The 1,153,433-nt window shown below is 42.4% G+C and overlaps 18 protein-coding genes and 2 long non-coding RNA genes across 25 annotated transcripts; 10 read left to right on the plus strand and 10 right to left on the minus strand.

Moving 5' to 3' along the window:
- Positions 1 to 21,232: 21,232 nt before the first annotated feature.
- LOC306976583 lies at positions 21,233 to 23,678 on the minus strand. The gene is made up of 3 exons (XR_013793772.1): positions 23,540 to 23,678; positions 22,739 to 22,801; positions 21,233 to 22,444 (listed from the first exon to the last, which is right to left on the minus strand). It is a non-coding gene; the product is annotated as an uncharacterized lncRNA (long non-coding RNA).
- A 3,663-nt stretch (positions 23,679 to 27,341) lies between these two features.
- Positions 27,342 to 29,084, plus strand: LOC306976753 (uncharacterized protein). Its single transcript, XM_079574808.1, has 4 exons — positions 27,342 to 27,553; positions 27,876 to 28,023; positions 28,116 to 28,225; positions 28,741 to 29,084. The coding sequence occupies exons 1-4, from the start codon at positions 27,395 to 27,397 to the stop codon at positions 29,047 to 29,049; spliced, it is 726 nt and encodes a 241-aa protein (XP_079430934.1). The 5' UTR covers positions 27,342 to 27,394; the 3' UTR covers positions 29,050 to 29,084.
- A 17,184-nt stretch (positions 29,085 to 46,268) lies between these two features.
- LOC306977344 (contactin-associated protein-like 4) lies at positions 46,269 to 376,546 on the plus strand. Its single transcript, XM_079575645.1, has 24 exons — positions 46,269 to 46,577; positions 86,597 to 86,707; positions 145,587 to 145,780; positions 157,631 to 157,778; positions 160,854 to 161,060; positions 192,798 to 192,973; positions 197,645 to 197,791; positions 205,448 to 205,709; positions 205,990 to 206,139; positions 221,740 to 221,911; positions 244,016 to 244,122; positions 259,665 to 259,784; positions 264,876 to 265,076; positions 275,085 to 275,247; positions 297,255 to 297,382; positions 301,367 to 301,537; positions 311,683 to 311,901; positions 332,616 to 332,855; positions 337,655 to 337,855; positions 347,100 to 347,233; positions 350,201 to 350,288; positions 368,472 to 368,687; positions 374,697 to 374,768; positions 375,907 to 376,546. The coding sequence occupies exons 1-24, from the start codon at positions 46,451 to 46,453 to the stop codon at positions 376,104 to 376,106; spliced, it is 3,954 nt and encodes a 1,317-aa protein (XP_079431771.1). The 5' UTR covers positions 46,269 to 46,450; the 3' UTR covers positions 376,107 to 376,546.
- Positions 332,973 to 657,844, plus strand: LOC306977348 (E3 ubiquitin-protein ligase RNF14-like). Its single transcript, XM_079575651.1, has 8 exons — positions 332,973 to 332,978; positions 652,656 to 652,899; positions 654,291 to 654,421; positions 654,915 to 655,505; positions 655,943 to 656,021; positions 656,601 to 656,807; positions 657,300 to 657,472; positions 657,697 to 657,844. Exons 2-8 carry the CDS (start codon positions 652,746 to 652,748, stop codon positions 657,793 to 657,795), a joined length of 1,434 nt encoding a protein of 477 aa, XP_079431777.1. The 5' UTR covers positions 332,973 to 332,978; positions 652,656 to 652,745; the 3' UTR covers positions 657,796 to 657,844.
- Positions 510,838 to 529,531, minus strand: cp (ceruloplasmin). Its single transcript, XM_079575659.1, has 24 exons — positions 529,266 to 529,531; positions 527,292 to 527,536; positions 525,632 to 525,844; positions 524,440 to 524,613; positions 524,283 to 524,374; positions 523,258 to 523,420; positions 522,306 to 522,444; positions 521,963 to 522,102; positions 521,457 to 521,597; positions 521,323 to 521,367; positions 520,142 to 520,356; positions 519,553 to 519,703; positions 518,314 to 518,526; positions 517,355 to 517,559; positions 516,636 to 516,775; positions 516,444 to 516,572; positions 516,263 to 516,369; positions 516,127 to 516,182; positions 513,877 to 513,948; positions 513,704 to 513,795; positions 512,962 to 513,101; positions 512,826 to 512,882; positions 511,052 to 511,157; positions 510,838 to 510,976 (listed from the first exon to the last, which is right to left on the minus strand). Exons 1-24 carry the CDS (start codon positions 529,424 to 529,426, stop codon positions 510,951 to 510,953), a joined length of 3,222 nt encoding a protein of 1,073 aa, XP_079431785.1. The 5' UTR covers positions 529,427 to 529,531; the 3' UTR covers positions 510,838 to 510,950.
- Positions 531,701 to 543,706, minus strand: tm4sf18 (transmembrane 4 L six family member 18). Its single transcript, XM_079574736.1, has 4 exons — positions 543,475 to 543,706; positions 536,230 to 536,298; positions 534,491 to 534,633; positions 531,701 to 532,686 (listed from the first exon to the last, which is right to left on the minus strand). Exons 1-4 carry the CDS (start codon positions 543,652 to 543,654, stop codon positions 532,488 to 532,490), a joined length of 591 nt encoding a protein of 196 aa, XP_079430862.1. The 5' UTR covers positions 543,655 to 543,706; the 3' UTR covers positions 531,701 to 532,487.
- On the minus strand, positions 547,617 to 571,362 carry LOC306976970 (glutathione hydrolase-like YwrD proenzyme). The gene is made up of 12 exons (XM_079575118.1): positions 571,180 to 571,362; positions 569,706 to 569,859; positions 568,531 to 568,684; positions 566,485 to 566,691; positions 561,531 to 561,683; positions 561,380 to 561,467; positions 560,051 to 560,222; positions 554,912 to 555,068; positions 553,500 to 553,670; positions 553,311 to 553,395; positions 552,746 to 552,841; positions 547,617 to 547,842 (listed from the first exon to the last, which is right to left on the minus strand). Exons 1-12 carry the CDS (start codon positions 571,280 to 571,282, stop codon positions 547,697 to 547,699), a joined length of 1,686 nt encoding a protein of 561 aa, XP_079431244.1. The 5' UTR covers positions 571,283 to 571,362; the 3' UTR covers positions 547,617 to 547,696.
- On the plus strand, positions 573,811 to 578,860 carry tm4sf4 (transmembrane 4 L six family member 4). The gene is made up of 5 exons (XM_079575174.1): positions 573,811 to 574,132; positions 574,763 to 574,852; positions 576,635 to 576,795; positions 578,242 to 578,428; positions 578,702 to 578,860. Exons 1-5 carry the CDS (start codon positions 573,962 to 573,964, stop codon positions 578,717 to 578,719), a joined length of 627 nt encoding a protein of 208 aa, XP_079431300.1. The 5' UTR covers positions 573,811 to 573,961; the 3' UTR covers positions 578,720 to 578,860.
- Positions 581,372 to 583,020, plus strand: tmem69 (transmembrane protein 69). Its single transcript, XM_079575234.1, has 3 exons — positions 581,372 to 581,472; positions 581,613 to 581,657; positions 582,242 to 583,020. The coding sequence occupies exons 2-3, from the start codon at positions 581,613 to 581,615 to the stop codon at positions 582,941 to 582,943; spliced, it is 747 nt and encodes a 248-aa protein (XP_079431360.1). The 5' UTR covers positions 581,372 to 581,472; the 3' UTR covers positions 582,944 to 583,020.
- Positions 585,929 to 603,597, minus strand: LOC306977352 (mitochondrial adenyl nucleotide antiporter SLC25A24-like). The gene is made up of 10 exons (XM_079575655.1): positions 603,196 to 603,597; positions 598,732 to 598,858; positions 597,726 to 597,813; positions 593,219 to 593,330; positions 590,459 to 590,617; positions 589,885 to 590,037; positions 589,707 to 589,814; positions 587,996 to 588,163; positions 586,408 to 586,558; positions 585,929 to 586,309 (listed from the first exon to the last, which is right to left on the minus strand). Exons 1-10 carry the CDS (start codon positions 603,373 to 603,375, stop codon positions 586,128 to 586,130), a joined length of 1,428 nt encoding a protein of 475 aa, XP_079431781.1. The 5' UTR covers positions 603,376 to 603,597; the 3' UTR covers positions 585,929 to 586,127.
- fam102bb (family with sequence similarity 102 member Bb) lies at positions 606,302 to 637,063 on the plus strand. Its single transcript, XM_079575654.1, has 11 exons — positions 606,302 to 606,540; positions 616,714 to 616,834; positions 618,565 to 618,594; positions 619,209 to 619,325; positions 621,323 to 621,369; positions 622,413 to 622,504; positions 626,872 to 626,970; positions 631,000 to 631,225; positions 631,880 to 632,016; positions 633,928 to 633,997; positions 636,535 to 637,063. Exons 1-11 carry the CDS (start codon positions 606,395 to 606,397, stop codon positions 636,575 to 636,577), a joined length of 1,128 nt encoding a protein of 375 aa, XP_079431780.1. The 5' UTR covers positions 606,302 to 606,394; the 3' UTR covers positions 636,578 to 637,063.
- henmt1 (HEN methyltransferase 1) lies at positions 642,442 to 647,881 on the minus strand. The gene is made up of 9 exons (XM_079574560.1): positions 647,795 to 647,881; positions 647,505 to 647,617; positions 647,200 to 647,334; positions 645,813 to 645,995; positions 644,036 to 644,210; positions 643,656 to 643,815; positions 643,071 to 643,188; positions 642,819 to 642,997; positions 642,442 to 642,612 (listed from the first exon to the last, which is right to left on the minus strand). The coding sequence occupies exons 1-9, from the start codon at positions 647,876 to 647,878 to the stop codon at positions 642,524 to 642,526; spliced, it is 1,236 nt and encodes a 411-aa protein (XP_079430686.1). The 5' UTR covers positions 647,879 to 647,881; the 3' UTR covers positions 642,442 to 642,523.
- Positions 657,845 to 661,575: 3,731 nt separating the features above from the next.
- LOC306977261 (E3 ubiquitin-protein ligase RNF14-like) lies at positions 661,576 to 666,363 on the plus strand (the record flags this gene model as incomplete). Its single annotated transcript, XM_079575467.1, has 7 exons — positions 661,576 to 661,735; positions 662,543 to 662,673; positions 663,201 to 663,782; positions 664,361 to 664,439; positions 664,729 to 664,935; positions 665,697 to 665,869; positions 666,244 to 666,363. The coding sequence occupies exons 1-7, from the start codon at positions 661,582 to 661,584 to the stop codon at positions 666,361 to 666,363; spliced, it is 1,446 nt and encodes a 481-aa protein (XP_079431593.1). The 5' UTR covers positions 661,576 to 661,581.
- Positions 666,364 to 681,782: 15,419 nt separating this feature from the next.
- On the minus strand, positions 681,783 to 713,378 carry zmat3 (zinc finger, matrin-type 3). The gene is made up of 6 exons (XM_079575652.1): positions 713,166 to 713,378; positions 692,704 to 693,278; positions 690,780 to 690,920; positions 687,033 to 687,199; positions 685,386 to 685,486; positions 681,783 to 682,409 (listed from the first exon to the last, which is right to left on the minus strand). The coding sequence occupies exons 1-6, from the start codon at positions 713,323 to 713,325 to the stop codon at positions 682,201 to 682,203; spliced, it is 1,353 nt and encodes a 450-aa protein (XP_079431778.1). The 5' UTR covers positions 713,326 to 713,378; the 3' UTR covers positions 681,783 to 682,200.
- Positions 713,379 to 717,364: 3,986 nt separating this feature from the next.
- On the plus strand, positions 717,365 to 753,952 carry pik3ca (phosphatidylinositol-4,5-bisphosphate 3-kinase, catalytic subunit alpha). Its single transcript, XM_079575646.1, has 26 exons — positions 717,365 to 717,782; positions 718,477 to 718,560; positions 723,150 to 723,255; positions 725,041 to 725,209; positions 725,297 to 725,423; positions 726,879 to 727,088; positions 728,325 to 728,419; positions 730,014 to 730,169; positions 731,366 to 731,611; positions 732,342 to 732,427; positions 733,134 to 733,239; positions 740,706 to 740,858; positions 740,953 to 741,087; positions 743,595 to 743,719; positions 743,797 to 743,878; positions 744,374 to 744,538; positions 744,803 to 744,906; positions 745,147 to 745,318; positions 746,306 to 746,412; positions 746,494 to 746,615; positions 747,803 to 747,881; positions 747,954 to 748,124; positions 749,643 to 749,760; positions 749,947 to 750,098; positions 751,162 to 751,324; positions 753,467 to 753,952. Exons 3-26 carry the CDS (start codon positions 723,200 to 723,202, stop codon positions 753,572 to 753,574), a joined length of 3,207 nt encoding a protein of 1,068 aa, XP_079431772.1. The 5' UTR covers positions 717,365 to 717,782; positions 718,477 to 718,560; positions 723,150 to 723,199; the 3' UTR covers positions 753,575 to 753,952.
- An 8,784-nt stretch (positions 753,953 to 762,736) lies between these two features.
- kng1 (kininogen 1) lies at positions 762,737 to 775,083 on the minus strand (the record flags this gene model as incomplete). Its single annotated transcript, XM_079574450.1, has 9 exons — positions 775,035 to 775,083; positions 774,875 to 774,943; positions 771,911 to 772,042; positions 770,062 to 770,166; positions 769,909 to 769,984; positions 769,328 to 769,497; positions 765,939 to 766,049; positions 765,754 to 765,852; positions 762,737 to 763,027 (listed from the first exon to the last, which is right to left on the minus strand). The coding sequence occupies exons 2-9, from the start codon at positions 774,935 to 774,937 to the stop codon at positions 762,737 to 762,739; spliced, it is 1,047 nt and encodes a 348-aa protein (XP_079430576.1). The 5' UTR covers positions 774,938 to 774,943; positions 775,035 to 775,083.
- Positions 775,084 to 776,104: 1,021 nt separating this feature from the next.
- lamp3 (lysosomal associated membrane protein 3) lies at positions 776,105 to 786,077 on the plus strand. Its single transcript, XM_079575657.1, has 7 exons — positions 776,105 to 776,293; positions 777,414 to 777,500; positions 778,694 to 778,776; positions 781,776 to 781,898; positions 783,297 to 783,369; positions 783,436 to 783,606; positions 785,840 to 786,077. Exons 1-7 carry the CDS (start codon positions 776,230 to 776,232, stop codon positions 785,977 to 785,979), a joined length of 741 nt encoding a protein of 246 aa, XP_079431783.1. The 5' UTR covers positions 776,105 to 776,229; the 3' UTR covers positions 785,980 to 786,077.
- A 911-nt stretch (positions 786,078 to 786,988) lies between these two features.
- On the plus strand, positions 786,989 to 803,341 carry mccc1 (methylcrotonyl-CoA carboxylase subunit). Its single transcript, XM_079575158.1, has 19 exons — positions 786,989 to 787,274; positions 787,762 to 787,802; positions 788,083 to 788,222; positions 788,297 to 788,392; positions 789,251 to 789,372; positions 789,544 to 789,691; positions 790,341 to 790,462; positions 790,539 to 790,650; positions 790,747 to 790,828; positions 791,873 to 792,000; positions 793,271 to 793,454; positions 793,574 to 793,683; positions 793,788 to 794,004; positions 794,811 to 794,897; positions 796,833 to 796,882; positions 798,916 to 799,053; positions 799,120 to 799,227; positions 802,539 to 802,610; positions 802,967 to 803,341. The coding sequence occupies exons 1-19, from the start codon at positions 787,219 to 787,221 to the stop codon at positions 803,093 to 803,095; spliced, it is 2,142 nt and encodes a 713-aa protein (XP_079431284.1). The 5' UTR covers positions 786,989 to 787,218; the 3' UTR covers positions 803,096 to 803,341.
- A 12,862-nt stretch (positions 803,342 to 816,203) lies between these two features.
- atp11b (ATPase phospholipid transporting 11B) lies at positions 816,204 to 891,416 on the minus strand. 6 transcript variants are annotated; one of them, XR_013793805.1, is made up of 32 exons: positions 891,049 to 891,416; positions 880,663 to 880,779; positions 877,735 to 877,824; positions 875,336 to 875,416; positions 874,536 to 874,643; positions 872,358 to 872,486; positions 870,101 to 870,204; positions 865,392 to 865,439; positions 865,099 to 865,163; positions 862,630 to 862,711; positions 861,655 to 861,805; positions 858,760 to 858,957; positions 857,550 to 857,708; positions 857,209 to 857,396; positions 855,855 to 855,923; positions 853,863 to 853,936; positions 853,650 to 853,753; positions 851,634 to 851,815; positions 847,357 to 847,560; positions 845,938 to 846,091; positions 844,968 to 845,070; positions 844,736 to 844,881; positions 844,554 to 844,613; positions 843,617 to 843,744; positions 843,402 to 843,540; positions 839,588 to 839,611; positions 839,178 to 839,243; positions 837,633 to 837,736; positions 835,578 to 835,743; positions 833,999 to 834,084; positions 825,010 to 825,173; positions 816,230 to 816,348 (listed from the first exon to the last, which is right to left on the minus strand). XR_013793805.1 is itself a non-coding variant. In XM_079575323.1 (32 exons), exons 1-31 carry the CDS (start codon positions 891,073 to 891,075, stop codon positions 829,029 to 829,031), a joined length of 3,444 nt encoding a protein of 1,147 aa, XP_079431449.1. In that variant the 5' UTR covers positions 891,076 to 891,416; the 3' UTR covers positions 825,046 to 825,173; positions 828,991 to 829,028. The 6 variants fall into 6 exon arrangements, 5 of the variants coding, with proteins under 5 accessions (XP_079431446.1, XP_079431448.1, XP_079431447.1 ...); XM_079575323.1 differs by lacking the exon at positions 816,230 to 816,348 and adding an exon at positions 828,991 to 829,116 and having other exon boundaries at positions 825,046 to 825,173; XM_079575324.1 differs by lacking the exon at positions 816,230 to 816,348 and adding an exon at positions 829,514 to 829,556 and having other exon boundaries at positions 825,099 to 825,173.
- A 184,759-nt stretch (positions 891,417 to 1,076,175) lies between these two features.
- Positions 1,076,176 to 1,076,711, minus strand: LOC306977162. The gene is made up of 3 exons (XR_013793811.1): positions 1,076,583 to 1,076,711; positions 1,076,362 to 1,076,517; positions 1,076,176 to 1,076,283 (listed from the first exon to the last, which is right to left on the minus strand). It is a non-coding gene; the product is annotated as an uncharacterized lncRNA (long non-coding RNA).
- Between the last annotated feature and the right edge of the window lie 76,722 nt (positions 1,076,712 to 1,153,433).

Consider the following 1,153,433-nt stretch of genomic DNA (forward strand, 5'->3'; position numbering starts at 1 on the left):
CAATCAGAGAACATATTTTTAAAAACAACAACAATCTGAACATATTGATCAAAACAAATGAGTTATTGAATAATTGAAATTGTCTAAAGCACTATGAAGGCTACTGAACAAATAAAAACATTGATTACAACTGTAAACAAACAAACAAAAACTCTACTCTACAGTCTTCTGAGTTTCACCCTCAGGTCTCTCAGCTTAAGCTTTCCCCTGGATCCACTAGTGGATGGCAAGCCGAGGGGCAATTGTCCTTGACGTGGCTTTTTTCTTTGGGGTTCTTTAGGCCCAGAGTCCTCCTTGTTGTCCACTCAGAGCCTTGTCCTGACTCCAGAAGTCCCCTGTTTTGGACTTCGACATTCCTTAGCCTTTGGGACCAGGCTGGATGCCTCTAGGGACAGGGCCACAAACACGTCCCGGATCTTTTTGGCCACCTTGAGTTTTTTGTGCAACGCGTAGAACTTTTCCTGCACACGGGAGTTGTGCCCCATGAATGTGCTCACCTCCGCTCTCAGCGCAGGGTCATGGTGTGTTTCGAAATTCTAAGAGATATCATATATTCGTCAAATAATGTCATTTTCATGCAGTATTTCACTTTAATTTACACTTACATAGGTCGCGATGGCATACCGGAGGTCAATGAATGAGGGAGCTGGCCCCAGCTTCATATCCTCCCAGGCCCGACACATGTAGGATTTAAGATCCTTTATGGGGCCGGTCCCCAGGGAACTGAAGAAATATTTGTTACGTGGTCCTGTCCTGGTGACGAGTCCCGACCATCTGCGGCACCACTGATATTCCTCGGCATCGAGGTAGAGCTGGGCAGGGCCGTGCGTTTGAACGGTTTTGTGCCTCTCAACCTGAAAGCAGACACAAACATTAGATGATGCATGTTCGGGCTGGGGGGCAGGTAAGTATTCTGGGGGCTGGGGAGGCAGGTAAGTATGGTGGTGCTGGGGGTAAGGTAAGTATTCTGGGGGCTGGGGAGGCAGGTAAGTATGGTGGTGCTGGGGGTAAGGTAAGTATTCTGGGGGCTGGGGAGGCAGGTAAGTATGGTGGTGCTGGGGGTAAGGTAAGTATTCTGGGGGCTGGGGAGGCAGGTAAGTATGGTGGTGCTGGGGGTAAGGTAAGTATTCTGGGGGCTGGGGAGGCAGGTAAGTATGGTGGTGCTGGGGGTAAGGTAAGTATTCTGGGGGCTGGGGAGGCAGGTAAGTATGGTGGTGCAGGGGGTAAGGTAAGTATTGTGGGGGCTGGGTAAGCGCGGGTAAACGGCGGGAGTAACTATGACTCTCTTAAGGTAGCCAAATGCCTCGTCATCTAATTAGTGACGCGCATGAATGGATGAATGAGATTCCCTCTGTCCCTATCTACCCCCTTACGAAACCACAGCCAAGGGAACGGGCTGGGCAGAATCACCAGGGAAAGAAGACCCTGTTGAGGTTTTCTCCACTCTCACATGAGAAATCCGTTAATACTGTAGCTAAAAGAATTGTTTTAATTAATATGTGAGATAGTGAGTGAGTGGATCGTGTCTTTTTTTTGTCTGCGTACCAACCCTCACAAAGCGGCTGTCACAGTGAACAGACAGGCTTGTGGTGTGTCCACGTATTGCAAAATGTCTTGATCTGGGAAAATAAGTTGCCTTTCTTGCTCTAACAGTCTTGAAGACACGGCAAACTTCGCCGCCTCAAAAATTGCCACTTTTGACATCAACTCAATTCTGTGTAGAATTTCCCTTCTTGAAATATGGCAGTGGTGTTGAGAACGCTCCACCTGTGATGGCGACCAAGTTTCAGTGCGCCTTCGGCCGGTTGAGGTGACATTTTTCTGAAATCCCATACCCATTGGTCCACCGCGTTGCTTGTCAGGGAACCTGCTGCTGATTCTTTTTTTCTCTCTGAAGAAAAATATCAAAGTAGAAAGGCTTGGACAGCTGGTAAAAGGAAATGAAATACAGCTCTTGATAAAATCCAGCTGCATTCAGTTACAGAAATGCATATGACAAGTATGAGATGGACCATTTACCAGTCTTCATTTCATGTAGAATCAGAGAGACAGACGAATAGGGCTCTTGACCAGGTAAATTGATCTGACTGCATGTCTAGCACAGCAGGGACAGACATTTCGAGGAAATCGACTATAAGCAAGAATCAAGGAAACTTTCTTGAGCTCGTTCACTTGTTTGTGTGCTAGAGATACACCGAGAAAACATCAGGAGTCAGAAAAAAAGTTACTAAAACATGACCCCAGGTGTCTAATAGAAGCCAAAAAGACACCATCAACAGCACTAGGAACTTGCATAAGGACACAAATACAAAGAGGCAGAACTGTCCCACTTGTTGACGTTTCTCACCAAGAGCAGGTTTTGTGTGTTGTCCGCTTCCTTCACCGAATGCAAACAAAGGAGCCATTTATTGAAGTAGTGAATGTGAAAAGAACCACTGGAGAGGAACTTGTTGAAATGTTGTCCAATCTCATTTGCAGAAAAAATGGCACGGAACTGAAGAATGTGAGTGAACAAGGTTATGATGGAGCAGCCAGCATGAGTGGTATGTGTAACAGTCTGCGAGCTCCAATTCAAAAACACGAGGTCAGTGCACCCAGACAGAGTGCATGGATGTCGGAGGTCAGAGAAGTGCAGTGGGCCAACACCATTTAGACATTTAAGAATAAACAAACTGGATCCTAAAGTGAAGTGAGGATAGATGGGGGTGATATATGGTCACAGTTAAAAGACGTGCCGCTGCATTTTGTACAAGCTGCAGTCGGGAGACGAAGGCCTGACTTACCCCAAAACAAAGAGACCTGCAGTAATCCAGCCGAGTGGTAACAAAGGCGTGGATTTCTGTCTCAAAGTGCTGCCGAGCCTAAAGGTGCTTAGCTTTAATAGCTGCCTCAAATGAAAGAAACTGGACCTCACAACTGAGCAGATCTGACTCTCCAGTCTAAAACATGGATCCATTTTAAAACTCAGGTTGACCGTCTTCTCTTTGTAATAATCGTTCAAGTTTTCCAAGTCAGCAGGATTAAAACTGGAATTGGGTCCAAACACCACAACTTCCTTTTTTGAGTCATTAAAATGAAAAAAGTTCAAGGCCATCCATCCCATTTAGACACATGTGCAGTGAACTTACAGAGAAGCCATCTTTTTCCTGGAACGGTACATATATGTGGCAGTCATCAAAGGACATACCATGTCTCCTGTGAATTGAGCCCTGGGGCAGCAGGTACACAGAATAATGTTATAACATTGTTCTTGCTGGTAGAAAAGCTTTACACGTTCAGCACTGGCCCCACAAAGCGTCACACTGCACGGATAAAACGTCTGCAGGCTCTGTCTCCTGATCAGCGTGTTGTGGAGCTCCAGAAGTTGTGTGACATCTTGTGTTGGGAGAGAGCACTGAAGGCACTTCAGAGAAGTCTTGCAGCTGTTATAAAGCTCCTTGATGGCATCCAAGTGATCCACCTGACCTGGCACGAGGGGATGCCAAGATGTAATGCTTTTAACTTCCCATTCATCCTGTGTTTGGAGATGGTAACACCAATGTTCCAGGTAACTGCAATAGCCTCTGACTCTCTATAGGCAGAGACTTTGGATCACTCTGCTGCCTGCAAAGTGATTGATGGTGTCCTCCATACACTTAAAACATGAGCTCTCACAAGAGGTTTCGGGAAATATTTGAGGAGGCATCAAAAGAGGCATCAAAGAAGTCTCTCAGTTCCCACTGTTGTCCCTGGCCAAGAGAGAAAATTCAAAGCGCCTGTATGTTTCCAGCACAGCTCAATGGCCCCAGTGATCAGTTTGAGTCTGTGGAGGCATATATTTTCACTGTGTATTACACATCTTTGGATATAATGACAGAGAAGCTTAACAGGACATTTAAGATTTGCAACACAGGACTTTTCAGAAGACAACTGTGACAGACAATTGGAAAAATCCACCACCAGACCCAGAGGCCAAGGAAGCTGCTCACCAAAGGACTTGCAGAACATTCTTACATTAGGGAAAAAAAAACAATGACCATCCTATAATTCCAACATGTGTGAGAAACATTACCAGCGTCTACAGCATAATTTTAAAAACCTAACAAAGAACAAACTGCGAAGTCTGTGGTGAAGAGTGACTTTCTGATCTCCTTTTGAATGCATTCCAGTAAACTATTCTGAAGTTTTCAAAATCTTCAAAGAAATGGCACCAAGGACGTTGTCCTTTAGGCAGTACTACAAGTGACATGGTAGTACATAGAGAGTGACATGGTAGTGGGACTATCACTCACAAAGTTTTTTTAGTTCTTATTTTTGGTGTAGAGGTTGAGAAGGATGGCTTGAGTCAAAGAGGTAAAACTCATACCTTAAGTTGTTCACCTTGTAGTCTGGTGTTCTGTCACTCCAACTCTGTGTTTGTGACATCCAAGAGAATACACACAGCCAATCCTTTAGGATTATTAGTTTCAGGATGGTCCAATCACAGCCATTCTCAAATGTCCATGTGTACAATGTCAAATATCATTGTTGGTTTTTTTTTTTTTTTCTTGGTATTTGCGTACACCTTCATATGGATTTGTTTAACTTTTACTAAAAAGACATATGTTGGCATGTCTCCTTAAAAAAAAAAAAAGAAGAGCATCAACAACACGACAAAAAAGCAACTAAAGAATGCGATGAAAAAGCAACAAGAAAAGTGACAAAAACACAACAAAAACATTCAAAAAATGTGATGTAAACGCGACAATGCAACAAAAAGGTCAGTTTTGTAGGTCTTAGCTTTCAAATGAGGCGCCACTCTGGCCTATAGGCTGTAAGTCCCTGTCCAGAAGGCATTTGATTTGGATAAAGCTGAAATGGAGAAGATGTGCTTGGTTAAGGTGGAGGTTAAGAAGTTAAAGCAGCACATGTGAACAGCCATAAAGCCATACTGCATAACATACCGACCAATAGATAATAAAATATAGAGGTTGTTTTATGAAGGTTGTACCTATTGCTTCTCTAGCTTTAAGAAAACATTGCTACGGCGCGCAAAAAAAACTGCTGACCGACTTCTTTTTTATTCTTTCACCAGAGATTACTATTCCATGTGGTTTGCATTAATATCCTACACATTTGATTTGGACGAACGCTCTGCTCACTTCATTATCAGTGTCTACGCCCACTCACTCTCCACATTATCTCCCCTCTGCCGACCCAGACTCAGCGTGAGCACACCGGGAAAAAATGGCAATTACTCGATATTATCACTGAATTAAGATAACGCTATTTAAACACACCACTGACTTATAACACCGAAGGGAATCGCGGCGAAACCATCTCTTTCACTGTTTGCACTTGGGGACGTCCAATTACTGCCGGGGCCTGGTCAGTCTCATGAAGCCACAGATATGAAATTTCATCAGCCGCTATCAGTCGAGGTCAGTCATAAAAGACACTCAGGTGAAATAAGCTCCATTTTGCCGCTGTATTCACCCAGAGGACGACTGCAGCTGGGGAGAGCTCAGTGCACTGTGCTGGCAATGCGCAGCCAATACCTCTGTAATGAGTGGTATGAAATGCAAATGAGGCTAAAACCGCAATTTGATGGCCGAGAGAGTGATCATTAAAATGGAAGCAGCAGGATGTATCTATTGTCTTTTGTCTCCACTTTTGTATACTGGCCTTTACAAAAAGCAACATTTAGTTGACCTTGTGCACAAACAAAAGCCATGTTGGTTTTGTTTTATTTCAATGCCAAAACAATTGGCTTCCAATAACTGATGCGATCTCTGAATGCTAACAAATGCACAGTAGTCTTAGGTTTAGGTGGCTGTAGGAGCAAGATGTCGAGACACTGGGGATGGGTCGCTCTTAAAACGGATTCTCTTGAGTGAATCGAAGAACAGATGAGAACCAAAACTTCAGATGTACAAAATAGGCTTTTTGCACATTTCAAAATGTCCGTATTACAGTAGTACCACCCCAAATACTGTAATACAGGCAGTAATTACAGTAAATGACATCACTGGTTCCCAACCTTTTTTTCTATCTCGCATACCACTTGAATTGTTAATTTATAACATGTCCGCCCAATCCCGCAATGTGCATTGATTTTGTGTCTTCTCCCCACAGGAGAAAACACGCCATTTTTACCATAAATAAAGAGATTCATGGGGTTGTTTGTTTAGTTTCCCTCCCTGTGCTATAAAACCAATGGACATTGGTAATACCACCCCCTTATGGCCAGGGGCGACTCCAAAAGACACTTGGTAGACAGGATTCTAATGGGACTTCAGACTTCCCTTAAAAGCCTGGCTCCAAAGAGTTTTTCTGTTTCTAAAAATTGCTTTGACCCATGTGACAACTGTGGGCCGGGTGAAATATTTTAAACCACACTGGTTTTTGTATATCAGCCCAAAATAGTGGAAGCATTTTCAGTTTATTGACTGGCTCCAGAGCCGGTCAGTCAAGCTCTGGAGTTCTATGGAGGCCCCGCCCGCCCCTTGAGAGCAGGGCTTTCCGCCTGTTTGCCCTTTTTAGGACCAGGCAGCCATGTAAGTTTCACAGAGGATTCGGGACCAGCACTGTGAATGGGGCTGAACTGGTCTGGACCCACTCATCTGTATCATGTTGTATCTATGTGTCCACCGCGTTCCAAATTATTATGCAAATTGTATTTCAGTGTCAAAAAGGTTAAAAAAAAAAAAGTTTTTCAATGAAACTCATGGATGGTTTTGTGTCTCAGGGCTCTTCGAATCACTGACATTAATCTCAGACGCCTGGGATGATTAGTTGTCAGGTTAAGCCCAGTTAAGGGAAAAAATACTGAAAAAGGGTGTTCCACATTATTAAGCAGACCATTATTTTCAAGCAATATGGGAAAGAAAAATGATCTCTCTGCTGATGAAAAGTGTGAAATAGTTGAAGGCCTTGGACGAGGTATGAAAACCTTTGATATTTCATGAAAGATTAAGCGTAATCATCGTACTGTTAAGAGATGTGTGAGGCACAATAAGGTTGGTTTCAGCCAAAGAAATACATCAGATAAATAGAACAGCTGCTACAACGCAGCAGAAAGGTATTTTTGAAGCTGCTGGTCCCTCTGGGGTCTCCCAAAATCAAGGTGTAGGCTTGCAGTTGTGCATAAACCTTCTATACGGCCTCCCCTAAACTGTTAATTCAATGCTCATGAACAGAAACGTCTGCAGTGGCTCAGAAATACATGAAGACTCATTTTCAAACAGTCTTGTTCACTGATGAGGCCGTGTGACCCTGGATGGTCAGATGAATGGAGTAGTGGATAGGGCTGGGTACCGTTCGTTTTTTTTCGATACCACTACTTTAACGATACCTTTGGCCAACTGTACAGTTTTTAAAGTGCTTTATAAATAAAGTTGTTATGGTATGGTATACCTGCTTTTCGGTACCGGTTCCTTAATGGTACTTTTTTCGATACCTATGTTATTTTAATTGAGTTAAAATAATGTGCATAGGAAAAGTATGGTTCAGGAGGAAGTCCAAACACGACACATCAGAAAACAGGAGCAGCAGCGTCACCTGTAACTTCATGTTTTGAGCAGAATTCCCACTAAAGCAGTGATAAAAAGAGAGAAAGGACATTATTACCTCCTGAGCTGCAGGAACAGACCAGATCCACATCAGGACCGTTTACTGAAGATAAACTTTTCTAAACACACTGCGCTGTTCAACGTTAAAGATCTGTTACATAGTGAAACACTCACTCTGTCACTAAAAATGCCCCATAATTGTTCCAAACATGGCTAATGCAGAGTGAGTCCTCACCTTTTCCAGAAACAATCTGATCCCAAACGCTCTGGTGCAGCTGGAGGTGTAAACAACAGCAGTAACTTCAGGCTGTGCGGGGCTAAAGCTAAAGCTAAAGCCCATGTGTTTCTTGTTGTCACTAGCGTGTTGTCACTGCTTTTCTCTTTGACCAAGAGTCTAGATTCTTATTCAGTCCTGGTTTAGTCCTGGTTTTTAACCAGTTTACTGTAAGTCCTGGTTTAGTCCTGGCTCAGACCGCGGCTCTGCCATCTCTGATAATGACTGAAGTGTGAGTAAGTTATAGCTTTGCTTAGCTTCTGCATTTGCGCTGAAGCTGCTCATGAGTTCAGGCTTTTTTAGACTCATTGCGGATTATTGATGTTTGGAGAGAAAAGGTACCAAAAATTCGTTTTTCGATACCGCCCTCTACCAGAGCTTTTCGGTCGGTACCAAGTAGGTACCATTTAACCGTACCCAGCCCTAGTTGTGGATGGTTGGTGAATGGCCGCCATGTCCCAAGAAGGCTGTGATGTCAGTTAGGAGGTGACGGAGTCATGTTTTGGCCTGGAATCATGTTGAGAGAGCTGGTCGGTCCCTTTAGGATCCCTGAAGGCGTGAACATGACCTCTAAAAATATATATGTTTCCAACTATGTTTCCTACTGACCACTGTCTTCTATGGTACAAGAAGAAGAGCCGTGCTTTCCTTAACAAAATCATCTTTATGCATGACAACGCACCATGTCCTACTGTAAATACCTCTGCATTGTTGGCTGCTATGGGCATAAAAGGAGAGAAACTCATGATGTGGACCCCATCCTCCCCTGACCTCAACCCTATTGAGAACCTTTGGAGCATCAACAAGCAAAACATCTATGAGGGCAGGAGGCAGTTTTCATCCAAACAGCAGCTTTGGGAGGCTATTCAAACATCCTGCAAAGAAATCCAAGCAGAAACTGTCCAAAAACTCAAAAGTTTAATGGATTTAGGAACTTTGAAGCTGCTATCACATGTGATTTTGAAGCATTTTGCTTTTGGACAGGAAATATTGGATAAAAACGGGGTTAAACCCAATGCGAACTGCCCCATAAGAAATAAATGATGCGGCTAGTAGCTACTGTTAGCAAACAAATTGACTTACCAGCTCTCTCCCATGCGCACTCTCCCATCTTGCATAAACTTGGATCGATGTTTAACGATCTAAAGTCAAATGAGAACTTTTTGCATACCGGCTTTGAACTCCCCAAGGCTTAGCCATGCAGCGCACCGCCACATTGGAAAGCTGAATAATAGAACGTGAGTCACGTGAACGGGCAACGTTACGCTCGCTCGCGAGATTACATGTGGGAACAACAGAGGTAGTGAGGATATGTTGCATATTTCCCACCCATGTTACACTAACCTGTCCCGTACTCTGATCAGCAGTATTTCTCTTAGCCGGCAAATAGCTCCCGCCCCCAGGTATTTGTGTCTAATGCAAACCTCTTCTACCTCGAGGAGCTTGCTAATATTATTATAAAGTAACTAAACTTTGATTACTCAGTATTTAATTGTGTATTAAATATAGTTAAAAATACCCTGGTACCCGTGCATTAGTGAACAATATCTAAATGCCTCTGCTGCTGATCTATCTTTGCATGGGCTACTGCTGCAAATGTTTGGTCAATGACAGCCCATGTGCATTGTCCCCCATGTAACTCCGGCCCCGCCGTCCCCACAGATCACTGAGCTCTAAAGCCAAAGCCATTGAGCTGGTGCAGAGCTAAAGAAAGCTGCTGATCATTGGTCAAAAGCGTTGGGAGTTTATTTTCTGCCAAAAGACGCATATATACTGAGGTTTGCTCAGGCTTTGTGTGTGGCAAGAAGTGAGAACTCAACAGTCCCACTGCCTCTCCGGCGAAGCCAAACAAAACCGCAAATATATGAGCGTCGTAACGAATTCCTCGGCTTTTCGTGCATAGCCATCCATTTCCCACATAGCCACTCCCACAGCCCTATGCAACCAGGAAGCTGTCTGCCTATGTTTTTAAAGCAGTACTAAGTAACTTCTTTTTCGTTGTCCCTCTGGGAGTAATAAAGGTGTTATGGGATGATTGTGGGGGTCTTTCATCTCCCCCTCGTGTCTCTGGCCAGAAAACCACAATTGCAACTACGCTGTCACCAATACACACTAATGGAATCACGAAGAAGAAGCTAACAGAGCAAAACAACAAAGCTAACTGCGGGCTAGCGCCACTTAAACAGTATTTACAGCCACATTTGAGTGAAAAAAAATGATCTCCATTGTTTCATTGGATGTACAATATCCCTCTCTCCCTTTGTCTTTTCTGTCAGTGTAGTATTTACTCTCACGGACAATTAATGTTAAATTAATTAAATTTAACATGCTACGACTCCTGCAGTGGCGCTTATGGCCTCTAGGGGCATGAGTTACTTAGTACTGCTTTAAGTCACACAGCTCTGAAGGATGTCTTTGAGCGCAAAGACATCCTTCAGACCTGTGTGACTGAAAAACAAGTTGCCACTGGAGCATTTTCTGATTTGAGTAGCGATGTGCGACAGTAACTACATCCATGAAGCTGCAAAGACCGAGGTGCACTCAGCAAGTGAAACTTTTAAGAAGCTGTTTTGGAAAGATGTAACGAACAAAATGTAAAAAGAGACTGAGATAGACTTTAAATATTTCAGTGTGATCATTGTGTTTTGGTGTGTGAGTGATGATCATTTAGTTATGTTTACAGTTGTCTGGAGTAATGTAGAAGATTAATACATGTAGTGTACTAGTACAAGTACTTTATGATTCCATACATATTTCTATAATCACTGCTAAGCTTGGCAAAGAGTTGCGCAAGTTGCATTGTGTTTTCATAGCATTACTAGCTTATCAACCAATTATAGTACCTTCCAAGCCACTATTATTTTTGAATCCAGGCACAATTTATCTTTACAATGCTTTGTTTGTCTTCTTTCCAAACCAAAAAACAAGCCGTTCCTGCAGTGTGCTTGTTTGTCCGTGCGTTAGCCGCGGTTAGCCCTCGTTAGCATACAGCTCCCACCGGTCTCTGCGGACGCTCCAGAAATAATTGCCTCATTTATCCCGGCTTCGTCTTCATTTAAAATCGGTCCCTCGCATTAGCATGTAAACAGATGTGGGCGAACCTCTGGGCACACAGACAGACAGGCAGGATGTCTTGTGCGGTGAAGAGATCGCTCGAGTGTTGTCAAGAGGGACTGGTCGGAAGAGAGTCCATTAGCTTCACTGGATGATGGTTCAATAGGACAAGAAGAGATAAGACACTACTACTGCAATGTCGCACGGAACAAAAATGTACAAAGCTTAAAACAAAGCTTACATGAAGCATTAAACACAAAACATTCAGAATCTCGTTTGTAGTGTGTAAGTGAGTGAGTGGTGGTGGTCCAAGGGGCCGATGGCGCAGATTGACAGCCTCTCTTCTGTGGCTATAGCTTTACCACCACCAAGTTTGGAGTGAATGAGTAATGTAATAGATTAGCTGATGAATGAACCATGTATATTTTGCCCTCATAATCTACAAAACTACACTTTAGGATGCCCAAATTCAATTTGATAGCAAAACAAAATGGACAGAATAAAAGCTCAAGCTGTAATGACAGAAAGCAACAAGCGATTAAGCAAATGTTACTGACCAGTAATGATCACAGTGGGGTTCAGACGCTCAGCATTAACCGCAACAGATCTTTCTTTTCACAGCTGACAAATAAATAAAACAAATAAACCTTTTTTTTCATACATAAATTGGAATTTCTCAGACGATCTCTGCCCATTCATTTCATTGGCTGAGAGCTTGTTTCACCAAAACGGGGCGCTAACCTTTAGATGTTGTGTTTATCTATGGGACATTTGCTCTTACAATATCACCAATATTTTAGAACATAAGAATAGTCTTTTGTGTTACATTTCTTCTAAGAACATTGCCACTTCACTTGTGTAAAACCTGGCACTCATTACAGGCCTCATCGCATCAAATGGAAACTAGCCTTGAGCTAAATCCAAGTGTATTTACACCTCCTGCTGTTCATTAATACATGCTGTCCTATTCAAAAAAAAAAAACTTGAAGGGTTAGGGTTATAGACTTTAAACCATGCTATAACGATGTTCCCTCATCAAAGACAAACTTGGAGTATAGTCACTACATTTGTGCACTTTTGAATAATCTTTGGGCAAAGCTAAGTTAAATTTAGCTGTTTCTTTCTTTACGGTGTCAGCGCTTCGTTCTTCCTGGATATAACTGCATCACAGTTAAAACCCAAAACTGTCCTCCATATTTTTAAAGCCCAGAATCCAACATTATTTCTATTATATTCTGCATTTCTCTTAGCAATTTCAGATACATAAAAAATATATATATTTTGAAGGATGGACTGAAATGAGCAGAACTTCAAGACAGACTCCCACAAAACGCCCCCAAAATCCCACAGGACAAACGAAAGGCACTTAGAGACCTTATTCAGGCTTTGTTACGCGTATGAAAAGTGGACTCATTACAAAATGTGCTTTATTTCTTGATTGCGGGCTGCACATCACAAACAAACTCCCTGGATTGGAAAACCAACACAAGCTCTGGGCGGCGATCAGAGAGTATCTGTGCGCAGCACTTGAATCGGCAACAAAAACTCACATTTATTTTACGCCGAGGTTCAGCCGCGGCGCAAAGAGCTGTTGACACGTTTGGAGCATTTTTGTCACCGAACGACCTGAAATCCCGGCTGCCTCTTCAAACAGCCTTTTCCATGGCGAGCGCCCGTCAGTGATGGCTCTCAACGAGGACCCACTACACCACAAAATCAGCACATGTTTTTCTTTTATAGCACTGTAACAACTATTCATGCGCCGACAAGTGGGCTATTGGCAAAGCTGATATAATTAGCGGCTATAATTTTTTTTAGCTTCGCACCCGTTTTGACCTTCACTTTGATGAAAAAAAAAACAAAATTTGAAATAAATGAGTGCGTCGGGTAATTTGATTTGGCAACATCAGAGGAGCGTTCAAAGGAAGACTGGACACTTTCATTTAGGCCTTCAGAAGCATTTCAAGGGGACGATCATTTCCGACTGTAAATCGACGCGATCCTGTTTCTGCCAAATGTTTTTTTCCGAACGTTATGGCCAATTTCATGGTAAGGCAACAAATAATCAAGACGAGAAGTAGCAGCCATCCAATTTAGCGCTCGCCTCTTAGCCGCAGCAGAAGTGGCGGTGAGAGCATTGTGTTTCCCCATCGGCCTCGCCAGTGTGGCAGCGGAGATAAAGTGGGAATGGAAGTGACAATAGACAAAGAGATAGGAGCTGAAAAGGTACAGGGCGCGCTTTGGCACCGGCCTCCGAATGCGACTCGGATTAGATTGCGCTCACGCGGGTGTAAACAAGCGCTCGGACAGGCGGGAATCCAAGCTTATATGATGGAAAAAAATAAGTGGTCTCTTAAAAGAAAGTTGTGCTGGAAAGTGTAACCCGAAAATCTAAATGCAATCTTTATGACAAATCTGTGGCGAATGAAAACGTGGATCGATTTTATGAAACGTATCTAGTGCAGAGATGATTGTTTGTGATATTTCGCCATACGTTTTTGCTGTGAAGTTGTAGCAATGAAATGAAAATTGCCAATCAACGGCCGCCGGACATGATGGCCACAAATAGATAAGACACGTAGGTTCGTTGTTGATAAAAGCAGTCAATAACAGAGGCCAGGATAAGCCACAATAAAACACCACAGAATAGACCACTTAAGGTAGCAGACCGGCTTTTAGGTTTTTGATTTTGGTTATGTTACTATACATTTAGGCCCTGCCCATACGAAGTGAAGCTCAGGACAAAACGCAAAAATATTTGATCAATCCAGCGTATCATCCATAAAACCGTCATTTTGGGGGTCTATAAACGGACATTTTCCAAACTAGGTTCCAGAGTGGAAAGATCTCAAAATGCCGTTTACGAAGTCCTGTTAGTCTGAAGAATAAACTTGCTTCCTTGTCTCTTCTGTAGATCTTAAATCTAATTTCATTTTTCACTGGTTATATTCTACAAAGGTTTACTGCACATGTGCTATCTTGTTATATTATCTGTGGTAATGTCACAGCGCCACACACATGACTGACTTCATGTGGACGCACACATTTATCAAACTGGCTCTGTGTTTATAGAGACGCAGATATAGCCACAGCCTGGTTTTACCAGACCCTCGCACTTATTGTGTTTCGTACACGGGTCTGGATCTTCACAATTGAGCTCCGTTATCAGGTGGGAGGGTGAACTCCTTTGAAACAATTGGATTTGATTTTTGTTTGGTTGTGACGTATGTAATGCTCCCGGGTGAGTGAAGCAGCTATCATAACTCGTGGGAGCATTCCTTGCGCATTCCAAGGCTTTAGTTTAAATTTCTGGATATTTGGGAGCTGAGCCAGGACGGATTGAAGAGCTTCCATTACTTTCGCCATTACCAAACTACAACCATCAAATGCGGCGCAAATGCTTTACGTCACCTACAACACCCGCCTCCCCCGCTCGCTGAATGGTCGGTTGAAATTGGTCCGATGTAACGCGGCCACTGAGATCAGACCCAGACGTACATGTAGGAAAATTATAATTGACCGGCGTTTGCGGATGGCAAAGGCCAGGCTAATATAGCCATAGTCCAGTTTCCGTTGCACACGCCATTAGGTCACATAGAGTTTGGAGGGGAGAAACAAACATGCAGGCCGCGACAACTCAGAAACCAGAGACCATACCGCCTTTGCTCTGCCCGAACCCATCAGACCTTGGAAGCTAAGCAGGGAAGCGCCTGGTCGGTACTTGGATGGAAGACCGTTTGGGAACACCAGAAAGCCTGGTGAGGTTGTGGGCCAACCTGGTTACACGGGGCATTTCCATTTTCTATCGAACGTCCCGGCACTCCGACATTTTTTGGTGACACTTTACCTTTTTGTGCAACGTCCCGCGATTGGAAGGCTGTCTAAATAGAGGGTTGTCAGCAAAAGGGCGGACGCCGGCCAACCTACCAGTTTTTGGATGTCGGGGAAACCGGAATACTGCCTTCTGTCTCCTCTGAAACGGTGCACTGCCTCCTGGGTTTGTCCCTATTTCAGAGCGTGGTGTCCTGCACTGGTCAGCACCACCACTTCCACCTTCCTCTAACTCCTGCGCAGCTCCCTCCGCCCCACAACAGTCTTTCACCATCTTCACATTTGTCCCTTTTCTGTAGCTCCTCTTGTGACGCCTCCACTGTGCCGCAGGAGTGGGGGGTTCTTGGTGCCTATTGTGTTTTTCAGAAGAAGAAATGTATAGGTCTGAAATGTCTTTAGCTCATAAGCTAGCTGTTTGTTTACTTTAAAAAAGCTGGCTCCTTCATGGCTTGTACGGGATAAAGCGTAGTATTACAATTCCAGATATACTGTGTCTTTGAATGCTTCTTATATAAAAACAAAACAAAAACAGTTCTATCTACACTTACCTCTTTGCACAGAGGATTTGAATTCTTTGCGTATGCCCTACAAGTGGTGAATAAATGATCTTGTTTAATTTCAGGTGATCAAATTAGCTGAGGTGCTGAGGAGTGAAGAGGTGATCCTGGTTGACAGGGCTCCAACCAAGTTCAAACTTTGCTGGCTGCAGTTGCAAGAATTGAGGGATGAGGCCAAGGCAAGTCTGCTGGCAGAGGGCTGTAAAATGGTTCTGGAGGGAGACCAACAGCAGATCCACGGGCCACCTGAGCACCGCACACTCAGCCAAAACATGGATGACTCTTTTTTTCCTTTGAGGGGGACGGGGACACTTCCACAACAGCAGATGTTAATTGGATAGATTGTTTTAGATGCCCTTATATATATTGACTATACCTTAAATGGATTTGTTAATGCACTGTAAAAAGTAATCTTGAAATAAGGGGAATTCTCTTGAAATAAGAAGTACTTTTGTCCCTGATTTGAGAGTCTGGGGAAGTACGATTAAGTGCGTTAAAAAAAATAACGTATTAAAATCTTTGTAATTAATTAATCAATCGAAATGAACGCGTTACAGTCCCACCCCTACAAAAAATGTAAAATTGCTGGCATAGTTCAGCAATTTCCAAAAACAGTGCTTTTATTTTTCCAGATCCAAAGTGTAAGGAATATTAACAGTACAGCAAAAAGTCATCCCAAAAAGAGAGGAATAAAACAAAGTATTTAAAGCAGAGGAAAGCACAGCTACTGACAGAGCCCAAATGCTCAGCTTAGACACCCCTTAGCCCCTCCCCCGGGCAGACCAACAAATAATTGATAATAATTGATAATAATAATTAAATTGTATTAAAGAATTTAACAAAATACACAAGAAAGCGGTGAAATTACAACAGGGAGAACCAGAGCCTGCGTGTAGGGACAGCAGTGAATGCATGACCGCGGGATGTACGTGCGGCCTGCAGGGAACCAGTTTTAAAGGTCCTATATCATGCAAAATCGACTTTTTGGAGCTTTTAGCCATGTTGTTATGCTATTTCCTTATCAAAAACACCCCCAGAGTGGTTTGTGGCTTCATTCACGCAGCTCTCAGTAATCCTCCTGAATCCTGCTCTCTGAGCAGCTGCTCCTCCCTCTCCTGGTGAACGACTGAGTGTTCAGTTGTGTCGTAACAACGGAACGGAAGTGCTCGACGTTTGTAATGTAATGTCTTAATTCTATGCTTATGGCCTGATTTTAATTTGTAAAACAGCGTTTTCATTATTTCTGTCGTAAGAGAGAAACAAAGAGTAAAAAATGAAAAAAAAAAAAAAAAAGGAAGTGCCCGAGGTGCTTCCAGGTCAGCTGTGGCCAAAACAAACACATCGCGTCTGAACAGATCAGTCATGTTTGCGCTGCAGCTGAAGATGGAGCTCGTTACCTACTCTGGACACACCTGTTCTTTATTCTTAACTAACGATCATGTCACGGAGAAAAAGAAGCGCGTTTGGCTACGAGGACGAGGAGTTTATATTCAACCTTTTTCAAGAAGAGGCCACTCAGCTGTTTTTTTCTCCGGGATTCAGCGACTATCACCAAAATATTGTTTTTCTGTGACTGTCTCTGATGGATGTTTGGTGAACCTTCACCAGAATCAAAGTGGATTAACTTTTATAACCAACGCGAGTCCCACAATGTAAACAGCGATGGAGCAGAGTGGTGAGTCAATCCAAACGCGGGTTAGCTTGTGTGTTAGCATATTAGCATGTGTGTTAGCCATTTATGAAGCTGTGTTGCAGATGTCAACTCCGTATAACTGCATCGTGAAGTGACTTCACTTATTGTTGTTTATTTATATTACGGTAAAGTTGTATGCGCGGAGAGAGGGGGCGGAGTTAACTGAATCGAAGCGTTGTGTCTTCCGGGTTTGAAAAATACCTCCAGAAAACACTTATATTTATCACAAAAATGAGTGCTCCATAATGGTAGAGGTATAATATACCATATAAATGCCTATACTTAACTTTGGAATGGCTAAAATAGCATGATATAGCCCCTTTAAAGCTGGGCTCCCAGCGCCGGCGCCCTCCTGGGCCATGGGAGAGAAACAGGCATGCGGGGTCTGAGAGTGACTCTACTGGCCCCCCGTCACAATTACCTTCTGCAGTGATCGTGGAGAGAGTGTTTAGCCTGGGGACGTTTGTGTTCATTCCTAAAGCTTCTGCATGTGTGCTTTAGTAATACATCACAGTTTGGTGTCCTTCATGTTTTAGATCTCTGTTGTTTTGGTTTTGGTTAGTTTGTTTTGAATCAGCTGTCATGGCACATCAGAGAGTCCCGTGGACGTCCAAAACTGTTTTTTTTTTTCACTTATAAACTACTAACTATATTGCCACTGCCTCTTCTCCGTTTGCCATGTTTGATCTTGAGAGGTTTTGGGAGATTTCCCGCCTGACCATGTTTGTGAGTGAATTTGGTTTGTGTGTGATGTGTGATGTGTTGATTTTGCAGTGTGGCTGCACACCACACACTGTGTGTGCCATGTGTGGGGTCTCTAAGGTTTTGGGAAATCTTCCCGTGTGAACCAGGCTTTAGGTTTCTTCTTTCTTTGATTTTGTTTCTTCTTAAACTTTACACTTAGTACTGCTGTAAGCATGGACTCTAAGGAACTTGTTTACCTTAATAAATCCTTTCCGTAGTCCCTCTGGGGGAAATACAAGTGTTAATGGGCTGATTGGAGCATCTTTCATCTCCCCCGGTGTCTCTGGCCAGAAAACCACAATTGCAACTTCGCTGCCACCAGGTCGGAGTCACCATTACACACTGATGGAATAACGAAGAAGAGGCCTACAGGCTTACGGGCAAAGCTAACTACAGGCTAGCGCCACTTTAAGCCAAGTTTGAGTGACATATTTTTTTCTCCTTGTGTAATTGGATGTACAACATCCCTCTCTCCCTTTGTCTTTTCTGTCAGCGTAGTATTTACTTTCACAGAAAATGAATGAGTAAAAAAACACAACTTGCTACGACACCTGCTGTGGCGCTTATGGCCTCTAGGGGCATGAGTTACTTTGTACTGCTTAAAATCATGCTTCTTTTTCGCTCTCTTGTGAGATTGTTTCTTCTAAAGATAATTAGCGCATTGCCGTAGGTTTTCGTGGGGACCATGGGGACATGTCCCCACCAGTATTTCAGGATGGCCAAGTTCATGTGGAGATCTTCACATTGTGCGATCTTTCATGAAGACTCAGATTTGGGCACTTCAGGCTTGGGAGAGGATGATCGGCATCACGCAACAGAGCTTAGGTTTATGGAGCTTTATTAGGTGAGCTCCATTTACGTGTCCAACGGAAACACACAATGTTTCTAGTTTATTTACAGATGTTTCAAAAAATGGTTGGTATGCTCTTTCCATAAGATATTTTATGAACAAGTTAAGTGGGAGAGGAGAGCGGCTTCTCTGAGCTCACAGGGAGGGGAGGGGCAACACACACCAAACCTACGCCCTTGAATTTGCGCCACAGCGCTCTCTGGTGGCACTCAACCAAAATAACATCAAAAATACACAGACAGTAAATGGAAAAAAAAGTGACAGTTATAGAAAGACTAAAAGCATATGAATGAATAATGACCATACAGTGTAGCCTTTAGAGAAACTTTTAACTTAAGGTTTAGGCTTGTTAACACAATACAAACATGAGCCATTGCTAATTATTATTTTGTCTCTTAACTGGAATGAACCAAACTCTGAAATGGAGATGCAAAAAATCTATATCCTATTTATTGATAAATCAAGGTTTTTATTTTACAATGTATCCTGCCTTATTGCAGTTGCTGATCAATCCGAGCGTTCCGATTATTTAACCCGGCCCCCTGCTGGTCACATGTGTGCAAGGATCCAGGCCCTTTCTGTTATCTCTCCCCCATGGTCCGGTCACTGCTCCCGGACGTGAATACAACACATGTTCCCTTCCTTGCCCCAACCCCGCACACCTACACACATACACAAATACACACACACACACACACACACCAAAGGGGCTCACTAGGTTTCACTGAGGCTGGCAGTTGGCAGATCAGCAGGGAAATGGAACCGAATGCTTGTTATAGTTCATTTGGAGGCTAGAGAGAGAGAGAGTCGTGGACGGCAGCCAAATAAGCCTCTTTGCACCTGTATGGTTATGCATATGCAAATCATATGGAAAATCTGCCGCACTTTGCCGACAAGTAATCATTTTCCAGTTTGAAGCGAGATTTAGATTCCCTGGCTGTACCATAGCCTCTCACACACACACACACACACACACACACAAACATGTATACATAGAATAGCAATGATTTCAGAGGATGTTTTAAGACCTCTCGCTCTGCTATCCATCCTCAGCCCGGAAAATAGCAAATTGCACCACCGGCCAAGTTGTGATTGGAATATAGATTTCGGGGTGGTTTTTACATGGCGGGTGCACTACAAAAATGAATTTCCTAGCCAAGTGACACTGACTTAAATCAAGAATATTAATCTTAAAAGTTTAGATTCTAGATGTTTTCACTTATTAAGACCCGTTCTCATTAAGATAATTTAACTTGTTTTAAGTAATTCTTTCTAGAGCAATCTTTCATAGGTATTATATCTTATTTTAAGTAGATTTTATACAAAATCAAGTTCTATCATGCATTCAGATGCCAAAACCAGTGATGAGTAAGACATTTTTGCTTGTTTTAAGATTTAGTCTTGAGGTTATTTGTGGGATGTTCTAGCATAGCAACAGCATTGCAGATAGCACTCCATTATGCCAACAGCAGCCAAATGGGCATTAAGTCAGCATAGTTACTTTCATAACATTGCAGATTTACCAACCATTTAGCTGTTATGCTGTTGTCGTAATAGAATGCAATCTGCCATACTGTTGATATGACATCACATGCATGACCTCTTTAGTCACATTTGTTGTCATTATTATGGGCATTTGCAATAGGCCAACGGTGCTACCCAGTGTTGAGTCTAGGCCCAAGCAAGACATCAAAGCCGTTACAAAAAACATCCCTGTATAGAACAGCAATATAAATTTAAACAAGAGTCAATAACTCAATATTTACAATATGTTTATTAAACATTTTCATTTTACAATACGTCAGTAAGATCATATTTTCTTGGAACATATGTCTTGGTATTGAGCACAACAGCTTGATATGCAGTGTAATCCTTCAGTTTCTCAAAATTAATAAATTCTGTGGCCATGGCAACATTTGGTACATTAATTTCATATGATAGCAAATTTCTATTAAAATCTAGTGTGTCATGAACTTGATATTCGCAACAAAATAAAACTGAATCAACAATGAAAATATTACTAATCAGTCCAAAAATAGGCAATCCATTATCAGTGTCTGTAATAATCAAGCTTTTTCCAGTTGTGTAAGTGTTACCGTTTAACATAACCCACTTGACAGAAATGACATGCTGGACATCGACAATATTTAAAAAATCTCTAAGCTTTGACTCAACATATTGGAAATTTGGCACTTCACCCACAGGGCCTATATCTTTCTCATGTGCAAAAATATTATTATTTTCATTTTGTGTGCTTTCAACAATTTGATTGTGCTGGACGAGAGATTTACAAATATTTTTGTAGTTCAATTTTGAAGACCACTTTTTAAAAAATCTGTGTTTGGATTCAAACCTCATACACATATGCCTTCTCAGGGGACCCAGGGCCTCAATTTGTGAAGGAAAATGTATCATATAATGCTGTTTGGGAGTTATGTTGTTGGCAGGGAAAAGATGAGTAAACTCTTTTAGGTGCTGTTCAATCATCCTCCTCAGTTTTTCCAATGTTTCAATGGCTATAACAGGGGAAAATATGATCTGAGTTATTTCAAGTAATCCTATTATAAACTGGACATATACATTAGCACTGATGCTGTTTACAATAAATGGAAATATTTTCATCAACACCAACATCTGCCCTGAAGACTGCTTAAGTTTGTTATCATTTGACGATAAAGTATTTACAGTGATGGGGCATGGTTTATCGCGTATATCAACTGGTGAATAAGAAAAGCCTTGTATACCTGAGTTTATAGAGTCCAATTCAAAATCTCCAGACAAAATGAGAGCCTTTAACACACATTTCATTTCATAGGGCACCACACCCTCAAGTAACACATGCATTATATCCTGTGGGGTTTGCCGGATTAAATCAAAAGCTGGGAAATCTACAAGTTTGCTCCTTCTATTAAGGCCATAGGTAGTCATAAGGGATTTTTTAAGAAATTCTGTACTGGCCCTCTCCATTTCTTCACACTGTCTGATATGATTTTGTAGTGTTCTTGGAGTAAAATCATGCTCATCAAAGTTGCTTTGCATACTGTCAAAGTCACACTCACAATGCCTGCACTTGCTAAAAGCAAAACCAACCCCAGACTTAAACCCAGCTAGATCGTGCTGCGCAAGGGTATCCCCACATACTGATATTACAGCACCAAAGATATTTGTTTCCCTGCTTCCAATTTTTACTTTTGTACCACTGTAGAGCTTCTTTAAATCCTTTTCAATTCGCTCCAAAATAACATCCACACCAGCCTCTGAAATATCCTTAGCTTTGGCAATAGCAAGAAGTCTAATGGCTGAAAGCTTTGACCGGAATTTAGGCTCAATGTTTCCTAATGAGTAATAGAACATCAGTAGTTTGTTAACAGAAGCATGTGCACCAAGAGGATTGCAGATTTCAATTTCATCAGAATATAAAATTAACTGTAGTGCTGTTCGTTTAGCAGAAAATAAAGGATGACTTTTAAAAATGCTTCCATTAACAATGTCTTTAAGAAAGCCATCTTTGCTACAACTTGCTGGGTGATGAATCATGTTGAATATTCTCTGGTCACACAGAAATTGTTCCAAACTTTTGATGAGAGGCACATAATAATAAGAAATGTTCCTAGTTTTAAGTACCCTTGTTCCACCTCTCTTAACTCTACAGAGCTTTTGTGAGATGATAACCTCTTCAGGTTCAACTGGATGAAAAAGTTCTTTAATAGTTTGGTCCTGCATGTAACTCGTGGTCAGGGAGGCGAAGGGATCAGGGAAGTCATCAATTGTTGCCATTGTCTCATTACGAAGTTGCTCAATGTTGTCCATATGTCCATGTCTTTCAAAAACATTGCTCACTCTCTTCCGCAGGTCTTCCAAAAGGGCAAATTGAAACTGTTGCACTTCTGCCACTATGTTGTTGACATTCCCCTGCAACAAGAAACAAAGAAAATTATTTAAAAAATACAATTTGTTCCACTATAAATAAAAAAAAAAAAAAGTGTTTTTGGGGTGCCCTGGGCTCTGGCTTGGAAGCCACAAGTCGATTGATTATACAGTTTTCCCTGTAGGATGGAATGGGTGGTGCTGGATATTAATTTTGTTGCCATAACACATGGTGTTTATGGTGCACTCTACGCAAATTTCCCCCAACATTCAAGGATCTGTACCACTCCATGTGGATGTGTCTCCAAAAATCTGATAAGAGATAGGTAGATACTTTACCCGGGAAATGCAGCATCTTTCGCGAACATCAACGGTGAATGCAGCAGCACGTCTGATTAAAGCCTGTATTAGAAATGAGAGACACAAAACCAAAGAAATCTTAGCCATTGGCATCATACATAAATGTCCCATTTAATTAATTCCCACTTTATGCCCATAACTGATTACATTATGTTTCACTTTTTATAATAACACAATTTGACATTATATACTACTGATGGTGGTTTTACCTTCATAGGGTAAACTTGACCGTAAAAAAAACATAATGAATAAATAATAAGATCTTATTCATAAAATATTTATTACAGGTGTTAACTGTAGCTACATGCATGTTTACCTACTGAAACATCCTATTCATAATGGGCTGCATCAAGTAAGTGCTGCACCACTTCTATGAATGCTAAAGTAAAATTTACATTTGTGAGGCTGTGAAACAGCTTAATTGCAATTTAATGTTAAAGACTTGTCTGGCGATAAACTGCAGGTAACCAGTCGGATTAAGGACGGGACCTAACAGCTGTTAGCTGCACGCAAGTGGACTCTCATGTAAACATTGTGCGCAGCTAATGCTAACGGTAAGTTTACATTTGCTGCATAAATTTATCAACAGCTGTGTTACCACAATCATAGACGTTAGTTGTAATGGGCAAAACGCGTACGTATAGTTCTTCACATTTGTGTTAATATTTTTATTTCCCAATGCTACTACATCAGCCTGTCTCAGTCAGTCCCATTTAAAATTCGAATGTAGCTAAGCTAACCTGGTGACACTGAAACATTACGGTGGTCGATTATGCTTACCGTGTTGGGGGTCATTTGGGCTTCAAGGGGTTGGACACCAAGATGTTGGTTGTGCCTTTCCCCTTCTTCTCCTCCCAGGAGCTCTTGTTCGGTGGTCGTTCCAGCTAGCGTTGCGTTGTTGAAGCCGTTAGCTTCGTTAGCTTCGTTAGCTTCGTTAGCTTCGTTAGCTTCGTTAGCTTCGTTAGCTTCGTTAGCTTCGTTAGCTTCGTTAGCTTCGAGGGTGGTGGGGTCCGCGTTAGTATTGTTGGTAGCACTGCCGGTAGAATGCATGAATGAAGCACAGCCGGAGAAAATGGGTATGTCGAACCGTTCATCTCCGTGAGATCCCGAGTGAGCTAATGTAGAAGTGACCGGTGGTGGGCGTCCATTAGCCAGATAGGATGCATGTCTTCGTTTAATGTGGTAGTAGAACGAGTTAAATACTCGATATTCTTCTGTGCAGCCATCTATTCCACAAATAGCCCGAAATCTAGGATTGCGTCCATGAGCTTTGTTGACATGGCTCAGTAGTACTTTTAAAGTCAATGCCATGAACACGAAACAAATGACACAGCGCCATCCCGCCGCCATCGTGAGAGAGAAAAGAGATTTTGAAAAAAACGGCTGTATTATGTGGGGGCGAGGGAGGGGGCGGACTATACCATTAGGAACAGAGTCAGGTAAATAAATGCATTTTTTGATCTCTCAATTGATATCCTATATACAGTATGTGTATTGTCTAAAATTATTAGTGAATGTTCCAGTACAAACGAGACCTTTAATTCATGGTTTGTCCTAAAACAGCAAATGCACCCCTATTTCAGGCTAATTGGAATTCCCGTTCGACTGCTACCGAAGGCGCGGGAGAGTCGCCGCAATGAGATCGACGTTGACGCTCAGAAAACAGCAAAAATCAAGCAGAGAACCGTAGGAGTAAGGTATTTTAGGCAAATATTATCAATTCTTGGATGTTGATGCAGCTTTTGTTGCTACAGTGGACTATAATTTCTCTTTTCTTTCAAACATGGATGAGTTAAATAACTCGTCTATTAGACTGGATAATTAGATAACGTTACGTTAGCAAGTTAGCTAGGCTAATGCTAAATGAGTCAGCATAAAATATACTAAATACATTTAGCCGCTTTACTATAAAAAAATGATTGAGATTCATTTATTTTGGAAAACAGAAAGGCACAACATGTAATATTACAGGGTTTGTTGGATTGGATAATCATTTTTTGTTCTTTTTTTTTGTAGCTGATGGCGTGTGCGAGCCAGACATCGAGCCATGGTGCTGGAGAAGACAGAGACTGGTAATGTTTTTAACAAGGCATAAAAAGTTTTTGGGGAAAAGGGGGATTATAACTTCTACAGTAATTTTATGATTACTTTGACAAACTGTCCTTTACAGGACGGAACTTGACAGTGTGGCAGTTGAGATTTTAAAAGGTAAGATTGAAGCAAAACCTCAAACTATGATGAAATATGGTATAATTAATGTAAATTGAGTATTGTATTCAAAAACTCAAAGTAATGCCATTTTGTATGACAAAAAGAACTGCCTCTCCACATAAGAGCTCCACAGACGCTTGACCATTTTAAAACTGTGCTTAAGACACATTTCTACTCCAAAGCTCCAACACTGTCTTGCACATATCAGCCAGAATCTGAGAAATGAGAAGTTTCCTTCTTGTTTATTATGTATTATGTATTGTTTTATATTTTTGTACTAGACCTTTCTGGGAAGCACTTTGGTCAACAACAGATAAATTTGATTTGATAAAAGAACCGAAGAACAATTAGGTTTGCTGCCAGATTGCTATGGCTAAACTTTAGCGTATATGGTTAATTCAGTAGTTCTGTGAGCTCTATGGATTTTAAGTATCATCATCTGCACTGGGTTGTTTTATAATTGAAGTCATGCTTTTTCCGTGGATACTGAAAGCCCAAACTCATCCAATGCGTTTTAATATAAAATACTCTCTCCTAGCGTAGTCTAAAATTATTCAATGTACTACATATAATGAGCACTTTGGAGCTGCACTATTTTGAAGATCAGGATCTTCACTTTTCTGTCTTACTTACTTGTGCAATTTATCTAGTTCAGCTAATATACATATTTTACATTTCAAGAACTTCTTTAAACATTTTACAAACTTGAAATGTATAGCAGTTATGACCACAGAATCCTGTATGACTTCATGAATGAGTAACATTTCTCTATTTGCTCCAGCCGCAAATGTTGATGCAGACGTCCTGCAAACCTTAACAAGAGAAGATTTAAAGGACCTTTTTCCTGGGCCGGACCACTTTCGAAGAAGGAAAGCCATTTGGGACCTGGCCCACCCAATGGTAAGTTATCCTTGAGAATTATCTTAATGTTTTGGGCTGTTCTAACTACCACATTCTTCTGCTTGTATTTCATGTGTCCAGGAGCAGGCAACAGAACAAAGTGATGCTTCTCTTCAGCCTTCAGTTAGAAAAAGCCCCTTAAAAATTGTGCAGCTCCCAAGCCCACAATATGTAATTTATACGGACAGTGAATTAGAGCACGTGAGGCGAGAATATTTTGAATTTAAACGCATTGGGCGAGAAAGGGAGTGCAGACTTTCAAAAGAGCTATTCTGTAGACTGGTTAGAAATACAATTATCACCATGATTACTGCAGTGAGGGCGTCAGGTGGGACTGACTGCCTGCAATACCCCACAAAAGAAGGGCTGCAGGCCATGGCCAGACGAATCATGGACTACTATCCAATGGTTGCTGACTGGGCAGACACCAGCTGTCCATGGGTAAGTTGTAAACAATGATAACAATATACTGGCCATAGACAATACATCGAGATGATGTCCCAACATTTATGAGGATGAGTTTGGACCTATAATGATCTTGGAAAATTCATCAAGTCATTTTCTGGATACTGTAAGTGAAACATAGGTGATAACCTATGTTTCATTTATTGATTTAATAATTTTCCGTTAACAATACACTGTTGATTTATCAAACCTGATTTTGTCCAGGGCTAGAGGTGCAATAAACTGGCACCAAGCTTTTTTCTTGAGTTTGCCTTGTCTTATTGTGTTCTAGTTGTAACAAGTAGCCCAGTTTTGAAGAAATGTCTTTACTTTGTTTTTCAAAAAACGCTGCTGTATTTTAATGCATTTTTAAAACATTTTTTTTTTACAATAGTATTACTTTTTTGTGTTACAGTCCAACATATTCAAGAAGCTCAGCAAGAGACTCCAAAACATAAAGTCTCCACGAAAATGGCAAGGAGCTACACCATCGAGAGGCAATGGTAAAAGAAGGCGCCTTTCATTTGAGAACACTCCAGACAAGGAACTCCCAGACGAGCCAGAAGAGCCGGTCATGGACATGAGCCCGTGCGCTTCTATTGTCACTCCGAGAAGCACCACTTGCACCCCAGACAGGCCACAGGTTCACTCCCCTAATACGGCCAGCGAGAACCTAGTTAAATCAGGCAAGTCACCTTATGGATCTCTATGAACAAAAGAACAAAAATAAAAGTTTGGTACCGTTAATGTGATAGGCCAGTCTACACACAAGCTTTGTTTTGTTTTTATTATTACTATGATATCAAAATAGATTATGAGTATCAGTGTCAAGAGTAGTTTTATATATCTAAATAGGTTTTGAAATGTTAGTTTTACTTTTGATTTGTACAATGGCCTAATTGTATGATTTTGATATTTCTCTTGAGATATAGATTATTATGATTATTTTTTGCATGTGTATTTGTACAATGAACAAAGACTAAATCTAAATTTCATTATTTTCTATTCAATTTTGGTGTAGGTCCCAAACTGCAAGACAGCAGGATTTCCCAGGCCCGACACTACAAAACACTGCAAGAAATGTATCGAAAGTCAAAACAAGACAAGGAGGCAGTTGCCCAACTGTTGGATTTAGAATTTGAAGCAAGGAGAAACTTCATAGATGCAGACCTGCTAAAAGAGCCAGATAAGGCAGCGAAGATAATTCACGCCTATCCCTGCTTCAAAGACATTGACCATGTACGTTTTTATTTGGTTTTAGTTGGCTGATACTCTCTGGCTATTGTCATTTGCATAAATTCCACTAATGTGAAATTCTGAATATTTGAATATCTTTCAAAAGTTCATTTATTTCTGTTATTCAATTTTCAATATTTAAGTTGAATTGCTGAAGTAAATGAACTTTTGATCAATACGCTAATTTTCCGAGTTTCACCTGTAGATTAAGGTTAATTTAGTTAAATTTGGTTTTGAGTGTGTATTAGGTGGCTGTCTTAACTGCAGCCAGTTGCACTTGCCTCATCTTAAGGAATCCTATAGTAAAATTCTGATACCTTTTAAGGTCCTTGACGAAGTGGGGAGAATCATTTCCAAAACACAGCACAACTATGTCAAGGAGCTGAGAGAGCGCTGGGAAGTCTTCAAGGAAAAAATAATCTTCTATGCAGTTTACAAGAAGGCAATGAAACCACCTATGTCACTCTCTCAAGGTAAGTCACTTTTATTGACATTCTTAAATGATTTATTCTATTCAAGTAAATGAAATTAAATAAAATCTACGCATTCATTTTTGTTTCCCCAGAAGAACAAGCGATTGAGCTACTGAAGTGCCTCCCAGTGCTATTTCCTTCTAATGCTGCCCTTCCAAAGAAACTGGCCAATGCATCAGACGCGCTGTTCCATATCTTATTGGTAAGATTCTTTATGTTGTGTGTAAGTTTGTAAGATTCCTTTTTATTGCATGGTGGTCCAGCACTCATGCTAGAAGGTCGGGGGTTCGATCCCGGGCCGGACGGGGCCTTTCTGTGTGGAGTTTGCATGCTCTCACCGTGTCTGCAAATGATTCCGCTGGGTGTTCCTGTTTCGCCACCACTAAAAACATGTACAACAGGCGAATCTGTGAGTGTGAGTGTATGAATGGATGGACTGTTGACACAGATGTGTTCAGTGTCAGACTGTCAGTCTACTCCAGGGGAAACTGTGGTAAACATACATAACCACTGCCAGGTGTGAAGTGAATAGAGAACAAATTCCTTATACTGTGTGAAGCATTTTGGGTGACTTGTGTCACATGTAAAGCTCAATACGATTAGGTTGTACTTGATGTGAAAAGTTTAAGAACCATTGTCGATTGTATAGTTATTTTATCTGTTATGAAACTTGCCATAAGTATTCAACACTTTAATACTTAGTTTTTTTCCTTTCAGCCATCACAGGAACCAGGAATGTTTCTCCAGAAGCGACCTCTCTGCACACCAGTCCTGCTCATTGACGAGGATGGCTGCTTCATATGTGCTGGCTCAACTCCCATCTCATCTTTTCCAAAATCCAAGCTCCAGGAAGCCATTCTATACATTATGGCTTACTATTACGTTTTCCACATGGCATACCCCAAATGCATTGCATCCTTGTTGCTAGCACTGCAGACAGAAGTGCTTCAAGATCCCATCACGGACAATGATGCAACTCCTGCCTATAAAAAGGCGATGGCAGAGTTTGCAGCTTTTGTTGGGTAGGACACTCACCTTTACAAGGACGTTCTGGAATGTATTTGGTTTTTGCAATTCTTTGTTTTGGCAAGAGCATTCTTTCACTCTTTTGTTATAAGGAATATTGTTAAAGAAAGCTATGCATTTTCCAATTATTTGCTAATCATTCAAACTCATCTTAAACTTTGTTGGTTAGAAAACCGTATTAAGAAACATTGTTAATGTTTTATAATTAATAAAAAAAGCTATTTCACAGCAATCTCCTTTTGTAAAATGTATTGTTGATGCTCAAAGCAAGGCTTGCTTAAATCTAGAATCTCTAGCTATGTTAGAATTATAAGCTTATTTTGAGATCTGTGGTGCACTAGAAATGAGCATATTTTGGTCTCTGCCTAAATCCTACCAAGCAATATTTACTTAAATCAAGAATAGATTTGCTCAAAATAAGATAAAATGTCTTAAAATAAATACTTGAAACTAGTGTATAAGGCTTAAAACAAGATTTTCAAGATTTTTTTTTTTTTCTTGTTTTAAGAAAATCTTAATAAGTGCAAATGTCTTACTGCACTGGCAGATAATTTCACTTAAAATAAGACTTTTTTACCCCAAAACAAGATCAATTTTCTTATTTTAAGAAAGGGGTTTTTTGCAGTGTGCTTGGTTATAACTTTACAATTCATCCAGGTTTTGGACCGGTTGAAAGAGGACACCGGGTTTTGATGCACGCTCTGACATGAGTCTATAAAATTCCCAGAAGTCAAAAGAGAGTAAAAAGCAGAGTTCTAATGAGAGCACTGCAAATGTGGTACACACTTGGATGCTGTTGCAAGGTAAACAATTTGATATTTATTATGACTTATGTTACAGTACAATTCCAGATGATCAATTATTCACAATCTATAAAATTTGTTAAACATTTAAACTTACAGACTGTCCCTTTAATGCTAAGACCACAAAAAAACGCTCTAATTTAAAGCATCAGCACACATTTCATCAATTTTTTTACATATTTAAACTAGTATTGGAGTAAAATATTTGACCATACTTTTACTCACGTACATTGACCACCTCCACTTTTTTACGTTCCAATGTTTCCACGTCACAAAGCATTCACAGATAATCACATAATCTTTTCGTAGTTACTATGTTAATTTGTTCAGGGCAGTGTATGCTAATGAACACACACACAACTCATGCATGTAAAGGCGCCACACTGGATTGTTGCCATGGGTTAAAATGCAGTTGTTCTCTCAAACCCATTATCATTTATCCTGGCAAACAAATAAACAAACGCCGTCCTTCCTGCCCAATGAGAAACAGCTGACTCCTACCTGAACTTTAGCCTCCTGTCACATTCACAGTGCTGCGTGTTTTTCTCCCCGAGCACAACATCATCCTGTGTAAACAAACTTTCTAAAATGGTCAAATCCATTCACCCCTGCAATGTTTATAAAGATCACACTGTCTATATTCAAGCCCATGGAAAAAGAAATATTGTACAAAAGAAAGATCGTTTTAGAAGACGAACTGGTATACTGTGGGTCTGTATAGAGAATACAGGAACACACCTGCTGTTTAGAACGCTTCACTCAGATATACTTTATTAAAGTGCCAAGTGCCTGTTTTTTCCCACACGCTTTTCAGTGCCTAAATTAACCAATCACATCCAACCCAAGCACTATCAGTGTTGGGGAGAATACTTTAAAAATGTAATCCGTTACAGAATTCTGAATACTTGCCTGAAAATGTATTTTGTAATTTATTCTGTTACTCTGGCCAATCAGAGTACTGTATTCTGAATACTTTAAATACTATTAATATACACAGTATATTATTTTAGTGTATACTCTTCACGTAGGATTAAAAATGTGTACGTTTATTGAACTGCCGTTTATTAATGCTTCATTTGCTTATTTACCACGAATACAAGAAAAAAAGTGCTTAATGCTCACCGGGAGAACAGGTTGTGTATCTGCTGTCGCAAATATGCAGCCGCTCCTGTCTGCAGGTTATAACACATGGCTAACATGGTGAGCATATTTGAATGCACCATGGATAAGTTTTCATCTTTATTTTTATGCTGGGAGGACAGTCTTTTTATGAACCATTGGAAAATTGCATTACTTTGCATCCCCCTCGACAGAGGAGTTTGGGAAAGTGTGACAAACTGCAGCCTGTAGCGGCTAACCCGGTAACTTAGCTTACTACTACTGCTAACAACAATAACCAGCTTTCATTCTAAATGAGGACAGCGGAAAGGTAAGAGGACAGAAGTCATCTGCCTTCTTCTACCTTCCTCCTCTGGGCTGCTCCTTGTGTTTGTTCCCTCGTGTGTGTGGCAGTGCACGCCCTAGTATCAAGTTGTGCATGTGCCTGCCTGTACTTTATTTAGACCAGTGGTTCCCAAAGAGGGGTCCGGGGCCCCCTAGGGGGCCTCAGAGGTACTACAGGGGGGCCCCAAAGCTTGTCTGGAAAACAGGTGCAATGTATAAAGTTCATTTTGAAAGATTGAAATTTTGAAAAATAAATTTATCTGGACAAACACACTAGTTTTAACCAGTTTTTAGCCTAATGACATTGCCACATGTTACTTTTTCTGTAATTTTAGCTGTAAAATTAAAACTTTTCAGTGGAGTAAATTATTATGATTTGGGGGGCCACGGTGTCCCAAACTTTGGGAATGGCTGATTTAGACTAATTTAACATTTTCTCTTTCTTATTAATGACGTATGATTGGATGATGAAATTTTAACAACGTTTATACCATGGTCTGGGTGAATAGTGGATTCTGATTGGCTGGTGCATTATTTTGGTGTAACCGCACACGTAGTCCGGTAGTTAAATCACTGGGATATCACTCCGCTGTGGCGTCGCCATAGCAACGCATGACACAGCTGAATCAGATAAAGGCGTAATTAGTGACTGACAGGAACGTGTGAGATGGATTTAGTGTTAATTTCAACGTTTTTGGCCAAAACTAAACGTTTGCTAAATGTTTGTAGAGGAGAGTGAGCAGCTAGGTTAGCTACTGTTAATAACATATGAGCTTTACATTTCTATTGAAAACGGTTAAGGCTATTCATCATTTTCAGACGTACATAAAATGATCCTGCATTGAAGCATATTTGTCTGGATTAGTAAAGTCAAACATAAAAGTTTGAGTTGGGGGGGCCCAGGTGTGAGCGACTCCACCGCAGCTGTTTCCATAAACAGTTGAGCTGGTTGAGCTAGCTAGCTTTAGCTTCAGGTTAAACCTTGTAAAAGGTAAATAACTCGTGCCCACGAGTGCCGCATATCGGTGTTTCCTTCCAGGGAAAAGTGTTTCCGGGTTAGTCCTGTTGTGTTGTGATTCTGTGCTGATGTTGTGTCGTTGAGCCTGACTGAGATCCTCGTAATAGCTGCGGAGAATGACTCGCTCTGAGACCAGCCTTCAGTGACCGGCTAATAACCCACACAAAATAGTCCCGTAGTCTGGCAGATTTAGTGAGTTTAGTCAATGAATTTATTATAAATGTTACGTTTGTGGGACCCTGGTATAAGCGGATTAAACAACGAGGAGCACCACTCCGCTGCGCGTCGTGCATTATAACCGTCTAATGCACGGCTCCTCGTTGTTTATTCCTTACATGTATTCCCTTGGTATTAGTAAAGTAACAGTAAGTTCTAAAGAACTCTGATTAAAGAGTAACTGTACCGGAATACAGTTCCTCAAAATGTGTTTTCTAAATACGTAACAGCAGTACATGTATTCTGTTACTCCCCAACCCTGAGCACTACATAACCCAAGGTTATATAGTGAGAGTTGGGGAGAGTTGTGTGGGAGATGAGCCACGGGACAGTCAGTCTCCAAACAAAAGGTTTCCACTATTCTGCTTAATGCTTTCTTGGTTCTAAAATATGCCATTTCACAACTGCAGAACCAGACCTCTTGTGCTGGGGACCTGATATTGTGTGCGTGCTTTGTTTTCTGGTGAACTGGTGAGTCTGAATTGCTGAATTACTGTTTGAACATTGCTATGTAGTGGACATTGCCCTGTTAGCATTAACCACAATGCTAACACTGAACCTAAAGCTAACTGTGCTGTGCAGCTGACGGACATCTTCACAAACATCTTTCAACTATCACTGCAGCTTGTCTTATTGTTCCAATCACAAAACAATAAAGCCCCCAAGATATCAAATGATTTTCATCCTGTAGCTCTACTTCCCTTGTGATGAAATCGTCTGAAAAAGTGGTGAAGACTGCCTTAATAGACAGGACGGGCTGGACCCTTTACAGTTTGCTTATAGACCAGGTTGCATGTGGATGATGCCATGGGAACACTTTTAATTTGGGTTTTTAAACACCTTGAAAGAGCAGGTTCTCTGGTCACTTTGCTTTTTCTTGATTCTCTTCCACATTTTATTGTATTGAGCCCATGTTTTAGCTGATTCAGGCCTGATCAGTTGGCTGATGGACTTCTTAACAGAGTGGCCTCAGCGAGTCAGAGTGAATAAATGAATCAGATGTTCATTTATCGTCAACTGGATCTCTGCAGGGCTGTGTCCTGCCGCCACTCCTATTTGTCCTGTATACCAACGACAGTCAGAGCAGCTATCCAGGTCACCATGTTGTTAAGTTTGCGGACAACTCTGTCATTGTTTCACTGTTAAGTCAGAAAGACTGTGAGCATGGGTTGTTTTATCAGAGATTTTGTTGAGTGGTGTGAAACTGCCTTTCTAAACATAAACGTGAACAAAACTCCTGCTCTCATCAACAGCCAGGCTGTGGAAGTACCTGGGGACTGTCATTGACAGTAAGCTGCGCTTTGAATCCCAGGTGCATGCAGTCTGCAAGAAGGCTCATCAACTTATGTACTTTTATCGTAAACTTAGAAATTTTAACCTGGACACTTCTTGCATGACAATATTTTATTCCTGTTTCGCATTGATTCTTTCCTTCTCATTTATTTTTTGGCACGTTTCCTATTTGGAAAAGCAATAGAACCGTCTTAATGATGTTGTTAAAGTGAGCAGTAAAATTGCGGGCTCTGCTTTAAATCATCTTGATGAGGTGTACGGGTTCAGATGTTTGTTCTTTGTTTGTTTTATATACTTTATTGTCCCCGTAGGGCAATGTGAAGGCTAAGGCCATCATGCTGCCCCTTCTCACCACTTGTGCCAAGAGTTTTTCCTGCTTCCATCCAGGCGTCGTTACAATGTTCCTGGTGTAACACCAACAGGTTAAAGGAGTCCATGATCCCAAGAGCGATTGGTCATTTAAATTAATGAATATATTTCAAGTAAATATTATGTTTTTTTGGCCAGCCAGATGCTCCTCCTTTCTGTTCCGTCTGGGCAGCTGCTCGCAGTCAATCATTTCACGATTTTACCTGCATCGTTCCACTAACAGGCGATTTTGATAAATTTTTTTTACTTAATGCATCCAATGAACATTGCTTCTGGAACCTAACCTATACCGGTTTTCAGTAGCTACAGTGTGTGCTATATGGTCAGGTAGACACGAATATTGTAGATCTTTGTAAATAGCACCTGGACTAAATACTGAACCAACAGAAATTACAAGGACCTCAGAAAATGCTCCACTTCCATGCCACCATGATAAATACAAGAGCTTAAAGCCATGACAGTCAACCGCTACAAACTTTAAAAATTCCATCATTACACATAGAAATGTAGAGAAAGAATTTTGACACACAAGTATGACCAATACTTCCTGAGCACTTTAAAGCTTGACTCCCTTCCCCCTTTTCTTCAGGCTGCACAATGGCCACGTTCCACTGCCAGCGCATTTCTCCTGTAGTCTTGTGTATTCTGCATGTTTGCCCCTGAAGCTCTTTAGAGCCTTGATGCTTGGCTGTGGACAGACAGTTTAGCCCTTGAGTCGTTGGGTTAAGTGCCAAATGTCAACCTTCAAATGTGCGCATGCTTAGAGAGGTCTACACTTTCTTGCCTAACAGAAATATTTTTTATCAAAGTTGTGTTGCATCTCTAAATGAGGAGGGTTTTGCTATCAGTTTGTTGTTTAGCTACATTATATGACTCTTGGCTGTGATGGGCTATTACAAAATGCAGGCAGTCACTCTTTAAAGCCATGTTACTGTTTTTTTTGGCTTTAGAGTCATGAAATCAACACAATAGTACATGTGTTGAGTAAACATATGCATAACTGTGGCTTACAAACCTGATTTGGGGCACCTCAATATTGATATTTTATGTTTGAAAATAACAAAATACTTGACATGTAAACTGCTCTTCATCTCGCTTCTTGTGAGGAGTGCCCTCTGCTGGAGATATAACAATTACACTTTTTCACAGTATGCAAATGAAGGCGACCACATGTGACATATTCAAAGAGATGAATTCTGGCTATTCTGACAACACTCACTGGTTGGTGCTGTTTGTAAAGTACCAGCTAGAGTAGCCATTGAGCAAAATGTGATCACATCGAGCCCTGAGAGATGGGAGCAACATCCGGGCACATTTAGCGAGTCTCCGTCCCCTCTGAGTGAAAAGAAAAGGAGAATTATTATCGCTGCAGATTGGAAATATCAGATCATTTCTCATACTGAGGATATAACATTGCAAGCACATATGTATCCACAAGAAAATGCCCAGTCTTGCTAATGAACACATCAGTTCAGTCATAGGACGATCGGGAGCAGCTAGTTTATCAATTGCTACTATCTGTCAAGGCTCATTACAGGGAATTAAATATTCAGGTTAATTAAACATGCTCAGCATTCTGCCAAATGAATGATTCTCAGAGTCCTCAGACGCACATTAACATTAGCAATAGCAGCTACTCTGCTGAATGCACCATGTACATGTCACTCTCACAAATTAGAAAACATTGCACACTGCATCATTTCCATTTAATAACAATATGAAATGGACAGAATAAAAGCTGTGGTTGAAATTATATTATAAATTAACAAGCAAAAAAGTTACACAAGCAAATGTAATGATCACAGTGGGGTTCAGCTTCTCAGTTTGAAAGCGTCAACAGAGCAACAGATCACTTCCTTTGCATCCTTTTCATATCTGACAAATAAGAGAAACGTTCTTGGATGATCTCTGCTCATTCATTTCAACGGATGAGAGCTTCTGGATCACCCAGAAGGCGTGGTAACCTTCTCAAAGACGTAAACGTTTGCTTCCATCTAGAACTGGTTTATGCTAAAGTACATAACACAGGTAGTGCCACACTTGCTTTACTTCGCACTGACTTGTGCTTACTAGGGTCTGTTAAAAATCCAAAACATTAGCATCCAAAAAGAAGTAAAAACCTTTTGTTCAGCAAAACTTTTAAGCTGCAAGAAAAGTATTTGTAGTGTTTCAGGTTTGGCCTGTGAGTTAATCCCTATCGCTAATAAACCGTTAGCATTGTAAGCTTGGTATTTCATAATAGATAGTCTCATGTTTTAAGATGTATTCTGATGAGTGAACCTATTGGCTGTACACTGTGTTCCAAATTGTATTTCAGTGTCAAAAAGGTAAAAAAAAAAAAAAGTTTTTCAATGAAACTCATGGATGGTATTGTGTCTCAGGGCTTTCTGAATCACTGACATCAATCTCAGATGCTTGGGATGATTAGTTGTCAGTTAAGCCCAGTTAAGGGAAAAACTGCTGAAAAAGGACGTTCCACATTATTAAGCAGACCATCATTTTCAAACAATATGGGAAAGAAAAAGGATCTCTCTCATGAAAGATTAAGCGTATCATCGTACTGATAAGAGATTTGTGGCTGATTCAGAGCACACACGGGTTTGTGCAGATAAAGGAACAATAAGGAGGGTTTCAGCCAAACAAATACATCAGATGAATGAAACAGCTGCTACAAAGCAGCAGACAGGTATTTGAAGCTGCTAGTGCCTCATACATGAACACTCACTTTCTTTCTTTCTTTCTTTCTTTCTTTCTTTCTTTCTTTCTTTCTTTCTTTCTTTCTTTCTTTCTTTCTTTCTTTCTTCATTTTCTTTCTCTTTCTTCATTTTCTTTCTCTTTCTTTCTTTCTTTCTTTCTTTTATTTTGAACATGTGAGCAACACAACACACCTTTATAAAATTTTAACCCCCCCCCCTGAAAAATATGTGGAGTTTCTGACTGACCACTGTCTCCTGTGATACAAAAAGAAGAGCCGTGCTTTTCCTAACAAAATCATCTTCATGCATGACAACGCACCATGTCATACTGTAAAGCAGTGGTTCTCAACCTGCGGGTTGCGAGACAAATTTGGGGGGTCGCAAAGTCATTTAGATAAATTATACATATTTTCATTAGCAAATAATCTAATGTTTTATTGTAGCACGTGTTTGCTATTGTACCAGAGGGCCATTATTTGTTAGGACTTTCATGAATTTTATATCAGCCATTTTTTTTTTTTCTTTGTTTTTTAAGAATTATGTAGGCTAATGTTCCTATTTTTCACGGTGTGACCGGGGCGGGGGGTCACGAACCCCTTTACCTGTTATAATGGGGGTCGCGGCTCCAAAAGGCTGGGAACCACTGCTGTAAAGAATACCTCTGCATCACTGGCTGCTATGGGCATAAAAGGAGAGAAACTCATGATGTGGACCCCCTCCTCCCCTGACTTCAACCCTATTGAGAACCTTTGGAGCCTCAACAAAAAAACATCTATGAGGGTGGGAGGCGGTTTTCATCCAATCAGCAGCTCTGGGAGGCTATTCTAACATCCTGCAAAGAAATCCAAGCAGAAACTGTCCAAAAACTCACAAGTTTAATGGATTTAAGAATTTTGAAGCTGCTACGCCCAGGGGCTCCTATGTTAAAATATAACTTGACGTGTTGACGTATCTTTTGATTTCAGTAAAAATGACCTCCTAATGCTGCAAATTCAACAAATGACCATTTTCAGTTTATTACAAGCGTTATTGTATTGTATTGAAACGATGAGTAGCATAATAATTTGGAACAGTAGATTTTCAATTTTTTTAATATATTTTGAAAAAAATACTGTTATCACCACATTTAAATGATCCTCTACCAGTTAAAGACTTGAAAATTATGCTGACTCTCATTTGAGTTGACAGTTTAGAAAATCTGAGAAAAATGTCATTTGCATAATAATTTAGAACGCGGTGTAGTTGTCCAACAGTTACAATAGTCAAGCTTTTTGTTTTGGAGTTTGCCGATTGTTTCTTTATTAGCGACCAATAAAATAAGGCGACCGGCGGAGTTTCCTTCAAGTGACAAGCAAAAAGAAAAATGACGAACCACATTTTATGAGGTACCGAAGGGCAACTTTTGAATGACAATAACCATAACCTTGCCACGAATTAAAATCAAAGCTCATATTCTCGGAAGCCCGTGCCCACCAAAGTCCTTGACAAGCTCCATTTGATTTTTCCATTTTTCTCACAATAGTTAAGAGTTGATTCATTATGGCTCTTTGAAATGATCTAAATGTACATTTGTGGGAGGCAGACCTTGACGGCATGTGGCTATCTCAAAGACCAAAGAGGCTGCCCATTAGCACTGCGAAACCGTGCGAGCACCCTTGACAAGATGATTCTCTCTGGTGAAGGTCATTTTCCACCCACTCCCAATGACTAAAATATGATTATATTATTGAAGAACTTTCCAGTCTTTTCATGACGTTGTATTGGTATGAATAAGTCTAGAAACTCAAAGTCCACACGTGGAGCGTACAGAGGCCTGTTTGTCCTTATTTTGTGATCAAAACAGAGGTTCTCAAGATTTCTCGAGATAGCACAGACATGTTCATTTAGCAGCGATGAATAAGGCAGATACTGACTTTACACAGTAGAAGTACATCACTACACAACAGGACAGGGGTACAAGAAGCAAATTCAGAAGTTCCATATTAAAATCTACATTTCAAAATATCTAAAATGCAAAAAGACTTTGATATAATTTATAGAAGAAAGGCATACTTTAGTCTGGGTTTTAGTATTGATGGTCAGCCATCAAAGTTATACATTATTTGTGCCTCTTTAGAAATCCGACATGTCTATTTTTTTGCACAATTGTTTGAAAAGATATGACAAGAAAACTTAATTGTCTGTAAAACATTAAAAATTGCTACCGTCAATCACAACATCATTAACATTCTTTCATGCCCGTACAGACATAAAAACTCCAGTGTGTGATTCATTTCTTGTTCAATAATGTGTTAGAAGAGTGTACAAAGGAGAGTTGGTACCTATTCTTGCTGCAGAAATCGCCTCCCGGAAGGCAGCAGTTCAAATACACCAAGTGCAGCACATGGTCTGAGTTGGTGAAGATTTCATAAGCCAGTCTCCGAGTTGTTTTTCTCCACATTTCCGTGAAGGTGCTCCCCACAGAACGGCCAACTATTTTGGAGCAGGTGCTGTGGAGCCTCAGGATCTTTTTCTTCAGCTGGACTGACAGGCTGCACAACCAGACCGCGCTGCCCGAAAGGAGGGCACTCTGGACTGTGGCAGAAGTTGTTCCCCCGGTACCGGTGCTCAGGCAGATTTCAATGGGGAGGGCTGCGCGAGGTGCGGCGTGTCCAAAGGTCCGCAGTTCCCTCGTCATTAGAAGTGGGGGAAGATCGGAACCGAGGAACAGTGGACACGGAGAACATAGATACGCACCTAATCTACACGGGTTATTTCATCTTCACTGACACGAAGGATGACAATGTTCCTGTGCCATATTCTTATTGCTGAAGACAATGCTTTATGGGACATGTTTCGTGCTCCTTACTGTATAAAAAGAATAAAGCCATGGCGAAGTACATAATTAAAAAGTCTGTCTATACAGCGGGAACCGTATACACTTCATAAAAAGACACATTTGCATTTTTTTTTCTGCCTGTCTGACATGAAACCAGAATTAACTTTCTTTTTTTTTAGGTCAATTATAAAAATATTTCCCTTTGTCAAATGCCAGAAGAATGAGAGATAGAAATGTCCTTGGAAGCACAAGTCTGGATCATCCTCGGGTGTAATTTCATGACACTTAGAGGTGCCAGGTTCATTGGTTCAAACTGATGGAAATGACCAGCCATCATACAGATCAGAAAGAATTAGGCGGGTTCTGTGTCCCAGAGCGTGCTGTGGTCTGAAATGTGAGTATGAACCCAAGAACAAATGAACTGGTGAAGATGCTGAAACTGGTAAGAGAGTCCAGAGTGAGTGAAACAAGTACTGTACAGACATGGGCTGAGAGGGTACTCTGCCAGGAAGAAGCCCTTACTGTAAAGGAAGCATGAAAAGACAGATTGGAGTTTGCAAAGTGACACAAGGAAAAAGATTAACATTTTTGGATGCATATCCTGTGGTCTGACGGGAAAAAAAATAAATATTGGTTATATTTTTCCTCCTTTTTTTTAAAGGAAAAATGGGGAATCTTGCAAGCCTGAGAACACAATCCCAACTGTGAAATAAGGGGGTGGAAGCATCATGCTGTGGGGTTGTTTTGCTGCGGGAGGGACTGGTGCACTTAACAAAATAGATGACATCATAAAGAAAGAAAACTATGCGGAAATATTAGAGCATCTCAAGATATCAGCCAGAAAGTTAAAGCTTGGGCGCGGATGGGGACAATTCCCAAAGCAAACTGCCAAACTGGTTACTAAGTGGCTTAAGTCAATGTTTTGAAGTGGTCGTCACAAAGTCCTGATCTCAATCCAGTTGAAAATGTTTGGACAGAGCTGAAAGGCATGTGCACGCAAGGTGGCTACAAATGTAGCTCAGTTACACCAGTTCTGTTTGGAGGAATGGACCGCACCTCTGGCCAACTATTGTGAGAAGCTTGTGGAAGGAAATCCAAAACGTTTAACCCAAGTTATACAGTTTAAAGGCAATTCTACCAAATTATTAATGATAATATTGGTTTTGTAAAAAGTAATAAAACATTCTATCTTTCAGATTTCTGGAATTTGACAAATAGAAATTCATTGTAAAATTCTATCTGACTTAGAAAATAAATAAAAGTAAATTCTGGTTTCATGTCTGACAGTGATAAAAAATGCAAATGCGTCTTTTTATGAGGTGTATGTAAACAAATGGTTCCCACTGTATCTCACGCTTTGGGTCATTGAGCAGATTTCCCAGGCTCACATACTGCAAAAAGAGTCTCAATTGAATAAAACAGATGGGTCATCTCTGAAAATTGACTCGGGCAATATATTACCCCTCAGCTACGATGCTAACACCAATTTAGCTCAATGCTAAGCCGCTACAGCTTTGTAAATTACAGGGGCATCACCATAATCGTTCACCAATTTTTGTGTCCACAGAAAAGCGACACAATTATCCCCCCGTTGTGAAACGAGCTCGCTCTCGGACCGCGCTGTTTACAGATTTACTTTGCAATTCTCTCCCTCTCATTGCGCATATATTTATCTATGCACCTGTCGTCCCGAGTAGTTGTGTCAAACACCTAATTGTAATGTCACCCCTGTCCAGAGCTTGGAGAGATGACTGATGAGGGGCAGGGCAGTGGAATATTCATGAAGAGAGAAAGGGGGGGGGAAAAAGTGTCTAAATATTCTGAGTGAGTGCAGGGGTGAAGAGGAGGGCACCAGACAGCGTCTCCGGAGAGGTAGGTCAAACGACAGTGGGCTTGTGTCATCCTTCACTCAACACTCAAAGTTGGGATTGGAGAGTTACTGTTGGTGGCAAGAGATGTGCAATGCATTGATTTTTTTTTTTAAAGATTACCTGTGTTGCCCCAAAAAGCCAAATACCGTGTCAAAGTTTAGACACCTCTGGTCGAAATGCCTGTCAATGTCAACAATGAAGCAAGGGGAAGATGAAATGATCTCCAAAAGACTAAAAGTTACAGCTTTGATTTGGTAAAGCTGTTCACACAGCTCTTGTCCGATAACGTGAGACTCAAGCTAACGGCAGCGCCACAACCCGGTTATTCCCGGTTCCGGTCCAGCAGAGCAAAAGCACTGCATGGACACTTCTTGTCTCATTTAGCAGTTCATTAGTCCGACTCTCTTTAAAGGAACAGGCCCCAATTTTAACATACTGAGATATTTTCTTACCTGAGCTTAAACGAGTTGATGCGTACCTCTCTGGTTTTTGTGCCCTCAGTCACGCAAGACGACCAAAGATGTTGTTAGCATTTGGCCTCTCCCGATGTATTCCTGTAGCTCCTACCGGGTGTGAACTTGGAAGCGACCACGCTCTTCCACGGGCACGCACAAAGACCAGACAGGTACACATCAACTAGTCTAAGCTCAGGTAAGAACATATCTCAGTGTGGACCAGTATGACCTGTTCCTTTAAGCCTAATTATTAACCGACAAAACAAAAAAATGGAATCTCTCAACTGAAACTTTGCACGTTCTCTACCGTCAATCTTCACCTGAGCTACGCCTCATCTCAAAAGCACATCCCGGGTTCGAGTCTACGTGACAATAAAAGTCTTGTTGTTTATGAACGGTTTAGCGCATTCGTCCCATGGACTGATGACAGCATCACACTTTTTTAAGGTATGTTGTCTTTGTGCAACATATCAAATGCTAACTTTAGCTACACGGCTAACGCTAATGCCCTTAAAGCTATTGCTACTACTTCTTTATTCATGCGTCTTTCTAATTCTTAAATGCTTTCTGGGAGATCTATCTTTCGAACTTCACTCTGTACTTGTAGAAAGTAGAAACCACACAAACTGACATGCTCCTGAAAAGACTTGTCCTTATTGTAAAACCCTTACCCTTAGCTTTTACCCTCTAGCCTATTTTATTGTTGTCACTGAAAAAAGGGCTATGTGTCTCGTTAGCATTACAATGCCACTTAAATTCTGCATATTTAATCATATTCTACCTGTATCTATCTATATTTGATATTCCTGTACAGTTTGCTTCACTGCATTATTTTGATAGCACTTGTTCAGCCATGACCAATGTGTGCATGATGTTCAGAGAGAACAAGGGAACATTAGAACTTTATGATGTGGTTTCCATGGTACTGGGTCTTTTGTAAGTCTATAGCAGTCACGTGGATAATAACAGCTCATGTCACACTGAATACATATAAAGGTATGCATCAGCGCAGTACATATAGGCTACTTGAAATTCATACATTCTTTCAATTCCTGTGTCAAACTGATGTGTGTCTGGTGTTTTTGTTTTAAAGCTTGTGGGTAGTTTTTTGTTTTGTTTCAGTTTGGGGCTGGTGTCACATGAGTCACAACTGCTGGGCAGGGCTGGACTGGCAGAAAAAAATCGGCCAGGGACTTTTGGGTCAAGACTGGCCCTCTAAAATATTTGTCATTTCAACTGGGATACAAATAAACTTGACAAAACCAATCTAATGATCACATTGTAGATTTGGGTTATGAAATGGAGAAACTGACCGCAGGGTTAGGGAGGTGTAGAGTGAGAATAGGCTAAAACCAGAAGCTATTTCCAAACTGCGCGCACTGATGACGAGGGGCGAGTCACTTGATTCCCAACTCCCAACATGCACTTCTTTGCTAAAATGTATAAAAATAAAGGTCTGAGGTTCTGTGGGTCCTGGAGGTTCTTTTCACTTATATTGTCAAATATGGTGTGAGGGGCATGAGTAATGTTATATCCAAGAGGCCCATTGCACATTTATATGAGATTATGTGGGAACCATAACTCCAGACCATATGTCAACAAAGGGGTATAAAAGGCACCTGATAGGCTCATTGGATTTTGTGCAATTACATCCAAGTAATGACCTCAGCTTTAGTATATATAACAGTTTCTATTGTGGTCCGCTGTGGTGTTATATGGGCCGATTCATTCATCTGGTCTGACCGACCCACCAGGAAAACTCCTGGTGCTCCCGAGAGCCAGTCCAGCCCTGATGCTGGGAATATTCAGGTGTTGTATGATTTAAGTAATTGGAGCTTTTAAAAAAATAAAAACTTTTCAGTTTTTTATTTATAAAAAAAAGTTCATAATCATGTATAAATTTTACTTCACGATTGTGTCACTTAGAATGTGTCTTTCATGTAAACTTTCAACTAAACATATTTATGTTTGTAGTCCACAGTGTGGCAAAATGTTGTTAAGATAAAGGGGTACGGATACTTTTTCAACCCACTGTAGATCAAATAATGAGATTTTGGGTCTCCACCTTTCTAAAAGCTCATGGCTTTTACTGTTCCATCATCTGAGCAGGTCTGTGTCTCTGCTCAGTCTGTGTCACATATTTAAATTATTATCATTTTTTATTCAATAGATAATTGCCTCTTAGTGTTTTTTTGTTGTTGTCATATTAATGAATTCTTAGATACAGAAACAGGTGGAATATAGACAGAATAGTTCACTGAGACTTAGGGGAAAATGGGAGAACGACCAATCAGACGTGTTTTTTCTCCCCTGCCATTGTGTCCTGCGCTGGCTTTAACCTGCTGCTAAACTGAGAGAACAGAGAAGTGATGCCAAATCCGTGCCTGTGACAGATAACACTAAAGCAAGACACAAGGGCTAATTTGTTAGTCATGACTCGTGTGGCAGAAAACACGAGCTGTGCGGCTCATTTCATCAATGCAAAACTCCTCTCGTTCCTAGCGCTTCGACCGCAGGGCTATCCGTCTTACTTTTCTCAGAAATACAAAGTGTGTATAATAATGCATTGGTTTAGGACTGATACACATTTCCTCGTTGTTTTCACATATTGTTGCAGTGAAAATATAGTGATTATGACGTAAAAAGTTAAAAAGCTCTTCTTTGACGGAGAGCGCCTGCACAGCATTGTTCGCTGGAATACTTTTTGTATTTTCCATCTAAAACAGTGCAGAAGTCACTCGGGGAGAGCGTATATCTGATTGATTGATAGCCTTTATTGTTCCCAATGGGAAATTTGTCTTGGGCTCATTGCCCGCAGCTGCCACACATACATCCACTGATATAAAAATAATTCAGTTAGCCACAATGAGGCAATACGGTTCATCTTAGTTATGATACTGTGATAATTAGTTGTCAGTTAAGCCCAGTTAAGGGAAAAACTACCGAAAAAGGACATTCAACATTATTATTAAGCAGATCACCATTTTCAAGCAATATGGGAAACAAAAAGGATCTCTGCTGATGAAAAGTGTGAAATAGTTGAATGGCTTGGACTAAGTATGAAAACCTTTGATATTTCATGAAAGATCAAACGTAATCACCATACTGTTTGTGGCTGATTCAGAGCACACAAAGGTTTGTGCAGATAAATGCAAAATGTGGAAGGTTTCTGCCAGACAAATGCATTAGATTAAGAAAACAGCTGCTACAAAGCAGCAAACAGGTATTTGAAGCCTCTGGTGCCTCTTGAGTCTCCCGAACATCAAGGTATAGGACCCTCCAGAGGCTGCAGTTGAGCATAAATCTTCTATCCGGCCTCCCCTAAACTGTTAAATAAATGCTGACGAGCAGAAATGGCTGCAGTATGATGATCACGCTTAATCTTTTGTGAAATATTGAAGGTTTACATTTGTATTCCAAGGCATTCAACTATTTCTCGCTTTTCATCAACAGAGAGATCCTTTTTCTTTCCCATAATGCTTGAACATGGACCACCATTTTTGTATTGCTTAATAACACCCTCTTTCAGTGTTTTTTTCCCTTAACTGGGCTTAACTGACAACTAATCATCCCAGGCGTCTGAGATTGATGTCAGTGATTCAAAGAGCCCTGAGACACAACACCATCCATGAGTTTCATTGAAAAAGTTTTAATTTATTATTATTATTTTTTTTTTTACTTACTGGCACTGAAATACAATTTGCATAATAATGGTTAACACAGTGTATTGTTGAAAACAGACTTTATAGAAAACTCACTCTGACCTGATGGATTTCTTTTCCAACAAATAAAAAATGTTCATCAAGATGTCCTCTCTTCCTCTTCAGAGCATTAAAGCTGTGTTCAGACCAAACGCGTCCAAAGCGTCAGGTGCGTCATTACTCAAGTGGACGTACAAAGCATCACAAATCTACTCTAAGAAGTACAATTACTTCAAAAAGTTACATGCAGCATACTTGAGTAGATGTAGACTAACTGAGGACTATCTGCCTCTGATTACAGGAGCCCATGATATTCACTGTAATCCACACTCACCTTCCTGCTCCTGTCAAACAGTGGACCTGTGATGCGTAGCGGCGCGGATAACCACACGCACGCGGACAGCACACCGGAGTGCGCCCCTCCTCGCGGACAGCGGGGGTCCCAGTCATGGACAAGAGGGGGCGTGGCTTTCCCGGCGACAGTCCCTCCCCTCCGCTCTCGCTCTCTCCTCTCCCCACTTCACCAGAGCTCTGCGCGCTGCGAGCATCTCTGCCGCTCACTCTCTCCTCTCCACCGCGCGGGACCTGACCCAGCACAGGCGTCACCACGCGGACAAGCACGTGGATAATCTCGCATTTTCTTCTTTCCCTTTTTCTCTCTTTTTCCCCCCCAAAACCCCCTTTCCTCGCGCGCTCCCCTCGTTGCGTTTGGACTACCATGGGGGGGACTTGGTTCGGATCCGTGCGCAACTGGACTTTGCGGATGCAGCCACTACTACTACCGCTGCTGCTGCTGCTGCTGCTCCTGATGCTGACCGACGGCGCGCGTGCACACTCCGGAGCAGGTGAGTGTGAGCGAGAGGGGTTAAAGAGGGGCTGGGTGGGGGGGGTCAGGATCCCCAATGGGTTGTGGAGTCAAGTTGAGGGTAAGCGTATTTTTCAATGAATGGCCAAGCAGCGGAAGGATTCAGTGCTTCCAGAGTGCAGAGAACGGTAGAGCAGGCGAAATGTTTACATGTCTCAGGCAAGATTAATGCTACATCATTTTGCTCTTTAACTACAAACAAAAAAAAGCTAGAGAATCAAATCATGTCCCAAGTTAAAGTTGAAAAAGTGGGCAACGTGATGAAAATACCACTTGAGTTCTAAGTAACAGTTTCATTTCAATTCCGATTTGGAGCATATAAAAAGTAGTAATAATGACTATGACACGTGTATTGCACTTTACTAGCTTGAGTTGACAATGCAGTCATTGCACATTCACTCCATACTTAGTGGTGATAAGCTGCTATCGTCGCCACAGCCGCCCTCGGGTAAGACCGATGGAAGCGAGGCTGCCAATCCATGCCGATCACCACCAACCACTCACTCGCTCACTATGTACATACACACGCAGGCAAGAAGGGTGAAGCGTCTTGCTCAAGGACACAATGACAGTCTGCACCTGCGAGAGCCAGGATTCAAAACCCTCAACCTTCATGTATAAAATAGATAAAAGGCACACAAAAAAACAAGTGAAAGTCTGATTTCAGTTAGTGACCAATCAATCAATAAAAGTTAGAACACTGTGAGAGCTGGAACGCTGAACATCAGGCTATGAAATGAAAGTCAAACAAATGAATGAGTTAGCTATTTCGTAGTTTGCACACAGCAATAAATAAACTCCAATACATTTATCTCTTGGGACTCTCCGGTAGCGTTTGGTTCTGTTCCTTGGACGTGAGCGCCTGTGCGTTGATGTGTGAAGATGCCGTACGTCTCCGGAGATGGCACCGTGGCTCACACTGATAATTGCAAAGAGGAAAGAGACTGATCGTTTTTTATTATGCTGGAAACGAAATGTGAAAGATAATAATATAGCGGTGGGCAGCATCTTCTTGTTAAGGAAAATGGCACCGTGGTGTTGCATCAAAATAGAATGAAGTTTAAAGCAATTATTCTATTTCTTTCATTCACTCATGTAAAACTTCTTATCGTGCCGAGGTCATCGACACCGTTTCCAGCAGAAGACTTTAGAGCCCTAATCCAGGCGGTGTTGTGAATTTTATTGATAGTTTCAATAGTCAGGGTCCTACTCTACGTATGGATGTCAAGAGTAGCCTGGTTTGACAATTACAGCAGTTTTAGAAGCTCTCGGTCGGTTAAAGATAAGAAATTTATCATAATCCGTGGCACAGATGTATTCGTGCCCAACAGTCTGCTGAATAAACAGTGTCCAGTGTTAAAGCCATCCCAAAAGAAACATATGAAGTCAGCAGCAGGTTCAATAACCCAATCTTAGCACGATAATTGCACAACGTTGTCAAAGGAAGAGTCCCAAAAGAAAGGGAAACTGCATGTGCGCATGGAGATCAGCTGATGGGTTCATTCATTTGTTTCGGTCGCTCTTTTGTAATCATGGTGAATTCACGAGGCACAGATTAGAGAGGGAATGTGCCTAAAGACAAAGGTTAACTATGCCTGAATGTTTAAAAGACAATCTTTCAATAAACATAAAAATGTACATGTCTTGTCTCTTTTTCATGAACTTTTAGACTGCACTGCAAAGGACTGTCTTTTTGTCTTTAATTTTGATCATCGTGAATACTCGTAAAATCACAATATTATTTCCTTACAAAAATCTTGACTCAAAAATGTAGAATTGTGACATCCTTAACTGTACGATATGCAAAATCGGCTAAATTGATGGAATTTTTAATTTGTTGTCAAAGCCTGAATGAGCTGAAAGGGACGCTATACAACTTTTTTGTTGCATATTAGTTTGATATTAATACGTATTTGACCTTTCAGTGACCCAGCTGATACTTACCTACCACCCCGATGGCCTGTAAGACGCTCCAGGATCAATTTGTTTATCAGGGTTTCACTGCTGATTGAACTGTATCCATGGCTACATATACATTCCATTGTGGAAACCTGCCAGAAACCCTAAAAAACTGAAATAAAATTGATCGTGAAACATCATAGGAGCCGTCGGGATGGAAAACGAAGGCATCCAGCTAAACAATCAAAAGTTAAAGTAAAAAGTTGCAAAGTACACTTTTAATACTGGACCTGCTGTTTCTCTTACACAGCCTTTGCGTGACACCTTATGGACAGGAAGTATAACGCACACTCAGGAATAGCACTTGGCATGACCATCACAGTGATCCGGCAGCCGGCGCTATCCTATCATTATGTCAAACCCAAGCTCCATGCTGCATTCAAGGACCTTCCCCTTTACAGTGTGACCTATAGCCACATGCTGCTGCCGAGTGCCCGCCCATCCTGTGCCTTCTGAGGTGACTTTTGGGCCGCTGATGAGTTCACCGTCGGGGGCTTGTGTGGGAGATTTGACTAGTCCTCGGGGGAATGAGTGCTGTCCAATGCTCAGACGCCCCCAATCCCACGAGCTGCTGTCTCCAATTTTAGCTCCTGCTTCTCTCAGACAAGGCTGAGGGAGTGGAGAGAAGGGCCAGCTCGCAAAACAAGTGAAAAGAGTTTTGAAGGGAAATTCGACAGTATAGGGCAGCGAGAGGTCTGCAAGCCTTAAGAGTCCAATTCTTGCAGAAAATAGTCAATCTATAAAGAGCATAATCCTCCAACCTAATCGCAGCTACGATGCTTGTCAGAAAAATGGAAATGGAGTCATTTTCAGGAACCGTTCACACATGGTTGGAGCTGGAATGATGTAAATTTAATAGAGAATTGTAAGCGAGTGCAGTCTGAAGCCACCGGTTGGTGCTACAGTGCAACTTTATGGAGTATGAATGACATGATGGTTTAGTAAAAGCCTGCAGACATTGTTGCCCAAAGTGCTCAGTGCCATAAACACAAGAAGCGATTTATTCACGGACACCAAGGTTATACATTGCGATTGAAAGGTAGCAGTAAAGGTTAAGTATTTAGAACCGAATGCCATCGTTTAGAATAGCTGACACTGTGCTTTTATCGTCCACTCCAGCCCAACTAAATGCAGATGATAGAAAAAAAGTTTCCAAATCACCCGAAACAACCCAGCATAAGTGACTGCTTCTTTGAAAATTGTTGCTAAGAAGGACAAAGGGCATGCACATTATTATTGTCATAATAAAGTCTCAGATAACACGGAAGCTCTAAACCTATACGTTTGATGAGTGGCGATGTCAAAGCTCTTCAATACCACAATCAATATTTGTGAAATTCAACAGAGAGTTACTGAACATACTTATTTATCAGGCCCATTCGCCAAAAAATGCTGTACGTACTGCTATAAAAGTTAATATTTCCCAAAATCACTACATCTGGGTTTAGCCGAGTCTGGCTTCCGGGCAAATACTTTTTAGCAACTCAGAACCATAACTTAGACTTCAGCTTGTTGGCACGGACATTTTCACAACAGCACTGTTTGGTTTGGCTTGGTTTTGGTGCTGAAAAAACAACAGCAAAAGAAAAACAAATTGTTCTCAGCTCTCAGGGTGTTTTGCAGCACTAATGGAGCTAGGATCAAATTTGTGGGTGGGCTGCGTGAAAAGTGGGCATTCTCACAAAGTATTAACAAATTTCAGTCACTACATCGGCAAAAAATAAGTCCCTAACTCTATTGACCAATGATAAGCAACTCGAGCCTGCTCCACATCCGTTCACAAACTGCGCTTTGGGGATAATTAACCGACAAGGGGATCATTGGAGCAGAGCGAACCAGGCACGGACACTTTCAGACTGTCAGATATGGTCCTACAGGTCCAAACGCCCACCCCTGGCGCCGTGTATAGATTCTAACGTCAAAGCAATAGAGTGAAGAACAGGAAACTGTCTCCACATTTATCCAGTCCAGTCTGGACATTAAGACTGTGACATGAAACTGACAGTGTGCATAGAAATAAATGAAGAAAGAATGAAAGACTCTCAGGTCTCTTTGATGACATAACTGGAAGGTCGGTCAAATCGTGCAGAGTTTACATCCCGTCTATGGAAGAGAGTTTAACCATAGACGGGATGTAACTTTGCAATGCGGTGAAAGCCATAGAACTTTCTTTGACTTTCCCATCCCCTCTTCATGTGAGGCTCCCATAAACACTGGGCCACTTCTATTGCCGCGGCTCTGTGCAGCGCATAATCAGACGAACCTCCCTGGGTAATTAATGGATCCCTATAACGCGGTGCCGTAAATAGCCCCCCCTCCCTCCCCAAAGAGACAGCGCATCACTAACAAGGCCGTTACGAGGAGGGCTCTCAGCGCCGGCTAAAGACATGCACGATCGATCCGCGGAGGAGAGTAGCGTGGACAGATGGACAGCCTGATAGAGCCGAGGGAACGTGTGATTTTTATGGGAGACATTGTGGTTTATTACGATAACGATGTGTAAACAGCTACGCCATTGTCCGATTGGGAAAACGACAGCGGGGAAAGTCAGGTGTCAAAGTCAGAACAAAAACAAAAAAAAGTTTGGAAGTTTCACGGCATGTAGGGATGAGCCAGGGCTGCGCAATGTATCGGCGCGTTATCGTTATCGCAATATGAGGCGACGCCGTGTCTACATCGCTTCACGAAATCGCTGAGGTCTTTCATCGAACTGACTTTGCGGTTAGCTTTTGTTCTGCTCGCCCAATAGCTTTCAGGAATTGAAAGGCTCAAATTTTTTTTACCGGAGACCCACATTTTCAACAGGTCCAGGAATTGGTTTCACAGCCTCACCTCAAACGAACCGCGCTCATCGAGCAAACAGGCCAGGATACGAATCAAGAAGGGGGTTGCCAATGCACTTTTAGGCTATACCCACACAAAGACAGAACGCTTAGAATTTCAGCTCAGTAGATGTGTGCGTCCACATGGATTGATTCAGGTCTGTGAAAATGCCGCTATACATCTGCCAGGCCTGCGTGAGGCGCTGTGGTGCTACCAAAGAAAATAGACTGTGTAGATAGTACATTTGGAAAGTAAACAGTAACATGCCGTAAGAATGAAACGAGCAGGTGAATTGATTCTTCAGACTCACGGGACAAAAAGTGGACTTTTACTGTCGGTCCAAAAACACAGACTGAATGGAGGCTCTGCCGTGTTCACCCCGTGTCACCTGTGGATCGCGGTGGAGCAGAAGAGCGAAGTCAAACTCATTATGAGGTCAGTAGATTATGACACAAAGCTGGCGCTGTGATTTCATAGTTTTTTGTAAACGGGACCTCTGGGACCTCGTTCGGACTTAATTTGGCAACATGGTGGTGCAGTGGTTAGCGCTCTCTTCTGATCAAACCTGGAAGATCGTACTAACGTGTTGGGGATTGTTGGTGTTGCTGTCACGCTTCATCCCACTGTCTGAAAGCTGTGCAAAAAAAGTGCACTGAAATTTATGCACTTGCAGCTTCCTTCCTGTGCCACTGTTTGGGGGAAATTGATCGAGTATAGCAGCAGCTTTAACTGACAGTTCATTACAAATGATTTTAGTTGCTAGTCTTTTCTCTTTTGCATAAGGTTGCTCCCCCATCTCTGTACCTCCCTCAGAGTCCAATTGATTCCAAAATGGTCAGTGCATTTATAAACTTTGACAGTATTGATGCCCTAAAGCTCTCGCGGGTGCTGACTTTCAAGTAGATAGATGTAGCAGCCGTAGTGGTAAACAATCCCCATTCAGGCCGTAGTTACGCTTCTTCCTTTGTCTTTATTTTCGTTGCAGTAAAACATGGGGGAAAATAGGACTTAGGGAGGAAGAATTTAGATGTTCGGAATGAGTTAGGAAAGCTAGACCACTTCTCTAGCTCCCATTCAGCTTATTCTAGTCTATTCCATAAACCCTTGCAATGGTGAAAATGTGTATTTGGGTGAGATGAATGAGATCATTTGGAGAAATAAAGAGAATAGGTTACTTCAGATTCCCCAACCTTCAATTGGATCAGCTCACAAAATGTATATCATGAATTTACCCTCATAATCGAGGACCATTTTTTTCCCCACATCTGGCCAAAGTGTATGAAGTGTTAAAGCTTTTTTTCAAGGCTTAGGGGAACGTTTCACACACATCTGATCCACTATCTTACATTTTGTTTGGCTTAAAAAAAAAAACGTTCCCATTTCTTTCTTTGCTTCCTGGAATGACAATCGTTCCAATTCACCTCTTTGAGACCCTCCTCCCTTTACTTTACTCCCCCAAGATAACAGCAAAACCTACTGCCGCTCCATCTCCCGTGGATGTAGTTCCTCCCGGATATTGGTGCTTGTATCAGAATGAAGTGTGGCGCATCGATTTGTAGCAACGAAGCTCAGGTGCCTCTTTGTTTGCGTACGATTGTCGTTTCGTTGCATCGTGTGTGGACGCCTGCCGCGTGCTCATTTCCTTTGGGACAATTAAACAGTCGAACCTTGAATCTTTTCATTAAAATGGTTAATTGGTAGTTCTCCTGTTTTCGCACTCTATTAATCAAGCGTTTTGAACTTGCGGAGATGACACCGAATATCACGCTAAATGGCCAAATGCTAACAACATCTGTGATATGTTCTCACCTGAGCTTAGACGAGTTGATGCGTACCTGTCTGGTGTGTGTGCGTGCCCGTGGAAGAGCTTGGTCGTGTCTAACTTCACCCCCGTTTGGAGCTATAGGAATACCTTGGTAGAGATCCTGGGCCCACTTGTTTCACTTTGTACCTATAATTTTGGACTTCTCAATTCGGATCTGGAGGGCAAGAGTGCCTATAGCTAAAAAAGAAATGACTAAAAATCCGCGGGCAGAATGAGTCCATTTACATTTTTGGCCCGGGCTCCCCTGCTTCATATGCGAACGGCTTGCTCTCATCCGAATTTATTACTTTCCAATGAGCTGCTGGTTTGCGCTGAAAGAACATAAAGCTTGGGAATAAAAATCAATTTGCTGCGACTGTGTCTTGCGAACCCCTCCGCCGCCGCTGTCCTTTCTGCTCCACAAAGCATCACGGGCTGGAGAGGAGAGAGTGGCGAGATCGAGAGGTCTCTTTTAGCGCTTCATCAAAACGCGTTTAGTCAAAGTGGAGGCTATGAGGAGCTCCTGATTGAGTCAAGGTTGCATAAAAGGCGCATTTGCAGGAGGCGCTGTCAGCAGGATGGATTTATTTACCGAGGGACAGGTCGTTTAGCGGTCTTATTACGATTTATTTCGACTTTTGGACAACGTAGCTATGGAATTTTTTGTGCTGTAACTTGAAAGAATGTAGCCTATGTGTCTTGTAAATATCTCCTACAGTTATCTGCTGCTGCTGTAAAATAGAGACCAGGTCAAAGTGGATGTAACACATCGATAGCTCCCGAAAAATATGTTAGTTGTTCACAGACAGGTCGGTCAAGATGTCTCCTCTCGACTAAGTTGATTTCTTCACAATATATGCCCTTTAAAGGGACAAGACGGAGTTTAAAAATGTTAAAATAATGTATTTTCCAACCCCTACATCACATGTGTCAAGGTCAAGGCCCGTGAGATGATTTAATATGGTTGTTTGGGGAGCATGAAGTCCATAGCCCATTCCTGTGCAGATTTTTAAAGAAATAAGCAGTTTTCTCACTTCAGCCACTAAAGGGCAGCTTAAATTTAAAAAAAAGGAAAGAATTCCACACGTGTCCAGCAGAGGGCACTAACATAATAAGAGATCAAGATATAAACAGCATGTTATAGCCACGTGGCATCGAATGTGGAGTGAATGAATAATGACTTTATGTAGCACTTTGAGAAACATGTGACACAGGCTGATGAAGCACAATAAGGCGTTATTTATAAGACCACAGTCATTATATGCGGCCCGCGACCCGCCGTGGGGACGGAATTTCGGCCCTCGACTCAATCGACTTCGACACCCCTACTTGCTCCAGCAATGTCCTAATGTGTAGTATGACCTGTTCACCACAACTAAAATCCTGCACTGCCACTCAAAAAGAGGTTACTTCAGCCTAGGGCTAAAAGATATATCGTTATCGTATATATATGAAGATATGAACATTCAAGATATCAATGTCGCGAAAGAAAAATATATCGTTGTCGTAAAAATATATGAACATTCAAAATATTAAAATCGATAAAGCAAGATATAAACGATATAGATTTTCATCAATAAAACGGCACTCTTTTGTATTATGATTTTATTTTTCTGAAAAATGCAGTTTTCACCTAACCCTAGTTATATCGTATCATTTTGATATCGAGATATGTGGCATGAATATCGAGTTATGAAATTTTGTCCATATCGTTCAGCCTTCTGCCCAAAGGACCGTCATGCACGAGTTTGAGGGTGTATTCAGACCAGCCCTTTGCTTCACTTGTTTGATCCGGGTCAGAAGCGGACTTTTTTTTTTGTTTGGTGCAGTTCGTATTCAGATTGTATTTTTTGCAAGAGAACTATATTTTGTAAACACAGACACGTGTGTGACGATCGAGGCTCCCATTGGACAGCAAGGACCACAACAAATGAAATAAAAAATAAAAAAATGCTTACTATGATAATAAAAGAAACGTGAGAGCCTAAACCACTTGCCCAAATTTCCAGGAGGCTCCAGGTCTGTCCACGGCTCATTTTTTGTAGCATTCATCCAGTATTAGCATTAGCAGCAGCGATGGGATAACTTTTCCCACGGTGCCTTGTTACGGTGGCTTGTAAAGCCCAAAAAGGCGCATGTATCCCGCAGTTGTTTCGGATCAACAGTGGTTTACATTCACACCTGGAGCGAACTGGACCAGAGTCCGTTTGGAAGCCGGACCGAGACCACCTGAAAAAGTGGGTCTCGGTTCTGTGATCCGCAACAGGATTCGTTTGTTGTTTTCACACCTGAATAAAAAATCCGGACCAGCGTTCAAAACAAACCCTGATCCGTTTAAAGTGGACCAAACAGTGCAGGTCTGAATACACCCTAATATAGAAACTGCAGGTACGTGTAAGACCTGAGGTGGCAGTAGTGAGTATAAAAAGGAGAACTTCAATCAAGTTCCTTTAAAGTAAAATCTTTCAGTAATTCAATAGAAATTACAAGTCCAATGAAGTACTCTTTAACACCTTAGCATTAAACAATATATAGACAACAGATAAAAGCAATTGAGCCTTTTTTTTAAACATCAAAAGCCTGTTCTCATTCATATTAGCATTCTCTACTGGGAGCTGGCACCAAAAGGAAGTCATAAATCTCAAAACAATAGCTACTGTATACAAGGGCTGCACGATTAACCTTTGTCGAATCGAAATGGAGGGTTTAGCTAGTGCGATAACCTCTAAGGCCTGAGGGTTTTTTTTTTCTTCTGGCTTGTGCCTCCGCCATTTGAATGAAAGACATGTTCGGCAATCAGAAGACGCTGCAGAAGAATCGACTTTGTCTGCGCTGCAAAAGCTTAGTACAAACTCCACGTGTGCCTCGCGCTGTGCCAACTATTCTCACAGCGAGTGTTCGAGAAGATCATCTCGGCTCATCGTTGTACGCACATCTTTACCGCAGGTTATTGATGTAAATATGAGGTGGATTAGATGGATATATGCAGCGAAATAGGGAGGGAGAAAGAGTGAGAGCGCCACGTTTATTAGAGAAGATTAAAACAATAACGATGTTTTTCTGACAACTCCATTTAATGCCTCTTTGCCTCTCCCAGATTTGTATCTTGATCCTGCATGAATCTGCAATGTAATAACTGAGCACCGTGATGTTTGACAGCAGATTTAGATGTTTATCTGCAGCTCAATTTTTGATTTTTTTGTCAAACATGCAGCCCTTATTGAGCCTACTGGTGCTTAAGTTGTGGCCTTTTAACGTTATAGACACTTGATGAGTAAGGACTGCTCTAGGACAGTTTGCTTGGAGCGCCCTCTGGCTGGCAATAGGGGGAATTACATTAAAAAGAGGAAAATGCAACCTTCCTTTTTGCTAATAGCTTGCTAACAAATGAATAGTGTGTAAATGAAGGCGGTTTTAGTACAGAGCGGCTCAGAATGGATTATGGGCTTTATAAAATGTGGACAGCTGTATCTATTAGGGTTGGGCGATGTCCCCTTAATTGGCCGTTGACGATGTTTACAGTGAAGTGAAGACATTTCCATAGCCTACATATATGCTGCATATTACTATGTATGCTAGGAAAATGTGAGATTGCAGGATAAATGGATCTAAACTAAACATGATGTGAACAGAGTCACGGAACACGACTTTTGCAAAAGAAATGTGTTAAAACTCGTGGGTAAAGTCTGAGAGGAGAACGACTTATTCAGAGCGTGAACTCCAAGGCTCTTCTCACACTTATACAAATGTAAATCGGAGCTTATTATTTGCATTTGCTCAGTTTTAGCGTAATGTTTAAGAAACAGTGGGTGAACGGGACAATATTTAGAAGTTTGCGTCGTAGCTAAGTTTTTGAAGCTGCTCCACGCGCCGCCCGGTCCGTGAGCTCATAACCTCGTAACTCCTAGGTTTTCAAGGCCTACAGAAGACCAGTGCGTGTTTCTGACAGGAGGGGGCGTGGCATCACGATGGTGGCTCTACATCGGGATGTTGCTCATCCATCAACACACAACCTTAGTATCTATTGTGCAACAAAATCAAATACATACATATTGGATAGCTTAGCTGCAGAAGGAGAAATGGCCAGACAATCTAAAATTCCGTAAACCGACGTTAATGACACAAACTTTGCACTACGCTTGCATTACTGAAAAGGAAAAAAAGAGAATTTCAAGTATGTTTTTCAAAAGGGAGCACAACATAAAAAGTCACTTTCGCAGAATAAGTGATAAAATACGTGTCCACCTGCCTGCTTTTGTGACCCTGGTGGTTCCGTACTTGCCCGAGGCCTTGGGCTGAGAAAGGGGGGTGTGAGAGAGCTTCGGAAAAACACGGCTATTCATCACTTTGCCCTGTCATTATTTCGGATGAGACGTTATCGCGCCAAGACCCAGGCGCTTTGTGCTGAGGTCGCCACTCTCTGTCACTCCTCAAGTAGCACACACCGGTGACTGTGGGCCAGCACTGATGATACTGATCGCTACACGTGGAGCAAGCTGTAAAGCATTCGCCGGAGTGGGCTTCTCAACGAGGAGGCGCTTTTGTAATTCAATGTGGCGCGGCACCAAATGAGTGAAAGACATTGCAGTATTTTATGAGTTGTTTTGCCTTATACAACGTCCAGTTGCTTAGGGCTGTCATGATAAATACTGCAATGACTTACTGTTCAATAACTGACAGATGCATTGTTTAAAGTGATATAGCGCATGTGCTAATTTTCAACACCTATGTCCTTATAATCCATCCATCTTCTTCCACTTTTCCGTTGCCGCCATTGGAGCTGCCCAAATCCCATTGCACCAGCCCTTATGGCTCCTCCTGCAGGTGGTGGGTCCACAGGACGGCCTCATGGTTCTAACCGGGCCTGTTGATCTCTCGTAAGGGGCTTCTGAACCGCTCTTTGTCTAACCCGTCACCGAGGACCTGTTTGCCCTGGGAGACCCCACCAGGGGCACGAAGCCCCCGACAACAGAGCTCCAGGATCATTCAGGTTCCAGGAGGGGATGTCCTTGTATTATTTTTGTTATTTTCTTATTTTTGAAATACAACCTTTCATGTTTATAGTGTTTTAAGACAAGTACTTAAAGCTTTCCTCTCATTTTTTAGATTTATGGTTTGTTTCTGTGGCCTTCAATAATATTGTTTATTGCAATATTTTCATGGCTGACATTGAATTTTCTGTTATTGTGACAAGCCTACTGTTGCTTCACTTTAAATTGCTCAAGCAGTTATGGCTTAAAAAAAATCAAAGCTGTGTTGTGGATGAAACAGCTGCGTCCGGCTCGTTGAGAGCTTTCCAAAAAGTATATAATAAGTAGGGATGCACCGATACCGATACCAGTATCGGGTATCGGGCCGATACCACATGCTTGTACTCATACTCGTACTCATTCATGAGGTCCCGATACCAGGAACCGATACCATTTGACGTGCGGCCAGCGCACCTACGAGGCGCAGCTACGAGGCGCAGCTCTCAGCTGAGGAGAGAAAATAGCAACAAACTGGAGAATTATTTAGTGCAAATACAATATTCCACATAGAGCTGACTTTATTACAGACTGCGCTCTCTAATCAGAGTCTGTGCTGGATTTAACCAGAGCTTAATGTTGTTAGTGCTGCAGAGTCTGCAGTGTTTACAACATACAGGCTAACGTTGCTAACTCGCGGCTAGCGCAGTTTTGGCCATTCTGACGCCGTTTTATGACCAGGGGTTTATTCATCTGAAAAACTAACCCAGCGACTAAAAAGTCCTCAGAAAATCCAACGTAAAGACATACAGCATGTTTATATAGAGCGAAAATGAGCTGCAGCAGACCAATGAAAACGCTGTAGCTTCTCGCTAAGTTGCTACAAAACACACGAGAAAATCCACACGGAGCTGAAGTAAAGACGAAAAGAGACCATTTAAGTAACCTCTCAATACTATTGTTAAAAAAAAAATACATAAATGAATAAAGCACAGGCATTGGGGAGCTTTTGGACATGGGCTTTTCTGTCTATGATGGACAGTGCAATAAAAATTAAAAATTATATTGAAGGAAAATAAAAATAAATGGCATCAGCACAATTCTAATATAACAGCTCTTAAATGTGTAGCCTACTTGTAATGTAAATGAGTAAATTTACTAATTACAAACCAATCTGCTGTGAAAAAAGTAAGAATGTTGAAGAAAATGCCTTGTACTCGTATCGGTATTCGGTATCGGCGAGTACTTAAATCCAAGTACTCGTACTCGTATCGGTTTTAGAAAAAGTGGTATCGGTGCATCCCTAATAATAAGTAGTTGATCCCCTGAACATACTTGAAAACTCACCAAACTTTCCAACATTCAGGTCTGGTAAAAACTGTATTTTACTATGTGTTTCATACTCCCATTTACTACTACTTTACTACTAATATGCCTATGGATGCGGGGTTAACATCAACTTTGTCATAGAGCCACGCGAATCAGTGCACACATTTGTCATGTGAGGACAAACAAAACACGCCCCCTGACGAACCAGAAGTCCGCCATTTTGACGGGAAATCTCACATTGCACCTTAACCTGCTCCGCCTGTATGCTTTGGGAATCACCATTTTTCACGCTTTTTAGGCGTTTTCAGGTGGACTATAATTATATTTATCAAAACTGGGTCCATATGGATGGTTTTTTTCACAGCAAGTTTTTCAGTAGAATAGAGATTGCCAAACGTTTCAGGCCACGACCCCCCAAAAATCACACAACCAACAAGTCGGGACTGGGTAATGCTGTTAGTTTGGATACTATATTTTGATATTTGGCTTAATTTAACTGAAATATGTTGTTCAACAAAATACTGTATCAAATTCAATGTCAGAAATGTCAAAAAAAACATCTTGTGACCCCCACTTCAGTGTCCCGTGACCCCCAGGCTGTCCTGATACCCATTTTTGGAACCAATGCGGTGGAAGTGAAAATATGGCACTCATAGCTAATGTGCCATATTTTCATGAAGCTTTTATATTTGAAAAGACACTTAGAAACATTGTTCTTAACCTCAAAAATAAAGTTATCTTTGGAGCATTTTGTTTCATTATTTTAAGGAGAATATTATGAATAGACGCAAGTAAACAATAAAGAAGCTTGAAATGAATTTGTACTTTTGGAAAATCTTCTGACAATGAATTAAAAGATAATCACTCACTATACATATTTTAGTTTTGCACCACTAAGTAAGAGATGATTTGTGTTTTGTACCAACAGATTCCGTCTTTGACTTCATGTACAGTGTTAGAGCCAGACCTGCTACGTTTGCATTATGTGCCTCAGAGCCACAGGTCTAAACCATACTTTAACTCTGTATAATTTAAACCATAGTTTAATGATTAATAATCATATCTTTATTTAGTAGAAAATACTAAATAAATATATATCTTTATTGTATCTTTATTTAGTAGAAAATATATATTAATAATGCAGTATTTGTTAAAGTAAGGGTGGAGTAATGGGAGAAAGTTGAGTTTTTTCCCTCTTTGTTTCCCCCCTCTGTCTGCTTCACACTTTCACGACTCAACATTTTGATTTCCCTCTGCCTTTTCACTGCATTCCCCTGTTCCCCAAATATCTTCTCAGTTCTGGCACATTTCGCCGCTTTCATTTGCCATGTTTTTATCCGAAAAAGATTGGCAAGCACGTAATTCCGAAACCAGGAATTATGAATAAATGTCAGCAAGCAACAAGTAAATGATCTCCTTGTTTCCATTTCAATTGTATTTTTTGTATCATTAAATCTTGAATCCAGAATAAAACTGAATTGAAAAGAAGCTCCAACCGTTCTCTGAGGTCGGCAAAGCTCATGCCTTTGCGCGTGCGTTTTTTTTCCGACAGGGTTAGATGGCGGGCGCTTCATTCAACCTGCAACTCATTTCACCGACCCAAAGACTCCGAGACATTGTGAAGTATAAAAGCAGAATACATGATCACCTTCCTTTGTGTCCTCTCCGTTGGACCATTCCTAGTCACTGAGCGCTGTGGACCTGCTCAAGTAGTCTCAGCTTTCAGAGAAGTTATTGTGAAGCTGCTCTGCCGTCTGGAGGATATTGTGTGTGTGCACAGTGCGCTCCTTGTCCGCATTGTACTTGCTGGGCTTCAGACTGTTAGAAACAAAAGAGCTCCGCACAAAAGGCGCGCAGACAGGTTGGCCACGGGGGGATAGCGCACTCCGGAGCGACCCACGGTGTATGCGAGTGGAAGACAGGAGAGAGGTTTTAATGAATTGATCTTGACGTAATCCAGCCCTAGAAGCATCGAGATGCTGATGATAGTGGTGGAATTGTATCATGGACTGGGAAACTATAAAAATGGATACTTCCTGGATCCAAAATGAGGTCAAATGAGGTAGTTAATTTTTGCTTTTGAGTTATCCTTCCATGTTGCAGGAGCTGTGGGACCCATTTTAAGATGTTTTTTTGTTTTGTTTTTTTTGTTTTACACTTTTTGGGTTGAAAAGACATGAAACTTTTTCTATCAGTTATTGTCATTTAAAGCAGTACTAAGTAACTCATGCCCCTAGAGGCCATAAGCGCCACTGCAGGTGTCGTAGCATGTTTTTTTACTCATTAATTGTCCGTGAGAGTAAATACTACGCTGACAGAAAAGGGAGAGAGGGATATTGTACATCCAATTACACCATGGAGATCTTTTTTTTCCGCTCAAACTTGGCTGTAAATACTGTTTAAGTGGCGCTAACCCACAGCAAGCTTTCCCCGTTAGCCTGTTAGCTTCTTCTTTGTGATTCCATTAATGTGTATTGCGCCTCCGGGTTGGAGCTGGGAAAGTTGCAAGCATGGCTTTCTGGCCAGAGACACCAGGGGGAGATGAATGACCCCCCAATCATCCCATTAACACTTGTATTACCCCAAGACGGACTACAGAAGTGATTTCTTAAGGTAAACAAGTTACTTAATACTGCTTTAAAACAACAATGACATTCGTTGGCACATTACAACAGTACGTGGTGTGAAAGGGCATTATAACTGGTGCAGATACCATTAATAAATACCCACTGTGTAAACTGGGGCTGCCAACTTTGGTCATTAATTGGTCGATGCCATCGTGGTCGACAAAGATTTTCATTTTTTAAAGCGGAACAAAGTGATTGCTTCAGTGGGTGGACTAAAAATTAAAAAGGTCAAGTGCTCTTCAGGATCAGGAAAATGTCAAATCATAAAAGGAGGGGAAAATCTGAGGCACTGCGATACCAAGTCCTTTATTTGTGGGCCATGTCTACGCGTTTTGGTTGCGTTCAACCCTCTACTATTGAAAATGTGCTTAAAGGGACTGTACAGTTTAGTTTAAAAATGTTACAATTATGTATTTCCTCCCCCTACATATTCCAGCCATGTCCTAATGTGTAGAATGAGCTCAGACCTGTTCACCACAACTGCCTCTAAAATCCTGCACTGTCACTCAAAGAGGTGTTAATTCAGGTCCAAAGTGCCGTCATGCACGAGCTTAATAGGGAAGGTGCAGTTACACATATGACCTGAGGTGGCAGTAGTGAGTATAAAACAGCCAACTTGCATCTAGCCCCTTTAATAAGTCACAAGGTTTTACATACATACATACACACCACAGTCAGTCTGTGTTTTTTGGACTGACCGTAAAAGTCTGGTCTCTGACAGGTTTTTCTGCTTTTGTCACGTTACGTCTGAAGAATAAACTCTCCTCCTCGTCTCTTCTGTAGATCCTAAATCCTTGAATCAGTTTCATTTTCAATGTTTACATTCCACATAAGTTTAGCGTGCGTGCGCCCTCTACGTCGTGTTCTATTATCTGTGTTAGCGTCACAGCGCCTCACACAGGCCTGGAAGATGAATTGCTCCGTTTTCACAGACCTGAGTCAACCCATGGACACATTTACTAAGCTGGCTTCGTGCGTACAAAGAAAGTTTGTGAAAACATAAGCGTTTTGTCTTTGTGTGGATATAGCCTAAGAATAGTATGGTAAGCTATAGAAGATATCTGTATGTAGCAAACAAAAACTACAACATTGTTGAATACCACATAATGATAGATCTACAGCACCCTCTCGTCAGCTGAGCGGTGGACCACACTAAACTAGCAACTATAGAAGATTGTACCTTGTCAGAAGAAAGCATGGGTAATGTATAGGAGAAACAGTGAAGAGGGAAACAGTGCAACTTGCATCCAGCACAACACAAAACATAACCTGTGGCACATCCTCAGTGAACATGGGACATTCCATTTATAAAAAAACAGAAAAATCACTATGGTGTGTTTAAATTTTTGTTGAGTGTAGATGTGAGCATAATGTGCTGTACTCTTGACAAATTACACCAACTCTGTTTAGTGGCCATAAATAACGCTCCCTCCTGCTCGCTTTGGTTGTTTCTTCTACTGAATTTTATGTCTTGTGAATTTAGCATTTTAATCTATTGTTTAGAGGCAATACATAACCGTCCTCCACATTTTTATAGCCGATAATCCATTGTTTAATCCCAGTGCTCCCTGCAGAAGATGCTCAAGGCCAATTTCAAACCCTAAGCACCCTAGCATCTCCCTCCTTACTCTCTCTCTTTAAAATACATTACTCCAAGAGGGTAAATGTCAATGCGGAGGTACTCAAAAGAATGCACTTCGAAACTGAGGTTTGAGTTACTGCCGTAACTTATCCGCAAGGAGCTGAGTTTTTTGTTTCTTTTTATGCCTTGCGCCTCCTCTGTTTGAGTGATAGACATTCGCCAATCAGAATGATCAAGCCTCACTTCCTTCGGCTGTTGGCCAATCAGAAATCACTGCAGGAGAATCATGTTATATTATACTAAATTCTCACTGCTAATAACAAACAATGAGTGTCACATCCTACGGATCACGGAATAGCCAGTTGGTGTGGCCTCTTCTCGCCGATTGCCTCCTCCACTAAAGGTGTCTTTCCAAGTGCAGGTGCGGATCAACCGAATGCCTGGTCAACCCGGTTTGATGAGCTTTTCCATAACAAAAGCCAGGGCCAAATCGATCTGACAAGGTGTACGTTTTGGGACTGACCTCTGGCTGTGGCCAAAACGCGCTAGTCCTCGTCTGATGTGACGTAAACAGACTGCTGGCCTCTGATTGGCGACGAGAGAGTGGACAGTCCTCACTATTGACACGCAGGTCATACAGATTTAATATTTCACAACATCATACCACTGTTCTAAAAGGGGATTTTACCGCTAATAGCATTTAGCTGCATGTTAGCGCAGCTTTAGCTGGTGTTAGCATGTCGCTTACCTTCAGAGTTCATATTTAGTGTTTTTTTCCGTCTGTTTTATGGTTTAGAGGTACCAAGCTGTAGCTTTGTACCTCTGAATGATTCCATAAGTCCCACCAGAAGGCTGTATTTGTCCACATTCGTTCTCATTGCGGCTTACACAACTTGTAATGACGATCTGTACAGCGTGCTCCTCTGTGCGGGTGCTGCCCACAACAAATGCGAGTGTATGTGTGGTGGAAACAGAAAGATGTGCGGGAGAGAGTCGATCGTGGCGTGCGAGGTCGGGTCACGCTATGTGGAACGACGGCTTAATTGTAACATCTGAGCTGATGTAACATCAGCAGGTTTTTGAGACAGCTCTACCACTTTTTTCAGAGTGCCCTGTATTTCAGATTAAGTTATTTGTTGTTTTTTCTTTGCATCCCGAACAATTTTCCTGCCAGGTCGATCGGTGGTTTGGTTTCAACAGAATCCTGCATTACTGTTTGAACACTGCTGATTGATACTCTCAGGACATTGGATCTCTTTTTTATAACCCTTTCCCATTTTATACAGTTCAACTACCTTTACTTTCAGATCCTCTGACAATTCTTTTGCTTTCCTCATGACTCAGAAACCAGAAACGTCAGTGCAGCACTGGATAAAAGATGCAAGGGTCTGTCAGGAGCCCAGCTCACTGACCTTTTATATAAACACTGTAATAACAAACACAGGTCACAGGTGAGGACGCTGATCTTTAGTAGCCATACATATTGTGTCAACTTGTGTGCAGATTATCAGGCTAAGATCACCAGAGTATGTAGACTTTTGATCAGGGTCATTTTGGTTGTTTCTTTTGTCATTATGATTTGAAAAGAGTAAACTCAGTCGTTTGACCATAAATGGCTTCATACAACCATCTTTAAAATAGTTTAAAAAAATCAACATAGGCTATATGTTAAATATCATAACCACAGTGTCTGTTAGCAAAATCGCAATTTGTCTTTTTTTTGTCAAAATCATGCAGCCCTAATATACCATATCCACTTATGAGGAAAGTCTTCCCTGACACTGAGAGAACACAATCCACAAGGAAGGGCACAAAATATTGCCTTTGAATATGCAATACACTTTCTTAGTCAAGCTGCAGTTCTGTCCAGTGGCATTACATTTGAGAGAAGACGAAGTTTACCAAGACATTGTGCCGTATCCACGACCATAAAAGTTCAGATTCCTGAGTATATTAACCTTTAGTCGGCAGCTGTGTACCACTGGAGCCGGGGAGTGTCTCTCTGCCTTGGCCTGAGCAAGGGGAGCTAGTCAGGGGTGAAATGAGAGAAGCAGGGAGTGCTTAGGACTTCACTAACACTCGCCTCCTTCTGCTGCATCTTTATTTACCCAACAAAGTGCCCCTATCACTCTCTGTTAGTCAGCAAACTTACCTCTGATACATATTAACAAACATTCATTTGGCTTTTTAAGTTAGGTGTTAGGCGTGCCGCTTGGATATAAAGTCTTTGTTTTATGTATGTTTGAAATCAGGTAATCATTCTTAACAGGTGAAAAAGTAAAAAGCACGATGCACTTTAAGAGGTCGGAGAAGTTATGAAGCCTTTATTTGCATGGCTAACTGGATTAAAAAGATAATGCATTTCGGCTCACAGGCCTTCCTCGGGGCAAACCTTTAATAGAAAAACTTTGTAGCATGTGTCCAAAGGCGTCCAGATCACACTTTACACCTCGGGAAATTCATGATTGAGGAAGAAATAGCGCACGCTGCTACTTCCTCCATCCTGGGAACTGCATTTGTAGTTTCTGTGTTCCACATTGTTTTACTGGATACTTTTGTACATCTTTGCTGTGTTTTTTGGAGGTTCAGTGGATTTTTTTTTTACACCTCAGTGTCTGTACTAGCTGGAAAGGGCTCACTTTTTAAAACTAAACCAACAACTTCAAAGACATTTGAGACCTATTACATTTCTACAAAATGGATGGAGCGTGAGATCGATAGACGGATCAGTGCGGTGTCAGCAGTGACGTGGTCACTGAATTGGACTGTTGTGGTGACGTGGGAGCTGAGTCGGGGGCAAAGCTTTCGATTTACCGATCGATATATGTTCCCACCCTCATCTATGGTCATGAGATCCTTGGAGGTCAGGTGAGGAGCTCAGTTACCCGGCTGGAGCTCGGAGTAGACTCGCTGCTCCTTCACGTCGAAAGGAGCCAGCTGAGGTGGCTCGGGCATCTGTTCCAGATGCCTCCTAGTCGCTTCCCTCAGGAGGTGTTCCAGGCATGTCCTATTGGGACAAGGCCTCGTGGAAGACCCAGGACACGCTAGTGGGACTATGTCTCCGAGCTGGCCTGGTGTCGTCTCGGGGTCCCAGAACGGCCGGAGGAGGTGTGAGTGGATCTGGAAGTCTGGGCATCTCTGGTCAGACTGATGCTTCCACGAACCGGCCCCGGTTGGATGGACATGAAGAGGTAGAGGTACGAAATAACATAAAGGTCTGGCTATAAGAACATAATAGCACTAAAGAGCCCCCCACACCTGCAGCACAGTGGAGGTGTCGCAAGAGGCGCTACAGGAAACAAAAAGGGGACGAACAAGGAGAAAGACTATTGTGGGGTGGAGGGAGCGGAAGGAGGAGATGGAGGAGCTGACCAGTGCAGGACACCACGCTCTGAAACACCCAGGAGGTAGTGCATCGCCTCAGACGTAGAGGAGACTGAAGGCAGTACTGCGGTTTCCCCGACCTCCAAAAACATGTGGGACAGGTTGGCTCACAGTGGGGACGTGCTCAGTCGCAGCGGCTCAGGACTATCCCAACCCCTGATCACAATTTAGTTGTACAATTGTACAGTGACAAATAGCACTTACTTACTTACTTATAAACATCTCAACAAATTTAAGTGTGTTATTGCTACTGCAGCTCACAAATGAGCCATAGGAGGTATAAAATAGTAGAAATAAGAGTGTAGTTTAGACCACTACAAGCATGTTCTGAGTTAAATCTTCATATCAGTTTAGCAGTTACTATTTCTGTTCTCTCTTTTGTCGTCAAAAATTGGTGTACTCAAAATTCTTATATATTGGCACAGGAGCAGCTTTTCATCCAACTCTCTAGCATTTTCATTCCTAAAATTGTGCGCACATACCAGCCTTGAGATATGAATGGTTTGCAGTCCGTTGCTCTGGGTTTAAAAGAAATATATAAATCATTGTCGGCGTTCACCCTACAAAATTGGATGACCTACTGTAATAGCCTGAGAAAGTACTTTTTTTCCCCACGAGTTAAAAGCCCTGACAGTTACGTGAGCTGGTGTACAAGGAACACGCTGCAGTTTCTCACAGATCGCTGGTAATTTTTGAAAAAAACATGTAATTTCTGTCAACTGAATGTTGGACTAATAAGGATTTTCAAAAAGCTTCTAGGAATTTGAATTGCTGTCTTATTTAGTCCACTTGTCCTGTTTAGTCCACTTTAAAGCCTCAAGTTAATAAGAGGATTAATTATACGATCAGTTTTTATGTTATAAGTCACTGACAAAGCCTGAACAAAGCTTTTTAAATGAGCTCATTTAAAAAGCTTGCTACGAGGGATGGACAGATTGATACCACAGTATCGATATATATCAATACCAAACGGCTACTTTTAAAGTAGTAGTATCCGTTTCTCGATCCACAGCAGTGGCTGCCATGTTGTGTGGCATTCGACAATGTTTATGCATGACTCGTATGCACATTTAATGAGTAATTGTGTCTACTATGGGCGTTCTGTAGTCGCTAATGTGTTTTATTTAACTCACAATATGCCATGTGATGGGTAGGCTAACATAATCATCGTCATGTACACATGCACAGTAATATTAACAGTAAAAGTAGGCCCTAGCGTGCTCCAGGAGTAATTGGGCGTCCGCACAGTAAAATGAAGATATTACTGCGCGGATTTGGAACAACTCCTGGTATTATTACGCCTTACAATATAGTTCCCCCTTTTATCCGCTTAGAAAATCCACATTGTTTAATTTTGTGTAATTATACTTTGTAGTGTAACACTTCACGTAACCATATTTAAATAGGGAAAACGTGGAAGAGCTTGGTAGCTTCTATCTTGACCTGTTTTGGAGCTATAGAGGAGAGAGGGAGAGGCTAAATGCTAACGCCGTCTGCGCTGTGTTTACGTGACTGAAGGCACGGGGGAAGATCAGACAGGTCCTAAAGAACTCGTCTAAGCTAAGGTAAGAACATATCTCAGTATGTAAAAACGGTGGCCTATTCCTTTAAATCTGCATTATACGACTTTTTATGCAAAATACAAAGCTTGATATGTGTACGTAGTTAGGGGTTAAAGTGGGCAGGAACTGCGTTCCCCCACCTTGCATGGCCAAAAAAAAAAGAAAAAAAGTTAATGATTGCAACTTTGTCATTTTCACGCATATACGAGGCATTAAAAATACTAGGTCGGGCCTACTATGCGTCCCGGGTGGCAAACAATAAAATCTGACCCGCGCCTCATTTTCCATAAAAATATATATTTTTCGGCAATATCCGCACCGCATTGGCGTCGCTCCGTACCATCATCTCCCAGCGCGGGCTCAAATGGAAACATGTCTCTGTAAAACGGTAAACTGAGAAAACAGGAGCTTATCATTGGACGGACGGATAGATTTTCTAAAACGAAGCACAAGGACAGTGTGCATCGTATTTTTGGACTTTTGCTCGGATTCTCCCGTGCAGAAGCAGGACTCTTCGTGGTCCGCGGCAGATGCAGCGTGTGTTCACCGATGCAGGGCTTGACCAGCAACTTTCAGGTAAGGAACACCAGTTCAGTTGTGGATGTTTGTAAAGCGGATGATGAAGCTGATGGTGCGTGAGTTCTGGAAAACTTCTCCGCTCTGGCAGCGCTCGTGTTCAGCCGGTCAACGCGCTAAACCTCGCTCTCTGGGCTCTAGCTTAGCTCAATAACATCTGAATCATTCATCTTCCTTTCTGCTCCGACTTCATTCGATACGTCTTTTGTGGGAAATGCACAAGCGCAGAGATGCTCTTTGTGAAGTTTACAGGTAAAAGAGAGAGGCTGGAGATGAATATGTGGGTGAGCGTGTCATCTCCAAGGAGCTTTTTATCATGAAGCGCGAGGTCTGGACAGAACAGCGGCTCTGGTGTTTGGTCAACCCTTAATATTATGTCTATGGTCAGCCCTCTGTCCACTGCTGAGAGGAGCAGTGGCAGAGCAGGAGATAGTCGTGTTGTTTGAGATGTGGTCTTGGTTCAGTTGGTCCTCACATGGCCTGGTTTAGATGTGATTAGTCCTGCCTTAGTCCTGATATTGCATGTTTTTGCCCTGGCTTAATCCTAGTTTAGTTCTGAGTAGTCCTAGTTTATTATTAGGCTCTTTATTATTCTGTATTATTATACGGCTCTTCACAACGTAAGTAGAACGCTCCGTTGATTTGAATGGGATTTCCCAACGTTCTACCGGTCATTATTTTCTGATAAAGGACCTCTGAAGAATATAATGACCGCTGCCCATGGCAACGGAGTTCGAAGTCTTTCATATCACTCCGCAAGTAGTCCGGTCAATTGTCCTAACTGAAAAAAATCAGCGACGAGCTTTCAGCGACACCCTGCGGTCGAAAAAATGAGTGACTTTGAAGTGAATTTTAATATTTATGGCGAGTACGGGGATTTTGAGCACTGGTGGGAGGCCGAATGCAACAATTCGCCGTCTCCAAAACATAAAAGAAGAAACCAAGAAGAACAGGAGGAGAAGACCAGTAAGCGCCATAAACCTCTAACAGCTAACGAGATTAATGAAATTGAGGAAAACCGACACGAGAAAAGTACCAAAAACAGTACAGTTTGGGCTATGAAAGTCTTCCGTGATTGGGTAAAAGAGACCCAAAACACGTCTGTTGCCGAAGATGCAGACGGGTTGAACGAATTATTACGATCATTTTACCCATCCGTGAGAAACAGCGCCGGAGATGTCTACTCTGTGGCGAGCTACACTGCTCTGCGTTGCGGAATAAGCCGCTATTACAGCCATTTCAACATCCTCAAAAACCCGCTATTCAATTCCAGCAACAATGTTTACACGTCGGTCTTAAAGGCACATCGCAAGAGTGGCAAAGACACCAGCCAGCATCATCCGCCCATCTCCAGCGCTGATTTAAAGAAGATCAAGGATTCAGGGGTCCTCTCTACAAGCACAGCCATCGGCCTTGTAAGAAAAGTATGGTTTGATGTCCAGTTACACCTTGCACGTAGAGGAAGGGAGGGTAACCGAGACCTAACACGGGAGTCTTTCCAATTAAAACGAGATGAAAATGGAAAAGAATACATCACATTATCCCACAATGCAGAAACGAAAAATCACAAAGATCCCAGGGATCCGATGCAACAGATGTATCGCGGGAGCATTTTTGCTGAGCCAACCAACCCAAATTGCCCAGTTTCAAGTTTTAAAAAGTATCTTTCCCATTGCCCACCGGATGCCGCTCCCTTCTACCTACACCCTCTGAGAAAGCCACAGGATGCCCTCAACCAGCAGAACATCTGGTATTCCAGGGAGCCCATGGGACACAATGCACTGGGAAAAATGATGCCAAACATCAGCAAGGCAGCTGCACTTTCGACGCGCTACACCAACCACAGCCTGCGCAGTACAGCTGTGCAGCTTCTGTCAAAAGCCGGCCTGCAAACCAGGGAGATCATGACGGTTACCGGACACAGATGCGAGACCAGCCTGAAGAGCTACTGGGCTCCCACAACATCCGACCGGGAGAAGTGGAGCCAGATCCTTTCTGGTGAGTTGCTAACGCTATTGCCTAATGCATTTTTCCGATCTAGCTAGCCTATTCAGCATGGTATATGCTCTGTTTCCAGATGCGCCTGCCACTATCTCTGTCCCTGTCCCTGCGAGAGAAGTTGGGGGAATCGCTCGTGAAGTTAGCGAGAGTGCGACTTTCACCATACCCCGAGATGCACCACCATTCCTCCTCTCCAACTGCACCTTCAATGGGAACGTCCAGTTTAACATCAATAAATAGCTAGCCTCGCTGCTACTAGCTACACTGCCTGGAATCACAACCAACGTTGCCAAGCAACGCGCAAACTTTTGGGAACTATTTTATGTGCCGCGGAATGCGCGGAAATCATTAAATAATCTTTTGGCCATCCTAAAAGTGCATGAAGTTTATTTTGTGTGTGTTTAGTTGGCAAATGGCCGTATAATAAGCGGCCATTTGGGGGTCTGGTTTCAGGGCGAAACCAGACCCCTCCGCTTCGCGTCGGGGTCCGGTTCGCCCTGTCGGTGCTTATTTTCCCGATAATGACCAGCGTTCTATACATTATCCCTTACTTAATCTATTGCTGCGGGGTTTTTTTTTTTTTCCTGCAAGCCTTAAAATGCTGGAATATAATATAACTTTTATGTTTAGACCTAATTCTATTCTATGATGATAATGACATTTTTATTAATTTATCCCAAAAATATGAATATGTTTGGGGTGGGAGGCTCATCCCTGACCGGCCCAGTGGCCAATGACAAACCACAAATCTCCCCCAAATCTCCCCCAGTGAAAAAGTAAATCAAGAGCCCTGCTGTGAGCAACGCTGACTGTGAAAGAGGATTCAGATAAACAACATAATAACAAGCCAGTATTGTTAATCAGTAATGTTTCAGCACTCATGTTCAGTTCTTTGGTTGGGCCTCCTTTGAATAAGTGGATCTGAAAAATATGTCAAGAAATGGGTTCTTCTTAGACGTAGGACTGCAGACCACATGGAGTTTAACATATTATGGAAACAAATAGACTGAGTAAAAATAACTCAAGGCCTTAAAAAGTAGTGGAAAATACAATAATTACAGTATCAAATACCTTGTATTGTGCAGTATGAATACTATATACTGTTCAGAACCCATGACTACACGTCAGTACATAAGTGCATAAAAATATAAAATGTAGCGTGTATCCTAATGCTGTTGAAGGTTAGAGTTCCCCCACCTCCCAAATCCCACTTTAACCACTGTGCGTAATTGACCTTTTTATGACCCAATGGCTGCATGGGTGGTTGACATGACACCTTTATTTTCCAGGGTGGTCTCTACAATGCTCCAGGATAAATTGTTTGGTAGGTTTTCTGGTTGACTGTTTTTTCTGATTGATCCTGTAGCATCATAGGCCACTGTGATGAAAATAAAGGCCCCATGTTGACCACTCATACAGCCGCTGGTCAAACATGCATTTTTTCGGACGCTGTACTACGAGAAATATCATGGCGAAGTTGTCCTAAATGTAAAAAGCATCAGTCAAAAAAGCGTGTACCTAACTTTTAAGGTCAAGTTTGCTACATCTCTTCCACTGACCTCTTTTTCAGGCCTCAGTGACTCTGCGCCGGAGAATGTAGGATTACCCGGCGCAGATAACGTTTCCGAGAGAACATAATAACATCATTAAAGATTCCAAACAGTCGATTATGCGCAATGTAACCACTGAAAAGTCACACAGCGTTGCGGTAATCTTATCTCACGTCCAAGGCTGCTCGATAAATTAAGCTATTAATACATCAACAGCACGTCTTCAAGGATAATCAAATGCTAACACCATCAGTCTCGGTCCAGGTCCCAGTCACCTTGGTGTCTACTTAGATAACCATAAAGCGCATTATCATATTTTTGTAAGTCAACAAGGCTCGATTTAAAGTTTGGGCAGACGACCTTTGACTTGCCGCTTCTCCTCCCCCTGCTGAGACGGTGTCTTTTATTTATTTTTTATCTCTTCGACCTTGGCGGTTTGCAGTTTTTAATGGCGCTCCCCTCACAGTAGGCGCAGGTACGGCAGCCGTAGGATGAATCGTCACAGCCTTCAGGACTTTATCTAGCACTAAATCTATCACCAAACCCGGCCTCGACTCCCCTTTAATGACGCTACGCACCGGGAAACTTGGGCGATGGCGAAAACTACTTTTACGCACATGAAGGTAAAGGTAGACTTTGAGTGATAATAAAAAGGCTGATAATATTCTAGAAGGGGGTAGATGCTTTTAGTTCCAAACACATTTTTATCAATCTTGCACTTTGTTGGTCAGAAATATTTATCTCAAACAGACTAATATCCAGTAGTTCCTGATCCTCCAAGTGAGCAATCATAAGCCCCAGCCCACTGCCCCTTCCTCTTGCTCCTCTTCACTGTGCAGCTGTTTATTGAAGAGAAACACTTGACTTTATTCATGTGCTAAATATGCTACAGTCTGCCAGTCAATGAAAAAAATAATGATCTTCATAAATGACTTCCTTCCCTCTCACTGGCCACGCCCCCTAGTATGACACAATGCTGTCTGTATCTATGGGGTCATAGCCTGGCCTGCCAGACGCTCTGTTTTCTGTTCAAAAGACGAACCGTCCGGGCAGCTGCTCGCAGCCAATCATTTCACAGTATTACCCGTATCGGCGCAATCATGCCGTCACCACACACCCTTCCAAAACATTCAAGATGGCGGCGGGGCGGCAATTTTCTTCTGCTCTATTTCATCTCTGTTAAATCATTTGGAAAATATAAAATCCCTAAAACCGGAGCAAAAACAGCGTTGGAAGCGTTCCTGCAGCGTGTTCCTGTGACGTATCCAGCGTTGCTCTAATTGGTTGATGCCGTCTGTCAATCACATTCGCCGGGAAATGACGGAGATCACGCTCACTCCCAGACTCTTTGAAATCACGTGTGTTTGACTCTGCATGGCTCTGCTTGTTTTGACCGCAGGAAAATGGACTGTAACGCGAGGAGACTGTCTTATAAACATGAGGACAAATAGGCATCTGTAATCAGGCACAAAACAGACATTTTGTGCGGAACAGATCGCTAAAATAGAGAAGGGATGAGCTTAGAGGACTTTACAGGATCTAGCTCCCCCATGTGAGTAACATTAGCATCTCAATAAAGCTAATAACAAAATGTTTTCAAATCATTCATGCTATTTTGTCAAGTCCAGTCCTATGACAAAGACAGAAAGATGACAGTGGACAGTGGCCTCCCGCTCAGTGTAGATCTGCCAGTGAAGGTGAGGCTTTGTTGACCTGCCAACAGCTCCACAGAGGAAGTATTAGAACTGATTCAGTGCTGATTGTCCACATGAGTATAGACCGACCAAGTGCAGAACGTTTCAGATGATGTGGGAAAGTAGTGAAGGGCCGGCGTCTGCCATTGATGAGGTGTCATTGGCGGTTTAGCCCTAATATTTGTGCAGGATTATGAATCTTTCTCTTTAGCGCGCCGTTCGTAGTTTGGTATTGAGGCGACTTCCGTGTCCAGGGAGTGACGCTGCTCGTGAACAACATGTGACGCAAATAAACAAATCTGATTGCACGGAATGTTGGGGCCCCCTCTCTATAAAAAAACACAGAGGGGAGTTGTTTCTGTGCCTGTGAGCGAGAATGACTGCCAGCTCATTTAAATTTCTCTGATGAAAAGTTGAAAAGTTTTTGGTAAAGCTTTAAAATCAGTTCCTGCTTTAAGCTATGTTTCAAAGTTTTTTTTTGTTGTATTTCTTATTCAAGTTCAAGATTTAAATTTTTTCAGTTAGGCAAAGCGCATTAACACGTCTCTTTGAATAGAAAGTATATTTCTTGTCTCAAAGTGCTCGGGAAAAAAAAACATTGGCGCGCCTCGGAATACATTACTTGAATTTGCTTCGGAGACTCCTAAAATGTTTTGTCTTTCAACTTCTCCATTTGGCTTGATTAGTTAAAGTGTTGGAAATGAAAATGGATAAGGCGCTGTGGGGGGTCTTAAAGCGCTCGCGGGAGCACGAAGAAGAGGAGCGGAATAATTTGTCAAGAATAAATCTCCCTTCTTATTTTTTTTCCTCCGCTAAACAAAGTCTCTTAATGTCGGCGTGCGGAGAAGTGCCGCGTCCACTTTCCTTGTTTCCATTTCCGTTTTTGAAATGCAAATGAGAGTGTCTGTAATGAAGGCTGAATGTACGTTTTTCCTCCAGACTCCATTAGTAACAAAGTGATGCAACCTCCGGCAAACCTCTAACATCTGCCGAAGACGGCCATATCTTACTGAGGCATCGGAACTTTTCTGTATAATCCCGGTGCGTCTTTGCCGTGGGTGGAATCGGCCGGGCTAATGTTTTAAGTGGTGCTTTGTTGCAGTGGGGTTTAGCGCAGTTGGTGGAGACTTTTATTCAGAGAAATGGACGAGGCATAATGTGACTTTACTTTTGCTCAAAAACAGAACACACAATAAGGAACAGGTGGATCTTTAAAGTGTATATGTGCACGATTGTCTTGGTTAAGCGTGTTCGTGGGCTCCGCAGTGTCGCTCTTTAATGTTTTAGAATCAAAGTAAAAGTGTGAGCATGGAGGTACACATTTAACCAACGGTTCCTTTTGTGCAAAATGCACAGTTATATGTGCATTATTTACTCTCTCAGTTATCAGATTTGTGGTCCTTACACTTTAATACACATCAATTCAAATGTTGACTCAGGTACAACAACACAGCCACAAAATAGTGCTTTATTTTTCGCTCCTAACACATTGGGATTCAGCTGTTGAGTGCCAACAATGCTGACCATTTTTCATGATGTTTGTGGCACCACAGCATATTCTGTGTTATAGTTATGGACACATGCTATGGCTTGTTTGAAAGTCTCTAAGCTCTCTGTAGGTGAAAAACATTTAATTCTACGTGACTCGGTTCCTGAGAGCTAAACAGAGAAACTGAGTTATCGCATGTTTTATCAAACACTCTCCAACTCTCTCTTAGCCTCATAGGAGAAGTGTGCTTTACGATCGTCCAGAGCCATTTATTGGGCGCTACGAATGTCTATCATATGTGTCTGCACGTAGCCATAGCCAATCATATCTTGTGTGGGATGGCGCACACAGCAGCCTACCACAGCTCCCTCTGTCCTCTCTGGACGGGCAGACGTTATGGAAAGAGGCAAATGCTTCAATATCTCCGTTTCAAGTCAATTTTCAACCACAACATTGTTGACACGTTTTGAAACATGTTCATCACAGAGCTACCAAAATCACACGTAAGATGTATTAGAGTGTCTAATTTGGTAATTTAAACAAAACATGTAAAAACTTTTTTTGTTTGTTTTTTGACACTGAGGGCCCGATCTTGTGTCTCAAAACGCAGACGATAGCGTGACATTTTGCCTCAGTAGAAGCACTTTGTGATCTTACACTCCAGACTTAGCGCATTTAAGTGGGTGGAGACACACATTTTCCTCCAACCAGATTGACTCCACCTCCAGGAGAGCGGTTGTGCGGGAGTGGGGGGTGAACATGTGCTTTTGTTTTGCTTCGCGCCACAGCGGACGCTGTAGCTCTTTTTCTCTGGAGACGTGAACATCGTTTAGCTCACGATGGGGTAAATAAAGTTTTTAGTTTGACCTGTGAGAGCCTAAGGCTTAAGAAAGAACACAAGACAGCGCAATGTAAAGGAGGAAGTGAATGTCAGCCGTGTTTCCATCAGTGCAGTCACCTCCTCTTGTGACGCCCCCTCACAGGTGGCGGAGGCGAATGGCACATATAGCGCCGCCACTCGGAAAATAATTTGCCAAGAGCCTGCGCCACCCCGTGCGCCGCCACAAGATCTGGCCCTGAATGTGTTAAGCACCTTAAGGGTATGGACTGCTCTTTTAGGTACTTGTATGTTATTTAGAGTGCCCTCTGCTGGCACCATTTTAGCTAACAACACACTACCGAATCTACGGTACTGGTAGTAAAGGGCGGCTTCAGTCATGGCGGGGTAGACATGTTTGCTTCATTGTGTATCAGCATGGTGACCGATACACCAGTTTTCTTCTGCTGTATGTCAACTTATTTTAAATCATTTGGAAAATATACCATTTGCAGCACCACTTTCTACAAATGCCAGTGTTGTACATGATATTTGACCTCATTGGGTGTTCTGTTCGGACATTATGAAGTAATTGACAGTATTTCTCACATTTGTAGTAGTTTAACTCTAAAAACATTAAAGGACTCTCTGATTTGTGTAATAATCATGGGTTAAAGTGGACTTTCACAGTGTTGCCATAGCGATGACCAGAGCTCCCCATTTACTCTAAAGGATAATGGTACAATTGTAAAATTTTGCCAAATGACGAGAGCAAATGGAAACATTGTTTTTCTCATTGCTTATACTATAAGGCAGAGGTCCTCAAACTCTTTTTCTCTGGGGGCCACATTATCGTTCCTGACTGTGATGGGGGGCCGGGCCGGGTTGGCTATAACATAGAATTAGATGAAGTAGAGATTACTAGCCTGGCACAGTCATCTCCATTACTATATCCACAAGATCAACACTTGATTCCAGGCACATATTTGTCGTGTACATGACTACTATACAATTAAATACCAGCTCTCAATCTGCTCTGATCCGCCCCTGCTTCAGAAACGCCTCTGACTCCACACAGGCTGCAGGGACCACCGGCAACTGCAACAACATAATCAGGCCGTCTCAGATGTTTATGTCGCTGAAATAATATGAAATACTAAGTCCCTGCACCTCATGCAGTGTCTCCAGCGGCACTCATTCACAGCCCGACTTTCATACACAGAAGAATAAGCACTCACCTCCTCTCCTGTCGATCAGTCATAGAACTTGCTGTCCTTACTCTCTGTTTCTCCAATGATTCTCACTCGGCTGGTCGGTCATTGGCATTTATTTGGCAAAGCTCGACTCACCTTTGCCAAAAAACAAGTTCATCCGCATAATGCCTATCTTTACCTTTAAATAAATCATATAGCGTCCTGTTTTCAATCTATACGGGACGATATATTTGTCCCTTGTTTTGGTTCCTTACATCTGGGCATTGTAAGTGATTTAAATATGTGCTTTCTCGCTTTTCCTTTGAGAGAGAAAGAAAATCCCGTGTGGATGTGTAAATACCTTCAAAGTATTCCCCAAACAGTCTAATGAACACACTCCAAACGGACTTTTTCCCTTGTTAATGTCCCCTAACAGGTGTCCCAGGAGCTCATTACGTAGTGCGTGGCACAGTGCAGTGGGACTATCCCTCTGTGAGATGGATGGCTCTAATCTGTATTCTCAGTCTCCGTCCAACATGTCAGCGAGAGGCTAAACGTCCCACTCTCTGGACAGATGGATGGACTCTGGCCTGGGTTTGTCCTGCAATTACAGCATCAATCTATACGTTCCTGGAGGACCAACTACACACAGCTCTTGTGTTTTTGGCTGTTAAAGAATCTGTATCATGCTGTTTTAGCCATTCCAAAGTAAAGTATAGGCATTTATGTGATATATTGTGCCAGTACCACTATGGAGCACTCATTTTTGTGATAAATAGATATATTCTCTGGAGGTATTTTTCCAACCCAGAGGACAAAATGCTTGGATTCAGTTAACTCCGCCCCCTCTCTCACTCTTACAACTAGCAGGAGTAGAAATATAAATACCCCAGCAAAAAGTGAAGTTACCTCACGATGCAGTTATAAGGAGTTGACATCTGCAACACAGCTTCATAAATGGCTAACACACACAAGCTAACACGCGTTTGGATTGACTCACCACTCTGGTCCATTGGGTTTTTTTTATTGTGGGACTCACGTTGGTTATAAAAGTGAATCCATTTTGAGTCTGGCCAAGGTTCATCAATAGTATAGTATAGTCGCCAAGAAATTCCAACTTCTGGCGAGTGGCCTCTTCTTTGGGAAGGCTGAATGAAGTCCTTTCGCAGCCAAACGCGCTTTTCTCCATGACATTGTCGTTAGGTAAGACAAAAGAGCAGGCGTGTCCAGAATAGGTTAGAAAGAGCTCCTTCTTCACGACTTTCGGAGCAAACGTAACAACAAAATCGCATAACAACATGGTTAAAAGCTCCAAAAAGTCGATTTTGCATGATATAGGACCTTGAAACAGTGTACCGTGTGTATTTTCCCCATGTCTTCAGAAGTGGATACAGAAACCCAACAAATCCTGACATTAATTGCCTTGGTAGTAGCCCTGCAACGATTATTTTAGTGAATTAATTTTTACGATTAATCGCTTGGCTGTGGAAGGTGTATGAATTATTATTATTTTTTATTTTTCTCGTTTTTTATTAGCAAATAAAGCCAAAGCGGCGCCGCTTGAGGACATGATGATGGAGTAAACTTAAAGTAAATGTTTGTTGGAGGCTCTTACTGCTAATTCTGCTTCTGATTGGATAAGACACAGACGGATATTTAGGAAATTTACAATGTACAAAACACTAGATATCCTGAATTTTAAATGTTTTTCTCTATTTGAGTCTGTCTTTACCAGAAAATGATTAATTGATTAAGAGTTTTCAACTGTTTTGATTATCGATTAGTTGTTTCAGCCCTACTTGGTAAAATACAACCTTCTAAAAAAAAAAAAAAAAATAGGTAAAATGAAAAGAAAAGAACAAACAACTCGCAAAACTAATTCACCAGGACATATGGGATGGGGGGGGGGGCTCTTAAAGGAACAGGCCACCGTTTTTCCATACTGAGACATGTTCTTACCTGAGCTTAGACGAGTTGATACGTACTTGGCTGGTCTTTGTGCGTGCCCATAAAAGAGCGTGGTAGCTTCCAACTTCACCCCCGTTTGGAGCCATAGGAATATACTGGGAGAGGCCAAACAACATCTTTGGTCGTTTTGCGCGACTGAGGGCACCAGACAGGTGCGCATCAACTCGTCTAAGCTCAGGTAAGAACATATCTCAGAGTGAGGCTTAAAGATGGGAATGCACTCTGATGTAAAAAAAAAAATGTGTGAAAACATTGCTTTAAAAAAAAAAAAAATGTTGCCCCCTTAACATCTTAGTTTCATGTCCGAGAAAATAAAAACAAAACTCACCCTTGCCATGCTTATTTTATAACGTTTTGTTTTGATAACATTTCAAAGTTCTTTTTTCTCGAAGGGACTTTTTAATATCTAATTCCTGATTTATTGAGCTTTGAACAGCAAAAAAAAACCAACGTGAAATTTGCATTTTAACAGATCTTTTCACTTAAAAAAATCCTTCAAATGCCTTCAAATACCAAACAAGATCCAAAAAAACGATCTTTAAAAAGCAAACTCTTTCCATTATTTAGATTTTGTCGCTGAAAATATTGGTAATTTTGGCCATTTTTGTGCATAAAATGTCCCATTATTCCCTGATGTCAGTAATCTACAGCAAAAATCGTTCTCTCTAAATTCAATTTTCTTCCCTATTCGCCTGCAGCATCTCTGTCCTCGACCTGCGCAGTCACTCAAGTTTCTTCACTCGTGTCTTTTATTAATAGGGATGCACCGATACCAGTATCGGGTATCGGGCCGATACCACATGCTTGTACTCATACTCGTACTCATTCATGAGGTCCCGATACCAGAAACCGATACCATTTGACGTGCGGTGAGCGCAGCTACGAGGCGCAGCTACGAGGCACAGCTACGAGGCGCAGCTCTCAGCTGAGGAGAGAAGAAGCAACAAACTGGAGAATTATTTAGTGTAAATCCAATAATCCACATGGAGCTGACTTTATTACAGACTGCGCTCTCTAAATCAGAGTCTGAGCTGGATTTAACCAGAGCTAAATGTTGTTAGTGCTGCAGCGTCTGCAGTGTTTACATCATACAGGCTAACGTTGCTAACTCGCGGCTAGCAGTTTTAGCCATTCTGACGCCGTTTTATGCCCAGGGGTTTATTCATCTGAAAAACTAACCCAGCGACTAAAAAGTCCTCAGAAAATCCAGATAAAAGACATACAGCATGTTAATATTGAGCCAAAATGAGCTGCAGCAGAACAATGAAAACGCTGTTACTACAAAACACACAAGAAAAATCTACAGGAGCTGAAGTAAAGACGAAAAGAGAAGTAACATCTCAATACTATTGTTCAATAAAAACACATAAATGAATAAAGCTCAGGCATTGGGAGCTTTTGGACATGAGCTTTTCTGTCTATGATGGACAGTGCAATAAAAATTAAAAATTATATTGAATGAAAATAAAATAAATAAATAAATGGACAATTCTAATATAACTGCTCTTAAATGTGTCGCCTACTTGTAATGTAAATTTACTAATTACAAACCAATCTGCTGTGAAAAAAGTAAGAATGTTGAAGAAAATGCCTTGTACTCGTATCGGTATTCGGTATCGGCGAGTACTTAAATCCAAGTACTCGTACTCGTATCGGTTTTAGAAAAAGTGGTATCGGTGCATCCCTATTTAATTGATCTTTTTGTCTGTTCATGCGTTTAAAGGTCCTCTTTTCCATTCCTCTGTAAAGCAGCAGGACAGAAACCCCTTCACCTAATAATAGTTTTGCCCTGACGTCATTTGCTCAGATGTTATCTTGATAATCCTCTCCTGACGTGACACTTCTGATCCGCGCCGCTTTGATTTCACTATCAAACGTGTTCATTATTGATGATGAAGAGTCCCGCTGTGTGGGCGCCGGGCACTCGGCACAGAACATCACCATATTACAGCTCAGTGCACAACTCCACCACATGACTGTTGTTTCATTACGGCAGTGTCACTCTAAAGGAAGGACTGGGTTTGGATGGAAAAAAAGGCCCGTTTCCGTTGCTGCTATTTGGAAAGCATGACTCATTAGGTGTATGCAGATTAGTTTGCAGATATTTTTTTATTTTTTAAGCATATTTTTAATGGCAAGATTCAAGATTTCATTTTTTAATTCATTATTTATTTATTGTTGTGAAGCCATACCAAGTTAAAGGAACAGGGCACCGTTTTTCCATACCGCGTTCTTACCTGAGCTTAGACGAGTTGATGCGTACCTGTCTGGTCTTTATGCGTGCGGTACTTTCCAACTTCACCCCTGTTTGGAGCTAAAGGAATATGCCGGGAGAGGCCAAATGCTAGCAACATCTTTGGTCATTTTGCGTGACTGAGCGCGCACACAGAGACCAGACAGGTACGCATCAACTCGTCTAAGCTCAGGTAAGAACATGTCTCAGTATGGATAATCGGTGGCCTGTTCCTTTAAGTGGGGGTAAGTTTCTAAATGCAGGCAGAGGTGCGGGGGTGGCAGTGGGGGGGTGTGTGTAGGGGGGGCGCACGTACTGGTGTTTCGATCACATTTCTTCGATAACAGAGCCAGCTCTCTCCTTAGCTCTGTTCTCTTCCTCTCGGGACAAAGCCAATGTTGAGCTCACAGTGGAGTAAAGTTTCCTCCTGTGATCACATGAAAATGCTGAATGAGGCAATTCGCTACTTGCGCAATACCATAATGCATTGCGCCTTGGGGGGTTCGCTGCTGTAAACAATATGGCGTTGCGAGCTGTCATCGAAGAGACTAATATTAATCTTCCAAATACCATAAAAAAAATATCCAATTCCACTAAACCAAAGCTGAAGAAAATCGGTACCTTTTTATCTATTGATTTTGAAAAGTCGAAAGATGTTTTTCATCATTGTTTGGCTGTAGCTTCGCTCGCACTCAAAGGCCTCCAGGTCATAGCAACCCCCGGTACAAGCGTTGCAGTCCGCCTCAGTCGTCTAAGCCACGCCCCCGCGCCCTGGCCACCCAAGCACTGACGGACTTTGTGTCTTTGTTTGTTTGCACGCAAGATGTCACAGTCTGCACTAACACCGTTGTTGCGACAGGCGGAAGATCTGGCCCTGTATCTTTGAATTAATAAATCAATCAATCAAAATGTATTTACAGGACGACCAAAGTGCTTTACAGAAAGTTAAAACAATTTAAAAACACAGAATTATTGCATCCTAGACGTAATTCAGTTTGTTCTAGGTTGTTTTTAAAGGGATATCTCAGGATTTTTGACATGGGGCCTCATTTCCTAGTTATCCAGAGTGTTGCTGATTTCTGGAGATATTTTTTTTTGTAATTCATGTTCTTATATTTGAAGAGTTTTATTCATAACTAGGAAATGAGGCCCTATGTGAAAAATCCTTACAAGTCCCTTTAATATATTAAATGCTGCATTAGCCATTGTGCCTACCATGTCTTTTTCCAATTGAGTTTGAATGTGAAGGGACACAAGGTGGCTTAAAGCAGTACTAAGTAACTCTTGCCCCTAGAGGCCATAAGCGCAACTGCAGGTGTCGTAGCAAGTTGCGATTTTTTTAACTTGTTAATTGTCTTGGAGAGTAAATACTACGCTGACAGGAACGGCGAAGGGAGAGAGGGATATTGTACATCCAATTATACAATGGAAATATTTTTTTCACTCAAACTTTGCTGTAAATACTGTTTAAAGTGACGTTAGCCCGCAGTTAGCTTTGCCCGTTAGCATGTTAGCTTCTTCTTCGTGATTCAATTAGTGTGTATTTCTTGCTCCGGTCCGGTGGCAGTCAAGTTGCAGACATGGTTTTCTGGCCAGAGACACCGGGGGGGGAGATGAAAGACCCTCCAATCATCCCATAAACACTTGTATTACCCCCACAGGGACTACGGAAAGGATTTATTAAGGTAAACACGTTACTTTGTACTGCTTTAAGTGCCTTGCCTTAAGGTACAGCTACTATCTGCCCTGATGGATCCGACACCCATTTTATATACCCTTGTCTCCGGACGTAGCTTTAAAACGTGTACTGTAACATGAGGCAATGTCAGAATGTGTGAAAGTCAGGTTTTCAAAGACTCCACAAAGATTTGATTTGATGTAATCCGAATCCTCTCTAATTGTCTGTCATCACAAAGTCATTTCGGAGTGGAACACAATTTACTCCGAGTCACGATGAATGCTTCCAGATCGTTGTGTGATTGCGCAGCGTGAATGTCAGACTCTCTTCTGCGCTCTGAATATGATTATATTATGGATTGGATTTCCATCTTAATTTATCTTGTGGTTAGTTGTGGCTTATGGAGCGATGCTTTTATTGCTGTAGATGCATTGATCTCAGTTACAGTTTACATACCTTGACTACGCAGCCCTCTTTATGTCTCTGACAATATTTAGTTAGAGTTTTCTCAACTGTCGAGCCCTTAACCTTCCAAAGAGGTGTGAGCAAGACATAAATATAATTCCTTGCTTGTTGTACGTAGACATTTTAGGGAGAAATGTTCAAAGTCCCTGAAAACAGCTGTACTACGATGGAAAATTCATGGACGACTGAGATCTGACACAATCATAACAAATCTTACTATAAAGGAAGAAGAAAAAAATAGCCCAGTTGAATTTATTGTAAACTTAGGATAAAGTATTTGTTGTAGAGAATACTAAATAAAAGTAGAGAGAACTAATCCGTTTAAGTTAGTGTTGTGAATCATAACTTTGTGGCTTCAAAATCATAAAGATGACTCCTGAGCAACACGACAGGAACAAACCTTTTTTCTCATCAGCACAGCGCCCCCTACTGGTCTGGAGTCTGCTTCGCAATGCTGTGAATGGGTGTAGTTTCTTGCCTGGCCAGTTGTCCACTCCTGCTTTTTGTATCTGCTTAGGACCGTCTGACAGGCTAACAGGCGTTCAATATTTGATTTTTTTTTTTTTTATCGATCCAATTACAGACCGCGTTGTCACGACAGGAAGGCAAGGCAAGTCTATTTGTAGAGCACAATTCATACACAAGGCAATTCAAAGTGCTTCACAGTTGCATAAAATTACAAGAAAACAGATCAAATCAACATAAACATCAACATAAAATTAATCAATTACAGTAAAAGGCAAGAGTGCAGATAAAATACTTTTAGTTGTTATATGCACGGGTAAAAAGAACTGTTTTCAGCCTGGATTTGAACATTGTCAGAGTTGAGGCCTGTCTCACATCCTCATGAAGACTGTTCCAGATTTTAGCTGCATGAAACTGAAACGCAGCCTCACCGTGTTTATTATTGACTCTGGGAACCACCAGGAGGCCCCTCCCTGAGGTTCTCAGGGCCCGAGATGGTTCATACGGCTCTAACATGTCAGAGATGGACTTTGGTGCTAAACCATGAAAAGACTTGTAGACAAGCAGAGCTGTTTTAAAGTCTATTCTCTGAGCGACAGGAAGCCAGTGCAGAGACCGGAGCACTGGACTAATATGGTCGTATTTCCTGGTTCTTGTCAGGACTCGAGCAGCAGCGTTCTGGATGTTCTGCAGCTCGGACAGTGGGCAGCCGTTACAGAAATCTAACCTGCTGGAGACAAATGCATGGATAAGTCTCTCTAAGTCTGGTTTGGACACTCTGATCTTAGCAATGTTTTTCCGATGGTAAAAAGCTGCTGATGTTATTGCTTTGATGTGGCTGTTTAAGTTCAAGTCTGAGTCCATGATCACTCCTAGATTTTGAACCTGATTTTTTGGTTTTACTACAACTATGCAGATGATACTCAAATCTACGTGTCACTATTTATTAGCTTCCCCAATAGAAGCATGTACAAGTTGAATAAGAGGTGTCCCAAGATTGACCCCTGGGGGACTCCACAGGTCATGGCGGGAACGGATTTCATCACTATTGAATGTTTTCTTAAGTGTACTTAACCTCTTAACTCCCACCTGAACCGAGCACGTTTTCTCCATTTTGGCTTCTTCTTAAAGCTTCTTGAAAACAAACGCAACAAAAAAGTTACGTTTTATTAACGTTTTATCGTTAATACGATAAAGCTAACAATATCGTATTAACGATATTGTTAGCTTTCAAATGAGGTGTATACAGGCCCATAAGCTGTGAACGCTCCAGATAAGAAGCTTTTAGAACATGGAGAAAATGAGCTTGGTTAAGGCCGAGGTTAAGAGATGAACAAGAATGTACCTGTGTAGATGTTGATGCTTCATGTTTCTACAATCTATCGAAAGTGTTTTTGTCCCGTTCCAAAAGTACATTGATTGAATTATTCAGGTTAAACGTTTAAAATCTCGAACAGAGTTGCTAATGACTCCTTGTATCCTTCGGTTTTTGTGGCAAAAACGGCTTAGAGCATTCACATTTGTCTCCTTTCTTCGGGCCGATGCATCGCAAAACTGCTAACTCCCTTGTTCCTTTTCTCTAATTGGTCAATGCACTTCTATCATGTCCATCGGGAATTCGAAAGAAATCACCCCTGATCCCAGACGCCACATCTTTATAAAGAAAAAAGCAAAAGTGTGTATTCTGGCTGTCCAGGCTACCTTTTTTCCAAGTCAGTAATGATATTTTGTGACATCTTGTTACCTCGACATGTCTGTTCACCGCCACACTGTTTGGGATGTTTCCGTGTCTGGCTTCTCACGTGTATATTGGCATGTTTGTTCTCATTACAGAGGTGTGCGACAGCCCCCTGGTGGCCTCCCTGCCCTCGTCATCCTTCAGAAGCTCCTCTCAGCTCAGCCCCAGCCACGGACCCGTGTACGCCAAGGTCAACCGGAGAGAAGGTCAGACCATGAACTCGACCTCTATAATTGTTGCTGCAGCGCGGGGATATTCACCTGCAATTTCTTGAGGGACAGTTTTTTTTTACAGAATTCCCTGTGGGCCAAACATTCAGGGCACCAAACAATCGCCATATTTTCTAATTTATTGGACCAAAAAATTGATACACACATTTTCTAGTAATTTACACACTTTGTCGCCAATATTTGAAAGCATAAAAACATCAGACCAAACTAAATGATCCTCCTCATCTTCTCGGGATATTTTGTTGGTATGACCTTTATCAACTGAAGCAGGTCCAAGAAGGCCAAGTTGGGACAAAGGAGTATGAACTTAAAATGAGGTCAACACTAAATCACAAGAAAATATGTAGTGACGAAGAGAAACAAAAATATAACACTTGGCCCACTCACAGTCCAGGTATCATCTTGGAAAATTGCATTTGCATTAAATGAAAAAAGCTTTTCAGAACCACCAAGTCTGAGGCGACATTTCTGCCATTTTGTGGGACACATTAAGAATGAAATGAGATGTAGTGTAGTCTTAACTTGGCGATGCCGCTGTGCTGAAGAACGTATTTCACATGAGAGCGTAGCATGTCTGACAGGCCACACCAGGAGGGCTCCTGCAGGAGACATGAGGCCCAAAGAACAGGAGCATGTCAATGTAAAAACCATTCAGAACAAAACAGAACCCGGACTGTGGAATGATGCTACTACTACTACTACTAATGCTACTACTGCTACTGCTAATGCTACTACTACTACTACTGCTACTACTAATGCTACTACTACTGCTACTACTACTACTGCTACTACTACTGCTACTACTACTACTGCTACTACTACTACTGCTACTACTACTACTGCTACTACTACTGCTACTACTAATGCTACTACTACTACTAGTGCTGCTACTACTACTACTACTACTACTACTGCTAACGCTACTACTACTGCTAATGCTACTACTACTACTGCTACTACTACTGCTACTACTAATGCTACTACTACTACTAGTGCTGCTACTACTACTACTACTACTACTACTGCTAACGCTACTACTACTGCTAATGCTACTACTACTACTGCTAATGCTACTACTACTGCTACTACTAATGCTACTACTACTACTACTACTGCTACTACTACTACTACTACTACTACTGCTAACGCTACTACTACTGCTAATGCTACTACTACTACTGCTAATGCTACTACTACTGCTAATGCTACTACTACTACTGCTAATGCTACTACTGCTACTGCTACTACTACTGCTACTAATGCTACTACTACTACTGCTACTACTACTGCTACTACTACTACTACTGCTACTAATGCTACTACTACTACTACTACTAATGCTACTACTGCTACTACTACTACTAATGCTACTACTGCTACTACTACTACTACTACTACTACTACTACTACTACTACTACTGCTACTGCTACTGCTACTACTGCTAATGCTACTACTGCTACTGCTACTACTGCTACTACTACTGCTACTACTGCTACTACTACTACTAATGCTACTACTGCTACTACTACTACTACTGCTACTACTACTACTACTACTACTACTACTACTGCTACTACTACTACTACTACTACTACTACTGCTACTACTACTGCTACTACTACTACTGCTACTACTACTGCTACTACTACTACTGCTACTACTACTGCTACTACTACTGCTACTAATGCTACTACTACTGCTACTACTACTGCTACTACTACTGCTACTACTACTGCTACTACTACTACTGCTACTACTACTGCTACTACTACTGCTACTAATGCTACTACTACTGCTACTACTACTGCTACTACTACTACTACTACTACTACTGCTACTACTACTGCTACTACTACTACTGCTACTGCTACTACTACTGCTACTAATGCTACTACTGCTACTACTACTACTGCTACTACTACTACTGCTACTACTACTACTACTGCTACTACTACTACTAATGCTACTACTACTACTGCTACTGCTACTACTACTGCTACTACTACTGCTACTACTACTACTACTACTAATGCTACTACTACTACTACTGCTGCTACTACTACTACCACTACGATTACTATTACAATTACTACTACTACTAGAAGAAGAAGAGGATCTTTTTTCTCCTCTATGATTGATGATTTGTGTGGACTAGCCATGTTTTTCTGGCCTTGCATCAACAACAGTAAGCTGTCCATTAATGTTTCTTTACCTGCCTCAGGACAACGGATGCAATGTAGCATTATGCTAATTCTAATACATTTCTGCTGATGTGTTGATTAATGTGCTCTGTCCTAATTCAAATAAATACATAACTAGATTGACATATGCAAATTTCCTGCCCTGGAACCACATGTGTCGACGCTGGGCCAAACCATTCTATTCATGAAAATGAATCATTTTCAGTTGTTGAGTAGATTTTAAGTGGGGAAATTGTATTTAAATGCAATATTCAATTATTTTATTAAAAAGAACAAACATAATTTTGGGGGAAAGCTTAAAGAAATAGGCCACCATTTTTTCATACTTAGATATGTTCTTACCTGAGCTTCACCCCGTTTGGAGCTATAGGAATATACTGAGAGAGACCAAATGCTAACAATATCTTTGGTCATTTTGCGTGACTGAGGACTGAGAACTGAGTTCTTCCATACTGTGATATGTTTTTACCTGAGTTTAGATGAGTTGATGCGTACCTGTCTGGTCTTTGTGCGTGCCCATGGAAGAGCGTGGTAGCTTCCCACTTCACCCCCGTTTGGAGCCATAGGAATACATTGGGAGAGGCCAATTGCGAACAACATCTTTGGTCGTTTTGCATGACTGAGGGCACGCACAAAGACCAGACAGGTACGCATCAACTCGTCTAAGATCAGGTAAGAACATATCTCGGTATGTAAAAACGGTGGCCTGTCCCTTTAAGGCAGGGGTCACCAACCTTATTTCAGCCGAGGGCTACTTTAAGAGCATTAAGTTGTTCGAGGGCTACCAGAATCCTAAAGACTTAAACGTACACTGTTTACTTATAGGATATTGACCCCATATTATATTAAAAAAACGTTATTTTAAACTCGTACTGAGTCACAAGAACAGAAATAACTGTAATTTTAAGAATTAGATTCAAGAAAATGAAGTGTTTTACACTTTAGAAAAAGTCCCAAGGGCTACTGGACATGCCCCAAAGGGCCCCTGGGTGCCCGCGGGCACCACGTTGGTGACCCCTGCTTTAAGGGCTTTTCGTGTTCCCCTATGGTCCTGGGGCCTGGGATCGACGGGCCTGACTGCAGCCTTCGTTCTTTTACCTCACCTACGATGTACCTTATAAGTTCTGCAGATGCTTTAGGAATAAAGAATTAGAAATGAGATTCGATTTGTGCAATGAAAGAGCACATGAAGTTTGCTCTGAGAATTGAATATTTCGGATTATTTTTTAACTTTATCCCCATCTTCTTTAGTCTTTTTACATTATTATCTCATATAGCAAGGCTGCACACCTTTGAAATATCCACACAATCATTTCTGAAGTAGCTTATTCAGTTAACCAGATTGACCTCACATTAAGAGTGATGGAAAGTGTCGGCGGAACACAGATGAACTAGCTCCTCGCCATTTCCTTCACTATAATTTAAAGCTGTGGTGCAGTTTAATTGAATTGCTTTGAGAGACTTTGTTAGATTTCCATCTTATTTGAAGGTTGGCTGCTTATATTGCCTCCGACTCATCAGGCGCGCTAACATTAGCCACAAAAAGACACTCATTTCTTTTTAAAGGCATTGAGGAAACGAGATGGAGAACGTTATGACATGTGATCATTTCAGCTGATTTAAGCTCGACACGAGCTCTAAATGACTAACTGGAGCTGCTTCAGTGGTTTGTTAAACGTCTTGCAACATATAGGATCATTCAGGTTTCCTTAAGTATATTTGACACCGTTTGTATTTCATGTTTTATAACATGATTAAAGTTATTAATGATTTATTAGTTATTAAGTTAATGTAGTCTTTGCTTTTCTTTTAGCTTTTAACTATCTTCTAATGTTGTTCCCTCATCCAAAACACATCAAAAGTAATTTCTTCTATACTTTATCCATATTGCGGGGATCATATTACATAATAGAAAGAATACAGAAGTGTCCACTGCTTTCCTTAAGTATCATTGTATTGTACAACGAAATTGTGTTCAGGGTTAGTTCTGAGCCGCGGTGGGCCAACCTGACCAGCATGTTTTTGGAGGTTTGTGCCTTCAGTGCTCCTCCTTCCTCTTCGTCCTGCGCAGCTCCCTCCGCTCCACAACAGTCTTTCACCATCAGTGTAGCAGATGAATATAATCTGTCTTATTCTCCTGTGAACAAACATTAGTCAGAACCATAGTAGGGATAGAGGATGTGTGTGTAATTTTGTGTGGCTTAGTTGTGAGTCTTCCCCCCGTTTGTCTCCTTTTTGTTTCCTGTAGCGCCTCTTCGGACTGTGCACTGCAGCTGTGGGGGGCTCCTGGTGCCTCTTCAGTGTTTCAGAGGAAGAAATATGTCCTCAAATGTCTTCAGCTCATAAGCTAGCTGTTTGTCTACTTAAAAAAAAAAAAAAGCTGAGGCCTTCATGGCTAATACGGACATATTAGCCATCCCCTGAACCTCACAAAAACACATCAAAGATGTACAAAAGTATCCAGTGAAACTATGTGGAACACAGAAACTACAAGTGCAGTTTGCAGAAAAGGGCAAACAAATAAAACAAAAAGAGGGAGGGTGCTGCTTGTTTACAGCGACATCGATTTGCTAGCATGCCGTGGAGTGAAGTTGGAGGCTCGTAGGGAGGAAACCTGGAAACCCACACTAACATAAACCCCTGTTCAAAACTAAAGAGATGTACTGTTGTTCCTTTTGTCACCAGCATGTGGAACAGAGGAGAAACTAAACTCAGCGTGCACACTTTCTTACACTCTAACAGAAGACGTTACTGTGCTGATGAGTTGAAAAAGTTGGAGTAGATCAGGGTTTTTTCAGGCGTTAGTTACTTGTGAGTGCAGATATTCCCGGAGGCGGGGGGGAAATCTGGGACCAAATGGGAAGTGCGTCGCTTGTGTTGAATGGAGCGAAGAAAAGCAGTTTCATCTCCAGCAGCAGCAGAGAACAAAAGAGGCAATAGTGTTTTCCGTAGTCGCATTTGTAGCTGCGGAATGTGGAGGATCATTTGTCGCAAACAGCAGGAAGTGACTGCAGGTTCAGTCGGGGTCATTAGCCAAAGTTTGAAGAAAATGGGGTCCCCCTCCGGAGCCACGACCCCCCTGGTCGAGAACGTACCGTCGTTTCCCTTTGACATTACCATTCTCTCTGAGTTTAAAGTGTAAAGACATGTGGTTTTGTTAGACTTTGGATCGTCTTTTGGTGGGTGAAATCTGATGTGCATAGGAGTAGTTCATTGACGATAAACGATACAAGTTTATGTTAGCTAATAAATACTAAATAAAACTCGAAAAGGGAATTAAAACAGTACAGTAATGCAAATTTGAAAGTGCCTGATAACAAACAGATGCCCAACAAACACCTCAGGCTCTTTGTTGGTTCATGAAGCGGTGCAATTTGAAAATGTTTGATTGAAATAATTGAAATTTAGAGTTGGCAAAACAAATCATATATTCAGTTTTCCTATTTTTGACAAATAAAATAAAAAAAAGATTAAAACCTTCAATTAATTCATTAATCAATCAAATCTTGACAAAAACTGTGTTGCCTTAATTATAATGTCAAAATGAACACTGTTAAACAAGTCAAAGAAGAGACTAGATGCAAGTTGGTCATTTTACGCTCACTACTGACACCTCAGGTCATATGTGTAACTACAGCTCCTATATTAAGTTTGTGCATGACGGCACTTTGGACCCGAAGTAACAGCTTTTTGTGGAAGGCCGTTGTGGTGAACTGGTCTGAGCTCAGTCTACACATGAGGACATTACTGCAACATGTAGGGGGGGGAAAATACTTAGTTTTAACATTTTTAAACTCTGTATAGTCACTTTAAGGCATATATACCTATTTTTTAACCTTCATAGTCAAAATGTGACAAAAAAGGTAAACCCCTTGTAGTCACATATTGATTATTTGGTTTGACCATACAACATCAACAAATCTTAATACAGTGTACAGGCTTATTTCAGGCTTATTTTTTGCAACATGGAGCAAAAAGAATGTTTCCCTAGAAAAAGAACAAAATGTCAGCTCTCGGTCCTTTAAAAAGTGCTTTTACACGTCACATAGGCCGGCTCTGATTCCCCTAACGCTGTCCTAATGCAGATCTGACCACATCAGCTGCACAGCGAGGGCTGGGCTGCCCTTTAACGTGGCTTCAGGTGTAACATTAGCGTTGTCTCTCACCGCTGACATGTTATGGAGAGACAAGTGCTCAAGTCATCTAAAGTCAGTCTCGAGCGATTCACCACGGGCCCGGCTCTGCCACATTAAGAGCGTCTCCGAACACCGGTAAGTAACCCGAGGCGTCTGCGCAGACTGACCCAGGGAAGCGCCTCTAAACCCGGCCACTCTCCCAGGAAGAGGCGCTCCGGGACAGCGCGTCAGTCTGACTGAACACACAGAGTTTAAAGAATGACCGAGTCAAATGTATTAGCTCTCAAGTTCTTAACACAGTTTTATAAAAGTAAATGTACCTGTAGTTCACCGTTTTCTTGGAAAATGTGACGAAGCTCGAAGAAAAAGGTTTGAATGTCCAGCACGATGATGAAAACACTTTGTTACGTTAGTCACTGACTTAGGTGAAATTGTATTTAAGCTATTTTTCTTATTTTCTCCCCGTATTTTTATCTGTCGGCCGATTGGGCTGATGGAACTTATTTTACCAACCATTTGCTTTTCAAACCGGCCAACTAACGGAGACCTGGCTCTGGAGTTAATGAACTTTGGAGCAGCACTTGGTTGGCGAGTGATGCCCACATCAGACCAAGGCGAGGCACCTATGCCTGATTTTGTTTTGTTCCTGGGTCATAATCAGGGGTGAAAGTAGATAATTTTTTTCTTGCCCTAACTTGTCAGAGTTATACAGTGTTCTGTTTCAAGTCTGTATCAAGTCACTTAAAGGTCCTATATCATGCAAAATCGACTTTTTGGAGCTTTTAGCCATGTTGTTATGCTATTTCCTTATCAAAAACACCCCCAGAGTGGTTTGCGGCTTCATTCACGCAGCTCTCAGTAATCCTCCTGAATCCTGCTCTCTGAGCAGCTGCTCCGCCCTCTCCTGGTGAAAGACTGAGTGTTCAGTTGTGTCGTAACAACGGAACGGAAGTGCTCGACGTCTGTAATGTAATGTCTTAATTCTTTGCTTACGGCCTGATTTTAATTTGTAAAACAGCTTTTTCATTATTTATGTCGTAAGAGAGAAACAAAGAGTAAAAAATGAAAAAAAATAAAATAAAATAAAATAAAAAAGGATGTGCCCGAAGTGCTTCCAGGTCAGCTGTGGCCAAAACAAACACATCCCCTGAGCGTCTGAACAGATCAGTCATGTTTGCGCTGCAGCTGAAGATGGAGCTCGTTACCTACTCTGGACACACCTGTTCTTTATTCTTAACTAACGATAATGTCACGGACGGAGAAAAAGAAGCGCGTTTGGCTACGAGGACGAGGAGTTTATTCAACCTTTTTCAAGAAGAGGCCACTCAGCTGTTTTTTTCTCCGGGATTCAGCGACTTTCACCAAAATATTGTTTTTCTGTGATTGTCACTGATGGATGTTTGGTGAACCTTCGCCAGAATCAAAGTGGATTAACTTTTATAACCAACGCGAGTCCCATAATGTAAACAGCGATGGACCAGAGGGTGAGTCAATCCAAACGCGGGTTAGCATATTAGCATGTGTGTTAGCATATTAGCATGTGTGTTAGCCATTTATGAAGCTGTGTTGCAGATGTCAACTCCATATAACTGCATCGTGAAGTGACTTCACTTATTGCTGTTTATTTATATTACGGTAAAGTTGTATGCGCGGAGAGAGGGGGCGGAGTTAACTGAATCGAAGCGTTGTGTCTTCCGGGTTTGAAAAATACCTCCAGAAAACACTTATATTTATCACAAAAATGAGTGCTCCATAATGGTAGAGGTACAATATATCATATAAATGCCTATACTTAACTTTGGAATGGCTAAAATAGCATGATATAGCCCCTTTAAATAAATTCACACAACTGTACTCTCCAAGTGTCTGTAGATTAGCAGCAAATATCCACAACATCAGCTTCTGCAAATGTATTTGCATATGTATTTGCAGTATTAATGCTTCATTTATGTCACGCCTTTCACAACAAAAGCTCTTGCTTTTATTTTGGACGGCCGACCGGAAACACTTCAGAAAGATACTGTTGTTTTGATCAAAGACTTTGCTTTTCCAAGACCTGGATAAACAGGACATTTGTGAACACTTTCCACAACTTTGAATTTCTATGGTTGAATGTTGGACCCCATTCTTTTCAAAGCTGATTTTGTCTGCACTGTTTTACCGACCTAAATGTGACACATATGGGGCCCAAGCGGACCATGCATAGATGAGTCAAACACAGAAAATAGTAAATCCTCACTGTTTTTTCATCTCTATCCTCGCACAAAGAAACTGAACAAAGGCCACAGCGAGCCTCACACAGACAACACCAAACAGCACAAACTTATAACGACCACAAATGAATTTTAGATGCCCGCACTGTTACATGGCTGCACTCCTCACTCTGTGTGCGTCTCCTCTGCACTGTCACAGAACCAACGTCTGATGTCGGGCAATCGCGGCTGGTGCTGTGAACAACAGGAGGGGCCGTTGCTTATACTTTCAATTATACACGACACAAAAAAGTAGGGAACGTTTGAGGTTCTGTCATTATTTCATGGCAAATATTGTCAAACGGAGCGACAGTAAGGAGGCAGGCCGAAAGTGATCAACTAAACATCAGATTATTCCGTATTTAGTAGAGTTCAACCTGTTTAAAAATCCACTGGAAATACATCCTACTTCATTACGTTTACTGCAGCAACGTGAGGCAGTTTTGGATGGCTTGAGTCGTCGGTAGAGGGGCCTGTTGTTCAGTGTGGACCCTCACTCTTTCGGTAATTGTGTTCCAGATCCACTCGCGTAATGTGACGTGATGAAGTGTGGGTATTCTCAAACAAGTTAAGCCTGGGTGTGTTTTGAAGTCGTTTGTTCTGATTTGAGACAGGCAGGGAAGGGTGGGACAAAACGGGAAGTGTGTCTCTTTTGGAGATAGTTTGCGAGGCGGAGCGTTTTCATCTGCTTGAGAGTTCGAGACTCTAGTTTGGCGCTGGAATCACAGCAGAGACATCAAACCGACGCACACAGAGAGCTTCACCAAAATAGACGGAGAGGAAACTGAGTGAGTACATTGTATTCTGATACAAAGGGAGTTTCTAGGTGTGGGTAAGTCGCTGCTCCGTGGGGGAAATCTCCTCTGAAGGACCCGGTTTATGTTTCAAAATGTACTTTTGTAACTCAGGTCTGGCAACTACTGTGCTCTCCAGTCCACAAAGCACCTTAAAGTAAAGTTCTTGGAGAAGTATTTCACTTCATTCACACAGTTTTGAGTAATGCCGTTCGCGTTGGTTGTTTCTTCTACAGCTGAAGCGCTCCCATCTGTATCTCCAGGATTGTGTTGCATCACAGACAATGGCGTAGCAAGGGTACAAAGGGGTGGTGATGAACAGCGCCTCACTGCGTTGGTGGTTAGATGGTGTAACTGCATCACCAAAATGATTAGGAAGACTGTCTTTATCATGCGTTTACTGCAGGCTTCTGAATAACGGGTTGGTCCATTTGGGCCCTTGACTGTTGGGGGCCCCAGGCAGCTGCCTACCTTGCCTTATGACAAGCTATGCCTCTGATCACAGAAGAAAAAAATCAGATCAGGATTGGTGATGATGAATAGTATTCGCAGCCCAATACCACCATCGGACACATTCTGAGTAGTTCTGCACTAAAAGTGTGTTCATCACGAAGTAACTTATTTGCTAACATGCCGTTAGAATGCTGTTTTATAGCCTGTCATTCCTGCTATTGTCTTTGGAGGGCGCTCCATGTTTATTTATCATCCTGCCAGCCCTGTCTCTCACTCCTTACTGCCTTTTTCTTAGATGCACATCATTTTTAGCCACAATAAGCTTTTCTCTATGATTTGTTTTTCTTTGTCAGTAGATGTCAGTTGTGAACTTTGCACTCACCTGGTGTCCCCCTCTCACCCACGCCCATCACTCAGCCTCCCCATACTGCCCTGATGATGCATTCAAAGAGAAATGGAAAATTAATTCATCTTATGAATAATACAGCAGAGCCCGTCTCTTCTTCTGCAGGACAAAGTTATAGCACAATGTTTTGGAAGGTGATGCATCTAGCCATGCAATGTGAGAATGCAACCGTGCCGGGCCGGCAAATGGATTTGCATAGCTTTAAATTCGGAATAGAAAACTATCAAGGCTGAGGGACCAAAATGAATGTTTTTAAGCCTTTTCACGTCAAGACACCCACAATGATCATGCAAACAATCCCGGACCCCCACTATTTAAATAAAGAATAATTTACATTACATTTGGTTAAGTAATACATACACACAATACATAAATTACATTTCATACAAATTCTGTCTGTTTTCCGTAACAACTGTGAAACACACTATCAACATATCATCTTGGGACACCCCTGGAGGGTCCTGTGTATTCTTTCATGTGAAATCAATAACATATCACTAGATTCATTTACTTACATACACCAGGGCAGAGGTGGGGCCAGAGTGTTTGGATCTGGCATGCACTGTATGTTTTCATGTTACGATAAAACTTTGAAACAATAAAATGCCCTTTTGCAAATAAAATAGGTGTTTTCACAAATGACAGGGCCATTTCGTTTTTCCTATAAAAGGTGGTAGTTTCGGATTGTGCCTCTAGTTTTACGCTGAATACAGATTTGAATGAGCTTTTGTGTCCTTTGTCCAGCAGCTGTACCACTGTACATGCTGTCCCCACACAGACCGGCTCAATCGCACTCCAGACACAAGTGCAATGCTTTGGAGTTATATTAGTGGCGTACATCATCCAGTGCTACATCTGAGCTACAGAGAGGACTATGGATTTACTAAGACAATAAAAGGCGAGTGGGGAGGGAGGGAGCGCTGCCTGCTGCTGAAGTGGGCCTTTCTCAGCAGCTCTGCGCCCGGCTGCTGCAGCTTTGGAATAGAAAAGAAAGAAGGTTTTTCTTTTTTTTCCCCTTCCAATGCACAGTTGTTTTATTGCGATGCCAGAGCTAAGACGCGCCGGGGAGAGTGGGACTTGAGTTGTTTTTGTGCGGACAAGAAGAGAAACACAAGCCGCGTCCAGCAAGATTACAGAGATTTGCCAACTTCTGGATGGAAAAAGAGCATCTGCAGTAGCTAAACTAAAGTTAGGAGTGATAACTTGGGCACAATATACAAAAACAAAAAAAGGAGAGGTATGAAAATATTACAAAAGCCCTATTCGCACAGGATTAGAATTACCTGGGGACCTCAAGTAAAAAGTTAGTATTACTGACGTCCTCGAAGTTTCTAGTCCCATGTGAATATCTGAGTTTTGAAAGTTTTTAACCTGCAAATGATGAGTATTTTTGCTTTGTAGTTGTTTGTTTGTCTGTTTTCAAAGTGTAGAGTTCAGGATTGTTATGCCATATTGCTAAGCATTATGGGATTAGCAGTAATAACAGATGAATGGAGATTTTCAAAGGTAAAATACTGAGTTCTTGTTCACATCAAAACACTTGGACACCAATTTTATTTACCAGTAGTGACTCAGCAGCTAATGGAGTTGTTCCTCAGCTTTATTCTGCTCTTTTTATACTGTTTTTTATCTCATGTTAGTCTATGGAAAAATGTTTGTTTGCTAACAGCCGCAAACATGTCGGGTCTCCATGGTAGCAGTGGATTTTCACGGACTCTGTCACAGCTCTACTCCCGGGTCCCGCAGATGTACGAGAAACAGGGCTGCCAACTCTCGCGCTTTCACCGTGAGACACACGCATCTGAGTGCCTTCACACGCTCTCACGCCACACTCCTCATATCACACGCTCAACCAAAAAATGTCCCTGACTGTTTGCAGTGAGCGGCTGCAGACGCTTTATTTTGTCTGTGTGCCTCCTCTGGCGTGTGTTTGTGTGTCTGTCGGCGGCTCTAGTGATGTGATAAAAAACGGGTTCGCGGAGGTGAACGGCTCATTTTTTGTATTATTTGAATGCACGACGCGCGGGACGTGAGCGCGGCCTGCGGAGAAAGGGTTTTAGAGCGCGGCTCCGGGGAAACAGCTAGAGCGCCCCCGAACGCTCCCAGCGCCAGCTCTCCCGGGCCATGGGAGAGAAAAAGGCGCGTGGGTTCCGTGAGTGACGAGGCGGCTACAGGAGCCCCGACACTCACATCGTCCACCTGTTCACTCAGCTCACTCCACTCCTGGCCGCCTCCGAAGCGACATCACCATGCCTATGCCTCCTCCGCCCCGGTCACCTCCACCGCTGCTGCTGCTGCCACACAAGGAGTTCAAAGTGAGCAGCATAAGGCAACGAGTTTGAGAAATAAAAGTTGAACTAATAAACAACGGTTACAGCAGAGATCGCTAGACCTCTTTTACTTTTTTACTTTTTTTCCCCTTTTGCGCGAGGGAGAGAAAGGCAGAGAAAAAGTAGTTACATTGAATAATCATATTCAAAGTTTAGTCATCAAACATGCTCTAACATACTGCAAAATACAGGGATCAAATGTTTATATTTTCTAAAGCTTGTGCTGCTTTTTGTTATATGGTAATAATTGGAATGAGTGACTCAGAGAAACAGAGACATTGTGTCACTGTACCTTTTGGCAGGTCTGTAACGATGAAGGGGCCTCTGGACATTTGCTGAGAGGCCCCAGTTTGAAAGGGGCCCAGAAATATCATTCTTTAACACCAGTAAATAGACCAGCTACAATTATTATTTATGATCTAAAATGCACCAGATAGCAGGAAATCATATCGGAATTCTAAAAAAATTCTTGGGGGAGGACCCCAAACCCCCCACCTTCAGAGTGCCCTCCCACACTTTCAGTAGGTTCTGATGGTCATGTGGGGCGGTGCCAAACCCCTTCTGATCCATTATGTAGCTCCTTATGTGCTCAGTCATGTAAAACGTTTACTTGTTTTTGGGTTAGAACTTAATACGATTACGAGACACTATCGCCATGAAAAAGGCCCCCCAGCTAGGAACCAACCAATGTCTCACTCCAAAGTTTGGTGAAAAGTTGGCAGCCCTGGAGAAACTACAAAAAACTCTTAAATACCACAATCATTATTTCTGAAACTATAATAGTAATATTTACCAAAATCGGTACATTCAGGTTCGTGGAGAAAAATGCTAACGGCGCAGCAGCTACGCTAACCCCGGAAGTAGTGACTTTAGTAAATAATACTGTTTAAGCACTAGGGGCGGCATTTTTGGCTAATGAGTCTGAGAAATAAGTAGGTTCAGTAACTCTCCATTGAGTTTCAGAAATATTGATTGTTGTTTGTAAGAGTTTTTTATGTTTTTTTCTCGCATATTTGCCGGTCTGCTAGTACCCGGAAGCGGAAGTCGTGATGTCACATTCAACAAACGTATAAAGGAGAAACACTACGACGTTACACAGACCGGAAGCACAGTCCCGTTGTCATTGGCAACACTAGACAGACCAACACGGCGGGTCTAAGTGGAAGTTTGGATGCGTTTGATGCAAAGTTTAACCGGAGGGGGCTGTATCAGAGCAAACGGATGAAAAGAGACAGGAAACTGCTGTTCTACGTCAAAGCAAAATCCCACAGATGTGACGCTGATGTCGCTAATCAGAAGCGGCTTTTCTCTTTAAAGCAAAGCTCATATAAACACATGAATAAAAGGCTTGTTGTCATCATTCGATGTCATTATCTATCTGTCATTTGTAGAAAAAAAGTGTCAAAATGAGTGAGTCTGACATTGTTGATCACGTGTACATGAACAGTTTTACAGACGCCCCCAGGTCATTTGAGAGCCACCACTGCGAGGTTGTTTCCGTTGCAGGCCTGACCCTGATCCTGACCTTAAGGATAGTGGAGCTTACAAAAGGTGTCTTTCAGGCGTATATATAGTATATATCTGACCAATCAGGGAGTCGATAGATAGATAGCCGTGCATTTCCCGTCCTGACAGTGGAGGCGGCTCGAGAGTAGGGACCTCACTGCGGAGGCCTGCAGGCAGGACCTCTTGGGTGATTCTAACCTGACGGCTTGTTTTAGTTTTACTCTAGGCCTTTTTTTTATGCTTGTTAAAAGAATTCACGAGTGGCTTTCACATTTTTGCTTGAATTGAATGAAAGACACTTTGTTGGAATGGTTTCGTAACATCTCAATGATATTGCAATTTTCTCACATTGTGCTCTCATGATTATTTCAATGCTTGGGTGTAGGCAGTATGCATATGCTCAGGCTTAATGCAGCCTGGGTTGCTCTAAGCTGCATGGCGTCGCAGGAATATGCCCAGGATTCTCTCCCTCTGTCTCTTTGTATTTGTTTTCCCTTATGGTGTTTTGAGGTGTTTTTGTGCATCTGTTTTGGGGTGTTTTGTCTCCTCATATGTGGCTATACAATGCCAAAACACACAAATCTAGAAATGAATGCTACTGGTTTTAAAAAGAGGCATTACAACCTATTCATGTGTGAGTTTGTTGGATTTGATTGGCGACAGGTGCAGGGATTTTGTCATTCAAACTGGTCTTCATCCAGACGCTTATGATTTTCGAAAACCTCTGTAAACTTGGAGCCAGTTTCAGTGAATGTGTGCGTCCACATGCATCCACTCATGTGTGAAAAAGCGGTGGTGTGCCAGGCCTGTGTGCACTGTGACAACAGAAAGTCTTTCGAAATAGAACGAGACAGTGGATTGTAGGGTATGAGGGTTTATTAATCAATTAATTTGTATATTAATTCATTAATAGGTTGTAGATTAGCCTTAAAATTTAACGGGGCACCAGTTCTAAAAGCGAACAAAATAAAAGTAAGAATAGGAGGCTAAACTACAGATTTATCTGAAGGAAATGAGGTCTTGGACGTACACATGGACCCTTATTCTGGAATAATAAACACAGACATTACCAAAGCAAACTGTGGTTTATGGAGGTTTAATGATCAAAATCAATTAACAGACGGTATTAAATATTAAAGTGCAAACAGAATAACTTGGAACCCTAACAGGATGAATAATCAGATAAAATGTTCTAAAATTGTATCTGAGAGTCAGTAAGGTGGTTAGAGGTTATGTGAGTCTTATTGAGCTAGGTCTATGAGCTTACGACCGTGAGAGAAAGGCTTTCCACTCCAACTGTGGTCCGGCGTTCCAAAGTCCGACGGCCTGTGGTGGTGGTTTCTCTCGGATGGCTATCTCAGCTGATGCAGGCGCGGCCCTGTCGGCAGCTCCTCTGGCCTTGGGCGCCAAGCAAGACTCAAAATCGCTGAAAGCTCAGCGATCAAAAATGTTGTTGTCTTGTAGGAAAAATGCAAATGTTCTTAAAAGAAGTAACAGATAGTTACAAATCACGTCAAACGACGGGCTCAAACTTAAAGTTCTTGTGGTCCATCTGAGACAAAGGAGAGGTCAGAGTTCAGCGGGGGATGTCATCCTGCCGTCTCTCCTTCTCCAACCCTCTCAGAAGCGCGTTTTTTAAAGAAGAGCAAGGGTAAGGGGAGTTTCTGGCTATTTCTCCTTCCTTTATACCAAGGGGGCGGCCCCTTTTTCTCCGTGGATTCGACCAATCGATTCACTCCGTAACTCGATATGACGATCCAAAGTAGGAATGTCTTTGGGAGAGAATTCAAGAAATACATTTCTATTGCGATAAACACATTAACAACTTCACAACTTTCCAAACAACATTTCGACAGTATGTTTGTACATTGCGTCTTTGTTGACCTGGGGAAGAATTCATCATTAGAACAGATTGGTTGAGTTCATTCTCACTGTCCATGAATTAAAGAATTGGCTTATTACTCAAATCGGATGTTTGAGATTCAGTCTTTAGTCCAATTCGAAGGTCAATAAAGAGTTCTCGTCTGGTTGTGAAGTCTAAAGGAAAGATCGTCACAGTCTTTTTCTTGTCCCGAACTGTGTTCAATCTGGTAGGCCATTCACAAGAGTGAAGACGCGTCTTGAAGTGGGGGTTTTGGTTATCTCTGGAATGCGGTAACCACGGTGAAGAGGGCAATAGGTCACCCACATGCTACAGGATAGCGCCTGAGCTGTAAACTTTGCAGAATGAAAAGTATAACACTGCGGTGAATATGAAACTGCTATATGGATTTATAATCTACAGAAGAGACGAGGAGGTGACTTTATGCTTCAGCTCTCAATGGACTTAAGCCGCGATGCTGTCAGAGACCGGATTGTTCCTATCTGTCCAAAAACAGACCGAATGGATGTCCTTGGTGTTTTTTACTCTGTGTCGCCTGTGGCTCGCGGTGAAACTGAGGAACGCAGGATTCTGAAGGTCAGTAGCAGAAAATACACAATAAAGGTGCATACATTTTACACACCGAACAGGCATCCCACAACAGATCATCCGTCTGAATTTGGAGCAACATAACCACCTCTACTACATCATAAAGACACAGGTCAAACAGAAACAGCGCCTGAACAGAGGATAAAAAGGGGTACTATATTATAAGGCGTAATAACATAGGAGCTTCGACGTCTGCGTAGTAATATCTCACTTTACTGCGCAGACGTCGAAGTGCTCCTGAAGTGTTATTACGTCTGACAATATAGTTCCCCTTTTTATCCGCTTAGAAAATCGACATGCTTAATTTTGTGTAACTAGACTTGGATAGTGTAACTTTTCACGGGACTGTATTTAAAAACGTGGAACAGCTTGGTAGCTTTCACTCCAGTTTGGAGCTTTACCTATGCTGGGAGAGGCTAAATGCTAACAGCATTTGCGTGACTGAGCGTATTCACAAAGACAGTTACACATCAACTCGTCTAAGCTCAGGTCAGAACATATGTCAGTATGTAAAAATGGTGAGCTATTCCTTTGACAGCTCGAGCTAAAGGTAGCAGCTAACGTTAGCATCTTTTCACCGTAACCGTTTATATTCAAGTCGTTTATTGATGAGAAATATACCACATGCGATTGAAACAGCTGATTTCATTCATTCGTGTTGTGTTTAGTTTGAAGACCTGTTGCTGACGGCAGCTCTCCTCCGACTCGCAATGCATTGTGGTCTATATTGACCCGTTTAGTGACCACCGATGCTCACTACTTTTCAGAATGCATTAGTGTGGACATTCAGACACAGACATGGGGAGGAGCAAGATCCTAATGTTAGCTTCATGCTACATGCTATCCGTTAGCGTCAAGTGCTGTTTTTTCCACTTTTTCTACAGCACAGTCTGCTTCATTTTATTTGTGGGTCCTGAATATGCTCATCTTCCTCGCTGCTTGTGTTGTTGTGTGTACATCAACATTACAGTCAGCTTTACAATAACAAATCTTCATACAATGCAAAACATTAGCCAAGATTCCGAAGTGTATTTTTCTTGACTCAAAAACTTTAAAATACAGATTTTGTCAATCAAGCTAGGAGGCTAACAATGTGACAAGGACAGCACAACAAACAACGCATAGTTATATTTTCTCATGAAGTTTACCCAGTTCCCCCCTAAAAGTCTCAATAGTAGCCCCTCCTTTGGGATATTTCGTTGTGTTTTGTCAAAGCAGATCAATCCCCCTCCGCAAGGCAAAGAATTTGAGAATTGCGCTAATAAAGCTGTGCACTTCCAGGCTCCCGGCCCGTCACACTGTAATTCGGGCTATGGATTTTCTCCGTGCAGTGGCTGAATATAGAACACCCAGGTCGGGATCGAAGGTAATTTTGGGACGAGGAAACTGAGAATAGATGGGCTTTATGGATAGTTTGTATCTGGGGAGGGGAAACACCGGTGGTATTTTCTTTTGTCACATTTCGCTGGTAGATATGGAGGATCATTTATAACAAGCACCAGGGGACTGCTCCTTCGCATTCGGAAGTGCTCCGGAGCGAATAAGTTCATACAAATTTGGAACATTACAATAGATGTAACTTTTGTTGGACGACCATAACTCTGTGTGTGATGTGGCTCAGAGTGGTCCTGTTAGGGAATGCTGTTAAAGTGTAGCTCAAAAACACACTGCTAAACACACCATATATGTATATGTATTTTTTATTCATGCAATCCTTATATTTGAAGAGTTTAGAGGTGCTAGTGCTAGGCTAGTGCATGTCTATGGTAACTAGTAGCCTGCATTAAAAACAGTCTGACCCAAGCACAGTGCACCTGCGGCAAATCACTTATAACACCAGACTACCCATATAAATGTCTGTGTTGACTGAATGATTTTTTAAATATAACCATTTTGCATTTAAAAGAACTTATATTTGAGCAGCATCAGCTTCCTGGTTGTAAGCTACGCAGTGGCGGAGTGATCTGCAGTAGTTTGTTTACCTGTGGCCGGCATCATTACATGTGGAATCCACAAAGGAGCTTTCTACAAATCAGATATGGCAACGTTTGGAGGACGACCCCATGATTTTGAAGAGGTTTTTAATGCAGGCTACTAGTTACCATAGACATGCACTAGCCGAGCATTAGCATAGCACCACTAAACTCTTATAATATAAGGACAGCATGAATTAAAATAAAATTAAAAAATCTCCAGAAATAAAAAAAACACAAATGGGGCCCTATGTCAAAAATCCTGAAATATCCCTTTCATGCGTCACATACTTTGCGATGCCTTCTTGATGGGCTCTTTTTTCTGGTCTAAAGTCTGACTGTTCTGCGTCACTCCTTCTCTCTGCTGCCGTCAGGGAGAAGATACAGAAACTAGCCCATAAAAACATCTACAAGAAATTCATTCCATCATCAGTCACTGTCCTCAATAGTACCCGGTAGCTCTGCACTTTTATGTTCTTCTTTTTGAAGTGTTATTCTTTAATTATGTCGTGTGGGTTTTTACTGACGGTAAAAATTCTACAATTCTATTCTAGTGCGTTGTTTAACAAGCGCACGTGAACACAGACTAACTAGCTAGCTTTGAAGTGAATTCAGTTGAAATTAGGGCAGTGTCGGGTCGACCCACAAGGCGCTCAAACATGTGTGAAAGCGACCTTCACTAGTTAGTGGCTAAATCATTTCATGTATAATTTTCATGTATAATTTCAAGTCAACATATTTGGGAAAAGCTTTACATGAAGGGGTGCTCGTGAAGGGTGGGTCAAATGCCGAGGACAAATTTCCCTACAGGGACCATGGTGTGGTTATTCTAATGCAACCGTCCTCGTGTAATATGTAAATACTGATTGTTTTGAGAGAGACCTGCCCAAATGCAGAGGCTTATAACAGGCCAGGAAGTGAAAACTCTTGGGCTCGAGAACAAGGTGGAGTGTGCCGTCTCCGTGAACAGGGCCATAAAGAAACCTCGAACTGTAATAACCTTTCACAGCTTAATAAGTCTCCTCCTGTTTTTCAACCACCGTTACCAAGCATCCAATATAGCTAATAATAGGGTGTCCTTCTCAAATGCTCCCCCTCATACCCGGTCGACTCATTAAAAATAATTACCTCCAAATGCTCTTTCTGTTGGTCTTGTCAATGCAATTTATTTCATACAGCTTCTTGTGATTGCTGCATTTATGCCACAGAATTCAAGTTGTTGTTTTTTTTGTTCAATGTTTGTCTTTTTCTGTTTGTTTACACGTGTTTATAATTGGGGAAACATATCTGTGTTGTTACCATCGTGAGCAATACAAATCAGCCAAGCATATCGGGTTTGGATAGTTTTAATTTGTGACAAAATCTGTAAAAGAATTTGCCTTTTGTTTTGGGATTCCAAATTGAATAAATCAGGCCAGGAGTGGAAAGTCTGGAGACGGCGGGTGCTGCGCAGACGTTGTTGCAAGAGTGCGCGGAAAACGTCATTTTGAGAAAACACCACCTCAAGTTTTGCAACACATGTGCATGTACAGTATGGATCTCTGACCTTATTTATTTATTTTTGCCAGAAAAAGGAATGTTCATCTCAGTCACCTTTTGTGCTGCACGTGGGTAAGGCAAGGCAATGCATTACAATCAGGTTAAAGGTAAGGCAAAGCATATATAGAAACATCAAGACATGGGAAATGCACAGCACACCAGGGCAGGTGCTGGAATCTTTCCTTGGGGACTGGAAGGATGATCGGCCATGGACCGGGGGGGGGGGCTGAGGAAACAGAAGCAGATGCAGAACAACAGGGGCGTGGTTAGGGAGGGGGTGTGTGTGTGCAGTTATTTACTGAAAGTCAGTGTTATGCAAAATATGACCCACAGAGCTCAGTCCTTAACTGGTTTAGCTCCGTGGCTTGGCCTTGAAGTGAAGTGTTGACTGCGTAGGAGAGATAAGCGGCAATCTGCTGCAATCTGCTCTCTCAGGAGGAAAGAATTATTCCGCAATAGTTCATAAATTTATAATGAATGAGCTTTTACTTGGTCTTAGCATTAGTTCAGTTCTCTAGAGCAGGTAGCTCCCTTCACAGTTCATCCCTTTTCCACCCAAAATATAGTCCACCTTCTCCACGGCGAGGTCATCCATAACAGTTCATCACTGTGCGTTACTTTCCGGTGTCACTCCCTGCTCCAAAGTGCTTGTTAATGTCAACCCACAGCAGCGTGGTCCGATTGCACGCTGCTGTCTTCCCATTTTTCCAATAAACCAGGAGTTGATGTCTCCAACCAACAGGACCACTAGGCAAATGACAATCCACCACGCATTCATCGCAAACCGAGGTGTGAAAATGCAGTCAGGGAAAAGACGACCTCCTCACTTTGTTTAAAAACTCATCAGTTGCGCTGAGAGAGCAGTTAATCAATTCCATAGTTTAGTGGTCCAGGAGGACAGCGAGCAGGTGATCCAAGAGAAACAAAAGTCAGTATTTGTGAATGGATATAAACGAGGGAAAGATGAGAGCGGCGCTGTTGTAACAGGTGATTCTGGGCCGATTCTGATGCTATTAATCCTGCTTCTAAACTCCAAAAATGTGTCAGTGTTGAAGTAAGTAACTTTTATTTATATAGCACCTTTCACAGACAGAGACAATTGAAATGCAAAGTACAGGTACAGTCCCAAAACATGATGGTAATAAAACAACCCTTAACAACCCTACTCAAATTAAAATGCTTTCTTAAACAAATCGATTTTCAATTTGCTCTTAAAAACATCAACAGAACCAAGCAGGTGGAAGGAAGGCAGAAGATCGTTCCAGAGTGTCGGCGTGTCCACCTGGAAGGAGTGATCTCTTCTGGTCCTGAGACAAGTACAAGGGACCATGAGAACGTTCTGATCCAGAGGCCTCAGCCTCCGAGAGGGGGTGTAAGGACACAGCAAGTCTCTCAGAAGGTCAGCATCAGGATTTTAGAAATGGAAACGAACAGTGACAGAATGGTGACAGCAGCAGCACTTTATTAGAGGCATAGGGCTGATTTATTCATGTTTAGTAGGTAGGGAGCTCTATTGCACTGCGGAATCTACGGGTCAGTTTCTTACACAGGGCCATCGGGAAGCTGAACTCCCTGACCTCACATCCCTCTTCCCCCTCCCTCCGCTCCACAATCAAGGATGAGAGAAACATAATTTCAAACCATTCACATGGTTTAACAAATAAAACATCTTGAATCTTGAATCATTCAAAAAACAGATTAGATCTTCCATTAGTGCAGCTGTTGCGCTATGTGCCTGCGCTACTATCGAGAGGGAGTTGCTTATTAAAAAAGAAGAGGTCGACTGAGGCATGGCTTAATACTATGGCAGCCTCTCATTCATTTCCTCCTTTACATCGCGCTGCCCTGGGTTCTTCCTAAAGCACTATAGGTTCTCACAGGTCACTCTAAAAAGTTTATCCATCCCATCGTGAATGTTTGTGTCCCGAGAGAATGAGATGTAGCCTACAGCCTGTGGCAAGGGTTCGGCACTCGCTCGGCCGTAATTGCGCTCCACCCCACATACTTCCCACGTAAGTGACAAGATCCCAAAGTGCGCTCGTACTAATTGCAAAAAGTTAGGCTATAGTCTGCTTTTAGAAACACCAAATTGGGCCCCCTATCTCTCATGGTTCTGAAATGATTTGCAAAAATCTGCAATGCAAGAAAACCCGTTGGAAAACGTTTGAAAAGTCGCTATCAATTTCGGTTCTGGGGGTATCGGCTGATATTGTAAAATACCCATATATCAGCCGGCCGATATATATGTTGATGTCTATATTCATTTTACTGCCACATTAAAACTAGGATGTTAAAGAGAACTAGCTAAATAAACTTGACCACTGCAGTGTTTTCACCTGTCAAGTCTTTCCTTAAGAGAGAGATAAAGCATAATAGGGGCTCTTTCCCTTCACGATAGAAGTTTAATATGTAAAACAAGCCCCTTTACAGAGTATATCTGATCTCTATAAATGACTAACAAGAGTCTCGGAATGTCAAGTGTGCGCTGTTATGCTCTCAGCCATATTTTGCGCGTTGTGTGCATGGAGGCCCTGTTTGGAGTGTGCACCGCGGCTCTTAAAACGGAACATTAAACCTGTCCGGAGTCAAGAGGTGCGGCGTAAACACGCTGCTCTTCGATTGATAGCTGACTTTATGTTTGACCTTTTACACTGGGCCCTCCCCCATCTACGCTGACCCCTCCCCCCCCCCCCCCCACCCCCAAAGTCCAATCCATCTGCGAGCACCACGGGATGATTGCTGCACTTTGATGAAATCCGCCACCGCTGTAATTACATTCGTTCTAATGGGCAATTATCAGCGGTGAAAAACACAGGCCGTTTCCGTGTTAAATGTGGCCATTAACATTTAGATATAAATGTTAAACGCGGTGATTAACATTTGCGCGTCAGACGGAGTGTTGTTATCTCAATGTTTTCTTGGCGGCCCAAGGGGAGAGCGGTTCGAGTCGCGAGCTAGAGAAGTCAAGTCAAAGTGGGAAATGAATGAGTGTCTGTTGCTCAAACTGATGTTATGGGCTAAACAAGAAGCCACCATGGTACTCGTGACTTAAAGAGTGAGCATTATGCATTTTGATGGTGTTTGGTAATGATCTAACATGCATTTGGATCATTATCTTACACTTACAGAAAATGCCGTGATGATTTTAAGCGGCTTACTCAAATTCTTCCTTGGCCTTACTTCCTGGTTCAACAGGACACTTCTCGCTGTTTCTGATGCGGGAACAACGTGGCGTAAAGCTCTTCAGAGTCGATTTTGCACAATAGTGTCTTTCATTTCCCAAACAAAAGCATGTGCTATACACCGAACAAATTGTAAAATAACTAGGCCCGGGAATTTGTCCGATTCACTCTGATGAATTAATCACAGCTTAGTGCAATTAAAAATATTAATCAAAATGAATCACACTTAACTTTAGCGGCACAGACACTTTTTCACTTTCCTTTTTCCTTTGCTGTGGGACGAACACGGCGTAAAGCCAAAAAATATTTTACTGTCAAACGTGTTTATTCACACAGTTAAGTCGACATAAACGTATCTAAAAATATCATTCTCCAAAATAAATCAAACTGCGTCTGCCTTTGAAGTGTTTGAAATGATCATATGCCTCACATCTCCACCAAAATAAGATGAAAAATACAAAGAAGCATCTAAAACATACCTAAATATATACTAAAAACATTACTGCGATTAATTGCGATTAATCAATGACCATTAATGGCCATAATGAACTGTATTAAACATTTTAATCGAGTCCTGCCTCTTAAAATAATATGTAGCATTATAAATATCTTCTAGGTTGAATATGGAATATGAATATGGCCTGGACCCAAACCATGTCCCACCCTCCACAGCTCTATCTCAGGCACTCGACAGCTGGAGCCAGAGTCGTCCATGTCTGTTGAGGCACACCAGTGTCTCATGTATGACCTTCTTTACTCCTCTCTTAAAACACCACTCTCTTCAGCCTTGTTCCCAAATTCCCATTCATTCATCCATTCATCCCTTTCATATGTAAGTACATTCCCGAGACCGGGCCAGAAAGTATTTTTTGCCCATGTGCATGATAGAACTGATTTGATCTTTTATTATTAATTATTAATTCTATTATTAATTCTGAATTAAAACCATCAAAGTGGATCACAATCCATCCATCCATTTTCTTCCTCTTTATCCGGGGCCGGGTCGCGGGGGCAGCAGTCTCAGCAGAGATGCCCAAACTTCCCGATCCACACACACCTCCTCCAGCTGTTCTGGGGGGACCCCAAGGTGACACCAGGCCAGCTCGGAGACATAGTCCCACCACCGTGTCCTGGGCCTTCCACGAGGCCTCTTCCCAATAGGACATGCCGGGAGCACCTACCACGGGAGGCGACCAGGAGGCATCCGGAACAGATGCCCGAGCCACCTCAGCTGCTCCTTTCGACGTGAAGGAGCAGCGACTCCACTCTGAGCTCCTCCCTTGAACTCCTCCACTTGAGGCAACAATGATCACAATCATGTTCATAAATACGACAAACGCAATTTGACAAAAATCATAAGCTGCAAATTCAAACTTGTAGTGATTTCTTAAGACTGGGATTTAATATTTGTTGGAGTGAATTATTTTTACACTACCTCCGAAACGTCCGACTTGAACCAGTTTTACTCGCACACATTCTGCAAAAGGCCCATATCCTTCACCTGCACTTGCTGTTTAAATCCCCTGCGGTCGGTCTCTGGAGCCTGGTCCTCATTTACCGCAGTTCCAAACAACAGCACGGATTATTCTCCGGCTCTTTAAAGTAGATACGACCGCACAGACAGCCACGCGCCCCACACCATTACCAATGCTTCCTCTGCTAAATCCCCCCGCCCGTCTCCTCAGGAGCTCACAGCAGCTTATGGGACCGGAATACAAGTTATGTCAATGCTTTTCTGCCTAACTAATTAGAATGGGATGAACAAAGGTTGTGCAGTTTAGGGCGGCATGGCTTTGATCTGGGAGAACATACAAACTCCACACAGAAACGCCTGCACGGTTCAGAGCGCTGATCACAGCCACTGTGCTGTGTGGTGGTCTGCGGGGCAGCTTTGGCTACAGTAGTGCTGACAGCGACTGTGGCGGATTGCCCTATAACCATGAGGCTGGCTGTTTGAATCCCAGCTCAGCAGGAGCAGACTGTCGCTGTGTCCTTGGACTGTGTGTGCGTGAGTGTGTGTGTGTGTGCGTGTTCTTGTAATTACAACATTGTGAGGACCAGTTTGAGTTTATAACCAACAGAGTGAGCACATTTTGGGTGGTCCTCACTTCTTTGAAGGATAGTTTGAGGGTCAAGATGTGGTTTTAGGCTTAGGGTTAGAATTGGGTTTAGATTAGGGTTAGGGTTAGGATTAAGGTTAGGGCTTAGGGTTCAGGGTTACGGTCTGGGCAATACATTATGTCTATGAGTGTCCTCACTAAGATAGAATTACAAACATGTGTGTGTGTGTGTGTGTGTGTGTGCATGTGTGTGTGTGTGTCCATGCGTGCGTGGTTGGTTGGCCATAACTTTTGCTCTGTATTAAGTTCTTGTCTTCTGTACTGATGGTAAATAAACCTCTTCTGCACAAGACATCCAGACATATTCATCTATCCTCTTGGACACCACTGCTTTTTCTCTCACATGGAGTGAATAATGACGACAGTTCATCAAACTGGTATAGTACAATACATGTGTAAGCATGTAACACGCCACTTACACATCCAGTGTGGTGTTGGCCTTAATCCAATGATGTGCTTGGATTCTGTACGTCCAAATGGGACAAACCCTCTTGTGTTTGTTTGTCCAAGCGTGTGCTTTTGAGACATGACCTCTTTTGTGCTGCAGTATTGAGAGAATTACTTTTTCTCCTCTCAAAAAAATAAATAAAAAATAAGGTTGTGCTTCTTGGTTAATATTCATTAAAAACTCAGATTTTCTACAAACAAATTACACTCAGTTAAATGGGTCTGCTTCTAAATGCAAATCATCCACTGAGGACAATTTGAAGAATAAACGTGCGCAGTGGTCACGCAATAACAAGTACTCTGTCAATTGCTGGGACTGTTTTATTCCATTAATCACAAAAGTGAGTTGCGAGTGAGGACAGATCAAACGAAGGTGGTTCATCATGTGGGTCTTTGAGGTATGAATATGTAGACCTGCGTTTATGCAAATCATCACCTACAAAAAGATGTTGAGGTGCTTATTGGAAGTGAAAGACAGTGATGGTTTGGACAAGTACAGAGGAGGGATGGTGAATACATGGGTGGAAGGATCTAAGCTTTGAGAACTTCGCAAGGTATAAACCAAAGAGAATTTGGAAGCAGTGGAGGGGTATTAGTAGAGCTGAGTAACTACTACAAAACAAGACCTCCAGGTAGTTGAATATAATCTATTTATTTTCCATACTGAGATATGTTGTTACCTGAGCTTAAACATGTTTATATGTACCTGTCTGGTCTTTGTGCCCGTGGAAGAGCGTGGTCGCTTCCCCAACTTCATCCCCGTTTGGAGCTATAGGAATATGCTGGGAGAGGCCAAGTGCTAACAACATCTTTGGTTGTTTTGTGTGACTGAGCACACGCTCAAAGACCAGACAGGTACGCATCAACTCGTCTAAGCTCAGGTAAGAACATATCTGGAGGCAGTTGCCAGTATGATTCTATACTAGAATCAATAAAGAAACAGTCAATCAATGGTATTGATATCGATAAAAACTTATTCCCATCCCTAGTTAATGGCCTATCAACAGACGGTTTATGTTTAATATATGAAGATGTAATCATAATGCATCTAACCTCTTAACCCGGGCCTGAACCAAGTTTTCAGCAGTTCAGCTTCACCCAAAAATCTACGAAACTGTTGTTGCCACATTTTGTTACATTTGTGACACTTTTTGCAAGAAACTGGAGAAAATGTGCTAGATTTAGGTAATGTTAAAGTAGTACAAAGTAATTCATGCCCCTAGAGGCCATAAGCCATAAGCCTCATTAATCGTCCATAAGAGTATATACTACGCTGACAGAAAAGACACAATGGAGATCTTTTTTTTTCCGGTCAAACTTGGCTGTATATACTGTTTACACTGGCGCCAGCCCACAGTTAGCTTTGCCCGTTAGCCTGCTAGCTTCTTCTTCGTGATTACATTAGTTTGTATTGGTGACTCCGACCTGGTGGCAGTGAAGTTGCAATTGTGGTTTTCTGGCCAGAGACACCGGGGGAGATGAAAGACCATCCAATCATCCCATTAACACTTATATTACGCCCAGAGGGACTACGAAAAGGATTTATTATGTTTCTTAGTACTGCTTTAAGAGATTAATGTTGTTTATCTTTTAGCTTTCTGCCAAGTCTACAGTACTGTTTGCTTTCATTTATTTGTCCGAGTGCAATAAAGCATCACATTTAAAGAAGTAAGCGACCTACCTGGGTGTTCCTCGCGAAGCTTTTAGGCAGTACAACAGATGGTGTGTGAGAATCAATGTACTAGCTCTAATATCACGACTTGCCTTCAGGGAAATGTCGCAGGATATCAGTTTAAGCTTCCCTTTCTGATCCCACAGTCCGCTGCTCAGGCTTCACACTCCACAGACGACCAGAGCGGCAACTGTCCTCTCATGCGTTCATCCACAAAATGAAAGATCTTTAACCCCGAAGTCAAGTCTACCTACAGGCCCATGCTGCTTTCACAACCCGACGACACCGAGCTAAACAACACGTTCATATGTTTTTGGTGACGTTATGACATTATGATAAAAAAGTCCAGTTTAGTCTCTCTCTAAGAAATCATTTTGTAACTCCGTCTTTACAGTTTTTTGCGGTGTTTATGTTCGTTGTGTTTCCTAAACTGCAAACATCGGCCATAATCCTGTGTGTATGTTTGCTCCTAAGCCCCGTTTTATTACGAGAAATTCACTGAGATTTATATTTCACTTGGACTTCTTATCCCCTATGTGGTCTGCGCTGTCTTTGAAAATTGATTATGACTAAAACATCTTTGTGTGTGTGCCAGGCTTAAGGCGGAATGTACAAAGAAAAATATCAAAAGTCTCCAGACATTGATTTTTTTTTTCCCTCTTTTTCATTCGCCCCAGTTCCAACATTGGCAAAACAAGATCTGTTCCACTTAGCTGTAAGTTTAGGCTCTGAAAGTTGCAATTAGGGCTTCATGATGAATAGCAATCAAAGTCATGTTTAAGGAGTCAAGAATTAACATTAGAAAGTATTTAAGTGGTGGTCAAAGCAAACATTTTTTCAACAGTCATAGCGCCGCCATGTCCCTAATACAGTGCCTCTCGAAAGTATTCATACACCTTGAACTTTTGCACATTTTGTCATGTTTACAACCCTAAACATAAAGATTTTTTTTTTTTTACTGAACGTTCACATACAAGTAACAGACAACTGTGAAGTTAAAGTGAAATGATACATGATTCCGTTATTTTTCAAAAAATAGAAAAGTGAAAAGTGGGGCTTGCATAAGTATTCATACAGCATGCATGAATACTTTGTGGAACCCCCTTTTACTGCAATAACAGCAGAAAGTCTTTTGGGGTTTGACTCTACAAGATTTGCACATGTAGAGACTGACATATTAGCCCATTCATCTTTACAAAACAACTCAAGCTCTGTCACATTTGAAGGAGAGCGTTTGTGAACAGAAGTTTTCAGATTATTCCACAGATTTTCAATAGGATTTAAGTCAGGACTGTGACTGGGCCATTCTAACACATTAATATGTTTTTATTGAACCATTCCATTGTAGATTTATCTTTGTGTTTAGGGTCATTGTCCTGCTGAAGGTAAATCTCCTCAGCTCTCTTGTGACTCCAGCAGGTTTTCCTCCAAAATGTCCCCATATTTGGCTCCATCCATCTTCCCAACTATTCTTACAATCTCCCCAGTCCCCGCTGAGGAAAAGCAGCCCCACAGCATGATGCCCCCCCCGTATATTTGACACTGGGGATGGTGCACTCAGGACGAGGAGCAGTGTCAGGTTTGCTCTATACAAAACGTTTTGCATTTGGGCCAAAAAGTTCATTTTTTCTCATCTGACCAAAGTTCCTTCTTCCACATGGAGCTGTGTCCTCCATATGACTTCTAGCAAACTTCAAACACGATTTCTTATGGATTTTAAGGATTTAGATGAGATTTCCTGCATTCTGGTGCATTTTAAATCTTCTTCTCTAAATGAGGTGGTCCTTTTGCTGCTCAAATTAAAAATTATATCTGGGCTTGGGTGCATTTTTACAGAGCTCCAAATGGTCTGAGTAACATTACAAAGACTATGGGTTCAGGAAGTAAACCATCAATTTGTCCCAATGTTGAAATCTGCTGAAGAAAATGTTCTGCATGTTCTGTTTGATGGGCAGTGAAGAGAACTCACCAAGTGTTCGCATCTATTGTTGGTTTATAATTGAAGGACAGTTACTCTAGTTTGTGCAGACAGAAAATAAATGTGTATTATTTAGGCTGCTGTAATGAAACAGAAATTATCAAGAGATTTCAAAACTTTCAGAAGCTGCAGTGTCTCAGAACTTTATGTGGGCTGAACCCATAGACTGAGCAATGGCTAAACCTCCGGAGACATTTGACATGGACAAGCACAGCATCGCACACTCATAGCCCATATCAAAAAATGGATTAATTCAAGATTACGTTTCGGCATAGGCTTCTTCAGATCATTTCTTTTTTTCTTTCTGGCTGCCGTTGTGATCTTAACTGAAGAAAAAACGGCCTGGAACGTTAGAGCAACATGCTCCCCTACTGGACCTGGAATGCAACTGCATGTTTGATATTAAATCATTCGGTCATACGCGTGATGCTGTTTTTGTATTTTTAATAATAAACTAATAACATTAGCACATTTTTAACTTGTATGATCAGAGTGTTGTAACACGCAATAAGTTGGGAAAAGAATTTGAGCGTGTCACCTGACCCTGCCCTGACCACGGGCACATGGACTCCTCCTCTCGCTGTGTAGTCGCTGTGCCCGAGCGGGAGGTGACTCACAGCGAACACGACTTCAATAATGACTAACGGAGCGCAGTCTGTTGCACACCGTCCCGCTCCATCAATGAACAGTGAGTCTAGTTTGCTGATGTAGGAGTGGTTCGCACGCCTTCGCTTCGAAGGTCGCTAATGTTTTTAGCCGAGAGCGCCCAATGCTGCCCTCGCTAACTTCTGATTGGCTGATAGCCGTGGTGCAAATTGTTCACTGCAGAAGTGTTGCTGAATGCACTATCCCGACATTACTTTTGTTGATTTATTGCTGTTTCTAGGGGACGGACATTTTTCCCTAATTGGTCAAAATGACGGAAATCCATCGCAGCTACGGAAAACTTTAACCCTTGTTGAGTAAACAAAACAGAAAGTACCTCATTTGTGGGCATCATAAGGCTTGTAAATGGATCAAAGTGTGTAGTCGACTTTACACTACGTACTACGGAGTATAATATTTGTCTTTCAAATGTAATGGAGTAAATGTAACAAGTTTTCAACACAAATACTGCGCTGGTAAAATACAGATTCACAAAAAAGTTCTGTACCTTGGAAGAATTGACTGTTTCTGACCATTTACCCTGTAGTTTAGACACACCTTCAACGTACAACAAGCCACAGCATGACATTTTTTTTTTACTTCAACTTGCACAATGCATTTTGACCCTGTTTTAGTACAGTACATACTACCGTGACACATTTCCAACAGTGATTTTCGGTATCATCTGTGTCCTACTGAAAAAGGCCACTTGACAGCTCTTTTGGGGTTTGCATGTGATTCTTGTAATTGTTTAGCGATTCATATTTCCGTGATGTTTCAAAAGTTAATGCTCCTGGCTGCGTGGGTTTTCAGTCTGCTCTGTGTACTGAATCTTGGTTATAAAACAAATTCCTACTTTCATAAATTCTGGCAGTAGTCCTGGATCAAAAACTCAGTTGGAGATCCCACATAACTAATATTAAATCAAAATTAGTTTGGAGTATAAAAAACATATAAACACTCTTATTGTACTCCATATAAAAGCTCTGAGAATAGTCCAAAAAACAGGGTTTCGTGATCAAACAAACCCTCTTTTTCTAAAGTCATGTACATTCAAAGGATTTGATTCTAAACACTCCTGATATTGTATAAAGTTAAACACAGTGCGCTTCCTTTAAATATACAGAAGATGTTCGGCAACAGATGAAAGATATCGTCTTGGAAAAAGCAAACTCACTTGGAAGGGGGTAGATGTTAGGAATGACCAAGATGAGAAACATAGGGTTAGTACCTCATTTGTGAAATTCAAACATAAATGTAAAAAAGCAATACTAGCCCCAAATGCTACTGACAAACCATGACCCAAAAATGGCAATACCACATGTTGATTGTATCTTAATAATGACAAAGCCAACAGGATGTGTTACGAATACAATGAATCTGTGACTTTGCATGAATACGAATTTATATTTTAAAACATGGCACAATGTGATGCCATTCCACAATCATTTATGCCTATCTGTAATTCCATCATGTAACTGGACAGTCCCTGGGAGAGTTGTAGTTTTCAGGTCTGGGAGTCGAATTTGAGACCTTCTTGCTTTAGTGTATGTGGGTTATGGGGACTGTATACTTAATATAGGTCACGTGGCCTTTAGAACACCTGTGCATTGTCAACTGATCTGGTTCACTCTTGTTTGCTGACCCCAAAACCTCCATCTTTACAACCCTAATGCACCGCTTCTATGTCCTTGGCCTGTTTCTTCACCTACAGCCACCAGCGGAGTTGAAAATAACCTGCATGCATACACAGAGAGAGAGAATAAAACACAGAAGAGTGTAGTCAGCGCTGATGATCTTTCTTTGTGCTGACGAGACCTTTTGGGTGAGAGGTCACATCAACTACCAAGAGCAGATGACGGCTTCACAACTTTGTCTTGGGTGGAAGATTCCTGCATGAGTGAGAGCTTAAACCCTAAAGTATGAAGATTTTATTTGACTGCAAAAAAATATCCAGTTCCTATAGGTTTCTGACACACTGGCAATCAGGCTTCTACTGAAACTTACCTAAAACTTTCAGTGAACTCGAGCTGAACCAAGTTTGGAATTGTTGGACATTTTGGACGTTTCCATGATGGACACTTGTCACGATGCGAGCTGCCATACATTAACGGCAGAAATATATTACATTTTGGGGGATCGGGGACCCAAAGGACATCCGAAATTCCTCCCGTTCTTATCAGTGTGACGTTGTGATGAACTGAAAAATCTCACGCCTGCATTGGGTGACCAGATGTCCCACAATAAAAACACAATGGTAATTTGTGGCAGGAACTAAACAGTGACTTTTCCCCAAATGTTAAACGATTAAATTGTAAAATGTCAATTAAATGGATTAGCATTGAGGTGATGGACATTTGAGTGTTTCAGTTGGTGTATTCGCTATGGAAACTTGGTGTTTGATGCACACGCGGCCCAAAGTCATGACGTTCCAAGTAGAAAATGCTGCTTTTGGCATAGCCCTGGTGAAAAAAACAAAAAAACAAAAACTGGGACAGCCAGAGCAGAGCTTGTATAAAAGTGGGACGAATCGATGGTTTTGGTGAAATCCAAACATGGACATGGCGTGTAGGCTTCAAAACAGAGACTGTCCTGAGTAAACTGGGACGTCTGGTCACCCTATGTCTGCTATAACCCTTACATTTCAGACTTCTTATTCCATTAGTATTACTCCGAGATGGTGAAGTAAACAGCGTCGAGCACTTCCAGGTTATGTTCCGACCTCTGCATGGTCGAGGTGAGAGATTTTGTCATTTGCTGATTCAATGCTACTGCTTTTTGCCCCAAGCTCCTCCGATGGCCGTACAGAACCAGGCAGGACTTTTCTTACCTTACAATCTCCGTCAAAGCTTCACAACTGTTGACTGGCAAAAAGAGTTAAAGAGCTACGAACCCCTCCTTCCAGAGCCTCAGTATCAGAGCCTCAGATTTGAAAATCTCAACAGAAAGGGGGCGTTGCCTGGAGGACTAAGGGGCACGCGGGAGGGGTGAGGGGTGGGAGGGGCTTGAGGCTTCTGACTTCGACGCTGCACCTGCAGCGCTCCTCGTAAACAAAGTCCGAGCATGGTAGCATGGAGTTCCAGCGAGCTAACTTATTTAGCAACTTGTTCCACTGGGACAGCTCTACAGCTCTCTCTACACAGGGGGGGCATCGTGGCAGCCTTGTACCTGAGGCGCTGGGTCATTTATTCCTCTGTCATTTACAAAGCTAGCGGCTTAGCATTGAGCTCGATCGACGTTAGCATCGCAGCTAAGGGACGTAACTGTCCTGGCTGCTTCAGAATTTACCGATCTATTTTAGATGTAGACTTTTGCTGTGGTCTACGTGAACATGGGAGATGTATCTCAGTGTCCTCAGCAGAGTGTGTGGTATAGAGACGTGGCTATTTGTGTTACAAAGATTTTTATTATTTTTCTTACAGCAAAGTGCACAAAACATATCACATAAATAAATATATGTAGGCCTGTATTATTGAGCAGGAACACTGTCTTTTTGAAATTGATTTTTGGTTTGCCATTGAAGATGTGAGACAGAATCATTCAGGTCATGTTTCTCTAAAGGCTTGACTGTAACATTGTGAACCCAAAGAGCCAGTTAGCCCTAAGTAAATAGCCTGAAGTAATTTCTATTACTAAATTTAGTGAACTAAAAGGTTTAACCAACGTTAACACATACACTAAACTACCACTGAATGATGACACTGTAGAGTAAAGGCTATAATGAAGTATTTATATGTATGCTTTTTTTAGTTGAATATTGAAATATTAATGAAAATTATAGATCTTGTTTTGTACCAGTACTTGATTCTGCACTTCTGGCTCTTACAACAGTGCAATTTCCCTATTGTAGCACAATTTCTTTGGTAAAACTTACTACAAACTTACAGCTCACATTTCACTTGAGGTTGAGCTGCATGTGCCACTCACTTGGCCTACATAGATGTGTGCAATAAACAAATTGAACAGACAAAGTTGACTGGTTATGTTATACAATACCAACTGTAATAAATATACATGCAAATATACACAATAAATATACATGCAGTAAGTTTTCAGCTTCTAGAAACATAAAGCGGTGCTGCATATACCTTCCTGTGACATATCTGACAGAACATATACAGGCTTCTTTTTTTTTTTACTGCTCACAATTAAATCTTGCATGAAACATTGATTTTAATCTATTACGTTGTCCAATGGGCACAGAATGGTTCAGGCACAGGTCCTTTGTGTGCTCCTGATATGGGAGAGGATCCTCGACCACACTTTCAAACAGCAGGGCCATTAGTTGGTCAAAGTAGACTGTAAACAAAGCACAAAACATTTGTTCTTGTAAAAGCATTGGTTGTGTTGTTTTTAATGTGACATACCTGAGGTAGCTCTGGTCTTCATGGCTCTCACTGTGTCGTCTCCACGCTTGAATTTTGGATACACTATGACATACAGCAGCAAAACGATTTGCCTTTTTTAATCATAATTCAAGGCACCAACCTGCACCCTAAAATTTCACAAATAAACAATATGCAGTATCTATTTTCTAAACATTTCAAAGTGATAAAATAACTAGTGAATATTTGTTGAACCTTTAGGAATCATTACCTGGCCAGCATTCCTTTGGATAAGAGGCCCAGACTATTGTGAGAGAATCAGACTATGGATGCCTCAATATTTGAAGTGTGGTATTGTGGGCTTATTTTAGCTTAATCTTTCAAAAAACGTGGTGTTGACAAAAGAGTAAGAGTCTCTCGCATGCTGCTGTGCCTACAAAGAATTATAAAGAATTACAAAGAATAATAAATTGATATGTGAAGTGTAAATACATCAATATAAATTAGATATTGGGAGGAGTAGTTGTAATTACACATACTTGATTTTGGCTACACTCTTGCATCATCCCCAACCAAAGGCCTGTGAAGACAGCGAGGGGACAGGGGGTTTTCCGTGGACATTCTGAATGTAGTTGCCCAGATGTCCACTCAGCCACAGCCTTTGATGGTGACCAGTAGAGATGATTCATAGATGGTTCACAATGCTTTTCTTCCACCTCATCATTTCCTCCGTTCACCTTTTCTGGCCCAGCGCATCATTTTTTCCAATCTCTGGGACACAAAACACAAACCCCTCCTTCTCCATGCGCACGCTGTTTCCAACCACATTGCTCTAATAAGACAAAAAAATAAGAATATGAGTTCTATCATAATGCACAGTTATCCCAAATTACATAGTTACATTTTTATTGTAATGTTTTACCTGGACTAGCTGGATGTCAATGACTTTGTTACTCGTTAGATTCATCATGGTGTAGCTGCCATACTTGGCTGAATGTCCTACATGAATGCAAGTTATACATTAGCTGACTTTTATTAATACTTCAGATAAATGTTTATGAAATGTATTTACCAGGTGAATCTGCCCGCATGTCCCCGCCCAGTGTAACAGAGCCGCTTTCAAGAGCCTCCCTGATGAGGTCATCCTGCTCCAGCTTCCACTGCCAGTTGACTGTAGGGATGAGGAGCTTTGCCTGATGCCTATAGAAGCACTGCTCTGACAGTCCCTGAATATTGAAGGCCCCCAAGAACTATAAAATTAAAACATCTGTTATCATCGGATAATATATGGAAAAATAAAATGTTTTTGTAGTACCTTTGAAATCTGGCTAAAGGATGAGCCGGTGAACAGCACAGCAGCACAGAGCTGTAGGTTTCCAGCTGGGACGTTGTTCACCATGGGCTGACTGGACCACTGACTGGAGAACTCACAGCGAGGACACTGTTGAGTGACCCCGACAGGACATCGCCTAAACAGCTCCAGCAGTTGGTCCTCAAGAACAATATGTTCTTTGTCCTTGTGTGGAGGGACTTCAGCAGGAATGCTATATAAAATAAAGGATATTTCATCCCTCAAAAAACCAGGACGCTGTATATATTTTTTCAATTAAAACTCTAGATTTCCTTTGTACCTTGAACAGTTCACAGTGCTGGCGCTGTCATCTATGTGGAAGCTGGGCTCAGACGATGACACCTCACACCTTCTCCTTTTTAAAGGTGTAGAGGCTGCTCTGGGACTGTCAGGAAGAGGGATTTCCATCAGGTCCCCTGTCCCACAACCGACGCTTGTGTAAGCGGTCCGGGCTTGAGTAGCTGTACAAAACACAAACAAAATAAACACGTTTAAAATGGCAGTAATTACACAACTTGTGTCTAACTACAGTATATAAAAAAACAAAAGTGTAGACTGTTTTATACATAAAATGACAGTACTGTATAAAGGATTTCACCTTTGCGTCGCCTGCTCGGCTTCACATTGGCCTGGACACTTGCATGCCTTGTAATGACTGGATCAGTCTGGACATTTCTCTCTGCTCACTTTTGGCTGAAAACATAACAATAAATAATATTTATAAAGTGCACACACACGTGACATGCAAACACATTGTTTGTATTGATGATTTATAGGAATACAACCTACGATATACTTTAGAATATGCCACCCTATAGCAGATAAAACAAATATTTGTATCAGGTTAATTCTGGCTACAGTCGGCTTCTAAAAACTTCCAAATGGTTTGGCATTTTGAAAAGCTGCGTCCAAATAGGTGTAAACTTTGGTTCACTTCAGAAAACTTGTCAACATGAACATAATTATCAGAATTTATCCTACTTTGTGAACCTGTTCAACAACAATGGCAATAACAACTATACTGATTCTGAAAGCACGTAAGAACAGCTCATATCTGTGACCACAATGACCACACGGTCCACCTGGAGAGGTCAGCCCTCTCCTCACTGACCACACGGTCCACCTGGAGTGGTCAGCCCTCTCCTCACTGACCACACGGTCCACCTGGAGTGGTCAGCCCTCTCCTCACTGACCACACGGTCCACCTGGAGTGGTCAGCCCTCTCCTCACTGACCACACGGTCCACCTGGAGTGGTCAGCCCTCTCCTCACTGACCACACGGTCCACCTGGAGTGGTCAGCCCTCTCCTCACTGACCGCAATCGAGCATCAAACGGGAGCAGAGCGCGCATGGAGCCGGTCAGTTTAGCCTCAGACACACAGTACGTTCTAGCTATACGTTAGCTTTACAGGCTAGCTTGTAGCTACTGTCAAAAGCTACAGTCATATCAAACTTAGATTAGTTTGGTGCTCAGACTCGTGCACATTTGCGCACAGTGTTGGCGTAACTTTGCAGACTGATGCATTAGCAGGCTGCCCCGGGCAGCGAGTAGACGCGCTTATAACCGGTGGCTGCTGTTCCTCAGCCACAGTGAGCGAGTGCGGGACACGTCGCCTGGAGCTGACGCTGCAGAGTCTATTTACACGCCATATTTTTTCAACATATCTACACGACTCATGTGATTGGTGTTATCAGAGGCCAAACCGGCGAATTTGTTTGAGACACTACAATAACGATCTATTCTGACGTGCACATCAAAATTCTATATACTGTACATGACTCAATCTGTGAGCAAAGTAGCTACTACTGACAGAAATGACCGGGACAGAGTGAACCAAGTGCCTCTTTTTACAGCAGCTACAATCAATGCAATTATTACCAAATCCAAAATGGGTAAATCATTATTTTTCTCACTCACCTCACATTGTTGGCGGGGCAGCAGAGTCGGTGGGGACGGCCTCGCTCTTCAAACGGAGAAGACTAGCATAGCCCAGTTCAACCTCGGTGAAGTTGGCGAAGGAATCAGCACGTAAAATGGTCTTTGCAAACTCCAGCCCCACTACGCTACACTTCCTCCCCATCCTAACACAGTACAATTAACAACTAACAATTAAATTATACACGATAGACCACTAAAAGCAATACTAACAAACGCCCTAAGCTAAACTGAGCAAACTAATCTAACAATAAAAGCAACTAGTGACTACAACTACAATATTCAACAACTAACACTACTAAAACTATACACTTATTTATAAAAAAAAAAAGCTATCCTAATAAAATCTACCTAAATGCTATGATAACTAATCGCAAACCTGACAATCGATGAAAATATTCTCTCGTTATTCCAACTCCAACTCGCTACGGGGGCGTGAGCGAGACTGAGCCTTTTTATACCCCAGAGCGGCAGGGCCCGTGACATCATCTCTCGCCTCCTGACATCATCTCTCTCCCCTCCGCTAATTGGGTGCCGAATTCAAAAAATCAAATGCAGTACAGACAGTTCGCTGCAGATGGCGCCACACAGACGGTTTGGGACACAAAGACAGGATTTCAACAAATTTGCACTAAATTGTTAAAATAGTGACATATACACGTAGACAACACTATAAGATACACATTTATACAACTTAGCTAGAAAAAAAAGTTGATTTGGGGGTTAGTTGTTCTTTAATAACTAGGAAGGATAGCTATGGGAGACTTTGAGTAATTCTTTTTTAGATCAATACTCAATTTTCTAACTCAACAAAGCGATCAAAAATGTGTCAAAAAGCATCAAATCCCATCTTTAAATATTGTGTTTATGTCAAATAATGGTCAGCACACACTACACAAAGCGGGGAGGCTAGCCGCCGTTAGCAGCGAGGTGAAGCTAAACAGTTCGTCTCCAAACTCAGTAAGTGCCGCTAAACTCTGTTCGTGGTTGAAATGTAGCTGGAAAAGGTGGTTGTGGTGAACTTTTGGTTATATAAAGTTGTGCTGTTTCGTGTGTGGGGCTGTGGCCATGAAATGAGTTGTTTGTGCCGCTGGTTTAACAGAGCAGTGAAAAAAGGAGGCGCGGCGGTGTTTTCCTGTCTTTATATCTCTCTGTCATTCACATTTGGGGTAAAATCACCCACGTTTCTCCCGTGCGTCCAAAATCGATGTTTGATTTCCTGCGACTGAAGTCTAGTTCCGTCTTTCTACCGCCCACACTACACGATTTGAACATCAGTCCAGTCGTGACCCCCCCACACTACACGACCCGACTCTGTGTGACTGCCTTGACTAGACACGACTCGATTAGACTTGGCACGACTGAGAATTAGAGCAAAATCGGGCATAAAAGTCGTGTAGTGTGTGCTAACCTTAAGTCATCTCTGAATTCTAGAAGTTTTTTTTCATTTATTTTCCTCTTGTCGCACAATTATGATTTCCTTTCTTTCCAAACAGCAGAAACGAGACTTGCAGTTCCTCAATTGAATCCATTAAATTGCACATTTGAATAGTCTGCGGAGAGAAAAACACAAGGCAAACAAAAGGAGAGACACAAAATGAATCAAATATGACACTAATGGCACCGTCTCGTTCGTAAAGTTTCGATGTGATTCATTTGACATTTTCAAATGTTGTTCCTCGGTGGAAACGCGAGAAAGGAAACAAAAAAAAAACAGAACTCTGAAAATGACTAGTTTTACACAGCTCACCGGTGCAAGGCCAGCATCTGGACTTACAGTGCGTCGCAAACAACTGGCAGCAAACAGACGACCAGATGTGCCATCCAAGTTTAAAAGATGAACTGAATCACGATGAGAATCACGGTATAGCCTTTTAAACACTTAGTTAAATAAAACATTATTCAAAACTTAAGTTAACTTAAAGTAATTAAGCAAATATGTCCAAAAAGCATGAAATTGGGCTGGTCAACAAGCTTTCACTTTAAGCTAATGGCCTGTAAGCAAATCCATGGCATCGTCATGAACACACTTTGAATGCAGAACTGTTCAGATCAGCTCCGGGGATGGATTATGGACAGTGACCAGCGTTGGGGGTTATACAGGTTACTGTTGTAAAGTAATGGATAAGGGAACATGTTTGCTTTTTGCACACAGGTAATTGAGTTCAAGTTACTTTCAAACTTAGGCAGCAAAGAGGAAAAGCCACCTTATTACTTATTATTGCACTTTCTTTACACAGTCGACTCTAGTTTGTGTTTTTCTTGATAGGAGCGACTCTTGACAAACTCTTTGTGAAGAATGTGTTCATCTTTAGCCGACTTTTGTCATTACGTTTGACGGATGCTACAAAACCTCCGAGAAGCGGATTTATCGCACTATTATTCATGCATTTACTGATATCAAGTTCGTGGGTTTTGCTTCCACGGCTCCGTTTATGAAGTGAACCTTTCAGCGTCGGCAGACTCGTTCAGCAAATAAAGGCTGTGTATAGATGGTTATTATTGGCAACACAGGAGTCAACACGGTACTTTACTACTTTTAAAAGCAACGCTACAACCAACACCGTCTAAATCAAACCCAGGAAATACACATGAGCATAAGAAGAAGTAATTTTTGATGAGGGGAAGGTTTGTTAAACGCGGTTTGAAATAAAGTTGATTTCGCATGACATATCACAAGTCCAGATACCTTCACCGACTGATCAAACCATTTCAGACTCAAATGGTTTTCATTATAACACATAAGTTCGATCTGGAATTATCGAACTGTTCTGATCCGGGGCTGCTGCAGTTGGTCTGGTCTAGGCTCAGCAACACTATGTTCCCAAAGAATGAGATCAGCTGAACATCCTGATTGACCAGGTTATTCCATCAATGGATTTCTTCTTCCCTGATGTCAAGGGCGTATTCCAAGATGCCGATGACAGGATTCATCAGGCTCAAGTCGTGAAAGAGTAGATCTGAGACATCATTTTCGCACATGGATTGGCCGCCATAGAGTCCAGACCTTAACCCCTTTGAGAATCTTTGGGATGTGCTGCAGAAGGCTTTGCACATTGGTTGTACTCTCCCATCGTCGATGCAAGATCCTGGCAGCGTAGAAACTTATTGAAACATGGCGGTCCAACGAAATATTAGAGCGTGTGACCTTATGTTTTGTGGAGACTTTTCTTTTTGGTCAGGCAGCGTGTTGGGGCGGTCACTTGTTTTTGAACTGTTTACTTTCACTGGGAAGCGGCCGTTGTTTACCCCTTGAGAATTCATGGTCCTGGAGGTGTTGTCTAGAAACATACTTTATTCGAAGAAACACCGAGGCTATAATGTCCAAAGCCATTTATAAATCCAGATTAAAACATGATTTAGTACCTTGAATGGCCGCCTCCTCCAAAATCCATGTCCATTTCTTAGCTGATGTTCCTTTCCTTGTTTCGTTCCCTTTATCAGTGTGACACCTCAAGGCGAGATACCTCTGAGCACGCTGGGGTCTCGGAGTCAAGCGTTTCAGTTCAAGGACCGCCCGTTGATTTATTCATTGGGTATTTTTCACTGTCTCCGGACTCCTGACCTTCACCGTCCCGCCATGCTGCCGTATTATTCGGCGAGCGTCCGCTGACCCCGGGAGCCGCTCCCTGATTGGTCCATTCATCAGGCGCATGCAGCCGATGCTAATGTCCGGCGGCGCGTCCAGAGCGCGGACCGTGACCTGACTTTAACCTCCATTAGTGCACCATCCAGATGCAGGCCGCGTCGCTGGAACCTGGGGGCTCTTTGGGCCTGTGCGCAATCGATGGAGGATTTGGAAATGACAACAAGAGGCCAAAGTCATCAAAGTCCCACATTTTGAAAGCTGCATGCGGTGGCCCATTTGTCCCGTTCTCGGGGCAGCAGACAGGAAGGGGACGCTGATTTGAACAAGCCGCAACCGTCGACTCGTTTTTAGCTTTCTCAAACTCTTACACATGTCAAGATTTTTCATGTCCAGTGGTGGAAGTTCTACACAGTATTATGATTTCATGGCGTAAACAAGCAGCAACTTCCTTCTCTCTTGGTACTGCGCGTTTTGCCTTTTTCTGCAAACTGGATTTGTAGTTTCTGTGCCCCTCATTGTTTTACTGGATACTCTTGTACGTGTATGCCGTGCAGAGAGTCCGCACTACCCATGAAGGATCCAGCTTTTTAGACGTAAACAAATATATTATCTTATGAGCTAAAGACATTTGAGGCCTACACATTACTTCTTCTGAAACACTGAGGAGGCACTGAGAGCCAAGAAAGGTGGTGCACCGTTTCAGAGAAGCCGCTGTAACTCTGTGCGGCGACCTGACCAGCATGTCTTTAGAGGTAGAGGAAACTTGAGTACCCAGAGGAAACCCAGCAGGCTGCCTTCAGTGCTCCTCTGAAACACACTGGTCAGCTCCTCCACTTCCTCCCTCCGCTCCATAACAGTCTTTCACCATCTTCCCCTCGATTGTTCCTTTTTTGTTTCCTGCCGCTGCCTCCTCTCGCTCCTACTCATCTTCATTTTTGTCTTCCTCTTTTTCCCCTGGCTCTGACGCCATTCTTCACCCGAGGGTCACCTGTGAAACTCAGCCTTGCAGTTGAGCCAGGAGTCAGAGCGCAGAAAAACACAATACATGAATATAATCCATCTTATTCTCCAGTTAACGCACATTAGCCAGAAAAAATAGTAGGGGCTGAAGGTTTGTGTGGCTTAGCTGCGACTCTGGCCCGGATACCTCCTTGTAAGTAATTGTACTATAAAGAGGAAAAGTATCTCACGTAGAACTATGAAGTATGCCTTTGCAGTATGCTCTGTCACGTGACACAATCTCTGTCAATTTAAGCCCTAATAAGGAGAAGCAGTTAGCTCTCGGAAATGTGTTAGCTTGTTAGAAAACATGATTATGCAGTTGAGAAGAATCATAGTATGACTTGTGTTTTTTCTAACTTTATTATTGATGATTCTGAGCGGTACAACTTTACAGCCTCACCAGGGTCACCAAGCTTGGACGATCTAGTTATTGCATTTTATTAATTTCATGTACTTGCAGGCTAGTCTTCTAGCATTTCTGACAGTGACCCCGAAAAGTGACCCTGCAAGTTGTGAAATGTGCCTATAAACTTGTCCTTGTGAAGAATTGGGATGCTACAAATATGTTCGGAAAGTTGGGAATGAGTTTGAACCACAACTATTTTTTTTATTTCGTGGCCTGTAACGTAAATGTAGGCTACTGATAATGTGTTATTTCTTTTTTGTTGTTGTTGTTACTAGGACTTACTTTATTACATTCCACCAATGAAGCACATTTTACAAAGTTTACAAAGTTTTTTATCATGGAAACCCAGCGCGTCAATCAGAGTCAAAATCTGACTACAAAGTTTCCCGTCTTGTCTGATTATTAGAAACTGATTAGAGTTAACTCTAAGGCCTTTGCTTTGTCCGATGGGAATAGTCTTAACACTTACAATCTACAATTTCTCATGTCAAGATTCAGAATTTGTCACTTACCTCATATAGCCTGTTCTTCTTTTAGCCCGTCATGTTCTCGCTCTCGTCAAGACTCTGTGTAGCCGTCTGAACTTTGCTTCCTCAGAGCCTATCCCCCGCCTGCTCCTCTAAAGGTCACTCTGTTCGCCCCGTCCCGTCGACTCGTGTGGTGTCGGCCGCTGCTCAGGCTGTTAGCGCTGGCCTTTAGCTGCTACGCTAACGAGCACACAGCACTTGAAGCTAACAGCGGCGGGAGAAAGCGGATGACCTTAACAAAGAGCTGTGGTGGACAAGGCTCGCTCTGACATCTATAAAAACAGGCCGCAGTGTCCGAGCACACGCGCTGCTTTTACTGTAGTTAAAGCCAGCTGTCACCCATAACTTTTACTTTGTAAGAAAATACTTTTACGATGGTTCAAGAATAAGTGTTGTACAGTACAGGGATTTCTGTTTTTACTAATAAAATATATTTTGCTGCCACAGTCATCCTTTGTCCTGACAACAAAGGTGTACATTAAAAGGTGCATTATGGAACTTTTTAAGTGACAAAACAAACAAATGTTTCATCCGTGAGTATTTGACCTTTTAGTGACCCAGTGGTCAGCATGGCGCCTTTTCTTTCCATCCCAGTGGCCGCTATGATGCTCCAGGATTATTTGTTGGAGTGTGTGGAGTTCCACTGTGATGGAAAATAAAGGCACCATGCTGACCACTCATACAGCCATTGGGTCAAAACAAAAGGTCAGATAGTTTTTTTGCATAGAAAGTTGCATAGTGCACCTTTAAAAATTCTCGATGCAGACCAAGTACACCTCACTAAGGAGACTTCACTGAATAAAGCAAAATACTGCTCCAGATGTTTTGGATGAGGAAACATTGTTGAAATAGTGTTTAGAATAAATTGATATAAACACATAAAACATTTTTCATCATTAGAATCAGTCTGGTCCTGCTTCATGGATTTCCTCATGTTGAGTCTGCTGCAAACATATAAATTAACTGAGCATTTCTTTAATAAGGTTGTAGTAGTACATTGACACATTTTGGGCATTTAAAGCTGCTCTAAGCGACCCCGTTTTGCCGGTCCGGCACCGATGCATTACCAATAAGCTCCTCTAGATTGGCCACCATGTACACCACACTCGCATACAGCAGAAGAAGACCAGCGCTGCACCTCGCACCTCCCTCACCCGTTTATTATAATAGATCCCTGTTTTCTCCATTAACATTTTCATTTTCATGTCAGAGTATAAAAGAGACAAAACTTACCCTGCACGATGCTTCTGTTCTGACGTCTGTCCGTTCTGTCTGCGTGCGAGGTGGAGATATCCAGGAAGTGGCTCCAACATCGCTTCGCAAAGCCGGCTTCCCCTCACAAATCCACTCACAAATAGCATAACATATTGCATATCCATGTGTCCTTTGAAGGGTGCCAGAGATGACGCTACAATCCAAATATGGTCATTTCCTTTCTTGGAGAACCCCGTGGACAAAATACGGCAGAAATGTAATCGGGCATGTGCACAAGTTACAAGACTTTTAGGCCGAATCTCTCTTTTTTGTTCCACTCATGCAACGACTTTAGTATCTCTTACAGACTCTTTCCAGTCTTGGACTTAACTAATAATGAATGTTTGAAGGTTTAGTCAGAGGGAATGTATTAATATCTACTTCCTAGCTTCATTTATTGAGCTTTGAACACACAAAAGGGGTGATGATGGTGCTAATGTTTGGTTGGTGGCACTTTACTCAAAATATAATGAAGTAAGATAAGACAATACTTTCAACATCTGTCTCCTTGCTTGAGAAGTGTAAACGGACCACATGGAACAAGGAGTTTCGGGTGAAGCAGATGTATTCTGTGTATCTGTGGCGGCGTGTTGTGAAGTGTGGCTGAAAGGCGCTGAGGAGACGAGCTCTGTCAAGGCCGTTCAGTGCGGAGCTTGGTGGCTGCAGAACCATCTGTGTCTGGGTCTACGGCTGAGTCAGCGGTTCGCCCCCCCCCCTCCCTCCGTTCAAAGTGTCGTTATCTCGCAGCTCTCCTCTCCATCACCCCGCTGTTTTCCGCCGAACCTCGCTTCTACTGCTTCTGTCTTTGTTGGCGAAAAGGGGAAGAGAAAAAAAAAAAAACTTTGGGAACTATTAGAGAGATACTGCTGTTGTTCCGTTGGCAGAATGGCCTCGGAAGCAGTAGTAGTAGCACATTAAACCACGACTAAAGGACTTCAGGGACGGGCTTTGTATGCATTCTCTACTCCTGTCACTGTAATGATAAGTTCAGGAACAAAGTTAAATGTTCTTCCATCTTTCTGTAATATTCTCCACAAGATAAACCAAAAATGCTTTCTGACCGATTATTGTTGAACTGTGAAGTACATCTCATTGGGAAATACATTTGATATAAACATGAGCGTTTTTTGAGATACAAAACTGAAACCGTAAGTAAGAAAAGTGAACTCAAGACAAATTATAGGCAAAATGTTTTAGAAAATAGTTGGCTGAAGTTGTTGTCTATTTTCCCTTAAAGTAGAATTAAGTAACTCATGCCCCTAGAGGCCATAAATGTCACTGCAGGTGTCGTAGCATGTGTTTTACTCATTAAAGGGAGAGAGGGATATTGTACATCCAATTACACAATGGAGATCATTTTTTTCAACTTGGCTGCAAATACTGTTAAAGTGGTGCTAGCCCACAGTTAGCTAGCCTGTTAGTCTGTTAGCCTCTTCTTCGTGATTCCATTAGTGTGTTTTGGGGTGCAATTGTGGTTTTCCAGGGAGAGATGAAAGACCCCCATCAACACTTGTATTACTCCCAGAGGGACTACAAAAAGGATTTATTATGGTAAACAAGTTACTGAGTACGTATTTAATTCTGCTCGATCTAACTCTGTTAGTTCTTTATCGTCTACATTCTGTATAGCTCAATGATTCATTTCTTTTAATTGACTATGATGATTAGGGATGGGTACCGTTAAACGGTACTTACTTGGTATCGACGAAAAGCTTCTGTTGGGGGCGGTATCAAAAAACTAAAATTCTTTCAATGCTAAGTTTCGGTACTTTTTCTCAGTATGTCAGTATGACCCGCAGTAAGTCTAAAAATAGCAATATAAGCAGATAATGAGCCACTTTAGCGCAAAAAGAGGCTGTTTTCTTAAAGTGAAGCAAAGCTATATAACGTACTAAACTTTTGTAATAGAGATGACAGAGCCGCGGTCTGCGGCAGGACTGAGCCAGGACTAAACCAGGACTTACACCTGTTGTAGACCCAGACAGAGCTAAACTAAACTGTTTATAAACCAGGACTAAACCAGGACTTACACCTGTTGTAGAACCAGACAGAGCTAAACTAAACTGTTTATAAACCAGGACTGAATAAGAAACTTGAGATTTTAGGCAAATTGAAAAGCAAAACAGAGCAGTGACAGTAAGAAAGACTCTTTACCTTTAGCGACAGACCCGGAGGCGGAGCTTACGTGCTCTTGTTTACAACGTTACTAGCATCTGCAGTGAGGGGAATATCAAAGATTGTTTGTGGAACAGTGAGCGCTCGCTCGGTATTAGACATTTTTGGTACAGTTTTGATAAATTATTGAGTGCTCTCACTGTGTAGATCTTTGACGTGTGGAGCTTTCTCTTCATCAAAGTGCAGTGTGTTTAGAGAAGTTTAGCTGAAAGAAAGCGTGTCCTGATGTGGATCTGTCCCTGAATAACGTCCTCTCTTTTTATCACAGCTTAAGTGGGAATTGTTGACGCTGCTGGTCTGTGCTCTTTCTGTTGTGCTGTTTTACAACTTTTTCCTAAACAATCCTTTTTTATTCACATTATTTTAACTAAATTAAATTTAAATAACATAGGTATCGAAAAAAAAAGTACCATTAAGGCATCAATACTGAAAAGCAGGTATCGTTAAAGTAGTGGTATCGAAAAACACCCAAAACGAACGATACCCATCCCTAATGCTGATGATGGCGATTAATCCATTAGACTGGTTTACAAAAAAGATACTTTTTTATGAAGTGTCTTAATTTTTTAACTGATTAAGAACATTTTTGCAATGCAGACTGTGAAAATGACATCCATTTTTCTAAATCAGCTCAGTTTTTGTGCTTAATGGATTTTCCCATCTCTGTTTCCCACGAGGCCCATGATTCTGACTTTCTATTCTGCTAAAACCAGCCCCAGCCAATATAAGATAAGATAGAACTTTAATGATCTCACAATGGAAAATGTGCGAAACAACTGCGAGACATGTTTTCAACGCCGTTAAAACCGGTCATATTTGTGCAAGGTTCATAGGTTCAAATACTGGAATATTCATGTTAGCCAATAGCTGACTAAATATCGTTCTGTTGTGGGCCTGTGTTATCACGAGTTCTCTCTGGGTACGCCTGCTCCACGATATGCATGATTTAAGAGGATTTGGATCGAAACTGCCTCCGCTGTAAATGAATATGAAATTGAATGGTTTTGTATGGGTTTGTGCTCAGCGTGCACTCTGCTTTAGGGTCTGCATTTACAGCATTTACAGCACTTACAGTATGGACCTTTGATGTGCTGGCCCTCTGCTTCCTGACCCCGTCCAATCCCACCTGCTAAAAACGCAACCTGACCCACCTAAAGAGAGAGAGGGGGAGAGAGAAAAAGAGAGAGAGAGAAAAAGAAAAAGAGAGAGAACGGGAGAGGGGGAGAAAGAAAGATGGAGAAAGAGAGAGGGGGGGAAGATAGAGAAAAGGAGAGAAAAAGAGAGAGAAAAGGAGAGCAAAATATAGAGAGGGAGGGAAAGTGAGAGAAAAGGAGAGAGAAAGATGGAGAAGTGTGAGAGAAAGAGAAAAGGAGAGAAAGAAAGAGAGGGAGGGAAAGCGAGAGAAAAGGAGAGAGAAAGAGAAAAGGAGAGAGAAAGAAATTGAAGGAGCGAGGGAGAGAGAGATAGAGAGAAAAAGAACGAGAAAGATGGAGAAAGAGAGGGAGGGAAAGAGAGAGAAAAGGAGAATGAAAGAAAGAGAGGTGAGAGAGAAAGAGAAAAAGAGAGAGAAAGATGGAGAAAGAGTGGGAGAGAGAGAGAGAAAAAGGAGAGAGAAAGATAGAAAGGGGGAGAGAGTGAATGCATTTATGCTGTGGGCTTTGATAATGCATTAAATATATGAGAGCTTTCTAAGCCCGTGGTTCTCAAACTTTTGCTCTTTCACTTTTCACGTTTTGTATCTATCACTACTCACATTCCTCTCTTTTGAGTTAAGCTGACCATAAATAATTGTGTAATATATTATTATAATAAATAATAACATTATATTATACCATGGTCTGGGTGAATCCTCGATTCTGATTGGCTGGAGGGTGCATTCATTAACATTAACATTGGGATATCACTCCACTGTGGGCGTCGCCATAGCAACGCATAACACAGCTGAATCAGATAACGCTTAATTAGATAATATTCTGTGATGGGTCTCCTGACTCGACGAGTGACTGACAGGAATAAGAAGATGGATTGTGTAATTTCAGCATTTTTGGCCAAAACTTTTGATGAATGTGAAGAAGAGGAGCAGGCAGGCTGTTTGAATGGGCTTAAAACAGCCCCACACGAAACAAACGTTCACAAGAGCCTTTTCCAGCTACATTTCAACCGCAGAGTTTAACCGCGGCACTTACTGAGTCTGGACACAAACTTTCCAGCTCCTTTTCTCCGTTAGCTCCGTTAGCCGCCTCGGGGCTGATGATCCGTCTCCTTTTCTTATTAAATCCAAAGAAATACGTCCCGCATCTTTTTGTTGTCGACGTTTATCTCCATTTTGACAGAACTATCGCAGGTTGAAGCTCGTAGTAGCAGCAGCTGCAGCTGCATGAACTGTGTTGTTGTGACAGTGATCACATGACACTGTTGACCAATCAGGAGACGCGCACATGTTTCCCACGCTCACAAACAGAGGCCTATATTTTCTGATCTGGTAAGATGGCCCACATTACCCGTAAATAAATACTTGGGGACTCCGGCCACAACTGTCCCATGTTCTTTAGCAGGTCATAGTTGCAGAAGAGGAGATTTAGTTTGTCACCAGAAAATGGATTAACACAAAGCTACTGACTGTAAACAGTTCATCAGGACCTCTAATGTCGGCCTACAGTTCAAAATGAATGTTTAACTGAATAAACAGTTAGGAAACACAAGTGCATCTTCTTGAACATTAATTATTTTCATCACCAATTATTATAGTAGAACGTTCTCATGCAGTTTGTGATGCATTTTGGAAACAGGAGATGAACCCCTGGTCTAACGTACCGCCTGACTTGAGAAACTCGTTCTCAAAGACTTACTTTTAGTCATTATTTGGGCAGCACACGTATTCTGAATGGCTTCGGCAGAATTCAAACGAGCCATTTTAATCTAGATTTTAAAAAAATAATCTATGCCCACCTCTAGTTTGTACCCTACTGTTGAATCTTGAAAAAGGATAAGGCACTATTCATTATTTTTAGACGTGCATTAAATGATCTCTGCACTTAAGCATTTTTAGCAGGATTAGTAAAGTCAAACAAAAAAGTTTCAGTTCGTGGGTCCAAGGTATAAGCGACTCCACCACAGCTGTTTCCATAAACAACTGAGCTTCAGGCAGCTAGCTTCAGGCTAACAGTGTAAAAGTGAAATACCTCCTGCAGGAGTGCCACAGACTACTGTAGCTGTGTTTACTTCCACGGGAAAGTGTGTGTTGTGATTCTGTGCTGATGTTGTTTTGTTGCCTGACAGAGAACCTCGCTGCAGTGAGAGGATGGCTCACTCTGAGACAAGCCTTCAGACAGTGCAAGACCGGCTAAAAACTCACATAAAATAGTTCCTGTAGTTTAGCATATTTAGCCAGTTTAGTAAATGAAATGAACATTTGTGATAAGTATCCTTTTGTGACTATTAGTGCTGATTCGTAGCCCAGTGTGAGTATACATACAGCATTTGTAATATAGCAATCACTGTTTTCTTTCACACTTGTCCACAAAACTGAGAGAAACTGTGGGGGGGCAGCGAGCAGCAGCAGCAGGCGCTCAAGGGGGCACAGCACAGTGTGTAGTAGAGGCGCCGGGTCAGCCCTATGTCAGCACTAAGTATTTATATATTCAATAGAAAGTCTATGGGAAACTGACCAAATACTTTTTCCCCACTGTCTGTTCCCCCACTTCTATTGACGAGGAACCAGCCCACTATCTTTAAGGTTAGTGTCCAGGGCAGGGGCAGGGTTAAGCTGATTAATATATGTATGACATTTCACTCTCATGACTTGTGATTGGTTGATGTACCAACTCACCTACAAAAAAGTCCACATGGCTAATTTGCATGAACTCTGACAAAATACTCCAAACAAGAATGGGAGTGATTTTATACTTAAAGGTACCACATGTGGCTGATTCCTGACATTCTTAACAGAATACTGACAGGACGCGACGCTCGCAGCAGCCGGTAACAGTGAGGGACAATACTGGTGGCCATGCGTAATAACTCGTGCCATTAATCGTAGCACAGTAACACACTAACACACTAACACACTAACACACAAACTCCATTCACATTCGTAATCCGTGGTCACGAGTGTGGATTTGTGGCGTTCATGACCTTGTTTTGTGTAAACCTACTATTGAGAAAGTTAATAATGTGTTTGGACCACAACACTTTAGTTTACTCTCTCCCTCAAGATTGTAATAAAAATGGTCCTCATGATATTATTGGCGTATTATTGTTTGGCGTAAAAGCCATGTTGAACATTGCACCAGCTCTGCCTCAGGTCCAGACGCCTCAGCCAAAGCCTTCATAAACAACACACACCTTTTACCATAGCATAATCTCACCCAACCCATCCGATACACGGAACTAGGGCTGTCACGACATGTCTAATTACTATATCGACCGGACCGGAGCAACCAATACACACTGACAGAATCACGAAGAAGAAACTAACATGCTAACGGGCAAAGCTAACTGTGGGCTAGGGCCACTTTAAACAGTATTCACAGCCAAGTTTGAGTGAAAAAAATGATTATTTCCATCGTGTAATTGGATATACATAGAATATCCCTCTCTCCATTTGTCTTTTCTATCAGCGTAATATTTTGTTACACGATAATTAATAATTAAATTGCAAATTGCTACGACACCTGCTGTTGTGCTTATGGCCTCTAGGGGCAATAGTTAGTTAGTACCGCTTTAAAATAGTTATCAAACAGTAATTTTTAAGCTTTAGAGTTAGAGAGTCTTCAGTAATATTGCTTATCACAATATTTTCCTGTCTTGATAAGTATAGAGGCCATTGAACATCAGATTTTGTTATCTCGACAGGTCTAAACAAACGCTCGGGAACTGTGGACTGAGCTTAGGGCTGTCTGGAACATCATGAGCACATGTGTGGTGACGTTTTGGCTCAAATTGGAAGAGCATTCAGACTTTTTTCTTGCAGCAACAAGATCTCTTGACACTCTTGGTTTTGTCCATTGAACTAAAAGATGCGCAATCCTCCATCTCTTGACGGGGATTTGATCTCAGTGTTCAACGCAGTGTTCAGAGAGGCACAACGTTCTTCTTTTCTAAACCCACTACCGACGACAACTTTTTGCAAACCTTTGATATGATGGAAAACCCCGGTAAGAGTGAGCACTTCCATTAAATAAAAAATATCTATTGCGAAACATTCCTTTTCAAAAGCAGAACTTCATCTTTTTCATTTTTATTTCCAAACAGCGCAGCCCAATTTCACACACACTGAATCCAAGGGAGGGTCTGTTCTTTCATTTTCATGTCAACGAGCCATCAAAACAAGCGGGATGACACGTTTTAATTATGCATGTGCATTTCTTGACGGGTTACATAATACGGGGTGAGCCGGAGAAAAGACTAAAGGCGAGGTTTCCTTGTCCTCTCTCATTTTGCATCACTTCTTTAACCAGGACGTACGGAGATTCAAGGGCGCTCCAGAAACATGTGCACTTACAAGCCTGGCAACAACCTTCACCCTGCAGAATGGCCTGCGCTTGATAAAGCTTCTTATGTCAAAGCCCCAAGAAGCTTTTTTGTGGCAGTACAGAACCCCTCGTGCTCTGCCCTGATGATGCAAGGGGAACAGTCAGGGACAGTCAGTATGTCGGATTAAAGAGGAGACTTAAAGGTGCATTATGCAACTTTTTATGCCAGGAAAAAAAAGTTGATATTTGTGCGTATTTGACCTTGAAATGACCCAGCGGCTGTATGAGTGGTCAGCATGGGGTATTATTTTCCATCACAGTGGTCTCTACAACGCTTCAGGATAAGGATTTGTAGGTTTTCTGGTGAGAAGCTCCGTCAGCAGTGAAAACCTTAAAACGATTGATCCTGGAGCGTCCTAGAGACCACTGTGATGGAAAGTAGGACCCCATGCTGACCAGTGTGACCACTCATACAGCCGCTGGGTCACTACAAGGTCAAATACGCACTAATATGAAAACAAAATCTGCATATAAAATTGCATAATGCACTTTTAACCTCTTACCCCCGCCTTAAAGGGACTATACTGAGTTTAAAATAAAAATAATAGATATATTTTACTCCCCCTATATGTTCCAGCAATGTGGTGTAGAATGAGGCCAGGTCTGTTCACCACAACTAACTCTAAAATCCTGCACTGTCACTCAAAAAGTGGTCACTTCAGGTCCGAAGTGCTGTCATGCATGAGCTTAATACAGAAGGTGCAGTTACACGTATGACCTGAGGTGGCAGTAGTGAGGCCATACCGCCTTTGCTCTGCCTGATCCTGTCAGATCTCAGAAGCTAAGCAGGGACGGGCCGGGTCGGTACTTGGATGGTAGACACCAGGAAGTCTAGCGAATGTAGTGAGTGATTGGTAGTGGTCGGAGGGAAAAAAAAAATCCTATGATTGCGTATTTGACCTTGTAGTGACCAAGTGGCTGTATGAGTGGTCAACATGGCACATTTACTTTCCATCGCATTGGTCTCTACAACGCTACAGGATCAATTGTTCATAAGGTTTTCACTGCTGATGGACCCTCTCACTAGAAAACCTACAAAACAATTGACCCTGGAGCTTTGTAAAGGACACTGTGATGGAAAGTAACGGCGTCATGCTGACCACTCATACAGCCGCTGGGTCACTACAAGTACAAATACGCACAAATCTCAGCTCTTTTTTTTCCGCATAAAAAGTTGCATAATGCACCTTTAAGCTTTACCCAAAAGGTTCTGGATTGGACAGCAACAGTGTACCGCCTCATTTGAAAGCTAAGGCCTACAAAACTGATCGTAGCATGTTTGTCTACCCTTTTTGTCACATTTTTGTCGTTTTTTTTGTAGTGTTTGTCTGCTATCTGCTCGTGAGGTTACATTTTAAGGCAAGACACGGCAGGTGAAAGTATTGATTTTTCACGCAGTGGTGGAAGTGGAGATTTGGATCTATTTTCCTCCCTTTACGTCTTAGTTTTCATGTCAGATATAAAAATGATGATGTTTATTTGATGATGTTTTGTCTGCGAGGTGGGGGCGACCCGGAAGTAGAAAGGCCGTCTTTCCCGCGGGTTTTCATTCATAAATATTGACAGATTTGACATCCACGTGTCCTGCTAAGGGGCCCCGTGATGACGCTTTCACCCAAATATGGTGTTTTTCCTCCTACGAGACGCTGGAGCGGAAAAGTGGAAGAACGGGCCGAGCATGCGCACTCGCTACAAAACTTCAGGGCTGGTTTTCTCTGAATGAGAGAAGCCGCACTCGGGCAGAGCCTGAGCCCTTATAGAAGCTCCCACAGACTCCAAACTTTACAGTCTGAGACACAACAATATTTTGAAGGTTTTTTCAGAGGGATTTTTTAATATCTAATTCCTAGCCTGATTTATTCAGCTTTGAAACCAAAAAAACAGGCGGAATTTGTTTTTTACAGATTTTTTCACTGATGATTAGTTTATTGAAAAACTAAACAAAATATCCAAAATCCCCTCTGAAAAAATCTTAGTTACTAATATGTCAATAAAATAAAACCATAAAATTGAATCTGGCTCAATTCATTATTTTGATTTCGTTGCCCAAAATATAGGCAATTTTGGCAATTTTAATGCTCAAAATGTGAAAACATAAAATGACAGAAAAAATGCAATACATTTTTTCCTCATATTTATATCTGTAATGTTCAGCAAAAGTTTCAAATTCTCTACAGTTATTTTTTTTCCCTATTCACCTGCAGTTTCTCGCAGTTGAAAATTGTTGAAAAATGCTGTTATTATTTCAATGTAAGGAAAATGTACACAGCTACCAGAGTGCAAGATGCAGCTTCCTGCAGTTGTGTTAACTTTATATTGCTCTATATGTGTGCCATAATGTTCCAGCACTTTTTTTTGCATTGTTTATATCAATAATCTAAAGCAAAAGTTTCATGTTTTCCCTATTTCCCTGCAGTGTCTCACCAAACTCCCCAAGTGTCAGTATTTCCAGAAACTTTTGATGATGTTAGAGCGTCGCGTCTTCTCCCCTGACCTTGAAGTTTCATCAGCGATTTTTAGCTAATGAATTTGCGAGCAGACGATCTGAACATTTCTGAAATGAAGCGACGAGTCACCCCCCTGACGGATGGAGGTCAGCAGATTGAGATGAATGAGGATGAGGCGGCGGCGACCTGATCTCAAAGTAAAGTTTAAAAGCGGTGTATAGTCTGTTGCTGTTGTTGTGGACAAACTCCCCCCGGTGCGTTTGGGACAATAACTTTTTATCACGCCGCCGCGCGATGATGTGACGCCTCCCCGGGCCGCCTCTCCAGCTGCTGCAACATCTGGCCTCGGGACGCACCGCGGCCCAGTAAACAGAGGAACCACGGGGGCATCTGAAGTCTGCAATTCACACCCGAGCCAGACACTTACGGCGGCTTTAAAACAGGGCGAGATGAGGATATGCAAATGTTGGACAGGTGCGCCGCGTGAATTCTAAACTTTGCTTTGGAGATGAAGAAAAATGTCAGATCAGACCTGAGCACATGTTGGCTCGTGATCACAGCGTTCACCTGCAAACCCGAAGGTCGCCAGTTTGATTCTAGAGTCGACCCAATGAAGAGTCTTGTGGTGAGTGACTGTTGGCGGCTTTAAGGGGCTGTTGATTAACCACCAACCGTCCGCCAGTTCGAGAAAAAGAACTGAAATCACTGGGCAATTATTACTCCAATAAAAGTAAATGTTGCTCATCCACATTATGACTTAAAGGCGAGGCACAGAAGGTGAAAATGTCGATATTCCACGCAGTCGTTGGTATTAAGGGGAGACACTACAGGCAAAACTCAATTTGTTCAGTTTTCAGGTTTTGGGCCAAATTGGTCTCTGAACATATCAGCTTTCACCTGGAAACAAAAAATATACCTAATCTTCACAATAATATGTTTAAATATTGCACTAATGTTTCCCTATAGGTTTATATGGGAAAATGTAATTTCAAGGGCCTTTCTCTCAAAACCCATTCTTCTCTCATTGTGATGACACTCTCTCCACGTCAGCAGCTCCTAAAGATTTTCCAGCCTTGGACTGAACAATATTTTGAAGATTTTTTCAGAGGGATTTTTTAATATCGAATTCCTAGTATGATTTGAGTTTTAAATGTCAAAAAATAAGGCGAAAATTAAATTTTTACTGATTTTTCCACTAACAAACCTGCTTATTATAAAATTAAACAAGATATTCAAAATCCCCTCTGAAAAAGTCTTGGCAACTCATTTATCAATAAAATAAAACCATCAATTTGAATTAACCTCAAGCCCTTATTCAGCATTAGGTTGCCGAAAAGATGCATTTTAGGCATAAAACACCTTGTTTTTATATAAAAATATAAAATGACAGAAAACTTCTCACATTTATACCAGTAATCTACAGCAAAAGTTTTAAATTGATATCTGTAAAGTAAAAAAATGTCCCTATTCACCTGCAGTGTCTCGCCTTTAGATTTTTTGCTTGACTTTTCCACTAATATTTTCGTTTATATCAGGGGTGCCCAAACTTTTTGTCTCCAAGGCCCAAAATGAAAAAGTCCCTGTGGGCCGTGGGCCAAACACGGCGATGTCAAGCGTGAAACGCATATAACTGCAAAAAATAATAGTTACTTTATTTCATTTTTCGGTATACATTTGCATTTGATTCTATCTATGCAAATAACATGCTATATTAAAACATGTCTTAACTATGGCAAAAGCCTAGTTTTACTCGAAATAAAATCTGTAGCAATGTAGTGCAAAACAACAACACTTGTATCTGCAGCACCTACGTACTACCTAAGTGACTTTACCTCATTCATTTGGTAACTCAAAGAAAATGTGATATTAGATCATTTTGAAAGTGTCAGTTCAGCATAAATTCTTTTTTATGTCATTTTTAACATGTACCTTTGTTGATTTCAACAACCTTTGAAATAAAAGTTGGACAACTGGGAAAGTTGATGTGCTACAACGCTCTCTGATAAACACCAAGACATCACAACAGTGTTTTACATTAACTTGGCGAAAGGAGTGAAACAGCGCCCCCAATTTGACGCCAGTGGTCAAAAAGTGTACTGCAGCCACTTTTTCCATTGAGAATGAATGGGTTGCCTGGCCTGCCAAATACATGCTTTTTCATAGATATTTCAAAGACATACGTATAGTCTGGGAGCAAGCATGATGTCAGTCATTTCCTGTTGGGTGTGATTGACAGACGGCATCAACCAATCAGAGAAACGCTAGATACGTCGCAGCAACAAGCGGCAGGAAGCTTTTCCAAAAACGTCCTTATTTACGAGGAGCGCTTCGCTTGCTCCGGTTTTAGGGATTCCATTTTTTTTAAGGATTTAAAACCGACGAAAGAGCAGAAGAAAACATCGTATCACTCGCCGCGCACGCCATCTCTATTGTTTTGGTAGAGTGTGGTGACGGCTTCTGCTTCTTGGGGGAATGAAGTCCCGCCTCTCGGTGCGTGATTGGACCGATGTGGGTAAAATCGTTACATGATAGGCTGCAAGGAGCTGTCCAGACGGTTCTTCTTTTGAACAGAAAGGAGGAGTGTCTGGCAGGCCAGGCAAATGAATGGGAAGAGAGTCCGTGTTAACCATACGCGGTGCGAAATAGGGTCACTCTCTGGGGGGCCAATGAAATTGTGGGCCCCACTTTTGGCACCCCTGGTTGAAATGGCAAGACCAAACTTTTTTTTTTTTCTGCTCGCGAGTCGCCGACATGGCGATGCACCCTATTCATTCACTGCTGTATTATCCAAATATACTGTGGCAATTTCCAGGAGATAGCTGCGGCTAAAGACAGGAGAAATATACAGGTGCATGCACAGATGTTACAAAACTTTAGGGTCAGTTTTCTCAAAATGAAGTTTTCTACACACTCTTGCAACAATACATCCACTTTAGTGGCTCCTATAGACTCCAAACTTTCCAGTTTTCTCTGAGGGATTTTTTTATATCGAATTGCTGGCCTGATTTCTTAAGCATTGAATTACAAAAAAATTACAAGATTATATTCTAATTTGTACATATTTTTTCACTTATAACTAGTTTATTGAAAAGCTAAACGAGATCAAAAGCTCTGAAACAAATATTTCAATGAAATAAAGTCTGAAATTGAAACCTGACTCAATCCATTGTTTAAATGTATGTGTGTGTGAGTGGTTGGTGGTAGTCAGAGGGATCGATGGCAGCCTCACTTCTGTCAGTCAACCCCAGGGCAGCTGTGGCTACTAAGGTAGCTTACCACCACCGTGTGTCTTTTTTTCCCTCCAAAAATCCCAAACTGTTAATTTACTTGTTTCCCCCTATTTACTTGCAGTGTCTTGTCTATGTCTTTGTGGCTTAAAACATACACACATTTCCCCTGAATTTGCCGTCTGTACCAAAAACAGGACAGAGCTTCTTCCTTGTCATGAGGCATTGACATCTGCACAGCGCCACCCACTGTTCTGGAGTCTGCAGTGTGTGACAAAATATACTGCCAATTTATCATTTTTACTTTGGAATCTTTATCTTTCAAATGTAGTGGAGTAAAAATAATATGTTCTCAACAGAATTACTACTCAAGTAAAGTACATATTCTCAAAAACTCTACTCAAGTACTGTACTGGAGTAAATTTAATTTGTTACAGACCATCGTTGTGAATGCTTGTACTGCAGGGAATACAAAATGCTTGGAATTGTAAAGTAACTGAGCGTCGAGAAAAGTTCTGCATCCGACTGAGGTATCTTTTCAGTCGCCCAGTTACTGCATGTGTGTACCCCAATCAGGACTCAGTACCTTTCGACGCACTTCAAAGTCAATCGAATCATTCAAATCTGCAAAATTAAAGTTCATTCAAAACATTACCGCTGATACAATGAACCAGGTTGCATATTTCCTTTGATCATCTGGGAGAGCTGGAATCAAGTGTTTCTTCTTTACTCACATATGGCTGAAAGTTTATGATTGTAATGTTAATGCTGGCTTTGCGTTTATGTAGAGAGATCAACAGCTGCTAGACATGACTCGTAGTGAAGGTATTTTGAGGCCTGAAATGTGAAATTCTCTAGATAAAAATAAATAAATAGTGCTTTACAATGGAACAAAATCCAGGAAACACTAAATTGAGTGCTTGTTGCAGTAGAAGAAGTACCCAAAGTCACACGTTTTCCCCTCTTTGTCTCCGCAGGGGCCGGCGGCTGGTCCCCGCTCGTCTCGGACCGATACCAGTGGCTGGACGTGGACCTGGGCAAGCGCACCTCCGTCTCCGCAGTGGCCACTCAGGGCCGATACGGCAGCTCCGACTGGCTCACGGCCTACCTGCTCATGTTCAGCGACACCGGGCACAACTGGAGGCAGCACCGGCAGGAGGACAGCCTCGGGGTATGCATCCCACAATGCACTAGGAAGGGGTTTGTTTGGTGGCTATTTGTGAGGGGAGTGCTCACAGATCTTTAATAACACTCGAGAAAGGACAATGTGGCAAATGTGGCCATCTTGCGGATAGTCCTATGAGTCAGTAATGTAAAAAGAGAAGCAGAAATGTACATGAACAAAGGTAAAATACAAAGGGGTTGTGGCCTAGGTGAGGGGAAAGAAAACCTCTCATGGGAATCACAGTTTTCTACTCTTTTTGGCCCTTTTCTGGTCGACTATATCCATATTTATCACACACCAATAAAGTCAAGCCAAATCGGGTCCATATGGATGTTTTTTCACAGCAAATTGTTCAGTAGAAGCGAAAAACACTTGTTGCTCACGTTAGCATATGCAGCGTGAAGCTAACGTTAGATTCCTGGTTAGTATTGTCGTTTTTCTTTTAAGTATTTATGGATTTTTGAATCACTATGCTCCTCTCCATGTCTTTATATCTTTATAGTAGAAAAATATATGAATAATTCAATATTTGTCAAACTAATGCCGTTAGCTTTAGCTGAACTAGCTTCACCACGCTAGCAGCTCCACCCACACTCTCCCGATACCTTTTTTCTTGTCGATGCTGAACATTTCTTGCCATCATTGGTTCTTACTCTGTCGTCTTTTGTCCCGGGCTCATCGTGATTTGGTTGTGATTTTGATGTCTGGTACCATTGAGTGTTTTTGGCTAACTTCCTGTTGGTCAGTGTAGGGTATAGACTACTTCCTGTCCACATTTTAACGTAAATTACAATTAAAATACGACACACGAATTAAAATATGCTATTTGACCATTTTTAGGATACCACCATGTTGCAAATAATTATCCAACAGCTGAATGCCATCTACTGTTCTTCATAGGAATGAAACACAGACCGGAAAGTTAGCAACATTCCATGCACAGAGCCTGTTAGTTTAGTTCAGTGTTTTTCAACCTTTTTTGAGCCAAGGCACATTTTTTTCATTGAAAAAATCACGAGGCACACCACCAGCAGAAAATATAAAAAAAATGTAACCCTGTAGCCTATATTGAGTCGTTCAATCAAAGTGTCTTGAATAGGAACACTGTATAGTCTCGCTAGTTGTACATGGGATACCTCGTTTTTATTCTATTTTACTGGTTGCACATTTTCCTGTCTGTTTTTGCACAACTCTGAGTGATCTTCTTGAACGCCGACTGTAACAAGTGAATTTCTCCATTGTGAGATCAATAAAGGATTATCTTATCTTATCTTATTTTAGCCACAGTGCCACAGTCACCGCCACCTGTGACTGTGGCACTGCATCCATGCATCAATAATTCTCTTGTTTCAAAGAAATTAGCGACCTAATATTTCAAGAAAACAACTAGGTGAAATCGGTTAATTTTCCAAGGCACACTCACGGCACACTAGTGTGCCACGGCACAGTGGTTGAAAAACACTGGTTTAGTTTACAGTAGAAAGGAAAGTCACATCAAGTCCGCTTGAGCTTGAGCAGTTCTTATGGATTACGATGGCAGCATCCCAACTAAACCTTTATTATAGATGTGTGGGAATGGAGCTATGGTTCAAAACAATAGCATAAAGCCTGTGGTGCAAGTTGTTCTACCTCTACTAGTCGGCGATACCAACTAACACTGAAAATCCCATTAAATTCAACTAACATTCTTCATTCTTTTTTTAATATTTGTTTTTTGAAGCCATCTCCTGGAATAATTGGCAAGGACATCTCCAGTGCTTTAAATTCATCAGACCAGCGGCGTTTGGTCTTACTGTCACTGGCGAAATGTACACTATCTGCAGGGACTGGTATCGCCTCAAGCAGCAAACTCTTTCCCCCTCTCTCCACTGCAGATTAATAATGGATGCGGGGAAATGAAAGCGACGTGGGCAGGAGTGTGTCAGCAGCGCTCGGAGCCTGTCAAACAGTTTAGCCCCAGCTGACGGGGATTGTTGGATTTCTGGGTGAAAAAAGAAAAAGAAAAAGGAAAACTGTAGCGTCTTGATCTGAGCTTTTATTTCCAGGGCTGGTCTCCGTTGGGCCACTGTGTCAGTTAGACAGAAGTCTCCAGACAAGCTTCATCTGTCAGTCATAGGAGGAGGCGGAGCAGATTACTGTGTCATCGCGGAGAATGAAAAGTATCGAATGACAGGGAGGAACGTGTTTGTGTTGGCCCTGAGTTGAGTTTTCTATTTTCAGCCGTTTCTAAAAAAGGGTCATATGGACTGCGTTATCCGGACTAAAAATGAAAACCGTTGCAATATTCACTAAAACCCACCAGGACCAATTACTCGCGCTGGAGTAAAAGACTAGCCAAAAAATGCCTAATGAAGAAAAAAACAACAGGCTGAATAGGCGTACTGTATGCTAACGTAACACACTGATGGTTAGCTTACATGAAGCATAACTAAATAGGCGTCTGGTATGTTAACGTCACATAAACAGTTCAGATAACTATAGCATAAAGAACATACCAAACTCTCCATCTCACTCCAAATCACTAAATCCATGGAAATCTTCATCCTCGTGGCACTTCTGAACAAACTACCTGGGCACGGAGGTGTAACTGCACCTTTGACACGCCTCTCCCAGCAACACGTTTTTCAAGCTCTCATTTGCAAACTCGTTCCTCTAGCTGTGGCCATCTAGCTTTTAGCCCGTGATTAGCTTTGTTTTGTTCTTCTGTAAGAGCAACCTCCGCTTCTCGCTCACTCCAAACTTTCTTTCTGATGCTCGATTAGCCTGCAGTGCCCTCTAGCGGCATGTGAAATAATATATTTGAATAAAAACTGCTTTTCCTGCTTTTTGTATCTGGTCAATAGGAGGACCGTCTCAAGTGTTGCTAACAGCCAATCAAATACCGAAAAGTTTTATGTCGATCCAATCGCAGAGCATGTTGTCATGACAGAAACCGAATCAACCACTAGTAAAATATTTTCTTAAACGTACTCAAGAATGTACCAAAGGCTTCATCTTCTCTAAGAGAAACTTCTTCTTGTTGCCGTCTATCGAAGTTTTTTTTGGTCCCGTTCCAAACGTACATTGATTGAAACAGCGTTTGTGGATTCGTGTTCAATTCTTGTAAATTTAAATTCAGAACAGAGTAGCTAATGACTCCTTGTATCATTTGCGTTTTTGAGGCAAAAACGACATCGATCGTTCACATTTGTCTCCACTCTACTGGCTGATGAATTATACAACCAGTGACTCCCTTGTTTACAAAATACACTAAACGCCGTCCATGTCATATCTGTTTTTTCTGATTGGTTAATACACTTGTCAATCACGTGGCCCATCGGTAATATGAATGAATCCCCCCTTAACCCAGATACACGTCTTTGTAAAGAAAAGGAGAAATGTGTATTATGGTTAGCCAGGCTAAATCTGTAATGGTTTTCAAACCCTATGTTGTTTTTTCAGGTCTCCCGGGTCTCATTTTGTTCATCTATTAAAAATGTATGCTCGTATTTTTGAATTAGCGTAGAAATGGTCAGAATCACCAGAATGAGAGGGTGCACGACTTGGTTTGTGTCGGCCTCTCTTTGCGGAGGACCCTCTCTCTCTTTGCGGAGTTTGCATGCATGCCTTTCCCCTTGGTTCCAGTGTTTACCTCCATAATAAGAAATGAACCATGTTGAATTGCAGCCGCTCAAGACAAACGCTCTTATCAGCGTGCAGCAAATACGACGAGGAAAGAGAGACTTCATCGGGATGTTCAGTCTCCCTGGTGCGCCATCTTGTTCCCCAAGAGGAGGAAAACCATGTGCCACAGTTGGAGAACCGCTTGCCCCGCATCAAGACATCCCCCGGAAATGATCTCCTCCAAAACAGCAACATTACAAACCGCCACGAGGCAGCTGAGCATCTTCTTATAAAACTCTCCCCCTCTACGCCAAGCCTTGGATCCTTCTCTCGACAGAAAACGACTTCCTCCTCAACGCCGTGATGAGAGAGAGAGGGGAAGGGGGGAGAGGCACTTCTTGGAGCTTAAATATGTGTTGCTTTGACAGTGATTGGAGAGGCGCTAAATCCAATGAGCTCCTGGAGAGTTTTTTCCTTTTTTAAAGCTGCGTATGAGTCACAGGGCTTAGTGAGAACAGCTGTATCCGCCCCGGTGTCTCACAAATGATACTGCAACCTGACATTTGGACAAATCCCTGCGTATGTGCTAACACTGGGACTCGGGCAGCACGAAATGGAGATTTAAAGGAAACATTATGCAAAGATTACAAAATTATTATTTTTTTTCAAGTCCTTACATCTTCAAGACTCATTTGGACATCAACATTACATTCCAACACGTCTGCCTCATATTAAATGTAACACAGGTGGGACGTTATCAGACACAGTCTATTAAAAACACTGATATTGTATGTTTCATATCCAAGTTTACCAGTTACCCATTTTTATATGTGTAAGTCTAGCCTTAGTAATTCGCCACTAACGTCATTTTGCTTGTCACTTTCATGCCATGACGTTTTTTTTGAATTTTTTCATATTGTATGTTGTATTCTAATGTCATTGTTTGCTATATTGTATTGTTTTAATCTGTGAAGCACCTTGAACAATATCATCCATCCATCACCAGAATGAGTAGTCATCCATCCATCCATCCATCCATCCATCCATCCATCCATCCATCCATCCACACTGAGCTCTTTCCAGTGCAAGAAACGGGAAGTCTCTATCACTTTCAGTTATGGAGATCGGCCGATAAAAGCCAGGTATATCGGCCAGCTGATATATCAGTCGGGTCCTAAATGCAACCTACTGCCAAATTCATGAAGGCCAGAGGTTAAATTTATTTCAATTTATTACTAGGAAACCCATCCATCCATACGTTTTCTTCCGCTTTATCCTTGGCCGGGTCGCAAAAGCAGCCGTCTCAGCAGAGATGTCCAGACTTCCTGATCCACGCAGACCTCCTCCTGCTGTTCTGGGGGGACCCTGTGGCGGCACCAGGCCAGCTCAGAGACATCCAGCGTGTCCTGGGTCTTCCACAAGGCCTCCCAATAAGGACATGCCTGGAATGCCTGGAGGTGATATGGGAACAGTTAGTGGGACCAGGAAGGCACGGATAAGGTCTGTGCCCTATGGTTGTGCTTCTTTTTTTTAATGGAGGGCACTAGAGTGTATGTAGGTGTTTGTGTGAAACTGTATGTATGTGTCCTGACCCACATTGGCCCTCATCTATCAACGTGGCACAGACACAAGTGCAGAAGTGCGGTTAAAGTGGGGAAGCGCCGACTGCAACACTTTTAGCAGATGTGCAAGCGGCTGTTGGTTGTAATGGTGACAGAAAACTAATACCGCGTTATTGGTTTCTACTCACACCTCTGCAAAACCATTCCTGTGCTTCCCAATTGTTGGTCGGTGTTTCGTTTCTGTACCACTGTACCAATAACGAATCTCAGGGAAACGAAGCAATTTTGGTTCTCGTTAGCAGAGGCGTAGTCGGAAACTTGAGACTTGACCTTTCAAAAGCAGGATTGTCTGGAACTTTGCCAACAGCAACAGTTTTATATCGATGCAATCACGGAGACCGAACCAACCACTAATAAAATATTTTCTGCCTGCATAGATGTTGATGCTTCATCTTCTCTTCCAAGCGTTTTTCTTCCCGTTCCAAACGTACGTTGATTGCGCCTTTGAGTTGAATTCTCCAGCGTTTAAAATCTGACCCAAGTGGCTACTGACTTTTGTCTCCGCTCTTCTGGCTGATGCTTCGTAAAACCACTTACTTCCTTGTTTACAAAATAGGCAGCATGCCATTTGCGCCATTTACGGCTTTTCTCTGATTGGTTAATACACTTGTCAATCACGGCCATCAGGAATTTGAGGAAATCACCCCTGATCCCAGACTACACGTCTTTGTAAAGAATTGGAAGGGCATGTTTTCTGGCTGGCCAGGCTACTAATGTCTGGGTCCTTGGCATGGACTTAAGACGTACGATTTAGTGATGGGCCGGTCCAAAGAGTCAGCTCTTGAACAATGGGAGCCGACTCTCAGCGGTGGAGGTCTCCATGCAACAGTCGCCTTAGAGAGGGATATTTTGCATTTACCACAAAATCTATAACATTTCAAACAGAAGCTAATTCACATATTCTCCAACTTAGTCCAACAATCTGCCTCAAATTGTGTTGGGTTTGTGGAGACAATACGTCGCAATATCGGCCTTTTTGCACGCAGTGTTTCTTCTGTATCAGCCGGTTATGAAAACAAAAGCAGTAGTACAGGAGTCCTGGCAAGAGTTTTGACTTTAGTGATGTCTGAAGTCTGTGTCCACTCCACTTTCAGCAAGAGGCTGCAGCTCACGAACAGGACTTTAAAGGAGGAGGAGCGGAGCTGACACGGGCAGCAGAGGGACTGGGGCCCCACAGCAAAGGGACTAGTGGGACTCACAAACACTAACATAGGACTTTGACTGTAGTTAAAGAAAAGTGAATGAAAAGGAATACTAGTTATAAAAGTGTGGGTGTTGTTATTATAAACAAACCACCTCCCAAAGTCAACTTTAATCTCTGAAGACAATAAACAGCAACACAGACCACTATAAGCCAAGTTTTGCAATTAAAAATGAAAACCGTTTCAGTATAGTTGTATTCTGCTTGGAGTAGTTAAATGTAAATCAAAATCTTAGCAAAATGCATCTAAATTTTATCGTTTCTGTCTAGTTTAGTTTAGGGGAATCTGTCCATTATTTCAAATTATAAAACATAAAATACCAATGACGTGGGAACTGTTTGGGACTCGAGGCCTCTTGACTTGTGCCTTCCACCTCTGCTACAGCCTGCACAAGGATGAGAGAGCGGGATTTGGGAGTTTTTCCAGGAGCCTGTGCGGGGTTTAAAAAATGACACGCGCCTCTGGCCGGCCTCTCCCCAGCAGGAAACTGAGCCATTTGTCGGGGCTTAATGCTCCGCTGCCCGGCTCAAGCTTTCAAAGCCCCGTGCTCTGATCACCATTATGCGGCGTCTGTGGGGAGAGCTGCGCAACATGTCACCCAAGGCATGCTTAAGCAGCCGGGGCAGGCTCTCTGACAGGCCTATATACACGCAATCACGTGCTTTACTAAGCTTATACACACATGGATACAGACTATAGTGGTGCTGGAGCAGAGGGTGGGTATTATCTTATCTGATTGATTATCTTTGGAAAATTACCAAGTCTTTTTCCCCCCACAAGTTCTCACAGTATCCTCAAACAGCGACAGAGGGAGAAAGTCAGTCACTGTCAGTCACAGTTGGACAGGGCCTCTCAACTCATTCCCAGTTCTCACAATCTCTTCTGATTTACAACGTTCACACTCTGAAATATAGGGCTGCACGACTGATCTATATCGAACCAACATCGCAATTTTAATTACTGCGATAACCATCCATCCATCCATCTTCTTCCATCATTGCACCAGCCCCTATGGCTCCTCCTGCAGGTGGTGGGTCCACGGAAGGATGGCCTCATGGTTCTAACCGGGCCTGTTGGTGTCTCATAAGGGGCTACTGCGATAACCTATACGCAAAAGGCTGCACTGCGCCCCCAGCATTCGAAAGACAGACTAGTTTAGCCAATCAGAATTGTCAAGCAAGTGTGCGTTCTGAATTTGACTGCGGTAACAAAAGAGGATACACAAAGGATGGGGGTTAAGTGATTTTGCTTTTCTAAAACCTGCATTATATGGTTTAGAAAGGCGACGTCGGACTAGCAGTGAAAGAAAAGCTCTTGGCTCATTGCTAACAACAAGAAGCCTCGTTCTGGACGATAGTAAACACGGTGCAAGCTGGTAAGAAAAGACGACTTGGCTATCCTCTCAGCTGCTCTCCTTGAACACCACACAGCGTACCCCAGAGCAGCACAAAGCTATTCGAACGGGGACCACATGTCGGACGGCAAGACGTAGTTACGTGTATAGATCAAAGGTCGCCATTGTTAATTTGATATAATTTCACAAAGCTCTTATCCAGTGTTTTCATATATGACGCCATCTTCCATTGACTCTCATGCCTCGAGATAATGGGTTATAAGTGCATGCCAATAATGTGCACAGCTGTTGCCAGGTGTGACATGACAGTTGGTCGATATGTCAGCCTCCAGCAGCCGCTGCAGGTCACATGTCTGCATATGACCGATGGAAGTGATTCAAATAGCTTTGACTTTCTTTTTTTATTCATGTCGCGCAGCATGAAGTTGAACTATAACCATCGAGGACTGCGATGGGTAATCAGCTTCTAAGGTGTAGAACTATTTATTTTACTGTAGATGTTCTACTGAAAATGTATTCTTAGCCGTTTGTGTAAAGGCACGTTTTGATTCACCTTGAAGTTCTTTGAAGTAGTACCACCTTAAAACAGGACATGTATATATAGTATGTTACACTTACCAAATGTTAATGCAAGAAGGTGTAAGTAAAGCAAGAAAAGCAAGCCTTGTATCCGGAGTTTTCTTGAATGTTTTTTTCACTCACTCATGACACCTCTGCACTATAGGAAAGCAAAATGAATAGTTATACCTGTCATATTGTTTGAAATACAATTATGCCACAATCTGATTAGCATCTTGTAAATTGTTTTAACAAATAATGTTTCATTTTTAATATATATTTTTACAATTATGTACAATGTAATTAGTGCATCTAAAATGCATTAAATTAAAGGAAATTGTTATATATTAATATGTCCGGTTCAAAAATTTCTGAAGGAGAAGCCCTGAAACCTTAGGTGCTAAGCACCCCGAAAGTTGGAACTCTAAAATCGCCCCTGAGCACAGGCTCCTTTAATATATGTAAAACAAGTCAAACTGATGTTTGACTTATATATATATATATATATAAGTCAAACATATATATATATATATATATATATATATATATATTTGCATCTCCTGGACGTTGCATGGTTTACATCTGAACTGGTAGGTTCTATCCACCTTCCACCAAAACTAGTGGATTCAGGATAAAAACATTGGACTGCTAATTCAGAAGAACAAAGGATTAGTAAACTTGAAATCAAAAGACTTTTCTGTGGTATACTGAGTTGTGTAAAGTTTTGAACATTTAAATGTATTTGTTATTTATTTTGTTATTTGTTTGTTATTTATTATACTGTTACTACAGTATTGTTGTAATTGTTTGGTTGTAAACAAAACAAATGACTATGGTCAAACTTAAAGGGTACCTATTAAAGAACTTGAAACAGAATAGAACTAAACTTCAAAACAAGAGTTAAGTAAAGAAATAACTTGAAATAACTAACCTGAACTATATCAATAGAACTTACATCAATAAAATCTAAATATTGATCGAACCTAAAGGAAATTATATTTTTCACAACTAAGCTAAAAGATTTAAACAAAAAGGGATTTTTCCACACTCAATGTTAAATGTATTGTCCTTTGTCATCCTGGTCTGTGGTCTCTTCTTTATTTAAGCCGAGTCTAGGTTTCTGACCTGGTCTATAGAAGATAACCCTACTACTGTGTTGTATGCTAGTACATACTATACAGCCCTTTTCCTGTACTAACCTGTAGGTGTTACACATAGACATGCGCTAGCCTTGCACTAGCCTAGCATCACTAAACTCTTCAAATACAAGGACTGCATGAATAAAAAACTTTAGGACTTGGAGCATGTAGGGGTAGAAAATACAGAATAGTCCCTTTAAGCAAGGACGAGGGCTCAGTTTTTTGATGAGTGAAATCCATTGTGACACATAAAAAAAGTAAAGTGGGTCCATTATTGTGTTACATTCCACATACATACACACATCCCTCTCCCTCACTGGGTACAAATGATTTCTTGTATCTTCTGATCTGCCCGTTATCTCAAACAGTGGTTCTGGCTAATGCCCTGATTCTCTCACCGTTTGATCGGCGTCGGATTCCCACCGGCTTGTGATTGTGAAAGCAGAAAGCTATTAGTCGTCGGCGCTGGAGTCAGAATCGGTCCAAAGCCATTGATTAGGAGACGCAGGGAGAGGAGACACATTACCATCACTGACAATCAATGCCCCACGCCGCTCCCAACTTTCTGAATGCTAATGAGGCTCTCGTCGCGCCGTTTGGGGAATGTTTGCCAGGCGGACTCGCGCGCCCCCGTGGAGGATCGATTTTAAAACCTGCTCACAAAAGAACAAAAGGGCGACTTTTGAGGTTTTTAATTGGCGTGATTGACAAACGCCTTGAGTTTGGAGCAAAGTGCACCACATTTGTAAACGGGTCCTTCCAAGTCAGGTAAAAGGAAATGCGTCCTGCTCAATCGTCAAATTCCAAAGTTTGACGTTCTCTAGCTCCTCAACCGTTCTCAAGGGTTTGTTCGACACATTTAAGAGAACTGTAGGTGGAAAGCCTATGATTCAATCTAGTGCAATTTTAAAGTTGCGGCCTCCCTAATGTTTCAAACCATGTTGTATGTAGCCGTGCGAGGCGAGGACTGAAACCTCCCGCGGAGCAGAAGAACAAAAGCTCGCTTGATCTTGGTTTTCAGTATGAATACAGACCGTGAAAGCGTGGGGCCCCGCCATTCTTCTGACGTTTGAGGTTTTAAGCGGGAGGTGTCAGAAAAAGTTACCACAGGGGACCTCTGGCTTGTGGTGGCCACGCGTTCATAGCGACATTGGGTTTTTGATCCTTCGATGTCGGCTCTTTTCATAACTGAGAAGCTGAATTCCCCCTCTAACAGGGAGCGTGAGCTGGGATTAGACCGTCGTGAGACATGGGACTTGTACCTTAAAGGAATAGTTCACCGTTTTTCCATACTGAGATATGTTCTTACCTGAGCTGAGATGAGTTGGTGCGTACCTGTCAGGTCTTTGGGCGTGCGCTCACTCAGTCATGCAAAAAGACCAAAGATGTTGTTACCATTTGGCCTCTCCCAATGTATTCCTATAGCTCCAAACGGGGGTGAAGTTGGAAGTTACCATTAACATTTCTCAGTATGGAAAAACTGTGAACTATTCCTTTAAGGCACTGCAGGTCAATTGGGGAAAAAATAAATAATTTACAGATATCAATTTGAAACTTTTTTGTAGATTTCTGGCATATATCTAAAAAAAAAAAAGACATTGCATGTTTTCTGTCATTTTATGTTTTCATTTAAAAACAAGGTGTTTTATGCCTAAAAATGTCCCAAATTTCCCATCTTTTCAGCGACGAAATCTGAATCATGGATTGTGTTGCTTTCACATTTATGGTTTTATTTCATTGATAAATGAGTTACCAGGACTTTTTCAGAGGGGATTGTGGATTTCTTGTTTAGTTTTAAAATAAGTTGTTTTTTAGTGGAAAAATGAGTAAAAAAACCTCAATAAATCAGGCTAGGGATTGGTTATTAAAAAATCCCTCTGAAAAAATCTTGAAAATATTGTTCAGTCCGAGGCTGGAAAATTTTTAGTCTTTAGGAGCTACTGACGTGGACATAGTGTCGCCAAAATGAGAGAAAATGTGTTTTGAGAAAAAGGCCCTTGAAATGACGTTGTCCCATATAAGTCTATGGGGGGATATTGAATCAGTCCAATATTTAAACATGTTGTTGTGAAGATTAGGTATTTTTTTTGTTTCCAGGTGAAAGCTGATATGTTCAGAGACCAATTTGGCCCAAAACCTGAAAACTGAAAAAAAAAAAGTGTTTTGCCTGTAGTGTCTCCCCTTCATCATGATATTGCTACAGTCGTCAGTCTGTCATTAACCTGTTACTTACCGTCTCCCCTGATTATGGGGCTAGGGTTAGGCTCTGGATATAATTAGGGTTATATCCCGCCTAAGGCAACAGTAAATGGGCTGAGCTCCAGTGGCTCCGGCCCTCTTCTGGATAACTGATTGACTGGTGTTTGTGTCTGCTCTAGGCCTTCCCGGGGAACACTAATGCCGACTCGGTGGTGCAGTACAAACTGGAGCAGCCGGTCATCGCTCGCTTCCTCCGCCTCATCCCCCTGGACTGGAACCCCACCGGCCGCATCGGACTGCGCCTCGAGGTCTACGGCTGCCCGTACAGTAAGACTTTTCAAATATTTCATCGTGTCTGCGACTATTCGATGTCTTCTACGGAGCAGTTTCAGCCACTCACTACGAGATCAAAATGACAACTTTTCCTTAGCTTTGCCAAGTTAATAATGTGGATCCGTTCTCAAAAAACAACCTGGAGGATTATTTTAACTGAGCAGTGTGGGTTTCATACCTGACATTTTCAACTGCTCACTTTAGACGCCATCAGTGGATAATGGTGATAACTGAAAACTGAAGAACGTGCACAGTAAACCGGAACGATGGGGCTTTTTGGCTTTCGCGTGATAAATGAAACTGCAGCCCCTCTTATTCTACCATCGCATTTCCCACAAACGCTGATGGAGTCAAAGGGGAAAGGAATGCGATCAATGCACTACAGATTAATTAGTAAGTTATTGCAACTGCAGTCCCGTACAGTGCCTTGAATCAGGAAGTGAGCAGACGAAACGATCAGGTATATGAATAGGGCTGGGTACTGTTACTTTTTTTTCCCGATACCAGTACATTACTGATATTTGGTTTTCAATATCGATGCCTATGCAAAAATATGTGGCATTTAGAATCAGAAAACAGAGCAATAATGTGTGGAGGATCTGCAAATTTACAATGTCGGGTCCATCTCCAATCACAGAAATGTGTGGAAAATGGGGAATAACTTTGGGCAAAAATCGTGGGGAAAAATGGTGAATAAATTGAAAATACCGTAAAATCTTGTAAATTGTAAAGTCTCTAAAATAAGCCGGGGCCTTTATTTACTCAAGCGCATCGAGGACCAGGCCTTTATTGGAGGCAGGCCAAAATTAGAGACAGGCCTTTATTTCTATTTGAGCAAAACGGACAGCTTAAATGCCTCGCTAGCAATAGCATGCTAAAGCTAGCGGGTGCATGCTAATGCTAATGAAAACTAATTATGGCTGGGTCAGAAACTATGATAGAAATACCTAAAGAAGCCTAATACAATAAAATAACCATGTGCTTGTATTTTAGTTTAACAAATAACTGATCTAACATATGTGTAAGGACTTCATGTGTTTATATTGATGTAATATACCCAAGGATAATTAGTATAGAAAAGTCCTGTGATCATCCATTAGTTTATCAATAGATATAATTGATAATTGAGCTTTAACATCATGATGATAAAATATGACTTTATTGATCTTAAACCCTTGACGCCTTAGTTTATTTCCAGTTATATAAAGAATATAATGTCAGTGTTTTTTAGGTTTAGGTTGATTAAACATTGACATAGCAGGAAAGAAAAGAAAAGAAAATCAACCTGAAATATGTCAATTATAACAATATATAATAATAAAAACATCTATAAAACAGATTTATAAAAAAAGGCTTGTGCCAAAAGTCATTTCATGTTTTTTTTTGTGTGGCTCTTCGTGGCTGCATATGGTCTTCGGTGCCTGAGCTGGTCTCCGATGGAGTGTCTGGGTCATGAAGGTGTGCAGAGGAGAGGAACTGTCCCTCAGGAGATTCTGGAGGGTCTGCAGTGTGGCATTGTCCCGCCTCTCACTCAGAGATGTCTTTTTGCTTTCTAGTCAATGCTAAATTCTTGCAGGAAGAGGTATGTCATAAATTAGCGACTCTCGGCGTTAAGGGGTTAAAACGGAGAAAAGAGTCAATTATATTTTCCCTCAGAGAAAGCCACTTTTAAGAAAGTCGAGTATTGGCAGATATTCAAACCCCAGTATCGGTATCGGAAGCAAAAAAGCTGGATGGGTGCACCTCTAATTGGCAGACCAAATGAAACTTATTGGCTTGCAGCGAGAGATGTTTTTTTGCTTCATTGGCAGTTTTGAGGAATCTGGTGTTGCGTTTTGAGCAATACATTGATGGTACATAATGAAAGCACAGGAGCCAACTGGAAAGACATGATGCTCTCTCCCCTTCTCATTTTCACATGGTGCTGCTGGGCAAAACCTGGTCTACGTAAATGTTACACACTTCTCAGCCAGGCACTTAATGCATCTCGAAAACAAAGTCAGTGACAAAAAGTACAAAATAAGAGCTTTTAATAGATGTTTGTATGACACATCCACAACATTCAGCTGCTGTTGGAGCTTTTCCACACAAGCAGATTAGTGCAAAACCAAATATTGACATATGTTGTGTCATGTGTGCTATGAAAGGTGACCGAGATGACTCTGCAATCCAAATACGGCCATTATGTTTCTGAGAGACAGTCACAGGTTCCGTTTCTCAAATCTCGGTGGGACTTTCTTGGTTAAATAAAGGTCAAATAGAATGAATAAAATAAAGTTTTCATTCCAAACTTTCCAGTCTTGGACTTAAGAGGGATTCAGAGGGATTTTTAATATCTATCTAATTCCTAGCCTGATTTATTGACCCCCCCAAAAAAGGCTAAATATTTTCACTTAGAAATATCTTTCAAAGTCATATATCAAAAAGATAATGCCCTCCTTTTCACATCTGTAATGTAAAGCAAAAGTTTCAAATTGAGATCTCTAGATTTAGGCCCATTTAAATAATAGTTACTGAAATAAATGTCACTAAATAAGTCATATCTAACCCCATTTGCCCACAGCATGCTTGAAGAAAACGCCTTGTACTAAGCATCGTGCTCGAAAGTGTTTTTGATGCATCTCCAGTTGAAGTCATTACATGCAGCTGTCTTGGGATCTGTGTTGGTAATAACAGAAGATTTAAAATGTGTTTGTAAGGCATGCTTGTCTTCTGGTTTGGGTTAGTTTTATATTATTTGTATGGAGTCTTCCCAAGGCGAGAAATTCTACTTTTTATTGAATCATTCTAATGCCGCAAAACCACAAAATATAAATAATTCTTCCATATTTCACTTCATGATACAACACGCACAATGGTGTTTTGAATCACTTCGACTCCTTGCTGTTTGCAAAATCCACATCTCGCCCTTGTTGGCCTGGCCCTGCGCCGTAGCCCCAGTGTCAGATCAGCCATTCCCTTTGTGCATGTTATAGTCCGCGCCGCGCCCGTCCGCGCCGCGCCCGCGCTGCGAATCAAACTTACCCCTTTGAACGCTTCTGTTTTTTCCCCCCCCTTTTTGTCACGCAGCGTCTGATGTGGCCCGCTTTGATGGAGGCAGCGCCCTGGTTTACAAACTCACCGGCAGGCCGAGCTCTGCGGCCACCGAGACCGTCTCCCTGAAGTTCAAGTCCCTCCGGAACTCCGGGACGCTGCTGCACGCCGAGGGCCGGGGGGGGCGCCACAGCCTCACCCTGGTGCTGGAGAAAGGGCGGCTGCTGCTCTACCAGCAACAAGGTATGGACCATCGGGGGAAGGGGTTCTTAAAGGTGGTGGCGAGGAAGTTACCGGTGGTTAGGGCGAGACGCGGCAGGTGAAAGTGTTGGTTTTTCACGCAGTGGTCTCTGAAAGCAGTACTAAGTAACTCATGCCCCTACAGGCCATAAGCGCCACTGCAGGTGTCGTAGCATGTTACGTTTTTTCACTCATTAATTGTCCGTGAGAGTAAACACTACGCTGACAGAAAAGACAAAAGGAGAGAGGGATATTGTACATCCAATCACACAATGGAGATCATTTTTTTCACTCAAACTTGGCTGTAAATACCGTTTAAATGCTAGCCCGCAGTTAGCCTTGCCCGTTAGCCTGTCAGCTTCTGCTTCGTGATTCCATTCGTGTGTATCGGTGACTCTCACCCGGTGGCAGCAATGTTGCAATTGTGGTTTTCTGGCCGGGGACACCAGGGGGAGATGAAAGACCCCCCAGTCATCCCATTAACACAATGAAAAGGATTTATTAAGGTAAACACGTTACTTAGTTCCTCTTTAACGTGTCAGGTTCTATGTCAGAGTGTGAAAAGGACTAAACTTGCCCTGTACGAGGATTATTTTAATGATGTTTTGTCACGAGGGAGCTGGAGAAGTATCTGCGACATCATCTGGGTTCCCACGCTTATTCATTCACTAATATTTTACATCCACATGTCCTGCGAAGGGTCCCGGAGATGATGCTATAGTCCAAATACTGTGTTTTTCTTTGTGGGAAGCACTCCTGGAAGACCTACCAGCTGCATTCATTCATCACCGACAGCTCTCTGCAATCATCCAATCACAGACCACCTTCACGACAGCCAATCACCGCAGCTGCTCATCCCTGCTCCAACCACTCATCGCTCAGGATCCCCTTTTTAAGCTCCCTGCTCAATCACTCAGCTGTTTCCCAGCCGTGCTGCGACCCTCCTCCACCCCTTTCTCTGCCTGGCCTCTCCTCGGCTCTACTCGTCATCGTCTCCTCTTGTACCACCATCAGGGTCCAGGCTCCGGGGAAGATTCGGACTATCATTCATCAGTGCCGCGCGTTTCATATCGTTCGTTCAATCTCCCGCCGGGGTCTGAGTCCAATAATGATTCATGTTCATTAATAAAACACTCATATCGCCATTCTGTCTCCGTGAGTCTTTTCAGGTTGAAATGAGGTTTTTGTTCCACTCATGCAGCAAAATATCCACTTTAGAGTTGTAACTCCTACAGACTCCAAACTTTCCAGTCTTGGGATTAACAATATTGTTTTTTTTCTTCAAGAGGGAGTTTTTTTTAAATATCTAATCCCCAGCCTGATTTATTCAGCTTTGAACCCCTGAAAAAAACAAGGCAAAATTTGAGTTTTCACTGATTATTTTCACTAATGATTAGCTTATTCAAAAACTTAACAAGATCCAAAATCCCCTCTGGAAAAATCTTTGTTACTAATGATATATATATATATATATATATGACATACTGTATAAACACAAAATTAACACATGCATTTAAATTTGGGTCTATCCATTATGTAGATTTCATTGCCGAAATTGTTTGGCCATTTTTATGCACAAAATGCCTTATTTCTTATATGAAACCATAAAATGACAAAAAACTTGCAATACATTTTTTCTCATATTCATATCAGTGATGTTCAGCAACAGTTTAAAATAACTCACACCTTTAGGGTCATTTATCAGGGCGACAATGTTATATGGCTATTTGTGGGCGCGTTGCACCAAATATACCGTTTGAAATGACCCACAGTACAGTTTCAGGGCCCCAAATCTGATGTGTAAAATAAAGAGTAAATAAACAGTACAAACATTCACATCTGGGCAGCCTTGTCAAGCGCTCCCTATACCCTCATAACGCCCCGTGTGCTCCGAGGGGCACCACACCGAGGCCACTGCGATCGAACGGCATTGTACAGTATTTGCGCCAATGTTTTATTAACGCAGCTGAGAAAAGAACGACCAGTGTTCAATGAGAACGTTGAGAAGAAAGCAGAAGAAAAGAAAGCTATAGAAACGTGGCCAATACGACTGATGATGCAACGCACGCAGGAATCCCTGTGCCGCCGAGGAGACTTCACGTAGTAAATATTCTGCAAACTGAAGTTGAGATGTCCTGTGAAAACATGTGGTGTTCTTTGGTGCTCACAGCGGCGAGTGAGGAAGGAGAGAGGGGAGGGCGCAGAAAGGCAAGACATGTCTGAGCTGAAGCGGCTGCAGGGGCAGAGCAGAGAGTGTGTTTAACCCTCAGAGCCCCAAAAGGTATTTGAGAAGTATTTTGTCACACTTTCATGCCATTAAAAACAACCCCTTTCAATGTACCCTTCAAGTGGTATACTTTTTTTTTTTTCAGGACGACCTGAACTTTCATAATAAACAAGTTTTAGTTGGTTTTAAAGGATGTAAAAAGAAAAAAGTTATAACGGAAATACCAAAGGAACATTTAGGCAGATTATTCTTTTTTTATATACATTTTGATAAAGCTATAAAAGGTCAACAAGACATATAACGAACTTTATGGAGATTTGAAATATGTTTGAGTACGATTATTTCACACAGCTTTAGCACAATATTTTCATAATTTTACGGGTTTAAAGCGTGTGATGAAATAGCATTTGTTTACTAACAAACTCGTTCTCTTCCATCATAAACCAAAGAAATGCCTTCAGCACCTCAAGATGAATCATTTGCACAACACAGGAAGTTGTATGTGATGGCTTTTTCCGGCTGCATCCATGCACAAAACGGAGAGGAACTATCTTTGCAGAACACGCAATCTTTGGGGGGAAATGCCCACCTCCGCGCCATACGCTAGCAGCTAGCGCAACGTGTGACAGAAGGGGGCGCAACTTTTGGAGAACTTTACCACGTCATCACGCTGCGTAGAAGTGACAACAGGGATTTCTATCATTTATATATGGGAAGATATCTGCAGGTAAGTCAGACTTTATCTTTGGGGCTCTGACGGTTCATTCGAATGAGCTGCCTCTCCTGCCTGCACTGCTTCTTTTATTTATTTATTTTTGAGTGGGCACCATTAAATATTTCTGCTTAAGGCACCCTGCTCCTGAAGCTATGGTGACTGTTTTCACATCACGATAAAAGGATTAAGCAGAGAGATGGAGAGGGGAGGAAGCAGTCGGTGGAGACAAGAAATGCTCAGGAGGATCTTTTTGGGAGCTGCCGCCGCCGCCACACAAAGATTACTCAAAGATGCGCTATCGACTTGAAACACAACTCCAGGCATGTTTTTGAAGAGAGACCAACATTGTAACGATTGTGGACTGTGGAGCGCACTGGTCTCCCTTTCCGACTTTACACTTCAGCTCTGACAACACAGAACAAGTTGCGGGAAAATGAAGAATGCGTTGGACGGAATCACCCGGGCAATCCTCATCTTGCAAGTCTATCCCGGTGGTTTTTAGTGTATCCAGTATCTCATTGTCAAGCCACATAAAACCTGGCTATTTCTGTCCACGCAAGTACATATCCAATTGGTAATGTCATTGTGCGTGCATTATTTATGCGGCTCCAGGCTCTGACGTGGCTGCTTTCTTGCTGTGGCGAGCTTAAATCAATGTCACACGCGCCGTCATCCAGGCCGTGCGCCGTGTCCCAACGGGTCATCCTATTACCACTCCACGCTTTATGGAGGTCGTAAAGAAAGAAACATCAGACTTTTACTGTCAGAGATACAGCATCGGCTATTGCAGCTGTTTTGTTATGTCACAAACCTCATACCCGTGTTTCTGATTGACCAAATTAGACACTGGCGCTGCCCCCAAAATGTAGTAATGAATGGCAATACAATACATCTCCATCATAGCCCAAGTCATTTTCAACAAATTAAAATCTGAATCAAGTACCTCATCATGTCCCTTTTAGATACTGTGTGTCCAGAAGATATGGTGAAAACAGTGGTTTCGTCCGTCATGAGCTATTCTTATCTGTCATGAATTCATCTCTCATCATAAGCAGAGCGTCTCACTGAGCTGCCTTTAGCGGTGAGGCGCTAAACAACGGAGCTTTCCTCGTCCATATAGTGATGTAAATCATTAGTCATAGATTAATAAATGTGCTGTATTTCCCCCATTTCCCATTGAACTGCGTTTACAAAGTCGAGGGAAACATAAGAAGCGCCGTCGACAGCAAATTGTGCCAAAATGAGCTCTGACTGAATGAAATGTAAAGATCACGCATTGATGTCCTGCCTTTGAGCAGCAGAGTGACTGAGGCCCCGCCCACTGGAGCTCCGTGAAGCACAGACCACGTTACAAAGAAAATGACTCTTATTTATCGGCCTAGGATTGATTTGATCAAACATCAATATCAGGCTGCAAATAATGAAACTGCCAAACGTCTGTTTGAAACTTCTCTTCCACATGATGGTGTTGGTGCTTCAGTCGTGTTTATGAGAAGTCACAATAATAAAGTTTGTCCACAAGAGGTCAGTGTTCAAACAGAATGAAACGGCTCAGAGACTTCGAAGCGTACGACACTTATTTGCTAGGAAAGCCTCAAAGTGTTACAAGGCTTCACTCGCCCATCACTAGAAACCGGAGTACCCGGAGGAAACCTGTGCAGACTCCACACAGAAAGGCCCCATCCAGGTGGGAATCAAACCCATGACCTTCTAGCTGTGAAGCACAAGCACAAACCACTCTATCGCCCCACTAAACTGGATCTGAACAGAGTTATGGATCACAAATTATGCAACAGAAATGTGTTCAAACTCGTACGTGGCCACTAAAGAATGAAATAACCACTAACATTTGGAAGAACAAATCCAGGAGGACTCTTACACACACAAACATCTACAGTTCTGTTCACAGTCATGCTCCTGATGGAACCCAAAATTCTTAGTCATATCTACATGTAACATGTAAATATAATTAGAATAAAATGCATATACCCTATGTCTATTCAGGAATAAATTGATAGTATTTCAGTCTTATTAATGGCAAGTAAAGTAAATCTTCAATTAATGCCGCTGCTTATAAATAGGACTATTTTTTTACAGTGCGATGGTGGCACAGAGAGTAGAGAGGGTCGACTTGTGATTGGAGGATTGGCGGTTCGAATCCCGCTGGTTGTGTCCTTGGGCAAAACACTTTGCCCATACAGTGAGAGTGTGAATGGGTGACTGGTTCCTTGATGTAAAGTGCTTTGAGAGCCTAAAGCAGGTAGAAAGGCTCTAGAAATGTGACAATTTACTATTAATATATAATAATACTACTATAATAATAATACTATTACTATATATATTTAAAAACAAAGATAATGCCCCCAGACTTGTCAAACATCGTCACTTATTAATATGACTCTTTGTTTTAGTAGTTTTGTTTTTGTAACTGAAAATCAGTCTGTGATCTCCCCTCACTGCTGAGCTCAGAGAACATGGAACAGAAGCCGCTCTCCTCTCCTACTTAACTTGTTAATAAAATAAGTTATGGAAAGAGCATACCAACCATTTTCTGATTGTTATTGAGTGAAACATCCGACATAAATAAAACATTGTGTGTTTCCGTCGGACACATAAATGCGGCTCACGTAATAAGTCTCCGTAAACAGAGAGAAGCTCCGTTGCAACCCGAAAATATCAACCAATCAACGCGAAACAAAAAGTGTTGTGATGCCGATCGTCCCCTCCCAAGCCTGAAGTGCCACATCTGATTCAAGTCTTCGTGAAAGAACGCACAATGTGAAGATCTCCACATGAAGTGTGAGGTGAGGACAACTTGGCCATCCTGAAATATGGTGGGCACATGTCTCCATGGTCCCCACAAAAACCCATGGGGCCAGATCTTGTGACTGGCGCAGTCCGTGCGCAACTCTAAACGCAACGTGGTGCACGCGCAATCTTGCATGTGGCGCAGGTTTTGCACTCGGGAGAGGGCGTTATTTAAGAAAAAGCAGCCGACTGAGTTCATCAGTCGGCTCATCATAAGCAGCACAATTGAAAACAAAAGCGAAATTGCCTTGAAAAGTCTGTTTGAGCGTCGGTTACGCACGGGCTTACTTTGATCTGCGCGCACACCCCTAACACCAAAACAACAACAGTTTCCATAAATAAACCACACATGCCTTCAAATGCCACAACACCAGGTCTGATCTGCGTTTTAAGGAGACATTTCCATCATGTGTCAGTGTTTACCTCCTGATGATGCTCCTTGTGTAGCCACAGCTCAAAGCCGCTCCTGAATCCTGCAGCTGTAGCGCAAATGTTCCAACACGCTACAGTTTTCTTGCAACTACTGCATAACTCTGCAACTCCTCCGCAGCCGATATGACAGTTTCTGATCAATTAAATACTTTATATTTCGTAACTTTGCACATTCGAACGGTGTCCAGCGCGAGGTTCTGCCTCTCTGTCCGGCTCATCTTGGATCTGCAGTGAGTGGCTGCAGCAGCGGAGGGACACTTTTATTTTTATTTCCACCCCTCCTGTCCTTCCCACTTTTTGCGCCAGGTACCCGTCTGCGCCACCCGGCTGCACACTCGTCTTCTCTACAGCCTGCGCTATGAACCACAAGATCTGGCCCGTGGTGTTTAAGCCCCACATGGGCGTAGGTTTTCCCTTGAACTTTAACTCAAGGGATCAGCACCTTGAGTTAAAGTTCTTTCTTCACTTGGGGCTTTCTTGGTCATTAGTTTTGCCATTCGAGTCCTCCTCTGGCTGACTGTTGCACACAACACTTCTTATCCTTTTATGGTGAATGAGGCTGTAACATATGCTAATTAGTCCTAACATGCACGTGCTTCCAATATGGCATTCACCAATCTCGTACGTGAGAATGATTTTCCGTGCTGTTTTAAGTCCTGAGAAGTTTCGTAAGAAGATGTTCATGAATGAGGCCCATTGTTTGTTGCTGTTCCTATGCCCTGGAAAAAAAACTTTCTTACAATGATTGAACTAAACTCTGCAGCAAAGTCCTTTATGTTACATCGTCCATGACATTTTATCTATCTACAATATCTATTGTGTCCGATTGTACAGCACTTATGTGAAGCACGTTGGTTCAGCAGGTGGTATTGTAAAGGGTGATGTCACTTTATTCAAGGCCCTCGCTTTAATCCTGACGCTGCACACTGTCTGATCCTTTATTCCACAACGATTCAAAGTGATTGCTCACACTTTCCAACCCCGCTGCTTAAGACAGGAGCCCCGGATGCTCGTGTTGAACTTGCGTCACTGGTTGCCGGTCCCCCTCCTGCCTCAGTCTGTGGCCTCGCTCTCTTATTGCCTGGAGTGAATGTCATGCTAAACGGCACGGCGTACAGTGTAATTACCCGCTCGCTCCGGCGCCTTTTCGCCAGCTTGTCTCCGCATGAGAAATGAAGCCGCTCTCGGATTTGTGTCTCACTACAGCGAAACAAGCACCCCTCATCGACCTGCGTTCCATCTGCCGTCTCTACCCCCCCCCCCCTTTCCCGTCTCGCTGACAGCGCCGCGCTTCACCCAAATACCACTCGGCCAATTTGTGCGCGCCCGACGGAATTAGGCTTTCTATCTGCTTATGCTGATTAGCCCCGGCGCACTGTTTGCACACGCGCGCGGCTCAAACGCGGTGAGCGCTGCCAAAGCTCATCAACAACAAAGATGGCAGCGGCGTTTAGCAATTACCGGCTATTCTCCACTCCCGCAATATGGAGCGGGTTGGCACTGATAACCTTGAGAAGTGAGTACATTAGAGGTGTCGGCTAAATGAACACGGATTTTTCCCAATAAGCGGCGACGATGCCCTCTGCTGTTCTGCCATTAGGCAAGGCACTTCTTCCAAGCTGCTTATTTCTATCCAACACTTTGGAAAATGAAAAGTTATGAGAGCATTTCGCCGTTTTCTCGGGTACTTGGTGTTCACTATAAGCCTCTGTTGTGCAGATGACATTTGTTTTCTCAAAGTCTATAGAGATCGGGGACCTCGGGTTTCCCCTGTCACTCAAAATATGTACAGTATGTTCCCTGGACTCTTGTGATCAAGAGATTCTAAAATATAAATAGCCACACTGCGTTACATTTCACATAATAATATAATACAAGGACTAGAATATCTTATGTTCTGATATTCAGATGTTTTCATCATTGAAAAGTACCTTAAAAAATGAATAAATAACTAAAAAAGTAACTTTACTGGAAGATAAAATATGCACTAATATCAACTTTCCGGCATAAAAAGTTTCATAATGCTCCTTTAAACTGACCTTGATCTTTGATTGTTCAGGACAGTATTTAAATGTGCACTTTGAACTCATTTAAAAATACAACATTTTAAATCTAATGGCTGGTAGGAGTTCTGTTCCAAAACTTGTCAGGCCACGACCCCCGGGGGCCCCCTTCTTTATAATAATTTAAGGGGCAAAACATTTAAAATGGTTTAACATTGTTAGTTTAGATACTAAACTAACATTGTTTGTGAAATTAAACCACATTTTGATATGTGGTTTAATTTCACACAAAAATGTGCTGTTTTAAATCAAAAATCCATCAAATTTAATGCCAGAAATGTAAAAAAAAAATATTGTCTCAAAATTATCTTAACCCACGCGACCGCCCAGGCGGTCCCAACCCCCACTGTGGGAACCACTGCGCTAGGAATATGTAAATGTTCTTAAAATAGCAATAACAAAAAACGGACAGGGAAACTTTTTTAGCTCTTCATTTAAGAAGAAAAACATCTCTACCGTTCCAAAGTCTGGGGTCGCCCAGGCCAGTTCTGAAGCTTCTCTAATCAGCACAACCGTTTTCAGCAGTGCTAGCATCATTGCACGAGGGTTTTTTCTAATCATCAATGACCCTTTAAAGCAGTACTAAGTAACTCATGCCCCTAGAGGCCATAAGCGCCACTGCGGTGTCGTAGCATGTTATGTTTTTTTTATGTCGGTGAGAGTAAATACTACGCTGACAGAAGAGACAAAGGGAGAGAGGGATATTGTACATCCAATTACACAATGACACAATGGAGATCATTTTTTTCACTCAAACTTGGCTGTAAATACTGTTTAAGTGGCGCTAGCCCACAGTTAGCTTTGCCCGTTAGCCTGTTAGCTTCTTCTTCGTGATTCTATTAGTGTGTATTGGTAGCTCTGCCCCGGTCGATATAGTATTAGGCATATCGTGACAGCCCTAGTTTTGGGTATTGGAGGGTTCGGGTGAGACTTTTGTTGGGTTGCAGGGGAATTGCTGATTAAAAGCAGCATCTGGGCATAGCTGGTGTTATATTAGCGCTTTACTCCATTCCTTTCCATTCAATTAGTGTATATTGGTGACTCCGACCCGGTGGCAGCACAGTTGCATTTGTGGTTTTCTGACCAGATGCACCAGTGGGAGATGAAAGACCCCCCAATCGTCCCATCAACACTTGTATTACCCCCAGAGGAAGGATTTATTAAAGTAAACAAGCTACTTAGTATTGCTTTTTTCTTATTTTAAGTGCAAAATTACATTTCCCTAAATGTGAGACAATGTAATTTATCAAGATCCTTGTTCCAGTGTGTTGTGAGCACTGTCCAATTAGCTACTGCGCACATCACACCGTACCATCCATTTCTTGTCACTGCACGTTGCTGTCACTTCCCCAACAATCTCCTCCGTAACACAAGCTGTCCAAACGGGTCTCGTGAGCCTTGCTGGAGCAGAGCTGAAGCAGAGCCGGAGCGTCGCGCTAATTCCCGGCGGAGCTGTCTTCTGTCTGCCCCGCGTTGTGAGCCGCGGGTGTCATTTGGGAGAGCTGTCAGTCACGGGTGACACCAGGCTGCCACCGCTCCGCGCGTCCTGCCATCGCCCAAAATAAACCCGCCGCGCCTCTCGTAATGGGATATAGATCGAGGGGAAACAAGCACAACAAACACATCCCAGCCGCCCGCTCCGGCTCCTCCGCCTTTTTGGTTCCGCACATAAATATTGATGGGAAATCAGAATCGCCGGCATTTGCGATGTTGTTACTGCGCTGTCACACTGTTATTGCCGGGAAATTGTTTTTAAGCGGCGGCAGTTTGGGTGAGATGTCAGCGCGGAGGGTTTGACATACGCTACTGTAGTTTTAGGTGAGGACAAAATGGATTGTTCAGGTGTCACAGCCTGTCCAAGCCCAAAGTATCTGAGAGAAGGTTAGCGAGATGCTCGGAGACATGAGGAATGCAATAAGGGTATAGCCGCAGATATTCTATTTTACCAATCGAACCCGCAACGCCAACCAAGCCTCAAAAGCAGTGGGTCTCAACTGGGCGAGGACAGCACTTCTCTTTGATCGTCATGGCGGGTGCTAATATTGCTGTGATACCACCCCCTACTGGCTAAGGGCGACTCCAATAACAGCTCTTTAACATGGAATCCTATGCAGACTTTACATCGCCCAAAAACAACTTAAAAGCCTGGCTCCAAACAATATCGTTCTTTCTAAAGACAGAGTTTCCTACTGTGACAACACCGAGGGGATTATATTTTTTAACCATGCTGGTTTTTGTTCAATAGTTTTGGCCCCTAGAGGCCATAAGCGCAATTGCAGGTGTCGTAGCAAGTTGCGATTTTTTAACTTATTAATTGTCCGTGTAAGTAAATACTACACTGACACGAAAGGCGAAGGGAAAGAGGGATATTGTACATCCAATTACACAATGGAAATATTTTTTTCCGCTCCAACTTGGCTGTAAATACTGTTTAAAGTGGCGCTAGCCCGCAGTTAGCTTTGCCCGTTAGCCTGTTAGCTGCTTCTTCTTAGTGATTCCATTAGGTGGCTCCGAGTTGACATTGTGGTTTTCTGGCCAGAGACACCGGGGGAGACATCAACACTTGTTTTACCTCCAGAGGGACTACGGAAAGGATTTATTAAGGTAAACAAGTTACTTTGTATTAGTATTTGAGCTTTTGGCTTCTGGTTGACTGGCCCTTGAGAATTGTGGAGGTTCCTTGTCGCTCTACCCGCCCCTTTGCCCTTTTTGGGAACATGCTCTGTTGGAGGCGACTCAGCTGCCATTTTGGATTCTCCCTCGACCGCTACTTGTATAATGTAGCCTACAGTAGAGCTGCTAATATTATATTGTTGAGGTGTCACTGTAAATTCCTACCCAAAAAGTGCCTGGGAAGACCTCTAACAAACATGTTCCAGCCAATCAGAAGTGCAGGCTCAACTAAACCGGATAAACAAACATTCCTCTGGTGAAATGTCTGAACGAGACAAAAGGAGTGGATTTATGAATCACGGGTATTTGGCGCCCCTTCCTTACGAAGAGCTTTGATAGCAAAGCAGCGGGAAACAGCAGGACGTAGACGCTTGGCTCCCCGGACAGGAGGAAGAGTTTCCTCGCATCAGCTGCAGTGAGACTCGGGCAGGGAACAGGTACGGGACTAGGAGTGCTAAAAAGGCGTCCCACAAACTGTAAGTCCAGCATCTTTTTATTACGTTGGATTTTGCGCTTGGGTTGATCTCTGGATGTCTCGCGATTAGGTTTTTGTAAATGAATGGTCCTCGTAAAGAAAGGTCCTGTACGCATCCTTAACTTCTGTGGGTGTCTTGGCTTCCGCCTCAGTTGTGCTGGTTTAGTGAAATGCGCTGTTGGATTTTATGTTTGACCAGCCGGATAGCCCTTGTTTTGCGTTGTAAGCTTCAGAACAATCCTTTCAAAACGCATTTGAATGTCTTTCACCTCATTCCTGTCAATCCTCTCTCCCCTGCAGCATTTTTTCCCTCCCTTTGTCTCTCTCCCCGACCTCAGCCGCGCACACATTCGGCGGCGTAATTTAGATCGATAGTCGGTGGCCCCAGCGTGGAGCGGGAGAACCGTAGAGTGATAAAGCCGGTGCCGACGCGGCGGTATTATCTGCCGCGCCGTGGGGAGACTCTCAGGGGCTTGTTAACGCTTATCAGGCTCCATTTGGCAGCGGGAGCCTGTCAATCCACGGGCCCCTGTTTAACTGTAATGCATGTCGCTTCAGGAGCAGGAAAAAAAACAAGGCCGAAAACATGAGCTAATTATGAGCTAAACGCAGCTTACGGTGAGAAAAAAAACTGGAGGTGCGCGGATGTAAAGTAGAGACTGACAGAAAGGCACAGCCGAGTTAATCTATGCAAAGTCGAGCGCTGCTGGGTTTCAAGGGATGACTAAGTTAAGAGAAAAGAAGCAACCTTATTTTCATTTTTGAAAAGTGTGATGCTTTCATTATGCTACTTTTTTCCTAGCATTACTTGCAATGGTATGCGCTTTATTTAGTTGATTTTGGTTTATTTATTTGGATCCCCATTAGCTGTATCAAATGGACATTGGACAGCTACACAAACTTAGGCTTCCATCAGAAAATGTGTTTCAATAGTCTTTTAAAAGAGAACTTTGTTTCAGCCTGTTTAACAGCTGGTGGCAGTTTGTTCCATAAAGTCACAGCTCTGAATATGACCCACCTTCGCACTGCTTCTGTTCTGGGGTTGGGGCGGGTCCAATGACCCTGAGCCACTTGCCTGGTTGGATAGTTGTGCAGATCTCTCACATAATGTAAAAGGTTGTATAAATGAGTAGGATTTTGGCTATCGCATATATTTCTGAAGAAAGTCATTTAATGACATTTGAGTCTATCTTCCCCTCTGAGCCATGAGAGACGGGCCTGATGCTCAGCTGAGCTCTGTCCCCACACGAGTGGGCAGCCCAGAGTCAGCCTGGCAGCCTTGTTCTGTGCTGTCTGCAGTTTCGTCATGTGTTTCTTAGCTGCACCTGACCACACCACAGTGCAGTAGTCCAGGTGAGACAAGGCCAATGACTGAGCCACCAGTACTCTAGAAGCCGGGGTCAAGAATGAGCAGCACCTTCTAATACACGCCATAATACAATGCCAGAGATATGGAAGAATATCAACTTTTCCCCCAAACCTTTCTTTGCTGGTGTTAAACTATGATGAACAAATTGAAAAACCTATCAACCTTAACTCAAGTTATTCATTATTTTAGTTCCTCAGGAAAATGTACCTACTTCATTCCTTTAGGTCTGAGTTATCGTATTTGTATTTCAACATCTTCTCAGCGTTCCACTCGTTCAGGGGTCTGCAAACTTTCAACGAACAAAATACCTCATTGACAAACTTTCATTAAAGGAACAGGCCACCGTTTTTCCATAATGAGACATGTTCTTACCTGAGCTTAGACGAGTTGATACGTACCGGTCTTTATGTGTGCCCGTGGAAGAGCTTGGTCGCTTCTAACTTCACCCCCGTTTGGAGCTATAGGAATACATTGGGAGAGGCCAAACAACATCTTTAGTCATTTTGCGCGACTGAGGGCACGCACAAAGACCAGACAGGTACGCATCAACTCGTCTAAGCTAATGTAAGAACATATCTCATTATGGAAACACGGTGGCCTGTTCCTTTAAAGAAAGAAAATCTTTGAAATCGTTTTCCACTGCCTTCATTCGGGGTCAAATGTAATATTTATATTTATAAATGTACATGCATTTCCAAGGAAGTCACTCATAGTTAGGGCCGCCATTTTGAAGTGGAATTATGTTTTACTGCAACATATAACAATGTCTCTGCTCAGGATGAAAATGAAGGACAGCTGATGGACAGAAGCATTTTGTATGTAATCGTATTCATTGCTCAAGAAGATAAAAAGTACGTCCCGAGAGAGTGCACATTTATGTAAACAAACCAGTATGTGGTTTTTTCTTCAAGGCAAAGACGTAGCGGCGCTGTCAGTCCAGCTACAGCAGAATTGACCAAAGATCTGCTTCCACTCTCAGACTGAATGAACACTTCAAAGAGAAAACGGAAAACCTTTCTCTGAATTGTACAGGTTGTCATGTCAACAGAGCCTCAGTTTGAGTCAGCGTTTAAGCTGCTCAAGACGTTAGCATCCTCCCGCGGTTAGCGCGGTTACACTTCACGGTCTGACAGCAAGAAAGTCTCCTGGCCTTTCAAGGTAGACTTTGATTATAATAATAGTGATAATCCCAGATGACAAAAAGCCATTTTATACTCACTACTGCCGCCTCAGGTCAAATGTGTAACTGCAGCTTCTATATTAAGCTCGTGCATGACGGCACTTCGGACCCGAATTAACACCTTTTTAAGTGACAGTGCAGGATTTTAGAGGCAGTTGTGGTGAACAGGTCTGGACTCATTCTACACATTAGGACATTGTTGGAACATGTACGGGGAGGAAAATACTTAATTTTAACATTTTTAAACTCTGTATAGTCCCTTTAAAAAAGAAGCAGAGAAAATCACAAAGTATCAAGATTGAAATCAAGCGCATGTGCAACACCAAAACTCGAATTATGCCAATAGGAATCAGGAAAGGGCTCCAACAGCAATTGGATAAACTCCCTTTCAGAATCAGTGCCAAAGACATACAAAAGACGGTGCTGTTAGGGGCTGCCGGATACCACTCACTCACTCACTCACTACACTCCAATCCAAGAACCAGCCAGGCCCTTCCCTGCTCAGCTTCTGAGAGCAAAGGCGATATGGCCCAGTTTGAGTTTGAGAGACTTCTATCTGTCTATATAATATTGTTGTACACTTGCACTGTGTGATAACACATATCCCTCTTTCATCTTACTTTACCTCTGACCTCCTCCAGGGCTTTCCCAAACCAATGAGAAACATTTATTTATTTGTAGACTCACTGAGAGTGTCAAGACATTCAAAGACCGTCTGAAAACGGCAAAAGCTGCAGAAATACTGTATTTGCCGAGATTAAAGATGCCACGACTGGTTCTTGGTCGGATCTGTCGGTGGCTACATTCCGGAGGGAGACAGACAAATATAGAATGACGGAAATAAACAGATCTGATGTTTTGCTGTGCCTCTCTTCTAGGACGGTTTATTTATAGTGGCACCTGATTCTTTTATTGGGTTTTTGCCGGTCCGACAGCGTAAACTTTTGGCCTCCTTTGACCCCCGGCTAAAAACAATAGCTGCTAGTTATTAGAAGGATACATGCTCAGTAGGGTGAACTCAGTGGGGCACACTTTGGTTGTAGCTCCAGGAAACATCCAAAAACATTCTAACTTGTCTTTTCCCAAACATTTAGGTCTATTGTTCATTTGGAATATTGATGTTTTAACTGCTGCCTCTGTTTACCAAAAAGTCTGTTCAGGTAGAGCGGGACACTATGGTTGGTAAAGTGGGACAATTAATCAATGGGATTTCCCAGTGACAGTCAGTTACATGTGAAAGGGTGCATTCAGACAGGTCTTTTCCACTTCACCTTTACGCAAAGGGCTGGACATGACCAAACTCTTTTGGATTAGAGACACCAGGTTGTTAAAATAATCACTTATTCATTTCATATGGATGATCAAAACCCTTCATCAATACTGACTGCATAAAATGTGTTTTTACTCTAAATACAGTGATGCTATTCTGTCTTTAGATACAGCGGCTCAAATGGAGAGCGTGCACATGTATTGTGTTCTAAAATAATTTTGTAGTGTGGGTCTTTCTTCTAATTTCTCCTGATTTGCGCTTTCATTTGTTTTTTTGTCACATTATTCTATTCAGGGCCTCCCTCCCCATATGTTCGGCAAAGTGGGCCAGTGACACAATATGACATTTTTAAAAAAAGTCACGCGTGGTCACTATATGCTGTTTGGTCAACAGAGAAGGTGGAAACAAACATTATGAATGAAGTGCCCTCTTCATCAGCTGTCATCAGCCTCTATAACACTTGTATGACATGCCACTGTGAATTTCATATACTATTGTAAACCTTTTTTTTTGACAGTGAGACTATCAGATCATAAACAGAGGGTCAGAAGCTGGAAATATTTTTCACATTTACAAATACTGAAATCCTTCATCGTCCCACTTTACCTGAATTCACCCTATAGTGGGAAGAAAAAGTAAGTACACCGGAATTTCGTACATTTCTGCCTAAATTGGTCATAAAATGTGGCCTGATCATCATCAACATCATGAGAATGAATGTGAACAGTGTCTGCTTAAACTAATACCACCCAAACAATTACATTTGATCATATTTTTATTGGCCATAACATGTAAACATTCACAGGACAGGGAGGAATAAGTAAGTACACCACCTGAATCTCACTGAACTGCAGCAGTTTTGTAAAGAGGAATGATCCAAGATTCCTCCTGATCGTTGTGAGCGTCTAATCTGCAACTTGCTATCATCAATAGAAAAATTAATTCACATGTTTATCAATATATTTTGCAGCGTGGAACAGCGTGGAATCAGCAAGTACACCCCTGTATTAAATATATTGAATCTTGGACCATTTTATGACCAATATAGGCAGAAATGTGAGAAATTCCAAACGGTGCACTCACTTTTTCTTCCCACTATGTTTTTTTCCCCACGAGGGAGCAACATTCTGACATCTGCAAATGCGCAGAAAATGCCGATTTAGCTGATCCTTTCCCCTGCAAAATCTACATTTTCATCACATCCGTAAATGGGTTTGAATAAGTATAGCTGTATGGAAAAAATGGCCTAAAGTGTGTTTGGTTCTATAGGGGACCAGAAAATGGAAAGCTCTCAGTGTTGTGGGGGACATACTCAAACAGCACTCAGTCTGACAGTGCACCCGACAATTTGCAGTAAAGAGGATGTACCGCCGCCGCCGCCGCCGTTACCTGAGAGCCAAACATAAGCGAAAAATGCCATAACATTCTATTTCCTGTGGGATACGGGAACGTACTTACCATCCCCTGCTCGTGTATTTCCCTCAATCATTTAGTCAACTTTATGATCTTCTGACCCACGTCATAAGACTTTTCTTCCTCTACTTTCTTCTTCTTAGTCAGTTTTCTTACTTGTCCTTACCATATTTTGAGCTTTTTGTGTTGACCTGTTTACAGATGATTTTTCTGCCCGTAAAAGTAGCCCATACGTGTTAATTTGAAATAGCTTAACAGCCCCCAAAGCGGATTTTAGTGCTAGCAGTGGGACTGAATTTATCCTTCATCATATCGTATAAGCTGACATTTGTGAGAAAAAAAGCAACACCTTTGTGCGCTGTGCTTCTACTAATTAAAACTGAGCAGTATCAAAGCCATAAGATTCCAGGGTGACTCTGCAGATTTCGCCGACCACTTAAAACATGGGTGTCAAACTCATTTGGATCGGGGGCCAGAAATGTAAACATAGTGTAGGTCGGGAGGCGAAACAGACGAAACTTCTTGATGGACAAAATATTTTTTTAAAATATTTCCTCCTCCACAGGACTCAGAGCAGAAACATGCTGAACAGTGTCCTGTCTGTTCATTTATGACGCTCTGGGAGAGACATGGAGAGAGAAAGGGCCGTGTGTCCGATGCAGCGCACGAGACACAATCCACGATCCACGATCCACAATTCACGGTCCACATCTCCCAACATCACAGTTACGACGGCTTTTACACGCGGATTTTGAAATTCTTGTACGAGACGGGGTTTGAACTTGCACGTTGCGATGTTTGCTTTGCAATTTACCGGCACATGATTAGCTGAGCTGTCCTTCTCTCGACCGTGCTCTCCATGCTCTGGCCATTTTTATGTTGAAATAAAGTTTAAAGAGTGGGAAGCCCCCATAAAAAGCATTGTCAGCATTGACATCGCTGCAGCGCTGGGGCATGTGGGAAATGTAGTTCTAACGTCTTCGAGTGTCACGCTGTTTGGGGGATTTACACATGCTGTGGCTCGATTGAAAGACAAGACTCTAAGCTCTCCGTGGGTGAAAACACCTGCCTCGGTTCCTGAGAAATCCTAAGCTAGTTTTGATCAAAATCCCTTTTTTTTTTTCTAGTTTCGGAGATCAGGGGGGTTTTATGAAACACTCTCCTTTCTGATTAACTCCTCTCTCCTCTATCCTCTTTGGGCGGGCATGTGACGTTATGGGAAGAGGCAAATGCCTAAATATTTCCGTTTCAAGCCAATTTTCAAGGACAACATTGTTGACACGTTTTGAAACACAGCGTGTTATCGATGGCTTTTTATCGCGTGTGCATTTAAGCAGCCTGGTTCTCAGATTGAAGAATTAAACAGGATGTTTCTCAGCCGTCCTTGGACCGACTGTAACCATTTAAAAACTCAGGAAAAATGTAAAATCTCAACTGTTTTGATCTTTCCATGGGAAGCTACAAACCAGAGAGCAAGAGAGAAGTGTCGGGTTTACAGCTGTTTGCTACGCAACACCACGCCCCCTCAGACTAAAAAAAAAGGTTAGGGTTAGGGTTAACCCCCCCATCTGTACATCTCTCTTGTACATCTCTACACGCTTGATAACTCAAATTTTAGATGCATTTTTTGTTTAGAACATGCTGAATCCAATCTGTGAACAGTTGGTTCAATATAGTAAAGTACGAAACTCAACTTCTTTGAAATACCATCTTGGCCAGTAATTCTTCTGGGTGAACTCCACCTAAGTTGCGTTTTTCACAAGTGTCTTTGAACATAAGTAGCTCTCCGATGTTCATATTGTGTAAAAGTAACTCATCGGGTAAAAAAAGTTGGAGACCCCTGGTCTAAACGATATAGATCCCACCTCTTCTATTTCGTTGTTTGTAAACAAAGAAAACAAAAATCCTGACGACATCTCATATGTCGTGACCTTTAACTGCAGGCTGGATTGTTGCGCGATCAGAATTTTGAGTCTCACAAAAATCTGATCTTGAAATCGATCCAGGTCATTTGGATCAAGAAGTGTTCGAGATTAACACCGAACACTTCCAAAGCACGTAGTGCCCCCCCTCTTTTATCAATCCTTGCATTCTTTAACCATTGTCTTGATAGTTTTCCTTTTCTCCGTTTTGCTCTGGCAAAGTAATGGATGCCGAATTGTCAAACTCAAGTAAACAAGCCGACCACTTGACAAACACAATTGCCCAAAACTAGCTCCACATTCCGCCGTCTACACTCCTGTCCCGACTGGAGATTATTGCGTTGGCGTGAACGGGCCTTAAAATGGCAGATGATCCGATGAAGCCCAAGTACCACTTCAGTCTTCCTCTCTTTACCCAGACGCGTCAGTCCGTCCCAGCTGGATGACTGCCATTTCCAGTCCTCAAAACATTTCTTTCGGCAAACTCACAAGTAAATAGCAGTACACAGCCTCATCTCTCTTATGGCTTTTTGTTTTGGTTCTGTTGTTTGAGAAGATATGCGGTCAGCCAATCAGCGCGGAGACGAGCCAAACACCGATTTTCTGAATGTCATGCACACCGTGTGGACTATCTCTCTGTGGAGTTTTATCTCTGTGAAGATAAAGCCAGAGGAGTGTGCGTGGTCAAACACAGCTTGTTTTGAGAGAGTTTGGGGGAAGTGTTCTGAAGAGCCGAAATGTGCGCGGAAACGAGCCGCTGAAAATCGTCGAGTGGAGATTTTCGTTTCATTCTCTCCAAATATTGCTGCATCTTTTGGATTGATCAGCTCTGGCCTCGGCTAATCAGAAAGCCTGTTGTACTGGCAAAGAAACAACATCTGTGACGCTGCTTAACTGTCTTTACTGCACAAGTTTGTCAAAAAGTTAAAGAAAAATGATGGTCTAAAACACACTTTTCCAATCATTCCTCTGTTTGATGGAATCTGCATATCTTAGGAAATTACATATGCACATCTTATGCATTACTAGTATTTGGGCTGTATAGTATAGGAGGTGAGGTTTGAGATGCAGCTGGAGTGTGATCTCGTTCTCATTGAGAACGATGAGGAAGAAGAAGAGTAAAAGAAATGGATGCCACTGCGCCTGATCCAGGGAGACTTCATGTGCATCGCTCTGTTCATTCAACATACAAAACGTATACAACTTCATCAGCAAACATGAGTTTAGATGCCCCGACAGAAAAGTTAAGAAACAAAGCTGAACATCATCAATAAGCACTTTTACAACATTTATAAAGTTGTCCGACTCTTCGCTTTGTGCAACAATTAAAACAGTCCATTGCTGTAAAGGTGTGAATACGTTTTTACAGCACTCAGACTGACCGTTAGCACTCTGACTGCTGCAGCCATAGAGACCGGCGGTGGAAGCAGCGACACACGGACACGGGGAAGGAGAATGTGGGCGCGAGATGAAAAAGAGATAGATGATAATCTGTAGGATTTGTGCTGACAGTGAGAACTCTGTGGTCCTGTTGTTTAGGTGTTACAGATGATTACAGCATCAGTTTGTTATAAGTTACTGATGAACTGGTTCAGTTGAGGCTTGCTTTTTATATATAAATCTGTTCGAATTAATCAAGAATATCCAAATACGCCTCAATTCCAAAAATCACAAAACCTAGACAATCTCCTCATATCTGCTTAGTAGGCTATGGTCCAATCCCAATTCTAACCCTTAGCCCTCTGCTTAGCCCTTCCCCTTACTTTTGCGTGTTCACGAGAGACGAAGGGGTGTCCCAGTTCTATTTTGCGGCTAGGGGTGAGGGAGAGGGCCACATAGGCCTCAAAGCGAGGCTTTTTTGGATGCACACTACAGATGAAGGGGTAGGAGGAGTTTACACAAAACACGTAAATAAGCTGTGAAATGAATTCACGAATATCATCACTAAAACTCTTACAACATTTATAAAGTTATAGAACTCTTTGTTTGTGACTTTATTCGCTTTGTGCAACAATTAGAGCAGTCCAATGCGTTTAACATGTCAGTTCTACTACATTTTCGCTTTGCTGCTATGAACGCTCCGTTTATTTGCGCTGTATTGACTGACTTTGCAGTTTCTTTCCAAACGTTCCATACGTCACTATTGACATGACGCACAGGGTTCAGTGCTCGCTGCTACACCTGCTGTCTCCCCGTGCCACTGTGCTCGGAGCCTGTCTGAGACTGTCTGTGCCCGGTCTGAGCGCACCTCTAGCCTCCGCTCAGGCCCGGTCTCAGAGCGGAGGCTGCAGCCGCCGGCCCCCGCCCTGAGCGCACTGTGAGCGGCTCTACCTCTGCCGGCCCCGCTATAAGCGGATCAGCTGATCTCTCGCAGCTCCGGCTAACGGGCTGCAGCCACAGTGACCTGCGGTACAAGCAGCAACACACAGAAGGAGAATGTAGCGCTGGATGAAGCAGAAATAGATGAAAATCTGTAGGGTTTGGGCTGAGACCGAGTCCTGTTGTTTAGGTGAGATAAGAGAATTGAGATTGTGCCTTAATGTGGCCATTGTTTGCAGGTTGGCCACATGCTCTGATATTTGGTTGGACAGAACACTTTCGCTGTGACATCTTTTCTATAAGCTTCTGCAAAGTCATAGGATTTCCCACATTGGATTCAAGGTCTTGTATTGATGATGGAAGAAGATTCTCCAGCACTTCCCAAAGATTTTCAATGAGGTTGAGATCTGGACTCTGTTGTGGCCAATCCGTGTGTGTAAGATTGACAGAATTTAAAACCCGGTCCACACTAATTAGTGTTGCCCAGCCTCCGCATGTCTCCACTTCCCATTGCATTACGTCAGGCTCCGCTGTAATGCTGTAATAAGAAATCCATGGCGGGGCTCACATTTCACAGCCTGCTTGTTTATCCTTGTCATTGTAAATAGCTTCACTGGTTTGTAACCACACGCAGGCAGGCTAAGGCGCTAACCCGGCGTCGCTAACGGTGCCCGTCATTCTCTGTAATGAGGACGTGCCGCAGTTGTGTTCGGGGTGTTACATACAACAACACTGGCCTGATGCAAAACCAAGTGAGATGATGTAGGGTGCTGTGTAATCTTTCATCAGTTATTTACGACTGGTACTTATACTTCATTCTGACAACTTACTACTTCTTTGCCACTGATGCCACTACTACTATAGCTGATCTTTGGGAAGAATCTCACACAGCAGGGAGGTCTGACCACAAAGTAAACATTTCCTTAATGCAATAGATCGGGGGTCCTCCACAGGAATTCATGAGTAAATTGAGGGTTGTATGGTGAAGTGTATACTGCGTGGAGAGCTGCGTATAGGTGGTCAGTGCAGTCAAATATTCAACTGGGTGCGTTTAAGAGAGATTTAAACCGTTCTCCACACCGTTATTTCAGCTCGGAACAGTGCAACTCTGTCTCACAATGACATGTTCATTTTTTTTGTTTTAATCGAGTGGAATGATTTAACTTGCAGTAAAAAGTGCCATCTCCAGCGATGTGTGCAAAATCAATAAGAAGCCGTAGGGCCACCAAAAATTGGTCTGAGGGCCGTATTTGGACCCCAGGCCACAATTTGAGCACCCCTGGTCTAGATGTTAAAGGGATATTTCAGGATTTCTGACATAGGGGCTCATTTCCTGGTTATACAGAGTGTTGTTGACCTGTTTGGTATCCACGTGTAACACGAAAGGCTACAGAGCTGGCTTTGTAATGCAAATATGGCAAATATGGCAGCAGCAAAAGACAACAGAAGTGTTTATTCGCAGATATTACAAGACTCTTTTGCAACCGTCCACTTTAGTAGCACCAAACTTTCCAGTGAACATTTCTGAAAGGTTTGCTCACAGGGGGTTTTCAATATCAAAGAGATATTGACCTGAAAGTTAGAGCTGGCGTACCGCTGTTTTTTTACTTTTAATATTTGCTGTTGTTCTGTTTGAATTGTTTTAACCAGTGATACTTTCTGGATGTTGTCGCTGCCTATTGCCAACTTAATAATCATTTTCAATTCATAATATTTCATCCCCTTCCCTAATAAAACCCCTCTAAACTCGAGACTTGCTGTTTCCATATTCCCACCATACTTCTCCCCTGACCATGTCTGTTACATCCATTAGCACATTATAAAACGACCACTTCAAACTCCGCTCGTGCGCATAAAGACCACGCTGCTCCTTTGTAAGGCTTGAATACAGTCATCCAAATGTGCGATCAGGATGAATGAGTGATTATTTTTCAAAATGCTCTAAGTGGTTACCTGAAAGCATCTTCCATCAGAACCTTTTGTGCCGAGTTATGAAAAGCCCCCCTGATGAAAAATCGTGTTTGCCACTTTAACTCAAATTACAGCGCTTTTGTGTTGTCATTAGAGCGTGTCAATATTGGGTGCTAGCTCTGTGTGGAGCCTTTTTTCTTCAAGCTACAAGTAAAATGACGGTCTATTACTTGTACTGTGCGGCCCTCCTGTGTAGTGATTGAGTTGGCTGACTCACTGGAGCATGTTTTTGAAGCTGTGATGTTTAGTCAGACTCCTCTGTTAACCTCTTAACCCCCACCTGAGCCAGTTTGGCTTTAGGGTTAGGGTTAAACATAGGGTACTCCTATGGCCTATGATTGGTCGGATCATTCACCTTTGCAATAGTGTCACACGGCTTCACTCGCCCATCACAAGTACTTAGCCTTCATTATTCTAAAATGTGTCTTGTCAATGTTCACGAACCATATGCGTAAAAGCGTGTTCTTGTTTTTGATATGAAAACGTTTACATAAAAAATAGATAAGTTATTATGAGGGAATAAAATGTGATTATTCTTTAACCACTTAAATGCCACTTTAAGGTTAGGCTTTGTGTCAACAATTATTACATCCAAATGTAAAGAGTATTGACTGGAGAGCTTACAACCTATATGCCAGTGTGATACATATTTGAAAGCCAAGACCTTCTAGTTTCTAAAAATATGTGTGAGATCTGTGTGAGTGAAACACAACCTATGTTACATTTGCCGTTACTAATTATATCCGGATTAGAGTTAACTAACTGGCTGGTGGTGTGAAGGCACGTGAGGCAAGTTTTGGTCTGGGCTAACAAACGTAGCTAGACCCATGTTTTGTGTGTATTTAAATATATTAACCACATAAATGAAGAGAGGTCATTTGGGAACTTTCATCATCAGAACAACATGGGAGAAGGTGTTGATAGAAAAGTATAAAAGACTTCCAGATTTCAAGTTGTTTAGCATTCCCAATCATCACAATATACAATCCTGGCAAGAGTGTTGAGTCAATCATTCTCAGTTATAGAGTTCATCATGTCAAGAAAAGAATTATTGGTTTATTTTGGGAGGGACAGTGCAAGTTAATGAACAAGCCACACCGGATTGTAGCCTTGGGCTAGTTTTCATCCGTCGTCCCCCATGCGCACTCTCAAACACACTCATTCATCCTGGCCTATTGTACATGTTTTTAGTGGTAGGGGAAACCGGAGTACCTGAAGGAAACCTACACAGACATGGGGAGAACATGCAAACTCCACACAGAAAGTCCAGATGGGAATCGAACACGGACCTTTAGCTGCGAAGCACGAGCGCTAACCGCTGAACTACCGCGCCGCCCAAAGAATAGCTGTGTTTGTTTTCTGTCAAAGCTTGTGACCCATGTTTGAAAAGCCTACTGCTTCTACACCCCAGGCCCGATATTGTGTTTCTAAACACAGACTATAGCGTAACATTTTGTGCTTACTAGGAGCGCACTTTGATGTTGTTGTTGTGTACAACACCCTTTTCCTCCAACCAGACTCCGCGACCAGGAAGGGTGGTGGGAGAGGGAGGGGTCGGTGGGGGTGAACATGTGCTTTTGTTTGGGTCGCGTTAACGCAATTAAGGCCGCGAGAGTGCCGACCCACGCCACAGTGGGACCAGCTGGAGATGTTTATTTATGTTGTCATAACTGTGCAGTGTGCAACAAAGATTGTTAAACATCTAAAGTATTTGGATTGAGCTAATAAAACAACAAAAAAGTGAGCTCTTATTTGATTCTTTTTGTCCTTTACTGACTGGTGGGACAGTGATGCAGGTGCTGCTTTCTTAAAGAAGGCAGCTTAAGTTTTCTTCTTAGGTGGGCTCTGTTCTTCTTTGAGCAGAGGGCTGTGAGGTTAAGAGCCTATCATGCTTAAGGAAGAACACAAGGCAGCGCGATGTAAACGAGGAATTAATGTGAGGCTGCCATCACCTCAGTCGACCTCCTCTCATTTTAAGTGACACCCTCGTACTAGTGGTGCAGGCACATAGCACTAAAGCTGCGCCACTCGGAAGATAACCATCGTGTTTAGAGTTTGTGCTGTCCTAGCGCCAGACACCCTCTGTTCAGGAGCATTACGGTCCGGGACTCTGACTCTATTCCCTAACACTCTAAATAACATTTTTCCACTCCACTTTTTTCCTCTTCCCATCAAACTTCTCTCACCTCCAATTAAAGCTTCGGCTGTTGATTCGGCAAAGGTCCGCGCAACATCTTGTTTTTATACTTCTGGTTAACAGAGTTTGTTGTTTCCTGTACCGTTTTAGAGACCAGTGTGGCCTAAAACCATGAAATGAAAAGACAAATTGCCTGCTGTGTCTCTCAACTATGTCACGTTTTTTCCCTTTAATTCCCTTGGCGGTGAATATCTGCACTATTTTTACGTTTGACGAAGCGGCGCCGTGCACGCCCCGGTCTCGTTTTTATTAGAACAAATTGCCGCTGTGCTCACAAAGCCTTTTTTCAGCAGCAAACAAAGACTCTTCCTGCAGGATTTGCAGAGCTGTAACCACCACACACCGGGAGGACGAGGCCAGCTGGCAGCCGGGCCTCTCTCCGCCGTGAGTTGTGAGGTGATTACGGCGGCATTTGCGTGCTGGATCCGCGCAGTTGTCGGGGGCACTGATTTACGCCGAATATCGGGGAGAGGCTTTACAAACGGCCCACTGTTCTTCCGCGCTGTTACCGAACCCCCACCCCGCCGCCACCGTCCTCGTGCAAAACAAGGATCTAACCGGTGCTTAGAATAGAGAGATGCCAGGTTGCGGATAATAGGAGCGCCGCAGGGCTATAAAAACTGCCAGCCACTTTGCATTTGGGCAAAAAAAATAAAATAAAAAAATGCAAGAGAGACCGAGCAGCACCTGTGAAAGGACTTGGAGATTTGTGAAGTCCTTGAGCGCGACTACGCCTGCCAATTATGCAACATTTTTTTTTTTACATGTTTTTTTCCCGACCCTGTGGGACCTTTCGTGCGGAGTTTGTGCATGTTCTCCTCCTCGTCTGGGTGCAGGGGTGTCCACTGAGCGCCCCCCAAAAGCATTGTCCCGGCAAGTGTGGACGGCCCTGCAGTAAAGCTAACCTAACCTTCATTTTCATTTGCCATGTATAGCCGCACCCTATACCATAAGATAAGATAAGATAGAACTGTATTGATCTCACAATGGAGAAATTCACTTCAGCTCTCGAGAAACTAATAATCCGGAAAGTGTGTAATCAAAAGAAAAGAGGGTAATGCACAAACAAGCTTTAGTAAATGGGGGTGTCTTGTGTACAGTGAATAATAAAAACTCCTGAAAAGGGGAGCTGCGAGAATATAGGTTTCCTCCAGGTACTCCGATTTCCTCTACCACTAAAAACACGTACAATAGGTGAATCCTCCCGCCAGGTGATTCTGACCACATCTGGACATGGTCCCCGTGGCCCAATGCTCCTCACGGGTCGCCCCAGTGGCATTGAAGGATGGGTCAAAATGCAGAGGACAACTTTCCCTACGGGGACAATAAAGTATACGTTTTTACATACCTGAGCTTAGACGACTTGATGCGTACCTGTCTGGTCTTTGTGTGTGCCCTCAGTCACGCAAAACGACCAAAGATCTTGTTAGCATTTGGCCTCTCCCAATGTCTTCCTATAGCTCCAAATGCGGTGAAGTTTGAAGCTACCACGCTCCTCCACGGGCACGCACAAAGACCAGACAGGTACGCATCAACTCGTCTAAGCTCAGGTAAGAACATATCACAGTATGGAAGAACTGTGTGCCCTCAGTCAGGCAAAAAGACCAAAGATGTTGTTAGCATTGGCCTCTCCTAGTATATTCCTATAGCTCCAAATGTGTAAGCTCAGGTAAGAACATATCTCAGTATGGACAAACTGTGAACGATTCCTTTAGCCTTAATGAACAGGCCGAGAGATGATGCAGAACTTTTCCCAGGGCTTTTTTTGTTGTTGACAGAGTAGCAGCTTCTCAGACAGGTGGGAGACTGTCAGAAAGCGAGGAGTGAAGAGCTGTGGACTGTGCACTGCATCTGGCATCCCTCCGTTCTCCATCTCCATCTCTCCCATAGCATCTCATATCATCCACTCGCTCACGACGTCACGTTATGTCAAGAACAAACAGGACCCTGTTCAATATGACGAGTCCTGTGTGTCTGAAAGATCATTCACTTAAATGCCATACAGTTAAAAACAGCGGAACATGAGCCACTGTCAAAGCGGGCCTTATGAAAAACACAATGTACGCGGCACTGTGTCATTAATTAGTAATACATGAGTTAATTATTAGCTCACATGAGCTTCTTCCCAAAACACAAACTGTCTGAGTGGCATGTAATTGTAAAAGTAATCCCATTGGTGGAGAGATAAATAAGGAGCGTGACACTGTGGGACACCTCTCACTGTGGGACACCTCTCACTGTGGGACACCTCTCAGTCGTGTCCCACAGTGGACAGAGGACGTTTATCCCGGGCTGCTCTAAGACTGTACAACAGGCCATGCTGATGTGTACTTCAGTACTATTGTGTTGTATAGCTTTTGACTTTTGTATAGCTTTTTTTTTTTTTTTATGAATGAAGGTTTATTCGGTTACAAAACATAAAACAAAATGTATGTACTGCAAATTCATCACAGACAAGGCGGGAAACCGTGAAGCCGTGGCTTATTTTGCCTACCCTGTTTACAAAACAACAAAACAACATCTACCCATCAAAGACGTTACACAAAACAAATATATACAATATATTATATATATACTTATACATACACACATATACAGTACACATATTTTCACATATTCTTCTTTTCTAAAATAAAATTATGGAAATTTGTAAATACAAATACTTATTTGATTCTCTATCTATTCCAAATTATGCACAACAGTAATGCATGAGCTTAACTTAACCACATTTTCTTAAGCATTTTTTGTATATTTCTCAAAAATGAAGGTTTTAAACTGTTTTTTGAAATAATGAATGGAATTGCTCCTCTTAAGATCATCATTGAATTTGTTCCACAAGTCGACCCCTTTCACCGAAAGTTAGTTTGGACCATTTGTTTTTTAAACATGTTTTCTCCTCTCAGGGTATATTTCTGGTCCCTGTTTGCAAACAGACAAAGTATATTTTCAGGCAGTATTTTCCTATGGACTTTGTACATAAATACTGCGGTGTTCAGACTGACTAGATCACAGAATTTAATTGCTTTAAATTTGCAGAATATTGCGTTTGTCGGTTCATTATACGGTGAGTGATTGACTATCCTTCTGGCTTTTTTTTGTAAAATAAAAATAGGTTTTGTGTTTGTAGCGTATGCATGCCCCTCACGGTACTTTCTCTGCTCTGGGAGAGCTTCACAAATGGGAGACTAAAATATTATGTTTATCTATAAATTTTTGTATTTTGTATTTATACTTTATTGTCCCCGTAGGGAAATTTGTCCTCTGCATTTAACCCATGCTTCGATGCCGCTGGGGCGACCCGTAAGGAGCAGTGGTCAACGGCCGTACCACGCCCGGGGACCCATCTCCATGATGTGGAGCCAGGCTGATGGTCAGAATCACCTGGCTGGAGGATTCACCTATTGCACATGTTTTTAGTGGTAGGGGAAACCGGAGTACCCGGAGGAAACCTACGCAGACACGGGGAGAACATGCAAACTCCACACAGAAAGGCCCCGTCCTGGTGAGCCCTCTGATCGTGGGATGGCAGGTTAAAATCATCCATAAATCCTTACAAAGACATTTGTTGAGGATCCATTTTATGCTTTTGTGTGTTTTTCCTCCATGGTTCTTCAGTAAAGATGCAAAAACAGACCTGGAGTTGTGTTTTGAGCTGCTAGGGCATCTTTGAGTAATCTTTGAATCTTCACTGGTGGCTACTCTTAGCCACCAGTCAGCTCCCAAAAACCTCTATCTGCTCCCAAAAGCTCCTCCTGGGATCCTGCATATCCAGGAAATGCTTTCCTCAGCTCTCTTTCTCTTGCTAAGCCTAAAAACACTCGCCATAGCTTCACTACAGCCACATGGGGCGCTGGTCTATTCTTTCCTTTCTGCTGTTAATTTAGTGATATCGATGTCTTTGAGATTATTGCCAAAACCAGCAAAAAAAGTATAATACAAGCTCTTTAAAATACCATCAATCCACCTTCTTCCTCTTTATATGGGGCCAGGTCACAGAGATAGACTTGCTCACTGCCTACAGCTGTTCCAGGGGGATCTTGACTCGAAAGACGTCGTCCCCTCAGTGAGCCTTAGGTCTTCCCCGGGGCCTCCCCCCGACAGGACATGGCTGGAACACTTTCCCAGGAGGCATCCGAAACAGACGCCTGAGCCACCTCACCTTTACGCTGATGTCATGAGCTGGTTTTTTTAGATATTTCTGTACATGCACATTATTTTTCAGACGCGTTCCAAAGCTAAGATGTCTTTTGTACGAACAGCCACCGCCGCTTATGTCGTTTCTGGCTTTGTTTGTCTGATGACAGCTGAGTGGGCTCCGTCTCACATCTATTTTTTCTGTATTAATTCCCCTGGTGGAAAGAAAATAGGCTTCATAATTATAGCCTTATATATTTTGTGTGTTGTCAGATGCAGCTCTCAGCAGATTTCCCCCATCTCCGCCGCCTCACAAAGATGGATGCACTTCTTCAGACGGGGCGACGCTGATTCATCATTAATTACGGCCGTAGCTCTCATTCTTTGCGTGTTTGTCGAGCGGCTGCAGACAGATTTCGAGATGACCCGCGCGCTTCAGGACACAGACATAAAGATAAAATGCACTCGAGTGGCAATGTTTTCCATTTGGGTTCAACATCAAACGTGCACCCAGCGTTTTATGTGCCCGCAGACGGACGAGCCCTGATGGAAAAGCGCATTACAAAGTGACGCTAAAGTGATGCGTGTCTTGTTGTGGAGCTCTTTAAAGAAAAGTTTGGGGTGGTATTTAAGTGTAAAAAACAAACTTTTGATCAGTTCTTTACAATACAACATGCTCATTGTGTTGTGTGTGTACTCGAAGGACCTGGTGGGAGTTACGTGGCTGTTCCGCATGGCCCGGCTCTACCGCGCAACCAAGCGATCTATGTGCACGTGTCGACTCTACCCTGTGCACGTTTGCTTTTCTACAAGACAACACAACCGCAGTCGCCACAGAGGAGCACGCTGCACAGAACGTTATTAAAGTTTAGTGATCAACGCGATGAGAACAAATGTGGACAAATGCTGCCTTCTGGTGGGGGTCATGGAATCATTCAGAGGTGCCAAGGCAAATAAAACAGTAAAGACAACCCGAAAATACAAACTATGACGGTTTAAGTGACTTGCAAATGTTTTATGCTAACACCAGCTAAAATTGCACATACAACCAGTTACTACACGAAAACAAAGCCGTTTTCCGGCTGCGCAGAGAAACGGTGCATTGTTGACTTTTTCCATTTTACACAAATCAATCGACTAAACATCAGATTTGAGCGGAGAATATTTTCCCTCGTTCTCCGTTTAAATGAATGGGCTTGGCGCTCGACCAGGAGTGTCTGTACAACGGAAGTGCCAAGACAAAGCAAAAAGTGGCAAAAGTGGGCGGGGCGGAATAAGGTGAATAGCCAGAGGTTGGACCCGAAACGTATTGCTGGGTTTCAGGTGACATCACAGGGTTCTAAAGGCCTGTAATATAATATAGAGGTAAACACTTTTTGTTTTTGAGGAACTTTTTGGTCATGTACAGAGAGAGAGAGATAGATCATGGACCCAGGGAATGATATTAATTATCTTTTTTTTTTTTCACATACATTTTCTTTTTGGATGCGACTTGTAAAAGTGTAATGCAATTAATAGGAAAAACTGCCCCTGACTGGGTCCTGGGACATCATCCCATTCTAGAACCTGCAACCGAGCAATACCTGGTCAGACCGTTTTTTGTTATGCAAGACACATATATTTTATATATATATAAGCAAGTAAGTTAATTTTTTTAATGTTTCCCCGAGCGCCAGCCCATGCTGGCTGCTCGTGCTCCTACAGGTCGCCCCTTGCGACACTGAGGATGGGTTAAATGCAGAGAACTCATTTCTCTACAGAGATTTCTCTACAGAGATGAATACAGTATAACTTAACTTAGATTAGCGCTTGTGTGTTGTTTACAACAAGGCTACAGACATTTAGAACAAAGATTTCTGTCATGTTTATGCTGAGTTATATTTAGATATCGTTTATTGTAAGTTTGTCATGCAGTCTCGATACCGGACTGCATGTGATGTTATTGCAACAGGCCTGGTGATCACTCCTTTAGCAGCACAGTGGCTCAGTGGCGAGCTTTTTGGCTGGCGTACCTATGGCCCGGTCAGAACTGATGTGCAATAGTTTAGTCACAATGCACGCACTTCGTGCCACACGTCAACGGCCCCTCATTATTACACTCTCAACTTCATTCAGTCTAATGAGTCTGTAGTCCGTGCTCACCAAAGCCTCTGGAGATTTTTGGGATGTAAATAACTACACCATTGTGACACAAAACCCTGCTTCTTGTGCGTTTTCATTCACAAATATTGATATGTTTTATGTCCACGTGAACTGCGGAGGGTGCCCGAGATGACGCTGTGATCCAAATATAGTCATTTCCTTTCTGGAAGACACCCGCTGTCGAAGACTCAACAACATCTCCATTAACAGTAGCTCCTACAAGCTCCACATTTTCCAGTCTTGTAATTCACAAAATTTTGGACGTTACAGAGGATCTTTTTGTTATCTAATTTCTAGCCTGATTTATTAGGCTTCGAGCTGCAAAAAAGGAGGCAAAGGCAGCACGGAAAATATTACTGACAGTGGAAAAAACAGTCTTGGCTGCATTTCCTCGTCCCTCACCGTGTGGTGTTTTGTTTCTGTTTCGCAGGGGGGAGCTCCTTGTCTGGCGGTCACCTCCTGGCGTCAGTGGGGAGTCTCCTGGACGATCAGCACTGGCATTACGTCAAACTGGAACGAGTCGAGGGCCATCTGAACCTGACGGCGGACCACACCACTCACCCGGTGCATGTGCCCGCGGAGCTGAGCCACTGGGACATCGACCAGGTAACGTCACACAGGCCGGGAGGAGGGGGGACATGAGACCATGAGAGATGCCAATGTCTGGGCTTTCTGTAGATGTGGAGGAACAATCTGTCTCCTGTTTACAATCCCTCCCTCAGGTGTAAATCATGTTCAGGGATTGAAAATGAGACCTAAGTGACTCACTGACCAGGCGTGCGGCCCAGTCCTGCAGCTCAGAACAATGGTTATATAGAGGAACTGGCTGAGTGTGAAGGAGAACTAGGTGAGGCTGTGGCTGCGTCTATTTTTGCCGGACGTCGTAGAAGGCCGCGGCACTTTCTGATCGAGCCCAAGGAATCACACAAACCAAACAGGAAGTCAGGTGCCAACCAGGAAAGAGAATCCGGTGAATTTCAGAAAAAAAATCAGCTACTAACTTGGCTAATGTAAACAAAACGTCAAAACCGAGATAGGAGGCTATGGAGGAGCAGGCAGAGGATCACGGAGGATGTTTGTGAACCCGGACAATACGTTTCACCAATGAAGAGGAAAACTCTCGCTGTATTTGGATCCTGTGGATTTCTGAGCAGATATCCAGAAAGGACCTGGCATGGAGTGGCTTGACTTCTGCCAGTGAGTTGTAAGTTTGATCTGTCTTTTTTTTCCACATAAATGCGCTGTTTACTAGTATTTCTTCAGGGGCAAAGTTGTTATCGATGTGAAACCTCGCAAAGTTGCGGTCCTGTGAGGGCTCCGCACCATAAACAATCCGTGCACAAAATGGGAACTCAGCGTGAGTCACAGAAAACCGTACGGAATCCAATGTGAGCCCGGCTTTAGTCAACTTTATGGCATTTTATTAAAACTCATAATGCATAGCCTGAGGAATCTGCCACAGAACATGACACTTTCATCTAGTTTTGGTCAGCCAAAATATTGCTTTGACTAAATTTATGACCAAATGTTTTAGTTGATGATTGAAACACTGCTCTGTAAGCCCTGATTTACCATTGATGACCAAGAAGAAAAAAAAAAAGATTAGTTATTTATACCGATTGTAGCTTAAATTTGGCTTCTGGCTCACACTTAGCCAGCTATCAGTTAACTCTCGAAAACTGGGACAATCTGTTTCCTCAAACGAAGCTTAATGCTCTTCACTTACACAGTATTTACCAGGGGGGATTCAAATGTATTCCAAAGTGCTTCCTTTTTTAAACTCTTAAAGCTGGGGTACCTGATTTTTCCTGTTCCAAAAATGAAATGTTTAGTCTTTGGCCCAAACTCATTTCTAGCTCACACAATCCCTCCTGCACACCCGAATTGTTCAAGCAAATTAATTATATGCATGTTTCACGCCCGTGTACAGCTTTGAGCAGTGGCAAAGTGAAGCGTGGGAGCACACCCTAAATAAATTGCATTGATTTAGATACTACTTCTATCGTCCATTGCTCAATAAAAATGTGGATGAAGACAATGCATCAACATCTGTTTTTTGCTGTGTTTACAACATACTCTCTGGTAGCAAAATACATTGTACTTTACAACGACAAAAAGTCAGGTACCTCAGCTTTAACACTTAGAAAAATAGATAAAAATAGAATATTGTCCAACAAATATATTAACCGTAATAAAGCAGCAACCTCTCTCTCTCTTGGTACAGCTGCGTTTTTTGCCTTTTTCTGCAAAGTAGAAGGTTTCGGTGTCCCACATTGTTTTACTTTGTATGTGAAAGCAGCTTTTTAAAAGTAAACAAACAGCTAGCTTATGCGCTAAAGACATTTGAGACCTTCTTCTGAAACATTGAAGAGGCACCAAGAGCCCCCCACAGCTGCAGCACAGGGGAGGCGTCACAAGAGGAGCTTCTACAGGAAACAAAAAAGAGACAAACTAGGAGGCATCCGGGAAAGACTCACAGCTAAGCCACACAAGCCTCTATCACTACTAGTGTTCTGGCTAATGGACGTTCACTGGAGAATAAAACAGATTAACTACTAAGCTCTACCCAGAAGATGGTAGCCTGGTTTTTCCAGACCGTCGTACTCATTTCGTTTCGTACACGGGTTTGGATCTTCACAATTGAGCTCTGTTATCAGGTGGGAGGGGGGAACTCCTTTGAAACGAGTGGATCTGATTTTGGCTAGGGCCCGAGTGAGTGAAGCAGCTATCATAACTCTTGGGAGCATTCCAAGGCTTCAGTTTTAATTTCCGGATATTTGGGAGCTGAGCCAGAACGGATTGAAGAGCTTCCTTTACTTTCGTATCCGCCGCCTTTGCCAAACTACAACCAGCAAATGCGGCGCAAATGCTTAACGTCACCTACAACACCCGCCTCCCCCGCTCGCTGAATAGTAGGTTGAAATTCAACCGATGTAACGCGGCCACTGAGATCAAACCCAGACGTACATGTAGGAAAATTGTAATTGATACTGTACGGAGTTTAAAAATGTTAAAATTAAGTATTTTCCTCCCCCTACGTGTTCCAGCAATGTCCTAAGGTGTAGAAGTTCACCACAACTGCCTCTAAAATCCTGCACTGTCACTCAAAAAGGTGTTAATTCCAAAGTACCGTCATGCATGAGCTTAAAGGAACAGGCCACCGTTTTTTCATACTGAGATATGTTCTTACCTGAGCTTAGACGAGTTTGCCGATCAGCAGCCAGTAGTCTGTTCACGTCGCGTTGGCACAAGTCAGCATGCTTTGGCCACAGCCAGAGGTCAGTCCCAAAATGTATACCTGGTCAGATTGATATAGCACTGGCCACCGCTATGGAAAAGCTCACCAAACCGGGTTGACCAGGCATTGGGCTGATATGCGCTTGCCTGTGGAGACACCTTTACTTACTTAAAAAGAGAGCCTTTTTTTCAAATGATCCTGATTTCAGTTATAGCTAAAATAATCGTGATTATTTTCCCATAATCGATCTACTGAATATCCTTCTTCTTTCAGATGTTTAATTAATAAGTTTAATTTACTTCGACTTTTGATCACTTATTTGGCCCAGATTCTAAACATTGTGGAAAAGAGCAGATTTCTTGTGGAGTTACTGAAGTTATATTAGTTTATGCATGTGCGCCTTCATGTGTTTTGGCTCGGAGGCAGCTCCCGGCGTTATATGAAGGAAAAGAAGGCTGCTGCTTTGGCCACTGGGGGGAACAAAGCCAGTATAGTGTGTCTTGATGAGAACATATTGTACAAATATCTTCATGTCTCACAAGTTTTCTTTGCAAGTGCAGTGCCAGTCAAAAGTTTGGAAATATACCGTGACGCCCTCCCCAGGAGAGAGTCGACTGCTTAACTTTCCTCACAAAGTCGCACCACCACTGACAGCAAATTTTCTGGTAAGCCGATGGAAATGCGAATGAGACTGAAGGTGCACATTTAGGCAAAATAATGGCCAAGGACTGGTGTCATACTGTACAACAAACACACACAGAACCTCTCCTCAGTTGAATGTGTTCGTAAACTGCCTTTGGGTCAGACCAACCCAAGTGTGGCTTCCAAACTGCGCCTTCGACCAACATCACATGGACAAAATTCACACATATTCAAGGTGAGGGAGGTGCCTTGTCTAAGAACACACTGGTCAATACATCTGCCAGTTTAGGGTTATTTTCTCCAATTATACATATCCAAAGTGTATTGACCGGAGAGCTAACAGCCTTTAATGCCAGTGTGAGACCTCATTTGAAAGCTAAGACAGACTAGTTTCACAACTTACATCACATTTGCCGTTCCTAACCCTAACCCCTGACCCCTAACCCTAACTTCCTGATCGGGGGGGGGGGGGTGGCAAGTGACAGGATAGCGGGTTAAATCTCTGTGCTCACTGGCATACATTTAGTTTTATATTTGATAAGCCTGAAAGTTCAATATAAATAAATAAATGGTCATATTTATACAGAGCCTTTCTTCGTGCTTTAGGCTTTACGTCAAGGACCCAGACACCCATTCACACACTCATTCATACACCAGTGTACTCAGACACTGGAGGTAAGGTGAGTGAATTGTCTTGACCAAGGACACAACAACAGTGTACACCCGCGGGATTCGAACCGACCCTCCGGTCTCAAGCCTCATTAATTGATGCTTATTTTACATATCGTATCGAGGTGCAGGGAAACGCATGCAGTAGTGCAACAGATCAAATGTTTTTGCTTCAAAAAAAGGCTGTAAGAATTGTACATTGTAAAGGCTCTAGTCTAGAAAGATGAATATCGATGACCAACAGTAGTAAGTCTCGATAACACAGGTTAGACTTTAGAAATGTGTAAAAGCTTAAATGCAGTGACAGTAACTACGCTTGGAACGCACGGATTTATGGCAGCGAACGATTTCTTTCTTTCTGGAGTAAATGTTGAGGACGAAGAAGAAAATCCATCTGAAAATGCGCCTTATCGAGCGTGTGTAGAAATGACGGAAGTCTTTGGAGAGATCCCTGATTTAAAACGATAAAATAAAAGGCTGATGAAAAAATGATTACAGGATTTAAAGCGTTTGGAAGGAAAGGAAAATTGCAATGTGCTTACTGTACAGTATATGAAATGACAGGATGATGGATGCTTTTCTGAATGGCCTGGGCAGTGACTGAAAAGCAAAGGTAGGAGGCTGTGGTTGGCTGACGGTGACAGACGGGTGAGGAGGGGAGTCTTGGTCTGCAGGTGTGTTCCAGAGTGCTTTGAGTTTCGTGTTTGTGTTTCCTGTGTGCCTTCCAGCTGAGCGTGGGATCGGTGCAGTCACACTGGCTGCCGAGGCCGGCACTGTCCAACAGGAACCTGAGCGGATGTCTGGAGAACCTGCTCTACAACAACCTCAACCTCATCGAGCTGGCCAAGAAGAACAACCCCCAGGTGTCCACGCTCGTGAGTACCGCTTGCTCTTTGGATCACGCACTTACAGAATAAAATGACATCAAATTACATAAATAAATGATCGAAAACCCTATACACAATAATGTGATTATACTAAGCCTTTTAAAAACTCATCCAACGTCACAAGCTCTCTTCCATGGTCACTTAACCCCTGTAGTCGTGATGTTCAGCCGTATTAGCATTGTTGTAGCTTAAGCCTTTGCCTCCTACGCAACTGAAATAACATTTGCAAACCTCATGTCATGAAAACACCTGTCTGGTCTTTGTGCATGCGCTCAGTCACACAAAACGACAAAAGATGTTGTTAGCATTTGGCTGCTCCCAATGTATTCCTATGGCTCCAAACCGCGTGAAGTTTGAAGCGACCAAGCCCCACACAGGCACGCACAAAGACCAGACAGGTACGAATCAACTCGTCTAAGCTCAGGTAAGAACATATCACAGTATGGAAGAACTGTGTGCCCTAAGTCACGCAAAAAGACCAAAGATGTTGTTGGCATTTGGCCTCTCCCAGCATATTCCTATGGCTCCAAACAGGGTGAATTTTGAAGCGACCAGTAAGCGACAGTTACGTATCACTCATCTGAGCTCAGGTGAGAACATATCTCAGTATGGAAAAACGGTGACCTGTTGAAGATCTTTGCGACGAGGCCCGGGTGGAGATGATAGCATGGAGGTTGCTGATTCTTTTGTGTTTTCTGTTGTACTTTGGTCATTTTAGCAATATTTAAGTGCTGATTCCGATGGTGATATGGTAAAATAGTATGAGTGTGCAGCTTGTTTCTCACGTGTGGCCATAGGGTCTGACTTAACAGAGAACAGAAATGCCAAACATTCAGGTGGTTCTGATCGAGTTCTGAACTGACCGGTCTGTTCGCCCCCAGCACTCTGTAAGTCTAGTTCTGATGACGCGGGCCTGGGAATGAGGTGAAAATCTGCAAGAGGTTTAGTTTATTCATTTTCATTGCGTAATTTGTCCGTCTTCTCCGAGCCTGTTGTGACTTTGAAAGTACTGTATGCGTGAAATCGTTGGAGTTGAGTAAACAGCCCGTGAGAAAGCGAGCGTGTGTGTGTGGGCCTCGGTCGGGGGAGGCAGATTCAAGGCAATTTCATGCTTTGGATCAATACAGAGGAGTAGCCACAACAAAGAGCTGCTAAAAATACAATTTTACTACAGCTCCAACTCCCTCGCTCTCAGCCCTGGCCCAGACCTGCATACAGTTACAGAATCACAGCTGTGGAAGGAAAACAGCGGAGGCCGGGGATAATAAAAGGAAAGTGAAGCGTGGTGGTGACCTTGAGAAAAACATCACAGCATAAACATTGATAGCACACATTTAATTGGATTTATCATGCATAACTGAGGCTCAAAACATTCTTTTAGTTGAATCAGCATTGCTTTTTTACCTTTTTCGAATGTGAAATATCTTACATGTAAAGAAAAGACAGCAAGGAGTGAGAGGTTGGGCGCTGGTTGGTAGAGTCCAATCTTCTACGGCTTCATGCGACAGAAAAGTGTCTGTGTGAGTAAAGAAGTGGGCAGTAAAGGGTTGGGTAGGCATTAGCAACAAGTGTAAAAAGTTGATAAATAAGAAGTTAATCTAGAGTAAAATCAGGAGAGCATGTCTGTTTGATACATCTCTGGAATCTTCCATATATGGTCATGTTTGAAACAGTTAAGGGGGAAAACAAAGAAGAGAAAAATCTTAACTTTCTCAAATCTAAAATATTTTGTATAATTTTCTACCCAATAAAGATACGAAGACATGGAGGGGAGCAAAGTGGTTCAACAGCCCATAATACACAAATAACAGAGAATGCTAACTTGATGCTGCATGTTAGCATCGTGCTAGCTAGCGCAAGTGACGACTGCTGTTTTTTTAATTTTTTTTGTCGCTTCTACTGAACAATCTGCTATGAAAAAACATCCATATGGACCCGATTTAGACTTGACTTTATTTATGCGTGACATGTAAGTTGATATTCCACCAGAAAACGCCCAAAAAGAGTGAAAAAATGTGTTTCCCAAAAGATTCTCTTTTCCCCCTTCGGCGAAGCTACGCCCCCTTTTATGACGAGAGTCCGTCTGTATCTACGTCTGAATACAGACGGGGTGACATTGTGACCATCGATGAAGAGGGTAAAGTTCTGGACAGAGGGGAGGAGAGATTTGGGGCCGGTGATGAGGAGTTCTGTTTTATTGCTGTTGAGTTTGAGAAAGTTATTGTCCATCCAAGTTTTGATATCTGAGATGCAGTCATTGATGGTGGAGAGCATTACCGGGGTGATGAATTGGGTGATGTAGAGTTGGGTATCGTCGGCGTTAGCAGTGAAAGTGGAGTCCATGGTGGTGGATGATCTGACCGAGGGGAAGCATGTAGATATTGAAGAGGAGGGGGCCGAGCACGGAACCTTGGGGGACACCGTGGGTGGGTTGTTGACAGAGACGAAGTGATGACGGTTGGAGAGGTAGGAGGTGAACCAGAGGAGTGCTGTGCTGGAGATGCCGATTGATTGCAGACGGTGGAGGGGGACGGTGTGGTCTATTGTGTCAGATGCAGCGGAGAGGTCGAGTCCGCTAAAGTAGAGCTGTTGTTGCAAGGGTGGAATGATAACATCATTTTGAGAAAACGGGCCCAGACGTTTTGTTACATTGACGTGTGCGCCTGTATATTCCTGTCTTTAGCCGCTGCTGTCTCCCTAAAAGGAAATTTTCATATTTGGGTTACAGCGTCATCTCGGTCGCCTTTCATTCTACACGTGGATGCCAAACATGTCAACATTTGTGAATGAATAAGCGTGAGAAACCATTCTGTTTACCACCGCGATGCTGTAGTTATTTCCAGTAAATCTCCGGCTCGCTAGCGACAAAACGTTGTAAAATAAGCATCGCTAAGGGTGGGTTTCATTCTTTTTTTTTTTACTCCGGCGTTAAAGATGTTAAGTTTGAAAACTAGCTAAAAATCTCGTGAAATGCGTGAAAAATGTGTAATTGTGTCTGCCGGATCTCGCCTTAAGCCAAAAAATAGCAAAACAAAAGACTTTAATTACAAATCTCTGTTTTAGTGCTTGGACTAAAAATGATCGAGCTTAATCCTAAAACAGGCGCGTTTCCCATCGACGGCTCTTCCCGCGCTAATGTTGGTTTTATGCTAATAGAGCTAATAGGCACTGTCAGAATCGCCATTATCAGGTTCATTTTAATCCGCGTTATCGCCTCTGTGTCATGACCATCATCATAACCTCTGTCATTCCCATCTCGGCGCTCGTCAATTCCACATTTTAGGTCAGAAGCCTACAGCGTCAACACCGAAGACGGACGAGGGGGAACGAGTGCGCGTGGAGGATCGGCTCTGGGGTCTACAGTCAAGACAATGCATTTTATGTCAAATTACGTCTCATTAAGAGCTTTTGGGTTTATTTTAGATGATGGTTTTGCAGAGGTGATTGCAACAGGCTAAAGAGGCCGAGATTATGACTGTATTTCAGCCTAAGGGAGATGGTTAGAAAGTGGTGACGGACAAGGCGAGGACAAATAACATAAACGTTTCAAAGGATAGTGATAAAACATACGGCACCTGAGTAGTACTTCACTTCATTCAAGCAGTTTCTACGTAGCCTTTGACTGTTTTGTTCTTGTGCTTGCTTTGTTTTACTATGTCAATGTTCATTTTGTTTTTATTCATTTGTTGTAGCACTTTCAGGTTTCTTTGAAATGTAAAGTGCAATATAAATAACATGTATTATTATCAAGCAGTCGAGATTGATCCTGTTCACACTTTTCCTGCTGAAGTGCTTCGATCAGTATTTCTGACATTGCATTGATTAAACGAAACAGTTCTCCATGTTTTAAAAACCCCAGGACACCGGACCTGTTCTGCTCTTAAAGTGTGCACTGAAATGCCGATAGATGAAACTGAAAGCTTGTTTTCACTGTTTTACCAGAGGGAACTCCAGGCCAATTCCTCACTATCCTACACACACGCGCTTAGTCAATGTTGAGTAGGAACAAAAACGCCAGGATGTACATCCCAGCATTTTAAAACACCACAGGGGCAGCAGATGCAGTATTATAGCTCCCACAGTGACAGACACAGGCCTTCCTAATTCTACCGTGAAGGCCTGAGTCACACCCAGAGCACATGGCTACTTAATATGCGTCAGTCGTTAGTGGCTATCGGCTAATTTAAGCTTAGCTGCTTGTCATGTGTTGCTGAAGTTAGCCTTGCCAAAGTTAATGATGTTTGCGTGTTTAGACCCGCTGTTAGAGGGGATGATATGACAGACCAAGCACGTTATCCACGGTAACGCAGGTCATGTCACTCAGGTCAGTCGTGTGTGTTTCTGCTCCGTACAGTGTGAGCACATGCAGCCGTACACTTCTCGTATCCCATTCAGACGCACAGTGTGAGTGGATGATTCATTTAGCTTGTTCTAAATCGTGTCTCAAATCGCACAGTGTCTGCCCAGCTTAAAGGCGACATGGAAGCACTTTCCTTGCAATGAGTATATTTTTAGCAGGTGCAGAGCGTCCTCAGTGAGTGCATTATTGTATTTATGTTATGGAACCAAGGTGCTTTTCGATGCTTTTCGACCGTGACTCAAATGTTCTGCGGACATTTCTACCGTTCTGGCTCATTTATATGATGTTTCTGTTCCACCTTCTGGTCTCTGTACCGTGTTTGCACATGCACAACTGGATACCTTGAGTTGGTGACTGTGGCTCCCATTAGATGTACCCTTGGGCCACAAAGCAACCTCTATCGTCTCACTACAACCTTACTACCCAGTCCTGAAGAAGGTACATGGTCGCAGCTTATTCGATTGATTGGACTAGATAGTTACACTTTGTCCACATTGATCCAGAAAAAACAAGTAGTTGAAAAAGGCATTGGAAAATCTCTATCCGCTCTCTATCTGCTTCATAGCATACGTTATTTAGTAGTGTGTTGTGTTCAAAATAAAGCTCAAACACTCATGTTTCAAACCTTTTACATCAAAACATCTTGCAAATGTACTTTTCCGTCTGTACATTCAGCATCACCACTGTCTTTTGAATGCGGCTGATGAGTTGACGCGCCGTTTTGAATATTCATGATTCACAATGTTTGATGCCTCATCCTTAAGCAAACGGCTGTATATGGAAAAGATCCCGCACCACTGTAGCGGTAAGCCATGTGTGCGTGAATGTCTGTATCACGCGCCGTCACTTCTGGGTTCACAGCCAACAACCTCTTCAGCCTCTCCATCTCCACCTCCTCTTAGCCTCCCCTCGGCCATTTAATCCAAATTGAATCAACAAACTTTAATCTAAAGGGAAGAAGGATAATGCCCTTCTCAGCACCTTTTCCTTTTTATTTCACTTCCATTTTTACCGTAACAGCTTAAAAGCTTATTAAAATCCACCCACTGCAATCCCTGCCACTTGCTCCTGATGGATCGCCATCATCTCCCTAATGTCACCGAACTTTCCACAAGCACCTCATCAGCCCCGATATGGCCGGGCGTCACTCGAAGTTTGAGCGTTTTCCTCTGAGATTGAAAGCTGACCCCGAGGTTTCGGTGTTTCCCCCCGCGGCGTCCCATCCTCTCCCGTCCACCGTCCCCCCCCCCCCCTCCATCAGTATGATAATTCACTAATACAGGTGTCCTTTGGGCGCGAGACCTCCCTGACATTACTGAGTCAGCCCGTGCGCTCCCATCCATATTCATGCTCCGTCAGGCCCCTTCGCGCTGAGGAAGAGGAAATGATCCGTCCAATATGAATTTGGATTTAGTTTAGATCAAATGTTCAGATGTCCACGGTCATTAGATCATTTCTATTTGACTAGATAGAGACAATGTTTTTATATATACATACATCTATGAGCGAGGTGTGGGTTGCTCAAGCACATGTGCAACCGGCTGGGACAGTTTGATGAAATTGAAACGACAGCAAGAAGCAAAGCACAGACAAAATACCGAGGCGAGAGCTTCTTACTAACCTGAAGAGAGGGCAGCTGAATGCAGAGTCTGGGAGGTCATTTTATTTGACAGAAAGAGTTGTCCATGACGTCGTAAAAGTAAAGCTTTGTGGTAGTTTCAGCTCCTTGTTTGTCCATGGGCGATTTCAAAAAAGTGTCAGTAACAAAAGTGCATTTGCTTGGGTCATTGGGTCAGGTTTGATGTTCATTGGGTTGTGTTGGGCCGGGTCAGAAGCAAAGCCGACCCAGGCACCACTGTTGTTTATAACTTTATATGTACGTCTATGTCCGTTACATATACTTCAAATCTAATGTTGGCTTACTGATTACTGTAATGGTTATTGATTCACAATTTTAAGTTGTTTTGGTTCTTGGAGGGATTATCCACTCAGTAAGCTAAAGGAGCGCCAGATTTTGGGTTGCCAGATCCTATGGCTGAAACCAATTTGGAAAAGAACATGGCAAATGTGCCGGTCATCTTGCGATTGTCCCATGAGCTAAATTCTAGCTGAAAGTAAAGTACAAAGATGGGCATAAGTTTTCATGAATAAAAGTCCAAAATGAGGTACTGTGGTCATTAGTAGTTGTAGTAGTAGTAGTAGTAGCAATAACACAAGGAAGGGCATCTGTACTTGTCCAGACCATTAGTATCGTCAAACATGGCTGCTAGATCGGACACAGAGCTGGTCCTTACTGCCAGGGGATTACTATGGTAACAGCTTACCTAAAGTTTTATCATAATTTATGTTTATTTATTAGGATCCCATTAGCCACACCGAAAGCTGCTGCTATTCTAAATAATATATGGCCTGGTGTTTCTAACAGGCAAGATATTCCAATCTCATTAATAAAATAAGAATCAAATCATAACATAAAACATAATAACATCATTAAATCGCAAAGGTACTGCTATGGTATGCTATCGTTATATGAATCCCACCTCCTGAAAGTGCACATTGTCGTTGTGTCCTTGGGCAAGACACTTCACCCACATTGCCCCCAGTGTCTGCGTACATTGGTGTATGAATGAGAGTATGAATGGGTGAGTGGATCCTTACTGTAAAGCGCTTTGAGTGCCTAATGTAGGTGGAAAAGCGCTATATAAGTTGAGACCATTTACCATTTACCATGAATGTTAAAAACAAGCGAAATAGCGTTGTATTGAAGACTGTGACCAAAAGTAACATTCACTTCAATAAAGCAGTGACTTTATCATCAGCTGCGCTTCTTCACTGGGGGCAGCCATTGTTGTTTTCATCTGTATCGGAACTCGGACCACTCTTATCATCTCAGAGTTTACAAGTTGTAATTATCAGTTCGAGCAGCCTTTACAAGGCATTTTTCCTAGTCGGCGGTCACCATTTCCTTTGCCTGGAGTTAAGGCTCAGTGACTGAACTCTGGAGCTTCTTAGATTTCAAGGAATGAAATGTTATGGTGACATTTATGTTTGTGTCTTCATATACAGCAGAAGGCAAACCGAAGTTCAGCTGTATTTGTACTGCAGTAACCTTTAACATAACCTTTAAAAGCCTATGGACAGGTGTTGCATTAGCGTATAGAAAAGCTATGCATCAGGACGGTTCAGTGTTTATTCACATGCCAACATATGTAAATGACTATTCATCATTTCGCACACTACAACATGAATTCTGTGTAATCCCGCCTGTGCCTCTTCTCCTGCAGGGCAACGTGACCTTCTCCTGCTCCGAGCCGGTGTCTGTGGCCGTGACGTTCGGCCACTCGCTCAGCTTCCTGTCCCTGCAGCCGGGGGCGGGCTCTGGGACGCTCGCCGTGGAGATGCAGATCCGCACGTGGAACCGGGCGGGGCTCCTGGCCACCTCGGCCCTCGCGGTGCGGCAGGGCGCGGTCTGGCTGTACGTGAGCGAGGCCAGGCTGAAGCTGCTGGTCAGACGGCAGCAGCGGAGCGTGGTGGAGCTGAGCGCAGGTAACGGCCTGAGGGTCAGAGCAGCGTGTGCGAGGTCACATATATACACAACATGATAGCGCTTCGGGCTTATTGTGGCCGCAGGGTGGTTATTATGATGGTATAATTCTATGATAATGAACAAGAGTTACCAGGAGGTAGTGGGTGTTTATGTCGCTGTCGTTTGGAGGCGTCTGGAGTGGAGCTGAGCGAACAGGCGGAAGATGTGGAATCTGGGATGAACTTGTTGCCGGAGTAAAACCTGCCCACTAGATAGATACGTGTTTGTGTTCTTGCGTAGGGTCCGGTCTGAACGACGGCCAGTGGCACTCTGTGAAGCTCTCTCTGACCCAGGACATAGTCAGCATCTCGGTGGATGTGGACGAAGGAGCCACAGCCAACATCAATGTCCCCCTGCCCCTCAGCACAGACGCCCAGCTCTACTTCGGAGGTAGGAGACCATGCTTTTGTTTGAAGCTGACATCTGGTCATGTTAAAGTGGAAATAGTCGGCAGAATCTACTTTTGGAGGGCCTATAATACCTAGAATTGACTAACTTGAGCTTTTATCCATCCATCTTCTTCCACCTGTCCGTTGCCGGGTCGTGGGGGCAGCCGTCCGAGCTGCCCATTGCACCAGCCTCTATGGCTCCTCCTGCAGGTGGTGGATCCACGGGAAGACAGCCTCACAATTAAACAGGCCTGTTGGTCTCTCATTAGGGGCTTCTGAACCGCTCTTTGTCTGACCCGTCACCTATAGGACCTATTTGCCATGGGAGACCCTACCAGGGGCACGAAACCCCCGACAACAGAGCTCCAGGATCATTCGACCGCTCAAACCCCTCCACCACGTTAAGGTGGCGGTTCCAGGAGGGGAACTTAAGCTTTTAATCATGTCATAATGTTGTTCCCCTTGAAATTTTAACTTTTTGGTTATGACTGCACATGTTAGTGGACATACATGCATGTTAAAACGCCACGCAAGATTGTAGCCATGGGCTAATTTGCATCCGTTGTCCCACACTTTGTTCACTCAAGCAAACTCTCATTCTCTTCGTTTTAGTGGTAGAGAAAGCCTACGCAGACATGGGGAGAACATGCAAACTCCACACAGAATGGCCCCGCTCTGGTGCGAAACGAGCCCTGGACCTTCTTGCTGTGAAGCACAAGCGCTAACCGCTGCGCTGCCGCGTCGCCTGATATGTACCTGAAGCTGTGTTTTATCCGATCATGTGAATGTTGTCCTTTCTCTTTGCACTTTCTGGATTGTGCAATAGATTGAACCTGGAAATGTCCCCTGCGTTTTTACAAGCCCATAATCCAGGGTTTGCCACATTTACTTTGTAGCCTTAAAGAGGGTTTTGGGCTACGTCCCTTAAAGATGAGGCCACACTATGTACATTTTTTGCCCAATTGTGCTATCATTTTCAGTTGCAGCGACTCTCGTCTGCCATAATCAGTGGTGTAGACTACAGATACGCAGTTAGTATTAGGGCCCGACCCATGTGGAGGTACTTCAGGGGGAGCTTGCTTGAAAAAACAAACAAAAAAAACAGCAGAAACAAAAAAGGGTAAGTCTCTATCACTTATGCTTTTGTCTGCACCATAAAATATCTATAATTGGTATAAAAAACGATTTTCACCGCAATGTTTCTCCGCCCCCTGAGGCCTAGGGAGTTGTGAGAGGGCTCATTTTAAACCTCTGACTAATGCAAAAAAACGGAAAGCCTCTATCACTTTTGGTTCCGGAGATGTCAGCCTTTTGTTTGCCAATATTGGCCACGTATTTCCTCTCCTGAACACGAGTGAAACTTTGAAACTTAAGTTCACATGGCTAATTTGCTGCACCTATAATGTAGATGTCGATAAACTTTATATCTCTCACTTGCCTTACTCGAGCTGCAGAGCTGGTAATGTTGCTCAGTGTTTTCCCCCTGCACAGTCAGTAAGGCTGAGGCTCATCTTAGAGCTGAGAGGGGACTCAAGAAAGAACAATGATCCATTACAATAAACTCACTAGAAAATTCAAGACTACAGAACTGGCCATAATACATCACCAACCTCGCTCTCCCCACAAAATGCCTTTGCTAGCAACGCCATTAGCAACAAAATGGCAGCTTGTTTTTTTCACCAAGCAAATGCACATATCATCTTTTCACTTTTTGTAATTCACCACCTGGATGACCTGCGTGGCCACAGTGCCCATGAGCAGTTTGATAAGCCACACAATTGCATGGTCTGTGCGCTGTAAAGCATGTAAAAGCAAAATCCCTCCACCTGCACCTCGCTTTAAGTCATCTCACTTCAAGTTCACTAGTGCACGTATAAATAATTCACTTTCAGCAGTCCTTAAAACCTATGAGCGATGTGACGTGTCGACAGGCCCGATGATGACGATTTTGAAAAAAGTCTGTGAGGCTCGGGCTGTCAACTGTGTCTCTGAAATACTGAACCAAAGCATTTTTCTGTCAGATATTGGGAAATGGTGTTGGAACCGGGCAGGAAGGAAAGACGGGGTTACGCTTCTCTTCGTTGGCTGCGCAGTGAACACGGCGGCGTAGGGGTTTGCAGTCAAATGGAAAACAATGCAAGCAAACAATGTTGTTCCCATCACCGTTTTAAATACACTAACTGAACTGAGCTTTAATTCCGTGCTTGGAAGTTACCTAAAAGTAGAAACAAGCAAGGCTGTGGGAAACAAGGGTGCTGGTGGATAGTATGTGTATTGCCAGAAATATTTTTAAATAGGAAATAGGCACAGAAAAATGTATTTTGGTTAGGGGGTGCTGAGGGACAAAAACACTTTCTCATGGCTCTGGGGGCTAGATGCAAATCTGTAAGAGGCACAGCCATACTGGAGTTGTCAGGAAAACAAAATAAACGGGAGTGGCGAGTGTCTGTCCCCTCGCACTCTCTCTCCCTCCTGCTTTAGAGTGCACAGGGAGCAGGAGCAGAATCGTCAGGGCAGAAAGCAGAGGTAATGCGAACTCCGGCACAGGGGGGCAGGCTGTGGCCATATGGGACAGGGAGCTCCATAAAGGCATTCTCTGGATCACAAGCTGTAAAACGCTGCTTGTTTTAGCAAACATATTTAAGTAAAAGTGCTGTAAATGTACTCTTTGCTAATGCTAGTGTCAGCTAATCCAGACAGGCAACTAAAATAATAAAATGATATTGGCCCATGTTGAATGTCGGCATGTTTGCTGTTTAAGAATATAAATGATTCATCATATTTTCAATGCACAGGTTGATAATTGATCAGATCACTTTATGTTATGAGTTGTCTGTGTTTATGTAAGCTAACAGCCTGTGTCATGTAGAAAAGTCCAGGGATTCTTGTTTAATGTAGCCTGGCCTTAGCCGTCCGTAAACTCTGGTCAATTCTAATTTCCCTACATGAACGTCTGGGTCTGATCTCAGTGGCCACGTTACAGCAGTTAAATTTCAACCTGCCATTCAGCGAGAGGGGAGGCGGGTATTGTAGGTCAGTGGTTCTCAACCTTTTGGAACCACGACCCCCAACAGGTAAAGGGTTCATGACCCCCCGCCCGGGTCACACCGTGAGATATAGGAACATTAGCCTATATAATTCTTAAAAAACAAAGAAAAAAACAAATGGCTGAAATAAAATTCCTTCAAACTACGAACAAATAATGGCACTCTGGTAAAACAGCAAACACATGCTAGAATAAAACATTAGATTATATGCTAATGAAAATATGTTTATTTTATCTAAAAGCTAGCCCAAATTTGTCTTGCGACCCGCTTGCGGGACCCGACCCCCAGGTTGGGAACCACTGTTGTAGGTGACGGCAAGCATTTGCGCCGATTTGCTGGTTGTAGAAACGAAAGTAATGGAAACTCTTCAATCCGTTCTGGCTCGGCTTTGGAATGTGCAGGAATGCCCTAAGAGTTATGATAGAGTTATGATCACTCACTCGGGCGCATTACATACGACCAAACGCTAGCGAAAAGCAGATCCAGTCGTTTCAAAGGAGTTCACCCCTCCCACCTGATAACGGAGCTCAATTGTGAAAGGATCTGGTAAAACCAGGCTATGTTTAATTTTACCGTCAGTGTTGGGGAGAATACTTTGAAATTGTATTTAGTTGCAGAATACCGAACACTCCACTGAATGCAGTTCTTCTACATATGTATTCTAAATCCACATATGCAGTTGCGACCAAACATTTTATCCATAGAAACCCCCTTGTTATGTAACATCTCGTTTACAATAAAAAGACCATTCACTTTTCACTCAGCCATTTTTAAAGCAGTACTAAGTAACTCTTGCCCCTCGAGGCCATAAGCGCAACTGCAGGTGTCGTAGCAAGTTGCGATTTTTTAACTTAGTGTTTATTGGGGCCTCCGGTCCGGTGGCAGTCAAGTTGCAATTGTGGTTTTCTGGCCACAGACACCAGAGGGAGATAAAAGACCCCCCAATCATCCCATCAATACTTGTATTACCCCCAGAGGGACTACGGAAAGGATTAATGAAGGTAAACAAGTTACTTAGTACTGCTTTAAGAACATCTAGTGGTAAAAATCTGAATTGAGAATTAAGACTCACAATTTGAGCGTAGCCTCTCAAACCTGTGACATGTGCCTTAGTTTTAGGTGACAGTAATCTTCTAAATTGAACATGTGGACTCAAAAAAAAAAATGTAATTCAACTACAGCTCCGTGCACAGCGTACCCTCCTCCACAGAGCAATCAATCATCTCCCCCCGTGACTGAAATGGAATCAAACACATTTACGCACAAAAGAAATACAAAATACGATTTTTCTCCCTCTGCAAATATAGCCTCTCACATTTCCTGGCACATTTGAAGAGCCGGGTCTATTAATTAGAGCGTCAGCCGCTCGTCTCTCACGAAATCCCCCTTTGAGGCGGCGAGAGTGAAACGTGGGTATGAGCCGTGTGTCATCTGCTGTAGGACGTACCACTTTGAGCTCGCTGTAATTGGAGCAAGCAGCAGCCCCCGAGCTAGCTACTCCCCACCGCCAGTGCCCAGGACCGGCCCAAAAGAGGAGAGGGAAGGAGAACGGAGAAACCCGGAGTCAGCATCACACAGCAGCAGGGAAACGGGCCCATGGTGCAACAAACTGTCTATTAGACTTACAATAGGCGGCAATTAAAACGTCCCCGCAAGCAAGAAATACGGAAAGGGAGTAGTGGAGCGTATGGGCCAGAACAATATGGCCACCTGTTTGAGTGAAAGTAGGGCTGAAACTTGGCCCCAATCACTTTAAATGTGGTCAGGACAGTGCACATTAATGAACTTTGGACGATTACAGAACAAGAATGATGCTTTTTTTGCAGATATTTTGTAAAAGCCTTGTGTGGAATTTCTCACATTTCTGCCTAAATTGGTCATAAAATGTGGTCTGATTTTCATCAAAATCATAAGAATGAGTAAACAGTGTCTGCTTTAACTAACACCACCCAAACATTTACATTTGATCATATTTTCATTGGCCATAAAATGTAAACATTCACAGGACAGGGAGGAATAAGTAAGTACACCGCCTGAATCTCACTGAACTGCAGCAGTTTTGTAAAGAGGAAAGGTCCAAGATTCATCCTGATCATTGTGAGCGTCTAATCTGCAACTACAGAAAAGCAGTTATTGCTGCAAAAGAAGGATCAGCAGATATTTAATACAGGGGTTCACTTATTCCATGCATGTTGTGAATGTCTTTTTTCAGTTTTTCTGCAAAATACCGTGATAAACTTGTGAATTATAAAATGTGCTATCATCGATATGAAAATTAATTCACAAGTTTATCAAGACATTTTGCAGAAAAACAGTGTGGAATAAGCAATAACTGTTTTTCTGTATTTGCAGATTAAACGCTCACAACGATCAGGAACAATCTTGGACCTTTCCTCTTTACAAAATTGCTGCAGTTCAGTGAGGTTCAGGGGATGTACTTACTTTTTCCACGCTCTCCTGTGAATGTTTACATGTTATGGCCAATAACAATATGATAAAATGTAAATGTTTTGGTGGTATTAGTTAAAGCAGACACTGTTTATTCATTCTTATGATTTTGATGAAACGATCAGACCACATTTCGTGACCAATTTAGGCAGAAATGTTATAAATTCCACACAGTGTACTCACTTTTTCTCACCACATATGTACCTACTCCACAGACACAAAAAAGGTTATGGCCTTCAAGTGCTAACATGGTGTTTGCTAAAGCCTCAGTAGATGTTCCCATCATGCTGAATAAGTCCAGTCACATGTCAGTCATTTTGTCCAAATTGTGGGGATGCTTTATCTTCTTTTGGTGAACCTTGGTGATTTGAATAATATTTAAGTGCTGATTATGATAATAAATGAATAGCCTAAATATAATTGTTAAACTGGTTTAGGTGAAAATGTAGAATAACCTCAGACTAGTTTAATGTTATGTTTTTTTATGACGCTGTGTCTGTAGTGTTTTGCACAGATGAAATTACGATGTAGTTAGCATTTAGCCTCGCCCAGCATATTCCTATGGACCCAAACGGGGGTGAAGTTAGAAGCGACCAAGCTCTTCCATGTTTTCCCCTATTTAAATACAGTTACGTGAATAGTTACACGATCCAAGTATAGGCACACAAAATTAAAGATGTCAATTTTTAAGCGGATAAAAAAGGGTACTATATATTATAAGGCGTAATAACACCTTAGGAGCACTTCGACGTCCGCGCGGTAATATCTTCACTCCTAAAGAATTCTGAAGATTTTACGTGTGTATACAAGCAGAAGCAAGTCAGATTGAATATTTGTAATGCAATTTTAATGCCCAAATACTATTTTAATGCAGAGGGAAAAAATGCTGCAGATTTAATTTTTTCAAGATTTGCAAACATTTCATCAAACAGAGGAAAGAAAAAGTACTGTTGAGCCAAAAAAATACTCAATTTCAGCCCAAACTGCTACTGAATATGTTTTAGGCCATCATTTTTGGTATTTTTGATTACCTTATATGTCTCGCTCATCCTAGTATTGTGTATGTGTGGGTTCAGTATTGCATTGATAAAGTAGAAGTATGTAAATTAACAGAGATGGTCACATGGAAGTACAGATAGGAGACAGGATCATGCCCTGATGAAGTCCTGGTTCAGCTCCACTTTTAGCCCTGGTTTAGAGTCTGATGCAGGGCCTCAGTAGGCAGAGGGTCAGTCTCATAATCTGAAGGTCGTGAGTTCAAGTCTCACATGGGGCACAGCCTTTTACTCAAACTCTGTCCTTTCACCGAACAAACATGGTTTAAACTCCACAACAAAGGCCTTTAGAACAAAGATTAAGTAGGAGAATAGCCCCAGAATAGCCCTGGTTTGTTCCCACATTAGTAACCATTTAGCACCAGTTTTCCCCCTCTTTAGCCCAGGTTTAGTCCAGGTTTAGTCCCAGTTTCGAGTCTGATCCTGAGCCTCGTTGGCGCAGTAGGCAGCGCGTCAGTCTCATAATCTGAAGGTCGTGAGTTCGATACTCACACGGGGCACAGTCTTTTACACAAACTCTGTCCTTTCACCGAACAAACATGGTTTAAGCTCCACAAGCTCGTCATTTGTGTTTCATGAACCAGGCTCACACTGAGTCTGAATCACGACTGTGCAGTGCAGATGACACATTAGACACAATGCTTGCTAAAACATAGTAAACACAATTCTATTTATGATCTTCTTTCTTTATTTTTATTTATCACTTCCTTATTGGACAACAACAGGAAGTGACATAGATAGAGGACAACTGCTGGCGCAGCTTTGAGTAATCTTTGGCTCAATCTTTGGTCCAGCCCCAATCATAGTATTGGCCCCCGAGTCGTCTGTGAAACTTACATGGCTGCTCAATCTCCTCCTACGAAGCTTGTTCCTCCACAGAGCTCCAGAGCTTAAGCGATATTTAGAAAAAATGAAACTCTTTGGAGTCAGGCTTTTAAGTTTAAATTCTAGGGAGGTCTGAAGTCCCATTAGAATCCTGTCTACCAAGTGTCTTTTGGAGTCGCCCCTGGTCACAAGGGGGTTGGTATTACAGAAATGTCAGCTCCCCACCATGAGGACCATAGAGAAGCACGTTCCTCGCCCATTGAGTAAAAAGCTGTGCCCCGTGTGAGGCTCGAACTCACGACCTTCAGATTATGAGACTGACGCGCTGCCTACTGCGCCAACGAGGCCCTGGGTCACAACCCAAACTGGGACTATACCTGTGCTAAACCTGTGCTAAAGAGGGGCAAAAACTGGTGCTATATGGTTGCTAATGTGGGAATAAACCAGGGCTATTCTGGGGCTAATCTCCTCCTTAATCTTTGTTCTGAAGGCCTTTGTTCTGGAGCTTAAACCATGTTTGTTCGGTGAAAGGTGAAAGGACAGAGTTTGAGTAGAAGTCCGTGCCCCGTGTGAGGCTCAAGCTCACGACCTTCAAATTATGAGACTGAAGCGCTGCCTACTGCGCCAACGAGGCCTTGAATCAGATTATAAACCAGGGCTGAAACTAGGGCTGAAAAGAGTGTCAGCTTTAACTAATTTACTAACATTTATCCAAACATTTACATTTGATCATATTTTCATTGGCCATAACATGTAAACATTCACGGGACAGGGGGGTATAAGTGAGTACACCACCTGAATCTCACTGAACTGCAGCAGTTTTATAAAGAGGAAAGGTCCAAGATTCATCCTGATAACAATATGATCAAATGTAAATGTTTTGGTGGTATTAGTTAAAGCAGACACTGTTTATTCATTCTTATGATTTTGATGAAACGATCAGACCACATTTCGTGACCAATTTAGACCAATTTAAATTCCACACAGTGTACTCACTTTTTCTCACCACTGTATGTACCTACTCCACAGACACAAAAAAGGTTATGGCCATCAAGTGCTAACATGGTGTCTGCTAAAGCCTCTGTAGATGTTCCCATCATGCTGAATAAGTCCAGTCACATGTCAGTCATTTTGTTCAAATTGTGGGGATGCTTTATCTTCTTTTGGTGAACCTTGGTGATTTGAATAATATTTAAGTGCTGATTATGATAATACATGAATAGCCTAAATGTAATTGTTAAACTGGTTTAGGTGAAAATGTAGAATAACTTGAGACTAGTTTAATGTTATGTTTTTTTTATGACGCTGTGTCTGTAGTGTTTTGCACAGATGAAATTACGATGTAGTTAGCATTTAGCCTCGCCCAGCATATTCCTATGGACCCAAACGGGGTGAAGTTAGAGGCGACCAAGCTCTTCCATGTTTTCCCCTATTTAAATACAGTTACGTGAATATTATAAGGCGTAATAACACCTAAGGAGCACTTCGACGTCCGTGCAGTAATATCTTCACTCCTAAAGAATTCTGAGGATATTACGTGTGTATACAAGCAGAAGCAAGTCAGATTGAATACTTGTAATGCAATTTTAATGCCCAAATACTATTTTAATGACACAAACGCAGAGGGAAGAAATACTGCACATTTAATTTTTTCAAGATTTGCAAACATTTCATCAGAGGAAAGAAAAATGTACTGTTGAGCCAAAAAATGTGCTCAATTTCAGCCCAAACTGCTACTGAATATGTTTTAGGCCATCATTTTTGGTATTTTTGATTACCTTATACGTCTCGCTCATCCTAGTATTGTGTATGTGTGTGTTCAGTATTGCATTGATAAAGTAGAAGTATGTAAAGTAACAGAGATGGTCACATGGAAAAGCAGATAGGAGACAGGATCATGCCCTGATGAAGTCCTGGTTCAGCGCCACTTTTAGCCCTGGTTTAGAGTCTGATGCAGGGCCTCAGTAGGCAGAGCGTCAGTCTCATAATCTGAAGGTCGTGAGTTCGAGTCTCACATGGGGCACAGCCTTTAACTCAAACTCTGTCCTTTCACCGAACAAACATGGTTTAAGCTCCACAACAAAGGCCTTTAGAACAGAGATTAAGGAGGAGATTAGCTCCAGAATAGCCCTGGTTTGTTCCCACATTAGTTACCATTTAGCACCAGTTTTCCCCCTCTTTAGCCCAGGTTTAGTCCAGGTTTAGTCCCAGTTTAGTGTATGATCCTGAGCCTCGTTGGCGCAGTAGGCAGCGCGTCAGTCTCATAATCTGAAGGTCGTGAGTTCGAGCCTCACACGGGGCACAGTCTTTTACACAAACTCTGTCCTTTCACCGAACAAACATGGTTTAAGCTCCACAAGCTCGTCATTTGTGTTTCATGAACCAGGCTCACACTGAGTCTGAAACACGACTGTGCAGTGCAGATTAGACACGCTTGCTAAAACATAGTTAACACAATTCTATTTATGATCTTCCTGAAGATTGTACCCAGCTTTTCCTTCTTTATTTTTATTCATCACTTCCTTATTGGACAACAACAGGAAGTGACATAGATTGAGGACAACTGCTGGCACAGCTTTGAGTAATCTTTGGCTCTTCTCCAGTGGCTATTCCTCTAGTGATGGGATTTACAGCTCTTTACTGGGAGCGGAGTCTTTGGCTGCATCTGAAAACATCTAATTATAGCCTCTATGTCCTAACCCTAGCTCCTGATCCTTAACCTTTCATGAGGTCAACTGTTATGCTCCGTCCACACCAAACTCGTTTTGGCGCCTCCAAAGCGTCAGGTTTACATTTAAAATACATGGAGGACGCGCCTCCGGGGGGCGTCAGGATGTCCCGCAGCGCGTCACGCGCCTCCTCTGCGGCGCGTTTTGAGGATTTTCGCGCTTGGTGAGCGTTTGACGCGCCTCCAGGGCGTCGAGCGCGGCCGACGCTCGAGTTGGGAAATGTTGAACTTTTTGGCGAAATTCGCGAGCGTCGACTAATCAGGAGCTTTCTCCCCATAGTGACGTACGTTGTAGCTGAGCCACCGGGGCAGATTCTACGCCAGCCCCACAGATGTAAACAAGTCGCAAGTCACGGACGTAGCTTCTTTGTGAACCGGAGCTACAGCAGCTCTGGGACTCTGGGAAAGACACATCAGTGCTTCTTTATCTAAACACCCAGGATTAGAGGCGGCGACAAGAAAGGTTATTTCAGAGGCTGAATCTGCGCTGGGAATGTGTTTGAGCCTCGAGGACGCCTGTTGTAGCATTACCACCGGAGAAAGCTAATGCTAAGCTAAACCTCCGGTCCTCACGTGAAAACAAGAAATATGCACAAATAAAGTCAATAAAGAACAATGATCACGCACTGAGCTGGGCTGATGTTGTAGTTTATTACTCACATCATCTACAATTAGCTCCGGGAGAAAACCATAGCTTGTTGGCTCAGTTAGCTCGCATTGAGCTCCGGTTTTCTCCCATGATAACAAGCATTAATAACGTCAATGAAGCCGTAATGACAAAGAGCAGGCTTTATGACGATCACACACTGAGCCGGCCTTCACGCATTTGTGGTTTATTGCAGACTTTTAATCAACAATGAGATGTAGCAGGTGTATTTTTCAGGCAACAGCTGCTTCCAAGATGCTACGAACGCACTCTGAGCTGACGCGCGGCCAGAGCGTCTGACGCTCGGTGACATTTGTGACGAGCGTCTGACTTCAATAAGCACAGGCGTCCAACAACGGGCGTGACGCGCGTTTTTGACGCCCAAATCGAGTTTGGTGTGGACGGAGCATTAGATCTCTATGCAGTTAGTGAACTAGAGCTTCAGCAGCATTTGCCCAATTTGACCGTCCTTACCCAGGGGAAGGGGAAGTGACATCACTGACAGCTGTTCTTCTTCTTCTTTGAGGTTATTAGCGGACTGCAAGCCAAACAAAAGCGCATGCTGCCACCTACTGTATTGCATATGCAACTACATAGTGTCCAAATCCGAATTGGTCTGACAGACGGATGGGGCCCTGGGGATTCGTTCATTTCAAAGAGACATTCAAAAGACTGGATCTTTTTAATATAACATTTTAATCACAACATCTACGAGGTGATTGAAATAATCTAAAATTACAATGGGACTGATATATACTCTTTGAAAAATGTGTTTTGGAATAAAATCTTGCGCCACAACTAAAAATGACTGAAAACATGAGAGAGAGATCCAGTTCGAACCGTTCACCTTAAAGAGTCGTTCAAAAGAGCCGGTCAGTCATGAATGTCACAGCACTACTTTCCTCACCTCTCCATCTGAAGAGCTTAATCCTCTCATGGCGAAGTTAAAACACTTGCTCGATCTGGTTCAATCACTCTTAGCCTTGGTTTGCAACTGTCCCGGGGCCTCGTTGGCGCAGTAGGCAGCGCGTCAGTCTCATAATCTGAAGGTCGTGAGTTCGAGCCTCACACGGGGCACAGCCTTTTACTCAAACGTTGTCCTTTCACCGAACAAACATGGTTTAAGCTCCACAACAAAGAGCTTTGAAACAACAGCCCCAGACCAGTCACTGAGTCTGTGTTGATGTAGGAGATGAGTCCCCCTTTTAGCCCAGCCCAAATCCCTTTAAGACACATATTAACAGTTACTTTAACTGTTATATGACAGGTTTTAATGCTTTTGAAAATATGACTTATTTATTAAAGGATAACACCAGTTTTTTATTTGACTTTTTAAGCTGCTGACAGGAAGTGACAGAGATGAAGGTAAAGTTCAGAGCAGTTTGACTCATTTCCCATTGACTTAACATGGTTGGCACAGCAACAGTTTAAAATTGTCGTCTTCTATCTATGCCACTTCCTGTTGGTGTCCAATAAGGAAGTGAAAATATTCACCGTATTCCGGAAGTTTGCGTGGGCACCGCCATGAATTCGGCCCGCCACTTTCCTCCTATAAGTTAACATCAATTACAATCAAATACAACACGAATACAAATACATTTTCAGCCGCGCAGAGAAACGGTGCAGTGTTGACATGTTGGTGAAAATGAAAAACATTGGACATTTACACAAATCACTCTACTAAACAGATCAGATCAGATTTTAGCAGCGAACATTTGACCTCATTCTCTGTTTAAATGAACGGGCTTCGGGCTCTACCAGGAGAGTCAATACCAGAGGTGGGTATAAGTCACTAAATGCAAGTCTCGGGTCAAGTCCAAGTCGTGAAGGTCCAAGTCCCAAGCAAGTCCAAGTCAATCGGTCATGGGCTCAAGTCAAGTCAAGTCAAGTCATAGCTTTTGTCAAGTCAAGTCAAGTCTTGCTTTAGCCGGCAAGTGACCTCATGTCACAAATGCCAGTGTGTCTACTTTTCATGTGTTTAATCTTGAAAATAATAAGTGCTTTCTCAAGATACCGTAATTTTGAAAATTTAGGCTAAAATCAAACTTTTAAAAACTCATGGATTTGGATTTAAAGTCTAATTAATATTTAGACGCCACAACATTCAAAATATATGTATTATAAATAAACAGTCTATGTACAAAATTGCTGGGACAGCATTTTAAGTTAGTTTCTGGCAGTTTTTCTGTCAGTGGTTCCCCTGTAATGCCCCAGCCCCTGTATACTCGGATTCGCCCCTGCTCAAAGTAGATTCCGTGTAGCCTTCAGTCCCGCTGTCACTGGGCTGTGTGCGGATGTGTAATATAATCACTAAATGCTGTAAACTTTGTGTGAACGCCTTAAAACATCGAAAAGCCCCAAGATTTCTGTTGATTAATCAGCTCTTACGCATCGTGGTTCTGGACCTCCACCTCTTCACTCTGTTTAGAAAACTTTTAATGCACGTATTTCGACCTCGTATTTCCTCCTGCCTTTACGCGCTGTATTGATTAGAAGCGCTGTGTCAGGAAACCGAACACGCATGGCTAATTACCATATGTAAACATAGATGCGCCGTTTTTACGCAATGAATCCCAATCTTTCGACAGTTTCACTCACGTAAATAATAACTATAAATTTACAGCGAGTCATTGAGAGTCACTGGCCTCAAGTCCATTTTAAGTCTCGAGTCACAAACAGCAAGTCCCAAGTCAAGTCTTTTTGCAGCTTTGGTCAAGTAAGTCTCAAGTCCCTAAAATTGCGACTCGAGTCTGACTCGAGTCAAGTCATGTGACTCGAGTCTCCCACCTCTGGTCAATACTGTATAAAGGAAGTGTCGAGACAAAGCAAAAAGAGGCAAAAATGGCCAAACTAAAGAATACTGGGTACAATCTTTTGCAAGATCTTAAATATAATTGTGTTAACTATGTTTTCGGCCTGATTCCATTTCCAAAGTTGTGATTCAGACTCCGTGTGAGCCTGGTTCATGAAACACAAATGACGAGCTTGTGGAGCTTAAACCATGTTTGTTCGGTGAAAGGACAGAGTTTGAGTAAAAGCATAGATATTATAATTAGAGATAGATGATTACCCATTCAGCCCCATTCATAGTAATGGCCCCTGAGTCGTCTGTGAAACTTTCATGGCTGCTCAATCTCCTCCTACGAAGCCTGTTCCTTGAAAGGGCAAAAAGGCAGCGCCTCCACAGAGCTTCAGAGCTTAAGCGATTTTTAGAAAAAATGAAACTCTTTGGAGCCAGGCTTTTAAGTTTAAATTCTAGGGAGGTCTGAAGTCCCATTAGAATCCTGTCTACCAAGTGTCTTTTGGAGTCGCCCCTGGTCACAAGGGGGTTGGTATTACAGAAATGTCAGCTCCCCACCATGAGGACCATAGAGAAGCACGTTCCTCGCCCATTGAGTAAAAAGCTGTGCCCCGTGTGAGGCTCGAACTCACGACCTTCAGATTATGAGACTGACACGCTGCCTACTGCGCCAACGAGGCCCTGGGTCACAACCTAAACTGGGACTATACCTGTGCTAAACCTGTGCTAAAGACGGGCAAAAACGGGTGCTAAATGGTTGCTAATGTGGGAATAAACCAGGGCTATTCTGGGGCTAATCTCCTCCTTAATCTTTGTTCTAAAGGCCTTTGTTGTGGATCTTAAACCATGTTTGTTCGGTGAAAGGACAGAGTTTGAGTAAAAGGCTGTGCCCCGTGTGAGGCTCGAACTCACGACCTTCAGATTATGAGACTGACGCGCTGCCTACTGCGCCAACGAGGCCCCGGGCACCGTCCTAAACTGGGACTAAACCTGAGCTATTCCGGGGCTAATCTCCTCCATAATCTTTGTTCTAAAGGCCTTTGTTCTGGAGCTTGAACTGTGTTTGTTTAGTGAACGGACAGCATTTGAGTAAAAGGCTGTGCCCCGTGTGAGGCTCGAACTCACGACCTTCAGATTATGAGACTGACGCGCGGCCTACTGCGCCAACGAGGCCCTGGATCAGTTTCTAAACCAGGGCTGAAACTGGGGCTGAACCAGAGAAAGTGATTTGACTTCGCCATGAGAGGATTAAGTTTAGCGAGAGATGGATTGTTTATTAGTTGTGTTCTATGTAATAACCTTATTTATGAGGAAGCTACATGGATTGACCCAAAGATAAATCTAACAAAGTGTTTGAAGGGAAAATAACATGAATGTAAGTGCAATTTTAAACACACAACACACCTACAGCACAGGGAATGCTTTATCTCAGAGAGGCCATGCAGAGCTGGGTCTTGGATGCTCTCTGCACAGTTTCCCATTGAATAAGGATCTATGGACAGGAGCCTGTGCTAACGAGGCCTCAGCGCGTGCCAATATCGGACTGCAAGCTTCACGCGGCTTCCAAAGGCTCCTGTCAGCGCCGTCCTGACTTTTGCGCCAACAAAGACCTGCAATTACTGCTCCCCAACCTCTTTGTTTCCGTTGGCTATTTGTTAAAGGGGATGTGTCACGCAAAATCGACTTTTGTGAGCATTTTCTTTGTGACCGCATTCCCTCGTCAAAAACTTTCCGGGAGTGGTCGTTCGCTTCATTCACTGCAGCTTTGTTTGTTTGTTCTTCTACAGCTGAAGCACCCATTTCATTTTGCCTCATAGATGAAGCACACACCTATCCTCCACATTGTCTTAGCCCATAATCCATCGCAGCTCCGCGTTCAAAGTGTGTTCATCATGGCATTATCGATTCGCTAGCATTCTGTTAGCTAAAAATGAAAACTTCTTTTACTGTCCCGCTAATAGCTACATAGCATTCCACAACGAAAGCGTGGAAAATACGACGTGTATTTCAACCCCGGGCGAATTCTAAATGTGCGTCTCATTTGTTCCTCAGGTTGCCCACCCGAGGAGAGCGCCCCCGAGTGTTCGAACCCCTTCGGTGCGTTCCAGGGCTGCATGCGGCTCCTGTCTGTGGATAGCCAGCCCGTCGACCTCATCAAGGTGCAGCAAAGGCTTCTGGGGAACTACAGCCACCTCAAGATTGATATGTGCGGGATCATCGACCGGTGAGTGCCGTTGGCTCGATGTGAGCGTTTTGCTGGCAGATCTTTGGCATCATAAAGAGCGCAGGGGTTTCTCCGTTGTTTTGTTTCGCCACAGCTTTGGACGGCAGGATGAAGGCGAGATTAGACGGCAAATTGGATTTTAACCTTGCTTATGCGCAAAACCGGGATGTGCGACTTCTCTGCAGGTTTTCCTGAGTCTCCCTCCCTTATTAACTTGAGGTTTATTCATTTTGCTATCCAATTTCACACATAATCAGATCTGTGTTCCAAGCGGAGTAACCGTCACTGCCTTCCTGCTTCCAACAGTTTCGAATGTCCAGCCTTAGGGCAATGAAATAAATCAGCAAATATGTTGGCACTTACAATGTGTTTTACCGCACAATTATGGCAAAAGAATCTGTAAAGTGATGTTTTGTTTTCAGATCGTTTTACCATTTGTTCTGCTTTTTACGCTGTTCCTGGTCCAATGTTTGGAAACCACAGCTCTATAAATGTTCTGTAGTCCTGCCCTACATGCTTTTACCTAGACCACTGCAAGTCTGCAGATTCTCAGAAACGTGGACCGAATCTATCAAGACACACACAAATGATAGCAACATACAAAGGAGTCACATTCACAGCCCGACTTTACTCCACAGCATAAGCATGAAAACACTACACTCACTGTGTATTGGATCTGCTGTGGATCACCCATAGAACCTGCTGTCCTTTGCTGATCTCTTTATCCATTGATTGTCACTCGTTTGGTCGGTCATTAGCCGCCATCATGATTCCTCTGCCAGGACATTGAGACGAACTGTTTGCAAACAACTTATTTTAACAATTAAATGTTCGCCTTTAAGTAGCGCCACTGTTTACTCGTCTGTGGAAAATCCCTCTTATGAACTGAACTGGAGCAGCTAACAGCAGCTGTCCATCAAACAGCTTCAGGACGGCTTCCCACGGCCTTTTAAAGTTAAAAGCTCTGGGTCTGTGTACGGCGTATTGGTGATACTGAAGGAGACACAACTGTTCGCATCTTATAATAATAATAATAATACATAAGTCTTATATAGCGCTTTTCGGGGGACACAAAGACACTTTACAGATGAGACGAACAAACAAAGATGGCAGAGCTATTGTTGGTTGTAGGTGAGCTGAAACATGTGTGTTTTGAGCAGTTTTTTGTAGGTGGCCAGTGAGTCTGAGTTTCTGATGTGGATGGCGAGTGAGTTCCAAAGGGTGGGGGCGGCGATGGCGATGGCGATGGCTAAGGCTCGGTCCCCCAAGGTTCGGTGCTTTGATTTGGTGATGGGTTTGAGAAGGTTTAAGTCGGCAGAGCGGAGGCGACGGGATGGGCGGTGGCGTTGTAGGGACCTCCTACAACGCCACCGCCCATCCCGTCGTGAGGTATGAAGGGGCCAGATTGTTGAGGGCTTTGTAGGTGATGAGCAGAACTTTGTAATGGATGCACTGTTGTACGGGGAGCCAGTGAAGCTGCTGGAGGACGGGGGTGATGTGGTCTCTGGAGCGGGTGTGGGTGAGGAGGCGGGCGGCAGAGTTTTGAACATATTGCAGTTTTTGTAAATCAGAGGAGGGGAGACCGTACAGGAGGCTATTGCAGTCGTCGAGTCTGGATGTGATAAATGCATGGATCAGAGTTTCAGCAGCAGATGTGGAGAGGGTGGGGCGGAGGCGAGCGATGTTACGGAGGTGGAAAAAGGCAGTTTTGGTGATCTGTCGGATGTGGGGCTTGAATGTGAGTGTGGGGTCGAAAATGAAACCAAGATTTCGGATCTGGGGAGAGGTGGTGACTGTGTGGCCATCGACGGAGAGAGTGAAGTCTTGGGAGGAGGGGAGGAGTGATTTGGGACCAATGACGATGATTTCAGATTTATTGCAGTTGAGTTTGAGGAAGTTGGTGTTCATCCAGGATTTTATTGCAGAGAGGCAGTTTGTGATGGTGGATACTGTGGCAGGAGTGATGGATCTGGTGCTGAGGTAGAGTTGTGTGTCGTCTGCGTAACTGTGGAATTGTAGTCCATGATTGTGAATGATAAGTCCAAGGGGAAGCATGTACAGGATAAACAGAAGGGGACCAAGCACCGAGCCCTGAGGGACTCCACGGTTGACTGGTATGGAGTGAGACGTGCTGTTGTTGATGGATATGAATTGAGATCTGTTGGTGAGGTAGGAGGTGAACCAGGAGAGAGCTGAGCCAGTGATGCCGAGGTGTTGTAGGCGTTGGAGAAGGATGGAGTGGTGGATGGTGTCGAAGGCAGCGGAGAGGTCAAGTAGGAGGAGAATGGAGATCGAACCAGAGTCGGAGCGAGGAGGAGGTCATTTGATACTTTGAGTAGTGCAGTTTCTGTTGAGTGATGAGTGCGGAATCCAGACTGAAAGGTTTCGTAGAGCTGATTGGAGAGGAGGTGATGTTTTAGTTGAGAGCCGACCGAGCGTTCCAGGCTTTTTGACAGAAAGGGAAGGTTGGAGATTTTTAAATATTGGTGGGATGGCGGCAACTTTGAAGGAGGAGGGAACTATTCCAGAGGTGAGAGAGGAGTTGATGATGTCCATGATGAGTGGGCTGAGGCAGGGAAGGCAGAGCTTGACCAGTGCAGATGGGATGGGGTCCAGTGGGCAGGTTGTGAGGTGAATTTTATTGAATTGGTTAATGAGGTCAGATTCTGTAATGACTGATAGGGAGGAGAGAGTGGAGTGAGATGGAAGGGATGAGTCGGGTTGAGGGTCTGTACTGGGAGAGATGTTCGTGGAGAGCTCTTGGTGAATGTTGTCAATTTTGGATTTAAAGTAGTCTATGAAGTTATTGCATTTGTCCGTGGTGAATGAGTGAGTGATATTGTCAATGGGTTTGAGTAGTTTATTGACTGTGGCAAAGAGAGTCCGGGGGTTGGAGGATCCAGAGTGAATGATACCAGAATATAAAGCTGTGCGGGCAGATGTGAGTGCTGATCTGTAATGATGACTGTGATCCTTGTAGGCTTGTAGGTGTACAGTGAGTCCAGTTTTCTTATCTTCCTTTCATCCACGGGGCGTCTCCAATGAGCGAGTGCGAGCCGGGCATCCTGCAGCCGCCCTGATTCGCATTTCTTTTCCTTCCGCTTTCGAGGAGTCTATGATCAAAACCAAATCAGCGGCGAAGGTCAGTTTTCTGCAGGTTTTCCCGACTCTCCACTCTGGCTGTGGCCTGTGTGCACTGAAGCACACAGCACCTTGATCCAGCTCGTATCTACAGCTGGATGAGCTGAGGGCAGGAGAGGAGGTCCTGTTTTTCCCCTGCATCTAAACGTGCACTATCAATGTGGTGTACAGAAAATAAGGATAACATGTTTGGAGACAGACTCAAATGGCAGGCAGTGTTTTGGATTTGCCATAATAATAAATATTCGTATTTCAATCAATGGCCATTTGTAGAGTTTGTCCATCATGACTTTTGTACCACGATCAGTGAGAACTCCAAGGCTAACAGGCGTGCGTTATTTTCGTATAACCGCGCACGTAGTCCGGTAGTTAAACCACTGGGATAACTACTGCCACCTCAAGTCATGTGTAACTGCATATGGTAACTGACCTGTGTATGTGTAAGTGCATATTAAAGGGATATTTCAGGATTTTTGACATAGGGCCTCATTTCCTAGTTATCCAGAGTGTTGCTGATTTCTGGAGATATTTTTTTTGTAATTCATGCAGTTCTTATATTTGAAGAGTTTCGTGGCGCTAGGCTAGTGCAAGGCTAGCGCATTTCTACGACATCAGCTAGCCTGCATTAAAAACAGTCTGACCCGCTCCACAGTGCACCTGAGGCAAATCACTTATAACACCAGACTAACCATATAAATGTTTGTGTCGAGAGAATAATTTGAACCATTTTGCATTTAAAAGACCTTATATTTGAGCAGCATCAGCTTCGTGGTTGTATAAGCTACGCAGCGGCGGAGTGATCTGCTAGAAAATAGTCGCTGAAAATGCGATCATTCATGTGATGCAAGGTCAGTTTTACTCCAAAACATATTCTATCTACACAAACATTTATATGGTTAGTCTGGTGTTATAAGTGATTTGCCTCAGGTGCTCTGTGGAGCGGGTCACACTGTTTTTAATGCAGGCTAGCTGATACCATAGAAATGCACTAGCCAATCACAAGCCTAGCGCCACGAAACTCTTCAAATAAAAGAACTGCATGAATTACATAAAAATATCTCCAGAAATCAGCAAGACTCTGGAAAACTAGGAAATGAGGCCCTATGTCAAACATCCTGAAATATCCCTTTAAGCTCGTGCGTGACGGCACTTAGGACCCGAAGTAACAACTTTCTGAGTGACAGTGCAGGATTTTAGAGGCAGTTGTCGTGAACAGGTCTGAGCTCATTGTACACATTGGATGGGCTGGAACATGTAGGGGAGGAAAATACATAATTTTAAACTCTGTATAGTCCCCTTAAGTTTGTGGGAGCGTGGTATAAGCGGATTATTCAGAGCCGTGCATTAGACAGTCATAATGCACGTGTTGCGGTGTTCTTGACTCCGCGTCGTGCTTCATAACTGTCTAATGCACGGCTCCTTGTTGTTTAATCCTTACATATACAAACATACCTTTACCTCAAAGGCGCTCAGGCGTGTAAACAGAAACAGCAGTTCTCCTCTGCTCAGTAAACTCATTTACATATCACATCTTTGGCACGAAAAATATGCACAGTGCCTAATGTATCTAAAGAAAATAGCAAAGGCTAATATTAGGTACCACTCGCAATTTAGCGCCAGGCCTAGTAAATCAGGCCCTGCATGTTTTTAAAGAATAACATACCGAAAAAATACTGAACCGTGCCCTCCAAGTACCTTACACCCCTAGTTGTTAGGCAAAACAGGTTGACTGACAGAGCAGACAGATTCAACATTGACCACTGCGCGAAAAATCAATCCTTTCACCTGCCGTGTCTCATTATAAGTCTGTCTGCACATTGGCTCTGTACATGAAAAACTTTACAGCGCTCGGCTCTCAGTTCGCTTATTATTTTCCATTCTGGCCCACCAAGAAGACACAAAGTATATATCAAAATAATATAGGACTGCAGAGAATAACTGTTCACCATTGCATAATCATATCCATTATCAGCCCTCCATTGCTGAAATGCCATTTTTCATTACAGCCTCGACCCTGGACTTAAACGTCTCCTCTTATGTTGTCTGGTCTGTCTCTTCTTCTGCGCGGTAATAATGTCACCTATAAGCGGAGGACTAAGCTTCACTCGGCTCATGACAAAGAAGCTGCTGACATTACGAGTCTATATAGTGCAAATTGGAGACATGCATTTGAAGCGGGGGCACAAAGGAGCTCGAAGACCATGCAGCGAAAGAAAGCAGGAGGGTTTCTATATTAAAGTAACACACTCGAAATGCTTTTCCCTCCTTTGATTTAGTTTGGTCACGTACTGTGTCGTTCAGGAAGTAAACCACTTTCCCGTCGATCGCTGGTGGCCAGAACACATCTTTATTAATCGTTACACAAGTAGGTTTAACCATCGTTTCACATTTTCAATCTCCAAACTGTGGCAAATTGAAAGAGGGCTGGATCGGACGCGTCTCTGTGTGATTAAAGGAGGTGTGGGCTCACACTCTGAGGCAGGCGGGAGAATGATCATGACGGGAAGGAAAAGAAAGACTCTGAAAAGTCAAAAAGAGAGGCCAAGAGAGATTCTGCCCTTGAACTTGAAATTTTAAATAAATAAATATTGGGAAGAATCCACAGAACCCCATCAAAGGTTTTGTTGCTAATCGCCAACAAAGCTGTAAATAGAGAAAAAGATGTAAATGAACTGTGAAAGACTGATAAGATGAGAGTGACTCTTGACAGACTGATAAATGGGCCCATGGCTGGATCAGTAACGTTCATATGCTCCGCTCAGACTTTGATGCCAGTAAGATGGAGGTGGTGTACTGATGTGGGCAGGTATTATTAAAGATGACTTAGTGGGACCGTTTTGAGTTGAAGATGAACTGAAACTCGGCTTCTTACTAAAACTAAACAGTGTGAGCACATCGTCCTGCTCTGTGCAGCCTGCACTGGTTTCCTGTCAGCTCTCAGTAATTAAAGATTCTGTTCATTGTTTTTAAGTGTCTGCACCGTTTAGGCTCATCCTATTTGACTGACCTGTAGCCTTACCCTCCTCACGCCGAGGGCTCTGAGGTCAGCTGACCATCTACAATCTAAAAGAGACAGAGTCTTTTCTGTAGCAGCGCCTCCCTCTGTCTGTCAGCTCCTCTCAGTCTTTAGCACAATTTGAGTCAAATTGTGCTGAACCTCTTTAGCCAGGCCTTCAAAAACTAGTGGGGCATGATTTTTTGCTTCAACTATTGTTTTATATACTGTACTGTACATATGAATTGTAAATGTATGTGTTTTACCCTGTACTGCTGTATTTTGCATCTCTGGAAAGCACAACAGTATCCATCTATTTTCTTCCGCTTTATCCGGGGCCGGGTCACGGGGGCAGCAGTCTCAGCAGAGATGTCCAGACTTCCTGATCCACACACACCTCCTCCAGCTGTTCTGGGGGGTCCCCGAGGCGACACCAGGCCAGCTCGGAGACATAGTCCCACCAGCCCACCCATGTCCTGGGTCTTCCACAAGGCCTTGTCCCAATAGGACATGTCTTGAACACCTCCCGAGGGAGGCGACCAGGAGGCATCCGGAACAGATGCCCTAGCCACCTCAGCTGGCTCCTTTCGACGTGAAGGAGCAGCGACTCTACTCCGAGCTCCTCTCAAGTAACTGAGCTCCTCACCTGATCTCGGAGGGTGCGCCCAGCCACCCTGCGAAGGAAGCAAATTTCGGCTGCTTGTCTCTGCGATCTTTTCCTTTCGGTCATGACCCAAATCTCATGACCATAGGTGAGGGTGGGAACGTAGATCAATCAGTAAATCGAGAGCTTTGCCCCGACTCAGCTCCCTCTTCACCACGACAGTCTGATACAGCGACCGCATCACTGCTGACGCCGCACCGATCCGTCTGTCGATCCACTTGAGGCAAGGACTCCCCACCGACCTGAAGAGGGGAGATCAACAGTAGTTATTATGAATTGTGCTGCATAAATAAACGTCAGTTGAATTGACTCCCAAACCTATGCCAGTGATCAGAGGATGCTTCTGCACGTGGTAGTTCAGGGAAAGGTCCAGCTAGAGTCACTCTGATCTCACCAATCCACAAAACCTCTGAAAGATCTGCCTTCAGATCATTCCAAGCCCAGTTTACACATTTCGGCTCATGTGTCTCGTTGGTTTGGTCTTCACTTTCCTCACATTGACAATGTCTCAGAATGCTGAACACCTTGTACTTCTGGACACTTCAGGCGAGCTACAGCCTCTGAAGACGACAGCACTGGTAGATAATAAATTGACGTGTTCGACCGTAGCTTTGTGTCTTTTTCTGTAAACTCTTTTCTTACGACCCAGCTGGCAATCAGCAACAAAACGCTCTGTGGTCCCGTCCTTCTATTCAGGAAATTTCAAGGATGCCTCTGACAAACTTGACAATTTTCAGAGTTTATCAGATGTCTTTTTTGTGAGAAAAATCAGCTGCATAATAACTCCAGCCTAATATCGTGCGTATGATTTATGTTTTATATCTTAGACTGCTATTAATTACAGACATGTTTTGTTTTATCTCGCATCTTCCTTTATTGAAACTTGGACTTGGTAGCCATAATCCACAGTCTCCTGTTACACCATTTAAATTGAAAAATAAACCTCCCCCTCTGGTCTGCCTTAATCCTTTGTTTATGCAGGAATTTGAACCGACTTTATTGAAGAATCCTTGCTCAGGGCTCGAGACCGCGCTTTGAAAAAAAAAGACAACGCTCTCCAATCTTCTAATCCTATCCGCAACTTCACCTGCAACATTGGACTAGAAAAAAAAAAAAACTCTCTGCACATGATTTGTCTGTATAACTAACTGGATTAATTAGCTCTCCCTGCGCTCAAGGTGATTATCCAACCCGAAATGGCACCCAGGCCCGACCCAAGTCGTCAAAAAATAGACACAGCAAGGACTCCTGCCAAAGCACATGGCTCTACGGGGGAAGTTTCCCGGGCTTAACTGGATATTTCAAACAGTTATTTATGTTCTTGTTAGTGCTTTGTGGATATGGAGTGGGAGTTAATTTTGGGACAAGGTGTGCAGTGAAGAAGATTAACAAGAGCGGGTTTTGCTTTACTTTGGTGTTTCACTTTAAGACATGTTTGCATTTGTATTTCACTCAGCTAAGAATCATTCTTCCATCCATTTAAGCATTATGCTCCATTTCTGTGTCTCAGTGTTGCTGATTTGATTGAATTCTGTGTTGATGATCGACTTTTGTCTTCAACTTTTGTGGCTAATTTGGGGGGGAAAAAGTTGATATTTGACCTTGTCGTGACCCAGCGGCTGTATGAGTATGTTACTTTCCATCACGGTGGTCTCTACAACTCTCCAGGATCGATTGGTTTGCAGGTTTTCTGGTGAGAGGGTCCATCAGCAGTGAAAACCTTCCAAACAATGGATCCTGGAGTGTCCTAGAGACCACTGTGATGGAAGGTAAAGACGCCATGCGGACCACTCATACAGCCGCCGGGTCACTACAAGGTCAAACACGCACAAATATCAACTTTTGCATAAGTTACATAATGCAGTTGAGTGACTACTGGAATTTGTATATTGTACAGAGAGAATAGTCAAAAGTAACAAGGCACTAATGCTCGATGCAATATTCTAGTGAGTGTACGTTGTATTATACTCGCCTCAGGGCAGCTCAGCTTCTTCACAGGGAAGAGCCCTGAGGAATATGGCCGAAATACCCAGAGCCGGTGCTAGCCTTTCTGGGGCCCAAGCAAAAGTCCACTAGGGGGCCCTACAGTACACATCCCAAGGCAGTTCAGTGAAGAGTGAACCCATTTACGGTGAAAAACAGTTGCACGCAGTAGTGCAGGTCAGTAATGGAAGCTAATGACCTCAATTCGGGCCCTGCAACCCTGTGTGAGAACCACTGACCGTTTAGGAATACACTACATACCTGCGCCTGACTGGTTATTTGTATCTTATCACTGACCTAGAATTAGCCTGACAGTAATTCATTTAGACCAGGGGTGTCAAACTCATTTTGGGTCGCGGGCCGAAATTCAGCTCCCACGGCGGGTCGCGGGCCACGTATAATAGAGAAAATGTTTCCAATAAATGAATAATAATAAACTGTGATTTTATCAAAGCCCCAACTTGACTGTAGCTTCAGTAATGACAACGGCTTACACTATTGCACTTTACAAGCCTGTGTCACAAGTTCCTGAAAGTGCAGTCGTCATTATTCATTCACTTGGTGGTGGTAAACTGTTGTTGAAGCCACAGCCGCCCTGGGGCAGACTGTCCATTTACCACATGGCTATATAATGTGTTGTTCATATCCTGAGCTCTTATTATGTCAGTGCCCTCTGCTGGACACGTGTGGAACTCTATCCTTTTTTTTAATTTAATGCCCCCTAGTGGCTAGAATGAGTATTCTGGTTATTCTTTAAAAATGCATAACTCCGCACAGGAATGGGCTTGAGACTTACTTTTTTTTTTAGATACTCTGGAATTTATGCTCTACAGGGTGGGGCCGGATTAAATCATCTCGCGGACCGGATCAGGCCCGCGGGTCGTATGTTTGACACCCCTGATTTAAACCATGCACATTCAGAGAACTATAGTCAACAGCTTCGCTCAATTCTATTAAACCAAGAGTGTCCAAACTTTATACACATGGGGCCACATATTGAAGCTTATACGGGGTGAGGAACCACAGATAGGTGATCAGTGAGGTAAAAGTTTTCATTAGGTGTATTTAGCAGAGGTTTAAATTGTGCCCCACACCTTTATTTATGCTTAAAATCTTAATGCCAGCTCTGTCTTACAATAAAATGATAGTTGTTAGGTTAGAATTGTGTAGAAATATTACACTTGAAATAAAAAGGACCTTCGGCTTCGACATTTTTAAGACCCTCCTTCCCAATTCTCCGACTGCTGAACATTGGTGCTAGTATTAAATGCTTCGCGGTGACGTTGGGAGGCAAATGTGTAGAAATGTATGAAAACGCATGGGTGACGGTGCAGTTCACTTGGATTATGTGGCCTTGACTATTTAACTTTTTGTTTTTTCGCAAATGAAATGGCCTTTACACTCCCCCGCACAAGCCTCGCCTCATAGCCGGTCTTGTCAGTATTCGCTTTTTTTCCAACCGCATTAGTCCGAGCTGTCAGGAGCCTGCAATTCTGACCTCTTTTCTTCTGTCAGCCCTGTGACAAGTTAATAATACACTTTGTCAAAGTCTGTGCACACACCGGCCTCCCCCTTAAACCTACAAAGAAGAAAAGCTTGGGTCGGCGAGAGGTCAGCTACCTTGTGTCCGGATGTCAACGCGATAAAACGCTGTGTATCATATCCACAGCAAATAAAAAAGAAAAGGGGATAAATGGCTCAAAATATTCGTCCGCACGCTGCTACCGTGCGCGCCGCCAGGTCTATTTGATGTCTTTGTTGGGTGAGTCGTACTGCAGACCGAACCAAGCACTAGCTCAAGGCAGTTTCTGGAATGAATAAAATTAGCACTTCAAAAAGTTTTAGCCAAAAGTTGAAGAAGATATGTGGAATAATGTGACCCGATGAAAATGGATTCTTCGAGGGATCGCTGAATAGATGAAGGGAGAAGTGAATGAACATTGTGTCCGCCAAAAAAAGGAAGTGACTGAGGAAACTGTCTTGTCGGGGGGGGTGCTATTGTGTTTTGGTGTGGTTCTCGGAGTTATTCAAAGAGTGTTTCATTCAATGCTGTTTTGAGTGATACGGCGTCTGCTGATAAAACGCCTGAGACTTCAAACATTGTCCATAAACATATACCTTACTTCTGAACCAGACCTTCATGGTGGCTGTACAAAGTTAATAAGCGTTTGAAGTCGAAAGTACGAGCTGGTTTCAAACAAAGCAGGGCTGTGTCCGCATGCCCAACCTTATTCCCCTCCCCCTATAGGCCCGCACTATATAGTAGACTTTTCAGCAACGTTTATAAAGTTGTCCGACTCTTCGTTCGTGACTTTGTTCGCTTTGTGCAACAATTAAAACAGTCTATTGCTGTAAAGGTGTGAATACGTTTTTACAGCACTCTGACTGCTGCAGCCACAGAGACCGGCGGTGGAAGCAGCGATACACGGACATTGGGAAGGAGAAAGTGGGCGCGAGATGAAGCAGAAGCAGAGATAGATGATAATCTGTAGGATTTGTGCTGACAGCGAGAACTCTGTGGTCCTGTTGTTTAGGTGTTACAGATGATTACAGCATCAGTTTGTTGCAAGCTACTGATGAACTGGTTCAATAGAGGCTTGCTTTTTACATTTTCTTTAATCTAAATCTGTTCTAATTGATCAAAATATACAAACACACTTCCATTCCAAAAATCACAAAACCTAGACAATCTCCTCATATCTGTTTAGTTGTAGGCTAAATGTAGACAAATGCAGGGATGTCCCATTTCTTAGGGTGGTCTTTGCAACCCTCGCCCTTCCCCTACACCTTTAAATGGAGGGCTAAGGGTGAGGGCTGCAAAGACTGCCCTAAAATATGGGACATCCCTCCATTTGTCTACATTTAGCCTACAACTAAGCAGATATGAGGAGATTGTCTAGGTTTTGGGTAGAGAAGAGAATTGAGATTGGGCCTTAGTAATAATAGTAGTAATAATAATTTCTTCGATAAAGACCGACCAAATACAAGAGACAGTTTGATATTGGATAAATATTAGTCTGATCAGTTTGATTTAACATAGATTTTACATGGATGAAGAAAACAGCTTGGATCATTTCCTTTTTGCCTGAGAGAGAAAGCTATCGATAATTTAACAGCTCAAGCGAACGGTGAGCAGCTAATGTTAGCTACTTTTCACTGTAACGACTTATATTAAGTTGTTCATTCATGAAAAAAAAACACGCTGTTAAAACAAAAAAATCTGTTTTCATTCATCCGTGTTGTGTTTAGTTCAAAGATCTGTCGCTGTCGGCTGTTCTAATCCGACTCTTGCAATGCATTGTGGTCTATATTGACCCTCCTAGTGACCTCCGCTGCTCACAACTTTTTAGAATTCATTGCAGGAGATTTTGAGTGCACTACTTCTTCCTCTCAGGACAACACTCCAAAATCACATGACAGCTATTTAGTGACACAGCCATTGACAGTACATGTGCGCAGCGCCACCTACTGCTCTGGAGTGTGTATTATAAGGCCTTAAGTTGTATTGAAGTTGCGCCGACAGTTGTATTCACTTAAATCAGGGCGTACTTCTGTTGAATCACATTCGACAGAGGTGCGAAGTGAGCAACTGCATCAACGGTAACTCCGTGGATACAGTCATGTAAATAGAATAGAATATTTTTCATCTCTCCTTTCGCCACAGGTCAGAGCGCGAGTGGGAAGTGCACAAACAAAATCCATGAGTGTGCCAACCTCATTAGTGCATTTGGCAGCGCCGCCGTTCGTGGCTGTGTTCAACCCTCACACGGAGCAATCACCTTTAAATTACTGCGCCGAATGAGTTCCGGGAGTGAGCTACGGAGAGGAGATATTAAAAGTGCGTTGAATCGTATTTCCTCGGTAACATCCAGCTGAAGGGTGTTTTCTGATGAAGACTGTGTGATCTGCATTTGTTTATCTGCGTAATCCTGGCAAAGGCGGCTGAACTCAGTTTCTTTACAAACTTAGACAAATTGAAGGTGTGGGGAAAACGCTTATTGACCTCATAAACTGTGTAGATGAATTTAATTTCTTCATGTTTGTGGATGGTTGTGTGGATGGGTCTATAGCCCATGCTTTTGGTGGTCTAAAGTGTCCATATTGCAGTACGTTCCCTGCGATAGTATGCATGAGGTCCTGTGTGTATAAAGCTCTGCTTCTCATTCCCGTCGAGTGCTGGCGGCTCTTTGTGGCCAAAGACAGTGGGCATGTCCAGAGTGCACCTGCCCGTATCGAGACGAATGCATAATTGGGAAACTTAGCCCTCATCATGACGCTTCTTTGCAGCTCTAGTGCTCTCTAGACCCTTGTTTGTGAAGTTTCCAAAGTTCGCTTCACTGTCGCCTTGTTGCTGGCCATCAATGCGACCAGCAGTTCTGCACTGATCTCAAAAACATGAAGTTATTTCTATATATACAGTTACTGTATGTCCTTTTCTCTCATTGTTCACAAATCTGTCTCAACCTCCACACTTCTCATGTGAAAAAAGGAATTGTTGAAGGTCCTATATCATGCAAAATCAACTTTTTGGAGCTTTTGTTATAATGCTATTTCCTTATCAAAAACACCCCCAGAGTGGTTTTTGGCTTCATTCACGCAACTCTCAGCAATCCTCCTGAATCCTGCTGTCTGAGCAGCTGCTCCGCCCTCTGCTGGAAAACCACTGAGTTGTGACACTCTGACGTTTTTTACGTCATAGTGTCAAACAGGAAGAGCACAACTTCTGTAATGTAGTGCCTTACAGCCTGATTTGAATTTATAAAACAGCTTAAAAAAAGATTATACAAAAAAACAAAAAAGGAAGTGCTTCCAGGTCAGGGCTGAAAACAAACACAAAACAAACGCACCCCTGAGAGTCTGAACAGATGTCATGTTTGCACTGTTGGTTGTGAAGATGGAGCTCTTTCTAAACTATTCTGGACACGCCTGTTATTTTTTCGTACCTAACGATAATGTCTCGGAGAAAAGCACGTTTGGCTGCGAGAGGTGCAAGACTTTTTTCAACCTTCTAAAGAAGAGGCCACTCGCCAGTTGGAATTTCTTTCCGGGATTCAGCGACTATCACCAAAATAGAGAGTGTTTTTCTGTGACTGTCTCTTCACTGATGGATGTTTGGTGAACCTTCTCAAAGTGGATTAAATTTTATAACCAACACGAGTCCCCAATGTGATGGAGAGGCCAGGACAGAGCGGTGGTGAGTCAAAACACGTGTTAGCTTGTGTGTTAGCTTGTGTGTTAGCTTGTATGTTAGCCATTTATGAAGCTGTGTTGCAGATCTCAACTCCTTATAACTGCATTGTGAAGTAGCTTCACTTATTGCTGTGATATTTATATTTATTTTACTGCTAATAATGCAAAGGGACGGTTCCGCTCGGAGAGAGGGGGCGGAGTTAACTGAATCTTCTCTTGTCTTCCGCGTTTGGAAAATACCCCCAGAAAATACTTATATTTCTCACAAAAAATAGTTCTCCATAGTGGTAGAGGTGCAATATATCATATAAATGCCTATACTTTACTTTGGGATGGCTAAAATAGCATGATACAGATCCTTTAACACATTGTCAATGTGATATTTGAACCAGCAATCCCTGGTTTATGAGGCCAGCGCACTATAACTGAGCTATAATTCCACATACAAATAGGCCGGTCTAAATCATTAAAATCCTGTGCCGAAATGAGATCCCAGCAAGCCCCTGTCCACCAGATCTGTTGCCCATGCATCGGATGTTAATATGTCTCCCATAAGTTGTCTCCAACCGGCCTCACAAACCGCATTCCACGTGCACACCAGGACAGCACAACCAAGAAACTGTCCTGAACCGTCTCAGTGAAGCTCTTCTGCTGTTCGTTGTCCTCATCTGGGTCTCTGACTGCAGCTCGGGGTCGTAACCGACTTGAGTGGCTAAATTGAAGAAGAGTGGACCAACATTCCACAGGCCGCAGTCCACAAACTCTAGTGCGTGAGGACTGTTTTTCTAATGGTCACCGCGAACGAAACGAGCGATCTCTGAATAAAACGGAACGGGGAAGTATCTCAAAGTGCTATTATGCAACCTGCAGCGGACGCATACAGTGTCGGTGCCAAGGAGAAGAAAAAAAAGTTTTCTTCCGAACTTTTCTCTGCGAGCGGGGACAAACCTGGGGTGTGCGAAGCAGAAGCCAGCGAATCTGTCTCCCTGTCTGCTCTGGCAATGAAGACAAAGTGGTACATAAACAAAAGTCTGTCGCGGGTTGGCATTTCTCTGCACACTTAAATAACCAGGGCCTTGGCTGGCTGCTGCATTGTCCATTTGCGCAAATATCAGGCCGCTCCGTCATCCGTGAATCTAATAAGGAAATATGTGGGAAAAGAGCAGGTGGAGACATAGTGGTGCACTTTAGGAATTTGCAAGTGTGTTCAGGAGCTGGGAGTTCAGATAGAAATAGGGCAGAGGATGAGCCTTTCTTTTTACTTAGGTTTCGTTTATGTCGCTTTTAGGGATGCACCGATACCAATATGAGTATGAGTACTTTGATTTGAATATTTGCTGATACCAAAGACTGCGTTTCGGCGATTTGAGTTGCCTTGTGTACGAAATGCGCGGTATAAATAAAGTTGCCTTGCCTTGCCTATACAAGTCATTTTCTTAGTGTGTAGTGTAGTGTTTTGGAGGGGCAATGATGTGATTTGTTGTGTCTCACTTTTATTGATTTATTAAGGTGTTAAATGGAGATGGTTAAGTCTACCCTGAGACAGAACAGCCCCATGTCCCAAAGTTATTTTTTTATTTTATTTATGGTTTATTTGGTAGGGACAGTGCAAGTTAATGAACAAGCCACACCGGATTGTAGCCTTAGGCTAATTTTCATCCGTCGTCCCCCATGCGCACTCTCAAACACACTCTCATACATCCTGGCCTATTGTACATGTTTTTAGTGGTAGGGGAAACCGGAGTACCCGGAGGAAACCTACGCAGACACGGGGAGAACATGCAAACTCCACACAGAAAGGCCCCGTCCTTGGTGGGAATCGAACCCGGACCTTCTAGCTGTGAAGCACAAGCGCTAACCGCTGTACTACCGTGCCGTTACTCTGTTACTATGTTTTATTGAATGATGGCATTGAGATGGGTACTTATTATTGCTACTACCACACCTAGATTGGCCTCTTTTAGCATTAGCTGGCTTATTACAACTCCGTGTGGATTTCCCAGTGTGTTTGCAGGTAGCCTTCAGCATTTACATTATTTTTGCTGCAGCTAATTTTGCTCAAAATGGACATGCTGTATCTCTTTTTTTGGCATTTAGTCACTGGATTAGTTTTACAGATACAGTAAGTCCCTGAGTATAAAGCGGCTCACAATCGGCAGACTCGTTAGCAGCTAGTTAGCAACATTAGCCTGCGACAGTGGTTAAACCCAGTCTGTAATAAAGTCAGCTCTATGTGGAATATTGTATTTCCACACTGAAAAATTCTCCATTTTGTTGCTCTTTGCTCTGCTCAGCTGAGAGGGGCGCCCCTAGACTGTGTATGTAAATGGACAGCTTCTGCTCACTCCTCCCCGTTTACCATAATGACCACGCTCGTGGGGGAAATCATGGCAGATTTACAGCCCCCCCCCTCCCCAGCTCTGACGGAGCATGTGCCTAAAAAGGACATACGGGCAGAATCTTCACTGTAGACTAGGCCCTTGCGTGACGTGTAGCTCGCGCTGCTCCAATGCTAACAGTCCGAGCCTCATTAAGTACGAGATTTCAAAAATTCTTCTTACGAAAACCAGCCTGGTCCCCTTAATTGCAACTAACCCAGCGTTAGCACAGGAGGAATATCTAGCTCTAGATAGTTCCAAAAAAATTGGGACCAGGCGTTAAAGTTGTTTTTAACGTGTCTAAGTCCAATGCTTTTCAATGGGGGCCAGCGGCGTTATGGAGGTACTACAGCAATGGCGGCCCCCAGGGTTGTGGCCAAAAAGCAGAGCAGCCAGCGGCCATTGGGGGCGCCCCATAGTTGCACTGCGCTCAAGTGGCATCGGGACTACATTAATGAGTACAAGCGCGTGTAGTCCAGCCAATACCCGATACTGGTATTGGTGCATCCCGAGGCGCCCTATTTCATAGACTAAACTCTGAAAAAAGTACTTCTGAAGTCTCAAAAGAGGGCAAAACCGTAATTAAAATGTAATGAGATATATTCTGTAAACGTGAAGTGCTTTAAATGAGTTTAACAGTTTAGCTGGGCTTTCATTACCAGTTCTCTACTTTCACTCAAAAATACACTTCCTGTGGGTTCAGAAAGTTTCCAGAATGCTTTTAATTACTGTTATCTAACTCTGAAAAAACTGATACTTTGTGTAGATTAAAAAAGTTCAGGTGTTTTTAATTCCATTTTCTTTATTTGCTTGTTATGAGTCGACACAAACACCTTGAGATATTAGTTATCATGAACTAATGCAGTCGAATTTCAGCAAAGACATTCAGCAAAAAAATATCTGAGGTGACAATGCTCACACCAAACTGCTCTCAATCATGCTCAGTTAAGTTTGAGTCATCTTCTGAACTCTGTAGTTGAAGTGTAGAAAGTTTCACCTCTCTCTCATCATCAACGTTCGACACTTCATCATAGAAGATGACCTTCATTGAAGATAGACGTTGGATGGATGTTGCTGCGTTGGCTATAGTGCGATTAACCTGACATGTCAATGCATTAGCTTTCGGAAAACGTTTCGATGCGAAGACCACATTGGGTTTATGAACTCGCCTGGAGGGCTGGATGACCCCGGACTAGGTGTGGTTTGGGGCATTTCAAACAGTAAAATTCCCAGGAGGGGGACACAACGGCACCGCTGAACATTCAGGGGGAGGACATTGAGTCGGTAGACACTTTTAAGTACCTGGGTGTTCACCTCAACAATAAACTGGACTGGTCCACAACACCAACCCTGTACAAGAAGGGGGATGATGCTGAATTTTCCAGTAATGAGATTCTAATTAATCTATTTCCTCGATGAGAACGGCGTTCCCGTTTCAGTCTAAGTAATGGAGGTAATTATTTTATTATGGCTCGCATAAAATCTGCATCCTTCAGATCCAGATATCTTCTCTTTTTCCAAGGAAGGGATTTTAAAGATGCAAGAAGTGAGAAAAAGCACGGAGGAGCTAGCCTGGCCAGCCATACACACTTCTTTCTCTGTATGTTTAAAATATAGGTTAGGTTAGGTGTCTTTTTGGTGCCCTTAGGTAAATTAGAGTGCAGTGCAAGAGAGGAATCTCATAACACACATAACTGTAAATACAGTACATGAATCAAAGGACACAAAAGACAAAGTGCAGAGTCCGCTGCCCTCAGTGACACTGAATTGGAAGAAAACTTTCCCTATACCTCTTGGTTCTCCTTTTGGAACCACCAACCTCTGTCCCGATGGAATAAACAGAGGAGAATAGTCTGGTCTTGTAAAGATTCATTAAGATTGTTGTGCACATCTGGTTGAAGTCAGGTCAACCAGCTGTCAGCTTAAATCAAGGGTGTACACACTTATTCCTCCCTGTCCTGTGAATGCTTACATGTTGTGGCCAATTAAAATATGATGTAATATGAACATGTAATTGTTTGGGTGTTATTAGTTGAAGCAGACACTATTTAATCATAATTGTGATTTTAATAAAGACCAGACCACATTTTATAACCAATTTAGGCAGAAATGGGAGAAATTCCTCACTTTTTCCTCCCACTGTATGCAGTGTTGTGTCAGTGGCTGATCGCTGGTTCATCGACTGAAAGTAAACGCTGATTCTGAAGCTTTGGTGATTCTGTGGCTAAAAGAGACTTATGTTTGATTTGTTGTAACTCAGTAATTACTTAACTATAACTAATAACTTTTTTTAAACTAATCTTACTTATACTCACTTCTTGCCAGTGCATATTGGGCTTAGTCATGTTATGCAGACCCACCACCAGAGTCCGGATCTTAACCCCACTGAGAATCACACAGACTGTAATGTTGTTTGTTGGAGGCTATTACAACACCGCTGCATAGATTCGATTGTACTCGGTCCCTGTTTAATATAGGAGTCAATAAGTGCTGTGCGTCAGACTCTTAAATGTCACACGTGCCCCTGAGCAAAGCAGCTCCTCTCCATCGACAGTAATGACAGCACAGTACGCATCGGTTGCTGGTTGTCGTGGGCGTGAGGTACAGCGGGATTTGGGAAAACAATTTAGCGCACAGGGGGGAGATGTAGGAGTTTGGTGACGCTAATAGACTGACACAGTGAAGACATTAGGAAGTGATCTGCAGCTTGTCGCAGTGGATTAGATAATGGATTGGGGTGTGTTATGCATTTGGCGAAACAGTTAGGGAATTAAACTACAAGCTTGTGAATAGACCATATTTTTAAATACAAACTTTTTCCTTAGTCACCTGCAGTCTTTCCTTGTACACGTAAAACCAGCGTATTTTCTTTGTTACATACACAACATGGGAGCTTATTTTCTGGTTTTGAACTTCAGGTTTAGGTAATGTTCAGTAGTGTTTCTTTAACTCACCCGTTCCAGCTGCATATGTCCAAGAAAGACGTCCATCCAGCAGCACTGACCAGGGGACAGTCTTCCTGTGGTGTTCTTTTGTGTGGCTTAAAATAACCTGTTCAGCTTCAGTCACACGCCGCTGCGGCATTAGTCACAAATAGACTTGTTGCGTCTTTCTGCCGCAGCGCCCAAGACGTGATGGACACATAACGCACTGGTGTAAACTATCACATTTAGCTGAGAGGAAATCTATTGTGGCAGACAGGGCTTGTGCTGTTTATTATTTATGGAGCGACTGCAGGTGAAGAGGGAAAAAGATGACAACAATATGAAACTTTTGCTGTACATTACTGATGTAAATACGAGGTAAAACTGTATTGCAAGTTTTCTGTCATTTTATGCTTTCATATAAAGGCATAAGGCATTTTATTGCCTATATTTTCGCCGACAAAATCTCTGGCTTTGATTCAAACGCAAGAAATTGGTTTGCAAATGATCGCACAGATAGAACAGATAGAGCCCAGGCGGTTGTTGTTGAGGGCTACCAGTCTGAATAATTATAAACATTATATATATTATATAAATATCTTAAAAGGGTGTTCCCCAAGGGTCAATTTTAGGACCCCTTTTATTTACAATTTGTATTAACTCAAATGGTTGTGACCTGAATCATTCCTCCATTCATTCACCTGCAGACAATTCAGTTTTGTATTCTATGATAACCTCTGCTGCACAAGCAAATCAAAATATATAACATGATTTCGAGTTGATTCAACAAAATGTAGCTTTTAAATTGTTAATGAACTTTTCGAAAACAAAATGCATTATTATATTAAAGGCATTGATCTATGGAACGGTTTATCTATTCAACTTAAGGGCTCCAAAACTATTAAAGCATTTAAGAAAATGTATAGGTCAAACATGATAGAGAAGTATAGAACACTTGAATGAAGACCATTAGAAGAGAAGTCGATCGATACATAGCATCATTTTTGATTGTTGAAGTTTAAGTTTTGTGCTTAAGTGTTACCATCGTTGGTATTAAAGAAAGTGTATAATGTGTCATCTTTGGACACAGAGTCACAGTTTGTAAAAGGGGTTAGGCAAAATAAGTCTTGGCTTCAGCCTAAACCCCTTTGGTCAGGCATCATTTAGATTAAATTCTTAATGTATGTGTTTTCTTATTGTATAATGTCTAAGATCTTTGGAAAACATGTGACATGTGATTTAAATGTTCATAATGACCGAAGAAAATAAATTAACTAAATTAACTAAATTATACGTTCTTCAGAAAACATTCGGTTTTGTCATGGATTTGATCAATTTCTGGTCTAGACGGTTAAATATCTTGGCATTTGGATCGATGAGAGGCTGTCATTTGGTAAACATGTTCAGGAACTAACAAACAAACTTCAGACTTCTATAGAAAAAAAAATGTATCCAACAAGAGGCAACAGTTAATACAGGCCACGTTGCTTTTGGATTATGGTGATAGTATTTTTCCACTGCATCTGCGCTAAAGCCTCTAAATGCAGTTTTCCATTCAGCAATTCAATTCCTCACAGGGGATGGTTATAGGACCCCCTAGGACTGAACGATTAATCGCATTTGCAATTTTATCGCGATATTACACAACGCGGCCCATGCAGCTGATGCCGCGGCCCATAGAAGGGAATGTAGCAGCGAGAGACGCCACCGACGTCCGCTCTGCGCTCCACCGCGTGTTTTTGTTCTTCTCCGTCTACTTAAGGTGTGCTAACATGGATGTAATGTGAAAATATCAGCGTGTATAATGCAGCCACCGCTAAGGACTATTGCTGTTTCCTCCGTTAGCATTGCGTTAGCTGCAGCGCTACACGCTCTGATGCACTCTCTCCACAGAGATGAAGGTGAGCCTGAGCTGCTTGTTGATAGTCCTTTGCGGCTCACATTTGGAGGCTTATGTTTGGGAATATTTAATTGTATTGCAACAAAAAGTTATTAGCGGAAAATTGCAATAAAATCGAAATCGCAATATTGATTTTTGGCAAAAGCGTTCAGCCCAAGGACCACCACTGTGACGTACAGTATATGCTAAAGTGGGACAACAGTCTATTGAAGCTTTGTCTGCCGCTTATTTACAAAGCTCTTCTTGGTGTCCTGCCTGATTAAATGTAATAAATGTCAGGCAAATGCTCACCAGTTGAGGTGTCAGGATATATTGACTCTTGAATCTCACCGTGTCTAGACAGAATGGGGTAAAAAGGCTTTCTGCGGCACCTTACGCTTTCAATGAGGCTTTGCATGTGGACAACCTTATGAATAAAAAGCAAATAATGGAGAGACCCTGCTTAAATGTCTGGTTTTAATATGTTGATATATTGGTCACAAAGATTATTTTGATTTGGATCTTGTTTAGTTTTTGTAACTGTAAAAAGTCGCCTTGTTTTTTGCGGTTCAAAACTCGGGCTGGGAATTAGATATTAAAAAATCCCTTTGAAAAGCCTTTGAAATATTGTTAAGTCCAATACTGGAAAGTTTGGAGTCTGTTGGAGCTACTAAAGTGGAGATGTTGCAAGAGAAAAAAAAAACATGCATTTTGAGAACATGGGCCCTAAAGTGTGTGCGTGTACATCTTTATCCACTGCTGTCTCCCACAAAGGACATGACCAGCATCGTCTCGGTTGTCTTTTACAGACGGTATAGTAAACATGTCACTGCATTTCTCCATGCTAACATGGCAGCGCATGAAGCTTCAAATGCGACGTCACATAGAAGTGGGCCAAGTCTGTTGTGTTTAAGTATGGTATTAATTTCTGGTCTTAATTGTGTTTTTAGGTGCTCCCCCAGTCTGTGTGAACACGGCGCCCTCTGCACACAGTCCTGGAACAGTTTCCACTGCAACTGCTCCAACAGCGGCTACACCGGCGCCACCTGCCACACCTGTGAGCTACTGCACTGTTCTGGCACTGGACATGATACTGTACATGCGGTATACCCACAGCACATGCACTGCAGCCACTACACACGGACTATGCACGCACTCGGCCTGGAACTGAGAATTCATTCATGAATTCAGGGATAACATCTATGAGACGTCCCGGAGCAAAGCTGCAATGCGCTGAGCTCAAAGACACAAATAGACCCATATCTCCCAAACATTGTCTGTCTAACTGTGTGTCAAATCTGTGTCTGTGTCGCCGAGAGCATCCATCCCACCCCACAGGCTTGGCACATCAAGACGCTGTTTAGAGCGCATGAATATTACACAGGTGTGTCTTGAAGCCTGATATAATGGCGACCAGCCCCGCCTACTGTACAGCCGTCTTCCTGACCCAAGGCAAAATGCACGGTGGGCCAGTCAGCACAATGCCACTGATAGTGGCATTGTGCTGACTGGCCCACCGTGCATTTCCCGGTTTGCTAGTGCCCATATTTGGGCCGGCCACCGGCCCGTGTCTGACTGTCATATGTTAAAAAAAAAGAAAAGAAAAAGTATGTTGTTTTTATTGACTACGGCTCCCGCTACTCTGTTTTCTGTAAAAAGACAAACGTGTAGCTGGTTTAGCTGAGCGAGGGGCTCATAACCACGAGTTTGTGAGATCAATCCTGACCCCCACCCATTGGGAAGAACATAAATGAGTGTTGTATAGAGGGCCGGTCTTGACCCTGCACTGATCACAAGTTTTGAGGAAGCGTGTACTTGGCATGCTGACGGCAGGAGTGTCCACCAGAGCACCCGCACAGCTGTACACACAAACAGACAACACACATGATTGATACCACACTAGTATATCAATCGTATGTCTGTTCACCTTTCGCAAGGGCGACGTGTTTTCTTTTTGACCATTTGTACATGTTTTTAGTTGTAGGGGAAAACTTCATCCAGAAGGGCCAATATCTTGTTCAACTTAAAATCCGCCCCACAAGGGGGAGGGAATTTTAATAGCGCACAGAAGGTTTCACAAGCGACAACTAATATCTCACTGCATACTTTTGTTTGGTCGTTGTCAGCTCCATATGTGGCCTGTGCTGCCCTGGGTCTGTCTGTCTCGATACTGCTCCTGAGATCTGATGAGACTGCTGTTCACAAAGCGCTGGATGAACTCTATGGCTACATCCAAATTCCTACAATAGTAGCTCCTATGACCTGATCCTCGCTCTTAACCCTCATGACGTGGTAAGGTCAACAGCCAGGTCCCTCCGCAGTTAGGAACTAGAGTTTCAGCTGCATTTGCACAATCTGACCGCCCTCACCCAGCGGCGGAAACAACAGGGAAAGTGACATTACCAACAGCTTCTCCGACCCTGACTGACAGCACCATTCGGACACTTCTTATCATGGCGGACACTGATGCACATTCGGTTTGGGCTTAGACCTTTCCTCATCACGTCCGACGCCACTCACCTCCACTCAAACCACACCTGCAGAGAATCAGCACCCACTGTCACTGTCTTTGTTTGACTGCCACACATTGTTATGAAACCCACCTTCATTTCCAATTGTCCCGAATGTCAGCAAATCATAATATTAATAATCTCTGTTTAATGAATCGCACTTGACTGAACCATTTTAATTCACTCTTTCACTGCGCTGCGCTATTAAGGGCACGACCTGGTCCCCGCAGCTCATTTTCATTGTTTCAAAACTTTAATTAGCTGGGCTCGTTCGGGAGCGCCTTTCAATTCAGCGCAGACACTTTATTAGCCCGAGTAAATTACTTTTCCGATTCATTCAAAACGCATTAAAAGCTCTTATTTTTAGATTCCACGACACCTGCACACGACCTCCTATTTCGGGACGCCGGCGCTCTTCGCCCCGATCCATAAGTAACGTCTGGGTCTGAAATATTGGAGTGCTCGAAATGAAGCTCCAGTAAAAGTTGTGTAATTAACTGGATGTATGAGTGAGCATTAGCATAAAGGATAGCGGCTGTGGGGTATATTTTAGCACATTGTAATGAGGCTGTAAAAATGTTCCAGTATTGAAGTCCGCTTTTTTATTGCATTTGTGGGTTCACGGTGGATTGAAGGACAGCTTCCCCTATGGCGTCAATAAAGTCGACAAATACAAAAGACAAAGTGCGAGTTGTCAGTGCTGAGTGACACAAACTGCAATATGAGGATGGGAATGGGCCTTCATTTTCATTTGAAATCATTTTCACAACAGTGTGCTGAGAACTGCAGGACAAAGCTGAACATGTAAGGCAGGGGTGTTGAACTCATTTGGGTCGTGGGCCGAAATCCAGCTTCCTCGGCGGATCGCAGGCCACATATCATGTTCAAATGAAAATACTATTGAGAAAACATGATTCCAATAAATGAATAATAATGAGCTGTGATTTAAAGTAAAAGCCTGATAGGACTGTAATAAATCTTAATGGCTTACACTTGTATTGCGCTTTACAAGCCTGTGTCACAAGTGTCTCAGAGTAGTCATGTCATTTTTCATTAACTCCACTCTCTGTGGTGGCAAGCTGCTATTGTAGCCACAGACTGACCATTTACCACATGGCTATAATGTGTTGTTCATTTCCTGATCTCTTCTTTTGTCAGTGCCCTCTGCTGGACACATGTGGAATTCTTTCCCTTTTTTTAATTTAAATTGCCCCCTGGTGGCTACAATGAGCATATTGGATATTTCCTTTAAAATTCATAACTCTGCACAGGAATGGGCTAGAGACTTAATTTTTACATACTCAGGAATTTTTACATACTCAGGAATTTCTGCTCTACAAATCAGGGCCGGATTAAATTATCTTGCGGGCCGGAGTAGGGTGAAGTTCACAGAACCTCCTCTGAAACAAAACAGCTGGAGCTACAGTTTCTGATACACATTTTCACTTGAGAAGGCAGCAGAACGAACTAGCATATACTGTACATACATGCTGTACATACATGTGTAATGAGGCATTAGTCTCTGCTCTCCAGAAACATACGTTATGATCATACAAATCACAGAAAAGGAGAAAAATCACTGAACATGTTTGGGTAGCTACTACTCCATAAAGTATGTGCTTATATCAAAGGAAGAAGTTAGAAAAGTACAAGAGCAAATCTAAAGCAGAGCACAATCATCTTTATGTGACCCTGATTATGTGGTACCAGTTTAGGGAGTGTCCCCAAGTTGAACTCTGCTTCACCAGTGTAGCTATAGTATCCAAATGTCCAAATGCAGAGAATGCTGGTTAGAGATGTTAGCCGCCTCCTGTTGGCAGGAGAGGGAAATGGAGCGCTTATTTTTCAGGGAGAAATAGCTTCTCTGCAGACAGGTAGTTGGCAGCCGGCCATTTCCCATGGTGCACTCCCAGGCTGCCAAAGTCAATGCATATTCACATTTTGAAAAGACGTGAAATGCTGCATTTGAAATGCAGATTTATGGAAACACCCTGACAAAACCAAACTCGCCGAATGTAAATGCTGTGATTAAACAAATGTTCCAGTGGATGTGTGATCAAACTGTCAGAGGAGAGGTGGTATTCCCGGAGCAGGAGTGAAGTGGTGCAGCCTGGAGTGGTCAGTGGACACAGAGAAATCCAATCAGCCTGACAGAGCCGCAGTAATCAAAGACTCAGCACTTTACTCTCACTTTGACTAAAACTGTAGGCGGCAGGGAAATTTAACCCAGGCTGGTTCACTAGTTCACTTTCATGTCCGTCAATATGCTGTACCCCACAGATTATTCCAGCTACACCTAAACTGAGTTGCTGTGGCATTTTCACATTTAGAACACGTTTTCAGAGGAGGAAAAAGCAGTTGTGAACCTGCTTTTAATACTTTTGAGTTCTTATGTTTTCATGTTTTATAGCGGACGTGTTTCTAATAGGGATTTGCTATATTAAATAATACGCCGGATAGATCAAATATGAAGGTAAAAGTAAAAGTAAAGCATGGACAAAACTAAATCATACTAATATCGCAACCATAAGAAACAAATATCAAAGCTACTCCTCAAGACACAAAGAAGTTCTGATCAGTTCAGCCAAAGTCGAGGCGGCACACTGAAGGCGAACAGGGAGGGAAAAAATGAAATTCAGAGATGGCATTTAAATAATTGATCGAGCCAGGTTTGAATTTATGTGTTTATTTAGTTGAAATATTAGTCGCAAAGATTTTTTTCTTGTTTAGTGTTTGGATATCCTCAGGCGGTGAGGCTCATGAACATTCGCCTAAAGGAGTTTACTGTTGGAATGCTTTATTTGTATTGTTTATGGAGATTAGTATTTCTTGTTCAGCACCAGGGCAAAACTCTTCTCATTGCTTTTGGTGCCTTGGAATAAAAGCAGCATCGCAAAGGGTGACTTTCGCCCTCTTTTTTTTTTTTTCAGTTTTTTTTTTTTTTAAACATTGACCACTGTGTGAAAAGTCGATGTTTTCACCTGCCGTGTCTCGCCTTAAACTGAAAACAATTTGCTTCGAGAAGAACAGCTTGAGTTTTAGCTACAAAATTGGCTGACCTGACCTCCTCCGCAGTAAATTAGCTTTGGCCAAGATCCGTGTGTTCGTAAAACTTTGATCAAGACAGGATCTGAAGCGTAGGCAGTAAATACTCATGTAAAATGCAGCCGTAATGAGCCTGATCAATAACAGCATATATTTAAGAAATCAAGGACTTATAGCTGTTTGTGCTCTTAATCATGTTGTTTGAGGACAACATGGGGGAAAAAGTAATTTTTTTTAATCAGATTTTTGCCACTTTTTTGTTGCTTGTTCTTGTTGTTGCTCATCCTTGTTTATTTTTTTGCTCTTGTAGCTTTATTTCAAGAGCCAAGCTGGAGAATACGTGGAGAGGTTAATTCTGCTTTTACAGCTTTAGCCTTGTCATTTGGTGTAAGTTAAAGTAATATGTCTGGAAAATACTCCTGGATTTTAAGATTTGATAAAAATGCAGTCAGATAACACGCCAGCAGAGGGTGCACTCCTCTCTTCTGTGCTGGTGAGAAAGACATGCAGCGGTGAACATGCTAATCCGCTCAGGGGTGTGAGAGTTTGGCCACGGACAGGATCAGAACCAGTTTGTTCATGGTGTCTATGTAACTTCATGGACACTGTACACCGGTGTGTGCCTACAGAACCAGGTTTTCATTCTTGGTGTATTTACATATTAGATAGACAACTATTTGTGCTGAGGCGATTTTGAATCTTGTTTAGTTAGGGGAAAAAGTAAAATAAAATAGTTTGTTTTAGGCTCAAAGCTCAATAAATCAGGCTGGGAATGAGTGAAGAAAAAATATTTTGTTACCATTATTATGGGATGTGCATTGTTTTCGTATCTAGGGACGACCAATGCAAATGTTCTGTTTTATCTGGTGCAGTACATTGCTGTCTCTATGAGCTTAATGTCTCTGTACATTAAAGGACCAGGCCACAGTTCTTCCATACTGAGATATGTTCTTACCTGAGCTTAGACGAGTTGATGCGTACCCGTCTGGTCTTTGCGCATGCCCGTGGAAGAGCGTTGTAGCTTCTAATTCCCCCCCCCTGTTTGGAGCCATAGGAATATAGGTGCAGAAAAGGTGCTGCAGTATTATTGGTATCCCACCATCCTCCATCCAATCTCTGAGTGAGAGGCGGGACATGGCCACACTGCAGACCCTCCAGAATATCCTGAAGCACAGTACCTCTCGTCTGCACACCTTCATAACTCAGGCCCCCTCCACTGGATACCAGCTCAATTTAATAAACCTAAACCTGGCCATATGCTAACAACATCTTTGGTCGTTTTGCGTGACTGAGTGCACGCACAAAGACCGGACAGGTACGCATCAACTTGTCTAAGCTCAGGGAAGAACATATCTCAGCATGTAAAAGCGGTGGCCTGTTCCTTTAAATCAGTGGTTCTCAACTGGTATGGCTTCGGGACCCATCGCTACCCTAGGATGACAAGCCTAGGGTAACGATAAATAAAAGATGCAATTGCTATGTACAATGAAAAATACTGTTTTTCCCCCACAAATCATTAGGCAGTAACTATTACATAAGCCTTTAAAGGGACTATAGGGAGTTTAAAAATGTTAAAATTATGTATTTTCCTCCCCCTACATGTTCCAGCCATGTCCTATTGTGTAGAATGAGCCCAGACCTATTCACCACAACTGCCTCTAAAATCCTGCACTGTCACTCAAAAAGGTGTCACTTCGGTCCGAATCGCAGTCATGCACGAGCTTAATATAGAAGGTGCAGTTACACATATGGTCTGAGGTGGCAGTAGTGAGTATAAAATGGCGAACTTGCATCCAGCCCCTTTAAAGGTGAAATTATGACCAAAACAACTTGATAGCAGTCATTTTAACAGACTCCGGGGCCTTGCCTACATTTTCAGTATCTACATTTTGAAAACTGTTTTCTGGGTCCAATGGGTGAGGAACGCTTCTCTATGGTCCTCATGGCGGGGAGGTGACATTGCTGTAATACCACCCCCTGGTGGCCAGCGGTGACTCCAAACAGCGTTTCAATGACCAATTCAACTTCCCTGGCACGGCTTCCAAAGAGTTTTGCTTTCTCTAAAAATCGCTCTGACCCATGTGACAACACCGGGCTGGGTAACATATTTTTAACCACACTGGTTTTTGTACATCAGCTCTAAAAAGTGGAAGCCTTTTCAGTGCTCGTAGCCGTCCCGCCTTTTTGCGCGGAACAGGCTTCATATGTGGAGATTAAACAGCCATTTTCATTTTCACAGACCACTCGGGACCATTACAATGAATGTGGCTGAAATCATCAATCTCTAATTATTAAATATATGCTTGCAACCCGCTGAAATTGCTTCCGCGACCCACTTTTGGGTTCCGACCCACCAGTTGAGAACCTCTGCCCTAAATAAGGATTAAACTAAACTGGAAAGGCTGGAAAGGTTTGGGGCTATAGGAGCTACAAAACTAGACAGAAGAGCTTTCATTCTGTCAAATGGGAGACCTCAGTCAGCCATTCATGCATGTTACTCATTAGTGTCTGTTTGAGTTCATATCTATTGGGCATATAATTGTGCCCACTAAACCCACCCCTCTCTGCGCTGACACGACGCCGGCTCCGAGCGACGTTTGTAGCGGAGCAGCGGCTGAAAACTGCTGCTTTCATCTTTGGCACAAAAAACCCCCAAGTCTTTGTTTTCTCTCACTTATTTTTACTCCTGTCATAAAAAATGGCTCCTTCTCTCGAGTCTCAGTGAAAAATATAGCCAGCAGTGCCCAGAGACAATGGGGCATTTTGTTATCTACAGCGGGAAGAAACACTTACTGGGAAGAAATGCGTATGTTAAAGCAATTTGTGGAGAGAGAACAATGGAGCCACATGCGTTTAGTTTGATTGTGCCTGTGTCAGTCTCACCAGTGGAGCACCTCTGTGTGTTCAGGTAGAAATGCCTCGGTACTGGTGAGTTTGGCATCTGTAATTACTTTACCCGGTGGGCCCCAAAACAACTAGTCTTGAGAGCAGTTCCCTACTGTCTTTAAAAAGTAGAAGCGGTCTGGGGATATCTATTTATACTGCGCTTTACAGACAATGCAGCACTGAGAGCGTTTTTACACTGAAAACATTAGCTCCTACTGCATGTATTATTTCGTGTTTTTAATCATACACGCATATTTCAGTATTTCTAAAAGTTTGTATGGTAGTGCAGTGATTCCCAACCTTTTTTCCCCTTGAAGCCCCCCTTTCCACTTAAAGCTGCATTACACAACTTTTTACGAGAAAAAATAAGTTGATATTTGTGCGTATTTGACCTTGTATTGACCCAGCGGCTGTATGAGTGGTCAGCATGGCGCCTTTACTTCCCATCACAGTGGTCTCTAGGAAGTTCCAGGATGAATTGTTTGGAATGTTTTTTCTGCTGATGGAGCCTCTCACCAGAAAACCTCAATCAAACAATCAAACAATTGATCCTGGAGAGTTGTGGAGACGACCGTGATGGAAGTTAGTCCTTTTATGCTCACTACTGCCACCTCAGGTCTTATGCGTAACTGCAGCAAAGGGACTAGATGGAAGTTGGTTGTTTTATACTCACTACTGCCACCTCAGGTCTTATGTGTAACTGCAGGTTCTATATTAAGCTCGTTCATGACGGCGAATTAAGAACTTTTTGAGTGATTTTAGAAGCATCACTTTTTAGGTTCGTTTTGCCAGACACTAAGGTTAGAGATGTTAAAGATCTTTTACCTTTACATGTTTCAGCGCCATCTGCAGGCCGTCATCAGAAGTATCACCGGCGTGCGGTGACGTGTCACTTATCAGCTGTTCTTACTTCCGAGGCGTGACCAGTCTGACGGTCCCAACAGGTCCGACAGACTGGAGACACCATCAACCGTGACGAAGGAGCGTTTCTCCTGTCCCACACCTGGGACACCCTCCTCCAATGATTACGCCCCCTACCGCCCTGAATCCACCGGGCGGCAGGGGGGCGTGGCCAGTCTGTCGGACCTGTTGGGACCGTCAGACTGGTCATGCCTCGGAGGTAAGAACAGCTGATAAGTGACACGTCAACGCACGCCGGTGATACTTCTGATGACGGCCTGCAGATGGCGCTGAAACATGTAAAGGTAAAAGATCTTTAACATCTCTAACCTTAGTGTCTGACAAAACGAACCAAAAAAGTGATACTAGAACACAAGTAGACACAATGAACGTTACGAAGATTTTAGAAGCAGTTGTGGTGAATAGGTCTGGGCTCATTTTACACATTAGGACATGGCTGGAACATGTAGGGGGATGAAAATACTTAGTTTTAACATTTTAAACTCCTTTAAGTTAAGTTAAGGTATACTTTATTAATCCCCCTCGGGAAAATGTGTTCTCTGCATTTGACCCTTCCTCAGTGCCGCCCTGTAGGAGCTGTGAGCCGCCAGTATAGGCCAGTGCTCGGGGACCCATCTCCAGATGCCAGGCTGATGGTCAGAGGATGGCTGGAGGAGTAACCTATTGTATGCTTTTAGTGGTAGGAGACACCGGAGCACCCGGAGGAAACCTACACAGATACGGGAAGAACATGCAAACTCCACACAGAAAGGCCCAGTCCTGGTGAAAATGGAACCCAGAACCTTCCAGCTGTCAAGCACAGGGGGCTAACCACTGCGCTACCGTGCTGCCATGCTGGAGACTGCCCCATGAACCCGGCAGTGTTCCTCTGAAAAAACCTTCACAAATAGTCCAATAGTTCCAAGACTGGAAAGTTCGGATTCTATATGCACATGAACGTGCAATAGTGAAATAGCTATATTCGGATTACTATATCTGTGAAGAAGTATACGTGGGAAACCGGCCAGTGTGGCGGGATGTTGTAGTAACTTCCTGGAACTCTTCAGCGAACAAAACGTCATAGTATAAGCATTGTAAAGGCTGAGTTTCAAATGGTTAAACTCTGACATTAAAACTAAGAAAACTAGCTGAAAATCTCAACAATCTCACTGCATGAAAAGTCAGTGTATTTCATCCAATGGCCGCTGGCTGCCCTGCTTTTTGACCACAAACGTGGGGGGCGCCATTGCTCCGCCGTTGCTGTAGTACCTCCATATCGCCGCTAGGCCCCCATTGAAAAGCATTGGACTTTAGACACGTTAAAAACTACTTTAAAGCCTGGTTTCAATTGTTTCAACACTAGACTAGGCTAGATATTCCTCATGAGATAACGCTGGGTTAATCACAATATATGACACCAGGCTGGTTTTCGTAATATGAATTTTTGAAATCTGGTACTTAATGAGGGTCGGACTTTTAGCATTGGAGCAGCGCGAGCTACACGTCACGCAAGGGCCGAGTCTACAGTGAAAATCCCGCCCGTATGTCCTTTTTAGGAACATGCTTCGTCAGAGCTGGGGAGGGGGAGTCTGTAAATCCGCCATCAATTCCCCCCCCTCGCGTCAATGAGAACGAGTAAGATTACAATCACATGGCATGAGCCGACACCCGCTGTGGTCTGTGCATCCCTAACAGCTAAGCTAAAAATGAGATGAGAGCTGCTGAATGATTCAAACACTCATGCATCATTCAGTGTTAGCTTTGTAACGTCTCTCCCCTGACATTCACACGGCTCTTGATTCTGCACAATCTGTTTCTTAGTCCCGCGTCAGTCTCACCCAACAGGCTCGAAAGGACGGATTCGAAAGTCTGGTATAAACTTTCTTTTTTGGTGTGTGGTCTCTGCTGAGATCAGATTCACCGAGACTATCTGGAGACTCGCCTTGTCTCCAGGGGAACATCTCAGAGACAACTCCGTGACCGGCGACAACTCAAGTCTCCATCTAGTCTCCAGACCAGCGCCTAATTAGCACAATACCTCTTCTTGCAAGACTGTGGCTAAAATAACAGATGTTTCCCCTTGATGCCTGCTTGCGCACATCCATGCTGTACCTAGGAACGTTTTGCAAGCACTAGTTTCAGAGAAGGAACCACATCCGGGTCATGGTAGCAATTTAGCGGAAATAGCATTTCTGCAAATCGAGGCTGAAACTTTGATGAAATCTTCAAATGTAAGTAGATGTGTGTGATGGATTTTTTTTTTTTTTTCGTTATTTGAAAATTTCAGTACGTCATGAATTAGCGACATCAGGCCATGGAGGAAAACTGAAATAGCTCCATTTGGTGGCCACAGTGACCGCATTTAAGTAGTATTTAGATTTATTACAGTGCTAAAACGTTTTTTAGAACATGCCATTCTAGTGGATTTCTATAATCATTGTAACAATAACATAAAAGGATATACAAAAAAAACATTGGACCACAAACAAGAGTTCCACGTCTGAAAGTAATGTGCAATTATATTATAATTTGCAAATAAGTAATGGTTAGTAGAGGTATCTTATGCACAATGTACAGTATAGTAAAACCTCAGAATATGGAGTAAAATATGATAATTAGTAATACAAATTGTAGATATTTGAACAAATAAATACAACATACCTAAAACTATATGTGTACTATGTGCTACAGATAAAATAACAATCTCCACTTAATTTCCTATCAGCTTGAAAGCAAAAACACTGATAATATATTTTTTTGTATAATTGGAAATACATTCAGACGTTAAGGCCCCCTATAGCTTCAAATGTATTTGAATGGAAAACACCAATCCTCACCCTCTTGTATGACGCATGGCCAGCTAAAGAGTGTGCAGAACTTTGACATCTGGCTCATTTGAGGATGAATCGATAAACGGAGCAAGTCACGGCTTCTCTCGACCGAGCGCTGTGATAGCAACACCCAACTAAACTTTGTAATAAATAAACAAGCGCGCCGTGCTGTTTCAAAAAATAATCCTGTTGCATTAAACATGAGCCTAACCTGACATTAAACCTGCTGGCATGGTTGAAACTCTCTAATTACCTCATTAGAATTCTGTAATGAACGTGATCTGCGGGAAAACAAGACCTTATCCGGGCTCCATTATCAAATATGTTTAATAATTGAGAAAGTTCAGCTCGTGACAGCGATACAGATATAACCATCATCCGCGGGTTATTACGGCGCTATCATCTCGCACCTCTGGCCCGACAAAATTAATTCCATTAGCGTCCCGGGCACATTATGAGGACGACGCAGCGTGGATGGTAGTATTACAGTTTAAGAGTGGCGAGGGAAGGGCAGTGCTTTTGTGAGGCTCTGTTGTTTTCATAGTGGCGGAGAGTTGAGGGACTTCTTTTCTTGTGGTAAATGTGATCACAGATGCAAAACCAAGAGGGTCAATCATGATGTGTGGGAGGGATTGTGGGGGTCATTAAAGGCATTGTGTCAAAATGATGGCCTTAAATGTTGTCAAAAAGCCTAAAACTGAATCATCAGAATAAAATATGGCCAGATTTCTTTGTGTTTGTGGCATTAAAAATGTAGTATTTGGACTTTGAATGGGCATTAAAAGCATTGGTTATTTATACTGTATTAATCTCTGTAGAGAAATTAGTTCTCTGAATTTGACCCATCCTCAGTGTCGCATGGGGCAAACTGTATCTCACATGATGAGCTGTAGGACCCATCTCCATGATGTGGAGCAGACACGGGGAGAACATGCAAACTCTACACAGAAAGGCCCCGTCCAGGTGGGAATCGAACCCGGGACCTTCGAGCTGTGAGACACGAGCACTAGCCGCTGCGCCACTGTGCCTATTATTATGAAACTAGACACTCTAATACAGCTTATGTATGATTTTGGTAGAACTGAACAGAACTGAAATACATTTGATTTATTTAAGATGGGACAGTGCATGTTAATTAACATGAGTCCAATGCAGAGTGGCTTCTCATGGAAAGATCGAAACAGTTGAGATTTGAATATTTCTCTGACTTTTTAAATGGTTACAATCGGACGGCTGAGAAATATCCTGTTAAAGTCTTCAATCCGAGAACCAGGCTGTTTAAATCAATCTGTGGCAACACGCGGTGTTTGCCTCTTCCTATAACGTTAGTGCCTGTTCAGAGAGGAGAGGAGTTCATCAGAAAGGAGAGTGTTTCATAAAAGACGCATTATCTCCATTTCTAGAAAAAAAAGTCTGTGATTTTGATCAAAACTTGCCTCTGTTTAGCTTAGATTTTTCAGGAACTGAGGCATGTGGAATTAAAGTGAATTAAACCTATGAAGAGCTTAGAGTCTCAGCTTTCAAACGAGCCACAGCATGTGTCCACAGCTATAACATAGAATACACTGTGGTGCTACAAATATCATGAAAAACGGTCTGGATTGTTGGCACTCAACAGCTAAATCCCAAAATCAGTGTGGCACTGTTAAGGTGTGCTCTTTAAGTGTTTAAGCATTAGTAGTCATTTTAGGGTTAGGGTAAGGGTTAAGTTTAAGGTTAGGTTTAGGGTTGGCTATGAGTACGCCGATTATTAAAGGCCTGTTAGTATGTTCACAGATAAAAGTATAATAAACAGTGTGTTAATACTTTACAAGCACATTATTAATGCTTATTAAGACCTGTTATTAATACCTTTTGTGAGAGCTTAATGAGGGACACAGCCAACAGTTTGATTTCCAGTACCTCATGGTTTGGGAGCTGGTGTATCTCTGGTCTATATTCTCAGCACACTACATTAGGTCCATATATAGGGTGTAATACAGGATATAATCTGTTATTGTCTCTTGTTTGAGATACTTCCTGAATGTTGTATGTTGAGATTTTGAATTAGGCAAATTTAATTCAGAGCACTGTGGTCTATTTTAGGCCATCCTATTCTGGTTTAATCATCCTTTTCACAATGATAAAAGTCAGAACACAGTCTACAATATGATCACTTTGTAGAGTTCTTCATTTCATTATAAACGCTGTTATCGAGGAGGCACAGGCTTCTTTCCCCACTGTGTGCGCGAGGACTGCTCCTCTGTTCAGATGATTATTCCTCCAGTTTCCCTTTTCTGTCCACCCTCAGCAAATGAACAATAACCTCTGTAGGCCCTTCTTCTTCCCCATTTGGTGTTAGTGATTGTCTGTCAGACTGAAAGATTTACATTTTTTCCAGACCGCTCTTTAACCCCTGATTACCTCCTTCTTTGACAGTATGAAAATGGATTGATATAGGTCATGCAGGCAGTACACATAAACAGTATTGTCCCGGTTATGTTACGATGTTAGTGTTTGCTGGTGCAAATCTGACACGTCAGCATTTTTGGTGGGTAAAAATCCCCTCTATTTTATACCCATACGGTAATTATGAATACTCCAAGGAACTCATGTAAATGCTGTCCTGTGTGAACCGGTGTAATGAAGGCAGCATCGATTCCAAACGTCTTCAACCTTCAACTAAATGAATAACATTCTACCACCAAAGCATTACTGTGACTTTTTCAATCAATTAAGAAGTATGAGAAAACTATAGATGTGACCCAGACCCCGTTGTCATGGAAGTTCTTTGGGAAAGTTCGGATGGGTTTGGTACAATGTTTAGACCAGGGGCGTCCAAGTCGTTTGGGTCGAGGGCTGAAATTCGCGGGCCGCAGATATTGTAAAGGACTGTGGCCTCATAAATAACAACGGCTTAAACTTATTGTGCTTCATCAGCCTGTGTCACATGTTTCTCGAAGGCAATAAGTTACTATGGCAGTAAGTTACTATTGTAGCCACAGCCGCCCTGGGGCAGACTGTCCATTTACCACGTGGCTATAATATGCTGTTTATATCCTGATCTCTTAGTATGCCAGTGCCCTCTGCTGGACACGTGCGGAATTCTTTCCTTTTTTAAGCTGCCCTGTAGTGGCTGGAGTGAGCAAAATCCATAACTCCGCACAGGAATGGAGACTTACTTTTTTTTTTTTTTACATGCTCATGAATTCATGCTCCTCAAAGGGCCACATTAACTCATCTTGACCTTGACATATGTGGTATAGACCAAAGGAGGATGTATCATTGACAGTGTAGGCCAGGGGAAAGGCATGTTTGCTTGATCGCGCCCTGAGTTTCTTTTGTTTTTTCCTAGGCAAGATTATTTGTATTGCGCCACTCATCCAATATTACAACTCAAAGTGCTTTACTCCAAACCATAGTCTGGGTTTCTTTTGAAATAGTATTGATTTCTGTCGTGTCAGAGAGCAGATGTGGGTGGGCTGGATGGCGTTGCCTGGCAAAGAACTAATCCACCAAGCTGAACAAAGACCAGGGGATAGGGTCCGGCTCCTGACAGGCTACTTAGCGACTTACTGTAGGCTGAGGCATGAGTCAAACGTTAGAGGGCCACCGGGACCGTGATCCTGGTTTCTTCTTGAGAGCCCCCAAGCACTTCACTGATCTCCTCCCACCGCTCATGACAGGTTTCCCCTGCAGTAATGGATGACAAGGCAATGCAGACTTATTTATAAAGCACAGTGCGTACACAAAGCAACTCAATATGCCCTCCAGCAAACACAAGAAACATTCTATAAGCTCAACATAAGAGGATGGTTAAATAACATGGAAATATATACATGTATTAAAAATATATATACATTTTTAACCAAACACTCAAATACAATATAATTCTGACTGCCGTACGCACAACCAAGTAGAATCATTTTCAGCTTGGTTTGAAGCATTGCCACATTTGATGCTTTTCTCACATATTCAGACGGTTCCAGATTTTCGCCGCATGAAAAGTTAGTCCAATAAAGGATGGGTCAAAGAGCAGGGAACATTTTTTATCTTCAGCAAAATATGAATCCCCCATGCATTCTCTCAAACTGATATCAATATTTACCTTTCATTCCGCCTTCCGATTTCACGTCCTTTTATCTGTAATATTCCTCATCGTATAATGTAATAGCAATATATTCAAAAGTGATTAGAAAAAGTAATATCTCGCTTTTTATTTTGCGCGCCTGAGCAGAGAACTCGCCGCTGCCATTTATGAAGTGTTTAATTAACTATTGATTGGCTTCATATGCAACAATAAACCTATCCTCCTGAGAGCGGGCTAATTTTGGGAGCCCATATTTATCTCCAGATTGCCGCTGTTCACTCAATAGAAAGTCATTATTAGCCGAATGATCATTTCTCATGAATATGCAATCTAAGTGATGTGGTGTTGTCGTCCGCAGCGGCGTACGAGCAGTCGTGTGAGGCCTACAAGCACAGGGGCAACACCAGCGGGCATTACTACGTCGATGTGGACGGCAGCGGGCCCATCAGACCTCAGCCGGTCTACTGCAACATGACAGGTAGGACATGACGGCAAGGGCAAGGGGAGCCTATCTGGGCCGAACACGATTCTATTGAATTACAAGCCAAACGGTTCAATCAATCAATCAATCAATCAATCAATCAATGCTTTTATTATTATTATTATTTATTGTTATTATTACAGAATTAGACACTCTAATACACTTTATATGTGATTTTGGTAGCTCTGTGATGAACAGAACTGATATAAATGACCATCAAAAACTTCACGATCTGGACATTACATATATTTTTGCGTTTCTTTCAACGTTCTTCTGAGTTTTTAAATGGTTCAAATCGGTCAAAGGACAGCTGAGAAACATCCTGTTAAAGTCTTCAGTCCGAGAACCAGGCTGTTTAAAAGCACACGCGAAAGTGATTGATAACACGCAGTGTTTTAAAACCTGTCAACAATGTTGTTGTTGAAAATTGACTTCAAACGGAGATATTTAGGCATTTGCCTCTTTCCATAACGTGCCAGGGAAGAGAGAGGAGGAGAGAGAGGAGGAGAGAAGAGGGGAGAGAGGAGGAGAGAGGAGGAGAGAGGAGGAGAGAGGAGGAGAGAGAGGAGGAGAGAGGAGGGGAGAGAGGAGGAGAGAGGAGGAGAGAGGAGGAGAGAGAGGAGGAGAGAGGAGGAGAGAGAGGAGGAGAGAGGAGGAGAGAGGAGGAGAGAGGAGGAGAGAGGAGGAGAGAGGAGGAGAGAGAGGAGGAGAGAGAGGAGGAGAGAGGAGAGAGGAGGAGAGAGGAAGAGAGAGGAGGAGAGAGAGGAGGAGAGAGAGGAGGAGAGAGGAGGAGAGAGAGGAGGAGAGAGGAGGAGAGAGAGGAGGAGAGAGGAGAGAGGAGGAGAGAGGAAGAGAGAGGAGGAGAGAGAGGAGGAGAGAGGAGGAGAGGAAGAGAGAGGAGGAGAGAGAGGAGGAGAGAGGAGGAGAGAGGAGGAGAGAGAGGAGGAGAGAGGAGGAGAGAGAGGAAGAGAGAGAGGAGGAGAGAGAGGAGGGGAGAGAGGAGGAGAGAGGAGGAGAGAGGAGATAGGAGGAGAGAGAGGAGGAGAGAGGAGGAGAGAGAGGAGGAGAGAGGAGGAGAGAGAGGAGGAGAGAGGAGGAGAGAGGAAGAGAGAGGAGGAGAGAGGAAGAGAGAGGAAGAGAGAGGAGGAGAGAGGAAGAGAGAGGAAGAGAGAGGAGGAGAGAGGAAGAGAGAGGAGGAGAGAGAGGAGGAGAGAGGAGGAGAGAGGAAGAGAGAGGAGGAGAGAGAGGAGGAGTGAGGAGGAGAGAGGAGGAGAGAGAGGAGGAGAGAGGAGGAGAGAGGAAGAGAGAGGAGGAGAGAGAGGAGGAGTGAGGAGGAGAGAGGAGGAGAGAGAGGAGGAGAGAGGAGGAGAGAGAGGAGGAGAGAGAGGAGAGAGGAGGAGAGAGGAAGAGAGAGGAGAGAGAGGAGGAGAGAGAGGAGGAGAGAGAGGAGGAGAGAGAGGAGGAGAGAGAGGAGGAGAGAGGAGGGGAGAGAGGAGGAGAGAGGAGGAGAGAGGAGGAGAGAGGAAGAGAGAGAGGAGGAGAGAGGAGGAGAGAGAGGAGCAGAGAGAGGAGCAGAAAGGAGGAGAGAGGAGGAGAGAGGAGGAGATCAGAAAGGAGAGTGTTTCATAAAAACCCCGTTATTTCCGTTGCTAGAAAAAAAATGTGATTTTGATCAAAACTAGCCTCTGTTTAGGATTTCTCAGGAACCGAAGCACGTACAATGAAATCGTTTTCACCTACGGAGAGTCTCACCTTTCAGATGAGCCACAGCATGTGTCCACACCTATTGGAATGCGCTGTACGTGAAAAATGGTCTGGATTGTTGGCCCTCTACAGCTAAACCCCCAAAACAGCGTGGCACTCATTGTGTTAAGTATCCAGGCAAACATAAGCCACGTGGGTGTCCCCCGTCCTAGACTCTCCAGAAAAGAGAAACCTCCGGGAGAACCACAGAAGGATTCAGAGGCTCAATGTGCACCAATGCTTTTACTATCCATAAAAAGATATAGTAACTTTATATCATAGCTTTATAATAAGGGTACATAAATGAATTCATAGTTCATGGTAAATTCATGCATGACATCATTATGAATTCATGTAAATTATTTGAGGCTTCATGAGTAAATACTATTAACTCATCAATGATCATGAGTAATAAATCATGATCATGTTAATAATATTATTAATAAGTATTAATAAATTAATTCATAAATATGATAAAATGCTAAATTGTGTGCGCAGGTACAGATGGGGGGCACGGGCCGACCTTTGTACATACTTACATTAAATATGAAGTCATCATTAGTTCATCATGAGTTCATAATGAATGTGCCCCTTAAACTAAAGCATTGCAGCTTTGATCAATTTAAAGATATGCCTCAGTCGTTTAAAACACTGAGCTGTGCCTTATCAAAAGTGGTGTTGTCACAAATAGCAAAAACAGAACTATGAAATAATGATTGTGATGCTTTAAAAAATGGATAAAGGTGAGTAAATATGCAGGCGACCTAACAATGCATCTCAAAAGATGATTCTGTGTTATTAACACCAGAAAAGACATTGTAAAATGTATAGATTATATATAGTTTATACAAAGGCTGGTCCTTGCCCTCTGTTTGTGTCTTCTGCACAAACAATTCATCATGATCATGATTAATTCCTCACTTCTGAAACACGTGCTTGGTCAATGTTGAGTCGAGTTGTGCATGCACACACAGAAACAGGAAGGAGGGACAAAAACAAGTCTTTCCCACACAGACACATGCTTCTTTTAGTCTTACTGGCGTCTAACCTACACCTGTGTGGCCAAGAACATCGTGGCCAAGCGCAAGAGCTCCACCGCCGTGGTCATCGTCTACGGATTTCCCATCAACCTGTGCTCCTCCTGTGACCAAAACAGTGAAGATGGCGGCCGCGACACAACCATCTTTCACCAAAGAAAAAAAGAGTGGTGCGCACTGAATGGGTGCTGCTGCCGGATGCTCTCTCATCGAATGCAATTTCTCCATCTGTGAGATCAATAAAGTACCATGTTATCTTATCTAAAGGGTTCCCAGTTCTATTGTATTAATTTGAAGGAGAGAGTCTGCAGGGAAGCTGGCCACGAGTGGTCGAAAGTAGGGTTCTTACCAAGCAAAATGTATGTAAATGTATGTATATATATACAGTGCCCCTCGAAAGTATTCATACACCTTGGACTTTTGCACATTTTGTCATGTTTACAACCCTAAACATAAAGAAATTTTTTTTGATTTTTTTACTGAACGTTCACACACAAATAACAGACAACTGTGAAGTGAAAGCAAAATGATACCTAATTTGCACCTAAAATATTAGGTTCATTTATTAATGAACATTTCAAACCCTCTCCCAGCGGCTGGAACATTGACGCCTTTTATTTTGTCGGGACAACAGGAAGTGTTTCGTTGCTGTTAGCGGAGCTTTGACATCAGTGTCACTGCAGGTTTCTGTTTCGTTTTTATCACGGACCGGATTATTTGTTGTTATCTTGTGTAAAGGCGAGTTTAGACGGAGCGTTTGTGTTTGTGATCGATCATGAGACTGACCCGAGAGAAGACGAGACGCTCGCGCTGATGGGAGGAGTTATTTTGAGGCGTGGGACTGACCTGCACACGGAGCAGCTGGACGTGCTTTGAAGACATGATGGAGACTATATTAAAACCCTGGAGGGTCACACGACATTTGTTGCTCTCCCTGTTTCCACAAATAGTCACAGGAGGTTTGAAAAGTGGCTAAATCTGTGTCAAAGTTACGCTGGGATCAGCTCCTCCGCAGCGTCCCCCTCGGCCCGGGTTCAGTTTGTTACTTCCTGCACGTGAGTTTTCATTTACTCCAGTATGAGACAAATTCCTAACATGGGGAATATTTCTACTGCTATAGTTTCTAATAAAAGCCCCGGCCTGTTTTAGAGACCAGCCGCGAACCCGGCCTCTAATGGAATACAGGCCAGTATTGGATTTTACGGTATATTTATAAAAAAAAAAAACTCTTCCTCACCCTCCGCGGGCGGTCTCTTATATTTATATATATATATATATATATATATATATATATATATATATATATAAAACCAGTTTCCCTCCTGCTACATGGTTCCTGAGATTTTAAAATGGCTGACAAAGACCACACCTTCCCTTTGTTCTAACCATGTCGTACATGAAAGCCTGTATATGGAGTAAATTAATAAATCAACAAAGTTTTAAACCAACGATGTGACATAATTATTAACTAAATAAATGAATCAGATGGTTATTGTTTGTCGATGGATGGATATTGCAAAGGAAACAAACAAAGCAAAATTACCAAAATAAACAATGGGACAAACCCAAATGAGTGATGCTGACACAGTCACAGTCACTTACCTGCTCACCAACAATACCTTAGTTTTTTTTTTTGCTGCTGTGTTTCTCAGGCTGCCTCGGCTGGGTTTTCAATTCTACTTTACGATGCTGTTAGACTGTGATTCCCCTGTCCCACAAATATTTCTAAGGTTCTGGCACTTTTACACTGATGTTATAGTCCTAACCTCCGGACTTTGTCTTGTGTTTGCGAAACTCGCCTCAGTATTTACCAGGCACGTACGGAAGTGAGGAAAAGTTCATCGCCTTAAATACCTGTGTTCATTCATTTGTGTTTGATGAAGTCATGTACAAACTCATCATAAATTATGCATCATCCAGGTCTTGGTTTAGACACAATCTAATTCAATTTAGGTCTATTTTGAAGCCCTGATTTGATCATGATTCAGGCCCGGTGGTACTTGGAACTATGATACTTGGTTTGACACGTTTGAGAACCATAGGTCTAGCCAATCTAAAATGAGTTTCCAAATTGTTGCAAAACAATAAACATCTGGGATAAGAAAACAGTGTTGTGTGAAATACTTTTTGATCTGGGTAAATATGTGGCCGTGGCAGTTTTTCAGCTTCACCGTTTAGTTAACATGTAGTGATAAAAAGCTCTGTTGTTGAAACCTTTCATATTTGATGGCGCTGTCCTGCGGTGATGCCTTGGATGATGGGCTGTTGTGCTGCTGCTCAGTTCTGTTGTTGTCTGCGCTGTGAGCAGAGGACCGAGCGTGGATGGTGATACAACACAACAACACGGAGCTGACCAGAGTGAGCCCCTCTCCAGACGAGCCTCAGCACGCGGCCTTTTTCCACTACGCCTCAGAGGAGGAGCAGCTCATGGGCGTCCTCAACCAATCGGAGCACTGCGAACAGGAGCTGGCCTACTACTGCAGGAAGTCCCGCCTTCTAAACACTCCAGGTACGTGTGTGTTATTCTCTATTTAAGTTGGGGACTATATGGCTTTTTTTTTACTTTGACCTTACTAAAACTCAATCTGCTCTTACTGTAATTAGAGTTTTTTCCCCCCAAAGTCATCCTGCCCTGATGGAAAAGATACAACAATCGCAAAAGTCACTGAAGCATCAAACTCTGAAAAGTTACTCTGAAGATTGGCGGAAAGCTGTAAAAACATGTAGGAGTGACTTTTATGGGGCGCGTGTATCTCTCCTATCTGTTTCATACTCTCCACCCTGTGTGACCGCCTTTATCGCACTCCGCCCCGGACCAGAACTGTTCCGCTCCATTTACGCTGATCTTCCACATCTCTGTGGCCAGTCCGGTGTTCGCCTGCCCCGCATTGTGGACCTGCTGTCCGGAGCACAGCACATTCACGACCGCTGACTTAGGCCATTCACTCTTTGGAGACTGTGCCTTCGCCAGCCTCGGAAGATCATGTAACAACTGAATCCGATGATCGACAAAGTTCTCATGTAATTGCACTAGTTTTCTCACCCTTTTTTTGCCTTAAAGGAATAGTTCACCATTTTTCCACACTGAGAAATGTTATTACATAAGCTTAGACGAGTTGATGCGTACCTGTCTGGTCTTTGTGCGTGCCCTCAGTCAAAAAGACCAAAGATGTTGTTCGCATTTGGCCTCTCCCAATGTATCCCTATAGCTCCAAACGGGGTGAAGTTTGAAGCTACCACGCTCTTCCACAGGCACAAAGACCAGCAGGTACGTATCAACTCGTCTAAGCTCAGGTAAGAACATGGAAAAACTGTGAACTATTCCTTTAACCTTATGGCAAGTTGTTAGTGGCCTAATACTTATTACTCAGAGCTTTCATTGACTTGGAGGGGACACATTGTAAGCATAATAGCCACACAAACGCAAGCAAATACGTTTTTAGGAAAATATATCATAGTGTAAACAATAGATCCTGTGGGAATTGTGAGCCGTGGCGTGTGTAGGTCGGTGCTATGCTTCTGTTTAGTCTGACAAAATGACACATGGCACTTGCAAGTGTTTTATGTAAATGATCTCAACTTATAATAATAAGAATAATGCATTAGTCTTATATAGCGCTTTTCCCGATGCTCAAGGTCGCTTTTGCTATTTTGTGCATTATTCATTCACATAGCCACAGCTGCCCCAAGGGTAGACTGACAGAAGCGAGGCCACCAGTCTGCGCCATCACTATTTGAACAAACGCTGAATTATGGATGTGTAGCCCATCTATTTTATCTATTGATTAGACAAATGTAGATATCACTGTTATTTATTATTGGTAAAAAAGTGTTTAAATTATGCACTTGACTACACGATCACGTATACCGCAATGGGTGGAGTCCAGGAGTGGGGCTCATTCACAAAAGTGAGTTGCCCACGCCCACTCGGGGTAGTGAGTGATGCCGGTGTGTGCGCTATGGTGACGCTGGTCCTAGCGTGCCTCAACATGTTCACTGAGCTGGACTGAATAAAGTTGCTAAACATCCAAGTTTTGCCTGTCCTGTTGGAGAGTGCAACAGATGCATGGCTGTAAGTTCGAGTGGGGATCATTGGGACATGTCCACCAACATTTCAGGATGACCAAAGTTCTTCTCACTGTGCAGTCTTTCACAAAGTCTTTACTCAGATCTGGGTACTTTAGGCTCGAAGACCTGCATGTGACTGACCGTCCTCTACTCAGTACAAGGCTGTATTTCATTGTACCTTTTGGCAGGGCCGTAACGATGAAGGGGGCTAACTGGGCATTTGCTGAGAGGCCCCAATTTGAACGGGACCCCAGAAAACAAAATCTTTAACACCAGCAAATGGACCAGGTGAAAGTCATATGTATGATCTAAAATGCACCATAATGCAGGAAATCACATTGGAATTATACACATTTTCCAGGGAAAGATTGACAGCCCTGCATATAGTGCATATAGAAGCATGTTAGTAAAGTTAATAAGTTAAAGTTTTGAGGTATAGGGCCTTTAAATCTACAGTCGTGAATGTGTGGTGTGCTCCATTCCGCAGCTTCCCCCACTTCTCGCCTGCTTAAGCCACTCTCCCCCTGCTCGGCTGAAAACCACCCAAAGTTATGACTTATCAAACATGACGAATTGAGGAAATTTGAATATTTGCTCATCGCAGTCCGGTGATTACGTTCGGAGATGGAGCGCCTGGGATGTTTAAGGGGGAAATTGTGGTCTGCCTACGGCACTGGGGGGGATCTATATTCCGCGGGCCGGCGAGGAAAGCTGTGATTTGCTGATTTGGTGAATTTAGCGCCTAATTAAAACATCAATCCGTTTTATATCACGGAGTTCGCCGCGTTTTCGAGTTGATTTGTGCAACTTCATTTGGGGGAATCAAGTCTGAGCCAGCCGAACATCTGCTGCCGTTTGCGTGGCTGCCATTGTTCGCTTAATGCAGGCTTAACAACAAAATAGCTGCCAGTCGCTCCCATAGAATAACAATAGTCAACAGTCTGCTCAATTATGTTGTGCTAATTTAATTGAAAAGGTGGGATGCAATCTGCTTTGGCTTTTCGTTTTGGTTGTTTGTCGGGATGTTTATGGACCAACTTTAGAACAAGATAAATCTCTGCTCTCCAAGTGTAGAATTTAGTTTTAATGGTGTTATGCCGTTTTCAGGCTTTTTACTGTTCTACCTGGACCGTTTCTCCGTCACAAATGCCGCGTTTGCAATCCAGATTTGTGTTAGCAAAACAAATTTAATCGAATTCAAGATAGTCAATTGATTAAAACAGTTTTCTTTGCAAATTTCAGGGACCGGTTTGCTCTATAAGTTACCAATAAGAAGCTGTTTTGATAATAATGATTCAGCGCCCGTGATGTCTGTAAAACTCGGATCAATTTCTCAGTATGACGAGTGTGGGCGGTCCTTTTGAGGGTGGAAGACAGTGCTCAGTGCTTGTCAGGGAAAACCCGTCAACGTCTTGTCATGTTTTAGTCACCGGAGAGCTATCTTTTGCTTGTCACGATTACGTCATCGGCATTATATAAACGCGTGCGTCAACGTAGTGATACCGTTATTCATTGGCAGCTGGTGATGTGAACTCTAGGTGTTTTCAGATCTACTAAACGTATTTACTACCACTTGTCAGACTTAAAAGAAGCATGCAACCACATATACAAGGCAAAGGCAGTCAAACAGCTCCAAAGCATGATTTAAACAGCAGAATACTAAACAGCAGATTACATAACAGTGCATTTACCCTCAGCACAATGATACGAGAGCAAAAAGGAGTTGTTTATGTCCCGCTAAAGGAACCGTGGTGTGCAAGGACTCACCTTTAACATTGAGGAGCGTCACATCCTTACTCCATAAACACACGGCAGCGTCCATACTACACGTGTCGTCCAAAAAGAAGATTATCTGAGTACAGTTTTGCTAGTTTCCCAGCTACTAGAGAGAGTGCACGCAACTTAAAGCCCCTACACCTGATTTTTTTTTTATTGCAAACAATGAAAGGGGAAGTCACTAAATTAAAATGTTAGTTGTGGTCCAAACCCATTCGTAACTTTCCTAATAGTTTCACATTTCACAACTTGTCACTTTTCAGGGTCACTTTCACAAAAATGATTAAAAAATAGCCTTAAAGTTCATGAAATTGATAGTTTTATAATTTGATGCACACTGTTTTGTGTGATAGGGTCCAGGGCTCAGTCCCGGTGTGCTGGAGGCGGGACCTGCGGCACTACCATCCATCTAATCTGAACAAACACCCTTTTATTGTTATTAGTTAGGGTATAAAATTAACTATAATAAATGAAAAATACCTTTTATTCCCATCGAGCCCATTGATACCAGTCGTCCCTGCCGTTATTCACCTTATTCCACCCACTTTTGCCTCTTTTTGCTTTGAATCGGCACTTCCTTTGCATTAGAGGGCAATACAAGTCACTTAACTATTCACTGCGCCCTGGTCCTGGACATACTGCAATGATGGCATATGTGGATGTGGGTAGTTGCGGAAAGGCAAAAGGATCAATATTAGAGCAGGTTATCCAGAGGTGAGTGTATAGAGTGTAAGTTTAAGAGCGCGTTGCACCATCACCAGAGGAGCGCACTCTCAAAGCGCCAAGGGCATAAAGGATGATTCTTTTATGAGGGACGGCCTGGCTGTGTAAAACATGCATTTAACGGAAGATATTTCTACTCAATTTGACGAGTCTCGACACTTTCTGTTCAAGTGTCACAGTTTATACTCTTCACTGTTTGGGTTGTTTTGAGCGGCGGCTTGGGAGGTGCTTTTGGAGGAGCGGAAGGACTTTTCAAGTGGCTTTAAAGTAGGGATGTTCCTGAAAAATAACTGAGAATAGCCTGGGTTTACTGGAGTTTGGGCTGATGCTGCTTTTTCTTTAGTCACTGTAAACTCACTCAGCTAGAGGTGAGCCCCAAACATGACAAAAAACTGACAGAAATGCAGTCATGTATAACTGCTGCTTTTCGTTACTTCAGTTTGGTATGTGTTTAGGCAGATGAGATATTTGAGAATTGGACAAGTTTAAAGATGCTTGATTTGCTTGAAAAAAAAAAGAGTTGATATTAGTGTGTATTTGACCTGTTAGTGACCCAATGGCTGTATGAGCGGTTAGCTTGGCACTTTTGCGACATCAATTGGTAAGAGTTCTTACGCCAAGCCGGATGTGTGTCTGCGTCCTCCATGATAAGAAGCCTCCGAATTGGGCTGCCAGTTAGAAAGGAGTTAGGGAAAGGAGCCTCAATGCTAACTATCATAGCCACTATAGCATAGGGACTTCTGGTGCTAACTCACCGGCGATTAGGAGATATGTGCTATCCCATAAGCCACTGTGCCGCCCATCTCCCCACCCCCCTCGGATCCACCTTGGAATGATTCCTGCACAACTGTTAATTGACAGGCGCATTTAAAAAATATAGGATTAGATTCTGCACAAGCCAAACTTTATAAACGTGACAAAATACACAAGTCACCACAGCTCAGTCAGTGTGTTAAAGAGCCGCCTCAGTACAGCCTAAATGAAGACAGTTTGTGCTTTTGCTTTCCTTTAGTAGAAACCTAAGCCACATGGATAATTTGCATACTGTAGCTTTATGAAACAGCTGTTGAGATAGAATAACTCTGAAGGGAAATGTGATGGCTCATTTGGATTTTTCTTTTTTTTTCTCCTTGAATGTCTTTATTTGGACACTATTTTGTTTCATATGCAATACAGTAGGTGGCGGCATGTGCTTTTGTTTGCCTGCAGTCTGCCAATAACCTTCAAAGAAGAAGAACAGCAGCTGTTGGTGATGTCACTTCCCCTTCCCCTGGGTAAGGACGGTCGAATTGGACAAATGCTGCTGAAGCAAAAGTTCACTAACTGCATAGAGATCTAACAGTTGCCCCATGAAAGGTTAAGGATCAGGAGCCATAGGGTTTGGACATAGAGGCTATAATTTAATTGTTTCAGACGCAGCACATTCCGCTCAATTTCATTAATCGATGAATTGATAACTTTATCAAACAATTATTGTTTAACTGCTAGCCACCAGCTTAATCATTCATGATTATTTCTTATCAAAAATAATCTTTTAACATTGTTGAATTGTGGAATGATTAACCAAAATACCAATAGTAAGTTTGTAAACTTCAACAGATGCCATATTTTATGCTTATTTGCACTTTGATTATTGTACATACAGCATAACGATGCATTGTTAACATCCTTTTTAATCATTTAAACCCATGATGACGATTAATCGATTAACTGATTAATTATGAACGGAGGAGTAGCAAAGGAGTGGCATTTCACAACACAGTTTTGAGTCAATTTGGCTATTTCTTCCTCTATGGCAGGCATAAGCATGGTCAAGCCCCGGGGCCAAAACCGGCCCTCCATCATCGAACCTCTGGCCCTGAAGATGATTTTGATGAATGCTATTACACAAATCAGAGATAAAAATGCATGTTAAAGTAGGGTTATCAACAGAAGTCCATGGGATCTGCACATGGTGGGGACGACGGTGGTGCGGTGGGTAGAGTGGGTCGTCTTGTAATTGGGGGTTCGAATCCCGCCTCCTGAAGGTGCACACTGTCCTTGAGTCCTTGGCCTCCAGTGTCAGCGTACATTGGTGTATGAATGAGAGACTGAGTTGGTGACTGGTTCTTTACTGTAAAGAGCTTTGGGCTTGATGACGGTAGAAAAGCACTATATACTGTAAGTCCATTTACCATTCACCATAGCCACCCAAAGAGAATGGGCATTTCTCGAAAGTAGTCCGCCATCAAAATCAAGATTTGTCCAGCTGCGTTGTGTTGCATAGACGTTGTTTGTGAGTTCCTGTACTTGCTTACTGTATTAATTGGCCTTATTATGCTTTTTTCGGGCTTTGGACTCCATAACCTTTGTTGTATAACTTAAATATAATGTCTAATACGGCTGATAAATTGGAAAATATTTTGTGTTAACAGGGTGGAAAGTCTTCATTTGTAAAGCTGAGGTTTTAGTTGAAAAGCAAAAGCCATATTAATTTGCTTCTCGTATAAAACAAAGAAAAAAAGAAAAGAAGTTGAATAGAATTGAAGTAAAAATGTAGAAATGGCCAAGTTAAAGGAAAAGTTTGAGAATCACATTGTTAAAGGATTATTTGAGTAAGAATAATGTAACAATCCTGGCAGCCCATTGTTCAGAGCTCGGGGGTATAGCCTCACATCTGCTCGCTTTGCCTGAGGGGCCCACGCCCATGTGGACAGGGCAAATCCACATCCTCCACATATCTCTCCGGGCGCTGTATGGATTTTTATCCTTAGTTTTTTTTCCCTGATATGTTCCGTAGTAAATGGTTGCTTTCAATAAACATCAAACCACTGAAGTCAAGGCATTCTGAGTGTATGAATGCACCTTCTCTCCCATTGTGTTCTCTAAATCCTTATGTAGAGATTTCAACTGAACCGTCATGGTTTCATTCCATTAGTTACAAAGATTTGGTCAGAGAGGATTTGAATGTCATGTTTAAGGCGAGGCCCGGAGAGGCCAATGTTGAGTTTTCTCCATTAACATCTTATTTTTAATGGCAGATGGGGAAAAAAGATCAAACTCGAGCAGAAAGTAACGACAACATTTCAAAGAGCCTTTAAAATCTACATAATATGACATTTTAATAGCGGCAGCGAGATTAAATATTTAAGACACGATCGATCAAAGGCACACTTTTTAAATTCAATTTAACTAAGTAACTCTTGCCCCTAGAGGCCAGTTGCGTTTATTTTTTTACTCATTAATTGTTCATAAGAGTAAATACTACGCTGACAGAATAGACAAAGGGAGAGAGGGATATTTTTCATCCAATTACTAAATGGAGATAATTTTTTCTCACTCAAACTTGGCTGTAAATACTGTTTATGTGGCACTAGCCCACAGTTACCTTTGCCCGTTAGCCTGTTAGCTTCTTCTTTGTGATTCCATGAGTGTGTATTGTGCCTTCGACCCGGTGGCAGGGCAGTTGCAATTGTCTTTTTCTGGCCAGAGACACTAGGGGGAGATGAAAGACCCCCCAATCATCCCATTTACACTTGTATTACCCCCAGAGGGACTACGGAAAGGATTTATTAAGGTAAACAAGCTACATAGTTCTTCTTTAAATCATCTAAAATTACGACGGGACTGGTATTTACACTTTGAAAAAACGTGTTTGTGAAAAAAAATCTTGCGCCACCACGAATAAAAAGAGGCTATAACTGTCTGGCAAATCATTTTCAGTGCATTGAACTTTCACTTTGGTGCAAAAACGTTTTCACTTGTGTCGCCTGCTTGATTGTTGTGGTTGTTGACTGTGACCAGGAGGTTATACAGCAACAGAGATGAGAGAAAATCATTGCATGCATAAATCTATTTCCCGCGTGGAATGGTAAACAGTCCTGTATTATTCTAATGCTGCACAAGTTGGCTTTCGCCGTCCGAGTCACTCCTCAACATGACTTTCAAACGATAAATGGGAATCCAAGATTAGGCCCAAATATTTCACTTGTTTGACTTGATCATTGACTGTCAGATGCAGTTCTTCCAAAGGACACGATCTGGAAGCAAAACAAACCTTGAAGAGCGTTGAAATAGCCGGTCGGTCATGAACGTCACATCACTAACCTGCAGTGTTTCGCCATGATGAATAAGAGCTTTTTTTGTGTGGAGCGGTGACAATTCTAACAAAGTTGATTTTCCATATGCCCTCTTTAGGTTTCTCCTCGCTAATTTCCATTTGAGAGTCTGCCTTATTGAGATGCTAAAGAGACGGCGTGTACAGCGGGGGGAGGACGCGGGAGATGTTTATTGTTTTTGTATTTTCGTACGGAGACAAAAGATGATTGGCAGTTTGCTCTCTCATCGCCGCCTTCCTGGGACAGATCCCCCGTCTGTGCGCTCTGCAGTCAGGTCACCTCTGTTGTGACGAGTAATTGTTCCCAGAAGCGGCGGGCGGATTGTGCTGTGACAGTGTTCGGTGTCTGTTTGGGTTTATTGTTCTGAAGTCGTGTTTATTTACTGTGCAAGTGGCTTTTGTCTCTGAGACTGCGGCGACTCCCACTGATGTAAAGGATAAGATGAAAGCGATCCTGCTGCGGTGGTGACAAATTGGACAAAATGTTAATATGTTTTTGTTTTCATTCAATTGAGGCACATGTATGTATGAAATGTTTTTTTTTAATCCAGGACAGCTGATTACCAGTTTTATGATATACTCCGTGTTCCAAATTATTATGCAAAGGGTGTTGTGTCTCAGGGCTCTTTGAATCCCTGACATCAAGACGCCTGGGATAATTAGTTTGTCTGAAAAGCCCAGTTAAGGGAAAAACTACTGAAAAAGGACGTTCCACATTATTGAGCAGACCAACATTTTCAAGCAATATGGGAAAGAAAAAGGATCTCTCTGCTGATGAAAACTGTGAAATAGTTGAATGCCTTGGACTAGGAGTGAAAACCTTCGAAATTTCATGAAAGATGAAGTGTAATCATTGTACTGTTAAGAGATTTGTGTTTGATTCAGAGCACACACGGGTTTGTGCAGATAAAGGCACAATGAGGACTGTTTCTGCCAGACAAATACATCAGATTAAGAAAACAGCATTTTCAGGTATTTGAAGTTTCCGGTGCCTCTGGAGTCTCCCGAACATCAAGGTGTAGGACGCTCCAGAGGCTGCAGTTGTGCATAAACCTCTCCGGCGTCCCCTTATCTGGTAGTTGAATGCTCATACTCACTTTCAAACAGTCTTGTTCACTAATGAGTGTCGTGTAACCCTGGATGGTCAGATGGATGAAGTAGTGGATGGTTGGTGAATGGCCACCATGTCCCAACAAGGCTGTGATGTCAGCAAGGAGGGGGCGGAGTCATGTTTTGGCCTGGAATCATGCCAATGTCATCAATGGCCTCTGAAAAATATGTGGAGTTTCTGAATGACCACTTTCTTCCATGGTTCCTTTCCCTAACAAAATCATCTTCATGCATGACAACGCACCATGTTATAATACCTCTGCATCATTGGCTGCTATGGGCATAAAAGGAGAGAAACTCATGATGTGGACCCCATCCTTCCCTGACCTCAACCGTATTGAGAGCCTTATTGAGAAGCCTCCTACTTGGTCATTTGGTGTGTTCGTAATGCTGCATTTCATTGAAATGGGAACACAGTTACTTGGAGAAAATGTTACTTGAGTACTGTGAGTAACTGTTGAAACATGAAATGATAATTCTTCTAAAGAAAAAAACTTCTATAGAATGCAGCACACAAAACATGATTTACTCATTGTGGAAAAATGAACTTTTTTTTGTTACTCAACTAAGAGTACATATACATACTTCATCATAATATTTCTCAAGTAGAAGTAAAAGGTATGACAAAAGTACTCCATGAAGAACAGCCAACAAAGTGTACCATGGTCCAGTTTTCAAGGACGCTTTCTTCTTTCCACTTTGTGCTTGTGACGCTGAAACTCTTGCACCTTCTGTCTCTCTCAGATGGCTCTCCGTTCAGCTGGTGGCTCGGCGGTCCCGGGACAGGCCAGGAGCAGCTGTTTTGGGGCGGGGCGGTGCCTGGGAGCAGACAGTGTTCGTGCGGACTTCAGCACAACTGCCTAGACCCCTCCCACTACTGCAACTGCGACGCCGACAGAGACCACTGGTAAGAGGCCGCCGCTGGTCATTAGGGTGTCTCTGTTTAAGGTGAGACTCAGCAGGTGAAGTCTAAATAATGGATCTTTAAATGTAGTTATTATTTAAAATTGGCCTTGGTTTTTCTCTCTATAAATCCCTCTATAAACTCACCTTCAAAATAGTTACATGCAAGACTGAATCATATGGTGCTACTAAAGGGGAGATTTTGCTGCAAAGATGTGAGAAAAATACATTTGGATGTGTTTTGTTTGTCAGTGTGATGTATTTAAGTTTAAGAGCAAAAAAAAAAAATGAAATTAATAGAAATAAAATTGCCTGGTGAGCTACAATTTCCCATATAAATCGAAGGGAAAAAGCTAGTGATGGTCGAGTGAACAAAAAAGTCTCGTAAGGTTCGAAGTCTCTGAGCTGTTTCATTCTGTTTGAACACTGACCTCTTGTGGAGAAACTGTATTATTGCAACTTTATATAAACACGACTGGAGCACCAACACAATCATGTGCAAGAGAAGTTTCAAACAGGCGTGTGGTGGTATTATTATTATTGTTTCTTTTCAGGTGAAAGGTTTATATGTTAATATAGCAAACTGGCTCAAAGCCTGAACATTTAAAAAAAAAAAATGCCTGCAGTGTCTCTCCTTAAAGGAACAGGCCACCGTTTTTCCATGCTGTTATATGTTTTTACCTGAGCTTGGACACGTTGATGCGTATCTGTGTGGTCTTTGTGCGTGCCCGTGGAAGAGCTTGGTTGCGTCTAATTTCACCCCTGTTTGGAGCTATAGGAACATACTGGGAGAGGCCAAATGCTAAAAAACAGTGTTGGTCGCACAAAGACCAGACAGGTACGTATCAACTCGTCTACGCTCAAGTAAGAACATTTCATAGTATATAAAAGCAGAGGCCTGTTCCTTTAAAACCTTTATGTTCAAGTTATGAACTAACGCAACATGTTTCCTTTGGCTCCCATTTTTCATGTGCTGAACTCAAAGACATGAAACATTTTCTTTACACACACTACACACTATTTCTGTCAATCTTGTTCATAAATCTGTCTAACCCTGTGTTCGTGAGCACTTATGCTTTGTGGAGATAATCCACCCCACCTCAAAGGTGTGGCATGGCGAGATGCTGATTCGACCACATGAATATTGCACAGGTGAACCTTTATAGCCTGTCTGAAATGTTCAGTTTTAAATACCACACAATGCCACAGATGTGGCAAGTTTAGAGGCATTTGGCATGGTGAACGCAGGAATGTCCACCAGAGCTGTTGCCCGTGCATGGAATGCTAATTTCTCTACCATAAAAACACCTCCAAAGACGTTTCAGAGATTTTAGCACCAGATCATGTGTAACCAGACCAGACCAGGACCTCCACATCCAGCATGTTCACCTCCAAGATCGTCTGAGACCAGCCACTCAAACCGCTGCTGCAGCAATCAGTTAACCAAACGATTTCTGCCCAAACTGTCAGGAACCGTCTCATCTGCTGCTCGTCGTCCTCATCAGGGGCTCCACATGACTGCAGCTCGGCCTCGCAAACCGACTTGAGTGGCCAAATGCTCACATTCGATGGTAACTTCGTGCAGCCATTGAAGAGGACTGCACCACCATTGCACAGGCTGCAATCAACAATCTGGTCAACTCTATGTGAAGGAGATGCTGCACTGTGTGAGGCTAATGGCGGTCACACCAGATACGGGCTGGAAAGCTGAACATTTTAGAGTGTCCTTTTATTGTAGACAGCCTAAGGCACAGTTATGCAAATATCCATGTGTCTAATCGACATCTTGATATGCCACGCTATGAGGTGGGATGGATTATCTCGGCTCACTGACACAGATTGAGACATATTTAAATAGAAAATGTTTCACGTCTTTGAGCTCCGTTCCAAAGGGGAGCAAATACAGAAGTGTTTATGTTTCTGTTCAGTATCTATTTGAACATGCCGTATCAGGTTGTGCAGAAAATAAAGCCTAAAACCCTCAAAGGACTTCAGAGACTTGTGTATACGGAGAACCTACATCTAATAACCCTGACCGCCACAAAGCCCAATGGAGGGTTATGTTTTCAATTTCACTTTAATTAGAAAAACACAATAACACTATTATATCGGCTCTGGGGACTTTCCACACATTTTGTACACTCCTCCAAACCACACAGGTTAAAATCACCCAAGAGTATAGGATATTTCCTTTACACGGCTTATTCACAGGGAGGGTATTCTGCAAAAGCTTTCTTCAATGTTATTATGGTCTTCCCTCACGAGAAATATACGACATACGAGCTTGTGTTCTTGATGTTCTTTTTGTGTATGTCTATTTAGTGCCATCAATTTGCTGCTTATTACACCGCGAGCCAAGAAAGGGCAACTTTGAAGAAACTGTTCTAGATCAATATATCTAATTTTCTAGCAAACAAGTGTAAATTAGCAATCGAGATGTTTTGGTAAAATACCAGAAAAAGCCTAGCACATCCCCATTAACGTCTGAAAATACATAGAGTTTTCATCTACGCTGCATTTCATCCATTTTTCAACACAACACCCCTCCCGGTTTGCCATAAAATCCTTTATTATGCCGTATTTGGGTCATCTCCCTTTTAGCCTTCTCCTTACTGTGTGCGGATTCACTGTTTGCTTCCTTTAATCCGCACAAGCCAGTCTATTTATATCCACCTGTCCTGCATGTACTGTATATTTCAGTAAATTCACCACCATCAGGGATAATCATCATTGCTGACGCTTTATTTAGCTTTATTATATTATTATATACTCACAAACAGTGTTAAAACAGAGTAAACAAGCTGCATCTGTGAGACGAAATCTGCTGCGAAGGTTCCAGTCCATTATTCGGATGATAGGACAATGGAATAGTTTCTGTAAGTCACATGCCGCCGCCATATTGGATATTGTTTCCTTTTTTTAATATATTTTATTGTGTCACTGTTTATTTTGCGATCATACAGTTGACATGTCAGAGTTGACACAATATTTATTTATTTTTTCACACCCAGTGAATTGAAAAATAATTAAAAAAGGAAATTAAAGGAAATATATATACATATATACACGTACATACATACATACTAACATACATACATACATACATACATACATACATACATACATATACATACATACATACATACATACATACATACATACATACATACATACATACATACATACATACATACATACATAGCCAAGCCATTTATCTAAACTGGTTGGATCCGTTTTTTCCAATGTGGAGTTATTTGTTTAATAGCAGTAAGTCTCAACACCCAAAAGATATAATCTTTTTCTTTTTCTTTTTTTTGACCTTTTGGCTGTATGCCAAGCATGGCGTGTAGTTGTTCAAAATTAGTATTGACCACAGATAATTCCAACACATTAACCCAATATGGCTGGATTTTTGAGCATGTGTAGAGGACATGAGCCAAGTCAACATAACATTCCCCACACTCTCTCCAACAGTATTGTGTTTGGTTTGTATATTTACACATTTTTAGGGGTGTTCTAAAAAAACGCATATTCCTGCCAATAGATATTGTTTCCAATGCAAATTATGTCATACTGAACTAAACAAAGCTACTAACTCACATTTTTTTCATCAACGGGGTACTGTTTCATTAGGGAAGTCTCACCTGTTCCGGGAATCAAACCCGGGACCTCCTTGGTGTGAGACAGAAGCGCTAAATGCTGCGCCTCATTACTGTGGTCCACCTCTGTACACACTTTAACTGCGAAGGGAACGCTGATAGAAACTAAATGCCTCATCCAAACTTGAGAGCGCCATATCTAGCTGTTATTTTAGGGGAATAAAAGGAAGGGTGATGTGAGGTGAATCCAATCAACACACTCCCAGCACCATCTTTTGAAAAGTGGGCCCAAAGTTGAAACTCAAGCATGTCCAATTTGGTGCAGCGCAGTGTACTGTGTTTGTAGATCGCCCTTTTGAACTTGCCGTAGACATGGAATGAAAAACATACCTTTACTTGCACACTCACAGACCCCTGCATACAAGAGACGACATGTGACTTCCAACAAGGTTTTCCGGCGGCTGCTAGTCCTCTGCTGCCGTTATGTGAGGGATTAGCAGTGATAAATACTGCAGGTACTGGCAACATGGAAAAAAACATGTCGAGGATAACGGTAGTGGGATTATTCATATAGATGAGGGCTTGGTCCCTTTAAATGTATTGGTTACTAGTACTTAAACAGTACTTTGTGTGCGATACCAATGCTTTTTCAATGCCTTTATTTCATTATTTGTTATCGACGACAGCGTTTTGAAACTGTTAAGGCGTTGGAAGCCACCATCCAAGAGTGACAAGCCAAATTATTGTTGAATATGCATTAAAAAAAAGCCTAAAAAGCTGACATAATGATATAAACAACCTGAGAACAGTCATTTTTGTTTAAATAGTATTTCCTTACTGTTTCAGTAGATAAATATGGTGGTTTTGCTTTAGGGATCATTCCTCTCCTCTGTCATTCTGACGGACAGGTTTGTAAAAAATCTGTCATGAGCTATTTTTATCTGTCATGAATTAATCTCTCATCATGTGTATTTTTTAAAGAAATGTATGTACAGTATACCTATTATTTATGTTAGGGAAAAATCTGATTTTAGTTCAGATTTTTGTTTGCATTTATAGTATTCATTCTAATCATATTTAATCAAGGTCCTCTGCTTCATGAACAAAGCTCAGAGCTGTTCCTTTGGCAGTGTTTTACCAGACCCTCGTACTCATTGCGTTTCGTACAAGGGTCTGGACCTTCACAATTGAGCTCCGTTATCAGGTGGGAGGGGGGAACTCCTTTGAAACGACTGGATCTGATTTTCGCTAGCGTTTGGTCGTGACGTAAAGCACCCGAGTGAGTGAAGCAGCTATCATAACTCTTGGGAGCATTCCTTACTCATTCCAGGGCCTCAATTTTAATATCTAGATATTTGGGAGCCAGGACGAATTGAAGAGCTTGCATTTCTTCCGTATCCGGCGCCATTGCCAAACTACAACCAGCAAACTGCGCCGCAAATGCTTGACGTCGCCTACAACACCCGCCTCCCCCGCTCGCTGAATGGCAGGTTGAAATTCAACTGCGGCCACTGAGATCAGACCCAGACGTACATGTAGGGAAATGATAATTAAGTTTACAGACGGCTAAGGCCAGGCTACCGCGCAGGGCTGCCTTTGGACTTTTTCATTACATTGATTGTCAGGCTGTCCAAATGACAGACACACTTCAATATTTTCCATTAAAGCTAAAAATAATCCGTAAAAGATCGTGAATTTTCGGTTTAAGTAACCCCTGAGTCCCGACCCACCAGTTGAGAACCACTGATATACAACCATCAAACAGAGCATTAATATTATATTAAAGACCATTTCATGTTTTAGTATTCATTCAAGCTAGAACAATAGTCATTTTATTCAGTGCTTTATTTATTTTAGTGCAACAGATGTCTAGTTCTCCGTTTTGATAAGGCGATTGAACACAGCTCTTCTTGATGATAGAAGACGAAACACTTTAATCATCTGAATGAGAGTTCTTTGTAACGTTGGTTCAATGGGTATTTGCCGATATGTGGGTACATGCTTCTTTTTAGTCTGACAAGCTGCAGTAAATGTGTTAAAGCAGTTCTGATTGTAAAAAATGTATACTCATCACAGAGAGTCTACATCACCACCCTATTGAGGACCGTACTGAAAGTTTTCCTTATTTACCTTAGAGAAGATCCTATTTTGTCTTGAATCGACTTTTGGGGGCGACTCCACTCATCTCTTCTCTTCTTACTAATTTGTTTGCTCTTACACTACTTATAAAATCCATGTGTCGTTTTTTTCCAGTGCCGTGCGTTCGCGTTTTTGTTTGTTCGTGCGGCGGAGGCCTAAAATGAGAGAAAAGCGGCGTAATGATTTTTCTGAGTGTAAACATGATCACTCACTCACTCAGGCCGGGCACTGGGCCAGGGCAGATGGGCCAATCGATCCGGCCCTCACCGCTCCACAAAAGCACTAGCAACCGGCCATCGAAGAAGAAGAAGAGATACAGACGTGTTTTCAGTGTTTTGACAGGGGTGGGTTTGGAGATGAATGAGTTGCAAAATACTGAGTGGTCTGATAGGTTTGTGTTTAGGGACCTTTGTGTTGTTGTTTACTGTAGTGTAGGGCTTCACAATATGAAAACGAACTGTGATGTTTGAGATGATTGCTTCCATTAGCATTTTACACAAACAGTTTTTTTCATCAAATTGTGCCAAATAAAGAGACGACTTCAAAATCAGGACTTAAACAAGGCTATAGTGGAACTAAATCATGACTAAGAGTTTTTGCACAAGCATTAAAAGTAAAAAAAAAAAAGGACCAATCCGTCAGGGCGTATTTGACCTTTCAGTGACACAGCGGCTGTATGGGTGGTGAGCATGACGCCTTTGCTTTAGTACCAATTGTTGGAAGGTATGTGTAACCATGGAGATGGTTCCATCTAAGGGGAACGACCTGGAGTACCGGTCAGTCATCCTAGACTTTGTGGACTGGTGTGAGCGCAACCACCTGTGCTTGAACATCAGTAAGACGAAGGAGATGGTGATCGACTTCACGAGGAAGCCACTACCGCACACACCGCTGAACATCCAGGGGGAGGACATTGAGGAGGTGGACAGTTTCAAGTACCTGGGTGTTCACCTCAACAATAAACTGGACTGGTCCCACAACACCAACGCCCTGTACAAGAAGGGCCAAAGTCGCCTCCACCTTCTGAGGAGACTGAGGTCCTTCGGAGTGAGCAGGCCTCTGCTCAGGACTTTTTATGACTCTGTGGTGGCCTCTGCTCTCCACTACGCTGCCGTGTGCTGGGCCCCGGGCAGCACAGAGCGGGACAAGAACAGACTGAACAAGCTGGTCAGGAGGGCCAGCTCCGTCCTGGGCTGCCCCCTGGACTCTGTGGAGGAGGTGAGGGACAGGAGGGTGTTAGCCAAGCTCACCTCCATCATGGACAACATCTCCCACCCACTGCACGGGACTGTAGAAGAGCTGTGCAGCTCTCTCAGTGGCAGACTGAGACACCCTCAGTGCAGGACGGAGCGCTACCGCAAAGCCTTCATCCCCACTGCTGTCAGACTGTACAATAAGACTGTGAAGTAACGCCGACTGTAACAAGTGAATTTCTCCTTTGTGAGATTAATAAAGGTTTATCTTATCTTATCTTATCTTATCTTATCTTATCTTATCTTATCTTATCTTATCAGCAGAGCAAACCTGCCAGCAGCGCTAGAAAACAATTGGTACTGAAGTAAAGGCGAAATGCTAAACCAAGGGTGTCAAACTCATTTGGGTTTGTGGGCCGAAATCTAGCTTCCTTGGCGGGCCGTGGGCCGCCTATGACGCGATCAATATGCGCCTGCGTGTTTATAATGTAAACAGGAAAATACTAAAGAGAAAACTGTTTTCCAATAAATGAATTATATTGAGCTGTGATTTTAAAATGGTGCTGATTTGGTGAAAAGCCCAACAGGACTGTAATAATAATGGTTCACACTTGTATTGCGCTTTACAAGCCTGTGTCACAAGTTTCTCATAGTACACATTATACTGTAGTCATTATTCATTCACTCCACACTGTGGTAGTGAGCTACTATTGTAGCCACAGCCGCCCTGGGGCAGACTGTCCATTTACCACTTGGCTATGCTTATATCCTATCTCTTATTATGTCAGTGCCTTCTGCTGGACATGTGTGGAATTCTTTCCTTTTTTTAGTCTAAGCTGCCCCCTAGTGGCTGGAATGAGCATACTGGTTATTTCCTTCAAAATCCATAACTCCACACAGGAATAGAGACTTACTTTCTCTTTTTGACATACTCAGGAAGTCATGCTGTACAAGTCAGGGGCCGGATTTGGCCCGCGGGCCGCCATTTTGACATGTCCCATACCCATAGGCTACATTTAGGTGATATCAGCAAGAAAACATTCATGAATTTACCTCAGAAACAAATTAGCGTTCAAAAGAGGCCTCAGTTCTAAATGCTAAATCCTCTTCATTTAAGTTGTGTGTAAGTAAAAGTGATATTTTTGTGAGGTCTTTCCATGTCTGTGTATCTTTTATTCAGGTGAAAAACATATTCATAGTTAATAATAATAATGCATCGGTATATATTTATATAGCGCTTTTCTGGACACTCAAAGACGCTTTACATTGCATTATTCATTCACACCATACTCAATTCAACACTTCTGGCTGCTTCGAACATGACCATATATGGGCAATTAGGTTTCAGGTGACATCACAGGGTTCTAAAGGTCTATAATATTATATAGAGGTAAAATTATTTCGTTTTTGAGGACATTTTTGGTCTTGTACAGAGAGATCATGGACCAAGTGGCTGATCTTAGCTAGCATTTTTGTAATTCATAAATTAAAACTGGCTCCTGCCTCCCACTGAGTACTGTGACATCATCACATTCTAGAATCTGAAAACCACCAATAGTACTCTTGAGATGGTGTAACCATGGCAACAATGGCAAGCCATGTGACCTAGAATCATGAGTTCCGTTACCTGGGATACCAGGTAATCACCTTGCCAGCCAGGACATTTCAGAAGCCTTCACAAGTGCCAAGACAGCGCTTAGACAGCCTTCAGAAAACCTGTCGACAAGGCCACAGCATTCATCAAATCAATATTTAACAAAGACATGGATGTCTCAGACTCAGAAAACAGTGATTTCTCAGACTCTGAGGAACCCTCTGAGGTTACAGACGTGTCCATTCCCTCTGAGCTGGGCTGGAGCGGTGAAACCAAGAGACCACCGACCCACCCAAGACCACAAGAGTTCAGGACAAGTTTCTCCTGTGATGGGCTTGAGAGAAGTGTCAGTGGTGTTAGCCCAGAGACAAATTATCACCCAACTGCTAGTAGGCTCTCTCTGAGGAGAGGTTTTATGCATGAGCTAATGGAGGAAGAAGCGATCAGAAGGACCATGGCTAAATCCTCTGAACACCAAAGCCGGATGTACAAAGATGACAGGAAGTCCCAGACTAAAGGTGACTCCAGCAGTGTGAAAGCCTCTGTGAAAAAATTCTTTAAAGGACTTTGGAACAAAGTGTCTTGTAAAGATCGCAAGCTCGCTAAGAATAGAGCTTTTATCCAGATGGTAATAGAGGAGACAGAGCTCAGGAGGAAAATGAATGCAGCCTCTGACCACATGAGCCAATCTCCAAAATTGCTGGCAAAGAATACTCAGCTCCACTCAGATACAGAGTCGTCTCCAACTGCTAGCGTGCTCTCTCAGAAGAGAGAGTTTATCCAGATGCTAATGGAAGAGGAAACGCTCAGAAGAAAAACAAATACAACCTCTGAACACATGAACCAATCTCTAAAATTGCTGGCAGAGAATACAAAGCTCCACTCAGATACAGAGTCGTCTCCAACTGCTAGCGTGCTCTCTCAGAAGAGAGAGTTTATCCAGATGCTAATGGAAGAGGAAACGCTCAGAAGAAAAACGAATACAACCTCTGAACACATGAACCAATCTTCAAAATTGCTGGCAGAGAATACAAAGCTCCACGAGGAAATAAACTGTTCTCCAACTGCTAGTATGCTCTCTCTGATGAGAAATTTTATGCAGGAGGTAATGGAGGAAGAAGCGATCAGAAGAACCATGGCTAAATCCTCTGAACACCAAAGCCATTTTTCAAAACCACGGCCTGCATCTGGTGAGACAGCAAACACGCAAGACCTGACTCAGAACAGAAAGTCCAGACCACACTCTGCTCCTGGCCAGTTTCTCAGGGAAGAGGTAGAGTCCACCGTCCCTGGATCCAATGAGAGCTTTATGATCAGTTCTTCAAAGAGGTGTCAAAGACAAAAAGAGTCGATGACACAATTCTCCTCTGACGGGCGTCACACTTCCACAAAGACGACTGTTGAGAGTTATGTCAATGGCATTATCAAATCAGAACAGTGGGAGGTGAAGGAGTTCGACGATCTGACACAGCAGGAGGATTTGACTCCTTCTCAACAGAGGACACTCCTTAACAAATCACATCTAGTCCAAAGAAAGGAAAAGCAGGAAGTCCTTCCCAACACAGAGTCTAGCCCCCGTCGCAAACATAATCAAGAGACTCCTGTTCACCTTTTCTATGCACCTTCAGTCTACCCGCCAAACAGAAATAACTTTTCTTTCCTGTACAAAGATGACAGGAAGTCCCAGACTAAAGGTGACTCGAGCAGTGTGAAAGCCTCTGTGAAAAATTTCTTTAAAGGACTTTGGAACAAAGTGTCTTGTAAAGAACGCAAGCTCGCTAAGAAGAGAGCTTTTATCCAGATGGTAATAGAGGAGGAAGCGCTCAGGAGGAAAATGAATGCAGCCTCTGACCACATGAGCCAATCTCCAACATTGCTGGCAAAAAATACTCAGCTCCACTCAGATACAGAGTCGTCTCCAACTGCTAGCGTGCTCTCTCAGAAGAGACATTTTATCCAGATGCTAATGGAAGAGGAAGCGCTCAGAAGGAAAACGAATACAACCTCTGAACACATGAACCAATCTTCAAAATTGCTGGCAGAGAATACAAAGCTCCACGAGGAAATAAACTGCTCTCCAACTGCTAGTATGCTCTTTCTGAGGAGAAATTTTATGCAGGAGCTAATGGAGGAAGAAGCAATCAGAAGAACCATGGCTAAATCCTCTGAACACCAAAGCCATTTTTCAAAACCACGGCCTGCATCTGATCCGACAGCAAACACGCAGGACCTGACTCAGAACAGAAAGTCCAGACCACACTCTGCCCCTGTCCAGTTTCTCAGGGAAGAGGTAGAGTTCACCCTCCCGGGATCCAGTGAGAGCTTTATGATCAGTTCTCCAAAGAGGTGTCAAAGACAAAAAGAGTCGATGACACAATTCTCCCCTGACGGGCGTCACACTTCCACAAAGACGACTGTTGAGAGTTATGTCAATGGCATTATCAAAACAGAACAGTGGGAGGTGAAGGAGTTCGACGATCTGACACAGCAGGAGGATTTGACTCCTTCTCAACAGAGGACACTCCTTAACAAATCGCATCTAGTCCAAAGAAAGGAAAAGCAAGAAGTCCTTCCCAACACAGAGTCTAGCCCCCGTCGCAAACAGAATCAAGAGACTCCTGTTCACCTTGTCTATGCACCTTCAGTCTACCCACCAAACAGAAATAACTGTTCTTTCCTGTACAAAGATGACAGGAAGTCCCAGACTAAAGGTGACTCGAGCAGTGTGAAAGCCTCTGTGAAAAATTTCTTTACAGGACTTTGGAACAAAGTGTCTTGTAAAGATCGCAAGCTCGCTGAGAAGAGAGCTTTTATCCAGATGCTAAATGAGGAGGAAGCGCTCAGGAGGAAAACTAATGCATTCTCTGAACACATGAGCCAATCTCCAAAATTGCTGGCAGAAAATACGCAACTCCACCCAGATGCAGAGTGTTCTCCAACTGCTAGTATGCTCTCTCTGAGGAGAGATTTTATCCAGGAGAAAATGGAGGAAGAAACAATCAGAAGGGCAATGGATAAATCCTTTGAACACCAAGGCCATTATTCAAAACGGCCTGCATCTGCTCATACAGCGAACACACAGGGCCTGACTCGGAACAGAAACTCCAGGCCAAACACTGCTCCTGCCCAAGCAAACTAAAACATGCAGGAGCACTGCTTGGATATCCTTGTTTTTTTCTTCAAAGATCTAACTTTGGCGCTCTTCAGTGCAGGGATCAGCAATAGACTTTAAAAAGATACAAAACTGAGGTAGCATTGGTAAAAGGCCTTTATTGCAGCATGGCCATTAGATTAAAACATTGCCTGCGCGTTTCAGCCGTATAGGCCTTCATCAGGGTACTGCCCTGACGAAGGCCTATTGGCGTTTCAGCCGTATAGGCCTTCGTCAGGGTACTGCCCTGACGAAGGCCTATTGGCGTTTCAGCCGTATAGGCCTTCGTCAGGGTACTGCCCTGACGAAGGCCTATTGGCGTTTCAGCCGTATAGGCCTTCGTCAGGGTACTGCCCTGACGAAGGCCTATACGGCCTTTATGGCGTTTCAGCCGTATAGGCCTTCATCAGGGTACTGCCCTGACGAAGGCCTATTGGCGTTTCAGCCGTATAGGCCTTCGTCAGGGTACTGCCCTGACGAAGGCCTATTGGCGTTTCAGCCGTATAGGCCTTCGTCAGGGTACTGCCCTGGCGAAGGCCTTTACGGCCTTTATGGCGCTTCAGCCGTATAGGCCTTCGTCAGGGCAGTACCCTGACGAAGGCCTTTAGGGCCTTTATGGCGTTTCAGCCGTATAGGCCTTCGTCAGGGCAGTAACCTGACGAAGGCCTATACGGCCTTTATGGCGTTTCAGCCGTATAGGCCTTCGTCAGGGCAGTAACCTGACGAAGGCCTTTACGGCCTTTATGGCGTTTCAGCCATATAGGCCTTCGTCAGGTTACTGCCCTGACAAAAGCCTATGCGGCTGAAACGCGTAGGCAATGTTTTAATCTAATGGCCATGCTGCAATAAAGGCCTTTTACTAATACTTTTTCTTTGAGTGCCTCAGTTTTATATCTTTTTAAAGTCTACTGCTCCTGCCCATTTAGGGAAGAGGCAGAGTTCACCCTCCCTGGAACCTGTTAGAGCTTTATAATCCGTTCTCCAAAGAGGTGTCGAAGACGGAAAGAGTCCATGACACATTTCTCCTCTGATGGGCTTCACACTTCCACAAAAACGACTGTGAGAGCCACATCAAAATGTTACCAAATCAGAACAACGGGAAGTGAGGGAGCTAGAAGACCTGACACCCTCTACACTGAGGACTGTCCACCACAAGAAGAACATCAAAGCCTTGTGCAAAACTCCTGTTCACCTCTTCAGACGGCTCCAATTCAGAAGTCACAGACTAAAAGTGACTTGAGTGGGAAAAGTTCTGTAAAAAAATTATTTAAAGGCCTTTGGGAGAAAATCCCAAGTCTCTTCTAAAAAGCCCAAAACTCCATTATTCTTACCATTTTTGTTTTGTTTACTTAATTTTCTCACTTGTCTTTTTTAACTCTTCCTCTCTCCTCTGTCTGCATGTGTTAACGTTCTTCTCAATCTCCGGCATGCAAGTGTGTTTTGACATGACACAGTGGAATTTGGCTGAGGTGTGCCACGTTGAACAAGAATGGTAGGTTTAGTACTGTTCTGGTTCCATGCGTGCGCATACATTAAACCTATGTCCCCGTGGAGTGACTTTTAAAATGCATTTGCACGCTGTTTGATTTATTTGAATCAAAGAGAAGGAGCTAGGGCACAGAGGAAAAAAGGAGAGAAGAGGAGAAGGAGCTAGGACACATTCAGTTAGAGGAGCGAGAGGAGAATTTGCATTTGTGGCTTTTCAAATATAGCATTTGGACATTTTAAGGGAATCGGCCACTGTTTTTAAATACTGAGATATGTTTTTACCTGAGCTTAGACGAGTCGATACGTAGCTGTGTGGTCTGTCTGGTCACGTAAACAAAGCATAGACGGCAAAAGCCTCCCCTCCTCTCCTCTATGGACCCAAACGGAGGTGAAGTTAGAAGCAACTTCCATGTTTTCCCTATTTAAATACGGTTACATGAGCCTTTACACGATCCAAGTATAGATACACAAAATGAAAACATGTCGATTTTTTTACACTGATAAAAAGGGGAACTATATTGTAATATCCTAGGATATCTTGAAATATAGTTCCCCTTTTTATCCGCTTAGAAAATCGACATGTTTTCATGTAACTATGCTTGGATCGTGTAAAGCTTCATGTAACCGTATTTAAATAGGGAAAACTTCACTCCTGTTTGGGTCTATAGAGGAGAGGAGGAGAGGCTTTTGCTAGCGCCGTCTGTTTACGTGACTGAGCGCACGCACAAAGACCAGACAGCTTCGCATCAACCCGTCTAAGCTAAGGTAAGAACATATCTTAGTATTTAAAAACGGTGGCCTGTCCCTTTAATGGCATTAAAAGACCTTGCCTTTACATAAACCCAGATATGGGGTTTATAAGGGTTAAGTATCGGACAATTAGATACAGCCAGTGGTTAATGTTAAAGTTAACCAATCGCAGTGACGGCTGGTGATGGAAAAAGTAGGGGGGCGGCTGAGGTACCATGTAGTTTTAAAATTTTAACAATTGCTGTTTATTTATTACATTAACACCAAAGTAGGAGATGCTGCTGTGCTTGGAGGAGCAGAGGAGATGCTGAGTGCTTGGAGGAGCAGAGGAGATGCTGAGTGCTTGGAGGAGCAGAGGAGATGCTGAGTGCTTGGAGGAGCAGAGGAGATGCTGCTGTGCTTGGAGGAGCAGAGGAGATGCTGCTGTGCTTGGAGGAGCAGAGGAGATGCTGCTGTGCTTGGAGGAGCAGAGGAGATGCTGAGTGCTTGGAGGAGCAGAGGAGATGCTGAGTGCTTGGAGGAGCAGAGGAGATGCTGAGTGCTTGGAGGAGCAGAGATGCTGAATGCTTGGAGGAGCAGAGGAGATGCTGAGTGCTTGGAGGAGCAGAGGAGATGCTGAATGCTTGGAGGAGCAGAGGAGATGCTGAGTGCATGGAGGAGCAGAGGAGATGCTGAGTGCTTGGAGGAGCAGAGGAGATGTTGAGTGCTTGGAGGAGCAGAGATGCTGTGTGCCTGATGGAGAGAAGCAGCTAAGATGATTATGCACTTTACTTGTAAAGAAAATTGGCTCTCCTTTCTTTCTGGGTTGCAAACCTAGCAATAACTTTGCTGTTGAAGTTGGGCATGTCTTTCACACATTGTGTTCCTTAGGAACGTAGCCTAGCCGACTGCTCTGACGAGGCAAAATGGATCAACTTTAAATAATCTTTTCCATCTTTCCCTTCCTCCTGCTGCAGTGAAACTTCCCTCTCCGTGTGCTGATTAATTTTAATATATCACCCTCACTGTATTTAACCACGAGGGAGAGAAGTGACCACCGCGTAACATGGGGGAAGTGTGTCTGTAGATGTGTGCGTGTCTGTGTCGGCACATTGACAGGCTGATGCTCGTTGTCATGGGAATAAATTGAACAGCTGATCATTGTTATGTGGCTGATATTGCGCTGTTTTGTGCGAGTGCGTGTGAGTAAATACAGTTGGTGCTAAGGCGGTGTCCAGGCGACCTACAAACAATCCAAAATCCAATCACTGTAATGTACATCTGTACATGTGCTATGTTTTTATCTGTAGTGGCACTTTCTCAGCAAATGAAGTCCCTAACAGATAAAGTGAATTTGATATGGCAAAACATTAGTAACAGCTCCAAACAAAACACAAAATGAAAACTACTGTACAGTCCAGCAGCTCATTCTGAATCGTTTTGGACGTACCTCTGAAAACAGGAGCTCCCTTCAAATGCTCGTTCAGAGCAGCGTCCAACAAAGAGGCGAAGTTAACAAGCCCCCTGAAAATGCCTGGGTTCTCACTCAGAGGCTTCCGTTTCGTTGTGGCCACGCAAAGCCAATTCAAAAGCACCGCAAAATTTGACACAGTCAATCAGTTTAGAAAGAATATAACGATTCTTGTCGACTTCCTCGTTGTGCTTTCTCATACAAAGTCGGTGGCCATCATTCAGCTGAGTAGCAATGTTAGCCTTCCCCAGCAACGCCAATTTTAAGCAGTTAATAAACCTAAACCTTATCCATATGCATCTTTGTGTGTTCGTGTTTTTTAATTTTTTCCGAAAAATGTTTCATATCTTGTACACCGTTTTCACACCAGGCTCGATCGGTCGCTGCAGTTTTTATAAAGTAAACAAGGGAAGCAAAACAGCGCCTTAGCTACTGCGCAGCCGACTAGCCACGGCTTCCTAGTGTACCATTTCCGCGAAAAGCCTCTATTATAAGACGCTTCCTTGTCTTTCACCTGCTGCCTGATGTTAATTTGTGGCTGGTCCGGTCCCATTTCTTTCATTTTCAGTTTTTCAGCCAGTGGTCTCCTTGCAAATGGATTTTGAAGAAGAGATTACACGGTCTCTGTCTCATATGCCGCCGACATTGTCAACTTGTAAAGAAAGACTTGCCCCGCCCGCCGAGTCTCGCGGACACTTGACCACACCAAAGTCCATGTTAATCCCCAATGGGCGCTGAGGCAAAGCGCCCATGGGAGAATTATTACAGCGCGTCTCTGATTGGTTGATTTGATCATATTTAGTGACGTTTTCATAGCATATCAGAGCACCATTGGTTAGATTGTTGGGGCGCTGTTCCTCGCCACCCCAAGCACAAAACTACACATTTATGATGCTGTTGCTGGAGCAGACGATGAAACTGGCAGACAAAAAGACCCCCGCAACCCCGCGGATGGTTGGTGAATGGCCACCATGTCCCAACAAGGCTGTGACGTCAGTAAGGAGGGGGCGGAGTCATGTTTTGGGCCAGAGTCATGGGGAGAGAGCTGGTCGGCCCCTTTAGGCTCCCTGAAGGTGTGAAAATGCCATGTCATGTAAATAATACCTCTGCATCATTGGCTGCTATGGGCATAAAAAGAGAGAAACTCATGATGTGGACCCCATCCTCCCAAGACATCATCCCTATTGATATTTTGATATAAGATGAGATGTTGCTGCTTTTCTTATAGGGTGGTTGGCTAAAGATGAGGTTTAAACATGAGGTTTAAACATGTGGGGCCAGATCTTGTGACTGGCGCAGTCCGTGCTCAACTCTATACGCAACGTGGTACATGCGCGATCTTGAATGTGGCGCAGGTTTTGCGCTTAAGGCTGCGCCACTAGGGAGAGGGCGTTATTTAAGAAAAAGAGGCCGAGGCGTGGTTTATTACAAGCAGCCCTCAGGGTACTCTTCTATGGCAACCGTCACATTATGTTCACATTACTCTTTACATCGCGCTGCCTTGTCTTCTTCCTTAGAATCAACTCAAATTGAAAACAAAAGCGAAATTGCCTTGAAAAGTCTGTTTGAGCGTCGGTTACGCACGGGCTTATTTCCAACGCGCACACCCCTAACACCAAAACAACAACAGTTTCCCATAAATAAACCACACATGCCTTCAAGTGCCACAACACCAGGTCTGATCTGCGTTTTAAGGAGACATTTCCATCGTGTGTCAGTGTTTACCTCCTGGTGATGCTCCTTGTGTAGCCACAGCTCAGTCCAAAAGAAAGAAGCACATTTTACAGGGGGCATTGCAACTTTTCTTTTTTTTTCAATTCAGCCGCTCCAAGAATCCTGCAGCTGTAGTGCAAATGTTCCAATACGCTACAGTTTTCTTGCAACTGCTGCATAACTCTGTAACTCCTCCACAGCCAATATGACAGTTTCTGATCAATTAAATCCTGTACATTTCGTAACTTTGCGCATTCGAGCAGTGTCCAACACGAGGTGCTGCCTCTCTGTCCCGCCCGCTCATCTTGATCTGCAGCGAGTGGCAGCAGCAGCAGCGGAGGGACACTTTTATTTCTTTTATCTTTATTAAACATTGCGCTGCATCAGCATGTTACGTGCTTACAGGAGAACTCCCCCTCGCAACCCACCGCCTTCCGCAGGTCTGGGGAAAGCATGGGGAGGGGGCGGCACCACAACATCGCAATGCGAGACTGTCCCCCGCCCCCGTCCTGCCCACTTTTTGCGCCAGGTATGACACTGAAGATTGCAAGGAGCGCCCCCGTCTGAGCACTCGTCTTGTCTACAGCCTGCGCCATGAACCACAAGATCTGGCCCATGAGGTCATCTTCCCAAAGCTTGTTTTGGTAACGCACTGCAAAAATAGCAATACTGGTGTCAGATCATTAGAAGCCATTTTGGTCTCGCTGCTTGTGTATTAGTTTGACGATAGTTAAGTTGCTCAGGAAAGATCTGCAGCGTGGCTTTTACAAACATGTTCTATAATGCACATGACTCCCGCATTAGTTTAGCGGTTCATGTTTCCCTGTTCTGGCAAATGTTTAAATGTTCTGATTTAAACATTTGTGCTTAGAGCTCCCCTGCAGGGCCCTGTTGAAAGTAGCACTGTCGTTAACACTCCCCCCATAACTCAAAACCATTCTGAGAAAATAGTGTTACTCAAAACGTTGATTAACCACTGGCTGTCAGTGCCCAATACAATTCAGTTCCTTTGCACAAAAACTGCATATAATTTCAGGTTTATCATTATCAAAACCTCAAGTGCCTCAAGTGGAGGAGTTCAAGTATCTCGGGGTCTTGTTCACGAGTGAGGGACGGATGGAGCGTGAGATGGACAGACGGATTGGTGCGGCGTCAGCAGTGATGCGGTCGCTGTATCGGTCTGTCGTGGTGGAGAGGGAGCTGAGTCGGGGCAAAGCTCTCGATTTACCGATCGATCTACGTTCCCACCCTCACCTATGGTCATGAGATTTGGGTCATGACCGAAAGGACAAGATCGCGAATACAAGCGCCCGAAATGATTTTCCTTCGCAGGATGGCTGGGCGCACCCTCCGAGATCGGGTGAGGAGCTCAGTTACCCGGGAGGAGCTCGGAGTAGAGTCGCTGCTCCTTCACGTCGAAAGGAGCAGCTGAGGTGGCTCGGGCATCTGTTCCGGATGCCTCCTGGTCGCCTCCCATGGGAGGTGTTCCAGGCATGTCCTAGTGGGACAAGGCCTCGTGGAAAACCCAGGACACGGTGGTGGGACTATGTCTCCGAGCTGGCCTGGTGTCGCCTCGGGGTCCCCCCAGAACAGCTGGAGGAGGTGTGTGTGGATAGGGAAGTTTGGGCATCTCTGCTGAGACTGCTGCCCCCGCGACCCGGCCCCGGATAAAGCGGAAGAAAATGGATGGATGGATGGCATTATCAAGATGTGCCAACAATGTCTCCCTTGAAATTTGAGATGAGATTGATACAGGAAGAGATTGGTCAGTGGAATTTAGGCCATTAGTCGGTGTAATAAGGATCCAAAAAGAATAGAATCTGGCACTTGACAAGATTTAGGCCTGCAAACATTGATTATTATATAAGATATATATATTAAAGTAATTGTATCTATTAATCATTTGTTTCTCATTTATAAGCAGAGAAATCATGATTACCTTATTGTTCAGTCATGAATACGTTTCAAACCGTTTTCCTAAACTTGACCATAACCAGACATTGTCCCTATACCCTCTGTGTAGATGTTTGTCCATGTTAACAACGGTTGGTAAACTGTGTAAATGTGTTAAAAAGGATGAATGAAGTATTAAATGATGCATTAGTAACTGCTTGATTTTGCATTTCCTATTCTTCTTGTCCTTGAACAAAGGGCACTTTGAAATAAATATGGATTTTAAAACTGAGAACTTGTGTTTGATTTCCGAAGTAAGAAGATTCCAGTGTTTGAGAGCGTAATGAAATGGTGTAGAGCAGGGGTCTCAAACTCATTTGGACTGGGGGCCAAAAATGCGAACCCAGTGTTGGTCTGGGGCCGCAACTGACGAAGCCTTTTATAATAAGTCAATTATGATTTAGCAACTTTTTATTGTTTGCTATGTTATAGCTTAAAATAGACTGCACATTACCTATCTGCACATTTTTAAGCTTCTAGAGGTTTCCAATCAGCCAAACATTTGCTGAGCTCCTAAATTTGAAATTACAGACTTAAACAATTATTTTTTTTGTAATTAATCCCATTTTGGTTCAGGGCATCAGTGATCTTTCAGGAGTCAGGTCCAGTTTCTGTCTGTGAGCCTGTTAAAGAAATGCAAAATGTACAACAAATGTAATTTTAATTTAGTGTAGAAAAGCCCGACCAGGGACTGGAGCTGATCATGAGCACCAGCAAAAAGCATCAGGTTCAAACTTGTTTTGTTCTGTGTTCATTTTCAATTATCGTGTCTTGGACACTCTCCAAACGCCATTTTCCAGACTCTGGTGTGTCTGAGATCAGCTCAGTGAGATTCACCTCATGTAAATAATGTGGAGTCACTGACCTCTGACCTCAGGCCTTTTTGTGACCGACAGAGAACTGATGGGTCTTGTATTTTTTACTGTCAATGTTCCTGTAATTATTTGCAGTATTTTTATACATTTCCATATTCTCTATTTTTAATTTAACTGTGGAGCATGTGTTCGCACATTTGTCCTTAATAAAGATTAAATTAATTGACATGATAATGTAGCTCAGAGAGAGATGGAGAGAAAAGGCTCCTCACTTTGCTGTTGTGACGCTTTTAAACACTAATTACAATGTGTTCGCTTTGCAATGTCCTAAAGGTGCATTTTGTCCTACTGCAGGGCTGTAACTTTTCCAGCTCATGTTTAGCTGAACAAGTGAAGTTTCTCCCTCGCATTCTGACGTCTCCACCTGTTTCAGAAGCTCCTCTTTCTCAGTCGCTGTTTTTAGTCTGTTTCTTTGTTGAAAAAAGTTGATAAGTCGTCTGCAGAAGCGCCGCATCTCCTTCCCCCGTCTGATATTGACATTCTCGCGTCCGCAGCAGCGTTGGCGCTACCGCGCGGTGCCTCATGGGAAATGTAGTTCTAACGTGTTTAATGCAATTTACCAGCGGGCCGCATATAATATTAATAAGTAATTATCTCGCGGGCCGCAAAAAAATACCCCGCAGGCCGCATTGGGCCCCCGGGCCGCATGTCTGAGATGCCTGTGCTAAACACTCATACAGCCGCTAGCAAACTGAAAGGTCAAAACACTAATATCAAACCTATTTTTCAACTTTATAAATACTACACCTGAGTTAGCCTTAAGAAATGATACATAAACACTTAATTCATCATGAACAGTTGATAACTTAAGTGTGACTAACATTTACTAAAAACTACTTAACTACCACAGTAAATGCCTCACTCATAATCAACACCTTCACATACTTATTCATTGTTAAGTACCATATTTTCCGGACTATAAGTCGCACTTTTTTCTTTTCTTAAATTCCAATATACTTTTTCACATGCCACTAGAGGGCACTGCAGGCTAATTGAGCAGCAGAAAGAAAGTTTGGAGCGAGCGAGAAGCGGAGGTTACTCTTAGAAGAAAACAAAACATACAGTAGCTAATCACGGACTAAAAGCTAGAGCAACAGCTAGAGGGACGACTTTGCAAATGAGAGCTTGAAAAACACGCTGGTGGGAGAGGTTTGTCAACGGTGCAGTGGTATGTTCCTTATGCTTTACTTATCTGAACTGTTTATGTGACATTAACATAACACCTGTTTAGTTTGTTGTGTAATGCGTCACGTTAGCAAACCATACGCCTATTCAGCCTGTTGTTTTTATCCCATTAGGCATTATATGGCTAGTGCGTCTTATAGATAGTAGATATTGTCAGTGGCGTAGCTTGGGAACAGGGGGTCCCAAGCAGGAATGTCAGTAGGGGGCCCTCTATTATTACACTCACTGTTGTCTTGCTCTCCTTCCTCTTCTTTCTCCTTATTTTCTTTCGTTTTTGGTGCCAGAAGCAGAACTTCTCTTCATTATGTTGGAGGAGATGTGTAGCTGTGTTTACTTTTAACACGTGGGTTTACACTGTCTCTCTCTCCTCCTCTGAGAAGCATGTGAGGGAGGGGCGAGTTTGGCTCATGGGGCCCTTTCAGGGAATATGCAACGGCCAATTGTCACTGCTACTGTAACCTAATCGCTAGGCTGTTTCTGTCAAATCTGTTGGCCCTCTGGGAGCCCCTGCTTGCTTGGGGGCCCCAGGCAGCTGCCTGCCTTGCCTAATGGCAAGCTACGTCTTTGGTTATTGTATTGTACTTCCGTAATGTACCTTTAATACTGCTCTTAAATGCCAACTTTAAAGCTAAAGATTCGCCACTTAATCCAACATTTTTGGTCAGCTCACAGACATGGTCCCTTCAGCATGTGCTGGGTCTTCTTTTGACATAAGTTTGAGCTTCAAAACTGACACGTGGCAGAGCAACGCAAAGCTACGTTCTCTCATCATCTGCATGTTTACCTCATACCACGACACAGACAGGTCACGTTTATGAAATATTTGTCCAATCTCATCAACTCAACCTTTGATGTTGCTTGATTTCTTTCTCATTTCTTCTGCTTTTCTGCTCTCATTTCTTTTGCTCCGGTGTGTCCCAGGACGAACGACTCCGGCCTGCTGACTCAGAAGGAGACTCTGCCTGTGCGCTCCCTGCTCATCGGGGACGTCCAGAGACCCGAGTCTGAGGCCGCCTACATGGTGGGACCACTGCGCTGCCACGGTGACCGTGAGTGTGTCCCAACAGTCCAACTTCTAACACAAACAAAAGTCCAATACTTTTTGGGGCTGGACGGTATTTCAGAGATGAGTCTAGAGCTCAAATACATCTTGATCACTAACGTCTACTTTGTTAAAACAAAACAAAAATATAGGACTAAAAATAGCAGTTATTAACTAGGTATGTACTGCATTATCTGAAGTGTATGTACTTTTACTTTTTTAAACTTCCCACTTTCATGTGAAATGTTCATTTTACAAACCAGGGAATGTGTGTGTTAGCCTGCTCTCTTTCCCCCAAGTCTTTCATTTTAATAAACTGCAGTTTGCAGACAATAGAGCCGGCAGGTCCTGAGCGGCTGGGTCTTTAGAAGCTACAGCTGTGTTTTAGTATTGATTGCGGGGAGTCTGGCTTACTGTTTGGAGGTTGTTGTTGTTCATTATAAATGTCTGAAATCCCACAACAAAGCGGCTCTTTCCTGAAGAGTATTAACCTAACCTTAGCAAAATACTACAATAGACCTATTGTAGGTGAGGTGCCTTTTCTGCTTCTGTGTTACAATTCCTATTCTATTTGGACAAAGAAAGCAAAAATTAGGTTTAAGGCCAATAAATCAACCTCTGCTCAAGCAAAACATGCCAGCTCTCCACTCAAGTATCTTTTGAGGCAAGACATGGCAGGTGGAAACATTGATTTTCTGAGGCGTTGGTCAATGCTGAGATTTTTGGCCAGTTTTCTCCCTTAACATCTCAGTTGTACTGTCATATTCATTCGCAAATATTGACATATTTTGTATTTTCATGTATTGCAAAAGGCAGGCCCATTTTCTCAAAATGAGGTTTCTATTCCATTCTAGCAACAAAATATCCACTTTAGCTGCTCTGACAGACTCCAAACTCTCCAGTGTTGGACTTAACAATATTCTGAAAATAAATATCTTACTCCTAGCCTGATTTATTGAGCTTTGAACCTAAAAAACAAAAACTAAATATGATTTCCAAATTCCCCTCTGAAATAAATCTTTGCAACTAATATACAGTATCAACAAAATAAAACCATACATTTAAACCAATACATTTCGAAACATTATTTAGTCATTTTGTCACTGAAAATATTGGTGCCTGTGGGTCGTGGGCCAAACACGGCGATGTCCAGCGTGAAACACGTATAACAGCATAAAAATAATAGTTTGTTTATTTTCTTTTTGGTATACATTTCCATTTAATTCTATCTATGCAAATAACATGCTACATTAAAACACATGTTAAAGCCAAGTTTTAGTAGAACAAACTCAATTACTGTAGCAATATAGTGCAAAATGTAAACAACAACACCACCTGTATCTGCAGCACCTACAGTGAATGTGATATTAGATCATTTTGAAAGTGTCAGTTCAGCATCAATTCTTTTTAACATGTACCTTTTGTTGATGTCAACAGTTGGAAAAATGGGAAAGTTGATGCTACAACGCTCTGTGATTGGTATAAATACGAAGTCACCACAGTAGTGTTTCCTTAACGTTGCGAAAGGAGTGAAACAGCGCCCCCAATTTGACCCTGGTGGCCAAAAAGTGTACTGCATCCATATTTACCATTGGGAATGAATGGGAGAGTGTTAGCATTAACCAGATGCAGCGCAAAAGTAGGTCACTCTCTGGCGGGCCAACGAAATTGTTCCGGCGGGCCAAATTTGGGCACCCCTGATCTACAGCAAACGTTTCACATCTGCCTCGAGTCTCGCCTTAACACACACATAAAAAACGATTCAATATCAGTATTCACCTAGAACTCGCCAACTGCAGATTGTATAAAAGCTTTGAATACCACATCATGTAAATCAAAAGCCTCCTTTCATAATTGTAAACATAAAGTGAATCTTGATTGTTGTAGCTTTTTAAATCATGCACAAACAAGCCTTTTTATGCTGCTCTGTGCGGCTTTATTGCCATGTAAAAAAAATGCCAGTCATTGTTAGCCTAATTTGTGCTGAATGACTTTCCCTTAATTAGCGGCAGCTCGGCAATATTAAAACGCTGCCCTTTGTGATCTTTAATAAGTTCCAACCAAAATGGAAAAGAACAAACTACATCTGTGATATATTCTGGCTCATTTAGTTCCGGCTAATTGCTGCCTTCACTATTGAAATAAATGAATGGCCGCCGGAGATAAATCACAACAACAATCTCGGTTACGTCTTTGTTCTGGGGGAAAATTAGCCGCGCGCTCGCCCCATTTGTTTACCACATTAATGCCATCATAATGAGGTTTATTTTAATAAGGCTGGTCTTCAAAGTGAACAGACATATGCGTGTTTGAGTAAGAGGATGGGGAAGTTGGAGAGGAGGTAGTCGCTATGGAAGAACTAGCATCATAATCATAAACGGTTTGGCTATGCTAGCTCCTGTCCTGTTCCTGCTGGATTAGCTAACCTCTAACAAACTTTGTTTTCTCTTGTGCGCCTGTAGACACTGAGTTACTGGTGGATAGTTACGGACTACAACTTTAAAACTTTATGTAGGATGTAAATATTGCACAAGAGGACACTTTTGCGTTCATAATAGTGGGGAATATTGTACTTTTTTGACCAATAGTAATTTGTTGTATAATTTATGTTAACTAATTGACAATATCACTAAAATATAATTTAATTGGTCTATTGTTTTCATTATTTCTTTACTTTTATTTGTTTTGATTAATGTGACCTTAGACTTTAGGGTCAAGATAAAAACGCCAGTACCTTTGTTAGCATTGTTAGCATTGTCCTCTGTTAAAGTAGCATCAGTATATTCTCTTACATGTTGCCAGTGCTTATCCATCAGTATTGGATTCAAACCACATGGTAAATGGTCTCAACTTATACAGCGCTTTTCCACCTACATTAGGCACTCAAAGCGCTTTACAGCAAGGATCCACTCACCCATTCATACACCAATGTACGCAGACACTGAGGGCAATGTGGGTGAAGTGTCTTGCCCAAGGACACAATGACAGTGTACACTTCCAGGAGGTAGGATTCGAACCCCGACCTTCCGATCACGACCCGCTCTACCATCTGCGCCACTGTCACCCACATAACCTTGTATTATTTATTTATTTGAGCTAGGCAAAGCTAATTTTCCACAGAAATAAAATGAGCTACCCTGGAATTTATTTTCATCAGTAGGTGGAGTAGTGAACCCTGAACACCCCCCAACCTGAACACTCCAGGGTTCACGACTGAGTGTTCAGTAGTGAATCCTGAACACTCAGATATTTATTGGTCCACACTCTTTTGAAAACTTCTTTCATAATGCTGGACTGTGTTACAACATTTGCTATGCCTGCCTGTATTTGTGTTTACATGATAAATAATAATGCATTGGTTTTATATAGACACTCAAAGCTTTACATTGCATTATTCATTTACTCCATACTTTGTGGTAGTAGGCTACTATTGTAGCCACAGCTGCCCTGGGGTAGACTGACGGAAGCAAGTCTGTGCCATCAGCCCCTTCGACCACCACCACCTACTAACTCACTCACTACATTCACCCAGGCTTCCTGGTGTTCCCAAACGGTCTCCCATCCAAGTACCGACCAGGCCCATCACTGCTTAGCTTCTGAGATCTGACAGGATCGGGCAGAGCAAAGGTGGTGTGGTATATATATATATATATATGGTATATATGGTATACAGTGCACAGTGGCGGGCGTGTTGGGAGTGAGATGGAGAAGGTGCAGAACTTGTCTTTGCTTCTGCGGGACAAAGTTAGCTCGCTGTTTCAAAGGTGGGGCATCCAATCATCCTCACATTCAAGGCTTTAAATATTTTTGTAATTGTTAATAAATCAACATTACCATTTTGAGGACTGAAAACAATTTTAATCCACAAGTATCCCTACAAATAACCCTTCCACTATTTGTCAGAAAATGTGCAATAATGTTATTAAAACAGTGCAGCCCTATAACACATCGATTGAGTCTTAACATGATGAAATGTGTGTGTTTTGAACAGAGAACTTTTGGAATGCTGCATTTTTCGACAAGGAGACGTCCTACCTGCACTTCCCCACGTTCCACGGGGAGCTCAACGCCGACATCTCCTTCTTCTTCAAAACCACGTCTGCTTCGGGAGTCTTCCTGGAAAACCTGGGAATCAAGGACTTCATCCGCATCGAGTTGAGATGTGAGTCAAAGACACCGCACTGTTTCATTCCTTTCTGGAGGCCGGTTTACCTTGTAGCTGCAGTGGCACGCTAGGAAATTGGAGAGAGTTGGGAGATATTTCGTGGGCTACGACACTTTTAGGGCAGCAGACAAAAATAATTCTTAATAATGGACTCTCACAGTTGGCCGATTATAAGCCTATAGTCTTTAACTGGGCTGCTGTTTATAAAAGTTCAGACATTAACGAGGCCAAACAAAGCTTTCCTTCCCCCATGTAAACCCATCAAGATAATGGTTCAGGTATTAAAATAATGAACTTTCACATTGTTTTTCTTTCATTGGTCTGTAATTCACCTTATTGGGCATTTCCCGCTCAGTCGATGCACTTCATGTGAGCGGGGATTTCAATAGTTGTCCATCACAGAGAGTGACGAAAAATAAAATGGGAGTAAACTGGCGACAAAGCTCACGGGAAATAAGTTTGCGTGGCCTCAGGCTGATCACAGAGCTGGATGATCAAATGAAAATAGTGACATCAGATTATTTTTAGCGATATATATATTTTTATCCTTGTGACTCCGCTTTAATGGTTTGGCCGCGAAGATCTCTAAGGAACCCAAGCCGAACAACAATTTACCCAAGCGGTTTTCCTGAAATGTCACATGTTACATCAAGAACATAGATTAAAAGCAACGTCGGCTTAGATAATAATTAGCCATGTGCTCCTAGCGCTTCTTCATTTTAGAGCTTTAAATGCTGCAGTTATAACACTTTTAGTTTTGTTTTACTGTATCACAACTTTTTTAGCCCTAATATTACCCAACATTACCTAATTTAAAATCTGAAGCTAAATTGAAAATAGGTTTATAACAAACTACTTGGTGCAGTGTGAAATGCAATAGGTCTATTAATGCTTTGTATTATTTCAAAATGTTATAGTAATGCAAAAAGACTCTGAAGTGTTCAATGATTGGATCTAGAGTAAAAAAAAAAACCTTGTGTGAAATGAGAAAAAGTGTCAACACCAGGGTTAGATTACGCGTCACTTTATTTGTTACATTTAGCCGTTGCCAACTGTGAGATTATCCTGATTGTGAGTGACTGTATCTGAACACTAGTGCAGTGGTTCTCAACCTTTTCATGTCTGGGCACCCCTACATGCACTTCCCACAGTCCGCAGCACCCCAATTTTCTTTTATTTCGGCGGCACGGTAGCGCAGCGGTTAGTGCTCTCGCTTCACAGCGAGAAGGTCCGGGTTTGATTCCCACCTGCCTGGATGAATGAGTGTGTGAGTGAATGTATGGTGGTGGTCAGAGGGACCGTTGGTGCAGACGTGTGCAGTCGTGACAGTGCTTCCGTCAGTCTCCCCCAGGGGAAACTGAAGCTACAAACGTAGTTTACACCACCGAGTATGGAGTGACTGTACAACTGTCTCATGTAAAGCGCTTTGTGACCATGTCTGTGAAAGGAACTATATAAATAAAGATCTTCTTCTTCTTCTTATCTACACAATAAACCCTAATGTCCTCTGTGACAATGTGTCTCACATGTTGGTTTTAATTCAGGAACAATGATGAGGATGATGATGATGATGATGGTGATGATGATGATGATGATGATGATGATGATGATGATGATGATGATGGTGATGATGATGATGATGATGATGATGATGATGATACAGGTTATATTGGCCAGAATAACCTTTAAAAAAGTCCTTATTCAATAATGCATAAGCTGCAGCTGCTTAATTCTTGTCAGGGGCCAGATTCTATTCTTTTTGGATCCTTATTTTAGCCTGGCCTGGGAATACCCATGCTGCTGTGTGCGCTCGAATGATTTCGAACTTCAACAGCCATGGCCGAAATCTTCAAAGAACGAGGAGGGACGGCAAGACGATGACGCATTCGATATATACGGAAGCTTGTAGTTTGTTTAGGGATAAAAGTATATTAAAAAAAAGTTTATTTACAGATCCAACATGACAGCTGCAGACGCGACGCCATCTTTGGATCAAGCTTTACACAGTGTTCTAAATAGTTTAGCTCGAAAGTCATACGTCATCGGATACAATTGATACAATTGGCTGTGGCCAATGTGATATTTTGTCTGGCGATAGCCAGGCTAATTTTAGCCCAGGCTGGTGAAGAAGCTAAAGGCCTAAATTGTACTATTTTGACTATTAGTAAATATATCTTCCAACATCGCTAAAACAACATTCAGCTTGAAATCAAAATAATCAGTATGTTACAAAATATGCAGAAAAGTGCAAAACAGAGAGAACAATATCCTCTGTCTGCCTGTGGCCTCGACTCCTCCTCTCTCCTCTCTGGACAGGTACAAACGTCATGGGAAGAGGCTAAATGCCTAAATACCTGCATTTCAAGTAAAGTTTCAAGGAAAACATTGTTTTTGCTAATTATCGTGTGTGCATTTAAACAGCTTGGTTCTTGGATTGAAGACTTTAACAGGATGTTTCTCAGCCGTCCACTAAAAATTCAGAGAAATGTTAAAATTTCAACTGTTTCGATATTTTCATGAGAACACGCTTTACATTGTCAAACACGCGGTCAGCACTGAATAACGGAACGCCCCCTCAGATGAAACCAGTATCTTATTTGGGTTACAGTTGATTCCAACAATTAAATTGAATGATTTTTGATCATTAGCCCATTTGGATTCGTCATTTAAGTCAACAGTTTGGTCATACCGCCTTTGCTCTGCCCAATCCCGTCAGACCTTGGAAGCTCAGCAGGGAAGGGCCTGGTCGGTACTTGGATGGGAGACCGTTTAGTAACACCAGGAAGCCTAGCGAATGTAGTGAGTGAGTGGTTGGTGGTGGTCGGAGGGGCCGATGGGGCAGACTGGTTGCCTCGCTTCCGTCAGTCTACCCCAGGGCAGCTGTGGCTACAATAATAGCTTACCACCACCAAGTATGGAGTGAACGAATAGTGCAATGTAAAACGTCTTTGAGTGTCCAGAAAAGCGCTATATAAAACCAATGCATTATTATTATTATTATTATTATTAACAATTTTCCCACAGCGACCCTGTTGAGAACTCCTGCACTAGAGGGCGCTCATTACTGATATTGATTACTTCAATGCACGACTGTTCACCTCGTGCTGTGCCTAAATCAATGCATTTTCCTTAAAGATTACAGCCGTGTCTCATATCCTGACACTGACAATGACTCGAGCTGCCGTGCTGCAACTCGGAATGTTTCTTTATTTGATGTAGTGTTTTTGAAGCTCGATAATACTTTGTTGTCCGCATAGAGTGTACAGCAAACCTTTATATGGTCATCTTCAGCTGACACAAACTCATAAATATTGACTATGTAGTATTTCCAGCAAGAGAACGCGCTTCTCTCTCCGTCTTGTTTATGTTTGTGCCGTGGCGCTCAGGCTGAAAACGTGACATTACTCTTAGTGACGCAAGAAGAAGCAAATGTTTTTACTGAGGAAAACAACAAAATACTAGCACACAGGAATAATAATAATAATGCATTGGTTTTATATAGCGCTTTTCTGGACACTCAACATTACATTGCACTATTCGTTGAAGGAAGGAATAGACTGAAGGAAGCGAGGCAACCAGTCTGCGCCATCGGCCCCTCCGACTACCACCAACCACTCACTCACTCACTACATTCACCCAGGCTTCCTGGTGTTCCCAAACGGTCTCCCATCCAAGCACCGACCAGGCCCTTCCCTGCTTAGCTTCCAAGGTCTGACGGGATTGGGCAGAGCAAACTTTCATTTGATTACTTCATTAGATTTCTTGTGCCTAATTGCGATTTTTCTGACAAATATTCAAATTGCGATTTTTATATTTGGAACTGCTAAAATGATGAGTGAAGGAAGTCCCTGTCAAACCACATATTCTTACTCAAATTGCCCCATGTTTGAACAATACACAATAATCTACTTTCAAAAACATATTTGGTTCTATATGGACAGCGCCCTCTTCTGGAGGAGTTTGGCTTTCACCTGCCCCTGGGGGACAGCCACGTGACTAAAATAGCGTCTATCTAAAGACTTTAGAATCTGATTTATGGAAAGTCAGACAACCTTTTATCTGTTGCAGCTGAGATCAGAGGCTCCACATTTCTGATTGGTCGAACATCTATCACAAGAAGAAGAAAAAACCACAGCCTCTTGAGGACAGGTTATTGCAGTAGTCAAAACCTCGTTTGCAATTCCATATCGATGAACCTTCATCACTGGAAAAAGCAGTCAGATTAAAGTCGTTTCTGGCCCCTGATCCATCTCTGATCCGAAGGTAACCAGCTTTCTTAGTGAGCTAAACCTCTGGCTGTCAAAAGGCACAATCCAGAAATGAGATCTGAAAAGCTTTGATCCGTGTACAAACCTTTTATTTATTTTTTTCCTGTCAATATATTTTTGGATCAGCTCCTCGTCTTTGCAACCTTCCTGTCGCCGTATACTCGCTAATAAAACCAAGAACGGATCTTTTCAGCGCCGCATTCTTCAAAACTCTTATCTCCAGCTCGCAAGTTGCTTCCCCCTTCCTCCTCCAAATTGCTTTTTTTTTATTTTATTTTTTTTATCCTCCCCTAGCTCCTGAAAACATCTCACTGTACAAAAAAAAAAAAATGTTACACTGGCTGCCGCTTAGCTTGACGCGCCATCCCTCCTGCGCAGAATAACTATCATGTCTGTAATACTTGCCACTTTAGTCGGTGGTACGCACCAACACACACTCGCCGGCTTTAGCAGACGATGACAAATGTCTCCGCCGTCCCTTTGGGGGGAGCGGAGCTTTGTGAGAGCCTCCGTTCCCGTCTCCCACTGCAGTTAGGGAGACAGCTGGTGTTCAAATGGCTCTCACTGTTTATTATAGTTGTTAACACGGCCGTATCCGGGGCCGAATTAACAAGTGCCTGTGGGGGTTTTCTTTTCCCCAGTTTGAAATTCTTCTTTTAAAGTAGTAGCTTGGCATAGTTTGGCATCATGGAAAATCAGAGTGTGATTGCCCGGAGAGCGAGATTGCAATGGAGAAAAATAGGCCAAAACAATCTTGGGAAAATATCTCATTGGGATTTTTTCTGACAGTGATTGCAAATTAGAATGACAAATTATGCTCTGAAGGGGACAGAGCATCTTTCTTCCTCTATTTCTTCCTTCTTTCTTCTTCTCCTTCTTCTTCCTCCTTCTACTTCCCCTTCTTCTTCTTGCTTCTTCTTTTTTCTTCTTTTTCTTTCTTCTTCTTCTTCCTCCTTCTACTTCCTCTTCTTGCTTCTTGTTTTTCTTGCTTCTTTATCTTTCTCCTTTTTTCTTCTTCTACTTTCTTCTTCTTCTTCTTCTTCTTCCTCCTTCTACTTCCTCTTCTTCTTCTTGCTTCTTTTTCTTTCTTCTATTTTCTTCTTCCTCCTTCTTTCTACTTCCTCTTCTTTTTCTTTCTTCTTGTTTTTCTTCCTTCTTTTTCTTGCTTCTTCTTCTTCTTCGTCGATGGCATTTTTCTCAAATATCAATTTCACTCACAAATATTGACATGTTTGTATCCACGTGTGTACTATGGAAGTACTTTCCTTTCTGGGAGGCAGCTGTGGGTAGAGACTGGAGAAATGCACAGGCACATGTGCAGATGTTTACAAAACTACAGGGCCCGCTTTCTTTACACTCTTGCAACAACAACTTTAGTAGCTCCTACAGATGCCAAACTATTCAGTCTTGGACTCAACATTCTGGAGGATTTTTCATTGTGATTTTTTTGTAATAACTGGCCTGGTTTATTGAGCTTTGAACTGCAAAGTATTAACTTTTACAGATTTCTTCACTTACTCTAAAACTAAACAAGGTCCAAAATCCCCTAAGAAAATAATCTTTGTAACTAAACATCGTTGGGAATTTCTTACATTTCTGCCTAAATTGATCTTAAAATGTGGTCTGACCTCCATCAAAATCATACAAATGAGTAAACAGTGTCTACTTAAACTAATACCACCCAGACATTTACATTTGATCATATTTTTATGGCCCATAACATGTAAACATTCACAGGACAGGGAGGAATAAATAAGTACACCCCCTGACTCTCGTTGAACTGCAGCAGTTTTGTAAAGAGGAATGGTCCAAGATTCATCCTGATCGTTGTGAGCGTTTAATCTACAACTACAGAAAAGCAGCTATTGCTGCAAATGAAGGATCAACAGATATTTATACAAGGGTTCACTTACTTATTCCACGCTGTTGTGAATGTCTCAGGTTTTTCTGCTAAATATCTGAATATGTGAATGTTTACATGTTATGGCCAATAAAAATACATGTATATGTAGATCAGACATTTAGTGACCAATTTAGGCAGAAATGTGAAAAATGTTCCCAGTGTATATCAACAAAATCATTTGAAACCTGGCTCTGTGCATTTAGATTTGGTCATAATATATATAATATAATATATAAGCAATTTTTTTAAGCATTTTTATGCATAAAACATGAAATACATTTCCCCCGTCATATCTATATGAGTAACGTACAGCAAAAGTTTCAAATTGATACCTCAAAATGTGTGTATTTTTCCCTTTTAGTCGTCAGTGTCTCACCTTGATGGGTCTGAAACAAAAAATGTACCGAATCGTTTGAAAACAATGCACCTGAGCAAAGCAAACCAGCACATGACTTTGTGATCTGCGAAGACCACTAAGTCACGTGTGGGTCGAGCGACTGCATTGGAGGCCAGTGTTGAAGAACCGCTGCTGCAAAACCTTCAAACCGGACCGTCCGCTGCAGCAGGCTCTCGGCGGGACACAAGTTTGCCTTCGCACCGGCGTGAACCTCCCTCTCTTGTCTCCGTGTCACCGCGGCCGCAATGAGGAACGATGTTTGTTAACGCTCGTGCGTCAGCGGGAGTCACGCGTTGGCCTTGGGCGCGGGGTATTTTTAACGTGAAGATGGATGAGGACACAGTGGAGGAAAAAAAACACTCACGTAAGGTCGCGAGCAGCGGTTACGAGGCTAAAACGGCGTGGGCGTAAACCTCACAGGGACACACCAACACCGCTTTGTCTCTGACCCATGTGGGGCACTTTCCTCTCATGGTGTCCGTAATCTTTACTCCGTTGTGTTTACTTGAGTAGCATTTCAAGAGAAGGGGACAACGCTAACGCACAGGAAAGCGCCGCGTTATCTTGTCTCTCCCCCAGCGCCGCTCAAAAGCTACTGCGGCTTCATTTAAGAGCAGCCTTCAGCTTTAATTTCAGCTTTCACTCAAATATCTCCACGATAAAACACCCAGGAATTAGAAAGGTTTTATGCAAATGACATCCATTTTTCAGGGACGTGAAAGTAATGGACAGAACGCCTCGAATCACATCCGTCATTGTGTTCCTTTATTCAGGCCACTTTTTCTACGCTTGACAATGTTTTTTAACTTCTTTCTCTCTCTCTTTCTCTCTTTTTCCCACAGTTAGTTTCCCTAACCCTAACACCTAACCGTAGCCCCCAACTGTGACCCTAACCGTGACCCCTAACCCCTAACTGTAACCCCAACCGTAACCCCTAACCGTAACCCCTAACCGTAACCCTTAACCATAACCCCTAACCCTAACCCCTAACCGTAACCCCAACCGTAACCCCTAACCCTAACCGCTAACCGTAACCCTTAACCGTAACCCCTAACCCTAACCCCTAACCGTAACCCTTAACCATAACCCCTAACCCTAACCCCTAACCGTAACCCCTAACCATAACCCCTAGCCGTAACCCCAACCGTAACCCCTAACCCTAACCCCTAACCGTAACCCCAACCGTAACCCCTAACCGTAACCCTTAACCATAACCCCTAACCATAACCCCAACCGTAACCCCTAACCCCTAACCATAACCCCTAACCATAACCCCAACCGTAACCCCAACCGTAACCCCTAACCCTAACCCCTAACCGTAACCCTTAACCATAACCCCTAACCCCTTACCGTAACCCCTAACCATAACCCCTAGCCGTAACCCCAACCGTAACCCCTAACCCCTAACCGTAACCCTAACCCTAACCCTTAACCATAACCCCTAACCCTAACCCCTAACCCTAACCCCTAACCGTAACCCCTAACCGTAACCCTTAACCATAACCCCTAACCATAACCCCAACCGTAACCCCTAACCCCTAACCGTAACCCTTAACCATAACCCCTAACCATAACCCCAACCGTAACCCCAACCGTAACCCCTAACCCTAACCCCTAACCGTAACCCTTAACCATAACCCCTAACCCTAACCCCTTACCGTAACCCCTAACCATAACCCCTAGCCGTAACCCCAACCGTAACCCCTAACCCCTAACCGTAACCCTAACCCTAACCCTTAACCATAACCCCTAACCCTAACCCCTAACCATAACCCCAACCGTAACCCCTAACCCTAACCCCTAACCGTAACCCTTAACCATAACCCCTAACCCTAACCCCTAACCGTAACCCCTAACCATAACCCCTAACCGTAACACTTAACCGTAACCCCTAACCCTAACCCCTAACCATAACCCCTAACCGTAACCCCTAACCATAACCCCTAACCGTAACCCCTAACCCTAACCACTAACCGTAACCCCTAACCCCTAACCGTAACTCCTAACCATAACCCCTAACTGTAACCCCTAACGTAACCCCAACCCCTAACCATAACCCCTAACTGTAACCCCTACCCGTAACCCCAACCCCTAACCATAACCCCAACCCTAGCCCCTAACCCTAACCCTAACCCTAACCCTAACCGTAACCCCTAACCATAACCCCTAACCGTAACCCCTAACCATAACCACTAACCGTAACCCCTAACCCCTAACCGTAATTCCTAACCATAACCCCTAACTGTAACCCCTAACCGTAACCCCAACCCCTAACCATAACCCCTAACCGTAACCCCTAACCGTAACCCCAACCCCTAACCATAACCCCTAACTGTAACCCCTACCCGTAACCCCAACCCCTAACCATAACCCCAACCCTAGCCCCTAACCGTAACCGTAACCCCTAACCGTAACCCCAACCCTAACCCCTAACCATAACCCCTAACCGTAACCCCTAACCGTAACCCCTAACCGTAAACCCAACCCCTAACCATAACCCCTAACTGTAACCCCTAACCGTAACCCCAACCCCTAACCATAAACCCTAACTGTAACCCCTAACCGTAACCCCAACCCCTAACCATAACCCCTAACCATAACCCCTAACCGTAACCCCAACCCCTAACCATAACCCCTAACCGTAACCCCTAACCGTAACCCCAACCCTAACCCCTAGCCATAACCCCAACCGTAACCCCAACCGCAACCCTTAACCCTAGCCCTAACCCCTAACCCCTAACCCCTAACCCCTAACCCCTAACCCTAACCCCTAACCCCTAACCCATAACCTCTAACCCTAACCCTCATGAACAGGGAGGGAGGTCATCGGGATATTCCATAAACCTAACCCTAACCCCTAACCCCTAACCCACTGTTTTTACGGTTTGTCATGGAGCTTGTTGGTTGTAGCGTGTGTTGTTGCGTGGTGAAAGGCTGGACGATAGCACAGTTAATGTGAGAGCCTGACCGTAATCTGATGCTCACCAAGGAAAAAGCAACTCTGACCCAGAAATGAGCAAAAAACATACAAATAATACACAAATAAACATTACTTTTTTGTATGATACAAGCATAAAAGTGTACATTATTGTTTTGTTCTAAAGAAGTATTACAGAATGTTTGATTGATGGGACAGTGCACTGTGCCAACGCCTGTGATCTGGGGCAGAGGTCTATGCCTCCTGTGGGATCCCAGTGGCAGGCAAATCAGCCATTTTGGCTCCTGTTTAGGCAAATCTCATTCATTTGTGACTTTGCATTGTTTTGCTATAGTCAGAATCTCAGGCGCAGTTTTTGAAATGAGTCCCCAGAGCTTTTGTGTATAATTTTACTATTGTGCAAAATGACGAGCACATACAAAAGTGGACAAGCAGCAGAGTCATTTATACATTTACTCTCGACGAGATATCCGAAAGCTCCTGACTCTATCCATTATTTATTGACAGCAAAGGTTTCACATTGATATCACTCACTTGTTGTCTTGTTCTCCCCTTCCACCTGCAGTCTTCTGCTTTTGAAGGGTCTTGTGCACATGTCGTGGCCACTAAACACAACAGAAACCAATGTCTCCACAGCGCCGTCAGAGGTGGTGTTCTCCCTCGACGTGGGGAATGGGCCCCTGGAGGTCCGCGTCCTCAGCCCCGCCCCGCTGAACGATGACCGCTGGCACCGCGTCAGGGCGGAGAGGAACGTCAAAGAGGCCTCGCTCAGGGTGGATGAGCACCCGCCCAGCACCCACCGAGCACCCACGGACGGGCACATCCACCTGCAACTCAACAGCCAGCTATTCATAGGTCAGACAAACGCAAAAAAGTTACTGTATTGTCATGATGGAGAGAAAAAAAGAAATAGTCAGTGACTGACATAACAAAGTGTTTTTAAAGCAGTGCTATATAACAAATCTGTGCCTTGAGGCTATAACAAAGGGCAGTTGATGCGCCATCATCTTTGGCCTACAGGTACATTTACTTTTTTTTTAAAAGTGTGTCACAAACTCAAGAGCTAATAATTATGATAATATTATTATTATGTGTTCACTCAGACTGACACGCTGACTGCACAGTGGAGTGAGGCCTTTTGATTCATTTAGCCCGTGCTTCGCTTTGTTCCTCCATAATATTTCAGCGGTGAGAGAGTGAATCACTTATTCCACGGCGAAAGTCATGTTAAAGCGTGGATGATAGAGGTAGAATTTGAATTAGAGCAAATTATTACATACATACCTACATCACTTTGCCTCCATTCAAAACTGTAAACGGACATGAAATGTGTATGTCATTAATTTGCTGTCGGATGTGCAGTAGGGATAGTAACAGCTAGAAATTAGTTTCAGGCCAAAACTAACAATGTCACGGGTTAAACAGGAACAATCAGATAGTCCAGCTTTAAAGAGACTAGATACAAAGTTTAAAAATGTTAAAATGAAGTATTTTCTTCCCCCTGCATGTTCCAGCCTGTCCTAATGTGTAGAATGAGCCCAGACCTGTTCACCACAACTGCCTCTAAAATCCTGCACCGTCACTCAAAAAACTCTTACTTCGGTTCCGAAGTGCCGTCACGCACAAGTTTAATGTAGATGCTGCAGTTACGCGTTAGACCTGAGGTGGCAGTAGTGAGTATAAAAATGACCACCTTGCATCTAGTCCCTTTAAGGTAAACACATTATTTTTCATAATTACTTAGTGTGTCGAATCGGCCCTTGAATATCGTGATATGTATCAGATCGTGACAAAAGTGTATCGTCATAGCCCGATTTAAAACACAGTAGAAAAGCCTCCTTCTAATATCCAGCTGGTAATGACACAGAGACGCAGAGAAACTGGCTTCAACCACCACAGTCCGCCCTCTATGACCGACCGTATAATAAAAGTGTATAAAACAGAGATGTGGGGACAGACCAGCAGCATATTTATTTCTTTATTTCTCCGAGCTGAGTGAGTCCATGGCATCGCATTGTAAAGACGAGTTTCATTATAAGACATGCGGTGGCGGATTGGGATTATTGTGGGACAGCGGCTGCATGTCAGATACTACATCTCGGCAGAACTAATATCTGGACACTTGCTGGACACAGTCACTTCACTGGGAAACACGAGGGAAATATTGGACTTGTCTTGCTATACAAATATATTATACATAAATATATACACGGGGCCTGAGCTTTGATTTTAAAACATACAATCTAACTCTAAAACTTGAGTAAGCAGAGCCGGGGCGAGAGCGGTAATTTGACCCGCTCTAGCCCATTGCCAACACAGTCAAACATGTCTGGCTGTGGTTAGCGCCCGTGCTTCACAGCTAGAAGGTTCCGGTTCGACCATAGACTGTAGAAAATAATGGACGTCTTATGCTCACTCCTCCCCGTTTACCAGAATGACCACGGCCGTGGGGCAATTCATGGCGGATTTACAGGCTCCCCCTCCCCAGCTCTGACGAAGCATGTTCCTAAAAAGGACATACGGGCGGGATTTTCATCGTAGACTCGGCCCTTGCGTGACGTGTAGCTCGCGCTGCTCCAATGCTAACAGTCCGAGCCTCGTTAAATACGGGATTTCAAAAAATCATATTACGAAAACCAGCCTGGTTTCATATATTGTTATTAACCCAGCGTTATCTCAGGAGGAAGATCTAGCCTAGTCTAGCGTTGAAACAATTGAAACCAGGCTTTAAAGTAGTTTTTAACGTGTCTAAAGTCCAATGCTTTTCAATGGGGGCCTAGCGGCGATATGGAGGTACTGCAGCAACGGCGGAGCAATGGCGGCCCCCACGTTTGTGGTCAAAAAGCAGGGCAGCCAGCGGCCATTGGGTTCGACCCCCGGTCAGACGGGCCTTTCTGTGGAGTTTGCACGTTGTCCCCGTTGTACAATAGGCAAGGATGAGGGTGAGTGTGGACGACGAAGGAAATTAGCCCATTGCTACAATCTGTTTACATCCATGATGATGTCAATACACACTGATGGAATCACGAAGAAGAAGCTAGCAGGCTAACAGGCAAAGCTAACTGCGGGCTAGCACCACTTAAACCGTATTTACAGCCAGGTTTGAGTGATAAAAATGATCTCCATTGTGGAATTGGATGTACAAGATCCCTCCCTCCCCTTGTCTTTTCTGTCAGCGTAACATTTACTCTCACGGACAATTAATAAGTAAAAAAACGTAACATGCTACGACACCTGCAGTGGCGCTTATGGCCTCTAGTGGCACGAGTTACTGAGTTCTTAGCTTACTTTTTTTTTTTAAACTTTTTATTTATTTTATTGTTTGAAATGTGACGCAATGTTGTTTAAAATTTCATTTTAAGGTAATTTTGATAAATGGGCAGTGCAGTTGAAGAGGGTTTTGTCCGTGTTTATTACAATAAAAACAACTTTATTCAGATTTATTAAGAAGGGTCTGGATGCAGCTGATCAATGGACACGTTATTAGTGGAGCTCCAAACCTCCACAGGAAATGACGTCACCTTCAGAGGACAACGCTACCTTAAACTAATCCAAACAAACCCTACACCTAAAAAATAGCAGCAAACCCAGGCACTCCAAACAAATACGAACAGCACGAGGGGCTTCATTTAAATGGCCAAACCAACATGTTTCAACCACCAGGGGCTTAATATCAAATGAACTCTTCACCTAACCCTAATCTTAACCTTAAGGATAGTGACGTTTACTAAAGGTTTCATATAGAGATTCATTTCAATAAATGAAGCTGAAAACGGTGACTCTCCATCGGCTGCGTTCGGACCCTCTTGGATTCGTCAGTCGCAGTACTAACAAAAGCTCTGTTCTGTCACATTAGCACATGTCGTGGGATGTGATAATGAAAGAGTCACCTCATTATCACCTCCGAACCATGAGAAATGCTGCCATGTCTTTGGGCCTCAGAAGCATATGTTCTCACACGTCATAGAACTGAACAAACTTTGGTATAAAAAAATAAAAAGTTGGGCCTGTCTCTGAAGTTAATTTGGTTTATTTACTTCTGATCTTGAGAGAAGACAGTGACATCATAAGCTAAACCAGTGCAACAGGGTGTGAGATGGAGGAGTGATGACAAGTAGGAGGTGGGTCTTGCCAAGGACGGTTTTATAGACATAAAGAAGCCAGTGACGGAGCCGAATGAGGCTTAATCACTGTGCACTAGAGTCTGACTGAAAAAGCATAGTTATTGAATGAGTATGAGTATGTAACTCTTGAAAAAATAAGATGCCAAAATGTATATGATGTATGAATTACCAAAGTGTTTATCCATGTTTCTATGTCACAGAAACTTTCCTGCTTGGGTTTTGTTTGTAAAAAGTCAATAAGAATGTGAAACAATAATCTAGATCAGAGGTTCCCTCAGTTGGGACCCCCTGGGGGAAGGGGTGAGCATTTCCACAAGTGACCACATAAGAAGCTCAACTTTATCCTTTTGTAAATTGCTCTAAATGTTCTATTATGACTTGCTGGTGCTGGTATTTAGTCATTTTAGTATCATTTTCTGTAAATATTTAGCCATAGACCAACTCAGGCCTAAACCATGTAAATCAGGCCAAAAACAAGTCTACTGCAGATATAAACAAGACAAAGGAAACAGGAGGAATAAGGTGTTCCTCCAATAACACGCCTCAAGTCTCGTCCCTACAGCTGTGCAGGCAGAGGCTGATCACGCACCTGTCTGTGGTAAATGACAGAAACACTCTGTGGAGAAGCATCGTTATTTATTCAACTTCTTATCTATGTTGACTTCTTCCATGGCACAGAAAGCACTGGGCGCTTCTCTTCACATGCGAAAGAGACGGAGTCAAAGGGCAAAGACGCGATGCACTTAATTAGTACGACTTTATTTCATCCGCTTTGCAAACACATCGGCAGCGGCTGTGTCTTACCCACAGACAGTGTCGCTGCTGCCATTTAAGCTGGCAGAGAGACATGTCCACTGCCATGTCCCGTGAGGAGTCCTGCGTCATACAGCAAACCCTCCACACAGACTTAAAAAACACCATCCACGTGGTCCTTCTGTTTAATGACATCCGGCATGATTAATGAGACTTTTGTTGGATGGTGGTGGAATTGCTGATTAAAAGCAGAGTCTGAGCTAAGACTCTGCTTAGGTGAGCTAAGCAGAGTCTTAGCTCAGTCTTAGCCTTAGTGCCTAAATATATATTGTGGTAAAGGTAGCAAAAGAGAGCGCTGCACTGGGTCAGATGTGTGGAAAAAACGAAGATCCTGTGAAGGATCGAAACGCGTGGGCGTCCCTCTGTAATAGTGATGGGACTTATGGCTCTTTGAAGAGAGCCGTTCATTCGAATTCATTCATTTGAAGAGCCATTACTGGCTCTTTTGAACGATTATGTTTTTTTTGTTTTTTTTAAATAAAGTAAATGCTCTCCGAATGGACATCATTTTAATGAAAATGTCCCTATTTCAAACAATATAACATCGATATTTCCCTCTATGGAGTTTATCACAGAAAAAAAAAACACGACCGAATTAAGCTTCTATTGCTCTCATTCACCTAACTTTTTCTCTGCCTATCTCTCCCTCACGCAAGAGGGGAAAAAAACTAAAGTAGTGAAAGAGGTCTAGCTTCAACGTGATCTTCTCTGTAACCGTTGTTTATTATTTCATTAGGACTTTTATTTCTCAAACTCGTTGCCTTATGCGGCTCACTTTGAGCTCCTCGTGGGGCAGCAGCGGAAATGATCAAAAAAGCCGGATCGTTCGCGACCGACACATCACTACTCTGTAATAAAGGACTTTTATCTCACTTCAGAGTGCCTCGGATTTTTGCCCATCTCACACGTTTGTAAGGGCTTTTATCTGCATTTTAAATATATATTGTGTGGCTGGATTATAGCCATAGGTTAAATGGTAAATGGTCTCAACTTACATAGCGCTTTTCCACCTACATTAGGCACTCAAAGCGCTTTACAGCAAGGATCCACTCACCCATTCATACTCTCATTCATACACCAATGTTCACAGACACTGGGGGCAATGTGGGTGAAGTGTCTTGCCCAAGGACACAACGACAATGTGCACTTTCAGGAGGTGGGATTCGAACCCCCAACCTTCCGATCATGAGACGACCCGCTCTACCATCTGTGCCACTGTCGCCCCAGGTTAATTTAATAATAAGGTTAATTTCCATCTGATGTCCCCCAGTCTCTCTCTCAAACACACTCTCACTTATTGTGACCTATTGTGCATGTTTTCTTAAAGGTGATAACCAGAGTACCTGGAGAAAACCTACGCAGACATGGGGAGAACATGCAAAATTCACACAGAAAGGCCCCGGGCAGGAATCGAATACGGGACCTTAGCTTAACCCAAAGCATTAAACAATAAGACTCGCTCCAATAACATCATTGTTTGTGACTGACCCGGATCTGAAGGAAAGGAGAGGGCGGTGTGTCCTGAGAAATGACCAATAAATAAATAAAGAGGGCTGCCGTAAGAAAGTTTGAGAACCGCTGGTTTAGATCAGCTCTGTGATTTACAAATACATGAGATGAGCAGACAAAGATGAGCTGCTTTTTGCCAGATTTAGCTCTTGCTCCAGCAGGTGCACTTTACATTAAATACACATTACAATTATAGTCTTCATTAGTGTCATTCTTTGTCCTCAAATAATTTGGGGAAACATTTAGCTTGAGTGGAAGATAATTGATTTATAAAACACACTTCTGTCTTCTTAAAATACAACATAATTGTTATTTTTTGACAGATCAAAAGTTTGTCTGTCGAGAAAGTTTTGTACCTCAAGGATAATTTCCACTGAAAACACACACAACATGAACTTAAAGGCAAAGCGGCAGCATAAGGCGTTAACATGTCCTCATCAGCAGCTCGGCACCATGAGAACCTCCTCCTGGTGTGAAATACATGCTTCCACCTGTTATACATATTAGCTACTTGTTATGGCTGGATTAATGTATTCCGTCCTCTGTGACTTCCCTTCACTTCTCGCATTGAGACTGAGTTTGACGTGTCCCATTTTAGAGACGTCCACAGAGTGCAAAAATGAGTTTGTGTTGATTGTGAAAGGTGCTGTAGGTGTTTGTGCAGAATGTTAAGATAATGCATGCACAATTCCTCCCAGACTCATTTTGCTTCAAAGACTCATATCTGTTCAACCGTTAATCTGATTATAGAGCTTTAGACTGGTGATATACATTTTTTTGTTTTTATTGGAAAATGAATAGCTCTTTGTTGAAAGCTTTAGTGATTTAAAACAATAAATCAGCAGACTAATCCAACTTCACTGGCATAAGGCTCAGTAAGAGGTTTTGTTTAATAAAAATTGGGAGCTTTTTAAATGCGATATTAGTAAGAAAAATATAGCAGTGATCTGGCTAAATCTAAACTGAAATATGAAGAAAAAGTTATTTTGGAAAAACAACAACGTCATCATAGTGAATGTGCAACCATGATCATTATAAAGCTATAATTATAAACTCCAATCTCAGCTGTCTGATCAGTCTCTCATTAGAGCTGAGTGTCCCGTCATAAGACTGCTCTTTCCATTTGATAAACCAGGGGTGTCAAACTCATTTGGGTTTGTGGGCCAAAATCTAGCTTCCTTGGCGGGCCGTGGGCCGCCTATGACACTATCAATGTGCGTCCGCGTGTTTATAATGTAAACAGGAAAATACTATAGAGAAAACTGTTTTCCAATAAATGAATTATATTGAGCTGTGATTTTAAAATGGTGCTGATTTGGTGAAAAGCCCAACAGGACTGTAATAATAATGGTTCACACTTGTATTGCGCTTTACAAGCCTGTGTCACAAATTTCTCATAGTACACATTATACTGTAGTCATTATTCATTCACTCCACACTGTGGTAGTGAGCTACTATTGTAGCCACAGCCGCCCTGGGGCAGACTGTCCATTTACCACTTGGCTATGCTTATATCCTATCTCTTATTATGTCAGTGCCTTCTGCTGGACATGTGTGGAATTCTTTCCTTTTTTTAGTCTAAGCTGCCCCCTAGTGGCTGGAATGAGCATACTGGTTATTTCCTTCAAAATCCATAACTCCACACAGGAATAGAGACTTACTTTCTCTTTTTGACATACTCAGGAAGTCATGCTGTACAAGTCAGGGGCCGGATTTGGCCCGCGGGCCGCCATTTTGACATGTCCCATACCCATAGGCTACATTTAGGTGATATCAGCAAGAAAACATTCATAAATTTACCTCAGAAACAAATTAGCGTTCAAAAGAGGCCTCAGTTCTAAATGCTAAATCCTCTTCATTTAAGTTGTGTGTAAGTAAAAGTGTTATTTTTGTGAGGTCTTTCCATGTCTGTGTATCTTTTATTTAGGTGAAAAACATATTCATAGTTAATAATAATAATGCATCGGTATATATTTATATAGCGCTTTTCTGGACACTCAAAGACGCTTTACATTGCATTATTCATTCACACCATAGATACAGACGCATCTCGTCACAGAAGGGGGCGTGGCTTCGCCGAGGGGGAAAATAGAATCTTTAGAGAAACATAATTTTCCCTCTTTTTAGCCATTTTCTGGTTGAATATCAACTTATTGGACACAACCTGATCATCAAGCAGGCGCGTCTGTCCGACACGGCCAACTACACCTGTGTGGCCAAGAACATCGTGGCCAAGCGCAAGAGCTCCACCGCCGTGGTCATCGTCTACGGCACATATGTCAGAGTCAAGGCCAAATCCGGCCCGCGAGAGGGTTTTTTCTGGCCCCTGGGATTATATAATGTTATTATTAGAACTGGCCCGCAGGTCACTGCACGCCAGCAGCATCCAGGTACTTTACACGCACCAACGCACTACATTTCCCACAATGCAACGGTGGCGCTCCGAGCGGGAGGCCACTTCCTTTCATTATTCATCAGCGGACATTAGCATCACTTCAAAAGTCAACTTTCAGATAGTCTACCCTTAAAAATGGCAAAACGGAAGGTGGACACTGAGAACCGGACTTTTAAAACAAGGTGGGAGTCGGAGTACATGTTCACGGAGGTAGCTGGAAAACCTGCGTGTCTTTTGTGTGGAGAAAGTGTGGCGGTGATGAAAGAGTTTAATCTGAGACGGCATCATGAGACAAAACACGCGGACCAAGCCAAGGATATGGACATGGAACAGAGGCTACAGAAGGTGGAGGAATTAAAACGAGGCCTTAAATCTCGGCAGGCCCTGTTCAGAAAAGCCAAATCACAAAGCGAGGCTGTATGCTAAAAGTTTGTGTTTGTTCAAAATTAAAATTTACTGACAGAGCCATAAGAAATTATTTATTTATTTGATCATATAGTAGTATATTTTTAGGTTTTCAGTCTGTTTAATGGGGATCACTAGACTATATGCGGTCATTACATTTTTTTCAATGAACATTCGATCAGTCCGGCCCTTGGCTTGTTCCTAAATTTTTCATTTGGCCCCCCATCCATTTGACTTTGACACCCCTGGTCTACGGATTTCCCATCAACCAGTGCTCCTCCTGTGACCAAAACAGTGAAGATGGCGGCCGCGACACAACGATCTTTCACCAAAGAAAAAAAAGAGTGGAAAAAGAGTGGTGCGCACTGAATGGGTGCTGCTGCCGGATGCTCTCTCATCGAATGCAATTTCTCCATCTGTGAGATCAATAAAGTACCATCTTATCTTATCTTATCTTATCTTATTTATCACATAAATAAAGTCAAATGTAAATCGGGCCCATATGGATATTTTCTCTCAGCAGATTGTTCAGTAGAAGTGAAAAAACAGCAGTTGTAGCAAGCGCTAGCTAACCGTTAGCATTAGCCCGATGCTAACATGTGGCATGAAGTTAGCATTCTCCGTTATTCATGTATTTATGGGCTGTTAAACCACTTTGCTCCTCCCCATGTCTTTGTTTCTTTATTTAGTAGAAACTATATTCATAATTCAGCATTTGTTACAGTAGTTAGTTAGACAGTAGTAATTAGACAAAGTTTAGATTTTTTCAAAATGGTTTTCCCCCTGAACTGTTTTCAAAATTTCAAAAAATTCCAGAGATGCCGTCTGTATCTATACTCAATTCAACACTTCTGGCTGCTTCGAACATGACCATATATGGGCAAATAGGTTTCAGGTGACATCACAGGGTTCTAAAGGTCTATAATATTATATAGAGGTAAAATTATTTCGTTTTTGAGGACATTTTTGGTCTTGTACAGAGAGATCATGGACCCAGTGGCTGATCTTAGCTAGCATTTTTGTAATTCATAAATTAAAACTAGCTCCTGCCTCCCACTGAGTACTGTGACATCATCACATTCTAGAATCTGAAAACCAACCAATAGTGCTCTTGAGATGGTGTAACCATGGCAACAATGGCAAGCCATGTGACCTAGAATCATGAGTTCCGTTACCTGGGATACCAGGTAATCACCTTGCCAGCCAGGACATATCAGAAGCCTTCACAAGCGCCAAGACAGCGCTTAGACAGCCTTCAGAAAACCTGTCGACAAGGCCACAGCTTTCATCAAATCAATATTTAACAAAGACATGGATGTCTCAGACTCAGAAAACAGTGATTTCTCAGACTCTGAGGAACCCTCTGAGGTTACAGACGTGTCCATTCCCTCTGAGCTGGGCTGGAGCGGTGAAACCAAGAGACCACCGACCCACCCAAGACCACAAGAGTTCAGGACAAGTTTCTCCTGTGATGGGCTTGAGAGAAGTGTCAGTGGTGTTAGCCCAGAGACAAATTATCACCCAACTGCTAGTAGGCTCTCTCTGAGGAGAGGTTTTATGCATGAGCTAATGGAGGAAGAAGCGATCAGAAGGACCATGGCTAAATCCTCTGAACACCAAAGCCGGATGAACAAAGATGACAGGAAGTCCCAGACTAAAGGTGACTCGAGCAGTGTGAAAGCCTCTGTGAAAAAATTCTTTAAAGGACTTTGGAACAAAGTGTCTTGTAAAGATCGCAAGCTCGCTAAGAATAGAGCTTTTATCCAGATGGTAATAGAGGAGACAGAGCTCAGGAGGAAAATGAATGCAGCCTCTGACCACATAAGCCAATCTCCAAAATTGCTGGCAAAGAATACTCAGCTCCACTCAGATACAGAGTCGTCTCCAACTGCTAGCGTGCTCTCTCAGAAGAGAGAGTTTATCCAGATGCTAATGGAAGAGGAAACGCTCAGAAGAAAAACAAATACAACCTCTGAACACATGAACCAATCTCTAAAATTGCTGGCAGAGAATACAAAGCTCCACTCAGATACAGAGTCGTCTCCAACTGCTAGCGTGCTCTCTCAGAAGAGAGAGTTTATCCAGATGCTAATGGAAGAGGAAACGCTCAGAAGAAAAACAAATACAACCTCTGAACACATGAACCAATCTTCAAAATTGCTGGCAGAGAATACAAAGCTCCACGAGGGAATAAACTGTTCTCCAACTGCTAGTATGCTCTCTCTGATGAGAAATTTTATGCAGGAGGTAATGGAGGAAGAAGCGATCAGAAGAACCATGGCTAAATCCTCTGAACACCAAAGCCATTTTTCAAAACCACGGCCTGCATCTGGTGAGACAGCAAACACGCAAGACCTGACTCAGAACAGAAACTCCAGACCACACTCTGCTCCTGTCCAGTTTCTCAGGGAAGAGGTAGAGTCCACCGTCCCTGGATCTAGTGAGAGCTTTATGATCAGTTCTTCAAAGAGGTGTCAAAGACAAAAAGAGTCGATGACACAATTCTCCCCTGACGGGCGTCACACTTCCACAAAGACGACTGTTGAGAGTTATGTCAATGGCATTATCAAAACAGAACAGTGGGAGGTGAAGGAGTTCGACGATCTGACACAGCAGGAGGATTTGACTCCTTCTCAACAGAGGACACTCCTTAACAAATCACATCTAGTCCAAAGAAAGGAAAAGCAGGAAGTCCTTCCCAACACAGAGTCTAGCCCCCGTGGCAAACAGAATCAAGAGACTCCTGTTCACCTTTTCTATGCACCTTCAGTCTACCCGCCAAACAGAAATAACTTTTCTTTCCTGTACAAAGATGACAGGAAGTCCCAGACTAAAGGTGACTCGAGCAGTGTGAAAGCCTCTGTGAAAAATTTCTTTACAGGACTTTGGAACAAAGTGTCTTGTAAAGAACGCAAGCTCGCTAAGAAGAGAGCTTTTATCCAGATGGTAATAGAGGAGGAAGCGCTCAGGAGGAAAATGAATGCAGCCTCTGACCACATGAGCCAATCTCCAAAATTGCTGGCAAAAAATACTCAGCTCCACTCAGATACAGAGTCGTCTCCAACTGCTAGCGTGCTCTCTCAGAAGAGAGAGTTTATCCAGATGCTAATGGAAGAGGAAGCGCTCAGAAGGAAAACGAATACAACCTCTGAACACATGAACCAATCTTCAAAATTGCTGGCAGAGAATACAAAGCTCCACGAGGAAATAAACTGTTCTCCAACTGCTAGTATGCTCTTTCTGAGGAGAAATTTTATGCAGGAGCAAATGGAGGAAGAAGCGATCAGAAGAACCATGGCTAGATCCTCTGAACACCAAAGCCATTTTTCAAAACCACGGCCTGCATCTGATCCGACAGCAAACACGCAGGACCTGACTCAGAACAGAAAGTCCAGACCACACTCTGCTCCTGTCCAGTTTCTCAGGGAAGAGGTAGAGTCCACCCTCTCTGGATCTAGTGAGAGCTTTATGATCAGTTCTCCAAAGAGGTGTCAAAGTCAGAAAAAGTCGATGACACAATTCTCCCCTGACGGGCGTCACACTTCCACAAAGACGACTGTTGAGAGTTATGTCAATGGCATTATCAAAACAGAACAGTGGGAGGTGAAGGAGTTCGACGATCTGACACAGCAGGAGGATTTGACTCCTTCTCAACAGAGGACACTCCTTAACAAATCGCATCTAGTCCAAAGAAAGGAAAAGCAGGAAGTCCTTCCCAACACAGAGTCTAGCCCCCGTCGCAAACATAATCAAGAGACTCCTGTTCACCTTGTCTATGCACCTTCAGTCTACCCGCCAAACAGAAATAACTGTTCTTTCCTGTACAAAGATGACAGGAAGTCCCAGACTAAAGGTGACTCGAGCAGTGTGAAAGCCTCTGTGAAAAATTTCTTTACAAGACTTTGGAACAAAGTGTCTTGTAAAGAACGCAAGCTCGCTGAGAAGAGAGCTTTTATCCAGATGCTAAATGAGGAGGAAGCGCTCAGGAGGAAAACTAATGCATCCTCTGAACACATGAGCCAATCTCCAAAATTGCTGGCAGAAAATACGCAACTCCACCCAGATGCAGAGTGTTCTCCAACTGCTAGTATGCTCCCTCTGAGGAGAGATTTTATCCAGGAGCAAATGGAGGAAGAAACAATCAGAAGGGCAATGGATAAATCCTTTGAACACCAAGGCCATTTTTCAAAACGGCCTGCATCTGCTCATACAGCGAACACACAGGGCCTGACTCGGAACAGAAACTCCAGGCCAAACACTGCTCCTGCCCAAGCAAACTAAAACATGCAGGAGCACTGCTTGGATATCCTTGTTTTTTTCATCAAAGATCTAACTTTGGTGCTCTTCAGTGCAGGGATCAGCAATAGACTTTAAAAAGATACAAAACTGAGGTAGCATTGGTAAAAGGCCTTTATTGCAGCATGGCCATTAGATTAAAACATTGCCTGTGCGTTTCAGCCGTATAGACCTTCATCAGGGTACTGCCCTGACGAAGGCCTATACGGCCTTTATGGCGTTTCAGCCGTATAGGCCTTCGTCAGGGTACTGCCCTGACGAAGGCCTATACGGCCTTTATGGCGTTTCAGCCGTATAGGCCTTCGTCAGGGTACTGCCCTGACGAAGGCCTATACGGCCTTTATGGCGTTTCAGCCGTATAGGCCTTCGTCAGGGTACTGCCCTGACGAAGGCCTATACGGCCTTTATGGCGTTTCAGCCGTATAGGCCTTCGTCAGGGTACTGCCCTGACGAAGGCCCATACGGCCTTTATGGCGTTTCAGCCGTATAGGCCTTCGTCAGGGTACTGCCCTGACGAAGGCCTATACGGCCTTTATGGCGTTTCAGCCGTATAGGCCTTCGTCAGGGTACTGCCCTGACGAAGGCCTATACGGCCTTTATGGCGTTTCAGCCGTATAGGCCTTCGTCAGGGTACTGCCCTGACGAAGGCCCATACGGCCTTTATGGCGTTTCAGCCGTATAGGCCTTCGTCAGGGTACTGCCCTGACGAAGGCCCATACGGCCTTTATGGCGTTTCAGCCGTATAGGCCTTCGTCAGGGTACTGCCCTGACGAAGGCCCATACGGCCTTTATGGCGTTTCAGCCGTATAGGCCTTCGTCAGGGTACTGCCCTGACGAAGGCCTATACGGCCTTTATGGCGTTTCAGCCGTATAGGCCTTCGTCAGGGTACTGCCCTGACGAAGGCCTATACGGCCTTTATGGCGTTTCAGCCGTATAGGCCTTCGTCAGGGTACTGCCCTGACGAAGGCCCATACGGCCTTTATGGCGTTTCAGCCGTATAGGCCTTCGTCAGGGTACTGCCCTGACGAAGGCCCATACGGCCTTTATGGCGTTTCAGCCGTATAGGCCTTCGTCAGGGTACTGCCCTGACGAAGGCCCACACGGCCTTTATGGCGTTTCAGCCGTATAGGTTTTCGTCAGGGTACTGCCCTGACGAAAACCTATACGGCCTATATGGCGTTTCAGCCGTATAGCCCTTCGTCAGGGTACTGCCCTGACGAAAGCCTATACGGCTGAAACGCGTAGGCAATGTTTTAATCTAATGGCCATGCTGCAATAAAGGCCTTTTACTAATACTTTTTCTTTGAGTGCCTCAGTTTTATATCTTTTTAAAGTCTACTGCTCCTGCCCATTTAGGGAAGAGGCAGAGTTCACCCTCCCTGGAACCTGTTAGAGCTTTATAATCAGTTCTCCAAAGAGGTGTCGAAGACGGAAAGAGTTTTTGTTTTGTTTCCTTAATTTTCTCACTTGTCTTTTTTAACTCTTGCTCTCTCCTCTGTCTGCATGTGTTAACGTTCTTCTCAATCTCCGGCATGCAAGTGTGTTTTGACATGACACAGTGGAATTTGGCTGAGGTGTGCCACGTTGAACAAGAATGGTAGGTTTAGTACTGTTCTGGTTCCATGCGTGCGCATACATTAAACCTATGTCCCCGTGGAGTGACTTTTAAAATGCATTTGCACGCTGTTTGATTTATTTGAATCGAAGAGAAGGAGCTAGGGCACAGAGGAAAAAAGGAGAGAAGAGGAGAAGGAGCTAGGACACATTCAGTTAGAGGAGCGAGAGGAGAATTTGCATTTGTGGCTTTTCAAATATAGCATTTGGACATTTTAAGGGAATGACTGAATGACTGAGCGCACGCACAAAGACCAGACAGCTTCGCATCAACCCGTCTCAGCTAAGGTAAGAACATATCTTAGTATTTAAAAACGGTGGCCTGTCCCTTTAATGGCATTAAAAGACCTTGCCTTTACATAAACCCAGATATGGGGTTTATAAGGGTTAAGTATCGGACAATTAGATACAGCCAGCGGTTAATGTTAAAGTTAACCAATCGCAGTGGCGGCTGGTGATGGAAAAAGTAGGGGCGGCTGAGGTACCATGTAGTTTTAAAATTTTAACAATTGCTGTTTATTAATTACATTAACACCAAAGTAGGAGATGCTGAGTGCTTGGAGGAGCAGAGGAGATGCTGAGTGCTTGGAGGAACAGAGGAGATGCTGAGTGCTTGGAGGAGCAGAGGAGATGCTGAGTGCTTGGAGGAGCAGAGGAGATGCTGAGTGCTTGGAGGAGCAGAGGAGATGCTGAGTGCTTGGAGGAGCAGAGGAGATGCTGAGTGCTTGGAGGAACAGAGGAGATGCTGAGTACATGGAGGAGCAGAGGAGATGTTGAGTGCATGGAGGAGCAGAGGAGATGCTGAGTACATGGAGGAGCAGAGGAGATGTTGAGTGCTTGGAGGAGCAGAGGAGATGCTGAGTACATGGAGGAGCAGAGGAGATGCTGAATGCTTGGAGGAGCAGAGGAGATGCTGCTGTGCTTGGAGGAGCAGAGGAGATGCTGAGTGCTTGGAGGAGCAGAGGAGATGCTGAGTGCTTGGAGGAGCAGAGGAGATGCTGAGTACATGGAGGAGCAGAGGAGATGCTGAGTGCTTGGAGGAGCAGAGGAGATGCTGAGTGCTTGGAGGAGCAGAGGAGATGCTGAGTGCTTGGAGGAGCAGAGGAGATGCTGAGTGCTTGGAGGAGCAGAGGAGATGCTGAGTGCTTGGAGGAGCAGAGATGCTGTGTGCCTAATGGAGAGAAGCAGCTAAGATGATTATGCACTTTACTTGTAAAGAAAATTGGCTCTCCTTTCTTTCTGGGTTGCAAACCTAGCAATAACTTTGCTGTTGAAGTTGGGCATGTCTTTCACACATTGTGTTCCTTAGGAACGTAGCCTAGCCAACTGCTCTGACGAGGCAAAATGGATCAACTTTAAATCATCTTTACCATCTTTCCCTTCCTCCTGCTGCAGTGAAACTTCCCTCTCCGTGTGCTGATTAATTTTAATATATCACCCTCACTGTATTTAACCACGAGGGAGAGAAGTGACCACCGCGTAACATCGGGGAAGTGTGCCTGTAGATGCGTGCGTGTCTGTGTCGGCACATTGACAGGCTGATGCTCGTTGTCATGGGAATAAGTTGAACAGCTGATCATTGTTATGTGGCTGATATTGCGCTGTTTTGTGCGAGTTCGTGTGAGTAAATACAGTTGGTACATGTGCTATGTTTTTATCTGTAGTGGCACTTTCTCAGCAAATGAAGTCCCTAACAGATAAAGTGAATTTGATATGGCAAAACACTAGTAACAGCTCCAAACAAAACACAAAATGAAAACTACTGTACAGTCCAGCAGCTCATTCTGAATCGTTTTGGACGTACCTCTGAAAACAGGAGCTCCCTTCAAATGCTCGTTCAGAGCAGCGTCCAACAAAGAGGCGAAGTTAACAAGCCCCCTGAAAATGCCTGGGTTCTCACTCAGAGGCTTCCGTTTCGTTGTGGCCACGCAAAGCCAATTCAAAAGCACCGCAAAATTTGACACAGTCAATCAGTTTAGAAAGAATATAACGATTCTTGTCGACTTCCTCGTTGTGCTTTCTCATACAAAGTCGGTGGCCATCATTCAGCTGAGTAGCAATGTTAGCCTTCCCCAGCAACGCCAATTTTAAGCAGTTAATAAACCTAAACCTTATCCATATGCATCTTTGTGTGTTCGTGTTTTTTAATTTTTTCCGAAAAATGTTTCATATCTTGTACACCGTTTTCACACCAGGCTCGATCGGTCGCTGCAGTTTTTATAAAGTAAACAAGGGAAGCAAAACAGCGCGTTAGCTACTGCGCAGCCGACTAGCCACGGCTTCCTAGTGTACCATTTCCGCGAAAAGCCTCTATTATAAGACGCTTCCTTGTCTTTCACCTGCTGCCTGATGTTAATTTGTGGCTGGTCCGGTCCCATTTCTTTCATTTTCAGTTTTTCAGCCAGTGGTCTCCTTGCAAATGGATTTTAAAGAAGAGATTACACGGTCTCTGTCTCGTATGCCGCCGCCATTGTCAACTTGTAAAGAAAGACTGGCCCCGCCCGCCGAGTCTCGCGGACACTTGACCACACCAAAGTCCATGTTAATCCCCAATGGGCGCTGAGGCAAAGCGCCCATCGGAGAATTATTACAGCGCGTCTCTGATTGGTTGATTTTATCATATTTAGTGACGTTTTCATGGCATATCAGAGCGCCATTGGTTAGATTGTTGGGGCGCTGTTCCTCGCCGCCCCAAGCACAAAACTACACATTTATGATGCTGTTGCTGGAGCACACGATGAAAGTGGCAGACAAAAAAGTTAAGAGTTAAGAGATTTGTGGCTGATACAAAGCACACACGGGTTTGTGCAGATAAAGGCACAATGAGGACGGTTTCTGCCAGACAAATAAATACATCAGATTAAGAGAACAGCTGCATAAACCTTCAATCCGGCTTCTCCTAAACCAGAAATACATAAAGACTCATTTTCAAACAGTCTTGTTCACTGATCAGTGCCGTGTAGCCCTGAATGGTCAGATGGATGGAGTAGTGGATGGTTGGTGAATGGCCACCATGTCCCAATAAGGCTGTGACGTCAGTAAGGAGGGGGCGGAGTCATGTTTTGGGCCAGAGTCATGGGGAGAGAGCTGGTCGGCCCCTTTAGGCTCCCTGAAGGTGTGAAAATGCCATGTCATGTAAATAATACCTCTGCATCATTGGCTGCTATGGGCATAAAAGGAGAGAAACTCATGATGTGGACCCCATCCTCCCAAGACATCATCCCTATTGATATTTTGATATAAGATGAGATGTTGCTGCTTTTCTTATATGGCGGTTGGCTAAAGATGAAGTTTAAACATGAGGTTTAAACATGTGGGGCCAGATCTTGTGACTGGCGCAGTCCGTGCGCAACTCGTGGTACATGCGCGATCTTGAATGTGGCGCAGGTTTTGCGCTTAAGGCTGTGCCACTAGGGAGAGGGCGTTATTTAAGAAAAAGAGGCCGAGGCGTGGTTTATTACAAGCAGCCCTCAGGCTACTCTTCTATGGCAACCGTCACATTATGTTCACATTACTCTTTACATCGCGCTGCCTTGTCTTCTTCCTTAGAATCAACTCAAATTGAAAACAAAAGCGAAATTGCCTTGAAAAGTCTGTTTGAGCATTGGTTACGCACGGGCTTATTTCCAACGCGCACACCCCTAACACCAAAACAACAACAGTTTCCCATAAATAAACCACACATGCCTTCAAGTGCCACAACACCAGGTCTGATCTGAGTTTTAAGGAGACATTTCCATCGTGTGGCAGTGTTTACCTGATGATGCTCCTTGTGTAGCCACAGCTCAGTCCAAAAGAAAAAAAACACATTTTACAGGGCGCATTGTAACTTTCGTTTTTTTTTCAATTCAGCCGCTCCAAGAATCCTGCAGCTGTAGTGCAAATGTTCCAATACGCTACAGTTTTCTTGCAACTGCTGCATAACTCTGCAACTCCTCCGCAGCCGATATGACAGTTTCTGATCAGTTAAATCCTGTACATTTCGTAACTTTGCGCATTCAAACGGTGTCCAACGCGAGGTGCTGCCTCTCTGTCCCGCCCGCTCATCTTGATCTGCAGCGAGTGGCAGCAGCAGCGGAGGGACACTTTTATTCTTTCATCTTTATTAAATATTGCGCTGCATCACGCATGTGATGCGCTTACAGGAGAACTCCCCCTCGCAACCCACCGCCTTCCGCAGGTCTGGGGAAAGCATGGGGAGGGGGCGGCACCACAACATCGCAATGTCCCCCGCCCCCGTCCTGCCCACTTTTTGCGCCAGGTATGACACTGAAGATTGCAAGGAGCGCCCCCGTCTGAGCACTCGTCTTGTCTACAGCCTGCGCCATGAACCACAAGATCTGGCCCATGAGGTCTTCTTCCCAAAGCTTGTTTTGGTAACGCACTGCAAAAATAGCAATACTGGTGTCAGATCATTAGAAGCCATTTTGGTCTCGCTGCTTGTGTATTAGTTTGACGATAGTTAAGTTGCTCAGGAAAGATCCGCAGCGTGGCTTTTACAAACATGTTCTATAATGCACATGACTCCCGCATTAGTTTAGCGGTTCATGTTTCCCTGTTCTGGCAAATGTTTAAATGTTCTGATTTAAACATTTGTGCTTAGAGCTCCCCTGCAGGGCCCTGTTGAAAGTAGCACTGTCGTTAACACTCCCCCCATAACTCAAAACCATGCTGAGAAAATAGTGTTACTCAAAACGTTGATTAACCACTGGCTGTCAGTGCCCAATACAATTCAGTTCCTTTGCACAAAAACTGCATATAATTTCAGGTTTATCATTATCAAAACGTGCCAACAATGTCTCCCTTGAAATTTGAGATGAGATTGATACAGGAAGAGATTGTGGAATTTAGGCCATTAGTCGGTGTAATAAGGATCCAAAAAGAATAGAATCTGGCACTTGACAAGATTTAGGCCTGCAAACATTGATTATTATATAAGATATATATATTAAAGTAATTGTATCTATTAATCATTTGTTTCTCATTTATAAGCAGAGAAATCATGATTACCTTATTGTTCAGTCATGAATACGTTTCAAACCGTTTTCCTAAACTTGACCATTACCAGACATTGTCCCTATACCCTCTGTGTAGATGTTTGTCCATGTTAACAACGGTTGGTAAACTGTGTAAATGTGTTAAAAAGGATGAATGAAGTATTAAATGATGCATTAGTAACTGCTTGATAGTGTGTAGTGATGAGTTGAGAGAGCTTATTACAAAATGCGACTCGTGTGTTAGCCCTGTCCTGCCCCCATTTGCATTTCCTATTCTTCTTGTCCTTGAACAAAGGGCACTTTGAAATAAATATGGATTTTAAAACTGAGAACTTGTGTTTGATTTCCGAAGTATAAGATTCCAGTGTTTGAGAGCGTAATGAAATGGTGTACAGTGAATTTCCCTTGTTGCCTTCCGGGCCATGCGGTATATGAAATCCTTCATCCCTGAGGCTATCCGACCCCTGAACTCCATGTAATTTGAAGTTGTCTCTTGCCTGTTACTCAGACCTTGTAGATTGTCATTTATGAGTGAGCTCCACTTATTTGTTTGTTGTGTGGCTGTTTTGTTTTTCTCGAGGTTGCTCTGAAGGCATTGCCCAATGTGGGATAAATAAAGTCGTCTGAAACTGAGACCAGGCTTCGATTCAAATTTCTCTCCACAACCTCCCAAGCAGATGCAAATCCAAGCCTTGTTTTGCGAAATCCTCATCCGCGCCGCAAATATTTGTAATCACGCGTTTCCCCCGGACAAATAAGAGCGAGACGTGGGGGGGAATTGATTGACTGCGAGGCTCATAATCTCGTGTGAACAAATTGACCACCGGCAGTCTCCCTCATCTGTGTTTACCCACAGTGCACCGGGAAGCGCAGTGGCTTAACGGACCGATTTGTGATTTATTCTTAGGCACGGGTTGATTTGAGGAATGAATAAGAAAGTCGCGGTAAGAATGGCTGACGGCTAATCCATACCGTTAGCGGCCAAAGCGACCGTGAAATCGAAATTAATTAGAAGATACGCGCACGCACAAAGACAATGGAACGGAGTGCTTTTAATTATTAATAAGACGCGACTGGAAGTGGTTCCGAGTACATTTGTATCGATTAGGACTGTGCCCTGCTTGGTCGCAGGACTCTCTGTGATGAAAATACTTAACGTTAAATGATCCAAATGAGAAGCGTATATTAACACACAGCCCCAATAACATGCTCTGTAGTCCAACTCTCCGGCAATGGTGCTCCTGTCTGGGATCCTTCTGACTTAGCCACTGTGTTGGAAGTAGTATTAATAGTAGCTCAGATATTTTCCGAAACATTGGAAGAGTTCCTTTCCCTAATCAGGTGAACTCGTTGCTGTCATCGATTTCAATCCGCTCGATCTTCTTTCCCCTAATCATGATCCGATCTCTGTCCAGGTGGAACGGCGTCGCGTCAGAAGGGCTTCCTGGGCTGCGTGCGGGCGCTGCAGCTGAACGGAGACACCCTGGACCTGGAGCAGAGGGCCAGGGTGACCCCCGGGGTGAGAGCGGGCTGCCCCGGACACTGCGCCACCTACGGGCCGCTGTGCAGGAACCAGGGCCGCTGCGTGGAGAGGGACAGGGGCTTTTACTGTCAGTGCGGGACCTCCGCCTTCGCCGGGGCCTTCTGTCACCAAGGTGCGTGCTGGCGGACACTGTCGTCTCTCTTTGGTGGGTCAAAGGCAGTAGGAGTAGGACCTTTTCAGTAAATGGTAGTGATGATGGGCGAGTGAAGCCCTGAGACACTTCAAGGCTTTCCTGGTAAAATGTCTGGTAAGGATTCGGAGCTTCAGAGCTGCTTCATTCTGCTTGAACACTGACCTCTTGTGGACAAACCTTATTATTGGGACTTCTCATAAACACAACTGAAGCACCAACACAGTCAAATCAATTTAAGTAAGTGCTTTATTTGTTCATTGTACAATTGTACAACGAAATTGATTCAGATGTTGGGTCAGTACTGAGCAGCTGCGACTGAGCCAGTCGAAGTTTCAAACAGGAGTGTGGTGTTTTCATTATTTGCACAAACAATCTGCTATTGTTTGAAGGATCAGATCAATCATGGGCCAATAAATAGAAAAAAAAGAGTCATTTATCGTAACTAGTGCTATCCAAAAATTGCGTTATTTAGCCATTAACACAAATACATTTTAACAGCGTCATTTTTTTACTGCATGATCTACATTCTTTGTGACCAAGTGGGCGGCACGGTAGCGCAGTGGTTAGCGCCTCCGCTTCGCAGTTAGAAGGTCCCGGGTTCAATTCCCACCAGGACGAGGCCTTTCTGTTCTCCCTGTGTCTGCGTAGGTTTCCTCCGGGTACTCCGGTTTCCCCTACCACTAAAAACATGTGCAATAGGTGAATCCTCCAGCCAGGTGATTCTGACCATCAGCCTGGCTCCACATCATGGAGATGGTCCCCGGGCGCAGCACGGCCGTCGACCACGGCTCCTTACGGGTCGCCCCAGCGGCATCGAAGGATGGGTTAAATGCAGGGGACAAATTTCCCTACGGGGACAATAAAGCAGACAAACAAACAAGTGAACTTGTAGTTTTTCATAAGCTGTGGCCTAGTGATGCACCTGTTAGCCTGTCAGCAGAAACTGTCCTCGTCATAGGCTCTTTTTATAAAAAAACTTGACACAGTAATATCTTCACATTACTGCATGGACGTCGAAGTGCTCCTAAGGTGTTATTACGTCCTACAATATAGGACCCCTTTTTATCCGCTTAGAAAATCGACATGGTTAATGTTGTGTAACTATACTTGGATCGTGTAACTTCTCACGTAACCGTATTTAAATAGGGGAAACGTGGAAGAGCTTGGTCGCATCTAACTTCACCCTGTTTGGGTCCATATAGGAGAGGAGGACAGGCTCAATGCTAACAACGTCTTTGGTGTTTTTGCGTGACTGAGCGCACACACAAAGACCAGACAGGCACGCATCAACTCGTCTAAGCTCATGTAAGAAAATGTCTCAGTGTGGAAAAACGGTGGCTTGTTCCTTTAAAAAACGAAGTCTGGAACTATAGTGGAGCACTGCTCTCCTTAGGTCAGTAAGAAGCTTGTTTTTGTAGCTGGGCTTCGCTTATTGCTGCTGCATTATTTTTCATCACATGTGGCTGTCGCATTGAGCACATATGCATACAAACCCTTTTCTGATCATTGTTGAGTGAAGCATCCGACATGAATAAACGAGAAACAGCGAGTGTCTCCGTAATAAGGCTCTATAAACAGACAGAATCTCCATTGCAACCTGAAAATATGAACATCTCCACGACTATTTGACCAATCAACGCGAAACAGTGTTGTGATGCCGATCGTCCTCTCCCGAGCCTGAAGTGCCACATCTGAGTCAACCTTTTTTGAGTCAAGATCGCACAATGTGAAGATCTCCACATGAAGTTGGTGGGGACAACTTGGCCATCCTGAAATATTGGTGAGGACAGATTCGCCGTCGCTAAATATAATAAAAAACTTACCAAGAATATGACCATTCTTGACCACATGAGCGGCGCAAGGTCAAAGTAATGCACAGGCCCATGTAAACACTTTTCAAAGCACCATAAACTCGGGTTTCTTCACAGTTCTGCCGCGCACAAGGCCAGACAGACACTTCTTTTGCACTCCAGTGACTCGGCGCGGCAGCTTTGAACTTGGAATCGTTTATTGTACACAATCATCGCAGACATCACAAGAGCCGGGCTTTTTTTTTTTTTCAGAGCGAAGCTGAGCAGACGCCTTTGTTCAGAGACTAACCTTTCTGTCTGTGGTCAGCTCTTCCACACAATAACCCCGGACGCCGGTGTTCTCTCCCACCGGGGTCAAGAAGCAGGATTATTTTTATTTTTTGTGGTCCCCCCGGAGTGCACTCGTCCTACCCCGATACAAAGGCTCGAGAGTTTGTTTAAAGTCAACGTAATGTCAATGGCTCTGGCGGCGACGGAGAAGTGGCTTATGTGTCTGGAATTAAAGACAGAGTCCTCAAAGCTACGTCAAGAGTCCTTTTGAAAACGCGAGAATGTCAGCGGCACACTGGCTTCCGACGAGCAAAAAACAAATCAATTGAAATGTTGGCTGTGTCCAAATTTCCACCCTTATCCTCACAATCCCTCTTAGCGAAACAGTACAGGTTATGCAGATGATGTCATGGTCCCACAGGGCGAAGCATCCCCTGCATTAGAGGCCAGAGACCCTAAACAGATGAGTTTTCCACAGCCTGGCAGTTTGGTGTTTGCGTGCCATCCGTCATCAAAGTCTGTGGCAAAAACACTTAAAAAGGCATTGGTTTCACACAGGGTGACATTATTCAGAGTTATGAGCTGCGCAATTAAAATGCCATTTGAACGAACAACAAAAGCATTTTGTAACAGAGTCGATCCTCTTCAGAAAAGATCCATCTGTGCGGATGAATGAGTGAAGAGAAGTGGGAGAAGCTCTTCATTTGTGAGCTGTGCAGGGCAGCGCCTTGTCAGGACACACAGCGCAGAGCAGGAGATATGAAACCCTCAAGAGACACCATGGAAAAATAGTGAATTAACAGTGACGAAAAGAAAGGCGGAGAGAGACGGAGATAATGAGACAAACCGAAGTCCCCCGAAAACTAAGACGAGGAAATATGACGACGCGTATGTAGTGACTTCACTGTGACTATGGGAGACGAGGAAAGGCCGGTGTGTTTACTGTGTCTACAAACGTGGGTCAGCGGAAAGCATGAAGCCAAATAAAATAAGGCGTAACAAGTGTGTATCATTACTTGCATAATTGTCATTTTATTTCAGTGAAGCAGCAATTTTAATATTTTCGTTTGATTGTTTAAGCTGCAGACAGGAAGTGACATAGATAGAGGTAAAGTTTCATAGCAGTTTGACTCATTTGCCGTTGGACTTTACATGGTCGGCACAGCAAGAGTTTAGAATGTTTGCCTTTATCTATGTCACTTCCTGTCGGTGTCCAATAAGGAAGTGAAACTATAAACATCACAAAAATGGACAAAATAAAAAAAGCTGGGTTCCTTTAAATATAATTGTGTTGACTCTGTTTCTTCTTTCTAAGGGGGCGTAACAGAAAGTAATTGAGAAGCACTGGTGTAGGGTGAGCAGACTGAAAAAAGTTCCTTCAATAAAAGCATTCTGGGTAATCGGGAAGTGGATGGGCTGCAGCAACTTAGGGCCGGTAGAAAAAACAATAATAATGAAGTATAATATTATTATTTAGGCTTTCACTAACTCTGCCTACAAGCTGTGGCACTGTGGTATTTGTGAGTTCACAAACACACTAGAATCCATCTCGTGATGCTGTCGCCGATCTGTCAGAACCAAAATCGGTTTGGAATAGATGTAGTTAACAACGCGGCAACAATGGAAAACTAGAGGTATGCGGCTACATACTTTTTTAACACACCTAACTAGAACCATTTGGTCCTCCCAGTCACATGGTTCAAATGGTTCTGGTCCAGATTAAAGACTCTTCAAACTGGCTTTTAACACCTAGAACGCACTGAATTATGTCTGGGATGTAATCATTTTGTGTTATTAAATGATTCTAACTTTCTATCTTTCTTTACAACAACACCACTTTGTCCTTAGTGGTGTTGTTGTAAAGTGATATATACTGTAGATAAACTTTGGTTGATTGATTTATTAAACAGTTAATGGATTTGCAGTGTGCTTGGCCCCCAAACATTGAAGCCGGAGCGATCCCAGATTAAAAGTGCATTATGTAACTTTTCATGTGGAAAAAAAAGTTGATATTTGTGCATATATCCAGCCTCTGTATGAAGGGTCAGTATGGTGCCTTTACTTTCTATCACAGTGGTCTCTTTGGAAGGTTTTCACTGCTGACGGAGCCTCTCACCAGAAAGCCTAGAAAAAAAAACAAATCCTGGAGCATTGCAGAGATCACCATGATGGAAAGTAAAGGTGCCATGCTGACCACTCATACTGTCTCTGGGTCACTGCAAGGTCAAATACAAGGAAATATCAACTTTTATTTTGCCTTAAAACTTGCATAATGCAGCTTTAATATCAGTGCTGATGTCATTGGCTCTGTACTAGGCGTTCACTGGACTGTTGTTGTTTGAACATATTTCTTTCATGGGAACATATCAAATAATAACTGAGGGATTGACTTAACGGGCAGAGGATTTTTGATTCATTCACTCACCCACCACCATTCATTCACGCACATGGACATCATTTATCCTGGACTATTGTACCGGTTTTTAGTGGTAGGGGAAACTGGACACACATATTTATTTATTTTTTCATCGCCTTTTTGTCCCGTTTTTGTTGCATATTTTGAGACTTTTTTTCAAGAAGCTTTGAGGTTTGGGTGAAGCCAATGTGTGTGTTCAAGCCAATGTGCCCAGTTCAGGTTCAGGTGGGGGTTAAGAAGTTAAAGGTGACGTCATATGCATACATATGCTTTGTTTGCAGAGGTGTCGGCCATCTTCAAACCCTCGACCTCGGTGGTGTACACTCTGAGGGATCCGTTCGAGCCGAGCCGTGCGTCTGAGGAGCAGGAGTCGGCAGCCGGGGAGAACATGTCTCTGAGCTTCAGGACCAGCCACAGCCCAGCCATGCTGCTCTACGTCGCCTCCTACAGACAGGACATCGCGCTGCTCGTCAACGCGCAGGGTAAACGCCGCACACTCGGGCTTCATGTACGAGGAAGTGGCAGATGTATCACCGCAAATGCAGCTGCAGAAAGGATTTTTGCTTTCTGAGGAGCAAATTCAAGGCGAGAGACACGCCAGGTGAAAACGTGACAATTTTAGTTTAGTTTTCTCCCTTAAAACAGTACTGAGTAAGTAGAAGAAGCTAACAGGCTAATGGGCAATGCTAACTGCGGGCTAGCACCACTTAAACAGTATTTACAGCCACGTTTGAGTGAAAATAAAATATCTCCATTGTGTAATCCCTCTCTCCCTTTGTCTCTTCTGTCAGCGTAGTATTTACTCTCACGGACAATTAATAAGTAAAAAAACACAACATGCTACGACACCTGCAGTGGAGCTTATGGCCTCTAGGGGCATGAGTTACTTAGTACTGCTTTAACATCTTAGTTTTAATGTCAGAGTAAAAAATAGAGCCAGAGTAATAAATAGACCCATCTCACCGTTTTGCGATGCTTATTGTTGGACAATTTGTCCGCTAGAGATTTCCCGGAAATAATTGTAACTGGTTTGCACGCAATTTCAGGACATTTACGTTGATAATTCAGGAATGTTGATGATTAGAGTGAAGTCGCTTTCTCATTAGTTTGTGTTGGTGTTTACCCTTTTCCGTAACACAGGTCTGACCGATAATGTAGTTTTATCCTATACACTGCGTTCCAAATTATTATGCAAGTTACATTTTTCTAAGATTTTCTAATTCGTCAACTCAAATGAGAGTCAGCATAATTTTCAAGTCTTTAACTGGTAGAGGATCATTTAAATGTGATTGAAAAAATCTCCAAGTGATAACAGTATTTTTTTCAAAAATGAATGTAGTAAAAACCTCAAAATCTACTGTTCCAAATTATTATGCAACTCATCGTTTCAATACATTTTAAAGCTTGTAATTAATGGTCATTTGTTGAATTTGTAGCATCAGGAGGTCATATTTACTGAAATCAAAAGCTATTTCAATCAAAAAAATACTAACAGGTCAAGTTATATTTTAACATAGGAGCCCTTGTGTGAGAGCAGCTTCAAAATCCTTAAATCCATTAAACTTGTGAGTTTTTGGACAGTTTCTGCTTGGATTTCTTTGCAGGATGTTAGAATAGCCTCCCAGAGCTGCTGTTTGGATGAAAACTGCCTCCCATCCTCATAGAAGTTTTTTTTGTTGAGGCTCCAAAGGTTCTCAACAGGGTTGAGGTCAGAGGTATTCTTTACAGCAGGACATGGTGCGTTGTCATGATGAAGATGATCTTGATAGGGAAAGGACGGCTCTTATTTTTGTAGCATAGAAGACAGTGGTCAGTCAGAAACTCCACATATTTTTCAAAGGTCATTTTCACACCTTCAGGGAGCCTAAAAGGGCCTAAAGGGGCCGACCAGCTCTCTCACCATGATTCTGGCCCAAAACATGACTCCGCCACCTCCTTACTGACGTCACAGCCTTGTTGGGACATTGTGGTCACCAACCATCCACTACTCCACTGATTTGACCATCCAGGGCTACACGGCCTCATCAGTGAACAAGACTGTTTGAAAATGAGTCCTCATGTATTTCTGAGCCACTGCAGCCGTTTCTGTTCATGAACATTCAATTAACTGTTTAGGGGAGGCCCGGATAGAAGGTTTATGCACAACTGCAGGCTCTGGAGGGTCCTACACCTTGATGTTTGGGGGACTCCAGAGGCACCAGCAGCTTCAAATACCTGTATGCTGCTTTGTAGCATCTGTTCTCTTAATCTGATGTGTTTCTCTGGCAGAAACCGTCCATATTGTGCCATTATCTGCACAAAGCGGAGTGTGCTCTGAATCATCCACAAATCTCTTATCAGTATGATGATTACGCTTCATCTTTCATGAAATACGAAGGTTTTCATACCTAGACCAAGGCATTCAACTATTTCACACTTTTCATCAGCAGAGAGACCCTTTTTCTTTACCATATTACTTGAAAATGATGATCTGCATAATAAAGTGGAACACCCTTTTTCAGTAGTTTTTCCCTTAACTGGGCTTAACCCGACAACTAATCATCCCAGGTCTCTGAGATTAATGTCAGTGATTCATAGAGCCCCAAGACACGATACCATCCATGAGTTTCATTATTTTTTTTATTTTTTTTTACCTTTTTGACACAAAAATACAACTTGCATAATAATTTGGAATGCAGTGTAAGCCAGGGGTGGGCAATTAATTTTCATAAGGGGCCACATAAGAAGCCTGAATTGAGTCAGAGAGCCACACCAACAATAACTCAAACTTATTCTGCTACTTTATCCTATTGTACATTACACTAAATTGTGTATTTTGAATATCTGATACTGGTATTGAGTAGGACTGTTATTTTCTGAAAATATTTAGCCATATCAGCCAAGGACGCGCAATTGTGTGCATCGTTATTTAGCTTATTCAACTTCTTATACTCATTAACTTCTACCATGGCACTGCTGAAAGCACCTCTGCGCTTCCTTCAAACGGAGTTTATGTGTAGAGCATGGAAAGATCAGTTAAATCAGACAATGACTCACCTGCCCAGGGGTAAAAGGTGGCAGGAATTGGGTCTGAATGCGCAATACTTGGTCCAGCTTCAACCCACCGATTATTTCACCATGTCGCGCTTTGGTTTCACGAATGGAAGTCGTTTCATTAGTCCTTATCAGAGTATCTTGAAGAGCGACAGTGCGACAGTTGTCACCATTATTCTGTGCTTTGGGCTGTTCAACTGAAATTGACGCGAAAATGCTTGTTGATTGTAGCGAGAGTGTTGATGCGCCGAGCTATTTTCAGCACAATCGGGAAACCAGATGCATAAAAATGCATTTTGAGAAAATGGTTCTTTAAAATGTTTATATTTCCCAAATAAATCTGTGGAGAAACATTGAATCAGTGTAATAATTAAACATATTATATTGAAGATTAGGGATTCTTTTGTTTCCAGGCAGAGCCGTGGGAAGATAATTTAGTTAGGGGGCGCTGAGGGACAAAATTTAACCCCAAAATACTTTTTCTGTGCATAAATCCTATTTATTAACCTCTTAACTCCCGCCTGAACCGAGAGCATTTTCTCCAGTTCAGCTTTACCCAAATCCTGTAGGCCAGTGTAACGCCTTATTTGAAAGACCTACAAAACTAAATTGATCTTTTTCCTCACATCAGATTTTTTTTCATCACTTTTTTTGTTGGGCAGTCGTCTCATTTTTGTCAAATTTTTGTGACTTTTTTCTCAATTTTTTGTCAAATTATTCTCAGTTTGTCAAATTTTTGTCAATTTTTGTCATTTTTTGTAATTTTTTGGTCACTTTTTCGTCAAATTTTTCTCACTTTTTTGTCACTTTTTCGTCCATTTTTTCTCACTTTTTTCACATTTTCATCAATGCTTTCGTCTCAGTTTTGTTGCTATTTTCACACCTTTTTTCCAGAAGCTTTTGGACTGGGGTAAAGCTGGAGAAAATGTGCTCGGTTCAGGTGGGAGTTAAGGGGTTAATATTGCCTGCAGTTCACACACTATCCACCAGGGGGGGCTGCAGCGCCCTCAGCACCCTGGGTTCCCACGGCCTTGTTTCCAGGTGAAAGTTTACATGTTTTTTGATATCGTTGTAATTTTTGATATCATTGTGGACACGATATAATATATGTTGCGCTCAGCTCCATCAGAGCAGCATAAACACTGACTGTAGAACACGGGACAGGTGCTGAAAAAGTCAAATGTAAACTGCTTGAGTAGATCATACTTGCGAGGAAATTAATATGGCACTATATATATCGTTATCGTGATATTTATTTTTTATATCGTGATATCGATTTTAGGCCACATCGCCCTGCCCTATCTCTAGCCCATTCAAATGCAGAGTTATGATTTTTTTAAAGAAATAACCAGAATGCTCACCCAGCCACAAGGGAGCAGCTTAAATGAAGAAAGGAAATAATTCCACACGTGTCCAGCAGAGGGCACTGATAAACGATCAGGATATAAACAACACATTATAGCCATGTGGTAAATGGATGCTCTGCCCCAGGGCGGCTGTGGCTACATTAGTTATCACCACCAAGTGTGGAGTGAATAAATACTGACAACAACAGCATATACAAGGGTAAGCTACAGTCCGTATCATTATTAGTCATTTATTGAAAAAGGTTCCTTCAATAGAATATTCACAATCAAAACAGATTTTACTGGAGCTTTTGTTTATGGACCCCGGCAATACACTCCAGATATATTTTGGGTCCCGGGGAAACTTACTTGGAGACCCCTGCCATGGCCTGTTTTGTAGGGGTATTTTTTTTAGAGCTTTACACCATATTACAATGTACTCTCACCAAATACATATTTTCAGCTGTATTTTGATCCACTTTTTGAGTAATCTTTGAATCTTCCCCATGAGGCAGCTCCCAAACAGCTCCTCCTGAGGCCCTACGTATCCAGGAAATGCTTTACTCAAAAGGAGGAGGAAGTAGATTTAGTAGTGCAGATTTTGTTTCATCTGTTCAAGCACCAAAGTGTAAGATAGTGATAAAGTTGTGTTTGAGATGATTACCAAATAATAATAATAATAAAACAACATTACATAAACTAACTCATCTCCTCCCTTTAGTAGAATTATGACAGAAAGTAGCGAAACAGCAGGAGCCGCCTCAGACTTTTTCTTCTCTCTCCACGTGCTCATTATACCAAGACTTTTACATACGAGCCACAGAAAAACGTCTAAAGAAAAGGGAAAAAGAATAGACACAGAAAACCTGCATCCGCACGCCGATAGCTTCACGCCGCGTTCTGCCCGGGCTGTCTCCCCATTACCGCGACGCACTTATTAGCCGTAACGCGGCAAATCATCGCGGGCTAAAAGGAACACGGCGTTAAGCTTTTCAATAAGGCGCCTCGTCTCTGAAGCGCGACAAATTCGAGCCGCAATTAACGGGTGTCGGCCCGGTCGAGCGAGGGGAGTGAGACGTGCAAGCGCTGTGACAGGAGAGTTAAGTTTAGATCATGGCGGGCTGTTCACAGTAGAGACGAGTGTCATATTCTTTTGTGGAGATGCAGAATGTGATCCAATAAGTGCACAGCTTTTAGAAATGGATAGGTTTACTCTGGTTAACCTGGCTATGTGGTTAAAGGGGGGGTATTCTGCAAAATCGACTTTTTCAAGCTTTACATCATCTTATTATGTCATTCCCTCATTAAAAACATGCCTGAAGTGTTGCCTTGGCACATTCACGTATTTTTGAGTAATCTGTAAAAACTCTGATGGCGGCCATTTTAGGGATAGGTTTGCCTGAGTCCTCCTAGGAACGCCCCCACCTCCTGGAGACGCCTCCGAGCTTTCGTCACCAGCCGAGTAACCAACCACTGCTCCTCAGCAGAACCCCCTCCCCACTGATGCCACAGACAGCGTGTGGAGGGGGCGTGTCGGAAAGGCTCAGAGGTTCTTAAAGAGACAGAGGCCTATTTCAAGACATTCACTACAGCCATTTTGAGAGAGCAGTTTTATACAAGGCAGTTATTCTAATTTACTGCATTTACAGACCAACAGAAGGTTTGTCATCATTGTAGTGTGATATAGACTGGTGCTATGGGATTGAAAAAAAGCAGAATACCCCCTCTTTAAAGGGACTATACTGAGTTTAAAAATGTTCAAATTAAGTATTTTCCTCCCCCTACATGTTTCAACAATGTCCTAATGTGTAGAATGAGCCCAGACCTGTTCACCACAACTGCCTCTAAAATCCTGTCACTCAGAGAGGTGTTAATTCGGGTCCGAAGTGCCGTCATGCACGAGCTTAATATAGAAGGTGCAGTTACACGTATGACCTGAGATGGCAGTAGTGAGTATGAAATGGCAAACTTGCATTGAGCCCCTTTAACATGAGTAAACCTTAAAAATAGTCCAAAACACTCTTCCAACCTCTCAATGCACATTTCGCCCTCATACCGTATTTTTCAGACTATTGAGCGCACCTGAATAAGAGCCACACCAACTAAATTTACATAGGCAAAGTACTTATACTTACACATACAGGACTTTTTTCTTCATGTGTGGGCAAATATTTCAGGAGAACGGTGACCTACTTACCTACCTCTTGCCACTTACCTTAACTGAGGGCATTTTCTCCAGTTCGGCTTTACCCAAAACTAAAAGCTTCTGGACTGGAGCTTACAGACTTACCTTTTTCCTTGCATTGCTGCTGTGAGGTCATCACTTTTTTCACAGTCTTTTTTGTCTCATTTTTGTCACGTTTTGTTATTTGTTGTTGATTGTTGACACATTGAGTGCCGCGCTGTTTTGGGGATTTAGCTGTAGAGTGCCAACAATCCAGACCATTTTTCATGATATTTCTAGCACCACAACGCATTCTATATTTAAGTATGGACGCATGCTATGATTCGCTTGAAAGACGAAGCTCTAAGCTCTCCGTGGGTGAAAAAAGTTTAATGCTACGTGCCTCGGTTCCTGACAAATCTAAGCTAAACAGAGGCTAGTTTTGATCAAAATCACTGATATTTTTCTAGATTCGGAGATAATTACTCTCTCCTTTCTGATTAACTCCTCCCTCCTCCTCTGTCCTCTCTGGACAGATGCTAACATTATGGGAAGAGGCAAATGCTTAAATACATTTGTTTCAAGTCAATTTTCAAGGACAACATTGTTGACACGTTTTGAAACACTGCGTGTTATCGATCGTTTTGCTCATTATGGCGTGTTTATTTAAACAGCCTGGTTCTCGGATTGAAGACTTTAACAGGATGTTTCTCAACTGTACTTGGACCAATTTTAACAATAAAACAAATCGGAGAAATGTTAAAATCTCAGTGTATCTAGTTTCACAACGCATGGGAGTGAAAAAAAAGTTTTTTGGCACTCAGTGAGCTTTTGTCACATTTTTGACACTTTTTGGCTGCACTTTTGATGTTGTTCTTTTGTTGAGCTTTTGCTTTTTTGTAAAACAATGTTCGCTTTTTGGGTTGCGTTTTCATCCTTGCTTCATTAAGAAGCACTGTGCACAGCGACTCCTCCCTGGGAGTTTGGCGATGTGCCGCCCTCCTCGGGATGTCTGCTCTTCACTTTTTCCCCCCATAATATTTCAGCAGTGAGAGAATTAAACGCATTTATTTACCCAAAGCCACGTTAGCTTTGGGTAAAGCGCGGGAGGAGGACAGCGATAGGGTTTGCTCCTGTCTGAGTTGCTGAGCAGATGAGTGGGGTACGTCCGAAAGGATCTGTGTGACACCTCTTTATGTCTGGATTTGGCGTTGTCCATCTTTCTCATGGTGGAGTTCTTACAGTAGAAATGACTGAGTGTTTTTGGACCCAGGTGCATTGTTATTGTTAATAACTCAGAATTCAGTGTGACCATTAAAATCTATAAAGTAACCGCACGGCTGTATAGTAGCAGCTTATTGTCCGGTAGTTTTACTCACCGCTGTAAGCTCTGGGCAGCAGCAGAGTCTTAGATCTTGAGACTGCGCCAGGGTTTGACACAAACTGTTTTCCCTCTTTCCAATAAGTCCTTTGTCGGTAAAATGCCCTCCACAAATAAGAGCATTTTGGTACAAGTGATGGTCACCACAGACGAGCTCTGATTTAGCTCTCCCTGTGCCATCGCTTGGAAACTTAAAAGCGAGGCTTCTCCTTGAATTTTATAGTCTGGAAATGAAAATTTGCTGATAAATGTTTGCACAACTGCAGTTAGTGGTGTGTATTTCTTCAGCTCTGAGTGTTTTTTTGTGTGCTCTTCCTGGGTAGACAGGGCTAGGGCGGCGACGTCAGAACAGGACACAGAAAGGCAGGGCTGGTTTCCTCAGACATGCCTGAATCATTTAGAAAACCACTCTAAGTACCCTACACATGAAAACCATAATCAGCTCACAAAAGCCAAGTTTGCATATTATGTGATCTTCAGAGGGGACATATACTATACAGAGTGGTCAACGCACTGAGTGTTACAGACAAGACACAAGAGTATCTTTTTAAAGATATTATTGTGAAGTAAGAAAACAAGAACCTTTACCACCCAGTGCCCAAAGAAAACCAAAGAAACAACTGAAAGGTGGACCTGGTGAACCGGCCACGCAGAAACAAAAGGTGTGGCAGTGGGTCGACCCATAGAAGCCGCTGCCGACACCAGACTAAGGAAAAACAGTCTAAATAATCTAAACCAGACCAGAAGAAAAGCAAAAACAAGACAGCCGGTCCCACCAGGCCTAAACGGAACAAACCGCTAAGGCAGCAGGGCAGGTACAGGTCGGGCGATGACAGAAAAACTGCACACAAAAACTAAACCCAAACATGCTTTCAACATGAAGGGGAAAATATATCCAATATTAATACAGTAAACAAAAAGAAAAAACATGGAGCACATAATAGTGAGATATTTTAATTTGGATTTAATTTAGGCTTGGTACCTTACTGCCAATCATTAAGACACAGCCGGTGAGTGGTCGATGTGGAGATTTTTAGCTCGTTTTCTCTCCCTGAACATCTTAGTTTTCATGTCAGAGAATAAAAAAGACAAAACTTTCCACCGATACAAAAGTGTGGAGAAATGTGTGACACATGCGCACACGTTTCAACACTTTAGGCCTGCTTTTCTCAAAATTTGTTTTTTGTTCCACTGATGCAACAACGTCTCCACTTAAGCTCTTACGGACTCCAAACTTTCCAGTCTTGGACTTTTAAATATCTAATTCCCAGCCTGATTTGTTGAGCTTTGAACCCAAAAAACAAGGAAAAAATTTATTTTTTAAATATCTTGTCACTTTTCGCTTATTCAAAAACTAAACAAGATCCAAAATCCCCTCAGAAAAAAATCCTTGTTATTAATATGTCAACACAAAATGCCTTATTCTTATATGAAAACATAAAATGACAGAAACCTCGCAATACATTTTTTCCTCATATTCATATCAGTGATGTTCAGCAAATGTTTCAAATTGATATCTCTAAATTAATTTGTTTCCCCTATTCACCTGCAGTGTCTCGCTTTTGTATCATAATTGTGAGGAATGATTCATCTTGCTGGAAAAATGATTCAATCCTATGCTTTGAATTTCTGCCTCGTCCTTTTTTCCGCATGTGAGACACACTATTATCAGCAGCGTCAGCTAATTCTGTTCTCTCCTCTATGACTCTCTCTCCGACTGACCCGACCGCACCAGTGCCTTTGAGACAGCCCAATAAAGAGAGACTTCCCTTATTAAACACTGTTCCTGTGTGTTTTTGTAGAGGAGCTGGAGGTGCGGTACAGACTGGACAGCAGCAGAGAGGCAGACGTGTGGAGGAGCACCGGGGCCGGACTGTCAGACGGACTACTGCACTCTGTGTCCGTCAACCGGACCATGGACACGGTCTTCATCCAGGTACCAGCGCCTGCAGCTCATGCTTTTCTGGTCCATTGCTCACCGTGCACACAGAAGAACAACACGCACTTTCAATGGTTGCAATTAGCAAATATACTGAAGTACTGTTCTGAAGTAAAGTTTTTGAGTACATTTCCGGGGAGCTGAAAAAGGCTTCTCTAATAAAACTGTGGTGCACTCGATTCATGATTGCACATGGCCTGGTTAAAAAAAAACACAAAAAAGGAATAGAAAGATAATCATAATCATCATCATAATAAAACTAGACTTTTCCATATCCCAAGTGTGTCTAAAAGGACTGGTATTGGATATTATGAAATCTATGAAAAATAGGGTATGAATTATGATGATGGGAATTATATAATTGATCAATTGACTTAATTTGAGCAATAATTAGTCAGAGCAACTTTGCTTTTATTGGAATAATATTGGACCAGTGGTACTTTTACTCAAGTAATGAAATCAACTCCTTTGACCACCACTGACTGATGCTTTTAGTCATTATCACTAGTGTTGATCTTCCCATGCATTCAGGTGGAGAAGTCTCTCATTTACACAGATGTTCAAGGTTTTGGAATAGGTTTGACAGTCTAAACCTATTGTTCCACCAAAGTATCAATAGTTGATCATATTCTTTGGGCTCTGTTTCAATAAGCACACTTTAAATTCCTCCACTTCCACCTGACTATATTTGTTGTGACTTCACTTATAGACTGTAACTGCTTTTTATCAGGCGGCGACTTGTTCCAGCAATGCACCATGGGCCGTGAGCTTATGTCGAAGAACTAATCATTTCTTATGTTTTATGAATATATTTTTATAGGCACTTCATCACAGAGAATGAAAACTCACTGAAACATTGCAGGGGAAGAACGGCTTTCACGTAGTGCAATAATATATATATATATATATACATATATATATATTGTTGTTGTTTTTGTTAGTGTTAGTGCGTAAAACTGTCTCAGTATCTGTGATGGATGACGATATAAAATCATGCTGTGAAATTCTCCTCTGCACGTGATTCATTTGCTTGGTTTCTGGTGACAGGAGGGTAAAATGTATTTATTCAGTGTCACTTAAGGGCGGGTATTGTGCTTTTTGCAGGTATTTGGTAAAAATGTTGATCCTTAACGGCTGAAACAAAAATACCCAGTTTTTTCAGTCCCTGGTTTTCAAACGATCTCACCATAAGCCCCTCCCACCAACCCCTCTATGTGTCTACACACAGCTCCAGGTTTGTGTTTTGATGAGAGAACAAAGAATAACTGCTTCATATTTGATCGGGAGCCAGTGCAGAGAGGATTAAATGGGAGTCATGTGAGTCCAGCTTCAGTGAAATCACAAATTCAGAATCAGAGTTGGATAAAGTTGGTCTGGGCCCGTGCTTCTCAAGTGATAAAAAACTCTTTTAAGTGAAGTTATCCTTTATTAATCTCTGTAGATAAATTAGCTGCACGGTGGTGTCAGAACACACATGGAATAGTATTTGGTATTTGCTCATCCTCTTCTCTTTGGTTGCATCTTCTTCTCCTGCTGGAGGAATCCAATCTGTATTTCACCTTCACTTTTGTTGCATATCAAATACAACACAAAACGGTCCTCCACATTTTTGAAACCAATGATCCATTATCGGGCCTGTTCTGAGCAGCTGCGAACTCAAAGCGTGTTCATCATGGGGCCGTTGACTTTCCAGGATTTCAGTAGCTAAAAATGAACGCTTTTACTCGCTGTTTTGTCAATATGTTTGTCCTAATTCCACTATCAAGGCTGTGTTAACCTCTTAACCCCCAGCTGAACCGAGCGCATTTTCTCCAGTTTGTTTTTTTAACCAAAATCTAAAAGTTTCCAGTGGAACGCATCATTTGAAAGCTAAGACCTACAAAACTGATCGTGAATTTTCTCCCCCCTTGCTTTTTGACGCTTGTGTTATTGTTGCTTCCGGTATGTTTTTGTTGTTTCTTTTTGTCACTCTTTTGTGGCTTCTTTTTTGCTTTTTTCTCCCTTTTGAATCAGGTTTATGCAGCTTGTTTATTGTGTGTTTGTTGCTCTATTTGTTGCTTTTTTTTAATGCGTTTTCATCCTCATTTTCCTCGCTATTTTGATGCTTTTTTTCCAGAAGCTTTTAGATTTGGATAAAGTCGAACTGGAGAAAATGTGCTCAGTTCAGGCGGGGTTTAAGAGGTTAAAGCAGTACTAAGTAACTCTTGCCCCTAGAGGCCATAAGCGCCACTGCAGGTGTCGTAGCAAGTTACGATTTTTTAACTCATTAATTGTCCGTGGGAGTAAATACTACGCTGACAGAAAAGACACAGGGACAGAGGGATATTGTTCATCTAATTACACAATGGAGTTGCAGTTAGCTTTGCCCGTTAGCCTGTTAGCTTCTTCCATTCCATTCTTCCATTAGTGTGTATTGGTTGCTCTGGTCCGGTGGCAGTGAAGTTGCAAGTGTGGTTTTCTGGCCAGAGACACTAGGGGGAGATGAAAGACCTTCCAATCATCCCATGAACACTTGTATTACCCCCAGAGGGACTATTACCCCCACAGGGACTACGAAAAGGATTTATCAAGGTAAACAAGTTACTTAGTACTGCTTTAAACAAGGGTTTTTGGAAATGGACTACACTCCTTCCATGTTTGTGTCCATTTTGCGTATTCACATTATTCCGCCCCGCCCACATTTGCCTCTTTTTGCGATGATTAAGTTTAATATTTTTGACTTTTTCATGTGGAATTTCTGACTGATATTTGAACCCTTTTACAGGCCACTCATGGAAATCGGTGTCTAAATGCCGGAATAGCCTCTTCTGCCGTTTCATAAGTAGCCCGGCGTTTGGACCCATTATGTGCCGCCCTCTCCTCTGCCTTGTGACCCTTGAGCCTGACATTTACTGTACGTGTGGGTGCAGCTCCGGGCCACTCTCCGTTCTCCATTAACTTGTGAACTTGTTCTGGCGTTCGCAGATCGACCAGGGGCATGTGGAGATGTTCAACCTGACGTCCGGCGCTGACCTCAACAGTGTGGAGGCTGTGGTTCTGGGCAGAGTGTACGGTAAGTTATCGGCTCTTTCACAGCGGGGGAAAGAAAAACAGAGCCTTGAATTTGGGATGGTAGGTTTAATTTCTCCTGAGAACCGGTCAGACTGCCCTTGTTCTACATTCAACATTTACAGAAAAAACAACAGCGACGGAGAGCAAGGAGAAGGGGGTGGGAAGGGCTTGTTTAGAGATCTCATGGAGGCTTTCCATCACTTGATTTTAAAGTGATGGTCTGTAAGATTGCAAAGCGAGGAGAGAGTGACATGTGAAGTAAACAGTGAAGTTCCTCCCCTCCTGATCGGCCTACAAAGCCACTCCTAGTTTGCAAAATGAGGAGAGCGAGAACAAACTTTCAAAAGTAAACAGTCACGCTCCCTGCTGATTGGACCTGACAGGCCAGTTCACAGTTCCTATTGGTCAAAGTGATATCCCAGGGATTCTGATTAGTTGCTGAAATCAGCAAAGGGAGAGACTTTAGAACTAATATTATTATTTAAAGGAACAGGCCACCGTTTTTCCATACTGTGATATGTTCTTACCTGAGCTTAGACGAGTTGATACGTACCTGTCTGGTCTTTGTGCATGCCCGTGGAAGAGCGTGGTAGTTTCAAACTTCACCGCATTTGGAGCTATAGGAATATGCTGGGAGAGGCCAAACATCTTTGGTCGTTTTGGGTGACTGAGGGCACGCACAAAGACCAGACAGGTACACATCAACTCATCTAAGCTCAGGTAAGAACATATCTCAGTATGAAAAAACTGTGGCCTGTTCCTTTAGCATTGCGTCAAATTTCCCAGGGCCAAGGGGCTTAATTATACAATTTACAACACACATTTACAAACTTACAGACTATCACTTTAACCTAGTGATGGGCGAGTGAAGCCTTGTAACACTTTGAGGCTTTCCTAGCAAATAAGTGTCGTACGCTTCGAAGTCTCTGAGCCGTTTCATTCTGTTTGAACACTGACCTCTCGTGGACAAACTTTATTATTGTGACTTCTCATAAACACGACTGAAGCACCAACACCATCATGTGGAAGAGAAGTTTCAAACAGACGTGTGGCAGTTTTATTATTTGCAGCCTGATATTGATGTTTGATCAAATCAATCCTAGGCCGATAAATAAGTCATTTTCTTTGTAACGTGGTCTGTGCTTCACGGAGCTCCAGTGGGCGGGGCCTCAGTCACTCTGCTGCTCAAAGGCAGGACATCAATGCGTGATCTTTTTACTTCATTCAGTCAGAGTTAATTTTGGTGCTATTTGTTGTAGATGACGCTCCTTATCCACGCCTGCTTTTGTATTTGTTCAAAAGCAGGACTTTGTAAAGAATAATAAAACAAAATGTATTCTGCCCCACAGCCACTTTCTCTAATGGGAAATACAGAAATACAGCACATTAATTTATCTATGCCTAATGATTTACATCACTATATGGACGAGGAAACCTCCGTTGTTTAGCGCCTCGCTGCTAAAGGCAGCTCAGTGAGACGCTCTGAGCAGACGACCTGCTTTAAGACGCCATACGCAGCTCACAGAATGAAGCAGGTGTGACTGAAAGAGGATCCGACGCATTGTTTCGAAGCATCTGCTTCAGGAAGAGCCATACACTACTTTAAGCCCTTTCAGTTCTATGTTAAAAAACAAAAAGACAAGTGTAAGCCGGTGGTTCCAAAACCTGTTTTCCTACTGTCAGACACAGGCGTCTACTGTTCCCCATCCATCCTCGTCCATGATGACCAGCGTCTGTCGGAGTCGGAGACAGTGTGATAAAACACCACCGCTTATGAGAAAGAGCATTAAGCAGAATCTTGAATCTCTAGGAAAGTTTAGGATCATGTTCTGGACCTCCTGCACTTCTCGTATGGGTCGACAGAAATATTACACATATCTTATACACTATTAAAAACGATCTTTTTGAATCATTTTATACACATAAATGCAGTGATGTTCCTGGTTTCTTGGGAGCCATCGTCAGCGCTTTGGCTTTTTGTGGCTGTCGAGAAAGAAAAAGTTATCTTATTTCTGTCTTAAGTTTGCAATCAATCAGATGGTGCATTTTAAATTTGAAAAGTATTCCCTGCTTTAATTATCTGTCAGGAAACCTTTGCATAATGTAGTAAAAACCTGTCCTTTGACATTTTTCATCATTTAAAGCAAGAACTTTTTTAATAGTTTGCAACCTGAGCATCTTAGTTTTAATATCACAGTTTAAAAAATAGACCAAACTTTACAATGTTTTTTAATCAGATTTTGTAGGAAATCATTAAGAGTTTGACACATTTCGCCTTTAGTACCTGATACTGTTGTAAAGCTCTAGACTTCCTAAACATCTGTATGTCATTCAAATATTTTCCTTAGAATTCTGAAACCCAAAAAACAAGGCAGACTTTGATTTTCTTTACAGGCTTTTTTCCCCCTCAAATAATGAACTAGTTCCTAAACAAAACATATATAAACATATATTAATATAATACATTAACAAAGTTCAACCACACATTTAAACCTGGCTCTATCCATTATTTAGGTTTGTGAAATGGTGCGGTGGTACAAAAGATTCCCTCTGGGACCAGTGTTGGGTAAGATACTTTCAAATTGTAATATACTAAAAAACTAAAAATAGTGATAAATAATAAAGCCACCGAGCAAAAGTGCAGTCAGAGATTTCCTTTTCCTTTGCTTTCCCCCATTCTCTCGTGTTTTGTTTTGACGATATTAAATACACCGCAAATCAATGCACCAACTGATGCTGCATTTTATTTGGGGGGAGTTTGGATCAGTAAATACTTTTTGGCCAGGATTAAAGACAACTTTAGACAAAAGTTAAAGTTTAAAATGGGCATCTCTAAATTGTGTTTTTTTTTTTTACCATTTCACCTGCAGTGTCAAATGTGCTTTGTACAGTCCTCAAGTGGAAAGACTCCTTTTTTTCCCCGTCCTCCTCCAGAATATTGTAAACCCAGATATTTGTGGGGGAAAAAATCAGTACTTCAAAGTATAAAGCATGTGTATGAATTTCATGAAGGTGCAGGCTAGTTTGCTAACATTCTGTGACCCTGCAAGTTGTGAAATCTGCCTATTAAATGAATAGGCCACCGCTTTTCCATTCGCTACTTGCGCAATACCATAATGCATTGCGCCTTGGGGGGTTCGCTGCTGTAAACAATATGGCGTTGTGAGCTGTCATCAAAGAGACTAATATGAATCTTCCAAATACCATAAAAAATATCAAATTCCACTAAACCAAAGCTTAAGAAAATCTGTACCTTTTTATCTATTGATTTTGAAAAGTCGAAAAAAGCTCTGGTTAACCTCACGTGCAGTGCTTTGTAGTTCCGGATCACGTTTTTTGATTGTTGGAGCAACTACGAGCACAGCAGAAGTTGTTTTTCATCATTGTTTGGCTTCACTTGCACTCAAAGGCCTCCAGGTCGTAGATTCCCCCAAGGCACAAAGCATTATGGGTTATGTGCGATACTGTGATATCTTCTTACCTGAGCTTGGCCGAGTTGATGCGTACCTGTACCTTTTGTGCGTGCCCTCAGTCACGCAAAAAGACCAAAGATGTTGTTAGCATTCAACCTCTCCTCCTCTTTGGTCTCGTGTAAAGCGTTTTGTCAATATGTCTGTGAAAAGCGCTAAATAAATAAAGTTCTTCTTCTTCTATGGGGTCAAACGGGGGTGAACTTAGAAGCAACCAAGCTCTTCCACGCTTTCCCTATTTAAATCCTGTTACCTGAGTAGCTACACGATTCAAGTATAGTCACACAAAATGAAACATCGATTTTCGAAGCGGATAAAAAGGGGAACTATATTGTAAGGCGTAATAACACCTTAGGAGCACTTCGATGTCCGCACAGTAAAGTGAAGATATTACTGCGCTAAGCTTGGTCGCTTCTAACTTCACCCTTGTTTGGCCCCATAGAGGAGAGGAGGAGAGGCTAAATGCTAACAACGTCTTTAGTCTTTTTGCGTGACTGCACAAAGCAGAGATGGGGACTCAAGAGTCGGACTCGGACTCGAGTCGGACTAAAGTCGCTATTTTTAGAGACTTGTGACTCGACTCGGACTCATCCCCTAAAGACTCGAGACTTGACTCTGACTTGTGCCCTAAGAACTTGAGCCTCATGGAATTATTACACACGCTGTTTTGACGCTTGATACTGGCTTTTTTTTTGTGGGCCGCTCCCTCTGTCGCTGGAGTATGTGCGCTGCTCATTGGCCCCCTTGCATGCCCCCCCTCCGTTCGTGCACACGCTGCCCTGTTGTGGGTTTGCTGACATCCTGAGTGCGCCATTGGGACTGTACTTTTAGCGATCACTATGAAATACAACAGATTTTCTTGTTATTATAGGAAAAAGGCGGAGTTAAGAGGAGTTTGAGCTGCTGCATACGTTGAAACCTAAACTAAAGTTACTACTCAGTAAAGTGATTAGTGATCAAATTGTAATTTTGTCAGACAAAGACCTAAAGCTGGCAGTGGATATAGCAGGGTCCTGTCATGTAGCTACTGGCTGAAGATGCAGGAGCCTCATGTCAGCAGTCTGTAAACCTGCGTCTTCAAGGTCAGACTAGAAGTATTATATGACCACAGTGGATGTTGTAACAGCTTCAGTTTTTAAGCCCTGGGCTTGCATTTGTCCCATCGTTGTTTATAATTTACTGGTGTTTTTGATTTTACAATAGTTTTATTGTGCCGTAATTTGAATGAGTGTTAAACATATAGTAACCATGGGACTTGGACTTGACTTGGACTTGCGGGGTCGGAGACTCGGACTTGACTTGGACTTGTGGGTCAGACTCATCAACTCGTCTAAACTCAGGTAAGAACATTTCTCAGTATGGAGAAATGTTCTTACCTGAGTTCCTTTAGCTCATTCCTGAAAGAAATTGGGAGTCACAAATGTGTGTTTTTTTATTTATTTGAAAAGGGACGGTGCACATTTATCACCTTTATACAATGTAAATGTGCCCGAGTTAGAAAAAGCTCATTTCCATGGGTATAGTCCCTTTGGCAGATGTCAAAGCCAGCCTAAAGAAGACCAAATTAAAATCACACAACAATCTACAAAACAGAGAGCAAAGTATACATTGTGTTAAGAAGGTTAAGAATGAGTTTGGAATACAATTAAAAATGTCATATACCCTCTCCCTCTTTCATTGTTTGTAAAGCAATAAACAAAAATCAGGTACAGGGTCTTAAACTCTGAATTTATAAAAGCAAAGACATTTTATATAAAAGCAAAGACAACCCGTCAAACTGCCGTGTAGGAAAAAAACACTTTAGCGTTTCATTAGAGCGTAAAAATACTGAGAGCATCTTTAATGTCGACGTATGAGATTACCTTAAATTATCGACTGTCGCCCGCCCCGCTGACATTATTATGTGACATTAGATGCATTTATAGACCGTATATGAGCCAACGGTGTATGAAAGGCGCGCGGCAGTTTCACTAATGAACAAGTCTGCCGCGTTCTTCCCCCGCTCAGACGAACCGCTAAGAAGTTTGAAAAGGTCTCGCATAAGTTCCAGCGTAAATGCAGCAACCCTCGGAAAAAGAAAAAAAAATACAGTAATTACTTCTCAGATTGGAGTCAGCACCTTTCAGTTTCTTAAAACCAGGAAGTCTTATCCACTGTGGGTGGGGTCACATGCAAACCAGGAAGTGTTTAACCTTGTAATACGAAATAGAACAAACACCCCGTCCTCTCTTACCTTTTTGTTAATCTGTCGAATCATTCCCATGCCCCGGGTGAACCGCTGAACTAATAGACTTAACTCCGGTCCCTTGTCATATTAATACCATTTTAATTATGTATTAGCGCGCATTTGGAACAGAGGGCTACAGTGAAGCGGAGATTTTTAATTAGAGATAAGACCGGGAGAACAGCAGATGAAATGGCGTCGGTTTGTTGATAGATTAAACTTTAAGAAGTGGTGAAATGTGCGGTTTGTAATGTGGGCTGAGCGATTTGAATAAAGTGCAAAATCAGTGGAGTGGACACAGGCAGAAAAAAGTCAACAAAAAAAATCCTCTAGAAAATCTGTAATTTTCATTGCAGTGTGTGTGGGTTAGTCTGTCTGTGTGGGAGAAACTTACCCTGAATGGGTTCAACCAGCTTCGTAATTCACTGCGTTCCAAATTATTATGCAAATTGTATTTCAGGGCTCTTTGAATCACTGACATCAATCTCAGAGACCTGGGATGATTAGTTTTCAGATTAAGCCCAGTTAAGGGAAAAAAACGACTGAAAAAGGACGTTACACTTTATTAAGCAGATCATCATTTTCAAGCAATATGGGAAAGAAAAAGGATCTCTCTGCTGATGTGTGAAATAGTTGAATGCCTTGGTCAAGGTATGAAAGCCTTCGATATTTCATGAAAGATTAAGCGTAATCATCGTACTGTTAAGAGATTTGTAGATGATTCAGACACACTCGGGTTTGTGCAGATAAAGGCACAAAAAGGACGGTTTCTGCCAGACAAACACATCAGATTAGGAGAACAGCTGCTACAAAGCAGCAGACAGGTATTTGAAGCTGCTGGTGCCTCTGGAGTCTCCCGAACATCAAGGTGTAGGACCCAGTTGTGCATAAACCTTCTATCCGGCCTCCCCTAAACTGTTCATTGAATGTTCATGAACAGAAACGGCTGCAGTGGCTCAGAAATACATGAGGACTCATTTTCAAACAGTCTTGTTCACTGATGAGGCCGTGTAACCCTGGATGGTCAAATGGATGGAGGAGTGGATGGTTGGTGAATGGCCACCATGTCCCAACGAGGCTGTGACGTCAGTAAGGAGGGGGCGGAGTCCTGTTTTGGCCTGGAATCATGTGGAGAGAGCTGGTCGGTCCCTTTAGGATCCCTGAAGGTGTGAAAATGACCTTTGAAAAATATGTGGAGTTTCTGACTGACCCTGTGGACCCCCTCCTACCCTGACCTCAACCCTATTGAGAACCTTTGGAGCATCAACAAGCAAAACATCTATGAGTTTTCATCCAAACGGCCGCTCTGGGAGGCTATTCTGACATCCTGCAAAAACTCTCCAAAAACTCACAAGTTTAATGGATTTAAGAATTTTGAGGCTGCTTTGAAAGAAGGGCTCCTATGGTAAAATATAACTTGACCTGTTATGGTGTTTTTGATTGAAATAGCTAAATGGCTTTTGATTTCAGTAAGTATGACCTCCTTGTGCAGCAAATTCAACAAATGAAAATGTTAATTACAAGCTTTAAAATGTATTGAAACGATGATAATGATGATAATGATTTGGAACAGTAGAAAAAATACTGTTATCACTGGGAGGTTTTTTAAACCACATTTAAATGATCCTCTACCAGTTAAAGACTTGAAATGTATACTGACTCTCATTTGAGTTGAAAAATGTCATTTGCACATGTCATTGGCTAGCATTATTTTTCAGATATTGCTCCTTCTCCTTTTTTATCTGCAATGTGTTCTAAAACACTTACCACTGCAAATGTGACTGTTAAAAAAGCTTTTCAACCCTTTTCCCTCCACCAGCCACCGCCCGTTTGTATTTCCAACTTCGAAATGCTTTTATACGTTTCCACATGAACGCAACATAATTGTTCCCGACTTTTACGGGATTTTGTAGCTAACAGCCAAAAGTGCGAGTCCTGCGAATTCTGCTGACTTTTCAGAGTGAACTTACAGCGGAGCCAAGTTTGTACCTAAATGTTCACCGTTTCTTGCGATAATGACCAAAATATGAATCTATAAAACACTGCAAATGCTTTTTCACGAGCAAAGTTTTACGAGTGAAGCTGCGATGTTAAACTTTTGGAGTGTGAACTTTAGTGCTGTTTACATTTTACGTTTTCCTCCCAGGAAACTTTTTAATTAGGGCGAGGCCTTTAGAGACGCATTGTGTAATAATGCGCCGCAGTTTGTAATCATTTTCTCGCTCTGCAATCATTTACCACATTATGCGGTAAAACACTTCATAATAACGGCACACCATTGAGCATTTGGACATTTTCCCATCACTCCTTAAACATTTGCAAAAGCCTAATCATGTGCTAATCATTCATAACCATTATTACCTTTGTTCAGTCTGTGAGTATGTTTAAATCCCATTATATAAACCTTTCTTTAACCTTCCTGACACGGCAAACTGTTTAAATGTGCATCCGATGCATCCAAAACTGCTGAACCTCAGGGACGCTTTATGTACTTTGACATTTTCATCTTTTTTTTTTTTTTTACTTATTATTGTTATTTTTACTTTAAACACTGAATGCCCTAGGGCTGTGGTTCTCAACTGGTGGGTCATGACCTAAAAGTGGATCAAGAGCCTTTCCCAGGCACTCAATACTTTCAATATTTTTCTACTGAAATTGTAAGGAAACACTAACCTGGCTAACGCCATGCTGCTGTGTGTGCTCGAATCATTTGGAACGGCACAGCAGCCTGGGGACCATGGCCGAAATGTTCGCATGGATTTGGGAACCAATCACAGAACGAGGAGGGACGGCAAGACTATGACGAGCTATTCGATATACAGAAGCTTGTAGTTTATTTACGGATTAATAAAAAAAAAAGTTTATTCACGGATCAAACATGACAGCAGCAGACGCGACGCTATTTTTCGATCGAGCTTTAGACCGTGTTCTAAATAGCTTAGATCTAAAGTTTACAGCGGGTACGTCATACGTCATCGTATACGATGATACGATTGGCTGTGGCCACGTGCAGACGCATGATAGACATTCGTAGCGCCCAATAAACGGCTATGGACGATCGTAAACCACACCTCTCTACGAGAAAATGAATTGGTGGTCCCCAGACTAAATATCATTTGTGATGTTAGTCTGGTGTTAGCCAGGCTAAGGAAACACTGCCACGTCTACCGAAAATATGTTTTTTTTTTTTGTTTCAAAATCGTTTGTGAGGAAAATTAAGTATTTTCCATCATATATAAAAAAGTCAATTAGGTTGTGGCTCGTCATTAAAGGGTCACGGTGGGTCTCAATCATAGACATAATAAATAATAGACTCCTCACTCCTCCCCATTTACCATAATGACCACGTTCAAGGGGGAAATCATGGTGGATTCACAGACTCCTCCTGCTCAGCTCTGACAGAGCATGCTCCTAAAAAGTGCGTAAGGGCGAGCTCTTCACTGACTCAGCCCTCCCGGGGCGTGTAGTTTCATTGTACGCGTGTACAATGAAACGCAGCAAGACCAGGAGGCGGGACCACATTACAGCGGTTTTAGAATCACTGCATTGGCTCCCTGTGTGTTCCAGGATAAACTTTAAGTTCTTTTAATGGTTTTTAAATGTCTTCATGGTCTTGGTCCTTCTTATCTTTCCGGCAGGGGTCTCCTAGTTATTCTTAAAGTCAACAAAAAGACTCATGGTGAGTCACGCCTCATTTGAAAGCTAAGACTTACAAAACTCTAAACTAAACAGATCAGTTTTCTCGTGTTGTTACTGTGTTGTCACCACTTTCTGTTCTTTTGTTTTCATTGCTTTTTAAACGCGTTTTCATCACTTTTTATCTCACTTTTCTGTTTCTCCTTTGTGGCTTTTTTGTTGCATTTTCGCCGCTTTCCTGCCACGTTTTTGTCACCCTTTTATTGCATTTTTGTCCTTCTTTTCGTCTCATTTTGACACTTTTTTCAAGAAGCTTTTAGATTTGATTAATGCCAAGCTGGAGAGAATGTGCTCAGTTCAGCTGGGGGTTAAGGGGTTTATAAGTATTAAATAAAGTTAAAAAAAAAAAAGACCAAATTCACCCTTTTTGATGCTTATTTCATCGGGTTTTGTCTGCTCGTGATATTTCCCAGAGACAATTATTCATTCAATTCAAGTTTTTTTCAGAGGGATTTTTTCAATATCTATTTCCTTGATTCATTGAGCTTTGAACTGCAAAAAAAAACAAGCGAAATGATTTGTCCCACTACTAAATACCACTTGATTGATCTGTACACATCGTCTATAAAAAGCACGCTGATAAATTCCACATCTAAAATGACAGGCGGTGTGGATATTTCTGGTCCGACCCCCCTCCGTGATGCGCTATCTTCCCCTCACCCCCCCCTCACCACCACTACCACGCCCGCACCTGCTGGCACCCCTGGGTTCCCTGCCACTCTGTCCCACCTCCGCCATCCATCAGCCGGCCTAATGGAGCGAGCGGCGGCGCACTGGAGCTGGGCCCGCACATCCATACAGAGAGACACACTCTCAGGAGCGGGGGATAGGGGCGAGGCAGGACAAGGTGGACCTATTAATGGTGTTTGCGAATGAGCCCCCCCCCCCCCCCCAAGTTGGATCCAATTGGGCAGAACGAAATGGTGGGACGAGGTGAGGTGAATTTTGTCATTGTTGTGTGGGCAGATGGGATGCAGGGTTTATACAGGCAGAAATAAAGAAAAACACCAGCGCAGATTTCACTTCTCAAGATTTGCACATTTTTCATCAGACTGAGGAAAGGGAATTTGACAAATGGGTGAAAAACTGCAGCCAAATAATGTTTCAGACCATCATTTTGGTATTTTCGATGAACTTATGCCGTTAAAATTGTTATAATGTTTTGAAAAAATTTGATTTAATGCCATTTTATTGGTCATTTCATACTCACTACTGCCACCTCAGGTCTTATGTGTAACTGCAGTGTCTATATTAAGCTCGTGCGTGACGGCACTTCAGACCCGAAGCAACACCTTTTTGAGTGACAGTGCAGGATTTTAGAGGCAGTTGTGGTGAACAGGTCTGAGCTCATTGTACACATTAGGACATGGCTGGAACATGTAGGGGAGGAAAATACTTTTAAACTCTGTGTAGTCCCTTTAATGCTTTTGAAAATATGACTTATTTAGAAGGATAACATCAGTTACAAATTCATCAGTTGCATAATTATCATTAGAGATAGAGGTCAAGTTTATAACAGTTTCACTCATTTCCCTTTGACTTAAAGGGGCTAGATGCAAGTTTGCCATTTTATACTCACTACTGCCACCTCAGGCCATATGTGTAACTGCACCTTCAATATTAAGCTTGTGCATGACGGCACTTCGGACCCGAAGCAACACCTTTTTGAGTGACAGTGCAGGATTGTAGAGGCAGTTGTGGTGAACAGGTCTGAGCTCATTGTAGGGGGAGGAAAATACATATTTGTAACATTTTTATACTCAGTATAGTCCCTTTAACATGGTTGGCACGGCAACAGTTTAAAATAGTTTGCCTTCTTCTATGTCACTTCCTGTCTGTGTCCAATAAGGAAGTGAAACTATAAACATCCCAAAAATGGCCAAATTAAAAAACTGGGTTCAATCTTTAGCAAAATCTTAAATATAATCGTGTTAACTATGTTTTTGTGCCTAATGTGTCATCTGCACTTTAATGGAAAAAAAGTGTGGACACCCCTGTCGTAAACATCACTGTGACGTTTTATCCCTTGAAAGGTGCAATTAGATGCAGCTCCTAAAAGACAGACGTGACTTTAAAACAATGTAATTATACTTCACTACTACTCTGTGAATCAGACTTTTACTCCCTTCGAGTTACTCAGTACTTAACTCTGTTTAAAGTTACGCTCATTTAAACTTGAGTGAATGGCTTCTCTGCCCACCTCGGAGTTTCAAGCGCGATATCGCCCGTCTAATTGCTTGTGCATTGACAAGCAGGTTAGTAAATATGAGACAGCACAAAATAAAATGGTTGTTTACAAAGGCTGGGACAAACACCGCATTTTAATTGGAAAACGGAGACTCTGGAGAAAACAGAAAAATGCAGAAGAAATCAGGCTCATTTTGTATTGTTTCTCCAATTAAAGATTAGAAAGTCTGCGTCGGCGTGGAGCAACTCTCGCTTCATGAATTATGAACCCGGCTGACTTCAAAAATACAAACGAAAACACACAAAATGAACACAAAAAATTCTAGTAACTGATTGTAGTCAACAGCTGCAGATATTAAAAGAACATCTGGGAATTAACCAAAACATCTTTTCTCTACCATTTGTTTTGGTGCAGAACAAAGGAAAATTGGTGATTTGGTGCATGCTCCGACAAGTGTGCAGTAGTTGTGTCTTTACGCAAGACACTTCAATGGCTGCCACTGGTCAGTGGTCAGTTTGGTGCCCTATAGATCCAGATCAGCCTTTGTCATGTCCTATACCTGTGATTCTCAACAGTTAGGACCTACTGTAATCCTAGAATGGCAGGACACGACCCTAATAAGAACTGAATTTCTTGTATATCTTGTAAGATACTGTATTTTTCCCACAAAATAATATTTAATAAACATTAAATAAACCTATAAACCTGAAATTATGACCAAAACAACAGTACATTTTACAGGTTCAGATGTTTTGATACATTTATAGAAGATATATTTAAGTCCAGACTAAAGACTCACTTATTTAAACAAGTCTTCCATAACGCTTAATGCTGTACTTTGGCCTGCTTTGCTTTTGTTTTTACATTCATTTAATGTTGATGTTTTTCTATTTTATTTATTTTTTGTTGAAAGTGCTATAGTGCTATATAAACCAACTGTGATGTATATAAACCAACTGGTTCCAAAAAAACAAAAAATCAGGTATAGGGCCTTTGAAATCTCAAATTACTCACACAAAAGACCACAAGTCTCGTCACTTTCCTCTAATGACAATGTCCCACTGTTAGCCACCGAGGTCACCTATGCCCAGGAACTGGGTCTGCCCAAGAGCTGCTGTGCCTAAGTGCACAGGCGTCAAATACTGCTTTTCCACTAAGCTAGTGATGTTTCTAAGCCATCAGCGTAAGAGCCGCACCTCCATAGCAGCCAATCAGTGCCCTCGGTCCCGCTTTTAAGCCCCAGCAATCACGGTTCTTTCGCTTCCCAGCTGTGCTGCGACCCGCCTCTGCCCTGTCTCCACCTCTTCACAGGTCTTCCATACCACCACTAGTGTCCAGGCTCCGGGGAAGACATCCCTAGCTACAAGCTGTTCATCCACACTGACTTTCATACATCGATGTTACCCCGGGATCTGATCGCCAAAACCAATTTACATGTCAATCAATCTTCCTAATCGCTGCTTTTGTCTGTTTGAGTCTATCCAGGTTGAAATACTAACAGACAAAAATAGCTTTGTTTTTCACGGTGGCTGCATTATTAACGCTGATACTTTCACATGCACGATCCACCGAACACCTTAACTATATAAGCAAAAGCAAAAGTCTGCGTTGTGTAATATTGTGATAAAAATGGAAATGATGCAATTTATCATTCAGCCCTACAGAGAACACAGTGTACATGCAGCAACTTGTGAAATAAAAACAAATCTAAGTATTGCACATATTTATTGATCGCTAATGAAGGTTCAAAATCAGCATTATTTACTACTCCGCTGTCCCATAAAGGTAAAAGTACAAGTAGTGAATTCACAAGAACAATCCAGATGTGGGATTGGGGGATGCGAGAGCTAGAAATGAGTTCAGGACTCTGCTAACAATTTAACTTCAACTCCGCCTCCTTTCATGATTTTGAAAATGATAAAAAAATGAAGCACCGAATGAAAAAAAACATCTAAATTGAAGCCGTTTCAGCACAAGTACATATTCTTTCACATTTCACACTCCCAGTGTCGTCTCCTCAAGGATTTATTCAAATGGCTGTCAGACCTCCATTCAAATAGTTTTTCAAATGCTTGGAGGGTTCATTGTAAGACTCATCATCAACCCATCAAGACCTGCTCCCCCGCCGGTGTGGATACAGGTAGTAATGTCAGAGATGAGCGGTGTAATCAAAAGGCTCGGCAGGAGTGATCCCGCCTCACGCTGCCTCCGCACAAACTCCCCATCATTTGTCACACGCGGCTGCCACTACCACCAGGCAGGATCAGCAGCAAAGCATCGCCTGTGCTTTCTCCAAATCACTCCGTCTTGACTCTCAGATTCCCTGAAGCGTATTGTGACGCCTGTTACACAGAAGACACACATGAGGACATTGTCTCTCACTGGTATGAACCCACAGACTAAGCCATTCTTGATAAATGCAAGACCACATGGCAGAAAGTGGAAGGGCAATTTAAGGTTTTGGAGGTCCAGGTTGTAAACATTTGGTGTGTTTTTTTAATTGTTTTTATCTTTCTGTGAAGCACTTTGGTCCTCCTGGTGTTGTTGTAAAGTACTATATAAATAAACTTTTACTGATTGATTGATACATTTCTTGTCCACATGATGGCGCAGTGGAGCAAATAAAGCACCTTGATGCTTCGAACCATGTTTGATGCAATTGGCTTTAATGCTTCATGGGGCTTCATCTTGCCACCAGTGCTTTTCATACCGAAAGGTATCACAAAGTGCTTTACAGATTACACATTTAAAACAATACGCCTGGCACAACCTCCCATATATATATATTTTATATATTAGGATTAAATAAATAGATTAGTCAGTTAAAAGCTAAGCTAAAAAGGTGGGTCTTGAGCTGCTCTTAAAAACATGAACGTTCTCTGCAGCCCTGAGCTCCTCCTCAGCCCTGAGCTCCTCCTCAGGTCTGAGCTCCTCCTGAGCCCTGAGCTCCTCCTCAGCCCTGAGCTCCTCCTCAGGTGGTTCCAGAGGCGAGGGCCGTAATATTGGAAATACGCCTCACCATGAGTCTTTTTGTTGACTTTAGGAATAACTAGGAGACCCCTGCCGGAGGAGCGAAGGGGCCGTGAAGGTTCATTAGGTAAAAGCAGTTCTGAGAGATAAGAAGGACCAAGACCATTAAGACATTTAAAAAACATTAAAAGAACTTTAAAATCGATCCTGAAACACACGGGGCCAATGCAGCGATTCTCAAACCGCTGTAATGTGGTCCCGCCTCCTGGTCTTCATCAGGACACGAGCTGCTGAATTTTGTAAAAGTCGTAAACCTGAGATCCTCTTTTTGGGAAGACCAGAAAGCAGTGCATTACAGTAGTGGATACAACTGGTGATAAAAGCATGCATGAGCGTCTCCGTGTTGGCCCGAGAGAGAATGTGGCGACTCTGGCTATGTTCTTTAGATGGTAAAAACCTATCTTTGTGATGTTCTTAATGTGTGGACAAATAGTGGTAGCACAGTCGCACTGACACCACACACACTTGCATAGGCGCCGTTTATGTTTTGCCCAGTCTGGGGGAAAAAATTAAATAAAATAAAAATGAAATGTGTGCCTGTCAATCAACAGTGGTTGCGCATGAATGACTCCAGGGTGGGGCCAAGGGGGGTGGGGGGATTGGCGGTGCGGTGGCTTGTGGGATGGCACATAGCTCCTAACCACCGGTGAGTTGGCGTCAGAAGTCCCTATGTTAAAGTGGCTATGATAGTTAGCATTGAGGCTCCTTTTCCTAACTGCTTCCTAACTGACAGCCCAACTCGGATGCTTCTTATCATGGCGGACGCCGATGCAAGTCCGGTTTGGCGTTAGACCTCTTACCAATCTGCTTGTTTCGGACGTACCCAGGATCGGAAAGGATCTTCCAAACACCACATTGCCGCTATGTGACAGCTTTCAGGATGTACAGGTTTTATCTACTGAATCATTTTGTGATTAGGGAAAATTTGGATGAGTCTATGCACGCCTATGCACACATGAGGAGCGCCACGAAATACTATCACTTGTGAGAAACTGTTATCGGGCCACACTTCCCGAAATTGAGGAGAGGCAACTCGGGATCAATGTTGGGCTCAGATTCCTCCAGTGTGTCCCCAGCTGAATACAAGGGTTTCGTACAAGTACCGCCCATCTTTGTTCTCCAGATGGGTCAATCCATGTGTGAAAATTGTGACTGAACTGAAATTGAATTCTGACAGTTGGTATTTGCTTTACCACATCTCAGATTACTGTCCATAAAAGCTTATTCAAAGTCTCCCTTTGCTTTTCTTCCTGGTTGAACAATCGCTCTCTCTAAGCCCCTCCTTCCCCTCATCCTCTGTTTGCTCTTCACTACAAACTTCAGGCTGAATCCAAATTCCTACAATAATAGTTCCTATGTCCTGATCCTAGCTCCTATCCCCTCGTCGCGTGATAAGGTCAGTTAGGTCCCTCTGCCATTAGGAACAAGAGCTTCATCTGCGTTTGCACAATCCGATTCTTCATGATGTCATCTATTTTGTGAAGTGCACCAGTCCCTCCCTCAAAACAACCCCACAGCATGATGCTGCCACCCCCGTATTTCACAGTTGGGATGGTGTTCTCAGGTTTGCAAGATTTCCCCTTCTTCCACCCATAACAGATTGTGTAGAAAATTCTATCTCTCGTTCTTTTGGCATTTGACAAATAGAAATATATATTTTTTAATTCTAATTGATCTAAAAAAAAAAAAATTTTTAAAGGGTATGTAAATATATGGTTCCTGCTGTATATAGATTACAAAAAACACTGACTTAAATGACTCAAACATGAACCACAATGACGAACCACACAGAAAACAGACGATGATAAAAAGCTGTTTCAGATTTCCCCTCCACAGCTACAGCTTCATCACAAAAATGAAAAATGCTTTGGTCAAATATTCCACCAGATCCTGTCCTTTGTTTCATCTTCAGAGAGAACCAGCCGCATGAACACACAGTGAGGTCTGCTCCTCTAATGTATGCAAATGACTCATGTGGCTTAAGTTTTGATTCTAAATGAAAGCAAAAGCACAAACTGCTTTCAGTTAGGCCATTTACTGAGGCGGCTCTTTAAAACAGTGACTGTGCTGTGGTGGCTGTATTTTGTTACTTTTATAAAGTTTGGCTTGTGCAGCTTTTTTAGGGATTTATGAATTAATGTGCACCTGTCAATCAACAGTGGTTGTGCATGAATCACTCTGGGGTGTGGCTTATTGGATGGCACTTAGGAACCTCCAGAGGTCCGTAAGCCCCATGCTAAAGGCCCTGTCACTACTTGACGATTTAGCCAGCGTATGTCGACATATTCAATATTTGGCATATACGCTGGCATACGTTGAATACGTTATGGGTACGTTTTGTATAAATTATGAGCACGATGAAGCACACGTCTGGAAAAGCATGTGTCTGCTTTTCCAGACACATGCTTTTAACCATCCTACGTTGACATACAGCAAGTATGTAAACGTGTGTATAAGTTACAGGTTATGTGATCGTTGACACATGTTATGTATAAGTTGGTCTCCTTAGCCTCGTCTGCGGCGGGTTCAGTGGCCTCCTTCATGGGCAGCTGCTTTTCCAGACGAGTTTTAATTTCCCCCTCCAGCCGGTGAAGAGCTTGGACCTCTGCTCTCCTTTATTTTCTATTAGAGAACGCACACAGAGGTTGCAGTGACGCGATCTGCTGCGGAGGGAAACACATGCTTTTAACCATCCTGCAGAGGCACAGAGGCGGGTCTGGTCAGTGACAGACAGGGAGACCACTGTAAACTTTGTTGGGAGGGACGAGAGAAGCCACGGAGACAGAGAAACCATCACCAGGGCTCCTGCATCCAGGGAAGCATGTTAAACTCGTGTCTGTCGCCAACTCACTATTAACCTGCAAAAAAGAGCCATGTTTGCTCTCTCTCTTACAACACGGACATACGTGTCTTCTTTTATTTATGACAAATGTATAAATCATGTGTTTAAAGCCCAGCACGGTTTGAGAAAAGCCTCTGAAGTGGACACATGGACATGCATCAGTGCGTTGGCCTTTACGCTGCCGTGTGTAATGCATCCAGCTGTCGTTGGGCATAAGTTGTGGACTTGTTAGGAATACTCTATGTATACGCCAAAATTAAAAAAATACATATAAAGTTCAGCGTATGCCAGCGCTTTAGGACATTCTGGGACGTCAGCATACGCTGGCTAAATCGTCCAGGTGTGACAGGCCCATAAGGAGGATATGATAGGAAGCACACAGGCTCCTTTCCCTATCTCTTTCCTCTATTCAGACTCTTGTTATGGACGCTGATGCACATCCGGTTTTGGCTTAGACCCATTACCAATTTGCTCAATTCTTATCCAGCCTCAGGGTCCAAGTGCTTCCTGGTTCCATTGGGCAGTGGGAGGAGCTTGGGAAGATTCAAAGAAAACTCACACACGCGGAAATGGCTTAAAACGCAACTCCAGGCATGTTTTTCATAAGCGAACAACATTATAGTTTAGAATAATCTCTTTAAATTTGCATAATGCCCGACTTTAAAACATCACAGTCACAGAAATCCCTCTTAGAAGTCCACGTACTAAAGCTTTTGGACACTTTCTCATTCCAGATCTGGAGGACCTGGAGCCGGAGCTGGCGGCGGTGGCGTCTCAGGGTTTTAGCGGGTGTCTGTCCGCCGTGCGCTTCAACTCCCTCACTCCGCTGAAGACCGCCCTGCTCACGCCCGACCCCGCCGTGAGGCTCAGCGGCCCGTTGGTCCATTCCAACTGCGCCGCCGCCTCCTCAGCCAATCCCTACGCAGCAGAGACCACCCACTCCCTATCAGGTACCTCCTCAAGCAGCCAATCGTAACAGCTCTGGAGTAGTGCTGTAGTTGTATAGTTTTAGTTTGAAGGAGCAAAATGGAACCTTCTTTGCATGGTTGTTGGTTATTAGACATTGTACTGGAGTGGGAACCATTGTTCATTGTTTAAAAGCAATGAAAGAAAAACTAATTTTATTTCACTAATATAACATTTCAGGTACAGGGCCTTTAAGATGAGGCATTCTCAAAATATCTCATCTATGTTCATGAGCCATATTATTAAACCTATATTTATTTATTTGTTTGTTTTGAAAGATATGATTATAAAGATGTTTTTTAAAAATGACATCCAACAGATTTGTTTGCAGTTTTATTCTAGTAATGGAATGAAATGTGTTTTGTCCTCCTTAAGTATATTATCAGATCAATTTCATGAACTTAAAGGTGAGTTTTCTAATATTTCTGACCCTGAAAGTTGTGAAATGTGCTTAGAAACTGGAGAATTGGGAAGTTAGCAAAGAGTTTGGACCACAACTAACATTTTAATTTAGTGGTTTCCTCTTTCCTTGTTTGTACGTAATCAGGTAAAACAAAATCCAGGCACTTTAAAGCCACACCATGTAACATTTCACCCAATACAGTATAATAAAATGCAAGCATTTATTTTACAATAGATATTTATAGCATTGAAAAATGCCGCAGGTCACCTTTCCTCAGACCTGACCATAACTTTACAGGGAGCAGGGACGGCTCCAGCTCGGCTCCATGGAGATGCCAAACATGAGATTTAGATCAGGGGTCTCCAACTGCCGGACCTGGGTCCAAATCCGCACCTCCAGAGGCTTTCGTCCGGACCCCAAAGCATGTTCATCCTCACAATATACTTCATTTCTAAGGCTGAATTAAAAATGATCTAAACAGTTTGAATAACATTGAAATAAAATGGCAAAATGATTGATTCATTGATAAGCTCTGCTATGTAAATAGACAATCTGTGCTCATGTTTTAACTTTTCAAGAACAATGGCTGCATATGTCCGGACCCTGGACATATGTCGAAAGTTACGGAAGAACATTTTGTGTACCTCGAATTGATTTAGTTGGGTTCCCTGGGTTAGGTCATTATCCAAACAAATTCTTTAAACTCTTAACCCCCACCTGAACAATGCACATTTTCTCCAGTTTGGCTTTACCCAAATCTAAAAGCTTGTCAAAATACAAAAAGTGGCATAAATGTGTGATGAATATGTGTAAGAAAAAAGTGACAAAAAGCAATAAAAATGTGTAAAATATGAAAACTCAACAAAAAAGCAATAGAGAAAACATGAGGAAAAAGCTCCATTTAGATCAGTTTTGTAGATGTGGATGTATATTTCGGTCTTGATCTCACAGCCCTTTTTTTTTTAAGTCTCTGTGTGGCAAAATCTTTACAGAAAACGGGAAACACACTTGTCAGAACAGTTTAGTCTGTTGCTTCCTACGAGTGTGAGATTGATAATTGTGGAAAAGCGTCCTTATGTCTGTGGTCTGTGCAGATGGCGTCACATTTTAAACTCGCAAAAGATTCAGAAATCCTCAAGTGTGTCCCAGGCCTTCAGCTGAACACATTCTGTTCCATTAGCTTCTCCACCAATCACTTCTAAATACATTGAAATAAAAAGGAAAAGGTTAAGCTTATTAAGGAACAGCAAAGTGTGCGGACAATATTACTGGACTTTAAATACTTCGACATGTCCGAAAAGATTACTCTGAATGTGGCCCACATCAATTACACTTCAGAAAACAGACAGGTTGACAGGCAGAATAACCTTTGTCAGACAATTTAGTTCAATCAGGTTAGATCTAAGTGCTTTCCCTCTGGCAGAGATCAGCTCGCCTTTTTTGGAGAACTGCGTGGCGGTGCTAGAGATACAGTAAATACGGACCAACGTCAAGCCTTTTACTTACACTATGTATTCTAAGAAGCTCTCCTGGCCTTGGCAAGTAGCTCCCCAAGGGCTCTCCACATTTCTATCCGCTTAATGAAACGCATTTTCGCTTTGCTCTGCATATGTTGAACGCATTCTGCAAACATTTAGTTCAAAATAGTAAGAGATGAAGAGAAAAGACTAGAGCCCTGTTCACACGGGATTGGACTGACCTGGCGACGTCGGTGAAATTTAAATGACCCCAGGACATCGGTCATTGTCATAAGCCGTCGCACCGGATGAGCAATGTTTTTTTACAGACTTTTTCCGAAAATGACAGATAGATAAGAACACTGAATGATGACAACAAGCCGTTTATTCACTCGTGTTGCGAGGGCTGACTGTTTTGTTTGGTTTGTTTGTGTGAGCTTTCTAGCCTCCTCCGTCTTCACCTGGCACCATGGCATTAAAGGAACAGGCCACCGTTTTTACATACTGAGATATGTTCTTGCCTCAGCTTCGACGAGTTGATGCGTATATGTCTGGTCTTTGTGCTTGCCCTCAGTCACGCAAAATGACCAAAGATGTTGTTAGCATTTGGCCTTTCCCAATGTATTCCTATGGCTCCAAACGGGGATGAAGTTGGAAGCTACTATGCTCTTCCACGGGCACGCACAAAGTATTGTATCAAAGTAACGTATCAACTCTTCTAAGCTCAGGGAAGAACATATCTCAGTATGGAAAAACGCTGGCCCGGTCCTTTAACCGTAGAACACCATCGCTCAAATTCATAACACCATCACTAACGCCAGGTGATTTTTACCCGAGATAACACAACCGATAAAAAGTACTTGTCACCCATTTCTAACAAAACATGACAATATATGACACATTTGAGTCATGTTCTTTTATATTAAACTGTGTCATGTCTCATAAAATGAAAGAAAAGCATCATGAGAGGACCAGATAAAAATGCTCCAAAATTACTGGAAAATTAGGAATTTGGGAACAAAAAATTCCTAAAAAAATAAATAATGTAAACTTGGTTTAAGGTCCACCCATTCCTGAGGTATGTGAGACTTCTCGAGTGAAGGCTCAGTGTCCTTGGCACACAAACAGCCACAGGAGAGAGAAATTAACAGTCATATTTTGAATGGGTATAAATGACCAGCTGACTAAAATAACTCTGTGTTACTCACTTGCTGGGATGCCAGAGACACTGAACTCTGCGACTGGAGCAAAGCTGTAGTTGAAGTCGGCAAAATAAATGTGGTAGTCCTAAATGTCAACCTTGAAAAGGGGCAAGATTGCCTGATTAAATACATGAACCCCACCCTACCTTCTATCACTATTGCTGTGTGAAAATCACCTGAACATGTGCCTGTAGGAAAAAGTGTGTTATGTATTAGGAAAACACCCAGGCCATCAAAGATGTCAAAGACAAAGCTGAAGCCCAGAGACCCAGGACACTCAGATAAACACAGCATGATGAAAATCACATACATGTATTTGCTCGGCTGAAAAACACCCGGCAATAGTGTTAATAAACTGTTAAAAGGACGTACCCTTTACACTTTAAAACTTTTCAAACATGTTGATTCACATGGGGCTCAGATCACCTGAGGACCTTGGACTTTGCAGAATTACCCTAAAGGTAAAAATCAGGGGAATTTGTATCTTCCAAATTACCGGCAGATTTGAATATTAACTCCCGAGGACATCAGTCATTTTTCCTTTTTACCTGATGTCCCTCGGTCATTCTAATCCCATGCAAATAGGTATTAAATCACATATGTGTCTTCAAAGCAGAAGTGGCTCACAGTATAAATGTTGGAGAACCTGCTATACTGGTACTGCTCCATAGAGATTGTGTTTCCCTGTGCGTATAGGTTAAAATGGTGGCTGCAATTGATCACTTGTTTGCTAACTGTGCAGGGATTGAGAGTGTAGCTGTCTCTTCACTCATTTTGAAGTTTTGTTATTTTTCTGCACTGAGCTTTCAGAATCTCTTTCACAATAGATACAGACGGGCCTAGCTGAGGGGGATGAAAACCTCCCATGGTAATCACAACGTTTTCTGGCAGATTATAAACATACTAGCTGAGACCCGGCCTTTGGCCGGGCCTCGCTAGTCTCCACATTTGATATTCTGAGATTATGAGTGATTACAAAGAAATGTCCAACCCGTCACACAGTTCAGCTGTAGAACAGTGGTTCCCAACCCATTCCAAAAACTATGGCCACTACAAATGTGTAAAATAATGAATGCTAAAAATAATTTCAAACAAACAGCAATTGGAGTGTTTGATGCACCCGTACTCCTTTCTTATGTACTACAACGACAATATGTTCGCTAAACTCAGGGAATAGAATTCAAGAGACAGTGGAATAATTATGGATAAATATTAGGGGTTCAGCTCTAACGGTTTAGTTCACGGTGCAGGACCCGTGGTTTGGTGCATCACGGTAGTGCACAATAAATCAAATAATGAGTAGGTTTTGAACTGAAATAGCCTAATGATCGTTGTTAGACAGTATTTATAACCTTACAATAAAATTGGCAATGCTTTCAAAGCTGCTTTAGAATAAAATGTACCTCTGGGCTCACAATACGTGAAAGCAAAATAGAAAACAAATGGTACAGCAGCAAAGAAAAAAAACTACGCAGTGCAGGCCATGCGCTCGTTAAGTTGTAGTTTCATTTTCGCTTTCACTCACACGGAGGATAAATCAGTCGGAGCAGCGCGTTTGATTAGAGGCTCGTGTTGGAGCAGGTTTTGGGCAGGAGAGACTTAAACAAAGACACGCAGATGTGTTTTGGAGGATGTACCTGTACCTGTGCGGAGCGTCTACAGCTGCAGTTTAGGGTGAGTGACGATGGCACACATCGCCCTGTGTGGATGCGCGCGCGCACACATACACGCCTGCGCACGCACACACACACACACACACACACACACACGCACGCACGCGCACACAGCCCTGTTTGGATGCACGCGCGCACACATACACGCCTGCGCACGCACACACACACACACACGCACGCACGCGCACACAGCCCTGTTTGGATGCACGCGCGCACACACACATCGCCCTGTTTGGATGCGCGCACACGCACGGCAGTCAGATCTCGTGCACTCGCGTTGTTGTGACGGCGGGTTGTCCTCGGACAGCAGCACCGCAGCACCGCGGCTTCCTGGTGTTCCCAAACGGTCTCCCATCCCAGTCCTAACCAGGCCCGTCCCTGCTTAGCTTCAAAGTCGGTATGGGAAATAAACATGGCGGCGCCCAGGCGGCGGCCATTGAGATAGCGTTTTCTATAATAGATTTATCAGACACAAATAAAGTCAAGCCAAAATCGGGTCCACTTGGATGTTTTTTTTCACAGCAAATTGTTCTGTAAAGGCAAGAAATGGCACTTGTTGCTAATGTTAGCATACATAGCATGAAGCTAACGTTAGCTGCCTGGTTAGCATTGTCCACTTTTTTAAGTATTTATGGCCTGTTGAACCAGTTTTCTCCTCTCCATGTCTCTGTATCTTTATTTAGTAGAAAAATATATTTATAATTCAGCATTGTTCAAAGTAATGGTGGAGTTCTTTGTTTTCCCCCGCTGGCTGTTTCACACATGACAATATATGGGTCGTTCCAAAGCTGCCATCTGTATCTATGGAGTGGATATTATGAATGCAAGTAAATCTACCTATTTTGTTGATATATAACTGTGTAACTGGGAAAGTTCTTCTGCCAATAATAGAAAAGAAACAATGACCATTAGCACTAACCATCTTGTCTTTAGCTCTGTTCGTCACATGTGAGCGGCGTTGTTGAACACTGTGCGACACCGAGCTCCTGACAGCCGAGCAGTCTTCAGCGGATCACAGCTGTCCCATGAATGATGGCCCTGCTTCACTCATATCTCACACGGCAGCGTACTCTCTTATATGACTCCAGCCTATTACTCTTTATTCTTCCATTCTTAACCCGGTTGTATATTTTCACAGGGGCAGATCCATCATTTCAGTCTTGAAGAATGCGGCTCGCTAAAGGGATGTCATAACTTAAGTATTGAGGTATAATATATTTATGACTAACTCCGGGGTTCGTCTGTGTGTGTGTTTCAGACCAGCCCAGTTCAGTGGACCCTGGCCAGCCGTTAGTCAACACCATCAGGAGTGATTCGGCTCTGATCGGAGGTAAACTTTAATCTGCAGGGTTTTACCCTTTTGATGGGAGCGTTTGCGGGTGTTTCCACAGCCTAAACTGAAACGCCCAAATAGTACAAGCCTTAAAACACACATTCAACCAAGCACTCACCTTTTTTTGGCAATCAGTATTGTATTCTGTAAGAATTCCATGTTAATGTTGAGCTAAAATGTTTAGCAATAAAAAGCTAGCTTGATAGCAACAGTGGTTTCCTGTTGGGAGCTTGCTTTAGGAATAAAAACACTGCACCTCTTGTTTGGAAACATTTGGGTTGAGTCTAAATGTCCAACTAAACGTCCAAACTATTACATTTCTAGTGCACTGCTTAGCCGGTCACGCCATTTTAGAAGCACACTCAAACTGTCCCACAATGCACTTTGAAAAGTATGCATCGGGTAATGAGCTGCGTGTCCGAATCACCAGCAGAATAAGTGCACTATATATTATATTGCAGTGGTTCCCAAAGTGGGGTCCGAGGCACCCTGGGAGGCCTCAAGGCACTGCATGGGGGCCTCCAAAGTACATTGACAAGACTCTCATTACTATGTGTCATTTGTAAATCAACATTACAAACTCATTTAAATAGAGATAATAGAATTGTTTTTATTAGGGGGCCCCAGTGGAATCTTGATTAGGGGCCATGACGCTCTAGACTTTGGGAATGACTGGTCTAATATATTTAGCGCCACTAGCAAATGAGGAGTCAGGGAATAGTCTGGATATTCGGACAGAGCCTTAGAAAGCCCCTAACACTAGTCAAATCCATAATTGAGGTGAGTTGTTGAAATGTAGTCCAGAGGGGAAATGAACTTAAACATTTGGCAATTAAGGGGACACACTTTCCATATTAGCTAAACCATGGCCCAACAACGCCACCAGTAGGTCACTCCCATAGTGGTCTGGACTAGTTTATTCTAAAAAATAAAAAAAAGATAAAACCCACTTGGCTCTTGGTTTTCTGAAAAGGAAAGATCCCATGGAAGAGCAAGAAGAGACATTCAGCAAAGATATGATCTCCTGATACAGTATGAGCTAAACCTCGGATATTGTGCAAGATAAACGTATCAGATGATCACATGTTGCAAATAATAACCACAGTAACCGATCTCTATCTCGTAATACCTCCAGGTGTGATCGCCGTGGTGATCTTCGTCACCGTGGCGGCGCTGGTGGTGACGGCGCGCTTCGTCTGCAGCCGGAAGGAGACGTACCGGACCCAGCAGGTCAAGGCCTCTCAGTCTGAGGACGGACACGAGTTCCCCTTCAGCAGCAGCCAGGCCGACTCCCAAACGGCCAACAACGAAAACCCAAACGAGTACTTCATCTAGCACTCGCCCATGAACTTTGACCCCCCTCCTGATGGGGAGCGGAAAAGGACACAAGGACGCTCAGAAGCCCAGCGCGCCATGATGTGACTTTTGGGGTCTGTGTATAAGTTTGCACATTGGAGACTAGAGGTGTAAATAGCGACTTCTGTAAATGGTGAAATGTGCGCTTTATCAGTATACTGTACTTCCATAATGAATACTGATTTATTACTCTGGATATTTGGTAACACTTTGTATTCAGGTACTTCCGGAGCTCATATGGGTTTTCTAGAATGCAATGATGTCTACTCTTGGGGCGTGTTCACACTCTCGGGATAGTTCGCTTACTGACTCTGGCTCACGTCAACGATTCTGAACCCAACAAGGGACTGATGAGAGAACTTAAGTCTCCAAGTCTTCAAACAACTATTAAAGTCCAGATAAAAGTACACTGCCCGGCCAGAAAAAAGCCCTAACATTTTGTTAGATCACCTTCAATCCCAAAGATCCCGATTTCCCAAAGTGTGCGGCAATGGCTTTTGTCGCCAAAGCCAAGCACACACAAACAAACCTGATAGCTGTCCCAACACAGATGAATAAAAGGCTTGTCCACATCATTCAGTGTCATTATCTATCCATCATTTCCCAAACAAAAACGACATTGCACATCCCGTGTGAATGCCCTTTACAAATGACCGCTGTCCTGCGGAGGGCTGGGTACCGTTAATGATACTTGGATTCCGACATCGATACCCGAACGATTCTTTTTTCCGATACCTATGTTAAAATATTTGTCGTCTCGAACCAGAAAACACAAACATAAAGATCTGTACATTTACAGTATTGGGTTCATCTCCAACGTCAAGAAATGGGTGTTAAATGGGGGATAATTTGGGGGGAAAATTGGGAGAAATTGTGGCAAAAGTAAGGAAGGGAAATATTTTGGGAAATAGGAAAAATATTAGAAACATTTTTTGGAAGGGGACAATACGGAGTTTAAAAATGTTAAAGTTATGTATTTTCCTCCCCCTACATGTTCCAACCATGTCCTAATGTGTAGAATGAGCTCAGACCAGTTCACCACAACTGCCTCTAAAATCCTGCACTGTCACTCAGAAACGAGTTACTTCGGTTCTGAATTGCCGTCATGCACGAGCTTAATATAGAAGGTGCAGATACACGTTTGACCTGAGGTGGCAATAGTGAGTATAAAATGGCGAACTTGCATCTAGCCCCTTTAATACTGGCCCTGGAACAACAGCATTAAAACTTGGATCTAACGATATACGATGTTTTTCCAGTACCATACGGGTATCGTTTAGCGGCACCCAGCTCCTGGGGTCATTTCAGTTTTACCGAGGTCACCAGGGCATTCTAATCCCATGTGAGTACAATGGCATACTGTGACCCCAGCTTTAAAGCATTACTTAGTGACTTGTTTACCTTAATATATCCTTTATGTAGTCCCTCTGGGGGTAATACAAGTGTTAATGGGATGATCATCTCCCTCTGGTGTCTCCGGCCAGAAAACCACAATTGCAACTTCGCTGCCACCAGGTCGGAGCCACCAATACACACTAACAGAATCACGTAGAAGCAAACAGGCTAACGGGCAAAGCTAACTGTGGGCTAGCGCCACTTAAACAGTATTTACAGCAAAGTTTGAGTGAAAAAAAATATCTCCATTGTGTGATTGGAAGTACAATATCCCTCTCTCCCTTCGTCTTTTCTGTCAGTGTAGTATTTACTCTCACGGACAGTTAATGAGTAAAAAAAAAAAAAAGGAACATGCTACGACACCTGCAGTGGCGCTTATGGCCTCGAGGAGCAGCAGTTACTGAGTACTGCTTTAAGTTCCATTGTTGAGAGGGAGGGTTCCTTGATATGGAACAAACTCCAACCAATGATGACAAGCCAAAATGTTAAAGGCCCCTCAACCTACTAAAAATGACCCTCAATCCCATTTCTGTGTCCCGACAGTTGTTATGAGTTAAACTGTACCTTAATACAAAGTGTTCTCTAACATTCATTCGGTGTGAGGTTTGTTTCAAAATACCGTTTTTTGTGAATTTCTAGAAGACTTTTCTACAACACGACTGCGGTGAGAAGTTACAGCCCGCCATATCAGCACTAGCATCCGATAATGCGTGAGGACAGATTCTATTCATATCTGCATTTCAATATACGCCCAACCGCCAAGGCAACCCTCCCCCCACCCCCCCACCCCGACCCGTTCTTCACTCACACTTCCATCCAATTCATTATTTTGTGAAGCTACTTTTACGGCACGACTGTTTCGGCGTTATCACGAGTGACATAGAGGGCCCCGAGGCGATAACACTCTGCTCATTTTTATTTGTGCATCGCAATACTTGCCCGTCCGGAGCATCTCTCGGCGGTAAATCCCGGCGCGTCGCAGCCTGTACAAGCCGCCCAAGGTGTCAAACGCTTCATTTCGCTGACGTTTAATGGGGTTTTATGCCGGCGCGCTAAGCATTGTGGCTGACGGGTTCGGCGGAGAGATCATGCGATTGGTAAAGAGGCGTGAGAAGAGTGAGACTGACAGAGGCGCAAATGGAAGTATGTGGGAAAAGCAGCGATCGATGGGGGGGCGGTGGGAAATCCCGGGGAGAGAATAGAAGAATAGAATATCAATGTGAACAATGAAGCAAGGGGAAGATGAAGATGCAGATGAAATCATCTCCGAAAGACGTGAAGTTACGGATGGGACATTCCCATCAAATGTGTTGAACTACATTCCCCAGTGCGGACCGCGGCCATAGCTCCGACCACAACGTGTCGGCGGCAAACTAAAACTTGTCCAATAGCAAAACTCTCGACGAGACTATAGAAACCAAATACGGACGTTTCCTTTGTGGAACTTCAGCCAAAACTGCATATGTTCTGGACCATCACTTTGGTAAAAAAAAAAAAAAAAAAAAGTCCTAATTTTCCCCCAAAACATTTGAATTAAAGGGATATTTCAGTATTTTTGACATAGGGCCTCATTTCCTAGTTATCCAGAGTGTTGTTGATTTCTGGAGATTTTTTTTTTTTTAACTTAGTGAATTTTGAACCCCCTAAAAACATGGCAAAATTAGAATCTTTACCGTTCAAAAAGTAAACAATACAAATCTGCAAAATAAAACCATACATTTAAACCTGACTCTGTCTTGTATGAACATTTGGTTATCGAAAATAGAGCCAATTTTGTCCATTTTTATTTGAAAACATACATTTACAGAAAATATCATGTCATCTACAGCAAACGTTTCAAATTCACATCTCTAAATTAAATATTTTCCCCATTCACCTGCAGCATCTCGCCTTAAAGGTGCATTATGCAACTTTTATTGTGGAAAAAAAAGTTGATATTTGTGCGTATTGTATAGTGACCCAGCGCCTGTATGAGTGGTCAGCATGGCGCCTTTACGTGAGTACACAGTGGTCTCAAGTGGATCAATTGTTTGGAAGGTTTTCACTGTGGACTTTCACCAGAAAACCTACAGTTGATCCTAGAGCGTTGTAGAGACCACTGTGATGGAAAGTAAAGGCGCCATGCTGACCACTCATACAGCCGCTCGGTCACTAAGGTCAAATACGCACAAATATCAACTTTTTTTTTCCGTATAAAAATTTCCATAATGCACCTTTAATTGTATTAAGTGCCGACAGTGCCATGAATCAGGAAAGAATGACCAAACAAACTGTTGGGAGGAAGTCTCACAAACATCACCCAATGTAATGAATGACATTGGGTGTTATTAGACGAGGACATAACATTTACTTCATCTTAATTCTCCGTGCGTCCCGTACACCTCACACTGACACGTCTCCCCTCCCCATCCTTGTGTTGTCATCATTTGCCGCTCCGTCTCCCCCCCCCCCCCCCTCTCTCCCTCCCCCTCGGTGTGTCAGGCTGTGCGAATGGAACAAGCCTATCTGGATGTTTACACTCGGCACGTCTTCATAAAGCCACTGGCAGTGCATGTAATTGGCTCGTAATCGTCTGTCAAGGCCTTTGTCAACAGACGGACTGGAGCGGGAGTTTGCTGAACAACCCCTGAGCAATCGGCGCACTGGATTAGGCCGTAAACCCCCCCCCACCCCCCCCACGCAAACACGGACTCTCGCAGTCACAGGACGGCTGGAATGTCTCAATCATATCAATAAACAGTGTGCGTTTGGAGTGACTCGTCGAAAGGGTGTTTTCTCAAAAGAGATGTGACAATAAAGCTGTTTTTTTTTTTTTACAAATACTGTTGTGTGCTTGTTTTATTGTAAAACACGATGGACTAATTATAGCCCCCCCCCTTCTTCATGAAAGCACCAAGGAAGTAAGGAAGTGGAGGCATCGGGACCCACTATCATCCTGGGATGACAAGCCGCGATCCAAATACCACTTATAGAATGTAATGTCAAATATTGTCTTCCTCAACAAAAAGACGATGTTTTTGAATAAGCATTAAGTGAAAAAAGGTGAAATTATGATAAAAACAGTCACTTTAACAGACTCAAGTAGTGATAGTGTCTGCTCTTGGGTCATGACTGACTGAGACAGTTCTCTTTCTTTCTTTTTTTTTTTAATTCTCAGGTTTTGGGCCAATAAACTTTCACCTGGAAACAAAAGCATACCTAATCTTCTCATTAGCATGTTTAATAATTGGACTGATTCTCCATAGATTCATAAGGGACATTGTCATTTCAAGGGCCACTTTTTATGACGATATGTTTCCCAGCTTTATTCCCAAGTTTATTCAAAAGGATTTTTAAAATATGTAATTCCTAGCCTTATTGAGTTTTGAATTTAAAAATCAAGGCAAATTATTATTATTTTTTTTTTTTTCACAGATTATTCCACTATATGAAGCTTATTTTAAAGCAGAACTAAGTCACTCTTGCCCCTAGAGGCCATAAGCGCAACTGCAGGTGTCGTAACATGTTACGGCTTATTAATTGTCCGTGAGAGTAAACACTACACTGACAGAAAAGACAAAGGGAGAGAAGGATATTGTACATTCAGTTACGCAATTTCGATTTTTTTTTTCACTCAAACTTGGCTGTAAGTTCTGCTTAAGCCCTTAGTTAGCTTTGCCCTTTAGCCTGTTAGCTTCTTCTTCGCAATTGTGGTTTTCTGGCCAGAGACACCAGGGGGAGATGAAAGACCCCCAAATCATCCCAATAACACTTGTATTGCCCCCACAGGGACTACGAAAATACGAAAAGGATTTATTAAGGTAAACAAGTTACTTAGTACTGCTTTAAAACTAAACAAGATATACAAAGTCCCCTCTGAAAAAGCCTTTGAAACTAATATGTCAACAAAGTAAAACCATTCATTTAAACCTGGCTCAATCCATTATTCCGATTTTGTTGGCGAAAATATGTGAAATAAAATGATCCGTTGCCGGGTCGAGGGGGCAGCAGTCCAAGCTGCCCCAATCACACTGGTTCCCATGGCCCCTGCTGCAGGTGGAAGCAGCCCCACCACGGGCACGAGACCCCCGACAACACAGCTCAAAGGATCTTTCGTGTGCTAAAACCTCTACACCACATTAAGCAGGCGCTTAGAGGAGTGCATATTTTTCCTTTCTCAATTTGACCAATTTTCACCTTATACATTATTATAATGGGGCTGGCTACACAAACCCACCCCAACTGCTAGCATCCAACCACCAATCTCTTTACTAATTGAGGTTATTTCTATATCGGTATCTAACACAATTCAGCTTGTCTAAATCATGAAAATAAAGCGCTTAAAATTGAAAAGACAAACTTAACAGCCTGCCAGGTCCACAAAAAAGGCATCGTCTGGATCTGGAGTTGCTGCAGTTGGACAGATGTAGGTTCAGCAACGAGCGTCAAACTGACACACAGGCAAATCCTTCACAGCCCCACAGTCAAGGCTATCACAGAGACTGCACGACTTCACAGCTTGACCCAGTATGTTAAATATTTAATGTTATCCTCTAATACCAGGTAGAACTTCAATATGCATCAAGAAGAACTGGGAGTGAGACAAAAAAAAAACAATTGAAAGCAAAAATTAAACTGAATTGAGTGTCATTGTGGATTCAGCGCCATCTTCTGTCAGATCCGGAAGGTTACGGAACAGGAAAGTCAAGTAGAAGACCCAAAAAGGTGTCACCAGCACTGAGCCGGAGGATCTGATGGTCTATCAAGACACTGGACGATCCTCATCCCGAATGAAGGCCATTACTGCAGCACGTGGTCCTAAACTTCTGATCAGCTGCGAAACAGCCCAGTTTGTTGTTAAATAAAAGCTTGTTTGGTCTCACTCCCTTTTCTTCTTGTTGCATATTGAAGTTATGCTTGGACCTTGATGAGATCCATCCACGCAAAATGTGAATTCAACTGGTCTTAAACTTTTGATTGAGACTGTAAAAGTTTGATAAGTTTACTGTAGGCCCAAGTAGTCGACCATTTAATTATGTCAAGCTACGATTATTTCACGTTTCAAGATCATTCTTAGAAAGAGAAGAATTTATTGCCATTTGCTTATAGATTTTCATGGATTTTGAGCCATACACTGTACGATAAAATAAATCTTTTGTTTTTTCTCAAAACTGTCAAAGTTCTGCTGCTCCTCGGCAGATGTGTGAAAAAGCGTGAGCATCTGCAGTGTGAAACTTCCAGTAAAATTGGGTGGAGATGAACAAATGAGGGGAAGTACTGTGTTAATTAGAAATGTGAAGGTCAGAAGAGGAGCGTCGTGGAGGTTCTGTCAGTGCAGGCGTGAGAGGAGATGACGGCAGGCAGGACATTGACCACATCCTGGAAAACGACAAACACAAAGTAAAGCACGTGTCTTCATCTGGGGATAAACACATATTTGGAAAGCTGAACGTTTGGAATAAAGCTCAGAGCTGTCATTACCAGCAGCTGTTCAGAGCTGCTGATAATTGGGCAAACAGCAGACTCTTTTTACAGTGATTACAATGTCTTAGTGCATCTGAAATCAGGAGGAAATACTGTATTACTAGAGTCTAAAAGGGATTTGAGTTCAAAATGTGACTAAAACTGTCTTTTATAATGATCTGATAATACTCATTATTCAGTCTCTTTATAATAGTTTTGGACGCTTTAGTCTTTGTATTTCAGAACAGGTGGTCAATAACAAAGTCAATGTAAGCTAATTATGTAGACGACTGTAATTGAAAATGGGAAAAAATAGAGTCTCTATTCTTAATTTGAATCCTTTTAACTTGTCAAAGGTATCCTTATTTGCTGTTGATCACTTCTTAAAACTCACTTTTATAGACTGGCCTTTCAATAACTTTTTTTGCTATAGGCTGTTGTCGCATCCCTGCAAAGAATCATGAGAGTGATTTGTAGTAGCTTTCCTCGTGCAATGGTTTAATGCAATTCCAACATCACAGTATTAACAACAGTTTAACTACTTGATGTCACACGGTGGTAGGAAGAGCTCAATATTACACAAAATAACTTTTTCCTCAAGCTCAAAATAAATGAAAATAGAAATGGACGGCAAGTTCACGGAGCACAGCACAAGTTTTACTACGCACCAAACCACAAAATTAAGTATCAAAAACATCACAAAACGATACAAATAAATAAAAATACAATTATTGTTTTAATAATGTACACAAGTCAACAATATTGTACTGGGCGACTTATTACTGCAAAAGGGGAGAAAGAATCACGAGAGTGATTTGTACTAGCTTTCCTCGTGCAGTGGTTTAATGCAATGAGTAGAAAGCATGAAATCTAATCTGGCCAACCAGACTCCGCCTCTTTACAGAAGAGGGTCTGGCAACACTCGCGCTTTCAAAGGAAGTGACGCAGCGATATGGAGCCGACCGACCAATCAGAGCAGCTCTCTGAACGGGCGTCACGTTGTTGCGCCTTTGTTTTGTAGTTTTTCAACACAAGCCACCACTTCACGTAATGCTCCGGTTTGCTTGTGTTCTGAAGTTTTTCTTACATAAACGACATCGTCATTTACTGAACTCCGTGTGGCAGGAGCGCCATTGTTAACGTCCGAATGATACAACTTTCTTGTCACTGTTTCTGTCGTCACATCCGCTCTGTTCTCATTGGCTGCTATGCACTTAACTTTTCTACGACAGGGTCGCCAGACTAGTCTCCTGTTTAATAATTAATAAACATCGCAGATTAGTCTGGATGCCAGGCTACATGAAATCCCCCTAGTGGTGGGTCAGGCCGATCGATCCCAGAAAAGACCAGGCTTAATAGCTGACTACAGATAAACAGATCAGGGCCAAATTACATGAAACATTATTGAAAAATACAAAATAATAACTTTTTAACCAACTCTAAAATATATTTAAATTGTTTTTTAATGTGTATTTGAACTCTGAATTGTATTGGGGATATACAGTATTATTACTCCAACTGATCATACTGTGTGCACGGGACAGTGCTTAACTTCGGGCTCCAGAGGAGCGTAAAGACTGTTTCTGGTCTGTGGTTTATTCCTGTGAAGAGTAAGCTTTTCTGAATTAAATATATGTAAACAGTTTGTTGTAGAAAACAATAGTACGTTGACTGATTACTGACAAGTTAGGAACTTTACACCAGATTACTTACTAAAAGAGTTTTAGCCTTGAAGCGAAAAGCTAATGCTAATGTAAATAGCATAATAGCTCCATCATTTTTATGAAACACACTTGATTTGATGTTTATTTATATTTTCTTCTGTTTTTTTAAATCTTATTTTATAGATTGTGTTCAAACATGGACAAGAAGTAGTCTTTACCCTCCACTGGCCAACAGGAAGTAAACCAAAATCATTCCATGCAGAGTCTAGACATGCGTTTCCAGTGCCGTCACGCAGAGTTAGTGCCGCCATTTTGAAGACTGTAGCATTTAGTATGTACTGGAAATCATTGCTGGTGGTGCAGATTGGCAGCCTCGCTTTCCGTCAGTCTTAATTAAAGTCCTTTCCTCTTCACTACAGGAAGCCCTCAGCTCTGACGTCTGTCACATATTGTGTTCAAGACTTGATGTTTGGAGTGTGGTTCAGGGCTCTCTCTCTTGGAGAGGTTTGCTTGACCTGTAGCTCTGCAGCTAATGTTCTCCAGGGCAGGCTTTGCTGCTTTTAAGTGTTGTCAGTAACTTTCCAGGCAGTTCATAAGGATAAAATTCTAAGTTTTCAGTTTTCTTTAAGTATCAGCTCTGCTCATCTGCAAGAAGTACATGGATGTATTTTTTGATTGTAATTCTCTGACTGTGTTGTCAGTGCGTTTGATACTGCAGGCTGCTGTTCAAGCCCAGTGCAGGCGACGGCTTGAGAAAGGCTTTCTTCAAACGTGGATGTCGCATACAGACTTAGAATACAGTGTGCCCTTTAACATCTTCGCCTTGTCTCGGGTTTGCTTTCCGCTCCGAGTTTTGCCTCTTCCTCGAGGCTGTGGTTTCTCGGCATTGTTTGTGCGGCGGGCTGAGCGCGTGGTGGAACAGTCTTATCCAGGCAGCTGCTCCCTTTGTCTCCCTGCTAAATGGAGCTGAAACGCGCCGCTCTCTCCTCTGCGCACAGCTAATTGAATTAACATAAATTTACATCCCAGATTGTTGTGGTAAACTTTACAGCGAGAGTTGTGTTTTCGGCACGGCATGACGTTATTGATGGGAGTGAGAGTGTCTGTGGGAGCAGTGGGGATGAACAGGGAGGAAATGTCAGTGTCATCCTTTTTTTTTTTTTTTCATTTTACAAAACACTCGCCGGCCTCCGTGTGGGAAATAACGGAGTCACGCGAAGCTCTGACACTGCAAAGTGATGGAGATTGTAGAGTTGTAAAGTAAATTAGCGACACACATTTCCATACAGCCACGTACTAGCATTAAGAGATAGTAAGTCATTGAACTAAGTAAGGCCTTAAAGCAGGGGTAGGCAACGTCAGGCCCGCGGGCCAAATCCGGCCCTCCAGCACAGAACCTCTGGCCCTCAAGGTGATTTTGAGACACATTATTATGCAAATAAGAGATCCAATTCCTTTTAACGTAAAAGAACATCCAAGAAATAGTGTCAGTATTTAAAAATACCCTGGCAGAATATCCCACTTGGTCCTACAGTATGTAATGTAAAACAGTGATTCTCAGTTGGTGGGTCAAGACCAAAAGTGGGAACCCTTTTCAGTGGGTCGTGAGTCTATGGGGAACTTTTATTCAATATTTTCCATCTGAAACTGCATGGACTTTCAGTTTCAAAGGCATATCTACTGCCTGTTCAATAAAAAAACTTGTGTGGGAAAACAATATTTTGTACGATATATGACAAATTAGGGCTTTATGTGGGTTATTTGGGCCTGTTATCCGAGGGTAACATTGTGTCCCGACTTGAAAACCACTGATGTGTTATGGCGATGATGAAAATCGACCCGCCTCAACGCAAACTTGCCTATCCCTGCCTTAAAGCAATACTAAGTCACTTGTTTAGCTTAATAAATGCTTTCCGTAGTCCCTCTGGGGGTAATACAAGTGTTAATGGGATGGTCTTTCATCTCCCCCTGGTGTCTCTGGCCAGAAAACCACAATTGCAACTTGACTGCCACCGGACCGGAGCAACCAATACACACTAATAGAATCACGAAGAAGAAGCTAACAGGCTAACTGCAGGCTAGCACCACTTAAACAGTATTTACAGCCAAGTTTGAGTGAAAAAAATAAAAATTCGGAACTTGCTACGACACCTGCAGTTGCGCGTATGGCCTCTAGGGGCAAGAGTTACTTAGTACTGCTTTAAATACATTTATTTGAAAACAGTGAAATTGCTCGACTTTTTCCCCTCCATATTTTTGGTCCAGAATGATTGGTCAAAACACATTGCACAGTCATCCTGTCATCCTCGTTGGACTCGTAGTGCGCCACGATGCTGGATAACAGCATCTCCGAAGTAGCTAACACAATGTTATGTTGATGTTCCTTTTGGCAGCCTGACATTCAGCTTCTGGGGCAGGTCCAGCATGTGCAGAGGCTTTGAGCTGATTCAGTGGGCTTGAATCTAACTTCTCGGGTTTGCGTTGTTTTTTGATAAACCTGTTCTCGTCAGACCAGGCGAGAGACACTGATATTTTATACCCAAACCTTATGACAACTCACAGATGCATTTTCTGGTGGCACATCCATCATTATAAGTTATTCTACAAGAAATAGAACCCAACAGTCCAGTCCAATTCCAAACCAAACCTGCTCTGGTTTCAGGACATAAACATTCAATACATTTTCCTCACAGGCTTTTTAGAGGAAAATATTGTAACATAGCTGACTGAAATAATGTGTTTTATGGTCACAATAACAAATGTTATCAGAAACTTTCAACACAACATTTTGCTGTGTTTTCAAGTATTTTCTGTTTTGCTTTGTCTGAGCTATCGTCAAAAGTTGCCACATAACTCCAAGTCCATAGGCATTTTTAATGGGACTTTCTTTATTCCTGAACCAGAGAGGGTTTCATCTAAATGGGCCACCAACACGAAGGTATCCAAAAATGCTTGTCACATTGATCAACAGAATATACCGGCCCACGTTAGAAAGAAGTGGAGCTTTGAAGTGGAGACTTTCTGTGATCTTTGTTCCCTTTTGTTTCTCCCTCACGGAGGCTTAAAGGTTGAAGTTTGACTTATATAAAAAGAAGCACCCCCAGAAGCAAATGCAGATTTTTTTCTTCTTCTTTTTACATCCGTGAGCTAATCAGACAAAGCTTCCTCCAATCAGGAAGTGATGCTCTCAAGGATGAAAACTTCAAATGAGGCACTGATTTGGAGTTAGCGAGAGGTTGAGGTGCTGGAGGAAGTGTCTCGGGAGACAGAAGTATGACTGCCAAGTCTGGATAGATGGTAAATAAATTGGAGTATGATTTAAAGACAGATTTTTTATTCAGTCATTCTCAAAAGGTGGGTCGCGGGACTTTGCCTAAAGTCTTGGTTTCCATATCGAAGGGTGCATTCACTTCTCCGTCTTGATTCGAATCCTGGCTTATTTGATGGGATAGTGCAGTTCCATTGAGGTGTGAGGGTTTGAATGCGCAAAAAATAAACCCTCTCATTCGAATCGTTTTGAACCGATAGTAAAATATATGATTACATTAACAGAATGTTCAGATGAGAAGCTTGGTCTGTCAAGCCACACAAACCTTTTGGATAAAAACCGTCACAGAGCACGTCATTACACCTAATTGTAATAGAGCATCAACAAATCAATATTTCTTCAGTGGAAGAAAACCAGGAAGTGCTCGATGACGCAAGGTCACGTGAGTGTCCACATCTAAACAGCATGAACGGTAACATCGTGAAAAAGCTAAACTAACATGGAACCTGTATAATATATGCAAATATAGTAAAGCGCACGTACAGTTGAAGATCAAAAATAGTGACGCGATCGTTCATGTATTTCATAGGTTCATTTAATTTAAAGCCACGTTCAAGGTAAGGTCATAAAAAGGTATTTACAATGTTAAAAATATGTTATTACACTATAGTATTTATATTTATTTTTCTAATTTATGTAAAAGTGTATTTTCCCACCTAGTAATAGTCTGTGAAGGTAACATAGGTTCTCGTGGAGCAACGTGACAGAGCAACTGGTTAGATCTGGTTTGGAGAGGACAGAGACAGCAATCAACGTGAGAGAAGCTTGTTTTTTTGTAGTAAGTTGTGCCGTGGTTTTGTTAAGATAAACCACTGTTTCTTTTTTGTTGAAGTGATTAAAAAGTAGGATGCTGTGTAGCTTCAGCGCGTAGCTTCGTAGCAGTGTTTTTATTACTAATTACTTCGTATTAGCGAGGCTAATCCAGCCCGTTCGCTACACAAGGACTACTGTAGGCTGCCATCTCGCTAACCTCGTGGGACAAAGAAGCTAACAGAGGATCGTTACCGGACACCTTACTGGACAACGAAGTACGGACCCCAGAAACGAAAACGAAGACAAGTCGCCGCGGATCGGGGGTGGACCACGCACCTTCATCGCCTTCATCTATGTACTGCTGTATCTGGACCCCCGTGCTGACCTCAACGGAGCCGAGGACAACCCACTACCTGGACCAATCTACTGTAGTGGGATGAACACGTTTACACAAGGTCCTCTGCATTTGTTTGACTTTGCTCTCTGAGTGAAGCCACCCATTTTTGTTTTTGGTCTCTACGTTCACAAGCACCAATACAGGCCTGACATAGGGTGTATCTTGCTGGTTTAGGATTAGTTTATTAGCCAGTAATTGTTTATCTATACTGTTTGTTTGAGTGGGGGATTCATATCGGTACGGTTGGGATATTGCTGTGCTATTGATCAAATACCTGCTACTTTTTTGTTGTTTTTTTGTATTCAATTGTTTGGTGTTAATTTACTTCTAGGTCAGTCATTTAAATCCATTTTAGTGTTAAGTGCTAACTTAAAAGTATTCCAATAATCCAAATTATAGAACAGTTAGTTTAAAGTAATGTGTTTTACAGTGTACTCACAGTGTGAGTACACTGTAAAAAAAAGAAAAGAACCCTGAGCCTGAGTAAACAAGGGCTACAAACATACAATATAGAGTGACATATGTCAAACCTTTGTTTGTTATAGTTTTGATGATTATGGCTTACAGTCCGTTTTCAAAATATTCAAATTTTCTGAGATGTTTTATTTGGGGTTTTTACATGCTGTGAGCCATAATTATCAGAATTATAACAAATAAAGGCTCGATGTATCTCATTTTGCACGATGACTTTGGCAACAGCTTGTTAAAAGCACAAATTCAAATTATCAGCTAATTAGAATATTGTGAAAATAGACTATATTGTAGGTCAAAGTGTCTCCTGGGGAAAACTGCTGACCTGACAGTTGTGCAGAAAACCATCATTGACGTCCTCCATAAGTTGGGAAACCCTCAAAAGGTAATAGCAAAGAAGTTAGATGTTCTCAAAGGGCTGTATCAAAGCACATTAATAGAAAGTTAAGTGGAAGGGACAAGTGTGAAAGAAAAAAGTGCACAAGCCGCAGGGATGAGCACAGTCTGGAGAGGACTGTCAGTAAAAGGCCATTCAAAAGTGTGGGGGACCTACACAAGGAGTGGACTGACGCTGGAGTCAGTGCATCAAGAGCCGCCACACACAGACACATCCTGGACATGGGCTTCAAATGTCAGATTCCTCTTGTTGAACCATCCTGGTCCTCCATAACACCTCAGCAGTGCCACAGGCTGAGAGCATCCATGCCACACAACCGCATTAAGGCAGTAATTCAAGTAAAAGGGGCCCAAACCAAGTACTAAGTACATAAGCTCTCAATTTACCGATCGATCTACGTTCCCACTCTCACCTATGGTCATGAGATCTGGGTAATGACCGAAAGGACGAGATCCCGGATACAAGCGGACGAAATGAGTTTCCTTCGCAGGGTGGCAGGGCGCACCTTTGGAGATCGGGTGAGGGGCTCAGTTACCCGGGAGGAGCTCGGAGTAGAGTTGCTGCGTCTTCATGTTGAAAGGAGCCAGCTGAGGCGACTAGGGCATCTGTCCCATATGCCTCCTGGTCACCTCCCTCAGGACGTGCTCCAGGCATGCCCTGTTGGGAGGTTAACGGCATCCCTTAGTTCCGGGCGCAACCACCGGGTTCGAGGATTGCTGCGGCGACAGGCACCAGAGACCTTATGGCCACAGCTGTATCGACAATGGAGAACATGATCCACTCAAACTCCATGTCTCCAACCTCCCTCGGGATCTGGGTGAAGCTCTTCCGGAGGTGGGAGTTGAAGATCCTACTGACAGAGGGGTGCACCAGACGTTCCCAACAGACCCTCAGTCACAACACGTTTGGGCCTGGCAGGACTGACCGGCTTCCTCCCCATGCCAGCATATCCAGCCCACCAGGTGGTGATTGGTCGACAGCTCAGCCCATCTCTTCAAGGCAATCCCAAGCAGAAATCCAAACAGCCCGCTCCATGTTGGTAGTGATAGATCTGGAAACACTCAGCTCAAGGTCAACAGAGGAGAAGGGTGTCAAAGTTTTCACCTTTCTTTGTCTAATTCCCGCTGCAGCGCCCCTACTGTTGAGGGGGAGGTCACTGTATGAAGGATTTAGCTGGACAGTGAGTGAACGCGAGCAGGAACTGTAGTAAAAAGTCAGCTTAGCATCACATCAGCCCTTTTTGATAAGCTGTAGTCCACTTTTGTTTATCTTCACTGCTAGGTTTTATTACATCTTCATAATCTCCTGCCCCAGAGACCACTCGGAGCGTCCCCTCTGTAATTATCTCCACATACGGTCACGGATGATGAATTATGACCCGTGTTGTGTTCTCCGGTGCTGGTTTACACGTGTTAGCATTAGCCGCGTGCTCCACCTCTCTGAATGGAGCGTGTGGGCCCGCCTCCGCCGCACGCCTCACCGCAGACATAATTGGATTTAACGCGCCGCTCGTTTGCGGACGGCGTCAAGTGTCCGGCGGTAAACGGCTCTCACCTGAACACACACTTGATTAATGATTTTCTTCTTTTTCGCACAGATGAGTAGAGGTTGCTAGGAAAGGGGCTAATGAGTTCATGGAGTTGGGTGAATCTGAAGACTGGAGCGGCTACGAGAAAAAAAGGTATGGCATGTTTTCTATCATTTTATGTTTTCGTATAAGAATAAAGACTTTTGTTCATAATGGCCAAATGTCAGCGGAATTGAAGTAATAGACCCAGATTTACATGTATGGTTGTATTTAGTAACAAAGGTTTTTTTTTAGATTTTTGATATCTCTAGTTTTTGAATAAGCTAATCATATAACTTCATGTAACTTCAATGGCTAATTTGTTGCATGAGTGGAGCAAAAACTTCAGTAAGTGTGTTTATAAGGGCTCGATTTCCCCGGTTATTAGCCATATTCCCGCAGTATTCGGGATGTGGTGATTTTGTCACTGAGAAATCGGGAAACTCAAATCCCCTGTTTACATGATCAAATAAGGAGTCCCGGCTTCTCGTGTTTAAAGCTACACCGCGTAGAATTTTACCCAATAAATAAAATTGAAAAACAAGCACTTATTTTATGACAGATATTTCCATCATAGAAAAAAACCTCATAAATGTACAAACACACATTGATGAGGCTCACCCCTACTAAGATGTGACTGTAAACTTTGCTGGGAGTGGGTACGTCTCCAGCTCGTCTCCATGGAGATGTGATGAAAGGCAGTAGAATTTGAGATTTAAACAGGTGAGTTTCTCATCCAAGTCCATTCTTTTAATGCACACTGCAGGAACAGCATTTTCTGTGTCATTAAGAGCATGTTTTGTTTTGCCGCAACAGTATAGTCCAAAATGTTCCGCCATGTACCTTTAAGCTATAACCGCTATATTATATTTTTGAGCTAAAAAAAATATGCAAATATTAAAGGATCTGTATCATGCTGTTTTAGCCATTCCAAAGTAAAGTATAGGCATTTATATGATACTAGCGAGACCCGGCCTTTGGCCGGGCCTCGCTAGTATCCACATTTGATATTCAGAGATTGTGAGTGACTACAAAGAAATGTCCAACCCGTCAGACAGTTTAGCTGTAGACCAGTGGTTCCCAACCCATTCCAAAAACTATGGCCACTACAAATGAGTAAAAGAATGAAGGCTCCAAAAAATTTCAAACAAACTGCAATTGGAGTGTTTGATGCACCCGTGCTCCTCTCGTATAAAGTACGACAATATTTTCGCTAAACTTGGGGAACAGGATTCAAGAGACAGTGGAATAATTATGGATAAATATTAGGGGTTCAGCTGTAACGGTTTGGTTGACGGTGCAGGACCCGTGGTTTGGTGCATCACGGTAGTGTACAATAAAAAAAAAGAATGAGTAGGTTTTGAACTGAAATAGCCTAATGATCGTTATTAGACAGTATTTATAACCTTACAATAAAATTGGCAATGCTTTCAAAGCTGCTTTAGAATAAAATGTACCTCTGGGCTCACAATACGTGAAAGCAAAATAGAAAACAAAAGGTACAGCAGCAAAGTTAAAAAAAAAGGAAAAAAACCTACGCAGTGCAGGCCATGCGCTCGTTAAGTGGTTTCATTTTCGCTTAGACTCACACGGAGGAGAAATAAGTCGGAGCAGCGCGTTTGATTAGAGGCTCGTGTTTGAGCAGGTTTTGGGCACGCACGCACACTCACACACATACACACACGCACACATCGCCCTGTTTGGATGCGCGCACACGCACGGCAGTCAGAGCGCGTGCACGCGCGTTTTTGTGACAGCGGGTTGTCGTCGGACAGCAGCACCGCGGTCCATATGGACCCGTGGCCAATGCCCGCGGCCGGTGGCACCGTCACGTGGGGGCCGGCCGCGGATGTCCACGCACACACTCAGTACTGTCGCCAGGCTTCCTGGTGTTCCCAAACGGTCTCCCATCCCAGTCCTAACCAGGCCCTTCCCTGCTTAGCTTCGGAGGAACGGTCTCCCATCCCAGTTCTAACCAGGCACTTCCCTGCTTAGCTTCAAAGTCGGTGTGGGAAATAAACATGGCGGCGCCCAGGCGGCGGCCATTGAGATAGCGTTTTCTATAATAGATATGTATTGTACCTCTACCACTATGGAGCACTCAATTTGTGATAAATATAAGTATTTTCTAGAGGTATTTTTCAAACCCGGAAGACAAGATGCTTGGATTAGTTTAACTCCGCCCCCTCTCCCCGAGTTGATGCAACCGATGCAACTTTTAAAGTAGCAGAAATGTAAACATCACAGCAGAAAGTGAAGTCACTTCACAGTTATGAGGAGTCGACATTTGCAACACAGCTTCATAAATGGCTAACACACACAAGCTAACACACGTTTTGATCGACTCACCGCTCTGTGCTGGCAGCTCCATCACCGCTGGTTATGAGAGTTAATCCACTTTGATTCTGGCGAAGGTTCACCAAGCATCCATCAGTGAAGAGACAGTCACAGAAAAACACTATTTTGGCTGATAATCGCTGAATCCCGGATTCTGGCAAGTGGCCTCTTCTTTAGAAAGGTTGAATAAAGTCCCGTCCTCCCTTATCCAAACGCGCATTTTCTCCATGACATTATCGTTAGGTAAGAAAAAAAGAACAGGCGTGTCCAGAGTAGGTTAGAAAGTCTGTTCAGATGCTCAGGGGTGCGTTTGTTTTCTCCGCAGGGACAGCATGGACACCTCGGGCACTTCCTTTTTTCTTTTTCTTTTTCTTTCTCACGACAGAATAACAGGAGATTTATAAATTAAAATCAGGCCGTAAGGTATTACATTACAGACGTCGGGCTCTTCCTGTTTGACACTCTGACGTAAAAAAACGTCAGAGTGTCATAACTCAGTGTTTTCCAGGAGAGGGCGGAGCAGCTGCTCAGAGAGCGAAAAAGTCGATTTTGCATGATATAGGACCTTTAAAGCATGTATGAAGGTTTGAAGCCGGGCTGGTGGGAGAGAGTGGAACTGATGGAGTTCACAGAGAGTTTGTGGAGGGAGAACTTAAGTTGTAGAACTCTGTGTTGTGGTCGACCCCTCTCTGCGTCCGGAGGAAAACCAGCCACCTTGAAATGGTCGCTGACAGCTTCGCATATATCTGTATGATGACGCCTCTTTCCATCTAAATTATTCACCACTTTTAGTTCTTTCATGGTTAAAATTAAAAACCTAGTCTCCTCTTGACTCCAGAAACAGGAGCTCTTCAGTCACGCCGCCGCCATGTTTGTTTACGATTCACCGGAAAATAGTGCATACATGCTGTTGTATTCCAGTTACTGTCGGAGAATTCCAGTCGGAAAATCCGGGTTTCTCATTACCAGGAAAATGCGATTTTCTGTTTGTTTGTTTTTTATAATCAGGAAACCACGTTTTAAATGTTCAAAGACGAAACCATATTTGGATTATAGCGTCATCTCTGGAACCTTTCACTGGAGACGTGGAAATATAATATGTGAGTATTTGTGAATCAATGCTTGAGGGAAACCCGGCTTTGTGAAGCGGTGTTGGAGCTAGAAAAAAAAAAAACATGACAAAATCAGCATCGTACAGGGTAAGTTTTGCCTTTTTTAAACTCTGACATGAAAGCGGAGATGTTAAGGGAGGAAACAAGCAAAAAATGACCACTATATCTAAATCTATATTTTCACCTGCTGTGTCTCGCCTTAAGCTTTGACCTGCGCCTCACGAAGCGGCACATGGAGACACAGGTCTCTCTGGCCCGGTCAGCCAAGATGAAGCTTTATCAACTCTTTTCAAAGACTCGTAGTCTGGTAGTTGCCGTTATCTATGAATAAGTAAGTAAAGTTTATTTATGAAGCGCTTTCACAGATAAACTCACTATGTGCTGTGCAAAGTATGGCTGAATTAAAATAACAGAAAAAACATAAAATAGATGAAGGGATAAAAAATCTACTAACCAAAAGCTTTCTTAAATAATGGTCTTCAAATGTGTTTTAAAAGTGTCCACAGAGGGACTGGGGAAAGGGGAAACGCCAGGTCTCTCCAGGTTTTAAACTGAGTCGTTGGGATTTTCAGGAGACCTGAACACAGAAGGATGCGCAACAAGTCAGTGACATACTGGTGGGTCTGACCAGATGAACCCAGAGCACCAAGGGCGTTCTTCATCAGGGAGATCTTTTTGTCAGGAGCAATGATGATCAGAGTTTCAGTTTTGTTCGTTATCTGAAGGTCATTCCAAGACAAACCAGTTTTTGATCCAAGATACACATTCAAAGAACACAGATAAAAAGTGGAACAATACAACTGATTATCATCTGCATAGAAATGATGAGACCCATTTCAAAACCACAAATCAACCGTCCAAGAGGCGTCAGGTCTGAAGGTCGAGAAGAAAGAAGAAACACATGGTTCGTCCAATGTGGCGGTTTACCTTGTATTTTAATTACAGGTGAGAAAAGTGATAATGTTCTTTCTGAATGACAGAGGATGTGAGATTCCTCAGTCTTCCGCATTTGAGTACACTTCTCACCTGTGACTGAAGCCATTTCAAGGATAATTGGTAATGCCTGGCTGAGCACAGACCCACAGACGAACCTGCTTTTGAACAGAGAGCCGGAGAGGCTGGCTGGCCAGGCTAAGGTCTCCCAGCCGTAGGGTCTGTGTCCCCCCCCCTCTCCTCCTCCGCTGTTCTCTTGCTTTCACTCTCCTCATCATTATCCCCGTGAATCCAAGGTCTGAAGCAAACGTGCTCTCAGTCCTCAATGACACCACACTCGAGTTTGTGTGAGGGTAAAAGTTAATAGTCGAGCCGTGTTCTGGGTCCCACATGGCGCACAGTGGCTCACTCTTTTGCAAAAATGTCTGAGAGGCGCAGGAAGTATGTTATAAAAGTTGTGACCAGTGCGGAGGTCCGCCTTAGAACAGTGCGACATAACTTAATATGTTTTTTTTGGTCCAGCACAAACTAGTCTGTTCAGCTTCTTTCCAACTGCTCTGACGTCCGTCTGCAACAGAACCAGATTTGTTTCATAGACATTTAATACGCCGCTCCTGCGGGTGGCACAGTGGCGCAGCAGTTAGGGCTAGAGGGTCCCGGGTTCGATTGGACGGGGCCTTTCTGTGTGGAGTTTGCATGTTCTCCCTGTGTCTTCATTGTTGTTTCTGACCATTAGCCTGATGGTCCCCGAGCGCCGGCCTCTGCTGACAAGTCATCTAACTCAATAAAGTTAGCCTGGCCTAAACTCCGGTCAATTATCATTTCCATACATGTACGTCTGGGTCTGATCTCAGTGGCCGCGTTACATCGGTTGAATTTCAACCTGCCATTCAGCGAGCGGGGGAGGCGGGTGTTGTAGGTGACGTCAAGCATTTGCGCCGCATTTGCTGGTTGTAGTTTGGCAATGGCGGTGGATACGAAAGTAATGGAAGCTCTTCAATCCGTTCTGGCTCGGCTCCCAAATATCTAGAAATTAAAATTGAAGCCTTGGAATGAGTAAGGAATGCTCCCAAGAGTTATGATAGCTGCTTCACTCACTCGGGTGCTTTACATACTCCATGACCAAACTCTAGCGAAATTCAGATCCAATCGTTTCAAAGGAGTTCCCCCCTCCCACCTGATAACAGAGCTCAATTGTGAAGGTCCAGACCCGTGTACGAAACGCAATGAGTACAAGGGTCTGGTAAAACCAGGCTACAATAAAGTATAACTTACCTTAACTTGTTTTGTTGAGACAGCACCATCGAGTGACAGGATTTATGGCTCTTTACAGGGTGTCGAATCTTTGGGATCTGTACATTACAAAGAGCAATTTCAGAGACCTCATCGCTAACAGGCACACTGTTTGAAATGATCTCAACAATGGGACTGATTTTGACCCTCAAAAAGGGTAAACAGTGCTGAGAAAAAGCAAGTACACCGTCTGGAGTTTCTCACGTTTCTGCCTAAATTGGTCAGTAAATGTGGTCTGATCTTCATCAAAATCACAGGAAAGAATAACAGTGTGTGCTTAAACTAATACCACACAAACATTTACATTTTGTCATGTTTTTATTGGCCATAACATGTAAACATTCACAGGAGAGGGAGGAATAAGTAAGTACACCGTCTGAATCTCACTGAACTGCAGTTTTGTAAAGAGGAATGGTCCAAGATTCATCCTGATCGTTGTGAACGTCAAATCTACAACTACAGAGGCAACATAACAGCCCCACGTCATCATTTTCCCTGCTCCAGACTTCACAGTGGGGACAGGGTTTCGATGTTGGTGCTGTACCATTTTTCCTCCACACATGACGTTGTGTGTTCCTCCCAAACTATTCAACTTTGGGTGCAACAGTCCACAGTATATTTTGCCAGTAGTGCTGTGGAGCATCCAAGAGCTCTTTCACAAACCAAAGTTGAATAGTTTGGGAGGAACACTCAGCGTCATGCGAGGAGGACAAATGGAACAGCACCAACATCATAACCATATGCTCACTGTGAAGTATAGTATCATCAATAGAAAATTTAGTTTATCAAGATATTTTGCAGAAAAACCTGAGACATTCACAACAGTGTGGAAAAAGTAAGTGAACCCTTGTATAAATATCTGCTGATCCTTCTTTTGTAGCAATAACTGCTTTTCTATAATTGCAGATTAGACGCTCATAACGATCAGGATGAATCTTGGACCATTCCTCTTTATGAAACATCTGTAGTTCAGTGAGATTCACTTATTCCACGCTCTCCTGTGAATGTTTACATGTTGTGGCCAATAGTTCAAGCAGACACTGTTTAATCATTCCTGTGATTTTGATGAGAACAGACCATATTTAGTGACCAAAAGAGACGGTGTACTTACTTTTTCTCAGCACTGTATGTGTAAAATTTTGTGCCACAATTAACAAAAAGAGGCTTCAAATGTCTGCCAGATAATTTACTCGGTTGTTGACGATGATATTACAAACCATGGGCGCTTGGATTGAGTTGTTGGCGATGTTTCCAAAGAAAACAAGCCGCTCCACAGCACTGGGCTCCTGTGACGCTGGCTCGCGGGGACAGCGGGCACCGGCAGATTATAAACGACAGGGAGCGTTGCCGCTGTCAGTTTGTGTCTGTTGTAATGACTGTGAAAAATGACCGCGTAATAGCAAAGTGAAGGCGCGACCCGGCCCCGATGATTTAGATCAGCGCGTGTATATTGACTTTGTATCCAGAGACTGATCACAGCTTTCAATGAGGAATTAGTGACACGTCCTTGATATGCCAGGGGTGAAGAATTGCTGTATAGTGTTGATGAATTTGTGATTGTAATTGCGTAACAATTAGTGGGGCAGTATTTTATTATCAGCTTTAAAATGTGCCTGCACTGTAAGAAAACTGGTGGTATTTTCCTGAGAAAAAGAGATTGTGAAACCTCTGTGGGACATTCCTGGTCCCTTCATATTCCTGTCTTGAAAAGAAAAAGTGAAATAGAACCAAATGAATCTTTGATGAAGCTGCTGAAGACCTTTCACCCAGCAGTATCCGGATAAAGTGGCACTTGACAATTCTTCCTGCTTCTCCAAACACAAACCTGTGTCAGCCAATCCCAGTCTAGACCATAATCATTTTTTGACCCAACCAGAGGTCACCGGTTCAAAACCCTGCTCCAACTGGTTCAAATGACTGGATCAGTAGAGGAAGAGCTTTTATGTGGGAAAAAATGTGGAGAGAAAAAAATGCTCTTGTTTTGTTGTTTTCCTTGTGTCTATAGAACCGTAAAAGGGGCTACAAACCTTCTTTGCTCCTTATGATGATGCGTTCACACCACTTTTTGGCCTTGAACAGATCAATATGGTGTTTTTTTGTGTGTTGATTTCATGCACTGGGTAATAGTTTAAGAGTAAATACAAAACAAAACCATAAGTTAATGGACAAACGTGATTTTTTTTTATATCATTATATGTTGCGAAATAAACCAAACCCTAACCACAACCTCACCCTCAAGCATTTTCCTATAGACCACAATGCACTGGGAGAGTCGGAGAACAGACAGCGACAGGTCTTTGAACTAAACACAACATGACTGGATGAAAACACCCAATTTATTCACATGTTGCGTCTTTTTCATGAATAAACTACTTGAATATAAATCGTTGAGGTGAAAAGTGGCTAACGTTAGCTGCTTCCCTTTAGCTCCATCATTCTGAAAGGCAATAATACAAACCATTATCTACATTCATGTGAAATCCATGTGATATTTATCCATAAACATTCCACTGGCTCTTGAATTCTGTTGTTTTTTATTGCTGAAATGCATTGTTCCTGGAGCTTAGCGAGTTTATAGTAGCTGCAGCGCTCTCGTTCTGTTGGCGTTCAGAACACGAGTCGTGGGCTGCATGTTCAAAACACCAACAGAATCAGTGCACTACAGGCCCTGTCCATACCAAGTCAAGCTGAGGACCAAACGCAAAGATATTTGATCAATCCAGTGTATCGTCCATACGGTGTTTTGGGGGTCTGTAAACCAACATTTTCCAAACTGGGTCCCAGAGTGGGAAGATCTCAAAACGCTGTTTACGTGACGCCGTTGCTGCAAAGTCTCTGTAACTTTTACTAAAACGATGACATCACAGCACCAGAGTGGTGTCTGTTATCCATGATCTACTGACCTTATAAAGAGTTTTACTCATGGATCTATGATGCTTTTCTCCGCTCCTCTTTGCTCCACTTCAGTCCACAAGCCACAGGTGACAAGTAGAAAAACACGGCCGAGTCAGTCTGTGTTTTTGGACCGACAGTAAAAGTCTGGTCTGACAGGTTTTTACGCCTGAAGAATAAACTTGCCTCCTCATCTCTCCTGTAGATCGTAAATACTTGAATCAGTTTCATTTTCACTGTTTATATTCCACATAGGTTTACTGCGCGTGCGCCCTCTACATCGTGTTCTATTATCAGTGTTAGCGTCATAGCGCCTCACACAGGCCTGGAAGATGAATTGCGCCGTTTTCACAGACCTGAGTCGACCCATGTGGACGCACACATTTACTAAGCTGGCTTCGTGCGTACAAAGAAAGTTTCTGAAAATAAAAGTGTTATTACTATACATATTCTACTGGAAAGTGCGGGCCTATTTAGTGAATAAGGAGTTCGGGACAAGGGTGGACATTCAGACACAGCCTAAAAGTGGATTTCTGGTCCATTCAGGCAGGGATGGGAGGCACTTGATTGCTTACTTTCAAATTTCACTCTCTCCTCACTTTGCAATCTTACAGACTATCACTTTAATGGGGATTGTTAAAAGCAAAACCATGGGCCTTACCTCAGCTTTTGAAAAAGTAAGCCAAAGCTCGTGGTTGTATCTTTCACCTAATAAGAGTCCCATATGAAATAGATTTTTACAATTGTGCACAGCCACACAAAGACATAACATCCCCCCGATCCATATCTGCACCACCTTGGGCTCGGCGTTAGCTATAGGACCTCCGCTATCGCCGCTCATCTTCCCTCTCTCCCGACCAGTCCTCCCTTTAACTCCGCTGTCGTTCCCGCGGTCTCCTCTCCCTCAGCTCCTCCCGATAACGACCCGGGCGCATACATCACTGTCCCGCACGCTCTGATTACATCTTCACCGGCATTATGCGCGGGCCTCTCCATAAATAACCGCCTCCCCGCCCGCCCTCTCCCGACGCTTCATGTTTATTGATGTCCGGGCCGCGGCGTGCGCTTTCTTGGAGTCAGCAGGTCCTTGTTCTGGCGGCGAGATACATTTTCCGAGTACATGCCACCACCACCCCACCCCCCCGTCACCTTCGGACGTGCGGGGGGAGGTCAAGTCATTCCCGAGCGTTTGCCGTACAAGGGGGAGAAAGATGAATTATTGAAGGGGGACTTGCGGCTGTTCATCACGCGGAGACGTCGGCAGGCAGGGGGGCGAGGATAACCCTGAGATGGAAGCGATGTCACAACAAGCATGTCGGGCAGACGGGGGCGAAGAGGGATGGTCAATGGCGATGTTGCGGCGTGCAGATTTATGGGGAACGCCCGGGAAAAGGAGGGAGAAGAAGCATTGATCCGTCCCATTGAAGTGGGAAGGATCATGCAAAACATCATGCCAACATTTCCCCTCGTTCTCCGCTTAATGAACGGACTTTGCGCTCTACCGGAAGTGTCAATACCAAGGAAGTGCCGAGACAACGCAAAAAGAGGCAAAAGTTTGTGGTGCAGAATAAGGTGAATAGTTATTAAATAAAATGTATACAGCGTGTGATTAAGTGTTCTAGATTGTAAGATCAGAATATTCATGGTTGATTCAGTAGCTAATCAACTAACTGCTATTGCTAGCGTTTGAAGACACCTGTAATTCATTCATTCGGCCTAATGCTGAGTACGTTTAATGAGACTAATATGTACTGATTAAAGACGTCACAAAGGAAACACACAGCTACCCCAAAATAATGACCACTGACAGACAGTAGCAATCAATAAACTAGCTTTCCATTCATAATAAAATAGCTCCTGATGTCTGACAGTGAACTGATGTCTCCGTGCCATTTTCCTGTGGTTCTCATCACAGGCTTGGAATATTTTATCCTCAGAATGAGAAATGATCAGAGATTTCCTATCTGCCACCAGACTAAATCTTCTTTTGTTTACCCCCAGAGGGGGTGGGTTGCAAAAGCAACATTAATTTACTCTGATGCTTTTAAAAAGTGTCATTGGTGCTTTTCATTTCATGGATGCAGAGCTCAAAGGAAAGTGTGCTATTGTGTGTAAAACAACACACTGAGAAGAGAAGAGTGGTGCTAATCAAGCTCAATTAGGCAAAGATGAATTGATTTATCAGAGTGTGGCGTTTTGACAGTTGGCAGCCCTTGAGAAGGATCCAGAAAACATTTCCACCTGGAGAGACTTCAGCAGATGAATAGTTGAGTTGGTGGATAAACTTGGTGCTTGTCGAGGCGTGGAATATATGTTTGTGGTACAACTTGAAACATGTGTCGAGAAAAGTCTAAGTAATTTTAGTATAACAGAAAAATAAGTATTTCAAATATACACCAAATTATTATGCAAATTATCTTTTTATAAGATTTTCGAAATTATCAACTCAGATAATAGTTTTATACTAATTTTCAAGTTGTTTAATTGTTAGAGGATAATATGAATGTGGTTGAAAAAACCTCCCAATGATAACAGTATTTTTTTTTAAAATAAATATAATGAACAACTCAAAATCCACTGTTCCAAATTGTTATGCAACTCATAGTTTTAATGCAGTTTAAAGGTTGTAATTAACTGATAATGGTCATTTGTTGAATTTGCAGCATTAGGTCATATTTACTGAAATCAAAAGATATTACATTTAACATAAGACCATTATGTGATAGCAGCTTCAAAATTCTTGCATCCATTAAAGTTGTGAGTTTTTAGAGTTTCTGCTTGAATTTCTTTGCAAGATGTCAGAACAGCCTCCCAGAGCTGCTGTTTGGATGAAAACTGCCTCCCACCCTCATAGATGTTTTGGGTTTAGGGTTGAGGTCAGGGGAGGATGGGGTCCACATCATGAGTTTCTCTCCTTTTATGCCCATAGCAGCCAGTGATGCAGAGGTTTTTACAGCAGGACATGGTGCGTTGGCATGCATGAAGATGATTTTGTTAGGGAAAGCACGGCTCTTCATTTTGTACCACAAAAGTCCCACCTTCAGGGACCCTAAAGGGACAGCCCAAAACATGACTCTGCCATCGCCTTCACAGCCTTGTTGGGACATTGTGGCCATTCACCAACAATCCACTACTCCATTGGTTTGACCATCCAGGGCTACACAGCCTCATCAGTGAACAAGACTGTTTGAAAATGAGTCTTCATGTATTTCTGGCCCACTGCAGCCGTTTCTGCTCATGAGCATTCAATTAGTTTAGGGGAGGCCGGGTAGGTTGATAGAAGGTTGTTCAGGAGACTCCAGAGGCACCAGCAGCTTCAAACACCTGTTTTCTGCTTTGTAGCAGCTGTTCTCTTAATCTGATGTATTTGTCTGGCAGTCCTCATTGTGCCTGCACCATGAACCGAACCATGAGATAGCTCAGTGACGTAGATATTGTTCCCATCAATGGATTTGGAAATCTCTATCCAAGAGGATCAGGATCATGTTGATCCAATCCAGCAAAGTTTGAAGTGCTGGGATAGACAATTCTTATCCATGGATCGGGAAAGTGGGATTTAGAATTATGTTTTGAAATAGTGGGTCATGAGGACGTGTATCAATGTGGTCTGGTGTTTTGAGTGCGGGAAACAGAGACTGAAATATGGGAATAAAAAAACACCACTCTATATACGTTTTTGATGAGAAACATTATAACACAGACATTATGCTCAAAAAATCATCATCTGATTAAATGTCTTCCCAAGTCCAAGGCAGAATCGAAAACTTTTAGCCACCGTTTTGCTGCTGGCCTCCACCCGGGTGCACTTTCACTCCACTCCACTTCCTCTTCAAAAACATCAGATAAAGTGCATGTTGGGGAACTTTTGTTGTGTAAAAGAAACAAAAAAAACAACACCTATCGGCTGCACTTTGGAGCGAAACTCGCAGCGACCTGGATCATGTAGGTCACTGTTCACCGTGTCCACTTTAAAGTCTCCCAAAGTGTAAAACTTCAGAGGAGAGAGGAGCCGCGCCTCTCCTCTGAAGGTATTAAAACCCTGCGGGAGCTTTGAACTGTTTCTTTCAGGTTGCAACCCCGCGAGACGGCCGCGGCAAACAATTCCCAGGCACCCTGAAGGAGGCGGAGGTAACAAGCTGCTCCATTCTGTCTGCGCACTCAAGTGAACAGGAGCCCGAAGCAACAACAAGCCAAACTACAGATCTGCCGCGGCGTCGCCAACATCTTCCCGAGCGCGGGGGGGAAACAAAAAAAAACAAGACAAAAAAGAAGGACTTGTAGATAGCAGAGTAATTATTTCACAAAAGGAAAAAGAACACAATCCAAATCGATGTGCATGGCGAACACGGCCAAGCGATTACTTGTTTTTGTTGGGTTTTTTTTTTTTTGTTTGGAAGTGGAAGGACTGAGGTGAAAGCTTTGAATAAACAACAATGGAAATGGAATGGATTAGGAGCTTTACAAAGTCGGCAATCAACGGATAAAAACCTGGTATTTGTATGAGGATTAGAAGACAGGGAAGGAAGAAAGAAGCGATTTTAGGCTTTACGCTGTGTGAATTTGGAAGCGCAACAAGAACAATGTTTTCAGCCCTTGTTACAGGACAGAGAGACTGTTCTGCGTTTGTTTTTCCAGCCTTTCAAACCGATCGTTGTGTTTTTCGCCCCTCGCAACACTCAAAGCACGATCGAGCAAAGAAAATGCCTTATTGAAAAGACATTGGTCATTAATAACCGTGTTGTAATGGTTTCCTCATGAAAAATAGAGTTGTGCACGTTTGGTTTCTCCCTCTCCAAAGCTCAAAATGCTTTATAACGTTAATGTTTAAAGGTTCTTATTGGTTTAAGCAACAACGAATCCCATGTCTGTGAAGTCTGATTGGGAAAGGGGCGGATGATGGTCCACAGGAGCTGGCAGGTGTTGGTTTTGGGCTGGAGCTGAGCTTTTCATTGGTAGTTCTGATAAATAAATTAAAAGTACAAAGCCCAAGTATTGATTGTGTTAAAGCAGTACTAGCTAACTTGTTTACCTTAATAAATCCTTTCCATAGTCCCTCTGGGGATAATACAAGTGTTAAGGAACAGGCCACCGTTTTTCCATACTGAGATAAGTTCTTACCTGAGCTTAGACGAGTTGATGCGTACCTGTCTGGTCTTTGTGCGTGTCCATGGCAGAGCTTGGTAGCTTCACCCCTGTTTGGAGCTATAGGAAATGCTGGAAGAGGCCAAATGTTAACAACATCTTTGGTCGTTTTGCGTGACTGAGCGCACGCACAAAGACCAGACAGGTACGAATAAACTCGTCCAAGCTCAGGTAAGAGCATATCTCAGCATTTAAAAACGGCCTGTTCCTTTAATGGGATGACTGGGGGTCTTTAATCTTCCCCCAGTGTCTCTGGCCAGGAAACCACACTTGCAGCTTTCCTGCGCGTAGGAAAGCTGCAGATGGAATCACAAAGAAGAAGCTAACAGGCTAGCGGGCTAAGCCAACTGCGGGCTAGCACCACTTAAACAGTATTTACAGCCAAGTTTGCGTCCAAAAAATGATCTCCATTGTGTAACTGGATGTACAATATCCCTCTCTCCCTTTGTCTTTTCTGTCAGCGAAGTATTTACTCTCACGGACAATTAATGAGTAAAAAACGTAAGATTCTACGACACCTGCAGTGGCGCTTATGGCCTCGGGGCATGATTTACTTAGTACTGTTTTAAGAGGGAAATGTTGCTGGATCTGGAGGGTCCTTGCCTTGAAAATGTGGTTTGGGCGCAGGTCAGAAAAGACTTTGCTCTGATATCCTTGTGGTCAGAAAGTTGTTTGTTTTAATGGTACTCAGCAGCATCACTACTGTAGGCTGTAATTTAGGAGCAGCTGTTTTATCCAATAAGCTTTTATATAGCCATATGTGTTTTATGTTGATATTTTGCATCTGTGAAAAGCACTTTGGTCAACAGTAGTTGTTTTTAAATGTGCTATAAAAATAAATGCACAGCGCTTGGGACAGAGGTTTCATTAAACTGTGTCAGATAAATCAAGTACTTTCCCCAAAACATTAAATTGCATTTGAGCAAAAAAAGTCTGCTAATTTTCTATTAGGGTTGCACTGCTTTTGCTCAATGGTCTCCCATCGTGTACAAATTGCTTTTATCCAAATGTAGCCTAATTACTGAGTTGGTTTTGCTCAAAGATCCTCAAAGTCACTGGGCTGTGATTATAGAAACGCTGTAAACTAAAGAGTGGCCGTCCCGCTCTCTGCCTCCGATCAGCCCGGTCAGAGCCCTCTGCCTTATCGGGGCTGATGTGATAACAGTCGTGCGCTCTGTGGCTCTTTAAAAGGCCAAGTGTCGAGAAGCCTCCCAGAGGGACGCCGCCGGACCAGAGCTAATTACCCTCAGCAGCAAGTCAAACGAAGCGCTTCCAGAAGTCAAACAGTCGTGATCCAGCTTACAGGACTACAGATGCACTGCAAATGCCACGCTCTTTAGGAAGCGGTGAGCACGGATTTCAAAGCTACTGTCAGTGTGAGCGCTCAAACTGTGCTCATCATGGCACCATTAGTTTATCTTTGGACGGCGGAGGGAGGAGCACCTGAGGCATACATGTCCAGGAAGTGCTTTACTCACCTTTCCTTTTGTTCAAACCATTTTATATTTTCAAACCAATAAAGTGTTAAGATGGGGATAAAGATGTGTGACCTAGCGTTGTCAAATTCTGGGAATCTTCAATGTTGGAACTTTTTCAAGAGAATGAAGAGCAATTAATGGGAATAAACAGGGAATTAGCACAACTGATTTGATAGTTGTATACTAAAATATTTATCACAGCAGAGATATCAGAGAAATCATCTTCTCTGTGTCTGAGCACCACCAAACGGAACAATAGACTAATTCTATGTTTGTGTCCATCTTACATATATCATTGTAACACAGCTGTGCAGTATAACAATATTGCTTTAAAGGTCTATGATTTAGGTCTGTTCTAGGTCAGTGCTGGTCATAATCTGAGTTAGAGACAGATGACCCATGACGGTGTGATAAAACATACTCTCCCCACTCATGAGAAAGAGGATTAAGCAGAATGGAGGTTTGGGAAAGTTTTGACATGACTATCGGGAGACTCACAGTCCTTCTATGAGTCTGGGGTTGTGACATCACTCAAATAGCGACCGAAGACGTTGTTAGCATTTGGCCTCTCCCTGCATATTCCAATAGATCCAAAAGGGGGTGAAGTTGGAAGCGACCACGCTCTTCCACGGGCACGCACAAAGACCAGACAGGTACATATCAACTCGTCTAAGCTCAGGTAAGAACATATCTCAGTATGGAAAAACGGTGAATTATTCCTTTAAGCCTTTTGACCGTTTTATTTATTGAAAATTCCCAACATATCTGGGAATTTTCCACCCCTTTGCAATCCCTAGTTGAACATGAGAGATGGGCCAATTGAATGAATGAGTCGTGGGGCAAAGCTCTTGATTTACCGATCGATCTACGTTCCCACCCATGAGATTCATGGGTCATGAGATTTGGGTAATGACCGAACGGACAAGATCGCGAAATACAAGCGGCCGAAATGAGTTTCCTTCGCAGGGTGTCTGGGCGCACCCTTCGAGATCGGGTGAGGAGCTCAGTTACTCGGGAGGAGCTCGGAGTAGAGTCGCTGCTTCTTCACGTCGAAAGGAGCCAGCTGAGGTGGCTAGGGCATCTGTTTCGGGTGCCTCCTGGTCGCCTCCCGCGGGAGGTGTTCCAGGCATGTCCTAGTGGGACAAGGCCTCGTGGAAGGCCCAGGACACGCTGGTGGGACTATGTCTCTGAGCTGGCCTGGTGTCGCCTCGGGGTCCCCCCAGAACAGCTGGAGGAGGTGTGTGTGGATCGGGAAGTTTGGGCATCTCTGCAGAGACTGCTGCCCCTGCGACCCGGCCCCGGATAAAGCGGAAGAAAATGGATGGATGGACAAATGAATCCAATGAATTGGATTTATCGCCCAGTCCTCTGTCCAAAGGTTACTTTAAAGGGACTATGCATAGTATCAAAATGTTGTGTTGGGTGTTAGGTGTTCATTTGGGTCCGAAGTGCCGTCATGCACAAGCTTAATATAGAACCTGCAGCTACAAATAAGACCTCAGGTGGCAGTAGTGAGTCTAAAAAAAGGATTTATTCTGGGATGGGAAAAAGGTGGATTGAAGCACATGCGGAATCCAGAAGAATGACCAAGAAAAGAGAGAAATGTCGCCTTTCCTAACCTACAAAGTGTAAAACAGTGCTCGATGAGTTTGAAATGATGATCAAATGTCTTCGCATTGACATAATAGCCCTGCTTTGAAGTGTCCTAATCATGCATACTGTAGGGGCCTCACGCTGCACTAAGACATTACTCAGCATCGTGTAGAACAGACAAAGCTCTTATCTCGCCATGTCAGAGCAGCGCAGACACTTCACGCTCAAACGGACGAGCAGATTTTTAATTCAGACGCGCAGCGCGGATAATTTAACGCCATCTGTGAAATGGCCTGGATACAGCGGACCGCGGCGAGGAGAGGGGCGGCCCTGGCCACACTCTGTCCTTCTCCCTCGCAAAGCAGCAGCTCTGACAGAAGAAGATAACAGTCATTAAGTCATTCAGAAAGTCTCACCGAGCTGCGGGCGCACAGTTTGGAGGGTACACTGTGTAAACTGGTGAAAGTACACAGAAATAAAAAGGGAATCACAATCTTTGGTGCTTAAGCCAGTGTTAAACTTTGTAGGTATTTTTTTCCATTACGTGACCGTTTTACAACTCTATAGATGCAATCTGTTTGATATTTGACAATTGAGAAGACAGAATTTTGGTTCAGATAAAGTTTGAAGTTTGAAGTTGTGTTTAAAATACCTTTCGTGATAGAGGTTTGGAAAAATCTAAGCACATGTTTGTTCACGTCCACAAACAGATTTTCACCAGTTTGATTTGTCTAAAGTGAAAAGAGGAAAGGTAAAACCACAAGTGTGTACATTGCATATTGCAGTACCATATCGCAAGTAGCTGCAGGGTTTTGCAGGTGAGATGAGATGAGAGGTATTTAGGAATTGGTTTGGACTCGCATTTGAATTTCATATTTTTTTGTATTGATGGTGGGAGAGTGTAACCACAGTGCAAAGCCTTCTCCAGCACATCCCAAAGATTCTCGATGGGTTTAAGATCTGGACTCTCCATCTTATCATGGCGACGTGTAAACAGGCAGCAACCTCCCTCTCTCGGTACAGCTGCATTTTTTGCCTTTTTCTGCAACTCCATTTGTGGTTTCTGGATACTTTTACTGGATACTTTTGTACGTCTTTGTCATGTTTTTGTGAGGATCGGTGGATGTTTTTTACTGCAGAGAGTCCTGATGGTCCTGAAGAAAGCAGCTTTTTAAAAGTAAACAACTAGCTTATCAGCTAAACCCATTTGAGACCTACACATTTCTTCTTCTCAAACACTGAAGAGGCACCGAGAGCCCCTCACACCTGCGGCATAGTGAAGGAGTCACAAGAGGAGCTACAGGGACAAACGAGGAGGTATCCGGGCGAGCTAAGCCACACATTCCTTCTGTTGTTCTGGCTAATGGACGTTCACTGGAGAACAAAACAGATTAACTGCTAAGCTCTTTCCAGTAGATGGTGAAAGACTGTTGTGGAGCGGAGGGAGCTGCGCAGCAGTAAGAGGAGCTGACCAGTGCAGGACACCACGCTCTGAAACAGGAACAAACCCAGGAGGCGCTGCACTGTTTCAGAGGAGACTGAAGGCAGCCCGCCAGGTTTCCTCTAGTGCTAAAAACATGCGGGTTAGGTTGACCTGCAGTGGCGGCGCGGCTCAGTTACAGCGGCTCAGGACTAACACCTGAATATTTAGTTGTACGCTTGCACAATGACAAAGAAAGCACTTATTTACTTACTTATCTCATGCTCCCTGAACCACTCTTTCACAGTGTGAGCCCGGTGAATCCTGGCATCATCTTGGAATATCCCCGTGCCATCAGGAAAGAAGAACTGGTCTCTCAGTGTAAGCACCTTGGAAACATCCAAAAAAGGTTGTAAAGACAATAAAATTTTAACTATCGTACCGTAACCGAAATCTTCTGCTTGCTTTTCATCCATCATGTGGTTTCCTCGGCTGCTGGCATCCTCCGGTACAGCCATGTGTGCAGCTTAGCCGGTCTCAGAGCTAGCTGATTAGCCTTGGCAGTATAGTCGGGATTGCCTGAATAGTTTTCTGCGTAGGTTTGCGAGTTTTGGTTGTCATTATAGGTACAAAAAGTAACCGAGACCTATGATATATCACCAGTTGGTTCTAACAGTCTGGCTAGGAAGTGCCAAATTGCTGAAATTTTAGCAAAGCTGCTCGAACACGAACCTGCTCCGTTTGGCGGAAGCAGAACTCCTCCAAACAAATCAGGCCTTTTGTCTCCACCACTGCTGCTAAGTCTAATGTGTGGTTTTTCTCTCACATAGAGCGCTGTTTTACTGTGCGGTCATTTTCTGGCACCACTGCACTAAAAAAAAACTCAAAAAAGTGACAATGACAACAAAGGGAGTATAAGATCCATTAAGATCAATTTTGTAGGTCTTAGCTTTCAAATGAGGCAAACTACGAACTTAATTTGTATCACGGTGAATTGAACAGTGTCAGGACACAGACCCTTTGATTCACCGTGATACAAATTAAGTTTGTAGTTACTCTTGAAAAACTACAAAACAGCCTTTGGGCACACTCATTTAAAGTTATTTTATTCTATTTATTCATTTAATTTCACCTAAATCTGTGGGTCTACCTCCACCTGGAAGAAAATGAAATAAGATAAAATATTATTGCTATAGAGATTTACTTAAGATTGGAAGAAGAAGGATGTTATTAGCCTTTATCAGCGTTTACATGGTGTTTTTCTCCGTCATGTTGTTGCTAGCGCCAGGCTCAGGACAGCTAACTCAGTTCATCCAAGACACAAATCCTGAGCCCTTTCCTGGTGAAGATGATCTACTCAAGCAACATACTTCATGTTTCAAAGCCTCCACAGTCATGTTTATGCTGCTGCTTTGAGTGACTCTGAGCGGAGCATTAGCCTCGATCTCCGCCTGCCCCTGGACTCCTGTCAATATCATCTGTAGTGAACCTGCAAATTATCTCGTCTACAGTGAAAAGTACAGAGCCTTATACTGTATTATATATAGTTCATTATTATATAGTTATATATATATATATATATATATATATATATATATATATATATATATATATATATATATATATATATATATATATATATATATAATTCCCCCCCAGAAAATTTAAGACTTAATTCAATTTAAAACTCTTGTTGTGATGTATAACGCAACTCGTAATCTTCTCCCTGGAACCATCCTAAAATTGTTCAACAGTAGAGCAGGAAATTATCATTTAAGATGAGAAAACATTCACACCACCCTTAAAAGTATGTGTATCTCCCAAGTGGACTTCACACACACACCTGTGTTTTGTGTGTGGATGCCTGGATATGATCATCGAAATATTATAAAGTCATCGAAAAATCATTGAGCATTAACAACAGTACATTTAGTGCGTTTCAAATTCAGTTTGTATTTATTTATTCAAATTTTTCATGACTATAAACAAAAAAACATATTTCCGAAGTTGACTGTTCATGGATTACATATACGTATGTATATTGAACAAATGTATATGTAATATATGACTATAGGCAGCTTGTATTTCTATATGATTATGCAGAGCTTGTACACATGGGAATATTTGGTAAAACAGGGCTGAGCGACATTGAAGTGTGAATATATGTATATATTTTTGTATGATCAAAAAGGCAAAAGACACGTGCCATGGTATAAGTCATAAGCACCATATGGTGTATTTATTTTGTACGACTGTTGCTATGCATGAGAGATAAGGAGGGGGTTTATAGAAGTTATATGAACTTCTTCCTACTCCTTTTGACTTTTCTGCTCAAATGAATGAATTAAAATAAAATGAAAGTATCTTTATTAAAATCACAATAATGAGAAAACAGTGTCTCCTTCAACTAATACCACCCAAACAATTACATATTATCATATTTTTATTGGCCATAACATGTTAACATTCTGTTGACTGATGAACCCAAAGTTGAATAGTTTAGGCAGAACACACAACGTCACATCAAAACCCTATTCTCACTGTGAAGTCTGGTCCAGGAGCATCATGGTGTGGAGCTGTTTTGTTGCCTCGGGGCCTGGACAACGTGCTGTCACTAATGGAAAAAATTAATTCACAAGTTTATAAAGACTTTTGCAGAAAAGCTTGAGGCCATCTGTCCAACAGCTGAAGCTCAACAGCGGATGGCTGGCATGACCTCAACAAAGCCATTCACATCCCAGGAATCTGCTGAACTGCAGCAGTTTTGTAAAGAGAAATGGTCCAAGATTCATCCTGATCGTTGTGCATGTCTAATCTGCAACTAGGAAAGTTATCACTGCCAAAGGAGGGTCAACCAGCTATTGAATCTAAGGGTGTACTTACTTTTTCCTCCCCTGTCCTGGGAATGTAAGACATTTCAAATTCCAATTCCTCCCACTGCACGTCTTCTGCTACAGTTAATCTGTACCAAATAAATAAATATTATCTACATTTTCCTCCATAAGAGAGACAAAGATTTCCTCTCCAGGCTAAACTAATCGTGCACACGAAGCTTCTGCCATTAGGCGCATTAGGTTCCATCATAAACCAGTGTCAGTGAATGCAGCGGGCCCCAGTCGTCTGTCGGCAGAAGTGAAAACGCCGCTCTGAGTGAATCCGTCATACAGACGGATGAAAACGGCACAGGCAGGAAGGGATTTATTATAGATTGTGCCGTCAGAAGCTGCCGTCACGTACAGGAAATGAAATACCTGGTCATGTGGGTAACCCCGGTGAGTGATGGCGCTCGCAGCTCCACGCAAAGCAGTGCCGGAGACACACTTTAAACGTATACGGAGGAGATATGCCCAGTGCGAAGGATGGGGTTGATACGGCAAGAGAGTAATGGGAGGCGGTAGATCTGAAGCAGTAAAGTCACACGTGTGCCTGTGATAGACTGCCATAATGTTGCAGCAGTTGTTTGAGACCAATGCGACATATTGTACAGGTCACATGCTGTAGTCTGAATATGTGTCTGTCCCATTGATGAGTTTGTTGTTTTTGTTTGGGATTCAGATTCAGAATTACTTTATTGATCCCCAAGGAGAAACTCTATTTCTTAGAGACAAAATCACTTCCAAGAAAGCTTTGCAATTAATTGAATAAAGTAAATATTGATTAAATAATAGTAGAAAGTATTTTGTTGAGTTTTGAGTTAAAAATATGTTTTTTCAAAATATATATATTATTTAGCTTTTTGAGTAAGCTCATGAAAAAATCAGCAAAATTGAAAATGTTCTATTTCTGGGTTTAAAAAAAACACACGAGGGAAACAAAACCTGTAGTGAGTTCCTGGCAAAATCCGACAAAATGTCATGACGTAAACATCAACATTGTGAGATTTTTCACTGATTTTCTCCCTTAACATCTTAAAGCCTCACCACATAAAAATGTATCCAATGAATACAGTTGAAACACTAGCATGCACCTCATGCATGCACAAACATGTGCTTGTGCTGTGAGCGGCTCAGCTCTCCTCTACATGTCTGTAACTTCACAGGGAGTGGGGACGTCTCCAGCTCGTCTTCATGGAGATGTGACTAAAGTCAGCAGAGTTTGAGAATGAACCAGGCTACAGGCTCTCGTCCAAATCCATTCTTTGATTAACCACCGCAAAACTAGCATGTTCTGTGTTGAGTTGAGTCATTAGCTGCATGTTTTGTACTGATGGCAACAGTATAGCCCAAAACGTTGCACAATGTGCCTTTAACTTTAATATTAAGTAAAAAATGTTTTTGTCAACTTGTGCCTTTGGCTTTTGAATTGAAATCACTCGAAGTTTTTGAGATTCACAAAAACATGATCTGCCTGCTACGATTGTAAAGCTCTCACCCTACTTCACTAAGCCATGCAAAGCTAATATGGTCACTTCCTCCCATGGATACAGACGACAACGCGTCACACTAGGGGGCGTGGCCTAGCTAAGGCAGAAGAAAACCTCTCACGGGATTACAATTTGTCCTCTTTTTAGACATTTATTCCTCTTTTTAAATATTGTTTATAGTCTAAACTATGAACTTATTTATCACACATTTATCAACGTATTTTTCACAGCAAATTTTTCAGTCGATGAGAAAAAAACAGCTTTAGTTTTTTGTTTCTTTTTGAAAGACACTAGGTAAAAACAAACAAAGCTGTTCCAATACCTTACGCGTTTTGACGGACAAGAAGCTACTTCCGTCTTGGTCAGAGGCGTCTCCCGACGTGCCTGATGCGTCTCTTATTGGGATGTTGTTGTTCCCAGGCGTGGCCACACTGACATAAGCAATACACCTGTCAGTGTGGCCCCGCCTCCCGCCGAGTGCTGGTTATTGGAGAAGTGCGTCCCATGTGTGCGCCAGGGTAAAGGCGCCCTCATCTCTGTTGATGGCTCTTATTCCTCGCTTTCTGATCTCTATGGCCTCCCGGATCCAGCGCTTGTGCTCTTCCGTGCCCACGATCCTCGCCCCCTCCCAGTCCATAACATGATTTTCCCTCAAAAACTAAAATTTGTTACTCAAGAAGACATAATGAATGTAATAAAAGAAAGGAGAAAAAACGGCACTCGCTGCTAACGTTAGAATATGTAGCATGAAGCTAAAGTAGTTTCCTGGTTAGCATTGACTGCGTTTTTTCATAGGCTGCTGAACCACTTTGCTCCTCTCCATGTCTCTTTATTCAGTAGGAAAACATGTTCATAATTCAGCATTTGTTAAAGTAATGGTGGAGAAATGGGAGAAAGTTATTTTTTCCCCCTCAGGCTGCTTCAAACATGACCATAAATGGGCAATTTCAAAATCTTGATTACTTATACTACATCAACAAAATAAAACACACATTTAAACCAGTCTCTATCCATTATTAAGATATTGTCACAATTTTTTTTACCCCAAAAATTCCTTATTCTCTCCAGCAAACGTTCCAAATGGATATTTCTAAATCCATCCACCTGCAGTGTCTCGCCGTGAACATTTTGCTCTCCCTGCTCCACAGCTCGTCTCCTCTGCAGATCTCGGCGTACACAAAGGACATCTGAATTGTGGCTGAGGTTGATATAGTATTTCCAAAAGAGTAATGGCTGACGGAGACAGCGGAGTTAGACCTAAAGCCGTAAAGTCTCATCTCCGCTGCCGCCGTACGCACCTCATTCTTCTTCTGCCGCAGATTTAAGTGTGATTTCCCCTCACACACTGCCATAATGTTTCCAGCAGACAAAACACACAGGAGTAATAGGCTTCGGAGTCTCACTGTGGAATTAGAAGGTGTCATTATGAGTTAGCAGCGCGCAGGTCAGCAGTTGGAATAGTCAGTGACATAAATTTGGGCATGGGAGCGGCCTACGGCATGAGCCAGTTTACCTGATACAAATGCAAAACGGAAAGAGTCGATTGGTACACCTGTGGATCAAATGAAGGGGCTGCATGGTATGTGCCTTCATGCCTTTCAATAAGAAGGTTTGATTCCCTTCAGTGTTGAGTCAATCCACAATTCACGTTGGACTGTCCCAAATGCAGGACAGCATCACAATAGCACAGCATGGAGGCAGCCATCAGACATGTTCTCATGATCAATGAAGCAACAAACAAAACTTGTACATGCTTCCATTGGGTCAGCAAATAAACATTAATAATGTGTGTGGTGGACATGGGCCTGTAGATGCTCTCTGTCACTGCATCCAACAGATCAGTTTGTGGATGCAAAACAACTTTCTCCAACTAAACTTAGACAAATCTGAGATCATTGTTTTTGGCCCACAGACACAAAGACAAAGTATTATCAGTCTCTCTCTCTAAAACCAAAAAATCAGGTTCAAAATCTAGGAGTGATGTGACTCAGACCTGAACTTAAACAGCAACATCAACATTACATCAGCAGATTTTTACCATCTGAAAAACATGGCTAAGATCAGAGGAACAGTGTCAGAACCAGACTTAGAGAGACTTATCCATGCATTTGTCTAACGGCTGCCCACTGTCAGAGCTGCAGAACATCCAGAACGCTGCTGCTCGAGTCCTGACAAGAACCAGGAAGTACGACCATATTAGTCCAGTGCTCCGGTCTCTGCACTGGCTTCCTGTCACTCAGAGAATAGACTTTAAAACAGCTCTGCTTGTTACAAGTCTTTTCATGGTTTAGCACCAAAGTCCATCTCTGACATGTTACAGCCGTATGAACCATCTCGGGCCCTGAGAACCTCAGGGAGGGGCCTCCTGGTGGTTCCCAGTCAATAATAAACTGTAACGCTGTTCAATCGCCTGGCCAGCCAGACTCCACATTTCTCCAGGAAGACTACACTCTTTTCCAGTCAGACTATACATTTTTCCTACTCTTCGAGCTAGGGTGAACACAACTCGAATCGCGCCTCATGCAAATTTGGTCTGTGTCCCGCATTTTACTCACCTCTGGGCAAATTCAGATAAAGAAAGATCACTCGGCAGCGACGTCTCCCCGCTCTACTTTCCCTCCTCTCGCTCTACTTCACAGCAGACTGGCAGCCCACACGCCACAATTAAACTGTTGATGTGCGTCTTTCTAAAGTAGAACAGTTCAGATTCAGATCCCAGGTCACGCTCTCCTCTGACAATGTGCTGGCGTTTGCCTTTTTTAATCGATAACTCACATGACTGTCATTTCTTTCATTCAGGGCGCACAATGGGACAACTTTTTGGATACGGGCTTCTGTGTCTCGCATTGCACAAAGTCTAATTTTTATGACAAATTTTCCGATTTAAAAAGCAACTTGTCCAAAGAGCTTTGAACAAGGGCTTTGGGCTGCCATGGAAACAGCGGAAAGTACGCGGCCGTCCGTCGGTGACAAAATGAAGAAAGACAAGGCTCATTACCCACATTTTGTTCATCGTTTTGCTGTCTATTAGTTTGATTGGCTGTCGCTATGGTTACAAAACTCCAGGCATTATGGAGATTAAATATGCAGCCAACCCTGTCCGATTTCAGATGAATCGTGGCAAGAAATCCCAGCTCCATTTCATCTTGTGAAGACAATGGGTTTGACCTGATCCTCAACTACTCATCATTAAGTTGGTGATTAAACGCTTTTTAACTCTTTGCCTGGAAGCCCTTTTTTCAAACTCAACTCCCCAGACTGCCAGAGTTTCTGCTCATTTTCAACAATCTTCGCTGTCCCACTGGAACTGTTGTACAACTCTGATGACCATGTACCCAAACTAAGATACAAGTCTCTAAGTTCATCAGCATCAGCTACTTTATAATTGGCAAATGGACAACAGTGGTATTCATCAAAAATAGAGCTACAAAGGCACCCATTTTTCTGCCAAATTTCTGAGACCTTCCGTTGGTGCATTTTGTCACATTTTCCTGTGTGGACTGGGACACACATTGCTGGCAGGCGTGGCTTGTCTTTTTAGCCAACCTTTTTATACCCCGTGTTTCCTGCATTATTGTCCGGAGCTTCCTCCCTCCTCTGATCCTTTCTCATCGAGTCTTCGTTTGGTGGCTGCTCCAAAACCAACAGTCCCGCGAAGTTTGAAACAGCAAAATGATAAATTAGTGTCTCGTTCTCGGCTGTCACAATAGATGAGACAGTGTTACGTTAGGGTTAAGCCTATGCGTAAAAAGTTTACATCACATTTTCAATTAGCAAGGTTAATTCCAACATAACCTCTAGTTTGAGATGGGAAATATGACGCAAAAAAAAAAAAATGTGTGAATTTCATATAAAGAGCATATCAAATATTTATGAGAAAATGGATTCACTTATGGGAGGCAAGATTGCAGATCGCCACTGAACAAGCTGGCCTCCGTTTTTAACTTCAGTTTGTTAATAAAGCGTGTTTTATTTGCATCCAGTCTTTCGTTGTACAACTGGTCAACTGTGTGAGAGGTTTTGGGGTCTGATCTTGAGGGTTTTTTTTTTGTTAATCCGTCTCGTTAATTGGCGTGAGCTGTATCTCCAGCATGGCGGCACGTCCTATATATTGGCCGCACCGTCATATTAGCCGCAGAGTTCAAAGCGTGGGAAAAAAGTAGCGGCTTGTAGGAAATGACGGTATTTAAGTTTTACCTTCATTATTGCTGTTGCATCACTACTATGCACTAAATCACTGGTACAGGATTTTAAGGCAGGGGCCCAGGGGGCCTACTTCAATAAAATGTAAACAGTGTTTTTCCATGCAGTCTGAAAGGTAAATATAAAATAATCATTTTTATTTGTGTTAGTTTCTAGCAGTTTTTCTGTCAGTGGTTCCCCGGTTATTGCTGTCATTTTCCTGTGAATGCCTTAAAACACCGAACCGCCCCCAAGATTTTTGTCAGTTAATCCAGCTCTTACCGCCTCGTAGTTCTGGAGGTGCATTGTTTCTAATGTTTTCCTGTTCTTAATAAATGTCTATGAATCTTCACTTCTGCACCAACTGTAGAAAACTTTTAATTCATCCAAAGAAACACAAATTTCCTCCTGTGTTTTCCCGGGAAGCTGAAAAAGCATGTGGCTAATGTTGTGTGTTTTGTATCTATCAAAAGGAAACGGAGAGATGTTGCCTGATGAACAGTGAGGTGTATTCACATGCATGCAGAGAACATAACACAAGCACAGTGCAGTCTATGATCGTTTTGGCAAAGTCAGCTTTCGTGCCAGGTTATAAAGGCAAACACATGAAACACAGAGAACCACAGGACACAGGACACAGTGTCTGCAGATGACCAACAGACGCCTGGGATGGTAATGTGGAATAGGAGATGGTGGTGGGAGCAGACAGGAACCTTTTGTGGTGCATTCAGATCAGAAAAGTCCTTTGCTTCACTTGTTTGTTCCGGATCAGAAGCGGAGGTTTTTTTTTCCGTTGGGTGCAGTTCTTATTCAGACTGCACTTTTTGCAAGAGAACTATATTTTGTAAACTCAGACACGTGTGTGACGATCGAGGCTCCCATTGGACAGCAAGGACCACAACAAATGAAATAAAAAATAAAAAAAATAAAAAAATGCTTACTATGATAATAAAAGAAACGTGAGAGGCTAAACCACTGACCTTTGACCTCAGCTTCACCGGAGCAGCTGAGGAAGAGGTGTTTTGTGTGGATGAAGGGTCGTCTGAGCTGTTTGTTTCTATTATGTCCACGGGACAAACTGTTGGTTTGATCCTCTTCTTCTTTAATGCGTCTCGTACTGTCATTAAGTTTGGCAACGTTTTTTCCACTTTGACGCCGCGGCTGTTCAGGAGACGCTCGAAGCCTCTCCTTCATTTTCTCGCTAAACACGAACGCATTTTTGTGTGTCTTTTCTCGCAGTTGTGTTAGTGCATCTGCCCAAATATCCAGGAGGCTCCAGGTCTGTCCACGGCTCATTGTTTGTAGCATCCATCCAGTATTAGCATTAGCAGCAGCGACGGGATAACTTTTCCCACAATGCCTTGTTACGGTGGCTTGTTAAGCCCAAAAAGGCGCATGTTTCCCGCAGTTGTTTCGGATCAACAGTGGTTTATATTCACACCTGGAGCGAACTGGACCAGAGTCCGTTTGGAAGCCGGACCGAGACCACCTGAAAAAGTGGGTCTCGGTTCTTTGATCCGCAACAGGATTCGTTTGTTGTTTTCACACCTGAATAAAAAATCCGGACCAGCGTTCAAAACGAACCCTGATCCGTTTAAAGTGAACCAAACAGTGCAGGTCTGAATACAAAGGGATCTCGTCTGGGCAGTGGAGGAAGCAGTTGGTTAAAGCCCAGCGGGTCACCAGATGGCAGGAGACTAGTTTGTGTATTCACATTACTGCGGCTAGTTTTAGTGATAGTAAAATTGTTACAAGAATAATTACCATATGTAAACATAGCTGCAACAGTTACACTCAAATCAATAATATATTCAATGTCACATTCATTGAGAGTCATTGGCTTCAAGTCCAAGCTAAGTCAAATCTATTTGGAGCTTTGGTCAAGTCTGACTCGAGTACCACCTCTGGTACATATGTAGCAGACCTCGCGCTATTCATCCATATTAAAAACTCTTAATGACAGAGTACACCATAAACTAACCTTAACCTTTGCTCAAGGCCAATAGTAAAACGTTGTAGGAATGGCTAACCTGGCACCTGTTTTTTTCCTGGTGGTCACATGCACAAGTCACATTGTTCAGACACTGCTCCGGGTCCGTCCACTTTGATGGTGACACTATAAAAGGAGAATGAATTTTCCCTGTGTGGCGTCGGTACGGAGCTGACAGTCTGTAATGTTAAGGGCAGCCAAGGTCAGGGCGAAAATTGCAGTTGCCGTGAGCTGCCTCTAAACTGTAGTGGTTAAGATTTATCAAAGTGATGGCAAGGTCTCTCTGTGAGACGGAACAAAATGTATGGAACTCTAACCTGTTTCGATTTGGACACTCAACACCAAAATGTTGAACCAGAAACAGCCCGGCACCAACTCAAGAACTCCACACAAGTAAACATGTAACATTTAAAACACCAAGGAGAGACGACCTGGAGAGCTTTCCTCGACGATGGAAAACTGTGCGACTGAGAGCTTACACAAACAATAGGTTGCATGAAAAGTCAAATGATGGGAGATGTGATTGGTTGGACTGGTTGACTGACACTAGCTTTACATGAACACCAAAAAACTGATCTGTGTGATTTCTGGAACCCTTAGATGATTGGAAATGTAATCGGAATTCGTTCTGACTTTTCACATCTGTGCAGAAACACGCCGCTAAAAGGCTAATGAAGGTAACAGATGTACTTTATATTCTTCACAAGCGTGATATATGATATAACCTTTTCAATGTAGAGCACTAGGATTACTGCCAAGAAGAGGTAAACAGACCAGATATTGAGAGTACACAAGCAGGACTTCTCCTAGTCCTCTGCTCGAGTGGGAGGAAAAAGTATGTGAAAGCTTTGGAATTTTAACATTTCTGCCTAAATTTGGTCATGAATAATATCATAAGAATGAATAAATAGTGTCTGCTTTAACCAATACCACCCAAACAATTACATGCTTTCAGATTTTTAATGACCATAACATGTAAACATTCACAGGACAGGGAGGAAAAAGTAAGTGAACCCAGGAATTTTGCTGAAACTGCTATTAAACTATGGTTTGTGAAAGAGCGCTTAGAAGCTCCACTCAAAGTTGAATAGTTTGGGAGGAACACACAACGTCATGTGTGGAGGAAAAATGGAACACCAACATCAAAACCCTATCCTCACTGTGAAGTCTGGAGCAGGAGAGTCATGGTGTGGGGCTGTTGTGTTGCCTTAGGGCCTGGACAACATCAATGGAAAAATGACATTCACAACGGCTTGGAATAAGTGAACCATTGTATAAATAGCTGCTGACCCTTCTTTTGCAGCAATTCCTCTTTACAGAACTGTTGCAGTTCAGCGAGATTCATGGGTTCACTTGCTTTTTCCTCCCTGTCCTGTGAATGTTTACATGCTATGGTCATGTTATGTCCAATAAAACTATGGTAAACTGTAATTGTTTGGTAGTATTAGTTTAAGCAGACACTGTTTATTCATTCTTATGATTTTGATGAAGATCAGACCAATTTAGGCAGAAATCTGAGAAATTCCAAAGCGTTCACATACATTTTTCTCCCACATTTTCCATAAACAATCCATGAAAAAAATGTGTTTCATTTTCCATAAAAAAATACATCTTTTGTCATTTTTCGCACCGCTTTCACACTGCTTTGAGTAGCAGTGTAGTAGAGGAGCAGTGACCACCAAAATCCAAACCTCTGTCAAACGGTGTTGGAAGTCTAAACTAAGATATCAGATATTGTTGGACAGAGTGATGGACGTCACAGAACCAAAGGACCTGGTGTTTCTGGAGTAAGCTTAGAGGATTAGCGATCGCTGAGGCTGGACTCCTCACGGGTCACGGCAGGGACGGCGTATTTCCCGGCCTTCATTTGCCTCAGAGTTGTTTCATGAAGTCTGGACATGGAGCACAGCGGCGCCCACAGACAGGTGCCTCAGCTCTTTGTCCACACAGCTGTGAGGAGCGCACATGTGCACTGAGCGAGAGGCTCATGTTTGAGTTAAGACCTTATTCCTCCCCTGTAGCTTTTGCCTGGTTTAGTTCTAGAGTAGACCTGTTTTAGCCTGGTTTACACAAAGCTTTGTCCAAGTTTAAGCCTGATATACGGTAGCTAAATGTTTACAGAATATTATAATTCTACCAATTACAGTTCCAGCTATTCAAAATAATTGAGTGCAGTTATTAAGCAGAGATAAGGTTGTTATTGCTGGTGGGGCCCTCAGGTCCCCCATGTGTCAATTATAATGTAACATATGAATGTAGTCACAAAACAACCGCACCTTTTGCAATGATTCTTTGAGACACTGATTCATAAATATGGCTTGTACCTTGTCAAATCGTATCACAACAAAGCCATCTTTTTAAGTTGAACTCCTGAGTGAAAAGCGCACACTCACCCCCTGCTCGTGAACTAAATTAATTTCTCGCCTGTCTCTCCTTTTGTCTGATGGGGATATTTCCTAAAGCCCCAAATCCCAGCTCTATTCTTGTTCCTGTATTTTTGGCCGGCCTTTCATCTGTTTTAGGGGCGCTGATAACGCCGCCGCTCTCCGGGAGGTGTGCGTTTGATTCGCTCACCTGTGGACCGCAGCTCCCCGTCCCGCTGAGACGCCCCCAGTTTGTCTCATCTTTCAGATTGAGTTTTTTGCTCCTGTCATTACGCCGGCCTCTCAGGGAGGATTCTGTGCAGCATAAGCATTTTCAGCACATCAACTGCTGAGGCTTTTATGAAGGATATATATATTTACAAATCCTATACGCACTTTATTTTTGTCTGTGCGGCATTTTACAATTTAGAATAATGTAGATGCAGCATAAAGCAGGTACCGTAAATTCCAGACTATTAAGGGCACCTGAATAAGCTACATCAACAACATTTATAAATGTTTTTTTTTTTTACATACATAATTAGAGGTGGGCATAGATTAATTTTTTAAATCTAGATTAAAATGGCTCGCTTGAATTCTGCCGAAGCCAATCATAATACAGTGCCTCTCGTGAGTATTCATACACCTTGAACTTTTGCACATTTTGTCATGTTTACAACCCAAAGCATAAAGATTTTATTTTTGATTTTTTTACTTAACATTCACACACAAGTAACAGACAACTGTGAAGTGAAAGCGAAATGATACATGATTCTGTTATTTTTCAAAAAATAGAAAAGTGAAAAGTGGGGCTTGCATAAGTATTCATACAGCATGAATGAATACTTTGTGAACCCCCTTTTGCTGTAATAACAGCAGCAAGTCTTTTGGGGTTTGACTCTACAAGATTTGCACATGTAGAGACTGACATTTTAGCCCATTCCTCTTTACAAAACAACTCCAGCTCTGTCACATTAGAAGGAGAGCGTTTGTGAACAGCAGTTTTAGACCTTTCCACAGATTTTCAATAGGATTTAGGTCAGGACTTTGACTGGGCCATTCTAACACATTAATATGTTTTTATTGAACCATTCCATTGTAGATTTATCTTTGTGTTTAGGGTCATTGTCCTGCTGAAGGTGAATCTCCGCCCCATTCTCAGTTCTCTTGCTGACTTCAGCAGGTTTTCCTTCAAAATGTCCCTGTATTTGGCTCCATCCATCTTCCCAACTATTCTTACAATCTCCCCAGTCCCCGGTGAGGAAAAGCAGCCCCACATCATGATGCTCCCCCCCATATATTTGACACTGGGGATGGTGCACTCAGGACGATGAGCAATGTTAGGTTTGCTCCATACATAACGTTTTGCATTTGGGCCAAAAAGTTCAATTTTTGTCTCATCTGACCAAAGCTCCTTCTTCCACATGGAGCTGTGTCCTCCATATGACTTCTAGCAAACTTCAAACGGGATTTTTTATGGCCTCCTTTCAATAATGGCTTTCTTCTTCCACTCGTCCATGAAGGCCAGTTTTGTGAAGAATACGACTTGTAGTTGTCCCATGTACAGATTCCCCCAGCTCAGCGGCAGGACTTCACAGCTCCTCCAGAGTTATCTTGAGGCACTTGGTTGCATGCCTTTCTGACCAGTGTTCTCCTTGTTCGCTCTGATATTTTAGGTGGAGGACCACGCCTTAGTAAGTTGGCAGTGGTGCTTTACTCTTTCCATTTCTGAATGATGGATTGAACAGTGCTCCGGGAGATGTTGAAATCTTGGGAAATCTTTGTATAACTTAATGCTGCTTTAAACTTCTCCACAGCTTTATCCCTGACCTCTCTGGTGAGCTCCTTGACCTTCATGATGATAAACATCATCATGAAGGTGACCAATACACTCCGACCACAGCTCTGAGGGCCTAAAAGAACAGCTGTAATTACACTGAGAGTAGATTACACACAGGTGGCCAAGGTGTGAACATTCTGGAGTCATTAGGAATGTTTTAAAGGCAATTTAATGCACTCAGAAAATGCTGTATGAATACTTACGAGAGGCACTGTATGTGTGCTCCCCAAATAATGACCAAAAGTAAGTCTTTGAGAACGAGTTTCTCAAGTCAGGCGGTGCGTTAGACCAGGGGCTCATGTCCTGTTTCCAAAATGCATCACAAACAATGAGAACTTTCTACTATGATAATTGGTGATGAAAATAATTCATGTTCAAGAAGATGCACTTGTGTTTCCTAACTGTTTATTCAGTTAAACATTAATGTTGAACTGTAGGCCGACATAAGAGGTCCTGATGAACTGTTTACAGTCAGTAGCTTTGTGACAAACTAAATCTCCTCTTCTGCAACTATGACCTGCTAAAGAACATGGGACAGTTGTGGCAGGAGTCCCCAAGTATTTATTTACGGGTAATGTGGGCCATCTTATCAGATCAGAAAATATAGGCCTCTGTTTGTGAGCGGGGGAAACATGTGCGCGTCTCCTGATTGGTCAACAGTGTCACGTGATCACTGTCACAACAACACAGTTCATGCTGCTGCAGCTGCTGCTACTACGAGCTTCAACCTGCGATAGTTCTGTCAAAATGGAGATAAATATCGACAACACAAAGATGTGGGACGTATTTCTTTGGATTTGATGAGAAAAGGAGACGAGCCTCAGCCGCGAGGCGGAGGAGACAGAGGAGAGCGGAGAAAGAGAAGCTAACGGACTCGGAGAAAAGGAGCAGGAAAGTTCGTCTCCAAACTCAGTAAGTGCTGCGGTTTAACTCTGCTCGCGGTTGAAATGTAGCTGGAAAAGGCTCTCGTGAACGTTTGGTGATAAAGTTGCGCTGTTTCGTGAAATGAGTTCTTTATGTTGCTGTTTTGAAAGAGGGAGGCGCTGCGATGTTTTTTTCACTCTGTCATTGGCCGCTGCTTCTGTGTGTCGCTTTGGAGTCGCGATATTCACTCACGTTTCTCCTGTGCGTCCGAAATTGGGCATAAAAGTCGTATAATGTGTGCTGACCAGAAAATATCACGGTGAAAGTCATCATAGCTTGCAGAGAATAGACCCAGCTCCCAACCCAGCTTTGAGAATAGATTAACGGCGATGTTTTTTTTATCGCCCGATAAGAGTCCCGGATAACGGCCCACCACTAGTATGAACATAAAAATCTATTAATTACCGTATTATAAGCCGCAAGGTTCAAAGCGTGGGAAAAAAGTAAATATGCAAGTAAGTAAGTAAGCTTTATTTATATAGCACTTTTCACAGATAAAAGGCCAAGAAGTGCTTCACAACACAGTTCAAAAACATCAGAAGTGCACACAATATAAAAGGCCAAGACAATATAAAATCATAGCAGCCCAAAAGTAGCGACTTATAGTCCAAAAATTACTGTAAAAATGTTTTGTCTTTAAAAATATATATATATATATATATATATATATATTTATTTTTTTTTGTGGCTACAGACATAGTCAAATAATAATATGCTGTGGGGGCAACAGGAAAACAACCAAAACAGTTTACATAGATATTGCATTCCTGTTTGTATTTTATCCCCATACGTTTATTAAATTAAATGTTATAATTAATGTCAGAAAAGCCTTGCAGTGCGTAACTGCAGCTTCTATATTAAGCTTGTGCATGACAGCACTTCGGACCCGAAGAAACAACTATTTGAGTGACAGTGCAGGATTTTAGAGGCAGTTGTGGTGAACAGGTCTGAGCTCATTCTACACATTAGGACATGGCTGAAACATGTAGGGGGAGGAAAATACTTAATTTTAACATTTTTAAACTCTGTATAACCCCTTTAAAGTTAAAGGCAGTACTAAGTAACTTGTTTACCTTAATAAATCCTTTCTGTAGTCCCTCTGGGGGTAATACAAGTGTCAATGGGATGATTGGGGGTCTTTCATCTCCCCCTGGTGTCTCTGGCCAGAAAACCATGCTTGCAACTTTCCCTGCTCCGACCCGGAGACCCAATACACACTAATGGAATCACGAAGAAGAAGCTAACAGGCAAAGCTAACTGCGGGCTAGCACCACTTAAGCAGTATTTACAGCCAAGTTTGAGTGAAAAAAAAAATCTCCATTGTGTAATTGGGTTGTGGCATAAAGCACAATATCCCTCCCTCCCTTTTTGTCTTTTCTGTCAGCGTATTATTTACTCTCACGGACAATTAATGAGTAAAAGAAACGACACCTGCAGTGGCGCTTATGGCCTCTAGGGGCATGTGTTACTTAGTTCTGCTTTAAAGAGGGGGTATTATGCTTTTTTCAGTCCCATAGCACCGTCTATATCTCACTACAATGATGACAAACCTTCTGTTGGTCTGTAAATGCAGTAAATTAGAATAACTGCCTTGTATAAAATGTCTCTCTCAAAATGGCTGTAGTGAATGTCTTGAAATAGGCCTCTGTCTCTTTAAGAACCTCTGAGCCTTTCCGACACGCCCCCTCCACACGCTGTCTGTGGCATCAGTGGGGAGGGGGTTCTGCTGAGGGGCAGTGGTTGGTTACTCGGCTGGTGACGAAAGCTCGGAGGCGTCTCCAGGAGGTGGGGGCGTTCCTAGGTGGACTCAGGCAAACCTTTCCTTAAAATGGCCGCCATCAGAGTTTTTACAGATTATTCAAAAACACGTGAATTTGCCAAGGCAACACTTCAGGCATGTTTTTAATGAGGGAATGACAGAATAACATGATGTAAAGCTTGAAAAAGTCCATTTTGCATAATACCCCACCTTTAAAGGTTTCTGTAAAAGGACAGATAAATCATAACATTTCCTGATATTTCCATAAAACAACGCCATAAGTCACGTTAATTACAACACCTATTCTGCAACTCAATCATGAGACGATCTTTCATATCGTTCTCATTTATTGTTCTGGACTTCTCAGTTATCCGCTTGGGGGGGGGGGCACGCTGCTGTCAGGAAACACGTAGCCACCTGTTTTGAGGCGTGTCCCGAGTGAAAGCACCTGCTCCCTTCAAGGACCCTGCCAGAAGAACGGGACCAAAGCGCCGCCGGCTGTCACAACACTTCACCTTGTTCTTGTCAGGGTACAAGGCGCACGATCATGAGGTCTGCCGTGCCCTGTCGGCAGAAAACGGGGGCCATTAGTTTTCTATTTTTAAGCAGCTCTGCCGTCCAGGACAACTGTACCTCTCCACATCGTTTATGCCAGCAATTAGGGGGCGAGGTTCACGCAGAGATGGTTGTATGGCAGACAGGACACAGTTCTTCAATATATTAGAGCATTTTATATATAGTTTTAGGTTCTGGTTTGTGAGAGACTTTTTAAAGGCCAGTGTATCTAAACTTTTAAGCATTAAGGTCAGCGTCTGTATAAGCGCTCAGCCCCCCAGGCGTGTTCCATGGGAGCACAAGTTGTCAGTCCAGATAGGTTTTTGAAAACTCTTGTTACTAATGCAGCTTCTTTCAAAAGTGTATATATTTTTAGGGGCGGTCCTCATGGGTTAGAACGGGGAACTGGGGAAACATTCACTTTATAATATATGTTATATCCTTTAGTACAGTGGTTCTCAACCTTTTGGAGCCGCGACTCCCCTTTTTAATTGGTATTGGGGTTTGTGACCCCCCCGGGCCCAGGTCACACTGTGAGAAATAGGAACATTAGCCTACATAATTCTTCAAACTTCTTCTTAACGGGGGGAATTTTTTTCTTTTATTTCAGTATTGATATCAAGTTGAACATGTTAGTATAGTGGAAAATACTATAGTTTCCATCACTGGTTACATAAACTTCAAAATGTGCATTCAACTCAAGTGATGGACACGCAGCCACTGAGAAGGGCCTGCTACAAACAGAATGATTGCTTTGCTTCCATATCGCCTTTACAGAGTCAGTCAGAATCAGTCCAAAAGCTGTCATTGGGAGTGCTAAAGTACACCCTTTAGTTTACGCATATTAAGTAGCCATGTGCTCTGGGTGCGTACTTAGTCTGGCCTTCAAAGTGATACTGTAGGTTCTAAAGTTAGATGCATGACTCGCTGTGCCCTTAACATGTCCAAAGTAGTAATGTCAATAATAACGCATGACAGTGTGCAGCGCCATAATACAGTGAGCCATTACCAAAGAGATAATGACAAACCAAATACCAAAATGATGATTACCATTACTTAAAGGGACTATACAGAGTTTAAAAATGTTAAAACTAAGTATTTTCCTCCCCCCACATGTCCCAGCCATGTTCTACTGTGTAGAATGAGCTCAGACCTGTTCACCACAACTGCCTCTAAAATCCTGCACTGTCTTTCAGAAAAGTGTTCAAATTGCTGTCATGTACGAGCTTAATATAGAAGGTGCAGTTACGCCTAAAACTTTTTTTGACAGTTTAGTGCATATTTGTTTAAATCCTGTCTTTATGTCCTCTTCATTAAAACATCTTCAGCATTTGAATTTCGTGGCTGCCGTGTTTGGTTTGCTCTAGAGATTTTGTTTGTTTGTCTGCTTTATTGTCCCCGTAGGGAAATTTGTCCTCTGCATTTAACCCATCCTTCGATGCCGCTGGGGCGACCCGTAAGGAGCAGTGGTCGACAGCAGTGCCGCGCCCGGGGACCCGTCTCCATGATGTGGAGCCAGGCTGATGGTCAGAATCACCTGGCTGGAGGATTCACCTATTGTACATGTTTTTAGTGGTAGGGGAAACCGGAGTACCCGGAGGAAACCTACGCAGACACGGGGAGAACATGCAAACTCCACACAGAAAGGCCCCGTCCTGGAGGAAATCGAACCCTGGACCTTCTAGCTGTGAAGCGGAGGCACTAACTGCTGCGCTACCGTGCAGTGTTTGGAGTGTCAGACTCTGCTTCTCTGCCACAGACTGTAAAAATAATAGACTGTTTACCTTCGAGCAAAGGCTTGTTAGTATTTTAGCATTATTTCTCCACTGAGTTTGCAGTAACTTTCTTTGACACAGGCTCTGTCACTGCTGCTGGAGTTTGGGCTCTTAAATCAGAAATGTGTTTTAATGGGGAGAACTGGCTCGTGGGCAGGGATGGTAATGTTCCAGCAGAATTTTGTTTTATTTTGAAGACACAACTTTTATGTTTTGTGCACTTTACTGTACAAAAAAACAAAAGATAAAGCTTTGTGATACCTATAATCACACTTATTCTCTGCTGAGGACACATTTCACAGGCTTACGTAGACTACAGCAAAGAGTCTGCATTTAAAATAGATCAGTAAATTCTGTCAGGACACAGGTATGTTCGGTTCCTCAGCTGTGATGCTAACACTGCTTTAGCTCAATGCAAAGCTCCTCTACCTTTGTAAATTCCAGTGGAATCACTCTAATAAAATAACCCAGCGCCTCAAAGCAGTCTCCGGCACATGGCTGCTCTTTCCTGTGTGCAGAGCGAGCAGGAGAGTTGTCCCAGTGGAATATGTCGCTTAACAAGTTAGCTTGGACTTTGTTTCCGAGTAGCAGACACAGCGTGGATGCATCCAGGTCAGGTGACTCAGGCCTGTCAATCACACACTCAGACCCCTCCCACCCCTCACCCCGCTCCATACTTTCTCCATGGATCTATTATTAATAGATTATAATTAGATGTTAATTATTATTAAACTTTCTTTAAGCTACGCCTCTTTTTGTAGCATTTTTCAAATCAGGCTTGAGGCTCTGGAAGGTGGGGTAGTTGTTCTGTGGGTGCTGACGGTCAGAAAATGTACCATCAAATACTCATTTATTATAATGTATGGATTTGAAAAGCAACTCTAAAGAATGCACAGTAAAAGTCTCGTCAAGTTTGTTGATATGAGCCCGTTTTCAGTGTCTGATTTCTATCAATAAACAGACAAAGAAGAAAGACGAAACATACTAATGACTCCACTCCCGTGCCCCTGTATGCCACCGGCCTGCGTCAGGAGATGCTTCTCTGACTGATGGGGCTATCTGTGTTAATTATGATGAATGGCCCGATGAAGGGGCCTGATCACAAACCGCAGATGCATGAAATGAACTTTAATTAGTGCCTGCGTACACTCCACTTGGCTTTGTTTTGTTTGCTCACTTGGAAACGGCTGATGGGCAGAGGAGTCAGCGGGATTCTGCAGTGCAGGTACAAGTGCTTCTGAAGACGGAACGTGGGAAAGGAAATGCTTTAAAGGAATAGGCCACCGTTTTTACATACTGAGATATGTTCTTACCTAACCTTAGCCGAGTTAATATATACCCGACTTGTAGAGAGCTAGCAGAGAACGGTTGAAGGAGCGTCAAGTTTTAGCCGATAGCTCTCTGTTACTACTGCCCGTTCTACAAGTCACGCAGCTTCTATTGACGGAAGTGAGCGGGGAAGTCTTTAGGAGTTACTGCGCGGACGTTGTGCTCCTCGTATCATTACGCCTCACAATATAGTACCCCTTTTTATCTGCTTATAAAATCGACATGCTACATTTCTGTGTAAATATACTTCGCATGAAAACACTTCACGTAACTTTATTTAAATAGGGAACTCGTGGAAGAGCTTGGTAGCTTCTATCGTGAGCTTTTTTGGAGCTATATGACATGTGGGAGAGGCTGCGTATGTGCTCCGTTTGCCTGACAGAGCGCACGGACAAAGACCAGACGGGGATATATTAACACGTCTAAGGTTAGGTAAGAACATATCTCAGTATGTAAAAACGGTGGCCTATTCCTTTAAACCTGAGAGATACTGGTCAGGATTTGCTTTTGTGTGGTTGCTTCGCTCTATTGCAAGATCTCTATCACAAAATCATCTAAACCCATAACTCAGAAACAAGGACATCTTTTTGTTCAAAATCCAGGTGGCGCGGGCTGCTTCAGACTCTTCTCTGCAGGTCTACCTGGGCTTGCAGAGGCAACAGTTTGAGCAAAACTGTGCAGACCTTCCTCCCCTCCTCCAGGGGTTCTGGTGGGATCCCTACTTGACATTCTCAGGGCAAGTAAGACATGCATTCTTTCTTCCAGCATTTCCCCGGTGTCCCCCAGACCTCCACCTCCCCTTCACGGAGCCACCTCAGTTGGCTTTCCTCTACTTCGAGGTCCTCCCGGAGAGGCAGCTCCTCACCTTATTTCTAATCACCCTATGGAGACAAGTCACTTTGATCGCTTGTATCCCGAGATCTTTTCAGTCATGACACGTTTGGAGGAGGAACAGAGTGAACATGGACCGACAGGCACTTCCTGAGTTCAGCTTGAAGCTAAAGTTCTAAAGTTACCCGAGTTTAGACCTGAGTCTAAAGACTAACAAGTCAAGTTTTTACTGAGTTTAGATCTGGAGTAGCCTGGTTTTTACCAGACCCTCGTACTCATTGTGTTTCGTACAAGAGTTTGGATCTTCACAATTGAGCTCTGTTATCAGGTGGGAGGGGTGAACTCCTTCGAAACAATTGGATCTGATTTTCGCTAGCGTTTGGTGTAATGCGCCCGAGTGAGTGAAGCGAGCCATCATAACTCTTGGGGGAATTTGGGCGTTCTGCTCTCCCAAAATGTCATCCACTGAGCGGCGCTGTGATAAAAAATGACACTTCCTGTTGCTATTATACTGCATTCAAACTGAAGGCAATGGAGACTTTTCTGTTCTGTTTTATTGCCTTAATGGTTTGTGCAGCCCTGTGAGGCGACTCCTGTTGTAATATTGGGCTTTACAAAACCACTGATTGATTTAGACGTCAGGGGCGAGTGATTTTGAATATGTTCTGAAGCGTAGGAAGGAGCTCTTGACTGAAAAAGAACTGCTGTTTTGGTTCTAACTGGTCCCTCTTTGTTGCTGCCATGTCCTATGGATCTTTAACTATAGCTATACACACGATCTACGCAAGGATCTCCATAGTATTTAAGCTCATATCCAGCCCATACGTCTGAATAAAGGACTATTATTTGTGCCAGTGGACAATGGTTATTCCAGGTTAGCTTGTTACAATCGCCTACAGCTCATTGTTGATGAAAAGTCCGCAATAAATCACAAATGCATCAAGCCCGGCTCAGTGTGTGATCATCTCAAAGCTGCTTTATAAAGTTACCGGCTGTATTGACGTTATTATTGCATGATACTTGCATAATACAGCTCGGCTACGGACTTATTTTTTGACATGGCTGATGTTCTCACGGTGAAAACACAGACAGATAAAGTTGTATTGGGCAGAGAGATAATCAGAGGCTGTCAGTGCTTTTTACTATAGTCTCCCAGGGACAGCTCACAGACACCAGGGGCAACGGTTAGCTAGCTTGCCCGGCCTTCGAGGCTCCGAGCCGGGCGGGAGACCGTAGAGCGGGGCAGTGCGTGGCTAAAAGTGTCCACTGAAGGCAGGAGGGGGCGGGAGGTACGAGCCCCAAATGTAGGGAGTTGGAACAGTGGAAGTCTGCATCATAAAATATCAGCTACAGAATTGTATTCTGTAAACTCTGAAAATAGACAGGAAATGTGCAAACAATATTATATCGAGGTATCTTTTATACAATCTCTTGGATGATGCATGTTTTCTGGCTGCAGTCTTTAAAAACAACCATATAAAAAGAGCCAGTCTTTTGAACCGTTCTGAAATGAACAAATTCCAAAGAGGTGGCTCGTGTCAAAAAGCCACTTAGTCATCACAGCAAAGCGTTTAAAGGCAAAAGAAACAATTTTAAAGCAAAAAAAAAAAAAATCCTGTTGCCAGGTTGCATAGTGAAAGCTGTAAAAGCCGATCCATTCTCCTCAGTGCAGTTACATGCGCGATAATGGCTCTGGGTGATGGATGGTTATAACTACCAGTTGACAAAACCCCCTCATACTGTAGATGCTGACAGCGGTACAGTGCACCACGCCCACGCAGAGCCACAGAAGCGCCGCCGTCTCTATTATCCGCGCAGAAAGCCTGGCAGATTCTTTCATTGCGCTTGATTAGTCGACAAACACCGGTGTCTTTTGAGTGAACTTCACAGACTTTCATGGATTTTTCCGAGTGGCGGCAGATAAAGAGCGAGAGCCAGAGAAAGGAGCTGAGAGCAGCACTTCCACTGAGAGCTGGAGACACCGTCAGCTCATCCCAACCCTGGGGAACGTGCTGACAAACAAAGACGCCGTATGGAAGAGGAAAGACAGATTTGGAGTGAGACTAAGTGCTTGTGAACGGCGTAATGTTTATTTTTTTTTGTTTTTGCAATGAGGAACAAATTCAAGGGTTCTTTTCCCCGTCTCCAAAGAGTCTCAAGTGGCAAGATAGGGAGGAAAGTTTTTAGAATGTCTGTACGGAATGCTTTTGGTTTTGGACATTCAATAATCATTTAAATGGGGATGTGCTTGCTCCGGCTCTTAATGAATAATGAATAGTTAGTTAGTTATAATTATAGAGTTAATTTGGTCATTTAAGGCGAGACACTGCAGGCGCAAAGGAAGAATACACAAATCAATGAAACTTTTACTGACAGCGATGTAAGAAAAAAAACAGCATTTTAGTAATTTAATATTTTCATTTTATTTTGATAATGGAGTATTTTAGCCGTAAAAAATCTAATGCATTTTCAGGATAAAGAATAGATCCAGGTCTAAATGATTTATTTGTACAGTATTTAATAATCTAGTTTTTAGGACAGAATACTAACCTTTCTGCCCGTCTGTGAGGAGTTTGCTTGTTCTCGCACATTTAGGTTCTCCACTGGAGCCAGGACTGACCTGAAAACAAGATTTTTTTTATAAAGGCCCAATTGAAATCAATAACAAAATGAATGCATGTTTAAAGCCGCCTTAAGCGATGCCTTTTTGAAATACACTGCTCACAAAAACTTAGGGCACACTCAAAAAACACAATGTAACTCCAAGTCAGTCAAATTTCTGGGATATCAGACTGTCCAGTTAGGAAGCCACGCTTATTGTGAATCAGTTTCACTTGGTGTTGGTGTTACTGCCCAACACCGTGCAGCACGATTGGCATTTGCCCGAGAACACAGCGATTGGCAGATTGGCCGATGGTGCCCTGTGCTCTTCACGGATGAGAGCAGGTTCACCCTGAGCACATGTGACAGACGTGACAGAGTCTGGAGACGCCCTGGAGAACGTTCTGCTGATGCAACATCATCCAGCATGACCCGTTTGGTGCTGGGTCAGTGATGGTCTGGGGAGGCATTTCATTGGAGGCCGCACAGCCCTCCATGTGCGAGCCAGAGGTTCCCTGACTGGCATTGGGGACCGGGATGAGATCCTCAGACCTATTGTAAGACCATATGCTGGTGCTGTGGGCCCTGGGTTCCTTCTGATGCCTGATAATGCCAGGCCACATGTGGCAAGAGTGTGTCAGCAGGTCCTGCATGATGAAGGTATTGATGTTATGGACTGGCCTGCCCGTTCCCCAGACTTAAATCCAATAGAGCACATCTGGGACCTCATGTCTCGGTCCATCCATCAACGCCACGTCGCACCACAGACTGTCCAGGAGCTGACTGATGCTCTAATCCAGGTCTGGGAGGAGATCCCTCAGGAGGACATCCGTGGTCTCATCAGGAGCATGCCCAGGCGTTGTAGGGAGTGCATTCAGGCACGTGGAGGCCACACACACCACTGAGGATGATACAGACTCGTTTGGAGGAATTTCTACAGAATTTGGATCAACCAGTGACCTGATTTGTCACTTTGATTTTGACTATAATTTTGGATCCAGACCTCCAGGGGCTGAGAATTTGATTTCCATTTCTCATTCTTATGTTATTTTGTTCTCAACACATTGCCCAACACTATGAATAAAGATTTTCATCTGAAAAATCGAATTGATTAACATCTAGGATGTGTTTTTTGAGTGTGCCCTAAGTTTTCAGTAGGTGGAGTAGTGAACTCTGTTCTGCAATTTCAATCGATAAGCAGGCAAAGCTGTGCTGTAAGACTACACAGTGCTAACAGTTGGGCTGTTTTGTTTGCCTAATGTTAAAGGAACAGGCCACCGTTTCTACATACTGAGATATGTTCTTACCTGAGCTTAGACGAGTTGATGCGTACCTGTCTGGTCTTTGTGCGTGCACTCAGTCACGCACAATCCTATAGCTCCAAACGGAGGTGAAGTTAGAAGCGACCACGCTCTTCCATGGGCACGTAGACCAGACAGGTACGTATAAACTCGTCTAAGCTCAGGTAGGAACACATCACAGCATGGAAAACTGTGGCCTGTTCCTTTTAAGGCGAGACATTGCAGGTGAATAGGGATTGAGCCAGATTCAAATTCATGATTTTATTTTGTTGACATATTAGTTACAAAGACGTTTTTAAAGGGGATTTTGGATATCTTGTTCAGTTTAAAAATATACTGTTCTTTAGTGAAAAAAAAAATGTAAAAATGTCAATTTCGCCTTGTTTTTTTAACATTCAAAACTCAATGTATCAGGCTAGGAATTAGACATTAAAAAATCCCTCTGAAATAATCTTCCGAATATTGTTCAATCCAAGGCTGGAAAATCTGTCGGAGCTACTGACGTGGAGATGTTGTTGCCCCAATGAGAGAAAAAGGCCTTTTGAGGAAATGGCCCTTGAAATTACAATTTCCCATATATATCTATGGAGAAACATTCAATCAGTGTAATATTTAAATATTTTATTGTAAAGATTAGGTATCATTTTTATTTCCAGATGATAGTTTATATGTTCAGAGACAAGCCACGTATATACTGTGGTGCTACAAATATGAAAAATTGTCTGGATTGTTGGCACTCAACAGCTAAATCCTCAAAGCAGCGCGGCACTCAATGTGCTAAGTAGCCATGTGCTCTGGTTTCAGCAACACAACACTATGTCACTGCTGGTTTTAGCATAAAATACCGTATAGACATGCAGTCATAAGCTCAGTTCTCAGACTGCGTTATCACGATATTTATCCTTCATATTGTGCCATATTCCCATGCCTTCGTTGTTATTTGATCATTTTATCAAATGAATTAAAGGCAACAGCAAATGGCACAGTCCTAGGAATCGCTTCATTATCTTGAAAGAACTTTGCTGCTCCGACTTCGCCTTTCTCCAGCACCGCCGCATAAAACCTCGTTCAAATTCAAAATGTTGGCGAGTACATAAATCTCATGCAAATGTCCAGGTTGCATTTTTAAAGCGGAATACAAAATGGCGCTTCCTCTCGTTCCCGATACGAGCCTCCATAAAAGCTGACGACGGTCACTATTTATCACACTCCTAGTTATGACTTTCCCCCGGGGCTTTTTTTTGCATAACCCTACGTGCACCGCGATCCATCCAGGCCTCCCAGATTCATATTCCCTCCCCGCTCAACTGTGTATGAACGTATTTCAGATAGCACCGCTGCTTTCTTTGGATTTTATTAGAGGCGAGGAGCCATTGTGGGGTGGCATTGTTTACTATTCCCGCGGAGACGGCAGGTCCCTCGGAATACGGCCCGTGACTGTAACGCGGGTGTAATTTGCAATGATGAAGAGCGCCGCCGTGGTTAATGTTTTGGAATAAATGCTTCAAGGCGACGGTGTGGACCATTTGTGAAGTTAATCCGTGGATTTATGGGCGGATGGCGGAGTGCAAGGCCCGCGTCGAGAGGGTTATTTTCGGAGTGTCAGGGAGAGGCTGGGGGGGCCCTTAGCCTTGGAGCGCATTCTAATGTTCTTTTCATAACCTTTTCCCCGGGAGATTACACTTTCCTTCACCCTCGACATGCTTGAGTTTATGGAAAACAAGTCGCTTTCCCACTGGCAGATGAAGGTTTTATGCAGATAACAGGAGGTAAAGGAAAGGTAGAGTCTGTGCTGCCTGTGACCTACTGACCTCTGCCTACTTTACTTTCATACTCAGTCAACTAAAGACGAGCACACACTGCACAGTTTTCAGTCGCGGGCAAAAGCAGCGGCCAATGAATACACGCAGAAAAATACAGTAGCTACTAGGGCCGGGACAAAGTAACAAAAGAGCCAGACTGCCGCTGCCATTGGCACTTTACAAATGAAATATCGTGTAAAAGTTGCAATAAAACATGTACTGGGGAAACAGGACAGATGTTCAATACACGCAAACAGGAAGGAGTGTGAGAAGGAGACACGGGGACGGCTAAGCAGATTAATAAAACAAAAGACCACACGGGAAACCCTCAAATCTGCGATATCTGATCACTGCAAAAGAGAGAATCATGTAATGGACTGGGACGGGCTGAGGATCGTGGGGACTGAAGAGAACAAATACAGGCGCTGGATCTGGGAGGCGATTGCGATCTGAAAGCGAGGAATAAGATCCATCAACAGAGATGAGGGCGTCGCACTGACAGAGGCAATAAAAGCGCCAGTGTGGCCACGCCTGCGAAGAACAGCTGATAAGAGACGCATCGAGCACGTCCCAAGACGCCTCTGATGAAGATGGAAGTCAATTTCCAATCCATTATAGATTTTGTCGCCGAAAATATTAGAAATTGGTCATTTTTAGGTGTAAACCTGCAATACATTTTATCCTCATATCTATGTCAGTAATCTACAGCAGAGGTTTCAAGTTGATATTCTACATTTAAAACGTTTCCCTATTCACCTGCAGCGTCTAACCTTAAATACACAGCTACAATTACATAAGGAGACATAACTGAACAGTCTTTAGCCATTTCTCCATTGTCTCTCCAGAAGAACCTGTTTGTTGAAGCAAGAAGGCATAATGAATGGAATAAAAGGAATAAACAACACATTACAGCCACGTGGTAAATGGTTGGTCTTCCCCAGGGCAGCTGTGGCTACAATAGCTTTTTTGTAGAAAAATGGCTGTTCTGCACTGGGTGTGGCTTCCTGATTGATGGGCACCACCCACTCTTTGGAGATGATCTAAGCCACCTGGGCTGGTCCACTCTACACACACCGTGGTTCTAAGATGAAAAAAGATTGATCTGATGAAGGCTCATGCCGAAACGTTATCATCCTGATTAAAAATTGAACATCGGTTATTTGAGTGTGCGATGCTGTTTTTTTGATTTATGAAGATTTTCCTCAACATCTGCACCTCTGAGAGTACTTCTGGTGTGCGTTGCTTCTATTTTTTCATACAATAGTATCTTACCGCCACCAAGTGTGGAGTGAATGAATCATTGAATGAATCACTACAGTGTAGCACTTTGAGACACATGTGGCACTGGCTTGTAAAGCGCAAGTGTAAGCCATTTATTGAAAAATGTTTTCTCACCAGTGTATAACGCGGCCCGTGACTCACCGTGAGTGCTGATTTTCTGCCCACGACCCAAAATGAGTTTGACACCCCTGTACTGGGGGTGTGGCCTAGCTGATGGGGGAGGGAAGTATACTTTAAAGGAATCACTATGATTTCCTTTTGGTCAATGTTAACTGTCCCTGTCTAAATAAAAACCATACCAAGCATTTCAAGCGGCCCAATGGAAGCGACAGCGTGATTGGTGGCGTTAGGTGTGTGACACCTTTAGCACCAACCACTGACTCAGATCAGACTGTCCAAATGTTGTTGTGGTAAATGTGACACAGCCAGCTTACGATTATCATAGACTTAATAAAAGAGCATTTACGGCTCTTAACTGGGAGCCGAGTCTTTTGGATCTGTTCAAAGAGCCGTTCAAAAGACTGGCTCTTTTTAATACAAACATTTTAATAACTTCACAGCAGCCAGATAACTCACAATATCTAAGACGTGATCAATAAAAGGCACTTTTTGGTTTTAATCATCTCAAATTACAATGCACTGATATTTACACTTTGAAAAACATAAATATCGCCACAGCTAATAAAAAGAGGCTACAACTGTCTGACAAATCATTTTTAGTCAATTTAGCTTTCATTTGTGTGGCCTGCTCCGTTGTTGGGCTGATTCTTGTGTTCTTTTGCGGGAGTTTTGGGTAAAATGACGGAAAAAAAGATCCAGCTCTTTTCACAGTTGAGATCCGGTTCAAACCGTTCACCTTAAAGCAGGACTAAGTAACTCATGCCCCTAGAGGCCATAAGCGCCACTGCAGGTGTCGTAGCATCTTGCGTTTTTTTACTCATTAATTGCCCGTGAGAGTAAATACTACGCTGAGCAGGTTGTTTACAAAAGGAAAAAAATATACTCTGATGATTTTGGAGTCCAAGTAAAACTAGTATCTGTGTTTGTCTACACAAAATGTAACTGAAATATGACCATGAGTGTTAACTGCAAAAACATGGCAAAAAACACACATTTAATGGGATTTATACTTTGGAGCCTCAACTGTTGAGCTTCATGTTACACTGAATTTAAAAGATGCTGACTTAAAATGATTTTTACAAGATGTTCTCCCCATCAGTATGGTTGAACATGGGCAATCGAAACAAAAGAAAAAGTGAATGAGAAGAAAATCAGTAGAGTCACACGGTTTCATGAGCAGAATGGACAATAATGTCCGTCAGAGCTGGACATTAGATCCAAACAATTAGCACGGCTACGTCCTAGTTTGACTATAGATCTGTGATTAAAGCCCATGTTGGAGGCTGGGAGGATTCACCAGGTCCACGGTGCCGTACATTAACAGTGTGTCCTTATCAGCCCCTCCAAAAGAACACTGATTACAGCTTATCTGCTCGCTCCGGGTCAGCTCTTATCCGCTAGGATTATTCTGTAGGACGCAAGGGCGAACTGAGGACGGCTGGACACCACAATAAGTCATGTCCACTTAAAAACAGCAGCCCGGGCAGAGATAATATGCTAATGCTAAAACGGGACACGGATGTCCTTAGAGAGCAGTGGACAAAGATACAAGTGCACTTTTGATTTCAGAAAAGTGAGTCATGTTTAGCTCCTCAACCATTTCAACCAGATGAAACCCATCATGTGACGAAGGGAGAGACTGTAGAATATGACCACACAGAAACATGAACACAAATCAAACATTGCTCTGAATTCACAATTACAAAAACATGAGCTGAGCGAACACAGCTGTAAAGCCGACACTTCTCTCTTGCTCTCTGGAGCACGTTTGACAAAGCTCTTCCCATGGAAAGATCGAAACAGTTGAGATTTTAACATTTCTCTGTTAGTTTTTAAATGGTCAAAATTGATCCAAGGACAGCTGAGAAACATCCTGTTAAAGTCTTCAATCCGAGAACCAGGCTGTTTAAATGCACATGCAAAATCTGCGGCACCATGCAGTGTTTCAAAATGTGTCAACAATATTGGCGTGGAAAATTGACTTGAAACGGAGATATTTAGGCATTTGCCTCTTCCTATAACGTTAGTGCCAGTCCAGAGAGGAGAAAGGAGTTAATCAGAAAGGAGAGTGTTTCATAAAAAACACAATATCTCAGTTTCTAGCAAAAAATCTGTGATTTTGATCAAAACTAGCCTCTGTTTTGCTTAGATTTCTCAGGAACCGAGGCATGTAGAATTAAACTTTCACCTACTGAGAGCTTAGATTCTCAGCTTTCAAACGAGCCATAACATGTGTCCAGAGCTATAACACAGAATATGCTGTGGTGCTACAAATATCATGAAAAATTGTCTGGATTGTTGGCACTCTACAGCTAAATCCTCAAAACAGCGCAGCACTCAGTGGGCCAGATCTTGTGGTTCTTAGCGCAGGCTGTAGACAAGACGAGTGCTCAGACGGGGGCGCTCCTTGCAATCTTCAGTGTCATACCTGGCGTAAAAAGTGGGCAGGACAGGAGGGGGGACAGACTCGCATTGCGATGTTGTGGTGCCGCTCCCTCCCCATGCTTTCCCCAGACCTGCGGAAGGCGGTGGGTTGCGAGGGGGGGTTCTCTTGTACACGCATAACATGCTGATGCAGCGCAATGTTTAATAAAGATAAAAGAAATAAAAGTGTCCCTCCGCTGCTGCTGCCACTCGCTGCAGATCAAGATGAGCGGGCGGGACAGAGAGGCAGCACCTCGTGTTGGACACTGCTCGAATGCGCAAAGTTACGAAATGTACAGGATTGAACTGATCAGAAACTGTCATATCGGCTGTGGAGGAGTTGCAGAGTTATGCAGTAGTTGCAAGAAAACTGTAGCGTATTGGAACATTTGCACTACAGCTGCAGGATTGATTCAGCTGCTGGAGCGGCTGAATTGGAAAAAAAAAAAAGTTGCAATGCGCCCTGTAAAATGTGTTTTTTTTCTTTTGGACTGAGCTGTGGCTACACAAGGAGCATCATCAGGTAAACACTGACACACAATGGAAATGTCTCCTTAAAACGCAGATCAGACCTGGTGTTGTGGCACTTGAGGCGTGTGTGGTTTATTTATGGAAAACTGTTGTTGTTTTGGTGTTAGGGGTGTGCGCGTTGGAAATAAGCCCGTGCGTAACCAATGCTCAAACAGACTTTTCAAGGCAATTTCGCTTTTGTTTTCAATTGTGCTGCTTATAATGAACCACGCCTCAGTCGGCTTCTTTTTCTTAAATAACGCCCTCTCCCGATTGGCGCAGCCTTTAGCACAAAACCTGCGCCACATGCAAGATTGCGCGTGCACCACGTTGCGTTTAGAGTTGCGCACGGACTGCGCCAGTCACAACATCTGGCCCCATGTGTTAACAGGACGAGCCCAGTGTTTCAGGTCGGGCCTCCTGAGCCGCACAGCCGAACGTCCAGCTTTTGAACCTGTGATTTTAATTTTAATTTTTACGTTAAGTTTCATATTGAATTCTTTTTAAATACGTTTCATTTTGAGTGATTTTGTTTCATTGCTGCATGAAATGAAAAATGCTAATAGACGTTTCTGGGTAATTCAGTTGTTTTGAAATTAAAAATTGATTGAACGAACGATACATGGACCGAGGAGTAAGAGGAGTTTGACAATAAGCTGGCAGATTAAAGTCACAAATTGTGCTGACTTTGCAGATTCCAAACTTCACTTGGTGCCGTTACTCGTGACATGTCCGGGCTGTGCTGTGAGAGGTCGCGTTACAGCGGGCCGTCGGCGGTGGCCTAGTTAACAGCGAGGCAACACGCAAATGACCATGCCCGGATCGGCAAGGGTGCAAAAGGGTACACTAGAACATCTTTTAAAATGTTTGCACCCATAGTTTTAGTGGCATCACAGTGATCTCTATCTGCACCCTTTTGTAACTCTGATCCACCCACTGTCAGGTTGTTCCACAGCCGGCGCTGCAAATAACCTGCATGAGCTCACGGACAGCGAACGAGGCTTTAACAGCGGGATAAAGGAGAGATGAGTCAGTCTATCACAAGTTACTGATCAACTGATTCAGTATGTGCTCTAGAGACAAGTAGCTTTTTTACATTTTCTTTTATTTAAATGTGTTTTAATTGATCCAACAATACCAAAACTAGATCATTTCCTTCCTATCTTCAATACCGGTATAGCAATACTTGTTTTTATATACTACAATATACCTGTATTGTTATGTTAATTTATTCCATGGCTAGTTTTGTCCCTCTAACACAGGGGTGCCCAAACTTTTTGTGTCCGAGGGGAAAAAAAAGGAAACATGTGAGTCGCGGGCCAAACACGGCGATGTCAAGCACGAAACACATATACCTGCAAATAACATTTGCATTTAATTCTATCTATGCAAATAATATGCTATATTAAAACAAATGGTAAGGTATGCAAGAGCCTAGTTTTAGTAGAACAAAATCAACAATTGTAGCAATTTAGTCCAAATGTAAAAAAACAAAACAAAACAAAAACACCTGCATCTACAGCACCTCAGTAAGTAACTTTACCTCATTCGTTAGCTCAAAGAAAATTCCACATTAGATGATTTTGAAAGTGTCAGTTCAGCATCAATTATTTTATAAATCAATTTTTAACATATACTGTTGTCGATGTAAACAACCTTTGTTGGAAAACTGAAAGTTGATGCTACAACACTCTGTGATTAATAAATACTAAGACACCACAACAGTGTTTCCAAAAGGAGGGAAACAGCGCCCTCAATTTAACGCTGGTGGTCAAAAAGTGTACTGCATCCATATTTACCATTGAGAATGAATGGAAGAGTTTTAACCACAGCGCAAAAGTAGGTCACTCTCTGGCGGGCCAACAGAATTTTTTCGGCAGGCCCAATTTGACCCGCGGGCCCCACTTTGGGCACTCCTGCTCTAACACCTTGAACCCACTTGAACCGAGCACATTTCTCCAGTTTGGCTTTGCCCAATAAGAAAAGCTTCTTGAAAAATGAAAACGAGGATGAAAACGCAACAAAAATGTGACAATAAAGCAACAAAACTAAAAAGCAATGAAAAAAAGCCACAAAAGGTGACAAAAAAGCGACAAAGGTAAAAAAAGGTAAAGCTGAACTAGAGAAAATGCTCTTGGTTAAGGCGGGGGGTCAGAGGTTAACAACAGTATGAAACAAGGTCAAACCATTCTTATCCGTAGCTGACCTCGAAAAGGCCACTCATGCCTTCATCAGCTCGAGGATAGACTCTTGCTCTGCCCTTTACGCTAGAATAAACCACTCCCTCCTCAAACGGCTCCAGCTGGTGCAAAACACCTCCCGGCGCTCGCACATCACCCCAGTCCTCCACTCCCTCCATGGCTTCAAGGTCTGGTCAGATCTCTGTGCTCCTCTGAACACACAACGCTGGCCGTCCCCAGGTCAAATCCCAAAATGTTTGGAGAGCGTTCTTTTGCTGTGCTAGGCCCAAAGCGGTGGAAAGTACATCCAACATCCTGTGCCTTCAATGCATCACTGAGTTAAGGTTTTTGCTTCATCTATGCAATTTGATTTCTTTTAAAGTTGTTCCATTTATTTGAGCTGAAACAAGTAACTTCCTTTAATGCTGTCCCTGAACCCAACAGGTCCATTTCAAGGTACCCAGGCCTATCTTTTCAGTGTTAGCCTTCTGTTTTAAGGTGTAGGGGAAAGGTCCAGGGCTAAAGGGGACGGGCCTTGACGTTATTGTCTTAATAAATGTCAAAATGAATTTGTCTGCAAAGATCTGTATCTTCATAAGGTGCCTGGGAGCACTGTTAAAATAACATTGCCATCATTCCATTCAGCTCTCGGAAAGAATAATCTTTCCTTGTCTGAAAGTGTGCACAGGATTCTCTCTGGATTCTGCAACCTTGGCCAACTTTTATTAGCTCCATTTCCAAACTACTTTGGAGCACTGTCCATCTTTTAGTTTTGCTCAATAAATTCCCTTCGCACAGATGCCTGGCCATGTGGGGAGTCTGATCATCTGCAAAAGAGTCGGTTTAGAGGCGGAAGAGGTCCGGGGTGAGCTGTGTGTTGGGATGCCTTCAGGATAACTGTGGGAGAATGCCTTAGGAAACACCGGGGCCATGCTGCGGGGACGCTGCGCACCAGCTGGTGGGGTTAACTCGGCCAAATCCCAAACAGAGCTGGAGGAAAACTGGGCCCTTCAGTGTGTTAATCATGGTAGTGCTGATGCTTATACTTTTTGTTGGATAGGTGACAGAACTAGATCTATGTTTCAGGTTTGTTTCAATGGGGATTAATATGCTCTCCTAAAAAAGTCTGTCCTGAAATGGGAGGGATCTGCCAAAAATCGATGTTTTAAAAGAATTCTGTAAGAAACAGGGACACAGTGTTACTGGAAAGAGTAAACCAATAAATAAATCAAAAACAGTTGTTGTAAGTAAGTAAACGTATCGGCTACAAATAGCTTTACTAGTTAACTATATGTCAAATTTACTAATTTAATCCATTCGTCACGACGTTCTGGATCTTTTCTTTCTCTGGGATATGTGATGAGTATGTATGGAGGCTGTGAGGTTCCTTTATTGCATTTGTGAATGGGGCAAAACTCTTCTATAGACTGATTAAGCCCACGTGGACAGTCACACTGCTGTGGAGAATGAATGTAAACCTGACATATCACCGTAAAGCCACTTTAAGTGACGTAATAGTCACTAAATAGCCGGTTGTTCTACTATGATAGTTGGTTTTAATGGGCTTTGTTGACACCATGGGTAGGTGTGAACTTTGACCAGAACATCACTGCGCATGCGTACTGACAATGCTGATTTGGCTTATTGTCTATTGATGATGATTGATGTCTTTAAAAACATCTTTCCACTTCACCTGCAGTGTCCTTATAACTTTCATGAAGTTATTTTATATTACAGCTCACAGCCCCGTGAGTTACTTCGTTTACAAACGCCAAAAAGCCGAGTCCACACGAGTGAACTCCTCAAGTCTGTGCTTCGAGTCTAAAGTTCACAAGTGCGGAGTGTGCATACCAGGAATTGAGAAACGGAACTTACCTTTCCCTCAAGTGGAGGAGTTCAAGTATCTCGGGGTCTTGTTCACGAGTGAGGGACGGATGGAGCGTGAGATGGACAGACGGATCGGTGCGGCGTCAGCAGTGATGCGGTCGCTGTATCGGTCTGTCGTGGTGAAGAGGGAGCTGAGTCGGGGCAAAGCTCTCGATTTACCGATCGATCTACGTTCCCGCCCTCACCTATGGTCATGAGATTTGGGTCATGACCGAAAGGACAAGATCGCGAATACAAGCGGCCGAAATGAGTTTCCTTCGCAGGGTGGCTGGGCGCACCCTTCGAGATCGGGTGAGGAGCTCAGTTACCCGGGAGGAGCTCGGAGTAGAGTCGCTGCTCCTCCACCTCGAAAGGAGCAGCTGAGGTGGCTCGGGCATCTGTTCCGGATGCCTCCTGGTCGCCTCCCGCGGGAGGTGTTCCAGGCATGTCCTAGTGGGACAAGGCCTTGTGGAAGACCCAGGACACGGTGGTGGGACTATGTCTCTGAGCTGGCCTGGTGTCGCCTCGGGGTCCCCCCAGAACAGCTGGAGGAGGTTTGCATGTATCGGGAAGTTTGGGCATCTCTGCTGACACTGCTGCCCCCGCGACCCGGCCCCGGATTAAGCGGAAGAAAATGGATGGATGGATGGATGGAACTTACCTTTGCTGCAAACTGAATTCTTGCCGTATTTGTAAGTTCGCACAAACACGCAAGAATCCATCTTGGATCATCTCCTTCCAATGCGTTTGAATGTCGAATGTCGAAACAAAAGTGGTTTGGACCAAATGAAGACGAATTAACAGCGCAGCGACGATGAAACACAAAGTTCGCAGCTGTTTTCCTTCAGTATGGTGTTGGGTAGTTGGACCAATGTGAGGTTATGTGGACTTTACCTCAACTTTAACCATTGCAAATAAGCTGCCAGAACAACCTATAATGCTGTCCCAGATGTAGTAATCAGTGTAGATTAGAACAACAGTCAAAAGGATTAGTGCGGCCGCCTCTTCCTAGAGTTCCGTTCCCCTTTCCGTACAGCGTTGTATATGCTTGTGTGCCTTAAGCCTCCACAGTCAGTTAGTGTTGCATCTATTCCATTTTCCTGTTCAGAAACACAGTGTCACTTTAAAGACACTCCATCATCCCACCCCTTCATATAGAACTAACACTGCTACAGTCTGATCCTATTTCCGTCTACATCTCCTTGAGCGAGCGTTGTTATGTCGAAGCGCCGGCAGATTGAACGCCTCCTTCACAGACAGTGGGACATCAGAAAACTCTCAGAAACGGCAAAGTGGCCGTGTCCCCAGACTCCGGTTTGATTCACCACTCCTCGTATTGCTCTGTGGGAGTAATTAGAGGGGCCGCCTCCATCTGGGAGCCACTTCACTGTCCCACGTCCCACACAGAACCGCACTCTCCCCAGACGACTCGCAAACTGTTTAAAGGGGAAACTACATCTGTGAGCCATCCAAGTCATCAAATATTAAACTGGAGTGGGTACAGAATAATGTTTTTTATGAGAATTAAAAACAAGAACTCAAAATCTAAAGCATAAACAAGTGAAGCGGTGGCAAACTTTGCTAACTGGGAAAAAAGTAAGTTTCTTGGAGCACTATTAGGAGCTGTAGCAGACGATTGGTGGTAACAGTATAGAAGTAGTTTTAGTGGTAGTAGTTGTTTTGAAGGGGGTTCTTGTGCAAAGAGCGTTTTACTGTTACAGTGTCGTTGCGTTTTGAACAACTCTTTCAGTAATCTATCTATCCATCCATCCATTATCTTCCACTTTTCCGTTGCCTGCCCGAATCACATGGCACCGGCCCCTATGGCTCCTCCTGTGGTGGTGGGTCCACAGAAGGACGGCCTCATGGTTCTAACCAGGCCAGTTGGTCTTTCAAAAGGAGCTTCTGAACCTCTCTTTGTCTGACCCGTCACCTGAGATCCTACCAGGGGCACGAAGCCCCCGACAACAGAGCCCCAGGATCAAACCCCTCCACCACGTTAAGGTGGCGGTTCCTGGAGGGGTCAGTAATCTATGCTTTGCTTTAATCTTTATTTAACCTCTTACTGAACCGAGAGCATTTTATCCAGTTAGGCTTTGTCCAAATCTAAAAGCTTCTACAACAAACAAACAAACAAACAAAAACGAGGATGAATAACGCAACAAAAAGCAACAAGAGAAGCAATGAAAAAGCATCAAAAATCAGCAAAAATATGACAAAAAAGAGACAAAAACACAACAAAAATTTGACAAAAACATGACAATGTGACAAAAACGTTATGATCGCTTGTAGATTTGGCTAAAGCCGACCTGGAGAAAATGCGCTTGGTTCAGGTGGCGGGGAGGAGGTTAAATGGTAAATGGTCTCACGTTATATAGCGCTTTTCCACCTACATTAGGAACTCAGAGCACTTTACAGCAAGGATCCGCTCATTCACACTCTCATTCATACACCAATGTACGCAGACACTGGAGGCAAGGTGGATGAAGTGTCTTGCCCAAGGACACAACGACAGTGGGCACCTTCTGGAGGTTTCGAACCTGGGATTCGAACTCCCGAACGTCCGATGACGACCCGCTCTACCATCTGCGCCACTGTCACCCCAGGTAGGAGGTTAAAGGACAATGTACCAGGACATTAAGCTCAAAGAGACAGAGAGAGATGTACTGCACACGATTAGAGCGAAATAGCTAGCGGATATCTTTCAATCATCTCCAATGGCTGTTCTTAGCAGCTCCCAAAAAGCTCCTCCTGAGGCTCTTCGTATCCAGGAAATGCTTTCCTCACCGCTCGATTTCCTGTTAAAGGTGCAGTGTGCAGCTTTGGGAAAAAAGTGGATATTAGTGCGTATTTGCGTGTATTTGTGTGTGTATGAGTGGTTAGCTTGGCGACTTTGCTTTCCATCCCGGTGGTCTCTGGGACGCTTCAGTTTTTTTTTTTTTGTAGGTTTTCTGGATGGAATGTAAATATAATCATGGAGAAAGATCCGTCAGTTGTGAAAACCTACCAGAAACCCTAAAAAATTGGTCCTAGAGCGTCATAGAGACCATGGTAAGTAAAGACACTATGCTAACCACCCATGGGGAATCCGAAAGTGAAACTGCTGGATACAAGATGGTGATGTCGATACCCCCTGTCCTAAAGGAGGCGAAACGGGAAACAAAGAGAGATCGATTTGAAACTTATGCTGTAGGTGACAGTCTTTCACCATCTTCTTTTCGTTTGTCCCTTGTGTTTCCTGTAGCTCCTCTTGTGACGCCTCAATATACAAATGTATATTCATTAGCTTATGTAAAGTATATGACAATGTATGTAGTACAAGAATGCAATATTGAGTGTCTGTGTGAGCTACTACGGGGACTTTTGCTTGTATGGGTCATTGAAAGATTTGTAAAGGTACCGTTTTTCCATACTGAGATATGTTCTTACCTGAGCTTAGACGAGTTGATACGTACCTGTCTGGTCTTTGTGCGTGCCCGTGGAAAAGCATGGTAACTTCCAACTTATGCCCATTCGGAGCTATAGGAATACATAGGGAGAGGCCAAATGTAAACAACATATTTGGTCTTTGTGCTAGCTGAGGGCACGCACTAAGACCAGATAGGTATATGTATCAACTCGTCTAAGTATGTAAAAATGGTGGCCTGTTCCTTTAAGGAAATGACCACAATCTTGTCAGAGGTATTATTTGCCTTATATGGATACCAAACATTAGTATTTGTGAAAGGTTATGTTGTGATGTAGTAGTGATTTACTGACATAATCCAATGCTTAAATCAGCAAAACAGCATAAAATAAACTAAGATGTTCAAGAAGAAAATCCGCCAAAAATGCACCACCCGCCTTCAGAGTAATGACTGGACATGACTGTTGAGCTCCATATTTCCTGGTCGCTCTCTTGTTTGTCACGTCAGAAAGGACATTCGTTGAACCAGCGCTGGAGTGAAATCCGAGCTCCATTTTGTATATTTCTTTGTAAATGTCGTTTTGATTTTCCTCTCACTTCTTCACTTCCACGTGTTAACTTCCGTCAAGTCGAACTCAGCCAGAGTTTAGTCACTTCTGTTGGCCATTACAGCAGCCTACAGTTATAACGGCGCTGCGGCGGTCGTTACGGGTCACCCAGCGGGACCATCTGTCTTCATTCTCCTCACTGGAACATATTTTATATCATTGTGGATGGTCGAGTGGGAGGAAGAGGTGGCCAAACCCGATCAGTGATCCGAAGTCACACTGCATGCCTACTCCGTCACTGACAGCTCAAATGTGTTAGAGAGGCTTGTAAGTGGCCATTATTGAGGCCCATAGGCGAGTTTACAGGAGGGGGCAAGAGAGCGCCAACTGTCCTTTGGTATTAAGTCTACAAAACATTGGTAGGTAGAGAGAATCTAGTTTTAACACCACATGACACAGACTGAAATATGGCTGTTATGAAGCACTTACTAAAGGGCCTATTTCACGGGGGGAGTGTTGCAGAGATGTTGCGGAGACTGCCGTGGCTGGAATCTCATCATGTTTGCAACTCTCCTCCGGTGAGATATAGGCCCTTAGTCTCCACAGTTGGAGACTCAAGTTGCCACTGATTACGTAGATGTCACAGAGATGTCCCCTGGAGATAAGAGTCTCCAGGTAGTCTTTGTGAAAACAAACAGGTTAGTTTTTAGCTGAGACTACCTGGAGACTCACCTTATCTCCAGGGGACATCTCAGAGACATCTCCATGACCAGCTGCAACTCAAGTCCCTTAAAGTAGCACTCAACAGAGTCTCTTGTCTATAGAGCTTGATGAAATGTTGGTAGTTGGGATCAAGTCAGCAATACATCTCAGTTAATGGTAAAGGGGAGGAATTATGCAAAAATTGCTTTTTAAAGTGTTACATGTGACCAAGGAGTTCTCTCATCAAAAACATAGCTGGAGTTGTGTCTTTCAGTAATCTTTGGATCTTCTCCAGTGGGTTTTCTTAACATTGTGCAGACAAGCGCCTGAGGTCATGTGTATCCAGCAAATGCTTTCCTCACCTCCTGATCTCTTGCAAAGCTTAATCCTTTCATGGCGAAGTGAAAACACTCGCCATATCTTCACCAAAACCACAGGGGCAACACAGACTTGTTTGTTCTTTCTTTTCCTTCTCTTTATTGAAAGAGCTGTGCAGCGAAGGGGAGCAAGAGGATGGGGAGGGAGCCGTGTGCAGATCAATATCCAGACAGGTTCTTTTCCGTCTGTTTCTGCACTAATGTAACAGAGCAACACAAGAAATAATGTACGCACAGAGCAAAAACCACAAGGAAAAAATGACTTGTGATGACAGTAGGGCTGAAACAACTAATCGATTATTGAAATAGTTGTCAACTATTTTAGTAATCGATTAATCGTTGTCTAGTAAACAAAGACTTAAAAAGAGCAAAAATTACATGAACATTTTTAATTTTTGATGGAAACCTACTTTTTCAAGTTAGGGTCATGGAAACTTTCATAAATATCTGTCTATGTCTCACCCAGAGAGCCTCCAAAAACACTGACTTTAAGTTTACTAGAAAAAATACAATTTTCATACACCATTCACAGCTAAGCGATTAATCGTAAAAATAATCGGTAGATTAATTGATTACCAAAATAATCGTTAAATGCAGCCCTAGATGACAGTTGTACTTGTAGCCTCTTTTCTTTCATTTTGGCACAAAGTTTGAACATGACACATTTCAAAGGTTCAGATGTATCTCAGTGTGCACATTAGTGATTTAAACCTCAGAGCAAATTAGCTCTCAGACAGCATGAGTTTTCTGGTTGGCTTCATAACAAATTATTACAAAAATCAACCAGTCTTTTGAACAGCTTAAATGAACAGATTTCTTAGGATTCCACTTCCATTAAAAAGCCATAAATCCCGTCAGCAGGTGAGCTCACCAGGTATCAAAGTTCTTGGGGTAAACAGTGAACATTAAAAGGGCCAGAGGTTTAAAATCTAAAGGCTTTTCTTCAGGAGTCGAAACTCTTACAACAAAAGTGCGAGGGTGAAGTTGTGGAAAAGTAAGTCGTAAGGAAGTGCTTGACGGGTCTTGACTTGATTGATGATATCAGTCAGGTTATGGAGGCAAAGGGGAAAGACCCTGCAGCGTTGCATGCTGCTGTTAACTTGTATTCCTGTTTGATATACCTAAGCATATCAATACGCTCAACCCCCAGCTTCAGGGTCGAGGACGCATATTACACATGCGCCATGCATCAGTGAAAGCATTTAGACTCAAGCTGCGTCTGTGAAAGACACCGCTTCAACAGGGAAACCTGGTTCATTTCCCCTTGTGCCAAATAATGACTTCCTCTCTGCACCCTGTGTGTTCCCTGATCCGCTCTTTGCCAAAGGCCCGTCTGCACTGCACGCCGACTTTACAACACGTTTTGTAAACTTTGAAAGACAAAAGTTTGCAGAGGTTCTGCTCTGTTTCTTTGGCACAGAAACATCAGCACTCATCTGCTCAAACCGTAATGACTGGTTCAGTGTTGAAAAAAATAATTTCCACCAATAAATGGACAGATCATCAGCAAACATTTCATTTGTTTGTCCTTGTAATAAGTTGGCGATTTTCCATAACCCCTTCAATAGTAGTCATACATACATTGCATGAATTATTCAAAGATTCAAAGACATTATTGGTATTTTGTTGTTTAGGCTCCCGCATATCTCTTAAGTACAATGTTGTTTGTGCTCTGTATTTGCATATGCAAACTCTGTTCATGATCCCTGGTGCCCGATTGATGGACTTCTTCTATGCCTCGCCTGGAGTGGATGTACCCGTTTCTTAAGTAAGGGGTGGGGCATAGGAAGGGAAGGGAGGGATTTCAGCTTCCTGAATGAAACTGTTCTTCAGTCGACCAGAACTGGCCTGTGGATTCTGCACACTCCTCCCAGAAGGCATTAAGATGACAATTTGTATATTCAAGTTCATGCCATTCAATCCCATTCGCCGGGAATTTTATTTTGTTAAATAAAAAAATAAACAAATAAAAATTCAATCCCATTCTTTTGCTTTGTGACTTGAGAAAGCTCTTGCCCGTTATTACAGGCAATACAGAAACTATCCACAAAGTTCATTCTGTTTTCAAATCAAGAAAAATAGGTATATTCCGTAGAAAATTTGAAGTACTTTCTCCAGGAGAACTTAAGAAAATCGTTGATCCTCACATGTCCTTCCAGGCAAACAGCCCTCAGGAAATGGAAATAACTGGTTGGTTATCTCTGCAAAGCCCCACTCACAAACACCGAACTAAAGCGCGTCCATCTCTTTGAATCATTAATGAGTGTTTGCTGAGGCCGTCTGTGGTTTCCTCTAACGCGCTCCCGGATCTTGGCTGGTGGTTTTTTTTGGCCTGGAGCTGGAGGAGCCTGAACATTTGTGGAGCCCGAGGCAGCGATCATCTGTGGACGCGAGGAGATTGAGAGCCCTCAGCATGTGGGACAGTTAACAGGGAACACACATGCAATCATCATTATCCTGCTGTCTGGATGGAGAATGATGCTGGAGATTATTTAATACTTTGTGATTGTGTGGCTTCTTCGTAGAATACTTTGGTAGATTCAGTTACAGCTGCAGATTTTTAAACGTAATTTGTTGATTTGGCAAAAGATGGCGCTGTCTCTCATCTAACATGTGAGAGATCAAAGCTCTGAAGGGCATCTGGTCAAAGGGTCAGGTCATAAGTGACATTGTTTAAACCAATAATGGTTCAAAATCATCACATATGGCACCTTGAAATAAATCCTTATTAACAATTATTTGTATATTTGGATACATTTACTATTTTATACTCAATACTGCCACCTCAGGTCATACGTGTAACTGCACCTTCTATATGAAGCTTGAGCATGACGGCAATTCGGACCCGAAGTAACAACTTGTTGAGTGACAGTGCAGGATTTTAGAGGCAGTTGTGGTCTTAAAGTCCCTTTAAGCTATTCTCCAGGATTTATTTTTGTGTCAGTATGAACCCTGCTCTGCACCACCGTCCCCCCACATGGCTTTCCCTCCTCACCCCCCTCCACTCGCTGCCCTCATTTTCAAATGAAAGTTCATTCATCTTGTGTGCAACACACATTTATCAGCAGAATAAATAAGATATGTCACAAAGTACGTATTTTACAATTATATTTACAGGGTTTCCGCAAGGCAATAAAAGTCATGAATGAATTGTGTTAAAATCAAGGCCTTAAAAAAGCAAAAGTTGAATTGAAACTGGCATTAAATCTTAAGTTGTTGAAAATTATGACATTGCTCAACAATTTTTACAGTAACAGTTTATTGAATATACCACTATGATTGTCTAAGACATATTCAGTTGCAGTTTTGGCTAAAATGTACCACTTTTTCTGCTCAGAAGTTTTCGTTTTGTCCTGTTCTCTTTCCCGTGTCTGAAATGTTTACAAATAAGAAATGAAATATGCAGTGATTTCTTCTTTGTTTGTAGCATTAAATTATAGTATTTGGGCATTAAAATAGCTTCTGCCTGTATAAACCCTGATTTACTAAAAGGAAACTTTCATGAAGTCTGTGGTTTTTGACATTTAGAACGAAATGTACAGTGCAGTGCAACCCCTTGTGATCTCAGCGCTGCTCCCCACAAGCCAATGCTGTTTGTTTACAGTAGAGTCCAGTGTAATCGGCCCAGGATAAAAAAAATCCAATGGCCGCCCCGACACTGCACTGTCACTATAGGTCAGTATTCAAATCATCCCCACCAAGTACCACATAAGAAAAAGGGCACACTTGTATGGAGTTTATATGTTCTTTTCGCGTCTCCCTGGGTTCGCGTGTTGTTGGAGGATGGGTCAAATCCACCTGACCACTTCCTACCCAAACTATTGCAGTTTGCCCCGAGAAACTTGACAATCAAGTTAAAGTTGGTGAAATCGTTCACAAAGTTGAAATGAGGAATATTCAGCACTCGAACGATGCCAATAAAAAGCCATTTTCAATCCCTTTCCATCTCAGTAAACCCCAAAATGCCTCTGAGGTTTGGCATTTTGTAGTAAAAAAGTAGCAGAGAAGTGCTTTATGGACCCTCATTACAGAGATGTGAAACTTTTTCTTCTTGCTCCCAAAAGAACCACAACTTTTTTAAGTATTAGAGTTTTTAAAAAAAAATCTCTGCCTATACTTCGCAGCTAATCATTGACACTGGGAGATGAGCCTCTTGTGGATGTTTTTGGTTTGATGGGGGAATACAACCTAAAATAATTAAATCCTCCAGCTCATTGTAACCATGAACCTAGCTTTGAGATTAGTCGTTAAAAGATGAGTAAAGGACAATTTCACATATGGGAACGACAATCAGGTTCCAGGTGACTGTTTCCAACTGCCAAACGCTGCTTGTTTAATGAGAATCCGCTTCATATTTACGTCAAAAACCTGCTGTAAAGATGATACAATGACAAGTGTATACGCCGACGATGAACAGACCTGCCCCAACCCGCTTTGGTGGGTGAATAGAGGTGAATAGAGTTCGGGAAATTGCACAGTTTCCATGGAAATCCGCCATCTTTGCAGCTGTTAGCATACATCCATTGACTAACATTAGCTAAAAACAGTGCAAAAAGTGGAACAACTCCGTTATCTGCTGAGTTACTGCTGGTAAATACTCACTGTGGTGTCCAAGTGTTTTAATGTGAACAAAAACTCCAGTATTTTAACTTTTAAAATCTCCATTAGTTTACAATGGCTGCTAATCCCATGATGCTTAGCGATATGACGTCACATTCCTGAACTCTATAGAGCCCAAACCGTCCCAAACAGTTCCGGTCATGTGCTGTGGTCCGGAAGTCAAAATCCCATTCTTTTCTCGCATTGACTTTTCAACAAAGGAAAAAAAATCTAAATCAATCAATCGACACAGGCTAATCAACTATGTGCTAACGACCAACCAGCACACGGACATTTTAGAAGAAAATACTAAATACAGATGTGTTTGCAGCATTGACTTAAAAAGATTCAAATGTTAAGAGTTTAAAAGCACAACGCCGGCTAATCAGCTACGTGCTAACTCATGGCCATAAAACACACAAGGTTAAATTGAAGATTTGTCTAAAACATTATAGCCAAAAAATGTATAAAATAATAAAAAACATTTAGCCCTAATTTCAAGTATTGAGTGTTTTTCTTTCTTGTAAAACATCCGTACAATGGTTGTTAGTTAGCACAAAGTGGATTAGCGGGCGTCGTGCTTTTAAACTTAATTTATTTTTTTATTTTTTTAATGAATGTGATTTTTTTACGTCCGAACCCCAGCGCGTGATGGAAAGTGAGCGGGACTGTTGAGCTCTATAGACAACAGCCCACAACACGACTACATACAATCGCCCGGTTAGCATTATGCTAGGCTAACCTGACACAGCACTTTTACTACTGCCCAATAATGGCACTACAAAAGCTGTGATTTAGTAATGAATGTTTATCTTCAATTCATACAAAACGAGAGTGAGAGCGGAGACTTTCATACTCACGGCGCCGCCAGCTAGCAGGAGAGCGCTACAGGCTAACCGCGTTACAGTAACAACCTATCGTTGCTACGGTGGACTCATGTTGGTGCGCTTCGTGACAGCTTTTACAACAAATGAAGTGGCATGCAGTCAGGATATCTGAGCAAATACACACTGCAAAATGGAAAAAGCCCATCATGTGTGTCTGTCCCTAAGCAGGCCTCCATATAGCACAGATCTATTTCCCATAAGAGCCGTGCTGCAGCCATGTCTGATCCCTGTGTTAAAGCTGTGTTGAAGTCAGTCACCTCCGTCGTTTCCAATGAATGTCAATGAGATGGCCGCTCAGGGCTATAGCTGTGTGCTCTGCCTCCACACAGAATACCATTAAAACTCTGCAATCCGGCTAATGCTCCAACTTAGATGTGGACTCTTCTCCCTGAGCCCAGAGCTTGTTTTACAATTATTCCATCACAACGGTTAAGGTGTCTTCTTCAGAGAGTGCATGTGGACTGGATTTTTCCTCTGTATGTGGAAACAAATGTGGTAAATATTTATAATAATATATATCATAAATATATAAATATATATAGTTTTTTTTTTTTAGGAATTAATTAAGCAAAGATTTGCATAAAACATAGACTTTTTTAAAAATATGCAAATGATTTAGGGTTAGAGTGGGGTTTATAGGAAAACACAAACAAATGTATTTGAAACGATACATTTGTGATTTCTAGGGAATCAAATTTTGATATTACATTTTCTCCTTATTTAACTGTTGTCAGCAGGGGGCAAAGACACCATCATTTTAAAGAACATTGAATTAACAAGACTAGTTCATATAGGGCAGTGGTTCCCAATGCGGGGTCCGGGGCCCAGTGATGCTCACTGGAGTCTTTAAAGGAGGGGATGATTCAATCCGGCCCCTTACGTGAAGAACACAAATTCCTAGGTACAAAGTAAGTCTCCAACTCATTCCTGTGCGGAGTTATGAATTCTTAAAGAAATTACCAGAATGCTCACTCCACCCACTAGGGGGCAGCTTAAATAAAGAAAGGAAATAATTCCACACGTGTCCAGTAGAGGGCACTGACACAAGAAGAGATCAGGATATAAACAACACATTATAATCACGTGGTAAGTGGACAGTCTGCCTCTGGGCGGCTGTGGCTACAATAGTAGCTTACCATCACCAAGTGTTGAGTGAATGAATAATGACTACAATGTAGCAGAGACAGGCTTGTAAATTGCAATACAAGTGCAAGCTGAGGCTACAGCACTGGCTGGATCATTATTATTAATTTGTTGAAAAAGGTTTCCTCAATAGCATATTCCAAATCAAAACATATTTTATTGGAGCTTTTGTTTATGGACCCCGGAAATACACTCCCAATATATTTTTGGCCCCCAACTAAATTTACTTGGAGACCCCTGCTCCAAAGCTTGTCTACACATACAAGTCCATTGGGGGAAATTAAGTTTGATCGGAATTTGAAGTACATTTGTTAAACATATACTACTTTCAATCAGTATTTAGTCTATAATCTAGTGATGGGCTAAATGAGCCGAGGTACTAACACACGTACAGTATAAAGCCACAGACCCCAGCTGAGCTGTGTCATGTGTGTATCATTTTAAGAAAAGTCACGTGACCAACACTTTTGAATCATATCATTTAGTGGCGTGCGCAGCAGCAGGGCGTGCCAGTAGCAGGGCATGCCAGTTGAGTGAGACGAACACCTGGCTCATCTGGGATTGATGCTCTAGGAGTCGATCCTGAGGGGCTGTCGGGCTCGAGCAGCCACCCAAATCTTTGGGCACGAAATTAATTCAATATATAACGTGTAAAGCACAAGAGCCATCTCTTTTGTCTTTGGAAAAGGTTAATATGGTGTTATTAGTAAAAAGTATTACAGATGGTTCGTTTAGTAAGACAGAAGGTTTGTATATCTGCTTTACTTCTTTTCATCACTTCCTGTGATCCTCCTCAGAAGCGTCACCTGATGGTGAAAACGTTGTAAGCAGCTTACATGGATTTGTCAGTAGGGAGAGCTTGCGTCTCCTGACTGATGCCTTGGCCGTCCTGATTTTTATCAGCAGTGATGTTAATGTTGGCATCACATAAACAACTTTGCCCTCTGGAGATCTGGGATGCTTTTGGAAAGTTGGAGATGTTAGACCACCACAAACAGTTTGAATTATTTTATTGTTATAAACAAAAATGTGGGTACTGGGCCTTTAATCTACACCCACTGCCTGACAAAAAAAAATAAAACAGTCGCCCCCTGGTTAACAGTTCAGATCTGCAAACTGAACATCCTGAATGACCAGGTTCTTCCATCTGTGGATCTCTTCTTCCCTTATGGCGCGGCCGTATTCCAAGATGACAATGCCAGGGTCCATTGGGCTCACATTGTGAAAGAGTGGTTCAGGGAGCATGGGAAGGATCGGCCGCCATATAGTCAAGATCATCACCCCATTGAGATTCTTTGGGATGTGCTGGACAAGGCTTTGCGCAGTGGTCACACTCTTCAGTACGAGATCTTGGTGGAAAAATGATCTACAACCAAATATTATTATCGTGTGAACTTTTCTTTTTGTATGGGCAGTGAAAACCCACCAATGGGCTTTTATTAGTTCAAAGGTAAAGTAAAACATCTAAAATATATATTTTAGCTAGTAAAACCTTAGAATAATCAACATCATTCTAAGTGATAAAATGTAAAACTACGTGAGGTTATAACTGGACTGTGATAAAACGCGAGTCATAAACACGCTCCCTGAAAGGATGATACACTTTCCCTGGACGCTTCAGTAAGACCGCTCTATTTCTTTCTTCAATTCTAATGAGCTGTAACACGAGAGCCGGCAGACAGAACAGATTGACAGATTTTCAGTACATTGTTGTGTTCAGGGCCTTGTTAATTAATCCTTTGGAGACCTGGACTGTTGACGGGCGGATGGAGACATGAATCAGCGACTATAGCTGAATATATGATATAGATTAAAATGCAGCAAAGTGCCTTGTCTCTGTGGGAAGGCAGAGATGTGGATATGGACAGGATTAGTAAGAAAGGACGGGCTGTATCGCGTTAAATCATGTGCAAAAGTACAGGGCCGCAGTAAAATAAGAGTGATGTCAAGGGAAAATAATAATCCAACAAGTGTACTATGCGGCTTAGCCTTGATAGTTTTGCAGTAGGACTTAAAGTAATGTATGTGTTTTGGAAATAACCCTAAAGTCATGTCGTTACAAACTGTAGCTATAAATACGCAACAACCAACTCAACTGCTGGAGAGAAACGGGAAGTGGTTCAAGCACTGTTGATGAAAAACTTTGTTTGCCACATATAAATGTCCTCAAGTCAATATTGATGAATAGCAGCATAATTAGATCATAACTCTCTTTACTTGTTATATACAGTGGTATGCATAAGTATGGGCTCCTCTTTTCAACATTTTCCCATGCTATTCCTTTTAGTGCAACCAACTGCCTTCAGAGGTTGAATGAAGATTTCTGAATGATCACATGTTTACCTAATGATTAAATCGAGTCGACCTGTGTGTAATCTAATGTCAGTTCAGATACAGCTGCTCTGTGATGGTCTCAGAGGTCTGTTAGAGACTATTGTGGAGCAGAAGCATCATGAAGTCCAAGAACACACAGTCCAGGATCAAGTTATTGAGAAGTATAAAGCTGGGTTAGGTTATAAAAAGATTTCCAAAGCTTTGAACATCTCTCTGTGTACAGTTAAATACACCATCCAGGAATGGAAAGAGTATGGCATCACTCCTTGACCCGACCGTCCTCCTAAACTTACTGACCCAACAAGGACAGCACTGACCACAGCTGTTACCAAGAAGCCTATGATGGATGAACTGCAGAGAGCTACAGCTCAGGTGGGGGAAACTGTCCACAGAACAACTATTTTGTGTACACTGCACAAATGTGGCCTTTATGTCAGAGTGACATCAAAAATGGCTTGTTTAAGCCACTCTGCCATCTCTCAGAGGATGTTCCAACATAGAGAGTCGCTTTAGCCTTAGGGGCACTGGGATTTTCAAAAACAAAACAAAACCACAAATAAAAAACGTAGATGTGTTGAAATATATCGAGCTCAGGAAGGTTAAACTGAAATGTATCGATGGCAAATGCTAAAGGAAAGCTTAAGTTTGGTCGATCAGAACTGGCCAACAGGGAAGAGGATTTACCCGTGGACACGATCAGCACAAGTTTGGGGAAGGTGGATTACTCTCTTGAACAAGCGGATTGTGCATGGTAAAATAAATGAAAACATAAACTGCAGTTTTCAAAGTAATTACCTGCTTGCATTCAGTCTTTGTGAATTGCGTGTTTGCAACATGGAGTCTTCAAAAGCGAACGACATTGTTTTGGGAAACTTTGGTCATCTCAAAGACAAGAGAGAAGCCTTGGATTTGATGTTTTAATTCGCTGAGCGTGAGAATAGACATTCTGCCGCCCGTAAACATTGCAGAAACAAAGTTGGAACGGTGCCCAAACTATAAAGTCAAACCTTTGGAACGGGATGCGAATGAGTTTAAAGCAATTTGGTTCTTATTTGAACAATAAACAAAACCTCCTCCACAAAACACCAAAAATGACCGGAAATCAATCAATCAATGGTGTGAACACAGATGTAGCTCAACGGTACAAGTTTATTCTTTATTCTTTTATTTTGGATAGCCCCTGAGATGTGCCATCTCATTTTCGAGGGGGTCCTTTCAATCACTGATTGAAAATAACAAAAGCCACACATGCACAGGGCATGACAGTACACGACAACACACGACAACACATGACAACACACAACAACACAACACATGTAAAAAGAAAGACAATACAGAAATAAGACCAAACTCCCACCACCTCCCCAAATGATATAATAAATAACATGATTACATTGACAAAAATAAAGAAATGAAATGATAAAATGTTTTAAAACTAAATAAATAAAAAACAAAAAAGCATTCTATTTCTAATGAGCCTATAATTTACATCATTACAAGCTGATGTGTGTCTGACAAAGTATTGTTGGAGATAAGGGGAACATTTGTTGGCATAATTAATACAATTAAAAATAAACATATACCAGTGATACAATCTTCTTTCTTTAGGTTGAAGCCAGTCCAGTTTTTCATAGAGCGTGCAGTGATGTGTCATAAATGGATACCTTAAAACAAATCTACATATGGAATTCAGTGAGAGATCTAGAGCTTTGAGAGAAGTAATCCTGGATGTGTGGTAAACAATATCAGAATAATCAATAAGTGGCAAGAGGAGTTGCTGTGCAATATGCTTTCTTGTATCAAATGTGAAGCAGTCAATTGAACGGTATAACTGACACAAACATTGTGTCAGTTCTTGACTGAAGCTTCAATATGGGCATTGAATGATAGCTCAGTATCTAACCACAGACCCAGGTACTTAAATGTATTTAGTGTAGTTTGAGCTATAAGATCTGATAACCCAGAGAATGGAACAAAAATGTAACCAAAAACTTTAGGGATATTATTATTGTTCTTTTAAAATGAATATTTGTTTGTCTTTCCTTATGAAATAAAGGTATTAAACTACAGCGCCCTGATTTAAAATGTATATGAAGGAAATGGAAAAACATGAAGATTAGTTTTAATGAAATGCATGAGCATGTAATGGTAATGCAAATGTGAGGCCTGATCAGTATGTAAACCAATGCAGCGCTACAATCTACAACCAGATATGTACAGTGAGCACATGCATGATCTATGGTCTATGCTCCCAATCCCAGCCAAGCAACAAGAGGGATTTACTTGTATTTATGCAACTGTGAAGCACTTTGAATTGCCTTGTGTATGAATTGTGCTCTACAAATAAACTTGCCTTGCCTTGCCTACTCCCAGAGCACATTTATCAATGAAACTGTGGAGGGAGTGGCACACATTTTAGGATGTATAAGGTCTCAGTTTATTTGCTAAATAGTTTCTGTTGTAGGCTGAATTAAGCCAATACTTAAGTCAGTAGGATGTGGGAATTCAAACTGTAAGATTAACTATATACAACTTATCCTTCTAAATGACACACATTACAGGATACATACAGCAGGTGAAAAAGTTGGACCCGCCTTTGGATTATAATTTTGGAGGAAATTAATTGTGCCAGACGCTAAAGGAAGCAGATCAGCTTCACAACTTTAAGTGCTGAAGAGAACGCAGTAAGTGTCACTGTTATGCAGCGGTTTCACTGTGTGCTGAAATGTAAAGCCTTCTGCTCGTCTTGTCTTGTTGAGAGTTGAGGAGATTGCTGTGGCTTTAGTGGTGTTATGCCTCTTATGATCTCAAATCTTCCGTTTTACAGGCCTGGCCCAGTTCAGGATTCGAGTTAATGGTGTAGTGTTAGTCTTGATTAGTTTAGACCCGTTTAGACCCATTTTCTTCTCATATTGAATGAAGGTTCTTGAGTCATCTTCTGTACTCTGTAGTTGAAGTGTAGAGTGTTTCATCTCTCATCCAAAAGGCTTCATCAGCAACACTAAAGTTTAAGCGGATTGTCTAACTGCTAATTACCTGCCTATTGATCTGTCCTGGGCTGAGTTTCAGCCTCATTAGCATGACAGAATCCTCCAGGCCTGGGGCGAAGGAGGCTGTTGTACAGAGGAGACAGGTGAAATCCCAGACCTCCATTCCTGTTCATGGAAGGGTTTTGTTTCTTCACAAAAAATGCTCCTTTGACTCTTCTTTCAAAGCAAAGTTATTATTTATTTATTTATTTTTGTTAAAATGTTAACCTCTCTGTCCTCAAAGGAGTGGTTGGTGGCTTTTAGGTGGAGGGGAACAGCGAACTGAGGGTGGCTTGTGTTTTCCCTGTGGCGTTGATAAAGTCTCTTCTGTAGCTGTTGTTTGGTTTCTCCAATGTAATGTTCTTTGCATTCCTCTTCAGACATACTATCAGAAAGTACAGTAAGTTTGATTGTGTGCATCTGTACAGTAGCTTATGGTGACTTGTTTGTTTACCTTGTACTCTCTAATTTTCTCAACAAAAACGTCAGTTTACCAGAGTGTAATACTTGATTGCATGACCGTATTGTTTGGAAACTACAAACGGACAACAAACAATTGCGTCACGTCCATGTTTCTGTGATTGGTTCACTCTAATAATAATTACACTTGTATTGCGCATTACAAGCCTGTATTACCAAGTTTCTCAAAGTGCTAAACTGTAGCCATTATTCATTCACGCCATTATGGTGGTGGTAAGCTACTGTTGTAGCCACAGCTGCCCTGTGGGTAGACTGAGAGAAGCATGGCAACAAGTCTGTGCCATCGGCCCCTCCGACCACCACCAACCACTCACTCATTCACCATCCAAGTACCAGCCAGGCCCTTCCCTGCTTAGCTTCCGAGATCTGACGGGAACAGGCGGAGCCAAGGCCGGATGGACTCCGCCCTTGTTAGTCCCGCCTCTAGTCAGCTCCATCCCAGACTGTCTTCATGCATCTCATACATGGAGCGAGTCAGGCTTAGTGAGGTGGTCAAAGACACAAGCGTTTTGGAACGTATACAGCAATAATGTCGAAATAAAACGGGGTAATAGTGCGTAGAGTGGGTCGTCTCATGATCCGAAGGTCGGGGGTTTGAATCCCAGCTCCTGAAGGTGCACACTGTCGTTGTGTCCTTGGGCAAGACACTTCACCCACCTTGCCTCGAGTGTCTGCGTGCATTGGTGTACGACTGAGAGTGTGAATGGGTTGCTGGATCCTTGCTGTAAAGCTCTTGGGGCCTAAAGAAGGCAGAAATACGCTATTGCACAATGAGTATTTTCTGTACATTTTAATATTCTGATGTACTGCCTTGGTTTTATGTTGATGTTTACGTGCAGTCCTCATTTTTGCCGGCAAGTCTACAGAAAGTGCATAATTTAGTCAGCTACAGTCATCCTTTCAGCTCAGTGGAAGTCTATGGGTTTAATTGGCAGAAGGCACCTGCCTTTTTTGTTGTTTTGAGTCTGCAGACAGTGGCATTTATCATTTTTCGCTGCCTTTGTTCAAAAAGACACCACAAAATAGTGTTGGCGTCATCTCTTTCAAACCCAAACTCTCTCACTTCACTGTCTCTGGTGATGAATGAGGCCATTTGATGTTTGCTTGCATTTCACTTTTTCCTTCTGGCTGCTCTCTGCCTGTTTTATTTCTTTATTTTTTTGGGGACTCATCTATGTCTTAAGATTGTACCCCCCCCATTGTGTTTTGTTTCTGTGGTTTCCGCTAAGTGTCCAGAGCAAGTCGGGAGCGGGGCAGGCTGCCACTTTGACTGGCAGCGAGCTTGACTTTGCCTTTTTGCAGTTGGCCCCTTTGACATGACAGAATCTGCAAGTTTTGTTTTGTTTTTCATTTACCCAAGTAGACTCTGTAGAAGCTTATACGTTTTAAATGAATGTGCATGTTCTCATACTTTGACACTTTTGCAATTGTTTCATGTTTTGATTCTGATTGACAGACAAATTCCTCCTTAAATGTTATTGTAATTATGAATGAATCATCTGTACAATCAATGATTGAGTTAAACATGTTCACCACTTATCTGGGATAGAAAGTTTAAGAAGTACTTAGGGAGGAAATAAATCCTACATGGTGGTGCGTGGGAACTTCCTATTTTGCACTTTGGAAACTTTTGTACATAAATAAAGCCTTGTGAGGGAAACAAAAGGCACATTGAACGGTGATGACGGAATTGGTTGGGTTTGGTCAAAACTCAATCAATCAGGCAAGAAATAAAAACGTAATAATATTAAAGAGCAACGCACGACCAAACCCCGCCCACATTTGCTGTTTGAAATTGCCGCTGATGTGTGTCTGGCCAAGTGGCTCGCATGTCACGGTGCGCTAAGTGCTAATGACACTCGCTCCTGATGCTTTGTGAATGTTATACAGAAAACCTACACCTCCGTTTCCTCCTTTGCGGGGCCTGATCGGGGAAGGATGCGCTGATCAGATCGCCATGTGCTCATGACTTTTTAGCGATGAGGGGGCAGTACACACGGTGTTAGCCTGTATACGTGCAAAATATACCTGTTTACGCTGAAATGACAACACATGAAGTGGGACCAGCTGATAATACTCTAAAACAAGGGTCTCCAACAGGCAGCCCGCGGGCCAAATCCGGCCCACGAGATGATTCTATCCCGGCCCTGACTTGTAGAGCACAAATACCTGAGTATGTCAAAAAAAAAAAGAATAGTCTCTAACCCATTCCTGTACGGAGTTATGAATTCTGAAAAAATAACCAGAATGCTCACTCCAGCCACAAGGGAGCAGCATACATAAAGAAAGGAAATAATTCTACACGTGTCCAGCAGAAGGAGATCAGGATATAACAACATATTATAATCACGTGGCAAATGGATGGTCTGCCCCTGGGCGGCTGTGGCTACAATAGTAGCTTGTGACACAGGCTTGTTAAGTGCAATACAAGTGTAAGCCAAGGTTACACTCCTGTCGGGCTCATTATTGTTCATTTATGGAAAAAGGTTTCCTCTATAGTATTTTCCCAATCAAAACATATTTTGCTGGAGCTTTTGTTTATGGACCCTGGCAACACACTCCCGATATATTTAATATATCGGGATATATTTACTTGGAGACCCCTACTCTAAAATCATCGGATATACAGTTTATCAGCAGAATAAATTTTGCTTGGCTTTTTAAATACAAGTAGGCGCTAATCGAGTGGAGATGTTTCAAACAGAAATGAAAAGCTTTGTGAAAATGGGTTCTAAAGTTTTGTAATGTAAAGGACTGCCAAATATACCCTTTGACACCAACTTTCACAGTTGGTGTCCCCCACAAAGAATTACAAAACGTTGCGTAGGAAGGAGAGAGCTTTACAGCAGCATCGAGCTTGCTATGTTTAGCGAAAGGAAATGACATGTGGCATAGTTGGTGATTTCAGGAGAGAATCTGAAAGTCGACCGAACGTCATGAAATAAACATCACAACATAAGGGTTATTTGGTCTATTTTTGGCCTTGACATTTTTCGCCTGTAGCAGAATGTGAAGCTTCTTGTGTTGAGAAATGTGTGAACAAGTACAACGAGGCAGAAACACACAGCAGATCAATGGTCATGCATCTCCAATTCTCTGTGTGAAAAAGCAGCTTTGCAATCCATATATACTTTCCAAGAGTTCTACCTCAACATTTCTTTTTTCCCCGACTTAAGTGCACCCAAAGCACTTTACATCAAGTCTATTACTACAAATGGAGAAAAGGCTGCGTTTTGTTGGGCCCTTTTTGCTTCCACCTCTCCAGTCTCCCCAGATAAGACTAGACTAATATCTTCCAAAAACTCCCTATAGCAGCTTCTAAATGCATCTGACTATTCCCTCCAATCTATCAGAGCTGTGCGCACTGGAACCCGGCCACCAGCCCATTGTTACTGTAGTAAAAAACTGCTGGGCCTTAAAAACTGTGCAGTCGCCGTCTCGCAGGGTGATGTATGGCTGCGAAGAAGAGGTACAAAATAAAATGCGAGACCTAAGGAGAAGGTATGGCGCGGTCATTTTTCATGCCGTAATTACTCTAAACAGCGCCAGGATACTCCGGCATAAATTATGGAAATCTTAAAGGGGCTCTATTAGGTGTGTTTAAGCAGGGAAAGGGGAATTCGTCAAAGCATAATATACACTACGAAAGCTAAATAATAAGGCTGGGTTTACACTAAATAGATTAAGAACTTTATGCCTCGTTAGAATGTTGCTCGCTCATCCAAAAAAAGATCAAATGGAGTTGTATGTGGAACCAGTGCAGTATGTTTGAATCTTCTGCGGCCGTTGCTCACACAGTATTCTTCTCCGTAGATAAGTGAACAGTAAAGCCAGTTCTTCACTTTTTCTTCCTCAAAACTCAGAGGGATGCAGCCCTCTTGATATATAAAAAAAGTAATAATGGGACGGCACCACAGATCCATCAAATGTTTTGTCGCCAACAGGGTCGTAGGAAGTGAGATGACCAGAAAAGACGCAAATGTCTAAAGTCAAGCATAAAGCTAACAGGAATCCATCATCTACCAGTGCTGTCATTTTGAAGACCTGTGTTCAGTACGCAGAGACACGGTTTATGTGGGAAAAGTGACAACACAACCACTATTGATTAAAGCACACAAGCTAAAACGTTTAGACCGGTTCAGGAATGATCTAAAGACAGATTTTGGTTTAAAGGTTTGATGGACTGTTGAGATCAGAGTGAGTCTGGATGGACTGAAGAATGGACTTGTGGTTGGATCAGAAAAGCTCTACTCTAGCAAGATCGAGGACGGGCACTGGGGTGGGCACTGCAGGGATCATTAAAGATGAGTTAGTTGGACCATTTCAATTTGAAAGTGGAAATGAAATTTGACTCCCAAACCTCCAGCCAGCTCTTAAAGGAACAGGCCACCGTTTTTCCATACTGAGATATGTTCTTACCTGAGCTTAGACGAGTTGATACGTACCTGTCTGGTCTTTGTGCATGCGCTCAGTCATGCACAACGACCAACGATGTTTTTGGCCTCTCCCAGTGGATTCCTATGGCTCCAAACGGGGGTGAAGTTGGAGAAGCTACCACACTCTTCCACGGGCACGCACAAAGACCAGACAGGTACGCATCAACTCGTCTAAGCTCAGGTAAGAACATATCACAGTATGGAAGAACTGTGTGCCCTCAGTCACACACAACGACCAAAGATGTTGTTAGAATTTGGCCTCTCCCAGTAGATTCCTATGGCTCCAAACGGGGGTGAATTTGGAAGCAACCACGCTCTTCCACGGGTACGCACAAAGACCAGACCAGGTAAGAAGATGTCTCAGTATGTAAAAACGGTGGCCTGTATCTTTAAAGGATGCTTCTTCAAGTGGTGGTACAGGACCAAGTCCATCCAGGGTCGCTCTGATCTCATCGGTCCATGTGCCGTGCAAGTGTTCTGATCACGTTTCTGCGGTGTGGAGATTTCCATGCGCTCGTCCATACTAACGCCACAGCAGGACCGTCCATATATTCTCTCTCTCGGGAACACACAGTGGGATAAATAAAGTTTAGAGTTTGTTCTGTGAGAGCTGAAAAAGGGATGGAGGCAGCGAAGGGAAAGCAGCAAACACAACTCAATGAATCATGGGGTGCGGAAATCATTCTCAGAGTATGATTTTACTCGGGTTAAAATTTCAAAAAGTACATTTTGCACAATACAAATGGTCATGGTTTTTTGGCGTCACGTCAGGAGGCAGAGGTAAGTCATTTATCGTCCTTGTGAGAAAATTAATTTCCATTGCGTAAAAACAGACAAAGATGACATTCTTCATCGATGGGTTAAGATATTTGCACAAAAGCAATGCATTTAAAGAAAAAATCTCTTCCAAACAAGTCAAATTTCCACAGTGCATTTTCACGTGAAAGGCTTTTGAAAATGCGTTCTTGTCACATTTGTAAGGCGTTCATTACAGCAGAGAGAGAGAAGGTGCCAGAATGTTTTTGTGTGGTTCGTCAAAAAGAATGACAATAGAAATGTGAAGTATGAAAAAGCCTTTGTGGGAAGATGTTTGAATTGACCAAAGAGTCTTTTTTATTGTAAGTACAATTTGAAAAAATGAATCATGTGCCGGATTTTACATTTTTGTTGTTGAGAAAATTGGTCAAGATTTGCCGCTGTCGTCCACCACATTTCAGGTCAGGTCTTCTCACATACTGTCCAGCGCTGTGGTCATTCCTTTGACTCTGCTGCGGGATAACTACTTCATGGCCAGGCAGTCTTGCAGCTCTGAGCTCAGCAGGAGACTTCACGGCGATGGGCAGATGGGCGCGTGTGGACGAGCCAGAAGAAACTGACTGGGGAGAGACCCACCGTTAGCACCACATGGGAGGGGTTAGCCCGTGTTAAATGGAGATTCTGTCTGTGCACTTCACTCACTGAGGGGGCAGAGCGTGCATAAATGAGATGGGTTTATGGGGATTTCATATCGGAGTGGTTTGGCCCCTTGAATTTCAAACAGGGAGAGATATCTGTTAATGAAGTTAGGCTACGCATACTAATACAGTGTGGCCGTTACAGTTGGAGATGTTTTACCGCCTGCGAGCTGACACGTGACTCTTAACCGATTACGAAATTAATAACATTTAACCAGGTAATTCGTTTACCATAAACATCCCTAGTTTTAGGGCCAGATCTTGTGTTTCAAAACGTAGACTATAGCGTAACATTTTGCACTTAGTACTTAGCACTTTGGGATCTTGCAGCTCCTAGACTTAGAGCATTTAAGTGGGAAGTATTGGAAAATGAACACTGTTCCCTCTCTAGTCCCTCTCTGCTAACTGCCATGTCATACGGGGGTTTAACAATCAGTCCCTCCAGGATTTTGCCATAATTTTCCGTGATTATGGCAATGAAATTTACATCTAAATGAAACTTTTCTTTCCCTTTTACATCATTTCAAACCAAAGAGACGCTGGGGAATAAGAAAAGACTTAAAATAGGGATAGTGTCATCTAAAAAAACAGAACCATGTGCAGTGCACCCCCACTTCTTTCCTGGCCTCAGCCATCTGTAAACTCCAGTCAATTATAATTTCCCTACCTTGTACGTCTGGGTCTGATCTCGGTTGAATTTCAACCTACCATTTGCGCCGCATTTGCTGGTTGTAGTTTGGCAATGGCGGCGGATACGAAAGTAAAGGAAGCTCTTCAATCCGTTCTGGCTCAGCTCCCAAATATCCAGAAATTAAAAATGAAGCCTTGAAATGCGTAAGGAATGCTCCCTAGAGTTATGATAGCTGCTTCACTCACTTGGGAGCATACATACACAGGTCACGACCAGACGCTAGCGAAAATCAGATCCAATGGTTTCAAAGGAGTTCCCCCCTCCCACCTGATAACAGAGCTCAATTGTGAAGGTCCAGACCCTTGTACGAAATGCAATAAGTACGAGTGTCTGGTAAAACCCGGCTACCTCACTTCCCCTGTCCTCCACTCAGCTGTGGACACTGTGCGGAGCAAACAGGCATCTGTTTCTGTGAGGCCTTATAACTCTGATAAGAGCCTTTCATAAATGAGACTCCAAGGAGAACAGACCAAAGTACGAATGTCTGTTTATTTCACAGATCCACGTTGAGCCTTGGCTCCGGTTCATCAGAACTGTGACTCCAAAAGTTTGCGCAGCAAAGAAAACACCAGCACCTCACACAAACGCAAACGTTTCCCTTGGCCTTGTTTCCGCTACGACATGAGCTAAATGTGGTAGTGGGATGAACAATGCCTCATTTGAACGGTGGCTAGTCGCCAAAGCTCCACAGCAGAAAGCTTTCTACTTTTATTGTAATTATATTATATTTAAATTTGAACAACGTATAGGCCTTTTGTTGACTTGACTGAACTATATTTATGAGAAGCTTGGGGAAAAAAACACCTGTCACTTCACAGGAAAGAGCTTGTTCCGAGCTGGTAGTTAAACGGTCACTGTAATAAACTCAAAGACAAATGTGCCAGTCCCTTCACTTCATGCCAGAAACAGAACAGGAAGTGGATAATAGCAGATAATCATCCAGGACTCCAGCGCAGTGACAGTTATGAGAACATTCAAAGGGAGTGTGCGTGACAGGACCATTATTTTACTGAAATACAAAATAAATCACCAGTTTAGCTGCAAAAGGGGTTGATGACAAGACTTCCACATACCTCCACAATCAGGCCGACTGCTGACTCACATCCTCACATCCTCACATCCTCACATCCTCACATCCTCACATCCTCACTCAGAAACCTGCTACAGTCCATCATTTTTTCCCCCTTTAAACACTAAACATTTGGAGGTGGAGCGTTATTGTGCCGTCTGTTTAAGGTTGATTGTGTGGGCAAAGCATGTCTCAATAGGTTGAAGATAGTTTTACTATTATCACAAAAAAGCATTAAAAAAATCAAAAGTCATCCATGCCTAGAGAGAAAAAAAAGTCGAAAATTCAGATGCCTCGGAAATATAAAAATGAGGGTCGCAAACACATTAGGTGCACTTTTGTCTGGAATTTAAGCACTATTTTCGACTATCCGATTTGCTTTTGAATAACAACGTTTTTCTAGATTTTGGTGAAATGTTTGCAAGAAATGAAACATGCACAGGTTTTCTGTGTGTGTAGCAGCCAAGGCAGTGGCAGAATGGTTAAACTGCTACAACAGGGTGACCAAATGACATGGAATACATGACAAGATACAGGCAAAAATTCTCTTTTCTGTTACTATGTACAATTACATTTTCCTGGTCTATAGCTGGTCTACAGAGCTACTGTGTGTCCAGGTGCTGTGGCGGTTTTCAAGTTGGAACAGCTTAGGTGATTCTCAAGTCCCTGATCACTCTTTATTTGATGAAATGTGGCCTCATATTCACAGAAAAAGATCAAAATGAAGAAAATCAAAAAGACGAGCCCTAGCAAAGCAAATGATGCAAAGCTTGATATCGCGGCGCGGAAATCCGCCAAGTCATTGCCTTTTCTTTCACATGTTGTAATTGTAACAAATGCAACATCAAACTCAGACGTCTTCCAGAGGCTCCTGATTAAAGTTTGTGAACTTTGTGCAGCCGAGAGAACTTTCTCTGCACAGTCCAGTCAGGATCAGGCAGTGAGCGGAGAGGCCAGGGGCGAATCAGAGGAGGGGGCTCAGTGGGCAGGACCCCACACACAAACATACGCCAACATTAACCCTTTAATGTCACCCACACAACCATTTTTAAAAAACAGTATTATCTAACAATTTGGGAGACAAACAACAACGTTTTTTTTTTTTTTTTTTACCGGTCCAAACATGATCTAAATCAGTCTAAAACTGGTGTAAACTGGTCTAAGCCAGTCTAAAGGTTATCAAAAGAAGCATAAACCAGTCCGAACTTGATCTAAACCAGTCCAAACCAGGTCTTTACCAGTCCAAACCAGCATAAACCAGGCCAAACAAATCTAAGCCAGGTCTAAACCAATCCAAATTACACACTTGGTAGAGAATGGTAGAGATAGGCAGAATTAGAAACAACACATGATTCAATAAAGTGTGCTTAGCAAACTATTAAAGGGTTAAAGTCAAAATAATAATAATGTTAATAACTAAATCAAATCATGTCAGAGCAGAACGGCGCAAAATATCAGTTTATTTAATATAAATTCATTTCAATCTTAGTGGGGAGTAAATCCTTCAGATCGAATACAATTATTGAAAAGAAAAGAAAAAAGTTTGGGATTAAATATAATGATCACTTTATATTCAATCACAATAAACTACCGCCCCTGGATCTCGCAAATGGTTGGCGCCTTTGTGGCTCTTCACGGGATCAAGGTTGAACATTTGGGCTCTTGGGCGCCCCTGGTCTAGGCTTTACAGTATACGGCACACTGAATGGGGTCACGCACATGGAGAAAGCATGTTTGTGTCCTCTTGTCAGTGGGTGACGTCAAGAGTTGAGAGGTCGGGCCACGTAGCCAACTCTTCTTTTCATAGTGAGCCTCTTCAGCCACAGGAGCGCAAAGGGCTGTCCTGCTATGGCATAATTAAAACTATAGTATTTGGGCAGCTATCAACTATCACGGCTTGAAAATGGGTGGAAATAAGCGCAGCCTGAATTCAGCGACTTTCTTTCCGATTGGATGCCGTTACGACTCTCGCACCAGTTCTGCCTCATAAAATACAAATAACTGTCCGTCTAATCCAGGTCCTTATTTGGTATTCTGCACAAAACGCCACTTTAGCACAACAGGCTTTCACAACAACCTCTGTTCCCGTCAAAGGCGTCATTTATTGTTGCTAATTATACCCGATATCGGAGCTAATTAGATGCTAATCTTGTGACGGTTAAACTGTTCGTCTTGTGGCTCTAATGGGGGGACGTGCTGCGGGTGTGAATGCGAGCCACTCCGACACCGTTCTGGCTTTTTTTTTTTATTATTATTTCTTCGCGGGGACGGAATGGCTCATATAGATACACACAGGCGGAATACAAAGCTCCCCTCTCCGCTTGGACTCCGGTGATACAAGTGCGATCAGCTCGTTTGAATGCAGCCGGCGTCGGGCACAATGAGGCCCGTTCTGTGATTTTCTGCCGTGTTTGCGTGAGTGACAGCGGAGGGGCGTGTGTCTAATGAGACATGGATACCAAAGGCCACACAGAACGGCTTTTCTTTCCCATTTTCAACAATATGAAGATTGCGGCGAATTCTATTACATTATCTCAGGGGTTCGGCGTTCACCCACCAACCAGAGGGTTTCCTGATCAAACTACTATCTGAAATGTATTTGCAGAAAGTATGGTGTGGTATGCTTTTTAATTATACAGTGCACAATTGACCACTGACCACAAAGGAAACATGCATTGTTCCAGGATATGAAGCTTCAGCACAAATTCAACCTGGAAGACGTACCTGCAGCCTTCATTCATTCATCGCCTCCTCAACGGCAACCTTCTCTAATCATTCAATCACAGCCTCAGCTCAAGCCCCACCTTCCAGCCAATCAACGCAGCTGCTCAGGCTGCCATTCATCAGCCAGGATCCCCTTCTTAAGCCCCCCGCTCAATCACTCAGCCATTTCCCAGCCGTGCTGCGACCCTCCTCTGCCCCTCCTCCGCCTGGCCTCATCGGGTCAACCGGCCGCCCTGGGTCTTGTCACACCACCACCACTGTCCGGGCTCCAGGGACGATTTTGGCCATCATCCATCAACGCCATGTATTCCATATGGTTAATGCAATCTTCCACCGGGGTCTGAGCCCGAAATACGATTCATGTTCAATAAAAACCTTTCTAATGCAGTCTGTCTCTGTGATTCTCTTCAGGTTGAAATACATGTATGTAAATGAAAATCAATACGTCACAATGGATTTATACATTATGCTAAGTTTTGTAAGCCGCGATGAGAACAAATGGGCAAATGCTGCCTTCTGGTGGAATCATTCAGAGGTGCCAAGCTGTATAAAACAGAAAAGAAAGTGCCAGATACAACTATGGTGGTAAGCTACAGGCAAATGTTATGCTAACATCAGCTAAAACTGTGCTAACAGCGGATAAATGCTTTTATCGGCAAACTTCCCTTTTAGCACAGCAGTATGATGCTGTGAAATATTAAATCCGTATGACGTATCCATATGAGGTGTAGAAAAGCAGATAATGTGTTCATTTGTTTTGTTTTTTAATAACCGATCTTATTATCAATGCTTGAAAATAATTCTTTGAGGGGAAAACATGTCCTTTGGGCTGGGGCTCGTTGCCGCTGACCTACAGCACGAAGAGACTGACCAAAAGGAAGAGTGAATGAGGAAATGTGTAGAGGAGACCAGCCAGGCGCAAAACCTCTTTTGGACTGAGTGCGTCGCAGTAAAAGGGCCAGATGCTGCTGAACTGAAATATCATACAACTGTGACCATGTTTAACCATGGCTTAAATCAAATCTGTGAACATTAATTGAAATTTCACAGTGTTTTGTTGTAAACGCTCGTATTGCGTTAGTTACACTTGACATACATTTGTCTCAATGTCCTTTTTATGTTTTCAGGAACAGGTCTGCGAATTAGCGGTTTGCTATATGACCTACTGTATGAGCACGGCATTGGTTGTTGTAACAATGGTTTTAGTTTTGTACCTATCAAATAAAAATGTCAATAAATAAAACTGTAAAAGGATAGATCGTCAAGTGGTACGTCTTTCAGGTCATCATCTGTAGACCTTGTACCTAAATTCTCACAATATTTGTCACTTCACAAATGAGTCTGAGCCAACGGCGGGTTTCAAATTTGCCGACAACAACAAGCATTTTTATCGATGTTTGTTATCGACAGGATGACACCAGATGAACTGCAACAAACTTCAAAGTCTAAGTAACAATTGTTTAAACAAACTTTTTAATGGATTTGCCTCGTGGCAGTTTGTTGTTCTGAGACTTGAATGTGATTGGCTAAAACGAGGTGTACTTGATCCAATCAGCAGAAAAAAAAGGTAAAAGTCAGTCCTCTCCTCGAACAAGTTAAACTGGGCCGATTTCAGATTGATATGACTATGCTAATGTTATTTGCACTGTAGTATTGATCTAAAAATGTACATTATGGTTCTAAACATATCCCCAAAAGTCATAGTATAGGCCTGGACAATATGGCAAAAAATGTATTACCTTTTTTTTTCTCATCGGATTGATCTCAATATTCAATACATTTTTTTATTTTTTTTTATTAAAAATACATATGCAGCTGATTTATGAACCTTCCCTCAAAGAACAATACTATCCTCCAGTTTCATTGAAAGTGATAGTCTGTAAGTTTGCAAAGTGAGGAGAGATCGATACAGACTGGACTCTGGAATCGCCCATTATGGTCATGTTTGAAAACAGTTAAGGGGGAAAACAATCTGGAGAAAAATCTAAACTTTCTTTAATTATTCAAAAACGACTTTAACAAACGCTGAATTATGAATATAGTTTTCTACGAAATAAAGATACAAAGACATGGAAAGGAGCAAAGTGGTTCAACAGCCCATAAATACATAAATAACGGAGAATTCTAACTTGATGCTTCATGTTAGCATCGGGCTAAGGCTAAAGGTTAGCTAGTGACGACTGCCGTTTTTTGACTTCTACTGAACAATCTGCCGTGAGAAAATATCCATATGGGTCTGATTTACACCTGACTTTATTTATGTGATAAAGAAGTTCATATTCCACCAGAAAACGGCTAAAACAAGTGGAAAATTGTGTTTTTCTAAAGATTCTATTTTCCCCCTCGGCGAAGCCACGCCCCCTTGAATGACGCGATGCCGTCTGTATCTATAGGTTGAGATTTGAAAGTTAACAAATGAGGAGAGCAGGAACAGGATTTTCAAAAGTAAATGATCAAGCTCCTCCCCCTCCTTCCTGATTGGACCTGACAGGCTGGTTCACAGGAAAAGCTCGTCTCATTGGTCAACGCAGGAGGATACTAGACTCTGATTAGCTGCTGAGATGCGGGAAGAAAAAAAAAATGGTATGACATATTTTACATCAAAATGCAAGACCAGGAGGTCGATTGTGCACATTTTATTTGTAAAACATGTTCCATTGTCTCCTCCAGACTCCAAAACAATTTCTTTCTGCCAAAGAAATGTCTGAAACCTGACAATTATAAAGCTGTTTGACGATTATTGACATTGACCAACACTGTTGTTTTTGCAAGTTTTCCTGTGATGTGGCCTTGGAAAAGAGACGTATCATGCCTGTCTACCCCACCTCTCTGCACACATATAGTAGTATATAGTGGCACGTCTCTGATGCCATGTCTCCATCAGTGTACCTCAGGGCATCTGCTGCTACTGGAGATTACACCCAAGGCTGGCTGAATGAATAACTAACTAAAACTCACTGACTTCATTCTTGTTAATTCAGCAACTCATTGGTTTAAGTGAATGTTGACATAAAGAATAAAGCTGTTCGTTTTATTCAGTCGGGCGACATCCTGATCATGCTTATTAATAGTCGCACAGAGCAACATTTTACATCTAAATCATTCCATACAATGGCTTTCTTTGGGTTTACTGTGGTCTCAAGGACGGCTTTGGTAAAAGACATGAAGCCGGCTGAGAGAAAGGCACCCCGTGGGGAAGAGCCAAGGACAAGGGAAGAGGGAAGTGATTTCTACAGTGCTAAAAAATGCTCATCAAGGTGAGTATCAGGAGGGGTCTCAACAGCTGTGATCAGGGTTGCCAGATTTGAGGAGAAAAACAAGTGGTTGTGCTCACAAAAAGGCCAAAAAATTGGTACAAGGCAGGAAAAGAATATGAAAATATGGCTTTAGTTCTATCTTTTTTTTTGTCAGTTCTGCGGCATTAAAGTGGACATATTATGCATAACTGAGGCTTAAAAGTACACTGTGTAACATTTTGGACAAACAAAACATGTTCCTCGTGACCGGCTCGACACAGATAATGCTATTTTTGCAGTGGGTAATCTAAGGATGGACTTAGTCGAGGATCAAACCTGAGGGCGACATCTCGATGGAGACGACCTGGAGACGTCCTGCTCCCTGTAAAGTTACAATTAGGTCTGAGGAGAGCTGAGCCGCTCACAGCATAGACGGAAGTTTGTTTGGTCATTTAGACTATATCCACACGAAGACAAAACGCTTATATTTTCAGAAACTTTCTTTGTAAGCACGAAGCCAGCTTAGTAAATGTGTGCGTCCACATGGGTCGACTCAGGTCTGTGAAAACGGAGCATTTCATCTTCCAGGCCTGTGTGAGGCGCTGTGACGCGAACACAGATAATAGAACACGATGTAGAGGGCGCACGCGCAGTAAACCTATGTGGAATGTAAACAGTGAAAATGAAACTGATTCAAGGATTTACGATCTATAGAAGAGATGAGGAGGCGACTAAAGCAGAAAAACCTGTCAGTGACCAGACTTTTAAACACAGACTGACTCCGCTGTGAAAATGTTTCTTTACAGACCCCCAAAACGCCGGGCTCGTATGGACGATACACTGGATTGATAAATTATCTTTGCGTTTTGTCCTCAGCTTGACTTCATATGGCCTTAGTATTAAATGTTACGCTACATTGTGTGTTTGATACACAAGAGGAGAGCAGAAAACTGAACGTTTTTGGCTAGCTTCCTGTTGCCCTGTGTAGGGAAACGACCACTTCCTGTCTGAAACCAGAAAATGACTTTAAATCGAAGTAGCAGAGCGAGTTTCATAAGAATGAGTTCAGATGGTGACGCTATTTTAGCATTTTTAGGAGATTTCTGTGTTTCCAAATGTAGATGTTTTAGCCTTGAAGCTAGAGGCTAGCACTAATTTGATGCTAATGAATGCTAAAATAGCGCCTCCATCTGCACAAAAGTTTATGAAACACACACACACACCGCTCGATGTTCACCAATACAATTTCCTCATTTTATCTTTAATTCACGTCAAAATGTGAACAGGAAGTAGTCATTAAACTACACTGACCAACAGGAAGTTAGCCAAAACATTACAGGCACTGAGCCTGCTTGAAAATGTACAGCTTCATGTTCCCTCTATGACGCAATAAAATCCAGAAAATACAAACTGGTCGACCTCAGTGGTTGAAGAAGAAACAATCAGTGTAAACAGGATTACTCAAACTTGTGTGACGGCAAAACATGTCAACAAAGGATTGTAATAAAGGCTAGTTTTCCTTCTGACTCCTTAAAGCTATAGCACTGGTAATATAACTGCCCATCACGAAGTGCACAACGCTTTTCCTAAAACTTCGAACTTGAAATCAATCTTTGTTTCAAGTTTTTCAGTGTGACGATTTTTCCTTCCATGAAAGTTTGTTGCCCTGATGTCTAATGCGTCTCTCACATTCCCCTTGTCCGTGTAGATTTGTGCCTGTATCCCGCCGATAAAGCATCCTCAACTCTTTTTGACTGGTTTCTATTAAGACACGCTGGAGCAGAAAGCTTCAGGAGATTAAAATGTTACCCGGAATCCTTCCCCGAGACTTAGCGCTGAAACAATTTGCACGTTCAAAGTGAGAAATGAATTAAAGGCAGTGTTATATACGAAAAGGACGCGCTGAGGAGAGACAGAACAATAAGTCAGCTACGGGCTAAGCTCCCGGCGCTCGCTACAGCAGCTGGGGTTTAGCGCCATGACAACGAGCCGTGCACAATTAATGCATTTCTTTAGTTATATTTTCTCAGTTTAAAGAATTGCTTTTATTTGAGTGGAACTTTATTGTCACGGCTCTACAGTGAGAAAGATGAAAGCTGCACCTGATCTGAGCTTCCTTCTAGAGTGTGCATAAATTCTTATAATCCACACACTTCTGTACTGTTTATCTTGTTCTATATCGTCCTGGTTATGTAGATTTAATACTTTGCTCACGACTGTAGCCCACATAAAGGGACTGTTTCAGCAGGTTTTGTATCATATACAGTATGGGGGTCATTTACAAAGGGTTTGTCCATGAGCAAAATGAGTAGCATGTGCAAAAGGGGATCAGCAGCAGAGTCGTTTGCACATTTTTTACACATGTCCATTCTCTCATTTACGTATCAGATTACCAATTACTGTAATATAGACCATTTCAAACATTAAATTTGGTGCAACATGCCCACAATTTTCCAGGTTGCACTCACTAGTCAACACTCATCTTGAAAAATAACCCCCAGTATGTCTTAAAGGAACAGGCCACTGTTTTTACATACTGAAATATGTTCTTGCCTGAGCTTAGACGAGTTGATACATACCTGTCTGGTCTCTGTGCGTGCCCTCAGTCACGCAAAACGATCAGAGATGTTGTTACCATTTGGCCTCTCCCAGTAGATTCCTATGGCTCCAAATGGTGGTGAAGTTGGAAGCTTTCTCGCTCTTCTAAAGACCAGACAGGTATGTATCAACTCGTTCTAAGCTCAGGTAAGAACATATCACTGTATGGAAGAACTGCGTGCCCTCAGTCACGCAAAAAAAAAAGATGTTGCTAGCATTTGGCATCTCACAGTAGATTCTTATGGCTCCAAATGGTGGTGAAGTTGGAAGCTTTCTCGCTCGTCTAAAGACCAGACATGTATCAACTCGTTCTAAGCTCAGGTAAGAACATATCGCTGTATGGAAGAACTGCGTGCCCTCAGTCACGCAAAACAACCATAGATGTTGTTAGCATTTGGCCACTCCCAGTATATTCCTATGGCTCCAAACGGGGTGAAGTTAGAAGCGACCACACTCTTCCACGGGGCACGCACAAAGATCAGACAGGTACGTATCAACTCATCTAAGCTCAGGTAAGAACATATCACAGTATGGAACAAACGGTGGCCTGTTCCTTTAATGGGGTGTTTTGCAAGGAAACATAAAAAATGTTACTCTATTGTGTATTTGGTCTCTGATTTGTGAAATAATAATTCTCAAAATCATCAGATGTTTTCTGCTGGAGGGCCGGATTTGTTCCCCGGGCCTTACGTTGCTTACCCCTGCTATACGGTGAGCAGCCACTGTCTGTAAATTCCTGTATTGAAGATGTCTGCAGCCATTTGTATATTGGTATTTGAGTGTCTTGTAAGCCCATGCGAGTACTGCAGAACTCTATAATCAATCCAAAGTGTGAAGCACAGAATCTAAACTGCATTACTCTCAAAACCTCGGTGCAAAAGAACAATGGTGAACAGCGGTACCTATCTGTGACGAATGAATGGACAGTACAAGGCATCCAGAAAAGACTCCATTGTAGCCTCACAAATGGGGCTCTGACAAAGGTAGAAAACACCTCTAGGCGCACACTAGGACTTTTATTAAAGAAAAAAAAAAGAAATCATGATCTCCGTTCTTGTGGGGAACTATAATCTATTACATTAAGGGTTTGTCTAATGCTGACATGACTGTACCCATTTTAATATGCTATATCTATTTGTCGCAGTGTAGGGCAGGGACATATCGTACTTTTCGAAATAATGTTGCCACAAAGCCACTTTTTTGATACTCCCGACATGACAACCTCAGACTAACTACTAGCCAAGACCAGATGGGAAAGGCCACATTTGCATATCAGCTCCCTGATTGGCCAGTCGTCGACATCCAGCAGCCAATAGATGGGCACGCTCCAATCCTCCAGAACAAACGCCGTCACCTCCACATATTGATATCGATAACTGATGCACTGCTGAGTTGCTTCTCTGTCCCCTTGAGCCATTGCTTTGTCGTCACACAAAATGACTCGCTCTCAGCATGACGGACACAAATCTCCAAAACACACACGAATTAGGAAAACGTTAAACCGCCAAATCCCGGGAGCTGATGGCAGAGCCCGGCAGCTGATGGGCAAACAAAGGCCCACAACAATCGCTGTCACCAAATCTGGCTAATCCCATCAATATAAACTCTTACTGTTTGCGTTTTTGACATGTTCGTCCGGAAATTAGCATAGGGATTATATCGAGACAGAACTGGATAGGTCTGACGGTAATGACAGATTGGTTTGCGGAGAAAGTAGCATGTTGGGGCCTAAAAACATCTCATGATCCAAGGCGGACTCTGACTTATCAGCTGTAGTAAAATATGGTCAATAGATGCACTAAATCACTTGGTTTGTTTCATTTACAACTTTATTGCATTAGTAAATTAACATCATTACTATTCTTGAGGGAAATATGGCTCAGTTATGACAAAATGTGATGATAAACATTTACCAGTGTTTGATTTAAGCATGTACACCTGGCTCAGAGGGAGGGGGAAAAGAGCAGAAGAGAGAGATGCGCCGCTGCCTCATCAGGTGAGTTTTAAATTGTGGGCAAACGTAAGAAGTCTTGGAAAATTTAAGGTACTTAATGCAACTTTTTATGTAAAAACACAAGTTGATATACCGTAATTTCCGGTCTATCAGCCACTATTTTTGTCACATGCTTTGAACCATGCGGCCTAAACTCTGCGTCGTACAGATTTTTTTCCTCAGGTGACGGCCTCTAGGGGCGCTCTAGCAGGAAGTGCAGACAGGTGGAAGATATAAAGCGCTTGCTTCACGATTTGTATATAATTCTATGTTCACGACCCTATGGAAAACACATGAAGAAGTGCTTATGATGCTGCGTTCAAGCAAGACGATAGCTCTCGAGGATAAAGAAGGAAACAGAGCTGCTGCTTGGTCTTAATGAATCAATGGTGAGACGTTGGAGACGGTAAAGTGAGAAACTGACACAGTGCAAAAAGACGACAAAAGCTTTTAGAGGTAACACAAGCAGATGGCCCGAACTTGAAAACGATCTTGAAGACTAGGTGAGCATACAGAGAGCAGACGGCCGAGGTATTTCCAATGTGAGGATCGAGCTGAAAGCCAAAACAACAACCACAGAAAAGAACATTGAAGATTTCAGAGGTGAACCATCATGTCTTAGATTTATGAAACGAAAAGGCGATTCAATCAGGGCACAAACGACACTGTGTCAGCAACTGCCCCCGACTACGGGGAAAAAGGTGCAAACTTCCTCAAATACACTCAAACAAAGGTAGCAGAGTATTGAAATATTGAAATATGGACGAAGGACCTTTGACATTTGATCGGCCTCTGATCCCGACAGCGTGGAACAGTGTAAAACAATCTACGATCATCAGCGGGTTTGGAAAGGCTGGGCTGTTGGGTGATGAAGAGGACACGCACACGCACACGGCTGAATTTACCTCGAGAAAGTCACCCAATGTCACCAAAGTGACATTGGGAACAATGAAAGACAGACTGAGAAAGTGTGTGACGAAGTCATTCCAAGGCTGTTCTGACACTGAAGAAGAGGACTTCAGTGGGTTTAGTACGCAGGAGGAAGATGAAGATGGCGATCAATTACTTTTCTGTACTTTTTTATTTCAACCACGTGTGTTTGCTGCTGCGTTGCAGGCACTGTTTGGATCAAAGCATGTTTTCATATGTATTTCCGTTACTCTGTGTAAATATCTCACGTGACATAACGTGATCACTTGTGGCTTATTGACGAGTGTGGCCGATGTGAGTAAAATAAAACAAATTAGTTGATGCGGCTTCAATTCAGGTCCGCTCAGTCGTCTGGAAATTACGGTGCTGCAAATTTGACCTTTTAGTGACCCAGCGGCTGCATGGATGGTTAGCACCTTTACTTTCCATCACAGTGGTTTTATGACACTCCAGGGACTATTTTTATTTCAGGTTTTTTGGGGGGGTTCTGGAAGGTTTCCTGGATGGTATAGTACGTAACCATGGAAATGGAACAATCAGCAGTGAGTCTTAGGGACCGGGATGGTAAGAACAGGCGCTATGCTAACACTGATAGTAACTTTTATTTGTACATAAAAAGTTTCATAAAGCACTTTTAAATGGTAAATAAATGGAACAAAAAATCATTGCTCTGCTCATTCTGGCCAGATCCTGGTTAGGATGGGAGATCGTGAGGGAACACCAGGTGTGGGGAATGGGTGGCACACATTGGCAGCCTTGCTTCAATGACTCAGGGCAGCTGTGGCTACAAACATAGCTTACCACCACAGAGTATGGAGTGAATGAATAATGCACATAATTGTAAAGTGACTTTTAGTGTCTGGAAAAGTGCAATATAGGGCATTATTATTATAAATATACACTTTCTGGTATGGACATTTTGCTATGTGGGACCAATCCACAAAGTCTTAGTCAGTACTTGATATTTAAGAATGCTGTGGCAGAGTGGGATCTCTTGCTGCAGATACAATCTGTGTCAGGCGTGTCATCAATAGAAAACAACAGCAGCCCTGTGAAGAGTCATGAGCAACAGTGCCCAGCCATGAACTGACCACATTTGACATTCTCCCTCGCTGTTCAAATAAAATAAACACAGCTAGAGCCTGAAACCTGCCCCGGCAGACTTTGCTACGAGCTATTCAATCTTTGAGCCACTGCACAGTGTGGACGAGTGCAGCCTTACGATGTGCGAAAACAACAGACTAAAAAGCGGCGTCGTTGTCCATCCAGCAGGGAGCACTGTGGTAGCTCTTTCATTCATGTTTATTTGATCTGCAGAGAAAGGGCCACATAGTGTTCTGAGGTTAGGTTCAACCAACTCAATACTTTCACAACCATAGACTGTGACACACGCCTTTATCAGCCTCTCCAGGATCACGCTGGCAGTTTTTGTGATTGTTGCCGGCTAAAATGCCTGATTTCAAGGGCAATTTTTCCTAAAGTTACTATGAAAAGTTGCAATTCTTTTCTGCTGAAAACATTATATTCCAATCATTGAACACAAGAGACTATGGGGAATAAGAAAAGACTTTAAAGAGGCATTATTCTCAATAGTTGTATCATCTTACAGGAACAGGCCACTGTTTTTACACACTGTTCTTACCTGAGCTTAGACGAGTTGATGTGTACCTGTCTGGGCTTTGTGTGCGTGCCCGTGGAAGAGCGTGGTCGCTTCCAACTTCCCCCCGCTTGGAGCTATAGGAATATGCTGGGAGAGGCCAAATGCTAACAACATCTTTGGTCTTTTTGCATGACTGAGCACACGCACAAAGACCAGACAGGTATGCATCAACTCGTCTAAGCTCAGGTAAGAACATATCTCAGTATGTAAAAATGGTGGTGTTCCTTTAAAAACAGAAGCATGTGCGTCCTCCACTCGGCTGTGGACAGTGGGAGGAGCAAAGGCACCTGTCGCTGTGAGTCACAGAACCCTCATATAATAAAGCTCTGGACACATGGCTATTGAACAGATGTCTCTTTATTTCACACATCGATATTGAGCTTCGACTCCGGTTCAACAGCTGTGACTCCCAAAGTTTGCGCAGCAAAGAAAGCACTAGCTCCTCACACAAACACCACTGCATCACAGGGAAAAGAAGCAATTGCATTTAGTCAGGTAAAATAAAGATGCAATAGCAGAGAAACATAACTCGGACATTGTGATAGGAAAGTCAGACTGAGAGGAGGCGCTTTCGTTTCAGTCTGCATGACTTAACCCCACAAAGGCACTGGACACATCCTGCATTTAAATATAACAAGTAAAATGGATTTTAACTGATCAGGAACTCACTTTAGTTGTGCAGAAGTTATGGAGTTAAGGAACAGTTAAAGGAAATTGCGGATTATTGGAATAGTTGTGGGAAAGTTGCGGGCTTTTGGAAAAGTTGCGATGCTGCACTGATTTCGCAAAGTTTGCTCAATTTCGCGTTGATAGTTGCGATCGCAAAAACCTGGAGGGACTGCTTTATGTGTTGCTCTTGTGCGTGAGCTTGGGTTGGATTAAAAGCCCTATACTTGATTTGTGAGTTCACAGACAATGAAAGAGGGAGCACGTACATTTAAAATTGTTGCCTGTGGTCCAAATGTATTCTTTACTTTCCTAACGCATTTCTAACATCACAATTCTTCACTGGGATGAGTTTATGCACTTTTTATCCACAATTTCCAGGGAGCAATAGTGTCTCTTTAATGCTAACAACAACTTGCCTACGTCTTGAGCGATTTATGCTTACAATTTAGATGAAATATGTTCCACAAATGTCTACAGGGCCACTGCAGCAGCACAACAACAGAGGTGCGAATGACATTAGTTTGCACCAAAATGGCAAGAATTGGACAGGGGAGTGTAGACAGTACATCATACACGGTTTATCAGCAGGAGGAAGCAGATGCAATTGTAAATGACCTTGTACTTTCCCCATGCTTTCCTTTCCACACTGTTGCTTACAACAACGTAACACTCTCCCAGTATTACTGCTGATAATGAAGCCAGCGTGAGCCCTTTTACTAAATCCCCTTTCAAACTGAGCAGAGAACGATCACAGAGAAAGCTCATCTCTCTGGAGCCCTAATCTCACGCAGAACCACCCCCCCCCCCACACCCCCCAAACAAACTCAGAATCAAAGTGTCCGCTGCAAAAGACGTATTTTGTCCCAAGTTTGAGTAAGAAATCATAAACAAACTGAAGGTCGTGGAATCACAGTGCCTCGCCGGAGAACAGCAGCACCTTTGTTTGTTACACCTGGAGACTGCGACAACATGTCCTTGCCAAAAGACATCAAAACACAAACCTTTCAAACTAATACCACCTGGGCAACACCAAAATGAGGTTTACATGTCGCCTGCGTATACGTAAAGGCTACTAGGCGAACATGTGGTGGAAAGTAACAAAGCAATTGCAGTAACACAGTGAAAGTACAAGTCAGAGGAAGTAAGAAAGTCAGAAAAGTGATTCTGTCAGTTGGCTCAAGGCTTGATGTGGTTTCTCTACCTTAAACTGACAAGCGCCAGTACCTCATGCTTTAATTCTTATGGTCATTAGCTTTGACTTGTTCGAATAGAGAAGATTATGTGGTGGACATCGACCTCCTGGTAGATGATCACTTAGTGCATGTTGAGAGCTTGAAGGAGGAGGACGGAGGAAACGTCTGGGGTAGGTGAGTTAGGCTATAGTTTCAATATAGCTTTTAGCCTTTAAAATCATTAGGACTGGAAGCACAGGCGTTCCTAAGTTTAGGGTAGGGGATTGATTGTCTTGAGCTGCTTTGGTTGGCAAAAACTCTTTTGTTTCATGAAAATTTGAAAGTGGTACTTAAATACTTATAATTAAGAAGAATCTTTATGTGATACTTCGATTGAGTACTTCTTTCAGTCCTGGTGCCAGGGCTGGACTAGCAGGAATAAAACAGCTCTGGACCTTTTCGTCAAAACCGGGTTATCGCTTCAGTGGATAATGATGTTTCTACTGTGGTGCAAAGTGGGCCTGATCTAGGCCTGTCTTACTGGCCCAAAAATATATGGTACAGTGACTCACCGGGAAAGGTCCCTGTGCTCCTGATGACCGCTCCAGTCCTGCCTGTGGAGACTCCGGCTTTCACAACTTCAACACATGACGTGACTGCACTTTTGAATTCTCCAGCAGCCATGGCAGGTGAACACATTCAAACTATAACCAGACAGCGCTCATGGCCCTCGCTGAAGCCGTCTTTCCACTGAACACGGTTCTACCATGCACGCCAAGTGTCCCAGTACTCGGCTACGCGCTTGTGTTTCCACTACACGACCACTACAAGAACGTCATTAAAAGTTTTGCAAGCCACGATGAGAACAAATGTGGACAAATGCTGCCTTAGTGGGGGTCATGGAATCATTCAGAGGTACCAAGGCAAACACTAGAGGAAATAAGAAGCTAAAATACAAACTATGAAGGTAAGCAACATGCTAATGTTATGCTAACACCAACTAAAGTTAAGTTAAAAGCGGCTAAATGCTAAAATCCAGCGGTATGATGTGGTGAAATATTAAATCCAAGGGCTGTCCTCTCTCCTCTGGCCAATCAGAGGCCAACGTCTGTGTCTGTTTGCGTCACATTAGTCAAGGTTAGCCAAAACGTGTACTTTGTCAGATCGGTTTGGCCCTGGCCTCGGCAGTCGAAAAGCTCACCCAACCAGGTTGACCAGGCGCTGGGCTGCGTAGTGTCCACAACACACTGGACCGGCATTTTTCAGAGACATACCTGAACTAATGATCGTGTATGCTTCACATAGCACGGTGCAATAGTTTAAACAATTGTATAACTAACGTGCTCTGACCTGAAAAAGCTGTGGAGTGCAGTTTTTTGGTTTCCACATAATAGTCATGAACTGATTGCACACACAGTAATTCTCAAATTCAGTGTGTTCATATCATCAGTTTAGTCGATTCTCATCTCTGCTTGAAGTATTTCTTGAAACAGAGCACAAAAGACAGGTAGGAATCACACTTCAAAACAAAAGCCTAGAGGTGAACTTCTCAAGGACAGAGGATATTGTTTCATAGTATCATCAAAAACATTAAGGGAGTTACTCGTGTATTGTATGGCACCAAGTTTCTGAAAAGTCATAATAGTCCTAATCTAAAACACAGAACAATTAATAATTCCTCTGGATGCACTCACCTCAAATGTTTCAAATATTGTAAAATGTGTAACGTTGTTCCAGGTCAGACTATTATTTGAACCCAGGCTGTCTTGCTGTGAGGCCAGAGTGGACACAGAGGCTAATGTGTGAACGCAAGCTTGCATGATGGGTTGGATTGGTCATTGGTTTTGACGACATTTTCAGTCGTATTTTGTGTTTATATAGTTTGTATACATAATATGCTAAAGCAGCACATCAAAGTTGTCATAAGTAACTGAAATTAAATCTTTTAATTGCAGTCAGCTACAATCTGACTGACAATGAGATGGAGCTGGCACGTCTTGATGAGGACAGTAATCGTGCACTTGCTTTTTGATTCACTGCACAGTTTACGCCGCATGAAACCCACCAATACAACTTCTACTTAATGACTTTTAGTTTGATTGTACCCAAGTGACAGGCAGATGTTAAAGCAGTACTAAGTAACGTGTTTACCTTAATAAACCCTCCCCGTAGTCCCTGTGGGGGTGATACAAGTGTTTATGGGATGATTGGAGGGTCTTTCATCTCCCCCTGGTGTCTCTGGCCAGAAAACCATGTTTGCAACTTGACTGCCACCAGACCGGAGCCACCAATACACACTAATTGAATCACGAAGAAGAAGCTAACAGGCTAACGGGCAAAGCTAACTGTGGGCTAACGTCACTTTAAACAGTATTTACAGCCAAGTTTGAGTGAAAAAAAATATTTCCATTGTTTAATTGGATGTACAATATCCCTCTCTCCCTTCGCCTTTCCTGTCAGCGTAGTAGCGTAGTATTTACTCTACAATTAATAAGTTAAAAATCGTAACTTGCTACGACCCTTGCAGTTGTGCTTATGGCCTCTAGGGGCAAGAGTTGCTTAGTACTGCTTTAAAGGCAACACTTCGAATCCCAGGTTACACATTGTTATTGTACCAGTGGCGGCGCCAGGATCTACTTTTTGGGTGGGCAGCGCGAACAGCGAGTGGGCGGCTAAAAATGTGTGTGTAGAATGTGCACAGTCTAAAGCGAATTGGGCTAATTCTCAGTGTTAAGACCGAAATAACCGTCAGGTGCAGGTGTCAGTTAGTTTTAAATCAGTGGTTCCCAAACTGTGGGTCAGGGACCAGAGGTATTTGCCATTTACCATTTTAAAAAGTGGGGAAATAGACCAGTAGTAGTCCTAAACCCCAGTCTCACAGTGGCTTAGTGGTTAGTGGTTCTCACACAGAGGGGCACGGCCTGAATTGAGGTCATTATTTTCCACGTCTGCCCTGCACTAATGCACAGTGGGACTGTTTTTGACCGTAAATGGGTTCGCTCTTTGTTGAACAGCTATGGGATGCGAACTGTAGGGCCCCCATGTGGATTTTTGCTTAGGGCCCCAGAAGGGCCAGCACCGGCTCTGCTTATGAGAGACCAACAGGCCCGGTTTGAAATGTGAGGCCGTCCTTTCGTGGACGAGGAGGAGGAGCAATAAGTGGCTGGTGCAATGTGACATGGGCAGCTCCAACAGCTGACCATGACCCAGAAACGGACAAGTGGAAGAAAATGGATGGATGGATGGATGAATTGGCCGGTCCTGTCACATTCTGGAAAAAAATATGGACGGCGCAATGCTGCAGGCCTGTCACGTCAATCCCAGGGATACTCGACCCAAACAAACAGGAAGCACAGGATGGCACATGCGGCAGCCAGAGGAGAGGACCTGGTGTTTTTATGTGTAAAATCAGCTACAAAGTTGCGCTAACTCGTCTCGAGGGCATAACAGCGCACAGGGATGAAGAGTTCACCTTCCAAGAGGAAAACTATCGATCACTATTTGGACCATGTGGATTTGTTTTGAGGCTGCAGCCGTGGATTAGCTGGACTTCTAACAGTGAATTGTAAGTTTGATCGTCTTTTTTACTAATAAATGTTTACTCATTTCATTATGTATTAAGTTGTTTGCGCTTCACTCCGCCACAGTCTTCAAACATTCCACGTTTTTGCATCATCGCCTTTGCAGATGTTTGAGTGTTGCTTGGCCAGGTGAAAGGCTGATGTGGGGATGTTTTACGGTGACGCTAGAACCCTAACCCGCAGTGTCTGTTTGCATGCTCGTCCAGGAAAGACCACATTTATTGTTTTTTTATTTTAAACCAAAAAAAGCGAGGACACAAGGAACAGAGACAGCAGATGTGTGCGATAGGTTCTGCAGACAGAGGCTCAGGCCACACAGCTCTGTCCTGGGAGAGGCAGAGGACACTGAATGATGCCAAGCTACACCCAAATCACTGCAACAGGAAGTAGTTTTATATCATTGCATTAGATTAGAAACAAGAAAACACATCACACACTCAAACTCAATAATAATGGGAAAAACAATAATAAATATTTTTAAAAATAGTGTTGTTAATAACAAGCTGTTTGTATAATGTCAGCCTCGCCCACAACAAATCTACACATGAATCCTTCTTTCTAATTTGTGACAAACCACTCACATGAGGCAAACCTTAAAAGTAAATATGGGACAATGTAACTTGTAATGTTAATTTGCATTGAGATTTAAGGAACAACTCATTGTCTGACATTTCTCCCTCTGGAAACCATACAAATAAAGAAGCATCGTCATCGACACAAAAGTTCTTTGTTGCATTTTCTATTTAAACCACAGAAACAGATTCTTTCACCTGTTTAAGATGGAGGTGAACAGCTGACTGAGAGCAGCTACAGCTTTCTCTGTGACATTGGTAAAACCTCTTATGCAGTCACTGCTCTTAACAATAACATACACTTAGAGGTGGGTAGTATGCAAATATGTGTAAGCAACTGTACTTTTACAAGTCGTTTTTTTTTTCATACATTACTTTTTAATTCTACTTGAGTAATATTAAAATGAAGTATCTGTACTCAGTGGCGTGTCTGGAGTGGCAGTTTAGATTTAGTTTAGATTATTATGAGCAATTTGCTTTTTTTTTTCTTTCAAAATTCATAAATATACAATTGCGGATGCTCAAAATGGAGAAGGCTGAAGCAATAAAGCTTACTGTATCTGTACCAACCCCTGTTGGTTTTTCTGGGGTGGTGTGGCATTATCAGTTTTATGTATGCTTTTTATTCTAACAAAACTTAATGTATTTTAAAATAAATGTTGGACAGCAGATGGCGCCAGCGCGTAAAAGGTATAAAGCCCACCCTGGTTCACACGCACTTCCTCTGTCTCCTCACTGGCGTCTCCCGGCTGGTTGGGCTGTGCCCAGGCTGTGCCCAGGCTGTGCCCAGGCTGTGCCCTGACTGTGCCCAGGCTGTGCCCAGGCTGTGCCCAGGCTGTGCCCAGGCTGTGCCCAGGCTGTGCCCAGGCTGTGCCCAGGCTGTGCCCAGGCTGTGCCCAGGCTGTGCCCAGGCTGTGCCCAGGCTGTGCGTGTTGTTCCACGGGTCCAGGTAGCTATGGTTCATTCGTCCTCTTTTCAATATTGGTTTAGCCGCTAACGTAGCTTTAATTTTAGCGTCGCAGGTGGCCGACAGCTTCACACGCACCACCTCACGGCGTCCATGGCTCTCTCGGTGTGTTTGGTCCGGGGTCTGCTGGGGCCCTCGCGTAACCGGGAGGCTATCGAAGCACCGCACCGGCCAAGTCGGGCTAGAGATGGGCGTGCGACGGTAAGATTGGCTTGCCTCGTCGTTAGCTCTGTTAAGAACTGCTCCGTAGCTAACCTCTTTATTTACATTTAGGTGGATCCAACTGCTGCTGTCTCGCTTGTTTCTTGTCTTGCTTGTTTCTTGTCTTGCTTGTTTCTTGTCTTGCTTGTTTCTTGTCTTGCTTCCTGTTTCGTTTTGTTTGTACGAACTGAAAAGCTAATGTGACCTAATGAAAATACTGTGAACCAACTGAGACCTAAAGCGTACAGACTGTTTAACTGAATGTAACGAAAATGGTGAAATATCTAATGTGAACAAAAAGTATGAAACGAGGAACGGAAAGATTCTTCATCAAGTCCCTCCTTACTCGTCCTTTGGTTATTTTCCAGCAGGCTAAATTCTACAGTACATATTACATTTTTGTTGTTGTTGTAGATATACAAGAGAAACATAAATGTAATAATGTGTTATCTATTTAGCTAAGTTCTCCTGCAAACATATGGTCAGTGAATTTGAAGCACACACAGGTCACACATTCAGGGGACAGATGATTTTGATTTTCTTCTCTTGCTTTTGTGGGGCAGTCTTCCACTTTAGTGTGATATCAGTGGAGCCTGCTGCTTCAAACCTTTTCTGGATCTGGAAAACAAAAACTGTTAGTGTTAAAACTGAGCGTGTCCATCTCTGAGAATGTGTCGAACTGCTGCGCGGATTTAAACCAACCTCATCTAAAATCTCTTGGTTCATCGCTGAGTCCTCCAGGCCGTGTCCAGAGAACATGATCTTCACAAATTTCAAGGTTTTCAACTCGTCTGAACAAAACAGAAGGCTTTATTACTACCAGCGCTTCTGTGAGAGGCCACGCAGTGTTAGCACCAAAGTGACGACTGCAGAGCTGAGGAGGCACCCGCGCCAAGTGTGTTACCTTGACAGTAGAATGGGCGTCTCTCCTGACAGGAAAAGACTTCCCAGGTGCTATGCATGTTCTGTGCAGCGCAGAAAGGCTCGTGGTAGACTTTGAATGTACCCGGCTCATGCCAGGCCATGAAGGCGACTGCCCTGTTGTCTGACCACTTCCCTGTAGATCTGGACAGGCCGATCCATTTACCATAACTGACTGCCATTCCAGAAACAACAGTGTTCTCCTCTGCGCTCTCAATCAAAGCCAGGTCTGTGTAGTGAGTTCTGCAGTAGGTCAAAGCATCGCCCCAGCTCAGAAGACCAGGTGCTAAATGAAAGACTTTTGGGCTGGAACCTACAAAAACAAACACAGTTTCATCCCAATAAAAGAAACATCCACAGAATGTTAAAATCCACAATCAAGTATATGCCACAAATCCCAACTCTTCACCTGAGTAACAGATGCCTGTTCCGTCGTCGCCGCACCGGCCACTGTTCCAGGTGGTAGAGTAGATATAAGCGCACTGCTGAGGCTCGTGGAGATAACGTGGCTCATGAGCAGACCAGTGCGTAAAGGGTCCGCTGGAGTCAGTGGCCGTCCACTTCCACAGGCTCTGGTCTGTGGGGTCATCATACAGGCCGATCCACACGGGGGCGCTGTAGCCTGGAGGGCGGGGCAGTCTGAGATTGTCCTCAGAGCTGCTCACACACGCCAGGTCATTGTAGTGGCGTCTGCAGAACTGCTGCGCCTCGCTCCAGGTCAGATTCTTATCCACAAAGCGGTACGTCCACCGGGGGCTCTCAGAGCAGAGACTGAAGCACACGGCTGAAACACAAACACATCTGACTTCAGGGTCACATGGAACACAGACTGGATCAGCACCTGCCACTGTCCACTCAACTCTTTAGGGAATTCTAAAAATGATTATCTGAAATGTCTTAAAGTTGTGCTCAGAAGTTGACATAGCCTTTTTACTTTTTTGACTATTTTTCTCGTTGTTAGTGGTTGTGTGAAGCCTTTTATGGTCAAACAACAGAGGATTCCGTAAACGCATTCCCCACCCCCTAACTTATCAATCTGTAGTTCTCCCCGATAATAATCATTTACTCTATTCAATGGAATGTTCTTATTTTACAGCAGAAATCACAGCCCTGTTCACTGCACTGGGTTTACGAATTGGGATCAATGTTGAGCTTCAAGTGTGAACAAAGGCACTTACCACAGACCAGCAGAGCGAGCGGCGTTCGGACCTTCATGTCTGCGGCGTCTCAGAGCAGGACCTCCCGTGTCCACAGTGCTCCCAAAGAACAGCCTCAGTCTCTACTTCACCTGTCAAATCTCAGATGGAAGCGCTTAAACAAACACACTTCCTGAAGGATTTACATCGGATTAATGAAAACCTGATTTGGATACGAGCCTTGTGGCGTTTGAGACTTGTTTACATATGGAAAGGTGAAATAGCCATTGCACCAAAGTAGATCTACAAAAGACTTCAAGACTTTTAAGTACATAAATGTTTCAACATTGACTGAAATGATTAATTGAAAATAAACTCTAGGAGCAGGTCTTTTGGACGTTTGCTCAAAGTTCCCTGAGGCCACGAAATATCAATAATATTATTTATACCATTAGTCAATATGTCAGACTCATAGTTGACTAAACTGACATGAACTTTGGTCCAGCAGGTGATGTGGAGACACCAATGAAATCATGAAGTACATGTTCCCTCAGAAATGGTATGTTTTCATTTTGCGTGTGAAAAGGAGAGCTGAGTTTGTGCGAGGCTGTTTTACATACAGAGGTTTTGGTGGCGGAGGTTTGACTTTATTGCCCCCGTAGGGAAATGTGTTGTATGCATCACATCCAAACCTTCGATGGTGCTGGGGCGACCCGTTAGGAGCAGTGTGCGACCGCAGTGCGTGCCCTTTGCTACCGGTTCTCTTCATTATCTTCCTGGACAGATTTTCCAGGCGTCCCTCCTCCGTTTGCGAAGGCTGCACCTGCACCTGCCTCGGAGAGCTGAAATTACCCATGATGCACTGCAACATTGTTTTGTTTTTTTCTTTCCTTTTCTCCCAAAACTTTATTTGTTTGTACTCACTTTAAAAACGTTTGTTCCACGAAAATATATATATATAATAGTAAAATCATTGGTAGAAGTGTTGAAGCAAGTAAAGATGTACATATGAGGTTTGTCTGCTGTTAATCTTAATGAAAGGCCTTTTCATCGAGAAATTAGGCCTATGCTTCTTAACGTAAGTCTGCAATTGTAGCTATTAGCAACAGTAGTAGTTTATAATTTGTTTTTACTAGAGGTGGGCATAGATTAATTTTTTAAATCTAGATTAATATAGATTAAAATGTCTCGCTTGAATTCTGCTAAAGCCATTCAGAATATGTGTGCTACCCAAATAATGACTAAAAGTAAGTCTTTGAGAACGAGTTTCTCAGGTCAGCTGGTGCGTTAGACCAGGGGCTCATCTCCTGTTTCCAAAATGCATCACAAACTGCTTGAGAACTTTCTACTATGATAGTTGGTGTTCAGGAAGATGCACTTGTGTTTATTAACTGTTTATTCAGTTAAACATTCATTTTGAACTGTAGGCCGACATTAGAGGTCCTGATGAACTGTGTACAGTCAGTAGCTTTGTGTCAATCCATTTTCTGGTGACAAACTAAATCTCCTCTTCTGCAACTATGACCTGCTAAAGAACATGGGACAGTTGTGGCAGGAGTCCCCAAGTATTTATTTATGGGTAATGTGGGCCATCTTACCAGATCAGAAATATAGGCCTCTGTTTGTGAGCGTGGGAAACATGTGCGCGTCTCCTGATTGGTCAACAGTGTCACGTGATCACTGTCACAACAACACAGCTCATGCTGCTGCAGCTGCTGCTACTACGAGCTTCAACCTGCGATAGTTCTGTCAAAATGGAGATAAACGTCGACAACACGAAGATGCGGGACGAATTTCTTTGGATTTGATCAGAAAAGGAGACGGGCCTCAGCCGCGAGGCGGAGGAGACAGCGGAGAGCGGAGAAAGAGAAGCTAACGGACTCGGAGAAAAGGAGCAGGAAAGTTCTTCTCCAAACTCAGTAAGTGCTGCGGTTAAACTCTGCTCGCGGTTGAAATGTAGCTGGAAAAGGCTCTGGTGAACTTTTGGTGATGAAGTTGCGCTGTTTGGTGTGGGGCTGTTTGGTGTGGGGCTGTGGCCATGAAATGAGTTGTTTATGTCGCTGTTTTGAAAGAGGGAGGCGCTGCGTGTTTTTCCTCTCTTTTTTTCACTCTGTCATTTTATCGCCGATAAGAGTCCCGCGTTAACGCAGCACGTTTACGCCGATAACGGCCCACCACTATTTTTTACTCTTATTAAATACATGTGAGGTCAGCTCGGTTACAATTTTGGCATTGTCGGCAGTGATGTGGTTGTGGTCAAATGTAGGTCCAAGTAAATGCTGTTAAGTTTAGTTTCTTTCGGAGACTTAAACAAAACAGCAGTTTGCTCATGGAGGGACTGGTGGATTGCTGCATTCCAGGGCCTGGAGTAAATCATCTGCTGCTGTGTCAAACAACTGTTTGCCCTGGACATGAGCTTCAAAAATTGTGAGACTTGGTGAAGATGTTGCAACTGGAAAATGATCAACTCAAGAAGAACATGTTAAATTGAACTAACATGGTTTCCGATATCCCTAGCCCCTGTGATTCTGCTTCTCGTATATCTTTCCCCTCTGAGTGCCTGCTTTATATACCCAGGGAGCGCAAGTGGCTTATCCTTAAGGGAGCCCCGGGGCTAGCAATGGAGGACTGGGAAGAGGAGAGGTGGGCTACAGTGAAAGCTCGGCTACTGGAGTTGATGGAGCGAGGTCAGTCTCTATGCAACCATGTTGACCAGGGAGTTATTGACAAATCCACAGAGAAGCAGAATGGGACCCTGGAGCAAGAGGTGGGAAGGCCTCAAGCCTCTACCTCAAGGTTTGGTGCAAAGTTTTTAGAAAGTGAACTGCAGGGGGCAGCAGCGGGTTCGCACAGCATGGAAATGGCAGAGTTGCAACTCTTGGTTCAACGCCAACAAGAGCAGCTTAACAAAGTAGTGCAGAGACTGTTTGCTTTACAGGCACCTACTATAAACCCTCGGCTGGAGGAGGAGCCAGCAACGAAGCCCGGGATGTCGTAAGGCCCTGCTCAGGCAGCCTTCACTTGATCGTGAACAGTCTGCATCAAGTAACCCTGGGCTGCTACATCTGAGGGCCAGGTCCGGTCGGTCTGCTGATGAGTTGAGGTCCCTGCAGCAAAGTGACCTGATCATTTCCTCCGTATTTCCTCTGATTCGACAAAGACACAGGCCGGGACGGATAGAGAGACAAAGCCTGCACCCAGAAGCAAGAAACTTGTCGCGCCAGTGGGATTGGCTTGTGATTAGAGATGGGCTCCTCTACAGGACTATCCGACTGCCAGGAGGAGGGGATCGCATCTCTCAGCTGGTACTGCCGGAGGCATTAAGGAAGGAGCTGTTTGACCAGGGGCATAACCTGCATGGCCACAAGGGAGAACAGGACATGCTGGCACTTATGTGGGAGAGGTACTATTGGCCCAATACGATGGTAATCATTGATCGCTGGTGCCTAGAATGCCCTGAGTGTAACGTCAAACTGGTCCCTCAGCCACAAAGGTGTGTCAAGTACAATGTAAGGACCTCTAATCCTAACAGGGATTGTGGTCCTATGGAGCCTGTAGTGGAAGCTGCCGGCTGATTCCAGGAGGTAACCTGCTGGAAAGGAACCATGGGGAAGAACACTGGAGTCTGCCTGGAGGTTCTGCTGCTCAGCCAAATGTTGCACGGTTTTTGCCTTGCAGAGAGCCACCAGTATTTAGACCGTGGGTTTAGTTATTGTCGGGACGCCAATTGAGAACCCCGGGGTGACTGTGACAGGTTAAATGAACCATTGGGCCACCATAGTGAGACGGGGTGGGGCGTGGCCCTTCACCATCAGGTGTTTCCTATAAAAATGCCACAGCCTGCACTGCATTGACACTAGCTGCCCCTTTCAATAAGTGAGAGGTCCACTGACACTGACGCGGCGTGGATCTTCTGCTGCCTGTGAGAATTTGGTTGGCAACTGCTGTTTGATTAGTATTTATATTTTCTTGGTTCTTCTGTCTCATAAATAAAACTTGTTAAATATTTAGACTGCTCTCTGCCTCTCATTTGACACTGTTTTAACCGACATCCTTACCTGTGAGCTTTAAATATTATGGGTTGTTTATTGTAAATTATTTGAAATTCTTATTAAGGTCAGCTCGGTTACATGTACATAAAAAAAAGCCTTTGTGTTTAGGTTGTGCTTCGGAGGTGTAATCCACATGGGCAGAAACTTTGTGGAGGTCAGTAAGTTATATTTTTATACCCCGGTCAGTCTAATCCTGTGAAAATAGGTCTTAATACTGTATGTCATCATTATGTGCAGGATGGTTATTTCGAAAAAATCCAATTTGCCTTTATTTGCATGTGGAAATGAGCCGAGTTAATGCGAGGCTGTTTCTTACATACAGGGCTGCTGATGTTTGTGGCAGAGTGTTTTCATTCCTGCTTTACCCACACTGTTGTTTCTCAAAGAATTGTCAATGAACCACAATAATCTCCAAGCTGTCAAAATATTGCAAAAAGTGATCAATAGATACTTTATGAAGTCTTTATAATCTTAATACCAGTTTTGCAAAATGTGATCTTATTACATTTCTTAAAAGTTTCCGTTTCCATTACTGGCCACACTGGTTTACAGCTAGTTTAGTGTTTTAGCTCATATAGGACATTGTTGAAAACCAAGCTCAACAAAGCCAAGCCACTGCAGCTGCACAACAATGATGAGCAACACAATTCACCTCTTACCCCCCTGCAGACGCACAAACTACTACAACGGGCAACACGTGCCCCACTTATCATTGGCTGCTGATGTCGGTGACTGATCAATCAAGGAGTGACTGGTCTCTCCCATCCTGGGAAAAAATATTTCAACTTTGGGACTGACCTCAGGCCGCGGCCAAAGCGCTGATCTGATACTAATGTGACATGAACTGACTGCTGGCGTCTGATTGGCCAGGAGGGGGGGACCTGGACCGCCCTCACTAAAACAGGCAGGTCAGAAGGATTTCATATTTCACAACATCAGACCACTGTTGTCGATGAAAGCATTTAGCCACTGTTAGCAAAACATTAGCATGTAGTTTATCTCCGTACCTGGTCATTTAGCTGTGTCTTTTTTCTAGTATTTACATTGGCATTTGCTCACATTGGGCCTCATTCACGAACGTTCACAGCAAGTTTTTACGCACAAATGTGTTCTTAAAGGGACTAGATGCAAGTTGGTCATTTTTATACTCACTACTGCCACCTACCAACAATTTTTTGAGTGACATTGCAGGATTTTAGAGGCAGTTGTGGTGAACAGGTCTGGGGTCATTCTACACATTAGGGCATTGCTGGAACATGTAGGGGAGGAAAATACATCATTTGAACATTTTTAAACTCCATATAGTCCCTTTAAGACCTTAAGATATTTGGCATTCACAAAACTTGTTCTTCTCTGCAAGAACAAATCCTAAGAACACTCAGGAAAACCAGTTCCTTTCACAATCATCACATTCTGAGTCATGTATATTGGTACATATTAAATCATGTATTAATTAATTCCAGAATGTAAATATCCTCAACATAAATTACAGATGCCTTTATACAGAAATAAGTTGTAATAAATAATTATTATTCTCCTTCTGAAAGAAGAGGCACCAAGAGCCCCCCACACCTGCAGCACAGTGGAGGCATCACAAGAGGCGTTGCAGGAAGCAAAAAGGGACACACGAGGAGGCATCCAGGCAAGACTCACAGCTAAGCCACACAAGCCTTCTATCCGACTATTGTTCTGGCAGATTTCTTTTATCTGCTATGCAGGGCCCGCGGGAACCTCCATAATAAGGTGAATAAGGTGTATCTCTGATTGGTTCTCTCCGGTTCACTCTGCGCTTGTTAGTCCCGCCTCTAGTCTCAATTTGAAATCCAATCGAAAAAGCTCATTCACAGACTGACTTCCCGTACATTTATTTGCATGTGAAAATGAGAGACTTTATGTGTTTTACATACAGGGCTATTGACGCTTTGAGGCCCTTATGACCTGTGTTTTTCACAGCAGGGCAAACCATTTTCTATTCAGACCACAAAAACAGATTTTTTCACTCCTCTCTCAAACATCCTGTTATCCTGTTTAACTTCACTGTCAATGATCCGTGTCTTTAAGATGGAGGTGAACTGCTGACTTATTGGAGCTTCCTCTGTGGTTTTGGTACAACCTCTAATGCATTTGCTTTGTGATAAAATACAGTTGATAAAAATAAGCCTTATAAAAGCACAAAATATTATAACAAATGCATTATCTTTTTTATTAGATATTATGGTTGTAACATGAAAACAATGAATTTGAAGAAAACACATGTAACACATTAGAAGGACAATCAGGCTTTTTTTTTTCCTCCTGTATCTTCCACTTTACCTTGACGTCAGTGCGACCTGCTGCTTCAAACCTTTTCTGGATCTAAACAAACACAAAGTTGGCGTTAAAGCCAATCTCTGCGTTACTGTAATAAAAGCCACGTAAAAGAGTGAGACAGTGTGTGGGAGCCTTTATTTCCCAGTCAAAACATCGCCCAAACTCATAAGATCAAGTGCTAAATGAAGACTGGCTAGAAAGGTTGGAACCTACAAAAACAAACATAGTTTCATCTCAATAAAAGAAACATCTATCCACAGCATGTACGACATCGTTTTCCTAAAAAAGGAACATAAATATGCTTGTTTGCTCTACTAAAAAAACGCCTGACAGCGTCACAGCTAGAGTCCAGCGAGGTCTGAGTCTTAAGTTCACCTCCTCCATTCTTCTTCAACTCCATGAAGCAGTTTCATATTTTGGCCTAAGCACGTGTACCACAGCGTTTCCACGGCTGGATTAGTTATGTAAAACTGATCTTAACCTATCAACCCACACGATTGATGCAGTGTGGCGTGGTCGATTTTTGGATGAACCGCTAACACATTGAGTGTCAAAATGTAAAAACCTGTTTTTACGATACTCTAATACACCTTATGTGTGGTTTTAATAGCTCTGTGATGAACAGATGTGAAATAAATGAAAAACTTGTGAAAAGTCACGATCTGGACAGTCCATATGTTATTATTGCGTTTCTTTTCTCTTCTTTGTTAGTCCGAGGGGGTGTGGTGTTGCGTAGCGAACAGCTGTAATGCCGATACTTCTCTGTCGCTCTCTGGAGCACCTTTGACAAAGCAGAGCAGCTTCAGAGCGAAAACAGTTGAGATTTTAAATCTGAGTTTTAAAATGACTACAATCGGTCCAAGAACGGCTGAGAAACATCCTGTTAAAGTCTTCAATCCGAAAACCAGGCTGTTTAAATGCACACACGATCAATCTGCGGCAACACGCGGCATTTCAAAATGTGTTAACAATGTTGTCATTGAAAATTGACTTAACTTTTTTTTTATTATTATTTTATTGATTGATTTATTTGACAGGGACATTGCAAGTCAACATAGTACAAAACAGGCTTATTACTGATGAGATGCGAAAAGAGTTTATAGCTAGTGCTGATTTTCAACTCCAGTCCCTGGTTGGGCCTTTCTACACAAAATTAACATTTTAAATGTTATCTTAAAAACTTACCTATATACACTGTATAAATCATTTACACACACAAACTCAGTGCCATTTACACATTTACAAATGGGCACAACTCTGTTTCGATTTCAGCCAAGACTTAACTCGAGAGGTGAACATTTTAAATTCAGACATGGTTTTAAGTTCAGTGGGTCATGAGCTCCATAACTTTGCACTTTTATACATAGAAGCAGACTGACCAAATGCAGTCTTGTGGTGAGGAACTCTGCAGTTATTACTGATGGAGCCTCTGTGACTCTGTTGCTGTTTTGTCTCATTGAACTGAGTGGTTCAGGTGCAGATTATTGAGACATTTGAAAGTTAGTTTGAGAAAACATGAATCACTAAAGCTTTCAAAGCTTAACAATTTATACATCTTGAGAATATTGCAGTGATGGAAGCGGATTGGCTTCTTGTCCATGATCTTTAGAGTTTGAATATATATTGTATAATGTATAATTGTGTATAATTATAATGTATAATTGTATATTGTATAATGACCTGATATGTTTAGTGGCTGAGGGCGTGGCCTGGGCCCACGCTGTCATACAGTATGATGTATGTGAGAATATCATAGCGTGCATGTACAGAAGGGCGGCCTGGTTTGGAATATAGTGTCTAATAACATATTGCTTTGTATGGTTTTCGATATTTTCTTTAGATGTTTGTCAAATTTTAATTGGGGTTCGAGGACCAATCCAAGGTATTTAAAATCTGTTACCAATTTTATAATTTTGTTTTGCAAATTAATCAGAAAATTTTGCTCTACATTTTGTCTTTTAATAGAAAAACATACTGATACAGTTTTTGTTAAATTCAGCACCGACTGGTTTTGAATGAGCCATGGACTGAACTCAGCCAAACTGAGATATTTAGGCATTTGCCTCGTCCCATAACGTTAGTGCCTGTCCAGAGAGGAAAGAGGAGGAGAGAGTTTCACAAAACACGCGATATCTGTGATTTTTAATCAAAACTAGCCTCTGTTTAGCTTAGATTTCTCAGGAACCAAGGCATGTAGAATTAAACTGTTTTCACCTACAGAGAGCTTTAGAGTCTCACCTTGCAAACGAGCCATAGCATGTGTCCATAGCTTAGAATGTGGTGTGGTGATACAAATATCATGAAAAACGGTCTGGATTGTTGGCACTCTACAGCTAAATCCCCAAAACAGTGAGACACTCAACGGGCCACATCTTGTGGTTAACTTACGGAGAGAACAATTAATGAACTTGACAACTCATATAGGTGTGAATGGCATATTCTTGCTCCTAATTTACCATTACAAATGGCATCTATTACAGTATTAGTCGCCCAAATGTGACATATAAATGAAAGAATACTGCTGATCCACTTTTGTGCCTCTACTTGTTTTGCACATCAGGAAACACTTGGTGAATGACCTCCGCCGAAAGTGACCGGGCTCTATGCATGTGAGAGATACGTCTGTTCTTCCTCTTTCGCCATTTCCCCCTTGGCAGTGTTTCACATAAATGAATAAATAGCTCAAGTAAACATGACGGACAGTGAGTTATTGATGGACAGTTACTCAGAGTTAATGGCATAGCATCATTGGTGTTAGCCATTAGCATCAAAACAATAACACTCTTTGCTCCAGACGCAGTGATGCTTGTGACTGTCTATCAGTAACCAGCCAGTCAAATAATCCTGAACACTGTTACTAGCTCAAAGGTAAATAACAAGAGAGGAAGAACGCCGACCCTCTGAGGATTCACTCAGAAGTCACTCAGTGTCCTCGCCACGTTAGTTAGTTTACTTTTCTCCCACAATACAAAGGCCTAACCCTTACTTGCTACATGTGGTTCTTTTGATGGCTTCGTCCACACCAATGCCCTATATGCCGGTATGATGTTACTATGGAAACGCAGCAGTTTTGAGAGTCAGGGGACGCTGTATGATGTTGTGGACTGAATATAAACCCTACAAACAGTGTGTTTGTTGTGAAGCTCCCCAGAGAGAGCTCACCAAAGACACATCCCAGCGCAATCCTATGGTGTCAGGACCACTGTGTGCATCAAAGGCTCCATCATCATAATCCCCGGCGCACTCACTGTAATACGGGGCTGTGCGGAGCTTTGTCAAGAACGTGCCTGAACTCCAACAAGGCAGAGGTGTAGAGCTCGGGATGGCGTCGTCAGAACCGCCATGTATTCTAGGGAAAGAGGCACGCATTTCAGTACACGGAGTGAAAGGTCGTCTGAAATAAAAGAATGTTCATTTTAAAAGCCTAATAATGCACACTTCAGAACAACAGGCACAGATGTGCTGTCAAATGCCACTGACTCATATCAAACAAGAAGGTTTGCCCCCGCCGTGTTGCCGTACAGACGAAAATTCAGGCTATCATGTTTTTGAAGTTAGTTTTCATACCACTTATTAAAACGGATTAGCACTACTTCTACTACGTCTACTTTGAATACATTGCTTTCCACAGAAAATATCTGCACTTAACTCAAGTAAGTAACTTAACTCCGACATTGAGGTCTAATTGTGTTTTTATCAAACATCCCAGCACTCCGACATTTTTTCCCCCTTTGTCGGAGTGGTGACACTTTTTTCTTTTGTGCAATGTTCCGCCATTCCAACATACGTTAGTTATTAGTTAACGAACCGTAACCTTCCCTTAGCCCTAACTTTGAGGATAGAGGAATTTACAAACTAACCCTAACCTTACCTTAGCCCTAACCTTGAGGATAGTGGAGTTTACAAACTAACCCTAACCTTACCTTAGCCCTAACCTTGAGGATAGAGGAGTTTACAAACTAACCCTATCCTTACCTTAGCCCTAACCTTGAGGATAGTATAGCAATTTAGAAAATTTAGGCTAAAATCAAGCTTTTTAAAATCTCATGGTTTTGGATTTAAAGTCTAATTAATATTTAATCACCAAAAAATTCACACTATATATATTTTAAATGCTCCGGTCTATGTACAAAATTACTGGGACAGCATTTTAAGGAACTTAAAAAAAAGTCTTTTAAACATGAGCTGCTTTTCCTTGTACTATGAAATATAAATATAAAATAATGTTTTATTTTTGTTAAGTCTCTGGCAGTTTTTCTGTCAGTGGTTCCCCTGTACTGCCCCAGCCCCTGTATACTCGGATTCGCCCCTGCTCAAAATGTAGCCTTCAGTCCCGCTGTCACTGGGCTGTGTGCGGATGCGTAAACTAGCCACTAAATGCTGTAAACTTTGTGTGAACGCCTTAAAACATCGAAAAGCCCCAAGATTCCTGTCAGCTCTTACTCATCGTGGTTCTGGAGGCTCCGTCTGCGCTGTAGGTCCAGTCCATTGTTTCAAACGTTTTCCTGTCCGTAAATCTCCTCCTCTTCACTGTCTTTAGAAAACTTTGAATGCATCCAAAGAAACACGTGGTATTTCCTCCTGCCTTTTCGCGCTGTTGCCTATTGATTAGATGGTCCGTCGGGAAACTGAGCAGGCATGTGGCTAATAATTACCATAATGTAAACATAGATGCGCTGCTTTTACGAAATGAATCCAGATCTTCTGACAGTTTCACTCAAATAAATAAAAACTATAAAGTCACAGCAAGTCATTGAGAGTCACTGGCCTCAAGTCCAAGTTAAGTCTAGTCTTTTTGGAGCTTTGGTCAAGTAAGTCTCAAGTCCCGAAAATTGCGACTCGTGTCTGACTCGAGTCAAGTCATGTGACTCGAGTCTCCCACCTCTGCTGTCGAGTAGTGAAGTTTATTGTAACACTCATCATAACCCAAAGAACCGTAGCCTCCTGTTCTGAGGGAAACTTATGCAGAGAACTGTTTAATGGGAGTTGTCAGGTGAGCAGCTCCTGCCCAACTGTCCTCTCTCCCAGTGGGCCGTATACAGGGCGGCCGCCACAGGGCCCCCTACCGACATTCTTGCTTGGGGCCCCTTGGCACCCTTGCTACACCACTGGGGAGGAAGGAGGCTATAATTAGTCCATTCCATCCAAAATACACATTATACAATGAAATACATGCCACATAAAGTTTCTCAAAATCAAACCCGGAACTGCCAACATTTGTTGTTTTTTTGTGGTACATCTCAAGCCTCATATTGGCAGACAAACGGACCCTAAAATATTTTGTAATCCCGCTTTAAAACCTCTTCAATCCTCTTCTCTTCCTTTCCATAGACACATGCAGACAATGTAAGACTAAGTACCTTTATAGAACGAGACAAAGACAGAAAAAAAAACGTGTGGGACAGCATGTGCGTGCCGAAATCCCCTTCACAACGAATTAGCCGCTAACACGTTTAGCTAACACACTCTAGATGCTAGCCTGTCTCGGCGCCGCGCTCCTCTTTAAAGCCTCTGCACTTATCAGGCCATTAATTGAGCTTACGGTGGATCTACCCGGAGCCTGGTGTGGGAGAGATAGCAAAAAAAACAACCATCTGCTTTCACCGTGCGTATGTCATGGTCGATCAGCGGTATAAAAGAGCAGAAAGCAGCGAGGAGCCAGGGAGAGAGCGCTAACCGTGCAGCGCGACGGCAGAGGGGAAAGTGGTTTATGTAATGCGTCAAGATAAAGGCTGAATAGTGATTATATGTGTACGGATTAAGTGCTAAAATAAACAGTAAATCCACTTAACTGTAAAATGTGGGCTAGGAAATACAGTCCAATTGCATAACAGTAGGTGAAGTGAGATGGTTGAAGGTGCTAGAACTGTTACTGTTACGCTTCAGGAAAAGGTAAGGACAATTACGCAGCAAATGTCTCTCAGAGAAAAGTCAGCCACTGGTGGACGTCACAGCGACAAAGCAACAGCCCACTTTGATCGTAGCGCAGATGTTCCAGCAGAACTCCACATCCACAGAAGCAGAGGTTTGTTTTGATTGGGAGCGAGGGGCTTAGGGATAGCGGTGAATTGATGAAGACGGTGATCCAGATATCCTGATCCTTAGCAATGACGTCGGCCATGTTAGCATTGGTGAAATTGTTTGAGCAATTCTTATGGGTGTCTTTGCAGCAAAACATGTGTTGTGTGGCAGGTAGCACCAAAAATAATCGCTTAAACTGGGTGTACGCTGGACAATTTTGTCTGTCTGCGACGAACGATTACTCATCGTGGGAAAAGTCGTCCAGTCAGACAGGGACAAAGTTCCGACCGACATCAGGCAGGGCCTTCCCGAAACCGCTCCCTCACCCCCTAACACATAGTTTGCGGGTGCCCGTGGAGTGAAGTTCTGTCCGAAAAAGAGCACAGTGAGGGGACGTGGGTGATCAGCAGGGGACATTTTTTTCATTTAAAAGATCAGTCAAACTTATGATTTTGAAAGTCACAGCTCAAATTCCTCTGATGAGTGAAACTCTGAAGGTGAGGTGGTTCATACGGCTGTAACATGTCAGAGATGTACTTCGCCGCTAAACCATGAAAAGACTTGTAGACAAGCAGAGCTGTTTTAAATTCTATTCTCTGAGCGACAGGAAGACAGTGCAGAGACCGGAGCACTGGACTAATATGGATGTATTTCCTGGTTCTTCTCAGGACTTGAGCAGCAGCGTTCTGGATGTACTGCAGCTAAAAGAGCTAAGTAACGAGAGCTACTAAAAAGAGCTCTCCGGTCTCTCCGGTCTCTCCGGTCTCTGTAGTAATAAAATCATAAAATCCTCCTGAAGAGGCAAGACAGGCCTCAACTCTCACTGTGCTCCAATCCAGTTCTAGCTGTGCATATGTCAACTGAAAGTATTTTTTCTGCACCGCTTGCTTTAAATGTAGGTCAACTAAACAGCTCCTCGGCTGTCCGTGGTCGGGGCGAGATCGGGGAATCATCTGCTCCTCAGATCGCTGTGTGGTCATGACGATGAGTACACACATGGTTTTAGACAGTTTGGGCCAAGTGCAAACTACACTTGCTTACAATAAAATGGCAAAAACATTGAAATAAAAGTTCTAAATTGATTTGATCTGCCTTCCTGCAGTTTGACGTAGCAGTGAGGCACTTTGAATCGTGTCGTGTACGAACTCTACAAACAAACCCGCCTTGCCTCTTCCCTCACCGGCGGACACGTACAGCACGTCTTTCCTCCACTGTTAGACACTCGCAGCTGATCCAAAAGGACAACATTTTGTCTGTGAGCCGTGCTCCCCCGAATGACCAAGCAAGCGGAGCATGTCAGCGCGCCCTCATTCTCATTCTGGGGCAGCTCAGAGTGACAAACAGATATCACTGCTCTGGTCCTGGAGAGGTTTTCTGAGGATGGGGACGAGGGGGGGTGGAGTGGAGCGTCGGGGGCCCGGGTTTCTGTAGTTGAATTTGACGGGGCAGTTAGCGCATCATTGGGATTCAGCGCGGGTCCGGGCAGAGCAGGCGTTACTGGACACATTTTACGGTCCAGCTCTCCTAAATCCCATTTCCTTAGGGCTAACCGAGGAGAGCGAGGGAAGAGGCGGCCATGGCTTCTGCGTGCACTCGGAGCACTCTGGGATACTTGAACATTTTCAATTACTGGTGTTAGGAATGATCATTTTTACAATTAATGCTCAATATAGGTGTCATCAGTTATAGACATGGAGCATAATTGAGGCTTTAAAACAGACATCCTGGAACTTCGGTGTAGAAATGTATATTTTAACTCATATACCATCAACCAGAATTACCGTCATTACTGGCTTGTATTTGGCAACCAAAACACTCCGTACGCTGAGCCTCTGGACTCTACGCCGAAGGGGGAAAGAGACAAATCCAGGAAGAACCAAAATATACAGGGCCCAGCAGCTAGCCCCAGAGCAGACCCAAAACAAAGCCTCGCTGAGACAGATCCGTCTGAGGAAGCGCCGGAGGACCACATGGACTATACCCGGACGATAACGCAGGAAACACCGGGTACATTTCAAAAAAGACAAGCTACCAACAAAAAGTCTGAGAAACCAGAGAAATGCCTGAGAACACAAAGTCATTAAGTAAAAACTACAATGAGAAATGGATGCCTGTGTAGAGTTAAAGTTGTTCAATATTTTTAACTGTTTAACTGCATTTCCTTTTTGTTTCATTCGTTTTCAAATACTTCAAAACATTCTGAAATGTTGCCTAAAAGAACGGTTTTACAAAAGTGTGATTTTCTCCACTTACTTTCGTAACACACTTTAACACACTTTGGGCATAGAGCTGCTCAGAACGGATTAAAAAGTGCCTGAATTAAGTAAAAGACCATTTTTGACAAAGAAACGATACAGTATAATAGCATGGCAAACATAGAAAAGGGCAATTTGTTTTTGATCCCAAATAGAAGGGTAGAAACTTAGGACGTTTGAGAAGAAGTGTGTGCAGCCTGGTTTTCAAAGAGGACTGATACTTCGTCACTGTTTATGCACAAAACAGATTTGATTTCAAAGTCCAGCGGCTCAGCACGTCTCCACAGGTCTTGAATGCTAACACCGGCGCTCACAGGAGAACTTTCCCAACGGCGAAACTGAAGAGATGGCTCTAAATTCAGTTCAGAGTGCTCCTTTTTCCCATCATCCTTCACTGCTGCGAGGAGGAGTGTCAGGACGTCCCATTGAGGGGCACCGGGCTGACCTCATCCTCGCTGGAGCGGGGCCGTTTGAAGCCTTGAGCCTTTCCTGTGCAAGATGGTGGGCTCTAATATAATAATGTAGTATATGACCTACAACAAAGCAACACTGTGATGATTTAAAATGTCTGTTTAAGGCAGTTCTGTGCAGTTTTATGACTAATTGCTTTTATGAATGGCACAAATGTTAAAGGAGCCACATGCACAATTAACTTTTTTGTGCCTTTACCATTTTATAACGGCCCAGTTACTGCATGTATCACACTGTGTCACTGATCAATGCCACTGTCGACCGTTTTCCTCTCTGTCTCACAATGCATTATGGGCCAGGGTTCCCAAAGTGGACCCTCTGAGGGGTCGCAAGGCCTTTTGTGGGATCACAAGATGATTTTAAGATGAAATGAAGAGGGAAAATGTAAATAGTCAAATCCAGCTATGCACGCGAGCGTCATGTGACTTCTGAGTGGATCCTCAGGAAGCGCTGCTCTTCCTGTCCCGTTATTTCTCTATGACTATCACCAGCATCATGTTAAAAATATCGCATCAGTAGCAAAGAATTGACTGGAGGAAACATTCTACTCATTGATTGGTGCACGACATTGCTGATCCTTATTCGGAAAAGAAGGATTTTTTCCTGAGAGAGGCGAGAGAGGAGGAACTGCGACGCTCCAGGATCAATAGTTTGAAAGGTTTTCACTGCTGACGGAGTCTCTCAACAGAAAACCTACAAAACAATTGATGGTGGAGCATTGTAGAGACCACCGTGACCGAATGCAAAGGCGCCGCTAAACACTCATACAGCTGCTGGGTCACTTCAAGGTCAAAGATGCACAAATATCAACTTTTTTTTTTTTCACATAAAAAGTTGCATAATGCAACTTTAATGAAAATAGTGATTTATTTTTTACAAATACATTACTAGAAACTATACCTTCCGCTATCACTAAAAAATGTAATTTAATACATGTATTATTCATATTGTTAATGCATGAGCTTTAATTGGTCTATTGTGGTGACTCATGTAAACAAACATGATTATTTAGCATCAGTCATATACGCATAATGAGCCTGTGCGCTTACTTCAATCAAGTACCATTATAAAGTATTGTTGCGCTGGATTTTGACTGACAGGAGGCCAATTCACTTTGATACCAAGCCATTATTTCACGTTTTCCACAATAATCATAAAACAAAATCATAAACTGTTGGGGAAAAGAAGTGGAAGGCTATTGTTTGGTTTGGAGACTTCCCCTCTGCTCCAAAAGCTGTCCAGCTGCGATGCTTCATAAACCATATAATTATTGTTTTGCTCTTAAAACATGATCATTTTTAATGCCGGGATTGCCTGGGAATACTTGAAATATAAAGGTGTGATTAAAAAAAAGGGATTTAGTGAGTTTGACTTATGAAAAAGATGGCATCTATTTTCAGAACAGTACTGCCATCTTGTGGTGGCGAGACACTGCCGATGAATGAGAAAAAAATATAGACAATGTATGATATCCCTTCGAAACACTGACTGTATATTACTGATCAAACTATAAAATACAGAAAATAAAACATCATCAGACTTTTGTATATTTTTATTTATTTTTTTAATTTGGAAGAAGGTGTTTTATGTGTAAAAAAAATATTGTTATGGGAAAAAAGGTTAAAAACAAACGCCTTTTATGTTAAAAGCTCAATAACTAAAACATAAAAGGTAAAATAAATACATTAGATATCAACACATCCCGATGTTAATGAGAAACAAAACAGCCTTCGAAGTAAATCTATGGATTGTTCCATAGATTTACTTCAAAGGCTGTTTTATTTTATTTTTTTACTTTATTTATTCCAAGGGGCAGTTTAGACCAGTGGTTCTCAGACTGTACCATAGTGGTTTTAAAGTAATAGTCTGTAAGTGCAAAGTGAGGAGGGAGAGAGATAAGTAAACAATAAGTCCCGCCCTCCTCCTCTCCTGATTGGACCAAAACACCACTCCTCCAGGCAGAGTGAAGGCATACCGCCTTTGCTCTGCCCGATCCCGTCGGATCTCGGAAGTTAAGCAGGGAAGGGCCTGGTCGGTACTTGGATAGGAGACCGTTTCACCGCATATCAACCCAGTCCTCCCCCGAAAGAATCCACTTTAAAAGTCCTTCTGCTCACTTGCAAAGCCCTCAATAACCTTGCTCCATCATATCTCTGTGACCATGGGCCACAGAGCCTTGAGCTACTCTGCATAAACCTCGAACCTCACAGACCATAACTCAAAACCATTCTTAAAATGTACCTGTACAGACCTATTGCCCCTCGTGACTAAACCCCACACTGTGTTTTAGGCTTTTTTCTTTTATACGCTTTGCAATTTTAATGTTGTAATCCATTTGTATTTTGTTAATTCAAAAGAATATTTAGTTTGAAAGTGTTAATATTTCATGACTGAAATGTCCCTTTAGTGTAGTTTGAGTGCCCTCTAGTGTTCCCCTTCGGTCAATGAAAATAATCAAACTGACACAACGTGTTTTATTATCTTCATATTTAAAATCACAAAACGGTCAATAATTACAAATCTGTTTAAATATAAAACATCTTCCAACTAGTTCATTCTGGGTGGATTCTCTGATGCTACTTGTGTGGTTTATCCAAATATTCCTTTCTTCTTCTCTGTAAAGGAAACAAAAGGCATAAAACAATGCAATTGAATGCTATTTTGATAATACTTGACACTGTGACTCTTACCCTTCTCCCTGACCGTGTAGAGAGCCTCCATCCCACCTTTGAGGTGATCTGCCACGTGGCAGTGGAACAGCCAGGTCCCAGCAAACTGAGGACGCATCTTCACCGTCTGCAAACACCAGGTCAAAGCTCAGCTCAAATACAGCTTTAAGCAAAGCTGTGTAGAATCACTTCATTAACAGGACTTCACTAAGGCCGTAACTCCTTTTGAAACTCCTTGTTCCAAACTCCCTGTATTTTATGGCGTAACAAAACATATAATCACAGAGAACCAAGCTAAGGGGTTTTAGTCTATTGTGCATGTTTTAGGTTGAGGGAAACCAACCCAGCTCCTGACTGGCTAAGAACATACAAACTACACAGTGTACGACCTGAGAGAGGAACCTGGAGCATGCTTCAGCACTTAGAATGAATATAGTAATACATTCTATTATTTGGAACATTTGTCAGTTCACAAAGACACGAGAATCCATCTGTTCTCACTTATGTGTTTGAAACTGAACCAGCGGTGGTTTGGGCCAATCACGTGCCAGTATTGGCGTAAGAAGGCATGGATAATATTTGCAACAACACTCACTTTTAAAGATACAAATTAAAAACATAGCGACCACTGAAAAACACAAGGTGCAGCTACAGACTTACAAACGCACAAACATATTTTAAAACAAATATTCAATGGTTTTGCGATTTGTTTTGAGACTTGGCTGTGATTGGCTATAACGAGGCACGCTTGATCCTAGAGTTTGTCCTCTCCCCGAACGATGTCAACCAGAGCAATCCTACGTTGATTTATTGGCATGTAAATCCGATATCAATCCGAAACCAACCACTTCCACTTAATATTGATTGAAGGAGGCCCTGCACCCCTGTGAACAGACCACGGTACAGCAACTAATGTCACAAAAATCACTAAATCAACTGAGGATCATTTTAACTTCAAAGAAACTTCCCTTCGAGTTTACAAAGTCATGAGGGATTTTCCACCACCGATAAAAGCATTTGGTCTTATTAACACTTTCTTCTTCATTGATAAAACTGTATATGATGATGTAATTGTTTGAATAAAAACTCTTCTACATAAAGATGTGGGGCTGCTCTCCGTGGCACCCTGGATTCCTTTGACACTGACTCGATGTGAAGGAGCTGATCAGCCACTTTCAGTACAAAGTAACTTATTTACCTTAACAAACCCTTTCCGTATTCCCTCTGGGGGTAATACAAGTGTTAATGGGATGATTGGGGGGGTCTTTCATCTCCCCCTGGTGTCTCTGGCCAGAAACTGGCCAAAACTTTGTTTGCAACTTCCCTGCACTGGGTCGGAGCCACCAATACACACTAATGGAATCACGAAGAAGAAGAACAAGAAAATGATCTCCATTGTGTAATTGGATGTACAATATCCCTCTGTCCCTTTGTCTTTTCTGTCAGTGTAGTGTTTACTCTCACGGACAATTAATGAGTAAAAAAACGCAACATGTTACGACACCTGCAGTGGCGCTTATGGCCTCTAGGGGCATGAGTTACATAGTTCTACTTTAAGTGTCAGTGCTTAGGGAGAAGGAAGAGGAGGAGGTTTTGGAGAGGGCCAAACTCAGGCCAAATTCTAGTTCTACTGAACAGGAATGCTCACGACGTCCATGTTGATAAATCAGCAGATCAATCGAGACAGCAGGACAATAATCATTGCAATAGGTTGTCAGACTGTTATCAAATAATACATTGATTTTCTCACACCATTACTTACTTCTATGACAACACACAAACGATGCATCTTTACCTGAAACGTTGCTGGGAACAGTTCATAGACGTCAGTGCGATGGGCTCCACCTCCGAGCTGCACAAATGTATACAATACAAATGTAGGTCATGTGACTGTTTGCGTTTACATCCATTACAATGAATTCCCCACAAACCTTGTACTCCACGCTGTGCCCGTGCCAGTGAGCCGTGTGGATGTCCACGTCTGTGCCCATGCCCAGCAGATACCAGTACACCTTGTCGCCCACCTCCATGTTCAGCCCGGGCAGGTTTCCATACACGTAGCCGTTAATCGCTGTAAAGCCCAACGGATACGTCGGGAATCCCAACAAAACAATTTTCTCGTAATAAGGGCAAAGACATCATTGACCAGTTACCTGCCATCCACCACGTGCAAGACGTGCTTTACTCACACAGACCAAAACGTGAGGTCTTAGCTTTCAAAAGAGGCCTATAGACTGTAAACTCTAGTCAAGAAGCTTTTTGTTTGGGTAATGCTGAACTGAGGCTGCAACTAACAATTATTTTGTAATCAATTAATCTATCGTTTATTTTTACAATTAATTGATAAATCGATTGGCTGTGAATGGTGTAGGAATTAAAAAAAAAAAAAAAAAAATTTTATCACATAACGCTAAAGTGTTGCAGCATGAGGATGTGTTGATGGAGTAAACTTAAATGTTTGTTGGAGCCTCCTAGCGCTGATTCTGCTTTCTGATTGGATGAGATACTTCATACTTCAAAATACTTCATTTTCATGTCATTTTAGCTCTATCTGAGTCAGTGTGAACCAGAAAATTTGAAAAAAAAAAAAGATATTGTTTTGAGGGAAGGTGAATAATAACCACACTGTTGTATCAAAAGAACATGATTGTATGGGTAAAATGGTGGTCTCACAGTGCATCTTGTTGCTCTCAATAAAAGCTTCTTCAGCTTTCAGGTTTGGTCTCGGGTTTCTAACTTGAGTTCTTATGTTTTCATCCAAATACCTGCCAGAAGATAAATGAGTCAATGAATAAAATTGAAAACACAATTCTGCTAAATCTTCACAACTTAAGCATTCGACGTACCAGCTTTCATTCTCGTCGAACACAAGGAAGAGCAGCGCGAACTCCTCCACCTCCTTCTTCAGCCCCAGACTCCTGCACAACGACAGCCAGCGAGAGTCCGTTAGCAAAGTCCATTTGATTTGTTTCATTAGAAATAGAGCTGACACGTTGGTCCATGCCAGGGGCTGTTTTGTTCAATTGACTGTGAATGAGCTTTCTGTCACATGATGATGTTGTTTCCATGACAAAAGCATGCTAATACTAATGCTAATCCAGTCGTGAAAGCTGCACACAAAAAAAAGCTAAATTCAAGGTCCCTCCCTCTATTTCCTCTTAATGAGTTTCTAGACCTCTGTATCAAAAATGCCTTGGAACGTCGCATGAACTGGGAATGTCAGCTTGTAAACTCAGAGAAGATCAGAGTGGTCCACGTTCAGATAAGAGGAGGGCAGAAATGGCGGCCCCAGTGGAGAAGTGCAGCTAATGATAAAACTTAACTTAATCGATACCATCACATACAATATGTTCACTTTTGTTATGCAAATGATATTTCTCAGAATATCAATTCAAATGACTGTCAGTAAAAGTTTCAAGTCTTTAACTGTTAAAGGATCATTTTAATGTGACTGAAAAAACCTCTCAATGATGAGTATTATTTTCAAAAATAAATATAACAACTTAAAATGAACTGTTCCAAATGATTACTATGATAGTATAGTATAGCCATTCAATACATTTTAAAGGTTGTAAAGAACTGACAATGGTCATTTGTTGAAATTGCAGCATTAAGTCATATTTACTGAAATCAAAAGATATTTCAATCAAAAACATCTTAATAGGTCAAGTTACATTCTAACATAGGAGCCCTTTATTGATAGCAGCTTCAAAGTTTTTGGAGAGTTTCTGCTTGGATTTCTTTGCAGGATGTCAGAATAGCCTCCGAGAGCTGCTGTTTGGATGAAAACTGCCTCCCACCCTCATAGAAGTTTTGCTTGTTGAGGCTCTAAAGGTTCTCAATAGGGTTGAGGTCAGTGGAGGAGGGGGTCCACATCATGAGTTTCTCTCCTTTTATGCCCATAGCAGCCAGTGATGCAGAGGTATTCTTTACAGCAGGACATGGTGCGTTGTCACGCATGAAGATGATTTTGTTCGGGAAAGCGCAGCTCTTTTTTTCTATCTATCGAAAGTTTTCATACCCAGTGGAAGGCATTCAACTATTTCACGCTTTTCATCAGCAGAGAGATCCTTTTTCTTTCCCATATTGCTTGAAAATGTTAGTCTCCTTAACAATGGTGAATTTCTTTTTTTTCCTTAACTGGGAATACCTGACAAATTAATTATCACAGGCGTCTGAGATTGATGTCAGTGATTCAGAGAGCCCTCAGAGCAGTGTTGTATTTGGCAGGCCTTTTAGTTTTAGTCTTTTAGTCACATTTTAGTCATTTCAAAATGTGATGGTTTTAGTCACGTTTAGTCAGACGAAAATTAAAAAGGTTTTTGACATGTTTTTGTCTGTTTCATTATAAGAAGTTATAATTAATTTCAATAAGTCTTGTAAATTGGGATGAATAATAGCTTCTATTGGCTTTCTATAGTTTTTACCAAACAGATGACACTTACTGTGACCGACCTACTGGCCTACTGTGAACAGTGCTTTTCCCAAAAGCGCCCGCTCTCCTCGTCCTCTGATCATCGCGTCGAGATTTTTTTTAATTGATTTTTTTTACCAACAGCGCTGTCTGCACATACGTAGCCGACCTCAACGTGCTTTCTGCTTTCTGAGAAACAATAAAGTCCCTGTGACCTGGACGTCACGAGGAGGATGTACGCGAGCAGTGACCGCACGCCACGGGGAGAGAGAGAGAAAGAGGCGCCGCTGCCCGGGCGCATCATGAGCAGCACGGCGCCGCTCCGGGTCACGTTTACCGTGTATTCTCTCACTCCACACACAAACTCTGTTTGTGAACGATCTGACCAAAAACCTTCTCCCATTTTTGTCTCGTCTCGTCTCATTGAAGTAAACGTCTCGTCATGTTCTAGTCCCCAAAGAGCTCATTTTAGCTCGTCATCGTTACGTTATCGTCATTAAAAAAGGGGCGTCAACGAAAAGATATCGTTATCGTCTTCGTTGACGAAAACAACACTGCCTCAGAGGCAATGCCATCCATACGTTTCATTGAAACGTATGGATGGCAAATTCATAAACCTTGCTCTGCTCAGTTCAATTGACATTTTCACATTAAAAAAAGGTCAAGATTCGGCTGCTCTGACCTGGCCCAGCTGCGACGGCAGATGACCAATGGACCCGCCAGGCCACTGTACAGGTCCTTAAAGAGACACACGCCCACATTCGTTACACAGTCTTGTATGTGTTGAGTGGACGAGTTAGTTCCAGATGTTACTGCACCTTCGTGACGTCCACAGTGGAGAAGTAGCCGGACACGGAACACTCCTCCTGTTCGGCGGTGGGGCCTGTGTTTTTATTCACGTACCAGTAGTAGGTGTGAGTCTCACCTGGAGAAGTCAATAGGAAAAGAAACAATAATTTAAAGGCATTAAAACTAAGCGGTTAAGGGAGAAAACTGTACCAGGCCCGGTGGCGTGGACTTCCGGATTCTCCGTCTTCACCCCGTACGCGTGAATGGAATACAGTCGAGACGCCATGTTTTTGAAGACCACCTTCACTTTGTCTCCAACGTTGGCGTGAATCATGGGACCTGAAGGACGAGGACAGAAGTTTTTTTTGTCGCCAATCGCCATTCATCGCCTCTTCAAATTACCCATGATGCCGAGGTGCTCCATATCCGGCGGCCGCTCCACGCGTTTGGTGAACTTGTCGCTGGTGTATTGCCGATAGACCACTTTCTTGTATCGAGAGCCGATGAAGCCGCCATCTTTGTCCAGGAAGGCTGATGCTGGACTGCGTTTACAAAGGGGACGCGGACAGTTTCAGATGATCTGTGTTACGCCGTACTTAAAGAGATCTTTGAATATTTACAAGCAGCAGTTTTTTTATGCCGTTGCAATGTCCAAAAATTAAATTTGCAAATATTTTATCAAAATGAGGAATGACATTTAAAAGCAAATTGGACACAACATGCAACTTCTGAGCAATAAATTGAGTATAATTTCAGCCAAAACTGCAGTTGAATGTGTTTTATACCACAATATTTGTATTTTGGACAAACGTAAGCAGTAATAACAGTTATGTCATTATTTTCTACATGAAACGCATGAAATAGTTGAATGCCTTCACTATTTCACGGAAGATAAACCTTTTATAGCAAAAGTTGATCGGAAAGGGAAAAATGATGGTCCAGAACATATTCAACAGCACAGAACTTTTTGCGTTTGTGGCAGTAAAGATATAGTAGTATATGGGCAACGTCATTAAAAAAAATAAAATAAAATTTGACTTGCTGCCACCTGCATGAACCTGTTTCTGTAAATTCAAACTCTAAGATATCTGTGGTAATTCCGAGTGGATATATGTCCGTACTTGTCATTGTTGAGGAAGAGCTGTTCCTCAAAGGTCCTGTTGGGGGAGTAGTCCCACAGCAGCTCCTCTGCTGCGATGTAGTAGGTTTTGGAATGGAGCATGGTCTCGCCCTGTCTCTGGAACACGCTGCACTTCTGCACTGTGTAGTTGGCCCTCATGCCCCCGCGATAGTTACTCACTGTGGGAGACGAAACCTCAAACTGGCCTAAGGAATGGAGAATGACACCCATGTCCATTTATTTCAATGTAAAACACAAAAATGACAGAAGAGACGTAAAAAGTTAGAGTTCATAATTATTTGCTAGTCTACTGGTGTAACATCTCAAAAGATAAGACTAGATAAAAAAAAAAAGATTTACCAGGAGAAAATGTATACTGATATTTGCAAAGTAATGGCTGAATTAACACACAAAGCTAACACAGCTGATAGGTTTTCTATATTAACTTTTTGCTTTCATCCGGAAGTGGTCAGTAACAAAGTAAATTTACTTAAGTACCGTACTTAGGAAGAGTTTTCGAGGATCTGTACTTCACCTGATTAGTATTTGCATTACAAACTTTCTACTTTTACTCCACTGCATTTGAAAGATGATACTTTCTTCTCTGTTACACCTTTAGAAATAGTCCAAAGTAAAAAGTGAAGTTGTTTTTGTTTTGTTTGTTTGTATGTATGTATGTGTACATGTATGAGTCAAGAGTGTTTTCCAAAAATAGTTTTTCTAAACACTACGGTCAGTTCATGACTCTAAAGTACAAGAGACATAAATAATATTAAAGACTACCTTCTGTGTTGCCTTTACCTTTAGCTAATACTAAGTGACCCCGTGATGAAATATACTAAAGCGTTCCTCTGTTCCCTGTCCACCGGACAAGGATGCTCCGTTCATCCTTGTCCCCACACACAGTCCCTCCCCCCGTGTGTCTGTGTGTGTGCTGTTATTTGGTCAGTGTGAGGTTACCCATGCTGTCGGGCTCCATAGTGACCGTGTGAGACACGTGTGGGAAGACGCTGATGCTGTCCCTGCGGTTCTGCCGGAATATGAAGCGGTTCCCCTCGAAGTGCAGGCTGTTGATGTCCGTTTCTGATCCGAGCCCGGACAGGTGCCACGAGACCTTGTCCCCCTTACACATGGTGAGGCCCGGGACGTTCCTGTACACGAAGCCGTTGATGGCTGAGGGAGGACATGGAACCAACATTATCAGGAAAATATATTTTTAAAAACCCTTTGTATGAATACATATTCAACTGCATGAATGTGGCAGAGTGCTTGTGGTAGCTGGAAAATGGCAGCCATGCTTTTGTCAGTTTCCCCTCGGGCAGCTGTAGCTATAAGATTACAAAATGAATTTAAATCAATGGCCGCTGGCTGCCCTGCTTTTTGACCACAAACGTGGGGGCCGCCATTGCTCCGCCATTGCTGTAGTACCTCCATATCGCCACTAGGCCCCCATTGAAAACCATTGGAGTTTAGACACATTAAAAACAACTTTAACGCCTGGTTTCAATGTTTTCAAACCTAGACGAGGCTAGATATTCCTCCTGAGATAACGCTGGGTTAGTCACAATATATGAAACCAGGCTGGTTTTCGTAATATGAATTTTTGAAATCTCGTACTTAATGAGGCTCGGACTGTTAGCATTGGAGCAGCGCGAGCTACACGTCACGCAAGGGCCGAGTCTACGGTGAAAATCCCGCCCCTATGTCCTTTTTAGGAACATGCTTCGTCAGAGCTGGGGAGGGGGAGTCTGTAAATCCGCCATGAATTCCCCCACGGCCGTGGTCATTATGGTAAACGGGGAGGAGTGAGCATAAGACGTCCATTTTTTTTACAGTCTATGATTTAAATGTATATTCTGACTGCTCATCATGCTCACTTGACTCATGGGACACATTATGGGTCCAATCTTGTGTTTGTAAACACACACTATAGTTTAGCCTTTTACGCTTAGTAGGAGCGCCCTGTGAGATCTTGCAGCTCCAGACCTGTCGCATTAAGTGGGTTGTACGTGGGCAGGACAAACTCCCGTGGGCAATAGCAACCTTTTTCCTCCAACCAGACTCCGTGCCCACCAAGGGGCGAGGATAAGGAACATGTGCTTTTATTTGGGTTATGTTAACACAATTACAGCGAGTGCAGACTGGCAGTTTAAAGTTTAAATCTGTTCAGCTTTACCGAAGTGACCTTATTATACGCACAGTGCATCTTGTTGCTCTCCACGAAGCCCTCGTCATCCTTCCGGACTGTGTTTGGAGTTCTGGCGTACGTCCTGATGTTCTCATCCAAGTACCAGCTCAAGTTCTCATCAAAGATGGAGGCCAGGATGTGGTACTCTTTGTCATAGTTTTTCTGCCACAGAAAACACAAACAATCAGCACAAAGAATTTCAATATTTTACATGTGTTATTTTATTATGATCGTTTTAGAGAACAAACAAAGGGATTTTACTCTGACACAGTCATGAACTTTCAAACAGAAATAACAGGGTTTATGCAGGCAGAAGCATCATTTCATTCATTCATTTTTTAAGAAAAAGGTCATACAGAGTGAACATTTCAGAATGTATTTAAAGGGAAAGTTCATTTTAATTATGTTTTTCAGTAAAACCTTTTAATTTGAGAGTATTTTACTCTTCTAAATTATATAAATTGGCAGAATTCTCAAGGTATAGAAGGGATACTCGGAGTACAAATAAACACGACTGAACAGTTTAGTGGTTCACCTTTTGAAGTGACAGAAGATGGCGCTGTTTCTCAGACTTTTGTGTGATTATTATTAGTTAGTTACCTGCAGTCCTTTCTTGAGTGTTCCGGGGCGGCAGATGAGCAGGGGTCCCACCAGCCCGGTGCTGGTGTCTTTGACTGGGTCCACGGCAGAGTAATAGAGGTAGGTCAGACAGTCAGCCTCTCCCTCCACTGGACCGGCCCCGATGGGAACGGTCCACTCGTACGTGTGCACCGTGCCGGGGCGCACCGAGGCGGCCGGGTGAGGTGTGACCACGCCTGGAAGCAACAGGTATTCGGAAATGTTTAAAATCTTTTTCATGACAGGTGGGGGATTATTGGGCCCTTGATCAAATACTAACTAAGTGGAAGGTCGGAAAATGTGTAAATGCAGCTCCTGGAGCCGTTTGAATTGAGCGTTCTATCCCTACACAAATGAATGGTGAAGCCAGGCTCTATATCAAAGTATGGTGAGGTATGGCCTGTCTGTTTTTAATGGCATTGGAACAATTGATGTGGTTTCTTTGTCATGCATATATTATAAGATGATGTTTAGTGGTCACTGGATGCATTTCCGACCCACAAAAAGCAGAAACTCAGCTCAGGACACTTTAAGACGCCAATTCTTATCTAAAGTTATATCTCAAAAGGCCTGTACATCCATTAATGATTCCTAACTAGGCTTTGACCTCATCTAAGTGTGGCAGGGTGGGGCTCAAAATAAACTTTACAATTGTTATCAGTAAAACCAGTATGTGATCTGAACATCTGGGAAGAGCAAGGGCTTTCTGGTTAAAGGGTTAAAGGTTATATGGAGTTTAAAAATGTTAAAATTAAGTATTTTCCTCCCCCTACATGTTCCAGCCATGGCCTAATGTGTAGAATGAGCTCAGACCTGTTCCCCACAACTGCCTCTAAAATCCTGCACTGTCGCTCAAAAAGGTGTTACTTCAGATCGGAAGTAACGTCATGCACGAGCTTAATATAGAAGCTGCAGTTACATGTATGACCTGAGGTGGCAGTAGTGAGTATAAAATGGTAAACTTGAATCTGGCCCCTTTAAAGAGGGGAGGGATTTCATTGTTTACTTTCAAATGTCACTCTATCTCTCCTCACTTTGCAAACTAGACTTCATCACTATAAATTGTTATTAAATAATTGGCAGCAGGGCATGTAAGGAGAGGGAAGCAGAGAACTATCCCACACTGGTGAACTTTCAGATATACTATTAAATATAATATTTACGTGTTTGCCCCTTCAGCTCCCTCAGTTTCTTCTCAGTGTGGGACTCTGCACACATAAAACAAGTAACTATTAAATGAAAATCTTCTCCAGAAAGCCCAACATATGGCACAATAACAGGTGGTGTGCACAGGTACCCTCCAGTTCGTTGTGGTACAGCGTGCCTTCCTGCTCCACGCTGTACTGCACTCCGTGGGGCTGGATGCTGTACGGCCGACTGGCTTTGTTCTTGAACACCACCCGGATCGTGTCTCTCTCCTGGGCTCGGATCACAGGGCCTGGGAGAAACAATCAAACAGGATTTTCTTTAGGGTTAATTCATACAGGATATTTTTAATAACTCTTAGCTATTCATTTAATTACGTTTAATTGCATATGGAGAATTGCTATTGTCCATGTGCTGTTTTAAGGCGAGATGCTGCAGGTGAAGACGTAGTTTTGCTGTATGTTAAAATACTTATGTTTTCACACAGTAAAAAGGTCAAAAGTTTGTTTTTTTCTTTTATTTCAAGACTACTTACATTGTAGATTCTCACGGAAGGAATTTATTGATGAATGAACACATATGGAATTATTTTTTATACAAAAGGTGAAGTAGATTCCCTATTTTGAGTCATCAGTAATCAAAGTTTTTTTAGATTACCCAGGATTCCCAGGTGCATCTCCTCGGGGCTGCGTAACATCTTGGTCAGGAAAGTGTTGTCTGTGTACTCCACGTAACGGGCCTTTTTGTATTGACTCCCGATCCTCTGTGCGCCTCTGCTCACGTACAAGTCCGCCTCACTGTGCAAGAAGAAGACATTTAGAATAGATTGAACCAACATCTGGGTATTTTCTCCGCCCGATTCTGGGTGAAATCAACTCTCAAAGGTAATAGATACAAACTTTTCTCATTTCCAAACCAGCGATCATAAGCACAAATAAATGGACAATCTTGCTCAGAAATCTATTAATTGATTAAACCGTTACAAATCCCGTGGTCTTGCCTCTCGGGAGTGGGATTTGGAGCGTAGTCCCACACTTCCTCTTCTGCCGCGATGAAAAACTGATGGGTGTCGCCGTAGGGGCGGGGCTTGTGCACGTTCGGGAAACACTTCTTTATCTCGAATAAGGCCTGCATCCCAGCTACGACAAATAAACAGAAATAACATATGAAATAAGAGTGCTATTTGATCATTGATGATCTTTGAACTGGGTAGATCGTAATGCTGGGACAAATACTTTCAATACTCATGTTTGGATTCATTTTTATCCTGCGCTACTTTGTTTTCCAGTAACAGTTACACTTTGTTATATGTATTGTCTTTTTCTTACTTAATTCTTCATAATGTTTCCTTTTTATACATTATTTCATGTTTTGCCTCCCATATAATTTGTCACAACTGAAACATAATTCAAACATTTACACTCAAACAGTTACTCAGTACTCACAGTACTCAAGTAAAAATAACATTACTCTAAATATTTTGGCTACTCTTCCCACCTCTGCGAATGATACACTGAAGACTACAAACTGAAACAAAGACACCTCTACAGACCTCCACCAAGGCGTTACAGCTATACTACCACATGAAAACATTTACTTTTACTGTTTTCAAGACAATCCTTCTCAAAAGCATAATAAATGTGATGTATTTTTGATTGAAAGCAGTATATTTTAGTGAAATGAAGAAACAAAGGGTTTGTGTACCCCTGCTGCCTGCTTCTTCTGTTTTTACTCTGCAGTACAGTCATAACATGGTAATAGGAAGTAGCATGGTAACTAAGTAGGGATAATGGTAATTGCATTGATCAGCCATTCATATTACTATCAAGAAACTGTGGGCCATTTTTCCTGGTGATTTTACATGACTGTACTACCTTTAGTGTCGATGTGCTACTTTTCATTCTATCATTCACTAAATGTGAAGAAAATGATGAGTTGGCAGCATGGCGCACCCATGAGGTGGTCGTTGACGTTGCAGGAGAGCAGCCAGTGTCCCACGTTGTCCGCTTCCATCTCGGCCACAGCGGTGGAGGCTGGGAACAGGCTGATGGTGTCTGTGTGGTGCTTCTGCGTGGTCAGCACCTGCCCATGGAAGTGCACCGAATGCATGTCCACCTGGAGGGTGACGGACAGGAAGCCTTATTATTAAAGTGAGATATGTTTACGTGGGGTCATAATGTCAGATGCCACTTTTACAGAAAACATTTAAATTGCAGTTTAGCCAGGCATACACACATGGTTTAAAGGGTTTAGGGCACAAAAGCACAAATTACACTATTTAACACAAAGAAACAACATATTTATGGTTATCAGCCGAAAAAAAGTTATTTAAAGTGATAGTCTGTAAGATAGCAAAGTGAGGAGAGAGTGAAATTCAAAAACTAAACAATCATGTTCCTCCCCTCCTGATTGGACTTGAAAGCCACTCCTAGTTTGCAAAATGAGGTGAGCGATATCCAATTTTCTAAAATAAATGATCAAGCTCCCTCTCCCTCCCCTCCTGACAGGCTGGTTCACAGGAAAGCTCGTCTCATTGGTCAAAGTGATAGCCCTGGGATTCTGATTAGTTGCTGAAATCAGAAAAGGGAGGGACTTTGGAATTTTGTTTTACAATTTACAGTAATATAACTGTATATAAGGCGCTCAATTATACGCAATATATTACATTTGTCAAACATTTAATCTTACAGACTATCACTTTAAATGAGATGGGGTAGGGAAGATGGGGTCATATAGTAGGATATAGTATACAGGTAATTTGTTCTCCTTGTTTTCCAAGCTAAGAAGGGCTTTCTGGCTAAAGAGGAGAGGAATTTGATTGTTTACTTTCACATTTCACTCTATCACTTTGCAAACTACAGACGACAATCGCTTTAAGTGTCATTGACTATCATCCTGAAAATCAGTGTATTCCAAATTGTGAATTGTCTGAACGTTTGCATGCTTCCATCAATTTCATACGTCTGGTTATGCAGACCTCATTGCCCAGCCCCATCAGGTGCCAGAAGATCTTGTTTCCTTGGCACATGCTGAGTCCAGGAAGGTTCCCATACACAAAACCATTGATAGCTGCAACACAAAGGGTTAGACAGTTAATACACAGTCGTCATGAGAAACTATCATCATGGGAATACCGTGCATCTTGTTGCTCTCGATGAAGCCCTCGTCCTCCTTCAGACCTTTGGCTGGGTATGTGATGTAGGTCCTGATGTTTTCATCCAGATACCAGCTGCAGTTCTCGTCCATCACCATGAAGAGCAGAGCGTACAGGTAGTCTGCAGACTTATCTCCATGAAGGTCCAGGGTTCCTACGGGAAAAAGTCCAGACCTGTCAGTGCAGTTAGTTTCTAACTCTCTAACTCATAACTCCTGCCCAATAGAAATGCCTTAGACTTTTTTTACAACGCAAGTGTTCCCACAATGAAACATAAAGCACGTAAAGGAGATTTTCTCTTGAATCAGTGTGTCTTCTGCTAAAGTTTCCGTTAAAAGAAAGCCCATGGAGAATGAATCAGATCCCGAGCAAATTAATTGGGTTTTTCAAATTACGCCGTTGACAGCACGTTTCAGTCAGATAACCACTGAGCGGACATTTGAAAGTATGTGTAAGATGTGAAAACTTCACAAAACGAGATGTCTGGGATTAAAAAAGTAGGTGTCGTTGTATGAGCTGTGTCTGTTTTTGTGTCTTTAACACACATTGAAGCCTAACCATCGTTGGTGAACACCGTTGGTCCAGAGGAGGCTAGTATCGGGCGTGCAAACTAATGTGGTGCGCTGCAAGCAGTGCTGTCTACAATGAGCGCTTGCTGCTTTTCCTTTGCTCCCCCCATTTTACATTAACATCACACACAGCCTCATGTACTTAATTTAGCATTTAGGCTACACCTTTTCATGGCATCAGAGGACAAACTACAAACTTTATCTATCCCACTGCGAGTTGCACACTGTCCGTGTTCCGAGAGACAGGGAATATACACCGACGGTCCCGTTCTGGCGCTGGTTTCCAAGAGCCCGGGGCAATCTGAAACGTGATCAAAACACTAGCACTCTTCCAAAATGCCTCTTCGCTTACACCCTATGTGGGCTACCAAGATCCAGTTGGTCTTGGTGAAGCAGCTTGATCACTAGTGGAAAATGCTGAGTTTCAAGAAGCCTTTTCAATGGGAGATGAAATGTCTTCAGCTCAAACAACCTAATCCATTTGACAACGATGAAAACCCGTGCCAGATGGAAAACTCCCGGAAAACTTAAGAGCGTGCTAGTGAAAGGGTCAGCTTAGCAGCACGTTTCCTCGACTGAATTAACAAGTAAAGCCTCAGTAACCTCTCTTGCAGGTGATGATGGGTCCGATGAGTCCGGAGGCGATGTCCCGCGGGGCCATAGTGTGGGAGTGGTAGAACCGGGTCAGACAGTTGGGGTCATCATTAGTGGGACTGTGAGTCTCATGTAGAGTCCACTCGTACACCACCGTACCACCAGGGGGCACCGAGTCGTCCCTCTTCAGCGCTCCGTCAGTCCCGTCTGGGTAGAAGGCGCCTGTATGGGACGAAGAGAATAAGAGGGTCAGCTTTGCAACTCTCGGTACTCGAGGCAACAAAGGTTATCACGTGATGGAGAAAAGAAAGTATTGAACGGAGTGTCCGAATCGCCGACAGAATGAGTTCACGACATCGCCTAAAAAGTTTGCTAAACAAATGGACCCATGCAATTCTAACTGAGTGTGTAAAGGGTGTGTACGATATTGAAGTAACTTGTGATGCCGCTGTGCAATATAGTGCTAACAATATTATTGCAATATTTCACTAAAACATTTCAGCACAATATGGTCCATTAAAGCAGTACTAAGGAACTTGTTTACCTTAATAAATCCGTTTCGTGATCCCTCTGGGGGTAATTGTAAGTGTTAATGGGATGATTGGAGGGTCTTTCATCTCCCCCTGGTGTCTCTGGCCAGAAAACCACAATTGCAACTTGACTGCCACCAGACCAGAGACACCAATACACACTAATAGAATCATGAAGAAGAAGCTAACAGGCTAACGGGCGAAGCTGACTACGGGCTAGCGCCGCAGTATTTACAACCACGTTTGTGTAATTGTTTGTACAATATTCCTCTGTCCCTTTGCCTTTTCTGTCAGCGTAGTATTTACTCTCATGGACAATTAATAAGTTAAAAAAATAGCAGTTGCGCTAGAGGCTAAGAGTTACTTAGTACTGCTTTAATAGTTATTCAGCGAATTGTGTCGAAACAAGAAAAAAACACACCACATCAACACCACACAACAAGACTAAAATTGAACTAAATTAGGAAATGTTTAACTAAAACTTTACTTTACTACAACTTTTACACATTTATAAATGCATTTTTTTAAGTTCGCAAAAAACTTTAGGGATGTCGCAATATATTGTGGCTTCTTGCGTCAAAGAAACCTTTTTTAGCCCTCACATTAAATAGATATCTATTGCCCAGCCCCTATATTCACCTGAACTACCGCTACTTTGTATCTGCTTTGATCGAAAAAAACATATAAAGTTTGGCTTTTTCATTTAACAAGACGATAAGTGTGGAAAAGAGACAATATTAAAACTGACTAGCTAAATTGCTAAATGCATCTACAGGGTCCGCTTCATAACGATCAGCTAAAAGGAACGCCGCTGTTCTCTGTCGTGTTGAAAGGTCAAAGGTTATCTCATCTCGGAAACTCGGACATCAAAATTATCTCCAAGTTTCCCAGTGGAAAATACTGTCTGTGACGAGACGGCGTTCATGTGCAATTTTCTCAAAATAGTGAAGAAAACGAGGATGAAAATGGAACAAAAATGTGACAAAAAACAACTAAAATGGGCCGGAAAGACAAAAACAAAAGACAAAAAACGTGGTGAAAACATGACAAAAAACAACAAAAAAGGCAAAGAAAAACCAACAAAAACATGACCAAAAAAGAGACAAAAACACCACAACAAAGCCCTGCCTTCGCCTCACCCTCGTTGCCCTTGCTGTAGTTGAGGCCGTGCGCGTGGATGCTGTAGGGCCGGGACGCCGCGTTGCGGAGCTGCACCATGACCGTGTCCCCCTCCTCGGCCATGATAAGCGGCCCCAGGAAGCCCAGCCACTCGGGTTTGGTGATCTCCGTCCGGTAGAGGGCGTCCGTGTACTGTTTATACACCGCCTTCTTGTACATGGAGCCGATCCTCTGCGGGCCGCGCTTCAGGAACGCGGACGCTTCTCTGTCAGGAAAGAAACAGTCCGAGCACATTCAATGGATCAGTGGAAAATACATTTAGTGGGGAAAAAGTCCTTGCACGTTTGTGGATTCACCATTTGTGTGGCTGTTCCCTGCTTATGAGCTTCTAAAGTTTGTTTCTTTTTTTATAGAGCACAATGTAAACAAAAAAAATCGATAGATCCGATTCGATAGAGAACACAGAACACTGCCATCTACTGAGCACTTAAAGCAACAGCCTCGTTTTGTTTGGACCATTTGGAATCTCTGACACACAGGCCCTACTTAGCCTTAGCCTTATTTCTGTAATTCAACTTAAAATGTGAAACTAGTACATGATATACTGCTTGTTATCATTTTGATGACTATGGCTTACTGTCCATTTTCAAAATATTCTAATTTTAAATGTGGGTTTTTTACAAGCTGAGCCATAATAATGAAAATTATAACAAATAAAGGCTTGACAAATCTCACTTAGCACGTAATGAGTCTGTCATATATTAGATTCACAGTTTAAGTTGAATAACAGAAGTGAATGCACTTTTTAAAGATATTCTAATTTTCCGAGTTTCACCTGTATCGCTCAGTTGCCCCAATACACGGAACAAAAACTGAAAATATCTCTTGCTAGTCCGATCTAGTATGTACACTGGTTAATGATTAAACACTGGATTGAATTTGTTTATACAAATGTCAGTGTATTTTTTGACATAATTGTAAGTATTCTGTTGTGAAGGTTTCTTGTCCTGTGCATATCGCCTACTTTATGTATATTTTGTTACGCAGTCGTCTCTTTTGACGTTTTGACTTTGTATTGAAAACATTTTATTAATGCACTCATGGTTGTACATCCTGGACAGGGTCTTATTTATTTGTGTTAACTTATACAGCGCTTTTCCATTTGACACTCGAAGCGCTTTACAGCAAGGAGCCACTCACCAATTCACACTCTCATTCATACACCAGTGCACGCAGACACTGGAGGCAAGGAGGGTGAAGTGTCCTGCCCAAGGACACAACGACAGTGCACCTTCAGGAGGCTTCAGGATTCGAACAACCAACCCGCTCTACCATCTGCACCACTGTCCCAGATGGTGATTTGGGGATTGTTTTCAGTGTACTTGTTGTGTGTATGTTATCACTTGATGTAATTGATATAATGATGCCCATGTCGAGAGGGATTGAGGGAAAAAGGGGGGAAACATGTGTGCTCTGTCTGTATGTGGATGAAACTGTAAATGCAATTATGGCACCACACTAATAAAAAAAAGAAGTTGATCACAAAACTCTAAAAACAATTGATCCTTGAGTATCATAGAGGCCACTGTTCTGGAAAGTGCTAACCACCTATACAGCCATAAGGTCACATTAATAACAAAACAAAAAAAATTCACACAAAAAGTTCCATAATGCACCTTGAATGTACGAGAATTAGACATTTGAAAATATGTTTCACGTGTCATCGTGACATTTTCAGATTTACAAACCATAGAGCATAGCCAAATGATACTTCGACAGCCCTTTGTTATCACTCACAGCAAAAAGATCTCCGGTTTGATTCCTGAACTGTGTTGTGTGAACCTTGCATGTATTCCCGTGTCTGGGTCTATAACTGGGCCAAAATCGCCTAAAGAAGAGGCCATAGGTCGGTTTCTGAATTCATTTGCAATCTGCTGAGGTATAGTGGGAGCAAAACAACAATTAAAAAACAAAAACAAAACAGCTTTACTCACTCATCCTCGGGCAGTGTCCGGTTGTGGACAACGTTCATCCCACTGGGCGCATAATCCCAGGTCACCTCCTCAATTCGGATAAAGTAGGTCCTGGTCACTGCCGACGCACAGGCCAGCACACAGGAGAGCACCAGCAGGCCCCTCACCCCCCAAAGAGCCATGATCACCCCCGAAATACTCCAAATGAAACGTCCGAATGAGCTGTCCCCTGGGTGCTTTTGAGGACAGGTGCCTGTGGTCGGTCTGTCTGTCTGTCTGTCTGTCCACCAAAGCCTAAGTCCACATTGGTTTTTATATGGGTCCAAAAGAGGAAAAAGAGGACGCTCGGGTCACTGACCGGACAGCAAAGGAGAGTTAACCAATCACAGGCAAGAATCTGATTCACACTTACATAAGGCCTCCACATATTACACCCAGGTTGGAAATGGAACTAAATTTAACTGTTCCGGAACAAAGGCATGGGGGAAGCTAAAATGTGTTAGAACTCGTAATATTTCCATTCATTTTCTAGACTTTTGTCTGTTTGCGACCTCCAAAGATAACCCCAAAAACAACTCGGGGAGCGCCCACAGTCAAATGCAGTTGCCGTCTGACCTTCAGGTGCATAACATTGTAAATCTGGTGTGATGTTTGTTTGAATATAAACACAATGAAGCTTAAGCGTAAATTCAACCTGGAAGACCTACCTGCAGCAATCAGTTCATCACCTCATCTCCAGCTGCTGCACCTCGGCAATCGTCCAAACATCGCTTCATCTCAACCTGCACCTCCATCAGGCCTATCACCACAGAAGAACGTTCTGGCTTCAGCGAATCATCCCCCAAGATTCCCCTCTGAAGCCCCCTCGTTCACCGCCTCGGCCGTGTACCATCTGTGCTGGGACCCTCCTCCGCCCCTCCTCCACCTGGTCTTTCCTCTACTCTGCCCATAATCCGCCATTTGTTGACTTTTGAGAGCCATATACAACCATTGGCCCGAACCATCAGTGAACTCTTGCCTGAACCTAATTTTATTTTTCAAGCCCTACTCAATGAGACATTTTTGGATTAATGAGACGTCGGTCTAATCAGTTGTTGATCAGTTAACTTTAGCTTACGTCACTGGGACACAACCATATGGACACAACCACGCCTCGCTGCACCAGTCACTGTTTAGTGATAGGCACTGTGTGAAATATTGCAGCCCCTAGCAGCGTCATGGTTGGGGGCTCATGATGGGGCTGTTTTGTTGCCTCAGGGCCTGGACAACGTGCCATCATCAATGGAAAAATGAATTCAAGTTTATCAGACATTTAAGCAAGTGAACCCTTGTATAAATAGCTGGCCGACCTTTCTTTTGTAGCACTAACTGCTTTTCTGTAGTTGCAGATTAAACACTCACAACGATCAGGATGAATCTTGGACCATTCCTCTTTACAAAGCTGCTGCAGTTCAGCGAGATTCAGGGGGTGTACCTACTTATTCCTCCCTGTCCTGTGAATGTTTACATGTTAACTTATGGCCAATAAAAATATGATAAAATGTAAATGTTTGGGTGGTATCTTGATTTAGATTCCCAAATTTGCTCATCAAGTTTCCGCCGAAAATGAGGACTAAAACTAGTACAAAAATAAAGCTGCAAAAAAAAAGTGCTAACACAATATACACTACACTATGTAATTGACAACTTCTTCTGGCCATTAACTTATGAAGCAGTTAACATCGTGTGTATAAATGTCAACATTCAGTGATATTAGTTTGTTGAAGTCCAGAGTCCGCTGTCAAGTTTACTCTCAACCAATATACCGTTGGAAACTCCGCAGCCACAGTCCGGGAAAGCATTACGACACTCTAACCAGCGGGTGCGTGAGGGAAGTGGAAAGCAGAACCGACATTAATCGATGGGAATAAACCGTTTTTAATTCACAAATGAACATTATAAAAAATATGTCACTACAATATATAAAATGTCTACGCTCCAAAAGGCACAATTTACAGCAAAAAAACACAGACAGCTGACAGAAAACAAATGCACAAAGACACACAGACACACAATAATCTGCGTCTTTCAAAAGAACATTATTCTACTGTACAATTAAAAAAAACAAAAAAACAAAGCATTACTATATAAACAACTAATAAAACAGTGGCGTGCAGGGTCAAATAATTCTGTCTATGTTGAGGACGTTTCACAGTTTCGCAAGGCATGGCTCAATTTCAGCCAAAACTGCAAACGAGTATGTTTCAGGCCAGTGGTTCCCAACCTTTTTTCGCCCCACGTACCCCTTGAGGCATTCATGCATACTTTGATTATTACCCCCTAACTCGAGGGATCCTGCCAGAATTAACAGTCTATGTGTATTTGCTCACCCTGTAATATTTAGTAAAGTGTTAAGTTCACAATAGAGCTAAAATCAGTGCTGCCGCTCCCTGTACGCTCATAACGCGCTGTGCGTTAAGCATTAAGTCTCAGAGGGGCACCACACTGAGTCCACTGTGATGGAACAGCATTGTACAGTATTTGCGCTGCTGTTTTATTCACACGGCTGACAAAAAACGCCCCATATTCAATGTACGATGGTAAAGAAGAGTTATAGAAACGTGTCCCAATGTGACCGATGATACAGTGCACAGAGGAATCCCTGTGCTCCGCGAGGAGACTTCACACAAACGTATCCATTAGCAAACTTAAGTTCAGATGTCCTGACAAAACATTAGTGTCATGTAGTGTTCTCGGCTGCGCTGCGGCTGCAGGGGCGGAGCAGAGAAACTGAGGTTCTGGGGGGAGGGGGCACCAACTATTAAAACCTTGTTAAGCACCGTCATCATTTTCCAATAAATTTTGATTTAACACCAGTTTGAATCTATTTTAATGCTCTTCTTTAATGACATTTAAGGCCTTGATTTTGGCAAAAAGCTGTTTGGGGAATAGAGTGACTTTTCATGCTTTTTAATGCCACATGGAAACCCTGGAGATAAACCTGTCCCTACTAAATCTGCATTCAGTCTGTCATATAAAGAGTACTCTAGAGATGAGCAGTGAAATGTCCTCAACACAAAAACAAACCCAGTACAGATGACGGCTTAAGAGCCTTCGTCTATTAGGGTTGGATTATTTTGTAAAAGATATGTATTTGCTTATCACGTTGCGCAGTTTCAATTGAGCGCTCCGTCAGCCAGCCCAGCCCAGCCCTCACAAGTTTACACATTCATACACAGGCACACTATATCCCGGCTGCAGGTTTTACGCGTTGAGGCTGTACTCCTGTTTGTAGCAGCAGGGCCGGCACACGGCGTTCACCAAGCCGTTACCGAGCTGGCACAGGCAGATGATGAACTCCAGCACGGCCAGGCCCAGAAGAACACACAGCAGAGTCACGTTCCACTCAACGATGTTCAGGGGCTGCTGGCACCGCGACCACGTATCCGGCTCCAACAGATACCTAGAAAACCACACGGTTAGACAAAGCTGTTCAGGAATCTTGGAATTACAATGTTCTTAAAGACAGTGCTGTTAGGGGAGACACTGTGGGCAAAAGTCCATTTTTTCCCATTTTCATTATCAAGTATCACTGCTTCAAGACAGCCTTTCAATAAGTAATAGTTTGAGGGATTTTATCCCTTTTTAGAGACCAAAGTGTGTTTTAAAAAAATACAAAATTACTCAAAAAATAATCATCTTAGTGGAATGACTTAAAAATGCTTGAAATAATAACTTTTGGAGAATGGAATGGTAATTTTGGGTACACTTCTTAAAATAAGATTGCAGATGGAACAAGCATGTTTTTCTTGCCTTCAACTTTCAATGTCTCTTTTCAAATGTTTCATTTTTTTGTTTTAAAGGCCCTACACTTGATTTATTTTTGGTTTACAATTAAAAAAGAGGCCACACTGCTTCACAGAGGTGAGTTTATATGCACTTTTCGTTTGTTACAGTAATGCTCAGGGACGGCTAGTATCAATGGGCTAGGCGGGTCAAGCCCCTCCTGCCATTTTTTGAAAAAGAAAAAAATTGTATTTGTCATTTTTTATAGTTTATTTATGTGCTTACGCACATACAAACATACGCAAACACGTCGGTGACCAGTAGATGGCCGTCACGCATGGTCGCAGCACATACACACACATTGGGACTGGATTGAAGTGACACAGAAGCTCCTCATTGGTCACATTCACTCGCACGCGGATTCTCAAAACACTGGAGAAACTAGCTGTTAGAGGATAACATTAAATCACTATTTATCATACTGGGTCAGGCTGTACAGCCGTACTATCTCTGTCATAGCCTTGACTGTGGTGCTCAGACTCTTGCGTATCAGTATGACGCTCTGAGAGGGTATTTATCCCTTTTCTGTGGAAGTATGGGCAGATTTCAATGGTAGGACTAGCACAATGTCTCGAGTTCATGTCTCCGGTGAATAAAGGCTATGACAGAGATAGTACGACTGTACAGCCTGACCCAGTATGATAAATAGCGATTTAATGTTATCCTCTAACATTAGCTAAATACCGGTGGATTACAGGGGTAGGCGACGGAAGATGAAGTGTGGAAGCAGCTGTGGAGTTTGTGGAGTTTCAATGAGGCTAAACAGAAATGCTAATAGCTAATGCGGTGAGTCCATTGGTTTACTGTTAACTCTGTTTCACATCATCTGTCGGTGTGCAGTGCTTTTAGCAGGACATAAACGACTCATTTCTGCTCTCATATCATCGTGCTTAGGGTAAATGCATTGTTAGGCAACAGCCTACTGTTTGTACGTTATGTAGCAGTTTGATTGCAGTTTATAGTGAAAACTTGCCTAGTTGTGTTTGTGGTGGCATGTCTGATGCTCCGAGTCTGAATGAGAGCTGTCTGTAACGTAAGTTCTGTGGGTATTTGCTGATTTGTGGCTAAATATCTCTTTTAAGTCTGACAAGCAGCAGTAAATGTGTTAAGTATACTGTATCTGATAGTAAAGCATGTATACCTAACACATGTGCAATAGCCCCACCTTGAGCTTACGCCACCGGCCGCCATTGGTAATGCTAACAAAAACTAGCCTGCAAACTCACAATCGAGTGCCTTTGAGTTAATTTCTCCTGTTTTATTTCTTTTTCCAGCGGTTCGTTACACAATCTTGGACCAACAAAAGATGCGCAATGGGGAGCGTGATGCCAGCAGGTCAGACATATCCCGGGGCTAAGGCAAACAAACAAAAGTCTTTTGTAATCCTAATCAGTATTTGTGACAGTGTACATGTTGTTCACCTGCCGCCCTGGTCAGCAAAGGGGTACGTCCATCCCAACATGGTGAAGCACTGAGGGCCTTGGATCAGAGCGAAGCCCGAGATGACAAAGGAGTAACTGGAGCCCAGCAGACCCACCACCGCCGCCAGCGCTGAGCCGCACATCTGACACAAAGACAGAGGGGAACAGGGCGTTAACTTGACTAATGGCCCGCATCTTATCGTGAACCCCTACCATTACTTTAACAATACCTGAACAATACTTTTCCAATACCTATACTAAAATATTTGTCATCTAGAGCCAGAAAACAAGTACATGTTTGGAAGATATGCCAAATTGGTGAAAAATGGAGGGAAATTGGGAGAGACTGTGGCAAAAAAAGGGAAAATTGGGGTAAGTAGGGAAAATATAAGCAATAAACGGCAGCCTATAGTATTCCCCCACACAGTCTCCCATCCAGGCCCAAGATCAGGCCATACTCAAGGCCTTATCGCGATAAGTTACGATAGGACTTTGAGTGTATTGGTCAGAGACTGGCTGAGACAGAGCAGGCACACAGCGCCCGCAGCTGGACTCTGGCCTGAGCTCTGGGAGTGTGACCCAAAACAAAGAGCGGCCTGTTTTTTAAAAAAGAAAAGAGGATTATCATTCAGCTCCAAACTACAGCGGATAATGAGGCTCAGAGATTTACTCGGCACTGGAGAAGTACTTTGTGAGTACTGTGTGGCTTGGGCTGAAGAATATTGATCAGTAAGGAGCTTTTTTTTTTTCATAAATTGCTTTATTATGAACATAGTTTGAAAGTTATATGTAAAGATGCCAAAACATTTAACTAGGGCTGGATAACGTTGCATTTTTTCTGATACCGATACTTGTTTTTGATGTTCTGCATATCCGAGATCCACAAACAAACCTGCCCCTGAAGACAGTTGACGCTTGCAACACCAATGGAAAAAAAAAGGCTTCTTGTCTTCATTCAGTGTCATTATCGGTCGTTTCCAGAAAAAAAAAAGTTAAATAGACTGACATGACCGACGTCCCCAGGTAATTCTAATCCCATGAGAATAGGGCCAAATTTAAAACTTCACTGAATAAATGAACTAAAGGAATGTGTGACCTCCTTCGTGTACTACCGCAGCCCCCTCTAAAGGGTCATGACCCCCATGTTGAAAACCCCATAGGCTTTGTGCCTGGAATGTTGCAGCAAACTTCCTGTATTCCACTTTTTAATTGAAAATTTAAAAAGATCTACAAGTTCAATTACATTCAAATCAGGTTGTTTTTCAAGCAAATGAGTTCAGGTTGTGGCAGAAGTTTTACATCTTTACATTATCCTTTAGCTTCAAACACTAGTGACAAGACTTAATCAAAAGTCTTATCACTAGTGAAAGATTTACATTGGAGCCTACGTACATATGTTTTTTAACAGGTTGTAAGTACTTTCTGCCACAGCATTTAAATGTATTTTCTGGCGAGGCACTACTGTCTTTCCACAGGAGGAAAAAAAGGGACAGGAAACAGTTACAGGAGTGAGCCAGAACTACGATGATGTTGCCATGCACTGAGTGGTTGGCCGGAGTTGGGATGAACCTCTAGATTCAGGATTTCGCCGTAGACTGGACTTTAGCCAGGGCGTTGCAAAGACTATAGTAGACTACAGTACAAAAGAAAGGAAGCAATAAAGAAGCAAAAAGCTGTTGTTTTTTTGGCATTCACTCAGAGAACATTTGGTGCTGATAAATCCACAGTTTGCTTCTCACCATGAGGCTCTCGTTCCAGCAGCAGCCACATTTCCCCAAAGTGATGAAGACCACGGCGGGCACCAGCATCTGCAACACAGCAACACGACAATTACGAAACAAACAGACAATCAGAGAACTTAAGTCATATTCTCAGCCTGTATTACCTCCAGCCACACCTGGGATGTGGAGTTTTGATTAGATGTGTAAATTAACGCATAAACCAAAAAAATAAATAAAAATCCACACATAGTTTACATTGCTCTGATACAGCTGCGCTCGACAGGAAATGTAAATCTCATCCAAACACAGCACAGGGGAGGAGATGTTCTTGAGGTCAGTGTCCCACACATTACTGAGCTCTTCCTGTTTTTTATATAGCATTTAAAGACCATGTGTTATATAGAGACGACCCACTTACAAGGACTGAACAACAACAGGTTACAGACCGAACTCCCAGCCACAAACAGAATGTGGTTTACCCAGGCCCACCTTAATGTACCCATAGACCCCGGGGCTTAAACAGAATTGTAGGCCACCCCCCTCCCGATATTTTTTTTTATCAATGTTAATACCGTTGTTAGTTTCTCTTATTGATACGGTTCTTTATCGTTTCGTTTATCAATTCATTAAAAAAATAGGCAATTATAATATGAAAAGAAATGACCTATTTTGACACAAACTTCCTCAAAGCATTTTTATAAAGTTAATGTAGAATGGTTATTAAATTAACGGGATTTAAAGCTATTTCAGTGGTAGACACTCTATTCTTATGAACGAGGGTCGAAGGTTTTAGTTAGTTTTATTCAGACGGGCTCTTTACAACGTGTCGCGCGGATCCTTAAACAGCGCAGACGTTTGGGATGGTGCGAGTGGTGCTATCTGCAGGCGTGTATCTGCAGGCGTGTATCTGCAGCTACTCCGCGCCTGCAGGTTTATAGTATAAAGAGGCTGCGGCGCAAAGTGGCATCAATAAGAGGCGTCGTTAATGAAGGAGTGACACGGCTCTGAGGAATTACTCATCAAAAGCGGTTTTCCTTGTAGATATACTCGTTTCTGCTCCAGACGGACAAAAGAGCCACTACACGGAGGCTGAAGAGGCGCAGAAGAGGACAGGGTTGCCGACCCCCGTGATAGGCCCTTGAATACGGTAGGCCCCTGGGCTCCAGCCCCTGCTAGCCCATTGGTTAAGGCGGCTCTTTGTTTACCAGATTCACAGCAAAGAAGAGGAGAGCAAAGAGCATTATATTGGAGAAATGAAGCAACAACTGACTAAGAGGCTCTACCAACACGACAGGGAAAGCTCTAGCGGCCCTCGGTCAGCAGTTCATCTCCAGCTTCAAGTGAGGTTCAAACACGCTACAGAAGAAAATGATAGATATAAAGGACCTGTATATTATGCTCTTCTACACATTAGCTTTAGCATATAATGTTTTTCAGTGTATGTATAACAAACAAATTAAAAAGTGAAGTGAAACTTTTTAAAAGCTCGAAACAACAGTTGCAGCTATCAAAAATAAATGTTTTGTAAAGAAGGCAATTTGAGCGTGGAGGAGTCCATGGGGCTGTCTGGATCATAGAAATAAAAAAGAAGCAGACAGTTAGCAAGCCGGCTAGTCGTTTGTTACCCTTTTTCTATAGCCGTTAGCATTTAGTCATCGGAGATCAAATTAGCTGCTGTCAACACATCGACCACATTCTAGCCAGAAATCAATAATAAATGTACAGATCTTTTGAGATTTTACTGTAGATAAGGATTAGTGTATAACAACGTCATGTGCTAAATGCTAACTCATATTCATTTGAGTTTCTGCATTATTAGCAGAGATTTTTCGGAAAATTCAAATGTTAGTTTAAAAGCTCAACACCGGATAATCAGCTCTGTGATAACTCATGAACATAAAACACACAACGTTGAATTTTCTGTATTTTCAAGTATCGTGTGTTTTCTTTTTTGTAAAATGTCCATGGTCGGTAGCTAGCACAGAGCTGATTAGCCGACGTTGTGCTTTTAAATTCTTTATCCTCACCCGAACGGAACACATTTTCTCCAGTTTGGCTTTACCCAAATCTAATAGCAAAAAAAGTAGCTTTTTCATCATGGCACGTTTTGATGAAAAAGCAACAAAATAGTGCAATGAAAACACGACAAAAAAGGGATTGAAAAAGAGGAAAACACAACAAAAACACGACAAAATAAGACAAAATGCTGCAAAAGAGCCACAAGAACATGATTAAAGAGTGATGAAAAAGTGACTAAAAAATGACAAAAATGCAGCGAAAAAACATTAAAAAAAATACGTTTTGTCGGTCTTCACTTTCAAATGAGACATCACACTGGCCAATAGGCTGTAAACTTTTAGATTTGGGTAAATCGAACTGGAGAAAATCCGCTCGGTGAAGAGGTTAAATGCTTTACATGTGAATTTTTCTAAAATTTTATGCTAAAAACAAATAGGATATTTTACGTTCAGACCCAGACATGTGACCGCGAGTGGGTGGGATCTCTATTGAGACTTAAACACATTCTTTTGGGAACCTCAGCATTAATATTTTGCAGGGAAAAAAAGTCTATGTAAGAAAAGAAAGTAAAGCGTGAAAGACTGGGCTTTTCAGAACATCATGCTAGCAAATCGATGGCGTCGTGATGAACACACACTGTGTGTCCTGGGGTCCAGTGATGGAATACGGGCTTTTTAAAATATGGAGGACAGATCGAGGCACTTTAGCAGAAGAAAAAAAAACTACCAGAGTAAACAAGAATTCAAAGTTGAGCATCACAACTTTGAATAGCCTACCTGCCAACTAATAATGTCTCAACAACAGACGCAAAGTCAAGGGCAGTGGGTCAGAAAGACCTCTTCACATCCCGTACGCCCCGCGACATCTGCGCTAATAAAAACACAGGACGGGGTGTAGGGAGGAGGAAAGGGGGAGAGGGGACGAGGAAGGAAAGAGGCTAAAGATAGATCTCTCCGAGGACACGGCTTTGAACCATGACACTAAATCATACGCTCAACTTCGCACAAATATGAAAAACAGATGATAACACAGATGATGATATTGGCGCCCGGGTAGAAGAGTTTTGAGACATTTGTCGAGCTCTTTGAGCTGCTAGAATCATTCTTCTTACAGTAACACAGTGGTTAGTGTGATTGGCTCACTGCGAGAAGGTCCTAAATTCAATCCCGTTTTCCCAAGAACCTCAAAAATGCACAATAGGCCTTTCCTCCAGCTGGGTATTCCTGACCATGGACCTGGCTCAAGATCTGGAGAAAAAGTGTGAAAGATCTACATCTTGTTTTTTTCTATGGAGAGACTACAAAGTATTCCTTAGCTACGCGTGTTATCAGTAAAGCTCATTTGTGCAAGCGGAGCAGATTAATCCAAAAATTACAACATTGGGATGGGTCCAAGTATTTCAGAAAAGCTCTGCTCTTTTGCTGCAAAAGTGTTTACTGTTTGGAAAAGAAAAAAAAACTCACCCAAAATGACTATGTAATTATTACCCTCTCGACTCTGTGACAAAGTATTTCTGTACAATGTATTAATAATCCTTCAAATGAGGCAGGTTTATGATCTTGTAGTACAGTTGTTCCCAACCTTTTTTCCTGTCCAAAACGGTCCCCTAATTGCATTAAAACATAGAAATAATGAACAAGTATTTATTTCAAACAAATAAACATCATTTGTTTAAATAATGTCTCTACAGACATGGCGCTCTGACTAGACTGTTGTAATGGGGGGGGGTCAACGTCGAAGTATACGTTATCTTTAAAATATGATTATGGGCAGGGATGTCATGATTCTAAATTTTTGAGTCACGATTATTGTGTCGAGAAATACTATTATCAAAATTAAGGAAGAAAATACCAAGAATTTTTCAAAACCTTTAAAGCACAGTCTCCATTTTGTTATTATTGCGACATAACAAACGCAGCAGCGCATGGTTCTTTTGGGACTCTTCCTTTGGCAACGTAATGCGATTGTCATGGATAAGATTGCTGATGATTGAACCTGGCGTTTTGAGGTGGACTTAACACTGGACGCTGTTTCTTCAGACTTTACCGGATCGCACCGTTTGCAATGGGTCCTAAAATTCTTAGTTCAGCTGACTGTGGGCTAAAACCAATGGGCGCTGGCTGCTCTGCTTTATGACCACAACCCTGGGGGGCGCTATTGCTGTAGTATCTCCATATCGCCACTAGGCCCCCATTGGAGTTTAGACACCTTAAAATCAACTTTAACGCCTGGTTTCAATGTTTTCAACACTAGACTAGGCTAGATATTCCTCCTGAGATAACGCTGGGTTAATCACAATATATGAAACCAGGCTGGTTTTCGTAATATGAATTTTTGAAATCTCGTACTTAATGAGGCTCGGACTGTTAGCATTGGAGCAGCGCGAGCTACACGTCACGCAAGGGCCGAGTCTACAGTGAAAATCCCGCCCGTATGTCCTTTTTAGGAACATGCTTCGTCAGAGCTGGGGAGGGGGAGTCTGTAAATCCCCCATGAATTCCTCCACGACCGTGGTCATTATGGTAAACGGGGAGGAGTGAGCATAAGACGTCCATTATTTTTACAGTCTATGGCTAAAACAACCGCGTGACTGTAAAACCGGTTAAAATTGACATCACTAACTATGGGTCTGAAACCTTCCTTATTTTTCTTTTTATATCCTGAAATCATCTTGGGACTCCCAGGTCAGTGCCTCACCCGACTGTGGGACCCCAACCCCCACTTTGGGACTCACTGTCCTCGTTCTGCTAGTATCAGAAAGTGAAAAGTTCTTCAGCTCCACTAAACAATCATTATACCTACCCTTGCATCCATAAAGAAGAATCCTTTTTCACCGCTTCTGAAGAAAACCTAGAAAACGCAGGACTCCTTAAAAAGCACACTGCGTTGGACTCATTAGCCGACAACTCGCTGTCCCAGGACTTAAGGCCTTTAGCAGTGCAGCGTGGAGCCCACAGATTATGCACACAGATCTCCATTGTTCACCAACAACAAACATCTTCTACAACTTCTACAAGGAAGTTCTATGTTTCTCTGTGACCAAACTACAATGCAGCGCTAAATGTGGGAACAAGGGACTCCGGAAGTGAGCATTTGTGTCATTTGTGTGTCATGGATGTGTGTCATTTGACCCGGTGACTCAGTACATCCAGCTTCAACCTGTCAAGGCATTGTCACACATAAAAATGTTAATTTCCACTTACAAAAACAACATTTTGCCAATCGTATACACTCAAGTCATTCACTTTAAACTGAAAATATGTACAATTCATTTCAGATGTGTAGTTAGCGCTGGCCCGAATTGGCTGCCATTTTCAAACATTTGTGGTATGACTAAAGCCATGTGGGAACAAATAAATACTTGTTTCATTCTCACATTATGCAGAAATAACCGATTCGTCAGCATTAGGAGCACAGAGTCACATACATAGTCAACTACAGTCTTTACGACACGCTCTGGCTCAACTGAACCCATTCTCCTCTATGTTAAAAAGGTAGGATACTGCGGGTGAGATTCATATTTCATTAACAATGCCTTTCTGTGCTGAAATGAATGATCGAGTTGACAGGAAACACTTTGCAATGAACATAAAATCCCTCTTAGCTGAGCAGCTTAAGCCTTTTCTGTGGCCAATCGATATTTGACACAAGCACAAATTTGGCAAGTGTCCTCGAGTTTCCGAAAAGCGTCAGGATTCTGAGAATACATCCTGATGTTTATTAGGTTATTAAATGGCAGTGTTGGTCATAATGAACAGTGTACAATACCGCAATACTATTATGAAGCTATTTTACTTTCAGCGTGGCCTGTTCCTTTCAATTCAAACACAAATCTTAATCAAATGAACCAAAATCAGAAAGATTAAGAGGAAACTGACCTGTGTTTGAGTTTGTGAAAAAAAATTCTATTTCAGTCTGAGGGAAGACTTTTGAGGTTTTGTGATATTTCGTAACGGATATTGCATCACCTAATAACGCAATACAATACCTTTCACAATATATTGAGCAGCCCCGTTTCATATAGAAAAAAAGAGTCTTCCACCGTGTCACCCTTTAGGAAGAGCTTGACTTCCTATTGAAAGACATCATTTCCTCCTTTTCTTATTGGAGTGGCATTGTATTGGATAGCAAAAGTGAGCGCATGACCAAAATATGCTAGCTTAAGATCACCAATCTTTGAATACGTACTTAGCTCATTTTTGTTGACAGTCAGTTTTTGTTTCACGTGGAAAGGATCGATATTTACAGGTATTAACAAAAAAGAAAAACAGCTTCAAACCTCTGCATTTTGACAATAAAAGTCTACCTCAGTTTAATAAAGGACAGCGCAAGTCAAGCCTCATTTTTAAGTAAAGAAATAGAGCATTTCCCTGAATAAACTTTACTATATAGATTTAAATGGGAACTTGTGAATTCAAAGTCTTCAGCCCTATCAGCAGAGGAACCCCTATCCAACAGGAACTGAAGCTCCAACAAGGACTGGGCGTTCTTCCACGGTCTTGGGCCCTATCTGCAGAGGCACAGCCCTGGGTCTATCTAGAGCCTGTCCATCCATGGGATCTATAGGCACTCTAAGACTGAAGCTCTTTTTCAGTCTTGTAATTAACCAAGTTTTTAAGGTGTTTGCAGAAGAGTTGGATGACATCTAATTCCTGAGCCTTTAAAGGTGCATTATGCAACTTTTTATGGGGAAAAAAAAAAGATGATATTTGTATGTATTTGACCTTGCAGTGACCCAGCGGCTGTATGAGTGGTCAGCATGACGCCTTTACTTTCCATCCCACTGGTCACCAGGATCAATTGTTTAGAAGGTTTTCACTGCTGACGGACCCTCTCACCAGAAAACCTACAAAACAATTGATCCTGGAGCTTTGTAGAGACCACTGTGATTGAAAGTAAAGGCACCATGCTGACCACTCATACAGCCGCAGGGTCACTAAGGTCAAATACACACAAATATCAACTTTTTTTTTTCCCCAGAAAAAGTTGCATAATGCACCTTTAACCTAAAAAAGGCAACATAAAATGTTTTGTCTGCACTTACAAATATCTACAGTAAAATAAAATAGAATAGACTGTCAAGAAAATAAACACATAATTTAAAGCCTGGTTCTACGCATGGTTTAATCCATCAAAATATAAGCGTTTTTTATTTGACACATAACATGCCTTATAACTCACAATACAATTTTTAGTAAATACTAATATTTACTTCTGTTACCAAGAGAAAAGCCGGCCACTCACCAGCGCTCCCCCGCCGCCCAGCCCTCCGAAGTACCAGATGTAGTGCGCCAGCCGGTCCTGCTGGAGGTAGGAGATCTCCCCCATAGGGAAGAGCAGCAGCAGGTTGGCCACGATGGAGCACACGGCCAGGGGCACGAGAGCCAGGCCCAGGGAGCGCGCGAACCCGACCGAACAGCACATCTTCTCACGGGCTAAACAAGTCCACCGCCCGAGCTGGGGGAGAGGGAACCGACAAGTGAGCAACTATGTGAGAGGAGAGAGCGTTAACCAAAGCCCCCCACCACCATCCCCATCCCCCCTACCCCCTCCTCCCCTCCGCCTCTTTAGAGACAGGAAACTCACAGGAAAAGAGCGGACCAATGGGTGCGAGGGTCTGAAAAATCCCTTAAGATGGAGTGTGTTCCCACAGCGTCTTATCCGCAGCTGCCTCCTACAACAAGAAGCACCATAATCAAAGTGCATTTTTACTTGACACATTAGAGATGAGGTTTATCAAAAAGAAGGATTCAGAAAGGACTTACCCCAACTTGCAGTCTGCGACTTTGAAACTTTTCAGAGTGTAAAAGTCTGCATTTGAAGTAACGCCAGCGAGGTCTGCTGTATGAATCTAAGCGAGGTTTTATGAGAGAAAGGAAAGACTGTGGACTGACTTATAATATTATGGGAGGAAATGTCATTACCAACAGTTACAATTCCACAAATCCATGCATTTTCCCCATTTCGGCTCTAGCCAAATCTAAAAGCTTCTCGACTGGAGACCACCTGTGTAATGCCTGATCCTAACTTTATTGTTGCGTTGTTGCCATGTTTTTGATACATTTTTTTAGTGCTTTTGTTTTCTTTTGTTACTTTTTTTACTCATTTTTGTGTCACTTTTTTGTCATATTTTTTGTCGGGGTTTTTTGTGCTTTTTCATTGATTTTTTGTCGTGTTTTCGCCTTGTTTTGTCACTTTTTTTGCTGTGTTTTCAGGAAATGTACTCGGTGTTTAAAGGGGCTAGATGCAAGTTAGTCATTTTATGCTCACTACTGCCACCTCAGGTCTTATGCATAACTACAGCTTCTATATTGAGCTCGTGCATGACGGCACTTCGGACCCGAATACGAGCGATCGCTGTAATTGTTTACTTCCGCAATTTCGGATGTTTTGGTGAATGGAAATAAAAAAAGTTCTCCCATTGTACAAAGGTGGTGACAAACATTTGTTTTGTAACTATCGACCTATTTCCTTGTTGTCACAATTTTCAAAAATATTGGAGAAATTATTTGTTAAAAGATTAGATAGTTATGTTGAAGTTAACAATATAATGAATGATGACCAGTTTGGTTTCAGAGCTCATAGGTCGACAACAATGGCAGCTGTTAGTTTCATCTCATCTCTTAAAATGGTAGAAAATATATCACCATCATTAGATGAAAAATTACATACAATTGGAGTATTTTTAGATTTACAGAAAGCTTTTGATTCCATCGATCACAAAATATTATTACATAAACTGGAAAAATATGGATTCAGGGGAAATGCACTTTCGTGGTTAGAAAATTACTTAACGGATCGTTTCCAATACGTTAACTTAAGTGGAGTTGTGTCCCGCTTACAGAGAATTATTGTGGGGTTCCGCAAGGTTCGGTTTTGGGCCCCAAGCTATTTCTGTTATATATAAATGATGTTTGTAAAGTATCGGATGTTCTTAATTTTATTCTCTTCGCGGACAACACAACGATATATTGCTCTGGCCCAAATCTTAAGGAGCTTGTGTTGGTGGTTGAAAGAGAATTATATAAACTAAAAAATGGGTTTGACGTGAATAAATTGACACTTAACTTAGATAAAACAAAATTTATGGTATTTAGCAATAAGGAGATAAATGATGAGATGAAGATCAATATTAATGAAAATGAAATAGAAAGAGTATATCATATAAAATTTCTGAGTGATTATTGACTGTAAAATGACATGGAAACCACATATTTTAAACACGCAAAAGAAAGTATCCAAAACTATTGCAATTTTGTATAAATTGCAATATATTTTGAACAAAAAAGCATTACATTTCTTTATGGTTCTCTTGTCACACCATACCTAACGTATGGCATAGAGATTTGGGGAAATACTTATAAAACTGGAACCAATCCAATTTTCCTATTACAAAAGAAGATCATCAGATTAATTAATTATGCACCTTACAATTCACCAAGTCATTCACTGTTTATCCAATCAAAACTCCTGAAGTTCTATGACTTAGTCGATTTGTACACGGCAAAGTTCATTTACCAAGTTAAACAAAATAAAATCCCTAAATGCTTGCAAATATTGTTTACCCAGCGAGAAAGTAACTATAATCTCAGAGGAACATATATATTTAATCAACCGCATGTACATTCTACATCAAGAAAACACTGTTTATCAAGCAAAGGAGGTAAATTATGGAATAGCTGCTGCAATGAGTTAAAACAAGCTACGTCTCTTTTTCAGTTCAAAAATAGAGAATAAGAGAGAGACTAATAAGAGAATAATAATGGATAAATATTCGATACAGAATGAAAATTTATTAAATATGCTTCTGGAGCAGACAATGGTCCACCTGTGTTAATTCAGCGAACGGATAGTTATTACCATTAACGTGCTGCATTCATGATTTAAAAGTGAAGGGCAGGCACAATAAGCTTTAGCTTCTGCCTGCGCCTGGTCATTTATTTTGTTCTTGGCTTGACTTGTATGTTTTGAATGTTTTGAATCATTTGTAAATGACCAAATCGAAATAAACCGAATGGTAGGCAACAGCTGATGCATACAGGTCTCTAACTCGGTTTTATAAAATGATAGATCTGTTACAGTGCAAGAGAAGCAATGCACTGTTTATGGACATTGTTTTTTTCTGATTATAGGATTTTAATAAAATGTTTATCAAATATGAAAATGCCTACCACAGCCAACGGATGTGACGACATCGCGATCGCTTGTATTAACACCTTTTGTGACAGTGCAGGATTTTAGAGGCAGCTGTGGTGAACAGGTCTGAGCTCATTCTACACATGTAGGGGGATGAAAACACTTAGTTTTAACATTTTTAAACTCCGTATAGTCCCTTTAAGATGTTATATTGTAACAAAAAGCTCCCTGCTGCAGTTTATTGTGCAGCCCTAATCCAAATGCATAAAAGAAAACAAATAAGTCACGTTTGAAAACCTCCCGGGAATGCCGCACATCCAGATAAAGTACAACGTAATCTGGACCGTTAGCGACACGCGCTAACCACCCGGGCTAACGAGACGCTTGCGGCGCGGCAGATTAGCCACAATTATGTAAAAGCAGGCGAACACAGCTGCTTTTATGGAAACGGAGGCCTCTGTACCAGGACTTAAGGGGATCAACACACAAAACACTGCCGTTTCAGGCTGATTTAAGACGGTTTCCCAATTGCTCAGAATGGCATTTCCTTTTCAAACTTCAACTTACTGGAGGCACATTTGACTGCAGGAATAATCAGACATACGGCAGAAATTGCACCACAGAATGATGTTTCTGAGATATTTTTTTAAACACTTTTTGTCATATTTGTACATACAGATTTCAGCAGCGGAGCATGAAAAAATTATATTTAAAAAAATGTTCAAAATTAAGAGGGTGTTTGAAAATACATTCAAGGAAAATACATTCAAGGAAATGCTTCATGGACCATAAAAAATAACATTTCATTTCTTTGAGTCTGAGGCTGGATTTTCTTTTTACATTATCAGTTACAGTTTCATTCATGAAGCAGCAGCATTTCGTGGCATAAGGCATATCAGTGAATATAATTATAATGTAATTACGACAATCCCATTTCACAGTATGACAGGTCTGCAGCGGTGGAAGTAAGTGAGTAAAAAGTAGAGATACAAGGGCAAAGAATTTATTTATACAGAAAAGGATCAGATGAAAATTCAACCTTCAAAAAAAAAATCAACCTCCAAATGTACTTTAAGTAGAGAAGTAAAAGGATCTTAATGTGTGGAGCTTTTAATCGAAATTTCAAAATGAGTAGAAAGTACAGACATGTGCTTTAAAATGTTGTGAAGTAAAAGCAAGTATTTGTTAGAAAATTTGAGCCAAGTAAAACTACCCCAAAATGTTCACTTTTTACTTTACTTGCCACCACTGCCACTCTTGCCAATGGATGAAGAGCAAATCTCAAACCTTTCTCCATAAATACCATGTGAGATAGATGTATCTCTTGTCCCTAATATCCCTGAGCACATCCATCCGCTCTGGGGTCAGATCCCGCCCACAGCACTCGGATTGGATGATCTGTTTGATTGACAGACGGGTCCCACCAGTCGCCCACGGTGATGATCTGGCCCCGCCCAAACTGAGACCTCTTATGACCTGGGAATGAGAGCCATACAAGAAAACAGAAAAAAAAAATTGAACTGAGCTGGTAAAGGTCTGTTTTTCACATTCTAGTTTTAAGAAGCTCAACCATACTATTTTTACTAAATTGGTATGGTTTGATGTAATCCTAATCAAAATATGAGCATACAGCAACTGAGTTTGCTCTTTTTAAATCATAATGACAAAAGAAACTACCAAAATAACCCTGATCAAAAGCTTACATACCCAGGTTCTTAATACTGTGTATTGCCCCTTTAACATCAATTACAGCTTGGATTCTTTTGTGGTAGTTGTGGATGGGCTTCTAGATTTTCTCGGATGGTAAAACTGTTTTGCATCAAGCAGTCCATTTTTCATCAAGTGCCCCTTTATTGTGCATCTCGAAACAGCTACAAGAAAGTCCTGTATTTCAGAAGTTATCTTTTGTTTTTTCCTGCCAGTTGTTGCTGAAATGTTTGTTGGTCGACCTGACCGTGGTTTGGTTTCAACAGAATCCTGCATTTTCCACTTTTCACTTTCCACTGCTGATTGATACTCTCAGTACCTTGGATATCTTTTTTTATAACCCTTTCACATTTTAAACAGTTCAACTTGGGCTGGGAAATTTATTGAATTTAAATCTAATCGTGCTTTTAATAAAGGTCGATCACGATAATCGTGTGGTGCGTTTTAATCGAGGAGAATTGGCCAGACCTGTCTGGAAAAAAATATGGACGCCGCAATGCAGCAGCGCCTGTCAGGTCAGTCCCAGGGATACTTGGCGCAAACAAACAGGAAGCACAGGATGGCACATGCGGCACAAAGAGGAGAGGACCTGGTGATTGTATGTGCAAAATCAGCTACAAAGTTGTGCTAACTCGTCTAAAGGACAAAACAGAAACACTTGCGGAGCTGCCAGAGGAACAGGACACAGGGATGAAGAGTTTACCTTCGAAGAGGAAAACTATCGATCGCTATTTGGACCATGTGGATTTGTTTTGAGGCTGCAGCTGTGGATTAGCTGGACTTCTAACAGTGAATTGTTAGTTTGATCGTCTTCTTTTTACTATTAAATGCATGGTTTACTCATTTGTGTAAGTATAAAGTTGTTAGCGCTTCACTCCGTGACGTCGTGGCCTTTTGAGGCTCCGCCCACAAACATGTGCTAGTTGTCTTCTGACATTCTTCAAACCTTCCACTTTTTTATGGATGTTTGTGTGTTGCTTGGCCAGGTGAAGGGGGGACATGGGGATGTTGTACTGTGATGCTAGAAGTGTGGACTTTGTTTTTGCTGATGAGTTAGCTGCAGTTTTCAGTTTGGCTGCAGCATCTGTTTACTTGCTCGTCCAGGAAAGACCACATTTATTGTTTTTTTCTTTTAAACCAAAAAACTTTATCGAAAATCGAGATCGATCAATATGGGGAAAATTATACAAAATTATATATTTTTTTTTCATTATCACACAGCCCTAAGTTCGACCTTTTATACACACAATAATAATAACAAACACAGGTCAGAGGTGAGGATCTTTAGTAGCCATTCAAACCTGTTTGTGTCAACTTGTGTGCATGTTATCGGGCCAAGATCAGGTAGGACCAGGGTATGTAAACTTTTGATCAGGGTCATTTTGGAAGTTTCTTATAACCGATATGATTTAAAAAGGGTAAACTCAGTTGTTTGACCATAAATGGCTTCACACAACCACTAACCATGAGTGAAAAAACTTCATTCATATTCTCTGAAAAATAGTAGAAACTTTGAGCACAACTTTCTAAGTCGACTTTTTAGCGCTTTTGACCATGTCAAAAGGTTCTCTCATTAAAAATATGCACAGAGCTGTGTTTGTTGACCCACTGACACATCTTCTACATAAGTATCCAGGAAATGCTTTCCTCACCTCTCCGTCTTTTGCTAAGCCTAAACTTTTTATCACAGTCGCTTCACTACAGCCAGAATGAAATTGTACTATACTACTTGTTTTATATGGTGCACATAGATGTTTATGGGGGAAAAAAACAACAGAAGCAACCCTGATGCTTTTTCGGCTGGAATTGAAAAAAAATATATATATATATATAAGACTAAGAAATAATCAATTATTCTACTCAACACTGTCTCACTTTACAGGTAAAACGTGCATCTAATAAACTCAACGGTTTCCTCACACATTAACTTAAAAGAATAGGCCACCGTTTTTACATACTAAGATATGTTCTTACCTAACCTTAGACGTGTTAAAGAGGGGGTATTATGCTTTTTTCAGCCACATAGCACCAGTCTCTAGCACACTACAATGATGACGAAACCTTCTGTTGGTCTGTCAATGCAGTAAATTAGAAGAACTGCCTTGTATAAAATTGCTCTTTCAAAATGGCGGTAGCAAATGACTTGAAATAGGCCCCTGTCTCTTTAAGAACCTCTGACCCTTTCCGACACGCCCCCTCCACACGCTGTCTGTGGCATCACAACAACACTGCGCTCGTTGTCTCAACTGTATTGAAACTACGATCGGTGCATTTTAATTTTTATTGTTGGAAAGGAGCTACTGTTTATCACTTTGTGAACAATGGCCACACAGGATATTATTTGGAGACGAACCTTCCACACCGGACGCTTGGAAGGGGCTCTTGCCTGAAAAATAACTGCTGTTTGGAGGCTCTCTCTTTGCATCTGCCATGCCCTATGGATCTCTAACTATACCCCCATGGACGACACCAGGATCTGCAGGAGCCCATACGATTCAAAAGACGGACATTATCTGTGCAGGTGGACAATGGTTTTTCGAGGTTACCCGTTAGCTTGTTATAATCGACTACAGCTCATTGTTGATGAAAAGTCTGCAATAAACCACAAATGTGTAAAGCCAGGCTCATTGTGTGATCATCGTAAAGGCTGCTTCAAGTAGTTGCTGCTTTATTGACGTTATTTGTGCATAATATGCTGCCTGTTTTCAATGAATGTTGTGAAGGTGAAGGTTGTTAGCTTGTCGCGGCTAATAGTGCCTTAGCTCCGGGAGAAAACCACTCGGCTACGACTCACTGTAGATGAAATGTGAGCAATAAACTACGAAATCAACAAGCCAGGCTCCATGTGTCGTCATCATCATAAAGGCTGCTTCAAGCAGTTGCCTGTTTTAGTGACGTTTTCAATGCATAATATGCTGCTTGTATTCAGTGAATTTTCCCGTTAGCTTGTCGCGGCTAGCTTGTTAGCTCCGGGAGAAAACCACTCGGCTATGACCCATTGTAGATGAAATGTGAGCAATAAACTTCCAAATCAACAAGCCTGGCTCCGTGTGTGATCATTGTTAAACGGTTCTTTGTGTGTGGTGGTTTTATTGACTTTATTTGTGCATATTTCTCGTTTCCACGTGATGACTCGAGGTTTAGCTTAGCATTAGCTTTCTCCGGAGGCTCTGTGCATCATCAAGGCCCAGCGCAGAACCAGACACTGGAATAAGTGTTCTTGTCACCGGTTTTAATCCTGGGTGTTTCGGTAACAGAAACACTGATGTGTGTCTTTGTAAAAGTCTGCTGTGGCTCCGGTTCATAACACATGAAGCTAATCCTCCATGATGACTCTGTTTACATCTTAGGGCTAGACACTGCGGGGAGGGGGTTCAGCTGAGGAGCAGTGGTTGGTTACTCGGCTGGTGACGAAAGGTCGGAGGCGTATCCTGGAGGTCGAGGGCGTTTCTTGAAGGAATCAGGCGTTTTATCCCTAAAATGGCCGCCATCAGAGTTTCTACAGATTACTCGAAAATACGTGAATGTGCCAAGGCAACACTTCAGGCATGGTTTTAATGAGGGAATGACTTAACATGATGTAAAGCTTGAAAAAGTCGATTTTGCATAATACCCCCCCTTTAATATATCCCCGTCTGGTCTTTGTCCGTGCGCTCTGTCACGCAAACGGAGCACATACGCAGCCTCTCCCACATGTCATATAGCTCCAAAAAAGCTCACGATAGAAGCTACCAAGCTCTTCCACGTGTTCCCTATTTAAATAAAGTTACGTGAAGTGTTTTCATGCGAAGTATATTTACACAGAAATGTAACATGTCGATTTTATAAGCAGATAAAAAGGGGGACTATATTGTGAGGCGTAATGATACGAGGAGCACAACGTCCGCGCAGTAACTCCTAAAGACTTCCCCGCTCACTTCCGTCAATAGAAGCTGCGTGACTTGTAGAGAGCCTTTTACAACAAGCAGAAAATATATTTTCGGAAAGTGCTGGCGCATTCCTACCTCATGGTGGAGCTCCTGAGTCCTGTGTCGTCGTCCGGGGTGAGTTGGAAATCTGTGAAACATTACTACACTATATACTTTCTGCTTGTTATCACAGCCCGGCACGATGCACGTAAAAGGCATTGTTCACAAGTTATCCACGCTTCTTCAACTGTTCTCTGCGAGCTCTCTACAAGTCACGCAGCTTCTATTGACGGAAGAGAGCGGGGAAGTCTTTAGGAGTTACTGCACGGACGCTGTGCTCCTCGTATCATTACACCTCACAATATAGTACCCCTTTTATCCTGCTTATAAAATCGACATGTTACATTTCTGTGTAAATATACTTTGCATGAAAACACTTCACGTAACTTTATTTAAATGGGGAACACGTGGAAGAGCTTGGTAGCTTCTATCGTGAGCTTTTTCGGAGCTATATGACATGTGGGAGAGGCTGCGTATGTGCTCCGTTTGCCTGGCAGAGCGCATGGACAAAGACCAGACAGGTATATATTAACTCGGCTAAGGTTAGGTAAGAACATATCTTAGTATGTAAAAACAGTGGCCTATTCCTTTAAAGCCACACTGCGGAACATTCTAAGCTCTATTGCTCCGTCATAAGAGCAACTGAACTCAGGTTTGCCGCTGTACCAAATGCTGTCAAACGTAAGAAGCTAAAGCTAACTCACCTGTGACGGGGTGGTTCACATTGTGACCTCTTCTCCTCAGCTCCTCCGCTACGTTTCCATCAATGCCATCTTCTAAATTCACTGTCCACTGGTCGTCTGCGGAGCCAAACAGCAGTGCATAATGAATTTTTAAGTGTTTTTATCTGTTAACGCAGCACTGCTAGAATAAATGTAAACAAAGTTAGCCTTGTGAAACTTTAACGGTTTTATAATAAGCAATAAATTACATAACAAATAGATGTAGGTGTATTCTTTCTCTATTGCCATTTATACTATATTTATGAGTTTCAAGAATAAAACTAAAAGAATGATTGGGGCAGTGTTTCACATTGGATTTTTCCAGGTTTTCCAGGTAGCGTGGGAGTATACGGCTACAACATAAGACGCCTGAAAACATTCTCAACCCACTGCGGAAACCTATTTAAAACAAAGCAGAAGAGTGGATTTGCAGGACGTGCAACTATCAATCATTAATAGGAGTAAAAATAAATTTTATGGCACAAGGCATGTCATAAAAGAAAAATGTTTCCTCGTTTGTTTTTGTGGTAAAGGGAAAAGGTCGTACTTTTCTGGTCGTAGTGAACGTAAACCCGCGGAGCATCTAGAGCCTGCTGTGGATTCATCCCAAACTCCTGCATGTTCAACAAGGCCTAGAAAATAAGGAGAAATATTACACCAGCAAAGGTAGCAGGTTGTGATTGTATACATATGGCCTTAGTTAGTGAGCACACACTTCATAACATTTCAGTCTCACCTGGACGTGTCCTTGCGGCTGCATGAAAGCTCCCATGACGCCGAGAGCAGCCAGGAGCCTGTCGGAGCTCGAGTCCGTCACCAGCGCCGAGATGATGGTGTGATACGGACGCTTCCCTCCGGCGATGCAGTTCGGATGGTCGCGGCGCAGGGAGAAGTTAGCGCCGCGATTCTACGACAAGGAATTCAACACTGGGTTTAGCTACTTCGCACTGAAAGTGAGATAACAACAGACAAAATATAGTCCCATAGTAACTGTGAGAAGAAAACCGTCTGTGTAGGTTTCCTCCGGTTTCCCCTACCACTGAAAACATGTACAATAGGCCAAATGATGTGAGTGAATTTTTCTGCTTTTGACGGTCAGCCCCAAAGGGCGGCGGTGGTGACAAACAAAGTTTACTACCCCTGTGTACGAAGTGAGTGTTTTTTTTCTTGTTCTTTTTTTACCTTCATTTAATCAGGAAAGTCCCACTGAGATCAAGAATTTATATTTCAGGGAAGTCCTGGCCCACACAAATGATGTGCAAGTACATGTTTTAGTGGTGGGGAAACCGGAGTACCCGGAGAAAACCTATGCAGACACGGGGAGAACAAGCAAACTCCAAAATCGAACCTTCTTGCTAGTGCTAACCGCCGCCCAAACTGTACGTTATGTAAAATTGTCCCATGTAAAGTAATAGGAGTCTTTCCTCCTGTAAGAGTGCTAACTGCCATTTCCCACAAAGTCCCTGGATATTAGTGCCCAATGTGACCCAATGGCTTCATGGGTGGTTAGCATGGCACCTTTACTTTCGACTGCGGCCTTACATTCAGGTGACGTACTCATGCATAATTTTGTTGTCACTTAGAGAAGCTGCAGGATCTTTTAATGATGAAACTTCTCTGTGGCTTAGATCTGTCCACGTTTGGATGAGCTGCTGTTTGGGCGTTCAGCTGGGGCTTTTCGTTCCAGTGTCTGCGAACATTGGTGAAAAGATCTGCTGCTTGTGGAAACTCACACTTCACTGTGATTGGCTAAATCAGCTGTCACTTAGTCAAAGCATGGCCAAGGCCAAAGAACGGGAGGAGTGAGTCGGCAAAGGTGACTCTATCTGAGCAGACATGTTTGTGTAAGCTCTCAGTCGTGCTGGAGTTTTCCGTTGTAGATAAAGGTTCTCATATCGTCATCTGTAGTTTAAGCAGTTCATAATCTTCAACATAATCTCAGATCCAGGCTAACCTAACCCCAGAGTGTGGAAATATGAGAACTAATGCTAAATGACACGTCTATCCTTTTGACCGCAGTCCCAAAGTTAACCTACAGCTGTGCACACATGACGTCGGCCGCTCTGTTTGGGTTCGCTGATTACTTTCTGAGCGCTGTGTGCTGAACTATTGACAATAACAGCATAACAAATGTTCATCATTTCAGACCTGCAGCGAGAACCCGCAGCCTCTGGGGACGAGGCCGGTGCCGAAGCCCATGTAGTTACTGTTGACAAAGGAGCAGGCGTTTCCCTCACTGTCGATCACGCAGAAGTACACCGTGTCACTTCCTGTCTCCAGGCCGGGTTTGACTCCCTCCATGACCCTGCAGAGGTGAGAAAAATAATGATCGAGACCAGTTATTACAGGGAGCACATGCAAACACAACTTTATAGAAATGGAAGCACTTGATTTCTTTATTTGAGTGAAAGTACAGATTCTACAGGTCGAATCTGATAAAAAACTAAGTTGCCCTGTCAATTTAGTACTTTTGTTGAAGCGCTACGTTCGTTTGCTGTAGAAAATACTAAACTGTTCAAAGTAGAAAGTGCAACATATTTTCATGCTGTGAACTTTGTGGCTTCAAAAAGAAGATGAAGATGGCGCCCGAATTCATCGCCTATCACATTAAAAACATGATGGGGACAATCCTTCTTCCTTTTTGTGAGTCGGTGGCATTGACAGCGCATGTGCAAGTGCCCCCTACTGGTCCGGACTATCCATTGTAAGACTTTTACATGGGATAAAGCAGTGATTCCCAAACTGTGGTGTATACACTTGATGCCCCAGGCGAAGAAAAAATTACGGAAGGCCGGGGGTTTAAAGCAGTACTAAGCAACTCATGCCCCTAGAGGCCATAAGCGGCACTGCAGGTGTTGTAGCATGTCTTCATTAATTGTCCGTGAGAGTAAATACTATACTAATACGCCAACAGAAAAGACAAAGGGAGAGAGGGATATTGTAAATCCAATTACACAATGGAGATATTTTTTTCTCACTCAAACTTTGCTGTAAATACTGTTTAATTGGCTAGCAAAGCCCTTTAGCCTGCTAGCTTCTTCTTTGTGATTCCATTAGTGTGTATTGGGGCCTCCGGGTCGGAGCAGGCAAAGTTGCAATTGTGGTTTTCTGGCCAGAGACACCGGGGGAGATGAAAGACCCCCCAATCATCCCATTAACGCTTGTAATGGCTCCTGCAGGTGCGCACTGTCGGTGTGTCCTTGGGCAAGACACTTCACCCACCTTGGTTCCTTTTGTACTTTTTCCACCGACCTAATGTAGGTGGAAAATTGCTATTCAAGTTGTGACTATTTACCATTTACCATCACAATATGATAGAAAAGTACCCGTTAAATCTGCCACACAAGGAAATGCAGTTTTACAGGCGCGAGTGCCTTCTAATTCAGGACCGAGAGTGCGGCTGAGGCTGTGCGCTAGCCTTTGCCTTTTTGACACTTTTTGGTGCTTTTTCGTCATTTTTGTTGCTTTTTTGACACTTTTTACAATGAGCCTTTAGATTTTGGTAAAATGCTGTCGGTTCAGGTGGGGGTTAAGTGGTTAAGATCCTGTGTATAAATTATCTTAATATTAACAAGAACTTACATTGATAGTCTGTAAGGTGAAATGTTGTTTTTTTTTATTTAATGGATTGCATATAATTCACCGCATGGGCCTGCAAATTGATGTAATTTAAGTAATACTAAATAATCGATCTATCTGTCAGGTCCAATCAGGAGGGAGGGGAAGTAAGCTGAATCGCTTACTTTTGAAAGTTCGTTCTCGTTCTCCTTATTTTGCAGAGGAGTGGCTTTGGTCCAGTCAGGAGTGAAGGAACTTCATTGTTCAGTTTTCTCTCATTCTCCTCACTTTGAAAGCAGAACCAGAACTTAACAGTCGAGCTCCAAACCAGCGTCTGCTGTTCAAAATGAGTCCTGGTCCACTGGGACAAAACAACACTCAGCTTTACCTGTTCAAACTTTAAAAAAAAAAAAAAATATTAAAACTGACATTTTCTTTTTAAGTCGGTCTATATATTTTTAATAAATGATAAAATAATGTTTAAATGTGGAAAATGTGCTGAAGTTCACGTAAATAATGGATAAAATAGACATTTTATTGGGTGTGAGCTTAAGCCTCAGAGGGCACACGTTTGGTTTGGGAACCACTGAGATAACGAGAGCTGCCAATTGTATTCTTTTGACTTTGGAGCCTTTTGAGAAATGTTGTGCAGTAGAAAGTATCTTATTTACCTTGTGTGGCTTCAGGCAGATGTTTGAGTGGTTTCATATAGATTTATTTTTACCACTGTGTTGATACAAATATTTCCGTGTCAACAAGTGCGAGCCTGTAAAACTGAAATTGAATGGCTGTGAATGTTATGAGTGTGAAGAGAAGATTACGCTAATGTTTTATAGACATGAGCAGTGTTTGTGTTTGTTTAGCCGCAGATAAAAAAGGCTGTGGTTCAAAGTCCATCAGTGAAGAGACACACACATATGTCCCTGTCCCCCTATCTCTGTGAGGACAAACACCATGTATCTATAATGGCAACACACATCGCCAAGGATATAGGTTATATGAACGGACTTATTGTGGTCTACTTCTTCCTGAAACAGTAATGAGATGGGGGCTGGCTCTGGAAGTTCCTGGCTCCTATGGACTTTCGTTTGAAAATGCTTCGCCCATGTAATTAAAATAGCCCTTTATCAGATGTGTCATGTTTGAACAGCGGCAAACACGCCCAAAACGTCACATCGTGGTGCCAACAATTCAAGATAAATACATAAATGGGAGCAGCAAGACACCTAGAAAGTGTATCTTGGTTCAGTTCAGTGATGCATCTCACTAATATGTGCCTAATCGATGAATATTTAGACTGTGAAAGGCGTGTAGAAATGGGATTATTAACACAATATCGATATATTGACAGAACATACAGTACTTACAAACATTTATTTTTTATAATGAAACACATGCAATTAATCTGTTCTCTGTCATTTTAGGGTTAGGTGTAGGGTTAGAGTTATTTTCTCCAATAAAGAATCCAAATCTCAGAGCATATTGACTGGAGAGCTTGCAGCCTATATGCCGGTGTGATACCTCATTTGAAAGCCAAGACCTTCTAGTGTCTAAAAAAACATGACGTGTGTGAATGAAACACAATTTATATCACATTTGCCATCCCTAACCCTATCCATAAACCTACCCCACAGCGCCAATCCTAACCCCTGAATCGTGGCAACAGCAAGAAACAGGTTAATTGAATTTCTGTCTGATCTTTGTCTTTCTGGTGAAATGCAAAGGGAGCTGACTGGGTTGAGATGGAGAATCAGGGTTGTCACACTACTCGTTACAAGTATTGATTTATTCTTCTTTAAGGACTACTGCTTCCAAAGTCAAAGGTCTTGTAGTCTCTCATACAGTAATAGTTAGATCAAATCAAATTAGAAAATATTTTAAATGGCCATACATTCCAGGATTAATCCCGCTCACACTTAACCATGAGTTCAACTCAGCACTTCGTGAAGTTGCTTCTTCTCAGTGAAAGTCGAAGGAATACATTCGTTACAGGATTTGTTCATTGAAAATGCGTGTTTTGATCAGTTGTGTCAGAAATATCAAATGGCTAATGCAGATGTTTTTAAATATATACAAATACGTAGTTTTGTTAAATCAATGTTCCCATCTTTTCCTTGTCAGCCTCCCAGCTCAAACATGAATACTTTTAAAAGATCTGTTGAAAAAAGGGTACAATTTCTATGATATGTATTGAACTGTCAGATATGGAACAGAAAAGAAGCTTGGCAACAGGACATTGGAATAAAAATCACTGTATCTATATCAAAGCTCAAGACAACGTCCACTCGTCTTCAGTCTGTGCTCGTCATGGACTGCTCCAATCCAAAGTTCTATACAGGCTAAACCTTTCCAAAGTACGGCTTTCCAAAATGTTCCATGGGGTGAACACAGCTCGTGAACGGTGCGGCCAGGAACAGGCTTCACTCGCTCACACTTTCTGGAACCGTCCTAACATAACAGCTTACTGTGGACTCAGATGTTTAAATTGTTGTTTGTGGAACACAGTTACACCCTGACCCTGTGACTGCACTTTTTGGAGTAGCCCGAGTAACTGCTATTCTTACTAACAAGCAGAAAACTGAATAAGCTAAAAGACTGATCCTATTAAATTGGAATAAAACCCTCCAACCTTTATTAATTTATTACATAACGTAATGAAACATGTCCAATTGGATTTTTTTTTTAATTTGAACTAAAAGGAAAGGTAGATGATTTTCATCTGATATGGGTTCTATTTCTAGAGCACCTCGACACATTTAAACAAGCTAATGTATGAATGAAGAATAAGTGAATGGCCTGAAGGGAGTAAAGGGAGCCCAGGTGAGAGAGTAAAACGTGTTGAAGAAAGGAGGTGGTGCAGTGTATTATGTTTATTCATTGTTCTAGCTTCCAGTTTTGGCCGGTTTGAAAAGCCAAGGACCAGTAAATATAAGGGCCGTGTCTTAGCGCGAGCTAGTGACTCTTTTTGGTGTAATACCAGCATGATATCCTCCAGATAGAAGCAAAATGGTTTGCAAAGACACAACAACTGTCAAGGCTAAAGCACCGGCCTCATGTGAAATCAGAAAAAATCCCAAAACAGTCATGTGGACTGGTCATGCTCTTGCACAACAGGGTAAATTCTCTTCTTACTGTACTGGTATGTTACTCTAGTATTAAAACAAAATATAAGCATGGTTACGTTAGCTAGCTGGCTAAACCCTCCTAGTGACTCTGCCTTCCCCGTGGCTGTGGTTCTTTATTTAGCGAGGTAAAATATCGGTCATGAGTCTCCAGCCGCGATGTCTGGTGTGTCCCTTCAGATATTCTGTGACAGGAACAGATTTGTTGTGATGATGGAAACTCTGGGTCTCACCTGGGCGGGGTTTTGTCAAAGGTCAAATGATAAGTTAATGATATTGATTTTGCTCTTGGTCATTGATTTAATTTGAAGATATTTGAAGATGTTGTTGTTATTGTTCAGAAAACTGTCCGACTGTCATGGATTTGTGATGGTGTAATTCTTCTCCAAGCACATAGCACATTTGGGAGTCTGTATAAACTCAATCACAATTAACTGACTGCAAAATGAGTTAATAATTATTTAAATGATTGACTAGTTGGTGCATTTCCCCACTCCACGTCTAAATGAGTCACTGGTGTTCTGACGAGTGCGCCGTGACGGCCTGGAGTGGTATCTAAAACAAACAGACAGTGCCTGGGCCTGCCTGGCACCGCGGCACCACGCACCTGTCCAGACTGACGCTCTTCCCCCTCGACCGGCCGTAGCTCTTGTCCAATAGGGCGTCGACGGGGACGGTCACGTGATCGGGGTCACCCAGGTAACGCAGGACGTCTGTTTGGGCCAATCGAACAGCCTCGGTCAAAACGTGGATGTAGTCCGCGCTGTTATGGCCCATAGCTGCAAACAGAGCACACGGGTCATCAGTTTGACAGTCGGCTTCTCATGCAGACTTCCCTTTGTTTTGGTTCAGCTGTAGCCTTTTTTTCTTGCATTAAACAAACAAATGAATATTGTCATTGCTACATGCAAGACAGTTCTCAGTTATATTGTATTTTCCGTATATGATTCAGCCCTATTTATTTTATTTCTTTTCTGTTTCTTTGTAATTTATCCACATGATGGTCAATGACATCTGCCATCAAAAAAGACCCTTTTTAATTTTTAGAATTAAAGTCTCCATCTGTTCTATTCTCTCACTCCAAATCCATTATTGACATATTAGACACATTTTTTGCTAAAACATAGTTAACACAATTATATCTAAAAATAATAATTATTTTACCCATATTGATCAATCTTGATTTTCGATTTCATTTCTTTTAATGATAAAAACAATAAATGTAGCCTTTCCTGCACCAGTGAGTAAATAGATACAGCGGTCAAACTTGAAACTGCGTGCTAAAGACAAGCAGACGCCTCTAAACCTCACAGTACATCATCACCATCATCACTTTATCTGTTTGTTCCACAACCCTCAGGATCAATTCTAAATGACTGTCTGGCATTATTTTTTTGCTTCATTATTTTATTTTCTTATTTACAGAATAAAATAACATGCTTACAAGACCCCACCCACCCCAACCACTCCCCTGTGCATTCATACCACAACCACAATCATCCACACATGACACACAGGAAAGCAAGCAAAGGAGAGGAAACACAAACGGAACAAATATTAGTAGCATAAGAAAATGAAATGAAATAAAATCAATAATGCTAATAAAAAATAAATCAATAAACAAAATACACACAATTAGCAAAACATTTATGACATAACAAATGGCACACCTTAGTAGTACACCTAATACAGTGGGGAAAACAAGTATTTGGTCTGTTTCCCATAGACTTTCTATTGGATTTTGGCCAAATACTCCCCCCCCCCACTGTACTTATATCTCTACAAAGTCAGCTTATTTCAGTTTAATTGTTGTTTCCAATCAGCTCATTCACGCATTGTGTGGTTTGTGCACTTTGTGTCACATTTCAAAATCAACAAAACATTTGAAATCCTCCCCAGCCTTGCCCATGTTTCACATCAATGACCTCTGGCTCACCTTTGAGGGGGAACATGTCCAGGATGTTGAGCAGCAGCAAAGCAACCAGTCCCTGGCCGTTTGGGGGCGGCTCCCACAGTGTCACGCCCTGGACACACAGCCTCATGATAGAAGATCATTAACAACACCGGCGCATTAGCTGGACACTCACCTTGTACTGAAAGCTGATGGGACGGATGACCTCACTGCGGTGCCTCTTCAGGTCGTCCAGAGTCATGACCCCTCCGTGCTCCCTGATGGTGTCCACGATGGCTTCAGCAACTCTGCCTTCATAGAAAGCAGCTGTTCCGCGCTCACCCAACTCCTGTGAAGTAAAGTACATTTCAAATTTCAGTCCCTCCAGGATTTTGGGCAAAAGAGACACAGGGGAAAGCCAGGGTACTACTTCCACTTCCAAAACCACCAATAGCACAGATGGAGCGCATAAGCTGAAGATACTCCCACCATTTATTCACAAATTCTTCTTTGAGATAAAAATAAAAATTAAAGGCTATTGACAGAATTAACTAAATATGATTGAATTTGCCACGCTTCTTTTCATCAAAGAAGGTTTCGGAGCCCAGCCTGATGAATGAAGTCGTAACAAGGGCCTGAATCAATGGGGGTTCTCTCATGACGTTTTCATCATTGTGCCTTTGTCCCAGCTGAGAATTATGAGCCCACAGGACGCTGGGCGGGACATGTAAATGTCACTGGTGACGAACTCGGGCTATGATCAAAAATGTTGAGCTCATGGTTATTGTATAAGCCTGTGAGTCATCTGAAGAATATTTCCTTTCACTTGACCAGCTGAATCAAAGCTGAAATTAGGTTTCATCAGGTCACAGCAGGAACTTGGGAAGATATTGGCACCTTGTAAAATTGAGAACGTCCGTATCTACTAATGTGTGGTGAGTGGTGAGGAGAGAAAAAATAAAGCATTGAGCTTAAAAACATAACATTTGGCAACTGTTTTTCAAGATGTCAAAAGTGCAATGTGCCCTTACTTTATTTAACTTTATTGATTATGGGTCAGGGCGCAGGTTTCCCCCGGGTACGCCGGTTTCCCCTATCTCCAAAGACATGCTGGTCAGGTTGGCCCACAGTGGCGGTGCACAGGGTCACAGTGGCTCATGCTAGCTGCTTCTACCACAGGGGTGAGCTCTGAGCTTGTTTCCCTAAATAGCACACCCATAAGAAGCGTGAAACAATATTTCCTGATAAATGATGTAGAGGATGGGTAACAGAACTGTGGAGCATCAATCGATAAATACTTAGGAATAAGACAAACAAAGCAAGTCAAACACTCCTCCCTGTGCACACAGATTATACTGGCCCCATGATGAGAAAGAGACCGATCCCTCAGTCATTTTAACTTAATAAAACCCCCAGGATTGAATTGTACTGCCGAAATATTTGTTGTTTTTGAGACTTACTTGAGGCATTTCACATTTTTTTAAATATACCTGACTAAAGCCTAATCTAAAGACATAAAAAAATGAACATGTCATAGCACACTAGAGGCGGAACCCTTAAACATTAGTGGGAGCGATGCTTGGAATGAGGAGAAGGAGGAAGTTGAACATGGACTATTGTAACATCTTGGACCCCCATGCCACTCCTATATTAAACATGTAGGTGTCTATTAGTAGCTGGAGGAAGGGTGGTCTCCGTAACCTCAGCCTCAGGAGGAAGTGAAGGTATTCGAGAGGATTTGACCATGTGGGAAGGAGCGATGAAAGAGAAAATGGGCACATACAGTGAGAACCAGATTATAGAGTTTATAGAGACTTTATAAAAAGACATTGCATTTTTTCTCACTGTCCGACATGAAACCGAATCACCGTCAATTAGAATTTTGAAAATAATTTCTATTTGCTAAACGCCAGAAGGATGAGGGATAGAATTTTTAAGAAATGTTTTTGTTACTTTTCACACAGTCAGAAGTTTACATACACTAAAATTACTATTCACCTTATTCCGGAGGTTCGCGTGGGCGCCGCCATGAACTGTGCCCGCCCCTTTTCTCCTATCTGTTAACATGGGACTGGAGAAGTCCAGATAAAATCAGTCACTACACGAAAACAAAGCCGTTTTTCGGACGCGCAGAGAAACGATGCAGTGTTGACATGTTGGTGCAAATGAACATTGAACATTTTACACAAATCAATCTACTAAACATCAGATTTGAGTGGAGAATATTTTCCCTCGTTCTCCGTACAAATGAACGGGTTTCGCGCTCGACCGGAAGTGTCTGTACAACGGAAGTGCCGAGACACCGCAAAAAGTGGCAAAAGTGGGCGGAATAAGGTGAATACCTTTAAACCATTTGGGAAAGCCCAGATGACGATGTCATGACCTTGGAAGCACAAGTCTGATTCATCCTTGGATGCAATTTCAAGATGCTTGAAGGTGCCACTTTCAGTGGTTAAAACAATGATGGAACTGTCTAGTCATCATACAGATCAGAAAGAAAGTGTCCCAGAGATGAACGTGCTGTGTCTGAAATGTGAATGTCAACCCAAGAACAAATGCAAAAGACCTGGTGAAGATGCTGATCCTGGTAAGAGTTTGTCATTATCCAGAGTGAGGAGAGGGGGGGGAATCTTGCAAGCCTGACAACACCATCCCAAATGTGAAATACGGGGGTGGCAGCATCATGCTGTGGGGTTGTTTTGCTGTGGGAGGGACTTCACAAAATAGATGACATCATGAAGAAAGAACACAAAGTGGAAATATTGGAGCAACATCTCAAGACATCAGCCTGGAAGTTAAAGTATGGGGAAATTGACAATTCCCAAAGCAAACTGCCAATACTGGTTACAAAGGAGCTTAAGAATAACAAAGTCAGTGTTTTGAAGTGGTCATCACAAAGTCCTGATCCAGTTGAAAATGTATGGGCTAAAAAGTCATGTGCACGCAAGGTGGCCTACAAATTTGGTTCAGCTATGCCTGTTTGGTTTGGATGAATGGACCAAAAGTTTGTGGAAAGAAATCCAAAACGTTTGACTCAAAATATACAGTTTAAAGGCAATGCTACCAAATATTAATTACATACACTTACATACATCAGACAGTGAGAAAAAAAATGCAAATGTGTCCTTTTATGAAGTGTATGTAAACATATGGTTCTCACTGTTGGTATAAGATGGACCCAGACAAGAGGATCCCCTGATCAGAAGCTGAGCGTATACTGTATTTGGAGGATGGAAGAAGACAGGAAAAGGAATACTACAATCTATAAGTACAACTGATTCACTTGCATGCTTACATAAAATGCCCAGCATGCATTGTCGAAGGCAACCACTAGAGGGCACTCGAAAATACACCCTAACAGTAGATGAAGAGCTGGGACCAAAACAACATGGCGCCACCCACAATGTTTTTTTCACCACACTTGGTAAAAAGGACTTAAAAGCATTGGTGTTTTTTTTGGGGGGGCAAATGGTTCAGATCACTTATGAGCTGATTATTTTGCTTCACCTGTTAGGGTGTGTAGAAGACCCCACGGGTGGCTCATGTACTGTTACATTCCTATGACTCTGGAAGCAACTCACAGAGCGCATATGTGTATGCGTTTCGAACAGAGAGCAGAAATGAGCCTTAAAGCTGGGCTTACACTGTGCGACTTTTCAACATGCGAATCACATACGAGGAGAGGCCGAGCCCACGAATGAGGTGCTGTATGGAGTGATAACGCACACCACTTTGGTCATGTAACTCGTGCAATGACATGACCAAGGCATTACTATGGATACTAGCTTGGTCCGTCCCACCACCCTGTCAGACAGCGGGTCTAAACTCATCCATTCATTCACCAAATAACATTTGGCAAGGCAAACTCAGCCACGAATGACAAGTAGCCTAGCTTAAATTGGTGGTAGTCAATAAACTTTTGCTGACTTTCGTCCCTGAGGTGTGTTGCCCTCGCTCACCTGCGTTCGATTTCAAAACTGCGGTGAAAATCACAGTGTAAGCCTAGCCTGGCTAAGCCCAGACTGCTCTGTGCGCTCGAATCATTTCGAACGGCACAGCAGCCTGAGGACCATGGCAGACATTTTCACAAGGATTTGAGGACCAATCACAAAATGAGGTTGCCTGGCCTGCCAGACACTCCTCCTATCTGTTCAAAAGAAGAACTGTCTGGGTGGCTGCTCGCAGCCAATCATTTCACAATTTTACCTACATCGGTCCAATCACGCACCACGAGACGGAAGCCGCCACCTGTCACCACCACGTACTCTTCCAAAACATTAAAGATGGCGGTGTGGCGACCGATACACTGTTTTCTTTTGCTCTTTTGTCTGTTTTAAATCATTTGGAAAATATAAAATCCCTAAAACCAGAGCAAGAAGCAGCGTTCGAAGCGTTCCTTGTAAAAAAGGACGTTTTAGGAAAGGCTTCCTGCCGCGTGTTACTGCGACGTATCTAGCGTTGCTCTAATTGGTTGATGTCGTCCGTCAATCATGCCCACCGGGAAATCATTGAGCTCATGCTTGTTCCCAGACTATATGTCCCTGAAATATCTATGAAAAAGCACATAGTTTGGCAAGCCAAGGAGGGACAGCAACACAATGATGCGCCATTTGACATGCGTAAGCTTGTAGTTTGTTTAGGGATAAAAAAAAGTGTATTTATGGATCCAACATGACGCCATTTTTTTATCAAGCTTTAGACCGTGTTCTAAATAGTTTAGCTCGAAAGTTTACAGCGGGTACGTCATGCGTCATCGGATACGATGATATGATTGGCTATGGCTACATATCCAGATACATGATAGACCTTCGTAGCGCCCAATAAACGGCTATGGACGATCGTAAACCACACCTCTCCTATGAGAAAATGAATTGGTTAGCCAGGCTATAGTGTAAGCCCAGCTTAAACAATTGTTTCTGAACTGGTGTAACTTCAAGACCCACCATCACCCCGAGGCTTACCAAATCCAAATAATTAATCAGTTGTGCTTTTTGGCAAAGACATGCAACCGTTTTTGGAGTCGGGATCCAGTGTGTCCAAAACAATGAATCAAGTGTAAAGTTGATTTATGCATTTTACAGGATGTAAAAGTTGACATGCTACATAAAGTGCCAATAAACTTTCACAATCCATCTAATGAAATCAATTACCCTGAGTGTTTGAGCCAGAGCCTGGTTTCTGAAGACTTGTCCCGCCTTCGGTGCCTGTCCTTGGATGAGCAGGTCTGGACTCGGGTCTCTGCCGGCCGCTCGGAGCTCTGAGACCCACTGCCCCCAGTGGTGAGCGGTCACCGAGGCTACAGGAAACCCCCTCTGGGCCAGCTCCACCGCCCCACTCAGCACGTCCTGGAGAGACAGCTGCCCCCCCACACCCGCCGAAAAAACAACAACAGAGGAAACACATGCGCATGAGCTCACAGGAAACACCACCGAACGGGAAGGAAGTGTGAGTCACTGTGAGGAAGAGAGGTGTGGAGTTTGTGATTCAGTGAGTGAGTCTTTATGATCAAATGTATTAGCATTTGTTTGACTTCATATTGCAATGATATTTCACGTTTTACAGGAAAATCAATGGGATTGTGATTTGTGATCAAGATTCAATTCTTGGTGCACATTTCAGACTTCTCTAGGAGCGTTTACATTTGAGAAGAGACGGAAATACAAACTGCCAAACTAATACAAGAACCACATACATTTTCAGAACATTTTTGTACCGTCTAAACTCACTGGCAGACAGACCTCTTTTTTCTTTTCATTTTAACTTTAGTCTTTTGGAGGAAAATGTCTTTTAGTCTTTGTCACATTTTAGTCATTTCCATATGTGATCCTCAAAAAAAAAAAACTCAAAAGGTTTTAGTCCGTTTCGGTGAAAAAAGTATTTCAACAAATTAATTTAGGTCAATAAGTATTGAAAAATGTGATTTAGGATGACAGGCTGTATCAAGCTTTTGACAAACCGATTACACTTACTTATCTGACTGATGAGAAATGAGAAACGCACCAAGTCCCACTTGTATTAAAATTGTGATATAGAGCTTTAGTTGTATGATTTTTTTTTTTTTTATTTGTGCAAAGATAATTCTTGTTAGACATAAATTATTCGGAACGGTTCACTATGAGGAGTTATATTTGACTGGATTTAAAATGTCATTCTTTCCATTTGTCAGTTTTTGTGGAAAACACTGATCTAAGATGTGACTAAAAGTACTTTTTTTTTTACAGCAGTACTTTAAATAATTACAATTTTGATCACAATTTTAGCAAAGAAATTGTACTTTTACTTAAGTAAAAATGTTCTGTACTCCAGTGTTAATTTCGTCGACTAAAATATTTAGTCTTAATTTTAGTCAAAGTGATATTTTTGCCGACTAAAATTGGACTAAAACTAAATTAAAACTTTCTCATGAGACTAAAACTATGACTGAAATGTCCAGATATTTTAGTCGACTAAAATAAGACTAAATAAAAATGAAAAAGAGAGACTAAAATCATCCAAACTTCTATTGACAGACTGAAAAAGCCTCATATCATTTAAATTCACTGCCAAATGAACAGGTTTGTGCTTTATTCATGTGGGAGCAGCTCCATGAAGTCAAGGACCACGATTAAATATGATTATAATGAATATTATAAATATAAGTCGACTAAATTAGTCTTCATTTTAGTCGACTAAATTGACATGCAATTTTAGTCGACTAAAACTAGACTAAAATTGAAAAGTTCTTTTTGACTAAATCTTGACTGAAATTAAATTACATTTTAGTCAAAAGACTAAGACTAAAACTAAAATAAAATATGTTGTCAAAATTAACACTGCTGTACTCTTTCCACCACTGCCAAAGAGCAAATTTTAGCTTGTCCCCGTTAAGTTGAAAATGCTTTCATCATTGTTGAAAAAGTTAGCGAGTAAATATCAGTGACCAGTTGTTTTGTTGCTTTCAGAGCACATCATTTTTCCGAAGTAAGTGCAGTTGTGCCATTTGCCTAATTTGCCTAATTTGCTAATGGTGTTAATATTGTGATTTTGACTTGATCGTAATTAATTGAGCGACTCCAAACCATGGCCCTCAGTGGCACACCTGATGTCATCGTATGTGTCACAAGCTCAAAAACAAAAGAAAAGAAAAAAAGAAAACAATGAGTTCACACAGGCTTCGATGACTGTGGGGACATTTTACTTGCTGGTCTCAGTCTAACCTTGTTACTGCCAAACAGCTGGACTGTATCAAACCAACAGGCTGCTGCTCCCGGGACGGTCACGTTCAGAGCATCGAATGCAGAGGGAGGGGCGTCTGCACTGAAACCACGGCTTTCCATGTAATCCAAGGACTGGGCCTCAGCTGCGCGCCCGCTGAGGAGAAACAGGGACTTTGGTCTTTGATAGGTATTAAGAGCTCAGACCGAAAAACGTGTACACAACGGCAGACCTGCAAAACATTCAACAGCACAACAACTGATTCATTTCAATGACATCTTTTTACTTTCACCTTTGCCTTTGGTTTTCAGACAAATTGTAATATTATGCTACATGAAGGCTACTTCATACAGTTTATCACACAAACAGATATTTTCATCAAATCCTGTAAAATAAAAATCTTGTTAAATCTTTGAACTTCCTAGTTTGTATTGGCAATAAATCCTTTCTCTTATCACTATCCTGTTTATAAAATCTGTGTCCAATCCAATAATTATTATAGACAACAAAGGATTTGCTAGGAATGCATAGTTAATCGCAAGTCAATTGAAATCACAATTTTAATGTTCACAATGACCAAAGCAGAGAAATTAGCCATGTGATTGGATGTCAACATGAGCAATTTTAGGTTGTACAATGTCCCCTGAGCCCACCATAGTACATCTCAAAACTATAATAAATATTGCTACTGGCAGTAAAATAAATCTTGATTTTAAAACATGAATTGCAAATCCAATCACAATCTCAGTACTAGGGAGAAAAATTGTCCAAAATTGTGCAGCGGCCATGTTGATACAAAATGAGTTCATCATACTAGTTTTGTTTCTCATCATTAATGGAACCACTGCAGCATACATCAGACGTTTACACTCAAAGAGTTACTCAATACTCAAAGTACTCCAGCAGTATTCACCAAGTACTTTTTCAACTATTTGGGACACGAGTATTTACTTATACTTGGAAGGTTATTTTCAAGCAACTTCAGTCATACTTGAGTAAATATTTTGGCTCAGGTCATAAGAAATCATATTAAAGCAAATGACATTCCTACACTCCGAACTCTGTTTATATGTTGTATTAAAATACTTTGGCTATTGACTACAGAATAGAGTAGCTAAAGAAAAAAAAACATATTTGCATTTACAATTGTGCCCCTGTTTCACACCACGGACCATACCTCCCATTCAAACCCTTGATCTCTCCCGTGTGTCCATTGTAGAACAAGCAGAAGGCGTCTCCTCCGATCCCAGTGCTGCAGGGCTCAGTCACAGCCAGAGCTGCAGCCACTGCCACGGCTGCGTCTGCTGCGTTCCCGCCACGCTTCAGGATGTCTGCAATAAAACACTAATGTAAACACTTTCTTTCCCCAAGTTTGCTAATATTACATAATCTGTACCAGTAAATAAAAGAGCCTTGAGACAACGGTGAATTCACTCAAGATTCACTCAATTGCTGTTCGAACGTAAACTTCAGTAGTGCTACTATTTGTGTAACTAATCAGAGGATTCTTAGCGGTGACACAAGCGCTATACACAAACATAGAGTGTCATTTTACAAGCGATGAAGACCTACTGAAACTTTTTGAATGCTGAGCTATAGATCTACACACAATAGAACAGAAGCCTATAATTAATACCATAATGCTAGTAATAATGTCTGAGTGCCCCTGCTGCACTGGACAGGTATATAGGAATTTATGTATACTGGGCTGTACTATATGGCACATTATTCAGGCTATTGTACTTGTATATCAAGTTTATGACTTTAATGATGACAATGTGAGAATAAGGTGCCTGGATCTTGGCTGGCACAAGGCTACATAATAACTGCAAGTAAACAAGTCAATTAAGTGGAGGCCTTTTGAGAGCTGAAATAGAGAGGTGCACCACCTCATGACATCAGCAAGAGGAGGCGGGTGTTTTGAGCTCTAGACAGATTTAATGGTATGTAGGATTACTTCACTTCACTTTACTGCGCAGTAATCTTCACTTTACTGTGCGGATGCCAAATTACTCCTGGTATTATTACGCCTTACAATATAGTTCCCCCTTTTATCCGCTTAGAAAATCCACATTGTTTAATTTTGTGTAATTATACTTTGTAGTGTAACACTTCACGTAACCATATTTAAATAAGGAAAACGTGGAAGAGCTTGGTAGCTTCTATCTTGACCTGTTTTGGAGCTATAGAGGAGAGAGGGAGAGGCTAAATGCTAACGCCGTCTGCGCTGTGTGTACGTGACTGAAGGCACGGGTGAAGACCAGACAGGTCCTAAAGAACTCGTCAAAGCTAAGGTAAGAATATATCTTAGTATGTAAAAACGGTGGCCTATTCCTTTAAAGCTAGCACAAAAACTCAGCATTATGCACTAAAAGCTAGCTCCAAGTTAGCTGGCTAGCCAGGCTTTTAACAGTCTGAACAGAGCCACGTTTTAGATTTATTTTTCTATCAAACAAAAAATTTAAATTCCCTTTCTATAGTTTTAGCATATTTTCATAGACGTCCATGCACATAGTCAATTATTAATCCGAGTAGTCGCACATAGTCATGGTCGTAGTCGTAAACTTTTACCATATTTTTTTTTCATTATGATACCAGCACGCGCCCCGTCACCTGATCTCCATGGCAACTGCCCTCCAGGCTCCACTCACCGAGTCCAGCGTCGGTGGCTAAAGGCTGACTGGACGCCACGCAGCCGCTCAAAGACACCACGGGAGAGCGGCGGGAGGAGAAAACCAACGAGCCTTCCATCATGCGGGAACTGTGGCCGTGCAGACTACCGGAGCAGCATGGCAAAGTTACCCCGCTAAGTTTGGACTTCAAACCTTAAGTTGGATTTCTCTGGGCTCGATAAGGCGCAAGGCTGAGTAGCAGAAGACAGATGATCTCAGATGGCATGGATGGGCTAAGTGACCTGACTTCTGGCATCTCAGCTCATGATGTCCCTCAGATATTTCGCTGGTGCAGTGGTGTCAGGCAGTACATCATGTTGGTTTGTTTTATTTTTATTGTTTACACACAGATTCTATTGTGTTTTTAGGTTAAATCAAGGGTTGATTTTTTGTCTCAATGTAATATTATAGTTGAAGACAGGTGGGACTATACCGTGCACATGGATCCTTAGGCTTTTACAGAAATAGACACAGACATACTGTATGCATACTTAGAGCCATGTATACTGTGACGTGATGTTTGGGCTATTTTAATGGCTCTGTTGCTACATAGTAGGCCTACTAGTATACTGTAGTTTCCCAGCAGTGAGATGGAAGCTACAGGGCAGGCACAAACATAGTAGTTTTAATGGCACACTGCATAACATTGTGTAATGTGTATTATACTTTTGCCATCAATACAAAACAAACAAAAAAATCAGCTTAACACAGAAAATGTTACTTTTGCAGTGGGTAATCAAAGAATGAAGTTAGATGAGGACCTAACTACCTCTTTAAATCTCAGATTTGGCTGCCTTTAGTAGTCCTGGTAGTCTCCATGGAGACGATCTGGAAACATCTCGCACCCGGTGAAGTTACAAGTCAGGTCTTCGGAGAGGTGAGCCGCCCACAGGTGATTTCAAGTATTTTTCAACATGAAAAATATCTGTAATAAAATAAATGTGTTTGGGTGAAATTGTATGTTTCCCTAACTTTTACCACATAAAGCTAAAGTGACGCTTAAGGAGATGCATAGATAGATTCTTTATTGTCCCATTAAGTTTGTTTTCACAAACTGTCATGTCAACACCACAACTTTCAACATTCAACACAAAAAGGGTGCACAAAATTCAATTCTGCATTCAGGGGGAGGAGCAGGAGGACGTTATGGAGAGGCTGTTCTGTTGCTCTGAGAGTGGTTTTGAGGAGCTTGTTTTTATAGAGGAGAGCTGATGGAGTAATCTTAAAGTCTATGTTTGTATGAGGCTTTTTGTGCTAATTCTGCTTTCTGATTGGATAATTGTCCTGAGACACTGGCAGATATTTCTGAAATTTACAATGGGATGGAAGTTTATTTGTAGAGCCCTTTTCATATCACACAAGTCACTCAAAGCACTTCTCTGCTCCTTTTGAGTCTATGTATACCAGAAAACAATGATTTGACGAAATAGTTTCAGTGATTGAATTACTGACGTTCAGGCTTCAAATGTTCCCAATTCTGAAACAGAACAACACAGATGACTGCTGCTTTGTAAAACCTTCACTCAGGACTGCATGATTTTTTGTTGTGCAAAAAAAGATCCCTATTGGCTTCTGTCAAACAAAGCAGGATGAAGCTGTTCTTCAGTCAGCTGGACCTGGCCTGTGAACTCCACAGTCTCCTCCCTGAAGATTGATGGATGTATAATGGATCGTGCTCATCATCTTTCAGGTCTACAGTGTAAAAACAGCACATTTAGGTCCATTGGATATAATTAGGGCTGCGTACCGTTACATTTTTTTTTGATACCGGTACTTCGACACCTGAACGATACTTTTTCGATACCTTTACTAACATATTTGTCATTAAGAACCATGATACAGATCAATAATGTCAATGTTGAATTTCTTTTACAAACAACCAAGAAACTTCCATTAAAGGGACTAGATGCAAGTTGGTCATATTTCTGGTCACTGCTGCCACCTCAGGTCTTACCTGTAACTGCACCTTCTAAGATTAAGCTCGAGCATGACTTAATTTCCATTTTTTTAATCCAAATTTAATTTCCCCCCAATTTTTCAAAAGTTTAACATTTCTTCCTGCTTTTTTTCTATTTTCTCCATGTTCTTTCTTTCATATTTATTTTTTTTTCCCCCAAATGTATTTACATTTTTCCACTTGTTTTTCCAACTTTTTACATTTTTTAAAAATTTGGATGACCAACCGCCGCAAAACTGGAATATAAAAATGTTATATTTCTTTTCAGTACCTGCTTTCGATTATTTTTTCGATACCAGTAGCACCTAAACCTTCTTTTTCGATACTTTTATGTTTTCGATACCAGACTAGTATCGTTTAACGGTACAAAGCCCTAGATATAATCGAATTCCAATGCGTGATAGAGAGACCTCTGTTCCGTTACACCCTGACAATCGTTGCATCTCTTTCATCGCGCCACCCGTCTCTATGAACACCAAACACAGACACAGGCGGTGGTGGATTATTAACCGGCCTGCCTTCTCTCGGCGTCCGCGTTCCCGCTCAAATATGCCTCTCATTAATGGCGCTGCTGCTGTGTGCACTTCTTGTTTGTTTTAGGAGTTCGCCTTTTCCTGTAGGCGCTGCTGCTGCTGCTGAGGTGAGGAGGCGGAGTCACGTGACGGGGGGTGGGGGGTGGGGGGTATTAAAACCGCACCTTCACCTGCGAGCATCCTCAGACGGGACAGCCAAGTATCCACGCGCACCATTTTGTTGAAAGTTTGGAACAGTTTCGATTGTTTGGTTGAATTTTGGAGCAGGAAAATGTGTTCGGGTGGTTTCGCGAAGTGCCTGGGCATCAGCCTGATCCCGCTGGCCATTGTGTGTGTTCTGTGCAACATTTTGCTGTTTTTTCCGGGAGGAAAGACAGTGGACACGGACAACATCACCATTCAAGTGTTCTACTTAGGAGGCCTCCTGGGATCTGGAGTTCTGGTTAGTAAAAAAAAAAAAAAGAAATCTGCTTGATGGTTAATGGTACTGTGTGTTTGAAACATTGAAAAACGTGTTCCGTACACCGTGGTAGAGGTTTCCAAAGTCATCAACTGGACTGGATAAGTTTTACCTCTCATCCAAGAAGTGCACTTTGGTGTAGATGGCTGACAGAAAGAGCAATAGAGCTACCAAAACACAAATGACCGGCTTTTTAACTCATGCGGATCATGAGGTACATTATGAGAGACATTTTAAGATGAACCTCAGATTAAACAAACAAACGTGTCCAAACAATGGCACAGAATCTGTTTTTTTTTTTTTTTAATATGTCCCATATTTTCCGGACTATAAGTCGCTCTGGAGTATAAGTCGCACCTCCAGCCAAACCACTAAAAAAAGTGTGACTTATAGTTCGGAAAATATGTTCATATACATGTCGTTGCTTCCCCGTGTTCTTCCTCCCCAGAAGAAGAAAAACTTGGTGCAAAACTCTTAAAACAGGCTGAATGACTGTTTTCGGTGTCCATACTGTTTTTTCACCTTATATTCCCCCTCTCTCTGACTCTTCCTCTTGACCAGAAAAGAGGAAGAGAGACTTTATGGCTTTATGGCGCCCTGTGTTTGTTACAGATGATCTTTCCCGCTCTGGTGTTCCTCGGCCTGAAGAACAACGACTGCTGCGGTTGCTGCGGAAACGAGAGCTGCGGGCGGAGGTTCGCTGTGAGTGGACATTTGGTTAATTACACAACGGAGGACGGTAAATATGAAATGTGGAAAGAGTGAAGAGCGCACAAGTGATTTGAATACATTTCATCACTCATCAAGTCGATCACGGGCGTTGCCGAAGGTTTCCATTTTAAAGGGCGTCGTACAGTTACAGTTAGGCTCATACGTAGCTGGACAGTGACCAGAAATTGTTATTGTTTTATCGGCTTTCCAAAAGTTACAATTTGTTGATTCAGAGGGTATTGACATTGAAAGGGTGAAACGCTGACTTTTTCAAGGGCTGCAAAGTTATTGAACATGGGTTAAAAAAAAAAACACATCAAAAATCTACTAGAAAACAGCAGAAAAGGCCTGGTCTTTCATACCTTTCTGTTTTACGGCTCTAGATAATGAATTTATGTAGTATAGGCACAGATCTATATTAAAACTCCAGATCGGACATTTCAGTCGTTGTCATGGCAAATGTGGCCTCCATCTGGACTGTCCTGTGAGCCATATCCAAATCCCAATAATGTAAAAAATAGGGGCGGGGATTTCCATGGACCACCAATCAGTAAAAAATCTGACATTTGTGAGAAAAATGGATAATAATAAGATATTTCTCCACTGTCCACGTCAAATTGATGACATGTACATAAAAGCCATAGAACGGAAATCACAAAAATAAGTACAATCTCAGACAGACATCACAATATGGCCGCCATAACTGGGTTTTCTCCAACGGATTACCACGGCAAAATCTTACCTAGAGTTTTGTTTTTAAAAAAAAGGATTGTACCAATAATGTATATTCTTCCCAGCGAGGCAGGAACTCCCAAAAATCCCCTCCTGAGGTCATACGACGTATCCAGGCAATACTCTCCTCACTTGTCCGTCTGTTGCTGAGCTTAAAGGCCCTGTACCTGATTTGTTTTAAAATGACAAAGAAAGAAAGAGGAAGCCACTTGATTAAAATGTGAGTTACAGTCCAAACTCATTCCTAACATATTTGTAGCATTTCAATTCTTCATCTAGCTAGCTTGCAAGTCCATGACAATGATACAAATGCTTTATAAATAGATGTGCAGCGTAGTGTTTTTTTTTCTTCAGACAAAAAAGCCACAAAAACTCAACAATATAGTGACAACAAAAGCGATGAGGTGGTGACAAAAAAGCGGCAAAAGAGCGTCAAAAATGTGACAGAAAAAGCAATGAGAAATGTGATGAAAATGCAACAAAAGCCGAACTGGAGAAAATGCGCTTGGTTAAGGCGGGGGTTAAGAAGGTTAATCCTTTCATCGCAAAGTAAAAACGCTCGCCATAGCTTCACGACAGCCACACTGACATTTTTTCTTCTTTATCAAAAGCAAGAGGAGGGGGGTGGGAAGGGCAAGGACATTTGGTTTCAGTCGTTTTAGACCAGTGTGGCATTTTCTAACCAAAACACGGCGACAATGCAATATAAAAGTCACGATCAGTTTTGTAGGTCTTAGCTTTCAAGTGAGGCGTTACTCTGGCCTGTGAGCTCCAGTCGAGAAGCTTTAGATTTGGGTAAAACAGCAACGTTCTGAGCCAGGCCTGAGGAGCTGCCCACATGTCTCATATGTTATTGGTGAAAGGTTCTGTGGTGCGTCTTTCACACAAAGGTCCCATTGTCTGAGGAGGATCGATCGTTGGGGAATGTGTAGGCTACAGGCGTGTAACCCGGGACAGTGGCTGCCCTGTGTTGACTCTTTAAAATGGGACATGTTGTGTGAAGTGCTGATCGATCCTATGTCTCCGTGATTTGCCCCACAGATGCTGAGCTCCATCCTGTTTGCCGCGGTGGGGGTTCTGGGAGCGGGGTACAACATCATCGTTTCCGCAGTGGCCATAAACCACGGACCGAAGTGTCAAACTGTCCACGTGCATAACTCTACCACAAACGTGACCAGATGGGAGTACCCCTTTGAAAATGGGTGAGATGCTGTATGTGGTTTGGATCGGTTACACATACAGTTATGGGACAATTTAACAGGAAACGTTCAGATTGTTTAAGTTAAAAAGAAAAAGATTGTAGATTAAAAAAAATATACAGTCTTTTGTTTTTTAAAGGTTGCAGTCTCCTGAACTACCAGACCAGTGTTTCCCAAAGTGGGGTCCGGGGCCGTACACTAAAATAAATGTATCAGGAAATGTACATTTATCCACTGCATTTACTGTAACTACTTCAAACCAGTATTTTACCCACAGCCATTGTTAAATATTGCTTTTTATGTCATTTTAGCTCTAAAATAAAATAAGAAATTCCTTTGAATAGATTATACTATTATGGGTTTTCCTCAAGACATTTTCGGATCGCTAAAGAGGTTGTGATTTCCAGTATAAATATTAAAAGAAATAGTCAGAGGGAAAGGCTCGCGACCCACTGAAAATGGTTCAGGGACCCTCTTTTGGGTCCGCGAACTAGACCACTTCAGCACAGATTGGGAGAGTGGGGTAAGATGAGCCACTTTTTGCTATATTTTTGGTGGTTATTGAGTAAAAAAGATACAACATTTTACTTTTTACATACATTTTGGGAGGTTTTCTAGTTCTTTGCATCTTCAAAAATCGTCTGGAATACCTGTATGTGGTTTTAAAGATGTTGGTCTTGTAGCTAATTTTATCCCCGGAGCGGGGGAAGTTGAACCAGGTCTTGGGGTAAACTGAACCACCGGGTTTAAAGGTGAAATGTATTCATTAAGTCTTATTTTTTACATTTTAATGTTCACCATTAGCAAGTTTCTGCATAAAAAAGATCATAATATACACTTTCCTTTTCATACGCCTCATTTTGTTCTTTTTTAACAATCGTTATTGTGATCAGGCCAGTCGTGAAAAACTTTTTTTCGTATAAAATTTGAGGTACATTTTTTCCAATTTCTTAACTGGCAAATTCAAATCATGTAAAAGATCAAATCTATAATCTTACGTAAAAATATAAACATTTCATCTCTCCCCTACATGAAATATAAACAAAAAATGTAAGCAATTAGTTTTGTTTTGTTGAACTGAATTATGGAAATTATGACTGAAAATGAACGTTTGCACATTTTTAAATCTCAGTAAATTTCCGTATTTTGAAATCTCAGTCAGACAAAACACCTCATTGAATATGCGATGTGGATATTGCGTCACCTTATATTGTGATTAGGAAATGCGTTGTGCTGCCCAACATTTTAGCCTCGCTTTGGTCGAGTTTTGTTTTGTTTTGACCGTATTGTCTCAAAATGGTTTAATAAAATATCCCAAAAATATCATTATTACAATATTAAAGAAAGTTGTCAAATACTGCCATTTTCTCATGTTATTAGCCCTAATTCCTCGGACAGCTTTACAGAACTGAACAAAAGCTCTTCTAACCTTCCGATATTTCTCCCCAGCGACTACCTGAAGAACGATGAGCTATGGAAGGAGTGTGTGGGTCCCGAGGGCATCATCAACTGGCACCTGTCCCTGTTCTCCGTGCTGCTGGTCATGGGGCTCATCCAGGTGGCGCTGTGTGCTGTGCAGGTGGTCAACGGCCTGTTGGGGGCGCTGTGCGGAGACTGCTGCGGCTGCTGCGGAGGGGTGAGGCTGTCCGGGGAAAGCATGTATAGAAATAAGCAAATATCCTTTGGAGTACATGTTCTACTTTAAAAAGATATGTTGTCCTGTGCTTTCCGTGAGAGAAAGTTTGCATATAAAGAAGTCGGTGTAATTTTGGATATAGTGACAGATTAGTGTTTGAAAGTCTTTTTATATTATATTGATTTATTCCAGCGCAGTCGGCCTATATGACTGCATAATGTCATGTATAAATGAAAGCTTATCCGTGGCTTGTGTCTCTCTTTTCTGTTTCAGAGCGATGGAGCTGTTTGAGTGTCTCTTGGCTTTGTGGGCACCTGCTGTTAACATCTGTATTTATTCAAACCTCCGGAGAGGACACGACCTGCTTTGTTTTTGTCATATTAGTGCAAAGAGCTTATTGATACAGCTGTTTACTGAGTAACACTGGGAATGACAGAGCTCTTTAATCCACTGCTGTAACGAAAGTTGAAATATGAAATTGTTATGAAAGTAAATTAAATAGGAAATGGTTGAATGCTTAAGTGTGGTTGTTGTTTATTATTTATTATTATTACTACATTTATTATGCACATCACATAACATAGGACAAATCACTATGCATTTTTTTGGGAGCTCAATTCCAGCGCCTGTCAATGAAAACAACATACAGCGTGGATGCCGACAGGAGAAATTGTACAATTTAACAATATTCATCATGTGAGTTGGACCAAATATGTTTTTTTTATTATTATTATAATACAGGAAAAAACATGAAGATGTTGATATATAGAACACACAAGGTATTCATTTTGGCAAAATTAAATTAGCGGCTTTTAATGCGCCATGGAAACCCTGTCAATGGGGAATAGCTGTAACATTCTTCATCAAAAATCTACATGACTGGATTCTATTCTTCATTTAATCTAGTTTCTCAGATTAAATAGGGCAGAACTATTATGTCTAATACAATTCTCAACATTGTTTACCTTTTGAAACGTTAAAAACAAAAACATCTATGCTCATACTTAATGAATGTATTGGTACTAAAGTGATCCTGTATTTATGCATTGAAAATAGTATATACAAAAATATATATAGGGGAGAGGTATGGTTGTAACACTATTTGCTTCAGCACCTGTAACTCACTGAATTTTTGAGCTATAGTTCTCTAACTTTCATACAAAGTACCCACATGTGTTTACTACAGATGGCACCAATTCAAACCTCAGCAAGAAAATCACAGACATCACGAGTTAATATCAAATACATGTTGTTCCTTTGTAGTGTCCCACTACCAGGGTAATTTAGGTTGTAACACATGATGGGGTAAATTGCAACAGTTAAACAAAAGAAGGAAAAACAGAGGCCACACCATGTGATCTGCTTCAAAAAGAGGTTTATGGACTATAAGCGCAGTGACCCCACGTGATTTCCGCCTGGACAGTAAACCAGACGCTTTCCTTCCTGTCCGTTATCTCCTCCCATTAAAAATGAGCAGGTCCCACAAAAATGAAGCAATAGCTCAAAATTTCATAAAGGACAGCGAGTAAAAGTTTGGATGTGACGGAGCAGGTTAGAAAATATTACGCTACGTGAGACGTAACGACTTCACTGCAGGAAACCTCCGTCTTCATAACGGTGGATGTTTTTGTCTTGAGGCTAACAAAGTAAAAATTTAATCTAGACGAGCCAGCGCAGAAAAGAATCGTCCTGTTAGTAGTTTAAATAATATTTACTTGTTTACATGTTATATTATCATTTTTCAACACTAGCCTTCAGCTCTAAGATAAAAGCTCCTGTCTTATGACAGCTGACGTTTCCTTTGGGTTCTGGATTTACAGTGAACATGATACTGGTAACACGTTTCTGTGACTGTCCATCAGTAACTCGTCCTTAAAGGGGGGGTATTCTGCAAAATGGACTTTTTCAAGCTTTCCATCATGTTATTATGTCACTCCCTCATTAAAAACATGGCTGAAGTGTTGCCTTGGCACATTCACGTATTTTTGAATAATCTGTACAAACTCTGATGGCGGCCATTTTAGGGATAGGTTTGCCTGAGTCCTCCTAGGAACGCCCCCACCTCCTGGAGACGCCTCCGAGCTTTCGTCACCAGCCGAGTAACCAACCACTGCTCCTCAGCAGAACCCCCTCCCCACTGATGCCACAGACAGCGTGTGGAGGGGGCGTGTCTAAAGGCTCAGAGGTTCTTAAAGAGACAGAGGCCTATTTCAAGACATTCACTACAGCCATTTTGAGAGAGACATTTTATACAAGGCAGTTATTCTAATTTACTGCATTTACAGACCAACAGAAGGTTTGGTCATCATTGTAGTGTGATATAGACTGGTGCTGTGTGACTGAAAAAAGCACAATACCTCCTCTTTAACCAAATCCTGAGCTATCTCTTTTATTTGTGTGGGACCCAGCTAGTTGTGAATGTAAACGATCGGCGACAGGAAGTACAGCGTCTGGCTTACTGTCCAGGAAGAAGTCACATGGTAAAACTGTGCATATAGCCTATTGAAATAAAAGAACAATCTCTCTCTCTCTCTAACCTTATGCCTACCACACGTGGAGTCAGTCCATTATACAGGTCTGCTGCCTGAGTCAAATAGTATTAATATACATTTATTATATGGACAAAGCAATTTATACCTATATCTTATTTTTCCCCAGAATTTCGTCTTCACATAATCACAATCTTACTTTTTCCCCGTTTCAAAAACTACATTCAGGTTTGTTGACAAAGACTGCCCTCTAGCGGAGTTTTTACAAAGTAAGCGTCTAAACAAGAGTTACATGCATGATGATATTTTGTTATTTCGTTGAAACAAGCGTGTTAAAATAATAGATTAAGAGTATTATAGATGAATAAACAAAGTAGTGTACGTAGCTGTGGGCAATATCTTCTGTCGAGAGGCGGAACTAAAGTTAAAACTCATCGGAAACACGGACTGAAAACAATGACGCACAGCATGGACGTTTGCAGCAGTCTGATGTTGACCTCAGAAAAATGAATTAGTTTAAAAATATAATTAAAGACACATTTATGTGATGACAAGGTAAGTGCACTCGGATTGTAATGCGCTTCCTCTACACTGTTGATCAAAGCAGTATTTCACGCATTTACAAGCTGAAGCTGTGACACTGGACACAATGATTTGTAATATCGTCATGATTTAAAGTAACTTCTCTTTTGCAGATGTTGACTTTTGCTTTAAGAAGAGGGGCCTTCATTTCTCACAAGGTAAAAACAAATGAGTTGTTGTTTCACCAGCTCGTGATTGAAACAGTAAGAGTTGGATTAGGAAAAATAATATGATGGTGGATTCATGGAACTGTCAATTGTAGTTCAAACCTGTATTGACAATGTGGAACAACAAGTTGGTTTCCCCATACATAAACATACTCACAAAATGATCATGAGAGGAAGCGTACCACTCAAACTCTTTGAATTAAGGCAAAGAGGATTTCTTTTGGTCACAGGGTGAAATTCTTTGAAGATTTGTTATCCAAAATTAAGTAATTACATTAAAATTGTGTTTTAAAAAAGCTTGAAAATGAATGATCTCTCTCAAGTCAGTATGCATGACTGAGACATCAGTACGTTTACTAAAATAATTGTTGTTACTGTGCAATTTACTGTGCCATAAATTGACTTTTTAAAAGGGGCATGCGCCTTTCACCCAAGTAAATATTCTTGCATATAAATGATAATACACATTTATAATCCTTATTACGATGAATAAATGCATTTTATCACAAAAATAATCTTTTTAAATAATCTTTTTGAATGAGCTTCTGAACAGTGTCTCTCTTGTTTTTACCCAGGTCTTGAACTCCGTCTGCTCCTCTCAAAGATGCTGGACATCCACTCTCCCCCTTCTGTCTACACCCGGCTACACAAGCTTGAGCCTCTTCTCGGCTGCTGGACCCTCGTTTCTGTTATCAAGACCTGCCTCACGCAGCCCCTCTTTCCTCACATGCACCCAACCGATCCACACGTCCTCCGTGCGACTCAAAAAGCGCCCCACACCTGAACCCCCACCCCAGGAACCCAAAACTCCTAAACCAGCTTTGTATTTAGGATACTCCAGTGTCCTCCCTTTCGCCTGCCCCACTTTGTTCATGGCGTTCAATGAGAGCTTCATCCCAGAACTCGCCTACGCTCAAGTCGCATACGGTGCCTCCTTTTTGTCGTTTTTGGGCGGTGCCAAGTGGGGTTTTGCGCTTCCTCCCAGCAGCCCGGCGGAACCTGATTGGATGAACCTGGCCAACAGCCTGGTGCCATCTCTAATGGCGTGGGCAGCCATGTTGATGAGCGATACCATCGTCTCGGGGATCAACATGGTGATCATAGGGCTGGGGATTGCACTTCACAACGACCTGTCGCTGTTACCCACGTATCCCACCTGGTTCAAGAAGCAGCGCTTCATTGTGACTTTTGTGGCTATTTTAACTCTTATAGGGACGCTGGTCATTTATGGGAATTACCCCGAAAAAAAGCTGTTCTCTGAAGAAAATGACGAGTAAAGGTCGCTAGTGCTGAGTACTAGCTTTTCCAGAAAACTTTGTTTTCAAAGCATTTGGCAATTTATTCCAGTTCTCTCCATTTTCCAATAAAACGCGTATTTAATATACAACAACTTTGAGACTTCATACTTTTGCATTTGAGACTAAATGAAAAATATGTAAACTACTCTCATTTATTGATCTCACAAAGGAGTACCAAGTAAATTTCTCCATTGTGAGATCAATAAAGGCTATCTTATCTACTCTCATTTCTGTTTTGTTTTGTACATTAAAATTCCGCTATGAATTATGCAGGAACCTGTTTGTTTTTTTACAAATCCATTTGTGCACTTGACATTTCAGATAAAGAAGAAAATAGTTATTTCTGCAACTTATTTTGCACCAAGATTCAACATCTCTTGCACAGTGATGCCCTAGCCCAGGGGTAGGCAAGTTTGCGTTGCCGAGGTCGATTTTCATCATCGCTAAAACACCCAAGGGCCAAACCTCAACATTGTAGCCTAAAGTAAAGAACTTTTTCTGCAAATGTCAATGTTTTACATTAGTGGTTCCCAAGTGGCAGGGCTTTGGGACCCACTGTTACCCTCAGATGACAAGCCGAGGACCCAAATAAAACTGTCATTTGTTGTATAACATATAAAATATTGTATTTTCCACCCAAGTTTTTGTTGAACAAGCAGTAGATATCCCAATAAGACTGACATTATGATCAAAACAACCCAATAACATTCATTTTAACAGACAAAGTTAGTGTTCCCGTGCAGTTTCAGATGGAAAATAGTATTGCATAAAAGTTCCCTATAAGACAAAAATGGGTCACAGAACCATTTTTGTGTCCCGACCCACCAGTGAAGAATCACTGTTTAACATTATGACCAAGCGGGATGTTCTGACAGGACATTTTTAAAATACTTACACTATTTCTCGCATTCTAGACTTATTTGCACAATAATATTTCACATAATCATCTTGGGGGGGCAGAAGTTCTGTGCTGGAGAGCCGGATTTGACCCCCAGGCCTGACGTTTCCTACCCCTGCCCTAGCCCCTGAGGGACCCCCTATTGTACATGTTTTAGCAGTAAGGCAAACAGGAGGATGACAACACACAGAACATGACAACTTGTACAAGGAGTGAGAGAATGAACCACTGTGTCACCAGCCAGTCGACTTGATTGGTCGGCCTACCTGTAGACCTGGTTCAGGACCTTGTGCCTGTCCTTGACTTGTGCTGGGATCATCCACTGAAGGAGGCTGACATTGCACAGAAGAACGGATCACTCTCATTTAGGCGTTACGTAATTGTTCGCAGCCCGGCCAGGCTACAGCAAACACAACGCATGACCAGACACAAGGTGCACACATCTTATTCCAAAGTTTATGTCATTAACAACATTTGCTGTCATTAAAAGCATTTACTTTTTACAAGCTGCTACCTGTATCAACCCAATGTTTTTGTAATTCTGGAAAAAAGATAATCTATGAATTTACAATTGTTATCAGTAGAATATTATTTGAACATGTTTACATAGAGGGAATAAATTCAAATCCTACATACCCCACCTTTAAGTGCAAGTGGCGTTATTAAAAGGATTCATGTGGAATAAGAAGAAGTAATAGAGGCCAGTGGTAGAGTGTAAAAATGTTCCCCCAGAAAGTCTTTATTATTCCAAGTAAACATTCTCTAATAAACCAAACGTCGGCAAATAAAAGGCATCAACTGTAGGGACATAAACATTTCACAAGGCACAATAACATGGTCCGATCCCAGAAAACTCACACACAACAGCATTTAGATGTAATACAGTATTGCACGTTCTCCTCAAGCTAAAAAAAATGGCTTTTAAATCTCAAGAAATGTCATATTAACCTTACCCACCCAGTTGTTAATTGCTTTGGTTGAAAAGTGTCGAAAAAGTGCTCAACTTTGGCAGTAAAAGGTATACGAATGCAAAAATAAAAGAAGTGAATACCCCATGATGATTGGACGGATCCATAGTCAGTGTGTTGCCTCCATTTGACACACTTAAGCCACGCTGCGAAACATTTCCGCCATAAAAGTAAAATTATATAGCTTGTATTTCATTACTGGTGTCTTTTCTAGGTGAGAAATACCTATGGGGATTTTGCTGCTTTTCTTTGAAAGGAGGAAGAAATTGGGTTTCAAAACACAAAAATAAAAAGGAGAAACGGCGTTCAATCCCAATGTACGCGGACAGTTAGCAAACCGGCTACTTCGGGAAGAGTGACCAGATTTTCTACATTAAAAACTGGGACACAATGGGAATTTATTCTGGGAGATAAAAAAGTGTCATTTTCCCCAGGTAGCGCAGTAAAATTGTTAGTAAAAGTCAATTAAATGCACCATAAACTTGAGCCTGTTAGGTTTCCTATAGCTGTTAGCATTAGCCATCAAACAATAATAAATGCACAGATCTTTTGAAATTTGACCAAAAACAAGAAGTAGCAAATAAAAGTAGCCTCTGAGCTAAATGCTAACTCATGTTTTGTTCTGTTTCTGCTTTGTGTGGGGTCAGATACACAACCGGGGGCCACTAAACCTCCCGCTTTAACATGTCAATGATAATTAAACCACATAAATGCTCTATATGCCGTGAAACAGACATGTCATACCTCACCATACTTTAATACAGGGCCTGGCTTCACCATTCATTTAAATGGGGATCGAAGTGAACAGAAGCACGCATGTATAGGAACAGACAGGCATTTCTAGGATACATGGCATGCATTTTAGTCATGCTAGGGCAGCTCTTGTGACACAGCAACATATAATCTGGAATGTTCCGCAGCGAGGCTTTACGTAAAATTAGGTCTTGATCTCATTTTAGAATTAGGAGGTCACAGAAACCCAAACAAAAAAGGAAATAATTATAAAATTGCGTGGTGCCAACCATAGGCAACTGCAACACAGTTTGAGTTTGATATATTCATATTTGGCACCTCCCGCCTCTACCTCCGCTCTTTGAAAAGCGACGATAGCATAAGAAGTGGCACACTGACATCTAGACCTGTTCGACCATACTTACTCATGCATGCATTTTCAATTTTTAAAGCTGCTCTTTGTAAACAAGACCTCAACCTTCCAAATGTATGGACTTAAAAATCCACCGTGGCTCTCTTGCAAACGGGTACTGGGCTGAACATGATGCGGCTCCTGAGTGGTTTGTTACTTCTGTAAGCCGAGGCCCGAGCGCATGTATTCGTAAACCACGTAGCTGATGCTCACAGCCGGGATAACCTTCATGAAGTTTGGCAAAATCCCCCGATAGAGTCCAAAGAATCCCTCCTTTTCCACAATCTTCTTCACCATCTGGCCCATGGGCAGCTGCTCCGAGCCCTCTATAGAAGCTGCACAACAGGAAATGCATGTTACACGAGCGGCTTCACAGAGAACTCGTGGCGCCCTGTGCTGAATGACATGGCAGACTCGTAGTTGTTTTGTTTACCTTGCGCCTGCATCCGTGTGCGTATGAGGGCCAGGGGGTAGCTGGCGAGCTGCCCGCATGTACTGGAGAGGGTCCCACAGGCCAGCAGCACCAGAATGCCAGGGTTCGCTGTGTCTTTGGCGTAGCGAGACAACCAAAGATTTTTCAAGCTCTGTGAAAAACAAAGGACAAATTGAAGGATTGAGAATCAATCACTCAGTCATCACAAGTGAGCGCTTGTGTGGGTCCTACATGAATAAACCCGTTCCTGACTCATTCTTGTCAGGAATGAGGCAATCTGGTATAACTACAGAGAAAAGGGACTTACGATAAGACTCAAACTTATTTACAGGTGCATTATGCAACTTTTTGTGTGAACATTTTTTATATTTGTGCTTGTTTGACCTTGTAGTAGGCCGATGGCTCTATGAGTGGCCAGCATGGTGCCTTTACTTTCCATCATCATACTGATGGAGCCTCTCACCAGAAAACCTACAAAACAATTGATCCTGGAGGGTTGTAGAGACCACCGTGATGGAAAGTAAAGGCCCCATGCTGACCACTCATACAGCCGCTGGGTCACTACAAGGTCAAATATGCACAAATATTAACTTTTTTTTTCACATAAAAAGTTGCATAATGTGCCTTTAATCTCTTATCCTCCACCTTAACCGGGTGCATTTTCTTTAGTTTGGCATTATCCAGATCTAAAAGAATCTGGAAAAACACGTCAAAATAACAACGAAAACAAGGATGAAAACGCAACAAAAAAAGCGTCAAAAAAGCGACAAAAAAGTGACAAAAAAAGCTGCAAAAGAGCAACAAAAATGTGCCTGAAAAGCGGCAATAACACAATAAAAAACATGACTAAAGAGTGATGAAAAAGCAACATAAAAGCCACGAAAAAGTACTGAAAATGTGACAGAAAAAACATGACGCAAATGGAACAAAAAAGTGACAAGGAATGTGACAAAAATGTGACAGAAAAGGAACAAAAACGCAGTGACAACGCAACAAAACAGTTACGATCAGTTTTGCAGGTCTTAGCTTTCAAATGAGGCGTTACACTGGCCAAGCGCTCCAGTCGAGAACCTTTTAGACGCGGGTAAAGCCGGTACTGGAGAAAATACGCTCGAGTAAAGTGGGGGGTAAAGAGGTTAAGCGCTGTCAAAAAGACTCAGAAAAGAGAAGTCCATTCAACTTTGTTGCAACTAAAAATGAACTCAGGTGCTGAAAAGTTACGGGAGTCCGATCTGCTCTTAAAACTCTAGAGTCAGCTGTAAGTGGCACGACAGGAAATAGGAGAGAGAAAATGATGGAAATATAGGAGCCAGAACATTAAGTTGGCAAGATCATCTGTTCATGGCCACATGGATCCGGGCGGTCCAGCTTCCCCACAGCAGCGGGGACTGTGTGTGCTGATCAGACAGTCCAGCCATCAGGGACAAAACTGGGAAGTCTCCATAGGTGCTGACCTCTGTTGTTCCTATTGCTTTGAATGTAATGCTAACTATTGTTTTAAAGGTTTGAGATTAAAGCTCACGGACAACACTCACTGAACAGAACTGAACTGCTTGAGCAATGATTGATGAGAGTCTGCAAAGCTGACCTCATAGACGGCCAGGTCGATGCCGGCGTAGGGAATAATGCCGAGGATGTTGGGGATGTAGCCTTTGTAGAAGGCCTTGACTCCTTCTTTCTTCAGGATCCTCTTGGCACAATCGAACATCCCAGAGTACTGCCCGGTCTTCCTCAACGTCAGACGGGTTTTCATCACCTGGGAATGAGAGAACAAAACACACTGGTCAGCCTTTTCTGTTTCCAGATCGGATTATTATTCATGCTTTAGTAATGTATACAAGCGTCTGTTTTTCTGGTTTAGACATAGTTTACACAAACTTTAATCCAATTTACTTTTTGTCATTTTTAGACCCACTTTAGTCGTGATTTTCTCTCAATCTAAGCCTGGTGGTACTAGGAAGGTCAAATATTTCATAAAGTGGCACTCAGAGGTACTTGAACCACTAAACAAGCCTATATTACAGAAAGTTAAAGCCACATTCTGGGTCGTCGTAACATCCCATGAGAAATGAAACCGTCGTAAAGCTCAAAACGGAAACAAACATGCTCCTAATGATTAATAACAGTATGATTTTAGTTTTTTATAAAAGACGCAAAGTAGCAACATCTCCATGGAAACGAGCTGGGCGTGTCCCGCTCCCAATGAAGTTATGAGTGAGGTTAGAGGAGAGGCGAGCCATTCTCAGGTGTTTTGAGGTCTTTTTTACCAATAAAAACACCAAAAATAGAATGTTTTTCCTTTTTGCATATTCATTGGGTGTAATGTTACACAGCATGGCTTTAAATATAGATAAGGTAATCTATTTCAGGGGTTTCCAAACTTTTCAGGCCGAGACCCCCAAAACCAATCAAGCAGCAACGGGGTTTTGATGTTGTATTTTGAAATTTGGCTTAATTCAAATGAAATATGCTGTTTCCAAGAGAAATTACATCAATTTCAATGTCAGTAATGTAAAAAATATTGTCTCAATATCATCTAGCGACCCCCACTCTAGAGTCCCGTGACCCCCCACCTGCTCCTGCAGGTGCAGACTGTCGTTGTGTCCTTGGGCAAGACACTTCACCCAATGCCTTTGTGTGAGTGGTTGGTGATGATCAGAGGGACCTTTGGTGCAGATGTGAGCAGCCTCGCTTCTGTCAGTCTGCCCCAGGGGAAACTGTGGCTACAAATGTAGCTTGCCACCATCAGCATGGAGTGAATGAACCCCCCTCCCTTTCATGTGTGAAGCGCTTTGGGTGTGACTTGTGTCATATGAAAAGCGCTATACAAATAATATTCCCTTCCCTGTCCCAGGGTGTCCTGACCCCCACTTTGGGAACCACTAATAAATAATAATAATAAAATCATTTCACGAGGTGCACACTAGTGATGGTTGGGGTTTTTTCAACCCACATTTGGAGCAGGTTCTATCCCGACCTGACCCGACTTGCCCTGCAACCGTTAAAAATGACGCATTATAAATCTGATTGACTGCCGTGTTTTATCCCCTCGCGCATCTCCACTTTAGAGCTCCTTCAGACTCCAAAATGTCCAGTCTTTGACATAACTATACTTTCATAACTATACTTTCATAACTATACTTTTTTTACATCAAATTCCTAGCCTGATTATTGAGCTTCGAACAGCGGAAAAACAAGGCGGAATAAATATTCATATTAGGCTACAGTTGCATAATCTACAACAAAAGTTTGAAATGAATATCTGTATATTATTATTTTTCCCTAAAGAAAAGCATTACCTCCATGGGATAGATAGCGGTCTGTGCTGTCGCTCCAGCCAAAGACCCGGCCATGAAGCGCTCGTGGGTTTTGACTTTGCCTGGTTCACTGGCCAGCAGCTTCTTGTACTGAACAAAAAGAGAATAAAAAACGAATGGTATTAAATGTGCAGCAGTTGTGTTGGGAGTACTGCTTTACCTTTTCATATGCCATGAATTTGATGGCCGTCTCCGGTGCGATCTTGAGGACGTTGATCCCGTTCCCTCTCCACAGTGACGTCACTCCTCCTTCCTTTAGCATCTGCTTGAAGCCCCCCACCAGGCTGATCTTATTGCTCTTAGACGCGTGGACCTGTCAGTGGACGATACACTGAAAATTGATATTGAAGAATAGTCTCTCCTTTGGTACAGACTGAAGGGGATCCTCAGGTAAAAGTAAAGATTTAGATTTGTCTCAGTGATACTAAGCCAAATATTTCATAAGGTCATACTTGGTGAGAAACCTTTGGTAAACAACTGAACAAGAACGGCTTTACTGCACATAAGCGCGGTTTATTTTGAATGAGTGAATGAGATTGAGTTTTATCAATGGAAAAGCTATTTTGTTTGTGCCATTATGGAAAGATTTGAGAAAATGAATAGACGAGTGCAGATCTTTTGTGCCTTTCCTGTAAAGTTGTCAGAATATCATTGACACCTTTCAAAGCATCTGCCATGGTTGAATAAATCAATAATGAATATCTAGTATAAATACACCTAAAGGTAGTTCTGACCTGCATGAAGACCTTCATCCTGTCCAGGGGGGCAGTCCCAGTCCTGGACACAGCTCCGGCCATGGCTCCTGCAGACAGCTGCTTCCACCACATCCCTGTGGTCTTCTCCTCCTCTGTGAACTCATCTGGGATGGTCAGACTGTCCCCAATGTCCAGCGCCTACACAGAACCAAGATTCATAATTAAACTTTTTACCTGACCATGTCCTGAGACAGTGAGGCCATTGTTGCCATTAATTATTCAACATCTGCGATAATACGGCTTTGTTAAAAACAATCTTAACGCTGATGAGGCTGACGGCTCTGTGCACGGGACGGGCCTGTGGGGCGACGTCTGATTCCGGCCAACACTTTTAACATACTTTTTAAAAGTCATAATAAGATGCTGACTGTTTTCAGTCAAATTCATTCAGATTGTGGCGATATTTCAACATCAGTTAGCATCATATGAACGTTAGCCACCAACCTGTAAGAACACACAAGTCTCCTCCGGGGCAGTATCTACATCGTCCATTCAGTTTTTCACATGCTGGAACTGATTATCGGCCATGTAACGTTATATTCATTTATTTAGATGAGACACAGCTTAACTCCCCATGGAAACAATTTAAATTAAAACAGGAAACAGTTAGCCTCATGTTGCTATGCAACACTCCATGCACAGAGCCTGTTGTGTGATGTTGTGCAGCTCGATGATGATGAGACCAACTCTTCTCTCATCTCGTCTGGTGGATGCAAACAACTGGATAAGAGTAGAAAGGACTTGAGTAATTTGAAATGCACAGTCACATGAAGTGTTGGACCAGGCGTTTCTAACATTTAGCCTAAATAACAGGACATGTAAAACGCTCCAGTCTGAACCTACCATATCCACCTCCACCTCATACAGTGGCCCGTCCTCCTCAAAGTCCAGGAACAGCCATGTGCATGTGGTGTGAGCCCTCTGCCTCTGAGGCTCAGGGTGCAGCAGGACCACGGCCATCTTCACCTCTGTTACTCTGCTCTGCGCTCAGGCTTTACAGACACTACTCAAAGACCTCACACAATCCTCATCAAGTCGGCCATAACGTGGCAAACAGGATTAGCCCAAAAGTTCAATAAACATGGGTGGTAAAATCTCAAAATCTCTGCCATAGATTCTCCAGGTGAGCGTGACTTTCCAGGACGATGTACCCTCCGCTGTGTGATGGCCCAGTCCTGCTCCCGAAGCACTTCCCCGGGATAATCCCATCAAAGGAGCTTCTTAAATTAGCTTCTCTGTGCCGAGTTTACACCGAACGTCAGGGATTAGTCATTGACCGGACAGGTGGAACTGGTCACGACAATGACTTTCACACAGAAAAATGTCAAATTATTTTTTTTTTTAAATTCCCGGGTGATATTGCTAAATGTATAAAGGTTTTACTGCTACTATATTACATTACATTTTTAACTGGATTTTTTTTGGTTGTTTTGTGTGTAGGGGAGATGTGGCATTGTATTTGAATACCACATCTTTTTTTTCTAGTTCTGTAATTACAGTTAAAAAATAACAAGAAACTATATTATTAAGTTGAAATTTCAGAATGAAATGCGAGTGACTATTTCAGGCACAGAACAGCTGGCTGTCATGTTGCCAAACTCTGCAGGCAAATCCAGCGACAGCGCATCACTCTCATTCACAACTTTCCCCGTTTAGTTCAGGTCGAAAGAGTCGCTAATTTAGGATCTACGGTGTCACAGTAGAGCAGTGACGTGCATTGAGGTTTACAGATGACGAGGCACTATCATAATAAGACACAGCAGGGAATAATCAACGTGCACTCTCTGGTATCCGTGTATATTTACATCGCTATCAAATAAGACTGTTGAGCTGAGTTGGGGGCAAAGCTCCAGATTTACCGGTCGCTTTATGGTCATGGGATTTGGGTAATGACCAAAAGAACAAGATCGCAGATGCAAGCGGCTGAAATGGGTTTCCTTCACAGGATGGCTGGACACACTCTTAGAGGAGCTCAGAGTAGAGCCACTGGTCTATCATGTTGAGAGGAGCCAGCTGAAGTGGCTCTCTGTTTCAGATGCCTTCTGGTCGTCTCCCTGAGGTGGTGTTCCGGGCATGTCCTATCGGGAGGAGGCCCGGGGAAGACCCAGGAACCGCATGAGGGATGATGGGCCCAATCTGGTTTTTCTAAACGCAGCTCATAGACTAGATTTGCACAGACGGGTGGCGCTATGTGGAATCTTCAGCTTTAGACCTTGAGCAGTGGGCTGGACAGACAGCAGTGATCCCCGCGCTGTGCCTCACTCTGCAGCTGTGTGTGCTGTGAGACAGGTGTGCGTGGGAAAGACACGCGCTGTTAAATATTCACAACTTGCTCATTCTACTCAGAAAGCTGCAGAGGGTTAGCGACAGCTAAAAAGAGAAACGTAACAACGAGCAGGTGTCGACCCGCTGGACACAAGCCGAGCGCAACAACCAGGAGCCAACCAGGAGCCTGGAGCAACGTTGTTGTTGTGCCAAGTGAAAGACTGGGCCGTGTATCTCCGAGCTGGCCTGGTGTCACCTCTAGGTCCCCCAGAACAGCTGGAGGAAGTGTGCCTGGATAGGGAAGTCTGGGCATCTCTGCTCAGACCGCTGCCCCCGTGACCCGGCCCGGATAAAGCCGAAGAAAATGGATGGATTGAATCAACGATGAAACTGGCTGTCATTGCCTCCTTCTGCCCAAAGATTTGGCTCACAGCAGCTTTCTACAGGTTGACTCAGGCTGGTAGCGTTTCTTACCGTGCTGTGCTTCCAGTAGCGGATGATCTCCTGCAGGTTGGTGGCGGGATTAAACAGGAAGTGCTCCCTCCACTCGCTCCAGTCCACCGTCATGGTGCCGTCCACATCGATGCTAGAGAAATAGAGAGTAATGATGAATGAAAACTGACCCCAAATTTATGAAGTAAGAATTGTAGGACTCAATGACAGATACTGTGATTATAAATACTAAAATATCAGAATTTGTCTTTTTATGTGGTACATCTATTAGAGTTTATATAATGAAACTGGTATTAAGAAGGTTACTATTAAGGAAAAAAATGAATTGTGAATTTAAATCTGCTTTAGGGATCTGTCAGTAGCATTCTTCTGCTGTTTCTACTAAGTAATTTGACTGTAATCATATTTTTTCCCCAAACTATTGTACTATTACTGTACTATGATTTGTAAGGAAGGGAAATGAGCATCAAATGATAAAGCCATAGAGCAGGGACAGGCAGTTTTTCCAAGTCAAATGACGAGGGGCCGAGCTGCAGCCCTAGTCCAAACTTATGAATTGCTATGCACAGAAAGTAGGACTTTTATCCTAACAAATCCAAAAAAGGTGTTTGTGTGTTCTTCAAGTTGTTTTTGGGGTGTATTTTCAATCAATCATTCAATCAGTATTTATCTATAAAGCCCTTTACAACACTCAAGGTGACCAAAGTGCTTTACAGTAAAAACAGAATACAAATTTTAACAGGTTATGTGACTGTTTTGCATCATTATTTCTTAAAATCATCCAAGGGATCAGAGGGGGCCTGATGTTGCAGTGAAGGCATTGTAACTATGGATGGACAAGTGGCAGGAGGGAGACACCTGCAGGTGAACTTTCATCAACACATCCAAAGGTTAAAACACACAAAATTCTACATCCAAAATTAGACATGAAAAACGTCAGTATTGTTAGGATCTGGTTCTTTAGTATCACACGAGAACAGTTATTTGGATATAGCCAAAGCAGACACTGGAGATAGAAGTTGTCTCAAAGATAAGGCTTTTATTGCCATTGTTCCTAGTTACAAAGCAGGAGAACCAGCTGGTGACTTCAGAGAAAGAGAAGAAGTGAAGTCCAGACCTCCGTTGACAGTCTCCTTTTATTCTAGTCTTGCACTCTTCTACGCAGAGAGGGTGACTGCCTATCAGTGAGTCAGTTGTTTGTGTCTATGTGTTTGTATATTATCTGTACTTCTCGTTATGTTCAGAATGATTATGGTGTGGACCATTGTCTATCAGCTAATCTCACTGACATGGTCGTTCTGTAGCGTGTGAGCAAAGCATGAGTCAGAGGTTTGTTCAGATTTTGTTATAATCCTTACAATATGTATATATTTGAGGTTGCAACTTTTTATTAAGTTTTTTTTTATATTGACCCACAGGCTGTATGGGGGGTCAGCATAGTGCCTTTACCTTCGATCACATTTTTTTTACGTTTTCTATTGCGAGGGTCTTTCAGCAGAGAAAACCTTCCAGAAACTCTAAAAACAATTCAACCTGGATCCACTGTTGAGGAAAGGCAAGGCGCCTCTACCTTGCAAAAAGGCAAGGCGCCTCTACTATGAGCTTTCATAGTCACTGAAAGCTCAAATACGCACAAATAAAAAAGGTTTGTCGTTGTTTACAGCTGCTTTATTAATTACTATTTAAAGGTCGCAATAGCAAACCTCAAAGGCCGCAATTATTTTAGTAATGCTGAAATTATTGTAATTTATCATTTCAGCAAAAAAGGGCTTTTGTTCGCTCATGCTGCACAGATGTACCTAAGAACATTCCTAGTAGTGAACCTGTGACTAACAATGGTGATTTATCTTGTGTAAAACTCATCAACCCAGATGTTGAGATGTCTACAAATATATTTTGAAACGCGTGTGACCCTCTGGTATTATCTCAAGCTGAACTTGCAATGCGTAGAGTTTAGAGCAAAAAAATCTCAGACTAGAAGAGAAAATACGACTTCGACATGTGAGGTCATTGTATTTGTCTCACCTGGTAGAAGATGCATCATGTGACGACACACAGCTTGGCTCAACTACTTCAAAACTATTGAATGATCGATATATCGCACTGTATTCTGTCTGTCTGCTTCATCTCAGTCCAAACAGGGCTTAAAAAGAGTGTGTGTGTGGTCTTGTTATCAGCCCGTCACACACTGGCCCCCACCCTGCTTTCTTTTTTTCTTTGTTTTTTTAGAGTAGAGGATGTGTAGGATTATGAAACCGTTCCTCTTAAGTTTTCAGCTAGTGGGTTGGTAATGCTGAACTGTTTCCAGTGGAGAGCAATCTGCGGCTTTCTGCGCCAGTGGATCCCGATGTCGTTTTTAAATGGGCTATACCAGGGGTCGGCAACCTTTAACACCGAAAGAGCCATTTGATCCGGTTTCCACGGAAAAGAAAACACTGGGAGCCGCAAATACTTTTTGACATCTAATGCTGGGTTTACACATAACGACGACAAGTCACGAATGCCACGAATCCACATTCGTGGCCGAGGATCACGAATGTGGGTGATACGGGGTAGAGGTTTCAGCCCCGCCACGAACTGTTGCGACCTGTTACTGCGTGTTACGATTAATGGCACGAATGATTACGCACGGTCACGAATATGCGTCCCGCACTGCTGCGCGCTGTTGCGTTCTGCTGCGCGCTGTTGCGAGTTATTGGGAATTGTCGCGTTCTGTCAAATCTGTCAAGAATTGGGCACATGTGGACAAGATCGCCTGCCGCGCACACCGGAGGCGGAGCAGAGAGATCTCGCTCCGCCATGCTCCCCTGACTCGTTGGGCTCTCGCCAAATCGGGTTAAACAAAAAGCAAATACACCAGCTCCGGCCTGTCCATATACTGAAGAATAGCAACAGTTTTTCAGTCTATGGGACAGTCACACCAGTTCAACCCCGCTCCTGTCAACGTGTAACACGGACAAACGCATCAACAAACGCACGCGCTTCATGTCAGATAAGTCAGTGCAACAGCCGCACAATTTGGGCTGACTTTACTCCACAGAATAAACATAAAAACACTACACTCACTGTGCACTCGATCTTCTGAGGATCCGTCGTAGAACTTGCTGCTCTTAAACCTCTTTATCCATGATTCTCACTCGTCTGGTCAGTCTCAGCTCCAGTTGGAAAAACTTTATAATCCACAAAAACAGGCCTGTCTTCACCTGCCCCGCGCCCATCGCCGCTTTCTTTACGTGTCTAAGGTTGTAAATAAGCCTTAACTTTTCCGTGGTGTAGCTGCTGGAACCACGCGCTGTTGTTTTGGTCAGTGGAGGCAGCGTGGGAGATGCATTCAGGGACCGCGGGAAAGTCGCTTCTTACTGTCCCTTTTTTCCCCACAAACGCGGGGAAAATCGGGACAAATATATAACAGTGGGGTTCTCCAGCGGGGGGGCAAAAGGGGTGACAGGGACTGGCTCCCAAACATCAGGAGGAACGACCGCAGGAGGAGGAAAAGGCGGCGTTTTGGCGGGTATACCGGCTTTCACGAGTATGACGTTTATTTTGAGCGACGAAAAACAATAAAATATATTTATTCTAACATGTCAAGAACACAATAATCTTCCAATTTAGAACTAAAATATTAAAGGACTAACACAAATAACACTTCAATAAAATATTTAGGGTTTTTTTTTTTTTTTTTTTTTTTTTTTTTTTCCAAGCCACTCAGAGCCGCAGTGTAAGGATGAAAGAGCCGCATGCGGCTCCGGAGCCGCGGGTTGCCGACCCCTGGGCTATACATATCAGTTTCAGCGTAAATTAATTCTATTTTTTTAAACTCTTTACATTTCTACTGACGATGTAGCATTGTGGATACTGACTTCTGACTAGGGATGTCACCATTTCAAATTTTTGAGTCACAATTATTGTGAGAGAAAACATTGCGATTTTCCGATTAGTCAAGATTGTCGAGAGAATGAAAGGGAATTGATATTTTTCTGTTTTTATTTTCAAGATGCTTTTTAACCTCTTATCCGTCACCTTACAGCCTATAGGCCAGAGCAACACCTCATTTGAAAGCTAAGACCTACAAACTCATCTGACGGATCTTTTTCCAGCCGTTGTTGTCGGTCTTGTCGTCACTTCTACGTGTTTTTTCATTGCGTTTTTGTCAAATTTTGGTGGCTCTTCTATTGCTTTTTTGTTGCGTTGACACTATTTCATCACTATTTACAACACTATTTTATTTGCCATGTTTTTGTCACTTTTTCCATTGCTTTTTTATGACACTTTTGCCGTTCTTTTGTTGCGTTTTAATCATTTTTTGCCACTTTTTCAGTGCTTTTTTGACTATTTTTTGTCACTTTTTCATCACTTTTTGTCATGTTTTTGCCTCTCTTTTGTTGCTTCTTCATCCTTGTTTCTGTCGCCATTTTCTAATTTGGGTAATGCCAAACTGGAGAAGATGTGCTCAGTTCAGGTGGGAGTTAAGAGGTTCACATGCAGTACACATACAGTACGACGATGGTGGATATCATTGTCCTCTTACCTCTGTAGGATCTTCTCTGCCTCCGCTTTGCTGATGTCCAAACCCAGATCCGCCAGCGACTGCTTCACCTCCATGATGTCTATTCGACCTGTGGGCAAAAACATACATTCAAACTGAAGTCACCAACGGCTTAGTCCTCTTCCGAAACAAAGCATCTCTCTCTTTTCTCTGATTTGACCTTTATTTAAACCAGGCCAGTGGCTCTGTGATGTCAGAGAGGACCCTATTGTGAGCGCCTGGAGGAAGACCAGACACGGAGAGAACACGCCACCTTTACCATACACAGAAAACCATTCACCGCCGGATCTTCTTGCTGTCAGCAAAAGCAAAGTCTACATTATACTGGACATTTAAGCTCCAGAGTGGGGCGGGGCTAATGACACATACAGTAAGGAGCTACACTTTCCCCATGTTGGTAACACGTGGCTGTAGGTTTGTCATGTGTCCTAAAGTGACAATTTAGGCTCAGAGAAGCGATGAGATCCACTGGAGCAACCGCAGAGCAAAAACGTGGCATTCTTATAAAGTTTACTGAAATCTTTTGTTATATTTTACAAGATGCAACATTGCATAAGCCCAAGTACAAGCTACAGTCGCTGTAGGAAAGTCTCCACTCCTGCCGTATCTGTTTGGAACATTCACACATGCTCAGTGCGTCAGCAGTGGGAGAAAGCAGGATGTTGGAGATATTTGATGTTCACCAAAATGGTATTTTAGATGATAAGCAAAATAAATGACAAGAAGTCAAGCATAAAAATGATATAAAAACCCAGCAGTGAAATCTTTCAATAAAGTGGATCTAAAGTCATATTTAAACCATCAAAAGATATTGCTTAGATATTATTATCAACAAAGTAAAGCCCCTATGAGACTACACAAAGAATCCCGACTAGTACCGTTTGGTGTGGTGGGAATGTCGTTCCACTGTGATGTGTAAAAATACTACAAACTACTGTTAGAAGCTATTAAGCCTCTATTGCAGTATATCACGGTCATAACTTCATACCGTCCTTGTTTTTGTCCAGACTCTTGAAGGTGAGCCGCAGTTTCTTCTCATGTTCTTTGAGGTATTTGGAAAACTCCTCAAAGTCCAGGCCGTCGTCTTTGTCCTGGTCTCCAGACGACACAATTTTCTACGAGGAAGAAACAACATTTTCAGGAAATTATTTCTTATTTATAACATGAAAACATTGCATGTTTAAGAAAGAGGCTGTTTTTTGTATTAACTTAAATAGTGCAATGTAAAAAGAATGGGTCTTCAGTCAATGAGAAATAATATTATAATAGATTAACACAATCATGATACAAGGTCTAATCATTTGCCGAAATGTTTTTCTCGCTTTCGTTGCTTTTACATAGAACAAATCAATCACTCCAGCTGAAAACTAAGAAACTGCCACAAATGCAGGACCAGATAAAGTGATTTACAATTTCAGTGAATCAGCTGTCCTTCACAGATGTACTAAAGTACTGTTCAGCTCAAAATCACATTCTCACCGACAAGCACCAAACTTTCCAGGCACTTTCATTATTTCTTCTAAAGGATTTAGTGATGGACTAAACTGTTCATTCCAAATAACAAGGCAAACTTTGAATGTTTACTTTTTTTTTTACTACAATATAAACTAGTTCATACACAGTAAGCTATCCATTTAAAACAATGACAGTAACTATTAACTAGTATTGCATGTTGACTAAATTAAACAAGAATGTTAAGCCTGGTTCTTTGGCCTTTTTAGATTTTGCCCCTCAAAACGGATGCAATTTTGGTCATTTTCAAGCATTAAGCACCTTACTTTCAGGTGAAAATATAAAATATGAACTTGCAAATTTATGCCAGTCATCTACAGAAAAATTGCTATGACCTGTGGGGTTCCCCAGGGGTCAATCCTGGGACGCCTCTTATTCGATACGTGCTTCCATTGGGACAGCAATAATGTGCCCTGCCTGCCTATGCAGATGACACTCAGATATGTGTCACTTAAGGAAGTTGAACATGAGCCTGTAAATTCACAGTGTGCGGATGCAAAACATCGTTCTCCTGCTAAACTTAAATCATGGTCTCTGGCCCACAGATGCGTTTCAGTTTTTCTCAGCTATAATCTGGAAAATACTTCCAGATGATGTAAAACAGGCCTCTACTCTGACAATGTTCAAATCCAGGTTGAAAACAGTTCATTTTAGCTGTGCATGTGACAACTGAAAGTCTGTTCTTTGTATTCTTTGCTTTTAATGTAATAAAATGATTATTATATTAATGTTTTATGGATGGATATTATCTTCCTTCTTGTGGTTTTATGTAACTGTGCCGCTCCTTGTGTATGATTTGTGCTCTACCAATACACTTGCCTTGCTAAATGGATATTTCTCTATTTACTTTTCCCCCGTCCATCTGCATCTCACCGTGACTTTGAATTATGTTCCAATGAACAATTTATTTTTCCAAATCTGGAACAATAAACGTACAGAAATACCCAAGATGAGAAGGACAAACTTGAGAACAGCTGTAGTGGTGGAATTTCAGAGGACAAGGTTTACTTCTCCAGCTTGATATCGGACAGTAGTTATAATCAAATGAGCCACTTTATGACGAGTATGTGAGAGTTTATCGCATGACTGCAGCGCTCCTGTCAAAGCCACAATAGTAAATGTGGTGTAATCTGTTATCAGACACCAGGAATGAGGACACTGTTTGGAGAGCCTAGGTGGGACCTTCCTTCTATGGTCACAGCACTGACCCATCCCAGCTTGAACTTTGAGACAGGTTTAGTGAAGTCTTTTTAGTGATCGTGACAGATCGACAGTGTAGCTCCCTGAAAGTTGTAAAACATACTTATAATCTCATCCTTGTGTTACACATACATTGAGAAACCAAAAGTAACTATTTAAAATGTATTTGCGCCATATTTCATTGTCTGTAAACAAGAAAAGTCTGGTAAGGTGCCTTTAAGTAGAACTTCATTACACCAATTATAAGTCTTTCCAATCCATAGGTTTCAAAAGCTTTATAGTATAGTAGTAGTAGTAGTAGTAGTAGTAGTAGTAGTAGTTTATTCGGTCACTTCATTCCTTTAAACGTTTTACAAACATTTCCAATTCTTTGTGTACAACACGACCGAAAGGGTTTAGGCTGAAGTGAAAACTTATTACGCCTAACCCAGTTTACAGACTTCCACCAGAGAAAAAACAAAACACAAACATTAATAACGAACAATATCAAGTGTCAAACAGAAGAGAAATAAGCATGTATCTGGAGTTAGTAACATAAATATTCCAACAATATTCCAACAAATATGTTACATAGATTTGTTTTATGTTAATTTAGTTGAAACTAAATCATGTCATCGTTATTATTTTTCATTTATTGATTTATTCAATTTTATTTTTTTCTTACTTCATTCATCCTAAGCTTATATATTCTTGAATTTTAGTAGCTTTAAACAACTTTTTGAAAGCTTTGACTGTTTGGGACTGTTTTAACTGATCTTCCTGGATAGAAAAAAGTATTCGGATTCCCATGACTAAGATTTGTTTCGTATGCTGGGGAACAGGGCTGCACAATATTTCGCACATTAGGTGGTAAGTGGTCTCAACTTATAAAGCGCTTTTCCACCTACATTAGGCACTCAAAGCGCTTTACAGCAAAGATCCACTCACCCATTCATACACCAGTGTACGCAGACACTGGGGGCAATGTGGGTGAAGTGTCTTGCCCAAGGACACAACGACAATGTGCACTTTCAGGAGGTGGGATTCGAACCCCTGATCATGAGACGACCCGCTCTACCATCTGCGCCACTGTCGCCCTAGGTGGCCAATATCCGTATTGCTAGAAGCCACCATCAGAATGAGGTATAGCCGACACATTTTTTTAAGATCACATGGACACTTAAATCACCATATTCAAGTTTGTTTATAAAGTTTAATGGAAAGGACTGCATTCGAAAAGTTTAGTAAAATATATTGCATATATATCGCAATTTGTCAAAATGTTTTCTCATATTGCGCAGCTCCGACATTCACTGACATTTTTGCATGATTCCTTTAACACAAAGCAGCATTTTTTTTTTGCTTCTTTTACTTTCACTTTCAGGCCTCTGTGCTCTTCTTCTGCCTATTGGATTCCAATGGCCTTGTTTTGCAACAAATGCCCCAGTAATTAAAGTTAATGAAGTGAAGCCATGTACTTGTATCAAGACAACAATGGCACATAGCACCAAAGGGAGAGGCTTCCCTGAGGGCATCCCAGAGAGCTGGCTTTGAAGCAATGGCTTTTTAAAGGATCCAACATGAGCTTATACTTCCTAGATTATTGTTTCAATTAACACATTTACAAATATATTGAGGAAAGTAAGATAGGCTTGTGTTGGGAATGTTACATAAGTCTCAAAGTTGATGCTTAACTTCTTAACCCCCACCTGAACCAAGCACTTTTTTTCCAGTCTGGCTTTGCCCAAATCTAAAAGGTTCTTGAAAAAAGGGGTCATAATAGCATGAAAAAAATGGACGAAAACAAGGATGATAATGTAACAATGCAACGATGAAAATGTGAGGGAAAAAAGATGAAAAAGTGACAAAAATTTGACTATAAGAGTAACAAAAACCCCACAAAAGAGCAACAGAGAAGTGACAAAAAAGTGATGAAAAAGACACAAGAGTAACAGAAAATTGACAAAATTGCACGACAAAAATGGCCAGGGTTGAGAGGTTAAACACAATATTCTTATATACCATTCCATAAAGTTCCAGTAGACAGAAGAAAAAGCCTATTCTACATTTTGAGCAAAAAATTGTGGAAAATGGACAGAAATTTTCAGCAAAAGCTGGAAGTGAAGGTGTACAGCTGTAATTATAGGTAATAGATGTTTAGTAGTGGGTATAATAGTATAATAGTATAATAGTATAATAGCATAACCAGACCTGTGACTATGACTGTACTAGAAAGTATAGTGTGGTAGTAGACAAAGTGGAGTATTGTAGTAGTAGTAGTGGAGTATGTTATATATACAGTATGCAACTAATTTACTCTACTATTTTTCTTTCTCAGAACAAATAACAAATCATAGCTTAAGTTAAATATAAATTTGTACATATTGAAGAAGTTGAGTTGTTTCATTTTGAGCCTTTCCCACTTCAAATGTCTGCCATGAAGAAGTGTTTGATTTTCTCTGCTGTGTGAAAGGAAAATATAGGTCAACCCTCATTTCCTGCAACTACAGGCGCCAGTTTTGCAGCAATGCTATTCCAAAACATCATCACGTACATGCATCTATGCAAACAAGGTGAATGAGCTAGTGTGCAACAATCCAGCCTGCTATGCCAAATCGACAGGCCTTTACAAGGTTTTAAAAAAGCAATAAACAACATTCCAAAGTAGGAACCAGTGCAAGTTAATGCAACACTTCTACCTCGACTAAACATTCCCCATATCTATCACTTTCCCACCACTTTTGCATGCCCCCCTTCTTACCTGTGCTGCCCCCTTCCCCGTCTTGAATCCCATCGCAGCCAGGCCTTCCCTGAGCTCGGACACATCCACCCTCCCATCCTTGTTCGCGTCCAGTTTGGCGAAGAGCTCCTCGTACGTTTGGGACGCATCCTTGGCGCAGTGGCACTCCGTGAAAAACAGCTTCCTCACCGTTTGGTACATGTTTGAATAAGCCCAAAGTGCGGAAAAAACAAAACTGCACTGGGGGTGGGAAGGAAAAAGAACGCAAGCACGCAAGATCCAAGATGCGTAATTGTGGTTTCGAGAAGAAGAAGAAGAAGAAGAAAAGCGATGTTGTTTTAAAGTCTTTTCCGCGGTGCAGCTGCAAAGACACGCGGCACCAAAGGCTTCATGAGTTGAGAAAGTCAAAAAAAATGTCCTTTTGCAAACCAAGTAGAGAAGTGGCAAGCGTGAATGCGGATGAGGAGGAGGGAGGAGACTGTCAGAATCGGTTCGCTTTAGGACACTGCCTCCGCCCCTTCCACTCCACTACAGCGACACACCCTTCACAAGATCAACACTGAGAGCAACTTCGTGCTATAAAGGTCCAATAAGACGTGCCTAACCTCGTGTTTCTGTGCCATGTTTGAAACGAAAAGCTAGAAGTCTGATGTCGCGCGCTTTTACGCACGGCGCTCCTATTTCATATTTGCGCACAGAGAAAGGAAGTGCCAGCCCCTTCTGACTGTGGGGCACTGGCTTTAGTTTGTGGTCAGCTATGTTTGATGAGTCATAGTCACAGGAATCTGCTCACAGCAGCTGCCCGAGACGGAATGCAAATGTTTTAACCCGAGGTTCTCTCTTTTGGAGCATCCAAAGTGTTATGAACATTATTAGTGGTTCTTTTGATCAAGTCTTCAAAGTTCCATCTTTTAAAGTGGACTGTGAAGCGACCCTGATCTCTGGTGGTGTCAAGAAAAGTGTGAGGGTTCAATTCCAAATATAAGATTATTCTGAATCCTCAAGGGGGAATATACGTGTGTGAGCAGTGTAGATTTAGATCACCATTACCACACTGGCTGTAGATGAGCACTTCTGCCGCCAGAGGGAGCCACACTCACATGAACGAGACAGGGTTTGAACGACGCCCCTTATTTGTAGTTCTTTAAATTCTCATCAACATCTATCTTACAATTGGCTGCCAAAGAGTTAAAATATTGTTGTAGCCTGATCAGAAATACTCTATATAACCACTCTATACGGAAAGTCTGACGCTGCCGCAGTTTGTTTCCTTCAACAATGAAAGCCTGTTCAAATGATATTCACCTCCTGTCAACTTCTCATGTATCCCAAGAAGGGGAGACCCGGGCCCTACAGCAGAGGTGGGCAAACCACGGCCCGCGGGCCACATCTGGTCCCCAAGGAATTTTGTCCGGTCCTTGACTCTTTTCCCACAATTTACAGAATTGTTTTGCCATTTTCCATTTTCCAAATTGCAAAGCGGTGTATCAGACGCTCATGTATATTTTTAACAGACAGTAATCTTGATATCTGCCTTTTTTCTTATTTTTTTTACACATTTTATTTATTCAATTTTTCATCTAAATGATACAGAACACGAATACCACAAGTGCCATATTGCTAATATTTCTTAACAACAGTTCATATGCTACTATGTCAAATAGTCAGTGTAAAAGCAAACGTTCTTCAGTCCTTTGAGTGTGCAGGTGGAGTCTTCTTCTGTTTGATATGTTCGATAAAGTATCCCCAGATTATTGCATATTTATCATGCTGCCAAACAAATGATACTGAATCTCCTCGAGGTAAACAGGACATTGATATCTGCCCTTTTGTAAACTTCACAATCACTTTACATCATTTTGTCTTGTGTTTTAAAAACGTACAATTACCATCAAGCAAGTTCCAGATATAATTTGGTGCTTCAGGGAACTCATGTAGCCCCTTGTAGAAATCAATTGCCCGCCCCTGCCTTAGGGTCTCTTTATGACCATCATGATTCTGAGACCACAGTGCACCTTCGGTCTATATTTCTGCAGGGGAGACATTGCAGGCACAACTTTTATTTGACATTTTCAGATATTGGGCAGGTTTGCTTTTCTTAAAATAGAGATCTGCTGATCAGCTGCTGCTGGGGGTTCCTTGTTCCAAGCGTCCATCCATCCATTTTCTTCCACTTTTCTGTTGCCAGGACGTTGGGGCCGCTGTTGGAGTTGCCCAAATCACCAGCCCCTTATGGCTCCTCCTGCAGGTGGTGGGTCCACAGAAGGACGGCCTCACGATTAAACTGGCCTGTTGGTCTCTCATAAGAGGCTTCTGAACCGCTCTTTGTCTGAACCGTAACCTGAGAACTGTTTGCCATAGGAGACCCTATCAGGGGCATGAAGCTCCCGACAACAGAGCCCCAGGATCAATCGGGTGCTCAGATATTCAGATTTAGTTGCTGAAATCTGGAGCAGTTTGGATCATTTTTATGGCTGGTTTTCATATAAAAACAAATAAAAGAAGAGTTAGTATATTTTCTTCTTTACGGTCATAATCTACCAGAGTTTCAAAGTGATGTCTATACTTTTAAAATATATAGGTGACCTTATCATCTGCAGGGGCTGTACATTGCATCATTCATTCACAGCTGCCCTGGGGTAGGCTGACGGAAGAGAGGCTGCCAATCTGCACCATCTGACCACCACCAACCAGCCACCACATTCATACAAAGGCAAGGCTTAAATGAATATGTATCTAAAGCTTTAGAAACTGAAAAGTAAAAAAAAAAAAAAAAAAAAAAAATAAAGGAAATAGATCCATGCAAAATGGGATTTTAACTTCCGGCACCCACCAAAGGACCGGAAGTGGACGGGACTGTTGAGCTCTATTGCAGCATAAACACACACGTCGCTGTGCCATGTGTTGGGGCTGTCACTTGCGCCTTACACCTATGAAAAGGTTTCATGTTTGTGCGCGGAGAAGAGTGCCCGCCTCTAACCCTGGCCACTTGAAAAAAGGCGCAAAAAGTGTCGCTCGTGTCGCGTTTTGCTTTATTGTGAAAGCCCTGAACAGGAAGTGGCTCCACGGTGCACTGTTCTGGCTTTGGTCACAGTGTCTGTTGTCATTTTCAGTTTGGTGTCTCCTCTCCATCGCTGCTTCTTCCGTCTCCCGTGTCTTTCACACCTGTCCGGAACGATGCCCCCGCGCGCCGCGTCTCCTGCCCACATCTGAGCGGTGCATGGATCTAATGATGATGAAAAAGAAGAAATTCAAATTCAAGGTGGACTTTGAGCTGGACGAGCTGTCGTCTGTGCCCTTTGTCAACGGAGTGCTCTTCTGCAAAGTCCGGCTGCTGGACGGCGGCTTCTCGGAGGAGTCCTCTCGGTAAGAACCAAACCTTTTCCTGAACACCGCTGCGATTCAACAGCTGCCCTCGGTTTCATGTGTGGGCTGAGGTTAGCTGCTTTCAGGCTAACAGGCTGATTTCACAAACGTTTCTATTAGCTCATGTTATGTTTGGATCAATCATATCCGTGCACTTTCTGTTGGAATCGTCTGAACAGCCATAGAGTCCGCGCGTAAAATCTGTGTTCCGTTCAAAGCGATGATAATGTCACTACAGTCTGTGTGCAGGGCGACATCCCCTAGTGTTTTTCAGCTTCTAGTGTCTTTAATGACGACCGTGACGCCTGCAGTTCAACAATAGCTAAGGAAAGGCTCCGTGGTGTGCAGAGATGATTGATGATCCAGAAACATGACCTTAACATGTCCCCAGAAGTACCGCGATAAACATGTTAGAAGCAAATACTGCTTTTACTGACATTTCATCTACCCTACATCACAAAAACAACATCTGTCCTGATGTTGTTTCTGTTTTACTGTGTTTGTGTGTTTGTGTTTGTGTTTGTGTTTGTGTTTGGTTGGCATTATTCATTCACTCCATACTTGGTGGTGGTAAGCTGCTATTGTAGCCACAGCTGCCCTGGGGTAGACTGACGGAAGCGATGCAGCCAGTCTGCGCCATCGGCCCCTCCGACCACCACTAACCACTCACTCACTACATTCGCTAGGCTTCCTGGTGTTCCCAAACGGTCTCCCATCCAAGTACTGACCAGGCCCTTCCTGCTGAGTTTCCCAGGTCTGACGGGATGGGGCAGAGCAAAGGCGGTATGGCCATGAGCTTTACACATGGTTTGCAAACAGCCTAAAAACACCACGTGGTTGCTCAAGAATGTACAAAAGACACGATTTGATGCAAAAAAGGATTAATGAGCGAAACAAATGATTTTTGTTTAAATAAGGTCATTATATAACGCTCGGGGACCCATATCCTTATGTGAAGCCAGGTTGATGGTCAGAATCCCCTGGCTGGAGGAGTAACCTATTGTACATGTTTTTAGTGGTAGAGGAAACCGGAGTACCCGGAGGAAACCTACACAGAAAGGCCCCGTCCAGGTGGGAATTGAACTCGGGACCTTCTAGCTGTGAAGCACGAGCGCTAACCGCTGCGTTACCGTGCCGCCATGTACTGCAGTATACTGTGCTGAAATAGTTCCGAACAATATCGCAATAATATCGTTATTATTGCAATTTTCAAGACCGTCATGGAATAGGAGCGATCGCTGTGTCGTCTCGTCCGAGGCTCTGGTGGGCGAGTGGGTCAAAACAATGTTCACAAACAGAGCATTGCTCATGTAAAAAAGATCTGCGCTGTAAAAGATCTGTGATTTAAATAAACAGCTCTTCACGCCTGGAAAAATCAGCTGTTTGCCCATTATTCACCAAACCATCCAGTCGTATCATGCAGCCCTTGGTCTCAAGATAATTATCCAATCAGACGGCAGAATGGGACCCGTGACCCGCAGCTACGCACTGAGAGAATGATCTCTTGTTTGGAAAGTTAAATCCATTTAATTGCCTGGTAATAAGTTGTTAAAATGTTGGATAGTGGGGCAGAAAGGTGAAAATAATATTAAAAAGCTGCCGATAAACAGGAAGTACTTCATCTATGATTTTGAATTAGCCCCACAGCATCATGTTTGTCACTCCCATAGTTGTTTAGAGCGATAGATTCTTAAAACAACGTTCTGCTCCCACTGAAAGACCATTTTGTCTATTCTTAAAGGCCCTATAGCTGATTTTCCGTCATTTTAAATAGTTAGTTGTGATCCAAGCTCATTCCTAACTTTACTAATGCATTTCTAACATCCCTATTCTCTACAGGAATGAGTTTATAATCACCTTTCACAACTTTTTCATTTTAAGTTATCTCGTTCAACTTATTCTGTATTAGGATGGTCATTTTGCAGATCTCTACAAGTGTGTCCACTTTGACAAATCAAATGAATTGTGTTTTGAACAATTCAAAATGCAATGGAAGAAGGACCAAAAAAAAAGAAAAAGTTTGATCTTGGCAAACATGATTTGCGTTTGTGTGGCTGATGAAAAGGCCGGATGTTAAATGTCGCCAAAACCAGTGGTGCACGGTTAGGAAGTCTGCTGTTAGAAAGTGAAAGTAACCACTTCACATGCACGGTGAGAGACAAAACACAGCATCTGGTTTTGTTTTTGGGTCGATTACTGTAACTACTACAGGGCTGAGCGGTTAGTGCTCTTTCTGTGTGGAGTTTGCATGTTTCTCTCGCCGTGTCTGGATGAAGTCTCGTTTGCTGCAAACAACAAACAAGACTTCTTGTGGTTTTCTTTTAAAAATGCCACTCTGCCATAAAGGCCATATTTGTGCAGCGTACGACTAATAGTTGTTCCGTGGACAGTTTCCCCCACCTGAGCTGTAGCTCTCTGCAGTTCATCCAGGGTCATCATAGGCTTCTTGGTAACAGCTGTGGTCAGTGCTGTCCTTGTTGGGTTAGTAAGTTTAGGAGGACGGTCGGGTCAAGGAGTGATGTCATACTCTTTCCATTCCTGGATGGTGTATTTAACTGTACACAGAGAGATGTTCAAAGCTTTGGAAATCTTTTTATAACCTAACCCAGCTTTATACTTTTCAATAACTTCATGATGCTTCTGCTCCACAATAGTCTCTTCACAGACCTCTGAGACCATCACAGAGCAGCTGTATTTGAACTGACATTAGATTACACACAGGTAGACTCGATTTAATCATTAGGTAAACATGTGATCATTCAGAAATCATCAGGGAACTTCTGAAGGCAATTGGTTCCACTTAAAGGAAAGGGTACTTATGCACATCCCACTTTTCAGTTTCACTTTTCAGTTTTTTATTTATAAAAAAAAATCTAAATCATGTATAACTTTCATTTCACTTCACGATTATGTGTCACTCAGTGTGTGTCTTTAACAGAAAATTTCAATTAAATATATTCATGTTCATGGTCCATATAGTATGGCAAAATGTGGAAAAGTAAGTAAGTAATCTTTATTTATATAGCACCTTTCCGAGTTAAAGGGGGTTCCATACTTATGCCACCCACTGTAAGTAACTGTGTTCAATTTTCCAGTAATGAGAAATCAAATGAGTTCATATTTCCTGCTTTAGAACAGCGTTCCCGTTACTGTCCAAGTAACGGAAAGGCTCGGACTGCGTCTCTTTCCAAAGAGTCATGGTGATTTGGCTGACAGAGTGACTGACAGTACAGAGAGGACCAATCAGAGGAGGTTTTTGGGCGGGGAAAGTTTGTCCTGACATGTTCATTGGTTTAAGGACCACGCGTAGCCTTGTTCTGTTTCCCCCAAATCTAGAACAAATGTTGCCTGACACACGAGCGGTATATTTTTCAATAATTTGATGACTCGTTTAGATGTATTTTAAGCTGGTAATGGTAGAAGTGAAGTTTATAGATTAGTGTATAGTGACATAAGCCTGGATATGTTTTGATAGCTGTATTTCTGATCTAAATGCATTGTCTTCTGCTTAAAGACGTCATGTCAGATGTTATACTGCTGTACAGTTGTGTATTGGTGCCTGAGCTCTGAAAGTAAACGCTGATTCTGAGAGCTTTGGTGATTAAATTAGTAATGACTTTGTCCAGTGACTAGTTACTTATACTGTAATGCAACTTTTTGGGAGAGGTAGTGAGAAACTGTCGTTAATTGCTTTTTTTTTTAAGTAACATTCCCAACACGGTCTATAAGCAACACTTGGGCAGTAACTTCAAATGACAAAACTATCTCGGTGTAAAAAATAAAGTCTTCTGAAATGAAAGGGTCGTTCCATGCCAAATCAACATTTTTTTGGAGAAAGACTCGGCCGTCTCGGGTTTGCTTCAAACTTGGCACGATTATTGTGGCTGTACCCACCAGTGAGTGTGTGAGGTTTGGAGTTGGTTTCTTTTGTATTTTCTGAAATCATTTGGGCGTCATCCCAAAATCATGGCTTTTTCTATTTGTAAAGCTCAAACTCCTCAATAGTTTGCCCAAAATGAATGAAATTGTCAGGGTTTGTTCTACACGTCGTGGGCTATTAACTACTTTGCAAATGAGTGTCTAGTTTAGACTTTGTTTTACTCTTTGGGTATAGATTTTAAATGACCCAAGCCAATGAGTTTTCTGTAGCGTTTAACATTAAATGAGGATCACTGGACTTTTCTGCACTAAATATCTAAATATTGTTTCAGTTTTGAATATTTGGAACCGATGCCTTTTCCAGTGCCAGCTCCGATATCCGATATCACTATCAGATCGGTGCATCCCTAGATAGAACTTTTTCCCATACATATCGCAAATGCTATCCACATGTGTTATACAAGGCATTCTGATTAGGTTTGAACCACATTCGAACTGTGTCTTGTCACTTCATAATTCATGCCTTCCTTGCCGTCTAAATGGGGAAAAAATCGCTGCGTTAACGGTGACACAATTTCATTGGGATTATGTAACAGGCCTCCTGTTTACTCTTTTGCATTAAGCTTTTTATCTAACTCTACAAAGGCTGTCCAAAAAACAGCGCCGGCTTTGAGGTTAGTTACGACTTCCCTCACTCCTCATCTGATCCAATAATGAAGATATAAGTCAGGCTTTGTGTTCACATCCTGTTTGTATTAGACCATGTTGTAAGAAGCCAAGGCCCTTTTCCTGTCAGGGAGATGCAGCCTTGATAGTTCTGTTACTGAGGGAATTGACTAACTCTTATGATGTCTACTGCGGAACTTGCTTTATGAGTCTGGGTTTTTCCTTGGACCGGCTTCATCACCTCTGTATCATCGTTTTGGGATATTTCATAAGGCAAAGTGTGCTGTAGCTGATTCACCTGAAGTAGGTAGAAGAAGAGGAGTTGCATATATCTCTACATCGAATGCCGATGCTTTATTAGTCTTGCTCAGTAATGTAATTGTCTTCTATCCAAAAGGGATGGGCCTTCCATAACATCAAGCTCAGATCTGCAGCCTCTACTCAGCCTAACGATCGGGGCAACAGCCATGACTTGTTTCTATCTCATTTAAAGTTAACATATTATTCATGCGGGGCTTAAAAACATTCTTTTTGGTGCCTTAGTGTTGATGCACTGCCTGACCAACAAACGCCACTTGGTTGTATACTGTTGTATGATCTGGAGTCGCTGTGGTTAGGGCTGTGCAATTAATCGAAATTACACAAAACAATGACAAAATTAGCATAATTGATTTTTTGCATTATTTCACGGCGCTGGGATTATTTTCCCTTCGCATTTCACGTGCCATGGCTCATGCTTTTGTCTGACATAAAAACAAACAGCGCTGTGTGATGATGTCATCAGGCCGCACTGCTCAGTTTACTTGCGCAGGTGTGAGGGCTGGCCAGCAGGGGGCAGGTGTGAAACACAGACCTCTCCTTAACCGAGGCAAACTTGAAATCATTTGTACTTTTATGACTGTCCAGAAAACAGAAAATATTCAGCATAAATATATAAATAAAATAAAGACTTTTTTTTAAAGGCAACAAATAATCGTTTGAATTAACGTGATTTCAATTATGACAAAAATAATCGTGATTATTGTTTTTTCAATAATCGAGCAGCCCTAGCTGTGGTCCATCAGGTCTAGGTTCAGAAACACTGTGTGCCCAAAGAATGAGATCAGCTGACAAACTGAATGACCAGGTTAGTCCAGCAATGGATTTCAAGGACATATTCCAAGATGACAACGCCAGGGTTCATGGAGCTCACATTGTGAAAAGTGGTTCAGGGAGTATGAGATGGACTGGCCTCCACAGAGTCCAGAACTTAAAGGAATAGGCCACCGTTTTTACATACCGAGATATGTTCTTACCTCACTTTAGCCGAGTTAATATATCCCCGTATGGTCTTTGTCCGTGCGCTCTGCCAGGCAAACGGAGCACATACGCAGCCTCTCCCACATGTCACATAGCTCCAAAAAAGCTCACGATAGAAGCTACCAAGCTCTTCCACGTGTTCCCTATTTAAATAAAGTTACGTGAAGTGTTTTCATGCGAAGTATATTTACACAGAAATGTAGCATGTCGATTTTATAAGCAAATAAAAAGGTGGACTATATTGTGAGGCGTAATGATACGAGGAGTAAAACGTCCGCGCAGTAACTCCTAAAGGTTATTGACGGAAGTGAGCGGGGGAAGTCTTTATGCGTATGTGCTCCGTTTGCCTGACAGAGCGCACGGACAAAGACCAGACGGGGATATATTAACTCGACTAAGGTTAGGTAAGAACATATCTCAGTATGTAAAAACGGTGGCCTATTCCTTTAAGCTTAACCTAATCTTCGGGATGTGCTGGAGAAGGCTTTAAAAATGTGGGAGATGGTTTTTGATTTTTCTATGTCGTAATATTATATAACCCAGGAAGCACAGATCTGAACGCTTCATCAGTAGAAGAAGAAACAGCCAAAGTGAGGTGGATTACTCAAAACTGTGTGAAGGAAGTATATACTGCTCCAGTGATGAGGGATCAACGTTAGAAAGGGTTTTGAGCTCAAAGAAGTAGGTTTTGCTGAGGATATGTCTCCTTCAAAGCTCTGGTAACTGATATTTTCTGTAACAGGGTTTTAACTTAAAGCCGTCAGTCGTAACCTTAACCTTACTCCTTGCTCTCCCAACCTCTTCCCTTCCAACTAACTCGGGCGACAGCAGCGGTGCACAGAGCTCATACAGCGCTTTAGAGCAATGTGCAAATGTTTTTACCCCTTTTTAAACGGTGGATAACAAGTTCCGCTGCTCCTGCGTTTCTGTTGTAATGTGCTGACCCGAGATGGGGCTAAGCTTGGCCTGGATGATCGGCCAGAGTAGAGGGTGCAACAAGGACAGAGAAAAAAGTCTGAAGCTCGGTCAGGTGCTCCACATGCAGAGAACTGTGAGGGCTGCCTGAGATCATGGAGCATGATGTTGAGATTAGGGCCCGACCGATATGGATTTTTGGGGTCCGACACCGATATGAAGGGGGGTTGGCATGGCCGATTACTGATCTATTGGGGCTGATATTTTAAGTAATTCAATTTGACGTGATTCTTGAATCATAGAAATATATCTAATAGAGGTGGAGAGATGTGGGTTTTTCTCAGGCCAATGCAGATTATTGGGGATTTTAGTTGGTAGATGCTGATATGCACCAAGGATATTTTTTTTTAAAAATGTTTCGTCTATAATCCTGTGTAAAAATGCCTGTAAATGTGTCAGAGTTGAACTGTGACAGATATTGTAAAGTACCCAAATATCGGCCGGACGATATATTGGTCGGGCCCTAGGTGAGATTGCATTAATTTCAAGTTTAATCGGAATAAAACTCATTGAGCCCTTGTTTTACTATATAATGGAATGAGGGACATCAAACATCCACTCCACTAATTGACGAAATTTTTTGAATCTTTTATCAATAACCAACTTCAGTGCCAGCAGCTACTATTTACGCTTTCAGTATTCAACTCTTCAGTGTCAACAAGGGGAGGTTGCGCATACGTCAAACTCAAAATGTACAAGCTTTCAATATAATCGTCCCCCCATTATTTTTTGACAAAGCTTTGTGTATTTGAAGCATCAGTTGATTTTCTTGTACTTTCCGAGCGGCAGACGAGCGCTGAGGTGGGAGGAGTGAGGAGGACGCCGGCAAAAGTGAAAGGGAGGCCATCTGTGCCATCGTAATGCCTCCCACGCACCACGCACTGCGCACTCCAATTCATTACAGACAGCAGCCAGTTAGACCTACAGACCCCAACTGCTGCCGCCTTTCAGCACATGAGTCACACAGAAAGCCTTAAATCTCTTACTGAGGTCGTATCTGCAACTTAATTAAGAGTAAATGAGCTCCGAAAGCCCAGGCTGTGAGCGGAAAGGCCTGAATCGTGGATTCATAAGCCCCTCGCAGCAAGATGTGGATATTTTAATGTATCGGTTTATCCTCGGCAGCGTTGTGTATCTATAGTGAAATATATCTTTAAATTCAATTAAACAAGATGTAACTGTTCATGTGATCAATTGCGCAGGAAGTTCCTATTGTAGTAGAGGTTTTCAAAGTGTTTCAGCTGGACTGGATTACTATAAATTGAAGACCTTCTTTTTTAACTCTGCTGCTGGGAGGGGGACAGAGTTCCTCTAAATTAGTTAAGTTTTTTTTTTTATTGATAAGATTAAAATTGCAAAATGAGGAGAGAGAAAGACAAATTTCAAAAGTGAACAATCAAGCCCTCCCCCTCCCTAAAGTCACTCTTAGTTTGTGTCCGAATGTTCACATAGTGCACTATGTAGTGGTCACGCGTTTGTCCATAGAGAAAAGGCGCACTAAAGATGTCCCACAATGCATTCAGAAAAGTAGTTTCAGCAGGGATGATCACTAGATGGGTCGATAGTAGTAGTAGTAGTAGTAGTAGTAGTAGTAGTAGTAGTAGTAGTAGTAGTAGTAGTAGTAGTAGTAGTAGTAGTAGTAGTAGTAGTAGTAGTAGTAGTAGTAGTAGTAGTAGTAGTAGTAGTAGTCGTAGTCGTAGTCGTAGTCGTAGTCGTAGTCGTCGTCTTGAGGCTCTTTAACTAGAACCAAAAAATGAAGTTAGAAATCTAGGAGTAATCACGGACTCATACCTGAATTTGAACAGTCATATTAAGTCTATTACATCAGTGGCCTATTACCACCTCAAAAACATTGCTAAAATTAAAAACATAATGTCTAAAGCAGATTTGGAGAGATTAATTCATGCGTTTGTCTCCAGTCGGTTAGACTATTGTAATGGTCTGTTCACTGGTCTTTCCAAACCAATGGCCGCTGGCTGCTCTGCTTTTTGACCACAAACGTGGGGGCCGCCATTGCTCCGCTGTTGCTGCAGTACCTCCATATCGCCGCCAGGCCCCCATTGAAAAGCATTGGACTTTAGACACGTTAAAAACTACTTTAAAGCCTGGTTTCAATTGTTTCAACACTAGACGAGGCTAGATATTCCTCCTGAGATAATGCTGGGTTAATAACAATATATGAAACCAGGCTGGTTTTCGTAATATGAATTTTTGAAATCTCGTCCTTAATGAGGGTTGGACTGTTAGCATTGGAGCAGCGCGAGCTACACGTCACACAAGGGCCGAGTCTACGGTGAAAATCCCGGCCGTATGTCCTTTTTAGGAACATGCTTCGTCAGAGCTGGGGAGGAGGAGCCTGTAAACCCGCCATGAATTGCCCCACGGCCGTGGTCAATCTGGTAAACGGGGAGGAGTGAGCATAAGACGTCCATTATTTTTTTTTACAGTCTATGTTCCAAACGAGCTGCTGTTAGTCCAGTGCTCTGGTCTCTGCACTGGCTTCTTGTCGCTCAGAGAATGAATTGTAAAATAGCTCTGCTAGTGTAGCTATAGTGTGCTATGCTAGCTTTCGTTAGCATAACATTAGCATGTAGCTTACCTTTATATCTTGTCTTTCAGGTGCTTCTTATTCAATTATTTATTGATGTATTTATTGGTTTATTTGGTCGGGACAGTGCATGTTAATGAACATGCATGGGTCACACCACACCGGATTGTAGCCTTGGGCTAATTTCCATCCGTCGTCTCCCATGCGCACTCTCAAACACACTCTTATTCATCCTTGCCTATTGTACATGTTTTGTCTTTCCTCTATTATTTGCCTTGGCACCTCTGAATAATTCCATAAACCCCCCCAAAAGTCAGCATTTGTCCACCTTGTTCTCATCGCGGCTCACAAAACTTTTCAGGCCGTTCTGTTGTTCCTTCAGTAATGTGTATTCCAGCGTGCGCATCCATGGGAGCGTCACCCACAATAACTGCGGCCCTTTATCAAGTAGAAACCCTAGCGTGTACTGGGTAGAGTAGATATACATGACAAGGCTAGTATTACTTCGACTGAGCCGTGCGGGATACAAGCTTTCCCGAAAAACTACTAAACCTGTTCCTTTGACATATTCATCTGAAAACTGACGACTGCTAGCATTAGCTCCAGTTAGCTTTCCTTCAAGCCTTACCTTTAGGGCAACAAAACAAAAATTAAGAAAAGGTCAAACGTCTTCAACTCAAAAGATAAAATCAAATGGTGCATGCCCAGCTCTTACAGCCCGATGTTTTGATAAGCCCGTGATGATGCGGCGAAGCTTTATATTAGGAACCCTGTTGCAATTGAAACATGTGTGCTGTGTTTGGCAGGGAGCAGGTGCAGGCCAACTGTGTGCGCTGGAGGAAGCGCTTTTCTTTCCCCTGCAAAATGAGCGCCAACGCTGGGACGGGAGTGCTGGACCCCTGCATATGCCGCGTCTCTGTCCGCAAGGTAAACCATGACTGCTATTAGCTATGGACGGGTTTTCATTCATTCTGCATAGGTTTACAATTGAAGCCCATTGATTGGAGGCCATTCTAAAAACCTGTCGTAGTGCGTTTTCATAACATTGCAAGTGTGTAAAGTAGAATGTCACAGGTTTTGTGTAACTGTGATGTTTGTGGAAATAAACTGGAAACCAGGGGAGGTAAAAACATTTCATTTAAAGACAAGGAGCACTTAAAGCCACACTGTGTAACTTAGGGAAATACCTAGAAAATGACCAAACAAGATAGATAGTTTACTGTCATTGCACAAAATACAGCAAAGCAAAGATGGAGCTCTTATAAGTAGTTAAAATGATATACTGTATACCCATTCTCTATCCCATTCATAGATACAGACGGCATCTTTGCAAATGCCCATATATCATGTTTGAAGTAGCCAGAGGGGGGAACTTTCTCCCATTTTTCCACCATTATTCTAACAAATGCTGAATTATGAATATATTTTTCTCCTAAATAAAGATGCAGAGACATGGAGAGGAGCAAAGAGATTCAACAGCCTATAAATAAAAAAAAAACACATGCTAACGTAAGCGAAGCGATGCTAACAAGTGTTGTTTTTCGCTTCTACTGAACAATTTGCTGTGAAAAAACATCCGTAAGGGCCCGATTTTGGCTTGACGTTATTGGTGTGTGATAAATATGTTCATAGTCCGCCAGAAAACGTGAGAGGTTCCCGTGAGAGGTTTTCTTCCCCCTCAGCTAGGCCACGCCCCCTTGCATTACACGCTGCCGTCTGTATCATAGAAATATATACAGGTCTGTATCTATACCAATATAATCTTCCTTGATCATAAGTATAGCTTAATTTTCTCCAGCTCGTTTCCGTGGAGATGTTGAGTAAAGGCAGCGAAATATGAGATTAAAATAGAAATACAAATCCATCCTGCACTGTGTCCAGCTGGTCATTAGGAGCATGTTTTGTATTGCTGGCAACAATGTTACGCAGTGTGCCTTTAAGATGGAGCATGTAGGATGTTTAGTAAACAACTCTTAAACATGACCCATCTGTGTCTCCAGATCTAAGCTAAACATGTTGAAATCAAATATTATCTTACTAATATTTGCACCCAAAGGTTATTCTGTCCTCTGTGGTTTAAGTGTTTTAAGTTGTTGTTGTTTTTTTTCCAATAGATTTTTCCTGACACACGGTACTGCACACATTTCCATAAACACTGCACCAGGGCTGAGTACTGTTAAACGACACCTGAATAGTATCGGGCATAAAAGTTTAGCTATTTCTGGTATCAAAAATATAATAATAGACATCTTTAGATGCCTGTGAGGTACAGGAACAGCATTAAAGGAGGCGGTTCCATCATGCTGTGGGGCTGTGTGGCCAGTGCTGGGACTGGGACTCTTGTTAAAGTTGAGTGTCGCATGGATTCCACTCAATATCAGCCGATTCTGGAGAACTATGTCCAGGAATCAGTGACAAAGAACCAGTGACCCTAAACCAAGTAACGGTATTGGGAAAAAACGCAACGGTGCCCAGCCCTGCACAAACTTTCTTGTCCCTACACATAATATTACCAAGTGTCATCTCATGAGACCACATGTCCACCCTTCACCGATTGGTTTTCTCAAATGTAAAATGTGTTTTTTTTCTGTAAATAAATCGACCTTTGCTCAAGGTATATTAATCTGGAAATGTGTCATGTGTGTTGTTTCTTCCAGGAGCTGAAGGGAGGGAAGGCTTATGCGAAGGTATTTTGGTTCATACTTGCCTTGGCCATTGTCTTTATATAGGCCGTCCATGGCCGCGCAGCAGCCGTGCTCACAGACTGTCTGGTTAGCCCACAGCAAACAGATGGCCCCGCAGCCTGCAGGGCTCATTATGTCACAATGTTCAGACTCTGTCCAATTCATCTCGCACACACTCACAGTTCACACTAATACTGTCGGTCCAAAAAGGCACCAGCTGGTTTTACGTAAGAAAAATAGGTAAGAGCCCCTCTGGGCCCCGGGCTGTGGAATTACAAAAATCAACAAGAAAATTACTATGTACACTAGCTTTGTAATCTGTTATTTGCACATTTACAAACAAGTTTAGTTTTTGAAATGTCAAATTTCAATCAAGCCACCTTACCTTTTATCTACAAAAAAGTCTACATTTATTTCCTAGATATTACACGTCAGTAGTTTAAAACATGTTGCATTCCTAAATGTTAGTTTGTTTAAGAATCGGAAATGATTTACTGTGTTGACTTTGGCTCATGAACCCTCTGTATCAATGCCGTTCTAACAGACACGTATTTGCTTAGCCTTAATTCAATCTTCTTTTCCACATAGTTTGTAAAACCTTGTGTTTTCTCTCTCAGCTTGGTTTTGCAGATCTGAACTTAGCAGAGTTCGCCGGATCAGGAAACACGACCCGTAGATGCCTTCTTGAAGGTTACGACACCAAAAACACCAGACAGGACAACTCCATCCTCAAGGTAGCACCACACGGGGGCCTCTGTTGTGAATACAAGGCTGCTATTTACCCTGACGTGCAGCGTAAACACAACTCACAATAGACAAATGTATAAACCCAGACCTATGGTCATGAGATTTGGGTCATGACCGAAAGGACAAGATCGCGAATACAAGCGGCCGAAATGAGTTTCCTTCGCAGGGTGGCTGGGCGCACCCTCCGAGATCGGGTGAGGAGCTCAGTTACCCGGGAGGAACTCGGAGTAGAGTCGCTGCTCCTTCACGTCGAAAGGAGCCAGCTGAGGTGGCTCGGGCATCTGTTTCGGATGCCTCCTGGTCGCCTCCCGCGGGAGGTGTTCCAGGCATGTCCTAGTGGGACAAGGCCTCGTGGAAGGCCCAGGACACGGTGGTGGGACTATGTCTCCGAGCTGGCCTGGTGTCGCCTCGGGGTCCCCCCAGAACAGCTGGAGGAGGTGTGTGTGGATCGGGAAGTTTGGGCATCTCTGCTGAGACTGCTGCCCCCGCGACCCGGCCCCGGATAAAGCGGAAGAAAATGGATGGATGGATGGATAAACCCAGACCATTGTCGTCACATATCGGTGATGTGTTGATGGGTAAAGAAAAAGTACAATTAAGTGTTTAATAGCAAACTCAAGTTGGGTTGTTAAAGGCCTAAAGGTTGCAGCACTTGCCTACTATTTACAAAAGTGGATACACAGTGAAGTTACACAAACATTTTTCATGGAAATCTCTAAAATACTGACTGAGATATTGAAATTAGTTTGGGCTGGGACAAAATGTCGTTTTGCTATATATTGTAATGTGTCTTTGTTGTGAAACGCTCGGAAACTTACTCAACTCACTTCAAAGTAGAGTTAAAAAGAATGTTTTTGACTTCAAATTTGTATTGTTGATACCAGCTTTGGTGCCGATTGCACTTTTCAAAATGTTCTACTCGATGGCTGACTGGTTTGTATTTAATGTTTTGCGATACATTGTGATACATTGTCTGAACTAGGGCAGAGCGATGTGGCCTAAAATCTATACCGTGATATAAAAAAAGAAATATCATGATAACGATATATTTGACGATATAAATGACAATGGATAAATTACTTCAACATCTCAGCCTTACACCTATTGGGAAGATTCATTCAGTGATTTTATTCTTTTCATTTTTTTACCACATACTAATTTCCTTGCAAATATGATCTACTCAAGCAGTTTACATCCTTTATTTCATTTTACTTTTTAAACACCGGTCCTTGTGTTCTGCAGTCAGTGTTTATGCTACTCTGATGGACATGAGCGTGACATAAATTACATTGCGTCCTCAACAATATAAAAAACATAAAAAAATATAATACCTTATACTTATATATATTAAAATGTCTCTAGTAAATATATATCATATACTTAATGGCTCTCAGTTCTTGTCAGAAAAAAATGGTAATTAGAAACATTTCCTAAAACTGTTCAGCCCTGATTATAGGTGGATATTTTGGTAATTGTCGATGTTAAAGTGGTGTAATGGTGAAAATGACATAAATTGTATACTCAAACATTCGAAGAAGCTGATATTAAGGATGTTTTTTATTTGTTTTTTCCTAAAGTACTTTTTTGTCTGTTTTGCGTACAAAGTAAACTCTAAAATCTGCCGCCTGTTCCAGTGTAGTCTACAGAAAACAATCGTATGAATAGTGAATGCTCTGGACTATAAGCTGCCTGTCTGACCCCAGCTGTGCTCAGACTGACACCATTCCTCTCTGACAGACGCATACAGCTGCCTTGTGTTTGCCGCGGTTCATTTGTTTCTTATCCATGGCCTGCCGGCAGAGTGCCAGTGTCCAGGTTCCAACACACCAATGCTTTCTTTGTTGCTCAAAGCTTGTTAATGCTGTGCTTCTCGACAGGTTATTTGACCTCAACTACTCACTGTCCTCTTTCTATTTTCTTCTGTTTATTCGGCCAAAGCTCAAATGCTGTGTAACAATAAATGTATTTATTTGTTTGTCTGCAGGTGATCATTGGCACACAACTTATGTCTGGAGATCCCTGTTTTAAAACGTAAGTGGATGTTAAATGTAAAAATGATTCAACTTTGACCTCGTTGCCTGTTTGCACAATATTATTTTACAAGATTTCTGAAGTTGGGAAAAACATTTGCTCTTCTACTCCGTGCTCCTCACACCCCAGCCCTGGACCTACTTTCCCCTGACCTCTTCACTACCGCAAATACTGACAGATCAGTTTGAACACAACACAGCTCTATGGATTATCTTTATTTGCATGTATTAGGGAAGTAAGACAAAGCCGGGTAGAAACTAAAATGCGTCAGGCCCACGATAAGCTCACGGCACGGTGTGGTGGCGACAGCAGTGGGATGCATGTCCCGCACATGAACCGTGAGCAGGAGACGTCCTTTCCAAACTGAGAGCATGGATCATCATGCCTCTGTGGAGTGCAGAACACATGATGTGAGTGACAGTGAAACAGGAGAAGTTCGACCTGTGTGTTAATGAAGTAATGACGAATTTAACTCACTGAGATTAGAAGTCTCTTTTTCAAGAGTATTCTGGCCAAGAGGCAAAATTACAGATACAAATTACATTCATACAAAGTAATGTGTGGTGGTTTGTTACTGAGCACAAGTACAACAGGACATGATATTAACTGGAGGGAGCGCTACTGGGGCCACACCTCCCCAAACTCTATCAAACACAAATCAGGGACTTAAATCAGGCTAAAACCTTTCTTGTGTGTCCCGGGCTTCAGACTCGCAGAGGCTTTACAAAAAGAGTGGAAAAAGCTTTATGCTAAATCCATGTAAGACAAAAAGTAGGTCTACTCTGAGGCTGAGTGTGACCCAGTTATGATTCACTGTCTGTGGCCTGGGTATTTCTGCCAAAAACTGATTCATTTTACTTGATCTATAAATAGCCACAGTCCGCAGCCCACACAAACACCGCTCTTTTATACTTTTTATAATAAACAGGGTCACGGCTTCATCGATTTTATGCAACATTCAAAGGCGGATTGTATTGAGCGCCTAAGCCTTTGTTGAAAGGTCATATATGTTTGAGTTGACAGTTTCTCGCCTATGTGCCCAGGCCTCCCTCGACGGCTACAGTTGTGGGCCTTCAGAGCGATGGAGAGGGGTTGCTGGAGGAGAGAAGAGGCGGAGACTCCCAGAAATCCTCAGGTGAGAGATGTTACCTCACATTTGGTGAGTGTGAGATGTCTGATCTGAAGCCATCTGTTCTTCTGAGGAGTTACACTTCCCTGCGGTCCCTCACTCACTAAACAGGAGCAGTGAGTGGGGAGAACCGTCTGCATTTGAGCATAGAGCTGCATTAAACAAAAAACACTGAATCAGGATATGACAATCTTTCCAAATCAGAAGATCAAATCACAGTTTGTTTTTTATCATCTCATGCCTAGCCTAAGAAGAAGTGCTGATGCTAAAGCCAATTAGCCTGCTAAACGACAATGACACGTGTTCTTATTAGTGTATCCGCAAAGAATCTGGGTGTTAGGAATATGTTGGGAAATTTAGGAAGGAGTTTGGATCGTAGAAATCACAGAAATGCCTTTAGCTTTCTGAGCCTGTTGCATCAAATGCACATATCTTGTTAGCCGTTGAATCCCAGACTTGATTTAAATTGAACGCTCTATCCCCATACAAATGAATATGAAAGACAGTCTCAATACTAACGAATTAGAGATGATTTAATCCAGCCCCTGCCCTGTGGATTGTACATTCCAGAGTATGTTAAAAAACAACAACTCTCTAGCCCATTCCTTTGCGGAGTTATGAACTTTTGCAGAAAAACCACAATGTTCATTGTAGCCACTAGGGGGCATTAATTTTAGAAAAAGGATAGAGTTCCACACGTGTCCAGCAGAGGGCACTGACATAATGAGAGCTCAGGATATGAACAACACATTATATAGCCACGTGGTAAATGGACAGTCTGCCCCAGGGCGGCTGTGGCTTCAATAACAACTTACCACCACAGAGTGTGGAGGATATGAATAATGACAACTATGTGGTACTTTGAGGAACTTGTGACACAGGCTTGTAAAGTGCAATACAAGTGTAAGCCGTTAATGAAGCTACAGTCAAGTTGGGGCTTTGACCAAATCACAGTTTATTAATATTCATCTACTGGAAACATTTTCTGTATTATATCCGACCCGTGATCCGCCGTGGGAGCTGAATTTCAGCCTGCGACCCAAAATGAGTTTGACACCCCTGTTTTAGAGGGTGATATTTTAGTATTTTACAATATCGGCCTATATATCTGGAACTGAAAGTGGTAGAGACTCCCTGTTTTTTGCATTGGAACGTGCCCGGTTAGAGCCTTAATACGAGCCCTCCCACAAACTGGGCCTCAGGGCAGAAACATCGCGGTGAATATCACAGGGTCACAGGGTTGTACACCTTGGATTGTTATTTATATATTTTAATGTTGCAGACTTTAGCTTATAGTTTCGGAATCATAAGCGATATATAGATATATATCAGCCCTGTGGCCCAATAAAGCGCCCCCTGCTGTTACAGTTCAACACTGACACATTTTACAGTTTAAGAGCATCATACACAAGATTATAGACATTTGGAAAAATCGGCCAAAAATATCGGCTGTGCATATCGGCATCGGCCTTAGAAAATCCCATATCGTTCGACCTCTAGTATGTTTTGTCCTTTTCATGGCATTTATAGAAGTTCTGTGGTTTCTTTATCATTAACATCTCATGAAGATGAAGTTTAGTGGCCACTGGATGTGTATCGGACCCCAGAAAAGCAGAAACTTCACTGAATTTGAGTTAGTGTTTAGGGCAGAGGCCACTTTTAAAAGCTTGTTTGTATCTAAAGTAAACTATCAAAAGTATATTCAGTAGTGATTATAACTTGGCTTTAACCTTACTGTGGCCGATGACGACAGCTGAAAACATCTGGATTGTTCATAATTTGCAATGATTGGTGGCTAATGCTAACGGCTATAGGGAAATTATATTGAGCAGGCTAACGCACCCTGAAAAGTCTCCCGGACTGGCCGACTTGCTAAGTGTCCGCAGACGTTGGAATCGAACACCTTAAACTGGCTAGTTTCAAAATGGGAAAATATTGTGTACAGAGCCTTTAAACCAGATATATGCCTCACATCTCATCATGTTTTAATAGACATGGACAACGGCTTTGGCAGTTTAGAAAAGTTTAAAAATGATCATCCGAACAGTCCTCAAAATTGACACCAAGCATATATCATTTCTCAGTGGATGAAATGAATCTATTATACATGTTTTCCCCTCTGCAGCCGTGTTTTATAGCTTCACTTCATGCATTCTAATCCACGTGCTGCCTGCTGATGTGTGAATGCACCGCGTGGCGTTTAAGGCCTGCTGGAAGCCGGAGCTCTTTCATGTATAATTTAAAGTCACTCTCTCTTTAGGTTAGCCACAATCAGCTGTGACCCCTGGGTAGTGAGTGGATAAAAATAGAGCCGTGTGTGAGCGCGGTGGGGGCTGTGCCACAGTTAAAGATGCTTGTGTTCTCCCTGCGTGTGGTCCGTGTGTCTGACTCAGAAACGCCAACTGTTCAGGCCTTTTGGCAAAAACATCTAGATAAAGATAGTGACCGCTGTCCAATCAACATTGCAGTTTGGAAATTGTCGCAATTGGCAAATCGCAAAGGCTACAATTTTTTCGATGTTGCTGTGTATTGACCACTGTCCACATTTTAATGTAAATGATAAAAAAGATAAAATAAGTTAAAATTATAATTAATAATTAAATTAACGTCAAGTAGAGTGTGCTTCATAAACATGAGTTCAGCTGGTATTTGTCAGTGTGACATTAATGCCTTTGGCTTCAAGGCTGAACTGACTTTTCCTACTGGGCATGCGTATATAATATAACATGTATGCTACAATATTACTGTTTAAAGCCACACCGCTTTGAATTTGACCTAATAAATAAAATTGAAATACAAGCATTTATTTTATGACGGATATTTTCATCATCGAAAAATCCCTCAAACAAACATGAGCCTTCGCTGTGAGCGGCTCACCTCCCCTGAGACATGACTGTAACTTTACCGGGAGTGGGTACGGCCCATTTCGACAGCACTAGACCAGTTTGGTTCACTTCAGACCGGTTCATTTAGGGAGAGGCAGTGCCGCAAGTTTGTGTTTCAAGTTTCAAGGGTAAAGTGGTCAGGGTCGTTATGGGAGTGGCCAAGGTCATTTATATTCATGTGGCAACAACCACAGCCTGATATCACTGTGCTCAAAGCACCCTTGTATATGCAACATTTCAACAAAACAATACTATGTAATTATTCTATATTATGCCCTTTATATTGAACAGCGATAGGAAAAATCACATGTGAATGTTTTCCTATCCTCATTTATAAAACGGACTTTAAAATAGCCCAGATCTCATCGGCCTCTCGGCTCAATCATACAGAAGTGAAAATAAAAATCATGTGTGCCATGTGTCACTTTTAGACGCTCATACAGAAGTGAAGATCTGTGAACAAGTCATGATAGAGCCTGCTTTAAATTTGAGAAGAGAAAGCTAACTTTGAAAAATATGCAAGGCGACTATTTCCTGTCACAGTCCTGACCAATCAGAGAGGTGACATTCCCCCCCTCCCCTTTCCCCCCAAACCGGTCTAGTTTGCAAACCGCTCCAGACCCCAAGGAGAGTTTGAATATGAGATTTAAACAGGTCCTCATCCAAATCCATTCTGTGATGACCCTCTGCAGTAATAGCATTTGTTGAGCTTCGTATTAGGAGCATGTTCTGTATTGATGGCACAGTATTGTCCAAAATGTTACGCACTGTGCCTTTAAGTATATTTTTATTTCAGCAAGACACAGTGAACTCTCCATATCTTCCTTTAGCAATCTACGAGCTATACGCTTCCTGGCAGCCACAAATAAAACTCTCATGAAGTATATGAGTCATCTTTCAGGAAGTGTATGTCACCCAAATCCTATAAATATATAAATCTAAAATTAAAGTGTATTTTCTTTGAAGACTGGCTCCAGGATTACATTTACATGGTATTTTTTAAATAAACTAAATCTTTATTTTAAAACTTAGATTACAAATGCAATCTCATAGAATCCTTGTCAGAATGATTTCATATTGTTCCTGTATTGTGCATTATGACTAAATACAGTAGGCATTGGACACTTTAACCCCTCTATCAGCAGATCTTTTGAATGTTGAATGATTTGAGCTTTATGTCCTTAATAATAATCTTCTGAAAGTGTTGTCGAATCGAATATCTGAATTTCTGTCTGAACGTCTGGAGGCAGGAAGTGCGCGCAGCCTGTCAGTCACTCTCATCCCACATCAGTGCCACACTTCACAGCCTGCTCTGAGTTTAATGTGACAGCTTTTGTTTCACCATTTGTCACATCCTTTTGTCCGCGGACCGTTGCTATGGAGACTTCCATTCTGATTCAGCCGCCGACAAGTGCGACTGCTGTTTCTACGATGATCATGCTAATGCTCGTGATGTTTCTTTCTTTGTTTACATTGTCGATCCCGCAGAGAGCCGAGAAGGGAAATGTCCGGTGGTTTCTGACGACCTGGGAGGCTGTGGGCACTCTCGCACGTCCAGCTACGCCAGCCAGCAGTCCAAAGTCTCCGGTAATGTCATCCGCCTTTGTTTTAGTTTGGAATGTAGCACTTAGCAGAGCTTTCGGTCATGTCGCAATCTTGTCTGCTCTTCAGAAACATGCCAGTTTTGCTTTTTGTTTAATCTTCTCTGTCAATTTCCCCTGGCTCCTGCTCGAAGTGTTGCAGTATTATAACTCACACTGTGACACATGCCACGTATTTACATCCTACAGCAAACTCTGAACACGTGGTAGTTGATCATCTGCCAGGAACTTGCTGTTCACCACAGGATCTTATGGAAATATGCTGATTTAAACGGGTCTGTTGGAACCGATGATGTAATAAATCTGGCCAGTTTCAAAATGTAACATGCCGATAACGCGTTGAGACCAAATAATCACACAATAACGATTAAACATTGTTTTTGTGCTTTTTTTCTCTTAATTGTTAATTGTTAAACCTGTAGTTTTGTGGGTTTTCATCAACTTTTTTATCATTTTACTATTTTTGTTTTTTTTATCTCTAATGTTGTTTTTTCATGATGTTACTGTGCCCTTGGGCAAGTCACATCCACCACATTGCCTTAATATGAATGCGGTGCGTGAGTGAGTGGTTGGTTGGTTGGTTGGTTGTAGTTAATTCCCCAATAGTAAGTATGAAACAGCAAAATGATCTCGACCAAATATTTGTATTTATTTGTAGCCACATTATAGATTAAAAAACAAAAACATGTAACATTTTATAATAACTATCTAACCTTATTTAGCCTTAATAAATGATGATTAACACTTGATTCATCATGAACAATTCTTTAGTTAAGTGTGACTAACACTTAATAATTACTTAACTACTACAGTTAATGCCTAACTCATAATGAATTGTTCTTCACAGACTTCATTTATTAATTGTTAGGTAGTTATTAGTGTTTCTTTTAACTAATGAATTGTTCATGATGAATTAAAGGGATATTTCATGATTTTTGACATAGGGCCTCATTTCCTCGTTAATCAGAGTGTTGTTGATGCTATGCTAGTGCTAGGCTAGTGCATGTCTATGGTAACTAGTAGCCTGCATTAAAAACCTCTCCAAACGTTGCCATATCTGATTTGTAGAAAACTCCTTTGTGAATTCCACGTGTAGTAATGCCGGCCACAGGTAAACAAACTACTGTAGATCCGGTAACCGAGCAGATCACTCCGCCACTGCGTAAGTAACAACCAGGAAGCTGATGCTGCTCATATATAAGTCCTTTTAAATGCAAAATGGTTACATTTGAAAAATGATTCAGTCAGACATGTATGTGTGTAGTCTGGTGTTATAAGTGATTTGCCTCAGGTGCACTGTGCTGGGGTCAGGCTACTAGTTACCATAGACATGCACTAGCCTAGCACTAGCCTAGCACCACTAAACTCTTCAAATATAAGGACTGCATGAATTAAAAGAAAACAATATCTCCAGAAATAAACAACACTCTGGATAACTAGGAAATGAGGCCTTGTGTAAAAAATCCTGAAATATCCCTTTAAGTGTTAACTCATGTGAATGATTTTCATCTTGTCAGGCCAATAATGTAACAATTATGACATTAGCGACGGCCGGTAAATTATTGTTATGTTACTGCCACAACAGAGGAATTACGTTTTTGGTCTGTTATTAAATGGTAAATGGTCTCAACTTATAAAGCGCTTTTCCACCTACATTAGGCACTCATAGCACTTTACAGCAAGGATCCACTCACCCATTCATACTCTCATTCATACACCAATGTACGCAGACACTGGGGGCAATGTGGGTGAAGTGTCTTGCCCAAGGACACAACGACAATGTGCACTTTCAGGAGGTGGGATTACTTTATCAGTTCCTACAAGGCCTAAGATCATTTTAATAGGAAATGAGCAGGAAGTTCTCCTCACAACTGTAGCCCCTCCTGTTCAGCCACAACTGTGTCCTGTCCTCAACCCGACAGAAGAGCTTCAGGCAGAGACTGAGAACCAAGACCTCTGGGAGAATGGTCAGAAGAGTTGGAACTGCTTAGGACAAACCGACGTCTGATTAAACTCTATGGATTAAGAATGGGATAAACGCTTCATATGTCGCACTAGTTGTGTTAAAATTCCTCTACAATAAACAAGAGTTCAATCGTTTTTTTTAAACTATATTCAATGTTCTGTCCAGCTCTTATCTCCGAGTGAATGGTGCGTTTGTGAAGTGAAAATGTGGGAAGTGCCGGGCTAAAAGGAGGAAGGTTAATGCGTGTATCATCGAGCGCAGGGTTTTAAAACCGAGGCTCCAGTTTCCATTTGTGTCGGATCAGATGGCCGTAATCAAAGATGGACAAAGTGCTCGCGGTTCGATATCCTCCTCAGCGCTATAGCTGTGGCGTTAGCATTTCTCTTCAATTTCATTAGAAGTAATTTGACGGTTATTGTTTTTACCGAGCTCTGATAAGGATTTCGGAAACTGAAAGTGTCATGCTTGCCTATCCGATAAACTACTTGGTCATTAAAGCACTCACAGTCACGGCATATGAATATTGTATGAAGGCTATTTACGATTCTGCACTTGTCATTAGCGATGTTGTTGTTGTTGTTGTTGTTACAAAGCCAGGGAGATCATAAATGATTCATTAGGGAAAACACACAAGGAGCATCAAATGTAAAAGGCTTATTAGATGAGAATAATGGGTCTCATGTTGTGTAAGCAGTCTATTACCTTTTCATAAATGCACTGGTTTTGTCTGAAGTGGTTTTAAGATGCACCATGTCATCAGCAGGTCAGTGGGGAAATCTGTTTATAATTGACTCTTTTTATTACTATTTTGTCCAAGAGGAAAACAACACAAAAAAGTCACCACAAAAACACAGTCTAATATTTGATTGTAGCACCTCTGTTGAAGTTTCGTATTGCCTGTGTACAGCACTACAGCGAGAGTTGTTGTAAATGTGCATTATAAATACATTTGACCTTGACCTTTGATTACAGCATCTTTCACTTTGACATTGTTTCAGCTTCTGCAATGTCAAACGATCCAGTGTTGCGTTCATTTTTCGTCAAGATCTTGATTGATGATGGGAGAGTGTGACCACTGCACAAATCCTCCTCCAGCACATCCCAAAGATTCTCAATGGGGTTAAGATCTGGACTGGACTGTGGAAGCTATCTCTACTTTGGTCCATCTCAATAATCGTCAAGGGACTTTGTAATCGACAGCCATTTTTTGGAGAGTTTGGACGAGACAATGGAAGACTTTTGTGCATTAAAAGAGACTTGAATAATTTTATGAATCAGCAAGATGTATTTGATTTATTATGAAAAAATAAAATTGAATCAAAAATATAGATCGATCAATATGGAGAAAATAATCGTGATTATTTTTTTCCCCTAAATCGCCCAGCCCTAGTGGAAGCTGTGGGTAAAAATGATATTTCATGCTCCATGAAACGACCTTTCACCACCAATCCTGATTTATTATATTGAAATATTGAAATATTGAAATATTGAAATCTGGCATGTAGATAAGGGAAAAGGTTTGTTAAATCCAGGTGGAAACCTTTTTTTTTTGGGGGGGGGGGGTGTCAGTGGATTTTTCAGTAAATATTTTTTCGTAAATTAAATGCTGTTTTACACACATACAAATACGTACAAACAATGGAATTTTTCTTTGTATCCCATCGTAATTCTTGGGACACATGCCACAAAACGAACACCAGCAATCAAAATATATATATATGTTTTTTTAACTATGTACTGTAATTGCTTTTGTTGTTTATTGTATATAGAACCTTTAACATCAGTAAATTGAGTGGCAAATCAATGGATATCAATGCTTGCCACTCATTTTGCTGATTTTGCTGTGATGGATGCTAACTGCCGCGCTGTTGCTATTTCATGAACTCACTCACATGACCTTTATTAGAGCTTAAATTGTAACTGTTAAAACTGATTTAAAATATATAGTCAATATTTTGGTGCCAAACCCCATTCACTTTTATGTCCAAGGAACATGGGGAGTGATCAACCCCATACTCCGCTCACCCCATGTCTGGTTGTCCCGCGCAGGCTACAGCACGGGCCACTCTCGCTCCTCCAGCATAACGGAGTTCAGCCACCGCAGGAACCACTCCATCGGCAGCACGTCCACGGGGATCGGCAGCATCCCGGAGCCCAGCGAGGAGCGGGAGGCCCGGACGTGTCCCGTTTTACCCGAGCACCCCAACACGTCGCAAAGCAGCACCACCAACTCGTCCCCCGTCCGAAGTGCATCGTCGTGCGAGCGCCTCAACAGGTCAGACATCATGAGGGGTGCAACAACGCGGGACGGCACAGCAGCTTTGCCACCCTATGCATTTTTAGAACACATTGTTATTTCGAAGTTTTACTATCTTAAATCCTGTATTTTATTATAATCAATGTGGTTATTAATAGTTGAGAAAATAACTTTGTCCCACTTTCATTCCTTCTTAATCAAGCTCAGCCAACAAATGTTACACACACAGGATTTCCACGGGGCATTAAAAAGCAATTCAAGCCATTAATAAATTGTGTCAAAAAGAAAGTCATTAAAAAGTATATAGTAGGATTTAAACTGACATTAAAGGTGCATTATGTACTTTTTTTATGTGGCCAAAAAAGAAAAATGTATGAGTGCATATTTGACCTGCTAGTGTTCCAGTGGTCAGCATGACGCCTTTCCTTTCAATCACAGTGGTGGGACGCTCAAGGATCAATTGTTTTTCGAGTTTCTGGTAGGTTTTCACTGCTTTTGGAAACTCTCACCACAAAACCTACAAAACAGTTGGTCCTGGAGCGTTGTAGAGACCACCGTAATGGAAAGCAAATGCGCCATGTTAACCACTCATACAGGTCACAAAAAGGTCTGTTACACACAAAGGTCAAGGTATGTTTTTCATGCCTGAGTTGAAAATCCGTGTCTCCGCAGACACCCCGTGAAGCAGGACTCCATGGAGTCTCAGTTGAAGCGAATGGACGACACTCGAGTGGACGCTGACGACGTGGTGGAGAAAATCCTCCAGAGCCAGGACTTCACGCCGAACTTACTGGACTCCAGCGCAGAGGGTAAGACCAGAGGAACTTTTGGGGTATTTTAAGAAACCATTTCAAACAGTGAGCTCCATTTATTATTAACAAAAATTCACACATTGTGGCAAAACTTTAAAGGATCAGTATCATGCTATTATAGCCATCCCAAAGTAAAGTATAGGCATTTATATGATATATTGTACCTCTACCACTATGGAGCACTGTTTCTTGTGAGAAATATAAGTATTTTCTGGAGGTATTTTGCAAACCCGTAAGACAAGACGCTTTGATTCAGTTAACTCCGCCCCCTCTCTCCGAGCTGATCTGCCCATGCATTGCTAGCAGTAAAATAAATATAAATATCACAGCAGTAAGTGAAGTCACTTTACAATACAGTTATAAGGAGTTGACATCTGCAACACAGCTTTATAAATGTCTAACACACACAAGCTAACGCACATGCTAACCTTGGTTATAAATGCTAATCAACTTTGATCTATCTCAAGCAATATGGGAAAGAAAAAGGATCTCTCTGCTGATGAAAAGCGTGAAATAGTTGAATGCCTTGGACTAGGTATGAAAACCTTTGATATTTCATGAAAGATTCAGTGTGATCATCGTACTGATAAGAGATTTGTGGCTGATTCAAAGCACACACGGGTTTGTGCAGATAAAGGCACAATGAGGACAGTTTCTGCCAGACAAATACTGTACATCAGATTGGGAGAACAGCTGCATAAACCTTCAATCCGGTGCCCTGTAACCCTGGATGGTCAGATGGATGGAGTAGTGGATGGTTGGTGAATGGCCACAATGTCCCAACAAGGCTGTGACGTCAGTAAGGAGGGGGCGGAGTCATGTTTTGGGCCAGAGTCATGGGGAGAGAGCTGGTTGGCCCCTTTAGGCTCCCTGAAGGTGTGAAAATGCCATGTCACGTAAATAATACCTCTGCATCATTGGCTGCTATGGGCCTAAAAGGAGAGAAACTCATGATGTGGACCCCATCCTCCCAAGACATCATCCCTATTGATATTTTGATATAAGATGAGATGTTGCTGCTTTTCTTACATGGCGGTTGGCTAAACATGAGGTTTAAATCTGTGAGGTCTTCTTCCCAAAGCTTTGTTTTGGTAACGCACTGCAAAATTAGCAATACTGGTGTCAGATCATTAGAAGCTATTTTGGTCTCGCTGCTTGTGTATTAGTTTTACGATAGTTAAACGAAGTTGCTCAGGAAATATCCGCAGCGTGGCTTTTAATAATATTGTGCAGCCCTGTCCGTACCCAGGCAGTTTATGTTTTGTGAGTTTTACAGGGCGACATATACAAATATGAAAGCATCTGAAATGTATTTGAAATAAAGCCTAACTGGTTTGAATTGTTTTAGGTGTTTATTGTTTTCTTTTGTTTGTTTTTTTTATCTAAGGTTTATGGTTGTCATGGAAGGAGGATTAAAGTAAAAAAAAGTCTCTTTATTCATGCAGGGCACATTGACAGCATATTTATCTTTGAAAATTCACAGATTGTTGAAGGACGGACCATAGTTAAAAAAGACAAGCAAAGTCATCACCCTTCTTACAGGAAACCATTACAAATCCCCACATAGACTCATTTTAGGTGATAATATTGTCTCCAAATGCGCACGTTTCCAGATTCTGGTGGCTTACATATGGTTTAAATGAGTGTGATGAATTTGCGCTGACGTTATGCGAGCCAATGACACACAGCATACTGCGTAGTGTCCACTCGGCATTGTCCGGACTCGTGTTTCCCCTGAGTCACACTGTGCACTTGGAGGGCATTGTTTCTCCCGTTCAAGGTCTCCTGCAGCTCAGAGGCAGAAAAACCACGCCGCTGTCAATACACAAGTATTTTTAGATTGCCTAGCAACTGGCTGCTCTATGACAGGCCTCTGCAGTAAAGCCCATGTGGATGTGTGTGTTTCAGAGGAGGGTCTGCGCCTGTTCGTGGGTCCAGGAGGAAGCACGGCACTGGGGGGTCATCACCTGCCCACCAGGTCAGTCTGAAGCACATTTATACTGGGCAATTATCTCTGCCCACGTGAACACTACAGGTATACCTTATTTAGCACAGCGGTTAGCTCTTGTGCTTCACAGCAGGAAGGTCCCGGGTTCGATTCCCACCTGCACGGGGCCTTTCTGTGTGGAGTTTGCATGTTCTCCCCGTGTCTGTGTAGGTTTCCTCTGAGTGTTCTGGTTTCCCCCAGCACTAAAAACATGTACAATACGTCAGAATGAATGAGAGTGTGTTTGAGAGTGTGTGTGTGGGACGACGGATGCTAATGAGTCCAAAGCTACAATCTGGCGTGGCGTGTTTACATGCATGAGTCCCACGTGTGCTCATTAACATGCACTGTCCCAACCAAATTAACCAAATGAATGTATACAGTAGGGCTGAAACAACTAATCGATTAATCGACAACTAATCGATTACTAAAATAGTTGTCAACTATTTCAGTAATCGATTAATCGTTTTCTAGTGAACACAGACTAAAGTAGAGCAAAAATGACATGACAATTATGTATTTTGGATGAAAACCTACTTTATTTTTAAAGTGAGGGTCTGCAGTGTTTTGTACATTGTAAATTTCATAAATATCTGTCTTTGCCTCGTCCAATCAGAAAGCAGAATTAGCACAAAGAGGCTCCTACAAATGTTTACTTTAAGTTAACTCCATCAACATGTCCTCAAGCGGCACCACTTTAGCTTTATGTGGTCAAAAAATTGAAAAAATACAATTTCCATGCACCTTTCACAGCCAAGCGATTAATCGATTAATCGTGAAAATAATCGGTAGATAAATCGATTATCAAAATAATCGTTAGCTGCAGCCCTAGTATACAGTGGTCCCTCGCTATAACGCGGTTCACCTTTGTGACAAAGTGGGTTTGTCCCATTGTGTGTGTTTGTTATTTTTTTGTTTTTTGTTTCGTTTGCAATATACACCAGCCAACAATAACCCTCAATTTATATCACATTGTCCATTTAAAACGTAGTTTATTAAGTTATTCCGACATTTACCTGTACCATCTGGTGGGGAGAAAGGAAGGGGCGTGGTCTATGTCGGCCATTTTAAAAACTTCAGGCTGAACCATGTGGAAGGGGGAAACTAGGAATGGTACCTACCGGTGGGAGGTCCTTTCCCATTAGGGGAGGTATAAAAGCTGACTGCTGTAGTCACGAGGGTGCCATTTTGTATCTGTGTGTCAGAAGTTCTGTTTGCGTGAGCAATAAATGTCTGGTGAGAACTCTAACTTTGTTAAGTCTGCCTGCCCATTTCAACCCCTCGTGGCCAGCTTCCTCACAACCTTTCGCGGCCTCGCTGTTTCGCAGATTTTTTTAGGACAATTTTGTCAGCTTTTTTACAGCGTATGAATGCCATACGCACATCGTGTTCTGCGTCCTGATTGGCTAGTTGCAGAGTGAGCCTCCTCTCGCTGCAGAGAGGATCTCTGTGGACCGTCAACACATCAGCGCACACCACAGAGTCACAGCAACACAGGCCGGGCATGAGTGGGTCCGACTTTCCCTGCTCTTTTCCGCTGAAATAAACAACGCTAACATGCGCCACTTGCCTCGGCTAAACACATGCCTTCTGAAGCCTGAAACAGCTTATTTTTAGAACGTAACCCCTGCTATAGCTTCTCTAATCAGCACAGTTTAAAGTTTATAGCTTATTTTTAATCTAAACTTTGTGTTATATGTTTTTTATGTTTAATGTTGCACGTCTCACCAAGAAAAAATCCTAGTTTGTGAACCTGTTTACAAGCAATGGCAATAAAAAACGATTCTGATTCTGATTCTGACAACAGTTTTTAGCAGTGCTAGCATCATAGCACAAGGGTTTTCTGATCATCAATTACCCTTTAACACGACTAGCTAACACATGTACCACTAGAACTCTGGAGTGATGCGCCTCCACACACCTGTATTAGTTTTCCATTAAAAATCATCAACATTAACAATGTCTAGACTGTATTTATGATCAATTTAATGTTACCCTCATTAAAAAAGGAGTGCTTTTCTTTCAGAAATAAGGGCATTTTAAGTGACCCCAAACCTTTGAGCGGTAGTGTATATCTGCAACATATTTTGTCCCATTTTATAGCCTAATGATGCCCACTCCAGAACAGTAGGGGGCACTGTGCAGTTGTAGTGTCAATGCCACAGACTCAAGGCAGGAGAGAAGGTTTGTCCCCATTGTGTTGCCGTACAGGTGGAGAATTTGGGCGCAATATTTCTGTTTTCGAAGCTGAAGTTATTATTCACAACACCTACTGTATTTAAGCCAAGTTACACCTTCTTCTCTAATCTACAGCAAATACTTTAGTACTTTCACTCAACTAATTGACTGAGCAACTTATACTTTAATTGGAGTATTAATTGACCTGTAATGAAATCAAGCACTTTGCCCACTTCTGGGACTAAAATGTAAATAAGCAAATTTAAAGCAAACAATGTAAAGATATATATGTCCGGTGCACGGTCAGTCCCTGTCCTGACTTTTTGTGTTTGTGTTTGTATCTCCCTCAGAGTCGGCGCCGGAGCGTACGAACAAGTCGTCATGAAGCGCTAACAGCACCCAAGAGGAGGTGGTTTTTCTTTCTGTCGCTGCAGCACTGTGTTCCAAATCTGTGAACGGCCAAAGAGCGCCGCCTGGTGTCCGCATCCACGTCATTACACTGTGGGTGGCTCGACGCACATGAAAGATTAGGTTTCGGAAGCTGTGAATCAAAAGAACGTCTGTCACACTTAAAAGAAGTCATTCCTAAAACTGTAAAGAAAGGTTTAAAAAAAAAACAAAAAAAAAAAACGTGAAGGATTTAAATGGTGAGAAAAAGACTGAAGCAAAGGTGAAACTGAAAGGACTTTTTCGATACATTCCTCGAGTCGCTCTGTAGCAGTGACTGTGTAAAAAAGCTCTAAATGCTACGATAAGCTGCTGATAAGATGCTGATATGCTGCGGTCCCTGCACTTTGTTTTGAGGATATACTTGATGTGACCGTCAGAGTTTCATATCCGTTGTTTTTAGTCTTTTATTTTCTAATTTGTTTTTTGAAGCATAATCACAATTTATTAGGACTGATATTGGCAACAAAGTCTAATTTCCCAAGCGCAGGCCGAGCTTTTCTTTATTTTTATTTTTTGCCTTTCGTTGTCTGCAACTTCATTAGTTTCTCTGTTGGATAAAACTGTAAAGCTCAACAGTCCCGCCTACCTCAGAACCAGCTCCAGGTTTAGAAGTAGCTCATCGGCGTCTTTGGAAACGGCCACAAATGGCTCGAGTGGAACATTATTACTCCATTATTACTGAAACAACACATTGATTTTCTACCTATGAAAGATACAGATAAACAATGCGGTTCAACAGCCTAAATTTGCCCAAACAACAGGGAATACTGACTATAATGCTAGCGATAGCTTCACGCTACATGCTATCGGCTTGCTCCAAATGCTGTTTTTTTTGCTTCTAGAGGTCAATCTGCTGTACGGGTCAAGACATTCATAAGGACCCGGTTTTAACTTGACTTTAAATATGATTATTGTGCACCAGAACACATTTAAAAAGTGAAAAGATAATATTATCTATTACATGTTGCCGGTATCTATAGCCCGATTATTTAAAATGAAAGCTAGTACTTAAGGCAAAATGCTGTTAGATCTTGTTGGTTTTGAAACTTTCTAAAGTGCACATTTGTTTTCGTTTTTTAAGTGAATGAGAATAGTTTATGAATCTGACTTGCACTGGAGCAAGTTTTACGGTGGACAGGGGTGTTGAACTCCATAAAACACAAGTCTTCAGAAGATAATTAGTATTTTCTGGGTTTGTGTGTGAACAACTCAAGTGAAGGATCAATCCTTATTGACCCTTCTGTTGCTATTAAAGCCAATTATTTTTGTTTTTATTTATCGTAGATTTCAGAGTTATGTTATAAGTACAAGTTTGTTTTGTTTGTGTTCAGCTTTGGAGATTATTGTAAGACTATACTTTGATTAACTTTGAGCCAATGGTATAAACTTAAAGGAAAAGTGGCCCAGTCTATTCAATTCATGCGGCTCCAAACTCCTCCAAACAAATAGCAAAGTTTCATGGAGAGTTCTTACTCATTTCCAAAGCTGACGATGCCTCACGATTGTGAACAAAATGCACCCAGACCTCATTCTCTTTTGACTAGAACTGATCTTAACTTGCTTCAGGTGGCTTTGGGATTATATACAAAGGTTTTTGCACTGCCAATAAGAAAATAGTGGCTTCTTGAAACAGCTGGTCTGTGTTCATATCACTCGAAATAGATAAGCCAGATATTTAACTAGAGCTATAAACTGTAATACTCCGCAGTAGCTGTCCATACACGTTTCTTAGTCATTCCTAACTCACTGAATAATGTAATGCAGATTGTATACAGCACTGACCAGCCGTAACAGCCGTTTTTTTTTTTGCAACATTATGAAACAAATACTGTTGTTTTGGACACTGTACAGCACAGTGCACAGTGCTGCCAGTTGTGCTACTCGATTAAAAAGAAGCAGCAATTTCAGCAATACTTATTACAATTAAACATGTGTCAATACTTAATACACAATGGTCATTTTCCACATTTCTCTTGTGAAATTCTTTAATCATTGTTATTGCTGGTCAATGTAGATACAATTTATGCATTTTGAACCTATATGAACTAATATGAATAAAGTTGTCTAATCCAAAGTGAGCATTGAGTGCTACAAAGCTGAGGGAATCCGTTCCATTCTTGTTGTAAGCCATAGTAGAGGTAGAGCGCCTCCTGCTGGACTTAACTGTACTGTCACTATCTGCACAAAGCGTCAGTGTCAAACTAACTCCAGTCTAAATGTTCTGCATGCTACAGTGTCTTTCTGTGCACTTCCTGTGTACACACAGCAGCTACTCATCTGTCCCAAGAGTTTGTGCCACCAACATTGTTTGAAGGTGTAATGTGTATTTCAGCCTGTTATGTCTGCGTGCGTATGTGTGTGTGTGTGTGTGTGTGTGTATGTGTGTGTGTGTGCATGTGTGTGTGTGTGTGTGTGTGCGCACGCTCTCAGTCTTCAACAGGTTTTCAAAAAAGGAGTCATCCAGAGTAGACGACATGATGTTTTTTTAGTCGTTTTGAGGCTCATCCTGGGGCTTTGACCAGTCTCGATGATGGCCTGTATGTCCTGTGGTTGTGGTTTGGTTTAGATCATCCTAACAAACATTTTAGCGACTTATAGGTTTCAACAATGGCTTGGATGTCTTTAATTAACTGATTTGGTGATATTTTATATTTTTTCCCCCCACCAAATTCATGCCTTAGAATCACGCTTGCCATTCTGAACAAAACGCATAAATGCAATATTCATAAGTTAGACACATTCTAAAAGTAGGGAGTCGTTAGCCTGGCTAACACCAGACTAAAATCACAAGTGATATTTAGTCTGGGGACCAGACTCGGAGAGGTGTGGTTCACGATCGTCCATAGTCGTTTATTGGGCGATACGAAAAAAAAAAAAAAAAAGTATCATGCGTCTGCACGTAGCCACAGCCAATCGTATCATCGTATCCGATGACGTATGACGTACCCGCTGTAAACTTTTGAGATAAACTATTTAGAACACGGCCTAAAGCTCGATCGAAAAATAGCGTTGCGTCTGCTGCTGTCATGTTTGATCCGTAAAAAACGTTTTCTTTTTTATCCGTAAATAAACGACAAGTTTCCGTATATCGAATAGCGCGTCATCATCTTGCCGTCCCTCCTCGCTCTGTGATTGGTTCCCAAATCCATGCGAAAATTTCGGCCATGGTCCCCAGGCTGTTGTGCAGTTCCAAATGATTCGAGCGCACACAGCAGCATGGTGTTAGCCAGGTTAGGGAGTCGTCTGATATTTGACAAAAAGTCAAACAGCAAAGTGCTCCGGAAGTATTTGTCAATAATCTGCAAACATCCAAGGGTAGGCTAACGTCTCCTGTCCGAGTTTTATCCGTATGAGCTGCTCGTGTCTCGTTGAAATAAATATTTAAGCAGTGCATGGCAGGGAACATGCAGCTGTTTGCTAATTACTTACTGCATAACAAAAACTTTACACAGAAATACACTTAATACAGTTGTGCTCAAAAGTTTACATACCCTTTGATCCCCCCCCCCCCATTTTTCAGAGAATGTGAATGATAACACAAAAACTTTTTTACCCCTAGTTAGTGGTTGTGTGAAGCCAGTTATGGTCAAACAAGTTTTCTCTTTTTAAGTCATAATAACAAAATGAACTACCAAAGTGACCCTGATCAAAAGTGGACATACCCCAGTTCTTAATACTGTGTATCGCCCCTTTAACATCAATGACAGCTTGGATTATTTGGTGGTAGTTATGAATGGGCCTCTTTGTTTTCTTGGATGGCAAAACTGTTCTTTTGGCAAAAAGACTCTAGTTCCTGTAAATTCCTGGGTTGTCTTGCATGAAGTGCAGGTTTGAGATCTCCCCAGAGTGACTCCATGATACTGAGGTCAGGAGACTGAGATGACCACTCCAGAACTTTATTCTGCTGGAGCAATGAGAGGTCGACCTGGCCTTGTGCTGTGGATCATGGTCATGGTGGAACGTCCATGAGCGTCCCACAGGCAGCTCCAGTGTTCTTAAATAACATGCTGCATTCATCCTGACATCACTTTTGACCAAGTTCACACATGCCCAAAACATGAGTGATCCACCTCCGTGTTTCACTGGAGGAATGGTTCATCACATGACTCCCCTCCAAATGTATTATAGCCAACTATAAATGTGTTATCATTCATAAATGTATTCTCTGAAGAAATAATCTCAAATTAGGGTACGTAAACTTCACCAGCGGAGACTTAAATGTAGATGTTTTAGACTTGAAGCTAACGTTATTTTGACAATAAAAAATGGTAAAATGGCACCACCATCTGATATATTTTTGTGAAGCATACTTGGCTTCCCGTTATTTTATTATTATTATTTTTCTGTTTTTATATCTTGATTTATTTTTAATATACATTAACATGAGGACCAGAAGTAGTCATTATCATTCACTGACCAAGACCATTTTGCACTATGGGGAGCGGAAACCTATGAAAGAAAATATGAAAACATTACCAAGGCACTATTTACATTTGTTTTATTACTTTATAGGGGCTGATTAATTTAAAATCTTTTAATGTATGGCCCGCTCACTGCTGGGTGATCATTTATCCCATGCATAAGAACAACATTGTACAAGGTGGGACTAGTTTCGTGTCAAACTCCTCGCATCAGAGGAACAGATAAAGAATAAAGAATGGACTGAAGGAGTGAGGCTTCCCAGGCTAGCTGAAGCTCGAGTATGCTAGCAACCTCCATTATTTAGATTAAAGCAAAAATAAAGATAGTGAAAGGATAGTAATAACAAACACGTGGACTTAAAGAGGGGCAAAACTGTTTCAATGGAGAGTACAAAGGAACTTCCAAAGCCAGTCGCCATTTCCCTATGGCTAAAGGAACAAGTCACAAATGGTGGCGTGTTTCATTTTTTGACCAATTAGCCAATTCTTCATTTTAACAGTCTATGATCAGAGAAAATATATCATTCCTCTGATATATTTTCAATTTATAATAACCTAGTCCAGATGACTCATTTTTGAAAACTTACTGTAATGTCGAGTCCTTATTTATTGTCTCTTTGTTATGTGAAGGTTTTGTTCATTTTTCTATTTCAGTGTATAAGGGCCATTTGGTAGAATTACAATTAGGCTATATGAGGTTTTTCATCTTAATTGCTTTTTCCAAATGTTAACGTTTTGTGTTTGTTTTTTAATTGATTTGATTCATAATAATTAGGGCCTAATTGCCCCAAAAAAAGAAGAAATTAAACATTTGCTTAAATGTGTGCCCTTTCACATCTGAAGTAGTTTTAATTTGATATTGCCTTGCCTTTTGATATCTCACACTTCTCAATACAAATCCTTTTTGTCGCACACAGCTGAAATATATTTATGTTCTGTTTTGATTTGTACTGTTCATTTACCTGTGCGTCAGCAGGTATGGTCTGCTTGGTACCAAACATGTTGTTCCAAACATGGTGCTTCTTCTCTTCTGTGAAGTTGTTATGAAAAATGATGAAGTAGCGTTTATTTTTATTTGTCAGAGTGATGTCCTGCGCTGTACTCAGTGATTTGTTACATCTGCTTCCCTAACAACCATGTACTCAAGATACATATGTGTTCAATAAAATGGTTCCATCATTAAAAGTGGCGGTTTTTTTACCCTCACAAGAGCTAGTCCATATTCAAGAGTCAGGTTACTCCATTAGATATTCTTTTATCCTATTGGGTACAGCGCTTCATTCACACTTGATCTTACAGTTTTTAAAGTCCTAATGTTTGCATTTTTAGATTTTGTTGTTGTTGAGGTGTTGGAGCAGAAACGTCATTATTACCACACGTTTTAATTTTTTTGTTTCACAACTCAAATTTACAAAACCACATTTCAAATATTTTGTGTTATATATATACGTCCACATTCCAACATAACTCAGTCTTCTTCCCAGTTTTCCAGGGCTGCGGAGTTGAGAGTTTGGTTTAGTCCGACCTCTGCGTAGCCACTGTCGTCCAGGTCAAACTCTTCTTCATCTGAAAGCACAGAAAAACAACATTATTATAGAATTAACATCCAACAACAAGTGAAGGTCCTGCATCATACATTAGTACGGCTTCCAGAATACTTTTGGAACCTTAAAGTGCAATTTTGATGCAATAGAGCCATTATATTACATTCTAGAGTTTCCCGTAACCTGTATGAATGAAATCAGGCACACTGCAGCACAGACGAATATAAATGTAGGAACCTCCTTCTTGTTCCAGCAGTAGAGCGTATCCGTCCGGGCTCAGTCTGACCAGTGGTTCGTCCATGAGGTAGTGTCTCAGGTTTGACAGACTCCCACAGAGAGAGCTGACCCGGGGACAGGACACCCACAGCAGGGACAGGGGCACGGGCACGCTCTGGACACTTGACACGCACACAGGTTTGATCACGGACAATGGATGCGACTTTGATAAAGGTGCGACAGAGTTCAGCCTACCTTCGAGTAGTAGCACCGCTTTGGAATCGAATCCTATTTGTGCACCACACGTCGAACTCCTCTCCACTGTCAGAAGCACTTCTCCGTTGGTCCTCTGTGGGGCTCCCTTCTCCACAAGCTGCACACAATTGGTACATCACGCGCCTCTCCAAAAAGCTCTCATGTCTATGCCTGATGTGACTGATATTTTACATCCATTTTGGTTTTGTTCTTTGAGCAGTTTGAATTTCGTAATCTTATATTCTCTTAACCCCCACCTGACCAAACTATATTTCCTCCAGTTTGGCTTTGCCCAAATCTTGAAAAAAGCATCATAACCGTGACAAACATGAGACGAAAATGAGGATGAACAAACAACAACAAAAAACACAACAATATGATGAAAAAGTGACAAAAAAGCCACAAACATTGACAAAAATGTGGTTCTAAAGTGACAAAAAAAAAGATAAAGGAAGGCAGTCACAGTAACAGTTCAGAATAAGAAGTAGAAAAGCTCAGTAAAAGATCATTCCGACATTGGTGATTTCAATTATGGCTGAAAGGAGTGAAGTGTTTTGCCTTAAGAACTTTCCCTTGGATGCTCACCAGCACTGTGTTTGGTCACGAGCCCCTCTCCTCTCTCCTCCGTGTCCTTGGCCTCCGTCCACCTTCTCTTCATGCTCTCAGCCCAGAACAAAACCTCGCTCACCAGCACTCGCCGCAGCACGTTGTTGTCTCTCAGAGTCGGGTAGTTCACACTGTACAACTGACACACAACAGAAACCTACTTTACAGACGATGTAGAGGCAACTAAGTGCATGGAATAGTGACATAAAGCATAGACCATGATTCTTTGCTCTGTTTCAGTGAACCAGTGAGTATAACACTAATTTGTCAGTATATTGTGCAGCCCTGCTGAAAACCCTTTTCTTCAGGGTTTTCTTTCTTTGAAAAAAGAGTCATGTTCTTGATTAACATCTTCTAACCAGGGTGTAAGAGGTTTCCTCCTGGCTCTGGTCAAACACGTTGCAGCCACTTTTGAGCCGATGGAACACAGCGATCTGAGAGCAGAAGCCAAACTGCTCCCAGCGCCCATCAGGGACCTGTCCCACTCCAGTAATGTCCACCTCGTAGCCAAACTCTGCGCACACCTTCTCAGCCCTGAATGAAACAGAGCATACAGAGAGAGAGAGTATACAGAATCACAGTTAAATTACTTTGGGCCTTGTGACTTTCTTTGCTGACATATTTTATCTGCAGAGGCAGTCAAAGCACTTAAAGTACTTAAATAGAAGTGCAGACGCTACTCGATAGAAAAATGTTCTCAATCAAATTATTCCTGAGGTTAAGTGGAAATAAGAAGTCAAAGAAGAGAGTACAAATCATTTTAAATCAAAGTATTCTGATTCAACGATAACTCAACAAATGTGTGAGTGGTTCACTGGTGGTTTACTGGCATAAATATGAGAAGAAAATGTATTGGAAGTTTTACATAAAAATGCAATTTTACTCCTAAAAATCGACAAAATTGTCTATATTATTTGACAACAAAATGTGAATAAAGGACTGTGTTGTTTTTCTAAATATTCATGACAAAGCTTTTTTTTATTATTCGAAACTTAAGTGTTCAATTCCTAGACTGAAATCAATGAAGCTAGGAATCAGAAATCATCAAAAATATCTGAGAAAAAAAATACCTTCCAAACATTATTTAATCCAAGAAAGGAACGTTTTGAGTCTGTAGGTCAGGGGTCTCCAACACGCGGCCCGCGGGCCAGATGATTCAAACCAGCCTCTGACTTGTAGAGCACACATTCCTGAGTAAGGCTGCATCCGAAACCATCAAATTATAGCCTCTAAGCACAAACACTAGCAACTATTCCTTAACCTTTCATGGGTCGACTGTTAGATCTCTATGCAGTTAGTGAACTAGAGCTTCAGAGCTACTTGTACAATTCAACTGTCCTTACCCAGGGGAAGGAGAAGTGACATCGCCAACAGCTGTTTTTTTCTCTTCTTTAAAGTTATTGTTGGAGTGCAGGCCAAACAAAAGCGCATGACGCCCCCTACTGTAGTGTCCAACAACAACAACAACAACAACATAGTGACAAAATAAAGTTTAAGGAGAAAAAAAAATCCAAATGAGCCATACATTTCCCTTTAGTGTTATTTCATCTCAACAGCTGTTTCATAAAGCTGTAGTTTGCAAACTAGCCATGCGGCTTAAGTTTCTACTAAATGAAAGCAAAAGCGAAATTTACTTGGAGACCCCTGCTGTAGGTGCTACTTCTGTGAAGATGTTTTGAGAGAATGGCCCTTGAAATTACAATTTCCCACATGAAGAAACATCAGGGTTCACACGAGGATTTTTTCACAGTGTAGGGGGTTTCGGGGGCAAATGAGGGATTATTATTCCAACGGTATCGATTCCAAAAGGAAAAACAACAGAAAATCCCCCCTGACGTTGGTTGAAACACAGCGTAAGAGGCAATATCGCAGCACTGGGGGAAGAAATCCACAGCATAGGGGGCCCCAACGCTCAACTGAGCTGACAAGAACACTGGACATTGAATCAGTGCAATAAATACACATTATTGTGAAGATTAGGTATTATGTTCACCTGGAAACATAATCGTTTCCAGGTGAACGTTATGTGTTAAGAGACCAAAACCTGAGAGTAAAAAAAAAAAAAAGGTTTTGCTTGCTTTAGCCTTTACTTCCACCTGTTTAAAGTCCTCCATTAGCACACAACCTGCCTCTCACCAGGACTGGAACTCCTGCCTGGTCCACTCAAACTTGTGGTCTGGGTGTCTGAAGCCTCTCAACCCGGGCAGCAGAGGGTTGAAGTCAGAGTTTGGGGTGCTGATGATGGCTCGTACCGGGGCCATGTACCCGAAAAGGACTTCAGAGAAACGCTCCACATCGGGCACTGGCAGGTGCTCAATACTGTGGGACAATCAACAGGTATTATTACAATGACAATACTATAAGGAGGTCATTTCATTTACTTTTTTATCATCTAATGATTGTAAGGTCTACTGTAACCCCAAGCTCTATTAATATTTTAGCCACATAGTGCAGCTATGCATTTGGTGGTGCCTAACAGGTGTCTGGGGAGGGGCTGACTCGCTCTCTCGTTTGGTCCATGTGCTTTGTGAAGAATGCAAACAAACAGAGCGATGAATGCATGATACCTGTCTCTTCCCTTCTGTTCAGCGCACCGAGCTGCCCCAGTTAGCGGCACCTGACCGCGGGGTGGGCGGGTGCGGAGGCTCAAAGCAAAAGGTGGAAGTTGTGTGCCGCAGCGGCAGTGAGTCTAAATGAATATGTGCTTTAACTTGTGCGTTACAAGGCCCTCCCGCTGTGGAGTTTACAGACTTCCATCCACCTGGAGATTCATTAATATTGCTGAAACTGGCTTTCTTCCCCTGTCAGCGCTCAGCACATGTTGTGATCAGCATGAGGGGCGATTTGCACATGAACAAATGCTGGTGAATAACCCCCCTATGAGTGTTTAAGAAAACAGTAGCGTTAGTCTAATGCCTATGAAGTTGGTCATGTTAGGCCAGTGTTTCTCTTCTGGGGGTACTTGGTTTATTCCTTTAGTTTGGGGGGAAAAAAGGTGAAACCAAATAGAATTTCAATATCACTTTCAAAGAACAGTTACTTTTTATACTAGTAGTTTTTTAGTTTTCTTATACCGAGCACTCTACTGAATATGAAACAACTAAAGTTTCATTGATCACTTTGTAAAATGTCTGGCATGATCTACGGTTGTTATTTTAGAAAAGATACAGCAGCGCCTTCTGCCTTATACTAATAGAGTTCGGGAATGTGACGTCATATCGCTAAGCATTATGGGATTAGCAGCCATTGTAAACTAATGGAGATTTTAGAAGTTAAAATATTGGAGTTTTTGTTCACATTAAAACACTTGGAGACCACAGTGAGTTAGATGTATTTACCAGCAGTAACTCAGCAGCTAATGGAGCTGTTCCACGGCTATTTTCTCCACTTTATAAACAGTTTTTAGCTAATGTTAGTCAATGGAAATGTATGCTAACAGCTGCAAAGATGGCGGATCTCCATGGTAACTGTAGACTTTCCCGAACACTATAACAAAGGCTAAACAAATAAAAATGTGGCATACAGCTCTATACTGAGAGCCAGGTCAAACCCTCGGAGGCGGGCGTCTCGCTCCGTCACAGAGCCCTGGTACAGCTCCACACACAGCTGCTCATAACCAGGCTGCAGGTAGTCTGTGGAGACGGGGGCCAGTGAGTGCCTGCAGAAAACAAAATCATGTGTCAATGTAGAGGCATGTCATGTCAGACTGTTTCCCCACTTGATCATTTCTTAAACAGGCCTACTGATAAGATGTGTGTAAGGTGAAGTAGGTTGATAACTTCAAATGAGTGATTAAGTTTGTAAAATTGCTCTTTTGTTGCTTCATACATCTTTCTCTTGACTATGGCTTCATCGATGTCGACTCCCACCAGGTGTTCAATTTCACGGTGAAACTTGAGCTTTTTCAGGAGAGTGCATTCACAACACCCCAGATCCACCACCTGGAGGAAAACATCACAAAGTAACAAACACATTATTTTACATGCAACAATAAAATCAAAGCAAAAAAATAAACTGCGACACTAACGTAAACAGCTAATTAGCTAACACAGCTGTAGCGTCCGTAAAAATTCCTGCTGCCAAAGTTAAAACCACGTACATTTCACTGCATTGTTTACCTTTTTGGGCTTATTTTTCTCGATAAAGTCTATGACAAACTGGTGCCTCTGCTTATGAAGCGGTGGGTTGAAAAATGGCTCCATATTTCATTTTGTTAGTAAAACAAAACAAAAACAATGCTAATGCTAATAGGGTCAAGGTTGCCAGGTCACTTCCGCATTTTCCAGCGCAAATTGGAACGAGGGAAACGAATCTACCAAAAACACAAATCCTGCTCACCGTTTATTGTTTGTGATTTTTTTTTTTCCCCCTCTCGTTACAAACGTACTTTTGACAGATAATCACGGTTAACAATCTACAAGGTCTAAAATAATGACATTGGTCTCAGGCGAAGTGAAGTTATGTTATGCTGCCATATGCTGGCTTTCAATTGCGCTGCAGCACTTTCATTTTTTCATTATGCTGGGTTTACCAAGCCTGGTTAACGATACACTCGGACTTGATCAAATTAAGTCATTCATAATAACGTCACACTTGTTATGGATTTATTAGATTATTTTGACTTAATCGATGAAAATGGCTTTATACTCTTCCATGTTTTTTATAAAGCTGTTGACTCTGTTGAACATAAATGTAGGCCTATTTTTGCAAAACACTTTCCTTTTAGGTGATAGGCCTATTATCATGCTCTATCCCTTTATTTTTTTTATTTCCTATCTCCTTTATTTTCTATGAGAGAACAACATAGAAACATATACAAGGAGAACACTCTGAGTCTGCAGTGATGCGCAGCGATGCTCGCAGAATATCGTTCATTTATTTCTGTAATTCAAATAAAAAGTGAAACTATTAAATGATATAGACTCATTACATGCAAAGTGACATATGTCAAACCTTGTTACAATTTTACGATTTTGGCTTACAGCTTTTAAAAACTCTAAATTAAAAATCTCAGAAGATTAGAATATTACATGAAACCAGTAAAACAATGATTTTAAACAGAGAAAACTATAATGCATGTTCTGAGTACTTGGTTTGGTCCCCTTTACTTGAATTACTGCCTTAATTCGGTTGTGTGGCATGGATGCTCTCAGCCTGTGGCACTGCTGAGGTGTTATGGAGGACCAGGATGGTTCAACAAGAGGAATCTGACATTTGAAGCCCATGTCCAGGATCTGTCTGTGTGTGGCGGCTCTTGATGCACTGACTCCAGCCTCAGTCCACTCCTTGTGTAGGTCCCCCACACTTTTGAATGGTCAGCAGTTTTCCCCATGATGGTGAACTACTGAACCACTGAGAGCCCATTTAAAGGGACACTTCGCAGATGTTTGGGATGAATTCGCTGATGAAAGTAGTCCCTTTTCACAAAATATTTACATTTTTGGATTTGTGTTATTTACAAGTCGTGAGCCAAAATCATCACGCAAAGTCAGATACATCGAGCCTTTATTTGTTATAATTTTGATAATTATGGCTCACAGCATGTAACACCCCCAAATAAAACATCTCAGAAAATGTGAATATTTTGAAAATGGACTGGAAGCCATAATCATCCAAATTAAAACAAAGGCTTGACACATGTCACTCTGCATGTCATGAGTCTATATCATATCATTTACTGTTGTTCACTTTCGCATGTTGCTTAGTTTCACATTTTAAGTTGAATTACAGAAATAAATGACCTTTTTCACGATATCCTCATTTTTTTATTTGATGAAACACTGAAACAAAAAACACGTGGAAATCGTGATACTTCCAAAGAAAATTCCAAGAAAATGGCATGAAAATACAGAAAAACTAAATAATTCTAATGAACAAGGTGCACAAGACGATCGACATATTTTATAGATCGAAATGAAGCATTTGCCACTTAAATATTTACTCACAGTACTCACAAAACTGCAGGTCAGGGCCAAGCACACTCGCCACGTAGGCTATGGCACAACGATGAACACACTTGTGGAAAAATATCATTGGCATTGGTTTTATTTTTGAGGAATGTGTTTTGTGCGTTGCCCTGGCGCGAGTTACGCACAGCTGAGTGTGGCAGCTCCAGTTAATCATCAGTGGAATGAAGCAGGGTCATAAAGCCGGGTCATAAACGTGCAGAAAGTGGCAGGCGTGTCTAAGGTGCGGTGCGCGTACCGCATTCATCCGTCTTACTTGCCTCCCCAAAGATTGTAAGTCTTCTCTGTAACAGCTCAGGAGACCTTTGCACAGAGAAATGGCAGAGGAGCCTGAAGTGTCCGGACGCAGGGACAGCGCGGGAGCCGTGGGAGGGGAAGATGTCATTGATAACCCCATTGTGGTCATCTTCAGGGCTTATGTGATGGAGTGCTTGAACACAGAGGACCCAGCGCAGCGGATCTCCGTGGAGGATTAGGGAGGTCGACCTCACGAACAGGACAAACACGTCAAACAGGCGGCGCAGGCCTTGGTCAAGATCTGCAGCCAAATCAGACACAACGCCGACCTGCAGTGCTTGGTGAACTACGTGGAAAGTAACTTTACTGAGCGCATCTTTATGAATGTGGCACACAGCATCTTATCTGAAGGCATAAACTGGGGTCGAATCGCGGCTCTGTATCACTTGGCCTACAAGCTCACCTACAGGGCAATTACCACCAATGACACAGAGAACATCCGCCTGGTCCAAAGCTTGTTGCTCCGCGTCTTGAACGACAGAAAGCTAGTGTTTTGGATCATACAGGAGCTATTAGGCCTAGAGGAAGCGTTCATCAGCTTTCTCTGGTGGACAGCAGCCAGTGTAGGCCTACTGTCCATGGCATTAGTGGCATCTGTGATCTACTTCAGGAACACCCGCTGAGAGGCAGACCCACTCTGCTTTATGAGGAGGAGAGCATCTGTCATTTTTGGTGATTCGGACACATTTTCTACTGTTTGTTGTCTTTGGGTTAAAAGCTGGGGTGATCGGAGTTCCTGTTTGTGACCAATGGCATAAAGACGTGTCTCCGGGAGCTCCTGAAACTTCTTATAAAGACTATCCGGGTGTTTTCTTACCGACGTGGTGTGTACAGGTTTTGATTTTACAGACCTTTCTTCATTGCTTTAAGTGCCAATATGCCTCCAAAGCCTAGAAATACGGACAACCAGACACATCGAGTATGTTTTCTGCGGACTTTAAAGGGACTATAGGGAGTTTAAAAATGTGTAGGGCCTAAACTATGTACTTTCACAACCAGCCCCACTCATTGTGACAACCTGCCTGGCAAATGGAGCCCAATGCCACAGTGGATTTTCCTTCTTTGTTTGGTTAATACTATTTCATATAATAAGATCTAACGAGGGAAGGAAGACCTACTCCAAGCCAAGGGTTTAGCTTTCATTTAATGTAAGTGTTGCTCTTATGGGATGTTGTGTTGATGAGCAGTGGATTCTACAAAAAAAGGGTGACAACCTGCCCCAGTCTCCACAACTTGATCACTTACCTGCTCTACTGTATGTGAACATGTTTCTATTCTCTGTGTTACTGTGTGTTCATTGTCATTTACTGCACTATATGTGGTGGGGTGGTTTTATTTTTTTAAAGCACTGTGTTACATTTTGTTTAACCTCTTAACCCCTGCTATTTTCTCCAGTTCAGCTTCACTTAAATCTAAAAGGTCACAGCCTAGAGAGTTCGGGAAATTCCACAGCTACCATGGAGATCCTGTTAGCATGCATTTAGACTAACATTAGCTAAAAACAGTATAAAAAGTGGAGAAAATAGCCGTGGAACAACTCCGTTAACTACTGAGTTACTGCTGGTAAATACATCTAACTCACTGTGGTGTTCAAGTGTTTCAATGTGAACAATAACTCCAGTATTTTAACTTTTTAAAATCTCCATTAGTTTACTATTGCTGAACTCCATAGGCCAGTGCAACGCCTCTTTTTGCCGCCCTTTTGTGGCGTTTTTGATGCACGTTTTTGTCTCTTGCCGTTGTTCTTTTTGTGGCTTTTTTGTTACTTTTTCATCACTTTTGAAAGTGATGGAAAAAGGTAACTTTTTTTTTTTTGATTGTTGTGTTTTTGACACTTTTCTGTTGCTCTTTAGTGGCTTATTGATTGTATTTTCGTTGCTTTTTTGTCACTTTTTCATTGTTATTTCATTGCTCTTTTGTTGCATTTTCATCCACGTTGTCATCTCATTTTTGTTGCCATTGTGACTCTCCTTTCAAGTTTTAGAGTTTTAGTTTTTGAGATTTGGGTAAAGCCAAACTGTTCAGGTGGGGGTTAAGAGGTTACAATTTACAAATACAGTTTGACTTGATTTGAATTCCCTTGTGTGAAGCACTTTAGGTGACTTGTGTCATGCATATAAGGAGGCCTAATAATGATTATTGAAAAAATTAAAATAAGTACAATAAATGAATGCCCTCAGGATAAGTTATATTTGATTTTCTTTTATGCCGGCTAAATAGGTTATTATTAATTCATTTTAAATGAAGTTGGCCTACTTAAAGGTGCATTATGCAACTTTTTATGAAAAAAAAACGTTTCTCAGTGACCTAGCGGCTGTATGAGTGGCTAGCATTGCACCTTTCCTTTCCTTCATGGCGGTCACAAGGCTCCAGGATCAACTGTTTGGTAGGTTTTCTGGTGAAAGAGTCCGTCAGCAGTGAAAACCTTCCAAACAATTGACCCTGGAGCGTCCTGGAGACCTCCGTGATGGAGAGTAAAGGGGCCATGCTGACCACTCACACAGCCGCTGGGTCACTGCAAGGTCAAACACGAACAAATACCAACTTTTTTCCCCACATAGAAAGTTGCATAATGCACCTTTAAATCTATGTGGCGGACAGTGCAGTAGTAGCAGTAGTACACTGACTGTAGTTGTTGCTCAGTGTGTTGGACTCTTGCATCACACGCACATGAGTCAGCAGTGGGACAGCGCGTCAAGGGAGGGGCGCCTCATAGACTGTCCCAAACCAGGAAACAACCGGGAGGAGGGACACTGCTAACATCTGCGAGGCTGTTTTGATACATTTGCGCCGGTTGCGCCAAGTTATGAGCTCAGATTTGGAGGAACAACACGACGAACTGCTCGCTCTTGTCAGTATTTTTGATCCAGAGGAGTTTGTCCGGAATGAGTCGAAGTCTTCCGGGGAGTTCCGAGTGCTCGTGGAGCTGCCGGAACACTTCAGTGTCGCGCTAAAAGAAGGTAAACTAGCTGCTAACGGCCAGTCGGTTTTCCACAATGTGTTCACGGTTCACCCAGCAGTTTTTAAGGAACATTAGGAGCACAACACACGCTGCATCTTCGTTTCCTGCGCATGTCCGGTGTCATTTGGTCCTCAGAGTCAGGACCACTGCGTTCCCATAGTAACGGAGACAAACGAGGTGGCTTTGGTTAGGGCTCCGGAGGGACGTCTGCTGTGAGTTTGTATAGATCTATGAGTTGGTTTGTCTAAAAATACAAATTATCCTAATCCTTAAGGTTAACCCCTTAACTCCCACCTGAACCGAGCACATTTTCTCCAGTTTGACTTTACCCCAATCCAAAAGCTTCTGGAAAAAAGCTGTGAAAATAGCAATAAAACAATGATGGAAATGTGACAAAAAAGTGACGAAAAATGTATGAAAAAGTGGCAAAAATGTCACAAGAAATGGACAAAAAATTGATCAAAAATGGACAAAAAAAGGTCAAAAATGTGGCAAAAGATTGATGAAAAATTGATGAAAAATTGACAAAAAAAATTACAAAAATGTGATAAAAAATGACAAAAAAAAATACAAAAATGTGACCAAAAAAATGATTAAAAATGGACGAAAAAAGACAAAAATGTGATAAAAAATGACAAAAAAGTTACAAAAATTAGAAGAAAAAAATGAGTTGAATACCCAACAAAAAAATGTTGGAAAAAAAATGTGACGACGTGAGGAAAAAGATCCTCTGGGTTCAGGCGGGAGTTAAGAGGTTAACCATTTCCCTGGCCCTAAGCTTAATTTGTGTCATGATATCTCACGTTTTCACAGCAGACTGTCCCTCCGGAGCAGACCATCTAGCACTAACCGGTGGCTTTTAACCCCTTAACCCCCATTCGAACCGAGCACACTTTCTCCAGTTTGGCTTTACCCAAATTTAAAAGCTTCTTGAAAAATGCGACAAAAACGTGACGCAAAAAAAAAGAGACGAAAACTGGACAAAAACGCTTCAAAAAATGGGACAAAAAAAGCAGCGAAAGTCACAAAAGAGCGACAACAACGTGACAAAAACTCATCAAAAAAGCAACGGGAGAAAACAATGGAAAAGCAATAAAAACACGTTAAAAAGAAAACCTACGAAAATGCGACAAAAATGTGACATAAACGCTGCGACAACAAAAAAGTTACGGTCAGTTTTGTTGGCCTTAGCTTTCAAATGCGGCATTATCACTGTTGCTCTCCAGTCAAGAAGGTTTTAGATTTGGGTAAAGCCGAACTGTAGACATAGTACAGTTTAAATAGTTTGAACAAATGAGGTAAACATTTTTCCCACTCATGAGCTACAACATTTTGAAACAGGGAGCGACCGTATGTGTTGGAAACTGAGGCAGTTTTGTGTTTCTGCAGGTGACGCCGTGAGCCAATATGAAGTCTCATTTCTTCCACCTTTGTGCCTGACCTTTGACCTGCCTGAGGATTACCCATCATGCCACGCTCCATCCTACAGCCTGAAGTGCTCCTGGATCACTTCAAAGCAGGTATGACCCTAAAATATAACTTCTATTCATGTATTAGGTCAAACTAGTTTGATTTGTGCCAGTTTTTGTTCCATGTGGATAGACCAGTAACTACAGAGATGTTAGCCTGAAACCAGATCCAAAATGTGCCCTTTCAACAGTAACAATACACATTCTAACAAAGAAGTCTCCTGTCCCTCACCCCAATGTTAATCAATTGGCTCTGCAGATTATGACACATTAATCAATAACAATATGAGCATCAAAACGTTCCACCCTGTTGGTACCAGAATGTTATGTTCCCTTTGAATTCTAGCACAGAAGCACTCACACCTTAGGCACAGAAAGGTTTTATCAGATCAAACAATTTTATTTTATTTCCCTTTTTATTCTCAACACCTTGATTTGCAGATTTTCCTTTTGATAATTTTTTGTGTGAAATTACTACAAGTACAACAGCGTACCAAAAAATCTGTTACAATTATCAGTTTTTTACTTTCTTTCCTGTCCTCAGCTGTCCTCACTTGCCGCTCAACTGGATGACCTGTACCAGACCACAGGTGGCGCTGTTGTGCTTTTCTCCTGGGCACAGTTTCTCAAACAGGAGACACTTGACTTTCTGGGCATCACTGATGTTTTGGAGATTCCCTTAGACTCAGACTCAGTGGGGGAAGATGGTTCTGCTGCTCATCTGGACCATGTGGAGAAGGACTTGGTTTGTCAAAGCAAAAAGGAACAGACTTCAGAGGAAGACGTTTTGGATATTCAGTCCACTGCTCCAGAGGCAGCAGGTAGTAATGAAGGGGCTTCAAACTTTGCCAGACAAAAACGACCTCTTTTGTTATCCCCGGGACAAGCGCTCCTGTCCCAGCTGTTGATCCACGATGCTGCGCAGAAGGAGAAGGCCTTCTCCTCTCAGCAGTTTGACTGTGGGGTCTGCTTCATGAGTTGGCTCGGTGCTGAGTGTGTCCAGCTCGTCGAGTGCAGGCATGTTTTCTGTCGAACGTGTCTCGGGGAGTTCTGTAAAGTTCAGATCACGAATGGCAGCGTGAGAGAAGTGACGTGTCTCCATGCTGGCTGCAAAGCTGCTCCTACACCTGCACAGGTATAAAAGTACTCAACTCAAATGTGCCACACCCATAAATAACAATGTTCAGTGGCAATGAGACAAAGTGTTACGGGCTTAAATACAAGTTGGCTCGTTCTGCGACGTGGTTACTCTAGTTCCACTAGTTGCACGAAATTGAAATTCACATCATAATCATTTGCTATGGAAATTTTGTTTATATGCAATGAAATATCCATGTTTGCTGAAGAGTGATCATTCACCAGGAACTTGCTACTCACTACCAGATATTTAAAAATAGTTCAGATTATTCGATCAAGTCTAATTTTATAGGAATTAAATCTGGCGCTGACAATTTCAGGTTAGCGGAGCTAGCGTAGCCACATCGTGCAACAAGCCAACTCACGCTCCAGGTGAGCTGCTGATTTTCATTTGTTCTCATGTTCCATATGTTTTTGTCGTTTTCCCTGGTTTAGGTGAGAAGTCTTGTCGGGGAGGAGCTGTTCAGCCGGTACGATCGACTCCTGCTGCAGTTCTCTCTCGACTCTATGCCTGGTATATAGTATTTAAAGTTTACTTTAAAGAAGCCGGTGCAAATCTTATTACAGGGGTAATATGGAGTCATTTCTTGGGTTTCATGACAAACCTGGGGATGGCCTTTTCTATTGTGCTATGGCTAGTTTTGTGATATCTGTAAACAGACTTTTACAATAGTCCCATGTGCTTGAAACAAACGGCACAGACTAGTCTCTGTGTTCTGACCGCACTCGAAACATCAGCCCACACTCAGATGTACGTCACTCAAAGGGAGATTTCCATGAAGCTCCTCTGTGTTTTAAAGGCACAGATATCTTCAGCAAATTTGCTCTGATTCCGCTTCAAATTCTCTTATCCATGTTTGTGTATCTGTTTTGGTAAGTCTGCTTCCGTTTACGCTGACTGCATTTTAGAATATCATCAAACATAAGGATAGTATCTAGAAAGTATCAAGGCTGTGGAGTATAGGGGTGTAAAAATAAAGCAGGATATGGGACATTTGAATCTAAATATCTCGTAGCTTGTGATAATATTCACTTGTATTCACTGTATTCATACATTTGCACATAAGAATCATTTGGACCTGTTTCTTCTCAGATGTGATGTACTGCCCTCGCCCCTCCTGTGCCTCTGCGGTCCTCACAGACTCCTCCAGCTCCATGGCTCTGTGCACAGTGTGCAGCTTCGCCTTCTGTGTGCACTGTAAGAAGACCTACCACGGCACAGAGGCCTGTTTCACTCCTACCAAAAAGGAGGCGCCGACAGACCCGACCGGACGCTATGCGGAAATACCACAATCTCACGGTGAAATCTTGAATTACACATAGTTTGCTTAACGGTCTCTAGCATTCAACATCTTTCATTGTTCAGCTTGATGAAACATTATTGTTTAAGACCCAACCCTAGGTAGTGACATGGTAGCTTTCTTGGAATTCTAGCAGATTAACTAATGTTTTTGCACTGTCTGAAGCACTGTTTATGCACGTTAAACACATTTCTGGGCTTTTGCTTTTTCATCAGACAGAACTGACTCGGAAAAATAGCAAGTGAGCTGATTAGTTGATCGGTATAAGCCTCTACCCTGTTTTTGTTTTATTGTTTACATACTCAGGAATTCATGCTCCACAAGTTGCGAATTAAATCATCTCACGGGCCGGATCTGGCCCGCAGGCCATGAGTTTGACATGTGATTAGGGCATTTTGCATATTTAAAAATATATATATGTATGTTTTATATACATAAAGTCATAATACATAATACATAAACAGAACATGTCTGTCCTGTGCTGTGCGCAGTGGGCCAGGTGGCTCTGTGGGAGGACTATTCCTCTGCCCTGAAGGCCCGGCGGAAGCTCCTGGAGAACCGCTATGGGAAGAGTAACCTGCTGGGGTTTCTGGCGAGCTGTCTGAGTGAAGACTGGGTCACCTTCAACAGCAAGACCTGCCCCCACTGCTTCAGCCACATCGAGGTCAGAGCCACTTTATTGATCTCACAGTGGAAAAATGCACAGTTACAGCAGCTCCTAAAACACAAAGTAAGGTGCTGATAGAAAAACAAGACAAATGCTCAAAAGTGAAGTGAAGCAGATTAAAAGTGTCTTATACACAAGGAATAATAACTTTAGGAAGGAAGCAAAAGTATAAATAAGTCAAATTAGGGCCTTCAACTAATAACCGTTCTGGTCTTTTGCAGAAAAACGGGGGCTGTAACCACATGACCTGCTCTCAGTGCCACCGTCAATTCTGTTGGATTTGTATGGGCAAATGGCCCTGTCCTTGTGTTTCCACGTAGTATACCTGATGACTCTGCCTCCATTACCACAGCCTGTCCAATTTTTGTACCAGGGGTCTCCAACAGGCCCAGATTGAGTATGTAAAAAAAAAGTAAGTCTCTAGCCCATTCCTGTGCGGAGCTATGATTTTTTAAAGAAATAACCAGAATGCTCCCTCCAGCCACTAGGGGGCAGCTTAAAGAAGGAAAGGAAATAATTCCACATGTGTCCAGCAGAGGGCACTGACATAAGAAGAGTTCAGGATATAAAAAACACATTATAATCATGTGGTAAATGGAAAGCCTGTCCCTGGGCGGCTGCGGCTACAATATTGTAGGTGTGGCTACAATAATTCTGAGTGAATGAATTATGACGACAGTGTCACTTAAGTGCTTCTTCAGTGCAATACACGTGTAAGCCGAGGCTGCAGTCCCGTCAGGCTCATTATTATTCATTTATTGTTGGAGCTTTTGTCTGTGGACCCCAGGAACACACTCCCAATACATTTTGGCCCCAGCAAAGTTTACTTGGAGACCCCGCTTTATACTGTATGTCATGGTAAATGTCTGCTCTTTTCCAAAAGCTGTTCATGAAAATGATTGTAGCCGATCTGCGAGTCGAGTCGACTGCTGCTTCAGAATGGCCTGTCATACAGCTACTTCTTTCTGCCTCTTTTTTTACCTATGGGAGATTAGCCATGTCCTGCTCCATAATGTTTCAAGATGACGTCACAGACATGGAGGTACTAGTGGACGATCACCGACAACAACAGCAATGCTTTAGCAGAGGGAACGTCTGCGTTCAGGGAGATACATGTGTTTGCAAAGATATCAACACGTTTAGTGTTAGTATCTTATATTGATTTCACTTTAGAAATACTTTTGTAATGCGAAAATGTACTTCATGTGTTTATTATTGTTTTTGGTCCAATAAGCTAAAGTCTAATTACGAAAGTGAAAATCATGAATTCAAAGAGGCACCACAGGAAACACAAAAGGGACTAACGAGGAGAAGCTGGTGAAAGACTGTGCAGGACACCATGCTCTGGAACAGGGACAAACCCAGGAGGTGGTGCACTGAGAGGATCAGAGGAGCACTGCAGGCAGTACTCTGGTTTCCCCGACCTCCTGGTTGGCCCACAATGGCAGCGCTCACCTGAACCACATGTCATTGTACATTATTGTACAATGACAACAAAAAAGCACTTATTGACTTATTTACAGTACTTATATGAAAAAATGAATGGACAAGCTTCATTAATTAAATGTCCACATTCTGCTAAACTTGACTTCATTAAACATTCAACCACTTTGTAATATTGGTTCTCATTAATGACATAACGTCTTCTTACACAGCTTACACTTGGAACAGAACAGTCATGAGGACACTTGTTTTAGAATATCATCATCGTCAAAATGGACATAAATACATATTCCTCTTTCATGGTGAATAACATATTTCTACAGATTATTTCAATTACAAATAACATTGAGAGAATAACAAAGATCAGATTATTTTGATGTCTTTATATGTAAATGCCATGATGATGAGTGGGAGTGGTTCTTCTTGGTGAATTTTCTCTCTAATAAGAAGAGATTTGGCTTCATGATTGAGGCCCATTGTTCCCCTGTCAAAAACACACGTTTTGTTTTGTTTAATTCATGCATTTGATTATTTCTGGATATTCTGCCTGTTTTACTAGGCCACCTGATGTGAGCTTTAAAGCTAATAAAGAGCAATTAAGATGGACCTCCTGCCTCGACACTTGTGTGTAGAACTGTGTTGTGAAGCCATACACATGTTATTTCCTGTAAAGACACTTGAGGGCGCTGTTTTAATCCAAAGTCTGTACTGTGAAAGATTTGATCTGTCATTTTGATTGATTATAATATTAGCAGTGCAAACAATAATAAACTACAGGGAAAGCAATGTCGCCCACCGTGTGACGTGATATTGTTAGAGAACATCAAGTCATCCTGAGTCCTCCTTGAGATAAGGAGAAAACACTAGACAATTGCTTTACTGAGGGATTATTCTGATTATACTGAGGTTTCAAGCTAAAGGTCGTCTCAGGCAGGTGTGGGGTTGGTTGTCACATGGGGTAAAAATGGTGCAAGTTCTTTGTTGTAGCGTGTCTATGTTTTTCTGATCAGATTCATTTTATCATTGGGATTTTATGAGCACACATGACTGTGCATTTGGGTTTATTCATACGTTTCTTTTTCTTAAGTCATGTCGGCATTAATGACACTGGTGAAAGCAATCTTAAATATTGTGAAAATATTGTGCACATGGGGTACATTGTCACAATTCATTCTCCTGTATTTGATGGTCATAAACTATTTATTTCAGTAAAATATGAACAAGAAAGAGATGCCTGCTTCACTTCATAAGTTTACAAGCTTTCTTTTAATGTGTGTGTGTGTGTGTGTGTGTGTGTGTGTGTGTGTGTGTGTGTATGTGCGTGTGTGAGTGTGTGTGAGTGTGTGTGTGTGTGTGTGTGTGTGTGTGTGTGTATGTGCGCGTGTGAGTGTGTGTGTGTGTGTGCGTGTGTGAGTGTGTGCGTGTGTGAGTGTGTGAGTGTATGTGCGTGTGCGTGTGTGTGTGTGTGTGTGTGACACATGTGAGACGTTTTGGTGATGAACAGTGGACTGCAGAAAAAAAAAAGTGGCCCCTCCATCCTCAATGGTCTATAGCAGGGGTCGGCAGTCATGGACTAGTGGATTTGGATCAAATCAGGTTCAGGCCAACAGGAAATACAAACTTCCAATCTTCTGCAGTCGTTCTTTATTCATTTGTCAAAATGACAGATTTATTGACAGTGGAGAGAGTATCCAAGTGTTTTACTACTGAACTTCACTATAATATTCCTCAAGGAGAAGTCAAAAGCTGTGTGATCAAATTAGAAGTCGGCTACGTTTTATTCAAAAAGCAGTGGAGGAGAAAGTGGCTCTCCTTTGTCAACCAGCATCAGTAACTTAAGAAAGACTTCAAGGTCTCAGGTTTGAGTCTCACTATCCGCTCACCTTATCATATTGATTCAAGCAAAAAAAAAAAAAAAGTCTATTATTTATCATCATTTAATCATTTCAATCATTAGTCATTTAATGACTATAAGCAGTCACACAGTTACTCAAGTAGAAAGTGAAAATACTAAAGTAGGACAAACTGAGCCTATAAAGTGGGAGTTTCTGACAGGCAAATTAAAAAAGAGAAAATGACAAGTCTAAAGTCTTTTTGAATGTGACATTGTTGCATTGTTGCTTTTCCTGCACATTTTTGTTGCTTTTTTGTTGCTTTTTCATCACTTTTTCATTCTCGTTTTTCTCGCTATTTTGACGCTTTGTTCAAGAAGCTTTTAGATTTGGGTAAAGCAAACTGGAGAAAAGGTTCCGGTGATGTTTAAGAGGTTTCAGTCTGAGATCTCTCCTCTCATATTTACCTAATGGTCTGAAGCCAGTCTCACATGTTGACACACGTGGCATAACACTGACAGGTACGAGGCCTATGATTCTTTTTAGATGAACCTTTTGTGATTCATAACTCGCTCTTGCTGCTTTGTTGTTGTAAACACTGCAGTAGTTCCTGTTTTGCACTGACAGTGGCTGTTGCTCAGGTTATTTGACTCTTGCATCACACGCACATGAGTCAGCAGTGGACATAAATGCAAAGGGAGGGGGCCCCACCTTACACAGACTTTCAGACTGTCCCAAACCAGGAAGCGATCAGCAAAGACACCAGTTACATTAGACTGGCCATTTTTTTATATAACATCGGGTCTGCAGAACACCCCCTTGTGCCAAGTTATGAGCTCAGATTTGGAGGAACAACACGACGAACTGCTCGCCCTTGTCAGTATTTTTGATCCCGAGGAGTTTATTTGGAATGAGGTGAAGTGTTCAGGGGAGTTCCGAGTGTGTGTGGAGCTGCCGGGACACTTGACTGTCGCGCTCACAGAAGGTAAACCAACCGCATAGTTACACTTACTTTGCTTAATGTGTATGTGTAAAAAGAAAAGGACATGTTACTTCTGAGTGTCTGCGACCTGCTGTATCCCGTGTGGTACCCAGAGTCAAGACTGCGTTTCCATGGTAACTGCGTCCGGAGTTGTCACCGTGGAGATGTCTGATTTCCTATGAGGCCGTGGGCAAAAGTCACGTCACTGGCGTCAAGTCCCTCGCTCAGAATTTCAAGTCCTTTTCGGCACCAAAACCTACATGAATATAATAAAAGATGGATTAACCGCTTACCCCCCACCTCAACCGAGCGCATTTTCTCCAGTTCGGCTTTAGCCAAATCTAAAAGCTTCTAAAGGACAGTGTGACGCCTCATGCCAAACCTTTCTTTGAATCATCATTTTTGGTCCCATTTATGTCGCTCTTCTGTGACTTTTTTGTTGTTGTGCTTTCATCTCATTTTTGTGTCCATTTTGATGCTTATTTTCAAGAAGCTTTTAGATTTGGGTAAAGCCAAACTGCAAAAAAAAAAATGCACTTGGTTTAGGCGGAGGTAAAGAGGTTAAAAACAGAAGTAAAAACCATTTGATACAAACTAAAATAATAATAATAATAATGATACCTTGGTTTTATATTGCATTTTTCTGGACACTCAAAGACACTTTATTGCTTTATTCATTCACTCCATACTTGGCGGTGAGAAGCTGCTATTGTAGCCACAGCTGCCGTGCTCCTGTTTCTGTGGAATAATGCACTTGTTCAGGTTAAACCGTTTTTGCTTATCTGGACCTTATTGTTTTGGTTTTTTTAGGCGATGCTTTGAGCAAATATGAAATCTCTTTCCTTCCACCTCTGTGCCTGACCTTTGATCTCCCTGAGGATTACCCATCATGCTCTGCTCCGTCCTACAGCCTGGACTGCTGCTGGCTCACACCAACGCAGGTATCACCAAGTTTATGAACTCACTTTACAATTCTTTGTTTGGTTTTGTGTGTTCGTTTGCTGTAGGCCTTCTATTTCTACGACGACATGGGAACATTTTAGTCATGTAGACGGGCCAACGCACTAAATTACTGTTAAAGAAAGAAGAAGGCAAAGAAAACAAATCAATCTTTTATGCTGATAAATACACAAGACCATGAACCAGTTTCATGTGAAGGTTTTCATCAAAATCCACATGTTGATATAGTTAAGAGGCGCCTCAGTTTTCATTTATTGACTTTGGAATTGAACGTAAGCGTAGAATATGAGCATAGGAATCCACCATTTTCAGGTTACATTGTTCATAAAGTAACATTAGCTAAAAAAAAGAGTCCAAATGCTTTTATGCCAATGATAAAGCAAGTATTTAGCATGTTGAAATCTCTTTTAGTGTATTGTCATGGAATTCCAGAAGTCTTTTCTCAAAACCTGGGTTATTCTACAACTTCGAAACAACTTTTACATTTATGTTTCTTTCCTGTCCTCAGCTGTCCTCACTTGCTGCTCAACTGGATGACCTGTACCAGACCACAGGTGGCGCTGTTGTGCTTTTCTCCTGGGCACAGTTTCTCAAACAGGAGACACTTGACTTTCTGGGCATCACTGATGTTTTGGAGATTCCCTTAGACTCAGACTCTGTGGGGGAAGATGGTTCTGCTGCTCACCTGGACCATGTGGAGAAGGACTTGGTTTGTCAAAGCAAAAAGGAACAGACTTCAGAGGAAGACGTTTTGGATATTCAGTCCGCCACCTCTAGTGATGGTGCTTCAAACGTAGCCAGATTGGAGTGTCAAACCCCTGGTCTGGTATCCCCGGGACAAGCGCTCCTGTCCCAGCTGTTGATCCACGATGCTGCGCAGAAGGAGAAGGCCTTCTGCTCTCAGCAGTTTGACTGTGGGGTCTGCTTCATGAGTTGGCTCGGTGCTGAGTGTGTCCAGCTCGTCGAGTGTGGGCATGTTTTCTGTCGAACGTGTCTCGGGGAGTTCTGTAAAGTTCAGATCACGAATGGCAGCGTGAGAGAAGTGACGTGTCTCCAGGCTGGCTGCAAAGCTGCTCCGACGCCTGCACAGGTGAGCACAGGTGGTGCAGCTTCAGGACCCACTGTCACCGGTCATGACAAGTCACACGGATAATATTTCATGTCAACTTATAGTAAAACAAATTGCAGTTTGAGAGTTGTTATTTGTATAGGTTATCAAAATGGGCTAGAGTATTAAAAACAATTAAATAACACCTGCATTAAAATCATTAGAAATAAAACCCGCCCTCTCAAAGCAATACTGCCACGTGATTGGTCCGAATCCACCAGTGGATTTGAGCCCAAACGTACCAGTTCGAGCCTTTCAATATGGATTTGTGTGAGATTGGTTTCAACTTTTGCAAATGCCTTATTTTGTTCTTTTTATGGTTAAAGTATAAAATGTCAACATCCATAAAGCACAGTCAGATTTGAACAGCTAGATAGATTTGAATAGCTGAGTAGTTCGCACACTCGCCTCACAGGTGCAGGTCCACCAGGGTGGCCCCATTAATGGGTGGCCCTTAATCAGACTGTTTTCATGTTTCTCTTTGTTTTCTTTTACTCTTTGACTGAATAAAGTCTTCTGAAATGATGTTATTATTTGTGTCCGTTTCACTGTGTTTTTAGGTGAGAAGTGTTGTCGGTGAGGAGTTGTTCAGCCGCTACGATCGTCTCCTGCTCCAGTCCACCCTGGACTCCATGTCTGGTAAAGCTCAAGTAACTTTAACTGTTAACTGTGGTATGTTTGTGTCATTCAAGGTTCTCTTAAGGTCAACTCTTTATTGTGTATAATGCAGAGGCAATGTTGGTTTTGGTTCTAAACATTATTCCTTTAATGTCTCGTAAGCTACACAAATGTTTTTTGTTTTTTTTGTTTTTTTATTTCTTAACTTTTCTTCCCAACTATGACTGGAAGAAAATGGTTTAAATGCCCCTGAGTTTTTTATTTTATTTTTATTCATTCATGGCCATGTTTTTCTCCCACGTGCTGTCAGATGTGATATACTGCCCTCGCCCCTCCTGTGCCTCTGCGGTCCTCACAGACTCCTCCAGCTCCATGGCTCTGTGCACAGTGTGCAGCTTCGCCTTCTGTGTGCACTGTAAGAAGACCTACCACGGCACCGAGGCCTGTCACACTCGGACCATAGAGAGGAAGTCGGCCGGCTTGGACGACCAAAACCTCCATGTGCCACACACAGCCAGTGCGTTCTTCATTTCATTTTAGGAAAGTGTTCAGAGTCAGGCCTCCTTTAATGACTCTGATTATATTATAGTGCTGCTGGATGCTGTAGCAGTGGGCCGGGGTGCATCTTGCGACCCTTGCATTATAAGATGGCTATGATGAAAATGTGCTACCATATAACATTGTTTAGCCTTAGCACAAATGTGAACATGCCCCAAGTTCAGTTTCTTTTCTAAAAGTCTACACTGATAACCCTATGGCAGAAAATTCTAAATAGAATTCTCTAGTTTTCTATAAAGTAGGTTTTCAGACCTTGTATACCCAACTCATGTGATTTACTGCAGATCCCTCCCATGTCACTCAGTCATGCTTTTGATGGTTCTGGACCTGAGCCTTTAGAAAATCTCTCAACGAGAGCCATTAGAATAAACCTGAGACAACCAAGTGCTGGTTATCATCAGAAGGATTCTACTTTTATTTCAGATGGTTTTTGCATGTATTTATGTTCCGAAAACCACAAAAAAGATCTGGTCAGATCTCAGATGAAAAGCAATGATAAGCCTTGTTCTCACCTGGACGGGAGAACACCAGGTGCATCACATGGGTGAGTGCATGGCTAGTGTAGGTAAGAGGGTCAAGCGGCGCAGATATGTGCGGCCTCTCTGTCAATCTGCCCCGGGGCAGCCTGGGGGGTCTGAAAGCGAAGTCTTTGAGTAGGATTTTACTAAATGCATGATACCATGTGTGTGTTCGATGAGTGAATAACTGTTCTGTGTGCAGAGGGCATGAGGGCTCTGTGGGAGGACTATTCCACCGGCAACAGAGAGCGGAAGAAGCTCCTCCAGAGCTGGTACGGGGGTAAGACCCTGAAGACATTTCTGGAGGACTTCATGAGTAAAGACTGGAAGAACTCGAACAGCAAGACCTGCCCTCACTGCTTCAGCCACATTGAGGTCAGACCAACAAGACTGAGCAGCACAGTTACATGATCTACAGATCATTAGAACTACATTCACCTCTCCTCTATTAGTTTACCAGTTTGTATGCCTCTAAAATCAATGTCCACAACTTTAGATCACAACTTTTCAGCAATAATAACTAATAATTCCACAAATACTGCAAAAATATTTCCTATAGTTACCGCTAACACTATTTTTAACATTAGCTATTTTATTACATAACAGTTTTTGGCCAAAATAAAATACTCTCTTTGCAAATCAGATGCTAAAAATGGCACACACTTGACTGGACAGAGAGGTGTTACTTGGTGTTGGAACGCTCTTGACAGCGTTAAAGCAATGACGGTTTTAACGGTGTTCTTTTGCAGAAAACCGGGGGCTGCAACCGCATGAGCTGCTCTCGCTGCCACCTCATCTTTTGTTGGAACTGTTTGGAGAAATCGCCCGGTGTGAATCACTTCCATATCTCCTGTCTCTCGTATGACTAGGCCTGACACATGTGCTGTACTTCAGAGACATGAATGCATCATTATTATAACAAACAGGTGCTTTGGGCATTCAAAATCTCATTTTGCAGCATTTAGTAACTTTTAATGTAGGTCGACTCACTTCTTGTAAAATTTGAGTATACCGTTAGTTTTCACACTTTACAGTATACACTAAGTAATCTTCTATTAGGCAAGGCAAGGCAACTTTATTTATACCGCGCATTTTGTACACAAGGCAACTCAATGTGTCTTTAGTCATTAGTAGTTTTTAAAAATACACTTAAAAGTATAAGTACATTTTTGCATTACCTATTACTTAACCTCTTGACCTCCACCTGCACTGATATTCTCTCCAGTTTGGCTCTACCCAAATCTAAAAGCTTATTGAAAAAAAGCATTCAATTAGTGATGAAAACGAGGACGAAAACGCCACAAAAATGTGACAAAGAAGCAAAAAAACAGGTCCGAAAGCAACAATAATTCAACAAAAAAGTGACTAAAGACGAAGACCAGGAGGCGGGACCACATTACCCGTGTGTTTCAGGATCGACTTTAAAGTTCTTTTAATGGTTTTTAAATGTCTTAATGGTCTTGGTCCTTCTTATCCTTCAGAAGTGCTTTTACCTTATGAACCTTCACGGCCCCTTCGCTCCTCCTCAGGGGTCTCCTAGTTATTCCTAAAGTCAACAAAAAGACTCAATATTACGGCCCTCGCCTCTGGAACCACCTGAGGAGGAGCTCAGGGCTGCAGAGAACGAAAATGTTTTTAAGAGCAGCTCAAGACCCACCTTTTTAGCTTAGCTTTTAACTGACATCTATTTTTGGTAGGCCTATTTATTTATCTCAGCACCTTATAACTTATTTAAGGGATATTTAATTGTTATTAATATTTATTTTGTATTTATGTATTTTACCTCTTGGTCTTATTTTAGTGATCCTATTATTTGATATGACTTTTTTCCTCTGGAGGAGCCCTCTGCCTCGGGAGCGGTGAGTGGCTGTGGCTGCTGGGGTGCTGTCCTGTGGGTGTCTGGATGGAGGTAGGTGTTTCTACCGCACCTTGTCTGGGCACCCTGTGTTGGTCCCTGTGGCTGCAGCCGAGGGGCCGCTCCCGATGCAGACGGCTGGTTTATATACCCAGCATTACCTCAGCCTTATGTCCATTGCGTCCATTGTTTTACCTGGAGTGTGTGCGGTGCTTGTGTGGTGTGTCTCTGGGGACGTGGTGGGGAGAGGGTTAATGCAACAATGTGTTTGAATTTGTGGGAGGAGGAGGGTGTGAGAGAATGTTTTTTTTGATTGATTGATTGATTGATTGATTGATTGATTGATTGATTGATTGATTGATTGATTGATTGATTGATTGATTGATTGATTGATTGATTGATTGATTACACTGTAGCTCTCCAGTCGAGGAGCTTTTAAATTTGCGTAGAGAAATTGGAGAAATTGTGAAAAACTAATTAATGCAAAACAAAAGCTCCCACACACGTCTCACTTTTTAAGACATTTATTGCTGCAACATTTATAAAGTCCACTATTCATATTATACATTTAGAATTATTATCCTTTATCCTCTGGATCAAGACACTCAGGTACATACAGTATGTAAACTTCAGTATTCAGTGGGAGTAATAAATAAGTACACCGTTTGGAATTTCTCAGATTTCTGCCTAAATTGGTCACTAAATGTGGTCTGATCTTTTTTTAAATCATAGGAATGAGTGTTTGCTTAAACTAATACCACCCAAACAATTACATTTTATCATGTTTTTATTGGCCATAACATGTAAACATTCACAGGAGAGGGAGGAATAAGTAAGTACACCGTCTGAATATCACTGAACTGCAGCAGTTTCATAAAGAGGAATGGTCCAAGATTCATCCTGATCGTTGTGAGCGTTTAATCTGCAAATACAGAAAAGCAGTTATTGCTACAAAAGAAGGATCAGCAGATATTTAATACAAGGATTCACTTACTTTTTCCATGCATGTTGTGAATGTCTCAGGTTTATCTGCAAAATATCTCGATAAACTTGTGAATTCACAATTCAATATTCTGTGGACTGATGAAGTTGAATAGTTTGGGAGGAACACACAACGTCATGTGTGGAGGAAAATGGATCAGCACCAACATCAAACCCCTCTCCCCACCGTGAAGTCTGGTCCAGGAGCATCATGGTGTGGGGCTGTTATGATGCCTCAGGGCCTGGACAATGTGTTATCATCAATGGAAAAATGAATTCACAAGTTTATCAAAATATTTTGCAGAGACCTTCACAACAGTGTGGAATAAGTAAGTGAACCCTTGTATTAAATATCTGCTGATCCTTCTTTTGTAGCAATAACTGCTTTTCTGTAGTTGTAGATTAAACGCTCACAACGATCAGGAACAATCTTGGACCTTTCCTCTTTACAAAAGTGATGTAGTTCAGTAAGAGTCAGACGGTGTACTTACTTATTCCTCCCTGTCCTGTGAATGTTTACATGTTATGACCAGTAAAAAACATTTACATAAAATGTATTTTTTTTGGGTGGTATTTGTTTAAGCAGACACTGTTTAATCATTCTTATGATTTAAATAAAGATCAGTCCACATTTTATGACCAAGGCAGAAATGTGAGAAATTCCAAACGGTGCACTTAATTTTTCCTCCCAGGGTAAGTACAGTACACACAAGTATGGTAATAATAACAGTAGGCTATAATTGTCAGTATACTTAGCATTAACTTGGTGAAGTATACACTCTGATAAGAATATCAGGAGTAAACTGGAAGTATACTGTCTGATATTTTTATTATAGAAGCATTCTACTAGTAAGGGAACCTATGTTTTTTAAGCTAGTTCAGAAGTCCACCACTTGAGGGCACTGTTTCCGTTTTTATTGTTTCGTTGAAACACAATATTAGCAGGTCTATAAAATGTAAATTACAGTATTTGGGGGGAAACAAGCCATTATTTAGGTGTGGATAAAAAAAAATGCAGAGGACAAAAGAGTATGCCTTCACCTCACCTTATTAGGCGGCAGTCTGCTTCCTTTTATCCCACTTTTATCCCTTAACACAGCAGCTGTCTGTGCGTCTGTCCGGGTGATCCTCTGAGCCTGGGGGTGTCAATGGAAAAGTCGGCCGTCCCCATCGGATCAACACTTTCTTATAAATGTCCAAACGCACCCTCTGACTTTTGTCCCCTGGCAGGACATACAGCAGACAGGACATGCCGCAGTCAGTGGATAGCATGCCCTTGATGTGGACTCGACACATAGATATAAAGCCACTGTTCGCAGCAGCAGGCTGGATAGAAATGTGTACGGCAGGGGGTCTACCTTCTTATTTGGTCTAAAAAGCTACAACCAGCTTGTGACCTCATCTAAAACCAGGGTCCGCGACACATGCAGGAAATGTTGCAACTGGACGTCACTGCTTTGTAAAATCTGTGATGAACTGGAAAGCAACAAAAAGGAAAAGTCAAAACAAGTGAAAAGTCAAAATATTAGGAACTTTCACTATGAATGCGTGTTGGTTTTGCGTCACTACATTTTGAAGCCGGTATCTGTCTTGGAGTATAAGAATGTAGAATATGTAACACACGTACTTTCACTTCAATAATAAAGTCTGAAAACCACAATGTCTCGTGTCTTGGTTTAGTCTTGGTTTGATGAAGGCAGGACAAAAGAGACGCTGACGATAAACAGCAAAAATGTGAGATTTCCAAATCCATTCTTTAAATTCCATAGACCTTTCTATCTCGAGCTGGTTATTCGGAGCATGTTTTGTTTTGCTGGAAACAGGATGAAGCCCAAATGTTTCACAGTGTGCCTTTAAGAAATAATATTGCATTCGATCTTACCCTCTTCCCTGTTCACACCACAGAGTCCACACTAAAGTTTGAGGATTCTTATTTCTGATTGGCCAAAGCATCGTCTTCATATCTTATTCAGGAACCAGACCCGGAGCGACCAGGTCCAAGGGCATTGTTACCAGACCTTCTAACCCGGATTGAGTAAGACGGGGATCCGGGTATTTGTGGAGTAGCCCCTTAGCAACGATGGCCACCATGGCATTTATATCATTTGTGAGGTTTCTCCATCATCAACATACATTCTGATATTTAGTGGCCATTGGAAGTGTATCCGACCCCAACATTTTTATCATCAAATACTTCATTAATGATTTCAAACTAGGGTTTAGCAACAGCGGAAAACATCTGGATCCTTCATAATTTGCAATGTTTGAGGCTAAATGCTAACGGCGATGAGAAAAATATCCGGATGGAGGATGTTTTGTTCTTTTATTTTTCAGGTGTATTAATGCATTAAATATAAACACTACTAAGCCTCAGTTTGAGTCTTTTTCTATTGCAATGAATGGAGTTCTGCTTTGTTTTCGCCCCATTTAATATGGTGCCGTCTAGTCACGTGGTTCATGAATCGATCAAGCTTGGTAAATTCAACTATTATGGGGCCCTGGAGTGTCCAGTAGCACGTCCATGGCCATGTCGATGTGTTTGTGAAACCATGAACCACATTACTGCTCAATGTGGGATTCTCTTTCGTCGCAAACATGGCCTCTTTCACTCACAAACCGTTCTTCACAAGCTGTGCTCTTGGCAGTGCCTATCCATCCATTTGTGCAGTGGCTGTTTTGCTTCGCCAATGTTTCCCCAATAAACTAGGTATATGAGCAAACTCAATCCGAAGCAGCAGAACGGTGACTCTTTGGCAGGTTCTGATGGAGTCTGTGGGGTTTGTCAGTCAGCTGCCCACAGTGCCTCACAAATAAAGCCGCCGCGGTGATTCAGCCGACTGCACCTGTGTTACCCCAGAGGGAGCAGCGAGCGCCTGTCAATCCCCGGACTGGACCGGTGGCCAGTTTCACCACAACCTGGCAACAAACGGAGGAGTCACAAGCCAAACGATCAACCAGGAGAGACGGGAATGAGTCAGCTGCAAAGAATAGTGGATGACGGATCGACTTTGGCAGGTAGAGACAGCAGTAATGCTATAAAGATGGAAAAAAATATATATACAGAGTACGGAATATTGGCTAACTGGAGCTTATAGAAAGTGATGCCGGTGAAGAGGAGGAGGCTGGACCTGGCATGGATCAAGACTCTGCAATTTTCCCCCCGATGGCAGGAAGAGGCTGTTTTTTGAACTAAACTAAACTAAAGTCAGTGATCCGCCATGTGCGTTTATGCTTTCACCTCATAGTAATCCAAACTCTTTGCCCTTTATCATGTTTATCTCCATGGAGCGCGAGTGTACTTCCTTCCTTCTCATGTAGGCCTCGCGCATTGCAGTTGCAGCGTGTGTCCACCAGAGGGACCCCATACATCACGCTAACGATCAATCAGCTGGCGCATCAGGTGGAACTGATTGATGGTGATTAGTGATTACGCCTCCAGATTTGGATTAGGCTCCCTGTGGCACTGTGGCCCCCTCTGAAACGAGCAGATTGGTAAGAGGTCTAACGGCAAACCAGATGTCCGCCATGATAAGAAGCCTCCGAATTGGGCTGTCAGTTAGGAAGGAGTTAGGGAAAGGAGTCTCAATGCTAACTATCATAGCCACTTTAGCATAGGGACCTCTGGTGCTAACTCACCGGCGATTAGGAGCTATGTGCCATCCCATTAGCCACTGTGCCGCCAATCTCCCCACCCCCCTCAGCCCCACCCTGGAGTGATTCATGCGCAACCACTGTTGATTGACAGGAGCACATTAAATAAAATATATATATAGAATAATATTCTGCACAAGCCAAACTTTATAAACGTGACAAAATACATGTTAAAGTCATCACAGCTCAGTCACATGTCCGTGTGTTAAAGAGCCGCCTCAGCCGCTTAAATAAGGGCAGTTTGTACTTTTGCTTTCCTTTAGTAGCCACATGGCTAATTTATAGCTTTATGAAACAGCTGTTGAGATAAAATAAGGCTAAAGGGAAATTTATTTATTTGTCTATTTGACATTGCACAACAGATGTGTAGCACAGACCAGAGATAGCTACAAGCTAATTTACCTCTGCAGTCCCTGGGCAGAGGAAGTGACAGCAGGTTTAAACAGTGGCTAATGACCATCTTACTTTAAATCCATTCACAATATAAAATACATATAAAGCACCGGCAAAGGGTCACATAAACAAACATTCAGATGCAATATATTCACACTAGCAATTTCAATTATATACAGTTTTGTACTTTAAAAACTACCCCTGTGCTAATGATCACAAATCTGACCGTCTTTCAACCACTTCTTCAGGTTAAGTTTGAACTGTTGCATGGTCCGCCAATAACCTTAAAGAAGAAGAAAAACAGCTGTTGGTGATGTCACTTCCCCTTCCCCTGGGTAAGGACGATCGAATTGGACAAATGCTGCTGAAGCAAAAGTTCACAACTGAGATCTAACAGTTGCCCCATGAAAGGTCATCATCACTCACTGCCCAAGGGCTGGCCAGATTTGTTTCATGGGCTTTGTATTGAATTGACATAAGGCACTTTTACATTCTTATTTCTAAAGTTTTTAGTCACCCTTTTGAGTTTGATTTTGTATTTTCAGATAGTTTTCATTGTCTCTGACTGCTCAGACATAAATCATTTTTTTACATTTCAATTGTCCTGTCGGTGCTCAGGAGACAATACCAAGGCTTTGCAACACATTTAACCAAATTGGTGTTTTTAAAAATAAACCCCTCTTTAGCCGATTACAATGATGGGCTTGTTCTAGCTCCATTTGCTGCAGGGAACATTACGACAACCATTTTGCAAATGACTACAGCTATTTTCAGCCTATTTTTGTGGCTTGCATTATTCCTGCTCATCGCACACAGCCCCGTAATGGCAATGTTTTTTGGGAACATTTTTTAACTACTCAACCCACTGGGGCCGTCCAACTAATCAGATGTTATATTACGGTAAGCTTTTACTCAGATGACTTCCTTTTTGCCTTGTTTTGGTCCTGGTTTTGTTTTTGCTCATGGTTGATTTGGTTTAGTAAAATATCGTGTTGATTGTAAGGTGACCAGATGTCCCAGTTTACCCGGCACAGTCCCAGTTTTGAGCCCTCTGTCCCATGTCCTCCGTGTATTCAGCCAGAACCATTGATTTGTCCCAGTGTTACACAAGCTCGTCCCTGGTGTCCCATTATTATTTCACAAATGTCATGCCCGGAGCAGCTTTTCCTTTTCCTTGCATCTGCAGTGACTGAACCAATTAAAAAAGTCTCCTCAATGCCTGTCGGTCCATTTAAGACTTAAATAAAACAAATACAAATAAATTCCCTCTGGGTCCCAGTTTTCAGTCTGTAATATCTGGTTACCCTAGTTGATTGTTATTGTAATGTTCAAGACATCAAATACTGTATATAACAAATATACACAGTAATTTTTTCCCCCTCTCTTTTGTGCTGTCCTTTTTGAATATTTAGATTTTAGTCTTTAGCAAAGACTGGAGCTGTGATGTGCAACAAGTGGCTACTTTCATTTTTTCCAGCCCATTCTTCAACAGAATCGCTTTTTGTGACCTTTTACAGTGAATTGAAATGTTATACCCCTTTTCCAGAAAGCGTTTATCAAAAGAGAAAACAAAATTGGTGAAATAACCCATCCTTGGGGCACACCATTTCTACAAATAAGCAATCAGAAGCTGCTTGTTCTCACCAGAATGTGTCTATTGCTTAGAAAGTCCTTAATCCAGTAATACATGTTCCAAGCCCTCTGATTTTTATTAACACGCCATCCCTCCAAAGCATATCATACGCTCTTTCCACATCAAGAAATACAGCAGCAACTACTTCTCTACACACTTGGGCCTTCCTTATGTCACTCTCCAATTTAATAACTGGGTCCATAGTTCACCTTCTTTTCCTGAACCCACTTTTGGAGCGGCGATATCAAATTCTGAGACTCAATATAAAAAGTTATTCTCTCCATTACCTTACCCAGGTGGGATGAGAAAGCAATGGGCCTATAGTTTGAAGCCACAGTATTTCCCTGGCTTTCTAATTGGAATAATGATTGCCATCTTCCAGCTCTTTGAAATCTCCCCTTGCTCCCATACTTTATTACATAACTCCAACACAGGCTCATTATTAATATGTTTTAAAGACTTTGGTTTTATTTGACCGATTTCATAAAGTAGTAGCAGCCAATGTTACAAACGGTCTCATTTCCAGATGCATTCCACCCAAACGTGCTGATGTTGGTGCTCCTTACAGAGGCCTGTCACTACCTCGGTCCACAGCTTTCATCAGAATGACTTTGTTGTTGGAAAAGCTAGCGTAGCATTTGTAGTTTTTCCCCTCCCCGTCCTCGTTACACGGTCCCTTAAGGGTCTTTGTTTTCTCCTCCGAGAGACCACGTGACTTTACGCATCAAAGAGAATAGAGTTTGAACATCTGCCAGTTCAGGCCAGTGGTTACCCAAGCAGAAGTACAGATAGGAATTCAAGGGTCATTAGTGGGCTACAGAGTATGTATAGAAGGGTCAAATGAATAAAACATTGCATTGCAGTGGAGATTGTACAGCCATTATCTTTTGCCCAGTCAGTCGGAAAAAAAGAATATAATTAGTGTTGTCTAGATTCATGTTAGTCAATTTAATTGAATGCATGAAACTTGCTGTTTTTATTCAATGTATTCATTGTATATTCTTTCTGGTTTCTTGCATTTAGAGCTCAACAATCCTGGCTACCTTCAGGAAGTAAAAATCCATAAGAGCGATCGCTGTAATTGTTTACTTCTGCGATCTTTGCTGAATGTGATCAGTGCGTGCCCCTCCAAACCTTAAGCATAGTGGAGTCACTAAAGGCGTCTTACTGACATGAATGGAAATACATAAAGTGGAGGTGACTTCATTTCCTGTGGAGACGTGGCTGCATTCAGACCCTCTTGGGATGTTTTGGTAAATGGTAGACAACAGTTGATGCATCCAGGCCTCTAATGCTGTTTAACAAAATAACCCATCTGTTACAGCACAAGGAAAGCAATACCCTGTTTGTGACCATCTTAGAACTATTATTTATTTAAAACGTTAAATTGCACAGTCCGGCGATGTCACGATGCCTCGTATTCAAATCCTCCATAGACTTGTCGCAATAATTCAAATATCAAGAGTTTAATCGTACATGGGAAGCTGAACATTGGCCATAGCGCAGATACTTGAATCCTTGAACTTTTCCATTTATATGTCTTGGATAAACTTCCCTTTAAAATCGTGTGTTTTTTGTCCATGAGTTACCACATATACAGTGGCGAGTACATAAAAACATGATAAAATGTAAATGTTTGGGTGGTATTACTTCAGCTAGACACTGTTTAATCATTCCTGTGATTTCGATGAAGATCAGACCACATTTAGTGACCGATTCAGGCAGACATATATCAAGTTCAGACAGTGTACTTTTTCATCTCTCTGTATATGCAGTAGCTGACTCGCTGATATCATTCTTTAAGCGCTCAATGGTTTTGGGATTTGAACAGGGCAACTGAACCATTCATATAAAAGAAGGCATTTTGAGCAACACAAAGTAGGGCTCCTTTGCCGAGTGCAACTGAGTGACCCGTGCCTGAACAAATCAATGTGACATTTTGACAGAGGCTCAATAATAACATGCTGCATTAACATTGATTCAGCGGTGCTTTGGATATAGGCCAGCTGAATTCTGTAAAGTATGTCTACAGTGAAGTTTGTCTTCTGCGTTTGACACATCCCGTCAGTGCTACAGGGGTGTAAGCTGTCAGGCAGGGTCTTTTAGCTTGTTGCAGACTATACCTAACTTTAGAGCTATTCACCATTTTACAATTTTGTTCCCTGGTCCAAAACATACACAGAGTTGTGTTTTGAGCCATTCACTTGTGTTTGCAACCAGGAAGCACTCTACCATCTGATTAGCACTACTTATCCCTCCAACACTGAAGCTTCATTACGACTGTACAGAAACACGCCACGCCCAGAGGTAACACCATGCACCTGCAGGAACCAGGATTCGGAACCACCATCAGCTCTGGTATTGGCTTTACCACCTGAGCTAATGTGTAATATTGGACTTGGCTGTAGTTTGTCATTATAAATATATAAATACAGCTCTGAAAAGTGGATTGATGTTTCATAGCCAGAAGAGCGGACGGAAAGGCTGAAGAGGCTCGTAGTTTGCTGCAGTGGACATGAGGCGAAAGAGGCTGAAACAGCAGCATGAAGTCAGTATTAACCAACAGAAAGAAAACGCGTACAAAACATTGCGTCGAAATCAATACTATAACTTTTATTGCACTTGTCTTTTGTATTTAAAAAGTGAACGTTGTGCAGTGGCAACAGACACATCAGAGGTCTGAAAGATTCTCATATCCAATAAGCAAACATTACCTTCAAGTATCTTTTGAGGTTACAACATTTTACAAACATAAACAGATGTTCACAGCTTGTAACAAAGTGTACCGTACAAGGAAAGAGTGTTATAGTTGAGAAATGCTTTGTTATTGTGAACTGGAATATAAATACGTCTACAAAAATACATCGCACACACAACTGCTTTGATTTCAATTGGGCATGGAAGTTCCCATTATCGCACGACCAAACCCTAATGCAAAGTAATGTTTTTATTCTGCTCATCCTCAATCATTTTAACATCAAACAATAACTACGGAGAATACTTTGATAACATTCAAGATGAAATAAAGTCAACTGAACTGAATACTTTTCGTCTCGTGGTAAAACATATAAAGCAGACTCACACTTTTGATATTATTTTAAAATTGAACAAAACATTTCAACTTCTTTTTTTTTTTTACTAATGAAAAGTCCACAGTGAATCCACACGCATACAGTGATCATCTTCGGCGCACACCTGATTCCTGATGGTCAGTATGAAATAACAATAGAACTATGTACAAAAAAACGACAGCTCATGTATTTGCTTATATATGTACATCTATGGTTTAGTGCTAGCATATTTACATTGACTTAGAAAGCATGGCAAAGTTGGGTTCATTGTGGATGTGTGTAAGACCTGGATATGGCTTTCGGACGCTATTTCCACTGGAGGCCACTTAAAAATGTGGAAGTTTTCAGGTTTGCAGACCGTAACCCAAAAATGACTGCTGATAAATATGCTCGATCGTTTTTGATAATGCAAGGCTTTGTACTAGAGGCTGCAAACCTTCGAATTTTATATTAGCTTATTATTTGGGTCATGGCTTGTCATGGTATGTTGACTGTAGGTCCCATAGCTCCACCATGATTTAAAGCTTGTTCCAATATCGTCCACTGAACTGGGTTGATCAAGTTGAGGATGTTTCAGTTTTACCTTCAGAAGCTTCTGGATAAAACACACACGATAGAGGTTGATTAACTCTCCTGAAGGGGGTCAGTCAGGGCTGCCCGCACTCACCTACTTCTTGTTAGTGAAACTGTAAACAAGAAGAGCAGGAGGTGACCAGTCTTACTTTTGACAACAAGAGCGAGAATGAGCGAGAACAAGAAACCCTCCTCAACTTAATCAACCTAGCCCAGTCGATGATTATGGTCTCTAATAGGATTTAAAATTAAAATAAATCAAATTTGTTTGGATACAATACTTTTATATTTGGCTTAATACTTTTCTCAATCCAAAAAATCGACTGGCTCTCCTCTTTTGGAAGCACTGATTTCAAGTACAGCAACAAGAACCGAAAAAAAAAGATAATTATTTCCACTACTTTCTCTGTATTTAAATTATTTCCTTCAAATAAAGCACAGCTTTTATCTGAACAAACCAGTACGGACACATATTTCAGCCCTTTGAGCAGATTTTTCACAAAATGGTCTATTCTGTTAACTGTGGCCTGTAAAAAACATTGTATATTCCAAAATGTTTTTAATAATAATAATTCTAAAAAAACAAAACTCATGGCACAGCATGATTGAAATTTTCTTCCATCTGCCAGTTCAATCCTCTCCTAATACTGTTATTGTGTCTCATATGCACTTTAGGGGAAAACTTATTTTAAATGGCATATTTGTGAGTCTCCAGTAGCCATTCTATAAACTCCAGGTCGTACATAAACCCACGCTCCAATCCTCAATAAGTCTCAGCCTGATTCACACCAAAGGCACAAATCGCCTATTTACACTTGGCTGAACATATGACACTGCTACTACTACGCAAAAGTCTTTGTGCTTTGTTTGTAAATCAGCATACACTGATTTATACTGTTATAGCTATGGTACACAATATCTTTATGGAGGTCCACACCAACCACCGGACCAACATTGTGGTTTTGGCTTTGATTTTTTCTAGTTGAAACAGTCCGACTTGCTCAAGTAAGTTCAAACCCTAAATATATGGATCCACATCTGATAAATGAAGCTGCTGAGGTTGGAACATCTGAGGCGGGAGCAAAATCAGCAGCAAATCCAATCGACTACGCATGAATGTTCTCATTTCTCATTCCCAAGTAGCTCTCAAGTTTGTTATCAGCAGTACAACAATTATAAGTTTGAGTCAGTATTTTAAAAAACACTTCCAGTTTGGAACACTTGCAGCGTGCTAACGGTTAGCCTAGCTAGATGCTTTAGCTCTACGTCAACACCGAGGCCTCAAGTTTGTTATCAGAGGTACAACAATTATAAGTTTGAGTCAGTATTTTAAAAAGTACTTCTATTTTGAAAGCTTGCAACGTGCTAACGGTTAGCCTAGCTAGATGCTTTAGCTCTGCGTCTCCACCGAGGCCTTAAAATATAAAAACATTTCCACCGAACAACTTTATTCAACACCCATCAGTATTGAATTGATGCAAGACTTAATTGTCTATGATTAAATAATTACTATGACAAACATAAAGAGTTCAGGATTGTGACGTCACACTGCTAAGCATCATGGGATTTGCAGCAATAATAAACTAATAAAGATTTTAAAAGGTATAATACTGCTGTAGTGAGCCTCCCACCTAACAGAGCCATTCCACTTTGTAGCCTATACTGTTTTTAGCTCACGTTAGTCTATGGAAAATGCTTGCTAGCACCCTCAAATATGGCGGCTCTCCATGGTAACACTGAACATAAAACATTCCATCCCAAACTCTAATAGTGCAAAGTGCTAAGAAGTAGCACTGCACATGCACAGTTGTGGTTTTTGCCACACGTTGGCCTGATCTGCGCGGATCATGCTAATCTGTTAGCTTGACTGTACTTTTATTATTTTACTCTGTGGAAATGGTTGAGCACATTCTCCACTGGTTGTAGCCTTGATTCGTTATCCAAGGTTAATAAAGCATGTTACACAAAGTTTATTTTAACAGCAAGGCATGTAAATGACACCCGCTGTCGACTGATCTGAAATTCAACTGTTCAAAAACTTTATTTTCACAATGAAAGGCAGATATGTAACTACTAAAATGTACTCAAATTTATAAAGAACAATTGATAGCAAGTTAGATGAAGTTTGTCCCTATATTGCCGTATCTGAGAATGCGCAGATCCAATTTTTGAGGATCAGGTCAACGTTTGGTCTGGGACACACCCACAGAAGCATCAAATTCCTTAGTACCATGTGACTTTGTACAGAAGCCTCAGAAGGTTAAACTTCAAGCAAAAAACTGACGCTAAATCATAATAACTTTGAGGGATACCATTATCATTAAGATGCAGTTGTTGCCAGACACAGACCCCAAACCCTGTTCCAAAAATGTTGAGACACTGTAAAATGTAAAGTCAAGTCCTGATCAGGTTTTTGAAAAGAACCAATCCGCATTTAGGTCACTTTTAGATCAGGTCTGAACCAGGATTACTAAATAAATGACTATGTTTGGTTAGCGCCAGTGCTTAATTTGTAAATGAGTAGCTTCTGGAACACTTTTGGATTGATGTGATGGATTGGGTGAACAGGCTCATTAAACACCGTTATATCATCTGAAATCTTTTCCGGATCCTCTAACATTTTTCACGGATCCTTTACCCTGAAAAAGTTCTCCCAAAGGGGGATCAAATTAAGCACTGGTTAGCACCAGTGTGAACCAGGTCAATATTGAGATTATGATCGGTAGGTATTTATAAACTAGTATTTAACAAAGGCTGATGACTACCACAAAGTAGTAGTACATTAGCATCAGCATTATACAACAAGGGGGTCCCTGATTCAATCACATCAAACTAGAAAATTAAATTAACAAAATGTCATTTGATATTTATTCAAATAAAGCTCAAACACGAGCAGAAAATTGAATAAGTAATAATAATTATATTTCTACTTCCTCATGCCCAATGACAGGTTGACCCAGTTTGATCATAAATTTCACTAATGAATCATAAATAAATCAAATTACAGCTTGAATGGTCTGGATGCGCAAATCGCAAATACTCATCTAATATGATGTCCTCTGTAGGGTTGTGCCGATGGATGAGCAGCATCATGATGGAGAGCCACCATCGTGATGCCACGTCCCCTGCTGTCACTGGTCTTCTGTAGGCCTTGTAAACCTTCAAACTTTGCAGGGATTGCACTGAAATTTAAATCACGAATATAACTAATATACATGCTAGTGTCAGTACCTGCCAGAAGCCACGATGTGTTAGCCGTAATTATTAAAGTAAAGACGCAGCTGCTCTATTTCTGACGCGCGGGGCTCTCTCTCTACAGCTCAGAGTTTAACAGCGCGTGGTTTTGCTTTGCTTTGCTAAACCGGAAACTAAACCGTTTTAAAATTACGAGACGGATATCACATCGGAGCTAGCAGAGCGTGCATGGGTTTGGATTATTCTCACGAAGGACCGAGAGAGAGAAAGGAGAGAAAGAGGCGGTGCAGGAGTTACGAGGTTACGAGCTCACGGACCCGGGCGGCGCGTGGAGCGGCTTCAAAAACGACGCAAACTTCTAAATATTGTCCCGTTCACCCACTGTTTCTTAAACATTACGTTAAAATTGGGCAAATTCAAATAATAAGCTCCGATATAGATTTGTATTAGTGTGATAAGAGCCTTGGTATTGAGGAGTTGACTCTGAATAAGTCGTTCTCCTCTCAGACTTTACGCACGAGCTTTAACACATTTCTGTTGCAAAAGTCGTGTTCCGTGACTGTTCAGATCATGTTTAGTCTAGATCCATTTATCCTGCAATTTCACATGTTTCCGAATAAAATAATAATATGCAGCTTATATATAGGCTATGTAAATGTCTTTAAAAAATGCTTATAATGAGAAATGGACGATATCATCGTCCATCACGATGGTTCACTGTAAACATCGTCAACGGCCAATTAAGGGAACATCGCCCAACTCTAGTCCTCTGCAAACAGCAAAACATCTTGTCTCTAGGCTTGTACAATATACAAGAAAATTATTGTTCTAGCAATATTTGGTGAAGAATATCCAAATCGCAAGAAACTACAATACATCTCAAAATCACTGATGTCTTCCATTCAACTGAGTTTTTCACATTTTGCGGGTCATTCTGATATAATTTGCATTTTCCTGTGGTAAGGGCACTAGCTTGGAATATTCTATCCCGAGAACGAGAAAAGACCCGAGATTATGTTTGTGCCACCATTAAGTGAACTGAGTTTCTTTCACTGAAAGGGGGGCGGGGACTCAGTTAAAGTGCCCGGAACCTGCTCCCATCTATGGTGTCTTGTTTCAAATGTGCACCTGAAATGAATGGATTTTAAAACACATTATGCTGTAACTGTCAAAAAAAGGGTAACTAGGTATTTTTCTCCAAATCATGCGGCCATACAATAAAGTATACTGTTAGCCCAACGAGACTCTCATCCAAGCATCATTTTGCACATACCCCAACACTTTTGGAACTGGGACCCAAATGGCCTCCGTACATTTGAATATTTCTCCCCCTTCATGTGGGCCAGTGTTGTTTCTAGCTGTACCCCAGAGTCTCCATCTCGTTGCGGTAGCGTAGCTCGGACACTTTGGCCTTGTGCTGCTTGCTCTCCAGGTGCTGTCTGAAGTCGGGCTCCTGCTCCGCTCCGCAGTTGCACATGGAGCAGTAGAACTGGCCGCTGGGAGTCACGCACATGGCCAGGTCCCGCGGGATCCTCTGCCTGGGCCGCGGGTGGTAGTACGGGCCTGTGAATAACGGGCAAAGTGGCATTAGTTCACAGTGGTAAACAGACAGGACAGATGTAAGATCCAAGCAAACGATAATGCGAGGTCATTGGTGTGAAATATGTGTAAAACATATTCTCTGTTGTACACAAGAGAATTGTGTACAACATATTCTCTAATTGCACACACATTAAAGGATGTGTGTGCAAGAGTCATGCTTCTGATTTTATTTAAAAAATACCCATGAATGGCCCCACATATGAGGTAAACAATTATTTTTATTGATAATGCAGAGAGGGACTTGATTGTTAATATTAGACATTTCTATCTCTCTCCTCATTTTGCTCTCTTACAGACTATCACTTTAAGTTAAATGATGAAACGTTCCCTCCTTTCAGACCAGCAGTGCACATTCATTCATTCAGTTGCTGAATTACTTGTGGTACAAGTGGTCCTATTTTTATTGAAGGCATAGGTGGGTAAACCTTTAAGTGACAAATCTTTATTTTGAATTTAAAAAAAATAAAAATCTTGATTTGTTTACTTAAATATTTATGATTTCTTTTTATATTTTTTTCATGGTATTTTCTTTTGAAATATGATTATTTTTCCCATTATTTAATGTTGTGTCTCTACTGAAACATGAATCAGATGCTCAGTTACTCAAGTTGTTTTTTTTACTCTTACTAGAGTCATTATTTGGCCTATTCTACTTTTTACTTGTTGTTCTCTAAACTTGATCATTTGAGTTTGATCATATTTCCTCCCTCTCCCTAAGCACCATGAAAGAAAGGTCTGTCCGAAACAGAGAGTGACGAGAAGTGGCTCACAAGCTTCTTCTCAGCGGGTCAGCATCGCTTCAGACTAAACAGATGAGTGTTACACCAGAGAGCAGCCCCATGTGCAACACGCACCAAACAAATGCACTTCCAAGTGTATTTCGGAGCATCAAAGTTGAGCAAGTGTACAGTCACATAGACATTTGTCAATCATAAAGAAAGCAGCAGACCTAGTATGATTCTATGACCTAATATGACTTTGAAGAGTCTAAAACATCATCAGTTGAACTTGTGATTCTCATAAGATTAATGCTGTCACGGCAAAGACGTCTTTTCCGTGATGAGGGAAAGTCCGTCTGAAATCTGAAATATCTGTTAAATAAATGACTGAATAAATTGGAATTAGATATTTTTACAATAGCTTTCAAAAGGTCCAACAGTGAAAACACTGATCCGCTAACTGTGAGTACATGTTTCAGTAAAAACATAAAGGACAACGCGGGGTCACGTCGACCCTAGAGCAGCTATTTAAGGGCTGGTGTGTCCAGAGAAAACTGATGAGACCTGCATTTCACTGGCTTTATCCAGACTGGCAAAAAACACAACGCTCTGCCCTCGCTCTGCGAGATGGACAGGACGAGGGCAGCGCTGACGTCAACACCAGGTCTGACGTCTTTTTTACATTTATTTTGTCAACAGCATGAATTGTGGTGAAAAGAAAATCCAACTTATATATGACTTATATATATGTATGTAAAATCCAGGGTATGGGAGAGCTGAGAGAGTACACAATATTTGTTACGTGCGGTTTGAACCAGCTACTTCCTGACTTAAGGCATTTCAATTATTCCAAAATAATTGATCTATTGGCAGATAATTCGACCTAGCTGCACAAATCAAATATACTGAAAGTTGAAAAAGCTGATTCTACTTTAGTGTTCAGGTCGCAAATTGCATCAACTATAAAGTCTAGCAGCTTTGTCCCATACATAAACATGCCTGGTTCCCGGATCATCCTCTTTAACTCTAAAATGCCATCCCACACTGCGATATACGTCACATGGATGAATTCATGAAGGACGGATCTGGAGTCCAGCAACAAGCGGTCAGACCAAACACGTTGGGTCCCGACTCCCACACATGACCCGAATAGACAACAGCGTGTCAGACCTACGTGGATCACCACCAGTGCACACCATAAAAATGCCTTAAAATGCCTATATAAACTAAACAATGGACAGAGATACATTTAAATTGATGCTGTTTTATTCAATATGTATCTATTTAAGATACAATAATAAAAAAGCAACCCCAAGAAACCCACACCTAGTCCAGTTTTGCAATTGTACAGACATTTACAAAACAATTGAGAAGATGTATACTAAAAGGATATAGCATAGCAAGCATCGCAATGACAACAATGGCACCGGCAACAACAACAACTTAAAAAAGAAAAAGCTTTAAAATATTATCCTGGAAAGTTGTGAGTCTGCAAAAAAAGTCTAAAGTTTTGTAACATGTGCATCTTTAGCGCAAAGGAAATGACCATATTTGGATTACAGCTCCATCTCGGTCGCCTTTCAACACGTGGATACCAAACATGTCAATATTTGTGAATGTGCTGTTTTTTCCTGGAAATCTCTGGCTCGCTCGCAGATGAAACAAGGGTGAGTTTTGTCTTTTTTAACTCTGACGTCAAAACTTAGATGTTAAGGGAAAAAACTAGAGAAAGATTTCAATATCGACCACTGCGGGAAAAATCTATGTTTTTTACCAGTCGCGTCTCGCCTTACATTCAAGCATTGTTTCCTAGCCACAATATTTCTAAGTTATGCTAGTTAGTAGTTGTTAGTTAGTTAAGTTAGTAGTTGTCCAAAGCTAAATAAAGCCTTGCAAACCACTCTGCCGCCATGTGCTCCTCTCGCATAAATCCCCACGATTAATTACAATTTCAAATTCTGGCTTTCAAAAGAAAATTTTCAACATTGTGTCAATCCAACTAACATTATTGCCAGCCTCTGTTTCGCTATATCTGTTCAAACTTGCCATTCTGTGCTGTATATTTATATTCAGGGACTTATAAGAGATATCGCCAGCCTTTAAATATCACACATTATTTCCCCCTGTCGCTGCAGAGTGGAGATAAGTTCCCAAATAAGAAAACATTGCGCACGCTTTCCCTTGCTGCCTTTGTGTCTGTGTGATTGTTTTTAGTTACCCGTCATGGAGGTGGGGAGCTGCGGACTGCGCCGGCTTTTCACCGCGCGGTACTCATTCTCCTTCCTGCTCCTCTTTGACGTTACCTCGGCGTTGGCTTCGCTGAAAGACAAAACGGCCTTTGTTTTAAAAATAATCAGGATTCTAAATTTAGGTGACGCGGCGTCTCGTACATGTACAATGGGAGAGGGAGTCGAGGTAGTCTTTTGGGAATGGTTTAGGATTAGGAAGGCGGGACAATTTTGAATGAGTTTACAGGTTTGACATGGTTTGGACACCAAGTGGACGACTAAGGCGGAGCTTTCAGAAGGAAGTGGAAGATGAAGTGAGGGAAAAGGGTGCAGAGTAAAAGGTCAGATGGAGACAGAAAACATATGAAGGACCAGACGACAGCAGAAAGTGAAGTCATTTTTGTGAAGACAAGACGCAGCATCCTCTAATATCAGATGAGTCTTGCTCTTCTACATCAAATTTGGGGCCCTATTACTGTGGTACAGGCAATTTAAAAGGGTAAAATAAAGCAGAACTAAGTGCCCCTGAAAGGCCATAAGCGCCACTGCAGGTGTCTCATTAATTGTCCGTGAGAGTAAATTCTACGCTGACAGAAAAGACAAAGAGAGAGAGGGATATTGTACTTGTACTGTGCCACAACCCAATTACACAATGGAGATCGTTTTTTTTCACTCAAACTTGGCTGTAAATACTGTTTAAGTGGCGCTAGCCCACTGTTACCTTTGCCTGTTAGTCTGTTAGCTTCTTCTTCGTGATTCCATGAGTGTGTATTGGGGCCTCTGACCCGGTGCAGGGAAAGTTGTAAGGGCAGTTTTCTGGCCAGAGATGCCAGGAGGAGATGGAAGACCCCCCAATCATCCCATTAACACTTGTATTACCCCCAGAGGGAATACGGAAAGGATTTAAGCTGACACAATGCACAATACTTGTTTTTTTCTAATTTTCAGTAAAGGAGAAGAACCGAGGCACTCCGATGCATTAAATGTCACCTATTTAATGGGACGTTTGCCGGCGTGTTTTGGTTGCGCCTTTGTTCCCCTACATTGTATTGTATAAAATGGCATTTGACATTCATGGTGTCACCGTCACCTGAACGTGCCGTTAAACATCCAGTTAAATGGACTTTTAATTAATCTGAGTGCCTCGGATCTTCTCCTTTTCTTAAGTTTTATGCATTCAGTCCACTCGATCCTGAAGCGCACTTTCACTTTACTTCAACTTTGGTCTTTAACTTTGATACCCACTGATGCACTCACCTTCTCTCCTCCACATAGTTTTTTTCAGTCTTACGAGATTCAATAGGGGGTCCACACACAAAAAAGAGCGGAATACACACAGAAAATATCATAGCCTAGCTCCCTTTAAATTTCTCAATCGTAACATCGGCACAAACAACTAAGTAATGGCCACAGTGAGCCCCATGTAGACCACGTCTGCACAGCACATTATATTACAAAACAATCACCAGAAACACTTTTTCCAGCCTCTTTTCAATCGAAAACACTCACTGTGTTTGGACAACATATTATTTCTCTCCGCCATCACAGGGCAATTGTTGGTCTGCATTGCTTTTTAAATGCACAATAACTGTGTCCGGCTTCTTTGCTTCCTTTAAAGCAGCCTGAGGTTTGCATACTTGTTGTTGGCGTTGCTCTGCGCCTCCTGCAGCCGCAGTCTCTTGGCGTGGTTCTTGCCCTGGTAGTGCGCCTGCGCCACAGCCGGTGAGCTGAACGAGGCGTCGCACAGCTTACAGTAGTCGTTCTCCGTGGCCAGGATGACCCGCGCAGCGCCTTTGTACAGCGCCTGCAAACACACAGGGACAGAGGGCGGAGGCGGCGTGAGCTACAGGCAAACCGCCAGGATCCCAGGGTTCGGTTACTGAGAGATGTTGCTCTACTGAAATGACAGTGAAATTATTGCTTCAATAATACACAGTAAATACAGCCCACCTTCTTTGCTACAACATTGAACATTTCTTCACAGATATAATTGTAAACATGCTAAATAACATTATATTGAAAGCTGTGACCAAAAGTAATGTTGATGCAGTGGTTTAGTTGAAGTTTTATCATGAGCTGCACTTTGCCGGAATCACAGTCTTCATCTCGGACCTGAACTCGGACCATTCTGATCATCTCCGAGTTTACGTGTTGTAGTTACCAGTTCGAATGGCGTTCCAAGGCACTTTTCCTAGTTAGAGGTGGGAAATTGACAACCTGGAACGCAGCATTATTTTAAGGGTTCTTCTGAAATGCAGACTTGTTCCATCCAAAATGAACTCAATTTGACAACATTCTGAAAATGTGGCACAAGTGACACTGATAAACGTTACTTGCATGTAACAGCTTAGGTATCTGCCACATAATAATCATGTAAATGGATACATATTGTGTACAATCAAGTCTGCATTGGTGTAACAACATGAACCCAATCAAAACAGTCCGACTGTGACTGTTTTGATATCAACACATCCTTTTGTGTTGATAATTGCTGCCCCGCCTTCTTTTAGAATATGCAAATTAGTATAGATACTTTTTGCCCAATATCGATACTTTAAAAATAGCCGTTTGGTATCGATATATCAATACTTTGGTATTGATCCGCCCATCCCTCCCGACAAGTCTTGTTACACTGGCATGTAGATGATTGGACTGATTCCCCCCGAAAAATGTACCATAAGCTCCATCATTTCCCCACGCTACAGTATACAATAAAACAATAAAAACAAATCTACTGCAAACCCCAGCTCAGATCTCTGCAAACATGTCCTCAAACACGTGTCATTTCTTTCAAAATCGTTCAGCCTTTGATTACGTAGTTCATTACAAAATCCGGGCATCTTATTTCCGTGGTATTTCTGAATCGAGCTCCCCGAGTCGCGCTGAAACGGGATGTTTTTTTTGCTCGCCTGTACAAATGAGTGACTGTCGAGCTTCCCCCACCTCCGCACGCAGACACAGACAGCGGAATGACTAAGAGCCCGGTCCGCTCACAGCCAGCCATCCTCCCACTCAGTGCTCCGTGCTCATTACTCCGCCGCGGGGCTGAGGACTGACCTGCTCGCAGCACCAGACAGGAGCAGCAGCACTAATACGTGTCTGTGGCAATGATACGGGGAGGATGATGGACAGGCGTTCGGCTAATCTATTGTAATGACTCATTGGCGGGGAAATGAAGCCGAAAAACAACCAGGAAAGACGGCGTTTCCTGACTAGTTTGTCCTAGAGGGTCTGGCTGCAGGCTGACAGACCTCCACTGCCGGGCACCACCACTGTCAGGTGCCCAGGCGACTCACTTTATTTTAATGATGGTACAGTTTTTACAGTGCTTTATATATACAGTTGGTCTGGTTTTTGGTAAGGTGAGTTTATTTGTAGAACACAACTTGCAGTAAGTATGGTAAGTATTTAGAAGTTCTTTACAGCGCAAGAATTTGTTAAAGGAACAGGCCACTGTTTTTCCATACTGAGATATGTTCTTACCTGAGCTGTCTGGTCTTTGTGCGTGCCCGTGGAAGAGCGTGGTAGCTTCCAACTTCACCCCGTGTTGGAGCTATAGGAATACATTTGCAGAGGCCAAATCTTTGGTAGTTTTGTGTGACTGAGGGAACGCACAGAGACCAGACAGGTATGTATCAACTCGTCTAAGCTCAGACAAGACCATATCTCAGTATGTAAAAATGGTGGCCTGTTCCTTTAAGAGTAGGCTACCACTTTGAAAGTAAATAAAAACAATCAAACAATAAAAAGATAAAAGTAAGAGTAAAACAAATATATATTTGAAATATCAATTTGAAACTGTCATGTAAAAATATTGTCCACAAAAATTGACAAAATTGTCTGTATTTGTCTATATTTCTATCCATATTGTGAAAAAAAAAAAATAGAGCTTAAGTTTAGACTGCGCCATAGACTGTATATATAAATAGCCAGCTCCTGTTCACTCCTCCCTGTTTACCACAATGACCACGTTCGAGGGGGGAAATCATGGCTGATTTACAGGGACCTCCTCCCCAGCTCTGACAAAGGGCATAAAGGCGAGATCTTCACTGTAGACTCGGCCCCTTAATTGTAACTAACCCAGCGTTATCACAGGAGGAATATCTAGCTGTAGAAGGTTTATGAAAATTAGGCTCTGAAGTTGTTTTTCACGTGTCTAAAGTCCAATGCTTTCCAATGGGAGACTAGCGGCAATATGGAGGTACTACAGCAATGGCGGAGCAACGGCGGCCTCTAGTGTCGTCGTCGCAAAGCAGAGCAGCCAGTGGCCATTGGTCTGCGCACGCCGCTGTATATTTCCCTTTTTTGTCCCCCAGGAAGGAAAAGACCATATTTGGATTACTGCGTCATACACGTGGATACCAAACTTGTCAATATTTGTGAATGAATACGTGTGGGAAAGACGGGTTTTGGAACAAGCATCGTATAAGGTGAGTTTGGTCTACTTTTTTACTCATAAAAACTAAGGGATGAAAAATCTGTTTTCACAGTTGATAAACTACAGCTACAAAGAACCATATTGTTGGCTGCTGATACCTGGCAACCCTGGAGCATCGACACATAATTAGTTAATTACACTCTATCAGTTGTAGCCTTAATCTGTTATTAATTTAAGGTTAATTAAGGTGGTAATTCATTTCAAAAGGTTTATTTTAGCACGCCCAAGATTGTACTGAGAGCAACTAATCCTTACTCCAATTTGAAATCAACTAGCCTCATGACAAAAAAATGACAAACTTTCATCTAGCCCCTTTAACTTGTCAAAATTTAGACAGAAATCTAGAGGTGAGGCAAACCTTTCCTGGATACGTAAGGTAAGAAAACAACATTGGAACATGGTCAAATCTCAAACAGTCGACTTTGCCCAATACTCGTCCCGCACTTTAAACCTCTTAACACCCGCCTTAACAAAGTGCATTTTCTCCAGATCAGTTTTACCCAAATCTAAAAGCTTCATGACTGGAGAAGCCTATAGGTCAGTGTGTTTGCGTTTTCATCACTTTTTTATCGTGTTTATGTTTTCATTGAGTTTTTGTTTACTTGCAGTTTCTGAAAACCTACAGGTGGAGGATGGCAGGTAAGTGGTTAATTTTATATTTCATGCTAGCCTTAAGCTTCAAGACAAACTCTCCGACCTTTATAAACACAGACGTCTCCTCCGCTGAAGTATTTATAGCCTACATAGAGCTCTGAACACAGCAAGTCATCATCTATCTAGGGCTGTCATGATAATCAACATTGATCGTTTAAATTTGATCGTTTATCGCAATAAGGGTGACCAGGCTGACATCTACCAGAAACTCACTGTCCACTGGAATATTTATAAAGCATGATTATTCACAGGTCTGAGCAAAATCTCCATAGGATAACAGTACAGTTGTTACCGATCTGCTGGCGTCGCCTTCACTGCCCCCTGAGCCGTTGGACGTCTGGCCGTTGCTCTCTGGCGTGTCCGTTATTCTGATGGCGGGGGGCTGCTGGCTGCCGGCGTAAAAGTTTCTCAGCTTCTTGCTGTGGTTTTTGCCCTGCTCACAGACACAAACGCACACATCGAAAAGAACAAGTGAGAGAAATAGCAGGCAAAGTGACAATTACGCATAATAACGGCCAGTTCTCGCAGCGCAGCACGACTTTAATCAGCATTCCTCCCCAGAGCGCAGACGAATATGCTTTCTCCAGAAGTCAGCAAGACGCCCGGACAATTGTGGCTATGCATGTGGTATGTGTAGTAAAAGTATTTGCCCCCTTCCTGATTTGTTACATTTGTTTATATTTACCACACTTAAATGTTTCCGATCATCAAGCCAATTTTTATATCACACAAGGACATTATCCATGAATACAAAATGCAGTTTCAAAATGATCTGATTTATTATGGCAAAGAAAAATCCAAACCTCCATGGCTCTGTGTGAAAAACTAAATGCCCCTCTGTGATTAGCTGTGAATAACCACATTTTTGGAAGTTTCTTTGGCCACTCCCAAGTCTGATTACCTCCAAGTTTGTTGAATGAAGAATGTCACATTTAGACCAGTCAGACAAATAAAGAAGGCAACAAAATAAGAAAACCTATAACGCCACGAAATGAATCCAAGAGAGCAACGACGACTGATCCAGGAGGTCACCAAAGAACCAAGAACGACATCTGAAGATCTGCAGCTTCACTGGGCTCAGTCAAAGTTTGTAACAATAAGATAGACACTGAGCAAAAATGGCCTCCGCGGAGAGTTCTGAGGCGAAAACCATATATAAGAAATAAGAACGCAACAGCTCGTCTCTCTTTTAGAGAAATGATCTGTGGACTGACGAGACGAAAGCTGAACTTTTTGTCATGTCTGCAACTCGTTAAATCTGGCGTAAAAACAACGTAGATTTTGTTAAAAAAGAATGCCATGCCAAAAGTAAAACATCAGTGCGATGGTCTTGAGCTACTTTGCTGCCTCAGGACCTGGACAACCTGCTGTCATTGATGGAATAATGAATTCTACCAGGAACTCCTGGAGGAGAAAGTCCGGCCATCAGTTCAAGCCCTCAAGCTCAAGCGCTCTTTGGCCATGCAGAAGGACAAGGATCCCAAACATACGAACAAATCCATTTCCAAACGGCTCAAAAAGAACTAATTAAAGTTTTGGAGTGGCCAGGTCAAAGTCCAGACTTAAATCCATTTGAGATGCTGTGGTGTGACCTCAAAAGGGCAGTTCATGCACAAAAATCCTCCAATATGGCTGAGTTAGACTCATTCTGCAAAGAACAGTGGGCTAAAACCCATCCTCAGCGATGTGACAAACTCATCACCAGTTATCACAAACACTTCAGTTATTGCTGCAAAGGGCGGCACCACCAGTTATTAAGTTCAGGGGGCATTTACTTTTTCACACAGGGCCAAAGAAGTTTGGATTTTTCTTAATAATAAATGTGATAATCATTCTGCAAACTGCATTTTGTATTCACTGATTATGTCCTTGTGTAATATAAAAATGTCTTGATGAACATAAACATTTAAGTGTGGTAAATATAAACAAATGTAAGAAATCAGGAAGGGGGCTAATACTTTTTATTGCCACTGTATAGTATAGTCTGTTAGCGCCGGTTCAGCAACATTGAAGCAAGACGTTACTACCAAAAGAGACACTAAACATATGGTGCATTCACACTCCAACACTTTTCCCACATTGTTTTAATGTTAGCCTCACTCTCACTCTACCACGCTCCATGATCAATTGTTTTGTAGGTTTTCTGGTGAGAGGCTCCGTTATAGGTGTCACTTATCCCGACGTGGGTACGAGACATGGAAAACCCCCCCGCTCACCTGATAGTGCGCCTGAGCCTGCTGCGTGGAGTTGAGCGTCACATTGCACAGTTTACAGTAGAGTGGTTTGCACAACTCCTCCAGCCCCAGGGGGTCCTCCTGCTCCTCGCTGCCCCGGGGAGAGCCCTCATCCTGGGGCTGCTGCTCTCCTCCCCCGGGGCCGGGAGCTGGTACGAGGCTGGGGGGCATCTGAGGGGGCTCCAGACAGGGCGCGAGGGGGAACCGCAACGCCGCCGTCAGAGGAGGAGGAGTCCGTACGTCGATGTTTGGGGGAGGCATAGCTTTAGTCAGGTCCATGGGCGGGGGCACTAGTATAGGCGGGGGTCCTAACTGGGGATTGGGGGGCGGCGGGTGTATCAAAGTGTGTCCGGATGGGGCAATGGGCGGGGGTCCCAGGGTGTGCGTGGTGATGGGCGGGTGGCACAGGGCTGTGGCTGGGCTGAGGGGAGGCGGGCACAGGGCTGGGGTGGGGGCCATGGGTGGGGGTCCCAGAGGGGGCAGCGGGTCGATGTGCTGAAAGGGCTGCTGCGGGTGGGTGAAGAGGCTCAGGGGGGGCTTCAGCAGGGTCTCCGCACCTGGGGAGGGACACATAGCAATATTCAACACAGTGCCACAATATAGACACGAAAATATGAGTAGAAAACAATGTTTCTGACTAGTGTGGTCAGAGAATACATAGATAGTACCCAGTAAAAGTTGATATCTGCCGTTATTTCCAACATGTGAGTAACTAGTGCCACAGGCTAATTTCCATCTACTGAAATGTTCGGACTATTGAGCGCATCTGTATATAAGCCGCACCCACTAACTTGCACATATATAAGCCCAGTGTTCGAGCTGGGTGCAGGGCCAATTCTTTGAGGCTGACTTTCGGCTTCGCTTTGTTCCTTTATTATATTCTAGCAGTGAGATAAGTAATCGCATTTATTTTGCACCCAAAGCCACGTTGCAGATGCAGGAGGGCATCCTCCAGCCCCCGCCCCGGTGTGCAGTAACAGCGATAGGGTTTGCACTAGGGCTGCTCACTTATAGAAAAAATAATAATAATCATGATTATTTCAGTCAATAATTGATGTCACAATTATGCAAACTATTATTTGTTGCCTTTAAAAAAGTATTTATTTTATATTTATTAGTAAAAAATTAAAATATCCTAAATATTTTCTTTGGACAATTAAAAAAGTAACATTTATTAAATACACTCACATTTCTAAACTAATCCTCTATTGAGAGCTCTATGTCACACCTGCCCCCTGCTGGCCAGCCCTCATACCTGCCCCCTGCTGGCCAGCCCTCATACCTGCCCCCTGCTGGCCAGCCCTCATACCTGCCCCCTGCTGGCCAGCCCTCACACCTGCCCCCTGCTGGCCAGCCCTCACACCTGCCCCAGCAAACCAAGCGCGTGGCCTGATGACATCATCACAGAGCTTTTTTGTTTATGTCGGACCAAAGCATTCGCCAGTAGCACATGAAATGTGAAGGAAACAAAAATCCCAGCAGCATGAAATTATGCAAGTTTGCTTTGAGCTCTGCGCCTGGGCAAAGGATATAGAGGCTTTTCAACAGCTGTTCTCCTTGCAGCAAAAGGTGAGCACAATCTGTAGTGTTATCTCAAGAGCTATGTATAAAAATTATAAAAATGATCCACGACAAAGACAACAGTTCAATCACACTCGCTGGTAGTTCAGCTGATCAGAGGCGACTCACACAACGGACAGACTTTGGATGGACAAGCGGGAGGTTGTTTTTTCTCGATTATGCTATTTTTGTAATCATTTAGTGGTTTAGTGTAATTATCAAAATCGTAATGGAAAAAATATCTTTTCGCCATTTTATCTGTCATTTATCTGTGGATATAGTAATAAAGCCCTAATTATTGCGTCTTTCTCACATCGGAGTTCTTTTTGGAAATCTACAATCAAATAGGTGCATTGTTGTCGGAAAAATCAATAAATTAGCCGCATCGTGGTATACGCCTCAGGGTTCAAAGTGTGTGAAAAAAGTAGCAGATTATAGCCGGTAAATGAAAGTAACATTTCATTTCTTTCGTGTTCTGACCTCACCTAAATGTGATGGGTTGACAAACATCTGGATTGTTAAATGTTTACAATGTTTGATGGCTAAATGCTAACGGCTATAGGAAACATACATCAAGCAGGCTAGCAGGCTGTGAAATGTTTCCCAGAGTAGCCGAGTAGCTAACTGAAGCTAAACCTCGCTGTCTGCGCAGCGTTTATTCAATGGCAAGAGGCACAGTGGCTGAGGGGACATGTTCTTCATGGGTGGGTTATGCAGTGCACTATATAAATCGGTTATTGACTTACTAACATCAAGAACTGTAGCAGTTGACAAAAATGAAAAGTGATTCCGCAATTACACTATGTAATGTTTTTTTTTCCCTCAAACAGACCAATAACTTTAAGAGGAGGCACTGCAGGCAACACTATATGTCAAGTTTGTGGTTTCGGGCTAGTTTGCTCTCATTTATAAACTTTCACCTGGAAACAAATGCCTAGTACTTAAAACAAGCTGTGTAAAAATGACACTGCAGTGATTCAATGTCTTGTACATAATATATCAAAAGTGTTTTCTAAGGATTTTTCTAAATCTTTTCACAAACCTGAGTCATGGAGCTTTGAACCCACAAAACAAGACAGGATTTATATATTTACAGATATCTCTTATGTCCAGTAAAATGGCATCTGTTTTCTATTGTCGACCACAGCGAGTCAGGGCTTTAGCTACAGACTACAGACTTTTCTCCTCGCCATAAAGACGGTGTGTCAGCTGCTCCCTTTCCTTCAGGGTCCCCGCACTGTGCCACATGGTGCTTTGGAGTATGCCGAGTATGAAGCCCCTGGGCCAATAAAAAGATGCTTCAGTGACTGCCTATGGCTCCCCGAGCATCTTTTACAACACTGTGGAGATGATTGGATAAAGCGCCTGTGATGTTATTGGGTACAAAGGCACGTTGTTTACAAAGGAGCTCATAACCTAATAACTGCAAGAGGAGTTACTGGACCACGAGGTAGTTGTGCTTTACAGTGAGTGAAAATGTTACCATTGAGAAACATTCAACAAAGATCACTGGACTTTTCTACACTAAAACAGCCTGAGCCCACATGGACTCCCAATTTCCAACATACAGTGATCTGATTAATAAGTCATTTTGATGAAGTAAAATGCAAACATTGAGGCTGGGTATTAACCATACCAGTAAGTTATTGAAAAAAAAGTTTATGCCCGTTGGTCCAGAGACAAATTACTTGTTTTTTTCAGCTAAAATTGTTTAAGATGATATTGATTTTAGCACAGGTATCAGAGGAACGATACTTTTTCCAATACCTATTCTGAGAAGAGGACTTATATACTCAATATACTAAAATATTTATCATCTAGAACCAGAAAACAGAACAATAATGTGTGGAAGATCTGCAAATTTACAATATCGGTTTCATCTCCGATGTCAAAAAATGTGTGAAAAATGGGGAATAGTGTGTGAAATAATTGGGGGAATTGGGAGAAATTGTAGCAAAATTAAAGGCGGAATAGGGAAAATATTAGAGACGAGAAAAAAATGGTGCAAAATTAAGAAAAAATGGAGGGACAAATCATTTATTTCAGCTGCCACAAAGTCACTTCCTTTAATGCTGGACATAACAGCATCAAAACTTAGATTAAAGATATAAGATTTTTCTTTCGTTACTTTCATTTTTTCACGACACTATACCATATCGTTTAACAGGACCCAGCCCTACTACCAATACACTGAACACTGTGGTTTTTTGCGCAGCAATCCAAAGTATGTTCGCGGGTGTTAAGGGGTAGAGCTTTCAAATGAGTTATGGCATATCCACATTTACTAAGATAAAGTTGGTGAAAGTTGTGTCCTTTAAATGGTATGAGACAAAACAGGGTTGATATTTGGAATACCAGTAGATACTCCCAGATCGGCACCGATATTCAAAACTAGCATCGGTATCATTGCACCAAAAATCCTTTCAACAACAGAAACGTGTAAATTCTGAGATGGTTTGGAACGAGTGAAGTTTTATCGATATCGAATCGCAACTGAGGTTTGGACAACTGCAACAACCTGACCTCAAGAGGCTGAGGTTTTTGTTTTCTTCTTTCTCTGGCATTTGAGTGTTAGATGTTCACTGATCAGAATTGTGGAGCATTATTACGTTTTCTATTAAAACCTAAAGAATGAAACCGTTCCCTGTATTCTGCATCCATACCCACACTTGTGCATATCCTCATGGGTCTCCCCCGCTGCCTGTGCTGTGGATAATAGCTCATTAGTGCGAGTGGTGCTCTGTGATTCTAATTGGAGCTGTGTGGAGCGCTGAGAACCACAGTGGAGCCGACTGCACACGTCCCCCTGAGCTCAGAGCGCTGAAGATGGATGCGATGCCGCCCATATTGATTGCAAGTAGCAGTGCGGGTTTCGTAATGCAACCTCAGGGGCTATAGGCTAACACAGCTGCACTGAGGAAGGATATCCCACTGACCCATCATTGGCCCTTTAATGTGAGCAGGCATAGTTTAAATTGACTCACCGGAGACTTGTGGCTATTGATGCTTCCACACGGCCATTATTTCTGACTGTCGGCTCATTAATCTTTCTCATTTCTTGTGAGATTAAATTAATTGTCAAAGTTAGAGAGCTATAAACTTGGAAACTCAATGCTGTATATGCTGTTTTTTTTTTGTTTTTTTTACTTTTGGATCTGTAGCGGAAAACATGTTTTATATAAAATGTATATCTGTACTGTACTGAACTGCTAAAAAAAAGTTAGAGCAAAAGAGATGACTGAGAATCAAATTCACAATTGGTATGGTCACTGTGAGTAATTTCATACCTCAATTTTCACACTCAGCGTAGAATGGCAATCCTTCTACTTAAAGCAATACTAAGTAACTTGTTTACCTTCATAAATGCTTTCCGTAGTCCCTCAGGGGTAATACAAGTGTTTATGGGATGATTTGGGGGGGGTCTTTCATCTCCCCCTGCTGTCTTTGGCCAGAAAACCACACTTGCAGCTTTCCCTGCACCAGGTCGGAAGCACCAATACACACTGATAGAATCACGGAGAAGAAGCTAACAGGCTAACGGGCAAAGCTAACTGTGGGCTAGCACCGCTTTAGCATTATTTACAGCCAAGTTTTAGTCAGCGTAGTATTTACTCTCACGGACAATTAATGAGTAAAAAAAACGTAACATGCTACGACACCTGCAGTGGCGCTTCTGTCCTCTAGGGGCACAAGTTACTTAGTACTGCTTTAAGTCTGAGCTAGATTGTTATTACAGTGTCAATAACATTACTTTATGTTGCAGCTGGTATTGCGTTGGGGCTCACCATCAATCTATAATGACAAGCCGTGGCCCAAATAAGGATGAACTTGACAATACAGTATTTTTTTCCCCGACAAATTATTGTGGAATAATCTTAAATAATCCAATAAAACTCAAATTCTGATCAAAAATTCTGATCAAAAGAACAGTTTGAACAAATTTTAATGCTTTTCCAGCAGACGATTAAAGAAGAAAATGTCCAATAAAGGCTCACAACCCACTGAAAATGGTTCCACGACCCAGTTTTGGGTCCCGACCACAGTTGACACACTGGGCTGATTGAGCAGAGGACATTTCTCCTGAAGCTTCTAAGACTTTATCCGCACGACTCAACAAAATCTATCCACTTTCGCTCGCGGTCACTCTGTAGACCTAACTCCTTTGGCCGCGGGCCCAGATCGCCCATAAGGTCAGCAGCTCCTTGCCCCGGCCGCATAGCTCTGCCCTGAAGTCAGACGGACCAGGTGATACCCCGCTGGAAACACAAACATCTCGGCCTGTTATTTTGGGTCAGCCAACGGGTGCGGGTGGATTCCACATGAAAGCTGCTGGTAGCCCGGTGAGTTTGAGCCCAGCTGTCGGACGATTACGCGGCGAGGGCAGGAGGCGAACCCACACGTGCTTTTCACTGAGAGCGCCGGGAGAGAGCGGGGCTTTAAGGGCTCGAGAGACAGGCTCTGAGCACATAACCCAAACAAAGGCCCATAAAAGAGCACACACACACACACACACACACACACACGCACGCAACAAATATGTGATATTACATTTCATTGCCTGGTGTGTCCAAAGAAACTACAAGAAGAGAGAGCGAGACAGCAGTCCGAACAGATTCATAATGATGAAAAAAGGAAAAAATAATGATAAGGATAAATACTGCTACAGAAAAGGGCTAAAGTCAATTTACTCATTTAATCCAGGATATGTAGTCGCCTTTAGATTATTGCAAGTTATACCAAGTTTCCCTTTGAAGTAATAGTTATAGTCGATCCCCTCCTCTGCTTTGTTTCTGTATTTGCTCCAAACCCTCCACCTTGAGACTTTTCGGGTTACTGTCGTGACTTTGAGCAAAATGTCTAGTCATAGGATAGTCAAAGTTCTTTTTCTCTACAGAACATCTATAGAATTCAATGGGCCCAGTGAAAATGCCGCGGCTAGCAAAAGCGTGCTAAAGCTAGCGACCAGATGCTAATGCAAACGGAAACTAATCAAGGCTGGGACAAAATCTATAAAGAAATAAAGAAATGAAATAAAATCGGCCACTGCTGGACTTGATGATCATATCACTTTATGTGAGATGTTTGTATTAATGCAACCAAGTAGCCAAGGATATTTATTTTAAAACCCATACCAATCGACCTCTAACAAAGATACAGTAAAAGATAACATAGACTGAATGTTTAATAGGTTTTTATTTAAATAAATATAAAATGTTCATATGACGCCTTGTTTCTTGTGTGTAAACATTTAGACAGTACTTTAAAAGTTTATCATATTTATTCCTCACTTTCTATAATAGTGAATTATCATAAAATAGCTAATAGCTAGCTTTTAATCAGAATCATTGATTAGAAAATGTAGAATCGCAACATTAATGAATTAATACATGTGTTACTTTGATAACTGCATTTTCTCCCGATATCCAGCTTTCAGACAGGTTTAGCGTTATTATATTGAATGTAGCGTTACGCCATTAGTGTCTGTGAACCATCTAACCATCAGAATCCAGGAGCTCCTCATCTCAGGCCGGCCCAGTGAAGTGTGAACATGTCCCCACGCAGCCCGGGGGAGCCAGGAAATAAAGGCTGTGCGTGGTCGAGTCAATGGCTCCTGCCTGCGCCATCAAAGACGAGAGACGAGTCACGAGGAATTCAAATCAAATAATAGCACATGTATGGTTATTAAATGCTTATGCTACAATGAGCGCAACGCCACAATGGCGAGATGCTGTTTTTGTATTTGTTTATACAGCCGGGGGGCAAGCTTTAACAAACACTAACAACATGTCAAAGTCAGTTTTGAACTTTTAGTCTTTTGAGTTATTTATAATCTAATTTAAAATGTTAGATCACGTTGTAGCCCTGAGTAGCATTGTGTATTAACAAGATGAAAAAATTCAAATTGAAATTTCTGGACAACTCTATAGCAACCCTAAACAAAACATTTTTTTTGTCCTTTATTGGGTAAAAACTCATTGATCAAGTTAAAGGTTTATTAGTTTATTTATTTGGTTGGGACAATGCATGTTAAAGGGCTAGACGCAAGCTAGCCATTTGATTTTATACTCCCTACTGCCACCTCAGGTCATACGTGTAACTGCACCTTCTATATTAAGCTCGTGCATGATAAACTCGTGCATGAAGGCAATTCGGACCCGAAGTAACACATTTCTGAGTGACAGTGCAGGATTTTAGAGACAGTTGTGGTGAACAGGTCTGAGCTCATTCTACACCATAGGACATCGCTGGAACATGTAGGGGGAAGAAAATACATAATTTTTAATTTTTTAATCCCTGTATAGTCCCTTTAATGAACAGACCACACCGGATTGTAGCCTAATTTGTATCCGTTGTCCCACATCCGCAAATCTCAAACACACTCTCAGTCATTCTGGCCTATTGTACATGCTTTTAGTGGTAGGCACAATACATTTTTCATTTCATACCTTTCCAAGTATGAAACCGAAAAGGGACTGGTGGAGCTTTAATAGTTAGTGATGGTCCTCCTAACTCATTCGTAGCATCCCAGTGAATGTATAAGCATGTAGCACCTTTCAGAGTTAGACTGACACATAAACATCACGTTATGTGTTTATGTGTCAGTCTTTCGTTAATTTAAATGTAATTGTTATATTCATTGTTATTACACACTCGACACACTGCATTTATTCACATTTCATTAAAGGCACACTATAACATTTCATTAAAGGCACACTATATTCAAGGTACAAATCATGCTCCTAATGAGCAGCCCGACACTTTTGCAGTGGGTAATCAAAGAATGGATTTGGATGAGAACCTAACCTATTTAAATACCGCCTTTGCTCTGCCCGATCCCGTCAGATCTCGGAAGCTCAGCAGGAAGGGCCTGGTTTGTACTTGGATGGGAGACCGTTTGTGTAACCAGGAAGCCTGGGTGAATGTAGTGAGTGAGTGAGTGGTTGGTGGTGGTCGGAGGGACCGATGGCACAGACTGACAGACTCGCTTCCGTCAGTTTACCCCAGGGAGGTAATACAGGCTTGTAAAGTCCCATTATCATCATTAATAATATCAACACATGGGGGTATTTTACTGTTCGCTCATGTGCAAAATGAGTAGCATTACTTACACATGCAGAATTCTCTCATTTACTCACTAAAGGTATGTGTGAATAATGTGAGAACTTGTATCTTCTTACACCAGGCTCCAATTATAGTTTATTTTAATTTGATTTTTCAATTTACTATGTGGGTCAACAGAATTATTCACCCTAATTAAACCACTGAAAATGCATGCGGAAATGGAAACTCCCAAGAAGAGAGATCATTAAAATCCCTACATGTTTCCTCTAATGTCAAATATAAAAGGTTTTCAGAAGCCGGGTTGCTAGGCGCTCGTCTGAGTCTTGAATATACCTGTCTCCATTTCTGAGCTGAACTGAAATGCCACGTCCTACATGTATTACAATGATTGGAAGCCATTAGGCAAAATTACAAGTGATGGAAGTTCCCTCATAATTATTCTGAAGTTGGCTCGGAATAAAACATGAGGCTGTGAGCGAGAGCATTAGCACATGTAAGATGAAGTGAGGGCTTTGGTGCGATGGCGCTAAACCAGAGCAATTTGTAAAAGACAACGAGAAATACTGGAAAAGGAACGGAGAGAACTGTTCACAAAACGTATTCTTGTTTTTCAAAAAGTCATAATCTGGATTGGTTTGTTTTAGAATTCTACAGTTTCTACAGTTTAACAGACACAATCCTTGCTCTCTTAAGATTTGATTAAAAGAGCACCCTTATTCATACTACTGTATTTCAAATTTAAGTCATGACGTCTACTCTCAAAAGCACGAGGAAGAAGAAGAAGAGCTTTATTTAAATAGGATTCCCTTCAAATTCGATTAATTCCTCTGCATGCTTAAGTATGTCTTTTTGTCATGTATGTTAAGTAGCCATGTGCTCTGGGTGCCACTCAGGCCTTCACAGTAATATAGTCGAACTGGGAATAGCATGTGTCTGTCACAGTGCGGTTGCTGCTGCTGTGGTGTTTAAAGGGGCTTAAAATGCTGGGAAATGTCATCAACATTCACTAAGCAGGTATTTGGGAAGTGAGGAATCGCACAGTCTTAGTGCAAACCGTATCAAATGGTCACAGCATTTGGCCTGCACTCCCCTGCTGCTGCGCAGGTATTAGCAGGACAAGAGTGTCACATTGTTTTAATCCACAGTGAACTGCTCTGACTGTACACATGTGGGGCAAGGGCAGCCCTGTCCCGGGCCTATCCCACAACAGCCTGCTGTACAAACGCAAGGTTAATGCAACACAGGCACCAAACACAAACACACTCTGAATCATGACTTATTCTGCAAGGTTTGATCCAAAAATGACTCTACCCCGCACAACACTGAATTTCATTATGTTTGTTTTTCATCCATATTCAACAAAAAATAAGATGTACAGTTTCAACGACAATAAAAAAAGATGAAAATAAGAAAAAAAAGACAAAAGCCATGCAGCCTTTGCTCTGCCTGATCCCGTCAGACCTTGAAAGCTAAGCAGGAAGGGCCTTCTGGTACTTGGATGCAAGAACATGGGGAACACCAGGAGGCCTGGGGATTGTAGTGAATGAGTGAGTGGTTGGTGATGGTCAGAGGGGCCGATGACTGGTTGCCTCACTTCCATACTGTATTTTCTCACAGGATCATTTTAATTAAAAGTGCAACTAAACACCAAGCCATTTTTTTCTGCGGATAAACTGTATGACGTTTTAGAGAATTGTTCCCAGTTCATTTTTAGAGCACCATTTACAGTGTGTAAACCAGTGTAATGTGTGTTGTGCCCCTCATGGTGTAACAGTCAACGTTATATTGAATTTTTATTGCAATAGAAGTCTCTGTAAAAGACTTTTACAAAGCGAAAACTAAAACAAAGATTGTTTTTAGTTTTAAAATTACTCTATTACAGTAAAAGGCAGATAAAATACTTTCAGATGTCACTTCTACTACTGTATCAAGAAAATGTAATATCGAAAGCAGGTAAAGAAAAAAATATATATTTTACATATACACTTTACACATTTTTTTCTTGTTTTTACCCCAATTCTTTCTCGTTTTCCCAATGTGTTTCCCTCTTTTTTTTTACTGATATTTTCCCTATTATACAATCCAGACATTTTGGCCACAAGGAGCTTCACGCAGGCAAATTAAACTTTCAAACAAGTTTGCGGGCACTGAAAACTTTTTGATGTGCGTCTCTATTGACAGACTTCCTCCCCGGGATCTAAAGTGGAGAACACTTGCCTGGTAATCGCCGGGTCTCCAGTGAGGCTCTTAAATAGGGCAGTTCCCTGTTTCTGCTGAGCTCCTTCGCTGAACTGCGTCGTGTCACATCAATTATAGAGCAATGAGAAGCACATGCCTCGCGCCCTCGTCCATCTGCTCCGCTGGGCAGCGACCAGACAAGCCGTCCCTCGCACTCTCACTACTGTAGCGCCATTGTGTCCCAGCCATCAAGAAACCAGCAGCCTGCCGGGACGATGGAGCGGGCGATTAGCACACAATGTTGTACTCTTGGATAATACGTGGTTTAGTGCTTCACTCCGAGACCTGCTCACAGATACAGATATTAGACTTTTCAGACAATGGAAGTGGAGGAAAACATATGTTATAGTTTGAGCTGAGATTTGTATAAAAGGTATGTCTAACTGGATACTGTGCTGATCACTGTAGGTGTGTTTGTCTTGAAGCTAACGGTAAAAACTAATAAAAAACAAACAAAAAAACAATCACCCTGTGTTTAGTTTGCCTGGAAACCGGACTCACCACTGTGCCAGCGAGTGGGTCTGGTGTTGACCGTAGCATCAACTACATTTCCACGGTGGAACATACGCAAGCAAACAGGAAGCGGAGTGAACCAATCAGCAAAGGGCTGCCGTTGATGCGGCGTTATTAGCGGTTCTGCATTAATATTCGCACTGGATTATGAATCAAGAAACTCACCTGCTGTCGATGTGTTTTTGGAAAAAAGCTCTCTCTCTCCCGTCGCCATGCGTAGCTTGTTATTGAGGGGACTTCCGCGTCCTGTGAGCGATGCTACTCATGAACAACACGTGACCGCAAATAAACCATTCTGATTGAAGTTTTCTACTGCCGCGAACAAGGGCGTGGGTCCCAGACTGATATGAAGATACAAAGGGCAAGCATTCTGGTTTCGCCAGGCTTGTGTTTAGTATAAATACTTTTTAGTTGTTTCATTTTTGTGATGTTTCTTTCTGATACTAGCCGTTGGTTCTGAGATACAAAGTCCTCCTCAATAAACACAGACGTTTCCTGCTGTCGAGAATATACATCCAACGTAATGTTTTGACACTTCATGCTGGCCGATCCAATGCAGTCTTTTTATATTATTATATCATAATATCATAATGTATTATATAAGATAAGATAAGATAGCCTTTATTGATCTCACAATGGACAAATTGACTTGTTACATACAGCTCTTAGAAACACTCAACAAAAAATGATTAAATAGTCAAATAGTGGTATCTTATGTACAATGACTGCCATGTACATATACAGTGTACATATTAATAATATATTTTATATATTAGGTCCATACATTGTAGACCTATTAGATATTACAGTAGTTTCATCAGTTGGCATTTTATTTTTTTTATAAACATACAAGAACTTCTTGATTGAGCTTTGAATTTCCGTGATGTTTTCTTGAACTATTCATTGATTTGAGCAAGACACGGCTAATCCTTATTGGGAAAACAGTGAGAGAGGAAGGACCGCACTAGGAGGTCACCTGTCACTCACTTAGAGCCTATCGACCTGGATCAGACTTTTTCTCCGTGTTGTAGCGTTCCAATGGTCCAGGTCGGAAACATCGGAGATCTGCACGTCCGCAAAAGTTACAACTTTGTTACTCATGTTAGAGCACAGAGAGCAGATCCCGGATCAGTTTACAGGGATACTTCATAGTAATATTGAGTCAGAAATACAGCCTAGATATTTTGTCTTTTTATCAGACTCGTTATTATTAAAATAGTAGTATAATCTATTATTCATTGTACTTGTCATAAATTCTGTGATTTTTCAGCACTAGTTTCATATTTTCCTTTTCACTGTTAATTGAGACGTTAGCAACAGAGCAGTAAAGCTTATCCATTTCACATTGACATTTAACAATTTATTTTATTTACTTAGCTACATGTCACATTTATCAGTTGTGACCTCTGAGATCAAATGAAACGCAGCATTAGTCCATCACTAATATACAGTCTATGCTACAAACGTCATTTACCACCACTGAGTATTATGTGGGGAACTGACTGAATAATCGTAAAGTCTTTGAACGTCTAGAAAAGTGCTACATGGCACTAATGAGTGAACTTCTCCATTGTGAGATCAATAAAGTCTATCTTATCTTACGTAAGAATGTCTAAATCAGCTGTTCACTTCGCCGTCTCACAGCACTACACGTGCTGGATTGTGGAAATGAGGGAAAACTGAAAACTGATCAGTAATGATGAACATTTCAATTATAAGTAACAGTACAATACAAACCTATGTGTTCTATAATAGTTTTTTTGGTTTTATAATCTGTACTTTGTATTTTTTGACAACAGAATTGATAAATCTATATATTGTGGCGCCTTTACCACAAAGTCCTACTTGTCTGAACGTGCTGACAGAGGTCTGAACAAGAACAGTGTGGAAGTGGATGAATGTGTCTATATTTAGAGCCTGTTTTTTCAGTCAGCGGTCGATTGAACTCAAGTTTTTTTTTACACCACTCAAAGCAAGCACAGCAGATTCATTTAGAAAAAAACAGCATGGCAGCTTTAACAGCAGGTACTGGTCTAGTCATGGAAATGGTACATAACTTCGCCTTTAAAAATAACGGCCCATCATGATTTTTTTTAAAGGTAGCGTATGTAAAATGCATGCTTACAGATTAACGGTAACGTTAATTAGTTCCTGGTTCCTGAAGCTGTGTACTGTCATTGTGTCCTTGGGCAAGACACTTCACCCGCCTTGCCTCCAGTGTCTGTGTATATTGGTGCGTGGATGAGAGTGTGAATGGGTGAGTGGTTCCCTGCTGAAGTGATTTTGTAGGTGTACTGTAAAGATATGTTGAGACTGTTGCCATTTATTATAAGGCCTCTATAACCAGAGCTGGGCACCGTTAAACGATACCAGTTTGGTATCGGAAAAAAAGTGTAGGAAGACTGGTATGGAAAACGTGGTTGTTTCAGCTCAATTTTTTTTTGTTATTTTGCCCAATGTTTTTAACTTATTTTTGCCCCATTTTTTCTTATTTTCCCCACAAAATGATTCCCCATTATTCACACATTTCTTGACATTGGAGATGAGCCTGATATTGCAAAATTGCTGATCATTATTGTTCTGTTTTCTGACTCTACAAGGAATGTTAACCGATGACCGTTTGACCGGTGATTAACCGTCTCCATGATAACCGATCAAAGCTGTCGGTTGTCGGTGAAAAGGAAAAATAATCAGCGTCTAAATTATGCTATTACTAGTGTTCCAAAATATCAGACACAGACGATAGGAGGATGAAGCGTGTAAAGAAAAGTTGTGTGTGGGACCATTTCACCAAAAAGACTGACGTTAGTTGCACCTTGTGTGATACAGAGCTTGCAGGCGCAGCTTGAAATGGATGTTATTTCAAATAGCGTAGTATATTTTAAACTATGCGGTTAACTAACTAACTAACTTTCAAGCGGCTAATGAGGCTCGGAAACATTTTACATGACCGACCGGTCGTGTAAAATGTTTCGTTTTCGCCATCCCCAGATTCAACATGACATGACATGATCGGAAAAAGTATCGTTCAGGTATCGGTGTCAAAAACCAAGTATCGCTGAAGTACTGGTATCGGGGGGGCAGGGGGTAATCTAATCTAATCTAAAACACAAACGTAAACCAAATATGTAATAAATATTAGAGTTGAGGGTTACGTTTCATGTGGTTTACAGTGTGAGTCTGAATATGTCATAAAAAAAATAAAGTCTCTAGCCCATTCCTGTGCGGAGTTATGATTTTTGAAGGAAATAACCAGAATGCTCATTCCAGCCACCAGGGGGCTACAATACAATATTTTAAAAAAAGGAAATAATTCCACACGTGTCCAGCAGAGGGCACTGACGTGATAAGATATCAGGATATAAACAACACATTACAACCAAGTGGTAAATTGACAGTTTGCCCCAATTGAATGAATAATGACTACAGTATAATGTGTACTATGAGAAATTTGTGACACAGGCTTGTAAAGCGCAATACAAGTGTGAACCATTATTATTACAGTCCTGTTGGGCTTTTCACCAAATCAGCACCATTTTAAAATCACAGCTCAATATAATTCATTTATTGGAAAACAGTTTTCTCTATAGTATTTTCTTGTTTACATTATAAACACGCGGGCACATATTTATCACGGACCCGCCAAGGAAGTTGGATTTCGGCCTACTACCCAAATGAGTTCGACACCCCTGCTTTAAGTCAAGGAGGAAGGGCATCTGGTTTTCCTTTATAAAGCCAGCGACAGCAGCAGCTCGAGCTTCAGGCAGTGAAAACTCTGCATGTCTTTCCCATGAGGGCATGGTGACAGCACACCTGTCTCTGCCTCTGTCAGAGCCGAGCATAATGACCAGAGAGGCAGGAACAACATTACAGTGATGGAACAACACTGTGTCTCATGTGGCTGCATCACATCAGCGCCACTATGAACCTCTTTAACCCCACCTGAACTGACCACATTCTCTCCAGTTCAGTTTTCCCCAAATCTAAAAGCTTCATGGAAAAAAGCGTCAAAATATCGTCGAAAATTCTGAGGAAAACGCAACAAAAATGGCCACAAATAAGCAATAAAACAGTGACAAAAACGTGCCAGAAAAGCAACAATAATACAACAAAAAAGTGACTAAAATGTGGCGAAACACGACAAAAAAGTGAAGAAAAAAAAAAAGTGACAAAAACACTTCAAAGATGTGACAAAAAGGCAGCATCAGTTTTGTAGGCCTTAGCTTTCAAATGAGGCATTACACTGTTGCTCTCCAGATTTGGGTGAAGCCGAACTGGAGAAAATGCACTCGGTTAAGGCAGGGGGTAAGAGGTTAAGGCTGGAGCTTAAAGGGGCTAGATGCAAGTTGGCCATTTTATTCTCACTACTGCCACCTCAGGTCATACGTGTAACTGCACCTTCTATATTAAGCTCGTGCATGACGGCACTTCGGACCTGAAGTAACACCTTTCTGAATGACAGTGCAGGATTTTAGAGGCAGTTGTGGTGAACAGGTCTGGGCTCATTCTACACATTAGGACATGGAGGAACATGTAGGGGGAGAAAAATAATTAATATTAACATTTTTAAACTCCCTTTAGTCCCTTTAAAAAACAATCTGAATCAAAACTGAAACAAGTCTACAATGAAATGGAAGCGTGCGTTTGTGTTTCAGGCTGTATGAGCACAAATCGTGTAAGTCTCATGGACGACCTCAGTGATTTTGAGATACACTGTGGCTTCATGCGATACCGATATTGCATGGCCTAATATTGCAACACTGATTAAATTGCGACATATTGCAGTATGTTTTATTTTAGTGCTTGAATGAAACCTTGAATCCTCATTACTCCAGCGTTGTGTAGTTGCAGGTGCCTGGAGCAGATAGGCCGTGTTGTCACTATCAGCTGTGAGTGCAGAAAAGCCTGGGGGAAAAACTGCTGACTGGACACACGGCTAATCAAAGAGGTGACCATTGCACTAAACACACACTATTAGTCAAACCTACATCTGCCCCCCCTCTTTCTGGTGCTTTGGAGGCCTAAACAGTGGGATTCTGTCGCCCTATACTGACAGTGAAAATGCACTTTCAGTTCTGCAATGTTAAGTCAGCTAACACTAATCATTAATAAATTGATGTTCAAGACAGATTCTTTTACATGAGCGGTTTGTCTCCATTAATGAACGGATAGATGTAACTGAACGAACTGGACAAGGAAGGTCCCAGGTTCAAGTCACAGATGGGTTTCCTCCGTCTGCTCCGGTTTCCCCCATCAACCAAAAGAATGCCCAATAGGTGAATTTCCCAGGCGATTCTGACCATGGACCCGGGCCCACACCTGGGGACGGGTCGCCGGAAGGACGGGTCAAATACAAAGGACACATTTCACTGTACAGTTGTTGTATAATGTCAAAGAAACCTGTTTTACCCGAGGTTTCATTGATGCATGAATTCCAAAAGCTAAAAACCCTGTTCTGTAAGTTTCTGTTATTTTATATAAAACAACCTCGCAGGTTGTTTATTATTAGAATGAGCCACAATTTCAAACAGCTCTCTGAAATGACAAAATATCAAAGATGCGCTCCCTGCTTTCAAATCTTTTAAAGTGTACATATCTTGAGGCTTAAAAATAGACTTCAAATCATTACTGTGGGTGCTCAGCATTGACATTTTATGTTTTAAAACTTGGAATTATGTATTTGTAAGAATTAAATCGTAACAATGAAATACAGGGGCTACAGCTGGTGAAGACTTTGCCTGGAGCTCCTCCTGCTGGCAGCTGTTGGAATAAGTCATTACTAACAAAGTCTTTCGATTTATGGCGAGGTTTACAGCTTGGATTTTGGATTTTTAAAAATGTAGAGGACCGCTTTGGCTTCTAAGTTAACAGTGATGCAATTGTATCCAGGCAGAACGAAGCGCTGACGCCGCAGAAGAAGAAACAGGATTACAAATTCTCAAAACTGCGTGAATGAAGTGAAAAACTCCTCCAGGTCTGCCTTTGATGACGGTTAAACCAACATTAAAGAGGCTAGATGCAAGTTAGCCATTTTATACTCACTACTGCCACCTCAGGTCATACGTGTAACTACACCTTCTATATTAAGCTTGTGCATGACGGCTCTACGGACTCAAAGTAACAACTTTTTGAGTGACAGTGCAGGAGTTTAGAGGCAGTTGTGGTGAACAGGTCAGAGCTCATTCTACACATTAGGACATGGCTGGAACATGTAGGGGGAGGAAAATAATTAATTTTAACATTTTAAACTCTGTATTGTCCCTTTAAAACATGGTTTAAAGCTCAAAAAAGTGGATTTTGCATGTTAAACCTACTAAACTAATTTCTTTAAAGTCAGTGTGAGGATTAACCTTTACTGTACTTTTTGCCTTATTTTGTACTTGTGTTCTTTTGTATTTTTCATTGTGTACAGCACTTTGGTCGACTGTGTTGTTTTATAAGTGCTTTAAAGTTGTATTGTAGATTTTATTCCCAGGAAAAATACCCTTTAAACTTGCTAGAAAATGTTCTCAAGCCTTATCTTATGTCTTTAATCCCATGAGTGATTATTAACATTCCACAAAAGTCTAACCGATTTGCCAAAAGCTACCCTAACTCTACTCATTTTGATAATCGATCATTTCATATTACGCTCCTACATAGCCTTCTTCACTCTCCCCATAGGCTTGACAGTTGTGGGCAGTAGCCAGAGCTGCCCAGGGGCACACTGACTGGCTGCTAACCTGCGCAATCATTCACACTCAGCACTACTGACCATGCTTGAAAAACGACACAGGGATTTGGCTTTGTTTTGTTTTTTTATGGATAACACACTATTTGTTCGTTTAGGCAAATTTCCCAAGAAACAATGTGCCAAATTCACCATGTTTCTTAACCACAAAGTGTGATCTGGTCACCCGAGGCTACATGCAGTTTCTCAACAATGTCCAGTCGCAGCGTGTCTCATCTAGTTGACCGTTTAACCTCTTAACCCCCGCCTTAACCAAGCACATTTTCTCCAGTTCAGCTTCACCCAAATCTAAAAGCTTCTTGACTGGAGTTTACAGCCTATAGGCCAGTGTATTTGAAAGCTAAGACCTACAAAAATCACAACTTTTTCCTCATTTTTGTACCTTTTTTATTTACATGTTTTGGTCACATTTTTGTGGCTTCATCACAGCTACATTACACTGACAAACATTAGCTTTTAATTAGTGGTGGGCCGTTATCGGTGTTAACGTGCTGCGTTAACGCGGGACTCTTATCGGGCGATAAAAAAAATATCGGCGTTAATCTATTCTCAAAGCTGGGTTGGGAGCTGGGTCTATACTCTGCTATGACGACTTTCACCGTGATATTTTATGGTCAGCACTCATTACACGACTTTTATGCCCAATTGCGGACGAACAGGAGAAACGTGAGTGAATATAGCGTCTCCAAAGCGACACACAGAAGCAGCGGCCAATGACAGAGTGAAAAAAACACGCAGCGCCTCCCTCTTTCAAAACAGCGACATAAACAACTCATTTCACGAAACAGCGCAACTTTATCACCAAAAGTTCACGAGAGCCTTTTCCAGCTACATTTCAACCGCGAGCAGAGTTTAACCGCAGCACCTTTTCTCAGAGTCCGTTAGCTTCTCTTTCTCCGCTCTCCGCTGTCTCCTCCGCCTCGCGGCTGAGGCCCGTTTCCTTTTCTTATTAAATCCAAGAAATACGTTCCGCATCTTCGTGTTGTCGATATTTATCTCCATTTTGACAGAACTATCGCCAGGTTGAAGCTCGTAGTAGCAGCAGCTGCAGCAGCATGAGCTGTGTTGTTGTGACAGTGATCACATGACACTGTTGACCAATCAGGAGACGCGCACATGTTTCCCACGCTCACAAACAGAGGCCTGTATTTTCTGATCTGGTAAGATGGCCCACATTACCCGTAAATAAATACTTGTGGACTCCTGCACAACGGTCCCATGTTCTTTAGCAGGTCATAGTTGCAGAAGAGGAGATTTAGTTTGTCACAAAGCTACTGACTGTAAACAGTTCATCAGGACCTCTAATGTCGGCCTACAGTTCAAAATGAATGTTTAACTGAATAAACAGTTAGTAAACACAAGTGCATCTTCTTGAACATGAATTATTGTCATCACCAATTATCATAGTAGAACGTTCTCAAGCAGTTTGTGATGCATTTTGGAAACAGGAGACGAGCCCCTGGTCTAACTCACCACCTGACCTGAGAAACTCGTTCTCAAAGACTTACTTTTAGTCATTATTTGGGCAGCACACATATTCTGAATGGCTTCGGCAGAATTCAAGCGAGACATTTTAATCTAGATTTAAAAAATTAAGCTATGCCCACCTCTACTTTTAATTCAAATGACTAGGGTGACCAGATTTTCAATTGTAAAAACTGGGACACGACTTGGGACGAGGGGGTCAAAAATCCTGATCGTCTTTTCCCACGGTGAATGGTAAAACCACGGAAAAACTGTTAACTGTTACTCGAGGAGATGCTAGAATGGAGATGTCGTTGATTTTCACATGGCCCAAGAACACTTTCAGGTTAAGGGTGTTATTTTGGACAATATGGGTCAAAAATCGGGACACCTGGGAGGACAGACACTGAGTAAAACTGAGAGAAATCTATTGGGACACGGGACAAAGGACTCAAAAACTGGGACTGTCCCGGGTAAACTGGGACATCTGGTCACCCATACGTGGTCACCCATACGTACCTCCAGTCGAGACGCTTTTACATTTGGGTAAAGCCGAACTGGGGAAAATTTCAAGCGAATTAAGTCTAAATGTACGTGGAAAATTCAAATTATTTCACGCACACCTTATTTGAAATAACAAAACCCCCCAAAAAACATCAAAGTTCGCAATATTGGGGAAAGACAGTCTTCTGTAACATCGCAACCTGCCCCCCCCCCGTGTTCAGGTCCAGTCCAAAATGCCACGCACAGACTGATCTTTGCACGCGGGAGCAAACCCAAAGCGAATGTGCATTACTGCTGCACCACACAGCATCACCCCCACCTCACCCCCCCAGCAAATGTAGCACAATCTTCAGCCCCGCGCCGCGCGCCTTACCTGGCAGCCGGGGGAGGTAATGGCCGCTGTCCCCGAAGCTGACAGCCGACGGCGGGGTGAAATTCCTGCAGTAGTCCGCCGGGCCGTGGTGGTGGTGGTGATGGTGGTGGTGGTGGTGGTAGTAGGCTGCATCCCCGCTCTTCAGCTGCAGCGCCATCATTGCACTCTCATCCCCGAACTGCCAACTTCTGCTTCCGCGCGCGCGCTGCTGGGCTGTGAGAGAGCGAGCAGGGGAGAGAGAGGCAGCGCGTACCCGTGTACGGAGCTGCAGGGCGGGGCAGCCGCACATTCAGGTCCCTCTGGTTTTCAACAGACTTTATGCATCTACTTTAGTAATAGGCAATTAAAATGAAGTATCTGTACTCTTACGTGTGTTAAAAAACTTAGTTTCTTTGAAAATATTACAACGACTGAAGCAACTTTTACACTCAAACAGTTCAGTAAATGTTATTTACTCTTGTAAAAACGTTACTCTTACTTTATTTTAGTTCATATTCTTGCAAATCTACCTACCTCTGGTTTTGAGACGGTATCTGCCTTGTAGATCTGCTATATGCACATCTGTCTCATTTACAAAGATGACATGTTACTGACTTAAGTCAGTGTGGAACATTTGTTGCTCCATGACAAGAACAACTAACCTGCTGTAATTCTGATACAATAACATTAATAAAACAAACGTGCTCCCAGTGCTATTTTTAAACTGGATCATCAAAATAAAGAACCCTCTGGTTCTTTATTTGTTCATTTGATGGGACAGTGTTTCACTGACACACAAGACTCATGCTTGTAAACATGGCCCACTTGATTGCCATGGGCTAATGTCCATCTATTGTTCCTCAAGGGGTGTGGGCGGCACGGTGGCACAGCGGTTGGCGCTTGTGCTTCACAGCAAGAAGGTTCCAGGTTTGATTCCTGGGCCGGATGGGCCTTTCTCTGTGGAGTTCAGTGGCATAGCAAGGGTACCAAGGGGTATGTACTGCGCACTGGGAGAGAGGACGTCTCGTGGGCAGGAGTTGGTCACCTGACAACTTCCATAATGCAGTTCTCTGCATAAGTGTTCCTCAGAACAGAAAGCTGACGTTCTTTAGTTCATAATGAGCATCACAATAAACTGGTTTCACTGTTAGAAACTGGTGGAGACATGAGTAGTCAGTCTGTCCACTGCTTTAAGTTAACTTCATAACCATGACTCACTAAAGCATGCACCAGGATGGGGATAAACAGCGCCACAGTGCACTGGTGGAGACATGGTGTAATTGGAGCTCCAAAGTCTTAGGAAGACTGTATGTCCAGCGTTTGATTAGCCTGAACACCCATGCTGCTGTGTGCAAGGTGCAGTCTGGGGACCATGGAGTTTTCGCTTGGATTTGGGGACCAATCACAGAACGAGGAGGGACGACAAGACGATGACGCACAATTCGACATTCGGAAGCTTGTAGTTTGATAATTTTTATTTATTTTTTAAAGTTTATTTATTCTTGATGTAAATGTAAATAAAGTTCCATTGTCAAACTGTTTGAGGTATATGGTTCAGAGATAATATGATTTTAGTGCTCTGATATAGGCAGCGCAGCTGTCGAGGGTTTTCAATCGGATGTCGTGAATCTGCAGTGTGCTCCGGTCTGCAGGCTTCACCCTCCTCCCGTTACCTGCACTGAGGGAGGGAGGGAGGGGGGGGGGGGGGGGGGGGGCTGGAGCTTCCTCCCAGTCACAATTACGCATCAAATCCCTCAATTTCCACGCTATTCCCGACAAAGCGCGGACAGTTTTCACTTGGACCGCCTGTGCAAAGCCTGTCCTTTTCCTGTGCGCGCTGCTCTTACCGCGACACTGCCGCGTTCACGCACAGGCTCCCTCGTGCCGCCTTGGTACAGTCCGTTTCCGAAGTCACAGCATCGCAGGGGCGGCAGTCATGACACATGGAATAAAATATGTTACAGGGCTATTGGAGAGCGATGCCAGCAGCGGGGAGCGGCTGCAGCGTAAACCGAGGAGCGCTGAAAAGAGCCGGGCCTCCACAACTGAGGGCAGTGCGTGGCGCTGAGTGAAGAGCCAGTGTCACATGTGACTCACAGAGCTATTAGGATCATTAGGAAAGGCTGGTGCAATTCAGGGATTACATTTTTGAAAGGGGGACTCATGATTAGATTAGATAAGAGGAAAGTAGGTTAGCCTAAAAAAATAAAGAAAAAAAACCTTGATTCGTCTAGTGCTGGCTGACCGTTTTTAAGAGGCTTACTGGTACTTTAACATCGCCTACTTGGTTTCCGATACAGGTGCCAGAACGATTTTTCAATAGCCTACTTTTATTTTTTCAACAGCTAGTAGAAGGCTCCCTAAACTTTTTTCCCGATACCATAGTGGTATTGTTAAACAGTACCCTGCCCTATAGATGTGTCACATGATGGGGATAGCGTGTTTACATGCACAAATCCCATGTTTGTTCATTAACATGCATTGTCCCGATAAAAAGTCTATTCATTTCATAACCGAAAGGAAAATCTACAAAAGTTTATTTTTTGTTGGCCAATATGCCAATACCAGATCTAAACACAGGCTGAAACTGGCTCCAAGTTGCAACACAATGGTCCAGTTTAGAGGCTATGTCTATTTATAATCAAACATATGTGGTTTCATAGTGCATATGACGGAACAGCAGACCTCTACAAACAAGCTATGGAACAATGTGTTGGTGACCACAGCATGGTAAAAACACACAGGCTATGACAAAGACTGCATTATGACTGCATATCTGCCTTCTGGAAACAGTTTGGATGCAGTGAACTGCATAACTGTGAAAGTGAAGAATATTTTATACTTAGTCCAAGTGCATGCACCACATTACAGCAGATTTCAGCCCAACAAAGCAGCTGGCTACATCATTATGAAATACAGCAAGTGAATGAACAGAGTGAACAGAAATAACAGATGAATTTAGTCCTTGAAACTTTGACTTTAGTTTACTAACCTGAAATGACTGTTTTAAATTAAGAAGTGGATTCAATAAAAACATGCGTGATGAGGTGATTTTGGACGTCTTGTTTTATCTTAAAAAAAAAAGAAAATTGCAAAATTCAAAAGGCCTATTGTATCCAGCTGGAGAAACTGGAGAAAACCGACTTAGTTATGGTTATGTATGAAGTTATATTTTCACATATAAAGTAAAGCTTACATATAGATAGGCCCAGAGGTGGATAATACTCAGTTACATTTACATGTAGGCTACCGGGACTGAAGTAGCTTTTTGGAAGATTGTACTTTTGCGAGTAGTTTAATTTAATATTAAAGTTAAGTATCTGTATTACTTGAGTAAAAAAAAAGAAAAGAGTAACTCAAGCTCAAGGCTAAATCTTTAAGTGAAAAATGTTCATTTCTTATTTTGTTCCTTACTTCTTCATAGCCTAATTATAACTCTCAGTGCTAGTTTATCAGCTAAACCCATTTGAGACCTACACATTTCTTCTTCTGGGGCACTGAAGAGGCACCGAGAGGCCCCACATCTGCAGCACAGTGGAGGCGTCACAAGAGGAGCTACAAGAAACAAAGGAGAAGGTGAAAGACTGTAGTGGAGCGGAGGGAGCTGCAGGAGGAAGGAGGAGGTGGGGAAGCTGTCCAGTGCAGGACACCACGCTCTGCAACAGGGACAAACCCAGGTTTCAGAGGATCAGAGGAGACAGAGGGCAGCAGCCAGGTTTTTTCAAAGTGCTACAGTTACCTCCAAGCTCATGCGGGTCAGGTTGACACACAGTGGCAGCGCAGCTCAGGACTCACACCTGAACACTATGTCATTGTAAGCTTGTACAATGACAATAAAGCACTTACTTACTTACTTACTTACTTACTTACTTACTTACTTACTTACTTACTTACTTACTTACTTACTTACTTACTCACAGTACTCAAGTGGGCTAAAGTAAGGTTTTCTCCAAGTAGGCTACTTGTTTGCTCTTTCTTGTGTAGATTGTTTAGGCCACTACATTTTACTTGTACTTGAGTCAAATGATGTCAAAGTAACGTAACTCTTACTTGAGTAAATATTTTGGCTACTCTACCCACCTCTGGATGCCAACGAAAGTGGGCCAATTAATAACCATGCTATATTGCCAAATACAAAACGTCAAGTCAAATATCCTCCACTTCATCCTCCGCCCCGGTGTTAGCTTTATTTACAGTAGCCCGGCTGGTTCTCCCTCCCTCCCTCTCTCGCGCACATACACCGACCGAGGCGTGTTCTCTCCGGGGCTGCAGAGGGGAGGGAGGGCCGCCCAGAGCCAGACGGAGCGTGGCTGCTTCATTTGTCGCATCAGCCAGCCTCCAAAACATCATCCACTCCTCCCGAGCAGCATGCGGCTATCACTGCCCTCACCTCCGCCGGAGAAATAACACTCTTCCCCCCTGACAACGGGACGCTGCTGCAGCACACCCGGGCCCGAGGGGGGGCACGGCGGCTGGAAACACCCACCACTTCGCCCGGTGTTTGTGTGTGTCGGCTACTACTAGCGGCCAGAGCTAGCCCCCTTTAGCCTGGGAGGAGGCTTCAGGGGGGGGACACCCCTGTAGACCTCCATACCTGCACCGTGGAGGGGCTGCCTGCATGCATGTGCTCCTCAGAAGGTTCGCTTTACACGTCTGTGGCTCAAATCATTGCTAATGTTGAATGTTATGATGGCGTTTCTCACTTCAATGGTCAGGAGTGGGATGACAGATGGGCTAGCTGCTAGCATGTTTAGCCTCATGTGTTTGTATGGGCAGCAATAATGGAAATAAAATGGATCTATGTGAATAATCTCGATGTGCATTTGGATGTCAATGCTCATATATGTTTTTGAGACGCTAACCTTTTATATTGTCTATAAATCGTGCTTATTAGTTTATTTATTTATGCATCATTGCCATTTGACAGATGTTTATGTCATTCTTTGCCTACATAAATGCAATAACAATTGATCTGCATAAAATACATTTGAGTAATTCTAATCTATGTCAGAATATCTTGGCTGAGACGTGTTTTTGAGCTGCTAGCCATTTATATGATCTTTATGACGTGCTTGTTAACCTGTCATAAATGCATAAATGCCCCGTGACATGTTGTTTAATATCATTTATGCATGTCCTGCATAAATGGTATTACAATTAACCTGCAACAAATAATTATTCATCTGAATTTAAATCTATGTTACAATATCTTTGCCAATGTGTGTTTTGAGCTGCCACGTTTTTATATTATTATTTATTTTATAAAGCATGTAGCCTAAATATAAATGCCTACATGCTCTCTCTGACATGTTTTTGTCTCGCCTTCTCCAAGCATGTTTCAGTGACGGTCCGAAGATGCGTTGAAAATGAAGAGGAAGGCGTCTTTATCGAGGGATTAGGAGGACGGATCTCGCAGGTATGTCCCGTGAATCCCCATAATGTGCGTTGTTATCATGTTTTTATTTACTTCACCTTTGTGAGATGGATAAATGCTCTGGCAAAACAAAACCCACAGTAGCACCTCTTTGACCGGTGGTTATTACTGTCGCATACCAGTGAAGTGAAGGCGACTCCTGACCAAGCCCTGTTTTACTGGCAACGGCTGTAATGTTAACAGCTATAAAGCGGTACGCAAGCCATTGGTCTTTGGACATTTGTGAAAAAGGCACCTTAGCTGTCCCCTTTTTATGTTGTTTGTATACAACAACAAAAAACTGGTACAGTGCCTTTAAAGTACAAAAAGCTTTATTCTTCAGGCTGCGTCACTGAGCACTTTTGCTTTTTACTTGTTAACCTCTACTATACTACAAAGTCTGACGATGAAGAACTCCGAAATGATCATATGACAGGAAAAACGAGTTCTCTGAACTCTGTGTTTTCTGTGCTGTTCGTGCCTCACAGCGATCCCGAGCCGTGCGCTTGTGTTCAAGTGCGTTTGTGCCGGAGCCAGGGTTTCCCCTCCCCACTTCCTGTGTTTTGAGGAAGCGTCCTCTTTTGTCCCGAAGGCTGTATCTGCATCCTGATCAGGCTCAGGCCATCGCTCAATGGCTGGATTGTTTCAGCTCAGGCTGGGACTAAATCACTCTTCTCCTGCACAGTTGCCTTTTTCACTGTGAACAAATAGGGTAGTTATGTTCTTAAAGTCTCACACTATGCTAAAACTGTCTCTTTTTATTCCACTTAAACCACCGTAGACAAATGTTTTAAGCTTTTATATCGTGTCAGAAATATCTCGATAAACAATATTACTGAGTATAATGCAAGTACTGTAGGCACAATAAACTTGAACTTTCAATTGAAATTAAATGAGTAGGCTAGAATAAAGAATAAAAACAAAACTGTAAGCAACGATTTTAATTGACATTTATTGATCTTTTGGTCTTCAATAAATTCAAAACTTTATACCGAACAAAGTGCAAACTAGTAGTGTCGACATATTTTAGGACACTTTCCATCTGTTTTTCTCAACTCAAACCTTTTTTACATAACTTACACTGCCACCAGGGTTTGTGCTTGAACAATTGAACAATTAAGCAAATAAATTAAAATAATTAGAAAAATCAAACATTTTATGATAACATTATATGTATTTAAATATACATAAATACCTGCAGAAATCCCATATCTCAACAACATACAATATTAGCAGCAGTTACGAGCAAGAAACACCAACATGTTTACTTTATTGGGTTTCAGACAAGTTCTCTCAGGATTGGCAATATTGCCAGCTGTTCTAAACATGTGCTCTGAGCTAGAACTATTGGCACAAACATGTATCCTTCTGCTAATTTGGATAGTAAAGGAGGCCCTTTCTCGTTTTCCGTCCTTCGAATTTAGGGATCAGATGAGGTTTCAAGGTTCTTCCTCCTGAAGGTACTTGAGCAGCTCAGCATCAGCTTGCACTCTAACTGGGACAAGCTCCACTGTCTGGTTCTGGGATCTTCTAGTTTGCAGGAGGTCACAGTCTTTTCTTTATGGCAGGAGCTGGTTCAACTTCAGCTTCTGTACTGCCACTGCGCCTCTCTTGTGTGTTGCCTCTTATTTCTGGTTCATTAATCTTCAGTAGCTCTTCAACACGTTCTTGTTTTTGTTCTCCAAGTCTCCAAAACTTTTCACATGTTGCGTTTTAGGTTTGCAGACAACTCAGTATCTTCAGGGCATGCTGCCAGTTGGTCTCCTTTGACAAGCTCTAAAACTGGCTTTATTGAGGACAGCGTGACATATTTCTCCCCTGAAAAGATGTCAGTGAAATCGGACACAGGCTTCATTGCAGCATGATTCCAAAACAGTGATTTGCCATGCAGGTTGGGTTAAGGTGGCCATGTTTCCTATCCTCAACGAAGACACGTTTTATGGCAGGTAGCTTTTCCAACTCTCCAGCCACTATGTTAGCACCATTATCAGTAGTTAGGACTGCAGGAGACCAGTTTGGTCTCCTGCAGTCCCCACTTTACTTTATATCTGAGGACATTGACAAATTAAATTTTGCACAAAAGCCTGAGAGACATGTCTTATCTTTAAAGTTTATGTTTAATGTTTTGTTCAGAGGATCCCCATTAGTGCAGCCAAGCTGTCGCCATTCTTCCTGGGGTCCAAGTTCACTCCCAGTCTTGTGATGAGCTCATCTGTCAGTGTTGGTTCCTGGAATCCCCTGTGTTTACATTGCTCAAGTTGAACACTCACCACAGAGCACTGTGTGACTCAGCTGTCCGCAGTGACACATTCTGCCCCATGTGGTGAGACATGTCACCTCGGACGCTTGTTCTGTGCCAAAGATAGGGCTTGTGATTTCTCTGGAGTATTGCAATGGTTATATGATTTTGCTAATTATTTTTCAGAATGGAAATTGAGTCCATAGTGAACACAGTGCAAAGTGTCCAGGAGAGTTTTGCCTGTAAGGGGACATCTTCTTCTTTGCTAACCCACCTTGAAAATGAAATGGCCTCATTTTGGAAAGCATGACGGTTTCCTTTTTTGTTTGTGATGACAAGACCAGTGTGTGGTTTGGCAGAGGCTGCAGCCCCACAGTAAAAGATACTTTCCCACAGAAGAAGAGTTTGATGGCTTTCATCTTCTCCTCTTGACAATTTAGTTTGATTATTCCTCTCTTCACCAGCACACAAATCACCCACCTGCCATGTTTTGTACAGCAGTGGATAAACTCGTCGGTTCGCCCTGAAGCAAAGAGCAGGAGCTTTATAAAGAGAACCTTTGTCTAATACAAAAGCTTTGTGTTAAAAGAGATCGTATGGATGTGGATTATGGAAGTGCAATAGTGGAGTTGCTTGGTCAGGTGACTTGCAGAGAATGGTTAGGAAGGAAAATGATGTACAATTTGCTAACCCCGAAGAATAGACCTCTGCCTTCATGGCTGTGTGGGCTCTCAGTCATTTAGGAGTTGTCCATCTTCAAGCGCTCATCAGCACACTAAAGTTTAAGCTCAGCTCGCAGGCTAGCTATAGAACAATGGGAAGGGTTTAGCTAGGCCAAGTCCCTCCCCCCTATTAACAGCAAAGGAGTGGTTGGTGGCTTTGAGATGGAGGTGAACAGTTGGCTGAAAGCTGCTTGTGTTTTCCCTGCGGTGTTGATAAAGCCTCTTCTGTAGCTGCTGTTTGGATTCTCCAATGTAATGTTCTTAGCATTCCTCTTCTTTGCAACGATAAACCAACAATAAACCATATTGTTTGTTTAAGGCTTTTTTTTTATTTCAGTGAACACTGGTTTGTGGTAAACTGGGATTCTGTGTTGTCTAAAGATTCTCTGAGGTTTCTCTGAAACCCCAGCAACATAGGGCAAAGAAACTCCTTTTCTTCTGGGCTCTGAAGTCTGTCTGTCCTGTTCTTTTGGTCTTTTTGCCCTCTGTGCTTTAGTGAAAGCCACAGCCTGAGAGGGCTCTCTGGACATGTTGCTCCTCTTTGGTCTTTCCCTCTGCACTGGTTGGCACTGTTTAGCTCTGTGTTGGAGAGTTCTGATGACCCCGAGTTAGTGCTGGAGTGGATGGGTGAAATCAAACAGCAGATAGTAGTCAGTGTGAGTGACTTTTCTGAAAACCTCTGTTGGAGTTGTCTGTTTTCCCCTATGATCAACCTACAGTCTAAAAACGCAAGTTGGTTCTATTTAGTGTCTTCCCAAGTAAATTTAAGGCTGGGTCAACAGCATTAATGTGTTGTGTAAAAGGTGCCCCTTCCTTTTGTTAGGTTGTCAGGTATCATCCACGTATCTGAACCAGTGACTGGGTCTGATTCCTGAACTGGATGTATTTGGTGTTAAGATAGATCTCCAGTAGTTGGCAAATGTGGTCTAGAGTGAGCTGTGTCCTTTCAGCTAGAGTCCTCCGTCAGACTCCTTACCGCTGTGACTGCTGCTGAGGTTAGGACACATATAAGCAGTGCTGTTACAAACCATAGTTTCATCTGTTTCAAGCTGGAGGTGCTTGATCTTCTCCACAAACACCTTTGTGTTTTCCACATGGTGTTCCGTGTTGCTAACGGGGATAAGATGGTCTTGAGGTGCTTCACCAGAATGTAGGTGGTGGAGTCTATGCTGCTTACAATGGGTCTAAGAGGAACACCATCCTTGTGTATTTTTGGTAGCCTATAATTACAAGGAGTGGCCTCCCATTGGTAAATATTGAAGCTGTTTGTCAATGACCTCTTCCTTCTCTAGCTTCTGTAGGTAATCTATGACAGCTCCCGAGCCTCCCCCAAGACTGTCCTCCCCTGGCCGCCCGAGGGAGTGCCTCAGGTCCCGACAAGTCTCGAGATGTTTTAAAGGCCAGCGCCAAGAGCACACCAATGGCTCTTCAAAGGCTTTCCTTAAACCTTGCAGCGCTTTTAACACATGATTTATCCATTTATCAAACATAAAATAGTCTCTACATTGACATGTTGGACAATGTGCTCCAAAAACGAACCTAAAACATTTTATGAACATTTTACCTAGTCTTGAGTGCGTATGTAAAATGATCTGTCAGTCTTGTAAATAAAATGTGTCCCTCTCTTCCAGGTTGAGTTCTTCATCCTTCCGGTGTGAGGTGGCGAGGGACCGCAGGAAAGATGCCTCCGCGGCCGTCATCAGGAGAGCTGTGGGGCATCCACCTCATGCCCCCCAGGTACACCCTCTTTAACTACCTCAACTAGACATTCTGGGAGAGTTATATGGTTCAGAAGATTTCTCTGGTTGTCCAAGCAGTGTTCATAGTTATGTAATTGTGGATGCGAGCTGTTAAATACAGTGGAATCAAAATCGTAATTTGATTTACCGCAATTAGACTGCAGTTATTTATCTGCCTTTACTGTGTGTCAGGAGCTGCCATAACAAGTGAATCCCTCCATTTTGAGATCTCAAAAGTCCCATCTCGTCTTATTCAGCGTTTCCAAGGGACATTAAAAAGCATTAAAAGTCATTAAATGAAGGCCTCAAATGTCATTCCAATAGGCATTAACTTCTTTGAAAATTTTGAAATCATCAGAAATAAGAAAACAAAAACAAGGTCTGGAACACATAAAACTACATGCCAGGGTTTCCCATTAATGTATTAGTTTCTTTTTTTAGCTGCCATAGTCTCATATTGTCACATTTTTTGTTTGTATTTTTGTTCTGTCTGACATCAAGCGTTTAAACCACTCAGAGCACAGGTGATAGAAATGCCCAGACAGTCCTCTTTATGTGCTCGAGGAATCGCATAATGTCACACGATCAGCCCAGCCTCTCCCCTGCATGAGATCTCAGCTTTCCCCCCCCTCGCGCTGTCCTTCCCTCCCTCTGCAGAGGCCTGTGAGATAGGTGTGCACTGTTGACATATCATCTGTATCACTATTCATTTCGTTGAAATAAATGAAACGTTTACTATGACTAAAATGCAGATCCAGATATTTCTTCGACTACAATATGACTAAATAAAAAGTAAAAGAAGAGATTAAAATCATCCAAACTTCCAGTGACCATAGCCTTATCATTTCAATTCTCTGCCAAAGGAACAGCTCTGAGCTTTGTTCATGTGGAAGAAGCTCCATGAAGACGAGGACCTTGATTACATATGATTATAATAAATATTATAAAGGCAAAGTTGACTAATATGTAGTCGACTAAATTGACATGCAATTTTCGGCGACTAAATCTAGATTAAAATTGAGGAGAATTATTGGACTAAATCTCGATTCAAATTAAATTACATTTTGGTCAAAAGACTAAGACTAACACTAAATTAATATATGTTGCCAGATTAACACTGGTCTGTACTTTACTACAGTGGTTCCCAACCTTTATTGTCTTGTTTACTACCCCTTGGGCCTTTCAATGGTCGTCCGTGTACCCCCTACTTCAGGGGTGTTGCAGTTTATTTAGAAAGTAATTACTTAAAAATGGTATTTGCACGAAAAAGGACAATGTTGCGGTCAAAATAAACCTAAAATTTTCCCAAGGCAACATATTTTACTGAAAAAATATAGCTTTTCCTATAAAAAATATGTTCAATTTCCCCCTTTTTTCAATCTGAAATTGTTTCAAGTACCCCCGGCTAGGTCCTCGAGTACCCCCAGGGGTCCCCGTACCCCTGGTTGGGAAACACGGCTTTACTACACAGCGCTGAAGTCCACTGGATAGACAAGGCTGTGGCCACTAAAAGTGTGTGTTTTCTACTCAGATGCTGGAGCTACCGCTGTCACCAACAGGCTCTAGAAAGAGTGCCAGGGTTGTGACAAACCCGGCCAAAAATATTTGGAAAGTCCACGGACATATAGCGAGCCCATGCGCAGCTCTGAGAAGATTGGAGAATTTGTCGAGATACTGTTGTACTGCTGTTCATTCCTGTATTTAGGGAAATGGTTAGGTATTAATAAATGCTCAGATTTGTTAGAGATGCTGTGTCAAACTCTGTTGTTATTCTTGTGTGCAGGATCCTGGTGGACTGCCTCCTCCCTAACGGCATGATACTCACTTTGGAGTGCCTGCGCGAAGCCACTCTCATCACCATCAAACACGAACTGTTCAAAGAGGCGCGCAAGTACCCTCTGCACCAGCTTCTCCAGGAGGAAACGTCCTACATCTTCGTCAGCGTTACCCAGGTACAGGCAATCAGCAGACACCACGTAATGACTACCAGCTACGTTTGAACCCAACAGCCATAAGTAAGTTGGCGGCTTTTGTTTCAGGAAGCGGAGCGGGAGGAGTTTTACGATGAAACGCGGAGGCTGTGCGACCTGCGGCTCTTTCAGCCTTTTCTTAAAGTCATTGAACCAGTGGGCAACAGAGAAGAAAAGATCCTCAACAGGGAAATAGGTAAGAGGTGGTAGAAGACGATTAACTCCAGCTAGAGCTCGTAACACATTCCTTTCTCCCCATTGGTAAAAATGAGTGGCGGGACTCAATAACCTTTTTTATCAAGTTAATTATGGCCTTTTTAATGAATTAATGGCATTTAAAGGGACTAGATGCACGTTGTCAATTTATACTCACTACTGCCACCTCAGGTCTTACGCGTAACTGCAGTTTCTATATTAAGCTCGTGCATGACGGAGCCTCGGACCTGAATTTTTTGAGTGACAGTGCAGGATTTTAGAGGCAGTTGTGGTGAACAGGTCTGAGCTCATTCTACACATGAGGACATGGCTGGAACATGCAGGGGAAGAAAAATACTTAATTTTAACATTTTAAAACTCCATCTAGTCCCTTTAAGCATCATTTATTTAGGGGTTGTATTTATTTTTTAGTGGAATATTTTGGATGCTTCTGTACATTTTCCTACATTTGAACTTATTTCAAGTGGAGATGTGAGGTCTGTGTGATCATTTCAAACACTTTAAAGTGTTTGAAAGTTTATTTTGGAGAAAGATCTTTTTAAATAAGTAAATGTCGGCTTAACTGTGTGAATAAACAAATTTCACAGTAAAATTGTTGGGATTTATGCGGTGTTTGTCTAACGTCTGCAGGAAAAAGGAAACTGAAAAAGTGTCTGTGTAATTAATTAATCACAATTAATGCAAAAAAGGTCCCGGCCGTAGTAAAGATATATACTATGTGTCTGTCATATATTGTTATTGAACGTTTCTGATAACAAAGCTGCTACATTCACCCAGCAGGAGTGCTCTGTGTCTCACACATTAAGAGCTTCACGTGCCTTCAGTGCTCACAGTAGCACCACAAGCCTCTTTATTTGTTAAACATCTTGTTCACAGCCTGAGAATATAAAACCATCAGTGTTGTTTTCGGCAATGACGATGACAAAAGCATTTTGTTGACGAGCCTTTCCAAGACATTTTAGTCATTTCTAAAATGCTTAAAAAAATTAATTAAAAAAAGACTAACCAAGAGGGCAGTGCAGTGTGCCTTTAAAAAAAATCAATGGCTAATTCTGTAATTGATAAACGTTTCAGTACTCATTCTTTACACAGACTGTAACACAAGGGATATCACAGACAACTCCACAATTTGATCAAAATGATGATAAAATTAATAATATCATGTTACTTTACATCAAAATACCCATTACTATATCAGTCATACACATTCAGTACATTTCTAAAACACTTACAGATTTTAAGTATGAATATTCTCTATTATGCTTTGTTGACGTATTTCATAGTTTATTTGAGTGGAGCGTAAAACAAAAACAAGAGACCGGGAAGAGACATTCAGCCAATTGTTGGAGCCTTATCCACTAGGACTTAGGAGCGCACTGTCCGTAGCAGACCTAATAGCGGCCATTAAGACAAAATCTCATCTTTTTCTCACCAGGCTTTGCCATCGGGATGCCGGTGATCGAGTTTGAGCTGGTGAAGGACTCGGAGGTGCAGGACTTCAGGAGGAACATCCTGAACGTTTGTAAAGACTCGGTGGAGCTGCGAGACTCCAGCGGACCACACAGCCGAGCGCTGTACGTTTACCCGCCCAATGTGGAGTCCTCCCAGGAGCTGCCCAAGCACATCTACAGCAAACTGGACAAAGGTGACAGCCACACTCAGGCCGCATGTCGGAAGGCTTATCAAAAGTCGCTTTTGATTTGGATTACTGACATAAATATAAGCAAGACAACCAATTATTAATAATGGGCAGAGCCAGGACTGCATCTGTGGTTCTGTTTTGTTGATATATTATTTATAAAGAGTTTGTTCTTGAATATGTTGTTTAGTTTTTGAATAAGCTAGTTATTAGTGAAAATGTGTGTCTGCAGGCGCTACTAAAGTGAACATTTGGTTACAACAATGTGAGGCAAATGCACTTTTACAAAATGGAGAAACAATGAATGAAGTGCAATAATTACACCTTATTGTAAGGATTAGGCAATATATTAGTTTCCAGTTGGAAGTTTGAGAAACCTAACTGGCCCAAAACCTGAAAACTCCCCTGAAAAGTCTCCCCTTAATCGCATCAGAATGTAATATCCTCTAAAAGATAACATGCCTTTTCGGGCATGTTCATATATTATACATATTTAGTCCGTTTTCCTCTCCATAGCTTATAAATACTGAATCTGAACCTAAAATTTAACCCATCTAGAGAAATCAGAAATGATCAAAACAGAACTTTTTCACATTTCACAAGTTCTGATGTCTTTGTTTATGTCTTTGTTTAAGGCTGTGCAATATAGATTTTGCGTTGCCTAGAATTTGGCGATGTCTTGTGCAGCCCGACCTCCCACACTCTGCCCTTTGCTGTCGGGGGCTATTTTCTCAACACTCAACACTCCAGAAACACTAAGACTAAGGCAGCCAAAGTAGTTCAAAAAGCGTGGCACTATAAAGGATTTGAGAGCCGAAATGACAACTCTTCAATCCAGTAAATTTGTCTGGAGGTCTACGTTCAATTTATCAATAGGGAAAATGTTTTTTGTCAGCCGTAATTTCGACACAACAACAGGCTCATTATTCATATATCCATGCTACACGTTGCGACCGTTTGTTTATGGCTGCAGGATTTCTTCATGTAGTCTGTTGTGTCCTTGTAACATCCCTCGCAATCTTCGTAAACACTGCCGTGTTGAAATCACCGAGGGATGTCAAAGATGAACTGCAGCCTCACCAGCCAGCCCTGAAAACAATAACGCTTCCACAGATCGATTCATTGATTGTTTTTTTCCAGAGCATTTTGTCTCGCAACAGTGAGAGAGTTTTCCCATATGAATCACTCGCGGTCTACTTCATCGATTTGTTTTCTGTTGTCTAAAGCTTTGTGTATCTTTAGGTCAGATCATTGTAGTGATTTGGGTGATCGTGTCCCCGAACAACGACAAGCAGAAGTACACGCTGAAGATCAACCACGACTGTGTTCCTGAGCAGGTCAGGTCAAAGCAATTACTGCGCCCTTTCAATGTGTGGTCAGTACATGCCATTCTTTTAATAGTTAGGTTCTCATATTACAGTCTGCCCAGAAATGATAATGCTCCGACTGTAATTACATACGTATATTGTAGCCACAGCTGCCCTGGGATAGACTGACAGATGCGAGGCCTGCAATCTGCGCCATCGACCCCTCAGACCATTACCACCCACTCACACTCTCACCACATTCATACATGTTCAACCCTCCCTACCATCTGAGCCACTGTCGCCCCAGTTTCAATTTCAGATGACGTGACGGCATCCTACAGTCATCAGACTTTATGTTCCCTGGAGGAAATCCTTTTCATGTACACAGGGCATGTTTGACTAAAGGACAGAACAGCAGAGAACTAACAGTATGGGGCACACTCAGCGGTTCAATTGTAGAAGAGGAAGTTACAGATGAGACTATTTTTTATTTTTTTTGTCATATATAATAGTGTTCCCTCGTTTATCGCGGGGGTTACATTCTAAAGATAACCTGCAATAAACGAAATCCGCAAAGTAGTTAGATTAATTATTATATATGTTTTAAGGCTGTAACACCCCTCACCAGACACTTTATACACTTTTCTCACTAGTTCACACAGGTTCTCCCTTATGTCTGGTGTCACTGTGCGATTTTTTTGTCTTAAAAGATTTTTAGATTCACATTACAGTCGTGGGGATGGAAACATCGTGAGCTGCTCTCGTCTCCGCTGTGCGTTTGTTCAAACTGAGAGACAATCGTAGCTACGACGACCCAAGTTTTATGGTAGAAGGCGTGTGTTTAGCTGAGGCGGTATTTATTTTCGCAGAAAAGGTCTTGAGAAAGTAAACGCGGAGTCGGAGCTGCTCCTGCCCGGCCTGTATGACTCTGTCTGCAGCGTTGTGTGTGCGCTGATGTGTTGACGGGACACTGACAAAGATCCTCTCTACACAGGAGGCTCACTCTACGACTAGCCAATCAGGACGCAGAACACAATACGCATATGGTGTTCATACACTGTAAAAAAGCTGCAAAATTGTACTAAAAATAAATCTGCAAAACGGCAAGGCTGCGAAAGGTGAACCGCGTTATAGCGAGGGACCACTGTATATATATTTTATCTCATATGTTGGCCTATAGCTCTTTCTTGTAGCTACAATTAAGCCGCGTGTGTGTTTTTTAATTAACTCACTAAATTACAACTTTTGCACTGTCCTTTTTACATGTATCTGTTTTATCTTTATATTTTTGCGTGCGGTACTTTTAATGTGTTGCGCTGATGATGATGATGATTATTATTATTATTATTATTACCACAGCGCTTGGACTCCCATGACAGGTGTGCTAGAAAACCCGATCTTCAGTTAGTCATCGTGAGTAGCTAATCGCAAAATGGCACAGTGTAAGCCCAGCTTTAAACTGTTTGCTCTCTAGAATGGTTGATTTTGTGAGACATTTTTTTCACTAAAATACTATGATTGATACAGAAGTACGGTTCCCTTTCCCCATGTACTATGATCTCAGTGGATCCTTCCTTCTGAATACTATGATCCTGCTCATATTGAATCTGTGTTTGTGTGGCAGGTCATCGCAGAAGCCATCCGTAAGAAAACCCGTAGCATGCTGCTGTCCCCCGAGCAGCTGAAGATGTGTGTCCAGGAGTACCAGGGAAAGTACATCCTCAAAGTGTGCGGCTGTGACGAGTACCTACTGGAGAAGTACCCCATCAGCCAGTACAAGGTAACACATGTATTTTTAATGGCCTCCCCCGGCCCCATGAAGACATTAGTGCAAATATCCTCCCCTGCTGCCGGACACTGCTCCTCATAATATATTCATGCACGGGACCACTGCATGTGTGTCGACGCAGGAAGGCCTGAATTATATATGTCGGGAAATATGTTTTACTAAAAGCATTTGGAGTAAGGTGTCGGGTTTTTCTTTATTAGGAAGCCAAATAGGGCTGGGTGATAAATGAAATTGACTTGATTAATTGGTGAAATTTGAAAAATTGCTAGAACATCCACTAACACCGCATGTTGTGTTGTGCACAACGTAGTTTTATTGCGCTAAAAAAAACACTTGTTTCAGCCGTGCAACATATAGTTTTTTAAAGTCTATGGTCGGGATGCACAGATATCAGTGTCAGGTATTAGCTCGATACCACATGCTTATCCTCGTACTCATTAATGAGCTCCCGATACCAAAAGCCGATACCAGTTCTGTTCAGCTGAAAGCTGAACAGAACTGGTAGAGCAATAAGCTGGAGCTTCTTAAGTGTGGAAATACAATACAATCCTCGACATAGAGCTGACATTATTACAGATTACACCCCCTAAATCAGAGTCTGTGCTGAATTTAACCAGTGCTAAATGTCATCTTCATTGAGCTGCAGTGCTGGGTCTGCAGTGTTTACAAGACGAGCAGCTAATGCTGCTAACTAGCTGCAAACAGTGATTATTTGCCATATGATGCTTGGTGACATGCGGCTGTAAAACAAATATAGTGACTAAAGAGTTCCCTGAAAGAGCTACATAAAAAGCTACAGCATGTCCATATTGAGCAACATTTAGCTGAGATTTGATAAGATTGTTACATTCGGCACTTAATAAGATCACTCAGGGTGTACAAGCTGCAGCAAAAGTAACCAAAACTACTTGTTAAGTTGCTATAAGCAAACACACTGTTACTGTATGTTACTGTACTCTATAATCGACAGTGCACAGTGTGGACTTAAACATTTCCTTCTTTTCTAACACCCAAGGTCACCTTACTATTAAAAACATGAATGCAAACTCGGTATGGGTGTGAAAGTATTGACCTGTCTGACATCTTTGCATCAGTGTTTCCTTAAGTCAGTTGGCAGCAGCTGGATCAGGCCCCTCATGTGGTAACAGTCGCAGCTCTGAGCCCACTGTCCCGTGTGTCTGCTCCAGTATATCCGCAGCTGCATCATGCTGGGAAGGATGCCCAACATGATGCTCATGGCCAAGGACAGCCTGTACACACAGCTGCCCACCGACACCTTTGTCATGCCGTCCTACTCCCGCCGCATCTCCACGGCCACGTCCTACATGAACGGAGAGGCCGCCGCCAAGTCCCTGTGGACCATCAACGGCACGCTACGCATCCGCATCCTGTGCGCCACCTACGTCAACGTCAACATCAGGGACATAGACAAGGTGGGACACTCTGTCCACATACACATTTCATACATGCAACAAAGATTAATAACAAAGAAACTAAATCAGGACCAAAACAACACAAAAATGGAACCACATTGGAATGATTAGGTTTAAAACTGAAAAAAAAAGTGTAAATCTCAGGAAGTGATTTTGTGGCTTCATGGTAAATGGTAAATGGTCTCAATTTATATAGTGCTTTTCTAGCTTCATGAGGCCCAAAGCGCTTTACAGCAAGAAACCACTCGCCCATTCACTCTCTCATTCATACACTGGTGTACGCAGACACTGGACGCAAGGTGGGGGAAGTGTCTTGCCCAAGGACACAGCGTTGCACCTTTTATTCAATAAATGTTCTCACCTATTCATCAGAAAAGCTCTTTCTCAAACTTCTTACTGCTATCTGTCCCTCCTCTGGCAACTCATTGACAATAAAATAAAGACTAACTGAATGAACACTTTTGATTTAATATTCTGCAGACATTTACTTGGAGAGTGCACTTTTTCCTTCCTGACTTTTTTCCTTTTTCAGCCCATTTTCCACCTGTTATTCCTTCTTATTTCAGATGTTTTCCTGACCGCCCGCTGTCCCAACACACTCACTTCCTGTGGAAACAACTTGTCATTGTCCCATTCCAGTAGAATTTCAGGAAAACATGTTTTGAGCTCTGCACGCAGCAGGTCGTCCCAATAGTTTCTGCCTCTTTACGTTTGCTTGGTTTTTCCGCAGATTTACGTAAGAACGGGCATCTACCACGGAGGAGAACAGATGTGTGATAACGTCAACACCCAGAGAGTCCCCTGTTCCAACCCCAGGTATTTTCCACAATAGACATCGCTCTCTTTTCCTACGACGGCCTCACACTTTCACTCCATTGAAGTGAAATAGTCTTTGAGGCAAATAGGCTGAGCTAATTCTCTCTAAGAGGCTAAGACTGGAGGCTAAGTTAACAGTTTAGCGCGGGTTGGAAACGTTAGCCGTCCTGATAGTGTTACAGTTGAACGTCCTTGTGCTTGTGACAAGAGTCCTCTGTCACTGTCAGCCTTTGTCTGCGCTGTTAACTAGACACTGCACATGAGTGATTGAGGAGGGATTATTGCTCAGGTATCTCTAACCCTTTGAGATGAACAAAAATAATAAAAGATGAAGACTGCACGCATTTTACAGATGTTTACAATTATTAGCATTTTCCTGGTATATGCTTTTTTTTTTTTTATCTTTTGCAAAATTGTTGTTCTCCCATCAAAAACGTATCTGGAATAGCATTTTACTTTCTTTTTCGACACTAAAAAGTCATCTCTTTTGGACTTCCAATATTTCATGACCAGTTCTGAGCTCAAACTGTTTTCATTACAGTGCTGTTGATTTGCCAGCATGTAGTTACCAAAAAGTGAAAACTTGTACATTCAATTTTTCTTTTTAAGTTATGAAATGCTAAAACAATGTGTCTGCTTTTCATTTGACGTGAGTAGTATCATTTATGGATTTGTGCCATCCTGTGTGCCCGGTGTTTCCCTGCAGGTGGAACGAGTGGCTGACATACGACATGTACATCCCAGACGTCCCCCGCGCCGCCCGCCTCTGCCTCTCCATCTGCTCCGTCAAAGGCAGGAAAGGAGCCAAAGAGGTACCGCACGCAGCCTGCAATTTAGGGAACGCTCCTCATTCAAAGGATCTAGCCTTTTTAAAGCCGTGTCCCGGGCCGCATCCATTCACACAAAACACGAGAAGTTTGGAACTGTTGTAAAACTGTCACCCTCCTTCTCTAATGCTGTAAGCCAAATATAGTCATTTCCTTTTTGAAACCGCGGAAGTCTGCGGGGGATCTTCAGTCGATAGTGCATTACATTACGAAAACTGTACAACCTGTTTTCTCAAAACGGGTTATTCATTACACTCGGCGACATCTCCACTTAAAGAGTTACTAACCCCTCCTTCCAGAGCCTCAGCCTCAGAGCCTCAGATTTGAAAAACTCAACAGAAAGGGGGCGTTGCCTGGAGGACTAAGGGGCACGCGGGAGGGGTGAGTGGTGGGAGGGGCCTGGGTCTGTGATTGACAGGCTTGAGCCTTCAGACTTCGACGCTGCACCTGCAGCGCTCCTCGTAAACAAAGTCTGAGCATGGAGAACACTAAAAAGTAATGCTAACAAAATTCCTGGGCTAAATTCAGCTAACTAATCGAACAATAAAAGCAACTACTAAAACTACAATATTCAACAACAACAACGCTATTAACATTGCACAATTATCTCTAATACAAAAAGCTATGCTAAAAAAATCGACCTACATGCTATAACTAATCGCAAACCTGACAATCGATGAAAATACTCTCTCGCTATTCCTCCTCCAACTCGCTGAGGGGGCGTGTGTGAGACTGGGCCGCTTTTATACCCCAGAGCGACAGCGCAACTGACGTCAGGCTTCACCTGACACGACAGGCTTCACCTCTGACACGTCAGGCTTCACCTCTGACACGTCAGGCTTCACCGCCGACACGTCAGGCTTCACCGCCGACACGTCAGGCTTCACCGCTGACACGTCAGGCTTCACCGCTGACACGTCAGGCTTCACCGCTGACACGTCAGGCTTCACCGCTGACACGTCAGGCTTCACCGCCGACACGTCAGGCTTCACCGCCGACACGTCAGGCTTCACCTCTGACACGTCAGGCTTCACCGCTGACACGTCAGGCTTTACCTCTGACACGTCAGGCTTCACCGCTGACACGTCAGGCTTCACCGCTGACACGTCAGGCTTCACCTCTGACACGTCAGGCTTCACCTCTGACACGTCAGGCTTCACCGCCGACACGTCAGGCTTCACCTCTGACACGTCAGGCTTCACCTCTGACACGTCAGGCTTCACCGCCGACACGTCAGGCTTCACCTCTGACACGTCAGGCTTCACCGCTGACACGTCAGGCTTCACCGCTGACACGTCAGGCTTCACCGCTGACACGTCAGGCTTCACCGCTGACACGTCAGGCTTCACCGCTGACACGTCAGGCTTCACCTCTGACACGTCAGGCTTCACCTCTGACACGTCAGGCTTCACCGCTGACACGTCAGGCTTCACCTCTGACACGTCAGGCTTCACCTCTGACACGTCAGGCTTCACCTCTGACACGTCAGGCTTCACCTCTGACACGTCAGGCTTCACCTCCGACACGTCAGGCTTCATCTCCGGCACGTCAGGCTTCACCTCCGACACGTCAGGCTTCACCTCCGACACGTCAGGCTTCACCTCTGACACGTCAGGCTTCACCGCCGACACGTCAGGCTTCACCTCCGACACGTCAGGCTTCACCTCTGACACGTCAGGCTTCACCTCTGACACGTCAGGCTTCACCGCTGACACGTCAGGCTTCACCTCTGACACGTCAGGCTTCACCGCCGACACGTCAGGCTTCACCTCTGACACGTCAGGCTTCACCGCTGACACGTCAGGCTTCACCTCTGACACGTCAGGCTTCACCTCTGACACGTCAGGCTTCACCGCCGACACGTCAGGCTTCACCTCTGACACGTCAGGCTTCACCGCTGACACGTCAGGCTTCACCTCTGACACGTCAGGCTTCACCTCCGACACGTCAGGCTTCACCTCCGACACGTCAGGCTTCACCTCTGACACGTCAGGCTTCACCTCCGACACGTCAGGCTTCACCTCTGACACGTCAGGCTTCACCGCTGACACGCCAGGCTTCACCGCCGACACGTCAGGCTTCACCTCCGACACGTCAGGCTTCACCTCTGACACGTCAGGCTTCACCTCTGACACGTCAGGCTTCACCGCTGACACGTCAGGCTTCACCTCTGACACGTCAGGCTTCACCGCTGACACGTCAGGCTTCACCTCTGACACGTCAGGCTTCACCGCTGACACGTCAGGCTTCACCTCTGACACGTCAGGCTTCACCGCTGACACGTCAGGCTTCACCTCTGACACGTCAGGCTTCACGCCTGCGCAAATGGTGGGGCCAAATTCAAAATTCAGATGTAGTAAATACAGGTCGCCTGCAGATAGCGACTCACTGACGATTTTAGGCAGAAAGTTGATCTTTCAACTAATTTGCACTTAAGTGCCAAAATTATGACCTGGATATGTAGACAACACTATTGGACACTCATTTATACCGTTTATCAGCAAAAAAAAGTGGATTTGAGTTTATCTCTACAGACACCAAACGTTCCAGTCTTGTATTTACAAATTTCTTCAGAGGCATTTTTCAATACCTAATTTCATACCATACCATTAAACTTGGCTCTATCTATTACTGTATTTGTATTTTAGCACATACAATATAAGCAGTTTAAGTCATTTTTACACATCCAAATCCGTATTTTATATGAAAACATATGCAAACAAAAAAACTGTATTTATGTGAGTCATATGTGTGACATATGACTTAGTTTTTTAAATGTATATCTTCACATTTAATTTTCTCTATTCACCTGCAGTGTTTTGCCTTAAGTGGACTATGCAGAGTTTAAAAATTAAAATAAATAAATGAAGTGTTTTCCTCCCCCTACATGTTCCAGCCATGTCCTCATGTGCCTCTAAAATCCTGCACTGTCACTGAAAGTTGTTAATTCGGGTCTGAAGTGCCGCCATGCACGAGCTTAATATAGAAACTGCAGTTACGCGTAAGACCTGAGGTGGCAGTAGTGAGTATAAATGACCAACTTGCATCTAGTCCCTTTAATTTAGGAAAAATGCATTTTGAAATTGTCACACACTTTACAGAGCACATTTTAAACACGCCCAGGAACAAATGCATGTAAATGTTTATTTTTGTTGCAGAGGACATTATATCACCTATACCAAGCTTTTGCTATTGTATATTTCCATCTATTCAAATTGCACATATTCGTGCAGCCATTCCATGAATAACTTACTCAAATGTGTCGGTAACATTTACATCAAGCTGAACAAAGCTGTGCTCCCCATCTACGGCGTGCGTAATAGGTAAATATTGCATGCAGCACGCGCAAGCTTTTGGCCATGATCCGACTGACATTACATGGAGAGTCTGTTCGTCTGGCTTATGTGTCCTTGGTGAATGGGACACGCAGTATCGTCTTTGTCTCTCTTTAATTACTAAACAGTGTTGGGCAAAACGGGGTGGCACAAAACATCAACCGAAATATAATCACCATTACAGACTTTACCCTTCAGCGTTCTGCAGACGTACAAGCAAATGGAGATGCGTACTCATTATCTTAAACTAGGGCACAAAAGTCTTTTTCCCACAAATGTCTGTATTTACAAAATGCTGAAGGACAAAACAAGTTCTTTTATTTAAAAAAAAAAAAGATAAGGTCTTTACCATTTCCCCATCTGTCTGACATCTCTGGCGCTTATTGTAGCCAGGGAAGCACCAATTCCATACTGGTATCAGATATCGGAGCTGATCCTGAAAAAAAACGATACTAGGTATCAAATCGATTCCAATTATCCGATACTGAACCCATTCCTATTTTGGTTCTCATAGATTATAGATTATCCCCCGGAACTGTACTTTGATCGGTGCACAAAAGGCTGCAACTAGCATTAGCATGCTATTGCTAGCAGAAACTCAAAGTTGGGACGGACAGAAAAATAAGATTGTCATTTTGTCAAGGATATTAAGTGTTGAAAAGTCCAGAGATCTTTGTTTTTCCATCACAGTTTATTAATAGGTTGATAATTGATATCTTTTATTGGAAACAAGATATTACATAAGATAATAGAGATCGGTATCGATATCTTATAGTGGGTACCGTTAAATGGTAACTACTTGGTACCGACCAAAAACCTATGGTAGGGAGCGGTGTCAAAAAAAAAAAAAAATTAAGAATACTAGTTTCTAGTACTAGTTTCAGTCCCTTATTCCCTCCCAACATCAGTTCATCACCCTCATTTATTCAGGAAGGATCTAGAGTTTTTGAGCAAAGAGAAGAGCACAGCACGGCACTGATGTACCTTTAGTGCATGGGACAAACCAGCAGAGGCTCAGCAACGTGACAACACCCCGCTGCTGCAGTGAGAAGGGAAACGTCAAAGATCAATTGTGCAAAATTGAGTGCTCAGTTTGTATTAAACATTTTTGGTACAGAGATCCTTCAAAACAACTCACTGTTATGTTTTATAGAGCTAATATTATGTTGCAGTGCTGTGAATGTGAGTTTAATTTACTTTGAATTTACTTTTTTGTACCAAATATTAATGATTAGTGACAGAGTGAGCGTTCCCACTCTGTAACAGATCTTTGACGTGTAAAGTCAGTTTAGTTTTCCCATCGAACAGCACAGCTTGTGATAGGAAAACTTTAAATAGATTAAATAGATGTTTTGATGTGCCTTGGCTCTGTGTCTTCAGCTCAGGAGTAAGAACGTCCTTTCTCTCTGTTTATTGCTGCTTAAGTTGGCATTGGCCACTATTGTCTTCAGACTGACCACCAAACTAAAGCTGACACTTTGAAGTCTTTTCCTGGTCTGCAGCACTCTGATGCTGAACAGAAAACTGAGCTAATAGCAACATTTCATTCCATTGTGTTAATCATTATATTCTTATTATAATTATCGTCATACATACCAACCTGCGATTCTATGATTTTTAAAAGGCCGCTCTGCATCAGCCATAAAAGCACGTTGTTCGCCCTCCACTTTGATACCAAGAGCGCCTCATACACTGTAATATTGTGCGTAAGCCAAGGTTAAATATATTTTGTTGAGTGTCAGTGTTACATATGAAAAGCGTTGGCCTGTGTCTGTGTTTGGTGTTCCTTGTGGCTGATACTTGTAACACACACCCCCACACAGATTGATTTTTCCTCCTGTCTGCTCTTGGAGAGGCTGTCCCGGAGCGAGGTGTGCGTGGGCACAGTGTATCAATGAATCCAGACATGGATATTGTAAGAGAAGCCGCGGTGTAGGACAGTCCCCTACTGAGCTGTGCCAGGGCCAGGTCAGGTGAGAGGATGCTCTTTCAGCAGGGCCTGAATTAAAGATAAACGCTGCTCCTCTTTGTGCCACACTTACTATAAATAGTTACGTTTTGACTGGCCGTCTGTGTGTAACTGTGCCTGCCCTGCCATTTCACACCCGGACCCATCACTGTACCTTAGGCAAACTTCGCACAGCTCATTCAGAGATAGAGCAATATTTTATAGACTCACACCGCGTCGAATTTTACCCAGTAAAATAATTTAAATGTGCTTTTTCTGAGCGCTCAGAGCAGCTCAGCTCTCCTAAGACATGACTGTAACTTTACCTGCTCGTCTCCATGGAGATGTTGATTAAAATAATTTGAGATTTAAACAGGTTATAGGTCCTCATCCAGATCCATTCTTTGATTACTCACTGCAGTAAAAGCATTTTCTCTGTCGAGCTGGTTGTCAGGAGCATGTTTTGTACTAATGGCAACAGTATAGTTGTTTTCGCATTGTGCCTTTAAAGTAGACATATAATGTTTGTTTGTGGCCATTTCGCCTTTGCCCTGCCTGATCCTGTCAGATCCTGTCAGAGCAGGGAAGGGCCTGGCTGGTACTTGGATGGGAGACAGTTTGGGAAACACCAGGAAGCCTGGGGAATGTAGTGTGTGAGAGAGTGGTTGATGGTGGTCGGAGAAGCCAATGGTGCTGACTGGTTATCTCGCTTCCGTTAGTCTATTTATTTATTGGTTTATTTGGTCGGGACAGTGCATGGGTGGCACTGTCCCGTGCACTGCCTCCGCTTCACAGCTTGAAGGTCCCAGGTTCAATTCCCACCAGGACGGGGCTTTTCTGTGTGGAGTTTGCATGTTCTCCCCGTGTCTGCGTAGGTTTCCTCCAGGTACTCCGGTTTCCCCTACCACTAAAAACATGTACAATAGGTGAATCCTCCAGCCAGGTGATTCTGACCATCAGCTTGGCTCCACATCATGGAGATGGGTCCCCTTGCTGTCGACCACTGCTCCTTACGGGTTGCCCCGGCAGCATCGAAGGATGGGTTAAATGCAGAGGACAAATTTCCCTACGGGGACAATAAAGTAAACAAACAAACAAATGTTAATGAACATACATGGGTCTTATGCATGTAAACAAGCCACAGCGGATTGTAGCCGTCGTCCCCCATGCGCACTCACAAACACACTCACATTCATCCTGGCCTATTGTACATGTTTTTAGTGGTAGGGGAAACCGGAGCACCCGGAGGAAACCTACGCAGACACAGGGAGAACTTGCAAACACAGAAAGGCCCCGTCCCTGGTGGGAATCGAACCCGGACCTTCTAGCTGTGAAGCACGAGCGTTAACTGCTGTGCTACCGTGCTGCCAGGGCAGCTGTGGCTACAACAGTAGCTTACCACCACTGAGTATGGAGTGAATGAATAATGACGATAGTTTAGCGCTTTGAGAAAGTTAGTAATAAAGCTTGTAAAGCGCAATACAAGTGTAAGGCATTATTATTATTATTATAACAGTGGCTTCTAAACCTGCTTTTGGGGGTCATCAGCATTGATTTCTATTTTACATAATTGCTGTGTATAAAATAGAGACTTTTACCAGGGCTGTGTTGGTTTGCATCTCAAAGTTTAGTATGATGCCCCTCTGCCAGCAGCAATAGGATTTTTACATGCCAATAGTACTATACAAGCCTCCATTTTCAGCCAACATCATTCTAACAAATCAATGGCACCACGATAAACTAGGGCTGGGCGATAAATCATGTTTTGAAATCAGACGATGTGGAAAATGGCCAATTCTTAATCGTGTCCGTCTCTCCATATCGACCTCACGTTCGCCATGCGGCCAATTTAGCAGCATTTCAGACCGCTCTGTAGCACCAGTTTGTGAAAATAACAATAGTGGAGAACCCAGCAACTTTCTGACGATCTTCACAAAGGCCGCATTTTGGGTTTTCAGAGTGCGCGATGGAGTTTCTTCTGCTAAAACACTTTGGTTTCCCCTGGTCTGATCCCCTGCTTTTCTCTCACTCTAAGCGGAGTTAAGCAGAGTTAACACCTGCCGAGAGCATAATATCCCCTCTTTCATTTTTGATTTGTACCCAGTAAGAGTGCATGCTACATTCTCTTTCTTTATTTTTACTGAAATGCCCCTCTTTTGCCTCACCAGGAGCATTGTCCCCTGGCCTGGGGTAACATCAACCTGTTTGACTACACTCACACTCTGGTGGCCAACAAGATGGCTCTGAACCTCTGGCCTGTTCCCCACGGCCTGGAAGACTTGCTCAACGCCATCGGAGTCACAGGGTCCAACCCCAACAAGGTGCTGCTGGTGTTCCTTCTAAAACTACTGAGAGTTACTTCACTATTATTGCTGTTAGCATGATGTGTTGTACTTTTTTAAAATCTTCTTACAGGAAACACCCTGCCTGGAGCTCGAGTTCGACCACTTCAGCAGCCCCGTGAAGTATCCGGACATGAACGCTGTGGAGGACCACGCAAACTGGACCATCTCTCGAGAGCTGGGCTTCAACTGTAACTTCTCGGGGCAGGTAGCATGAGCCACTTGCGCATGTTTAAGTAATCTTTGAATCTTCTGCAATGAGTGTCTTTAGTGAAACGACAGCAGCTTATAGGATGCTCCTTCTTTTTACCCCCATCGTCCTATGTAACCAGGAAGTTCTCCCCTTATACTCTGATCCGTAGTGCGGCTTCTCCCTCCTTCGCAGAGCACTAACGGGCAAAACATCCGCCAAAGATTTACTACTGAAGTGCATGACTAGACCGGACTAGGGGTGTCATTCTACATTTTTGAGTCACGATTATACTGAGGAAGCATTTTCTATGATTTCTTTAATTTCTCAAACCTTTACAGCACTGTCTAAATGACAAAACAAAAATGTAGATATTTATATTTATAAAGTGTTGTTTTAATTGAACCTAGTGTTCAGACTATGTTCTCTTTCATCTCTATACTCTTACCCCTACGTAATGAACTAAAATAAAAATGTGCAAATGCTTTTTGAAATAATGTATAGGAAATAGAATTTTATTATTAGCCATATCTAAACTAAGCAAACTGGTGTCATTGGGCCTCATTCACGACACGTTCTTATGCACAAGTTTGTTCTTAATGCCTTCTTAGGAAGGTTTTTGGCATTCACAAATTATGTTCTTAGGTGGACAAGTCCCCAGTTCTGTTCACAGTTATGCTTTTAATGGAATCCAGAATTCAGTCATATCTATTAAATCTTGTAATAAATAATCTAATGTCATTTGAAAGAAAACGAGCACTGTCCGAAACATGTAAACATACTTATAATGAATTACACATACCCTATGTTTATTTAGAAATAGGTTGGTAATATTACTTGTTCTTACTAACAGCAAGTTAAATATTAATGTATATCTGTTAAAACTTTATACATTTGCAGTTAATGCCGCCGTTTATGCTCTGCTTGTGTAGCTTCGCGGGTGAAACGTCGCACACAGCACAGGATGGAGGTTTTTGTGAAGGGGAGCGAGTGACAGGCTCACGGACAGAGCGCTTGTTGAACGCTTGCTCACATAAAACGCCTGAACTTGCACTCAGTTAACAAATGAAACTGTGAGAAAACAGCATCAGGACATGGATAAAGGCTTAAAACGTCCGTTCAGCAGAATGTGTTCAGTATTTGAATAGCACTTAAGCAGTTCAGTGAATAACGTGGCCCAGTCTTGAGATTTGCCATCCGTGCCTCCAGTGATTTGCGGGCGTCAGTTGTGCTAATTTACGCTGTAATATTAATGAGCGCGTTTGCGGCGCTGTCTGATCCGATTTCTGGTCGATCGGCGGCGCAGCAGTGGAGCCTCTGATGTGGCAAAATGACGTGTGGCTGGAGTTACAGCACTGAGCCGTGTGTTAACTATTGATGAACTGTGTGTCAAGCGTGAGCCGTGCCCAGCTCTTTATGTGGCTACATCATCACCTGACGCCTTTCAGCGGCTAAAAAAAGGTCTCAAATGGAGAGGGTTACAAAAGGTAAGCGTGAAGTGCAGATGACATGTTGATGGAATCAAAACTCAATTAGGAAACAATAAAGATGTGTAAAGAATTCATGAACATGTGTCTCCAGATCCAAGGTGAACGTTCAGGTCAAATATCGGCTTTACTGATAACAATTATAATATTGATTTGTTTACAATTACAAAAACACATTTTACATCAATGGAGCCTGGAGCTTTGTCTGGTCAGAGGTCAGGTTAGGAGAGCATTTGTGGGGGCCTGAGGGGCCTTAGGGGCCTGGCCCATCGACAGCTTCTGCAGGGACTTCAGGTAACCAGTTGTACTCATAGTAGGATCGATTTTTTAACTACTAAGGGCCTGATTTACCAAACCAGGTGCTTAATTGCGAGTGTTATGTAAAATTAGCCTGTGCCCTTTTTTAACACGTCTCATCTAATTGATCTTTAGAAACCGTTTATATTATTAGTGGCACAAATCAAATATGTAAATTATGTAAATGAGTTTGCGTTGTGGCCTAATCGTTTATGAGAGACCTAAATGTCAACTTCACCTGCTTTTTGCACCAATCCACTATCCAATATGCACATGTGCAAATGCTTAGTAAATCCAGCCAACCATTAAATGCACACCCACGTAAGCTCTGCTGACCCGCCCAGAGCTTATGTGGAGGAGTGGCTCAGATTCTATGGAATCAGAAGTGGCGAGAGTGTCTTTTGTTTACAATAGTGAACATAGTTGATATAACTTGGACTTTTTTAATAGATGGAATGGATGTTTATTTGTATAGCGCTTTTCACATGTCACAAGTCACACAAAGCGCTTCAAGTCCGATCCGATATTTTGTCCCAGCTCTATGTTGCATTGTATTCTAAAGAAAATCTCGACAACTTGTTCCCCACCTGTTTCATGTTCCTTTTATCTTTGACTCCCCAGAGAAAGGTTTACTTGCGTTTTGCATAGCTGCACTTCAGGTGTCTAAAGTAGATGTAAGAGCCTGAACAAAGCATGTCATTGGCCCTTTAAAAACAGTATTGCCTTCATACTTTGTTGCAGAGTAACCGAGTGGCGCGGGATCATGCTCTGACCGAAAGCGACAGCGAGCAGCTCCGACAGCTCAGCAACAGAGACCCACTGTCTGAGATCACTGAGCAAGAGAAGGACTTCCTCTGGAGGCACAGGTAGATCAACATTTGACTCATTAAATAATGTACATTAGAGAATATGTGACTTCTTACTTTTACACTATGTTGCGTAGGCACTACTGTATGAATATCCCAGAAATCCTCCCCAAGATCCTCCTGGCAGTCAAGTGGAACTCCAGAGATGAAGTAGCACAGGTAGGCACAACAGGATCAAAGTCAGATTGGCCGTACACACACGCTAATGGTTATTGTGCACTGCACATCCAGGTTAAGTCTTCAATCCGAGAACCGGGCTGTTTAAATGCACACGTGATTAAAAAGCGATCAATAACACGCGGTGTTTCAAAACGTATCAACAATATTATTGTTGAAAATTGACTTGAAGCAGAGATATTTAGGCATTTGCCTGAGGAGTTGATCAGAAAGGAGAATGTTGTATAAAGCCCCCGTTATCTCCGTTTCTAGAAAAATATTGGTGATTTTGATCAAAATTAGCCTCTGTTTAGCTCAGATTTCTCAGAAACCGAGGCACGTAGTAGACCTGTGTCCATAGCTATAACATAGAATATGCTGTGGGGCTGCAAATATCATGAAAAATGGTCTGGATTGTTGGCACTCAACAGCTAAATCCCTCAATGTGTTTGTACTACTTTGACCTATGAATGACCATTAGTTTGTGTATTTTCTCAGATGTACTGCCTTTTGAAGGAGTGGCCGTCCATCCGCCCGGAACAGGCCATGGAGCTGCTGGACTGCAACTACCCCGACCCCATGGTGCGACACTTCGCCGTGCGCTGTCTGGACAAGTACCTGACAGACGACAAGCTCTCGCAGTACCTCATCCAGCTCGTACAGGTCAGTTTTACAGGAATGTTACAGTCGTCGTTGAATGTGTGAAATGTATGAAATATGTATGACCAAATCATGGCCATACATTTTTTATGTCTGCTATAATTAGTATTTACAAACAATTTTTCATTAAGTGTAGAGGACATATATTCCTAGACATCCTTCAAAAATGTATTCCTCTTAACAATTGAACCCTAAATGTTTGTTGTAAAGATGATGAGTCTGAATCTCCTGTCTGTAGATTTAGATGTGTCTCGTCTGGTCCTTTAGGTTCTCAAATATGAGCAGTACCTCGACAACCCTTTGGCCCGTTTCCTCCTGAAAAAGGCTCTGACCAATCAGAGGATTGGCCATTTCTTCTTCTGGCACTTGAAGTAAGCACACACTTTTTTCAACCATTTATTTCATTCTTCAGTATTTTGTTTTTAGATTTAACCATGTTATCTGATCCGAAAAAATCATCTTTTTATCTTCTACTGCAAAAGTTATTTCCTAAATTTGAGAGAACCTATAGTACGTATATCACGGTGCCATTAAAATGGTGCATGTGAGATGTGTCTTTACCAAACTCATAGACTAAGACTACGCCCGTGGTTCCTGTGTGTCCCCTGCAGGTCAGAGATGCACAATAAGACGGTGAGCCAGCGGTTCGGGCTGCTGCTGGAGGCCTACTGTCGCGCCTGTGGCATGTACCTGAAGCACCTGAGCAGACAAGTGGAGGCCATGGAGAAGCTCATCAACCTCACGGACATCCTCAAACAGGAGAAGAAGGACGAGACTCAGAAGGTGAACCACACTCTTTGTAACACTATAAATATTCAAATTAAAAGTCATTCAATGAATTGTGTCAGAATTAGGGCCTTAAATGTCATTAAAAAGCAAACTGGCTGTAGATCTGTATTACTTTTCTTGAATATTTTTTGTTGAAAATAAAGAAACATGATCCAAAACACAGCTTCCCAAACTTTTCAGGCAGTGGCCCCCATAAACACTCGGGGCCCCCTTTTGTAAAATGTAATGAACATTAATAAGTATTGAAGGGGTACAGTATGGATTCATGATGTTACTTTGGATACGGTGTTTTGATATTTGGCTTAATTTCACTAAAATGTCCGCTTTTCATCTCAATGTGCCAAAACACACAAAGATACAATAAAAACACAACAAAATAGAATCAAAGACCAATAAAAATGCAGAAACAAAATCTTTTTAAAAAATCTGATAAAATACTTTCAGTTGCCTTAGGTGTCGCACATCTGTTCTAGATTTTTGCTACATAAAACTTAAAGGCAGCCTCGCCATGTTTAGTCCTGGTCCAGGATCATATGGCTTTAGCGTGTCAGTTATATATTTTGGTGCTGGACTAAGAAAATACTGTAAAGTCTTTAAAGTCAGTGCAGAGACCAGAGCACTGGACTAATATGGTTGTGTTTCCTGGTTTAGTCAGGACTCGAGCAGCGGTGTTGTGTATATATTGCAGACGTCTAACAGCTCTTTTTGAGAGGCCAGTGAGCAGCCGTTACATTAGTCTAACTTTCTGGAGACAAAGGCATAGATTAGTCTATATAAATCCGGTTTAGACACTATACTTTTCATCCTGGCAATGTTTTTAGATGGTAAGAGGCGGCTGATGTTATTGATTTAAAATGAGTAATAAAATTCAGCTCTGATTCCATGATTACTAGATTTCTAACCTGATTTTAAACCTGAGATCATGTTTAGCTATTTAGTAGTTTTCACTTGTGGTAAGATCCGTGCCCATTTGCTGTCAAGGTCCAGATGCGGTTTCTCGTGGACCAAATGAAGCGGCCCGATTACATGGACGCGCTCCAGAACTTCACCTCCCCGTTAAACCCTGCTCACCAGCTGGGCAACCTCAGGTAGGAACAACACTGGAGCAAGTCTGAGACCGCGCTGAGTGAGAAGACTGCACGCCTACATTCATGTGGCTGTTGGTGCAGGTTGGACGAGTGCAGGATCATGTCGTCAGCCAAGAGGCCGCTGTGGCTGAACTGGGAGAATCCAGACATCATGTCCGAGATGCTCTTTCAGAACAACGAGATCATCTTCAAAAACGGAGATGGTAAATGATGTCGCACACGCATTAACAAATGTAAAAAACGGACAACATAAGAAAGTAAACTTACCAGTCAATGCTATACAGTGGTCCCTAGTTTATCGCGAGGTTAGGTTCTAAAAATAACCCGCAATAGACCAAATCTGAAGTAGTCAGCTTTATTTTTACAATTATTATAAATGTTTTAAGGCTATAAAACCCCTCACCTCACACTACATACACTTTTCTCACTAGTTAACACGGGTTCTCTCTTGGTGTGCGATTTCTCTGCAGTGAGAGGAGGCTCACTCTAGCCAATCAGGACGCAGAACACGTGTGTATGGCGTTCATATGTTTCATATGTTCATATGTATGTAGCTTGTGAACTTTACTCTACATGCATTTTCAGTGATGTCATGCATAGTTAATGTGGCCATATTGAGTACTGAAGTGGAATTATGCTGTACAACATGTAACATTACTGTATCTATCATGGATGAAAATGAAGGACAGTTGCATTTGTATGTGATCAAATCATTACTCAAGAAGATAACTTTACTTTAATCTTATTAAAGGGACAATGTTCAAAGACATTAAGCTCATAGAGACAGAGATGCACCAGATTACAGCTAAATAGCTAGTTTCCATCCGTTGTCCCCAGTTACAGAGAAATACATAAAATATACAGTCTGACAATATATTATTCTCACAGTCACACAACCCTTCACCAATCTACTTCATGTCATTCCGCATCAGTCCAATCAACTGCAAAAAAAACTAGTTTTCACAGTAGTACAGGCAGGAAAGCACCAGAACACACACAACTATACATTAGAAACTTACCATATTTTACTTCTTATTTTTTATCTTATTTATTTTAATATTCTTATGCATGCCCCTAAAGCCTTGTAGTTTAAAGTTTTATAGCTTATTTGATCTAAACTCTGTGTTTTATGTTTTTATGTTTAATGTTACACGTCTCACCGAGAAAAAATCCTAGTTTGTGAACCTGTTTACAAACAATGGCAATAAATAACTATTCTGATTCTGATTCTGAAATGTGTATAATTTAAATATACAAACATTAAGAAGTTGATGTTTGTAGGAGCAAATGGAGGTCCTAAAGAACAACTATAATACTTCTATATTAAAATGTGTAAATATTTACAGATATTTGCTAAGAAATCTAAAGTTTTTGTCCTCTTTTGCTCCAGATTTGCGTCAGGACATGCTGACTCTGCAGATCATTAAGATCATGGAGAACATTTGGCAGAATCAGGGTCTGGACCTGCGGTAACTTTGACTTCTCGCTGGTGTTTAATCATCTTAGTCTGGGTGGATCTGAAGCGTACCCTGTCTCTCCAGGATGCTCCCGTACGGCTGCCTGTCGTTGGGAGACTGTGTGGGCCTGATTGAAGTGGTGCGCAGCTCCCACACCATCATGCAGATCCAGTGTAAGGGCGGACTCAAGGGGGCGCTGCAGTTCAACTCCAACACGCTGCATCAGTGGCTCAAGGACAAGAACAAGGGCGAAATGTGAGCACAGTCACAACTTCTACTGTATTAGGCCATGGCCTCTCTGCATCTTTTAAGAGAACACAAGCTCTGGAGATAAGTGCGACTTAAGACTAACTACACCCAGACCGCAGACCAAAGTGACCCACATTCTTTTACACATATGAGACTAGTATTTTCATCTTTATCTTTCCAATGCAATAAAATTGCAAAATTGGAGCCAGGCTTTTAAGTTGTTTTTGACACATATTAAGTCCCCATTAGTTTCCTTGTTATTGCAAGGGGGGAAGACAAATGCCAGCCACGTTTGATAACAGATTTGAACGACTTTGCAAAATAATATCCGATTCCTCCCAAAATACCTGAATGAAGCATTATGACGTGTGAACGTGCAAACGTGCAAACGTGCAATCGCTTATTTACTTTGAATTTGAAGGCATTGTGCAGGGTTTCCATGGTGCATTAAAAATCATTTAAAATCATAAATTAATTATACCAAAATGAAGGTGTCATTAATGAAATTGCATTCAAACTGACATTTATTTCCTCGACAATGTCATTTTTTCTTAGAGACTGAACCCACAACAATGACATCGCAAAAACAATTTTCACTGCAAACTCTGGTCTAAATATAATTGAGCTGCCATTCTGACTGTTGTGTCCAGTTTAGTTTTGAATATCAAAATTTCTCCTCATACCTCTATTTTTGCAATATTTTTTGCATTTGTGTATTTGTATTTATTTTGATCTCCATGAACTGTAACAAGTACAGCTACTCCTCCTGAAGTCAATCCAGGTGGAGCAGAGTATTTGTGGCGTTATGATTTGAATTAGTATTTAGGCATTAAAGCAGAACTAAGTAACTCATGCCCCTAGAGGCCATAAGCGCCACTGCAGGTGTCGCAGCATGTTGCGTTTTTTTTTCCTCTTTTCTCATTAATTGTGAGAGTAAATTCTACACTGACAGAAAAGACAAAGGGAGAGAGAGATATTGTACTTTGTGCCACAACCCAATTACACAATGGAGATATTTTTTTCCCCTCAAACTTGGCTGTAAATACTGCTAAAGTAGCGCTAGTCCGCAGTTAGCTTTGCCCGTTAGCCTGTTAGCTTCTTCTTCGTGATTCCATTAGTGTGTATTGGTGACTCTGACCTGGTGCAGGGAAAGCTGCAAGGGTGGTTTTCTTTTTAGAGACACCAGGGAGAGATGAAAGACCCTCCTATCATCCCATTTACACTTGTATTACCCCCAGAGGGACTACAGAAAGGATTTATTAAGGTAAACAAGTTACTCAGTTCTTCTATAAAAAGCATTAAATTGATTTGCTGCCACCTGTAGAAACCCTGCATGTGTGTTTTCTATTATTACTCTAAGTCAGTGATCAGACCCAGGGACGTGACGTGTAGTTTTCATATTCAAATAAAAAATAACATAATAAGACTGTGAGAAAAGCCTAAAGTGCTTCCATGAGGCGTTGATGTTTGACTTATTACTTCCATGACTTGTTCATGGCATGCCCCTTGCTGGTGTTGTTGCAGGTATGACATGGCGGTGGATCTCTTCACGAGGTCCTGCGCTGGCTACTGTGTAGCCACTTTTATCCTGGGAATAGGAGACCGACACAACAGCAACATCATGGTCAAAGATGACGGCCAGGTCAGTGTTTCGTTGCCCTGTCTTGAATTGCATCATTAAATCTCTGAAATCTAATTATTACAAATTCATGAATAGTTTATAAAGCCTCAAAAAGTAAAGAGCTGAAAATCTTATTTCAATGTAAAAAGCTCCAAAGCAAAACGCTCCACTGTTTCCACAATGACTGACTGCTCCGGTGTGTTGCAGCTGTTCCACATAGACTTCGGTCATTTCCTGGACCATAAGAAGAAGAAGTTTGGTTACAAACGGGAGCGTGTGCCCTTCGTCTTAACACAGGACTTCCTCATGGTCATCAGCAAAGGATCCCAGGAGTGCACCAAGACCAAAGAGTTTGAGCGGTGAGTAACTTTAGCACTCAAATATTATTTTAGGAAAAAGTGAAACATGTATTTTATTTATTTTTTAATTTTGTTTATTTATTTAATTCAAAAGAAACAATTGAAAACCCTCCCCGCATGCGTTTTTATGCGTTTATTGTACAGTATTTACAATATAAACGTTGTAGCTTTAATGCGTTTCTTGAACTCCAGGAGATTCTCTGACTCTTTTACTGAAGTTTGTTCCATAAACTAATTCCTGTCACTGTGACGGTTCGTTCAGGCACTTTGGAATTGAACCTGGGTTTAAAGATGAACCTGGGTTTAAAGATGTCTGTTCCTTTCAGATTATAGTGACTTTCTTTCTTTTCAAACCTTTCTTGGATGTTCATTGGAAACATTTTTATTGGCTTTATACAAGACCTGAAGGATAGTATTAGAATTTAGTGACATTTGAGAAATAGTGGTTGTGTATAAGTTTTACAGGTCGAGCCCCAAATTTCCACACAGTAAGTTAAATATGGTATAATCATTGTGAATGAAGAATGATTTAGAGAAAATTTTACTTTGTGGATTTAGGTATTTTTCCTTTTATATTATTTTTAAATGACTTCCATTAGAGATCAATGGTGACTCCTTTAACCCTTTGAATGTCCATCTCGTCTATTTTTATTGATACAGCAACAGTTTTTCTTTTGTCATTGAAAATTATATATATATATATATTTTTTTTTAAACATTGAGAACCAAATTGTTTTGATCTACTACTACTATCTACTACTACTACTACCTCTGTTGTCTCCTGTGTATCTTTCCCTGAATGGAATAAGGCTGTGTCATAAGAAAATAAAATACTACTTCTTTTGTTAATTAAAATGTGTTTTAAAACAGCTAAATGTGTTTTGAAATGTTGTTCATTTCTCTTCCACTTTAAAAGTATAGCTTCTGTGGCTGTATGTTATTATTTATGAGCTAGAGTAACAACGTCCTTTATTTTGAGATTTACAGTGAAAGGGATTTGAATGACGTAATGCAAAGTGCACAGTCACGTGTGCATGGATCTAATTGTCTTTCCCCTGTGCAGTTTCCAGGAGATGTGCTATAAGGCGTACCTGGCCATCCGGCAGCACGCCAACCTCTTCATTAACCTGTTCTCCATGATGCTGGGCTCCGGGATGCCCGAGCTGCAGTCCTTTGATGACATCGCCTACATCCGCAAGACTCTGGCTCTGGAGAAAACTGAGCAGGTTTAATAATTATGCAAGTCTTTTCAGAAATACAGCCCACACTGGCCTTGAAGTGTAACCTTTATCTGGTTCACGTTGTTCAAAGTTGTGGCTGTCTTTCCTGTCGTTTACTTGGAGACTTTCCTCATTATGGAAAGATAATGGTGTGTTGCATCAGTGAATACAAATACAGTTCACGGGGACGCTGGCAATAATGGCCCTGAGTTATGAGAGAAAGGGCAACCATCATAGGATGGACGAAGACGAAGTTGGTATCTTGCGCACATACATCGGCGTGCCAGTGCTTTCGCCAGTAGCCTGAAGGCATCACTCAGGAGAAATAAAGCGGTCGGCAAATGTGCGGTGTGTGTGTCAAGTCTACAGTTGCAGCTCCCCGACTTGACAGGGAATGTTCTCTCTACTGGAAGGAAATAACTGGAATTCACTCCAATGAACAGTCTTTTGGGTTTTTTATTTGTCTCTGTCCATGCTGTACAGGTGAAAAACCGGCAGTCCTTCACTCTTTGTAGAAAAGTGTTTCTTTTTCTGCTTTATCCAAGACCTCTTGGAGGTTTTGAGGAGAGACACCGCTTGTGTCTCCACTCTCTCTGGTCCTCTGCCCACTGACTGGCTTGGAGAACCTGTGTGTGTTTGGAGCTGGTCGGAGTGAGTTGATTGGGGCATTGTAGTGCCTGCTGTGGTTAGGGGGCGGGGCGGGGCGAGCAGGCAGCTGGACAGCACAGTGTGACAAGCGCTGACCTGTTCTTTACATTAACCGCACACGAGGGACACTACAGTGCATTAAACACTGTCCATGGTCCAAGAGAGAGAGAATATATTGATTGTCCCGCTTAGAGCCAGCAGAATCGTGATCAGAACACCAGCACGTGCACCCCCACACCCACAGCAGTGAAAATGATTCCAGCCTGGTACGGCCTGTAGAAGGAAGAGCATGGAGAGGGGCCACTGCTGTGCCCGGGATTCTGTCCAGCCCCTGATTAGCATTATCAGCACTTACGTTAACAGGTATGAGGCTGTGCAAACGTCTAGTCTACAGTCGGAGTTTACAAATATGTTGCATGTTTTCCTTGTGTCTGCGTAGGTTTCCTCCGGGTACTCCGGTTTCCCCTACCACTAAAACATGTACAATAGGTGCCCCTCTGGGGCCAGGACTCCCCTGAAAAAGAGATTCTTAACCTCAGTGGGACTTTCCTGGTTAAATAAAGGTCAAATAAACACAAGATCGAGTCAACATCAACACAATATGCGACACTTTAATTAATTTAATTAATTTAAGTTTATCATTCACACTTGGTTGATGCCCATGGTATCTGTAATCTGTAAAGCACTTTGTGATAGCTTTCAGTATGAAAAGCGCTTTATAAATAAAGTTTGATTGATTGATTGATTGATTGATTGATTGATTGATTGATTGATGGTAACAAGATTTAGTGTTGATGGTGTGTGTGAAAAGGAGTCGACGTTCTTTTTTTTTTCCTTTCTTTATGTATATATACGTAATACGTTATGTACATACATATACACTTCAAATAATGTTTTTCCTTTTTTTTTTCCATCACCACCAATACTGTTTTTTGAATCAATTTGGTTTGTTTCTAGGGAATAAGATATGGATTGTTATATATTGATATAATGATGATAATAATAACAACAATAGCAATAATAGTAATAACAATTACCCCACAATAATCAATTATTATACTAATATAGTAACAATAAATTATTAATCAGCAGCATTATAATACAATAGTCATATAGTTCATATATAATATAAGATGTTACTAATACAATATAATCACTTAGTTTTTATTATTTACTTAGTTATAAATATCTCATAATCAAATATAAATATCAGTCCCATTGTCATTTGATATTATTTAAATTAAAAAAGTATGCCTTTCATCGACCACATCTTATCTATTGTGAGTAAGGTAAGACGTTAATAACGCATCTGGTTGGCGTTATTAACATTTTATATTAAAAAGAGCCAGTCTTTTGAACGGCTCTTTGAAATAAACAGATCCCAAAGACTCGGCTCCCAGTGAAGAGCCATAAACCCCATCACCACGTCCCACCCCTAGCCCTAACCTGTGACTGCTGTTACAGCTTTTCCCCCTGAATGCTTGTGCTTTGGTTCCACAGGAGGCGCTGGACTACTTCATGAAGCAGATGAACGATGCTCACCACGGCGGATGGACCACCAAAATGGACTGGATTTTCCACACCATCCGACAGCACGCACTCAACTGATCCGCTCTCTGGACTGAAGCGCCCTCGACAGGCGAGCCATTTCAATCAGCTTCGGACCATCAAACCTCCTCCTCGACGTTCACGCGCGCGACACTACCGACGAGGCGGAGACACAAGCTGCACTAAAAACCAAGTACACTCGCCCCCTCGTCCCAATGACTACTGTCCTCCCCGGGGACTTTTTTTTATTTTGTAGCTTCGTCAGTGGTTGTATGTTAGACAGTCTATTACCTCCAGATGACACGGACATGTCGGAGCAGAGGAAACAGGGTCGATAGGAAATGTGGGTTTTTGGCTGGCCAATTACAAAACGAGTGAAATCATTGTGGATACAGGGTTGCAGTCGGCCTGTTGTGCGATGTGGCTATGCTAGTACCGCTAACCGAAGTTCTGAGTCGTCCATGTGTCCTGTTCATTTCCTATGGTGATTTAGCCGAGACCCGTTCCAATGATCATATTTTCTAAAGACTACGTGGTGGACGGTGAGCTCCTGATAGATGATCATGAGGTGCGTGTTAAAGATGTAAGAGGTAAATGCTTCAGCGGAGGAAATGTCTGTGTTCATGAAGCTATAGACAGGAACAGGGAATTATACTTTTTGCAGGTATTTGGTAATAATCTCAAACACATCTGTATCACTATCCAACACTTTGTTGGTTTGTTTGATCAAAAACCGCTGAAACAAACATATCCTGTAGTTTCAAGAAATTGTATTTATTCTATTTGACCTTTATTTAACCAGGAAAGTTCCTCTGAGATTAGGAAAGTCTTTTTCATGGGAGCTCCAGCCCCAGAGAGGAACCTATTGTACATGTTTTAGTGGTAGTGAGAGCCAGAGTATCTGGAGGAAACCCACGCAGGCACGGGGAGAGCATGCAAACGTCACAGAGAAGGTGTGCAAGTTGGGGATAACGGCTGCAAATTAGCCCAAAGCTACACTCCGGTGTGGTCTGTTCATTAACATGCACGGTCCCTACCAAATACACCAATAAATCAAAACACGAGCTCTTAACACGCAGTGAGCGATCACCCACCAGGAAGCCCCCGTCCTACCACGAAAACCTTCGAGAATATGATCATATGATCAGGTCTAAGATTGAAGCAGGAGCGGAGCTAGCATAGCCACATTGGGCAACAAGACAGTTGGATGGTGTTTTTTTTTTGCGTTTGCACATGAACCAATGGGTTGTAGGCTTGACTATGTCCTGGATATGTAGTTGTATAGTAGCAAAGGTTTCTTTCATTTGCTTAGGACATTGAAATTCTGAAGTGAACCCATGAGGGGGACTCCCATAAAGAACCAGGTCCAGGAGGCTACTTTTTGAACACCTCTGCTACTATAGAACACACCTGGACAACTGAGAGCTTTTCAAAACGTTCTGTGACCCAGGGTAAAACTCTTATCAGCCTGTATTGCTCGCCTCAGTCAGAGCAATGTGGCTAGTTGCGACAAATGCAAACAAAGTCATTTTCAAAGCAGCATTTCGAAATGACAGTCGACTTTGCACTTGGGTTAGCTTAGATTGGCAAATGCGGTCTACCAAACCTGTTGCCAGGATATTCCAACTTTATATAAACTTTATAAGCATTCAGGAGTAAAGAACAAAAGAAACATTAATATGAAAGTTAATGCCTTCAAAGGACAAAAGTTGGCGGAAAATATTGTGTGAAAATTCTGGCGAATGTTTCTCCTGTAGGTTTTAAGCTACGGTCGCAACAATCGCTGCCTTACTGTGATAAAAGCAATTTGCACTTTATAAATCACATTTCTCTGTTTTAGGACACAGTGAAATATGAAAAATCATCACACTGAGGTAATAAACTGGCTAAACAAACAAAGAAATGGTTTTCTTATGACCACGTTTTAGAAGAAACTTTGAGAAAACTGTCCAGCCATGGAACAAGCTCGGAAGAAGAAGAAAAAGAACAATGCTGCTTTGTTGGAAAATGACTTTGAATTCCTAAATGTCACCAGAATTTGTGGAACGTTCCGACATCTTCCACCGTGATCCGCGGTGAAGCCGTCCCGTCGAGCTGCTGCTCCGCTTCGAAAATGTGACGCGTCTTTGGACTGTTGGACAAAACTAAAACGGACCGCGAAACCTGGCACTTGTACAGAATTACAGTGACTTTTTTTCAAATTATTTATATATATGTATTTCTTTCCCGAGAGACACTTGTTCATTATGTAAATATCAGATTTTTTTAAATTGTGTTTTAACCATTTTGCAGCTTCTTCTAAATGACATTTCCCTTTTTTATTACCGTTTCAAAGTTGGTGAGCCATTTTATATGGTGCGGTGTCTGTGCTTTGCTTGTACGCCGCTCTGTCTCCCACCGTTGACGTGCACATGACAGGTTTATTACCTATTTCACCAAAACATATTTATCATAATTGTGTTTAAAAGTATTGGCCTGTAGTTTTTAAAACTTTGGTGATGCAGGAAGAGGTCAACATTTCAGAACTGTCTTCATTCAATCCCGCTGTACATAGGGAATTTGCCATCTTTCTCTTTCTCCTCTCAGTGATGGTGTAAGATGCATTTTAAGGAGAGAGAAAGAAATCTCCCAATAGATGCAGACGGCAATTCAAGGGCGCGTGGCAATTTTTCACAAACTTTAGACGTCTTCTCTTAAGCATTCAGCACACACAAGTCTAAATCAGGTCCATGTGAATGCCATGTCTCTTTTGGAAATGAAGCATATTGTCCAGTCGTGAAAAAACGGCACTGAAAGCTAACGTTTAGCATGTAGCATCATTGAAACGAGTCGATCCTAATGTATGCAGAGAGTTAGCAAGCCGGCTAGTCCGGGAGACTTTTCAGAGTCCATTAGCATTAGTCTGTTAGCATTAGCCTTGTGTCATTTTCCTATAACTGTTAGCATTAGCCATCAAACAGCGCAAATTATGACCAATCCAATCCAGATGTTTTCAGCTGTTGTCACCCTTTAGGTCGAAGCCTAGTTAGAAATCTATAATGAAGATCTTTTGAGATTTTACTTTAGATACAAATTAGCGTTTAAAAGTGTCCTCTCCGCTAAATGCTAACTCAAATTCAGTTAAGTTTTTGCTTGCAGTGGCCACTAAACTTCATCTTATAATCTGTTAATGATAAAAAAAAAAACACAGAAATGATTTCAATGCCATGTAAAGGACAAAACATACCTCGCCATTTGTTAGTATGGGCCCTGTTCATTGGATTGATGTGTAGTATGGTTAGCATTCTCGTTATTTACATATTCATGGTCTGTTGAACCACTTTGCCCCTTCCCATATCTGTGTATCTTTATTTAACGGAAAATATATTCATAATTCAACTTTTATTAATGTAGTTTTGTAGTAATGGGTGAAAGAGTAGTTCTTTTCCCTCTTTGTTTTCCCTCTGGCAGCTTTGAACTTGACAATTTCTGGGCGATCCTAGAGATGCCGTGTGAAAACCACTCCGAGTTTGCAAAATGAAGAGAGTGAGGGGTTCCCAGGAGAGCTCTTCTCATCTTATTACTTGAAATGACACAATCCATGAACTTTGTAAAACAAGGAGAGGTCCTAGACATTTCAACTTTTCCACATAAAATCGCAACTTCACTGGTGTAAAACTGTGACGAACACGTAACGCCGCAAATGAAGCCTGAAAGAGTGAAACCTGTCATATGCACTTTAAGGTTTTATGGTCCGCGAGCATTGTTGACATCACCACGTTAGACACTAAAAACATCTGCACGTAAGCTTATGCTGCATTCAGGTGCTTTTTGAAAATGTATTTATATTATTATTTAAACAAAACGCACTTCTTTGCCAAAAAACACTACTTATCGTCCCACAAACGTCGCCCATGTGCCAAATTGATCCCACAGGTTTACACGCTTGTCAAATGACATCCTGTATTTTATGTTTGCCATATCATGAACTTTAAGTCTTTTTGTATCTCACTCCGACACCGGATTAGATTTATATCTGAGCTTTTTTGTAGCCTTTAGAAAAATTAAAACACTGAATTTGAATAGGAAAAGTATGGAGTTATTATTGTTGCAATCAGCTTCAAGCCTGCCTAAATAATTTGTGTGTGCTTATGGAGATTTGTGTGTTATAAGCTTTGCTGAACAAAAATCCATTTGTCTGCAGTGTGAAGTGCGTCGGCCTGTTTAGTTTGTGATTCTGTTGGAGGATTTGTGCGTGTGCATAGAGATTTGTGCGCGTATTATGATAGAGGTCATGGTGGGCAATATTTCGTCTACAAGATAATATGGAAATTGCTACAGATATGCACATTAACATCAGGGGAAGTCTGGGACTGCTGCCTCTGCGACCCGGATAAAGTGGAGGAAAATGGATGGACAATGTGGAAATGTGGAAAGGGATTGTTTTTTCTGCCCTTTTGTAGTCTACTGCAAAAAGTCATCTGAAAATAAGTGACATTTTCTTGAAATAAGTACTTTTCTCCTGGACTTGAGAGTCTAATTTAAAAAAATCTGTTCATAGGACAAGATACTTAAATTAACTACCACAATTTCAAGTAAATTAAGATTTTTGATCTAGTTCTGAGTGTGGTGATTTCTTTTATCTTAATTTAATTTGAAATATTTAGCCCAGATATGGGTAAACTTTTTGACGCAGATTAGATTTTTGAACTTGCGTAGAAGGCAAGACCAGGTCTAGAATTAGGTCATTTCAAGCAAGAACAATTCTCAAATAGACTGTAATTGCCAAAATAAATGTTTAAAAACAGCAAAATTGCTCCAGTTATGCGTTATAATTTTTCATGTCAATGTAAACATAGGCTTTTGTATTAGGCAATGCATGTTGGGCTTTATCATTCTTTGTGGGCCAGATTGAAAGGCTAGGCGGGCCACATGTGGCCCCCGTGCCTTAGTTTGCCCACCCCTGATGGAGCCCCATGGGCAAATGTCTAGAAATTAGACTCGCGTATTACGGACAAAAGAAAATGTTACTTTTTATTTTTCTCACTTTTACCTTTTGCAGTCTTTTTGAGCAATGTAAATTTACATGTTTGCAGCATATTTTTGCATATTTCTGATGGTTTGAAAAAAAAAAATCACCAAAAGGATCTTGTTGTAAAAGCAGATCAGCTAATTACACTGTAAAGCTAAACTTCTCGGCCCGACGTGTCTGTGACTGGGGAAGCAGAGGAGCAAATACTGAAACATCAAAGACCTGCACTCACTTTTTAGGTGGTCGCAAGTACCGGAAAAGGCCAGACAAATCTATTTACGCACACACAAATCTTTTGGCAACAATAATTGCTCTGTAAGCAACATTTTCACACGCTCTTTCGTTCCAATTGTAGTAGCGTTCCTCTGAAGAGAAAATCGGCAACATTTCTTGTTTATGTGTGTGAAGTGAACTTGTTAAATATATTGTGTTCCCAAGTAAGAGGGAACGTGCATCAGGGATCGCCCTGATGGAGTTTTTCCGCTGATTATCTGTCGCTTTGAGGTCAAATCCCCCGAGTTGTTGTACCCCACTGAATAGAAAGCGGAGCATATGAAACACTCTTTAATGATTCTGTTCTCTTCTCATCTATAACCCGGCCATGAGTGTGTGCTCTTTCCCATCAGCAGCAGATTGTATGCAAAGGCAAAGCTGTGGCATGAATGTACAGAATTGAATTTGAACCTTTTGTTATACTGTCAACTGTTTGTGTTTCCTGCTCTTGAAAGGTTTTTTTTTTCCAAATGTGCCAAACCTGTTAAACCTGTTATATCATGAACAGTGTAACCAATCCTGATTTTATAAAACGGTGGTTCAGAGAATGCACTTAATAGTCTTTCAGGAACATTCGTCAGTCGCCCAAAAATTCAATTCGACGAAAAATCGAAACAGACTGAACAATGCTCCGTTCTTGTATCAGATTTTCAAATCCTGAGATAAGTTATGAGTGTGTATGAACTCATCAGGGTCTTTTGAACGTTATAGGTCCCAAAAGAGAGGTTTTTGGATCCTGAGAACGAGGCCAAGTTGGAACAAAAGTTTACTAAGTTTACATGGACTGAGGTGAACTTTCCATGAAAAATAAATTGTAACTTGTTTACCTGAATAAATCTAATAAGTCCCTCGGGGGGTAATACAAGTGTTAATGGGATGATTTGGGGGTCTTTTTCATCTCCCCCGGTGACTCTGGCCAGAAAACCACAATTGCAACTTCGCTGCCGCCGGGTCAGAGGCCCCAATACACACTAATAGAATCACGAAGAAGCTAACAGGTCAAACGGGCAAAGCTAACTGTGGGCTAGCGCCACTTAAACAGTATTTACAGCCAAGTTTGTCTTTGTCTTTTCTGTCAGCGTAGTATTTAGTCTCACGGACAATTAGTGAGTAAAAAAATCGCCACATGCTACGACACCTGCAATGGCGCTTATGGCCTCTAGGGGCATGAGTTAGTAATACTGCTTTTAAAAAAGAAACAAAAATATCTCTATCCAGGATCTGACGACTTGAATTTTTCTAAAAAAAAACAAAAACAAAAAACAGCTAGACGACATGCATGTGAATTATGAACGATTTGGCCAAAGATAGATACAGACGGCAACGTGTCAAAGGGTCGTGGCCTAGCCTAGGGTGGAAGAAAACCTCTCATGGGAATCATAATTTTCCACTCTTTGTAGCCGTTTTCTGGCAGACTATAACCATAGTTATCACACACCAATAAAGTCAAGCCAAAATCAGGTCCATATGGATGGTTTTCCATTGTTCTGTAGAAGCGAAATACGGCACCCGCCAGCATCGCTTCGCTAGCGTTAGCAATGGGAGAAAGTTAGGTTTTTCGTCTTCTTTGTTTTCCCCCTCTGGCTGCTTCGAATATGACCATTTGCAAACATGCCGTCTGTATCTATGGGCTCGCTATGCTATTATTAGCAACACGGCCTCTCACAAGGGTTGCAAATAAAAAGAGCATAAGTGCCAATATCTGTTATAATATTACTAAAATATTAAATGTATTTTTTTGAGTCTCTGACCTGTCTCATCCAGATTTTTCAGCACAAAGTATGTTGAGTGCACGCATAACTGCTAAAAGTGTTCGAAATGATTTTTTGTCCTCCCTTTAAAAAAAATCCTTGAACATTTCTAAGAGACCTAAGTGTATTTTAATGTGATCGTATTCAAATCATATTTCAAATAGCATCAATCTTCAAAATGCAAAACACCCCCTAGATCCAAGACATTTTGTGCATCAGTGGGTTTTCCCTTTGTGTGCCCCTGTTCTTCCACGGTCATCCTCATTGGCAGGCCCCAATGACGAGCCACCCTTTGTTTAAAATTGGTTTCTTCCAAACGTGTTGTGTCAAAGCAAACCATTTTTGAAAGTTTGCTTTGTAAAATGCTCAACTTGAAATGTCCAGATCGCAAACCACAGATTTCTGGTGTGTATGCAGTGCACACACACATGCAGCCTGTAGTGTGTCTGTATCGACTATTTCTTTCAAAAAGGGTCGTCCATTTGTCCTTTCTAATGTCTACTACTATGAATGTAAGGGCCAATGTGATACCTGCATGGGATTTTGCAACTTTTGTGTTTTTGATGCAGCCATACCGAAGTTCATGTACAATGCCTTACGTTTGCTTCCGTCCTTGGATTTATTTATACCGTGTATGTCTGTGTTACTGTCGGGTCCGCGGTCACTGAGGAGTTTGTAGCAGCTGAGCGAATGATGATTGAAAGTTTCTGTGGAGATGTTAAGAATAAATTTGTCTAACACAAGTTTGCTGTTGTTTTTTTCTATCTATGGGTGAAATGAGACCTCGGCTGGCAGTCTAAGGGAGTCGTGTCTCCTTCAGTGTGGTTCTCCCCGAGGTTTCTCTTGCCTCCCACGGAGTTTAGGGTTTTTTCTTTGCCATGAAGAACGGCAGTGCCCAGGAAACTATCCAACTGGATCATCCATCTCACTGCTGACTGTTCTTTTGGCTGTTACTGTTTCACAGCTTGACGTCGTCATTGCTGGTTTCCAAATCGTTTCTGTTTGTACATCAATGAGGCACCTGCTGTTGTGATTTTGGGCTCTATAAAAACAACTTGATTTGCTGGTAAGCTTTACATGCACACCAAAAATCTGACCTTTATCCGACTTCTGGAGACTTCGATTATTCAGCTTTATAAAAACAGAGCACTAGGTTACTTAAGAGGCCTTATCCCTTATTTTATTTTTTTGCAGTGGAACTAAATCTGTTTTATTCTCCCTCTAGTATATTGTAAACCGAGACAATTGAAGGGTGGGGGCATACTGAGCATCTACTTTTAAAGAAATGTCTAGAATTTCTGTGAAAGGGACCCTGAAACGTGACCCTACAAACTGTGGAACTCATTCTGGGATGTTAGAAATGTGTTAGGAAAGTTTACAATATGTTTGGACCACAATGATTTAATTTAGTCTGTTGCACTGGTCCTGATTGATTGAGGGGAGGGGCGAACTGCAGTTCCACTAAACAGTTGATCAAAAAATCTATAAATGAGCTGAAAATGCATCAGATCTGATTATTGGACAATCTAAGACTTGGACAGAGAAAGCAGATAACTGGAGTCCATCTGCTCGTAGCTGGTGTTGCATGTGTTCTATGCAGGCTTGCTCTGTTATACTGATATACTAAACCATTGATAACCTTTAGTTTCAGTCCCAAACATATGTATGCTGTGGTATTTTAGTTTGAGAACCACTGCCCTGGAAAAAGAAGGAAACCAATTTTCAAAGAAACGTTAAAAATGTTAAAATAAAGTATTTTCCTCCCCTACATGTTCCTCCATGTCCTAATGTGTACAATGAGCTCAGACCTGTTCACCACAACTGCCTCTAAAATCCTGCACTGTCACTCACAAAGTTGTTAATTCGGGTTCAAAGTGCCCTCATGCACGAGCTCAATTTAGAAGTTGCAGTTACGTGTAGGACCTGAGGTGGCAGTAGTGAGTGTAAAAATGACAACTTGCATCTAGTCCCATTTAATGTATCTGTTTTACTTATTTCCAATACAAGGAAAAAGCACGTTTAACAAATGATGAGAACCCAATATTGTTTGAGTTACGCTTTAGGAACAGACCAAAACAATTACGCTGTTAACTTTGAATACTGGCAGGTCCGATTACATCGTGCTGTTGTAACATATAAAAGCCAAAATCATCATTGTGTTTGTTTATTTTAGACGCATTTGCTTCATTATCCCACCAGGTCTAAGTCACTGAACGCCCCCTCCACCGGAGCGTCAGTGGCCGGGGCTGCGCTCCCATCATGCACCAGGTCGAAGGGTTTCCAGGGCTTGGAGGGGCAGTGGAAGGGCGAGGGAGGGAGATCCAAGAGTTCCTCTGACGACTCCTCTTTGCCGGTGCCCGTGGACGCTGCGGCCCCACCTGGTGTGGTGGGAGATGGCATCTGTGGTGAGGAGGCGGTGCCTTGAGGCAGCATGTTCCTCAGAGGGGACCAGCCGGGGGGGCGGCGTCTGGTCAGGACCTGGGGGGCGCAGACGAGTTTAAAAGAAGGAAAGGCAAGTTGATTTGGGATACAAAGCAATTCAACACCTGAAGGTGCATTGTTGAACTTTTTCTGCAACCTGTTTGTGACCCAGTGGCTGTATGAGCCGTCAGCTTGTGCCTCTTTTACTTTCAATCATGGCGATGTCTACTACTCTCCAGGATCATTTGTTCAGTAGGTGTTCTGGTGAGACATCAGCAGAGTAAACCCTCCAAACAACTGATCCTGGAGTGTCCTAGAGACCACTGTGAAGGACAGTAAAGGTGCCATGCTGACCACTCATACAGCCACTCGCTCACTTTTTTTGTTTAATCAGTTACATAACGCAACAAAAACAAATGTAATACATTTTACATTAATGTCAACTACTTATACAGCACATTTACAACTAGCTAGCTGCTGAGTAAAAGAGACACATATCCATCCATCCATCCATTTCTTCCGCTTATCTGGGGCCGGGTCGCAGGGGCAGCAGTCTCAGCAGAGATGCCCAAACTTCCCGATCCACACACACCTCCTCCAGCTGTTCTGACCCCGAGGCGACACCAGGCCAGCTCGGAGACATAGTCCCACCACCGTGTCCTGGGCCTTCCACGAGGCCTTGTCCCACTAGGACATGCCTGGAACACCTCCCGCGGGAGGCGACCAGGAGGTCGAGAGACATATTGCGTTTATTCCACACATTAAGAATATCACAAAGACAGGTTTTTACCATCTAAAGAACATAGTCAGAGTCGCCCCATTCTCTCTCGGGCCAACACGGAGACGCTCATGCATGCTTTTATCACCAGTCGTATCGACTACTGTAATGCCCTGCTTTCTGGACTTCCCAAAAAGAGGATCTCAGGTTTACAACTTTTACAAAACTTCAGCAGCTCGTGTCCTGACGAAGACCAGGAGGCGGGACCACATTACAGCGGTTTGAGAATCGCTGCATTGGCCCCGTGTGTTTCAGGATCGATTTTAAAGTTCTTTTAATGTTTTTTAAATGTCTTAATGGTCTTGGTCCTTCTTATCTTTCAGAACTGCTTTTACCTTACGAACCTTCACGGCCCCTTCGCTCCTCCGGCAGGGGTCTCCTAGTTATTCCTAAAGTCAACAAAAAGACTCAATATTACGGCCCTCGCCTCTGGAACCACCTGAGGAGGAGCTCAGGGCTCAGGAGGAGCTCAGGGCTGAGGAGGAGCTCAGGGCTGAGGAGAACGTTCATGTTTTTAAGAGCAGCTCAAGACCCACCTTTTTAGCTTAGCCTTTAACTGACATCAATTTATTTAATCCTAATATATAAAATGTACATACATGGGAGGTTGTCCCAGGCGTATTGTTTTAAATGTTGTAATGTTGTAATCTGTAAAGCACTTTGTGATACCTTTATGAATAAAGTTTGATTGATTGATTGATTGATTGATTGATTGATTGATTGATTGATTGATAGACATAATAAAGTCAAAATTCTGCTCAGCTTGAGTCAAACGCCAACACAAACAGATGCGTTTTGTGAGCAGTTTTAAACGTTTCTAAAGTTGGAGAAGCTCTAAAAGCCTTATCTCACCTCATCAACTTTACCAAGCGTTATTTTCTTCAGTTCGCCTTCATCAAATCAAATCAAACTTTATCTATAAAGCGCTTTTCAAACCGAAAGGTATCACAAAGCGCTTTACAGATTAAAACTTCTCGCCTGGAGTTTACAGCCTGTGTAGGCCAGAATAACACCTCATTTGAAAGCCAAGACCGACAAAACAGATCTAAACAGACCTTATTCCGTGTTGTTGTCGTCACTTTTTCCACGGCTTTTTTCTATTGCATTTTCGTCACACTTTTGCATTGAGTTTTTGTTACTTTTATGCTGCGCTTTCATTGTTTTTTGGTCACTTTTTTGTGGTGTTCTTGTCACATTTTGTTGCTCTTTTGTCAGTTTTTTTCATAAACTTTGATTGAATTAATCCCTTTAGAAGACTCCAACCATTTTTCTCCAGGACGATAGAGGGCAGCAGCGAGTTACACTTTGCACCCCTGCATGAAGAGTAAGGGATTCAAAAATGTGAGCCCATTTTCTTAAGTCAGGTAAGTTTTTTTCCTGTACTGTTTTTTATCATATAATTAAGTAACAAGAAGATATGTATATGTTATGGTAAATGACAATGACTCGCTGTGATGCTGTGACTAAATGTCAAGGCTTCACCAGGCTGATGATGTTGTGTTAAGGTGAACGTCAGAGGTTTGTAGAAATGTTTAAAGTGATGATTGTGGCGTGATCTCAACAATGAGCCTAAATAAGAGGCTAGACAAGCTGGCACCGAACATGCATCATGCCCACACATATGTCCCAGGGACGTCCCCAGAGTGGTTTCTGACTTCATTCACACAGTTCTCTGTAATCCTCCTGAATCCTGCTCTCTAAAGCAGCTGCTCCGCCCTCTGCTGGTGAACCACTGAGTTGTTCCGTTGTGTCGTCAGAGCAGAACGGAAGTGCTTGACGTCTGTAATGTAATAGCTTAACTCTATGCTTACGGCCTGATTTTAATTTGTAAAACAGCTACGTGTAAGACCTGAGGTGGCAGTAGTGAGTATAAAAATGACCAACGTGCATCTAGTCCCTTTAACTGGCTAAATCCACATGGAAAATCTGCACCCAATTCAATCTGTCTTTTTGGGTGTGCTCTGCTCCACATTGCTATCATTAATAGTGTGAATATTGAACTCACCACAGGAGGCATAGGTCCAGACTCACAGTCTATGTTCACATTAGGGGTTTCCTGCCTCCACGGGGCCAGGTCCACTGTCGAGTTACAGTTGGCGAGCTCCTGAAGTAGAAAAGTCAGATTTATTAGCAAATGTTATTTGTTTTTTCACACTATTGATGGATGTCTCAAGTGTGTGTGATGTTTACCACGTTGTCCTGGTCCGGCTCACATAGATCGTGCAGCTCCTTGTGGTCAACTTTGGCACAGTTGGTCCTCCTCATGTCAAAGGTGAACTTGAAGCGGAAACCGGCCACCACCTAAAGACAAGAGACATGGCTGTATAAGGAATGAGAGCGGTTGTTCGTGTTTGTGTCGTTTCTTTTTCAGAGTCTAAAGCAAGTAGAAAGGCACTACATAAATGTGACCATTTCTCTTTTTGTCAATGCTACGTCTGCGTTCCTTTGATACAGCTGCTGCTGCTGCTGCTGCTGCTGGACTCCATGTGTGGATCAGAGTTGTGGTCAGTAACAACATATTGAACTGGATTTATTTATTGTTTATTTAACCAGGATAAAACTCACACACAAGCTCCATCTGTTCATAAATTGTTCATAAATAATCCAACATTGAATAGTTAAATCAAGCTGAGCTTTTATGCCTTTTTTCTGATGTGTTGAAGGTGGTGCACAACTGGAGTTTATTGTTTGCAGAAAGTGTCCAAAATGTTCAGAACAAAAAAGAAAACCTATTTAAATTTGAGATGTAAAAAAAGAAAAAGTGAAATGCTTTTATTGGGGTTTTTTGGGTTCGGAAGCATAAGTTTTTAAAGAGTTGTATTTATTTGTTGTCTTGCATGGATTAAATAAATGCATAATTTGCAAATAAAGTAAGATTTTATCTTTTTTTCTCTATCAGAGCCTGTGTAGACCTAGCTTTGGTAAAGTAATAGCTCACGCAAAATGTCACTTGCAGTATACTTCAAAGTGTATTTTTATAAACTAAAAATGAGACTATAAAGTATACTGCTAGTAAACTATCGAGTAAACTGAGAGTATAAATGTCCTCTGTCCCTCTGTTTCCCTGTCTCTCGCCCCTCCCTTTGTGTTTGATTGTGGTTCTAACCTACCTGGGCGTGGCCACTCCTGGCTGCAGAGCAACACACCTGCCAGCAAACACCAATCACCTGCACTTCAAGAAGACCAGTTTCCCCAACTATTCCTCGCCAGTTCCTTTGTACTGCTACAGTCAGTAAAGCTTTTGGCTCCATCTTGTATTCGCTTGGATTTTCTAGTAATTCTATGGTTTTGTCTCCAGCTCCTGCCTGCCCGCCTGTCAGCCTACCTACCAACAAATACTCACCTGTCTGCTACTTACCTTGTCCAACATCAAAACTTACCAGTAAAATAAATACTTGTAAACATTTACCGACTGTGCTCTGCTGGTCCAAGAGAAAACCATGACAATAAAAGGAGGTTACTTGAAGTATAGTGTAAAGTATACTTTCAAAGATAAAGTATACCGTAAATGCTCTAATATAGGCCGGGGCCTTTATTTACTCAAGGGCATCAGGACCAGGCCTTTATTGGAACCAGGCCACAATTAGAGACAAGCCTTTATTTCTATTTGAGAAAAACGGACGACCAGGAAAACGAAGAAAAAGGAGATTTGTGTCCATTTGCACCTAAAATATTAGGTTCATTTATTAATGAACATTTCAAACCCTCTCCCAGCGGCTGAAACATTGACGCCTTTTATTTTGTCGGGACAACAGGAAGTGTTTCGTTGCTGTTAGCGGAGCTTTGACATCAGTGTCACTGCAGGTTTCTGTTTCGTTTTTACCGCGGACCGGATTATTTGTTGTTATCTTGTGTAAAGGCGAGTTTAGACGGAGCGTTTGTGTTTGTGATCGATCATGAGACTGACCCGAGAGAAGACGAGACGCTCGCGCTGATGGGAGGAGTTATTTTGAGACGTGGGACTGACCTGCACACGGAGCAGCTGGACGTGCTTTGAAGACGCGATGGAGACTTTATTAAAACCCTGGAGGGTCACACAACTCTCCCCCTGTTTCCAAATATCGTCACAGGAGGTTTGAAAAGTGGCTAAATCTGTGTCAAAGTTACGCTCGGATCAACTCCTCCGCAGCGCCCCCCCTCGGCCCGGGTTCCCGTGTGTTTACTTCCTGCACATGAGTTTTCATTTACACCAGTATGAGACAAATTCCTAACATGGGGAATATTTCTACCACTATAGTTTCTAATAAAAGCCCCGGCCTGTTTTAGAGACCGGCTTTAATTTGCCTCCGCCAGCTGAAAACCCGGCCTCTGTTAGAGACCCGGCCTCTCTTAGAGACCCGGCCGCTAATGGAATACAGGCCAGTAGTAGAGAATTTACGGTACTCAAAGTGTACTAGAAGTAGACTAAAAGTAAATTTAGAAGACTACTTAAAGTACACTTTGAAGTATACTGCTAGTAAACTAGTAGTATACCATAAGGTTGCTTTAAAGTAATAATAATAATTGATTGGTTTTATATAGCGCTTTTCTGGACACTCAAAGACGCTTTATATTGCACTATTCGTTCACTCCATACTTGGTGGTGGTAAGCTACTATTGTAGCCACAGCTGCCCTGGGGTAGACTGACGGAAGCGAGGCGACCAGTCTGAACCATCAGCCCCTCCGACCACCACCAACCACTCACTCACTACATTCCCCAGGCTTCCTGGTGTTACTAAACGGTCTCCCATCCAAGTCCTGCCAGGCCCTTCCCTGCTGAGCTTCCAAGGTCTGACGGGATTGGGCAGAGCAAAGGCGGTATGACCAGTGTACTGTAAAGTATACTTTCAAAGATAAAGTATACCCAAAGTGTACTACAAGTAGACTAAAAGTAAACTTAGAAGACTACTTAAAAGTATACTTATGAGTACTTTGAAGTATACTACAAGTGGGCCAATTTAGTCCCAAGGAGTATACTTGTAAGTAAACTATACAAGTACAATTGGGAAAATATACTTAAGTATACTAAACATTATGTACTTAAAGTATACTTCTTTTTGGTAAGGGGTGTTTTTTGTTGAGAACTTTCTACTTTTACTCCACTACATTTTTATGAAGGCTCTAAAGTAAAAAGTACATTTCTCTGTGTTTTGTTTATTTTGAGAGCCTTAAAATACACACTCCAGAACAATAGGTGGCGCTGCGCAGGCATACTGTCAATGTCACTGACTTCACACTCACGACAAGAAAGAAGGTTTGTCCCCATCCTGTTGTCATCAGAGTTATTCTTCAAACCACATTTTTAAACTAAAGATAAGAATGTAAGGTAAGGTAAGGGTAAGAAATCAGGTAATGAAATCAAGATTCTGTTGCTTTTTTGAATGTTGAAACCCCTAAAACTTAGGTTTTGAAAGAAACGTATTCTAAAACAAACTGCTGCCCCCCTTCAAGGTGATATAGAAACAAGTTTTCTTCATCATCCTCGTGTAAAGCCAGGCGGTGTTGTTGAGTTTGATTGCGAAAATTAACGTATTTGAGTTGAGATTCACCTTGTCACTATTCCACTTGTCATTGTGTCATTATGTAGCTGTGTAGTTACCTGTCTGGTGGCCGGGCCCACTTCGTTAAGGCTGAACAGGTGCGTGTGGTCAGACTGTGTGTTGTATTTGGAGATGGACAATGACAGAGGCGCTTTCAGATCCTCAGAGTTCTCATCAATGTCCTCAGGACAACCCAGACACGCAGCCTTCTCAGAGGCTGAAGACTCCTCTGCAAACAAGTCATCCGTATTTCAGATGAGTCATGATGTCACACATGCACACACAGGGCAAAAGCCAGTATTCCAGTATTTAATGGTGTTTCTTTTTTTAATATATTACAGTATAAAAGTTTACATAATGAACCTTGTGGCTTATGTGTAAACTAGGTAGGACGCAAAGCCAAACTGGGTTAAAATATAACTCATTTTTCACTATTTAGTAATTATGATTTTGATGATCTTACACCTTACATAAAATGTGTTCTTTCAAAGTGCATAATTTAAGCCACCATTCCAGGAGGGCTTAAATCCATGATAATGTAAAGTTTCAAGTTTCGTTTCATATGACTCCTATCTTATTATATATTACATACGACTGTCTCTTCATCCCAGTAATAATAGGTCAAGTTTGTTCTACTCACCAATATGGCAGTGGACATGTTCAGTGTCTGTATCCGTCTCATTTATGTGCACGGTGGCGTTGCATTTAATGGGCTTCTAAGAAAAAATAGCATGAGCAAAAATGAGAAAGAAAGAAAAGGGCTTTTATCCTTTTGGTCAGATGAAGTAGGCACCTTGTTTATGGGGAGGTAGTTGCAGTCTGTCCAGGGCTTAGGGTCAGTGGCGAGACAGTCGCTCCTCCTGGTGGTGAACTGCAGCCCGTATGAGCCGTTTTCAGCCTAAATACACACAAACAATAAACAATTAAGGCGGATGGTTACAACGCTACAATTTCAGCATTATGAATGAAACATTTCACTGAACGGCAGCACTGTGTCAACACTGTGTCAACACTGAGTCAACACTGTGTCAACTGCACAGCGGCAGGGTCTGGTCTGGTCATTCCCAAAGTCAATTTTGTTGAGTTATAATCCCGTGGCAGGTGTATTGTACTGAGTATTGTCAACGTAAAATGCGCACACATATGTGATGTGGACAGCGCACTGCACGCTGATCGATCAGCTGTTTACAGCGGGTGAATGCAGCGCTAGGATGAAGTGGAGTCCAGAAGTCCAACAATCGGAAAAATTACACCGATCATCTAAATATGGAGCAACATAACCACCTCTACTGCATCAGAGGTGGATCAGGATCAGAGGAAATATACGCTTCAATAAACGTATGAAAACACGGACGCAATAAAGAAAACACTGGATTACAAGCATTTAATCATGACATGAGGCTGGACGGACAGGTACTGCACACTCACAAACCACACACACTGAAATAATGTCCAGGAGAGGCAGGAGGGAGGAAAGAGGCGAGGTTTGTGTCAAGTGTCAGTCAAAGGCTAATAAACTATTCCACTGTCATCAAAGCAAAGGGAGACAATTTTCAATCACTTCAGATGACGCAGCAGCAGTGACTCCTCCTGAAGTGAACACATGCAGGCGAATGATGGAAACCGTTTCACGCGACCAAACAGAAGCGGCATCGCAATTCGTCCGGTTAGGTGTGTTGGTACCTTCAGATGACACTGCTATGTTTTATACCAGGGGTAGGCAACGTCAGGCCCGGGGGCCAAATCTGGCCCTCTAGCACAGAACCTCTGGCCCTCAAGATGATTTTGAGAAACATTATTACACCAATCGGAAAGTATTAGAGTTAAATGGGAGAAAAAAAAGTAGAAATACTGTCAACACATCCAATTAGGTCATATATGATGTACAACACTGGCATTTGAAAGACATGCACTGGAAAAAGAATAATCATTTTAAGGAAGAAATGACATAAATCTACTTGAATTAAGAGATTTAATCAAAGGTTTGAGTAGATTTGGTCTGGTCTTAGATGAGATAAAACCTCTAGTACTTGTTATTCTCTTAATTCAGATAATTTTGTGTCATTTCACGTGAAAATCACTTATTTGTCTGATTTCAGGTGGGTTTTATTCTTGTTCCATTGGCGCGAGCATTTGTATCTTGGATGAGTTCAAACCGACTCAAATTCAACATAGAAGAACTTTTATTCAAGCAATTTTAAGTCATTTATTTCATTTAAGATGGTCATTTTTCCAGTGTTGTGCTCTACGTTGGGCTAATAATCAGCGGCTTCGGCCCTCCGCCAAGAGAACTTGCCTACCCCTGTTTGCCTGTCTTCATGCCTCTACATGCAGACTTCACTTCCACTTGACTTGACCAAAACCTTAAACCACGACCTGATTGTCCAGCGATTCCGCAATGAATCACAATTAACTACATGTCTGTCAGATTTGCGATTAATTAGTTATGTTAAAAGGTTGAAGTATACCAGAATTAACTCAGGAACAAATCACTTCCAATGTCTAGGTCTAAACTAAATCTAAATTGGGACTAAAAGTTAGATGCTCACTGCTCTAGATGAAGATACATTTAACAGGAAACAAATGGTTTGCCCCACCACACAAGACCCCCCAGTCTCTGCTGTGGGTGCTGTTGGCAGTACCTTGCTGGCGTGGGTGACCTGGTACAGAGCCAGCTTGTGTCCCGTGAACACTTCTTTGTTGAACTTGTTTATAGCAGAGGTCACCGCCGTGTCCACCGTGGAGTCATCGCAGAAGATCAACATGTCTGCATGCTGAGACAAAAACAGTTACAATATTTACTATTAAGTTCAAAGTATTTGCAAATGATTGTCCCTGCGCAAAACACACTAAAACTAGGATTTATAGTATTTGACGGGTAGAGACCATTGACAGTATATTTAGAGACAGGGAGGCGTAAAGACTGTTTGAATTACGGCTCGTGGCTGCACTATGTCACATGTCTACACCACAGACTTCTTAATGTCCGTGAGATAAGAGTAAATACTACCCTGACAGAAAAGACAAAGGGAGAGAGGATATTGTACATCCAATTACACAATGGGGAAAAAAAAATAATTCAAACTTGGCTGTATATATATATAGTGTGTAGTAGCTAGCCCGCAGTTAGCTTAGCCCGTTAGCCTGTTAGCTTCTTCTTCGTGGTTCCGGTGGCAGGCCCTCCAATCATCCCATTGAGGGACTACGAAAAGGATTTATTAAGGTAAACACGTTACTTAGTACTGCTTTAAATACTGTGTATTATCTTGAAAATGAGCAAGAACCAGTTGACGGATTGAAATCGAGTATCATTGGAAACGTGTGTTTTTGTCTGTAGCATTCAGCCTGTTTGATTCAATCACTGAAATGCAGATAAATAATTGAGACATCTCATTGTGCTGTATTTTACTTGAACTAACACCTAATTGATTTGTATTGTATAAAGATGCAATATGCAACTTTTTATGCAAGGAAAAAAAAGGATGAGGTTTCCTGGTGTGAGGGTCTGTCAGCAGTGAAAACCTACCAGAAACTCTCGAAACAACTGACCCTATGTTTTTTTTCCATATAAAAAGTTCCATAATGCACCTTTTTAAATTTGCAAAACAGCACAGCATAGTGTAATATTATCTTATAGATTCAAAATAATAAAAGTAATATATAAATATTTTGATCATTTGTATATTCGGCACACCCGGGACAGCACAACTTCAGCTCACAATCCAAAAAGAGTTCAATATAACTGCTTGTTCCGCTGACCCGTGGCTCCAGAGCAACCTGACTGAGGGGGCATTTGAGCTTTAAAGGGGCACAAAGAGCCTCCGCTTTAACTGAGCGCTTTTTCTCCAGTTCACCTTTACTCAAATTTAAAAGCTTCTTGACTGGAGCTCACAGCCTATGGGCCAGAGTAACGCCTCATTTGAAAGCTAAGAGCTACAAAACTGATCGTAACTTTTGCTCACGTTTTTGAAGCGTTTTTGGTTTGGTTTTAGTAGTTTTTTTTGTTGTGTTTTTGTCACATTTATGCTTCTCTTTTTTGCTTTTGTATTTTCATCCTCGTTTTCTTCGCTATTTTGGCGCTTTTTCCACAAAGCTTCTGGATAAAGCCAAACTGGAGAAAATGCGCTGGCTTCAGGTTGGGGGTAAGAGATTAAAATACATTATGATGCTTTTAACATATTCTTTTCTATTTGGGGGGGGAATAGGCTAGTAATGTTTTGTTTTTTTGTCCTTCTATTAGTCTTTACCAAAGTAGAGATTCCTCCCGGGGTCCATGCTCATGTAAAGTATAACAATTTCAACATAAAACACGATTAATAACAGTAGGTTCATGTCCATCTCACGTCCATTGGGGTGGCGTATTAAAAACAATCCTTTGGAACATTTGTAACTTCTAACCAGTGCGACCGACCCAACATGTTTTCCCCTGGAGCTCTGATTGAGCTAGATCTATTTATTTAGTGACATGAAAAAATGACCTAAAAGATATGGACTTTGAACGAGTTTGTTTTATTGAGACATTCACCGCCTACAGTCCGATTCGGTGCCATATCAAACATGCTCTTCACAAACATTGCGGACAGGGGGATAGTCTGCCTGGTATTTGCTCTTTTCAGGTCACTGCCAAAGTTTAAAACCATGTATAAGAAGAGCGCCAGTGCTTCCTGTCCACATTCATTTCCTACGGAGATTAGCTAAAATCATATTTTCAAAATATTCTGTGGTGGACAGTGACCTCCTGTAAACACTTTCTGCATTAAAAACTTGATGTAGGATGTAAATACTTCTGCAGTGTTGGGGAGAACACTTTGAAATTGTATTTAGTGACTGAATACTTACTTAAAATGTATTTTGTAACATTATATTTATGTATGAATAGGGCGTATGATTACAAACATGATTACGATTGTTGGAACACCGTTTTTAAATGCCCAAAAAGCATCTTGAAAATTATCTGAGAATTAACTTTAGTTGTTTTTCTTGAATCTTACGGAGTTGGACATGAACCTACTGTTTCTTACTCACTGTGATGTGCTTTGTATTTAATGGTAATACTGTTTTTTTTTTTATTGGACCCCCAGGAGGAATACTCTCTGGAAAAGACTAATGGGGATCTGCCATCTTAGGGTTAGAGTTGGGGTTAGCGATTACACATACTGTATCCGAATCTCAAAGCATATTGACAGGAGACCTTACAGCCTATATGCCAGTGTAATGCCTCATTTGAAAGCCAGGACCTTCTAGTTTCTAAAACGATGTGCGTGAGTGAAACACAGCTTCAACCTTAACCCTAACTCCCTGACCAGGAGGGACGGCAAGTAACCAGTTATATCAAGAAATACAGAAACTTAAGAGAGGGAAAAAAGGGCATATGTAGGCCTGCACTGTTAGACTACCTCTCTCCCATACACAAAAAACAAGTCAATATGAACACAACGCTACAGCTTGTCAAAACAAAAGCTGCATTTAAGCTGCATTAAGATCTTAAAAACCAACCTATGACAGAAACATAAACTCTAACTTTATAGATTCATATTTCACATCTCGATTTCTTTCAACTTTTAGTTATTTTGCAGACGTTAAGACATCTCCCCCTTAACACTCACCACGGCAAATGTTGTGTGCAGGCTCAGCAGAGCCAGTAGACTCAGCCCCAGTGCTCTCCCCATCGTCAACTGCAAAGGCAAAATGATCAAAAAATATATTTAAACATCCAACAAATCTCACAATGACTCCTAGCGAACAACAACAAAAAAACCCTCTTACATTTCCTAGTGCAGGACCTGCTGGTATGACAGAGGAGCGGACGGCAAAGTGGCATTGACCCAGGCATGAAACTGAGCGAGGGGTAAAAGTCGGCTGCTTTGTTTGCTCTGACGCTGCTCAATCAATACTGGATTTCAGATACAAAACGGTTTATTTCTGACTAAAACTGTTAAATCTGCCACCAAAATGTATTAACTGTTATGGCAGGCTGTAAAGTGAGTACTTTTGACGCTCAAAGTAATAAGTACTTGTTATTGTATGTCAATTCTTAAGGTGTGCGTGTGTTTGCGTGTGTGTGTTTTGAAGGTACTTTGGCCCCGTTGACTTTTGACCATTTGTTCCTGTGATCTGAGGTGAAATGAGCCCAAGCTGAAAACTCAAAATAAACTGAGTGGGGGTCTCCAGTTTATTTTCTATTTTCACAGAATAGGTTTTGATTTTCAAGTTGATTTGAGAAAATTGCTTGAATGAAAGGACCTTCACAGCAGTCACTATCTCTAAACATGGAAAATTCAGTCACTGAATTTCAAGGCCAAACAAGTTCAAAAGGATTTCAGTGTTTGAAAAAGTATCAAATTCACAGACATTTCAAATTGACAAATGATTACAGTGGTTAGCACTTGTGCTTCACAGCTCGAAGGTCCCGGTTTCACCAGCCTGAGGAGGTCTTTCTGTGTGGAGTTTGCATGTTCACGCCGTGTCTGCGTAGGTTTCCTCTGGGTACCACAAAAAACATGTACAATAGGCCAGAATGAATGACAGTGTGTGACAGAGTGAGTGGTTGGTGGTGGTCGGAGGGGCCGATAGCGCAGATTGGCAGCCTCACTTCTGTCAGTCTATCCCAATGGGTGGGATCATGACAATCCTGTGTACAATAACGAAGGGCAAAAAATGTTTCAATGGAAAGTCCATTGAAAACCTTCCATACTTTGCCTTAGTCATCACCATAATCATTCTTCTTGAGTACAAAGCAATGGAGGAGACAGAGTAAAACAGTCATCAATCTTGTGCAGCCGTCGACACCTTGGCCTGCAGCGCTGACGTGTGAGAACGGCTGAGTCGGTCGCATCATTTCCTCCCCACAAACTGTTGAGCGTTTCTCACCAAGACCCCAGACCACAGGGCTGTGTGCTGCACCCTCCATTGTTCTCCTCCTGTCGCGCTCGCCCTGACGTCTCCTGTCCCAGCACCTACCATGACTGAACGGGGCCCGGCTCCCGGCCCCTGCCTGCTCCTGCTGCTAGGTACACTCGTCTCAGGTGAGCTGGTTAAAAAGACTTTCAATCTAACCTACTTTTTGTTTTGTTTGTATGTATGTATACTTTATTGTCCCCGTAGGGACATTTTAAGGCTCAACAAGTAATCACAATCAAATCAAAAAAGGCTGTCGTTATAGGAATGCTTTGAACATGTTTTACATAAAGTAGTTAAGCATTTACTGAACAAATGCTTGTGTTATCTCATTTATGTCTTGGTTATATATTGTAATGTACAAACAAAACGTTATTAAATGAAAAAGAAAGAGCATAATATTGATAAAGACTAACAGCAACATTTACAAATTAGCTGATTACACATTTTCTGGCCGTTTGCTTTCTTAAATATATTTTATTAGGTCATAAATGAAATGCAACATATTCTTGTAGGAGGTGATGGCTCACCTCACCTCTGTGGTTTTTCTGAACACACTCATGAGCTCCACTGAGTTAGACCTTAGCCTAAAACACCAGAATGTGAAAGCACCAGTATGAACTATAGGAATGCACTGTTAAATGTCTTCAATCGGTTAACTGATAACTTCAACGAACGATTACATCAGCCCTGGGGTTCAAATTCGATTTGCAGCCTTTTGGGTGATTATCCTCCAAACAGATGATTTTGAGAAATGATAACACAGAACAGTGATCTACTGTAACTTCCTGTTAAAGAGGCGGTATTATGCTTTTGGCAGTTATTTGGTGATCATTTCTAGCAGATTTTGATCACTGTCACTTTGTTGGTTAGAACAGGGGTTTTCAACAGTTTCAGGCTGTGATCCCAAAATTGACCAAGCAATTATCTTTTACTAATATCAAGCAGCAGAACCTTAAAAATCCAGTTAATAATATAGATTTCCATACCTTACTCTTACCTTTATTTACAAATACATGCGGTTTTCAATTGGGTGTTCTATAAAATATAGCGTTGATATCTTTTTTGTGTCTTGAAAGCCAGCCTTTCTGTTTCCTGATGTAAACAGTTTCGACACTGGGAAAACACAGTCAGTCGGCCACCGGGCAAACTGATATGTGACAGATAATGCTGACTCTAAACCCAAAAAGAAGCAGTACAAAAAACAGAAGTAGTAACATATATACGTTACCTTGTGTTTTCCCCCAGGAGTGCATCTGCAGGTGAACAACAGCTCTGAGAAAGCCCTCGTCTACAGGCCGGTGCTGCAGCCGTCTGAGTCCGTCCCTCCAACTGGTATGGCAGACACAAAGTCACTAGTCCTGTCAAATACATGATCAAATAAATCAAATAAAAGCAGAGGTGAAAAATAGAGGAATTTGAGTAGAGACGGGTAGTAAAGTATGTACTGCCCGTCTGAATAATGCTTATCGACACATTTAAGCCATTTTTGACCAACCAGTGTTAAGCTCTTAACCCCCACCTGAACCCAACACATTTTATCAAATCTAAAAGCTTTCTGGAAAAAAAGTCAATATAGCAACGAAAAGGAGGATGAAATCAACAATGGAGCAACAAAAGTGTGCCAGAAAATCAATAATACCACAAAAAAAAAGATGACAAAAAGTGACAAAAATGTGTCGAAACACGACAAAAAAGCAATGGAAAGAAAACGCAACAAAAAAGTTAGGATCAGTTTTGTAGGTCTTAACTTTCAAATGAGGCGTTACATTGTTGCTCTCCAGTCCAGAAGCTTTTAGGTTTGGGTAAAGCCGATCTGGAGAGGTGAAAGAAATCTTTGAGAAATGAAAACAATAATAAACCAGTTCTGTTTGTTTCATTCCTGTTTGATGGTGGTGTTTCTCTGTGTTTCTAGTCCAAACACCTTCACCAGACATGGTCCCGATCATTTCAGAGCGATATAATCCGGCAGCTGTTGCTTTTCCGTGTCCGTAAACAAGGCCATATCCATTAAATGGAATTAAATGGAATTGTTTACGTATGTTTTTGTTGGTGAGAAGTACCACAAGAAAGCTGAGTGAACTTGGGAGTGGGTCATCACCAGCCTCCAAGAGCAGCTTTGCTTTGACTACAGGTAGCAGCTAAATGTAGCAGTATTTGTGATCCTTTTGCCAGGAAATATGGACACAGGTTTGTTGGTTGACAAAGGAGGACAATGTTCCATAAGTTAACAATAATTTATGTGTAAAAAATAAAAATATGGTTGGACAATACAACAGAAAGCGTGAGCTCTGACTCGGTCAGACATGTGAGACGATCCAAAGATGACGGGGATATAAAATAATGCCCTGATGAAAACAAATGATTGATGATGGACAAAGTCTTAGGTACAACTGACTGAATTCAAGTCCCTTATTCTGAGCAGGACGGCAACGTGTTTCGACCAGTGCGGAAGTAAAACTGCTCGGTTGCAAAATATTCTGTTCTGGAGCAAAACGTGTCCTGCACTTTGTGTTGTTCCCCCACAGCGAACTACAAGCTGCGGACCCGGGACGGCACGCCGTGCATCAGAGCCACACTGGGGGCGGAGTTCATGGTGCTGGATCAGAAGGTGAGACGTGGTCAGCAGTGTGGACGCTCTTAACACTTCTGCAGTCTGCACTTTTTATAAGTCAAAGTGCCTCTGCATCAGCGCGGCCTCAGCAAGTGTTGACCACAGGCAGGCAGGCAGTTATACCACAGTCTGGACATGACTGAGAGGGAACGAAACACCAGGAAATGACCTACTATACCAACTTTATTTATAAAGCACTTTAATAACTTCACAGTTGGCCAAAAGCACACTTCATAAAACAATGGAGAAATGAATGAACAGTCTTAACACAACACGCAAAGTGCGGAAAATACACTAAAATACAGCCATAAATCAAAACAAAGACAAATTCAGTTATGAAAAACAACATAGAAAATCTGAAACACATCCATGACTGAAAGTCTGCAAGAAAAGAGCGTTTAGAGATTTAAACGCAGGCAGAGACTGAGCCTGTCTGACCTGTGTAGGCAACGTGTTCCACAGCTTTGGGGCAGCAACAGAAAAAACACGGTTTAGTTAGTGGGACCACAAGCTGCAGCTGATCTTCTGACCTGAGAGCACGAGACAGGGCAGATCCGGTCAGATCCGGTCAGAGAGGCAAATAAAATAATCTTAAAATCAACTCTAAAACGCACAGGCAGCCAATGAAGTCAGGCTCAAATTGGTGAAATGTGTTCATGTTTCCGTGTTCCTGTTAAAAGCCGAGCTGCATCGTTCTAAACATGCTGCAAAGTGCATTTTCACTCAAAACAACATAAAGGCCATTACAAGAGTCGAGTGGAGTCGTCACGAAGGCACGAACCACAGTTTCAAAATGAGGCCGAGACAAAGGAGGTTTGACTTTTTTCAAGTAATATGAGTAATATGTTGGTCAAATTTAAGATCGAAGTCCATTTTAAAACCCAAATTTGACATGACCGGCTTCTCAAATTGTGACAAAGAGCCCAAGTTAACAGCTGAAATTGCAATTTGAATGAAAAATTGCAGTTGTTTAGGTTTTATGTGATATTATGTCTTCTGTGGAAAAAATATCTAAAATATCTAAAATATAATAAGTTTAGACAAAACATGGAATTCTCATGTTAGTTTAGCAGTTCAATCTTGGATGTGCACCACTGTGGGGGTAAATGAGGCTGGATGACAGAAGAATAATGTGAAACAATAAATATTTAGGGGAGACCGGTTATGGTTCTAACACTTTTTGCTTCAGCACCTGTAACTCACAGAATTTTTGAGCTATAGTTCTCAAACTTTTATACAAAGTACCCACATTTGTTAACTACGAATGGTACCAATTCAAACCTCTGTGAGAATATCACAGACCTCACGAGTTGATGTCAATTACATGTTGTTCCTTTGTTAAAACCTACCCCACTACCAGGGTAAGTTAAGTTGTAACAGTTAAACAAAAGAATCAAAAACAGAGGCTTCTCTATGTGATCTGCTTCAAAAAGAGGTTTATTGAAATAAAAGAGCAATGTCTCTCTCTCTCTAACCTGTCATATGCTTAACCTCACTGGAGTCAGTCCATAATACAGGTCTGCTGCCTGAGTCAGATAGTCAGCCAACACTTCCTCCTGCACCTCAGAGATCTGACTGACTTGCCCTTCTTTGTGACCTCAGATGATTTTTTAAAAACATTTGAAGGCACACCTCAGTCTTTCTTCTTTCCACTGCGTAGGCATTCTGTAAAAGTATTACAACCCACCCCACCCCTGTCAGCCATTGTTTAGCTAGCTGTATTAGCATAATGGTATGAAATTAGCAACTACAATAGAAACTACAATTTCATATAAGTCATATGGTTTTATGTGCAATAGCATAAGCACTAAACAAAATATAGTCTGGGTCAAAACATTTCAAGATCAATTTTTTCTCCATAGAATCTGCATGAACCTGTTTACAACCTTGACAACCACGATGTGGGATCAGGGAGGAAGTGGGTAAACACTGATATATGTTTATTTGACTCCTATCGTATCCTGAGTGGTAGAATTGGTGGTCTTACAACTCTCCCTATGTTACAACCATACCCGGTCTCCCTACTAGGGCTGAACGATATGGGCGAAATTTCGTATCTCGATATTCATGTCAGATATCTCAATTTCAATACGATAAGATATAACTATGGGTTAAGTGAAAACCAAGCATTTTTCAGAAAAATAAAAACAATAATAAAGAGTGCAGTTTTATTGCTGAACATCTATATCATTTATATCTTGCTTTTTTTGATTTTAATGTTTTGAATGTTCATATCTCGATACGATGACGATATGTCTTTCAGCCCTACTCCCTAAATCATATTTATTTTTTTCCTTGGAGTGTAGAGTGAAAGAACAAAGATTACACTATATAGCAAGAGAAAGTAGATACAAAAGTTAATACCATAAAGGTGTTGATTTTGGGGGAAGGTCCTCTTTGGGGTTTTTTCACTTCATTTTCACTTCTTGTCAAAGGCTTGTTGGAGCCGATACACGAGGAAGAAACCAGCAATATGTTTAAAATATTTGAATATATATTAGCACAGCACAATGAAGGCCATTTAGAAAATGTTAATAGAGAATTATGATGTGGGAGGAGAGCCTTCAGGTAGAGCACTTTGAAATGCTTATCAAGCAAAAAACAAATGTAAGCCATTGGCGCAGAGGGGAGAGCGGGTCGTCTCATGATTGGAAGGGCAGGGGTTCAAATCACAGATCCCGCAGGTGCACACTGTCGTTGTGTCCTTCACCCACCTTGCCTCCTACATTTAAAATAGTTTATTGTGGTCCAGACTCATTCCTAACTGTGTAAGCGTGTTTCACAACTGTCTGGGAGCAACACTGTCACGGTAAAGTAAACAATTACAATTACAACTATATCTGCCTACAATATACTGAAGAAATAAATATTGGTATATCTTTGGCTGAGACACCTCACCCACCTTGACTTTGTTCGAAAGTGGCGTGTGAGTAAGCGTCAGTAATTGCTTAATTGAAAGTGAAGAATGTGATTTTTTTTCTTCTTTTTTTTTGTAGACTTGGTACTTCAACCTGGACCCGTCCCGCGTGAGGATGTCCGGTTACTGTGGTAAAAACTCTGCCCTCCTGTCTCTGACTCTGCCCGACAACGCAGCCAGTCTGCTCTTCTACTTTACCAAGGTACGATACGACCCAAACATCTGCCAAACTATCTGTTAAAGCCACACTGCGGAACATTACGTTACATTTTGCTATGCTACGGGAGCCCGAGAACTGAAATATACACTACCGCTGATCGGCTAGACACAGGCGATGCTATTTTTAAGATGGATTATTGTTGGTTGCCGTTTTGCTTTAGCAGTTTCCATTCTTAATTTCACAATAAAACCGACTGACGCAAGAAAGGCACATTGGACATCATATTCTGACATCTTGCTACGTCCTTGTTGTCATTATGATCGCCACTTTGTTTAAAATGTTTTTTATTCCAAGTTATATGCCCTATCTAGTGTGGTACGTTCTCAAATTGAGCATCTGGCTATCAATATAAAAACAACTTTTATGAAATAAATGCTTATACTGTATTTGGGCAAAATGTTACACAGTGAGGCTTTAAACCGCTCTGCGCTCACCTGACGGCATGTGGTAAAGTGGCCACAGAGGATGGGCCTTTCTCTGTGGAGTTTCCCATCAACCTAAAACATGCACAATAGGGTGATCTTCCAGCGAGGTACTTTTGACCAAGGCCAGGGCTGGATCTAGAGAAGGGCCCCCTGGTTTCAGACAGGTACCTAATGATATTAGAGAAATGTGCACTGAAGTAATGACGCTTTGCTACAGTATACAGTAGCCCATGTACAGTGTCGACTTAAAGCAATATTAAGTAACTTGTTTACCATAAAAAATACTTTTCATAGTAGTAATACAAGTGTTAATGGGATGATTGGGGGGTCTTTCATCTCCCCCTGGTGTCTCTGGCCAGAAAGCATGCTTCCAACTTGGTCGGAGGCCCCCATACACACTAATGGAATCACAAAGAAGAAGCTAACAGGCTAACAGGCAAAGCTAACCGCGGGCTAGCGCCACTTAAACAGTATTTACAGCCAAGTTTGAGTGAAAAAAAAGATCTCCAATGTGTAATTACATATCCCTCCCTCCCTTTGTCTTTTCTGTCAGCGTAGTATTTACTCTCACGGACAATTAATGAGTAAAAAAAACGCATCTTGCTAAATTGCTTGCAGGCGTCGCTTGCAGTGGCGTTTATGGCCTCTAGGGGCACGAGTTACTTAGTACTGCTTCAACTGTCTTCACACAAAAAAATCTCGGCACACCGCAGCCATTAATGTCAAAACTTCTGGCAACAACAGTAAGTACATCCCTGAGTGAAAATGACCAAATTAGGCCCAAAGTGTCAGTATTTTGTGTTGCTGGTGGATGATTGTGGAGACCTTGAACTCCTCCAACCTGTGTTTGAAAGGGTTGGCCAGTCCACACCTTTTCTCCGCAGCTTTTTAATCAGGGCAGTTGCCGTCTTGGAGATGCGTTTGGGGTCGTTATCATGCCATGTGTATCTTTCAGGAGAAGAAGGTTTTCTATGTCACGAAGATCACCGCTCACCTGTCTCCTCTACCCATCTGCAAAAACTGCACAAGTAAGAAGCACGTTTGTTTTGGCATAATCGGTGTCTATAAATCCAAACATATTCCTCCCTCTCCAGACCGGACGTACACGGGGCTGGTGGACCATGAGAAGCTGTTTGTCAGCAAAGGCATCCATAGCTTCAGGTGCAACTCCGAGAGCCTGCTGCACTTGTCCTCTGAGCTGCGCCTCAAGCTGGTGCCTCTAAAGATGCAGGCCTTCACTCTGGTCAAGGGCCGGTACGGCAAAGGTACTTATAAAGCTAAAAGTGCATATGACATAGTAGACACAATTTTTGCTAAAACATAGTTAACACAGTTGTATTTAAGATTTAAGGTTGTACCCAGTTTTCTTTAGTTTGACCATTTTTGTGATGTTTATAATTTTTACTTCCTTATTGGACACCGAAAGGAAGTAGATGAAGGCAAACCATTTTAATGTTAAAGGGACTATATAGTATAAAAATGTTAAAATTAAGTATTTTCCTCCTCCTACATGTTCCAGCCATATCCTAAGGTGTAGTATGTACCCAGACCTGTTCACCACAACTGCCTCTAAAATCCTGCACTGTCACTCAGAAAGTGGTTATTTCGGGTCCGAATTGCCGTCATGCACGAGCTTGATATAGAAGGTGCAGTTACAAGTATGGCCTGAGGTGGCGGTAGTGAGTATAAAATGGCCAATTTGCATCTAGCCCCTTTAAGTCAACTCTGCAGGACAACACTAGAACACCTTAAACCTAACCCTAAACCTAACCTTAAGGATAGTGGAGTGTACGAAAGGTGTTTTTATTGAGATTAACTTACATAAATGTCGCGGGGGGAAAAAAGTGGAGGTGACGTCATTTCCTGTGGAGGTCTGGAGCTCCACTGATCATGTGACTCTCCATCAGCTGCAGCCAGATGCTCTTGAAATTTTTAATTTTATTTCAAAATCATTAAAACCTGTCGTATGCGCTCCCTAAATAATTCACTATATTTGCCTAATGGTTTGCAGAGTGAGCCCTATAGACCTGTAGGTTACACAAACATGTAACAAACGAAAAGGCATCTAAAGTTTGACTCATCGAGCGTGTGCAGGAATGTAGAAAGCTGAAAAAGAAAAAAGTCCGCACAACTAAGTAGCTCCCAGAAAAGTTATTTAATGACTTACACCGTGTAACGTTTCGGGCCTGAGCCCTTCCTCAGACATGTCTGAGGAAGGGCTCAGGCCCGAAACGTTACACGGTGTAAGTCATTAAATAACTTTTCTGGGAGCTACTTAGTTGTGCGGACTTTTTTCTTTTTCAGCTTTATAGTCCACTTTGGTCCTGCACACTATTCAGACTGGATGTGCGTGTTTTTTCTTCTTTAACAGGAATGTAGAAAGCCATGTGGAGCAACTTGGAAAGAGCTCGGGGAGCTGTTTTTGTGTCATCATTTTAGGTAGAGGCCAGAGGTCAGTGGCAGTGTTGTTTTTGGCAGCCCTTTTAGTTTTAGTCTTAGTCTTAGTCTTAGTCCTTTGGACGAAAATGCATTTAGGTTTAGTCACATTTTAGTCATTTCAAAATGTGATCGTTTTAGTCACGTTTTAGTCACGTTTTAGTCACGTTTTAGTCACGTTTTAGTCAGACGAAAATTAAAAAGGTTTTTGTCAAGTTTTCGTCGGTTTCATTATAAGAAGTGATAATTAAATTCGATAAGTCTTGGAAATTTGGATAAATAATAGCTTCTATTGGCTTTTGACAAACAGATAGATGACACCACGAGGCACTGGCAGAAGTGGTCGGCCGACTGTGAACAGGACTTTTCCCAAAAGCGCCCGCTCTCCTCGTCCTCTGATCGCTTCGAGATTTTTTTATTTATTTTTTTACCAACAGCGCTGTCTGCACATACGTAGCCTACATCAACGTGCTTTCTGCGTTCAGACGCCACGGTATTGAAAACTGTCCTGAGAAACAACAAACTCCCTGTGACCTGGATGTCACAGGGAGGATGTAGCCTACGTGAGCAGTGACCGCACGCCACGGGGAGAGAGAGAGAAAGAGGCGCCGCTGCCGTATCACGAGCATCACGGCGCCACTCCGGGTCACGTTTACCGTGTGTTCTCTCACTCCGCGCACAAACTCTGTTTGTGAACGATCTGACGAAAAATCTTCTCCCATTTTTGTCTCGTCTCGTCTCATTGACGTAAACTCGTAAACGTCTCGTCATGTTCTAGTCCCCAAAGAGCTCATTTTAGCTCGTCAACGTTACGTTATCGTCATTAAAAAAAGGGGCGTCAACGAAAAGATATCGTTATCGTCTTCGCTGACGAAAACAACACTGGTCAGTGGGAACAATCACGCCTGTCAACTGTTTAACTGTTTTAAACACAAAAAGACCTCATGGATATTATGTTGCGTGAACATTTGATTGCGGTTTGATCAGCGCAGAGTCAGTTCACTTGTTAGTTTTGTACAAAGTTGTGCTGACCTTTTGTCTCTTGTATCTTGTATCCTACAGAGGTGGAATGCTGGGCGGACTATAACAAGCGCGTCATCCCCATCATCATCGGGGCGGCCGTGGTGGGGCTGCTCCTGATCGCGCTGATAACTTACATCGTCATAAGAGACCGACGCAGGACCGAGTACGAGAGCCTGTGAAGGAAAGGCAACATGTAGTTAGAAAGAGGGATGTCATAATGTTACTGGAGTAGAAAGTGCTATTGTGTTGGCAGCGCTGCAAAAGGCTATGGTCTTGTTTTCTCTCTCTTTTTTTTATTTCACTTTGCTATTATAGATTCAAACTTGCTATAGTAGACTTAAACTTTCACACCAAGTGCCACACTCCTTTATTTTACCCTCCAAGTACCACCTGGCCGACATCAACATCAAATCATGACCAAATTGAATAACTCGAATATAAAACTGCAGATGACCCTGAGTACCACACGGAGAAGCGCCGGTGATGCACTTACCACAGTTTGAGAAGTACTAAAATAGGTTTACTTTGATGTAAATATTCATTTTATTTATTTTGGCATAGCAACATTGCTCATATATTTTTGCTACGTCTCTGTTCGTGGCTGGATGATCATATGTTGTAGTTACAGTAATCAATATTTGTAATTGAGAAATTAATAAATTGTTAACGAAATGTGGTATTCCAAAGTTTGATGATTATTAAATTCTTCAAGCCTACTTGGGAAATGTGATTTATTTTCTGTTAGTCTAAGCTTGTCCACTCTTGGAGCTGCTTTCAAGGCTCTATACTAGATTCTATTTACAAACAATGACAGGGGAGTTTTTAATTGTTAGTTGTGATTCAACTCATTCTCATAATTATGAAATGTGATATTTGACAACTTTCAAGGAGCAAAACTGACACAGAAATGTAAACAACACCCAGCCTGTTACATTTACATTTCTACAATGTACTGAAGGACAAAACTTTGATTTCCACAACTAAAATCCAATTACATGGTAATGAATTATATTGCTAAGGTATCAAAAAGAAAAACTATTCACGTTCATGCTTTCACGTGGGACTGGAGCCACGGTTTTTATTCAGTGCACAATTATAGCAGAACATCGCCCTCTAGTGACCGCTGTGCATAAACGCAGCTTTACCCACCTCCGTGACTCTGCTCTCCCATTGGCTACATGAACTACGGGTCCCCAGGATGATCACGGCATAACTTTATAACCTTTACTACCTTCCCTTAATTAAAATAATAACATTAAAAACATTGTCATTACTTCTACACGTGCAGCCATTTCAAAGCATTAATTTCATAGTTTCGGTGTCAGAACTGATATAAAAACGACCCTTAGCTTAGCTGTTGCTTCTGTTTTGGTTTGGGCTGTCAGTGTGGCTGGCAGCACTTAGCCACGAAGCTAACTATGGCAGCAGTTATCCTTAGCTTCCCAACGATGCAAGGCTTCAGGATATTCACACAGTGAGTATATGGCATTATTTGCTGCAAGCATATTATTAGCTTCGTGTATAATAACTTTGTTTTTTCTGTTTCATTAACGAGTGAACAGACGCCTCCATGTTAGCACACTGCTAAGCTTCCAATATTTATCCTAAGTTGAGCTCTAAATGGCCTTGGAAAATAGGTCTTCATTAAACCGATAATTCTTATAGTGTGTATATGTTTATAGCTACGTAGTACTGAAGTGTTTCCGAGTTTGAAAGGCTCTGTGGCTAACAATAACATGACAAGGTTAAGCTAGCATAGATGTTTCTTGTTTCTAGTTGCAACAAGGACCTGTTTAGAATAAGCAAAAACATGTCCTACATGTTAAGGATTATGCTGATTATTTGCTACAACATTATTATGGTAGTCTTATATTAAATGGGCAGATCAGTAGCATTAGCTCTGCCCTTCATGACCCAAACAAACATGCGCAGTAGTTTGATCTGTGAAGTGTTGTCCTCAGGAAACTGTCATGGACCAAAAGAGGCGTGAGGCTGGCTTCAGGTGAGTGCATGACAATCAGTGTCACTTTGATGGTTAGTTTTTCACATGTCCTGAAATGTGTAAACAACAGAGAGCCTGTGTGTACTGTATACTGTACCAATTGAACATATTAAAATATGTTGGGCACAAGAAATGTTCACATCCATTGACATCCTTGTGTTTTAGCACGGCCTTTTGCACTTTTTTCTTATATTCTCTTGCCCCAACACAATATGTTCAACCACAAACTTGGCTTAAATGATGAGTCGTACCATTAACACACACATGTTTCCATCTGCAGGTGTGGCGAGGATAGAGAAGGTCCTGATCGCCAACAGAGGAGAGATTGCGTGTCGTGTGATGAGAACGGCTAAAAAGATGGGAGTGCGCTCAGTGGCGGTTTACAGCGACGCAGACAGGCACTCCATGCACGTGGCTATGGTGAGGGGAATAGCGTTCCTGTCATGTTCACCCAATGTTTTAAGACGACTAATCGCGTTGTTTTGGGATTGTAGGCCGATGAAGCATATCACATTGGCCCGGCAGCGTCTCAGCAGAGCTACCTTTCAATGGAAAAGGTTTTGGAGGTAGCAAAGAAGTCTGGGTCACATGTGAGTCCTAATCGAATTCATATCCATCGATCTGGAGGAGAATTTTTGGTTATTCACATATGAGGAGTACCACACAAACTGTCTACATGAGCTGTGAAAACCAGGAAGGTGTTAATGTGGTTCATTACTATTGCTTGACTTCTTTTGCATTTCAAAATGTATTGTTGGGGTGCAGTAAGTAAAGCATTGATAATTAAACACATTACAGCTGAGTTTTGGTTGCCTTAAAGGTACAGGCCACCGTTTTTCCAAAGTGAGATATGTTCTTACCTGAGCTTAGACGAGTTGATGCTACCAAGGCACGCACAAAGACCAGACATGTATGTATCAACCCCTCTAAGCTCAGGTAAGAACATTTCTCAGAATGGCAAAAGAGTGGCCTGTTCCTTTATGCTGCAGATGAGGACACAGGCATAGGTTTTACTATAAGCCATTCCTCATTTGAAGACGAACATCTTGAATTTAGTCACTGGACTTGAACTGGCCTCCACCAGCACTACCTCGGATGTGATCGGGGACTGGTTCTGGGATTGTAGACGTAGGAGAAACTCCTTTTATGTTAACTTTCCAAACTTGTTTAAGCCTTATGATCTGGAAACCCTAAGTGTGATTCTCATTTAGCTCTTAGATCTTATAATTGCCTTGAAAACGCAAACAAAAAAATGTTAAAAAAAAAATCATACTGTATAATGTTTTTGTAATTATGAATAAATCCATGATGACTTGAACATGTTTATGTCATAGCCATAGACATACTGCAGATGAATCATGTTTATAAATTATACATAAAAAAATACCTACCTTACTTTTAATGTGTAGGATGAACTGCTCTATTATATCTCGTTCTTTGTTTCGTAGGCGGTGCACCCCGGTTATGGCTTCCTGTCTGAAAACACGGAGTTTGCAGAAGCGTGTAAAGAGGCCGGCATCATCTTTATCGGGCCACCATCTTCTGCCATTAGAGACATGGGCATTAAGAGGTACATTATGTTTGTTCAGGTTACATTTGAAATCATTACATGCTACACTCTAAAAGATATAAGGGCACAACAATTAAAGTTACCAAAGTTGTTGTTTCTTCTCCACATTTTTTACTTATTCATGTTTTTAAAGTGTGACATTTTTTTGGGGGGGGCAATTTATCTCTTCAGCACATCCAAGCACATCATGTCGGCTGCCGGCGTGCCAATCATTGGAGGTTACCATGGGGACGACCAATCAAACGAGAGACTCCAGGCTGAGGCGGCGAAGATTGGATATCCTGTCATGATCAAAGCTGTCAGAGGAGGAGGGGGGAAGGTGAGTTTTTGATATTTACTTATTTATTTTTGCAAAGGTTTAAACTAGTTAAAGGCAATATTTAACGGTGCATTATGGAACTTTTCATGTGAAAAAGCAAACTTGATATCTGTGCGTAACTGACCTTTTTGTGACTCAGTGGCTCATCAGTCATCATCGAGGTCAAATATGCACTAATACAAAACTTTTTTATAATGCAAAGTAGACATATCACACAGACAATGCCTTTTTTAATTTTTTTATCTTGGTTTGATATTTCCTTGTCAAAAATGTTGCTTTATACACAGTTTTGAGTTCAGTCGCCTCTTCTTCTACAGCTGAAGCGTCCGATCTGTATATCCTGGATTTCATTGCGTTACAGATGAAGCACAAAACTGTCCTCCACATTTTTAAAGTGCATAATCCATCAAGCTGTTTTCATTTGTTTTTTAACATGTCATTCCCGCTGCTGCCTGCAGAGGACGCTCCAGGCCAATTAAAAACCTTGACCAAACCAGTCTCACTCCTTACTGTCTTCTCTTATATAGAAATATCAGCGTGTGGTAGCCAAAAGATTAAGTCTGAATTCTGCATGATATGTCCTATTTAAGCGTGTCCTCAGTCATATATTTGACCTGATCTAATACTCTCTCCTGTATTTATCAATCAGGGGATGCGTATTGCTCGCTCTGAAAAAGATTTCATGGAGCAGTTGGAATCGGCGAGACGAGAAGCTACAAAGTCTTTCAATGACGATGTTATGCTGGTGGAGAAATTTGTTGAAGATCCCAGGTGCCAAGACCCACCTTTAATTCGCCAAATCTCCTATAAGGAAAAAATACGACTAATATTTATTTGTCTTTGTCAGACACGTGGAGGTGCAAGTGTTTGGGGACATGCACGGCAATGCGGTTTATCTGTTTGAACGGGACTGTAGTGTGCAGAGGAGGCACCAGAAAATCATAGAGGAAGCTCCCGGGGTGAGAAAGGCGTTTGGTGAAAATGCATCTCTGCTCAGGAAATCATCGACACGGAGCAATCGATGGATATTAATGTGTTGCTGTCTGTTCTTTCAGCCCGGTATCAGCGCAGAGGTGCGGAGGAAGCTCGGGGAAGCAGCTGTTCGAGCCGCCAAAGCTGTTGACTATGTGGGAGCAGGTGAGACACGAGCATTCTCTATTTACCAGCCAGACGGATAAGGAATATGCCATGAATAACTCGTGTTGGTTCCCACATAAAATACCTTGGGAAGCATTGAGCACTTCCAAGCTCCCATTCTACATACTTTTGTTTGTTTAAGGAAAACAGACGTAAGCTTCTTTAACATTTGTTAATGTCTGTTGATGGAGCATTGTTTATACTGGATGTTTTGACATTTCTAACAGAAAGCCTTGATGAGCAATAGCAATATCGACATCAAGCTTCTTACTATGTTACCATGATGTTCCTTCATCAAAAACATACTTGGAGTTGTATTTTTGGCCGTTCATGAAGAGTAGACGACTTAAACAGACAGAGGCGATTTGAAACACATTTCATTACATTCATGCGGTTTCAGGTAATCCTGTTACATTTAGCTGTTTCTACTTCTATGGTGTCACTGCTTCGTTCTGTACTTCCTGGATACTATTGCATCATTGTGGGTTTTGAAAATGAATTTCGGGTCTTAACAATCCAACATCATAATATTTGTTCTGAGCCGCTCTGCTGCGTTTATAATCATGCTGAAGCTGTAAACCACGCCATAAATCGAAAGGATTATTATTTATTCCTACATCTGCCAGCAGGAGGAGCCCCAGTCAAAGTCTCCACCAGACATGACTTCAAATGATTAAAACATTTTGTTTTGAAGTCTATCATTAAGCCTCGTATATGTCCACTTTAAATTTGGCAATGAATAGAATATTTTCATTTCATCATAACTGTCAAATTTTACAAGATTTTCCACAATGTGTTAAATTCTAATTCTTAAAATGTCATACATTTTGGATAAACTACTGATGAGTTACAGCAGGTAACCCTTTTTCCATTAAAAAAAGATGTCATAATTTCTACCTGACACGCCCACTTTTTTCCCCTAAACCTTTTTTTTCACAGCCTAAAAAAAACAAAAACAATACAAACATGTTCTAACCAACACATGCTCTTTCTGTAAAAGCATGATACCCCTAAATGTACTGTGTTGTGCTGTGATGTGTTCAGGAACAGTGGAGTTCATCATGGACGCTCAGCATAACTTCTACTTCATGGAGATGAACACAAGGCTGCAGGTGGAGCACCCAGTGTCCGAGATGATCACTGGGACCGACCTGGTGGAGTGGCAGCTCAGGGTGAGAAACACTTGATTACAGCGCTGTGTTCATTTGTCTGCTGGACTGTGACGCTCGGCACAGATCATGTGTTAGTGCAGACAAAAGGGTGTTTGAGGAAAGTTACTATGAAGGACTGTTCTAGTCAACGAGTGATGACATAAAAATGCAACTTCAAGATCATTTTTTAATATTATGTTTGAATCAAATTAAGGTCAGAAAAGACATCTAAATAGACCATCACCAACTAGTAAAATTACAAAATGTACTGTGTTCTAGTGCCATTTTGACTTAAATACAGCTCATAAGATGCAACCCACAGGAGAGCATTTAAAGTGATATTTCAGGATTTTTTTTTCTTTTTTTTTAGTTCATGCAGTCCCTCCATTTGAAGAGTTTAGTGGTGCTAGGCTAGTGTTGGGCTGGCGCATGTCTATGGTAACCAGTAGCTTGCATTAAAAACCTCTTCAAGTCCTCCAAACGTGATTTGTAGAAAGCTCCTTTGTGCTTCCACGTGTAGAAATGCCGGCCACAGGTAAACAAAGTACTGTAGATCCGGTAACCGGGCAGATCACTCCGCCGCTGCGTAGGTAACAACCAGGAAGCTGATGCTGCTCATATATACGTTCTTTTAAATGCAAAATGGTTATATTTTCAGCTTCTGAGCTTGGGTCAGACTGTTTTTAATGCAGGCTACTAGTTACCATAGACATGTACTAGCCTAGCACTAGCCTAGCACCACTAAACTCTTCAAATATAAGGACTGCATGAATTAAAAAATATATATATCCAGAAATCATCAAACATTCTGGATAACTAGGAAATTAGGCCCTATGTCAAAAATCCTGAAATATCCCTTTAACCTCATAAAACACTTAGAATTATCAAATTAAGGATGGGTATTGTTAAGGATTTATCAATGCTTTATCATAAACTCAAAACGTTGGAAATCATAATCAAAACCACTACACACTCAGAACTTGAACAGATTCCTGAGGTGTTATGGTACTTTTACTGTAGATTTATTGTTTACCCTAACCCTCTGAAAGGGTCGAGACTCACTTAAAGAGGTTCGGCTTCTTCCACTTAATGTTGCTGACCAAAATAGCCAATTAATACTTGTTTAAGCCAATCTTTGCAGCCACAGTGCAATATCCAGTGAATTCAACTGTCCCAAGCGCCAGGTTGCTTGATAGTGCACATCAATATGAATAGGAAAACGCGACTGGTTATAAATGTTAATGTTTTGTTTTCCACAAACCTTGACACCTCTTCCACCGATGTCCTGTAGGTGGCAGCAGGCGAGCGACTCCCTCTCCTCCAGGAGGACATCATTCTTCAGGGCCACTCATTCGAGGCCAGGATTTACGCTGAAGACCCAAACAATGACTTCCTGCCTGGAGCGGGACCCCTGCTGCACCTGTCCACTCCCGAGGCCGACGAGAGCACGCGCATCGAGACCGGCGTCAGGGAAGGTACTGGAGAACAAGTCGTACTGGAATTCACCATTGTTCTACTTCTAGTACTATTTGTTTTGGCTCGTCTAAATATGCAGTTCAATTCTTCTTTACGTTTTTCTTCTCTCTTGTTTCAGGAGACGAAGTGTCGGCTCACTACGACCCGATGATCGCTAAGCTGGTGGTGTGGGGGGAGGACCGGGCAGCTGCTTTAAAGAAACTCCGATACTGCTTACGCCAATACAACGTGAGCGCAGACACAACAGAACTTTACCCTTTAGGTTTTTTTTGAGGAACTGTTGATCGATGAGCATTTTGAGGCAGCAGTCTTGTTTTGCCCCCCCCGTGCAGATCGTGGGCCTGAACACTAACATCGACTTCTTGCTGAGCCTCTCGTCCCACCCGGAGTTCGAGGCCGGGAACGTGACCACCAGTTTCATCCCCCAGCATTACGCCGACCTGTTCCCCGCCCCGAGCGCTCCGTCCGGGGCCACCCTGTGTCAGGCCGTCCTGGGACTGGTGCTGCGGGAGAGGAACAGCACGCACAGCTTCACCCAGACTTCAAATGGTAACAATTAACCTCAGCCCTGCGCAGTCAGAGGGGAGGAGCGATAAGACCATGTTTACACCGTACTCAGGCTTTTCAAACTACTTTAGAGAGCTTTTCTTAGTATTAGTTGGAGCAAAATAATAAGTAGATATTCTGACGCCATTGCGATAACTGTACAATTTAAACTACAACAATAGCTATTTTGAGAAATGCATTGAATCACATGACCATCCATGTGTTTACTTGGACAGTTGTGTGTACTACAATGAATGTACCATTTCACGATAATTACTATATATCGACGTATCGTTCAATATCGTTCTCGTTTTGCACATGGTAATTGACCCCCTTTGTGTAAAACCACTGATTCTGATTCCAAATATATAAGTGAAAACGTCATCAATCAGTTCTACATAACAGGTACTACTACTTAAATCATTTCATTCTCAAAGTGGAAGATATCGAAATACAATATACGTACCTGAAGATATATTTACAAAGTGCTATGAAATTATTCAAAATAAATAAAGTAAAACGGCAATCAAGCACTAGATATTTTAACAAAGACATGAAAACCGTTTAAGCCCCAAAAACCTTTTCTGTGCTGATTTCCTATTCATTTATTATTGCCTGCAATGCATAAACTCTCCACCAGGGGTCAGTGTAGGACCCTGGGTTCCCACGGCCTCTGTTTAAATCACAATATCACAATATGTCCAATGGAGGAATAGAACACACAGGAGAGCTTTGTTGGTTTCAGTTGCGTTTGTGTTTGTGGTAGTAATCATAAAGTTGCTGATCGTGGGTCAATGTTTTGTTTTCAGACCCGTTCTCTCCGTTTGGATGTAGCAGCGGATTCAGAGTCAACATAGACCTGAGCAGGAACATGACCCTGCAGCTGGGCGACAAAAGTAAGTGTTTGGTCATTGATATAGATTTTTGTTCTGTGTAGTGCAGCTTTAACCATAGAAGCTGAATCAAGCCACAGAAATAATGTGAAGATCAAGGAACTTTGGAGTTTTGTTAGGAAAATTGACTAGAACAAACCTGTAAGAGTGGGTGATCTGCCAAATGTCGATTTCATCTTAATTCAACTAGGATATAACTAAAGCTATCTGCTTCTTCTGATAATTCACACTGCGCTATCATTAACTGTGTTTCCATCTAAATAAATCCGCCTCTGTCTATAATTCTTATAGGAAAGGTGTATAACAATTGAGAATGATGGCCGTTTTTTCCTGTTTACGGCAGTCCCAGCAGTGGGTGCACTGTGCCTGTGTGACTGGAGCTTTCTCTGTTTTGCTGCTGGCTGTATTAAAGTGAGAGTCTGTAAGATTGCAAAGTGAGGAGAGAGTGAGAGTGAAATGTGAGGGTAAAGAATTAAGCTTCTCCCCTCCTGATTGACCAATGAGACGAGCTTTTGCGGTGAACCGGCCTGTCGGGTTCAAAGTGATGGCACCGGGGATTCTGATTAGTGTCTGACAAAAAATATTATTATTTAATATTACTTACATAATTGTCAAATTTCAGACCCAGGCTGTCAATTACATGCATATATGTATATGTATATGTATATGTATATGTATATGTATATGTATATGTATATGTATATGTATAGGTGTAGGTGTAGGTGTAGGTGTAGGTGCAGGTGTAGGTGTTAAATTTGTACAACATTTAAACTTCAACACTCACTTTAATTCCTGTTGTCATTACAATGGATAAACAGCCAACATATTCTGACATGAATAGGTTCATGTAGGTTCAAACTAACTTATAGGTTACTAGTCTGGGCACCGCTGCTCTAGGACATGCATGATTTCAAAGTGCGGCCCAGGGGGAAAATATGGCCCTCACACATTTTTGGAGGCCCTCAGGCTCCTTTTTAAAACAAGGCGCACATCGCCACATAGTTTTGTCCCTCAATGGAGAAATTCGCCCTGATGCTGCTTCAAACACATCCACCAAACAATAGTACACAATAGCACAAACAAATAGTCGATGGCAATCAAAAATGACAATAATAAAATAAGGAGTTTGAATGGCTGCCCTGTGGATCCAGGCTCCGCGTCCCAGCCTGTAATAAAGAGAAGAGCCCAGAGCTATCCAGCTCTTACACTCTGTACAGCAGTGAATGAATGTTCTAAGCTACTTCTGCCCTGGGGATAATTAAAGTTAGTTGAATTGAATTGAAATAGTCTCCAATATGCGGTTGCCCTGGTTGAAATAAGTCTGGACACATCTGTCCTAGAGTGAGTTTTCTAATTAAGAGCAGGCACAGTCTGGACATGTTTTAGCTGGCAGAGTTGCACTCAAAGACCCAGTTATCCTGAATACTGCTGCAACATGGGCACATCAAAGTTTAAGCACTGAGCAGTCCTGCACATATGATCTGGGAAATATTTTTTTGATGAGTTTACTGTGTATTTCATCACTTCTCGACTCCGTTTGCTTCAAAAGTCAGAGCTGTAACGGCGAAATCTGGTGTGTCCATCACTTCAAAAAGTACATTGAATCAAGTGATGGATCTGCAGCTATTGGTTAAATCACTCCCTCAGAACACGACACTCTGACCAGTGGGAGCTTTGCATGTTTCTCTTGTCAGGACTTATTCAAACATGTATGATAATAAGTGGTCTTGGATAACCTTCCTCAGTGGCAGTTCCTTGGCTCCCCTCTCAGAGCGTTGACTGTTAATAATGAATCACTGGCTGTGCTATTATGACCTTTTGTACATAATGCTCTTTTTCTTATTGCAAGGCCCAAAATAAAGCTACATCTGCTGCTGATGCTCCTAATGCCTCCTCTGATCTCTCCCTTTCTGCTGTAACGCTCTGATCTCTCCGCAGAAGTGGATGTGACGGTCAGGTACAGTAAAGACGGCAGCTACACGATGCAGGTGAGGGAGACAAAGAGTTATTTTGCTAAACTGATCCTAAAGGTGACTTTAAAATGAAACAAAATGTGGAAAATCAAGTCATTTTATTCATCCGGTTCACTTTGATCCTTTTTTCTTCTTCTGCTGTGGGGCGCCGATCTGTACTTCCTGGTTATATTGTGTCATAGTTAAAACCCCCAAAACTGTCATCCACATTTTTAAAGCCCATTTTTCGACATTGGATTGTTTCTTGGCCTTTCTGTACCAAAGTGTGTTCATCGCGACACCATGAAGCTGCTAATCACGCTGTAAATGGAAACACCTGAGCCGCTGTTCCTCGCGCTTTATGAAAAACCTCAGTGAAAGACGCGCTCCTATAGAGATGGCACGCTATAGGAGATGATGTTCTCAAAGCAGTGCGATTCTGGCACAAACGCACCGTGGATAATGCCAAATAATATATATTTTTATTGGAAATGAGGTACGGGCCAGATTGAATTGTTTGGCGGGCCGAAACTGGCCCGCGGGCCGCCTATTGACTTGGCCCGCATTATAACATACAATATCAACGCTGAGCCAACCGGAGGTATGTTTTTAAGTCCACTCAACAGTTCCGCCAAACTTGAAACCCGCTCTAGCTGCAAAAGTAAAATTCCCATTTCAATTTCTCGAAGAACAGATCTAATATTAGGATGTGTTTGTCGATACAGATGGAACCGAACTCGAGAAGGAAATTACACAAACTTTGTTGTCTTGCGTACCTTAAGTCTTTAATTTCGACTCATAACACTCTTTATCTTACGGGGGCTGCCAGTTATTTAGAAAATGACTTTCCTGCCAGTATTTATTATTAAATACCTTTTGCTCGCTCAATTCATCTTCCATAGTCATCCATGTTAAAAAATAATAAACATTATATTTAAATGCATGAATCTCAAATGTCCAAATAAATGGTACATTTTTGGTTTAACATCACACAGCTCTAAAGGAGCGCAGAGTATTAGAAGAGCTGTTCATAATTGTTAAAGCGGTACAATGTAACTTATTTACCTTAATAAATCCTTTCCGTATTCCCTCTGGGGGTAATACAAGTGTTAATGGGATGATTGGGGGCTCTTTCATCTCCCCCTGGTGTCACAATTGCAACTTTCCTGCCTCCGTGTTGGAGGCCCCAATACACACTAATGGAATCACGAAGAAGAAGCTAAAAGGCTAATGGCGGGCTAGTGCTATTGCAGGCTAGCGCCACTCACAGTATTTACAGCCAGGTTAGAGTGAAAAAAATAATTTCCATTGTGTAATTGGATGTACAATATCCCTCTGTCCCTTTGTCTTTTCTGTCAGCGTAGTATTTACTCTCACGTACAATTAATGAATCAAATACGCAACATGCTACAACACCTGCAGTGGCGCTTATGGCCTCTGGGGGCAAGAGTTACTTAGTTCTGCTTTAAAAGGTACAGAACTCAAGGATGAAGCAGTAATTTGTATTTCACGCCATTTTAAAATAATTGTTTTTTTTATATATAAATTTTTATCCTAAAGTTTTAATTAATTAATCAATTTAAGAGTTTGGCTCTCTATTACTACACTACAGTGTCTGCGTACACTGGTGCATGAATTAGAGAGTTAATGGGGGACTGGTTCCTCGATGTAAAGCGCTTTGAGTACCTAAAGCAGGTAGAAATGTGACTCTTTTTTTTTTTTTTCACTTCAATAGCTAGAAAAGCCCATGTAAAAGGTTTGCTAATCATTAAATCCCGATGCTGTATAGATTCACTGTAAATGACGATGCATCTAAAAAACACAATTATTTTTCTGTCTATGAATATCTATAACTGCTGCTAGTGATCAAAACGTTGCTGAAATCATGAAATCAAAGTCGTGTTGTCCGTGTTTCGGCTGAGCTTGATGCTTATAGCTCTGTTACATTGTCAGATCTCTATAGGTGCATATGGATGTACAGGTAAACCAGTCACACCAATGACACCAGAAACAGAGCTTAAGTTGAACATTGGCCAAGTCCACACACAGTATTTGCTTCCTGTCTGCAGATCGGTGAAGAGCTGTACCATGTGACCGGGGAGGTGGAGTCCGAGGGCGGAGCTTCCTTCCTCCATTGCTCGGTGAACGGTGTCAAGTCACGGCCCAAGATCGTCATACTGGACAACACCGTGCACCTTTTCACCATGGTAACGCCCGACACAAACACGCCCCTCTCAGTCAGACCCAAGGTGTTTAACCTCCGTGTGTTCCAGGAGGGCAGTGCCGAGGTGTCCGTGCCCGTGCCCAAGTACCTGGCTGGGGTGAGCGGCTCGGGGGCCCAAGGAGGAGCGGTGGCGCCCATGACTGGGACGATCGAGAAGGTCAGTAAAGGGGACAGAGAAGGGGCTGTTTTTACAGTACAGTAAGCATCAGTCTGGTGAGCAAACCAATAAGACACAGTGTGGACTTGTAATAGCCTAAATGTAATTGTTAAACTGGTTAGGGCGAAAATGTAGAGCTAGTAGGGCTGTGCCGGTTTGGATTTTTTCTTACCGCGGGCGGTAATCAACAAATTCCCACGGTTTTGCAATATACCGCTCACTGGCGTCAGAAGCGTTTCGAAGGTGGGGGACACGTTTGAACAGGGGAGGGGGGCTATCCAAGCACCTGAGCTGCTGTTCTCCTGCCAGACCTGGTGTTTTGAAAGGGGCCCAGAAATATAATTCTTTAACACCAGTAAATAGACCGGATACAATTATTAATTACGATCTAAAATGCACCAGATTGCAGGAAATCATATCTGAATTCTAAAAAAAAAATTCTTGGGGGAGGACCCCCCAACCCCCGCCTTCAGAGTGCCCTCCCACTTTCAGTAGGTTCTGATGGTCATGTGGGGCGGTGCCAAACCCCCTCTGATCCATATGCAGCTCCTGATGTGCTCAGTCATGTCAAACGTAGACTTGTTTTTGGCTTAGAATTTAATACAATGACGAGACAGTATCGCCATGAAAAGGGCCCCCAGCTCGGGACCGACCAAAGTCTCACTCCATAGTTTGGTGAAAAGTTGGCAGCCGTGTTTTCATTTCAGCCGCTCTGAGGTGATGTAGCGGAGCCGCATAAACACAGCTACGCAAAGTGGAGCGAATGCGCCGCGGATAATGCCAAAACATTTCTTTTTATGGAAAATAAGACGCGGATCAGATTTAAATGTTTGCCCTCGGGCCGCCTATTGAACAGGAACAGTCTAAGCTTTAAGTAAATGCTCCTGCTCATGTGCATATGGAGCTGTATCTCGTCACCCACACACTCCGCGCTCACGTAGGCCTGATGTGTGACTGCTGCACCTCACCTGCTCAGGGCGGCTGCTTTTTCATTTTATTTTCACCTGTGGCTGGTCCTTTTTGAGACTTTTGTTAGTTTTTTCATTGAGACACATGTTCAGGTTTATTATTAGTTCCTTTTCTGGTTAAATTTCGTTTACTTAAAGGCATTTTTTTTTTTTTTTTTTTTTGACGGTGATGACGGTGAGGCACTCAGACCCGCGGTGTGCTCACGTGACCGCGGTATGTCGGTAATCCGGTTACCGCCCCAGGCCTAAGAGCTAGGTATTAAGAATAAGGCTATAGTTTAATGTTATGTGCACAACTTTTAGATTTGGGTAAAGCTGAACTGGAGAAAATGGGCTCGGTTAAGGCGAGAGACAAGAGGTTAAACTACACTGCGTTCCAAATTATTATGCAAATTGTATTTTTGTGTCAAAAAGGTTTAAAAAAAAACAATAATAATGAAACTCATGGATGGTATCGTGTCTTGGGGCTCTATGAATCACTGACATTAATCTCAGAGACCTGGGATGATTAGTTTTCAGGTTAAGCCCAGTTAAGGGAAAAACTACTGAAAAAGGGTGTTCCACTTTATTATGCAGATCATCATTTTCAAGCAATATGGGAAAGAAAAAGGGACTTTCTGCTGATGAAAAGTGTGAAATAGTTGAATGCCTTGGTCTAGGTATGAAAACCTTCGATATTTTATGAAAGATTAGGCGTAATCATCATGCTGATTAGAGATTTGTGGATGATTCAGATCACACTCCGGTTTGTGCAGCTAAAGGCACAATATGGACGGTTTCTGCCAGAGAAACACATCAGATTAGGAGAACAGATGCTACAAAGCAGCATACAGGTATCTTAAGCTGCTGGTGCCTCTGGAGTCCCCCAAACATCAAGGTGTAGGACCCTCCAGAGGCTGCAGTTGTGCATAAACCTTCTATCCGGGCCTCCCCTAAACTGTTAGTTGAAGCTGAAGAACAGAAACGGCTGCAGTGGCTCAGAAATACATGAGACTCATTTTCAAACAGTCTTGTTCACTGATGAGGCCGTGTAGCCCTGGATGGTCAGATCAATGGAGTAGTGGATGGTTGGTGAATGGCCCCAATGTCCCAACAAGGCTGTGATGTCAGTAAAGAGGGGGCGGAGTCATGTTTTGGGCCAGAGTCATGGTGAGAGAGCTGGTCGGCACTTTTAGGCTACTACTATGGGCATAAAAGGAGAGAAACTCATGATGTGGACCCCCTCCTCCCCTGACCTCAACCCTGTTGAGAACATTTGGAGCCTCAACAAAAAAAACCTCTATGAGGGTGGGAGGCAGTTTTCATCCAAACAGCAGCTCTGGGAGGCTATTCTAACATCCTGCAAAGAAATCCAAGCAGAAACTGTCCAAAAACTCACAATTTTAATGGATTTAAGAATTTTGAAGCTGCTATCACACAAGGGCTCCTTTGGTAAAATATAACTTGACCTGTTAGTATTTTTTTGCTTGAAATAGCTTTTGATTTCAGTAAATATGACCTCCTAATGCTACAAATTCAACAAATGACCATTTTCAGTTAATTACAAGCTTTAAAATGTATTGAAACGATGAGTTGCATAATAATTTGGAACAGTGGATTTTGAGGTTTTTACTATATTTATTTTTGAAAAAAACACTGTTTTCACTGGGAGATTTTTTTCCACCACATTTAAATGATCCTCCACCAGTTAAAGACTTGAAAATTATGCTGACTCTCATTTGAGTTGACAATTTAGAAAATCTTAGAAAAATGTCATTTGCATAATCATTTGGAACGCAGTGTACAACGGGAAAGTTGAGAAAAGTTTTTTTCAGCGTAGCATCGTGGTGGACTCTTGTTGGTCCCTTGTGTATTCATTCACTTATCTACATGTTTGGTATCCACGTGTAGCACGAAAGGCGACTCAAAAACTAAACGGGAACCACAATCTCCTCTGTTCAGGCGGCGTGTATTTTTTTACTGAGTGCATTTTCTCCAGTTTCGGCTTTACAAAAATTTAAAAGCTTCTAGACTGGAGAGCAACAGTGTCACGGCAAGGCTTCCAAAAGTGATTGTGTTGTCGCTGCGTTTTTTTGTCGGGTTTAGTTTTTTCATTAGTTTTTCGTCTCTTTTTTTTTGTCGGGTTTTAGTTCTCGCATAATCCTAAAATGAGAAGGACTTCCTCCGCTGCACCTGTCCCTTCACTGCTGAGTTACCGTCCGCCTAATCCAAAGTGACGGCTCCGTAATGGCTCTCAGACTGACACACACACAGAACTCTCCAGAGAAAGATGGCCGGACTGATCGGAAGTGAAGCTCTGGTCTCTAATGGAAACGTTTCAGTGATGCGCCGTGTGATTTACAGGTTTTCGTGAAGGCGGGAGATACTGTTGAAGCCGGGGACCCGCTGATGGTCATGATCGCTATGAAGATGGAGGTAAGTATGGGAAGCTAAAACGTGCTAACCAGAAGCTAATAGCAATAACACGGTATAGCTTTATAATGTGGTAAATGACGCGTGTATTTGAGCACTTCAGAAGTTACTACTCTCTCAGTAATATGTTGGTGTAGCCTCAATAGTGAGATGGTGGCAGTCTCTCCCAACTTCTCTGGAGAAATCAGACCTTAATCAAATCAGGAGCGTCAGTCGGACTAGGCTCAAACAAAAACGTAGTGAGTGGAGCGCACGGTGGTGTGGTGTTATACCCTAAAGCGACTCCCAACACAAATGATATTGCAGCTACGTCATATTTCAAAACAAGACTTCACTGATGCCACTGTTTTGTTTCGCAGCACACCATCCGAGCGCCCAAGTCCGGAGTCATAAAGAGGGTGTTTTTCAGCGAAGGGTCTCAGGCCAATCGTCACGCGGCGCTGGTGGAGCTGGAGGAGGAGGAGGAGGAAGAAGCAGCAGCACAATAGACACTTTAAAACTGTAGAGACTGGAAGCGCCAAGGAAAAAGTCTTTAATATCATGTCTACTATCCTTTTTCTTTTGTTTGTGTTTTTTCTCAACTAATTCTCTGCCTTTTTTATAAACTAAACTGATCTAAATTTGTAGGAGACACTGTTTTTGCTGGATTGAGATGAACTCGTTCAACTGTTACTGATGACGGATTATTATAAAGTGTTAATAATTAGGACTAAAACTCGATGGCATCTGTGTGAAACACTCCTTGTACTGTAAAGATTCCTCAGTCCTTTGTCAGATTTTGTAAGATGGCTGCAATCTTTCTTTAGTTTTTTAGATCAACACCACTGTGCAATTATTGTGAAATTTGGAATGAAATGTAAATAAATGCATAAATAAAAACATATAAAATCTTGTTTCAGTTGACAATTTCACAATCCAATCCAGCCATAAGGATTATATTTCTGAGCCCTGATGTACAGTATACAATCAGATACTTGTAATGCAGAGATCCATCCACCAGGGGTCAGCAATTCATGTAACATTTTTTGCCAAATCGAAATTGAAGGTAAGGCAAACTTTCAAATAGTTACTGATTCTTCAAAAGGAATGTTTAGACACAACACACAATATTTCACAACTTAGTTTAGAGCAAAACTGTTGAAAATGTGGATCAAATTTGACACAGTAGGTCATAAGATACAGGTCATTTATTTCATTTCATCTTAAGACTTATGCTTTCAATAATCTTATATTTGGGTCAATTGAAGGTTCAAATGACACAATTGGGTATATTTTTATCATTTACAATTGGGTAACTTTTAATGCAGAAAAGGTTAATATTTGTCTGTGTGTGACCTTGTAACTGATCAGATGATCAAATATCGCTGTAACTATTTTTCCTCATATGCACCATAAAGTTAAATTATTTTCTTTTTTTGAATGCATTGTGTACACACAAATGCCCGATGTACCAAAATTATACAAATTGAAACACAATAAGCAACTTGATATTTCATCCCATTTTTTTTTTTTTGGCGGAAATAGAACTGCATATTTTGATTAACAGAACAGACATATATATATATATGAACCATTAACAGTTTATTCCTCTCTTTATGGACATTTGACCATTACATACAGTGACCTACTGTATATTCAGTGAGCATTACCTCATTTGTTCCTTCTAGATAACTTCATTTGTTCTTTGGATAAACAGTCATCTAGTCTATAGAGATGCCCTTGTCCATGGTGCCTTATGTATCTGCTGTATCTGTGCATTTCATCTTTGCATCTCAACAATGTAAGACTACTTTGACCATTACATCATTGGTTACACCACTGGTCCACTCTGATCGTATGAGCTTATACAGTCTGTTTGTATAAACACCATGTCCTGGCTCTGGACTGACAGAGCATCTTTGTACTGTGGCAGGGACAGGTGTGGTCAGGTGATCACATGAGGCTCTAAAGGGAGGAGCTACACATGCTTGCTTCCTCTTTCTGAGCCGGCCTGTGCACACGTTGCTTCCTGGGTCTTAACAGTCCAGTTTTAAAGGCTCAGTGCTGGTTGCCGTTTAGTTTTGAGTTAGTTTTAGTTTACTTGGTTATTTCATTTAAACAAGATCCCCCCAATTGGTGTGGACCCAATCTAGCTACAGCTGGGTGGGACAGGGGTTCACTCTAGGCGGTGATTTCATTTGTAGTTTTGGTGGCGGTAGCACATGTATATATGGGCGATTTGTTATGGAAATGGTGTTTATTTGTGTTTAACCTTGTGTTTGTTTTTCACTAATAGTATACCCCTCTCACCCCAGCTCGAGGCCACACCACTACAGTTCCAATTCCACCATGTTTAGTATTTGTGTTTACTTGTAAATAAACTCTGCCTTAGGGCTGTTGGACCCACACTGACTGTCTGGCTTTGTTATTGAAGCACCTGTAGTTTAAAACACCTTGCTAGTGTTACAGTACAACCTGTGCAAAATGTCTCTCCATCTGCATATGTTAAATAAACCTCGTCAAAAGGAGCAGCAGAGGTGGCTCGGGCATCTGTTCCGGATACCTCCTGGTCGCCTCCCGCGGGAGGTGTTCCAGGCATGTCCTAGTGGGACATGGCCTCGTGGAAGGCCCAGGACACGGTGGTGGGACTATGTCTCCGAGCTGGCCTGGTGTTGCCTCGGGGTCCCCCAGAACAGCTGGAGGAGGTGTGTGTGAATCGGGAAGTTTGGGCATCTCTGCTGTGACTGCTGCCCCCGCGACCCGGCCCCGGATAAAGCGGAAGAAAATGGATGGATGGATGAATAAACCCCTTGATTCATGACAACTTCTCTCCGGTTTTAATTTGATATAGTCTCAACGTTTACCATAACAGAAAAAAACAAATTTCTTAAGTTTTTTGTTTTAATTTAACATACTCTGTTCTCTGTTGACATGTTGAACATTGCAATAAGTTTGATGTCATAATACATTACATGCCTATCAGTCATGTCTGTAGGTGTGGCTGCCATTTTGCAAACCGCTGGCTATTGTTTAAAGGGGGGGTATTATGCAAAATCAACTTTTTCAAGCTTTACATCGTGTTATTATGTCATTCCCTCATTAAAAACATGCCTGAAGTGTTGCCTTGTATTCACGTATTTCTGAGTAATCTGTAAAAACTCTGATGGCGGCCATTTTAGGGATAGGTTTGCCTGAGTCCTCCTAGGAACGCCCCCACCTCCTGGAGACGCCTCCGAGCTTTCATCACCAGCCGAGTAACCAACCACTGCTCCTCAGCAGAACCCCCTCCCCACTGATGCCACAGACAGCATATGGAGGGGGCGTGTCTAAAGGCTCAGAGGTTCTTAAAGAGACAGAGGCCTATTTCAAGACATTCACTACAGCCATTTTGAGAGAGACATTTTATACAAGGCAGTTATTCTAATTTACTGCATTTACAGACCAACAGAAGGTTTGTCATCATTGTAGTGTGAGATAGACTGGTGCTGTGGGACTGAAAAAAGCAGAATACCCCTCTTTAACCTCTGTGTTTATCATATCAAACTATGCATCACTGACTGAAGTCAAGATGCTACATACAAAAATAGCAGCCTATGCAGATGAACAGAGATGATACAGCACAGGAAACTGAAAACATAGGATTTTATCCTCATGAACTGCCCGGAGAATTTTTGACACCAATTAAAAGCAGCAACATTTGCGGACATTGGCTACAGCTGCTGAGCTACAGGTCATAATAACCTGAACCACACTCCAAACATCTAGCCTTAGATACAAACCTGTGACAGAGGTCAGAGCTGAGCTGTGACTGAAGGTTTCCCTCAGAGGGTTCATAGATGTGAGTGTCTGTTTAAAAAACTGACTCAGTCAAACTGAGGCTCTGTCGATATGACAAACTGTAAAAATCCCAGAGAAAGGTTTCTATTCCCTCTTGATGTGTTCATTTATTTTGAGGAGAAGAAGCAGATCTTTGGTGAATCCTGCTGACAGCGTGGTTACATGTTTGCCTTATAAACAACCACATGCTGCTTTGTTTGCAAAAACATGGCCTCACTGGGGACACATTATTACTGTTATTATTTTCATCCAGTGCAGATATTGTTACATGTTGTTTTACAGCATAATTCCACTTCAGTCTTCAAAATGGCAGCCTTAGCTTTGAGTGACGTCATAGAAACGCATGTATACCAGAAGCTAGTCAATATTTTTCTCACATCATTCCTTCTGACTGAAAACCATCTGACTCAAGCAAATGCTGAACCCGGAGTTGTAGCATTAGAGCCCATTTGTCATGTTTGCAACAACACTTGGAAATAATAGTTAGAAAAGCGAGTTACGACAGTGGCACGTGGCACAGTGTTTAGGCAAGGCAAGGCAAGGCAACTTTATTTATACCGCGCATTTCGTACACAAGGCAACTCAATGTGCCTTACAAAAGAAAATATGTGAAATTACAATCAGGTTAAGTTTAGGCAAAGCACAAATATAAAAACATCAAGACATGGGAAGCACACAGTCCACCTGGGCAGGCGCTGTAGGGGAGGGGCCGCCTGTCCACTGCAGGGCGGGGTGGGGGAGTTGAAGAAAGTTGGTGAACACAGATATTATATTTCTATGGTCTTCACGCGCCAGAATTCAGTCAGTATGAAAAAAAAAAAAACTATAATCATAAGCTTTTATTTAAAATTAGTGAACGTCTCTCTATCTAAATAATAAACCATTTCATTTTCACTTTGAAGACTTTCTCCAAGTAAAGCGTGATGCTAGCCCTGTCCTTTAGCTTCCCTGTGCTGTGGCTGGTTCGCATTAAGGACAGCAGGTGTCGAGACAAAGACAACAAAATAGAATGTATGTATAATAACTTGATAATTATAAAGTACATTTTATTTACATAGGTGTAGATTCCTGAATGTAAATCCCAATTTTGTTCCTTTTAAAAATGAACTGATGTCCTTGTATAAGTCTCTTAAAATTCTAGAATGTAACAGTGCCTTAAAACTGTGAAAGATTATCTGTATATATGAGCTAATGCCCTGATGTTTTTGTAACAAATGTTTATTTTTTATTTTATTTTTTGATGCTGCTTAGATTTTCATGCACAGCAGTCATTTGTATTGCCTTTTTGATTAAGATACATTGTCAATTGACTTTGCAATAAATAAATAAAAATCTTCCTACATAGAGAAGGTTTTTTTGGTCCCTAACGTTACTTCCTACTAAAAGTTTAGCTTTTGCCGGATATATGATAAATAAATAATTGATCACTTGGTTATTGCTTGTATTGTCACTGTAAATATGACTTTAACTTAAGTACAATGAACGCGACATTGTTGATTTTTTTTCTCGCTTGCAGCTTTTTTGGTTGAGTTATTGAGTCTTTTCCAGCTGCACGTTTTGTTTTCACTCATTTGCTGTGTTTTTGTCATATTTTGGAAGTGTTTTTGTTGTGTTTTCGTCTATTCTAGCTGGGATTTCCTGCGCCCCAAAACGCAATGACCGGCCCGGTGAAATAGTATCCTCCTCTATCTCAAGCAGTCATTATATGCTCTCTCAGCTTGTTTGCATACAGCCTGATGTCATTTCTTTGTCCTCACAGTGGTTTGGTGCAGTCCAGGAAGTGAATTTTGATAAGGCCGAGTACTTCTGTAAAATGCAATAAATATGCAGCCGATTGGAGACCAGTAAACTGATGCAGTCGCTTTAGCAAGTTGTTGATGAATTCTGCTAATTTCATATCGGTTATTACGTGTAGAAATCTAATTAATCACAGTCTGCCTCCCTCCCTTTGTAATTCCTCTGCCCATGTCCAATTCTAAAACTGCCCCATACTAAAAGGTTAAGAGCCCAGTAATGAAATTGTTCCTTTGAGCATCTGAAAAGTTTTCCTCTGTGATGAAATTGGCCTTTTCACTGGGTTGCAGACGGGAAGTTGTTGCCTCGTAATTGGAGATGACCCGTCCCATCCGCCTGACCTGTCTAGTCCTTAATTAAAAGTGTAATTAAAAAGCTGGTTATGGCATCACCACTAATGAGGAAGTTTGCAGGAGGCCACTTCTTTTACTGGTGGTTCATGTTATCATCTGCTTTGGTGATTACTCATCTCTTAAGTCAAGTCACAAAATTAAAAAAAAATTCAAAATGAAAGTAGCCGAGGAAGAGATGGACCTACATGCGCATGTACAGTCACTGCTACAGGGTTTTCTGCGGCGCATTTAAAAGCATTAAATGTATTTTGCCAAAATCAAGGCCTTGAATGTCATTAAAAAGCAATCAATTAGATTCAAACTGGCCTTAAATCTAAATTTATTGAGAAAGGAAAGGAACATTTTTAAGTACATATTTTTTCTGTTTTATTTGATTATATGTGGATCAAGATGTTAACGTTTATCTTGAAGTGCCCACTATTGCTGCTCGTTCGTGTCCCAGGTCCAAGGCTGGCCAGCTATTTGATGTGGCACAGGAGGTACTTTCATTTTTATTGTATATAGGTCATTTTGACATCAAGTATTTGAATTGAAATAGTCAAATGCTCCGACACATTCTTATTCTTTTTCACTAACTGTAAAAAATGAATTTTTATATCTGTTGTGTTTGCGCACTGGCTCCTGAACCCACGGCCAGATGGGAGCCTCTGAAACTCAGCACATGGACATAGACTACGATTAGAGGCCCTCCATGCTGTACACGCTTCTGGACTCCTCTGTTTGGCACAGTCTGGGTCTTTGGACAGGTTTTTAGTTGCACATCAAAGTTTGAGCACTGAGCAGTCCTGCACATATGATCCGGCCTGCGATTGTCGGGGTTACTGTGTATTTCATCACTTCTGTCCACTGCAGGCAAAAGAGCGGCTCAACTAACAGTCACGGGGGCAAAATCTGGTGTTTCCATCACTTGTTACTCACACTCCCAAAAAAAAGTGCATTAAAATCACTCCCTCAGAACACGACACTCTGACCAGTAGGAGCTTTGCATGTTTCTCTTGTCAGGACTTATTCAAACATGTATGATAATAAGTGGTCTTGGATAACCTTCCTCAGAGGCAGATCCTTGGCTCACCTCTCAGAGCGTTGACTGTTAATAATGAATCACTGGCTGTGCTATTATGACCTTTTGTACGTAATGCTCTTTTTCTTATTGCAAGGCCCAAAATAAAGCTCCATCTGCTGCTGATGCTCCTAATGCCTCCTCCTCTGATCTCTCCCTTTCTGCTGTAACGCTCTGATCTCTCGTGAACGTGGATGTGACGGTCACGTACGGTAAAGACGGCAGCTACACGATGCAGGAGAGGGAGACAAAGAGTTATTTTGCTAAACTTATAGCGACAAAAATGAGAAGAAAACAAGGATGAAAATGCAACAAAAATGTGACCAAAAAAAGTTAATAGAAAAAAAAACCTCACCAAAAAAAAGTGACTAAAATGAGATGAAACAGAACATGAAAAATTGACAACAACATGGCAACAGTAGAAAAAATATCCGTGAACATAATTTTTTCTAGGCCTTAGCTTTCAAATGAGGCTTTACACTGGCTTTAGTGACCACTGTGATGGAAAGAAAAGGCGCCATTTAACTACCCACACAGCCGCTGGGTCACTATAAGGAAATATTCACTTTTTTCCTCCACATAAAAAGTTGCATAATGCACCTTTAAAATGTAATTATTTACATTTTCTTTTCTTTTTTTACATGCATTGTGTACAGGTAAATTCCTGATGTTGCCAAAATTATGCAAATTTAACCTTTAAAAGCAACTTGAAATTTCATCCCATTTCGATATTGGAGAAACTAGGACAAAATCATTTTCAAGCGTCATGTGCAGGTCGTTCACTGACTTCCTGACGGACCGGAGACACCACGGGGAAAGATCTTGGGAAGTCTCGGAAACTTGGTCTACAAAAAGTGGAACTCCTCAGGGCTGTGTACTTTCCCCCTGGCTCTTCCTGTACACAAATTGCTGCACCTCCAGTCACCAATCCGTAAAACTGATCAAGTTTGCGGAGAGGTGGACCAGCTGGCGTCCTGGGGCGGCCACAACAACCTGGAGCTGAACGCCCAGAAGAGAGTGGAGATGATCGTGGACTTATGGAAAGACACAGCCCCACCGTCCTTCCGTTTCCTGGGCACCACCATCACCCAGGACCTCAAATGGGAGCCAACCATCAGCTCCCTCATCATCAGCTCCCTCATCAAGAAGGCCCAGCAGAGGATGTTCTTCACGTTCTTCATGTTCTGCAGTTCCACACGGCCATCATCGAGGCCATCCTCACCTCCTCCATCACTGTGTGGTTCCTCAGCGCTACAGACCGGGACACGCAGCGACTGCAGTGATTGTGCATGTTGCTCAGAAGGTCATTGGTTGTAGACTCCCATCTCTCAAGGACCTGTTCAGGCTGTGCTAGTTGAACGAGACCACCACTTGGTTTATTTTGTCTTTTGGGATTTATGTACGCTACCACACGCCGAACCTGTGGGTGCTCCCGGGCTCGAGCGCCTGCTGTGTAAAGCACAAGACTCATCTGTTCTCTTCTCTTTCACGTCCATATTGAAGTGCAAAGCATAATCATAGATATACATAATGCAGTTGCAATGCTGTTTGTGTAGCTCTGTAAGGAGAGCCTCCGGTTTATTATCAGAGGGTTGTGAGTTCGAGTCAGATGATGGTTAATCCTTTGACTTGACATGCACTGATAAACAAAAGTAGAAATATTTCTGCTGCTGTCACAAGCACTATCCTTTATTAACCTGTTAAGGACCACCTATTTTGATGTACCCTCGCCTGGCTAAATTAAACAGTCCCCTCTCCATATTAAAATTACTGTTAAAACAACATACTTTGTCCAAATTGCTTATGTGAACCATCATAGGAATCAGGACAAGAAGCAGCTTCTTTGTATATTTAGAAGGACATTGTGATAAAAACATGTAAAAAGGTTCTTTAGTTATAAAATTAATAAAAATATAGCTTTTTTATATATCGAAAATTACACATAAACTGAAATATCTTTCCTGAAAATATACTTCATAGCACACACTCCAAATTGAGTACAGTGTTAACCTTACTGGTGCTCAGCATGTGTGCAAAATTTCCGAAGTCTAGGTCCAAGTATGTTGGATTTGTAAACTTTTCCATTTTTTGGTGCTATATCTCATTAGCATTGTGCACAAACCTCTCCAAAGTGCCAAATGTTATAAAAGCAAAAATATTTTCACAAATGTGTCAAACAAAGTGTAGCAGCAACAACAAACCTCCCAAAATTGGACTAAATCAAAGCAAAATGAAGTATGTATCTCAGTGCACAAAGGTGCGTCAGTCACACCTTCCCCCAAAACAAAATGGCCGCCTTGTTTACTCAGAAAAGAGCCTTTACACGTCTTCATTCACTGTTGATATGGACTATGGCAGATTGTTGGACAGAGACAATGAACCTCTGCACAGATGTACCACTGTCAACTGTGATATCAATGGCCCTGTGGACATTTTAGACAAGTTTGTGCCTAAATGCTAATGTGGCTAACATGCTTCTGGCACCCACTGAGCACTGCCAGCTCAAATATCAGTGGATTTCTTTGGGAAACGGCTCATTTTGAAGAGAATAGTCATTAGGATAAAGGGAACAGAACTGGAATTGCCAAAAAGTTTGTTTACAAGAAGATTTTCTCATTTGTGGAGTATTTTTAGATAATTTCTGACCGTGAAAATTGGAAAATTATGAGCCAAATTTTCCAAAAAGAGTATTTTGTTGAATTTTTTGTTGAATTATATTTTATTTGAGTATTTTGGACCAAAAAAATCCAGTCAACCTATGATTGGACCACAAATAATTTAATATGGATAAGAAATGTTTAATTTTAATGCTCGATTTTCATGTTTTTTTTATTTTTCTGTCCTTAATTAATGTTTTGATTTAAGTGATGGTGTTCCATGACTGGAATAGATGTTTAGGGGAGAAGTGCCTGTTTAAAAATCTGTGCCTCTATATTGGTCGAAATATAATTTGCCTAAATACTGTATGCAAGTAAATGGAACTGGAATCAGTCCCTGATCAGGGACTGAACAGGTTAAATCTTTGTCACTGACTTTATTTTCAGATGGTTGTCACTGATACGTCTCATTAATTCTCATTCTTTTGTTTCTATCCTCATTATCCAGAGCAGTCTTCCTCTTTCTAAATGATCCCTCTCAGCTGGTTAAACAGCTCAATCCTGACGATTTGGTCACATTTCGGAACGAGAATCAATGAGCAGCTCAGTCAGTGTTGAGGGCTTTTTTCAGGCTCATTGCTGCAATGCTTTATCACCACCAGATGGCGCCTATAAGCCTACCAACACTGCATGATATAGTGTGGGTTAGGAGGCCACTGTCCATTCAGACCTATACCTCCAGCCACAAGGACAGTTTTTTCCCTCCACCATCAGACTCATGAACGAAAACGAGTTCCAGTCTCTCCGTCTCATGAACATAATAACCTGTTCCAGACATTTGCATTGCTCTAATGCACTATGTGGTACGTCCACACTCATAGAACAACAGCGCGAGTGTATTTACAGATGTGCATTCAGCGTTAGCAGCAGATATGTCAATTGTTGTCATTTTTACCACAGTTTATTTTATAGTGATATAGTTTTAAAGTTTTCTATGGTTTATGATTTATCTAAGTAATGTTTTACGTTTTATGTTTCATGTTGCATGATCGACCGAAAAAAAAATACTAGCTTTGAACCTGTTCATACCCTTGGCAATAAATACTTTTCTGATTCTGGTGATGGTGGCGCAGATGGTAGAGCAGGTCGTCTCATGATCGGAAGGTCAGGGGTTCGATTCCCACCTCCTGAAAGTGTACACTGTCGTTGTGTCCTTGGGCAAGACACTTCACCCACATTGCCCCCAGTGTCTGCGTACATTGGTGTATGAATGGGTGAGTGGATCCTTGCTGTAAAGCGCTTTGAGTGCCTAATGTAGGTGGAAAAGCGCTTTATAAGTTGAGACCATTTACCATTTACCATTCTGGGAATAAAAAATCCCAACACAGCAAATTTCATTTTATAAAAATGTATTTATTTCGTAAATAGAACTGCATTTTCCGATTGACAGAAAGAACAGACATCTGAACACAAGAAAAACAATTCATTTTCTGCACAGTTTGCTGATGAAATGGGACAAAAATAACTATCAACAAATACATTTTTCATTCAAACCTCTACATATCCGTTTACTTCAGCTTTCTCCTGGTCTCCTTGTACAAACCGTCTTCAGATGTAACAGTACCCATTTCTCAGAACATTTCCTCGAGGGAGTAGTTACTGCAGCCGCGGCGCTTTAGCGTCTCAGAGCTAATTTTGCCGCAGATGCTTTGCGATGGGAGATATGATCGTTTTTTGTGTAAGAAGAAGGACAAAAATGAGCGCGTTTTCGATTACACACTCGGGTGCACGGCTTTCAGAAACTCCCCAGAGGTTTGGGTCATTCGACCGAAGCTCAGCTGATGAAAATAGAATCAACAACAACAAAGTATAAGGCAGTAAACATGACAGGACAAACTTCAGATTTAATGCTGGAAGAAAAAATCTTTTTGGGGTAATTTTACAATCAACAGGTGGACTATACTATGTGAGGAGTAATTTATCCTTTCAACTTACAGCCAAATCAGTTTACGGAAATGCTACAAAAATAGACTTTTCAAGATGTACATAAAAGAGCATTAATAAATAAATGAGATGTTTACATTTCCAGAGGACAGAGCTCTTCATGAACCAACAGTAACCACGGATTTATTTTTTTTCAGCTCTAGCTACAATTTTTCCTGTAACCAAGTACCATCGAACAAGTTTAAAACGGTTGTCTTCTGACTGATATATATCTTCTTCTATGACAGCCATAAACACAATGGATCAAGCCTCTCTACTCCCCCGGTGGACATTTTTAGATTTGATCGTAAGCATTTTTATCCACTCAATCATTGTCAGAGTTGGTTAGCTAAATTTGTAAATAACGCTAATTTAATGTGAGCTAATTTCAATGGGATTTTTTTTAAGGCAACGACAAAGATATAAAATGTCAAAATGTGTAGCTCTGTCTCCAGGGGGCAGCAGAGAGATGGCGCTTTAACCATTTTGTTCCATATATTTGTCAATAATAAATCCAGCTAAAGGCGAATTGTTCCACTGTGCTAGCTTCTGGTAGCAACATTTTCCCGCCATTTTTTGGTGCCTTATTTGATGTGGAAATAACTGGTAACACGTTTTCAGAATTGAAGCTAGTTTAAACTCGTGAGCATTTCAAACATACAGCGAAGGCAACCATCCGCTTGTCGCGTATTGAGGTCACATTTGCGCACTTCAAACAACAACCTGAAAAATAAAAACGTCAAAAACATGTCTGAGATGAACTGATGGGTGCTTCAAACAGAAAACAAAAAGTCAAAATGATATGCGTCTTGTGCAAATTTGTTGTTGTGTACCTTAAATATATATATATATCCACAACATATTCTTCAAAAACATTCTGCCGTCTGGGTCAAAAGTGTCCATCACACGATAGTAAAGTGATATGAAAATACGGCCTTTTGTGTATGTTTGTGAAATGTCCAATAGTTTTGTTGTTGGAAGTTGTCTAACCGTGTGATGCTTTTGCCGAGCTGAACGAACAAACAGGCATTGAACCAGGAATCTCAACACAACTCCGGCTTCTCGTACCTTCAAAAATATATCTCGGGACAAAAAATAAGAATATGGCTTTCAAGCTTCAGACCGACTTCAGAACGCCAGGTCTGTGGAGAGTTCGATGAGGAAGCAGCATTATGTTGTTTTGTTTTTTTCTTCTACACGTCTCCGTACAATCAGGCACAAAAATATGGAGTCACTTCTCTGTCAAAAAGAAAAGAAGAAAAATCCAGCTTTGGTCTTTGGTCGCGATGAGGAGATGAAGTGCTGCGAAATGTCAAGAGAGTTTTCAGCTACGGACGCTTCCAGTTTTCCCTTTCAGTCGAGACAAAACTCAGCTTTTTCAAAAGTGTCTCTGAGTTGGTTCACCGGTGCTACATCCTCGCGCCGACAGCTTTATTAGGGTTTGCATGTCTGTTCTTCAATTTGGATGATTTTGTTTGCTGCATTGAGGCTGATGTTAAAAGACTTTTGAAAGACAAAATGTGGGATTTAAAGGCATATTTAAAAAGTCCTCTGTTATCTGTTATTCTAGATCCTCTGTTGCAACGTTGGCACGATACAAAACACGCGCCGACAAAACTATAAACAGGATTATCAAAATAAAGCCTTTGTAACTTATTTAAATCTAAAGTGGCAACATCTATGTTAATGCCAATAAATATAAATTATGCAAATTGTGTATAATGTTTGGAAATGATTTGCTTTGACGAATTCTAATGAAGTTTCAGATCAGTTACGTCGGTTTATAAAGTCAAAACTATGGTAGAATTAATTATCCGGGGGAAAAATAATCATCCTCACCAGGTCTAGAAATGCTTTATAGAGGTCTCAAAGCTTTTTCGTATCGCTTGATATCCAAAAAAACACAAAACTTACTCAAACTTTGCGTTTAAATTCCACACAATGCCCTTTTTCTTGAAAACATAAGTTTGGCAAAGTCAACATTAAGTTGTGGAGTGAAACACCAGGCGGGATTGGCTCCTTGGGTGTTTCCTTCACATGGGAGACACCTGGCCTGTCTTCAGCAGTGCGTAGCCTCGATGGGGGACAGGGTCAGGATGCTGCGGTCGTTGGAGAAATTCTCGGGGTCGCTCCATGATCTGAAATAGCAGCAGTTAGGCGAATGTTAGGGCACCGAGGAGTGTTGAAAAGGAGGGAAGAAAGCAACTCCGGTAAAAAAAAAACATTGTCATTGTCATCTCCTTTCTTTCTCACTCAGCGGGTTCACTTGGAGTTAAAGCTTTCGAAACCATTTGGATTGGGTTGAACATGTTTTCCTCCTAATCCAAGAGTCTTGGTTTTCACTGGTGTGAAAAGAGGAATATATACCCTCTTTTGCTTTTGCTTACCCTGAACCTCATTTTAGTTTGTTGAATGCCTGATATAGACCGTTTTCACAGAGTATAAGGTTAGTTTAGTTTTACGCAAAGCTACAGGGATGATAACTTCCTGTCTCAGCCTATTCCTATGGAGGGTTAGCGAGGCGATTGCAAATAAATCAAAATGGAAAGACTATTTGCAGGACAGCAAGAAGTGCTATTGTATTGTCAATGACTACATGTTCAAAACTTTGTGCGTGATGGAGACTTGACTGTTCATAAAAGACAGGTGTGTTTGACTTGAAGCTAAAGGCTAAAAGTAATGTTTTTTTAAGATACGACTCAATAAAATGGTCATGGTGTAATTCATTGACCCAAATGAGTTCAGCTCATGTGGCTAATAATGATAATAAACTTTTATTATGCATCAACTTCTGTCTTGAAGCTAACAGCTAATGCTAGCTGAACATAGAATTGTCTCTAATGAAATGTTTAAAAAGTGGTAGATATATATTTTGCATTGTTTGCAATTAGCATGACATGGTTTGTTTTTTTTGTCATATAAGGCTACTTAGCTACAGGGTCAATCGAATCTTAAGGATGCTCAAATAATACAATTGTAGTTTATTGGAGCAAAGGCTGCAGCTATTTAGGCATTCAATGGGGTCTTGTTTTGTTCGAAACGTGCTAACCCTATTGTTAATACCTCTGCAAGCATGTTCTGAAATGCAGGTGATTGTACTTGTAGGCCTACTACTTGTTCATTAGTTTGGGCGTGTGTAAAATGTTGAAGCCTATAGAAGGGTATAAATTAGGAGGGCATAAATTCCAGTTTTTAAACCAGGGAGACTCAACCCCCAACGTCTCAGTTCAGATGACTTTTTGGGTTTCAATCATTTCAAAGCGCCTTTAGACTTTCTATGATAAAGTGCTGAAGAGGCCGTCTCTGCAGTCTGAAGGTAGAAGCAGTGTGTGGAAGTAATGGAAATGTTAAATAATGGATGGAGTTGAGTAATACAAGTCTCACATCGAGGGTTTTCCCGAGGTTCCCACTAAGTCTTAGGATGAAATATTTATATGTGAAAGAAGTTCAGGCATAAAAATAAACTGTTATGAAACTCGCTGTCCAGACCGTAATTTAAATAAGTTTCTTTTTTCCTTCTTTTCTTTTTAAACAGCTCACCAGATTAATGTCTAGAGACTTGCATTACTCAACACAAAAAACAAGGAGATGAAAATCAATGGCATTTAAAATGTGTAAACACACAAACCCATTCATCAAGGTGCTCCATTGTGATTAAAGGTATTGACGTTCAGCCCATTAATACCAAAGTTTTTATAATTATTCCAAGCCAAATCCCACATTATATGCTGTATACATATATTTCATTTATCAAATCGAATTGCTGTGCGTGAAATGTTCCATTAGCAACACAATGTTAAGGACTCTGTTTCTGTTCTTTGGTTTGGGGAGTCAGCCTAAATCTGATCATATTTAAACAGCACGTTCTGTTCAAAGTGTTGAATGTGAAAACGTCCCCGAACAGATGTCGGTTTATATGGATAATGTTAATTTGATGCTAATATATGTTAAAACAGTGCCACAGAACTAATTTGCTTGACAAACAAACAGCTCAACTTTGGTTTATATCGTTTTCTAACCTCAATTTATATTACTACATATCTACTGCTACCCTTTTGTCTTTATTCTTTTGTAGCTCAATGCACCTCAATGATCCAAATATTTTTCCAAATCAGTTTTTCAAACGGCACTTTGTTTCCATATACCTTTTACAAATGACCTCGTAAAACACTGGATAAGCAGCTTTTAAAAGATCTTAGCTTTTTGTGTTAAAGGTCCTATATCATGCTTTATGCTTTCATAGCTACTTCATACCAGATATTTTTTTTAGTATAAATTAAAATAGTGTGTATTTAAATATAGGCCAGAGCCACTGAGCGAAGGCTAAGTTTCCAAACAGCTACGCTAATGCTGCGTTCCCTTTGTCCTCAGCCGTTATTTTGCGAGTTTCCGCGTTCCAGTTGCCAAGTTTAATGATAGTGTTCATCTTAACATGTGCAACATTGTCCTAATTTTATCCATTGACAATTTGTATTTTTGTCCTACTCTAAATAATAATGGAGCTGGCGCCAAAAGCACAGCCATATAGCTAGCAAGAACGAGCTTTAGCTAGCCCGCGCTGAACACTGAACCCTCAGTCCATTCTTACTTTATAGTCTATGGGTGGATGTTAGCTTTAGCATCGCAAAGCAAAACAGTAGATTTTAAAACCACAGAAGCTCAACTGCTGCTCAGGAGCCGGAGAAGTAGATTTTGTATGATAAAGGAATCCACTCTGGTAAAGACAACCGTTTTAAGATCCTGGAAGCATTCACCTGCTTCTCATTGCTCAAGCTGAAAAAGCCACACTGTGTCATTGACTGGGGTCGTCGCAAACACCATCTTTGCTCACGGATTTCATTCGCACAACATTTTCAGGACAGGACATGGAGCAACTGAAAAAGGTTGCGTTCATGCACGCAACCTTCGACCCCAAAGAAAAGGTCCCAATTTCAAAAGTGTGAAGCTCTCACATCACATGGAACATGAAACAGAAACGTCGGACAATATTATGCAGATTTGTGAAGTAGAAAGACAAAGACATAGACATAACAATACATAGAGTGTATACAAAATGCCCAAGGCAACCGCGGCCCCCATGCAACAAGACAGACACAGGAGGGCATGCTTGTTTTGTAGCTTATACCGAGGCGGGACAGGTGGAGTTATAAGAAGATAGAAGAGCAAGGGAAGTATAGAAAACAAGCATGCCCCGGACATGGCCTCATTTACAGAAGCACCTATAAGGCTTCGGGATTCAGTACAAAACGTGGGCTACGTACACAAGTAGCAAAAAGACTACACTTCCCAAGCAGCCTCTCTGGCTCCCGCGTCCCGCAAGAAATACAAGATCTGACGTTTTAGAAAGATCAAACAGTTTGTGTGAAATTACATGTTGGGACAACTACGTTTTCCTAACCCTTTTGTACGGAAATGTTTTTGTGTCATCAAAATGTGAATTTTAAATGTCTGAGAAATGTATGCTTTGAATCTTTTGAACATTGAAATAAAATGTTTGTCAGTCACTGAATTTTCTCTGCTCATTTTTTAAGGGTTTTAAATTGAATTATTTTTCAATACATCCAATTCAGTGCAAAATTTGCAATAAAAAAATCAAGCCGTTAAATTCAACAGTAGAAATTCAGAGTGTGAAATTTACAGTGAAAAAATTCACATTGAATATTTTAAGAGTGAACTTTTCCTTCTTTCTACAGCAAATTATTCACTCTGAATTTAGACTGTTGAATTTGAAATTTTTAAGAACAATACAGTGTATATTTTCAAGATGAAATTTTCATTTTGAATTAAAAACACTTAACACACTGTTGAATGTTCAATGTCTGAATTTCGAGGACAAAGAATATTGAAACATGTTATTTTTGTGTTAAAAAAATTAAATGCAGAAAATTCACAGACATTTAAAATTCACATCATGACACAAAAAAATCTTCCATACTTTTGAAGCACACTTTGATTTGGAGAAGCACACAGGAGCAAAGATAAGCAATGGGCCGATGAGCAACATGTTAAAAATAATATTTAATAATATTCAATATTTATAACTGTAGCTGTTTTAGCCTTGAGGCTAAAGGCTAACGTGCATTTGATGCTAATTTGATGCTAACTAATTTTTATGAAACACAGTCTGCTTGACTTTTATTTAAGTTTTTTTCTGTTTATTTTGTTCCTAATTTATGTTAAAATATGGACAGGAAGTAGTCCTTATACTACACTGGCTAACAGGAAGTTAGCCAAAAACATTCCATGCACAGATCCTATTTCTGCTTTCATCTCCAAACGACTGAAGTTTAGGTAAACTGACTGCAGTCCTCTTGTCACAGATACGGGACAGATACAGGAAAAACCTCTGGATTAAAAGTTAATAAAAGCGTGAACAAAATCTCCCAAAACTAGCTCCTCCAATCCAGCTCCTGCTTGTTTCCCCAAACCGGATGTGAGGATATGATTACAGCATTTTTCTAATATACTTTCTTACAATATGATCCTTTTTGTATCTCTGTAATAGCCACATTCTAAAATTGTATTTAGACCTTGCATTAAAATAACACCCTGATAATTCAATACTGGTCTGTAGAATAGCTAATATCAAAGTTAATGTGTGTTTAACAGATTTCTTACCAATTCTCAACTTCGAATAATATGCTTTTAATGTGCTCAAAGTTACTCAGAAATATTCCAATGCAAGGTCTGGGCATAGGTACAACGAAACCACACTTTTACATCTTCTAAACCGCCCAGATCTAAAAGCAGTTTTTAAGTAGATATAATTTTGGCATTATACATTTGGCAATACTCTTTCATGCGCACTTCTCCTGCTCCAGACTGGCTAAAATTCAGCTGTGCAGAGAGACAGCCAGCTACAACTTGGCTCCAATATCAAGTAAATACTTCAATGTTATACTGATTACACATCATAAATAGTGTTGATACATATACTGGGAATGCAGAGTACAGAATCGAGCGAGTACAAGTCTTCTCTATATGGCAGTTTCCTAGCATTAAGGCCAAAACGCGCTTTTGTCGCTCTCTCAATTCAATAAGACCAGCAAGAGCATAAAAAGGTCCTAATTCAAAGTTGATTGTGTATTTATAGCAGACATAAGCACAAGTCACAATGCACTTTGGAGCTTGGAAGGGATAAGACTGATGCAGAAGCAAAAGCAAAAGAATCCATTTGCTTCTTCGAGCCAGGGTTACCGCGGAGATCAATCATTCCCAAAGGAAGACGTCGGAATTAAGTATTCGGATTCAAAGACGAAAAGCTAAGAAGATACAAGTATACGGTGCTGCTGCCGGGAGATCCAATAAGACCTTATGTGAACAGATAAATCAATCATTTCAAGTTTTTATCCAGTTTGAGTTGTACTAAGAGAAAGGCTTTTATGTATTTGGATCAGTTACTGGGATGCGAGTCAAAAGCAGGGGTGCATCAACCCCACAAGCAGAGTTTTTAAAAATATGTTAAATGCTGATATTAGGAGTTTAAAGTGCATGACAGGTTTGAATTCTTTTGATAGTACGATTTGTTTAGATGAATTACATCTGTTGTAAGTAACAGGTGTTAAATAATTAACATTTCATTTCAGTGAAGCAGATTTTAATGAAGAAATATGGGGCAGAAAGCAAAATAATTTTTAAGCTAATGAAATATGGTGCATTCATTTGCTCGTTTTCCCCCAAGATGTGACATTATGGCCCCCAGTTGGTTTGTGTTCATGTGCTTTTTATGAGGGAAAGTGGGGATTCTGATGTCATCGAGTAAAAACTGCCTTTTATCACTGATTAGCGCTTAGCTGTGCTAATCATTTAAAAGTGTTTTTTAGCATCTCAAAAGCTTTACAGTAGTTTGTGAGTTTTAAAAAACATCATCACGGAAATGTACTTTTTGCAAGCTTTGATGTCAGTCATTTCACTTGCAACTGTGTTGCTCCAAGGATGACGACAGTTCACACTAAACTCAAAAACTTATCAGTGTTTAACTAAAAAGCTCACTTTAGACGATAAATCAGCAAATCAGCAGATTTCCACAGTCAGTTGTGGAAGTCGGGAAGATCGTTTTGACCCGAGTTTCCCAGGCGTTTGCCCCAGTGGAGCAAGCGTTCATGTGCACATGGGGAAAAGGTTTTCCCCAGAAACAGACGACCGTATGAACACGTCAGTAGATAGAGGTAAAGTTCCATATAACATGGTTGCACAGCAACAGTTTAAAATAGTTGTCTCTGTCCAAAAAGGAAGTGAAACTATATACTATAAACATCACAAACATGATTTAACTAAAGAAAGCTTGGTAAAATGTTTAGCAATATCTTAAATATAATGGTGTTAACTATGTTTTAGCAAAAATTGTGTCTGATGTGTCATATGCACCTTAAGTATCTGCGATCCGCTAGTGATGTAGCTGCGTTTAAGTGAGAGCCCAGAGGCCACGCTTAGAAATAAAGCAGTGCTATGTTTGGACTTTAATTACGGCTTGATTTATTAATCTGTCTTAATGACGGACTGCCTTGAAAATCTTCCGTCAAAGCTAAGAATATTCTGTAAATGACGGAGATTTTTGGTCAATCTGATGTGGAAAAAAAAGCTGTAATGTTTCCGAGGGTTGTCTCACCACACTTGTATAAAAATATTGACTTGCTTTGAACTCAGGATGTAAGCGGGTCCTAAAAAGCCCGCACTGAAAAGTCTGCTTTTTTTTTTTCACGCTGCAAATTGTTGGTTGTTATAATGAACTGACAAGCTGATGCAGAAACTCTACCTTTTTCACTGACAGTGAAATCCAAACGGGATAAAAACTTGCTACAAGGTCTAATGGAATTGTCCCACAGGGGGCAGCATAACCCACCCATTGAATTTATCTGTAGAAGCTGAAGGTTCAAACACATTCTCCTGCATCATACCTAGCAGTCTGCATGCACTGAACCTCTCTGCATCCATCAGACCAACAGCACATGTGGGAACAAAATGCTAGATCTTTATTACGCCCAGTCAATGAGGTCCTTGGACGCTAGTAAAGGGGGGGAGTGATGGCTCAGCACATGCAGCGCGAGGGTCAATGAATCGATGGCCCTAAAGTGACAGGGGCCCACTGCCCAGGTCACAGATACAAGGGAAGGCAGCGCACTCAGCCACATCAACAGGGCCTGTTGGGACATTGTGTTTGTGGTCGGGAGTGGACAGGATTGGATTAGAATGTTGTGTCAATTATATAGAGAAAGTATTGTAAATATTGCAATATATGTGTAGATAGGTAACAGTTTAGAGTATCTACACTCTATAAATCATTAGCAAATACCTAATTTATAAAACAAACTAGGGTTTTCGTTAGCTAAAGTCTAAACATATTCATGGTCTGAGCAATAACAAGAATGTTGCGGTTTATATATGATTAACAAATGATTTCCCAAAGCATCACAAATGCTTAATAGTGTGCAGTATAATGTGTTACCATCATAGACTGTGAAAAACATGGACGTAGCATTGCTATTAACTGCTGAAGCCTAAGAGGAAATGGGGGAAGGCTCCGGAAGTTCCTTTCTCTGATGGACCATCCATTGCATTTTGTTGTGCCTCTTTAAGTAATTACTGAACACAGGCTCATCAATCTGACTTTTACATGTTTGTCTTAACACATTATCCCGTCTTATGCTTTTCCTTTCGTTCATTTTATTTTGCCTTATTTTAAGTGTAGGAGCTGACCAAATTGCTAGCATGAAGGAGCTTCAATTAGCCTGCCCTGAACACTATACGTTACTCTACTTCCAGGTCCAACAGAGCTTTAGTCCTGTTCACTATAATGGGATTTAGATGACTGTAACCTGCCGTAGAGCCAACTACAAGGCTAAACATCTGCTCACAAAGAAATATTACATTTCCTCTAGTGATGCTTTTCTGACATGAATAATCAAACATTTTTTTCCATACACAATGAAGGCTTATTATAAATATAAAAATCTCTTCATTCTGCCTGGAGAAATGATGAGCTATATTATTCTTATTAAGTGTAAAACAGTTCCTGACCTTTAATCTGCTGTTTCTTCAGCAAGAGATTCAGATAAGGTGGCGTTTTTTGCTACGTTTATCTAACTCTCCACAGTTTGGACCCGGAAGTAGCTTATTATTGTGTGTGATGTCACACTGAACAAACGTATGGGGAAAGCCACTCTCACTAAGTCCATTGCGGTTCTACAGTCTATGGTTTTTCAACTGAAATCAAAACGATCCCCCTTGATGGCACATAAGTAATCAATGGTCACTACACTGCTCCGTTACTGTTGCTGCTTTGTGTCCCTCCACTTGCATCCATGTTTGATGTATTGAGGAGAATATCAAAATAAAATACATTACAGGGCCCTGTCCAAAAACAAACAAGCATGTGACATTTATATTGGATTCAGACAGACATGATTTCATAAGTTAAAGTGCATTCCAGACCAGGGCGCATCTTCTGGTCCACTACTCTTTGGAGACAAACATTTACAAACAGTCAAACCAACGCTGGAAACAGACAGGGACAGACACAGGACAAAGAGAAACCAAAACTCAAAGCAATCACGTCTTTCATAAACGCATTGAAGACACAGAGCACACACAATCCCCTTTTCAGGAGAGAAAACCAAACATGCTACAAAGGTTGTTTTGGGATTTAAAGGGTGCACTGAGCTCCTCGTCCCTACGTTCACTCCCTCCTACGCTTTTGTATCTAGGCCTTTAAAATAAACAACGAAAAAACCCATTGCATCCGAGGAGAAGCGCTCATAGCCCCTCTGTCCCGCTTGCACCGGGGTCCGTCCCTGTCCCACCTGTTGTGGCGTCCCACGTTGGGACAGCGGGGGGCGCTGCTCTGGCACTGGCCCGTCACTTGCTCCAGGAGGCGGGCCAGGCGGGAACAGCCGCTCTGCCCATGTTGGTAGCAGCACAGGGACTCCACACAGCTGAGGGCCGGCGCCTGGGAGGCTGATAGAGGCTGGGGGGGGGGGGGGGCAGGGGCGGAGTGGAGAAAACCAAAAAGACAAATATTACTGTCAAAAGTTATAAACAGGTACACACAGGACAATAACTCTGCCCAGTGAAAGTGCAGGTTGGAAACTAACGCTTTTTTTGTGCGTCTGTCAGAGAAAGTCGACACGAATAGTCCAATAAATCGAGACAGCTGGACATTTCTTTATACAAACGGCCGGCGCTTCATGATTACACAATTACTTTTCTCTTGGTGACTGAGCAACACATTGCAAACAGTGCGCGGGTGTTTAAGATTGCTTGGAGTCACGCGGCAAACTCTGGCCAAACTTTCTAACAAATCCAGGCAGATAAAGACGCAAAGTCCGATAAATGGAGTCTTTGATTTATCGGACCTGGACGACTGAGAAAATCTGTGGGCCTTAAGAAAGTCTGTTCCAGTTTCGAATACAGGGTTTGCACGTTTTCTAGCAAAGTCAAACTGGTGCTTCTTTTACATATAATTTCTAAAACTGTTGGGGCCATTACAAACTGCAAACTAAACTAAAACTTTCTGAATCTACATTTGGTTCAGAAGTGACTTCCTCAATAACACTTATTAATAAATTGTAAAGAGGACAAGGTCAGCTCGTAGTGATGAGGTCAATTGCACGTGGTGTTGGCTTGGACCCAATCAAACACGTTTTATTGAATTGTGCCCCTTCTTAACATCTCACACACAAATTAAATGAAGTCCAATCCAAACAAGTCGGAAGGTGATGCGGTGCTCTCTGCTACAACACTCCTTTATATAATGCAGCGTTGGAGAAGCTGAATGAAAGTGCCGTCCGTAGCGTGGAGATCATATGTCCGGTCTGAGTCAGCACCCAGAGGACACGCTCAGGGGAGACGTTTACTGCTGGACAGGTTTTCATTCAGTCTGACCAACAACTGCATTCAGCAATTTTAGAGTGAAAGGAAAGGTCAAATGGCTTTACAGGGTTCAAGAAGCTACATCAATACATTATTTGTAAATTTTTTGAGAATTCTAAAGCAAATATCTGCACAGATGTGTGGTTCTGAAAATCCGATGTAACCGGTAACTGTAACTGATTTTTACTACGACAGAGGGAGGAAGCTGAAATATAATAATATCCCTAAAACAAACAGGGATTTTGTTCATTATCGTTTTGAGGTATAATTCAACTAATCCAAATCTAAAAAAAAATATTTCACTGCATTTGTTCAAAGGGCAAAGCTTTTTGTTAAAACAAAAAAAGTACCACACATGCAGATGTAAATGCAGGGAAAAATACACTTCTATATCGAACAAATGAAACACTTGAAATACAAGACATCAACTGAAAAAATGTGGTCATGCATGAAACATCGAAGACCTTGAAATGCAGTTTTCAGTAAATGCGTTTCTCATTTCCAAAAAAATAGCATGTATGAATTATTTGGATTATTTCATCAACAACCCTACCTGTGCCCCCAGATATGAACTACAAGATAACTGGTTTTACTGATAACAATTCTGCTTAACATTTTGATCATCGTTTCAATGTCTCCATCATAAATGCTGGTCAAACTGTAGAGCATTCTTTACAGCAGCAGTTTCTCCGCTCTTAGTTTTATGAGATTCCTGAGAACCGAGGCTCCTGTCATTTCTGTGATGGATCACTTAGGCTTGAACTCCCAACGCACGGTCCGACCCCCAGCCAAGGCCAACCAATCATCCCATAACTTTACAGTAAGACATTCTACTGCCTTGTGAAACAAAAACAAACTACAACCTGGAAGAGTGGTCTTCATAGGTTGCAACAGTACTTGGCTGCAAATGCTGCTCTGTTTGTATTCCAAGCTCTAAATAGCATTTCACATTCATTATTTGCCTCATTTGTTCATTATATTGTCAATAAGCTTTGTGCAGGGAGTTTTACATTCCAACATCATGCTAGTTCCAGCTAACTTCCTGTGGTGCATAACCATTTCCTGCGATCGTTTTATTCCTTATTGATAATATACAGCTCTGTCTTCATACATATGGGTGCTATAGCCGTGAAGCTAAAGGCAAATACTAATTTGGTGCATAATGAATGTAAATAGCTCCACAAACAAATGCATGAGAAACAACCAGATTGATTTTTTCTTTAATTTTAGATTTTAAACCCATTTTATTTCAAATTCACACACACACACAAAAAAAAGAGATGTTATGAACACACAGGAAGTTTGCTATAAAATCCCATGTACAGAGCCTATGCTAGTTTTTGTTGACCTGTAAAGTGCTGCCTATAGCCCAGAGTCGGAGGGGCTGAATGAAGATGCTGTCTGGGCAGAGAGGATCATGTGTCCAGGCCGCTCTGAGTCAGCACCCAAAGGACACGGGAGAGACAGACAATGCAGTCTTGTGTTGCGCTGGTCTGGAGGCTCTGTCCTCTGCAGTAATGCTAAGCCCAACAGAACTGGAAAACAACAACTTCCGTTGCGTTGTCTTGCACAAACTGTTATTGAAAAGTGTTCTTGGAAAAAATATTGAATTGCATTTTACCTTTACAGCTTTCTTTAGCATAGAAAAGCTAGGAAACTAGGTTTACTTCAGCATCTACAGTACTATACACCGTGCCCAATGGTTCCTGGAACTAATGAAGTAGTAACTAAAAGATCCCCAAAACAGTGTTTACTCCAACACATCCTTAAGCGCCAACACTTTAGCTTCATGTGGGAAAAAATGTAAAAAATAAAGCGATTAATCATGAAAGTTATCTGCTGATTAATCGATTACCAAAAAAATCACTAATTGCAACCCTAATCTACACTCTTCTCTTCTCTTTCAATTTCAGTTTTATTCTAGAATGATTATTTGATTATGTTTTCTTATTATTTCTGCTTTGAAGTAAAACGTTATATACTTTCAACACATGTTTCTTGGTGTTTCGAATGACTTTGTTCAAATTGTGCTTGGTTAGTTTCATTAAAGTGTTTGATTGAACACATGTTTGGTATTGAACAAACAAAGAATGCTTTTAATGGATCAATACAGCGAGAGCATTGATGAAATCCGCTCGAATGCCATCAGTGAAGAGGCGGACTTATTTGCGAGGCAAAAGAAACCAAGGCCAAAGCTTGATGAAGAATTGATGGGTTTACACAGGGTTGTCCATCTTCCCCGCAAATGTTTATGACAACTGTACAGCACTGTTTGATTCAGAGCAGCTATAAATTGTATCAATAAAATGAAAGGGGGGAAACGCAGACATTATATGAAAATGAAAAATATGGAAAAACAAAAATATTAGTAAAACAATTGGGAAACAGAGTGATGACTTTGTGTTAATGGAAAGGGGTTTTAAAATAAAGAAAAGCCAAAACATGGCCATGGTTGCAAAAGTAAGCCGTATGTAAAAAAACAACAACAAATAACCGCAAGAAGAAAAACATTTTTATGACCAAGCAGCATGAGTGTGGTGGCTGGATTCTAGTAGGAAAAGTTTGGTGCTTGGCTAACAGATTTTCAACTGCTGGGTTCAGTGGAACGATGAATTATGATACATGGAATAAGGTGGGTAGTCGGTGGGTTCAGAAAGTTTTTCAGACTGATACTGAAATCAAGCCAATAGCTGCATGAAAGATTGTAACATTGAATAACTGTCTTGAATAGTGCAATAAAGATATGATGGCAAAAGAAAAAACACGGGGCATGAACACTTCCTGAACCCACACTGTAACAAACTGCTTCCAGGACACATGAAAATGGATCATTCGGGGTCAAACTTCGGGCGAGCGGATACACAGATGGGGGATGGGGTCAAAATGCACGGGGTTTTGGCGGTTGGTACTACCTAGGGGAGTATGGGCCGGCCGGGGGGAGGAGAAGCAGCTAGCAGGTGCCAATTGTCCTCCCCTGGGCTCCGCTGGTCTTTAACAGGGTCATATTCTGGGCCGACTGAACCCTCACCCTCTTCCATCTGAGGGACACAACGGGAGGCTGCGGTCACTGAGCAAAACGGAAAGCCACAACAACAAAACAAGCTGCTGCAATACAGGGTCCCCACGCTTGCGCCGGCTTTCGTAAACCAATACTTTTACATTTCAAGTGACTTATACGGGTGAGAATGTAGTTTATTAGGGGCTGTGTGGGTACCGTTTAACTACTATACAAGACTTGGTAGTCCCAGAACAAGAAGTCATTGAAGTCTAGACTGCCCAAAGAATTAGTCTTTGTTAAAATTACACATGAAAACAAAGCGACGTAGGGACCTTGGATTACCATGAGTGAAAATACTCAAATTACTGCTCAATTATCAGCCAGCCCATAAGTATATGAGTTAGTATGCAAGCAGTCATGAATAAGAGACATCATACTGTAGTAAGGCATTAGGACGTGTGCTCGTACCACAGCCAGGCTCTGAGAAAAGAAGGTTAGTGCTGGTCAAACCCTAAAGTCTTCCCACAGTGACCTCGGTATAATCATGTAAATGTCAACTTGTTTACCAAGCCTTGTTCGTTTAGGTTAGGGAGGGGGACAAACTTTTCTTCTCATGTTGATAACTGATCATCAGATTGATTACAGCGATGGTGCCTCAAGCGGTCTGGTTTTGTAGATTGCTTCATCATCAAAATGTAAAATGTTATGTTATAAAACATGAGCCCCTAGTGTATAAAGTATGACCAATTTAGAATTGACTTCTTTTAAAAAAAACAATGACCATAGACACTTTATGTCAAGTAATGTATATATATTTAGACTAGTACAAAGTTGTTACAAAAACTGTGCTCAACATATTATCATAGTAATCTACCTTTAAAAAAAGTTATCTCAAAAATCTCTCAACCTTAACATGTTTCTACACTGTGTTCCAAATTATTATGCAAATGACATTTTTCTCTGATTTTCTAAACTGTCAACTCAAATGAGAGTCAGCATAATTTTCAAGTCTTTAACTGTTAGAGGATCATTTGAATGTGGTTGAAAAAATCTCACATGAAAAAATAAATATAGTAAAAGATGGACTTCCAAATTATTAAGCAACTCATCGTTTCAATACATTTTAAAGCTTGTAATTAATTGAAAATGGTCATTTATTGAATTTGCAGCATTAGGAGGTCATATTTACTGAAATCAAAAGATATTTCGATCAAAAACATCTTAACAGGTCAAATTACATTTTAACATAGGACTATTATTTGACCAAAATTCTTAAATCCATTAAACTTGTGAGTTTTTGGACAGTTTCTGCTTGGATTTCTTAGCAAGATGTCAGAATAGCCTCCCAGAGCTGCTGTTTGGATGAAAACTGCCTCCCACCCTCATAGGTGTTTGCTTGTTGTCGCTCCAAAGGTTCTCAACAGGGTTGAGGTCAGGGGAGGAGGGGTCCACATCATGAGTTTCTGCAACTGCAACAACTGCAAGTCTCCGGAGGGTCCTACACCTTGATGTTCAGCAGACTGTTGAGGCACCAGCAGCTTCTGTTTGCTGCTTTGTAGCAGCTGCTCTCTTAATCTGAGGTCTGGCAGAAACCGTGTGTGCTCTAAATCAGCCACATATCTCTTAACAGTATGTGGTTCTGCTTAATTTTTCATTAAATATCGAAGGTTTTCATACCGAGACCAGACGTATCAATACTGAGGTAGCCAAAAAAATATTTTCCGAGCCTCAATTCCAAAAGTTTCCCTGCTCTTTGCCTGTAAATGCAATACTGTAATGACTGCTTCTCTTTCCCTTAAATAGCAATGCAAGATTATACGGCTAAAAATCCAGTACATTTGATTGGGGTTGGAAGGTCACTGTTGGAAGACTTTCAAATTCCCCACATAAGCGGAAACGCATCGGCAAAACGTCAAGAGAAAACGCTATGAACAAGAGGAATAAAATGAGCCAAAAAACCGCAGGCCAAAGAAAGACATCTCATGGGGGAAAAGGATTCTTCCAGCGCAGATAAGAGCGAATCTATTAGCATCCAAAGCGTTTAACCTGCTGCAGAGTACATCGGGACTCCAGAGCAGGCAAACAGCCCAGCCCTCAGGGGGGAGGGACGCTGATTGGGGCTTAAATCTAATTAGGAGAAGGCACTCAAACATGCTCAGGCCTGAAGAGAATAAATAAAGGTAAATGGCGCGTTACCATGAATGAGCTTTGAAGGCTACATCCGCGCGCCGGTCTATTTTAGAGAAGGCACACGCATGAATGTCAGTTTGGTGTACAGGTGCCATTATGTAAAAGATATGTCTTTATCAATCATTTCTTTTTAGTTTTTGCAATGTAAGTAAGGTCTGCAGTTTTTTTCCCACTCACGGTTGATTAAAGTAAATGAGCTAGTAGTTTGGCGATAAAATGGCAAAAGCAAGCAAGCATCCCGGATAACATGCAGCACTTAAAGTCATCGATGGTGTATTAACAACATACAAGGACAGAGATGGAAACTGAAAACATACATAATCCTCTGATCATATTGTGCCAGCGCTGAGATGACAGGGATGTGCTTAAAGTGCATATGACACATTAAACACATTTTTCCATTCTTACAATTGTAACATTTTCTTCAGTTTGACCATTTTTTGTGATGTTTATAGTTTCACTTCCTTATCGGACACTGACAGAAGTGATATAGATAGAAACAAATTTTAAACTTGCCATAACAACCTTGTTTTGTCTGTGGGAAATGACTGAGTCAAACTGATAAACGTTTGTTAAGTGATGATGTCATCGCTGCACTTCCGGGTCGAGCTTTAGCCCGATTCACGATACTGGGATGTTACTGATTTGAACCTGCTGTAGAGCCGACTACAATGATCTTTTGAACCATCTGGGAGCAAAGAAATATGACTTTTACTTTGGATTTTCTTAAGTATTGATTTTCTGGAATTCATTATCACATTGTTTTCCCATACACAATTATGGCTTGTACAAATCTCTTCATTTTGCCTGGAAACATGGTGAGCTTCGAGTAAAGCAGTTTTTGGCCTTTTTTCTGTTATTTTAGCAGATTAAGATAAATTTGCTGTTTTTTTTGCTGTGTTTAACTATGTTTGGACCCGGAAGTAGCTTATTATTGTGCGTGATGTCACACTTAACAGACGTATGAAACTTTACCTCCAAGTCATTTTGTCAGTAGCTTAAAAAAGAAAACTTTTCTGCCCAACGCTTCTTCATTAAATTGCTGCTTCACTGACATAAAATTATAATTATTACTTACAACAAAGGTTATCCACCTAAATAAGTCATATTTTCAAATCCATATGCACTTAAAGCTTTAATTAACAGTGTCAAACACATTATACTGACGCAGACAACATGTGAACGTCCACCAGACCACACAACAGCCTCATGCCTTAGAACGAGCAGTATAATACTGGCTGTGGAGGGCGGGACAACCCTAGGTCTGAGGGGATATAGACAGTGACACCATGCAGTGTACCAGTGTTAATTTCGTCGTCTAAAATATTTAGTCTTGATTTTAGTCAAAGTGATATTTTTTACGACTAAAATTGGACTAAAACTAAATTAAAAGTTTCTCATGAGACGGAAATTAACACTGCAGTGTACAGCACTCTGTGTGAACAGGCAGCACCCAAAGGCTCTATGGTATAACTTCATCTTTCTCTTGAACAGTCCAACTCATAGATTTTAAAGCTCTTGTTAGGGGCAAGCAATTTGGAAATAAATTGATACATTATTTTTTAATGGTAATAAAATAATCATTTATATTCACTCTTATTGGTAGAGTTTTGTTAGCTGTGTTGTTGATTCACAACTCCCTGTATAGGGACATTTAGAATTTTTATTATATTAGAGATGAATTATGCTTTGGGCTTATGGGAAGCCTTTAGTTCAAAATAATACAAAAATAATATGGTCCAAAAAGTTCAATTGATCTTTGTACCAAATGTTTGCAAAAGTTATGTAGAGTGAGCAATTTTTCCACTGTAAAGAATAGTTGATATTTTTAATCATTTATTAAACTTGACTTCAAAACTTTTTTTTTAACTCCTGTTATCTCCAACAAATTATTCTTGGACATTCGAGTTGTATGTCACGTCACCGGAGCCTCTTGGACAAGTCTCCCTCGAAAAAGAGATTTATCTCTCTACTTAAACACTACTACTACTACTACAATCATATCCTCGGTGGGTGTATTCTTGAATCTAAATATACACATTTCACATTGGTGACAGGACACAGTAAAACAGTGAGTGGACGGCGACGATGACGACTGATAAATCATTCATTCACGCATTCATCTGTTCATGCATTAATGAACGATCCATGCAACGATCTCACGTTACACTTTCTCTGCAAGCTTCTCTTTCAAAAACACAAGCGTGATACCGCGTTCTCAAGTCGCCATGCCCGGCTTCAAACGAACAAGGGACTTTTATTGAGCTTTCATCCCAATGCAGAGAACGCTGACTCACACAGAGCAAGCAGTGGTTTACGAAATATTAACAGCATGCAACTCAGCAGCCGGCCTGTTGTCAGTGCTCGAAACAGGCTGCAATGAAACAGAATCACGCTAGGATCTGAAGATGAAACATTTATGTAACACTTTAAACAGAAGTGCTTGTTCTGCAAAGCAATCATTCTACACTTTGGAGTTTAAAGGGGAGGTAATATGCCAAGTTTGGACAATGGAGCTTTAAAAGGCACAACTAGAATTGGTTCAAAAAGATTAAAAATAAAAAAGTAACACTCCCCTTTAAATGTGCAGGTTATTTTGCATATTACTAACCACCTGCGCTTTGCTGATACAACTAATCTGGCTTTTGCACACAGCACTTGTGAATTAGTTCAAAACGGACTGAAATGCACATTCGGAAGCACGTGGATGGGAGCGGCTCGGTCTGCTCTACCTAATCTTGCCCAGCTGGCTCTTGGCTCTGGACAGAGGCTGCAGAGCGATGAAGTCGTCGCCTATGGCCACGCGGTTGGAGTACATCTACGATGACAGACACAGGGAGAATAGCAGGGAGAAAGTACAGGACACGCAAGAGGTTAGGAGGGTTAGAGAACAAGAAAAGGACCTGTTCAGACCTGGGAAACCCGCTCCATTGTAACTGCCGGACCTGCTGCACCCCAGCTCCCTCCCGCAGGACAACAGATCGGCTTTTGCTTGTGGTGCCAGAAAAACAAACAAAGTGGAAACTGCGAAGGGACAGCTCTTTCTCAGCCGCAGTCACTTACTGGTTTCGAGTCAATGTTGCTTTTTAAGCTGGATGGAATCATTTGTCTTTTATTGCGTTTTCATATATTTTATTTACTCTCTTTGCTTGCTCTGCTTTATAATATTCTCTGTGCACGGAATGCTGCAATGTTACTGCTTCCTGTCCTTGTTTACTCCTATGAAGAGTTAGCAGGGTCTCGCTGACAGAAATAGTTGAACGGTCCAAACTTTACTAAGGATGCAAATACTTCTTTGGAGGAGACTTCCAAGAAGATGGTGAAAGAGGAGGAGGAGATAACCAGTGCAGGACACCACGCTCTGAAACAGGGACAAACCCAGGAGGCGGTGCACCGTGTCAGAGGAGCACTGAAGGCAGTAGTCCTGTTTCCCCGACCTCCAAAAACATGCTGGTCAGGTTGGCCCACAATGACTTACATACTTTATGGAGTTTTTAGCCTTGAAGCTAAAGGCTAATGTTAATTTAACACAAACAAATGATAAAGGGGAAATCCAGCCTTCGTTCAACATCCTTTGCCAGATTAAAGCTAATTTTAACATTCTAAAACCTTCAAAATGAGATTGGATTTCCAAATCAAATACGAAATAAAGAACTCACGAATCATCAACACTTCTATGGTCGCACTCATGTACAAATAGTTGCCATCATAAAATATACAGGTACAATGCTTAATGCATAATAAAGTGTAGCTTCTACATTACAAGAACACAAGCAATGACAAAAAGGTATTATTTGTGACAATCTAGTGTTACTCCTCCCAAACAGATACATTTCATTTTGTTGATGGCCAGGTTACAAAGCCGTGATTATACCTTTTAGCCTTAAGTGTGTCACATAAATCTATCTAAACAGGTCTGGACAGGTCGCAGGAGCAGATCAGAACTCAAAGTGTAAAGAGGGAAAAGTCTAAGCTCCAACATAAACAGTCTGCTGCCAATCGATTCGAGTCACTGTGAGACGGCTCCAAGGTGAACGTGCACGTGAGAGTGCACGTGGAAGTGTGTGAGGATGATGTCATGCACTGAGTGTTTGTGTGTACAATTCAATCATGTGCTGTTGTTCCTGTAAAAAGCCCATTACAAAACATCAGATAAAAGCTTTTGAACCAGAGAGTAACGTTTCCTACATCCCTCAGACAGACATAAAGTAAACCTGTACCCCATGTCTTTCGGAGCAGGTATAGCTTTACAATGTTAGCTATGGTCCTAACAGTCACAGTCCTTCCCGGTGAAGTGTTGGTGACCTGTACCTGGCTCTTCTGCGTGTTGGTGGGCTGCAGGTGGCGGAAGAAGACTTTCTTGACCACGTCAGGGAAGAGGCAGGTGATGATGATGATGATGATGGCGAACCAGGCCGAGCCACTGGAGAGCAGCTGGACGAACACAAAGTACATGTCCTGTGTGTGGAGGAACGGCCTGAGGAAGGAAAAGACAGGCTAGTATTATATGGGGCGACATTTGCATTAGACCGTATCAAGATTTATTAGGCCCGTTTCTGACACCTTAGAATTAGTATTTTATATTTTAAGATTTAATCTCATTGTTATTTTGTCTCGGAGCGTGCACTGCCAAAAAATCTTGCACTGGTACAAGGCTTTGATTGATCTGACCATTCAAACATTAATATCAGGTTGTATGAGCAAATGATCAAATCCGAGGCGCAGTAACAAAGTTTGTCCACAAGATGTCAGTGTTCAAACAGATTGAAGCAGCGCTGAAGCTCAGATTTTTTTGCGCTGAAGTGTCACACAGCTTCACACCCTTTATAGATGTTATTCAATCCAAATTAAGGCTTTTCTAAACCATTTAGTCCTGGTTTGATCTTAATTCAGACTTTTACTCTACAACAAGGAAAACGTTAGGAACAGTGTCTTCAAGTTGATTTATTTGAAATACTGTATAAACACAATCAGCTGACAGAGACAGGAGAGAAAGACTTCCACGTCCCAGTAGGATTTGAAGATTGATGGAATACTTTCCACTCAGCGCTGAGAGACGACTGCACGAGAGCCTGAGGCCACAAACTCCTCTGGTAAATGTTAACACTGCAGTCGCTAACAATCCGCTAGTCCACTGCACAACAGAGTTCAAAGGGCAAAAAAAACACAAGAAAATATCGGGAACAAGTGAACTGAATAGAATAGTTTAATTCAAGTTGACACACTTTTTGTCAGAATGGAAAGTGTGACCAGAGACTCTCATAGGACTACACTGTCTGAGACCTGAAACCAGTGCTGTCCTTCTACTTTTTCTTTCTGACATATGGGAAAACTGACCTAACATCTTTCTACATTACTCACAGGGGAAAAAAACAAGTTGTTTTTCCAGGCTTGTTAGAGCCATAGTGTGAAATTAAGCGGACAGAGAAAGAGTTTGAGCAAAACTAAAAACGACGTCTTGACAATGTGCCAACAGCTCCCGGTTACAGGTGGCTACAACGTGTTGATGCCTCCAAGGGTTATTTTGGCGTAACTACTGCACTATGGAGGAACCTGATACAGTATTAGGTCTTAAACACTCACTGAATCCGCAGATTTTACTGGAAAAATTAAATGTCAAACCAAAGTCATGATTTTTCTTTTTTTGAATCACAAAAAAAACAAAAAAACATTTCCATTTCTTAAATGTCCTGGAGCTCATACAGTTTTGCGATAGATTTTCTAATTTTTAAGACAAATGACATAACTTGATTACATATTTTTTAATAACGTTAATTGTGGTCTTTGTAATCAATTAATCCTCATTTATTAAGGGGTTGTATCTATATTTTAGAGGTATATTATCAATGCTTCTTTATATTTTCCTACATTTGAATTTATTTTAAGTGGAGATGTGAGGCCTGTGTGATCATTTCAAACACGTCAAAGAAAATAGCAGTTTGATTTATTATGGAGAATGATCTTTTTAAATAAGTTAATGAAGGCTTCACGGTGTGACAGTAAAATTGTTTATGGTTTTACATGATGTTTGTCCCTAAGCAACCAGGAAAAAGGAAACTGAAACAGTGTCTGTGCCGCTAAAATAAAGTGTGAATCGGAATTAATTGAAGAAAATAAAGTCTCGGCCCTAATCTTGTTGCATTTGAATGTGGTGAGAGTGAATTTAAAGCCACACTGCAGATTCCAGGTTATACCTAGCTATAGATAGGTTATAAAACTCAAAACATATAAAAAACAATTTAAAAAAAAGCCACAAAAAAAAATTTAAAAAGTGATTTTTACATTGTTTGTGGCTAATGTTAGTCTGTGATACAGCGGATTATTATGGCAACATTCAATTTCTAATATTCAATCCCAAACGCTTACCAGATGATGCCCCCATAGAACAGTGAGAAGATGAAGTAAAAAGCGATGGAGCCCCACGTCACGAAATGGTTCATCCACGTCCAGAAATGCGTCTCTAAAGCCAGCTGTAACAGACAGAGGGTGTCATTGAAGCGCCCCCGAGACCGAGGACTTTAGACTAAGACTAATACAGCTTTTGGTAAAGTTGCAGTTCTCAACCTTGGGGTCATGAAGTCATTACTTGGGGTCGCCAGATCAAATGAGGCCTATTTTCAATGTAATTTCAATGTAAAACAGGAGTGCGGACAACAGCAATTCATACATTAGGGGCAGTGACAAAAAAACGTTTCAAAACGTGTTGAAGAAGTTCAGGGGGAGAAGGTGAAAGAGTAGATCTCTTCCCTCTTTGTTTTCCCCAACAAACGTGACGTGTGCCGTCTGTATCCTTAGGCCTGTCTTGGTTATTTATCCCATATTTTCATAATGTCAGGCAACAGTAAAGGTAATTCTTGTTCTTGCTTTGTTTAAACTTCTTCCGCCTCGTGGAAGCGAGCACCAATCCTGAAGTCCTATAAATCCAGTCAACTCTTATTCATTCAACCTTTAGTCACTTTTTTGTTCAAAGTGATAATAATAAACTTGTTATTACGCAATAGCATCAACCATCGCTGCTGTCATACTCACATTAAAAGTGATTAATGAGATACTTCAAACTGTAGAAATAAACATGCTTTCGGACACATCTGCATTGAGTGAGTTTATTTTGTTTGAAAGACTGATGTATAAATTAATTGCCTTGCATTGTAGGTAAATATTTGTAATGCCTCTGTTTAGAGACTTGAGGAGTTTTGGGTAGAGCTGCATTCCCCGAGCCTTTTTGGAGTTGGACTGTGTTACTTCGTTTGAAAAGACGTTTCATTGACAATTTGTGAAGCGGGTTTTTTTGGGGAGTTTTGTGGGTGGGAAACAAAAATAAGAACTGAAAAGATGTGTTGTATGTGTATTGGACCAAGATATTTAAAAAACAGTATCCTATGTTCCAGGAGGGAGACCTGGATGGCACCCTGGGAAAAGAACCTAAAACAATACAAATATAATAGGGCCAATCCGTCACAAGAGGCCATATGGCCTTTGCTCTGCCCGGTCCCGTCGGATCTCGGAAGCTAAGCAGGGAAGGGCCTGGTCGGTACTTGGATGGGAGACCGTTTGGGAACACCAGGAAGCCTAGTGAATGTAGTGAATGAGTGAGTGGTTGGGGGTGGTCGAAGCGGCTGATGGCACAGACTGGTCGCCTCACTTCCATCAATCTACCACAGGGCAGCTGTGGCTACAAGAGTAGCTTACCACCACCCAGTGTGGAATAAATAATAACGACAGTGAGGCGCTTTGAGAAACTTGGTAATACAGGATTGTACAATGCAATACAAGTGTAAGACATTATAATTATTATAGAAGCATTTATATTTGTAAACAGCATGCTAACAAATCTACGGCATGGCTCAATTTGAGGGCAAAAGCACCAAAACGTCAATTCGATATATGTCCCCTTTTAAATGTAAATGTTACCTTTAAAGTGACGGTGATGACCATTACCGTGAACACCAGCGTCCCAAAGGTCCAGTTTCCGAACATCTGAAAAACAAAACACAAGTAATTAAAATGGATGGAAAGGAATGTTAGAAAAAATAAAAGTTACATGAATCAAGACTGGAAGTAGTAAGTTAGTTGGCCATCTGACATATGATGCTCAAAACTTTGTTCAAAATGATCAGAAACCCCAGAATTCTTAGCGGTATTGACAACACAATTTCATATACTTTAACTCAAATAAAATTGATTAAAAGCCCGCATTTTGTCTAATAAACCTCCATGTGTTAGGGAGGGAGCTATTCCTAAAACGCACCATGCAATCACATACAGCCTCAGCCCCATTAACCCCCCCCAGCAGGGACATGCAGTGGAGTGAGGACTCTTACCAGCTGCCTGCTAGCACGCAAGATCTGAAGACATGCACAGCACAGCGGGGTGAGGAAGCAGAGGAAAGAGGAAAGAGGAAAGAGAGAAGGAAAACACATTAGAATCGCACAGAAACAGACTATTTCCACGTGTTAATAAGAGAAAACATGATAGACACACAGCAGGAGGTCAAAGAGGCAGTAAAGAGAGACAGTGATGGTTCAGTGTTTAGTGAAGAAACACAGTAGCACAAGACGAGCAGCACATAGAAAGACGGCCAACATGCATACATAGACACTCCTTCTCTTTGGGAGCAGCCAACTGTTCACACCGTCAGCTTCCAGTAATTCATTGGTGGCACTTACATAATTTGTGGTCTGTTGTTTTGAAATGCACGACTCATAAAAGAGACGTGTGAATAGAAACTCTTCAGGAAGTTTCCTGCATGGAATTTTCAAGAGGCAGTAGATGGAAATAAACTATCACTAAAGTGAGGGATATTCGATTTTGTAGGTAGGGGCATTGTTACACCTTAAAGCCTGGACCAAGATTCAGACCTGCAAAATACAAAGGGTTCCAGTTTTTACTTTGATCCATCACCTTCTAGTTTCACTAAAGTTTCGACTCTATACGCAGAACTAGTAATGCCGTTAATAGAATTAACCCCTTCATTATTCATCATGCTCATTTTAAAATCGCTATATTGCTATATTTTAGATATTCCTTTCAGTTGGAGATATTTGATGTTCTCCAAAGAAGTTCTCATGTAGAGTTGGAAAGAGAGGCAGAAGACACTGTCTAACACAGGAGAAGTTTATTTACCATCAGTATGGGACCTGTAGACATAAACTCTCCACATAGTGTGGTGGTATTGGTCATTCCATGGCAATAAAAACGATTCTGATTCGATGTCAGTACGGCTTGTAAGAGACAACTTGGCCAAGGCACATTGATAAGAACATTGCAGAAGGCTTCTACAGGGCGTAGTTATGCCAAGGAAAACAGAGAAGTGTCAGGAATAAATAGCACGCCAAGATGACGCCGGGCATAGATGGAGATATTAATAAGGAATCCTTGGAAGGCTGTGTAAGGGGCCAGAAAATGTTCTTAACACGTTCGTCCTCTCATTTGGGAGTCTGTGGATGTGTCATTCCCTGGTCCACAGGTCGCTTGGTGTCAACAACAGTTAGACACAGCTACTTGGGAAATAAACATGGAAGTATTTCCCAGCATTCTAAACACCACAGCATCGGCAGCAAATGCAGCATTTTAAAGGGGGCCTATTATGCAAAATCGACTTTTTCAAGCTTTACATCATGTTATTAAGTCATTCCCTCATTAAAACCATGCCTGAAGTGTTGCCTTGGCACATTCACGTATTTTCGAGTAATCTGTAGAAACTCTGATGGCGGCCATTTTAGGGATAAAACGCCTGATTCCTTCAGGAAACGCCCTCGACCTCCAGGATACGCCTCCGACCTTTCGTCACCAGCCGAGTAACCAACCACTGCTCCTCAGCAGAACCCCCTCCCCGCAGTGTCTAGCCCTAAGATGTAAACAGAGTCATAATGGAGGATTAGCTTCATGTGTTGTGAACCGGAGCCACAGCAGACTTTTACAAAGACACACATCAGTGTTTCTGTTACCGAAACACCCAGGATTAAAACCGGTGACAAGAACACTTATTTCAGTGTCTGGTTCTGCGCTGGGCCTTGATGATGCACAGAGCCTCCGGAGAAAGCTAATGCTAAGCTAAACCTCGAGTCATCACGTGAAAACGAGAAATATGCACACATAAAGTCAATAAAACCACCACACACATAAAGAACCGTTTAACAATGATCACACACGGAGCCTGGCTTGTTGATTTGGAAGTTTATTGCTCACATTTCATCTACAATGGGTCATAGCCGAGTGGCTTTCTCCCGGAGCTAACAAGCTAGCCGCGATAAGCTAACGGGAAAATTCACTGAATACAAGCAGCATATTATGCATTGAAAACGTCACTAAAACAGGCAACTGCTTGAAGCAGCCTTTATGATGATGACACACGGAGCCTGGCTTGTTGATTGTGTAGTTTATTGCTCACATTTCATCAACAGTGAGTCGTAGCCGAGTGGTTTTCTCCCGGAGCTAACAAGCTAGCCGCGATAAGCTAACGGGAAAATTCACTGAATACAAGCAGCATATTATGCATTGAAAACGTCACTAAAACAGGCAACTGCTTGAAGCAGCCTTTATGATGATGACACACGGAGCCTGGCTTGTTGATTTTTCGTAGTTTATTGCTCACATTTCATCAACAGTGAGTCGTAGCCGAGTGGTTTTCTCCCGGAGCTAAGGCACTATTAGCCGCGACAAGCTAACAACCTTCACCTTCACAACATTCATTGAAAACAGGCAGCATATTATGCACAAATAACGTCAATAAAGCCGGCAACTACTCGAAGCAGCCTTTACGATGATCACACAATGAGCCTGGCTTTACACATTTGTGGTTTATTACAGACTTTTCATCAACAATGAGCTGTAGTCGATTATAACAAGCTAACGGGTAACCTCGAAAAACCATTGTCCACCTGCACAGATAATGTCCGTCTTTGAATGGTATGGGCTCCTGCAGATCCTGGTGTCGTCCATGGGGGTATAGTTAGAGATCCATAGGGCATGGCAGATGCAAAGAGATAGCCTCCAAACAGCAGTTATTTTTCAGGCAAGAGCCCCTTCCAAGCGTCCGGTGTGGAAGGTTCGTTTCCAAATAATATCCTGTGTGGCCATTGTTCACAAAGTGATAAACAGTAGGTCCTTTCCAACAATAAAAATTAAAATGCACCGATCGTAGTTTCAATACTGTACGCAGACAACGAGCGCAGTGTTGTTGTGATGCCACAGACAGCGTGTGGAGGGGGCGTGTCGGAAAGGGTCAGAGGTTCTTAAAGAGACAGAGGCCTATTTCAAGTCATTTGCTACGCCATTTTGAAAGAGCAATTTTATACAAGGCAGTTATTCTAATTTACTGCATTGACAGACCAACAGAAGGTTTCGTCATCATTGTAGTGTGATATAGACTGGTGCTATGTGGCTGAAAAAAGCATAATACCCCCTCTTTAACACTGACTGTGACAGAAACATGCTATTTTAGTCCTATTGGTGTATGAAGGCCTTCCCAGTTCGATTCTATGAATTTGAAAAGCTGAGATGCGTCCGGAACTCACATGGCTACTTATATGTGCAAAATAAAGCATGTACTTCAGCACTCCCAATTACAACTGTTGGACTTTATTCTCCCTAAGTTCTAACTCTACTCTAAAGGCGACATGGAAGCACTGCAAATGTCTTTCCTAACTCTAATGATGCGCAAAGCCTCCTCAGTGAGAGTATTTATCAGTAGCCGCGTTACCATTAGCAAATTTTTTGCGATTAGCCTATTTATTTATCATGGAATCATGAGTGTACTACAGAGATGATTGGGCCTTACAGCATGGCCCAATATGATAAATTCATGTGAGACAGACATCTGTCCCAAGTTCCGACCGTTCTCACCTTTACATTTTATCATATTTGTATTGGCCATAACATGTAAACATTCACTGGACAGCAAGGAATAAGTGAGTACACCTTTGGCAGCAATAACTTCCTCCAGACTCCCACTATATTGTCAGTTTCCCCAAACCTTCCCCATAGCTTCCCCATAGCTTCCTGTTAGGTCCAACATGAGGAGGCTCAAACATCCACCTATTTGACCAGGGGAAAAAAATCTTTCCACCTCCATGCAGAGCTGCCTCTCCAGGGCTGACACAATAATCGGTTGTGTCTTGCATTCTAAATGAATACCTGTCCGTTTCCCATGAGGGTTGTGTCCTCTCCCATCAGGATGTAGGAGCCGAAGAAGAACACAAAGGCGTGGCAGAAGCCCAGCAGCGTCCAGTACAGGAAGGTTCTGAAGGACAGCATGGAGTTTCTGCTGATGTCTCTGTGAGAGGCACAAACGCTGAGGTCAGGAGAGGAGCCATGAAACTCTTACATTGGCACTTGCTTTGAGGACTTACCTGTAGAGCGCAGGTTTGCTCTGCAGCACGTGAGGATGGACCAGCTGTTCAAACAGGCTGTAGACGAGGATGGGCAACGACGTGAAGCAGATGTTGTACAGCGTCAGGTAAACACTGTCGTACAGGGTCTAAAGGGGCGCACAGACACCAAGGTTATGAGTTAAGGTTGAGGCACAGCAGGTGAATTTGAAAAAAAATATATATATATATTTTATTTATTAATTTTTTGTTGCTGATTACTATTATGTTATGTTACACCAAAATTGTCAATTATTTTAAGACAACCATGTAAGAAATGGAAAAAAGCATGGGTTAAATCTATGGTTTTATTTTGTGGACATTAGTTACAAAGGGGATGTTGGATCTCTTAGTTTTTTAATTGGCTTGTTGTTAGTAAAAGATCTGTACACATTCAAATTTCACCTTGTTCCTTGGAGTTCAAAGCTCTGAAATAGCCTTTAAAAATACTGTTGTACAATTCTGGAGAATGTGGCATCGGTAAGTGGAAATGTGGTTGAAAGAACCTAATTTTGACGGGCTCTTAAGTTTTCTTACATGCAAATCTGGTGGTCCTCTCTTTTTTTGATTGCATACACTATGAGTAATCAGCTAAGAATCTTCCACAAAGCAAATTACCATATTCACATCATATAAGGGGGCATGGCCGAGCCCAGAGGTAAGAAAGAAACTCTGGTCCATATGGATGTGTTTTCACGGCAGATTGTCCAGTAGAAGAGAATAAAAACAAACTAAGCTAGCGTTAGCATATGTTGCATGAAGCTAATGTTAGGATCTTTATTTACAATGGGAAATATCTTCATAATTCAGCATGTGTTAAGGTAGTGGTGGAGTAATAGGAGAAAATTTAGTTTCCCCCTCTATGTTGAAACAATTTCGCACAATCACAGATAAAAGGACACTTAAAGAAGACACTTACTTGTTGTGAAAACAGACAGAAGAACTGGTATAAAAACTGGGGAGTGATAAAACACACATTCTACAAAAGACACAGAGAAAGCCACATTAAAAATCTCATGTATGAATGATTTACCGAATGCCCAGCTAGAACTCTGAACACTCTGAACCCTTCGATCATTTAACGGGTGGTTTGGCCTTTACCTTGTAGAAAAAGTACTGTACAAGAGTTGCTATGCGAATGTAGTAGAAGTGGCCGTGCACCAGCAGAAGTTTAGCCAGGAACTTAAACCTGGCGATTGCATAGTCGCTGTTTCTCACGGCCTGACGACCCTCTTTGCCCATAATGCCTAAAGACACACATGGATTTTAAAGTTTATAAGGTAAAAAATACTGTACAAAAGTGTATATAGAAGAGTGTGAAGTGTGGACTCACCGATGCCGACGTGGGCCTCCTGTATCATACTGACATCATTGGCCCCATCCCCAACCGCTAACGTAATGGGTTTCTCTGGAGACGTTTTTATAAGACGCACCACCTGAAATCAAACACAACATAGTCACCATTTATTTTACAAATGTTTGTATACATATAACTCTTTCATGGGGCGTGTCCAGGTTTTGACTGGTTGAGAGTGTTTTACACCCAGTCCTGTCATGATTTCGGTCATTATTTATTTCTGAAATGCTAAATAGCTTATGGTGTGATAAGGTTGAGAGCTGTAGTTTCCATAGTATTTGTAATAAGTAGAAAAGTGTGTTCCGTTTATAAATCAAAGCAAGAAAATTGATTTACAATGTATAGCTTTGAACATTACTATACAGTAGGGCCAAAATGGTAGAAAAAAGCAAATGTCTGACATTGTCAGAATCTTAATAGGGTTTTTTCAGTGTAAAGTACATTCACGAATTATAATTTTATTTTATTTTATTTTTTGGTTCAACACTGCAAAATGAATCATAGACTCGTATTAAATAAAATGGTAAAGCTACTAAGGATAAGAAATAAAATAAGCCAAGATAATTAATATAAAATGTACAATATTAAATGCTTTCACTAAAAGCCAAATGTAACAGCGATACCAGGATTGATTGAGCAGAGCAAGAAGAAACTTCTGACATCTTCTACTCCGGTGATTCCCAAAGTGGGGGTCCCAAGAAGATATAAAGATAAATATTGTAAAGAGTGGAAGTCTCGGATTGTTTGCATCAAAAGTTTGGGAGTCCCGGCTGAAAAGTTTGGGATCCCCTGCTCTTCTCAATCAACCCAGTCCAGGCCAATATTTGAAAATCTCCACGTCAATGGAAAATTCCTGGATGACTGAGAGCCTTCAAAAAACCCTAAAAGCTAAAAGTAATTTAAATGAATATCCTCACAATAAATCAATGCGTAGATGTGTTTTTACCTTGGCTTTCTGTAGAGGAGCCATCCTGCAGCAGAGCACAGCCGAGCAGTTTTTACACACCTCCATGAAGAGCTTCTCGTGCTCCCTCAGAGCCAGAGACAGACTGGCCCCGTCCACCACCAGCCCATGCTGGATGACGTGGTCCTCCTTTATCCTGGAGAGAAGATACCAACACAGACTGATCACTTTTTAGTGTTATAGTGGTCATCAATCCACTGTAAATATGGTGTCTTAATGGCTGATCCTTTTTACATACGTCTACCATAACAATAGGAAATAAATAACATTAATCTGGTGGTTTACACCTGTCTGTCAGGTGTCCGTCACGTCTACGGCTCTATGGCAGGAACACGCATTGATTCTATTTTTGACGGACGCGGAGTGTTATCCATAGCGTTTTTCTACAGTGCAGTAGTTTATTTATCCTGCATAAAGAGCCATGTGCTCGACAAAAGGGAAAAACGTGTGATAATGGCCTAGTTTTAACATTAACGTCAAGGCGGAACTGCCTCTCCGTGTTTTGGTAGGACAATAAACACTCCAAATCTCAAAACTTTGCTTGAAGTTACCTGTGCGTCTCTTCTGGACATATTCAGCCATAAATGAGTGAGCTAAAGCCGGGTCTATCCAGAGCGACTGCGCCGAGACCCATCGCACGCATTTCTCTTTCCTCACACGGACTCACTATGGTCTGAAACTCCGCGGACTGAGAGCATGTTTGCTTCAGACGTTGGATATGAGGAGGATGATGATCAGAGGAGTACACAGGCCAGGAGAGGAGGACAGAGGACAACAGACTATCAGAAGAGCGAGGGGGAAAGACGAGAACAGACGAGTGGATGATGAGAGGAGGAGGAGGAGGAGGAGAGGACACAGACCAACGGCTGCTCCATGTGATGCTTCTCGAGACGCAGGTAAATGCATAAACACCAAGCATTGCCTAAAAAAATTAAGTTAAAATCTAGGAAATTAATGTAAGCTCTTATATTGCATTTTAAACTCAGAAAACAAGATGCCATTACTGACCTACATGTCATTAAAAGTCTACATTATTACCTGACGGATTAAAGACGAACGGACAGTGTGTAAACTAGAATGCGTGATTTGACGTATGTCTGAAATTTATTGTGTTTACCCTCTATTTACTCCAAAGACATCAGATATTTAAAAAGCTCCTCATTTTATCTCCTCAGGCTTATCCAGAGGCTGTATCTCTGTAGAATTTACCAAAGAACCTAAACTTAAGTGTTCAAAGACTTCACTATTTGAGAGCAATAGAATGGCTCTGCAAATGCAAATGTCACTATTATTATCAAATGTATTTGATCACATTTTCCTATAATAGGTTAATCAATCATAAGCTCTATTGGTCAACCTGTCATTCCAAACAAAGTGTAATTCAAAGCGGTGTCCTCTGACCTTCTGGCCAGCCTGCGCAGCTGCTCGGCGCACTCGTTGTCGGATCGCTGCTGCAGGAGCTCCAGGATGTTCATGGTTCGGTGGAAATGGCCACAGGACAAACTCACGCTGACCGCCGTCTCATGTTTGTCCCCAGTCAGCACCCATACTTTGATCCCAGCCAAGCGAAGGGCCTCGATGGTCTCCTGCACTTTGTCTTGGAGTCTGGACAAAAGGACAAAGGACAAAACAGTTTGAACATACTGAATTTACAAAGGGAAGAGGGGAAAAAATAACTAACTACAACTAAAATCTTGAATACTGACATAGTTTTCAATGTTTTCCAGGACCAGCCATTCCTAACTCTTGGGAACCACTATAGACCATCATAACACAGTGCTTTCCATTAACTTTGAAGTATTTGTTGAGTAAAGCCCTGTGACAACACAAGGTTCGTAAAGAGTCTGAGCCTCAGAGGTGCGTCATTCTGTTTGAATACTGACATCCTGAGGACACACTTACTGCAACATCTGGGACATTAAACATTTGACAGTTTAGTCACATGACCAGCTGCAGTGCTTCGAAGCAATCTGCTACAGGAAGAGTGATGCAAGCACTGAAGCGTCGTTTTATTTGCCGATCAATAGATGCAGGCACTAGCTGAAGGATTAACCTACTGTGCATGTTTTATGTTTGAACTGGGTGAAATAGGAGCCACCAAAGGAAAAACCTCCCTGACACAGAGACTATATGCAAAATTCAAGGCTGGCCTCACATCTGCAAAAGGGACTACAGATGAAAAGTAGCTTAATTTAGGTTACTCAGACACATTTACATTGTAAAATGCTGACTAATGCGTTGACCTTTTTCAAAAGAAAAGAAAAGTACAGTAAATAGAACTAAGTAAGTAAGTAAGTGCTTTATTTGTCACTGTACAAGCGTACAACGAAATTGGGTTCAGGTGTTAGTCCTGAGCCACTGTGGGCCAACCTGACCAGCATCTTTTTGGAGAGGAGACTGTAGCACCCGCAGGAAACCTGGCTGGCTGCCTTCAGTTTCCTCTGATCCTCTGAAACGGTGCAGCGCCTCCTGGGTTTGTCCCTGTTTGAGAGCGTGGTGTCCTGCACTGGTCAGCTCCTCCACAACCCCGCCTTCCTCTTAATCCTGCACAGCTCTCTCACACCAGTCTTTCACCATCTTCTGGGAAGAGCTTAGCAGTTAATCTGTTTCATTCTCCAGTGAACTTCCATTAGCCAGAACAATAGTAGGGATAGAAGTCATGTGTGGCTTAGCTGTGAGTCTTGCCCGGATACCTTCTCTGTCTCTGTTTCGTTTCCTGTAGTGCCTCTTGTGACGCCTCCACTGTGCTGCAGCTGTAGGGGGCTCTTGGTGCCTCTTCAGTATTTCTCAAATATCTTTAGCTCATACACTAGCTGTTTCTTTTAAAAAGCTAATAATTAGATCTTTCTTGAATTGGAATAGGGGATATTTACTTTCAAAGATTCCATCAAACAGATGAATGAGGGGAACTTCTGAGCAAAAGAAATCGTGTACAATTTTAGTTTTAGACCCTAACCTTTGGATTTTTGACAAATTCATGCAATATAAATAATTGAGCAATGTCATTATATTCCCAACATGACATTTAAGGCCAGCTTGAATCCAATGTAATCCTTTTTAATGGCATTTAAGGCCTTCACTTTGGCACAATTATTAATGCCCTGCGGAAACCCAGCCAAATCTATACAATTACCTTACATTTATCTTGTGAATGGGGAAAAGTCCTCACTGTGACATCCAAAAAAGGAAAACGCCTTGAGACTGAAACCCATCCATTGTCACTAAAATGCAAATCTGCTGAATGGCGGCTCCACAGCAGTAAGTATACCCTCGTAAAAGTGGAAGGTTGTAATAATGCCAGGGCTATGGGCTGCACAGTGTTCATTTGATTGTGAGAGGGGTTCATAACAGAGATGGTGCGATAGTGACCATGAGCGCAGAGAGATTACATTCAGACAGAGGGAGCAGATGGTGAGACTTCCACTCATTTCCCCCGTGTTCACCGTCTCGGCTGACTATGCTGAACGTGCTCCACTGCTCCTGAAGTGCCCATGTGTTTCCAGGACTACACTGTTTCAAACATTTCTACAAACGCATCACGCATGCTACATTTGGGGTTTGGAGAAGTCAGTCATAACATGGTTTAAGGAGAAACACTGCAGGTGAAAAGGGGGGAAAAACTAAAGTATTTCAAGTTCCCGGTCATTAATGCTTTTATATATAAAATAAGTCATTGATGTGTAAAAATACCATCATCAAATCATTTCAGCAATAAAACCTAAATAATGGATAGAGCCAGGTTTAAATTCATGATTATTTTGCCGTGTTTTTCTTATAAAGATTTGTTTGGAGGTGATTTTGGAACTTGAGTTTATAAAAATATATAAGAAAAAAATCTCTGTATTAATGAAATTAGTTAAAATATATTCAAAATTTGCTTTGTTTTGGGTGGGTTCAAAACTCATTAATCAGGCAGGAATTATTAGATAAAATCCTACAGAAAAATCTAAATATTGTAAAGTACAAGACTGGAAAATGGTTCAAGAGTGTAATGAAAACCATCCATTGTCGAAATGCAGGATCTGATTACTGGTGCTGTACCAGGTCGAAAGGAGCAGAAACTTTCGAATTTGCGACTGTTTTATTTATTTATTCCTATAGCTTAGCATAGCTGCTCCCATTCATTTACATCAGTATCAGTTAGTATCTGGATATTAAGCCTTTGCTCTTAAAGGGATATTTCAGATTTTTGACATAGGGCCTCATTTCCTAGTTATCCAGAGCATTTTTTTGTAATTCATGCAGTTCTTATGTTTGAATTCTTGAAAATTAAAATTCTCAACAAAATGAAATGCCAATGCCAACTGTATAGTTATGCTTCCTATCTGCACATGACTCGTGAATATATTTGGAGGAATCTAAAAGGCCAGTTTTAACTTTGTTTGGTGCTTGTTATGCTTTATGTTGTTTTTTTGCCGTGGATTCGATATCGGTTTCCTTTTCGGTATCAAAATCGTGTCTGGCATTAAGAAGCATTGTGCGCAAACCCCAACAATGTTTCTTTCCTCAGGATTACAACACTCGCAGCATTACTGACTGTGTGTAACAGGTTTAATCCATCTGGAGTGCTTTTTTACTGTCCATGTTGTAATAACTGTGAAGTGAAGCAGCAGCATGAAGTGAACCCGGACGAGCTGCGGGGGAGGGTGACCTTTATGTGAAGTCTAACACACGTTGAGCAATTAAGGACCACAATTAACTGGCAAAGCATGCTGGGAAGGATCACACCCTCAGAGAGCATGTTCAGGAGGAAATTAATGAATCACGCTTATCCGTCTAGATTTTCTTTTTTTCTTTTTCACCGGTATAAAATAATATGTATAGAATGGGTGTTCATTTTCAATCTCTCTAGATCAATACATTTCGTCGAAGACCCGGGACACACTGGAGAAAATCTCACACATAAGCACATTTTTGCACAGTTGGGAATCGTACTCTCGCGCAACGTCACAGATGATTCTGATAAATGATGAGACCCGACACACTACCCGCTTTCTGATTCGCGTCACATGCGAGAGTCGTGTGATTAAACGTGAGATCAGGAGCCAAATAAACGATGGATGCTCAAATCGCAAGCAGGAGTGGTAAACATCAAACATGCTTGTTTGATATGAGGTTTTTACGACTGCGCCCCGAGACAAATAGTCTGAACTCTTGCACTGACATAATAATGGCTTGTGAGAAGCGCTTACCTCTCGGGCCATACCTCTTGTCCAACCTCGAGGCACCACACAAAAACTCCTCTATTGTTCCCAGCTGGAGTTTTAAATAGAGGTTGACTGATAAGAGTTTTTCTTAGGCCGATGCCGAATTATGCACCGCCGATATTTTTGGCCAATTTTTAAAAATGTCTTGTCCATTATCCTGTGTATGAAGCTTCTAAATGTGTCAGTGTTAAACTGTGACAGCAGGGGGCGCTGTATGATGGGCATATTCATGTGTAGTGGATACTTCAGAGAAAGCTTGCTTGAAGACAAAAAAATTGTAAGACTCGATCTCTTACAGACTTTTGGGCATAATTTTGAACCTGTAACACAAAATATATAAGCATGATCTGAGCTTCCAGGGTGTCCGATTCTCCCCTCGATTTTTTCCCAGCTCTATCAAGTGTGGATCACTTTCGCTGTATGCTGACTCGTCACGTTCATATTCTTTGACAGTATGAATTGAGTGCGTACTTGTCCTCCACCCCTGTAGCTCCGAGCAGCTCCAGGTCTCTCTCGATGAAGGTGAACGCCTCTTGGAGTTTGTCCTCCCTCTGCTGGAGCGCCGTCCGGGCCGCGTTCAGCCGCCGGTCCACCTCGGTGTACTGCTCCGGGCTGAAGTGACGGCATGCTACCACCAGCGTCCGCAGACCTTTCTGCAGAGACCAAAACAACTATAAAGGTCCAACACTATGCAAAAATCTCAATAAGACAATAGGATCATGTTGTTTAGAAAGCCAAGTATATTCTGTGAGAAGAGCATAAACTACACAATAATAAACCCCTGGAGATTTTAGGATTAAAAATATCAGATTAGTCTGAACGATGTTAGTAACATCTCTCTGGCTGGTTTGTGATGCAAGTATGAGGCTGATGGTCATAAAGCAAGCAGCGCTTTGCCTGGCAAGACCAGAATGACACCCCTCTGTATTATTTTTACACAGAGGGACATCAGTCTGGGACCCACGCCATTGTTGGCGGCAGTAGAAAACTACTGAAAAATATAAAACAAGCCTGTGCAATCAGAATTGTTTATTTGTGGTCACGTGTTGTTCACGAGCAGCGTCAGTAACGGGACGCGGAGGTCCCTTCAACAACAATCTACGAACGGCGCACGAGAGAGAGAGCTTTTTTCTAATCACCTGTAAATGACCAAAAATACATCGACAGTCGGTGAGTTTTATGATTCATAATCCTGTGCGAATATTAACACAGAAACGCTAATAACACTGCATCAACAGCAGATGCCTGCCCTTCACTGATTGGTTTACTCCGCTTCTGTTTGCCTACGTATACACCGCTGTGGAAATGGAGTTGATGCCACGGTCACCAGACTCAATCATTGGTACAGCAGAGAGTCTGGTTTCCAGGCAAGCGTTTTGCAGCTTGTGTTTCATGTTTTAAGTCACTTATTCGTTTTATCTGAGGCTCCCTGAGCAAAGCCCCTGAGTGAGAGGAAAGGAGGGAGTAAGAGAGAACGAACCATGTATGTTTATTTGAAAACTATTAAAACGAAGGATGCTTTACTGACAACCTCTGAAAATGCTTCTTGCAGATTTGTATCTTGCAGCTGATGTTTAACAGCATTTTTATAGGCTATATATACAGCTAAATGCTCAATTGCATGAAAAAAAAACCTCACATTTATAAACAAAATTGCAATATCTGTCAGCAAAAAGGGTGGATATGCTTTTAAGAATAAATCTAGCTTTGCCTGGAGAAGGAAGGGAAGGCATCACTTCATGACATCAGCAGAGACCCATTTTGGCCTTTTTAAAAAGTTTAAGTTTATAAATGGAATGCCCCTTGAGATGTGCCATCTCGTTTTCAAGGGGGTCCAAAACGTAATTACAATCTCTGGAGATTTATCCATAATATTGGATTATTTCTTCAATCAACTTCTTTGTCTTTCATAGTTCATTAATAAGTATAAAACCAGGTTTTTGCAGAGATTCATACAACAGAACAAATCACAGATCATTACAGTGATGATTGATAGAGTGATGAATGATTTATTTTGATAACGCATGAAGCTAAAAGTTGCTAATCAAGGTACGAACAAAGTGATTGATTACACAGGACAGATATTTTTAGTCGAGAGTTTGCCGCTGCCACATCCATTCTGTTAAAGCCAGGTGTGAACTCTTTCTCTTTAATGTGCCCTGACATCCATCGCTTAACGCTACCCGGCAGAGAGAAGTCACTTGTGAGGAAACTTTCACGCCGATTTGAATCAGAGATCAACTCAACTAGAAATCAAAGTCGTACCGGGTTGTTTTACTTTATTTTAGTTGGACTGCGACTGGTTCACTCTGGTAAACCAAAGGCAACATGAAGAAATGTGCGTGAATAACTGTAGCCACAAAGCAGATCAAAACTCTGTGACTTGAAATCCATCTAACGACAGCGGTTGAATCAGTTCTCCTCGCCTGCATTGATCACACTAAACGCGTACGCTCTATTGAGACGCAATAGAAATCAATGTCTCACCAAGGCGAACTCATCCACATGCAATCTCGTCTTCTCCATCTCGCCGCTCGTCGCAAAAGGCAATATGGCCGACTCCGCTCCCTTGGTGAACATTATCTGTCCGCCTGCAAGATGAAGAAAGGACATTAAAAAAAAGGACAAATCTAGGTCATTAGTGAACTATCAATACCGGTGCTAATAAGGTGCATAAAGTGTAATGATGAGGATTGTTACCTGAGGGAGTCTGGAGGATGACGCTCATTCTCCTCCGGTTTGGGTCGAACTCTAAAACATGGAGCAGCTTGAACCTAAAGGCATAAAAAAAGAAAATGATACCCCAAAATTACATATACACAATCATAAAGCAGTCTGTAATACATAAAAAAACACTCTTTGAGCTTCCAAAAATTCTAAATCTAATATAAAATCTGGCATCGAGTTAAATTTTTGGAAAAGTACAAATGGCAGAGGCATTTTAAAGTGCATATGACAGGTTTTAATGCTTTTTTTCATTTCGATTTTTAAGCTGCTGACAAGAAGCGACATGGAGGTAAAGTTCCTTAGCAGTGACTAATTTCACTTTGATAACATGGTTGGCACGGCAACAGTTTAATGTTGTTTGCCTCTATCTATGTCACTTCCTGTCAGTGTCCAATAAGGAAGTGAAACAATAAACATCACAAAAGTGGCCAAACTAAAGAAAGCTGGGTAACATTTTTCGCAAAATTTCCGCAAAAACGTATGCATTCTTTATTCTAGAACTAAAATTGCGATTGCGTTTTCCGCACTAACCGCACTAGATTCTCTCGACAGTACCCGCACTCCTCCTGTGTTCTGGTAAATGCCGACACCTCGATGTATTTGTCAAAATGAGGACCCGCAGATGCAAGTTGCAGCTGTTTACATCGCGGCAAATGCAATTGTTCACGCCCAGAGCAGCTTAAACACTGGCATGGGACTCAAATACTCAAAATTAACTCAAAAAATCACAGAGAAAGACCCCACTGATGTCATAATTTAGTCTTTCGAGTGGGAGAAAACTTAGGCCAGAGTCTCATCTCCCCAGTCATCCCATCACTCGCCCTGTGTCTCAGCATCCTGCACTGTGCATCAACTTCACAGCATCTGGATCAATAGACAGTTCTAATCAAGGGAAATAATTTAATGGCCCAGCTCCACAGGGCACTCAAAGCACTTTACATCAAGAACTACTCATCCATTGACAAACACATTCACACTCCAGTGTACGCAGACACCCATTGGGACGCAATAATACAATACGTTTACATGTCAAGTCTAGTCAGACTAGGCTAAAGATTCGACTCCGATCCATTTTTCCAATAAAACCTGTCAAGTCAGTCTTGAATGTCCTTAGGGAGCAACAGGGGAGCGGCGCAACTCCCAGCCAGCAGAGGGCAGGGGGCAGGGGGTTTATGGCTATGCGCACCGTCTCTGGTTGACCTTACGCTGCTCTGTTGTTGTTAGCAGTTAACCCCCGATTAGCCCAAGATGCTTTGGGACCGAACTGCTGTTCTGGGGTTAACTGCAATGTCCCACAGATCTTTAACTATACACCCTAATAAGCACGGGTGCTAAATGGTGTGCCGTGTACTTGTAGATGTTTTCTTGCAGATAAGCCTATTTAGCACACACATATATAGGCAAGTCAAAATCAGGTCCACATGAAAGTCTTACCTCATTCTTACTTGAGAAAATCAAGCAGATTGTTCAGTAGAAGTGGAAGAAAAAAAAACGGCACTAGAAACTACCCATTAGCATGTAGCATGAAGCTAAGGTTAGATTCATGTTTATCATTTTCCGTTTGTTTACGTTTTCCGGGCTGTTGGACCACTTTGCGCCTCTCGATGTCTCTGTATCGTCATTTGATCAAAAATACATAATTCCGCTTATTGTTACAGTAGTTGTGGAGAAATGGGTGCTTTGCTTTCCCTCTGGCAGATACGTAACACAGGCACAGCCATGCCACACCGCACCCATCACCAATCAATGGATAGGTGTCCTGTTCATGTGCTCAATATGACGCCTTCCAGCAGCTGCCGCTATTAACATGTCTGCAAATAAACCTATTGTTGAATGGTACAGTGGCAACTAATGATTTTAATAGACCAGTCTGCAATATTTATTTTTGTATTGTGTCACATTTGAAGGAAAAACCTAAATGCTGACACTTACTTCATAAACAGGCTGATTACAAACAGAACTTACTTTTCGGCTTTCCCAAATGTTTTGATTTCCACCACGTCCCCGTTGCTACTGATGAAGGTTACGCCGATCCTGTCAATGAGAACCAACAAAGAACCAATTACAAAGCCAAACCTAGACTCGGCATCACACATTTAGGCAACTCCATTCATTCCCCATGATGGATTATTGACAGGAACAGAAAGAAACTTTGTGTCTGTTCACAAGTTTATTATCCCAATTGCCAAACATCATGGTTGCTCGAACAGTGCTGTGGCAGTGCAGGTGGCCCATAAATTGTGGCTTGTGATAAAAAAAAGCTACCAGTAAGGTGGGAAAGTGCCACTTTTCCTTTTGCTCGGGGTCAAACCTTCATAAATATTTTACGACAGCTGACACAGTGGAACCGAGCACCAGGAGAAATTCAACATTCTGTCAGGGCCCAAAACTCGTATAAAAAACTGCTTAACCCCCACCTTAAACAAGTGCATTTTCGCCAGTTCAGCTGTACCCAAATCTAAAAGCGTCTCGACTGGAGCTTACAGACTATAGGCCAGTGTAGCGCCTCATTTGAAAGCCTGGACCTACAAAATAGATCCAAGATATTTCGTCACATTATCGTCACTTTTTTATTGCACTATTGTTGCTTTTGCGGCACGTTTTTGTTGATTCTTTGTTGACCTCTTGTAGTTTTTTTTTGTTGCTTTTGCATCACTTTTTAATTGTGTTTTTGCCACTCTTTTTGATGTATTTTCATCCTCTCGTTTTTGTTGCCATTTTGAAATGTGCTCAGTTCAGGTGGGGGCTTAGAGGTTAATCGCACTAAAACGATTTCAGAATGAATCATAAAAAAGTAAACGCACAAAAATAAGGCACTTTATGCATAAAACTTGAATAGAATCAGTTAAAAAAAAAAAAAAATTCGACTTGTTTTTTTTAGATTAACCTTAAAAGGAACAGGCCACCGTTTTTCTATACTGAGATATGTTCTTACCTGAGCTTAGTCGAGTTGATATGTACCTGTCTGGTCTTTGTGTGTGCCCGTGGAAGAGCATGGCCGCTTCCACTTCACCCCCTTTTGGAGCTATAGGAATACATTGGGAGAGTCTAACAACATCTTTGGTTGTTTTGCCTGACTGAGTGCATGCACAAAGACCAGACAGGTATGTACTGTATCAACTCGTCAAAGCTCAGGCAAGAACATATCTCAGTATGGAAAAATGGTGGCCTGTTCCTTTACAGCCGGGGCACCACGATGTTGTTGTGAAAGTAAATTTGACCCCTTGGTTCAATCTATTACATGGTTTAACCCAGAAGCGCTTCAGCAGCGGAGGGAGTATAGAGCGATTCTGACTCTATGTGCTGCCTGTCCCGTTACCGTTTAGCGGCCTCCACCAGGGCCTTCTCGTCCGGGGAGGAGGCGTAGTACTCCATGTGGTTTGCGGAGAAGCCGTTGACATGGGAGAACGGGTCTGACCCCGGGACCGTGCAGTCGGGCTGGTCGTAGCTGATCTGGACCGTGTGGCACAAGGCGACTGCTTTCAGGAACAGCAACTCCTCGCCCGTCTAAAGGAAGCAGATATTATTCGAAACACATTGGATAGCAAATAAAACAGATTCTGAAGATTCCCTCCTACATATAAATGGCAGTGTGTATCTTTCATCTTTTCATAATTCATCACACTGAACATTTTGCGCTTCGTTTTCGTTGGGAATTACCATATGTGCCGTGGATCCGTCTGGAGAGTCGTCCGTCAGCCCCTCTGGCACCAATTTACCGTTGACTTCGCGGTACTTGGTTCCGTTAATGGAACACTCGCGGAACTGCATCTCGTTCTCTGTGAGCGTGCCCGTCTTATCGGTGAACACGTACTCCACCTGGGACAGAGACGTGCACGTAAATACAAAAGCTGGCAGTTTTGTATTTACCTTTGTGCATCTCATAATTCCACATTTTACAAGAAAAAGAAGTTCTACCATAAAAAAGTAATGAAAAAGCCAGATAAAAACACAATTTTTACATACAGCCTGAAAAAGCGACAAAAAGCAACTTAAAAACCGAGGCCGACCACGTGTAATAAACAACAGTCTCAACAACAATCTCGATGACAGTGTTAAGATTTAATCATGCCAAAGATCTGACTCTAAGGTTTCTCCCCAAGGCTGTGTGCTGAGCCCCCCCCTGTTCACTCTGCTGACCCATGACTGCACTCCTAAGTACGACTCAAACCTCTTCATCAAGTTTGCAGACGACACAACAGCGGTGGGTCTCATCAGCAACAGAGACGAGTCAAACTACAGGAGTGAGGTGAGCAGTGAATTTAATTGACAAGTAAAATCTCTGAATCTTTGAATCTTGAAGGCTAAATGAAAGCATTGCAAAGTAGGGATGCAAGGTTTATTGATATATCGAATCGCAATTGAGGTTTTGACTACTGCCTAAACCTAACTGCAAGAGGCAGAGGTGATTTTTTTTTTCTCTCTTCTCACCAATCAGAATTGTGGAGGCTCTCATCTTTGGTTCAGCTGCAACAGATAAAAGTTTGTCTGAGTTTCTTTTGTCAAAATCGTGCAACCCTACTACAAAAGTAGCAAGAATTGTTTCTCAGCAATTTCATGTTTTTAGTGGTTGCAGAAACTCTTCAGTCAAAAAAGTTATGAAAAAGTGACCAAAAAAAAGTTGAAAAGGTGACGAAAACGCAAGACAAAACCTTAGATCAGTTTTGCACTTGGGTAAGGCGGGGGTTAAGAGGTTAAGCTCGCCTGGCCAACCAGACTGTCCAACTTTCTGTTGAGAAGCAGGAGCATCTGGTCATTTGCCTGCAGTCAGCTTTGGACAGCGTCACCAAGTCAAGTATTATTAGAAATAACTTAAGTGACTAAAAACCGACTCCAACAAGTACAGTTAGTTTGGAAAATGTTCCTCCACCTGTCCCAGCTCCTCGTTGAGGTCGGACGTGTTGACCTGGGCTTTCTGGTCGCTCTCCTCGTGGTACAGGTCCAGGTCCCAGCCGATGAAGAAAGAGCCCAGGAACTTCTGCATCTCCACCGTCACGTACAGCGAGATGGGGATGATGAAGTTGTACAGCACCAGGAAGGCCAGGAAGTCCGAGATGAACTTCAGAATCTGCGGACGAGAGGCGTGCAGCAACAGGTCAGCATCAAAGGTGTCCAACAAAGATCATGGATATCTAACTGATCACTAACATTTAAGATAGAAATACTGCAAGAATTCAGCATTCCTTAAATCTTTTAGGTGTGTGGAGGTGAAAGTCTGAGAGCCTGTGTCTCTTCTGAAACCACGAAATTTCCATCGTCACTACGTTCTATTTTGAAGTTACATCAAAACAGAACTTACAATAAAACACAAATGTTGCAGCTCAATAACGGACTTGAAAGCTTGTGTCTGACCTCAGGTGTGAAATGGCCTTGAGTGATCAGTGCTTTGGAGTGTCGTCTTCATGGACGCTGACAGCTGTAACACGGTGTAAAGCTACAGTTGTCTCTCTCTTTGTCCCTGCGCTCTCTGGATCCTGCTCAGTGTGACAGATTAGAGCTGGCAGGAGCCTGATCGCCGCCTCCTCTGTCACGAAGCCCAGCTGAGCAGCCACTTTCAATACTCACCAACGCGTCAAAGGGTTTAAAGATGGGAGTTTTCAGTCTCGCTCAGCAAAGGGCTGAGGAATTTATCGCAATCAAATGGAAATCGCAATTCATGATTATAGTCTATGCAGATTGGAAAGTGGCTGCAGTGACACCAATATTCAAATCAGGTGCTAAAACAGCCATGTCCAACTATAGATCTAGATCCTAGATCTGAAGAAAGCCGTTGACTCTGTAAACCATCAGATTTTAATGTCCAGGTTGACACAGTTCAACATTTGCAATAAAGCACTTTTATGGTTTAAATCTGTCCTATAGGAAACAGTACGTCGTAGTAGATGGTGTCAAATCTCCCTGTCTAGACTCTGGCTGGAGTTGGTGTCCCACAGAGGTCTATCCTTGGGCCGGTTCTGTTCTCTCTTTTTATCAATAACCTATTCATTATTGAATTCATAATTACCCAAATTCATGTCCAAACGTCTTCTGTACGCAGATGACGTGGTAATTTAATGTAGATGTACACAGATGATGTAGTAATTTAAACTAAAGCAGAAGCCATCCAACAAGCAACTGCTGATCTCACAGTTGCCCTATTCTCTGTGCAGGACTGGCTCAAGGATTCATGCCTGAAAAACTGTGTGCATGTACTTCTCAAAACGCTGTGTCGAAGGAACCAGATCAAACGTCTTTCTGAATGGAGTAGAACTTGACCTGGTCTCAGAATTTAAATACCTCGGGGTAGTCCTTGATCCAACACTTTGCTTCAAAAGTCATGTAAAAAAAAGTGGCACAGGTAGTCAAATTTAATCTCCAAAATTTCCGGCATATTGACAATAAATTTAACCATCGGTGCCGCTAAAACACATTTTTATTCCATGATTATTTCGCATTTTGACTATTGCTTGACTACCTCGTTTCTTGCTTGCCCCACAACACAAATCATAAAAAAAGCATTAAAAACTGCTATCCCACCACTACTGTCATGTTATCTGTGCCCAACATATAGCTCGCTTAAAGCCCAGTTGAAAAAATGGCTATGGGCAAACCAAAGACCCACACCCACACTAGTGGGTATGTTGTATTTTATTGTACATTTATTTATTATGTAATGTGTACATTAAGATAAGTGAACATGGATGAGTGTTTATGAAGCTGAATGAGTTTGCAAGTCTAATGTGATTAATGTATAGAGGACTTTTGATCATTTATTGATAACGATGTAATTAATGTAGAGGGAAATTTTATTCTGCAATGTTTTGTGACCCATGTGACCCTAGCCTGTGGGAGTACGGATGAAAATTTGCCTTTGGCTACAATGCAGCATGTTCATTAACATGCACTGTCCCATTAAAAAAAGAGAGATTAATGCTCATGTTTTAAGAGAAACACCAAACCGACAAACTGTACGTGACGCTTGCAGAGCATACACTTGCACTGTGCCCAGGCCACCGTTTACTGCTATTTCTGTGTAGAGTAATTTGCATTTTTGCTGTCTAAAACCGTGTGTGTACTTCTTTACATGGTTAAAAGGTGACTATTTGACGTTTTTTTTTGTGTGTGTTTTTTATAGTGGAAGTCTCTGTAAAAGTAGTGTTGCTCATCATGACCACACAGTGATCTGGTAAGCTGATGAGTCCCCAATCATGCCCAGCTATAGAGGAAAAGGAAGTGCAGGCTTCAGATGAGTGTGTCATTGGCACTTATCCCTAAGTGGAGAAGTCAGCTGCACTACCGTGCGGCCTGACAGCAAAGTGGAGGTGTGACATGCATTCAAAACTGCGGGAGCCAGTACGCCATCCCACACCGCTGGGCTTGAACAGAGTTCTGCCATGTGCAGCAGTCTCATCCACAAGGGCGAGGCCAGTTTGCTTGATTACGAGCAGATGATTGGGGGCAGACAACTGCTGTTGTGCATTAAAGAGACTTTACTGGGAACTGCACAGGGAAATCATGGAATTATTTAAAGGAATTGACAATATTTGCAACAGTTTTTGTTTTTGTTTTCTGTTGTGTACAATCATATTTCTCAAAATACTCTGGGTGTTGGGCTCTCAACAGCACACTGGAAGCGCATACTGATTTAAAAGGCAAAAATGCCAATTTAATTGTAATTGCAATATGTGTGTAGGAAAAAACTACAATTAAATATTTGAGCACTCAACTGCTCAAGGGTAACCTGGAAATAATCTGGATATTTGTAAACTCCTCCGTATGGACTTACAGGACTGCTGTTTCTCTCCTGTTCCGTCTTCTGGTTGTAGAATGGTTCGTTCCACTTCTCCTCGTTCTGCCAGGCGTACTTCAGGATGGTGCTGAGGATGGCCTCGGACAGCAGGATGCCCAGGTAGATGATCAGGAAGGAGTTCATGGACCTGAAAGGCGACAAAGGCCCCTGCATTTCAGACCTGCTTCTCACTCACATGTACTAAGGCAATGGAGTTCAACACTTTGAAACCCAGGGTAAAATTATATAATCATTTTTCTCGATTGATAAGACACTGTTCCTGACTCACTGCCCACACTTTCCTAAACACTGCACACGGTCTTCATCATAAGGATTCGGTTCCCAAAGGAATGCTTTGTTACCAAAATGTGAACTTTGCTGTAAACATTTTAACTGAGCAGAATGAAGACACTTAACAGCAAAACTTTTCAATCATTTTGTTCTATATGAAACTGCAAAGACACGAGAAAAAAGGCAGATTTGTCACTGATTATGACTGATAGGTAGAAGTGCACACTAACTTACTGAGTTCAAGAGGTTTTACGTAATAGGCCCGAGTGGGAGAGCTTGGGAGTGTAAGGATTACTGTACACTGATAATTTGTGAAAAAATATGTGCAGTCGATAGAGTTTAGTGTCTTATCACTTGGAAAAAACAACAACAAAAACAAAACAAAAAAATAAAGTAAAATCAAGCAGCACCAGACACTTTCTCTATATAATACAAAGAGGAAGGTAATAAGCCATTTCCAATAGCAACAACTTCACGGCTGAACTGAAGTGCAACAACAGTTCCTTACCACTTTTTGAGTTAAGTTATTTAGAACAGCCAATCCAAAGATCAGAGGAAACACACGGCTGAAAGGCCCCGAGCATTATCGTCGAATGTGTCAAAGACATTTAGATGAGTACAGCCAAGCAGGTGCTAAAGGCAAAGGCTTATAATAGCGTCAGTGGCGTAGCTGGTGTTTACTTTTCCACTGCCGAGCGCTTCTGGGACTTGCATTTGTAGTTCAGGGCCATCTTTGACTCCATCCCCGTGTAGACCGCCACACCTGTTCCAACAAAAGCATTTCAACACAGTCAGGTTTGTGCAATCATGTTTGGAGTTTGGATGATTCACCGCACGCCAGAGCGAGCATGGGCCTAGAATGTTTGAAAAAGCTTCTTGTAACATCACTAGTTCCTTTGTTTACTTGTGAATTGTGACTAAAGTACACAAAGTTGGGATTACTTTAAAGAGTTTCAAAGACAAGACTTCAATGTGGATTTGCATGCACTGGCCCTCATTTATCAACATTGCGTACAAAAACGGTGTACGTGTAGGTGTATTTGCGATATACGCCAGAGTGCGCGTGGCATTATGAACCTGTGCTTTACGCTCAGATATTTCCGTACGCAGAAGCAGCTGATGGTAAATGTCACGGAGAAATCCCAGCGTCATTGAATGAAACGGCCAAAAATATTCATAATCAGGAGGCTTCACCCACAGGTTTTACGGCACGCACGAAACACGGCAAAAAAGGAACATTTCTCCAACCAGGAAATGATAAAGAATTGTTTTTAACACAACAAATATGATATTTTTGCGCATGAGAAAAATTAAAGAATCTATTAGAAATCCACAATAACCTTATAGCCAATCCAACATCACATTCACTAAAAAGAAATAGGTTAATAAAAAAAAAAAGTTTATTAAATACGCTGTAGGCCTAAATAACATAAAAAAGGGTATAAAATTAAACCACATAAAAAAATAATGTGTAGTAAAAAGAAGAAAGTGTGGATGTAACGCTGCAGTCCGAGCAGACTCTGGACCATGATCTGAACCAGCGAAAAGCAGCGTCAGCTCCGCGGACTCAGCGCTGGAGCCGGGGCAGAACTACGCGTCTTTTGGCCTGAGCAGAGCTTTCCTCCGGGAGGGAACAGGTGCGGAGAGCTGACAGCCAACCGGAACCTAACGAACCCGTCCGGACCGAAGACAGCTACGACGGGACGAAGCTTCGATCCTCCCCCTGAGGAGAGGAGAGCGCGCGGTCAGCAGACCCTGCGCGCGCCGCTTCCGGACCTTACGAACCCGTCCGGACCGAAGGAAGCTGTGGTGCTGTCGAAGGGTTTATTTGACACCCGGGTTGCTCGCGCCACGGAATACGGTCCTCAGACTTGGCGCTCAAACCAGCCAGAACACGGAGCAGGGCCTCACACAGACCCAGGTGAGTCCCGGTGTCCCGACAGCAGCAGCATGTGAGTCGGGGCAGACAACCACACAAAGTTTGCGCAGCAGCAGCCGTCTATTTTGTTAAAAAAAAGAAAATATCCCCGCAGTCCAGGTTCTAGTGTCTCCGGGCTGAGCCTCTGAGCTCGTCCCGTGGCGTGGAGGAGCATGTCGATGCAGCGCAACACTGAATCAAGTCTGCCCATAAACATTAACGCTGTCGCCTTGTTTCATGTTTAAATCATCAATGTGGATGATATGCGGAGTGGCAGTGCAATTCATGCTGTTAAAAACTGTTTTCCAGCACTGTTTAGTGTTTAGTTAAAATGAGTGTACCATGTACACCACCTCCTGACTCGGTGTAGGATTAGAGCGCACCGTACGCCAGGTGTACGGTGCGCTCGGATTGATAAATCCCAAAACAGGCGGTAATTTTTCGTACAACCCACATACGCTCTGATTTCACCGTACGCAAGTTTGATAAATGAGGGCCACTGTCTGGGAAGGTGGCTGTGAAAGTTAAACCTGGCTGATGCACAGGAAGTTGTAACTTTCAGATTTAAAGTGATAGTCCATAAGTTCACTGTTCTTTGTGTGTGTATGACGTACTGTAAGTAATACAAAATGTTTGTTTCCCCCCTAAAGTCCCTCCCTTTGCTGATTTCAGACACAAATCAGAATCCCTGGAGCAATCACTTGACCAATGAAATGAGCTTTCCTGTGAACTGGCCTGTCAGCTCCAATCAGGTGGGGAGAGGGAGGGGCTTGACTATTTATTTGAGATCTGTTGGACATTTTTCATGAATAAACCATTAACCATTATGGTGAAAAGCTGTATCTCTAGCTTGTTAAATGAGCGATAGTCTCCCCTAAGTCTGTGTTTATCCCAGAAAAATATTGCTTGTTTCTCCACGCCGCTGCACACGCGACGAAGAGAAACCAGTGAGCTGTGTGTCCAAATTGCAAACAGAATAAGTGCACTACGTAGCCGAATATACAGTATAGTGCCACACTACATAGTAAAGGAGGAGTTACGGCGAGTGTGGACATTAGGACACAGCCAATGAAAACCATTTTCATTATCAGGGGCATATTTACAACTGACTAGTATATTTATTGGTTTAGTTGGTCTTGTCGCGTAAGTTTTACAATATATGAATACATTTCTCTTCTTTCATCACAAATGTTTCCTCACACTTGACCTTGAGAAACTGTTGAGTAACTTACCAAATATTTCTTTGGTATTTTTCAACCTGGCTCCGCGCAGCAGTAGATTTTCTGGTCCGAGTGGTCTAAAGGACAGCGAGGGGAAAAATAAGTATAGGTTTGACAAATGATCGGGCACTTTCATTTCTTCCAAATGGAGTAGATAAGTGGAAGAGGGGCAGACAGCAAAGGTTGTGAGGGACAAACTGTGGCGCAGCAGTCCAAAATACAACACTTCATTTTCTTATCACGCCCGACAGCAAGTAGTATTTTAATTTAATTACAAACTCGCAGCGGAAGACGTCTAGACTTACCTTACGATCTCCTCTCCGAGCAGAGTCACTGTAATGCGGCCAACAAACCTGCAACACACCAAAGCGCCATCAGTGATCACAATATAGCCAATTATTTTCAAGACTATGAGCGACTTAATTAAAGGACACACTAGCGCACAGGAGTGATTTGTACATTTTGTAGACAATAAATATGCAACATCAAGGCCCTGTTTCCGAATCATCGCCCCTTCTGGGTGAGAACAGCTACTTCCACACTTTAGTGGTACATACAAAATATTGCTCACTAACACATGAGATACTCAGGGACTGCTTTCACACAACGGATTGGTATATTTTCAAGGATTCTGCCACTCACTTTCAGTCTCATGTGACAGTCCCTGCCTACATCACCGTGAGAATGCTACAGACTCAAAGACGCTTTACATTGCACTATTCGTTCACTCCATACTCGGTGATGGTAAGCTACTATTGTAGCCACAGCTGCCTTGGGGTAGACTGACGGAGGCGAGGCAACCAGTAACCAGCAACCAGCAAAGGCGGTGTGGCCACATCAAAAAAGCCAAGAAGCAGTACTCCAAAAAGATAACGGATCACTTCAGAGACAGCAGACACACTCGGAGTCTGTGGGAGGGATAAAGACCATCACAGACTACAGGGCTCCCCCACAAACCTGTGACAGTGACACCTCTCTGTTGAATAATAAACTAGATGAATTCTTTGCTTGCTTCAAGGCACTCAACAGAACCCCCTCCAAAAGACCAGGTGCTGAAGCTATCTTCAGAGAGTGTGAGAAGATCTCTGAGCAGGATCAACGTTCACAAAGCAGCAAGCAAGCTTTAGCTCAGTATCACTCAGCAACACTAGAATCCCACAGCAGCTAATAAACAAACTTCTCCACCTGGGGATCAACACATCACTGTGCAACTGGCGGCTGGACTTTCTGACGGGGGCTGTACATGTCGGCGGCAAGTCCTCCAGAACCATCACACTGAACACGGGGGCTCCCAAGGCTGTGTGCTGAGCCCCCTCCTGTTCACTCTGCTGACCCATGACTGCACTCCAAAGTACGACTCAAACCTCTTCATCAAGTCTGCAGACGACGCAACAGTGGTGGGTGTCACCAGCAACACAGACGAGTCAAACTACAGGAGTGAGGTGAGCATGTGGTGCACACAGAACGATCTCTCTCTAATATACCGGTATGATCTCTCTGGCATGGCCGATAGCCGATATATTGGCCAATATTTTAAGTAATTTAATTAGATGTAATTCCTTTTCTTTTAATCTCTGAAATAGCCCATAGTTAAACATTTATTATTATAGTAAAGGTTTCAATCATAGAAATAAATAGAAATACTAGGGCCGGGACTTTTTTTGATTAATCACGATTCATTAATTAATTACATAAGGTTTACTGCGATAAAAAATATGAATCGAAATGAATCACGCTTTATTTTTGACACTTCAGTTTCCTTTTTCCAGCAGAGTCACAAACAATACGCAAAGCCAAAAACTATTTCTCTGTCAAAATTGTTTCACACCGTAAAGTTATTGTCTTTGAAGTGTTTGAAAGGATCACACAGGCCTCACATCTCCACTTCAAATTACCTCAAATGCATGAAAATACAAAAGAAGCATCTAAAATATACCTCTAAAAATAAAAACCCCTAAATAAATTTTGCTTGAATGTGATTAATTGCGATTAATTAATTACAAAGGCCATAATTAACTCTTAAAATTTTAATCGAGTCCCACCACTAAGAAATACCTATTAGAGGACGACTGATGAGGGTTTTTCTAATATGCACTGCTGATATTTTTGGCCATATTTTTAAAGATGAACTGAGTATGTAACACCTTGTTTGCAAGAAAAGGAGAAAAGAGTAAGACTATTCACTTTTCTCAAAGCAAGCCACTTTTGAGAAAGTCTCTTGGTATCGGCTCATATCGGAGATCGGCAGATTCCCCGCAGTATTGGTATCTGTATCGGAAGCAAAAAAGCATGATGGGTGCATCTCTAGCGGTAACCTTCCCATTGAGCAGACGTAGCTCCCATATATTGTGGAGAGGTTAAGGAGGCAGCGACCCGACAAATAGCCTTCGCAAAATCGATCAAACTGACACTACACTTGTGAGGAGTGTCACGACATAAAATGTCTGGCCATTCGTTATGGATTCCTAATCCATGATAATAAAAGCTATAGTCTTTCTGGGGTACATCGTGTGTAGTGGCCTCGTTAAAGTTTGGAGACGTCAAAAGGACTGCTTATTGTACCCCTGGTTTGAACCATGCATAAGAAAATACAAATGAACACCAATAAAAGCTGATAAACCTACACATTAATGAGAAACATACAGTAGAAAGGTGCTCGTAACAGAATGGGGCGGGAAGTGCCTGGTCTAAAAATATCCCGATCGATTCATGTAGTCAGCTGAGACGGGCCGGAGCCTGAAGAGCGAGCACTGAGGAGGTGATGGAGCCAGCAGACATTTAATAACAGCTCAATTTATGACCTCAGTGTTTTCATCCGAGCAGCCTTTGAACCACATGTGAAGATTAATGAACGTGTCAGAACTGTTATGTACCTGATTTGTTCCTGAGGTTACATTTGTGTTACAGCATCGTATGATCGGATTTGGACTAATGCACCGAGCGAGCCCTATAGTGCTAAGAATTTATTTAAAGGGACTGGATACAAGTTGGTCATTTTACAGTCACTACTGCCACCTCAGGTCTTACGCATAACGGCAGCTTCTATATTAAGCTCGAGCATGACGGCACTTTGGACCCTTTTTGAGTGACAGTGCAGGATTTTAGAGGCAGTTGTGGTGAACAGGTCTGGGCTCATTCTACATGAGGACATTGCTGGAACATGTAGGGGGAGGAAAATACATAATTTGAACATTTTTAAACTATACGGAGTTTAAGATCCCTGCTTTTTCTTTTTCTTTTTTACTCTTTTGGACATCTTGGCCTCGGCACTCCTGTTTGTATATCTGCTTGAAATATGACAACGGCTACTATAATAATAATAATAATAATAATGCATTGGTTTTATATAGCGCCTTTTTGGACACTGGACGACAACTACAACTACAATGGGACTTTCCTGGTCAAAACACCTCGTTTAACACGGCTAAACACGGTTCTCACTGCTCCTACAGGTCACCTAGAGACATTGAGGATGGGTCAAATGCAGAGAACAAATTTCTCTACAGAGATTAATAAAGTACAACTTAACTTAAAATATGCAAATACATAATGAGAGAAACCTTGCAACACAATCTTACCTCACTAGCTGAGACCCGGCCTTCGCTAGTCTCCACATTTGATATTCTGAGATTATTAGTGATTACAAAGAAATGTCCAACCCGTCACACAGTTCAGCTGTAGACCAGTGGTTCCCAACCCAGTCCAAAAACTATGGCCACTACAAATGTGTAAAATAATGAATGCTAAAAATAATTTCAAACAAACAGCAATTGGAGTGTTTGATGCACCCGTGCTCCTTTCTTATAAACTACAACGACAATATGTTCGCTAAACTCAGGGAATAGAATTGAAGAGACAGCGGAATAATTATGGATAAATATTAGGGGTTCAGCTCTAACGGTTTGGGTCACGGTGCAGGACCCGTGGTTTGGTGCATCACGGTAGTGTACAATCAAAAAAATAATAAGTTGGTTTTGAAATGAAATAGCCTAATGATCGTTGTTAGACAGTATTTATAACCTTACAATAAAATTGGCAATGCTTTCAAAGCTGCTTTAGAATAAAATGTACCTCTGGGCTCACAATACGTGAAAGCAAAATAGAAAACAAATGGTCCAGCAGCAAAGTAAAAAAAAAGAAAAAAAACCACGCAGTGCAGGCCATGCGCTCGTTAAGTGGTAGTTTCATTTTCGCTTTTACTCACACGGAGGATAAATCAGTCGGAGCAGCGCGTGTGATTAGAGGCTCGTGTATTGGGCAATGTTTTGCGTGTACTTTTTGTCGGAGACAAAGCTTTGGAGACGGAATGCGGCCAGCACTGGATCTATAATGAACCACAGCCTCGGTCACTGCAGGAGAGACTTAAACAAAGACACGCAGAAGTGTTTTGGAGGATGTATCTGTACCTGTGCGGAGCGTCTACAGCTGCAGTTTAGGGTGAGTGACGATGGCACACATCGCCCTGTTTGGATGCGCGCACGCACACATACACGCGCGCACACGCACACACGCGCGCACACGCACACACGCGCGCACGCGCACACACCGCCCTGTTTGGATGCACGCGCGCACACATTCACGCACGAACACACACACACAAACGCGCGCGCACACACACACACATCGCCCTGTTTGGATGCGCGCACACGCACGGCAGTCAGATCTCGGGCACTCGCGTGGTTGTGACGGCGGATCAGCCCCCAGCACCAACCACGCACAAACTCAGTACTGTCGCTAGGGTCCCTGGTGTTCCCAAACGGTCTCCCATCCCAGTCCTAACCAGGCCCGTCCCTGCTTAGCTTCAAAGTCGGTATGGGAAATAAACATGGCGGCGCCCAGGCGGCAGCCATTGAGATAGCGTTTTCTATTATAGATATTAACTAACCTAACTAAGCTTGTTTTTCCACCTTTGTCCATTTTAACACTTTGATAATGCTAGATGGTCTCACTTAGAGCTAATAAAACCACACCAGGAGACTCGAACACCACCCCATTTGCATTTCTCTGGTTTTACCTGTACAGATCGGCCTCGGGTTGCTGGCACTCCACCACGGCCTGCAGAGACTCCAGCTGGGACACTGACTGACACACCGACGTCTCTGCCACCGAGTAGTGCGTCTGTGAAGACGAACAAGAATACACTCATGAGTACTGCACGTTTTTAAACAAAGGACAGGGAGACAGAAAAATGGAGCTGAAGATGAGAAGCTTGGGGTGGTTAGTTATTGGACAATGGTCTTGAAAACTAGAAATAAGACGTGAGGAATAAGCACAATCAAATACAAAAGTAGTAGATTGTTCATCCTGCAAAATGAGCCATGTGCCTGACAAAAGGGGAAACTGCCAGATAAAAAAGACTCTGCCATTTCTGCCCAGATTGAGCCAAAATTAGTGAGTTAAAGACGGGACTAAAGCTAAAGACCATTACACGGGCCGGCTTTTAACATTTTCTCTCCCACGGACTCAATCCGGGGACCGAGAGCACGTTTGTTTCAGACATTGAATATGAGGATGGTGACGACCAGAGCTGTTTTTTCCAATACGCAGATTACGCACGTTGCGTAGGGCCCCAACAGCCACAAGGGCCCCGCATCTCAGTCAAATTACAGTGCTGTTTCTCTGATTAATGAATGTGATTAATGAAAAAATGTTGTTACGGCAACAGGCTCTCTGACAAGCAGCGCTCACTCACTCTCCGCCTACTTTGCCAAATACAACATGAAAATGGAGCAGTCTGCTGAAGTGGATGAGCAGGAGAGGCCTTTCCCCTGTCACTCCCAACGCTTGAGTGCTTCTCCACTCGCGTCCCGCTCGGTCTGTCAACCGGTGTTTGCCTCGCCTCGCCTCCCTCGCGGCTTTCTTCCGTCTCATGCACGCCTCATGTTTTCTCTGCTCTTAAATGCGGACTCGGGGCTGCATCAGCCATGCATTCATTTAAACTCTTTTGGTTGTCTCTAGCAAAGTATCATTACAGTGATAGTTAGGAGAGAGAAAAGCTGTTGTATTTGTATCAAATGGGAGCTGAATCCACACGGTTCTCATGAGCGCAGTTACTTTCAGTAACTTCTCTGAAAGTGCTTGGTCTAAAGCAAATTACTGTCAGGCTAATTCTCAGTGGTAAGACAGAAAAAATGTGCAGGTTTCAGCATCGAGTTGCCTTGTGTACGAAATGCGCTGTAAAAATAAACATGCCTTGCCTTCAGTTAGTTTTAAATAAGGGGTTTTCAAGGCACAGAGAGAATATACATCTTTGACCACCCGAAGGAGAAGCCATAAGGGGCTGGTGCAATGTGATTTGGGCAGCTCCAACAGCTGCCCCCACGACCCGGCAACGGACTATGAAAACATGTAGCGATCATATGCCTTCATCTCGATCTGAGGTTGTATCAGAAAGGTTCCAGCGATGCTTATATGCTTTGAAACCCTTCCAGATTCTACTGAATCTACTAATACAGCAGCAGTAAGAAATGACCATGGTAAACAGGATTACCCAAACTGAAATGGGCCAATATTCATTCATGTTTTGAGTAAAGCTGTGAGTAGGGTTACAAAATGTGTGACGTGCAACACATTTGCAAAACTGTATGTTTCATAACTGTTCCAGCTTCCTCTGAGTCCCTGCTGTAAAAATGTAGAGGTCTATTCTTTTTCAACATATTTCTTGGCAACCAATACAAAAACACCCAGGTTGTATAAATACACTAAAACAGACGAAGGTTATTGTTGGAGAAACAATTACGGCGTGTAGCCTCTGGCAAGAAACGCAAAGCAGATGAGAGCTTTGATGAGAAAACAAACTCACAGAGTCTAAACAACCAAAGGGGTTATTGAGGGTGCTGAAGGTAAACTTAATTCATGTATTTTCTTTGCTCCTTTTGTGTTGGTTGCAGTTTTATTTATCCATTAGACTTCCATTAGACCCATTTCCCAGAAGAGACTGCGAGTGCTACGAGATATGCAGAGGTTCATTCTCTTTACCACAGCATTAGCAAACGAGGAGGAGGAGAGAAGAGACATCACCTGGATTGTTGGCTTTTCTAGCAAAGGATGTTCATGGTGTAACTGTTACTAATTACGTAACTGCTTAAGAGCACTTTGCCCGGTTAACTGTTCATTTCATGTGTCAGTTCTACAGTGTGAACTTCTCACGCCAATAAAAATGTGATTGAGATTATTACCAAATACCTGAAAAACGTATTTTCCTGTCACGACTTTCTGGTGAGATTAAAACTGAAAAGGAGTATAAAAAAAGACTTGAATAAAGCGAGTACCTTGAGGTTGGTCTCTCCGTCCAGACTGGCCGTGGTGATGTGGCAGGTGCCGTCTGGTCGATCTGACGATAGCAGCACCAGGTCGACTGGAAACGTCTCGTCTTTAGCCACGCGCACAATGTCCCCCACCTGCGCCGCAGAGAGACACCATTACCGACTGTTTAAAGGCACAGAACATCTTCAAACCCACATTCAAGTCAATCTAATGCTTTTTATTTATGTCATTTTCATTTCCACATACTATTCACCTAATTCCACCCCGCCCACTTCTGCCTCTTTTTGCTTTGTCTCGGCACTTCCGTTGTCCTGACACTTCCGGTCGAGCGCAAAGCCCATTCATTTAAACGGAGAACGAGGGAAAATATTCTCGGCTCAAATCTGATGTTTAGTCGGTTGATTTGTGTAAAATGTCCAATGTTGCACCAACAAGTCAACGGCTTTGAAAAACGGCTTTGTTTTCGTGTAGTAACTGATTTTATGTGGACTTCTCCAGCCCCATGTTAACTGATATAGGAGAAAAGGGGCGGGCACAATTAATGGCGGCGCCCACGCGAACGTCCGGAATAAGGTGAATACTTTCAATGCCACAAACGCAAACGGATCTTTGAGTATTTCATTTCTTTGGATTTGTAACCATTCCATCAAACAGACCAAAGAAAGTAAGGAAAACTGGAAACGCAAATTGAACCACTATCAAGTGTTGAGCGAGTAGTTCAGCCAGAACTTCTTATGGCTTTGCAAGATATATTTATTACAATTCTTCTGATAATATAATTGTATATGATCCCACCACTAATTATTGATTAAAAACATCAAAAGCATCTGAAGGCTTGGTTTGGTCAGTAGTGTTAGCTACAGGACACGTGGGGAATATGGGGAGTTTGGCACTAGGCCTGGGTTAAATCATATCAGTGCATACCACTGTAGGCGAGATCATTTCCATGCACACTACAGCTGATTCTGACTGGAGTCAGGACCGGGGCAGGCGGAAATCACAGCTTGTGCTACGCTCAGCGCCACTCACGGCAACAGCATTTGTGAAGGCTTCAGGGGCAGGTGCTTAAAAAAGCTAATGATATGAACAGAACACATTGCTTGAGTAGCTCACATTTGTGAGGATCAGTATTTGTGTCTTGGAGTTGTAGCACGGCCGAGCTCGCCAACAACACGATGAAGAAAACCACAAATGCGGCAAAACGCCAATAAGATCCTTCATCTGTGGGGCTCCTGGGATCGCACGCAAGTCTCAAGACGAGCTCATCTACTTACGTACGACGGCTGGGCGAGATGCAGAGGAGAAATAGGGGACATAGAGGAGGCTTTGAAAGTACAATAGCTTTAAATGAATTTGCCCCATCAGCTAAATGCTTTGTTTCTGAAGTATTTTGTGAGGTGTCACCTATCTTTTTGATATTGTGATATACTGTATATTTTGGCCATATCGCACTGCCCTGTTTGGCAAAACCCACAGCAATGGAGCCCAGGACCTTCCCATGAGGCGAGAATGCCTGACAGGTTTGGGAAGACTTTCCATCAGATACAGCATATGATTAGCAGAAACGTAATGTATGTCATAAAGAAACAAGGCCACAAACAGGCTAAAGATTTGCTTAAAAAAAAATTGAGCCAAGTGTTCCTTTAAGATGTAACTTTGTCTTGACATTTCACTCACTTTAACCGATGTCTCGCAGAAACAAATGCTTTATTCACACCGAGTTCCTGCTCTAACAATGTGACCCTTATTTTCACACAATCTAGTCACATGAAGCGAAATCCTCTTCGTTATCGTCTTATCTCGCTGTATGTTGAAGAGAGGAAACATCGCTCGCCTCAGGCCAAGCTATACTCGGCTTCTGAGCCACATGCAGCTTCTTTTGAGAATTCATGAGCACTATACAGGAGGATCTACCGCCTGACAGCAAGGTGGTACTGGGCTTGATTCACAGACTAATCTGCAGCGATCGATATGAAACGATATTTCGAATAAACAGTTTCGAAGGTACAGCAATGTTACAACCTGATCATCATAAACAAAACAAACAAGCCACTCTCTTATCCATTCAAAGAACCTATTAAAGAGGTCTAAGCATTTTTTGCAAATAAATAAAATTGTTCATCAACATCAACAAATCATGAAATCCACAGATCAAAGTCCTCTTAAAACCCATGTCGTCTTACCCGGATGTTTTTGGATCGTGTTTGGACCAGACTTCCGCTGCGGACCACGTAGACTGGAGCCCCATTGACCTCGTTGTCGGCCTTGTGCCTCAGCCAGTCCTCGTAGCCCTGTGAGACAAGACAGTTTGTGATGAGTTAACCTTGTCTGGATTTTTTTTTATAGATCTGAATTTTCACTTTCGGAGTATGAGATCACGTTTGCTGTATTGTTGTGAGCGGCCGGGTTTTACATTGGCCTTATACCATGGTCTGGGTGAACACTCGATTCTGATTGGCTTCTATCTAGTAGTATACATCTACACCTATAGTCCGTTCTGTATCACGCCACTGCAGGTGTTTCCAAAGTAACGATAAACAACTGAGCTGGAAGCTTCAGATAAAACCGCCCTATCTGGACACTGATTGGCTAAACTCACGATCTCATTAGATTGTGTTGTGAAGCTTCCCACATTAATATTTAGTCAAATAACGGCCTGTAAATAATTTGTGATGACTTACTTTTACTTTAGAAAGCTTACAACAAGCCTTAAAAAGCCACAACATTCAAGGAAGCAGAAAAAGATCAATTGTCTTCCTCTGTGCACTAACGGCACTTATAAAAGCGTGTGCTAGGAACACAGGGCCGTTTGCTGGACAAAGGCATGCACTGCACGTTCATTTTGTTGACTCCTTATCGTTTTCATGTAAAAGTAGATTGGTGCATTATCCTGAAGACTACTGCTGTGTAAACTTCAATGCACCCTTCTGGTTTTGGTTCTCTATTCCCAGCAGAAAGAAAGAGGACGATTCTGCTTTCTCACCTGTTTTATGGCGGTGACGGTGATGACGAAGAAGAGCGGCAGGCCACTGGTGACGGGAGATGTGGGAGTGTCGATCATTAACTGGTGAAAAACATACAAGCAGACAGCAGTGAGTAACAGATAACCACAGCACGGGGAATATTTAAGGCTTAACATTCACAATTGTAATGGCCACAGGTTAAGGCATGTCTTGGAGCTTAAAGGCGACACATTATGCAAAATGGACTTTTGCAAGCTTTTAAGCTGGTTGTGGTGGTTTTCTGAATGATTCACGCATATTTGTTGCTTATTAATTGTGTTACTGTTGCTTTTACGGCACATTTTTGTCCCCTTTTTTTCATATTTTTTTGTGTTTTGTCGATTTCTGATGTCATTTGTGACGTCATTACTTTTTAATAGCTTTTTTGGCGCTGTTTTGTTGCCGTTTTTGTCACATTTGAAAGCTAGTTTCGGATAATTTGTTGTAAGATCTGTGTGAGTAAAACACAACTTACAGGTGGTGGATGGCAGGTAATTCCCATATAACCATTATGTTCTGGGTCTGTGCTTGGCAAACTGTTCTCACACTGGACCTCTGTGAATGCATGACCACTCACGTATTTAGCGATTCAAAAAAACAACAACAACACACACACACACACAAAAACACTTGTCAGCCAGTGATAAATGAATGCCCTGGTCACACCAGAAGCAAAGTAGAAGTAGAACAGAGATGTGTCAAACAGGAAACCCTTCACTTCCTCCAAAGGTTAACTGTCATTTCGACTTCGGAGAAGCGCTACCTGCTACAACCTCGTATGTGGTCATGTTTGAAGCAGTCAGAGGGGGAAAACCAATGGGCGAGGAATGCGCACCTCTATGGTCCTCATGGCGGGGAGCTGACATTGCTGTAATACCACCCCCCTATTGGTCTGGGGCGTCTCCAAAAGACACTTGGTAAACGGTGTTCTCATGGGCACCTTCCCTAGCGCTGCTTACAAGCCTGGCCTTTTCTGAAAATCGCTATGACCCATGTGACAATGCTGGGTGTAATATTTTTATATTTTTAACCATGCTGGTTTTGTAAACCAGAATTAATTGGGGAAAATATTGGAGAAATGGAAAAAATGGCTGATAATGTTGAAAATATTAGTAATAAAAAACATTGGGGGGGGGGGGTTCCTTTAACTTGTAAAATGTTCAAAAGCAGCAGCTGTTATAGAGACTGTAACCTTTGTCGAGACATTTTCTGACATACAGAATACTGCACAATCAGACAGGGCTTGAGACCCCAGTTGAGTCAACAGCTTAGGGTTTGCTGCTCGGGCACTATATTGCATTATAGCATAGGCGTGAGTGATGCTGGGTGACAGGCCCACGCCCCCGCTCTGAAGACACACACACACACACATCAGAGCATGTGGGTGTAAACACAGGAACAGTCATAACTGGGACAAGGAATGCATCACTTCATTATATCAAGACTACGCTAATCATTTGTGCTAGTTTTGATTTGCATTTGTTTTAATTATTATGATATCTGACATGGTTCTTTTCTGAGTGGGGCTGGGTACCGTTAAACGATACCGGTGTGGTACCAGTAAAAAAAGCTTTAGGTATGACTGGTATCGAAAAATTAAAAGCATGGAAAGCAGGTATCGAACTAAAAAAAAAGCAGTTTTGAGACTGTTTTGAGCCCTTCTTAGTTTGCAAAATGAGGTGAGCAGGAACAGAATTTTCAAAAGTAAACGATCAAGCTCCTCCCCCTCGCTCCTGATTGGACCTGACAGGCCAGTTCACAGGAAAAGCTTGTCTCATTGGTCAACGCGGGAGGATACAAGACTCTGATTAGTGTCTGAGGTCTTGGAAGGAGGGACTTTACTAAAAATAATATATATTAAATTTTACTTACACAATCACTTACTTTACTTTACTTTATCAAAATGCAAGACCAGGTGCTCTATTTTGCACATTTAATAAAATCTGTAAAACATTTAGACTTCCAGACTATCACTTTAAAGGAAGTGACTTGGTTGTTTCAGCTCAAAGAAATGATTTTTCCAAATTTTACCCAATTTTTTTAGCATATTTGCCCATTTTTTATACCTAATATTTTCCCTATTTCCCTATTTTTTGCCACAATTTCTTCCAGTTTTTATTTTTTCCCAATTATTCCCCATTTTTCGCACATTTCTTGACATTGAAGATGAACCCAATATTGTAATTTGCATAGCATCCGAACATTGTTCTGCTTTCTGGTTCTAGATGACAAATATTTTAGTGTAGGTATTGGAAAAAGTATCGTTCAGATATCAGTATCAATAACCAAGTATCGTTAAAGTAGCGTTATCAAAAACAATGCAACGGTACCCAGCCCTAGATCTGAGTACCTCAGTTTTGGAGCGCACAACAGCTCTTACCTGCACCAGGAAGATGATGAGAAAGTAGAAGTTGGCGATCCTTCTGAACTGCTCGAACAGATTCTTGGGGACAAAGTTCCATATTGTGTACTGAAAAACATCACCATTTGAGAAGGTTACCGCTACAGATTACGATTACATACAAAATGCTTCTGTCAATCAGTTTAAGTCCTTTATTTTCATCCAGAGTAGAGATATTGTTACATGTTACATCATAATTCCACTTCAGTCTTCAAAATGGCAGCCATAGCTTTGCGTGAGGTCATATGTATACCAGATAGTTAGTCAATATTGCATTGTTTCTCACATCATTCCTCCTGACTGAACCATCTGGCTCAACAGCAAATGTTCAACCCGAACAAATTAGATGAACAGCATTAGACTGTATTTGTTATGTTTGCAACAACACTTGGAAAATTATGGTTAGACAAACAGGTTAAGACAGCTGGATGATGAAATGGCTGATGTAAAATCACACTTCATCACGTCATTAATCATTGCAGGCCGTGACAGCGTAGGAGTGGGCCGTCGTGTTTCTTTTGTTTACTCGGAGCGCTCACAGCCTCCCCTCTCACTCGCCAGCGTGGAGGGGATGTGAATGTCGTCTGCTGGCTCAGACCTCTCTTCAGAAACCACTCATGCGTTGACCTCTTTATCTGAGGCTCACGACAATCCTGGCCCCGCCGCACTAAATGAGCACATCGGCTCTGTAGCCTGGAATCACTGAAAACTGACACTTCAGACCTGAGTGAGTGTTCCTGCAACCGAACAGATGCTTCTGCTCAAGGAGATGCAGAAGAAACGGCCGGAGTTTAACAACAGGTGGCTATTGCAGAGCAGCAAATTATACAGACGGCATCATAGAAATAAAAGAAAGTGGAGCTTAAATGTTCTTCCTGACCGTGTCTGCGTAGGTTTTCTTCGGGTACTCCGGTTTCTCCTACCACTAAAAACCTGTACAATAGGTGAATCCCCCCGCCAGGGGATTCTGACCATCAGCCTGGCTGCACATCTGGAGATGGGTCACTGGGCGGCTCGACCACTGCTCCTTACAGGTTGCCCCAGCGGCATCGAAGGATGGGTCAAATTCAGAGGACAAATGTCCCTATGGGGACAATAAAGTATGCCTTAACTTTAACACTTAGATGACAGGGAATACTTACAGTGAACATAATCAACCTTTTAGAGCTTAAAAACTTTGGTCCATCCCTCAAAGAAATACCTGGAGCCATTTTTCCATTCATGCAGTTTTGAGTAATCCATTTACTTTGTTAGTTTCTTCTTCTACCAAGGCAGCGCTTCTGTCAGCATATCCTGGATATTAAGTGTCCTGTACCTGTAACTTTAGCATGCCACGAGCAAAAACATGCTATCTAGTAGGGCTATCAACAACCAAGATTTTTTTGGTTGACCAAAAACATGCCCTGACCAATAATTAGTCGACATGGTGCTGACAAAAATACAACTTTTCTGACCCAAACTCATAGAATTATATCCTAAACTGCACTCATAAGACATAAAACTTTGGAAGCTTGTGCTGTAACTACTATTTATACATAGAAGCAACGTAAACGGTGCATTTAAGTGTAAAAAGTCACATTATTCTCACCTTTGCCTTTAATCTCACAGCTCCCTGCCTCACTCCTGCATCTGCTGCTGTACATGAGCAGTCCATACATCCATATAATCCAAATTAAGGGTAGTTCTCTTCCTCCGTCATCGTCCCTGTTCTCAAATGTCCTCTGGGCAACACTTCTGTGTGACACTTGTCTCTGTTTCGCCGTAATGTAAACACGAGCCATGTGCTTTATTGTGAAATGCTCCGCCCGTGTGGTTCCGTGTCCTCTCCGTCCTCTCAGGCTGTTGCATTTCTTCGACTTTTGCGCTGTACGGTGTAGTGATGAATCGGTTCATGTTACGCCAAGCTCCTTGTCTTTTTTATCTCGGAAAAAGCCAGAATAAAGCGGAGAAAGACACGAAAGAAAGCCTGGCGTTATAGCTACTTTCGGTTTCGTTTCTGGGGCGTCAGACTCGCGGATCAGCTATTACACTGTAGAACCAGGGTATTTGAGGGTTGTAGAAGTCAGGCCTATTGAAGACATTTTTTTTTTTCGCAAACGCATTTCACACAAACAATTCAAACGTCTCTCTGTCTGTAAAATTTTGATGTATCTGCTATTATTATGAAATATTAGCCCAAGGTAAAAGATAGACCTGCCACAGATCTCCTGTATTGTGTAAATCGAGAGCATCTTAATCGTCGCAAAGGTGCGTGCATTTAGTCGACCGATGAAAATCGACTAAATGACCAAAGTCGGCAGCCCTACGACTAGTATAAGCTTTAAATTTGTGATGATTCCAACTGCTACCTGCAGAGGGAGCTCCATCTACTCGACAAGATAAAAAACAACAAACTTCATGCTGTTTTCATTTACAGAGACATGATTTGAGGATTCAGAACTAGGGCTGCAACTAACGATTATTTTGTAATCGATTAATCTATCGATTATTTTTACGATTAATCGATTAATCGCTTGGCTGTGAATGCTGTAGGAAAATTTTATTTTTTCAATTTTTTTATCACATTACAGCTTAAGTGGTGCTGTTTGAGGATGTGTTGATGGAGTAAACTAAAGGGAAATGTTTTTTGAAGGCTCTATTAATGAAATTTACAATGTAAAAAACACTACAGACCCTAAATATAAAATCAAAGTAGGTTTTCATCAAAAATACTATATTTTTTATGTCATTTTTGCTCCATTTTAGTCTGTGTGAACCAGAAAACGATTAATCGATAACTAAAATAGTTGTCGACTATTTCAATAATCGATAAGTGGTCGATTAATCGTTAGTCGTTTCAGCCCTATTCAGAACACTAAAAATAAATGTGTCCAATAGCAGGTTTATGAGCCACAGTGATGCGTGTACCTTGGATGAGATGATGCGGTTGTCGGCGAAGCGCTGGGGGATGTAGTGGCCGTGCTGGGGGAAACGGTTGGCCACGTAAATCGTCCTGGTCTCGCTCTGATGGGGCGGATCAAAGCCCTATAACATCACATGGAAAAAACACATGAGCAAAAAAAAGAAATTCAAAATTACACGAATGATACAATGTTACCATGAAATCTGCTTTCAACTACACTGGAATTAGTCTGATTTTCTTGACCTTTCCTTTCCTTTCAGGCTCCTCCCTTCCTAGTACCTGGGTAGCTTCCTTACTCTTGCTTGCTCCTAATATGATACATAAAGCTCTACATGACAAAAAAAAAATAAGTTAATTAAGAACACATAATAACACAAGATTCAGGGAACATGTAAAAATTAAGTCAAGAATTTCTGTATTTCGTGAAGTATTATGCCAAGACAACAACCAAATCTTCATCCTATTTTTATATTACGGAAAAGAAATTGGACAATGAAGGTCCACCACACTCTTTTAAAGGGAAACACTGCATCCATATTTCCAATTTATTCATATGTTTTAACTTAAAATGTTTTAATTAAAATGGACTATACAGAGTTTAAAAATGTTAAAATTAAGTATTTTCCTCCTCCTACATGCTCCAACAATGTCCTAATGTGTAGAATGAGCCCAGTCCTGTTTACCACAACTGCCTTTAAAATCCTGCACTGTCACTAAAAAAGGTGTTGATTCGGGTCCCAAGTGCCGTCATGCACGAGCTTGATATGGAAGCTGCAGTTACACATATGACCTGAGGTGGCAGCAGTGAGTATAAAATGGCTAACTTGCATCTAGCCCCTTTAAGATCATAAAGTGTGTATGGAGAGACTACGGTCATTTATTATTCACCAGTGTATTACAAACTAAGAATAACACGGATGCTAGCATAGTCTTGCTAAAAAGATTCAACAAAAATGTGATGTGCTAGCATACCAAATACATCTACCACACTGTGAGGCTTATTGTGTTGACATGATTTCACCTCGTCACAGTCCCCCACGTGACTAACGTTGTGTGATGCTAATGTACGCCGCTGTTTAGTTTTCTCCTAACCTAGAGCAGAAGTTTGTTCTTACACATTCTGCCTCTGGTGGGCACAAATGCTACTCCAAATATTTGCAAAAATAAGAAGTGGAGACCACATTCATTTATAAACACCAAAGTATTTAGATGATTACACACAAAGTTTTAAACAAGCACCAGCTGTATGTAGTTATTTTATACATCAGATAAAGCTAACAGGAAGTGGTAAGGAGCACAGGAAGTTAGCTGGACCTAGCATCACTGAGCCGATGCTATGGATGCATTATGCCAAAACAGTGCAACAGTCTGAACTAGGGATGCACCGATCCGATAATGGTATCCGATATCGAAGTCGATACTGGAAAATATTGATATTGGGCATCGGCTACTAGGAATGCAGCGCCACCAATACCAGTATTGGGAATAAGGCCGATACCACATGCTTGTACTCATACTAGTACTCATTAATGAGGTCCACCAGAAAGCGATACCACTTGACGTGCGGCCAGCACTCCTACAGACTACAGAAACTTTCCACTGAGGAGAGAAAATAGCAACAAACTGGAGTATTCTTTAGTGTAAATACAATATTCCACATAGAGCTGACTTCATACTAAACTCCCTAAATCAGAGTCTGTGCTGGATTTAACCAGAGCTAAATGTTAGTGCTGCAGCGTGGAGTCTGCAGCGTTTACAAGATACAGGCTAATGTTGCTAAACTAGCCGCTAACTCACGGCTAACAGTTTTGGCGATTCTTACGCTGTTTTATGCCCAGGGGATTATTCATCTGAAAAACTAGCCCAGTGACTAAAAAGTCCTCAGAAAATATATAGATACAGCATGTCCATATTGAGCGAAAATGAGCAGCAGCAAAACAATGTAAATGCTGTTTCTACTCGCTAAGTTGCTATAAACACAGGAGAAAATCTATACAGCGCTGAAGTAAAGGCAAAGAGAAACTCTTTCGCTGCAGCAATAAGTAACCATCTCAATACTATTGTTAAATAAAAATACATAAATGTATAGTACATAAATAAATGTGCAGTGCAATAAAAATAAAAAATTATATTGAATAAAAAATAAATAACAACTTTGATATAACTTCTCTTAAAAGTGTAGCTTCTTTACTTAAGGAAGTGTAAATGAGTAAATTAACTAATTGCTAACCAATCTGCTATGAAAAAGTAAGTATGTTGAAGAAAATGTCCTGTACTCGTATCGGTATTGGCAAGAACTTAAATCAAAGTACTCGTATCGGTTTTAGAAAAAGTGGCCTCGATGCATCCCTATCGGCTACAAATATCCCACACTGAACTGATGAATATGCTGTACCTCATTTTGAAGGGCAGATCCTGGAGAATTCAGCCGTGGAGTTAGTTTTAACCTCAGCAAATGTAATTTTAATCGCCGTGCAAAATGCCGCGGCTAGCAACAATATGCTAATGCTAGTGGAAACTAATCAAAGCTACGGCAGAAACTATGTTTGGATCCCCTAAAGTTATCGTATTTTAGTTTATGAAATGCTGTTAAAGAATAACTGAGGGTAACACATTTTTATAATGATCAGATCACTTCAGGAGTTGTTAATGCAACCTAAAAGCCTGATACATAGCCGAGGTTATTTAGTGTTGAAAAGTCCAGTGATCCTAGTTTAATGTTTTTACATAAATGTATTAATAGACATCATTTATCTGTAACATCTAGTTTGTAAGAGAAGATAAAACCTGCTTGATCGTGCAATGAAGTAAAGACGACCATTCATTTTTTCAAGAAAGTGGCAAGTATTAGTGGCAAAAAAGCTGGATCGGTGATTCTATAGTCTGAACTAATTTGGATTAAAAACAATAGGCTTGACTTTCAGTATTATAACCTGCATTAACAACAGGGACAGAAACAGTTTCGAGAACACAGGAGGTTAACCACAACACTGCATGCACTGAGTGAGTTAAAAACAGCTTCATCAGTAACTACTTCTTTATTGTGTGTATCAGAAGTTTGGAGCCTCTGTTGTCATTTCATTCCATAGTGTATCGTGACTTTCTCAACATGCATGTGTCGGTTAAAATGCTAATGACATCGAGTTTAATAAGTTGCAAGAAAGGACAAAACATTCAGTATTATGTGGTGGACTTTGCCTCTCATGTGTCGATATTATGTCATGGTTTTAGCCACAACACTGGAACACTCATTTGCTTTGAGTCAAAAAGCTTCAAGATCAGTGTCCATGCCTGACCTCCCTGACTGTGCTCTGTGCACAGTGTTGTGCACATGGAAACAAAACCAGCCATCTGTGGTTGAAGAAAAGGTCAGTGCACCAGTGTATAAATCTTCAAAGAAACCAAAAGTGCTAGATTATTGCAAAAAAAAATAGGAAGACTGGCGTGGGCCAATCAAGAATACGTTTTGCTGAAAATCGTAATTTACAAGTGGTGAATTTGCCTGGACTCCAGCAACAGTCACGAACCCGAACTTGAAAAAGCCATGTGGTTTGTGGCAAAACGTCTGCTTCAACTTCCAGAAAAACCTGCTAGTTCAATTGACCAGACTTACTTTATATTTGCTATTCATATAAATGGAGCGGCAAACATAACATTTTACTGTTATGCTACTTAACCTTTTGAAGACCTCCATAAAGTCAGCCATCCTCAGACTTGGTTTCTCCAAATTAGCTTAAGTCTGAGTGGAAAGAGCAACCATCCGTCTCTAGTGGTGCTCCTAACAGCATGAGAGCCTGCTACCACTACCACAGAAGTCATGTCTTTATTGCCGTGGCTAATCTCTGCAGTAGCAGTTAAGCTAACTTAAGCCACTGTGTGGAGAGACATGTTAATGATTAAGCAACTCCACTGAGGAGGTTTTTATCGCTCCCCTGTCTGGAAAAGATGGGAGAAAAGGCCAGAGACAACATTCAGATTCCATCTTACCACTTGGGTCTCATAGTTTCAGAGAAAACCTTTACTGGGGAATGTCAGTGTTCAGATAGTCAAGGAAATGTATAGGTGATGAATGATATCAAACAGTTATTTTTCTGATTTTTAAGTTCACAGAGCTCATTCAGGTGTAACGGTTTACAGAAATATGAAATATTTGTGTCCAACGATCAAACTACATGACTTACGCTACCGGCACAATTTGAGTTTCTTGCTCTTGATTCCGACAGGTAATTACTTCCCACATGATGCCTATACAAGCCTCAACCGGCCTCAGAGGAAACATAACCAGATATATAGCAGGTCTGGACTGTTAACTGAGAAAAAGGCATTCAATCACCGGCCCGGCCGGCGCATATGGCGACCGCGACGGAGAGAGGAGAGGGTTAGAATAGATCTTGGGTTAGAATGGATCATGGAAGAGAGTACGGCGAGGAGGAGGAGGAGGAGGACCTAGATGATGGATCATTGGTGACAGGAGCAATCCCACGCAACCACCGCCGTCTACCAACGTGTTCGAGAGCAAGGGGCAGGGGTGAGCGGTTAGCACAGCTGCATATGAGAATACTGGAGCTCAGCCCAGAGAGATCAAGGCAAAATAAATGTCTTGATCATGGTTATTTAGAGAGAAATGAAGCAGTCCTGCGACAGACAAACACACACCTGTTACTTTTCACTCAAGAGTTCCCGCTTTTATCCTTTAGATTTAGTAAATGTTTTTATTTTTGCCATCAGTGCCTGTGATGCAGTTTGGAGACTTAACATGCTATACAAATAAAAGTGGATAACATTTTTAGTATATAGAATACTTAAAACAGTGGTTCCCACCCTGGGGTACAGGGACCCCTTGGGGTACTCGAGGACTTAGCAGAGCTTGCCTGGCCTGCCAGACACTCCTCCTTTCTGTTCAAAAGAGTTAGCTGGACCTAGCACAGTCTGGGCGGCTGCTCACGGCCAATCATGATTTTACCCACATTGGTCCAATAACGCACCAAGAGACAGAAGCCGTCACATGTCACCACCACACACTCTTCCAAAACATTAAAGATGGCGGTGTGGCGACCGATACACTGTTTTATTCTGCTCTTTCGTCTGTTTTAAATCCTTTAGAAAATATTAAATCCCTAAAGCCAGAGCAAGAAGCAGCGTTGGAAGCGTTCCTCGTTTTTGGAAAGGCTTCCTGCCGCTTGTTACTGCGATGTTTCCAGCGTTGCTCTGATTGGTTGATGCTGTCTGTCAATCATGCCCACCGGGAAATCGTTGAGATCATGCTTGCTCCCAGACTCTGGGCCAGATCGTGTGGTGGCGCACGGGGCGGCGCAGGCTCTTTGCGAATTATTTTCCGAGTGGCGGCGCTATATGCGCCATTCGTCTCCGCCACTTGTGAGGGGGCGTCATAAGAGGAGGTGACTGCAAAACCCCAGTAACACTCTCAACTTTTTGGTTACATTTCGAATATGCAATTTAAAAGACAATTTATCATCAATTATAAATTTTAAAACATAATACTTCCATACACAGAACTAAGTTTGCAGCGCAGAGCTTTTTTTCCCCACAGCCCTTGAATGTCTCACAGCCTCCCGGTGCCTGTTGAGTAATCATGAGGAGGAAAAAGATCTGACAGTTCCCTTTAGATGTTGGATTATTAAACAAATGGACATTTCATGAGGATTTCAGCTGCGTCAGAGCAGGTCAGATGTTTGATCTTTTGTAAACTTCAGTCTTAATGCTAAACTCTGACTGTGTTAGCCGCCAAGACGCTGCGGCGTCTTCAAACTAGGGCTGAAACATCGAATCAATTAATAAACAACTAATTGATCAACTATTTTAGTAATCGATTTTCTGGTTTACACAGACTCAAATACATGAAAAAAAATGACATGAAAATGTAGTATTTTTGATGAAAACTATGTTGTGTGTAGAGTATTTTGTAGTGATGCACGATAATGCCAATTTGAATCGATAACCGATAACCGATAACTGATAATTCCGCATGTCTCGATACCGATAACCGATAATTATGTATATATATTTGCACTTTATTTTGTGACAAGAACTCAATGTAACAGTGCACAGTTCTGCCCAAAATGTATTAACTCTACATTTTGTATAAGTGTATAAGACTGTGAAGTAACGCCGACTGTAACAAGTGAATTTCTCCTTTGTGAGATTAATAAAGGTTTATCTTATCTCTTATCTTATCTTATATAGTATTACAGTATTTCACTGAGTCTGGAGGCGTCTCTGACATGAGAGAGAAGTGATGCCAAATCTGTGACAGATTCAAGTTTGACTTATACGATACTACAGCACAAAAATACGACTCTCTCCTGCATTGGGCTCATTTATGCATTTGTGCCTCGTGTGGCAAAAAGACACGAGCAGCGCGGCTCATTTCATCAGTGTAAAACTTCTCTCGTTCATAGCGCTTCAGTCGCGGGGCTGTCGTGTTTATTTTATCAGAAATATGAAGATAATACATGGGTTTTTAGGCCCCGCTCTGTTCCAGCAACTTACGTGAGCGGGTCAGAGGTTCACATTTCCTCGTCTTTCTCTCATTTTGTTGCGGTGCTAATGTTGAAGTTACTTCGATGTAAAAAGTCGAAAAACTCTTCCTTCACGGAGAGCGCCAGCACAGCTGTTTCGCTGGAATACTCGTCGTATTTTTCAGCTAAAACCGTGCAGAAGTCGGCTGTGGAGAGCGTATATCTGCTGCTGTAAATGTGCTGTCCTGAGTCTGCAGCAGCTCCGGGCTGCCGGACGTGGGGGGGCAGCGAGCTGGAGCCGCAGATTCAATGTCATTTGAGCTTAGAATTATCGGGCCTTATTATCGGCCAAATTTTTTTTATTGGCTTTATCGGGGATGGCGCCAAAATGCCGATAAATGCCGATAATTATTGGCGGCCGATATTATTGTGCATCCCTAGTATTTGTACAATATAAATTTCATAAATGATCTGTCTGTGCCTCAGGACAATTATCCAACTTGAAAGTAGAATTAACTCCACTCTTTTTGTTGCCAGGTCCTACAGTTTTAAACAAGTTTGGAAATAAACTTCCTCAATTCCAGCTCTGTCCCCGATAAAGTGCCAGCCAGTGCCAGTGCAGCTTCCAGTCATTTAAGCTTTGAACTCTGAACGTTCTTAGATTTCAAATGAGGAACTTGTACTTGTGTTCATGTGTAGCTTTGGGCAAACCAAGTTCAGCTGTAGAGACTTTTTCAAAGCGCCAGGATCCTCCTACAAACATTCACTTTAATTTTACTTTACTTTAACAACACATTCTACAATCTAAGGAAAAAAAACATTTATGCACCTTTTACAGATTAATCAATTAATCACAAAAATAATCCGCAGATTAAACAATTACCAACTCCTAAAGAACACTAAAGATATTACTGCGTGGATGTCGGAGTGGTCCTAAGGTGTTACTACGCCTTACCATATAGTTCCCCTTTTTATCCACTTAGAAAATCAACATGTTTAATTTTGTGTGACTATACTTGGATCGTGTATCTTTTCACGTAGCTGTACTTAAAATAGGGAAAACGTGGAGGAGCTTCGTCGCTTCTAACTTCACCCCCGTTTGGGTCCATAGAGGACATCTTTGGTCTTTTAACGTTACTGAGTGCACACAAAAAGACCAGACAGTCTAAGCTCAAGTAAGAACATATCTCAGTATGGAAAAACCTGTTCCTTTAACTCAAGAGATGAGTAATCACCAAAGCAGATGATAACATGAACCACCAGTAAAAGAAGTGGCCTTCTGCAAACTTCCTCATTAGTGGTGATGCCATAACCAGCTTTTTAATTACACTTTTAATTAAGGACTAGACAGGTCAGGCGGATGGGACGGGTCATCTCCAATTACGAGGCAACAACTTCCCGTCTGCAACCCAGTGAAAAGGCCAATTTCATCACAGAGGAAAACTTTTCAGATGCTCAAAGGAACAATTTCATTACTGGGCTCTTAACCTTTTAGTATGGGGCAGTTTTAGAATTGGACATGGGCAGAGGAATTACAAAGGGAGGGAGGCAGACTGTGATTAATTAGATTTCTACACGTAATAACCGATATGAAATTAGCAGAATTCATCAACAATTTGCAAAGCGACTGCATCAGTTTACTGGTCTCCAATCTGCTGCATATTTATTGCATTTTACAGAAGTACTCGGCCTTATCAAAATTCACTTCCTGGACTGCACCAAACCACTGTGAGGACAAAGAAATGACATCAGGCTGTATGCAAACAAGCTGAGAGAGCATATAATGACTGCTTGAGATAGAGGAGGATACTATTTCACCGGGCATTGTGTATGGGGGCGCAGTAAATCCCAGCTAGGCTTTCCTACGAGAACATTATATGCAAATTTGAACATAATGCCTGATTCATTTCACTTCAGTATGCTGCACATCCAAAACACTAATATTAACTTTTTTTTAAATTTACTTTTGTTTAAATGAAAACACAGTTAAAAACAAATTGACAAAGATTTGGGTCTTATCTAAAACAAAAAATTAAAAAATCCATTTTTTTGGGTATTTTATTTGAATCAAAATATTAGTTGTGTTCCAAACTCATTCCTAACTTTTCCTCTGTAGCATCTCACTTACGCACAGGGACGATTTTATCAGCGTGTGTCACAACAGGCAGGGTCTCTTTCACAAAAATGCAGGAAGACCAGCCTGCAAGTTCATGAAACTGATACAAATGCTTTTCCCCACAAATGTCTCACGTTACAATATACTAAAGGAGGACAATACAAATTTTGTGTCACTGCAAGAACAAAAAATCTGATACAGTGACTTTAATGTGAAAAATTGGAAACTGAAAATGTGTATATTGCTCAATTTTCCAGTATGCAGAGCTTACTGTGTCGGTTCACTCACAATTAACAAAACATTTTACATAATATACAAGCTGTTTATGTTGTTTTGGTGCTATATAAAGTATGGGATCAAATGTTATAAATTTAATGTTATCATTTTTATCATAGAAACAGACATTTTTCCCACACAAAGCAACAAGTTCCAAGAAAAGAGCCTTGGAACGACTCCATAAGCTGCTGGGTCATAACTGATAAACACAAGGTCCAAATGCTTTTACGTGGGCAACAACTCTGGTGTTTTACATTTTAAAATCTCCATCCGTTTATTATTATGGAATGCAGCAGACATAGCGGTTCTGATGACACATGCCAAGCTTTTTAGTAGGCAGGGCTGAGGGCAATACGCAGTTTTATTTTGCTCTATCAAAACGCAAATAAATACACCTTTGAAAACTGTGACTTCCACTCCAGATACTATTAACAAACAAAGATCTCCATGGTACTTCTCCAAATAAGGTGCTCTTCCTTCCACGAAATTGCCAGGTAGACCACCACCATGTCCACTTTATGAAACTGACCAAAGCTGAGATATTTCGATTCCATTGGGCTTCATCTCCCCAGGCCTGAGAGGACAGGACATCACACACCCACACGAGCAGCCTCCAGCTAGGAACGTGGCATCATGGGAGAAGACACGTCCAGTGTTTTGGAGCGTTCATTGTACTAAAGTTAAAGCCATATTTACAGTGACAGTAAAGGCAATAACCAGGTGATGAATTATTTATCACATATCCGGAAAATGTTAAACTTTTAGTAGGAAGTAACGTTAGGGACCAAAAAAAGCGTTGCTTCCTATGTTGCAACTACCTGACACATTCTACAGTTAGCTAACCAGCACTCAAGCTAAAACTTTACGTTAGGAGAGGAGCTAAAGAGTCCATCTTTGTGTGGGTATATTACTACGAAAGTTTAAATTTAAAGTTAAAAAAAATACGTAAATTGAAAAAATGACCAAAGTGGTTGTTAGTCGTCTTCAATAAAGAGTTGGCCAACTAACACAGGACTTGATGCTAGCGGTGAAGGTGGCTAACGTGTTACACCTGGCTGTCATTAATGCAAACCAGCCACAGCACAGGAAGCTAAAGGACAGGGCTAGCATCACGCGTTTTACTTGGAGAAAGTTGACAAAGCTTCCAAGTGAACATAAAATGTTTCATTATTTAGATAGAGCTATGAACTATAAGTTAGAAATTGCACCGGTAGTTGGTAGTCAGACTCACGGGCGTACAACGTTAACTAATATTAAATTGATTTTGTAACCGCCTTTGATTATTGTATTTTTGGTACTGGCTGGATTCTGATTAATCTGGTTTGGAGCTGGTTTTGACAAGGTTTCATCCTGATTTTGTCCAACTTTAGAAATTTTTCCCTTACTTATTCCTAGTTCAGACGTGTGATGGTTCATGCCCTGGCTTACACTCACACATGAACTCGCTTACAAAGCAACAACGATCTGTGACTGAATCACAAAATCTTCCGCACAGCGATGGTAATAGTTTGAGCCCTTACCAGCTGCTGTCGTATCCACCGTAGCATCTTCGCTGCTGTGAACGGTAGCCAGCACAGTCGCTAGCCCCAGCACTAGCAACTAGCTGCTGCTCCTACAAAACCGTCCCAAAACATCGATATTTCCCCCGTAAGGAAGCTCTCCAGGGCGCATTACGCAGCGCTCTGACACCGTGCCGATGTCCCCGTGGTAAATCCCATGCTTCAGTGACGTGCGATGGAGGTTTCTCGGGGAAGTGACAGACGGAGGAGGAGAGCTCGGAGCCCCGGTGAGCTGCGCCACATCTCTGCTCTGTGTGGGCCGATGTGAGTGCGCTGTGAGCGGATACGGTATGCTCCAACACGGCCCCTGTACGCCCCCTGTCTGTCTATGCTCTGATCTCTCTCTCTCTCTCTCTCTCTCTCTCTCTCTCTCTCTCTCTCTCTCTCTCACTTTTTTTTGTCCGGGTAGATCAGAGAGAGGCTGGTAGGCAAGACGCGTAATCCTACTCAGTTACATTTTCCATACAGGAAGGAATTTATTTATACAGCGCCTCTCACAGACACACAAATCACTTTACATGGGACCATTTTATTTTACTTTTATAACTCCCAATGGAAGGTTTAAAAAAAGAAAAATCACATTTTGCATGGTTGGATCTTCCAAAGGTCCAAACAGAACTTCAATAGCCTATGCAACAAGAAGAAAATGGGAATGAGACACAAAAAAAAGAGCAAACGTTTTATTGGTAACAATAAGTAAACTGAAAAAGGCTGTTTTGCAGCTGATCAAAAGTTTTGGACCACATACCTTTGAAAGGCCAAATTTGTGCTAAAATGTGGATTCAGTGTCATTTTCTGTCAGGTATTCACTAAGTCATGACCATGTGTTGGGGAGTAATTAAATACATTTAGAATGCTCATTTTGAGTACTGTATTCTGGTAAAGTTACAGTCTAATGTGAGAGTATTCAGTTACTTTCCAAATTTCAAGGAGTGTATCCCAGTAGCCTACTCAATCATTACATTTTAGCCCCATATTGACCAACATTATTAAAGGAACAGGCCACCGTTTTTACATACTGAGATATGTTCTTACCTGAGCTGTGACGAGTTCTTTAGGACCTGTCTGATCTTCACCCGTGCCTTCAGTCACGTAAACACAGCGCAGACGGCGTTAGCATTTAGCCTCTCCCTCTCTCCTCTATAGCTCCAAAACAGGTCAAGATAGAAGCTACCAAGCTCTTCCACGTTTTTAAAAGGGGGAACTATATTGTAAGGCGTAATAATACCAGGAGTAGTTAGAAATCCGTGCAGGAATCTTCACTTTACTGCGCAGTAACTTCACTTTACTGCGCGGATGCCAAATTACTCCTGGTATTATTACGCCTTACAATATAGTTCCCCCTTTCATCCGCTTAGAAAATCCACATTGTTTAATTTTGTGTAATTATACTTTGTAGTGGAACACTTCACGTAACCATATTTAAATAGGGAAAACGTGGAAGAGCTTGGTAGCTTCTATCTTGACCTGTTTTGGAGCTATAGAGGAGAGAGGGAGAGGCTAAATGCTAACGCCGTCTGCGCTGTGTTTACGTGACTGAAGGCACGGGTGAAGATCAGACAGGTCCTAAAGAACTCGTCAAAGCTCAGGTCAGAACATATCTCAGTATGTAAAAACGGTGGCCTATTCCTTTAAAGGCACACTGTGTAACATTTTGGACTTAACTGTTGCCATCGGTTAAAAACATGCTCCTAATGACCAGCTCTACACAGAAAATGCTATTACTGCAGAGTGCAATCAAAGAATGCATTTGAATGAGGATCTAACTTGTTTTTAAATCTCAAATTCTGCTGACTTTAGTCACATCTCCATGGAGACGAGCTGGAGACGTACCCACTACTGGTAAAGTTACACTCAGGTGTTTGGAGAGCTTTCAAAGTATTCTCCCCACACTGGTCATGATATGGCATAAAAAAAATCTCTTTTACACCGTGATCAGGTTGTTGAGTTGCATAAGCAGGGCCTCTCGCAGCGCGCTGTTGCCCCTGAGGTAGGACACAGCATTTTTTTTAGAAGATCCTGAGGGTTGTGGAACAACAAATTCAAGTGGAAGACCCAAAATAATGTCATCAGCACTGAGCTGGAGGATCCAACTGGTTGTCCATCAAGACACTAGACAATCCTCGACCCACATTAAGGCCGTTACTAAAGCCGACTGCAGCCCAATAACCTGTGGTTCTCCCAGGCGAGGGCCTCAGTCATGAGAGATGCTCTCTGCAACATCTGCACAGAGCCAGCTGCTGTTTAACCTTTGCTCTGCACCACCTGAAGCTCCATTGTTCCACTGAAGGAAAAAGCCCTCTCCACTGTAGCTCGTAGAAAACATCTCAGGTGGGTCTGCTTGTGCCAGTAACGTTGCAAACCATTGGGCCATCAAGGTCACGTTTTTTCTCATCAGAGAATAAATCTTTCTTCCACCTTTCAATGTCCCATGTTTGGTGTTCTCTTGCAGTCCAAAAGGACAGTTCTGTGGCGTTCAAGGAGACGAGGCCTTTGAAGATGTTTTTTTGTTTTGTTTTTAAGCTCTTCAGTCGCAGATATATTATCTTTTTCAATTCAAAATGACTGTGTTACTGCTGCTTATGCAGCTCAATAACCTGATCACATTCAAAACAAGATTTTTTTTTGCCTTTGCCATCAGGACGTCATGAGAGTGTGAATACCTGACAGAAAATGGCACTGGATTCACATTTTGGCACAGACTATTTCAGTTTATTTATTGTTCTCAATAAAAGGTTTGCTTGTAATTATTATTATTTATTTATTTTAATTATCTTTAGCCTATAAATCAGTTCGTTATGCGCATCTCCTCCATACTCAAGAAAGTAAAAATGAGTTAGCTTAGTTCTTTTTGCTCAGTAAAATACTTTTTAATGTGACAACATTAATCTTACTTAAGTTAATATTTTGGCTACTTTACCAGCACCTGCTTTTCTGACTATATCAATTTTAGGCTGTATTTTCATACACTAGATCAAGCTTTCATTTACTTGTAATCATGAGGGAGGGTTTGGATAATTATCTTATTAGTTTTTGGTAGCTTTCGGTTTTCAAATACATGATTATCAAGCTATCTGATCAGTCATTTATCCGAGCTCAGAAAACAAACTACTTGCTAACTTTCTTTGGTACGACCACCAGAACTGGGTCTGAGACATGCGGCAATAGCCCCTCCGACTACCACCAATCACTAACACTACATTTGAATAGCTAAACAACCGTGTTTTTTACCTAAAGCCTGCTAACCTACTTTTGAAAAAAATACTGTCAATTCCTTTAAAATTTCCTGGCAATACACCCCATCTGGTCATATGATGTGCAATGCAGGGGCAGTTGTGATACTTTGCTGTGGCCACAATTAGGAGGTTCAGCCCTTTTTGACGATGCTGAAAATCGTCCCTTCAGCAATCAAACTTGCTTACTCCTGACCTTGAGATTTCCCCATCTCGTCTGATCTCGTAAGCGAGGACTTGACTGCATGGTGGTGCCTTGTGGGACGACTAGGTGCCGTAAGCTTTGTTTACCATAAACATAAAGCACACCAAATCGTGCATCGCTCATTCACATTCAATAAAACTCTCATAACGCCATTCTGTCTCTGCGAGTCTTTTCAGGTTGAAATGGCTTTTAACCTTTTCAAGTCCAGGCCCAGTTCACATATCCCCCTAAGATGATGAATTCATTAGGTCTCTTTCTCTGCTTGGCTGTGACTTCGCTGCACTGCATGTCATTATGTCATTACTATGTCTATGGATTACAAAGCACAGCATACACGCCTCTGGCAAACATTTCATTTAGTTGCTTTGGTGTGGTTTTGATTGGATTTGACACAAACACAATGGCTATTTCCAAGGAATCTTATCGGCATGATAGATTCCTATAATAATGTGAGGATATCAGTGTGTAAAACATGAACGAGAATATACACATTTTCTTTTTTAGCTTAATCCAGAGTGCCTGTTTTTTGTCAGTCTTTGACTATATTTACATAATTTTACAATATAAATCCGTAAGACTCATCCTTAATTTCCCAAGCAAGCCCCTGTTGAAATTTAGCACATTTTTGACGCATGGATCCATGCAGTAATCCTTCCCTTGTTTGTTTGTTCTTTTCAGCTGTAGTCTCTGGAAGAAATGTAAAATGCCAGAAAACAAAATAACAACATTGACATTCAGGATTATGACAAAAGATAGGCAAAACTTAAGTATTAGTCATATAAAAGCAATCATGGGTTAAAAAGCAAACAAGGAAAGTCATTTCAAGAGGTAATACGTATTTTATATCTTAAAATCATGTGCAAAATAACAATTAGCAATGATTATATTCTCCAGAGGTAAGCAAGTTCACTTGATTTCCTTCTGTGTCAAAAGACCACTGGACAAACCTCCCAAAAGAACCACGTTGTACATCTAACAGAGGGGTTTGGGAGGTGTCCCCTGGGAAATTTTATTGAAATGTACAGTTTTTTTGTCGGGCTCACCTCCACGCACAGCTTGGGTTCCGGATCCCAACTCCTGGAGAGAGGCTGGACTCTCCATTTTTCTGGAGTTGCCCGCGGGGAGAGGCGGCGGGCTGGGGTGGGTTTACTCATATCCCCCCAGCTCAGCCGCCACGTGTTGGAGTTCACCCCGGTGGACGAGAGGGTCGCGTCCCTACGCCTTCGGGTCGGGGACAGGTCTCTCACCGTTGTTTCGGCCTACGGGCCCAACATCGGTGCAGAGTACCCGGCCTTCTTGGAGTCCCTGGGAGGGGTACTAGATAGTGCTCCGACTGGGGACTCCATTGTTCTGCTGGGGGACTTCAACGCCCACGTGGGTAACGACAGTGAGACCTGGGAGGGGGTGATTGGGAAGAACGGCCTCCCCGATCTGAACCCGAGTGGTGTTCTGTTATTGGACTTCTGTGCTAGTCACAGTTTGTCCATAACGAACACCATGTTCGAGCACAAGGGTGTCCATAAGTGCACGTGGCACCAGGACACCCTAGGCAGGAGGTCGATGATCGACTTTGCAGTTGTGTCATCTGATCTCCGGCCGCGTGTCTCGGACACTCGGGTGAAGAGAGGGGCTGAGCTGTCGACTGATCACCACCTGGTGGTGAGCTGGATCCGCTGGCAGGGGAGGAAGCCGGTCAGACCTGGCAGGCCCAAGCGTGTTGTGAGGGTCTGCTGGGAACGTCTGGTGGATCCCTCTGTCAGTGGGGTCTTCAACTCCCACCTCCGGAAGAGCTTCACTCAGATTCCGGGGGAGGCGGGGGACATGGAGTCAGAGTGGACCCTGTTCTCCTCCTCCATTGTCGATGCGGCTGCTCGTAGTTGTGGCCGTAAGGTCTCTGGTGCCTGTCGCGGCGGCAATCCCCGAACCCGGTGGTGGCGCCCGGAAGTAAGGGATGCCGTCAAGCTGAAGAAGGAGTCCTACCTGGCCTTGTTGGCTTGTGGGACTCCTGAGGCAGCTGAGAGGTACCGGCAGGCCAAGCGTGCTGCGGCTCGTGCGGTCGCGGAGGCTAAAACTCGGGTCTGGGAGGAGTTCGGGGAGGCCATGGAGGAAGACTATCGGTCGGCCTCGAAGAGATTCTGGGAAACCATCCGGCGCCTCAGGAGGGGGAAGCAGTGCTTCACCAACACTGTTTACAGTGCGGGTGGGGAGCTGCTGACCTCGACTGGGGATGTCGTCGGGCGGTGGAAGGAGTACTTCGAGGACCTCCTCAATCCCGTCGTCACGTCTTCCAATGAGGAAGCAGAGGCTGGGGACTCGGAGGTGGGCTCGCCCATCACCGGGGCTGAAGTCACCAAGGTGGTGAGAAAGCTCCTTGGTGGCAAGGCTCCGGGGGTGGATGAGATTCGCCCTGAGTACCTTAAGTCTCTGGATGTTGTAGGACTGTCTTGGCTGACACGTCTCTGCAACATCGCGTGGCGGTCGGGGACAGTGCCCCTGGATTGGCAGACCGGGGTGGTGGTCCCTCTCTTTAAAAAGGGGGATCGGAGGGTGTGTTCCAATTACAGAGGAATCACCCTCCTTAGCCTCCCCGGTAAGGTCTATTCCGGGGTGCTGGAGAGGAGGATCCGGCCGATAGTTGAACCTCGGATCCAGGAGGAACAATGCGGTTTTCGTCCTGGTCGTGGCACACTGGACCAGCTCAACACCCTTCATCGGGTACTCGAGGGTTCGTGGGAGTTCGCCCAACCAGTCCACATGTGTTTTGTGGATCTGGAGAAAGCGTTCGACCGCGTCCCTCGTGGTGCCCTGTGGGGGGTGCTCCGGGAGTATGGGGTCCGGGGCCCTCTGCTAAGGGCTGTCCGTTCCCTGTATGACCGCAGCAGGAGCTTGGTTCGCATTGCCGGCAGTTTGCGGACGATGTTGTTCTGATGGCTTCAACGAACCAGGACCTTCAGCACGCACTGGGGCGGTTTGCAGCCGAGTGTGTAGCGGCCGGGATGAGGATCAGCACCTCCAAATCCGAGGCCATGGTTCTCCACCGGAAAAAGGTGGCTTACCCTCTTCAGGTCGGTGGGGAGTCCTTGCCTCAAGTGGAGGAGTTCAAGTATCTCGGGGTCTTGTTCACGAGTGAGGGGCGGAAGGAGCGTGAGATCGATAGACGGATCGGTGCGGCGTCAGCAGTGATGCGGTCGCTGTATCGGTCTGTCGTGGTGAAGAGGGAGCTGAGTCGGAGGGCAAAGCTCTCGATTTACCGATCGATCTACGTTCCCACCCTCACCTATGGTCATGAGATTTGGGTCATGACCGAAAGGACAAGATCGCGAATACAAGCGGCCGAAATGAGTTTCCTTCGCAGGGTGGCTGGGCGCACCCTCCGAGATCGGGTGAGGAGCTCAGTTACTCGGGAGGAGCTCGGAGTAGAGTCGCTGCTCCTCCACGTCGAAAGGAGCCAGCTGAGGTGGCTCGGGCATCTGTTCCGGATGCCTCCTGGTCACCTCCCGCGGGAGGTGTTCCAGGCATGTCCTAGTGGGACAAGGCCTCGTGGAAGACCCAGGACACGCTGGTGGGACTATGTCTCCGAACTGGCCTGGTGTGGCCTCGGGGTCCCCCCAGAACAGCTGGAGGAGGTGTGTGTGGATCGGGAAGTTTGGGCATCTCTGTTGAGACTGCTGCCCCCGCGACCCGGCCCCAGATAAAGCGGAAGAAAATGGATGGATGGATGGATGTGCAGTTTTTTAAACATTTTTATAGTACTTTACCTGGTGTGTCATCTCAGATAAGCGTAATCCTATATATCAAAATCATCTTATGGACTAGAGTTTCTTTGCTGGAGGGCTGGATTTTCCCCCCGAGCCTGACATTCCTACCACTGCTATAAAGGTTAAATACTGATTTAAATGTTCCTTTCAAACTTTGTGTTTTTCAATGTTATTTTTTAGATGTGTTCATCACTGCTATTGGTTCCTTTAAAAAATAATTTTAAAAACCCTTTTTTTCTTTTGTAACTGATTGCCAATGCGCCACACAACCTCCCACCATCTGGCTTTTACAGTCATGCAGTTTTATTGTTGCTTGATAATATGGTACATGGTGTGGAGGCAATAATATGAGGTGGTGCATGTAAATCCTGAGGGTATAATCCAGTGTCTGTGTCAGCCTGGGCCCATGTGACCGGCGCTGTAATCTCCACAGTCACTTATGTAAGCACAACATCTGGGCACGGCCGCCTCACTGATGCTAACGCCGCCTGTATATTTATATTAATATGGGGGCGAGGTTGAAATTCATTTGGATGCAAGCTTTGTTTTGCCAGAGATGATTTTTCGAGCTTTTGTGACCATAGAGAGGAATTCTAGTTAGTCACACGGTTTGAGTGCTGTTAATAGATATCAGTACTGATATCGGTACCATACTGACCAACATCAGTATGGTACCAGAAAACCACTGAGCCAAAAAGTGAGCCAAAAAGTGGTACTGATTTTGGGCGAGGAAAGCGCTTCTCTTTGGTCCTCACAGCGGGGTACTGAAAACGCAGCGATACCACCCCCTAGTAGCTAAGGGCAACTTGAAAATGAAGCTGTATTGATGGAAACCAATGGGGACTTTACACGTGTCAAAAACAACTTAAAATCATGACTCCGAATACTTTTATTGTTTCTAAATATATACAGTGCCTCTCGTGAGTATTCATACACCTTGAACTTTAGGTTAGGTTAGGTTAATTTATTTGTACCCGTGGGTAAATTCGTTTTGCAATTCTGAGAACTAGTCGACACATTAAAACACATTTTACAAAGATAAAACATCACACATATAAAATACAAAACTTGTAAGTGCTCCACATACTAACAGGATGTGCCTTTGGTACAAAAACAACTGAAATTTAAGCCACTTGACAGTAACAAAGATAAAAAAACCCGTGTCAGGGGCAATTTGATCCCGACTTGTTCATAAAGGAAAGGGCAGCGGGAACAAAGCTTTTCTTAAAACGGTTTGTGTGGCTCATTGGCATCAAAAACCGACGCCCAGACGGAAGCAATCGAAACTCTGAGTGCAAAGGCTGCTCTGAGTCTTTTGCGATGCTTCGTGCCATCCTCTCTAACTGTCTATCATGCAGAAAGTCCAAACTGGTCTTTTGCACATTTTGTCATGTTTACAACCCTAAACATGAAGATTTTATTTAGATTTTTTTACTGAACGTTCACACACAAGTAACAGACAACTGTGAAGTGAAAGCAAAATGATACATGATTCTGTTAATAAGTATTCATACAGCATTTTCTGAGTGCATTAAATTGCCTTTAAAACATTCCTAATGACTCCAGAATGTTCACTCCTTGGCCTAACGGTTAAATAGAGGCCACCTGTGTGTAATCTACTCTCAGTATAATTACAGCTGTTCTTTTAGGCCCTCAGAGCTGTGGTCGGAGTGTATTGGTCACTGAACAACATCATGAGGGCCAAGGAGCACCAGAGAGGTCAGGGATAAAGCTGTGGAGAAGTTTAAAGCAGCATTAAGTTATACAAAGATTTCCCAAGATTTGAACATCTCCCGGAGCAACTGTTCAATCCATTGTTCGGAAATGGAAGTATAGAGTATAGCACCACTGCCAACTTACCAAGGCGTGGTCCTCCACCTAAAATATCAGAGCGAACAAGGAGAGCACTGGTCAGAAAGGCAACCAAGTGCCCCAAGATAACTCTGGATGAACTGCGAAGTGCTGCTGCTGAGCTGGGGGAATCTGTACATGGGACAACTATAAGTCGTATCTACACAAATCTGGCCTTCATGGACGAGTGGAAGAAGAAAGCCATTATTGAAAGGAGGCCATAAGAAATCTCGTTTGAAGTTTGCTAGAAGTCATATGGAGGACACAGCTCCATGTGGAAGAAGGAGCTTTGGTCAGATGAGACAAAAATTGAACTTTTTGGCCCAAATGCAAAACGTTATGTATGGAGCAAACCTAACACTGCTCATCGTCCTGAGTGCACCATCCCCAAGTCAAATATACGGGGGGGAGCATCATGATGTGGGGCTGCTTTTCCTCAGCGGGGACTGGGGCGATTGTAAGAATAGTTGAAGATGGATGGAGCCAAATACAGAGACATTTTGGAGGAAAACCTGCTGGAGTCAGCAAGAGAACTGAGGCTGGGGCGGAGATTCACCTTCCAGCAGGACAATGACCCAAAACACAAAGATAAATCTACAATGGAATGGTTCAATAAAAACATATTAATGTGTTAGAATGGCCCAGTCAAAGTCCTGACCTAAATCCTATTGAAAATCTGTGGAAAGGTCTGAAAACTGCTGTTCACAAACGCTCTCCTTCAAATCTGACAGAGCTGGAGTTGTTTTGTAAAGAGGAATGGGCTAAAATGTCAGTCTCTACATGTGCTAATCTTGTAGAGTCAGACCCCAAAAGACTTGTGCTGTTATTACAGCAAAAGGGGGTTCCACAAAGTATTCATGCATGCTGTATGAATACTTATGCAAGCCCCACTTTTCACTTTTCTATTTTTTGAAAAATAACAGAATCATGTATCATTTCGCTTTCACTTCACAGTTGTCTGTTACTTGTGTGTGAACGTTAAGTAAAAAAATCAAAATAAAATCTTTATGTTTAGGGTTGTAAACATGACAAAATGTGCAAAAGTTCAAGGTGTATGAATACTCACGAGAGGCACTGTATATATATATATATATATATATATATATATATATATATTCCAGTGACAACTCTGAGCAAAGTGAAATATTATTAACCGCACAGTTTTTTTGTTTTGTTTTTTAAATATTCATTGCCAGGCCCTGGAGCACTGTGGAGGCTTGGTGCTCGTCCTCACAGGAGTTTCTCGCCTGTTTGTCCTTTTTAAGAACATGCTCTGTAGGAGGAGATTGAGCTGCCATCATGGATTCTCTCTCAAAAAGAGTAATGAATGTAAATGGGCAGGAGTGAGTCTATGGTCCTGACTCCTGACACAGCACTTGCAACTTCAGAATCAGAATCACAATCAGAAATGTTTTAATTGCCATTGTCTGGAAACAGGTTCACAAACTAAGATTTTTTCTTGGTGAAGACGTGCAACTTTAAACATAAAAACATTTAAGAGAGAGACGGGACAGTGGGGCTGTGTCTTTCCTGAAGTCCATGATCATCTGTCTTCTGGACGTTTAGCCCCAGATTGTTGTGGCTGACTCATCACCGTCCGAGATGAGCCCGATGAGGGTGGTGTCATCCGCATACTTGATCAGTTTAAGAGGGAAGAGCCAGGGGGAAAGTACACAGCCCTGAGGAGTGTCCGAGACGATCTTCCCCAGCCGCACGTGCTGTCTCCGGTCCGTCAGGAAGTCAGTGATTCACCTGCAGAGGGAGTCGGGCACGCTGAGCTGGTAGAGCTTGTCTCGGAGCAGTTCAGGGAGGATGGTTTTGAAGGCAGAGCTGAGGTTCACAAACAGGATCCTGATCTTCCTAAGGAGTCCAGACGATCCAGGATGAAGTGGAGGGCCAGATTCAGCTAGAGGCACTTCAGACCAGAGTTTGTGCCATCAGGTGACATCACTGGCGAGGGCCCCAGGGACGGCTTGTATCCAGGCCGTGTCTGGGGCATCCTCCAGATGGCTTTGTCCTAGGTGTTGGACAGCTGGAACCTGAGTCCCCCTCGACGTGGATCTCTCATATAGCCTACTTGAATCCTCTCACCACCCAACGTCTGTTGGACACAGCTCTTTGTCTAACAGACGTGTGTCTCTGTCCTCAAAAGACTGGCCCGTCTCCTCCATGTGCAGGAACACAGCAGAAATTGGGCCTGAAGATGTTTTCCTTCTGTGCTCAGATGCGCTTCTCCAAGGGCTGAGCTGTTTCCAGTGTCCACTGAAGGCAGGAAGGAAAGCAGGGCGGTATGAGCGGCAAATGTCCGCTGCCTGCTCTCTGCCAGTAGTCAGTACGAGAGGCTTCAGTGTCCGGGAAAGTGTTGCTATGTCTGGAGAAGCCAGGCCGCCTGCTCCGGAGCTGGAGGCTGTAGAGCGGGGCAGTGTGCGGCTGAGTGTCTGCCAAAGGCTGGTGGGGAAGCGAGGAGACACAAGTGCCAAATGTAGGGAGTCAGAACAGTCAAAGTCTGCATCATAAAAAACTACCAACAAATCCGTAAGTTGTGATGCAATTACCCATAATGCAACGCAAAAGTCAGGCCGTTCTGCTCTATTTTAGCCTAGTTTTAGTAGACTAAAATTGCATGTGAATTTACAATGAAAATGAACTTTACATTTATAATATTTACTATAATGATATTTAATCAAGGTCCTCTGCTTCATGGAGCTTTTCCCACATGAACAAAGCTCAGACCTGTTCCTTTGTCTAGCTGTTCCTTAGTCTAACATTTTAGTCATAGTTTTAGTCTCTTTGACTAAAATTATGACTAAATATTCTCGTCAGCGAAATGATCACTGCTGGGAGTGAAGGTGTTGAAGGGTTTCAACATCTTACACTCATCTTAGTGATGTCACCAACTCCTTTTTTATAGTAAGTTGGTTTGACCGTTTGACCGTTTTTGAGTGGATGACTGAGAACCTATATTGTTTTATCTATTTATGTAAAACTACCAGTCCTAATTAAACCATTTAAACAACAAATAGCCATCAATTAACACAATAAAATAGTAAGTTATAAAAGTAACAACCTATAAAAAAGCAAATGAGAAGAGTCAACAGACGACAACCTCTCTCACACGGCATGTAAAAGCACTTTGTCTGGAAAAAACAGGTGACCTTGGCCTGTCCATGGTTCACTTTAATCTACAGAGTACCAGAGTTAGCATACAGCAAAAGCAGTCAAGCTGTGTTGGATACAGGACTGGGCGATGTGCCAGGTGTTATCAGATGGGTTTGATACAGGAGCAGAAGAAGAGGATGGATGACTTTACATGAGAGGCGGCTGAACAGACCCTTGTCCTGATCATCACTGTTGTGCCAAATACACAGCAGCCTCGTTATCATCATCATATCATAAGTCTTACCTTCATTTTAGGGATGCACCGATCCCACTTTTTCTAAAACCGATACAAGTACGAGTACTTTGATTTAAGTAGGCTACTTGCCGATACAAGTACATGGCATTTTCTTCAACACACTTACTTTTTCACAGCAAATTGGTTTGTAATTAGTTAATTTACTCATTTACATTTTCTTAAGTAAAGAAGCTACACTTTTAAGAGAAGTCATATGTTTTTTAATTTTTATTGCACTGTCCATCATAGACAGAACAGCCCATGCCCAAAAGCTCCTCAATGCTTGCGCTTTATTCATTTTTATTTAACAATAGTATTGAGATGTTACTTATTACTGAAGCTAAATGGTCTCTTTTCGTCTTTACTTCAGCTCCGTGTAGATTTTCTCGTGTGTTTATAGTAACTTAGCGAGTAGCTACAGCATTTTCATTGTTTTGCTGCAGCTCATTTTGGCTCAATATAAACATGCTGTATGTCTTTAATTTGGATTTTCTGAGGACATTTTAGTCGCTGGGTTAGTTTTTCAGATGAATAAGCCCCTGGGCATAAAACGGCGTCAGCATGGCCAAAACTGTTAGCCGTGAGTTAGCCGCGAGTTAGCGCCATTAGCCTGTATCTTGTAAACACTGCAGACTCCACGCTGCAGCACAAACATTTAGCTCTGGTTAAATCCAGCACAGACTCTGATTTAGGGAGTGTGGTCTGTAATAAAGTCAGCTCTATGTGGAATATTGTATTTCCACTTCCAAAGAGTTCTCCAGTTTGTTGCTATTTTCTCTCCTCAGCTGAGAGGTGGAGAGCCTGCTACACAACAAGTGGTATCGGTTTCTGGTATCGGGACCTCAGTAATAAGTACTAGCATGTGGTATCGACCCGATACGATACCCAATACTGGTATCGGTGCATCCCTAATTAATTTGATCTAAAGCCTAGAATATCATTAATGTTTTACTCACCTATTCCACCCTGAGTGTGTTGAATAGGGACACATATTCAACACTAAATTAAATGTAAGATATATTTGCCTTTGTTTAGGGTATGTTTTTTTTCCACAAAGTTGGCTGACTGCTATACTACTACTCTACAAAGCCCTGTCCATTATGTTGTTATTATTTTTATGTTATCTTTTAATTGAGTAATATATGACACATTACACCTGTAGCTACTGATGTGTTACACACTCAATAAATACAATCAATATTTTGGTCTGAAACACACCATTTTTAAAGCCACACAGACCGGCACAGCTCTGTGATATCCCTACTTTATCCAGTGGGATCAGTTTAACCACAGCACAGCTGATCCGCTCTGTAAACACACCAGCGCTAAGTGGCTTTCAATCACTACCACCAAGTATCATCCTAACAGGCTTACAGAGCTGCCTTTCCCCCTCGTTCGCCCTCGCTCCTGTGCTTTCCGCCAACGATATAATGATGGCAATCCATGTCAAGTAAATGGTCTTTGTTTCAAAACAGGCCCGGATCAATATAAACCCATTATTTCTCTCTTGAGCACAAGTGAGGTCCGCGACCACACGGCAATAACCAGCATCAGTATTTATTTGTTGTTTTATAGGTTGTATTCTATTGATCGTTATTTTGGTGTATTACTTGTATTTAGCATAACTAGTTTTGATTGTTTTAATGGCGAGAGAAGCTCAGTCACAATTCTACAATTATACAATCGAGCGGTCAAAAATAATCCGCTACCTCCATATTCTTGAGAAGCAAAATTGCTAAACTCTGAAAGCTTTGGAGACTTATGTTTTCTGAAATGAATGCTCAAATGTAAGGGCTGGTTGTCACATGGGTTAGTTGTCTTGGGGGGGGGGGGGTTAACATAGTGATTCTCCTGTTGTAAACTGCTTCAATTCACACAAAAGAACATTGAAATGAGGAGATGTTTGGCCGATTTTTCAACTGATGTTTTTGTGTTAAAAAACTGATGGTGATTAGATTCTGGAAAATCTCATATCGAGCAAAAAGCTTTAGATCACAGCTTTCAAATCAACAATAATTGAGCTTTCGAGCTAAAGTCATGCGAGAGCGAGGTAGAACTTTGTCCCAGGCGGGTCAGGGGCTGGTTGTCACATGGAGTTTTAATGTAGAGAAAATTAGTTTTGTGTCCCTTTGTATTCATGATCCTATTAATCTAATCCAGACCTTCTAGTGGTGCTTGTTACCGGGTGTGTTTGCTGTGTCTAAAATTGAAGGCGTCACTTAAAGGAACAGGCCACAGTTCTTCCATACTGAGATATGTTCTTGCCTGAGCTTAGACGAGTTGATGCGTACCTGTCTGGTCTTTGTGCGTGTCCATGGAAGAGCTTGGTCGCTTCTAACTTCACCCCCGTTTGGAGCTATACGAATACATTGGTAGAGGCCAAACACTAACAACATTTTTAGTCGTTTTGCATGACGGAGGGCACACAGTTCTTCCATACTGAGATATGTTCTTACCTGGGCTTAGAAGAGTTGATACGTACCTGTCTGGTCTTTGTGCGTGCCCGTGGAAGAGCTTGGTCGCTTCTAACTTCACCCCGTTTGGAGCTATAGGAATATACTGAGAGAGACCAAATGCTAACAACATCTTTGGTCGTTTTGCGTGACTGAGGGCACACAGTTCTTCCATACTGTGATATGTTCTTACCTGAGCTTAGACGAGTTGATGTGTACCTGTCTGGTCTTCTGCGTGCCCGTGGAAGAGCATAGAGGCTTCCAACTTCACCCCCGTTTGGAGCCATAGGAATACATTACGCTTCCATCTAATGTAAATATAGCTCCTGTGGGACGTTGTGTTGATGAGCAGTGGACTCGACATAAAAAAAAGTGTGAAAACCACGAGCCTGACAAAACAGCAACAGACTTCAGAAGCTCCATGAATAATAACAGTTTGATTCCACTTCATCCAGTCAGTCTACCTTTTCTTACATGTCCTAAATTAATTAGATCGAATCCAGAACTAAAACTAAACAACAAAAAACAACAAAAACAAACAGACATGTAAAGTAAAGGCGCAATGTCAACCTACTCGAACCATCTTGTTGAAACGATGTATTGAGGGCAAGCGCGAGTGGATTGGATATAGTTGGCGTCGGTCTCCCTCTGGTGGATGAAAACAGCCAGTGCAGCAGCTGAACAATTACAACGATTCACATTTCTGCCAGTCTAATTTGCCTGTCCCAAAACGTTTGTACGTTTCCCAAATAGCGAGGAAATCATTGTGATGCTTTCAAACCTGCCGTAGGCCTTCAGCAAATGCAACTTACTGAACCAAAGCCCCAATGAAACCTTGGCCTATTTAGACTATCTTCAGTATGTAAACAAGTGTGTATGCTCTCTGTGTGTTTAGTTGGCCGAAGCAAACTGATTTATAGTGCATTACATATAGTATTTTGTGACTGCTTCTATATATATCTATAATCTATATCTGTGTGTGTGATTTTGGGCCAAAATAGCCTAAAAAGGAAATGCTTCAGTGTTGCTCTTTATGTGATTGAAGTTTTCATTTCTCACGTCTGTCCCTCCATGCCCCACCGCATCAAATGACTTGTCCCACTTTCCCTGCTGTTTGAGGTGTGTCATTGGGCAAGACCCTTAACACAGCATGCCCAAGTGAATACATTGTGACAAAGGAGTGAGTGAAAAGCACACATGTTCGCACACATAGAGAGTCCAAGGTAAGTCGCTGAAACTTATGATTTGTAATAATTGAGCTTCACAAACAGATTCTCTGGAATGAAGTGAAAATTCATGGTCTTACCCATAAAAGTAACGCCAAACACTTTCTCCATGTCTGCATACGCTTAATGACACACATTTTAAGATGCATGCAAAAAGACGACAAGTGACGACAAAAATCAACGTTTTGTAGGCCTTAGCTTTCAAATGAAGCGTTACTCTGGCCTATGGGCTGGAAGCTCCAGTCGAGAAGCTTTTAGACTTGGGTAAAGCCGAACCGGAGAAAATGTGCTCGGTTAATGTGGGGGTTGGTTAAAAACATTGCGTCAGGAGCAAAGAGGAAATTTCCATAGGGCTAGCTTGGTTTGGGCTCACCCCATGTTCCCCGGTACCTTCCTCTGTCAATAGAAGTTGGGGAACATCGATGTATTAAGATTAGGCTCAAGCCCACTATCCTTAAAGGGGGGGTATTATGCAAAATCGACTTTCTGAGTAATCTGTAAAAACTCTGATGGCGGCCATTTTAGGGATAGGTTTGCCTGAGTCCTCCTAGGAACGCCCCCACCTCCTGGAGACGCCTCCGAGCTTTCGTCACCAGCCGAGTAACCAACCACTGCTCCTCAGCAGAACCCCCTCCCCACTGATGCCACAGACAGCGTGTGGAGGGGGCGTGTCGGAAAGGCTCAGAGGTTCTTAAAGAGACAGAGGCCTATTTCAAGACATTCACTACAGCCATTTTGAGAGAGACATTTTATACAAGGCAGTTATTCTAATTTACTGCATTTACAGACCAACAGAAGGTTTGTCATCATTGTAGTGTGATATAGACTGGTGCTGTGGGACTGAAAAAAGCATAATACCTCCTCTTTAAGGTTAGGTGCTGGGGCAAAAAAATAAATAGAATATAGGATATAAATAAATATAGCCTATTGTCGGAGTAAACGCATCATCCGGTAAGTAAAGTGGTTTTACTTGATAGCACCTTCTATCGCCCCACTGCGACTGACCTGTGAACTTGAACAGCAGTGCACTCTGTGGGCGGTGCGGCCGGAGGACATTGATTGTAGCAGTGAGTCACAATCTCCCACATGTAATTAAAGAGAGGCTCTGGTGAGTGTTGTACATAACAACCGCAAAGAGAAGTGTTTCAGACACACAGGGGAGATATTGTAAGAAAAAAAAAAGAAATATATATATATATATATATATATATATATATATATATATATATATATATAAAAATAAAAATAAATCCCTTCCTCACCCTCCGCGGGCGGTCTCTTTCTCCTCCTGCTCGGGTCCTCTCCCAGAGGCCTGGGAGCTTGAGGGTTCTGCGCAGTATCTTTGCTGTTCCTAGAACTGCACTTTTCTGGACCGAGATGTCTGATGTATTTCCTGGGATCTGCTGGACTGTGCAAAGAGGCCAATGAGACAATCCAGCTTTACATAACTGCAGGTGTAAGATGCTGCAGGGAAAGCCTACCTGTACACTATACCAAGTGGCTGGTATAGTGTACAGGAACATCTGTGCAGAGTATGGGCTGGAAACCCCAAGGTCAAAGTTGGAAACACCTCCAAAGGTGGTCGAGAATGACCGAGCCAAGATCCTGTGGGACGTCCAGATACAGACGGACAGAATGGTAATGGCGAACCAACCGGACATTGTGGTGGTGACAAAGAGCAGAGGAAAGCTGTTGTGGTCGACATAGCAATACCAAGCGACTTCAACATCAGGAAAAAGGAACATGAGAAACTAGAGAAACACCAGGGGCTCAGAGAAGAGCTGGAGAAAACCTGGAGGGTGAAGCATCAGTGGTGCCCGTGGTCGTTGGGGCACTCGGGGCAGTGACCCCCAAACTGGAGGAGTGGCTCCAGCAGATCCCAGGAAATACATCAGACATCTCGGTCCAGAAAAGTGCAGTTCTAGGAACAGCAAAGATACTGCGCAGAACCCTCAAGCTCCCAGGCTGACGGTAGAGGACCCGAGCAGGAGGAAAAAGAGACCGCCCGCGGAGGGTGAGGAAGAGTTTTTTTTTATATTTTTTATTAGTTAGCATGTTAGAGATAAATTTTGTGTCTTTTAAAAATCTTGATTTTTGAGATCTTGTGAGTTAACCACCTTTCCTTGCTCCCCCAACTTACATTAGCAACAACCGTAAAGAGAGAATACATGTTTTTTTTGGCAGGTGTAAAATCTGCAGAGGATTCAAAATCCTTGAGTTCTTTCTGGAGTCGCCCCTCACCGCACACTAGGGGGTGATATCGCAGCAATGTCAACACAATATTTACTCAAGTAAGAGCAACGATATTTAAAAATAATATTACTCAAGTAAGTGGAAGATACTTCATTTTAATATTACTCAAGTAAAAGTAAAAACTCTAAGTCCACAGATAGCTCTATACATAAAAAGTGACAATAAAACGACTGATTTGGCCTTTATTTATTTATTTATTTATTCACTGAATTCCTTAACAATACCCCGCCCTACACCCATGGAGCGATGTCTCCAGTCCCTGCCTGACGACCACACAGGAGGGACGCGCCTGGATGGATCACCCGGGCAGTCGGGGCCAGGCAAAGTGCTGTGTTTCTGGGTCAGAGGAAGAAGGAGGTCAGGGTGTTGGGTGGAGAGTCATCGACTAAACGCGGAAACTCAATACGACCCACCTGTCCGCACACCTCAACGCAACACGGAAACTTAGCCTGTCTGCCTGAAATACTGGATTATTGCAGAATGTAGACGGATTCCATCAATCTGACGTTTGCAACGTTAAGAAAAATATGTGTGTGAGTATGATGTTGCTATAGTGACGCCAGCCTTGTTTGACCCTGACCTTTGGGCCCCTACTGAGAGTGTTGTATGTACCCAGGGAGGCACAGCTGATCTGGACATGTCTGTTTGTCTCGATTGGTCTGGACACGCACGGCTTAAGTCGGGGCTTGGGAAATTCACCCACTTTGTAAATAAAAGGTGTACGACGTGAGACTTCAGTGCATTCTCTAGTCTACAACTTGGCGATTGCAAAATAACAAGGGATGTGTTTCTTTTTTTAATATGTCATGTAATGTCGCAGTCCAGTTATAAGCTAGTTCCCCTTTATATGCACCGCAGGCAGCTTCACCACCAGCCACAAGGGGGCACATGTTTCCAAGAATTCTGCAAGTTCAAGCTTTTCCACCCAACCACAAACCTGTGTTCTCCCCAAATGGCAGATAAAGGGACGGTCTATTGTCTATTGGCTTAGTGGTTAGAACTTCTGTGCATTTGTCGTGTCCATCCGTATAATTGTGTATTGCACAGTATACCTATTTTTGGACTCTTCAGTGTTAAAATTTTAAGATTGTCTTCTTGATGAAGGATCTTGAGTCATCGTCTTTACTCTGTAGTTGAAGTAGAACGTTTCACCTCTCATTGCCTCTGATGAAGCCTTTTGGATGAGAGGCAAAACATCCAATACTTCAACTCCAGAGTAGCCTACAGGAGATGACTCAAGACTCTTCATCTAGGATTTGATGTACTGCAGTATTACAAGTTCTGATCATTTATGTGAATAGAAAAGGGCCATCACCCAGGGCTATGTTTGCTTGCATCTCCAAATTTGGCATGAGCGCCCTCCACTGTCCGCAGGAGGAATCAAACATGCAAAAAAACTAGCCTGGCCAGCCAGAATACAAGCTTTTCTTATTCTTTCCAAGACGTGTATCTGGGATCAGGGGTGATTTCTCTAAATTCCTGGTTGGTGTGATTGACAAGCGTATTTACTAGTCAGAAAAGCCGGATATGCCACAGGCTACATGCAGCGTATTTTGGAAACAAGTTAAAAGTTTTACAATGGCATCGGCTGAAGAACGGAGACTAATGTGAACAAACAGCGTTGTTTTCGCCACAAAAACTTTTTCAATCAATGTACATTTATAACAGGACGGAAAAACTTTCGATAGACGGCAGAAAATAAGTGAAAATGAAGTATCAACATCTACACACAGGGCCGGATTTAAGTAAAATGGGCCCGGGGCTAAAGTTTTTTCAGGGCCCCCATTATCAATTAATATTTATTTATAGAGCACCTTAACAACATCTGTACATGTACAGTATGTCGGATTTCTTTCTCTCTCTCTACAATTAAAGGATATATGAATTTTTTTATTTTTTATTTGAACATGCAGAAGTAACTTCTTATTATTATATATATTATTTTTTGTAAAGTCCCTCCTTCCCAGATCTCAGTATCTAATCAGAGTCTAGTATCCTCCTGCGCCGACCAATGAGACGATTTTTCCCTGTGAACCAGCCTGTCTGGTCCAATCAGGAGGGAAGGGGAGGAGCTTGATTGTTTACTTTTGATAGTTCTGTTCCTGCTGTCCTCATTTTGGATACATTGAACATAGTACTAGTTTAAAAAAAAAAAGAGCTCCATGGCCCTCATGGAAGAACCTTTGCCACTGCCAGACTGGTGGGGGGACTCATTTAAAAGGAGGGTCTCGGGGTCCTCCCACAGAGATCTTTTTTATTTTACTGATGCATTTTGGTGCATTTTCATACATTTTAACAGACCAATCGGTACTTTTTTTTTTTCCTGTCAACGTTCTGGTTTAGACCTGGTTTATCCTCGGGTAAAAAGATCATCTGATAAATGTGAGGGAGTATGCCAAGAGAGAGGGATCTAGTTTACAGCCCGCACTGAACATTTTTCTCCGCATGCCCATGGGCCCTTCAACCTGCTGGGCCCCTGGGCTTAGCCCCTGTGAGCCCCTTCATAAATCCGGCCTTGTCTACACAAGTAAATTTTTGTTCAGTACATTTAAGAAAATATTTTAAATATTTTCTTAATATTTTTCAACAGATACAAAAACAGGAGTGGATGGCAGGCCAGGTAAGCAAAAAAACAGCATGCAAGCCTCCATTTCTACCATAACGGCATGCAATCAAATCCATGGTGCTGTGATAAAAGCAATTTGCGTGCATCATGGGTGTATGAATGATGTTTTGAATGAGGTGTAATACTACAACAGACCTGTTTTGGATGAAGGAACCACGGCACAATAATAAAAAAATAATTCAGAAGTTTGACGTTGACTCTTTTTCTTCTCTCGGGTGGGTATGTTGTTGCTGGCTGGGGCTCTCTCCACCGCAGGTGCGCCTTGTTTGCTCACCACATTCTCGGCTGGAGCTGGAGGAGAACACGAGGGATTAGGCTGAGCACCTTCATGCAGGTACGGACAACTCCCCGTGCCCCCCGAACACACACACACACGCAAACAGCTGTGCGGGCTTAAACCGTGTCAGGGCCATTAAAGTCATGTAGTCGGAGAGGCCAAGCACCGACATGAAAGCGCCGTCACCCCTGAAGCAGACAGCATTACACGGGCTTAGAGAGGAGCTGTCAAGGACTTCAAGAGAGATTTAAACTTGGCTGGAGGTAAAGACAGGAGAGGGTAGATTGGCATGATGTAAACGCAATCCAAGGAAAATACAGGGTAAGAGAGTTTGCTTACCTGCACTTAGGCGTTCCTCCGCGTATCCTGACTGCTATAGAGAACAACTGAATCCACCCACTTCAAAACCCCACTGGTTCAGGAAGTAAAAATCATCTTTCTTGACTTTTTGAAACTCTATTTTTCTACCGACTTTTTGAAAAACCTCTTTATTAGCATAGACTGTGTTTGTCTTGATTAAAAGTGGAGCGCCATCTGCAGGCAGCGACAAATACTTTTGCCATTATCCACTTTTGACATTTTGGCCTAGAATAGGGCGAGTTTGTAAACTAGTGAATTGGAGTGAGATGGAGAGTTTGGTATGTTCTTCATGCTATATTTATCTGAACTGTCTATGTGACGTTAACATACCAGACTCTTATTTAGTTTGTTGTTTGTGCTTCATGTAGCTAACCATCAATGTGTTACGTTAGCGTAAACCGTACGCCTATTCAACCTGTTGTTTTTTCTTATTAGGCATTTTTCGGCTGGTGCATCTTATACTCCGGAGCGACTTATAGTCCAGAAAGGTAGGTACTTACTGGTATCAACAACAAAAAAATAAAAGTATTGAAAGCAAGTTCCAAAAAATATAGGCCTATATAATCGAAAGAGGCCAAGTTTTATAGTTTTATATGACAAATATTTTTGCATAGGTATCGAAAACCAAGTAACGTTAAAGTACTTGGTTTAAAATGTAATGTTATCCAGGCCTGATTCCTGATTAGGAAAGAATTCTAGCGTCCCATCACATGTTCCAAACTACCAAAACATTTTAAAACGAGTACTCATTGTAGGCTACACGTCCAGTTCCACCTGCATGGTCACAGAAAAATGATATTCAAGATTTTGCTCAACGTTTTACCTAGCTTTCTTTAGCTTGACCATTTTTGCGATGTTTACGGTTTCACTTCCTCTTTGGACACTGACAGGAAGTGACCTTGATAGAGGCAAACGTGGACTATTCATTACGTCCTTGTTTTTGCTCTCCCATTTTTGGCTAAGTCAGTCCCACGTCAACACGTCCTTCCCACAGTTCAGTGCCATTAGCGCTTGTTACGCGGAGCTGACACACACATACCAGTCAGTCAGTGGGTTCACCTGAGCACAGCAGACAGGAGGAGGAGAAAAAGGGGGGAGAGGGGGGGTCGCGGACCACCAACATGGGCCTGTAAGTCTGTCAGCGTGGACCGCGTTATCGCTCCAACGCTCTGATATCAGTCTGGATGGAGCTCGGCTGGAAAGATTTCACAACTGGACTGAAGCGGCGGCTGATAGGACTTCAAGGGGTGTATGTTAGCGCTTTAACAGGTGAAAATAAACAAGGAAAGGTGCGGCGGCTGGGGCGATGTACGGATATTGGCTCACAGTATTCGTCAGTCGGCAAATGAAAAGGGGGATCAATCAGTGTAAAGGCTAACGCGACTGTCAGGAGTGTAACTTTATTGAAATAACACGGAGAGCAGACTGGTGAAAGGGACAGGTTTTCATGTTTTCCTAATGAGATAATGCGATTGTATAAAGATGAGTTGATGGGAAGTTCGTAAATGTGGTTCGAGTCTAAATTTATTTGTAAATATTGACATTGCACAATGTTTTCCCAACTCCAGGAGTTTGTCTGAGATATAAATGTGTGTGTGGTCCAAACACACTTTCAGTTGCAAGTTTTGCTGGATGTTTCTGTCAATTTTCGGTCGGTTTACACAAGTTTTTTTCCATCATTCGTCAGTTTACTGGAAATGATCCTCTTAAGGAACAGGCCACCGTTTTTCCATACTGTGATATGTTCTTACCTGAGCTTAGACGAGTTGATACGTACCTGTCTGGTCTTTGTGTGTGCCCGTGGAAGAGCTTGGTCACTTCCAACTTCACCCCCACATGGAGCTATAGGAAAATCCTGGGAGACGCCAAATGCTAACAACATCTTTGGTCTTTTTTTGCGTGGCTGAGGGCACACAGTGTTTCCATACTCTGTTATGTTCTTACCTGAGCTTAGACGAGTTGATGCGTACCTGTCTGGTCTTTGTGCCCGTGGAAGAGCTTGGTCACTTCCAACTTCACCCCCACATGGAGCTATAGGAAAATCCTGGGAGACGCCAAATGCTAACAACATCTTTGGTCGTTGTGCATGACTGAGCGCACGCACAAAGACCAGACAGGTACACATCAACTCGTCTAAGCTCAGGTAAGAACATATCTCAGTATAGAAAAACCGTGGCCTGTTCCTTTAAATAATAAACTTCACAAAATGAAAATACAATAGTATACTACAATAGAAGAGGACAATATGGATTTCACTCTAAGGGAAAATCCGGGGCAGTATAGCTTTAAACATGCACTATGCAACTTTTTATGCAAAAAAGTTGATATTTATGCGTATTTGTGACTGTACGAATGGTCGATCACGGCGGCCTCTACGACGCTGCAGGAGCAATTGTGTTGTAGTTTTTTCTGGTGAGAGGGTCCGTCAGCAGGGAAAACCTTCTAAATTATTGATCCTGGAGCATCATAGAGACCACCGTGATGGAAAGTAAAGGCGTCAGGCTGACCACTCAGAGCCAGCCGGTCACTACAAGGTCAAATGCGAACAAATATCAACTTTTGTTTCACATAAAAGGTTGCATAATGCCTCTCTAAGGGAGGCATGTGCAATATCATTTTATGTTTGAATGCTCTTTTTTTAGTCATAAATCATACCCGGAGGAGTATTTCACTTCATTCAATGCAGTTTTCATCGATCTTGTTCACTTTTGTCATTTCTTCTTCTACTGTTGAAGCTCTGATCTGTTCTTCCTGGGTTACATTGCATCATAGGAAAAAACCCAAAACTGTCTTCCACATTTCCAAAGCCTATAATCCACCACTGAATCCGTTCACAGCAGTTCCACGCCTAAAGTATGTTTTAGTCTGAGACGCCACAGTTGCTCACCACCAAGTCATTTCGACAACTGCCTGCAGGGGTGCAAGGGAAGCTCCAGGCAAAACTCCTAACCAGCCCTGGCTTTTGAGTTTTAGACTGAGCCACTGTCTAACCCTTATAAATTAATATTATTTCAAATAAACGTAAAATATCATTGCTCAGTCACCCAAAGTTTTTTAGCCTGTTTTAATGCATTCAGCCACACAAACAATTAACCTGAAGTTGTGAGATTAGCCTAGAATTGATCCATTTGAATAATCATGTTTTCTAAATATTATGTGGTGGACGGCAAATTCCTAGTTGATAATCCCTCAGGCCGAACATGTGTAACAAGCTTGATGGAAGAGACGTTTAGACAAGTTGGCTAGTCAATCTTGAAGCTAAAGGCTAACATGCACTAAATAATAAACGACAAATAAATAGCAAAAGAAAAATATAGACAGACAGGACGATTGTTTTTAAACACATTTGCGACACTATATTGATTTTTATAATTCATCAAATTAGCGTGAGCTTTGAGCCTTGGGCTAATCGCGCTGACTGTAAATCTTAAATCGAGCTCTTCACAAGCGGAAAGTGATCACCCTCTGTTCACTACACAATCTGCTTATTTAAACAGGTCTATAATAATATTAATAGGAAGCGAAGAGGAACAAGATGTACTGACTGCAGCCACATCGCGCAGCCACACGAGCTAATACATGACGTTGTAAAATCAACATCCTCCTCCAGGTTTACCCACAAGCACTTGCGCAGATAAACTCCCAACAGTGAGTGAGCGTGACCTCCCGGGAGTGCACGTGCGTAGGAGGCCGAGGGTTTTGAAAGCGCCCCGTCGTCGCTGGCTGTTCCGGCCGTGTGCGTCTGCAGGCGTGTGGGCATATCGGGGGAGGGATTTGGTGGAATGTGGCAGGAGGATGTGGGGGCACCGAGGGGTGAGGCAGGGGGTCCACAGGAAGGAGATGTTTGGTCTGCGAGTGATAGCGGCCCTGGGTAAACATGCAGGTGGGTCTGCTGCCGCGGCACACCTGACTCCACTTGTATCCAGCACGCGTCGCAGTGCAGGTGCTGGAAAGGATGTTCAAACTGATATTTGTACTTGCGTAAATCTTTTTATATATACATGTGACCAGCTGTGGAAGATGGAGGCTGACCTGTCGGCGAATGGTCATGTCATTCTTGGAAACAGCTGTGTACATTATTGGGATGCACTTAACAAATCCGGCCCTCCAGCATAGAACCTCTGGCCCCAAGATGATTGTGAGAAATATCATCACACAAGTCAGCGATCAAATGCCGGTTACAATGTGTGAAATACTGTTAAAACTTTCTTGCAAAACATCAAATTAGGTCTTGATATGATTTGCAACGGAAAGTTTGTGGAAAGTGTGGCTTTACTTTGGGCGACAACTGGGAGATTTGGCCCTCGGTGTTTTGATGATGAAGAAAATTGGCCCTCCACAAAGCAAACCGGCCTTATTAGTTGAGTGATCACTTTACAGCAGTGTGGAGTAAAAATGTCTTCAAGTAGCAATGCTCTCACTTAAGTGTTGAATTTGGCTACTCTACAGATTACATTATCACTATTATTATCTGCTTTAGCCGTTGTGGCCCCATTATCCATCCCATCTTTCCATTAGGGTCCCCCAAAAGTAAGAATTTACTTAAAAAGAAAAGAAAAACTATATTTTAACAGCCTAAAAAAGGGGAACAAATAACTATATATTTTCTTTCAAACTCATTTGCTTTTCCAGTGTACTTGTTTGGTATAGCCATTTGGGCCCTCCTGCATTGTCTTTGGAATAATATATAAAACTAAGGAAAATTAAAACGTGAGCTGAACGTTGAAGTGTTGATATTGATCCACAATGTTAGCCTTCAGTGACTCAGGGCACATTCAATTGACAGAAGACAATGGTCAGCGTGTAGCCTGTTGTAGTCCACTACTTAAAGGCCCTACACCTGAGAGTGGAAGCCACTAAATTAAAATGTTAGTTGTTGTCCAAACTCATTCGTAATTTTCCTAATATTTTTGTAGCATCCCAATTCTTTACAGGGACATGTTTATAGGTACATTTCATAACTTGCAAGGTCACTTTTCAGGGTCACTTTCACAAAAATGCTAGAAAAATAGCCTGAAAGTTCACACAATTGATACAAATGTATCCACAGTGTTTTCCCCACAAACGTTTGAGTTTACAATATACAAAAGGAGGACAAAATAAATTTCATTCAGTAGTTCAAGTAAAATCAGGCATAGCTCCTTTAAGTAATGCACTTCTGTAATGAGATTGATTTTCTTTTTTTATGTTACATTGTAATGTAACAGGACAACAATTGCAAAACTGGTAATCATATTATAGTTCATTTATCAAGTGATTATTGTTTACTTTTTTGATTATTTTAACAGCTGAAAACCTTTTATTACTCGGGATTATATGTAATATATATTAGGAAAACTAGAAAAGCAACCTAGAACTACAAAGTCTGGGGAAAATACAGACATTATTTTGAGTTTCATTGTTCATTGTTGGTTTTAAGTGGGGCCGACCTAAACAGACTACTAGCTTGATCCTCTTTTTCAACTAAAGTAACTCGTTGTCAGATTACTTTTGAAATAAAGTTATCAAAAAAGAATCTATAGCTATTACTTTAAGATGCAGTAATAAGTAGTTGATAAACATCGATTAGACCTGTAGCTAATGACAGCTGCTCTATCGCTTGTTAGTATTTTAGCCATAACTCTTTGTAATATTAGCCTAGCATTTGTCACGTTTTGTGTCGTTATATTTGTGTTTATGCCAATCCTTGAAGCCAAATCTGACAGCAATGAGTAATAGAGTTACTATAGTCGAGCCGTTTTTATTTCGTCGGATTTGACATGTCTTTACATTAGCAAAAAGCAGCGTAAAAGAAAGATAAAGCCCCGAATGCACTGACCCAGTTTTGCCGTAGTCCCAGGATTGACCACTAGATGGCAGTGCACACCCACTAATGCGCCCTTTGAGGCGGGAGAGCCGGGACGCGGACTGCTAAGTGCAATATTATTTCCTGACAGGTTTTTCAGTTGAGAGCACTCTCCTTGACAACTTTTGGGAGAACTTTACGACTATAAAGAGGCACTTATTTCGCTTAGCTACGTTTCCTGTTAGCGACGTAGCACAAATCCACACAATAATTCTTACTGAAATTTCCCTTCATCATCATAGTCATCTTGCTGTGCGCACGCTTGTTCGTTGTTTCAATTTTATTTTTGTTTTAAGTGTACATCTGGCAGTAGGATAAAAAACAACAACAACAAAAAAGATAGCCTTTAGTAAAATTAGCAAGTTTACAAAATGTGCACAATAGACAGCAGATATGTTTATGTTTAGGTACAACCGGTAGGCCTATTGAATAAATGAAAGTATCAAAAGCAGGTAGCCTACCGAAAAGAAAAAAACTTCTACCTTTAGTTCCAAGTTTTTATGCTGTTGGTCTAGGGACAGCATTAAGTGACCTGGTTGTTTCAGCTCAAATCAATTATTTATTTACCCATTTTTTAATTTATTTTTTACATTTTTGTACACATTTTTTTCTTAACTTTGTCCCAATTTTTTCTCATTTTCCCAATTCATTTCCCTAATTTTTTGCTTAGTATCGTCAAAGTACTGGTATTGGGGAAAAAATTGTAACAGCACCCAGCCCTAAGTGTGAATAACCACTCATAGCAAATATGACAAATGGCAGGTAACAGGTTATTTAGTGGCAGAGGGGGAAAAGCCGGTCATGTTAAGTCTGCTCAGCCACGGTCCAAATTTGAGTCATATAGTTCAAAGATCTTGGGCTGAACCTCCCCTCATTTTGGCCTAAACTCCATGATGCTGCAACTAACAATTCTTTTGGGTAATCGATTAATTTACAGATATTTTTTTTTTTAACGATTATTTGAGTAATCGCTTGGCAGTGAAAGGTGTAGGAACTTTTTTCGGACGTTAAAGGAACTGGCCACCGTTTTTCCACACTGAGATATGTTCTTATAAGCCTAGACGAGTTGATATGTACCAGTCTGGGCTTTGAGCGTGCGTTTAGTCACGCAAAACAACCAAAGATGTTGCTAGCATATGGCCTCTCCCAATGTATTCCTATAGCTCCAAACGGGGGTGAAGCTAGAAGTGACCACGCTCTTCCACGGGCACGCACAAAGACCAGACAGGTACGTATCAACTCGTCTAGGCTCAGGTAAGAACATATCACAGTATGGGAAAATGGTGGCCTGTTCCTTTAAGTTAAAGTGTTATTATACATATAAATATTTGTGTGAGGCTTTTATGGATGGATGGATTTCAAGAAATCCGTCAGTGGGGCAAGAAAAAAGATCTCATCACACTCAAAAATGTGAATTTACTTGAAAAAACGTCTCCAACAATCGTTTTTTCTTCATTCAAGTGTAAATAGCTTTGCAGTGATGTTTTCTTATTGGACACAGAGAGATATTAAATGGAATTTACAATGTACAAAACACTACATACTCAAACGTTACAAACAAAGTTGTTGTCCATGAAAAATACTAAACTTTCATGTCATTTTTCCTCTATTCACTGCAAAAAGCAGTAACTAGATTTGTTTCAATTTGAGCATAGTAATCCATTTGAGTTGTTTTGACTATGTAGTTGGGCTTTTGAAATGTTCACTTGTTCTGAGATGTTTCTGACTCGTTTCAATGCATTGTTGTTATTTCAGGTACATTTCTTTCCCAATGGGATAAGAAAATTGGTCTTATCCCATTGGCAGTTTTACTTTCTTACACTAGCAAAGGAAACTTGGTCCGACTGGGAAAAAAGTGAGTGAAAACTGCTCAACTCTACTGTACATTTTGACTCGTTTGAACATCTTCGTTAGCATATCATACTCTGACCCACGAGGGCAGTGCTTTGTAAACTTTGTCCTCGTAAAGAAAGCAGTGTCAGGAACAGTGCCCTATCTGTCGAGGAAAAACTCGAACCGATCGTCGAACTGTATAAAATAAAAATATCTCAACAAGCCTAAAGTGTGTGAAAGTCCCTCCCCGCTCCCTCTCTGTCCTCGTGCTCTCTCTCTCACAGAGGCCTAAAGTGGTTTTGGCGACAATGGATGAGACCGAAATGCTCCTGACATCTTTTTTTTTTTTTGAAGCTCCCATAAGCTAATATTGACAGAGTATGAAAAGCCGTGGTGGGGCAGGACAGTCCCATGACGGCACACACAGACTGCAGCTGCACTGAGCAAACATGGGACACACACGAGAGCGAGGGGGGGGCATGTCCCACAGGTGGACAAAGACAATCGGGCAGTGATATAACAAACTCCCGCCTCGGAGGCCTTTGGGGGATGACAAAACAAACACACCTAACATGGCAATTGGAACTAAGCGCTTGTGTTTGGAGGATGAGCTCTGTTTGCGGCAGACGAGTGCAGTGCGGTTGTCGTCTTTGAAGTTCAGCCGTGTATTGGCAGAAGTACTCAATATGTACTGTCACAGGAGCCAAGGATATACTCGGATGAAACTTCTACAAGAGTTAAACGGATCCACTCCAATGTACTCAATGGGTTTGCCTATATTATTTTTTATGAATGGCCCTGGCTAAAAATCAGAGACCAAATGAGCTGTGATTTATTATTCTGATATTTTGGATTAGAACGACTTTACAGCAGACTCAGCGATATCCCAAGATGAAATAAATATTATGCAATCCTCTTTGTAAGTAACAGCGCCATCAATGAAAGGAACAGGCCACCGTTTTTACATACTGAAATATGTTCTTACCTGAGATTAGACGAGTTGATGCGTAGCTGTCTGGTCTTTGTGCGTACAAGAGTGTGGTAGTAATACATTGGGAGAGGCCAAATGCTAACAACATCTTTGGTCGTTTTGTGTGAGCAGGGATTTTAAGATAAGGTTATTGCTGTGTTTGTCAATACAACTTTGAACTGTTTGGACCCAGTTGTAATGTGTCACACTTAAAGGAATAGGCCACCGTTTTTACATACTGAGATATGTTCTTACCTGAGCTTTGACGAGTTCTTTAGGACCTGTCTGATCTTCACCCGTGCCTTCAGTCACGTAAACACAGCGCAGACGGCGTTAGCATTTAGCCTCTCCCTCTCTCCACTATAGCTCCAAAACAGGTCAAGATAGAAGCTACCAAGCTCGTCCACGTTTTCCCTATTTAAATATGGTTACGTGAAGTGTTCCACTACAAAGTATAATTACACACAATTAAACAATGTGGATTTTACATTATAGTTCCCCCTTTTATCCGCTTAGAAAATCCACATTGGAGAGGCTAAATGCTAACGCCGTCTGCGCTGTGTTTACGTGACTGAAGGCACGGGGGAAGATCAGACAGGTCATAAAGAACTCGTCAAAGCTAAGGTAAGAACATATCTCAGTATGTAAAAACGGTGGCCTGTTCCTTTGAAGAGTTTAAAGCCACACTGCGGAACCTTCTAGATCAGGGGTCTCCAACAGGCAGCCTCACTCCGGCCAGTTATGATTATTTTTTAAAGAAATAACCAGAATGCTCACTCCAGCCACTAGGGGGCAGCTTAAAGAAAAAAAGGAAAGAATTCCACACGTGTCCAGAAGAGGGCGCTGACATAAGAAGAGATCGGGATATAAACAACACATTATAATCCTGTGGTAAATGGACAGTCTGCCCCTGGGCAGCTGTGGCCACAATAGTAGCTTTCCACCACCAAGTGCTGAGTGAATGCATAATGAAGGCAATGTAGCAGAGACGTGTGACACAGGCTCGTCAACTGCAATACAAGTGTACGCTACAGTCCTGTCAGGCTCATTATGATTCATTTATTGAAAAAAGATCATATGTTTCTACGTCATAAGAACAAGTAACTGTAAAAAAAACTCAAAGCAAAAACATGTGATTCCAAATGCCTAGTATTGATATGATAACACAAAAATGAGACATATAGTTCTTTATGTTAACCTCATGTTTAGTCAAAGCAGCGACGAACACCTGTTTATTGAGGTATTTTCTTCACCAACAAAGACATGTTAATAATATAAATGCTTGTATTTTTGTTTTGTCACACAGTGTGGCTCTGATTATAAAGCTTAAAGTCATTCCTTTCAGTGTTTGTGTCTGAGCCTTTTTCTTCTTGCTATTACAGAACTCATACCAGTTTGATTTGGGCCAACCGTCCTTTGGCCCACGCAGACTTGGTTACAGTCACACTCCAAGCACAGCAACAGTCTCCCTCTTTGCGCCCATGCCAGTCCGGTGACAGGATGACTAAATGCCCCAAACCGCTCGAACAAAGCCCCATATGCCCAGGTTGTGCCCGTGCCAAGTCCCCCACCCCCCCTCTTCGTAGGACCACCCCTGTCCACAACAACAGTGGCAGCGGCGGGACAGCCAAAGCTAATCTTGTTGCTAGGTTTTAGGTCCTGGCAGCGCTCCAACCCAGCCCCTTCGCTCTTCGCTGGTTCGTTTGGGGCGGAGTGGACTGTTGGAGTGGACTGTTGGAGTTGGTGGTGGCCCCATCATATTCATCATGCAAAGAGAGGTGGAGGGGTGGGGGGTAGTTGGACGACGGGGTGGCAAGAGCCAGAGGAGAGGGGTCTACTGTCCCAAACAAGGACACTTAATCACAGTCTAATTTTGGTTCCTGCTGATTGTAGAATACTTCTCACGAGGAGAGGGGGGGAGATGGGAATGTTGATGGAGCTCAAAGTCTGATGGTCGTGCTGAATTAGTTTTTGAATTTAGCATCTGTGATGAAGTTGTTGTTTGTGCCTAACTTCTTTCCTTAAAGCGTGTTAAAATCGTATATTGTAAAAGTCAGTGGTGGTCAGTGGTAAAAGTACTTTACTTGAGTGGTGTTTGTGTTGAGAACTATTACATCTTTACTAAAATTACAAGAATGAGTAAACAGTGTCTGCTTAAACTAACACCACTGTAAAACAATTGCGATAACAAATATGATAATGTGATCATATTTTTATTGGCCATAGCATGTAAACATTCACAGGACAGGGAGGAATAAGTAAGAACACCTTTGGAGCTGGCTGACCTCCGTTTGGCTGCAATAACTTCAACCAGACGTTTCCTGTAGTTGCAGATTAGACCAAAAAGGGCCAAAAACGAAACAAGATCCACAATCCCCAAGGAAAAAATCTATTACTGACATGTCAACAAAATAAAACCATACATTTCAATCTGGGTCTATCCATTATTTAGATTTAGTCGCTGAAAATATATCGGCAATCATGGTCACTAAGAGCAAAATAGTATTTTTTCCTGACACCTACATGAACAGATTTGTACTTTCTACAGTAGTAATTTTACAGAACAACTTTTACTTGTATTGGAGTAACTTTATTCAGTGGTATCTGTACTTAAAGGCACACTGTGTAACATTTTGGACTATACTGTTGCCATTGGTAAAAAAAAAAAAATGCTCCTAATGACCAGCTCAACACAGAAAATGCTATTTCTACAGTGGATCATCAAAGAATGGATTTGGATGAGAACCTATAACCTTTTTAAATCTAAAATTCTGCTGACTTTAGTCACATCTCCATGGAGACGAGCTGGAGACGCACCCACTCCCGGTAATGTTACAGGCATGTCTTAGGAGAGGTGAGCCGCTCACAGCGAAGGCTCAAGCCTGTTTGTAAAGTATTTATCAATGATGAAAATATCTGTCAAAAAACAAATGCTTGTATTTCAATTTTATTTAATGGGTAAAATTCTATGCGGTGTTGGTTTAAACTCGAGTAATGAAATCAAATACTTCACCTTGGGTCCAAGTAGGGTTTAATGTGGAAACTGTGCGTTGGTGTTTTGAAGTCCACAATGAAGTCAAAGTGTATGTGCAAACACATGTGCCTAGGTTTGCTGGTGTTGCCCTGATGCTCTGACAGAAAACATAAACCGCTATATACATGAAAAATAGGGTTAATCGAGAGTAAAAATGAGTTACTGAGATGCTGCTGACAATTTTGAATTCAACTTTGAATTCAATTTCAACTCCAGATTTGATCTTTGTCAGGAGTACCTCGCCGGAGGATTACCCTATTGTGCATGTTTAGGTTTATGGGGGAACTGAGAGCACTCAAAGGAGGCGCTGCAGACATTTGGAAAACATGCCCCATTCATGTGTCAAAAGTGTAAAAAAAAGAAAGAGGAAGAAAACCCATTGGTGTAAAATGACTTCCGAAGTCGGGCTGTCATCCCCAGATTACCATCACCACACTAATTAATGCTTTAAATCCTGTCATGTAATTTCTAATGGAACTCAAAGTGATGCGATTTTAATGTAATGTCACTAATTTGGAGCAGAACATTGGGTTTTTCTGGCTCCCTCTTGCCCCGGATCTGAAGAACTTGGCATATCGACGCAAGCAAGAAGCTCTGAGGATGACAGACAAAACGACAATAGCTTTGAATTGGTTTATTGGGAGAATGTGTTCTATGCAGCAAGAACCCATTAAGAGACTCCTCAGGGGCTGCACTGCAACAGCCCTCTGCTCCTGAGAGCTTTGAGGATGGGTCAAATACAGAGATATGGAATGACTCTACAGTGACAAACAATTCCACCAAACGCCTCAATGAAACGAAAGTGAAAAAGCCTCGAATTGGTGAGCATATTTGTGAACACTGGCCTCAATGAAATGCTTTTAACTGTTATTATTTTACTGTTTGGAATCAAAAGGTAGGTTTTTGAAAGATGAACAATGGTGTAAATGGTACAATTATAAAAATCTGCCCGTAGTCCATCAAGGATGTGTTTTATACCCAAACTGTTTCATAGAATACATACTTTGCAAAGCAGATGGTCAGGGGACGCGTGTTTGGAGGAATACATTTGAATAATTTCCACTATTGCAAACCCGCATTTTAAAACATTTAAACAAGATAAAGTTTCTTGTTTGTAATGTGTCAATGAAAGGATAAAAAATAAACCCACTAATAATTTGGACAAACTGAGGCCATCAGGTCATTGCCTCACTGTTGACACACGCTTCAGATTGAAGCTTCATTTGTCACGCCCACTTTTGCTTCACCCTTCCAGCCCTCGCTTTATTTTCTCCTTTTACATTTCCACTTCTTTTGCGGTCTCTGCACATGTTTGTGTTTACGGAGGAGACAATAGGAATTAAATCAACTTAATCTGGTGGTTTACACCTGTCCGTCACGTGTCCGTCTCGTCTTCGGCTCTACGGCAGGAACACACAGCGATTCTATTTTGACGGACGGCGGCGCGTCATCATTTGTTTATCCTGCATAATGAGCCATGTGTCCGACAGAAGGGGGAAACACGGGATAATTGCCTAGTTTTAACATTAACGTCAATGCGGAACTGCTTTTCCGTGTTTCAGTGGGACAACAAACAGTGGAACACCACTGCAGAACAACAGAACAACTCCTGGAAAAAGTTTTGTCTGCGTTTCGTCTCTTCTGCACATACTCAACCAGATTGAGTGAGCTAAAAACGGGTCTTTCCACCGTGACTGCACCGAAACCCATCGCCTGACTTTCTTTTAATGTAAGAGCACATTTACTTTCTATATTGGATATAAGGATGTCTTTTATCCAACCAGATATTTTGCAGAAAAACCTGAGACATTCAGAACAGCGTGGAATAAGTAAGTGAACCCCTGTGTTAAATAGCTGTCTGACTCTTCTTTTGCAGCAACTGCTTCTCTGTGTTTACAGATTAGACGATCAGGATGAATCTTGGATCATTCCTTTACAAAACTGCTGCAGTTCCGTGAGATTCAGGGGGTGTACTTACTTATTCCACGCTCTTCTGTGAATGTTTCCATGTTACGGCCAATAAAAACATGATCAAACGTAAGTACTTACTTTTTCTTCCCACTGTAAGTTGGGGACATAGAGCTGATTTGTTCAGGACTTTCTTTTTTAGTAGGTACAACAGAGGCAGCTTGTTTGAAAGACAAAAATCAGCAGATTCCAAAACAAAAAGCCAATTTTGTAAAATACTTGAATATCCGCCTGATACATCTGCAAACTGCAAACTGCTTGAACGTTGCCCAGCATTTGCACAGACAACCTTCTTATTCAAGAATCAAACACATGTGCTGAGCTGTACTAAAACCTTTTTGGTTTGACCATGGCTAGATAGGCAAACACTCGCAGAACTAGAGTTTTCAATAGTAACTAGAGAGCCACAACTCCTCTTCCATCAAACCAAGCCATTTTCATAATTCTTATATTTACTATACCTTATCCCTTAATACTGTATATAGTATTTTCTAGCATCCAAATGGACAGAGTAGTGTGTCTCTCTGCTCTTAAACGTGACGAGAGCCGGCCGTGCACGTGTGAAATGAATAAGCGCGTGTGTCACTAACAAGCTAACAGTTTCACATAAATGACTTAATGGGCTGTTCTCGGCTGACCCCCTCCCTGACCCTCAGCCCCCCGCCCCCTCCTCCCCTGATCTCTTACCCGATCTCCCTCGCAGCCCTGTCATCCTGACGCTCTTACTGGTAATGAGTGCTCCATCCATTTAGGAGGCCACTATTCAAACGTGCTATTAATAATGTGTCTGAATACGCATGTGGCTCGTTCCCAGCTCTAAGTGTGTTCTTTTTTTCCCCGTAGAGAGCTTCTGTCTAGCGATGATCTCTTTGTTGGATAGTTTTGTTTGTAAAGCACATTTTCGAGCGGCTCTTAATTTCATTTTCATTAATTGATGAAAGTACGATCCTTTGTGTAAATTATGCTTGTAGGAGTTAGTTGGAAAGCAATATCCATTCTTGCTTGCAATTCTTGGTTATTGACATATAGGGTTCAGGATAAAATGATAAATGGAACGTTGCTGTAGAAATACGTTATTATAAGGGAAACTAGCAAATATATTAATAATTATTAGCCATGGAACAATTCCGTTACTAAGAAATACATCTAACACACTGAAGTGGCTATATGCTTTCTTCTATTCAAACTCCAGAAAGGACTGCCTTTTCCCACACATACAGCACTCATTACAGTGTTGATCTCTCAAGAAAAACATGCCTAGAGTTGCATTTTGACCCACTCGCTCAGCTTTGAGAAATCTTTTTGTCTTTTCCAGTGGCTATTTTTAGTACCGCAGTGGCAGTTACCAAAAAGCTCCCCCTGATGTATCCAGGAAAATGCTTTCCTCACCTCTCGATCTCGTGCTAAGCTTACTCTTTTCATTGTGAAGTAAAAACCATCGCTTCACTACAACCGCATGGGCCGCCAGTCTACTTTTGTCTCTTTATTGAAACAGCTGCACAGTGAAGGGGAGCAAGATGAGAGGTTATGTGGTTTCTCACTTGAACAACCAGAAAGGGAAACTACTGGATACACAGTTTCAGCTGTTTGAGATGAATATGGCGTTTTCTAACCAACAAAGTGTAAGATGATGAAGTGAATGTAGATGTTTGACATGTTGCAAAATACAGGAAAAAAAACTCTTCTCATGATCCGAAGGTCGAGGGTTCGAATCCCAGCTCCTTAAGGTGCACACTGTTGTTGTGTCCATGGGCAAGACACTTCACCCACCTTGCCTCCAGTGTCTGCGTACATCGGTGTATAAATGGGAATGTGAATGGGTGACTGGTTCCTTGCTGTAAAACGCTTTGGGCCTGATAAAGGTAGAAAAGTGATTTATAAGTTGAGACCATTTAAATCCACTGGCATTAACAAAGTCCTTCATTTCAGGAGTCCATTCTACAAAGGAGACACCTATACAACATTCATAACATATTTTTTTTGCTTTTCCTTTCCATAAACTTGGTGCCACGCACTTGCATTCGCTACAAAGAAACACATAGGCCGGCTACATCAGCACAAAACTCTCTGGTGAAGTCTGTGGATTGGTTGGAATGACCCCCTCCTCCGAGCGCCATCTTACCCGAGGCCCGCATTATCCCAGGAACGGCCCAGAACTCAAGCCTGTTCCCCGTCAGCTCCCGTCTATTCAGCCCATTGTGCGGAGCTGTAGAAGGACCGGCCTGAAGCTTAATTAGCCTAATAATACTGGCACACACCAGGCTGAATAGAAAATAAGTCTGCTCCCTTCCTGGAAAACGCTGATAATCTTACGGCAATTTGATTAAGATACAAGTGCGCTGAGAAGAAATGATTCACTTGTTCCGACTAATTGGATCCAACGAAACTGTCTATAAACAAGACACGTCGACAAAGTACAGATTTTTTTAATTTATAATGGGGCGGAATGGCACAGGCTTTCAGCAAAATTGTAAATATTTGCCTTTCTCCATACAATCCAGGCTCAGAGAGAAAGGTTTGATTGTATTCATTTCATTGTTATCGTTTTGTTTTTCAGCATAAAGACGCACATTGTGAGTTTTATTGAGCGCTTTATTTCCAGGCGTACGAGAGACTGACGTAATAAACTTACCACATTCAGTTAAAGCCACTCAGCGGATCACTACAGTTTATATGCTTTCGTTTATTTGACAGGAACAGTACACATTAATAAACATGTCTGTAAATGTGTCAGTGTGAATTGCAGACCTAGTTTTTAACTGTTATGACAAGGTGTACAACGCCAACAACAATTACAAAACATTTAGAAAATGTGTTGTGAAACAAACAACTATTACAACTGAATTACAACTAAAATGTAGCCTGGCCAGCCGTCCTCTCCTGCTTTTTGTTTCTGTTCAAAAGCAGGAGTGTCTGGAACTCCGCTGACAGCCAATCACATCCCCAAAAGATGAGTACTTAAAGGAACAGGCCACCGTTTACATACTGAGATATGTTCTTACCTGAGTTGATGCGTACCCGTCTGGTCTTTGTGCGAGCGCCCTCAGTCACGCAAAACTACCAAAGATGTTGTTAGCATTTGGCCTCTCCCAATGTATGCTCCAAGTGGGGTGAAGTTTGAAGCTACCACGCTCTTCTCCGGGCACAAAGACCAGACAGGTACGTATCAACTCATCTAAGCCCAGGTAAGAACATATCTCAGTATGGAAGAACTGTGTGCCCTCCGTCATGCAAAACGACCAAAGATGTTGTTAGTGTTTGGCCTCTACCAATGCATTCGTATAGCTCCAAACGGGGGTGAAGTTAGAAGCGTCCAAGCTCTTGTCCGGGCACGCACAAAGACCAGACAGGTACGTATTAACTCGTCTAAGCTCAGGTAAGAACATATCTCAGTATGGAAGAACGGTGGCCTGTTCCTTTAAGAATGTACCTGCGTAGATGTTGATGCTTCATCTTCTCTTTGGGCTGGTGAACATTGCATGATTTTTTTGTCTTAAAGGATTTCTAGATGGAGAGCAGAGGACACAACTGGGTTTTGATGTATTTTGAGCGGGACAGAGCTTGTGAAAGTGTTGTCTCCAAAGTTTCCAACAATGTGTAACACATATGTTTCTGATCATATTTGGAGAAGATGTGGCAAGTTGAATTTAGGAACTGGAAATATATCAAAGAGAGGAATCGGCCTCTAAACTTTTGGGATGTTCTCACCTCTCTGGGAGTGACAATAGGGCTCATTTACATCTCCTTTAGAAAAGCCACACAGCTGTAAAGCTCCTCCTGTCATGTCGTGTGTGTGGGGTTTCAGAGTTCCATCCATCCATCCATTTTCTTCCGCTTTATCCGGGGCCGGGTCGCGGGGGCAGCAGTCTCAGCAGAGATGCCCAAACTTCCCGATCCACACACACCTCCTCCAGCTGTTCTGGGGGGACCCCGAGGCGACACCAGGCCAGCTCGGAGACATAGTCCCACCACCGTGTCCTGGGCCTTCCACAAGGCCTTGTCCCACTAGGACATGCCTGGAACACCTCCCGCGGGAGGCGACCAGGAGGCATCCGAAACAGATGCCCGAGCCACCTCAGCTGCTCCTTTCGACGTGGAGGAGCAGCGACTCTACTCCGAGCTCCTCCCGGGTAACTGAGCTCCTCACCCGATCTCGAAGGGTGCGCCCAGCCACCCTGCGAAGGAAACTCATTTCGGCCGCTTGTATTCGCGATCTTGTCCTTTCCGTCATGACCCAAATCTCATGACCATAGGTGAGGGTGGGAACGTAGATCGATCGGTAAATCGAGAGCTTTGCCCTCCGACTCAGCTCCCTCTTCACCACGACAGACCGATACAGCGACCGCATCACTGCTGACGCCGCACCGATCCGTCTGTCGATCTCACGCTCCATCCGTCCCTCACTCGTGAACAAGACCCCGAGATACTTGAACTCCTCCACTTGAGGTAAGGACTCCCCACCGACCTGGAGAGGGGAAACCACCTTTTTCCGGTGGAGAACCATGGCCTCGGATTTGGAGGTGCTGATCCTCATCCCGGCCGCTACACACTCGGCTGCAAACCGCCCCAGTGCGTGCTGAAGGTCCTGGTTTGTTGAAGCCAACAGAACAACATCATCTGCAAACAGCAGAGATGAGACTCTGAGGGTTTCAGAGTTCACTCACTCAAACATAAACTGATCCACAATAGGCGTATGTACAAAACTGACTTTTTTGCGTGGCATTTGTTAGCTAAAGGATGTGTTTTGTTGACAGAGCGAGACATCAGAGATCAACTGAAACGCAAAATCCACCATAATAAAAAGATATTAAACTTACTGTTTGGTGCTTCTACGGAAAGCTTTTTTTTTACGCTGAAGCTGCCGTGGCGAAAGTGTGGTCCTGTCTGGGTGAGCAAAGCAGCGTCTCTGTCCCGCTGTGGCTGCTCAAGGCTCTTCATGAGGAAGCGGCGCCACATAATCCGTGATGAATAAAAACATGTTCGTTGTAATGTTTACTTTATGGCGTCCATCCAACACAACCCGGCGTTTACCCAGTTTTTATATACACACAGACAAAGCCACGCCCCGACTGCACGCTCCAGAAATCTCCCCAAAAAGTTTATGCTTTTAAATATGCCATTACTGCTAGCTTAAACATGGAGAGGCTTCTTCATGACTTCAACTGAACGATTCTGCAAAAAAGTCACATGTTTTCCAAAAAATAACTTTTGTGTTTTTCTCGAATCTTGGGCTGCCGACTTGTGTCCCTGGTTCTAGTGACTGGGCACTTATTCTTTCTATGCCATCATTTTTTCATCCCGTTCCAAATGTACATTGACTGATAAAGCCATTAGGCACTTGTGTTGACGTTTAAAATCTGACCCCATTTGCTCATGACTCCTTGTATCCTTAAGTTTTTTACAGATTGTTCACATTTGTCTCCACCCTGCTGGCTGATGCATCATAAAACCAATAACTGCTGACAAACTACGCCGTCATTCACATCATATTTCCTCTGATTGGTTAAAACGCTTGTCAATCAGGTCCCTCGGGAATTCGTCACTTACCGGAGTAGGATTGGAAGAAGCATCGTGTCCGGGCTGTAGCGCATCCAGAGCTACATCCACCCGACAAAGAATGAAGCCAACGTGGGTCAGTTTAGGTTCAGCCCGAAGACGCCCAGGATGCGTGTCAGAAAGGTGCAGCCAAATACAAATACTGACTTCCACTCTTAAAACATAACAGTAATAGTCCAGGAAGAGTCCCAAAAGCAATCATTAATCATTACCTGAGACGAGATAACCGATCAGAGAAACAGCCAAAAGATACTGCAGTGTAATGTTCTATTGGCATTCAATGTACAGTTTATAACAAAGCAAATATTGATGGTATCTGCGAGAACAAGTAAACTACAAGACCAAGACTGGCCACCGCTCTTCCTCTTCGCTTCCCTTTGACGTTGAAATGAGAACATGTGTCTCAGAGGAGTGATCAGATGTGCAGACAGCGCTGAGTGGCACAAGGCCGCGTTGTTTTGAACGCGCCGTCGTTCGTTCACCTTGTTCCGTCTTCTCCTCCGTCCTCTCGTCTCCGGTTTGTTCAGAGCATTTGTTTCCCCGAACGCTTTCAAGGACCTCGAATCGTATCCAATTAACATTCACGGCGTGGCGAAAAAAAAACAAACCACAATACCCGTCCAATGTCGACTAAATATCAGCCAGTATTTGTCGCAAAGTGTTTTGGCATAGTTTGTCCCATACGCAGAAAAAGGCGACGGGTTTGTATAAATGTGGAAAAACAAATGCGGTTCGTCACAGGCTGGCTCCGTGACTGAGTCGAAGTCTTTTAGTCAAGGTTTCGTCTAACTTTTCGTTTTAGTGTCAGTTTAATCGACTCCAACCTGTTCCTTTGGCATTGAATTTCAACAATACACGTCTCTCAAACTGAAGTTTCTTAGTCACTTCTTTACCTTTTTATTTTGTCGTAGTCACTGATCGACGGAAATATCTGGATATTATAGTCATATACGACGGCGGGTACATACGACTGTGCACATGTGTTTGAATTTTCCAACACCTTTCATGTCTTCAAAATGAACAGCTAAAACATCCAGGCATATCAACTGTAGGTCAGAGATCAAACCAACCACATTATCTTAACTAAAATGTAAGTAGACTAGTAAGATGACTAATTTCAGGTACATTATTAAAAAAAACACACCTTAATTTTAAGATAAAAATAAAGCAATTTTGCCTGAAAGGGGGTGGTTTCTTCAAGAAGTAAACTGATTTAATCCCACCCCCATTTCTCATTAATATTTACACAAAAATTCCCCTGTCACAACTTCATTTTGACCCGCAGGCAATATACCAACAATGATTACACTAGTAACCATTGTAGATACTAGATAGTGCTCCGACTGGGGACTCCATTGTTCAGCTGGGGGACTTCAACGCCCACGTGGGTAACGACAGTGAGACCTGGGAGGGAGTGATTGGGAAGAACGGCCTCCCCGATCTGAACCCGAGTGGTGTTCTGTTATTGGACTTCTGTGCTAGTCACGGTTTGTCCATAACGAACACCATGTTCGAGCACAAGGGTGTCCATAAGTGCACGTGGCACCAGGACACCCTAGGCAGGAGGTCGATGATCGACTTTGTAGTTGTGTCGTCTGACCTCCGGCCGCGTGTCTCGGACACTCGGGTGAAGAGAGGGGCTGAGCTGTCAACTGATCACCACCTGGTGGTGAGCTGGATCCACTGGCAGGGGAGGAAGCCGGTCAGACCTGGCAGGCCCAAGCGTGTTGTGAGGGTCTGCTGGGAACGTCTGGCGGATCCCTCTGTCAGTGGGGTCTTCAACTCCCACCTCCGGAAGAGCTTCACCCAGATTCCGGGGGAGGCTGGGGACATGGAGTCCGAGTGGACTCTGTTCTCCTCCTCCATTGTCGATGCGGCTGCTCGTAGTTGTGGCCGTAAGGTCTCTGGTGCCTGTCGCGGCGGCAATCCCCGAACCCGGTGGTGGCGCCCGGAAGTAAGGGATGCCGTCAAGCTGAAGAAGGAGTCCTACCTGGCCTTGTTGGCTTGTGGGACTCCTGAGGCAGCTGAGAGGTACCGGCAGGCCAAGCATGCTGCAGCTCGGGCGGTCACAGAGGCTAAAACTCGGGTCTGGGAGGAGTTCGGGGAGGCCATGGAGGAGCGGTGCTTCACCAGCACTGTTTACAGTGCGGGTGGGGGGCTGCTGACCTCGACTGGGGATGTCGTCGGACGGTGGAAGGAGTACTTCGAGGACCTTTTCAATCCCGTCGTCACGTCTTCCAATGAGGAAGCAGAGGCTGAGGACTCGGAGGTGGGCTCATCCATCACCCAGGCTGAAGTCACCGAGGTGGTGAGAAAGCTCCTCGGTGGCAAGGCTCCGGGGGTGGATGAGATTCGCCCTGAGTACCTTAAGTCTCTGGATGTTGTAGGACTGTCTTGGCTGACACGTCTCTGCAACATCGCGTGGCGGTCGGGGACAGTGCCCCTGGATTGGCAGACCAGGGTGGTGGTCCCTCTCTTTAAAAAGGGGGATTGGAGGGTGTGTTCCAATTACAGAGGAATCACCCTCCTTAGCCTCCCCGGTAAGGTCTACTCCAGGGTGCTGGAGAGGAGGATCCGGCCGATGGTTGAACCTCGGATCCAGGAGGAACAATGCGGTTTTCGTCCTGGTCGTGGCACACTGGACCAGCTCTACACCCTTCATTGGGTACTCGAGGGTTCGTGGGAGTTCGCCCAACCAGTCCACATGTGTTTTGTGGATCTGGAGAAGGCGTTCGACCGCGTCCCTCGTGGTGCCCTGTGGGGGGTGCTCCGGGAGTATGGGGTCCGGGGCCCTCTGCTAAGGGCCGTCCGTTCCCTGTATGACCGCAGCAGGAGCTTGGTTCGCATTGCCGGCAGTAAGTCAGACCTGTTCCCGGTGCGTGTTGGTCTCCCCCAGGGCTGCCCTTTGTCACCGGTTCTGTTCATTACCTTTATGGACAGAATTTCTAGGCGCAGCCAGGGGCCGGAGGGTGTCCGGTTTGGGAGCCTCAGGATCTCATCTCTGCTGTTTGCGGACGATGTTGTTCTGATGGCTTCAACGAACCAGGACCTCCAGCACGCACTGGGGCGGTTTGTAGCCGAGTGTGTAGCGGCCGGGATGAGGATCAGCACCTCCAAATCTGAGGCCATGGTTCTCCACCGGAAAAAGGTGGTTTCCCCTCTCCAGGTCGGTGGGGAGTCCTTACCACAAGTGGAGGAGTTCAAGTATCTCGGGGTCTTGTTCACGAGTGAGGGACGGATGGAGTGTGAGATCGACAGACGGATCGGTGCGGCGTCAGCAGTGATGCGGTCGATGTATCGGTCTGTCGTGGTGAAGAGGGAGCTGAGTCGGAGGGCAAAGCTCTCGATTTACCGATCGATCTACGTTCCCACCCTCACCTATGGTCATGAGATTTGGGTCATGACCGAAAGGACAAGATCGCGAATACAAGCGGCTGAAATGAGTTTCCTTCACAGGGTGGCTGGGCGCACCCTCCGAGATCGAGTGAGGAGCTCAGTTACCCGGGAGGAGCTCGGAGTAGAGTCGCTGCTCCTTCACGTCGAAAGGAGCCAGCTGAGGTGGCTCGGACATCTGTTCCGGATGCCTCCTGGTCGCCTCCCGCGGGAGGTGTTCCAGGCATGTCCTAGTGGGACAAGACTTCGTGGAAGACCCAGGACACGCTGGTGGGACTATGTCTCCGAGCTGGCCTTGTGTCACCTCGGGGTCCCCCCAGAACAGCTGGAGGAGGTGTGTGTGGATCGGGAAGTTTGGGCATCTCTGCTGAGACTGCTGCCCCCGCGACCCGGCCCCGGATAAAGCGGAAGAAAATGGATGGATGGATGGATGGATGGTTACACTAGTAGACAAAATATGAAAGTCAAATTTAAGACCCAGTCTCTCAACATTGTGACCAGACCTGATGTTCACAGTTCAAATCTGTGGATAGTTTGGCATTGCTTGAATTGGGATTTTCTGCTCTTTTTGATGAAACGGATCATGTGGGTCAGCTCACCAAAAAGAGCGGGATCTTTTGGTGGACTGAACTGGGTCCACTGGAAATAATAGCGGACAGTTGTCCATGGGACATTCTCTCATTTCCTTTTTGTAAATATTGTACATATTGTAAATAGCCAAAACATGTCTCACATCCTGCTGCACCTTCATCCGTGTCCTGCTGTGCTTTAAACTTTGTTCCATTTACTTCTCAAGAGCATAGACGTAGACTTCTGTTTCTAGCCTACTTAATATAAATATCTATCATCCATATATATATATGTTAGCTATCCCTTACATATTGGCAGGGCTTACATACAGTTTACATTTCAGACAATACAACAGCTATAAACAAGAAAGAATTAAAAAGGAACACCCCTGTTCCTGCTCCAGTCTGTGAGCTGCTCCTCGCAATGAGAGAGGAATACAGACTACAGACATCACTGAAGTCAAACCTTTAGCCGTCTGCTGTGGTTGCTTTTGTATTGGGCTCATACACATCTTTACTTTTCATTCCACAAACCCACTGTAACGCTATATCCCCATAAAATCTAAAATATCAAATAAAAAGTGGCTAAAGGCTACTTAAATTTACTGGATATGTCAAGGTAACAAAATGCACGATTCCCAATAAAGTCCAAATGAAACAGCCATAACTGGCTCAGGATCCACAAAGCTACTGCGCTCCTCTCTGTTCCACCGTAAAACAGAAAGGAAAATGACAGCGCACCTACATGATCATCAGCTGTTCTGTGCCTACACTCTGTATTGCCAACGTGAATTACTGCACGTGGGGCAGGTGAAAGCGGTGTTTAAGTTGATATGCGCACCAGCTGTTCAGAGCAGAGTGAGGAGGCAAGAGTCCAAACACACGTTCAAGAAAAATGTATAGATCGTCTTAATTTGGAGCAACATAATCACCTCTAGTACATCATAAAGACACAAGTGAAACGAAAACACCATCCGGAAACAAGAGGAAAAGCTTTCCTGAGCCCAGGCATTCGGATCAGGGGAATTATAAGCTTCAATAAAGTTATGAAAACACAAACGTAGGAAGGGAATTTTATCATGACATGATCACTGGACAGACATGTACTGCACACTCAAACCGGAACAGGGAAAGAGGCGAGGTTTACGTTAAGTGTCAAATGTCAGAGAAATATACAACTATTCTACTGTCACCAAAGCACAAGCAAAGGGAAACGTTTTCCAATCATGTTAGTGCTTTTACAGAAAACAGGCGCTGTCTGAAGTGAACACGCGCGAGCGAGTGATTGCAAGCCTTTGAAGTGTCCAAATAGAAGCGATAGGTGTGTAGGATAGAAATAATATATAATAAAGACTAGATGTCTCGTATGCGCTGCTGGCCAATTGAGGTTAATGTCCGCACACGTCGGCCATCTTGCCACAGGGAGCTGTTATAAACATCAGAGATGTAGTTATGACACTGCATACACATTAATAAAAAAGAAAAGTTTTATTTCAACATGTTCCAGCAGTCAGAATTATAGCCACGTTAACAACCTTTGTAAGAAATCAAACCATGTGTAAATCTGTTAAGATTTCAGCGAGATTAGAGGATTTGTGTTCAGAGCTCACCAGAAAGCTTCCCTATGGCAAGATGGCCGCCTGTGATGCTGGAAGAGAGTCCGCCTTAAGCCATCTGGCCTTTACTATATGAGATCTATGTGTGTAGGCACCATAAGTCTGTTCATCAAAACATCTGACAAATAATTAAATGGGGCAGCATAAGTTTTGAAAACATAAAACCTAGCTTGGAATAGACTGTGACCTAATAATTATAATATATATATATATTAAATATGTTCTAATAATAGACTAATAATTTTAAAGGAGCAAAGTTTAATATTGTTTTGGATTACTCTATGCATTTTTTTGAATGTTTAAGTATGAAATAAAGATCATCTTTCATTAGGCTTGTAACTCAAGATCAGTGTTTTTCAACCACTGTGCCGTGAGATATTGTCTGGTGTGCCTTGGGAAATTATCCAATCTCACCTAGTTTAAAAAACAAAACAAATGCATTATTATCCCCAAATAATGTACCGTTTTTGAGTGTCTGTGCTGTCTAGTGATCGTCAGAGGAACCATATTATACTCTTCCATATCAGGTAGTTCATTTCTTTGAGACAAGAGAATTAGTGATGTATTGAGGCATTGTGGCGAGTGAGACTATACGGTGTTCCTATTCACGACACTTTGATGAGAACATTTTCTGCTGGTGGTGCCTCGTGATTATTTCAATGAAAAAAATGTGCTCAAGATAATCCAATAGTTTTTTATTTCTTGGTACATTTAATTAATGAACCTTTTTGTTTTCGTTTAAACTCTCCCCTGTTTGGACAATTTAAAGAGACTGGATGCAAGTTGGTCATTTTATGCTCACTACTGGCACCTCAGGTGTTCCTGCGTAACTGCAGCTTCTATATTAAGCTCATGCATGACGGCACTTCTGATCCGAATGAACAACTTTTTGAGTCTGTATGGTCCCTTTAAAGAGTAAAAAAAGAACCTGAAGGAAGTGGTGAAAGTTGCCCGTGACGACAAATCGCATTGATATTAAAATGGACTTTTGCCAAATGTCCCATCCTAAAGACCCCCCTTTTGTCCTGCCCCGACAATGTCTCCAGAAAGTCATTATCATAAAGCATTAAAAATAAGCAGATGTAATTGATTGCCTGACGCTTTTGTGTTTTGCAATTCTCTCACTGGTTTTGGAAGGCGTGTCTGCTCGGGACGGGGCACGGGCTCCAGGAATGCCCCCGGATACATGCCCCTCTCACCCCCACGTACCCCCCCACCCCACCCCCACCATGACCTCACTCCCACCCGCCAAACCACCCATGTCCCGGGCCAGACGACACAGCTCAGTGGTGCGTCGCCCTCATTATCACGGCGCACAAATGTCCCTGTGTCGCTCGGCAAATTCACTTACCACGGGACAAACTCCATCAACTGGATTTAAAGTTTTCTATCATTTTTACAGGGCTCGATACCATTCAGTTCTTTAACAATGCCTGCTTCTCAGTAGCGATACTTTGTTTTATTCAAGCTTAATTTTAGGGGATAAAGATCTGAAGGCGAGACACTGCAGCTGAATAGATGAAAGAAAAAATAATAATAGTGATATCAATTTGAATAGTTTTGCTATAGATCAGGGGTCTCCAAGTAAATTTAGCTGGGGCCCAAAATATATCGGGGGTGTATTGCCGGGGTTCATAAACAAAACCTCCAGTAAAATGTGTTTTGATAAGGAAAATACTATTGAGGAAACTCTTTTCAACAGGACTGGAACTGCAGCTTACACTTGTATTGCAATTTACAAGCCTGTGTCATAAGTTTCTGCTCCATTGTAGTCATTAGTCATTCACTCAGCACTTGATGGTGGCAAGCTATTGTAGCCACAGCTGCCCAGGGGCAGACTGTCCATTTACCACGTGGCTATAATATGCTGTTTATATCCTGATCTTTTATTATGTCAGTGCCCTCTGCTGGACACCTGTGGAATTCTTTCCTTTCTTTTTTTAAGCTGCCCCCTAGTGGCTAGAGTGAGCATTCTGGTGATTTCAAAAAATCGTAACTCTGCACAGGAATGTTCTAGAGACTTACTGTCTTTTTTGACATACTCAGGAATTTGTGCTCTACAAGTCAGGGGCCGGATTGAATCATCTCACGGGCCGGATTTGGCCCACGGGCCGTCAGTTGGAGACCCCTGCTGTAGATTATTGATATAAAATTGAGAATAAAATGCACTGCATGTTTTCAGTCATTATAAGTTTTCAAATAGAGCCTTTTATGCTTAAAAATGTCTAATCTTGCAAAATCTGAATAATGGATGGAGCCAGTTTTAATTATATTGATATTTTGGAGTGAATGTGATGAGTATATATATATTTTTTAAAACAAACAAAAAAAACACAATTTCGCTCAGTTGTTTGCAGTTCAAATCTCAATAAATTAATCACATACAAAAAAATAATCCCTCTGAAAAAATAAATAATGTTAAATACAAGACGGGAGCTTATTTGTTTATTTCTTGGGACAGTGCATGTTAATGAGCACACAAGGAAGTCTAATTTCCGTTGTCCCCCACTTGCTCTCTCAAACATCCTCTCACTCAACCTGGCCTGTTTATTAGACATAGGGGAACCCGGGATTGAACCAGGGACCTTCCTGCTGTGAGCCACACGCGCTAACCGCTGCGCCACCGTACTGCCCGGCGCGGAAATAGATGGAGAAGAGAGTAAAGGAAACTTCATTTTCTGAAAAAGAGCCCTAAAGTTTTGTAACAACTGCACATTTTCCCATCAGAGAGGAAATGACCATATTTGGATTCATCTAGTTTGAATCCAAAAACTTTTTGGACACCCCCGGTTTAGGGGCTAGGATGGACCCAGGGAATAAGACTTCCTGTACCATACAAACTAAATGAACAAAACATTGGAGAAATTTGATGAAATAACAATCAGAATCAGCCGTATCTGGCTCCAAACTCTGGTTTCTTGTTTGTCTGCAGCCTGCACCACTCACACAGGGCTCGCGCACACAGGCCTGATTAATGAAACCAAATTAGCAATGGTAATGACCAGGTGTTTGAGAGGCAGCCAGCTCCTTCCGCGGCGCGCCAAGGGGGAGTGCGAGTCCGAGGGGGTCCCGTTCCCAGAAAAGCCCTCCCTATATGAGCGACACCCCACCACCACCACCACTCATCATTCCCCTCCTCTCCGCGGCCCGTCCAGAAAGCACACACTCAAGCACCACCCGAGGGCAAAGATCAATTGAGGGCCTGGCCCGCAGTGGTAGCGGGACTAAGGGGAGTAGAGGAGGGAGGTCTGGGCCGTGTGAGGTGGGAGAGGGGGCTATCAGAACTGAACAACAACTGTTTAACTGTGTTTCTTTAGCACTTTCAAAACAATTACCGTAGTGCTCGTAATCTCGTGAAGTTAAAGCAAGACAACTGGCCGTTTTCAGACAGATGCCAACGTTTCACTCTCTTGTCCCCGAGTGCATCCTCGTGGCAGGCTTTTCCATTTTCGCAATTTTCCCGCTTTTAAACAACAACACAGGGAGAGAGCTGAGTTTGTAAGCTTGGCCCCAGAGGGTTTCAGGATGAGTTCACAACGCCCATGTTTCTCTTGAAGCCTGATCGCACCAAATGGACTTGTTAGAGCAAAGGCAAAGGTTCAACGGGAGAGTCGATGGGCCACGGGTGGGAAATAGGCTATAGTTGGGGTCTGAACTGCTGTATATTATCATAGTTGAGCCATGAATAAAGTTACACAGATTTTTTTTGTCATGTAAATCTGTCTAATTGTGACAGAGATAGGCTGTTGGATGTCCGGTCTGTCACAAGGAGGTAACACTTAGCATTGAACACCCCTACTACGATTTAGCTCAAGTTGGCAGAGTCCAATATAGCACAGAAGTGTCAATTTGAGGGAAAAGTGGATCGAAAAAGGGAGAAGGAGCAGAAAGAAAGACATCAGCGAACCACATTTAAAAGGTTGATAAATAAGGCTTATATCCACGCGAAGACAAAACGCTTTGACAAACGCTTTCTAAAGACGGAGCCAGCTCAGTAAATGTGTGCGTCATGAAGCCAGTCATGTGTGTAAAACCGCTGCGATTCATCCGCCAGGCCTGTATGCGGCGCTGTGACACTGCCATGGATAATACAACAAGACTGTAAAGCGCATGCAAACCTTTTGTAAACAGTAACAGCGCCAGGAAAATGAAACATACATAAATGTACGATCTACTACAGAAGAGACGAGGAGGTGAATTTACTCTTCAGAGCTCACAGGACTAAAGCAGAAATATGGACAGTGACCGGACTTTTACTGTGCTGTGTTTTTCTCCATCTAACCCGTGACTCACCGTGGAGCAGAGGAGTGGCGTTAAACTAAATGTAAAGGTCAGTCGATAATGGATTACAGACACAGCTCTGGCGCTGTGAGGTCATAGTTTTAGTAAAAGAGACGGCGAAACAACGGAGCCACGTAAATGGTGTTTTGAGATCTTTCCACTCAGGGACCTGGTTTGGAAAATGTTCGTTTACAGACCACCAAAACGCCGGGCTCGTGTGGATTGATCGAGCTTGACTTCGTGTGGACACGGCCTGCTGACTGTGGAAAAGCATCAGGTCAGATTGTGCATGTGGAAGGTGCATGAGAGCTCATCCCTCAAGCCATGTTTCCAACGGCAAAGTGGGCCGGTTTGAACGCTAAAACTCCCAGGTCCAGATGAGGGAATTCCCGGATGATATTTGTCTTTGAGCAAAGTCGCTTTTACTGAAGACATCTGTAAATAAAGCTTGAATTTATGTACAGTCCCTCAACTGTTGAAATATAAACAACAAGAACACAGGAAGTGTAATATTTGGTCAGACTGTGCTTCCTGTCTTCACTGGTGAATGCAGCCGCCTATCGTCCTTCTGTCGTCCATTTGCAAAAAAGTCTTGGCGTTTATATTGACAGTGCATGTACAATAGACAAACAAGTTCATTGGTCAAAACCAGCTTTTCCCAGCTGAGACGTATGGGGAAGGAAAACCCCACTTACCACCAAGCCAACGTGAAAGCCTGGTCCATGCAACGTCATGGCTGGACTATTGTAACTTACTCTATTATGGCCTTGGCCAGTCGTCCATCCGCAGACTACAGTTAGTCCAGAATTCTCCTGTGCTGTCCTCTCTCCACTGGCTTCCTATGACTTTTAGAATCCAGTTTAAAATGTTATGCTCTTTTTTGAATCTCTTCATGATCTGGCACCTTCGTATTTAAGTGACTTGTTGAATTTACACACTCCAGGCAGAACATTGAGGTCTTCTGACCAGTTGCTCTTAGACTGCCCACGGTCCAAACGAAAAACCAGAGGAGATGAAGTGTTTGCTGTTGCCGGCCCTAAACTCTGGAACTCTCTGCCTCTGGAAATCAAAGCGGACTCTTCGCACTGGCTTTTAGTTTAGGCTGATATATGGGGGCTATTTTATAGTTTGTACATTGTTGCAGTGCTAGATTGCTGTTTTGTTATTCCTTTTAGTATGTTTTTTTGTGTGTTGTTGTCTGTAGTTTGGCATTGAATATGGAAAGGACTGTGGGGCCGTTCTTAAATGTGCTATGTTTTGTTCAGCTCAATTCGAATTATAAGTCTAGAAAATGGGATTCCTTTTACTTCAAGTAGTTGACTATTACTTTAATTCCAGATGAAAGTTTATATGTTAAACCCCAACATGTATGAGTGCGAGTGCTACTGTTGAATCCTGTGGGTGAACAGAAAGAGAAGCATTGATGACTGAATATTGTCCCGTATAAAGACCCAGACTCTGCGGTGGCTTGGGGGGGGGGGGCGAGAGCAGTGGGAACTGTGGTGTTATCGCCGCGTCCCGTTCCCACAAAGGGCTTTATCGCCGTCCGCGTTCCCACACACTCACCTTACATCATTACCTGCAGCACGCCACCTCCGGCCAATCGCAGCCCGGGGAGCGGCGGCCACGTGACGCCGGCGGGGAAACCGGAGCGGGGCGGATCTGATAACAGCGCCAGTGTCCGCCTTCCCGTGCCATTTACAGATCTACTTTCACCTGTCCGCGCGCAAAATCTGGACTTCTCAGGTTAAAACGCGCACGCCGACGACAGGACTGGGCTGCCGGTGTGAGCGCATACTGTTTGTGGGACTCGTTTGTATTCAATTAAATTCCAACAAATTCTCGGGGGCATACGTATAACACTCTCGGTGGAAAAGCGTTGAAGACCTGTGGATAGACTTCCAAAGAGCAGCGCGTGCAAGACACCCCAGAAATGTCTCTGAACTGGAAGACGTTTGTAAGGAAGAAAGGGCAAAAATACCTCAAACTAGAACTGAAAGACTCTTGGCTGCTGAGAAAAGCCTTCAGAGCGGATGACACTTCCCTAGCGAGGGCTACGGTATCAACTCATTGTATGCAGGGTGTTATTTTGAAACTGTAAAAGAGGAACATTGAAAACACACCTGGAGCTGTGTGTGTTTTGACCCACTTGCACATCTTTGATTGATCTTTGAATCTTCTCTGGTGGCTTCTCACAGGGTACAAGACACTCAACGTAGCTTCACTACAGACACACGAGGTGAACAGACTATTTATTATTTTTTCTTTCCGCGGAGCAAGGAGGGGGTGGAGGAGGGGGTGGGAGGAGATTGTGTGAAAATCAGGAAGTGAAACTACTGGATACTTTGTTTCAGCGGTGTTAGATCAATATTGCAATTTCAAGTATCAATGTGTTTGCACATTATTGCCAGCAAAAACACCCACTCTTTAAAAAGCAGTTTGATTCCACTGTAAAGCGGTCATGTCCTGCAAATCCACTTTCTTGCGCTTCAAACCATGTTTTCACATCATTCACTCATCAAAAATGCTCTGGGAGCACTAAGCTTCACTGTACATTACAAATATCACCAGTCTTCAATTTAAGTGTTATGAGCCACAATTATGCATGATATATATCAACTATATAACACACCTGAGCCATGCCTATTAACTAACTACATTGTCCATTTTGGTTGCATCTAAAAAGTGACAAGATAGCCACGGGATAACGGGATAGACGGGACAAATATAGTCTGAGCTCTTTATAAACTGCACTGTTGAATTATCACGGACTCGGAAAGTTTCAAACATGAACCACCACGATATGAAAGTACACAGACTGAGGATGAGCTAAGCGTCCGTCCTGTCGCCGCAGACTTTATGCAAATGAACCATGAACCAGAACGTTGCCATGGGTTCATAGATTTCCTCTAATACAACTTTCAGATGCTGCTGTGGCTCTAATGCTGCATGACCTGCTTTATACTTTCATATATTTAGTACAAACGGAAACAGCGGAAGGAAGCAGCGCAGTGGTTTGTGGGATTGTTCTTAGCTCCTGATGGGCTGATGAGGAACATCCCTCATCAGCCCGTCAGTAAACCGAAGGGCAATTTAGCATTGGTCATTTGTCCTTCGTTTCACAAGCAGCTTCAATTCTTCCCCTCGTCCATGCTGTAAATGAGAGTGATCTTCAGAACATAACACACTGTAATGATGTATCACCGAGATGGTCCCATTGGTGTGAGAGGTATGAGGATAGCACTAGAGGGAGACAGAGAATGGAACTGAAGGAATCTGCTGCCATCTGCTTCATCATCCTTTATCTCATCACTAGAGAGAATAATCAAACAGAAGAACGGTCTGAACCGACGGCGACTGGGTTTCCATCATCAATCACAGACATATGCAAATCTTTTTGACCTTTTTAACCATATTACAATGTTGTTCCATAACCGTCACCGGACCAAGTAAGTAAGTAAGTAAGTAAGTAAGTAAGTAAGTAAGTAAGTAAGTAAGTAAGTAAGTAAGTAAGTAAGTATGTATGTATGTATGTATGTAAGTAAGTAAGTAAGTAAGTAAGTAAGTAAGTAAGTATGTATGTATGTATGTATGTATGTATGTATGTATGTATGTATGTATGTATGTATGTATGTATGTATGTATGTATGTATGTATGTATGTATGTATGTATGTATGTATGTATGTATGTATGTATGTATGTATGTATGTATGTATGTATGTATGTATGTATGTATGTATGTATGTATGTATGTATGTATGTATGTATGTATGTATGTATGTATGTATGTATGTATGTATGTATGTATGTATGTATGTATGTATGTATGTATGTATGTATGTATGTATGTATGTATGTATGTATGTATGTATGTATGTATGTATGTATGTATGTATGTATGTATGTATGTATGTATGTATGTATGTATGTATGTATGTATGTATGTATGTATGTATGTATGTATGTATGTATGTATGTATGTATGTATGTATGTATGTATGTATGTATGTATGTATGTATGTATGTATGTATGTATGTATGTATGTATGTATGTATGTATGTATGTATGTATGTATGTATGTATGTATGTATGTATGTATGTATGTATGTATGTATGTATGTATGTATGTATGTATGTATGTATGTATGTATGTATGTATGTATGTATGTATGTATGTATGTATGTATGTATGTATGTATGTATGTATGTATGTATGTATGTATGTATGTATGTATGTATGTATGTATGTATGTATGTATGTATGTATGTATGTATGTATGTATGTATGTATGTATGTATGTATGTATGTATGTATGTATGTATGTATGTATGTATGTATGTATGTATGTATGTATGTATGTATGTATGTATGTATGTATGTATGTATGTATGTATGTATGTATGTATGTATGTATGTATGTATGTATGTATGTATGTATGTATGTATGTATGTATGTATGTATGTATGTATGTATGTATGTATGTATGTATGTATGTATGTATGTATGTATGTATGTATGTATGTATGTATGTATGTATGTATGTATGTATGTATGTATGTATGTATGTATGTATGTATGTATGTATGTATGTATGTATGTATGTATGTATGTATGTATGTATGTATGTATGTATGTATGTATGTATGTATGTATGTATGTATGTATGTATGTATGTATGTATGTATGTATGTATGTATTCTCCAGACATACAGTAAGCCCTATTCGCATCGGGTGAGAATGACCTTGCGAATCGACATATCAGAGTTTTGAAAGTTTTTAACCACCGTAATTAAAGGAGCTATACCTGATTGTACAAAGAAACAGGGTCACTCAAATTTCAAATTGCTATTTTCTGGTCCAAACTTTCCTAATGCATTTACAACATCAACATTCACCACAGGGACTGAGTTTAAACCAGGTTTCACAACTTTCAGAGAGGAAGTCACTTCACTGTAAAAAATGCCTACTAGCCTGACACTTTATGACTGTTTAAAAGGCTTTAAAACCAGTGTTTATAAATGTATATATACTAAAAGACAAAACAAATTTTATTCCAATTACAGAAAATAAAAAAATCAAGGATAGCTCCATTAAAGAGCAACTCACCCTCAAATCCACTTTTTTTGCTGATAAACTGTATAAATGAATGTCCTATAGTGTTGTCTACATATCCTGGTCCTACTTTTGACAGGATAGTACAAATTAGTTGAAACTTTATGCCTAGTGAAGTGAAGCGCCATCTGCAGCGAACTGTCTGTACTGCATTTGATTTTTTGAATTCGGCACCCAATTAGCGGACGGGATAGAGATGATGTCAGGGGGAAAGAGATGATGTCAGGGGGAAAGAGATGATGTCAGGGGGAAAGAGATGATGTCAGGGGGTTAGAGATGATGTCACTGGCCCTGCCGCTCTGGGCTGTAAAAGTGGCTCAGTCTCACTCACGCCCCCGTAGCGAGTTGGAGTTGGAATAGCGAGAGAATATTTTCATCGATTGTCAGGTTTGCGATCAGTTATCATAGCATTTAGGTAGATTTTATTAAGATAGCTTTTTTCCGCAGAACTTAGAAATGAGGCGCCAGTGGACGCGCCCCCGCCATTGGCTTGGGGGAAGACTGCGAACTCCCTGCTCAGGCTGGAGTTTGCAAAGACCATTTTACGTGTGATTCCTTCGCCAACTTCATGGAGGCTGAACTGGGCTATGCTAGTCTTCTCCGTTTGAAGAGCGAGGTCGTCCCCACCCTTGCTCTTCCACGACTGAGCCTTAGCCCACCGACACTGCTGCCCCGCCAACAGGACGATTTTGGGCGCCAATGTGAGAAAAGTGAGAAAAATAATTATGATTTTCCCATTTTGGATTTGGTAATAATTGCAATGATTGTAGCTGCTGTAAAAAGAGGCACTTGGTTCACTCTGTCCCGGTCATTTCTGTCAGTAGTAGCTACTGCTCAAAGATTTAGTCATGTACAGTATGTAGAATTTTGATGTGCACGTCAGAATAGATCGTTATTGTAGTGTCTCAAACAAATTCGCCGTTTTGGCCTCTGATAATACCAATCACATGAGTCGTGTAGATATGTTGAAAAAATATGGCGTGTAAATAGACTCTGCAGCCTCAGCTCCAGGCGACGTGACCCGCACTCGCTCACTTTGGCTGAAGAACAACAGCCACCGGTTATCAGCGCGTCTACTCGCTGCCCGGGGCAGCCTGCTAATGCATCCGTCTGCAAAGTTACGCCAACACTGTGCGCAAATGTGCACGAGTCTGAGCACCAAACTAATCTGGGTTTTACATGACTGTACAAGCTAGCCTATAAAGCTAACCTATAGCTAGAATGTACTGTGTGTCGGAGGCTAAACTGACCGGCTCCCGTTTGATGCTCGATTGCGGTCAGTGAGGAGAGGGCTGACCTCTCAGGTGGACCGTGCGGTCAGTGAGGAGAGGGCTGACCACTCCAGGTGGACCGTGCGGTCAGTGAGGAGAGGGCTGACCTCTCCAGGTGGACCGTGCGGTCAGTGAGGAGAGGGCTGACCTCTCAGGTGGACCGTGCGGTCAGTGAGGAGAGGGCTGACCTCTCAGGTGGACCGTGCGGTCAGTGAGGAGAGGGCTGACCACTCCAGGTGGACCGTGCGGTCAGTGAGGAGAGGGCTGACCACTCCAGGTGGACCGTGCGGTCAGTGAGGAGAGGGCTGACCGCTCCAGGTGGACCGTGTGGTCATTGTGGTCACAGATATGAGCTGTTCTTACGTGGTTTCAGAATCAGTATAGTTGTTAATGCCATTGTTGTTAAACAGGTTCACAAAGTAGGATCAATTCTGATAATTATGTTCATGTTGACAAGTTTTCTGAACTGAACCTAAGTTTACGCCTATTTGGACGCAGCTTTTCAAAATGCCAAACCATTTGGAAGTTTTTAGTAGTCGACTGTAGCCAGAATGAACCTGATACAAATATTTGGTTTATCTGCTATAGGGGGGCATATTCTAAAGTATATCCTAGGTTGTATTCCTGTAAATCATCAATATAAGTTTACAATCTATGTGCATGTCACTTGTGTGTACACTTTATAAATATTATTTATTTTTATGTTTTCAGCCAAAAGTGAGCAGAGAGAAATGTCCAGACTGATCCAGTCATTATAAGGCGTGCAGGTGTCCAGGCCAATGTGAAGCCGAGCAGGCGAAGCAAAGGTGAGCTCTATTTATCCTTTATACAGTACTGTCATTTTTTTTTTTTTTTTCACCACTTTTGTTTTTTTATATAGTTAGACACAAGTTGTGTAATTACTGCCATTTTAAACGTGTTTATTTTGTTTGTGTTTTGTAAAGTTACTCAAGCCCGGACCGCTTACACAAGCGTCGGTTGTGGGACAGGGGACCTGATGGAAATCCCTCTTCCTGACAGTCCCAGAGCAGCCTCTACACCTTTAAAAAGGAGAAGGTGTGAGGTGTCAGCGTCTGACCCCAGCTTCCACATCGATGACAGTGCCAGCACTGTGAACTGTTCAAGGTACAAAGGAAATCTAGAGTTTTAATTGAAAAAATATATACAGCGTACTGTTTTTTTGAGGGATGAAATATCCTTTATTTTATATAGCATTCCCACTGAAGTCCCTCCACACAAGGACAAAAAATATATTGTTCTTGAGGACCAACTGCTGGAGCTGTTCAGGCGCTGTCCTGTCTGCACAGGTCGTTGTGCTGTGGACACCATCACAGTCACCACACTGCTGCAGGTCACTCAACAGTGTCCTCGCTGTGAGTTCTCCAGTCAGTGGTCCAGTCAGCCCATGGTGAACAACATCCCAGCTGGAAACTTACAGCTCTGTGCTGCTGTGCTGTTCACCGGCTCATCCTTTAGCCAGATTTCAAAGGTACTACAAAAACATTTTATTTTTCCATATATTATCCGATGATAACAGATGTTTTAATGTAATAGTTCTTGGGGGCCTTCAATATTCAGGGACTGTCAGAGCAGTGCTTCTATAGGCATCAGGCAAAGCTCCTCATCCCTACGGTCAACTGGCAGTGGAAGCTGGAGCAGGAGGACCTCATCAGGGAGGCTCTTGAAAGCGGCTCTGTTACACTGGGCGGGGACATGCGGGCAGATTCACCTGGTAAATACATTTCATTAACATTTATCTGAAGTATTAAAAGTCAGCTAATGTATAACTTGCATTCATGTAGGACATTCAGCCAAGTATGGCAGTTACACCATGATGAATCTAACGAGTAACAAAGTCATTGACATCCAGCTAGTCCAGGTAAAACATTGCAATAAAAACATAACTATGTCATTTGGGATAACTGCATTATGATAGAATTCTTTATTCTTATTTTTTTGTCTTATTAGAGCAATGAGGTTGGAAACAGCGTGGACATGGAGAAGGAGGGCTTTGTGCGGAGTCTGACTATGCTGGAAGAGAGGGGTGTCAATGTGGAGGCCATTGTGACGGACCGACACACCGGCGTTCAGACGTTCTTACGGGAGGAAAGAAAGGAAATCAGTCACTACTTTGACCCATGGCACATGGGAAAGGGTATGCATTTTGGTTATGCTGTGTAATATTATGGTTATTGTGCATTTAGTAAATATATATTTTAATACCTAGGAATTGGGAAGAAAGTGGATGAGCTGGGAAAGAGAAAGAGCACCCAGGACGCTGGCCAGTGGAGGAAAAGCCTGGTAAACCACCTCTATTGGTCAGCTTCTACGTCCTCCTCGGGACAAGAGGCTGTCGCCAAGTGGACTTCTGATGCCAACCACATGCAGAATGTCCACACCCATGATAATGCCCTGTTCCCTCAGTGCCTCCATGGGCCTCTGGTTGGAGAAGGGTCAAGAGTGTGGCTCAAACCAAGTAAGTATAGCAAGCAATACTGGCCCCTTGGCCATTGTATTTACTCTACAGTGTCGTCATTCAGTGGTAGTTTAGTGTATGTGTTACGTTGGTTAAACCTTTAATTCACTAAATTTAGTAATAGAAATTACTTCAGGCTATTTACTTAGGGGGGCTCACTGGCTCTTTGGGTTCACAATGTCACAGTCAAGCCTTTAGAGAAACATGACCTGGATGATTCTGTTTCACATCTTCAATGGCAAACCAAAAACAATTTCAAAAAGACAGTGTTCCTGCTCAATAATACAGGCCTACATATATTTATTTATTTATGTGATATGTTTTGTGCACTTTGCTGTAAGAAAAATAATAAAAAACGTTGTAATACAAATAGCCACGTCTCTATATCACACTCTCTGCTGAGGACACAGATACATCTCCCATGTTCACGTAGACCACAGCAAAAGTCTACATCTAAAATAGATCGGTAAATTCTGAAAGCAGCCAGGACAGTTACGTCCGGTCCCTTAGCTGCGATGCTAACATTGATCGAGCTCAATGCTAAGCCGCTAGCTTTGTAAATGACAGAGGAATAAATGAGCCAGCGCCTCAGGTACAAGGCCACTGTCTGCCACGATGCCCCCCCTGTGTAGAGAGCTGTAGAGCTGTCCCAGTGGAGCATGTTGCTAAATAAGTTAGCTCGCTGGAACTCCATGCTCCCATGCTCGGACTTTGTTTACGAGGAGCGCTGCAGGTGCAGCGTCGAAGTCAGAAGCCTCAAGCCTGTCAATCACAGACCCAGGCCCCTCCCACCACTCACCCCTCCTGCGTGCCCCTTAGTCCTCCAAGCAACGCCCCCTTTCTGTTGAGATTTTCAAATCTGAGGCTCTGGAAGGAGGGGTTAGTAGCTCTTTAAGTCTGAATAAGGGCAACATCGATTCAAACCTAATTTTTACCAGTATATTTATGTCTGCATTTACACTATAGTAGTATCATGCTATCAAAGCATTACTCCGACCCAAATGCTGTTGTTATATCCATTTAAAAAGCATAAAAGAGAAATGGATGCGTTTGGTGCAAAAAGCACTCCCTCCATGCACACTTTTGTTGGTGAAATCATAAAACAAAGCCACAGATCTGTATAAAATGTCCGCCTGAAGTGCAGTAGTGAGCGTGGGAGGTGGCCCACGCGGAGGTGAAGGTTCTGGTTCATTGCTGCGATGCGCTGACAGTGACTGACAGACCTTCTCCTGTCTTCTCTGAAATCTGACCCTCACCGTGACCCCGTGACCCCTCACCCCCTATACCTGTCGGGTCATTCTCATGCACCCTGACCTTTCCCGAAACCAGAGAGGACAGGACGCAGCGCAGTGCAGGTAACGTCCTCGTTGGTCTGCTTTTGGACCCAGAGAGGATTTTGTCTCAGTTCAAAAGGCTTCTGGTGCACACTCCAGTAGGTGGCGCTGTGCAGATGTAATGCCAATGCCACTGACTCACGACAAGGAAGAAGATTAGCGTAAAGTAGTAATGAAATCAAGTACTTTGACCACTGTGTGCTGTAAAGCACATAATGTACATGTGGGAACTAAAATGGCAATCAAAACATGACGCTTGTTGACGTGGCAAACGTGGCGGCCATCTTGTGACTGGCCTGCAAGGCTAACCCCTTTAGCAACCCATGCAAAACCAGGAGCAACATTTACCTTTGATTCAACGGCAGAATGTGAGATAAGACAGGACAGGACAGGACAGGACAGGGTGTGCAAATAGGCAGGAAATGTGACAAAAAAACGATTTAATCGTACATAGTGGTATCTTATGTACAATGACTACCAAGGCCTTTGTGGGGACAAAACATATAAACAGTAAATAATAAAGTTAACAGACTATAACAATAAATGTTAAAGTCACGCTAAGGTGTTCAGAGCGTCCTCTGAGGAAGGCTTATGCCGAAACGCGTTAGTGTTTACTCTATGTTGTAACCAAATAAAGAAATATGTGAGTACTCCTGTCTGGATATATAAACTACTGATGTGCTACCCTTTACATAAATGTTCTATTTTCTAAAATGTTAAAGTCAGTAGCAGTGCAGCTTTACATCATAGTGCAAGTGGTTGATAAAGTGCCGCAGGCAAGTGATTTAAATACAGGGATTATTGCATGTATCCTGCAAAGCGTTATTGCACATGTTACTTTACAGTTGTGTTGTATAGTCTGACAGCAGTGGGGATGAAGGACTTGCTTCTTCTTGCATTGAGGGTGTCTCAGTCTGCCACTGAAAGAGCTGCTCAGCTCCTCTACAGTCCCGTGCAGTGGGTGGGAGGTGTTGTCCATGATGGAGGTGAGCTTGGCTAACACCCTCCTGTCCCTCACCTCCTCCACAGAGTCCAGGGGGCCCCAGGACGGAGCTGGCCCTCCTGACCAGCTTGTTCAGTCTGTTCTTGTCCCGCTCTGTGTGGCCCAGGGCCCAGCACATGGCAGCGTAGTGGAGAGCAGAGGCCACCACAGAGTCATAAAATGTCTTGAGCAGAGGCCTGCTCACTCCGAACGACCTCAGTCTCCTCAGAAGGTGGAGGCCACTTTGGCCCTTCTTGTACAGGGAGTTGGTGTTGTGGGACCAGTTTATTTTTTAGGTGACCCAGGTCACCCAGGTGCTTGAGACTGTCCACCGCCTCAATGTCCTCCCCCTGGATGTTCAGCGGTGTGTGCGGTAGTGGCTTCCTCCTGAAGTCGATCTCCATCTCCTTCGTCTTATTGATGTTCAAGCACAGGTGGTTGCGCTCACACCAGTCCACAAAGTCTATGATGACCGCCTCCAGTTCATTCCCCTCAGACACACAAAAATGGAACAGCACATCAACATCAAACCCCTCTCCCCACTGTGAAGTCTGGTCCAGGAGCATCATGGTGCGGGGCTGTTATGATGCCTCAGGGCCTGGACAACGTGCTATCCTCAATGGAAATGTTCATTCACAAGTTTATCATGATATTTAGCAGACAAACCTGAGACATTCAACAGCGTGGAATAATTAAGTGAACAACTGTGTTAAATATCTGCTGATCCTTCTTTTGCAACAACAACTGCTTCTCTGTAGTTGCAGATTAGACGCTCACAACGATCAGGATGAATCTAGGACCTTTCCTCTTTACAAAACTGCTGCAGTTCAGCCAGATTCCTGGGTTCACTTACTTTTACCTCCCGTCTTGTTTACATGTTATGGCCATTAAAAATATGATAACATGTAATTGTTTGGGTGGTATTAGTTTAAGCAGACACTGTTTATTCAATCTTATGATTTTGTTAAAGATCAGACCACATTTTATAACCATTCACATATTCGTCCCACTATATATATGGATGGGTTTTGGTCGCCACTTTCTCTTTCTGACTACTATTTTTTAGGACTTTTGCCATTCAGAAGGTTAAATGTTTTGTTTAGAATTCATTACAAATACGAAAAAGGTTTCCAATGAAAACAGAAGTAGCTCTTACAAAAACAAAATAATCCTAATACTAATCGTGACCATAATAAGAGCTGTGTGAGATCGTTACAGAAGCGTCTCCATTTGCCTTGCCTGTATTAGTGTGGACCCTGAGTGACACAAACGCGTGTTGACAGAGCCAGCACCTGGAGGATGGGGCGGACGTGCTTCACCTTGGTGCAGATGGAGACGCTGAGAGAGACGGACCCAAGGCTGCCCGCTTTCCCCGGCGCTGTGCGGCCTTGGTGAAGCGGATTCCTGTCGAGCGTGGCCCCCGCGCTTTAATTAAAACTGCATGAATACACAAAAAATACTTCACAGATTTGAGCATAGTTTCCTGGTGTCGGTTGAAAATTGCTATCGGTTTGAAATTCAAGTCTTGGCCTTATTAAATGGAAAAGCTCGTGCAGACCTTGGCTTGGCACAGTGCTAGCGGCGCACGGGCGTAAATTGCCGCAACCCTGAGTGAGGTGCGACTAGGAGGTAGGAGTTCATTTATGTGAGCTCCTAAAACACATGTTTAATGGTTTAGAAAGATTATTTTTGTATGTGGACAGGGGCGGACTGGCCATATGTCCATTCTGGAAGAGCACAGAAGGGCCACTGGCTCTAGGGCTACCGGTCTGGCCTCTCAGTTTTCTCCTTTAAGTAAATGTAAATGGTCTCAACTTATATAGCGCTTTTCCACCTACATTAGGCACTCAAAGCGCTTTACAGCAAGGATCCACTCACCCATTCATACACCAATGTACGCAGACACTGGGGGCAATGTGGGTGAAGTGTCTTGCCCAAGGACACAACGACAGTGTACACTTTCAGGAGGTGGGAATCGAACCCCTGACCTTCCGATCATGAGACGACCTGCTCTACCATCTGCGCCACCGTCGCCCCAGGGATGCAAGTTGGCCATTTTTGTACTCACTACTGCCACCTCAGGTCATACATGTAACTGCAGTCTCTATATTAAGCTCATGCATGACGGCACTTCGGACCCAAAGTAACAACTTCTTGAGTGACAGTGCAGGATTTTAGAGGCAGCTGTGGTGAACAGGCCAAATCAATGGAGGAAAAGAGCAATTAAAAAGCCACAAAACATGAGAAAAATGAGACAAAAACACGCCGACAACGTGACAAAAAGTTACAATCACTTTTGTAAGTCTTGGCTTTCAAATGAGGCATTACATTGTTGCTCTCCAGTCGAGAAGCTTTTAGATTTGGGTAAGGCAGAACTGGAGAAAATGCTCTCGGTTAAGGCGGGTGGTAAGAGGGTAAACTATGTCTTTGTGGAGGTGTTTACGCTAATGTGGGCCAGGCTGGTCTGAGTCCAGGGCTGTTTTTAAGTCCCAGCCTGTATGTGGGTGTGTTTTATAGCGGGCTCAGGTAGACCGGATTTTATTAATAGTAAGGTCCAAAGTCTTGGGGGGGGGGCTTCTTTTTGAGGGAAATTTTCTAACACAGTGAAATTTTTTTGTAAAACAATCTTCAATGCGATCATCTGCAATGGAAAGTGCACGAGATGTTTGTTTTTTAATAAAGGCACAAAACCAGCCTCTTTGTTGTTGACAAATGTAATTGGTTCAGGACAATTGTTAGATTAGATTAGATGTATATATATAAAAATATAGAATGTATTTCATAAAATACATTAAAAAAGACACGTTAACAAACAAAATGACATACATTTGGAAATAAAGTGTAAAATGTGCAAGTTAAATAAAAGCACATGGGAAAACACACACCTGAATTGTGCAACTTCATAGGCCCATCTGTAAAAATATGTGAATAAAAGCTGCAAGAACAACTGAGTTCCTCCTTTTGGTCTTTTGAAATCAGCTGCCTGTCTTCATTTTTTCTGCTTTAAAAGCTTCATTCGTTTTCTTTCAATTCTTCTTCTTTGTGACTTGGCCTGGTCACCTTTCTCCTTTCTCCCTCTATACATACGGACTGCACATTACAGCCTCCAGTGGTTGGAGAGTGTACTGAAAGTGAATCTCTCGAGGAACAGTCATTCATTAAGCAGTACTAAGTAACTCATGCCCCCAGAGGCCATAAGCGCAACTGCAGGTGTTGTAGCATGTTGCGAGTTTAACTTGTCCGTGAGAGTAAATACTACGCTGACAGAAAAGACAAAGGGAGAGACACATCCAATTACACAATGGAGAGGCTGTAAATACGTGGCGCTTAGCAGTTAGCTTTGGCCGTTAGCCTGTTAGCTTCTTCTTTGTGATTCCATTAGTGTGTATAGGTTGCTCCGGTCCGGTGGCAGGAAAGTTGCAATTGTGGTTTTCTGGCCAGAGACACCAGGGGGAGATGAAAGACCCTCCAATCATCCCATGAACACTTGTATTACCCCCAGAGGGACTACGGAAAGGATTTATTGAGGTAAACAAGTTGCTTAGTATTGCTTTAAACCAGTGTTTCCCAACCAGAGGTACATGGAAATATTTCAGATCTAAAAAGGAGGTGATTATTTCAACATAATGATAATTTGCAGTAAAAGGTAAAGTGTTTTTGGTTTATTTTCAACCCCTTAACCCCAGCCTTAACCAAGCACATTTTCTCCAGTTTGGCATTACCCAAACTGCAACAAAAGAGCGACAAAAACATGATGAAACTACAATGGGAAAAAAGGTGATGACAACGCAGCAACAACATGTCGGTTTTAGCTTTCATATGCAGTAATTGGCTCCACCTTAGAGTTTAGGGGTACTAAGAAAAGAAAAGGTTGGGAACCATTGATTTAAAGGTTATTGTTTATATGGTTAGTATCTCTGCAATTACTGGCCACAAGATTAATATGGCAAACTTTGTGAAGAAATGTAGATTTTTACATGTACTTACAAAATATCTACTCTTTGGTTATTTGCAATGCTCTGTCTAATGAATGTAAATAACATTTGGACACCTTTGGACCACAGAACGTTGTGATGGCGTTTGATAGTTGCCATGATGATATCTAACCCACATGTACAAACGGAGACTGGCTTGGTCTCGTTTGGTCCCACGGGGCACGCTTGGACAAAGAACCGGGACTATCTGTCGGTATCACATGGATCCGTTTAGTGCAGCTGGCAGAGGACAAGCGGGAGAAAGAACCGGTTTTGGCCCCGTCCTGCGCTGGTCAAAAATCTCGACTGTCAGTCCTTTGGGGCTGGGCGGAGGAACACACTGGACTCGGCTGTCAGGCTCAAATGTGGACAAGAGAAATCGAGAAAATTGCTCAAACCACAACTAAAAAGTAAGTAACGTTGTTTTCTTTTTTTTTAATCACCAAAGGAACCAAAAATAAACCTTGACAATAGGTGACTCATAGCTCATGTTTATTAGTCATGATAATTTACAATTTAAAAGGATCTGTATCATGCCATCCCAAAGTAAACTATAGGCATTTATATGATATATTGTACCTCTACCACTACAGGTCTCTCTCCGAGCTAATCTGTTCATGCAACATTAGCAGTAAAAGAAATATAAATACACAGCAAAAAGTGAAGTTGCTTCACAATGTAGTTGTAAGGAGTTGACATCTGCAACACAGCTTGTAAATGGCTAACACACACACACGCTTTGATTGACTCACCGCTCTGTCCTGGCCGCTCCATCACATTATGGGACGTCAGTTATAAAAGTTCATCCACTTTGATTCTGGCGAAGGTTCACCAAGCATCCATCAGAGACAGTCACAGAAAAACACCATTTTGGCTGATAGTCGCTGAATCCCAGAAAGAAATTCCAACTTCTGGCGAATGTCCTCTTTAGGAAGGTTGACTGCACCTCTCAACCGCACTTTTCTCCGTGACATTAGCATTACGGAAGAAAAAAGAACAGGCGTGTCCAGAGTAGGTTAGAAAGAACTCCTTCTTCACATAGGGGAAAATATTAAATTTTGAGATATCAATTTGAAACTTCTGTTGTAGATAACTGACAAGTTTTTTGTAATTTTTTGTTTTCACATTAAAATAAGAAATTTTGTGCCCAAAAAATAGTCAAAATTGCCTATATTTTCAGCGATGAAAGCTAAAGAATGAATAGACCCAGGTTTAAATGTATTGCATTATTTTGATTGCATATCAGTTACTAAGATTTTTTCCAATTTTTAGTTTTTGAATAAGCCAATCATAAAAAATAAATACAAATCTAATTTCGCCTTGTTTTTTTGGGTTCAAAGCTCAATAATGCCAGGAATTAGATATCAAGAAATTCCTCTGAAAAAACCTTTAAAATATTGTATAGTCCAAGACAGGACAGTGAGGAGTCTGTAGGATTGACTAAAGTGGAGATGTTGTTGCATGAGTGGAGCAAAGACCTCATTTTGAGAAAGGTATCATGTGCGCAAGCGTGAGAACATTTCACTGGTCTTTTGTACAGGCGGCTCCGAGAAAGAAAATTACTCTAATTTGATTATAACGTCATCCCGGGGACCCTTCGCAGGACACGTGAATGCAAAATATGTCAGTATTTCTGAATGAATGTGTGAGGGAAAGCCGGCTTTGCGATGTTTTAGTTACTTCCTGGATATCTCCGCCTCGCTAGCGTCAAAAACAAGCATAAAATAAGCATTGTACGGGGTAAGTTTTGCCTTTTGTATACTCTGACATGAAAACTATAGCTACAAATCTCCACATTGACCACTGCATGAAAAATCGCAAAGCGCAGACATACAGTAGGTCTTATCAAGTAGCTCCCTATGTTGTAAACAGCCTTGTGTGCACGGTTTACGGGCCTTTATGGCACTGGCTGTTCATATCACGGTTTATAGTGATACGGTGAAAACACAGTCAAGTACAGAGGTGTTCGGGCCTTATCTGTTACAGCTGTACTTAAGAGACAATTGTATTTTAATCCAAACAACCTTTTACAAACACAGGCACGCGGTTTATCAGAGAGGGCACACACTTTATTAACCCCAGAGGAAGTCTATTACAGATGGATTAAAGAGTGTTCTGCCTTGTTCGGAGAGTAATATTACAGGAAGGGGCCAATCAGCCGTGGTGGGGGGTAAAATAACAGTAAGAAATAGTAGTGTGTGTGTATTTGAGGCATCTGGAGCCATACGTTTATGAATCCATCCATATTAATGTTTATAATGTAAGACTTCCCCCCTGACGGAGAAGAAATCCACAATAGCATGAAAGTCATTCCATAAGATTATTACAAATTTGATTGTTTAAAGCCACACTGCTAAGTTATGAATGTTGCTGCATCTTACGAAGTGCAGTCAAACTTAAAACATAAAACAAACAACCCAGTCATACCCACAGAAATAAAAAGAAGCGGCGTTCGATCCTAATGTATGTATTTGGAAGAGCGTGGTAGCTTCCAACTTCACCACCGTTTGGAGCTATAGGAAAACACTGGGAGAGGACAAATGCTAACAACATCTTTGGTCGTTTTGCGTGACTGAGGGCACGCATCAAGACCAGACAGGTACACATCAACTCGTCTAAGCTCAGGTAAGAACATATCTCAGTATGGACAAACGGTGGCCTGTTCCTTTAAGGTTAGGGCCAATGGTTGTATATGGCTCTCTAATCCACAACACAACTGGGTTAAACATTTCAGACTAATGGCACCTCTGCTCAATGGTCATTTCCAGAATAATGAGGCGTCGGACTAATGGGCTGTCGGACCAACGACATGGCACCACTCAATGTATTTCCCCAATAGCGATAGGGTTTTGTCCGAGTTATTAAGCAGATGAGTGGGGTACATCCGAAAGAAAGCGCGTGAGCTCTCAATCGTCTCCACGCACACAACTTTCAAGCGGCTAATAGTCTGGAAATTGCGGTACATGATCACGGCACTCTCACCTCTGACTAACAGCTTGAGCAAATGTTTAAATCCCACATGAAAAGCCAGGTGCTTCCTTCCTCCCCTCACTCCTCCCAGTTCACCCCCGCAGGGACTGGGCACAGCCGCTGTATCAGGTGAAGTTAGCACCTGCCATTGTCTTCTTGCTTTTATGTGTCATATTCCTTACACTGAAACAAAGGCCAGATCTGCAGTGGCGGAAGCCAGGCTGGCGGAGGGGTGGATGGGGAGAGGATGGAGGATGAGATGGGCCAAGGAAATCGGGAGAGAAACCAGAGGAGGCGTGCTCATATCAGGTGAGTGTCCCATTGGGTTAGTCAGGCAGGGATCCCTCATGGCCCAAAGGAGGTTCAGATGAAGAGTGAAGGTCCAAGCGCAAGCCCCTGAGGAAAGGTGATATGAACAATAGTGTTCTATATAAAAAAGATTTTGTGTGGTAACCAGACAACTGTTAGCATATTGAGAGAGCCCCAGTCGCCTCGTCTGTGTCCGAGCCAAGTCCAGTAAAGAAAAATGTGTTCTTAATATTTTTGCCTGATCAAATAAAGGACGTAAATAAATAAATAGAAAATGGGTGTATCAGTCCTAGATTTAGCTTTATTCAGCCTAACCAACAACTTTTGACAAACAGGCTTATAAAAAAAAATAGAAATTAAACAATCAACTTTCTTCCTGGTGCTGTTGAGTATACTTTGAGTATGATAAAGCAGCCTAGTTTGACATCCAATGCTGAGTAATCGGCCTCCGCTGTCTGCATGTTGGTGTTTGAATGAGAGTGTGAATGGGTGAGTGGTTCCTTGATTTGGATAAAAGCAATATATAAGTTGACACCATTTATCAAATAACTGTTTAAAGGTGGTCAAGTTCTGTTTGTTGGTGCAGTCCAATCTAGTGAAGAAAACGCAAGTGTCTCTGTGTGTTAAGAAGTAGATAGAAAGGGCAAATGTGGCAAAAAAGTAACCAAAAAGTAAAAAGTGGATGAATAGTAAGTATAATTCCAGCTCAGATTATGTGTGTGGTGGCCCATGTAAAAGTGGAAACTGCAAGGACCCATTCTGCAACTTATGACTTATAAGGTCAGCTAAAAATTAGGGAGCAAAATTATAGAATTTCCAGTCCAAAATTATAACATTTTCGGTCCAAAATGAGGTCCGACGATTGTGTCTGTCCAACAGACACAATCTTGTCAAAATGTTGAACTTTGTTGCTTACAAAATGCAAAATTGATCTGAAACGGCCTATTAAAAACATCCCATTGTCTTACTTCCTTTTTCCCACGAGATCTGTCCCAATGCCCCTCCTTCCCCTTGCTTCCCTTCTGCATAAAATATTTTTTCACAAAATGTTTACCTCTTGTCAGGAGACACAGATCATCTGACACTTGTAGCTCACATTTATGCTTTGAATCACATCGCTCCGACTACTAAAGTTGACTGCAGTTCATAGATATCCTGATAGCTCTGTGCAGCTCTTCCATATGCTGCTGTGCGTGTTCTTCTTAGCCCCAGGGTGTCTGCTGCTGAGAGGGAGAGAACCTGTTTGTCCCGGGACACTCATATGGCCTGGGGACATGACAAGAGGATCCACTGTCACCCCTTCTTTTCACAAAGCACAGAAAAAAAAAAAACTCTATGCGGTGACTCTCCCAAATACAAATAGCGGTTAGGTGGCATACTACTAATTACTGATGCTTCCATTTTCATAATACTCTTTAATGGTTCGCAGGTGTATGGAGACAGTTGGAGACGGCGACAGTTGTAAGGCTCAAGAACCGAAGGCGGCCTGTTTCATACCTGTAGCGTAACGGTTTGTGGGTTGATTTCTTTGATCATGAAACAAACATGACAGTAAAAGTGTGAGATTGTCATTGAAGTGTCACATAAAAGGTGTTTTGAAGACACCTTTGTTCATGGGAATGTCCTAACGGTGCAGTGTTTCTCAACCTTACCTTACCTCAACCCTTACCAGTGCGGGCAGTATTTTTGAACTACTTTAACTTTATTCTAACTTTAGCTGAATATACCCCAAATTATGCCTGTAGCCCTGCATGTGGGATTTTGAGCGGTACGTGCTTAGTCAAGCCAACCTGTTCAAGGAATACATCCAATTTTATGGAAGATATATTGATTTGCTCTTTGTTTATTTTTCCTGAATACATAAGAGCTGGGGATAGAGTCAAAACCCTCGTACAGAGAGAAACATTCTAGCTTGAAACAGGTCTCAATTAAGACACTGATTTCTCTGTTTTCCTCTGAACTGTAATATGTGGGTCTTATGCTATTATCTTGTCTTATGTGGATATTAGGTCTATATTCAGTGTGCCAGGGTTAGGGTTTGTCATCTCGTCATCTAACCCTAGTCATCTCGTGCTTATCCAGGTTTTTTTTTTGATTGATTGATAAACTCCTCAATGAGGAAATTTGTCTTGGGCTCATTGCCCGCAGCTGTCACACATCCAATACAGCCATTCATATAAAACAATTCAGTTAGTCAGTGCAGCCAGTACATATCAATAAAGCAATTCAGTTCATCTCAGTTCTGACGCCTCTTCACCTGCTCTTTATCCTTCAGTTTGTTTAAAAGAGACACAGAGTTGGGGAGAAATCAGAGCTTGTATCTGTTGTTCTTGAACCTGTGTGCTCTGTACCGTCTTCCTGATGGGAGAATTTCATATTCACCATTCACAAAATGTGATGGATTCTCAATGATTTTCTGAGCTTGGATGAGGACAGTGCTTTCAAAGGTTTCTTTCATGGACGGAAACTCTTTTGTGTTGGTCAGCTTCCTGGCCCTCAGGACGAGTCTCTCTATTTGTGTTTTGCTCTTCACAGTTAGAGGACCATACCAGGCTGCGATCCCGTACCGGACAATACTCTCTAGAATGGCATTGTACAAGTGGGTCAACATTTCTGTGCTCACACCAAACAGACGCAGCCTCCTTAAGAAGTGGAGTCTTTGGGACAGTTTGGAACACAAATGCTCAAATGCTGCAAATGGTCAGGTCTAGGTTCAGCAACACTCCAAGAATGAGATCACCCGACGACCTAAACTACCAGGTTATCCCATCAATGGCTTTCTTCTTCCTTGATGGTACGGGCATATTCCAAGATGACAATACCAGGATTCATCGAGCTCTCGTTGTTGTGAAAGAGTGGGTCATGGAGCATGATACATCCTTTTCATAAATGGATCGGCCGCCACAGAGTCCAGGCCTTAACCCCATTCAGAATCTTTGGGACGCGCTGGAGAAGGCTTTGCACAGTGGTCACACTCTCCCATCATGAATACAAAATCCTACTAAGAAATGAATGCAACTCTGGATCTTTGGACATTGTAGAAGCGTATTGGAACAATGCCACAGCAAGTGTGCCGTAATCAAAGCTAAAGGTGCGGTTAACATTTGATACAATAACCATTTTAAATGTATGAGACGGTTTTCTGAAACACAGCATTACAGCCTAAACAACATAACGAACACCTGACACTGAGGCTGGCAAAGTGCCCAGCATACAGTATGTCTTACAGCCTACAGGCTTAACTGCTTGGCTGTATGTAAACAAAAGACAAATGCAGAAGATGAGTGAGTACAAATAAATGTATATTAAAATGAACATTGACCAAGCCACTATGACTTTGACCTCACATCATAGTTTATACACGTCCCAAACACTTCCTCTTTCAAGTCACACTTTCACTCTTTTGAACACACTTACTATTGCAGTTTTATGGGAAAACACACTGATTGAACAGTAGGCTTAGGAATTTTCTCTTCTTACTCTTTTCTACAGTCTGTTCTTTGGCCACATCAGAATGTTTTGACAGTCCACTTACATTCAAACTTAAATCAGACTTTTATTCACAAACATTTTCTCAGTACTTCAGTAGCATTTTAACCCCAAACCTTCTTTACTTTTACACGACTTTACACGTAATACTTTACACTGCTTTTTATGTCTACTTGAGTAAAATTATTTGAAATATTCCTTGAGCAAATGTTTGGACTACTTTACCCACCTCTGAAATGATGCTGGGCTGACTTTACTGTACATCTTTTGAGCTTTATGTTTGAATATTAGATTCAATGACTGACTTTTTCACAAATAAATCACAAGAAGTGGGACAGAATTTCCAGCGTTTCACTTGGTGTGTGGCATTTCCGTCGTCTGAGAGAGGCGCTGATATCATAAATATTGAACCCGGCGTTTGCTTTTAGTCTGGCTGTGAATGATCAGACAAAGGATCGCTCTCCTTCATGTATATGCCACTGCACAATGCCTGACACTGCTCCAGTACAACGCTATTGTCCCGTGTGCTCCACCGGTCCCGGTCGGAGTGACAGTGCACTTTGTCACCGAGCGGGAAGCGCTGGGATACAGTCTGGGGCCTCTGTCTGGGACGTATGTGAGCGCTTGTTACAGGCCAGGGGAGGGGGGTCATGGGGCGGAGGAGGGTTGTACAGGTATGGGATAGGCCAGGAGGGGTTGGGGGGGTCCAGCTGGGCTTTGATGCTGGCTCAGGTGTCCCGGTGCCAGGCAGATAGACAGCAGCCTATAGGCCCAGCTATAGCTGTGTGTCTCAAGGGGGTCTGGGAGATTCATGCACAAGTGGTTAGTAAGAAAGTACATTTACTTCTATACAGTAATTACGGTATGATATTTGCCACTTGATGAGCACGTTATGCATACGGGGATTAGAAATAGACTTAACTTTGATCTACATTTTATTATTTGAAACAACGTCTCTGTAAGAATCAAATTGTAAATAATAAATAGGATCTATGCAAGTGAGTGACACGCCACTTCCGAGTGCGATCTTGGGACCGCGTGGTCCTTCAGCTCTTGCTATTTTCCCAATTAGGATTAGTCTTGCACAAATCAACAAATAGTTCCTTGAGATGCTGATAGGAAATCACTGGCTAAGTCTTAAAAACATGATGTTGGATGTAATACTTGACTGGAGGAAACGTCTGTGTTTATTGATGTAGGACTTTTTTTTTTTTTTTTATCTCAGAGCTAACGGCTAATAACAAAAAGCAACACTACAAAAATTAAAGGAAAAGCATTATTTTTTAAAAAGTATATTAAAGGGATATTTCAGGATTTTTGACATAAGGCCTCATTTCCTAGTTATCCAGAGTGTTGATTTCTTGAGATATGTATACATTTTTTATTCATGTAGTCCTAATATTTAAAGAGTTTATTGGTGCTAGGCTAGTGCTAGGCTAATGCATGTCTATGGTAACTAGTAGCCTGCATTAAAAACAAGCACAGGTGCACTGACCCAAGCACAGTGCACCTGAGGCAAGTCACTTATAACACCAGACTACCCACATACATGTCTGTGTCACTTTTGAAACATAACTGACCTTGCATCACATGAATTACCGCATTTTGGGACTATTTTCTAGCAGATCACTCCACCGCTGTGTAGCTTACAACCAGGAATCTGATGCTGCTCAAATATACGTTTTTTTTTAAATCCAAAGTGGTTGCATTTAATAAAATATTCAGTCAACACAGACATTTCTATGGGTAGTCTGGTGTTATAAGTGATTTGCCCCAGGTGCACTGTGCTTGGGTCAGACTGTTATTAATGCAGGCTACTAGTTACCATAGACATGCACTAGCACCTCTAAACTCTTCAAATATAAGGACTGCATGAATTAAAATATATATCTCCAGAAATAAACAACACTCTGGATAACTAGGAAATGAATCCCACAAAAATCCTGAAATATCCCTTTAATGACAGGCTGATTATTTTTTGAGTGGCTAGTTCGAGATATTGGTGCTGTTTTCATTTTTATTTAGTGTTCGCTGCTTCAAGACAAAGACACCTGCCGTGATGAGCAGGAAGTTTCCTCTGGTGATGTTTTAAGGCGAGACGCTTCTGGTGAAGAGGGAAAAGAAGAATAATTTTGAGATGTCAATTTGAAACTTTTGCTAAACATTACTGATTTGAATCTGAGGCATTTTCAGAGGGGATTTTGGATCTTGTTTAGTTTTTGAATAACTATTCATAAGTGAGATCATCTGCCTTGTTTTTTGGTTTTAAAGCTGAATAAATCAGCCTGGAAATTACATATGTATGTGTTTATTTATTTGAACTAAATGTGTCAGTATTAGCTGCAAAGCTAGTTTTCAACTGTTGTCCCTGGGCATGGTGTATAATGCCAACAACAATTATGCAATTTTGAAAGTTGAGGCTAGATACTTAGATAACATAGCATTTGTTGATACAATTCATACATTGATGACACCCGAGTGTTCGTTGTGTGACTTGCACAATGGAATAGAGAGTTTGGTGCAAGGACTGGTCAGGAACGATATGTACAGTTATTAGAGGATTCTGACACTTTGCTCAGTCATGCACCAGGAGATCTGTAAAGTCTAATGAGCACATTGTCGATTTGATTTTAACCAGCTTTTTATTGAGTCCTGAATGTGTTAAACGTGGGGCATTCTCATATAGTGAGAGGGATGCTGTTCCAGATGTTACAGAACAGTCTGGCCAAAGGTGGTCCGTCTGTAGGAAACTTCACCGTGATATTAAAAAACCCTCAGAAAAAAACTTCAAAATATTTTTAAACCCAAGACTGGAACGTTTGGAGTCCGGGTAACACTTTATTGTACACTACCTTGAAACATTGTACCTAACAAAATTTTGTACAATGTAATCTGCTCTGTTGCAATCTGTAATAACTTGTATCAATGTAGTACATACACAATGGAACAAAGTACTTTGCAGATACATAATGAAATAGGACATATGACCTTTAGGGTTAGGGTTCAAGGTTATGGTTAGGGCCTTATGTCTTTATTTATCATTATGCACCTGCAAAGTACTAATACACATTATTCCATTGCGTATCTAACCCTTAGGTACATGTTATTACACATTGTTACGACGTCCATTACACTGTATTACATTTGGCAAGTACACTGTATTAAGGGTAGTGTAAAATAAAGTGTAACCAAGTTGGGTAACATGTGCATGTAAGACATATTTCTCCGCTCTTCCGCACTCAGAGAATGAACAATATCATATTTGGATCATAGTGTCATCCTCTGAAGCTTTCGCAGGACACGTGGACATAAAATATGTCCATCTTTGTGAACGAATACGCAAGGGAATGCCGGCTTAGCGAAATGACGAGGTAGCTACTTCGGCAATATCTTCTCTTTGCCTGCGACAAAAACGAATAAAATGAGAGTGGAACAAAGCCAGTTTCTTATTGTGACTTGCTTTTCGCATTGGAAAACTTTCTCACGACCGCAACAAGTTCAACATCCGACGTGAGAGGAAGTCATTAACAAGGCGTTTTATCTCTGCGTTTGTGAATCTGTCAATAAGAGGAAACGCTTACAACCACTCCTTCCTCGTGCCAAATCTTTGATGCTGGCCCAGTCCTACGAGCATATCCTGCCTTTTGTCCCCACAAAGCCGCCGCCTGAATGAGAAAGTATATTTAGTAGAAGGGCGTGCGTGCCAGCGATTGCACAAGCGCCGCAGAGTGGTAGGGCAAGTCGCTATACTGCACTTGGCTTTAATGAGACTCGCTTGTAATTGCGCTAATCCTAAAGAGAGCGCCACGATTTAGTGCGGATTAAGAGACATGCTACGGCTAATTGATCCCCGGTCTCCATAGCAACAGGCCTATGGGACGGCAGATTATGTTATATGATCAGAAATTAGCTATATTGTGCTCTTTTGACTGGGGATGGTTTAATGACTTCAGTCTCGTCGGAGAGTTTGGGAAATATGAAAGAAAACGCACATGTCAGCACAGCGCTGATCTGCTTCACACGTTCAGAGGGTTTGTGCAGTGGTTATGCAGGTGATGTCACAGCACGGCAACAGTAAATCAGGGTTCTTTGGTTATGAAATGTGTCATTTTAGGCACTTTAAGGTCAGCACACACTATATGATTTTTAGGCCCGATTTTGCTGCAATTTTCAATCGTGCCGGGTCTTCGTGAGTCGTGGTTTGTCGAAGGCAGTTGTAAAGAGTCGAATCACCACAGCCGTGCACCAAACAGCACAACTTTATATCTCCAAAGGTTGCTGAGAATCACCTTTTCCAGCAACATTTCGACCGCATTTCTCACCGCTGTCTCCTCCGTCTCGGGACTGAGGGCCGTCTCCTTTTCTTATTAAATCCACTGAAATACATCCCGATTCATCGTGTCGCCGACTTTGATCTCCATTTGACAGAACTATAGACGGGGCCTGTCTGTGTAGAGTTTGCATGTTCTCCCCGTGTCTGTGTAGGTTTCCTCCGGGTACTTTCAACAGTTTCAAATAAATCTGAATCTGAAAACAAAATCACTAAATTAATTATTTTTCCCTATTCATCTGCAGTGCCTCTCCTTTTTGGGCACTAGAAAGATACCAGAACACCAAAGTGACTGCACATTTGTGAATTTCTGGTTGTTCAAAGCTCAGCGTCAAGCACCAAACACTTCTGTCAAGACTAAAAGCTTCACAGTTACCAGGAGGGTAAAGATGCCAAAGGAAGGTGCAGACTGCAGACTTCAAGTGCTGTACAGGCCTCTGGGCCATCCTCAAATCTGCCCACCAAACTGTCCTCTAATATAAACCAGGGCATTCGGGTCTTTCAGCGCGACTACAGAAAGAAAAGCACAATGTCGGTGACAAGAGTTGGTTAAAGAGTGATGAAATCATACGCATTTACCATTTTCTTATGTCTGGAACACATTGTTATACGCATCATAGTGCACAAAATGCTCAGACTGAATGATTTTACTCTCAAATAGTCAAAAGTACTCATTAAATTTGTGATCTTCCAAGTAAGTAAGTAAGTGCTTTATTGTCATTGTACAAGTGTACAATGACATAGTGTTCAGGTGTCAGTCCTGAGCTGCTGCTGCTGAGCTGCGCTGCCACTGTGTGTCAACCTGACCCGCAGGAGCTTGGGGAAACTGTAGCATCCGGAAGAAACCTGGCTGGCTGCCCTCTGTCCCCTCTGAAATGGTGCAGCGCCTCCTGGATTTGTCCCTGTTTCAGAGCGTGGTGTCCTGCACTGGTCAGCTCCACCTACTTCCTCTTCCTCCTGCGCAGCTCCCTCCGCTCCACAATGTTGGGGATGTGTGTCCGAGTCTTTAGCTACTATCAGCCATTTCTTTTTAAGGATGTTACATATTAATGCCCTATTATGAACTGTTCCCCAGTCCTGGTGCCACCCGGGAAAGGTCTGGACACGCCACTGGACAGTTGTCTGTAAATACAAATACATACATGAAATACATACATGAAGCTCAGAGACTCTGGTTTGTGCATTACTATCATAATAAAGTAGCGCAGTAACATAAGGAACTAGTTCTCCTGAGGAGCAACAAGGAAACTTAGCTAAGTTTCACTCACACAGATCTTACACAGTTTTAGAAACTTAGAAGGTCTTGGCTTTCAAATGAGGTGTCACACTGACATATAGGCTGTAAGGTCTCCAGTCAATACATGCGTTTCAGTCACGTGACGTCTGAACACAGCTGGCTGGTGCAACAGTAACTGCGTCTCAACTAATTGAATTCAAGATGCTACATAAAAAATGTCTCACTTAACAGCAGATGAGCTGAACAGATACACAAAGAAGATCGAAACCTTGGGATTTGATCCTTATCAGCTGTCACTGCTTTATCTCAGGATGGGACACGGATGCCAAGATACATCAGGTAAAGAGTAGGGCTGGGAACCTGTTTTTATTTCGATACAATTACCTGAATAATACCTGCTTTTCGGTACCGGTTCCTTAACGGTACTTTTTTCAATACCTATGTTATTTTAATTAGTTTAAATAATGTGTCTAAAAACCATCGTTCAGGAGAAAGTCCAAAAACAGCAGAACAAGAACACAGGCCGCAGCAGCGTCACATGTAACTTCATTCAAAATCAAATTTGCTGACACTGTTCCAAAAATGGCTAAGGCAGAGTGAGCGCTCGCTTTATCCACAAACAATCTTTGTTCTCATCCTCCAGTGCTGCCATTTGGTGCAGCTGGAGTTTAGTAAAAACAGCACGAAACTTTCTTTCGCTAAAGCTAAATAGCCGATGTGTTTCTTGTTTTTCTCTTTGTGTAAAAACTCTAGTTTCTTATTCAGTCCTGGTTTAGTAGTTTCCCAGTTTAGAGGTTTAGTCCTGGCTCAAACATCTCTAACAATGACTAAAGTGTTAGTAAGTTATAGCTTTGCTTCCATTTAAGAAAACATCTGCATTTGCGCTGAAGCTGCTCATGAAAAATTAGCAATGAAAAAAAAAGGTTTTTATATATTCCACATTTATTGACTTTGATAAACTCGATATATATCTTCCAAACAGCAACTTTGACATTAACTTTTCAATGATATATTGCCCACCTCAAGTTAACGTTTTATCGCAAAAACTTTGACCTTCATGGAGCAATATGACGGCAAATGTCTATCTGCGTCATATTTCCGCAAAGTGAACACACCTGATCCCCGAGCCGCACTTTTAGGTCAGGCCTGTCCCTGTCACACCGTCTCACAGCCCAACAGCGGAGCTATCCTCTTCCCCGGCCGCGGCTGTGATCTATGGCTCTGCCCCAGGGAAACACAATCATCAGTCAGTGGATCCACCCATCCGTCCCAGGCACCGAGCCTTCAGGGGCCCCGGGGCCACTCCTAACCCCAGAACGCCGCTCCCATCCCTGGGATGAAACCTGGCCGCGCGCCCCTCTCCCCTCCCTGGAGCCTGCTGGGAGCCGCGGGCCGCTGCTCATCTTACAGCCGCCGTTCGGGATGAAATCAAACCCTGTGAGAGAGAGTGCGCGGGGACGGGGACAGGGGGACGAGGAGGGACGAGGAGGGACGAGGAGACAGCCAAAAGGTGGATGCAACTCACTCCGAGATTTGTCCAAGTTGTGGTAAAAACAGCGCTCTTGAAGAAACTCATCCGTTAGCTTCGTGTTGCGAGTACGAGCGGTGATGCTCAGGAGTGATTTTCCTTTTCCTCACTGTAACCAGCAGGCGGTGACAGCAGCCCGATCCAGGCATTCTCAAAAGTGAAAGCCACAGACACTCCCATGCAACGTGTCCCTTGGGGGCCGCTACTAAACATAAGGTTGAGAAACACCGGTGGCACGGAACCGCAACGGAACGGTCCCGGGTTCAATCCCCAGTCGGACGGGGCCTTTCAGTGTGGAGTTTACATGTTCTCCCCCTGTCTGCTCCCCCCTGTCTGCTCCGGTTTCCCCGATCACTAAATGGTCTCAAATTATATAGCTCTTTTCTACCTTCATTAGGCCCAAACTTTACAGCAAGAACCCAGTCACCAAATTCACACTCTGATTCCTACACCAATGTGTGCAGACACTGGAGGCGAGGAGGGGGAGGTGTCTTGCCCAAGGACACAACAACAGTGTGCACCTTCAGGAGCTAGGATTCAAACCCCCGACATTCCGATCATAAGATGACCTGCCAACGGCGCCACAGTTGCCTCACTAAAAACATGTACAATAGGTATGCATGTATATATGAACTATATGGTCCTTAGGTCTGTGATAATATCTATCGACGTATTTATCAGTAAACGACAGACACACAATCTAGTGTTGGGCTAATTATTTATCGAAAGTACATTTTGTTATATTTTTGTTGCTTATTGCAACTTACTTTATGTCTTATTTAAGATATGTTGATACACATTTCTAAAACAAGATAGAGACAGTGATGTCCCTTTTTTAATTTCAGCGGCATAAGACGATCTTCAATAATATAATTCATCACAACATATTCTTGCCTCAATATATCAAAGTTAAAATGTTGTTATCGACAGGCTAGTGAGCATAGCACTCTCCTCATGGGGAGAACGTGTAACCTCTCCAGAGCAAAACTCCTCCTGGGAATTGAACTCTGTTGCTGTGAGGCCTGAGCCACTGGTGACTGACAGGTTGTTTGGTCATTCAAGTAAATAAATACACATTTCTTTGCACAAGGTGTTAAATGGATTTAACCAGCTGTTATGATCAGCAACACTCTGTGCCCAAAGAATGCGATGATCAGCTGACATCCTGAACATTATTCCATCAATGGATTTCTTCTTCCCTGATGGCACAGGCATATTCCAAGATGACAATGCCAGGATTCATTCATTCAAAAGGTGGCCTCCCCTCCTCAGGTCGGTGGAGAGTCCTTGCCTCACGTGGAGGAGTTCAAGTATCTTGAGGTATTCTTCTCAGTGTGGGACGGACAGACGGATCAGTGCGGCGGCGGCAGTGATGCGGTCGCTGTATTGGACTGTTGTGGTGAAGAGGGAGTCGAGGGTTCTCGATTTGCCACCTTTGGTCATGAGATCTGGGTAATGACGTAAAGGACAAGATCACGGATACAAGCGACCGAAATGAGTTTCCTTCGCAAGGCGGCTGGGGATGAGGAGCTCAGAATAGAGCCAGCTGAGGTGGCATCTGTTCCGGATGCCTCCTGGTCGCCTCCCTCAGGAGGTGTTCCAGGCATGTCCTATTGGGAAGAGGCCTCGCGGAAGACCCAGGATGCGCTGGAGGGACTATTTCTCTGAGCTTGCCTAGTGCCACCTCAGAGTCCCCCCGAACAGAACAGAAGCTGGAGGAGGTGTGTGTGGATCAGGAAGTCTAGGCATCTCTGCTTAGACTGCTGCCCCCGCGACCCGGCCCCGGATAAAGCTGAAGCAAATGGATGAATGGATGGATAAATAATGGTGGAGTACTGGGAGAAAGTTAATTTTTTTCACCCTCTTTTGCTTCCCCCTCTGGCCAAGAGGATTTAAACGCAGCCGATGGAGAGTCATGTGATGAGTGGAGCTCCAGACCTGCACAGGAAAGGATGTCCACCTCCACTTTTTTACCGTGACATTTAAAATAATCTCAATAAAACAACTCCAGTAAACTCCACTGTCCTTGAGGATTAGGACCAGGTTTAGGGTTAGTTTGGATTAGTTTAATATTATGCAAAATCAACTTTTTCAAGCTTTACATCATGTTATTATGTCATTCCCTCATTAAAAACATGGCTGAAGTGTTGCCTTGGCACATTCACGTATTTCTGAGTAATCTGTAAAAACTCTGATGGCGGCCATTTTAGGGATAGGTTTGCCTGAGTCCTCCTAGGAACGCCCCCACCTCCTGGAGACGCCTCCGAGCTTTCGTCACCAGCGTGTGGAGGGGGCGTGTCGGAAAGGCTCAGAGGTTCTTAAAGAGACAGAGGCCTATTTCAAGACATTCACTACAGCCATTTTGAGAGAGACATTTTATACAAGGCAGTTATTCTAATTTACTGCATTTACAGACCAGCAGAAGGTTTGGTCATCATTGTAGTGTGATATAGACTGGTGCTATGTGATTGAAAAAAGCATAATCCCCCCTCTTTAAGCTCGCGTTGATCTGCGGAGGTGCCGTCATTTCCTGTGCACAAGTGGAGCTCCACTGATCACCTGCCCCTCCGTTGACTGCATTCAGACCGTTCTCCTGAGCCCCTCTTCTAGCTGCTTCGATGACCATATATGGGCTATTCCAAAGATGCCTATCTATGATGTTGTAGGTCAAAGATATCCACCTCACAAGGCCTCGATTACATTGTTTACTTCGCAGCACATTTGAAACTTTGACCAAACACAGCACATCCCCCGGCATGCACGCTCCGAAGAACAACAGGAGCCGGACGCATTGACCAGCTGCTGCGTCCGCGCACTCAGCGAACACTTCCACAGCAGTGAAACCGGTCTTGAAGGAAAAACAAGTCTCCCAGACCGTTGGGGTGGGGGGGTTAGCATATGGGAGATGGCCCCGGCACTCTGGAGCAGGGACTCGGAGAAAGGAGAGACAGAGGTGTTTGTCGCACAAGCAGGTCAGCGCGAGGAAGTGTGTGACGCGGCGGTAACATCATCTGCACCGCGTCCTGGATTTGGATCACCTCGGCACATACACACAGGGGGGAGAGGGAGGTACAGACTGGCCTGAGGAGGAGACAAAGGGAGGATGACTTTGGTGCGGCAAAAAGTGAAATTCAAAACGTCCGTGAAATATGGTGACATTTGTGATGACAAACGAGTTAACAAATGAAAAAGGCTACACAAAACTTTAGGGCCCATTTTCTCTAAATGTTTTCACGTTTCCACTAGTAGCTCATACATACTCCATACTTTCATACTTTGATTTAATATCTAATTCACTGCTTGAGCTTAAAGTCTATTTTTTCAACGAACAGAGACAGACAGAAACAGAAAGAACTTAAGAAGGAGATGCTTCAAAAGTTTTTTTTTCACGAGTGATCTGATGGTGTACCACATAGCAAATCGATCGCTAATTTGACAGACGGAAATGTACCCACTATGTTTAACATCAGCACCGTTTTCAAACTCCATCCATCCATTCATTTTCTTCCACTTGTCCATTGCCGGGTTGGAATCACATTGCACCAGCCCCTATGGCTCGTCCACAGAAGGACGGCCTCACGATTCTCAGGCGTGTTGGTCTCTCATAAGGTGCTTCTGACCCGTCCTTTGTCTGACCCGTCACCTAGGACCAGTTTGCCATGGACAACAGAGCTCCCAGGATCATTCGGGTGCTCGAAACAGGAACCGCCACTTTAACGTGGTGGAGGGTTTTGCGCACCCGTTTTCCATGGTGATTCCATGACAGTCAGTGTCGGGCTGATCCCAGGTCCTGTCGTTCCCCTGTCCACTATGGTCCACTATGGTCCACAATGGTCCGCCCCAGCCTACGGAGCCGCCGTCCTGACAGTTCCCTCGCTTTCAAGATATTGACAACATAAATATTTGCATGAAATGTCACTTGAGTCTTTAAAAACCGTAAGCCTAACAGGTCACGGTTATGGCTCCTTACAATTCAGTGTTCACGCTCCACTGAACTCGCTCACACATTTCAATGGTGGAGTGGTTTGTTTATTTGGTAGCTGAAATTTAGGAGCCGGATTGACCCACGCATGCACAGTCCAGATGGGCATTCGGCTTATTCACAGCTGGAGGGTTGTACTTTATACTATGGCCCTGGGTGGTAAAACTGAACCTACCCCAGGACATTAGTGATTTTCATGGGCCTTCGCACGAGAAAAGTCAGTGATTCACACATTTTTCCAGACTTTCTTGCGGCGCTCTTCACGATGAACAGCACTTTCCTTTCTTCTTCAATCGGATTGCTCTGAAACATCCTTCTTCATCTAAGCTTGGACGGCTGTGTGTGTGTGGAACGTTTCATTGGCCGTACTGCCCCAACAACGCAAACAAAAATCGTCCTGTTTTTTTCCCCTTGCCGATTATGGACAATTCCCCCCACAAAAGTTTTCAACCCAGACGTTATCTCAGTGTCAAGTTTTCGACATTTCGAAAATTCTCCAACACTTTTCCCCCCGCTCGCTCCCAAACTTTGTCCGCTTTCATGTTTATGCGGCGCGCGACCGCCTGACCCTGCGGTTCTAATTGGAACTCTCGGCGGCTTCTTTTTTAGGAGAGGCTTCCCTTCAGTTCCGAAAGTTCCGAAAAGTATCTCATCCCCATACCTCTCCCCCCGTTTTTTCCCATTTCAAGCACCCGAGCGCAGGTTAACACGGAGGGATATACAAACTTTGAAGCCTTCCGTTTGCAACCTTGGGGCGCCAAACAAGAAAAAAAAAGAAAAAAAAATGACACAGCCGCTTCTCAAACCAAAGTTACTTCAAAACTCCTGGCTTCAAAAAAAAAAAAAAAAAAAAACGGCACCGCATTCTCCACGCTGGACACCGGCGTGATGAGGAGAGAGCCGTTTGATTGGGCGATAGAGTCGAGCGGGTAACGTCGCCTATTATGATGCTAAACCCAGGCCAAACTGTTTTTTTTTGCTTGCTAGCTCGTTGTGTGTTGTGGAGATGGCGGCGCGGATTGAGTTTCGTGACATTTTGCCGGGTCCGCCCCCCCCTCCTCCGGCAGAGCTTTGAAGCCCGCTTTGCCGTCTCATTTGGTAACAGGTTGGGAATGGGCCGCCGGCGAAAATTGAGACTCCAGGTCGCCGTGGAAACGACTTCTCCACCCACCTCCATTACGTTGGTCCGGAGAGGTGCACTGACATTTGGGAGGTTTTTCTCACCCATGGGCCCAAGGTTTCCATGTGGTTTGTGAAAAGTGTTAAAAGCTAATCTTCTTCGGGACCTTCCGAGGTTCCTACGACTACTACTACAAACACTACTACTGCAAATACTACGCTATTCATAGCTGCACTTTTGCATTTTACTGTCTATTGCTTTGCATGTGTTTATTTCCATTTCCGTGTTTTTTTTTCAATTACCACTAACTACTTTTACCACTACTACTAATATTGCACTTTACAAGTTGACACCATAAGTTTCTCAAAGTGCGTCATTGTTCTACTATTGTAGCATTGTAACCACAGCTGTCCTGGGGTACAATGGAAGAACTGAGCCACTGACCCCTTCTATCAGACCGATTACTCACACACTATACTCACACAGACAGTGGGGGAAATTGCAATTTAAACTTGGTCATTTGTAACATCCATCCATCCATTGTCTTTCGCTTTTTTTTATCCAGAGCCGTCGGAGTTGTGACGCCCAGACTTCCTTATCCACGTACACGTACTCCGGCTCTTCTGCTGAGGGGACTTGTAGCATCAAAGTATTTAAGTGTTAAGTGTAAGGACAAGATCCATGGGATCCAGATAGCCGGGATTCCATGGGTTGTCCTTAAAGGAACAGGCCACTGTTTTTCCATACTGAGATATGTTCTTACCTAGGCTTAGACGAGTTGATGCGTACCTGTCTGGTCTTTGTGCTTGCTCTCTGTCACGCAAAACGACCAAAGATGTTGTTAGCATTTAGCCTCTCCCAGTATATTCCTATAGTTCCAAATGGGGGTAAAGTTGGAAGCGACCACGCTCTTCCACAGGCACAAACACCAGACAGGTACATAATCTCGTCTAAGCTCAGGTAAGGACATATCTCAGTATGGAAAAACTGTGGCCTGTTCCTTTAACACGCCTTGCCGTTTGTTTGCGTATGAAACGGTAACAGGCAGAGAGGGCCCTAAGCATTTTTGGAGCAACTGAGGACCTGTACTTACTTCATATCACATGGTTGAGTCATCCTGCAGGTTCAGCCTCGCATCAGCTGATGCATTGTAAAGCCTCGTCAAAAAATAAGCCACATTTTATTGAAATGAGAATATTTCACCTTGATTTTTGTGGGTTAGTAAAATTACCTATAAACAGAATAATTATTTTTGCACTTAAAATAAGAAAACACATCTTATTACACTTAGAATGTCTTAGCACTTAAAAATTGAATGATCAAATCTTATTTTACTTGAAATAAGAAGAAAAAATGTGTATGTGTTTACTCGGAATGTCATGATTGCTCAAGTTAAGGTAAAATAATCTTCATTCCTGTCATTTTAACTCATCAAGATGACAGTTTTTATAGTTGCTTTGTGACAGGGCTGAAAGGGCTAAATTGACATTATTTAGGTCATGAAACATGGAAAACCAACGCTAGGGCTGGGGGAAAAAATCGATTTGATTTATAAATCAAGTTGGTAGGTTTTTTAGATTTAATTTATTTTTTTTAGCTCTCTGCCTCTCCTCAGAGGAAGAAGGTCCTGCTGTACAAATGTGCCAAGAAGATCAGAGCCCACCCACTTTGTTGTTTAACTAGCTCAATCCAAATACAGTATAAATCATTTTGATGCACACCGCACAGAGACTTTCCAGTTAGAGAAAGGGTTTGCTTTTGTAATTTTGTTTATGTTGATGCACTTTAATCAAATAAAATAAATATATATTTTAAAAATATATTTACAGTTCGCAGTTATTTTGTTTTAAATGGGGAATCATAAATCAAGTTTTTTTTAATTAAAAAAATCGCCGCTGTAGCCATCGCCAGAGGTATTTAAAAAGACATAAGCATACATGGCCTTGATGCGACTTTAAAGCCATAAGCTATATTTCCAGGGGAGAGGAGAGGGTTAACAGGGAGCGCACAGGTGACGAATGAGGGCAGCCACTGCCCCAGAAAATATAGACCTGTCCCACCAAGACGTAAGCTGATGCCTCTGCTCTCAGATTCAACAAGACAATGCACTTCCTCGACCCAAAGCACAGAATTTACCTTAGATCGTCTCATTAGCCTCACAAAACCTTCCAAGCTTTTTTTCTAAAAACAAAGTTATTTTAACTGCAACTAGGTAAATTGTAATTCTGTCAGTTTTTAAAGTGTAGTTCAGCAAAACGCCAGCAGAGGGCGCAACATTGCTTCTCTTACTTCAGTAACAGGGCAAGAGTTTCAAATTGAAGTGAAAAGAAAGCTTGAAGGACAGGACCAGAACAAGCTCAGTGAGTTTCCAGTGCAGAATATGGAGATTGGAGACGATCTAAAACAGGACGCCAAGTAGGTTTTAGATTGGGATCTAGCGTTACAGCACGGTTAAGGCCCTTATGAAGGATTCAGCATAGTTTTTGCCAGTATCAGAGCCCTGAAAGCCGGTTGGCCGAGCTTCTTAGAGCAGCTGAAGCAGTCCCACCAGTGCCACCACCAAAATGTCTTAACCTGCCCCTGGTTTCTTTACTACAATTTACTTACAATTGTCATTACTATTAAGAGGTGGTCAGGAAAAGGAAAGGAACAGGCCACCGTTTTTCCATACTGAGATATGATCTTACCTGAGCTTTGACGAGTTGATACGCACCTGTCTGGTCTTTGTGCCCGTGGAAGAGCGTGGTGACTTCCAACTTCACCCCCGTTTGGAGCTATAGGAATACATTAGGAGAGGCCAAATGCTAGCAACATCGTTGGTCGTTTTGTGTGACTGAGGGCATTCACAAAGACCAGACAGGTACGCATCAACTTGTCTAAGCTCAGATAAGAACATATTTCAGTATGGAAAAACAGTGGCCTGTTCCTTTAAGTAGAGTTTCTGAGGATGAATAGTAGTGCCAGTCATAGAAGCATAGTTTCTGGTTTAGCTCAACTGGATAATCACTAGTCCTCTGATACAATATGCGTAAGTTTGATTTAAAGGGACTATGCTAGTTGGTCATTTTTATGCTCACTACTGCCACCTCAGGTCTTATGCGTCACTACTGCCACCTCAGGTCTTATGCGTCACTACTGCCACCTCAGGTCTTATGCGTAACTGCAGTAACTTTTTCAGTGACAGTGCAGGATTTGAGAGGCAGTTGTGGTGAATAGATCTGGGCTCATTCTACACATTAGGACACTGCTGTAACATGTAGGGGGAGGAAAATACAAAATATTAAATTTTTTAAACTCAGTCTAGTCCCTTTAAAGCTAGGACAGATCTTTTTCTCTTTCAAGTTTTTATTTGTTTCTTTAGCGAGGGACGGGGGGGAGAAAAGTCACATGAATGAGTGCAATAAATACATAATCGAGTTGTGTGTTTGTTTTGTGGCCTAAATCAATGACAAACCTCGACAGGGTGGTGACAGGGTTATGACATGTTCATTTATTTACTTTGAAAGTCCAGATGTTGTGGTGCGATCGAAACTGTGGAGCTTGATCCAGCCGGACTCTGACAGAGCCCCTCGGAGCTGAGAGAGAAGATGTGTAATCTTTCACATCAATTACAAAAAACGGAATATGTGGAATCTGGCCGCTAGCCTCCAGCTGTCTGCGGTCTACTTCTCTCATGTATATCCATTAGCATTACCCAAAAAGAGCAAAACAAATCAGCAGTACTGTTTAAAACTTCAGGAAAGACTGGTTATTTGGTGTCTTATTGGCCCTTATCAGGCATCACCAAACCCGGGCCAGCTTACCACGGCCTTATCTCTGTTCTCCCTCTCAGTCTGATGAGTTTGGGAGTGTGTGTGTGTGTGTGTGTGTGTGTGTGTGTGTGTGTGTGTGTGTGTGTGTGTGTGTGTGTGTGTGTGTGTGTGTGTGTGCGCAGGCGAGCGTGTGAATGGGGTTAAATGTGTTAAGTGTTTACGCGAGACGTCACTGCGGCGGAAGAGGAACAGTCATCTTTATCTGTTTACCGTAAACATACACCTATTTGCTCACATCACTGTTCACTCACACCGCTGGATTTGGCCATGTGTGCAGGCCAGACCAGCCAGGCTGCAATTGTAATGTATATGCATGGAGCTTTTGAACAGCTGAGGGTGAGACGTCTTAAATTTAAAGTAAATTTGAAATAAAATTCCTTTTTACAAATATTTGATCACTTGAAGGTAAAAGAATCACTACTGGAGGAGATCCTGATCGAGTATGTTTACGGGTAATGTTTGGAGGACACTCCCAAACTCTGTATTCAGCCCGTGAGATTATTTCTTATTTATATTATACGCAGCCTACCAATAAATGACATTATAGTATACTAAGTAACTCTTGCCCCTAGAGGCCATAAGTGCAAATGCAGGTGTCGTGTCAAACCTGGCTGTAAATACTGTTTAAAGTGACGTTAGCCCGCAGTTAGTTTTGCCCGTTGTTGCTGAAACCTGTTAGCTTCTTCTTCGTGATTCCATTAGTGTGTATTGGTGACTCCGGTCCGGTGGCAGTCAAGTTGCAATTGTAATTTTCTGGCCAGAGACACCAGGGAGAGATGAAAGACCCCCCAATCATCCCTTTAACACTTGTATTACCCCCAGAGGGACTATGAAAAGGATTTATTAAGGTAAACAAGTTTCTTAGTATTGCTTTAAACAGGTTAGAACTACATTTCCCACAAGGCACCGTGCGCCGCCCACTTTAACCCCCGGTGATGTGCGATAGCCAATGGCCGCTTGTTGCACTGCTTTAAGACCACGACGCTAGGGGTCGACATTGTCCGCCATTGCTGCAGTACCTCCATATGTGGGCCGCAAAACAAGCTAGTTTTCTATTAGTTAGCATTGCACTTTACACATGTTTTAAGCGACTGTAAAGCCCTATTTCTTGTTTTTTGGAACTTACTACACCGCTCCAGTGAAAACACTGGGTTACTTACAATTGAAGAAACCAGGCTGTTTTTTGTAAGAGAAATGTTAGAAATCTCGTATACTAATGAGGGCTGGACTTTGATTGACAGGCTGTTAGCATTAGAGCTAATGGCGCGGGTGTGGTTATGACCGAACTACGTGCCCCGCGAGGGCCGAGTCTACAGTGTAGATCACGCCCTTATGCCCTCTTTAGGAACATGCTCGGTCAGGGCTGGGTAGGAGGAGTCTGTAAATCCGCCATGATTTCCCCCTTGAACATGGTCATTATGGCAAACGTGGAGGTGTGAGGAGACAGAGTCTATTTATATGATGTTCATGGCGATAGTGATGATGCTGTTGAGTGTTTTGGCAGATTTGCTGCTGTGGCTTCTACTTTACATATTATGCAAAATAGGATTGGTACCGATACTTAAAAAGTAAGGTATTGATAGATCGAGATAATGATATGGAATGATGGATAGGTCAGTCCAAGTCATCCTCTTGTGTCTATAATTGCTGCGACGCCTTTAGCTTAATGTATGCTAATAATTGACACTTGTTACCAGGAATCCAAGCTCAAAACGTATTCATTTGAGATTGTTATTTCACTATATGGTATCTTCAGTGCCCATCGCAATGAAAACATGAAGAATTTGGCCAAAAAATTAAGCTCAATCTTGCTGTCAAGTGTCTCGTTTTGGCCGGGAAACTACTGTAACCTGGAGCTTGGTTGTGGTGACGGGACGGCTCACAGCGTGTGCCGGAAAACTTCCCTTAATCCAAAATCCAACCCTGTGTCCTCGGTGTGTCTTATGCACAGTTGGAAGTCTGACATAACGCTTACAAAATGTCGACAATCCAAAAGCACATCCACCAGGTCTACCTTTGTATTCCAAGGAGCGGCACAAACTCTTGTGAAGTTGCTGATAATTACAGCCGTGGCTAATTAGTATCTGGCTAAAACCGACGCATAATCAGAAAGATTTTTTTTTCCTTCGAAAACAGCCCCTTTTTCCCGCAGTAATCAGACTGAGAGCAACTTGATGCATCTAAAGTAGTTGTGTGGAGCACGAGCTATAAGGCGGCAGACACTTGTTGGGCCTGTTTTCCCGTATACAGGTGTACAGGATTTTTTAAATACGAACGTGTTGTTGTCTTCTCTTGATTACTCTCTGCTATTTCTTCTCCCTTTCCTTTTTTTTTTTTAATCCGTGGCCTAGCTGCTCGCTCAACCACGTTTTGATAGCTGTCACCTGATCGCCGTGATGAGGGTTGCCGTAGTAGCGGGGACGAACGGGAGCGCGGGGAGAGTTAGGTTTCTCCGTTGTAATTAGTTTTCCCAGCCTCTAATTATACCAGGCGGGATTACAAGCCTGATTGACTGTCATTTAAGCATTTTAATTTAACGGAATTGGGGCTTTTTTCGGCGGTAAAGGAGAAATGATTCAGCGCGGTTGTTGTGACAGGCAGAGGCGTCGGGAGCGTGGCGGATGCGGGGACGTTCGGGGGAAGGTTTTGACAGAAGTAAATACTGTCGGAGAGGGGCAGGTGCAAAAGCAGTGAGTTACGTAGGGGCGGGCAGGACAATGTAAAGGCATGCAGCGATTCAAATGATGCAGGAGTTTGCGTGTAACTGAATGTATCTTCTGGAGTCGGGCTGCGCCCCCAGCCCAAAACTGTGGCCCCCACAAATGTATCAAAACATCAAAATAATGGCTAATAAGTGTTTATTTCAAACACATGAACTGAAATTGGAGTTTTTAATGCAACTGTAGTCCTTACTCAGTCGGTTGATGATTTTAGACAATTTGCACGACTCCATGTCCTTAAAAGGTCAAATACACGCAAATATCAAGTCTTTTTTTCCACATTTGCTTTTTTATATTTCTGTCTTGGTAATTGTTTTTCTTGAGCTGTTTCCATGGTTGAGCACCTGTCCCTCAAAATGTTTGTGCACGTCACTGGATCTATTCATGCTTATACACTTTTTTGCATAATATTACATACCTAAAGAACAGAGGAATAATCCGCCAGCATCTATTATTATAATTTATTGCTCCTGCTTTATGATTAATAACTAAACTTGTACTTCTTAACTTTTTAAAGCCTGTAAATTTTGCTAAAAGGTTTCAGTGAGTCCAGCAAGGATCTTCCGCAGTCTGCCAAAGTTCCTTTGAGGCTACAGAAGCTAATAGTGATGCCACGTCAGTGTTTTTCGCAGTCTTTGGTCTGAAGTGGGAAAGGCACTTTATATTTTATACTTATATTCAAGTTATTATATTGGGCCTCATTCCTTAAAGTTTTATTAAGAAAAGGTTTGTAAGTACTACTTAAAGAAGTTTCTGGAGAAGAGCTAGTCAGACTCTTAAAGTGTTCTTAAGCCGTATATGAGAGGCACTTCAAAGATCATACCAATAATATATGTAGTAATAAACTACTAGAGAAACAGAATATTCAAGGTACTTGAAAAGTTGTAAATGGTATACTTAAAAAAAAAAAAAAAAAGCTGATTATCCAAAATATTATGTTAAAGATGGAAAAATCATGGATAAAAATACAGAAATACGAAATGCATTTAATCAATTCTTTGTCAATGTTGGACCCACTCTCGCCCAAGAAATTGTTCCACCACCAGAAATCACGGAGGTGGACATAAGCAATATCCCAAGTAACGTAAATTCATTCTTTATCAGAAGTGTAGACGAAAACGAAATGATAAATATTGTGAATATACAGTATTTTAGAGTAAGAGGTCCACTGACAGTTTTGATTTTTGAATGATGCTTGCAAAGGAGATTGTAGACAGCATTGTTCCACTCTTAAAACACATCTTTAATCAGACTTTTCTCACTGGCATCTTTCCAGCTGCAATGAAAATAAATTAACAAAAAACTGCAGACCAATTTCTTTACTTCCCCAATTCTCCAAAATCAAAACCTCTATAGCAGTCATGGTTCTGGTGGAGGAAATCACAACTGCAAAGGACAATAGAGAAAATGCAGTTGGTGTCTTCATACACCTAGGTAAGGCCTTTGACACTTTTAATCATTACTTTTATCAGAAATGCAAAGATATGGTTTCAGAGGAGTCCCATATGAATGGTTAAAGAGTTATCTCAGTGGGAGGCAGCAATATGTACTGAATAGTAATGTTCTGAAAAACACACCATAACTCACGGAGTCCCGCAGGGATCAGTTCTTGGGCCGAAATTATTTATCATGTACATTAACCTTTTATAGGGCACTCGTTGAAATACATAATTTCAATTTTGGAATGTTATTGGGGGACATAACACAAGTGTATTTCTGTTGTAACATTTTTCAAAAGTTTTCATTATCATGCAGAAAATCAATGTGAGCGAAGTTGCCATATTTAGTTCATTGCCCTAAAAGGGTTAAAAAAAAAAATACAAAGGTTTATATATAAAATACAGTGGTCCCTCGCTTTAATGCGGCTCAACTTTCGCGGACTCGCTGTTTTGCGGATTTATTTTTAGTACAATTTTACTGCTTTAAAACATATAATAATTGTAAAAAAGAAAGCTGACTACTTGGGTTAGGATTTCATTTATTGCAGGTTATTTTTAGAACGTAACCCCTGCAATAATCAATACCACTGTATACAAAAAGTACTTTCAGGTCTCAGGGGGTGCTGGTACTCAGAAGATGTTGTGTTTAGTGATATTGATGTTTGAATGATCACACCTGTCATAGGCAAGAGTTTTTGTAATGTGATTGTGATTGTGCTGTACGTGCAGAAGGCGGAGTCAGTCAGCCCCAATATTGTTTACCTTAAAATGTGCTTGTGTGAATTGACCTTGTAACCAATTGACACAAATTATTTTGTCCTCATCTTGCAGACGGTAGAATTGCTGTATGCTTGGTACTTTAAAGGGGCTAGATGCAAGTTAGCAATTTCATACTCACTACTGCCACCTCAGGCCAAATGTGTAGCAGCGCCTTCTATATTAAGCTCGTGCATGACGGCAATTCGGACCGAAGTAACACCTTTTTGAGTGACAGAGCAGGATTTTAGAGGCAGTTGTGGTGAACAGATCTGGGCTCATTCTACACATTAGGACATGGCTGGAACATGTAGGCGGAGGAAAATACTTAGTTTTAACATTTTGAAACTCCCTTTAGTCCCTTTAAGTTGTAATTAAGCTGCAATAGGGTTTGACTAGTCTTTCACTTCAGCCAAAACCCTTTTCAGTCATTGCTGTCTAGTTTTGTAATTAATTGTGTCTGTGTGAAGATACCGACTGAAATAAACTACCACCACTAACTACCAACAATGATACAACTATATAATATAATATAATAATTCCATTTCTATTGTGAATTATTTATAAATACCCATATTGACGTGTTATTTTAAGTTTTGTCTTTTGTCTTTCTGTTTTTTGTGCTGCTATTCGAGTAATTTACCGTGAATATTTTGGCAACTCAGCCCAGCTCTGATTTGGACTATCTCATCCCCTGTGCCACCACTGATCACTGCTACTCTTTCAAAGAACTTTATTTTGAAATGAAATAGTTTGTGTTGTTTTCCGTGAGAAAGCAATCCGAATTGTTGGGTCCATATTGATGATGTTCGAAAACTGCAGAACTTTGCTTTGTCAGATAAACTCTTTTAAGCTACAACGTTCGTGTAAGAAAAAGGCCAGTTGTTACTTGAAAACAACATCACTCACTTGGAAGTGCAAAGTCCTGCGTCATAAAAACGTCTCCAAGAAGTACAAATTCAAGTTCCATGTACTTGACTCGGGTACCTGTTCGCAGGTCCCTCCAGTGTCATGTAAACATAAGCGCTGGTACATTGGTAGCCCTGACCCTCCGTTTGTCGTGTGCACTGCTTGTCGGCGGCTTACGTTTCGTTGGGGCGGATTGGTTTCGAGCTGGAGCCGAGACAGTGGAAAGCTCATTAGAGGACTGAACCTGGGCCTAAAGGTTAAAGACTGCGTTTAGCGGCTACCTCACATGTGATCCAGCGGAGCTCGTCAACGCCGGGGGAAACGTGATAGCCAAACAGACGGCTCGAATTACCCCGGACGCACTCGGGCGAGAAGTGAGTCAGCAATCACACAGTTTCACACACACATCGCGGCCCGGTTTACTGGAGTGGAGCTTTCTCTTCTGAGGTTCTCGGAAGTTTATGTGCCGTTTAGGCTGGTGAAGGGATTAACGAATCTCTCATAAGGCTGCACTATTTAGGGAAAATATATGATTAGCATTTTTCTGAGATGTTTCCCGACTGTGACTAGATTTGCAATCCGTCCAAGGCCGTATTTGAGAGAGGAGTGAAATATGAACTGCTAATGAAAGACAGGAATCACATGGATTTCAGAAAATGTTTGTAGAGGTCAAAACTACAGGGTTAGTGGGTTCAATATAAGACCGAGTACAAATTGTGGAGTTAAGCAAAAGGGAAGGAGAGAGAAAGGATTCCACTACAAATGCTAAGACTTGAAAGTCAAAGCATGGATTTGGGCTAGGGAGTGAAAAGTTAGGTTTTGACTTGGATTGTGGACCAGTGACTTTCAAAAAAAAGGACTTGTTGCCACTTTTGCCATCAACCTCCCCTCCGCCTCTTTTTTCCTCTTCACTATAGGACAAGTGTCTTTGTCCCTGGTGAAAGATTTTACCCCACAACTCTACCGTACTGTTGTTTTTCTCAGAACTGTATAAAATGAAAGGCTGTTGGATTGAAGCGTCCCAGGTGATAGCCACCCTTTATTTATGTATTTACAAATACATATAAAGACAGTCTGGAATTGTGGTAATAGGATGTGATTTTGTTAGTAGTCCACAAACAATCATGGCATTCAGTCGAGTAAATGTTCAGCTTCTTGCTGTGGCTTTAAGGACAAGTCGAGCTCATTTAAAACTGAAGAACTGGCACTGGTAAAAAGATCGTTGTGTCGCTGCCGTCATCTTCACTGTTTTAGTTACGGGAGGAGTGCTGGTGTGTTTTATGGGAAATCCAAGCACGGAATATGACCTTTAAGTCCCGCCTCCCCTGCTACGATTGGGTCGTCTTGCCGGAGTCAGCAAAATTCAAATAGCACAATTCCAGACTGTACCCGATGTATCTCTTAACATGAAGGATCAGTCGGGCTCGTGCCAGGCTACATCCTAGTGAAATGAAGTGTAGCTAAAGCAGGTACAGACTGTGAATCAGGTGTGTCTCTATTTTTTAACCTGGTTCTTCATTTCAGAAATGATACACAAAGTAAAGTGTTAAAGACTAAAGAAAAATTAAGTGTGGCGCCCCTGGGAACCTGCAATATACCCGTGCTGTCACTTTGATCTGCTGTAACCAACCTGACGTTTCCAGAAGTACAAGGTGTTCAGTGCTGAGAGACATTGTGAATCTGAGAAAACTATCAATTCACATAAGCTGGCCAGCCATCCACTTCTGCTTTTTATATCTGTTCAAAAGCAGGACCATCAGGAACTTTGCAATCACAGGGGCCGGATTAAATTATCTCGCGGGCCAGATTAGGCCCGCGGGCCGTATGTTCGACACCCCTGCTCTAGATGCTAGATTGGTCCATCAACTAGCAGACTCCAGGGAGCTGTAGATTTATCATTATGTGGTATTCAACTATATCTCGTTGTATGCCTCACTATATTCATCTATTTTATTATTAATTGTTCTTGCTTGTTTTGCTTTTGTACTTCATATGAAGATTTCTGTTATCACGTGACTGGGACTGGGCTTAATAAGCACACCTGAGCCGTAATTTTCTATGTAAGCATGCACACACAACCGAAACGCACCCGCATGTCCATTTAATAAAGGACTTTTAATCAGATATCAGAGCGCCTCGGGTCTTTTCTCATTTTTTGTGCTTAAGTTTTACAATTTACAATTCAAAACTCGCCAAAAACGGATTCGGCGAGAAAATCACTTCACTTCCCTAAATGTCTCCATTTCCATCCGTTAATTAAATTGCAAAAATTGTGGGCACAATTGGACGAGTTCTATGAATACGAATGGACCCTAACAATGAATGCTATTTCCTTCCACAATGCGCATTACATATGTTTTTTTTTTTGTCCTGACCTAGAACTCACTTATTTCAACGTATAATCCAATGGACTCTCAGAACCCCCCCCCTCATCCTCCTTTGCTTTTGTTTCCTCCAATTGGTCGTATGCTGGCCTTTTGTCCCTCTGTGCTCGCCTTACTTCTCCTCTTGTCTGTCTTCCGTCTTTTCCCCCCGCGGACCGCTAGCTCCGATACAGCCTTAACTCCTCCAATCCGCTAATAAGACCGCTTTATTCGCCCGCAACAAGGGACTGTAATGACGGCACATTTAGTAATTAATTGCGCATGTAATTGCTCAAAATGAAGTTTCGCAAAAGTTGTTAATGACGCACCACAGGAATTACCGCGCCGCGATCCGGGGGACCAGCTAGCTTTGAAGACGGGGCCCCCATGTTTTTGCAGCTCATTTGGGACACGGGATTGAGAGTGGATAGAGTAAACGTAAAATAGAAGACAGAATAGCGGGGTAATCCTGGAGGAAGGGGGTTAGCTAGTTAGCATTGATCCGGCGTTTTGTCTGCGCGCTAATCTCCTCTTGTGAAGTGGTGTCATGTCCGTCGGTCCATCGGAATAAGAAAAAGAAGAAAAAAGAATTCCCCCCACAGATCCGAAGCGCTTTAATTAACTTCCTACTTGAGATAATGGGAGACCAATCTACTCGCAAACTTTTCTCCCCCGTCTCACTCCTGGTCATTTATTCCGTTTTATTGTCAGGACTTTGTGCGAAAAATGAGATTTGAAGCGAATTGTTTATTGTCTGGGGGTGGGAAGAGTGGCCGACGGGGGAGGGAGGGGGGAGGGGGGCTGGATGTAGGAGCCCATTGTGATGTGGAGTGTGTAATTTTCGCCGGATGGACGCTGGAGATGGGCGAAAAGCAGAGGGGAGGGCGGGTGTCCTTGGAGAGCGCCTGGGTTTCTATCAAACGCGTGAACCATCGAGACGCACAGCCGCAGAAAATGAAAGGGAAATGTCTGTTTAGTATACGGCGGGAAATAACGAGAGAGAGAGAGATTGTATGGACAGTGTAAAATGTGACATAGATTTCAAGGCAACTGTCACCATCTTCAAGTTATATACAGGCCGTGGTCAAAGTACTACAAAAAGATGTTCATTGGAATTTGCGTATTAGTGCAATTTTACATCTGATCATGATTCATTTTCTTTAACAACGCATTTAAGTTGGGTATTTCTCCGGTTTAGATATAGGTTTAGTAAGCTATAATGCGCTGTGGCCTATGTGCTGATTTGATCTTGGCCTGGTGGTACTTGGAAGGTCAAATATATTGTGAGGTGAAAAGCGAAAAGTTTTGGAATGTTATGAAGTAATACCTTTGCGACTTCAAAATCCAAACAGAGATTGTGGCTGGCTTCTTCAAGAGAGGGTACTCTGCAGGGTTTTTGAAATTACGAAACTACTCTACTACACCTTCTGTGTGGTAGCTCTGCGATGAACAGACCTGAAATTGATGACAAAAACTTGTGAAAAGTCACATCAGGACATTTCATTTATATTTTGCTTTTTTTGTTTTGTTTAGTCCGAGGGGGCAGGCCTACCTTAATGTGCATAAAGGATTGTATTGTATTTGCCTCTTCCCATAACGTTAGTGCCTGTAGAGGAGAGAGGAGGAGAGAGTAGTTACTCACAAAGGAGAGTCTTACATAAAAGACGCATTATCTCTGTTTCTAGAAAGTCCAGAGCTATAACATAGAATATGCTGTGGTGCTACAAATATCATGAAAAATTGTCTGGATTGTTGGCACTCAACAGCAAATCCCAAAACCAGCACGGCACTCAATGTGTTAAGAAGAACACACTGTCTTCATTGCTAACAGTTTGAAAAATGACAGAGCAGGTCCGGTGGTGGAAACATGGTTAAAAGCGTAAAAATATTGAATAAAGAGGGGGTATTATGCTTTTTGCAGATATTTGGTAATAATCTCTTTATCACTATCTTACTCTTCCTTGGTTAGAAATTACAATATAGATCTAAAACTGCTGACACAAAACAGCCAATCCAGTTGTTTGAAAAGCTTTGAAAGCATTCCCTGGATACGTAGGACCTCAGTAGGAGCTTTTTGGAAGCTGCCACCACGCTGCTAAGAACAGCATCTTAGAACAATTCAAAGATTGCTCAAAGCTGCACGAGTGGCTCGAAATACAGCTCCACGTGTATTTTTGGTGACATAAAAAACATTTAAAAACAAATTTTATACTTAGAACTTTATAGGTTGTAGTTGAGTTGAAAGTATTATATTTATCTTTACAATGTACTGGAGTAAGAATAATAGGTTCTCGATTAAAGTCTAAAATACAGAACTTCAAACACTTAACTTCTATTGTTAAATTGTTTAGTTCTTCAATGTATTTCAAAACTTCATGCATCTAAATTTATATTACCGTGACAGTGTTACTCCCTGAAAGATGCTCATAAACATAAACTGTGCTCATAAAATAAATATGCTGTTTTGTTGGTATATTGACTTAAGTTACCATTTGATCTTTCTTGTAATACAGTATTAGGGCCCCAAATCTGAAGACAAAGCTGTGTGAGTAAAAAATGCATAAATGACTTTGCTACCGATCCACTTTTGCATTTGCCTATCGCTTTGCACATGAGCAAACACTTGGTAAATGACCTCCTTACAGTTAAATTGGCTTGGTGATTGTTCTCTTCTCTACTCTCTTATTTGATAAAAGGTCTAGTCTGTAACATCTCGAAGTCTGTTGAGATTATGTTAAAAACATAGTAAGTCTTAGAAGGAGACACACAGTACCAGTACATTTAAAGTTTGAAGTATTTTTTGTTGGCTTGGTTTCAAAGTACATTCCGGTACAACCGCCTTTCAACTAAATTTATTTTTCTTCTAAGTGCCAGACCGCCATGGTTGCATTCCCACATTACATCGCTAGATGTGCCACACTCGCAAACAGTGAGGCAACTTTGCACTAGGCCTGCCACGATAATTACTATATCGACTGATCGCTCGATAAGTAAAATGGACAATAACATTTTTAGTCTCGATAAATGCACGTGCTGCGTGTGCTTAAAATAAACAGGGGAATGAAGCTATCCCAGCGCTGAGTAAGTGGAGAATCCATCCAGCCCTTCTCCCTGTGCGTAAAGACAGCACTGAGCACATCAGCCGTATCCTGCATGTATCCAGATCATTTATAGATCTGCGCTGCTTTTGGAGAGAGGCGGGGTGTGAACAAAGTGCTGTGCTACTAAAGAGCATCGCTGATTCCAACACTTCCTGTGAACTTTATCGCGGAACAAGAGTGACTTGGGTGAAAACACTTGGAATTCCAGCCAAAAGAACTCATCATGGAGAGAATAACAACATGAATGCAACTGCAGGTATGTCCAACGTGAGAACGAAGCGAAACCGAAACCAGCAGAGCTAATCAGAGCTACTGTTAGCGAGAGGAACCCGTCCGCTTTAGCCTCTATCCAAATACACGCACGATAGTCCTGATGACTTTACTCTGTACTTAGGTATACGTGCTACTGTTCCACACTGTTCAAAAGCCAGAGAAATGCTGCAGTGGTTTGACAAAGAGTCAACAAACTGCTTCACTGCCACAGCCATGTGGACATATGGCTACTGTAGTAATACATCTGAATCCATACATTTAATATACATTTTATTCTAACCAGGTTTAATTTAACTCAGAAGTGATTTGCAAGGAAATATTTAAATAGAATCATGTAGATGAAATAGCAATGTTAGTGTTATTGACTATTTAAAAAATCGTGACATTTCAGTTAAAATAGTTGCTTGCAGTTTTCTTTTTATTGCATACAGTATTTGCATTATTATCGTTTATCGCAATTTTTTTTTGTTTTTTTTGAGGACGATATATCTTATTACTCGTTATCACAGAAGTTTAGAAAAAGATCATCTGATCGACCTGCTCTGTTCTGCTGAAATCCTGAAATGTCCGTTTGTTTAATAATCCTATATTGCAGCATTGCAGGGTTCTCTATTGACACCTACTGACAAAAAAATAAAAAACACATAGCTGGGGAAACCCTCAACAATGGGTTAGTCAGCACCATTGATGTATGATGAAAAGTAGAAAATTATAAACCATTAAAATAATATGATGTTGTAATACTGTACATACTTAATGAATGTATGCAAGATGAACACAAAACATGGAATGAGAATATTACATGTTGTTCATCTCTGCTATGATAGAAACAGTATTTCAGTGTATAACTATTATCACATTTTTATGCTTCAGTTTATATATGTCTGTAAACCTTCAGTTGTGTTAATAACCTGTTTATTCCCACAAATTCCCACAAATTACCCATAATTCCCATAAATTCCTGTTAATTCCCTTGGAAAATGTCCAACATTGAAAATTCCCAGAATTTTGCAACCCCAGTAATTATTGTACAACTAAATGATCAATAATCCATATTTACAGTTAATTTCCAACTTTAAAAAAAAAACAGACATTTTGCAGCCCTTTTTGTGATCTACTGTCTTTGTGATGTAAAACATCCAGCCAATTATATATCGAAATCTATTGATTTTGTTTTGTCAGTAGTGTTAAAATGAGTTTTGCATTAGAGCTAAACCAGTGGAAATATCACAGGGCCCAAATCCGGCCCTCCAACTGAGAACCCCTGTCCCTAGAGATACATCATCTGATTCCATACAACAAATGTTGAAACAGTTATACTAAAAAAATACAAAAAATATTGTCATTTTCTAAAAAATATCCTGGGGACGGACCCCGGACCCCACTATTTAGTTTATGTGGAAAACAAAACCACTCATGTACAAAGGGCTGCTTGAGTCTGAGCCAAAGTGAAGAGGCTTTTGACAAGGAAAAAAACATGACCTGCAGTGACCAAGCTAACTTTCAGACTAATGAGTTATTGACAACATGAAATATAAAGTTTGAAGTACTTTTTGCTGGCTTGTACATTCAGGTAACGCTGCCTTTCCTACATTTAACAGATAAAGAAAGTGTAGCCTTGATTAGAAAAGGCTCAATAATAAGCTTAGTCAATACCAGCATTGATGTACTTTGAAAAGCAGAAACTTCTTCAAATTAAGTTTGGCCAGCAAAATTCTCCCAAAAGTGCTAGAGAAAAACCACCGGCTAATTCAAAAATGAGGCGGTACAGTATTTCTATCAAGCTGAAATTGTAGTTTATAGGACGGTATTCGGCAGGAGAGGAGGGCTGTCAGAGATATAAAGACTTGTTTCACATGACTGGGGACATGATGTTTACAGCCTGCAGACAGGAGCCCGAGGTGCGAAGAGGCGGTTGCTACGTCAACGCATAAACACCTCCAGTCCCAGTGAGGCGCTTTTATGAAGCCATTAAAAGCATTGGGTCCATAAAAGTAGGCGGGCCGCTGTGAGACGGTACAACGACATGTTTGTGAGAGGCAACAGAGCTGTAATTACTGTTCCAGTCAAAAAGCATATCCCCTGAGGTTCAAGTCATAAAACATTACAAATGAATTAGACAGGGCATGCAGACGGTGCTGCATGTGCAGGAGTGTCAATCAAACCCGTTGTTGATCTCAGGTTTTGTGGTGTTTTTGAAAAGGTTTTGGTGAAGTCGGAACACTCCTGGACAAGGTTTTATGAAGAATGAATCAACACATATTTGAAAAATTAAGTTGAAAAGACCCACTTTTAAGAGAAAAATCATTTATTATTATATTATATACGCCACTCAAGGCAAACTTCATTTTCATTTAATTCATTTATTGATTTATTAGCGCCGCATTATGCTGACCTTGAAACCAGAGGCGTTTGTGCCAGACTAAAGCTTTTTCAAGCTAATTCACAGTCCTCAAAGGGACGGGGTCGAGCTCTAGTGGATGCGTTAAAGAACAGATCGTTCATCGCATCACAATACCGGTAAGAATAATCGACTGGATGTTTCAGTTCGGTTTCTCAGTTGACTTTCTGAATCTCTTCCACTGGGTCCTGACCCCGCTCTTGTTGGGTGGGTGGGAGTTGTGCGATGGTTGGTGGTGGTCGGAGGGTCCTTTTGAGTAGATGAGTTCCGAGGGGGTTCTGTCGGTCACAGTCCGTCAGAAATTGATCAGTTTCTGTCCTAACTCAAGGCAAGGCTATTAAACGTGGTTCACAGTCAGAGGGCAAATGAGAATTAAAAAGAACGAGAGATTTCAAAGCACTGATATTTTGAGCACGTTGAAAACGAGTGTCCATATTAGTCCTGATGCTTTTGAATCTTCCCTGCATGGGAAATAGAGCAGCAGTTCTCAACTGGTTTTGCGTTGGGACACACCACTATCACCCTGAGAGGACAAGCCATGACCCAAAAACTTGTGAAAAAAAAAGTAAAATATTGTTGTTTCTTCAAATGTCTCGATTAAGCGTTAAATGAGCCAAAGCTAAATCATGATCAAAACAACCTACTGTACTAACCTGTCGTTAGCCGTTGTTGTCTCCTAGAAAGGAAATGATATTCCGATTAGAGCATCATCTCGGCATCATCTTTTGTGCTTTCATGGGGGTACCAAAAATGGGAAAGAATAAGTGTGAAAAAAAGCTGTTGCGGCGCGATGTTGTTACCTCCTTGTCTCGCTCGTGAACAAAACGTCATGAAATGACTATCGAACAGGGTAAGTCTTGTCTTTTTTATACTAAGATTTTAAGTGAGAAAACTAGGTTGTGCTCAAACTGAATTTATTACAACAACATCAGTTTGTCAGCTTGATGTTTTCGTATTTAATTCCCATTGCTGTCAGCAGTGGGAGTTTCAGGCAAGGAACGAGATCCTACAGACAATGTTTGAAGCTACGAAACGCACAATATCAATTCTGATGTACCCAAAATCAGGCGTAAAAGACAGAATTTTTTCTGTCCACTTTGGTCCTTCTGTTTCTGGAGTTGCCCCACTCAACTGTGGAGTGCCGTAGGGCTCCATTTTGGGCCCCTTTTTGTTTTCAAAGTATATGCTGCCCCTTGGTAGCCTGGCTAACGCCTGACTAAAATCTTATATGTTTTATGTAAAAAGTTATGTAGTCTGGGGACCACCAATTCATTTTCTTGTAGGAGAGGTGTGGTTTACGATTATCCATAGCCATTTATTGGGCGCTACGAATGTCTATCATATGCGTCTGCATGCAGCCATAGCCAATCGCATCCGATGATGTATGACGTACCCACTGTAAACTTTTGAGCTAAACTATTTAGAACATGGTCTGAAGCTTGATTGAAAGATGCCGTCGTGTCTGCTGCTGTCATGTTTGATCCGTAAATAAACTAAGCTTCCGTATGTCAAATAGCGCGTCATCGTCTTGCCGTCCCTCCTCATCCTGTGATTGGTCCCCAAATCCGTGTGAAAACTTCAGCCATGGTCCCCAGACTGTTGTGAAGTTTGAAATGATTCGAGTGCACACAGCAGTCTGGCGTTAGCCAGGCTAGCCCCTTGGGTCAACTTTTAGAAAATATAAAACTGCCTTTCACTGCTTTGCAGACGACCTCCAAATGTGTCTGCCTTTGAAGTCGGGCACAGACAATGTCCAAGTTTGGTTTTAATGGTAAGTGAAGGGCTGGATGGCTCAAAATGGTCTAAAGCTAAGTTGTGGTATTTGGAAACTCATGTGATGTCACTGCTCTGGGCCCTTTGAGTAGCTATTGCCATGAGGAATCTTGGGTGTATGTTGGACTGTTTGTTTAAATTTGACAGACAAATAAGTCAAAAATAACTTTTTCAGCTGCGTTTGCTTAGCAAGTCAAACCCTATTTGCTCCACGCTGACCTGGAGCGTGTCTTTCATGCTTTTATTACGTGTTGCTTGGATTTTTGTAGCTTAATGTACTGTGGGCTCGATCAAACTTCCATCCGTCGCCTGCAGTAAGTTTGTGTATGTTGTAATTGTTTTTACTCATTAATTGCACTTTATGTTTGTTGTACGGCAGATGTCGCTGTTTTTAAATGTGCTATATAAATAAAGTTGACATTGACATTTTGCATGATACGTCAACTTAAAGTTCAACTCACCATCTAAGCAGTTGTTTTCCTTCATACATGTTCAACCGCCAAACTATCTCCCCCTTGCATCTGTCTGCCTTGTCCCCAGTTTGTTTCCCAAATTGTCCTGGCCTTCACAGATGACCTCGGCCATAACTGATCCGTCTTACTTTACCGCGTTTCTAAAAGCAAGCTCCCCAATGACGACTCCCCCATCTCTCCATCTCCACAGCCGGTCCGCCTTACTCGACTGTCTACTGGCTCCAATTCAAGGCACAAAGACACAAGGAAAGAGAGATCCAAACTGATGTCTAGTCGAAAAGTGGCCAGCCAACCAATGAATACACAGCCCCTGATACAGAAAGAAATGGAAAGTGAGTAGGGCTGCGGAGTGTATCGCCCAATTATCTTTATCGCAGTGTTGGGTGATGCAATGTCCATTTCGCAAGAAGCCACAATATATCACAAAATCACTGAGGACCAATCCCAATTCTACCAATTAAGTGAGTTGTCAATAATAAATGAAGCCTTTGCAAGGATCTTAAGCCTTTATGCTGGATTCCAGGCATTTGAAAATGAGAGGTTCGATCTCAGAGCGTTCTATCTGCGTAAACTCGCAAAATACAGCTCATGAAACACCAACATTATAGAACGTTTGGGATTCTACGAATGGAAAGTTTGGACCACAATTAACAATATAATTTAATGGCTCCCTCTTTCATAGTTTGTAATCCAAAAATCAGGTATAAGACCTCGAAGTTCAAGTGTTATCCCACACTTCACTTGGGGCCATTGTTGTTTTCAGGTCGGAACATTCTGATCATCTATTACAGTTATTCCCAAACTGGGGTCCGGGTGTCCGGCCCCAAAGCCTGTCTGCAAATCAAGTAACCTGTGAGTTATTATTATGGGGTGATGTTTGGAACAATGGGGCGAGGCTCTGGACTTATAAGACTTTATTGATCTCACAGTGGACAAATTCACTCGTTGTATGGCTGATCATTTCAATTAAGCGTATGAAATGTTCTGCAGTGTGGCTTTGACCAACGACTGCGAAGAGGAGACGACCAGCCCCCAAGTCCAACCAGCGGTACCCACTGCGCAGTTTGAGAAACACCGCTCTAATCTAACCCTACGTCTCGAGCCTAAAAGCGGCCAGCCAACCAGTGCAGACACCTGAGTCCGTTTACACCTTCGCTAGCTTGATCTCGTAGCCACTGGCCATATCCACTTACCTGTCTCAAAGAAAAGCCACTCTGGACCGCATCGGTGGCAGAGAGAACTAGCCGAGGCGGAGGGGAGGGGGGGGGGGCATAAAGAGAGGCCCCCAACCACCCACCCACCAGCCTGCCTTTGCCCTGCCTGTCCGCTGCTTGAATGCCGGTGGGTGATTGTAAAGCGAGTAGGGCGCTGACAGCTAAATGCGCTAATTTTCTACTGGGACCTGGGGTTTTGTCTCACCCAGGGGGGGCTCACTGAATCCAGGCGGTTTGATACAGAGGGCTAGATTGGCCTTTTTAAACGCGAGATACAGAGAGACTAAGTGCTCGCCATTGTGCGCAAAGTTTGCAGCCAAAGGTTTGATTTTTGACAAGGCGATTTGCAGTCAAATGTGGTGACGGGATAAGTATGAAGGTATGGAAAAGTCCCGATTCGCTGTCGGGGGTTGCCGGTTTTTTTGCGGTGTGTGAGAGGAAATATGACTGACATGATTTCCTAATGACTTTTGCTGTAAAATGTAATGTAATACATGCACATGGAGAGTCCAGAGTCCAGTTAAGTGGCCAGGATCATGGCTCAAGAGATGGAGATGGCATTACACAAAAAAAAAAACTGAAAACGTGACAAAAATGTATGTAGGCTCTCAGTTGTACAGGAGTTGTCCATCTTCAGTGAAGGTTCTTGAGTCATCTTCTGTACTCTGTAGTTGAAGTGTTGAATGTTTCGCCTCTGATCCAAAAGGCTTCGTCAGTGCACCAAGCTAAAGACGTGCCTATCAGTGCAGACGGAAAGACCAAAGAGGAGCAACATGTCCAGAGAGCCCTCTCAGTCGGTGGCTATCCGAACTGGTTCTTCACTAAAGCACAAAGGGCAAGAAGACCAGGACAGACAGACTACAGAGCCCACAAGGAAGGGAGTCTCCATGCAAGTCCCCATGAAGCTGGGGTCTCTGAGAAACTTCAGAGAATCTTTAGACAACACAGAATCCCAGTTTCTTGAGGAGTCAAAGAAGCAATTTTTTTGTGAAGAAAATCCCTCCATGAATAGGAATGATGGACTTAGATTTCACCAGTCTCTGCTGTTCAATAATAACCTCCTCATGCTAATGAGGCTGGAACTCAGCCCAGGTCAGATCAATAGGCAGGTAATGAGCAGTGATCAGCTGAGATTAGGGCCGTTCAGAAGTTTAGATGAGTTTTGTCGGTCTTAGCTTTCAAATGAGGCGTTACACTGGCCTAAAAGGCTCCAGTCGAGAAGCTTTTAGATTTAGGGAAAAATGAAGAGTAGGTGCCCGGTTAAGCCACTCCAGATTGTACTATTGTACAATTGATCATTTGCATCCGTTGTCACACACTCTCATTCATCCTGGCCTATTGTACATGTTTTTAGTGGTAGGGGAAACCGGAGTACCCGGAGGCAACCTCCGCACATGCAAACTCTACACAGAAAGGCCCCATCCAGGTGGGAATCAAACCTGGGACCTTCTAGCTGTGAAACACAAGCCCTAACCGCTGCGCCACCCATTCGTGATTCGCTTCACCTCAAGTGGTGGGTTGACTGTTGAATGACTGTCATCATTTATGTCATCACAATAACTCTCTCTGCCTTTTACCTGCTGCTCTAGGGGATAAATACAGTGATTGATTGATGTCATGGTTTTTAAGGCCCAAATACCACACCTACCAAAAGTTTAAACACAACACTTTAGTCTTGCTGTGGTTTGCTCTCATTTTTCATGGGGTGAACTCAGAGACAAAACACTTTATCTCTTTACATACACCCATTTCTCTTACATATTGTTCACAAATCTGTCTAAATCTGTGTTAGTGAGCTCTTCTTCTTTGTCAAGGGAATCCATCCCCCTCACAGGTGTAGCATATTAAGATGCTGTTTAGTCCGCATGAATATTGCACAGGTGTCCTGTCCATCTTTTCCCCCCTCTCTCTCCCGTCTCCGTCCGTCCGAACATAAGCAGTGGTAATCCCGCCACAAACAGAGGGCTCCTGTTTGCTTGCAACAATCCTTTAATATGAAGCGCCCCCCCCCTCCCTTCGCCCCGCACCCGACCCGTACAGTATAGCCTCTCCCCGGGCCGCCCTGCATCGCTACCCTCCAGTGGGTAGACTTACCGCGCCTATGGGGAAACCTGAACGCAGCGCTAAGCCGTTTAAGACTGTTTTAGCTTCATTAGGATAGAGAGGACACACATTGAGGTTTCTTTTTTTCCCCCTTTCCTCTTTTCAGCCGCCGCGCTCCCTCTCTCTCTCCACTCAGTCATGGGCAATTTACCACGGACCAAATGTCAAGCGATTTTCAACTCCCGCTTTGATTCAGGCTAGCGTTACATCACAGCTAAACAGTGGTCGGGACTTAAAAGAGGAAGATATTATAAAAAATGTATTCGTACAGCAGGTTTAAAGGAACAGGCCACCGTTTTTCCATACTGAGATATGTTCTTACCTGGGCTTAGACGAGTTGATGCGTACCTGTCTGGTCTTTGTGCGTGCCCTCAGACCAAAGATGTTGTTAGCATTTGGCCTTTCTCAACATATTATAGCTCCAAAAGGGGTGAAGTTAGAAGCTACCACGCTCTTCCACGGGCACAAAGACCAGACTGGTACGTATCAACTCGTCTAAGCTCAGGTAAGAACATATCTCAGTATGGAAAAATGGTGGCAAAAAAAAGGACAAAGCTGGATTGGATTGAGAAATGAAGACAAAATATAGCCAGGGCCAGCCTTGAGCATTACATCAGATGAAATGGTGTAATTGTTGCTCCCCCTGAACCTAAATTTCTTTGCTCCGCCCCTGCACTCCAGCTCAGACTTTCCCCCTGTCTCTCTTCTTCTACTCTCCGCTGTGAGCACAGAACACTACATGCTGCTAACTTTCTGTCGGTGCACCTGAACTAATGTTTACTGAGGATTGTTTTACGTTTTGTCTGCGGAATGAACAAGGAGAGAGAGGATGGGATATTTCATTTTTAGACCTCATTGAATAACCAGAGGGGTACGAATAGTCCCTGGATCCCGCTGTTTATCTTTACCACTCGACAGCTGATAATGTGACACGCAGGGATCACATTTAGAGACTATGGGCAGTTTCTGAAACCACATGCGCGTATTCATAAGCAGAAAGTCAGAGATGACCTGGGAGCAAACCCACAATCATCTTAATTATTCGAAATGTTACGTCTTTGTTGTTGCAAAGACGAAACAGGTATGCAATAATAGCCTTGATGTGAAATGTTTATGACTTACGACTTCATAAATTGTCTCCCCCTAAGCATCTTCACAGTTGTGGTTTGAATGGTCGACACAAACATGGATTCAGCTTGCGAGGTTGACTTATTTATATGCACTAATAAATCAATCATGTGAAAGTTATTTGTCATAGGTATAGGTCGAGGAAGGTAGATAAGCCACTTTGGTATAACCATCCATCAGGCCACTTCGTAAGCAAGTACAAACTCCAAAAATAATGATACAATTAGAGTATTCCGGCACTGGGGGGCACTGCAGCTGCACCAGCCCACACGGGAGATAGTCTGGTGCCGAGACGGGAGCCAAACCGGTGACAGTATCCAACAAGTGCAGGAGAAGTTGGAAAGTGGTGATTATATAACTCTGAACTGTTGTCAATCAGAGGAGGGGAAAAAGGCAACTTTGGAGATGCTTTGGTGAAAAACAGAGAGAAGAGGTGATCATTGGTTGCACTTTTAGAGGACATGTGGTTGTTGTTGTTGTTTTTTTTTACATTTTGAGATCTTAAAGTGTTGGGCAGGGGTTTTCTGCACCTTTCACTCCAACTGCCATCTCATAAAATATTGTCACTTCCAAATCAGGACTAAAGCTAAACAGTTTAAAATAGACTGACCGAGTTATGTCTAAACTGGTGTGAACCATATTAATAAAAAAAAGTCCTAAATTGCAAATGTCCCCGAGTTCCACTTGAAAAACCCAAATGACCGTATTGAGGACCACTGTAACAGAGGAAAACATCATTTTCATCCTGAACAGAACCCTTTACATTCCAAACAAATTAAAACAAATATAGAAAAAAAAAGACTAAGACTAGACTAAGACCTTTTGAGTTTTTGTTGACAAAGACTAGACTTAAACCTTTTCAGTTTTTGTCGACTTAAACTAGACTAAAACCTTTTGAGTTTTCGTCGACTAAGACTAGACTAAAACCTTTTTAGTTTTCGTCGACTAAGACTAGACTAAAACCTTTTTAGTTTTCGTCGACTAAGACTAGACTAAAACCTTTTGAGTTTTCGTCGACTAAGACTAGACTAAAACCTTTTTAGTTTTCGTCGACTAAGACTAGACTAAAACCTTTTTAGTTTTCGTCGACTAAGACTAGACTAAAACCTTTTTAGTTTTCGTCGTCTAAGACTAGACTAAAACCTTTTGAGTTTTCGTTGACAAAGACTAGACTAAAACCTTTTGAGTTTTCGTTGACAAAGACTAGACTAAAACCCTGTGGGCCCGATCTTGTGCATCAAAACGGAGACGATAGCGTGACATTTTGCGCTCAGTCGGGGCGCACTTTGTGATCTTGCCACTCCAGACTTGGCGCATTTAAGTGGGTTGAGACAGAGACATTTTCCTCCAACCAGATCGACTCCGCGTCCAGGAGAGTGGTTGTGTGGGGTGAACATGTGCTTTTGTTTTGCTTCGCGTTCACGCCGAGCGCGGGCCGATCCGCGCCACAGCGGACGCTGTGCCACCTCAGGTCTTTCGTGTAACTGCAGCTTCTATATTAAGCTTGTGCATGACGGCACTTCGGACCCGAATGTACAACTTTTTGAGTGACAGTGCAGGATTTTAGAGGCAGTTGTGGTGAACAGGTCTGGGCTCATTCTACACATTAGAACATGGCAGGTAGGGGGAAGAAGATACTTAGCTTTAACATTTTTAAACTCTGTATTGTCCCTAAACATCCAAAATATTTATACTGTATTTGGATTAAGCTAATAAAACACCAAAAATCCGTAGGTGGGCTCTGTTCTTCTTAGCACATTTGTACAGCAGGACCTTCTTCCTCTGAGCAGAGGTAGAGAGCTAAACAATAATAATAATAAAATTCTGAAAATATTCATTGATTTGACCTACCAACACTGAAAATGCTAGTTGAAAACGTAACGAAAAAGCAATTTCCAAAAGCCACAAAAATGTGCCGAAAACACAACAAAAAACAAAAACAAAAAAGCGATTAAAAAAGATGAGAATAGGACAAAAACGCTGACAAAATGTGACAAAAACGCAGGACGGAGAGCGACAAAAATGTGCTGGAAAAGCATCGATAGCACAACAAAAAAGCAACAAAAACACAAGAAAGAGCGACAAAAAGGTGACCAAAACATGGCTGAAATCCCCCCCACAAAAACACTTAAAAATGTGACAATAATGCGGTGACAACGCAACAAAAAAGGTACGATCCATTGTGTAGGTCTTAGCTTTCAAATGAGACTGTAACATCCAGTCCAGAAGCTTTTACAGAAGACGCTCATATTTATATTAGTAATGTTCATCAAAAGTTTCAATTTGATTATTCTAAATGATTATTTTTTCCCTATTCACCTGCAGTGTCTTGCCTTGAACTCCGTTTTGAAATGACTCGGTTTCTTGTCTGTGTCTCTACATGCTCCAGCGCTGCGTATTTGAGCACAAGGCCAGTTTGATGAAGGCAATACAGTAGCTCAGTATTATGTCGCCAATGCCAACTTACTCACCCCGACTTTTTATCTACCAGCTATTTGATCACCTTCAACGTGTTACTCAGTGAAGTGACGCAGGCCGCACACATTACCCAGAGAGAGGAAGAGGAGGAGGAGGAGGAGGCCGACTCCGAACTGGCTCGGGATGATGGAGCGGACTGGAATGTGTGAGAAACAAGTTCAGCGCTGTAGCCCTCCTCCCCCCGCCCCGTCCGTGTGCGTGTCACCTCTGCAGCTGGCCCTCCATCCGCAGATTAATAAGCTTTGTTGCCACGCCGACCGGAACCTAGTGACAACCATGCAGCCCCGAAGCACTCTGGGTAACGGACCCACTGGCCCACAAGCTGGCTCTGTTTTTACTGCGCTGTTTGTGAGAAAGGCAGGGCTGAGGGCTGGAGCTCCATCTGCTTCAAAGGAAACCATGTAAAGACGTTTGGAGATTCTCGTCAAAAGCAGTGTCTTAAACCCTTGTATTATACTGTATTTACTTATTTGGCGTCTTTTAAATCGCAAACAAATGAAAGAGGAAGGCACAAATTAAAACCTTAATCGTGGTTCAAACTCGTTCCTAACTTTCATAGCATCACAGTTTTTCATAGGAATGACTTTATTGTCACATTTCACAACTTGCAGGGTCACTTTCACAGAAATGCTGGAAAACTCGGCTGCCATTTTATAAAACTGTTCCAAATGGTTTATAATTACACGCACAGTGTTTTCCCCACAATTGTCTACAATATACTGAAGTTTAGGTTTAAGTTTAGTAGTTTAGGCACTACTGGTATCGGAAAAATAATAGTATCAAAAGCACGTTCCGAAAAGTATATTACATCTTCAGAGACCAGGTTTTAATGCCTGTTGGTCCAGGGACAGCATTAAAGGAAGTGACATGGTTGTTTCGGCTCAAATAAATGATATAAATTTAAAGCCACATCGTGTAGAATATTACCCCAAAAAATAACATTGAAATAAAAGCATTTGTTTCATGACAGATATATTCATAATCGAAAAATACCTCATAAATGTACAAACAAACCTTTGTGAGGCTCACCCCTCCTGTGATATGACTGTAAACTTTACCGGGAGTGGGTACGTCTCCAGCTCGTCTTCATGGAGATGTGACGAAAGGCAGTAGAATTTGAGATTTAAACAGGTGAGTTTCTCATCCAAATCCATTCTTTAATTACACACGGCAGTAATAGCATTTTCTGTATTGAGCTGGTCATTAGGAGCAGGTTTTGTTTTGCCGCATCAGTATGTTACGCAGTGTGCCTTTAAAAGAAATGGTCTTTTACAGAATAAATTGACATTATTGTTCAGTTTTCTGGTTCTACAGTATATGACAAATCCTGTAGCATATGTATTGAGATAAGACTCAATAAGGTATCAGTATCGTAAACCAAGTATTGTTAGGGTATTGATTTTGAGCCCTCAGACCTTTCGTTCCCCTTAATAGAAAAAAATTGGATGTGCCTTTAAAAGTGACCAGCACACATGGACTTAAAAGACACAAGAATGAACTAACTAACACATCAGCTAACACAATGTACCATTAGAACTCTGGAGTGATGCGCCTCTGCACATCTACTGTATAGGTATTCTAATAAAAATCATCTGTTTCCAGCTAGAATAGGCATTCACAACATTAACAATGTCTAGACAGTATTTCTGAAAAAAACTTTTCAGCCCCACCTAAACCGAACACTCTTTCTCCAGTTTGGCTTTATCCAAATCTAAAAGCTTCAAAATAGCGACAAAAATTAGATGAAAACTAGAATGAAAATGCAACAAAAGAGTGACAAAAACGCAATGAAAACATGACAAAAACATGACAAAAAGTGATTTAAATGTGGCAAAAATATAAAACGCATCAAAATACGGCAACGACGCGGGGAAAATGATCCTTTTAGACCAGACAGGTACGCATCAACTCGTCTAAGCTCAGGTAAGAACATATCACAGTATGGAAAAATGGTGGCCTGTTCCGTTAAGGTGGGGTTAAGAGGTTGATTTAATGTTATCCTCTTATTTTGAAAACATTAAATTGAATCGAAAATCGAGATTGATCAATATAAGACAAACAATCTTGATTCATTTTTCGTCATATCATCCAGCCCTAGTAGGCAGACATTCAAATACATTACACTGAACCTAAAACTATGGCTTATACTTGAACAAATACTTGAGCCTTTCCTCATCTGACAGTTCAAACAAATGTACAGCTACGTCAGAGACTTTACAGAATACTTGCCTCCTGAGATGGTGATAGAAATGACCCTTAAACAAACAACACAGCTCATTTTCAATATCATGTAACTGACACAAACAACACGTCCGCTCCCCCTCTGGGACCCAGTGGAATCGTCTCGTCTCCAGAGCCAGAAGCCCAGACTGACCTCTGACCTCTGGGCAGGTTCAGGGTCACATAGGGCTCAGGACCAAAAGGATCTTTTATCAGAATGCAGGTTCACAACTTTGCCTCACACAAGACATCCTTTAACCACTCATGTTTATACATTTCAAAACATATGTTTCATTTCTCCAACATTACATCTCAGCTTGTTTCTATATGTGTCTGGTCAGTCTTGTGTCCGACATATTGATGAACCTATTCCATAACTCTGCCTGATCACGAGCATGCCTCACTTCACAATGTGTTTATTGCAGCGCCATCGATTTGCTTGCAAAGCCGTTACACGAAAGTTTCACTCTTTTAAGTCCCTCACTATTTTTGCTGTCTTTTCCTTACATATATTCATGTCCAATAATAAAATGTAAAATTCCGTGCTGAGGTACTCACTTATGCATCCCTAAAGCCCAGTGTGCGTTGCAGGTCTTTGTTTTTTGTACTTTGTTGTGGAGACGCTTGACCGAGATCCTTTGGTTGCAGATTGCAGTTTCATACTAGTGCATAGTTGACCTTTCAGTGACCCAGCAGTCAACATGGTACCTTTACTTTCCATCCAGGAGCAATTGTTTTTAGGGTTTCTGTAGGTTTTTACTGCTGGTGGAACTGTCTCCATGGTTATGTACGTATACATTCAATCCAGAAAGCCTACGAGAAACCCTAAAAAACCTGAAATAAAATGTATCTGGGCGCGTCTAATAGGCCATTGAAATAGAATCCAAAGTTGCCATGCTAAACGCCCATGCATCACTGACAGGTTAAATTCGTCATAAAAAGTGTAACCTTTAAATCTTTGTCCCAGTCTCACTGCGATTTTGAGCTACGACCCAAGACATTCACCCAGGACATTGTTGGTGCAGTTGCTTACACATGTAAGGCTCCAGATCAGCGCAGATTCACATCGGCTTCTCACAAAGCTCTGCATGTGCCCGAAACGTGCAGATCCACATGAACAGTTGGGATATGTATGTGTGGCAGCTAATGTAAGAGCCATAAACTACATTACAAACAAAACATACTTTTATGGGGTGAAAAAGAAAGAACGTTTCCCAACAAAAAAGTTAGGTATAGGGCCTTTAGATTTAAAAACTGGACTTCGCGGACAGCAGAAAGAATATAAACTAGTTGTATTAGTGTTACCATTCGCAGAGGTCTCCTATAGACATACAAACTTCTGCACAATGCAGTAATGTGGCCACAGGAAGGTTTAAAATAGGACTCACCCCTTTACTGTTTCCACAGTGCTGCTGTCATGTCCAGCTGACTTTGCTTTGTCTGTCACACACCGGCTGCATGGTGTTATCTCATGCCACACTCCTTTCTCTCATATCAGCAACATTGAAAACAATGGCTAAAATATTACAAACACAACAATATTGGTTAAATTAGGGCAGTGCAATTTTAGAAAGCATAATTTGACCCACTCTGAGCAGCGCTGCATTTATTGATTTGTTACCATGCTGTTTAATAATGAAACCTGTATTTTAATTTTACATTAATCATTCCAAGTTCTGCCAGTGCTCTAAACAAGGTGCTTAGAAACAGTCCTTACGGTAGGGCATTTGTTTCGGATGCCTCCTGGTCGCCTCCCGCGGGAGGTGTTCCAGGCATGTCCTATTGGGAGGAGGCCTCGTGGAAGACCCAGGACATGCTGGTGGGACTATGTCTACGAGCTGGCCTGGTGTGGCCTCAGGGTCCCCCCAGAACAGCTGGAGGAGGTGTGCGTGGATCGGGAAGTCTGGTCATCTCTGTTGAGACTGCTGCCTCCGCGTATCAGAATCAAAAAACAAGTATCGTTGAAGTACCAAAATCGAAGAAAAAATGTAATGGTACCCAGCCCTATTAACAACCAGCATAAGAGTTAATGAGTTGTGAAACGTGCCCATCTGTTTTTCTTTTTTAAGTCTTTGATTTTATACCAATACATGCAGTACCTGTCCAACTACAAGATGAAAGAGCACACAGAAAAGTGTTTGTTATACTGCATGATGTATTCCATTAAACCATTGACTGAAATAGATTTTTGTTTTGTTTTTCCAATTCAAGAGTATTGAACTGTAACCTATTGTGCCACGGTTTGGGATGTTGGTATGAAGTTATGGATGTGGTTGGTGAGTTGGAGACCGGAAAGATCCCCTAATAGGGCTATGGAGGAAGTGATTTTAAAGAGCTCTCCCATGACCTCCGACCTGAAGTGTTGGACATGATGTGCTTAAAAGGTTCTCCGTCTGAGTGGTGCAGCCATAGACTGTAGAACAGCCATGGACTAAGTGAGGTGTGGCTTCCCCCATTGCCTTCAGCGCGGGCTAACTGACGCTCATTCATGCTAACACTTTGCAAGCTCCTATATTCAGAGAAGGACAAAAATAAAAGGAGAAAAAAAAATACAATGTTGTGCATGTTAAGACAAACACAAGGATGTAACAATGACATTAAAGGTTACAAGGTTGTTACAGCGAGGAACTTCCGGAGCAGCTAACAGAGCCGTCTATGTTTTTCACAGTCTATGGGAAGGGGAAGGGAGGGATTTGTGTATTTGTATAGCGCTTTTCATAATGACACAAGTCAACCTACCATTCAGCGACCGGGGGAGGCGGGGCTTGTAGGTGACATCAAGCATTTGCAGGTTGTAGTTTGACAATGGTGGCGGATACGAAAGTAATGGAAGCTCTTCAATCTGTTCTGGCTCAGCTCCCAAATATCCAGAAATTAAAATTGAAGCCTTGGAATGTGCAAGAGTTGTGATAGAGTGATGATAGAGTTGTGATAGAGTTGTGATAGAGTTGTTATAGAGTTATGATAGAGTTGTGATAGAGTTGTGATAGAGTTGTGATAGAGTTGTGATAGAGTTGTGATAGAGTTATGATAGAGTTGTGATAGAGTTGTGATAGAGTTGTTATAGAGTTGTTATAGAGTTGTGATAGAGTTGTGATAGAGTTGTGATAGAGTTGTTATAGAGTTGTGATAGAGTTGTGATAGAGTCGTGATAGAGTCGTGATAGAGTTGTGATAGAGTGATGATAGAGTTGTGATAGAGTTGTGATAGAGTTATGATAGAGTTATGATAGAGTTGTGATAGAGTTGTTATAGAATTGTGATAGAGTTATGATAGAGTTGTGATAGAGTTGTTATGGAGTTGTGATAGAGTTGTTATAGAGTTATGATAGAGTTGTGATAGAGTTATGATAGAGTTGTGATAGTTATGATAGAGTTGTGATAGAGTTGTGATAGAGTTGTGATAGAGTTGTTATAGAGTTATGATAGAGTTGTGATAGAGTTGTGATAGAGTTGTTATAGAGTTATGATAGAGTTGTGATAGAGTTGTTATAGAGTTGTGATAGAGTTGTGATAGAGTTGTGATAGAGTTATGATAGAGTTGTGATAGAGTTATGATAGAGTTATGATAGAGTTGTTATAGAGTTGTGATAGAGTTATGATAGAGTTGTGATAGAGTTGTGATAGAGTTATGATAGAGTTGTGATAGAGTTGTGATAGAGTTGTGATGGAGTTGTGATAGAGTTGTTATAGAGTTGTGATAGAGTTATGATAGAGTTGTGATAGAGTTGTGATAGAGTTGTGATAGAGTTGTGATAGGGTTATGATAGAGTTGTTATAGAGTTGTTATAGAGTTATGATAGAGTTGTGATAGAGTTGTGATAGAGTTGTTATAGAGTTGTTATAGAGTTGTGATAGAGTTGTGATAGAGTTGTGATAGAGTTGTTATAGAGTTGTGATAGAGTTGTGATAGAGTCATGATAGAGTCGTGATAGAGTTGTGATAGAGTGATGATAGTTATGATAGAGTTGTGATAGAGTTGTGATAGAGTTGTGATAGAGTTGTGATAGAGTTGTGATAGAGTTGTGATAGAGTTATGATAGAGTTGTGATAGAGTTGTGATAGAGTTGTGATAGAGTTGTGATAGGGTTATGATAGAGTTGTTATAGAGTTGTTATAGAGTTATGATAGAGTTGTGATAGAGTTGTGATAGAGTTGTTATAGAGTTGTTATAGAGTTGTGATAGAGTTGTGATAGAGTTGTGATAGAGTTGTTATAGAGTTGTGATAGAGTTGTGATAGAGTCATGATAGAGTCGTGATAGAGTTGTGATAGAGTGATGATAGAGTTATGATAGAGTTGTGATAGAGTTGTGATAGAGTGATGATAGAGTTGTGATAGAGTTATGATAGAGTTGTGATAGAGTTGTGATAGAGTCATGATAGAGTCGTGATAGAGTTGTGATAGAGTGATGATAGAGTTGTGATAGAGTTATGATAGAGTTGTGATAGAGTTGTTATAGAGTTGTGATAGAGTTGTGATAGAGTTGTGATAGAGTTGTTATAGAGTTGTGATAGAGTTGTGATAGAGTTGTGATAGAGTTGTGATAGAGTTGTGATAGAGTTATGATAGAGTTGTGATAGAGTTGTGATAGAGTTGTGATAGAGTTGTGATAGAGTTGTTATAGAGTTATGATAGAGTTGTTATAGAGTTGTGATAGAGTTGTGATAGAGTTATGATAGAGTTATGATAGAGTTGTGATAGAGTTGTGATAGAGTTGTTATAGAGTTGTGATAGAGTTATGATAGAGTTGTGATAGAGTTGTGATAGAGTTGTGATAGAGTTGTGATAGAGTTGTGATAGAATTGTGATAGAGTTATGATAGAGTTGTGATAGAGTTGTGATAGAGTTGTGATAGAGTTGTTATAGAGTTATGATAGAGTTGTGATAGAGTTGTGATAGAGTTGTGATAGAGTTATGATAGAGTTATGATAGAGTTGTGATAGAGTTGTTATAGAGTTATGATAGAGTTGTGATAGAGTTGTGATAGAGTTGTGATAGAGTTGTTATAGAGTTATGATAGAGTTGTTATAGAGTTGTGATAGAGTTGTGATAGAGTTATGATAGAGTTGTTATAGAGTTATGATAGAGTTGTTATAGAGTTGTGATAGAGTTGTGATAGAGTTATGATGGAGTTGTTATAGAGTTATGATAGAGTTGTGATAGAGTTGTGATAGAATTGTGATAGAGTTATGATAGAGTTGTGATAGAGTTATGATAGAGTTATGATAGAGTTGTGATAGAGTTGTGATAGAGTTGTGATAGAGTTATGATAGAGTTATGATAGAGTTGTGATAGAGTTGTGATAGAGTTTTGATAGAGTTGTGATAGAGTTATGATAGAGATATGATAGAGTTGTGATAGAGTTGTGATAGAGTTTTGATAGAGTTGTGATAGAGTTATGATAGAGTTATGATAGAGTTGTGATAGAGTTGTGATAGAGTTGTGATAGAGTTGTGATAGAGTTGTGATAGAGTTATGATAGAGTTATGATAGAGTTATGATAGAGTTATAATGGCTGCTTCACTCACTCGGGCACATTACATGCGTCAAGAACAAACGCTAGCGAAAATCAGATCCAATGGTTTCAAAGGAGTTCACCCCTCCCACCTGATAACGGAGCTCAATTGAGAAGGTCCAGACCCTTGTACAAACACATATCCATTCACAAATATGCTCACTTACTCTCGCCAACGCCAACCAAAAATGTTGTATGCAAACACAACAAAGCTTTAAAGCTTTCTTTACACTCTTGCAACAACATCTCCACTTTAGTGACACATACGGACTCTAAACTTTCTGGTCTTGGAATAAAAACAATATTATATATAAGCAAAACAGACAAAAAACTAAATTATGTAGATTTTGTTTCTTTTTTATATGAAAACATGACAGAAAACTTGCCATACGTTTGTTCTCATATTCATGTCAGTAACCAACTGCGAAAGTTATAAATACTTCAAATTCAAGTCACTTGGAAAAGCAAAGAACGCTTTGTACTCCTGCACCACAACTATAACTCGGTGTCACCTCCTCTCCCGGGTTTTGCAGCGCGCACTGGAGAAGCCCAACTTTTTTCCGCCTTGCTTTGTGAGTACTTTTCTCCTCCAACTTTAAAGCTGTCCTCTGCATATCCACCGCCGTTGCTGGGAGACAGGGATTTGCGCCGGGCCCCTAGGTTCATTCCCACACAGTTTTTTCGGCCCCTTGCGCTCATGACGGTGTGTGTGTGTGTGTGTGTGTGTGTGTGTCTGTGCGTGGAAGTGTGTGCGCTAGGATATTTCTTTTTCTGGGCCTTTTGATTGGGCTCCCAGTGTGAAGTCGCTCCCCGTGGTGACAGTATGGGTGGGCATGAGCGGAGGAGTGGAGGATGGAGGGATGGAAGGATGGAGGAGCGAGGTTACACTCGGAGGGCTGCAGACAAAGGAAGGGAGCGAGTTTGCGGAGCTAGTCAATGTGGAGCTAAAACCGGGCGAGTGGAATGAAGTAAACAAGTTAGCTAATCAATCCAAAGCATTCGAGTATGGTTCATGATTGTTCCATTAGAGTAAAAGTTATCAAAGTGTAGTCATTTGGATCGGATTGTTCAGAACTACAAACATTTTGTCCGTCATCCAATACACTTCCCCAGCCCTGAGTTTCCTCTTGTTGGAAAATTTGTGATTTTGACCCCTCCTGTGAATAAGTACTGCACTTTATTTTAGTGTTTGAGAACTTTCTACTTTTGCTTCTATAAAGGCCCTAAAGTAAAAGAAAAAGTTGAAATTTATCTCTTCAATAAATGTCAAACAGCATTTGGTTTAAAAAACATATTTTCCAGACTAAAAGTCACTCTGGAGCATAAGATGCACTAGCCAAAAATGCCTAATGAAGAAAAAAAAACAGGCTGAATAGGTGAACGGTATGCTAACGTAACACATTGATGGTTAGCTACATGAAGCATAAACAACAAACTAATTAATCTGGAATGTTAATGTCACATTAACAGTTCAGATTACTATAGCATAATGAACATACTAAACTCTCCATCTCACTCCAAATCACTAATCCATTGAAATCTCCATCTTCTGTGTCACTTCTGAACAATCGCCTTGGCAACGACCTGAGCACAGAGGCGTAACTGCACTGTTGACAAGCCTCTCCCGGCAGCATGTTATTCAAGATCTCATTTGTGAACTCGTTCCTCTAGCTGTGATCATCTAGATTTTAGCTTTGTTTTGTTTTCTTCTCTAAGCGTAACCTCCGCTTCTCGCTCACTCCAAACTTTCTTTCAGCTGCTCGATTAGCCTGCAGTGCCCTCTAGCAGGAAGTGAGAAATTATATTTTTGAGTTAGAAAAAGGGGGGGGGGGAATCACATAGTCGCTCCGGAGTGACCCTTTCCAAACTATGAAAAAACAGTGCGACTTATAGTCCGACAAATGCGGTAAACATTTTGCTTATCATAATTACTTACTGTATGGCAATACATACCGGATCGGCCCGAGTGGGATAGGATCGTGACAAGTGTATCATCCCAGCCCTGGGAGATGTTGATGCTTCATCTTCTCGAAGAGGATTTTCTTCATGTTGCCGTCTATCTACAGTTTTATTTTGTCCCTTTCCAAGTGTACATTTATCGAAGAAGCCGCTGTGCGATCGTGTTGAATTCTCCTACGTTCAGAAAATGAACCAAGTATCCTTCAGTGTTTGTGGCAAAAACGATATAGATACATAGATTGTTAACATTTGTCTCAACTCTTCCGGCTTTTTCTGATTGGTAAATATGCTTGTCAATAACACTCATGGGGAATTTGAAGAAATCACGCCTGATCCCAGACTGGACGCCTTTGTAAAGAATAAGAAAAGGGTAGAGTAGGGATAGGGTGGTAACTCATGACAAGGTAGATTTGTCCCGGTGTATTGCTGTACAGGCAATTATGATTACAACATTTTTACCAAATAATTTTCTCCTTTGAATACTCAAGTATTTCCTAGAGCAAATGCTTCAGTATTTTAAGAAAATATGACATATAACTTACTGTTATCCCACATGGTTCCATACACCAGAGATCAACATGAATCCCACCAAGTCTATTTTTAAGAAAACATTTAAAAAAAACTCTGGACAGTAAGCCTTTAAGTAAGTAAGTAGAATATTTTAGATGTTGTTATCACAAGTATTTGGATGCCTGCATCATCTTTAAATGGCCTTGCCCTTCCACCATTAATGGATTTTATATAAAAAATAAGCAAATACCCAAGCTTTGACCAGAGGAGACAGTAATGTGCACTGACACAGGACTAAATTTAGTCAAATGGTGGTATTTATCAGAGGCTCACAGTCATGGAACCCACTGTCAGATCAGTCAGTCAGGAACTGGGACAATTACCACTACCACTCACAGGTAGAATATCCATGTAACCTCATGGTGTGTTTTCTCACCTTAAGACAACGGATGTAATTGAGCTATTATGCTAATTCTGGTACCTTTACATGGAGGCTTTCTGCTGATGTGTTGATAGTTCATTGAGCAACTTTTGCGGGTAATATGTGACCGAATGAATCTGTACTTTTACTCAAGTAATGAAATCAAGTACTTTGACCACCTCTAAATACAGACTTTAGAAAGTGTGCAGATTAGGTCGTTCAGATTTATGATGTGGGTTCACTTCTTTTCCTAAAATCCGACACTGGTTAACCTCCAACACAAAACGATAAAGAAAACCTACAAGTTCACACCTGACACTCCCAACATCGACTCCACTCTGCTCACGCCAACATCCTCAAAGTCATCACCGAATCAACTCACCAAACCTTGGGGGGGGATCGACCCTTTGCCATAGCTGCTTCTAACCCTAGTTTTGCCCTACTAAGCATCTTTGAGTGAATCTTTGAAACTATCACATCACTGTCACATTTTCGAAATGACTAAAATGTGACTAAAACATTTTCGTCCAAAAGTCCAAGACTAAAACTAAGATGGCTGCCAAAACCAGACGTGTCCAGTCCCACCGACATCTGCAGAGTTAGTAACTTTAGTAACTTTGGATCTATGAATTGCAGCCTCTTCTCACAGAAGCCAGACGTGCCCATGGGACTAATAACAGTAATCAGGCATATCTTCACTGCGTGGTGACATCTGCGCGTTTTGACTGAGTGGGATGATCTGGTGTGGCTGTCAGGCTCCACTCACAGTATGTTTAACACCTCCGCTCGCCGCCGCTCCCACGCGCGCCACACTCCGGAGGCCGTGATCGCTCGCAGACCGCTCATTTAAAGATTTGTCATTCAGAATTGGGATTCTTGCGAGCCTACACCGACATTGATTTACCCAGCATTTCCGACAACGTTAACCTCTGACGAACTATACGGCCAACCTTGAACAGCCCCAACAACAAAAGCATCAGCAGGTCACGTCAATACAACTGTTATCGGAGCTAAAAGGTTTGTCTCCTTATAAGCACTCAGACATCAATTCGTCAGAGGCCAGACATTTAATTTAACAAAAATAGAAACATGGAGGGAAAGAAAACAGAACAGGAACAATCTTTGAGGCGGAAACTTGTTGCCGTAAGTGGTCCAAGGGAGCGGTGGAAGGATGTAGGGAACAAAAAAGAGAAGAAGTGGAGGAGTCTTGGAGGGCTCTCGGAGGAGGTTTTAATTGTTTTCCCATGATGCTTTTGGAGGGGGTGAGAGCCGTGGCGCGCATGGCAACGCCGCGTTAAAGCACCGGTGCGGTCCGTTTAAAGAGTCTGACATCAGCGTGGAGGAATGTGGCGGGACATGGAGGGGCGGGTGTAGGGGACAGGGAGCTTTAAGTGGAGTCGTCCAACTCAATGGGGACTTCCTGATCGGGGTACACTGATTATGTCCACAGAAAATGGTCTTACACCGGCAAGAAGTGTTGGTTGAAATTGGGTGGATGTAGAACCCAGCGTAACAAAGTCGACATAGTAGCATTGACATTTTTGAGCATTGAACATTTTTCTCTCATCAAAAACATACCTGGAGTAGTGTATTCCACATTTTTAAAGCCCGTAATCCGTCACTGCGCCCGTTGTGCATTCGTTACAGTGGATTGGTTAGGCTTTATAACATGTCATCCCCCTTGCTGGCCACAGAGGGCTCTCCAGGCCAATACGAGGTTCTCTCACTTCTTCCCATCTTACCTTGAGGTACACAAAATAATCCACTTCACAGTTAAGCCCAATCTGCCTATTTTGTATGGGCATTCGCACAGGTTCAGCAATGTCAGTACTTAACAGTAACAGTAACAGACAGATAATCTATTCGCTCTGGTTTCCCTGTGGTGGTATTGCTATTTATCTATGATAAAAGCAACATACAAGCCGCCATCTTTAACGGGATGGGTGATGGTTTGGATGGAAGACACTTCTGGGTTCCACCTTAAATCTAAGAAATACAGATCGAAAAGCTTCGGCAGTAGAAGAAATGACCAAAATTAAGTTTAGTAAGTTAACACAAACCTGAAGGAAGGAAGTTAAATACATCTCCAGATATGTTTGATGAGGGAATAACAACATGAGTAAAAATATAAAAGAAAGTCTTCAAGTCAATTGTCCACATAACATCCCTTATGTGGACAATTTTTTAACCTTTTTTAACAGGCCCGAACTTTTCAGACCAGACAGACTCCACCCCAACCTCTATGGATCCCGCCTCCTCTCACAGAACATTGAACTCACAATAGAAGCATCATGTGAGTTCACATGATAATGAACATTATCATGTGACATGATAATGTCAATGAACATCCCAGTTTTAATCAGCAGAGAGCGGACTAAAGGTAAAACTATCTTTCATTTCATTAACGTCAATAACCTCAGACCCATCTCCATATCACAACCACAAAACACCTCTGTAAATTTTCAGTCCCCCTCCACATTAAACATGGCTCTTCTGAATGTCCGCTCTCTGCTGAACAAGTCTTTTATTGTGAATGATTTGATTTTAGACAAGAAGCTTGATTGTTTGTTTTGAACTGAGACCTGGCTGGGTGCAGATGCGAACACTGTTTTCACGTTTTTAAATGTTCTTAATTATATGGATTTCACCCAACATGTCACGCAGCCAACTCACGACAGAGGACACAGTCTGGACCTGGTCATCACGTATGGCCTGTCCACTACTGTGTCCTCTGTCGTCGACTTGGCTGTCTCTGATCACTATTGTGTGTTCTTTGACGTCACCAGTTTTATCCAGCAAGAGGCCTCGGTGAGAACTGTGAGGAAATGTCATCTTACCCCTGAAGTGGCTGCAAATTTTATACAGGTTTTAGAACAGTTTCCTCCTGTGGTTTTACCGGCTAACTGCGATTTTATTTTTGACAGTTTTAACAGTAAACTACAGTCAGCTCTCAACTTTCTCACGCCACTCAAAACAATAAATACACAAACAAAAAAACTACACCCATGGAGAAACGAGGAGCTAAAACGGTTAAAGAGGAACTGCAGGAAGGCCGAGAGGAGATGGAGGAAAGATAAAATCACAATACACCGTCAACTATTCTGCACTCAACAAAAAACCTACAATAACGCAATTAGAGACGATAGAAACAACTAATTTCCTCAATAATTAGAAACTACAAAAACAATCCAAGAGTCCTCTTCACAACAATAGGAAATGTTTTAAATCCTGATTTTAACAAAACTCCTTTTAACCCCACAGACGATCTCTGTGTGGCGTTTGCAGACCACTTCAGGGGAAAGATAGACACTATCAGACATAATATTTTATCTACCCAAAGTAACATGATTCTAAATACATCTGATGGTCTATTTGTTCCAGAGGAAACACTGGACAGTTTTGTCCTGGTTAATGCTGAGATGCTTGATAAAGTTTTCTCCTCAGTGAGGCCCACCACATGTCTTTTAGACCCGGTCCCAACCCCGTTTTTTAAAACATTTTATGGATCTTTTAGAGACGAGCTTCTAAACATGATGAATTGCTCTCTTCAGACGGGGGTCTTCCCTGCTGCATTTAAAGGGGCGGTGGTGAGGCCCCTGTTGAAGAAGAGCAATTTAGATTTTAATGATTTTAACAATTTTAGACCAATATCCAACTTACCATTTTTAGCAAAATTTTAGAAAAACTTGTTTTTACCCAACTTTGTTATTTTATTACTGCACATAATGTCCTTGAGAAATTCCACTCTGGCTTTAGGGTAAACCACAGCACCGAGACTGGCCTTTGAAGGATTTTAAATGATTTTAGATTAACTTATGATTCACAAAAGTTGACAGTGTTGGTTCCTCTGGATTTGAGCGCTGCCTTTGATACAGTCGACCACACTATTCTTTTAACTCGTTTAAAACACATCGGCCTCTCCAGTGCTGTACACAAATGGTTTACTACCTACCTCACAGACAGGACGTTCATGGTAAGTGTGGATACCTGCTCCTCTAAGGTCCATAAAATTACATGTGGTGTGCCCCAGGGTTCGATTTTAGGCCCAGTGCTTTTTAACCTGTGCTCCCTCTTGGTGATGTCATCAGGAGACACGGGGTCAACTTTCACAGTTATGCTGATGATACACAGTTATACATCTCCATGTCTCCTGATGACACCAGGCCAATAGATGCACTTTTTAACTGCATTTTAGAATCAAATCCTGGATGGCAGAAAACTTTCTCCAGCTTAACCAGGACAAAACTGAAGTTTTAGTCATCGGTCCTGAGGCCCAGAGAGAGAAACTTTTACCCAAACTACAGTCACTGTCTTTAATCCTTCCTCACAGGTGAAGAACCTGGGCGTGATCTTTGACTCTGAGCTGACTTTTATTCCACACATTAAGAATATCACAAAGATAGGTTTTTACCATCTAAAGAACATAGCCAGAGTCGCCCCATTCTCTCTCGGGCCAACACGGAGACGCTCATGCATGCTTTTATCACCAGTCGTATCCGCTACTGTAATGCCCTGCTTTCTGCTCTTCCCAAAAAGAGGATCTTAGGTTTGCAACTTTTACAAACTTCAGCAGCTCGTGTCCTGACGAAGACCAGGAGGCGGGACCACATTACAGCGGTTTTAGAATCGCTGCATTGGCCCCGTGTGTTTAAGGATCGATTTTAAAGTTCTTTTAATGGTTTTTATGGTCTTAATGGTCTTGGTCCTTCTTATCCTTCAGAAGTGCTTTTACCTTACGAACCTTCACGGCCCCTTCGCTCCTCCGGCAGGGGCCTCCTAGCTATTCCTAAAGTCAACAAAAAGATTCATGGTGAGGCGTCGTTCCAGTATTACGGCCACCTGAGGAGGAGCTCAGGGCTGCAGAGAAAGTTCATGTTTTTAAGTGCAGGCTCAAAACCCACCTTTTTAGCTTAGCTTTTAGCTGATATTTATTTATCTATTTTAGTCCCATTTATTTATTTATCTATTTATCAATTTTGATAACTTGATATTTATTGATATATCGATATTTATTTTTAGTTTCTTACAGATCTTCACTTTGTTTTTAAACTTCTTATCAATGTTTTTATACTGCTTCTTATATTTGTAGAATCTCCAGTGTTTCCTCTGAAGGAGCCCTCTTCCTCGGAGCGGTGACTGGCTGTGGCTGTGTGGGTGCTGTCCTGTGGGTGCCCAGGTGGAGGTGTGGCTGTGTGGGTGCTGTCCTGTGGGTGCCCAGGTGGAGGTGTGGCTGTGTGGGTGCTGTCCTGTGGGTGCCCAGGTGGAGGTGTGGCTGTGTGGGTGCTGTCCTGTGGGTGCCCAGGTGGAGGTGTGGCTGTGTGGGTGCTGTCCTGTGGGTGCCCAGGTGGAGGTGTGGCTGTGTGGGTGCTGTCCTGTGGGTGCCCAGGTGGAGGTGTGGTGTCTGTGGCGCGCCTCCTATGGGGACCCTTGTGTCTGCTGCTCCCGGGGAGGACGGCTCCTCTGATGGTGTTTCCTCACCTTGGTCATCTGTACCCAGCCTTATGTACTTGATTTTGATTCTGTGTGTGAGCATGAGTGTAGAGTAAAGGGTAGGGGGTGTAGGTGTGTGTGTGTATTGTGACAACTGTATATATTGGGAGGGTTTGTCGGGCAATAATGTTTTAATGTCTTTTTTTTTTTTTAATGTCAAAGCACTTTGCGATGCACCTGTGTATGAAAAGCGCTCTATAAATAAAGATTGATTGATTGAAAGGTGTAAAGTCAAACATTTGATAGACATTATACCATGGCCAGTGAGAATTCTAATGCTAACAGGCGTGCATTATTTTCGTATAACTGCACAGTTAGTCCAGCAACAGTTAAATCACGGTCTATAGTGTATGTGAACGCCTTGGAATTTCTAACTTATCTGCATAAACTGGTCATAAAATGTGATCTGATCTTTATCAAAATCATAAGAATGAATACACAGTGTCTGCTTAAACTAACACCACCCAAACAATTACATGTTATCATAGTTTTAATGGCCATAACATGTAAACATTCACAGGACAGGGAGGGAAAAGTAAGTGAATCGAGGAATCTCACTGAACTGCAGCAGTTTTGTAAAGAGGAATGGTCCAAGATTCATCCTGATCGTTGAGAGCGTCTAATCTGTAACAGAAAAGCAGTTATTGCCGCAAAAGAACCGTATCAAATAGCTGGCTGAGCTATTTAATACGGTTCACTTACTTTTCCACGCTGTTGTGGTCAGGTTTTTCTGTGAAATATCTTAATAAACTTGTGAATTCAAGGGGAGGAGAGAGTTCCAGAGCTGGAGAGCGGCTGAAGGCTCTGCTCCCCAAGGTGACGAGGCGGGCAGGGGGGGACCATGAGCTGGAGAGAGGAGGAGGAGGTGTGTAGATATGAAGGAGGTCAGTTAGGTGTGGAGGGGCAAGGTTATAGATGGCTCTGCAGGATTCTGACGTCGATTGCGGTGTGTGACAGGGAGCCAGTGGAGCTGATGGAGGACGGGTGTGATGTGGTTGATGGAGGCTGAGTTTTGAACCAGTTTACAGTATATGTGTAGCGGCCGATGGAACCGAACCAGCTCCCCCCACCATATTTGACACTGGGGATGGTGCACTCAGGACGACGAGCAGTGTTTGGTTTGCCCCATACATAACGTTTTGCATTTGGGCCAAAAAGTTCAATTTTTTATCCCATCTGACCAAAGCTCCTTCTTCCACATGGAGCTGTGTCCTCCATATGACTTCTAGCAAACTTCAAACAGGATTTCTTATGGCCTCCTTTCAATAATGGCTTTCTTCTTGCCACTCGTCCATGAAGGCCAGATTTGTGTAGATACGACTTATACTGTAGTTGTCCCATGTACAGATTCCCCCAGCTCAGCGGCAGGACTTCACAGCTCCTCCAGAGTTATCTTGGGGCACTTGGTTGCATTTCTGACCAGTGCTCTCCTTGTTCGGTTTGTTAGTTTAGGTGGACGGCCGTGTCTTGGTAAGTTGGCAGTGGTGCTTTACTCTTTCCATTTTCGAATGATGGATCGAACAGTTGCTCCGTGACATGTTCAAATTTTGGAAATCTTTGTTTAACTTAATGCTGCTTTAAACTTTATCCCTGACCTCTCTTCTTGGCCTTCATGATGTTGTTTAGTGACAATCGCTCTGAGGCCCTCACAGAACAGCTGTAATTATACTGAGAGTAGATTACACACAGGTGGCCTCTATTTAAAGTTAGGCCACGGTGTGAACATTCTGCAGTCATTAGGAATGAAAAATGCTGTATGAATACTTATGCACTTTCAGTAAAAAATTCAAAATAAAATCTTTATGTTTATGGTTGCAAACATGACAAAATGCGCAAAAGTTCAAGGTGTATAAGTACTTTCGAGAGGCACTGCATAACTTTTGGATATTTTGATTGGCTGTTAGTAAAGTTCCAGACGGTCCTGCCTTGGAACAGAAACAAAAAGCAGGAGAGGACGACCTGGCCAGGCTACCCTTTCACACCCAACCAATCTCCAGCTGTCTGACATGTACCCGTCCGCCCAACCTCCTCTGACAGTCTCACGCCAAAGTCAAAGATATATTTTTTTTTTTCAATTTTTTAGCCTGTTTGATTCGAAATTACCAATTGCCGCGCGCGCTTTTGAGGGGGAGTGTTTTGACAGGCGCGCGTCTCCAGCTGTGAATCCTGTCCCCGCGCGATGACAAAGATATCATGCGGCGCGTCTTTAAACACGGCCCTGACACGTAGCACTTATCTACTCACTCAACTACGCTACCCATCATGCACTTGTAAAGGGGTCGCCTCCACTCGGGGTAAAGAGAATAATTGGAAAAGAACATTTTGGGACGTGCTACAGGAGGGGAGGGGGAGGGGGGGGACAAAAGCTGCCAACGAGGCTATTGTGTCTTAATAAAATGAGACAGTTTCGCATTGTCTCTGAACGCGTCGCTCACGGTAGACGTTGACATTGTGTGAAAAAAAAAAAGAAGTAGTTTGTTTAATTCACAGTAGAAATTTGCATCCGGGACAATACAAAAAAAGGGGTGCGTTTGATGAGTGCGACTGGGTGATTAGAGAAGGGAGGAGGCAGGCGAATTGACAAGACTGATGTGCTAAGCGTCGAAGTTAATCTAATTTAACATGATTTATCAGTGTTAAGTCGTAATCAAATATCAATTGTTTGTACTTGTCGGCTGGTCGCTGAAGGGGAGACACTGCGGGCGTTTTCTGTCTCCTTTCCGATCGTGGCCCAGTTTGGTCCATTTCACAACAAATAACCGAACAGACTAATTTTCACCAAAAGCTGATTAATTACATCATCCTCACTAGGGCTCCGTTAAATGGTATCAGTTTGGTATCCGGTCAGGTATCAAGGTTTGGACAAAACCAGTATTGAAAAAATGAAAGTATCAAAAGAAGTTACCGAAAGAATTCTTCTATCTTTAGATGCAACTTTTGATGCTGTTGTTATAGGATCAAATTAAGTGACTTTATTTTTTTCCAAAGTTTTTTTTTCTTCTCATTTTCCCACTGTTTTTCCTCATTTTTGCTGACTATTATTTCTTTCTTTTGTGGTTTATTTGGTCGGGACAGTGCATGTTAATGAACATTTACGGGTGCCCCCAGCAGCATCGAAGGATGGGTTACATGCAGAGGACAGATTTCCCTACGGGGACAATAAAGTCCACTCCTGGAACTGCCACCTTAATGTAGTGGAGGGGTTTGAGAGCCCGAATGATCCTGGGAGCTCTGTTGTCGGGGGCTTCGTGCCCCTGGTAGGTTCTCCCATGGCAAACAGGTCCTAGGTGCCCCTTATGAGAGACCAACAGGCCTGGTTAGAATCATGAGGCCGTCCTCCCGTGGACCCACCACATGCAGCAGGAGCCAATAAGGGGCTGGTGCAATGTGATTTGGGCAGCTCCAACAGCTGCTCCCACGACCAGGCAATGGACAAGTGGAAGTAAATGGATGGATGGATGGATGGACAATAAAGTACACAAACAAACACACAAACAAACATACATGGGTCTCATGCATGTAAACAAACCACACTGGATTGTAGCCTTGGGCTAATTTCCATCTGTGGCCATGCGCTCAAACAAACTCTCATGCATCTTGGCCTATTGTACATGTTTTTAGTGGTAGGGAAACTGGATTACCCAAAGGAAACCTACACAGACGTGGGGAGAACATGCAAACTCCACACAGAAAGGCCCCGTCCAGGTGGAAGTCGAACATACTGTATATCTGCCAATATGTGTGCATAAGCACACCATTACCGGAATGTTTGGACTGCTGAGTGCACCTGAATAAAAGCATGATCTCTAACTTCACTCAAGTAAATTGTTAAAAAAAAAAAAAAGTATCCCCTTAGAATGTGGCTCGGTACATTTACAATTCAAATTATTTATCCGTTAGGAACTTGAAGAGAGGAAGTGCCAGTACGGGCCCTATAAAAACAGGACATCCACAGACATACAACACATGCGCAATGAATACATTAAAAACAATACAGTGGGCCTGTAGTAGACCAAGGTCCACACAGTCATTTATTCCACAGGCAGATGGAGATGGATGTCGGGAGGAAAGTGGAGGGCACCCTCTTTGTCCTCAGTGGAAGGGACCTGAACCTGCGCCCTGATGGTGAGAGTGCAGTTTGTGAGGCGTCTGTGTGAGACAATACAGTAAAATGTATTGTCCTTATTATGCTTTAGAGTTACAGTTTTGATTGAAAATAAATGGTCCTCAATAATATTGTTCAGCGAGATGTTTCCTGGCTCAATACTGTAAAACAAACTTTAGATTTTGCTATTGACACGGCTAGATGAGGGACGGTGTGTGTGCATGCTGCACAGTGAGTGAGACCTGTCCGGCGAGAGGCCGTTAGCCCGTAAAAATCTATTCATTAGCCGCATCATTTGTTAGGCCGCAGGGTTCAAACGTTTTGGCATTGTTTCAATAAGCTTCTGCAATGTCAAAAGATTTTGTATTGATGATGGGAGAGTGTGACCACTGCACAAAGCCTTCTCCAGCACACCTCTTCTCAATGGGGTCAAGATCTTTCAAGTGACCCCGATGAATCCTGGCATTGTCATCTTGGAATACTATGTCCGTGCCATCAGGGAATTCACTGATGGAATAACCTGGTCATTAAGCTGATCTCATTCTTTGGGCAGGCAGTGTTGCTGACCATGACCAACTGTAGCAGTCCTTAACAGTCAGTTAAAAAATACATTGAAATAGTGACAATGTAAGGAAAAGAGAGCAAGAAGTGAGAGACCGGGTTGGTCAGGATCTTGAATTTTCGTTGAGCGCCATCTGCAGGCAGCAGTGGGAATGGCACTTTTGTGAACAGGCTTTCACTGTCACCTAATGGCATGTGAACAACTCAACTGCGCCTTAATGAACACGCTTTGAGCACTGAACTGCCCTGAACCGGTCCAGTGAAGGTTTGTGGACTCAAAGCTGCATGGATGAAGCAAAATAGCACTGAACAACATGGTTGAAAGCTCAAAAAGAGGATTTTGACAAAAGGTTAGCAAATAGCATACATCAACGTCAGATGGTTTGATACCTGGGTAGGCGGCAAATCAACGGCACTCTTTTGGGCTAGTTTGATCGGTTAGGCGAGTGAATGGACTCTTAGCTCACGATCCTCAATTGTGTTGGCAAGTGTGCCTATGGAAGGCGAGTACCCGTCATGCCAATGCCAGGGAGGTCAGATGTTTTTCTGTATCAAAGTCCTGCTAACAATTACCTTCATGAAACACTGCCAAATCTCCAGTGTCAAGTGCCAATGGAACAAGTCCTCTCTCAATACCGAACGTCGGCCTCGGAATCAATAATTAATCTGCTAAATAGATTTCAAAGGGCGGCGACCCCGGCTCATGGCAGAACTATTCAACCAACGAGATGTCTTTAATGCTTTCGATTTAGTCACTCTTCTGTCAGCAATGATATAGGCCTCGCGGGAATCAGCGCATGGTCATTATTTTCAGTGAATTTGTGGAGAAATTCTCGCTTTCTTCTCTGTGTGAAGTGTTTTGAAGGTCGGCGATCTCGACAGGAGAGAGACGGAGGTCGCAAAAGACGATTGATTCATGTTATTTTAAAAGGACGTTTTTCATATTACTTTGGCATGTGTTGATTGGTTGTTCCTTGTAGGCGCTGTGGGTGCAGCGTAAACACACAAGGTGCGTTTGGAGGTTTGGTGGATCGATTTGAAGTCTGTTGTTGGCTGTAGAAGTTCTGTGCTCATCTGTACCATGACCTTTTTAAAAAGAAATCTAAGGCAAAGACATTGGCCAAAAAAGAAAGTAGGCACAAAGTCCTCTCTTCACACTAAACCCATTGGCTCACAACAACGATGGAGGCTTGTCCCATGATGCCATACAGTGAATGAATTCAACTTTCTACTTTGAATGAGTAAGTATTTTCTTTAACAAACACTTTGGTACTTCCAAAGAGGTTCTGATTTCTGCAGGATTTGTTCAAAATCTCAACTACATCTTACACTTTGTTGATTAAAAAATGGAATATTGATCTAAAATGGCTCAAAGAAAATATCCAGTAATTTCACTTCCTTATTGTCCAAGCGATCTCCACATAAGCCCCTCCCCCTTGTTTCAATAAACAAAGAGAAAAATGCCCTGTGTTGCTGTTGTAGCAAGTGTTTTTATGCTGCAGTGAAAGGATTAACTCTTTCAAATGTGTAAGCCCTTATAGGACCCACTGTTTTGGTCCAGGCATTTGGATGCAAGGTGACACAAGAGGGCGCCATTCCAACCTTCTCAGTGTAAATGTGAATTTACTTTCTCAAGAGTTAGGTTTAGGTCATGACGCTAAATACAGTGAGCTCTTGTTTCCAGTAAAAAAGCTGAGTCCTCATTGCTCTTCAGTCACAGACTGAGAAGTGAAGAAGGAAGTCATGGAGATAGATCCTTCCTTAGACAGAACTTCAGCTGTGAATTGTAAAACTGAAGTATGTATAAGATTCTAATTAAACATTTTGTTTTTTGTAAATCACACAATTAATGCTTTTAAAGGTTGTCAAAATACAACATATATTAAATGATGTAGAGTCACATGTGTCCCAGTTCCTCTGAGTCGTGGTGGGTCATGGTGGACCATGACAGATGTGGACAGGACTGTGGTAGATTTACTTTTACTTTGGAGAAAATACTTAGTAACTGTGTTGAAGAAATGAACCTAATGAGCTTCTTCTGTAACATCTGTCCACATCAGTCCTGCTGCACCACGACTCAGAGGAACTGGGACAAACATGACTCTACAGCAGATACAAATGACCTGGGTTTGTTTTTGTAGAATGAGAGTCATTAATAATTAACTCATATTTTAATTATATACAGGAATTTTCACACTTATTACGAAGGAATACTTGAATCTCAATCTTTTAGTGTTACATCCAGCAGAAGTGTAATGTTCTGAAGCAGAATCTCCACGACTTCCTTCTTCACTTCTCTGACAGAAGAGCAATGAGGCCTCAGAGTTCACTATTTAGCGTCATGTTACTGTGACTCACGGTGTCTGACCTACAGTGTAACTCTCAAGCCAATCAAATCACAGTGACTCAGAGTGGGTTGGGCTCAAATGTGACCAAACGCCAATATCCAAGATCTGTGACTAAAAATAATAAACCTACAGCTCAGGAGGAGCTTTTTGGGAAGAGGAGCCTGCCCTGAGCTGCCACAATTGTGCTAAAAATAGCCGTGGGGCGAGATTCAAAGATGACTCATTTATTCGCTTGTTAGATTCTGATGAAAGAACAACACTGCAACATTCTTGAAAGCTCTGAAACATCTATTTTGTACAGTACCCAAGCTTTCAGTAATAGTTTGAAGGAGCAACTTTTAATCCCAGAAGTAAACTACAGTGAATGCTAAAACATGGGCCTTGAACATGCACATTGGGATAATCCTACACCTACACTGTCGAGCACTTCGGTCACTTATGACAGGAGCCACCATTGCGATCAGTCTATTTGTCTCTACTACGTGAATGAAGAGTGAAGACGCCGGGCAGCAGAGCACTAAAAAAGACACAAAGTTTGATCCACGACTAAAAGTAAGCTTGGGATATGAAGGCAGCTCAAACTTTTAAATTAGCAAAGGCTGTCTTAATGCGGGACCGGCCCATGCACACGACACTTTTTATTTTAGTGTGGTCTGCAGCCTGTGCCCTCTCTTCATCGCGAGGTGCAGCTCACAGACAGTACAGGAGCAGGGGTGGAGCTGACACAGGCAGCAAAGGGACTGGGGCCCCACAGCAGAGGGACTGAGGGGGCCCGACTGGGAAACACAAAATTAGATTTTTTACAGTAAATAAACAAATAAAATAATGAAAGTTTACACACTACAAAAAGTATTCTTGATTTGAGTTCGGAAGTTAAAAAAAATCTCCAGTGAAACAAGTACCCATCTTCGCACACATCACACAGTCTCTTCAAGGTCATGCCTTCAGGGAGGAGACTGCGGAATCTACGGGTCAGTTCCAGTCGACTGAGGAACAGTTTCGTACGTATCGGGAAGCTGAACTCCCTGAACTAATTTTAACATTTTAAAACTCCATAGAGTCCCTTTAAGAGCATTATGCAACTTTTTTTCTGTTCAACTCAAAATGTCCTCCGCAAAGATGAATATGGACCTCATTAGTTGTAGAATCCTGGCTAGGACCCCGTGGTCACCCACAGTTCCTGAAAGGGTCCTGGAGACACCTTTAAAGGCTACGTCAGAGCATTTGAGAACATTCGCAAACTTCGTACGTAAAAGAAAAGCCCACGAGAATCAAACCAAGGAGCCTCCCGTGTCCACCGTGCCGCCACGTAGTTTATCTTTCACCGATTCGAATCAAGCGCCCCCTTTTTTCCCTATCCAAACCCTTGACAACTAACCCCCCCGTCTCCCGCCTGGAATGTACATATAGTTATCTTATATATCAAATGCACTATAGTTACATTTGATTAAGGGGCTCGTTGGCGTTGAGTGCTTCTCCCTCTCGGAACTGTCTCCCAAAATCACCCCCCCCCCCCCCTCCCGGCCCCCCTCCGTAACCGCTGTTTTGACACCCATCACGGGGCGGGGACACACTTCTCTGCCTTGTCACCCAGTCTGCGTGTCAGGTTCTTTTTTGGGAGGGGGGGGGGGGGCTTTGATAAATTGTCGGGAAGGACAGGCTGAACATTTTGACTCAACCAAATTCCGTTTTTTCTTCTTCCTATCATTATTATTTTATTTTCCCGTCTTCATCACTTTCGTCGCTACTTTTCAATCTCGCCGACATGCATTAAAAAGGCGCGCGAAGGGAACGGGGGCCCAATTTTGAAAGATAACATTTTTTTTTCCCCCTCCCGCATTTGAATATGAATGCCAGTATGCTTTCATTTGCGTATACGTGAGTGTTGTTGCTGTTTTGCTTTGCTAGGGACGTTTTTTTTTTTTTTTTCGCCTGCTACTTTCTTTCTCCCCCTCCGTTCTTTTGTAACAGCGGGACATTGGGAGCCTATCACGACAAGGCAGAGACAGCCGCGGATGCTGTTGTCAAGCCAAGTGTTTATTTTGGCACCATGCCTGTAATCTTTGTCAAAGCGCTGATGGAAAGACATGACAGGACATTTATAAAAATAAAAAAAAGAAAAAAAAATGTCCGCGCGTATATCAAAACATCAGCAAATAAAAGAGGAGAAAAGTGCAATTTAAGAGAGCCATTTGCATGCTGTTTTTTTTTTTTTGCGAGTGGGGAGAAGGGCCGGACAACCTGGTGCCGCCGCCGGGCTGGACCCCGGGGGGTTGCGGGGGCAGTTTAACAGCGTTGTCATTTCAGAGTGACATTTGGCCTTTCGAATGCGGCAGTTACTGTACACGGGCCCCAGTAAAAACAAACGGCAGCGCAGCGTGAAGCCTCAAGTGTCGCCTCGTACACCTGGGCAGCTCAGTGCAGTTTACGTGAGGACAGTAACGGACGAGAACTGAGAGGAAAGTCGGACGCATTTGTTTGGTTACTTGTGTGCTGCTTTAGGGGACAGGGATTCACTTCAGGGGTTTGCTCGTGTTAAGAAAATAACTTGTGCTTGATGTTCTTATTGAATCACCTGATCACCTGTTACACTGGGGGGGTTTGTTAAAGGATCTATACCAAGCTACTTTAACCATTCCAAAGTAAAGTATAAGTATTCGTATGATATATTGTACCTCTACCACTATGGAGCACTCATTTTTGTGATGAATATAAGTGTTTTCTGGAGGTATTTTTCAAACCCGGAAGACACAACGCTTGGATTAACTCCACCCCCTCTCTCCGCTGGTGAAGGTTCATCAAACAGCCGTCAAGAGACAGTCACAGAAAAACACTATTTTGGCTGATAGTCGCTGAATCCCGGAGAGAAATTCCAACTTCTGGCAAGTGGCCTCTTCTCTAGGAAGGTTGAATAAAGTCCTGTATCTCTCGTAGGCCAAATGCGCTTTTCTCTGACATTATCGTTAGATAATAAAAAAGGTGTGTCCAGAGTAGGTTAGAAAGAGCTCCTTCTTCACAGCTTTCAGTGCAAACATGACATCTGTTCCGACACTCTGTTTTCTCTGCATGGGCAGCGCGGACGTGTCAGGCACTTGGTTTTTTTGTTGTTGAAATTTTAAAGAGGGTTTTTTTCAGTCACATAGCACCAGTCTATATCACACTACAATGATGACAAACCTTCTGTTGGTCTGTAAATGCAGTAAATTAGAATAACTGCCTTGTCTACAATGTCTCTCTCAAAATGGCTGTAGTGAATGTCTTGAAATAGGCCTCTGTCTCTTTAAGAACCTCTGAGCCTTTCAGACACGCCCCCTCCACACGCTGTCTGTGGCATCAGTGGGGAGGGGGCTCTGCTGAGGAGCAGTGGTTGGTTACTCGGCTCGGAGGCGTCTCCAGGAGGTGGGGGCGTTCCTAGGAGGACTCAGGCAAACCTATCCCTAAAATGGCCGCCATCAGAGTTTTTACAGATTACTGAAAAATACGTGAATGTGCCAAGACAACACTTCAGCCATGTTTTTAATGAGGGAGTGACAGAATGACATGATGTAAAGCTTGAAAAAGTCGATTTTGCATAATACCCCCCCTTTAAGAAATAATGAAATATGAAAACGCTGTTTACTGTATTACAGACGTTGAGCACACACAGAGAGCAGGATTCAGGAGGATTGCTGAGAACTGTGTGAATGAAGCCAAACAAGGAGATTGCATTACAAACATGGTTAAAAAATCCAAAAGGTCGATTTTGCATGATATAGGCCCTTTAAGAAAATGACTTAAACGTGCAGAACTCTTGCTGATATTGAGGAGATTTGGACTTTGAACTTATTTCTATTGGAATGATTTTTAGCCTTTTCTTTGCAGTCTCACTACATGTTCTGTTTTACAGTGGGAGGAAAAAGTGAGTACACCCTTTGGAATTTCTTACATTTCTTTCTAAATTGGTCCATTGGTAGTCTTATTTCAAGACAGTCCAAATCTACTCCAACGGAAGCTGTAGGAATACATTGGGAGAGGACAAATGCTAACAACATCTTTGGTCTTTGTGCGTGACTGAGCGCATGCACAAAGACCAGACAGGTACACATCAACTCGTCTAAGCTCAGGTAAGAACATATGTGAAAACGGTGGCCTGTTCCTTTTATCTATGAAGATGAAGTTTAGTGGCCACTGGATTCGCATCGGACCCCACAAAAGCAGAAACGTGAGTGAATTTGACTTAGTGTTCCGCTCAGACGTTTAGACACTGATTTGAGTCAAAGGTAAAATCTCAAAAGGCCTGTGCAAACATTAATAATTTCTAACTAGGCTTTGACCTAAATTTGGTCAATGGGCTGACAACAGCTGAAAACATCTGGATTGCTCATAATTTGCGATGTTTGATGGCTAATGCAAACGGCTGAAGGAAAAGTACATGGAGCAGGTTAATGGACTCCGACTTGCCGACTTGCTCACTGCCAACGCTGCTTCTCCTTTTTATTTCTCTGGGTGTGGCAGTCTCCTCCTTAAAAGCCATGCATGGGTGTAATATAAGACTATGTTGAGGTGACTAAGATCTCTCAATATCTTTAGTTTACTGATGACTGTGTATGACACATTGGATATGTAGATATATATACTGTATACACATATTTTGGGTAAGGTCATGGTGCATAATGTAACATTACTCATGCGTTTAGTTTGGTGACTAAAACCTAAAACCACTTAGCTGATGTAATAAGTGAATTTCTCCATTGTGCGATCAACAAAGGCATATCTTATCTAATATGAGGGGAGCATATTTAAATGTAGTTTAAATAGAAAATGTACCCTGGGTCACAAATACAAGCCGTTATTATTTTGGGGGTCACGACAAAAAAGGTTGAGAACCATTGGTCTAAGGTTAAGCTGTCGTTTACATAGTGCGACCCGCCCGTGCACACCATGATCTACGTGCACGTATCGACTCCACCCCACAGACCTTTCTGTTTCCACCACACACACACCCACAGTTGTTCTGTGCGCCCCCCCAGGAGGAGCACACTGTACAGATCGTCATGAAATGTTTTTAGAGCCGTGATGAGAACAAATGTGGACAAATACTGCCTTCTGGTGGGAGTTATGGAATCATTCAAAGGTGCCAAGCTGTATTGAAAAAGAAAAGAAACTAAATACAACTATGAAGGTAAGCTACATGCAGATATTAAGCTAACATCAGCTAAAGCTGTGCTAACAACGGCTAAATGCTAATATCGGCAAAATCAGCTTTTAGAACAGCCGTATGATGTTGTGAAATATTACATTTGTATGACCTGTGTGTCAACAGTGAGGGCTGTCCACTCTCTCGTTCAGTCAGAGGCCAGAGTCTGTTCACGTACCTGGTCAGACCGGCTTGGCCCTGTCCTTTGTAATGGAAAAGCTCGACAAAGCGCCTGCATGTGGAAACTACACCTTTAGGGGCGTGACCCGGGCTGACTATCGATTATTGAATGATCGCCCCCATGGTGTTTTCTGTCACTTTCACTAGACTTGTTGATGCAAAAGCTTTACTGGGAATTTTCACTCCAACATGGTTCTCTCCCCACTGCTACACTTATCTATAATAAGTCAGTTGGAGGGCAGGTCCCAATACAACTCTGCAGGAGATCAACACTTATTGAAAGAATCATTTTCCATAAAGATAATGTTCATATGTTTCCCCTGATCATCATTTGATAGTGATTGGATTCACAAACCAGTCGTAATATTTATATACAGTATAATATATCGGCTTTTGGACTTCTCTAGGAGGAAATAATTAGACCATAGTTCATATGGGCTGGAAGAGATGACCTTGAACTTTGTGACACTTTGTTTTAGGTGAATTGGCCCAGGAATTACAGAGGAATTAGCAATAAACTAAGACTAGAAATCTGCCATAATTATCGCCAAGGAATCATTCAGCTCCCCTCAGTTTGAAACTATCGGCTCTTTCGAATGTGGTGATGTCACGTGAACGCGACCTATAGAGCTTTTTCATACACTTAAAGGAACACTGAGATATGTTCTTACCTGAGCTCAGACGAGTTGATGCGTACCTGTCTGGTCTTTGTGCGTGTGCTCAGTCACGCACAACGACCAAAGATGTTGTTAGCATTTGGCCTCTCCCAATATATTCTTATAGCTCCAAACAGGGTGAAGTTAGAAGCGTCCACACTCTTCCACGGGCACGCATAAAGACCAGACAGGCACGAATCAACTCGTCTAAGCTCAGGTAAGAACATATTTCAGTATGGAAAAACGGTGGACTGTTCCTTTAAACTGCATAGCCACAGCTGGGGCTGACAGACAGAGCTGTGGCTGCCATTCCACACCAACCCCTCACTCACCACATTCTCACAGGATGATGAAGTACTTGCACCATATTGATTCCCCCAGCAGCTGCTAATCATGTGTCAGCAAAAGAGCGCTAAGTGGAAGAGTAACTAAGGCCAGGTTAAGACATGCTGGACAGACAGGAGGAGAGACTTATTTAGAAAAATAAAGTGACGGGAAGACGGGCAAGCAGCAGTTCCAAAACAGCTCCCTAAACCAGATTACCACCATTTATCTAGACTTGGACTCAAAAAAAGAACTCTCGAAAGTAAACTTCTGTGGCACTTCTCCGTTCGGCGGTTTCCTCTGACTACTTTATTTCTGTCCGGTGAATGTTTTTTTTGTCGTTGTTGTTGGCAGAAGCAGCGGCATGTTTGTCAAGGACACTAGTCGCGGTGACATCCCGTCCATCTGTGCGCCGCGCCGTGGCAGCCAAAATAACCTCTCCTCCTCCCACCTTCGCCCGCTCACGGCCTCTCCATTTTCCAAACCCGGGGATGTCAGAATCCACTCTCCACCGCTGATTAATTGGCGTCTGATCGCTGCTTTAGCTACTCCCCGCTAATTTCCCCCTCGCTGGTTTAGCCCCGCAAGTTTTTTTTTTCACTCTCTCTCTCTTTCTCTCCCCCCCGCCGCTCCCTCTCCCCTTTCCCCGTAATTGTGCGGTATTTGTTGCTAATAGGATAATAATTGGAGCAGGTGCAGATAGCTGGGTGGTTATCGCGGCTGTCGGCGGCGGAGAGATGCCGATTGGCGCCGCGCCAGGGACGCCCGCTGCTCCGCGCCCAAATGTAAAAACATACTTTAGGTGGCGGCGGTGGAGAGACGGTGGGGTGGGGGGGGGGGGGTGGGGGAGCAATTACGGTTAGCGGGCCGCGTTCTGCCGACTGCCGTGGAGAAACCAAGGCTTTTCCCCGCTGATCACTCTTGTTTTGCGTTAATGGGGCTCTCGCAGTGGCACAGGTTTTTTGGAGGAGGGTGGGGTCTGATTCATGGGTGCACTTGGGAGAGGGCAACGAGGACGAGATGCTCAAAGTGATCACATCTGGCTATTGGTTAAGGTTAAAGGGGGCGTGGCACGACTTCCTTGCGCTTTTGACCCCTTAGAGCTGGTCCTGAACTGGTGTGTTCAGTGGGTCGCGGGCCATTGCCAAACCCTATTCTAGATCGTTCTCTTCATGATTACTGATAGAACAATAAGCGGATTCGGCATCTCAACGAGCGCAAAGCATGCTGGTCCAGGTTAAAGGTCAGGACTACCCAGATCGTATCCCAAACTGTCAACATGACCGAGTGTGACACAGTAGATATTGAGCGTTGAAAATCGATGTTTTAAAAGAATTCTGCAAGAAACGGGGACACAGTGCTACTGGGAAGAGAAAAAGCACTGGTGGCCCTTATTGCTACACCAACAAATAAATCAAAACAGTTGTTGTATTAAGTAAATAGCTTTACTAGTTAACTATATGTCAAATTTACTCATTTAATCCATTCACATCACGACGTTCTGGATCTTTTCTTTCACTGGGATATGTGATGAGTATGTATGGAGGCTGTGAGGTTCCTTTATTGCACTCTTCTATAGATTAAGCCCACGTGGACAGTCACACTGCTGTGGAGAATGAATGTAAACCAGACATATCGCCGTAAAACCACTTTAAGTGACGTAATAGTCACTAAATAGCCGGTTGTTCCACTATGATAGTTGGTTTTAATGGGCTTTGTTGACACCATGGGTAGGTGTGAACTTTGACCAGAACATCACCGCGCATGCGTACTGACAATGCTGATTCGGCTTATTGATGATAAATGCCGAAATCAACTGAACTCTGCAAAGAAATACTGATTTTGCTAATAAAGCAGAACTCAGGCCCTGTTCCAAACTTGGTCCCAGAGTGGAAAGATCTCAAATGTGCTGTGAACTTATGTGGAATGTAAACAGTGAAAATGAAACTGATTCAAGGATTTAGGATCTACAGAAGAGATGAGGAGGCGATTTTATTCTTCAGACGTAAGAATAAACTCTCCTCCTCGTCTCTTCTGTAGATCCTAAACCCTTGAATCAGTTTCATTTTTTTCATTTTTTCTTTTTCATCATCACGTCTCTGTCACTTTTGTGTTATCGTCACATTTTTCATCGCTTTTTTGTCACTTTTCTGTTGCTCTTTTGTCACTTTTTTTGTTGCGTCTTCGTCACATTTTCACCTTTTTTTATTTTTTATCTCTGTTTTGAGACGCTTTTTTCAAGAAACTTTTAGATTTGGGTAATGCCAAACTGAAGAGAATGTGGTTGGTTCAGGTGGGGGTTAAGAGGTTCAGAGGTTAAGCTGGAACAAATACTAAAACACAATAATGGAAAAAATAATGAAATGGCACATCCATCCATCCATCCATCCATGTTCTTCTGCTTTATCCGGGGCCGGGTCGCGGTCTCAGAAGAGATGCCCAGACTTCCTGATCCATCCACACCTCCTCCAGCTGTTCTGGGGGGACCCCGAGGCGACACCAGGCCAGCTCGGAGACATAGTCCCACCAGCGTGTCCTGGGCCTTCCCCGAGGCCTTGTCCCACTAGGACAGGAGGCATCCAGAACAGATGCCCTAGCCGAAACAGCACATTACAAACAGAATTGTAAAAGTTACAGGAGTGATGTGCTACTGCCGTCTGATATAACCACATAACAAATTACAATTGTCCAGACATGATGTTATTCATGGCTGGACCGCGTTATCAAGTCGGTCAGGAATCTCAACCTGGAAAAAGCTGTTTTTTAACTTCACGACGATCAGTGAATCTGCTCTACCCCTCAAACTACTTTTTTCACAGATGATTGCTCCACCCCAGGCTTAACAGCTGGACAGATGTTCTTTTCATCAAATGATGTGCCCATTCTTCTCCAAACCGACCTCTGGCCAAAAAGTTCTTTTAACCCCTTTTTTGACTCCAAAATGCATGAGGCCTGTCTAAATGTTTTGCCCTCTACTCAGTCTGCTCCAGTCACACATAGAGGCTGCTGATCAGTACCACTTTTGTTGTCACATTAATTCAGTTTTTAATTTGATTTGATTATTTCATATAAAGAATCAGATTGCGATTAAATTACGATGAATTGTCCTGCCCTAGTGTACACGTTTTAGGATTAAGGAGGTGAACCGGAACACCCAGAGGAAACCCACCTAAACATAGAAAGGCCCATGCGGATTTTGGAATCAGACCCAGGACCATCTCTCTGAGTGTAAGACTAGACCCATTCAGTGTTGTTACAATGTTACCAAGTGAAAACAAAGTTCTATTTTCAGAAAGCGAGAGGCTAAAGGGAACAACTTACATGTGCAGAACATACTCACAGCGGAGAGAGAAGCCAAAAGTCTCAAGTGAAGTGAGAGAAGTTCGATCTCTACAGGACGTTCACAATTTATAAGTGACAAAGTATAAAACTGAGTAAAACTAGCTTTACAAACGCCAAAGAAAAGGGAGAGTTGGAAAGAAGTTGAAGGTCAGATAAGTAATTAAAGTATCTGCCTAACTTTGCCGTTTCAGTGTGTTTGGGATGTCAAAAGCAGCACGTTTTATTGGGAGAAAACGTTCCAAATCCTTGGGACTAAAAAAAATACATTAAAAACAAAATCAATTCTGTCCCTGTTTCAGACCTACAACTGTTGGTTTCTTTTCAAGACTTTGAATTGTGAATAGGTTGAGGTTCATACAATGTCACGACATCGTAAACCGCCTATAGTTTCAAATGGAGCTGGAGCTGCTCAGAGTTCCACTGTGGTAACTATGTGGTTTATGGTCTCTGTAATGGCTGGACCTTCTCTCTCAGCACAGAGAGAAGGTCCAGAATGTCATCTGAACTAAGGCCAGATGACATTCTCATACAAGGTGGCCAAAAGTGGAGAAAATATTCAAAATGATGTGCCTGATGTCGGTCAGTGAAAGTAAGAACAAGAATTGGGTTGTTAAAAATTCAATTCAAGTTTATGTTAATAGCACGTTAACAACTACTGTTGACCAAAGCCCTTTCTAAAAACGGGTTAGGAATGAGTTCAGACCACAATGGAAAAATACAAATTGCTTTTACTGTTTGTGGCCTTAATAATAAAAAATAGAATAGGTCCTTTAAACTATGTAGTAGGGTAGTCAAAAAATCAATTCCTCAATACAAATTTGATACTAAAAGTAGCATCAAGGCCAAATTCATTTGAGCAAGACTTGATACTTCCTGTCATTTCCTGTGGATGAAGTTCTGACGGTGCCTACACACCTAACCGCACGAGTCGTGCTGGCTCTTCTATTTGGACGCTTGAAAGGCTGCAGACGCTCGTATGTGCTCACATCAGAGCCACTGCTGCACCATTCTGTAGAAAAACACCTCTGTGCTGTTGCTGCTAAGCTCAAAGACAATGAATGAAAACGGTTTCCTGATTCTTTGTTTGTGCTTTGGTGACAGTGGAATAGTTTAACCACAATTCTCTGACACTTGAGGCAAAAGTCGCCTCTTTCTTCTCTCCCTCTCCCTGATATTTTTCAAAATAAGTGGATTTGAGTGTGCAATACGATCATGTCATCAAACATGTTTGTAGTCCAGTGCATTCTTTAATGCGCCCGTGCCTTCATAAGTTTATTGAGGCATATGATTCCTCTGATCCGAATGCCTGGGCTCAGGAAAGGCATTTCAAACCACAGCTGCTGCTTGTCCTGAAGATGTCCTCCTCTTCTCAGGCGCTGTTTCCGTTTCTCTTGTGTCTTTATGATGATGCGGGACACACGTGAGAGCCGATCAGGGAGTTCACACCAGCAGCAGCTGAAGGTGACTTTCAAAGTGCTGCAGAACGCAGCGTCCTGATTGGCTGATCCTTTCGCAAAACAAGGAAACACACAACAAACTCCTTCAGTCGCCCTCTTCCAAGTTATTTATCATTAATATATTTATGATTTAGTGCTTTTGTATTTTCGCTTTTTATGTTATTAAAAAAATGTTAAAAATTGATCTCAACGTGAGCGCAGAACAAGTCTGCCTTGCGTCAAGCGGACGGGGTTGCGGTGGGGGCGGGACCAGTCGACTATAAAAGGGCCTTTAGGTGTGAAGCCACCTTGAGACTAAATGCATCAATTGTCGAAATGTACACTACAGCAGACATTTTTTTTTTTTAAAGCAGTACTAAGTAACGTGTTTACCTTAATAAATCCTCTCCGTAGTCCCTCTGGGGGTAATACAAGTGTTTATGGGATGATAGGAGGGTCTTTCATCTCCCCCGGTGTCTCTGGACAGAAAACCATGTTTGCAACATGACTGCCACCGGTCGGGAGCAAGCAATACACACTAATGGAATCACGAAGAAGAAGCTAACATGCTAACGGGCAAAGCTAACTGCGGGCTAACGTCACTTTAAACAGTATTTACAGCCTAGTTTGAGTGAAAAAAAATATCTCCATTGTATAATTGGATGCACAGTAACCCTCTGCCTTCATCGTAACTTGCTACGACACCTGCAGTTGCGCTTTTGGCCTCTAGGGGGAAGAGTTACTTAGTACTGCTTTAATTAGAGATAACAATTTAGACAAAAAAAACATAGTATATGCTTCTTTAAAATTAGAAATCGTTGTTGAGCATCAGGTGTTTCTTTTCCCTGTATTGAAGTTGAGTTCCAGATGTTAGTCTCATGACAACACTGTGTTCTGTGAAACAACACAACCAAAATAAAAACCTGTCATTTGCATTTCAATGTCTTTGCTAAGGTCACACTCCAGCTACGATCTCCACACTTACTGTTGCAATCTTCTCTCTCTCCCCCTTTGAGACTGCATCGCTTCCGAATATAGTTCTGAAATTAATACTTAAACAGATACCGTCCCGAGCCGCTTTGAACCACGCTAAATGAGTTTGTGCGCGTCGGGTTTGAGGGGGGGGGGGGGGGGAAGCGATTAGCCATTGAGCATAAGTCGGTAATACTAGGCAAAGCTTCGGCATTCCAGCGCGCCCGTGCCGTTAATAAACAAATAATCCCGAGCTCCTTCCGCGCGCAACCCCCCAACCGCCCCGTAGTTTGGATTAAGGCCCGTATACGTGGATATTTCCCTTTAATGTTTGGGAAATACGCCGGGTGCATCCTCTCCCCCGACGGTGTTTAGCCGCGCTTAGCCAAATGAGCTGGCTAATAAATGCGGCTCTATACAGCGCGGATCACGGCAGGCAGGTGGGAGAGCGCAGCGCTTTATTTCCCGAGGCCTTACCTTTCTCTGTGCTGCGCTGAACTCATTTATTTTCTTCGTCAAAGAGTCTCGGCATAGGTCCCGTGTTTTTTTTTTCTTTTTTCATCTCGGCTCTCTGCTAATCCTGTGTCTGCCTCTATACGTGTGCAAGAGCAGTTGTTTTCTAACACAGGAATGTATGTCTTATGTGTGGTATGGAGGCAAACTTGGTGGACAAAGTACTTAAGGTGAGAGACGCAGCAGGGGAAATTAATTTTGTTTAGATATTAGCTACAAAGATTGTTCAAAGAAGATTTTGGATATATTGTTTAGTTTTTGAATAAACTATTTGCTCCTGAAAAAGTCTGTGTGGCTGTGTCTGTGTGTGTGTGTGTGTGTGTGTGTGTGTGTGTGTGTGTGTGTGTGTGTGTGTGTGTGTGTGTGTGTGTGTGTGTGTGTTTGCTGGAGAATTCATTGATCAATTCCTTACCCAGCTCCAAGGTGAAATTCTTTTGTTTCATGGCAGGGGGGAAATCTTTTCTTTATTTGTTTTTATTTAGCCTTTATTTAACCAGGTTAGTCCCTTTGAGATCTTAGATCTCTTTTACAAGAGAGACCTGGCCAAGATGGGCGGCAACACTTGGTTTCCATATATTTAAAAACATACACAACATTAGTTAAAACATTCACACACCGATGAACTGGACTGACATCACAAAAGACTTGAAACTATTCAAAGAAATAAGGTCCGTGATTTTGAAGTCCTTCTGCAGGAGGTTTCATGTAAATGGAGCCGAATAACTGAAAGCATCTTTCCCAGTTCAGTCGCACAACAGACACAACATAGTGCAAGGAGTCATTAGAACGAAGACTACGCTGACTCTGCTTCACTTTTAAAAGACAAGATAAATAAGAAGGCAGCCTTCCAAGAAGCGCCTTGTAAATAAAAACATACCAATGAGAAAGTCGACGAGCCTGAAGTCCAACCAAATTCACTTTAGAGAATAACAAACAGTGATGAGGTCGACAGTTGGTTATGAAGCGCAGAGCCCCATGATACACACGGTCCAACACTGTCCAACAACCAAGACACTGTACAGGAGCAGTGTCTTGGGTTGTTGGACAGCATTGTCCAACAAGCATACATGTGGTCTGACAGGAGATGCTCCAGCAAAAAAGAGAAAAAACGGTCAAAGTAAACACAGTGATTTTGGCCAATTAAGTCCCGTGTCATTTCATGAATGACTCTATATCCTAGTCCAGGAGTCTGATCACACTTGCCTGAATATTATTGAATATTGTCTGAGATGTAGGCTGTCCTACCATCACACCTTGCCCAAAATTTAATTCTGTTCTTCCTTTGTAGCCCTTCATAGCTTCATCAATGGCGATGTCATGACTATGCTCGTCATACTTTTTAAAATTCTTACGCACCATGTCAACTATAGGAGCGACTTTTGCAACAAGGATGATTTCTAGCAAGACGCACAGCAGCGTGATTGCAATGTAAGTACTGAGAAAGCTTTTCATACCTATTCACGGTCATCACGAGCTGAAACCCGTTGACACCCAGGAATGTCTCTCCAGCCCAGTAATCTGCGTATTCGTGCATGGGATTTACACCCATGAGTATCGGTAATCCAAAATATGATTTAATTTCTGCCAGTATCTATCCAGTATTTGTCAGTGTGGCCACTTTCTCGTGCTCAGAGTGCCGCATAAGCGTTTGTTTCTGTGGCATTTCTGTCATATACCTCATCTTGGAAAAAAAGACTGAAGCAACAGCAACATCCAGATTTCGGGGCAATTTTGGTCCACAATCAAGTATAAAGTCCCCGATCAAGTATAAAGTACTCGATGCTGACGCATCACCACCATGCCTGTCTTAGTAAGTTTCACTTACGGGGGAAAGAGTTTAAGAAGTTTTTTAACCTCTTACCACCCGCCTTAACCCAGCGCATTTTCTCCAGTTCGACTTTACCCAAATCTAAATGCTTCTTGACTGGAGTTTACACATAGGCCAGTGTTACGTTTCATTTGAAAGCTAAGATCCAGAAGAACGGATAACTTTTTTGTTGCATTGTGGCAATAAATAAATAAAAAACCTACGAAGACCCGGCCGTCCTCCTAAGCTAACTGATCGAAAAGGACAGCACTGATGTTACCAAGAAGCCTATGATGACCCTGGATGAACTGCAGAGAGCTACAGCTCAGGTGGGGGAAACTGTACACATTAGTCGTACACTGCACAAATCTGCTTTATGGTTTGCAATGATGCCAGACTCTTTCCATTCCTGGATGGTGTATTTAACTGTACTTTGAGAGATGTTCAAAGCTTTGGAAATCTTTTTATAACCTAACCCAGCTTTATACTTCTCAAGAACTTTATCCCGGACCTGTCTGGTGTGTTCTTGAACTTCATGATGCTGTCTGCTCCACAATAGTCTCTTAACAGACCGGGGGTTAAGAAGTTAAGAAGTTTCGTAAGAAGTTTTGTAAGAAGATGTTCCTGAATGCTTTAAGGTGAAAAGCTGCTTCTCTCTGAGGCTGCACTCATCAAAATTTGTACAACTTTTCCTCTCCATTCGCCCGGGCATTCCGCAACTTTCCCAAACCCAAACTATTTCCGTTGCCGGAAACAAGGAAGGAGGCGCTGCAAACAAAACCTGCTGCTTTCTTTCATCAAATTCATTTATTATTTGGCCTTGTGCCCGAGCGGATTGATAAAACCTCGTCTTCATGTTCCGCCGTTGACGTTCGCGCGATGAACAAGATACACGCACAATGCGGCGCTGTGAATGGCTTCCGCGGTGACAAAAGAGGAGGGGGGGAGAAAAGGGGGCGCGTCAATGTTTGCCGCCAGATAGCGCCAAAATAAATGACTTCTTAAGATAATTAGCGAGACGGCGTGATAGTTTATTTGGTCTTGTGTTGGAAGATATCTCTCTCCCCCAGCCTCGAGATGAATCGCCGCCACTACAAATTAATAGTGCCGCTTCAAAAACCAATCTCGCCAATTACCAAAAAACGCAAAATCGCTTGCCCTTTAAAGATATCGTAATGGCCGACTTTGGCTTTTTCGCACAAAAGCAGATAGCGCGGTCGTCTCAATAGATGCGCGCGGAAACAATAGCGGATGATTTAGTTAATTATCTAATGTTGCGGGGGAATTAATTATTGCGACTTGATACTGGAGCTGGCATTATCCGAAACATCGTCAGAGAAAAAAAAGGAGCCGGTCTGTCAGTCACTGCTTTCCGAGACAAATAATAATAATAAAAGAATGGCAGAAAATCGAACCGTAGCCTTCGAAAGCCAGGCGACAAAAGACGACTAGTAGGGACGCGTTGTAAAGCGGAGAATGAATACAGACGTCTGTTGGTTACGGTCCATTTTGTGGTTGTTATTTGATAAAGAGTGTACGAGGGGAGCAAAGGATGATGGGATAGTGTTGGCATAATGGAGATGACCTTGTGGGTTGAGATTTGTCTGTGCGCCTGCCTCAGCTGTGTACGCGTTCACACAGCGACATAGGCGCCCGACTCAAGGATTTGCCAAACAAAGATGTTCAAACGGTAATGTTGGCAGTGGTGGAATTGGTTTAGCATCTGCCTCTTTTTCCTCCTTCACGTTAAGCTGTTTATTACATCGGGAAATCTTTACACTTTGCTCTTGCGGTAATGTTTCAGAGTGGAAAACAGTGAACAGGAAACGCGCTTATCGAACTGGTCCATTAGCCTCCATTTCCTTGGAGCTGTATCTGATTGTGGCTGAGTTGGTTTTTCTTTTCACACTCACTACTTCGGACAAAGGATGAAAGAAGAGTCTTTTTAACGTGAGCTGCTTTTCAAGCTCGTCAAGACCAATATAACATTATATGTTTTATTTGTGGTTATTCTGTGTCCAGAACACCGCATTCCAAATTATTATGCAAATGATTTTTTTCTCAGATCAACTGAAATGAGAGTCAGCATCATTTTCAAGTCTTTAACTGGTGCAGGATCATTTAAATGTGGTTGAAAAAAATCTCCCAGTGATAACAGTATTTTTTTCAAAAATAAATAATAGTAAAAAACTCATAATCTACTGTTCCAAATTGTTGTACAACTCATCGTGTCAATACATTTTAAAGCGTGAAAATGGACATTTGTTGAATTTGCAGAATTAGGAGGTCATATTTACTGAAATCAAAAACACCGTAATAGGTCAAGTTACATTTTACCATATGTGGTAGTAGGCCCCTTTAACCGCGGGCGGCCTATTGCGTGCCGACCTTTAAAAGGTGGGTGCCTCACCCGCTGCTTGGGAGCTGGCAGCAGCACGAGCCGGACTGGAGCCTTGCCAAACAAATGTTGCCAATCGATTTGGTCTTAAAACCAGCGATTTATCCGAAAGCGTATCGTTCTACAGTGAGTATCTTGCGTGTCAATCAATCCTTCGTTCATTCCGTTGTACTAAAACAAATCTCATCTCTCCAGCTTCCTTTGACGCACAGCGTGTGTGTTCGCTTCTACAGCTTGGCTCAGTCACTTTGGAACAACTTTGCGGCTCGTGCTGCACGCATCTACGTTAACAAAGTCCCGGTAAGCCGTCTCCGTGCACAATATCGTCATTTGTTAGGGGGTATTATTCTTTTTTCAGTCACATAGCACCAGTCTATATCACACTACAATGATGACCAAACCTTCTGTTGGTCTGTAAATGCAGTAAATTAGAATAATTGCCCTAAAATCCCTAAACATAAAGATTTTATTTTGATTTTTTTACTGAACGTTCACACATCAGTAACAACTGTGAAGTGAAAGCAAAATGATACATGATTCTGTTATTTTTCAAAAAATACCAAAAAACGAAAAGTGGGGCGTGCATAAGTATTCATACAGCATGAATACTTTGTGGAACCCCCTTTTGCTGCAATAACAGCACAAGTCTTGGGGTCTGACTCTACAACATTTGCACATGTAGAGACTGACATTTTAGCCCATTCCTCTTTACAAAACAACTCCAGCTCTGTCACATTAGAAGGAGAGTTTTCAGATCTTTCCACAGATTTTCAATGGGATTTAGGTCAGGACTTTGACTGGGCCATTCTAACACATTAACATGTTTTTATTGAACCATTCCATTGTAGATTTATCTTTGTGTTTAGGGTCATTGTCCTGCTGAAGGTGAATCTCCGCCCCAGCCTCAGTTCTCTTTCTGACTCCAGCAGGTTTTCCTCCAAAATGTCTCTGTATTTGGCTCCATCCATCTTCCCAACTATTCTTACAGTCGCCCCAGTCCCCGCTGAGGAAAAGCAGCCCCACAGCATGATGCTACTCCGCCCATATTTGACACTGGGGATGGTGCATTCAGGACGATGAGCAGTGTGCCCAGTTTGCTCCATACATAACGCTTTGCATTTGGGCCAAAAAGTTCAATATTTGTCTCATCTGACCAAAGCTCCTTCTTCCACATGGAGCTGTGTCCTCCATATGACTTCTAGCAAACTTCAAACAGGATTTCTTATGGCCTCCTTTCAATAATGGCTTTCTTCTTCCACTCGTCCATGAAGGCCAGATTTGTGTAGATGCGACTTATAGTTGTCCCATGTACAGATTCCCCCAGCTCAGCAGCAGCACTTCGCAGTTCATCCAGAGTTATCTTGGGGCACTTGGTTGCATTTCTTACCAGTGTCCTCCTTGTTCAGTTTGTTAGTTTACGTGAACAGCCGTGTCTTGGTAAGTTGGCAGTGGTGCTATACTCTTTCCATTTCCGAATGATGGATTGAACAGTTGCTCCTGGAGATGTTTAAATCTTGGGAAATCTTTGTATAACTTAATGCTGCTTTAAACTTCTCCACAGCTTTATCCCTGACCTCTCTGGTGCTCCTTGGCCTTCATGATGTTGTTTAGTGACCAATACACTCCGACCACAGCTCTGAGGGCCTAAAAGAACAGCTGAAATTATACTGAGAGTAGATTACACACAGCTGACCTCTATTTAATGGTTAGGTCAAGATGTGAACATTCTGGAGTCATGAGGAATGTTTTAAAGGCAATTTAATGCACACGCCTCACTTTTCACTTTTCTATTTAAAAAAAAAAACAGAATCATGTATCATTTCGCTTTCACTTCACAGTTGTCTGTTACTTGTGTGTGAACGTTCAGTAAAAAAATAAAAATAAAATCTTTATGTTTAGGGTTGTAAACATGACAAAATGTGCAAAAGTTCATGGTGTATGAATACTTTCGAGAGGCACTGTGCGTTAATGTGCCAAGGCAACACTTCAGGCATGTTTTTAATGAGGGAATGATAATAACATCGATTTTGCATAATACCCCCCTTTAAAACTGTCTCTGGCGCTGGTTGTAGTGCGCAGCGTCAGGCGAGTGCTTTTACGTATGACGGTGTTACACCAGGCTCGTGCCGCGCCTCGCTCGTGCCACACTCCGGTAACAACTTTGTTAATATTAAATTTAATCTGTAATTCCAGTTCACTAATTAGCGTTTCCTTATCTAGCGTGGCACTCAGTTTACGCCATCCGTTTGGCGTTCTCCTTTCAAATATGTGCGGCGCCGAAGCGCTTTTGGGTAAGTAGGCTACGTGTGCTCTTCTCTGCTGCGCAGGTTTTCTACAGCCATATAAGATAAATTGTGTCTAAAAATGTACCTTTCTTACGATTGGAATCCGAGCGGGCCTCTCCTTCTCATTTGGTCCCTTCTACCTTGTCTCCTTCTCATTTGGTCCCTGCTCCCGTCATTGGTTGTTTTTGTTCCTCGCCCCAATCCCTTTCCCTCCCTCTCCCGCCTCACCTGGCTCCAGATCCCCTTCGCCCCTTCGCCCCTCACCCCCAATCCAAACGATACGGTGTAAAGACTGCTAGAGACTAGCGCGGACACTGCCCTGGTCTCAGGTTGGCTGCACCGGTGCATGCAGCTGACGCGCCGTGCCAAGCCAGTTGACCCCGCGTGGACCGGCGCGACTCTCCGGTAGGACATATAGCACAGACTTGGAACATTTGGGGGGCTGCTGTTTTGGGAAATGTGGCCCAACTATCGTACAAATGTTGGATTTTATGTGTGAATGAGGCCTATGGTGTTTTTTAAAGCAGAACCTATCCAACTGTATTGTTTTACACTCGACCTATAAAAATAAATATTGTAACTTTTCAATTACGTCTCCTGGTCCACTCAATCACGAACTTGCGAGTCCTTTCTGAAAGTGTCCCTGGCACTATAACCCAGGGTGGCGTTGTTGGGTAAATTGGATCTACTACTGGGAGTTTGTGGGTCATACAGGTAGTTTCACATCCACTAACTGTAACACGACCATTACACATAGGAGCCCTTCTTTGATAGCAGCCTGTTGTTGGAAGGTTTCTGCTCTATTCTGCTGTTCAGAATAGCCTCCCTGAGCTGCTGTTTGGATGAAAACTGCCTCCCACCCTCAAAGATCTTTTGCATGAGGCTCCAAAGGTTCTCAATAGGGTTGAGGTCAGGGGAGGATGGGGTCCACATCATGATTTTCTCTCCTTTTATGCCCATAGCAGCCAATGGTAGGTGAGGTATTCTTTACAGCATGACATGGTGCGTTGTCATGCATGAAGCCTCTGGGGGGTCCTAACCTTTGATGTTCGGGAGACTCCAAATGCACCAGCAGCTTCAAATACCTGTTTGCTGCTTTGTAGCAGCTGTTCTCTTAATCTGATCTATTTGTCTGGCAGAAACCGTCCATATTGTGCCTTTATCTGCACAAACCTTTGTGTGCTCTGAATCATACGATGATTAAGCTTAATCTTTCATGAAATATCGAAGGTTTTCATACCGAGTCCAAGATATTCAACTACTTCACACTTTTCATGAGCAGAGAGATCCTTTTTCTTTCCCATATTGCTTGAAAATGATGGTCTGCTCAATAAAGTGGAACATCCTTTTCAGTAGTTTTTCCCTTAACTGGGCTTAACCTGAAAACTAATCATCACAGGCGTCTGATTAATGTCAGTGATTCAAAGAGCCCGGAGACACAATACCATCCATGAGTTTCATTTAATTTTTTTTTTTCTTGACCTTTTTGACACTGAAATACAATTTGCATCATCTTTTACCTCTCTCCTCAATAAACTTCTGTTAAGTATATGAATCTTCTTATCACTTACTGTTGAAATGGCTTTAATCTAAAGAAACATACATTTCCTCCCGCCTTTTCCCGCTGTGTAGATTGGACCCATTGTCGGGGAAACCGAACGGGAAGAGCATGTGGCTAATTACTATGTAAACATAAATGTCATGGTTTTTCACTGAATCCTGTCTTTCTTCATTTACACTCAAATAAATAAATATAAAAATGACAGCAAGTCATTGGCCTCAAGTCTCGAAAAGGCACATCTTTTTGGAGCACTGGAGAGCCACTGTTATAGTTTTATATAGTTTTACTGATGCATGGACATGACATTCCTCACCCAAATAAATCAAGTCCAGGTGTCGAACTAGCACTCGAAGCAAATTTGATGGTCCTGCCCCATCCTGGATGAGCTTCTAACCAATCTCTCTCAGATGTGAATGTTCTGTGTCGTCCGCGGCTCAACTCTCGCTATCTAATGTTCCGCAGAGCCGGAGAATCTTGCGCCTAATGACCAGCTTCATGGACACAGTCAGGGATGTTCACGGTATGTCTGTGGTGGAGATAAAAGAAGTGTCCAGACATATAGACTCGTATCACACACGGAGGAATTATGCGACTTTCAATAGAGTCTAGACTCGTGCTTCATGTTCAGAATGGTTAAAGACACATCCCTGGTTATGTACAAAGGGCTAAGGTCATGTCGTTTTGGGGTAGATCATTTTGTCCCGCGTTTCCAGATGAATAGTTTTTTGCTCACAGGTTGTTACCTTGCTGTTTTCTATGTAAAAAAAAGACTACATTATTATTTCCTGATGAAAATCAAGAAAATGAGAGGAGTAAGGGGTGGGTTTCGTATGGGATCCACTTCCAGTTTATCAAGACAGATCATTACAAAGTCAAAATACAAGCCTTTTTTATATTGACATATAGTTTCTCCCTCAGAGCTTTTTGCATTGCTCATAAGGCAAACGATCAAAAAATATCCAAATGTCTATAGGCATTTTAGGGCAAAAACCCACGACCCACTGAAAAGGGTCATATGACCCACTTGTAGGTCCTGAGCCACCAGTTGAGAACCACTGATTCAGAAAAGCCTCTAAGAAAACCTTAGAACTTGAAGTGATTTTTTTGGACAAATTTCAGAATTACAATTACAGAATTATTTAAATTGGGGGGGGGGGGGGGGGGGGGGGGGCTGCATATTGAAATTTAAATGCTAATTTAAGAGGTTTTAATGGTGTCCCACACCTTCACTTAGGCGTAGAAGATTAAAACAGCTCAGACTCACAGAAAAATGTTACTTTTGAAGATTGTGTAAAAGAAGGGCTGCATTTGGCTCTACTTGCGATCTTGCCTCACATCAAGAAGGTCCCGAGTGGAGACTGCTCCTTACGGGTCACCCCACTGGCCCATAAAGGTCACCCACTGGCCCATAAGCGTCGCCCAATGGCCCACAAGGGTTGCCCCAGTGGCCCATAAGGGCCTGCCACTGGCCCATAAGGGTCGCCCATTGGCCCATAAGCGTCGCCCAATGGCCCACAAGGGTCGCCCCAGTGGCCCATAAGGGTCGCCCACTGGCCCATAAGCGTCGCCCAATGGCCCATAAGGGTCGCCCACTGGCCCATATGGCTCACGCCAGTGGCATCGAAGGGTCAAATGCAGAAGACAAATAACCTTACATGGGACATTAAAGTAAACCTTAACCGTACTCGCCAGGTGTGGGGCATTTGTGTACAATAGGTCAGAGTTATCTAGCTTATGCACTGCTTCAACTGGTCTATCCATCTCAAGCTGTCGGTAAAGTGTTGGACAAACACTTTTATTATCAACAGCTTTAACCCTCTGCCTCTTATGTTCCCACCAGGCTTCCATCAATCACACTGAGGTCACATCATGTCCTCCAATCACTGATAAGGACAGACACCTGACGTGGGCGGAGCCGCAGCTGGGACTTTGTGATCATACATCAACAAAGCCGTGACGAAAGTGACAGCCCCTCGCCTTTAGTACAGCACTTACCCAGTCAATGTTTAATCTCAGCTGTTTGTTCCCTGGATGAGGAAACACAAGGACTGGAATATTGTCCTCTTGAAAGCGGGGCGAGGTTTGCGTAGTGTCGGAGGAAGAGAGTAAAACTATTCCACTGTCACCAAAGCACAATGGAAGAATCAGGAAAGTTTTTAGTTCACAACTTGTGTGGGACAAAAAACATTGAGGGATTCTCCGAATCGCACTGCGGCAGTCGCTCCTCCTGAAGCGAGCGCCACATGCGACTGAAGACATGAGGACGGACTCCTGATTTCACAAGTAGAAGCATTTAAGGTGTGTTTTATATTGCTTTATGTGTTCATGTCAAAACAAGTATATCCATGTTATATTACATGTCACATGGGCTACAATATCCTTTTCTCACCCTCCCTCCCTCCCACTCCCCATCCTTATGCCTCATGTCTCCAAACCCAGAGAAAAAACCTAAACAAAGCACAACAACAATAAATACATCATTTAAAGCACTTACTAGGGGTACTTGGAATTATTTCAGATTAAAAAAGAAAGTGAAACTGATTAGAGTTTCAAATTTAATTTCAAATGAAGGTTAGTTTTAAGGATGTTTATTTTGAGAGTATTTTAGCTTCATTTTCATCACAACACTAGCCTGGCTAACACCAGACTAAAATCACAAGTGATATTTAGTCTGGGGACCACCAATTTATCTTCTCGTAGGAGAGGTGTGGTTTACGATCGTCCATAGCCGTTTATTTGGCGCTACGAATGTCTGTCATGCGTCTGCACGAGGCCACAGCCAATCGCATCATCGTATGAGATGACGTATGACGTACCCGCTGTAAACTTTCGAGATAAACTATTTAGAACATTTAGAGTGCACACAGCAGCATGGCATTAGCCAGGTTAACACAACACACTATTAAATACTGAGTCATCTTTGTGCAGTTGGTCACTTTGCAAATAATATGAGACAGGGTGTACTCGGAGTATACATGAAAGACCCAAGGGGACGCAAGATGAATAAAGGTTGGGAACTCACCTCCATGGGGCAAAAAAGAGAAATAGAATGTCAGGCACAGGGCTTTAAAGTATACGGGGCACATGGTCCTCAGATTCGCCCCAGAAGGTCCAAGAGAGGCATCCATGTAACATTGACAGTATCCTGTCTTTGTTTGATGCTGTACATCGCCCTTTCATAGCGTATTTGTCCTTAAAACCATTTTCAATGGATGAATCTCCAATCTTGAGTTTTTATGCGACCTCCTGTTAGAAGACACACGTTTGAGGTGAAGCTTACACTGTAAGAGTAGCTCAGGGTCAAAAGGTTGTAGACCCTGATCTACAGTTCAATATCAGTACAATATCTATTTGGTGCATATACAGCGGGTTGTGTTGTTATTTACCCTCTTACCCACCGCCTTAAAGCAGTACTAAGTAACTTGTTTACTTTATTAAATCCTTTCCGTACTCCCTCTGGGGGTAATACAAGTGTTGATGGGATGATTGGTGGGTCTTTCATCTCCCCCATCTCCATTGTGTAATTGGATGTACAATATCCCTCTCTCAAAGGGACAGAGGGATATTGTACATCCAGTTACTCAATGGAGATCATATTTTTTCACTCAAACTTGGATGTAAATACCGTTTAAGTGGTTTTAGCCTGCAGTTAGCTTGACGCGTTAGCCTGTTTGCTTCTTCTTCGTGATTCCATTAGTGTGTATTGGTGACTGTGACCCGGTGGCAGCAAAGTTGCAATTGTGGTTTTCTGACCAGGAAGATGAAAGACCCACCAATCATCCCATCAACAACATTATCCTCAGAGGGAGTATGGAAAGGATTTATTAAGGTAAACAAGTTACTTAAGAGGAAATTTAATTTGTTTGGGCATTATTTACAATACAATACTTCCAAAACACAAGCTATATACTAATACTTTTTATTATTATTATTTTGAAATCAATCTGTGCTGGTGGTGACAGCTGAGGACTTCAGTGCCAATGTGGATCAGACACCTGTCGCGCTGGCCCCTCCCTCAGCCCCGGGGCCAACCTGTTTGTGGAAACCGTCTTTATCACAACTGGATCTCTAAGTACATGGCCCCGGGGCTCCTGTCGGCGGGCTGTGGCACCGGGCCAGTCACGCATGCCGTCAACCCCCCTCCCCCTGGCCCTTCCTGTCGTTCTTTCTTGATCGAAAGCTTTGAACCATCTTTCCGTTCTTGGCTGACTGACAAGAAAAGCAACAAAACGCTCCATTTTCGGTAGTAGTCATGATTGCATATAGCGACACAGATCAAAGCTAATGTAGGATTATGTTGGGCCGCTTCAAACGGGACTCCGCAACAATCGGACGACGCGCCCCTGACGGGCTATCAAAGGCAGCGGCGCTGTTTCAGAAAGTGAAAACAGAGGAAGTTTGGCGTCTTGTTGTGCGAACACGCTCGGGTTGGCGCGCACAACAGCCTGCGCTCAGCCGCGGAGGCGCACCTGGGCGCGCACCTGGCCCACCTGCAAAGGCAGAGAGAGGGGGGGGGAAATATTACTTGAGTATTATATATAGGCAACACTGAACAAAACTGCTCTCATCTTTCATGGGGTGAACTCAAAGATAGAACCTTTTTCTATAAACACAATAAACCCATTCCTCTCAAATATTGTTCTCAAATCTGTCACTGAGCACTTCTCCTTTGTCAGAGAATCCATCCTGTCCTAGGCTGTCTACAATAAAAGGACACTCTGAAAGTTTGTTTGGCTTTATTGGAAGGTCAGAAAACCTGTCAGTTCATAGAGTTGATCGGGTTGTTTGTTGTGGCATGTGGAATGGTTCACTCCTCTTCGGTGCCTGTGCAAAGTCCCGGGATATTGGCAGGAGCTGGAACACGCTGTCGTATACACCGATCCAGAGCATCCCAAACATGCTCAATGGGTGACATATCAGTCAAAAGTCCATCCAACTCTATGAAGGACATGGGCTGCACTGTGTGGTCGGACCCGTCTCAACAAAGCCAAACTGAATTTCAGAGTGTCCTTTTATTGTAGACAGCCTAAGGCACCAGTGGAATATTGATGCGTCCAATCAGAGGAGAAATGAGTCTATTGTGTGTTTTTTGGGCGACGGTGGCGCAGCTGGTAGAGCGGATGGTCTCGTGATCGGAAGGTCGGGGGTTCGAATCCCACCTCCTGAAAGTGCACACTGTAGTTGTGTCCTTGGGCAAGACACTTCACTCACATTGCCCCAGTGTCTGCGTGCACTGGTGTATGAATGAGAGTATGAATGGGTGAGGGGATCCTTGCTGTAAAGCGCTTTGAGTGCCTAATGTAGGTGGAAAAGCGCTATGTAAGTTGAGACCATTTACCATTTTTGTATGTAAAAGTTAGTTGTGATCCAAACTCATCTGCAACGTTCCTCTTTACCATGGTCGTTTCTTCTTCCACTGCTGAAGCACTCTGAACTGTGTTTTCGGCTCGACGTCATTGATTTGTTTGCATTCTGATCTTGCTTTCACGGTGCTTCATTTTCCCTGCTGCCAGTGGAGTGAGTGAAAATGACTAGTTTATATGTAATTGGAGAATAAAAAGTTTGGTTTTAGTGTTTAGTTCCACTCGGAAAAACAAGTCAATACTCATCCAGTGTCTTTTCCAAACATGTGGTGTTTGAGATGGAGTTTAGAATGTGATCATCTGTAGGGGCTCTGCTGTCCCACTGTAACCCAAGCAACACTGCACATGCCAACCTGGGAACCTTCATCTGAAAGTGTCCCCACTTTAGAAGAGCATGCAGGTAAGAGGACCTGAGGAGGACAAGAGACACAAGTATTAGTCAAATAGATAAAAAATAGATGAATAAAATGATAGGCTTTTAATTACAGGAAGTCAAATGAAAGGAGCAGCAGGATGACCGTCAAACAAGAAAGGAGTATTTGATATACAGCACAGTACTGGTCAAAAGTTTGGGGAAGGAGTATTTGATATACAGTACAGTACTGGTCAAAAGTTTGGGGAAGGAGTATTTGATATACAGTACAGTACTGGTCAAAAGTTTGGGGAAGGAGTATTTGATATACAGTACAGTACTGGTCAAAAGTTTGGGGAAGGAGTATTTGATATACAGTACAGTACTGGTCAAAAGTTTGGGGAAGGAGTATTTGACATACAGCACAGTACTGGTCAAAAGTTTGGAAACACTTTCAAGTTCATTTACATTGTAGATTCTCACACAACACTTAGGGGATTATGTGAAACAAAAAAAGGTGAAATAGATTGTTCAAAATAACCGCCTTGCGCTTTGGGTTTTGACCTCACAGACTGTTGAACCATTTCAGGGGACGCCCTTATGAAGCTCATTGAGAAAAAAGGGTGGCCATTTTGAAGAATGAAAAACACATTTTGAGTTATTTCACGCTTTTTTTGCTTCCTACATAGTTTAATGTCTTCAATAAGAATCACACAACAAAAGATGTGGGAATAAAGTTTGTGCACTTCAGCACTTTGCGTTAACTGTACGTCTGTGGAGAGTTCATACACAGTATGTAGTGTATATTCTCTGCTGGTTGTGGTGTGGGAAATATTTGTGTCTTAAAGGTCAGCGGTGTGTTTGCCATGCTGACGTCGCCTCTGATTGTTGTCATGGGACGGGGGCGGGGTCTTCGTGTACAGGTTGGGGCTATTTATAGTCCTCTGCGTTCCTCTCAGCGGCACCACTGACCGAACCCCAGTAACGCAGCGATAAGACCCTCCCTCTTAGGCAACACTGGGCCCCTCCCGCCTTCCTGTCCAACCGGCGGCTCTGTTTCTTTGTCTTTGTTTTCCATTCATTTTATTGTCCTGAGCATTAACTCAAATATGATTTTTGTTTTGTTTACTTTTTTACATTTTCATTTCATAGTTGTGGTTTAAACTCATTCCCAACTTTCTTAACGCATTCATAACACCGAAATTCTTCACAGGAGCTTCAAGAAGGCTTATAATGAGACACACTGCACAAAAAGCCACTTCGAAAATATGCTTTTGCAATACACTAGAAAGGAAAAAAGACTAGTCCTGGTAACCAATCTCCAATATCTTATCTTATCTTATCTTGTGTGGGGTCCGGGGCCGCCGAAGCTTGTCTGTAGAACAACTACATTGACAAAAATTGGTTTGAAAAGAAATGATACATTCATTGAACTACAAAACTAATCTAAACATTATTTTCTGTTGCTTTTTCATCACTTTTTTTCCATCATTCTTGTCCCGATTTTTGGTCACGTTTTTCATAGGCTGTAAGCTCCAGTCAAGACATTTTTGGATTTGGTTAAAGCTGAACTGGAGAAAACATCCTCGGTTAAAGCAGTACTAAGTAACTTATGCCCCTAGAGGCCATAAACGGCACTGCAGGTGACGTAGCAGGGTACAGTTTTTTACACATTCTGTCAGCGTAGTATTTACGCTCACGGACAATTAATGAGTAAAAAAAACGCAACATGCTACGACACCTGCAGCGGCGCTTATGGCCTTAAGTGGCGGGCCGTGGGGTTTCAATCAGGGCCTTCATTTTGCCTTGTTCGGACATTTCCAAGAGGAATATCTGTTTATACGATTCTCTTGTGGCTGGAACGTCTTGCCCATGCGCGGCTACATTAGCGGTTTTCCCAGGTGAACAAAACGTAGGAGAAGCTCCTGAGCTACTGCAGGCCCTGGGGGAGTACTGTAAATGTATATCGAATTCTGATTGGCTGGTCAGTCAATCAATCATGTGTGCGACTTGACAAGGCACTTTTTGAGAAGGAAATTACAGTTACACCTCAACAAAACCAATATAAGTGACTCAACTGTAATAATAATAATAATAATGCATCGGTTTTATATAGCGCTTTTCTGGACACTCAAAGACGCTTTACATTGCACTATTCGTTCACTCCATACTCGGTGGTGGTAAGCTACTATTGTAGCCACAGCTGCCCTGGGGTAGACTGACAGAAGCGAGGCAACCAGTCTGCGCCATCGGCCCCTCCGACCACCACCAACCACTCACTCACACACTACATTCGCTAGGCTTCCTGGTGTTACTAAACGGTCTCCCATCCAAGTACCGACCAGGCCCTTCCCTGCTTAGCTTCCAAGGTCTGACGGGATTGGGCATCACAAAGGCGGTATGACCACGACTGTAGATAATAAATACAAACACTTTTTTTTCTTTATTTGGCCAGGGCCAGCAGAGAAGGCCCTGACGACACACCACTGCTGAGATATGTTCTTACCTGAGCTAAGACCAGTTGATGCGTACCTGTCTGGTCTTTGTGCGTGCCCTCAGTCACGCAAAACGACCAAAGATGTTGCTAGCATTTAGCCTCTCCCATCTCCAATAAGGTTTTGTGAGCATTTACACAATCCAAGTATAGTTAAACTTCGATGTCTGTACAGAACATGTGAGGATGTTACTGCGCCGCTGTCGAAGTGCTCCTAAAGTGTTATTACGCCTTACAATATAGTACTTCTTTTTTATCTGCTTAGAAAATCAACATGTTTAGTTTTGTGTGACTATACTTGGATTGTGTGACTGAGTGCACGCGTATAGACCAGACAGGTATGCATCAACTCGTCTAAGCTCAGGTGAGAACATATCTCAGTATGGAAAAACTGTGGCCTGTTCCTTTAACTGAGTACATTTCCCCAGCTCGGCTTTAACCAAATCTAAAAGCTTCTTGAAAAAAGCCTCAACATAGCAACAAAGCGAGATGTAAATGAAAAAAAAGTCAGCTATTTGAACCTGTGCAAGAAAAAATACATCTGGAAGAATGAAGCGTGAAGCAAATCCATGCCACACGATTGTCTCAAACCACCGCTGGTTCTGAAAACAAATCAGTGCGAGCAGATAGATTCTGTTTTTTTTTTAAACTCACAAAGACCACGAGAATTCAGCTGGAAGAAAAGGTTCCGGTGTTTAATCACAATGATGTGTTCATAGCACTCCCATCCCTGTTTTAGTCGATGTTGATTTCCATATTGCTCCAAACCACTTGAGTGATGTGGCCAATTTGACAATATGAATATTTCAAGCGCTCATGTTTGTATTGGTTAATAAATGTTTTGTCGTTTGGAAGAAAAAATATAAAGAGACATCTGTAGCATTCTTTGATATGGCACTTTATAATCAAAGCTATTGTTGTTTTCTCAAATCCAATCTTCAGTTCCAACTGGTTGCTTTAATGTTTCCCCACACAGACGTAAAGCCCTTTTACCACCGTGGGCATTTTTACTTTGGATTCGCGCCGCATACCGTTGCCATTGTCGCGAGGTGTTTGTTTGCTTTGGATATTCACCGTATCATTAAGACATCACTTTGAAAGTCGTGTCTTGAGTTTACATGGAGTCGCCCCCGCCCTGCTGGGTTCGTCTGATCTGCTGCCAGCTCTGGCGTGCAGGCTCATGGCCGGGGTGAGGGAAATGGGTTTCCTGGCGCTGGATCCTCACATGAGGTTTGGTTTGGTGGTGGTGATGCAGGCACATGTATCGATTAATAAAGTATCTATCCATTCAGGTGTCCAGCAGCAACACATTCATTAAAAAAAACACAGATTCACCGTGTATATCGATATATCGGCCGGCCAATATATCAATATTTAGGTATTTTACAGTATCGGCTAATAAAAAGGCCCCTATCTCCGGAAATGAAAGTGCAGAGGGAAAGACCTCAGACCCCGTTTTATGTTTCAGGCTTTTGCTTAGAATTTCAGAACCATAAGAGTTAGAGACTTGTCGTTTCTTGTTTTAGAATCCACAGATTTTTGTCTTTCAAACAAGCTCCAGAGCTCTGAAGAACTAACTAAAAATGAAAGTCAAGAATAAATCAACCCTATGCCCCCAATACAGCGCCCCCTGCTGTCACAGTTCAGCACTGGCACACGGCACAGAATAATAGACATGAGGTTTTCAAAAATGTGGCCCAAAATATCCTTTGGCCTTAGAAAAAAAATCAGTCAACCTCTATTACTGGCTTCTGAGCCTATACAGGAGATACATGTGTGTCTTTTGGGATTTAGCTGTAGAGTGCCAACAATCCAGACCATTTTTCATGATATTTTTTACTTTAAGTGCACAAGCGCACAAATTTATTTAAGCAATTTTACATTAATTGTATCTTCCAAAATTCATACAGTGGATGCTCAAAATGGAGTAGGCTGAAGCAATAAGTGCCCACCCCATGTTCAATCCAATATACATTTACATAACATAATGAAATATTTGTAAAATATTTGTAGCACCACAGCATATTCTATGTTATAGCTATGGACACATGTGATGCGAACTAAAACAGTTTAGTTCTACGTGCCTCGGTTCCTGTGTTATCTAAGCGGCTAGGCCAGATGTGACTTTTCACAACTTTTTGATCATCATTTATTTCACTTCTGTTCATCACAGAGCTACCAAAATCATAATGTCATTTGATTAAAAAGACGTGTGCAAATGTGTTTTCTCTTTTTTCTTCCTCCTCTGGTGTCGCATTAGAAGCGCTGGCCCGGGTGGTGTCGTCTCTTTGAAGGAGTTCCTCGGCGTCGGTTTCCCAGACGTCCGTAACGCCTCGCCTCTCCACACCTCCATAAATCAAAGTCACTCACACCGCGCCCAACGTCACCATCCAGTTTAGTGCCGTGGTATTTGCATGTAAACTAATGAATGACGTTGGTGTGCACGGAAGCGGTTAAACCAACGGTAGCACTGCTGGCAAGTCCTCGCACACCTACGCAAATGAGTATTAGTGTTTTTTCCTTCAGGCTGTTTATTTTATTGCTTAATAAAAGCATTGCAAGCGTAATTGTCGGAGGTTCATGTGGGGGTTAAGGGGAGTAAGCAATACATGGATGAAAACACACAGCTGTTGGATAATCCTTTACAGCATAAATGTTTTTGTCTTGAAGCTAAAGGCTAACGCTGATTTGACGCTAAAGGTTTGGTAAAATACTGCCGTAATATGAACTCATTGCTATTAAACGTTCTCGACTTGGCATTTCTTTAACTTGTCCTATGTGTTTGTAATCTTATTTTATATTAAAATGTGGACAATGTGGACTCAGGAGGTAGTCACACCCTACACCGGAGAAGGGTAATGACTACCTTCCGATTGAAGTACCTCCCAATCAGGACTCTGATAGTCAGGCCCGATCATGTGGTTACAGACTCGATCGGAATCGGACATTACCTCCCAATCAGGACTCGATATATATGTGTGTCCATTCTCATTACTTTTACCTTACTTTTGCCAACTCAGCCAAGTTCGCCTAAACATCCCATGACACAGCTATACCCATGGAAATGATACAACTCAGCCGTCCAATCCTGGACCCGTTCAAATTGGGCATTCTATCACCATACAAATTAATAGGAAAGCCAGATGCAATACTAAACTATGGCGACAAGGCCTTTTGTGTGGAGTTTGCATGTTCTGCGTAGGTTTCCTCCAGGTACTCCAGTTTCCCATACCACCAAAAACATGTACAATCCTCCGGTCAGGTGGTTCTTACCATTAGCCTGGCTTCACATCTGGAGATGGGTCCCATAGCGTCACCCGATGCTGGCAGCTCACTGCGACATTGAGGATTATAATAAATTACTACTTACTTTAGCTAAAGGCATTTGACACCTATGAATTTTCTTTTCCAGAAACACTGAAGAGGCACCAAGAACCCCCCCACACCTGCAGCACGGTGGACACATCACAAGACGAGCTACAGGAAACAAAACACCACCATGTTTGGAGGTGACTCTGGGACCCACCAGGAGACCCCTCCCTGAGGATCTCAGGGCCCGAGGTGGTTCATACGGCTGTAACATGTCAGTGATGTACTTTGGTGCTTGACAATGAAGGGACTTATACATAAGCAGGGCTGTTTTAAACTCTATTCTCTGGGCAACAGGAACCCAGAGCAGAGACCGGAGCACTGGACTAATGTGGTCGTATTTCTTGGCTTTGGTCAGGACTGTACCACTACCTACGCAGAATGTACTGCAGTTGTCTAACAGCTCGTTTAGATAGGACACATTGTTACTGTCTTCAAGGCGATCAAGGTGAACTGCTATGCTCTTCCCAAAAGATGGTGAAAGACTGTTGTGGAGTGGAGGGAGCTGCGCAGGAGGTGGAAGGGCTGACCATTGCAGAACCCAGGAGGCGGTGCACCGTTTCAGAGGATCCAGTTTCCCTGACCTTCAAAAACATGCATTACTTACTTAGAGGCCAATGGAAAAGTCAAAGCTCAACTGAATTTGAGTTAGCATTTAGCTCAGAGGACACTTTTATACGCCAATTTGTATCTAATGTCAAATCTCAAAATGTCTGTCATTAATAATAACCTTTATGCGGTCCATGCGTTAATAGCTGAAAACATCATTCATAATTTGCAATATTTGATGGCTTTTCTTTTATAAAATATCAAGGAAATTATACCTCCCAACCTGTCAAATATGGTTTAACTTAATGAGATTATTGACTGGAGATGGAGATGGGTCTCCAGATGCTTTCTAGTGAATATATTAGATGGAGAGTCTGAGGAGGCTGATTATTCTGCCTGCTGCGGTGGAGTGGAGTGCATTTATAGCTTGAGAGGCAAAGATTTTATTCCTTTTAGGATTTGAAACTGAATTGGACATTTTTCACATGATGCCTCCATTATCAAATACCTGCAAATATCTTTATCTTTTTTTTTTTTTTTTTAAATCTGCACTTCTGACAATTCTTTTTTTCCAAATTCTTCAACTGTGTTTACCATTCTATCCAGAGCTCCTTGCACATAATCACAGCAGCAAATTACTCTCTCCTCTTTGTAGAAAACACTTCCAGGGCTTACAATCAAGAGAAAAAAATAATATCTTGTACAAATTGCTGCATCCTACTTTTCTTTTTTTTTTGCTGCGGCGAGCTAAAAAAAAAAACGCCCGCCACGGTTCAGATTGTAGCCCGCAACGAAGTGGAAATTGCACGGCTGGACTAAATATGATTGTGCAGACATTAAAGAGACAGGCATAATTGGAGAACATAACTACGGGACATCCTGGAATAGGGCTGATGTGATGGTTGTCACGGCGACTGAGGGTGGGGTGAAGGGCGCCAGGATCATCTCCTGATTGTTGGGTCACTGCTGCAGCATGTCTCAAGTAATTCTACTCTCATGTGTCTCTTTGTAACGGGGCCTCGCTTAATGGGGCTGTAGGGCTTTGACCTGCAGACAAAAGCACACTCTCCACAGCCTTACCCACTAGGCCATCCACCGCACATACAGTATAGTACAGACACTTCACAGAAGGATTGTATGACCTGCTTATGTTTTCCATTGCGAACACTAACTAAGAGAACATTGTGAGATCAGGGGGGTGTGAATAGACAGGAAAATGTGCAGTCAAGTAATAGTCACTAGAGGTATACTATGAATATACATATATATATATATATATATATATGTACTAGTAGCTCAGTGTTCCAACATCCATAAACGGCAACTGCTATCACAACTTGAGATTGACGAGGTACAACACCGGGAGCAGGACACCAGGTCAAAGGGGCATTAAAACCAACTCCCCCTCCAGAGTTCAGGAACAAAGCTCCAATAAGCACCACCACGCTGAACGGGGCAGCGACCGACCTGAAAAAAAAGATCATGGCAAAAATGTCTAGCCCCACACCGACTTCTATTTGCGTGAAAGAAGGTGGGCCTGGCCATGCATGGTAAACAAGTTGCTGATTGGCGGCTAAGGCCGAACCGATCACGAGCGTTACGTCACTCGCTGCACCACTATGTTGTTAGTTCAATTAACTTAAACATTAGCCAAAACTAATCATGGATGAAGTAGTCCAGGATTTTGCCTCCACGTTAGTTTATATTAAGTTCATGTTTTGTGAACTGGACGACAGCCGTCGTCACGTCTGCTAATTTATTTTACTGACAGTCTATGCGCGTTGGGCCCACCCATTGAAACTGCCAGGCAAAAAAAATGTCCACCAGGCAACCTCGGAGTCACCTACAGAGGTGGAAGTGAAGTGCCATCAGAATGTCTCCTAGAAGATGTGAATGCAGCTCTGAGAGCGATTCCTACAACGACCACTCAGGTACAGCCTTACCTCAGCCTTATGTCCATTGCGTCCATTGTTTTACCTGGAGTGTGTGCGGTGCTTGTGTGGTGTGTCTCTGGGGACGTGGGTGGGGAGAGTGTTAATGCGACAATGTGTGTGTGGGAGGAGGAGGGTGTGAGAGAATGTTTTTAAATCTGTAAAGCACTTTGTGTTACATGACATGAATGATAAGCGTTATATAAATAAAATTGATTGATTGATTGATTGATTGATTGATTGATTGATTGATTGATTGATTGATTGATTGATTGATTGATTGATTGATTGATTGACACCACAGTGGTCCTAGAGATGTTTGGCCACAGCAAGAGCAACCATGAGATGAAATACCCGACATGGAAAAGAAGCCTGGAGGCTAACATCCAGGCAATACAGAGAGAAGTGAGTCAACTGACAGAGGCCTTAACAGGTGCAAAGAAAAAACAAGTGTCCAATTGGAACAGCCCACATCTGAAGCACTGGAAACTGCCAAACAAAGGCTCCAAGCCTTGGCCAGCTGCCTGAAGAGGTACAGGAGAGACAATTAAGACAGACGAGTTTTCAACTCAACCAGTGAAAGGGTACGCTCAAAAGCAGAGCAGACCCACCAAGGCTGGAAAGGCATCTGGGATCACAATGGCAGACAGAAAGAGTCTCAGGTATGAAGAGCTGGACAGCACCAGGCCCTGACATGAGAACACGCCTATTAAAGAAACTCACCACAATCCATGAGCGCTTAGCAGCACAAATGAACCAGCTGCTGAGAGATGGGACTCCCCCTGAATGGTTAACCGAAGTGTGCATAATCTCTCAAAGGGTACAGTCCCCTCCAACTATCGGCCAATAACCTGCCTCTCCACAACGTGGCAGCTCATGTCTCAGGTGGTTACGTCCCTGCTTAAAAACTGCACTTATGGAAGGAAGGACCTTATTGCATGGAAACGACACCCTGCTTATGTTCCTTAGCCTATCCATCTGATTGCTTGATGGGGAGGTGAGGTGCATCGTGGGTAATGTCGGACTGAAGCCTTCACAATCAGCATTGGGCAGCAGTGACCTGATGCATCGGGCCTTCACGTGCCTGTAATGATGGCCCTATCTGGTCACTTATAAACACAATCGTGCGAATCAGTGTATAATCAATGAGCTGTTGGGTTTGTTCGGGGTAACCATGGAAACGAAAGTCTATGTAAGTAAAGCGTAGAAAAACCTTGGTCCACTCTCTCTTTCTCCACTGTAATCAGCGTACATCCTCCATGGAGCACATCTGACATCCATGTCACAGGGACTTGATCTTTTCTCAGGACAGTTTAACAGAGCATATGAATGCAGAAAGTATGTTGATGTACCAATGAGCAGACGCTGCTGTTGGTGAAACTAATTCTTGAAGCGATGATTAGAGGACGAGGAGGGCGGGAGTTTTGGAAAAGTCATGTTCACATTGACACAGTGCCTATTGTGGTGTCTATCTATTTGTCAAAAGCTAAAGAATTATCCCAATACTTATTAATTATTACTTTTTATAACGAGCACTGGCACGTACAAACAACTTAACTATTGCACGGAAACAATGACCTTTGCTGCACCTCCATGTCGTGGGGAGGGAATTGGGATACATTTTGTACAAATTGAAAAAATTCACAATGTTTTTTGGCTCTTTGTGTAGTTAAAGGGCGTTTCTTTGTTGTTTCACCTCAAATAAAAATGTAAAAGAAATTAAATCAAAGGAAATGAATATATTAACATTATTAATCTGTTTTATGATGCTATTTATAGGACACATTTTTTGAAGTATTTTAGTAGGTATCGGAAAAAGTATTTTTCAGGTATTGTACGCAAGGAAAAGAACAGTACCCAGCCCTATCCCAGTACCAGATCGTTTCATTTCAGTCCTCAAACTGCTTTCACTCCCCTAATCTTGCCACTCGTCAGCTGCTGCTATCTCTCCGCTCACCCCCTGAGGATGAAACATGTTCGTCACTTATCGCTCCATCTCGCCTTTGGCTCTGCGGCTAATTGAATGATTAAACAATGGCTGCCCCTGTGGGAGTGTGTGTGTGTGTGTGTTTGCTAACATGATAACACCCCCGGGGGCCGCTCTTGCTCTTGTCAGATGTGTTTATTAATTGATGGCACACCGGGTTAGTCCTGGCACACGACCCTGAGCGCCATGTGGCAGGCGCGGCCGGGATTCGGCAAAGGCAACTGCGCAGTGCGGAGGACAGAGAGCGGGAATTTCAACAAGCAATTCAAAGAAAAGCAAACAAAACCCCCCCAAAAAAAGTCTGTGTGGCTGTGGTGAAGCGATGGCGAGTGTTTTTGCCTCCGTGATGAGAGGATGAACCTAAGCAAGAGGTCGAGTGGTGAGGAAAGCATTGCTTGGATGCATGTGACCTCAGGAGGAGCTTTTGTAAGCTTCCGTTACGCTGCTAGCCTCTGGGGAAGATCCAAAGACCACTCAAAGATGCGCTAGCTGCTCGAAACACAACTCCAGGTATGTTTTCTGATGAGAAAACAACATAGTGACGTGATGAAAAGCTCTGAAAAGTTGATTTTGCATAAGATCCTCCCCCTTTAAGTGAATCCAGCTGCTTTTCCCTGATGTGTTCCATCATATGAATAAGCTGTTAGGTTTTGTTCTAGTTACACCATCTTTTTTTATTGTACCTTAGTCATTGTTTTACAGCCCTCGAGTGTTAACCTCTTGCTGAGTGCATTTTCTCCACTTCAGTTTTGCCCAAATCTAAAACCTTCTGGACTGGAGCTTACAGCCTCTATAGGCCTCATTTGAAAGCTAAGACCTACAAACCCGAGCTAAACTTTTTTTTTGTACTCCGTTCCAGTGGGGGTGAAGGGGTTAAGGGATAGTTCAGCATTTTTGACACAAGGCCTCATTTCCTAGTTATCCAGTGTTGTTGATTTCTGGAGATATATACTGTATATATATATTTCAATTCATGCAGTCCTTACAGCATAGTTAAAGAGTTAAGTGGTGCTAGGCTAGTGCTAAGCTAGTGCATGTCTATGGTAACTTGTAGCCTGCATTAAAATCGTCTGACCCAAGCACAGTGCACCTGAGGCAAATCACTTATAACACCAGACTACCCACATACATGTCTGTGTTGACTGAATAATCTTTTAAAATATAACCATTTTGCATTTAAAAGGATTTATATTTGAGCAGCATCAGCTTCCTGGTTGTAAACTACGCAGCGGTGGAGTGATCTGCTAGGTTACCGGATTGACAGTAGTTTGTTTACCGGCATTACTACACGTGGAATTCACAAAGGAGCTTTCTACAAATCAGATATGGCAACGTTTGGAGGATTACCCCATGATTTTGAAGAGGTTTTTAATGCAGGCTACTAGTTACCATAGACATGCGCTAGCCTAGCACTAGCCTAGCACCACTAAACTCCTCAAATACTGTATAAGGACTGCATAAATAAAAATAAAAATCTCCAGAAATCAACAACACTCTGGAAAACGAGGAAATGAGGCCCTATGTCAAAAATCCTGAAATATCCCTTTAAATGCCGACCAAAATTGTACCCTTACACTGAGTGACTATCTGTAGTTTTTATTGTGTTTTAGACTATGCACTGGCCTTGGCTAAAACATCATGATTCCAGCGCCAGGTTTATATTTATTTATACTTGGGTATTTACAAGTATAAAGTAAATATCTAAGTAGTTAGTGGCATAAAAAACACAAACATTGCAGCACTCTTCGGAGTTCCGCAAGAAATCACTGCAACATTTCAGCATTGCCCTCCCTATATTCACAATATTGACCTGTTTGGTATCCATGTGTAGCAGGAAAGGCGACTGAGATAATGCTATAATCCAAATGAGGTAGAGAGAAATATAGAGAAATATACAGGCATGTGCGCGGACAGTACAAAACTTTAGGAGCCAAAAAACGTGTATTTATTGATTCCGACTGAGATTATAAATTTGTATGTATTTAGATGTTATTATATCATGTTGCTGCAGTTTTGCTGAAATCGAGTTACCAGTTGCTTATTGAATTTCTCAGTTTTGAGTGTTTCTATTAGTTCTAGCCCTGTATCTGCATGTCCATGTGGTGATATGGCTGTATTTGCCTCTGTTAGCACCTGGCCGTTTAAACAGCTGCCCGCGCTCCCTGACGCACGCCGCGTGTAAACACAGTCAGCGAGATCCTTTGTCCGCGACAGAAAACGTCCACTCGGCCTCTTCTCGGTCGTGCCCGCGTGCCCCGCGGGATTATGGGTATAGAGCAGGTCAGCCGACCCCGAGGGTGGCAGGGGTCAACACAACAGGTCACGTGGTCTTTTCAGAAGTGAAAGGCCGGCTCTCCTCTGGCTCATGCTGGAAACAGAGCCAGCAGGAAAGACACCCGAAAAGTGTCACACACGGCACAAAAGTAACCACTCTTCAGACTCCTCCTCCTCAGCAGGTTAGTCAAACGCTGTGTCATGGAAGCTTTGCTTTTCATGAAGGTAAAGTTATTGTTGTTTTTTCCCTCAGAGATATGTAGTGATAAGTTAACAATTATTTAACTATCACAAATTGGGCTGTTATTTTAGAGTGGAAATGGTCACTTGCAAAAAGATCCTATTGTAAACCTGTTAAAACAAGGTATCAAAAACGGACAATAATAGATTCAACATTCAAAGAAGTTCATGAAGAGATAAAAAAAAATCTAAAAGTATCGAGAGCAGGGCAGTGGCTCCTCCAGGTCCGTTTCATGGGTGTTGTCTTACAGAGAAGCATCCTTCTGACTGCACCGCAGCATAGAGGCTGATGTCAGGGGCTGATCCTCTACACCAGGGGTCTCAAACAGGCGGCCTGCGGGCCAAATCCGGCCCACGAGATGATTCTAGCACATTCCTGTGCGGAGTTATGAATTTTTAAAGAATGCTCACTCCAGCAGAGGGCACTGACATAAGAAGAGATCAGGATATAAACAACACATTGTAATCACATGGTAAATGGACAGTCGGCCCCTGTATAGACACTGTATAACAAAGCTCCGTATGGTGCACATTTAAATAAAAAATCTTAAAGAAAAATAGCCTGGGAAATAAAATAGAGCACCATATACAGTATATAAAGAGATAACAAAACAAAGTGCTGAGTTTAAGATAAACTTGTTTAAAAATCAGCTTGACATTACCTGTTTCTTTTTGTTAGCTTCATAACTTATCTGAATTTGAAATATCCTGATATACGCAATATGCTCTGACTCCATATCTCACTTAAAAATATATGGATATATCTTAAATATCGATATATCGCCCAGCCCTACCCTGGGTGTGGCTATTATAATAGCTCCCCATCACGCCCATGGCTCTGCTTCGCTCCGAGGCGCCCTCCATGGCTCGCCCATACAGTCAGCCATCGCTGTGACTCACCCGCTCCCAGTCCTCCCCGTCTTCACCCTGACCACACCCCGGTCCTCCGACCCTCCCTCCCCCGTCAGGGTCCATGCCCTGTGTGCGCCCTTCTCCTCGGCCCCTCTTTTGTCATACTGACCATCAGCCTGGATCCACTCCTGGAGATGGGTCCCCTCTGCCATCGCCCACTGCTCCTTGTGGGTTGTCCCAGCAGAAGGATGGGTCAAATGCAGAGGAAACCTTTCCCTATGGGAACAATAAAGTTTACTATAATAAGAACACATTTTCCCACACACAGACTCCACTTCCTCATTGCCAGACAGACATTTGCTCAGCTGCCTAGAAGATGCCAAGACCTCATTTCATCAGGACCCCGACCTGCATTACGGGACCCCCTCACCCCATGTTGGGACACTCATTAGCCTGTCTGAGCCAGAAGGGTGGGCGCGGGGTGGTGGGAGCTATATGGGACGTCCCGCCAAAGAATGAATCGAGGTTTTTGTGGAGAGCTTTGGAAAACGGACACACATGGAGTTGACACCAGCGCGCAGACACTTGGACACTTGGACACAGGCGCTTTTTTTTGGTGGTTGACCCCAACCATCTGCCCGTCTGTGTCCACCGCCGGGACAAGCACACACACAGTCCACGCCGCGCCTGGACCCGTAATTTGATTTCAGCTTGCTCCTCTACTACAACAAGAGTGCGTCTGTTGTGAAAGGAGATAGAGATGTGTTTGAAACGCAGACTTCCCTCTCCCCTGGTGCTTCCTGGAAATGTTTTCATCAGGAGAGTTCCTAAAGAAAAATATCCGAAAATGATCAAACATTTTCAGATTTTTTTCCTGCACTTGCCTTGATTAAATTTGGACCAACCAAAACAAGGCAACATTGGAATTATTACACATTTTTTTACTTATTATGTCTGTCAACAAAGTAACACCATAAACTGAAACCTGGCTCTACGCATTATTTTGACTTTGTCGCAGAAAATGTATGCAATTTTGGCCATAATTACACATGCCTCATTTTTTACATACCATAAATGGCAATGACATAAAATTCCAGGAATTATCAACATGGGAAATTTTGGGGATTCATGGGAATTTTTGGGAATAACCAGGGAATTAACCCAACTGAAGCATAAACATCTGTTCTACACTGAAACATCTGTCACAGCAGAGATGAAAAGTCTCATAGAAATGAAGCCTAGGCGTCAATTCAACCTGGTAGACTAATTTCAGCATCACCTACCTCCAGCCAATGATCGCTTCCGAGAGGGCCACACCTCCACCTCAGCCCATCATCGCCCTCGGTCCCGCATTTAAGCCCCAGCAATCATGGTTCATTCGCTTCCCAGTTGTGCTGCGACCCGCCTCCATCCCATCTCCGCCTCTTCCGTCCACGGCTTCTCCCTGCTGCATCTTCACAGGTCTCCTATGCCACCACCAGTGTCAAGGCTCCGGGGGAAGACATCCATCACTCCAAACTGTTCATCCATACTGACTCATTCCATGTGTATCTATCTTACATATATTCATCAAGTGTGTGCAGTATTACAATGTTATATTATTTTAAAGTCTGTGATTTAGGTTTGTTCTATTTAATACAGCTCTGTGTCAGACACAGGCCCCGCCCACTCCTCGTACATTGATGCTCAGCGTCATGATCTGAGCTAGTGACAGGTGAACTTAACCAACTGCAGTGAGGAAAAAACACAATCCTGAACTTTCCTCCACCATGAGAAAGTATTCAGCAGAATGTAGGTTTGGGAAAGTTGTGTTGTGTTTTGACTTGACGGTCTGGTCCTCACACTTCTATGGGTCGGGGGGGTGACGTTGATGTTTTATGGTTTATGGGCGGCACTGTGGTGCAGTGGTTAGTGCTTGTGCTTCACAACTGGAAGGTCCCGGGTTCGATTCCTGCTCGAGGTCCTTTTGTTTGGAGTTTGCACGTTCTCCTCGTGTCTGTGTAGGTTTCCTCCGGGTACTCGGGTTTCCCCTACCACTAAAACATGTAGAATAGGTTTCTGAAAAAGAGATTATTAATGTCAGTAGGACGTTGCTGGTTAAATAAAGGTCAAATAAATAAAATGGTTCAATTCGCCAATTGTTTATTCATCAAAGAATGCCTTAACAATATTGCCCTATTTGCACCTGTACCCCTCAAAATCTTTTCTTTTCTATAAAAGATACAAAACTGAGGCACTCAAAGAAAAGGTGCTGGTGAAAGGCCTTTATTGCAGCATGGCCATTAGATTAAAACATTGCCTACGCGTTTCAGCCGTATAGGCCTTCGTCAGGGCAGTACTCGAGTGATGTGTGAGCAGCTTTTAAACTGTATGAAGTGGTCACATGACCCATAGGGGCTGGAACTCAGTCAGCTGATGCAGTACATCCTATGAGCAGGATTTCAGAACACAAGGAAATGTACAAAAATACATATCAGGATGATATACAAATATCTACAAATTATTTACAGTCATATATACAAACATCTTCTAAAAACAGAAGCATTAAAGAAAAGGGGTAAAGTCCAGTTCCCCATTGAGACCTGGATACTCTGTTGCTTTAAGAGTGTAGATCCAGAAGGACGCCCTCTGTAGGAGACTTTTTTTCTTTTCTAATTCATAGCCAGGCAGTCAGGAAGATGAACTTTCTCCTTTGAGATTTCATTCAGTTTGTACAAAGGTTTATTTGTATGTTTCATGTGGATGAATTGTCAAAAGAGCTTTGGTCACACCCTTTTCTCTTTTCTCCAAGTTTTCAACAAAGTATTGTGGAGGGAGGAACAAAACTGTTCAATATCGATCTAATGTGCAGCTCCCAAATTCTCAATTTTCGTCCACTTTTGGTGTAACTTATTCCATGAAGAATAGCCCCAGAAAGAACCCACTCAGACACAGAGACAATTAGATCTCCCAAATCCATTACTTGGAACTGCTGTTGTTTTTTCCTGTATTTTATCATTAAAAATGAAGTGGAAAAGCGAGTCGTCCAGTGATAAACATGGCTGAACAGATGAAGGCCCCCTGTCTCTCATAATTGTATCTCCCAAACGACCAAAACAAACCGCATCAGTGTTTTTTCTGTGCCTGTCACAGCTGCCGGCAGGAGCCAAATAGCAGCTCCCAAACGGCGCTGGTGAAAACAGCGCTGTGGCACATCCCGCCTCTGCTCCCGTCAACACGCACTCTCCGCTCGCCTGCAAGGTGCGGAGAAGTGGCGCTCGCTGGATGTCAAAACAAGCTCCTGACTCTTGTTTGTGAAGTGAGTGTGGGTTCGTCAGATAAAACACTGTTGCTGTACGCTCCTTCTGCTCGTTTACTTCGTCCATGCCTAACTTCTTATTCTGATTTCAAAATCAAATCAAGTTGTTTTGGTAAAGCCCGATATCACAACAGCAGATCCCTCACTGGACAAACAGCTATCACATTGTTGGCCATACTGACGTGGCCGTGAAATGACCAAGAAATCCAACTCCCATCAAGCTCAACAGTCTCGCAGACTTCCAGTCACCTCCAGTTACCTGGCGAGTTACTTTTACACAACAAGAATGTCGGAGAGCTACTTATGCTTCAAAAACGCTTGTGTAAAATGCGACTTAGGTGAACTTCACCTGGAGTCCAGAGGCTGCAGTTGTGCATAAACCTTCTATCCGGCCTCCTCTAAACTGTTCATTGATGCTCATGAACAGAAACGGCTGCAGTGGCTCAAGACTCATTTTCAAACAGTCTTTATCACTGATGAGGCCGTGTAACCTTGGATGGTCAGATGGATGGAGTAGTGGATAGTTGGTGAATGGCCACAATGTCCCAACAAGGCTGTGACTTCAGTAAGGAGGGGCGGAGTCATGTTTTGACCTGGAATCATGGTGAGAGAGCTGGTCGGTCCCTTTAGGCTCCCTGAAGGTGTGAAAATGACCTCTGGTATGTGGAGTTTCTGACTGACCACTTTCTTCTATGCTACAAAAAGAAGAGCCGTGCTTTCCCGAACAAGATCCTCTTCATCATGACAACGCACCATGTCCTGCTGTAAAGAAAACCTCTGCATCACTGGCTGCTATGGGCAGAAAAGGAGAGAAACTCATGATTATTGAGAACCTATGGAGCACCAACAAGCAAAACATCTTAGAGACTGGGAGGAAGTTTTCATCCAAACAGCAGCTCTGGGAGGCTATTCTGACATCCTGCAAAGAAATCCAAGCAGAAACTGTCCAAAAACTCACAAGTTTAATGGATTTAAGTATTTTGAAGCTGCTCTCACACAAGGGCTCCTATGGTCAAATATAACTCCACCTGTTTGATTGAAAATGCTTTTGATTTCAGTAAATATGACCGACAAATGCTGCAAATTCAACAAATGCGACAAAAGTTGTTAAAATGTAATATTTTCTCAGTACCTACTTACGAAACTTTTATTTTTTCAAAACCAGTAGTACCTAAACCTTCTCCTGACTCGGCTGCAAAGTTGCACCCACCAGAGCCACTTCACTTCCCCACTCGGCATAACTTTGTCGACGACGTTCATGTAAGCTCTCATGTGTGATTTCACGGCGTCTCCCACGTTTGAAGAAAACTTGATCTTCTAAACCTGCGGCGGGGGAGTGGTCTCGGGCACGGGGTAAAAGCCAGTATTTAGCGCCTTCTGAACTTCACTCAACGCCAAACGAACACGGCGGCGTCCGGGCGATTAGCACCCGCGCGCTCACCTTTTGAGCGGAGGACGCAGGTTGTGTCCGTCAAGCGCGGGATTAGCCCTGTTTTAACAAGGGGTTTTTAGTCGATCTGGCGGCACGACGCACAGACGCGGCGAATTAATGACAGGGCCCAAAGCTTATTAAAGGGTTAGCGCGTGTTAGCCAGTCACTCATACAAATACCGGAGCGCGGATCAACTTAATCTAATTACAGCCACGCCGCACGGATCGCTGTCAGGGGTGTGAGCTGTGCGCGAACACGGCTAACGTCACCCGTTAGGTTAGCATGAACTTGTCAGGGCATGTTGCTAGCGCTGCTAATGCTGGTTGGAACATAGCAGACCACAGACAGTTCCGCTCATCTGTGGATCGTAGGATTACCAAATGGATTGAACGTGTTGTTGTTGTTTTTTTTAGGTTTGTTGAAGGCTCTAAAAGTTAACAAAACAAACGTCAACAAACCTAGCATAATAACAAGCAACTTGTCAAAGTGCTTGATTTCATGACTTGAGTAAAAGTACAGAATACAAGTAAAATCTCAGTTTACTTAAGTGAAAGTTTAGGTGAAAAAACTGCCCAAATTCACTACCTGTGTATGGCAACATGACAGAAATAAACTGTCTTTCTCATTCTGAGTTAGTGGCATTTGACATCTGCAAAGCGCCACCTACTGTTCATAGAGTGTGCACTACTAGCCTTTTTCTCAAATGAATACATTGACTTTTTACTTTAGGGCTTTTATTGGCCGATATTTTCTACCAATATGTTTGTCCTAATTTTCCAAATGTCTGGACTATAATAAACATAAATAGCCTACTGTTTTGGCCACTCCAGCAGTGGCCGATATTATTTATTATTATTTTTAAGGGGAACACATTCCCCCACCTTTCAGTTTCAGTTTTTCAAGGACCCAGTAAATATTTAGGAGGATCCGGGAAAGATTTGATCTGATATAATGGTCTTTAATGAGTGTGTTCCGGCAATTGTTTTGGCCTGTTCCCCCAATCCATCACATGGAAGAAATAGAAATAGAGAAAACATGGACGAGCTTGGTTTCTTCTAATTTCACCTCCGTTTGGACCCATAGGAGAGGTGGAGAGGCTTTTGCTAACTGTCTGTGCTATGTTTACGTGACTGAGTGCACCCGTAAAGACCAGAACGCTATGCATCAACTCGTCTAAGATAAGTTAAGAACATATCTCAGTATTTAAAAAACGGTGGCCCGTTCCTTTAACAAACCTGTAGCTAGCCAATTTTCATTGTGATGTTTCTCTGTTCCCCTGAGGAAGTAAATCGGCCGATAGCCGATATTGTAAAAATCCTCAAATATCCGACCTCTACAGTTAAAATGATTCATCTCTCAAAGTTGTAGCTGTGTTCAACCACAAAGGCACTGTTGTGAGTTGAAAGGACTAGACCTGAACATTAATGCAGTTGTGGGCCTTGGGGTTTCAGGCAGGGCCGTCACTTCAGTAGAAACCAGGGTTCTCTTGTCTGGGGACAACTCTTCTTCTGTCCCGTTCGACTCGCCTATTTTTCCTGCATACATTGGTCAAAAATATGTAAATCCTGGTCTAAATCACATTCAGCTGCAGTTGAAATTTGACACTGTTTTTTCCTCAAAAGTTTCCCATTTGTTTCTGATAACAAAATGTCCCCTCATTCCTCTGTTTGATGGCATGTTTACAAATCTTTAGAAATGAATCATCAAAATGAATCAGCAGGCAGGGGGTACTCGGAGTAAGAATGAAAGACCCAGGGGGTTCGCGAGACAAAAAACAGTTTGCAAAGCACATTTGTAAGGTTGGTTCTATTGATCACTGTGGTGGGGCTCGCGAGATGATTTTCACAATTCATGGCATTGAATTTGATGTATTCTTGATCGAAAACAGTGTATTTTAAACAACAATTTAGCCAAACATGAATAATCACCCGGCCCGAAAAGAACCTCTAGATTACGGAACAAAAGGCAATTGGAGAACTTTCTGCAGTGGAACCAAACACCAAACAACAGCGTGGATGATGCAAAATACAGGAGTTTAACGAGGAGAAAACATAAAACAGAAGCTCAGAAAAGAAGATTGGACTGGAATCTTAACCTCTTAACCCCCGCCGTCACCGAGCGCATTTTCTCCAGTTCGGCTTTACCCAAATCTAAAAGGTCACTGACTATATGCCAGAGTAACGCCTCATTTGAACGCCAAGACCTACAAAACTCATGTGAACAGATCTTGTTCCTCATGTTGTTGTCACTTTTTGACATTTTTATTTCCATCGCTTCACATTGTTGTCACATTCTTGCCACATTTTTGTCACTTTTCTGTTAGGGGAGAGTGGGGTCATGTGATACAGTTTTAACATTCGCTCCCCTCGAGTTTATAATTACATATCAGTAAAATTAACACATTTCCGATTAATTCAGGATGTTTCCCGGCTCTGGAAATGACTAGCATGTCTTCAGGACAAAGGGCAATGAAAATATGATTGTTTTAAAAAAGTGGTCATGTGTCTCACTTTACCCCACACACGGGGTAAACTCAGATCAGCGGGATAAAGTGAACCACTTTAGAAACACCATAATGAGGCATGTTGTAACAATATAAGCTAGACTGACAACCACACATTCCCAAACTAATGTTGGACTAGTCACAGAATCATGGGGATTGGCCATAAGCATTTTTTTATGTTTAAAAGTGATCAAAACTGGGCTACTTTAAAAGTCAATCAAATACAACATCATTCATTCAAAATATTTTAATAACAATCACAGTGTGGGGGTCAGAACAGTTAGTGTCTGGGGGTCAGCACAGGACAATAGTAATAACTATTCTAGCTCGTACACAGTCTCAGGGTCAAATAAGCAATGTTTTAAACACTTGAAAGTGATCCAAAGTAGGCTACTTTAAAAGTAAATGAAATACAACATAATATGACTCAAAATGTATAAATGAACATTCACAGTGTGGGGGTTAGAACAGCTGGTGTCTGGGGGTCAACACGAGGGGCGATCAAAAGCAGCGAGTAGCCGACAGACACAGCCTCTGGGTCAGAACATGGACCCATAATCAGAACTAGCCAGTCCACAGTCTGGGGCCCAGAACATTGGACCATCAGAACCAGTTAGAAGAGCCTGGGACTCAGAACACAGGCTGGAAAGAACAACATCTCCAGCAATTCAGGCTAATCTTCAACGCCTTAACTCCCACCTGAACCGAGCACATTTTCTCCAGCTTTACCCCAATCCAAAAGCTTCTGGAAAAAAGGTGTGAAAATAGCAACAAAGCTGAGACGAAAACAAGGATGAAAATGTGAAAAAAGTGCGAAAAAATTGACGAAAAAGTGACAAAAAATGGACAAAAAGTGATAAGAATTTGACAAAAAAATGTGAATAATTTGACAAAAAAGTGATAAAAAATGGACAAAAAAAATCGGATGATGTGAGGAAAAAGATCCATTTAGTTTTGTAGGTCTTAGCTTTCAAATGAGGTGTTACACTGGCCTACAGAATTTGGGTAAAGCTGAACTGGAGTTAAGAGATTAACTAGCATCAAGCACATGGGTTCACATGTTGGAAGTTCATCAACATGTGTGATCGAAGTTTTCCAACCTGAAGCAATTTGTTTTGACACAACACTTGATAATGTTCTCAGCAAGAAAATGTACTTTTATTTGTGATAAACACATTTGTTTAAAAAAAACATTTTGACGCTTTTTAAAGAAGCTTTAAGACTTAGGTAAAGACAAACTGGAGCAAATGTGCTTGGTTCAGGAGTATGGGTCAGAGGTCAAAGTAGCCATTACGCAAGTGTTTGTCATCTGCACCAGGTGACAAGCCCCCGTCCTCCTATACGGCCCCCCTTCTCTTGTCCAGGTAAACCTCGCTTCGCACCACGCCTTGGATCAACCTCCCATCATCCCATCACTCTCCCTCTGTCCCTCACCCCCCTCCAGTCCCCCCCACCCTCGCTTTGCAAGACCCGACGTGCCCCTACCCTTGGCCTCTCCGCTCTGCCGCTCTTACCTGGCTCCGCCTTGTTGTTTTTGCCACACGCTAACTCGCCGTGCAAGTTCCAACCGGGGCGTTTCTCGGGTTTACCGTTTGTACTCACTCTCTCCCACGGCAAATAAATCTTTCTCCCCCCCCTTCGTGTTCTGCTTAACCCCCGTGTCAACAAACGCGCTACCTTCTTTTTTTTATTTTCGGTCCCCGCGGACGAACCTCCATTGGCTTTGCACACATCTTTTTGTGTGCATTCAAATCTCCCTGTTCCTAGTGTTCTTTTGATGCTAGTGGAAAAAGGGGGGGGGGGGGGGGGGGGGGGGGCGAACCGCAAAAAACTGGTACAGGTCTAAAAGGAAGTCGCTTAGCCAGGCTTAGGAAACTGTTTGGCGATCGCTGTCGTCAATTTGTTTCCGTAAATCTTTGTGGATCTTTGTGTTGCTTGTGTGTGTGTTTGCGTGAGCCAGGTGCGCTGGATCTCAGCCAGGACCTGGATTAAATGGTTTCCTATGATGTATTATTATCCATATAGTAGCTTCCAGTCGGGACAGCTTTGAAGTACTTGTGAGGGCAGTTTCGTTTGGGAGTCGCGAACGCTCCCGGGGGCTAACCATCAAAGAACAAAGTTGTGACGCCGGATTCTTATTATTGTTGTTGTTAGCATTGTGGGGTAATTTGTACGTTTGACTAGAATCACGGTCACTAGGCGATCGGAGCAAAAGCTTGTTACAGGCGCACATGAAAGTCATGGGCTTTGGTAATGAGGACGGTAATTATCGGCGTCCAAAGGTGCAGCGGACAGTGTAAAAAGTGAAATTGTAATTATGGATAATGGTCAAACTACCGCGGAGGGAAGAATGGGGCGTTGCCGTGGCATTAAAGGAGCGGGAAAGTGCTTTAGTAATAAGCAAATACGTGGTTTATTTGTCTCTGTGCGCGCAGATCTGTCGGCGATGTGACTGTTTGCTTCTTCACTCATTAACCTTTCCCCCACGCCTTAAAGGAACAGGCCACAGTTTTTCCATACTGAGATATGTTCTTACCTGAGCTTAGACGAGTTGATATGTACCTGTCTGGTCTTTGTGCCCGTGGAAGAGCTTGGTCGCTTCCAACTTCACCCCATTTGGAGCTATAGGAATATACTGGGAGAGGCCAAATGCTAATGTGACATGACGAATGGTATAGGTATGTTTAAATTAAATGCCAGACAACGCCATCCAGTAAAACTGGAAAAAATGTGCTTTAAGGCACACAGGTTCGACCCATAAGGACAGAGGCAGCATGTTCCTTTTTCACAGTTTAGTTTATTTTTCTATGATGTACTTTATCATTCTGTTCGCTTCATACTTTTCGTTCACGCTAGACATTTCACAATGTTACATTCAGTTGAACAGTTTCACTTTAAGTCTGTCGGTTCACAGTATTTTCGTTTGGTCACAGTAGCTTTCAGTAGTACAAACAAAACGAAAACATGACAACAAGAACAAGGCAAAGCAAGACAGCAGCATTGGGTCCACCTAAACGTAAATACAAAGAAAGTTAGCTGCGGAACAGTCCTCCTACAAAAGGCTAACCACGAGGCAAGGCAAGCCTACCGTCGCACGCCCACATCGAACTCCACCCGGCCGGTGCGGTGCTTCGATAGCCTCCCGGTTACGCGAGGGCCCCAGCAGACCCCGGACCAAACACGTCGGGAGAGCCATGCGGACGCCATGGAGTGGTGCGCCTTAAACAAACAGCCACCCGCGACGCTAAAATACAACTTGCGTTAGCGGCTAAACCAATACTGAAAAGAGGACGAACGAACCATAGCTACCTGCACCCGTAGAACATCGCGCACAGCCTCTGGGCCAGCCCAACCAGGCCGGAGGACGCCAGGGAGGAAGACAGAGGAAGTGCGTGTGAACCAGGGTGGGCTTTTATACTTTTTACGCGCTGGCGCCATCTGCTGTTCATTGGTTATTTTAAAATACATTAAGTTTTATTGGATTAAAATGCATAAAACTGATTATGCCACACTAACAACATCTTTGGTTATTTTGCCTGACTGAGGGCACACACAAAGACCAGACAGGTGCACATCAACTCGTCTAAGCTCAGGTAAGAACATATCTCAGTATGGAAAAACGCTGGTCTGTTCCTTTAACCGGGTGCATTTTCTCCAGTTTACCCAAATCTATAAGCTTCTCGACTGGAGCTCACAGCCTATAGGCCAGTGTAGCGCCTCATTTGAAAGCTAAGAACTACCCAGAAGGGATATAAATGGATCTTTTTCCTTACGTTTTTATTTCTTTTTTGGCACTCTTGTTGCTTTATTGTTGCACTTTTTCAGTGTTTTTTGTCATACGTGCATCGTTTTTGTTGCTTTATTCAAGCAGCTTTTAGATTTGATGAAAGGAACAGGCCACCGTTTTTCCATACTGATGTGTTCTTACCTGAGCTTAGATGAGTTGATACGTACCTGTCTGGTCTTTGTGCGTGCCCGTGGAAAAAGAGTGTGGTCGCTTCCAACTTCACCCGTTTGGAGCTAAGAGGTTAAGGTTCTTGCTTTTGCCAGGCATTTTAAACGTGGAGAAACTCCTCTTGCCACACAATTGTTCACATACATGGGAATTACAAAATAAAATAAAACAGATGGATAGGGTGTAATCCTTTCAGTTATGTAACAGTTCATCACATTTTCACTTCAGTGTGTAATAGAACCATGATTTGTCATCATTTTCTCACTTTGCAGTAACGTATATAATGAGATCAAATATATAGACTGCACACTGCCCTGTGTGTCGCTGCATTTCTCTGTCACACTCTGCCATTTTCAGATATGTGTTAACATCTATGACTTTTATCAAGAAAGGTGATAAGAATGTTAGGATGTTGGGGGTCGCCCAATGTGTGTCTGGGAATATTTCACTCGGAAAATAAAATATTCAAATTAATTCTCAATGAATGAGTGAAGAAAAAACTGATTCCCAAGTCCCTAACATATTTGTAGCATCCCCATTCTTCACAAGGACGAGTTTAAAGGCACATCTCACAACTTGCAGGGTCACTTTTCAGGGTAGCTGTTATGGAAATGCTCGAAAACTAAAGCCTGAGAGTTCATGAAATAGTTTCATATGAAATACAGTTAGAGGCACAGTGTTGTGGAGTTTGCAAGATATAAAGGCACTATATCAGGTATAGCGCCTTTAAAGGAACAGGCCACCGTTTGGAGCTATAGGAATACATTGGGAGAGCCAAATGATAACAACATCTTTGGTCGTGGTATGTGACTGAGGGCAAGCACAAAGACCAGACAGGTACGTATCAACTCGTCTAAGCTCAGGTAAGGACATATGCCAGTATGTAAAAACGGTGGCCTGTTCTTTTAACTTTGACTTTATAAATGCACTGTTACTAAATATACCAGTTTGTATTTTTTTATTTTTATCATAAGGCTTTATGAAAAAGAAAATAAGTAATTTTATGACCCAAAAGCTTCTTGAAGAAAGTGTCAATATAGCAATGAAAATGAGGATGAAAATAGTGACAAAAACATGACAAAAAATGTGGCGACAATTAAGTTATGATCCATTTTGTTGGTCTTAGCTTTCAAATGAGGCGTTACACTGTTGCTCATCATCCGTGACTTCTAAAGCAAATCGTTTTCTGCGTGGCTCGGGCTGCAGCGTCGCATCACGTCACGTCGGGTCGAACTCGTTGCCGTAATGATGTTGACATTCCTCGGGAACACATCCAGGATTTGACTGCTCTTTTTTTTTTTCTTTTTCTTTTTTTCCCACAAAAGGACCACTCTTTACCCACAAACACTCCGGCCCCGGCCTAATGCTGCTCGAAGCCCTCTGGAGCGCAACCGCTAAGACCTTGTTTAACTGTTATGAGTATGAATCATACCCTCAGCCCGGGCCGCCGGCGTGCACACACTCGTGCACTGTTATGACTGCTGTGTCAGAGGGAAGAGATCAGCCGCGGACCACCCACAACAACAACAACAGCAGCAGCAGCAGCAGCTCTCAGGGACACGACGGGACCCGGACCTGGGACTCCCACAAGTGCAGCGCGTTAAAGGAAAAAGGAAATGGACCATCGAGGCGCACCGGAACATAAGCCACTGAACTCAGATTTATTATTCACCTTAAAGGAACAGTCCTTACCTGAGCTTAGACGAGTTGATACGTACCTTTTGGAGCTATAGGAATACATTGGGAGAGGCCCAATGCTACATCTTTGGTCTTTGTGCGTGACTGGGGGCACGCACAAAGACCAGACAGGTATGCATCAACTCGTCTAAGCTCAGGTAAGAACATATCTCAGTATGGAAGAATTGTGTGCCCTTAGTCACGCAAAAAGATTAAAGATGTTGTTTGCATTTGGCCTCTCCCAGTGTATTCCAATAGCTCCAAACAGGGTGAAGTTAGAAGTGACCACTCTCTTCCACGGGCACGCTCAAAGACCAGGTACACATCAACTCGTCTAAGCTCAGGTAAGAATGTATCTCAGTATGAAAAAACGGTGGCCTGTTCCTTTAAATTGCGCATTGTGTTGAAAATAAAGCTAAACAATTAGGGAAATTTAAAGCTTTTACTGCAAAAATGATCATTAAAAACAAACATTTTTTAAAGTAATATCGAAAAATGCTGTTCAGTTTTGCCTTCTTTTTAGATCTGAAATATTTCCAAGTACCTCCCGCTAAGTGCTACTCCGAAAGTCGAGGACCTAAAGTTCACGTAACAGTCTCCTCTAGAGCAGGGGTCCCCAAAGTGGGGGTCGGCGCCCCGCGGGGGCGTCGTTTTGCGTGTAAAACGGCCCATATTTTGTGAAATCAATGTAATTATTCAAAATTAGCTTATTTATTGATTTATTGATTCATTTATTGCACAACAAATGTGTTGCACCGACCAGAGAGAGCTACAAGCTAAAGGTTTATGCAGTGGCCAATGATAAAATACATATAAAGCACCGGCAAAAGAATCACCTCAACAAACATTCAGGTGCAGTATTTACAGTATTTACACTTGCAATTACAATTATATTTAGTTGTATTTTAAATTGTACCTTCTTACATTTTTAACACTACCCCGATTAACCAGTTTTGTGCTAATGACCACAAATCTGACCGTCTTTCAACCACTTCTTCAGGTTCAGTTTAAACTGTTGCAAAGTGCCGCTCTCGAAAGTTAATGGTCACGAGTTCCACCTCCCTGCAGCTTCACAGAGAAGCAGCTTTGTCCAAAAGTTCACAGAACAGTCTCACAGCTTGATTTTAAAATGTTCTTTTCTGCCCTTGAGCAGCAGAAGAGGCAATATCTTAATTCTGTGGAGGTCCCCGAGTTGTTTACATTTGGCCATTTTCGGGGTCCCAGCCTAAAACCTTTTGGAAACCCCTGCTCCATAGAGGAGACCGTGATCTTTATGATCTTTAGTGCTTTGCAACAGTTTAAACTTCACTTGAACACATGGTTGAAAGACAGTCAGTCGGATATAAGAAGTGTTGCTTAGGAAGTAAACCATAAATTGGCCTTGAAAATGGTTAACCTCTTACCCTGCGCTTGAACCGAGGGCATTTTCTCCAGTTCAGCTTTACCCAAATCTAAAACTCTCTCGATCTGAGAACGCCTCATTTGAAAATGAACAAAAGTTGTTTTAGATCGATATTCCATTCTAAAACCAACAAAGTGTGCTTGAGATTATTACCACAAAGCTTCTGCTCTTTCGAATACTTTTGGACACCGCCAGTAGAGGGCGCATGGACTGGAATTGAAGCAGGTTAAACAAGCGATGAAACATGCAGACGAGGAGCAGATGAAGATGCAGGGTCTTCAAAATGAGCCTTACTGTAGATGGCTGACCTCCGGGTGAATGCAGCAGGGGAATGCGCTAAGACAACGAGCGCACCTGAGACAAACAGGTGACGCGGTGGGGTCAAAGGTCGCGGCGTAAGCTCGTCTGTCCAGTCGTCGCAAAGCTCGTCTGTCACCGCAGCCCTATTGTCGGAGGCCAGGCCTGTCCAAACTGTCTGCTCCGTGTGTGTGTGTGTGTGTGTGTGTGTGTGTGTGTGTGTGTGTGTGTGTGTGTGTGTGTAGGTGTGTGTGCGTGCGTGCGTGTCGCCGGTGTTTACTACGAATACCTCGGCTGGGAAGAGTCAACAGCAAACACATACCACGCATAGAGGCTCCGCTGATGTTTGCGCGTTGGCGAGAGTGGCTCCTCCGTGCAGCTTTCTCGTGGGATTAGTGACTGAAATACCACATGGTTCTTGTCTTGATCAGGGGACAGAATCAAACCCTCACCCTAGGACACAAAGTTGTGAAAGGACTGGTTAGAAATGAGAGTTGGAGTGAACAATGCACGAGGAGTGACAGTGAGTGAGTGCTTTATTTGTCATTGTACAACGACATTTGCGTTCAGGTGTTGGGCTAGTCCATTGTGGGCCAACCTGACCCGCATGTTTTTGAAGGTAAGGGGAAACCGGACTGCCTTCAGTGCTCCTCTGAAACCACCTCCTGGGTTTGTCCTTGTTTCAGAGCGTGGTGTCCTGCACTGGTCAGCTCCTCCACCTCCTTCCAGCTCCCTCTGCTCACGTCTGCTTTTCCAGACTAATTAAAAGTTCCACATATTAATATAATTACGACAGATTTCTTTTTTTGTCGACGTGTGAAGAACTTGAGCAAAGACCGAGGCCATCAGCTTGTTTCACATCTCCACGCGTGCATTTATCATAACATCCCACTCAGGTACAATAGCGCTCCTACGCCTCTTAGTCTCCAGCACTTATTAATTTGCCGGTATTTGCGCGGAGATTAGCCGTGAACGCCGCTAAAGCCGCCCCGACAATGCCTAGCAAGTTCAAAACACCGCATTCAGCTCCTCGCGCTGGGATTAAGAGGTCAAGGAAGTGCCTTCTATTCACCGCCGCTTGCTACGACGAACTTTTTAATAACCAGGTGCATTTATCGGCGAACTCCACACGGAAGAAGTACTCTTTTTGAAACACTTTTGCCCTGCTAACGGCCTTGGCTTTTTCCACATATTTCCAGCATATTTTTTTCCGCTACACATTGTTTTCTTTCTTGATGCCTTTTGTTAGCGACCGAGGGAAAATTTTCACTTTGGGAGAGCAGGTATTGTATGAAAATGAGAATGTGTCCCTACTTTCTTTGAATATTGCTAGAGCGAGAGTCGACATTTGAAGGCCTTTAAAATCAGTCATGGATTTTGAGCCTTGTCAGATAGTATTACAAGTTTTGAGTCATTTTTATTGTAAGAGTCAAAAGAAATCTCAAAAACATCGCAAAGTTGAGCTCTCGACACAGCATACATCGTAGAAGCGATTGAAGACCTACGGCAGTGCATCACCGCAAAATTCACAGTTTGAAAGAAAATAATATTTTCTAGTTCATCAATCCAGGGGTGTATCCGGATTTCTTTTTCATTGTGACGAAAGGACCAGCCTGAATCTTTACACCAAATTTGGATTGAGTATTGAACATTTCAGCATTCTGGTAATATAACATTTGTTTTTAGGTACAGTGAGAGTGGCTAGAACAAGAAAGAAAACCAAAAGAAGTCCTGTTTGCCGTTTGCCAGAAGCCACATGGGGGATACAACAAACATGTGGAAGAAGGTGCTTTGGTCAGATGAGACCAGAATGGCTTATTCTAGCCACTCTTCCATAAAGGCCATATTTCCAGGCCAGTTTCCCCCACCTGAGCTGTAGCTCTCTGCAGTTCATCCAGGGTCATAATAGGCTTCTTGGTAACAGCTCTGGTCAGTGCTGTCCTTGTTCGGTCAGTAAGTTTAGGAGGTTGGCTCGGTCTTGGTAGGTTTGCAGTGACGCCATGCTCTTTCCATTCCTGGATGGTGGATTTAACTGTACTTTGAGAGATGTTCAAAGCTTTGGAAATCTTTTTATAACCTAACCCAGCTTTATACTTCTCAATAACTTTATCCTGGTCTGGTGTGTTCTTGGACTTCATGATGCCTCTGCTCCCCAATAGTCTCTTCACAGACCTCCGAGACCATCACAGAGCAGCTGTATTTGAACTGACATTAGATTACACACAGGTAGACTTGATTTAGTCATTGGGTCAACATAAGCCTGGTCTTAGCGATGCGCAAACTCCGGTCAATCATCATTTCTCTACATGTACGTCTCGGTCTGATCTCAATGGCCGCGTTACATCGGTTGATTTTCTACCTACCATTCAGCGAGCGGGGGAGGCGGGGCTTGTTGGTGACGTCAAGCATTTGCGCTGATTTGCTGGTTGTAGTTTGGCAATGGCGGCGGAATCGAAAGAAATGCAAGTTCTTCAATCCGTCCTGGCTCGGCTCCCAAATATCCAGAAATTCAAATTCAAGCCTTGGAATGTGCAAGGAATGTCCCCAAGAATTATGATGGGGCGTTTCACTCACTCGGACACATTACATACGTCACGACCAAACGCCAGCGAAAATCAGATCCAATCATTTCAAAGGAGTTCACCCCTCACACCTGATACCGGAGCTCAATGGAGAAGTTCCAGACCCTTATATGAAACGAAGTAAGTACGAGAGTATGGTAAAACCAGGCTAGGTCAACATGTGATCGTCCAGAAATAATCATCCAACTTCTGATAGAAATTGGTTGCACTAAAAGGAAAGGGGAGCCGGTACTTTTGCACATCACACTTTTCATTTTTTTTTACATTTCAAAATCATGTATGAATTTCATTTCACTTCACGATTGTGTGTCACTTAGTGTGTCTTTCAGTTTGGCTTCACCTAAATCCAAAAGCTTCTTGCGCCTTATTTGAAAGCCAAGACCTTTGTGTTTCCAATGCATTGTTGCTGCGTTGTTGTCACTTTATGGCTTTTTGTAACTTTTTTGTTGATTGTCTTTCAATGGTCTCAACGTATATATAGTGCTTTTCTACCTTCATCAGGCCCAAAGCGCTTTACAGTAAGGAACCAGTCACCCATTCGCACTCTCATTCATACACCAATGTACGCAGACACTGGAGGTAAGGTGGGTGAAGTGTCTTGCCCAAGGACACAATGACAGTGAGCACCTTCCGGAGGCAGGATTCGGACCCTCGACCTCTCGATCATGAGACGACCCGCTCTACCAATTCCATACTTACCACCATAGAGTTCTCAGTTGCCCACCTCCTCAGTTTTTAACTCTAGATTAAAAACTGAAGTAACCCACAATGAGGAATCAAACCATCATGGCCTGCGAATATGCACTTTGAACGTTTGTGGAATAAGAAGCAAACTTGGGAACCCAGACTTCATTCAGATTTGTCAAGGATATGATGTTTTGTGCTTTAGTGAGACAAAAACAGACAATGTTGACACACCTGAGATTGAGGAAAAAATTGGTGACATTGGATTTCATGTTTTTGTGGCCAATAGGCATAAACTAAGAAACTGGAGATCAGGAGGTGTGCTTTTGGCAGTGAGTAAAAGGATTGTGTGATTCAGATTCAGAGTGAGATATGTGTTTGCTTAAGAATAAATAGACAACTGTTGCATTCTGACCAAGATTTACTGATCTTTGCTGTATACATACCACCATATAACACCAGGTATTCTAACATGGGTATGTAGCACAAATTATTCTTGAATGTGCAGATGGCAATAATATTCTGATCTGTGGGGATTGAAATGCTCAGGCGAAGACGATGACTTTGTACAGGTAACAGCAGATAAGGTAAACCTAGAAGAAAATATTGAGCATACAACCTTCAGTCAGTTAGAATTCTTTAACATACCACTTAAGAGAAAATCATGTGATGTACATAAAGACCATGGGAATTATGGTCAGGCCCTTTTGGAAACGTGTAGAAATCTCTCAGTTTGTATTCTGAATGGAAGGTGTGGCAATGACATTAGCATTGGGAAAGCAACAACAGTGGATGATAGTGTTATTGATTACATGATTGGGTCACCGCTTATTCTTTCTAAAGTCAGGCATTTTAGTGTGCATGATTTTGACCATTTACTTTCTGATAAGCATTGTCTGGTTGAAGTTTTACTGGATGTCATTTCTCTCACAAAGTCACAGGAAAATCTAGTAGATCAAAACCCTGCAACTGCACAGACAGAAGATGGAACACTAATAGGCAAATGGAATGTGGATAAAGCACATGAATTCGCTGGTAATGTAGATATTGAAAAGATTGAGGAATTAACCTCTAAAATTGATGAATTATCTGTGGAAGAAATTGCACATGGGATATGCAGTACACTGACCAGTAGTGCCATTGCCACATTTAAAAAAAAAAGTCTATAAAGGTAAAAAACGCAAACCTAGGATCAATAACAAGGTGTGGTTTAATCATGACTGTAAGCAAAAAAGACAAGAATACAATGATGCAAAGAAAAAGAACAGAATTAAAAAAAGTATTACTTCCGCAGAAAATTTAAGAATAAAAAGTAAAGCTTACAAAAACGTTTTACGCAGAGCTAACAGTAAAGTCAGATTTAATACAGAACTACGGAATCTGAAGTCTAAATATCCCAAAGTGTGTTGGAAAAAGCTCTCCAAATCCGAACAGAGAAAAGAACAATGTCCTATCTCTGTTGAAGAGTTTTATAATTATAATTTTAATTATTATTTTAAGGACACTGAACAAATACACAATGGCATAAATATGCCCGACATGGGTTCGAACATACAGCCCCCGACTGTAGTGCCTTAAATGAACGTATGAGTTACCAAGAAGTTACACAGGCTATCGAGACACTTAAAAGTGGAAAAGCAGCTGGAGTTGATCAAATAATTAACGAATATATTAAGTATACTTCAGATACTTTGGTCCCAGTGTATATCATTTTGTTTAATAAGATCATGGACAGTGGAATAATCCCTGAGGATTGGGTTCTTGGTTTGATCGTGCCTATATATAAAAAGAAAGGTGATGTACATGACTGTAATAATTACAGAGGCATCACACTCTTAAGTTGCTTGGGTAAATTATTTACCAATATATTAAATGCAAGATTATGTAAATTCTGCAACGATAATTTAATCCTGTGCGATAATCAAGCTGGATTCAGAAAGGACTATTCTCCAATCGATCACATTTTCCTTTTGAAACAAGTAATTGATCTGTTTCGCTTTAAAAAGAAGAAGTTGTCCTGTGCATTTATTGACTATAGAAAAGCATTCGATACGGTTTGGCGGGAATGTGGCATAAGCTGTTGAAAACAGGTATAAAAGATCAATTCATGACAGTAATGAAAAGTACGTACAACAATGTAAAACCATGTGTTTATTTACATGGTGCAAAGTCTGAGGCATTTGTGAGTCTACGAGGTGTCAGGCAGGGAGAACATTTATCCCCACTGTTATTTGCTCTGTATGTGAATGATCTAGAGGAATACTTGTTGGAGAATGGATGTGAGCCTGTTGATATTGGTGATTCAACAATAGAGGTTTACCTTAAACTTCTATTGCTATTGTACGCGGATGACACCATCATCATGTCCACAACTAAAGAAGGGCTACAGAGTGCCTTGAATTATATGTGCGAATATTGTAAAAAATGGAAATTAGAAATTAATAGTGGCAAAACTAAAGTAACAGTATTTGGGCACAGGAAAGTGGATGGCACAAAATGAAATGTATTATGCAATGGAGAAAGACTGGAGATGGTACAATGTTTTAAATATTCAGGTGTTCTCTTTAATTATAATGGCTCCTTCAAGAACGCAATTGCAGAGCTACAAACACACACAGGCTACAAGAGCTGTGTTTACAGTCCTAGCACGATGTAGGAAATTTGATTTGTCAATTGATGTTGCATTGGAATTATTTGATAAGTTGGTCTGCCCCATAATGCTGATGCATGTGAAGTGTGGGGCTTTGAAAAAAGTATTTGAGAAACTTCATCTTCGGTTTTTAAAATACATGTTAAAAGTAAAATGAGCACTTGCAGTAACGTGGTGTACGGGGAGCTGGGACCATTCCCTTTGTCAATAATGATTAAGAAGAGAATGATCGGATTCTGGGGAAAGCTGATGGATTGTTGGGAAACCAAGTACAGCCACAAAATGTACAACCTGTTGTTTGACTTGTTTAGAAAAGGTGAATACACGTCTCCATGGTTACTGCAAGTGAAACAGATCCTCGATGACTGCGGTCTCTCCTATATTTGGAGATCCCAGAAAATCACCAATGTTAACTGGCTGAAACTCAAAGTGGAACGAACGCTAAAGGACCAGTTTATACAGAAATGGAGAGGAGAATGTGGCACTATGTCGTCTTGTGATGTTTATGTGGAACCGTATTTGAATTAGAAAAGTATCTTTTGTGTGAGAATGTCTCCCACAGACACGCCATTTGTAATTTAAGAACTGGAAACAATCGACTGGCAAAAGTAGTGGGCCGATACAAAGGCGTTGACAGAAAATGTCGTTATTGTAATCTCTGTAATGATAATGTTGTCAGCGATGAGTTTCATTTACTGTTTGAATGTTCAAATGCGGAAGTTGTCATCAATAGAGAAAAGTATTTGCCAAAATTTGATGTAAGACAGACACCCATCAATGTTTAAAGTTATTTCACTTATGCAAAATCAAAGTCAAAATGTGATTAGTAAATTTGGCACCTTTTTGAAAAAGGTTCTTCTTCTGTTAAAATGATATTTGTTATTACTTTGTTCTGTTTTGTTTTTGTGAACTTGTGCTCCATACCATGGGTATGGTCGTGAGCACTGAAAGAAAGAAAGAAAGGCAACCTATTAAACCCAAATCCCAATACGTGGGCTCAAGCTCCTGTGAGTGGGGTCCTAAGGGAACTGTCACTTGGTGTTTCCTCATCACTTAGCTACTGCAGGCGGCTGTGACAGAGTTCAGTTTGGAGAGGTAGGGGAGTGTTTGTTTTTTATTCTTGTTATACCCGAGATTCACGGGATAAGAATATGGGAGTACGGCGGGAAAATGGGTTAAAAGACGATCGTTTCCCGGACAAAATGGGTATCAGCTATGATGTGGCTGCACTAGTTCTGAAAACACCATTCAAGTCCTTTTAAGATGACCTTAGACTAGTTCAAATAATCATTTTTTTTTTTTGGTTCTCAGTATATATGAGTGATTTGTTCACTTGAGGTAGGATCTAAATACTTCAGCAGAGGAGATGTCTGCGTTTATAAAGATCACCAAGTTTGTCTTAAAGTGAATGGCTCACTTATCGTTTTGTGCATAGCTTTAATTTAATGTTATTTCACTTCTCTCTGCATGCTAGCTGACAGCTTCTAGACAAACTTGAAGCTTTATAAACACAGACGTCTCCTCTGCTGAAGTATTTACATCAAGTTCTTACCAAGCACTCACCAAGGAATTTAGAAAATATGACTATAATATTCAGGGCAGGAAGTACTGACACTTGCAACTTAGTAGAGGATCATCGCCAATCATATTTATGTTTGCCTTTTGGTTTTTAAAAAGTGCTTCAGTTGTGGTTTCCTCCTGTTTTAACCCTGATTTTGCCCTTGTTTAGTCCTGGTATAGATCCAGGGCTGTTGACAGACTTGCTGGGGCCCGGGAGAAGAAGTTTTCCTCGTCCAAAAGTGTTAATATAACTACTGCTTTACATTTCAAACACTGCGTATACTACCAGTCACTGCTTTAAAGTATTAGCAAGAGTAAAATTGACATGAAAGGGTCTACCTGGGCACGGCTGATTCCAAAACCTGGGAAAGGGGGCTGGTCCTGCTGTTACCTGTCCACCGGTCCAACAATTCTTTACATACAATGAAAGATTCAAGTTGAAACTGTTAGCTGTGGTCAGGGAGTACATCTGATCCAAATGGGTTTCCGTTGAGAAGGACAAAGCACGAATCCATATAAAAAGTTGCACATACATCATCTCTGCTTTTGTGATCTGCGAATGTGATGCCACTTGTTTTTGTGGCGTCGAACCTTTGATTCTTTGTCCGGCTCTATAGCGACTGAAGTGGTTTCTGTGGTTTCTGTGGTTTGGGAGAGGAGCGAGTTGTCCTGGAGCTACAGAAGACGTCCACAGTGAGGGCGGCTCAAAGAGAGACTAAACAACACGAGGCTTATCACCCGCGCTTTGAACTGCCATGACGTCCTCCACCGCAACATCGGAAAATAAATATTGTCTATGGGAGGTACATGCTTACGACAGGAAAAACTGAAGGATTATGTAGAACTATCATTTTTATAATTTTATTTATGATGAGCCAAGACATGAAAACTGACTTTCTGCTTTAAACCATGTTATAGACAGATCTAGACTAGTATTCCACGACATTCCCGCGGTTTTGAGTTAATCCTCGGTTTGATCCTGTTTAATTGAGCAGTTTCTTCTTCAGCGCCGTCAGCACTTTCTTTCGTTACTTCCTGGATACAGTTGCGTCATTGTTAAGACCCAAAACAGTCCTCCAGAGGAACCAGAATAATATAATAATAATAATAAGCTATTTATAAACTCCATAGGCTGGATGTGTCCTCTTTCAAGTGAGGGAATAATATGATGCGAATGACCCAACAAGAGACCTCCATCTTTTGAAAAGGTCACTTGATATAAAAGTTTGAATTTTATTTCTGTTTGATTTTTACTTTTTCTTTGAATGGAAAGTAAGGTCCTATGCCAGAGGTTGGTCAGTTTGAGGTTAAGGCCCCAAACCTAAAGGTTGCTTTGCACAAATTGTATTGTTCATCAATTAGACAAACTAAGGGGTCTCAGAGTCCTTCCTAAAGGAATTTACTCAGTGGAAAAAAATATTGGATCGGATCGCAATACTCATTGCTGCAATTCAAAGAACTGATACTTCATCAAGTATCGCAACACTTGTGTTTGGAGGCATTTCTATCATGCAAACTTTCTAAATCCTTTCCGTCGTCCCTCTGGGGGTAATACAAGTGTTAATGGGATGATTGGGGGGTCTTTCATCTCCCCCTGGTGTCTCTGGCCAGAAAACTACACTTGCAACTTCGCTGCCTCCGGGTTGGAGGCCCCAGTACACACTAATGGAATGTGAAAAAATGATCTCCATTGTGTAACTGGATGAACAAAATCCCACTGTACCTTAGTCTTTTCTGTCAGTGTAGCATTTACTCTCACGGACAATTAATAGAGTAAAAAAACGTAACACTTGCAGTGGTGCTTATGACCTCTAGGGCATGAGTGACTTAGTTCTTTTTTTTATTTTTTTTACACATTTTAAGACATTCCTAATCATAATTATTACTTGCTGTATTGCAATAAGGTATCAGTCTCTGTTCTCAAAATCATTTGCAGGGTGGCAGAACATGTATTCTGGAGGGCCACACTTGGCCCACGGGCCTGACATTGCCTTCCCCTTTCGTATGCCTGACCGGGAGGCTGTAACAAAGCCATGTCACCAGACTCAGAGAAAAGTAGTGCCACTGAAATATTAGACTAGGCTTAAAAAAGATCAACCCCTTAAATGCAATATTGAGGCTATTCATTTGTGGCCTAACCTTCCTTAACCTCTTAACCCCGGCATTAACCCAGCACATTTTCTCCAGCTAGACTTTACCCAAATCTAAAAGCTTCTTGAAAAAAGTGCCAAAATAGCGGCACCTACAGTATTAATCCAAAAAAGAGATGAAAAAGCAACAAAAATACGAGGGAAGCGTTAGAGGCATAGGCCGTAAACTCCAGTCAAGCTTTTCGATTTGGGTAAAACTCAACTTGAGAAATTGTGCTTGGTTACGAGGCTAAAGCTGTCTCTCCAGACACACTCCACCCGACTCTGAACCTAGACTTGAACTGTTGTCAGACAGTATTTTCCCACGCATGAATCACAGTAAACATCCTCTTTGCAACCTGCAGTGCAACTTACAGAGGACACTCATTATCTTTAATAGTTTTAATGGATTGTTGTTTAAAATCGCAAACTTCCCCTTAGGCCACGCCTGAACAAGTACAAAATGTTCTCTCCACATTTCGGCAGCGTTATGGATAAAAATATACCCAGTTATTCCCCGTGCAATTAGCTTGTCACACATGCAGCAGTGGTTGGTTTAGAGTTCAAATATCGCTGAGAAGCTGCCAATTTCACTTTCCTGTTTGCTACGTGAAAAGTGGTTGATCAAGAAGTCGGGAGGAAGTTTAGGTGGTAGTCATTTATATTCCGCCGTTGGAGCGAAGGGAGGGTCAGGATGAGGCGTGTCCAGGATCAAAGGCTCAAATAGTTCATATCCTGGCAGAAGAAAGTCATGTATTACTTCTAAAGGTTTGCAAACATTGAGTTACAGTTTTGTATAGGACACTAAATTCCATTGACTGCACACAGTTCTTAAAAACACGACTCAAAACCTTCAACACAATTCATGGTTTGCACACAGTTCCCAAAAACCTGGACACGTTTTGCATTCTTGCTCATTTGAACACACTTCACCAGGGGCAGATCTAGAAAAAGCAGGGTCAAGGGGGCATTTCACAATGTTGAATGTTTATTGCGGGGGTACGCACGTTTGGCTTGATCATGACGCAATTTTTCCATTTAGAGCAGGGGTGTCAAACTCATTTGGGTCGCGGGCCAAAATTCAGCTCCCACGGCGGGTCGCGGGCCGCATATAAGAGAGAACATTTATCCAATAAATGAATAATAATGAGCTGTGATTTGGTCAAAGCCCAACTTAACTGTAGCTTCATTAATAACAACGGCTCACACTTGTATTGCACTTTACAAGCCTGTGTCACAAGGTCCTCAAAGTAGTATCGTTATTCATTCACTCCACATGGTGGTGGTGAGCTGTTATTGAAGCCACAGCCGCCCTGGGGCAGACTGTCCATTTACCACGTGGCTATATAATGTGTTGTTCATATCCTGAGCTCTTATGTCAGTGCCCTCTGCTGGACACGTGTGGAACTCTTTGCTTTTTAAAATTTAATGCCCCCTGGTGGCTACAATGGGAATTCTGGTTATTCTTAAAAGTTCATAACTCCGCACAGGAATGGGCTAGAGACTTTTTTTTTCTTACATACTCTGGAATTTATGCCCATCCTGGAACCTCCACCTTAACGTGGTGGAGGGGTTTGAGCACCGGAATGATCCTGGGGGCTCTGCTGGCGGGGGCTTCGTGCCCCTGGTAGGGGTGGCAAGACCTTTACGTGTCACCCCTCTAGTTCCGCCCCTGCATTAGCGCACAGGATTCAGAAACTCTAAACACATAAAGCAAATGAGACAAAGCCAGTTCTTGAAACGTTCGTTTTATTAAATGGTCGCTTTTCAACAGAACGAATGAATCAATGTTTGTGACCATATTGGATGGTATGTGAATTGTCAAATGCAAACAGACGTTCACTCTGTGCACAAATGAATCAAAGAGTATAAACACATCTTTATAAATCTCAGCACTCTCGTGGGCAAAATACAACTTCTTGAAGGGCCAAGTTAGGCACCCCTGCACATATTTGTTAAACAACAAACAGTTTTACCTTTGGAAGCACATTGTAATTGCCAACACACGTCTGTGAAACGACTCTGAAGCAAACTACAAGTGCAGGCGCCAAACTTCATTGTTTTTATGTTGTTGATATGGAAATGAGAGTTTCAGTTTACAGTATTTTACTGTACCGTACTGCAGAAGACCATTTTTATTCATCCCAGGAGAAAAGACTTTTATATCAATCACAATGAGTGACAATGCCGCCTTGGTCTGGTTTGTTTTTTTCTTGAGAACTCCCATTTGTTTTGTGTCTTGTGATAGCAGGATGGCAAAATGAGGAGAGCGAGAAACAAATTTCAACAGTAAGCAACCAGGTCCCGCCCCCCTCCCCTCCTGATTGGACCTGACGGGCCGGTTCACAGGAAAGCTTGTGTCATTGATCAAAGTGATGGGGCAGGGGATTCTGATGGCTGAGATCAACAGAGGGAAGAACTTAAGATGTTATGTCAAATTTCAAGCCCAGGCGGTAAATTAAATGCAATTTATTAACCTCTTGCCCCAGCCAAGTAACACCTCATTTGAAAGCTAAGACCTACTCGTCAAACTCATCACTTTTTTGTCACTTTTTCATTGCTATCTATCACTTTATTCTCTGGTTGCTTTTTTGTTGCGCTTTCATCCTTGTTCTCTTCTCACTTTTATCGCTATTGTGTCGCTAGTTTTTTTAAGAAGCCTTTCGATTTGGGTAAAGCCAAACTGGGGGAAATGTGCTGGGTGCAGATGGGGGCTGAGAAGTTTAATTTGAAAAACATAAAAACTGACAGTTAACTCTCAGTATGGAGTTGCTGGAGTAACTGTCAGACCAGTGGGGGCAGATTATACTAAGAGGTTCTTGAAAAACAATTACTACGCGCTGTGTAAAATGACCGGCGGTGACAAACGACGAGCGCAGTTAGCCTCAGCTTTAAGCCCGACCTGAGTGGTATGCCGTGGGGATTAATAGGCGCTTAGGCGTGAATAGCTGGCTGACTTAGGCGAGAGGAAGAAGGCCGACTTATCGAAAACAGTAGCGCACGCACGCGCTCACTCTTACTTCCTGCGCCGCCCGTGTGTGTTTTGTCGGGCTAATCTGGAGGCTAATCCTAGCGCTGCTGGCAGACAGACAGGCCCACCCAGGTGAGACGCACTTAATACAATGTGTGTGTTCGCCGCGGCGCTGCAGCTGCCCCGCCGCTCGTGTGACACAGGTGAGGGCTGGAGAGGCTTTTGGTATTAGGAGACTTCGGGGAAAAGTGCATTCTGCATTTGACCCAAGCTCGGGTGTCACCTGGAAACGCACAGGGTTAAGTGTCCAAGGTGCTTCTACCCCTCGTACCCATATGTTGGTCAGGAGTGTGGCTGGAGAATTGCCCCACAACGGGGGGGAATCAAAACATCTCTTAAAAACATTTATTTTCTCTCCAGATACTAGTTTTCCCCCCAGTCACTTTGATACATTTCTCAGAACAGACTTGATTTTTTAATCCGTTACCTTTTTTGCACAAAACAAAAACACAGAAGTTCAAATGGTTTTGTACAGTTCTGTGCTGTTTTGTCAGTTGTTTATGTCGGTGTTTATTAGCTGGTGTGGCGTCAGGACCCACAATCACCCTGGGATGACAAGCCCCGACTCAAATATGACTTGGGCTTATGGAAATATCATTTAAAATATTCTCTTTCCCCAAAAAAGGCCAACAAATCAATCTGAAATTATGATAAAAATAACCAAATCTCATTTATTTTTCCAGACTCAAGTCATTATTCTATACTTTTTCTGACACAAATATTAGAAGAAATGTTATTTACACTTCTGGGAAAGGCTCGTGACCCACTGAAAACAGTTCCGTGACCCACTTTTGGGTCCAGACCAGCCAGTTGAGAACCGCTGGTTTATGTCATGTTGTGAAAATGCATTATCCAGGTTCTCAGCTGCAGTTCTTTCTTTTAAATTGTTAAACTGTCGCAAGCAAAATGGATTTACCGATTATCATGTCCAACATAATATACTGTTCTAGGTATTGCAGGCGCAGTAACAATTTTACTCTTCATGGAGTTGGAGAGTGTACGGTCAGCGACCTTCTGCTGCCATGGATGAAGCCTTTGAGAACATCAGGCTTAGCCTGGCCTTACCATAAACTCATACTCATTTCATACAGAGGGTCTGGATCTTCACAATTGAGCTCCGTGAAGTGTCTTGCCCAAGGACACAACGACAGTGTGCACTTTCAGGAGGTGGGATTCGAACCCCCGACCTTCCGATCACGAGACGACCCGCTCTACCATCTGCGCCACCGTCGCCCCAAGCCCCCAAGCCCCGCCTCCCCCCCTCGCTGAATGGTGGGTTGAAATTCAACCGATGAAACGCGGCCACTGAGATCAGACCCAGACGTACCTGTAGAGAAATGATAATTGACCGGAGTTTACGGATGGCTAAGGCCAGGCTACATCAGGCTGGATATGAGACCAGAATATTTCTTTATTGTCAGAGAAGATACACGTGATGTGGAGAGGAATTAGCCCAACAGAAATGTAGTTTTGCTAATAACTTGTGTTTGCTTATTATGATAAATGAAAAACCATTTATGCTTTACATTGACACTATTTCCATTTCACACAATAAATGGCCTGTGAATGTTGTACTTATTTTTTTCTATAATCAGTCAATCGATTCAATGTATAGCTCAACACAACAGTACCATACAGACCAAGAATGTCATGTGGAACTTCGAGCAAACAGATTCCAGTTTCAGGGAATTTTTTTGAAATGCAGACACTGAAGCTTTAGTGAAGCATTTTGATGACCGTGTTGGTAAACAATTCTCAAAGACCTTTGCAGTTTGCAGGCTCTAACATGTTAATTGACGCTACTTCACTTTGATTCATGTACAAAGGATTTTGAGCAGGTGATGTGATTCCACAATGGTCCTGTTGTATTTTGCTGTTTGTATGAATTTCTTTGAGAAATGTACTTAAAAATACAAGTTCTGATCTGTGAAAATTCCCATAGCAAGTGGGAAAACCTTATTGTGGTAACCTCCTTTTCCCTTCGGTGTACCACAGGGATGCATGTTTGGTCCCAATCTATTCTATGTCACACATGCAGTATACTATGTTTTTACTGCATTAAATATATTTATACATATCCTGCTGGGTCACATGGTATTTTATATTTATCTTTTCTTGTTTGCTGTTAGAAACTGACAACATGCATACTAGTTGTTTATCAGATTCGTTTTCAAAGATGATCTCCTGGGAGTAGATAAGTCACAAAAGCTAAATCAGTCAAAGATCATTTCTCCATCACTTTTACTGTAATTATTACCTAACCATCACTAATATCAACTTCTGCTTATGAATACACTTTGAAATAAGGTTTAATAATGTTTGTCTACAGCTCAAGCCAGACTTTCACCACATCTTAAGCTTCCCGTGCAAAGTTTGTGATTTTTGTCCAACTGAAAATGAACGCATCACCAAAACTTCAACAAGCACATTCCCCAAATCCCAACATCTTATTTCTTAATTCGAAATGATGACAGTTTGCATTAAATTTCCTCAGACACTGGCCCTGTACTCCTTTCACCGATTACACCGTGTCATGTGGTTATCTGCCCCCAAGCCTCCTAACCCCTCAAAATAATGCCGCAGACCAACTTTGAAGATTTTTTTCTTTTTCCCCCTGTAAATTTAATCCCAGTTAGATGACACCGAGTGCAGACTTGCAGTTCACATTGAAGCGACACATGCCTCCGCCATTCTATAGCGCGCATACGACAAACAGCTAATCCTCATTTATGCCGCGCCAAGCCTGCCACGCGTTTAGCTGCTCTTGCATTCCGGCCCGTGGCAGGTAGAGCGCGGTAAGCCTGAGTGGATTTGGCAAAGTAAAAAAAAAATAAAAAACACGGCCGTAAGTGCGTGATACTTGTACGCGATGTCGCAATTTACATTTCTTGGAGTTATGGAGCGCTAAATCAACTTAACAAGGCTCTACCGCGTTATAAGCTTGTTTCCTTCCATCAAAGTCAGACCTGGAGTTCAGTTTGTTTCCATCACATAGTTAATTGTGTAATATTTGGTGCTAATTTACTCTAGGATACTTCTCCCATGGGAATATTTCTTTCAATAATTACTGAAAAAGTCTGAAGACATGCCCGGAATCTGTTAAATTGACTGATGTTGTTGCTGTTTTGATCATGATTTCAGTTTTGCGGGATTATTTTAAAGAGATACTTTGTAAGATTGCAATAATCAGGACTTGAAATCCAATTCTAATTTGCAAAATGAGGAGAGGGAGAGAAAGGAATTTCAAAAGCAAACATTCAATATCCAACCCCCTCTGCTTCTGATTGGACCCTGACAGGCTGGTTCTATGGAGAGCTCGTCTCATTGGTCAGAGTGTCTGAGATCTGAGACTTTAGAAAAAATATGATTTAATAATACTTACGTTATGTCCAATTGTAATTGTACAACATTTACATTTACAGAGCATCACTTTAAAGGTAACTTCAGGAACCCGGGAGCTTTATGGGTGGTCAGCATGGTGACTTGACTTTCCATCACAGTGGCTTCAAGGACGCTCCAGGATCAGTTGTTTTTAGGGTTTCTGGTAGTTGTCACTGCTGACGGAACCATCTCCATGGTTAAGTATACATCCATCCATCCATGTTCTTCCACTTTTCCGTTGTCGGGTCGTGGGGGCAGCTGTTGGCCAAATCACATTGCCCCTTATGGCTCCTTCTGCAGGTGGTGGGTCCACGGAAGGACGGCCTCATGATTTTAACCAGGCGTGTTGGTCTCTCATAAGAGGCTTCTGAACCGCTCTTTGTCTGACCCGTCACCTAGCACCTGTTTGCCATGCGAGACCCTACCAGGCACACGAAGCCCCCGACAACAGAGCTCCAGGATCATTCGGGTGCTCAAACCCCTCCACTACGTTAAGGTTTTTACATTTTTTTTTCAACAACACTTTGAGAAATCCCAGTATTTTAAACACGAAATGATCATATGCATACATATTGAGAACCACAACTCCAGAAGTGTGAAGATTTACAAAACATGACATGAAATGTTGAACATATTGATGCTCCTGATACAATTCATTCAGGTAAAAGTTGTTTGTGTTCATGCTTGCCAAAATCTGTGGCTAAAATCACTTTTACGCAGTGAACATAGGAGGAGGATCTACAGTACAGGCCAAAAGTTTGGACACACTTTTTATGTCTTGGCTTTTCTTCACAAGGTCGTCTTCTGAGATTGTTTTCAACATGTCCAAACCATTTCTGTGACGACATCGTGAAGCTCACTAAGCAAACGTTAATAGTGTAAAGCAGTAATAAAGCGACATGCAGCGATTTGGAAGAATTTCTGTCAGCACTTTTTTGGTTTAAAACACAATTCCGTATGTGTTCACTCATAAATGAACGGCTTCGGTGAGAATCTACCATAGGAACAGTTTTGAAATGAAAGGAAAAACGAATACATAAAAAAAGCGTTTCCAAACTTTTACTGTAAATCCCAGGACCTGTCCCCAGTCAAGTCCTAGCCTGGCATCCAGACTAATCTCTGATGTTTATTAATTAATAAACAGGAGACAAGTCTGGCGACCCTGTCGTAGAAAAGCTACTGCTTGAGGCGGGACTAATGTGGGACAACCGAAGCGCAGCAGCCAATGAGAACATAGCGGATGTGACGACAGAAACAGTGACAAGAAAGTTGTATCATTCGGACATTTCAGTAAATGACTTCTGTCGTTTATGTCAGAAAAACTAGAGAATACAAGCATACGGAGCATTACGTGAAGTTGCTTGTGTTGAAAAACTACAAAACAAAGGCGCAACAACGTGACGCCCGTTCAGAGAGCTGCTCTGATTGGTCGGTCGGCTCCATATCGCTGCGTCACTTCCTTTGAAAGCGCGCAATGGAGTGTTGCCAGATGGAACCATCTCCATGGTTAAGTATACATCCATCCATCCATGTTCTTCCACTTTTCCGTTGTCGGGTCGTGGAGGCAGCTGTTGGCCAAATCACATTGCACCAGCCCCTTATGGCTCCTCCTGCAGGTGGTGGGTCCACGGAAGGACGGCCTCATGGTTCTAACCCGACAGAAGCGGAGTCTGGTTGGCGAGACTAGTCAAGTCCAGTAAAATGATTCTTCATGGATAAATATTAGATAAGCTTGATTTATATGATTATTTATCATGTATTCTTTATCTGGGCGCAACCAATCATTTAACAGCTCAAGCTAAGAGTAAGCGGCTAACATTAGCATCTTTTTACCATAAAGAAGAGGTTTATTCAGTTAAAAGGTTAGCATTAAAACAGTGAGTGACCAGTGAGTCTATAGAAGCTACAGACACTTTGAGCCTGCAGCAGCACATGAAGGACCTTTGCCGCTCTCCGCGTCGTGAGTTCGCCTCCAGTGCTTACGAGATGGTAAAAGTTAACCAGTTTTAATTTATGATGTGCTTTTCATCTCTTTGTCGGTTCATTTCCGTTGTGTACATGCTGTGGCAAGAGTAAATGATTTACGGTGCAATTATCTTGTATCCCAACAGAAGCATTAAGTAAACAGGAAAATTAAAAACATGGTGTATTAAAGGTTTCAAGGTGTGACGTCTTTGTGTCAGCCCAGTCTTTGAAAACCGCAACATTGTCAAGAACGTTCATCACAATTATAGACTGAGCGCCTGAGAAGTTGTAACGCAGGTTTTAAGCAGCGCTGTGTACGGTGTTGTTCAGTCTTGTTCTGGAGGGAATATTCTCTGGTTCTTGCTGATTAGAAAACGACTCAAAAAATGACTAGGCTGTGAATGTATTGGCTCCGTCAGGAACACGTGACAGATTCACCACAAATGACACAAACTGGGAGCATGTTTCATCATCATTCAGGACCAAAGACAGGGGACAATTACTTCAAGTTTGAACAAATAGGGCAGCGATGGGATTTTTGGCTCTTTTTGATGAGAAGCCAAAAAGAGCCGGCTCTTCTGGCTCTTCTTTTTTACCTACACACTTACAGTGGTGTGTGTGTTGTTTGTTGTCTTTAAGGGTTAAAGCTGACTTTGCAATGTTTATTACAGCAACAGCCACACTTTTAAAGCTGGTATTCATTTTATTATCTCATCTATGTACTTCTTATGTTCTTCTTGTTGTAATTACTAGTGCTAACCAAAATATTGAGTTAATAACATGTTAACGCAAAAATCTATTCAACCGATTTTTATGGCATGATTAATGATCTCAATTTGCCGACACACATTTAAAAGCATCACATGAGCCGCTCAAACAGCAGCGCGTCACATGACCATGAGATGTTGGTGTGTTTTGCTAACCGCTGAGGACACCTTTGAAATCACTTATGGACTTATCACAAGGAGCGGAAGCTTTACTTTCACCATGGCATGGAAGACTCTTTTTTTCAAACAAAAGGAAGTTTGGAGCTGCCTTTACCTGACGCTCTGAAGCTGCTCTCCTCAGGTCAGTAAGAGGCTGTCGCCTTGTTATTGTAGTTCTGCCTGTCTTCTTGCTGCTGCATTCATTTCAGCCTACAGCTCTGCTGCTCCAAAACTCGAGAAGACAAAACATGCTAATGATGCGTTTATCCAATAAAACTGGACATTCAAAAAAACATGGCCTACTTTGAGAGGCATTTACTGTATGGATAAGAATGAACTTATGTTGTAGAACAACAATGTAAGGAAAAAAATGAATAATAAGTGTGCTTTCTAATATACCCACCAGCACCCCAGTTTTCTGTATATTTGAGTAACCCCATAGGAGTATTAAAAGTATTACAATGATAATTCAAGTCACATTTTGAAAATATAAAAATTTGATTGACAACACTAGTAATTACTCTAATAAAAACAGTCTTAAATGTAACTGAGTATACAGGTTAGACTACTGTAACGGCCTGCTCACTGGCCTCTCGAAACGAGCTATCAGACAGCTGCAGTACATCCAGAACGCTGCTGCTCGAGTCCTGACAAGAACCAAGACATACGACCATATTAGTCCAGTGCTCCGGTCTCTACACTGGCTTCCTGTCACTCAGAGAATAGACTTTAAAACAGCTCTGCTTGTGTACAAGTCTTTTCATGGTTTAGCACCAAAGTCCATCTCTGACATGTTAGAGCCGTATGAACCATCTCGGGCCCTGAGATCTTCAGGGAGGGGCCTCCTGGTGGTTCCCAGAGTCAATAATAAACACGGTGAGGCTGCGTTTCAGTTTCATGCAGCTAAAATCTGGAACAGTCTTCATGAGGATGTGAGACAGGCCTCAACTCTGACAATGTTCAAATCCAGGCTGAAAACACTTCTGTTTGCCCGAGTATATGACTGAATGTATTTTATCTGCACTCCTGCCTTTTACTGTAATTGATATTTTTTTATGTTGATGTCCAGAGGAGAAGGAGCGACAAAACAGAGGTTAGGTAACTTTGTGTGAACGAGCAAGAAAAAATAGTGTCAAGACAGAGCAAAATAGTGCTCAAGACAGAGCGAGTCAAAACAAGACTTAAAATGCATATAACTGAAAGTATTTTATCTACACTCTTGCCTCTTACTGTAATTGATTCATTTTATGTTGATGTTTTTATTGATTGTATTTGTTTTTCTTATATTTTATGCTGCTTTAACTGTGAAGCACTTTGAATTGCCTTGTGTATGAATTGTGCTCTACAAATAAACTTGCCTTGCCTTGCCTTGCCTATACCCGCCTTTTGATTAGAGCAGAAAACACAAATGCCTATAAAGACAGTAAAGTCTGTCTTAGCTCCTCACTGTGCTCTGGTTCCACATCTGTTCTTCTTCATCTTATCACATAAACACTGAAGTGAAAGTGTGCCTGTGCCTGCAGTATGACATCGCTCTCACAGACTGCAGTGGCCTCAGACGTGTGGTTGTGCGGAGCGGGGTTCAGCCGTGAGAAGCTCCTGGTGAAGGGCCGTGGGAGTGGAGCGCGGCGGGCTGATTGCAGGTGAAGAGCCTCGTGGAACACTGGCTGATTTGCATGACATGATTACTCTCCACTCTGTGAGCGTGTGAACGTGGAGGAGCCTCTGGAGGGAGTAAACAGGCTGACAAACATCTGCGAGAGGTCCAGGGCGTGCACGAAAACAAGGACAAAAGAGAGCCACACTTTCAGTTACCTTCATTTAGTCATCGGGATGGTAAATGGTGATGCTTTTTCCTCTGCATTTGACCCAACTTTCAACAAGTACCTTAGTCTGTGAGGGGAAAGCTCTAACCACTGCGCCACCGTGCTTTTGTGTTGATGTGGGCAGGGCCATCGTGAGATATGCAGTCAAAAATACAGAAATCACAAACATCTTTCCATGTTTTGACGGATTTTGCCGAGACATTTTTCAATATCTAATTCCTAGCCTGCTTTTTTTTAATTTATGTATTTTATTCCACAGATCTTCTACCTGATAACTTGCAACTTATGTCTAGTTATAACCAGTGCCTAACTTGATTCCCTCTTTCAGCTTTTCAGGGTAAAGGATCCAGGAAATATTTAGGAGGATCCGGCAAAGATTTGAATGAAAATAGTTTTCTGATTCTTTGCTTGTGCTTTGGTGACAGTGGAATAGTTTTCTAGTCTACATTTCTCTGACACTTGAGGCAAATGTCGCCGCTTTCCTCTCTCCTTCTCCTGGATATTATTTCAATATGTGTGGTTGAGTGTGCAGTACCTGTCTGTTTATTGAAGCATATATTTCCTCTTTTCCAAAGGCCTGGGCTCAGGATGGCATTTCAAACCACAGCTGCTGATTGTCACAAAGCTTTTCCTCTTCTTTCCAGACAATGTCTTCGTCTCACTTGTGTCTTTATGATGTAGAAGAGGTGGTTATGTTGCTCCAAATTCAGATGATCTATCCTGAATGTGCGTTTGGACTCCTGCCTCCTCATGCCGCTCTGAACAGCCACTCTAACGCCGCTCTCCTGCCGCTCACAGTAATGTTGGGCCTTGGTCACCTCCCTGACCAAGGCCCTTCCACCCTGATCGATCTGTTTTGGACGGACGGCCAGCTTTAGGAAGAGTCCTGGTGGTTCTGAACTCCTTCCATTTACGAATGATGGCGGCCACTGTGCTCTACGGGACCTTCAATGCTGTAAAGGTTTTCTGTTCCCTTCCCCAGATCTGTGCCTCGATACAAAACCGATTCAGAGGTCTACAGACAGTTCCTTTGACTTCAGGCTTAGTTTCTGCTCTCATAGTTAATAAGTGAAGACACACACATCCACTGGTCCTAAGCCAGTGTGCTGGATCAAAAAGTACTATTAAAAAAGCTGGTGAGCATACTGTACATTTCGTTATTCTCTTTGTGTCTGCTCTGTCAGCTGTGGGGCCTTGTGTTTTTCCAAATCAACTCCAACGTAATTTCATTTAGTGCAGGTGGACTCCAGTCAAGTCGTAGAAACAGCTCAAGGACGATCAGTGGAGAAAGGAAGTACCTGAGCTCAGGTTTGAGAGTCAGAGCAAAGCACTTACGCACATGCAATATTTGTAACACACTTGCAAAACATTCTGAAGAACTTTTTTCACTGGGGGGTTGGGGTGGGTTATTATGTGAAGATTATGTGAGGCGGATGTAGGAAAAGTGTCGGGGAGTCAATACTTTCCAGATGCACTGTTTCTCTAAATGACACATGTTCACCTGCAGTGTCTCTCTTCTATTACATGTAACTGTTCAGTTAAAAGTTGTCTCAGTCATACATTTAGCAGTGCACGGTTCCTGGGTGGTATGTGGGAGCCTTCTGTCCCGGGACACAGTGGGTTGAGCGGGTTCTGCTTGGTTTCCCCTCAGCTGTCAGCGCTGGGCGTGTCGTGAACCCAACCGTGAACCCAGCCGTGAGAGGGCGCACTCGTCCTTACCTGTGCGCTCAGTCCCACCGGTGACGTCACGTTCATGACCCCGTGGGTTCCAGCAGATCTCATCGGTGAGGAGGAGTCGTGCATTTGTTTTCATGAAGAGAAGAGAGAATGCAAGACAACAGAGATCCTGCTCCCGTCAAAAGGAAACATATACAAACTCCATGTTATAACTTCATTCACACTGGTTTGAATAGTCCTGTTCTCGTTGGTTGGTTCTTGTTTTACTGCTACATTGCTTTGATCTGTACTTCCTGGGTCATATCGCGTCATTGGAACACCACAAGACAATGGTTTGGTTCTGAGACGATCTTAGACTGAGGCGGACTTTATTGATCCACAAGGGAAACAACTGTATGCTATTACTTACAATATCGGCCTACATATATCGGACTCCAAAAATCAATATCGCTGGGCCCGAGTCTACAGGTGCTTCTCATATAATTAGAATATCATGAAAAAGTGCATTTATTTCTGTAATTCAACTTTAAGGAGACTAGATGCAAGTTAGCCATTTTATGCTCACTACTGCCACCTCAGGTCATGCGCGTAACTGCAGCCTCTATATTAAGCTCGTGCATGACGGCACTTCGGACCCCAAGTAACAACTTTTTGAGTGACAGTGCAGGATTTTAGGGGCAGTTGTGGTGAAACTAATATATGATAGACTCATTACATGCAAAGTGAGATCCAAGCCTTTGTTTGTAAATATTTTGGATGAATACGGCTTACATTTTTAAAACCCCAATTTTTTTTAATTTAAAGCTTTGATACATAATCATCAAAATTATAACAAAAGGCTTGACATATCTCACTTTGCATGTAATGAGTCTATCATATATTAGTTTCACAGTTTAAGTTGAATAACAGAAGTAAATGCACTTTTTTAGGACATTCTAATTATATGATGAGCACCTGTATAGCGCACACGATACAAAACGTTTTCTTAAAATGAGGTTTTCATTCCACTCATGCAACAACAACTCTTTATTCACTCCAAACTTTACAGTCTTGGGACTTAACAATATTTTTGAAGGTTTTTTCTCAGGGATTTTTTTAATATCTAATCTCCTGCCTGATTTAGATTTGAGCTCTGAACCCCAAAAAACAAGGCAAAATTTGAATTTAAAACCTGGCTGAAAATATCTCTAATTTTGTCTTTTTTTATGCATAAAATGTCTGATTATAACAGAAAATGTGCAATACATTTTTTCTCATATGAGTAATGTTATGAGAAACTAAAATCTTTTCTCTTTTCACCTGCAGCGTCTTGCCTTTAGATAACACACTTATCTTCAACCGGGGTCCTCTGGGCTTTACAACTTTAGCGAGACTTCCGTACGTCACTTCGGGGTCGTTTTTCAGCACTTGTTGCCCGTTGGAGGAGCCCCGCCCTGGTCGTGTTGTCGTTGTTGGCTCTAATCCCGCTAAGTCCGTGGTATCAAGTGCAATCAGTTGAATGCGCTCCAAAAATGTTTCCCCTTTGCAAATTGTTTCTACTTTGGGCCTCTGAGATGGACAGGGGCTGATACCGGAGGGGAGGACCTGGAGGACGGGGGGGGCTAGCTGTGTGGTCCCAGGAGGAGATGCACCTTCATGGCTCACTGACACCCCTCCACCACCCACCCCCACCTTCCCATGCGTGTCCCGGCCCGAAGCCTGCTCCGGCCTGCTCGGGTAGTATCCACCGAGAGTGACTTATCCCTCAAGTATTCGCCTCCGTTTGAGTTCTAGTTCGGGCTTATTTATTCGTCAAAGTGGACAACAAGGTGTGTGTGTGGAAAATACACCAGTGCAGCTAAAAAAGAAATCAGATCGTTCCCCACACCTTTACTCATAGGCAAGGCAAGTTTATTTGTAGAGCACAATTCATACACAAGGCAATTCAAAGTGCTTCAATTACAGTAAAAGGCAAGAGAGCAGATCAAATACTTTCAGTCATATGGGCAAAAATAATTGTTTTCAGCCTGGATTTGAACATTGTCAGAGTTGAGGCCTGTGTCACATCCTCGTGAAGACTGTTCCAGATTTTAGCTGCATGAAACTGAAACGCAGCCTCACCGTGTTTAGTCCTGACTCTGGGAACCACCAGGAGGCCCCTCCCTGAAGTTCTCAGGGCCCGAGATGGTTTGGCTGTAACATGTCAGAGATGTACTTTGGTGCTAAACCATGAAAAGAGCAGAGCTGAGTCTATTCTCTGAGCGACAGGAAGCCAGTGCAGAGACCTGAGCGCTGGACTAATATGGTTGTATTTCCCGGTTCTTGTCAAGGAGCAGCGTTCTGGATGTTCTGCAGCTCTGACAGTGAGCAGCCGTTTACAGTCGTCTAACCTGCTGGAGACAAATGCATGGATAAGTCTCTCTAAGTCTGGTTCTGACATTATTCCTCTGATCTTAGCCATGTTTTTCAGATGGTAAAAAGCTGCTGATGTTCTTGCTTTGATGTGGCTGTTTAAGTTCAGGTCTGAGTCCATGATTACTCCTAGATTTCGAACCTACGACCTACGACTGGACATGAGGATGTTGACTAAAGGCAGTCAAATATGAGATTTAGACCCATTCTTTTTTTACCCACTGCAATAGCATTTTCAGTGTCCAGCCGGTCATTAGGAGCAGGTTTGTATCGGCAACAGTTTTATCCAAGTGAGGACACCTGCAAAGAGACAACCGACCCCTGTGACAACCAGCCCCGGTCTCCTCCACAAACTTCCCTTTGGGGCTTAACCACATAATCTATGAAAGATCTGCTAAAATTGGGATAACTCATCTTCGACAGTAGATTTGTGCACTCTGTACCTCATTTGTGCACTCTGTACCTGTGCACTCTGTACCTCAGGGCAGATTACGCGGAGCGTAATCTGCCCTGAGTCTGATGCAGCGCTGCCTCAGGAGTTTGCCGCTTTCTGCCTGCCCTGAGCCGCGCAGGTAAAGCCTTAATCTAACACTGCCGCGGCTGCTCGCACCTGAGACACAGAGGAATTACGGCTCAGATTACGGCGTGTGAGGTGTGTCGCAGAAGCAGAGATTAGGAGATTTGGCGGAGGTTTTACTTTAAGTTGGACCTGAAAGTGGTAAGAAACTGGGGTGAAAATTCTGCACAAAAAAACGCTCCAAGTATAAATGAAGCTGTATCGCAACAAAGGTTGACTCAGAGTAGGCGTCTGGTCTGGGTTGATTGCAATGGAAGCATGATGGACAACTCTTTCTGTCAGACTAAACGGGAGTTTGGAAGTAAATTGGCCCAGGAGCAGCCGACCTACCTGACCCTGCCAGGAGCTGCTCTCAGGTTAGTAAGAAGCTCTCGTCTTGTTATTTTAACAGTCCCAGCAGCCGCACATGTGCTGGGCACTTCCGTCATACAAAAGCTATAGGCTACATCTAAAGTCCACATAATGAGAAACCATGCTAATGATACGTTTACATCATAAAACTGGGCATTCAACAAAACAGCCTACGTAGAGCGACATTATGGATGAAAATCCACTTCATGTTGTAACAATGTAAGGGGGAAAACATATGTGCACTTTTTAACCTGACGCACACGCCATATACAGTATTTGAGTTACCCGACCTGCGACTCATTGGGCAGGATGTCTGGTCACCCTAATTTGGACGACAACATTATTGTCCCAAATGTACATAGAATGGTTCTGGTAAACAATAGTGTGCTAAGTTTAGACAAATCTTAAAAAATATCAAAACTCCTGCTCATGCTTATTCACAAACCACATAGAAGATGGAATAAATGATTTTCAAACCAGTTTATTTATTTAATTTGTTTATTTGTTTGTATTCTATATTGTCCCCCTATGGAAATTTGTCCTCTGCATTGAACCCATCCTTCGACGCCGCTGGGGCAACCCGTTAGGAGCAGTGGTCGACGGCAGTGCCGCGCCCGGGGACCATTTCCATGATGTGGAGCCAGGCTGATGGTCAGAATCACCTGGCTGGAGGATTCACCTATTGTACATGTTTTTAGGAGAAACTGGAGAACCCAGAGGAAAACTACGCAGACATGGGGAGAACATGCAAACTCCGAACAGAAAGGCCCCGTCCTGGTGGGAATCGAACCCAAGACCTTCTAGCTGTGAGGCTGAGGCGCTAACCGCTGTGCTACTGTGCCGTCACCTTTGCACTGCGGCTATCTGAACCTCGACTACAGGGAGGCTTCACAAACTCTGCATGGAGGGAGAGCACGGCTTTGACCTGAGGCTTTTTCCTTTGGTTACGCCTACTGTCCCAGGTTTCAAAAGGTTTGTCTTAACTGCGTAGATTCATTCCAAACCAACCCTGGATGTCGTAACGCTCTATGAAACGGCCTGATAGAGCACACCATGATGGATATGGGGATCAGAACATTTTCCCCCAGAGTACAAGGATCTGCACGGACAAGACACACCCAGAAAGAATATGTATCTACTTTCCACCATTTCAAGTTTGGCCCCATATTGCGAAACTTAAAAAGGGATTTCTACGTCTGGAATCAGAGGTGGGCGAACACTGTCGGGCTGCGCTCGTATCCAGATTCCGCTCCTTGACTTGAGAGCAGCCAACTTTACGGCTCATGTGTTTTTATTGGAGGTAACAGCCAACCGTCACTCAACACAGGAGTTTCATAAACGACAGAGGCCCCTGCTTTACAAACCCAGTACCCAGATGCTCCCTCTCTCCCCCCCCACCCCCCAGTCACCATTTTTGTTGTTCACAGGTGATTGATGTGTTTCATGCCAAGCGAGCAGCAGCTGCCTCTCGCGTGTCCTTCTGCCCTCCCCATGTCTGTTTGTCCATCCCTCATACACGTACAGTACGGCGCTGGTATAGGCCGAAGGGAGATGGGGAAGTCGAGGGGGGGGGGCGTCTGATTAAATGCTGGTGTCTTAAGTGGCGTCTGTGTCCGTTAGAGCCGCATACATCTGGACAGGAGGAACTCTCGCTAATCACACTGACACACACAGCCCGTGCTTCGATCAGTTACTCAGGGAACGTTTGTGATCGAAACCAAGGGTTATGAAAGGTGTTTTCCAAAAGCGTCAAAGTTGTTTGAAGTTACTGCAAGGGTCACATGAAACTACAGCAAAAAAAAGAAAGAAAGTAAAAGTTCCAAGTCTTACAAAATGGTTGTGAAATCTGGACAGGAGTCTTTAAAGTCTTATTTTTGCTGTTTCAACCAAAATTGAGAGAAGTGTCAGGGCCGGTACAGAAAAACGTGTACGCTCACCGGCCTTGACATTGTTAATCCATAAGGTTTCGGTTTTCGGTCCATCCTTTGCAGTTCTAACAGCTTAAACTCTTCTGGGAAGGCTGTCCACGAGGTCTAGGGGTGCACCGAAGGGTATTTTTGACCATTCTTCCAGAGGCGCATTTGTGAGGTCACGCGCTGACGTTGGACAAGATGGTCTGGCTCTCAGTCCTCGCTCTGATTCATCCCACAAGTGTTTTCCGTCTGGTCGATGTCAGGACTCTGTGCAGGCCAGTCAAGTTTATCCACACCACTCTCTCATCCATGCGCTTACGGACCTTGTTCAGTGTCGGTGGAACAGGCTGGAACCGTCCTCGAACTGTTCCCACAGAGCAGGGAGCATGGGTGTCTCCCAGATCTGTTGGTGGTGAGGCATTCAGAGTTCCTTCCACACCATAATCCCCTAAACTTTACACTCGGCACAATGCTGTCAGAAACGTACTGATTTCCTGGCGACTAGTCACTCCAGAGAACATGTCTCCAATGCTCTAGAGTCATTACTCTACAACCCAAGTACATTTTTTATTTATGTACATACTAGAGTCCGGCTAATATGGATTTTTGGGGTTGGATACCGATGAAGAGGATTGGCGTGGCCGATAGCCGATATGTAGGCCAATATATTAAGTAATTCAATTTGATGTCATTTTTTTATCCCTCAAATAGCCCATAGTAAAACCTTGATTATTCAGTAAAGGCTTCAATCATAGAAATATATCTAATAGAGGTCACCCGATGTGGTTTTCTCTGAGGCCGATGCCGATTATTGGGGATTTTTGATTGATCGATGCCGATATGAACCGTTGATATTTTTGGCCAATTAAAAAAAAAAAAGTGTTGTGTCAGTGTTGAGCTGTGACAGCAGGGGGAGCTGTATGGGGGCATAGGGCTGATTTATTCAGGACATTAGTGTTAAGTACTTCAGAGGGAGCTGGTTTGAAAGACAAAAATCTGTAGATTCCAAAACAGAAAAAAAGGTAAGTCTCTATCTCTTGTGGTTATGGTTCCGAACTTATACGGTAAAGTCTACAACATGAAATAGGTGCACAAACTTTTCACCGTGATGTTTCTCCGTTCCACTGAGGCCTAGGAAGTTGTGGGAGAGCTAAATGTAAAGCTCTGGCTGAGCTGCCAAAACTGTAAGTCTCTATCACTTTTGGTTACAGAGATATCGGCCGATAGCTGATATTGAAAAAGCCCAAAAATGGCTTGGGCAGTGGGCCCAGAGCCCAGAGCCCAGTGCCTTCACACCACTGCAGAGCATTGGGTGATGTGTGGCTTGGATGCAGCTCCTCAGTTATGGAAACTTTCTCTTCAGCTAATCTAAAGAGCACATGAGGTTTGGTGGTCTGTAGCAAATGATTTTGTAGAGTGTCCAGCCTCTGCACACTACGGGCCAAATACTGCAAATACATTCCTGGGTTGAAAAGTACAGAGAACTCACATCTGAGTAACATTTGCATGAAGCCCATGAACTATTACTGACATCTTGTTTGGTTCGAGTGCCACAACATCCTTCAGTGTTTGTCAGAGAGGGATGGGGTGGTCACTAATCTGGTCAACAAAGGGCCCAGAGCCACTGGTGCGGTCAGCTTCTAACGCCCTTTAAGATGTGTGAGTGCGTCACTATCCCACGAGCCCCCTCTCTACCCACAATCCTCTTTGCTCGAGGGCCTATAAGCACCTCAACCCGGCGAAGGTGGCTCCCATAGGATTGTCTTAATCTCTCTTTTTACTCCCAAAGAGCCTTAGCCGCGCCGAGTTGTCAGTCCTGCGTATCACCGGCTGCACCGGGATGTTACACGAGGTGATGTTTTTAATGCTCTCTGTGCGCGAGTGTGGAGGGAAGCCCGGGGAGACTTTGGGGAGGAAAGGAAGACTAAATCAAAGCTGTTCAGTGACCAGGTTTGCTCTCTTAACATTTAAACTTTCACCTAGAAACAAATGAAATGATAACTTTCCCCTAAAGGTGGGTAGTTACTGCACGGAGTCCCCGTTTCACCATAGATCTATGAAAGTGTAGAATGAAGGGCAATTTTTCTCACATCTTGACAACATCTGTGAGACGATGGAGGTGAAAACATTGATTGATCAGTGTTGATGTTTTTTAGCTAGTTTTCTCCTCATCCTAGTTTTTATGTCAGAGTATAAGACTAAAAAAGGTTTTATCGAGATTTCCAGGAAGTAACTACAACATCGCACCACACTGGCCAGTTTCCCCACGCTCATTCCTTCACAAATATTGAGATGATGCCAAATATGGTCATTCTGATTTTAGAGCCCCGCCTCTCTGTAGCTCTCTGCACAGCCCTACCCAAAACACAAAGTTAAATCTCATAATTTGATCTGTTTATACACTTGTATATTTTTTGGGAGAGTTTATACATTTTGGGCAGAACTGTGACCTGTTACATTGATTTCTTGTCACAAAATAAGGTGCAAATATATTGACATAAATATTGGGTGTCATTATCGGTTATCTGTAACTATTTTCCTATTTTTAGTTCCTTTACGCACATCTCTCTCAAAATGACGGCGCTCCAGACGCACAGCCACACAAACACTCAGAGAGGGAGGAGCCAAGCTCGTCTTTGGACTTAAGTGAGATTGGAAGAACGCTCCATCAAGCAAAATCGACTTTTTGGAGCTTTTAGCCATGTTGTTTTGCTATTTCCTTATCAAAAATACCACCAGAGTGGTTTTTGGCTTCATTCATGCAGTTCTCAGCAATCCCCCTGAATCCTGCTCTCTGAGCAGCTCCTTCGCCTTCTCCTGGAAAACGACTGACTTATGACACTCTGACGTTTTTTACGTCATAGTGTCAAACAGGAAGAGCCCGACGTCTGTAATGTAATGCCTTACAGCCTGATTTTAATTAATAAAACAGCTTTTATCATTATTTCTGTTGTAAAAAAGTAAGAAAGACATTTAAAAAAAGGAAGTGCCCGAGGCATCCCCGCTGCCCATGGACCCTCTGAGCGTCTGAACAGATGTCATGTTTGCACTGAAGTTGTAAAGAAGGAGCTCTTTCTAACCTACTCTGGACACACCTGTTCGTTTTTTCTTACTTAACAATAATGTCGCGGAGAAAAAGCGCCTTTGGCTGCGAGAGGTACAGGACTTTTTTCAACCTTCCTAAAGAAGAGGCCACTCGACAGGAGTTGGAATTTCTCTCCGGGATTCAGCGACTCTCAGCCAGAATAGTGTTTTTCTGTGACTGTCTCTGATGGATGTTTGATGAACCTTCACCAGAATCAAAGTGGATGAACTTTTATAACCAACGTGAGTCCCATAATGTGATGGAGAGGCCAGGACAGAGCGGTGAGTCAATTAAGTCAGCTTGTGTGTGTTAGCCATTTACAAGCTGTGTTGCAGATGTCAACTCCTTATAACTGCTTTGTGAAGCAACTTCACTTATTGCTGGGATATTTATATTTATTTTACTACTAATTTTGCATTGGGAGAGGGTGTGGAGTTAACTGAATCGAAGCATCATGTCTCCCGGGTTTGCAAAATACCCACGGAAAATAATATAATACTGTAATGTAATACTTATTTTTCACAAAAAATGAGTGCTCCAAAGTGGTACAATATATCATATAAATGGCTATAGTTTACTTTGGGATGGCCTAAATAGCATGATACAGATTCTTTAACCATGTTTGCGGCGTGGTTTTCTTCACCGTGTTGTTGTTAGCACCAGGCCCAGGAAAGTTAGCTAGCAAGCCTATGCTACAACTTGTTGAGCCTTTTCCTCACAGACATGAGCGACTCCAGCGACATGTTTCATTCATATCATTACAGTTTTTAATCGCCTGCCCCTGAAGCCTCCACAGTCATGTTTATGCGGCTTTTAGTGACTGAGCTGTGATCAGAGTCTGGTCCTGAAATCTGCTGTAGTGTGCATGTAAATGATATCATCTACAGCAGTATGAAAATATTACACCGGTGTCCCAAATGATACTGGTGTTACCGTGCATGATATGATGTGGCTGAGCTCGAATGTACACACGCATGTGCAAACACAAACTTCAGCTGTGTTTTCTCCTAATTAGGTTTTCATTCCACTCTTGCAACAACATCTCCACATCTCCAAACTTTACAGTCTTAGACTTAACAATATTTTTAATTTTTTCATATACGTATATTCTTAGCCTGATTTATTGAGCATTGAACCCAAAAAAGACAAGGCTAATTTTTCACTAATACAGCGCTTATTCAAAAACTAAGCAAGATCCAAAATCTCTGTAACTAATATATCAGCAAAATAAAATCTACATTTTAGGTCAATCAGGAAAAATATAGGCCATTTTTGGGACTGACGTTCCCTACCCCTAAAAAAACGGGGGTAGGCAACCCAGTTTTCTACAAAATATCTACAACAATGTGAAGCTTTTTCAAAAGGCTGTTCCATTGTTCCACCTCCGGCCTGGTTGATCAAAAACATGAGGAAATATGAACGCTTGGGTTTCCCACCAATAACTACACGTGGTAACAAAAAAAAGCCATTCCATCCGATATGTCGAGATGAAAGAACACTTGCCCCGTCCTGATCCTGCAGTGAGGTTGTTTCAAAGTCAGATCGGAGCTGAAGTAAGTGCTCCGAATGTTCTCGCCCCATAAACAACACCAAACTCCCTCGTTCTGGTTGTTCCTGCGGATCGGGGTAAATCCTGCTCCGGGCTTTGTCTCTTTGTGTTTGGTGTTTTTGGGACGTTTTTAGCCTCGTAATCCCCTCAGAGAATCGACTCATTAGGACATTAATCAGTGCATTCTAATTACTTCTCTCTCTCCTCCTCCCTCCCTCTCTCTCCTCTCAATAATATCATTTCAGAGCGCGCCTGAACTCACCGCAAAATAGCTCCAGTTAGATGGAGATGTTTCCTTTAGAGCTGGTCATGGCCGTTGGTGCAGTTGTGAGGTGCTTTAATGACTGTTGTCTTGGTCATATATTCATTATTTAATGTTTATATGTGGAGAAAATACAGTATTTTACATGATATATCAGAAATGTCATTCTTTTTTTTGGGTCGCGACTCGACATTCTAGTATTATGGCGGGTAAGTATTGCTATACTTGATAAAGTATCGATACTTGGTTTTGCTGCACTAAGTACTGTGATGCGATCCAATATTTTGTCCCAGTCCTAAGAGAGTGTGTTTGCCTGTGTGTGTGAGTGACTGGCGGTGGTTGGAGGGGCCAATGGCGCAGATTGGCATCTATGTGTGTCTCACCCCATGGGCGGCTGTGGCTACAATAGTTGCTTGGTAACAGAGGCTTGTAAAACACAATACAAGTATGAGCCATTATTATTGTTAATAACATGTTACTTCCGATCAGGAGCATCAGTTGTGTTTCACTCACACAGATCTTACATAGTTTTAGAAACTAGAAGATTATGGCTTTCAAAGGAGGTTTCACACTTTTAGGCCGTAAGCTCTGCTGCTCAGATGTGGATATGCTTAATAGCTAACCCTAACTCCAACCCTAAGGTGTCAGATAACAGGTTAAAGCTCCAGCCCTGGCTCCAGAGAAAACATTTTGGAGTGAATCAGACACTATGGGGTTTGGTTGGGTCCAATAGTACTGAGACAGTAAACACCTGCATTGTAGGAGTGGGTGACATGAACAAAAATGAATATCTTGATATTTATCGATAATTAGAGAATATTTTTGCGATCGTTCAAAGACATGTCTCTTTTTCATCATTGTATCTTCTGTGAAACAGGGCGTGTGTCCCTTTCCTCTGCTCAGCTGTGGTGAGGTTAGTGGGCTGAGCAGACAGGCACCTGTCACTGTGAGGCCTCTGATAAAACGCAGAACTAAACCAGGCTCAGAGGAAAATATCAAATGATGTTTGCATTATTTCATTCTGCCCCTGACGGCCTGCAGTTGACGGCTGAAACATGTAAAGGTAAAAGATTTCAATATCTCTAACCCTAGTGTCTGACTAAATGAACCCTAAAAGTGATACTTCTGCCCCTGTTCAACACTCCTGGAAGTTTGCACAGCAAAGGAAGGACCTCACATGAACGTGCAAAGCATCACTGGGAAAAGAAGCGATCAGCAAGACAAAAGCATAATATCACCAAAGAAGGATCCAGCAGCAGAGGAATGAGACTCGGACACAGGACGGAAAGAGCACAGATTGGCGACACTCACTAAGGTCAAAGCTGAGAAGCAAATGAGACGAGGCGGGAGCAGAGCCTGCAGTTACGCTGAACCACTGCTTCATCCGAGAGCTACAGTATATCATCAATCATCACTACACCGGCTTTCTCTTTACGTTCTGATTTGTGTAGACAAAGATAAAAAATATTGTCAAACAAACCCCTGCAGTCTTAAACTCGCTAAGTAGAGTTCTTGAAAAGGCTACAATGCATTATTTATTTTGAGTTATACTTGCGTTGGCATGTTTGAAGGGTCGGATTCTACAATTTATGAAATCCTCGATATTCCAATTTTGCATATGGTCCAAACAACAATTTGAATATTATCGTGTAAACAATATATCGCCCACTGCACTGTGATAGTACCTTTACCCAAATCTAAAGGTTACAGCCTATGGGCCAGTGTAACGCCCCATTCGAAATTAAAAAACCTGCTAAACTCATCTAAATGGAGCTTTTTCCTTTCCTTGTTGCCACTTTTTAGATTTTTTTTTCCTTCGCTTTTCTTTTTCATCACATTTTCGTCATTTTTCTTCGTTTTTGTCCAATTTTTTTTTTTGCTCTTTCGTTGCGTTTTCATCCTCATATTCATCTCATTTCCGTTGCTATTTTGACCATTTTTACCAAGAAGCTCTTTGATTTGGGTAAAGCCAAACTGGAGAGAATGTGCTTGGTTCATGTGGGGGTTAAGAGGTTAAAGGGTCAATTCTACCAGAATAAACAGTCCTCCTCTTCAAAACGGCTGTTTCTGAATATGTCCATTTTTAAACTTGGCCTTTAATCTACAGGCCAATAATCAGAGGTGATCGTGCTGATAAATGCTCACACATTACAGAGGCTATAGGCTAACAGTGGAGATTAAACACACTCTCATGGAGACGTCATAGCAGCAGTTACAGTTGTTTTCTTGACTCCTGATTGTTTGCACGCTGATAAAAATCTGTGTGTCTGACATGAATGAAAAGGATAAATCATCTTTACATGTGACTTTTCCCCCCAGGGGCCGATGGGAGGGGCCGCTGTGAGGGCGTTAATGTGTGCGCCGACTGCAAGAGACAACCGTTTAGTGCCTGATAGAAGAGACGTGTTCAAAATCAAAGGCACAGATGGCACAGTTTGAAAAAAAAAGTTCATGTCAGTACAGTGTTAATGCATAAAGGCTCGGAGGCATCAATTTGCACATGGTCATTATTGGCCATAGAAATTAAAAGGAAAAGCGGCAGTTAGGAAGCCAGCTATCTAATGCATTTTTCCTATAGTCGTTAGCATTAGCCATCAAACGTGTCAAATTATGAACGATCCAGGTATTTTCAGTTATAGTCACACTGACCACATTTAGGTGAGGTCAAAGCTTAGTAAACCATTAATGAATGTACAGCGTTTGGTGTGAGTAGGGTGACCAGATTGTCCATATTAAAAACAGGTCACAATGGGAATTTGAAGTGGGAGCTAAAAGGTCCTTTACCCCCCAAGTTGAACGGTAAAATAGTTTTTAAAAGTCTAATGTCAATTAAATGGACCAAGGACTTTTGTTTTTTCTTAGTTCATTGCTAATGAAACTTTGTGTTTGTTGCACACACGCACAAGTCATGAAGTTTCAAGTCAAAAACACTGCTTCTGGCATGCCGCTGTTCCCCAGCGGCATGCCAGACTGGGACAACTGGGACACAACTTATAAAAATGGGGGGCATCAGACAGAGAGTTCAAAAGTGGGACTGTCAAGGGTAAACTGGGACGTCTGGTCACCCTACCACTGAATGAAATGCTACATCATAAATGCTTTTTGTGGGGTTGGAAAACACATCTGAAAGTCACTAAACGTTATTCTACAGTATAATATGTTAATGATAATGAAACTAAAGAAATGATATAAATGCCATGAAACGGACATAAAATACCTTGCCGAAGGGTCACAGAAGGCTCAATACAAGCCACTCAAAACCTCATTAAAAAACACAGTTTTTCCATACGGAGATATGTTCTTACCTGAGCTTAGACGAGTTGATGCACAAAAAGACCAAAGATGTTGTTAGCATTCCTCCTCTTCCCCTATGGGGCCAAACGGGGGTGAAGTTAGATGAAGTTTTCCCTATTCAAATACGGTAGTACACATTACTACTACACTTGTTTTGTAGGTTTTCTGGTGAGAGGGTCCATCAGCGGGGGAAACCTTCCAAACAATTGATCCTGGAGTGTCCTCGAGACCACCGTGATGGAAAGTAAAGGCGCCATGCGGACCACTCACACAGCCTCTAGGTCACTGCGAGGCCAAATACGCACAAATGTCAACTCTTTTTTACCAGCAGAGCAGATATTTATTTCCTTACCTCTAATAACCTGAGGTGAGTAAATTGACTCAAGGGACAGTCTTCTCCTGATCACTGTCACCCCCCCCCCCCAGTCAGCTCCCCGGTTCAGGACATCCCTTCGTCAAGTAAAGCGTGTGCCATACTTTTGTTTTCGTCCTTGATCAAATCCACATACTGTATTGCACATCCACCCATAACGGTCGACTCCTTCTCTTTCACATAAGCAGGTGCGCACGGGCCGTTCCAGAGAGCTGAGGGGAGGGGAAGAGGGGGGGCATGATGGATCGCTCTGGACCTGGCCTGGCTCTACACACTCTGGGACCAGGGGGTGGTGGGGGGGGTCCTTCACTGTGGCCCTGTGTCCTGTGTCCCTGTCCTGGCATCGGAGGCACCACCATCTGCCCCTCAAGTCAGTCCCTGGACAGGCCCCACGAGAGGGGGAGAGGCCCAGAGAGGAGGGAGCACTGGCCGTCCCACTGGAAGGACGTGGACTCTTGCCACTCAACTGTTGACGCGAGATCTGGACTAAAAGGGGGCGAGGCGAGTGGACACAACCGAGCACTGTCTCTATAGTTTGAAGCTGAAGGACACATGGACTTTTTTTTGTAGAATGGTCTAACGTTCCTTTTTTGAAAACGGGCCTGGAGAAGTGAAAACTACATGATCTTTACTTCATGCATTAGTTCTGAGGGATCGACTGAAGTGCTGAAACCTGTATTCCCTGGGATTTTGCAGCGTCATAGATTTAAAACTCTGAAATCCGTCGCTGGACTCCTTCTGAGCAGTTTCACACTCACGGCTCCATGGATTTGCTGGCATGCAGTTATCAGAAAATGAAAGATTGTTTTCTCTGTTAGATGAGGTGTCATTCCCATTGATGCCTGTCTCTCACTCCTTCTGTTTTGTCTTCACTCAAAACTTTATTCCCAATTTGTTGCATAAAGTATCAGTGCTGAAGTGTCCAGAAGAATGTTTTTTAGCTTGACCACTTAAACATTCATGGTATATATGGTTTGGACTTTACACACTTGACATGCTCCTCAAAACAGTACATTATGGATAGATCATGCGTATGAAATATTAGATTGCATTCACACCTTCCTCCCTCAAAAACCACATCAAATCAAGCCACCTATAGCTCCTATACCTGGTGGTGGGGGCTGTGGGGGCTGTAGTCAGTGCAATTACACATACCGCTGTAGCAGCTTCAAACATCCCCATACAGGTACACTATGCCCATCACAGGGATCTTGTCTTGTAACACAAAATCCATGATTTATCTTATTACTTGTCCCTGTGGAAAAGCCTTTTTGGGTAAAACAAGTAGGGCCCTAAAAAACACAGATGTACGATAAGATCCAAAAACTTGGATTATCATGTGGCAGCTCGTTTTGTTGAATCAAATCATCTCATTTCATCTTTAAGATATATTGGGATTGAACGTGTAAAACTGCCCCCTAGAGGTGGAAACTTAGATCTCCTTCTATCTAAGAGGGAGCACCATCCACCGTTTAAACACTTTGACGCCTCATGGCTATGACTGTGAAATACTTCTTGTAAGTACTGTCCACATTGTGTTTTACAGATACAGGATTTGTATATATTTTCATAATTTGTGTTGCGCTTCACAGGGTGTGGCCTCCAGATTGATTGTAATTGTTTATGTCAAACACAAGGCGGACCAGATGCGGCCCACGAGATGATTTAATGTGGTCCGTTGTAGAGCATGAGTATGTAAAAAGGGGAAAAAAGAAAGTAAGTCTCTTGCCCATTCCTGTGTGGGGTAATGGATTTTTAAAGAAATCACCAGGATGCTCTCTCCAGCCACTAGGGGGCATCTTAAATGTTTAAAAAAGGAAAGAACTCCACACATGTCCAGCAGAGGGCACTGACATATCCGGACAGAGTTCTGGGTTTAAACAGCATATTATAGCCATGTGGTAAATGGTCACTTTTATTTGGTCGGTACAAATACAGTACATGTTAGTGATCATACATGGGACTCATGCATGTAAACACGCCATGCCGGATTGTCGCCTTGGACTAATTTGCATCCGTCATCCCACACTCGCAGTCCCAAACACACTCTCATTCGTCCTATTGTACATGTTTTGCTTTGGAGGAGATCTAAGCAAAAAAAAGAACAAAAGGCTGTGCCGAAACGTGATCGATTTAACAAATACATCTCGGACATCAGATACCTGAGTGTGCGATGCTGCTTTATTGAATCATGAAATATTCCCACACAAAAAAAGAAACATACCAAACCTTTAACAATATCAAAGGTGCATTATGTAACTTTTTGTGTGGAAAAAAAGTTGATATTAGTACGAGCTTGACCTTGACACGTTACATAATGCACCTTGAAGACTGAGCTACTTTTATGTAACAAAAGAGCTACTTCTGCTTCACACTGCTTCTGCATGGACTTTGGTGGAGTGGCATCTCGAATCCTTTGTTAGTTACTGTACAATACTGTAATATACTGTTTACTCTACTGTAATGTATGATACTGCCATTGCAAATAGTATTATAATGTTACAGTGTATATTTTTAGATCACCTTTGCTGACAGAACACCAAAGAAACATTTGACATGGATGTGGAATACTTGTTCAAATCAGCATCAGAGCGATAATAAAGGCCTTCCATCTAATCCGTCACATGTAAATGGGCCAATCAGTAAGTGGTGCCTCTGACCGGCCCGTTGGAAGTCCCACTGTTGCTCAAGGTTACGGCCCCCGGTCCCTTTAAGGGCCTTCTGCTGTGAATGGACAGAGCTTTTATTGAGGAGATTTAAAGTCGCGGCAGCATCTGTTGTTTTTACGCCCAAACTGCGGCCAAAGTGTGGACCGTCCAGCCAGAGAGAGCAGCAGTCCAAGCCATGGGACACACACGGGACACACACACGGAAAGATCGGCTAATGAGGACTGGCAACTACTGTCTCCGGTGTGTCAACCCAAGACAGAACGGCTCTTACAAAAGAGCCACAGAGAGAAACTGTCACTTTCCCCTTATGTGTGTGTGTGTTTTTTAATTGCCACACAACGCCACTTGGAATGTGGATTTTGGCCAAGAAAACAGGTATTATTCATTGGGACTTGGACCAAATATCGGATCGCAATACTTTTTGCTGCAATAAGTTTCGATACTTTGTCAAGTATCGCAATACTTTCAATACTTGTGTTTGGAGGCCTATTTAATCACTGCTTTGTTTTCCAGTAACATTTACACAGCACTTTGTTACCTTTTGTGTTAATGCACTTTTCAATCTTAAAGCAGTACTAAGTAACTCTTGCCCCTAGAGGCCATAAGCACAATTGCAGGTGTCGTAGCAAGTTGTGATTTTTTTAACTTAGTAATTGTCCCTGAGAGTAAATACTACCCTGACAGAAAAGACAAAGGGAGAGAGAGATATTGTACATCCAATTACACAATGGAGATTTTTTTCCACTGAAACTTGGCCCGTTAGCCTGTTAGCTTCTTCTTCGTGATTCCATCAGTGTGTATTGGTTGCTCTGGTCCGGTGGCAGCAAAGTGGCAAGTATGGTTTTCTGGCAAGAGATACCAGGGGCCCCTCCAATCATCCCATTACCCCCAAAGGGACTACGTAAAGGATTTATTAAGGTAAACAAGTTTTAGTATTGTTTTAAAGTAAATATGTTACTAATCACAATAACTTACTGTATCACAATATGCATCGGATCAGCCCCCGAGTATCGTGATTCGTGTCAGACCGTACCAAACGTCCCAGCCCTAATGCAGTAGTTTCACATGATTCCTTTCAGTTGTTCTGTCAAGGTTCTCTCAACGGATTCTGGTAACTTTCACTAGTCTAATTGAACATTTCTATTGGCCCACTTGGAAATTTGACCAGAATCCAAGACCAGTTTAGCTATAGTGGGCCGTCTTTAGCATGCGCTTGCACCTAATTTGGTCATTATTTGGCTGAAGAATATGATTGAGTTGCTTCGAAGTCATAATCACACGTCTTTGTCCTGCAAATCCAAGATGGCTGCCAGGGACGCCACTGTAACCTACAGACAAAAGATGTGTGATTAGGAATTCTAAGCAACTGAATTATATTCCTCAACCTAAGAATGACCAAATAAGGTGAAAAAAAGCCTACATGTATGTAAAGGCATGGAAAAGAGGGGTCATTTTTGGTATAGTGGCGAGTGTTTTTGTATTTTTGGTGGCCATCTTGGATTCTGGTCAAAATTTCCAGGTGGCCCGAAAGAACATTTCAAATAGACTGGTGAAGGTTACCACAATCCATTGAGAAAACCTTGACAGAACAAAACGATTGTTACCTGGCCTCTTCAGGACACATCTCTCCACATTTGTTCTTTACTCAAGTAAGAGTACAGAGACTTTCAGTATTACTCAAGTAGAAGAAAAAACGGCCATCAGTCGTCTTTCATTGTCATCCTGAGTACTGCATAATGCTACTTCGGTATTCAAAATGTCCACCGGAACTATGCGTGATGTCATTGGAAACGCATGTAAATGTAACTGAGTCCTCCCCACCTCGGCTCTGGAGACGATAGTTACTGTAGTTAAGCTAATGTCATGAGCTTCTTCTGTCACACTAGTCCAGCTGTAAACAAGAGACACCATAACAATAGATACAATAGACCCAGATACAATGACTTTTTCAAAGCATTCGATTTCCTGGGTTTGTTTCAGTGTACTTCTGCCAAACTTCAAAAATGTGCTTTAGAAATGCACTGATGTCAGAGCGATGCGGACCACAGGTTGAGAACGCCAGTGAAAGAGCGTCCTTACCCCCGCAGGTGATCCCCTCTCTCTGTCTGTGGTGATCCCAGGGCTTTTGTGGAGGCTGCACCGGACAAAGGAGGGACATAATTACTGCACAATGATGACAAGTGTGTCCACAATACACCCCCTCTGCCCCCTGTCCCATCTGCATTGTACTGGAGCTCCACTCTCAGATATATACGTGCAAACGTCTAACGCGTGAGTTATGGGTCATAGACTTTATTCAGGTTTTAAACACATCAAATAACGTATGTGTCAATATAAAATACCTATAAGTTATAATATTAAAATGTAGTGACAGAATATTCCAGCAGAGGGCACACAACCAAACTCTACTGCGACAGGTCAACGCCGCGGTTCACTTGGTAATGATTTAGGTTTGAGTTTGACCTGGGACATTTGGTGGAGACGTCTGGACTTAACTCAGAGAAACTTCATGAAAGAGTATAAAGTGGGCTGAGAGGGAGACAGACTGAATAAGTAGGATTTACAGGTTAGACTTTTTGTCAGTCCTTTATGATTTTAGGAGCTTTTAAAGGGACAGGTTTTGATGCTTTTGAAAATATGACTTATTTAGAAGGAAAACATCATTTGCACGTTCATCAGTTGCATGATTGTCATTTACTTCGGTGAAGCAGTTTAATGAAGAAATGTTGTTGAGAAAAGTTATTTGAATTAGATTTTTTTTAAAGTACTGGCAAGAAGTGACATAGAAGTTTCATAACAGTTTGACTAATTTCCCATTGACTTAAAGGGATATTTCAGGATTTTTGACATAGGGCGTCATTTCCTATGTGGCGCTAGGCTAGTGCTAGGCTAGCACATTTCTACGGTATCAGCTAGCCTGCATTAAAAACAGTCTGACCCACTCCACAGTGCACCTGAGGCAAATCAGCGGCATCAGCATTGTGGTTGTATAAGCTATGCAGAGGCGGAGTGATCTGCTAGAAAATAGTCCCTCAAAATGTGATCATTTGTGCGATGCAAGGTCAGTTATATTCCAAAAATTATTCTGGACGCAGACATTTATATCGAAATGCGCTAGCCTGGCACCACGTAGCTCTTCAAATATAAGAAGAGTTACGCTACCAAATATTACAACAAAAAAAATATCTCCAGAAATCAACAACACTCTGGATAACTAGGAAATGAGGCCCTATGTCAAAAATCCTGAAATATCCTTTTAACATGGTTGGCATAAGGAAGTGAAACTATAAACATCAGAAAAATGTCCAAACTGAAGAAATATAAAATATATATATATAATTGTTTTAACTATGTTTTAGCAAAACCTGTGTCTAATGTGTCATATGCACTTTAATCTTCTCCTCATAGTTCTCATATCTAACAAAATAAAAACAACTATACAATTCTTATAGTAATAGACAATATTATATCAATTTGACAACCCTGACTTATCGGTATATGGATTGAACCATGTTGAAATGTATGGCTTTAATATATCATAGCCACTGTGGAACTTTCTGGGTTTTATGTTGTTGTGTCCAGAGTACATTTAAAAGTGGATACTTCAGGTTTTATACCTGATTTCTTAAACATATAACTGTGGAAGAGGGAGACACTAAATGTTATTGTGTCCAAACTCATTCCTCACCTTCCTGACATATTTGTATCCTCACCAATTCTTAACAGGGACAGTTTGACCAGTTAAACCCATAGACTGTAGAAAAAATGGACGTCTTATGCTCACTCCTCCCCGTTTACCAGAATGACCACGGCCGTGGGGCAATTCATGGGGGATTTACAGGCTCCCCCTCCCCAGCTCTGACGAAGCATGTTCCTAAAAAGGACATACGGGCGGGATTTTCACCGTAGACTCGGCCCTTGCGTGACGTGTAGCTCGCGCTGCTCCAATGCTAACAGTCCGAGCCTCATTAAGTACGAGATTTCAAAAATTCATATTACGAAAACCAGCCTGGTTTCATATAGTGTTATTAACCCAGCGTTATCTCAGGAGGAATATCTAGCCTAGTCTAGTGTTGAAACAATTGAAACCAGGCTTTAAAGTAGTTTTTAACGTGTCTAAAGTCCAATGCTTTTCAATGGGGGCCTAGTGGCGATATGGAGGTACTGCAGCAATGGCGGAGCAATGGCGGCCCCCACGTTTGTGGTCAAAAAGCAGTGCAGCCAGCGGCCATTGGTTAAACCCCGCCTTAACCAAGTGCATTTTCTCCAGCTCAGCTTTACCGAAATCCATAAGGTTACAGCGTATAGTAACGCCTAATTTGAAAGCTAAGACCTACAAAACTCATCTAAACGGATGTTTTTCCTCGTGTCATCACTTTGACTTTTTGTTTCATGTATTTCTTCACACGTTTTCGTCACTCCTATGTGGCATTTTCATCCTTGTTTTGGCATCTTTTTTGTTGCTATTTGACACATTTTTTTTGAGCAAACTTTCAGATTTGTGTAAAGCCAAAGTGTTCAGTTCAGGTGTCAGGTTAAAGGCACTTTTCACAGGGTCACTTTTCTCAGTCACTGTCACAGAAATGCAAGAAAACTGGCCTGCAGTTTCATGAAATTGATACAAATGTAGATGCAGTGTTTTTTCCCCACACATTTCTTTGTTTACAGCATAGTAATGAGAATAAAACAGTCAGGTACAGTGCCTTTAAGTAAACTGATTGTATCCAGAGAGGTCTCACATATGAGATAATATAAAAGAAGAAGTGACTCAGCCCTGACTCCACCACACACCAGTCAGTGAGCACTAAAGCCAACCCCCCTCTCCTCTGCATATTCTTCAAAGGTAACCACTGCTAACTGACCCCACTCATATTTACTGTCTCTCATCAGGCCCCTCCCTGTGTCTGAGGGCCCTCTACCTGCCAGCTGCTGCCAGGGGGCCCGGGGCGGTACTTCTGGCCCCCCACAAAAGCCGTGGACAGTGTAACACAAAAAGAGCAGAAAGCCAGCCACTGACAGCAGCAGAGCCTTTGTAGTGAAGAAGCAGTCTGGGGGTCTCACACCATTACCTTGTCACTCTCCTGCTCCCGGGATGGGGCGGGGCGTGGGGTTTAGTGTCTCAGATTGTGTAACGGTCGTGAGGATGGTCCTGATTGAACAGGCTCATCTGAGGACTCTCATGTTGTGTCGTACATTGTAAGAAGTGAGAATGTAACACAAGTGTAAGAATGTGGAATATAGTATATTAGTGGGGGGGACTCCATTAAACAGTAGTATTTATGTTTTAAAGGCATGTTTTAGGCAAGTCAAGGCATGTTTAGGCATCTCAATGCACCTTAGATGCTTCTTTGTATTTTCCTACATTTTAACTAATTTGAAGTGGAGATGTGAGTTCATTTCAGACAGGTGCAGGGCCTTCTGGGGCCCGAAGCAAAAATCCTCCTGGGGCCCTAAACAGTGCGCATACAAGGCTATTCGACAAAGAGCAAACCCATGTGCGCATTGAGTTGCCTTGTGTGGTTTCTTTATCCTTGGCAACAGCGGAAAACATCTGGATTGTCCATGATTTGTGATGTTTGGTGGCTAATGCTAAGAGCTATTGGAAAAATACATTGAGCTAACGGACTCTGAAAAGTCTCCGCTCCACATACGTTCGGACTGAACGCTGCTTCTCAGTATGTCTCTGATCAGGGAACAACGTTGTAACCAGTGTTGGGCAACATTACTTTTAAAAGTAACTTGTTCAGTTAGCTCGTTTCTTCGTAGCTCAATGCTGAAGGTAACACGTTAGAGACTAATGCGTTATCAGCCCAATACCAGTACACATATTCAATAATAGCACAATAAATTCGCTTCTAAGCTTTATTTTGTATGCTGACAATTTATAGAAATAGGCAACAATCATGAGCATGAACTACAGGCCTATAGTCGACTCATAAAAGCTTTGTTTGTGATTTGAAAACTGTTTGGCTCTGTCAGAAACTGCGCCAGTTTTTGAACAAAAAGGACGTCTGTAAAGGAGCTGTTATACTTTACAAAGTGAATTGAATTGGTAATAATAAAAGCACAACATACTCAAGCTGATTTAGATTAATTGTACAGCTTTCCTCAACCACATAACCAGCTATGAGTTTGCTGATGACACTGGAAGGACCGATGCTGCCTAAAGCTAAGTGCATTGTTTGGGGCGAGCGCCATCGTGGTTTTCTTCTTTAGCTTCGCCACTAGTGCTGTATTGTTCTTTTCTCCAGTAAGTTCAAAATAATGTGAGTACTTAGACGATGTGAACACGCTCGCTGAAAACATGTTGCCATGTTGCTGCCTTGCTGTAACATTTTGGAGGACACAGACACTAGCACTGGCATGACACTGCAGCCGGTACGGAGTGAGACGGGTGAAAGAAACAAGTACAGGTTACCTGCAAATGCAAAACTAACTTGTTACTTTACTTCTTACTCTGAAAATGTAATCTGAGTACTCTAAGGCAATACTCATTGCCCCCAACACTGATTATAACATGGTAAAAAGCTCTTGCTTGGTGATCGTTGACAGTATCTGGCCTGAGCATGTTGTATGTTGTGTCCCTGTGCCCCGCCGCAGTGGCCATTGCCCCGGGACGCTCTTGTTCTCTCATTAACCTGTTGGCCTCTGGGATCTTAATAATAGACGAGGAACTAATTTTGAATTTGACACCGAGGATTGCCGGCCTTTAGCTCGACAAAATACCTCCTGCATCAATTATGTAGAGAGCAAATCCAATATGTGCGGACAGAGACCGACTGACCACCGGAGCGGAAATAATCTGCAGTGCATGGCCCAGGGACGCAAGAGGTCCACAACCGGCACTCTACAACCGGCACCCCACAACCGTCACTCCTGAACCAGCACCCCACAACCAGCACTCTACAACCGGCACTCCACAACCAGCACTCCAGAACCAGCACTCCACAACCAGCACTCCACAACCAGCACTCCACCACCAGCACCCCAGAACCAGCACTCCAGAACGAGCACTCCAGAACCAGCACTCTACAACCAGCACTCCACAACCAGCACTCCAGAACCAGCACTCCAGAACCAGCACTCCACAACCGGCCCTCTACAACCAGCACTCCACAACCAGCACTCCACAACCAGCACTCCACAACCAGCACTCCACAACCAGCACTCCACAACCAGCACTCCACAACCAGCACTCCACAACCGGCACTCTACCACCAGCACTCCAGAACCAGCACTCCACAACCAGCACTCCACCACCAGCACTCCACAACCAGCACTCCACAACCAGCACTCCAGAACCAGCACTCCAGAACCAGCACTCCACAACCGGCCCTCTACAACCAGCACTCCACAACCAGCACTCCACAACCAGCACTCCACAACCAGCACTCTACAACCGGCACCCCACAACCGTCACTCCTGAACCAGCACTCCACAACCAGCACTCCCGAACCAGCACTCCACAACCAGCACTCCACAACCAGCACTCCACCACCAGCACTCCAGAACCAGCACTCCAGAACCAGCACTCCACAACCAGCACTCCACCACCAGCACTCCAGAACCAGCACTCCACAACCAGCACTCCAGAACCAGCACTCCAGAACCAGCACTCCACAACCAGCACTCCACAACCAGCACTCCACAACCAGCACTCCACAACCAGCACTCCACCACCAGCACTCCACAACCAGCACTCCACAACCAGCACTCCAGAACCAGCACTCCAGAACCAGCACTCCACAACCGGCCCTCTACAACCAGCACTCCACAACCAGCACTCCAGAACCAGCACTCCACAACCAGCACTCCAGAACCAGCACTCCAGAACCAGCACTCCACAACCAGCACTCCAGAACCAGCACTCCAGAACCAGCACTCCAGAACCAGCACTCCAGAACCAGCACTCCACCACCAGCACCCCACAACCAGCACTCCAGAACCAGCACTCCAGAACCAGCACTCCAGAACCAGCACTCCACCACCAGCACTCCAGAACCAGCACTCCACAACCAGCACCCCACAACCAGCACTCCAGAACCAGCACTCCACAACCAGCACTCCAGAACCAGCACTCCACAACCAGCACCCCACAACCAGCACTCCAGAACCAGCACTCCACAACCAGCACTCCAGAACCAGCACTCCACAACCAGCACCCCACAACCAGCACTCCACAACCAGCACCCCACAACCAGCACTCCAGAACCAGCACTCCACAACCAGCACTCCACAACCAGCACTCCAGAACCAGCACTCCAGAACCAGCACTCCAGAACCAGCACTCCAGAACCAGCACTCCACAACCAGCACTCCACAACCAGCACCCCACAACCGTCACTCCACAACCGTCACTCCAGAACCAGCACTCCAGAACCAGCACTCCAGAACCAGCACTCCAGAACCAGCACTCCACCACCAGCACTCCACAACCAGCACTCCACAACCAGCACTCCAGAACCAGCACCCCACAACCAGCACTCCACAACCAGCACCCCACAACCAGCACTCCACAACCAGCACCCCACAACCGTCACTCCACAACCGTCACTCCAGAACCAGCACTCCACGTGTACTGCTCAGCCTGGATTGATTAATTTATCTCAAAACAATATATAGACTCTGTGACCGTCTTAAGGCGGGATGCTGCAGGTGAATAGGGGAAAAAATGACATTTAGAGATATCAATTTGAAACTTTTGCCATACATTAGGAAAAAAATGCATTCTGTAATTTTGACCAAACAGTTAAGTTTATAAGTCTACATCAAGTGAAAGTTCATAATGCGCCTCACTTTTTAAGCAGCCAAATTCCACTTCGTATTTACCTGCAAACGTCAAAGCCATCTGGCCGCTTCACGATTTATTCCCTAATAACCCCACACATACAGAGTGCATTTCAACATGGCCGCTGAGCTGTGTGTAATCCTGAGAGCAAACACTACAAGATGTTTTCCCACCCTCACCGCTACACCCCCCCACCGCGCCTCCTCCTTTGGGACGGGTCCAGTGCCAGCCATGCACTGCAAAAAAAACACTTTACTACAGTATCTACATATTGGACATGATACTATTCAAATAAATTGTTTGAGGCCTTTTTTGTACACCACAGTGGGGGGAGGGGGGGGTCCCAGGATGTTAGCATGGATCATTTTGAAATCTTGGCCTAAAATGCTTGACATACGTGTTGTTTATACATGGGTATTGAAGGTCAAATTTGAGCACTATACTGTACCTATTGTATTCCCATACTACAATGAAATCTAGTTTAGCAGTATAATGGTTGGCAGACTTTTGTGAGGAAAAAAAGTGATTTCTATGTGGCGTCTTGTATAGCACCAATGTTAAAAACAATTAGCCTTGAAGCGGCTAATACGGGATTGCAAACAACACTCTGCTCCATGAAAGCTGCGAGAACTCATCTCTGTGATGAAGTGGGACATTTGCCTCAGGACACTTAGGAATATTGGTTTGGACCATCACTACCATATGTTTTGGTTTGAAAATGTAAAAAAAAAAAAAAATAGCAGCCTACAGCAGTGTTTCTCAACTGGTGGGTCGAGACCCAAAACTCACAAGCTTTTCCCAGAATACATTTCTTTAAATGTTTCTGTACAGAAATTGTATAGAAACACTACTTGTCTGTTTAATTCTGTTAAAATTGTGGCTCCCGACACCAGTTGAGAATCACTGGCCTACAAGACCTTAACCCTCCTGTTATGTTGACGGAAACTCCCAGCCAGAAAATCCGGGTTTCCCAAATCGGGAAACTGCTATTTTCTGTTCTTAATAATCGGGAAACCGAGTTTATATGATCAAAGACAAAACCGGAGTATTAAAAACTCTGGATAATAACCGGGAAATTCGAGCCCTTGTAAACGCACTTATGGATACTGTTTGGGTCAGTTTAACGCAGCAGTCAAACTGAAGGTAAAAGGATGTCAAAAATGTCAGTGTATTTCTTTCTTTGCAACTGTGAGACATATTTCACCCCACAGGCCTCATGCTGCCTTACTCAACACCAATGCCTGACTTACTCTCACTAAACACCAAGCCAGCAACTATGCCAGCAGCTAATATTTATAGCCTCATTTAAACACTGACAAGTGCAGTTTCTGATAATGATAAACAGTATTTCACTTTCCCCTGCAAATGAGTTACTTCAAACTGTAAACCTCTAAATTATCAATGTGAAAGTGTCCTACGTTATTTATTCATCTACAAAAAAGACTAAAAGGCTGTAACAGTCAGAATTCCTCTTTTACAGTGTCCCCGGGTGCGTGAGTTGGGTTTGCCGCTAGGATTACCTAAGCTAATACCAGGTGTTAGCTAGTCATCCTCCTGCCCGCTTACTCTCTCCAGCAAAAACACTGCACGTCAAATCTAATGCTAACGCTAACACGCCTCTCCCGCCGGATCATGTGACCACAGGTATGCACACACCTGTAGCTGTTAATGCTAAAGCTCAGCCGTGTGTGGATGCTAGCTGGCACTGTGCCTAAGCTGCTAATTACAGTTGTGTGTGTGAACGGTTGTGGCTGAGTGCGCTAACCCAACATTAGCCACAGAGAGAGAGAGAGGGAGAGAGAGGGAGAGGCAGGTTAGCGCTAATCCAGTTTTAATGGTTTAGCATGGAGAAGAATGCAGTTGTGTTTCCATTTTAGTGTGATTACGGGAAATTTGACGCTAACTGCTTTGCTTTACAAGGCTTAAATATTCAAGTGGTGGAGCACAAATGAGTTTTTAGTCCGAGGTGGATTCAAAAGTATTCCAAAACAGAAAGGTTAGGGGAAGCTAATGTAATGTACACGTGCTGCTGCTAATCCTTTAAAAGTATTTGCTATGCTATCTATGCTATGCTATGCTATGCTATGCTATGCTATGCTATAGGAGAACTTAGCTTTGTTATTGCTTGTATTTTTTCATTCTTTTTTATTTCATCAAAACAAAACAAAGCCTTGACATAAACCACGCTCGCTGAACTGGGGAAAACAGCTGGGGAACTCGGGTCAAACAAAGCTCCCCGACTTCCACACCTGACTATGGAAATCAGTCGATTTGTTTATTTATTGTCTAATGTGAGCTTTTTAGTTAACACTGATACTTTTTCAAGTTTACCGTGAGCTGTCGTTGTCCTCGGAAAAACATAATTACGAGAGAAATGCCCGACATTGATGCTAGCTAAAAGAAAATGTATGTGATATTTCATAAAACCATCAAGCTAGTGTTTAGCTTTTGAGACGCCAACACATTTAAATGGTTTTAGCTCATTTAAACACAAACCAGTGATTAAAGACTGTTTGGTTTTATTTGGTGGAATTAAAATCCCCACTTTCCAACATAAAAAGCAAGTGAACGCAAACTAACCGGGGACAATGACAGCCAATGCTAACAAGATGCTAATTAGGTCTCTGACTTCCTGATTCGCGCAGGAGGAAAATGTGCTTGATCAAGACAAGCACATATGCAACATCCGAAACGAGCAGATGGGTAAGAGGTCCAACGCCAAACCGGATGTGTGTCAGCGTCCGCCATGATAAGAATTGGCCTGTCAGGTAGGAAGGAGTCAGGAAAAGGAGTCTCAATGCTAACTATCATAGCCACTTTAGCATAGGGAGCTCTGGTGCTAACTCGCCGGTGATTAGGAGCTATGTGCCATCCCACAACCACTGTTGATTGACAGGCGCACATAAAATAAAAAAAATAATAGGATAAGATTCTGCAAAAGCCAAACTTTATAAACGTGAGCTGCCTCAGTAAATGGCTTAAATGAAGACAGTTTGTGCTTTTGTTTTCATTTAGTAAAAACTTCAGCTGCATGGCTAACATGCATAATGTAGCTTTATGAAACAGCTGTTGGAACAACTAAATGGAAGTGTGATGGATCATTTGGAGTTTTCTTTTTTTTCTCCTTAAGTGTCTTTATTTGGACACTATGTTGTTGCATAATGCAATACAGAAGGTGGTGGCATGCGCTTTTGTTTGGCCTGCAGTCCACCTTAAAGAAGAAGAACAGCTGTTGGATGACATCACCCCTTCCCCTGGGTAAGGACAGTCAAATTGGGCAAATGCTGCTGAAGCTCTAGTTCACTAACTGCATAGAGATCTAACAGTTGACCCTACAAAAGGTTAAGGATTAGAAGCTATGGTTAGGACATAAAGGCTATGAATTGATGGTTTTGGACGCAGCCATGGTCTTGTTTTCTTTCACAATGTCATGTTAAGAATGTAGATCCAAACAAAGTTTTCTCTGCTATAATAAAAAAATAAAACATCTCCCTAGTTCACGTGTACGCTGCAACAGTCATGCACATATTATTCCAAATGATGATTAACATCTTGAGTGTTTACAATGAGCAAGAAACAGCATGCACATCTAAAAAACGTTTTAACAGATGACCCGGTGCTCTTTTGGTTTCAGAACTGGGGACATTTCCATTCATTCATTCTTCATTATTAGCTCTAACTTTCTTTTATTTATTTTATTAATTTTAAACAGAAATCACTGCAATATGTAGCAGTCATTTCTGGAACAAAATAGAAAAGTACATGAAAATATGGAGGAAATAAATAAATAATAATAGATAAATAATAGCTTAACTAAACAACAAACAGGTAAGCCATTAGTGTCACTCCTCCCATGAATCACCAGTTACTGTACTGAGATCTGTTACTAGAGAGTAGATGTGAAGCAGGTCGTTCAACTGTCTAGGATGCAACAAAGTCCAGGAAGTGCTGCCATAGTTGAAGAAGAAATGACCCAAGGGAACAGGATTACACTGATGTGCGTTACCACGGAAGGTTTTTGATGAGGAAATGCTATAGCATATCTAAAAGCTAAATTTAGCATAAACCTCCTTTTATGTAGGGCCTTACATTAATGTTTCTTTCTGCAAATTCAGATGAAAGAAAAGAAAACAGTTCAATTCGACAATAAAAAAAAATGCACAAGATGGATAGAGAAGAAGTGGCGGTCGTACAGTCACGGCACAAGCACGCACTGATAGCACAAGTGTTGACCCAGCCATGAGGAAAGACAGGAGTAAACAGTTTCCACACTGGCCAAGAAACTGAGCAAATATCAAGCTGCAAATGCAGGGTTGCCGAGTATCAGCAGTCAAACCTGAGGAATTACGCTATAAATGGCACATTTTACATGGAAAACGGCATTGCAGAACGGGTCAAATGCAGCGGTCAAACGGGGGACATATTTTTCAGTTTGGAAGTGCTAAATTGCTCTAAAGCAGGTTTGAATAGTTGCCTCAGCGTGTCAAAGATTAGTCAAACATATGACTCACACACTCTTATGTGTATGTTTAGTTTTTGAGCTACGAAGCTACGATTTCAAAAAGGAAATAAAAGCCTTAAAAAAGTTGTTTTAAGTACAGATGTTGCTGCCAGAATGCAAGAAAAATGCATTTTGAGGAACCACTTGTACTTGCTGAAAAGCGGATACAGGAAACATAACAGTCCACATAGCCCTTGTGGAAATATGGGCGCTTCTAAGAGTAATCAAATCTCATAGAAAACTCCAGGAGGAAGGTTATGTACACATTACCCTGCCCACATCCACTACGTAACACCACCAGTACACACTGACGGCAGGAGCAGCAGACAGTGTTCACAGCACGCTCCTTCCTCCGGCTTTGTATCGGGGTTTATTGTACGTTTATGGACATGGCTGAAGCTAACAGGAGAATAGCACATCACGCTGGCGGATGTGTCCGCCCTGGTTCGGATGCGGCCGTCTTATAAAAGTGCAAGCATGCGTGACCCCTACCTGTGCGTCCCGAGCGTGAGCGTGTGAGGAGTTGTAAAGCTGAGGCGCTGACAGATTTCGGAAGGTAACAGTTTTGTTATTACGCGCCATTACTTATGACGCCGATGTTAAGACTGATAAGAAAAAAACTAATCAACCAGGAAGAAAGTTTACCTCTAGGTTCCTGACTTTATACTGTTATGCTTTAGGCCAGCAGTACAGGCAAAGTCAGGCCTGGGGGTGAAATCCGGTCCTGTAGCTTAGGAGTTCTGGTAAAGTGCTGTAATGAAGCTGAAAATTCGTGTCAATTTTGAGAATGTGAAATATGAAGTGCTGAACAACGCTGGGATCTGGACAAAGTGGGGCTTTACCAGGGACCATTCGGAGGTTGTGTCGAGACAATATAAAAATGACTAAAAATTGAATTCCCATCTGCTAAAACTGTTTTTAAAGATGATGGTGAGACATCTGTCCTTTGAAAAAAGAAAGTCTTGTTCTCTGGACGCAGAGTAAGTGATCATTTCAACATGGTCTTGGGTGTCCTTTGCTAAAGCTGAAGTTGTGCCTAATGCAGTGACGGCTCCTTCATGTCGTGTATGTTTTTAAATAAACATGACTCTCGAATGTGACGACGGCTAATGAGAAAAATCCTGCTCACATCATTGCTGTTGTGATCTTAAAATGCTAATTGGTGTAGATTGTCCTTCATGGACCTTCTGATCAGAGCTTTTATTGAGACATGAGTCGACTGCAGAGGGGTCACACAGGTCACACAGGTCACACAGATCGCACCTATTGAGTCAGATTAATGCTTTTTAAACTGTGGTAAACTTATTGCGGGCTTTCATGTGTCATGCACAAACAATTTCCCTGAATTACAGTACAGCATCACTGTTGAATCTCTGAACCCCCACCTTTGTGAATGGAGATGCTACGGGAGTCGACATTTACAGATTTCCTGAAAATCCATAGCTGGAAGTTGATTAAAAGTTATAAAATGGTGAGTTTTTGGGTTGACATTAAAACTAAGACGTCAATCTCTAAGACGTTAATCACATTTTCTCCAGTTCAACTATACCCAAATCTGAAAGCTTTTGGGAAAAAAAGCATCAAAATAATGACAAAAACGAGATGTAAATGAGGATGAAAACGCTGCAAAAAAAAGGCATCAAGAACACTACAAAAAACAATAAAACAAGCGACAAAAAAAACAATGCAAGGAAAAATCTCAGTGGAGTTTTGAAGGTCTTAGCTTTCAAATGAGGTGTTACACTGACCTATAGGCTGTGAGCTTCAGTTGAGAAGCTTTTAGATTTGGGTAAGAACATATGCTAGGTCAAGGCGGGAGTTAAAGAGGGGGTGTTCTGCTTTTTTCAGTCACATAGCACCAGTCTATATCACACTACAATGATGACAAACCTTCTGTTGGTCTGTAAATGCAGTAAATTAGAATAACTGCCTTGTATAAAATGTCTCTCTCAAAATGGCTGTAGTGAATGTCTTGAAATAGGCCTCTGTCTCTTTAAGAACCTCTGAGCCTTTAGACACGCCCCCTCCACACGCTGTCTGTGGCATCAGTGGGGAGGGGGTTCTGCTGAGGAGCAGTGGTTGGTTACTCGGCTGGTGACCAAAGCTCGGAGGCGTCTCCAGGAGGTGGGGGCGTTCCTAGGAGGACTCAGGCAAACCTATCCCTAAAATGGCCGCCATCAGAGTTTTTACAGATTACTCAGAAATACGTGAATGTGCCAAGGCAACACTTCAGCCATGTTTTTAATGAGGGAACGACATAATAACATGATGGAAAGCTTGAAAAAGTCCATTTTGCATAAAAAGCTTTAACTTTGACCTTCTCATGAAAAAGTCGTACAATAGTTTGATCCTACGCATTTGAAAGATCAGAGCGTTCTCACCTCTGTCCCACACCCTTCACCCCCAGATCTAACCAAATCCCCCTGGGAGCTCTCCGCAGGTGTGCAGCGGGACGGACAGGCAGGCAGGTAGGCGGGCGGGCGGGCGAGGCGAGGGGAGAGTGAACGCGCTCCAGCTCATAATGAAAACAAACAGCTCATATCAGAGTTCTCTCCACAAACACGGCAGGATTAGCGGCCGCTGTGAAAGGGGAGCGGAGCCTTTGCCTTGATTCAATAATTACAGCTGCGACGGAGACCTGACCCGGCCTGTCGGTGGGGCTTAATAACCCATGTGTTTTAAACGCCGCTTTCCGTGATATGGCGGCGATTACTCACACCACTGCTGCTGTTGACTCATCTGGCCGAGCGCCGCACTTCGGTTCAGCCACTGACAGGTTTCCAGGTGAAAGGTTCCAATCTGGCTTTCCCGAGTTCCCGAGGACGGTGTGGCCTAAAGTACAGTGCGAAGGAGAAACACAATACTGAATAGTTTAGATTTGTACTCAGAATGTTGTGTTTTAAGGGGAGACAAAACTATTAGATTTTGCAATAGCTGTTTAAATATTTCACCATTTCAATGATTCTTAAAAACTAAACATTATAAATGGTCTCAACTTATATTGCACTTTTCTACCTAAAGCGCTTTACAGCAAGGAACCAGTCACCCATTCACTCTGTCAGTCATACACCAGTGTACACAGACACTGGAGGCAAGGTGGGGGAGGTGTCTTGCCCACGGACACAACAACAGTGTGCACCTTCAAACCCCCGACCTTCTGGTCATGAGACGAACCGCTCTACCAGCTGTGCCACTGTCGCCCACATGAAAACAATCACTTCAAATGTCTCTTTAAAGACATTTTTCTTACGCGCTTCAACCCTCCACCATACTCTACAGTGGGGTTCATGGAATCATTTAGAGGTGTTAAGAAAGTCGAGGGAAGAAGGAGCTGAAAGTAAGTATGAAGGAAAGCTACATGCAGATGTTATGCTAACAGCAGCTACAGTTGTGCTGACAGCTTAATGTAGTGTGACCAGACGTCCCAGGTAACCCGGGACAGTCTCAGTTTTGAGCCCTCTGTCCTATTTCCCTGTGAATTTATCCCAAACCATTGATTTGTCCCAGTTCGACACAAGCTCTGTCCCAGATGTCCCGATTTATCACCAGCGCTAAGCAGCAGTTTCTATCTTAGGCCGTTTTCACACGTTGCGTTTCACACGTGCGTTGTTGGTCGGCCCGAGTCCGCCCTACTTCTATCTGCATTTACTCCAAAGTTAGTTCAGTCTGTGTTCACACGCACCTGCACCAAACATCGCACCATCAGCCACTAACAACGATCAGCTGTTCAGCAAACTTATTGTTGTGTGAAAACGCCCTTAAATGTACTGATTTTTGGCCATGTGTACATCAAACACTAAGTTTTCATAGCGACTGAACCAATTAAAAAGCCTAAAATCCACCTCATTGCTGATTAACATAAGACTTTAACAAACAATGTCGCCTCTCCCACAAATGTCTTATTTTTTTATCCCAGTTTTTAATGTGGAACATCTGGTCGCCCCAGGTTAATGCTATCATGGACATTTCTGAACCGCAGTTTAATGTGATGAAATATGAAATATGAAATCTGGCCTGTTTTAGTGAGGGCTGTCCTCTCTCCTCTGGCCAGTCAGAGCCCAGCAGTTGGATCAGCTCAGTGCCCTTTGGCCCATGGTTGAGCTCGGTCCCAAAACTTGTACCCGTTTGACCCTGGTCTGGCCAGTGGAAACACTCGACTATGGGCAGACCTGGCACTGGGCTGGGCAGGAAGTGCCCTGGAAAAGATGTAATACCATAAGTAGCACCTACAGGCAGGCAGATTTATCCATTTCTTGCCTGATTTGGGTTTCAGAAACATGACATTTAAACAACATTATTAGTAGGGGAATAACAGGGATCACCGTTTTTCAATATATCAACAAAATGAACCTGTAATTTCAACCCTGGGTCTTAAATGACAGAAAACTTGCAATACATTTCCCCCATGTTTTATGCTGGAAATCATCAGCAACACACTTATAGAGGTCATTTCATTCATGCACCTCAGTTCGGTGTTTTATTTTGTTGTTATATTGTTTGTTTTGTTGTTGTTCGACATACTTTGAGGTCTATTAGTTCCCTATAAATGTGTTGTTACTGAGCACTCCTACATGACTCATGTTGTACACATACCTGTATATAACCAGTGACTAATGGTCGGTTGAGTAGGTGCCTCTTTACGTCACACTCTAATCTTCCGTCATCATAGGTGGTAATGTAAAAATAACATTTACACTGGAGGAGAAAATACTGTGAACTCTGCACATGTGGACTAGAGCCGCACGATTAATCTCACTCATCTTAATCAAATAAAGCTGCAATTTTAATCCAAATACACAATTATTATAGTGTAGATCATCATCTTGTTTTAGATTTTTAGAAATGACTTAAAGTGTTTGAAATGTTTGGATTTGTGCTGATTTTGAGTAGATTTGAAGTACTTTTACTTACTTTTGACTTTTTGTCTTAATTCTAGTGTTGTCTCATTTCAAGTAAGTACGTAAGTAAACTAAAATAATGCCTGACTGTCTTATTTCAAGACAGTCCAATTCATTCATTCATTCAAGCACTTTTTAAGCAATTACTCTAAGATGAGATGGTGTTTTTGGTGAGCTCGTCCAGATGATCCAGAGAGGAAAAATCCCATCACCACCTCCAGACTGGGCCGACTCAAACATCACAACACCACAAATTAGCTCCAACCCGCCTGGTTTAGGAGGAATGGCCTAAAATTGGCTTTCTATTTAATGTTGTCACATAGCCAACTGTAGGCAAGGAGTTCTGGAAGGGGGCATGGCCTTTTATCTGGCGGACTTTAAACATATTTATCACAATATAATAGAGTCAAAACCAAAAACGGGTCCACATGGATGTTTTTTCACAGTCAAATGTTCAGTAGAAGCTAAAAAATGGTCCATGTAGCTAGCGGTAGCATATATAGCATGAAGCTATCATTAGCTTCCTGGTTAGCATTGTCCGTTTATTTTTTTTCAAGTATTTATGGGCTGCTGAACCACTTCACTCCTCTCTGTGTCTCTGTATCCATCCATCCATACATCCATGGGACGATGTCTCCGAGCTGGCCTGGTGTCGCCTCGGGGTCCCCCCAGAACAGCTGGAGGGGGTGTGCGTGGATCGGGAAGTCTGGGCACAGACTGCTGCCCCAGCGACCCGGCCTCGGATACAGCGGAAGAAAATGGATGGTGTGTCCTGGGCCTTCCACAAGGCCTCCTCACAATAGGACATGCCCGGAGGGAGGTGGCCTGGAGGCATCTGAAACAGATGCCCGAGCCACCTCAGCTGGCTCCTTTCGATGTGAAGGAGCAGCGACTCTACTCCGAGCTCCTCCCGGGAAACTGAGCTCCTCAACCGATCTCGCAAGGAAGCTCATTTCGGCCGCTTGCATCCGTGATCTTGTCCTTTTCGGTTAATCCCCAAATCTCATGACCATAGTTCATGTCTCTATATAATAAATATATTCAGCATTTGTGAAAGTAATGATGGAGTAATGGAAGAATGTTTGTTTTCTCCTTCTGGCTCTTTTGAACATGACCATATTTGGGCCTTTCCAAAGTTGCTGTCTGTATCTATACATTTATGGTGCGTTCCTGCATTAGTGATGAGAATGTTGCTTTTGCTCATAGCCTTCAATATAATGTTATTTAGCATGTTGTTTTTAAATGATATATATAACATTCATGCAACGTTAGCATCTTATTAGCTAACTGTTGTAGCATTATCTGTTTTGTTTACATACGAGTTTATTCAGCTGGAACACTCTGAGGCTGTAAGTTGTAATTTTCAAGTGGGAAAGATACCAATTACCTGGAACGCACCATTAGTATATTTGTTATTAGGTTTTGCACAAACACACACAATAAGGTAACAGAATCAGGACAATAATTAGAGAGGCTTGAGGCCCAAAGGCAAAGTGCAGCATGAGTTTGGGCCAATGTGGAGCTCAAACCTGCCCATCCCTGGTTGTAAGGCTGTGTTTGGCAGACAGAGACGTGCGATCAGCTAAAACTGTGAAGGAAAATAGAAGATCTCTTCTTAGTTAACACACAGGTTGTTACTTAAGGATGAACTGGTGATATTTACAAAATGACTCTCCTGGAACATGGCCAGCCTGTCGGTCCTGAGGGTTAGCGTGACAGCCAGGTGGTAATTAGGTCTAGTCGCCGGCTGCCTCAAACCGTGCGCTTGTTGTCGTGGAAACATAATATGTAGAGCGCGGCGCAGGTGAAGCCCCGCCCCCTCAGACCTCACCTGGTGGATTTTGAAGTGACATTTACAAACGACTTGTGTGTTTAGCTCCACTCGCACATGCCAAAAACCTTACGCAAGGCCCTGCTGGCCCAGCTCGCGCCGCACCGGCTCCTGTTAGTCACCTTAGGCCTATTTCATTAGCAAGGCAGCCATCATTAACACGTTTCAGGACAGGTACGGCACGCTATGGCTTTGTTTTAGCCCGGTGCTAGAGCGCGTGAGGAGAGTGACAGCTGGCATTAGCTTATCTGATGTAGTAAAAGGTCAGGCACCTGGCGAGATCAGGAAACAGGATAACAATTAGTCCACATTGACAACAGCATGATTACAACACCCACTGCACAGGCACAAGTACACAGCTCACGTGAGGCGGGTACCAAGAACAATAGGTTTACTGCACTTTAGCTTTCAGTCATTCTGATGGAGCTGGGATTGTAAACATACTGTGTCTATAACATGATTTCAAATGGAAGATTTTCGCAAGCAAGAGTGGATAAGGAGAGACCCTGCAGGTGAATAAGGAAACATTTTAAATCTTTTGCTGCCGATTACTGACATAAATGAGGAGAAAATATAAGGAATTGTATGCCTCAAATGACCAACATTGTGAGTAAAACTACAGCAAAATGGTTCCATTTGTGTAGTGTAGTGTTGTGTGCATTGAGAGGCTAGAAGCTCCAGTAACCACTTCTCTAAGCCTGACAGTGACTATGCTTACATGCAGTCAACAACCCTTTCATAACCGGAATATTAGCAAAATATTACTACTACTCTCCCCTGAGTATTTAGTCATATATACGCATAGCGGAATATAATCAAAAGGAACATTCATTTGTGTTCTGTGCATGTTTTATCCGAGTACAGGAAGTCTCTGTCTGATGCACAGTGTACCTGAAATACACAAGAAGCCGAGCTAAACATGATTTAATGCTTTGTTTTGAACTCTGTAGCACTTTGTAGCACTTAAAATGTAAAGTGCGTTACAAATAAAATGTATTATTATTATTATTAAACATGGCAAAGCCCAGATGCAGCACAGCACCACACTTTAGGAGCCAGGAGGAAACTGATGACTTTATTAGGGCGGTGAAAGACAGGAATATACTGTCTTTTAGCACTGAGATACTGTCAGGATGTTCTCGGTGCGTTTGGAACAGGATGTCACAATCGATTACAATTAGGATGTGCTCAAGAGTAACTCTGTCTGCTCACATGTGTGAACAGCTGATTCCAAACCTTTCAGAAACCTGAACATTGACCTAAGCCTGAACATCGACAGGGCAGTGCTTTTTTCACCATGACATATTTGCTTCATGTTTAGCCACTGTTTTTGGATTGGGAGAGACATTTTCACATTGACGCTGTGTTTTGGTGACGACTATAGTGATGTTTGCTTAAGGGCAGGTCTGAATCAATTCTGAGGACTTTGGACGGGAAATAAATCAGTCCTTTCTATTTTTACCTTTCGGTTTTGGTCAATATTACCACTTGCAATCTTTAAAGTGTTAAATAATGTTGTTCACTGAATCAATAAATGCCCAGCTTTATCGATTTACAGGATTGTATCCGCCTTATTCCTACGTCCCATGAGCCTTTGCATGAAGTGTGGGAGGGATTTCCGGTATGACCGTTTGCATGTCGACCGTTCGTGAATCCACTTTTTGTGAGCTTTAGAGACGTAAACTGTGTGGGAACACGAGCTGTCACAGCAAAATTACGAGCCGCGATTAGCTCTTCACAATAAACTTATGACTGAAAATCACACCATCGAGGAGGTAGTCTCCACTTTCTAAGTCTGTGATCTTTCTCAAAGACCTGACTCAGATGTGGTACTTTAGACTCGGAGAATGGATTGTCAGCATAAAAACACTTTTGTTTCATGTTGATTGGTCAAATATCCGTGTTGTTTATGAAGCCTCATTACATGCATCGCATTTACATGGAAACACGGTATGTCTGCAGTTTAATTATGTCAAAGGTTTCACTCAAAAACAATCAGAACATAGAGAGAATAAAGCATCTTTGGAACACACACTTTTGCGCGGTGCTCTTCTAGGATCCAGGTACACAGATTCAATGTTTAAAGAAGAAAGCGATCCGAGGCACTCTGACTTGCATAAAAATCCTTTAATATTATTATTACTCTAGTGATGTCCCAGTAATATTAAAGGATTTTTATTCAAGTCAGAGTGCCTCGGATCGCTTTCTTCTTTAAACAATCAGAAAATAGTTACTCTTTCCAAACCTGTCAAATGCACTGTATTCAGACCCAGCTCAGCTCATATGGCCTCAGGGGGGTCGGGGGGTCTCTCGAACAGTGTGAGCAGGTCAGTCGTGTGTTGTTGTCTTTACAGTGTAAAACACCTCCGTGTTTTAACCCGAGAGTCAGTCACAGTTGGCATGTTCAAAGTCGCCCCATACATGTCACTGTGTAAGCCCAGCTTTAGACCAGGGGCATGTTCCAAACACTGCATGTTCCAGAGCCCCTCTTTTCTAATTCATCTGTGAACAGCGACACTTGTTCCTGCTGCATGAGGACATCTCTTCAAGTGTTACGGAGGTTGATCGTCTGGAAAATCATCTTGAAATGTTGAAATGAACCGCTATGTGAAACAAATACTGGCCCTGGAAACCACTGGAAACCAACGGCTCAGCACGACTTCGAACATTTCATCCAGAATCTGGATAGTTTTTTTTACCTGGATGAAAAGTAGCTAAGTTTAACTAGCTCCATTAAAGAATATACACAAACTGAGTCCCCATCATGATCTGTTCCAAGACACGAGCGACGATGGATTGGGCTCCGAAGGACAAGTGGGAGCTGACTGTTGTGACGTCTGGGGTGGTACGGACTGTTTGTTCCAGGCCAGCAGACTAATGAGACAGACTCTGCTGAGCACGTCCACTTCCACCTGTTTACAGCCGCAGGTCACAGGCCAAAGGTCGAGGGGGGGCTCCCGGGGTCGTCCCTGACAGTGTGAACTGGAGAGGTGTATTACGTAAGGAAACGTGAGCGTGCCTGTCTGCATGTCACAACTCTGCTGATCAACCTGTTTGTAAATCCAGGTTTGCCATTTATTAAAGTTGCTTAAGGCGAGACACTGCAGGTGAACAGGGAGAAGAAGAACAACTAAAGATATCAATTTGAAACGTTCGCTGTCATTTTATGTTTTCATAAGATAAGATAAGATAAGATAAGATAAAATAAGCCTTTATTGATCTCACAATGGAGAAATTGACTTGTTACATTCAGCTCAAGGAAACACTCAGGGTGTGCAAATATGAGAAAAATAAACAAAAAACAATAAAATAGTAAAATAGTGGTATCTTATGTACAATGACTACCAAGGATTTTGTGGGGATAAAAAGTATAAATAGTAAATAATAATAAAGTCAACAGACTATAACAATAAATGTTAAAGTCAGTAGCAGTGCAGCTTTACATCCCAGTGCAAGTGGTTGATAAAGTGCCGCAGGTAAGTGATTTAAATACAGGGATTATTGCATGTATCCTGCAAAGCGTTATTGCACATGTTACTTTACAGTTGTGTTGTACAGTCTGACAGCAGGGGGGATGAAGGACTTGCTCCGTCCTGCACTGCAGTCTTCCACTGAGAGAGCTGCTCAGCTCCTCTACAGTCCCGTGCAGTGGGCGGGAGGTGTTGTCTATGATGGAGGTGAGCTTGGCTAACACCCTCCTGTCCCTCACCTCCTCCACAGAGTCCAGGGGGCCCCAGGACGGAGCTGGCCCTCCTGACCAGCTTGTTCAGTCTGTTCTTGTCCCGCTCTGTGCGGCCCGGGGCCCAGCACACGGCAGTGTAGTGCAGAGCAGAGGCCCTTCTTGTACAGGGAGTTGGTGTTGTGGGACCAGTCCAGTTTATTGTTGAGGTGAACACCCAGGTAGCTGGGTGTTCACCGACCAGGCCCTTCCCTGCTTAGCTTCCAAGGTCTAACGGGATTATTTTTTTTATCCATCTATCTATCCCCCTTGCACAAATGTAACAAAACAACACTCCACTGTAACTTGGTTTAAAGCAAAGTAACCCTCTAATGAAGCGGCGAGTGATGGAGGAGGAGGTGACTGCGAGACGGGGGCAGTTACCTGTGGTGTGGGAACAGAGCTTGGGCCTCGATAGGGGTCAGTGGGGGTCCGCTCCACCCCCATCCGCCCCTCCTCCTCCTCCTCCTCCTTGGCCGGGATACAGCTGCAGGACGGGGGCTGGGGTGAACAGGAGCACAGTGAGCGGCTGAAGTGGCACACACACAAAGGAGTTCAGGATTACAGGAGGGGGTTAAACAATGATGTCATGCAAGAACAAGTCACTAAGATTACGGGCTGAATGTGCACCGCTGTCCTTCAGAATGGAGGTGGTGCAGGTGTGACTTAAATAGTAATATTGGTTTCACCTAAAACTATTTGGGAGAAGTACTGCGTGTAGTGCATGTAAAGTAATAGGACAGGTGTTCTATGGAATGGAGTTTTTTGCAGAGAACATATTTCAGTCGGTTTGCAAAGCTCTCGATTTATCGGTCCTACCTGCACCTATGGCCATGAGCTTTGGTCACGACCGAAAGGACATGATCCCAGATACAAGCGTTGCAACTGAGCTTCTTTGGAGTAGAGCTGCTGCTCCTTCACTCCGAGAGGAGCAGCTGAGGTGGCTCTGGGGAAGACCCGGGACACGCTGGAAGGACTATGTCTTTAAGTTGGCCTGAGAACACCTCGGGATTCGCCCAGAAGAGCTGGAGGAATGTCCATGAGAAAATGGATGGACGGGTGGTTTAGTTTGTTGTTGTCATACGTGAAAAAAAAAGCCAGACTTCGCCAATAAAGCCTAGCTCTTGGAGTAAGTGTGTTTTATAAAACAGCCTTCCATTTAACTTGGAACATGTGGAGCATATATATTTTACTACTAAATGTCGGGACAGACACTCACATGGACATTGAAATGCTTTGGTTATGCTTTGGCTGGCGTGAGGATTGGAGGGATTTATCCAATATACAGAGAAACAAAATATTTTGAACAGGAGTTTGAACATGGGTCACAGCAACATCCCGTGACTCTAGTGAGGGAGCCTGCATGAAGAGAGCGGCCAAAACATGTGAAGGTAAACAATAGAATGCTTCAGTCTGATCAAAAGAATCATTTTGGCTTCACTTGATGAATGTGAACTAATCATTCACTTCAGGAATCACTCAGCCATAGTTCGGTCTGTTGCTTACTATCAGCAAATGAAAAACACGCTGCAATTCGGATATCTTGAAAGCTGCTATATAAATAAATGTGTGTAATGAGTGACCTCAGGTTACCCGTTTTCCCCCGTTATAAGAATAACGCAGTAACTCAGGCCATTAGCATCTTTTGTCAAAACCAATTTGCACTTTTTCTCCCCATCTTGGCCACCATATGCGATTACATCACCTCTCGGTTTTTCGCCACTTAGCGTTTTTGCACGAAACAAAGCTTTTTCCAGGAATTTTCTGCCGGCACGTCAACACCAATCTGAGTGTCTGCGTTTTGCGAGTCTTACCGCATGACGTTGCACTGTCCCGGGATGTGGGACCGCTGGCCTCCGCAGCCCCCTCGGCAGCTGCCTTCTGAGGACCCCCAACCGTGAGCTGTCTCTGGACATCGCCGTCACTCTGCCCCCGCCCCCGAGCATGGATGAGACTGGTGCGTGGGCGAGTGGGGTGGCCTCTTCCTGCTGGGACGGGGTCCTGTCACGTTTTGGACGGGCCCCTTAGTCATACTTTGCAATGCGCTGAGAGTAATTCAGTTGAATTGCCTCGGATTCAAAACGGTTCGGATTCAAAACATCTTCAAGTCATGATCAAAGTGAAGTGTTTCCAAATGCAGCCAAAACTCTGACTATGAGTCTAATAAATGGCATGTAAGCTGCATAATAGACACGGTGGCAGCGGTGAGCGCTCGCGCCTCACAGCTCGAAGGTCCCGGGTTCAATTCCCACCTGGACGGGGCCTGTCTGTGTGGAGTTTGCATGTTCTCCCCGTGTCTGCGTAGGTTAGTGGTGGGTTATAAAAACATGTGCAATAGGTTTATCCTCCAGCCAGGTGTTTCTGACCACCACCATGCTGGCAGCTCCCTGCTCCTACAGGTCGCCCCATGAGACACTGAGGATGGGTCAAATGCAGAGAACGAATTTCTCTACAGAGATTTCTCTAAGATTACAGTATACAGAATACAGTATAACTTCACTTAACTTAATATGATGTCATTTCAATCACACCCTATGCTAACCAGGGCCAGCTAACGTAACAGAGACGCTTAGTGCCTAAAGAGTTTATTTAATAATGGAAGGGCGGGACTGTCGAGCTGGGGCTTGAACTGTGAACCTTCTTAGCTCTGTGCTGTATCATCATGAGCTACTGTGCAGAGGGTGTGAATGGCCCCGGGGAGCCCTTTGGCTGCAAATCCAAACATGGAGGATATGCAGTCACATCTATCAGTTTCATCTGGTGCTCCAGAGGGAGCTGATGGACGGGAGGCTTGAGCAGGTATTTCAGGCTCTCTAAAAATCCACAATTGTTTTACTGACACATGAGAAACCCAGAGTTTTTAGACTCATCATCTCTCAAAAACACAAACAGGTTTCTGAAGAGTTGAGAGGACAGTGGAATCAACACTTGTCAGACCAATGTGTGTAACAGTGTTCATTCAGGCCTTTTTTTGGTGACACTCTCAAGATGAAAATGTGAACAATCCCTCATACATCTTACAGTATGATGCTTGCAGTGTCTCACTGACTGTTTAACTGAGTAAAAACAGCCGAAAATTGTTCAGATTGGTTGATACGATTTCCCTTAGCCTTTGCTTTTTTTCCAAAATACAACACTTGGGAATTCATCCAGATCTTGATCACTGGTTTACATTTGTTGGTTAGAAAGTTCTATACTGATCTAAACTTGCTTATTCAAATATTATTACAACTCAAGGTATGTTTTTGTTCAGCAAATGTACTTTTTTCATAATCCGTTTCCTAAAAAAAGACTTCTAAAATGTCACGTGTTGACCGGTGAGCTGTCTCTGGCCATCTCCGTCACCACACGCCCCTGTCCCGTTAGCCTGGCTCGGGATGGGCGAGAGGGGTGGCCTGTTTTCTGCTTGGATGGCGTCCTGTCACAAGTGTTCGTTTTGTCCCACATCCACGCGTCCTGACAGGGCCCAAAGTGGGGCGCTCAGGGTCTTGATGCTAACGAAGAGAGAAGAGGTAACAGGCCACACGCTGAGCCCATCACGAAACATATGCTGGGCAGAGAGGAGAGCTGCTGGACTGTCCTGAACGTTCCTCACATTGAGTATGGACTGGTGATCTGTGGAGTCCTAGTGCTGCCTGAGCCATCCTGCTGCCCTACTTTGGGCTGTATGGTGGTACAAGCGCTCATGCTTCACAGCAAGAAGGTTGTGGGTTAGATTCCCGCCTGGACAGGGTCTTTCTGTGTGGAGTTTGCATGTGTTTCCTCCGGAAACTCCCCTGAAAAAGAGATTCTAAATCTCAGTGGAACTTTCCTTGTTAAATAAAGGAAAAATGATGAGATGCTTCTACACAGATGTTGTCGGCTCCACCCAGAGTGTCCCACAACAGCAGAATGTTGTTCCACGTTGACTGAGACCAGCACAGCTGTTAAATTGTCGGCACTGGACAACTCTTGTTCGACTGAAAGCCTACACAGACAGAGAACCGAAGATGACTCGAGAACCTTCACTGAAGCTCTCACAGCTCTTTGTGACACAGTGTTTGTGGTTCTCATACAACAGCATCGAAATGTGTCATGGACTCTTAGTGGATGGCAATTCAGACTGTGATCAGAAAATAAATAAATCACTTGATCTCACTCATGGCCCATTGGTACATGGCAAAAGCTGTAGAACGTTTACCTCTTTTGTGTCACATCTTGTGCCGACCTCTAATAAGGAAGGTTGAGGTCTGATGCTGCGCTTTGGAGAAAACTCTGTCCACGAAGGATTTTGTAGTTTAATTACTGCCTGATTTTCAATCCGTCAAAATAATGTTCCGCCTTCACGATTTTCCATCAAAGCCTAAAATATTTAGTAAATTCATTCTTGATTAATGTAACCTCTACACAACCATCCCACCTTGACATCTCAGGTTTGGCTAACATTATTTGTACAGTGGTTTGGCCAAAGAAAATACATCGTTTGGCAGACAGACTACTTTAATCTGCTCCATAATATGTTTATTGCACTTTTCCACCTACATTAGGCACTCAAAGTGCTCTACAGCAAGGAGCCACCCACACATTCACACGCTCATTCATACACCAGTGTACACAGACACTGGAGGTAAGGAGGGTGAAGTGTCTTGCCCAAGGACATAACGACAGTGTGCACCTGCAGGAACCGGGATCATCAGAGCTCTACAATCTAAATATGAACATAATACAGACTATTTGGTGCCCACATATACATAAACATATACAAACTTATACATACATATACTTAAAGAGAAACCATTATTTTTGTTGTCTTACAGAATACTCTGCCCGCTCGGAGCTGGCCTGATGTATGTACGAATATTCAGGTGGGCCCGGCTCCCACACTACGCGGGGGTGCAAGGAGGGGCCAGTGGTGGCTGCTGTCATGCTCTATTACCCTGTGCTCTGGGACAGAACTAAAACTGCCCCTGTCCTGTCCCCCCATCCACTTAACAGCCTCATTTTACAGTCTTCTGGATACTGGGAACATGCGTGACCACCCACCGGGTCAACCAGGCAACAAGAACGGACACTGTTCGTAACTGCGGTCACAAACCAATCCACAAGAGACACTTAAATTATTTTATTTTTTTTTAATTTTCATGGGTTATGGGTTATGGAAACATTGGGGATGTACAAAAAGTTAGTATTGCACATGGGTTAACACAGTTTTTCTAAGGAACAGACCACCATTTTTCCATACTGAGATATGTTCTTACCTGAGCTTAGACGAGTTGATGCGTACCTGTCTGGTCTTTGTGTGTACCCTCGGTCACTCAAAACAACCAACTGTTGTTAGCATTCGGCCTCTCCCAGTATACAGATGGCATCTCGTCATAGAAGGGGGCGTGGCTTCGCCGAGGGGGAAAATAGAATCTTTAGAGAAACACAATTTTCCACTCTTTTTTGCCATTTTCTGGTGGAATATGAACTTATTTATCACATAAATAAAGTCAAGTGTAACTCGGGCCCATATGGATATTTTCTCACGGCAGATTGTTCAGCAGAAGTGAAAAAACGGCAGTTGTAGCAAGCGCTAGCTAACCGTTAGCATTAGCCCGATGCTAACATGTAGCATCAAGTTAGCATTCTCCGTTATTCATGTATTTATGGGATGTTGAACCACTTTGCTCCTCTCCATGTCTTTGTATCATTATTTAGTAGAAACTATGTTCATATTTCAGCATTTGTTACAGTAGTTTTTGAATAATTAGAGAAAATATACATTTTTTCTAAATTGTTTTCCCCCTTAACTGTTTTCAAAAATGACCATATATGGGCGATTCCAGAGATGCCGTCTGTATCTATAGCTCCAAATGGGGTGAAGTTAGAAGCTCTTCCATGGGCACATGGACCAGACAGGTACGTATAACTCATCTATGGTGGCCTGTTCCTTTAACACAAACTGTGCAGTGTCATCTCTGTACGTGTTAGCATGTCCCTGTTAGCATAGAAATGCCTTAGCTATCGGAGCACAGCTAAATGTGGTCGATGGGTTGACAACAGCTGAAAACATCTGGATGGGTCATGATTTGCAATGATTGACTAATGCTGATGGCTATAGGAAAAATACATTGAGCAGGCTAACAGATTCTGAAAAGTCTCCCAGACTAACCCACTTGCTAACTGTCGCCGCTTCTCCTTTTTTATTTCTATGTCTGTTAGCATGAGTCTGTTAGCATGTCCCTGTTAGCATGTCTGCTAGCCTGACAGACGCAGCTCATAGCTGTCCACAGCCTATTTATCAGGCCTGACTTCATGTCTGCAGCGGACCCGTTGATGGACGTAGATCTGCAGAAGGCAGGTGTGGGAGTCTGTGGAGAAATCCTTCATCTGACATGTTTGCTCAAGGAGAGATAACATTGCTTTGTGAAAGAAATGCATTTATGAATGATGGGAAAGACAAGCAAGCTAATGTTAGGGTAATGGGGTTTTAGAAGACTTTGAAGGTGTTTACATGCATGGATGAACACTTCTTTGCATACGCTTTGATGTCATATTTTTATATTAGTTTTGCTGGGACAGACTATTTCAGGCAAAACCAACTTTTTTAGGGACAATGTTTAGTTGTATCAGTAAATCTGAAGCTGTAGCTTCAACAGTGTCAAGAAATTGAAAGCACTACTTAAAATGAACACTTGTGATTTCATAGCGTGTTGCAACTGATTTTTATCATTAGTGCAAATAAGTTTGAACTGTGCCCTTCAAGCGTTAAGGATGTACCAACAGTAAATCAGGCCTGTGGATTAAAGCAAACCAAGCCTACCTCCATGTGGTGCGCCATTCCGGTGAACCATGCAGGGTGTTGTTCCTCCTTGAGTTTGTAGATGGTGACTAATAAGGCCTTGGCTGTTGGAGCGAGAGAATGGCTACATGGTATCCTGCCCTGGGGCTATCTACTCTACGGCTGCCCTCTATCTGAACCCCACACTTTCTTTTAACACATTTTGTTATATCATAAAGGCCTAAAACAATACTCTGGAAGTTTTTTCTCCAATATTTTTTTTAAGGAATCAATCATATTTTTGGATTATTTGAAGACTTTAATAGGTTAGTGTGAAATTGTACTTCTCAAAATCATGTAGGGAAGATCTATGCTCAAGGGCCAGGATTCTAAAAAACTCAAAACAGTAAGAGTAGTTTGTGTAGTACTTTCACATTATGCACAGTCTAAACATACTGTACTACTGCTGTAACCTGGTCTTACCTTTAACCTCTTGACTGTTGAGCAACTTGGCATTGACACAAAGTCAGGCATGAGAAATCCTCAGCAGCTCCAAAAGAAGCCGCGCAGCCTGACTCTAAGAACTGGCCAAACCAGTCGGTCCCTGCCGGCTGCCTGTGTGTGGCCTCCCTTAGGCTCGGCGGGCGCTGAGGCAAAACATCCGAACTTTTGATTCAACACAGATGAAGTAGATGCAGATAAGGCGTGTTTTCGGAGCGCGGGAAAAATATGTAGCGCGGGGTAAAGCGGAGGCGGACTGCAGGCTGCGACTAGTTTGAGGAACCTACCTGAAGTCCAAAGCGTGATTGGAGATTTCCCTCCAACTGATAAAACATCTGAGAATGCGTGGTCCCCCCCCAGCCTAATCTGATCACGCACATTAAAGGGAAGGTATGTCAGGAGGAGGTGGAACGATGGTCATATTTACAGTGTTTTCATCCCTCTTTACATTTCGTTGAGGTGATTTGATACTTACTCATACTTTCTATTTTCTATGCTTCATTAAACATAGATCCATTCCATTGTTCATAGTTGTGCTGTTTTTGATCATCCATGGAATTTTAGGCCTAACAATATGTAAAGTACCATTGTGTAAAATACAAATATCTATGCCTATCGACTAAATACATGTTTCTTTCTTAATACACTTGCCCTGATATAATAAATACAGTATAACATTTAGCGCAGTAATACTAATAACGCGTTCTTTCTCCTCAGTGTGTGATAAAATTAGGAAAGCTTCTATTATTTGACAAGCTGTAACTCTACGTCCAGTTTGCTCTTAAGTGGACATAGGAAAAGCATCGCAGCAGTGACATTGACAGCCTAATTGTCGGATAGCCTGGATGTTATGACGCGCTGGCATCGCTGTCACGTCGTAGCGTGACCATCATTTTATATGCACATTCATTTGAAGGTCCTTGTAGTATCCTGAAGCAACTTTTCAAGGATTCTATTCATGTACTAACGCAGTTCTCCCATGAATGACAACAGTTAACTGTGACAAGCGTTGGGTAAAGTGTGTTGGATTTCTCTATGTGGCGTATATCAGACGGTGGGCAGGCATTTTCACATGTTAAGCCCATGATATAAATTGTACTCAGCCTGTGTATGGTCAACATGGGCGATCTCTGGACAAGAGTAAATGGGAATCAAAGACAAGAAATGAATATACGCCTGAAATGGAAGCATGGTAAAAAATCCAAGCTTTCTGTGCCAATATGGTGCCATTCTGTGTCAATTAGCTCTAGAAGCCAATGATGAAGCACATTCTGACACATTTGGGCACTCTCTTTGGCACTAAATAAAACATTTACAGATAATGAATGTTACAATTTGGTGCATAATGGTGTTCATTTTGACTTTTTGGGCCAAAGTGGGCACCAGGTGTGGTCATTTTGTCAAGTATCCATCCTGGTTCTTCTGGTAATGATAGCAGAGTGACAGTACTTTGTTTAAAACACAATTTCTGCTCTCTCTTAGGAATGGAGCTTCACACATCTTACTCACTCTAAGCATATGGCCATCCACAGACTGCACAGACAGCCTGGTCAAGGAGACGCATTGACCATTCAAACAAGACAGGGATTGATCAGGGATTCTCTTCGACCTGACCCTGCGGTGTTACAGATTCCAATATCAAGAAGTAATGGACAGAGATTTAGTTGACGATTAATCAACCGTCTCCACTCGTAGCAAAGAATACATTGCTTCAAAACATCTTTCCGATGTGGTTTTAAGTGCACTATTGATGTAACTACAGCTCAAGTTCTAACTGAGTGTTTAAATATAGCCCAGACGAGGACTCCAGCTCAGTCTGAAGTGCTGTCCCTCTATAACTCGGTGAGGCTCTTCATATCTCCCCTGAACTGCAGCACTCTCAAGTTTAATGCTGGCGAAATACCACGGCTTCAAAACATCGCAGGGAAAAGGATGTTTTTGCACAAAGTGGTCACTCAAATTTACAATGACCCAGTAGCATTTGGGCCGGAGAGCTTCTTCGATGTGAAACGTTTGCATAAGGCCCTCAAAAAGTTGACAATTAGTAAAAAACCTTTTTCTTAACACTTCACTAAACTGGATAAAACACATTTCAGGTAGGGTTGCCAACCGTCCCTTGAAATACAGAATCGTCCTATATTATTAAAAAAAAATTGGCGTATTGAATCAATAAGGGATGGCTTTTGTTCTATATTTCAAGGATCTTTTCTTTCTAGCCTGTCACTCACTGTAAAACCATGGTGGCCATTCATCAACCATCCACTGCTCCATCCATCTGACCATCCAGGGTTACACGGCACTGATCAGTGAACAAGACTGTTTGAAAAAGAGTCTTCATGTATTTCTGAGCCACTGCAGCCGTTTTTTAGCCCATGCTGCTGTGTGCGCTCATATCACTTCGAACCTCACAGCAGTCTGGGGACCATCGCCGAAATCTTTGCATGTATTTGGGGACCAATCACAGAACAAGGAGGGACAGCAAGACGATGACGCACTATTAGACATACGGAAGGTTGTAGTTTGTTTAGGAATTTAAAAAAAAGTATATTTACGGATCCAACGTGACAGCAGCAGACGTGACGACATCTTTCGATCAAGCATTAGACCGTGTTCGAAAAAGTTTTGCTCGAAAGTTTACAGCAGGTACGTCATTGGATACAATTGATACAATTGGCTATGGCTACATGCATAGCCAATTGGCTATTGGTTGTTTATGCACAACTGCAAGCCTGTGGAGGGTCCTACACCTGATGTTCAGGAGACTCCAGAGACATCAGCAATGCGATGATTATGCTTAATCTTTATGAAATATTGAAGGTTTTCATACCTAGTCCAAGGCATTCAACTATTTCACACTTTTCATCAGCAGAGAGATCCTTTTTCTTTCCCATATTGCTTGAAAATGGTGAACGTCCTTTTTCAATAGTTTTTTCCTTTAACTGGACTTACCTGACAACTACTCATCACAGGCGTC

The sequence above is a fragment of the Gobius niger genome, assembly GCF_951799975.1.
Source record: "Gobius niger genome assembly, chromosome: 17".
NCBI lineage: Eukaryota > Metazoa > Chordata > Actinopteri > Gobiiformes > Gobiidae > Gobius > Gobius niger.

What these genes read in the sequence shown, in the direction of transcription:
- fam102bb (XM_079575654.1), top strand. Translation starts at nt 606,395, where the DNA reads ATGGATCTAATGATGATGAAAAAGAAGAAATTCAAATTCAAGGTGGAC. An exon ending in GCCGCGTCTCTGTCCGCAAG is followed by an intron (nt 616,835 to 618,564) that starts GTAAACCATGAC and finishes TGTTTCTTCCAG; the next exon opens with GAGCTGAAGGGAGGGAAGGC. An exon ending in AGGACAACTCCATCCTCAAG is followed by an intron (nt 619,326 to 621,322) that starts GTAGCACCACAC and finishes GTTTGTCTGCAG; the next exon opens with GTGATCATTGGCACACAACT.
- zmat3 (XM_079575652.1), bottom strand. Translation starts at nt 713,325, where the DNA reads ATGATGGCGCTGCAGCTGAAGAGCGGGGATGCAGCCTACTACCACCAC. An exon ending in TTACCTCCCCCGGCTGCCAG is followed by an intron (nt 693,279 to 713,165) that starts GTAAGGCGCGCG and finishes GTCCCTCCCCAG; the next exon opens with GTGCGGAGACCCTGCTGAAG. An exon ending in AGGCTCAGGCGCACTATCAG is followed by an intron (nt 690,921 to 692,703) that starts GTGAGCGGGGGG and finishes GTCTGTGAGCAG; the next exon opens with GGCAAAAACCACAGCAAGAA.
- cp (XM_079575659.1), bottom strand. Translation starts at nt 529,426, where the DNA reads ATGGCTCTTTGGGGGGTGAGGGGCCTGCTGGTGCTCTCCTGTGTGCTG. An exon ending in TATGGAGCCCGACAGCATGG is followed by an intron (nt 517,560 to 518,313) that starts GTAACCTCACAC and finishes TCCATTCCTTAG; the next exon opens with GCCAGTTTGAGGTTTCGTCT. An exon ending in AGTCCACGCCACCGGGCCTG is followed by an intron (nt 516,370 to 516,443) that starts GTACAGTTTTCT and finishes TGACTTCTCCAG; the next exon opens with GTGAGACTCACACCTACTAC.
- LOC306977352 (XM_079575655.1), bottom strand. Translation starts at nt 603,375, where the DNA reads ATGTACCAAACGGTGAGGAAGCTGTTTTTCACGGAGTGCCACTGCGCC. An exon ending in CCGCTATCTATCCCATGGAG is followed by an intron (nt 588,164 to 589,706) that starts GTAATGCTTTTC and finishes TCTCATTCCCAG; the next exon opens with GTGATGAAAACCCGTCTGAC. An exon ending in TCGACCTGGCCGTCTATGAG is followed by an intron (nt 586,559 to 587,995) that starts GTCAGCTTTGCA and finishes TGTTTTTCACAG; the next exon opens with AGCTTGAAAAATCTTTGGTT.
- tm4sf4 (XM_079575174.1), top strand. Translation starts at nt 573,962, where the DNA reads ATGTGTTCGGGTGGTTTCGCGAAGTGCCTGGGCATCAGCCTGATCCCG. An exon ending in TCCTGGGATCTGGAGTTCTG is followed by an intron (nt 574,133 to 574,762) that starts GTTAGTAAAAAA and finishes TGTTTGTTACAG; the next exon opens with ATGATCTTTCCCGCTCTGGT. An exon ending in GCTGCGGGCGGAGGTTCGCT is followed by an intron (nt 574,853 to 576,634) that starts GTGAGTGGACAT and finishes TTTGCCCCACAG; the next exon opens with ATGCTGAGCTCCATCCTGTT.
- tm4sf18 (XM_079574736.1), bottom strand. Translation starts at nt 543,654, where the DNA reads ATGTGCTGTTCGGTCGGGTTCGCGCGCTCCCTGGGCCTGGCTCTCGTG. An exon ending in GCTGGAACGAGAGCCTCATG is followed by an intron (nt 534,634 to 536,229) that starts GTGAGAAGCAAA and finishes TCTTTGTGTCAG; the next exon opens with ATGTGCGGCTCAGCGCTGGC. An exon ending in TTTGCTGACCAGGGCGGCAG is followed by an intron (nt 532,687 to 534,490) that starts GTGAACAACATG and finishes GTGGTTTTCTAG; the next exon opens with GTATCTGTTGGAGCCGGATA.
- pik3ca (XM_079575646.1), top strand. Translation starts at nt 723,200, where the DNA reads ATGCCTCCGCGGCCGTCATCAGGAGAGCTGTGGGGCATCCACCTCATG. An exon ending in GACAAGAACAAGGGCGAAAT is followed by an intron (nt 748,125 to 749,642) that starts GTGAGCACAGTC and finishes GTGTTGTTGCAG; the next exon opens with GTATGACATGGCGGTGGATC. An exon ending in TGGTCAAAGATGACGGCCAG is followed by an intron (nt 749,761 to 749,946) that starts GTCAGTGTTTCG and finishes GGTGTGTTGCAG; the next exon opens with CTGTTCCACATAGACTTCGG.
- atp11b (XM_079575320.1), bottom strand. Translation starts at nt 891,075, where the DNA reads ATGCTACGGTGGATACGACAGCAGCTG. An exon ending in AAGCGCTCGGCAGTGGAAAA is followed by an intron (nt 861,806 to 862,629) that starts GTAAACACCAGC and finishes GTCGCCTTTCAG; the next exon opens with GTCCATGAACTCCTTCCTGA. An exon ending in GCTACAGGGGTGGAGGACAA is followed by an intron (nt 847,561 to 851,633) that starts GTACGCACTCAA and finishes CCTTTTGTCCAG; the next exon opens with ACTCCAAGACAAAGTGCAGG.
- tmem69 (XM_079575234.1), top strand. Translation starts at nt 581,613, where the DNA reads ATGTTGACTTTTGCTTTAAGAAGAGGGGCCTTCATTTCTCACAAG. An exon ending in GGGCCTTCATTTCTCACAAG is followed by an intron (nt 581,658 to 582,241) that starts GTAAAAACAAAT and finishes GTTTTTACCCAG; the next exon opens with GTCTTGAACTCCGTCTGCTC.
- LOC306976753 (XM_079574808.1), top strand. Translation starts at nt 27,395, where the DNA reads ATGTATCGAAAGTCAAAACAAGACAAGGAGGCAGTTGCCCAACTGTTG. An exon ending in GCTTCAAAGACATTGACCAT is followed by an intron (nt 27,554 to 27,875) that starts GTACGTTTTTAT and finishes ATACCTTTTAAG; the next exon opens with GTCCTTGACGAAGTGGGGAG. An exon ending in ACCTATGTCACTCTCTCAAG is followed by an intron (nt 28,024 to 28,115) that starts GTAAGTCACTTT and finishes TTGTTTCCCCAG; the next exon opens with AAGAACAAGCGATTGAGCTA.
- LOC306976970 (XM_079575118.1), bottom strand. Translation starts at nt 571,282, where the DNA reads ATGATGGAAGGCTCGTTGGTTTTCTCCTCCCGCCGCTCTCCCGTGGTG. An exon ending in AGCCGCAAGGACACGTCCAG is followed by an intron (nt 553,396 to 553,499) that starts GTGAGACTGAAA and finishes CTTATTTTCTAG; the next exon opens with GCCTTGTTGAACATGCAGGA. An exon ending in CGTTCACTACGACCAGAAAA is followed by an intron (nt 552,842 to 553,310) that starts GTACGACCTTTT and finishes TTGGCTCCGCAG; the next exon opens with ACGACCAGTGGACAGTGAAT.
- LOC306977348 (XM_079575651.1), top strand. Translation starts at nt 652,746, where the DNA reads ATGAGCTCAGATTTGGAGGAACAACACGACGAACTGCTCGCTCTTGTC. An exon ending in CTGCTCCTACACCTGCACAG is followed by an intron (nt 655,506 to 655,942) that starts GTATAAAAGTAC and finishes TCCCTGGTTTAG; the next exon opens with GTGAGAAGTCTTGTCGGGGA. An exon ending in GGAAATACCACAATCTCACG is followed by an intron (nt 656,808 to 657,299) that starts GTGAAATCTTGA and finishes TGCTGTGCGCAG; the next exon opens with TGGGCCAGGTGGCTCTGTGG.
- lamp3 (XM_079575657.1), top strand. Translation starts at nt 776,230, where the DNA reads ATGACTGAACGGGGCCCGGCTCCCGGCCCCTGCCTGCTCCTGCTGCTA. An exon ending in GCTAGGTACACTCGTCTCAG is followed by an intron (nt 776,294 to 777,413) that starts GTGAGCTGGTTA and finishes GTTTTCCCCCAG; the next exon opens with GAGTGCATCTGCAGGTGAAC. An exon ending in CATCTGCAAAAACTGCACAA is followed by an intron (nt 783,370 to 783,435) that starts GTAAGAAGCACG and finishes CTCCCTCTCCAG; the next exon opens with ACCGGACGTACACGGGGCTG.
- LOC306977344 (XM_079575645.1), top strand. Translation starts at nt 46,451, where the DNA reads ATGGGGGGGACTTGGTTCGGATCCGTGCGCAACTGGACTTTGCGGATG. An exon ending in GCGTGCACACTCCGGAGCAG is followed by an intron (nt 46,578 to 86,596) that starts GTGAGTGTGAGC and finishes TTCTCATTACAG; the next exon opens with AGGTGTGCGACAGCCCCCTG. An exon ending in CCGCCTTCTAAACACTCCAG is followed by an intron (nt 265,077 to 275,084) that starts GTACGTGTGTGT and finishes TGTCTCTCTCAG; the next exon opens with ATGGCTCTCCGTTCAGCTGG.
- henmt1 (XM_079574560.1), bottom strand. Translation starts at nt 647,878, where the DNA reads ATGGAGCCATTTTTCAACCCACCGCTTCATAAGCAGAGGCACCAGTTT. An exon ending in CTGGCTCTCAGTATAGAGCT is followed by an intron (nt 645,996 to 647,199) that starts GTATGCCACATT and finishes ATTGTCCCACAG; the next exon opens with TATTGAGCACCTGCCAGTGC. An exon ending in AGCGGTGCTACTACTCGAAG is followed by an intron (nt 642,998 to 643,070) that starts GTAGGCTGAACT and finishes GTGCGTGTCAAG; the next exon opens with TGTCCAGAGCGTGCCCGTGC.
- mccc1 (XM_079575158.1), top strand. Translation starts at nt 787,219, where the DNA reads ATGGCAGCAGTTATCCTTAGCTTCCCAACGATGCAAGGCTTCAGGATA. An exon ending in ACTGCTTACGCCAATACAAC is followed by an intron (nt 793,684 to 793,787) that starts GTGAGCGCAGAC and finishes CCCCCCGTGCAG; the next exon opens with ATCGTGGGCCTGAACACTAA. An exon ending in TGACTGGGACGATCGAGAAG is followed by an intron (nt 799,228 to 802,538) that starts GTCAGTAAAGGG and finishes TGTGATTTACAG; the next exon opens with GTTTTCGTGAAGGCGGGAGA.